The 1,025,011-nt window shown below is 47.3% G+C and overlaps 11 protein-coding genes, 5 long non-coding RNA genes and 3 pseudogenes across 33 annotated transcripts; 9 read left to right on the forward strand and 10 right to left on the reverse strand.

Moving 5' to 3' along the window:
- Positions 1 to 669: 669 nt before the first annotated feature.
- LOC102940715 lies at positions 670 to 32,987 on the forward strand (annotated as a pseudogene).
- Positions 32,988 to 34,944: 1,957 nt separating this feature from the next.
- Positions 34,945 to 53,047, reverse strand: LOC122466302. Its single transcript, XR_006291710.1, has 3 exons — positions 53,037 to 53,047; positions 41,158 to 41,169; positions 34,945 to 35,164 (listed from the first exon to the last, which is right to left on the reverse strand). It is a non-coding gene; the product is annotated as an uncharacterized LOC122466302 (long non-coding RNA).
- LOC102943820 (NACHT, LRR and PYD domains-containing protein 3) lies at positions 40,023 to 234,774 on the forward strand. The gene is made up of 13 exons (XM_043549318.1): positions 40,023 to 40,196; positions 59,004 to 59,140; positions 62,663 to 62,967; positions 67,588 to 67,626; positions 68,408 to 70,124; positions 94,808 to 94,897; positions 122,643 to 122,813; positions 149,011 to 149,178; positions 161,119 to 161,289; positions 178,667 to 178,837; positions 208,541 to 208,711; positions 224,539 to 224,724; positions 234,082 to 234,774. The coding sequence occupies exons 3-13, from the start codon at positions 62,685 to 62,687 to the stop codon at positions 234,170 to 234,172; spliced, it is 3,258 nt and encodes a 1,085-aa protein (XP_043405253.1). The 5' UTR covers positions 40,023 to 40,196; positions 59,004 to 59,140; positions 62,663 to 62,684; the 3' UTR covers positions 234,173 to 234,774.
- LOC122466305 lies at positions 50,463 to 52,887 on the reverse strand. The gene is made up of 2 exons (XR_006291718.1): positions 52,677 to 52,887; positions 50,463 to 52,358 (listed from the first exon to the last, which is right to left on the reverse strand). It is a non-coding gene; the product is annotated as an uncharacterized LOC122466305 (long non-coding RNA).
- Positions 234,775 to 253,419: 18,645 nt separating the features above from the next.
- On the reverse strand, positions 253,420 to 260,368 carry LOC122466171. The gene is made up of 6 exons (XM_043548485.1): positions 260,338 to 260,368; positions 257,099 to 257,253; positions 255,410 to 255,550; positions 254,443 to 254,522; positions 254,047 to 254,152; positions 253,420 to 253,527 (listed from the first exon to the last, which is right to left on the reverse strand). The coding sequence occupies exons 1-6, from the start codon at positions 260,366 to 260,368 to the stop codon at positions 253,420 to 253,422; spliced, it is 621 nt and encodes a 206-aa protein (XP_043404420.1).
- A 7,388-nt stretch (positions 260,369 to 267,756) lies between these two features.
- LOC122466172 lies at positions 267,757 to 271,359 on the forward strand (annotated as a pseudogene).
- A 2,339-nt stretch (positions 271,360 to 273,698) lies between these two features.
- Positions 273,699 to 325,051, forward strand: LOC102944481 (NACHT, LRR and PYD domains-containing protein 3). Of its 4 annotated transcripts, XM_007072241.3 has the most exons (13): positions 273,699 to 273,805; positions 274,654 to 274,957; positions 276,767 to 276,808; positions 279,897 to 281,622; positions 294,164 to 294,253; positions 298,105 to 298,275; positions 303,145 to 303,315; positions 309,356 to 309,529; positions 313,197 to 313,367; positions 314,712 to 314,882; positions 316,620 to 316,790; positions 317,182 to 317,352; positions 319,292 to 325,050. In XM_007072241.3, the coding sequence occupies exons 2-13, from the start codon at positions 274,675 to 274,677 to the stop codon at positions 319,389 to 319,391; spliced, it is 3,441 nt and encodes a 1,146-aa protein (XP_007072303.2). In that variant the 5' UTR covers positions 273,699 to 273,805; positions 274,654 to 274,674; the 3' UTR covers positions 319,392 to 325,050. The 4 variants fall into 4 exon arrangements, with proteins under 4 accessions (XP_007072303.2, XP_043405252.1, XP_043405250.1 ...); XM_043549317.1 differs by lacking the exon at positions 316,620 to 316,790 and having other exon boundaries at positions 273,704 to 273,805; positions 319,292 to 325,051; XM_043549315.1 differs by lacking the exon at positions 276,767 to 276,808 and having other exon boundaries at positions 273,704 to 273,805; positions 319,292 to 325,051.
- A 9,895-nt stretch (positions 325,052 to 334,946) lies between these two features.
- Positions 334,947 to 844,091, reverse strand: LOC102943481 (NACHT, LRR and PYD domains-containing protein 3). Its single transcript, XM_043549314.1, has 24 exons — positions 843,863 to 844,091; positions 839,810 to 840,114; positions 837,083 to 837,115; positions 834,852 to 836,616; positions 832,945 to 833,034; positions 821,301 to 821,471; positions 813,631 to 813,801; positions 812,255 to 812,428; positions 803,180 to 803,350; positions 801,309 to 801,479; positions 794,177 to 794,347; positions 596,994 to 597,164; positions 557,142 to 557,315; positions 544,820 to 545,035; positions 540,374 to 540,544; positions 534,591 to 534,761; positions 515,127 to 515,297; positions 509,859 to 510,026; positions 380,944 to 381,111; positions 371,851 to 372,021; positions 363,261 to 363,431; positions 353,198 to 353,371; positions 343,392 to 343,562; positions 334,947 to 335,327 (listed from the first exon to the last, which is right to left on the reverse strand). The coding sequence occupies exons 2-24, from the start codon at positions 840,090 to 840,092 to the stop codon at positions 335,240 to 335,242; spliced, it is 5,385 nt and encodes a 1,794-aa protein (XP_043405249.1). The 5' UTR covers positions 840,093 to 840,114; positions 843,863 to 844,091; the 3' UTR covers positions 334,947 to 335,239.
- LOC122466304 lies at positions 428,260 to 495,648 on the reverse strand. Its single transcript, XR_006291717.1, has 3 exons — positions 495,600 to 495,648; positions 472,839 to 472,934; positions 428,260 to 428,348 (listed from the first exon to the last, which is right to left on the reverse strand). It is a non-coding gene; the product is annotated as an uncharacterized LOC122466304 (long non-coding RNA).
- LOC119566358 (NACHT, LRR and PYD domains-containing protein 3-like) lies at positions 452,085 to 469,826 on the reverse strand. The gene is made up of 4 exons (XM_037899029.2): positions 469,425 to 469,826; positions 463,485 to 463,523; positions 460,968 to 462,688; positions 452,085 to 452,097 (listed from the first exon to the last, which is right to left on the reverse strand). Exons 1-3 carry the CDS (start codon positions 469,771 to 469,773, stop codon positions 460,968 to 460,970), a joined length of 2,109 nt encoding a protein of 702 aa, XP_037754957.2. The 5' UTR covers positions 469,774 to 469,826; the 3' UTR covers positions 452,085 to 452,097.
- Positions 626,579 to 632,658, forward strand: LOC119566387. The gene is made up of 3 exons (XR_005225408.2): positions 626,579 to 626,931; positions 627,849 to 627,990; positions 629,113 to 632,658. It is a non-coding gene; the product is annotated as an uncharacterized LOC119566387 (long non-coding RNA).
- On the reverse strand, positions 713,381 to 777,695 carry LOC102941014 (NACHT, LRR and PYD domains-containing protein 3). Of its 8 annotated transcripts, XM_037899488.2 has the most exons (13): positions 777,511 to 777,664; positions 776,216 to 776,283; positions 765,734 to 765,830; positions 764,847 to 765,150; positions 760,129 to 761,854; positions 754,559 to 754,648; positions 748,746 to 748,916; positions 744,956 to 745,126; positions 741,901 to 742,074; positions 732,501 to 732,671; positions 727,540 to 727,710; positions 724,049 to 724,153; positions 713,381 to 714,385 (listed from the first exon to the last, which is right to left on the reverse strand). In XM_037899488.2, the coding sequence occupies exons 4-13, from the start codon at positions 765,127 to 765,129 to the stop codon at positions 714,301 to 714,303; spliced, it is 3,147 nt and encodes a 1,048-aa protein (XP_037755416.1). In that variant the 5' UTR covers positions 765,130 to 765,150; positions 765,734 to 765,830; positions 776,216 to 776,283; positions 777,511 to 777,664; the 3' UTR covers positions 713,381 to 714,300. The 8 variants fall into 8 exon arrangements, with proteins under 8 accessions (XP_037755416.1, XP_037755415.1, XP_043405255.1 ...); XM_037899487.2 differs by lacking the exon at positions 776,216 to 776,283 and having other exon boundaries at positions 777,511 to 777,695; XM_043549320.1 differs by lacking the exon at positions 776,216 to 776,283 and having other exon boundaries at positions 741,901 to 742,010; positions 745,063 to 745,126.
- On the forward strand, positions 792,843 to 800,936 carry LOC122466303. Of its 6 annotated transcripts, none has more exons than XR_006291716.1 (3): positions 792,843 to 792,965; positions 800,106 to 800,157; positions 800,425 to 800,936. It is a non-coding gene; the product is annotated as an uncharacterized LOC122466303 (long non-coding RNA). The 6 variants fall into 6 exon arrangements; XR_006291714.1 differs by having other exon boundaries at positions 792,871 to 792,982; XR_006291715.1 differs by lacking the exon at positions 792,843 to 792,965 and adding an exon at positions 797,293 to 797,508 and having other exon boundaries at positions 800,106 to 800,339.
- A 4,000-nt stretch (positions 844,092 to 848,091) lies between the features above and the next one.
- Positions 848,092 to 873,075, forward strand: LOC122466173 (NACHT, LRR and PYD domains-containing protein 3-like). The gene is made up of 6 exons (XM_043548487.1): positions 848,092 to 848,164; positions 849,114 to 849,129; positions 866,712 to 866,855; positions 870,243 to 870,272; positions 870,955 to 871,095; positions 872,968 to 873,075. The coding sequence occupies exons 1-6, from the start codon at positions 848,092 to 848,094 to the stop codon at positions 873,053 to 873,055; spliced, it is 492 nt and encodes a 163-aa protein (XP_043404422.1). The 3' UTR covers positions 873,056 to 873,075.
- Positions 873,076 to 889,669: 16,594 nt separating this feature from the next.
- Positions 889,670 to 905,576, forward strand: LOC102947137 (annotated as a pseudogene).
- Positions 905,577 to 910,391: 4,815 nt separating this feature from the next.
- Positions 910,392 to 932,279, forward strand: PGGHG (protein-glucosylgalactosylhydroxylysine glucosidase). 3 transcript variants are annotated; one of them, XM_043548084.1, is made up of 14 exons: positions 910,392 to 910,488; positions 911,873 to 912,134; positions 914,616 to 914,826; positions 915,916 to 916,351; positions 917,293 to 917,412; positions 917,550 to 917,681; positions 919,737 to 919,848; positions 920,199 to 920,271; positions 920,553 to 920,689; positions 921,983 to 922,116; positions 922,236 to 922,331; positions 923,122 to 923,219; positions 927,080 to 927,294; positions 928,082 to 932,279. In XM_043548084.1, the coding sequence occupies exons 2-14, from the start codon at positions 911,882 to 911,884 to the stop codon at positions 928,144 to 928,146; spliced, it is 2,082 nt and encodes a 693-aa protein (XP_043404019.1). In that variant the 5' UTR covers positions 910,392 to 910,488; positions 911,873 to 911,881; the 3' UTR covers positions 928,147 to 932,279. The 3 variants fall into 3 exon arrangements, with proteins under 3 accessions (XP_043404019.1, XP_043404018.1, XP_043404020.1); XM_043548083.1 differs by having other exon boundaries at positions 910,401 to 910,583; positions 928,082 to 928,864; XM_043548085.1 differs by lacking the exons at positions 910,392 to 910,488; positions 911,873 to 912,134; positions 914,616 to 914,826 and adding an exon at positions 914,848 to 915,299 and having other exon boundaries at positions 928,082 to 928,864.
- Positions 932,280 to 939,292: 7,013 nt separating this feature from the next.
- IFITM5 (interferon induced transmembrane protein 5) lies at positions 939,293 to 941,779 on the reverse strand. The gene is made up of 2 exons (XM_007056726.3): positions 941,552 to 941,779; positions 939,293 to 939,686 (listed from the first exon to the last, which is right to left on the reverse strand). Exons 1-2 carry the CDS (start codon positions 941,735 to 941,737, stop codon positions 939,468 to 939,470), a joined length of 405 nt encoding a protein of 134 aa, XP_007056788.1. The 5' UTR covers positions 941,738 to 941,779; the 3' UTR covers positions 939,293 to 939,467.
- Positions 941,780 to 948,248: 6,469 nt separating this feature from the next.
- On the reverse strand, positions 948,249 to 963,052 carry LOC119566388 (dispanin subfamily A member 2b). Its single transcript, XM_037899491.2, has 3 exons — positions 962,928 to 963,052; positions 954,790 to 955,036; positions 948,249 to 951,132 (listed from the first exon to the last, which is right to left on the reverse strand). Exons 2-3 carry the CDS (start codon positions 954,985 to 954,987, stop codon positions 950,992 to 950,994), a joined length of 339 nt encoding a protein of 112 aa, XP_037755419.1. The 5' UTR covers positions 954,988 to 955,036; positions 962,928 to 963,052; the 3' UTR covers positions 948,249 to 950,991.
- A 3,190-nt stretch (positions 963,053 to 966,242) lies between these two features.
- LOC102947577 (dispanin subfamily A member 2b) lies at positions 966,243 to 972,201 on the reverse strand. Its single transcript, XM_037899492.2, has 2 exons — positions 971,466 to 972,201; positions 966,243 to 966,859 (listed from the first exon to the last, which is right to left on the reverse strand). The coding sequence occupies exons 1-2, from the start codon at positions 971,694 to 971,696 to the stop codon at positions 966,650 to 966,652; spliced, it is 441 nt and encodes a 146-aa protein (XP_037755420.1). The 5' UTR covers positions 971,697 to 972,201; the 3' UTR covers positions 966,243 to 966,649.
- Between the last annotated feature and the right edge of the window lie 52,810 nt (positions 972,202 to 1,025,011).

The raw sequence follows: 1,025,011 nt of genomic DNA on the forward strand, positions 1-1,025,011 counted from the left end.
TTGCATATTGAGCAGACGCAGGGAGCATTCTCCACTCTCTGCCTCACGCTTTACTTTATACATTGTTTGTTTGTCTTGGTTTAACTTTTACACGCCTTTGAATCTGGGTATTTTATTGTCTCCCAATACAGAGCGTGTGGGAGAGGAAGAGATGGATGTGTTTGTGGTGTCACTATTCACAGGAAACAGTTGTGCAAACTGCTGAAGCCAAAGGGGCATGTCCAAAAGGCATGTGTGTGTGTGTGTGTGTGTAAGTGTAAGTGTAATTAGTACTAGGAAGGTTCCGGGAGGGGGAAGAGGGCTGCTATAGAAATTCAGGGAGCTCTGAAGGTCAGCTTTAACTGGAAATGTGTTACTTTTCCTTTACTGCAGTAATAAACTTTGAGCAAATTGTTTCCTCTTTCTCTTTCTAGATTCTCTGTGTGCCTGTGTTTGAGCATTGCGAAGACTGAGAGAACAAATCAGCTGAGGGTTACCAGCTGTTGTTTCCAATAGCTGTCTGGCTAATGGTAAATACATCATTCTCTGGGGATAGGCTACTTCTAATTTGAACACGTTACAGTTTATACAGTTGTGCGACCTGTCAGAATGGGCCCGAGTCAGTATGTCAGAAGTTACCATTGCTACCCTTCACCTTGCTGCTCTGATATCCAACACCATCCTGAGGCCATGGAAAGGTAACAGTGGGTCTCAGTACACAGGTCCTGATATTCCAGGACCGTGATGTACAGACCCCAGACTGCCTTGGGTTGTTTTCTGAAATATTTTAAATTGGCGGGGGGTCCCAACTCTGTGCTCTGAAATCCATTTGGATGATAAATACTATTATTATAGCACCTTTCATCCTCGATCCTCAACAGCCTTTACAGATATTAACTGAGCTGCACCCCGCCCCTGTGTGCTAGAGCTGTGTGATTATCCCCCCTTTACAAAGGGGGAAACTGAGGCACAGAGAGACAATGTCCAGTGAGTCCTTTGTGAGGCAAAGCACCGAGGAGTTATGAGCCCCAAGGTTAAGCTGCTTTCTTCTGCATGGGAAATATTGTGATTATTCCATATTAATTATTTACAGCAATTTATTTGGATTTTAGTTTTTTTTCCTGATACTCAGGGATGGGAATCGAAGCAGCAGAATCAGTGACCTGCTCTTACAAGCCCTCGACGACCTTTCTCAGGAAGACTTGAAAATATTTAAAGACAAACTATCACACTCTGACTTTGAAGGGAAACGTAATATCCCCCGGGGTCTGCTGGAGAATGCCGACAGGATAGATATTAAGAACCTTCTGATGAAATTCTGTGGTGGAGACACTGCAGTACATGTAACCATAGACATTTTCACTCAGATCAATCTCACAGATTCTGCTGCTAAACTCAGAGAAGGAAGAGAAAAAGGTAGGAAACCTAAAGTTACTGTAAAACCCGAGAGTCTCCCCCAGGGCAGCAGGAGCAGGAGCAGAAGGAGAAAGAGGGTGGTGGCAGGAATGACAAATTCTGAATCCCGGCAGGAAGCCTGGAGGACTCAGAGCAGCAATGCCCCCAGTGGGCCAGATTCTCTCACCTGCTCCACTCCCTTTTCACCACTCAGCTGGCTCAAGGGGAGCAGAGACAACCTGTAACTCTCCATCTGAGGAAATCCCCAGTGTGGGGGTGTCCCCAGTGGGTGTAGAGCCAACAGAACAGTGCAGAGTGCCATGGACAGAGAGAGGTGGGGAGGAGTGGTGACTGGAGTGCATCCCCAGCTGCAGCACCATTCTTTGGGGACCAGCGGCAGCTGGGCACACGTTAGAACAGCCCCCAGGCTGCTCTAGCCTGTGCTAGGGCTGGGACAGAGAATCAAGGATCTGTAACTAAAAGCTGATCACAGCAGAGAGGCTGGCCCAGTATGTTATCCCCCAAATAGCCGACTGGCCCCATGAGACCTTTCTGGGGTTCCAGGCAGGAACTTTAATTAAAAATAGCCTTGGAGATAAAGAAACAAGTTCAGTGTAATACAAACAGCCAAGGAGCCAGCAAATCTGGAGATCTGCAGTTCCTAAGGCCCCAGGCTGCTTTTCAGTGTCTCAAAGTGTAATAGCCAGTGCCTATGGGCAGCCACGCAGGTGAGGCAGTGTTAGAATCCATGTGCTCTGTGATGGAACTAAACTCAAATCCTGTTACAGTCATTCCTGTTCCTCTCCCTTGTTCCCCACGGTGACAGAGCAGCTCAGCTGGGTTGGTTCTGCCCAGGGTCCCTGGGATGGAACGCTCCAGGGCTGGCAGCGGGGCTCTCCCTAGAGGCCTTTGGAATTCACTCCCCTGGACAGTCCCCCAGGGGGAGAGTTTAGCAGCCTCCAGAGCGCAAGGCAGGGGACGATTCATTTGTTTTAAGCTGTGAGCTCTTTCAAGCAGATAATCTTTCTTTTATACACATGTACAGGGACTAGTATGGGGCCCTGATCACTGACTGGGGCTCTATCTCCTATCAGCACACAAACAATGAATAATGTAGGTCTTTATTTTTGAGATGTGGGCAGAGGGTACTTTATTCCCCTGAGTTGTTAACAGATGCTTGGCAAAAGTAACGAAATCGTTATACAGACTATTCTTGTGGTCTATACAGCTATATTTTTTGTAAAGCAGCATCTAATTGAGCTGGGCAATGAGCATAATATAAACATTTAATATAGTCACAAGTTTGAGATTGGGGAAAGGCCCCTTAATCCACCCCAGTGCCTCCATCTTCATTATAATTGTCCCAAATAAAAATTTCCCTCTGCCAACCCTCAGTGTCTGTCTTAGATCCCTAGAGTTGGAAAGGATCTCCTGAGCCATCTCGCCCATCCCCTGCACTAGGGCAGAATTGTCCTCTAGATGGACCTTTTAATTGTTTAATCTAATCTGCTTTGGAAATGACTGTTTCTAAGGGGATTCCCTCTTGGTAGCATATAAGCCTGTTTCTTAGCCTGAGATAGAATTCTGGATTTGACTTTTGATACTCTTACATCCTTACTAATATGTGTGAAGGACAAAGAAACCATGAGCTGCATTTCCCACAACCAGCTGGATTTGTTAGGATAATGGGAAGAGATAAGGGACAGAGCTAAAGTGTTACAGGCTATGGTGGGAGTGTAATATATGAGCATACACTGGAAGGCTGCCTGGCTTCTCTCTCAAGCGAAGGTCAAGCAACTGGTTAGGAGGGTCCAGGGGAGATGGGCGGGTGGGGGCAGGCATAAGAAACACTAAAAGCCAAAGGAAAGCATGGCCTTGGCCAGAACAAAACCTCACTCCTTACCCCTCCCATGGGATACAGAAGGGGTGGGATGAAGCCCCCAGACTCACGACCCCCTAAAACACCATGAGGTGTAAGGGGTGGGACTAGGGGCATGTTCAGCAGTATATTTAGGCCTGCTAAGAAGGAGGAGGGGGAGGTGGGAATGGGAGCTGGGGAAGGGGAACATGGGGTAAAGGCTCTGCAGTGTCAGAGCTGGGGAAGGGGACATGGGGTAAAAGCTCTGGGGCGTCAGAGCCGGGGAGGGGGGATGCGGTGTAAATGCTCTGCGGCATCAGAGCCAGGAAGGGGGACGCAGGGTAAATGCTCTGCGGCATCAGAGCTGAGAAGGGGACACGGGGTAAGTGCTCTGCGGTGTCACAGCTGGGAAGGGGGACGCGGGCTAAAGGCTCTGCGGCGTCAGAGCTGGGAACAGAACACTGGGGAACAGACTCTCGGTGTATAGAGATAAGCCCGACTGGTGTGAAGGGCTTCAGAATATGCTTGCTTGGAAACTAACCCCAATAAACATGGCATTGTCTGCGCTTAGGACTTCTGGTCTTTTGCTTCTTTCCGTCTGTGTGACAAGAACCAGGGGAGAGGGCGAAGGGGAAGCCCTCTATTGCCTCTCCTGAATTGACTCTTTGTTCTGTGTTTCCCTGAGGATGTAGCCTGCTCCTTGTGTGAAGTGCTAAATGTGGATGAATCATGAGTAGAATCAGGCAGAGAGGTCACACAGACAGAACTCCCGTTACAGTATTTCACAAACAGCACTTCATTAAATGTCTGCCGGTAGCAGTGATGTCATCAGGGATTACCGTTTAGTGCAAGATGCAAATGCATCATTCCATCACTAGATGGCTCTATACAGAATATAAATGCACTTGTACGAAAATTATTTCAATGTTATGTATATGTATCTTCTCTTTCAGATTTGCATCCAAAAGAAAAACCATCAGAGTTGCCTGCAAAAGGTATGTGGTGCCTATGTGGGAAGTTACCCCAGAACCGTGGTTGGCTACCTATTCAATTGCATGCTTTCCTGGAGCTATCCCCAGGACATCCAAAGTTATACGCTAACAAAATCTCAATGCCTTTCCAGATGATACCATTAGTACAGGGCTTCCCATCTATTCCCCAGACTAGGCACTATCATGACTACAGCTCCCAAAGGCAACACTGTAAAGATTTTATGGTGACTAAGGTAATAGCACTGGAGGTGAAGAGCATTCCCTAGGGTTTAATCGGTAGCAGCTGGCATCAATCCTCAAAGTATCCTTGTGTTGCTGCTGCTCTTGTCGCTGCCTTGTTTTCTTTAACACAGAACAAGACAAACTCTCAGGAAGGGGAGAGTAAAGAGCTGCAAAGAGAGAAAATGCAGCCTCTGTCTCTGGTGCTGACTGGCAGCCTCCCTCTTGGAGAATCACAGGCCCAGCACATGGTCGGATCAGCCGTGCTGGGTACATCAACACTGCAAGAAATGACCCGTGGTGGGTCTGGGTCAGCTGACTTGGGCTCATGGGGCTCGAGCTGCAGGGCTATAAAACTGCAGCAGAGATGTTTGGGCTCAGGCTGGAGCCTGGCCTCTAAGACTCTCCCCCTCTCGTGGGGTCTCTGGGTTTGGGCTGAAACCTGGGCTCTGACATCTACACTGCAGCTTTATAGCCCTGAAACCCGAGCCCTGCAAGCCTGAGTCAGCTGTAGACATCCCATGGGACCTGCCAAACTTTTACCAGAGTCAGGCTTTTTAAGGCGCTTCCTTTAAGTCCCTCTGGGGTCTCAGGCTCACAGCAGCATTGTGAAAGGTGGAGGAAGGGATAGATAGAAACATGATGGAAGGAAAAGGACATCAGAAACCTCCCAGGTGCTCTCCAGCATTTAGCTAAAACCAGTGGAGATGGTGGCATCATTTGGTTCCCTCTCTCTGGCTTGGTCTGGTTGGGACATCTTTCAGGATCTGGATGCTGAAGGTCCAGCAGTGTCATGGTGGATCCCAGGAGATGGCAAGAACTGCAGCCATGATGGCAAAGCTCACCCCCCTTCCAATCCACATGTCCCATTTAGTGACCTCCAGACAAACCATGTCCAAAACAGGTGGCAACCTCATTCCAACCAAATTAGCTATAACTTTAGCCATTTCAATTACAAACATTTCCTCCGACTTCTAGAATCTCTCAGCTCATTTTCATGGCAACTCATGGGGTCAGGAGAAGCCTTGCAGACCTCTTAGCACAGCTCTTCTAGCTTAAACAATGTAGTTTGTACCCGTCATTCTAGTTAACTCTTATTGACTTTTACAAACAATTGTATGTCATGGGCTGGGCTGGACTCTTGTTATCATGGACAACTTACAATACAGACTTGTGCATAAAGACCCTCTGGGTCAGTGCTGATCCAATGCACCAGCCTGGTGCTGGGGGACACTCTGCTGCTAGGGGCACATCTCATAAGTGAGGAAGGTAACTGGAGATACCAAGTTGTGGTTATTAAGGATCCTATCACACACCCTTTTTCAAATGTGTGTGTCCTGGCCAAACTTATTTGGGTGGGAAGAATGTAACTTCACAAAACAGTTTCAGTTGCATATGAGAGCCTCCTCCTCTTTGTGCCTTAACTTGTACGTACCATTGCTGTGCACTGTGAAACAACTGCCAGGTTTCACCCAAGAGGTGGCTGCATTTCAGTGAGGGATGAAGTGATGCCTACAGTCTTTGCTCACAGGAATAATTTCAATAAGGCGACTTACAAGAGTAAGGGCTGCAGGAGCAGGCCTATAGTTAAGTGAGATCAGAATTTTCTATGAGGAAAGATGCAATTCAACTTGAGGTACCATTAAGATTAAAACAGATTTTTTTTGTAGCTGATTAACGATAAATCTGTTTTTCCCCTAAACTTCTAGTTCAGTGTTTCTAATGTCTCATGTTAGAATCAAGGAATATCAGGACTGGAAGGGACCTCAGGAGGTCATCTAGTCCAACCCCCTGCTCAAAGCAGGACCAATTCCCGCCCCAGATCCCTAAATGGCCTCCTCAAGGATTGAACTCATAACCCTGGGTTTAGCAGGCCAATGCTCAAACCACTGAGCTATCCCTCCCCCCTGCTGTTGCTGATTCAGATTACAGGAAGAAGTATAAAGAAGATATTCAAAAGAAATACAGAGTAATAAAAGACGAACAGTCGTTTTGGAGAGAATGTGATACTGAACACAAGATACACAAAGCTCACTATTGTAGACAAACCTCATCATGCAAAAGAGAGAGAACATGCAATAATGGCCATGGGGCGGAGACATGCAGAAATCATGACCAAACAAGCTCGTTTGTGATCACCACGGACACCCTATTTAAACCCGATGAGGATGGACCAACGCCACATGTTGTTGTGCTGCTGGGAGCTGCGGGGATTGGAAAATCAATGACAGCAAGAAAGATCATGTGTGACTGGGCAGCTGGAGAAATCTATAATGAAAAATTTGATTATGTTTTCTACGTAAATTGTAGGGAAATGAACTGTCTTACTAAGCAGGGAAGTGTAGCTGACCTGATTTGTAAAAATTGCCCTAATTCTAATACACCAGTTAGTGAGATTTTGGTGAAACCAGAAAAACTCCTGTTCATCACTGATGGGTTTGATGAACTGAGATTTTCCCTTGATCAGTCAGAAGATAACCTGTGCTCTGATCCCTGGGAGATGAAACCAGTGGAAATCATATTGAGCAGTTTATTTAGGAAAACAATTCTTCCCACATCCCACTTTCTGATCACTATGAGACCAACTGCTTTGGAGAAACTCGGGCAGTGTTTAGAGTGTTCACGTTATGCAGAGATCCTGGGGTTTTCTGAAGCTGAGAGGGAGGAATATTTCCACAAGTTCTTTGGAAATGAGAGGCAAGGAAGACAAGCTCTATGATTTGTGAAAGAAAATGACATTCTCTTCACCATGTGCTTTGTCCCCATAGTATGTTGGATCATCTACACTGTTGTCAAACAACAGCTTGAAAAAGGTGAGGATCTTGCACAAACTTCAAAAACAGTCACTGGAGAGTACATGCTCTACCTTTCCAGTTTAGTCAAGCCCCTCAGCAGCAATATGAAGCAACACCTACAAGCTAACCTGAGGGGACTTTACTCCTTGGCTGTTGATGGAATCTGGAAGCGAAAGATACTGTTTGAGGAAGAAGAAATCAAGATGTTGGGCTTAGATCAGGCAGACTCTCTCCCCCTCTTTTTGAATGAGAACATTTTTTAAAAAGACATTGACTGTGAATGTCTTTACAGCTTCATTCACTTGAGTTTCCAAGAGTTTTTTGCAGCTATGTTCTATGTGCTAGAGGAAGATGAGGGAACAACAAAAGATTCAGGGACTCCTAAAAAAGATGTAAAAAAGATATTAGAAAACTATGGAAACTCTAGAAATTATTTAATGTTAACAGTGCAATTCCTGTTTGGGCTCTTAAATGAAGAAAGAATGAAAGACCTAGAGAAAATATTCAGCAGTAAAATTTCACATAAAATTAAGCCAGATTTACTGAAGTGGGTTCCAACAAAAAAACAAACCAATTCACCTTTTCCTTCTGTGTATGATGAGCTGATGTCTGAACTTGAGGAGTTTCACTGCTTGTATGAGATCCAAGAAGAAAATTTTGTGACAAGTGCATTGGAACATCTCACAGAACTACACATAAGTCGAAATGAACTTACCCAAATGGATCAAATGGTTCTTTCATTCTGTGTAAAGCATTGTCATAGACTGGAGTCATTTCTTATATCTGAATGTTCATTTAGATTTGAAGACCATGCAGAAGCAGAGCTCCCAAGATCAACAAAGTGGCTATATCAGTAAGTATTACCTGACCTAAAAAAATCAGTTTTTTAACAGCTGAAATATGTTATTCTGCATAGATGAAAGACTTTTTCCCTGTGCATTGAGCTTGAGGTGTTCCACTGTTTGTACAAGACCCAAGAAGAACACTTGGTGAAAACTGTACTGCCTTGTTTCACTACAATAGAGTTATGTGGAAAGCTATTTATCCAAATGGATATTGTGGTTCTTTCATTCAGTTTTTTTTTTGTTTTTTGTTGTTGTTGTTTTTAAAGAAAAAAGTAACCAGGACAGCCATTTTAGACTTGATTCTGACTAACAGGGAGGAATCAGTTCTGAATCTGAAGGTTAAAGGCAGGTTGAGTGAAAGGGATCATGGAATGATTGATTTCATGATTCTAAGGAAAGGAAGGAGTGAGAGCAGCAGAATAAAGACATTGGACTTCAGAAAAGCCGACTTTAACACACGTAAAGAACTGGTTTGTAAGCTCCTCTGGGAAGAAAATCTAGGGGATAAAGGAGTTCAGGAGAGCTGGCAAAGAGAGAACATTAAAGGCACAATGGCAAACTATCCTGACACCAAGGAAAAATAGGAAGAATACTAAGAGGTCACTATGGCTCCATCAGGAGCTCTTTAATGACCTGAAAATCAAAAAGGAGTCCTACAAAAACAGAAAAGATGAACAAATGACTCAGAAGTAGTACAAAAGAATAGCACAGCCATTTAGGGACAAAATCAGAAAGGCTAAGGCACAAAAAGAGTTATACCTAGCAAAGAACATAAAAGGCAATAAAAGGAGGTTCTATAAATACAAAAGTAGCAAGAGAAAGACGAAAGAAGGTGTAGGTCCTCTACTTAGCAGGGAAGGGGAGCTAATAAGGGATGACATCGAGAAGACTGAGGTGTTTAATGCCTATTTTGCTTCAGCCTTTGCTAAAAGGGTTAATTGTGACCAGATACTCAACACAATTAATATTTACATCCAGAGGGAAGGAACAAACAAAACAGTGATAGAACAGGTTCCAGAATTTTCCAGCAAGTTAGATGTATTCAAGTTGGCAGGGCCCAGTGAAATTCATCCTAGGGTACTTAAGGAACTAGCTGAAGGAATTTTGGAACCATCAGTGATTATCTCTGAGAATTCATGGAGGACAGGTAAGGTCCGACAGGACCAGAGAAGGGCAGACATAGCACGTATCTTTAAAAACGGAAACAAAGAAGATCTGGGCAATTATAGACCAGGCAGCCTAACTTCGATACCTGGAAAGATCCTGGAACAAATGATTAAAGAATAAATTTGTAAGTAGTTAGTGGACAATAGGGTTACAAGGAACAGCCAGCATGGATTTATCAAGAACAAATCATGCCAAACCAATCTAATTTCCTTCTTTGACAGGGTGACTGGCTCAATGAATGGGGAGCTGTAGACATGATATATCTTGATTTTTTAGTAAGGCTTTCAACACTGTCCCACAAGAAATTATCATAAAATAGAGAACTATGGTCTAGATTAAACTACTGTAAGGTGGGTGTATAACTGGTTGAAAGACTTTACTCAAAGAGCTATTATCAGTGGTTCACTGTCAAATTGGAAGGGCATATCTAGTGGGGTCCTGCGTAGGTCTGTCCTGGGTCCAGTACTTGTCAATATTTTCATTAATGACTTGGATAATGAAGTGGAGAGTACGCATATACATTTTGCAGATGACACCAAACTGGGAGGGGTTGCAAGCACTTTGGAGAACAGGATTAGAATTAAAAATGGCCTTGATAAATTGGAGAATTGGTCTGAAATGAACATGATGAAATTCAGTAAAGACAAGTGCAAAGTACTACACTTAAAGTTAAAAAAAGTTAAGTAAGAAAAACTGGATTCACTTGGGCTTGAGAAAAGATGAGGGGGGAGACCTGATAACAGTCTTCAAATATATTAAGGGCTGTTATAAAGAGGATGGTGATCAATTGTTCTCCAAGTCCTCTGAAAGTAGGACAAGAAGTAATGGGCTTAATCTGCTGCAAGGGAAATTTAGGTTAGATATTAGAAAAAACCTTTCTAACTATAGTTAGTAGTAAAGCTCTGGAATAGGCTTTCAAGGGAGGTTGCGTAATCCCCATCCTTGGTGGTTTTTAAGAACAGCTTAGATGGTCAGGGATATTGTAGGTATAGTTGGTCCAGACCTCTTCGGGTCTCTTCCAGCCCTACATTTCTGTGATTCTATGTGTATGAGATATGGACAAGCGTGCAGCTGAGACCAAAGAGGTGGGGTAGAGGAGTGTGCTTGTGTCAACCGTACAAGAAAAGTAGAGCGCTGCTCACTGAAACTTTCAGTGACTTTGCAAAGTCCTTCATCATGGACCAAGGAAACTTATAGCTCTTGCTTCCTGCCATTTTAAAGACATTTCTTAAAAAGAAAGTTTTCACTCTCCTGTTAAAATGAAAACTCTGCAGGTACCTGAAGCAGGGTGTCTGGACCACCCCATAATAATGCAGCATTTTAAAATGACAAAGAGGAAGTGTTCTCACTAGAAAACTCTAAAAATAGTGCTATATATGAGCTAAAAAGTATTTCAGATACATCTGGGTAATTTGTTTTTGATCAATAGTAAATTCTCAAAAAAAGTTTACAGGCACCAATACTAGTTGCAAATTTGATAGATATTTGCTGAATAGTTTTGGACAAAATATTTTTTTGCAGGGAGGTTACTGAGGCCCTTTGGGAAGTGGTGCCCTCCTTCTAACTTTTAGCCTTGTGATTAGGGCATGGGCCTGAGATGTGGAAGACCTGGGTTCAATTCCCCCTTCTACATAATATGGAGCAGGGATTTGAAGTTGGCTCACCCACATTGGAAGAGTGTCCTACCCACTGGGCTATTCTGATGTGGGTCTTTCTGAGTCTCTCCTCTTCAAGCTGTCCTATCATGTAATCTAATTAAACAACAATTGGAGCAGGAACTTGAACTTTGATCTTCCACGTGAGTTTCCTAACCACTTGGCCATAGCGTCATTCTTACTTTCTTTCCCTGGCCCAATGAGTTTGGCGGCTCCCACATCTCAAACTCATCACCATGTGTTGCACTGATTGGCAAATGATCACATTCAGTATAATGAGCAGCAGTAATAAGCAGGGTCAGGCGTGCCATTGTCCAGGCAGGATTCGTAGCAGAGGTGAGTGTTAAGGAGGGATTAGAAGCAGGTTAATGCAGTGGATTTATGGTTTTTGAAGTGTTTCTCCCAGGTATAAGAGGCAGCAGGGGAGAAAACATGAACATATTACGGACTAATGAGTAAGGTAGGCTGGCACTGTTGGCAGAGTAGAGGCAGAGGTTGATGGCATGATAGTGTACTGGAGCTGATAGGCAGAGTGAGGCTAAGCCATGAAGGGCCAAATGGCAAAGACAGGTGGCTTGTGTTTGATTCAGTGGAGAAGGGGAGCCAGGTTACCAGGAACACCTCAGCCCAAAACGCTGCTCCCTGTTGAACAGAGTCCAGTTCAAGATTGTTGAACTGACTCTTTTCAAAGCACTGCATGGGGTTGACCCCAGCTAAGAGAGAGATCGCCTGTCCTTCCACATCAATGGCCTCACATGCAAAAGAAAGCTGTCAGCAAAGAGGGGAAGACGAATAGCTACAGGGGACCAAAGCGTCACGGAAGCGGGCTCAGCACTGTGGAACTCACTGCCAGATGGCATAAGAATGATCTGCCCCTCCCACAGACACCCACTGCCTTCAGAACTAAATACAAACCCCACTTCATTGACTGAGGCTATGTCTACACTACTGCGGTAAGTCGACCTACGCTACGCAACTCCAGCTACGTGAATAACATAGCTGGAGTCGACGTACCGCGGGGTCTACACTGTGGGGGCTCGACGGGAGAAACTCTCCTGTCGACTTACCTTACTCTTCTCATTGGGCGTAGAGTACAGGGGTCAACTGGAGAGCGATCTGCAGTCGATCTGGCGGTTCTTTACTAGACCCGCTAAATCGACCGCCGGTGGATCGATCTCAGAGTGTCGATCCCCATGGTACTGTAGACCTGTCCTGAGCTTTCTCACATTACCCTCAATGACACCAGCAGCTTCACACTGTGTGTATATTTGAAAAAACTCTCATAGTATCTGTGAAGAGACAAGAGAACAGCAGACAGGGAACACATATACTGTGACAAAAAACCATTACCCAGCTCCCATTCCCCTGACAGAACCGGGGTGCCATTCATAGGCCATGCCCTTCCAAACATAATTTCAAAGGGACTAAGCCCTAATCTACCCTTAGGGAGAACGCGGATACGGAGTAGGATGAGGGGCAAAGCATCAGGCCATCGCAGTGAGGCTTCTTGGCACACTTTTGAGAGATGCCGTTTAAGGGTCTGATTGGTACGCTCCACTACCCCACTGGCTTGCGGTCTCCAGGGCGTATGGAGTTTCCAGGGAATCTGTAAGGCATGTGAGATGCTTTGAATGATTTTTGATGTGAAATGTGTCCCGTTGTCAGATTCCATCCACAGGGGGAGTCCAAAGCGAGGAACGATCTCCTTAACAAACTTAAGGGCCACTGTTCTGGCAGTGCAGTTACAGCATGGGAAGGCTTCTGGCCATCCGCTGAACCGATCCACTATGACAAGGAGATATTTGAACCCTTGGGTCCGGGGAAACTCAGTAAAGTCTATTTGCCACACTTGTCCGGGGCCCGGAGTGGGTTCTAGGGCAGCTGGTGGCACAGGATGTCCCGGTCGGGGGTTATTCTTTTGGCAGACTAAGCAGTCCGTTTGTACCTCGGCAGCCAGGGGTCGGAGTCTGGAAGTGATAAAGTATTTTCCCATTAGCTGGATAAGTGCTTCCCTGCCAGAATAAGTGGTTTGATGTAGTTTCTGCAGCACCAGCTGGATCAGGCCCTTTGGTAGAAGGACCTTCCCTTCCGGGGAATGGAGCCATCCCTCCTTTTCCCCGAGACCGAGTTTGTCAGTTAGCTGTCTCTCCTCCCCAGCGTATGGAGGAGTTGGAAGCTCCCCTACTGATGGGATAAGGGCATGCATATGGGCGTTCTCAGTCTGAGGGGATGGCAGGGTTGCAGCATGCTTAGCCTCTCTATCTGCCCGGGCGTTACCTCTGGCCACATCTTGATCTTCCCTTTGATGGGCTTTACAGTGTACCACCGCCACTTCCGAGGGAAGTTGTACGGCTTCTAGGAGCCGGAGGATTTGGGGCCCGTACTTGACTGGGGAGCCTTGGGCTGTCAGCATTCCCCTTTGCTTCCATAGGCCAGCATGAGCATGCAGCACACCAAAAGCATACTTTGAATCGGTAAAAATGTTGACCCGCTTTCCTTTTGACAGTTCAAGTGCACGGGTCAGGGCTATTAGTTTGGCAAGCTGCGCAGAGGTCCCAGCAGGCAAACCTTCAACTTCCACAATGTCATGGAGGGTCACAACAGCATAACCCGCCCTCCTTTGCCCATCTATTACAGTACTGCTACCATCAGTGTACCACTCATAATCTGCATTTGGGAGGGGTACATCCTTTAAATCCGGATGGCTGGAATACTGGGCATCTATGATCTCTAAACAGTTATGTTTCTGTTCCTCTGTTTCTGGCAAGAGGGTGGCTGGGTTAAGGGAGGGGCAAGGCTGTAAGGTGACTTCAGAGTTCTCTAACAGCTTAGCCTGATACCGAGCAATCCGCGCCTGGGTGAGCCAAAGCCCTCCCTTTGTATCCAATAAGGCTCGGACCATATGGGGAGTATGGATTTGCATAACTCCTCCCAATGTTAGCTTCTCGGCTTCCTCAAGCACTAGGGCAGTAGCTGCGATCGCCCGTAAACAGGTAGCTGTTATATAGCTCATGGAGTTCCTCATCTTTCCATAACTGCCACACTGCCCAAAGGAAAGATTAGAAATGCCCGAGATACCTCTGTTGAGTCACGAGAAAAGACCCTGCAGCGACTGACTACGGTATTGGAGGGCAATATGAAGAATTCCCTCACAACCGAGAAGCTTGTAGGGTGCTCTGTACTGGGAATAGCGCCACTGTTTACCGGGCCAGCCATGGCATGCATAGGCTGCTATACTGTAAGGCTGCAAATGGTACTTGAGAAAGTTGCCTTAGAATTAGAGGACTTGGTTAGTGATTTAGGGTTAGCAGTAAAAAACATTAAATAAAGAGGTACAGCAGCTCGGGACGTTTCCCCTCCAAAACAGGCTGGCTTTGGACTATCTCTTGGCATCCCAAGGAGGGGTTTGTGCCCTCGTCGGGCCCCGATGTTGTGTATATGTAAATGATAGCAGTTATGAGATTTATGAAAAGGTGGTACAGGCTGAGGCCCATGCCCGAGCCGGAGCACAGGTTGCCTATACTGCCCCAGAGAGCGATTGGTTGCAAACCTTGTTTTCAGGCTGGGGTTTGTCATTTTGGCTTGGTGGTTTATTTAGCCTGTTATTGAAACTTCTTCTTCCTGTATTGCTTGTATTACTGGTATTATGCTGTGCAGTATCATGTGTCAGGACCCTTTTGCAAAAGTTAATAAGTCATTCACTTCAGGGCTATCACAAAGTGCTTATGCAAAGTCCTATTGTAAAGAAATAAGTAGCCCAAGTGAGAAAACTCAGAGCCAAGGCTGTTGAGTGTTCTCAAAGGAGGGAGCTGTTGGGGACACTGGGCATGGCCACTAGGTAACTCGAGGGGATGGAAGACCACGAGTGTCGATGAAGCCCCCTCGCACTAGGCCCAAGTGTCCTTGGCCCCCCCTCCCGCCTGGAGGCACTCACAGCAGTTATGCGTACTAGGCCCAAGTGTCCTTGGCCCCCCGGCCTGGAGGCACTCGCAGCAGTTATGCTGAGGATCTGCAACAATATGTTGCAAAGTCAGACTGCCTGAAACTAAACAAGGCCAAACAGGGCAGATATGGAAGAACAATGCTGAATAAAGCAGCTTTATGTATGGTTTAACAGATGGTACAGAGAACAAGGGAACTAGCTGGTAACTGGATTGGCTGGCTATATGGATACTTAGGGCAGCTTGCTATTGGATAAGTATGCTGAAGAAAGGATGTATAAAAGCCTGTGTAACTTCCTGCTCTGTGTGCAGGATTTGAGATTCTATTCTCCCTGTACCTTGTTTGCAGCTGCAAATAAACTTTTCTGCTTCTCCACCCTGTTGTGATTATTAGGTGGCGCACACCGGGCAACGAACCTTGCTGTTGTTCGCCTCTGGCACTAGGTGCTGGCAACAAAATTATTAATTTTGATTGACACACAGGACATATGATGTGTTTCTGTTCTATGAATGGATGAGCATGAACACTGGAACCAGATTCCCTGTATGAATACTCAGGATTACAAATTCAATTTTTGCTTTCTCATTAATATTCCGAAACATTCTCTTACCTCACTGTTTCAACAGCATTGATGTTTGTAAACATATTTGCTAGAATATTTGTGGAAAGTGAACAGTAGAGGTGTGTGAACACAGTGAAAGTAAATTCACTTTAAAATTCATCAGAATATTCTTGGGGGTCAGGGTAGTTTTTGTTTTTTGTTTTTTTCGGCATTCATCCAGCACTATTTCTTATACCAGTGGCTTTCAACCTGTGGACTGGGGACCCCTGGAGATCCACAGACTGTGGCTTTGTCTACACTTGCAATTGAATGACAAAAATTTTGTCATTCACAGGTGCTTAAAAACCCCTCCCCCGAATGAGAAAAGTTTTGCCATGGCAAGTGCAAGTGTAAATGCTGCTTTGTTGGCAGCAGCGCTCTCCTGCCGACAAAGCAAAAGCCGCTCGTTGCGGGCTAGAAGTATTTTGTCGGCAAAAATGCCGACAAACAGCATTTACACGCACCGACTTTTAGGGACAGGGCTGTGTTGACACAGCCTTGTCGCTAAAAGCTGAGTAGTGTAAACATAGCCTAAGTCTAAGATTTCCAAAGGGTCCATACTTCCATTTGAAATTTTGTAGGGGTCCACAAATGAAAAAAGCTTGAAAACCACTGTCTTGTACAGATGGTGCCTTAAAATGAACTTGGCCTGTCACATTCCTTGTACCATAGATTATTCTCTTCTGATTATTTATAGGGATGTAATTTCAGAAAGCATAAACACCAATTACACAATGCGAGTCATAGTCGTCAAACTTACATATTTGAAGCAAATACTAACTTTTTGGCTTTTATCTTTGTGGATAAATTAAAGTCAACACTCATGCTGATTTCTATTATCTTCAGAAATGATGAAACAATTGTTGACCAACAACAAAGCACAAAACCACTGGAGACCCTCCCAATTATGAGTGCTTAGAACTGCACGTGAATGCTCAAAGCCCCAGAGTACTGCAAGTTCAAAAAATGAATGGGTTGTACTTGTAGCACCTACTTTATTTGGCTCTGTGTATTTAAAGTACATCTTGCGGTACTGAATATATTTTTTGTTTTAGAGGAGTTACAAATAACTGAAACTGTAGAATACCTCATATGTAGCACACAATGACAGCATCTAAGAGGCTACTTTAATGTCCAGGAAATAGGACACAAATTTTTTATTCTCTCTTTTTCAGGGAAGACTGTCAGGATAAGCCAAAGCATTCATCTATTTACTTGCTCTGTCAAGCACTGAAGGATCCAAACTGTAAATTAAAGAAACTAGAGTGTAACTCTTCTTTCCTTTTTAAATCCCCTTATCACCGCTGTGATCCCAGAAACTCTGCAGCATCTAATAGCATCTTTGCCATAGCTGATGTAATGACCATCTAAAGTTGTCTAACTCTCTAGCAATGTGTTGAAATTTCCAGTCATTGGGCACATTCTCAGCTGGTGTAAATTGTCACCGTGCCATTGAATTTACTTTGATTGAGCTGTGACAATTTACACCATTGGCTAGAATGTGTGTGGGGTTGGCTCCATGTCTGCCTAGTGTTTCCATGACACTTAACCCAATTATCATCTAACAGATGAACAGGAGAGACAGAGGTGAGTATTGTGGCCAGGGGAAATTGTTTGATGTTAGGAATTACTAAGAAGGCTAGAGAGAACATCTTAGGTATTTCTGAAGTGCCCATCACCATGGTGTCTAAGCCCTGTACTGACTGTCTATTTAACATTCAAGTATCCTCACTTCATCTGATTTCTCCCCAATTCAAAGGTGTGTGTGGGGGGGAGGGGTAATGCAGCTGGATGGGGGAAGGGATTGTTTTGTCCCCTCTCTTTGTATCCCGTCCCTGCTGCCACCTGCATCTTCTTTTCTCTTTCTCTCTTTCCTCTCATCTCTCACCATCTTCATCTCAGGCTGACCCTGGTGTTACTGGGAAAGGCTTTAGCAAAGAAGTGATCTTGCATTTTTCTCTGAACATGGCCAGCCCAGAGCTCAGTTTGGTCCCCCCTGAGAAGTGTTTCTGTGCAGGAGATGGTGTTTGGGAACTTTGCCTCAGGATAACATATATGGAACTCAGCATAAATGAAAGCTACAGGTCCACATGGATTGAAATTCACATGTGGTCGTGTGGTCCTCAGTATCCACTTCTACAGCACTAAAAGAAAAGGAGTACTTGTGGCACCTTAGAGTCTAATAAATTTATTTGAGCATAAGCTTTCATGAGCAAATTTATTAGTCTCTAAGATGCCACAAGTACTCCTTTTTTTTTTGTGTGGATACAGACTAACATGGCTGCTACTCTGAAACCTGTCATTCTACAGCACTGTGATTTTATTCTCAGATTAAAGGAATCTTTCTAGAAACTCCCTGAGGGGACTGGACAGACCAGTGCTCATTTCCCTCTCGATTTATCTGTCTCCTACAGTCTTTCTGGTTGTGATCTCACAGCTGCTTGTTGTAGGGATCTCTCCTCTGTTCTCCGTACCAAACCAACGATGACTGAACTGGACCTGCGGCGGAACAAGCTGAGAAATTCAGGAATGAGGCTGCTGTGTGAGGAGCTGAACCATCCAAACTGCAAACTGCAGAAACTGTGGTAAGCATTTACACATTTCCTTTCTGTAAAGAACTCACCAGAGTCTGAAGGTGAGGTAATAAGTCAGTTCCCTGCAGGTGCGTGGACAGGCTGAAAGCTGAGTGTACCTCCAGCATCTGATGTGTGGCTCCCAACATCCCAATAGCTTGGCATGTTTGGAGAATGGAAGTTATATCGAAAGATGGACCCAAGTGGGAGCAGTCATTCCAAACCCCCTGAATTTGAGGAATAAATTTATATTTGTGAAGCTCGTAGCAGTGCCTATTATTAAGGTTGCCTAACACTTCCCAGTATAAGTCTCCTTTTTCAGTTGCTTTTTCACTTTGTCAAACTTTTTGGGCTGATATTCTGTCAGAGACCTGCCTGGCAATCACTTTTCTTCTGGAACCTTGGCTATGATTTGGCAAAAATTTCTCAAACCCAACTCACTTTCACGAATAATTTCCGGTTGGACAAACCAGCATTTTCTGATGAAATTCTGGCTTATCAGAAAACTTCTGACCAGTTGTGGTCTGCAGGATCCCTGCTTCATGTGTTGGAGAAGTTGGAAGGTAGATAGGGAATGAGGCAGGGGATTGAAGGAAGAGAAAGGATGATCTCGTTGTTAAGGTAATTGAACACTGCCATGGGGATTTGGATTCTCTCTCTGTTTCTGCTAAAGAATTCCTGTGACCATAGGGAAGTCACCGAAACCAAGCTTTTCACAGGTGGTCACTAATTATATCATCCTCATTTTCTGGGTGCCCAACTTGAGACCGTGGAGTCTGATTTGCAGAAGTGCTGAGCACTCACAGCTGCAGCTGAAGTCCGCAGGAGCTGTGCTTTGAACACATGAAGGGGAGAACACATTGTTCTGCCCACGTTAAACAAAGAAAACTGGTCATTTTTGTCTTTGACAAGCTGTAATTCCCACATGCTTTGGAGCAGGGAGTCTAAATATGGCAGGGGCTGGCCTTTATATCAGGCAGATTTGGGCAGATTTTCACAGGCAAATCAAATATGGCATCTCTAGGCCTTACTATAGTCTTGTCCATTTCTACAGACCAATGTTAAGATTTTTGTTTCCCCCCCTTCCCCAAACCCCCACCTACGGGCACAAGGGCTTTCCCATTAGATAGCAGCATCTCATTTGTCTTGAGTGTCCTTTGTTGTGTGGGTATCTAGACCCCTGCAATGGATATGAAATGCCAAAAAAACAGTGGGTGGGCTTGACCCTGCACTTCCCCTAAAGACGATCCTTGTACTGTTACTATAGAATTGGTCTGAGCTTGTTGGATGCATGAGGAAAGTCACTGCATCTGGTATTGAGTGTCTATTGTTTCAGACATTGTTTCACGGTGACTTTACTTGGTGCCTTCATAGATGGGGACCTAGCAGCAAGACCAGGACTATCTTTTTCCAGACTCCTCTTGCTCACTGACCTACCGCTGGGCGAGGATGAGCTGCAGCTTCACATCTGTTTTTTCCCAAAACTTACAAGCAAGGTTTAGAGGTGCCTCTGACATGCTCTCCCCAGGAATAGACAGGTCTGGTCTGGGCACTGGAGGCTGATCTGCTGCTGTGACCAAGAAGGGAGGGCTTTATTTTCTTGTATGGGGATGGGAGCCTACTGATGGGCAATCAGTTTGCATTGGTGCTCTGGGTGGCACTGCCATTTATCAAGATATCTTCATGTGAGTTTGGGACCAATTCGTCTCAGACTGGGGCAGTCACATCAGTATTGGCTGCTGGTTTTCAGCTCACTGCTACAAGTGGGATTGGAAGTTTGCAACACATCCCAGTGAGAGCACTAAGGGGACTGCAAACTGCTGTCAATAGTCAGTCACAGATTTAAAAAATACAGTGAGCCCTGCAAGGATATCACTGGGAAAAGACTGTACCTCAGCCCCCGAAAAACAACTGCAAGGACAGATCATTGACTCACTGTTCTCTCAGGGGCTCTTCTCTCCCCACACCTTGGGGATCCCCATCACCATGGGGCTCTTCGCCCCTCTGTCTCTCCCTCGCATCTGAAGCTGGTCTCAGAGGAAGGTGGGTGTGATGCTGCCAGTGCTGGGCCTGGTGGCTGCCTCCCCTCCCCAGGCCTGACAGTCAGAGCTTGGAGCTGATGGGCTGGGGGCAGAGACAGGGACAGCAGACAGCTGCATCCTGCAGGGGAGCAGCAGAGCTAGTGCCGGGGGCGCGGAGGGTCAGGATCTCCCAGCTCCTCCTGCTCTGAGCCTGGCCCAGCTGCCTGGGGAGGGAGCTCCCCCATCAGCCTCCCTGTAGCAATGGGCCTGCTCTGATTGGGTGGCACCATCCTGGGGCTGAATAGTACAAAGTCCAACGTGATTGGCTGAGTGCTGAGTAGGTGGAGCTTAGGTGCAGCATCTTTCTGCCCATCCTGAATTCTGACTGGTCAGTGAATGGGGCTGGGGGCGGTGCTTAGAAAGTCTTAGCCCAAACCTTGTTCCTCATTGGTCAGTGGCACTGGGTGAAGTGCAAATAGTGGGTTTAAACAGGGGATTTAACCCCCCAGCACTGGTTTCTCACTGGCTGAGGGGTGGGTCTTGACATGGACTAGGGCAGGACTTTTGTTCCATTCTCGATGCTGATTGGTCAGGGAGATGGGCTGGTGGGCAGGAACCCCCCAGCAGAACAGCTGTGATGAGCCTGTTCACACTGTGATTGATCTTCTCTGTGTTTCTCTCTCTTGCAGGTTGGAGTGTCGTGATGTCACCCATGGGAGCTGCGAGGATCTCGCCGCCGTTCTCAGAAGCAGCCTGAGCCTGACAGAGCTGGAGCTGGAGCTGGGGGCTAATTATTCTCTGCGAGATGCTGGAGTGCGGCTGCTGTGTGAGGGGCTGAAACATCCAACCTGCACATTACAGAGACTGGGGTAAGTAACATTTGACTATTTACAGGTGTCCTCTATATAACGTGTTTGATAGGGCATGTGGCTGGTGGCTCATGTCTGCTCCCTGTGGCCGTATAGAGAAGCTGAGAGTTCAGTGTCTCTCCAACAGCTGTGTCAATGGCTCACAGTAAGCTGGCCCTGTTTGGAAAATGGAATATATCTTTTCTTTAAAAAGAAAATAAAATTCATTTATTAAAAATAATTCACCCTTGGCCTTCAGCTATAGATCACTGCCGTGACTTTTGACACTGTTTAATTTATTGATTAGTTTATTAATTTATATGTATTTATTTAAAACTAATAAGAACAAAAGAGGCCCCAGGACCCCAAAGTTTCTAAACCTCCCCATCTGAGCTGAAATACTCAATTTGGGTTACAGCTTCAGCCCCACCCAAAGTGGCTCCTGTCTGAGATGTTTCCAGGTTTGGGGCTGAAGCTGATCTTAGCTGAGAGATACCACAAGTATGAGGAAATACTTTTTGGGGTCCAGCCCACTGAGAATGGGGTTGTGTGTTTACCGTTACAAATGGGCATCTTGTCTGATCTGCCCAAGCTCTTCAAGCAAGATAATCAACTGTGAGGTTCTGAATACTGGCTGCAGAATCACATTTGATAGCGGGCAATGATTCATTATTTTGCTGTGCATCCCAAGTCTACATCTTTATATAGTGCCTGTAGGAATCATTTGTTTTGTGTGATTGGGGCAACTACCAGTACCCTTCACAATGCTTTGCCCTTAGGTGGCACTTTGCAAAGATAATTCCGTGTAATCCGCACACCTCCCCTTTGAGGTAGGGGTTGTGGTGCAGAGTGATGGCTCCGGGTATGTCTACGCAGGTGCTGGGGAAGTGCTTGCCACGGCAGGTAGACAGACACAGGCTCGCACTCCCGGAGCGAGCCCGCTAACATAGCAGCGTGGCCGCAGTGGCACAGGCAGCAGCTTGGATGAGCTGCCTGAGCACAACGCTCAGGGGGTCGGGCAGGGTCATATTTTGGCATCTAGCCAATGCTGCTGCCTGTGCCACCATGGCCACATTGCTGTTTTTAGCACGCGAGCTCCAGGAGAGCGAGCGTCTCCGTCTACCCCTGGAACAGTGGTGACGCTGCCCTGTGCGCACTTTTCATTCCGCAGGCCCAAATGGGTTCAGGCACTTCCTTTGCTTCCCTGCAGCTGCCTCTGGCCAGCGATGGTAACCAACAACCTTCGTAAAGTGACGTATGTTTCTTTAACAATAGGAACAAAACATTAGAGTAAAAGAACTTTGAAACAACAAGCCACCATGTCTATCTTGCTTCATGTCCTACCAGGCTGTAATGGTGACCTAGGCAGGCCTAGTGTCTCCACCACCATCAGTGGGTTCCTGTGGTTTCCACCCTCTCTCCTCAAGCGGGAGTGCTTTTAAAAGCTGCCAGGAGTCTTTGTCAGCAGTGTGGATGAGCTTCTGCCCCTCTCGGTCAAGGCAGTTTGGTTGGCTGGCAGGAGACAAGCCAGAGTTCCAGAGCTGACCATCTTGAGCAATTAACTGTTTCCTGCCTGTCAGATCCCTACTGAGAAATACTTAGAGCAAAATACAGAAAACATTATCCAGGCCAACATGCAGTATTAATAAACTATTAAAGGGTTCTCCATGTTAGTCAGAGTAGGTCAGTGTTGTTACCCCATTTTACAGGTGAGGGAAGTTGAGACTCGGATTTTGAGTGGCCCCAAGATGTCACAGTAACACATTCTGTGGTCCACACCCAGGCTTCCTTCCTGTGTAGCAGCTTTATAAACAGAGGCATTTGCTGTTGCGGGGCCTGTACAACAGCAGGCAGTTTATCTAGGGAGAACGGGGTCCATCAGAAGGCTGAGATCACATGTCCCAGGTACAAAACACGTTGCTATACAAAGGAGCACTCGGCGGGACTCACTGTGAATCCCTTCATTTACAAGCATTGTAAACCGCACCTTACAGTTACTGTTTTATAAATAACAAATATAGTAATATTATTTATAAATAATAGTATTTTTGAGTGCAGTTATGTAACAAATCTACATTTGTAAGTTGCACTTTCAAGATAAAGAGATTGCAGTATAGTACTTGTATGAGGTGAATTGAAAATACTATTTCTTTTGTTTATCATTTTTACAGTGCATATATTTGTAATAAAAATAATAATATAAAGTGAGCAGTGTACACTTTGTATTCTGTGTTGTAATTGAAATCAATATATTTGAAAATGTAGAAAAACATCCCAAAATATTTAATAAATTTCAATTGGTGGTCTATTGTTTAACAGTGCGATTAAAACTGAGATTAATCACAATTAATTTTTTTAATCACAATGTTTTGGGTTAATTGCGTGATTTAACTGCAATTAATCAACAGCTCTGCTATGAATCCGCTTATCCCTGAAAAGCACCCACAGCTTCCCAAAGTGTGGGAAAGAGACCCTGTGAAAGGATGGCCTCCTCCCGGGTGCAAGTGGTCCCTATCCTCAGTTTCCCTCTGGGTCCCCATTAACTCCATACAAGCTTATCTTCGAGTCCATGAACATAGTTTAGTAACCAAAACATAGTGCAAATAGTCCATAACCAGAAGTCCCGCAACATAGTCCACATCACTCCCACACAAGTAGTCTTTAAAACCTGTGTTCTTTCTCACTATCATGGCGTCTTCTGCCACACTGCACTCTTCATCCATCCTGCTCTGTCCCTCTGGCTGGGATGATTTAGTTGTGGATTGGTCCTGCTTTGAGCAGGGGGTTAGACTAGATGACCTCCTGAGGTCCCTTCCAACCCTGATATTCTATGATTCTATTCTATGATTCTGCCAGGGACAGCCACCCCAGCCATTCCTTCTGAAGCACAACCCTGCTCTTCCCACTGGGAACTGCCACAGCCTCTCTGCGGGGGGGCAACCCTCACTCCGCCTGGACCTCTCACTGTTCCTCTGGGGTCCTGCTCTCCAGCAAGGAGACACCAGCAGCTCTCTGCTGCTCCCCCTTCCTTCAGCCTTCTCTGGCCCTTGGCTCTGGCTTAGAGCCAGAAGCCATCTCCGTCTGCTGCTCCTCCTACCCTTGGCCCTGGCTGTCTGGCTTAGGGCTGCCAGCCAGCAAACCCCTCTTCCTGCTTTCCTGCCTTCAGCCTTCTCCCAGGAAACACCTTCTCTCTCTGGCACCTCTCATCTCCTGCTGTCTGCTGTCTGCTCTCCCCTCTTCTTCTTGCATTGTGTGTGTAGCAGGCTCACATTCTGCATCTATAACCACCAGGTGCTGGATTCTATGATATAGTTCTAATCTCTCTTTTCCCAGTATTTTTTAAAAAATAGTAATATTGTTTTCTTAATGGTGCCCCATTTTCCTGAGGCTCTGACTAGCTATTTTAGTGTAAATTTTGTCACATATTGATCTGCCAAATGCAATACATTTAACTCTCCTTTTCCGTTTTAATTTCAGTGTGTAGTTCCACATTTATATTAGGAAGGGTCCATGTGTGATTTTCTACCTATAATGCATTTCTCCATGGCTATATATGTGCGTTTCTTTTAAGTCTTTTTCTCTTCGTTTTTGTCCATACTTTAATCCTATTAACATGAGGCATTTTGGGTTTTTCCCTCCCTGCTGTCCACTGAGTTCGCAGCTTTCTTCCTATATTTGTTTAGCGTTTCCATTTTCCCTGTTTCCTATGACTTTTGCCCAGAAGGTTAAATCTAATCATTCATTCTTAATGCTACAAGCCGTTTGCCAGCCGCTATCTGTATTCCATGCAAAGGGGTCATGACGAAGGCACCACATGCAGTGTGACATGCCTGGGCTTGGATCAAGTCTAATTTTCTTAGGTTCATTTATGATGCTAAACTAAATGCTTGAGAGTTGTGTGGAATAATTGCCCATGGCTGCTATTTTATGCAGTACGTCCTCTCTCTATAACATAGCATATGGTTTTTCAATGTCTAAGAAAGCTGCTCTCATTCTTTTTCTCATACTTTTTTGTGCTTCCGTCTCTACTCTTACTATATGATCAGCTCTACTCTCTCCCCTCCTGAACCCACTTTGCTCATTGTCTGTAAGTCCATTTCTCTCCAGATATATTGGTAATCTTTCAGTCACCAGTCTTTCCATGGCTTTACCCATGCATGATGTAAGGGCAGCTGGCCTGTATGCATCAGGTTTTGTTTGCAGCTTGACTGGTTTCCACACTAGAATTACAACCACATGTTTCCACTCTGTTGGTAGCTCGCCTTTTCCCCATATACTGTTGTACAATTTTAGCAGTATTTTCAGACTCCCTTCATCCAGGTGTTTAGCATTCCCTTACATACACCATCCTTGCCTGGTGCAGAGTTTTTCCTTTTATCTATAGCTATTTGACGTTTCCTCCTGCAGAAGTTTTCATTTAATCTTGTATCCTCATCTTCCTCCGATCTCTTCCATTTCTCTTGATTCTCTTCACTGAATTTTTTCCTCATGCAGATTTCTACACTCTGATTTTCACTATTACTAACAGGGTGGAATATTTCTGCTGGGGCTTCTTCTTTTTTTTTCATTAGAGCTTGTTAATCCCTTGGCTTTCTACAGTGAAGCCTGGTATAGAATTGTTCTTACTCCATATTCCATTCATCGTCCTCATCTGCCTGCATCTCTCTGATGTTTTAATATTTTTATTTATTTTCCCACAGTACTTTCTCCAGCTCTCTTTTTTTGCCTTTAATACCCCTTTGCTCAATTACCTTGTTTCTTTTATATTTCATTAAGTCCTCACTCCTCATTGTGTTTTTTGCTTTCTCATAGGCCTTGTTCCTTTCCTTAAGTGCCTTTTTACTCTCCTCATTCCACCATGGTACATTGCTTCTACCTTTAGGGTGACTTGGTATCTTAGGTATAGCTAACTTTGCTGTCATCATGATTTCCTTGTTATATTGCTACTAAAGTCCTTATACACTGTTCATTAATACTTTCATTACATTTGCTTCTAAATAGTTCCCCATTTTTTAATATTCCAAATAGGGAGCCTTCCTCCATCCTCAACATTGTCTGTACCTTGATATACTATGAGTCAGAGGTGGGCAAACTATGGCCCGCAGGCCACATCCGGCCCGTGGGACCCTTCTGCCCGGCCCCTGAGCTCCTGCCCCGGGAGGCTAGCCCCCTTCCCCTGCTGTTCCCCCTCCCTCACAGCCTCAGGTCACTGCACCGCCGGCGCAATGCTCTGGGCGGCGGGGCTGCGAGCTCCTGGGGCAGCACAGCTGCAGAGCCTGGCCTGACCCGGTGCTCTGGGCTGTGTGGTGGAATGGCTGGCTCCAGCCGAATGGCATGGCTGTAGCGCCGCCAGCCACCGGTGCTCCAGGCAGCGCGGTAAGGGAGCAGGGGGGGCAGTCAGGGGCAGGGGTTGCGGGGGGGCAGTCAGGAAGGAGGGGGGGATTGGATGGGGCGGCGGGGGGTAGTCGGGGCGGGGGTTCCAGGGGTGGTCAGGGGACAGGGAGTGGGGGGGATGGATGGGGCAGGGGTCCCGGGGGAGCCGTCAGGGGGTGAGAAGCAGGGCGGGGGGGGGGGGGCGGATAGGGGGCAGGGGCCAGGCCACGCCACGCCGGGCTGTTAGCCTCCCCTAACCAGCCCTCCATACAATTTCCGAAACCTGATGCGGCCCTCAGGCCAAAAAGTTTGCCCGCCCCTGCTATAAGTACAGGCAGGGGCGGCTCTACCAAGCTTGCTGCCCCAAGCAGTCGCTGCCAAATGGCCACCGCCGCAAGAGCGGCGGAGCTGCCGCCAAATTGCCGCCGCGGGACACGGCCTGCCGCCCCATTCTAAATGCCGCCCCAAGCACCTGCTTGGAAAGCTGGTGCCTGGAACCAGCCCTGAGTACCGGGAAGTGATCACTTCCCGTTAGGGTGACCAGATGTCCCGATTTTATAGGCACAGTCCCGATTTTTGGGTCTTTTTCTTATATAGGCTCCTATTACCCCCCACCCCATGTCCCGATTTTTCACATTTGCTGTCTGGTCACCCTACTTCCCATTCCCTCTGCATTGACTTCCCAACTACATTTGCTTGCTGTACTACTTGACAATTCCCAGGTCTAGACAGAAGAGATTTCCAATAGCTTCATTATACCTAATGGGTGTACCCTCATTCAGTTATTACTAAAGTCTTTTCACCAACAAATTTGCCATTCTTACCATTTTTCCCACTTTCCCACAATCTGTTATGGCTGTTTAGGTCTCCACATACAATATATCAGCCCATTGCATCTTCAGCTATCTTTGTCAAATTTGTAATCTCCAGTTTTCCACAGGAGTTGTATATATTATATATTCTTAAAGATGCAGATTTATTTTGCAGAGGAATCTTAATAGCATTAAATTCTATATTTAGATTCTTTAGCTCAATTCAAGATCATTTATGTTGTCCCTAATGAACGTACAAACTCTCCCTCCCCTTCCTACTTCTCTGTCTTGCCTATAGATGCCATATCCTGGGATTCTGAAATCTAGTTTTCCTATTAACCATGTTTCTTGTCTGCAAATGATATCAAGTTTAGTATCCTTATCAAGGATAGTTTTCTTAAATTCCTGTCCATGTACTATTAGGCTAGTGCATTCAAAGAGTAAATAATACCATTCTATTTATCCTTCAGGATTTCCTTCACTTAAAGTATGGAGTCGTTCTGTTAAGTTGCTGACATATACGTACTTTTCTGCTGCTTTACCTATAATTTTCATTTTCTCTGTGTTTTCCCCCCATCTCTTATGTGCAGTTTATTACTTCAATAATCTAAAACCTCTTTGTTTATACGTAATACGTCATCTCCTATTTTCCGTGATCACTCATTATATTCTTTGATTTATTCTGCTGTGTGTTTCTCTCTTTCTCCTTATTGAGTCTCCTTTCCTCTTCCCCTTTTGGCCTTAGATGCCTCCTAGTAGCTTCCGCATATGCTCTGCTACTTGTAACTTTTGTTTTTTTGTCTCTCTCTTGCTTGCTTTGCTGCTATACAACCTCCATATGCTGCACTGTGCTTTCCTCCACAGTCGCTACACTTTAATTCTGCCCTTCCATACAATTGTCATAGGAGTTCTCCCCTCCACACTTACTGCATGTAATTTTCCCTTTACATATATTTCCCACATGTCCAAACTTCTGGCATCTGTAGCACCTCACTAGGGGTGGGATACATGGTTTGGTCCAAAAAAATCTGGTATTTTATTGTTACCCGATCTGGAAGGGTTTGTCCTTTAAATGCAACTAGCACAGCTGTTGAGGGCTTTCCTTCCCCTGCCTGTCTTGCTAATTAACCTGTTCACATATAGGACTTTGTCACCCCCCTATGCCTTGCTTTACCTCATCTTCAGCCATTTTGATTGGCACCCAGGGCTTAATTCGTAATGAAAGAGGTGCCAGGGCTCAAGCAACCTTTTTTACTTTCATAACTGATGCGGCAAGCCCAGAGGTGACAGAGCTCTGAACTGCCAAGCTGAGAGGTGCCGGGGCTCAGGGCTAGCTCAAATTAAGCACTGTTGGCACCCCATATACAACTCCTCTTGTCTCCGTCACATACTTAGGCAGTTAGCAGCTACCTTTCAGTTTCCCTATCATTTTACTCTTTCGTTTCCCCACTTGTTTCTTGCTTTTACATCCAATTAATAGATCTCAATGTAGCTCTTCCCATGTCTTCAGCACTTTTTAAATCCACTCTGCCATTTTCAGAGGATTCACATCCCCTGTCTACGCATCCTTGACTAGTGATTTCATTACTATAACTGTTTTTTCTCTTTTTCTCTTTCCTGTCTTTCAGCCGGCTGTTTCTTCTTCTAACTCTGGCATGTCCACCTGTTCTTTTCCTAACCTGCAACCTGTCTTCCCCTCTATCTCCTGCATCATTTTCTAGACTGGTTTCAGGTTTGTTTGTTTGTTTTTCTTTTATACCTGCCAAAGCTTAACTTAGCTGTTACCAGCCCTACTCTGGATCTCACTAGGTGTCTTATAGCCCCCGGGTGCTGCCCTGCCCGCTTAATTGGTCGAACTGAGAGCACCTGGACTGGAACAGGAGAGCTGAGCCCAGAGTCATTTAATGAGTCAGTGTAGATTTATCTACTGCCGTGTAGATTTATGATAGTTTACTAGATAAAAGTTGGATCACACAGTGACTCTTCATGCACCATAAGTGAAGCATATTTTACTGTAGGCCCTTGAGTTATTTTATACACTAAGTGTGAATGAAAACACAATTATAGGAGACTTTCACAATTTGATTAGAATCATCCTCCATGAATGAAATCCTTTACCACCATCACAAGAACTAATGTTGGGACAAAGCCTAACAACTAGATAAAGAAACAGAAAAAGAGGAAAGAAGGAAAAAGGAAAAGAACTGAAGCTGGAATTATCATTAGCTGGGGACTACTTGTGGGGGAACCAAATCTTCACCCTTCTCTTTCTCGGCCTGTCCATCTCTCCAGGCAGCAGTCAGAGATGTTGGCAACACTGGCAAGTCTACTTAGCTCTGCAGGTCCAGTTCATTGTTCTGCAAATCCCAGAATATTAGGTTAAGTGCTATTTCAGGCCAGAAACATAGAGAGGCCATTGCAACAGTCCCACTAGGAAAGTCCCTGGCCCTGTGTGGCTCTGCTGCCCTCAGTCAGTCTTTCACACCCAGAATTCCTTAGGCTAATTTAGATTCCTTTAGGCCTATTTTCTACCTTTCCCCGATTGTGCAAGGGAGCCTGAGCTGATCTCTTAAAGTTAGGCTTGGAAGGAATAGATTTTTATTGGTAAATGTCAGTAAGCATCACTTTCATTGTACATACACAAACCGATGAACACATATTTCCATCGATGATGGACAGAGTAAGAAAAATTCTGCTTGAGAACTTATTAGAATTTGAGTTAAAGATATTTGCTTTGTATATCTTGACATGTGTTGTTGACAATTTGTTTTAACGGTTATAAAGTTTTAACATTTTGAATCTCCACGCTGACTGTCATGAAATAATTATTGTCTGACCTCCCTATTGTCTACCCCCGCCCAATTTACCACAAATTTTAATAGATAAAAATTGAAGAGAAGCCCTTACAGTGCCACCACTCACTACCAAAGCTTTATAGGTAGCAGGGGATTACCCCTTAAACCATTCAGAGAGTGAAGCTGGTTCAAACACAGGGGGTCGCTTACTGAGCAGAGCATTTCACTGGGAGCACATGACTCAAGTGCTCCGGGGTCTGCATCATCAGCCCATTGGTCTCCAGATGGAGTTTGAGGTGTTGGTTATGACCTATAGCACCCGAAATGGCCAGGCACTGGCCTGTCTGAGGGATAACCTCTCCCCATACTAGCCTGCCACAGCTGCTGTGTGAGGGACTGAAACATCCACACTGCGAACTGCAGAAACTGCAGTAAGTAACAGCTGGTTTCCATTAGTTGGTGCCTGTTAACATTGTGGTGTTGTGAGTTACACTTTTCTTTCCAGATTCACAATCCTACAGTATGTGGAACCCAGCTATGGACCAGCCCCACTGATGGCAAAGAACACAGACCAGTGATGTTTAAATCAGTTACGTTTTACTAGTTAAACAATTGAATAAAGTAGTGGGCTCAACCCCCGGCCCCTGTTCAGCAGTGCAGAGCGACTGGGCAACTGCCCTAAAGGGACCCTGACACAGGGTCGTCCTTGGGTGGTGCAAAGCAGGTAAAGTCAACTCAGTGGTATCCTTCCCCACCATCTCCCCTGTCTCAGCCTAGGGGATGTGGAGGAGCATGAAGATGTCTGTCAGGGGCAGGGCAGAGTGCCTGGCGCTCCACCAGATCAAAGCAACTGGGGTAACTTACAGGAACCTCAGGGCTGCTCTAAGTTAGACCAGAGGCCATTTTGACCCCCATCTGGCCCTGGATCAGGGGAGCACAAAGGTGGCTTAGAGCCAATTTCTTCACCTTCAAGTCTCCTCAGCAGTGCTGAGTGAATTTGGTACATCTGAGAACAGAGTCCAGTGCCTTCTACGGCCTAAACGCACCATGTGAAGATGTTACTAAAACACTGCACTCTTCTCCCAAACTGGCTGTAAACAATAAATATTAATGTGTGTTCCACAAAGGGGCTGGGACCCCCCCCACACACACTGCTCATTACAAGTAGTTTCAGGCCAAATCTGCAGTGTCCTTCCAGGTACTAACAACCAAGCTCAGACATCAAGTGTATAACTGAAGGTGCGTCTACACCGCGAGCTGGGGGTGTAATTCCCAGATGGCGGAGACGTCTGAGGGAACTAGCGGGCCAGAAATAGCAGCGTAGCCATGGCAGTGTGAGTGGGGGGAGGGGCTAGCCGCTTCCACCATCACTGCTGCACCCTTATTTTCTGTGTGCTAGCTCAATTAGACCTAGCCTGGGTGTATCTCCTACCACTGGGAACTGCCCCCTTCTCCCCCTGCTGAGAGAGCAGATGTAGCCTGAGAGCCTGGTGTGGCCAAGCATAACTGAGCAGAGGAGACACTGAGGCCCTGTTCGTAGGTGTCCGCCCCTGCTTCTGGCACCTTCTGGCCCCTGCTTGTGGCACCCCAGCTTTTTAAGGTCAGGCTTGACAGAGCCCTGGCTGGGATGATTTAGTTGGGGATTGGTCCTGCTTTGAGCAGGGGGTTGGACTAGATGACGACCTGAGGTCCCTTCCAACCCTGCTGTCTATGATTCTAACTCTTGGTGGAAGCAGAGATGCCAACTCCCCCTAATTTTTAATACTCCTCCCAATTTTTACATGTAGCTACTAATTCAGACTTAACTCTGCGTGTGGGTGGGCGGGTGTGAGAGAGAGAGAGAGAGAGACTCACCACCACTTGGGTCTCACCAGCGCACCAAACAGTGCTGCAGCCGTGGGGGACATTCTTCTCCACTGCCCTGTGGCAGTGCCCAGACTGCGCGGTGAGAGTCTGATGGGACGCAAGCTGTGGCAATGTTGAATGAAGTTCAGGGCACTGCTGGAGTCACTGCCCAAACCACTGGCTGTGTGTTGTGCTGTAACTACCCTATGGGGACCCTGCTGGACCATGTAAATATACTCTAGGTACCTCGATCATGTGGGCAGCAGGGTCCCCATGGGGATGTAAGAGCGCCACACGCAGCATGTGGCTTCGGTGTTGAATCCAGAACACCAGACCCACTGACGACAGCTGCAGCTTGCCTCCTGTCCCACCCTAACTGCACCATGTAGGGGGGAGAAACTAGAGGGCAGGAGGAGGCAGTGGTGGAGGAGGAGAAAGGGAACAGGACAGAGGAGAGAGAAGAGGAAGAGGAAGAGGATCATCCCAGGATGGGCCCAGGCTCAGAACTGGCCAAGGCAATTAAGGGCCCTAGGTGGCATAGGAGGGCAGCTTTCCTAGCACCAATCTTCCCTTTCTCCCATTTTGGGGGTGGAGGGTCGTGGTGCAATGAGGGGGGGGGTAGCCCCCCTTGGCCATAGACAGGGAGGGGAGTGGGGAGAGGTCCTAGTATCTGCAGGGGAAGGGTGGGGAGAGAGAAGTCCTAGTTTCTGGGGGAAGAAGTGCCCGTGGAAAGGAATACCCTCAGGGGCTGTCATGCCAATGGGAGCACTGTGATGTATCTGTGCATGTCCAGAGTAAAGAAACTCCTTGTAGATAACACTGACATCAGTGAAGGGAGCAAAGATAAGCACTGCTTCCTCTCTGTATCTCTGGTTTCAGAGTAGCGGCCGTGTTAGTCTGTATTCGCAAAAAGAAAAGGAGTACTTGTGGCACCTTAGAGACTAACCAATTTATTTGAGCATAAGCTTTCGTGAGCTAGTAATGCATCCGATGAAGTGAGCTGTAGCTCACGAAAGCTTATGCTCAAATAAATTGGTTAGTCTCTAAGGTGCCACAAGTACTCCTTTTCTCTGTATCTCTGACTCCCACAGATTGCAGGGTGGCAATTTCACAGCTGTGTGTTGTGGGGAGCTCTCCTCTGCTCTCAGCACCAGCCAGACCCTAACTGAGCTGGACCTGAGGGAGGAAAAGTTGGAAGATTCAGGAGTGCAGATGCTGTGTGAGGGACTGAAACACCCAAAATGTAAACTGCAGAAATTGTGGTAAGATACAGCTGGGTCCCTTTAATTTGTGTTTGTTAACATAGTGCCATGATTGAGTTCTTTTGACTAGAATCACAGTGTTACTGTCCATGCCCCCTGTGACCGAGTGCCTGGGGTGGACCACACTGTGTGAGAACGCCACACTCAGGGCAGGTTGCAAGGACAGACAATCCCCCAAAACTATTCTAGAATTAGATTCATCAAGACAATAATAAAAAAGCTTATGCAGGACCGCACTGGTTAACCAGAAGCCAAAGACAGTCCCCTTTAGGCATTCCAGCCCTTGGCTCCCATCCAGACAAACAGGTCTAATATAGTGAGGGGTTATTGAAAACCTAATTCACCATATGTGAGGTTCTTACTGATTCCAAAGGCTCTGACACATACCCCCAGGTCAATCTGGATCTCAGATCTTACCCAAATATACTGCTGTCAGCCAATCCTTAGTAAACGAACTAAAGATTTATTAATAAAAAAAGAGAGTCGAGTTAAAATGGTTAATAGATCACATACACACAAATGATCGCAAAGTCCTTGTATCAGGTTTGTAGCAGTGATGGAATAGATTGCTGGCTTGCAAAAGCCTCCCCGGTAGCTTCCAAAAGATTGGAAGGTCCTCAGTCCATAGTCCACAGAATTGCAGTAGAAAAGAAGCAACATGGAGATGTCTCAAGTGCCTTTTATAACCTCTGCCATGAGCATGGGAAGTTACTGGTAAAAGATGACATCTTAGGTCACATGTCCTCATCACCTATCCTTACCTGGTTTGCTGAATCATAGGGGCAGGCATTGGCACCTTGCTGTCTCAGGCATCTCCAAGAAGAGCTGTCTGGGCGGGATACATTTCTTTAATGGCCCATTGTGAGAGTGGAGTGTCCTTAATTCGCCGTCAACACATAGCTGTCCAGCTGTGATGTAAATTTATCTAGGGGGTGTTACTCAGGAACAAAACACATGTTTGAGAGACAAATCATAGCCAATATTCATAACTTTAGATACAAAGATGATACATGGATTTAACCAGGATAATCATACTGGATAGATTGTAATTTTTTCCTTACATAACATGAAAACACTTCCTACAATATTTGTTTCAATTTTATAACAGTGGTAATATCAATGATATAAATGGTCATCTTTAATCATACAGCATCATACCTCAACCCAAGAAATAGCTCTCATTCTTCTCCCACTGCTATATTGATGTTGTTTACTTATTTAAATTTGGATAATATGGTGTATTTTAGTGCACTCTAAAGCAGGGTATTGTCATGTTAGAACGTTAAGTTATTTTATTCAGTAAGGAGGACTGAGAACTTTAAGGAACCTTCCTTCACTCAGCTAATTTACCACTATTACTACAATAAATTCTGGGATAAAGACTAAAAGAGAGACAAACAGAAAGAGAAAAAGAAAGGAAGAGTGAAGGACACAAAGAAGAGTATTAGCTTAAGTATTTTCTTGTTGACCCTGTTTTATCTTTTACATTTGGCCTTCCAGTCCATGAGAGGAGCTCCCTTGCAGGTAGCATTTCCAAGATGTGATAAGGCCATTCACCAATCCTTTGTACTGTGATGTTCCTCAATGGCTCATTTAATCTTGATAGGCCTCCTGAATGGGGAAGAGAGGGGGTCGATTCCCATGCCTGGGTCCACAAGTTCAGAGCAAACATTTTCAAAGTTATAACAGGAATGCTGGAAGCTCCCTAGAAGTGTGTGTGTGTGTGTGGGGTCACCAGCGCCTGAACTGTGGCCCCGCCCCCATGCCACCCTTTCCCCTTTAGTCTCTGCCCTTGCACCTCCTCTTCCCCCCCAAGGCCCTACCCCCCGCTCGCTCCTCTCTGCCCCCTCCTCCCCATCGCTCGCCCTTAAGCCTGGTAAAAAGTTGGACGGCATAGCTCTCCCACTTTTAAAAGTGATGGGGCCATGGCTCCCTGGCACTCCCTTCCTGTTCTGGTGTCCCTGAGTTATAAAGCAAAGCTTACATATTTGTTTATAGCATGGAATACAGACATCGCAAGGGAATCAATGCCTGCAGCAACTGACAAGCATTTCACACAGTCTAAACACTAAACACATTCTTATAAGACTAATACCTATTTTGAACAAAACTAACATACAGGTGAGCTGGTTTGGTTTCCAGCTATGAGTTTGTCGGTTCTTAGCTAATGCCAGAGTTAAACCAAGTCTGCAGCCCCACAACAGCTGCTGAAACCTCACCCCCTTCTAGAGCTGTGTTCCCAGAGCCTTGTGGGGAGGGGGCGTGAGGAGCCTGTGCAGCAATGGAGCGATTCTGTGAGCTGGATTTTGCAGCCCCTGCTCCCTTTGCGCACTGAGTAGCCCCACAGCGATCAATGGGACTGTCCGTGTCAGTCAGTGCTCCCCGCCCTGAGCAAGGGCTGCGCAATCCAGCCCTTTACGTGCAGAAAGGACATTGCTATCCCTGCCCAGAGCTCCCAGGGTGAGTGTGTGGTGGTGCAGACCAGGCTACAGACTGCACCAGCGCTTCTCCTCCCCTCCCCCAAGTGGGAGGCACCTGCTGGCAGTGAGCTCAGCAGGCCAGGCAGTGACAGTGACACAGATCCTGTGGGCTCTGGCAGGCAGCTGGGACTATGAGCTCTTTGGGCAGGGACGGTCTTTGTGTTCTGTGTTTGTGCAGCACCCAGCACATTGAGGTCCTGGCCCATGAAGGGGACTCCTAGATAACACCACAATACAAGGAGTAATAATACTAAACCCAGTGGGGTGCAGTGCGCTGGGCCTCAGAGGCAGGGCCGCGCGGAGGATTCAGGGGATCTGGGGTCTTCGGCGGCGGGGGTCCTTCCCAGGCCTGTGGAGGTGGATTTTGGCAGGCCCTGTCTGCTGCCAGGTGCTTGGAGTGATTAGTAATGACTGGCTGAGGAGTAACTAGTAAGGAGAGTGCAGAGAAGGAGTCACCTGTCTTTTTCCAAATACTCCTCATCTCTCCTTGCTCTCAGGGGGATGAGAAATGCATCTTCCTTCTGGGTTAAAAATATTTCTGTTCTCTGACGGAACATACATTTGCTCCTTTCCACACCGAGGGCAACTTTACTCAGGAGCCATGAATTGGATTTTTCACTGTGTGTGTTTATAGCAATTGGAGCAGGCTGTGCAGTAGTTTGTCCTGCTAAACCTTGGTTGGTTTATATGATAATTCCTCTCTTCAAGAACTAGGACAGAGCTAATAGATTGCTGGGCCACAGTTAGATCTGTGCAGCTCCACTGAACCATAGAAAGGTTTCAGAGTAGCAGCCGTGTTAGTCTGTATTCACAAAAAGAACAGGAGGACTTGTGGCACCTTAGAGACTGACCAATTTATTTGAGCATAAGCTTTCGTGAGCTACAGCTCACTTCATCGGTTACACATGGACAAGACCCATGATTTTCCTGGCAGCGCAGGATTGTTCCTGCAGAAGCCAAAGGGGCTGCACAGGGGGTAACTCAAGGTGGAATTTGACCATAACACTCTGGGTGATTCTCCCATATTCAGATGGCTGCATCTGAGCAAAGCTGGTGTGAAGAGCGTATTAAATCTTACTTGGAAATTTTACCCACTCTGTAGGCCCAATACTGCTGCCATTGGAGTCAACTGCACAACTCCTATTGACTGCAGTGGGGCAGAAATGGGCTTTATGGGCCTGATCCAAAGTTTATGTGAAACCTGCAGAGAAACCTCCAAATGCTACCAGGATCATTCTTTTCTTGGGACATGACTGGGCTGGCTTAGTGCTTAGTTTGGAGATGACTTTTTCATCATACTCTGAACAGAAGCCAGGGTGAGTCGGGGTATGATGGTTTTATTTTCTGGCTGTGTTAGAACATCCCCCATCCCCAGGGTGTCCTGTGTCCTATGGAATCAGGATGGGTGAAGTGAGGGCTCCTCTTCCAAATTGAAGCCGAAGGGCACTGCCAGACGGTGGGAGACCCCAGCTGCATTTTTAAAGGATAGCGAGTGTGCCCTGCTCCATGGCTGTCCCTCTCCAGATGACCCCCAGTGAGTTCTGTTTCCCTTTTCATGCTCTCATCCCTGACGGCCTTTTTTGTACCTAGTCCATGGCCATGGGAATCTCTTTGCTTTTGTGCAATGTGGAGGGTCATCTCTGGGACCATGTTTGATTGGAGGCAGCATGTGACAATCACCAATGCACAGACATTAGGTGGGGAGAGAGCAAAGAGTCACAAAGCAGCTGAACAGGTTCTCAGGTGGTAAAGTGAAGCCCATCAAATCCCAGGCAGTGCTTGTAAAAAGCGGGCAAGGTCTTTGCAGGCTAAACTGTGAACGCTGCAGTGGTGCAGATCCAGGGGATTTTCCCGTGGCTGTGGACAGGGAGTGAAAACTTTTGTGGAGAGACACGTTTCCTCTGCAGATTTATTCAGCATTTGTGTTGGGAACTGCTTGGGACAATCTCACATGCAGCAAACAGATCCTCTCACCCCTTTGTGCTACTTTTCACATTCCCCAGGTAGTAGTAACAGGGCCATCAGTTGAGTGATTACTAGTCCCCACTGCTACTGAAGAGACTGGGAATGAACAGAGAGGTGTGGAGGGTGGCTGCAGGGCCCAGATCTTTGGCTCCTCCTGTTCCCCAAAGGAGCTGCTGTTTGCACTTACGCATTTCTACTCTGAAACCTGATGGAGAATCATGATGGTGCAATTTAAGGGGTCGTCCCCATTGGGAAGTTGCACAAATTTAACTTAAATTAGCTTTTAGAAAGGAAGGATGATGCAGGGTCAGTGTGCTGGCCCCGACATTGGGCACCTGGTTTCAATGATCTTCTCTGTAAGAGACTTCCTGTATGACCTTAGGCAAGTCACTTAGTTGCTGTGTACGTCAGTCTCCACATCTGTAAAATGGGGATAACACCACTGCCCTACCTCCAAGCAGGGGTTGAGAGGAGAAATATGTTAAAAATATTGAGTTGCTCAAATACTATGTTGACTTGCCAACATTTGCAAACAAAAATAGATATCTACATATATGTGCATAAATCTGCATAGATTGACATATTGCCTGTTTGCCCTACTCATACCCACTTGGTGCATTGCTTCCATCCATCTCACTGAGCAGTCATTGCACACCCACTTTCATTCCGTCCTGTTCTTCCACCCACACGCTCATTACACACAAACTCTCCAGGCACCACTTACTGCACCACCCACCCCCCTTCATTCCACACTGAGTGCACACACCCTGGACACAGACAGAGCCACTCACTGTGCATACCCACCCCACCCGTTCAATAGCCATCTGTGCCCCCTGCACACACCCATTCACGCTCCGTTCAGCGCACACATCGCCCCACTTGTTTCATGCACACATCACCCGATACACATCACCCCCATTCATCCTGTGCACACGTTCCACCACCTCCAGGTGCCTCCACGGCTCCACCAACCCAACCCCCAAGCTACACCAGAGCAGGAGAGCACAGCCAGAGGCCTGGCCCTTTATAGGCAGATCCCCAGAGAAGGAGGGGTTTCTAGGTGTTCAGTGCAAGTCTTATCCTTGTAAGCACCCAAGTCCCTGGCTCCCGCCTCTACCCCCAACTCCCAATTCCCTGGGCAAGAAACTGCCACAGTCCTAGTCCCCCATACAGCCCATGGGCTCCCACCCAGTATCTGGTCTCCCAAGTTTAATGCCTGGTTCCCATGTCTCTGGCCAGAAAACTCCCCAGTCCAGTGCCCCTCTATATCCCCCAACCAAGGGGTCACTCAGTCTGGTTCCCCCCCAAACCCCACATCCCCACTTTCCCTGAGCTCCTAGCTTCCTGCTTCACCCCCACTGATGTGGGCTGGACTTTGCCAGTGAGGCTCCCAGGATCCCCAAACCCCCCCACCTGAGGTGACTGCCAGGGGACTCCCAACCCCTGACCCCCTCTGTGTGAGGTGCGCCTCTGACCCTCGGTCCTCCCATCTGCCATCCTATGCGGCTCTGACCCACTGCTCTCATGTACCTGTGACACCTCATGTAACTCTGCTGCCCCCTCTACTCCCCGCCCCATGTATCTGCACAGCCCTGTGCTGGGGCAGGTGTGGAGCAGCGCTGCCCCAGGGCGAGGGCAGGGAGGAATCCTGGGTTTGTAGACAGACCACGGCACCTGCTGCCCCCTTCAAGGTGTGTTACACGCTCCCCCTCCCCCCTGCTATGTGCCAGTCCCACTCTGTGGGCTGGTTTCTCAGCCCCACGTCTCCTGCTCCCTGCCCCTGTGGGGTGAAGTGAAGGGAGCAGTCGCTGCACTGCCCTGAGCACAGGGGCTGCAATTGTGCCTGGCCTCACACAGCTCCGGCAAATCGCAGGCTGCTGCTGAGAGCGTTGGTGCCCGTCAGTCCTCCTGCCCCTATAACCCCACAACCCCCCTGGGCCTAGTGCCGGTCGCTGGCTGAACTGAAAGCAAGGCCAGGAGCCAGCAAGCGCCAGGCGCACACGCCGCTGAGTCGAGCCACCCGAAAGGCGAAAGGAAAAACGAGGCCCCAAAGGCAGCAGCCTTCCAAGCTTTCCTCAGCTCTGTGCTCTCGCGCAGACAAGAGAATTGTGACACTAAGAACCAATCACATTGGGGGGGGGTTAAAAAAAGCCCCCAAACAACAACAAAGCAGAAGCCACCCCTGCCCCGCAAAAAGAAAGCCCCCAAACACACAACAGGTTGTGCAAGTTGTGCCCTTCCCCCTCTGTGCTCCTGTGTTACAGCCAGGCTCAACTGAGCCCTGGGAGGACAGGGCAGCACTGAGGTGAGTGAAGGGTTAACTCTCTGAGTGGAAAGAAAAGGAGTACTTGTGGCACCTTAGAGACTAACCAATTTATTTGAGCATGAGCTTTCGTGAGCTACAGCTCACTTCATTGGATGCATACTGTGGAAACTGCATCCGATGAAGTGAGCTGTAGCTCACGAAAGCTCATGCTCAAATAAATTGGTTAGTCTCTAAGGTGCCACAAGTACTCCTTTTCTTTTTGTGAATACAGACTAACACGGCTGTTACTCTGAAACCTCTCTGAGTGGGTTGCTCTGAGTTTCACTTTCACATGTGAGTTTCCTCACTCAGTGCAGACTCTGCAGGGTGGGGCGAGAGGGAGCCAGTGCTGCTCGTTCTGGGTCCTGGGCTCTTCTTGTCTCTCTATTTGTGGGTCTAAATAGTGAGAAAACGGAGGCAAAGGAAGGAAGCTGGATACCAAGTTCTGTCTGGACTCCCCCCTCTCACAGTAAGTGCATCATGCTCTACGTTCCTGTGACTCAACTCAGTACAGCTTTGTATGGGTCAGAGCAGAGGGGAACTAGCTCGTCCTGCCTGGCCTTTGTCATCACAAATGTCTGGCTGCAGTAAAGAAGAATCTTGTCTAAGGAGTGGAGAATCCAGTGTGCCAGATATAGGGAGCCTGGGTGTAGGACCCTGCAAGGTGGGAGGTCCCAGAGCTTTGGCCACAGCCTGAGCCTGAACCTCTATTAACTGAAATTAAACAAGTCCTCATGAGCCTGGATCAGCTGGCATGGCCCAGCCACGGGTTTTGAATTGCAGGGTAGATGTACCCTTAGTGACCTGGGTGCTATTCCCAGGTCTCTCTGAAGTGGCTTTGTGCAAGCTCTCCCTTATCAAAGTCTATGTCTACACTGCACAGTTAACCCAGGTGATTGTCACCCGCGTCTGAGCACTTGGGTTAGCCTAGCCTGGGTGTGAGTGTCCCCACAGTAAAGCCGTACCCGTGTTACTGTGCTCTCACTGTTTCTGCACTTACCTGTGTGTGGCTGGGGGGTAGGGTTGCCAACTCTCCCAGACCGAACTGGACGCCACTGACACAAATGAGGATGCCATCACCGCAAAATGGAGTCCAGTCTGAGAGAATTGACAACCCTACTGGGGAGATATCCCAGGGCTCTCTGTGCAGAGACACACTAAGATTCTTTCCTAGTCAATTGTGGGAGAACTTATTTGTCCTCCAGGGGACTTGTGGGAAGAGCGTTGGAGGCCTATCAGCACTCCAGTGATTTTTGCCAGCGTCCTCACGATAAAATGGGTGGGTTCCAGCCTGACTTAAAGCAGAGCCTGGGTTCCATCCCCAAAGCCGGGTGAGCTCGCCTGGCCTTAGAGCACCTCCAAACCAAGGTCAAAGGTTTTACTGGGTGGATGGTTGGGTGGGGTGGGGTGGGGGATGTTAAGGCTCAAACCTGGGTAAGAGCCTGGATGAACTGTGCAGCGCAGACATTCCCTAACCGACAAATGATCATCACCTCCAAGGTATGAGAGCTTGGCTTAGAACAGGGGTGGGCAAACTTTTGGGCCCAAGGGCTACATTGGGGTGCGAAACTGAATGGAGGGCCAGGTAGGGAAGGCTGTGCCTCCCCAAAGAGCCTGGCCCCCGCCCCCTCTCCACACCCTCCCACTTCCTTCCCCCATGAATGCCCCCCTTCAGAACCCCTGACCCATCCAACCCCCCCGCTCCTTGTCCCCTGTCCATCCCCTCCCAGGACCCCGGGGCCCCAAACCATCCCCCTGGGACCCCACCCGCTATCCAACCCCCCTGCTCCCTGTCCGCTGACTCCCCCTCCTGACCCCTATCCACACCCCCACCCCCTGACAGGCCCCCCAGGACTCCCACGCCTATCCATCCCCCCCGTTCCCCATCCTCTGACTGCCCCCCCGAACCTCTGCTCCATCCAACCGCCCCCTGTCCCCTGACCGTCCCCCCCCGAACCTCCACCCCATCCAATTGCCCCCTGCTCCCTGGGACCCCCTGCCCCTTATCCAAGCCCCCTGCCCCCGCTCCCTTACCATGCTGCTCAGAGCGGCAGGAGCTCACAGCCATGTCGCTGCGCTGCCCAGCAGGAGCGGCAGGCCAGAGCACCGGCAGCGTGGCGCACTGAGGCTGCAGGGTAGGGGGGACAGCAGGGGAGGGGCTGGGGACTAGCCTCCCCGGCCGGGAGCTCAGGGGCTGAGCAGGACGGTCCTGCAGGCCACAGTTTGCCCACCTCTGGCTTAGAATAAGGGTTATAAAGGCAGGGACCACTCTAGCTATAGATAAATGAGGCAGCTGCCTACTATGGCAAATTCTGCCTGGGGTGGCCGCGCCAAACCTGAGTGACTCTGCAACCCTGTGCGGCAGGTGGCAGGGCTGCCCACTCAAACGTGGCCAGGCCACCCTCTATCATGGCCACACATGAGCAAGTGGTGCGGTGAGCTGGTGTTTGTCTCCCACCCTGCCTTCTACCATAACCACTGAGCCATCAGAAGGCTCACCATGCCCCCTTCCCCAGTTGAGAAACTCTGTTCTGGGGTGTAGGATGAGGGCAGCACACTGAAGTTTTGCTAGGGTGGCGGAGTATCCAAGCAACCTTTGTATTGAGGGTGCAGAAATATTAGCAGTAAATCAAAGAGCTGGGATTGGAAGTCATGGTTTTTGGTCTTGCAGTTCAGTGGACTTTCCATGAGGCTACAGAACATTGGATGGGAAAAATGTCTCTCATTTTGCTTCCCCAAACTGTGAGAAGGCTGCAGCTTTTCACATCACAATAATGGACTAAAGCTGGGGCCAAAATCACACTACTCACAATAAATTAATGAGTTAGCAACTCTAGTTGTTGTCTCCCTTCCAGCCCTTTACTGTAAAGTGCTAGTTTTTCAGTCTGAAAGAGGCCGTGGTGGGGAGAGGGTGCCTGTTTTTCTTACCACTTCCCCAACAAAAGTCTTGTGACACCCCTGACAAATGGCCTCCGAGGTTTTCACTTTTAAAAATAAGGCCAATGAGAACAGAAGGCTGTGTGCAAACTGGGGGTGGTAACTGGCTACCTGCAGGCCCACCAGTTATTCTGGACACCTGCTGACACTGCATAAGTAAACCTTAGCTTCAATTTAAATGTGTTTTTAACTATCTGGGATGGGGCAAGGCTAGTTCTAATAAAAATTGATTTCAAAATGTCAGGAAATGCAGGGGCGGTTTGCAAAAGTGAAACTATGCTCTGATCATAGCAGACTGCAGAGAACAGCTGTCCTCCATTTCTGGACGGAAAAAACATCTGAAACTCAGTCTAAACAAGCTCTCTCCAGTGCCTTAATTGAGTCCACAATGCATGATACTTTCAGTGAGCTAAGATCATATTACAGTCAATCAAATTATATGGAGTAAGCCAGAATCTTCAGTGCAGATAGACAAAGGAAGATATGGGTGTGGCAAGTTCTCTGCTCCCTCTTGGAAATAGAGGGCCTATGTTTGCAGGTTCATATATTTGTATAGTTTGTTTATATATTTGTATTGCAGCCAGAAGGGAGAATAATGGATTCCATTTGCTGTGGTTCCAAAATGTCTTGAAAGATCTCTGGAGCTGTGTTAGAAGAAGTAAAAGAAAGTAACTGAGGTGGAGCAGTGGGGGTAGGAGCTGTAACAGTATGAAGGGTGAAATGTTCCTCTCTGTGTCCCCAAGTGGAGGGACAATTGAACCAGACACCCCAGCCCTAGGAGTGAAAAAAGGAGGAGTGCTTGCTTATTTTATCTTCCTCTTCCTTTCCTTGAAAGCCCTTCTGTGCAGGTCTGGCTCCAATGAGCTGGAGTGGGAGCCGTCATGATTGATGAGCGAAATAGCCCATCTCTCTGATATTCTCCAAACCTACCAGGCAGCTTGTGACTCCTCCCTTTTGAAAGAATGTTTGTGAGACCTGGGGGCGGCAATGGAATGGACACATACATTTCGCCTTAGTAAGGACTGCAGGGCTGGGTCCCCAGTTTGTTCTTTTAGCTTTGTGTTTTGTAGATGGTAGTTTATGTTTAGGGTGGCCTGATTTGCAAGATTATCTCTACAGTTTTCTTTTAGCATCTGTGATAGGCCTGTCTCCACATTCCACTGCATTAAACATTGTGTATTTGAGAATTGGTAGAGTTAGTAAAATGGTTCCTATAATGCTTACAAGATGGCTGCTGTTATGTCACAAAATAAACCCTGTCAGATTTTGCTTCGGTATATTGAGAGAAAAGAAGCAAACATTCTTCCTACAATTTTAACTTCCTCATCAAGAAAAGTTACCAAAAAGAAAAGAATGTGTCTATTTTATTTTTACTAGAAGCAGAACATTCTGAACATTCCCATAACAGGTCTTTCCTGCATGTTCTTTGCGAGTGCAGCGGATACTATGCCAAACACTGATGAGTGTTCATAATGTCAGATTATTCTGGCCTTACCACTTTCCTTGTTTTCTACAGTTACACTGCCAGTTTTCCCAGGACATATTTTAAGGCATTTGTATAATATTTAAGAAAAATAAAAACCACGAACATGCATAAATTACTACAAATCTAAGACTTTGGAAGAAACTAAAATTTGTGGAAATTCATATTGCCCCGTAAGTGGGCCATCAGTTTACTGTGGATGAATGAGCTCCATTCCATTTCCAACATTTATCTGTGTTCATTAAATCATAAAACCACTTCTCTCTGAAGACTTTTCCACAATATAATATGGTAGTTCTCCCCTTCAGGAAGGTTTTCCTGGGTTCAGCCTATATTTTCCTACTCAATTTCAGCCCACTACTCCTAGTTGTATTCTTCTGGGCCAGCCTAAACAAACCCTCTCTTTGGAGCGTTCCTTTCTGATGCAGTGTTTCCAGAGAGTGATCATGTTCTCGTTTAGTTCAGGTTTAGTCATGCTCTACAGCTGAGCCATATTCCTGTGTCTGGCTGAGTTCCAGTTGTCATAGTACTCAAAGGGGTGCCAAAGACAGTTGTTTGCCATGTTTCTGTCCCACTTCTAACCAGGGATTATTGGAGCACAACAATGCTCCAGATGTGTCTTCTTTTCCTGGCCAGGTGTCCTACATTGGGGCTGGGGCGGTGGTGGTATAGAGCCCTGTCCTGAAAAACCCACCTGGCCAGGGCAATCCTGAGATGGCCACCTAGGCTGGTTTTACAGTGCCCATGGAAATGATGGATTCACCATCTCTTACCGTCTTCAAGACTGTGTGCCATTCTGGAAGATCTGCTTGAATCAAACGTAAGCTTTGGTCTCAGTACAGGGGAGACTGTGTGAAATTCAGTGGCCTCTGTTATACAGGAGGTCAGACAAGATGAAGTAATGGTCCTTTCTGGACTGAAAATCTCCAAATCTGTGTGAGGTTGAGTTTTCTCACCACTTTTCTTAGCTGTTACTGTCCCTATTGTGTCATTTCCTTCTTTCTCAGGTGGATCCTGGCTTCGTTGTCCGGGGAGTGGAGATGGGGTTGGCTGGTCGCTCTGTCCAGAATCCTATCTAAGGACAGAAACGCCTGAGCTGCCGCTGGCTGCTTGGGGCCGCGCTCCCGTTGTGAGGTCTCAGCCCCTGTCGGGCCAGGCAGTCTCAGGGCTGTGTTGCCAGAGGGAGTTTGTGACTCGGGGGAAGCTCGGTGGGTGCAGGGGGAAGCTAGGCAAAGCCAGAAACCAGCAAGGGGGGCTGGTTTGGCCCTGTGTGATGTTATCTGGTTAAAATACGACCATGTCATTGTTGCTACCACTGTTATAGAATTGCAACAAAGCTTGTACGACGTGTGTCAAGCAAGGTGTTGTCGGGAAGGTTATGATTTGCTCCATATGATTAGGCTGTTTGTATGCATGTGTCATGTTTGTATCTGAAGTTAAGAGTATTGGCTCTATACCTGTATTTCTAACGTGTTTGCTTCTGGGTAGCACCCATAAGTTATTTAGCCTGCAAATCTCAAAGGGACTATTCAAGTTAAATGGCTTATTAAGGAACACTTAACTCACAGTGGACTATCTACACTTATGCTTCTGCTGTGACTGAGCAAAATTATGCATGGACATGTGACTTGCCCATGTGACCCCAAACACCATCTTGTTCCCTGAAATTTTCTACAGTGAGAACAATTGGATTCCCTTCACTTGGCAGGGGCTATAAAAGGCGCTGGAAACATCTGTAGTTGTAGCACTTGTAATGTGACCATAACCTTAGTGAGCTATGGAACCTGTTATCTGCAGGTCACTGGTTTGAATCCTGCCCAGCTCAGTATAAATTAAAATGTATTGTCCTTGAATGGATGTTTGGTAGCCTCTATAGGGGATGAGTTTGGTGGGTGCAAACCCCCAGAGTAGACCCATGGCACTGGATAAGTCACATCATCGGAGGCCTCATTTTCAGGGGGAGGGATAGCTCAGTGGTTTGAGCATTGGCCTGCTAAACCCAGGGTTGTGAGTTCAATCCTTGAGGGGGCCATTTAGGGATCTGGGGCAAAAATTGGGGATTGGTCCTGCTTTGAGCAGGGGGTTGGACTAGATGACCTCCTGAGGTCCCTTCCAACCCTGGTATTCTATGAACTCCATTTTTCCTCTTTCCTGCTCAAACCTCTGGACTTTGAACTTATACTAATGGGATCATTCTAACCAAGGGACTAAGGGCCTTCCAATGATTTGGAAGCAACCAGAGACTTGATTTAAGCTAGAAGTTTATTCCATCACTGCTACAAGCCTGATCCAAGAACGTTGCAATTATTGTATGTATATTGACCTGGGTATGTGGCTGGTCCTTAGGGATCAGAAGAACCCTTTTGTTTGATTAAGCTGGTTTTAAATAACCACTCACCATTAAGTCTAGTGATTTTGGCAGTGATACAAGGACTGGAATCCCTAAGGAGGCTGCTTTTCTGACTTCTTGTTAGCCAATGTGGTGAAACAGAAGTTTACTTTTGTTGCTGGTTTGGTATATCTTATGGAAGAATAACCACCAGTTTTGGGGTGTATCTGTCTTATTTCTCAGCAGTTTGTCCTAAATTTGGTATTCTCAGTTTTGACCCACTGAGGCACGGTGACACCCTGTTCTAAGGGAGAAGCTGGGATTGTGATTGGTTGAAGCTGTCTGAGGAGGCCTTGCAGGAGAAGTCTGTGCGAGAAGTTTGAAGTACCCCAGGTCCCATAAAGCAGAACAGGTCAGAGTTTGAGGTTGGGCAGCTGCTCCATAACATGTGGTCCTACAGCTGGAGCCTGAAGCAGAGGGAGGGATTAGGCACCAACTAGAGTGGTAACCGAGGGCTGAAGAACTTTGCCCTTATGCCAGGGCTCATGGTACCCCTGCAATCAGTGTGTGTAGATCTTGAGGAACCCCGGACAGAAAGTGTTAAGGTTTGTGGAAGTTGTGTGGTGAAGAATTGCCCCTCTTGTAAGGGGGCTGTGAAAGCCTGAGTGTTTATGGGAACCGCATGGAGGGCTTGAGCCCGGAGGTCCTAGTGTCTGGAGCACTGACAGGACTGGCCTGGAGCGTGTGTGTTATGAGAGGAGATGGAGCACTTTTAAATCAGGAAGAGGAGGAAGCAATGTGCTGGGGAAGGGGCTGCTGTGGGCAGCCATAGGAGGAAGTACTACAGGGGTCTCGGAGCAGCGATGAGAAGGGGAAAGGGGAGGTTGGTGGCAGCTGTCCTGCAAATGAGTTAATGTGCAACATTCTGCTGCGTATGGCAGAGTGTGAGATGGAAGGAAAATGTGTGTTTCACTCAAGATGGATGATTCTAGGCCAGCAGGTGTAATTAGTAATTGCAGAGAGCCCAGCACTAATGATCCTTCAAAGACAAATAAAGCATTCAGTATATTCAGATCCATCCAAACACTAATTTTAGAGTGGGACTGTATGTGATCGTCACTGTTTTATTAACAGCAATGGAAGTGTCACCTGACACCAATCCTTGATGACTCCATAGCAAGAATGATCTGCTGCAAAATCATCCCCTGAGGTAGAAATCCATGTGTGAAGAACAGTTAGTGGAGAATAAAATCTTCTGCAACATCCACTCCTTCACCATTTCTCTTGGTTCTAATTTAGCCTAGAAGGTGGGGAAGTAGAACTAATCACACAACACCATCACTGATTTCTGGTTAAACAGATGGTACCATGTGGTGCGTATGCACAACTCTAATTTATAAATTTTGCAGAAGAACTTAGGGTTTGTGGCCAGTAGGAATGTGGATGGGGGGCTTTAAATGTACCAAATATCCCCTGCTCCCTGTAACTCTAAACATAATATTTTCTTTTCCTCCTTCAAAAAATTATTGTTCTGCTTCTAATGCTAAAAGGGGAATAAAATGCAGAAAATACCATAATTAATATTGCAGCAACGTATATAGAAGCACACAGCCTGCAATACCCTATATAGCATGAAGCACATAGTAAATTCATATAATAGCAGGCCATAAACCAGTCTCCACTTTCCAAAACGACACATAGAATGTGTAACTGGGAAACTTTAAAAGGTTTAGCATCTAAGAATCTGGACACTTAACCCAACCTACAGAGGCTCCCACCTGGCCCCATGACCATCTCCATGACATCCTGCTTATCCCTATTGCCGGGTGGGATTTTTGGTCTTCTGGTGCCCTTAGAAGATAGTGGGCCTATGGCCTCTATTAAGTGTTTCTCTTCTCTCATCTACCAATAGGCTCCCTTGGTTTCACCCACAGACAGACGTAATCCACTCTAGGTCCTCCCATTGCCTGACTCCACAGGGTCTTCTCTTCCCATCCACAGCCATGTACCTTCCAAACAAAATCTCCTCAGTGGTTCCTTTGCTCTTTCAGGCCTTGACATGACTTAATGATATAACACAACATACACTGTGCAGGACTACAATTCAATGTAATTCACCACTAGCAAGCCAGGCAAATTATAAACTCAACCCCCACCCAGTAATTTCCTATTCTTGCAGTTCCCCTATTCAGATGCCCCAGGGAAAAGCTAAGCTTTGCTATGTACCTTGAAGAACATCAAATTTGGGTTATTTTGAACAAAGGGACGGGGAGAAAATTACAAAGTTGTGAGGCCCTCACAGAGAATGCCCTGCTAGCAGCCCCTTGTTTATTGATCTCAGCTGAGGTGCTGTGTCATGAGGAGAGATGGGGGTGGAAGTGTCTCATATATAGGTAGCTCCTCAACCATCTAGGACTAATGTTAAAATTCCCATCCCACTGTTTTATGGTTCTTTCATAATTTCACCTTGCTGTGAGGCAGATCAGTATTATTGTCTCCATTTCACAGTGAGCCAGTGACAGAGCCAAGAATAGAACCCTGAAGTCTGGGCTCACAGGCCTGTGCATTAGTCACAAGATCATCCATCCCCTAATTTATCCCTGCTGGATTTCTTTTGCTCCTTTTCCCCCTCTTGATCCCAGTCTCTGTCTTTCAATCTCATCACACTCTCACTGTCTTTGACAAGGCTGAAGTTGGTTCCTTGTTCCTTATTTGTGGTTCCCTTATTCAAAGACCAAAATTTCCTAAATATTCAATGTAAAATTTAATTTTCAGAGACTTCACCATAATAGATGTGAATGAATCTTATAATAGTTGATAATGGTGATTAATAAATTAATAATTTAAATAAAAAACTGGGTTTTGACTGGTTATGACAAAGTATTTCTCAGGTCACCGCAAGTGACATGTCGCTACAACCATTAGATGGCTCTGAAGTAGCTGGGATACGTCATTTCCCAGCCTGAAGCTTTATTCCTGACCAATATGCTGACTTATGTCTAGGGCTTCTTTTTTTCAGGTTTTATTAGTTTCATGTGGGGGTGTGTGTGTTATTTTTTAGCTATTTTTGAGTCTTACGTAGATGTCAAAAAATCAGAGGGTTCCAGGGTTTTTTTAGTACATACGGTAATGAGTCATGTACATTATATAGTATTATACAGTCAGATATTACTGTAGTGAGTAATCTCCTTATAATGTTCCCTCGTGCAATTTAACATAGCACTGTTTCAAACCTATAGCGTCCACCAGCTGGGTCTACACAGACCCTGCTGATGCACAACATCTTGGTGTGCTTAAAAATTGCACGCCTGTAGTCCGTATTACTGCTCTGTGTACAAGAAGCCCCTAAATACAAGCAAACATTTCCGTTGTTTTGTCTAGTGTTTATTGGATAAAGACCAGTTTCATTTTTTGTATTGGGGTGTTTTTGTCCATGTTAATCAGTAAAAACCTCAAATCAGAAGCCCTACATTTGTCACCCCCCCCCACAACCTTCCATTTTGTGAGTGGTGCTTGAATAAGAAACTGGGTTTTGACTGCCCCTAAGTGACAAAACACTTCTCGGATCACCCCAAGTGACACATCCCTGCATCTGCTGTGCCATTATGAAGCCATGAAGCTATGCCACTCCCGGAGCTGACGTTTCATTTTAAGGCTGAGCTCTGCCAAATATTTCACCCCCATTTCTATTTTGGGTTTTCTTTGTTAGTAAACATAGAATTTGCGTTTAAAATCAAACAAAAGCAGTATTCTACCAATTCATTGCAAATCCAGCTGTAATGTTTTCACAGAAATTATATGGACAGTTGCAAATTATGAAGTCTGTAAGAACCCTGGTTTGGTCTTAGACAAATTAAAAACAGGAAAAATGGCTAAATTTATCAAAACTTGTTTGTTACAAATAAAAATGTGTTATGATTAGTATTGTGTCTTTTGCTCATTACACAAAAAACATACTATGAAGAAACTCCATGGGCTCAGCTGGCTCCCAAAGAACCATGTTTATTAACTATATACAGACATACAAGGCCTAGTTTAATACACACTGCTCCTCTGACTAGTTTTTGATGGCTTCTAGAACAGAACACTGATCACCACTAGACAGCTCACAAGCTACTTAAAGGGGTATTACTCTATTCCTATGTACTACAATTAGTTGAAACAGTCTTTAGTGTTGCCGTGAGTCTCCTACAGCAGCAATGTGGCTTGGTACACTTTCCTTTTCAAGGAATTGAGAGAGCTCTTCATCTGTGGCTGGAATATCTCCACTTTCTTTTTTAATTCCAAAATTCCATAAAGATACACCAGCTCTCTGTTTGGCTAAGATTGTGGTGTGATGCTGGTAGACCAAATGCCAGTTCATCCTAAGGCTGAAAGCATCACCCGAGCACTGACAAATTCATTGCTGGAAACCAGTCCAGCTATCATGCGTGTTAGTATTGTAAAAATAGATCTGAAGATTGTATGAATGTGTTCAGTGTTTATACTACCTGAAAAGCTAGTAGGATGTTGCATGGATTGTTCTCACTCAGCTATATCTACCCCATGTCATAAAGCCTTAGCAAACATTTGCAACGGAAACCTCTGTGACTATGTAACTCATCAGACAAGGAAAAGGCCTTGTATAATGCAACGAATGGGCCATTGTGTGGGATCAAAGACTTTAAAGTGCATTCCTCCTTCCCCTCCCCCACCAGAAAGAAGAGACCTGCCTGTGAACTGTTGCTATAAGCTTGATTTCTGAGGAGCGAAGGTATAAAATGCCTCAAACAGAAAAATCAAGGTGTCTCTTTGCTTTTTGGACTCTGACAGGGCCAGAGATATTAAGACTGAAGTAGACACCCCTAGAGTTATCTCTGGGTTTGCCCTGAAGGGCATTTTGAATTAACAAATCTCTACAACTTTGCTAATCTTAAAACATAGCCGGTAGCTCATCTGTGTGTATATGCCTGCTTGCCCCATTTCTTTTTTTAGTTATTAAATCTGTAGTTAGTTTACTGTAGAATGGGCTGCCAGTGTTGTCTTTGGTGTGAGGTCTAAGGTATGACTTGCCCTGAGATAAGTGACTGGTCCCTAGGGACTGGAGCAACTTGAGTATTTTGTGATTTTTTGGAGTAAAGCAACCATTGATGACAAGCTGAGTTGACCAGGTTGGCAAGACAGGGGACCAAGGAGACTGTGACTTCATGACAAGTCAACTATAGTACTTCAGAAGTTCATATTTGTTACAGGGTTGGCGAAATCTAATCACAGAACACACATATCCTAGGAGGTTTCAGCAGCTGGGATTCCCAAACTGCGCAGAAGCCATAGATGGTACCTATGTGAGCATAATCTGTCCAAAAGAAATGCAAACAGGTTCATTGGCAGAAAGAGATATTCCCTAGTGTTACAAGCTTTGGAGGACCATCAAGGGCGATTCATTAACACATGTATGGATAAAATGCATGAAACCACGGTGTTTAGAAACTTGAGACTCCTTGACAGTGGGCAGGAAGGTACCCTATTTTTACAGAATAAGGACATCAAAATAGTCACTGTTTCCACTATGAGTCTGGGGGTCTTGGCCTACTCACTGTTCCCCTAGGTTCTTCTTCGAGTGATGTTCCCAGGGGTGCTGCACTGTAGGTGCGGCAGCGGCTTTGCTTCTTGAGTTGGAGATCTCAACAGCAGTGCCCGTGGGACCTCGCATGCGCACCTCCCCTCCCCCGCCCTGTGCGCAGGTCGTATATATAGCGCTGTGCGGTCCGACCAGCCTCAGTTCCTTCTCTCCTGCCTGCGGTCTGGAATCGAACACTTAGCAGAGCCCAAGTTGCTCTTTAGATAGTAGCTTTCCTGTTTTCCTCTCATCGTTGTTAGTTTCCCTTTTCTCTTTCTTCCTCCTAAAACAAAAGAAAAGAAAAGAAAAAAAAATTTCATTCTCCCATTTTTCGCTACTTCCCCTCAGGGAAGCGACTCCCTCACCCTTATGTCTGGTTCACCCGGGTTTAAGCAGTATGTCTCCTACGGAGCTGCCTTCTCTATAACGGACGGCAGCTCAAAGTGTATCCACTGCCTCGGAGAGGGACTCATTCCTCAGAAGTGTTCCCATTGCCTGGGGTTAAAGCCGAGAGACAGAAGGGACAGGGATCTTAAACTCAAATTCATTCTCATGGATAAGTCCCTGCAACCTGCGTCGGACCCCGGTTCTTTTTCCTCACCAGAGAATTCCTCACGCTCGGTGAGGTTGTCTACTGACCCTCACTCCTCTCACCCCAGCAAGAGCAAAACATCCTCTGATAGGGCTGAGGGTAAGAAGAGACTGGCCCCTTCCTCAGTTTCTGAAGCACAAACAACAAGAGTGCCATCCCCGACTCGGTCCGTGGCTTCAACGGCGTCTGACAAGGGGCACAGATCTGCTCCAGACTGACACCCTCTGTTCCTCAGAGTCAGTCTAAGGAAGGAAATGGGGTGAAACAGTATCGGCGTCACCTTCTGTTGTTGGCGACTGAAGCGGGCCCCCTACTTCGTTACAGCTCCAGGACTGTTCCTGGCACCGAGGAAGCCATCGGCACTGACACTGGCACCGGCAAAACAGCCGGCTCCAGTGAAGCCCTCGGCCCTGATGCTGCGCACGGCACCGAAGCCCTATTCACACAAATCCTTGGCACAGAAAAAGCCACCCGCACCTTTGCAAACGCCGAATAAATCTGTAGCTCCAAAAAGCTCTCTGGTGCCATCTGCTGATCCTTTTCCATATCACACCTCAGCGCCACACTCCACATCAGAACTGAGGAGAGCTTCCCCGCATGGGTTCACACATTTGTCAGACCTCCCTATATCTGGCACACCGGATGCTCCACTCCTTAGACAGGAGGTTTCCTAAGTCTTACCCACTTAACAATCAAGACAATCTTCACACTGTCCCACAGGGATGGCACCTCCTTTCCCTAGTGATGTCGAGGATGAATATCAAGAATCTCTTGCCCCATCAATATCAGGGCAATTGACATCAACTTACAGCCTTACCTGCTGCAGTTCAGGGCACCCAGTCTTTTCAGGGTCTTTGCACCCCCATGGATGCAACCATATATTCCCTTTTCCCCCTAATTGACCATATTGGGACTCCTGGGCCACGTATAGGGCACAATTCGGTTATTCCCCACCGCTGCAAACACACCGGCTTCCATCCATCCCCTCCTCGACAATCTCTCGACCTCCAGAGCCACAGACAGTACAAATACCAGCACTGGAGGAGGAAGTGGAAGGAGAGCAGGATGAGGAGGTACCTCTGGTCCTCCATTTTTCTTCATCTTCACCTGATGAAGCCATCAAGCCACCACCTCTCACAGTGGCTGATGATTTTTGTCACTTTCAGGAGTTGTTTTGTAGAGTGTCTGACTCCCTAAACATCCCACTCCATGAGGTCAAGGAACAACAACACAAACTGATTGACATTCTTCATACCTCCTCAAGAACAAAAATTGCCCTGCCTATTAACAGTATTTTCCCAATCTCTGGTTTGGCTATGGTGTGTATATACCAAGAGATTTTAGAGTGGATTGGAGTCTTTCACTGAGTGTAAGTAGTTGTCTGTGCGCTCAGAAAAGAGTTTTTGTCCCTTGAACCTGCAAACCTTCTTTGACAGACTCCAGCCTCTATTCCCCCTGCATGCAAAAGGGCCGATAGGAAATATTATGTACCTGCAAAATATGCAGAGTTTTTATTTTCACATCCTGCCCTGAATTCTCTCGTGGTGAATGCAGTGCAGGTGAAGGGCCGTCAATATCAATCCCAAACTTGCCATTGTGACCGAGATTGGAAATGTTTAGATCTCCTGGGCAGAAATCCTATTAGTCTGCTACCCTCCAATTTCGAATTTCCAACTATGAGGTCCTTATGGCCAAATACAATTATAGAAATTATTCTAAGCTGGAGGGACTTTGCCACTATCTGCCAGAGGCAAAAATGGAACAATTCCTGCCCCTCGTTTTGGAAGGTCACTTAATAGCCCGCATGGCCCCGCAGGCCTCCCTGGACTCAGCTGACACAGCTGCCTGATCCATTGCTGCCACAGTAGTAACGTGACGTGCATGATGGTTGAGCCTTTCAGGATTCCCTAAGGAGGTGCAAAATACGGTCAAGGATCTCCCGTTCAAGGGACAAAAACTCTTTTCTGAGCGCACAGACAACTCCTTACACTCAATGAAAGACTCCCGAGCCACTCTAAAATCCCTTGATGTATATATACACCACAGCCAAAACGGAGATTGGGAAAATATCAGCTCCCTCCATGATCTTGCCCTCAGCCATACTACCCGCAGTGGCAGTTTAACAACCAACGCTGTCATCACTGACCTCCCAAGAGGCGCAGACAATCGCCTGCGCAAGGGGCACCATCCCAAACACCCTCTAATAAGCAGCAAATTTGAAGGTTTGGTCAAGGTCCAGAGAAGCTTCTGCCTGCTCCAGTTGTCCCTACCATCTGTAACACCATCTACACACCAACAGTTTGGCAAACGCCTTGCTCCATTTTTCTCATCTTGGATGCTCATTACCTCGGACAGATGGGTCCTGGAAATAGTAAAGGAAGATTACTCCATCCCCTTCCTAGCTATACCATCCTGCCAAACCCCTCCCTGTCCCTCTTCAGGGACCCCTCTCACTAGCCGATCCTAGAGTGGGAGGTGAGACATCTCTTACAACTGGGAGCCATAGAACTGGTCCCTCCACAGCACAGAGGACACAGTTTCTATTCCCACTACTTCTTGGTACAAAAGAAGTCTGGTGGTTGGCACCACATCCTAGACCTTTGCAAGCTCAACAAGTTTGTCAAACTACAATGGTTCAAGATGGTCACCTTATCCACCATCATCCCAGCACTGGAACAGGGGGATTGATTCTTGGCTCTTGGCCTACAGGATGTATACTTTCATATTGCAGTACACCCTGCTCACAGATGTTTCCTACCATTCATCGTTGGCCACGGTCACTACCCGTACAATGTACTACCCTTTGGAATATCCACAACTCCGGAAGTTTTTTCCAAGGTACTCGCAGTGGTCGCGGCCTTCCTCTGCAAACAAGTCATCACCATTTTCCTATATCTAGATGACTGCCCTCTCAAAGTGCTATCCGAGACTGAAGCACTGTGGGGGAAGTTTGAAGTAGCCTGGGCCCCGTAAAGCTTGGAGTTTGAGAATGGGCAGCAGCAACTCCATAAAATATGGTCTCACAGCTGGCGCCTGGAGCAGAGGGAGGGCTTAGGCACCAATTAGAGGTGCAACCAAGGGCTGAAGAACTTTGCTCCTCAAGTCAGGGCTCAAGGAACCCTGCAACCAAGGCATGAAGGACCTTGGAAAACCTCTGCCTTTAGGGGTAAAGGGACTGCAGAAGCCTCTGTGCCCGCTGGAATCTAGGGGAAGGACTTGGGGGACCCTGACACAAAGGGTTAAGATTTGTGGAACGTCTGTGTTGAAGGACTCTGCTCACACAGTAGTGAGGGGGCTGTGGAAGCCTGAGGACAAGTTGTGGGTGGGAGGGGGTTTCCTGGGCAATGACAGGGGTATAGTTTGTGTGTTAATACACCAGCCCCCGGGATAGGAGATTTTATTTTGGGATTCTAGTTGGGTGATATGACTGCGCCAGAGGCCCAGAAGGGAGGGAAACTGAATCCCACACTCCCCTAAACAACTGGGAGCTCAGTTTTGGGGGTGTAGGCCTGGGTTGACATAAGTAACTTGCCTCAATGCTTAGTGGGCGTAATTGGGAAGGTGAATGGAAGGTTAAGTTGTAAATAGGGGCTTGACAATCAGTATGCTGGAGTTAGGATGTCTGTGCTAGTTAAGAGAAGTAGCAACACCTTGATGCTAGGGACTATGGACAAGATAAACCTGGAATGTAAAGATCAGATTCCACATGGACTGAGCATGCTGTACACAGGGACTGGTTCCAGCAAAGTAGCCAATCCAATCCCAAAATGTGTGGTGTGGTGTATAGCTAATGCACTGTGTAAATGAAGAGGATGTCTGTGTAAGTTTGGATGTATGGTATGCCCTGTACTCACCCCCTATGCTTGAGTCTGATCAACTCATTGTAGCTTTGCTGCATGCCGAATGAAGCAAGCTGAGTGATAAAATGCAGAGTTGAACTGAGTGTTTTGTATCCCAGAGATCTGGATGAAGTGTTCTCCCAGGACCGGAGAAACTGTTCTGGATCAGCTGAGTGGAAATAGTCCCACTTACACTGAAGAAATTCAACTTGTGTATGGGTGGGCAGCACATGGCTGTTCATGTGTGGAACAATTTGGCTGTACACTGATTTTTTTTTACTACTGGTTCATCTATATCCCTGATACTCAGGTCTGTTGTGATTCAGTTAATGGTGTTGCCTAAACAGTCTGTTCTTACTCTCCTTCAGGAAATACTGGGGCATTCTATTTGTCAGGTTTAGCTGCTTTTTGTTTAAGCAAAGAGTGTTGTTAATACACAGATGTAGATCAGTGTGTAATTATGGTGCAGTGTCTCCAGATGTGTTTTCATCCATGGGGGCATAGCCTGTTCCCTGTGCTGTGTATAAATCCTCTCTCTACCTAGTCCTGCCAGGTTAGTGTCTATAAATGTAGTGGAAGTTTTTAGCAGTTTGGGGATGAATCGTTGTTCATCAAAACTGTATTTAATTCGTTAGGGATGGATTCCAGCCCCGCCCTTCCCCCGACTCCTTACTCAGCTCCTTGCACTGCCACAGGCCCCGTAACATCTGTTTCCTGCAGGTGCAACGTGCAGGGAAGGCTGCAGTCCTGGCAGGGCAGAGAAAAGTCCTGGCCGGGGTTCTCTGCTCTGCACCTCTAGGACCACAGCCTCCCTTCCGCACCTTGCACCTGGAGGGATCTGGTGTCAAAGATCCTGTGGCATTGCAGGGAGCTCTCTGCAGCTTTGCTGTCATGGTCCTACTCACTCATGACAATGGGTCTGCAGAGGGCTCCCTGCAGTGCCATGGGGCTGGTGACACCCGCTCCCCTGCAGGCAGAAGGTCTCTGCTCTATTACCCGAACCTCTGAGATGCATGCTGCAGAGGGGGTGTATTTCAGGCTGGGGGACAAGGAAGGAATTGGGATAGTGTGGTGGTTCAGATAACAGGAGTATACTGCATGTGTGTAAGAGCTGTTCCTGAAGGAGGTGTCCCGGGGAGTCTGTCTGGGCTGGAGTTGTGAGCACAGGCTAATGGACACAGTAGGAGACCAAGCAGAGAGAGGCGCCATCGCACCCACCTCACCATATTCGACAGATGAGTTTTCTGCAGTAGCAGTTATCTTAGTCACTCTGTCCAGAGTTTTGATACAAGGAAATCCAGGCCTCCTCTGAAGCCCCTCATTTAGGGACCCAAGTACAGGCGACCTCCTGGCGTTCTTCCCAGCCCCTCTGTCCTTTTCAGCAGAGACTCTGTCCTTGGCCAGGTCCTCAGCTGGTGTAAATGAGGGCAGCTCCACTGATGTCAGCAGAGCTGTGCTGACTTTCCCCAGAGGAGGATCTGATCCCAGCTGTCAAACCAGGCAGAAACCCCCCATTCTGTGGCTCTCCAAAGCAGAGTGAGACCCATGGATTCCTTGTCACCATTCTTCTCATTGCTCTGCTGAAATGAACGGCGAATCTGCTGTTTCCACTTCTCTGCAGGGACAGGAGTTTCTGGGGACTGCAAATGAAAACAACAAATGTGATAAATTCTTATTGTAAAAGAAACCAAAATGAGAACACAAAGCCCCAAATGGTGCCAGGTGTCGAGATATGAGCCAGCACTCGGGGCTTTGCACCCAAAGAGGAGCAAATCTTTGACAGAATAAAGGAGTTTGCCCTGGAAAGACAATGGCAATAAAGAATCTCACAGGGGTGTATCAGCAGTGCCTCCTCTCTCCCTCCATTTGTCAAGCAGCAACTCCTGCGTAATTGTAAAAGTGACTTGTAAAGCTGTTTCATGCTCATTTTTTAAGTTTATCAAATTCCCGGTCCAGAAGATCCACTTCTGCTCAATTTATTTTTGTTAAAAACCCTGTTTTCATGATTTGTAATTTAAAATCATGATTCTGCCCCCTCAGATAAACTAGAGTGAGAAGGACTTACACCCCACCTCTTACTGATGTCACTGCTACTTGCGTATCTAGCAGATGCAGAGAACATTCCCCATTCTCTGTCGCACTCTGTACTTTATACAATGTTTGTTTGTCTTGGTTAAAGCTTCTACACTACTTTGAATCTGGGTATTTTATTTTCTCCCAGTACATAGTGTGTGGGAGGGGGAAAGAGATGAACACATCTATGGTGTTTGTGATGTCACTAGTCGCAGAAAACACTTCTGCAAACTGCTCAGGCCAAAGGGGTGTGTCCAAAAGGCAAGCTTCCAGGAGGAATAAAAAACAGACAAAAAGGTGGGGGGTGTGTGTGTGCGCGCAATTAGTACTAGTAAGTCTGAAAAAAAATGAGGGCTGCTGGAGAAATTGAGAGAGCTCTCTCGTCAGCTTTAACTGGAGATGTTTTACTTTTCGTTTACTGCAGAAATCAACTTTGATCAAATCATTTCCTGTTCCTCTTTCTACATTCTCTAGTCATCTGTGTTTGAGCATTGAGAAGACCAAGAGAACAAATCAGCTGAGGGTTACCATCCATTGTTTCTAATAGCTGTCTGGCTAACGGTAAATACATCATTCTCTGAGGATAGGCTACTTCTAATCTGAACACATTACAGTTTTGGAACCTGTCAGAATGGGCCCTAGTCAGTATTTCAGAAGTTACCATTGCTACCCTTCACCTTGCTGCTCTGATATCCAAAGCCCTCCTGAGAACATGCAAAGCTAACAGTGGGTCTCAGTACACAGGTCCTCATACTCCAGGACTGTGATGTACAGATTCCAGACTGGATTTGGTTGTTTTCTGAAATATTTTAAATTAGGGGTGTCCCATCTCTGTGTTCTGAAATCCATTTCAATGGTAAATATTATTATAGCACCTTTCATCCTAGATTCTCAACAGCCTTTACAGACATTAACTAAGTTGCAAAACTCCCCTGTGTGCTAGAGCAATATGGTTATCCCCACTTGACAAAGGGGGAAACTGAGGCACAGAGCGAGATGAAGTTCAGTGAGTCCTTTCTGAGGCAAAGCACCGAGGAGTTACAAACCCCAATACTGCGCTGCTTTTTTCTATGTGGGAAATATTGTGATTACTCAATATTAATTACCGTATATACTCATTCATAAGCCAATTTTTTTGGTAAAATATGCGTCCCTCAGCCTGCACCGCTTCCTGCAGCTCCCATTGCCTGGGAATAATAGAATCATAGAATATCAGGGTTGGAAGGGACCCCAGAAGGTCATCTAGTCCAACCCCCTGCTCGAAGCAGGACCAAGTCCCAGTTAAATCATCCCAGCCAGGGCTTTGTCAAGCCTGACCTTAAAAACCTCTAAGGAAGGAGATTCTACCACCTCCCTAGGTAACGCATTCCAGTGTTTCACCACCCTCTTAGTGAAAAAGTTTTTCCTAATATCCAATCTAAACCTCCCCCATTGCAACTTGAGACCATTACTCCTCGTTCTGTCATCTGCTACCATTGAGAACAGTCTAGAGCCATCCTCTTTGGAACCCCCTTTCAGGTAGTTGAAAGCAGCTATCAAATCCCCCCTCATTCTTCTCTTCTGCAGACTAAACAATCCCAGTTCCCTCAGCCTCTCCTCATAAGTCATGTGCTCTAGACCCCTAATCATTTTTGTTGCCCTTCGCTGGACTCTCTCCAATTTATCCACATCCTTCTTGTAGTGTGGGGCCCAAAACTGGACACAGTACTCCAGATGAGGCCTCACCAGTGTCGAATAGAGGGGAACGATCACGTCCCTCGATCTGCTCACTATGCCCCTACTTATACATCCCAAAATGCCATTGGCCTTCTTGGCAACAAGGGCACACTGCTGACTCATATCCAGCTTCTCGTCCACTGTCAGCCCTAGGTCCTTTTCCGCAGAACTGCTGCCTAGCCATTCGGTCCCTAGTCTGTAGCGGTGCATTGGATTCTTCCATCCTAAGTGCAGGACCCTGCACTTATCCTTATTGAACCTCATCAGATTTCTTTTGGCCCAATCCTCCAATTTGTGTAGGTCCTTCTGTATCCTATCCCTCCCCTCCAGCGTATCTACCACTCCTCCCAGTTTAGTATCATCCGCAAATTTGCTGAGAGTGCAATCCACACCATCCTCCAGATCATTTATGAAGATATTGAACAAAACCGGCCCCAGGACCGACCCCTGGGGCACTCCACTTGACACCGGCTGCCAACTAGACATGGAGCCATTGATCACTACCCGTTGAGCCCGACAATCTAGCCAGCTTTCTACCCACCTTATAGTGCATTCATCCAGCCCATACTTCCTTAACTTGCTGACAAGAATACTGTGGGAGACCGTGTCAAAAGCTTTGCTAAAGTCAAGAAACAATACATCCACTGCTTTCCCTTCATCCACAGAACCAGTAATCTCATCATAAAAGGCGATTAGATTAGTCAGGCATGACCTTCCCTTGGTGAATCCATGCTGACTGTTCCTGATCACTTTCCTCTCATGTAAGTGCTTCAGGATTGATTCTTTGAGGACCTGCTCCATGATTTTTCCAGGGACTGAGGTGAGGCTGACTGGCCTGTAGTTCCCAGGATCCTCCTTCTTCCCTTTTTTAAAGATTGGCACTACATTAGCCTTTTTCCAGTCATCCGGGACTTCCCCCGTTCGCCACGAGTTTTCAAAGATAATGGCCAATGGCTCTGCAATCACAGCCGCCAATTCCTTCAGCACTCTCGGATGCAACTCATCCGGCCCCATGGACTTGTGCACGTCCAGCTTTTTTAAATAGTCCCTAACCACCTCTATCTCCACAGAGGGCTGGCCATCTCTTCCCCATTTTGTGATGCCCAGCGCAGCAGTCTGGGAGCTGACCTTGTTAGTGAAAACAGAGGCAAAAAAAGCATTGAGCACATTAGCTTTTTCCACATCCTCTGTCACTAGGTTGCCTCCCTCATTCAGTAAGGGGCCCACACTTTCCTTGGCTTTCTTCTTGTTGCCAACATACCTGAAGAAACCCTTCTTGTTACTCTTGACATCTCTTGCTAGCTGCAGCTCCAGGTGCGATTTGGCCCTCCTGATATCTTTCCTACATGCCCGAGCAATATTTTTATACTCTTCCCTGGTCATATGTCCAACCTTCCACTTCTTGTAAGCTTCTTTTTTATGTTTAAGATCTGCTAGGATTTCACCATTAAGCCAAGCTGGTCGCCTGCCATATTTACTATTCTTTCGACTCATCGGGATGGTTTGTCCCTGTAACCTCAACAGGGATTCCTTGAAATACAGCCAGCTCTCCTGGACTCCCTTCCCCTTCATGTTAGTCCCCCAGGGGATCCTGGCCATCTGTTCCCTGAGGGAGTTGAAGTCTGCTTTCCTGAAGTCCAGGGTCCGTATCCTGCTGCTTACCTTTCTTCCCTGCGTCAGGATCCTGAACTCAACCAACTCATGGTCACTGCCTCCCAGATTCCCATCCACTTTTGCTTCCCCCACTAATTCTACCCAGTTTGTGAGCAGCAGGTCAAGAAAAGCGCCCCCCCTAGTTGGCTCCCCTAGCACTCGCACCAGGAAATTGTCCCCTACGCTTTCCAAAAACTTCCTGGATTGTCTATGCACCGCTGTATTGCTCTCCCAGCAGATATCAGGAAAATTAAAGTCACCCATGAGAATCAGGGCATGCGATCTAGTAGCTTCCGTGAGTTGCCGGAAGAAAGCCTCATCCACCTCATCCCCCTGGTCCGGTGGTCTATAGCAGACTCCCACCACTACATCACTCTTGTTGCACACACTTCTAAACTTAATCCAGAGACACTTGGGTTTTTCCACAGTTTCATACCGGAGCTCTGAGCAATCATACAAACCGCGGCCACTGGGAATTGAGGGGCTCTGTGCCTGCGGACACTCCAGGTAAACAAAATGTCCCGACCTGCCAGCGGCTTACCCTGATGGGCTGGGAGCCAAAGTTTGCCAACCCCTGAAATATAGGGTCGGCTTAGGAAAGGGTCATACAGTTTTTGCTATTTTTACCTATCCATCTTGGGGGGTCAGCTTATAAACGAATGGGCTAATGAATGAGTATATATGGTATTAACAGAAATTTACTTTGTATTTTAGTTTTGTTTCCTGATATTCACGGATGGAAAACAGAAGTAGCAGAAACAGTGATCTGCTCATACGAGCCCTCGACGACCTTTCTCAGGAAGAGTTCAAAAGATTTAAAGACAAATTATCACACTTTGACTTTAAGGGGAAAGGTAACATCCCTCGAGGTCGGCTGGAGAATGCTGACACGACAGACACAAAGAACCTCCTGATGCAATTCTATGGTGGAGACGCTGCGGGAGATGTGACCATAGAGGTTTTCACTCAGATCAACCTCCGAGATTCTGCTGCAAAACTCAGAGAAGAAAGAGAGAAAGGTAAGAAATTTTAAGCAACTGTAAAACCTGGGAGTTTGCCCCAGGGCAGCAGCCACAGGAGCAGAAGGAGAAACAGGCTGATGGCAGAAATGACAAATTCTAAATCCCAGCCGGAAGCCAGGAGGACACAGAGCAGAGATGCCCAGAGTGGGCCAGATTCTCTGACCTGCTCCAATCCCTTTTCACCATTCAGCGGGCACAAGGGGAGCAAAGTCAGCCTGTAATTCTCCATCTGAAGATATCCCTAGGGTGGGGGAGTCCCCTGTGGTTGCAGAGCCAACGTGGCGGCGCAGAATGCCATGGACAGAGAGAGGTGGGGAGGAGAAGAAACTGGAGTTCATGCCCAGCCACAGCACCATTCTTTGGGGACAAGCGCTGGTTGCTGTAGCCTGTTCTAGGGCTGGGATGAAGAATCAAGGATCTGTAACTAGAAGCTGATCACAGGAGAGAGGCTGGCCCCGTGTGTTTCCCCAAACAGCTGGCTGGCCCCATGAGACCTTTCTGGGGTTCCAGGCAGGAACTTTAGCTCCAAGGCTGTTTTTAATTAAAGAAACAAATTCAGTGCAATACAAACAGCCAACACATTTTTTTATCTTTATTTTTTAGATGGGGGGGAGAGGTTATTTTATTCCCCTAACTGAGTTATTAAACAGCCAGCAATCCTGGAGAGCTGCGGTTCCTAAGGCCCCAGGCTGCATCCAGAAAGCATAGTATTGTGTTAGCCACACAATATTCCAGGATAATGTGTTGTTAGGAGCACACTAATGGGCCTGATTCTAAACTGCTTTATACTTTGTGTAGCCATTAATCTCTGTGTAAAATGAGCACTCAGTGGATGTTCAATGCTCCATTCAGTATAAGCCGAGTGGAGATTTCTGATTTGGGAGCTTTTTGCAGCCTCTTTGCACTCACTGGGCTCAGTCCTCAGCTGTGCTAGAGCAGCACCTGGTGCAGCTGATGGCGGGAAGATAAAGGTGGTTTTACAATAGCCCATTCTGGCAGCGGAGCCATAAGGATCCATTCAGGCAGCTGGCAAGGCACACGCTCTTTCCCCAGCCATGCCCCCAACACCGCTCCTACGCTGATCGCCACAAGGTGCAGTGGGGTACTGCTGGTTACATAGGCCTTCCCTGTCCCTCTCCCCAGGGATTCCACCACACAGTGGAAATCCCCAGGAGGCTGCTTACAATGGCTCTATGGCCCTCCTGCATCATCAAAGAGGCACAAATGAGCCATATCAAGGCTGATGATGTGGTGCGCTTTGCACAGGTGCAAATGGCTACACAAGGTGCAGGGCAGTGGAGAATCAGGCTCCATGTTTTCAGATGTTTATAAATTCTATAAAAATATTATTTGGGGATTAAATTCCTCATGCCATATGACAGCCAAAAAATAAGTTTTGGGAAGTATCATAATACGTTTACCCTCTGTAGCTGCTTACCTGTGGGGGAGGGGGAGGTCTGTTTAAAAAAGATTCTGTCCTGCTTTATTATATATAAAGAAGGCTTGAGTGTTTAAAGTCTTTTTTGTTCAACTCAAGCTTTTGATATACAGTTATGCAAAAATATACCTTCAAAACATCTGCTTCTTTAGTTATAGAGCTGAGAAAGCTTCCACACCATTTATCTGGGCTTGCAGTGAGACCCCTGCCACAACCGGGGATGACTAAATGCAGCAGTACTGAAATTTCTAAGGTGTTGGGTTTTTTTAGAAGAAAAACCCCACTTCATTAACATTTTTTGTTTTGTTCTTTGGTGGGTCGCTTCCAACCCTTTCAGATTGTTTGTTTTTTATAATAATACCCAGCTCTAATATAGCGCTTTTCATTAGTAGATCTCAGCGCTCACATATCATAAAGAAAGACACGATGGGTATGTCTGCAGAGAAATGTAAGCCTAGGGTTAGTGGGACTTGAGTCAGCTGACCCATGTCAGGGAACCCTGGGTTTGCGCATCTTCATTGCATTTTAACCCTAGGTTAAGGATTTTCTGACCTGTGCTTGAACCTAGGGCTCTAGCCTCTACACTGCAGTGCACAGACCTGAGTCAAAGTGACCCTATTCCAGAGTGCCTGGGATCCCATCCCATCCCAGTGCCAACACTCTAGGCCTACGAATACGTTGCATTGTGGGAAAAATCTAATGCCCACCCTGTTTCTTAACTGTGACTCTGCTATTGATGGGATTCAGATGCCCATAAGGAGCACACGAGTACAGAAACCGCATAACTAGCGCCTTTGGCGGCTGTCTCAGTAGAATGACTACAGTTTGTGAAGGCTTGATACTGAACTACCATCTAATCTGAGAGTTGGGCTCTCCACTTCTAGGTTGAGTCACACTGGCAGGAAAATTCCCATGTGCTTCTGTTCTATGGATAATTAGGAGGTCAGTCTCCAGGGCTGCCAAACTCTTAATTGAAACTTTGCAATTCTTAATTTTTAAAAATGGGATGTTCAATGAAGCTGTTTTTGTTTTGTTTTTTAATTTATTTTTGTCTGTTTTGAAGTTTGACATAAAATGATAGTATCAGAGGAAAAACACCCTCCCACTCCAGGCTGGCTGCTGCCCACTATGGAGCAGTGCAGTGTACTCCAGCACCCCCCAAGGATCCCTTATCCCTGCCCTCATCGCACCCCGGGAGGCAGAGATAAAGGATCCCTGGAGTTTGTGGGGAAGTTTTGGGGCTTGCTCCCACTCATTGCCCTCACAGGGCACGCTGCCCAGGCATCTCTACACACGCAGCCCCAGGGAGGGCAGTAGCGGCCTGGGAGCAAGGGTCAGAGAGTAGAGTGGGACCAAGTGGCTGCCCTGCAGGGAAGGGGAGCAGCAGAGTTCCCAGCTCAGCACAGCCAGAGGAGGGATAAAGCCTGGCAGCTGGGAGCCGTCTCCAACCTCTCAGCTTTGTTCCTGGCAAGCTCTGCACAGCAGCAAGGAAGAGCTGGAGCCAAAGCCGCCGCCGCCACCACCATAGGAGTGTGATGGGGTGCACTAGGCCCAGAGGCCCCCTACTGGAGGCCTCAGGGTCCTGCCACTCTTGTGCCAGGAAAGGAGTAGTAGAGGAGTCCTCCAAGCAGCCTAGAGTGGCTTCAGGGAACACAGCCAATCAAGGCACAGGAAGGCCATATAAAAAGGACCTGCAAAGCCAGAGACAGGCAGTTCCTTGCTGGAGCCAGAGAACTGGACAAAGGGAACTGCAGCACCATGGACAGATCAGTGCCAGCTGGGACTGGGGGAGCGAGAGAGCTCCTGGCTGGCAGCTTAGTTAAAGGGACACAGAGACATGTGGCAACTATTCTTAGAGTTGCTAGGCTGGGACTTGAAGTAATAGGCGGACTTGAGTGCCCCCCATAGGCCACTGGGAAAGTGGCCGATAATTGGACAGCCATAACTCTCAAGAAGGGGATCTGAACTACGTAGTGGCCTGGCTGAAGAGCTGGGGCCAGAAGGGCCCAGAGAGGACGTATCTATTGCTGCCAGGGAGAAGCCCTGAGGCTACGGCCTGATACCAGGACTGGAGCTATTTAAAGACTGAAGATGCACCCGACCAGAAGGGGCACTCATGAGAGGTCAGTGCCAGGCCGTTACAAGGAGGCTGCGGGGAAGGTTTGTGGCTGGTTCCCACTTACCATCCTGACAGTGCCACAGCTGGGGCACCCCTGCACATGGAGCCCCAGAGTGCTAGAGAGCAAGGGCCAGAGAGCACAGTGGGAACAAGCAACTGCCATGCAGCAAGGGGGAGCTGGAGCTGCCACCACTGAAGGAGGCAGTGGGGGAATTTTGGGGGCTGACTCCCACTCAGTCCCCTGACAGTGCATGCAGCCCAGGCAGCCCTGCACATGCAGCCCTAGAGGGGCTGGGGGCAAGGGCCAGAGAGTGGAGTAGGGACCAGGCAGCTGCCCTGCAGGGAGGGGGAGCAGCAGGGCTCCTGGCTCAGCATGGCCAGGAGAGGGAAGACTCCCAACATCCCAGTGGCTGGGAGCTGCCTCCTGTCTGGCAGCTTTGCCCCTTGGTTCGGGGAAGCTCTGTGCAGCAGCTAGGAGGAGCCAGAGCAGGAGCTGCTGCCACTGGGAGAGGAACAGGGATCGTGTTTTGCCAGGCAGTAATGGAGCTTCTGGCTGTTGGGCTGGCTGCCTGCAGTGCTGCTCCTCTGCCACCAGGATCTCTGGGATACACCCAGAGGGCTTCCAGGACCCAAGTCAAGCCAGGGCTATGTGCACCCAGGAAAGCAATAGGGCTTGGATCCTAGGTCCCAGCTTAACACGGGCTCAAACCCTCCAGCCCTGCAAGGTCCTGGGACCCTAGATCTGAGGCCTAGGTTAGCACAATTGGTGCATGGACACAAGGGGGGTTAGACTGAGCCCAGGCTTACATTGCTGTGTAGACATACCGTACGTGGCTACTCCAGTGGTTTTAAAAAAAAGTGTATTGCTTCTGGTGGACGTTTTGAACAAGTCATTGAACTAGTGTCACCAAAGAAATTCTTTGCCTGCCTCAACCGTGGGTTTACTAGGGAGCTTATTACTGCAGAGAGCCCCGAATGAATGACTTGTCCCAATGTCCTGAACTGCATGATACTCTGTGATTTTTGTTACACTAACATTCATGTGAAATTTCTCTTTCAGCTTTGGGTCCTCGGCAAACGTGTGAAAGATCAGCAAATGGTATGTGACATTCAATAAGGAATTGCATTGCGTAATTACCAGTGATTACCAGCATTAGGCTAGATCAGCCAGACATTCGGTTTACTAGTAGAAATAATGAGACTGCACTCTGAGGTGTTACTTAACAGATCACACAGGTTACACGGGGTTGGATGGGAGATGAGGAAATGAATGGGGAGATCTCCAGGAAAGAATCAGGGGCTGCAGAACATGGTGCTGGTGAGGAGGTGGAGCTCTTGTTTCAGAGGCAGAACTAACCCAGTGCAGCAGCATGATGCTGGAAGACACTATCCTGCTAGGGACGCCATCTTTTAAATGAGGCAAAATAACTAGAGGTCAACATTTGTGGTCACTGAAGGTGCTACGGGACGTTTTTAAACCTCTGGGCCTTGGACAAATTTTAGGTTATATTCTTTGCACCTAAATTCCCGTTACTGTTTCAGTTATACCTGTCATTCTCCATCACTTCATGCCCTACTTTGTTACAGAGTGCCACTGTGCACTGTTAATACCAGACAGGTTTCACCCTAGAGGTGGCTGCATTTCAGTAACTGATGAAGTGATTCTTACCCCCGGAAGGGCTGAGCCTACACTTTTCTCTCACATCACTGATTTCAATGGGACCACTGATGTGAGTAAGGACTGGGCCCAGAGTTAATTTACGTGGGGACACTTTATGATGCAAGGGGCACTATAAACTTACAGTACCAGTATTATTATTATTTAAATAGCTTTATTGTATCATTACAGTAATATCTAATGCTGCTTGTCACTAACTCAGCTTACAGAGCGAAGTATAGAGAACATATACAAAACGAATACAGCTCAATAAAAGACATGAACGCTCGTCTTGGTGAGAATGTGAAGCTAAACAGCAGATACACAAAGCTGATCATTGTAAATGAACATCGTCACAAAAAGCAGAGAGAACATGAAATAATAGCCTTGGGACGGAGACATGCAGAAATTATGACTAAGCACACTAGTCCTATCACCGTAGGCGATTTATTTGACTCCGATGAAGATGGACAGTCACCACATATTGTCGTGCTGCAGGGAGTTGCAGGGATTGGAAAAACACTGACAGCAAAAAAGATCATGTTGGACTGGGCAAATGGAGAACTGTATCAGAGCAGGTTTGATTATGTTTTCTACATAAATTGTAGGGAAATTAACTTTTTCAGAGAGCACAGAAGTGTTGAAGATTTAATTTTAAAAAATTGTCCTGATCAAAATGCACCAACTAAAGAGATTCTGATGAATCCAGAAAAACTCCTGTTCATAATTGATGGTTTTGATGAACTGAAATTTTCCTTTGATCAATTAACAAGTAATCAGTGCTCTGATCCCTGTGAAAAGCAGCCAGTGGAAATCATACTGAGCAGTTTATTTAGGAAAAAAGTGCTTCTCAAATCTTACTTAATAATTACTACAAGACCAGTTGCCCTGGAGGAACTTGGGCGGTGTTTGAAAGATGAATGTTATGCAGAGATCCTGGGATTTTCTGAAAATGAGAGAGAAGAATATTTCCACAAGTTCTTTCGGAATGAAGAACAAGCAACAAAAGCCTTTAGCTTTGTAAAAGAGAATGACATGCTCTTCACCATGTGCTTTGTTCCCCTTGTGTGTTGGATCATCTGCAAGGTTCTGAAACAACAGATGGAAGAAGGTGAAGATCTTGCACAAATTTCCAATACAATCACTGGAGTGTACATGAACTATCTCATCAGTTTAATAGAGGGTGACACCAGCACTTCAAAGCAACGGGTAAAAGGTAACTTAAAGGGACTTTGCTCCTTGGCTGCAGATGGAATCTGGAGGCAGAAAATACTATTTGAGGAAGAAGATGTCAAGAAATATGGCTTAGATAAACCTGATTCCCTCTTCCTGAATGAGAACATGTTTCAAAAAGGAATTGGGAAGGAGTGTGTTTACAGCTTCATTCACTTGAGTTTTCAAGAGTTTTTTGCAGCTTTGTTTTATGTATTGGAGAAAGAAGAAACAGTGGAAAATTCAGAAACTGCTATACAACCCGTGGAAAAATTGTTTGAAAAGTGTGAAGAACCTAGGAATCATTTAATGTTAACAGTGCGATTCCTGTTTGGTCTCTTAAATAAAAAGAGAATGGAGGAGATGGAGAAAGAACTTAGTTGCAAAATTTCACCCCAAATTAAAAATAATTTACTAACATGGGTTAAAGAAAAACTCTCTCTGGCATTGTTCAACTATGATAAGTTTTCTTATGACTCAACAATTTTCTATTTTGAGTATTTTCACTGTTTCTATGAAATTCAAGAAACAGAATTTGTGCAGAGTGCAATGAATCATTTCACTGAGCTAAACTTACGTGGTCATACCTTTACCAAAATGGATCAAATTGTTCTTCAATTCTGTATAAAGAATTGCTGTAACCTGGAGTCAGTTGATCTAGATGTGTGTCTGTCTCTAACTGAAGACCTGAATGAAGATTCCCCAGGACCAAGCAAGCAGCCACGTTGGTAAGTGTTATCTAAGCTCTAAAAATGCCTGCGTAATTTATTTTTTAATCTTTTTTTTTTAAAAACATTGATTCCCCCCCGCCCCCAGGTTTTCATAGCTCACAAATGGCCAAATGACCGAGCATAAAAGTGAGTCAATTTAGGGACAGCCATTTAAGACTGGGAAGGACCATGCCCCATCCTCCCCCAAACCTTAAAAGCATGGAAATAAGAAGTTAAGGGGAAAGACTTGTGCACTCCTTTCTACCTTCGTGTTGCGTAAACATTGTCAGTAAGGCTGCAGTGCTCCATATGGCTTTCACCTCCATCTCCAGTAGCTACCAAAAGCAATATGTACCCCAACTTCATCACACTTACAGTCCAGTGCAAAACCCTATGGAGTGCTAGAGTGTGGAGCTGGGAGGAATGAGATATGAAAAGATTGTGGGTGGCTGAGATCTTTTTAGAGATGAAATGGGTGTTCCGGAGGCAGCTATAGAAGGGGAGGGTGGGAAAGGAGAAGGGTGGGCATGAGGTTAGGAAGGGTGGCTGCAGAGGGGCCAAGGTTGGTGGCGGGGAGGGAGGGAGGGAGGGAGGCAGAGAGGGTGAGGATCGAGGGAGGGCCCTGGTTAGGGCAGATATCATCAGAGGTCAGGAGGCAGCTATGGATATGGGACCTATATCTATCTGGGCTGGTGGGAGGTGAGGGAGGATTGGATGGAGTCGGTGGAACAGGTGGGAACTATAGAGGGCCGAGGGAACACAAGGAGGGGGAAATGAGGCCACTGAAGGGAGAGGAGGACAACTGCTGTGATGAAGGTATGGGGGGTGATGAGAACCGTGGGTGATTGACACGATTACAAACAGTAGCAACAACAAAATCTCAGAAGTTTAGCTACAAAGCTCTAACAAGTCTCTACAGAGCTTGTGCAAATGGAGATTTTTCAGAGGCTTATAACTTGACTATATTTGGGTGGATTTTCATGGGAACAGCAAAAGGCACGGCCTTGACACAAAGACCACCCCCCACCCTTTCCAAATTTCAAGTCCCTGCTCCAAAACATGGGGAAGCTAGAACTTCTGAGGGAAAAGGTTACAAAAAAAATTTTAACATGGATAAAACAACCTAATTCTCAGAAATGGCTGAACCATTTTTTGCAGAAACTTTCAGACTATTTATTAGCCTGATGGAAACACCAGGCATGGAAAATTTCAGCCCAAATGGTGAAAATTTGGAAAAGTTATAAGCACCGGAAAACAGGGACATGTCCAGCAATCCTAATAACAGGAGTTGCTATCAGCTCTGCACATAATAATCTTTGTGTAAGCACTGTCTGTTATAATGTATAGATATGGTGCCTTGCACACTAGGACCCTAATCCTGGCTGGGGCCTCTAGGGGCTATTGTACTACAAATAATCAATGATAATAACTTTGGTTCTGTGCACTAGATCCCAGCTAGGGGAATCCACTGAACTGTTTTGACTTCTTTCTTCTTTTTGTTGTTTTTTACTGGAGAGTAGCAAAAAAATTACTTTTTGACCTAGGGTGAAGATCTCTATTTTTAGTGCCCTAATCCAGGAACCTCTTGTTCAATTCACTTCCAATCTGATAGAAAAATTCAGTCTCCACCACAAACCTAAGCGGACTACTCAGCTAGTGTTTGGCATCCACTTCCCCTTTGGGGAAGGAATATTTAAGTTGTTCAGGGTAAATGTTGGATCTCCCATGTGGCTTGAGCCCTGGGTATGTGCCAGAGACAGTAATTTGCACATATGCAATTGGTCTGGGGCTTTTTGCAAACCAGAGTGTTTGCAGGCAGCCTGATGCGTAGCTCAATTTTGTATTTCTTAGTTTTCAGATTGTGACAGGGCATGTAGGCCCCTTGCTGGCAAGGAGGAGATTAATGAGAGCCTGTGGTACTAGTTAGCTCCACCCTACGACAGCTGCAGCAGATGTCAGGTGTGGAGCGGGCAGATAAAAGGAGACAACCTAGCTCTGTTGGGTGCTGTCCAAGAAGGAGAGCAGAGCCCTGCTTCTCCCTCTGTGAGGGAAGCCTGGTTACATCCAGGAGGCTGAGGCAGCAGCAGCTTTCCAGTTGGAGGAGCTTCCCATGGATGGGATGACGGAGCACTGGGGGATTGACCAAAGGACTGGCTATAAATGGGCAGGGTCCTGCCGAAGACTTGTGGGGTGACCCTATTAAGAGTTTTTTGGTTTTTGCTTCTTTTGGGACTTTAATACCTCGGAAGACAGGGAATGAAAAGTGCCTTAGCCAGAGGGCTAAAGCACCACGGCACTGGACCTCACAAGAGGCAGTGACTGATCATTGGAGACCCTGAGGCAGGGTGCGGAGTGCTCTTGCGGGCCATGGGGCTGCTGTGGAGCAAACCCTGACACACAGAGGATTAAGTTAAGCCACTCTCCACATTCTGCAAGAGTACAAGGCAGAGCTGGGCAACCTTAACTCTACATTAACAAAGTTTTTTTGGCAGCTCATATCAGTTATACATAGGTACTGTTTGTCTGTGGAGCATTTTATACCATTTTAATCTTAACAGTAAATCTGTGCACCAAGACAAAAGTGCCAATGTATCTGTCACTTCCCAGATGCCAACACTCAGTCTGAGGGATTTTCTCACCAAGTGCCACTATAGTATGGGGCAAACTTCCTAAGCCTGGGAAACAGGATCCCAGGAGTTCAAACCTCACCTCTAAGTGCTGCTTATAGTATATTCTCATGCAATTCATTGCCCTTTTCATTGACCAAACCATGAGCCCCAACCTTAGAAAGCCGTTCCCAAAGACCTGCTGAACGCACCCCATTGTTTGAAGAAACTGGCAGAGAGATTATGCAGGGTTACTGCCGGGACAGACCCCAGCTCTCTAACATCATAAACCCCAATTTCATCCACTGAAGCATACTGCCTCTCATGTTCGCTACACCAGTTTTGCTTATCCTATCTCTAACCACCACAAACCACATTCCTCACCCAGGATTCCTGATCAACAATATTCTACTGCTGATTAGTAAATACTTGAGTAACCCTCTGTGAAATTGTTTGTCAAGACCTCCAGTGGCCGGTCTACAAGAGGGCTAGCTCCTCTAGCTCCCTTCTCCACTGATTCTGGTGATCTGCTGTGTGGTGGCCATGGTCTGAACACTGCTTGGGAACCACAGGCTAGGGTTTGGGAACCATGACCTCTCAGATCACCCACGCCCTTAGTGTGCCCCACCCCAGGCAGTAGTGGTCTGAGTTTTCCAGTGTGGTTTCTGTGGAAGTTGTTTACCAGGTCAGTGGTGTGAACACCCTGCACCAGTTGCCAGAAGTATATGGAAAACCAGGTGTATGTGGAGGGAACCAGTTAAGTCGACTTGAAAGATGACTGGGTTTATTTGCCAGGGAGCTTGGTGGGGCCAAGGAACTGGTAGTCCAATTAGGAGATGGTCTGTCCATGTGTGGGTATTTTGTTGAGAACTATACCCTCTGGCCTACCAAAAGGAGGGGCTCCTCCAGTCATTGACGATCAGCATAATGTTTGTAGCTCTCCTTGGCATTCTCCAGGTGAACTTTAGGTCATCTTGGGTTTGGCATAGCTGTTGTATCCAGTCAAGGGCTGCTGGGTTGTGGGAAGCTGTGAATAGCTCGGGTAGAACCCAGGATAGAACCCATAGTCCAAGAAAAAAGGGGCTTTGCCTTATAGAGGTATGTTCTGCATGATTGTACGTGAACTCTCCCTGAGGTAGCAGCAAGGGCCAGTTGTTCCGGTGGAATTTTATGTAGCATTAAAGATACTGTTCCAGGATCTGGTTGGTTCTTTGCATTTCATCTTTTGTCTGGTAGTGGTAAGTGAAGGAGAGACAGCAGCCGATGCCCAGAATCCAGAGAGCTCCTCATCAGAAGTGGGAGATAAATTACACACTGTGGTAATGGAGGATGTGCTCTAGGAGGACATGGAGGTGGATGATTTGATCCACCCAGAGCCAGGCAATTTCCTGGGAGGAGGTTGGGCCAGTGCAGGTGATGAAGAGTGCCCCCTTTGTGAGGTGGTCCACTACTGTCAGAATGGTCATGAACCCACTGGACTTGGGTACTTCTACTCCAAAATCCAGGACAACAACTGTCCAGAGGCCGGATGAAGTCTCGAGGGATTGCAGGAGTCTGAAGGGTTTATTGTGCAGTACCTTGGAGTGGGCCCATGCATTTCAAGAGACCCATAGGCCTGTGCTCTGGCCTGCATGCAAGGCTACCAGAAGAGACAAGAGACTGGGCACAAAATGTCCTGCCAGTGGGGAGACCTGACATATTTGTAGTTCTTGGGGGGGCAGGGGAGACATGTATATGCCCTTTCATGTAGGTGCCCTGTCTTGGACGTCATGGAGTTCCTTAGTTATGGCTTCTGCTTATCAGGAGGGATCCCATGGACTGTATGAGGGTGAGTAGGTCTTGGTGGAAAGCTGTGCCCAGAAAGATATGAGGTTTGAGGATGCAGAAGATTTTAGGGTTTGAGTCCTTCAGATCAGCATAATATTCTCCCTTCTGGGAGAGAGCATCGGCCATGCTATTTTTGGTTCCTGGATGATAAGAGAAATCAAAGCACAAAAAGAATGAGGTCTACTTAAGTTGTCATTGATTGAGAACTTTGGACCTATGCAGATATTCTAGGTTCTTATGATGGTGTATGCCTGGATGGGATATCAAGCCCCTTATAGATAGTGATGCCACTCTTCAAAGGTGATCTTAATTGCCATGAATTCTTTGTCTAAAATGTTGTAATTTTGCTCTGTGGATGTGAGTTTCCTGGAGTAAAAGGCACATGGATTTAGCAATTGTTGAGGACTGTGCTTTTTGTATACCACCACTCCAATTGCCAATTTGGAAGCATCCGCTTCGATGATGAAAGCTTGCATGGTGTCAGGGTGGACCAATATGGGACTGGTGGTAAACATGAGCTTTATTTGCTTAAAGGCCTGTTGGGCCTTGGGAAACCAGAGGAACCTGGTATTTTTCTAGTTTTTTTTCAACCTCAGGTTGAACAGCCAATAGAAGTTTGCAAACCCTGGGAAATGTAGTTCATGGCAGCACCATGGAACATTTCACTTGAGGCCACTCTTTACCTTGTGCAGGTCCATTTCGATACCAGAGGGATGTAGGATGAACCTTAAGAATTCTATGGAGGACTGATCCAAGGCACATTTTTCTAGCTTAGCGTAGAGGCCATGTTAACATAGCCTCTTCAGCATGGAACGGATGTGCATGGTGTATTCGGCGTTGTGTGAAAAAATAAGTATGTTATCCAGCTGTTCTACCACATATTGATCCAGAATGTCCCACAGTATGTCAATAATAAAATGTTGGAACATTGTGGGTGCCTTTGTCAAACCAAAGGGTATCATGAGATACTTGTAGTGACCATAATGAGTTTGAAAGAGCATCTTCCATTCATCCCCAGCTTTAACACATACTAGGTTGTACATCCACTGGAAATCTAGCTTTGTGTACACTCAAGAGGCGCTCACACAATGCATTAGCTTGGGGATTAGTGGTAATGGGTATCAGTTTCTAATGGTGACATGATTCAGGGCCCAATAGTCTACATATAGCTGTAGGCTTTTTTTTACACACAAAGAGAATGGATCCCTAGCCGGTCTGGTGGACTTACAAATAAAGTTTTTGGCTTGGTTCTCTTGAAGGTGGGTGTGCAGTGTGGCCAGTTCAGGCTAAGACATGGCATGTATGCACCTGAACAGAATGTTTGTCCCTGGTTGTAACCTGAGTGGGCAATCAGTCCCCGTGTGGAGGACAAGGCCTCTGCATTTTTTCCCCCAAAGACATCATTGTAGTCACTGTATTTGGATGGAAGTTGAGGACCGGTTCAGTGGGTGGCTTTGCCAGGCCAGATGTCCTGGTTCGTGACCACCAGGAAACTACTGTCCACTTCCTGCCACTAAGCTTGCTGCTGGCAGAATACTGAGTGAAGTTGACTTTTAGTGCACACCAACAGAGAAGGAGGTTGTAGTGGGCCAGCTAGAAGATTCCCAGGATCAGAGCGAAGTGTGGGGAATGGATAGCATTTAATTGTAGGGTGTCTGAATGTCCTTGGATAGTATAACCTCAAGAGGAACATTTGCTGCAGTCACTGGCCCAGAGGATAAGTGGGACCAATTGATTGCCTACTAGGTCCAGAACGGGCTTGGGCCACAGGGGACTCTGTAGTATGCATGCTGGTTCTGTGGTGATCCAGTTGTCTGCTGTGCCCAAGTCAATTAACAGGGACGCCATTTTAGACTTTGGTGGTGTCAAGGTTCCTTCCCCGCGCTGAACTCTAGGGTACAGATGTGGGGACCTGCATGAAAACCCCCCAAGCTTACTTTTACCAGCTTAGGTTAAAACTTCCCCAAGGTACAAACTATTTTACCCTTTGCCCTTGGACTTCCACTGCCAAACGTTTATCTGGGTTTATTGGGAAAACGTTGTTTGGAAACGTCTTTCCCCCCAAAATCCTCCCAACCCTTGCACCCCCCTTCCTGGGGAAGGTTTGGTAAAAATCCTCACCAATTTGCATAGGTGACCACAGACCCAAACCCTTGGATCTTAGAACAATGAAAAAAGCATTCAGTTTTTGAAAAGAAACATTTTAATAGGAGAAACAGTAAAAAAGAATCACCTCTGTAAAATCAGGATGGTAAATACCTTACAGGGTAATTAGATTCAAAACACAGAGAATCCCTCTAGGCAAAACCTTAAATTACAAAAAAGACACACAGACAGGAATATCCATTCTATTCAGCACAGCTTATTTTCTCAGCCATTTAAAGAAATCATAATCTAACGCATATCTAGCTAGATTACTTACTAAATTCTAAGACTCCATTCCTGTTCTGTCCCCGGCAAAAGCATCACACAGACGGACTCTTTGTCTCTCCCTCCCTCCAGCTTTTGAAAGTATCTTGTCTCCTCATTGGTCAATTTGGTCAGGTGCCAGCGAGGATATCCCAGCTTCTTAAGCCCTTACAGGTGAAAGGATTTTTCCTCTGGCCAGGAGGGATTTTAAAGGTGTTTACCTTTCCCTTTATATTTATGACAGGTGGGGTGGGGACAATTTTAACCATGATTCCAGGGGCTACTTAGGCACCTGAAAACTCTAGTTTTTTTTGCAGATGACAACTTAGAAATTAGCTGACAGGAGCATGGTATCTAATTCCTATATAAAGAAATAAACAAAAATATACAGACCAATTAAATCCATATTTTAAATTTATATTTAAATTTAGATAATACAGCAAGATATTCCCAATCCCAAACTTTGAACTATGAGTTATGAAGTTTTGACACAGATATCAGAAGTACAAGTTAGTGTACAAAATATCTATCTTTAGTAGAGATAAAAAAATTAATTCTGCATTCTGTTATTGCCATTATCTACTCTATTTTAGTCAATTGTTTTTCACTCCACTAAGAATGTACTTATTTAATTTTAACATACATGATTAAGTTTTTTTCTCTTTTATTAAGAATGGGAATTTATTTTTCTAATTATTTTGGCATTTGTTTACCAATCACAATCATGTACATGACTCACTAACATTTGACTCCATCATTACTATTAGTATCAGATTTGGAACCGCGTTTATTTTCATACAGATTTTAAGTTATTTTACAGATCTAACTAAAAATACAATTTGAAAATAATCGACCTTCATCTGCACAGTGTCTGAAGTTATGTGGGTAGCTATTTTTTTAAAGTGGCATGGCTAATGTGAGCCAATCTGCCAGTGCTTAATTTGTGCCAGGGCTGAGCTCTGGCAGCTCTTTCAATACAAACTACACACTTGGGGGGGCAGTGGGGCCCAGAGATGATGGGGGTGGTTGGGGAGCCTGTGGGGGCCAGGAGTGATCGGGGGGTCCCAAAGTACAAGTTCGTCCAGGGCACCCTTTTCCCTAAGGTCGACCCTGCTTCCCTCAGGTGCAACTTGGATCTGGGGTACCACTGAACCCTCTGTCTCACCAGCCTGGGCTCCTTTTCACACTGCTGCTATGACAAGCTGCAGCTCCTTCCAGGTCCTGCACTCACACAGCCTTACACAAATAGGGATACACCCAGCTGCAGTTACACAAATGCTTCTCCTAGCCATTCATGAAGTAACAATATAGAGGTTCTAGCCAGCTCTCCAGCCTAGGACCCCAAAGCTGAACTATCCAAACCTGGTCAGAAGCCTGACCAGTGTAAGTTATTACCCAGTCTGCCCCTCTCTCCTTGTGGAGAGGACAATGCACCAGCCCCTGTTCCTGACCAGATTCCCCTTTGCACTTCAAATAACACACTGTTTTAACACACTTTAGGTAAAAATATAAAACAGATTTATTACCTACAGAACAATAGTTTTTAAGTGATTATAAGTAATGTTATACAGATCAAAGTAAATTGCCATATGAAATAAAACAAAAATGCAATCTAAGCTCTATAAACAGGATAGGATTTGTATCAAGCAGTGTCTCACCCTGTTAGCTAGTACAACCAGGTTACAGCTTTTGCATACACACTGGATGAAATTCTCCAGTCCCACCTGGGACCCCCTTCTCCCTATTCAGTCTTTATTCCTTAGGTGTTTTGAAGTGTTGTGGTGTTGAAGTGGGAGTGAGGTCCAGTGCTGATGTCACTTCCACCTTTTATAGCTTCTTCCATGTGGAGGGAACTTCATTGTCCGAAACAAAGTTAATGGAAAAATACAGGCACAAAATGGAGTCCAATATCACATGGTTTAGTCACATGCCCTTGCATGCTTTGATGAGTCATGGCAGCCATTATTTATACACTGGCTGAAGTGTCCACAGGAAAGCTTATCAGGGGAGGCTAAGTTTTCCTGTGGCCCATTGTTTTACTAATGGGCCATTAGCTTGGGTAGCCCCTTCACAATGTGCTGGTTAGACTGGATGTAAACTAACTTATGGGAGTTACCCAGGAGCAAGCACATTTGGAATACGGATGCATAGGCAATATTTATAATTCCAGATACAAAAATGATACCTGCATATAAGTAGGATAATCATATTCAGCAAACCATAACTTTTTCATTGACACCTCATATGACATATTTTGTACAAGATGCATCATAATTATATCATAATCCTATCGTCATATCACTGTGGTGAATATGGGGTGCAGTGTGTCACAACTGGGTACACAGGCTGGGGGAGGAGGACACCCTGACATCAGTCGCCACCACGCTCTGTGCAGTAGATCAGGAGGCAAGCTCCCGGTCCAGAGCAGTTTGGTCAGTGGTGGCTCCATGGTGGGGCAGGGGGTGGGGACGGACAGAGGCAGCGCTGTGGCTGCAGATGGCAGTGGAGCAGAGCAGCATGGGAGGAGGGAGAAGGGGCAGTATCTTCCCTCCTGCTGCAAATTTCACCCAAATGTACAAAACTCAGGGTGGGGGAAGATGCATCCCCGCCCTCCTTAAATGGTGCCCCTGTCAATGAAGGCCCATTGTGGGGGCATGGCTGGGGATGCCCTGGGATCCGTAATTCAACTGGCGCTTGTAAGTATGGTGCCAGTCAAAGAGACCTGGCATGCGTTCCAGTCAGGACCTCAGTTCAGGGATCAGGAGGATGCTTTGTCAAGATGCCCAGGCTAGCCCCTTCTTTGGGCCTGGACTGGCTTGTTTCCCAGATTCCTTTGGGATGGGAGCCTCATGGGACAACTGGAGATAATGTAGCCCAGTTCGCAGCAGACCAGGTCTACCTGCATTGGCTTAACGGACAGAGCAGAATCTGTTAGTGGGGTCACTGTTGTGATGCCCCTCTTCTTTCCGCCCCCCCCCCCCCATCATTCACTTAGACTATTGTCAATCCAAATAACAAGATCTACAAAGGTGTCCAGACCCTTTGGGGTCTCAACTCAGGCCAGTTCATCCTTGACCTTGTCCTGCAAGCCCCATCGAAACTGAAACAACTGGGCTGCCTCATTCCATTCTGTGTCCTGGTGGTCCTGCATGAGCTCTGATGCTGGGGAAGACCTGTGTGCCTGGGATGTTGGAGGCCTGAGGGGTGACAGCTTCTGGAAAAATTGAGGTACACTCACAACGCTGCTCGGTGAGGTGATCATCAGTTGTGATGCACAATTCAGTCAGGCTGTGCAAACTGGATGGAGGCTCCACCAGGGCAAGCTCATCCTTAATCTCCTCGTTTAACCCCAGGAGCAAATGGTGATGCTGGACCACATCATTCCACCCAATGTCAGAAGCAAAAAGACAAAATTCAGCAGTGTACTTGGCTATGGGCTGATCCCCTGCTGTAAGGCCTGAAGGGCTGCCTCGGCGGTCTGCACTTAATTGGGGTCACCAAAGATGATGGACATAGCTTGAATGAATTCCTCTAATTGCTGCAAGAGGGGGCAGGACTGTTCCAGATGTGGGGAAGCCCTGGCCAAGGTTTCCCCAGTCAACAAACAAGATGAGCTTCACCCGGGTCTGGTCCTTGGGGAATGGTCGGGGGCATAGGAGGAACAGGAGCTGACATTGGTTTAGGAATCCCCAAAAGTTGTCCCAACTTCCATCAGATATGTCTTTGGCTCCAGGAGGGGCACACTATGGGGATCCATCTGAGCAATCTGTGCCTGCAGAGCTGCATTCTGCGATTGCAGGTGTGACAGGTCAGATTGCAGAAACCCCCTGGGGGCTGCCAGCTGATGTGCCAAGACTACTTCTGCCCCTGCTTTCCTGCCCTGGCAGCTTGGGATTTCAGTACCCTGCCTGGTTTGAACCAGACCTGCTAGCCTGCCGCAAACCCAGACCCAGGTTTGAACCACATCCCCTAACAGCTGTAGGCTTAATTGAAAGCAGCTTAAGAAGTGTCCCTGTCTTTAACACTCAGCTGCCCAACTCCCAATGGGGTCCAAACCCCAAATAAATCTGTTTTACCCTGTATAAAGCTTATACAGGGTAAACTCATAAATTGTTTGCCTCTATAACACTGATAGAGAGATGCACAGCTGTTTGCCCACCCAGGTATTAATACATACTCTGGGTTAATTAAGAAGTAAAAAGTGATTTTATTAAATACAGAAAGTAGGATTTAAGTGGTTCCAAGTAGTGACAGATAGAACAAAGTGAATTACCAAGGAAAAAAATAAAACATGCAAGTCTAAGCCTCGTACAGTAATAAAACTGAATACAGATAAAATCTCAGCCTCAGAGATGTTTCAATAAGTTTATTTCACAGAGTGGACACCTTCCTAGTCTGGGCACAATCCTTTCCCCTGGTACAGCCCTTGTTCCAGCTCAGGTGGTTGCTAGGGGATTTCTCATGTTTGCAGCCCCCTTTGTTCTGTTCCACCCACATATATATATATATATCTTTTGCATAAGGCGGGAATCCAGGGGTGGGAACCCAGAGGGACAAAGGATTCCAGTTCTACAGTTTCTCGTTTGTTAGTCTTTAAGGTGCCACAAGGACTCCTTCTTGTTTTTATTATAATTTAGGGTACTACTAGTTAAACACCAAATTGAGTAGGCATTAGTGGTCTTAAGTCCGATGAAACTGAAGAAAGTATTTATTTCATGTACCTAAAATACACCATATAAGAAATTTAACATACCAATTTTTAATAAAAACAAACTCACTTCAAAGAGTGGTCTTTAGTGGATAATAATTCTCACTTTCAAATTAAATCCATTAATTTTCTAAGTCTAATCTTGCCAAAGCATATATCTTCTCTACAGAAATGCGTACTCTAACCAGTTTGGTATTTAACTAGTAGTATCTTAAGTTACAATAAAAACAACAAGGAGTCCTTGTGGCACCTTAAAGACTAACATTTATTTGGGCATAAGCTTTCAGGGGCTAAAACCCACTTCATCAGATGCATGGAGTGGAAAATACAGTAGACAGGTACACAGCACATGAAAAGATGGGAGTTGCCTTACCAAGTATGTGTGGGAGTCAGTGCTAACGAGCCAATTCAATTAAGGTGGAAGTGGCCTATTCACAACAGTTGACAAGAAGGGGCGAAAACCAAGGAGGAAAAAATCACTTTGTAGTGCTAATGAGGCCAATGTAATCAAGATGGCCCATTTCAAAGGGTTGACAAGAAGGTGTGAGTATCAGCTGGGGGGTTGGGGGGGGAATTAGTTTTTGTAGTGACCCATTCACTCCCAGTATTTATTCAGGCCTAATTTGATGGTGTTCAGTTTACAAAGTAATTCGAGTTCTACAGTTTCTCAGTGGAGTCTGTTTTTGAAGTTTTTTTTGTTGAAGAATTACCACTTTTAAGTCGGTTATTGAGTGTCCAGGGAGAGTGAAGTGTTCTCCTACTGGTTTTTGAATGTTATAATTCTTGATACACATCTGATTTGTGTCCATTTATTCATTTGCATAGAGACTGTCAAGTTTGGCTAATGTCCATGGCAGAGGCGCACTGCTGCCACATGATGGCATATATCACATTGGTAGATGTGCAGGTGGATGAGCCTGTCAAGGTTCCTTCCCCACTCTGAACTGTAGGATACAGAAGTGGGGACCTGCATGAAAACCCCCCCAGAGCTTACTTTTACCAGCTTAGGTTAAAACTTCCCCAAGGTACAAACTATTTTACCCTTTGCCCTTGGACTTCCACTGCCGCCACCAAACGTTTATCTGGATTACTGGGAAAGTGTTGTTTGGAAATGTCTTTCCCCCCAAAATCCTCCCACCCCTTGCACCCCACTTCCTGGGAAAGGTTTGGTAAAAATCCTCACCAATTTGCATAGGTGACCACAGGCCCAAGCCCTTGGATCTTAGAACAATGAAAAAAGCATTCAGTTCTTGAAAAGAAACATTTTAATAGAAGAAACAGTAAAACTAGGATTACCTCTGTAAAATCAGGATGGTAAATACCTTACAGGGTAGATTCAAAACAGAGAATCCCTCTAGGCAAAACCTTAGGTTACAAAAAGACACAGACAGGAATATTCATTCTATTCAGCACAACTTATTTTCTCAGCCATTTAAAGAAATCATAATCTAACGCATATGTAGCTAGATTACTTACTAAGTTCTAAGACTTCATTCCTGTTCTGTCCCTGGCAAAAGCCTCACCCAGACAGACACACACCCTTTGATGTTCTCCCTCTTCCCAGCTTTTGAAAGTATCTTGTCTCCTCATTGGTCATTTTGATCAGGTGCCAGCGAGGTTATCCTAGCTTCTGAACCCTTTACAGGTGAAAGGATTTTTCCTCTGGCCAGGAGGGATTTTAAAGGTGTGTACCCTTCCCTTTATATTTATGGCACGCCCCCCAAATCACAGCTAGGGTGAAACGCTGGCTGGGATTTCTTCCTGGAGCTCTAGGAAAAACAGAATAAGACACATGCACCTCTAAATATACTACCAAGTACATAAAGACTAACTATTTTCCACATCTCAAGGACGATTTTAACCAGTGGATTCTGGGAAACTTTCACGGGAGAGTGCATCAGCCACTTTGTTAGAAGCTCCTGAGATGTGTTGGATGTCGAAATCAAAATCTTGGAGAGCTAAACTCCACCGAATAAGTTTTTTGTTATTTCCCGTGGCAGTATGAAGCCACTGTAGCGCAGCATGGTTGGTTTGCAGGTGGAAACGCCATCCCCAAACGTACGGGCCTAGCTTTTCCAGAGCGTAGACAATGGCGTAACATTCTCTCTCACTGACTGACCAGTTGCTTTCCCTCTCAGACAGGTTTTTGCTGAGAAGCACTACAGGGTGGAATTCTTGATCAGGTCCTTTCTGCATTAAAACTGCTCCCACACCATGCTCGGACGCATGTGTGGTTACTAGAAACTGTTTGTCAAAGTCTGGGGCCCTTAGTACAGGGTCAGACATGAGTGTCGCTTTAAGCTGGTTAAAGGCCTTCTGACACTCTTCGGTCCCCTGAACGGCATTTGGCTGTTTCTTTTTGGTTAGGTCTGTCAGTGGGGCAGCGATTTGGCTGTATTGCGATACAAATCGCCTGTAATAACCGGCCAAGCCTAAGAAGGATTGAACCTGTTTCTTTGACTTTGGGACAGGCCACTTTTGGATAGCATCCACTTTGGACTGTCAGGGGTTGATAGTTCCTTGACCCACCTGGTGTCAAAGGTAAGTCACTCTGTTTAGGCCGATTTGACACTTCTTCACCTTAACAGTTAGTCCTGCCTCCCTTATGCGCTTGAAGACTTTTTGTAGATGTTCCAGGTGTTCTGCCCAGGAATCTGAAAATATGGCCACATTGTCAAGGTAGGCGACTGCATATTCTCCTAATCCCGCTAGGAGACCATCTACAAGTCTTTGGAAGGTGGCGGGTGCATTTCACAGCCCGAAAGGGAGTACATTAAATTCATACAGCCCGAGATGTGTGGTGAAGGCTGACCTTTCCTTGGCAGATTCATCTAGCGGTACCTGCCAGTACCCCTTGGTTAAGTCCAAGGTAGAGATTAACTGGGCCCGTCCCAGTTTCTCTAATAGTTCATCTGTGCGTGGCATTGGATAGTTGTTTGGGTGAGTTACAACATTTAGCTTATGGTAGTCCATGCAAAAACGTATCTCTCCATCTGGTTTGTGAACTAGAACCACTGGAGATGCCCATGCACTGCCAGAGGGGCGGATTACCCCCATCTGTAACATATCCTGGATCTCCCATTCTACAGCAGTTTTAGCTTGAGGAGATACCCGTTAAGGTTGGACTTTAATTGGGTGAGCATTACCTGCGTCAATGGAGTGGTATGCCCGTTCAGTCAGTCCTGGAGTGGCTGAGAACGTCGGCGCGTAGCTAGTGCACGGCTCCTTGATTTGCTGTCGCTGCATACGCCCAAGGGTCATGGAGAGGTTCACCTCTTCCACACCACCAGCACTTTTCCCTTCGTAGTAGACACCTTCGGGCCACTCAGCGTTGTCTCCTCCCTGGGCTGTAAACTGACAAACCTTTAATTCTCTGGAATAAAAGAGCTTTAGAGAATTAATATGGTACACCTTAGGCTTTCGGTTGGAGATGGGAAATGCTATGAGATAATTAATGGCTCCCAGGCGCTCCTGGACCGAGAATGGCCCTTCCCACGATGCTTCCATTTTATGGGCCTGGAGCGCCTTTAAGAGCATGACCAGGTCCCCTACTTTGAAGGAACGCTCTCTGGCATGTTTATCATACCAGGATTTTTGCTCTTTTTGAGCATCCTGTAGGTTCTTTAGCAAGGGCTAAAGAGGTTCGGAGGATGTTTTGTAGGTTGGTTACAAAGTCCAGAACGTGAGTTCCTGGAGAAGGTGTAAATCCCTCCCGTTGCTGCTTCACCAACTGTAATGGCCCCTTAACCTCGTGGCCATATACAAGTTCAAATGGGGAAAACCCTAAACTGGGATGTGGTACAGCTGTGTAGGCAAAGAGCAACTGCTGCAACACTAGGTCCCAATCATTGGAGTGCTCATTTATGAATTTACGTATCATGGCCCCCAAAGTCCCATTAAACTTTTCCACCATGCCATTTGTTTGGTGGTAAGGAATGGCAACCAAGTGATTTACCCCATGAGCTTCCCAAAGGTTTTCCATAGATCCTGCCAGGAAATTAGTTCCTGCATCTGTGAGGATGTCGGTGGGCCAACCTACCCTGGCAAAAATGTCTGCTAGTGCCTGGCACACACTTTTAGCCCTGGTGTTGCTTAGAGCTACCTCTTCCGGCCATCGGGTGGCAAAATCCATGAAAGTCAGTATGTACTGCTTTCCTCTGGGTGTCTTTTTCGGAAAAGGACCCAGAATATCCACAGCTACTCGCTGAAATGGAACTTCAATGATGGGGAGTGGCTGGAGAGGGGCTTTGACCTGGTCTTGGGGTTTTCCCACTCTTTGGCATACTTCACAAGACCGGACATAGGCAGAAACATCCTTGCCCGTTCCCTCCCAGTGGAATGACCCCCCCAAACGGTCTTTGGTCCTGTTCACCCCAGCATGGCCACTAGGATGATTGTGGGCTAAGCTCAAGAGCTTGACCCAGTGCTTAGTTGGAACTACCAACTGAGGATGCCAGTCTTCCTGGTGTCCACCAGAAAGAGTTTCCTTGTATAAAAGTCCTCTTTCTACAACAAACCTGGATCGATTAGAAGAGCTGAGAGGCGGTGGGTTGCTCCATGCCACCATCCAAGCTCTCTGGAGGCTTTCATCTGCTTCCTGTTCGGTCTGGAACTGTTCCCTTGATGCTGGAGACATCAGTTCCTCATTGGATAGTGGACCTATGCTTGGTCCCTCTGGAAGTGATGTAGGGGATGGGGCTGTTTCCATTGACTGTGAACCGCTCTCCGCTGGGACACTATGTTGGAGTTCAGGCTCCGGCTGAGCCTTTTTTGTAGGGTTATGGGCTGCTGCCGGTTCAGGTTCGGTGGGGCTCTCTGGTGTTGGGGTTGCAAGTACTGGATTCAGTGCTGGCCATGGGTCTGGTGCTGGTTGTTCTGCCAGTTCTGGGACTGGTTCCACCACTGCTGTTGCAGACATTGGACCCGGACCCCAGGCCATCACCTCTGACAGGGTCCTGATAGAAGTTTCTGGAACAGAGCTAGGCATCACAGCTTGTTTAGCCTGGCTGCGGGTGACCGTTCCCACCCTCTTGGCGGACTTCACATGATTGGCCAAGTCTTCCCCCAACAGCATGGGGATGGGATAATCATCATAGACTGCAAAAGTCCACATTCCTGGCCAGCCCTTGTACTGGACAGGCAACTTGGCTGTAGGCAAATTGAAAGAGTTGTTCGTAAAGGGTTGAATCGTCACTTGGATCTCTGGGTTGATTAAGTTGGGGTTTATTAAGGAAGCATGGATAGTTGACACTTGTGCTCCAGTGTCCCTCCATGCGGTGACCTTCTTCCCGCCCCCACTCAGTTTCCCTCCGCTCCGAGGGTATCTGGGAGGTATCTGGGCCTGAGGACCTCTGGTGTGATTCTGGTGCAATGAACTGTAATCCGTTGGGGTTCTTGGGGCAGTTGGCCTTTACATGCCCCAGCTTGTTACATTTAAAACATCGTTCAGCTGATGGGTCACTGGGGCGAGGCGGGTTGCTGGAGAACGGGGTGGTGGGATAATAAGGTGTCTGGAGGGTTCTTTGGGAGGTAGGGGGGCCTTGGGCAGCCCCCGGTAATAGGGTGTGGTCTGCGGTTGTCCCTTCTGGTCTCCGCTCCAATTGTGGCCAGTTTTCTTCTTCTCTGCTACCTCCACCTATCTGGCTCCAATCTCTCCTGCCTCTATTACAGTTTTGGGCTTCCCATCTAGGATGTATCTTTCTATTTCCTCAGGAACGCCCTCTAAGAACTGTTCCATTTGCATGAGGAAGGGTAACTCTTCTGGAGATTTAACACTTGCTCCTGATATCCAGGCATCCCAATGTTTCATAATGTGGTAGGCATGTTGGGTAAATGACACGTCTGGTTTCCACCTTAGGGCTCTGAACCTCTGACGAGAATGCTCGGGTGTTATCCCCATTCTGACTCTCGCCTTGGTTTTAAACAGTTCATACTGGTTCATTTGTGCCTTAGGCATTTCAGCCGCCACCTCAGCTAAGGGTCCACTGAGCTGCGGCCTCAGCTCTACCATGTATTGGTCTGTAGAGATGCTGTACCCAAGGCAGGCCCTTTCGAAGTTTAAGAAGGCCTCAGTATCATTGCCTGCCTTGTAGGTGGGGAACTTTCTGGGATGGGAAGTGGTACCTGGAGAAGGATTGCTAGGGTTTATTGGTATATTCTGCTGAGCCTTTACCTTCTCCATCTCCAGTTCATGCTTCCTCTTTTTTTCCTTCTCCTCCTCCACATGCTTCCTTGCCTTCATTTCCCTCCTGTGGGCAGCCGCTTGGTGTTGTTCTGCCTCTTTCGCTGCCTCCATTTATTTGTCCTTTGCCTCCATAGCTCTTCTGTGAGCAGCTTCTAAAGCTTTTTCTGCTTCTTTCAGTGCCTCCACTTTGGCTAACTCCACTTTGTTTAGTGCCTTCGTGTCTGACATCTTTACCTCTGTTTTTAACTAACTTTACACCCGAGAGTTAGGCAGAAAACCAAAACAAAAGAAAAACTTGGCTTGTGAAGTTTTGCTGTGCTGTAATAGGATACCTATTCTCTGATAGCGATTGTCAGCCTACAGAGAAATCCTAAAAAAAACACCTTACACCTTTTGTCTCCAGGCAAATAGGCAGAAATCTCCTCTAGTTACTTTTAGGTAAAAAACAAAACAAAAAACTTCAGGTCTGTGAAGACTGGTGAATTTCCCTGCAGGAGGTTAACTACTCTGCCTTAGGTAGAGAAAACCTGTCTCTGCTCTGGCCCCAAAGCAAAGCAAAAAAGCTTCGAACTATTTCCAGTGGAGACCTGCTTTCTAGCAGCCCAAAGGAAAAAATTTCCTTTTCAAAATTTGTGCTCCCTGTTCAAAAAAAAGTCAAAATCCTAAAAACCCAAAACTAACACTTTTGTCTTTAGGCAAATACATAGAAATCCCCTCTAGTTGCTCTTAGGAAAAAAAAACTTCAGGTTTGTGAAGACTTGTGAATTTCCCTGCAGGAGGTTAACTACTCTGTCTTTAGAGTAGAGAAAACCTGCAATTCACAATATAGTTCCCTTTTGTCTCTGCTCTGGCCCCAAAGCAAAAAGCCTCCAGCTATTCCCAGTTGGAAATCTGCTTTCTAGCAGCCCCAAAGGATAAAAACTTTCCTTTTTAAAATCTGTTTCTGGTCCAAAAAAATCTCAAATTGATCTCAAAATGGTTTCAAGTTAATCCGACCGCTCTGTCACCATGTCAAGGTTCCTTCCCCACTCTGAACTCTAGGGTACAGATGTGGGGACCTGCATGAAAACCCCCCAAGCTTACTTTTACCAGCTTAAGTTAAAACTTCCAAGGTACAAACTATTTTACCCTTTGCCCTTGGACTTCCACTGCCACCAAACATTTATCTGGGTTACTGGGAAAGTGTTTGGAAACGTCTTTCCCCCCAAAATCCTCCCAACCCTTGCACCCCACTTCCTGGGAAAGGTTTGGTAAAAATCCTCACCAATTTGCATAGGTGACCACGGACCCAAGCCCTTGGATCTTAGATCGATGGAAAAAAGCATTCAGTTCTTGAAAAGAAACATTTTAATAGAAAAAACAGTAAAACAAGGATCACCTCTGTAAAATCAGGATGGTAGATACCTTACAGGGTAGTTAGATTCAAAACAGAGAATCTCTCTAGGCAAAACCTTAGGTTCCAAAAAGACACACAGACAGGAATATTCATTCTATTCAGCACAACTTATTTTCTCAGCCATTTAAAGAAATCATAATCTAACGCATATCTAGCTAGATTACTTACTAAATTCTAAGACTCCATTCCTGTTCTGTCTCCAGCAAAAGCCTCACCCAGACAGACACAGACCTTTGTTTTTCTCCCTCTTCCCAGCTTTTGAAAGTATCTTGTCTCCTCATTGGTCATTTGTCAGGTGCCAGCGAGGTTATTCTAGCTTCTGAACCCTTTACAGGTGAGAGGATTTTTCCTCTGGCCAGGAGGTATTTTAAAGGTGTGTACCCTTCCCTTTATATTTATGACAGAGCCCCTGATGGTGTGGCTGATGTTGTTAGGTCCTATGATGGTGTCCCTAGATATGCAGACAGAGTTGGGAACGGGGTTTGTTGCAGGGATTGGTTCCTGGGTCAGTGTTTTTGTTGTGTGGTGTGTAGTTGCTGATGAGTATTTGCTTCAGGTTGGGGGGCTGTCTGTAAGTGAGGACTGGCCTGTCTCCCAAGGTCTGTGAGAGTGAGGGATTGTCCTTCAGGATAGGTTGTAGATCCTTGATGATGCGCTGGAGAGGTTTTAGTTGGGGGCTGTAGGGTATGGCTAGTGGCATTCTGTTACTTTGTTGGGCCCGTCCTGTATTAGGTGACTTCTGGGTACCCTTCTGGCTCTGTCAATCTGTTTCTTCACTTCATCAGATGGGTATTGTAGTTTTAAGAACGCTTGATAGTGATCCTGTAGGTGTTTGTCTGAGGGATTGGAGCAAATGCAGTTGTGTCTTAGGGCTTGGCTGTAGACAGTGTATCCTGTGACTTGGTCTGGGTGAAAGCTGGAGGCATGTAGGTAAGTATAGCAGTCAGTAGGTTTCTGGGATAGGGTGGTGTTTATGTGACCATTGCTTATTTGCACTGTAGTGTCCAGGAAGTGGATCTCTTGTGTGGACTGGTCCAGGCAGAGGTTGTTGGTGGGGTGGAATTTGTTGAAATCCTGGTGAAATTCCTCAAGGGCCTCCTTCCCATGGGTCCAGATGATGAAGATGTCAATGTAGCGCAAGTAGAGTAGGGGTATTAGGGAACGAGAGCTGAGGAAGTGTTGTTTTAAGTCAGCCACAAAAATGCTGGCATACTGTGGGGCCATGCGGGTTCCCATATAGCAGTCCCGCTGACTTGAAGGTATAAATTGTCCCCAAATCTGAAATAGCTGGGGGTGAGCACAAAGTCACAAATTCAGCCACCCAGTTTGCCTTGACATTATTGGGGATACTGTTCCTGATGGCTTGTAGTCCATCTTTGTGTGGCATGTTGGTGTAGGAGACTTCTACATCCATAGTGGCCAGGATGGTGTTTTCAGGAAGATCACCGATGGATTGTAGTTTCCTCAGGAAGTCAGTGGTGTCTCGAAGATAGCTGGGAGTGCTGGTGGCGTAGGGCCTGAGGAGAGAGTCTACGTAGCCAGACAATCCTGCTGTCAGTATGCCAATGCCTGAGATGAGGGGCATGCAGGATTCCCAGCTTTATGGATCTTGGGTAGCAGATAGAATACCCCTGGTCAGTGCTCTGGGGGTGTGTCTGTGTAGATTTGTTCCTGAGCTTCTTCAGGGAGTTTCTTGAGCAGATGGTGCAGTTTCTTTTGGTAACCCCCAGTGGGATCACAGGGTAATGGCCTGTAGAATGTGGTGTTGGAGAGCTGCCTAGCAGCCTTTTTTTCGTATTCCGACCTATTCATGTTACAATGTCATTTTAATATTCCATTAAAATTTTAAGAATAGTTTTATTTAATCCTTTGGAAATGCTTTGCCAAAAAAAAACAACAATTTATGCTTGAGGCTCATGACATTCTTTTGTAGACTGGGGTTGGTTTGCTTGGTTTTGCTAATTTCTTTGTTGTTGCTGCTTGCCTGTGGATGCATTATCTCAAAGGTGTGAGATGCTGTGAATGCTGAAGTAAAGAGATGGGAGCTAAGACAGATAGTGAGTGAAATCCTGGCTTCTATGACAATTGCTCCCATTGACTTCAGTGGGTCCAGAATTTCAACCAGCCTCTCCTTTCTGCACAGGGAGGGGACCCAGCTGGCAAACCCTGGCAGAAATCTCGGGGGTGGGGGGGGTGGGATATGTAACCCACGTGCCCCTCCCCCAGGAGTCACCTCTGGAGTTAGATATTAAGGCCAGAAGGGATCATTAGCTCATCTAGTCTGACCTCATATATAACATAAGCTGTAGAATTTCACTTACCCCTGTATTGAGTCTAATAGGTTTTTTAGGGGGCTTATTCCTTCACTCACTTACTTCCCTGGTCCTTCTCGCATGAACAGAGAGCAACAATACCCGAAGTCCAAAGGTGCAAACAATTTTATGTTTATTGGGGTGAACTTCTAGCAAGCATGATTCCAGTTTCCTTCCTTCGTGTCCTCCTTCCCAGCTCTGACACCACAGAGCCTTACACCTGTGCCCCTGTTCCCATTCCTGCCCTTAGCAAAACATGATTCCAACTTCCTTACTCCCATTCCCTGTTCCCATCTCCCCTCTTTAGCAAAACATGATTCCAGTTTCTCCACCCCCATTCCCTGTTCCCATCTCCCCCACACCCACCCCCACTCACTTCCTGATTGACTACAGGCTATATAGTAAAACTTGAGTTCTGCTTAGCTATACCTTAACCAATCATTTTCCTGAAATTTAACTAACCAATCCTAACATATTGTAACATGATTATGTAACCAATTATATCCCACCATCTTAATTAGTTTACACCCAGCAAAATTAATTATACAGCAGACAGGAACAATCACAGAACCAGAGAGAGATTATACAGACAAACAATAGCAAAGTGGGAACTATAATGACAAAACAATACAGAAGTGAGGATTTCACATCCTAGCTATTGATAAGTGAGTTCTTGTCAGACAGGATGCTATCAAACTAAGTTTCCTTTTACATTTTCTAGGCACTTCTCTTTCTCTGGAGGTGATAGGAATACAATCCTGTCCTGATAATGCCTAACAGCCCAATAGCACCTGATTTCAATGTGACTAGTTTGGAATGTGAGGATGTGACTGTTCGCTTCCTAGCTTATGGCTGCCTCTGCTGCTTAGCCAAAGGCCTTAGCCTAAGCACAGGGCCTCAGACTGTCACAGTAAGAGAAGGCCCTTACACCGGCAGACAGTGATTTTGATTCTTTTATACCTCTATAACTAGCCAAGTGTTAAGAATACACCTAAATTCTTAGAGTATAGGCCTTTACAGACAGGCCTGAATATCTATATCCTAACAAGGTTGTTGTCATAAATAAAAAGGGAAGGGTAAACCCCTTTAAAATCCCTCCTGGCCAGAGGAAAAATCCTCTCACCTGTAAAGGGTTAAGAAGCTAAAGGTAACCTCGCTGGCACCTGACCAAAATGATCTATGAGGAGACAAGATACTTTCAAAAGCTGGGAGGAGGGAGAAAAACAAAGGGCCTGTGTCTGTCTGGGTGATGCTTTTGCAGGAGACAGAACAGGAATGGAGTCTTAGAACTTAGTAAGTAATCTAGCTAGGTATGTGTTAGATTATGATTTCTTTAAATGGCTGAGAAAATAGCTGTGCTGAATAGAATGAATATTCCTGTCTGTGTGTCTTTTTGTAACTTAAGGTTTTGCCTAGAGGGATTCTCTATGTTTGAATCTAATTACCCTGTCTGGTATCTACCATCCTGATTTTACGGAGGTGATTCCTTTTTAACTTCTATTAAAAGTCTTCTTGTAAGAAAACTGAATGCTTTTTCATTGTTCTAAGATCCAAGGGTTTGGGTATGTGGTCACCTATGCAAATTGGTAAAAATCCTCACCAAACCTTCCCCAGGAAGTGGGGTGCAAGGGTTGGGAGGATTTTTGGGGGAAAGATGTGTCCAAACTATGTTTTTTCAGGAACCCAGATAAAGTTTGGTGGTCGTAGTGGAAATCGAAGGGTAAAATTATTTTGTACCTTGGGGAAGTTTTAACCTAAGCTGGTAAAAGTAAGTTTAGGAGGTTTTCATGCAGGTCCCCACATCTGTACCCTAGAGTTCAGAGTGGGGAAGGAACCTTGACAGTTGTATTTGACTAAAGCATTTCTTCCAGAAAGGCATCCAGTCTGGATTTGAAACCATCAAGGAATGGTAGTTTGTTTCAATGGTTAACCACCCCCACTGTTCGTTTGTTTTTTTAAAAAGTGTGCCTTATGTCCAATTTGAATTTGTCTGGCATTAACTTCAAGCCATTGGGTCTTGTTATGCCTTTCTCCACTAGATTAAAGAGCCCATTAGTACCTGCTATTTCCTCCCCATTAAGGTACTTAGACACTGTAATGAAGTCACATCTTGATCTTACTTTTGCTAAACTAAAAAAAATTCACCTCCTTCAGTCAGTCACTGGCATTTTCTCCAGCCCTCAAATAATTTTGGGGGCTCCTTTCCAGTGTTTCAACAGCCTTTTAAAAATGTTGACATCAGAACTGGACACAGCATTCCAGTATCAGTCTCACCAATTTACATTTGTAAAATCACTGCTGAGGAAGGCTGAAGAGGGGTGGATTGACATTTTGTCTTTGTCGGTTGCTCCATATTAAGTGGCATGACAGACTCAGCAATGGTTTGGTTTCAGCAGCTTTCTTGGTGTTGACACATTATTAGGATGGAAGATTCGTGAATTACAAAACATGTTTACCAAGGAATGCTACTAGATGGTTGATGGTCACATGGGTGCCAAAAGCTTTGTTGGCGCAATAAGACTGCCAATAATGTACATAGATTGAGAATCCAGCCAGACCATCCTAAGGTCCCAGGTAGAGATTGATCTGGGTGCTGCTCGATCTGCAAGGAGGCTATGTCCGTTCAGGATTTGCCATGATAATAATCCAGCACTATTTGTTATACAGATGCGGCCTTAAAATTAACTTGCCCTGTTACGCTCTTTGGTGTCAGGATCTAATAGGCCACCATTTCTGGTTAGTTATGGGGATGTACTTTCAGAAAGTGAAACACCAATTACACATCGCTGAGTGATAGTCATCGTACTTTAAATTGTAAGCAAATACTCATCGTTTTGGTTCTTACTTTAGTGGGTAAATTAAAGTCAACTCTCTTGGTCAGAGAAACAATCATTCCTATTGTATCTCTAGAACTGATTTGAAAAATGACTGACCAATACAAAAGCATAAAACCACTGGAACCATTCCCATTGGTGTGAGTTCTTAGAACTACATGTGAATGCTCAGAAAACCACAAGTTCAAAAAATGAATAGGTTACACTTAGCAGAACCTATTCTATTTGACTCTGTGTAATAGAATACATCTTAATGTATGGATATATTTTTGGTTTGGAGGATTTAGGTATGAATGTAATGCATTGAAATGGCAGAATGTCTCTCAGTGTATGATCATGCATATAAAAGCCTATTCTACTATTCAGGAAATAGATTTAAAATTTGTGTCCAGAGAACATAGGAAATGTCTATTCTCTCTTTTCAGGGCAGAAGATGAGCATGAGCCGCTTCCTTCGCCTATTTACCCGCTCTGTGAAGCGCTGGCGGATCCAAACTGTAAAATAAAGAAACTAAGGTAAGAAATTGTTCCTTTCTTTTTTTAAAATCCCCTTTTTACTGCTGTTATCTCAGAAATTCTACGGCTGTGCAGCTCTTCACCATGGCTGCTCAGGAATTTGTTTAACTGTCCAGTCAATGGGGCAGATACTCAGCTGATGTAAACTGTCATAGCTCCATTTACGTCGTTTCACCAGCTGCGTATTTGCTGGAATATATGTGGGTTTGGCTTATATGGCAGCCTAGCTGTTCAAGGACATTTACCCCTGCTCACTTGTTGCTATGGGAACTGGAGAGACAGAGCTAAGCAGTGTGGCTGGGGGTGGTTTAAGGTCAGGAAAAACTCAAGAGGTTGCAGGAAGATTGTAGGTATTTTAATCTTAGGTATTTCTAAGATGCCTGTCACCGTGGTGTCTAAACCCTGTGCACATCTATTTGTTTACCATTCATGTGTCCTCATTTGATCTCATTTCTCCCTGATTCAAAGGTAGAAGAGGGTGGTTTTTCTCTCTGTCCCACTGTGATGGTTCTTGGGGCACCCAGGACTGAATGTCACTTCATTACCCCCTGAGTCACTGAAGTCCTCAAATCATGTTTTAAAGACTTTAAGTTACAGAGAATCCACCATTTATACTAGTTGAAACCTACAAGTGAAAAGATAAATTTATTAGACAAAGGAAATGCAGTAGATCTAATCTACCTGGATTTCAGTAAGGCATTTGATACAGTTCGACTTGGGAAATTATTGAATTGGAGAAGATGGGGATTAATATGAGAATTGAAAGGTGGATAAGGAATTGGTTAAAGGGGCAACCACAACAGGTCATACTGAAAGGTGAACTGTCAGGCTGGGGGGAGGTTACTAATGGAGTTCCTCAAGTGTGGCGGTTCAGTGATGAGACAGAACACAGATTTATCCAAGCAAGCAAGCTGGTCAGCTGAAATGGGCTGCTGCCTGTCAGCTTTCCACCTTCCCTTTTATTATATTTCTCCCCCCTGCGCATTACCTACTTCCACCGCAAAAAGACACAACAAAGGAATACATGACTTTGATTAATATTCTTATTTACCAGCCTCTATCTACTACAATCCTAATTCTCAGGCCTTGAGGCCAGGCCAAGGAAGCTTCCCACGATTACTGTCCTTTAATTAACTTCCCAGGGTTCATATCTGGTCCTTGTCCTTGGACGGAGCAATGTGTTGCTCCTACACAACGGTCAGGGTGTGCCCTGACTGTTTCCAGGTGGATGGACTAAACATGAACCCTTCATGCCCCCGTTTTTTGTTTAATTATACTCGGCCATCTCATGGTAGCCGTCAATTTGCTTTTGCAAGCAATTTAACTCCCAGACAGACAAGGACATAACTCGGCGAGCTTGCCAGGGCGAATCTCTGCAAAGCCTTAGCAAAGAGGGAATACATTGTACACAGCAGCAGCAAAAAATAAGCCCAATGATCACAAACACAGCATAACCGAAAAGTTGTCGCAGCCATCCTAGAGAGGGCAGCCAACCTGTAAGCCAATTCCAAAAGCCCTCAAACCCCACATCTTGATGTATGTGTGCCGTAAGATTGGCCAGTTCGGCCAGTCTAGTTTCTATGGAACGACTATTATCTGTTAAATTAAAACAACACATATGCCGAAACGTGGAACAGCCTAGGTGATGTTTTAAGAGCAGAAAATCAATGGCTGCTCTGTTATCTAAAATTGCATCCCTTAATTCGTGTTGCTCTGCATTAAGTAGGGCAATTGCCTTGGATGTTGTATTAATTGCCTTCGCTGCAAAGCATGCCAGGGCATTTAGGGTTCTGGCTGTATAAGTGGCAAGCCCGGGGACCCCAACAATGGAGGCCGCTAAAGCGGTATACTCAGAGCGGCTGAGAAGATTGACATCTGCGACACAATCTTCTGAAAGGGGTGTATTTCTTTTACTGCGTTTTTGGCCGGCAAAAGGCAAAATAAGTGTCATTCTACTAAGACAGCAAAGGGTACCATCGCTTAAATTTGCAGGAATATAACTAAAGGTGCGTGAGCCGCAGGTAAAAAACCACCCTGATAGTAGAATGATCTGGCCATAATTGTATGAAACATTCACAGCGTGGGAACAATTTAAAAGGGGTTGAGGAATTTGCTGACAGCCCAAGGGCACCTTTGTACTAGTGCAGTTAACCACACGCGCACAGGTGACATTGTTGGCCCCGGCCGGGTACGGTGTGTGGAGGGATATAGCCGTGTGAGGCAAGGTATAATTGGCCGGGCCCCAATTAGCCATGCTAAAGTACTGGGAAGAGAGATTCGCGTAAGCAGCGAGCATCGTCTCATTCCCTATCTCCTCAGGGTGATGACATACTGGTATAAGGCATGTACCTAACAATTCTCCGGCTGCTACAGAATCAGACAAACAAAAGTGGGTAACATTTGGTATTGAAGCCAATCTTTCCCATATGTTATATGTCATTCGGGCCCGTAACGGGGGAAGCGCTCCCGAGCCAACCCCTACAGGAAATAGCAGGCACAAAAGGCATACAATCAGTACAGAATTAGCAGTGATTTGGGCGAGAATCGCCACAAACAAAGTCTCAGGAGTCTCTGGCTGTTGATTTGCTGCCAGTCTTCGTTGAGTCGCGGCGACCAATGCTTTTACTGCTCCCCATGTCACGGGCTGGCTTGGGATGCTACGCCTCTTCCGTTTCCGTCCCGCCGTTGTCGACCCGGGAGGCACCGCATTCTCCTCCAAGGTCAGCTGAAACTCCGGTATGGGGTTCGACAGCCCCTGGCGCCATGCCATGCTGTTTCAGTGCCGGTCGCACACACCGGGCTGGAACCCACAACGGTCCTGCAGGGAGAGACACAGCAGCATATCCCCGACCCCAAGTGATTAGAGGTACTGGGCCCAACCACTGCGGATCAGGCAGCTGACGGTAAAAGACACGCGATCTTTCCAGTACCTCAGATTTGTGAAAATGGCGATCCGCGGGGGTCTGCTGATCTGCGTTCAGCGTTAAATTATTTAACGTAAACAAAAGGATATGCATTTGTTGTTGAATGTCTCCTAAGGTTCGGAGACGCAGCTCCCCTTGTTTTAATTGTTTATCAAGCAAGGTTTTGAGCGTGCGATTGGCACGTTCAACAATGGCTTGGCCCGTGGAATTATAAGGGATCCCGTGTTTAAGACGGACGTCCCATCGGGCACAAAAGGTGGAGAGGGCTGTGGAGCAGTAGGCTGGGGCGTTATCCGTTTTAATCTGGCTTGGGCGACCCATAACAGAAAAACAGGCTAGCAAATGGTGAATTACTTTGGCAGTGGCTTCCCCACGCTGTGGGGTTGCCCAAAGGAATCCTGAATAAGTATCAACGGAAACATGTAAAAACAAGTAGGGGCGGAATTGTGGCACGTGAGTGACATCCATTTGCCACAGCTGATTTGCAGCGGTAACTCTGGGGTTAACGGCATAAGAGAAAGTAGGAGCAGCAGCGGCACAGTGGGGGCAGGAACGAACAATGGAACGTGCATGATCAGTAGGAATGTGAAACTGCCGGGCCAAAACAGAGGCAGACTGATGAAAAAAGGCATGGCTTTCAATGGGGTCAGAAAAGAGGGAATTTACCTGACCACGTAATGCGCGATCGGCGCGCGCATTGCCCTCAGTGAGTGACCCAGGCAAAGGGGTATGACTGCGAATATGAGCAACAAAATAAGGAAAATTACGAGTGGAGATAAGATATTGCAAAGACAAAAATAGGCGAAGGAGGTCCGCATCGACCTGAGGGGTAATGAGGTCAAGGGGTAAATGATCAATCACTTGATAAACATAATGGGTGTCCACAATTAAATTAAAGGGACAATCAGCAAAAAGTTGGAAGGCCAAAATAACAGCAGCCAGTTCTGCACGCTGTGCGGAACGCTGAGGCAGTGTAAAACAAGAATGCCAACGAGGGGGGTCACCGGATTGATAGGTGACTACACCTCGATGTGGAGAGCCATCAGTAAAAAGAGTAACAGCAGAAACAATGGGTTGAGAGTGGCTAAGACGATGAACAATTAGAGGCACCTTTTGGGTAATTACCAATCGAGGATCTTTTGGGGGATTATAAGAAATTTCTCCCACATAATCACAAAGAGCAACCTGCCAAGCCAAAGAGGTGTGACACAAGGAATCAAATTCACTACGAGACAAGGGGAACACAATATCAACTAAATCAGTGCCAGTGAGTTGCACTGCACGGTGGCGGGCTTTACGAACAAGATCAGACAGGGCATCTAGATATGGGTAAATATTCTGAGGAGGAGTGGAGGAGAGGTACAGCCACTCTATGATAGAGACGGCTGTATTCGTACGGGGTACAAACAGAGCCGCAGTGGGCGTATGAGGGGTGGCAAGAAGAATCAACCGTAGGGGACGGACCTCAGGGGGTCTGTCCACAAACTGCTGACTCAATGCTGCATTAATTTGTCGAATGCAGGCAATGTGCTCTTCAGTGATGGCAATAACTGCACCTGGTGCCCGGGCTCCACGTAGGAGCTCGAACAACGGCTGCAGCATTGAGGTGGGGAGACGAAAATAGGGCCGAATCCAATTTAAATGACCCAAAATCTGTTGTAATTTAACAAGGGTTAGGGGTTGAGGTAGAGTTAGTGCCGGACGAACCGGAGCAGCACAGGTTTGTAAAACCTTATGGCCGAGGTAGTGGTAGGGATAAGAGCGTTGGATTTTTTCTGGTGCCACCAACAGGCCATTTTGGCCGAGAATTTGAGACAAAGATTCAATCTGTTGTTCCGTGACCTGGGGACCACTAAGCAAAATGTCATCCATATAATGGTAGACCTTTAGCGTAGGGTACCGGGCACGAAAGGGGTGAGGGCCCGATCCACAAAAAGCTGACACAAGGTAGGACTATTTTGCATTCCGTGGGGTAAGACCTTCCACTGATACCTTTGAGAGGGTTGCTGATTATTATATTGTGGCACCGTAAACGTGAATTTTTCACGATCTTGTGGGCAAAGGGGGATGGTGAAAAAACAATCTTTTAAATCTAACACAGAGCTGATCGGTTTGAGGAATTAAATTTGGATTTGGTAATCCATATTGCAAGGGGCCCATAGGTTGGATGCGTTTGTTTATTTCCCTTAAATCATGTAACAGCCGCCACGCACCAGATTTTTTCTTAATAACGAACACCGGGGTGTTCCAGGGACTAGTAGAGCTCTCCAAGTGCTGTGCCTGCAAATGCTGCTGCACAAGCGAATGAAGCGCTTTCAGTTTTTCTAGAGGGAGGGGCCACTGGTCAATCCAGACGGGCTCTAAGGATTGCCATACGAAGGGCAATGCGGAGGGCAATGTGGGTGAGGGAGGGTTTTGAGCCATCAGATATTAATATCGAGGGTGGTGTCCAGCTTTGTAAGTAAATCACGGCCCCAAATATTGAGGTGGACAGGGAGCACAAAAGGGCGAATAGTTGCAAGGGTACAGCCTCCCGGTTTAGAGACTGTGACCCAAGACACTCTGTCGCCCGGGTTTACTACCCCCGATCCCCCACAACTCTTTAGAAGGAACCGTAGGCCAACTAACCGGCCACTCCGGATCACGAATCACCGTAACGTCAGCTCCAGTGTCCACCAGCCCTGTGAAAGGAACATCATTTAAGAGAAGTGTTAACTGAGGTTTTGAGGGGTGGACTGACATTGTCAGAGCAACAAGTGGAGAGGACGTGCTGTGAGACGGCGAGTGAGACAACGTTGATCCAAAGCCGCCTCTGCCCCGGGTTCGATCCTCTGCAGCTGGCACCTGATAGGGGACTAAAATCAATTGTGCAATTGATCGTCCACGCGGGAGCGACTGTGGAAGATGAGTCCACACCTGAACCTTAATAATGCCGGTGTAATCGGCATCAATGACCCCGGGGATGACAAAAAAGCCCTGTTTCCCCGCATGTGAGCGAGGGAGAACGAGACCCACAAAGCCAGCAGGGAGAGGTCCCGTCACCTGGGTAGGTATGGCGCAGACCTCCCCTGGCAGCCGAAAATCAGTGTCCTCCTGCATGATCAAATCAAGCCCTGCACTTCCAGCAGTCGCTGCCCTCATAGAGTCTATGGATTTTAAGGCAGAGGAACGGTTGTCTGAGTGGGAAACACCCCCGTTTGGCCCTGGGTTCGGGGGGAACCCGTCGCGCGGTTTCCCGACCCGCTACAACACTGATTAGCCCAGTGATAGCCCTTCTGACACTTGGGGCACTTCTTTGAGGGTCGAGCGGGTGCCTTTGATGAACGGCACTCCCGCTGAAAGTGACCCTCCTTACCACAGCGGTAACAACGCTTCCCCTCCCTCCTGGTTTTTCTCAGGGCGGCAGCCAGAACTCCAGCCTTATGGGCTTGTGTGCCGATGTTCTGGCACGCCCGTAGCATGTCTGAGAGCTCTAAAATGCCAGAGGCTTGTGCCATCTGGAGAGCACGGCGGCAATCCTCGTTCGTATTCTCAACCGCCATTTTTAACAGAATCTCCTGAGCTGCCGCAGCGTTATCCACCTGTCGGAGGATAGCCTCCTGCAATCTGTTGGTAAAATCCAGAAAGGACTCTGATGCACCCTGACGGATACTGACAAAGCTTTTAGTAGGCTTGCCTGAATCCGGGACCTTCCGGAAAGCATGCTGGGCACAGGTGGAAATAAGGGGGAAGAGGGCCTGAGGGAGTTGAGTCTGCATCTCAACGGTAGCAAACTGTCCCTCCCCTGCCAAGTGCTCAAAAATAATTCCTTCCGCTCTATGAATCTGGGCCTGGCGTTCCGCCTCCTGCTGATACTCACTAATCCAAATAACATACTGACTGGGTGACAGCATCATGCGCAACAGCGCCTTCCAGTCTTCAGGGATCAGGGAGTACCCACTACCTAGCCCTTCAATGAGACCACGCACAAACGTGCTAGTCAGGCCGAACTCGCGAATTGCCTTCTTTACCTCTCTAATCACCGAGTAAGGCAAACTGACCCAGATTCCAACCGGGTTGCCCTGGTCATCATTCTGCCAGGTCACCGGACAAACTGAGACCAGCTCAGCCAGCTCCTCTGCTGTGAGATCTGAGAGAGCCTTCGCTGCGTGAACCATTTGTTGCACCAGCGAAAGCCTCTGAGCAGATGCAGACGACCCCCCGGGGGGCCCTGAAGCGTGGGGTCCCAGGGGGGGATGGTAATCACACACCGGCTCCGGCGGGGAAGGTAAGGGAGGCGGTGGTAATAAAGGCACTGGGGGCGAAGCAGGGAGAGGGATGGCTGCAGGAGCCGACGGCGGTGGCGGAATCGGCAGCCCCTCTGTTGGCGCGGGAGAGGGTTCTTCCGAGGCGACACACTGTGTTGCATCGGTAGGAGGGGGGGTGGCTGCAGGAGCCGACGGGCGTGGTGAGATCACCAGCCTCGTGAGGGAGGGCCTGTCCGAGGCGACACGCTGTATCACATCGCGGCAGAGGTGCCAGGCATGTAAAGCCTGCACGGGCGCCCGAGGCTCTTCATGTAATGTCTGGCCCAACCGTTCCCAGTCCGCTAGCTTAAGGGTTCCGGCTTCAGGGTACCACGGGCACTGGGCACTCACCTCCTGTAACAAGAGAGTGAGTTCTCGAGCGGGGCAGTCATGCTGAGCCTTACGCAGCAAATACTGTAGCTCATTGCGGTGTTGCACTTGCAAAGCAGAGAGGGAGCTTCCCATACTTACCACACCGAAAAATACTCACCGGGATCCACGAAGCGGATGAGTGACGCGTCTGAAACCCTTGCCGGGCGAGGTGAGTGCTGAAGGCCCCACGTTTGGGCACCAGTTGTGGCGGTTCAATGATGAGACAGAACACAGATTTATCCAAGCAAGCAAGCTGGTCAGCTGAAATGGGCTGCTGCCTGTCAGCTTTCCACCTTCCCTTTTATTATATTTCTCCCCGCTGCGCATTACCTACTTCCACCGCAAAAAGACACAAAGGAATACATGACTTTGATTAATATTCTTATTTACCAGCCTCTATCTACTACAATCCTAATTCTCAGGCCTTGAGGCCAGGCCAAGGAAGCTTCCCACGATTACTGTCCTTTAATTAACTTCCCAGGGTTCATATCTGGTCCTCGTCCTTGGACGGAGCAATGTGTTGCTCCTACACAACGGTCAGGGTGTGCCCTGACTGTTTCCAGGTGGATGGACTAAACATGAACCTTTCACTCAAGGATCAGTTTTGAAACCGATCTTATTTAACACTTTTATTACTGACCTTAGCACAAAAAGTGAGAATGTGCTAATAAAATTTACGGTGACACAAAGTTGTGAGGTTTTGCCAATATAGAGGACCACCATAATATCCTACAAGAAGGTATGGATGACCTTGTAAACTGGAATAGTAGAAATGGGATGAAATTTAATATTGCAAAATGCAAGGTTGGGCATTTAGGATTAACAAGAATTTTTGCTACAAGCTGGGATTTATCAGTCGGAAGTGACAGAGGAGGAGAAAGCCCTGGGTGTATTGGTTGATCACAGGATGACTATGAGCCATCAAGGAGATGTGACTGAAAAAGGCTAATGCAGTCCTAGGATGCATCTGCTGAGGCATTTCCAGTAGAGACAGGGAAGTGTTAGTACCATTATACAAGGCTCTGGTGAAGCCTCATTTGGAATACAGTGTGTAATTCTGGTCTCCCCTGTTTAATAAAGGTGAATTCAAACTAGAACAGATGCAGAGAAGGGCTACTAGGATGATCCAAGGAATGGAAAACCGACCTCATGAGAGGAGACGTGGGGAGCTTGGCTTGTCTGGATTAAGCCAAAGAAGGCTTAGGAAGATATGATTGCTCTCTATGGATACATCCGATGGATGAAAACCAGGGAGGAAGAGGAGTTATTTAGATTAAGCACAAGTGTGGACACAAGAACAAGTGGTTATAAACTGGCCATCGACAAGTTTAGGCTTGCAATTAGGCGAAGGTTTCTAACCATCAGAGGAGTGAAGTTCTGGAACAGCCTTCAAAGGGGAGCAGTGGGGGCAAAAAACCTACTAACTTCAAGACTGAGCTGGATAAGTTTATGGAGGGGGGTGGTATGATGGGACTGCCTCCAATGGCATGTGGCCCATCAGTGACTGCCAGTAGCAAAAATCCCCAACTGCTGGACACAAGACAATAGATTGGGAGGGCTCTGAGTCACTACAGCCTATATGTCAGAAAAAATATACTCATTAATGTGAAATAAAGGCCCAGAAAGAAGCTTCTTAAAGCAGCTGTGCTTGCAAGGGCATCTATAAATAGTGAAATCAGGGAGCTGCAAGAGGAGTTTGTTTTTGAAACGGGTAGTATTGGAGCCAAAGTTTGACAAGCTCAGACAAGAAACAAAAAATGGCCAACCTTACAACAACATGAAAAAATAATTCCAAATGGCTGGTCAGGGGAAAAATCTCAGGTGCCCCCACCGTAGAACCATATTGGTACAAAATATATTGTAACATCAGGGGTAGCGGAAGGAATGAGGCAAGACCACATTATACACAATCCAAAATGTCATGAGAGCCCTAACACAGCAGTGCCTGCTTCCCCTGCAGCCGGCAACAGGCTGCACCACCAGCCATACGAACACTTTGTTTCAATTTCCCATTCCCTCAGCCTCTTTCCACAACCCCCTGCAGTCCAGCCACTGCGGGGAGAGGCAGCCCATTACAATTTAATTAATAATAATAATAGAGATGAAATTGCTGCACATGGTGGGATTGTATACAAGGGATACTGTCCTAATACCACACAATATGAAATGCCAGAAATGCCAAGCATAACTCTCAGCTCTAAGTGTCAATGTGGGGCTATTTTATGAATTTGCCAAGGGCCCAATTAGATTTAAAAACTGAAATCTAACAAACTATATTAGCCAATTTGATAAGTGTTGTAGCCAATGAATTTAATTAGGAGAACCTCTTTTGTTGAGTCCAGGGAGTGTTAGCATACTAATTTTATTGCTAAGTTCTTTTCAGGTCAGCTTTTACACTGGAGAGTATTTCTCAGATGAGGATACTTGGGGCTCTTAACTGAAGGAGATTATTAATTCCCCCAGAACCACATACGTATATATGCAACAGTTCATCGGTCCAGTGCTCATACAACAAATGTTCTAGGCAAGTACGTACATATTCAGTCTTGCCAAGTGAGTAACAGACCAGTGTTGGTGCAGACACTATACCAAGGAATAACACAAATCTCCAAAAATTTCTTATTACATCTATTTATAATCATTAGTTATCAATTCTTTAGTATTGCTCACAAATTTGTCCCACATTAAGCAACTGTAATAATTCTCCAAGGAATAACCATACAATTTTCTTAAGGCACTTTTACAAATATTACTCCTGAGGGAATTCTGCATGACAGTGCGCCCACAGAAAACGGGCCCCCAGCAGAATGCCTGGGCTTCCCTGCCGAACATGGCAGGGAAGCCAAGGGAAGCCACGCAGGAGTGGGGGAATGACCATGAGCACAGTTTGGGGGGGATTGCACTGCCAAACAGCAGCAAGGAATGGGTGCAGGGGGAGACACAGGGTTACCTGCCACTTCCCCCTCCTCCCCTCATTTCTGCCAGTGCAGAGCTGCCCAGGAGGCTGTGTCTCAGCTCTGTTGACTCTGCAGCTGAACATCACCTCCTGGGTCCAAGTGCCAGTTAGCTCCCCTTCTGTGTGCTGGGAGCCTTCCTGTTGTCTGTGCAACAGTGAGTGCCCGTGGTAGGGCTGGGTAATGGGAGGTGGGGGAAATGAGGGAAGTGGGGTGAAGGGTTGGGGGAAGAGGCAGTGGGAAAAGAAGGGGTTGAACAGGACAGGGGAATGTGGGAGTGAGAGGAGGGGGAACGGGGCTGTGGGGGAGGGAGGTGAGATGGGGAAGAAAAAGGGATAGGGGAATCGCGGGGAGAAGTAGAAGCTTGGCAGCAGCTGGGGCTCCCCAATTAAGCAGGCCCATCAAACCCTCACCAGCCATACCCTGCTACACCTGGACCCCTCCGATGAGCCACACACCCAGACCCCCACTCCACTCATCCCCAACCAGCTGCACCTGGACCCCTACACCATCAAGCCCTACTCCCCAGCACCTGGACCCCCCCCACACACCTAGACCCCCCTCATGGAGCCCCATCTCCCCACACCCAGACCCCCCCCATGCTGAGCCCCAGCCACCTTCACCTGGATCCCTTGCAGAGTCCCATTGCCCTGAACCTGGAACCCCACAACGAGCCACTGTGCATACAGATCTCCCACTGAGCCGCCCGCACCCAGATTGCCCCACACAGAAACCTCTCACCCCACACCTGGATCCCATCCACACTTGGATGCTGCAGAGCTGAGCCTGCCCACCCACACCTGGTGCACTTGGTGCTGAGGGGCAGGGCCCTGGGGTGTTTCTGGGGCAGGCCTGGCCCCTGCCCTTTGTCAGGGTCAGGTGCAGCCTCACTGCCGAGTCCCTGACCCGAGGTAGGTGGCAGCTTCAGGGTGATCTCCCACCTCAGTGCAGCCAGTGCCTGTGCTCCTCACTGCCATGCTACAGCCACATTTATTTACTGACAGACAAAGTGTGCAGAATTTTAAAATATTGTGTGCAGAATTTAATTTTTTGGTGCAGAATTCTGTCAGGAGTAGAATACAGTGCCTGCTATTTGAAGTGTTTAGTATGAAAGAGACCAGTTTAAAATATCAAAAGCAATTGCTTAAAGTGTATTTTGAGGTTGTCTTTGGCCAATATACTGAGGCTTAAAAAGGAGAAACATGCAGATAGCCTTATTTAGTAAAAATCCATAACATGGTTACTTGAGATCTTATTAAGAAAAGTGTACATGGAACAAGATAAAGTTTAGTTTCATTTATATACACATAAAGAACACAAAGAAATACAATATCTGAAAATAATTCACTGCTTCTTCTCAGCCCTGGTAACCCTAGGATGGGAAGAGTTGGTTTGTGGGGTTGGGCAAGTGCGCGGTAGTGCTTCTTAGTCCTGTAGCTTCTTAAATGGGTTCAGCAACTCTGGAGTCCCACGCAGTGACCTCAGCCTTATATACCCTGATTGCAGGGCTCATTGGCCACGGCTACTCTCTGATATGCTATTGGACACTTGATCCGTCAGTGCTCAGAGATAATGGCAAGTGTGGATCTCCAATAGGTGGTGTTGTTGTACAACTAATCTCTCAGAAGCTTTTCTTAGTCAGAGGGATCTTACATTTCATTCATTTCACAGATTGTATTTCATTATTAGCCCAGACTCTCAATTGAAATTTCTCCCCTTTAAGGGATCTCTCGTTAGGTGCTTCTCTTTTAATGTTCCTTTCTCCTTCATTTCTATGACTTCTGTAGTACAATTCTAGTTTAGAAAGAAAACAACATTCTGTGGTTATATCTAGTTCCTTTCATTTCATGTCTTTCAGGACGTATAGTAGAACATGAGGCATGACAAGGGGGGAACAAGACAGATTATTCAGAGATGGATGTATCCGATTCCTAGGGTACATGAATGTCGAGCTTCTAATTCAGGGTGAAAGAGATATTGAAGGAGCAAAACAAATTATCTATGGTATGTTTGATTTATATGAGAGATAAATGTGCAGCTTTGGGATGAAAATGTGTGAACTGGACTCTTTGGGGAAACAGGTTTGACCCACATATACGTTCTTCTGTTTTCTGGGTTCGCAGCAGGTTATTTCTAGTTAATTTAACCCCAATAGATTCTTGACCATCTCTTGATCTTGATTCACTCAAAGTCTGATATAATGGACCACTTTCCATTATAGGAAAGCAGGGTGTTACTCTGTTTGGCAGCATTTGGGGGGTTCTTTTTAGCTATGTTGGGAGGGGGAGAGAAGTTTTATCCATATGTAAATCATGCAAGAGTTTTGCCTAGGTGCTTGTAGCAAGTAGCCGGCCCCTTACATGGAAAAGGGCTGAGCTCTCCTCTTCCAATCCAGGTGTGCCCTAGTTTTATGTAATGAGGAGGAGGAGACTACCCCTGGTAGTTATCAATGAGTTCAGAATACCCAGAGGGAGGAGTCCAGATCCCAGAGAGGGAGCCCAGAAACAGAACTGGGCTGAGAGCTCAGGGAGGGGGTGCCCTGGATGGGGGGGAACGCGGAGCGTTCCCTGGTTGAGTAGTGGAGCCAGGGCAGGCTGCTGAAAGCTGAAGGCAGGAAGGTAGTTGGGGGACCACCTGTAAACTTCCCCAGGCCAGAGAGCCATGGCTGGAGAGGGCTGAAGGTGGACAGCAGCAGAGGGAGAGTTCTGCTGGCTCTTGAGCTGGAGAGCGGCAACCAGAGAGGGCTGAAGGCTGGGGAATGATGGGGGGTGAGCCCACTGATGTTGCCAGTCGAGAGCAGGAAAGAAACAGGGCAAAGAACCACTTCAGCTAGAGGGCCTGGGATGAGGTGTGGTGAGAGAATCCAGACCTGTACTTGGTGATCAACTCTTGGGACAGTTGGACTGTGCTGGGGGATTCTGGTTTTTATGGTAGCAGGACCTCTGATAATAAATCAGCTTTGAGGAAAGACTATTTCCATACTCTGAGTTGTACTGAGTTTGTTTGAAGATCTAAGAGGGAAACTGAGGTGTGGGACTGGCCAGGCAGGAGGAGCTTCTTCTAACTAGAAGGATTAATTAATATCTTCTGAAATAAAAAAATATGGATCATTGTTTGAATTGTGTGGGTTTTTATTTTTGCTCACTACATAAGCTGCCCAACTAGTAAACAATTTTCAAGTAATGACAAAACTTAAACTTGTAACCCAGTTGCAGAAGAAGGTGGCAGCTGGGCTTTAATGTAACTTCACACTTTAAAAAAAATGGCTCTTATATGGATTCTAAGACTTTAAATGCAGGTGATGGCACTTGAAGGGACTCTGCTCTGAGAATCCAAGATCTTCAAAGCTGACAAAGTACTGACCTCTGGTGCAGGGCTGGGTTTCTTTAGAATACAGGAAAGCTTTGGTGTTGACTAAACATGGTCAGTCATGTTTCAAATCTGTAAAACACAGGAGTGGTTTGAACTTTGGATTCCTGGCCTTTAGGCAGAGAGGCGCAGTTTGTGCTCTATTTTTTACTGGCTGCCAATGGCCCAAAGGGGCTCTTCCAGAAGTGGCGAGTGCCAGAGTTTGGGGATGCTCCAGCTACACCTCATTCCCCATGCACCCATACCTGTGGTGAGATGCAGGACTGGGGGCATGGTGCAGGAACCACTACTGGACAGAGCTGCCATCATGTGCCTCTCTACAGAGAGAATCCTTCTGTGGCCATGGCAGCTCACTTTAGGATTGCTTTGCATTGCTGGTCCATCAAGTATTATTTTTTGTCTACTCAGTTTTGATCTTCTAAGAAAACTTTCCTGACAAGGGGAAGTGTAATGTCTTTTTGTATGGAAGTGATAATAAGATTTAAAGTCATAAATGCCTCTCAATGAACTTGAAACACTACTAGAACACTGGCAGTATGTAGTTATGCTGGAAGGTGTTAATGGCTGCCCTCAGTCACAGGACGGGTTAAAGCTGATGGATCTGCCAACCAGCCTTCATTCAGGCCTAAGAGGAAGACCAGTTAAATGGCCTTTTGTATAGTGATAGGAGAAACAATAGGAACCCCTGCCTGAAATAATGGGCCACATGGAAAGGCAGATGGGAAGCTTAGCCATGGAGACTGAGTGTTTTTTCTCAACTCTGGTTGAAATGCAGGAGGTAGGAGACTTGTTTGGTGGCAGCTGAGTCTGTGTATGTTAGAGCCAGTAAGCTACATAAGCCAAGAGAAAGTGAGCAGAAGATGAGAGAAGCAGTGTGGCACTGGACCCTGAGAAAGAGCCCTGAGAGACAGAGCTCCTTGAGCACTGCAGTGACTGGAAAGGCAGGCTTGGGGATTTCTGAACCCAGAAATCTTTTTAAAATGTGTTAAAATATTTATTTCCTTTATGGCTGGAAGATAAATCATCAGGCTGTCAACATTTCAATCTCCACTGAGCCCACTGTTATTCATAACCCAGCTGTTGTGCCCTTTAAGAAAATAAACTGTTCCTCCCTTTCCTTCAATTGGTCTTTAATCTGAAAGGGCATGTGTTCAGCGACTATTACAGCCCATCTGTTTGTTCTGCTTAAAAAAAGAAAGTCCTCTGCAGAAACTAATTACCTCTCATGCCCATGATTTCACACACACCCCCCGACTATCAGTCTCTTGAAGTAAAATGTTCTGCGAGTGGGGCCTTTTTTCTTTTGTTTTTTCTTTGATTTCTGCTAGTTCATTTGACATTCAAGATGTTGTTTTAAAGGGCAGAACTATTGATAAAAATGGTTTAGTTTTTTGAAGATTTTATAAAGTGTGTATGTGTGTGAGTGTTTGACATATTGTACAATCCAGACTAATGAGCAGCTGTGTCACCCGAGCTGCAACTAGAGTGACCACACAGCAAGTGTGAAAAATCGGGACAGAGGGTGGGGGCGTGATAGGATCAGATATAAGAAAAAGTCTGAAAAATTGGGACTGTCCCTATAAAATCAGGACATCTGGTCACCCTAGCTGCAACTTTCAGTGCCTTATGATGCCTTGCTGAAGTAGCTCCCACCTGGGCTGATCACAATCCGCTTTCCACCATTCAAGCCACATAAGTGTCTGTGTGTAACTGCAGCCTGCCAGCCACACCTAGGTTACACTCTGGCTCTAAGTAGTCTTGTTTATATTTCAGGGTGGCCCCAGAATGCCCCCATTCCCAGATCTTCCCCCCCCAAAATGCATCTTCTGTACTGCCCAGCCCTCTCCTGGACAGTACAAATTATATAAAGTGCATCATTTCCTTAATAGAAGTCATACACCAGTTTACTATTTCAACTAGTCCTTCAGACACTTCACTGTAAACACACTGTATTAGATAAAACAGTAAAACAAGTTTATGAACCTCAAAGAGAGATTTTAAGTGAGTACAAGTAATGAGGCATAAAAGTCAAAAATGGTTACTAGAAAAATAAAGATAAAACATTTAGTAATACCTAACTTAACAAGCTACATTAGACTGAAAGCAAAGTTTTCCCACCATATGCTTCAGCTGATGACTGACCAAACTCTTAGGTCAGAAACCCGCCCGCAGTCCAAGGCTGCTTCCTTTGTCTTTCAGGAGCCATGAATGCAGTGGGTAGGGGACATATCCCAGGGTGTCTAATCCCTTCTTTTTATAGTCCTGTCCCCCCTTTGAGAAGCAGTTCCAGCTGGGATTCAGGAGACAGAGTCTGTGGGGAACAATGTGCCCTGCTGCTATTCCCTCACCTGTTTTACCCTCCTTTATCTCCCCTTCCTGCCTCATGTCTGTTTCTTCCTTGAATGCAAATTGAGCAGAGCACACATTCCTGTGTTTGAGGCTGACCTGTCTGCCAACCTCAGTTTGGAACATGTATTAGTAACACTATACAGTGGAATCTCATAATTTCACACACAATGTTGTGACACATTTTCCGAGGATGTCACAGGTCATGCACGCCACGTCTCCTTTTGGGACCTTTTGGGCACAGGTTATTATACGCCTGCAGGCAAGTCTGCACAACTCCTCTGGGATGCGGAGTAATGTGGCCTCATAGCCAAAGTCAATCTGCCTGCCTTCCCTATCAGGGCTGGGCAGCCTCATGGTCAGAGTCCATAGAGCGGCCCTCGCAAGCAGGGCTGGGCGGCCTCACAGCCAGGGTCTGTAGGGTTGGTACAGCCGGCTGCTACCCTAGGGCAGGCAGTGGCCTGGAAAGTAGGTTCTGGGCCCTCCCTCTCCACCAGGTCCCAACCCAGGGCCCTGTTGGTGGTGGGGTTGCCCACTACCAGATCAGCCAGAATCCATCTGAAACACACTGAGACAATCTCCGGGTCTCCAACCAGCTCCCTGCAAAGCCTCCCTGGGTTACTTCCTACCTACCTCTCTGCAGCATATGGTCTTATGGTTCCCCGGTCTCTCCTCCCTCTGAGGCATCTGCAGCCTGGGGGTCATGGGTCACTGCCATCCAGCTAGCCTTTGCCTTGTGAAGTGTCAGCAGTCCCTCAGCAGGAGCCTGTAGCTCATCTCCTTCCTCTCCAGCAGTCAGCCACAACTGAACCGGGCTGCTCTCTTTTATACCTGGCCTCCAGCCAGAGCATGCCCAGCAGGGTCGAGGGGGTGTGGCCTCCTCGGCCCAAAGAGAGAAATTAACCCTTGCAGTCCCAATTTGGGGCATGCGTGCTCCATCATACAGGACAGTAATGATCAGTAAATCATGAGTTCTCAAATGATACCCCTCACAAGGCATACTTTGGACAAAGATTATTACAATAGCGTGTAAATTGTGGACACAGGTGAAGAGGGGGGTTGTTTTTGTTTATTTTTTCCCTTTCTTATCACTAAAGATTGCAATCCTCTCTTTTATGACTGAGGATTGTCTGCAGAGAGGCAGTCTGATGATTTGAACCATTGTGTGGCAAATGTCTCTCCCATTTCTAATTATATTGTATTAAAATGGTGTGCCTAGATATGGCTTCATTTCTGTTTGTAGACTTCCATGGCTATCTCCTTTATTATTTTCCCTACCTGCTCCTGCATTCCCCTTCATTTAAATCCAAAAGTAAAATACCATATAAATCTGTCTCCATATGACTGTACTTTCCTGAACGCTACACCCTGTACTCTCCCAATAACACTTAGACTGAAAGAGAAACAATCCAAGGGAAGTACATTCACCGTATATAGGACCTCAACCCTCACCCTCAGGGATAACTTACCATCTGATCATTTGAGTTATGGAGGGGAGGATTTACGCAGAACCCCAGAGGTCCCGTCTCATTCCCTCTCTTTTCTCCAATCTCCTCCATTTCTGAGACCCCCCTCTTTGTACTCCTCCTTCATTTCCTTTATTTTCTCTATTTTTTAATACAGAACACAGCTACCACAGACTTTTGCCCACTTCTATTAAACCAAACTTCAGAGTATTTGGTTGACAGTGTTGAGGTAGTTACTGTTCATCTGCTTGTTCTGGACAACTCCCAATAGGTCCCTTCTGGTTAATCTTTAGATTCCTCCTCAGGTGTCTGGGTTCTCATGTTCTTTTTCACTTCTGCCATTGCGAATATGTTCTCTGTGCCTTTCATCTCTAGTGTCTTTCATCTCTTCTTTTCTTATTCTTCTTTTCTTGGGTTTCATCATTTGTTAGATTTTTTTCAGTACCCTAGTATTAGTTTCTACCTCTGTAGTGTCTTCTGTTGTGTCTGAGATTAGAATACTATCTGAAGTGACTGGACTGTCATTTTTCCTAATTTAAACTTTCTCATTGTGTAATACTGATTTTAGTAGTAAATCATAGTTTAATTACGAATTGCCAGTTTGCTCAGAATCTTCACACATTCTGCCCAGATGAGGACCTAGCCATATTGTTCAATCTACTTCTCCTCTCCAGACAGGATCACTCTATTTCATTGCACCTAAAGTTGGATGTAAAAAACAATGCCTATGTTCCAGATAGCACAAGAGGGACTGTCCACCCCTTCCATGGTTTATGCCACTATGACCACATCAAGTCAATACTCCAGTCCCCCCACTGGCTCCCAGTCAGTTTCTGCTGCCAGTTTAATGCCGTTGTCTTAATTCTCCATGAAATTCCTGGAAAGAGCCAGGCCTGGGCTCAGAGAGAGTCCCTGCCAGTAGGAGCAGACACAGAAGCAGCCTCAGCAGGAGCAGTGACAGTGATGTCATCAGACTGCCTACTCTCTTGACATTCTCCCGCTGTGCTGTTGGCTGTTTGTTGCAACTCCTCCTTCCCCCTCCCTCACAGTCTCTTCACCTCAGTCTCTCTCCATCTGCCCTCCATTCTCCCCTCATTCCTTCCCACCCTCCCTTCCTTGATCCATTTCCTTTCCTCTTACTTTCCATTAAGATAATCCCCACCTAATAAACCCCACCCAAAGAATAAAAAAAGAAATGCCCCCAAGCAAAATAATAAACAAAATGAGACTTACAAACAATTGTGCTGTTCATTCTGCTTGTGTGTTCTGTCTCTGTCCCCTCCATTTGTCTGTTTTGTCTAATTACATTGTAAACTCATCGGGGGAGGGACTTTGTAGGAAAACTCTGCACAGTGCCTGCCACAATGGGGCCCTGGTCTTAGTTTCTCATCAGGCACTACTCTAATGTTGATATTAGCGACATGAGAGATTGAATTTCGATCAGTGAACTGCTGAGTTGTCTGTGCTCCTCTGGGACAAAGCAGATCACAAAGCCTAGGACAAAACATGTGAGAGCTGGAAGCGAAGCACACTCAGCCTCAGCAATGCCATTTCTATTCTGTGTCCAGGCCTGAAACCCAGCTGGTTATTACCAACTGATGGGGTGTGATGGATGGTGCAGTTATTTGGTAGCTTCTTGAATAGACTGGTCGGAACTGGGAGACCAGATGATACCGGGTGGTGAGTCAGTTGGAACTGATTGTTTTGTTGTGCAGAGGCTTCTGTTAAGCAATGCAGATCAGTTAGAATTCAGACAGTGAATGAAGCAGACCTCTGTCAGACTGTCTGGCTTTGCATGATCAGTGAACAGCACAGGAGGTAGCTTTTAAGTCAGGCTGCATGAAACAATGGATTCGTAAGTACTGGCCAGTGCTCAAGAGTTGGATGGGTTCGATTTCCTTCCTCAAAACCCCATGGTGACAATAGTTGTTAGTAGGTGTTCTAAGTGCTCTTATTCTCCTTCACCAGCCAACAAGATTAAGGATCAGAGTCAGAGTAACAGGGTGGATTTGATTTAAATTAAATTGATTTAAATCATTATTTAAATCACTAGTCAGGAAGACTCGATTTAATCATGGATTTCTACATAAAAGTGCATTCTTCTTAGTTGTTATAACCTTAATACATATTCTTCACAACTCAGAGATAGATGTGGGTTTCATTTTTAGAAGGTACACACTATACATTTTTTAAATTATTTATTTTGAAAACTTTTCAGATAAGTTTTACAGCTATATCAGAAAATGAATGATTGTTTGGTTATTTCATTTACCAAAGGTAATTTAAGCAGATATTTATGAAGTCATTGGGAGGTGAACGATCTCCAATTCAACAGGTTAATCATTATATTTGGAGGATTTTCTTGCCATGCTGTATTAGGAGGAGAACATCACCTGAGAGACATTTAAATTGTTTTATTTAACTAAAACAATGTTATGTATTCTGGACTTTTTTCCTCAACAGCAAACATATAATATTTTAACAAAACAAGCATATGAATTTTTGAATTTAGTTAAATATTCCAGTTTTTTAAAATCTGGTTTTAAAATGGTTTTTAATTTTAACTAAAATAGTTAAATGAAATATTTTTTTAAAAAATAAAAATTAAATCGACTATGTCAGCCAGGTCAACATGAGAAACTTAAAATATTGGCTTCTGCAGCTAACTCAGTCATCTTCACTTTCATTTTCCTGTTTGTTCATAACCTGGGAAAGAAAAACAAGCTTTCCTGCGTTTTCAGGTCCCAAACGATTTCTCAATTGGAATGAATTAGTCCAAAGGAAGAAAATATTCTTTCTACACTGGCAGAAGAAGCTACTGCTGTTAAAAGTGAGATTATCACTTCAACAGTCTCTGAATCCAAGTACTTAAGTGACTTCCACCAGTTCACTGGTGTGACTTTCTTTAAAACATCATCAGCAAACACATATTTCTTGAATGGTTCACCCTTAGCTCTGAAGTTTATTATAGTTGGCATTATGGAGGGATGATTGCTGGATGTCCATGTCATAGCCAGCTCCTCTTCAGCAGTTAAGGTTTGACCCTGGTACCGAGTATTGAGAATATTTGCAAGACAATGAGCTGGAGATAGTGCTTGTCCCATTTGTTTTTTTAATGCTTGTAATTTAACTCTGTCATTGCATATTTCTCTTTTTAAGATCTCACTCAGTTCCTTCCATATTTTAACAGCATCAGCAATACAACAGCTCTTTCCCTGCATTTTGTTCAAGGCTACAGCAATAGGCTTCAGGGTACTCAGCATGTGTTCAAAATTTCTCTTAAGCCCAATGTTGGGAACTTTGGCTGTGACAGTGCCATCTAGTTATTCACAATTTTGTTCACAAACTGTCATCAGATTAGGTCAGTTCCTGATAGTGCTCAAACCAGTCCACTACTGAGTTCCATCTCATGTCTTGTGGGAGAGTTAGCTTGGTTCCTCCCACTTTTTTCAGAGCAGCTGCTGCAAAGTGGTTGTTACAGAAGTATTTTGCAATTTCAACAATATTAGCCTTTATTTCTGGAACACTGAAGTCTTTGGCTAGGAGGTGCATCAAATGAGCACTACAACCGTATGTTATTAGTTTGGGACTGTCAAGGTTCCTTCCCCACTCTGAGCTCTAGGGTACAGATGTGAGGATCTGCATGAAAACCTCCTAAGCTTATTTTTACCAGCTTAGGTTAAAACTTCCCCAAGGTACAAACTATTTTTCTTTTTCCCTTGGACTTTATTGCTGCCACCACCAAGCATCTAACAGATATATAACCGGGAAGGAGCCCGCTTGGAAACGCCTTTCCCCCCAAAATCCTCCCCAAACCCTACACCCCCTTTCCTGGGGAAGGCTTGATAAAAATCCTCACCAATTTACATAGGTGAACACAGACCCAAACCCTTGGATCTTAAGAACAATGAAAAAAGTAATCAGGTTCTTAGAAGAAGAATTTTAATTGAAGAAAAAGTAAAAGAATCACCTCTGTAAAATCAGGATGGTAAATACCTTACAGGGTAATTAGATTCAAAACATAGAGAATCCCTCTAGGCAAAACCTTAAGTTACAAAAAGACACAAAAACAGGAATATCCATTCCATTCAGCCCAGCTTATTTTCTCATCCATTTAAACAAACAGAATCTAACGCATATCTAGCTAGATTACTTACTAAGTTCTAAGACTCCATTCCTTTCTGTTCCCGGCAAATGCATCACACACACAGACAGAGAGAGACTTTGTTTCTCCCTCCCTCCAGCTTTTGAAAGTATCTTGTCTCCTCATTGGTCATTTTGGTCAGGTGCCAGCGAGTTTATCCTAGCTTCTTAACCCTTTAGAGGTGAGAGGATTTTTCCTCTGGCCAGGAGGGATTTTAAAGGTGTTTACCCTTCCCTTTATTTTTATGACAGGGACTTTCTTCACTCTCTTCTAAATTTTAGCTTTCTAGCTACGTACTAGACATTTGAATTTTTTTTCAGTTTGTTATAGCTTTTACTGCTACTTCTTGTAAGTATTCTGCTGTGTGTGCATTTCCTGATGTATCAATTGTTTCTGTAAGAAAGGCATTCCCTTCTTCTGTTGTCACACAAGCACGTACAACAGGATCATTGTGGACATTGCTCCACCCATCAAGACTCAGGTTGACAATTTCACCCTCTAGACCATTTGCACACTGCTCAATTTTTCTTTCATACACTTTATCCAGCAATTTGCCTGCAACTGTGCTCCGTTGGGTGGACTGTATTCTGGTTTTAATGACTGAACCATGTTAACGAAGTGTGGGTTCTCAATCATACAGAAAGGAGAGTTTGTTGCATAAACAAATCAGGCAATTTTTTCATCAGTTACCTCTTTTTGTAATCTGCTGGTTCTTATCACAAATTTATCTATGGTTGTTTCTGGATGATGGAGATGCTTTTTTCTTTTTGCTACAGGTGATATACTGTGGCTATGTGACATGCACGATGTGACAGAAACACTATCATTGGCAGATAACTCTGAAACTATAGAAAATGATGGTGATCTTGAAGGTGGATAGTCTTCAGAATCCTGTATGCTGAGGATGGATTCTCCTAAACAAAATAAGTCAATGCAGTTATTTAATTTAATTATTATTATCATACTGCTTATTTAGTACTACTCATTGCATTCACTGACACTCAGTACTACTTTAAAGGTGAAATTGTAAAAGGAAGGTCTGCCTATTTCAGCTATTTATTTTTTATCACAACTGCATCTAAAATGATAGTACCATAGAGTAACAACTATATTTTTTGCTCAAACATGAGAATTCAAGAATAGTCCAGAAGGAAGACAGGCAGTCCTTAAGAAAGAAGTCTGAAATAAAAAAGTTTGCCAAACTGAAGATCCTGCATGTTCAGACATGTTCCTTTCATCATCTTCAATGCAGCTTCCTCCTGAGAAGGAACACTTCTCATGATGTTGTTTCATTCGGGCAACCAGGCCTTGCATTTCTTTGTTGCACTGTTTGCATTTTGCACGCATGCCTGTCTTACCTACAGGTAGAGCAACTTCATTAAAGTATTCCCAAACTGGGTCTCATTTACAGCCTGCTGCCATTATAGGTTTTCCCTTCTAGTGAGAAAATGGTATGGTAGATCTCAAATCAATGAAGGCTACACTCAGAAAGACCTCAAGACTTCTGGAATATGCTGCTCAAACAGTTTCACTTTTGTTTCTACTGCCTGTCCCTCCCTTCTCACATTTATCTCCAGACTTATTCTCCTTGTCCAGATCTATTCCACCCCCAACAATCTTCTATTCATTGAACTTTTTGAAATGTTACACTTTTAGAGAGAGGTAAGGGATTGACTCTGTGTACACAAATTAGCAGAGAGGCAATAGGGTTGAGGTCTGGTATTTCTCACCTCTATATATTATATAATTATTTATTTATTTAAAACATTTTTGCTGTTAAGAAGCATGTTATCTCTGGAGACACAAATCCACAGTTGGAGAACTGCAAAACTAAGCATCTCTGATGGTATCTTCTAGACTGAGTACTGAGTCCCATTGGGTAGATAGAAAGATTAACGTAAATAATCTATACAGAAGCCCCTGGAACCCCAGAAGATTGGGTCCCTAATGCATGAATTATTGGAACTCATTTACAAAACTTTTCTTAAACATTACATGAATATATTGACTCATACTATATAATTATAATTTATAATCCCTATTCCATGATAAGATATATTTGAGCTATAATGTATCTTAATTAAAACTATCCTTAGATAGGTTTTTTCCCTCAAAAAGCATTTTATCAAAAAAATCTGATTTAAATTAAAAAATCTAATTTTTTTGATTTTTTTTTAAATTGATTTTTATCTACCCTGCAGAGTAATAAGTGGAGGCTTAAATTTCCTCTAGTATTTCTAGGATTCCTCTTTTGTGAATGGGCAGAATTCTGAGAAAGGAGGGGGTCATGTTATCCCTGTTGGCCGCAGAGCTGAACAGGTAATATCAAAAAGCATCATATAAATAGAGGGTAGGCATCTTCTTGTCTGCATATTATCATAAAAAATAAGAGACCCAAAAACTGTTCTCAAATCAGTCCAGTCTACAAATAATGACTTTTTTTTAATGTCATGATACAAACAAGCTCACATTGTTGTATGATTACAGACTTTTGCTTTAACCAAAGGTAAAAAAGTGTGGGAAAATGCATACAATACATCACATGGGTCAAAGTATTTCCCAAACTTCCAAAAACAGTACTATTTTGAGTACATAGTTGTATTATCAGTCATATGTAGAAAATTTCTTCCACTTTTGCTGAAAATTAAACACAGTTTTTTATCAGCCATTTTTGTGATTTTCTGATTTTTTTAATTTGATGACCAATAATGTTTAATCATTAGAGAAAAACCGCACCACTTCCCACATCTATGTCCACCCTGGCAATGACCGCTAGCTATGTGCTTAACATGGTAGGAATGAAATGTTTCTAGCTGATGTTTTATCCCTTAGTGCCCTAAATGGGTGCAGGCTGGTAGACTAGTGAAAATAAAGAGTCTTCAGTCCTGCTTCAATTGTAAATCTGCATTTAAACTTAAGCAATGCTGCTGCTAATGCCCCTGCATACATTCCTATCTCCCCTGAGTTGATGCTTACTTTTAGACTCCTTGTTTATACATCTGCTGGGAAATAATCAAATCTCTTTGGGGGTCACGTGGTTTTCATGTATGTACATCTCTTAACGGTACCTCATAATATGAGATACTAGCAAGCCATCCTAGTACAGAATTCCAGATGAAAACCATGAATGCTCTTGTAATTTTGAATAGAATTTTTCTATTGAAATGCATGGCAAATTTCTAAAATACTGGAAATGGCATCAGATATTTCAAAAACATCTGAGTCAGTCCAGCGTCCCTCTCCATCCAAACTCTACCCTCAGGTCTAGGGAACCCTTTCTGAATTTTTGTTTTCCCTTCCAACAGCTCTTCAAATGTTTGCTTGGGTCTGGTCTCGTCAGTAGTTATATCTTTTTGAATTCTTCTAACACACTTTATCAAATCACAGTGAGTATCATGGTCAGAAGCCTCATCAGTAGGTCAGGCCCTGATGTTCAATACCTGATGGGTGAGTAGCTCTTCCTTAAGAGCCACAACCATGAGAAAAAAAGGGAAGGAAAAGAGTCATGTTGGTTAAAAAAATGGGGGCACTTCTGAAACTGAGAAACTTGAGGGACTAAGCACAGCTCTGTGAAAGGATGGTCGTGTAATTAAATTGCTGGATTAAAACTCAGACTCTCTGTGTGACCTTGGACAAGTCATTCAGTCTCTTATGGGTCTCAGTTCTCCATTTGAAAAATGACATTTCCCTACCCTTTGTCTGTCTGATCTATTTAGAGTGTAGGATCCTCAGGGCAGGGACTGTCTGTGTGTATTGTTGCTCATTCTTCTAGCACCAGTGTCCTGTTCTGACACCAGCGTTACTCTCAGCCAAGGGGGCAGGTGTCCTGCACGTTGCAGATCGAAGGAGAAATCGGTGACAGGGAGGTCTGGGTGCACTCAAAGTGAAACTTGTCATATTTATATTTATTCACCTGTTTTGGAATGAGATGGTCACACAGCACACAGGGTGAGCTCCTTGTCCAGAGATCTCAGCCCCGCACCAAATTCCCAAGGTGAAACTCTGGCTGAAGAATAGACTCTAGTCAGAGCCCCAGGCAGAGAACAAACTCTCATGTTGGCACAGCTACCTCCTTCCCAAAGCTTACCCCCAACACTACTCCTCGTTTGGGGGTGCCTTTCCTTTTTTATCCCAGTTGCAGTCCTTCTTTCCCTTTACATGTCCTCTGCCCACTTTGGGGTCTCTTTCTCAACTTCTCACTTGTCTTCCCTCCTTTCTTACCTCTAAACCTTGTGGAGCTCTTGTTGTTGCCTCATCAAGAACATGCTCTCCCCACCTCTCCCAGTTAGGGCTTCTCTCCCCAGTTTCCTGCATACACCCAGGGTTTTTTGTCTTCTCTTGTTCAATACAAACTTAGAGTCTCTCATCCCATTGTGGGTGCCTCCCTTACTGCCTCCAAAATATCTCAGGGGCTTTACCAACCCTCACTGAACCTGGGGGATCCTCAGGAAGTGAGGACTTCTCTCCCTCATACAAATTCAGGGCTCTTTTTTCTCTCCCAAACATTGGGATTCCCTTCCCCATTCGGCAGAGTGACCATATTTTCAAGGCAACTGTAGTGATGGAGGAGGCCGTGCAGGTGACAGTTCTGGTGGGAGGGGTGTTTCAACATATATGCAAGATTTAGCAGCTGTCGGGGATGCAGAGTGCTCCCTGTGAGCCCTGGCGGGAGGAGTGGCAGTATGTGACAGCCATGCTGGGGGCTGGTCACTCAGATGCACATGCTCATAGCCAGGCTGCTGCAATAATTCCAAACTGTGCTGGCCGGCAGCTCCCCCAGGAGCCCAGAGTCTGCAGGGAGGATGATGAAACGAGCGGAACATTTCTGTTGTAATAACCCCACCAGCATTTCTGGAACAGGCCCTGCCAACAGGGACACATGGTGACGCTCCTCTCAGGACTTCTCCCCCACAAACTTTGGGGATCCCCCTTGTTGTTGGGCTTTTCTCCTCTTTGTCTTCTAGTCCTCCCTCCCCCACTCTTTGGTCCCTGGTCTCAGTGGAAGGTGGGTGTGATGCTGCCTGTGCTGGTCCTCGCAGCTGCCTCCCCTCCCCAGGCCTGATGGTTAGAGTTGGGAGCTGGTAGGCTGGGGGCAGAGACATGAGAGGGCTGCTCCCTGCAGGGCAGCAGCAGAGCTAGTGCCAGGGGCATGGAGGAGCAGGATCTCCCCTCCTCTGAGCCTGGCCCAGCTGCCTGGGGAGGGTTTTCCCCCTACAGCCTCCCTGTAGCGATGGGCCTGCTCTGATTGGGTTGCACCATTCCAGGGCTGATCAGTGCCAAGTCCAATCTGATTGGCTGAGAGCTGGGTAGGTGGGACTTAGGGTGGCCAGACAGCTGCCCCTTAAATTCTGGTTGGTCAGTGGAAAGGCTGAGGGGCAGTGCTTAGTGATATAGTCTTACCCCAAACCTTAATCCTCATTGGTCAATGACAGAGGTTTAAGGATTGGGGTGTCTGGGCTATTCACAGTGATCACTGGTCAAGAGTGAAGTGCAAGGAGGTGGAAGTGGTGGAATCCCTTTCCTTAGAAGTTTTTAAGGTCAGGCTTGACAAAGCCCTGGCTGAGATGATTTAATTGGGATTGGTCCTGCTCTGGGCAGGGGGTTGGACTAGATGGCCTCCCGAGGTCCCTTCCAACTCTGCTATTCTATGATTCTATGATTCTAAGGGGTGGGGCTTAGGCAGGAAGTCCCACCCAACACCAGTTCCTCATTGGACAAAGGGTGGGGCTTGGGAAAGAGGGGTCCTGGCAGTGGGGGTCCTGGCTCACTCTGGGTGCTGATTGGTCAGGGAGAGGGGCTGGTGGGCAGGGACGCCTGTCACAACTGCTGTGACGAGCCCTATTCACAGCGTGATCCCTCTTGTCTGTGTTTCTCTCCTCTGTAGCTTGGGCCATTGTGATCTCACATTCGCTGCCTGTAGGAATTTCGCCACTGTTCTCAGAACCAACCAGAGCCTGACAGAGCTGGAACTGAGTGGTGAAGATGTGGACGATGCCATAGTGCAACTGCTGTGCAAGGGACTGACACACCCGAACTCCAAACTTCAGAGACTGAAGTAAGTAACATTTGGCCGCCTCTGTGTATTCACAGGTGTCTTCTATGTAAAACGCTTGACAGGTTGAGAGACGGTGGAGGGGACAAAAGGGTTTTTCTCTCTCTCTGCCCCACTCTGATGGTTCTCAGGGACTGAGAGTCACCTTGTTACCCCCTGCCTACAGCAAGAGGGGGTCTTACTTGTAGTAGCTGGGCACCAGTTGCTTAACACCACCAGCCCTTCACTCACTCAAGCACTCTCCTCTGGACTTATGCCACCCCCAGCTTTGCCTTACAGGCTGACAAGGGGGCACCCTAATCACTGAGTGCCTTTGAATCATTCTCCTGTGATACCCAGCCCCTGACTCTGGCTACTCACATAAGTACCATATCCTCTGCACCAAAAGGTGCCCTGTACCCCAGTTTACCAGATTTACCTTAAATCACTGCTCCGGTACACCACGCAGCACTTGTGAACTCTTGTAATAAAACAAAAGTAGGTTTATTTAAGAAAGAATAAAGATTTATCTAGAAATGAGAGAAAGTGATGGAAACGACTGGTTACAACAGAAAACAAAATCATAAATCCACGAACCTGGGTCTACACTGGTAAGTAGTTACCTTTCCTAGCTAATAAAGTAGGTTTCCCCCAGAAAGTTTAGGCTGTTGCAGAACTAGCTGGTTTCATAAGAACCAGGATCCAAACATTCAGGACAGCCCCCACAACTCCTCAAGCGGTTTCCTCAGTGAATAAATACAGAGCGCCTTTCCCTACACTCTGTTATACTGATAACCATCATCTGCTGTATTTATAGCCATGGCGAACCCCTGCCTCTTGGAAGGTTCTTTTTCATCTCCAAGCTTTGATCATTTACCATTGTCTTTGATGGTTTTCCGTTGGCTGTTCTGGGATGTGGCAAGGGTTGACAACACAGCTTTCCATAGATATGTTACATGTTATACGTGATGGATAAATATCCTATCAGATCTGAGGTGAGAGCTGTTTGCAAAGAACAAGGGACCCTTTGCCAAGCGCTCTCTGTGTCACACCCTCTCCATTTTCTTTTCTTTTTCTTTTCTTCTTTATCTTTCATCTTATTACACCAACTCCATCTCATGCTGACCCTGGTGTTGTTCCTGGAAAAGGCTTTAGTAAAGAGGTGATCTTTCATTTTGCTTTGAAGATGGCCAGGCCAGGACTCAATCTGATCCCCTCTAAGAACAAGATCTACACCTGTTGAGTTCTAGCTGTTGAGAACCCTCTGTACCAGTGCTCAAGAGACTGATCCTGGGCTTCTCCAGTGGGATTGTCTCTGTGGAGCACAGTTGTGCTGCAGGGTACTGGATGGATAAATCAATTCCTGAGACTGTCTGCTACAGGCCTTTGGCCTGGGCAGCAACAGCACAGCTCCCCACCAGACCTGTAACCCCACATAACCACACACAAACGTGCGTACAGCAGTGCACCAGGGATCCCCTCACCTTTGGTGTTTAACCTGCTCAGAGGAAATACAGTCACATATTTTCCACCATCATGTCCCTCTGTGCTGTTTCAGCGCAAGTACTGGCAAAGCAGCTACAGTCATGCAATGAGTCTTCTCCCAGTGAAGTTCCACACTGCCCCCTCCCACGAGCCCTTTGATAACTCAGAATCACTGGGCTCAACACAGGGGTACTTTCGTGGAAATGTAATGGCCTGTGATGTGCAGGAGGGCAGATTAGATGAGCTAATCGTCTCTTCTGGCCTTAAACTCTATGAAATTGATTCTGTCACCTGTCAAGCTGCTCACTGGAGTTAGTTGGAAAATGTCATAATTTTGATGAAAAAAATGGACGAAGTATTAAGCAAAATATTCGAAAGAGAATTGTTTAAATTTTTCAGCGAGCTCTGCCAGTCGTATCCCTGCTGCATGCCAGCCCCAGAGCAGTTGACGGGAGAATGGCTGGTCTCTGCTCGGCCCAGCCCACAACCCCCTCAGAATAAAAAAGACACAATGAACGAGAAATACAACATTATAACATCAGAACTTCAAACACGTGTCAACTTCAAAAAAATTGTTTGGTCCATTGGAAATTCTTGTGCAAAAACATAAAATCATTAAACCAGGGGTTAGTGAGCACGGCTGTGGTGCATGTGCATGGACACAGACCCCCCCCCAACGCACAATGGCTCTCTGTTGACAGGCTCAGCAGCAACTTCCACACTCCTGAGATTGGCTAAAGAGAACACAAAGCAGGGTAACACTTAAATTAACATCCACATGAACCCTGCCCTCTGCACTCCCACACCTCAACTAAATCCTCTTACTTTTCCATGGTTCTCCATCATCCTCTGATTGCGCCCATCCTTCCAATCCCAAGGGATTCCACTATGACAGGTGAGGAAGAATTTCAGTGAGCATGGGGTGCCTGAAGGACCATGAAGGATGTTCTTCCTGTGGGCCCAGAGCACTGTCATCTCCTAAAGGAAAACACAGGATAGAGAGAAACTGAGTTCAGCTACTAAACAAACCATGAAACAGCAAAACTACTGAAAAAAACAACAAAATTTAAACAAATATTATTGAAGAAATGAATTAAAAGAAAAAAATCCAACTCCTAACCTCCATGAGCACCGGCACCCAAAGCTGCTAGTGCTCTTTATGATCCACTCTGGGCTGCCAGGCTCAGAAACTGTATGCGGGTAGGAGAAGTGGCAGTAGGAGCTGCTGACCTCTGTCATAGCATCTAGAAGTGTCAGGTTGTTGCTGCTGACAGCCCAGGATACAACCATTTAGATCAGGCAGTGCAGCAAACCAAAAATAGTGACTAAGTGCACACATATGCTATAATTTGTAGACTCTAGGCACCTGCTCCAGGAAGCAGCGCTAGGAAATGTAGGGTAGATGCAACAATCCACAGGCCCTGCAACATTTGCAGAGTGTGCTCTTTGAGGATGTAGTGCATTGTGTGCACCTGAGAGGGAATGGCTAGTGTGGCTGCACTGCGTCATGGCAGCTTTCAGTTCAGTGACACTGATGCAAGTTGCAATGTGGAGTTCTCTAGTGTACACGTCAGATCATAACCTATTTAGGGTCTTGCAAATTAGTACAAGGACTTTGAATCAGTCTGGAAGGGAATGGGAAACCAACTGAGTTTGTGGAGCATCAGAGAAAGGGGCTCCCATCAGCCACCATTGCTTTAAAACGGAGCTGCTGCCTTCTGAAAGTGGTACTTATATCTCCCCCAGGTACAGTGAATTGTCAAACAGTATGCTTGGCAATATGTGGTTCAATATTAAAAATACTTGAGACCAAATAACCCAGCTTAGCCAAATTTATTAATAAAAGACAAGGCAGTACAATATGAAGAGGAGGCATACGTACCACTCCTTCTGGGAAGCAATTAATGTCACAGCATGTTCCCCTTACACAGAAGTTGTGCTTCAAAAATATGCACCCAAGATAGCACAGCATGGTTATTTCCAATTAGAAGGCACTGAATATGTCACCCAGGGCTAGAATTCACTAGTCAGCTTTTTAGCTTTTCTTCTTGTATCCTGGTGTACCTTTCTCTTTCTTTTGAATACTACATTACAAGAGCTACGAAGGGCTCTACCCAACCTGTACTAGGATTTACAATGGATGTATCGTGCCTTTGGTAGGTTTTATATTTGCTAATGTCAAAAGCTATGTTTTCGTTTTAAGTGAAGCTGGAAGTGCTACCTGCTGTTATTGTAGCCGGGCACTTCCATCAGTAGTTTTCTGTTGCTTATAACTTTGCTAACTTTAACCATTTTGTCTTAAATTTTCCATGCGGGGTGTCTGCTTCAAGCTGGATATTTTTGTGAGATTTCAACCTAAATGGTTCATCCATAGGCTAGGAAAACACACTGTTTCCCCCAAGTTGAAAGTAATTCTGGTGAACTTTTCTTTGAGAAGCTTTATCACCCCCATGCTTTGGAGCAGGAACTAGAAATTTGGCAGGGGGGAGCATTTGTGCCAGGGATGTGCCTATTTCTGTTCCTATGGAAGTCTGCTCCAGTTTTCCATTATAAACCTTTGAAAAAAATCGCAGTGCTGAGGCTCAGTAGAGACTTATTTCAACTTTGCAGATACAATCTCCAGAGGTCCCTTCTTCACTCAGCATGCTCCAACCTGGGGCTCCAGAGGGCTGAGCAGGCCCTGCCTGGGACCGGTGGGAAAATCAGGATTGGGTCGGGGGATCCTGAGTTCAGTCTTGAGGGGTGGGGTATGTGGTTGGACAGATTCCCAGCCCAGTCAGGAAGGAGTTAAAGAATTCCTCCAGGCACAGTCAGCCCCAACCTGGCACACCTGTGAAGTCTATTGCACCTGCAGAAGGGTGGTTGCTTAAAAGGGAGGATCCAAGCCCAGTGCAGGGTGGCATTAGAGGGAAGCGGAACTAGCGTTCCCTAGCCCCACAGAGCAGGGGCTGCTCATCAGGGAAGCTGCAGAAGAGATTCTGCTGCCTGGACCCTCTGGAGAGGCAGAGGAACCATCTTTACTCTGCTTTGCTTTCCATTAGCGCCCCGGGCGCTCATCCTGGATCTCTCAGACATTCAGGGTGTTAGGAACCCAGCCCCCTTCTCAGAGAGTATTTACCTGTTACCTTGTGAGGAACAGTGGGGTGAGCCCAGACTGTTTTGTGGGCTGCAGGATTATTTTGTTTACCTTTTTCTGTCTTGGATTGTGGCCACGCCTTAAAGGAGGGGAAGCCGCCTCCCAAAGACTGACAGCCAGGAGACCACACCCTGCACTCCAAACCAGCGCTACAGTGACACCTCCAGCCAGAAAGGGACATTGGGGATAAGAGAGGTGCCCACCCTCACCCCACAGGGGTGCCCTAGAGGTACGACCTGTGACAAAGTTTGAATAGGAATTGCCAGTTTGCTGAGCAACTTCACACATTCTGCCCAGACAAGGACTTAGCCAAATAGTTCAATCTACTTCTCCTCTCCAGGCAGGATCACTGTGATTCACTGTGCCTAACTCTGAATCTAACCGTGCATATGTTCCAGACGATAGAAAAGGCCTGTCCACCTCTTCCGTGGTTTATGCCACTATAACCACATCAGGTCAGTGCTCCAGTCCCTCCATTGACTCCCAGTCAGCTTCTGCTGCCAGTTTAATGCCATGGTCTTAATCCTCCGTGAAACTCCAAAACCAAGCCCAGGACCAGAGATGACTCCTAGACAATAGGAGCAGACACAAAATCAGCCTCAGCAGGGATTGTTGGACACTGATGTTATCAGACTGCCTGCTACCAGTTGTCACCCTTGACGTTCTCTTCCTTGTGCTGATTGGCTGTTTGTTGCAACCCTGTCCTTTCCCCTCCCCTCACAGTCTGTGTATCTGTCTTTTTCCATGCTCCCCTCATTCCTTCCTTCCCTCCCTCCCTTCTTTATCTCCTCTCCTTTTGTCTTTCTTTCCATTTTCCCACCTAACAGCTTCCACACACAGAATTAATCAAAACCCAAATGCAAAGACTCACCCACCTTCCCCCCTCCCTAAACAAAATGACACTACTGCGCTATTCATTCTGCTTGTGTGTTCTGTCCCTGTCCACTCCCTTTAGTCTGTCTTGGCTAAATAGTCCCTCCCACGAGGAGTTTACAGTCTATCTACTACTCTGTACAGCTCCTAGCACAATGGGGCCCTGTTCTTGGTAGAGCCCCAGACACTGATGGAGTTACTACATTGTATTCTTCAATGTTGGCACACGGTGTAAACCAGTCTCTTCCATTCCTCTGTCATTTGCTGCTGCTTGCATTTGCTCTAAGGCAGTGTTCTTCACTGCATGGCCCGCAAGCCAGTGGCGGCTCCCATGGACCCTAAGTGCCGCTCCCTGTCGATCGCGCTCTCCGGCCGCAGTGGGGCTGCAGCTAAGGCAGGCTCCCTGCCTGCCCTGGCCCCATGCCACTCCGGGAAGTGGCCAGCACACCCCTGGAGAGGGTAAGGAAGGGAGCAGAAGTCTCCGTGCACTGCTCCTGCCTGCAAGTACCACCCCCACTTGCTCCCATTGACCAGTAATGGGGAACTGTGGCCAATGGGAGTTGCGGGAGCGCTGCCTGCAGAGAGGGGCAGCACACAGAGCCATGTGTCCCACCCCCCAGGGGTTGTAGGGGCTTGTTGGCCTCTTCCAGGAGCAGTGTGGGGCCGGGGCCGCCCGAAGTAAGTGCCATCCCCTTCAATCGGCAGGTTCTGAATAGCTCTTCCACCACCCAATTTGCAGCCTTCCAGAGCCAGCCCCCCATGCCCCCTCCTGAACCCCAAACCCCTGCCCCAGCCCTGAGCCCCCTCCCAGAGCCAGCCCCCCATACCTTCTCCTGCCCCCCAAGCAATATTACCAATAACGGTAATGACAGGTTTCAGAGTAACAGCCGTGTTAGTCTGTATTCGTAAAAAGAAAAGGAGTACTTGTGGCACCTTAGAGACTAACCAGTTTATTTGAGCATGAGCTTTCGTGAGCTACAGCTCACTTCATCGGATGCATAGCATATCGTGGAAACTGCAGAAGACATTATATACACACAGAGACCATGAAACAAAACTTCCTCCCACCCCACTCTCCTGCTGGTAACAGCTTATCTAAAGTGATCATCAAGTAGGGCCATTTCCAGCACAAATCCAGGTTTTCTCACCCTCCGTCCCCCCCCCCCACCCCCCCCCACACACATACAAATTCACTCTCCTGCTGGTAATAGCCCATCCCTCTTTGAAACCTCTCTTTATAATGCGCATGATAATCAAGGTGGGTCATTTCCAGCACTAATCCAGGTTTTCTCACCCCCCCACACCCCCCTCCAAAAACCACACACACAAACTCACTCTCCTGCTGGCAATAGCTCATCCACACTGACCACTCTCCTTACAATGTGCACAGCAATCAAGGTGGGCCATTTCCAGCATAAATCCAAGTTTAACCAGAACGTCTTGGGGGGGGTTTGTAGGAAAAAAACAAGGGGAGATAGGCTACCTTGCATAATGACTTAGCCACTCCCAGTCTCTATTCAAGCCCAAATTAATAGTATCCAATTTGCAAATGAATTCCAATTCAGCAGTTTCTCGCTGGCGTCTGGATTTGAAGTTTTTTTGCTTTAAGATAGCGACCCTCATGTCTGTGATTGCGTGACCAGAGAGATTGAAGTGTTCTCCGACTGGTTTATGAATGTTATAATTCTTAACATCTGATTTGTGTCCATTTATTCTTTTACGTAGAGACTGTCCAGTTTGACCAATGTACATGGCAGAGGGGCATTGCTGGCACATGATGGCATAAATCACATTGGTGGATGTGCAGGTGAACGAGCATCTGATAGTGTGGCTGATGTTGTTAGGCCCTGTGATGGTGTCCCCTGAATAGATATGTGGGCACAGTTGGCAACGGGCTTTGTTGCAAGGATAGGTTCCTGGGTTAGTGGTTCTGTTGTGTGGTATGTGGTTGTTGGTGAGTATTCGCTTCAGGTTGGGGGGCTGTCTGTAGGCAAGGACTGGCCTTTCTCCCAGGATTTGTGAGAGTGTTGGGTCATCCTTCAGGATAGGTTGTAGATCCTTAATAATGCGTTGGAGGGGTTTTAGTTGGGGGCTGAAGGTGATGGCTAGTGGCGTTCTGTTATTTTCTTTGTTAGGCCTGTCCTGTAGTAGGTGACTTCTGGGAACTCTTCTGGCTCTATCAATCTGTTTCTTCACTTCCGCAGGTGGGTATTGTAGTTGTAAGAATGCTTGATAGAGATCTTGTAGGTGTTTGTCTCTGTCTGAGGGGTTGGAGCAAATGCGGTTGTATCGCAGAGCTTGGCTGTAGACGATGGATCGTGTGGTGTGGTCAGGGTGAAAGCTGGAGGCATGTAGGTAGGAATAGCGGTCAGTAGGTTTCCGGTATAGGGTGGTGTTGATGTGACCATCGTTTATTAGCACTGTAGTGTCCAGTGCTAATAAACCTTGATTATCATGCGCATTATAAAGAGAGGTTTCAAAGAGGGATGGGCTATTACCAGCAGGAGAGTGAATTTGTATGTGTGTGTGGGGGGGGGGTGTGGGGGGGGGAAAGGGTGAGAAAACCTGGATTTGTGCTGGAAATGGCCCTACTTGATGATCACTTTAGATAAGCTGTTACCAGCAGGAGAGTGGGGTGGGAGGAAGTTTTGTTTCATGGTCTCTGTGTGTATATAATGTCTTCTGCAGTTTCCACGATATGCTATGCATCCGATGAAGTGAGCTGTAGCTCACGAAAGCTCATGCTCAAATAAACTGGTTAGTCTCTAAGGTGCCACAATAACGGTAATGTTACCATATCAACCAACATCTCATGTCTCAGAGCTATTTTTTCAGGCTATCCTCATCTCCATGTTATATTCTTTCAGCTGAGAACATCTCATTGAGATGAATGGGCCATTTACCATCCGTCTGAGCCTGCAACTTTGAGGTGTAAAAATCACCCTGGGTAGAAATCTGAGAATGAGCTGTAAATGTCTGGGGAGAAAAATAAGTTAAGGTAAACGCCCACACAACCTTAACTGTGCTCTCTCTGAGTGATGTCTTAGAATACCCATAACACACACACTTGCACTCTGCCTTTTCATTGTGATGCACAGGTGCTACCTATACTTGCCCTCCACTCAAACACTGAGCCTATTCCTGTGAGAGAATACCACACTTATAAAATTTAACAACGGCTTCATACCCTTTTACAATCCCTTCAAACTTGCACACAGGTTACCACCTCAGCCGATACTCTCTCCTACCTATCATTAAATCCACAGACTGCTCTCATATCCCACCTCACTACTGACATTAGCCACAGCGAGAAGACCTCAGTGCCCTGCTACTGACACAACCTACACAATTCTATACTGAAATTATGCAGACTGGAACCTCAAGGTTCACATGCAGCTCTTTCTTTTGAGATTACACACAGGGGAGACTCAGACCCAGATCTCCTCATGTCACAGTCACAGCTCTATGACACTCCTCAAGCTAATCCCTAGATCTCCTCATATGACAACCACAGCTATTCCAAGCTGCTTCAGTTTATTCCTCCACCATGCAACAGAGACACAGCTAACAGAGAACACAGCTGGAGTGCATGCATTTAATTGCCAGCGGCTATTACCAGTGCCAGGGGGCAGAGTTAAGGTTGTGTGGGTATTTACCTTCACTTTACCGGTTTTCTGAAATGTGAGAAGGGCATGAGCTATCACCGGGCAACCTTAACTCTGAATTAAAGAAGATTTTTGTCATTTAATTATTAGTGTATTGCAATATTGTCTATATGGCCCATCTTAGATCCGGGTCTCCATTACTTATGCACTGAATATGTTGTAATAGCAGGTGTCACCAGGTGGTTCTGTTGTAGTCTTCCAAGTTTTTTTTAGCATGTAAGCAAGGTGTTAGTCTAGGGGATACATGGGTTGTGTTAGTTTTTTGGGTTCTGCGTCTACACTAAATCTTCCAGCTTTGGGAAAGAGAGTGCTGTGAAACTCAGCCAGAGAGTTTGCTCTTTGCCTTGGGCTCTGGTTGCAATCCATTCTGGAAACAGATTTGTCTTTGGGAATTTGGTGTTGGGCTGAGATCCCTGAAAGAGGAGGCAGCCCTTTATGCTGTGTGACCATCTCATTCCAGGACAAAGGAAATGGGAAGGAAATATTATTATTCCTATTTTTCAGATGAAAAATAGAGACCCATAAAGATGGAATGACTTGCCGAAGGTCGCACAGGTAGTGTATGGTAAAGCCAGTAACTGAACACAGATCTCCCAAGTTCTCATCCAAGGCTTTAACTACACAACCGGGCTTTCTCATGCAGAGAGCTGTGCTCATTCTCCTGAATTTCTTCATTTCAGAAATGTGCTTGTTTTAATGGATATCGTCTGTTTTATATGGTTAAGTTTTTTAAGGCAGAGCTATTTAATCAGAGTGCCTCTTGGGCATCCCTCTGGACTTGCAGCTGCCAGAAGGCCCCATTCAGGGTAGAAACCAAGACCACAGAGCTGGACCTGGCAGCTCCTTTAAAGGGCCAGTGCCCCCTGTGACAGCATGTTAACATGTCTCAGCAAATTCAGTCTTAACTTGTTACAACTGAGTGTTCTACTCAAATGTTGCTTGAGGGCACTGGGATGACAGACAAGAGAAAAGCTTTAGGGAATTAAAAATATGTTGTCAAAGGACAGTGGTACTGAACTACTTTGAGATTAAAAAGGAGCCCAAAATTGTTGTTGACTGGTTGGCGGGGTGTGGGGGGGGGGGGGGGAGGTGTTCGTCCTCATGGATGATGACTGTGCTGTGACATTTGGTTCCAAAGCACTGATTAAAACACAACACAACTCTGCCCATTGAGAGACAAATGCTGGCTGTTGTGTCTGGTGGTGTATTCTAGCTCTACTGATTTCTGACCATAACATGTTCATAGAATCATAGAATCATAGAATATCAGGGTTGGAAGGGACCTCAGGAGGTCATCTAGTCCAACCCCCTGCTCAAAGCAGGACCAATCCCCAATTAAATCATCCCAGCCAGGGCTTTGTCAAGCCTGACCTTAAAAACTTCTAAGGAAGGAGATTCTACCACCTCCCTAGGTAACACATTCCAGTGTTTCACCACCCTCTTGGTGAAAAAGTTTTTCCTAATATCCAACCTAAACCTCCCCCACTGCAACTTGAGACCATTACTCCTTGTCCTGTCCTCTTCTACCACTGAGAATAGTCTAGAACCATCCTCTCTGGAACCACCTCTCAGGTAGTTGAAAGTAGCTATCAAATCCCCCCTCATTCTTCTCTTCTGCAGACTAAACAATCCCAGTTCCCTCAGCCTCTCCTCATAAGTCATGTGTTCCAGACCCCTAATCATTTTTGTTGCCCTTCGCTGGACTCTCTCCAATTTATCCACATCCTTCTTGTAGTGTGGGGCCCAAAACTGGACACAGTACTCCAGATGAGGCCTCACCAATGTCGAATAGAGGGGAACGATCACGTCCCTCGATCTGCTCGCTATGCCCCTACTTATACAACAACTTATACAACTCATGAAACATAAGTGTTGGAAGCTATATTACAGAATCCACTGTGCAAAGCACCACCTGTACAGTGTTGCGAATTTTGGCCTTTTTATTGCGATGGTTACAAGACTTAGTGGCCCAGCAGTGCTTCTCAGTCCTACAGCTTCTTCAGTGTGTTCAGCAACTCTGGGGTCCCATAGAGTGACCTCAGTTTTATATACCCTGATTTCAGGGCTCATTGGCCAGAGCTACTCTCTGATTTTCTATTGCACACTTGACCTGTCAGGGCTCAGAGAGAATGGCAAGTGTGGATCTCCAGTAGGTGGTGGTGATGTACAACTAATCTCTCAAACTTTTCTTAGTCAGAGTGATTTTATATTTAATTCATTTCACAGATTATATTTCATTATTATTATTAATTATTATTATTCCAGACTTTCAACTGAAATTTCCCCCTCTTTAAAAGGAATTTATTTTAATATTCTAAGTGTGGCAGAGCTCCGACCCTGTCACCGTGGGAGCGGCCTTTGTATTTCCCTGTCCCGACCCACCAGGAGCTGCTGTCTTCCCTCCGCCGCCCCCAATTGAGCTGGGGTTTGAGGTGGGCCGCGTGGCGCCGGCCCATCGGGCACCACATCAGGAGTCCACCCCTTGCCTGCCTGTCTCGGTAGGCCACGGGGCTGTGTCAGAGGCCCCGCCGGAGGATAGCCGGGGGACAGTGACCCCAGCCCCCCATACACTGCGAGAAGAGCTGCTGGAGTTCCTTGAAGACGTCTGTGGCTCCCGTAATAAGGTGCAGCTCGCTCTCCAGCGATGGGGGGGACTTCCATCAAATCCTCCAGGCCGCGAGGGCCCTCATGGGGAGGGTAAAAGGACTAGGAAGCAGGCCGTTGTGGCCTACCAGCGGGTCTGCCTCTTCCGTGACTCCTTACTCACCTATGGGGTAGGTCACAGTTTGTTGCGCAGCCCGACAGGGGCCACGAGGGACCCTGCTGGCGAAGATCCCCCCAGCCCTCCTCATGGCACCTATCATCTTCGCAACATTGAACACCCGGGGCTGTAGACTGGGTCTCCGCAGGTGCCAGGTGCTCTCCTTCCTTCGGGAGGGGGGTACTCTGTGGTTTTCCTGCAGGAGACCCATACAGTTGCGGCCGCTGAAGGCACCTGGTGGCTGGACTGGGGGGACAGGGTCTACTTTAGCCATCTCACAGTTCATACGGCTGGAGTGGTGACCCTGTTCTCCCCCGACCTACGGCCCGAGGTGCTGGGGGTTGCCGACCACTGTGCTGGGTCGCCTGCTGCACCTCCAGGTGCATATGGAGGGGCTCGTGATCAATCTCGTCAACGTCTATGCCCCGACATCGGGCCCGAAGCAGCTGCCTTTTTATCAGCAGGTGTCTGCCTTCCTCGGCACCTTGGATCCTCACGAATGCCTGGTCCTGGGCGGGGACCACCCAGGAGACCTCCCTCGAGGAGATAGTCAAACATCACTCCCTGGTGGATGTCTGGCGCGACCACCACCCGGACAACATCTCGACGTTTACCTTTGTCCGGGTGAAGGCGCATCACTCCTGGTTGGACTGCATCTGTTTATCACGTTTTCATCTCTCACGGGCCCACTCCTCCAGCATCCGGCCGGCCCTGTTCTCTGATCATCATTTAGCCACCATGACGGCCTCTCTGTGCGGAGAGGCCAGGGCCGGCCTATTGGCATTTCAACAACAGCTTGCTGGAGGATGTGGGCTTTGTGGCGTCCTTCTGGGAGTTCTGGCTGGCCTGGCGAGGGCAGCAGCGTGCCTTTCCCTCGGCGCGGTGGTGGTGGGACCTGGGGAAGGTGCACATCCAGCTCTTCTGCCATGACTACACCCGGGGTGCCAGCCAACGGAGGGATGTGGCAATAGAGCAGTTGGAATGGGAGGTCTTAGAGCTGGAGAGGCGTCTGGCCACCAGCCCCGAGTATCCATCCCTCTGCAGAGCGTGCCAGGAGAAGCGGGAGGAGCTCCAGGCCCTCGAAGACCATCGGGCCCAGGGCACCTTTGTTCGATCCCGCATCCGTCTCCTTCAGGAGATGGATCGCGGGTCCCGCTTCTTCTACGCCCTGAAGAAAAGGAGAGGGGCCAAGAAGCATATCACATGCCTTCTGGCAGAGGATGGCACCCCCCTCACGGATCCGGCGGAGATGTGCAGGAGGGCCAGGGCATTCTACACAAGCCTTTTCTCCCCGGATCCGACTGATCCTAACACTTGCAGAGTGCTCTGGGACGAACTGCCTATGGTCAGCACGGGCAACCGAGACTGGCTAGAGCTGCCTCTCACTCTGGCTGAGTTCTCGGAAGCCCTCCGCCGCATGCCCGCCAATAAATCTCCGGGCATGGACGGGTTGACCGTGGAGCTCTATCATGTGTTCTGGGCCATCCTCGGCCCAGACCTAGTCACCGTCTGGGCCAAGTCTTTGCAGAGCGGGGTCCTCCCTCTTTCGTCCCATCTTGCTCCTCAGTACGGACTACAAAGTCGTAGTGAAAGCCATCTCGCTGCGGCTAGGGTCCGTGCCGGCGGATGTGATCCACCCAGACCAGACCTACACTGTCCTGGGCCGCACCACCTTCGACCACCTGTATCTGGTCTGGGACCTCTTGAAACTTGGGTATAGCAATGGTCTGTCTTTTGCCCTCCTGTCCCTGGATCAGGAGAAGGCGTTCGACAGCGTGGACCACGGGTATCTCCTGAGCACTCTGTGAATATTAGGCTTCAGACCCCAGTTTGTGGGTTTTCTCCAGGTGCTGTACGCCTCTGCAGAGTGTCTGGTCAGGCTCAACTGGACCCTGACCCAACCGGTCATCTTCGGGCAAGGAGTACGGCAGGGGTGCCCCCTCTTGGGCCAGCTGTATGCTCTAGCGATCGACCCCTTCCTCTGTCTCCTCCGTAGGAGGTTGACGGGGTTGGTGCTGCGAGAGCCGGAGCTGTAGCTGGTCCTGTCGGCATATGCCGACGATGTGCTCCTCGTGGGCCAGGACCCGGGCGACTTGGCACGGGTGGAAGCTTCTCAGGCCATCTATTCGGCAGCTTCCTCTGCCCGGGTCAATTGGGTCAAGAGCTCTGGCCTGGTCATCGGGGACGGCTGGCAGATGAGCTCCCTCCCACCCACGCTTCAGACCATCCGGTGGAGCGCGGTTCCGCTACTCTATCTCAGCATTTACCTTTCTGCCACGCATCCCTCTCTGCCGGAGAACTGGCACGGTTTAGAGGGCAGGGTGATAGAGCGGCTCTGGAAATGGACAGGACTACTCCGGTGGCTCTCCCTTCAAGGGAGAGCACTGGTGCTTAATCAACTAGTCCTGTCCGTGCTCTGGTACTGGCTCAACACCATGTTCCTGGCACCGGGTTTCCTGGCCCACCTCCGGACATCGATTCTGGAGTTCTTCTGGTCAGGACTGCACTGGGTCTCTGCAGGGGTTCTCCATCTACCCCTGGAGAGGCTCCTTTATGGTGCGTGTAGTCCAGCATGGAGCGTACTGGTGCACGCCTTCCTGCGCCGCTTCTGAGGGCTCTGATATGACCGGCAGCTCCTTTATCTCCATCTGAGGGGTCTTCCATGAGACCACTCCGGGCTGCCGGTCTTCTGCCAGGACCTCCTCTGGACCTGGAAACTATTCTCAGCGACCAGGTCCGTGGCGGCCACCGTGGGGACAGATCTCCTCACGGAGCCCCTGCTACACAACCCCCAGCTCCGTGTGGAGGTGGCAGAGTCCCCCTTGGTGCGCCAGAGGTTGGTCCTGGCAGAAGTCACCAGAGTCGTAGACCTCCTGGACTATGACCGGGGAGACTGGCTGGATCCCCTGATGCTCACTCAGTGCATGGGGCTCTCCAGGCCTCGTACTCCCCGGCGCATACTTCAGGAGGTGTGGGCCGCTTTGCCACCCACTGCTCAGGTTTACCTCGACCGGGTCATAAGAGAGGGCGCGCCCCACCCACCCTCCACCCCAGGCCCTCCAGACCTTTTCATCGGGCCCCTACCCCATGGACCCGACCGACCCCTTCACCGTGAGCCGGCTGCACGACTTTGCAGCCGGTTTGTTTCCAGACTGCGCCAAGGAAACATCTATACACTCTTGTGCTTCGCGTCCTGCCACCTTTAGAGGGTGAGGAGCCCCGGTGCGCCAGCCTATACTCCATCCTGGTTCCGAGGCCCGCCAGGGATATTAGTTGGTGGTTCCTTCACGGGGCCGTGAGCACGGGCGTGTACTTGACGCGGTTCACCCCTATCCCAGACACCTGCCCCTTTTGCGGCCTGAGGGAGACCCTGGCACACGTTTACCTGGAGTGCGCCAGGTTGCAGCCCCTATTCCGGCTCCTCACGGATATTTTGTTACGTTTTTGGTTGCACTTTTTTCCCCTCACCTCCTTATCTATGCACTCCCTATCCATGGCCCCACAAAGTCACGGGACCTCATGGTCAACCTCCTCCTGGCCCTGGCTAAAGTGGTCATCTATAAAACCAGGGTGAGGAGGTTGGCCGATGGAGTCTCCTGTGACTGTGGGGCCTATTTCCGATCCTCCGTCCATTCACGTATCCAGGCAGAGTTCCTCTGGGTGGCATCCACTGACTCCCTTGACGCCTTCGAGGAGCAGTGGGCGCTGTCTGGGGTTCTCTGCTCAGTGTCCCCATCTGGTTCCCTTCGTTTGACCCTTTGACCGCACTCCTGTCTCTGTTATTTCATTAGTTGCCCCCCATAATTATTTGGTTTCCAGGTCCTGTGGACCCCCCTCTTAGGCCGCGTGGGGATCCTTTAGCACTTCCTGGATCCCAATAGGGCTACTCTGCTATACGCAACTGGCATGGGTCTATCACATAAGGTTATACCCTGACTAGGTGCTTATCTCTTTCAATATTCCTTTCTCCTTCATTCATACCACTTCTATAATGCAACAACATTCTTTGGTTGTATCTAATACCTTTCACTTCACATCTTTAGGGTTTATAGTAGAACATGAGGCATGACATGGGAGGAAGAAGACAGATTATTTATGTATAGAGAGATGTATATATGTTATTTCTAGGGTAGACAAATGTAGAACTTCTAATTCAGGGTGAAAGACATATAGAAGGAACAAAACAAGTTATCTATGATAAATTTTGATTCATATGGGAGACAAATGTCCATCTTATAATTTGGGATGAAAATATGTGAATTGAGGAATCTTTGGGGAATCCAGAAATTTGACCCTTGTATACATCCTTCTGTTTTCTGGGTTATTTCTAGTTAGTTTAACTCCTATATTTTCCTCACCCATCTCTTGATCTTGATTCACTCACAGTCTATAATGGACCACTTTACATGATGGGAAAGCAGGGTGTTACTCTGCTTGGCAGCATTTGGGGGTTCTTTTTAGCTAGGCTGGGAGGGGGAGAGAAGTTTTATCCATATGTAAATGGTGCGAGATTCTTGCCTAGGTGCTTGTAGCAGGTAACTGGCCCCTTTCATGGAATAGGGCTGAGCTCTCCTATTCCAATCCAGGTGTGCCCTACTTTGGTGTAATAAGGAGGGCAGGACTGCTCCTGGATGTTATCACTAACATCCAGAACCCAGAGAGGGAGCCCAGAAGCAGAGCAGAAATGGGCTGTGAGCTTCAGGAAGGAGATACCCCAGATGGAGGGAATGGGGAGTTCTCTGGTTCAGCAGGAGAGCCAGAACAGGCTGTTGAGTGTGTAACATGGTCTATGAAATGCACAGGAGTAGTGGACACTAGCTCAAATATAAGAATTATTGGAGCAAACAGGTTAACAATGCTGGGGAACAGGGCAGTGGCTCTCAACCTGCAGCTCAGTCAGTACACAGCTGTGGCCCATGTGACATCCCCAGGGCCATACAGATAGTATTGGATGCAGTCTACAATGGCAAATAGATTGAGAACCACTCAAATGGGGGATCTAAAATTGAACTGCCTAATTAGTCTCAAATGGAGAGAGTGCCTGGGGATCAAACAGTCATCCAAATTGAGGAAACCTGGATTTGAAGATTGGACCTCTGGAATAGCTGGATAGTCTGTATAGCTGAGATAGTGGATGAGCTAATAATTTGCTTGGATTTTGTTATGGCTAATAACTGTGTAATGGGTTCTGTCACAGAGCCCCTTGGGACTGTCACATGATGTGCTGAAACTACCTCTGAGCCAGCTTGAGACTCCAGAACCTTGTCTTGTTGAGCCAAACACTCTAGCCTGTTGTAATCCAGGTCTGAACCACACCCCCAAAGCTGCAGTCTTAACTGAGAACAGCTCAGCAAGTACTCCTGTCTCCAGAACCCAGACACCCAGCTCCCAATGGAATCCATATCCCAAATAAATCCATTTTACTCTGTATAAAGCTTATACAGGGTAAACTCATAAGTTGTCCACCCTCTATAACACTGATAGAGAGATATGCACAGCTGTTAGCTCCCCTGGGTTAATTAATAAACAAAAGTGATTTTATTAAGTACAAAAAGTAGGATTTGAGTGGTTCCAAGTAATAACAGACAGCTACCACTTATAGCTTGGGGGCAGTATGGACATAAGGACCATCTGAGAAGATATCATGGGGACAGAATTTCATCTTGGCTGTCCCCAGAAACTGAGGATGTCTTTGTTGTAGCTGAAGCTGAAAGAGTCGTGACAGTCATGAATTCCCCATTAGAACAGAGAGGGCAAAGTCTGACCCAACCAGAAGACTCCACAGAAACGAGAGACATGCTTCAGGAGCCCATTGAAAGAAACCCTTCCCAATTGGTTGAAAGGAAATCGGGCAGGGAGAGGAAAGCTCCAAGGAGATTTGGACAGGAATAAAATTGGTTTGGTTGGTAATGTGAAAATGCCCTGACAGAAGAACACCATGTCAATAGTTAAACTTGTGTGTGTCAAGATTTTAAACTCCACTGGGAGCATCTACTGAGCCTACTGTTATTCATAACCCAGCAATTGTGCCCTTTAGGAAAATAAAGTGTTCTTCCTCTTCCTTCAATTGAGCTTTAATCTAAAGGGCATATGTTTAGCAAATATTATGTCACCTCCTCTTCTTGCTTCTTCAGCTAAAGAAAAAAAATCTGCCCATAATTTGCCCCTGCTGAAAATCATCTCTTGAAGTAGAATTTTCTGGAAGTGGGGTTTTTATTTTGATTTAGTTTTTTCTTTGAGTTCTGTCGGTTCCAACATTATTCCTTTGATATTCAAAGATGTTACATTAAAGGGCAGAACTATTGGTAATAATAATTTAGTTTTCTGAAGATTTTAAAGTGTGTGTGTGAGGGGGGGTGCGTGTGCGGGGGGTGGGGTGGGGTGGGGTTGTTTTTGTTTAGTTTTTGTCCCTTTTTTTCACTAAAAATACCAATCCAGCCGGTCTTTTCCTCTTCCTTATGCCCAAGGATTGTCTGCAGAGAGGCTGTCTGATGAGTTGAACCCTTCTGTGACAAATGTCTGTCTCACTTCTGATTATATTGTATTACAATTCTGTGCCTGGATACGGCTTGATTTCTGTTTGCAAACTTCCACAGCTATCTTCTCTGATAATTTCCAACCCTGCTCCTGCATTTCCCTTCATTTAAATCCAAAAATAAAATACCATAATAACATATAAAACTTTCTCCAAACAACATTGCTTTTCTGAACCCAAGACCCTATACTCTCCCCATGGACACTTGGAATGAAAAAGAAACAATCCAAGGGAAGTACATTATCCATAGATGGGACCTCAACCTCTGGGATAAATTACCATCTCATTTGAGTTACATGGCAGGATTTACACAGAACCCCTCTTATTTCCTCGAATCTCATCCATCTCTGACCCCGCTTTTATGCACCCCTCCATAATATCCTTTATTTTATCTATATTTTAATACAGAACACAACTACCACACAGTTATGCGAAGTACCCACTCCAATTAAACCAAACTTCAGACTGTTTGGTTTACAGTGATGAGATAGTTACTGTTCATCTGATTGTTCTGGATGACTCCCAATAAATCCCTTCTGGTTAATCTTTAGATTACTCCTCAGGTGTCTGAGTTCCCATGTTCTGCTTCACGTCTGCCATTATCAGTACATTCTTTAGTGTCCTGCATCTCTTCTTGTCTTATTCTCCATTTCTTAGGTTTCACCATTTGCTAGGATGTTTTTTTTCAGGAGTTTATTATTAGTTAATTATTTCTACCTCTGTAGTGCCTTCGTTTGTGACTGAGATTCGGCTCAAACTATCCCAAGCAACTGGAGTGTCATTTTTCCTTGTTTAAAGTCTCTCATTGTATAATTCTGATTTTAACACAAATTAATAGCTTAGTTAGGAATTGCCAGCATAACCCTTCTGCCAGGTGCAGCCGGCAGCAACCAGCGCCGGGTTCCATACCCAGAGGATCCGTTCCATCAGTACAACGCAAACCTGCTTGAGCCCCCACCCAGTAACTTGGGAAAATTACACACCACCTCTGGGCGCCTCTGAGAGGCAATACTTCCCCATTTGCAAGCACTGAGTGTAGAAAAGAAAATTTTAATAAAAGGATGGAAGTAACTCAGAGATAATTTGGGAAAACACCACAAACAGGGTTCATAAACCATGAGTAAAAAACCCACCCCAAGTAGGTTGGGCAGTGCCCTTTCCCCTGAGGTTCTTAAGTCCAACAACTCAAAAGTCCCTTTCACATGCCCAACCCTTCTCTGTACCCCACTCACAGTCACTGCCCTTCGTCAGCGCAGCCCCAGAGTGTAGGGGTGCATCTGTGTGGTTCACCACTCGCCCTTGGGGGGTGGTGTGAAGAGGCATCTTATTCGCTCCACTGGCCGATCACCGGTCATCCGCTCGCCGTCCCTGCTGCGCCTCTCCGCCACCACCCTGCTGGCTGCTCATCACGCCTCTCCACCACCTGTTGCCTACTCCCCACTGCAACCTTTTCCAGACATGCTCTCGGTGACTGTTAGCTCTGGATAGAAAAACAGTCCAACCACAAGTGATTTCAGCTCTTATTGTGCAATTAAAAAAATAACAAAAAGGCTCCTAATGGGGGCTATTAGTTCTATTCTTTGAACAGTGGGGAGGACCCCAGGGAAGGGGGGGGGGGAACATCTTCTGACCCAGGGCACTCCTGTCCCCACCCCTCTTACTCTCCCAGGCCTCTGACAGTTGAGCCCCTGCTTAACGTGATCCTTTCTGCTGAGAGTGAGTGATTCCCCTTCCTTTGGAACAGATTAAGCACAGTCCTGCTTCCCTGTATTCCTACAATAATTACACATCATTAACAGCATTTCACTACCTCTGCATTCATTCAGTACTAACATGATTTGTAACCCAACACCAGTCAAGTTGATTACAATGAGCAAAATACTGCTTCAAATGTTGACTAGCTAAGCAAAGCAGAAGCAAACTGTATTTACATAACCACACCCAAAGTTTCTCCCCCTCCCAGCTAGCTGTCAGGGAAGAATTCATTCAGACCCTGCTTACACCAGTTTACTCAGAAACTTCACACATTCTGCCCAGACAAGGACCTAGCCATATTGTTCAGTCCACTTCTCCTCTCCAGACTGGATCACTCTATTTCACTGTACCTAAAGCTGATTGTAAAAACAATGCCTACGTTCCAGATAGTACAAGAGGGACTGTCCACCTCTTCCATGGTTTATGCCTCTATGGCCACATCAAGTCAATGCTCCAGTCCCCCCACTGGCTCCCAGTCAGTTTCTGCTACCAGTTGAATGCCGTGGTCTTAATGCTCCATTAAATTCCCAGTAGGAGCCAGGCCTGGCCACAGAGATGAACAGGTAATATTGAAAGCATTTTATAATTAGGTGATAGGGGTCTTATTATCTGCACATCTTCATAAAAACAGCAGACAGTCGGGCCCCAGCTCCTGTTGAGCGGATCAGCCCATCCTGGGATGCGCCTGCTCCCCCGGACAGTGGCACGGGAGTCCGGCACCTGGCAGTACCGTCGACCCCAGAAGCCCTGCAGACTGTGCAGGACACCATGTCCCTCCCGGTGACAGCAGCACCTCCATCTAAGAGTAAACCTGCCTTGGGACCTTTTCAATGGTCCCTGTGATGGGTTTGATCACAGAGACCCCCTTGGGACTGTCACCTGACGTGCTGAGACTACCTCTGAGCCCGTTTTCCTGACAGCTTGGGACTTCAGAACCCTGCCTTATTGAGCCCGATATGCTAGCCTGCTGCAAACACAGACCTAGGTCTGAACCACGTCCCCCAAAGCTGCAGGCTTTAACTGAAAACCACTTAGCAGGAACTCCTGTCTCCAGCACCCAGATACCCAGATTTTAATATACAGTAATTATCTTCAGTACACAGCTGTTTATTGAGAAGGAATTACACAAGCAGAAAAGGGTTATATCAAGCACATAACTTCTATGTTAGACATTAAGAGCTATACATTCCCCTTAACGAGTCTCTGTTTCACAAACATACACAAACAGGCTCTGCGCTGGCCCCACGCAGTTCCTGCTTGGCAAACAGAGAAGGTGGTTACCAATTTTATAGATGGAGTCTTCTCTCCTCGTCTGTTCTTCTCAGCCCTCTGGTATGTGTTGGCGTCCCTCGAGGCAAGGCCTTGGTTGCCCTGAGAACCCTCCGGTTCACAGTCCTACTCGAGCCCATGGAGCAGAGTTTTGACTACTCTGTCTAGCAGCGTTGCAGGCTTCTTCAAGTGTCAGTTAAGGAATCCCAACAGTAATTTAACTTGCTTGATTTTTATACTCTTTTTCCTTGAAGGAGTCACATGTCTTAAAAGCATGCCCAGTGGGCACGTGGTTACTAATTTTTACCTAAGTAGTATTTTTCAGAAGGGGCTGGAGGGATGTTACCGAACGAAGATCATCCCACGTTTACTCACTCATCAATCATTCACGCTGGCTCTCCGCGTGACATTCCTGATATAAGGTCACTATGACCAGGTTGACCTGTGCTCCATGCTGGAACTTTATACATTTGATATTTACTTTTGCATGGGCACATATTTCCCGACCAATAGGTTCAATATCGATCGTACATGCAGACTTTACCAGTTCTTTATCAAATTTGCTTCTGCATAAGGGAATCTGCTCCCAGGAGCCTCTGCAGTCATTCAGCCATATTTAAGTCATGTCAAGTTATGTTCTCACCATTCATTCACTATGGCCACACCAATTTGACACCATCCCAACACATGGTCAGCCTCGGTACTGTCAAGGTCCACCAGACATGGCCCATCCTCCTCGGGGTTGGAGATGGAGCAGAAGTCCCTACCAGTGGGACAAGGTCCTCCTTCAGGGGCACCGGTTCTCCCCACGGTACCGCCATGGCCTCAGAGCCAGCGTCCCACTCCATGGCACCCATGGAACCCCTGGGGGTTCCCACACCCATCTCAGGGGCACAAGTCGGTCTCAGGAGTCTCTGACAAACCGTCAGCCACAGTCTCCTGCCGGCTCTTGGATGCGGAGGTGACTGTCCAAAGGACTGCCCAGATTGGGCCAGCCACTACAGAGGGTCCCATGGAACAGGTTTCAGGGGTGACGGAACCACCTGTACCTGCCTCTTCCTCCTCATTGCCAGATGAGGCCATCATTGGGCTCCTTCCCGCGGTGACACAAGACGATGCTAGAACTCATCAAGAGCTATTGAAGAGGGTTATCTCTAACCTGGAGCTAGAGGAGCCCTCAGACTCCCTCTTTGATGTCCTCAGCTTGGCAGCCCTGGCTAGGGTAGCTCTTCCAGTGCACAAAGGGGTAGCCAAAATCACAAAATTGTTGTGGCAAATCCCCTCCTCACTAACCGCCATTTCTCAGCAGCAAAACACAAATACTATGTGCCCGCTAAGGGGTATGTATACCTTCAGACACATCCCACCCCAAGCTCATTAGTGGTGTCGGCAGTTAATGAGTGGGAGATGCAGGGTCAACCAGATGCAACCCCTGAAAATGAGGAAGTAAAGAGGCTAGACTTATTTGGGAGGAAAATTTATATGTCCACAAGCCTCCAATTGCAGGCGGCCAACCATCAGGCCTTGCTGGGCTGATATGATTTTAATATTTGGCAATCCATGGCCAAATTCTCAGACTCACTGCCAGAGGATCCTAGGAAAGAGTTCCAGGCGATCCTGGATGAGGGCAAAGCTGTGGCGAGAGCAGCACTGCAAGCAGCCTTGGACACTGCTGATTCTGTGGCTCGGACCATGGCCACCGTCATATCAATGAGGAGGGCGGCGGGTTACAGTCCTTGGGTCTGTCCAGGGAGGTCCAATAATCGATCCAGAACCTCCAGTTTGACCGTCAAGCCCTGATTGCGGAGCAGACAGACAATACATTTCATGGTCCCAAGGACTCCCAGGCTACACTGTGGACCCTGGGCCTCTATACCCCAGGCCCGTCGAGGAAGCGGTGTAAGCCGCAACAGCCCCAGTGGTTTGGCAGCCAGCCCAGGTTGGAGCCCTTCCATAAGAAGGGCAAGGGCTACAAGTATCAGCAGAGCCAGCAGCTCTCTACCTTGGCGCAATTCAGCTCCACCCACACCCTTTAGGCCTATAAGGCACTATTAGGCCTATAAGCTGTACCCCTATTGTGAGCTCAAATGTAAACAGTATGTGAAAGTTCATAAGATGTTACAATAACCACGAAAAATAGGCCAAGCTCTTTACGATGTCAAATCTTGCCAGAGGTGCAAGAAACCCAGATAGAGAAAACAGATTAATTTAAACCAAAAAGGCCATGTTTCTATAATCCAAGGATTGTTGAAATTATGCTTGTGAAAAACAGATGATGTGGAGCCGGAAACTGGTGTGACGGATATTAGGCCTAATTGGTGGACAAAATGATAAGGGAGATGAACTATGATGCCTGCTTTTCCCATTTTTGGGTTCCTTAAAAAGAGACTTTGGGAAAAAAAATATTGAGATCACTTCAGACAAGCTCTCCCTCTCATCTCCCATCCCACCTTGCATCTCTCCGCTCATCCCCCAAACTGCCAGCACTGCAACTCACCTTGGCTCATCTAAAGGACTTTCTTCCTGAGAGGAAGGCTGGCTGGCCTTAAACTTGTTCGAGGAACTTTGTTTTCACCTGTGAGTACTGAAGGGCATCACATTACCATGACATCCAATCCACAGCCCAGCTGTGGGGTATCAAACTGCCAGCACTGCAGAAGCACATAAGATGCTGCATTGTTTTCCTTGTATTATTTTCTGCCCCCCTTTCCTTTCCTTCTGTTCTCTCTCTTACTCTTTTGCTTTTCATGAAATCCTGAAGTCAGCTGTGCTGTATTCATCCAAACCTGCCTTGTCCAAGAAGAAAAGATTCACTCAGTTAACTTCCCTGACCACATCGTAAACCAGGGTCCAAGCAGCAAGTGTCATGGTCGACTTGCCAGCCAAAAAGCATCCACACATAAATAACTGGCAATACAGTGTTCCAAAAACATCAACAAAACCATCATTCACCCATCTTTTCTATCCTGTCACTCTTCACCTTGTGTCTGTCTGTTTGTTAAAAAGCAGGATAGGTAAAGTATACATCAGGACCGATAATAAAATTACTCCTTTCCTTTTCACCAAAGAAAAGTTGTTCTGAAAATAAGAGACTGATATTTTGCCTCCAAAAAAGAAAGACTTTGAAGATTTTGACTCAGTTTGGTTTGCATAATCACTCAGTGACATTTTCAATATAAATGAGTGTTTTGATTTCTTGTTCTTTCTTGTGGTTAATTAATAAACTTTTAATTGGAATGAATGTTTTTGGCTGTTTGCCAAATAACTGAGTAAAACCAAGGCCTCTGTTTAAAATAACCCCAATCCTACCTATCGCTGTTTAATGTTGGGCAGAGAAAGAGTTTATAAACACCTTTAACTCTTTGGGCTTTTTGACATCAATATCCAGACATGTGGGCTGGTGGGAGAGACAGAGACAGTAGAAGATAAGAATGGCCATACTGGGTCAGAGCAAGGGTGTCAGGCGGTGCCTCTGAAAAGCAGGCCTACTGGTTGGAGTGTAGGCTGCAGCTAGGTGTAGGGTTGGGTTTGGGCCCAAGGTGGCACTGGAAATGAAATCCAGGGACAGGCCGGAATCAAAACTGAGATCAAAGCCCGTAGACAAACCAGACTCAGAACTGCATCCACAGTCCAGGGGTAGGCAAGAGGTTGAGGGCGGGTGGTCAGAGTCCAGGGACAAGCAAAGTCAATATTGAAGCCAGTGTCCACATAAAGGCTGAAGGTCGAAGCCAGGTAGTCAGAGTCTGAGGGTCTGGGGAGGATTGGGAGGCGGAGGCAAGGCTGGAGCAGGTTGGTGACAAGGCTGGAGCGATGCTAGAGTAGGGCAAGGACAACACTGGGACAGGGTTCGGGCAAGGCTGTGGGTCTCCAGAATCTGATGCACTGAGAGGCAGCAGGAGGGCTCCTGGCCAGGTAGTGCTGTTGCACAGACTGATCTGCAGTTCCAGTGGGCTTGTGGAAATACCTGAACCTGGGGGTCATCTGAGCCTGGGGGTCATCCCAGGCTCAGGGATAGGTCGTTGTTGCATGGCTGAGGACTGATCAGTGCAGGCACTGTGGGAAGGGCAGTTGAGCGAGCAGCCCTGGTTTGGCTGAGAGTTTGGCTCACAAATGGTCTATCTAGCCCAGCATCTTGACTTTCAACAGTAGCCAAATGCAGGTGCTTCAGAGGGTTGTGTTTTGCAGAACTAGTGCTGGGGGCGTGGAGAAACAGGATCTCCCCTGCTCTGAGCCTGACCCAGCTGCCTGGGGAGGGGACACCCCTACAGCCTCCCTGTAGCGATGGGCCTGCTCTGATCGGGCCGTACCATCCTGGGGCTGATCTGTGCTTGGTTGAGAGCTGAATGGGCAGGACTTAAGGGACCTAGTTCCCATCCTGAATTCTGGTTGGTCAGTAGAAAGGGCTGGGGAGGGCTGCATGGGGAGGAACCTTAAAGCAAATCTTATTCCTCATTGGTCAGTGGAGGAGTTTTGGGGATTGACATATCTGGGCCATTCTCAATACTGATTGGTTATCTCTCAAGGGGAATCCATGGGGCTTACGCAGGAAGATCCACCCAACACTGGTTACTCATTGGCTAAGGGGTAGAACTTGAGACAGGGCCTAGGGCAGAATTTCTGGCCCATTCTCAATGCTGATTGGTCAGGGAGAGGGGCTGATGGGCAGGGCTGCCTGTCAGAACAGCTGTGATGAGCCCTGTTCACACTGTGATCCTCCTTCCCTGCGTTTCTCTCTCCTGCAGGTTGTGGGCCTGTGATCTGACAGACGCTTGCTGTGGGGATCTCGCCGCTTTTCTCAGAACCAACCAGAGCCTGACAGAGCTGGAGCTGAGTGATAATCAACTGGGAGATGCCGGCGTGAAGCTGCTGTGTGAGGGACTGAAACAAAACTGCAAATTACAGAGTCTGGAGTAAGTAGCATTTGGCTTCCTCTGTGTATTTACAGATGTCCTCTATGTAAAGAGCTTGACAGGGTGCATGGCTGGTGTCTGCTCCCTGCAGCTACATGGAGAAGATGAGAGTTCAGTGTCTCCAGCACATGTGTCAGTGGCTCACAGGGCAGGCTGGGTGCATGTTTTGTGAGCCACTGACACACATGCTGGAGAGACGTGCTGGAAAATGAAAACAAAGTAAAACTGAGCCCACATCAAACAATTAGACCCTCAACCCCCTGGTGTTTGGGATATATACAACTTTTAATAAAATGCATGTATTAAAAGGGGTCACTGTTACCCTTCAGCTAACAGCCTATTTTATAGATAATTCTAATAATTTTTGACACCTTGAATTTTCATATTTTTAACTAATACAAACAAAAGAGACACCAGGAGTCTGAGGATTCTAACGGGTATCAGAGTAGCAGCCGTGTTAGTCTGTGTTCGCAAAAAGAAAAGGAGGACTTGTGGCACCTTAGAGACTAACCAATTTATTTGAGCATAAGCTTTCGTGAGCTACAGCTCACTTCATCGGATGCATAAAAGTGGAAAATGCAGTGAGGATGTTTTTATACACACAGACCACGGAAAAATGGCTGTTTATCACTTCAAAAGGTTTTCTCCCCCCCACCCCACTCTCCTGCTGGTAATAGCTTATCTAAAGTGATCACTCTCCTTACAATGTGTATGATAATCAAGGTGGACCATTTCCAGCACAAATCCAGGGTTTAACAAGAACATCTGAGGAACGGCGGGGGGGGGGGGGGGGGGGGGGGGGGGGGGGGGGGGGGGGGAAGAGAGGGGGGTGCGGAAGGGAGTAGGAAAAAACAAGGGGAAATAGGTTACCTTGCATAACGACTTAGCCACTCCCAGTCTCTATTCAAGCCTAAGTTAATTGTATCCAATTTGCAAATTAATTCCAATTCAGCAGTCTCCCGCTGGACTCTGGTTTTGAAGTTTTTCTGTTGTAATATCGCAACTTTCATGTCTGTAATCGCGTGACCAGAGAGATTGAAGTGTTCTCCGACTGGTTTTTTAATGTTATAATTCTTAACGCCTGATTTGTGTCCATTTATTCTTTTACGTAGAGACTGTCCAGTTTGACCAATGTACATGGCAGAGGGGCATTGCTTGCACATGATGGCATATATCACATTGGTAGATGTGCAGGTGAACGAGCCTCTGATAGTGTGGCTGATGTTATTAGGCCCTGTGATGGTGTCCCCTGAATAGATATGTGGGCACAGTTGGCAACGGGCTTTGTTGCAAGGATAGGTTCCTGGGTTAGTGGTTCTGTTGTGTGGTATGTATTTGCTGGTGAGTATTTGCTTCAGGTTGGGGGGCTGTCTGTAGGCAAGGACTGGCCTGTCTCCCAAGATTTGTGAGAGTGATGGGTCATCCTTCAGGATAGGTTGTAGATCCTTGATAATGCGTTGGAGAGGTTTTAGTTGGGGGCTGAAGGTGACGGCTACTGGCGTTCTGTTATTTTCTTTGTTGGGCCTGTCCTGGCCCACCTTGATTATCATACACATTGTAGGGAGAGTGATCACTTTAGATAAGCTATTACCAGCAGGAGAGTGGGGTGGGGGGAGAAAACCTTTTGAAGTGATAAACACCCATTTTTCCATGGTCTGTGTGTATAAAAACATCCTCACTGCATTTTCCACTTTTATGCATCCGATGAAGTGAGCTGTAGCTCACGAAAGCTTATGCTCAAATAAATTGGTTAGTCTCTAAGGTGCCACAAGTACTCTTTTTCTTTTTGAGGATTCTAAACCTCCCCATCTGAGCAGAAATACTCAATTTTGGTTTATGCTTCAGCCCCAACCATGGTGGCTTCTCCCATTGATGTTCCCAGGGCTGGGGCTGAACACACTCCCAACTGAGAGCCAGCACCAGTTTGAAGAAACACCCTTTGAAGTGCAGCCTGCTGGGGATGGGGTTGTGTGTTCTAAACAGGGCAGGTGAGAGCATGTGCCAATGTTGGACTCATTATAAAAATCTAAACCCTTTGGGGAAAGCTGTGGCTCTTCCTTTTTCGATACATTTCTGCTCTTTTTCTTCTGCTTTCAAGATAGATGCCCCATCCCAGGCCTCTGAGATTCTGGGAAACTCTGAGGACGTGAGGCCAGGCTTTCAAAATTGCCCAGCACCTCCCATTGTGATACTTCCCACCAGATTTTCAAAGGATCTGCACATTGGATGCTGAGCCCTCTGGAAAATCTGACCCCAAAGCATCAGCAGAGTGAGCCGCGAAATCAGCCTCCTGTTGCACCAGCTGCTGTCCCTCACTGGAGGTTTGGGATTAATGACACTAACACCTAATGCAGGTTCCCCTTTTCTCTCCCAAGAACATCAAATACAGTTCCTGGAGGGCTGAGCTTGCTTCTGTCACCATCTACCCCACGATGCCTCTATCAAGGTCTCAGAGCTCTACCATATGTTTGTAGGTGGATAGGACTCATCTCAGCATTGTTTGTTTTATCCTTTTATTCCAACCATCAGTTTTGTTTAGTTTCTTCTTTCTCTTCCTTCTTGATGATCAGGAGATCCCACTCTCCAGTACACAGCCTGCAGCAGACAGGAGCTATCAGCTGCTATTAATGATCTCACCACTACCCACCCACCGGTAGTGAAAAAAACCATCTCTCAGTGATTTCCCATCTCAGAGTATTTACCACTACATCCATTTTCCTTCCCTCCCCCTGGCTGTTGGAGTCACTACTCAGCTGTAGATCCCCCTGCTCAGTGCACCTGCAGCATCCTGTTCCCTCCTGAGCAGTGAGACCTGTAGATACATAGCAGTAACTGAGTTTGTTACTTGATCATGTACATTTTATGCTCCAATACTTAAACTAGAAGAAATTTGCTTTGGCACCTAATGGCATGTGCAGACTGTTGTCTAGAGCTGATCAAGAATTTACCACTGGAACGATTCCCTGAAGGAAAATGCAGCTTCATATTTTGGTTTTGCTTAAATATTTTGATTTTTCCCTCAGAAAAATCAAAATGAAATATTTTTTGTTTTGGATTGGTTCAACCCAAATTGGATTTTTTTTTTTGTTGAACTGACAAAACATTTCATTAAACTGTATGTCCCTATTAGCACATTGCCTTATGGGAGTTGTACCTCAGGTCCTCCTCCTCCTCCTATGAGTCAGACTCCCTGGAGGGCTACATCTCCCATAGTGCAATGTGGGCTCACCTCTGACCAACACGTGTGATGCATCGGGGGTGGATGGAGGCTGCAACATGGGAGATCTAGTCCATGCAGGAACCCTGGGAACAGTGGAGAAAGGATGTGTTAGGTTCCCGTACTACAGTCCCAGGAGGTAACACACAACAATAGGAAAATACAGTTTAATGCAAAATATATCATTTGGGTTGAGAGGGCTGAAACAAAAAGTTTCTTCATTTCTAAATTGAGGTTTTTTTTAAATTTCTGTTCCATAAAAATTGACACCTCATCTTTTTGTCACGCTTTGAGATGAAAACAAATGCTGAAATATAAGAATTTCTTTGCTGGATGGAAAATCTGACTTTTGCTCAGCTCTGCTGTTGAATGAGTTTGATCACTTAGTTCTTTACTTTCAAAACACTTTGGATCTGACTCTTAAATGAGGACTCAGTTCCTGTGAGTGCAGTATTCACTTTCAAAAAACATAGAAACCAGCATGAAAGGCCTTTTCTTCTTTTACTTCAGGCTGTGACTAAAGTGACTTTTATTTTAAATGGTCACTGAAAAGTCCACTTTGAGCCCTGACAAACTTAACAGAACAACTTTTAGCTACATTATTTTTCTTTTAACTTTCCTTCAGGTTTTCTTTTAAACATGTCCTTGGGTTTTAAAACTTGTTTTTATTATAATAATATGTAGCCCCTCCTCCCTTTTCTCTCACAGGAACTTGCTATCAGCGATATTTGGGGTATTTTCTTTCCAGTCCTTGCACGGGTCAGGTTCTGGGTTCTTTTTCTTTTTTGGCTCCTGGTGTCTCCACTCAAAGAGACTCTGCACTGTGCCCAATGCACAGGGCAGCTGTCCTTTGATAAATCCATGCTAATACCTCAAACTGGAAAGAAGTGTAAAGCCCAGTATACAGGGGAGAATAGAGTAAATAAAATAAACTTCAGCAAATGAGTGACACACCAAAAATAACTCTATAACAGAAATGTGAACCGTACTGGTCACAGGAAAATAGGATCAGGTGCAGGAAGGGATTAAGATTATCTAATAATTAAGAAACATTATTAACGCAATTTCCTGCATCCTAATGCTCACAAACTCCTCTAACCCCAGCTCCCACCCTGGCATCTTCCCAAGGTGGATGGTGCTGTTGAGGTTGCGTGTCCTGAGATGGAGTGTTGCAGCGCTATGGTGGTGGCTGACTAAAACAAAAGTCACCTTTTAATTCATGCCTTGATAGGGCAGGCTCCTCTCCTGACTCCATCCAGGTTCATTAGAATCCCTTGGGATCTTGGCTAGCTCTTGGTATCCTGTGCTGGGTAAGAACTTCTCTTTCTGGATTCTGGTCACTTCAGTGCTGAAGACGCCATATCCCTGAAGCCACAGTCTAAGAGTAATACAAACTCCTTTTGCAGGGAGCAGGAATTTAGCAGGGGCTCCCTGATCTGTGCTGTCTCTCTCCCAGCTTCCAACTTTAAGCCCTCCCTCTTTGTCAGGCTGCCCTTTTCCCTGCTAACTTGCTGATGGGGATGTACAGCCCTGGCTTGTCATTGGACTGGTAGATGGCTTGTCCAGATCATCCCATGCAAAAGCCTCTCAAACTAGGCCCAGCAATGGCTCCTTGTTTCTTCTGTTCTTAGTCCTGACTCCAAGGATGCCGAGCAGAACATCCAGTGGGCGGGGAGAGAGGCTCAGACCCCTGCAAAGGAGTAGGGCTGCCAGAGATCCCAGCACATGCATGGAAGGGGAGAATTCAGGGCTTACAGGCCCGCTGCCCATAAACCCTCAATATTGTTCCGCTACCACTCATGTTCTCCAACCCTTCCCACTTCTCCACTCCCACTTCCCCTAATCCCTACCCCTCCTTCTTACCTGAGCCCACCAAAGCCTCTTCCCTCCCCTACCACCCGTTCCCATGTGTCTCCCTCCCCATAATACCCCCATCCTTTGCTGCAAACCCAACCCTCCCTTCTCATATTACTACCTGCTCTTGCACCCTTAATCACCCTTCCCACGCCATGAGCAGTCACGTGTCATTTGTTTTCTTTTCAACCATAGTGTCAGCGCCTTCTGAATATTCTGCTCTGCTCAGGTGACATTTCTCCAAAATAACCAATAAAACCTCAACAGAGGCAGATTTTTCCCAAATGTTGAAAGTTCATTCTGAGATTTCTGCCTAGGGTGGGTTTCAAACTTCAGCCTTACAGGCTAAGAGAAGTGTTAAGCGCCACATTAATCTCAATGAAATGTTCTCCCCATGGAGATGGACACAGCCTGAAAGGATGGCTCTGAGATGTGTGAATTGCTCCATTCGTATCAGTGGATGTCCCTTCCTCCCTCCCCAGTGCTGGACAATTTCTGAAATGGGTCAAGCTCAGTACTGGCTTTACAATGGTGCCAGGCACACACTGGGAAGGGGCCCATTATGGACCCATCTAACCCATCCACATGGCCGGGTCTGGCCCCTCACCCTGGGGCAGTCCTTGCTGAGTGAGGGGCTCCCAGCCAGCAGGTCCCGCTCACATGCCCAGCAGCCAGGCTCCACAACGTGGGCTGGGCAGGGCTGCTGGCCACGGGGCCAGTGGGTGCAGCCGGGCAGGACAGGCTTTTGTGTGTCATGTCCCAGGGGTTGCCCTGCTCCCCACTGTGGCTCTGGCTCTGAACTCTGCTGACCAGCACTTGTGGGGCCCTGCCTGCCTCCCCAGGGACAAGCCACCTGGGACCAGTGCAGAGGCTGGACCGGTCTCAGCCAGTATTTGTGGGGGAGACACGGGGGGCTTGGTTGGACCCCACCAGGGAAGTGGGTCCTGACGGAGCCTGGCCTGGTCAGGCCCCGCTCCCGCTCTGGCCTGGCTGATCACACCACTCCCAAGGGGCCAGAGCGTTTCCTGGGATAGGCCCCGCCCGTGCTGCCATCTCAGCCTGGTGGACATGCTCATCTCCTGTGGGGCTGGTGAGTGTGGCCAGAGCGGGGCAGAGTATGGGGGAGTGGGTCTCTGAGGGATTGGGGGGGTTGGTGGGCAGTGGGGTTGGGGGAGGTTTGTTTGTTTTGGGGAGCTGGGCATAGGGGGGTCTTGGGGAGTGCTGCGCAGTGGGGGAGGTCTCTGCGTGTTGGGCAGTACTGGGCAGTGGTGGGGTCTGTGTGGGACTCTCTGCAATTGTGGTGGGGGGAAGTGGGGGGGGTCTGTGGCCAGGATGGTGGTTTGCAGGGAACTGTGCAGTTGTGGTGGGGGAGTGTCTGAGCGGGGGGGCGCTGGGCATAGGGATCTGTGGGGGAGTCTCAGCAGGGGGGCGCTGAGCATAAGCGTTTGTGTGTGTGGGGGGGGTGTCTCTGGGCAGTGCAGGGCCAGGCGGGCCAGCGTATGTGGCTGCCGGTTTGTAAACAGTGCCCTCATGCTGGGCTGGGTGGAGTGGGGCCACCACGCTGTGCCCCATTGCCCCCAGGGGGGCCCACAAATATGTTTCGTGCCAGGCCCAGAAAAGGTTAATTTGGCCCTCATCAAGTGTACCCGTGCCCAGCTTCTCACGCCAGTCTCAGATGTGCATTCTTGGTCTTTGCTCTGAGCATGCTTGTTCTATGCTGCCCACCCAGAGGGGCAGGGCTTCCCCTGATCCTGGCACACACACGGAGGGAGCGGGACTCAGACACCCTTAGAAATGGCACCCCTCCAAACCCTGGCTAACATGAGGGGGATAGGAATGGGGGTCAGACACCCCAGATCCTGGCACATGAAAAGAAGGGAAGAATGTGGGGCTGACAAACACCCTTCCCCCTATTCTCTCTGAGCATCCTGCCACTTACCCCATGTGTCCTCCCCCCTCACTTGAGTCCTCCAGCCCCCTCATCTCTCTTACCACACATCCCCATTTATCCCCCTCCCCTCACTGCAGCCCCAATTCCCTCTCACCTTATTCCCCCATTCTCCACCCCTAAAAATGTTCTTTCCTGCCAGCAAGCATTCATGTAACTTTTTTTTTTTTTTTTACAAAAAATACTTTGATTACATTTCCCCAAAATAATGCTCCCCAGACTCAGGTTTTAGCAATCTGCTCTCCTACCTTTTCCAAATTTCTCCCCTAGTAGGGGTTCAAACAGACTTGGGATCAAGATCAAAGGACTACTGACTAGGCCCTTGAACTATCCAGCTGCTATAGAATATGAAAGGCTAACAATCCTGTTACTCCTCTGTCCACACATGATCCATTTAATCCATTTGGAAGGGGAGACTTCTGATACTTTAATGTAGAGAAGCAAAATCTGTTTAAAAGAAAGTTTTAATTTGATTTTCTCCATAGGGCGGGTGGGTGCCAGACTCTCTGTTGGAGGAATCCTCAAGCACTGGACACCCTGGTGCAATGATCTGAGCTCTGGTTTAATCGCTCTCTGCGGGTATGTCCACACTGTAATTAAAAACTCGCGGCTGGCTGGTGTCAGCTGACTTGGGCTTGTGAGGGCTGTTTAATTGCAGTGTAGATTTCCAGGCTCTGGCTGGAGGCTGGGCTCTAGGACTTTCGAGGTCGGAGGATCCCAACCAAAGCCCAGACGTCTACACTGCAATTAAACAGCCTCCCCGGAGCCCAAATTAGCTGGCACAGGCCAACCTGCAGTGTAGACATACCCTGTGAGCACAAAAAGGCTGCTGAAATCTGCCACCTTTAAGAAAAGCTGTTATTTCCCTTGAGATTGTATCTCGGGACTAACTGGTCAAACATCTAAAAGTTTGGAACATGTATAGAATCCCAGGCACTCATGGGGCTCACCAACTTTCGAGGCAATCTGAGTAACCCTGTAGATTTTAGAACAGTTAGAAGAGTTGAATTTTAAACAGAAACCTGGTCTAAACCTTAACTATAGCATCACCCTGCTATAAGAGACCAGAAAGACAAAGGATGAGGGAAGGAAATATAATTATTCCCATTTTTCAGAAGGAAAATTGAGACCCATATAGATAGAGTGACTTGCCCAAAGTCACATGGGGGAGTCTGTGGAAGAGCCAGGGCGTTAACTGCAAGAGCCGCCTTTCTCCTGCAGAGACCTGTGCTCATTCGCTTGTGTTTTTTGGACTCAGAAATGTACTTTTTGGATTGGACATGGCCTCTCTTTTATATGGTTATGGTTTTTAAACAACAAAAACTTAACAATCAGCATTTAAAAATTAGGGCCAGTACTACTGATGGATTATTTGACCACGATACACATTGTGATTTGTTGAAGTGTGTCAGAAAAATTCAAAAAGCTCTGTCTGCTGACCAGACCCAAACAAACATCTGAAATCTATGCAGTGGCAAAACAAAATCCAGGTGGGGTTGCCTGGAGGTGGAGGGTGAAGGGTGGCCATCTCCCAAATTTTTTTGAAATGTCAGGTGCTATTTCCAGTATATTTGAAGGTCTTCAGACATTTCAAAGGCAAAATTCTACGCAATTAGAATAATAAGAGCATTCCTGTTGTTCAGCTGGAGTTCTGCACTAGAATAACTTTCTAATGTCTCAAATTACTTATTGTTACTATGGAAGTGCATTAAAACCACAAGACCCTAAATCGATATGATTATTTGCCAACAGATGCACACACAACTAGATTCTAAAACTCAGCCTCAACTTGAGTCGATGGGAGAATGTATGGAGGGGCATGAGCAGTGCTAGGATTGAGTTGGCATTCAGATTTATAGTTAAATCAGGACTGAAAACTTATTTTACACTTAACATTTTGTTAGAAAGAAAAATCCGGTTATTCTTGCCTCTGAGCTCAGGAATGATGAACTCTCTTTCTCCTCACCTTCTCAGGTGTGTTCTCTCTCTCTCTCTCTTTTTCTCTTTCTCTTTCTCTCAGCTGTAAATCTTGTGGGGTTCTTCTCTTCTGTTTCAACTTGGATGCCCTCTTCTCTTCACCCCTCCCAAAATTAGGGTTCAGACCCTCAGCTTCCCACATACACCTTTGGGTTTTTTCTCCCCCTCTTCGACCCAGTCTTAGAATCTCTCCCCCTCCCTCCATTGCAGGCTCCTCTTTTCCTGCCTTCAAAATACCTTGGGGGCTCTACAAAACCTTACAGACTCTAGGGGCTCCCCAAGGCATGGGGACTTCTCTCCCTTGTACAAATTCAGGGGCTTTTTTCTCTCCCAAATGTAAAGATTTCCCTCCTGTGACACTCTACACCCTGGGGAAGCACCCTGTAACCCCCATATACATCATGTGTATATAATTGTGATATTACATATAAAGCAGGCCATGTAAGGAATCTTTGGAAAGGTTATGATTTCCTGAAACCCATTGTTCCATTTAAATTTGTATATCATTAATGCATATGAAGTTATGAAAATTGTGTTGTATGGTTGTCACTAAAATATGGTTTGGGAAACACCCAAATACTAGCTCCCCAAAGACAATAACCATTAACAGACCTTATCCAAGAAGGGAGTTAGAATTCAATGACTCACTTGCACAAAGCCACACCAGGGGAATTGCTCAACTTTGCCTGGGGACTCAGCAGTGTCCACCAGACATGTCTGGACTTACGTTTTCCAAGCATATGGACTAAGGGTATAAAACAGAACACCGTGGCCCCATGCTTCGCCTTTTCTCCTCCCCCCACCTACGGTGCAAGCAGCAAAGACGCTCTATAGACTCCAACAGAGGAGACTGACCCAGGTTTCAAGGGTGAAACCCATGTATTATGAACTGTAACATCTGGTGGGGTGAGAAAACTGCTTGCTCTAAATACTGCCTAGTGTCTTAAGGTTTAAGATACAGATTGTGCTATTAACTCTGACTTTTTGCCTATCACTTATAGTCACTTAAAATCTATCGTTTGTAATCAATAAACTTAGTTTAATGTTTATCCTTACCAGTGAGCTTGACTGAAGTGCTTGGTAAATCTGCTCAGGTTACGAAGGCTGGTAGATGTCCACTTTCCATTGATGAAGTGGTGAACCAATTAATTAACTTGCATTTCTCAAGAAAGGGTTTTGAGCAGTGCAAGACGGTATATACTAGGGATGTAAAAGGTTAACAGGTAAGAACGCCCCGACCAGACCCTAGCCCTGACCCCGGCCAGACCCCAGCCCTGGACGCACTGGCCACACCCCGGCCCCGGCCACGTTGGCTCCTGACCAGACCTCAGCCCCAGCGCCAGTCGCATTAGACCCCTGCCACACTCCAGCCATGCCACGTCAGGTGGACCTCGGCCCCAGCCCCCGCTATGGCTGGCCGGCCAGAGCGACTCCTGCCCCTCTCCATTTAAATGGTTAACCATTTAAATGCTATAATTTTTATCATTTAAATGGTTAACATTTTAATCAGTATTTACATCCCTAGTATATTCCTATATACGAGTCTGGGAGCTGGGGGGATTTGGCTGGTGCCTTTCTCTGTGTGATTGATGAGTGGCTCTGGGAGCATTCATGCAATCTAGCTGGGTGGGGGGCTCCCCCTGCGGTTGTACTGAGTGGTAACAGCACCTGGAGGGGGTTGCTGATTGCCACCAGTAAGGCATTGTGAGAGACAACACAGAATAGTCATTAAAGGGGACACAGTGGTCCCACAATCACAGGTTGCACCCTCGGGGTCCGGTCACACCTCTCCATTGGGCAGAGTAACAATATTTTAAGGCAAATGAGGTGATGAACGAGGCCATGCAGGTGACAATTCTGGTGGAACGGCTGTCTCAACATATGTGCAAGATTTAGCAGCTGTTAGGGCTGAGGAGGGCTCATGTTTGGGTGTGCAGGGGGCTCACTGTGAGGCCTTGGAGGACAAACACAGCCATACTTGTGGGTGGTCCTTGAAGTACACATGGTCATAACCAGCCTGCTGCCATGGTTACCTATTCAGCTGGCTAGCAGCTCCATCAGCTCTGCAGGGAGGGTTACATAAACCAGCAGACTTCTGCTTTAATAATCCCATCAGAGACTCTGGAACAGGCCCTGCCAACAGAGTCACACAGTTGCCCCCTTTTCAGGGGCTCTTCCCTCCCCACACCCTGGGAAACCCCCTGCCAGGGGGATCTTCTCCTCTTTGTCTCCCCCGCTTCGGTCCCTGGTCTCAGAGGAAGGTGGGTCTGATGCTACCAGTGCTGGGCCTGCCGGCTGCCTCCCCTCCCCAGGCCTGACTGTAAGAGTTGGGAGCTGGTGGCCCTGGGGCAGAGACTGGGATAGGAGATGGCTGCATCCTGCAGAGAAATAGCTGAGCCAGCTCCCAGCTCCTGCTCTGAGCCTGGCCCAGCTGCCTGGGGAGGGGGCTCCCCCTACAGCCTCCCTGTAGCAATGGGCTTGCCCCGATGGGGTCGCACCATCCCAGGGCTCATCAGTGCCAAGTCCAGCCTGATTGGTCAGGACCTGAGTGGGCAGGACTTAAAGGGCAACTTTTTACCCTTTCTGAATTGTGGTTGGTCAGTGGAAAGGGCGAGGGGGCGGTGCTTAGTGATTTAGTCTTACCACAAACCTTATTCCTCATTGGTCAGTGGCAGAGGTTTGAGGTGTCTAGGCCATTCTCCTTTTTGATTGGTGAAGGGCAAAGGGCAAGAGGTGGAGTTTAGACAGGAAGTCCCACCCACTGCTTGTTTCTCACTGGACAAGGGATGGGACTTGAGTCACAATCTGTAGCAGGACTTCTGACTCATTCTGGATGCTGATTGGTCAGGCAGAGGGGCCGGTGGGTGGAGCCACCTGTCAGAACAGCTTTGACGAGCCCGATTCACACCATGATCCCCCTTCTCTGCCTTTCTCTCTCCTACAGCTTGCGGTTATGTGGTGCTACAGTCGCTATCTGTGGGAATCTTGCCGCTTTTCTCAAAACCAGCCAGAGCCTGACAAAGCTGGAGCTGACTGATAATAATTTGGGAGATTCCGGAGTGCGGCTGCTGTGTGAGGGGCTGACACACCCAAACTGCAAATTAGAGACTCTGGCGTAAGTAACATTTGGCCTCCTTTATGCATTTATGGGTGTCCTTGTTGTAAAGTGTTCTACAGGGTGCGTAGCTGGTGTCTGCTCTCTGCAGTTACATGGAGAATCTGAAAATCTAGTGTCTCTCCAGCACTTGCAGGAAGGACTCACAATATGTGCCCAGCCGGCCAGGTTTGAAAATGTAAATATAAATGTAAAAATTCCCTTTGAAGTGCAGCCTGCTGGGAATGGGGTTGTGTGTTTACAGTTACAAACTGGGCAGGTGAGAGCAGATGCCAGTGCTGGTCGCATTCTAAAAAGACCCCAGAACGCTCTGGGGAAATCTCTGGCTCTTCCTTTTCCTATTTCAGTGCATTTCTGCGTGTTTCTTCTTCTCTCAAGGCAGAAGGCCCACCCATGCCTGTGTGAACCTGGGAAACTCTAGGGACTTGAGGTCAGATTTTCAGAGCTCGACACTCAGCAGCCCCCACTATAACACTTCTGCCCAAATTTTCAAACACCTGTATCCTGGAAGCTGAGTTCTCTTGAAAATCTGCCCCCAAAGCACCAGCAGAATGAACAGCAAAATCAGCCTCCTTTTGCAGCAGTTGTTCATCACTGGGGTTAATGCCACTAACTTCTAATGTCCACACTCCCCATTCTCTCCCAAGAACATCAGATTCGCTGCCTGGAGGACTGAGGTGCTTCTGCTACCACCTATCCCCACCACAAACAAGGCTTCAAAGCTCCACCTGGCAGCATGTAGATGGTCATCTCGGGGCTAGTTGTTTTCTTCTTTTATTCCCACCAACAGTGATGTTTGGCCTCTTCCTTCTCTCTTGGTGATGAGCAGGTGCCACTCTCCATTACGCACCCTCCAGAGGAGAGAAGTCACCAGCTGCTATCAAAGACCCCTGGGCCAATAATTTCAATGACCAGGCAAGTTGATGGTTATGAGGAGCAGGGGATGTACTGCCCAAGGGTTAATTTTAGATTGGATTTGTCAGACAAAGTTGTGTATGGAATGGGGGGAGGGGGAACTTGATGTACTTTCAGAAAGGTCTGTATCCCATAGCAAGACTGTGGGTGGGGAGAAGAGAATGAGAGGAAGGAAAGAGGGATGGAGAAATGAGAGTATAGTGTGAGGGACGAGCAAGAGCTCACACCCAGATCAGAGACCAGAATGGGGCATTGACAGCTGGGCAGCTTTGCCCAGCCAGGAGCGAGAAGACAGAACTTCTTACAGATGTGACATAGATCTAGTGTATTGTTTGTAACCCAAAGATGTTTAGCTTGGTGAGCTGGGAATTTGCATAGTTCTAGGCCAAGCCAAGCGATAAAAGATAAGATGAATTTGGGGCAGCTGAGTTAACACCACATTCCTGAGCTGTCAGAGCATTTGGGATCAGTGCAGCTCCCTTCACTGGGCTTGTGAGATCTACTATCCCAACTCCTACCCGATCCTGCTTCCTTACACCATAGAGGAAAGTCAAGAGGGTCTTGTGCGCACCTGAGTTACAGAATAAATTACAGAAGGAAAAGGATCCCCTGAGGACCGGGTCTGCAACAGCCAATCTCTGTGGCATTTTTTTGGCATTTTTGAGGGGGTCCAGATTTTGGGGTCTTATCCTGGGACAATGGGACCAGCACAGTGAATCTCTCCATAGAACTGGTTTGGAGAATAACAGGACATGTAGGAACCAGCTGCTTATTCTTCTGCTGCTGGAAGTTTCCCATCTTGGGTTATTCTTACAGAAGCACTTGTGACTCCTGTGAACTGTGCATTTGGGGCCTGTCTCCTTGTGCACTATCCAGGGAATAGGTCTCAACCCTTTGCACATTATCCTGTCCAAGGGGGAAGAATAAAACAAAACTGGTCTTATTGCTTTGTCATTCTCTTCCCCCAAGGAAGGAGGCACCCATGGCTTGGACAATTATCCAAATGCTCGGTTTACACATTAGAATAGCCCGGTGTGCAGAGCTGCCCAAAACACTGATCCTGGCTTCTTCCCTCTCCCCAAATGGGTACCTTTCTGTGAAGCTGTAAAAACACATTTACATCTTCTTCTACTTACCAGCAGGGGCATCATTTGCTATGGGGCAGTTGCCTCTGCTCCCTGCCAGACTTTCCATAGGTCTATAGGCTCCATTATGTCTTCATAGAACCATAGAATATCAGGGTTGGAAGGGACCTCAGGAGGTCATCTAGTCCAACCCCCTGCTCAAAGCAGGACCAATCCCCAATCAAATCATCCCAGCCAGGGCTTTGTCAAGCCTGACCTTAAAAACTTCTAAGGAAGGAGATTCCACCACCTCCCTAGGTAACGCATTCCAGTGTTTCACCACCCTCCTAGTGAAAAAGTTTTTCCTAATATCCAACCTAAACCTCCCCCACTGCAACTTGAGACCATTACTCCTTGTTCTGTCATCAGCTACCACTGAGAACAGTCTAGGTCCATCCTCCTTGGAACCCCCTTTCAGGTAGTTGAAAGCAGCTATCAAATCCCCCCTCATTCTTCTCTTCCGTAGACTAAACAATCCCAGTTCCTTCAGCCTCTCCTCATAAGTCATGTGTTCCAGTCCCCTAATCATTTTTGTTGCCCTCCGCTGGACTCTCTCCAATTTTTCCACATCCTTCTTGTAGTGTGGGGCCCAAAACTGGACACAGTACTCCAGATGAGGCCTCACCAATGTCGAATAGAGGGGAACAATCACGTCCCTCGATCTGCTGGCAATGCCCTTACTTATACATCCCAAAATGCCATTGGCCTTCTTGGCAACAAGGGCACACTGTTGACTCATATCCAGCTTCTCTTCCACTGTAACCCCTAGGTCCTTTTCTGCAGAATTGCTGCCGAGCCATTCGGTCCCTAGTCTGTAGTGGTGCATTGGATTCTTCCGTCCTAAGTGCAGGACTCTGCACTTGTCCTTGTTGAACCTCATCAGATTTTTTTGGCCCAATCCTCCAATTTGTCTAGGTCCCTCTGTATCCTATCCCTACCCTCCAGCGTATCTACCTCTCCTCCCAGTTTAGTGTCATCTGCAAACTTGCTGAGGGTGCAATCCACACCATCCTCCAGATCATTTCATAGAATCATAGAATCATAGAATATCAGGGTTGGAAGGGACCCCAGAAGGTCATCTAGTCCAACCCCCTGCTCGAAGCAGGACCAATTCCCAGTTAAATCATCCCAGCCAGGGCTTTGTCAAGCCTGACCTTAAAAACCTCTAAGGAAGGAGATTCTACCACCTCCCTAGGTAACGCATTCCAGTGTTTCACCACCCTCTTAGTGAAAAAGTTTTTCCTAATATCCAATCTAAACCTCCCCCATTGCAACTTGAGACCATTACTCCTCGTTCTGTCATCTGCTACCATTGAGAACAGTCTAGAGCCATCCTCTTTGGAACCCCCTTTCAGGTAGTTGAAAGCAGCTATCAAATCCCCCCTCATTCTTCTCTTCTGCAGACTAAACAATCCCAGCTCCCTCAGCCTCTCCTCATAAGTCATGTGCTCTAGACCCCTAATCATTTTTGTTGCCCTTCGCTGGACTCTCTCCAATTTATCCACATCCTTCTTGTAGTGTGGGGCCCAAAACTGGACACAGTACTCCAGATGAGGCCTCACCAGTGTCGAATAGAGGGGAACGATCACGTCCCTCGATCTGCTCGCTATGCCCCTACTTATACATCCCAAAATGCCATTGGCCTTCTTGGCAACAAGGGCACACTGCTGACTCATATCCAGCTTCTCGTCCACTGTCAGCCCTAGGTCCTTTTCCGCAGAACTGCTGCCTAGCCATTCGGTCCCTAGTCTGTAGCGGTGCATTGGATTCTTCCATCCTAAGTGCAGGACCCTGCACTTATCCTTATTGAACCTCATCAGATTTCTTTTGGCCCAATCCTCCAATTTGTCTAGGTCCTTCTGTATCCTATCCCTCCCCTCCAGCGTATCTACCACTCCTGCCAGTTTAGTATCATCCGCAAATTTGCTGAGAGTGCAATCCACACCATCCTCCAGATCATTTATGAAGATATTGAACAAAACCGGCCCCAGGACCGACCCCTGGGGCACTCCACTTGACACCGGCTGCCAACTAGACATGGAGCCATTGATCACTACCCGTTGAGCCCGACAATCTAGCCAGCTTTCTACCCACCTTATAGTGCATTCATCCAGCCCATACTTCCTTAACTTGCTGACAAGAATACTGTGGGAGACCGTGTCAAAAGCTTTGCTAAAGTCAAGAAACAATACATCCACTGCTTTCCCTTCATCCACAGAACCAGTAATCTCATCATAAAAGGCGATTAGATTAGTCAGGCATGACCTTCCCTTGGTGAATCCATGCTGACTGTTCCTGATCACTTTCCTCTCCTCTAAGTGCTTCAGAATGGATTCCTTGAGGACCTGCTCCATGATTTTTCCAGGGACTGAGGTGAGGCTGACTGGCCTGTAGTTCCCAGGATCCTCCTTCTTCCCTTTTTTAAAGATGAGCACTACATTAAGCTTTTTCCAGTTGTCCGGGACTTCCCCCGATCGCCATGAGTTTTCAAAGATAATGGCCAATGGCTCTGCAATCACATCTGCCAATTCCTTTAGCACTCTCGGATGCAACGCATCCGGCCCCATCGACTTATGCACGTCCAGCTTTTCTAAAGAGTCCCGAACCACTTCTTTCTCCACAGAGGGCTGGTTACCTCCTCCCCATGCTGTGCTGCCCAGTGCAGTAGTCTGGGAGCTGACCTTGTTCTTCTACTCCCTGCCTCTGTAGGATATAATATAACCACATATAATGTTCTGTAAGCTGATACAACTTTGACCCCCACTCCCTGAATTTTTCTGAGATGAGGCCCCTGCTGATTAGCCCTGCTCTGTAAGTTCCCACAAGGGTTGCCTCAGACTTTCTACAACACACTAAGGGTTTGGTTATCCTGTTTAATAAAGGGTGGCCTGTGTTTTCAGGGTATGCCTTGATGACAGACTGTTGCATGAACTGGAAGAGCAAAGCTGTGAGAATGGCTTTTTTTGATTGTCCTCCAGGCTAATAATCTCTGGACAATTTAAGAATGTCATTTAAGGTCTAATCTGTGAACACTCCATAGATTCTGCTCTATGTGCAGTGGAGTAGGGTAGTTTGATTTTAGCTGCAAGAAGTGAATCCACATCCAAACTAGTAATATGCTCATCTAGACTACCCTGTGGAACACCATACTAGCAGTATAAGCTTAACTACACCAATATGTCCTGTTTTCTACTTCTCAACAACACTGGCATAAGTGCCACTGGAATGACAACCTAGCAGTGAGCAACTGTTATCAACCAAGTGTTCTCTGCACAAGAAAGGTTCACCTGAGGCTTGGGGAATAGCTAAGGCTGCCTAGAAGATGAGCTTCTAGATTCCACTCTGACTGTTATCTCAGTGCAGTACTTAGGTAAAGCTCATCAAGCACACAATGTTTCCTGATTGCTTTACCCCAGGACAACCTGAACAATGTATCTGCCCGCCTAGGAGACAGCCCTGACTTAAATGCATGTTTGCATTGGTGTGCTCCTGAAAGCAAATCCCCCCTCTGCTCTGGAGCTCTGATGTAGTCAAGAGGCACTCTCTGCATTTAGGCCCCAGTAGTTTTAGAAGGGGTCTCTGGGACTAAACCAAATCTCTGCCTGTAGTGGGATTGAAAACATTTGGTCACTCCAGACTGTAGACAGAGCCTTGGCTTCCTTCTCAAATGCTGCCCTGATTTGTGTCCATGAGTCACACTTTAAGGACATAGGATTTTAGGGTTTAATTTGAATACACCCAACTTCCCTCCCTCCCCTGTCTCTCCCACCCAACACATACTCTAATTTTAAGGAACAAATAATTACAACATACTGCAAATATGTCTTCTCCGTAATCTACTAGTTTGGAAACAGAGGGATGGGAATTATCAGGCAGACTATAAAAAAAAAAAAGTGGGGAGAGGGAAAGCAGAATGAAATGAGGAGACAGATCAAGGAAGAACAGCAGACTGAAAGGCCTGGAGACTAAAGGCAGCATCTGGTGAACATGTATCTACTTGTAGTGTCTGGTTATAAAATGCAGAGATTGTCAGGCGGTCACTCTATAGACGTCTTCTATCTGCTGAGCTTTATAGACAGATTTTACTGAACATGCTCTGAGGTTTGACAGCAGTGTCTCTCGAGCCTTCCTGTAGGCTTCTAGATTAGCAAATCTGACCCATCTGGAGATGATTTCCTTAGAAGTTTTTTGAGACCTTTGTTCTTTCAAACACAGGAAAGGAACAAGGCATCAGATTTTCTTCTCACCCCAGAAGAGAAGGTGACCCTGGTCCAGAGGTGAAAGTAAGCCGGTCCGATCCAGTACGGAGTACCGGTAAAAAAAGATGCAGTAGTGTACCGGCAAATAAGTGGAGCATTCAGTACTGGCTCACTTTCACCTCTTTTGGCTGCAGAACAAAAAGTTCAAACTCAAAGCTAATAAAAGCTTGGAAAGGGAAAACTCATGGTCACATTTGTTTGTTGTTTCTCCCCCTCTCCTCCTCCAGTCAGACTGCCGACATGGCTAGGCTCCGCATTCCCCTGACTGCCGCACTCAGCAGGGCCTGCAGGGGCTCCCCTCTAGCTTGTAGCCGGGAGCAGGGGGACTGGCTGAGGGAGAAGCCTCCCCAGGTAGCCTGCTGCCTGCATAAGAACAGTTTAAACTTAGCTGTTCACTCGGCCGTCTGAACCATGGGATTCGGGGCTATTTGTGGCCTCCTTGTTAATTCCACTCAGGGTTGTTGCTGAGAGCGGGGGTTGTGGAGACCAAGGCAGGGGCAGAATACAATAGCCATTTGGCCGCACAGCTTAAATCCAGATGTGACAGTGAGTTTTCCCCTTCCACTGGCTTTTATTAGCTCTGGAGGAGGAGGAGGAGGGAGGACAAGGAGAAAAATGTGACAGTGAGTTTTCAGGCTTATTCCAATAGTAAAGTTCTATTACAGACAGTGCTGGTAGTAGTAATAGTAGCTTTATTTTCGATAGCTAAGTCATGCAATGGGAGGGATCCATGAAGTATGTAGGAGAGGTGGGTTGCTTGCGTTTGGACTGTAAGGATAAGAAATGTAACTTACTTCCACCCCTGGCCCCGCCCCTTCTGCCTGAGGCCCCACCCCTTCGGGGGGGCGGGGGGGCCCGTACTGGTAAGAGCTGTATTTTACTTTCACCCCTGCCCTGGTCCAGCTGTGGGCTCCCAGCCACCAGCTAAGACAGACCCTTCACTGGCAAGCAAAATCCCCCCCTTTTCACTCAGGTTGGGCTTGCTTCCAGCCACAGAGTCCTTGGGGTCTGTTCCCACCTCAGTGGTCACCAGGACCCCAACCTCCACCTTCGGGACACATGCCTCTGTGCGCCCCAGGGCAGGCCCTGCCCTCTGCTGACCTGCAGCTTCCAGGCAATCAGCAGCTGGGGTAGCCCCCCCACTATGAGGTGGTACATTCCCCTCCCCCAGGGAGATGACTACAGGACAGGAGCTGGCTTCATCCAGCCCCTCCTTCTGGGACTTGCCTTGGGCTCTGGGGCTATGGGAACTGGCTACAGCCATCCCTGCCCCCACAGCTGCATTCTTTGCTGCTACAGAGGAATCTAAGAAACACTCTCCTATTCCCCCAGCAGTTCCTGTGACTTCTCCCTCCCCCCCAGGGTTTTTAGCACAAGATTCCTGCTCACTGCTAACCAACCCTGGGACAGATTCTGCCACATTAAAGAAATCATTCCCCAGTAGAAATGGTGCAAAATTGTGTGCCACTGTGGCAACCATGAGTTCAGCCTGCAAACCTTTAGTTTGCATGTAAACTTTAGCTAAAAGAGCAAGGACTTTGTAATCTCCTACCAGTTCCAGTTCTGCCACTTTACCTGGCAACAAATCCTTCTCCTGGATCAGGTCCCTCCTGACCACAGAAATCTCAGCACCTGTATTGCTCAATCCAGTGATTAATTTCCCATTCAGTTTAACAACATGCATATGCTCACTGCCTGGTTCTGTAGAATCCTGTGTGGAAGGAGGCAGCAGCCTGGCTCTGAGAAGCAGCAGCTTCGTGTGTCACCATCAGCCTGTTTCCACTCAGCAGGGGACACTTATTCCTCAGGTGCTTAGTGGACTTACAATGATAGCACCTCTTAGGCTCCTCTGCTTGTACAGGAAATTTGGGACACATAACAGGGGAATGGGGAGGTGAACGCCCAGCATCCTTTTTCCCAAGAGTAAAACAGTGATTCTGCTTTCCCCCAACCCTGTACCCCTCTGCCAGTGGTTTATGTCTAATTGCAGCTTGTGCTTGCTCATAAGAGTCTGCATACCCTGGTAATTCACCCAGTGCATTCACCTTTTTGTCCCACAAATACTGTTTTATATCATCACTGCACACATTCAGGAATTGTTCCTGAGTAAACAAATCACACATTCCTTCAAAGTTTGTAATGCCTTTAGCCTTCACCCACTTATGTACCAAATCTCTCATTTCATTTGCATAAGCCACATTACTCAATCCAGACCCACTTTTAGGACTCCTGAATTTAACCCTGTAGGTTTCAGGTATAACCTGAAACTGTTTCAAAACCAGTTTCTTAAAATTACTATAGTTTGAAGCATCCTCAATAGGCATCTTATTGAATATGTCCAGAGCTCTGCCATTCAATTTTACTATCAAGGTGGTCATCTTTTGATCTTCAGGGATTGCATGGAGGGTGCACAGTCTCTCAAAGGTGATGAAATATTCAGCAATATCGCTGGACTCATCATACTGTGGGCATAGTCGCTCCCATTTGTGGATTTTTGGGGAAGTGGAGCCAGCAGCAGTGGAGCCTCAACTCCATAACAGTCAGTTCATGCTTCTGGGCCTCCATAGCTCTCTTGAGAGCAGCCTCCTCTTTGGCGCTCTCTGCCTCCATAGTTCTCTTGTGGGCAGCTTCTTCTGCCTCCACAGCTCTCTTGTGGACAGCTTCCTGTGCATTAATTTCTAGTTGTTTTAATTCTATCCATCTCTTTTGTTCATTCTCTTTCTCTTTTGCTTCCAGTCTAGCCAGCTCTAGTTTATTAGCTGCTTCACTGGTAGTCATTTTCCTGCTTTCTTGTACTGGGCCACATCCACTCTGCAGTTCACTGAAACTGGGACTTCTCAGTTCAGGGGCTTCTTAGTTAACAGAGACCTTTGCCGCGCCCAGTGTTCAGCCTTTCTGGGAAGTTTGCAACCTGTGCAGCTCTAGCTTGTTCTGATGTTCACTTTTGCTTCCTTTTCTGTCCCTATTTCCCTTACCTGAAATAAGCAAATAGAAAATCATAAACCAGTAACCATTTTGTCTGTTTTCCAGCCACCACACTCAAAACGCACTTAAAATCACTACCAGTATCTCAAAGCAATCAGCTGTGCACAGACCCTGCTTGACTACGTCACTGTGGTGGGTTGGATTACAGAAACCCTCTTGGGAGCTGCCAGCTGATGTGCCAAGACTACTCCTGCCCCTGCTTGCCTGCCCTTTCCAGCTTAGGATGCCAGAACCCTTCCTGGTTTGAGCCAGACTTGCTAGCCTGATGCAAACCCAGACTAGGTCTGTACCACATCCCCTAACAGCTGTAGGCTTGCCTGGAACCAGTTTAGGAAGTGTTCCTGTCTTTAGCACTCAGATGCTCAACTCACAATGGGGTCCAAACCCTAAGCTTATACAGGGAAAACTGATAGATTGTTTTGGAGATGCAACACATCTGAAGAAGTGGGGTCTTTACCCACGAAAGCTTATGCTCAAATAAATCTGTTAGTCTTTAAGGTGCCACCGGACTCCTTGTTGTTTTTGCTAGGATGTAGGAGACCTAAGTTAAATTCCCTGTTCCACTAGCTATTTAATTATTTATAAAAATTGGAACATCAACAGGAGAGATTGAGAAAGCCCCACACCACAATATCCCATAGTCCCAAATTCAAATCCATTCTCCTTTGTGGGTGGGGGAAACTGCACCTGGGACTTGCAGATCACACTGGACTAACGCTTATCAAAGAGGGCACCACCAGCACTTCCTCTGCCATTTTGTGAATCTACTCCTCCCTTGCTATTGTTAAAAGTGCCTGAAATCAAAATGAAAAATTGAGTCAGGTGAAATGAGTCAGGTGAAATGTTCAATTTCAACTAACCAAAACTTTATTTTAATTTTTTGAAGTGATTTGAAGTTGCCAGCAAACTGAAAAATCCATTATTTTCCCTAGCCTGCATAACAGCCTGCATTTACCTGGGTGAATAACTTAGACCCTGAGATCATGTATCCCAGCTATGAAACATATTAAAAGGAGCACTCTCTGGGATTCACTGTAAATCCCTTCATTTTACAAGCCCTGTAAACCCACCTCTTGCCGTGGCAGGTGGGTCTGATACAGGGAAGGGAGGAAGATCATTTCACAAGCCCAGAAAGCCCCTCTGGGAGTGGGGAATCCAGTTGTGATAAATAGGCTGGGAGGGGCACAGTCTATCGTCAGCAATACACATAGCTGTGAATTTGACTCTCAGGGTGTCTCTCTTCTGTATTTTGGAGTCTATGCAGACAGCTCTTTGAAGTTGGGGCTCAGACTCTGAAGCTTAGGGATTTTTACATGCAACACTGGATCCCACTCCCAAAGAGACTGGGAAGAAAAAATAACATCATTCTCCAGAACCAGCTGTAAAAATAAATAATAAATTGGCAAATAGAGAAAATATTAGTGTGTTTCCTACAGGAAGGGCTAGATCTCCTCACCTGCTTACTGATGGACCTTCAGGCAAAACCTGAAGCACCAACACAGCTGAGAAACTCAGCCCTTGCAAGGAATCTGTTATTGAGAGCCTGGTGGGGAAGGCACTGTTGGAAACGCAGGGTAGAACCTTGGTCCTAGCACTGAGAAATACAGTCCTGCTGCTACCAGGGAGATATTCTTCACATAAAGAAAGGAAATTACTAATCAATGACCTGCGTTCAAACTGGTGTGTTTGTGGGGTCAGGGATGGAAATGGCCTGTACTACTATTTGGGCTTGTGTAGTGAAAGAGGCTGTTGTCAGTAGGACCCTGGCTCATTTGTTGAAGAAGTTGGAAGATGTGTACATATGACTGGGATGAGTGGGCCTGGTGGGGCACGCCCAAAACTAAAGTTCCACCCACTCAATCAAGAGGGAGAGACCACAGAGCCCAAAAGGAAGTGAATACAGGGGACACCAAATGAAAAACAGGGACAGGAGTAAAGGTCATATGGACAAAATGAGGGGTCCAGAAGGGAACACAGCAGAGAACCCCAGACAGTGCTCACCGCTCCTCAAAAGAGTCCAAGGAGCCAGTGGACACTGTTCAGAGGAACTGCCCAGAGATGTGAGGCAACATGGGACTGGAAACAGGCCTCACAGTCTCAGTTCACTTCCTTGTCAAGCTTCCTCCTCCTGGTCTGAGGAGGCCCATCTTAGCCAGTGCCAGCAGGAGGATGACAAAGAGATCTCCCTTTGTGGCACCATGGATGGGATGTGAAAGTACAGGGTGGGAGGGGTCAAAGTGCAGGAGGAGGCAGAAGAGGGGTTGCAGCCTGAGGCACTCAGTGTTGATGTGCACTAGGCTCTCTCTCTTGTGGCAAAAGAGTCAAGTGTCCCCTCTGTGAACCACACCAACCACCCACCATGCTCACAGCTCCATGGAGGAGCCACTAGCTGAGATTTCTGGGGGGCTGTGGCACTGGGGTGAAGTACAGGCTGGCCCATTGGGGCTCCCTGCCCTCCATAGGTGGCAGCTGGCCCTATCACTTGGTGTCAGGGAGGGACATGAGAGAAGGGTGTGGAGCATGAGCATTTAGAGATGTTCACGGGGCGCAGTTCAGAGATGGAGTCGTTGGGTCATGTTTACCCTGCTCAAAAAAACGTGTGGGGCAACCGGGGAGGCAGTTGGGGAGGGGGCCTGATGACACGCTCTGGAGAGGCTGGAGTGAGGAGTGGGTGAGCGGTGCCCTTCCACAGACCACTTGAGATACTTTAGAGAAGCAGGGGGCAAGGCAGCCCTCACCTCCTGGAGCACAGAATGGGGGATGCTCAGGGTGGACAACCCCATGCACTGGCCAAGCACCACGGGGTCCACCCAGTCTCTCTGACCAGAGTGAACGAGGTTTCCAGTTCTGGTGACATCATCCTGGACCATCCTCTGGTGCACTACTGAAGGTTTTCCCCCTCGGTGGCTGTTTGTACCAGGGAGTTGAAAATAACTCCCAGGTCCTGCTTGGACCAGCAGCTGGGAGAAGTCTCGAGGGAGACTTCTTGGATGGATATAAAAGAGCTTCCCGTCATATCGGAGCCATCTGAGGTTGCAGAGGAGTGCGTGCACCAGCACACTTCATGCCGGACTACGAGCACCATAAAGGAGTCTCTGCAGAGCCTGAAGGTGAAACATGTGGGCCTGCCTGCGGATGAAAACAACACCCTGCCTGCCCTCTCCCAGTGGAAAGCTCAGACACCCAGTGTTTTCCTGGCCAGAAGAACTCCAGGACAGTTGTAAGCTGGCCAGGGCTCTAGGAACAGGCTCAGGTGTTGAACCGGTGCCAGAACATGGATAGAACTAATTGGATGGTCAGTTGTGCCCCCTCCTGAAGCGAAAGGCTCTGGAGCAGCCCCATCCATCTCCACAGCTGGGAAGACACTCTGGCCTCCAGATCAGTCCAATTTTCCAGGGCAAAGCGATCAGTGTGTCAGGCGGGGGATTCCCAGAGTTGTGAAGGGGTCCCAGGTCCCAGCCATGTGCCTCTGCACAAACACCAGCCATCCCTCCTAGGGGGTCAGAGTTAGCCCCTGGATCAAGCACCACACTTAAGAATGAAACACCACTTTTATCTTAGTGAGGAAAAGCCAAGAATACACCCTGGTCTGGTTCTGTAGCAGGAGTTACACAGACTCCCTTGCCTTTGACACAGCATACAACACACAGTCGTCGTTCATGCCTGGCTAGACACACACAGACTCTCTGTCCTGTGCTAATGCCACACCCTCCACACTCCCCAGTTGGGTCAGTCCAACGTGTCCGTGCATTCTGATGCTGGCGTGTGCTCTGAGCTCAGAATGGTGGGTCTTGCTGTGTGGGCTCAGCTGTCCTGTTGGCTCCAAGCTGTGTGTCTGTAAGAGTCCCCTTTGGCAAACACCAGGGCAGCATCTCGCTCACCTCAAAGCAGCTTTTGGTTCAGATGCTGTATCTCCCCAGCTCAGAGCTGCTGCTTCTGCTGCTGCTCAGGTCTTTCTTTGTTCTCTCTCCAAATCTTTCCAGGATTGCTCCCCATCCTACCCGTGTGTGTTCATTGGCTCAAGTCCTCCCAGGTGGTCTGTAGTTAATTTTGTGTTCTTGTTTTGGAGTGGCATCCGGTCTCCAGCCAATCACGTTTGCACAGCATATCAGGGAGTGGCAAGGGGGGAGAAGGGGCTCTCTACCCAGTCCCACAAGTGGCAGAGAGGTAAACACAGAGATAGAGTAGCAGACCTACTCCCCATTGGATGGCATGGAGCCACCTGCCGTATATCCCTATCAGGTCACAGGAGTTAACCTGAGCAGAGGAGGCCTCTGAATACATGGCTTTGCAAGCTTCCAACTGCACCAGGTCTCCCAGGTCCTGGCCACAAGGAGTATGTCATCAGCATACCCCAACAGAACCATCCGTGGGCCCAGCTTGTGGAGGTGGAGAACGTCCTGGAGCAGCTAGAGGTTGCTGAGGATGGTCTGTCCCTGCACAATGTAGGTCTGATCGGAGTGACTAACATTCACCAGCTCAGACTTCAGCTGCAGCGAGGTGGCCTTTGCTATGACCTTATATTCTGTGCTGAGCAGGAAAACTGGTCACCAATTCCTCAGATCATGGAGGTCCCCATTCTTCTGCAGCAGAGCGAGCAGGGCCTCCTGCATGACATGGGGAGCACCTTGCTCCCCAGGGACTTGGCCCAGACAATGGCAAGGTCCAGGCCAAAGATGTCTCAGAATATTCAGTAGAACTCCAAGGTCAGCCTGTCGATGGCTGGAGATTGGTTGGTCGGCATCAGAAGGAGCGTTTATGAGCACTTGGCCAGAGTAAGAGGAAGCTCCAGCTGATCCCGGTTGCCCACGCTGACCAGAGGGAGTTCATCCAACAGGACCCTACACATGTGAGCGATGGTTGGATCCAGGAGAAGAGGTCGGTAAAGAAAGCCCTTGTCTTTTCCTGCATCTCCACCAGATCCATAAGAGGGGTGTTGTCCGCCTGCAGGAGGCAGGTGACGTGCTTTATGGCATCCCTCTTCTCCAGGCATAGATGAAGCAGGGGCTGCAGTCCATCTCCCAGATGAGCTAGAAACATGACCAAACAAAAGTGCTTTGGGCCTGATGGATGTCAACGGCCTGGAGCTTGACCTGCTTTTCCTGACACTCCCTCCAGAGGGATGGATCGCTGGGGCAAACAGCCATGCTCCGATCCAGCTCCAAAACCTCCCACTCTGACTGCTCTATTATCATATCTCTCCTTCAACTGGCCACCTGGGTGTAGACATGGTGGAAGAGCCCAATATGCACCTTCTCTATGTCCCAACACCGCAGCACTGAGGGAAAGACATGTCCATGAGCCGCCAGCCAGAACTCCCAGAAGGATACTACAAAGCCCACTCCTCCAGCAGGGTCTTATTAAAATGCCAGTAGGCAGGCCCTGGCCACTCAGGTGTTAAAATGACTATCACAGCCACCATGTGATGATCTGAGAAGGGGACTGTTCATATGCTGGTGGAGTGGGCCTGCAAGATGGTAAAACAGGAGACGTAGATGTGTTCCAAGCAGGAGTGCCATGACTGAGACTCCTCCACCCAGATATAGGTGATGGTGGTGGAATCATCCAGGTGGTGATTGTGCCAGACTTCTACCAGGGAGTGATAGTCGATGATCTGCCTGAGGATGTCGGTGAAGGCCTCGCTAATTTGTTTCCCGGCACAGCCTCACAATTCCATGGCAGTGTTAAAATCCCTACCCAGGATCAGGCACTTGCAAGGATCCAAGGTACTGAGGAAGGTGGATGCCTGCCGATAGAATCATACCCACTCTGCACCCAGTATCAGGACATAGATAATTATGAGATTGAGGATCAGCTGCTCCACCCGGATCCAGTGATCCAGCAGGTGACCTGGCAAGACTGCGGTGAACTCAGTTCGTCCAGGGTGAGCAGGGTCACCACCCCACCCAAAAACTCAGTGACATGGCTACAGTACACCCTGTCCCCCATTACAGCTACCAGCTGGCTTTGGTGGCGGGTTCAGATTAAGACTCTTGCAGAAGGATCACACACACACACACCCTGTGTGAAGGTAGGACAGTACCTGGCACCTGTGGAGACTCACCCTGTTGCCCCTGATGTTGAGAGGTGGGATGGTGTAGGTCTCATTGGGGGAGTTGAGGATCCTCGCAGCTGGTGGTGCTGCCTGTACCCACAGAACCACACAGCAACCTGTGCTCGATGCCAAAGGTGACTAGGGAGTCGTGGAAGTTGGAGACCCACTGGTAGGCTGCAGAGCACTACCCTTTGCTCCCTTTATCCTCCCCCAGTAAGGCCATCACACTCTGGAGGATAAGATCAAAATCTTCCCACTGCTGGAGAGCGAGCGGCACCTTCCTCCTGGAGCCTTGTGAGTCTTCCAGGAACAAATACAGCTTGTCCCGTGGCACGGTGGGAGCTGAGAAGTCTGCAGACTCACCAAGCCCACGGACACCCCTTTGCCCTTCAGCAGCCTTGGAGAATCATAGAATCATAGAATATCAGGGTTGGAAGGGACCTCAGGAGATCATCTAGTCCAACCCCCTGCTCAGAGCAGGACCAATCCCCAATTTTTGCCCCAGATCCCTAAATGGCCCCCTCAAAGATTGAACTCACAACCCTGGGTTTAGCAGGCCAATGCTCAAACCATTGAGCTATCCCTCCCCGAAGGAAGGGATGGTAGGGGAGAGGGAGCTGCAACTGATAGCAGGGCCACAGCAACTGCAGCCAACACTGCTGTGGCAGGAGCCTTCTGGGCAGGGCTCTTGCCCTTTTTTCTGCCTTGGCCCTTCTTCCTGGCTGAGGGCCTCCCTTGGTGGTTGTGGGTTTGGCAGTGGAGTCCCTGCCTCTGCCTTTTGCTGCTGTTCCAGAGGGGACGATGATGGTACCAGCAGAGGTGTCAGTGGTAGCCATGGGGGGCAGATGGAGGAGAAAGCCGAGGGGGTGTCAGCGATGGCCAGGGGTACTCCCCCAATTCAGTCTCCCCAGCTTCCCCCCCCCTCCCATGGACCAAGCTGCTAAAGCAGAAGCCTCACCCGAGGCTGGGTCAGGGTCTGCCATTGAGGATAGGAACAGCCACTGCAGGGAGATATATGAGAAAGGGCACAGAGGGAAGCTAACATCTTCTCCCCACTAGACTGCAGTGTGGTGAGGAGGGAGCAAACGTCAGCTGGGGGATTAATCAGATAAACAGTATGGGTGTGTGTGAAATCTGCTTCTCCAGCTGCACTGGGAGTGAAGGGGAGCATATAAGGGTGGGGGGGTGGGGGGGTGAAGGTGAGTAGGACTCAAACAAAATGTGGAGAAACACCTACACAGGCACACATGGATGCACAGGACACGTAGGGCTGGGTGGAGCAAAAGGCAACAAGTAGTGAGGGGTCAGGTTGGGAAGGGCAGGGGAAACAGGCAGCACATCATGGGGGAAAGTGGATCACCAGGGGGACCATGTGAGATGGGGGCAGCAAGGGGGGCATTATGTGGGGTGGGGGTGGAAGGGACTGCTGGGCAGCCAGAGGGAAGACAAGGAGTCCCACCAATCCACTAATGCAAATTGAGGGGAGAAAGGGGAGGGAAGTCTGAGGGGCAGCACATGTACCCCAATACACTTGCAAAGAAGAAAGGCAACAATTCTACAGCATCTCCGGGGGAGGTAGGCCAGAAGGTGGATGGACAACAGGAGCGGTAAGGGAAAAGGGAGAGCTCCACACCATTTCTCCACACCCCACCCCCAGCACCAGCAGCAACAAGAATTCCCTGCCCAGACTGTATCAAAATGTACATGCAGAAAGGAGCTAAATTAAGCAGCCTAGAGCTAGGGGGTTTCTAGGCAGCCTATGGCTTGGTGGTTTCTAACTTTTGGGTGCTTGATCTTGCAGCCCTAATATTCTCTTAACATAAGGGGTTTTTATATAATTAATTATATTGTAAGGGTCTACAAATTTCAGTAGGCATCTTTTATGATTATTTCAATCAAAATAAATAGATAACATTATTCCTAGACACTGTCTTGAATTAAGAATCCCTGTGGAGATACACACGGGTATCACTGAGAGGAAATGCAGAGAATGGGTCATACACAAGTCATTTTACTCTGTATATATCTGTCTCCTGCAGGCTATTCTGTTGTGGTCTCACAGCTGCATGTTGTGGGGATCTCTCCTCTGTTCTCATCACCAGCGAGACCCTGACATTCCTAGATCTAGCGTTGAACAGTCTGAAGGATTCAGGAGTGCAGCGGCTGTGTGAGGGGCTGAAACATCCAAATTGCAAACTACACAAACTAAAGTAAGTAACAGCTGGCCAGGCTCCCTTTCGTCAGTTCCTGAAAACACTGTGATGTTGTGAGTTAAACTCAGTGTACCAGGATCACAATGTCCTACAGTGCACGGAACCCAGCCATGGACCAGCCCTACTCTGCTCCCCAGGCAAAGAGCAGAGACCCACTGATGTGTTCACTGCTTGTATTTTACTAGTTAAACAATTGAACAACGTAGTGAGTTCAAGCCTCAGCCTCTGTTGAGCAGCTGGAAAGCAGCTGGGCATCTGCCCTAAAGGGGCAGCCAAGGATCCCCCTGACTCAGGGTTATCCTTGGGTGGTAGAAAGCAGGTATAACGACTCTGTACCACCCATTGCCTGCATCCCCCTGCCCCCATGTACAGAGTATGGAGGAGCATGGAGGTGTATATCCGGGGCAGAGTGCGTTGTGCTCCACCTCTCCTAGGCCGGCAAAGCATCTGGGTTAACTTAGGGCAGCCCTGAGGTTTCTCTGTGTTAGACCAGAGGCCATTCTGTCCCCCACCTGGCCCAGGATCAGGGGAGTGCGGAGGTGTCTTATAACCAGTTTTTTCAGTCTCCTCATCAGCGCTGAGTGTGAACTTGGTGCAGTTGACATAGGCGCTGACTCCGTGAGTGCTCTGGGGCTGGAGCACCCATGGGGAAAAATTGGTGGGTGCAGAGCACCCACCGGCAGCTCCCCACCCCTCCACCCCAGCTCACCTCCGCCTCCACTCTGCTTCCGCCTCCTCTCCTGAGCAGGCCGCCACGTCGTGCTTGTCCCCCCTCCCTCCCAGCGCTTGCGCCGCGAAACAGCTGTTTCGCGCCGCAAGCCTGGGAGGGAGGGGGGAGGAGGAGGAATACAGTGCACTTGGGGAAGTGGCGGGGCCAGGGTGGGGATTTGGGGAGGGATTCAATAGGGGCAGGGAGGGGCGGAGTCGGGGGGGGCTGGGGCCGGGGCCGGGGAGTGGGGGTGCAAGCTCCCACCGGTGCCATCAGAAGTTGGCGCCTGTGGCAATTGAGGACAGTGTCCAGTGGTTTTTAGCAAATCCCAGATCCAGCGTGTTTTGATGTTACAAACACTATTATTTTAAGACAATAAAAACTACAGCCCAGTATTGCCAACATCAAGAGAGCAAAAATCATGAGTTAGACCCCTGAAAATCACGAGATTACAAAAAAAATCGAATTGTGGTTGTTTTTAGTGTCTTTTGACTTTTTAACTCCCTTCTACTCCTTTGTCAAATGTAGTCAGATGTTTGGCTGTGTGTGTTTTCCCTCTGTGTGCTGTCTCAGCTCTGTGCAGATCGTTGGCACAGCAGACCTCAATCGAACCGCCCAATGAGACCACAAGACCCATTTCAGTTTTGAAGGCACCCGGCCAGGTTTATTGCCAACAAAGCATGATCCTAACTCCACAGATCAATGTCTACAGTTACACTAGCACATGTATACCTGTGATAATGGATGCAGCTCAGTGAATGACAGGACTTTCCATTCTCCTCTTCGCGGGCCAAAGACACTCCCTCTGAGACTTCATTTTATACACCAATACAAACAAGTTATGTATTGCCCCTCTGATGTGGCTAGGTGCCACCCATATTGTACATGTTAGTTTGATCCAAGCATCTCTGTTCATCATGCTGTCTCCCTGATCCTATTTTTTAAGATGGATCAATGTGTTCCTGTTATCTTTGGGGACTGTGTTGGTATCGAGGTATTCTGGTACCACCCTTCTGGAATGTGGTGTGTTCGGTGCCTAGCACTTCTTAGGAATGTGTATTTCTGAAATATCAGCCCTGTTCTTGCCAGATTCTGTGAGCAGGGCCTGCCTCCAGTTCACAGCCTGACTTTGCTTTATATTAGCAAAGCTTTCACCACTACTTTAGCCCAGGCCTCAGGCCTCTGATACAACAGCTTATGTCTCAAGCTCTCTTCCTACTACACCAAGGTGAGTGAAATAACATCAGGTTGAAAAATCAATATTCAGTGTACACAAAAATGCATGCCTCTCCCTGGTTGCCCAGATGGAGCCTGCATTTAATCTCTCCTCACCCATAATGTAGAGGAACTTCTATCCCTTTCCTGTCTTGACTTTCTCCTCTCCACATTTATTTCCTTAGATAAAAGAAGGGCTGGACTATGAATAGTTTGAGAACCACTGACCTAATTAATGCATCATGATTCACACTCGCACATAGAACTTATACTACTTTTTAGGGTTGATGAGTTGCAGATATGCATATTAAAGAACTTGAAGTGTATTCAAATAAGGGTATAAGCAACAAAGTCACAGTAAACATACTATGGGATTGGTTTGGCTTTTTCTAAGAAGCAGCACTTCCCTGATCACCCAACCACCACGTCTCTGCCAGAGACTAGACAACACCCCCCAAATACTCCTCCTCTTCCTTCAGATTCGCCCTGCAATCTGCTCCCTCCTGTTGCCCACATCGCCCTGCCGCCCATTTTCCTGCACCCCCTAAATCTGCCTCCTTCTCCCCTGCATTGCCCTGCTCCCCATCACTCGCTCCATCTACTTTTAGCACTGTCCTTGGAGCACCTCACAGTCCTTATGTCCTGTCTAGCCCCCCGAACCAGAGTGGCAGCCATTTTGCCTGTGGGCATGGCTTCCATCTCATTGAAAACAGCTGGAGGTGGCAGCCAACTTTATCAAGGGCAGCATCACTTCCATGTGCAGATGGACTGTAGGGAAATGGCAGCCATATTGCTGGCTTCAGCCTCATTAGCAGTAATAGGAGACGGTGGCCATTTTTAATAACGGAAGAAGCACCACAGGGTCCACCCAGTCTCTCTGACCAGAGTGAACGAGGTTTCCAGTTCTGGTGACATCATCCCGGACCATCCTCTGGTGCATCAAGGAAGACTCCACTACTGAAGGTTTTCCCCCTTGGTGGCTGTTATATACAAGTTGCTGAAAATAACTCCCAGGTCCTGCTTCGACCAGCAGCTGGGAGAAGTCTCAAGGACGACTTCTTGGATGGATATAAAAGAGCTTCCAGTCATATCGGCACCCTCAGAGGCGGTGGAGGAATACGTGCACCAACACACTTCATGCCGGACTACGAGCACCATAAAGGAGTCTCTGCAGAGCCTGAAGGTGAAACATGTGGGCCTGCCTGCGGATGAAAACAAGGCCCTGCCTGCCCTCTCCCTGTGGGATGCTCAGACACCCAGTGTTTTCCTGGCCAGAAGAACTCCAGGACCGTTGGAAGCTGGTCAGGGCTCTAGGGACAGGCTCAGGTGTCGAACTGGTGCCAGAACATGGATAGAACTAATTGGATGGTCAGCTGTGCCCTATCCTGAAGCGAAAGGCTCTGGAGCAGCCCCATCCATCTCCACAGCTGGGAAGACACTCTGGCCTCCAGATCAGTCCAATTTTCCAGGGCAAAGCGATCAGTGTGTCAGGCGGGGGATTCCCAGAGTTGTGAAGGGGTCCCAGGTCCCAGCCATGTGCCTCTGCACAAACACCAGCCATCCCTCCTAGGGGGTCAGAGTTAGCCCCTGGATCAAGCACCACACTTAAGAATGAAACACCACTTTTATCTTAGTGAGGAAAAGCCAAGAATACACCCTGGTCTGGTTCTGTAGCAGGAGTTACACAGACTCCCTTGCCTTTGACACAGCATACAGCACACAGTTGTCGTTCATGCCTGGCTAGACACACACAGACTCTCTGTCCTGTGCTAATGCCACACCCTCCACACTCCCCAGTTGGGTCAGTCCAACGTGTCCGTGCATTCTGATGCTGGCGTGTGCTCTGAGCTCAGAATGGTGGGTCTTGCTGTGTGGGCTCAGCTGTCCTGTTGGCTCCAAGCTGTGTGTCTGTAAGAGTCCCCTTTGGCAAACACCAGGGCAGCATTTGGCTCTCCTCAAAGCAGCTTTTGGTTCAGACTCTGTATCTCCCCACCTCAGGGCTGCTGCTTCTGTGCTGCTCTGGTCTTTCTTTGTTTTCTCTCCAAATCTTTCCAGGATTGCTCCCCATCCTACTCCCTGTGTGTTCATTGGCTCAAGTCCCCCCAGGTGGTCTGTAGTTAATTTTGTGTTCTTGTTTTGGAGTGGCATCTGGTCTCCAGTTAATGACATTTGCACAGCATATCAGGGAGTGGCAAGGGGGGAGAAGGGGCTCTCTACCCAGTCCCACAAGTGGCAGAGAGGTAAACACAGAGATAGAGCAGCAGACCTGCTCCCCACTGGATGGCATGGAGCCACCTGCCACATGTCCCTATCAGGTCACAGGAGTTAACCTGAGCAGAGGAGGCCTCTGAATACATGGCTTTGCAAGCTTCCAACTGCACCAGGTCTCCCAGGTCCTGGCCACAAGGAGTATGTCATCAGCATACCTCAAGAGAACCATCCGTGGGCCCAGCTTGTGGAGGTGGAGAACGTCCTGGAGCAGCTAGAGGTTGCTGAGGATGGTCTGGCCATGGACAATGTAGGTCTGATCGGAGTGACTAACATTCACCAGCTCAGACTTCAGCTGCAGCGAGGTGGCCTTTGCTATGACCTTATATTCTGTGCTGAGCAGGAAAACTGGTCACCAATTCCTCAGATCATGGAGGTCCCCATTCTTCTGCAGCAGAGCGAGCAGGGCCTCCTGCATGACATGGGGAGCACCTTGCTCCCCACGGACTTGGCCCAGATGATGGCAAGGTCCAGGCCAAGGACGTCTCAGAACATTTAGTAGAACTCCAAGGTCAGCCTGTCGATGGCTGGAGATTGGTTGGTCGGCAGAGGGAGGGTTTTTGAGCATTGGCCAGAATAAGAGGAAGCTCCAGCTGATCCTGGTTGCCCACACTAACCACTTCAGGGCTGGTTACTGGCATGTGAGAACAATGTTTCATAAATCAAAGATCTTGCAGATCATGAGAGTCATGGACAACTATAAACTTGAAATCCTGGGCATCAGTGAGAGCAGATTGAGAGATGTGGATAAGAATTGCTTTAAGCAAGAGAAGAAACATCTGATTTACTCAGGGCATAGTGACAACAAGCATTCAGAGGGATTAGTTCTCATTATGACAGATTCTGCAGAAAAATCACTCATCAACTGGGAACCTACTAACCAGCGCATCATATACGCCAGACTCCAAGCCATATTCCTAAAAATGTCAGTCATACAGTGCTGTGCTCCAACAGAGGAACACAGCGATGAGGATAAAGATGAGTTCTACTATGTAATACAAATAAGAATAAAAATATGGATCTAAGCCCAGTAATGTGAAGAACCAAATTTTGATCTGTGAACTGCTGAGATTGCTGGGCTCCTCTGGGACACTGTGGTTCACAAAGCCCAGCACCAAGTATGTGAGAGCTGGGAACGAAGGATTCTCGGTCTTATCATAGCCATCTCTGTTCTGTGTCCAGGTCTAAACCCCAACTGGATATTGCAATGGACAGGCGAAGCTGGATGCAGTTATTCAGTAGTTTCCTAATCCGGGAGGCCAGAGGATGATATTCTGTGCTGCTCTGGGTTTGTGCTGCTCCTGGGCTGTTTGTGGGGCTCCGGTGTTAACTGCACCAGGGTAGCTTGTAGCTTCCTCATTCGGCAGATCTCAGTGTTAATCATAAAATAAGACCATGGGCTCGGTTCTCTGGTGAAGGCTCGGTCAGGCTCATTGTCGACAAGGTGCGGTATCAGAGCCCCAGCTCAGAGGTTACAGGTACACTGACACATGTATGCCCGTGACAAGGTACCAGCAAAATCAACATAGTGTTCTCCCCTAGGCCAACACAAACTTCCCCTCTTATGACTTCTCCTTTTATACATTGATACAAACAAGTTACATATTACACTGCAGATGTTGTTAGTTACCATCCTTGTACCTGATCGCTCGAACAAGACATTCTCATCCATTCTCCTGTCATTCTCTCCTTATCTCACAAGGGGTCTCTGGGTTCCTGTACCATCCTCGCAGGTCAGGAATCAGCTTATTTGGTTATCTGATACCCAGTGTTACTATTTTGACATGGCTTAGTTTGGTCCACAGTCTTACTTTGGTTCATACTTTCAGCCATTCCTAGGCCTCCAGCATGGCTTACAGATGATACCGGGTGGTAAGTCAGTTGGAACTGGCTGTTAAGTTGTGCAGAGGCTCCTGTTAAGCCATGCTGATCAGTTAGCACTCTTTCACTGAATGAAGCAGAGCTCTGTCGGACTCCCTGGCTCTGTGTGATCATTGAGCAGCACAGGAGGTTGCTTGTAAGGTGAGTTGCATCAATCAGTGGATTCTTAAGTACCAGCATGCTGAAAACTGGGGGGGAGATTTCGCTCCTCAGAAGCAGGTGATGAGAGTACTAGTTAGTAGGGGTCCTAGATGCTCTTACTGTCTTTCACCACCCAAGAAGATCAAGAATCAGAATCATTGGTTGAGGATCAGATATTTTCTAGTGATTCCTGTTTTGTGAATAGTCAGAATCTGAGAAGGAGGCTGTCATTTTATCCCTGACAACCACAGCGGCCATCCCGGAAGTGGGTACCCAGTTCCTTTCAGTAAGAGGTGTTGGGCTCTGGAGATGAGAGGACACAACTAGATTGATACAGTTATTAACAGTGAGGTGTAACTTAGTGGTTGCTCTGGCAGAGAAGAAGGAGGATCTCTTGGCCTCTTCATGGCCAAGAAGCGGGCATACAAAAATTATTTGTACAGATGTTTATTTCTTCCTGGTTTTCCCTACACTAACACTTGGGTTTTCATTGCTCCTGCTTCATCTGGCACGTGTGGGAGAAACCACAGAGCTCTGTGAAGGCCAAAGAGGGGAGGAGGTACTTAGACCCCAGTGTTGAGGGCAGTGGTCAGTCAGTGATTGTCATGTCTCTCTGGCTCATCTAGTCCTTTTCTGCTGGGCTAGGGTACCAGTGTTTTATAACTGTAACTCGCTCCTTGAGCTCTCTGAGGCAGACCACGAAAGTAAGGCGTAGACCAGGTTGAAAGTCAGAATTTCCATTTTGCAGCAGATTCTGAAAAAAAAATCCATTTTCAGAATGAAAAATAGGAATTTTGAAGTTTTCCTCCTGGAATGGAAGAAAATGAAAGAACCATTTTTTAAATAATGAAAACATTTTGTTTCAACAACATGTAAACAAAATTAAGCCTGGGGGACCAAGCACTGAGTCTCCCAGCTCAGCCATGGCTCCCAGAGCTTCTAGGCTCCCAGCTCCCCATCAGTCCGCTCGAAGCCCTGGAGGCAATGACTAAACCAGAGCTTGGAAGCCAGATCTTCAAGGCTGCCAGCTCTGTGGCAGGGAGTCAGGAGCTGAAGCCCTGCTCAAATTGCAGTTCTTAGAGCTGGCAAGGCTCCCTACAGCGGAGCCTGAAGCCAAGCCCCAGCTAGAGCCAGTGTTCCCGGGTCTTTCAGATGCTTATCCAGTGACTTACACCAATTCAGTGGTTTCACTTTCTGTTAAAACGTCAGCAGGAAACACGTACTGCTTGGATCTTGTCTTTTAATTTAATGTAAATGATGTATGTAGATTATAGTAAATTTAGGCCTTAACATGGGATGTCTTAATTTCAAATTTAATTTTAAATGCATTTTTCTTTTTAAATATAAACCTATATAATATATATACCACTCTGATTTAAATGAAAGCTGACTTCAGGAATTTTCTTTTTATAAACTACTTTTTTTCCCCTACACCCCATTTACTTGCAATCTCAAGTTTGAAGCAAAAGCAGAACATGACAATAGGCTTATTTCACCCACAAGCCCTTTGGGGGAAATTAAATTAAAACGTTATTTCAGAAAGAGTTTACGTTACCGCTTTGAAGTCAAGACTAAAAACAAAGATTTAAGTTTGTGGAAAGGGGGACTTTTTTTTAGCTTACATTATAAGGTATTTGCTTGAGTGGATCTTGTTTCACCAACTCTGACTGGAAGCCAAACACTCTGGCTACCGAGCTACCAAATTTGGCCCTTTTAAAGAAACTCTTCTGCAATTTTAGGCCCACTTTACCAGTTATTGGCTCCCTGCAGCTCACTGTTCACCACCAGATACAGCATTAATTTGGTCAGCGGAACTTCCATATGTTTGTCCTTTAATCATGGTTTGCGGCCCAGCAGTTCGATGTGTGTGGGGGGGGAGCTGTCTTGTTTGGGTTCCAGTGTTTCAACCAAAAGTGTCTCCAATGAACTTCTCTTGTCACCAAGTGAACTATCGCCAATTTATTCTTTCCTGTGCAGACACTGGACCTGAGGTTGTAGTCGAATAAATTCCACATTTTGTTTAGGGCAGTTGTATTCTATATTACAGTAAAGCGACAGCTCTGCTATAATTAAGGTTCAGACCAGCCTCCTGTTTAAAGCGAGACACCTGAGAGGTCTAAAATCTACATGGACAGTCAAAGTGCCTTGAATTTGGCATGCCTCATGGGTGCAAGGATTCTGTTTGGGTCATTTGACCAAGGGGTTCCTGCGATACAGCTGCTCCCCTCCCCCAACAAAAAACCCAGCTTTTTTTTCAAGTTGACAAATTCCGGCAACCTGTTTATGCTTATATATAAAGATAAATCTAGGACTCATCTCATGACAACAGGGTCTCAAATGCTTGAGAGTTTCCCAACAAGCCCTTTAGGGGAAATCAAATTAAAATATTTTTTCAGAAAGAGTTTGCATCTCCAGTTAGGCACTTCAGAAGTCTTGTGCACCTATGTAGGTGCCTAATGGATTAAACTGAGCATGTACAGAAAGAGAGGCTACTATCTGGAAAACCACCTATCACAGGACCTGGGTGACTCTGTGGATGTGTTATGATTATTGCATCTAAGTACCACCCTAGCACTGTGAGTCCAAATCCAATCCAGGGCAGAAATCTGAAGTAAAAGAAGCAGGCATATTGCTCCAATCTGCCTCTATTACAGGGGGATTTTAATTTGGGGGAAATCTGAGTGTGGCAGAATATGCAGAAGGTGCTGAAAATATTGTTTGAAAAAAACCTACATAAGCCAATGCTCGCTGGGAGGGGAGGGTGATTGGGGTTGTCATAAATATAAAGGGAAGGGTAAACACCCTTAAAATTCCTCCTTGCCAGAGGAAAAACCCTTTCACCTGTAAAGGGTTAAGAAGCTCGGATAACCTCGCTGGCACCTGACCACAATGACCAATGAGGAGACAAGATACTTTCAAAGCTGGAGGGGGCGGGAGAAACAAAGGTTCTCTCTGTCTGTGTGGTTTTTTTCGCAGGAACAGAACAGGAATGGAGTCTTAGAACTGAGTAAGTAATCTAGCTAGATATGCATTAGATTCTGTTTCCTTTAAATGACTGAGAAAATAAGCTGTGCTGAATGGAATGGATATTCCTGTTTTTGTGTCTTTTTGTAACTTAAGGTTTTGCCTAGAGGGATTCTCTACGTTTTGAATCTAATTACTCTGTAAGGTATTTACCATCCTGATTTTACAGAGGTGATTCTTTTTTACTTTTTCTTCTCTTAAAATTCTTCTTTTAAGAAACTGAATGCTTTTTCATTGTTCTTAAGATCCAAGGGTTTGGGTCTGTGGTCACCTATGCAAATTGGTGAGGATTTTTATCAAACCTTCCCCATGAAGGGGGGTGCAAGGTTCTGGTGAGGATTTTTGGGGGAAAGGCATTTCCAAACGGGCTCTTTCCTAATAAAATAAACCTGGTTAGACGTTTGGTGGTGGCAGCGAAAGTCCAAGGGCAAAAGGTAAAATAGTTTGTACCTTGGGGAAGTTTTAACCTAAGCTGGTAAAAGTAAGCTTAGGAGGTTTTCATGCAGGTCCCCACATCTGTACCCTAGAGTTCAGAGTGGGGAAGGAACCTTGAAAATGGATATTCCTGTTTTTGTGTCTTTTTGTAACTTAAGGTTTTGCCTAGAGGGATTCTCTATGTTTTGAATCTGATTACCCTGTAAGGTATTTACCATCCTGATTCTACAGAAATGATTCTTTTACTTTTTCTTCAATTAAAATTCTTCTTTTAAGAACCAGAGTGCCTTTTCATCGTTCTTAAGATCCAAGGGTTTGGGTCTGTGGTCACCAATGCAAATTGGTGAGGATTTTTATCAAGCTTTCCCCAGGAAAGGGGGTGTAGGGCTTGGGGAGTATTTTGGGGGGAAAGACGTTTCCAAGTGGGCTCTTTCCCTGTTATATATTTGTTAGACGCTTGGTGGTGGCAGCAATAAAGTCCAAGGGCAAAAGGTAAAATAGTTTGTACCTTGGGGAAGTTTTAACCTAAGCTGGTAAAAGTAAGCTTAGGTGGTTTTCATGCAGGTTCCCACATCTGTACCCTAGAGTTCAGAGTGGGGAAGGAACCTTGACATGGTGGCAGAGTGGTGGGATTAACTTGAAATCATTTTGAGATCAATTTGAGATTTTTTGAACAAGAAGCACAGATTTTTAAACAGAATTTTTTTTTCCTTTGGGCTGCTGGAAAGCAGGTTTTCTGCTGAAAGCTGTTAGAGGTTTTTTTTGTCTCTGTGTGGGGGCCAGAGCAGAGACAAAAGGGAATTGTTTTTTGTGAGCTGGAGTTTTCTCTACCTAAAGGCAGGGTAGTTAACCTCCTGCAGGGAAATTCACAAGTCTTCACAGACCTGAAGAAGTTTTGTTTTTTTTTACCTAAGAACAACTAGAGGGGTTTTCTGTATATTTGCCTGGAGACAAAGGTGTTAGGGTTTTTTTAAAGGATTTTTCTGTAGGCTGACAATCGCTATCGGAGAACATAGGTATCTGGTTACAGCACAGCAAAATTTTACAAGCCAAGTTTTTTGTTTGTTTTATTTTTAACTCTCGGGTGTAAAGTTAGTTAAAAACAGAGAGGCAAACATGACAGAGCCCAAAGCAGAAACAGCCAAAGAGGCTGCCCACAGGAGAGCTATGGAGGCAAAGTAAAAAGAAATGGAGGAAAAGGAAAAAGCCCAAGAGGCTGCCCACAGGAGAGCTATGGAGACAAAGGAAAAAGAATGAAAGCATGCTGAGGAGGAAAGGGAGGCTGCCCACAGGAGAGCTGTGGAAGCAAGGGAAAAAGAAATAGAGGAAAAGGAAAAAGAGAGGAAGCATGCTGAGGCAGAGAAGGAAAAAGAGAGGAAACATGCTGAGGAGGAGAAGGAAAAAGAGAGGAAGCATGCACTGGAGATGGATAAGGCAAAGGCTGAGCGGAATCTACTGGATAACCGTAACAATCCTTCCCCAACAATCCACAAATGGGAGCGACTATGTCCACAGTATGATGAATCCAGTGATATTGCTCAATATTTTCTCACCTTTGAGAGACTGTGCACTGTCCATAAAATTCCTGAAGCTCACAAGATGACCACATTGGTTGCAAAATTGACTGGAAGAGCTCTGGACATATTCAATAAGATGCCTATTGATGAGGCTTCTGACTATAATAAGTTCAAAGATTTGGTTTTAAAGCATTTCAAATTACATCTGAAACGTACAGAGTAAAATTTCGAACCCTTTAGAGAGGGCCTGGACTAAATAATGTGGCTTATCTAAACCAGATGAAGGATCTGTTAGATAAATGGGTCCAAGGAAGGGGTGTCACTAGGTTTAACTGAATGTGTGATTTGATATCTCAGGAGCAATTCCTGAATATGTCCAAGGAGGAAATAAAACAGTGTTTATGGGATAAGGAAATGGACTCAGCAGAAAGTCTTGCTGCTTATGCTGATCGATACGAGCAGTCCCAGACCGCCAGAGAGGCGGGGCAAGCCGGAACAAAACGGGTGGAGGGAGGAGAGAAGAACAACCCTGGTTGCAGTTGGAGTGGGTACCAGAAGGGACACCCTCAGACCACACCCTACTACCGGGGGCAGCCCAAGGCCCCAACTACACACCAAGGAATATTCCAGACACCTTATCGCCCCGCAAACACTGTTCTCCAGCAACCCACCTCGCCCCAGTGATCCATCAGCTGGACGATGTTTTCAATGTAACAAGCCGGGGCATGTGGAGGCCAACTGCCCCAAGAACCCCAACAGATTACAGGTCATTGCACCGGAATCACACCAGAGGTCATCAGGCCCAGATGCCTCCCAGATACCCTCAGAGCGGAGGGAAACTGTGAGTGTGGGTGGGAAGAAGGTCACCGTGTGGAGGGACACTGGAGCACAAGTGTCGGCTATCCATGCTTCCTTAGTGGACCCAAATTTAATCGACCCAAAGATCCAAGTGACAATTCAACCCTTCAAGTCCAACTCTTTCAATTTGCCTACAGCCAAGTTGCCTGTCCAGTACAAAGGCTGGTCAGGAACTTGGACTTTTGCAGTCTATGATGATTGTCCCATCCCCATGCTGTTGAGGGAAGACTTGGCCAATCATATGAAGCCAGCCAAGAGGGTGGGAACGGTCACCCGCAGCCAGGCTAAACAAGCCGTGACACCTAGCTCTGTTCCGGAAACTTCTACCAGGATCCGGTCAGAGGTGATGGACCCAGACCCCAGGCCAATGTCTGCAACAGCAGTAGTGGATCCAGTCCCAGAGACCCAGACAGAGCCAGTCCCAGAACTGGAACCAGCGGAACAACCATCACCAGACCCGTTGCCAACACTGAATCCAGTACTTGCAACCCCAAGACCAGAGAGCCCCACCGAACCTGAACCGGCAGCAGCAGATAACCCTACACTAGAGGCTGAGCCGGAGCCTGAACCCCAACATAGTGCACCAGCGGAGAGCGGTTCACAGTCAACGGAAACATCCCCATCCCCTACATCACTCCAAGCCTAGGTCCACAATCCAATGAGGAACTGATGTCTCCAGCATCAAGGGAACAGTTCCAGACCGAACAGGAAGCAGATGAAAGCCTCCAGAGAGCTCGGATGGTGGCCCAGAGCAACCCACCGCCTCTCAGCTCTTCTAATCGATCCAGGTTTGTTGCAGAAAGAGGACTTTTATACAAGGAAACTCTTTCTGGTGGACACCAGGAAGACTGGCATCCTCAGAAACAGTTGGTAGTTCCAACTAAGTACTGGGTCAAGCTCACGATCATCCTAGTGGCCATGCTGGGGTGAACAGGACCAAAGACTGTTTGGGGGGGGGGGGTCATTCCACTGGGAGGGAATGGGCAAGGATGTTTCTGCCTATGTCCAGTCTTGTGAGGTATGCCAAAGAGTGGGAAAACCCCAAGACCAGGTCAAAGCCTCTCTCCAGCCACTCCCCATCATTGAAGTTCCATTTCAGCGAGAAGCTGTGGATATTCTAGGTTCTTTTCCGAAAAACACACCCAGAGGGAAACAGTACATACTGACTTTCATGGATTTTGCCACCCGATGGCCGGAAGCAGTAGCTGTAAGCAACACCAGGGCTAAAAGTGTGTGCCAAGCACTAGCAGACATTTTTGCCAGGGTAGGTTGGCCCTCCAACATCCTCACAGATGCAGGAACTAATTTCCTGTCAGGAACTATGGAAAGCCTTTGGGAAGCTCATGGGGTAAATCACTTGGTTGCCACTCCTTACCACCATCAAACAAATGCCATGGCGGAGAAGTTTAATGGAACTTTGGGGGCCATGATACGTAAATTTGTAAATGAGCACTCCAATGATTGGGACCTAGTGTTGCAGCAGTTGCTTTTTGCCTACAGAGCTGTACCACATCCCAGTTTAAGGCAGAGCTACTTAGTAATCAGAGGTTTCAGAGTAGCAGCCGTGTTAGTCTGTATTCACAAAAAGAAAAGGAGTACTTGTGGCACCTTAGAGACTAGCCAATTTTTTTGAGCATAAGCTTTCGTGAGCTACAGCTCACTTCATCGGATGCATTCAGTGGAAAATACAGTGGGGAGATTTATATACATAGAGAACATGAAACAATGGGTGTTACCATACACACTGTAACCAGAGTGATCACTTAAGGTGAGCTATTACCAGCAGGAGAGCGGGGGGGAAAAAACCTTTTGTAGTGATAATGAAGGTGGGCCATTTCCAGCAGTTGACAAGAACGTCTGAGGAACGGTGGGGGGTGGGGGATAAACATGGGGAAATAGTTTTACTTTGTGTAGTGACCCATCCACTCCCAGTCTCTATTCAAGCCTAAGTTAATTGTATCCAGTTTGCAAATTAATTCCAATTCAGCAGTCTCTCATTGGAGTCTGTTTTTGAAGTTTTTTTGTTGAAGTATTGCCACTTTTAGGTCTGTAATCGAGTGACTAGAGAGATTGAAGTGTTCTCCAACTGGTTTTTGAATGTTATAATTCTTGATGTCTGATTTGTGTCCATTTATTCTTTTATGTAGAGACTGTCCAGTTTGACCAATGTACATGGCAGAGGGGCATTGCTGGCACATGATGGCATATATCACATTGGTAGATGTGCAGGTGAACCAGCCTCTGATAGTGTGGATGATGTGATTAGGCCCTATGATGGTGTCCCCTGAATAGATATGTGGGCACAGTTGGCAACGGGCTTTGTTGCAAGGATAGGTTCCTGGGTTAGTGGTTCTGTTGTGTGGTGTGTGGTTGCTGGTGAGTATTTGCTTGAGGTTGGGGGGCTGTCTGTAAGCAAGGACTGGCCTGTCTCCCAAGATCTGTGAGAGTGATGGGTCGTCCTTCAGGATAGGTTGTAGATCCTTGATGATGTGCTGGAGAGGTTTTAGTTGGGGGCTGAAGGTGATGGCTAGTGGCGTTCTGTTATTTTCTTTGTAGGGCCTGTCCTGTAGTAGGTGACTTCTGGGTACTCTTCTGGCTCTGTCAGTCTGTTTCCTCACTTCAGCAGGTGGGTATTGTAGTTGTAAGAATGCTTGATAGAGATCTTGTAGGTGTTTGTCTCTGTCTGAGGGGTTGGAGCAAATGCGGTTGTATCGTAGAGCTTGGCTGTAGACAATGGATCGTGTGGTGTGGTCTGGGTGAAAGCTGGAGGCATGTAGGTAGGAATAGCGGTCAGTAGGTTTCCGGTATAGGGTGGTGTTTATGTGACCATCGCTTATTAGCACTGTAGTGTCCAGGAAGTGGATCTCTTGTGTGGACTGGACCAGGCTGAGGTTGATGGTGGGATGGAAATTGTTGAAATCATGGTGGAATTCCTCAAGGGCTTCTTTTCCATGGATCCAGATGATGAAGATGTCATCAATGTAGCACAAGTAGAGTAGGGGCGTTAGGGGACGAGAGCTGAGGAAGCGTTGTTCTAAGTCAGCCATAAAAGTGTTGGCATACTGTGGGGCCATGCGGGTACCCATAGCCGTGCCGCCGGTTTGAAGGTATACATTGTCCCCAGATGTGAAATAGTTATGGGTGAGGACAAACTTCAGCCTCTTGGGCTTTGCTTTAGACCACAGCTGCCAGAAGCCCTCAATCAGGGAAGAAACCAAGACCACAGAGCTGGTCCTGGGAGCTCCTCTGAAGGGACAGTGCCCCCTGTGACAGCATGTTAACATGTCTCAGCAAATTCAGCCTTAACTTGTCACAAATGAGGCCTGGGCTACACTAGGGGCGGGGCTCGAACTAAGATATGCATAGCTGAAGTCGAAGTATCTTAGTTCGAGTTACCTGGCCATCCTCACGGCGGCGAGTCGACCACGGCGGCTCCCCTGTCGACTCCGCTTACTCCTCCTGCCGAGGTGGAGTACCGGCGTAGAGACGCAATAAATCGATCCCCGATAGATAGATCGCTACCCGCCAATCCAGTGCGTAGTGAAGACGTACCCTGAGTGTTCTACTCAGAATGCTGCGTGAGGGCACTAGAGGATGTCACTGGGATGACAGACAAGAGAAAAGCTTGAGGGAATTTTAAAAAATGTTGTCAGGGGGCATTGGTGCTGAAGTGCTTTGAGATTAAGAAAGAGCCTAAAATTGCTGTTGTTTGGTTATGGGTGGGGGTTCTCCTCATGGACATTTGCTTTGAAAGGACTGAGTAAAACACGACACAACTCTGCCCATTGAGAGACAAATTTTGGCTATTGTGTCTGGTGGTGTATTCTGGCTCTATTCATTTCTGACCATAACATATTCATGAAATTTAAGAGCTGTAAGACATATTATAGAATCCACTGTGCAAAGAACCGTATAGTGTTGCTAATTCTTGCCATTTTAATGCTAGGTTTACAATACTTGATGCAATTTTTATTCAGCCTCAGCTCCAGGAGTCATGTGAATATTTGAGAATTCAGCTTAAATTTTTATTTATAATTATGTTTCTAGACCCTTGTGATTGTGGAGAAAAGATTAAAAATGTGACCCATGTGTAACCTACACACTCAGGAACTAGAAGCCTAAGAAAATGAAGCACAAAAGCATTAATTTTAGTCATGATTTTGGGGACATTTTGAACATCTGGAATTGGCAATACTGCCTATATGTCAGAAAATAACTATGACTTTGCAAAAGTTTTTATGTCAGAGAAAGGCCCAGAAAGGAGCTTCTTAAAGCAGCCATACTTTGAAGAGCATCTATAAATAGTGAAATCAGGGAACTACACGAGGAGGAGTTTGTCTCCAATACTATGCATTTCCAAAACAAACTTTAATATGGTCAGACAAGAAACAAAAAATGACCAACCTTACAGGAGCATGACAAAATAATTGTAGATGGTCAGACAAAGGAAAAATCCGTGGTGTCCCCACTGTAGAACCATATTGGTACAAGATATATTGTAACATCAGGGATATCAGAAACAATGAGGTGAGACCACGTTATCTAAAATCTAAAAAACTGTAATATCATGAGAGGCCTAATACCCGCTTCCCTTGGAGCGGGTTATGGGCAGCACCACCAACCATTGTTTCAATTTCCCATTCCCTCAGGATATCTCTCACCACAACTCCCTGCAGCCCAGGCACTGGGGGAGAGGAAGCCCATTAAAATTTAATTAATAATAATAGAGATGAAATTGCTGCACGTGGTGGGATTCTATACCAAGGACACTGGCCTAATATCACACACTATGAGGTCAGAAATGCCAAGCGTAACCCACAGCTGTAAGTGTAAATATGAGGCTATTTTATGAATTTGTCAGGAGTCCAATTAGATTTTAAAGCTGAAATCTAACAAATAGATTAGCCAATTTGATAAGTGTTGTAGCCAGTGTTGGAATGGAATTTAAACAGGAGAACCTCTTTTTTTATTTTTAGTCTAGGAAGTGTTAGCAGACTAATTTGAATGCTAGATGCTTTTCAGGTCAATTTTTACCTTGGACAGTATATCTCAGATCAGGACATGTGGGCTCTTATCTGACCAACACTTTATTCATTCCCCCAGAACGACATATGTAAATACACAACACTTCATCAGTCAGGTAGAGATACACAAATATTCTCGGCATGTACTGAACACAAAGAACACATGCAGTTTTGCAAGTGGTTAACATAGAGCAGCACTGGGGTCCAGCAACTACACCACGGAACAACACAAATCACCAACATTTCTTATTACATCTACTTATAATCATTAGCTATCAATTCTTTATTCCCACTAACACATTTATCCCACTTTAAGTAATTCCAGTAATTCTCAAAGGAATAAGCATTCAATTGTCTTAAGGCACTTTTACTAATATGGTGCCTACCTGTGCTATTTAAAGTGTATTTAAAGTATGATAGGGAAATGTTTAAAATTTCAAAGTCAGTTGCTTAAACCTATATTTTGATGTTCTCTTTGGCCAATATACCTGGGCTTAAAAAGAAGAAACATGCAGATAACATTATTTAGTAAAAATCCATAAATTGGTTACTTGAGATCTTACTAAAAAGAGTGTACATGCAGCACGATAACATTCAGTTTATATATTTTTTCTATTTCTCTTTGTGTTTTATATATATAACACAAAGAGAAATAGAAAATACAATATCTGAAATTAAATCTCACCGCTTCTTCTTCTCAGTCCTGGTAACCCTAGGACGGGGAGAGTTGGTCTGTGGGGTTGGTCAAGTGTCTGGTAGTGCTTCTTAGTCCTGCACCTTCTTCAATGGATTTATCAACCCTGGGATCCCACACATTGACCTCAGTCATATCCCTTGATTGCAGGACTCATTGGCCAGGGCTAGCCTCTGATTTTCTATTGGATACTTGACCTGTCCGTGGTCAGAGAGAATGACAAGTGTGGATCTCGAGTAGGTGGTGTTGATGTACAGCAGATCTCTCAGAAGCTTTTCTTAGTCAGGGGGATCTTATATTTCATTCATTTAAAAGTATTTTATTATTATCTCAGACTCTCAACTGAAATTACCCCCTCGTTAAGAAATTTCTGTTAATGTTCCAAAGTTATACCCATTAGGTTCTTATCTCTTTCAATATTCCTTTGTCCTTTGTTCATATCACTTCTATAGTGTAGCAGTCATTTAGAAAGGGAACAAAAATCTCTTATAGTTCCTAGTCTGTACATTCTTTGGTTACATCTAATACTTTTCATTTCACATCTTTCAGGGCTTATAGTAGAACACAAGGCATGACATGAGAGGAACAACATAGATTTCATATATATATATATATATATATATATATATATATATAATTTTTTCCTTAGGGTGTACAAATGTAGAGCTTCTAATTCAGGGTTCATAGTCAGTTATGTCTAGTTAAACTCTGAGAGTTTCCCCATGCATTTCTTGATCTTGATTCACTCACAGTCTATAATGGACCCCTTTACATGATGGGAAAGCAGGGTGTTACTCTGCTTGGCAGCATTTGGGGGTTCTTTTTAGCTAGGCTGAGAGGGGGAGAGAAGTTTTATCCATATGTAAATCATGCAAAATTCTTGGCTAGGTTCTTGTAGCAGGGTAGCTTGCCCCTTAAATGGAATAGGGCCCAGCTCTCCTGTTCCAGTCAGGATGTGCCCTAGTTTGGTGTCATGAGGAGGGCAGGACTGCCCCTGGAAGTTGTAAATGAGAGTTCAGAATCCTGAGAGGGAGGAGTCCGGAACCCAGAGCGGGATCCCAGAAGCAGAACTGGGCTGAGAGCTTCAGGGAGGGGGTGTCCCTGATGGAGGGAATGGGGAGCGTTCCCTGGTTGAGCAGTGGAGCCAGAACAGGCTGGTGAAAGCTGAAGGCAGGAAGGCAGTTGTGGGGGGTGGGGGTCACCTGGAAACTTCACCAGGCCAGAGAGCCATGGTTGGAGAGGGCTGAAGGTGGACAGCAGCAGAGGGAGAGGTCTGCTGGCTCTCTGAGCTGGAGAGCTACAACCAGAGAGGGCTGAAGGCTGAGGAAGGATGGTGGGGTGAGCCCAGGGATGTCTCCAGACAAGACCTGGAACCACTCCTGGGAAACAAACAAGGCAAAGAACCACCCCAGCTAGAGGGGCTGGGATGAGGTGTGGTGAGACTCTAGACCCGTACTTGGTGTTTGACGGTTGGGACAAATAGATTGTTTGGACTGTGCTGGGGGGGGGAATTCTGGTTTTTATGGTAGCAGGACCTCTGCTAATAAATCAACTTTGAGGAAAGGCTATTTACGTATTCCAAGAGTTGTATTGAGTTTGTTTGAGTATCCAAGAGGGAAATTGAGGTTTGGGACTGCTTGCAGGGCCAGGAGGATATCATCGTTAATAACCATGTAAACCAGGCTTCTTGTCATCTATACCAGTGGGCTCCAAACTTTTTTGATCGTGCACCCCATCAGTAAAAAAATTTTCAGCGCGCACCCCCAATATATGTATATTTATTTATTTATTTATAAATTATATACATGTACTACTGTACTAATATATTATGTACATTATAAAACATACACCAAAAATAGAAATTAAAAAAGGATGAGATAAAGATGAAATAAACAATATTTTTAAAATATTTTTTTATTTTATTTATTAACAGTACAAAAAACCTTTTTGCTCTCACTAAAAATATTATTATTAATAATATTTTTAGTGAGAGCAATGTGATTGAATATGCTTCATTATTTTTGAAAATCTTGGTCTAACACTTTGTGGTATAGCGATCCGAAGGTCTGGTTCAAAGTTTATTTCGATGCTTGGTTTTAATGGCTGTCATAGCTGAGAAAGATGCCTCACAAAGATACGTAGATCTAAATGGAAGAAGTGCATCGTTGGCTGCGCTTACTAAATCATGATACTCATTTTTCGATTCCATCCACCAATTATGCAAAGGTTTTTGTTGAAATTCGGCTAGTAAATTTCCATCTTCCCTGATGTCAATCAGTTGTTCTTGCAAACTAATTGGAAGGTGTTGCATTTTTATATTTTTAACAAATGGGTTCAAAACCCACTGAAACTGTTCGTTTGAAAGATTTTTAAACAGGTTAGAAAATTCTGTTTCCAAGTTTGTTAAGTGTGCAGATATGAGAGTTTTTATAGGTGACACACTTAAATCATTTTCGGCAACAAAATCACATAACGATGGAAACATTTCCAAACATCTGGTTGCAAATGCAGGGGTAGGAGATTTGTTTGGTGGCAGCTGTGTCTGTGTGCGCTATAGCCAGTAGGGGACGTAAGCCGTGAGAAAGTGATCAGAAGATGAGAGAAGCAGTGGGGAGCTTGACCCTGAGAAGGAGCCCTGAGAGACAGAGCTCCTTGAGCACTGCAGTTGCTGGAAAGGCAGGATTAGGGATTTCTGAGCCCAGACATTTATAAAAAAGGTGTTAAAATTTTTCTTTCCTTTATGTGTGGCAGATAAATCATCAGGCTGTCAACATTTAAATCTCCATTGAGCTCACTGTTATTCATAACCCAGCTGTTGTGCCCTTTGAAAAAATAAACTCTTCCTCCTTTTCCATCAATTAATCTTTAATTTGAAAGGGCATGTGTTCAGTGAATATTACGGCCCCCTCCTCTTTTTGTTTCTTTGGCTAAAGAAAAACAAATCTGCAGAAACAAATTACCTCTAATGCCCATAATACACCCCTCCCCCCTCTGAAAATCAGTCTCCTGAAGTAGAATGTTCTGGAAGTGGGGACTTTTTTTTTCTTTTCTTTGATTTCTGCCCATTCCTTTGACATCCAAGATGTTGTTTTAAAGGGAAGAACTATTGATAATAATAATTTAGTTTTCTGAAGATTTTAAAAAGTGTGTGTGTGTATGTGACACCACTGTATCATCCAGACTCATGAGCAGCTGTATCACCCCTCCCCTGCAACCTTTGGTGCCTTACAATGCCTTGCTGAAGTAGCTCTCACCTGGACCATTCACAATCCGCTTTCCAGCATGCAAGCCACACCCTGAGTGTCTGTGTGTAACTGCAGCCTGCCAGCCACACTTGGGTCACCCTATTCTTCTCACCAGTCTGGGTTATATTTCAGGGTGACCCCAACACACACCCAGTCCCAGATTTCCTCCCCCCCCACACCGCAAAACGTATGTTCTGTACTTCACAGCCCTCTCCTGTATAGTACATATTATTAATACAAAGTCCATCATTTTTAATAGAAATAATATGCCAGTTTACTATTTAAAAACCTACAATTTAAACACACTGAATTAGATAAATCAGTAAAACAAGTTTATTAACTACAAAGAGATAGATTTTAAGTGAGTACAAGTAATGAGGCATAAAGGTAAAAATGGTTACAAGAAAAATACAGATAAAATATTTACTAATGCCAATTTAACAAGCTACATTAGATTGAAAGCAAAGATTCCCACCACATGCTTCAGCAGATTACCCACCAAATTCGTGGGTCAGAACCCCTCCACCAGTCCAGTGCTGCTTCCTTTGTCTTCTAGGTGCCATGAATTCAGTGGGCAGAGAGAGAGGTGTATCCCTGGGGTGTTTGCCACTTCTTTTATAGTCCTTTGAGAAACATTTCTAGATGGGATTCAGGAGACAAAACGTCTGTGGGGAAGTAGTTTATTATTAGTTTCTGCCTCTGCAGTGTCTTCTTTTGTGTCTGAGATTAGGATCGTATTATCCCAAGCTATTGGAGTGTCATTTTTTCCTTGCTTAAAGTCTCTCATTGTATAATTCTGATTTTAAAAGTAAATGTGGACTTTCCAGTTTGCTCAGAAACTTCACACCTTCTGCCCAGACAACGACCTACCTATATTGTTCAATCCACTTTTCCTCTCCCGACTGGATGACTGTATTTCACTGCACCTAAGTGTGAATGTAAAAACAATGCCTACATTCCAGATAGTACAAGAAGAACTGTCCACCCCTTCCATGGTTTATGTCACTATGAAAATATCAAGTCAATGCTCCAGTCCCCCCAGCTGGCTCCCCATGAGCTCTACTGCCACTTTAATTCCATGGTCTTAATCCTCCATGAAATTCCCAGGAGGAGCAGGCCAGGGCCCAGAGAGACCTCCCAGCCACTAGGAGCAGACACAGAAGCAGCCTCAGCAGGGAGCAATGGACACTGATGTTATCAGACTGCCTGCTGCATAGGGTTGCCAACTCTCTACTTGCACAAACCTGAAAACACTTGCACTGCCCCTGCTCTGCCCCTCCTCTGAGGCCCCACCCCCGCTCACTCCATCCCCCCTCCCTCTGTTGCTCGATCTCCCCACTCTCACTGGCTCATTTTCACCCGACTGGCTCAGGGGGCTGGGATGTGGGAGGGGGTAAGGGCTCTGGCAGGGGTGTGGGCTCTGCGGTGGGGCAGGGGATGAGGGGTTTGGAGTGCAGGAGGTTTATCTGGGCTGGGACTGAGGGGTTAGAGGGTGGGAGGGGGATCAGGGCTGGGGTAGGGGTTATGGGCGCAGGAGGAGTTCAGGGGTGCAGGCTCCAGGTGGCACTTACCTCAAGCAGTTCCCAGAAGCAGCAGCATGTTCCCCCTCTGGCTCCTGTGCGGAGGCATGATCAGGCTGCCCCGTTTGCAGGCACTGACCTCGCAGTTCCCATTGGCCATGGTTCCTGGCCAATGGGAACTGCAAAGCCAGTGCTTGGGGCAGAAGCAGCATGCGGAGCCCTATGGATGCCCCTACACCTGGGAGCTGGAAGGGGGACATGCCGCTACTTCTGGGAGCCATGCAGAGTCACAACAGGCAGGGAGCCTGCCATAGCTCTGCTGCACTGCTGACTGGACTTTTAACGCTCCGTTCATTGGTGCTGACTGGAACTGCCAGTGTCCCCTTTTGAAAACCGGACACCTGGAAACCCTACTGCTGCACAGTGTTACTCTTGACATTCTCCCCCTGTGCCGATTGGCTGTTTGTTGCAATCCCCTCCCTCCCTCCGCCTCACAGTCTCTTCACCTCGGTTTCCCTCCACATGCTCTGCATTCTCCCCTCTTTCCTTCCCTCCCTCCCTTCCTTGTCATAGAATCATAGAATCTCAGGGTTGGAAGGGACCTCAGGAGGTCATCTAGTCCAACCCCCTGCTCAAAGCAGGACCAGTCCCCAATTTTTGCCCCAGATCCCTAAATGGCCCCCTCAAGGATTGAACTCACAACCCTGGGTTTATCAGGCCAATGGGTTTATCAGGTCAATGCTCAAACCACTGAGCTATCCCTCCCCCCCCAAAACCCTGGGTTTAGCAGGCCAATGCTTAACCCACTAAGCTATCCCTCCCATTGCCCTTCCTCTTTCTATTAAGCCAATCCCCACCTAAGAAACCCCACCCAGAATTTAAAAAAAAGAAATGTCCCCCCACAACAAAATAATAAACAAAGTGACACAAACAATTGTACTGTTCATTCTGCTCGTGTGTTCTATCTCTATCCCCTGCATTTGATTAGGGGTCTGGAACACATGACTTATGAGGAGAGGCTGAGGGAACTGGGATTGTTTAGTCTGCAGAAGAGAAGAATGAGGGGGGATTTGATAGCTGCTTTCAACTACCTGAAAGGGGGTTCCAAAGAGGATGGCTCTAGACTGTTCTCAGTGGTAGCAGATGACAGAACGAGGAGTAATGGTCTCAAGTTGCAGTGGGGGAGATTTAGGTTGGATATTAGGGAAAACTTTTTCACTAGGAGGGTGGTGAAACACTGGAATGCGTTACCTAGGGAGGTGGTGGAATCCCCTTCCTTGGAAGTTTTTAAGGTCAGGCTTGACAAAGGCCTGGCTGGGATGATTTAGTTGGGGATTGGTCCTGCTCTGGGAAGGGGATTGGACTAGATGACCTCCAGAGGTCCCTTCCAACTCTGAGATTCTATGATTTGTCTGTCTTGCCTAATTACATTGTAAACTCCTCAGGGGAGGGACTAGCTACTACTCTGTATAGCTCCTAGCACAATGTGGCCCTGTTCTTGGTTGCTCCGCAGGCACCACTGGAATCCAGAGAATAAAAACCTAGTGGCTCTAGCCCCAGTGATGTAAGATATCAAATTTCGATCAATGAACTGCTGAGGTGCTGCTCCACGACAAAGCCGATCAAAAAGCCTAGGATGAAACGTGAGAGCTGGAAGCGAAGCGCACTCAGCCTCAGCAGGGCCATTTCTATTCTGTGTCCACACCTAAAACCCATCTGGGTATGGCCAATGGACGGGTGACGCTGGATGCAGTTATTCAGTAGCTTCTTGATTAAGTTGCTCAGAAGTGGGAGGCCAGGTGGTGAGCCAGTTGGAACTGGTGTTTATGTTGTGCAGAGGCTCACGTTAAGCAATGCAGATCAGTTAGTGAATGTAGCAGAGCTCTGTCAGAGGGCCTGGCTCTGCATGATCGGTGAACAGCACAGGAGGTAGCTTGTAAGTCTGGCTGCATCAAGCAATTAAGTACTGGCCAGAGTGCTGCATGCTCAAGACCTTTGGCAGGTTACATTTCCCTTCTCAATAGCTAGGGTGGCCAACTGTATACTTGCAGAAAACCAAACACCCTTGTCCCACTCCCCTACCCCACCCGTCCTCTGAGGCCCTGCCCATGCCCCACCCTTTCTCTGAGGCCACGCCCCAGCTCACTCCATCCCACCCATCACTCGCTCTCCCCACCCCCACTCACTTGCTCATTTTCACCAGGGCTGGCTCAGAGGGCTGGGGTGCGGGAGGAGCTGAGGGCTCCGGCTGGGGTGCAGGCTCTGGGGTGGGGCTGGGGATGAGGGGTTCAGAGTGCAGGAGGGGGCTCTAGACTGAGGCAGTGGGTTTGGATGTGAGAGGCAGTGAGGTCTCAGGCTGGGGATGCGGCCACTGGGGTGCAAGAGGAGGCTCTGTACTGGGGCTGAGGGGTTCAGAGTGCGGGAGGGGACTCTGGGCTGGGGCAATGGGTTGGGTTGTGGGGAGGTGAGGGCTCTGGCTGGGGGTGCAGACTCTGGGATGGGTTTGTGGATGAGGGGTTTGGGTACAGGAGGGTGCTCCAGGCTGGGTCTGAGGGGTTCAGAAGGCGGGAGGGGGGATCAAGGCTGGGGCAGGGGGTTCGAGCGTGGGGTAGGTGAGGGCTCTGCTGGGGGTGCAGGCCCTGGAGTGGGCTGGGGATGAGGGGTATGGGGTTCAGGAGGGTGCACTGGGCTGGGATTGAGTGTTTGGAAGGTGGGAGGAAGATCAGGGCTGGCACAGGGGAGTGGGGCCCAGGAGGGAGGCTGGGGTGCAGGCTCCCAGTGGCGCTTACCTCAAGCAGCTCAGGAAGGAGTGGCACGTCCCCCTCCTACATGTAGGAGCCAGAGTGGGAACATGCCGACTGGTTCCTGGGAGCCACACGGTGCGGAGGCTAGCCCTGCTGCATGGCGGCACCAACCGGACAATCAACGGCCCGCTCAGTGGTGCTGACCGGAGCCGCCAGGCAAGTTGCTCAGAATGAAAGCTAGGCTGCTGTCAGTGGAATTGTTTTTCGTGTTTCAAACACATCTAGAGAGTCTCATGAGCTGTGAAAACAGATCTAAAAAAGAAGCCAACACTATGGGCCTCTGAACCAGACTCACTGCTTCTTCCTTAGCACTCTCCAGTAGCTTCATTTTTACTTTGATATATTGCAATACTTCCAGCCTCTAGAAAATCTTAAGAGTATGAGATCCAGCTCCCAATGCTCTTTACTGTTTCTAAATCACAGAAGGGGAAGTTAAAAAAGGTGAGAAGAGATGGAGCAGAGAAATTGGGTAGAGCAGCTTGCAGTCATGGGTATATCTTTCCATCTGCCCGTGGATACAAATGGCACATCCTACATTGCCTTTTACCCTAGTTCTGATTTTAAACACCACTAAGGAGCTTTAACAGTGGCCCTGAATTAATTTGCCAATAGCCTTGTATTAATTTGCCAATGGCCCTGTATTAATTTGTCAGTGTTGACGATGATCCCTGTATCTGGTCAAGAGTGTGGGGTTTTAATTTTTCCCCATATGCACATGTCAAGAAGCTGCCAACCTTTCCTTTCAGATGCAGAACTAACCACAATTCTGGAGGTCTTTATCCCCTTGAGATTGACTTACTGCAGTGTGCTCTGTTTGGGATCATACAAGACAATTCAGAAACTTCAGCTAGGCTAGACCGTACATGCTATTTGTACTGTACAGTGGAACACTGACACATTTGTGCTGTGTTGCCTGCACTGGCTTCCTACTGATTTTATGCAAAATGTTAGAGGTCCCATTTTCATCTATAAAACCTTAGCTGGAATAGGTGATGGCTACCTGAGAAACCACATCTCTTCTGATGCAATATGGCAACAGATGCCATCAGATAACTGAACTAACTCAGTCCTCTGCCCAGCCCCACCTGAGCCCCCTCCCACATCCCAAATACCTCATCCCCACCCCACCCCACATCACCGCAACCCAGAGCCCTCACCCCAGCCAGAGCCATCATCCCCCCATACCCCAATCCTCTGCCCTACCCTGAGACACTCCGAACCCGTCAGCCCCACCCCATTAAATTTTGTTATGTGCACCAATATGGAGATGATTTGTCACACATCTCTATATTGGTGCACATACCAAAATTCTTCCCATGAGTGGGAAAAATTAGAGGGAACACTGGTGGTGACAGTAGTTGTTTGTAGGTGTTCTAAGTGCTCTTACTCTCCTTCATCAGCCTGCAAGATTAAGGACGTAAGTGGAGGCTTAGATTTCCTCTAGTGTTTTTAGGATGCCTCTTTTGCGAAGGGGCAGAATTCTGAGGAGGAGGGGGTGTTATCCCTGATGGCCACAGAGCTGAAGAGGTAATAACGAAAACATTTTATAAATAGGGGGTAGGAGTCTTCTTGTCTACATGACTTCATAAAAATTGCAGACAGAAAAACTGTTCTCAAGTCAGTCCCATCTATAAATGATGACATTTATTTTTTGCATTTCATGGTACAAGCTTACATTGTTCTATGATTACAGACTTTTGTATTTCATGGTACAAGATCACATGGTTGTATGATAACAGATTTTTGCTTTAACCAAAGGGGGAAAAAGGTATGGGAAAATGCACATAATATATCACCTGGGTCTAAGTATTTCCCACTCTTTCAAAAACAGTACTATTTTGAGTACATAGTTGTATTATCAATCATATTTAGAAGATTTCTGCCACTTGTGGTGAAAATTAAACATTGTTTCTTATGAGTTGAGGCCATTTTTGTGAGTTTCTAGTTTTTTTTCAGATTGGATAGCCAATAATGTTTAATCATTAGAGAAAAAAAACACCACTTCCCACATCTACGTCCACCCTGGTGGTGACCGACAGATATGTGCCTGACATGGTAGCAATGAAATTTTTCTAGCTGATGGCTTACCCCTTCGTGCCCAAAATGGGTCTGAGACGGTAATCTAGTGAAAATAAATGGTTTTGACTTCAGTCCTGCTTCAAATGTAAATCTGCATGTAAATTTAATCATGGAGCTGTTAATGCCTTTGCATATATTCCTGTCTCCCACTGAGTTGATGTTGCTTTTGGACTGTGTATTCATTTGCTGGGAAATAATCAAATCTATTTTGGGGTCACGTGGTTTTGATGTATCCCCATCTCTTTATAGTAGATCATAATATGACATATTAGCAAGCCATCCTAGTACAGAATTCCAGATGAAAATAATGAATGCTCTCTAATTTTGATAGAACACAATTTTGCCCTTGAAATATATGGCAAATTTCTAAAATACTGGAAATGGCACCTGACATTTCAAAAACATCTGAGTCAGTCCAATCTTCCCCACCCCCCTCCCCTCACCCCACACACCACTAGATTTCCCTCACTTCTAGGGAACCCATTTTGAATTTTTGTTTTCCCTTCCAACAGCTCTTTAAATGTTTGCTTGAGTCTGGTCTCGGCAGTACTTAGATCAATTTGAATTCTTCCAACGCACCTTAGCAAATCACAATAGGTATCATGGTGAGAAGCATCATCAGTAGCTCAGGACCTAATGTTCAATACCTGATTGGTAGGTAGCACTTCCTTAAAAGCCTCAACCATGAGAAAAAAAGACAAAAAAAAGAGTTCACGTTGATTAAAAAAATATGGGGGCTCTTCTGAAACTGAGAAACACGAGGGACTAAGCACGGTTCTATGCAAGGGAAAGGATGGTCGTGTAATGAAATTGCTGGATCAAAACTCAGACTCTCTATGTTTCCTTGGGCAAGTCATTCAGTCTCTTATGGGTCTCAATTCTCCATCTGAGAAATGACAATAGTAATATTTCCTTTCCCTCCCTTTTGCCTTTCTGGTCTATTTAGATTGTAGGATCCTCAGGGCAGGGGTTGTCTGTGTGTAGTGTTGCTCCTTCTTCTAGCACCAGTGTCCTGTTCTGACACCAGACAGCACCAGTGTCCTGTTCTGACACTCAGCCAAGTGGTGGCAGGTGCCTTGCACCTTGCAGATCAGAGGAGAAATCGGTGACAGGGCGTCTGGGTAAACTCTAAGTGAAACTTGTCTTATTTACATTTATTCACCTGTTTTGCAATGAGATGGTCAAACAGCAGAGGCTCCTCTTCTAGAGATCTGAGCCCAGCACTCAATTCCCAAAGAGAAACTCTGCCTCCAGAATGGACTCTAATCAGCACCCAGGGCAAAGAACAAACTCTGCTACTGTTGGCACAGACACCTCCTTCTCAAAGCTGACCCCCGACACCACTCTTCATTTGGGGGGTGTCTCTCCTTTTCATCTCAGTTGGGTCCTTCTTTCCCTTCATGGGTCCTCTCCCCACTTTGGGGTCTTTTTCTCATCAGTTTCTCATTTGTCTTCACTCCTTTCTTACCTTTAAATCTTTTGAATCTTCTCTGTTGCTTCATCAAGAACACCCTCTCCCCACCTCCCTGGCTAGGGCTCATCTCCCTAGTTTCCCACATACACCCATGAGTTTCATCCCGGGTCTCAGAGGAAGGTGGGTGTGATGCTGCCAGTGCCGGGCCTTGCAGCTGCCTCCCCTCCCCAGGCCTGGGGCTCAGAGCTGGGGGCAGAGACAGGAGACGTCTGTGTCCTGCAGGGAGCAGCAGAGCTAGTGCCGGGGGCGCGGAGGGTCAGGATCTCCCAGCTCCGCCGGCTCTGAGCCTGGCCCAGCTGCCTGGGGAGGGGGCTCCCCCTACAGCCTCCCTGGAGCAATGGGGCTGCTCCGATTGGGTCACACCATCCCGGGTGGATCAGTGGCAAGTCCAGCCTGATTGGCTGAGAGCTGGGTAGGTGGGATTTAGGGTGGCCAGACGGCTGCCTCTTAAATTCTGGTTGGTCAGTGGAAAGGATGAGGGGCGGTGCTTAATGAGGAAGTCTTACCTAGAACCTTAATCCTTATTGGTCAGTGGCAGAGGTTTAAGGGTTGGGGTGTCTGGGTCATTCACAGTGCTGACTGGTGAAGAGTCAAGTGCAAGGGGTGGGGCTTAGGTGGGAAGTTCCACCCCACACTGGTTCCTCATTGGCGTAGGGTGGGGGTTGGGACAGGCGGTGGAGCAGGGCTTCTACTTCATTCTTCACGTGGATTGGTCAGGGAGGGGGCTGGCGGGCGGGGCCGCCTGTCAGAACAGCTGTGACGAGCCCCCTTCACACTGTGATCCCCCTTCTCTGTGTTTCTCTCTCCTGCAGCTTGGGGAAGTGTTGTCTCACAGCCGCTGGCTGCAGGGATCTCGCCGATGTTCTCAGAACCAGCCAGAGCCTGACAGAGCTACACCTGTCCGGTAATGAATTGGGAGATGCTGGAGTGCGGCTGCTGTGTGAGGGACTGATAGACCCAAACTGCAAACTGCAGACACTGCTGTAAGTAACATTTGGCCTCCTCCGTGTATTTACAGGTGTCCTCTGTGTAAAGTGCTTGACACAGTGAGAGACGTTGGAGGGGAAGAGAAGAATTTTTTCTCTCTGTTCCACTCTGATGTTTCTTGGGGACTGAGAGTCATCTCATTACCCCCTGCCTACAGCCAGAGGGGGTCTTACTAGTGGTAGCTGGGTGTCAGTTTCCTAACATCACCAGCCTTTCACTCGTTCAAGCACTTTCCTCTGGGTTTATTCCAGCCCCAGCTTTTCCTTGCAGGCTGGCAAGGGAGGCACCCCAATCTCTGAAACCCTGATTCATTCTCCTGTGATACCCAGCCCCTGACTCTGGCTACTCACAGAAGTACCAGAATCTCTGCACCCACACATGTAGTGTACCCCAGTTAATCAAAGTTACCTTAACTACTGCTCCTGTAAGCCACACAAAGGCTTTAGCAAAGAGGTGATCTTGCATTTTGCTCTAACCAAGACCAGGCCAGAGCTCAAGTCTGATCCCCTCTCAGAGGCATTCTACAGCTGAGTTCTAGCTGTTGAGAACACTCTGCTCCAATGCCCTAGCGTCTGAACCTGGGCATCTCCAGTGGGATTGTCCCTGTGGAGCACAGTTGAGACTGTCTGCTACAGGCCATTGGCCTTGGCAGCAACAGCACAACTCCGCACCATACCTGTAACACTGCACAGCCACACACAAACGTGTGCACAGGAGTGCACCAGGGATCCCATCACCTCTGGTGTTTAACCTGCTCAGAGGAAATACAATCACATATTTTTCACCACCACATCCCTCTGCACTGTTTTAGCACAAGCATTGGCAAAGCAGCTACAGTTGTCAAATTAGTCTTCTCCCAGTGAAGTTCCACACTGCCCCTACCCATCCTCCCACGAGCCGTTTGATAATTCAGAATCGCTGGGCTCAACACAGGGGACTTTAGGGGAAATGTAATGGCCTGTGATGTGCAGGAGGGCAGACTAGATGAGCTAATGGTCTCTTGTGGCCTTAAACTCTATGAAGCTGATTCTGTCACCTGACAAGCCGCTCACTGGAATTAGTTGGAAAAATTCATAATTTTGGTTCAAAATGGATGAAGTATTAAGCAAACTATTCCAAAGAGAACTGTTTCCATTATTCAGCAAGCTGTGCCACTCGTATCCCTGCTGCATGCTAGCCCCAGAGCAGGTGAGGGGAGTCTCATTGGTATCTGCTAGGCCCGGCCCCAAACACCCACCCCGCAGATTAGCAAAGACACAATGAATGAGAAATACAATGTTATAGCATTAGAACTTCAAACACGTGTCACCTTAAAAAAATTGTTTCATGCATTGGGAATTCTTGTGCAAAAATATAAAATGCTACACCATGGCCGTGCTGACTAACCCCTGATTTATGTGCATGAACACAGATACCTCACAATGCACAGCAGCTGCCTGTTGACAGCATCCACAACAATTTCCACACCCCTGAGATGTGCTAAAGAGAACACAGAGCAGGTTAATTAGTTAACAAAATTAACACCCAGACGAACCCTACCCTCTACACTCTCCCACCCCAAGTAAATCCTCTTTTGCATGGTTCTCCATCACCCACTGATTCCTCCCATCTTTCCGGCCCCAAGACCGTCCACTATAGCAGGTGGGGAAGAACTTCGGTGAGCATTCTCTGGGCTGTGTGGAGGACCCCCAAGGATATTCTTCCTTTGGGCCCAGAGCACTCTCCTCTCTAGCTCCAAAAGAAAAACACTGGATAGAGAGAAACTGAGTTTAGCTACTAAACAAACAAAACAACTGAAAAAACAACAACATTTAAACAAAGAAGCAAACTCTGTCTAAAAAACTAACAAACATGATTGAAGAAATGAATTAAAATTGTCAAGGTTCCTTCCCCACTCTGAACTCTAGGGTACAGATGTGGGGACCTACATGAAAACCTCCTAAGCTTACTTTTATCACCTTAGGATAAAACTTCCCCAAGGTACAAACTATTTTACCCTTGGACTTCCACTGCCACCACCAATTGTTTATCTGGATGACTGGGAAAGCATTGTTTGGACACGTCTTTCCCCCCAAAATCCTCCCAACCCTTGCACCCCACTTCCTGGGGAAGGTTTGGTAAAAATCCTCACCAATTTGCATAGGTGACCACAGACCCAAGCCCTTGGATCTTAGAACAATGAAAAAAGCATTCAGTTCTTGAAAAGAAACATTTTAATAAAAGAAACAGTAAAAAAAAAAGGATTACCTCTGTAAAATCAGGATGGTAAATACCTTACAGGGTAATTAGATTCAAGACATAGAGAATCCCTCTAGGCAAAACCTTAGGTTACAAAAAGAGACACAGACAGGAATATTCATTCTATTCAGCACAGAATATTTTCTCAGCCATTTAAAGAAATTATAATCTAACGCATATCTAGCTAGATTACTTACTAAATTCTAAGACGCCATTCCTGTTCTGTCCCCAGCAAAAGCATCACACAGACAGACACAGACCCCTTTGATGTTCTCCCTCCTCCCAGCTTTTGAAAGTATCTTGTCTCCTCATTGGTCATTTTGGTCAGGTGCCAGTAAGGTTATCCTAGCTTCTTAACCCTTTACAGGTGAAAGGGTTTTTCCTCTGGCCAGGAGGGATTTTAAAGGTGTTTACCCTTCCCTTTATATTTATGACAAAAAGAAAAACAAATCCAGCTCCTCACCGCTGTGAGCACTGACACCCAAAGCTGCTGGTGCTCTTTATGATTCACTCTGGGCCTCCAGGCCCAGAACCTGTATTGGGGTGGGGGGAGTGGCAGTAGGAACTCCTGATTCTCTCTCATGGCGTCTACAAGTGTCAGGTTGTTGCTGCTCACAACACATGTGCAGATCTTTGTGCAGCACACAACCATTTAAAGCAGGCCATGCAGCAAACCAAAAAGAGTCATTAAGTGCACAGAAACACTGTAATAAGCCGTAAACTTTATACGCCTGCTCCAGGAAGCAGCATGAGGAAATGTAGGGTAGGTGCAACAACCCACAGGCCCTGCAACATTTACAGAGTTCACTCATAGTGAATGTAGTACATTGTGTGCACCCAAGATAAAATGGCTGGTGTGGATGCACTGCATCACTGCAGCTTCCAGTTAGGCGCACTGATGCAAGTTGCAATGTGGAGTTCTCTAGTGTACACGTCAGCTCATACGCTATTTAGGACCTTGACAGTTAGTACAAGGACTTTGAATTCAGTCTGAAAGGGAAGGGGTTACCAGCTGAGTTTGTGGAGCATCAGAGAGAGGGGATCACATCAGCCATTGTTGCTTAAAAAAGGAGCTACTGCCGTCTGAATGTGATACTTATCTCCCCCACAGGCAGAGTGACTTGTATCAGTCTAACACCATTCACTGAGGTCTAGCCAATTGCTTGGCAACACTTGTGGTTCAATATTAAAAGTATTTAAGAGACCAAATAACCCATCTTAGCTTAGTTTATTAATAAGGGACAAAGCAGTACAATATGAAAAGGAGGTGTACATACCACTCCTTCTGGGAAGCAATTAATGTCACAACATGTTCACCTTATACAGAAGTTGTGCTTCAAACATATGCACCCAAGATAGCACAGCATGGTTATTTAACAAGTTAGAAAGCACTGAATATATTCTATACTGGAATGATGCTGACTGGAACGTCATGGTTCACATGCTCCTCTTTCTTTTGAGAATACACACAGAGGAGACTCAGACCCAGATCCCCTCATATCGCAGTCACAGCTCTATGATGATGCTCCTCAAGCTAATCCCTAGATCTCCTCGTATCACAACTACAGCTCTTCTGAGCTGCTTCAACATATTCCTCCACCATTTAGTACAGTTACACCTAACACATTGAATGCATCTGGAGGGCATGCACTTAATTCCAAGTGGCTATTGCCAGCTCCAGGGGTCAGAGTTAAGGTTGTTTGGGTGTTTACCTTCACTCTGTATTTCCTGGTTTTCTGAAGTGTGAGAAGGGCATAAGCTACCACTAGGCAACCTTAAACTGTGAATTAAACAAGATTATTGTCATTTAATTATTAGTGTATTATAGTATTGCTGAAGTGCCCCAGCTGCGATCAGGGTCTCAGTGTGTTAGGCACTGGACATGTTGTATTAGCAGGTGTCACCGGGCGGTTCTGTTAGTCTTGCAAGTTCTTTTTTAGCATGTAAGCAAGGTTTTAATCTTGGGGCGATGTGTTAGTTTTATTGGGTTTTGCCAGATTTGGTGGAGATGCAATTTTGGGAAGGAGGGAGCTGTGCAAGCAGCCAGAGAGTTTGCTGTCTGCCTTGCACTCTCATTACAATCTATTCAGCAGGCAGGTTTCTGTTTGGGAGTTTGGGGTTGGGCTGAGATCCCTGAAAGAGGAGAAAGCGCTTTATAATGTGTGACCACCTAATTCCAGGACAGACAAAGGGAAGGGGACGGAAATATTACAATTCCCATTTTTCAGATGAAAAAGGTAGCACAGGTTGTGTATGGTAGAGCCAGTAACTGAACTCAGATCTCCCAAGTTCTGATCCAGGGCTTTAACTGCACAACCAGGCTGTCTCATGCAGAGAGCTGTGCTCATTCTTGTGTTTCTTGGTTTCAGAAATGTGCTTTTTAAAATGGATATTGTTTCTCTTTCATATGGTTAAAGTTTTTAAAGTAGAGCTACTTAATAATCAGAGAGCCTCTTGGGCTTTGCTTTGGACCACAGCCGCCACAAGCTCTCTCATTCAGGGAAGAAACCAAGACCACAGAGCTGGACCTGGCAGCTCCTCTGAAGGGACAGTGCCCCCTGTGACAGCATGTTAACATGTCTCAGCAAATCCAGTCTTAACTTGTTACAGCTGAGCATCCTACTCAGATTGTTACTTGAGGGCACTAGAGGATATCACGGGGATGACAGACAAGAGAAAAGCTTTTGGGGAATTTTAAAAAATGTTGTCGGGGGCATTGGTACTGAAGTTCTTTGAGATTAACGAAGAGCCTAAAATTGCAGTTGTTTGGTTATGGGTGGGGGTTCTCCTCATGGACATTTGCTTCGAAAGGACTGAGTAAAACACAACACAACTCTTCCCACTGAGAGACAAATGCTGGCTGTTGTGTCTGGTGGTGTATTCTTGCTCTACTGATTTCTGACCATAACAAGTTCATGAAATTTAAGAGCTGTAAGCCATATTACTGAATCCACTGTGCAAAGAACCAGCTAGCATTGCTAATTCTTCCCATTTTATTGCCAGGTTTATAATACTTGGTGTTTTATTCAGCCTCAGCTCCTGGAGTATGTGAATATTTGAGAATTTTAGTTTAAATTTTTATTTATAATTATGTTTCTAGACCCTTGTGATTGTGGAGAAAAGATTAAAAAGGTGACCCATGTGTAACCTACGCACTCAGGAACTAGAAGGCTAAGAAAATGAAGCACAAAAGCATTCATTTTAATCATGATTTTGGGGGCTTTTTAAACATCTGGAATTGGCAATACTGCCTATATGTCAGAAAATAACTATGACTTTGCAAAAGTTTTTATTAATGTGAAAGAAAGGCCCAGAAAGGAGCTTCTTAAAGCAGCCATGCGTTGAAGAGCATCTATAATTAGTGAAATCAGGGAACTGCACGAGGAGGAGTTTGGTGCCAATACTACGTATTTCCAAAACAAACTTTAACAAGGTCAGACAAGAAACAAAATGACCAACCTTACAGCAGCGTGACAAAGTAATTGTAGACAGCCAGCCAAAGGAAAAATCCCTGGTGTCCCCACTATAGAACCATATTGATGCAACATATATTGTAACATCAGGGGTATTGGAAAGAATGAGGTGAAGCCACGTTATCTAAAAAACTGTAATATCATGAGAGGCCTAATACCTGCTTCCCTTGGAGCGGGTTATGGGCGGCACCACCAACCGTGAGCACACTTTGTTTCAATTTCCCATTCCCTCGGGCTCTGTGTCTCATCACAACCCCCTGTAGCCCAGACACTGGGGGAGAAGAAGCCCATTAAAATTTAATTAATAATAATAGAGATGAAATTGCTTCACGTAATGGGATGCTGTACAAAGGACACTGGCCTAATACCACACACTATGTCATCAGAAATGCCAAGCATAACCCACAGCTGTAAGTGTCAATGTGGGGCTATTTTATGAATTTGCCAGGAGTCCGATTAGATTTTAAAGCTGAAATCTAACAAACTAGATTAGCCAATTTGATAAGTGTTGTAGACAATGTTGGAATGGAATTTTAACAGGAGAGGCTTTTTTTTTTTAGTCTAGGGAGTGTTAGCACACTAATTTTAATGGTAGATTCTTTTCAGGTCAGCTTTTACCTTGGACAGTATTTCTCAGATCGGGACATGTGGGGCTCTTAACTGACCAACAGTTTATTAATACTCTCTGAACCACTTTTGTATCTACGCAACACTTCATCGGTCAGGTAGAGATACACAAATATTCTAGGCATGTACTGAACACAAAGAACACATGCAGTCTTGCAAGTGGTTAACATAGACCAGCACTGGGGTCCAGAAACTATACCAAGGAACAAAACAAATCACCAACATTTCTTATTACATCTACTTATAATCATTAGTTATCAGTTCTTTATTCCCAGTCACACATTTATCCCACTTTAAGTAATTCTAGTAATTTTCCAAGGAATAAGCGTTCAATTGTCTTAAGACATGTAATATATATAAAGAACACAGAGTAATAGAATCTGTGAAATTAAACCTCACAGGTTCTTCTCAGTTCTGGTAACCCTATAAGGGGGAGAGGTGGTCTATGGGGCTGGTCAAATGCCCAGTAGTTCTTTTCAGTCCTGCAACTTCTTAGTCCTACAGCTTCTTCAGTGAATTCAGCAACTCTGGGGTCCCACACAGTGACCTCAGTCTTAATACCCTGATTGCAGGGCTTGTTGGCCAGGGCTACTCTCTGATTTTCTATTGGACACTTGACCCATCTATGCAAAGAGAGAATGGCAAGTGTGGATCTCCAATTGGTGGTGTCAAAGTACAACAAATCTCTCAGAAGCTTTTTTTAGTCAGAGGGATTTTATATTTCATTCATTTCAAAGAAGCCTTGTGAAATGCTAATTTCAAAGCAAGTGGCCATTGTATATAATGACCGGTGGTCAGAGACTCTAAAGGCATTCCTCACTTCCTGTCATCAGAGGAAAAGCCCATGTGGGCAGAAGCTGTCAGCCTATTTTCTGACTGAAGAATCTATAAATGTGGATTCAGGGAACGATCCTTCATCTCTGACTGTTTGGACTCTTACAGGGACGTGTACCAGATGCAAAGCTGAGATCGCCAGAGACAACCTGGGGATTCTGAAAAGACTTTTAGGAAACTTGCAGTTTATTAAATCATGGCCACAATCTGGAGATGGGAAATCACTGAAAACTGTGACTCACCTGTTAATATATTCTGCTTTAACCTCTCAATTGCTCTCATTTCCTTTTTTTAGCCAATAAACTAACACCTAATGCAGGTTCCACTTTTCTCTCCCAGGAACATCAGATCCACGGCCTGGAGGGCTGAGGTGCTTCTGTCACCATCTACCCCACCAAGCCTCTATCAAGGTCTCAGAGCTCCCCCTGTCAGTTTGTAGGTGGATAGGACTCATCTCTAGCACTGCTTGTTTTATCCTCTTATTCCCACCATCCGTGTTGTTTAGCCTCTTCCGTCTCTTCCCTCTTGATGATCAGGAGTTGCCACTCTCCGTTACACAGCCTGCAGCAGACAGGAACCATCAGCTGCTATCAAAGACCCACCCCCACTGGTATTGAAAAATTAATCAATCTTTCAGTGATTTCCCATCTCAGAGTATTTACCACTACATCCATTTTCCTTCTCTCCCACTGGCTGTTGGAGTTACTACTCAGCTACAGATCGCCCCTGCTCAGTGCATCTGCAGCATCCTGTTCCCTCCTGAGGAGCGAGACCTACGGGTCTGTAGCAGTAACTGAATTTGTTACTTACTCATGTACATTTTATGCTCCAATACTTAAGCGAGAAGAATTTGCTCTGGCAGCAAATGGCAGAGACTATTGTCTAGAGATGGTCAAGAACTTACCACTGGAATGATTTCCTGAAGGAAAATGCAGCTTCCATAAAATAGAAACTTTTTGTGAGAATATTTTGATTTTGCATAAATATTTTGATTTTTCATCAGAAAAATCAAAATTATATATTTTTTGTTTTGGGTTAATTCAACCCAAATTGGAATTTTTTTTGTTGAACTGACTCAAAACATTTAATTAAACTTTATGTCCCTATTAGAACATTGCCCTATGGAAGTTGTATCTTAGGTCGTCATTTGCCTGTGAGCCAGACTCTCTGGAGGTCTACATCTCCCAAAGTGCAATGTGGGCTCTCCTCTGACCAACATGTGTGATGCATCATGGGTGGATGGAAGCTGCATCATGGGAAACCTAGTCCATGCAGGAACCCTGGGCACAGGGGAGAATGGATGCCTCAGGTTCCAAAACTACACTTACAGGAGGTAATGCACAATAGGAAAATGTTTCTTAATGCAAAATATTTCATTTGGGTTGAGAGGGCTGGGACAAAAAAGTTTCTTCATTTCTAAATTGATTTTTTTTTTAATTTCTGTTCCATAAAAATTGACACCTCATCTTTTTGTCATGCATTGGGATGAAAACAAATGTTGAAATATCGGAATTTCCTTGCTGGATGGAAAAATCTGACTTTTTCTCTGACTTCAGAAAATCTGACTTCAGCTCTGCTTTTGAATGAGTTTGATCATTGAGTTTGTTGCTTTCAAAATACTTTGGACCTAACTCTTAAATGAGGACTCAGTCCCTGTGAGTCACTTTCAAAAACATAGAAACCAGCATGAAAGGCCTTTTCTTCTTTTACTTCAGGCTGTGACTAAAGTGACTTTTACTTTAAATGGTCACCGAAGACTCCACTTTGATCCCTGACAAACTTAACAAAACAACTTTTAGCTACATTATTTTTCTTTTAACTTTCCTTCAGGTTTTCTTTTAAACATGTCTCTGGGTTTTAAAACTTGTTTTTATTATTATAATAGTACGTATCCCCTCCTCCCTTTCCTCTCCCAGGTGCTTGCTATCATCAATATTTGGGGTATTTTTTCTCCACTCCTTGCACGGGTCAGGTTCTGGGTTCTTTTTCTTTTTTGGCTCCTGGTGTCTCCACTCAAAGAGACTCTGCACTTTGCCCAATGCACAGGGTGGCTGTCCTTTGATAAAGCCATGATAATACTTCAAACTCGAAAGAAGCATAAAGCCCAGTACACAGGAGACAATAAAATAGAGTAAATAAAATAAACTTCAGCAAATGAATGACACACCAAAAATAATACTATAATAGAAAGATGAATTGTACTGGTCACAGGAAAATAGGATCGGGGCAGGAAGGGTTAAGATGATCTAATAATTAAGAAATATTATTAACCCAATTTCCTGCATCCTAATGCTCACAAACTCATCTAACCCCACCTCCCACCCTGGGGCCTTCCCAAGGTGGATGCTGGTGCTGAGGTCGTGTGTCCTGAGATGGAGTGTTGCAGGGCTATGGTGGTGGCTGACTAAAACAAAAGTCACCTTTTAATTCATGCCTCGGTAGGGCAGGCTCCTCTCCTGATTCCATCCAGGTTCACTAGAATCCCTTGGGATCTCGGCTGGCTCCTGGTAACCTGTTCTGGGTAAGATCTCTCTCTCTCTCTCTCTTTGGATTCTGGTCACTTTACTGCTGGAGCTCCCATATCCCTGAAGCCACAGTCTCAGAGTAATACAAACTCCTTCTGGGGGGAGTGGGAATTTAGCAGGGACTGCCTGATCTGCACAGTCTCTCTTCCAGCTTCCAACTTTAAGCCCTCTCTCTTTGTCAGGCTGCCCTTTTCCCTGTAAACTTACTGTTGGGGGCTGTGCACCAGGACTGGTGGACGGCCTGTCCAGATCACCCCATGAAGAAGCCTCTCAAACTAGGCCCAGCCAGGGCTCCTTGTTTCTTTTGTTCTTAGTCCTGACTCCAAGGGCACTGGTAGCCATTTTAGCTGTAGTGCTTTTTGGTAGGGCCCCCTTGAGGTTGAGATTGGAGTTTCAGGAGCTGGGAAACCCCACATGAGGGTTACAAGTATATTGGCCAATAGTTTCAAATAAATTTAAGGGAAGAGATTTGTGGTCATGACAGGGAGTAGCCAGGCCAAACCTGAGCAGTGCTGCAGGAATCACACATGCATGGAGATTTCTCTCTCTCTCTTTCTCTCTCACACACACAAACGGGGCGGGTGGGAGTGCATCAAGTTCCCTCACACACACACACATACACAGAGGGGAGTACAGGGGGATCTCTCTTGCTGAGGATTGTGGGATTGTTTGGGGTGGAGGTTGAGAGTGAGTGTGCTTTGCTGTTCTCTGTGTGGGGGGATTTTTTTGTGTGTGTTTATTAATTTTTTGGTAGTTGTATGTTTATTTTAGGATTTCTTTTGTCTTAGTAGGCTTTTGTGTATTCTCTGGACTGGGATGGCCAGCCCAAGGCCCAGGGGACAAAGACTGCAGTTTGTTGCAGAGTCTGAGGGTTTAATGTGTGGCTATGGGGTTTGGATTTTGCCTCCAGACTCTGCCTCTGTGGAAGAGCATGTTCTAGCTGTGGGGAAGGTCACTGGGTTTAAGAACGTGAGGTATTGCCTCCCGCACGAGCAAGGCTGTGGTGTTTGTTGCTACACGTAGCCTCCTTGAGCAGGTGGCTGTGGAGGGGATTAGGATGTTTTTGTCCCTGTTGAGCCCCTCTCAACACCTGCTGTTAAAGTTGCTGTTTCTAATGTCCCTTCATTTTTAGGAAATGAGCAGCTGGCCAGAGGCCTGTCAAGTTATGGTAAGATCACTAGCCCTATTAGGAGGATTCCTTTGGGCCATAAAGCCCAGGAGTTCAGCATGTCTTGTCCTTTCATAGGCAGCTCTATATGATATTAAACTGTGCTTCCAAAGTATTTAAAGTGTCCCTGAAGTATAGGATTGGGGAGTGTGACAACATCATGTTTGTTGGCCTGTTTTCATTGTGGGAGTCTGACACATTGAGTCAATCAGTGCCCTAAGAAGAGGCAGGCTGCCCCTGGTGACCCTGTGCCTGGGAATGTGGGGGGCTCTGAGGGTAAAGCGCAGGGTGGGGTGGCTGCGGCAGGGACTGAGAGCCAGCAGGCTCCAGATATCTCTGGGGATGTTGGTTCTGGAGGGGAGGGGGTTAGTTGCCCCTTTACACCCCGGGGGAGATGGTATTACTGGTTCTGTGGCTCCTGATTCAGTGGACTCTCAGCCTGAGCCTGTCTGAGAAATGGAGGCTGAGCCTGTCACTGTGGTTTCCACGGCTTTGGTTGTGGATTCTGACTTGTTGGCAAAACTCCAGAACAAAAAACAGCCATTGAAGGCCCCAGTGGATTAGTGTGGTCAGTGCAGTCGGGGAGCGCATGGCTGCGGGTGCTGCTGAGGGTCATTCTTTGGTTGGAGGCATGGGGAATTCTTAGGTATAAGTTTTGTCCCCTCGGTCCTGGCAGGCCCCTCCCTCTGGTCTCTCTGAGGTTCCCCCCTGCCCTTGAGGTCAGTAGTGACTCTGAGTCTGAGAGGATTCTTTGGGACCTGAACTCCCTGTGTGGGGGACACCCTGAACACTACTGGTAGGTTTCTGGATGAGACTAAGGGGAAACGTGGTGTAGAAATGGCAGGTTGGTTTCCTGATCTTAATCTGTTTTTGTTGTCTGCTCAATGTACTATGAGATGTGTCTCTGTGTCTGAGGTTGACAAACAGAAGCGGCATAAACTGAATAAAGTGATGACCAAATCATGTGTCTATTTGTCTAATGGAAATGTTGGGCATTAATGGATAGAAGAACACGTGGTGGCTTTGTTTGAGGTTTGGCTGTTGTAGTTTTTCCTGTTTCTGTCTTTTTCTTATTTCTTCTGATGAGTACTGGTCTGAAGGATAATTTTGTTTGTGGCTCTCAGAATGTGAATGGGCGCAGGAACGTGAAAAAACGTAGGGCTCTTTTTGAGTTCCTGTCCCAGAAAAAGGTAGATCTTTCGTTTTTGCAAGAGACGCACACAGATGCAGGCAACCAGACTGATCGGCTGGCTGATTGCAGAGGGGAGGTTTTCTGAGTTGGATTCCACTGTAAGCACAGGGGTTGCCATTCTCTTTGCGGACAGGATGAAGATTCAGTGATCTCTCTCTGACACACACGGGAAGGGGAAGTGCAGGGGGACCTCTCTCTCATTCACCACCTCCTATAGTACTGATTATAAGTTACTCTCTAAACAATTGTCCCTGAAGACTTGATTTTGCTCCCTCCTTAAAACAGTCAAAGTTTTACCACTGGTTTGGCCCAACTGCCTTTCTGTCATGACAGGGAGCTCACTCAGATTTGAGTGGTGGCACTGTGACCCCATGCACCAGGTTGCAATACCCAGATCAGAGAGCTAGCCAGCCCTGCAGGACTGAAGGTGCAGGAGCCGCTGCTGCGGGGTGAGTGCATGGTGGGCTCTACACCCCCCAGCGCTTCTGACCCCTGCCTCCCCACCCCTCCCCCGGGCCAGGACATGATCCCCCACCCCCTAGGTCAGGGCTTCCCATGCGACTCTTTGACACATTCTGACAGGTTGCAATGCTCGGAACATAGGATTTATATAACAAATACTTAAGTGCTGTATTTAGTACTTATTATATTAATGTGTATATTCTATATCATGGGTTAGAAATATTTCATAAGCCAGACATTTTTGCACTAAAGCTATTTACTGGGTCGCGACAGGCCATCAAGGTTTACAAATGGGTCCTGAGACCAAAAAGGTTGAAAACCACTCTTTTAGCTCAGCCATGGCTCCCATGGCTTCTAGACTCCTGGCCAGGATGAAGAGCCAGGAATCTAGAAGCCTTGAGAACCTAGAAGCCCTGGGAACAGTGACTGAGCCAGGAGCCTAAGAGGTAGAGAGCTGGGGCTTCCAGAGTTTCCAGCTCTGCAGCAGGGAGCCAGAAGCCGATCCCTATCTCTAGCCGGTGTTCTCAGGGCTTCCAGGTGCTCAGCCGGTGACTTCCATCAGTTTATCAGCAAACACATACTTCTTGCATATCATTTTTATTTAATTTAAATTATTTATATACAGATTATAGTAAATTTATGCTTTAACACAGGATGTTATAATTTCTAATTTAATTTTAAATGTTTATTTTTAAAAGAAAAATATATTTAATTTAAATAAAAATCCAATTTAAATTAATCTGACTTAAGTAAAAAAAAATCAGACAATGTCTGTGATTCTTTTGTTAAAAGAAACATCAATTTTTCTCCACCCTGCTTATTCTCAATATCAGGTTTGAGGCATGAGCCAAAGCAGAGCATGACCATAGGCGTATTTCTGTAGAAATTGCTTGTTTATGTGACCACTTTCAAGTAAAGACTAAAAACAAAGATTTAAGTTTGTGTGACAGGGATTTTCTTAATTACAACAGAAACAAATGTGCATGAGGAGGTCTTTCATCAAATCTTCGATTGGAAGCCAAACACTCTGGCCATTGAGCTACCAAATTTCGCCCTTTTACAGAACCTCTTCCACAATTTACCCATGAACAGGCTCTGGCATCTCCCTGTTGAGCACTAAATACAGTATTGATTTGGTAAACAGATGTTCCATGTGTTTGTTCCTTAGTCATGGTTCATGACTCACGAGTTTGATCGTCCAGGTGATGCTCATTAGCCATCATTATGTTGGTGGGGGGGCGGGTCTCCTGTTTGGGTTCCAATATCTCAATGAAAAGTTGCTCCAATGAGCTCCTCTGTTCAGCCAGTCAACCACCAACAACTCAGGTGGTGGCTGAATGAATTCCACATTTTGTTTGCAGTAGTTGCTGTATTATTTATTAGTGAATTGCAATAGTGGAAAAATGCCTTGGCTGAGATCAGGGTCTCACTGTGCTAGGCACTGGACATGTTGTTATGGCAGGTGCCCCCAGGTGGCAGGGTTACAGGTGTCCACGTTCATTTTGTTTAAGATGTAAACAAGCTTTCATGTAATTTATTCTTTTTACAAAAATACTTTGATTACATTTCCCCAAAATAACACTCTCCCCAGACACACGTTTTAGCAATCTGCTATCCTGCCTTTGCCAAGTGTCTCTCCAAGTGGGGTTCAAACTGACTTGGGGTCAGGATCAAAGGACGACTGACTATTCCTTTTAGCTATCCAGCTGCTAACAATTCTGTTAACTCTTCTGTCCACACATGATCAGTTTAATTCATTTAAAGTGTCATTTGGAAGGGGAGGCTTCTGATACTGTAACATAGAGAAGCAAAATATGTTTCAAATAAAGTTTTAATTTGATTTTCTCCAAAGGGCTGGTGGGTCCCAGACTCTCTGTTGGAGGAACCCTTGAGCGCTGGACACCCTGGTGCAATGATCTGAGCCCTGGTTTGATCATTCTCTGTGGGTGTGTCCACACTGCAATTAAAAACTTGTGGCTGGCCTGTGCCAGCTGACTTGGGCTGCGGGGCTGTTTAATTGCAGTGTAGATTTCTGGGATTGGGCTGGAACCTGAGCTCTAGGACTTTTGAGGGTAGAGGATCCCAGAGCTCGGATCAGGAGCCAGACCCTGGAAGTCTACACTGCAATTAAACAGCCTCAGAAACTGATCCCCGGAGCCCAAATCAGCTGGCACAGGCCAATCATGGGTGTCTAACTGCAGTGTAGACATACCTTGTGAGCACAAATAGGCTGCTGAAATCTGTCACCTTTAAGAAAAGCTATTTTCCCCCCGAGACTATACCTTGGGAACAACTTGGTCAAACATCTAAAAGTTCGGAACATGTATAGAATCCCAAGCACCTATGAGGCTCACCAACTTTCAAGGCAATCTGAGTAACCATGTGGATTTTAGAACAGATAGTAGAGTTGGATTTTAAACAGAAACCTGATCTAAACCTTAACTATAGCATCACCCTGCTATAAGACAACCGGAAAGACAAAGGATGGGGGAAGGAAATATAATTATTCCCATTTTTAGGATGGAAAATTGAGGCCCATAAAGATAGAATGACTTGCCCAAAGTCACATAGGGGGATGGATGGTAGGGCCAGGCACTGAGCCACAGGTCTCTGAGTTCTAATCCAGGGCTTTAACTACATGAGCATCCTTTCTCTTGCAGAAAGCTCTGCTCATTCGCTTGTGGTTTTTGGTCTCAGAAATGTGCTTTTTGGATTGGACACGACCTCTCTTTTATATGGTTGCAGTTTTTAAAGTGGAGCTATTTAACAATCAGTATTTAAAAATTAGGGCCAGTACTCCTGCCCTGAGCCTGGCTCAGCTGCCTGGGGCGGGGGTCCCCCTACAGCCTCCCTGTAGTGGTAGGGCTGCTCTGATTGGGTCACACCATTCTGGGGCTGATCAGTGTGGAGTGGGCAGGACTTAAAGGGCAACGTTTTACCCTTTCTGAATTGTGGTTGGTTAATGGAAAGGATGAGGGGTGGTGCTTAGGAAGGAAGTCTTGCCCCAAACCTTATTCCTTATTGGTCAGTGGCAGACATTTGAAGTGTTGAGGCCATTCTCACTTTTGACTGGTGAAGAGCAAAGGGAAAGGGGTGGAGCTTAGACAGGAAGTCCCACCAACTGCTGGTTTCTCATTGGACAAGAGGTGGGACTAGGGACAGAGTCTGTAGCAGGACTTCTGGCTCATTCTTGATGCTGATGGGTCAGGCAGAGGGGCTGGTGGGTGGGGCCACCTGTCAGACCAGCTGTGATGAACCCCATTCATGCATTGATCCCCCTCCTCTGCCTTTCTCTCTCCTGCAGCTTGGGGACGTCCGCTACGTGGGAGTGCGATGTCACAGCCACTGGCTGCAGGGATCTCGCCGCTGTTCTCAAAACCAGCCAGAGCCTGGCAGAGCTGGGCCTGTATGGTGATCATCTGGGCAATGCCGGAGTGCGGCTGCTGTGTGAGGGACTGATACACCCGAACTGCAAACTGCAGAGACTGATGTAAGTAACAGCCAGCTCCCTTTAGTCTGTGCCTGGTAACACTGATGCTGTGAGTTAAACTCAGAGTACCAGTAAGGACCACAACACCCTACAGTGCTCAGGCTTCAGCCCCTGTTGAGCAGGGAAAGCAGCTGGGCAACTACCCTAAAGGGGCAGCTAAGGATCCCCCTAACTCACGGTAATTCTCTTGTGGTAGAAAGCAGGTACAGCCCACTATGTACCACCCACCCCCTGCATCGCCATGCCTCTGTGTAGCATGGAGGTGTATTTCCGGGGCAGAGTGCATGGTGCTCCACCTCTCCTAGCCCGGCACAACATCTGGGGTAACTTAGGGCAGCCCTGAGGTTCATCTGTGTTAGACCAGAGGCCGTTTTGTCCCCCACTTGGCCCAGGATCAGGGCAGTGCAGAGGTGTCTTAAAACCAGTTTCTTCAGTCTCCTCATCAGCACTGAGTGTGAAGTTGGTGCAGCCGAGGACAGAGCCCAGTGGTTTTTAGCAAATCCCAGATGCAGCATGTTTTGCTGTTACAGACACAATTATTTTAAGACCAAAAAAACCCAACAACCCAGTACTGCCAACATTAAGACATCAAAAATAATGAGTTAGACCCCCCCAAAAATCCATGAGACCTAAAAAAAAAATCTAATTGTGGTGGCGTTTTTTTCGTCTACCTTTTGCCTTTTAAACTTCCTTCTACTCCTTTGCTGATGTGTGTGAGATGATATCAGGTTGAAAAATCAATCGTTAATGTACACAGAAATTCATGCCTCTCCCTGGTTGCTCAGATGGAGACTGCATTTAATTTCTCCTCATCCATCATGTAGAGGAACTGCTATCCCTTTCCAGTCACTGTCTTGACTTTCTCCCCTCCAAATTTATTTCCTTGGATAAAAGAAAGGCTGGATTGTAAATTGTTCAAGGACCACTGACCTCACACTTGCACATACAACTTACACTCTTGTTAGGGTTGATGAGTTACAGATATACATATTAAAAAACTTGAAACTTATTCATATAAAGATATCAGCCAGGGGTGCGGAACCTATGGCTCGTGGACCGGATCCGGCCCCTTGCTCATTTTCATTTGGCCCTCGGGCCACACATGTTCAACTCACCCACTGGGGGGGACACTGAGTTTTGGGGCTTCCCCCCCGCAGTGGGGCAAGCCAGTGTTCACAGCTCCAGCCCTGTGGGGGGCGCCGAAACTCAGGGCTTCGTGCCTGCAGGACTGGCGCTGCAATCACTGGCTCATCCCACCACAGGTGGGAAGCCCCGAGCCTCGGCACCCCCCACCCCCATGGGCCTGGAGCCGCGAGTGCTAGCTTGTCCCACGTGTGTCGGGGGAGAAGCCCTGAATCTCAGTGCCCCTCCCGGGGCTGGAGCTGCCGGCACTGTCTCATCCCACTGTGGGGGGAAGCGCGGAGCCTTCATGACCCCTCGGGCAGGTAAGTTGAATATGTGTGGCCCACCATAATTTTTTTCAGTGGGTCAATGGCCCCTGATAGAAAAATGGTTCCCCACCCCTGGAATAAGTGATAAAGTCACAGTCAACATACTATGGGATTGTTTTAGCCTTTTCCAAGAAGCAGCATTTCCCTGATTTCCCCCAACCACCACGTCTCTGCCAGAGACTAGACAATGCTCCACCCCACAAATACTCCCCCTCTTCCTCCAGACCCCCCTTCAATATGCTCCCTTCTGACCCCCCCATCGCCCTGCAGCCCATTTTCCTGCACCCCTAAATCTGTCTCCTTCTCCCCTGTTACCAGATTTGCCCATTACTTTGGGGTATGCTCATTTATTAGGGTTACCCTTCTGGGGGTGGGGTTCTGTAATTCTATCAATGTACTGCTTGTGTCACTTGTGTTTTCATATCGAGCTCTACTTCTCCCTTCTGCAAGTCCCCTCCCAATGGAGATATCCTGCAGGACCTAGGTTCCCCAGGGCTGGGTTCCTCCAGCCCCAGAATTAGATGAACACACACACACACATTAACAGAGCAAGTCTTAGTGGACCGGGTCAATCAGCACTCCCAAGCTGAGCCCTTATATGTCCCTGGACTCAGCAGTCTGGGTCGAGCAGCACTTCCAAACTGCCACCCTTGTATGTCACAGGTTCAGCACGTCCCTATCCCCACTTTCACGTTACAATTGCTCTGGTCAGAACCCATTTGATGAGCAAACCCCACAGTATTTTTGGGCGCTACAGGGATCTTTAGCTTAGGTAAGAGGAGCATTGCTGCAGAGTAAATAGGGAAGCCAAAAACACAAAAGAGTAAAGTTCAGAGACAGAGGGAGGGAAGCAACCAGCTTAACCATAAAAGTTATTTATTGAATAATAGTGATAACCACACAAGGAGAGCCTAAACAGATGTAACCCTTCTGCCCGTCAGAGTTGGCAGCAACAAGGGCTGGGTTCAATATCTAGGGGATCCATTCCAATAACACAATGCAAACCGGCTCGAGCCCCCACCCAGTGACCTGGGACAAATATATACCACCCCCGCTGGGCGCCTCCAAGAGGCCATACTTCCCCTCTCGCAAGCACATAGTCTGAGTGTAGCAAAAAGCCTTTTAATAACAGAGAGAAACAATGTGGCATTATGTTGGGGAAACACCACCAACAGGATTCATAACACAACCCATGAGCAAAAAACCCACCCCAAGCAAATTGGGGCATGCCCTTTCCCTTTGGTTCTTGAGTCCAGCAACCCCAAATCACCCAAAGTCCCAAAAGTCCAATGACCCAAAAGTCTCTGTCCCTGGTCAGGGCAGCCCCAGAGTTCGAAAGTTTATCTGCAGAGCTTTACCTCCAAACCTGGGTGGAGATGGGGGCGGGGGTAAGAGGCACCTTACATGATCTGAAGCTGAGCGCCCCACAGCTCCATAGGCCTTTGCTCCGCTCCGCTCCACGAACTGCTTCGCTCAGCTCTGCGGCCCACACGCAGCTCCCGCTGTCCCACGAACTGCTCCGTATCCCACCAGCAGCTCCCACCGTCCTACAAACTGCTCCACCAGCCTGTCCACAGGGCACTCCAGCCATCCCGCAAATTGCTCCACAATATATCTTCAGGCTCCCCCACTACTTAACACAACGCTCAGTGAGTTCAGCTCTTAGTCAGTTCAGCTCTTTGGTGAATTCAGCTTGTAGTAGGGGAGCCTCAGTGCTCGTGCACTATTAGCCCAAAGTGAGCTCAGCAGTCTGTAACTAGACTTCTAATAAAATCAAAATGAGCTCTGATATTCCACAGTGGAGAGAGGAGGAAGTGCAATTACCATGTAAGGCCCTCACAAAGAGGCCCATGCCACCAAGTATTAATACTTGTCCCCACCCTCTCTCAATTCACAGAGTTTTGGAACCCATGACCCTTGCCTAGCGAGTGCTGCTTAGTTGATGGTGAGTCCCTCCATCATAAGAAAAGGCCAAGTACAGTTCCAAGCACAGTTCCCATAATCAGGATAATAACAATTTATTCTTCCTGCCCCAGTAACAGAGACACTGGGGATCGCACAGCAGCCAAAGTGACCATTTGGGCAGCTATGGCCTCATTCTAGGCGGGGTGGGTGTGCCTATGCAAATGAGATCAGCCCCTGAAGTTCTTTTCCACAACTTGCCACACCTCACCAGCAGATGTCAGGGTGGATCTCATCCTGACACTGCTTACATCGACATAACAGTTACATTATTAAAGATTATAAAAATTGATCAAACAAGTCAGGGTTCAAAAGTTATACCTGAGGTAGAAAAGAAAACAGAGAGAGAGAGAGAGAGCTAGGGTCTCACCACTGCATGAAGCTTGAACTGGTCGGCGTTCCCAGGTGATGGTGGTAGCTCAGGGTCCTAAGTGCTGGAGACAGACAGAGCACCCAGCACGATCAGTCAGAAGAAGATGGAGTCCCAGTGGAACTGATTCAGAGTTTGGATCCAGGCATCAGAACACTTACTTGAGCGAGAGTAGGGTTTTTTGTAGGGAAACAACAGTGGTTCAAGGGAGAACACTATATTTGTTTATGGGTAAACTGAAGACTGTGGGGTTTTCTTTAGGCTAGACAATAGGAACTGATCATTCCTGGCTATGGGTGGTGTTCCTTCCAGGGAGCTCACAATGTAATTAGGCAGCTTCAGTAGTTTGGATATCAATCAAGGATTTATTACTAGAATTGGTCTGATAACTGCTGAGCTGGGTGTGTTCAGGCGTAGGTTCATTAACATCTGGAGCAGAGGTCCCCCAGGATGCAGTGCTTCCCTGGTCCCAGAGTTCAGCACAGTTCTTGCCTTGGAATCTCTGTTCTCCATGCTGTATGCTAATGGAGATGCCTCCCTGTCCCATCTTTGATGCAGATGAGGCAAGGTGAGTTGCCTTAATCCTAAACCCCTCCTGACAAGGGTGATAGGTGTGTCTCCCACCGCCTTTTCATCGCTTTCTGTAAGTCCTTTAAGCAGAGGCGGGGGGGGGTGGTCCTTCATGAGTCAGACAGGCTGGATACTGTGCCCTGGTTCCCCAAGAACACAGAGCTGACTGGTATCACCCCCCATTGCCCTGCTCCCCCTCACTCTCTCCATCTACTTTTAGCACTGTCCTTGGAGCACCTCACAGTCCCTGTGCCCTGTCTAGCCCCCAAACCAGAGTGGCAGCCATTTTGCCTGTGAGCATGGCTTCCATGTCATTGAAAACAGTGGGAGATGGCAGCCAACTTTATCAAGGGCAGCCTCACTTCCACGAGCAGATGGACTATAAGGAAATGGCAGCCGTATTGCTGGCTTCAGCCACATTGGCCGTAATAGGAGATGGCAGCCATTTTGAATAAGGGAAAATGTGCAAGTTTTTGCCTTTCATCATGTTTTCAGGTCAGGGTGGGGAATTGCCAGTATTGCAAACTAGTGATTTTAGCACAACTCTTCCATGTGGTCCAGCCACTAGAGGGGGACAGAGCCATGCTGGGTAAGGTGGATTACACTAGCACATCCCTTTCCATAGAACAGGACTGTCAAGCTGTCTGGGGTGGGACTTAGGAGCGTGGACACCTCCCGAGAGACAAGTCACTCACCAAGGGCGATTTGCATCCTAGATCTCACACCAAAGACACTGGCATCCAATCCTATAGTAAGCTATTGAGAGATTCATTACTAAGGGTGTGTCTACACAGGAACGTAAGCCCAGGTTCAAGCCTAACTGCCCTTGTGTCCACACATCCATTGTGTTAATCTAGGACTCAAACCTAGGGTCCAGGACGCTGCAGGACTGGAGCGTCCGAGCCTGTGTTAAGCTGAGACCTAGGGTTCAAGCCCTATTTCTTTCCTCTGTTCACGTGGCCCGAACTTGACTCGGGTCCCTCCAGATGTATCCCAGAGTTCCTTGAGGCAACGTCCTTAGTCCTTTCTATGCGGACAATGGGTAGTGCAGTCTGTTCTACTCTATTGGAAACAGAAGCCACATCGCCCTTTGCAAACTGCAGCAGCTCAGACCAGCATTAAGCCATTGTCTGCTGAGCAGCGGTTTGCCAGCACACTTTCAGCGAGCCTGCAGGTTTTCAATGGAGACTGATCAAAAGAAGTTTTTTGCAAAGAGAGCTGCTTCCTGGTCCCAAGAGCACAGCCAGATTTTGGTGCATGCTGCCCAGATGCCCCTACGCAAACAGCCCCAGGGACGGCAGAGCTCCCGGCTCAGCATGGCTGGGGGAGGATGACCCCTGACACCCTGGCTGTTCCCCCTCCCTACAGAGCACCCGCTTGGTCCCCTCTCCTCTCTCTGCCCCCCCCCCCCACCCCGCCCTCCCTGGGGCTGTGTGTGCAGGGCGCCTGGGCATCGTTCACTGTCAGGGCAGCGAGTGGGAGCCAGCCCCAAAACCTCCCCATAGCCTCCTGCACTGGTAGCTCTGTCTATGGCTCCTCCTTGCTGCTCTGCAGAGCTTGCCTGAAACACAGAGCAATGCTGACAGGTGGGAGGCAGCTCCAGCTGCCAGCATCGGCATTGGCTCCATGGATGCTCCAGGGCTCAAGCACCCACAGAAAAAAAATAGGGGGTGCGCAGCACCCACCAGCCATAGTGGTTCAAGGCCCTGGGGCTGGTCACCGATCACTTGCCAGGGTGGGCCCTGTTGTGGGCGGGCCGGGGGGAGCATCCACCAGGAGAAATAAAGTCAGTGCCTGTGGCTGCCAGGATGTTGGGGGTCATCCCTGCCCCAGCCATTCTGAACTGAGAGCCCTTCTGCTCCTTCCCCCTTTCAAAGGCAGCCTCATGGTCCGCTCTCTGTCCCTGTCTCATGGGCTCCCCCTGCCCTCCCTGGGCTGCGTGTGCAGACGTGTCCAGGCAGTGTGTACTGTGAGAGCAGTGAGTGGGAGCCAGCCTCTAAACTTCCCCACAGACTCCCGGGGATCCCTTATCCCTGCCTCCTGGGCTGTGGCAGGATGGTGGAGCACACTGCACCCCAAGCCCTGGGGATACACTTCACCACTCTGTAGCCAACAGCAGCCAGGCTGGGGTCAGGGGGTGTTTTTCCTCTGAAACCTACATTTTATGTCAACCTTCAAAACAGAAATATATAAAAAGCCAACCAGACAAAATCACCTTCATTGAACGGCCCACTTTAAAAATTAAGAATTGCAAAGTTTCATTTGAATAGTTCGACAGCCCTGGAGACTGACGTCCTAATTATCCTCAGAACAGGAGCACATGGGCATTTTCCTGCCAGTGTGACTCAGCCTAGAGGTGGAGAGCCCAGTTCTCAGATTAGATGGCAGTTCAGTATCTTGACAAACTGCAGTCGTTCTACTGAGATAGACACCAAAGGAGCTAGTTATGCAGTTTCTGTACTCGTGTGTCCTTACGGGCACCCAAATCCCATCAACAGCACCGTCACTGTTAGGAAATCGGGTGGGCAGTAAGTAGAGTGCAACACATTCGTAGTGCTGGAGTGTTTACACTGGAGGGGGAGCAGGCGCTAGGCACTCTGGGATAGGGTTACTTTGACTGGGGTCTGTGCACGGCAGTGTGGGTGCCAGAGTCCTAGATTCAAGCACAGGTCAGAAAATTCTTAACCAAGGGTTAAAATGCAGAGTGAATGCTCAAGCTCCGGGTTTCCAGACACAGGTCAGGTGACTCACGTCCCACTAACCCTGGGCTTCCACTCCTGTGTAGACACACCCCCAGAAAAAGAAATGAGAGTTATTGAGAGGTTAAAGCAGGTAAAAATGTATGTACAGGTGAGTTACAGTCTATAATTTCAAAAGGTAGCAGAGGAACAGGGAACCAGTTGGATCACGTTACAGTTCAGCACAAATGGAGCAGAACTTCAGAAGATGTACAGAGCAGGAAGGAGGCATGTGTGGGAGTGGACACTACTAGTGGTAACTAAAATGAGAATAAATATAAAAATTCAAACAGTCAAAAGATGAAGAATTTTCCTTGTGTCCACATTAAAAGCTTCTGCTCACAGAAACCAGGTAGTCATGATGGCCGTACTTGGGTTCTTTCTTCATGGCGGGAAAAGAGGAATGCACTTAGAGACTGGTCTTTGATCTCACACACAGTGACCATTTGCTTTCAATGTGCAGGAATTAAGACCTTTCTGTTCACCGGGCCAGATTTCCAGTTAGGCACAGTAGGCACGTGCCTTGTGGCGCTGTCATTCTAGTGGTGCCTAAAAATTCAACATTTGCCACTCCCGGACCCCGGCAGGGGTGGGGCGGCTGAAGGGGAGATGGCCCCACGCAGCCCTGCTGAAGCGCTCCTGCCAGCAGGGAAGGCAGAGCAGCCCCCTGTGGCAGGGGAACAGCTCAGCAGACCAACACAGGGGGCCGTGCCAGGCAAGTGGGTCCTGAGGGAGCCCGGTCTGGATAGGCCCCACTCCTGTTCCTGCTCCAGCCTGGCTGATCTCTGTTCCCGAGGGGCCAGAGCGATCCCTGACTGTCCCTGGCCATGCTGCCAGCTCAGCCCGGCAGGTACAGTCACCTCCCAGCGGAGCTGGTGAGTGTGGCTGGGGGGAAGGGCACAGGAGAGTGGGTCTCTGAGGGAGCTTGTGGGGTGGGGCCTGGGCATTGAGGGAGTTCGAGGTGCTGAGCAGTGGGAGGCTTGTGGGGGGTGCTGGGCACTGGCGGGGGTTGTGGGAGGTGGGGGAGGTCTGTGTGTGTTGAGTCGCTGGGCAGTTGGGAATCTGTAGGAGGCGCTGGACAACTCTGGTGGTGGGGCTGTGCGGGGGGGGCGGGCGCTGGGAGGTGGGGGGTGGTGGTGTGCAGGGTGCTGTGCAGTTGTGGTGGGGAGGCTGTGGAGGGGGTATCTGGGTTGGGGGTGCGCTGAAGATGCTGTGCCTAGGGGCATTTAAGGTGTAAATCTGGCCCTGTCTATTAGAGTTCTTAATTTGCATTAAACACAGCTTCTTTCTTGTTTGATGAGTTACTTCCTTACAGAGGCATATTCAATGCAAATGCTTGTTATTCCATTAGAACAGGGTACAGATACGTGGAAACAATGCATGCTACATCCCACCAGATTTTCATGAAGTTTAAATACTAAACACATTCTTATACATTTAACATTTCCTTTGAACGATACTAAAATACCAGTCAGCTGGTCTGGCTTCCAGCTATGAGTTTGTCAGTTCTTAGCTGATGCCTACGGCCTTGGCCAGAGCTTGCCCTTGGTTTATCAGCATCACAAGCACCATGCTCTGAAGTGAGCACTGGCTCCTGCTCTACCAAACTGGCTGCAGACAGACAAACCCCATTCTCCTGAACTGACTGTAAAAGTAAATACAAGAGTAAGTGAAATATTCCTGTCTTCCTGCAACCAGGCTGGAGTTTGAGCCCCCACCTGCATTTTAGCAGCCTCAGGCCAAGCCTACATGACAACAGCTGCTAAAAGCTCACCCCCTTCAAGAGCTGTGTTACTGAGGGGAGGGGGGCGGGGGGGGGCGGGTGAGGAGCCCGTGCAGCAATGAGAGCTGAGATCAGGCGGCTTCCATAGGGAGATTCTCTGAGCTGGATTTTGCAGCCCCTGCTCCCTGTGAGTGCTGAGTAGCCCCACAGTGATCAATGGGACTGTCCCTGTCAGTAAGTGCTCCCCGCACTGAACAAGGGCTGCACAATCCAGCCCTTTATGTGCAGCTGTCACTGCCCAGAGCTCACAGTGTCAGTGGGGTGTGTGTTGGGGGGGAGCAGACCAGGCTACAGGCTGCACCAGCGCTTCTCCTCCCCTCCCCCAAGTGAGAGGCACCTGCTGGCCGTGAACTCAGCAGGCAGGGGCGTGACATTGACACAGATCCTGTGGATGCAGCTCATGGTGCTTCAGAGGGGCTGTGGGCTCAGGTGTTACGGCTGCAGAGAGTTACACGTCCTTTTCCTTCCCTGTTTTCCCCACAGCTTGAAATATGTGAGGATAACTGAAGAAATGCGGGCAGAGCTGGATGCTGTGAAAGACACAAAACCTGACCTGGTCATACAGATACGGTAGAGCTGGTGAGCGGGAGCCACGGCACCACTGCAGCTCTGACCTGGCTGCTCTGCCACTGGCTAAAGGAGCAGCTGGGAAGTGGGAGAACACCTGCCCCTATTAAAATTAAACTCTGCCAGCCCCGGGGACTCTAGCAGCACATGTCAACATCTGTGGCACGGGCTGGGTAGAGATTGTCAGGGCCAAGCCTCCTGCATGAAGGCAAAAGGCTTAGGAATAGGGGTTGGGTTTGCTCTATTCTCACTGTGCAATGGGGTAGCTGGTTTTTTGGGGGGCGGGGGGGGGAAACAGAAGGGAGAAAAGGGATCAGTCCTAGGAGAGGGAGAGATGTGGGATTATGAGATGCAGGGGTCTGGTAACCTCCCCTTTTCAGTCTGTCAGTGCAGGGGGGAGACTCAAGAACCATCCTTGGATCTGAAGGGGAACTGTCCTGCTACAATGGTTCATACTATTACGTGTTTATTTACAAGGGGCTTGTAATTTTACACAACTCCACAGCTATTAAGTGGAAATTTTCTCTATCCATCTCCAACAGCGGTTTATCCTAGATGTATGTTTCTGTCAGTTTTGCTGGAGTCCAATAAAGCTCATGTATCAAGAAATAATGCTGCACTTTTAGAATTTCTGTTAATGCATAAAAGTTTTCCCATACTCTGCAGAGCGGGCCGGGGGGGGGGGGGGGCGTGGTTGGCGGGCGGGAGTGTCCTCAGGGATGTTTCACAGAGATTTTGTCATGGTCCTAGTTTCTTATCCATGCCAGTCAACACTTTCAGAAGCTTGTGCTGGCAAAATGACGGTTTGGCTAGGAAAAGGGGAAGGGGGTTGTTTCCCCCCCACTTTCTGGGTGCTCCTGGCTTTTTCCGAAAAGTGGTGAGAGTAACAACAAAGGACCCAGAATATCCAGCTGGGAGGGGAGAACAAAGGAGCAGGGCAGAGAGATGGTTAAGGACAACGTGGCCCATCACCTGGTATTTTCAAAAGCCCTAACAGGCACCCCGTGCACCCAGACAGATGCTGCTGCTCTGGTGCATGACCGAGGAGGGACAAGTGAACACACTCACCTCACAACTACTCCCTTGCTCATATGGATACAACACACATGCAGGCCCCATTACACAACAATTAAGATACACACTGTGTGTGTTTGGGGGTATTTGTTTGTGGGTTTGACCAGGCAGGAGGAGGACTGGACTTACCTTAGCTCTGTGCTAAGCAGTATTAGAAGACTATTACGTTTTGAAAGTAAGTTCATGTGGTGGACAGGGAATTATGTAACGTGGAAACCTCTTGACCAAATGAGTCCAAATTTGAACCACAGGCTCTACCCTGGACCTTCTACTGGCCTAGCAATTTCCAGGCTTAGCTAATTACTCAAGTGGATTTTAAAGCACTTTCAAAACTCAGCTGTTCATGACAACTGCAACAGAACCCCCCCTGTAATTGAAAAGTGGCCTCAGGGAGAGTCCTAAGCTAGTTCACACACTGTGAGTGTGGATGATGATCCATTACACGCTGAGTGGCACCTCTGCAGCTTTCTCATACAGCAGTCTTATCAAAAGGGTTGAAAACAGCGCAGAAGGGTGAGACGTTTTAGGGAGAGTCCCAGGACTACTGGTGAAGTTATTGGACATAAAATCGGAGCCTCCAGTGCAAGTGGAGGTGGATTTTCCTAGGCTCTGTCTGCCTTCGGGTGCTTGGAGGGACAGTAATGCCTGGCTGAGGTGTGACTAGCAATGAGAGTGCAGAGAAGGTGTCACCCACCTGTTTTCAAATGCTCCTCATCTCTCATTGTTCTCTGGGGAAAGTGTAGAGCATCTTATGTCAGCGTTTAACATGTTTCTGCTCTCTGAAGACGTGTGTATTTGTTTCCCTCCATACCAAAGGCAACTTAGCTCAGCAGCCATCAACTGGATTTTTCAGTATGTCAATTTGTAGAATTCGAGCAGGCCCTGGAGCAATTTATCCTGTTAAACCTGGACTGGTTTATATGGTAATTCCTCTGTTATAGGACTGGGATGGAGCCAATAGGTTGCTGGGTCACAAGGGCCAAATTCTGCCCTTAGTTACATCCGTGCAGATCCACTGACCATAGAAGTTACACATGGACAAGACCCACGATCTTCCTGCCAGCGCAGGATTGTTCCTGCAGAAGCCAAAGGGGCTCGACAGGGGGTAACTCAAAGTGGAATTTGACCCAAACACACTCTGGGTGATTCTCCCCTGCACAGCCCCATGTCCAGACAGCTGCGTTTCAGCAAGGCTGATGTGAAGATGGGTGTCCAGATCCCGCACCAGACATGAAGGGGTTAGGGATCTGCCATGGATTCGTGTAGCCCTGCGCTGCCGCACCTGCCAGGCACGTCAGGGCTGGAGGGAAGGTTCAAAAGGGAGAAGCCCGGCCCTGCAGGAGGTGGCTCTGGGAGGAGCACAAACCTCTAGTCCCCAGCTCCCAAGGTGAGGCCTGGCCGAGAACAGAGCCTGCTCCCATAACTGCGGATGGTCCAGGCACCCTGAGGGGAAGGTGAGTTGCGCTAGAAACAGTCGTCTCAGGACACTTTCTGGGGGTGCCCAGAGGACATTGAGGGGGCTGTGGCTGGCCAGAGGCTCCCTGAAGGAGTCACAGACGTGTTGTTGTAGTAATCGTTGATCCCTCGAGGTCGAGGATGACTCTTCCACGGGTTTTATAAAAGTTGCTCCTGTGAAAGAAGCCTGCATGTGAGTAGTTTAATGTGGGGGAGCCATTGCACACGGCAGCCACACAAATCTTGGCGGAAGAGGCACCTGTGTCCGGTGGCAAGGAAGTCCAAGACAACCAGGGGTTTCTCCTCCATTGCAGCCTTCAGCTGCCTCTGCAGCCGCTGAGAGGTGATCCTGCTTCATCCTCCTGCTCTGTCATTGGGTCTTTGTAAGGCTGAAGGGACCTCAAGAGGTCATCCAGTCCTCTCCCCCACTGGGGCAGGGTTAAGGAGGGGAAGGCCCACGGCACATCTGGGATGGGCTGTTTGCTTTTCTTGGGGTTTTACCCTTCTCTGGGCCTAGAAGGGGTTAGCTCCAGTGCACCCAGCCGGAGAGGTGAGTTTCTGTCTCTCTGCCTGTTCTGCTGACAGCCTGGTGCCGGCTGACGAAGGGCTGGGTGATACAAGACACACTTGTATCCCACAGGGGGCGCTGCGGAGGGAACATGCCCTGCACAGACAGGTTCATTTCCTGGTTTTTGGTGCTGTCACACTTTGCTCCTGCTTTGCTCTGAGCAGACAGTGAGCCCTCTTTGTCCAGCTGGGGCAACACTCTGGGAGTAGGGTATGGAAACGGTCACACTGCCTGGCGGATTATCGGTGTTTGACACCATCTCCCATAATTCCCCATGGCTCCCAAAATGCCTTGCCTGATTTCTCACAAGCCATTGCTGAGCCAAGAACTGTGGTATAAGTACCCAGACAGCATCGAAACTGCAAAGATAGACTCAGTTCTCTGTGTGGATACAGGGTAAAGCTGCCCTGTGGTCAGATAGCGAGTGTGGAAGCACCGCACCATGGCACCCGGCCCTGGCACCGTCACTGCAGCACTTCTGGGTGCTCCAAACCCTTTGGAGTTACGAAGCAGCAGCTCTTCCCTCCCTGCCTGCCCCTGTCAACCAGTGCTCTGGGTGCCCAACTGGGTGCCCCCTAACCTGCAAACAGCTGCTGTACGTCCTCCTGGGCTCCAGCAAGGACTCCCCATTGGGCTGGCCTGCCCCGTGCCTGATCAGACCTGCCCAATTCCCTCTGGTGTCTCCCTACCACCCCCTTGCTGGCCTGGCCTCTTCAGCTCCTCCTCATTCCTATCCTGCTGCATCAGCTCCTCTTCCTGCCTCTGCTCCCCTGCCCTCTGGAGCCCACACCCTGCCCCCTGCCCCCTGCCCCAGGTGCACTGGCTCCCTGGCATCACTTCCCTCTGGGTCTGTATCTATATCCACACACCTGCATGTGCAGCTTGAAACATTTCCCCGTCCCTTCTCAGTTCTCACTCCATCCCCCTCCCCCACTTCCACTCCCAGCTGCCACTGATTTCCCTTCTCTCTGTGACGTTGTTCAGGAAGGAATAAATTCGAGTCCCTTGTGGGGCAAGGCTGTGAGCAGTGGCTGATTCCTCCTGCCAGCCCCTAGCTCACAGCAGGTGGGGACTCCAGCACTGACCTTTAATCACATGCTGTTTGTGCGGTAACGGGCCCTGCGTGAGAACCCTGTGCGCAGGAAAGGCCTCTTCCTTAGCAGGCAGGGAAAGACCTCGCTCCTGGTGCTGAGCAGGGCTGATCTTTCCAGGAAACCCCACCCCTTCTCTTCACTCCTTGGGTTTATTATAAACAGCTCAGGATGTGGAATTTGATCCTTGTTCGCAAGAGGTGGCCCAGAGAGACCCCACCCTTTCTCCTGGTCTCCATGGGACCCAGCTCTTGTTCTCCAGCCTATTTACAGAGCAGGGAGCCCTCCCAGCCTCTATTCTCTAAACCCATCACACCCCTCCACTGCTAGAGACCTCAGACCCAGACTCTCTGGTCTGGCCAAGCTGCACTTGGTGCAGGGACAGAGTTTAGGGGAGAGGGTGGAAGGCTCACACGTGGCTGTCAGCTCCCTGTGTGTTCCCCTCACCCTGGGGCCTGGCGGGACTTAGAGAACCTGCAGCGCTGCTCTAGGTTGTGCCCGGCTGCCTGTGACCCCAGGGGGATGTTCCAGCAGCCAGGGATTGCCAGGGTCAGCTGAACTCCAGCCTCCCTGCCTTTCCCCTGCTCTCACCCCCTGCACTGGGGACAGCAGTGGGGTGAATAGGAGCCACGGTGCCAGCGCTCAGGCACCTGGGGATTCTCCAGTGCAGGGGAACCCTCAGGAAGTCGGCTGAGTGGCTCTATAGCCTCTTCGCACCAATGCAGCAGCATCAAGGGGCCACAGCTGGATCGAGAACCTGGGCCTTGCTCTTCTATTAAGAGCTGTGCTGTTTTCCCATCCATCATCCATGGAGAGCCAGAGACAACTCGCCCCTGCAGTCCCATCTACACTAGACAATTGCATCACTGCCATTTGCAGCAGCGGGATTCAGTTGCTGTAAGCTGCAGCCTGCAATGCGTCGGCACGAGCCAGCCAGGTTCTGGTGCAGCAGGGCGGCGTGTCCACACCGCACTCCCTGCTGCCGCTGGGCCGTATGATTGCTGGGTCTTTCGCTCCTTAGACAACAAACAGAATGGGAAGGAACCACAAGGGCCCAGTGGGCTCCAAATAATCATGTTTGCTAACTGGATACAGCATGCGAGGCCTGGCTGCACACGCACTGCAGGGTTCTGAAACGAAGGAGACATTTAGGGCCACTGGATGGCTCTTAAACTATTTAAAGGGATACTGCCCAGTTCCCACACACTACAGTTACGCTTTGGGTGACTATCCTAGAGTTCCCAGCAGAGCTACTGGCAGGCCTGCTGGAGAGGCATCTTAATGAGATGTGGAGAAGCTCTTCCTTCCCCCACGCCTCCTGAAATGTGCAGAAAGGAGACAGCTACTGTGCATCTCCTCAGGTTCCTAGGGTCTTGGGTCTGGCCAGTCTCAGAACAGTTCAACTGGCCCTCTTCCAGCCCCGATGGGGCTCAGCCTCCTCTCTCTGTTCCCAGCCCAGGAGCCCCCTCTTCCAGCTGCTCATCCTACATCATCTTCCACAATAGCCCCTCCTCCATCCTTTGTCTTCGGTCCCAGGTAAACAGGTCACCTGGGCCTCTTCTCCTCTCTTCCGTCCTTTGTTCCTCCACCGGCTGGTCAGGTCACCGGGGTCCTCTCTCCTCAGCTCACTCTACTCCCACTGGCCAGAACCAGCTAATTTCCAAGCTGAGGGGCCTCCCAGGCACCAGGTCACCAGTTGCGAGGGTACCCAATCTCCGGGCCATTGTCCAGGGTCCCGACTGCTAGGCAAGGTCACCCCTGGTCCTCTGCAACAACAAACCCCCTCTCCCACCACCTCGTTAAACACACAGCATGTGGGGAGACTGAGACACACACAGTGTTCATGCTAGACACTAGGAAAATTCGCTGCTTCATCACAGACGCTCAGCCAGCGCTGCCAGAACAAAAGGGTGTATTAGTCAGCTGGAACACAGCACAGGAAGTCCTTGGTTAGCACAGAGAAATGAAGGTTAAAGCATTGTCCATTCTGGGTAGCCAGCACCCAGCCCAGCGGTAGTGAACCCCACAGGGCAAGCTCTGTCTCCCAGTCTCTGACCAAGGAGGTCAGACTCCCGGGTGTGCCCCTGACTCATTCCAGCAGCCAAGTCATAACTCCTCCACCTCACTCCCCACCAGTTCTTTGTTGGCCAGCTGGGAAAACACTGCTTGGCTTCCTGCAGAGAGGTCGCCATTGGTTGCTAGGTACCAAGGTCTCCCTAATTGGGGTTGCCATTGTCCTCACAGATTCCCCATTGATAGGGGGTCTGCTTCAGCCAGTCCTCCTCCAATGACTCATTCCAGTTTCAGACAGGTCGGCAGCATTCACACCTAAGTCTCTTAGCCTGCCCTGAGAGCAGACTGTCTGTCCTTTTTCACCCACTGGTAAGAATGCAGCACACCGGGGAAACTAAGGCACACATAAGGGTCATAAAAGTAATACAGAGAATCCCACTTTGTCATAGTTGGTTAATAGGGTCCTGGTTGACGAGTGATTTTTCCTCAGACTCTGTCATAATGAGCACTGCTCTCTCTTTCTTGTCACTACGACCTGAATAAATGCAATGTTTCTTGTCTTGCTGGAAGTGCTTCTTTATCTGCACCTGGCAGTCTCCTCTCACTGATGCCCAGAGAATTTCAAGTCTATAGTTGTCCATCTCCCTCATGATCTGCGAGATCTCTGATGTTTGGGACATTGTTCTCATGCTCCAGTAACCAAATTTGAAGTGTTTCCTTACTGCCAGCACCAAACGTCCCAAGGTCCTGACTCTCAGAGACTCACTTTTACCCGGAGCCTTCATGCAGCTCGAGGGGTCAGCAGTGCTCTCTGCTGAGCAGCCATTTTCACTGGAGTGGCAGCCTGGTTCCATTTCTGTAACCAGTAGGGTTTTTACAGGGTGAGTGGCTGCCCTTGAGCTCAACCCTCCCCACTTTATCAAGGCTTTGGACCAGTAGCCACATCAAGGTGCAGCAGACGGGGTTAAGGGTGAACAATCGACAACAGACTGGTGCAACATGGATGCTGGTGTGAAGCAAGGCTGCATTGTATCTCCACTGTTGTTTGGCATTGCCATAGACTGGATAGTCAAGAAGTGTATTAGCAACACAAACACTGGTATAGCAAGGGTAGGTGGCAAATGCCTAGAAGATCTAGATGCTGCTGCTGCTGCTATTGCATTACTGAGTGACACCGCCGAAAAGTTAGAAACAAAGACAAGCAACCTGGCTGTCAGGGTTCCTTCCCCACTCTGAACTCTACGGTACAGATGTGGGGACCTGCATGAAAACCTCCTAAGCTTACTTTTACCAGCTTAGGTTAAAACTTCCCCAAGGTACAAACTATTTTACCCTTTGCCCTTGGACTTTCGCTGCCACCACCAAACGTTTAACCCGTTACTGGGAAAGAGTTGTTTGGAAATGTCTTCCCCCCAAAAATCCTCACCAAAACCTTGCACCCCCCTTCCTGGGGAAGGTTTGATAAAAATCCTCACCAATTTGCATAGGTGACCACAGACCCAAACCCTTGGATCTTAAGAACAATGAAAAAGCAATCAGGTTCTTAAAAGAAGAATTTTAAGGAAAGAAAAAGTAAAAGAATCACCTCTGTAAAATCAGGATGGTAAATACCTTACAGGGTAATCAGATTCAAAACATAGAGAATCCCTCTAGGCAAAACCTTAAGTTACAAAAAGACACAAAAACAGGAATATCCGTTCCATTCAGCACAGCTTATTTCCTCAGCCATTTAAAGAAATCAGAATCTAACGCATATCTAGCTAGATTACTTACTAAGTTCTAAGACTCCATTCCTGTTCTGTCCCCGGCAAAAGCATCACACAGACAGACCCAAACCCTTTGTTTCTCCCCTGCTCCAGCTTTGAAAGTATCTTGTCTGCTCATTGGTCATTTTGGTCAGGTGCCAGCGAGGTTATCCTAGCTTCTTTACCCTTTACAGGTGAAAGGGCTTTTCCTCTGGCCAGGAGGGATCTTAAAGGGGTTTACCCTTCCCTTTATATTTATGACACACACCCCAAATCACAGATAGGGTGAAACGCTGGCTGGGATTTCTTCCTGGAGCTCTAGGAAAAAACAGAGTGAATAAGACACATGCACCTCTAAATATACTACCAAGTATATAAAGACTAACAATATCTTCCACATCTCAAGGACGATTTTAACCAGTTGATTCTGGGAAACTTTCACGGGAGAGTGCATCAGCCACTTTGTTAGAAGCTCCTGAGATGTGTTGGATGTCGAAATCAAAATCTCGGAGAGCTAAACTCCACCGCATAAGTTTTTTGTTATTTCCCATGGTGGTATGAAGCCACTGTAGCGCAGCATGGTCGGTTTGCAGGTGGAAAAACCGTCCCCAAACACATGGGCGTAGCTTTTCCAGAGCGTAGACAATGGCATAACATTCTTTTTCACTGACCAACCAGTTACTTTCCCTCTCAGACAGTTTTTTGCTGAGAAACACTACAGGGTGGATTTCTTGATCCGGTCCTTTCTGTATTAAAACTGCTCCCACACCACGCTCGGACACATCGGGGTAGGAACGGTTTGTCAAAGACTGGGGCCCTTAGTACAGGGTCAGACATGAGTGTCGCTTTAAGCTGGTTAAAGGCCTTCTGACACTCTTCGGTCCACTGAACGTCATTTGGCTGTTTCTTTTTGGTTATGTCTGTCAGTGGGGCAGCGATTTGGCTGTATTGCGGTACAAATCATCTGTAACAACCAGCCAAGCCTAAGAAGGATTGAACCTGTTTCTTTGACTTTGGTACAGGCCACTTTTGGATAGCATCCACTTTGGCCTGTCGGGGGTTGATAGTTTCTTGACCCACCTGGTGTCCAAGGTAAGTCACTCTGTTTAGGCCTATTTGACACTTCTTCGCCTTAACAGTTAGTCCTGCCTCCCTTATGCGCTTGATGACTTTTTGTAGATGTTCCAGGTGTTCTGCCCAGGAATCCGAACATATGGCCACATCGTCAAGGTAGGCGAATGCATATTCTCCTAATCCCGCTAGGAGACCATCTACAAGTCTTTGAAAGGTGGCGGGTGCATTCCACAGCCCGAAAGGGAGTACATTAAATTCATACAGCCCGACATGGATGGTGAAGGCTGACCTTTCCTTGGCAGATTCATCTAGCGGTACCTGCCAGTACCCCTTGGTTAAGTCCAAGGTAGAGATGAACTGGGCCCGTCCCAGTTTCTCTAATAGTTCATCTGTGCGTGGCATTGGATAGTTGTCTGGACGAGTTACAGTATTTAGCTTACAGTAGTCCACGCAAAAACGTATCTCTCCATCTGGTTTGGGAACTAGAACCACTGGAGATGCCCATGCACTGCCAGAGGGCGGATTACCCCCATCTGTAACATATCCTGGATCTCCCGTTCTACAGCAGTTTTAGCTTTAGCGTTAAGGTTGGACTTTAATTGGGTGAGCATTACCTGTGTCAATGGAGTGGTATGCCCCGTTCAGTCAGTCCTGGGGTGGCTGAGAACGTCGGCGCATAGCTAGTGCACAGCTCCTTGATCTGCTGTCGCTGCATATGCCCAAGAGTCATGGAGAGGTTCACCTCTTCCACGCCACCAGCACTTTTCCCTTTGTAGTAGACACCTTCAGGCCACTCAGCGTCCTCTCCTCCCTGGGCTGTAAACTGACAAACCTTTAATTCTCTGGAATAAAAGGGCTTTAGAGAATTAATATGGTACACCTTAGGCTTTCGGTTGGAGGTGGGGAATGCTATGAGATAATTAACAGCTCTCAGGCGCTCCTGGACCATGAATGGCCCTTCCAACGATGCTTCCATTTTACGGGCCTGGAGCGCCTTTAAGACCATGACCTGGTCCCCTACTTTGAAGGAATGCTCTCTGGCATGTTTATCATATCAGGCTTTTTGTTCTTTTTGAGCATCCTGTAGGTTTTCTTTAGCAAGGGCTAGAGAGGTTCGGAGGGTGTTTTGTAGGTTGGTTACAAAGTCCAGAATGTTAGTTACTGGAGAAGGTGTAAATGCCTCCCATTGCTGCTTCACCAACTGTAATGGCCCCATTAACCTCACGGCCATATACAAGTTCAAATGGGGAAAACCCTAAACTGGGATGTGGTACAGCTCTGTAGGCAAAGAGCAACTGCTGCAACACTAGGTCCCAATCATTGGAGTGCTCATTTACAAATTTACGTATCATGGCCCCCAAAGTTCCATTAAACTTCTCCACCATGCCATTTGTTTGATGGTGGTAAGAAGTGGCAACCAAGTGATTTACCCCATGAGCTTCCCAAAGGCTTTCCATAGTTCCTGCCAGGAAATTAGTTCCTGCATCTGTGAGGATGTCGGAGGGCCAACCTACCCTGGCAAAAATGTCTGCTAGTGCCTGGCACACACTTTTAGCCCTGGTGTTGCTTAGAGCTACTGCTTCCGGCCATTGGGTGGCAAAATCCATGAAAGTCAGTATGTACTGCTTTCCTCTGGGTGTCTTTTTTGGAAAAGGACCCAGAATATCCACAGCTACTCGCTGAAATGGAACTTCAATGATGGGGAGTGGCTGGAGAGGGGCTTTGACCTGGTCTTGGGGTTTTCCCACTCTTTGGCATACCTCACAAGACTGGACAGAGGTAGAAACATCCTTGCCCATTCCCTCCCAGTGGAATGACCCCCCCCAAACAGTCTTTGGTCCTGTTCACCCCAGCATGGCCACTAGGATGATCGTGGGCTAAGCTCAAGAGCTCGAACCGGTACTTAGTTGGAACTGCCAACTGTCTCTGAGGATGCCAGTCTTCCTGGTGTCCACCATAAAGAGTTTCCTTGTATAAACGTCCTCTTTCTACAACAAACCTCGATCGATTAGAAGAGCTGAGAGGCGGTGGGTTGCTCCGTGCCGCTGTCCAAGCTCTCTGGAGGCTTTCATCTGCTTCCTGTTCGATCTGGAACTGTTCCCTTGGTGCTGGAGACATCAGTTCCTCATTGGATTGTGGACCTATGCTTGGTCCCTCTGGAAGCTATGTAGGGGATGGGGCTGTTTCCGTTGACTGTGAACCGCTTTCCACTGGTGCACTATGTTGGGGTTCAGGCTCTGGCGGAGCCTCTTGTGTAGGGTTATCGGCTGCTGCCGGTTCAGGTTCGGTGGGGCCCTCTGGTGTTGGGGTTGCAAGTACTGGATTCAGTGCTGGCAATGGGTCTGGTGCTGGTTGTTCCGCCGGTTCCAGTTCTGGGAGTGGCTCTGTCTGGGTCTCTGGGACTGGATCCACTACTGGTGTTGCAGACATTGGCCTGGGGTCTGGGTCCATCACCTCTGACCGGGTCCTGGTAGAAGTTTCCAGAACAGAGCTAGGCGTGATGGCTAGTTTAGCCTGGCTGCGGGTGACCATTCCCACCCTCTTGGCTCGCTTCACATGATTGGCCAAGTCTTCCCCCAACAGCATGGGGATGGGATAATCATCATAGACTGCAATAGTCCACGTTCCTGACCAGCCCTTGTACTGGACAGGCAACTTGGCTGTAGGCAAATTGAAAGAGTTGGACTTGAAGGGGTGAATCATCACTTGGATCTCTGGGTCGATTAAATTGGGGTCCACTCTATCATATCCCCCCCGAGTCATCTCTTTTCCAAGCTGAAACTTTCCCCAGTTTTATTAATCTCTCCTCATATGGCAGCCGTTCCATACCCCTAACCATTTCTGTTGCCCTTTTCTCAACCTTTTCCAATTCCAATATGTCTTTTTTGAGATGAGGAGACCACATCTGCATGCAAATGACAGAGAAGAATCATAGAATGGTAGGACTGGAAGGAACCTCAAGCATAGGGGTGGGAACTAGAGGTATGGGGGTGTTGCAGCACCCCCAGGTTTTATCTGGGGCTCCACTGCCGGGCCCATGTCTCAGCTGCTGCACCCCCCTGGGGTCTCAGCTGCCAGCCCTGCACCTGGTTCCCGACTGCTGCCCCCCACAATCCCGGCTGCTGGCCCAGTGTTCACCCCTAGCGTGGGGGGAGGGGACAGAGGTAAGGGGGCTGGCTTTCAGCACCCCCACTATTAAAAGTGTTCCCGTACCACTGACTTTGAGAGGTCATCTAGTCCCATCCCCTGCACTTAAGGCAGGATTAACTATTATCTAGACTAGAGGTGGGCAAACTACGGCCCGCGGGCCACATCCAGCCCACAGGACCCTCCTGCCCGGCCCCTGAGCTCCTGCCCCGGGAGGCTAGCTCCCAACCCCTGCTGTAGCCCCTCCCCCGCGGCCTCAGCTCACTGCACCGCCGGTGCAATGCTCTGGGCAGCGGGGCTGGGAGCTCCTGGGGCAGCGCAGCTGCAGAGCCTGGCCTGACCCGGTGCTCTGTGCTGCACGGCGCATGACTGGCTTCACCGGTGTTCCAGACAGTACGGTAAGGGGGCAGGGAGTTGGGGGGGTTGGATAGAGGGCAAGGGAGTTCAGGGGCGTGGTCGGGGGGGTGTGGATAGGGGTCGGGGCTGTCAGAGGGCAGGGAACAGTGGGGTTGAATGGGGGGCAGGGGTCCCAGGGGGGCAGTGAGGAAGGAGGGGGGTTGGATGGGGCGGCAGGGGGCAGTCAGGGGACAGGGAGAAGGGGGGTGGATGGGGCAGGAGTCCTGGGGGGGCCGTCAGGAAGGAGAGGGGGGTTTGGATGGCGTGGCGGGGGGGCAGTTTGGGGCTGGAGGTTCCAGGGGGCGGTCAGGGGACAGAGAACAGTGGGGTTTGGATGGGGCAGGAGTCCCGGGGGGGCCATCAGGGGACGAGAAGCGGGGGGGGGTCAGATAGGGGGTAGGGTCCATGCCACGCCTATCTGTTTGGGGTGGCACAGCCACCCCTAACCGGCCCTCCATACAATTTCCTAAACACAATGCGGCCCTCAGGCCAAAAAGTTTGCCCGCCCCTGATCTAGACCATCTCAGACAAGTGTTTGTCTAACCTGCTCTTAAAAATCTCCAATGGTGGAGATCCACAACCTCCCTAGGCAATTTATTCCAGTGGTTAACTAACCTGACAGGAAGTTTTTCCTAATGTTCAGCCTAAACCGCCCTTGCTGCCATTTAAGCACCTTGCTTCTTGTCCTATCCTCCGAAGTTAAGGAGAGCAATATTTCTCCCTCCTCCGTGTGAGAAGCTAGTTTCCACCCGGTTTGCCAACACTGGCACAGGAAGGATGTAATGTCTCAAGTACTAAGTTCAGCTGTCACAGGGTGACTGGCCCTTTTACAGGGAGATGGGCCCAGCCCCACCTGTGACTGTTTAGCTGCCTCCCAGGGAGGCTTTTAAAGCCTGGTGAAGAGCACTGGTCCTTTTAGAAAAGCCAACAAGGGCTGAGTGGAGACAGAGGAGCGACAAGGAGCAGATTGGCTCCTGTATTGAAAGTCATTGGCGCAGGGACTTGAGTCTCCTGTCTCCCAGGTGAGTGCTCGGACCGTTGGCTATAGAGTCACTCTCATGCTTTTTCTGGCCTGATGAATATTTAGTTATTTGTGCATAGTGGGATGGCTTCAATCGGGGGGGGGAGAGATCCACAAGAAGACATCCCATAGCACAGCGATTAGGGCACTCTCCAGAGATGTGGGTTCAAATCCCTGCTCCACAGCAGGTGTGGGGGAGAGATTTGAGCATGGATCTAGTCTATCATGGTTGAGTGCTCGACCCACTGGGTTAAAGGTTTTCAGGGGATCACCACCACTGCCTATGGCCCCTTGAGGCCTGGGGTTTAGGTCACATCCCTCACCTCTATTTCCTATTGGCTAGCTTAAGCACATCCCTTTCTGATGGCTTTTGTAGATCCTGTTCTAAGGCTCCTGTCTCTCCCCATGCATTGTATAGAGAGCCTGGCCGCCCAACCCAGGGCTCTGGATTCATTCAGGCAGAAGGCCACATAATCCTCCCAGCCTTGGGGATACAGATCTTCTCCTCTTCCGCCTTTTAGAGCGGATTCCTCATCCCTCATTGCCAGAGAAGCGTAACGATTCTTCATCACTGTACGCAGGAAGAGCCGCAAATTCTTCTTCTGCCAACATGTAAATACAGCAGAAGGCAACTCTCAACCAAGGTTGTAGGTCAATAGGGCAGTCATAGTACTGGTGCAGAGGCAACGAGCCCACATTTCTTTCAAAGGTATCCGTGTAATCCTGGTATGGATCAGGAATGCCGGGTGTCCAAGTCAAGAATGGTGGACTAGGTTCAGGGGCGGAGGCTGGTTAAAGAAACCCCTACATTTTCAGTCATTTCCATTGCACAATTCCAGTAGGGGCATCACCGGGCCATAGCCCTGACAGCCTGATGCTTCCGAAACTGGCCTCTGAGCATGGGGGCAGGGACAGTATCTGGCCTGGCCCCAGCTCCAAGGGGTCGGGGTGGGGCATGGTGGTGAGAGCGAGGTGCTCGGCCTGGGTTTCTCTCAGTGCTGTGGGCTCTATGGCCGCTCCCCCCAGCCCTTCTCCCCCAGGCCCAGTGAGAAAGAGCAGTACCTGCCGCAGGGAGTGGGAGCTTCTGGGCATGCGAAGGGTGGGCCCTTCAAGGGTGTCCCATGGAGCACAGCCCCTGCAATGCTTTGGGCACCTGGTGCAAGCACCTGAGGTAGAAGAGGTGGGCCATGACCTGAGCTGTAACATCCTCCCGCTGCAAGGAAACAAGAATCAATCAGAGAATCAGACACCCCTGATAACGAAGGGCATTAACGGCACCGGGAGCCAGCAAAATTTCCACCCAACCCCTCCCCACATCTGAGCAATGGATTCCCCCACCCAACCCCCGAGGCGAAATCTTGTCTCCTCTCCAGTGACTTCCAACCCCACTCCCACCATTGTGGAATGAACTCCTGTCCCCATTCCTCTCAGTCCCCCCATGAGAGCTGTTCTACCTCCCAGCCCGGCTGGGGATTCAGCTCAGCTCCCCAGAATCCCCTCAGCCACCCTCTCCCCCTCCGGCTGAGGGGTTGGGAGGCTCTGGGCAGTAGTGCAGTGGGGTGAGAGGACGTGGACACCTTTCCCCAAGGGACACCCTCCGCCCCCGTCCTTAAGGTGACACAATGGACAGTAGCTCTGGTGAATGGGGCACTTGAGCAGCCTCTGCTGACTGACTTCTCCAGTTCCCCCAGAGCAGGTGGTGGCTGGGATAACATGATACTAGGGCCCTAGAAACCAGCCTGAGGCCCTGAGGGGTATGAGAGGCTCACAGAGGTCGCTAGGGAAGTTGGCAGCCCCTAGTATAAGCAATGGCAGCTTGTGTTGATGTGATGCCTATTAGGAAATAGCCTTGCTGGAGAGCTGGGTCTGCTCTGCTTTGAGCTGCTCAGGGGACAAGCTGGCACCGACCAAAGGCACCTGCCTGGGTTCATCCTCTCCTTGCTCCCTGGTCAGCAAATGGGGATGGGATGGGAGTGATTTTCAATGGCCTGGAGTTGAAAGGTCCTGGGGGTCCCTCCCCAGTTGATCCTTCTTTGGTTACCTCATCTCCTATCAGCTGGCTGGCTTCCTCCAGGATGGAATACGTCAGCACCAGCCCAGCCTGGCTGACACGGAGCTGGGGGTCGTGTATGGCCAGCAGTGCCGCCTGGAGGAAGGTTCTTCTTTGGCCTTCCATGAAGATCTCTCCAAAGACCTGAAACCAACAGCACCTGAGTCCTTGGCAATTGCCCAGAACCAGGCTCCAAATCTCTCTAGTGGCTCACAAGGAGGATAAGAGTCCTGCTGCAGCCAACCTTTGGAGTCCCATGGACCAAGGAACCCCCTTCAGGAAGAGGTTGCAGGCACTGAGGCCTCAAAGAGCTCTTTCTGGAGCAGGATTCACCGCAGGTGCCGTGACGTGCTGGGAATGTGTCTGTGCATGAGCTTGGCGCGCTCTGGAACTCAGCTCACAAAGACAACAAAGGACCGCCTTCTGCTCCCAGCAGCGATATCTCCTGCAGCTCACCCGCTAGAGGTAGGGGCCTTTTAGATCTGCTTCTGTTCCCGCTCCTCACCCCACTGACATTCCCACAAGCCTCACATTCGGTGCAGTAATTCAGCCGAGGGCTATAGCTCAGTGTCCCTAACCCAACGCCCAGCGCAGGGGCAGGTTGTGCTTCCTGACTCGCAATGGTGCTGGACAAACCCCACACCCTGCCTGTGCTTCCACAGGGTGCAGGGAATCCAACGAGGATCTGGTCTGGCACTAGCTGGTGTGAGCTTCCCAACTCACTGACCCAGTAGCTCCCCTCTCAGACACTAGGGTGTCAGCCAGGGAGAGTGAGCAGAGCCTGATCCCCCGAGATACAATCCTCCATTAACTCAAATCCCCAGGGGATCCCTTTTATGCCATGTAGCCATGGATCTATGGAACACACTGTCAAGGTTCCTTCCCCACTCTGAACTCTAGGGACAGATGTGGGAACCTGCATGAAAAACCCCCTAAGCTTATTTTTAGCAGCTTAGGTTAAAACTTCTCCAAGGTACAAACTATTTTACCTTTTGTCCCTGGACTTTATTGCTGCCACCACCAAGCATCTAACAAATATAACAGGGAAAGAGCCCACTTGGAAACGTCTTTCCCCCCAAAATCCCCCCAAGCCCTACACCCCCTTTCCTGGGGAAGGCTTGATAAAAATCCTCACCAATTTGCACAGGTGAACACAGACCCAAACCCTTGGATCTTAAGAACAATGAAAAAGCAATCAGGTTCTTAAAAGAAGAATTTTAATGAAAGAAAAAGTAAAAGAATCACCTCTGTAAAATCAGGATGGTCAATACCTTACAGGGTAATCAGATTCAAAACATAGAGAATCCCTCTGGGCAAAACCTTAAGTTACAAAAAGACACAAAAACAGGAATATACATTCCTTCCAGCACAGCTTATTTTACCAGCCATTTTAACAAAACAGAATCTAACGCATTTCTAGCTAGATTGCTTACTGACTTTTTACAGGAGTTCTGGCCTGCATTCCTGCTCTGGTCCCGGCAAAAACAACACACAGACCGAGACAACCCTTTGTTTCCCCCGCAACCCTCCAGCTTTGAAAATATCTTGTCTCCTCATTGGTCATTTTGGTCAGGTGCCAGCAAGTTGGTCTTAGCTTTTTAACCCTTTACAGGTGAAAGGGTTTTTCCTCTGGCCAGGAGGGATTTAAAGGTGTTTACCCGTCCCTTTATATTTATGACACACACACAAACTGGGGCCGTTAGCAAGGCTCCAACCCAGGATCCTCAGCCTCTCGCAGCCGAACACTGTCAGCTGGAAATAAGTAGCAGGCTCTTGCCCCGTATCCATGACACACTCACTGCAGGGGGAGACAGCGCTACACCTGAGTTGCTGCAATGCACCGACAGGGAGTCCTTACCTCCCCCACCCTGGCCATATTCCTATAGCCCAGGCGCTCGGTGTCCTGGAGCCCATCCCGACACCACAGCTCGCTTGCCTCTCTGATGTTCAGCCCTGGGGGAGAAAGACACACCCATTGGTGAAGTTTGGCATTCCAGTTTCAGTGCCTGTTTCCTTCTGTTCCCTTTGCTGGGTGCACACTGGCCAGGGTCCTTGTGGCATCCATGGCTGAATGAAATCGCAGGGTCCCCACCAGGCGGTTTAGTACCTGAAGGGGGATTTGTCTCATTCATCACAGTGATCATGTGACCCTTATGGTCTTTGTGCTCCGGGAGTGGGCGCCTGTTAATGGTGGCGTCTAATACTGAGAACCCTCCATGCCCACTGAAGTCAGGATCTGGCCCTAGCTACCCAACTGGTGACATCCTACGAGCTTTGTGTCCATCCCCTGTGGTCTCTGCTCCTGCCCCTGCCCTCATGATGGGCTCTTTCCCTCCATGTGTCTCAACAGCGCCAGTCCTGTCCCCTCATGGGCTGGCACGACCGTGGGCTGATCTCCCTGGGCTGGGGAACAGAGCTGGGCTCTGAGATAAAGCAGATTCCTGGCATTTTCTTTCTCTTCCCCTCTCCCACTCCATCTGTAGGAGGCACTGCGGGGGCGACGCTAGAGCCCTCATTCTCTAGGGCTCATCCAATGGAGCTTGGAGCAAAGGGACCAGGGCAAGGGCCCTCTATGAGCACTCGATGCCCAGATGCTCCAGAATAACAAGGGCCCTGAGGCCAGGGACGAACCTGCCCACCAGTGGCCTGTGGAACGTGGCAGTCCCTTACAGACCCGAGGGAACCACTTAGCTAGGGGAAGAGGAACTTGACTCAAGCATAGTTGCGGCTCAGTTCTGACTCTGCCTCCCCATGGGGGCCCTCTCTATGTACAACCCCCGCAGCGGCTCGTCCCACAGCCTGTCCGAGCCACCCTTGCCTATGCAGGATGCTGGGGTCAACGGTCACTTACGTCAAAGCCGGGGAGGGAGGTGGCAAATCGGAGCAGGGCAGCGCTGCTCTGTATGGCCCTAGCTCTCTCCTGGGTTTCTCTGGAGTGGAGCCAGAAATGGACGCGCTTCAGGAGAAGGAGGCAGGGGAGGGTCAACATGCTCTACAAACGAGCCTCTCCCCCTCCCCAAGGGGATGAGACATTGTGCTCAGGGTAGAATAGCTGACCCCTGGTCGCAGAGCTTAAAAAAGGGGGTTCATGACACTGCCCACATCTTGCTGGGCACAAGCTGTCATTTTCTCTCCCGGCTCGGACAACGTTTGGCCTTGGGGCTGGTCTATTTGCTCTGAACCCTTGATCCAGGAACAGCTGCAAAGGCCTTGGTAGGATGGATGGAGTGGGCATGAGGACAATCCCTCTGGGAACTGCAGTGTGCGTAGGACAGAAGAGCTGATTCCCTGAGGCTCCTCCTGTGAGTCAGGGTCTCCCTAGAAAGGAGCCAGTGACTTTTCTCAGAGGCCCGTGTCCTGGATCCCACAGGGGTTTCAGTCTTTCAGTCTGCAGCCAGGCCTGGTGCTCAGTGTTAGTGCTTAATCGAACTATGCAGAGCTCTGTCTTATAGTCCCATTTCCTTCCCTCTGCCCCTCCCCCCACACCCATCCCGGGAGGCGGAAGGGCCCCAACACTGCACTGCTCTGCCCTGGGAAACTGTGGCCGGCTGGGTCCAAGCTGGGAGGACACAATGGAAACATGGCTCTTCTAGTCTCTCCTTTGCAGCCCTCCCACAGGGTTAAGGGCCTCCCAATCTGCTCACCTCCAAGAGGCGCTGCAGCTTGTCCTTGGTGGGGGTCTCTGTCAGCAGGCTCCTGAGCATGCTGTCCAGGCTCTGTGAACAGGTCTTGTGCAGAAGAGGGCGCACCCGTCAGTCATTGTATCTGGGGCTACACCAGTCAGGGGACAATTACGGGTGGTTCTCTGGGGACCCCTGGCAAGACCCAAGAGACACATCCTGGCTTCTCCCATTCACATCACTCCAGAGACACTTAGGAAGAGTTCATGGCCGGATGCCTGCTGGCTCTTCAATCCTTACCCTTAGCAGTTCTCTGCACAGGCCTGGTACCCAGCAGAGTATGGAACAGCCAAACCGCAATGGGTGGGAGGTAGGATCCCCGGGAGAGTCCAGGCAGCAGAGCACAGAATGAGGAGAGGAGGGAAGGCTGGGATCAGCCACAGAGGGGTAACGCAATCCCCTCTGGAGGGAAGGGGCCCTCCCTGCCAGTTTGTGTCCCGCACCCATCCGGGGCCTGTTCCCAGTTCTGCTCACCCCTCCCATATGCTCAGCAGTTCCATCAAACCGAGGGAGCAGGGACCAGAGGCCGCTCCTGCTCCTGGGACAGAGAAGTAGGATATGACCTACGCGGAAGTGGGTGGTGTCCTTCCCAGTGCCCATGGTGAAAATGGTGTAAAGAACAGCCTGCAGGAGGCGTGATTCCAGCTCCAATACAAGCGGTGGCTTCAGTTTGCTGGCAGGAGAGAGGAGTCTGTCTTACCGTCTGCAGCACCAGAGTGGCCCTGGCAGTACCATGGACATGACCCCCTCCCCTGCAGTGATCCCCTCCGTAAGGCCACTGTAACGTTACTGGAGTGAAATCAACCACCCAGCCAGGAAACAGGGGACGTTCCCACCTCCTCTGCTGGGGGATGCGAACAGCCACAACGGGGGGTAACTTAGGTGGGGGAGGATCTGTGACTCCAGGCTCTGGGCCTGACCAGCACCAGGGTTCGGGCAGCTGGATGGGAGGGGACCTGGTACCTGAGGTTGCGAACCGCAGCCATGGAGCTGGACAGGGTGGAGCTTGGCTCGGACTCCATGGGGAGATCTTCAGTCAGCTCCTGGGAGACCCCAAGGAGACAAAACCGTGTGTGAGACTCAGGCCCCACAGACGCTTCCCAGGGAGGAGACCAAACTGCTCTGCAGAAACAGCCAGTATCACCCCCACCCCAACCAGCTGGGCCCCCCTATTCCTCCCACTCATCAAACTTACGCCTTCCTTCCCCCTCTCCCACCAAATTCCTCCCTCCCCTCAGCCTCAGCTGCCCCTCTGGCCTTACAGTTTCCCCACTGCCAGCTCCTGATCTGTGTTAGAAGCTCCCCCTTCCCTGCTCCCCAGCTCTCAGCCCCAGGAACCCCTGTCCTCTGCTTCCCCCTCCAGCCCCACTAACTCTTCCTCCCATGTCTGGCTCCCTCACCCCAGGGGCCGGGCACGGGGCCCCACTCACCGCAATGCTCTCCACAAGGGCCACTTTTGAGAAGTGTTTCTCCAGGGTGTCCCGCCCCTGCCTCTGTGCCGAGAAGCACAGACACGGGACAACATGGAGGAAGTGGAGCTGTTTGGCCCTGTCCTGCACTGACTACGAGTGGGATTGGGGGAGAGAGAGAGGGAGCCTGTTAGGTAGGGTCCTCCCTGCTGCACCCAAACCAGCTCCAGCGTTCAGGACCTCCATGGGGTTGGACAGGGAAAGACACCCCCCATCCCGCTTTGCAAAACCACAGTGTCACCCTGCACAGACAGGGGTTGTAACTGGGACAGTGTCTGTGGGGAGAGGACACCTTGGCCTATGTGGGACAAACACCCCCACTTTGAGGTCTCAGCTAACAGAGGAGAAGTGCCCCCCCATTGGGGTGATGGTTTCTCTGGGACAAGACCCCCCTGCATAGGTGGGGATGGAACAAGGAGCAGGACAGACTCAGTGGCAGTGCAGATGGGGGATTTTTGTACCTCATCTCTGCCCTGGAGGTGCTGCTGGATGACCCTGATGGAGGCTTGTTCTGGGGACACATCCTCTGCCTCCACCTCCTGCAGCTGGGCACTGGGGGTCTCTGCCCCGGAGAGATGGAGAAAGGATAATTCCTGCTGCTGCTGGGGGGATGCAGTGGAGAGAGAAGGCTCAATGTTCCCCCCTCCTCTGCAGGGAACCCCATGGCAGAGAGGGCCCCACTCTGCCCCTCCCAGAAACACCCTCAGCCCCATCAGCCTCAGGGTCCCGTGGCAGTCAGTGCCCCCAACATTATTGGGGAGGCTGGAGTTCCCCCGATTCCGCCCAGCATCCCCTGCCGCAGGGCGTGGCTGTGTCACTCCACTGGTGTCAGTGGGGCTCACGTGGCTCTGTCTTGGTGCCTTGGCGAACCAATGGGCACAGGGTGTTACTAGTCCCACACCGCCCCAGTCCTCCTCCCTTTCCCTTGGGTCTCCCCTCCCCTGCACAGAGGGAGCCTTCAGCCTCAGGGCTGTCAGAGCCCACAGAGGGGCTGCTGGCCCCGCGGGAGTCGGCGGAGCTGCTGGTCCCCGTGCCAGAGTCGCCCATCTCCTGCTCTGGGCTGGCTGGGGGCTCCTCAGTGGCCAGGCTGGTGGGTGGCTCCTCCTGGGCCCTGGGGCGCAGCTTCTGGCTCCTCTGCTTCCTGTAAAGGAAGCCCCAGAGCTGCCTTGCCCAGCACTCGCCCTCTCCTGGATCCCTCCTGCAGAGCTGCACCCTGGGTCACCTCCATTTGGGCCCAGAAGGTGCCTCTGGGCCTGCTATGGGAGCTGGCGTCTTCCTCCTCCTCCAGAAGCAAGGCAGCTCCTCCTGTTTGCCTGGCCACAAGCCTCTTCCCTGCCCGCGGGGACAGAGAGTCCACTCTCCTCCTGGGTAAGCCGACCGCTTCTTCCTACTGGCTCTGCAGCCACCTGCCCAGCCTTCCTCCTCAGCATCCACTTCCGCGGCTCCATCCTGGGACTGAGTGGGGAGCAGTCATGAGTCTGGGCTCAAGGCAGCCTCTCATTAACAGGCCTGCCTGAGCCCCTGCCCACCTCCCCTCCACTGAGGCAAGTCTCCCACACCGCACACCCCACCACAGGGCACGGGGGGTGCCTTCCACACACACTGGCAGCAGCTCACAGCACAGGCTGCTCCCAACGTTCCCCTCACCACTGGGGCCCTGTGACACCGGGGGAGTCTCGTCCTTTCAGAGCAATGGGGCTCTCAGTTAGTTTGGGCAAGGAATTCTCTCCATCGCAATAGACCACGCTCCCTCCCAGGCCAGAGAAAGAGCAGAACTCGGACAGTCCCCAGCGAAAATTCACAAGGTGTCAATCCTAGGAGGCACGGGTTGCCCTCAGTTCCCATTGATTTCACTGACTGGGGGTGTGGGTGTTCAGCAGCTGGCAGGTTCTGCCCTCCCCAAAGACTCTCGACCTGGGAAACAATCTCTGAAAAGGGATGGGCAGGGAGCCCTATTGCTGGGCCATTCCCACCACACTGGAGAGGGCTCTGGAGAACACCCTGCAAGAAACAAGCTGCCCAGGCTGAGCGAAGGGCTGCAGGGGTCTGTGTTAGGAAATCTAGTCTCATTAAGAGGAGATTCCCCCCATTTCTGCCCCTCCCCAAGCAGAACAGGGAAGCCTCTGAGGAAACGCTCACGTGCCACTCACTTGCTCTAGATGGGATGGAGCTGGATGGCAGATGCTCACTGATGGTCGGTCCCCTGCCCTCCTCCTCGATCTCCCACACCCAGGTGGGCTGGAAAGGGTGCTGCACAATGCCCTGCCAGCAGGGCAGGGAGTAGAAACCAGGAGAACAAAAGCGGCTGTGAAAACAAGACAATGTTTTATTGCCAGGGGATGGATAAACTCAGGCTTGCAGCCTGGGGTCCAGAACACTGACTGGCAGCCAGCAGGACACCTCCCATCTCAAGATTTCCTAGTACCTCACGCACATTCCTGAAGTGTGAGGACCCAAGGGCTGTAGGGGAGGGACCCCAACCCCACTGATGGAAACAGAGGCCTGGGCAGGAGAAGCCCCTGCCTCAGGGTCGCACTGGGAGTCAGGGATAGAGCCAGGGATGGAGCCAAGGAGTCCTGTGTCCAGACCACCACACTAGCCACTAGAGGAACACTCCCTTCTCGACCTGGAAAGTGCAAGCAGGACCCTGTTCCTAGTGTCCCTGGCTTTGAGTGTGACTTCTTGTCGTGACTGACACAGGGTGCTGGGAGTCAGGACTCCTGGCTTTCATTCGTGGTTCTCCTATTCACTTAAGGGACCTTGGGCAAGCCATTCCCCCTCTCTGCTTCAGTCCCCAGGAATAAAATGAGGATCTAATACTTACCATTACTGCAAAGCACTGTGAGATTTACCCAGAAAGAGCCACTCTGTGAGTGCTATGCAGCATTGGACCATCAAAGGTCAGATCCAAATTCCTGCACTGGAATGGGTTACCTAGAGAGGTGGTGGAATCTTCATTCTTAGAGATTTTTAAGGCCCAGCTTGACAAAGCCCTGGCTGGGATCATTTAGTTGGGGTTGGTCCTGACAAGATTGCCTTCTGAGGCCTTTTCCAACCCTAACCTTCTATGATTCTATGATCCTAGAGTCAGGAGTGTTTGGATCCTGGCTTTCAGTTCAGCCCAGTACAGAGAGAGGCGCCCACCCTAGAGTTTGGATGGAGGAGGATCAGCCCTTTCTGGGTTGGGAGATGAACTAAGAGGCCCTTTCATACCTAGTGGGGTGGATAAAATAGATTATTTTTAAAAAATATTAACTGGATTTGTAATTAAATTAACAACAGGCTTCTTTATTAAAAATCATCTGCTTAAAATTAATGATGTGTTAGCTAAGCCCCTGGAACCAAAGTTAGCTGAGATGCTAACCTAGCTTTGGACAGCAGTAGCTTCCTTGAAAGGTGCAGAAAATATTTTCTTCATTTCAGTTTATTCAAATAGTTCCATTCAATTGACCAGTTCGTTGAAATTTAAGAACACCATTTGGAGTTCACAAAACAGGCAAACTTATTTTCCTCTTTCAATCTATGAATAATCTGTGGATCTACTAGTTCATAAATCTAGAAACACATGGTGACCAGAATGTATCATTTCAATTCAATAACTACACTTCACATTTCCTTTGTTTAAGAAATCAGTCAGTTTTAAATGCAAAACATTTTTGATACAACTCTTTTCTTATGCTTCTCTTTCTAGCTCTGGCATGACCTTGCTGTGTGACCATAGATGGGTCACTTCCTTTCTTTTTACTTCTCTATCATGGGGATGGAGAAACTTCTCTAAGTCCTAGCAGGAGAGAGATTTGAGCATGTCAGGAGTTTTAGAGCCCTTGTGCTCAAAAGGACAGTGGGTGATTGTTGTTTGGGGCAAGAATCCTGACGGATTTACTACTTGTCCCCCATTCAAAGACAATAACACATCTCTGTGTTTGCAATCATGAGTTAGAAATTCTCAGTGACCCTCTGTCTCCCACTGCCATCAGATGTTCCTTGGATTTTAGAGGCTTGGATGCTAACAGGACTGGAATTTGTTACCGGCTTCCTGGATGTTCCTAGCCAATGAGGGTCTCAGTCAGGACTCAGAGGCCCAGACCCCAAGACACTAAAGATCAGGGTGGATTGATTTAATTCCAAATGTTTTGCATTTGTATTTTTGGGTATTTTTCTAATGAAAGATTGATTCTCATGAAATTCTTAGTGGTGGCAAACGGCAGAACAAGGAGCAATGGTCTCAAGTTGCAGTGGGGGAGGCGTAGGTTGGATATTAGGAAAACCTTTTTCACTAGGAGGGTGGTGATGACCTTGAATGGGTTATCTAGGGAGATGTGGAATCTCCATCCTTAGAAGTTTTTAAGGCCCGGCTTGACAAAGCCCTGGCTGGGATGATTAAGTTGGGGATTGGTCCTGCTTTGAGCAGGGGTGGACTAGATGACTTCCTGAGGTCTCTTCCAGCCCTAATCTTCTAGGATTCTATGAATAGGAAACCATTAAAACATGTTGACTTGCTGGTTTTGCAGGATACATAAAAACAAAAAGGTTGATTGAAACATTTTTTTTTCATTTAAAACAAACTAAGGTAAAGAAGTATCTCTAGTTAGTGAATTGAACTGATTGTTCCTTGTCATAATGTCCTTCAAGATTTTAGAAGTAGTAGCTCACATCTCCTCCTCTCTAGCATTTATTCATATATTACAAGAGGAAAAGAAGCATTTATTCTTTTTCATCTCCTAATCAGTTTCTTAAATTTGAATGAAGAAGCTGCATGAACTGAAATGAAGAAAATATTCTGTCTGCACCCGCAGAAGAGGTTATTGCTGCCAAAATCAGGCTCAGTATTTCAACAAACTCTGGAGCCAGGTGCTTAGGCAATGACTTCCAACAGTTCAGTGGTTTGACTTCCTCTGAAACTTGGCAGCAAACATGGATTTCTTCATGTATTTATTTAATTTAAATTAGTTTAATACGTTATAGCAACTATAGGCCTTAACAGAGCTTGTCATAGTTTCAAATTTTATCCCTGATAGTTTGGGTTTTTAAAACAAATAAAACTGTTTTTAAATTTATATTTTAAAAATCCAATTTACATTTTTAAATCCTTTTTGGGATTTTTGGTTTTGAAACAGCCATTGGTTTGTATGCACGTTGATTTTAGAAGAACGACTTCATTCAAGGGAATCATAAACTGCTCATATTCTATGAAAGGAGAGGAGGCAGCAAAAGTCATCATATCAATAATTGGTTGTGAATTATTTGCTCAGTCTTAAAAGAGACTGACTAGAATTTTGGACACTGGTTGGTTTATGTAGGCCCAGCTAAGAGGTGGGGGGAGGGGCAGGAGTGCTGTCTCTGTCCCTGCACCAGTAGCAATTTCACAGGATCCTGCCACAAAACCTACATTTGATTGCCAAATCGTCTAAGCCGTTCATGTCCTGCGCTTGCTGGTTTATAAGTTTCAAATCAACGAAACCTTCCCCTTGACAGTCACTGCCCAGGTGGTGCTGCAGACAGAGAGGCCTGAGCAGTAACCCTGTGACATCAGCGGTAACTCAGCCACCCGTCGCTCACTCACTCCACTAACCCTGAGCATGAACCCGAGCCCTGCGGCCTGCCTTGGCCATCACTCCCACCGAAACCTGCAGGTTCATTTGCTGATTTATGCAAATCGCCCACGGAGATTTAGCACTGACTGGCTGAATTAACTCGGAAGTCACAAGGCTCTTCGGTTTACAGCACCAATGTAAGGGGCACAGTGTGGAAATCAGGCTTTTCTGGAGGTGTTGTTTTCCAGTTGTCACTAAAATCAACAAGGTTCTTCCCACTGATGCCTAGAAATTCCCTGAAATTTTGGAATGAATTGGAAGCAGGCTTCAAAAAATTTCGCCTTACAGGCAGACAAAGAAATGCCATTGAATTGAGCCTTAGGCCTCACTGTACTCAGCCAAGAGTGCCTGAGTCTCCTCCCTATTGACTCAGCAATAACCCCACACTTGGCCAATCAGTGCAGAGACTCTCAGGGCCTGGGGCCTGAGCATTCTCAACAGATGGGCAAAAGACAGCACTAGTCACCACAGGAGAGCACTCTAGTGGAGATCACCATCAGCAAACAATTCCAGCCCCACCTCTTTGTGAGGGCCCCCTACAATGACAGCTGGAGCAGAGCCCCACCCTCCTCAGGAAGAAGAGCAGCAGAGCTAAGAGAAGAGACAAGAGGGAAGGAGGAAGAGGGAATCAAAAAGGGACAAATTTCAAATGCCCCCAGCGAGTCACAGATTCATAAATTCCAAGCCCAGAAGGAACCACTCTGGTCTGACTTTCTGTTTAACGTCGGCCATAGAACTTCCCTCAAAATAATTCCCATAGGAATTAGAATGGATTTTTTGGAAAAACACCCAATCTGGATTTTAAAAAAAGCCAGTTGTGGAGGATCCAGCACAACCCTTGGTGAATTGCTCCACACCCTGACTGTTAAAAACGCTCGTCTTATTTCCAGTGTGAATTGGTCTAGCTTCAGCTTGCAGCCATTGTCTGATCATAGCCTTTATCTGCTAAAGTGAAGAGCCCATTAGTAAATATTTGTTCCCTTAGGCTCATCCCTTAATCTTCTCTTTGATTGAGCTCCTGTAGTCTGTCACCAAAGGGCATGTTTTCTAATCCTTTCACCATTCATGTCGCTCTTCTGTGAACCCTCTCCAATTTATCAGCATCTGTCTCAAATTGTGGACACCAGAAATGGACACAATATTCCAGGAGCGGTTGCACCAATGCCCAGTACAGAGATTTAGAACCTCTCTACTTCTACCTGAGATTCTGCTAGGTACGGCTCCCAGGGTCACATTTGCCCCTTTGGCCATAGCATCCCACTAGGAGCTCATGGTCAGCTGATTATCCCCCATGACCCCAAGTCTTTTTCAGGGTCACTGCTTCCCAGGAGAGAGTCCCCCATTTTGTACATATAGCCTACCTTCGACACAGATGATGACTTCTTTTGACAAAATCCGCACAGAAATGCAAACACTCCCAAAGAATCTCCTCCACACCAATCCTCTCTTGGTCCTCACAGAGAGACTGCGAGATGGAGGCTTGCTGCATCAAGGCTACAGGGGTCTCCGAGGTTCCCCCTGCCCCGCATCTCTGTCCTGCCGGGCTGATGTCAAGGGAGCTCTGTGAGGTCACAGCCGCCTCACCACCTTTGCCCAATGGGCTGAGTTCCTGCCAAAGGCCTTTGGGAAGTCACTGCCACACTCACCTTTCCTTTGCAGGCCTGATGTCTGCCCCTGGCCAGCCCGGTTGGATGTTTGAGCTGCACCCTGGATCGCCCCACTTGCTCATTATTGATTCTAGGGAGCAAGCAGGCTACCCAGTAAAACAGCAGAGTCTGTTCCTCAGCCCACATTGAGTTTTCCATAGAGGCATAGGTTGTGAAACAATCTGATCTCCTAATCCGGCCTCTATTTCACGGGCAATGAAATTTCACACACTTACCACCATATTAAGCCCAATAGCTTGTAATTCAGTAAAAGGCACCTTCCAGAATGACAATCAGTTGTGATGTGAGGATACCAGGAAACAGAATCCACCTCTTCCCTGGGTAATTTGTTCCAGTGGTTAGTCTCCCTCACTGTCAAAAATGTGTGCCTTACTTCTCATTTGAATTTCTCTGGCTTCAGCTGACAGCTGTTCGTTCTTGTTGTGCCTTTCTTGGCTACATTGTAGATGGTATTCGTTTTTTTCTCTTCATGAAGCGACTTCTACACCGTAACCAAGCCACCTCTCGATCTTCTTCTATAGCTAGGGCCCTACCAATGTCACAGCAGTGAACAACGTGTCACAAATCATACATTACACCCGCCCTGTGAAATCTGATGTCCCCATCCTGCTGGGAGTCCCCCAGGCAGGAGCCCCCCAGTAGGGGCCTCCTAGCTGTTAGTCCGCTGGGCTGGGGACAGGACGTCCCCTGCATGGCTGCTCTCTGTGGGGCTATCAGAAGCACCTCCAGAGGCAGTGCAGAAGCCGGTGCACTGCAGCATCCTGGCGTTGGGCTCAGGGCTTTGGCCCTGGCAGCTTCTGACAAGGGTCCTGCTCCAACCACGTCTCTGGGTGCCCGGGCTCAGGGCTTTCATGCCCGTTCCCATTCCTACTGGCGCTCTTGATGCCTGGGCTTGGGGCTTCTGGCACCCGTGGCTGCAGCCAGGGCTGGGGCACTGGGCTCAGGGCTTTCATGACCCTCCCCATTCCTTCTGACGCTCTTGATGCCTGGGCTTGGGGCTTCTACCTGGCATCTGCAGCTGGGGCTCGGGCTTCCCTTGCAGTTCCTTCTGGGGCTCAGGTGTCCATTTTTCTGGATGCCCCCAAATTGGCCAAGGCCCTTGCTTTGATCTGCCAGGAACTAGTAGGTAGGACGCCCCAGCTGAGGTGCTCCCAGCAGCAGGGACCCACCTCCACATCTGGGAACCTCCTCTAGCTTCAGAAAGGTTGCTGGATGCTGCCCTCAGAGTCCAGGTCTGAAGGCAGCATAGATGTGAGGGTGGCAATGCTGTGACCCCCCTACAACAACCTTTGAACTCCCCCACTATCCCATTTTGGTCGGGACCCCCATGGTTGCAATACCATGAAATTTCAGATGGAAACATTCTGAATTCATGCTGCCTGAGAAATTTCCCAGCATAAGCTACCAGGATTGGGGGGAAATGAAGGAAACCAACCAAAGCCTGAGCTTGGCTGGAGAGCATTGATCCAAGTGGTGTTTGAACCTCTCCACCCCCACCTGCCTGCCTGCGGTGAACTGGACAGAGGGGCACTGATTTCTATTTGTGAACTTGCTAGAGACCATGGGCTTCAGCACAAGCCATATAGCCCATACTCTGAACTCTTGGTTAAACAGCAAAGTTGGCTTTTCAGAAACCATTTCCACCAGTGCTCTGCATCTACTTTGGATTGTGCCCAGCAGAAGCTGGTAGAGGGGAGGGGAAGGTAGAGGAGGCTGTGGAAATGTCATGGCGTCCGCACTACACCACAGACACACACACAGCAATGCATGGCATATTATCCAGGACAGCAAATTATTTGGCCATAACTTACAAAGACCTCAGTGTTGAAAGTACAATTTATCCAGAAAACAATGGGAGGGAGGGGATGGAGAGTTGCAGTAACCAGCCTGGACTTCCAAGTCTCTGGCCAGGCACATCCTCATCTCCAGGGTTTTCACTGATATCTTCTCCAAACTGGTCCTGATATAATCTGAGCTCACATCCTGGCCTTCAGGGACATTGACAGGATCTCCATTCTTCCCAGCTGCTGCATCATCCTAGTTATCCTGCCTGATAAGGGTTCAGCTAAATGGCATGTGTCATGGCAGGCTCTTTGCTGAGGGCCCTTGACAGCGCCCAATCTAGATCTGAATCAGACGGGCACATGCAGGTGCATTTCCTGACTTTTTACTGGAGTTCTGGACTCTCTCATGCTTCTACTTCAAATGTTTCCTTCTCTCTCAGCACTGAACAGCAGAATGCTCATTGACTTTTGGCTGTGCAACATACAGATGTCTAGTCCTGCTGCTCTGAAGGAAACTGTATTCACAGCTATAATCCTAGCGGATATTGATTATAATCTCGCTGGGCTCCTCTAAGTGTATTTGTGATTGGACGTGCCTCTTGCTAGGGGGATTTTCAGATTTATGGACTGCATAAAACAGAGGGAAAGATAAAGAGAAACATCAACATGTCCAGGAACTTGAACTACATTTGAAGACCATATATTGGTGTCTAACTCTCTCCTGCTGCCGGGAGATGTAACTGGTATTTTAATGATCCCCCCACACACACTTGTGCCTGACCTGAGATTCAGAGCTCTGAGGAATTCTGTACCCTCGTGTATGCAGAACAAATAAACTGTGTCTCCAATTACCCCTTACCCAATCCATTTGAATTCAAGAAAGAGAGATCTCTCTCTTGCAACAAGTTTTAATATTATGAGGCAAAGACTAAGGTGATTCATCTATTTTTCTTTCAGTTCTGATACTTGGGGAAAGCTCCAAAATCCATTCTGTCTGCCAGGAGAGAAGATTGTTTTTCTGTTCTCAAAATGCTGATGCTTTTGACCCCAAAACGTTGTCTTCATTTTCTCTCACAAAATAACTCGCAGTGAAATGGGACCAACTGCCTAAACTATCCTGAACGCTGCATGTCAGTGTTTGGGAATATCAGGATAGATCATCATCTGGTGTCAGTTGTCATGGATCCATCAGCATCAGCATCAGCAGAGCTATGTTGATTTATACCAACCGAGTATCTGGCCCATTGTGCTTTAATGAGTTAAACGAAGAGGAAAATAGTCTGTTTAAAATTACTCCTTGGTTTCAAAGAATATTGTTTAATGGAGGTGTAAGCAGAGTCAGGATGAGCTCCACCCTGATATCTGGTGGTGAGGTGTGGCAAGTTGTGGAAAAGAACTTCAGGGGCTGGTCTCATTTGCATAGGCACACCCACCCTGCCTAGAATGAGGCCCGTAGCTGCCCAAATGGTCACTTTGGCTGCTGTGGGATCCCCAGTGTCTCTGTTATTGGGGCAGGAAGAATAAATTATTACCCTGATTATGGGAATCAAGGACAGTGGAACTGTACTTGGCTTTTTGTTATGATGGAGGGACTCGCCATCAACTAAGTAGCACTCGCTAGGCAAGGGACATGGGTTCCAAAACTCTGTGAATTGAGAGAGATTGGGGACAGGTATTAATACTTGGTTGCATGGGTCTTACATGCTAATTGCACTTCCTTCTCTCTCTCTCTCCACTGTGGAATATCAGAGCTAATTTTGATTCCATCAGGAGTCTAGTTACAGACTGCTGAGCTGAATTCACTTTGGGCTAATGGTGCACCAGCACTGAGGCTCCCATACTACAAGCTGAAATCACGAAAGAGCTAAACTTACTAAGAGCTGAAATCACTGAGTGTTGTGTTAAGTAGTGGGGGAGCCTGAAGATATATGGTGGAGCTGTTTGCAGGACGGCTGGCAGAGCAGAGCAGAGCATTGCAGTTTGTGGGATGGCAATCAGAGCAGCTTCTGGAGCAGAGCAGCTGGTGGAGCACAGCAGTTTGTTGGCTGCCTAGAGCAGCTCATGGGGCGGCTGACAGAGCGGAGCCCCATGGAGAGGTGGGGCCATCAGCTTTGGACCACGTAAGGTGCCCCTAAACCCCGCCCCCCCAATCTCCACCCAGGTTGGGAGGTAAAACTCTGCAGATAAACTTTTGAACTCTGGGGCTCCTCTGACCAGGGACAGAGACTTTTGGGTTCTTGGACTTTTGGGACTTTGGGTGATTTTGGGTTGCTGGACTCAAGAACCAAGGGGAAAGGACACGCCCCAGTTTGCTTGGGGTGGGTTTTTTGCTCATGGGTTGTGTTATGAATCCTGTCAGTGGCGTTTCCCCAACATAATGCCACGTTGTTTCTCTCTGTTATTAAAAGGCTTTTTGCTACACTCAGACTATGTGCTTGCGAGAGGGGAAGTATTGCCTCTTGGAGGCGCCCAGCGGGGGTGTATATATTTGTCCCATGTCACTGGGTCGGGGCTCGAGCCGGTTTTGCATTGTGTTATTGGAATGGAACCCCTAGATACTGAACCCGGCCCTTGTTGCTGCCAACACTGACAGGCAGAAGGGTTACAGAGATTTGTTTTTTTTTTCTAAAAATGTGTTTCATTTATTTGAATATCAAACATTTTCCTTTAAAATTTCCCAGAGTGGGTTTTGTGCTGATGAAATATTCCCAGTTGACAGCCCTGGAGAGAGAAGATTGTTAAAAAAGACAGTACAGAATGGAACGGGCAGCACTGGCTTCCCCAATGCACCATTCTCTGCCCCTATGGAAGGTCTCATGTGTTTCGGGTGGATACACACTGATAATGGAATGAAATATCTCTTGCATAGTTCAGTTTTCTTCTTAGTTTGAAGTGGGAGAAAGAACAGGGACATCTGGACCCACCTAGGTTCCAAGGGAACCATCTTTCTTGATGCTGTTTGACCTGCAATTCCAACTACCAGAGTGTCTCATTGTGGCCCGTTAGGTGGAGATCAGTGGCTATTCTCTTTGAAGCTGCTTTATGACTCTGCTAAAGAAATATCTTCTGAGAAGGACAGGCTGGTCCTCCCACTGTCTCCACTCACTCATGGTAAATTATAGAGATTTATAGCCCTATATTATACATGATGATAAGATACTGCATGGTGAGCACAGGGGAGAGAGAGAGAGATGTTTTCCTTAATATTCATTAGGGTCCTTTCCTCTTGAGGTGGAAGCTTTTCCAAACTCGCTTGCTGCCTCTGCTTCCCCACTTTTGAAATTCCAAAATGCTCACCTCCTTCTATTTAAAGTAATTCTTTTTCTCTGCCATTGTCTTTCAGTTCAGTTTCTCTAAATAGCTACAGTATTAGTGTGATTCACTTAGAAATTAGATTTTTCTTTTTTACTTTACTAGCAATTTTGGCTCTTTCTACCTGAAAATGATTCTTGAATTAATTTATTTTCTATCCCACATTACATCACAGTTAAGAGGGAACACAACATTTGGAAGTGTTCTGGATATTGCGTTGTTATAACAAGGCAAAAGTTGATGATGTTTTAGGATCAGTTCTGAAACCTGGAAATGATAAAGGATATAATAACACAGTAAAATTACATTTTGTGGAAAAAATACTTTATTTTTCAATGGTCTGCTTAATATATATTTTTTTCTCTTGACGTTTTCTTGTGGTTTCCTATTATGGTGAAATGTGATTAATCCACACAGGACAATTGAAATGTGTGTGTGCGTGTGCGCACGCATGTGCATTTTAATTTTTCACATTGATAAGGTAAAGAATTCTAGAAATCGTGTACCAAAATAGACACATTGCTAGGAAATCGGGCTTCCAGATGAGTGTGACTTTATGCTTCCATTTCCCTATGGAGATTTTGATTCCTATCTTTGGTGTTTCTTTGTCTCATAGAGAAATGCAAGAACTTTGTTTTTGGTGACCTTGTTCATAACCATAGGTGGGCAAATCTGAAAAAAACTAGGAGCTGTAATAAAAAGCAACCAAAGGAGACCAGTTTGTGCAAAAGATCCATATCTCAGGAAAATGACTGAATATTCATGCAAATATATTGTTCACCATGTTTTTATTTTTTATTTGTAAGACTTTAAACAAAAATGATCTCAAAGTATTAAAGTGCTCTATTTAAAAGTCCTCCAGCAATTCCAGTTTATACCAGCTCAGGATCTGGCTCCATAACTTTACCTTTACAGAGATTTCAGGTAGGAGCCCAAGTAGAGATATGTTTGGGTGGGTCTGGCTGTATTTGCATGGGCTGAGTTGACCAGTGCGCTGCTTATGCCATTTTATTACGGATGTTGTTTCTACTCATCAGTTAAAGGCAGGTAAAGCTATCACAAACATCTTGGGATTTTAGACCCTGCTTTCCATTTCCTGACTTCGGTGCATTCAAAATCTCATATTTAATAGTTCAGTAAAAGAGGTAATGTTTTTTCCCCTTTGAGTTCATATAAATTTATAATTCTTTGTGAACTTTACTAATCCATTTGCCTTGAAGATATCCTCTTGCAGGGAGTGCAGAAGGTTCAAATACATGGCATGTTACCTTTCCTTGCTTCTCACTCTGATAGCTGTTAATATCAGATTTCATCATCTTCCCAAACAGCCTGACCCGAAGTGCACTGAAATAAATGGAAAAGTTCCCTTGGCGTCAATCTGTTTTGGATCAGACCCTCCTACAGTGAGTGGGAACACTAAATTCCTAGGAAATAGATGAAAACTGCCCTCCTCCTGCAAAAACAAACATATCTCTTTTTCATTGAATTTTCCATGGAAATTTCAGCATTTTTGCAAAAAAATAAAATAAAATAATAATAATAAATACAAATACTTATTCAGGAATCCTGGCAATGTAGGGTGAAAGGGACCTCATGTAGTCAATTTAGGCTCCCTGTGCGGGGTCAAGACCAAGTAACACCACGTTAACATCCTGATGGGTGGTTTTTTCCGACCTGCTCTGAAACACCTCCAATACTGAGGATTCCACATGTAGAACTGTCTAACTTAAATTTCAAGGGGGTAGGTGGGAATTTTGACCAGCTCTTCATAAAAGGCCTCTATTAACAGTGAGGGTGATTAACCCTTGGGACAATTTATCAAGGGTCATGGTGGATACTTCATTCATGGACAATTTTTCATTCAAGATTGGATGATTTTTTAAAAGATATGTTCTAGTTTACAATGAAAAATATTGGAAAAAAATGATGAACTGTGTTATACAAGCAATTAGACTAGATTGATGGGTTTGAATTTGTCATCTGCAAATGCCTTGGGGTCCACAGACTATATCTAAGGGGTCCTCAAAAGGTTGTTGTTACTATAGAACACTGGTTTTCAACCTGTGGTCCGTGGATTCCTAGGGGACCACAGATTATGTCTAAGATTTCAACCTCCATTCAAAATTTTTGATTGGTCCACAAATGAAAAACAAACAAACACTGGTCTAGATAATCAAAATGGTTCCTTTGGGCTTTGGAATCTATGACTAAATTAAATTTCCGTTGTTTAGGCACCTCTTAAGAGATAACAGGAGTCTCCAGTGTACATCAGATTTATTGTTGTGGTACCCATTGCTTCTATCCCCTCTTCTGCCTCTTCTTTGACACAGAGCACAGTGACAGGAGAAATGGCTCCAGGGTGACTGGCTTCATTTTCTGGAGAATAACAGACAGTCCAAAGCTGCAAAACATCCTCTTTGTGTTCTTCTTTGCCATTTAGTTCTGCCCCCTGGTGGGGAATGTCGGGAGGATTGTGCTGATTAGGGTTGACTCCCAACTCCACAGCTCCATGTACATTTTCCTCAGCAATTTGTCACTCTTAGATGTTGTCTACTCCGCTGTGATTGCCCCCAAGGCGATGGTCATTTCCCTAGCGAAGAGTAAAGACATTTCTTTCCCTGGGTGTGTGGTTCAGTTTTTCCTCTTCTCCTTCTGTGCCAACAATGAGCTTTGCCTCCTGGCTGTGATGGCATAGATCGCTTCGTGGCCATCTGCAACCCATTGCTTTATAATGTCAACATGTCCAGGAGAGTCTGCATCCATCTGGTGGCTGGCTCTTAACTATGCGCCAGTCTCAAGGCCATTGTGCCTATGTGTACTGGATTCAGTCTGTCCTTCGGCCACTCCAATGTTCTCGATCTTTTCTTCTGCGATATGAGTCAACAGGTGCCCTTGTTGCCAAGAAGGCCAATGGCATTTTGGGATGTATATGTAGGGGAATTGCCAGCAGATCGAGGGATGTGATCGTTCCCCTCTATTCGACATTGGTGAGGCCTCATCTGGAGTACTGTGTCCAGTTTTGGGCCCTGCACTACAAGAAGGATGTGGATAAATTGGAGAGAGTCCAGCGGAGGGCAACAAAAATGATTAGGGGACTGGAACACATGACTTATGAGGGGAGGCTGAGGGAACTGGGATTGTTTAGTCTTCGGAAGAGAAGAATGAGGGGGGATTTGATAGCTGCTTTCAACTACCTGAAAGGGGGTTCCAAAGAGGATGGCTCTAGACTGTTCTCAGTGGTAGCTGATGACAGAACAAGGAGTAATGGTCTTAAGTTGCAGTGGGGGAGGTTTAGGTTGGATATTAGGAAAAACTTTTTCACTAGGAGGGTGGTGAAACACTGGAATGCGTTACCTAGGGAGGTGGTGGAATCTCCTTCCTTAGAAGTTTTTAAGGTCAGGCTTGACAAAGCCCTGGCTGGGATGATTTAGTTGGGGATTGGTCCTGCTTTGAGCAGGCAGTTGGACTAGATGACCTCCTGAGGTCCCTTCCAACCCTGATACTCTATGATTCTATGATATTCGCCCACTCCAAGAAATCTCGTGTTCTGACTTTCGCATCAATAAGTTAGTGCATTTCATCTTTGCAGCCATAGAAACAATAGGCACCATTCTCATCGTCCTCATCTCCTACATTTACATCATCTTTGATATCCTGAGGATCTGCTCCGCTGCAGGAAGGCACAAAGCCTTCTCCAGCTGCGCCTCCCACCTGACTGTCATTTCCATCTTCTATGGGACCCTGATCTTTACATATTTATGACCCTCACCTGACAGCTCAGGGTCTGGCAGAAAATGGTGGCTGTGTTCTATACCTTGGTGATCCCCATGCTGAACCCCCTGTCTACAGCCTGAGGAACAAGGGCGTGAAGGATGTCCTGAGGCAGGGGCAGATTTACAGTAAAACACTGGATGCCCTGGCATGGGGCCCCTAACGACAGGGGGCCCCAGGGCCAGGCAGCTGCGGGGACAGAAGCTTGGTCCTGCCAGCTCCTGCTGCAGGCTCTTCCCCCACCGGCAGCCAAGCTTCCGCCTCCCCTGCCTCCTCCCCAAAGTGTGCCACGTCCCTGCCCCTCCGCCGCGCTTCCCCTGCCACCGAGGAGCTGTTTGCCGGTGCTCTGGGGAAAGGCGGAGGGGTGGGGCCCCAGCGTGCTCGGGGGAGGAGGTGGAGAAGAGGTGGGGCGGGGCCTTGGGGAAGGGGGTGGAATCGGGGCAGGGCAGAGCAAAGGCGGGGCCCCCTCACTCACCCGACACATAGCCCCCCCCAGCCCCCTGCTGTGAGCCACTCAGGGCAGGGGGCTGGGAGCAGCCCCACGACTCCAGCCCACACCTCCAGCCCCCTGCCCTGACTCCTGCACCCCCCACACGTACCTAGCCCCACCCTGAGCACCAAACGGGAGCTCCTACCCCCCCCCCCCCATTCCCACCTGCATCCCTCGGACCAAATGGGAGCTGCACCAGGTAAGCGCTCCACACCCCAACCTCCTTCCCCAGCCCTGAGCCCCCTGCTGCATCTTAACTCCTGGGCAGACCCTGAACCCCAACCCCCAGCCTGCTCCTGCACCCTAACTTCCTCCCAGACCCTGCACCCCCAGCCTTGAGCCCCCTCCCACACCCTAACTCCTGGCCAGACCCCGCACCCCAATGTTTTTTTGCATTTTTTTTAATAAAGCGCTCTTATCCAACGTGCTTTACAATAGTTAGCTAACGGTACAAACAACATTTGGAAAGATCATTAAGTGGTCCACTGAGACCCTCCGCGATTTTCAAGTGGTCTATGGAAAAATAAGTTAGACTACAAAAACAATCAAGGTACCTCCCTTTATTTTCATTTACTTCCTATTACTTATAGGAGGAGGATGAAGAAAAAAAGAATGAAAAACGGGCGGGGAGGGGGATTAGAGAGAATGTTCTTTTTCTTGGCTGGGTCCCGAGGGGGGCCCCAAAAATGAAGCTGAGCACAGGGCCCCACTAACTCTAAATCTGCCACTGGTATTTAGGGACCCGTATATAGGCCATCCCATGGCAGTAGTTCTAAGGTGACTTACACCAGCTGAGTGAGATATGCCCCCATGCGGAAATCCCTCTCTCTCCTTCCATCCTAAGAGGAATGGGATCAATGGATTCCCATTCCCACTTTTCTTATTTCTCTGCTGAAATGAACAGCAAACCTCTCGTTTCCACTTCTCAGCTGGGACAAGGGCTTCTGGCAGCTGCAAACAAAAACAAAAAAGTGAGAAATTCTTAAAATGAGGCAACAGAGCCCCAAATGGTGGTGGGTGGTGGGGTGTGAGCCAGCTCAGAGTTGCTGCTTATTTGATCTTAAAGAGAATTGCCCCAGAAAGATGGCAGAGAGCCCTATCCCCCCAAAATATCCTCCCAAGTTCCTTCACCCCCTTTTCTGGGGAAACTTGAGAATAATGTAGCAACCAATAGGTTAACAAAGTAAGCACAGACCAAATCCCTGATTTTTAGGACACTGAAAAGAAGAATTTTATTAAAAAAAAAAGTAAAAGAATCACACCTGCAAAAGCAGGATGGAAGATAACTTCACAGGGTAAATAAAAAGATTTAAAACACAGAGAATTCCCGTCTAACTTTGCTTCCCAGTTACAAAACAGGAATAAAATGACTTCTTAGCATAGGGAAAATTTACAGGCTAAAACAAAAGATAATCTAACTTATTTTCTTGCTATTACTTACAATTTTTGTACTTTTAGATGTATTATTTTAGGATTTTTTTAGGAGCTGGGTTACCTGCTTGGTCTCTTTCTTTGTCCCGAGAAGGAACAAAACAAAGAGAGCACAAACAAAACCTTCCCTCTCCTGCAGATTTGAAAGTATTTCCCTTCCTCCTCCCCCGGCATTGGTTCTTTTGGTTAGGTGCCAACTAGGTTAATTGAACTGATTAACCCCTTACAGGTAAGTGATTCTGTACCTCTGGCCAGGAGGGATTTTATGTTACCGCATACATAAGGCTTGTTACCCTTCCCTTTATATTTATGACAGGATGTAAGTCCCAACTCCTGCTAATATCACTGCTATTTATGTATCAAGATGATGCAAAGTCCAAACTCCATTCTGTCTGTTGCACACTATTCATATGTGGCTTGTCTTGGTTAAAGCTGCTGCACTTGGGAAGGGAAAAGTGGTGAACATGTCTTTGGAGTTCATGACATCAATATTCAGAGAAACAGGTTGCTGAAGCCAAAGGAATAAAAGGAATAAAAACCAACACAATATACATACATGGACTAAGAAGGCTTTAAATCCTACTTGCTGTGGTATGAGGGTTGGTAGAGAAATTCAGAAAGTGCTGAAGTTCAGTTTTAGCTGGAGGTGTTTTAGTTTCTTTGTATTGCACAATAAACTCTGAGCAGTTTCCTGTTCCTCTGTCTAGGGTTTTTTTTTGGATGTCTGTGTTTGAACACAAACAAGACTGAGAGAAACAGATCAAACCAGGGCCATCAGATGATGTTTGTGTGAACTTTCTGACTAACAGTAAGTCCATCACTTTCTGCATTTTCTCTTGGGATGGGCTAACTTTAATCTGAACTAGTTGTAGTTTATACATGTGGGTGGTGAGACCTGGCAGAATGGGGCCCATGGGGATGTTTACACAGCAACTGAGAGGTGTAATTCCCAGTGCAGGTAGACATATGTGCATGAGCTGTGTTTGTGCTCCTGCCTCAAAGTAGCAGCGTGGGCGGTGGCTTGAGCTAGCTACCCGGGCATGTATCCAGGAGGTCGGGCGGGATTTTACTTGCGTGTCTAGCCTGTGTTGCCCCCACACTGATATTTTTAGGCCCTAGTTCAAGTAGAGCTGAATGTCACATCTGTCTGTCTGCCCAAGATGGGACCAACACCCCGCAGTTGCTGTGTAGATGCAGCGTGTGTCAGAAATTACCACTGCTCCACCTCACCTTGCTCTGATATCCAAAATACCCATGAGGTTCTCTCAAGCTAACACTGGATCTCAGGATGCAGGGCCTGATATTCCAGGACTGTATTTTCTGGGTTTATATTTTGAAATGTTAATTAAATTAGGGTGTCCCACCTCTATTTTCAAATCCAGTTGGATGACAAATTACCATAGCCCCATCTTCCTAAAAACTCACCTGGCTTTACGAACATTAGCTAAGCTGCACCACACCCCTGTGAGTTAAATCAGTAGGATTATCTCCATTTTACAGATGTGGACACTGGCACAAAGAATCATTTGTGAGAGAGAAACACTGAGGAGTTATGAGCCCCAGTGACCTTCTCCCACCACTTCTTTCCTCTACATGGGAATAATTGTTGTTATACACGATTAATGATTAACACCAAGACTTAACATTGCATTTTAGCTTCTCTCTTGGTGCCCAGTGATGGGAAACCAAAGCAGCAGAATCAGTGACCTGCTCTTACGAGCCCTCGACAACCTTTCTCAGGAAAACTTGAAAAAATTTAAAGACAAACTATCATATTCTGACTTTGAGAGGAAAGGTACCATCCCCCGAGGTCGGCTGGAGAATGCCGACAGGATAGATACGAAGAACCTCCTGATGGAATTCTATGGTGGAGAGGCTGCAGTAGATGTGACCATAGAGGTTTTCACTCAGATCGACCTCCGAGATTCTGCTGCAAAACTCAGAGAAGAAAGAGAGAAAGGTAAGAGACATAAAGTTACTGTAAAACCTAGGAGTCTGCCCCAACAATCTCCCCAGGGAAGCAGCAGCAGGAGCAGAAGGAGAAAGAGGGTGATGGCAGGAATGACACATTCTAAATCCCAGCAGGAATCCTGGGGGATTCAGAGCAGAGATGCCCACAGTGGGCCAGATTCTTTCACCTGCTCCACTCCCTTTTCACCACTCACCTGGCACAAGGGGAGCAGAGTCAGCCTTTAACTCTCCCTCTGAGGATATCCCCAGTGTGAGGGAGCTGCCAATGGGTGTAGAGCCAACACACTGGTGCAGAGGGAGTGTCATGGACAGGGAGAGGTGGGAAGGAGGAGTAACTGAAATGCACCCCCAGCTGGGAGATCATTCCTTGGTGACCATTAGCAGCTAGTGCAAGTAAGAACAGCCCCCAGGCTGCTCTAACCTGTGCCAGAGCTGGGACAGAGAACTGAGGATCTGTAAATGGTAACTGATCACAGCAGAGTATGTTATCCCCAAACAGCTGGTTGACAACATGAGACATTCCTGGGGTTCCAGGCAGGATCTTTATTATCTCCAAGGCTATCTTTTAATTAAAGCAACAAATTCAGTGCAATACAAACAGCCAAGGAGCCAGCAGTCCTGCAGTTCCAAAGGCTCCAGATCGCTTTGCAGTGTCTCACAAAAGTGTAAGTGCCGGTGGGGAGCCACTCTTTAGTGGAGCAGTGTTAGAATCCATGTGCTCAGTGATGGAGCTAAACTCAACCCTGTTACAGTCATTCCTGTTCCACTTCCCTGCACCCCACGGTGACAGTGGAGCTCAGCTGGGTTGGTTCTGCCCGGGGTCCCTGGGATGGAACGCTCCAGGGCTGGCAGCGGGGCTCTCCCTAGAGGCCTTTGGAATTCACTCCCTCGGAGAGTCTCCCAGGGGACAGTTTAGTAGCCTCCAGAGCGCAATTCAGGGGGCAGTTACTTGCTTTAGACTTGCTTTAGAGCTCTGTCAGGCAGGGACTGTCATGTTCTGTGTACGCACAGGACCTAGTACAATGGGCCCCTGATTGGGGCTCTAGATCCTACCATAACTCAGTAATAAAATAATAATTATTGAGGGGTGGGAAAAGGGTACTTTGTTCCCCTAAGTTAGTAACAGATGCTTGGCAAAAGGAGTGGCAATATTATGCAAACATTTCTGGTTGCCTATGCAACTTTTAATCCAGTCAACATTCTATCAATAACTGAATCTAGTGAAAAGCTCGGGGCTGTTGGGGGGAGGGCGGACAGGGGTTGCCCCACGTGGAAGTTATCCCAAATGAGCAAATTCCGTCTGACTGTCCTCTGTGTCTGTCTTAGATCCCTAGGTTTTAAAGGCTCTCCTGAGCCACCTAGCCCATCCCTGAATGAAGGCAAAATTGTCCTTCCCATGGACTCTTTAGTTGTTTCACCTAATCTGTGTGAGAACATGAGTGTTTGTAAGGCATTCCCTCTCCCCACAAATGTTCCTGAATTGACTCTTTGTCCCAATGCCAATTGTTCTGTGTTTCTCTGACCACGTGGCCGGCTCATCATGTAAAGTGCAGACTAGTCATCAGTAGAACCAGGCAGGGGGAGGTCCGAGAAACTGAGCTCCCTTCACAGTATTCCCCAAACTGAACTTCGTACACTGACAGCTGGTAGCCATGCTCTCCTCGGTGATTACTTCATTAACACAGGATGCAATTGCATCATTTGGCCCCTTGCTGCCTCCGTACGGAACAGAAACGCACTTGCATTGAAATACACTGTAGCTTCTTACACTGTTATTTAAATGCAATTTCCCTTTCAGAGTTTCATCAGAGTCAAAACCCATCAGAGTTGTCGGCAAAAGGTATGTGATGGCTACCCAGGATGTTACCTAAGGACAGTGGTTCCTGCTTACTCAGCTGGATACATTCCCAGGTCTATTGCTGTGAAACAAAAAGGAATAGTTTGCATGGGAACAAAATCTGTTAAGTGCCTTTCCAGGTGACACCATTAGCACAGGGTGTCCTGCCAATTCTCCAGAACAGGGAACACCGTGAAACTGAAGTAACGCTACCTATTCCCAAAGGCCATATTGTAAAGATTTTGATGGTGACTGTGGCAATAGCCCTGGAGGTGAGGAGCATTCCCTAGGATTTAATGGGCAGCAGCCAGCATCAATCCCCCGGAAATGCCGTTGTGCTGGTGGTGCTGCTGAGGTCCAATCCTGTTCCCTTCCCAAAGGGGAGAGACAAATAGCGAAGAGAAAATGACGCTGGTCTCTGATGCTGATGTTCCCGTGCAGCTTCCCTGCTGCCGAGTTACAGGGGCAGCAAGTGTGCTGATCAGCCCCCCTGAGACCCAGCAAACTTTTACCAGTGTCGGACTAAGGCGTGACTTGGTCTCAGGCTGACAGCAGTGCTGGGGCAGATGGAGTTGTCTTGGCCAGCTGTGCCAGACTTTCCTTAGATAAAGGAAACACGGAGGGGAAGGCAAATGACAGGATTGGGGGCGGGGGGGAATGCAGGGTGACATCAGGAGCCTCAGGCTCACATCCCGGGTAGTGTTCAGGATTTAGCCAAAGGGCAGTGATATCAGTACTCCTGCCGAAACCTCACCAGTGCTGAGCAGAGCAGGACAGTTGCCCCCTGTGTCTTACATAGGACACTCCTGTTAATACACCCCAGAATATTAACCTTTTTCACAACAGCATCACACGGTTGATTCATATTCAATTTGTGATACACTATAACCCCCAAATCTTTTCAGCGATACAACTGCCTAGCCAGTTATTCCCCATTTTGTATTTGTGCATTTGATTTTTCCTTCTTAAGTGTAGTACTTTGCACTTCTCTTTATTGAATGTCATGTTGTTGATTTTTTACAAATTCTCCAATTTATAAAGGTCCTTTTGAATTCTAAACCTGTCCTCCAAAGTGCTTGTAACCCCTCCCAACTTGGTGTCATCCACAAATTGTATAAGTATATTCTCCACTCACCATCAAAGTCGTTAATGAAAATACTGACTAGTACTAGACCAAGATTGACTGTTGAGAGACCCCACTAGAATGCCCTCCCATTTGGACAGCAATCTATTGATAACTACTCTTTGAATGCATTTTTTTAATCTGTTGTGCACCCACCTTATAGTAAATTCACCTTGACCACATTTCCCTATTTTGCTTATGAGAATGTCATGTGGGACTGTGTCTCAAGCCTTATTAAAATCAAGATAAGTGATATTTATGGCTCCCCCCAATCCTGTAGGCTAATAACCCTGTCAAAGAAGGAAATTAGTTTGGTCTGGCATGATTTGTTCTTGAAAAATCCACATTGGCTATTACTTATTACCCTATTATGCTCTAAGTGCTCACATATTGAGTGTTTAATAATTTGTTCCAATATCTTTCCATGCATTGAAGTTAGGCTGCCTGGTCTATAATTCCCCAGGTTGTCTTTGTTCCATCATTAAAAAGATATTTGCCCTTCTCCAGTCCACTGGGACCTCATCCGTCCTCCATGAGTTCTCAGAGATAGTGGTTCAGAGATTGCTTCATCTAGTTCCTTAAGTATCCTAAGGTGAATTTTTAGGCCCTGCTGACTTGAATGCATCTAATGTATCTAAGTAGTCTTTACCCTGCTCGTTCCCTATTCTGGCTTTGGGGTCTTCCCTCTTGTTGTTAATAATAATTGTGCTTCCATCTGGTCACAATTAACATTTTTAGTGAACACTGAAGCAAAATAGGCATTAAACATCTCATCCTTCTAGGTATCATCCATTATTAGATCTCCTTCCCTGCTAAGCGGTGGACCTATGCTTTTCTTTGTCCTTCTCTTGCTCCTATTGTATTTGTAGAACCTTTTATTGCCTTCTATGCCCTTTGCTAGGGGTAACTCATTTTGTGCCTTACTTAGCCTTTCTGATTTTGTCCCTACATCTTTGTGCAATCCTTTTGTACTCATCTGAAGCAATTTGTCTGTCTTTCCACGCTTTGTGTCATGGTGGATTCCAGGAGGTGATGGGAATCCCAGCCATGATGGGAAAGTTCGCTCCTTCTATTTCATGTGTTCTTCTGTTCCATTTAGCGACCCCCAGACAAACTGTGTACAAAATGGGGCGGCAGCCTCATGCCATTACAACAAACTGATCAAAATACTTTGGTGATTTCAATTATAAACATTTTTCCTATTTCTAGAAACTCTTGGCTCATTGTCATGCCAACCTATGACTTTACCAGGAGCCTTGCAGACCCCTCAGTATTGTTTTTCTAGCTTAAATGATCCAGTTTGTGTCAGTTGTTTTACAAACAATTTTATATAATGGGCTGAGTGGGACTTTTATTACCTTGGGCAACTTCCAGTACACACGTGTGCAAAATGTCTTTCTGGGTCAGTACTGAGTGAATGTACTAGCCTGGTGCTGGAGGACACTCTGCTGTAGGGGCACCATGTCTTAAGCGAGGAAGGTAACTGGAGGTTCTCAATTGTGGTAATTAAAGATCCCGTGACGTTCTCTCTTGTAAACCCATGTGTCCTAACAAATTCTAGTTTATGAAGTTACATTCTTTCTACCTAAATTCCCAGTATTGTTTCAACTGCATATGATATTCTCCTCCACTTGTGACCTACCTTGCTGTGTAGTGTTGCTGTGCTCTGTCAAACAGTAGCCGGGTTTCACCAGAGGGGTGGCTGCATTTCACTGGGGATAAAGTGATGCCTACAGTCTTTACTCAAATGAATCATTTCAGTGGGAGGCCGTATTTGAGTAAGGGCTGCAGGATCTCACCCACAATTAAGTGATTTCAGGATCCTTTTTGAAGAAGGTTTCATTATAAATGTGAAGAACCATTATTGTTGTTACAGTAGGACTATTTTAAGAGATTAGTCTGAGATTAGTCTGTCTGTTTTCTGAACTTTCAGTTCAATATTTCTAATGTCTCATGTTCCTGATACAGGTTACAAGAAGAAGTATAAAGAAGATATTAAAAAGAAATACAAGCTAATAAAAGATATGAACAGTCGTTTTGGTGACAATGTGATTCTAAACAGAAGATACACAAACCTCACTATTGTAGACAGACCTCGTCAGGCAAAGGAGAGAGAACATGAAATAATGGCTGTAGGATGGAGACATGCAGAAATCATGACTGAACGAGCTAGTTCTGCAATGACACTGGCCACCCTATATAAACCTGATAAAGATGGACAAACACCACAAGTCGTTGTGCTGCTGGGAGCTGCAGGGATTGGGAAAACAATGACTGCAAGAAAGATCATGTATGATTGGGCAGCTGGGGAACTTTATAAGAAAAAGTTTGATTATGTTTTCTACATAAACTGTAGGCAAATGAACCTTCTTAATGAGCAGGGAAGTGTGGCTGACATGATTTTTAAAAATTGGCGTAATACAAATGCACCAGTTAACCACATTCTGGTGAAGCCAGAAAAACTTATGTTTATAATAGATGGGTTTGATGAACTGAGATTTTCCTTTGATCAGCCTAAAGATAATCTGTGCACTGATCCCTGGGAGAAGAAGTCAATGGAAATCATCCTGAGCAGTTTATTTAGGAGAACAGTTGTTCCTGAATCCTACCTGATGATCACTACAAGGCCAGCTGCTCTGGAGAAACTCGGGCAGTGTTTGGAGTGTTCACGTTATGCAGAGATCCTGGGGTTTTCTGAAGCTGAGAGGGAGGAATATTTCCACAAGTTCTTTGAAAATGAGAGAGAAGCAAGACAAGCTTTACGATCTGTGAAAGCAAATGAAATTCTTTTCACCATGTGCTTTGTCCCCTTCGTATGTTGGATCATCTGCACGGTTCTGAAACAAGAGCTTGAAAAAGGTGAGAATCTGACACAAACTTCAAAAACGGTCACTGGCGTGTATATGCTTTACCTTTCCAGTTTAGTCAAGCCTCTCGGCAACAATACGAAGCAACACTTACATGGAAATCTGAGGGGACTTTGCTCCTTGGCTGCTGATGGAATCTGGAAGCAAAAGATACTGTTTGAGGAAGAAGAAATCAAGAAGTTTGGCTTAGATCAAGAAAACTCTCTCCCCCTCTTTTTGAATGAGAATATTTTTCAAAAAGAAACTGACTGTGAATGTCTCTACAGCTTCATTCACTTAAGTTTTCAGGAGTTTTTCGCAGCTATGTCCTATGTCCTAGAGGAAGATGAAACAACAACAGCTTCAGGGATTCCCAAGAAAGATGTGAAAACTTTGTTAGAAAACTATGGAAACTCTAAAAATTATTTAATGTTAACAGTGCGATTCCTGTTCGGGCTCTTAAATGAAGAAAGAATGAAGGACCTGCAGAAAAAAATTGGGTGTAAATTTTCACCTAAAATTAAGGCAGATTTACTGAAGTGGGTTCAAGTAAACCAACAAACAGATTTAACCTTGCCCCGTGTTCATGAGGGGATTTATCAAAGTTATCAGCTTGAGTTGTTTCACTGTGTGTATGAGATGTATGAAGAAGATTTTGCAGTTAATGCATTGGCTCACTTCACTGAACTGAAGTTAAATCACAATAAATTTACTCAGATGGATCAAAGGGCTCTTTCATTCTGTGTAAAGCATTGTCGTAGTCTGGAGTCACTTTGTATGTATGACTGTACATTTAGCTTAGAAGACCATGAGGAAGAACTCCCTAGACGACAAAAGTGGCTACATCAGTAAGTACTATCTGAGCTGAAAAATCTGTAATTTCTTTAACAGATTAAATGTTGTTTTCCCTATGTCTTGATAACTAATAATTGGCTGAATGACCTATCTGAGAACAATTCTACTGTTACTGTAAGATAATGATACAGTTATCAGACTACCGAAAAAAATGACCTTTTTTTTAAAAAATCATGATTGTTTGGTCTGCTTTGTCCTCTCAATGACTGAAATGTTTGCTGTACTGTTTTGTGTACAGATATGAACGGGGTGAGACAAAAGAGCGGGGGAGGGAAGCCTGCTTTGTGTCAACGGTTGTACAAGGAAGGTTGAGAGCTGCTCACTGAGACCTTCCATGATGAGGAAATCACTAGGAAACAAAACACGCTTCCACATGCCCGGTGTACAACTAAGGCACCTTTATAGTGGTGAAACTGCATCCACCTTAGGGATTGTACTGGTTAGAACATTTTGGTAAAAATTTGTCTCCTAACCAAAATAGTTATAACAGTACTAAAACCGTGTGTTGATCAGGCCTCAGCTGAAAATCAGCATGTAGTTTTACTGTGCTATTGTGTGTAGAAGGCAGTGTGTTTGAACAGTTCGCTGATATTAAAATAAAAATTCAGAACAAAACCAAAACTTGAAATTTCCCACAAAATTCTGAGCTTCAACCAGCTCTAGCTGCAACCAGAAGACGGGTGTCGTCGCCACCAGACTACGCTGCAGTGCTTTAAAATAACAAAGAACAATTGTTTTCGCTAGAACTCTTCACCACAATTTGCTGCATGTGGATAAAACTAAAATTACCATTTAAAAAAATCAGTTTTACATAGGATCTGAAAAATATTTCAGAAGTTTCTTCCTATCAGTATAATTGGATTTTAACAAACAAAAAAGGTGCATTCAATAATTGGTGGTGTGTCTCGGTGTTGGTATTAACAACTGCTTGGCAGGTCTCCAAAAACCATCCTAACCTGACCTACCATGTCTCGCACATCTTGCAAGACTGTCACGTGTCCACATAACCAGTGCAACGTCATGCATGGGAGTGTGGAGTTTTTTTGTTTTTTTCTGGATGAGCGAAGATGCCACAATACCCAGGAGCTTAGTAGATGGTGCATTGAGGCTAAAGGCCTGTAAATTCTAATCCCAGCTGTTTTCTTGGCTGCTCTTGATATTTCTCTGCCTTTTTCATCCCTTATTAACACAGGCCTCAAAACCCTGCCTTAGGGGAGGTATAACTATCACTCACCCATTTTATAGCTAAGATAATGGAGAGATTGGTAAGTTCACTTCAACAGAGCCGAGGATAGAACCCAGGCCTCTAATAGCATGGATCTCAGGCTCATCCATTTTGGCACCCTGCCTATAAGGTGAAAAGAGCCAAAATATCTCTGTGTGTAATCCACAGTCAGACAGATTTCAGAGTAGCAGCCGTGTTAGTCAGACAGAGTGGCTCTTTGTTCTTGTCTAGTGACTAGATCGTACAGCGAGCGGTTCAGGGATCTCTAATAGCCTCTGTTCTCATGGGAGTGTCCTTTAAATCAAGTGACAGATGCTCATGTTTTGAGGTTGAGAGCCCAGGACCACTCCCTGCAGATCACGGCCGGCCAAATCAGGCAGGGAACAAACCTGATCCTGGTCTCTCACATTTCAGGTCAGTGTCCTAACTACCCAGTTACAGAATCAGTCTCGCTCTCTCTGGCCCAATGAATATTTAAGGATTTGCACAAAGTGGAATAGCTCCAACAGAGAAAAAACCACTAACCGTGGGGTTATTAGCTATTCTGGGATGAGATCTCTCTCTCTCCCTCTCCCCACAGGTATTAAGGAAAGTTTGTTGAACATTCTCTAACCAGTTCTACTGAAGACAACCCAAGCAGGAGGGTTGTTGCAATGGCTGTGCTGTCTCTAACCAGCAGAGCTTAGATTCCTCCCAGAGCAAGGAAGAGAACCCAGCCTAACAATCCTGAAACCCAACACCCTAGTGCTAGGGATTAAACACTATTCCCCGCTAATAAGGATGTTGGTGGCCCCAGAATGAATTGAGATTGGTCAGTTCCAGGCCCCACCTCACAAACTCACCACCATGTGTTGCACTAACTAGTAAATGATCACGTTTAGTCTAATGAGCCGAAGTTAGGAAGCAGGAGTCATGTGCACCGGCTGCCCGGCCATTGTCAAGTGTGTTGCAGGATTCACAGCAGAGGTGAGTTTTCAGGGGGGTTTTGAAGGAGGCTATTGCAGAGGAGTAATGGAGTTATGACATGTTCCTCCCTGGCGCATAAGGGACAGCAGGGGAGAAAGCATGAAAATATTATGGACTAATGGGTAATGAAAGCTGGCGTGGTCGGCAGAGTAGTGGCAGAGGTTGACATCTTGATAGTGTACTACAGTTGACAGACAGGGCAAGGCTAAGCCATAAAGGGCTAAAGGGTAAAGATGAGTAACTCGTGTTCGATTCAGTGGAGAAGGGGTGGCTAGGTCACCAGGAACACGTCTCCTCAAAACAGTGCTGCCTGCACTGGCTCCCTATTGACCAGAGTCGAGTTAAACGTGGTTGTGCTGACTCTTTTCAAAGCATTGCATGGTGCTGGCCCCAGCTGAGAGAGAGAGAGAGAGAGAGCTCCTGTCCCTCCATGACAGTGACTTGGCCTGGTGGCTTTGTTCCACAAAAAAACCCAATCTGTTGATGTCAAGGTTCCTCCCCCACTCTGAACTCTAGGGTACAGATGTGGGGACCTGCATGAAAAACCTCCTAAGCTTATCTTTACCAGCTTAGGTCAAAACTTCCCCAAGGTACAAAATATTCCACCCTTTTGTCCTTGGATTGGCCGCTACCACCACCAAACAAATACTGGTTACTGGGGAAGAGCTGTTTGGACACGTCTTTCCCCCCAAAATACCTCCCAAAACCTTGCACCCCACTTCCTGGACAAAGTTTGGTAAAAAGCCTCACCAATTTGCATAGGTGACCACAGACCCAAACCCTTGGATCTGAGAACAATGAAAAAGCATTCAGTTTTCTTACAAAAAGACTTTTAATAGAAATAGAAGTAAATAGAAATAAAAAAAAAGATCCCCCCTGTAAAGTCAGGATAGTAGATACCTTACAGGGTAATTAGATTCAAAACATAGAGAATCCCTCTAGGCAAAAAACCTTAAGTTACAAAAAAGATACACAGACAGAAATAGTTATTCTATTCAGCACAATTCTTTTCTCAGCCATTTAAAGAAATCATAATCTAACGCATACCTAGCTAGATTACTTACTAAAAGTTCTAAGGCTTCATTCCTGGTCTATCCCCGGCAAAGACAAAATATAGACAGACACACATACCCTTTGTTTCTCTCCCTCCTCCCAGCTTTTGAAAGTATCTTGTCTCCTCATTGGTCATTTTGGTCAGGTGCCAGCGAGGTTACCTTTAGCTTCTTAACCCTTTACAGGTGAGAGGAGATTTCCTCTGGCCAGGAGGGATTTTAAAGGGGTTTACCCTTCCCTTTCTATTTATGACACGCCCCCCAAATCTCAGCTAGGGTGAAACACTGGCTGGGATTTCTTCCTGGAGCTCTAGGAAAAACAGAGTTAATAAGACACATGGATCTCTAAATATACTACCAAGTACATAAAGACTAACAATATTTTCTACATCTCAAGGACGATTTTAACCAGTTGATTCTGGGAAACTTTCACGGGAGAGTGCATCAGCCACTTTGTTAGAAGCTCCTGAGATGTGTTGGATGTCAAAATCAAAATCTTGGAGAGCTAAACTCCACCGAAGAAGTTTTTTGCTATTTTCTTTGACCGTGTGAAGCCACTTCAGTGCAGCATGGTCGGTTTGCAGGTGGAAACGCCGTCCCCAAACATATGGGCGTAGCTTTTCCAGAGCGTAGACAATGGCGTAACATTCTTTTTCAGTGACTGACCAGTGGCTTTCCCTCTCAGACAGTTTTTTGCTGAGAAACACTACAGGGTGGAATTCTTGATCAGGTCCTTTCTGCATTAAAACTGCTCCCACACCACGCTCGGACGCATCTGTGGTTACTAGGAACGGTTTGTCAAAGTCTGGGGCCCTTAGTACAGGGTCAGACATGAGTGTCGCTTTAAGCTTGTTAAAGGCCTTCTGACACTTTTCGGTCCACTGAACCGCATTTGGCTGTTTCTTTTTGGTTAGGTCTGTCAGTGGGGCGGCGATTTGGCTGTAGTGCGGTACAAATCGTCTGTAATAACCGGCCAAGCCTAAGAAGGATTGAACCTGTTTCTTTGACTTTGGGACAGGCCACTTTTGGATAGCATCCACTTTGGCCTGTAGGGGGCTGATAGTTCCTTGACCCACCTGGTGTCCAAGGTAAGTCACTCTGTTTAGGCCTATTTGGCACTTCTTAGCCTTAACAGTTAGTCCTGCCTCCCTTATGCGCTCAAGGACTTTTTGTAGATGTTCCAGGTGGTCTGCCCAGGAATCCGAAAATATGGCCACATCGTCAAGGTAGGCGACTGCATATTCTCCTAATCCCGCTAGGAGACCATCTACAAGTCTTTGGAAGGTGGCGGGGGCATTTCGCAGCCCGAAAGGGAGTACATTAAATTCATACAGCCCGAGATGTGTGGTGAAGGCTGACCTTTCCTTGGCAGATTCATCTAGCGGTACCTGCCAGTACCCCTTGGTTAAGTCCAAGGTAGAGATGAACTGGGCCCGTCCCAGTTTCTCTAATAGTTCATCTGTGCGTGGCATTGGATAGTTGTCTGGGCGAGTTACAGCATTTAGCTTATGGTAGTCCACGCAAAAACGTATTTCCCCATCTGGTTTGGGAACTAGAACCACTGGAGATGCCCATGCACTTTCAGAGGGGCGGATTACACCCATCTGTAACATATCCTGGATCTCCCGTTCTATAGCAGTTTTAGCTTGAGGAGACACCCGGTAAGGTTGGACTCTAATTGGGCGAGCATTACCTGTGTCAATGGAGTGGTATGCCTGTTCAGTCAGTCCTGGGGTGGCTGAGAACGTTGGCGCGTAGCTAGTGCACAGCTCCTGGATCTGCTGTCGCTGCATGCGCCCAAGGGTCATGGAGAGGTTCACCTCTTCCACACCACCAGCACATTTCCCTTCGTAGTAGACACCTTCAGGCCACTCAGCGTCGTCTCCTCCCTGGGCTGTAAACTGACAAACCTTTAATTCTCTGGAATAAAAGGGCTTTAGAGAATTAATATGGTACACCTTAGGCTTTCGGTTGGAGGTGGGGAATGCTATGAGATAATTAACAGCTCCCAGGCGCTCCTGGACCGTGAATGGCCCTTCCCACGATGCTTCCATTTTATGGGCCTGGAGCGCCTTTAAGACCATTACCTGGTCCCCTACTTTGAAGGAACGCTCTCTGGCATGTTTATCATACCAGGCTTTTTGTTCTTTTTGAGTATCCTGTAAGTTTTCTTTAGCAAGGGCTAAAGAGGTTCGGAGGGTGTTTTGTAGGTTGGTTACAAAGTCCAGAATGTTAGTTCCTGGAGAAGGTGTAAATCCCTCCCATTGCTGCTTCACCAACTGCAATGGCCCCTTAACCTCACGGCCATATACAAGTTCAAATGGGGAAAACCCTAAACTGGGGTGTGGTACAGCTCTGTAGGCAAAGAGCAACTGCTGCAACACTAGGTCCCAATCATTGGAGTGCTCATTTACGAATTTACGTATCATGGCCCCCAAAGTTCCATTAAACTTCTCCACCATGCCATTTGTTTGATGGTGGTAAGGAGTGGCAACCAAGTGATTTACCCCATGAGCTTCCCAAAGGTTTTTCATAGTTCCTGCCAGGAAATTAGTCCCTGCATCTGTGAGGATGTCGGAGGGCCAACCTACCCTGGCAAAAATGTCTGCTAGTGCCTGGCACACACTGTTAGCCCTGGTGTTGCTTAGAGCTACTGCTTCCGGCCATCGGGTGGCAAAATCCATGAAAGTCAGTATGTACTGCTTTCCTCTGGGTGTCTTTTTCGGAAAAGGACCCAGAATATCCACAGCTACTCGCTGAAATGGAACTTCAATGATGGGGAGTGGTTGGAGAGGGGCTTTGACCTGGTCTTGGGGCTTTCCCACTCTTTGGCACACCTCACAAGACTGGACATAGGTAGAAACATCCTTGCCCATTCCCTCCCAGTGGAATGACCCCCCCAAACGGTCTTTGGTCCTGTTCACCCCAGCATGGCCACTAGGGTGATCATGGGCTAAGCTCAAGAGCTTGGCCCGGTATTTAGTTGGAACTACCAACTGTCTCTGAGGATGCCAGTCTTCCTGGTGTCCACCAGAAAGAGTTTCCTTGTATAAAAGTCCTCTTTCTACAACAAACCTGGATCGATTAGAAGAGCTGAGAGGCGGTGGGTTGCTCCGTGCCGCCGTCCAAGCTCTCTGGAGGCTTTCATCTGCTTCCTGTTCAGTCTGGAACTGTTCCCTTGATGCTGGAGACATCAGTTCCTCATTGGATTGTGGACCTAGGCTTGGTCCCTCTGGAAGCGATATAGGGGATGGAGCTGTTTCTGTTGACTGTGAACCGCTCTCCGCTGGTGCACTATGTTGGGATTCAGGCTCCGGCTGAGCCTCTTGTGTCGGGTTATCGGCTGCTGCCGGTTCAGGGTCGGTGGGGCCCTCTAGTGTTGAGGTTGCAAGTACTGGATTCAGGGCTGACAATGGGTCTGGTGTTGGTTGTTCGGCTGGTTCCGGTTCTGGGACTGGTTCCATCTGGGTCTCTGGGACTGGATCCACTACTGCTGTTGCAGACATTGGCCTGGGGTCCGGGTCCATCACCTCTGACCGGGTCCTGATAGAAGTTTTCGGAACAGAGCTAGGCCTCACGGCTTGTTTAGCCTGGCTGCGGGTGACCGTTCCCACCCTCTTGGCTTGCTTCACATGATTGGCCAAGTCTTCCCCCAACAGCATGGGGATGGGATAATCATCATAGACTGCAAAAGTCCACGTTCCGGACCAGCCCTTGTACTGGACAGGCAACTTGGCTGTAGGCAAATCGAAAGAGTTGGACTTGAAGGGTTGAATCGTCACTTGGATCTCTGGGTTGATTAAATTGGGGTCCACTAAGGAAGCGTGGATAGCTGACACTTGTGCTCCGGTGTCCCTCCACGCGGTGACCTTCTTCCCGCCCACACTCACAGTTTCCCTCCGCTCCAAGGGTATCTGGGAGGTATCTGGGCCTGTGGACCTCTGGTGCGATTTCGGTGCAATGAACTGTAATCTGTTGGGGTTCTTGGGGCAGTTGGCCTTTACATGCCCCAGCTCGTTACATTTAAAACATCGTCCAGCTGACTGGTCACTGGGGCGAGGAGGGTTGCTGGAGAACGGGGTGGAGGGACGATAAGGGGTCTGGAGGGTTCTTTGGGAGGTAGGTGGGGCTTTGGGCGGCCCCCGGTAATAGGGTGTGGTCTGGGGTTGTCCCTTCTGGTCTCCGCTCCAACTGCGACCAGTTTTCTTCTTCTCTGCCACCTCCACCCATCTGGCTCCAATCTCTCCTGCCTCGATTACAGTTTTGGGCTTCCCATCTAGGATGTATCTTTCTATTTCCTCAGGAACACCCTCTAAGAATTGTTCCATTTGCATTAGGAAGGGCAAATTTACTGGAGATTCAACACTTGCTCCGGATATCCAGGCATCCCAATGCTTCACAATGTGGTAGGCATGTCGGGTAAATGACACATCTGGTTTCCACCTTAGGGCTCTGAACCTCCGACGAGACTGCTCGGGTGTTATCCCCATTCTGACTCTTGCCTTGGATTTAAACAGTTCATACTTGTTCATGTGTTCTTTAGGCATTTCAGCTGCCACCTCAGCTAAGGGTCCACTGAGCTGCGGCCTCAGCTCTACCATGTATTGGTCAGTAGAGATGTTGTACCCAAGGCAGGCCCTTTCGAAGTTTTCTAAGAAGGCCTCAGTATCATCACCTGCCTTGTAGGTGGGGAACTTTCTGGGATGGGGAGTGGTACCTGGAGAAGGATTGCTAGGGTTTGTTGGTATATTCTGCTGAGCCTTTACCTTCTCCATCTCCAGTGCATGCTTCCTCTCTTTTTCCTTCTCCTCCTCCACATGCTTCCTCTCTTTTTCCTTCTCCTCCTCCTCATGCTTCCTTGCTTTTTCCTTCTCCTCCTCCTCATGCTTCCTTGCTTTTTCCTTCTCCTCCTCCTCATGCTTCCTTGCCTCCATTTCCCTCCTGTGGGCAGCCTCCTGTACCTCCTTCTCCAGCCGCATGAGTTCTATCTGTCTTTCATGTTCCTTTTGTTTTTCCTCAGCCTGAAATCTGGCTAATTCCATCTTTTGTTGTGCCGTGGATTCTGTCATCCTAAACTCTCTGTTTTTAACTAACTTTACACCCGAGGTTTAGAAATAAACAAACAAAACTTGGCTGTAAAATTTTGCTGTGCTGGAATAGAATACCTATTCTCTGATAGTGATTGTCAGCCTACAAAAAAAAAAAGACAATTCCCTTGTCTCTGCTCTGGGCCCAAATCAAAGCAAAAACTTCCAGCTACTTTGAAACCTGTTTACCCAGCCCAAAGAAAAACCAAGTTTCCTTTTTAAACTTGTGCTCCTTGTAAAAAATCAAAATCCAAAAAAAAAACAACCCTGCCCCTTTTGTCTCCAGGCAAATGGGTAGAACACCCCCCCTTCTATTTACTTTTAGGGAAAAAAAAAAAACTCTGGGTTGGAAGACTGTGAATTTCCCTGCAGGAGTTAAGTACCCTGCCTCCAGGCAAAGAAAACCTGCAATTCACAAAGATAATCCCCTTTTGTCTCTGCTTGGCCACAAAGCAGAGAAAAAAACAAGCTGCTTTCAGTTTCAGCTGCTTCTGGACTTCCTTTTTAAAAATCTGTATTTCTAGTTCAACAAAATCTCAACTGGATCTCAAAATGATTTCAGGTTAATCCCACCACTATGCCACCATGTCAAGGTTCCTCCCCCACTCTGAACTCTAGGGTACAGATGTGGGGACCTGCATGAAAAACCTCCTAAGCTTATCTTTACCAGCTTAGGTCAAAACTTCCCCAAGGTACAAAATATTCCACCCTTTTGTCCTTGGATTGGCCGCTACCACCACCAAACAAATACTGGTTACTGGGGAAGAGCTGTTTGGACACGTCTTTCCCCCCAAAATACCTCCCAAAACCTTGCACCCCACTTCCTGGACAAAGTTTGGTAAAAAGCCTCACCAATTTGCATAGGTGACCACAGACCCAAACCCTTGGATCTGAGAACAATGAAAAAGCATTCAGTTTTCTTACAAAAAGACTTTTAATAGAAATAGAAGTAAATAGAAATAAAAAAAAAGATCCCCCCTGTAAAGTCAGGATAGTAGATACCTTACAGGGTAATTAGATTCAAAACATAGAGAATCCCTCTAGGCAAAAAACCTTAAGTTACAAAAAAGATACACAGACAGAAATAGTTATTCTATTCAGCACAATTCTTTTCTCAGCCATTTAAAGAAATCATAATCTAACGCATACCTAGCTAGATTACTTACTAAAAGTTCTAAGGCTTCATTCCTGGTCTATCCCCGGCAAAGACAAAATATAGACAGACACACATACCCTTTGTTTCTCTCCCTCCTCCCAGCTTTTGAAAGTATCTTGTCTCCTCATTGGTCATTTTGGTCAGGTGCCAGCGAGGTTACCTTTAGCTTCTTAACCCTTTACAGGTGAGAGGAGATTTCCTCTGGCCAGGAGGGATTTTAAAGGGGTTTACCCTTCCCTTTCTATTTATGACAGTTGACAAGGAACGAAAAGCTCATCTCTGCAGGAGACTCAGTTGTCTCAGCTGTGGTGCCACAACGGTGGAACTCACTGCCCAATGAAATAAGAATGGAACCCCTGCCCACACACACACACACACTGCCTCAAAACTAAATACAAACCCTACGTCTCTGACTGAGTTTTCCCACAAGAACCAGCTCTCACCAGCATTGTCACTTTATACATGTTCTTTAAAAATAACCTTAGTGATAACCACGCTCTTTCCTGCTGGAGGGGAGATGTCTTGTGGAAGGCACTGGGACACTACGGTGTTGGATGACCTTATAATAATCTGAGTCTTCAGCATAAATTTGACCATCAAAGCCACATTTTGAATGAAATTCCCCAGTGTAAAGGTGTAAGTGGAGAAAAGGAGGGGCCAAGGATGTGTCATAAATATAAAGGGAAGGGTAACCACCTTTCTGTATACAGAACTATAAAATCCCTCCTGGCCAGAGGCAAAACCCTTTCACCTGTAAAGGGTTAAGAAGCTAAAATAACCTCGCTGGCACCTGACCAAAATGACCAATGAGGAGACAAGATACTTTCAAAGCTGGAGGTGGGGGGCGGGGGGGGGGGGAAGGGTCTGTCTGTCTGTGTGATGCTTTTGCCGGGAACAGATCAGGAATGCTCTTCATAACTCCTTAAGTTTGTACATAATCTAGCTAGAAATGTGTTAGATTTCCTTTTGTTAAATGGCTGGTAAAATAAGCTGCGCTGGAAGGAATGGATATTCCTGTTTTTGTGTCTTTTTGTAACTTAAGGTTTTGCCTAGAGGGATTCTCTATGTTTTGAATCTGATTACCCTGTAAGGTATTTACCATCCTGATTTTACAGAGGTGATTCTTTTACTTTTTCTTTAATTAAAATTCTTCTTTAAAGAACCTGATTGCTTTTTCATTGTTCTTAAGATCCAAGGCTTTGGGTCTGTGTTCACCTGTGCAAATTGGTGAGGATTTTTATCAAGCCCTTCCCCAGGAAAGGGGGTATAGGGCTTGGGGGGATATTTTGGGGGGAAGATGTCTCCAAGTGGGCTCTTTCCCTGGTCTTTGTTTAACACACTTGGTGGTGGCAGCATAGAGGGTTCCAGGACAAGGCAAAGTTTGTACCTTGAGGAAGTTTTTAACCTAAGCTGGTAAGAATAAGCTTATGGGGTCTTTCATGCAGGTCCCCACATCTGTACCCTAGAGTTCAGAGTGGGGAAGGAACCTTGACAGGAGCCCTGTGGGGTGCCAATGAAAGGTGGAGGGGGATGGGAGGATGCAGCACATGAAATACTGACTAGAGAGGTAGGAGGAGAAGCAGGAGAGAACAGACTCCTGAAAGTTGAGGGAAGAAGAGATTTCAAGAGGAGGAGAGTAGGCAAAGATGTTAAAGGCAGTGGAGAGGTTGAGGAGATGGAGGACCGAATACAGAATCTGAACTCTGGTTAGGGTGAGGTTAATAAAAACTAAGATGGCAGCTTCAGTGGTGAGGAAGCCAGACTGGACAGGATGACAAAAGACAAGGGATTTGGCCTGCTCTCCTTTTACCCACCATCCCATCCTATCTTCTGATCTACCTTGTCCCTAATACCCTTCCACTCCTCATGTTTTTCCCTCTCAAACTCTGGTCCATTTCCTTGGTAACATATGTGTGATTTATTTGCCCCCATGATAAAAAATCCTTCCTGTGACCCCATTTGTCTCTCCTATTATCACCCTGTCTCCCCAAGTCTTCTACAACTGCTGTTTAAGAAAGACCTGATTATTAGAGCTGGGCAGATAATAATAAATATTTCACTCAGTGAATGTTGCCTTTTTCACAAATTATCCAACAATTTTATTTTTTTTAAATATTAATTTTTCTAAATTATTCATTTTGATTGGACACACAGGTCATAGATATTTTGGTTCTGTAAATCAATTAACATAAATACGAGAACCAGATTTCTAGTATGAATGCTCAGGATTACAAATACAAATTTGGTTTCACAGGAATATTCTGTAATAGTGACTTAAACGTGTTGCTTCAACAACATTCCTGTCTGCAAATTCCCGTTGCTAGAATATTTGGAAAGCACACAATAAAGATGTGTGAACACAGTGGAAATAAATTCACTTTAAAATTCATCAGAATATTCTTGAATTTTAGTTGTTTAATTATTCATCCAGCACTATTTCTTATACAGATGCTGCTTTAAAATTAACTTGCCATTTTACACATTCTGCTGTCAGGAACCAATGAGCTCCATTTCTGGTTCCTCCTAGGGATGTAATTTCACTAAGCGTAACCCCAATTATACAATATTGAGTAACAGTTGTCATACTTACAATTTTAAGCAAATACTTATATTTGGTTTTTAGCTTTGTGGGCAAATGAAAGACAGCATTCCTAGTTAAATAAACATGATAATTTCTATTGTATCTCCAGAAATCATACTGAAGTTACTGGCTGACACACAAGCATAAAAGCTCTGGAGACACTCCCATTTGTCTGAGTAGTTAGAACTGGGTTTTAATATTCAGAGAATCAGAGTACCACAAGTTCATAAAATGAATGGATTAATCGTAGTCACACGTATTCGATTTGACTCCATGTACTTAAAATACATATCAAAGTACTAGCTGTAGTGTTGAACTGGGGGGGCTTACAACTAACTGTAACTGCAGAATAACCTGTATGCACTGTATCACACTGTCCAAGAGGCTATTTCAATGTTCAGGGAATAGAATTAAAATCTGCCTTCAGAGAACAACATAGAAAATTTCTCTTCTCTCCTTTTTTTAAGGAAAAACCATCAGGATAAGCCAAAGCATTCGCCTATTTACCTGGTCTGTCAAGCACTGAAGGATCCAAACTGTAAATTAAAGAAACTAGAGTAAGTAACTATTCATTACTTTTTTTAAATCCTCTTCTTACTGCTGCTATCCCAGAAATTCTACAGCAGTACAGCTCTTCACCGTGGTTGGTATAGCGACCACATAGAATTGTGTAACTTTTGAGTATTATGTTTAAATTTGCAGTTAATACATGTGGGTTTGGCTTAGTCAGCCTAGTGCTACAATGACAGTTAACCCAATTACCTTACCAACAGATGAGCCTGAGAGACAGAGGTAAGCAGTGTGGCCAGGGGAAATTTTTGAGATCAGGAAAGACTCAGGAAGTGGAAAAGAGAAGCTGAGGCATTTTAATCTTAGATATTTCTAAGGTGCCTGTCACTACTGCTGGGTGAAATTTACATGGTGAATAGCTGATTTGGCAAATAATGCAGTTTCGGGTCAACTGAAACTGTTCACAAATTCAGGTTGAATCTGATGAATAGTTTTGACTGAATAAAAATGGGGGAAAAGTTTCCAAAAAAGTCAAAATAGTTAGTTTAGATGTTTTTGAAACAAAATTTCAAAATTTGTGTCAAAATGATGTTTTGTTAGGAAAAACTAGCTCAGTTTAATTTAAAAAAAATAGAGTTAAACAAAGCCAAAAAAACCTGAAAACTAATCATTTTGTTTAGGGTAGGACAAACCATTTCATTTGAGCCCAAACAAATTTTTTTACAGTATTTTCATTTTGGGAGAAAAATTGACTTTACTGTTTCAGGTGAACCCAGATAAAATGTTTCTTTCATATTACTGGGCTCAGGCACTGAACCAAATAATCAATTATTTGCCCAGCCCTACCTGTCACCAGGGTATCTAAGCCATGAACATATCTATTTATTTAACATTTATGTATCATCATTGGATTTCATTTCTCCCTGATTCACAGGTATGTTTTTTTGGGAGGGGATTGATTTCTTTCTTTCTCTCTCTGCTCCACCCCTCAACTCTCTCCCTGCTTCTTTCTCTCTCCTCTTACTACACCATCTCCATCTCATGCTAGTTGGTCTAGTTATTACTTAGTCCTGCTTTGAGAGCAGGGGACTGGATTAAATGGCCTGTTGAGGTCCCTTCCAGTCCTCCACTTCTGTGATTCTGTGCTGATCCTGGAGTTGTACCTGGCAAAAGCTTTAGCGAAGAGGTGATCTTGCATTTTGCCTTGAACATGGCCAGGCCAGGACTCAGTCTGATCCCTTCTGACAAGGAGATCTACAGCAAGGCTCTAACTGATTAGAATTCTCTGCCCCAATGCCCAAGAGTCTGAACCTGGGCTCCTCTAGTTGGATTGTCCCTGTGCAGCACAGCTGTTCTGTGGGTCCTGGTGGATGAGCGGCTTGAGACTATGTCTGTGCTAGAAAACTTGGACCTTACCAGCAGCAGCAAGTCGTCCTAACACACCCGTAACACTGCACAGCCCCATACTCCCACACTTACAGCGATGCACAAGAGATCACATCACCGCTGGATTTTAATCAAATGCAGTGACACACTGTCAGCTACCATGTCCCTTCGCACTGGTTCAGCATGAGCACTGGCAGAGCAGCTGCAGTGGGGTAATAAATACTCCCCGTGCAATCCGACAATGCCCCATGACATCTCTGACAGCTCGGCCTACTGGCGCCGTCGTGACAAGCCTCTCACTGAAGCTAGGCAGGAGATTTCATAATGTGGATGAATTAGCAAAAGGTGATGCAAAAATATCAACAGAAAATTGTTTCCAGGTTCCAGCTGGCTCTGCTACTTGTACCCCTGCTGCCTGCCAGCCCCAGAGCATGTGAAGGGAGACTGGCCGGTCTTTGCTCTGTCTGGCCCCAAACGTCTCCCCCCAACCCAGGTTAACAATGCCAGCAATACACTGTGACTACATCTGAATTTCAACTTTAAAACAGAAATCTTGGTTTTATTTGGTCCCTTGAGGATTCTTCTGAAAATCATAAAAGGGAAAAGCAGCAGCTCGTGAACATTGCCCTGGTACGTGTGCACGTACATTCACACACATCGCACTGTGTGTTCACTGCCGCAGCAGCAACTTCCATACTGCTGAGATCTGCAAACAAGAACACAGAGCAGGATAATTAACTAATGAATGAACAGCCAGACAAGCGCTACCCTCTGCACTCCCGCACCTCCAAGTAATTCCATTTACTGTCCCATGGTTCTCATTGCTCCCATCCTCCCCCCGGGAAGCTGCACATGCCTAGGGCCTGCACAACAGGAGGTGGGGAAGAACTCCGAAGTCTCTGGGCTGCATGGAGGAGGGGCCCTGAGTGATATTCTCCCTCTGAGCCCAGAGCACGGCCATCTCAAGCTCCCAAAGAGCTACCTGCAAAGGAATGGCCAGTTCACTCCAAAACAAAATGGCTAGTTCACAAAAAACAAGAACTGAAAACATAACAAAACTACTGAACAAATGAATAAAATCCAGCCCCCCATGAGCACAGACACCCACAGCTGCTGGTGCTTTTCAGGATACATTCTGGGCCTGCGGGCCCACAAGCAGCATGGCAGAGGGGCAGTGGGAACTGCTGAGCCCCCATCACATCATCTGTAAGTGAGAGGATGTTGCCATTCACAACATATGTGTGGATTTTAGGGCAGGACAGAACCATTTAAAGGAGGCAATGCAGCAAACTAAAAATATGAAGTGAGAACATACACTGTAAGCCATAGACATTATGCTCCTGGTTCAGGGAGCTGTGTTAAGAAGTGTGGGTCAGATGCAAGAAGCCACAGGCCTGCAGCACTTGCAGACCATGCTGTTTGTGGACATGGGGCACCAGAGTGATAATGCTCACTTTGGCCTTTGTAGCTTAAGGAGTGATCTGCTGACAGCTGAAAGGGAAGCCTACACCATCCTGAGAGAGAGCGAGTCGTGACAGTCCAAAATAAAGGTGACAAAGCCATGGACAACCATGGCTAAGGGCTAGGGAATAGAAGTGCAGAAAATAATTAAACGGAACATCATTTTACTGTTTCCAGGCCCCAATGGCCTAAAGTAATTCCATGTTGGGGGGAAAAAAAGGTGGTCTCCGAAAGGGAGAAGGCTTTTGCCAGCTGCCCCAGAGCTGAGAGCCAGACCTGGCCCATAGTGTGAGGCTATGAAGCTTATAGAGCCCTTGTCTCTTCTGAGATGTGGTGGTGTCTGTGTCTCAGGAGCTGGAATCAAGGTCCACAGGAGCATTCTTCTCCCGGAGGTAGAGAGAGCCCCCTTGCTAATGTTATCTATTCTATGGGCTATCAGCAGACGGCTGGTAGGTTCTTGTTCAGGGATGTGGCAAAGAGAGACCTCCCTCTGCCTGGTGCCCTCTGAGACGGGGCTCTCCAGGGAAATTCCAGTCTTTACTAGTGTATGATCAAGAGAGGGTGGGGGGGACTTGAGACTTGGCAAAGTGGAGCCATCCCTGAATCCTGATACCATAGATGGTGGCTTATTGGCTGAGTCCTCAACTGAAAAGATGCAGCAAGAGAGAATAAAAGGCTCCTCCCATCCATAAAACTATAATATACCTTCCAGTGCAGCACCATTGTCATTAATTCCCAGTGAGATTCTCCTCTCCCCACCACCCATCTTTCCTTTCCTCACTTATAATAAAGTTTCTTATTAGCAGACGCCCAAGTGTGTCTGCTCAGAGATGGAAAACACTCATATGTGGAATACGGGATCAGTGAGAGCTACAGCTGCACGTGGATTGAAATCCACACAAGGTCGTGTGGTCATCAGCATCCATTACTACAGCTCTGTGATTCCCCCCTCCCACCCTGCCACCCCCAAATAAAAGAATCTTTCTAGAAACCCACGGAGGGGACTGTGCAGACAGAAGTTCTCATTTTCCTCTCTGCTTGTCTCCTGCAGGTTTTGTGATTGCCATTTGACAGCTGCTTGCTGTGAGGATCTCTCCTCTCTTCTTGGTAGCAAACAGACCTTGGTCGAGTTGCACCTGGCAGGAAACAACCTGGAAGAATCAGGAGTGCAGCTGCTGTGTGAGGGACTGAAGCATGCGAACTGCAAACTGCAGACACTGAGGTGAGTATTTACTGGTTTTTTTCTGTAAAGGACTCCATGGAGTGTGAGGATGGTGTAAGATGTTGGCTGCGGGTGCATGAAGGGGGTGTCTACATTGCAAAAAAGACCCACAGCAGCGAAGTCTCAGATCCCGGATCAACTGATCCAGGCTCATACTACAGGACTAAAAATAACAGTGTAGATGTTCCTGCTCAGGCTGGAGTCTGGGCTCTAAGATCCACCCCCAGTTCTGGTTCCAGCCCGAGCAGGAACATCTACACTGCTATTTTTAGTTCTGTAGCATGAGCCCTGCAAACCCAAGTCAGTTAACCCAGGCTCTGGGACTCTCTGCGGTGCAGACATACCCAGAGAGGCTGAATGCTGAGTGTCCCTCCAGCCCCCGGTGTGTCAGTGGCTCCCAACAGTCTGCTAGCCTGTCGTGTTCGGTAAATGGAATTTATAAATAAAGATGGGCACATACTGGAGCAGTAGTTCCAATCCCCCGGAATCTGAAGAATAAGTCGTCATGTATAAATGATTCCTAATGTGTGCCTGGCATTTAAAACTAATGCAGAATCTTAATCACTTTGATAAGAGCCCCGTTTTATCATCGTTGTAATGATTTTAAAAATAATTTTAGACTTATTTTGATTTATAACTAATAAAAGCACAATGACCCTAAATGAGCCTGATGACCCTAAATCTCCCAGTCGTCCCTTATAGACACATTCCCATGCTGGGAGTGGTGTGCGTCTCAGGGGAACTGTGGGAGGGATTCCAGCTCAGAAAGGAAGAATTTTTCCTGTAACTCCTTCATGTGCCAAGGAGGGGGATTTGCCTGTAGCTAACCCCGCTTCAGGGGGTGCAGCATGTTCTTTTGTTTTACCCAGTCAGCTCTGCTGGCCATTACATACAGGTGTATTTTATCATGGCCCCTTTCTGCTCTTCCCTGCATCCTTTAGTGATTCTTCTGCCCCTAAGGTAGGGAAAGAAGAAGGAGACTGAGTTCATGGGGAGGCCCAGCACAGGACACAAGGACAGGGATGTGTCACTCCTTTTTGACTTGAGCATTTAGCCAAAATTTGGGGTCCTGTGTATTGTTTGTTAGACGAAGAAATTTGGTGATGGATCCAGGCATCTTTGATGCAGTCTTGTTTATGAAGACTGCACACGGTCCCCTTTCCTCAAACACAGGAAGACTCAAACACGAGGTAGTTTCTTTGCTGAAAGCTCCCGCCTCTTTCAGCCAGCGCTGAGCTGCCACAAGCTCTCTCTGGGCTTTTTCTGAGGGAAACATCCCCAGTGCTTGTTCGGCTGCCTTGTTCTGCCCTTCTGTCTCTCGTTCTGTGGTATTTCTGACAGCTTCCCTGTCGCACACAGACACAATCGACCCACTGCCCTGGGTTATTAGATCGTCACGGAACCCCCCCCGGTGCCACAGGGTGAACTCCTGCTCCAGCCTTGCATGTGGCCTGTGTTTTGGGCGGAGGCCGGTAGTGGCTTCAGCTGCCTGTTCCATAAAGTAGCTCAACTGCTCTTTTTACGTTGGTTCTGAATAAAAGGCAGCTATTATTACACCCGACCCTATAAACGAGGCTTCCCGTGGTCTCCCTGCCCCTTGTGCATCTTTTCAGCAGCCCAGCTCAGTGTGTGAACTGTAACATTCACTGTTTTCAGCTCCTGCCTGGCTGAGGTGCGTCTGGCCTGTGAGGTACTCACAGCAGGCGGTGAAACCCATTCTCAGAGGAGAGAAGGCACCAGTTTGTAGAAAGACCTTTGTCATACAGCCCCTCTGGGCACTAGAAAAGCATTTAGTCACTTTTGTCACAATAGCCCCTGCAGTAGCTGTCCTAATAATAGATGAGGCGCTCTGGGTTACATCAGGTACCTGTGACATTCCAGCAATGGATGGGCCTAATTTTTCAATAACCAATATGACACTTGATAACCATGTCATAGTCTTGGAGAAGGTGGCCACAGTCTTAAGATCCATTAGGGAGGCAGGACTGACTGTAAACCCTGCAGAGTGTTCGTGAGCATGGTACATAGATGCTCCAGCGTGTAAGGCCGGGGTGTCAAACTCACTTGAAGAGGGCTGAATTCTATGGTTAATTATGGTCCATAGGTCAGACTATAAATACTATATTCTCTCCGTGATGCACAATGGAATGCCCCCCTCATGTCAGAGATCAAGGGGAGAATATGGCCTTTATGTAGTAACTAAATGTTTTGTTACTATTTATTGTTTGTTTAGTGCTTTATTATTGCATTCATCATCAATGGAAAAATCTGCTCACCTTTAAGCCCGCTGCTTTTCTGCCTTTCGTTTCTCTTCCTTCTCCATCCTCCCCTCTCTGCTTTCTCTTCTGCTGTCTCCTGTGTGTTCTCTGCATTTCCTTCCCTGCAGCAATTTCCAGTTCCCAACCCAGCAGGCTTCACTCCCATCCCCTACTCCCCTCATTCCACCGACTACAGTGATCATTGATTCAGTAGTTGATGTTGGCACTGAAATGTCACTGGCGAGCAATAAAGTTGATAGTGCAGTCAGATTACTGGGGACAGGAGAGTCCCCACTCCTGAGTCATTGTTTCAGGCTCTCTGTAGGCTTAGGCTGGCTCCACTGCATCGGTTACAAATTTGGCTCACATTGGTGATCTCTGCTGCCATGAGGGCCGGAAACTTCCTTATGTCTGTGGGACACTAAAGCAGCTTGTAGGCCAGATCCAGCCTACGTTACTTATGTTTGAAACTTCTGGGGGATCTGAGCCCAGCTTCCTGCCTCCCATGTGTAAACCGGAATGCTAAATACCTGATGGCGCGGGGGATGAGAACTCCCACTGAGATGAATGGAGCAGTTCATACCTCTAGGAGCTATTGTTTCAGGCTGTTTTCATCTCCATGCTGTGTTCTCATTCAGCTGAGAACGTCTCACTGAGATGAATGGGCCACTTCACACCTCTCTGAGCCTACTATGCTGCTGATGGATGTGTAGAGCCCCTTCTTCATACACTAGGCCCACATTTGGGGTTCCTCACAGCCACACCACATAAGAACATAAGAACAGCAATACTGGGTCAGGCCAAAGGTCCATCAAGCCCAGTATCCTGTCTTCCGACAGTGGCCAATGCCAGGTTCTTTAGAGGGAATAAACAGGTCATCAAGTGATCCATCCCCTGTCGCCCATTCCCAGCTTCTGGCAAATAGAAGCTAAGCACTTCCCATGGCCCCTCCAAGCTCACCGAGAAAAAGTTTTGAACGGTTTCACAGCTGCATTTCGGGATTCACCAGCCCACTGAAAATGCAGCCACGCTCTATCCTCACCTTCAGCTTAGCTGAACACACGCTTGTGGAACACAAGCTAATGGACATAACAGGTGCCCAGAGAAGCACCTCAGTGTAAACTTCTCTTTTACCATCTCACTGCTGCCAACACCAAGTGTAAGATTCATTGCTGAGCTTCTAAGAGGCACAGCAAAGATCTCACATTCCAGCGAGAGGGCGGGGCTAAGTGGATTTAAACCACCTTTATGCCTCCCAGATTCAGGGCTGCTCCAGATATTGGAATGGTTCCCTAGTGTAAACTAGAGCAGCTCTCGGATCCCCAGGCTGCTAATGGACAACTCTGCAGCTTGCAACAGATGAGAATCCCAATAGCTGGCAAAGCAGAGTAATTGTTCTAAAGGAAAAGTGACTTTGATTCTGGAATAGTGTGTCCATACAGGGAGCTATTCTGGTCAATGTCCTTGTATAGACAAGCCCTCAGTATCTAGTGTGACAGGGTCGGGCCAGATGGCTATAGGAGAGTAATAGAAGGCAGATATATTAGCCCCAGGCTAAGTAGGTCCCTTTTCCCTGGGTAAGGTAACAGGGAAGGTTCCAGAACAATCAGGAACCTTCTGGAGACAATTAAGACAGGCTGATTAGAACACCTGCAGCCAATCAAGAAGCTGCTAGAATCAATTAAGGCAGGCTAATCAGGGCACCTGGGTTTTAAAAAGACGCTTACTTCAGTTTGTGGTGTGCGTGTGAGGAGCTGGGAGCAAGAGGCACTAGGAGCTGAGAGTGAGAACGCGGAGTGTTGGAGGACTGAGGTGTACAAGCATTACCAGACACCACGAAGAAGGTGCTATAGTGAGGATAAAGAAGGTGTTGGGAGGGAGAAGGCCATGGGGAAGTAGCCCAGGGAGTTGTAGCTGTCGCACAGCTGTTCCAGGAGGCACTCTAGTCAGCTGCATTCCACAGGGCCCTGGGCGGGAACCCAGAGTAGAGGGCGGGCCCGGGTTCCCCCCAAATCCTCCCAACTCCTGGCCAGACACAGGAGGAGTCGACCTGGACTGTGGATTCAGAAAAATGGCCAAGCTCAGGGCTGCCGTGAAGCTCCAAGGCGAGCAAATCCGCCAATAAGCGCAAGACCCACCAAGGTAGAGCAGGAACTTTGTCACACTAGCCATCATGTTTAAGGCCTGATCTACACTTAAAATTTAGGTCAACATAGCTACGTGGCTCAGAGGTGTGGAAAAGTCAATTAAATTAAAAATTCAACCCCTGGTGTAAATGCAGCTAGATTGATACAAGAGGACAATATATCTTCAGTTTGTCTATTTTGGTCATATTCTCCTTGATCTGGGTGATATTTCTTTCTAAAGCACTGAGACTTTTAGTCTACAAGAAAGAGAAACTCTAATTTACAACTGGCTTCCTATATAATTCCCTTATTCTTCATTTTTCACACCAGTCTCTATGCATTTGTTTATTGATATGTTGCAAATCCTTAGATTAAGGGTCATGGGGACTATGGTAAATTCTTCCCATGCTGGAATTTGTATTGAGAAGAGAGGACCGGATAGACAGACATGCTCATTCTCTAATCTGTGCATCTATCTCTTTCAGATTGAAGGCTTGTAAACTCTCAGCTGCTTGTTGTGGGGAGCTCTCTTCTGCTCTCAGCAACAACCAGTTGCTGACAGATCTGGACCTGAGTGATAATCAACTGGGAGCCATGGGAATGCAGCTGCTGTGTGAAGGACTGAAACAGCCAAACTGCAAACTGCAGAGATTAGTGTAAGTATTGACCAGTTTCCTTTATGTACAGACCTTGGCAGGAGGTGTGATGGGGTATGATCAACTTCCTGCAAGTACATGGTGAGGTTAAAAGCTGAGTCTCTCCTATTAATGCCTCAGTTGGGGATACTTTCTCCCCACCCCCAAGCATGTGAGAGCAAGAACGAGCCACTACCCATAAGGATGCTTTCAGTGAAGGAAGATCACCACCTGCAATCCAGGACAGCTCTGATCCCTCTGTTAACAATTTCTCCTCATGTCCAGTCACCCCCGCATCCACTTCTCATCCCTCTCCCCTGGTCTGTAGGGTAGGTGGTGGGAGGGACAGGAACAGTCTCTATCCCTGAAGCCGAATGACATGCCCGCCTAGAGCACCGTCTAGCTGAGGATCTCAAAGCACTTACAGAGCTGAGGGAATTCACCTCCCACCCCATCGAGCCAACTGGACACAAAAGAATGTAAGATTCATTTAAGTCAGTTCCTGCTGCCTTGATCCCCTCCTGCTCCTCCCTCTGCCCCTGACCGTACCCCACCATCCAGGCTTGTGATCTCCCTGTTGATTTTTACTTCCTCAAGTCCCCCCACTTACACCCAGGCTGTCATTGAATCTTCTCTGTTCTCCATCCCATGTCCTCCCGTCATCGTTCAGCCTGATGAAAGCAGTTTTTGCTGCATACAACATCCCGATACTAAGGTGCTCCCCCACCCATCTCCAAGTTTTACTGTTGACTCCAACAAGAACAGGGTTTGTCCCCATTCTGCAAATCCTGACAGTAAAAAGCTTCAAAAATCCTCTCGCCTGTGGACAGGAGGAGGTTCTCCAGCAGCGTTGGCAGTGCCATGTCTGTTCTGTGTCTAGGCCTAAAACCCAGCTGGATATTGCCAATGGACAGGTAAACTTGGATGCATCTGTTCAGTAGCTGCTTGACTAGATTGCTCAGAAACAGGAGACCTGATGATACCGGGCATTCGCTTGTGAAGCTGGTTGCATCAAGCCATGGATTCTTAAGTCCTGGCCAGGGTACTGCATGCTCCAGTTTGGGGGTGCAGATTTCTATCCTCAAAAGCAGACAATGACAGTATTTGTTAGTAGGGGTTCTAGATGCTCTTGCTCAGAGCCGTTCCTAGGGTACGGCGAATCAGGGCGACCGCTCTGGGCCCCGCGCATTGGGGGGCCCTGCGGGCCTGAGCAATTGGCCAGCGCGGTCGCTCCCAGAAGTGGCAGGTCGGTCCCAGAAGTGATGGATTCATCACATCCACCCCAGGCCCCGCACTCCCCTAGGGACGGCCCTGCTCTTGCTGTCCTGCACTAGCCACAGAGATCAAGGATCGGAGTCATAGGCAGAGGCTCAGATTTCCTCTAGCATGTCTAGAATTCCTGTTTTGTAAATGAACAGAATTCTGAGGAGCGTGTTGTGTTATCCCTGATGGCACAGAGGCCATCTTGGATGTGGAAGATCTTCTCTGTGAAATGGGTACAGTTCCTCACGCTGAGTGGTGCTGGGCTCTGGAGCTAGGAGACATCTAGGTTAGCAATGTTATTGACAATCCAGAATAGTTCTGTGGGGTGTGACTTAGGGCTTGTCTACACAGCCCTGCAGTTCAGACTACAGGGGTGTTAAGTGCAGCATGCACCAAAGTGCTGTGTTGTAACTCCCCCATATAGACATATAGGTGCAAACAAAAAGGTACCTAGTGCACGCTAATGTAGTCCTGTTTGAAGAGGACTATGTTAACACAAGCTAGGTACCTCTTAGTTCACACTAGGACCATCCACGTTGGGTAGCTGCATGCACCAGAATGCTGTGCTGTTGCAATTCACACCCCATAGTCCAACTGCATCGATGTAGCCTTGGTGGTTGCTATGGAAGAGGAGAAGGAGGATCTCTTGGTCTCCTCCATGGCGAAGGAGCAGGCAAAGAAGAATTCGTTGTTAAGACACCTGTTTCTTCTTGAGTGTTCTCAACACTGACAGTTGGTTTTCTTGCCTCCTTGCATCATCTGTCACAGGAAGAAGAAACCACAAAGCTCTCTGAGGGCCACACGGGAAGGAAGTGCTTTAGAACCAAAGTATTCATGGCTGTGGTCAGTCAGTGACTGTGATGTCTCACTGGTTCTTCTAGTCCTTGGCTGCTGGGCTAGGGCATCAGTGCTTTGTGGATCTAACTGGCTCAATGAGCTCTCTAGGATGGACCATGACGTTAAGACCTTCTTGCCTGGAAATTAATTAACTAAGAGGCAGCAGATTTAAAACAAACACAAGGAAGTATTTTTTCACATAACGCACAATCAACTTGTGGAACTCCTTGCCAGAGGATGTTGTGAAGACCAAGACTATAACAGAGTTAAAAAAAGAACTAGATAAATTCATGAAGGATAGGTCCATCAATGGCTATTAGCCAGGATGGGCAGGGATGGTGTCCCTCGCCTCTGTTGGCCAGAAGCTGGGAATGGGCGACAGGGGATGGAGCACTTGATGATTACCTGTTCTGTTCATTCCCACTGGGGCACCTGTCACAAGACAGGATACTGGGCTAGATGGACCTTTGCTCTGACCCAGTATGGCCGTTCTTATGTTCTTTCTCTTTTGGAGGTGGTAATCTGACTGGCATCGGGGAGTGATCCACGTTCATTATAAAGATCAGGATGTGACCAACTGTGTCTGTGTTTAGGAGACTGCCTGTGAGAATCCAAAGGTGAACAGGGCAAATAGAAAGTTTTGTGCATTGGATCAGATGCATTGTCAGTGTGAATCGTTAAGCCTCCAAGAATGATGAGCCTCAGGAATTGCATCACCATGTGTCATAAATATAAAGGGAAGGGTAAACACCTTTAAAATCCCTCCTGGCCAGAGGAAAAACCCTTTTACCTGTAAAGGGTTAAGAAGCTAGGATAACCTCGCTGGCACCTGACCAAAATGACCAATAAGGAGACAAGATACTTTCAAAAGCTGAGGGGAGGGAGAAACAAAGCCTCTCTCTATGTCTGTGTAATGCTTTTGCCGGGGACAGAACAGGAATGGAGTCTTAGAACTTAGTAAGTAATCTAGCTAGGTATGTGTTAGATTATGATTTCTTTAAATGGCTGAGAAAATAAGCTGTGGCTGAATGGAATGGATATTCCTGTTTTTGTATCTTTTTGTAACTTAAGGTTTTGCCTAGAGGGATTCTCTATGTTTTGAATCTAATTACCCTGTAAGGTATTTACCATCCTGATTTTACAAAGGTGATTCTTTTTACTTTTTCTTCTATTAAAATTCTTCTTGTAAGAAACTGAATGCTTTTTTCATTGTTCTTAAGATCCAAGGGTTTGGGTCTGTGTTCACCTATGCAAATTGGTGAGGATTTTTATCAAACCTTCCCCAAGAAGGGGGGTGCAAGGTTTTGCTGAGGATTTTGGGGGGAAAGATGTTTCCAAACGGCTCTTTCCCAATAATAAACACCGGTTAGACATTTGGTGGTGGCAGCGAAAGTCCAAGGGCAAAAGGTAAAATAGTTTGTACCTTGGGGAAGTTTTAACCTAAGCTGGTAAAAGTAAGCTTAGGAGGTTTTCATGCAGGTCCCCACATCTGTACTCTAGAGTTCAGAGTGGGGAAGGAACCTTGACACCATGTCAGCCAGTGTCTCTGTCAGCTCCTCCAGAAAACTTTCTGTAGTAATAGATCTGTGCTATTGGGATGTCTTATTGGTCTCGTCATTGGTCTCTCAGATTAAGTAGATGCACTCAGAGGATTTTGTTACAAAGGAGCTTCTTTTGCATTTGAAACTGGATGGCAATAAAATTGGCTCTCTGCCAGTGGAACTGCCTGGTCTGGGTCTGTAGGGCACTGTGTCATCTGGAAGGATGAAATGATCCAGCTCCCAGCCTGCAGTGTCATCTAGCCAGGCTCTGGTGATGCAGACCAGGTCAGGGATCTAATCGAAGCTGTTAAAGGGCTTTTCAGCCCCTAACCTTGCTTTGTTCAACACAAGCTTTGATCCTGAGGTATGCTTGTGCCTGTAGTAATTTTGTGTGCCGTGGCTGAAACTCACTTGCACTGGTTTGGTGGCTGGTGCCTAGAGTAATGCTTTCCAGAGGCTGGCTTGTATTTCTTGTGTGTCTTCCATGTAAATCTTGGATTGTAGTGGAAAAGTCTCATATCCATGAGACACTCCCACAGTCTTTTGCCCACACGAAGGCTACGTCTGCACTCGGAGCTGGGGGTGTGATTCCCAGAGTGACTAGACATACTCACACTAGCTCTCATCGACCCAGAGTGCTAAATTTAGTGATATAGCTACGGCAGCGCGAGCAGCGGCATAGGCTAGCTGTTCCAAGTATGTATCCATGAGGTCTGGGGGGCGGCAGGAGTTCGCCTCCCCACAGCTCTTCATGGATTTGCATTTTTGCTTGGGTAGCGCCAGGCCTTGGGTAGACAGCTTCCTGAAATTTCCCAGACACAGTTCCTCAGATCAGATACCGTGGTTGGACCCCTCATCACTGCCCCTACTGTCTATCCATTGATAAGTAGCTCTCTGCCCTAGAAGCCTTAGGCTTTGTCTGCAGTTGGAGCTGGGGGGGTGTGATTCCCAGCTCACGTACGGACATTCATGCTACTGCTGATCTGAGCTAGTGCATTAAAAATAGTAGTGTAGCCGTGGTAGCATGGACAGCGGTGAGCAGCGGCATGAACTAGCCACCGCACCCAGGCATTTTTGAAAAGTTAGGTGCAATTTCCTGTATTTTAGAAGCTTTTCATATGTTTCAAAGTCAGAATGCTGTGCAATAATTCAATAATCAATAATAATAATAATAATTAATAATAAATAAATCAATAATTCAAGCACAGCTGGTGTTCATCTGGACTTCCGTGCTAGGATAACTTGTGAATACATCAGGTAATGTACTGTGAAAACAGATGTGCATCAAAACCACAGGACTCCAAAATATATATGATTATTTTCAGGTAGATGCAAGCATGAAGTAGTCTAAACCCAGCACCAACACGGGGGAAAAACCTGTGGAGGGAGTGCTAGCAATTCTATAGTTAAGTTTGCATTCAGATTTGCAATTAAAGGAGGACTGAAAACCCATTATTTTACAGTAAAGATTTTGAGGTAAACAAAAATCAGGTTATTCCCTCCTCTAATCTCTGGACAAATGGATTTCCATGCCCACCTGCCATTCCTAACCAGGCTACAGAGACCCCATTGTCCTATGGAGTCATGTTGTCTGATATATAATATTGTTGCATCTCATGATTTTATCACAAATTTTTATATTTGATGGTTTTTCTTAAAGTCACAGCTCCTGGAGTCATGTGAATAAGTGAGCCCCTCACTTTTTAAAAATGAAAGCTAAGTTTCTAGCCCTTGTGGTTACAGAGAGAGCCTGAAAACACAAACCCTAAAGTCTCAAAAACCAGAAGACAAAGAAAAAGAACCCAAAATGTATTTGTAAAAAAAATCCCCTGAATTCTAAGCCGATATTGTGATTTTTTTGGAGCCTGACTCATGATTTTGGAAGTTTTGGGGTTGGCCACATGCCATGAGCGTATTTTATTGCAATGTTTTGGCATCAAACTTGATATAAAATAATGTAACAGAGTGCCATTTACTATTTTCAGTTTTTCTCTGCTTGAATGTTTTCTTCTCTCCTTTTCTCTCTGACTCTTTTTTCCTCATTGTTTTGTAGTGTCTGTTTTTACCCTCCAATTAACTTCTCTCTTCTGATATTTTCCACCCTCTAAACTTCTCCGTCCATCTTCCCCATTTTCCTCCTCCTAACCCTTTCCTAGAGCCTTCCTTGAAACTTCTCTCTCTCTCTCTCTTTATAGTGCAAGCGGTGGAACTAATGCAGGAAGTCACATCCAGACTTGGTTCTGGGTTCTCATTGGTCAAGGCATGGGTCTTGGGACAGAGTCTAGGGCTGGACTTCTGGCTCATTCCTGATGCTGACTGGTCAGGGAAAGGAGACGGTGGGCAGGGCCACCTGTCAGAACGGCTGTGATGAGCCTCATTCACTCTCTGATGGATCTGTCCTGCATTTGTCTCTCCTGCAGGTTGAGATGTTGCGATCTCACAGGTTCTTGCTGTGGGGATCTCTCCACTGTTCTCAGCACCAGCCAGAGCCTGACAGAGCTGGACCTCAGTTATAATTTTTCTCTGGGAGATGTTGGAGTTCAGCTGCTGTGTGAGGGACTGAAACATCCAAACTGCAAATTACAGATACTGGGGTAAGTAATATTTGGTCTCCTCTGTGTATTTTCAGGTGACCTCTATGTAAAGCGCTTCACAGGGGCTGTAGCTTGTGTCTGGTGTCTGCCCCCTGTAGGTATATGGAAAAGATGAGAGTTAAATGTCTCTCCAGCACCGTTGTCAATGGCTTACAACACGCACCCAGCCTGCCCTGTTTGGAAAATGGAAATATTAAGCAAAGGTGGGCCCACAGCAGACGGCTGGTAACACCGTCCTGATCTTGGGAAAATAAATATTTTAATGTTTTAAAACCAATTCTTTAATATTGGGCTTTTTTTAAAAAAAGAGCACTCTCTTACCCTTCCACTAACAGCCCATTTTAAAGATAACTTTTATGACTTTGACACCTTTACATATTAACTTTAAAACTTGTGACACTTTTCTGCCCAGATTTTGAAGCCTTCCACATTGAATACTGAGCTCTCTTGAAAATCTGCCCCAAAAGCACCAGCAAAGTGAATGTCAAAATTAGACTTCTTTTACTGCAGCTGCTGCCCATCATTGGAGGTTTGGGGTTAGAGCCACCAACCCCTAATTCAGGGACCCCCATTCTCTCCCCAGAACATCAGACCCATGTCAGGACCCATGTTGAGCTGCTTCTGTCCCCATCTCTCCCCACCAGCCCCCAAGCAGGACCTCACAGCTCTGCCTGTCAGTATGTAGGTGGAGAGGACTCGTCTCAGGGCTCTTGTTTTTTTCTCCTTTTATTCCCACCATCATGGATGATTGTCCTCTCCTCCCCCACAGCCCTGCAGAGAGTGATGGTGGCTCCTCTCACTGGTGGCAACTGCCTCGACTCTCCCTCACAGCTCGGAGGAGAGTGAGGAACGACTCAGTAACTCACTGATAGTGATGGGGGGGGGCAGGGAAGATACACAGCTGAAGGGTGAGTCTGCTTCATGGCTGTGCTGCTCTGTCAGATCTACTGGCCCATGGAATAGTCTCCACCTGGAAGGGGTGGAGGCTCCATGACTTGGGACATCATCACAGTAGACTAGACAACTCATGGGGAAATACACTGTAGGGAGCAGGGAACAAGGTGAAATAATGGCCTTGTGAACCTGGTGCAGTGCCCAGCCCCCACCAGCTTTGGATCTAATGTGCTACAGAGAAGGGATCTCTGGAGACTGTGTTAGTGACAGATCACTCCTACCTCACCACCCACCCCACTCTGATTGACAACTGTCTCAAACAAAGGCAGCTTGTGTCACTCACTGGCCTGGGGTATCTGCACTCAGCTGCTTTGATGCTGTCATGGCAGGACAGTGAGCGTCTGCCTTGGAAAAGGAGAAAGCCTAAACCCCTGGTCAGGAGGAAGAGGGACGTGGGTCGCTGCCCAGACAGAGGTGACAGCTACAGGACAGTAGCTGAGAACTTGTGGTGTTTGCCCTGGATGTAAAGGCAGCTTTTCTTCTTCTCCTGGGATGTAGGGAGCTTGCAAAAGTTGACAGCTTCCTTGCCAAGAGCCGAACTGACCTGCTTTCAGGTTTTAATGTTGCCTTGGTCAAGAGTGTTCTAGAATAGGTGACCCCCTCCCAGAACTGCCGCCAGATACATCTCCCAGCTGTTGTCGCACTAGGCACAGTGCGTGACCTGGCAGTCACACGACCCAAACAACAATGGCAAAAAGTATGGAGAAGTCAGCTCCAGCCTCTCTGCTTGGAGAGACTGCAGGACCCTAGGTTTCCCGGGTTCTCGGATCAACAGCCAGCTCTCCTGGTCTGCCCAGTTCCCTAGCTAGTCTCCTCTCCAGACGTCTGGGAAGCCAGGCAGCCCTGGAGCCAGGCGGGCAGCTAGGGAATCATTTTGGTTCTCCCAAAATAGGAATTTTTCTGGAAGTTCTTTCCCACAAAATATTTTGAATTTTTGTCCCAATTTGGTGCAGAACATTTTCAAAAATGGAAATTTTTTTGTGGGAAGGGATTTCCATTTTTAGGCAATTTCTCATCCAGGTCCAGACGGCCTGTGGGGAGGGAGGAAGGAGAAGCAGGAGAAGCAAGGGTGCTGCTGCCAAAATCAAAGGGTGTGCGGCCCAGCTCCCTCCACACAGGGCAGAGCTGCTCGGTGAAGGAGTTTGCTGTGGCAGTTTGGGGGCTTACACTGAGGGATGACTGGGAGCAGAAGAGCCTCTGTCAAAGCTTCAGAGTTCCAAGGAGCCACGTCTTGGCAGGCAGAGCAGAGGCAGCAATTGACAGGTAGGAACCAAGAACACAGGCCCCTTTGTGCTGGAGTTAGACAGGGTGGAAATGGACCTGCTGGGACTCCATACACACCATTAACCCCACTTCAAATATCCCTGCTCCCCCTTTCCTCGCCCCTCCCCCCCCCCAACCTTCCTACATTTGTGGTATTAAACCGGGATACTCCATAAACTAAATCTTTATTTAGAAAGGATTATGGCTGGGTGAGTGGGACACCCACTCAACACAAATCCTTAAAAGCAAGGAAATGACAACTTCTGGGACACCTGTTCATTGTACCCCAGTGTCCCACTCAGCACATATCCACTGACAGCAACACGGCGCATCACCACAGGGAGCTGCCTGCTATCTGAACGTCAAATAGCATCCAGCCTTCTACTGCTGTATGGTCAATAGCTGTGTGACCCACTGGAGACCCCCTCTCTGCAGGCTGGTCCATGCATAGGATAAATAGTTACTATTTCATCTCAGGTGGCAACAATCTGTTCTGTGTACTTGAAAGTCTCTGACCCAAACCTGGCTGCCGCCCTGTGCAAGGGTCCTTCGGGTGCCACTGGACTGAGTTCTTGGGGTTTTTTTCTAGTTTTCTTCATAAACAACTAGTTTATTTAATTCACACAGGGAAGAAACAGCCTTAAAAGCAGACGGTTAGTTAAAAATCGTGAATCTGCTCAGTCACGGTGCCATGTAAAGCAAGACCCCGGTGTTCCGCATTCCAGTCATTGTCACACATTTCTATTGCGTCTGTCACTCACTGGCAGGGTGGGGGCTGAGAGGTTTGAGGATTCCCATTGTGCTAGAGAGAGGCTGTAACGGGGGGAAGGTATTGTATCCTCAACAATGTGGGGGGTGAGAATGATCAGGCAGTTTGTCTTCTGGGATTAAGGGTGTCTCTTCTTACAAGGGGCAGGTAATGAATATTCGTGGCCCTGGGGAACGTTTCGGGGCTGGAGAGTTTATTCTGGCTCCATCTGCTTAAACTAGAAGGGATCCAGAGTGCTAGCAATGAAAACATTTGAACTATTTTCCAGCCATGACCTTACACCTCCCAACCCACTAAAATTACCCTCACAACCCGCCCCCTCCCCTCACTTCAACTGAACAGTCACTTGTGGAGTGCTGGGTAACCAACATAACGGGCCAGACTGTGCTCTCAGCTGCTCTGTATTTGCAAGCCTGTCTTTATTGACTGCAATGGATTTGCTCCAGAGTTACACCAACATAAATGAGAGCTAAACCCTGCCTGACAGATGTGCATGGAAGAAATCTATACTAATGACCTTTCGTGTTTTTATTCCCCCCCGGCCTCTTCCCACAGCGCTGTCGTCTCTCCCTGCACTCCAAGAATAATAGATCTTTCTAGACTCACATGGACATCTGTGAGGGGAACACAGTGCATGGGTCAGAAATGAGTAGTTTTCCATTCTCTCTTCATTTCATGCAGGATGGAGTGGTGCAGACTCTCAGCTGCATGTTGTGGGTTTCTCTCCTCTGCTCTCGGCACCAGCCAGGCCCTGGCAGAACTGAACCTTTGGGGGACGAAGCTGGGAGATTCAGGACTGCAGCTGCTGTGTGAAGGACTGAGACATCCCAACTGCAAACTGCAGAAAATACTGTAAGTATCGGCTGGTCTCCTCCAGTCTGTACCTGCTAGCATGGTAGCTCTGGCTGCTGTGTTTACAGAACTGTAATGCTTGCGCTCCCACCAGCCCCAGGCCCTGCACCTTCCACTCCATAGAAATGTGGGGTTGGAAGGGACCTCAAGAGGTCATCGAGTTCATCCCTCAGTGCAGAGGCAGAATTAAGTAAATTTAGCTCATCCCTGACAGGTGTTTGTCTCACCTGTTCTTAAAAACCTCCAAGGATGTGGATTCCACAGTCTCCCTAGGTAACTTGTTCCAGGGCTTTACTATCCTTATAGTTAGAAAGTGTTTCCTAATATCCAACCTAAATCTCCCTTGCTGCTGATTAAGCTGATTACTTCTTGTCCTAGCCTTGGTGGACATGGAGAACAATGGATCACCATTCTCTTTATAACAACCTTTCACATATTGAAGACTGTTATCATGTTGCCCCTCAGCCTTCTCTTCTGTAGACTAAACATGCCCAATTCTTTCAACCTTTTCTTGTGGAGCTTGTTTTCTAAACCTCTTTTCACTTTTGTGGCTCTCATCTGGACTCTCTAATTTGTCAACTTCTTTCTTGAACTGTGATGCCCCCAACTGGACACAGTACTCCTGCTGAGGCCTCACCGGTGATGAGTAAAGTGGGACAATCACCTTACTTACGACTCTCCTGCTAATACACCCTACACTGATATTAGCCTTTTTTTCAATATTGAACAGTACTGGACCCAGGACAGACCCCTTCGGGACCCCATGTGATATATCCTCCCAGAGGTAGTTTCAGGCCAAACTTGCAGGGCCAGTAAAGCTCTGAAGACTCAGCTACAACAGCAAATGTCTTACTGAGAGTCGGGAAGAGGCAGCATGAGCAGCAGGTGTCCAGGGTGGTACCATGGTCCTAGCACTGTGCGGCAGCAAGACTGGAAATCAGGAAGGATATTTCAGCAGAAACAAATCTCAGTCAGCAAAGAAAACCACTTAAACACATCAAACCATAAACCACCCCAGCCTGAGGCTCGCTCAGCCTGGATTTGCGGCCATCTCAACCCACAGCCGTTCTGCGCCCAGCAGCTGTTTTGATAGCCCTTTCCCTGAGCACCTGTGCAAGGACAGATGGAAGGACGCCAGAATTAACCCCTCAGTCACTGAGGGTCTGGGATGTCCCTAGCCCCCAAGTCTTTGGCTAGTGGCACATGTGGCAAGAGCCATCCTTCCCTCCCTCCAGAATGGAAATGAAACCTTCTCCAGACAGACACCGACCTCAGCGAGGGAACCTCACCCAACAGGGAGGACACAAGTGATCAGGTCCCTCTCTGTGTGTTTGTCTCTTGTAGGCTGGGGAGTTGCAGCCTCACAGCCGCTTGCTGTGGGGATCTCTCCACTATTCTCAGCACCAGCCAGAGCCTGACAGTGCTGGAACTGGCGGATAACAAACTGGGAGATTCAGGCGCGCAGCTGCTGTGTGAGGGACTGAAACATCCAGACTGCAAACTGCAGAAATTAATGTAAGTAACAGATGGTTTCCTGCAGTCTGTGCTAATTAACATTGTACTACAGTGACCTGAGCTTTTTCTTCTGGGATATCCGTACGCCTGACAGCTGTGGGAGACTGTTTTCCATCCTGTGAAAACTCAATATTTCCCCCTGTTCTGCATTGTGATGAAAAAAACACCTTCTTAGAGAGAGAGGAGCTAGACTAGCCAATCTCCCACTGGTTAGGGCTCTCACTGAGGTGTGGGGGGCACAGGGGCAAAGCCACTGCTCTGCCTGATTTGTGAAGAGACGAAGCTGGGCCTCCCACAAGCCAGGTGAATGCCCCAACCACGGAGCTACTGGTTATTCTAGCCTTGCTCTCGCTGTAGTTTTGCCCAGAAAGTCCAGCCTGACTCGGAAAGACCTTCCCGACAGAACTTTCATCAATACTGAGACATGCCCATAAAAAGTTTGTGACCAATCTGCATTTTCTGATGGAAAAACTATTTCACTGATAAAATCCCAACTGGTTCGTCTAATGACCTCCCAAAAACACCTACTCTCCTCCCACGTACAGCTGAGAGACCTCACTGCACTGTAGATTTGTCATATTTTACTAGATAGAAGTTGGGTCACACAGAGCCTCTTCATGCCCCATAGATATTTTCTGTAGATCCTCTGTTTATTTTACTCGCTAAGGTTTGGTCGTCACTAGAAAGTTAGATCGACTCAGCTATGTCATGCAGGGGTGTGAAAAATTCACAGACACCCCGAGAGACTCAGTTAAACCGACCTAAGCCCCAGTGTAGACAGCACTAGGTCACTTACTGAGCATGGCACCCTGCTGGGAGCACATGGCTCCAGGATCTGCCCAGGCTGCCCAGGTGGAGTTTAAGAGGCTGATTCTGATCTGTAAAGCCCTAAATGATCTGGGACTGGCCTACCTGAGGGATTGTGTCTGTCACTAGACCAGACTGCCCCAACTGCAGTCAGCATGGGAGCCTGAGCTGAGCCCCCGTTTGTTATAAAAGAGAAGGGATGGCTGGCCTCTGTGAGGGCTCTGGGACTTGCCCTTCCCCCCAGTCCAAAATACCCCACATTTAGGGACCTTCTGGGCATGCTGCGAAGAGCCTCTGTTTGATCGGGGTTTTAGAGAGGGTTGAGGAGTGGGAAGGTGCTTTCTGTAGCTGTATGGATGAGTTCCTATTAGAATAATTAATTTAATGCTACTGGGGTTTTGGTTGTAGCACTAATTGTGTGTTAGAGATCTAGAGCAGGGGTGGGCAAACTTTTTGGCCCAAGGGCCACATTTGAGAATAGAAATTGTCTGGCAAGCCGTGAATGCTCACAAAATTGGGGTTGGGGTGCAGGAGGTACCACCCCTACAGCTCCCATGGGAGCGCCAGAGGGGGCCATTGGAGTGCGCAGCAGCCAGAGCGGGGCCATGCCGTGGCTTCCGGGAGCAGCATGGAGCAGCCCCCGACTCTTCTCCCCAGAGCACCGGAGCAGGACAACCCCAGACCCCACTCCCCAGTGGGAGCTTGAGGGCCGGCTTAAAATGGCCCGTGGGCCGTAGTTTGCTCACCCCTGGTCTAGAGCCTCCTATAGGGGGTCTTTTTGTAATCTGAATCAAAATGAAGTGATTTCTGTATTGCTTCTAAATTAAGAATCACTTTAGAGTTACATATAAGTATCAAGGAGGGGAAATGCAGAGGATGGGGCATAAACAAGTCGTCATTTTGCTCTCTGTATATCTTCATATCCTACAGACTGGGGTATTGTGATCTCACAGTTGCTTGCTGCGGGGATCTGTCCTCTGTTCTCAGCACCAGCCAGACCCTGACAGAGCTCGGCGTAAAGTGGAACAACCTAGGAGATTCAGGAGTGCAGCTGCTGTGTGAAGGATTAAAACATACAAACTGCAAATTACAGAAACTGCAGTAAGTACCAGCTGGTTCCCTTTAGTCTGTGCCTGTTAACACGGTGGAGTTGTGAGTTACACGCTATTTATCAAAAACAACAAGGAGTCCGGTGGCACCTTAAAGACTAACAGATTTATTTGGGCATATGCTTTTGTGGGTAAAAAACCCATTTCTTCAGATGCATGGAGTGAGACTTATAGATGCAGGGATTATTATACTGACACATGAAGAGAAGGGAGTTACCTCACAAGTGGAGAACCTTCTGGCCTTAGAATTTATGAATAATCCCCAAGCCTCCTCTCAGAGCACTATGGTTTATCTGTACATGTCTAGAATCAAGACTGCTGATGGCAGTGAATGGGGCAAAAATAAGCAGTCACAAATCTTTGTATATCTCTGGCTCCTGCAGACTGAGTGGTTGCCATTTCACAGCTGCTTGTTGTGGGGATCTTGCCTCTGCTCTCAGCACCAACCAGACGCTGACAGAGCTGATCCTGGGAGAGAAAACAATGGACAACTCAGGTGTGAAACAGTTGTGTGAAGGACTGAAACACCCAAACTGCAAACTGCAGAAACTGGGGTAAGTTACAAGTGGGCTCCTTTTGCGGGTGTTCCTTTCACATGGGGCCAGGCTTTCTAAAGTGCTCAGCATGCAGTAGCTTGTGACTTTTATGGTCAGATTTTCAGAAGCGCTCAGCACCCTGGGTAAATGGGACTTCAGTCCCCTTGAACATCCAGCCCCAATTGTGGGTGCTGAGTTCCTTGGAAAATCTGGCACATAGTGGTGTGATTTAAGCTCTTTCTCCTGGGGTCACATTGTTATTTTCCATGCACCCAAGAACTGGCACCTAGTCTCCTCCCACAGAGAAAGGAAGAGAGATCCTCTGCTGTGATAATAGTAGAGCTGGGAGAATTTTTTTGCTCAAATAGTAAATTTGCAGAAAAATGCAATTTCAGGATGAAAATATGTGCAAATGGAGGTTGCATTTGGTGAATAGTTTTGGAAGAATAAAAAGCTGATTTTTTGTAAACAAAAGATTTGACTTTTCACTTTGAAACAATCTTTTGTTTAGAAATTTAGCTAATTTGATTAATTGGTTTTTTGAGGGTAAAAAACACTTAAAAAGAAACTAAACAAAAGAAAAGAAAAAGACCCACATTTTTTTTCAGATCAAATAAATTTTCATTTGGCACCAAAAAAAAAAGTTTGTTTGATTCCTTTCAAGAAAAAAAATGGAAAAGTGCGGTTTTGGTTCAAAATGGACCTCCTCCCCCTCCCTCAGTTCAGCCACCAACCTGAAAAATGTATTATTCATGCAGGTCGACTAGCTTAAATGTGGGATAATAAAGTGGCTGTTTGAGCACTCAAAAGCATAGTTTTATGTTAGAATCTCAGTTATTTTACTCAGGAAGCAGGACTAAGAATAGAAGTCTGGGGTGTTTCACAATTGAATTAAAATAGCCCTCCATTCAAAGGATAATTTACCACCATTTCAACAAATAATTCTGGGACAAAGCCAAACAGACAAACCGAAAAAGAAAAAGGAAAAAAGGGAAAGGATACAAAGTGAACACCTCATTGTTTCTGTTTAATTTCTTTTTCTGTCTTTGATGGCAACCCCATTCCTTCACTCCTCTCCTCCTCATCTTGGTTGTCTCTCCGGTCAGCAGATCATACAGATATTGGTAGGATTGGAAGGTCCAGCTGGCTCCTTAGGCAACTGACATCTGCCTTTTCCTCCAGAACAATGTCAGGCAGTTTTAAACCATTTTAAAGATTTTCTTAGTTCATAAAAACTACCAGGGTTTCAGTTAAATCCAGCACAGCCAGCCAGCTAGGAGTTTTAAATCAACAGCTACAAGAGAATGTTTTGAAATTTCTATACCACTGGCCTGAAGGGGGAAAGGCAAATCTATAAAAGAGAGAGAACTAAAAGGACCAGAAATAAAGGAAGATAAAAGACTGATGGGAATTAAAACATGGAAGTAAGTTCTGTGGCGCATTGAGATAGCAAATACATTTAAACAACGTCCAGTTTTCTACACAGTCCTCGATTTCCCCCACACAGCCTTTGGTTCTGGAATGTTACAACCAAAACACATGATGATTTAGATTTAAAACAATAACTTTATATATTAATAACAATTCACGAACAAATAAGTTCGCTGAAGTCTGTTTTCTTGCTTGCTATAAATTTCACATGCTGGCATCTCCCTTCCTCTAAGTGGGCCGAGAGGTCCACATGTCACTCAACAGCAACCTCTTCAGTAGGAAAGGACAGGCATGGTCAGACTCCAGAGGGAATCCAGTGCAGATGGGGTGGACCAAAAATGTCTGGGATGGGGACAGAAGAAGGGCCCAGATAGTTATGTCTGAACATTCATTGCAATAGTCTTTTGTGTCCATTCCAGAGATGATTTCACTGAAACCAATGGAGTGCGGCTAACTGTGCTTCAAAGGGACTGTGTTCTCAGGCTATTATATCTAACACTTTTTCTTGACTTGTTTTCCCCCACAGTTTGAGCAGTGTCAATGTAAATGAAGAAACAGAGAGAGAGCTAGATGCTGTGAAAAAGAGAAAACCTGATATGGTCATACGTATATGGAAGGATTGGTGAGCAGGAGCCATTGCACCGACACCGCTCTGGCCTGGCTCTCGTCCTGCTAGCTGGGACAGCAGCTAGGGATGGGACCTGCCTCTTTTAAGGCATCTCTGCCATCACCAAGGACTCCGGATGTATATTCTCCTGACTGGTGTAAAGAGTGAGAACCTCACAATATGGGGAAAAATATGCTCCCATTCTGTGAGCTTGTTGAATTTACACATTCAGCCTCCATAGGCACAGGGTTGGAAGAGACTGTCAGGGTTGTGAGACCCAAAGACTTATTATGTGGAGCTGGTTAAGCTTTTAGGTTCACCCAATTATATCTGCGCACATCCTCAAGGTTGTAGACCCATGTTGCTTATTGAAAGAAATGTTGTTTGGTATCAGTTTTATAAATTGTATTTAAACTATTACACCAACAAACTGTATCACCAAAGAGAAGCTACTAATCGTACTACGAAACTAAATGACGCTTAGCGCAATGCAACTACCCAACCAAAATCAAACCCCAATTAAATTAGTCTCAATGTTGGATCAAAATTATGTCACCAAATTAGTTACCTCATCAGATTAATAAGAACTGATTATTTGTTCTATTAATCCTAAGAAGGGATCTAAGAAGGTGACTGTTTTAGGTATGAATCCCAACTAAAGAATTTTACTCAATCAATTAAATGTATAACTTGGTGCTGGTTAACTATCTTAATACTGTAGGCAGTTTATTATTTAATGTCTGAACCACAAGCTCAGAGCCGATTACAAAAGCTTCCTCCTGACATTTCAGTGTGTGGTGGTGAAAACTTTCCTCACCACACCCAGAGCTGTTACAGTTCAGGCTTTAAAAAAAACACACTCTGATAAGCAGAAGTTTGACATCTCTTATTTAGCAATTTACAGCGGACAGCTTTGTTTCTCAGGCCTTAAACACACACAGCACAGAACATACTTCAGCATATGTCTTTGAGACTGTTTTAGGGCTACTTATATCTGGGAAACTTTCTTTAAGGCGTCTTCCTGATGTGGATTCAACAGGTGCTCATACGCACATGCTGCATGCATGTACAAAACCACGCTTCCACACCATCAGATTAGAGAATAAAAACACAACCAAGACAAAAATAGAAAAAAAGGGGAAAAATAAGACATTTAAGATGATGGGGGGGAGTGGTTGTGAACACTTCAGTGCTCGCAGTTGTCTGGATTCTCATCTCTTAGAAGCTGGAACTGCTGTTAAGGAGCCTGACAGTGATGTTGATGGCACAGCACTTCTCCTAGAGTGATATTACTGGGTGCAGGGAGACTGGTGAAAGCCTGGCATAGCCGGTTTGTTGATGTCTGGACTTCTTCTCCCCAAGGTGAGGGATCCCACATGTTCTGCAATGCCCATTTTCCCTCAGGTGGCTTGTTGACCTGAAAGGTGAGGCTTCTTAGCCTTATCCTGGGTTCTGAAGTTTGCAAATTTTATGTATTCTACCTCGCAGCACCTCCCGTGAAGGCCTTTGGACAAATCACATGCAAGAAGTTGAACAGATTCCCCCATTAATTCCCCTCTTCTTGCTCCTATTGTAGTTTCCCCCAACATTAGCCCTCTAATAAGGTCATCTGTTTTTTTAATGATCTGTGGGCTTTTGTCACCTGCCCCCTTTGCACCTAGTTTAAAGCCATCCTCCTGGGTTGGCGAGTCGGTGCATGAAGATGCTGTTCCCCTTCTTGGTCAGATGGGCCCATCTCTTCCAAGGAGACCTTACTATGAGAACAGCATTCCGTAGTCGAGGAAGCCAAAGTCCTCCCATCCACACAATCTGCATAGCCATGTAGACAAGCCCTATGATGCTAGTTCATAACCTCCTTATATCTGCTGTTTCCATTTCTCAATGTAATCGTTATGGTTCCCAGGTGCGGAGTCAGCATTTATAGGTAAACAAAACGTGATGTCAATGCGGTGAACTTTGGGGAAATGTGGTGAACTTCAATAGAATACTGTTATGCTGGAAGGCGTTAATGCCTGCCAGCAAGCATGTCTTTGATCTGTAGGCAAAGACTTCTGTGAAACTGGGAGGTGTGCTAGTCGCCCTTCCTTCAGGGCGAATGGAAGGAATTATGGCGTAAGACAGGCAAAACGGACGACACTGCTCAAGACCCTGAACCACAAGGGACAGACTGAGCGAGAACTAACTCAGAGAGAATAAGATGGGTTTCCTGTACACTTATTGCAAAAGCTGGGACTGAGGCATGGATTGTTGTGTCAGAGGCAAAAGCAACCACAAAGTCAAGAGAGAGACCAGAAACCCAGAGAAGCCCTGGTAGGAGATGCAGGGACGTAGTCCTTGGGGCACAGGACTCGCTTCAAAGGCAGGGCGTGGATTTCTGAGCAAAACTGCCTCCTGTTTGTTCCTACCGTGCTCAGGAATCAGAACTTTGTGTACATTCTTTGTAAATAAACAAGATTGCACCGAATCAATTCCTGATTCTATAATCAACTTCTTGTCCTAATAGAAACAACCCAGCAAGGCCCCAAATATTGGTTAAGCACTTAGGCCTGAGGGCAATAATAAAAAGGGATGAGAATCCCTTAACCTCATTTTATGTACAGTTATAGGTATCCATTGCTTTGTGCAGACCCATTTGTTCCCTTAATAATCAGCGCCAAGCATGTGCCTTTTAGTCACAAAAGTTAACCTGGCAGAAAGGAGCTATGATATCTGGGCTAAGGAGCGACTGGCAATGAAGGCTGCCTTTGCTGAGTGGTGCCACCTCTTAGAAGGAACTTAACTGATTCAATGAACGTGGAATATCTCCACATGGCCCCAAAACTTAAATCAGCATCAGATCTGCTGGTCACTATTTTTTGCCCGATTCGAGTTCATTGTGACTTACTGTCCGGGTGCTAGAAATGGAAAGATGGACGTCTTGCCCCACAAGGATGAATATGTTGAATCACACACAAAGCCTCTTTTGACAGTCCTTAAGCCAGCCAATTTTCTCAGTGGAACTGTGGACAAGAGCCTAATGTCCACATTCAGTCCCTGCTCCTCATGACACATTCGCTACCCAGATCCATTGCCTTGGACAATATGCAGCTATTCAGTCCATCTTGTTTCCAATTGCAGCCTGGTATCCTCTATCATGAAGAGTACATTTATGTCCCGATGCTCTGCCTCGACTCAAAATGCTGAAACTTTGCCATGATACACCGCTCGCTTATCACGTTGGCCAAACTAAAACATGGAGCTTGGTTTCAGAACTTCGGGTGGCTGGGTATGTACTCCTTGTTAAGAAATACATTAGCTCTTCCAACTTTTTGCTCCTGAACCAAGAACCCAAGCGTGAAGCCACTTGGCCTCCTCCAGTCCTTGCCCACCCCATGCCAACCTTGGTTCATTATGTCTCTGGACTTGACTGCGGATCTGCCTTGTTTCCACATGGTGGTGCTAGTGGTAGTTGATCTTTGACCAAGATGGCACACTTTGTATCTTCACGCATAGTCCCATCCACCCTGGAGACAGACCGCCTCTTTTTAAGATCATGTCTTCCAGCTCCGCAGACTTCCAACTGGCATTGTGTTAATACTCACAATTTATTGTCCGGTTCGGGAGCACATTTTTTGAGCTCCTAGGTGTAGAACTTCTTACCTCATCTGTATACTATCCACAAACTAATGGACAGCCAGAATGGGTAAATCAGATTCTGGAGCAATACCTCCACTGCTTCCTAAATTATCATCAGGACAAGTGGGTCTCCCTGCTGCCTTTTGTGGAAATGGCCTATAATAATTTGGTCTGTGCCTCTACCCAACAGAGCCTGTTCTACACCAACTTCAGCTTCTGCCCCTGTTTCCATCCAGCATTATCAACAGTTTCCCTGGTCCATGCAGTGGCAGATCGAGCTACTCATCTGCACCATGCAGGAGCTCATGGAACATCTGGAAGCCTCCAAAGAGGCCTATGACAAGCACTCTGCTGATCAGGGCCATCAGGCCATACCTAACTTTACCAGGGGGGAGAGGGTCTGGTTGTCAACCAGAAGCCTCAAATCAACAGGACTGTCTGCCAAGTTGGACGATCAATACATAGGGCCATTCAAGAATCTGGAGCAAGTCAACCTGGTGAGGTTCAAACTGCAGCTAGCAGAGTTAGTGAAAACCCATCCAGTATTGCATGGTGCCTCTTAATACCTTATGTAGAAAACCCATTCCCTGGTCGGTGCAACCTGCAACCACTGCCTGTAACACTCCAAGAGGAAGACCGGGTCTGGCATATTCTGGCCTCCAAGTGAGTGCGGGGTAGGCTTTATTGCCTAGGAGATTGGGGAGGTTATGGTCATGTTGACTGGTCATGGGAGTCAGCAGAGAATGTCCATGCACCAGCTTTACTGCAGGATTTCCACCAAGCTCAGCCCAATAGGCCCAGGCCCAGGCCCCTTAGAAGGACCCTAGAGAGATTTGGGTACGATTAGGAGTGAGCTCCTTAAGCTGAGGACTAGCCAGCCCAGCCTCCAGGCAGATCAATGAGCTGAGCCGGGGTGCAGTAAGGCTGCCTGACTGGCTGAAAGGAGCCAAGAGGCCTGCTTTTAAGGTCAGCAGCAGCAGATTGTTGGCTACTCAACGCACATGCCCGCAGCTGTGATCTCTCCTGTACCTTTCCTCCTCTTAGCCTTGCTTGATTCTTGCTCCAGTCCTGCTCCTGTCTTGCCCCTGTCCACTCCAGCCCTACTTCGTTCCTGATTCTGGCTCTGACCCTTGCTTCTGACTCCTGGTTCCTGACTCCAATCCAGACTCCTGAGGGCTGTTCCTGGCATCTAACCAGCACTGCTCTGATCACTAAGCCTGATTGCCCCTGCCCCAGTCTGTGCACAAGGGATAGTTAAATACTAGAATCAGGTGCCAAGGGAGGTTGTGGAATCCCTATCACTGGAGGTTTCTAAGAATAGGTTAGACAAACACCTGTCAGGGAGGGTTTAGGTTTACTTGGTCCTGCCTCACCATGGAGATGGACTAGATGACCCATCAAGATCTCTTCCAGCCCTACATTTCTATGACTCCGTTATTTTTACCCACTAAAGAGCTTTGCAAACATTTCTCGAAAATGGACCTGGTTTAGAGGGGAAGTGAAGGCAGCTATAAAAAACATGGAAGAAAGGGGAAGTTGATAGTAATGAATATAAATCAGAAGCTATGAACTGTAGATAATGTATAAGGGGTGTGAAGGGGCACAAGGAGAAATGTATAGTCAGCAGAATCCAGGACAATGAGGAGAAGATTTTAAAACATTTTGAAATAAACTGTTTCACAGGAAAAAGTTGGCTGTTTTTGACTAGCTCTGCAATTAATTTAGAACCCAGCGATGTGTACGAGTAATTCAGCTTATTCCCTCCCATGTGCATTACTTTGCACTTGTCACTACTGAATTTCATCTGCCATCATGTTGCCCATTCACCAGCCTTCCCCCCTACGCTTGACTAACACCAGTAAGTTTCTCTCTTCTGCAAACGGCATCTCGCTATTCTCACCCTCCTTCAGATTGTAATATATACGCTAAACCGTGTTCCGACCACAGAACCCTCTCGAACCCGCTGAAACTGTAAATCTTTCACAGTGGCAAAGATTGGCGATTTATTTCTACTCTGCTTTTTGTTTCTTACCCAGTTTTTCATCTGTGACAATATATTGTGTCTCACCTTAGGACTAATTAGTTTCCTTCATAGTCTTTTGGGAGGGACTTTCAATGAATGTTTGAAATTATTATTTTGAAATAATATTTCAGCTGGTTCTCCTCTACCTGCTCTTTTATTGGCATGCCAGAGAATTCCAATAGGCAAGTGCGGCACACTGTTCCTTTGCACAAACCGTGTTGTTACAAGGTACAGTTGTGAGGCTTTCGGTTCTGTAATTCCCACATTCACCCTTAGCACTGTTTTTAAAGATGGGTCCAACATTTGCTTTCCTCCACACCTCTGATATAGGATTCTGGTATGACATCTGTAACCCTTCTGCCAAGGGGAAGCCAGCAGCAGCCAGGGCCGGGTTGAATATCTAGGGGTTCCTTTACATCGATCCAACACAGAACCGGCTCGAGCCTCCACCCAGTAACCTGGGAAATTTACACATCCCCCCGAGGCACCTCTGAGAGGCAATACTTCCCCACTTGCAAGCACAGAGTCTGAGTGTAGAAAATAAACTTTTATTAAAAGGAGGGAAGTAACTTGGCATTAATTTGGGAAAACACCGCAAACAGGGTTCATAAACGTAAACCATAAGTAAAAGACCTACCCCAAGTAGGTTGGGCAGTGTCCTTTTCCTCTCAGGTTCTTATGTCCAGTGACCAAAAGTCCCCTTCACATGCCCTGCCCCTCTCTACACCCCACTCACAGTTGCTGCCCCTGGACAGTGCAGACCCAGAGTCCAGAGGTGCATCTGCAGAATTCACTCCCACCCTGGGTAGGGGGTAAAGCAGGGATAAGGATATCTTACTCGCTCATATGCCTCTCTGCTGGCCAGCCACCTGCTTGCTGCCCCGCCCCCCCCGCATCGCTGCTCTCGCCAGCCACCCCTGCTGGCCAGACTCTTAAGATTTTAGCTCCGTGCAGGAAACACCATCCTGCCACAAGTGATTTCAGCTCTGACTGAGCAATGAAAATAACAAAAGAGTTGCCTAATAAAGCCTGTTTAGCCCTATTCTTTGAACAGGAGAGAAGGAAACAGGTTAAACCACCCTCAGTAGAATCCTTGAGGGTATACAGCCTCCTAGCTATTATTCCTGCCCCCTCCCCCTTACTTTCACAGGACTGGGACATTCGAGCCCTTTGCAAAATGCAGGTTGGATCTCCTATCTGCTGGTGTCACCAGATGCTCTTTGGAAGAGGTGCCCTCACCTTGCCAGACTGCACAGAACACGGGACACCCTGGTGATGGGGATGTTCTAACACAGCCAGAGAATGAGACTGTCACCCCCCAACTCACCCTGACTTCTGCTTTAGGGTACAGCTACACTAATGACTCCACATATGTATATGCTCTGGCTTGTGCTATAACCCCCTACTGTCCACACTTAAACTCCAGCAGCACCTGTCTCAAGGCAAGCAGAGGGCGAGGGAGCTAGCAAGCCTGAGGGGCGTGGGTAAGCACATGCCTTAACAGTGGCATGGGGCCAGACCCATGGGCCAGTTTTCAGTCTGAACAGGGGGAAAATGTACCAGTTCTTGAGATTCATTAGTCCTCCACCCCCATTCCCACAATGACTCTTCTTCCTGACTGTTCCCAGTCTAGGTCCCTGCCCCCTGAGCACTGGTGGTAGCGTGTGGCACTGACTGGCCACAGAAGGGAGAATGACTTTCTACTGCACACCTTATAGGTGAAAATGGATCCCGCTCTGAAAGCAGCCGCTTGGCCGACCAAGCATACCCGGGTGCTGATCAATGCATGGGTGCAGTACACTGTGCTCCACAAATTTGCCCAGAGCAGCAAGAACATTTCCCTATATCGGGAAATTTCAGGAAGGATGGAGCAGGAGGCATTCAGCAGATTCCGTCCCCCATGCCATGAATGCATAAAGCACTTGAGGCTCCTCTACAGGCTGAGAAAGACTTAAGCAGTTCCCCCAGGAGGGCTCATCATACATACCCCTTCTACAAGAAGCTTAAACAGGTGCTGTCCAGAGCTCACGATCCCCTGTTCCACCACGCTGGCTTCATTCTCCAAGAGGACACTGCTGAGGGCCAGGGAGAGGAGGCAGCAGGGACTGTGGAGGACACCCCAGAAGACTCGGAGGACAAGGAGCATGTGATTCTATACCTGTACCTGCAAGAGCAGGTTGAAGAAGCTCCCCCTCCCCCCGCACGACAAACTGATGAAGACCCCGAGCTGTGTCAGGAATCAGAACCTGAGGCTTGTAAGTTACGATGCCCCCTCACTCTCCTCACTGATATCCCCTCTTGTTCTGGTGCTGAATTCTCAATTTTAAGATCAAGGGCACTTAAAGTATTGGGTGCTGACTTTTCCTCCCTGTAAGCATATTTCAGCCAATTTCTGTTGCAGCAAAAACTCCAGCTCGTCCTTCAGGTTCACCGGCAGTGCAAATCTGCTTGGTCCACCTTCATAGATGACCAAATCCCTCCATTCAGCACTATGCAGAAGGGTTAACCATTAGCGGAAGCATCTCTCTGGCATAGATTGCCAGATCTCTTCCACAGGACTGGAAAGCCACCTCTCTTCTCCATTTTGTACTTTGAAAACTGCTATGTTCTCCAAATGTTGGCCAGCCTTAAGGGAAGAAACTGTAAACTGGTGATTTAGCCCCAGGAAGAAATTACCCCCACCTCCTCCCACCCCTGTTGAAACACCATGAACATTTTAAATTGTTAAAAAGCCTAGTAGAGTTTTCTTACCATGACTAGCCTCTGCTCCTTCCTCATGGGCTGCAAAAGGTTTCTGAGAACCCAGGATTGTGAGAGAATGACATTCCTGGAGTGCTGAAAAGTATCAAAATTTTGGCCTCTACAGCAAAGTCATGTAATGTGGGGGGATTTCTCAGCATGTTTCAAAGACCAAAAGTATCATGCTTTCCTTCTCTTTCAATTGGCAGAACCTTCAGTGCCCAAAAGTGAAACCATGCCACCAGGAGGGCAGGAGTAGCACCCCAGAGATAGCAGAGATAGACAGAGATGGACCCTGGAGGAGCTGCTTGTAGGGATGGAGAGGAGAGGCCTGGAGCAACTCGAGTTCCTCAGGGCATGGCAGGAGTGGGCACTTCAGCAGGAGAAGACACTTATAAACCCTTTCATGGACACAGAGACATGCCATAGGGAATGGGAGTGTTCCCTAGAGGAGAGGCTCATTCAACATTGATAAAAAGTGTGTGCCGTCCATCTGCTGTCAAGACCCCAGAACTACTCCATGATCCACCTCCTCCTCCAGTTGCCGATCCAGGTGCTGCCAACCCAGAGGATCTTGTTACAGTGACACCCGCCACGACTGATCAGGAGGAGAACACCGAGCCTGCAGGAAACCTGGAACACCACCATGTTCTGTCCCCGGAAACCTCTCACACCGGCCACCCCCAGTTCTCAAGCTTTCACAATCTTTCCCTTAAACCTTCTACCACATATTTTTTTAATAAATGTTATGCTTTAACTATGTGTTGGTCCTCCATCCTAATGATGAACTGAATATGGTTTTTCATTTCTGAAGGGGTCTCAAGCTTCCTACTGCACATAATGGAATAGTGTGTAAAAATCTGGTGCATCATAGTGCAAATATTTTCAGTATTCCCCAGGTGGTTCAGAAACAGCTTAAGTCTCACAGATACACAGGCAGGATGGGGAAAGCACAGTGTATGGCATTGCGCTTTAAAAAGCATTATTATTTCTCTACAGAGCAGATGTCTAAAACACACAAAAGGGGTTGATCAGTGTCTTAAGGGCTTTTTTACACATGTTGAAAATCAACCCGCAAGAACAATAACAGAGACAGAAGGAACACACTGGCAATAATAGCATCGATCAGTACCCGCTCTGCCCCCCACCCAAAACCTTTAGCAATATCAGCTATATCAGGTTTAGTGTTCACAGCTGTTAATTGCACTTTGCACTGTTGACAATAAAGTAAAAAAACCCACAATGGCTGCAGTATTCCCCACCCAAAGTATCCCGTCATCCGCTCATTAAAAAAGCTGAAGTGCTCCCCCTGCAAGAGTGTTCTAAACAAGTGTGACTAGTGAAGACAAAAACACTGAACAATGACTGCCTAACAACTCAGCTGGCACCCTCAACAGCACAAACCCAACCCCAGGGCGATCATCCAAGGGAGGGGCCCTGTTAGAATTGTCTGTAATGTGTGCAGTATCTCCTGAATGAACAGCTAATGCCCTTCCGCTAGAAGGGAACAAAACCCTCCCAAAGCTACGTAGCCCCATAAGTATGTACCAGTGTTCCCTTCTGTGCATTTCCAGCAGCTTTACAGGCTGGGAAGGTGTCCCTCGGCACAGGCAGATGTCAGCCTCTGCCTCCCTGCTGCGCCAGGAATTGTGAAAATACAGCAGCCCTGATTCCCGTGCCCGCTGGGAGCCAGGATGACTGTGCACATGCAGGTGTTTGTAAACCAGACCTGCACTGAGCCCACTCTGGTTGGAAGCATCCCCTTCTCCCTCACAACAGTTATGTTGTGTGCTGCAGGTGACAATTATATGAATGATGTTTGCCACAATGGCAGATGACTGCACAGGCAACACCAATGTTTCAGCCCACCAAATGCGCTCTCCATGTCGATTTTGCAGCTACTTTGCATGTAATAATTGAATGTTCCAGGGTCATCAATGTTGGACCCAAGGTTCAATGAGCCAAGTCAGGGGCTCATGCCTGTGGGGTCACCTCAAATAATAGCTGTCCAAGACACCCCATACAGAACCATAGTTTTTTCTGGGGAATAAAGATCCTTTCCCCCCCCCTCCAGGTACAATCCTGATCTCCTCAGCACTGTGGTGCCATGAACCTTTCCAGTCCTTCCCACGTTTGTATTCAGGAATCTGCTTCTGTGATCCACTAAGCCTTGCAGAACGATTGACTGGTAACCTTTTCAATTCACTGATTCACTTGCCCAGTGCAAGGGGCAAAGTACTGGGATATGGGTGCCATTGATGGCCCTGCACAGTTCGGAAACCCCATTCTCTGAAAACCAAGTAGTAGTGCTGGAACTTTTCTTATGGCAACCACCTGTGGGTAAATCAGTGTTCATTGCCTCACAAACCTGCACAACCACAGCCCTGACAGTGGATGGGTCAACCCCAAAGTGGTTTACAATGGACCTATAGCTGTCTGGTGTAGCCAGCATCCACAGGGCAAGAGTCACCCACTTCTGAACTGGCACAGCTTCCCTGAATCAAGTGTTCTGGTGCTGGAGAGTTAGTGGAAACCTCATCACTGTGCTCCATGAAGGTCTATAGTCTCATTCGGCACAAAACTTCATTCCTACCACACTGTGTTGGTTCTCCTTCACCAGATGTGACAGTCACTAAAAGGGCATACCATGACAATACGGGCATTCACATATCTATACAGTGTGAGCAGAATTGACTTGTCGGTGCCTCACAAGGTCAGCCATCTTTGATGCGTCAGAAAATGTGCCCAAATTCCATCCAGCATCTTGCTGAGCACCCACTACACCACATAACCATTTATCCCTTAATAAAGAACAGGAGACGAACCAGCTCATCCTCCAATTGCTCCATGTCTTCTAACCAGTTCTGTAGGGAGTAACAATCAGAGAGTGACATGATCAAGAACTGCCATAGGCAAATGTGTGAAGGCGGAGGACAGTATCAGTACCTCACAGCTAAGCGGTTCTTGTAGTGTCTTCCTGTGACACATAGAGCCCTGAGAGACCACCCCTGAAATGGCAAGGCTACTGCTGTCTACTTACAGTGGCAGTGTGGCCACAGAGCTATGCATCTACACAGCGTGTAATGATGCTGGCTTTGGTGGGACCCAACTGAGAGTACCAATTCAGGAGAAATTCCTTAAAGCAGGGCAGTTACAGCCCAAGGCTGGGGTTCCTATGCACACCAAGGCAAACCAAAACAGCCAAACAGAGAAGACTTCAGTTTTACCCCACTGGCTAACCATAAGTCATACAAGCAATTCCCTTAGACACTCCAGTTTTCCAGTATCACCACCAGTGCCACTCGTTATGGGGATGAATGGTTAAGAAAACCAATACCCCAGAAATAGAAAAAAGGTTCTCCTGATCCCAAAGGACCAAGCCCCAGACCCAGGTCAATGTACAAATCAGATCTGACCCACAAACCACGCTGTTGCCAGTCCTTTAGAATCTAAAATCTAAAGGTTTATTCATAAAAGGAAGAAGATCTAGCTCTCATGTATAATTGGTTAAATGGAATCAATTACATACAGTGATGGCAAAGTTCTTGTTTCAGGCTTGTAGCAGTGATAGTATAAGCTGCAGGTTCAAATCAAGTCTCTGGAGGACATCCACAGCTGGGATGGGTCATTCAGTCCTTTGTTCAGAGCTTCAGTTTGTAGCAAAGTCCCTCCAGAGGTATGGAGCAGGATTGAAGACAAAATGGAGGAGATGCAGCAGCCTTTTATAGTCTCTTGCTTTCTTTTTTCCAAAGACAAGCTATCCAGCAACTGCCCTGGAAAAACCTCAGAGTTCTGTCCATAGGCATATCCCTGCATGCCTTGCTGAGTCCCAAGGTGTATCTACCTTCTCTTAATGGGTCAATTGTATAGCTGATGGTCCTTAATGCGCCATCGAGCAGGCTAGGCAGTGCTGACACCAAATTGTCTGGGGTGTCACCCAGAAGCATAGCACAAGTTTGAAATATAGACAGTATAGAGCCAATACTTATAACTTTAAACACAAAAATGATACATGCATACAGATAGCATAATCATAACCAGCAAACCATAACCTTGTTTTAGACACCTTGTTTGACTCCCTTTATACAAGATTTGGTGCCACTACAGGACCTTGATTGCAACAATGATCTATATGGTCCCAGTTCATATTAATAACATCACACAGTGTTATACCTGTTTTCATCAAAGCATATGTGGGTTCTTGGACATGAGTATGTGAAGCCCATGGGGGCATAGGCTTAGAGTGAGGGGAAAGAGCTCTCAGTAACATAAGCTCTAAATCAGACCAGTCACATTCAAAAAAAAAAAAAAAAAGATCCAATGCGGATATGACGTGGTGATTACTCCAGAGGTTGCTTTTCCACATAAAGCTGAATCCAAAGCTCGGGGAAGATTCCCTTTCACCTCAGTGGGCTTTGGAGCAGACCCATAAAGCCTATTGCTGACCAGTCAAAGTCAAAGGGAGTTTTGCAGTGGACTCCAGTGGCAGCAGTATTAGGCCTATAGAGCAGGTGAAATTCCCTTGTGTGACAGATTTCAGTCGGTCATCCGAGCCCCTAGGGGGCGATGGAGAGCTATGGGCCCACTGGCAGGCCTGAGTCACACCTTTCGGGCGCACCCCTCAGGCGGGCGGGGGGAGCGCCGGCCCAAGCCTGCAGCGCACCCATCAGGCGGGGCCTCCCCTGGGTCAGCAGCAGGGTCGCGAGGGAGCAGCCTGCGTCTGTCTCCCTCCCTGGTGCTCTCCTCACTGGTCAGAGGGCCCCGCCCTTTGTACTTCCTGTCCCACCCTTCCCCTTCCGGGGATTGGCGGAAGCTTGGCCTGGCTGAGAGGGTGGCTCTTTACCCTCTGGTTCGGAGGGGAGCCACCCTGGCTCCCTACACCTAGTAAGGTTTAATTCGCTCTTCACACCAGCTTTGCTCAGATGCAGCTGTCTGGACATGGGGCCGTGCAGGGGAGACTCACCCCTTAATGTGTTAGGGTCAAATTCCACCGTGAATTACCCCCGTGTAACAACTCTGGCTTCTCCAGGAACTGTCCTGCACTAGCCCTAAGATCCTAGGTCTTGTCCATGTAACGTCTGTGCTTCAGTGAAGCTGCACAGATGTAAATGAGAGCAGAATTTGGCCCTTGTGTCACAGCAACCAATTGTCTCCACCCTAGTCTGGTAAGAGAGGAATTACCATGTAAAACAACCCAGGGTTAGCAGGATAAACTGCTGCACGGCTGCTCCAATTGCTATAAACTCACACACTGAAACAGCCAATTCAGGGCTCCGGAGCTCAGCTGCCCTCAGTATGAAAGGGAACAAACATGTTTCTTCGGACAGAAATATTTTTAAATCAAAAGACAAACATAAGCGGTAACCCCCATGGAACAAGGGGAGATGAGGAGCATTTGGAGACCTGTGGGTGACCTCTGCACTCTCACTGCTAGTTACCTCTCAGCCAGGCATTACCAGTCACCAAGCACCTCGTGGCAGACATGGCCTATTGAATTCTGTCTCCACAAGCATGGGAAGCTCAGATTTCTGGCCAATAACTTTTCCAGTGGTCCTGGGGCTCTCCCTTAAATATCTCATGTCTCAGGATTATTTTAATATAAAATTTATATAAAATCCACCTACACTGTCAGATTGGCCTGAAAATTGCTAGGCCAGTAGAGATCCTAGGGTGGAGTTGGCAGTTGAAACTTCAACTCATTTGGTCAAGGGGCTTTCGGGCTACAGTCCTCCACTATCCCCAGCCTGCCCCTCTCCAACATGACCTGCTTTTAAAATGTGTATTTTCTTCTAATTCTTTTTAGCTCAGAGCTAGGCAAAGCCCAGTCCAGCTTCTGCCCAGGCCAACCCCACAAGCACATATGAGCTCTCTGTGTCTCACTCCACCCCATAGTCTGTGTGTTTGGGGGTATTTTAATCAGTGCGTGATAGGGTCTGCAGGTGTGTGTAGCTGTGCGAGCAAGTGAGTGGCTGTGAGGTGAATGTCTTCACTTATGCTGCTATATTAGTCACGCACCAGGTATAGCTGGAAAGCAGCATCTGAGTGGGCACATCAACCAGGTGGTTGGCCATGCCTTAATCATCTCCATGTCCAGTTTTTTTGTTTTGTTTTCCACTCCCAAATGGGTGTTCATGGTCCTTTATGGCCACCTACAGCACCTTTCTGATAAAGCCATGAACACCCAGCTAAACCCTCTTTTAGCTGCCCAAACAGACATTTTGCCTGGACAAGCTTCTTGACCATAAAGGATAAGAAACTGGGACCCTGAGAAAGTGGTCTTGGAAGCAACCCTGAGGACTCCCCCAGCCTTGAAGAATGGGAGAATTCTTGTGCACAGGAGCAGCACAAACTGTGGCAAGAAATACAAACTCTGAAGTGCAGCATTAGTTCTTGATTCGTGATCTTTATTGAACTGCAGCAAAACTGACACAGAAACATCCATTTGGCATAAACAAATGTTGGAGACAGACACAGAATGCTGCCTTAATGACTGGGGAATTGTATGAAATAGAGGGCTAGGTGTCAAGGTTCCTTCCCCACTCTGAACTCTAGGGTACAGATGTGGGGACCTGCATGAAAACCTCCTAAGCTTACTTTTACCAGCTTAGGTTAAAACTTCCCCAAGGTACAAATTAATTTTATCCTTTGTCTTGGAATATCCACTGCCACCACCAAACTCTAACTGGGTTTACTGGTAAACGTAGTTTGGACACGTCTTTCCCCCCCAAAATCCTTCCAACCCTTGCACCCCACTTCCTGGGAAAGGTTTGGTAAAAATCGTCACCAATTTGCATAGGTGACCACAGACCCAAACCCTTGGATCTGAGAACAAAGAAGACTTTTAATAGAAATAGAAGTAAAGGAATCACCCCTGTAAAATCAGGATGGTAGATACCTTACAGGGTAATTAGATTCAAAACATAGAGAATCCCTCTAGGCAAAACCTTAAGTTACAAAAAAGACACAGAGACAGAAATAGTCATTCTATTCAGCACAGTTCTTTTCTCAGCCATTTAAAGAAATCATAATCTAACACATACCTAGCTAGATTACTTACTAAAAGTTCTAAGACTCTATTCCTGTTCTATCCCCAGCAAAAAAAGCATACCGACAGACACAGACCCTTTGTTTCTCTCCCTCCTCCCAGCTTTTGAAAGTATCTTGTCTCCTCATTGGTCATTTTGGTCAGGTGCCAGCGAGGTTACCTTTAGCTTCTTAACCCTTTACAGGTGAGAGGATTTTTCCTCTGGCCAGGAGGGATTTTAAAGGGGTTTACCCTTCCCTTTATATTTATGACATGAGGGGTAGGAGAAGAAACATACAACAAATAATGACTGAGCTATTGGAACAGGATCTGGATCCAAAGATGGTTCCTGGGTCACCCCCCTGCAGTGAGAAACTAAAAAGGTGTGTGGGGGGGTGTTACCAGACCCCTCCATTTCATAATCCCAGAGCCATGTTGGTGCAATGGCTCCCACTCAGTTCTCCAGCTATATCTTTATGTTCAAACCAGGTTTTATCTTTTTCACAGCATCCAGCTCTGCCTCCATCTCTGGAGTTGGATGGCCAAAGTCCACCCTGTGGGGAAAATAAGGAAAGAAAAGGATGTTAGTTCTCTCTGCAGACATGATACCTGAGCTCACAGTCCCTTTCACTGCGCTGCCGACCACTGGGTTCTTTCCCATCTGCTGTCTGAGCTCACAGGATCTGTGTCACTGTCACGGCCCTGCCTGCTGAGCTCACTGCCAGCAGGTGCCTTTCCCTTGTGAGGGGGGGGAGGAGAAGCGCTGGTGCAGTCTGTAGCCTGGTCTGCACCACCACACCCCACTCACCCTGTGAGCTCTGGGCAGGGACAGCAATGTCCTTTCTGCACGTAAAGGGCTGGATTGTGCAGCCCTTGCTCAGGGCGGGGAGCACTGACTGACACGGACAGTCCCATTGATCACTCACAGGGAGCAGGGGCTGCAAAATCCAGCTCAGAGACTCTCTCCATGGAAGCAGCCTGATCTCAGCTCTCAGTGCTGCAGGGGCTCCTCACACCCCATCCCCATAGGGGGTGAGTTTTTATCTGCTGTTGTGGTGCTGCAGCCTTGGCCTGACACTGCTGAAACTCCACCCAGCTACAGGAAGACAGTAATATGTCACTCTTGTATTTACTGTTACAGCCAGTTCAGAAGAATGGGGTTTGTCTGTCTGCAGCCAGTTTGGGAAAGCAGGCGCCAGTGCTCCAGTTAAGAGCATGGTGCTTTTGATACTGGTAAACTAAGTGCCAGCTCTGGCCAAGGCCCTAGGCATCAGCTAAGAACTGACAAACTCATAGCTGGAAGCGAGACCAGCTGATTTGTGCTGTAGTATAGTTCAAAATAGATGTTAAATGTGTTTTGTGTTTAAATTTAAAGAAAAACCGGTGCATGGATTGTTTTAACTTGTCTGTACCCTGTTATACTGTAATAGCAAACATTTGCATTGTATATACCGAAGTAACTCATCAAACAAAAAAGAAGTCTTGTGTAATGCAAATGAAGAACTCTAGCAGAAAGGTGTTAAATCCTGCGCATTCAAAACAAATGGTCATTGTGTGTGAGTTCAAAGTCTCTAAGAGCATTCTTCTTTTCCCAGGGCAACTGATAGTGATTGCGGGGGAATAAGGGGCAGTGGCGGTGGCTGGAGACCCGGGCCCTTTAAATCACTGCTGGAGCTCAGGGCGGTGCAGGCCGGGTAGTGCTGAAGGGCTGGCTTCTGCCCGAGGCCCAACCCCTTCCAGCCCCCAAACCTTTCCCAGGGGCCTGGCAATTCTGTTGGCAGCCCTGTTCCCACCATGAAGAAAGAACCCACGTCCTGTCAGCTTGGTTTCTGTGAGAACTTATAAATACAGACCCACGGAAAAATTCTTCATTTCTTGATGGTTTGGATTCTAGCAGGACAGAATCTTTTATTTGTTCTTATTTTTATTCTCATTTTCGTTACCACTAGTAAGTGGTTTACACCCATATGTGCCTCGTTCCTGCTCTGTACATCTTCTAAAGTTCTTCTCCATTTGTGCTGAATTGAAATGTGATCAATTTGGTTCCCTGTTCTGTGATCTGATCACCTCCATCTCTGCTACTTTTTGAAATGATAGACTGTAACTCACTTGTACATACATTTTACCTGCTTTAACCTCTCAGTACCTTCCATTTCTTTTTCTTGGGCTAGATCTACACAGCAATGTAAGCCTAGGGTTAGTGGGACTTGAGTCAGTGGACCTCTGTCAGGGAACCCTCGGCTTGAGCATCTACTCTGCATTTTAACCCTCAATTAAGAATTTTCTGACCCGTGCTCAAACCTAGGGCTCTGTCGTCCACATTGCAGTGCACAGACCCCAGTCAAAGTAACCCTATCCCAGAGTACCGAGTGCATTTCAACCTCCACTGCCCCAGTTTTGACACTCTAGCCCTACGAATGTGTTTCACTGTTAGAAAACTCTGTTGTCCACCCTATTTCCTAACAGTGACGGTGCTATTGATGGGATTCAGGTGCCCGTAAAGAGCACACGAGTACAGAAACTGCATAATTAGCTCCTTTGGTGGCGATCTCAATGGAACGACTGCCAGCTAATCTGAGAGTTGGGCTCTGCACCTCTAGGTTGAGTCACACTGGCAGGAAAATGCCCATGTGCTCCTGTTCTGAGGATAATTAGGACATCAGTCTCCAGGGTTGTCAGACTAGTCAAATGAAACTTTGTAATTCTTAATTTTCAAAATGAGCTGTTCAATGAACCTGGTTTTGTCTGTTTGTTTTGACAGTTGACATAACATTTCAAAACAAAAACAAGGTTTTCAGAGGGAAAACCACCCACCCACCCCAGGCTGGCTGCTGCTGCGGAGTGGTGCACTGGATCCCCAGGGCTTGGGGTGCAGCGTGCTCCAGCTGCCCCCAGGGATACCTTATCCTTGCCCCCCCTCCCGCCCCCCCGCACCTTGTGAGGCAGGGATAAGGGATCCCCAGGAGGCTGTGAGGAAGTTTTGGGGCTGACCTCCACTCACCACCCTCACAGTGCACACTGACTGGGCACCTCTGCATATGCAGCCTCAGGGAACTCTGGGATACATCTGGAGGACTTTTGAGACCGAGTCAAGCCAGGGCAATATGCACACAGGAAACCAATAGGACTCAGACCCTAGGTCCCAGCTTAACAAAGGCTTGGATCCTCCAGCCTTGCAGTATCCTGTGACCCTAGGTTCAAGCCCTAGGTTAACACAATTGGTGTGTGGCCACAAGGAGGGCTAGGGGGCACAAGCCTGGGCTTACATTGCTGTATAGACATATCCTTAGTAATAAATCTCTAAATAGCTTACTATAGGATTGGCTGCCAGCTTCTTTGGTATGAGATCTAGGATACAAATCAACCTTGGTGAGTGATGTGTCTCTTGGGAGGTGTCCACGCTCCTAATTCCCCACAGACAGCTTGACAGTCCTGGTCTAAGGAAAGGGTAGTGCTTGTCAGGGCCGGATTAATTTTTTTGGGCCTGGCGCCAAACATATTTGTGGGCCCCCCCTGGGGAATGAAGGGGCCAGGGGCAAGAGCACAGTGGGCAGGGTGGATTTGATTTAAATCATGATTTAAGTCACTAGTCAGGAAGACTCGATTTAATCATGGTTTTCTACATAAAAGTGCATTCTTGTTGGTTGTTATAACCTTAATACATATTCTTCACAACTCAGAGATACATGTAGCTTTCATTTTTAGAAGGTACACACTATACATTTTTAAACAGTGATTTATTTTGAAAACTTTTCAGATGAGTTTTACAGCTATATCAGAAAACGAATGATTGTTTGGTTATTTCGTTTACCAAAGATAATTGAAGCAGATATTTATGAAGTCATTGGGAGGTGAACTATCTCCAATTCAACAGGTTAATCATTAATATTTGGAGGATTTTCTTGCCATGATGAATTAGGAGGAGAACATCACCAGACAGACATTTAAATTGTTTTATTTAACTAAAACAACAACGTTAAGTATTCTGGATTTTTTTCTTCAACAGCAAACATAATATTTTAACAAAAAAGCATATGTCCCTCGCTTCTCACAATGATCTCCAGACTTCTTCTCCTTAGCCAGATCTATTCCACCCCCAACAATCTTCTATTCATTGAACTTTTTGAAACTTTTCACTTTTAAAGAGAGGTAAGGGGTTGACTCTGTGTACACAAATTTGCAGAGGAACAATAAAGTTGAGGTCTGTTATTTCTTGCCTCTCTATATTATTTATTTATTTAAAAACATTTTTGCTGTTAACAAGCATGTTACCTCTGGAGACACAAATCCACAGTTTGAGAACTGAAAAACTAAGCATCTCTGATGGTATCTTCTAGACCAGGGATTGGCAACCTTTGGCACGCGGCCCTCCAGGGTAAGCCCCCTGGCAGGCCGGGCCAGTTTGTTTACCTGCCGCGTCCGCAGGTTCGGCTGATTGCAGCTCCCACTGGCCACGGTTCGCTGCTCCAGGCCAATGGGGGCTGCGGGAAGCCGCGCGGGCCAAGGGATGTGCTGGCTGCCGCTTCCTGCAGCCCCCATTGGCCTGGAGCAGCGAACCTCAGCGAGTGGGAGCTACGATCGGCCGAACCTGCGGACGCAGCAGGTAAACAAACCGGCCCGGCCTGCCAGGGGGCTTACCCTGGAGGGCCGCGTGCCAAAGGTTGCTGATCCCTGTTCTAGATTGAGCACTGAGTCCCATTAGGTAGATAGAAAGATTAATCTAAATAATCTATACAGAAGCTTGTGGAACCCCATAAGATTGGGTCCCTAATCCATGAACTATTAGAACTCATTTACAAAACTTTTCTTAAACATTACATGAATATATTGTCTCATACTATAGAATCAGAATTTATAATCCCTATTCCATGATGAGATATAATGTATCTTAATTAAAACTATCTTTAGATAGATTTTTTCCTCAAAAATCCGATTTAAATTAAAAAAAATCCGATTTTTTTATTTTTTTTTTACAAAGCCATTGATTTTTATCCACCCTGACAGCTGGGCATGGTGGCGGGGGAGGATTAGTCCCTGCTGACTGGAGCAAGGCAGGGGCCGGGGGCAAAAACACAGTGGGGCGGGAGCTAGGGTTGGTCCCTGGAGCAAGGGAGGGGCTGGGGGTAAACTGTAAGCGCAGCAGGGCTGGGGAGGGGGTAAACAGGATCCTCCCCCCCACCCCTGCCCACATAGAACGGATACCTACCTTCTCCCTGGTTCTAGCCCGTTCTCTTCATCTCTCTCTGCACTAAGCTGAGGGTGGGGGTGCACTGAGCACAGGGCTGGGGGTGCAGGGTCTGGGAGGGAGTTAGGGTGCAGGAGCAGGCTGGGGGTTGGGGTGCAGGGTCTGGCCAGGAGCTAGAATGAGGGAGGGGGCTCAGGGTTGGGGAAGGAGGTTGGGGTGTGGAGTAGGGGCAGCTCCCATTTGGTGTGAGGGGTGCAGGTGGGTACGTGGCGGGGAGGGTGTAGGATCTCCCATTTGGTGCTCAGGGTGGGGATGTGTGTGTGGAGATGCAGGAGTCAGGGCATAGGGTGTGGGGGGGGCTGGGTATGTGTGGGGGTGCAGGAGTCAGGGCTGGGGTCGTGGGGGGATGCAGGAGTCAGGGCAGAGGGCTGGGGGGTGTGAGGGGGCACAGGAGTCAGCGCAGAGGACTGGGGTGTGGGTGAGGGGGGTGCAGGAGTCAGGGCAGGGTGTGTGAGAGAGGGGTGCAGAAGTCAGGGCAGAGGGCCGGGTGTGTGGGCTGGGGTCATGGGGGTGCTCCCAGCCCCCTGCCTCGAGCGGCTCATGGCAGGGGGCTGGAGGGGATATGCCCTGATTCCACCCCTCTTCCCCAAGGCCCCACCCTCACCTCTTCTCCGCCTCCTCCCCCTCCCTCGTGCCGGCAAACAGATGATCAGCGGCAGGGAGAGGGAGTGAGAGGGGGAGGGGTGGGAACGCAGCATGCTTGGGGAAGAGGCGGGGGAGGGGGGAGCTTGGTTGCTGGTGGAGCCTGCCCTGCAGCAGCAGGACAGAGCCCCAGGAGCCAGCAGCACCAAGCTTCTGCCCCCGCAGGAGAGAGCGGGGGAGTGGGGGAGCGGAGAAGAGCGGCCAGGTCAGGGCCCCTTTGGAGAGTGGGCCCGGTGCCATGGTAAATCCAGTACTGGTGCTAGTGTGACCCACCTTACCCAGAGTAGCTCTGTCCCCCTCTAGTGGCTGGACCACATGAAAAAGTTGTTGCTGAAATCACTCGAGTTTGCAATACTGACAGTTCCCCACCCCGACCTGAAAACATGATGAAAGGTGAAAACTTGAAAATTTTCCCTTATTAAAAATGGCTGCCATCTCCTATTACTGCCAGTGACTCTGAAGCCAGGAATATGGCTGCTGTTTCCCTACAGTCCATCTGCATGTGGAAGTGAGGCTGCCCTTGGTAAAGCTGGCTGCCACCTTCCATTGTTTACAATGAGATGGAGGCCCAGGCAAAATGGCTGCCATTCTGGTTCGGGGGGCTAGACAGGGCACAGGGACTGTGAGGAGCTCCAGAGACAGGGCTAAAAGCGGATGGGGCAAGTGAGGCAGAGCAGAGCACTTGGGGAGAAGTAGGCAGATTTCGGGGGTGCAGGAAAATGGGCTGCAGGGCAATGTGGGGGGCAGGAAGGAGGGCATTGCAGGAGTTTGAAGGAGGAGATGGGGTATGCAAGTGGTGGAGTGCTGTCTAGTCTCTGGCTGAGACAGGGTGGTTGGGGACTCAGGGAAGTTCTGCTTCTTGGAAAACGGTAAACCAATCCCATTGTACATTTACTGTAACTTTGTCGCTTTTACCCTTATTTGAATAAGTTTCAAGTTCTTTGATACGTATATCTGTCACTCATCAACCCTAAAAAGTAGTATAAGTTCTATGTGCAAGTATGAGGTCAGTGTTTCTCAAACTATTTACAATTCAGCCCTTCTTTTATCAAAGGAAATAAACATGGATGGCAGACAATCAAGACAGTGACAGGAAAGGAATAGAAGTTCCTCTATATTATGGGTGAGGACAGACTAAATGCAGTCTGAGCAACCAGGGAGAGGCACGAATTTTTCTGTACACTGAAGATTGGTTTTTCAACCTGATGTTATTTCACTCACGTTGGTGTAGTAGGAAGAGAGCTTGAGACATAAGCCCTTGTATCAGAGGCCTGAGACCTGGGCTAAAGTAGTCGTCAAAGCTTTGCTAATATAAAGCAGAATCAGGCTGTGAACTGGAGGCAGGCCCTGTTGACAGAATTTGGCAAGAACAGGGCTGATATTGCAGAAATACACATTCCTAAGAATTGCTAGGCAGTGAACACACACACACAAGCACATTCCAGAAGGGTGGTACGAGAACACCTCGATACCAACATATTCCCCAAAGATAACAGGAACACATTGACCCATTTTAAAGATAAGGTCAGGATGACAGCATGATGAATAGAGATGTTTTGATCGAACCAACATGTACAAAGTGGCACCTAGCCACATCAGAGGGGCAATACGTAACTTGTTTGTATCGGTGTATAAAATGGAGTCTCAGAGGGCGTCTTTGGCCCACCAAGGGCAGAATGGAAGGTCCCGCCATTCACTGAGCTGTGTGCATTATCCCGGGCACACATGTGTTAGTGTAACTCTAGACACTGATCTGGGGAATTAGGACCATGCTTCGTTGGTAATAAACCTGGCTGGGTGCCTCCGCTATTGAAACGGGTCTTGGTCTCTCATTGGGCGGTTCCATCGAGGTCTGCTGTGCAATAATCTGCACAGAGCTGGGACAGCACACAGAACACACACGCAGCCAAACATGTGACTACATTTGGCAAACGAGTAGAAGGGAGTTAAAAAGTTAAGACACTAAAAAAACCACAATTTGATATTTTTTAAAAATTTTCAAGGGTCTAACTCATGATTTTTGATCTCTTGATGTTGGCAATGCTGGGTTGTTTTTATTGTCTTAAAGTAACTGAGTTTGTAACATCAAAATATACTGCATCTGGGATTTGCTAAAAAACACTGGACTCTGTCCTCAATTCCACCAAGTTCACACTCAGCACTGATGAGGAGACTGAAGAAACTGGTGATAAGCCACCTCTGCACTCCCCTGATCCTGGGCCGGGTGGGGGGACAAAATGGCCTCTAGTCTAACATAGAGGAACCTCAGGGCCCTAAGATATACCAGATGCTGCGCCAGCCTAGGATAAGTGGAGCACCATGCACTCTGCCCCAGATATACACCTCCATACTCCTCCACACCCTCTACCTGGAGGAAGAGCGATGCAGGGAGTGGGTGGTACAGAGTGGGTTGTACCTGCTTTCTACCACCTGAGGATTACCCTGAGTCAGGGGGATCCTTGGCTGCCCCCTTAAAGCAGCTGCCCTGCTGCTTTCCCTGCTCAGCAGGGACTCAGGCCTGAGCCCACTACATTGTTCAATTGTCTAACTAGTAAAATACAAGCAGTGAACACATCGGTGGGTCTCTATTCTTCGCCTGGGGAGCAAAGTGGGGCTGCTCCATGGCTGGGTTCCATGCACTGTAGGACATTGTGATCCTGGTACACTGAGTTTAACTTAAAACATCACAGTGATACCAGGTACACACTAAAGGGACCCAGCTGTTACTTACCCCAGTCTCTGCAGTTTGCAGTTTGGATGTTTCAGCCCCTCACACAGCTGCCGCATTCCTGAATACTCCAGTTTGTTCCGCCTTAGATCTAGGTATGTCAGGGTCTGGCTGGTGCAGAGAACAGAGGAGAGATCCCCACAACATGCAGCACTGAGACCACAATTGCACAGCCTGCAGGAGACAGATATATACAGAGTAAAATGACTTGTGTATTCCCCATTCTCTGCATCTCCCCTCACTGAGACCCATGTGTATCTCCAAAGGGATTCTTAATTCAGAGACAGCGGCTAGGAATAATGTTATCTACTTATTTTGATTGAAATAATCATAAAAAGACACCTACTGAAAGTTACAGGTCCTTAACGTATAATTAATTATATAAAACTCCCCTGTGTTAAGAGAATATTAAGGCTGCAAGATTAAGCACCCAAAAGTTAGGAGCCGCCAAGCTTTAGGCTGCCTAGGCAACCTTAATTTAGCTCCTTTCTGTGTGTGCATTTTGATACAATCTGGGCAGGGAATTCTGGTCGCTGCTGGTGGTCGGGGTGGGGAGAAGTGGTGCGGAGCTCTCCCTCCTCCCCCATACTGCTCCTGCTGTCCATCCGCCTTCCTGCCTACCTCCACCTCTCTGAAGATGCTGTGGAATCGTTGCCTTTTTTCTTTGCAAGGGCATGCGGGTGCATGTGCTCCCCATCAGACTTTCCTCTTCTCTCTCCCTTCAATTTGCATTAGTGGATTGCTGGGCCTCCTTCTCTTCCCTCTGCCTGCCCAGCAGTCCCTTCTGCCCCATCCCCAATAGTGCCCCCTTGCAGTTTGCTGCCCCCATCTCAGGGGATCCCCCTTGTGATCCACTTTCCCCCATGGTGTGTTGCCTGTTTCCTCTGCCCTTCCCAACCAGACCCCTCGCTACTTGCTGCCTTTTGCCCCACCCAGCCGCACGTGTCCTGTGCACCCATGTGTGCCTGTGTAGGTGTTTCTCCCCATTTTGTTTAAGTCCTACTCAACTGCACCCCAAACATACCCACTTATATGCACCCCTTCGCTACCAGTGTGGCTGGAGAAGCAGGCCCCATTCCATACTGTTTACAACAAGCTCCCTTGGCTCTTCATTTATCAGATTGATCCCGCCATTGACGTTTGCTCCCTCCTCACCACACAGCAGTGTAGTGCAAAGGCTGGGGAGCAGTGTAGTGGGGAGAAGTTGTTAGACTCTGCACAGGCTCCAAAATGCAGCACAGACATACCCTCAGACTCAAATTCCCAGCTATGTATCTTGCTGATGTTCAAATGTGCCCCTCCCAGCCCATCTGCTTAGCACAGCTGGGTTCCCGCTCCCAGAGGGGCTTTCTGGGTGTGTGAGAAATGATCTTCCTCCCTTCCCTGTATCAGCCCCACCTGCCATGGCAAGAGGTGGGTTTACAGGGCTTGTAGCATGAAGGAATTCACAGTGAATCCCAGAGAGTGCTCCTTTTAGTGTGTTTCAGAGCTGGGACACAGGGGTCTCCACCTCAGGTAAGTGCAGGCTGCTGTACAGGCTAGAGCTGGGCACAGAATGGATTGTTCAGTTTGCTGGCAACTTCAAACAATTACAATAATGTTTCATTTAGAGTTGAATGGAAAATGAAACTTTTCAAAATTTTTGATGAGTTGAAAAGTCAGAAAAAAAAATTCAAGTTGAAACGTTTCATGTTCACCCATCTCAATTTTTTCATTTTGATTTCAGGCACTTTTACCAATAGCAAGGGAGGACTAGATTAACCATATGGCTGGAGGAAATGCTGGTGGTGCCCTCTTGGTAAGTGTTAGTCCGGTGTGATCTGTGAGTCCTAGATACAGCTCCCCACAGCCCCCAATGAAGAATGGATTTGAATCTGGGACTACAGGATATTCTGGTGTGGGGCTTTCTCAGTCTCTCCTATTGAAGTTCCACTTTTTATAAATAATTAAATAGCTAGTGGATCAGGGACTTGAACTGAGGTCTCCAACCTGCTAGCTGAGTGCCCCAACTCATCCATGGGCAGTAGAGTCATTCTCACTCTCTTCCCCTAGCCCAATGACTATTTACTGACATTAATTAATAGTCATTCTTACCACTAAGAATAACACAATACACTCACACCGTATTCCTCATAGTCACACTGTAATGCAATCCCTAACTCTGTCCTCCTACTTCCCCACGGGGTAAATGGCGCAGCATGCAGCTCACCTGCACATGGATGTCTAGCACACACATATTCCTGAGATCACCGTAAAAAAATTGCATTATAGTATGATTGTGAAGCACATGGTGTGTGTTGTGTTACTGTACATGTTCTCAGGTGAGACCAAACTTTTCTGATTCCTTATCCCCCAAAGATGAGGGACTATTCCCCTTGTCCTCTGATTCCTCTCAAGGGTCTTTTCTCTTTCACTGGGTCTGGTGATTACGGCTTAGATGTTTACTCCTTCATCCTAATATTAAACAGGAAGTTTGGGCTTGCATGGGGCAAGCTGCAGTGGTGCTCAGTGCGAGATTTCCCTGGAAAAGGAATAAGCAATTTAAGGGTTGAAGCACTTTCCTGGTACGGATCCCCTGCTATCTCGTTTCCTGGCAGGCTGCTACTAAAAGGATCAGGTACCAGGCAAGCCATGGAGGATTCTGTTTTCTAGTCAGTTTGCAGTTAGAGAAGGTGAACCGCCAGCAGTTTGACTTCTTATAACAGTAGGTGGATTTTCATCCTTACACCAGGAAAGACTCCTTCTGCAGTCTACTACTGTATGTGGAAAGTCTTCTGATGCTGGGGAGTTAAACGCTATTAGAATCCCAAATCAAGCCTTTCCAAAAACTCTCACAGATTTTTGTATGGTGGCTTCCATCAAAGGTTTTAGCCTCAGCATCTTTTGAGTACAAGTAGCCCCTTGGGAGTTTGAAGGGTTTCTCCTAATAAAGATAGTTTGGAATCTCACCTTCACATTGCCAGATTTCGGAAGACCATGGCTAATCTTTCTCCTCTGGTTAGAAGCTCCTATCAGTAGCTGGACATTTAACTTGGTTCTGCCACATATTAATGGAATAGCTCTTTGTATCAGTGGCAACCTCATCCCTATACTTCCATTCAAGATATGTTGCTTTTTTAAGTAGTGGCAGTCATAGAATCATAGAATATCAGGGTTGGAAGGGACCTCAGGAGGTCATCTAGTCCAACCCCCTGCTCAAAGCAGGACCAATCCCCAATCAAATCATCCCAGCCAGGGCTTTGTCAAGCCTGACCTTAAAAACTTCTAAGGAAGGAGATTCTACCACCTCCCTAGGTAACGCATTCCAGTGTTTCACCACCCTGTAATACCACGGACAAACCATACTGAATTAAAATAAACCTTACTGAATTACATGTAATACCTTTGGGGTCCATTGTATTAAAGTGTAATTGTTTGTGTTACTGTGAAGATTGCATATAACTTTGCCTGGGGGACAGGGTATGCTAATGTAATTCCTCCAGTCAGAAGCATTTCGAAGCCACTGTCTGCAGAAGTTTGCATATACTAATTCAAACTGGAATCTCCAGGGACCCACAAACAAAGAAAAGATTTTGGCATAAATAACTTGTGTTTAAACTGATTCAGGGCCTTCTTCCTGATCCAGCAAATGGATAGGACCTCTGGTCCATGGAGGGTCCCAATCCCTAGGGAAGGGTAGAAGGACTTGGCCTAGTGAGACCCCATAAAACAGAGTTCTCATTCTGAGCAAAGGATACAAGAAAACACCTGGGTGGGGTTTTGAAGGACTGCTACTGCCAGAACCCATGTCGGAGGGGGTGATCTCTGTTACACTTATTAGCATGAATGTTGGTTCTTTTATTATTTGTAATATGTTTTCTCTGTAGTGCTTTGACCTTCGGAATAAAATATGTTTGCTTAGAAAGAACTGCATGGTAACTTATAACTGGGGCTATTATGCTGTGTATTTTCTCTGAGGAGAGGAGTGAATCTGACCTGCTTAGGCAGATTGTTGTTTGCTGGGAATAACACAGTGATGGCAGGGAACTGTGCAGCCTGAAAATACCCCACTCAGAAAGGAGAGAGACATGGGCCTCCTCCCAGGAGAGGCAGTGGCTAGGGGAGTTGGAAGCCTAAGAGGGGATGCCCTTGATGGATCACTGAGGGGAAATAATGGTGCAATTCCCTAAATTGTGACAATTCCAATCAACTTCTCCAGAAGTTAACTGTGTTATCTAATAAATCCCCTTTTCTTCAGCTTTTACCAGACAAAGTAGTACTCAGAACTATTCCACAATTCCTGCCTAACCGAGTTCTCCTTGTCATTTCCATCAAAACACCGCTCTCCTAAACCTACCCTTCTTAAGAGTTCAGATGTCTACAGGGCCATCAAATTCTCCCCGTGCAGGACAAAATCTGATGCCTTGTTTCTCTCCTGTGTTGGAAATAACAAAGGTCTCAAAAAACGTATAAGGCAATCAACTCCAGATGGGTCAGATTTGCTAATCTGGAAGCCTATAGGAAGGCTCAAAAGACACTGCTATCAAACCTCAGAGCATGTTCAATAAGATCAGTCTCTAAATCTCAGCAGATAGATGAGGTCTATAGAGTGACTGCCTGACAATCTCTGCATCTTATGACCAGACACTGCAAGTAGATCCATAGTCACTAGATGCTGCCTTTGGTCTCCAGGACTTTCAGTCTGCTGTTCTTCCTTGATTTGTCTTCTCATTTCATTCTGCTTTCCCTCCCCCACCCCCACCCCCTTTTTTTTTTTGGTAGACTGCCTGATACTTCCCATCCCTCAGTCTCCAAACTAGTGGATTCTGGAGAAGACATATTTGAAGTACATTGTAATTATTTGTTACTTAAAATTAGAGTAATTCAATTTTCTTACTCAGGTCTTCAGATTTTACAGAGTTTAACCTTAATTATAAAATATGCAAGTCTGTGTTGTGTGGGACATAAAGGGGAGGAAGAGAAGTTGGGTGTCTTCAAGTTAAACCCTAAAATCCTATGTCCTTAAAATGTGAATCATGGACAAAAATCAGGGCAGCATTTGAGAAGGAAGTCCAGGCTCTGTCTACAATCTGGGGTGACCAAATGTTTTTAATCCAACTACAGGCAGAGATTGGGTTTAATCACAGAAACCCCTTCTAAAACTACTGGGCCCTAAATCCAGAGAGTGCCTCTTGACTACATCAGGGCTCCAGAGGTGGGAAATGCTTTTAGGAGCACACCAATGCAAGCATGCATTTGAGTCAGGGCTCTCTCCTAGGTGGGCAGATACATTGTCCAGGTTGCCCTGGTTTAAAGCAAGCAGGAAACATCATCTGTTTGATGCACTTTGCCTAAGTACTGCACTGAGATATCAGTAAGAGTAGAATCTAGAAGCTCATCTCGTAGGCAGCCTTAGCTATTCCCCAAGCCTCAGGTGAACCTTTCTTGGGAGAGGTGCAGAGAATTCTCGGTAGATAACTGTTACTCACTGCTTCATTGTCATTCCAGTAGGACTTATGCCAGCATTGTTAGAGAAGTAGAAAAATGGACATCTTCGTATAATTAAGATTACACTGCTGGTACGGAGTTCCACAGGGTAGTCTAGATGAGCATATTACCAGTTCAGATGTGGATTCACTTCTTGACATCTATAATCAAAACTACCCTACTCCAGTGCACATAGAGCAAAATCAATTGACTGTGGACAGAGTAGATCTTAAATGACATTCTCAAATTTTCCTGCGGTTGTTAGCCTGGAGGACACAATACAAAAATTCATTCTCACAGCTTTGTTGTTCCCATGTTTTTTCCAGTTCATGCAACAGACTGTCATCAAGGCATACCCTGAAAACACAGGCCACCCTTTATCAAACAGGATGACCAAGCCCTTAGTGTGTTGTGGAAAGTCTGAGGCATGCCTTGTGGGAACTTACACAACAGGGCTCGTCAGCAGGGGCCTCCTCTCAGATAAATTCCAGGGGTGGGGGGTGAAGTTGTGACAGCATATAGAACATTATATGGAGTTACATTATATCTTAGAAAGGCAGGGAGTGGAAGACATAATGGAGCATACAAACCTATGGAAAGTCCAGTGGGGAGCGGGGACAACTGCCCCCTAGAAAATGATGTCCCTGCTGGTAAGTATGAGAAGATATCAATGTGTTTTTACAGCTTTACGGAGAGGTACCCATTTGGGGAGAAGAGAGAAGCCAGGATCAGAGTTTTGGGCAGCTGTGCACACTGGGGTATCCCGATGTGTAAACAGCATTTGGGCAATCGCCCATACCATGGGTGTCTCCTTCCATGGGGGAGGAGAACAATAAACTAGGAAGACCTGTTTTGTTTACTTCCCCACCTGGACGGAATACAGTGCAATGAGTTGACACCTATTCCCTGGCTAGTGCACAAGGAGACTGGGCCCATTTACACAGTACATACGAGTCACAAATGCTTTCATAAGAATAACGCAAGATGGGAACCTTTCAGCTGCGGCAGAAGAAGCAGATGGTTCCTACATGTCCTGTTATTCCGCAAGCCAGTTCTGTGGATGAACTCACTGTGCTGGCCCCATTATTCCAGGATAAGATCCCAAAACCTGGACCCCACAAAAATGCCAAAAAAATGCCATAGAGATTGGCTGTTACAGACACGGCCCTCAGGGGATCCTTTGCCTTTTGTAATTTATTCTGTAACTGAGATTACTCAGAGCTTGTTGACTTTCCTGTATGGTGTAAGAGGACAGAAAAGTGCTACATTGTCTAAACAAAGTAAAAGAAGCAGTGAGAGGCAGAAAGGCCTTCTTTAAAAAGTGGAATTTAAATCCTATTGAGGAAAACAGAAAGGCACATAAATTCTACCAAGTGAAGTGTAAAAATATAATTAGGAAGGACAAAAAAGAATTTGAAGAACAGTTAGCTAAAGATTCAAAAAGTAACAGCAATTTTTTTTAAAGTAAATCAGAAGCAGGAAGCCTGCTAAACAACCAGTGTGTCCATTGTGCGATCGAGGTGCTAAAGGAGCACTCCAGGAGTAGAACGCCATTGCAGAGAAACTAAATGAATTCCTTGCATCAGTCTTCATGGCTGAGGATGTGAGGGAGATTCCCAAACCTGAGCCATTCTTTTTAGGTGAAAGATCTGAGGAACTGTCCCAGACTGAGGTGTCATCAGAGGAGGTTTTGGAACAAATTGATAAATTAAACAGTAATAAATCACCAGGACCAGACGGTATTCACCCAAGAGTTCTGAAGGAACTCAAATGTGAAATTGCACAACTACTAACTGTGGTATGTAACCTATCACTTACATCAGCTTTTGTACAAGGTGACTGATGGATAGCTAATGTGATCCCAATTTTTAAAAAAGGCTCCAGAGGTGATCCTGGCAATTACAGGCCTGTAAACCTAACTTCAGTACCTGGCAAATAGGTAGAAACTATGGTAAATAACACAATTACTTTACTTAAGCAAAGGAAACTGTCATGGGATTAGAGGGAAGGTTCTTTCAGGGATCAGTAACTGGTTAAAAGATAGGAAACAAAAGGGTAGGAATAAATGGTCAGTTTTCAGAATGGAGAGAGGTAAATAGTGGTGTCCTCAGGGGTTTATACTGGGACCAAAACTGTTCAACATAGAGATAAATGATCTGGAAAAAGGGGTAAACAATGAGGTGACAAAATGTGCAGATGATACAAAACTACTCAAGATAGTTAAGTCCAAAGCAGACTGCAAAGAGTTACAAAGGGATCTCACAAATCTGGGTGACTGGGCAACTAAATGGCAGATGAAATTCAGTATTGATAAATACAAAGTAATGCACATTGGAAAACATAATCCCAAGTACACATATACAATGATGGAGTCTAAATTAGCTGTTTCCACTCAAGAAAGAGATTTTAGAGTCATTAGGGTAGCTCTGAAAATATCCACTCAATGTGCAGCAGCAGTCAAAAAAGCTAACAGAATGTTGGGAATCATTAAGAAAGGGATTGATCATAAGACAGGAAATATCATATTGCCTGTATAGAAATCCATGGTATATCCATCCTCTATATAAATACTGCATGCAAATGTGGTCGCCCCCATCTCTAAAGAGATATATTGGAATTGGAAAAGGTATAGAAAAGGGTAACAAAAATGATTAGTGGAACAACTTCCATATGAGGAGAGATTAACAAGACTGGGACTTTTCAGCTTGGAAATGAGATGACTAAGGGGAGATATGATAAAGGTCTATAAAATGACTGGTGTGGAGAAAGTAGATAATGAAGTGTTATTTACTCCTTCTCATAACACAAGAACTAGGGGTCACCAAATGAAATGAATAAGCAGCAGGTTTAAAATAAACAAAAGGAAGTATTTCTCCATACAATGCACAATAAACCTGTGGAACTCTTTGCCAGATGATGTTGTGAAGGCCAAGACTATAACAGAGTTCAAAAAAGAACTAGATAAATTCATGGAGAATAGGTCCATCAATGGCTATTAGCCAGATTAGCCAGGGTTGGTGTCCCTAGCCTCTGTTTGCCAGAAGCTGGGAATGGGCAACGGGATGGATCATTTGATAATTTCCCTGTTCTGTTCATTTCCTCTGGGGCACCTGGCATTGGCCACTATCTGAAGTCAGGACACTGGGCTAGCTGGACCTTTGGTCTGACCCAGTATGGCCAATCTTATTTTCTTAAGGGGAAGTAGCTCGGGTAGTAGATATCAGGAGCCCAGTGAAGGGAGTTGCACTGTTCCCAAATGTTCCGACAGCTCAGGAATGTGGCGTTATCTCAGCTTCTCCAAATTCAGCTTATCTTTTATTGCTTGGCTGGACCTAGGATGATGATAATTCCCAGCTCACCAAGCTAAACATCTTTGGGTTACAAACACCACACTATATCTCTGTCACATCGGTAAGAAGTTCTGTCTTCTAGTCCCTGGATGGGTAAAGCTGCCCATCTGTCAATACCCCATCCTGGTCCCTGATCTCTATGTGAGTTTTCTCTTTTCTCACACTACACGGCTATTTCTCCATCCCTCTTTCCTTCCTCTCATTCTCTTCCCCCCTCACCCAGTCATGCTACGGGACAGTGACCTTTCTGAAAGTACATCACATTTCCCACTCCCACCCCCCACACACATCTTGGGGGGTCTGCCAAGTCATATATAAAATTAACCTTTGGACAGTCCATCACCCTTCTCCTCACAAGCAGCAACTTGCCTGGCTGGTGATTTGCAGGCTTCATACGTGATTTGCAGGCCTTTTTGTGGCTGTTGTCAATCAAGGGTTGGTGGGTGATGGTGGAGAGTGAGCTGTCACTTCCAATTTCTCCAGAGACCCCCTTCTCTGCAGCACATTAAAGCCATAACATGGGGGGAGGGGTGGAAAGGGGCACTGCACCAGGCTCACATGCCACCCCTATTAGATGACCTAGTACCTCCCCCTGCTAGTGCAGGATAGCTCTCTACAACATGTTTTCCTGTGAATTGTCTAGTGGAGAATTAAGATGTCCCAAGTGATGGAGCTTCCATCAGTTCTATGTGGAGACTATTTTCATGGGATAGTAGATCTCACAGCAGACCTTTCAGAGCAACACAGCAGTGAAGCTGTGTATCTTTCCTCCCCATCTCCCATGCCACCAAGAGTGATTTACTCATCCCCCACCCTGCTACAAACATGGCAGGCTGGGAACATATGGTGAGTCCTTCATGCAAGTGCTGGAGGGACACTTGATTTTCAGATTCTCCTTGTAACTGCAGGGAGCAGACACCAGGTATGCACCCTGTTGAGCACTTTACATAAAGGACACCTGTGAATGCAAAAAGGAGGCCAAATGTTACTTACCGCAGTCTCTCTAATCTGCAGTTTGGCTGTTTCAATCCCTCACACAGCAGTTGCACGCCGGCCTCTCCCAGAGAATCATTACCACGCAGGTCCAGCTCTGCCAGGCTCTGGCTGGCTCTGAGAACAGCAGCGAGATCCCCACAGCCAGCGGCTGTGACACCGCAGTCCTCCAAGCTGCAGAGAGAGAAAGGCAGAGAAGGGGGAGCATGGTGTGAACGGGCTCATCACAGCTGGTCTGACAGGCCCGCTCCCTGACCAATCAGCATCCAGAATGAGCCAGAAGTCCTGCTGCAGACACTGATCCAAGTCCCACTCCTTATCCACTGAGAAACCAGCAGTGGGTGGAACTGTCTGTCTAAACTCCACCCCTTGCCTTTTACCCGTCACTAATGAACAGTGGGAATGGTCTAGACGCCTCAAACCTCTGCCACTGACGAATAAGGAATAAGGTTTGGGATAAGACTTCCTTGCTGAGTACTGCCCCCTCACCCTCTCCACTGACCAACCAGAATTCAGAAGAGTAAAAAAGTCCTGCCACTGAGCTCTTGACCAATCAGGCTGGACTTGGCACTGATCAGCCCGGGAATGGTGCGACCCAATCAGAGCAGGCCCCTCCCCAGGCAGCTGGGCCAGGCTCAGAGCAGGAGGAGCTGGGAGATCCTGACCCTCCGCGACCCCGGCACTAGCTTTGCTGCTCCCCTGCAGGAAACTGATGTCTCCTGTCTCTGCCCCAACCCCATCAGCTCTGAGCCTCAGGCCTGGGGAGGGGAGGCAGCTGGCAGGCCCAGCACTGGCTGCATCACACCCACCTTCCTCTGAGACCAGGGACCAAAGTGGGGGAAAAACAAAGAGTGGAAGATCACCATGGCAGGAGGTTCCCCAAGGATTAAGGAGGGAAGAGTCCCGCAAAGGAGGGCAACTGTGTGACCCTGTTATACAGTTGCCAGGTGTCCAATTTTCAATTGGAAAGTCCAGTCGAAAGGGGACCTGTACCGTGTCCGTCAGATGGACTCACCAGACACAAAAAGTCTGGTTACTGCAGGTGGTGGGGAGGAGGTGCGGGGAGGTGACGGGTTGTCAACTCACGCCAGACCCTGCTCATTCAGGGCCTCTTCATACATACATCTTGTGGGTAGTCAGGCTCCACATCATGAGCTGAAGCTCCCATCCCAGCCCTGGAAGCACAGGGAGCCAAGCTTGCGGGGGGAGATGGGGTGGTGGAGAGGATTGAGTGACGAGGAAGGGGAAGTTGTAAGAGCAGCTAGCAATGGGGGAAGGCAGGGAGAGGAGTGAGTGGAGGGCCTCAAGGGAAGAGACAGAGTAGGGGGAGGTTCCAGCACTCTTGCTTATAATGTCTGGTTTTCAGAAATTAGAAAATTGGCAACCCTACTCTGTTGGCAGGGCTTATTCCAGAGTCTCTGGTGGGGTGATAAAAGCAGAAGTACTGCTGGTTTCTGTAACCTCCTTGCAGAGCCTGGGTTCCTGATGGAGCTGCCAGCCAGCTGAGTGGGTAACAATGGCAGCAGGCCACCTATGACCATGTGCACCTCAAAGACCACCTGCAATCATGAGAATCTTTGCCCTCCTTCAAGGGCTCACAGCAAGCCTCCTGCACTCCCAAGCATGAGTCCTCTCCACCTCCAAAAGCTGCTAAATCTTGCACACATGTTGAGACACCCCTCCCATCAGAATTGTCACCTGCATGGCCTCCTTCATCACCTCAGTTGCCTTAAAAATATTGTTACTCTGCCAAATAGAGGGGAACCCCAACATTTGGAAGAGAAAAAAGCCCCTGAATTCATACAAGGGAGAGAAATCCACACTTCTTGGGGAGTGCCCAGGTTCTGTTAGGGTTTGTAGAGCCCCCAAGATATTTTGGAGGCAGGAAGAGAGGAGCCTGCAATGGGGGTTAGGGGAGAGATTCTAAGATTGGGTCGAATGGGGGAGAAAAACCACAAAGATGTATGTGGGAATCTGAGGGGATAAACCTTACTTTGGGGAGGAGTGAAGTGAAGAGGGCATTCATGCTGAAGCAGAAGAGAAGGACCCCATAAAATTTAAAGGTTAAAAGAGAGAGAGAGGGGACACCTGAGAAGGTTAGGCAAAAGAGATCCTAAAGTTGTGGGAGGACTTTTGAGGGGAATGGACCTCACTTGGAATTAGAAGGAGACCCCCTCTGACACTCAGCAGTAATAAAGGGAGTAAGGAAAGAACACCCCTCCAATAGAGACACCCTGAGATATTCAATTAAAAGAGATAAGGCTAAGGCAGGTTTGGGAAATACCCACCATGGTGCAGAGAAAGAGAGACCTCCAAAGAAGAGCACCTAAGTGGGGAAAGACTGTAAAGAAAACATGGGACACCCCTGGAGGACAGAGGAGAATTAATAAGGATACAGAGAGCAAGACAGAAAGAATTAATGAAGTGTGGAGGGAGTCGGGAGCAGCAGGAGGAAAACGGATAAGAAGGAGTGAGGGAGGAATGGTAGGAAAAAGAAAACAGCTAAATTTGAGGGCAAACATGGACACTCAAAAGACTGAAGGAAAAAAGAGACAGAAAGAGAAGAAAATATCTGAGCAAAGAGAGAAACAACAGAACAAATACAAAATAAATTTTAAAAAAGGGAGACAGTGGCACGTCGATTTTTTAAAAAATATTTTATATAAGTTTGATGCTAAAACGTTGCACAAAGATACACACTCACTGTATGTTGCCAAATGTTCAAAAATGACAAGTCAGGCTGCAAAGAGTCTTAAACTGAGCATAGTCATGTTACTGTCTTAAAATTCGTGAGATTTTTTTTTAAGGAATACACTGAATTCCTTTTATTTGGCTTCTGGTTTTTCAGACTTTAGGGTTCATGCTCAGGCTGTCTCTGCAACCATAAGAATAGAAACTTAGCTTTCTTTTTTTTAAAAAAAATGGAGAGTCTTCCTTAGTCATATGACTCTGGGAGCTAGGACTTTCAGAAAAACATGAAATATGAAGAGACTTGTGATAAAACCTCAAGATGGCAACATTGTCATATATCACAACATGATTCTCTGGTGTAACAGGGATCTCAGGGGCCTGGCTGAGAATGGTAGAGGGCATGGGAGTCCATTGTTCCTGAGATCAGAAGCAGGAATAACCTCATTTTTCTTTCTAACAAAATGATGTGTAAAATAAAGGGTTTTCAGTCCTGATTTAACTGTAAATCTGAATACAAACTTAATCCTGGCGCTGCTCATGGCCCTCCATACATTCCCCCATCCACTCAAATTGAGGCTGGGTTTTAGAATGTAGTTGTGTGTGCATCTGTTGGCAAATAATCATGTCTATTGGGTTTTGATGCACTTCTATATTAACAATATGTAATCTGAGACACTAGAAAGTTATTCTAGTGCAGAACTCCAGATGAACACCAGGAATGCTCTTATTATTCTAATTGCATAGAATTTTGCCTTTGAAATGTCTGAAAACTTTCAAATATACTGGAAATGGCACATAACATTTCAAAAATGTTTGGGAGATGCCACCCTTCACCCCTCACCTCCAGGCAACCCTACCTGGATTTTGTTTTGCCTCTTCATAGCTTTCACTCGTTTGTTTGGGTCTGGTCTGGTCAGTAGTCAGAGCTTTTTAATTTTCCTGACACACTTAATCAAATTACACAATGTGTAAAATTCATCAGTAGTACTGGCACTAATTTTTAAATGGTGATTATTAAGTAGTTCTACTTTAAAAACCACAACGATATAAAAGAGAGGCTGTGTCCAATCCAAAAAGCACTTTTCTGAGACCAAACCTCCTCCCCCCCCCAAAAAAAACCCCCCACAAGACAATGATCACAGTTCTCTCAAAGAGAAAGGAGGCTCTTGTAGTTAAAGTCCTGGCTCTACCACTCTATCTTTTTGGATCTCAATTTTCCATGTGAAAAACTGGAATAATTATACTTTCTTCCCCCATCCTTTGTCTTTTTGGTCTCTTATAACAGGGTGATGCTATAGTTAAGGTTTAGACCAGGTTATTTTATTTCGCTATTTTACTGGATAGTTCCAGGGAATAGTCAGTTGCCCTTTGACCCCAGGTCAGTTTGAACCCCTACTTGGGGAGACAATTGGAAAAGGCAGGATAGCAGATTGCCAAAATGTGTGTCTGGGGAGATTGTTATTTTGGGGAAATGTAATCAAAGGATTATTGTTAAAAAATTAGTTACATGAATGCTTGCTGGCAGGGAGGAGCATTTTAGGGGTGCACGAGTGCGGGGAATAAGCATGAGAGGGATTTGGGGCTGCATTGAGGGGAGGGGGATAAAAGTGGATGGGCGGTAGGGGAGGTGAGGGGGAAGGACACATAAGGTAAGTAGCAAGGTGCTTGGGGAGAATGGGGGGAATGGTGCCTGTCAGACCCACATTCTTCCCTTCTGTGTGTGCCAGGATCTGGGGTGTCTGACCTCTATCCCTACCTCTCTCATGTGAGCCAGCTTTTGGAGGGGTTGCATTTCTAAGGGTGACTGAGTCCCGCTCCCTTCGTGTATGCCAGGATCAGGGGAAGTCCTGCCCCTCTGGGTGGGCAGCGTAGAACAAGCATGCTCAGAGCAAGCACCAAGAACACACGGCTGAGACTGAGGTGAGAAGCCGGGCACAGGTACTCTTGACCAGGCCGGACTAACCTTTTGTGGGTCCAGCACCAAACATATTTGTGGGCCCCCATGGAGGCAATGGGGCATGGGCTGTGGGGGTCGGTCTCTGGAGCGAGGGGCTGGCTGGGGGCAATGGGGCATGGCGCAGTGGGGGCAGCCCTGCTCCACACAGCCCAGCATAAGGGCACTGTTTACAAACCAGCAGCCGCCAGATGCACACTGGCCTGCCTGGCCCTGCGCTGCCAGCATACCCCTCCCCTCAGGGGTGGGCCCATGCCTCACCACACGCCCTCCCACCCAGAGACCCCACACACAGAGCTGCTATGGCTAGCACCCCCATGCCAAGAGACCCCCCCCAGATCGCTCCCACCACAACTGTACTGCACCCTGCACACCACGGCCCTCCACCCTTAGCACCCTCACACTCCGACTGGCTGGAGCCAGCCCCTTGGGGGCAGCGCCATCAGCCAGGCCAGAGCAGGACTGGGGCCTGCGCAGGCTGGGCTACCTCAGGACCCACTTGCCTGGTGGGGCCCGGCTGAGCCCTCCATGCTGCCCTCCCCCCATACACAAATGGGCCGAGACCGGCCCAGCATTTGCACCGCTCCCAGGCGGCTCGGCCCCGGGGAGGCGGGCAGGGCCCCACAGGTGGCAGGCAGCAGAGCTTGGAGCCAGAACTGCACTGCGGAGCAGGTAGACCCCTAGGATGTGACCCCCAAGAGCTCACCCTGCCCAGCCGCATCCATCCGCCCTCCGGCCAGCAGCCCTGGCCAGCCCACATAGCTGAGCCTGCTGTTGGGCGGTGAGCCCCCTACAGGTGAGCGGGACCTGCTGGGTGGGAGCTGCTCACACAGCAGTGGCTGGGAGCTGGACTGCCCTGGGCGAGGGGCCAGAGCCGGCCATGTGGATGACTTAGACAGGTCCGTAATGGGCCCCTTCCTAGTGTGCGAATGGCAGACATTGTAAACCCGGTACTGTGCTTGGCCCATATCATAAATTGTCTCGCACTGGTGCGGGAGGAAGGGACACCCACTGACACGAATGGACCCGTTCACACATCTTAGAGCCTTTGTTTCAGGCTGTGTCCATCTCCATGGGGAGAACATCTCATTGAGATTAATGGGGCGCTTAACACTTCTCTGAGTCCGTAAGACTGAAGTTTGAAACTCACCCTGGGCAGAAATCTCAGAATTTACTTTCAACATTTTGGAAAAGTCTGCCTCTGTTGAGGGCTTTTTTTGTTTGTGGTTATTATTTTGGAGAAATGTCATCTAAGCACAGCAGAATATTCAGAAGGCGCTGATACTATTGTTGAAAAGAAAACAAATTACATGTGACCGCTCACTGCGGGGGGGGGGGGAGGCTGATTAACGGTGCAGGAGCAGGTAGTAATACAGGAAGGGGAGTTTGGGTCTGCAGCAAAGGATGGGAGTATTATGGGGAGGGGGACATATGGGAACAGGAGAGGGGAAGAGGCTTTGGTGGGCTCAGGTAAGAGGGGGTAGGGATTGCAGGAGGGGAGAGGAGAAGATGGGAGGGGTTGGAGAATGTGAGTGGCAGGGGAAGAAGTTGGGGGTTTAGGAGTGAGGGGGCCTGTCAGCCCTGAAATCTCACCTTTCGTGTGTGTGCAGGGAGCTCTACCCCTTTGCAGCGGCCTGAGCACCTCTCCTTGCCCATTGGATGTTCTGGGACCTGGCAGGGGGGGAGGCTGCTCCTCTGGGGGATCTGAGCTCCTCTCCCTGCGCCTTTGGTGTCTGACTTAGTAGAAAGAACAGGAGTATTTGTGGCACCTTAGAGACTAACAAATTTATTTGAGCCTAAGCTTTCGTGGGCTAAAACCCACTTCATTGGATGCATGCAGTGGAAAATACAGTATAAATCTGTATAAATATAGTAAATCTGAAACCTGTCTTAATAGAATGACTGCAGTTTGTGAAGGCTGTACTGAACTACCATCTAATCTGAGACTTGGGCTCTGCACCTCCAGGGTGAGTCACAGTGGCATGAAAATGCCTGTATGCTCCTGTTCTGAGGATAATTAGGACATCAGTCTCCAGGCCTGGCAAACTATTAAGTGAAATTTTGCAATTCTTAATGTTTAAAGTGGGCTGTTCAAATGAAGGTGTTTTTGTCTGGTTGGTTTTTTATTTATTTTTGTCTGTTTTGAAGTTTGACATAAAATGTAGGTTTCAGGGGGAAAACATACCCCCATCCGAGCCTGGCTGCTGCTGGCGATGGAGCAGTGAAGTGTATCCCCAGGGCTTGGGGTGCAGTGTGCTCCACTATCCCACCACAGCCCAGAAGGCAGGGATAAGGGATCCCCGGGAGTCTGTGGGGAAGTTTAGAGGCTGGCTCCCACTCACCACCCTCACAGTGCACGCTGCCTGGGCACCTCTGCACACACAGCCCAGGAAGGGCAGGAGGAGCCCATGAGAAAGGGACAGAGAGCAGACAATGAAGCTGTCTTGCAAGAGGGACGGGAAGGGAGGGCTCTCAGTTCAGCATGGCTGGGGGAAGGATGACCTCGAACATCCTGGTAGCCACAGGCACTGACTTTACTTTTCCCTCCAAAGGGGCCCACCCTGGCAAGTGATCAGTGGCCATCCCTGGGGCCCGGAACCACTATAGCTGGTGGCTGCTGAGCACCCTCTATTTTTTTTCTGTGGGTGCTTGAGTACCAAAGCACCCATGGAGTCGATGCCTGTGCTGGGAGCTGCCTCCCACTTGTCAGCTTTGCTCCCTGCTTCAGGGTAGCTCTGCAGAGCAGTGAGGAGGAGACAGAGACAGAGCTACCACCGCAGGAGGCTATGGGGAGTTTTGGGGCTGGATCCCACTTGCTGCCCTAGCAGTGAATTATGCCCAGGCACCCTGCACACACAGCCCAGGGAGTGCAGGGGGGCCAGAGACCGGAGCGGGGACCAAGTGGCTGCCCTGTAGGGAGGGGCAACAGCCAGGGTGCCAGGGGTCATCCTCCCCCAGCCACGCTGAGCCAGGAGCACTGCCCTCCCTGGGGCTGTTTGTGCAGGGGCATCTGGGCAGCGTGCACCAAAATCTGGCTGTGCTCTTGGGACTGGGAAGCAGCTCTCTTTGCAAAAAAGCTTCTTCTGATCAGTCTCCACTGAAAACCCTGCAGGCTCTCTGACAGTGTGCTTACAGACCGCTGTTCAGCAGACAATGGGTTAATGCTGATCTGAGCTGCTGCAGTTTGCAAAGGGAGATGTGGCTTCTGTTTGCAATAGAGTGCAACAGACTGCACCACCCATTGTCCGCATACACAGGACTAAGGAAATTGCCCAAGGAACTTTGGGATACGCCCGGAGGACTTCTGGGACCTGAGTCAAACCGGGGCCACATGCACACAGGAAAGCAATAGGGCTTGGACTATAGGTCCCACTTAACACGGGCTCAGACCTGCCAGCCCTGCAGGGTCCTGGACCATAGGTTCGAGCCCTAGGTTAACACAATTGGTGTGGGGATGCAAGGGAGATAAGGCTTGAGCCTGGGCTTAGATTGCTGTGTAGATATACCCTTAGTAATAAACCTGTCAATAGCTTACTATAGGTTTGGCTGCCAGCATCTTTGGCGTGAGATCTAGGATACAAATCAACTCCAGTGAGTGACGTGTCTCTTGGGAGCTGTCCACGCTCCTAATTCCCCCCCCGCCCCTAGACAGCTTGACAGTCCTGGTCTAAAGAAAGGGATGTGCTAGTGTAACCCACCCTTACCCAGCATGGCTCTGTCTCCCTCTAGTGGCTGGACCACATGAAAGAGTTGTGCTAAATCACTAGAGTCTGCAATACTGACAGTTCCCCACCTCAACCTGAAAACACGATGAAAGGCAAAAACTCACAAATTTTCCCTAATTACAACTGGTCACCATCTCCTATTACTGCCAACAAGGTTGAAGCCAGCAATATGGCTACCGTTTCCCTACAGTTCATCTGCTCGTGGAATTGAGGCTGCCCTTGATAAAGCTGGCTGCCACCTCTGACTGTTTTCAATGAGATGGAAGCCATGCCCACAGGCAAAATGGCTGCCACTCTTGTTTGGGGGCTAGATGGGACATAAGGACTGTGAGGATCTCTAAGGACAGTGCTAAAAGTAGATGGAGCAAGTGAGGGGGAGCAGGGCAATGGGGGGGAGAAGGAGGCAGATTTAGGGGTGCAGGAAAATGGGCTGCAGGGTGATGTGGGGGACAGCAGGGAGCAGATTGCAGGGGGGTCTGGAGGAAGTGGAGTAGTATTTGGGGGTGGAGTGCTGCCTAGTTTCTGGCAGAGACGTGGTGGTTGGGAGATCAGCGAAGTGCTGCTTCTTGGAAAAGGCTAAACAAATCCCATAGCATGTTTACGGGGACTTTGTCGCTTATACCCTTATAAGAATAAGTTTCAAGTTCTTTAATATGCATATCTGTAACTCATCAACCCTAAAAAGTAGTATAAGGTCTATGTGCGAGTGTGAATCGTGATTCATTAATTAGGTCAGTGGTTCTCCAACTATTTACAATCCAGCCCTTCTTTTATCCAAGGAAATAAACATGGAGGGGAGAAAGTCAAGACAGTGATTGGAAAGGGATAGAAGTTCCTCTGCATTATGGATGAGGAAAAATTAAATGCAGTCTCCATCTGAACAGCCAGGGAGAGGCATGAATTTCTGTGTACATTAAAGACGGACTGATTTTTCAAACTGATATTATCTCACAAACGTTGGCAAAGGAGTAGAGTGGAGTTAAAAAGAAAAAAGACTTAAAAGACACAGATTGTTTTTACAATCACATGATTTTCGTGGGGTCTAACTCATGATTTTTCATGTCTTCATGCTGGCAATACTGGGCTGTTGGGGGTTTCTTTTGTCTTAAAATAATTCTGTCTGTGACATCAAAATATGCTGCATCTGGGATTTGCTAAAATCCACCAGACTCTGTCCTCAACTGCCTCAACTGTCCTCAACTCAAGTTCACACTCAGCGCTAATGAGGAGACTGGAGAAACTGGTTATAAGCCACCTCTGCACTCCCCTGATCCTGGGCCAGGTGAGAGACAATACGGCCTCTGGTCTAACACAGAGGAACCTCAGGGCTGCGTCTGCCCTAAGTTATCCCCTATGCTGTGCCGGCCTAGGATAGGTGGAGCACCATGCACTCTGCCCTGGACATAAACCTCCATGCTCCTCCACACCCCCTACATGGAGGCAGGGCGATGCAGGGAATGGGTGATACAGAGTTAGCTGTACCTGCTTTCTACCACCTGAGATTGCCCTGAGTCAGGGGGATCCTTGGCTGTCCCTTTAGGGCAGCTGCCCAGCTGCTTTCCCTGCTCAACAGGGGCTGAAGCCTGAGCCCACTACGTGCACTGTAGGCTATTGTGGTCATGGTACACTGAGTTTAACTCACAATATCACAGTGATACCAGGCACACACTAAAGGGACCCAGCTGTTACTTACCCCAGTCTCTGCAGTTTGCAGTTTGGATGTTTCAGCCCCTCACACAGCTGCTGCATTCCTGAATACTCCAGTTTGTTCCGCCTTAGATCTAGGTATGTCAGGGTCTGGCTGGTGCAGAGAACAGAGGAGAGATCCCCACAACATGCAGCACTGAGACCACAATCGCACAGCCTGCAGGAGACAGATATATACAGAGTAAAATGACTTGTGTATTCCCCATTCTCTGCATCTCCCCTCACTGAGACCCATGTGTATCTCCAAAGGGATTCTTAATTCAGAAACAGTGGCTAGGAATAATGTTATCTACTTATTTTGACTGAAATAATCATAAAACGATGCCAAGTGAAAGTTGCATCCCCTTAACTTATAATTAATGATATGTAACCCCCGTATGTCAAGGGAATATTAAGGATGCAAGATTAAGCACCCAAAAGTTAGGAACTGCCAAGCTTTAGGCTGCCTAGGCAACCTTAATTTAGCTTCTTTCTATGTGTGCATTTTGATATAGTCTGGGCAGGGAATTCTTGTTGCGGCTGGGGCTGGGGGTGGGGAGAAGTGGTGTGGAGCTCTCCCTCCTCCCCCATACCTCTCCTGCTGTCCATCCGCCTTCCTGCTGACCTCCACCTGCTCCATAGATGCTGCAGAATCGTTGCCTTTCTTCTTTGCAAGTGCATTGTGCTGCATGTGTCCCCCCTCAGACTTCCCTCTCCTTTCTCCCCTCAATTTGCATTAGTGGACTGGTGGGCCTCCTTCTCTTTCCTCTGCCTGCCCAGCAGTCCCTTCCACCCCCCGCTCCACACACACACAAAACGTCCCCCTGGCGGTTCGCTGCCCCTGTCTCATGTGGTCCACCTTGTGATCCACTTTCTCCCATGTTGTGTTGCCTGTTTCCCCTGCTCTTCCCAGCCAGACCCCTCGCTACTTGTTGCCCTTTGCCCCACCCAGCCCCACTTGCCCACACTCATGTGTGCCTGTGTTTTCCCCCCATTTTGTTTGATTCCTACTCAGCTGTATTTCCCGCCCCCCCTGCCGCCCACATACCCCTTCACTCCCAGTGCGACTGGAGAAGCAGACCCCACCACACATACTGTTTAGAACAATCCCCCTCGTCTCTTCATTTATTGGATGAATCCCCCACTTAAACTTTGCTCCCTCCTTACCCTTCTGTGATCTAGTGGGGAGAAGATATTAGCTTTCCCCCAGCCCCTTCCTTATATATCCCTCTCAAGTGGCTTTTCCTGTCACCTGTCCTCAATGGGAGAGCCCGCTCCAGCCTCGGGCAAGGCTTCTGCTGTGGTGTCTTGGTCCATGGCGGGAAGCTTGGGACTGAGGGAGGGGAATCCCCAGCCACTGTTCACACACCCCCTAGGCTCTCTCCCCTTTCTGCCCCTATGGCTACCATCAACACCTCTGTCACCACCATCGTCACTCCCTCTGGGGCAGCAGCAGAAGGCACAGCCAGGCACTCTGCTGCCAAACCCACCACCACCCAGGGAGCCCCTCAGTCAGGAAGAAGGGCCAGGGCAGAAAAGAGGGCAAGAGCCCTGCCCAGAAGGCTCCTGCCGCTGTGGTGTTGGCTGCAATTGCTGCAGCCTGGCTATCGGCTGCAGCTCCCCGTCCCACTGACACCCCTTCCCCAGTGCTGCTGGAGGGCAATGGGGTGTCTGTAGACTTGGTGATTCTGCAGACTTCTCAGCTCCTAACCTGCCACGGGACAAGCTGTAAATGTTCCTGAAAGACTCACAAGGATCCAGGAGGAAGGAGCAGCTCACTCTCTAGCATTGGGGGGATTTTGATCTTGTCTTCCACAGTGTGACAGTCTTATTGGGGGAGGATGAAGGGAGCAAAGGGCAGTGCTCTGCAGCCTACCAGTGGGCCTGCAACTTCCATGACTCCCTAGTCACCTTTGGGATCGAGCACAGGTTGCTGTGTGGTTCTGAGGGTACAGGCAGCACCACCAGCTGTGAGGATCTTCAGCTCCGGTAATGAGACCTACACCATCGCACCTCTCAACATCAGGGGCTGTAGTGTGAGTCTCCACAGGTGCCAGGTACTGTCCTACCTTCGCACAGGGGGTGGATACTCTTTGATCTTCCTGCAGGAGTCTCAATCCGAATCAGCTGTCAAAGCCAGCTGGTAGCTGGAATGGGGGTGCAGGGTGTATACCAGGCACATCACTGAGTTTTTGGGTGGGATGGTGACCCTGTTTTCATCAAAATTTTGCCAGCTCACCTGCTGGATCACTGCATCCAGGTGTAGCATCTGATCCTCAATCCTGGGTAGGGACTTTAACACTATCCTTGACGCATGCATCCTCACTGGCAGATAGACTTGTCAGGCCCCCACAGACACCCTCAGGCAGATCATCGACCATCCTTCCCTGGTCGAAGTCTGGCACAATCACCACCTGGATGATTCCACCACTGTGACCTGTGTCCAGGTGGAGGAGTCTCATTCATGGCACTCCTGCTTGAACTGTATCTATGTCTCCTGTTTTACCATCTTGCAGGCCAACTCCTCAGGACAGCCCCGTTCTCGAATCACCACATGGTGGCTGTGATGGTTGTTTTAACACCTGAGTGGCCAGTGCTCGCCTACTGGCATTTTAACAAGATCCTGCTGGAGGGGTGGACTTTGTAGCTTCCTTCTGGGAGTTCTGGCTGCAACTACTCCTTCCTAGGAAGTCATTTCCCATTTTGTATGTGTGCAACTGATTGTTCCTTCCTAAATGGAGTACTTTGCATTTGTCCTTGTTGAATTTCATCCTGTTTACTTCAGACCATTTCTCCAGTTTGTCCAGATCATATTGAATTTTAATCCTATCCTCCAAAGCACTTGCAACCCCTCCCCAGCTTGGTATCGTCCGCAACTCTGTATGCCATTATCTAAATCATTGATGAAGATGTTGAACAGAACCGGACCCGGACTCTGCGGAATTCCACTCATTATGCCCTTCCAGCATGATTTTGAACCACTGATAACTACTCTCTGGGAATGGTTTTCCAACCAGTTTTGCACCCATCTTGTAGTAGCTCCAGCTAGGTTGCATTTCCCTAGTTTGTTTATGAGAAGGTCATGCAAGATTGTATCAGAAACTTTACTAAAGTCAAGATATACCACATTTACGGCTTCCCCCCATCCACAAGCCTGGCTACCCTGTCAAAGAAAGCTATCAGGTCAGTCTGACATAATTTGTTTTTGACAAATCCATGCTGACTGTTATTTATCACCTTATTATCTTTTTGATGTTTGCAAACTGATTACTTAATTATTTGCTTCATTATCTTTCTGGGTACAGAAGTTAAGCTGATTGGTCTGTAATTCCCTGGGTTGTCCTTATTTCCCTTTTTATAGATTATCACTATATTTGCCCTTTTCTAGTCTTCTGGAATCTCTCCCGTCTTTCATGACTTCTCAAAGATAATCACTAATGGCTCAGATATTTCCTCAGTCAGCTCCTTCAGTATTCTAGGATGCTTTTCATCAGGCCCTGGTGACTTGAAGACATCTAATTTGTCCAAGTAATTTTTAAATTGTTCTTTCCTTATTTTAGCCTCTTCTGATCCTACCTCATTTTAACTAGCATTCACTACGTTAGACATCCAATCACCACAAACCTTCTTGGTGAAAATCAAAACAAAGAAACAAACCTCTGCCATTTCCACATTTTCTATTGTTATCCGCCTCCTCCCCCCCTCACACACACATTGAGTAGTGGGTTGTACAGACAACAGCCTCTTTCACTACACAAGCCCAAGTAGTAATACAGAGCATTTCCTCCCTGTCCCCACAAACACATCAGTCTGAACCCAGGTCATTGATTAGTAATTTCCTTTCTTTATGTGAAGAATGTCTCCCTGGAAGCAGCATGACTGTATCTCTCAGTGCTAGGACCAAGGTTCTACCCCATGCTTCAGACACTGCCTCCCCACCAGGCTCTCAATAATAGATTCCTTGGAAGGTCTGAGTTCCTCAGCTGTGTTGGTGCTGCAGGTTTTGTCTGAAGCTCCATCAGAGAGCAGGTGAGGAGATCTAGCCCTTCCCATAGCTAACACACAAATATTTATTCTTTTTGCCCATTTATTATTTATTTTTACAGCTGGTTCTGGAGAATGATGGTATTTTTTCTTCCCAGTCTCTTTGGGAGTGGGAGCCAGTGTTACATTCATGTTAAAACCCTAGGCTTCAGAGCCTGAGCCCCAATTTCAAAGCTCTGTCTGCACAGGCTCTAAAATGCAGCACAGACATACCCTCAGACTCAAATTCCCAGCTATGTGTCTTGCTGACGTTCAAATGTACCCCTCCCAGCCCATCTGCTTAGCACAACTGGGTTCCCCGCTTCAGAGGGGCTTTCTGGGTGTGTGAGAAATGATCTTCCTCCCTTCCCTGTATCAGCCCCACCTGCCATGGCAAGAGATGGGTTTACAGGGCTTGTAGCATGAAGGGATTCACAGTGAATCCCAGAGAGTGCTCCTTTTAGTGTGTTTCAGAGCTGGAACACAGGGGTCTCCACCCCAGGTAAATGCAGGCTGCTGTCCAGGCTAGAGCTGGACACAGAATGGATTGTTCAGTTTGCTGGAAGCTTCAGACAATTACAATAATGTTTCATTTAGAGTTGAATGGAAAATGAAACTTTTCAAAATTTTTGATCAGTTGAAAAGTCAGAAAAAAAAATTCAAGTTGAAACGTTTCATGTTCACCCATCTCAATTTTTTCATTTTCATTTCAGGCACTTTTACCAATAGCAAGGGAGGACTAGATTAACCATATGGCTGGAGGAAGTGCTGGTGGTGCCCTCTTGGTAAGTGTTAGTCCAGTGTGATCTGTGAGTCCTAGATACAGCTCCCCACAGCCCCCAATGGAGAATGGATTTGAATTTGGGACTACAGGATATTCTGGTGTGGGGCTTTCTCAGTCTCTCCTACTGAAGTTCCACTTTTTATAAATAATTAAATAGCTAGTGGATCAGGGACTTGAACTGAGGTCTCCAACCTGCTAGCTGAATGCCCCAACTCATCCATGGGCAGTAGAGTCATTCTCACTGTCTTTCCCTGGCCCAATGACTATTCACTGTCATTAATTAATAGTCATTCATACCACTATGAATAACACAATGGTAGGTTTAGGAGAGAGGTGTTTTGATGGAAATGACAAGGAGAACTCTATTAGGCAGGAATTCTGGAATAGTTCTGAGTACCACTTTGTCTGGTAAAAGCTGAAGACAAGGGGATTTATTAGATAACACAGTTAACTCAGTGACCGTTCTGTTGAAGTTGATTTTAATTGTCACAGTTCAAGGACGTGCACTGTTATTTCCCCTTGGTGGTCCAGCAAGGTCTCCCCCACTCAGGCTTCCAGCTCACCTGGCCATTGCCTTTCCTGGGAGGAGACTAATGTAGTGCCCATCTTTAAAAAAGGGAAGAAGGAGGATCCTGGGAACTACAGGCCAGTCAGCCTCACCCCAGTCCCTGGAAAAATCATGGAGCAGGTCCTCAAGGAATCAATTCTGAAGCACTTAGAGGAGAGGAAAGTGATCAGGAACAGAAAGCATGGATTCACCAAGGGCAAGTCATGCCTGACTAATCTAATTGCCTTCTATGATGAGATAACTGGCTCTGTGGATGAGGGGAAAGCAGTGGACGTGTTGTTCCTTGACTTTAGCAAAGCTTTTGACATGGTCTCCCACAGTATTCTTGCCAGCAAGTTAAAGAAGTATGGGCTGGATGAATGGACTATAAGGTGGATAGAAAGTTGGCTAGATTGTTGGGCTCAATAGGTAGTGATCAATGGCTCCATGTCTAGTTGGCAGCCGGTATCAAGTGGAGTGACCCAAGGGTTGGTCCTCGGGCCGGTTTTGTTCAATATCTTCCTTAATGATCTGGAGGATGGTGTGGATTGCACCCTCAGCAAGTTTGCAGATGACACTAAGCTGGGAGGAGAGGTAGATACACTGGAGGGTAGGGATAGGATACAGAGGGCTCTAGACAAATTAGAGGATTGGGCCAAAAGAAATCTGATGAGGTTCAACAAGGACAAGTGCAGAGTCCTGCACTTTGGACGAAAGAATCCCATGCACCGCTACAGACTAGAGACCGAATGGCTAGGCAGCAGTTCTGCAGAAAAGGACCTAGGGGTTACAGTGGACGAGAAGCTGGATATGAGTCAACAGTGTGCCCTTGTTGCCAAGAAGGCCAATGGCATTTTGGGATGTATAAGTAGGGGCATTGCCAGCAGATCGAGGGACGTGATCGTTCCCCTCTATTCGACATTGGTGAGGCCTCATCTGGAGTACTGTGTCCAGTTTTGGGCCCCACACTACAAGAAGGATGTGGAAAAATTGGAAAGAGTCCAGTGGAGGGCAACAAAAATGATTAGAGGACTGGAACACATGACTTATGAGGAGAGGCTGAGGGAACTGGGATTGTTTAGTCTGCAGAAGAGAAGAATGAGGGGGGATTTGATAGCTGCTTTCAACTACCTGAAAGGGGGTTCCAAAGAGGATGGATCTAGACTGTTCTCAGTGGTAGCTGATGACAGAACAAGGAGTAATGGTCTCAAGTTGCAGTGGGGGAGGTTTAGGTTGAATATTAGGAAAAACTTTTCACTAGGAGGGTGGTGAAACACTGGAATGCGTTACCTAGGGAGGTGGTGGAATCGCCTTCCCTAGAAGTTTTTCAAGACAGGCTTGACAAAGCCCTGGCTGGGATGATTTAGTTGGGGATTGGCCCTGCTTGAACAGGGGGTTGGACTAGATGACCTCCTGAGGTCCCTTCCAGCCCTGATATTCTATGATTCTATGAGACCCATGTCTTTCTCCTTTCTCACTTGGGTATTTTCAGGCTGCACAGTTCCCTGCCATCACTCTGTTATTCTCAGCAAACAACAGTCTGCCTAAGCAGGCCTGCTCCTCTCCTCTTCTCAGAGACGATACAGCGTAATGGCCCCAGTTATAAGTTCTTTCTTTCATGGCATACCCTGAAAACACAGTCCACCCTTTATCAAACCAGATGACCAAGCCCTTAGTGTGTTGTGGAAAGTCTGAGACAGGGCTAGTCAGCAGGGGCCTCCTCTCAGAAAAATCCCAGGGGATGGGGGGCAAAGTTGTGTCAGCATATAGAACAATATATGTGGATATATTACATCCTAGAGAGGTGGGGAGTGGAAGACATAATGGAGCGTACAGACCTACAGAAAGTCCAGCGGCAAGCAGGGACAACTGCCCCCTAGAAAATGATGCCCCTGCTGGTAAGTATGAGAAGATATCAATGTGTTTTTACGGCTTTACGGAGAGGTACCCATTTGGGGAGGCGGAGAAACCAGGATCAGAGTTTTGGGCAGCTGTGCACACTGGGGTATCCCAATATGTAAACAGCATTTGGGCAATCGCCCATACCATGGGTGTCTCCTTCCATGGGGGAGGAGAACAATAAACTAGAGAGAGCTGTTTTGTTTTGTTCTTCCCCCTTGGACGGGATAATGTGCAAAGGGTTGAGACCTATTCCCTGGCTAGTGCACAAGGAGACTGGGCCCATTTGCACAGTACATATGAGTCACAAATGCTTTTATAAGAATAACCCAAGATGGGAACCTTCCAGCTGCAGCAGAAGAAGCAGCTGGTTCCTACATGTCCTGTTATTTCCCAAGCCAGTTCTGTGGATGAACTCACTGTGCTGGCCCCATTATTCCAGGATAAGACCCCAAAATCTGGACCCCTTAAAAACAACCAAAAATGCCATAGAGATTGGCCGTTACAGACACGGCCCTCAGAGGATCCTTTGTCTTCTGTGATTTATTCTGTAACTCAGGTAACTCAGACCTTGTTGACTTTGCTGTACGGTGTAAGAGGATCAAAAAAATACCACATATTGGCTAAACAAAGTAAAAGAAACAGAGGCAAAAAGGCATTCCTATTGAGGAAAATAGAAAGGACCCTAAATTCTGGCAAGTGAAGTGTAAAAATATAACTGGGAAGGCCAAAAAATAATTTGAAGAACAGCAAGCCAAAGACTCAAAAAGTAACAGCATAGAATCATAGACTATCAGGTTTGGAAGGGACCCCAGGAGGTCATCTAGTCCAACAACTATCCCCGAGATGAGTCATATCCAACGACATGCTGCCAGGTGGAGCTTTGAGGCCTTGCTTGTGGGCTGATGGGGTTAGATGGCAGCAGAAGCACCTCAGCCCTTCAGGTAGTGTGTCTGATGTTCTTGGGAGAGAATGGGAGTCCGGGAATTACAGGTTAGCGGCATTAATCCCAGTGGTATGGACAGATTCTGTGAAAGGAGGCTGATTTTGCTATTCACTCTACTGATATAAGTTTTAAAACCAATTCTTAATTAAAATGCATTGGTTTTAAAACTTATACCAAGAGGCTGTGGAGTTAGTTGTCTAGGATGGGCCCAGCTTTACTTATATTTTCAACTCTCACAGGCTGGACACATTGTGAGTCCTTCCTGCAAGTGCTGTACATACACTTGATTTTCAGATTCGCCTTGTAACTGCAGGGAGCAGACACCAGGTATGCACCCTGTTGAGCACTTTACATAAAGGACACCCATAAATGCATAAAGGACGCCAAATGTTACTTACCGCAGTCTCTCTAATTTGCAGTTCCGGTGTGTCAGTCCCTCACACAGCAGCCGCATGCCGGCATATCCCAGTTTATTACCACTTAGGTCCAGCTCTGTCAAGCTTTGGCTGGTTCTGAGAATAGCAGTGAGATCCCCACAGCCAGCGTCTGTGACACCGCACTCCTCCAAGCTGCAGGAGAGAGAAAGGCAGAGAAGGGGGATCATGATGTGAACGGGGCTCGTCACGGCTGCTCTGACAGGCGGCCCTGCCCACCTGCCCCTCTCTCTGACCAATCAGCATCCAGAATTAGTCAGAAGTCCTGCTACAGACTCTGACTCAAGCCCATGTCCTTATCCACTGTCTAAACTCCATCCCTTGCCATTTACCCTTCACCAGTGAACAATAACAATGGTCTGACACCTCAAAACTCTGCCATTGACAAATGAGGAATAAGGTTTGGGGTAAGACTCCTTCCTTCCTTCCTTCCTGAGCACCACCCCCTCACCCTCTCCACTGACCAACCAGAATTCAGAAAAGGTACAAAGTTGCCCTTTAAGTCCCGACAACTCAGCTCCTGACCAATCAGGTTGGACTTTGCACTGATCAGCCCTGGGATGGTGTGACCCAATCACAGCAGGCCCCACCCCAGGCAGCTGGGCCAGGCTCAGAGCAGGAGGAGCTGGGAGATCCTGCCCCTCCATGCCCCTGGCACGAGCTTGGCTGCTCCCCTGCAGGAAACTGATGTCTCCTGTCTCTGACCCCAGCTCTGACCCTCAGACATGGGGAGGGGAGGCAGCTGGCTGGCCCAGCACTGGCAGCATCACACCCACCTTCCTCTGAGACCAGGGACCAAAGGGGGGGAGAAACAAAGAGCAGAAGATCCCCATGGCAGGGGTTCCCCTAGGTTTGTGGAGGGAAGAATCCCTGAAAGGAGGGCGACAGTGTGACCCAGTTATACAGGTGTCCGGTTTTCAACTGGAAAGTCCAGTCGAAAGGGGACCTGTACCGTGTCCGTCACGAGACACAAAAAGTCCAGTTACTGCAGGTGGTGGGGAGGAGGTGCAGGGAGGTGACAGGTTGTCAACCCATGCCAGCCCCTGCTCATTCAGGACCTCTTCCTACATGCATCTTGTGGGTAGTCAGGCTCCACATCGAGGGATGAAGCTCCCATCCCAGCCCTGGGATCACAGGGAGCCAAGCTCGGGAGTCGGGGGGCAGGGGGGCCGGTGGAGGGGATTGAATGATGAGGAAGCGGGAGGAGTAAGAGCAGCTAGCAATGGGGGAAGGCAGGGAGAGGAGTGAGTGGAGGGCCTCAAGGGAAGTGGCGGAGCGGAGGGAGGTTCCAGCACTCCTGCTTTAGTGTCCAGTTTTCAGAAATTAGAAAATTGGCAACCCTACTCTGTTGGCAGGGCTTGTTCCAGAGGCTCTCGTGGGGTGATAAAAGCAGAAGTTCTGCTGGTTTCTGTAACTCACCAGCAGAGTCTGGGCTCCTGATGGAGCTGCCAGCCAGCTGAGTCGGTAACCATGGCAGCAGGCCCGCTATGACCATGTGCACTTCAAAGACCACCCGCAAACATGAGTGTCTTTGCGCTCCTTCAAGGGCTCACAGCAAGCCCCCTGCACTCTCAAGCACAAGCCCTCCCCACATCCAAAAGCTGCTAAATCTTGCACACATGTTGAGACACCCCTCCCACCAGAACTATCACCTGCACAGCCTCCTTCATCACCTCAGTTGCCTTAAAAATATTGTTACTCTGCCAAATAGAGGGGAACCCCAACATTTGGGAGAGAAAAAGCCGCTGAATTCATACAAGGGAGAGAAGCAGGCATTCCTTGGGGAGTCCCCAGGTTCTGTCAGGGTTTGTAGAGCCCCCAAGATATTTTGGAGGCAGGAAGAGAGGAACCTGCAATGGGGGTTAGGGGAGAGATTCTAAGATTGGGTCAAATAGGGGGAGAAAAACCCCAAAGGTGTATGGGAGAATCTGAGGGGATAAACCCTATTTTGGGGCGGGGTGAAGAGAAGAGGGCATTCAAGTTGAAGCAGAAGAGGAAACCCCCCCCCAAAAAAATTTAAAGGTTAAGAGAGAGAGAGAGAGAGGACACCTGAAAAGGTGAGGAGAAAGAGACCCCAAAGTGTGGGGAGGACTTTTGAGGGGAATGGACCTCACTTGGAATTAAAAGGAGACCCCTTCTGCCACTCAGTGGTAATAAAGGGAGTAAGGAAAGAACACCCCCCCCCATACACACCCTGATATCTTCAATGAAAGAGATAAGGCTAAGGCAGGTTTGGGAAATACCCACCATGGTGTAGAGGAAGGAGACCTCCAAAGAAGAGCACTGAAAGTGGGGAAGACTGTAAAGGAAACAGGGGACACTCCTGGAAAGTAATATGAAGGACAGAGGAGAATTAATAAGGATACAGAGAGAAAGAGAGAAAGAATTAATGAATCGTGGAGGGAGTCTCTAGGGAGCAGCAGGAGGAAAACGGAGAAGATGGAGTGAGAGGGAGGAATGGTAGGAAAAAGAAAATGGTTAAATTTGAGGGCAAACACAGACACTCAAAAGACTGAAGGAAAAAAGAGACAGAGAGAGAAGAAAATATCTGAGCAAAGAGAGAAACAACAGAACAAATACAAAACAAACTTAAAAAAGGGAAGACAGAGTGGCACTTAGAATTTTTTTATAAAATATTTTATAGTAAGTTTGATGTTAAAACGTTGCATTAAGATTCACGCTCACTGTATGTTGCCAAATATTCAAAAATGACAAGTCAGACCCCAAAGAGTCTTAAACTGAGCATCGTCATGTGACTGTCTTAAAACTCATGAGATTTAAAAAATATATATATCCTGAACTCCTTGTATTTGGCTTCTGGGTTTTCAGACTTTAGGGTTCATGCTCAGGCTGTCTCTGCAACCATGAGAGTAGAAACTAAGCTTTCATTTTTTTTAAAATGGAGAGTTTTCTTTAGTCACATGACTTTCAGAAAAACACCAAATATCAAGAGATTTGTGATAAAAATCACACGATGGCAACATTGTCATATGGGACATATGGGAACGGGGGTGGGGGAAGAGGCTTTGGTGGGCTCAGGTAAGAGGGAAGGGTACTGATTAGGGAGAGTGGGAGGGGAGAAAATGGGAGGGGCTGGAGAATGTGAGTGGTAGCAGAAGAAGTTGAGGGCTTTGGGGGTCTGTCAGCCCTGAATTATCACCTTTCGTATGTATGCCGGGCTCTATGGGATCCCTACCTCTTTGCAGAGGTCCCAGCCCCTCTCCCTGGCCACTGGATGTTCTGGGAGCTGAGGGGACCTGGTCCTCTTGGGGGATCTGAGCTCCTCTCCTTGCCACTCCCTGTGAGCTGGGAGGGGGGAGGTGAAGGTGACATAGATTTAACATCTGAAATCCAGACAAGGAATAGTTAAGATTCACATCACCCCTGTGTGTTGGAAGGGGAAGGCTGGCCGGAGTGTGTGAGAGAGTATCCCAGTTTGGAGGAGGGGTGGATTGTGTGGACCTGAGACATGGCTGGGGAAGCCTAGTTGAAGTAGGGGCAGGAGTTTCAACTGGAGCTGGGTAGTGGGAGTGAGAGGCCCAGCTCTGTGTGCGGTTTGGACTGTGTAACCAAGAAAGCATGCAGCCCTCTGTTAAGCTGCTGCCTGTGATATGTGCATGCAGCAACATAGGGCAGGCAACTACAAGGAGCAACTTCTTACATGGTAATGGCTTCTACAGTGCCAACCAATGGCTTAATGGGATGGGAAGAAGAGGTGGAGCTGGAAATGTTGCTGCAGGAGCTATATTTTGCAGGGAATGGTTGTGCAGGGGGTGGAGAAGGAAAGAGACACACCAGTCTTCTCTCACATGCTTAAAGTTATGTAACAACCATGTAATAAAGCTGTCAAGGTTTTAGGACATACATCATGGAAGAGATTTCTCTCACTGGCTTTGTTAGCAGCTTCACAATGTAAACATTTCAAAATACAACCACTATCCCATTTCCACTATAACAAAATGTACAGGAGGCAGAGGAGCACTGAGGGATCACAAAGCAACCATGCAACTTAGTGGAAAGACCACTGGACTGGGACTGTTCCTAGCTCTGTGCTGGTGCTGAGTGAGCTTGGGTTAGTCATTTCAGCTCCCTGTGCCTCAGTTTCCCATTTGCAAATTGGGAATAAATGGAATAAAGATATTTGAGAGCTACTGATCAGGAAGGAAAATGGATGTAGTGGTATGGTAAATACTTTGAGATGGAAAATCACTGGTTGGGGTGAGTGTGTGTCTTTGATAGCAGCTGATAGTTTCTGTCTGTCGCAGCTGTGTAGTGAAGAGTGGCACCTCCTGATCATCAAGAGGGAAGAGAAGGAAGAGGCTAAACAACACAGATAGTGGGAATAAAAGGATAAAACAAGCAGTGCTGAGATGAGTCCTATCCACCTACAAACTGATAGGAAGAGCTCTGAGACCTTGATATGGATGGATATAAGCTGTTTAGGAAGGACAGGAAGGGCAGAAGAGGTGGGGGAGTTGCACTGTATGTAAGGGAGCAGTATGACTGCTCAGAGCTCAAGAATGAAACTGCAGAAAAACCTGAGAGTCTCTGGATTAAGTTTAGAAGTGTGAACAACAAGGGTGATGTCGTGGTGGGAGTCTACTATAGACCACCAGACCAGGGGGATGAGGTGGATGAGGCTTTCTTCCGGCAACTTGCAGAAGTTACTAGATCGCAGGCCCTGGTTCTCATGGGAGACTTCAATCACCCTGATATCTGCTGGGAGAGCAATACAGCGGTGCACAGGCAATCCAGGAAGTTTTTGGAAAATGTAGGCGACAATTTCCTGGTGCAAGTGCTGGAGGAACCAACTGGGGGCAGAGCTCTTCTTGACCTGCTGCTCACAAACCGGGAAGAATTAGTAGGGGAAGCAAAAGTGGATGGGAACCTGGGAGGCAGTGACCATGAGATGGTCGAGTTCAGGATCCTAACACAAGGAAGAAAGGAGAGCAGCAGAATACAGACCCTGGACTTCAGAAAAGCAGACTTTGACTCCCTCAGGGAACTGATGGGCAAGATCCCCTGGGAGAATAACATGAGGGGGAAAGGAGTCCAGGAGAGCTGGCTGTATTTTAAAGAATCCTAATTGAGGTTACAGGCACAAACCATCCCGATGTGTAGAAAGAATAGTAAATATGGCAGGTGACCAGCTTGGCTTAACAGTGAAATCCTTGCTGCTCTTAAATACAAAAAAGAAGCTTACAAGAAGTGGAAGATTGGACAAATGACCAGGGATGAGTATAAAAATATTGCTCGGGCTTGCAGGAGTGAAATCAGGAAGGCCAAATCACACCTGGAGTTGCAGCTAGCAAAAGATGTTAAGAGTAACAAGAAGGGTTTCTTCAGGTATGTTAGCAACAAGAAGAAAGTCAAGGAAAGTGTGGGCCCCTTACTGAATGAGGGAGGCAACCTCGTGACAGAGGATGTGGAAAAAGCTAATGTACTCAATACTTTTTTTGCCTCTGTCTTCACGAACAAGGTCAGCTCTCAGACTACTGCACTGGGCAGCACAGCATGGGGAGCAGGTGACCAGCCCTCTGTGGAGAAAGAAGTGGTTCGGGACTATTTAGAAAATCTGGACGAGGGCAAGTCCATGGGGCCGGATGCGCTGCATCCGAGAGTGCTAAAGGAGTTGGCGGATGTGATTGCAGAGCCATTGGCCATTATCTTTGAAAACTCATGGCAACCGGGGGAAGTCCCGGATGACTGGAAAAAGGCTAGTGTACTGCCCATCTTTAAAAAAGGGAAGAAGGAAGATCCTGGGAACTACAGGCCAGTCAGCCTCACCTCAGTCCCTGGAAAAATCATGGAGCAGGTCCTCAAGGAATCAATTCTGAAGCACTTAGAGGAGAGGAAAGTGATCAGGAACAGTCAGCATGGATTCACCAAGGGCAAGTCATGCCTGACTAATCTAATTGCCTTCTATGACGAGATAACTGGCTCTATGGATGAAGGGAAAGCAGTGGACGTGTTGTTCCTTGACTTTAGCAAAGCTTTTGACATGGTCTCCCACAGTATTCTTGCCAGCAATTTAAAGAAGTATGGGCTGGATGAATGGACTATAAGGTGGATAGAAAGTTGGCTAGATTGTCGGGCTCAACGGGTAGTGATCAATGGCTCCATGACTAGTTGGCAGCCGGTATCAAGTGGAGTGCCCCAAGGGTCGGTCCTGGGGCCGGTTTTGTTCAATATCTTCATAAATGATCTGGAGGATGGTGTGGATTGCACCCTCAGCAAGTTTGCGGATGACACTAAACTGGGAGGAGTGGTAGATACGCTGGAGGGACGGGATAGGATACAGAGGGACCTAGACAAATTGGAGGATTGGGCCAAAAGAAATCTGATGAGGTTCAACAAGGACAAGTGCAGAGTCCTGCACTTAGGACGGAAGAATCCAATGCACCGCTACAGACTAGGGACTGAATGGCTCGGCAGCAGTTCTGCAGAAAAGGACCTAGGGGTTACAGTGGACAAGAAGCTGGATATGAGTCAACAGTGTGCCCTTGTTGCCAAGAAGGCCAATGGTATTTTGGGATGTATAAGTAGGGGCATTGCCAGCAGATCGAGGGACGTGATCGTTCCCTTCTATTCGACATTGGTGAGGCCTCATCTGGAGTACTGTGTCCAGTTTTGGGCCCCACACTACAAGAAGGATGTGGAAAAATTGGAAAGAGTCCAGCGGAGGGCAACAAAAATGATTAGGGGACTGGAACACATGACTTATGAGGAGAGGCTGAGGGAACTGGGGATGTTTAGTCTGCAGAAGAGAAGAATGAGGGGGGATTTGATAGCTGCTTTCAACTACCTGAAAGGGGGTTCCAAAGAGGATGGCTCTGAACTGTTCTCAGTGGTAGCAGATGACAGAACAAGGAGTAATGGTCTCAAGTTGCAGTGGGGGAGATTTAGGTTGGATATTAGGAAAAACTTTTTCACTAGGAGGGTGGTGAAACACTGGAATGCGTTACCTAGGGAGGTGGTGGAATCTCCTTCCCTAGAAGTTTTTAAGGTCAGGCTTGACAAAGCCCTGGCTGGGATAATTTAGTCGGGGATCGGTCCTGCTTTGAGCAGGGGGTTGGACTAGATGACCTCCTGAGGTCCCTTCCAACCCTGATATTCTATGATTCTATGATTCTGTGATAGCGGCCTAGTGGGGTAGATGGTGACAGAAACACCTCAGCACTCCAGGCCATGGATCTGATGTTCCTGCGACAACAAAGGGGAACCTGCATTGGGAATTAGGGGCATTAACCCCAAACCTCCAGTGAGGGACAGCAGCTGGTGCAACAGAAGGCTGATTTTGCAGATGACTCTGCTGGTGCTTTGGGGGCAGATTTTCCAGGGGGCTCAGCATCCAACCTGCAGATCCTTTGAAAATCTGGTCACAAGTAACACAATGGGAGCTGCTGGGTGCGGAGCTCTCTTGAAAATCTGGCGTCAAGTCCTGAGAGTTCACCAGAACCTCAGAGGCCTGGAATGGGGCTTCTATCTTGAAAACAGAAGAAACAGAGCAGAAATGTATTGAAAGACAAAAAGGAAGAGCCACAGCTTTCCACAAAAGGTTTAGTTTCTTATAATGAGTCCAACACTGGCACCTGCTCTCACCTGCTCTGTTTGTAACTGTAAACACACATCCCCATCCCCAACAGGCTGCACTTCAGAGGGTGTTTCTTCAAATTGGTGGTGGCTCTCAGCTGGGAGCACAGTCAGCCCCAGCCCTGGGGACATCAAAGGCAGAAGCCACCATGGCTGGGGCTGAAGCTTAAACCCAAGCTGAGCATTTCTGCTCAGATGGGGAGATTTAGAATCCTCAGATCCCTTGTATCTCTTTTGTTTTTATTCATTGTATACAGTAAAAGCTGTTTTATCTGGCATGTTGGGAGAATGGGGGAGGGGGGTGCTGGAAAGTGAAAAATGCTGGTTAACTAAGAGGGAGGGAGTTTGGGTGCAGGACGCACAGCCAATGGGAGCTGCAGGGGTGGCGCCTGTGGTCAGAGGCAGCATGCAGAGCTGCCTGGGCACACCTCCGCCTAGGAGCAGCCGGGACAGGTTTCCGCTTGAGGGGAGCTGTCCAAGGTGAGCAGCCCCCGGATCCGGCACCCTGCACCCCTCCCGCACCCCAAGCCCCCTCCCACACTCAAACTTCCTCCCAGAGCCCACGCTTCGCACCCCCTCTTGTGCCCCAAACCCCTGATGGTCCCATGCCAACCAGACTATGAACTGGCATTTCAATGAAGATCAGAAATGCTGGTTTATAGAGATTTCCTATTGGTGAAGTGCTGGATAAAACAGCTTTTACTGTATATGAAAATTCAAGGTGTCAAAATTATTAGAATAATCTATAAAATAGATTGTTAGCTGAAAGGTAACAGTGACCTCTTTTTAATAAATGCATTTTATTAAAAGTTGTTTATATACATATATATATTCCCTGAAAAACAGGGGGCTGAGGAGCTATTTGTTAGGTGTGGGCTCAGATTTATGTAGTTTCCATTTTCCAAACAGGGCAGGCCGGGACATGTTGTGACCCATGTACGGGAGACACTGAACTCTCAGGTTCTCCATGTAGCTGCAGGGACCAGCCACCAGCCATGCACCCTGTCAAGCTCTTTACACAGAGGACGTCATAAATACAAAGGGAAGGGTAACCACCTTTCTGTATACAGTGCTATAAAATCCCTCCTGGCCAGAGGCAAAGTCCTTTTACCTGTAAAGGGTTAAGAAGCTCAGGTAACCTGGCTGGCACCTGACCCAAAATGACCAATGAGGGGACAAGATACTTTCAAATCTGGGGGCGGGGAGGGGGGATATTTTGGGGAAATAGGAAATCCAAGTGGTCCTTTCCCTGTTCTTTGCCTAAATCACTTGGTGGTAGCAGGATACTGTTCAAGGACAAGGCAAAATTTGTGCCTTGGGAAAGTTTTTAACCTAAGCTGGTAAAAATAAGCTTAGGGGGTCTTTCATGCGGGTCCACACATCTGTATCCTAGAGTTCAGAGTGGGGAGGGAACCCTGACAGAGGACATCTGTAAACACACAGAGGAACCCAAATCTTACTTACTTCAGGCTCTGTAATTTGCAGTTTTGTTTCAGTCCCTCACACAGCAGCTTCACGCCGGCATCTCCCAATTTATTACCACCCAGCTTCAGCTCTGTCAGGCTCTGGTTGGTTCTGAGAACATCGGCGAGATCCCCACAGCAAGTGTCTGTGAGATCACACTCCTCAAAGCTGCAGGAGAGAGAAACACAGAGAAGGGGGATCACGGTGTGAACAGGACTCATCACAGCTGTTCTGACAGGCGGCCCCACCCACCAGCCCCTCTCCCTGACCAATCAGCATTGAGAATGGGCCAGAAATTCTACCCTAGGCCCTGTCTCAAGCCCCACCCCTTACCCAGTAAGTAACCAATGTTGGATGGATCTTCCTGCTTAAGCCCCACTGCTTCCCCTACAGAAATAACCAGTCAGCACTGAGAATGGCCCAGATATGTAAATCCCCAAAACTTTATCATTGACCAATGAGGAATAAGATTTTCAGTAAGAAATAAGATTTTCCTCCCTGGGCAGCCCCCCAGCCCTTTCTACTGACCAACCAGAATTCAGGATGGGCACAAAGTCCCTTAAGTCCTGCCCACTCAGCTCTCAACCAATCAGGTTGGACTTGGCACAGATCAGCCCCGGGATGGTGCAACCCAATCAGAGCAGGCCTATCGCTCCAGGGAGGCTGTAGGGGGAGCCCCCTCCGCAGGCAGCTGGGCCAGGCTCAGAGCAGGAGCTGAGAGATCCTGACCCTCCGCGCCCCTGGCACTAGCTCTGCAAAGCACAGCCCTCTGAAGCCCCTGGCCTTGACTACTGTCGAAAGACAGGATACTGGGCTAGATGGACCATTTGTGAGCCAAACTCTCAGGCAAACCAGGGCTATTCGCTCAACTGCCCTTCCCACAGTGCCTGCACTGACTCAGCCCTCAGGCATGCAAAAACAACCTATCCCTGACCAAAGCCTGGGTCACGTGTCTCCCAGGCTCAGGTATTTCCACAGCCCCACTAGAGCGGCAGATCAGTCTGCACAACAGCACTACCTGGCCAGGAACCCTCCTGCTGCCTCGCAGTGCATCAGATTCTGGAGACTCCCAACCTACTCCTGGCCCAGCCTTGCCTGAGCCCTGTCCCAGTATTGTCCATGGCCTACTCTAACCTTGCTCCAGCCCTGTCACCGACCTGCTCCAGCCTTGCCTCTGCCTGCTGATCCTCCCCAGACCCTCAGACTCTGACTACTCGGCTTCAACCTTTGACGTGTATATGGACACTGGCTTCAATACTGACTTGGCTTGTCCCTGGACTCTGACCACCTGCCCTCGACCTCTCTCCTGCCCCTGGACTTCACTTACAGTTCAGAGTCTGGTTCGTCTACAGACTTTGATCGTAGTTTTGATCCCGGCCTGTTCCTGGATCTCATTTCCAGCACCACCCTTGGCCTAAGCCCAACTGTACATCTAGCTGCAGCCTACACTCCAACCGCTAGGCCTGCTTTTCAGAGGCACTGCCTGACACCATTGGTCTGACCCAGTATGGCCATTCTTTATTTTGTTGACCACTACCCAAATATATGTAAATACACAAAAACACAAACGTTATCTTCCCGCATGTCTTTAAGGGTTGAATTTGAGTTATTTATCCTGCAGAACACTTAACCCTTTCTGGTCATGCATCACAGTAGGTTTGAGGTTATTTTAAGAAGAGGCCTTGGTTTTATTCAGTTATTTGGCAAACAGTCAAAAACATTCATTCTGATTAAAAGTTTATTGATTAAATAAAGAAAGAACAAGAAGTCAAAGCAGTCATTTATATTGAAAATGTGGCTGAGTGATTATGCAAAACAAACTAAGTCAAAGCCTTTGAAGTCTTTCTTTTTTTGGAGGCAAAATATCAGTCTCTTATTTTCAGAACAACCTTTCCTTGATGAAGAGGAAAGGAGTAATTTTACTCTCGGTCCTGATGTATAAAAGGCATTTACTTGTCCTGTTTTTTAACAAACTGACAGACACGAGGTGGAAGAGAGACAGGATAGAAAAGATGAGTGAAATATTGGTTTTGTGGATGTTTTTGGAACACAGTATTGCCAGTTATTACATATGGATGCTTTTTGGCTGGCAAATCGACCACGACACCTACCGCCAGGACTCCGTTTTACAATCTGGCCAGGGATGTTAGTTGAGTGGATCTTTTCTTCCTGGACAAGGCATGTTTGGATGAATACAACATATCTAACTTCAGGATTTGATGAAAAGCCAAAAGAGAACAGAAGGAAAGAAAGGGGGGCAGAAAATAACAAAACAAAGGAAGGGAGAACAATGCAGGATCTTATGTGCTTCTGTGGTGCTGCTAGTTACATACCCCACTGATGGGCTGGGGATCGGACGTCATGATAATGAGATGACGTTCAGCACTCACAGGTGAAAACAAAGTTCCTCAAACAAGTTTAAGGCCAGCCGGCCTTCCTCTCAGGAAGAAAGTCCTTTAGATGTTTACGTGTTTAGCTCTGCACTCAACCCTCCCCACTTTATCCGGGCTTGGGACTGACAGACACAGGCACAAGATGCAGCAACGCAGAAGTGTATTTGTAACACAAATACCAGTCTAGCATAGGTAGACAGCAAATGCCAAGAAGACCGAGACTTAGCTAATGATATTGCGCTATTGAGCAACAGCCCTGAAAAGTTACAAAGTCAGACAACTTGGGAAAAATAGCAGGCTAAGCAGGGCTCAGAGTTAATTATACTAAAACAAACATCCTTGAAACCCAGAGGTCAAGCAGTAACAGCACATTAGAATACAAAAACATCAAAAAAGTAGAACAATTCGTCTATCTGGGCACGACCATATTGATCAACAGATACCTCAAGAAGGAAGTGGCATCAAGTATAGGAAAGGCATTTACTAAACTCAGCAATTTATGGAAACCAAAGATATTCAGCACCAGAACAAAACTGAGAATCTTCAATGCAAACATAATCTCGGTGTTAACATAAGGCTGCTAGAACTGGAGAGCTACCAAAACTTTAGACAGAAAACTAGATGCCTTCGAAAATAAGTGCCTGCAAAAGATTCTTGGCATTGGTTGGAAAGATGTCGTCATCAACAAAATGATCTGAGAAATCACCAACCAGCAGCTCATTTCCAACACAATCTGAGGGCACACTGGACATATTTGGGGCATGTACTGCAGATGCCAACACAGACTCCTACATGAAGTTATCAAGTGGAAATCAACTGCTGTGAGAACACAAGGGTGTCCAAGAGAAAATTTGAAAAGAAACCTTAGCAGGGAGGGCAGAATAGTCCATCTAAACACTTTAGAGCAAATGGAAGCAGCAGCAAATGACAGAGAGGAATGGAAGAGACTGGTTTACACCCTGTGTGCCAACATTGGCAAGGGAAGGATGTAATAACATAATGTAGTAACTCCAGCAGTGCCTGGGGCTCAACCAAGAACAGGGCCTCATTGTGCTAGGAGCTGTTCAGAGTAGTAGCTAGTCCCTGAAGAGTTTATGATGGATGGGAGTTGCTAGATGGGGATTAGCTAAATGGAAGGAAATAGGAAGAGGGTGGGGAGGAAGGAATGAGTGGAGCATGGAAAGTGGCTGAGACGCACTGACTGTGAGGGGAGGGGAAAGGACAGGGTTGCAACACGTAGCCAATCAGCACAAGGAACAGAATGTCGAGAGTGACAACTTGTAGCAGGCTGTCTGACGACATCAGTGCCCATCAGCCCTGCTGAGTCTGCTTCTCTGTCTGCTCCTACTGACTGGGAGTCATCTCTGGTCCTGGGCTTGGTTCTGGAGTTTCATGGAGGATTAAGACCATGGCATTAAACTGGCAGCAGAAGCTGACCGGGAGCAAATGGAGGGACTGGAGCACTGACGTGATGTGGTTGTAGTGGCATAAACCACAGAAGAGGTGGAGAGTCCTTTTCTATCAGCTGCAACGTTCGGATTGTTAGATTCAGCACAATGAATTACAGTGATCTGGTCCGGCGATGAGTAGATTGAACTATTTGGCTAAGTCCTTGTCTGGGCAGAATGTGTGAAGTTTCTGAGCAAACTGCTGATTCCTATTCAAACTCTGTCATAGGTCGTTTCTCTAGAGCACCCCTCTGGGGTGACGGTGGGCGCCTTTCTCATCCCTAAGGTCCCTTTCTGGCTGGAGGTGTCGCTATAGCGCTGGTTGGGATTACAGGGTGCTGTCTCCTGGCTGTTGGTCTTTGGGGCGTGTCTCCTCCTCCTTTAAGGCATGGCCGCAGTCAAAGACAGAAAAAAGCAAAGAAAATAATTCTGCAACCCACAAAACAGCCTGGGCTCACCCCACTGTTCCTCGCAAGCTAACAGGTAAATAGTCGCTGAGAAGGGGGCTGGGTTCCTAACACCCTGAGTGTCTGAGAGATCCAGGCTGAGCGCCCTGGGTGCTAATGAAAAGCAAAGCAGAGTAAAGATGGTTCCTCTGCCTCTCCAGAGGGTTCAGGCAGCACAGTCTCTTCTGCAGCTTCCCTGGATAGCAGCCCCTGCTCTGTGGGGCTAGGGAGCACTAGTTCTGCTTTCCTCTGAATGCCACCCTGCACTGACTGGGCTTGGATCCTCCCTTTTAAGCAGCCACCCCTCTCCAGGTGCAACAGGTCTCAGGGGTCTGCCATGTTGGGGCTGACTGTGCCTGGAGGAGTTATTTAACCCCTTCCTGACTGGGGTGGGAATCTGTCCCACCACATACCTCACCTCAAGACGGAAGTCGGGATCCCCCAATCCATTCCTGATTTCCCCACTAGTCCCAATCAGGGCCGGCTCAACCCTCTGGAGCCACAGGGTGGAGCATGCTTGGTGAAGAAGGGACATTTGGAGATTGTAGCTGCAAAGCTGAAATAAGTCTCCACTGAGCATCGACACTGACATTTTTCAAAAACGTACAACTTTGAAAATTGGGGCAGATGTTCACAGGAACAGAAATAGGCACATCCCTGGCACAAATGCTCCCCACTGCCAAATTTCAAGTTCCTGCTCCAAAGCATGGGGGGATGGAACTTCTCACTGAAAAGTTCACCAGAATTACTTAGGGGAAACAGTGTGTTTCCCTAGCCTATGGATGAAAATTGGTGAACCATTTAGGCTGAAATTTCACAAAAATATCCAGCTTGAAGCAGACACCCGGCATGGAAAATGTAAGTCAAAATGGTTAAGGTTAGCAAAGTTATAAGCAACAGAAAACAGGGTCTACCAATGGAAGTTTCAGGCTATAGTAACTGAAGGTAGCACTTCCAGCTTCACTTATATGTACTGCACAAAGCAAAACATAGCTTTTGGCATTAGCAAATATAAAACCTATCAAAGGCACGATACATCCTTTTTACTTCCTAGTACAGGTTAGGTAGTGCCTTCGTAGCTCTTGTAATGTAATATTACAAAGAAAGAGAAAGTTACACCATGATACAAGATGAAAAGAAAAAAAGCTGACTGCTAAATTCTAGTCCTGGGTGACATATTTAAATAACCATGCTGTGCTTATCTTGGGTGCATATTTTTGAAGCACAACTTCTGTGTGAGGTGAACGTGCTGTGACATTAATTGTTTCCCAGAAGGAGTGTATGTATGCCTCCTTTTCATATTGTACTGCTTTGTCTCTTATTAATAAACTAAGCTAAGCTGGGTTATTTGGTCTCTTAAATACTTGTAATATTGAACCGCAAGTGTTGCCTAGACCTCTGGGAATATTGTTAGACTGATACAAGACACTCTCCCTGTGTGGGAGATAAATAGCACGTTCAGATGGCAGCTGCTCCTTTTTTAAGAAACAATGGCTGATGCGAGCCCCTCTCTGATGCGCCACAAACTCAGTTGGTTTCCCATTCCCTTCCAGACTGAATTCAAAGTCCTCGTACTAATTGGCAAGGCCCTGGATAGGGTATGATCTAACGTGTACACTAGAGAACTGCACATTGCAACTTGCATCAGTGTGACTGAACTGGAAGCTGCAGTGATGCAGTGCTTCCACACTAGCCATTCTATCTTGGGTGCACACAATGAACTGTTCCCTAGGAGTGCACTTTGTAAATGTTGCAGGGCCTGTGGGTTGTTGCACCTACCCTGCATTTCCTCGTGCTGCTTCCTGGAGCAGGTGCATAATGTCTACGGCTTATAGTGTTTGTGTGCACGTAGTCACTCTTTTTGGTTTGCTGCATTGCCTGCTTTAAATGGTTGTGTCCGGCACAAGGATCTGCGTATGTGGTGTGAGCAGGAACACCCTGCACTTGTAGACGCCATGATAGAGAGTCACCAGCTCCTACTGTCACTCCGCCATTCAGTTTCTGGGCCTGGAGGCCCAGAGTGGATCATGACGAACACCAGCAGCTTTGGATGTTGATGCTCATGGCAGTGAGGAGCTGGATTATTTTTCTTTTAATTCATGTCTTCAATCATGTTTGTTAGTTTTTTAGACAGAGTTTGCTTGTTTGTTTAAATTTGTTAATTTTTCCGTTTTTTTGTGTGTGTAGTAGCTGAATTCAGTTCCCTTCTACCCTGTGTTTTCCTTTAGGAGCTAGAGATGTGAGTGCTCTGGACCCAAAGGAAGAATATCCTTGGGGGTCCTCCACGCAGCCCAGCAAATCCTCCCCGAAGTTCTTCCTCAGCTGCTATAGTGGAGTCCCGTGGGGCTGGAAGGATGGGAACAATAAGTGGGTGATGGAGAACCATGGAAAAGAGGATTTAGTTGGGGCGGGGGAGTGCAGAGGGTAGGGTTCATCCGGATGTTGATTTGTTAACTAATTACCCTGCTCTGTGTTCTCTTTAGCACATCTCAGGAGTGTGGAAATTGCTGTGGATGCTGCCAACATGCAGCTGTTGTGCATTGTGGGGTGTCTGTGTTCATGCACATAAATCAGGGGCTAGACAGCACTGCCATGGTGTAGCATTTTGTGTTTTTGCACAAGAATTCCCAATGCACCAAACAATGTTTTTAAGTTGACATGTGTTCGAAGTTCTAATGCTATAACATTGTATTTTTCATTCATTGTGTCTTTGTTAATCTGGGGGGTGGGTGTTTGGGGCCAGGCCAAGCAGAGACCAAGAAGTCTCCCCTCAGCTGCTCTGGGGCTGGCATGCAGCAGGGATAAGAGTGGCAGAGCTCACAGAAAAATGGAAACAATTCTCTTTGGAATATTTTGCTTAATGCTTCATCCATTTTTGAACCAAAATTATGAATTTTTGCAACTAACTCCAGTGAGTGGCTTGGCAGGTGACAGAATCAGCTTCACGGAGTTTAAGGCCAGAAGAGACCATTAGCTCATCTAGTCTGGCCTCCTGCACATCACAGGCTGTTACATTTCCCGTAAAATCCCCTGTGTTGAGCCCAGTGATTCTGAGTTATCAAAGCACTTGTGAAAGGATGGGAAGGGGCAATATGGAATTGCACTGAGAGAAGACTCATTGCACCACTGCAGCTGCTTTGCCAGTGCTTGTGCTAAAACAGTGCAGAGGGATGTGGTGGTGGAAAATATGTGATTGTATTTCCTCTGAGCAGGTTAAACACTAGAGGTGATGGGATCCCTTGTGCACGGCTGTACGCACGTTTGTGTGAGGCTGGGCAGTGTTAGAGGTATGGTACGGAGTTGTGCTATTGCTGTCAAGACCAATGACCTGTAGCAGACATAGTCTCAACTGCGCTCCACAGGGACAATCCCATTGGAGATGCCCAGGTTCACACTCCAGGGCATTGGAGCAGAGTGTTCTCAACAGCTAGAACTCGGCTGTAGAAGGCCTTCTGAGAGGGGATCAGACTGAGCCCTGGCCTGGCCATGGTCCGAGCAAAATGCAAGATCACCTCTTTGCTAAAGCCTTTGCCAGCAATGACACCAGGGTCAGCATGAGATGGAGTTTGTCTAATAAGAGGAAAGATAAAGAATAAGAGAAACTAAAATGCAGTGGGTGTGACACAGAGCACCCTTGGCAAACAGCTCTCACCTCATACCTGACAAACTCAATACACCAAACACGTCTTATAGGCTATTTATTCATCAAGTATAACATGTAATGTACCTACAGAAAGCTGTGTTGTCTACCCTTGCCACATCCCAGAACAGTCAATGGAAAACCATTAAAGACCATGGTGAACTAGCAAAACCACTTGGAGGTGAAAAGGAACATCACAGCAGGCAGGAGGTTGCCCTGGCTATGAATATAGCAAATGTCAGTTTTCAGTATAACAGAGCGTAGGCAAAGGCACTCTGTATTTACTGAGGAAAGCCTTTGAGGAGCTGTCCTGAATATTTGGATCCTGGTTCTTATGAAACCAGCTAGTCTGCAACTGACTGAACTTTGTGGGGAAAACCTAGTTCATTAGATCAGGGTTGATGCTTTAGGACTTTGTTTTGCATTACAACCAAGTTGTTTCCATCACCTTCTCTCTTTCCTGGATAAATCTTTATTCTTTCTTAAATAAACCTACTTTTATTATAAGTGTTCAAAAGTGCTGCGTGCTGTACCAGAGCAGTGATTACACGGCATCTTTGGGTGCAGAGGATCTGGTACTTCTGTGACTAGCCAGAGTCAGGGGCTGGGTATAATGGGAATGATTCAAAGGGATTCAGTGACTGGGGTGCCCCTCTTGTCAGTCTACAAGGCAAAGCTGGGGCTGGCATAAGCCGAGAGGAGAGTGCTTGAGTGAGTGAAGGGCTGGTGGTGGTAGGCAGCTGCTGCCCAGGTACTACAAGTAAGACCTACCCTCTTGCTGTAGGTGGGGGGTAAAGAGGTGACTCTCAGTCCCTGAGAGCCATCAGAGTGGGGCAGACAGAGAGAGAAAATATCCTCTCCTCCTCACCGTGTCTCACTGTGTTGAGCACTTTACATACAGGACACCTGTAAATACATAGAGGAGGCCAAATGTGACGTACCCCAGTTTCTGCAGTTTGCAGTTTGCGTGTGTCAGTCCCGCACGCAGCAGCTTCACACCGGCATCTCCCAGGTTATTAGCACCCAGATCCAACTCTGTCAGGCTCTGGTTGCTGCTGAGAACAGAGGCGAGATCCATGCAGGAAGCACTTGGGAGATCACACATCCACAAACTGCAGGAGAGAGAAACACAGAGAAGGGGGATCACAGTGTGAAGGGGGCCTGTCACAGCTGTTCTGACAGGCGGCTCTGCCCACCGCCCCCGTCCCTGACCAATCCACATGACGAATGAAGTAGAAGCCCTGCTCCACCGCCTGTCCCAACCCCCACTCTATTCCAGTGCGGAACCAGCGTGGGGTGGAACTTCCTGTCTAAGCCCCACCCTTTGCACTTGACTCTTGACTAGTCAGCACTGTGAGTGGCCCAGACACCCCAATGCATCTCAATAATTAGCCCCCAGCAGGGCTGTCACATACTGCTACTCCCCCCACTCCCTCCAGGGCTCACAGGGAACCCTCTGCACCCCCAACAGCTTCCAAATATTGCCTATATGTTGAAACACCCCTCCCACCAGAACGGTCACCTGCACGGCCTCCTCCATCACTACAGTTGCCTTGAAAATATGGTCACTCTGCCAAATGGGGAGGGGAGTCCCAATGTTTGGCAAAGAAAAAGAGCCCTGTATTTGTATGAGGGACAGAAGTTCCCACTCCCTGGGGGCCCCCCCAGGTTCAGCCAGGGTTGGTAGAGCCCCTGAGATATTTTGGAGTCAGGAAGAGAGGCGCCCCCAGTGGGATGAGAGACTCTAAGTTTGTGTTGAACAGGGGAAGAAAAAATTTCATGGGTGTATGTGGGAAACTATGGAGATAAGCCCTAGTCGGGGGAGGTGGGGAGAGGGTGTTCTTGAAGCAACAAATGCTCCACAAGATTTAAAGGTAAGAAAGGAGAGAAGACAAGTGATAAGTTGACGAGGAAGACTCCCCAAATTGGGAAGATGACACGTAAAGGGAAAGAAGGACAACAACAAGGATAATAAAGGACAGACTCCCACAAACAAGGAGAAAGGTTGGTAATAAGTTTTGGGAAGGAGTTAGCTGTGCCAACAGTAGAGAGTTTGTTCTCTGCCTTGGCATCTGAGTAGAGTCCATTCTTCAGGCAGAGTTTCTCCTTGGGAATTTGGTGCTGGGCTGAGATCTCTGGAAGAAGAGCCAAGCCTGTTTGCTGTGTCACTATCTCATTTCAAAACAGGTGAATAAATATACATATGTAATTTAAATATTAAATATCAGTATTAGATATGACAGGTTTCACTTAGAGTTTACTCAGACTCCCTGTCACTGGTTTCTCCTCCAATCTGGCAGGTGCAGGACACCTGCCATTACTTGGCTGAGGGTAATGCTGGTGTCAGAGCAGGACACTGGTGCTAGAAGAAGGAGGAACATTACACAGAGACAGTCCCTGCCTTGAGGATCCTACAATCTAAATAGACCAGACAGGCAAAAGGTAGGGAAAGGAAATATTATTATTGTCATTTTTCAAATGGAGAATTGAGACCCATAAGAGATTGAATGACTTGGCCAAGGTCACACAGAGAGTCTGAGTTTTGATCTAGTGATTTAATGACACGACCATCCTTTCTCTTGCATAGAGCTGTGCTTAGTCCCTCGTGTTTCTCAGTTTCAGAAGTGCCCCCATATTTTTTAACCAACATGATCTCTTTTTTTTCTTCCCCCCCCCTCATACTTGAGGCTCTTAAGCAAGTGCTACCTACCAATCAGGTGTTGAACATTAGGGCCTGAGCTACTGAGGCGGCTTCTTACCATGATACCCATTGTGATTTGCTAAAGTGCGTTGGAAGAATTCAAATAGATCTAACTACTGACCAGACCTGACCCAAGCAAACATTTGAAGAGCTCTTGGGAGGGAAAACAAAAATTCAAAATGGGATCCCTAGAAGTGAGGAACTCTAGTGTGTGTGAGTGTGGGGGCAGGGACGGGGGGAAGGTTGGACTGACTCAGATGTTTTTGAAATGTCAGGTGCCATTTCCAACATTTTAGAAATGTGCCATACATTTCAAGGGCAAAATTGTGTTCTGTCAAAATTACAAGTGCATTCATTGTTTTCATCTGGAATTCTGTACTAGGATGGCTTGCTAGTGTGTCATATTATGATGTACTGTTAAGAGATGTGGGTGCATCAAAACCATGTGACCCCAAAATAGATTTGATTATTTCCCAGCAGATGCACACACAGTACAAAAGCAACATCAACTCAGTGGGAGACAGGAATGTATGCAGGGACATTAGCAGCTCCATGATTAAGTTTCCATGTGGATTTACGCTTGAAGCAGGATTGAAGTGAAAACCGTTTATTTTCACTAGATTACCAGTCCAGACGCATTTTGGGCACTAAGGGGTAAGCCATCAGCTAGAAAATTTTCATTGCTACCATGTTAGGCACATATCTGGTGGTCATCACCAGGGGGGACATAGATGTGGAAAGTGGTGTGTTTTTTCTCTCATAATTAAACATTATTGGTTATCCCATCGAAAAAAAAATTAGAAAATCACAAAAATGGCCACAACTCATAAAAAGTGTTTAATTGTCACCAAAAGTTGCAGAAATCTTCTAAATATGATTTATAATGCAACTATGTACTCAAAAGAGCACTGTTTTTGAAAGTGTGGGAAATACTTAGACCCAGGTGATAGATTGTATGCATTTTCCCATACTTTTTTCCCTTTGGATACAGCAAAAGTCTGAAATCATAGAACAATGTGAGCTTGTACCATGAAATGCAACAAAAAAAAAAGGTCATCATTTGTAGACTGGACTGATTTCAGAACGGTTTTTCCGCCTGCAATTTTTATGAAGACATGCGGACAAGAAGATTCCTACCCCCTATTTATAAAATGTTTTTGATATTACTTCTTCAGCTCTGTGGCTATCAGGACTAACATGACACCCCCCTTCTCAGAATTTTCCCCCTTCGCAAAAGAGGAATCCTAGAAACTCTAGAGGAAATCTAAGCCTCCACTTATGACTCGGATCCTTCATCTTGTTGGCTGACAAGTAAGAGGACAGTAAGAGCACGTAGAACATGTATTAACAACTATTCTCACCAACTGCCACTGAGGAGGGAAATCTAACCCGCCAAACTCTTGAGCATGCAGCACTCTGGCCAGCACTTTCAAATCCGTTGCTTGATGCAGCCAGACTTACAAGCTCCTGTGCTGTTCAGTGATCATGCAGAGCCAGGGAGTCTGACAGAGCTCTGCTACATTCAGTGTCTTAATTATTACTGGTCAGCATTGCTTAACAGGAGCCTCTGCCCAACATAACCACCTGTTCCAGCTGGCTCATCACCGGGTATCATCTGGTCTCCCACTTCTGAGCAACTTATTCAAGAAGCTGCTGAATAACTGCGTCCAATGTCACCCGTCCTTTGGCAATACCCAGCTGGGTTTTAGGGCTGGACACAGAATAGAAATAGCACTGCTGAGGCTGAGAGTGCTTCGCTTCCAGCTCTCACATGTTTCATCCTAGGTTTTGCGATCCGCTTTGTCCCAGAGCAGCACAAAAATTTCAGCAGTTCAGTGATCGAAATTTGATCTCTCATGTCGCTGGGGCTAGAGCCACTAGGTTTTTATTGTTTGGGTTACAGTAGTGCCTGTGGAGCAACCAGGAACAGGGCCACATTGTGGTAGGCACTGTACAGAGTTTTGCTATAAAGTCCCTCCCCGGAGGAGTTTAAAATGTAATTAAACAAGACAGACAAATAGAGGGGACAGAGACAGAACACACAAGCAGAACAAACGGCACAATTGTTTGTAAGTCTCACTTTGTTTATTATTTTGTTGCGGGCATTTCTTTTTTCTTTATTTTTTTTTAATTCTTTGGGTGAGGTTTGTTAGGTGGGGATTAGCTTAATGGAAAGTGTGACAAAGAGACTTTAAACAAGGAAAAATGACACTCCAGTAGCCTGGGATAGTCTGATTCTAATCTCAGACACAAAAAAGACACTACAGAGGTAGAAACTAATAATAAATTGCTGAAAGAAATCCTAACAAATGGTGAAACCATGAAAAGGAGAATACGACAAGAAGAGATTAAAGACACTAGAGATGAAAGGCACAGGGAATGTACCAGCAATGGCAGAAGTGAAACAGGACACGAGAACCCAGACACCCGAGGAATAATCTACAGATTAACCAGAAGGGAATCACTGGAAGTCATCCAGAACAAGCAGATGAGCAGTAACTATCTCAACACTGTAAAGCAAATAGTCTGGAGTTGGTTTAATTGGAGTGGGCAAAACTCTGTGGTAGCTGTGTTCTGTATAAAAAAATAGAGAAAATAAAGGTTATGAAGGGGGAGCATATAAGAGGGTCTCAGAAATGGAGGAGACTGGAGAAAATAGAGAGAGAGTCAGAGGGGCCCTCTGGGGTTCTGTGTAAATCCTCCCCCTGTAACTCAAATGATAAGATGGTAATTTATCCCTGGGGGTGAGAGCTGAGGTCCCATATATGGAGAATGTACTTCACTTGGATTATTTCCCTTTCAGTCCAAATGTTATTGGGAGAGTACAGGGCCTTGGGAAAACACAGTCATTTGGGGACAGATTTATATGACATTTTGGTATTTTATTTTTGGATTTAAATGAAGGGGAATGCAGGATCAGGGAGGAAAAATAATATGGGATAGGTGTGGAAGTCTACAAACTGAAATCATGCCATATCAAGGCACACCATTTTAATACAATTTAATAAGAAATGGGAGAGATATTTGCCACAATAGAATTCAACGCATCAGACAGCCTCTCTGCAGACAATTCTTAATTATAAATTAGAGGAAAAGACTAGCTGGATTGCAATCTTTAGTGAAAAGAAAGGGAGAAAACTAAACAAAAACAACTGCTCACCACCCAAAATTGTGCCAAGATTACCTGTGTCCACATCTTGCACTCTATTGTAATAATCTTTGTCCAAAGTATGTTTTGTGAGGTATCATTTGAGAACTCATGATTTGCTGGTCATTATTGTTCTGGTAAAATGTGTGTGGCAACATTGTGTGTGAAGTTATAAGATTCCACTGTATGGTGTTACTAACACATGTTCCAAAGTGAGGTTGGCAAACAGATCAGCTCAAACAAAGGAATGTCTTCTCTGCGCAATTTGCATTCAGGCAGGAAACAATGATCAAGGAGGAAGGGGAGATAAAGAAGGGTCAGACATGTGAGGGAAAAGCAGCAGGGCACATCCTTCCACATAGACTTTTTGTCTCCCAGATCCCAACTGAAAATGCTTCTCAAAGGGGGAACAGGACTATAAAAAGAAGGAGCAAACACCCCAGGGATAGCCCTCTCTCTCTGCCCACTGAATTCATGGCACCTGAAAGACAAAGGAAGCAGCATTGGACTGGGGGATGGGTTCTGACCTAAGAATTTGGTCAGTAATTTGCTGAAGCATGTGGTGGGAAAACACCGCTTTCAATCTAATGTATTGTTAAGTTGGCATTAGTAAATATTTTATCTTTATTTTTCTTGTAACCATTTTTGACCTTTATGCCTCATTACTTGTACTGACTTAGAAGCTCTACATCTGTAAGAATTTTATATATATTGTTCCTCTCATGTCATGCCCTGTGTTCTACTATAAGCCCTGAAAGAGGTTAAATGAAAGGTATTAGATGTAACCAAAGAATGTACAGACTAGGAAATATAAGGGAAATTTGTTTTCTTTCTAAATGATTGTTGCACTATAGAAGTGGTATGAACAAAGAACAAAGGAATATTGAAAGAGAAAAGCACCTAATTAGGGCATAACATTGGAACTTTAAAAGAAATTCCTTAAATAGGGGGAAATTTCAGGTGAGAGTCTGAGATAAAAATGAAATACAATCATTGAAATGAATGAAATATAAAATCCTTCTGACTAAGAAACGTTTCTGAGAGATTTGTTGTACATCAACACCACCTTCTGGAGATCCACACTTGCCACTCTCTCTGAGTATGGAAAGGTCATGTGTCCAATAGAAAATCAGAGAGTAGCCCTGGCCAATGAGACCTGCAATAGGGGTATATAAGATTGAGATCACTGTATGGGACCCCAGAGTTGCTGAATCCATTGAAGAAGCTTCAGGACTCAGAAGCACTACCGAGCACTTGACCAGCCCCACAGACCAACTCTCCTGCTCCTAGGATTACCAGGACTGAAAAGAAGCATCAGTGAGATTTAATTTCAGAGATTGCATTTGTCTTTGTATTCTTTATATATATAACTGAATGTTATCTTGCTGCCTGTACATTCTTTTTAGTAAGACTTCAAGTAACCATATTATGGATTTTTACTAAATAATGCTGTCTGTGTGTTTATCCTTTTTACGCTCAAGTAAATTGGCCAAAGAGAACCAGAAAATATAGCTTCAAGCGACTGATTTTGAGATTTTAAACCTGTCCGTTTCATATTTTAAATACACTTTAAATAGCACTAGCAGGCACCATATTAGTAAAAGTGCCTTAAGACAATTGAATGCTTATTCCTTGGAGAATTACTGGAATTACTTAAAGTGGGATAAATGTATTAGTGGGAATAAAGAATTGATAACTAATGATTAAAAGTAGCTGTAATAAGAAATGTTGGTGACTTGCGTTGTTCCTTGGTATAATTGCTGGACCTCAATGCTGATCTATGTTAATCACTTTCAAGATTGCACGTGTTGTTTATGTTCAGTATATGCCTAGAGTATTTGTAAAAAGAAAAGGAGTACTTGTGGCAACTTAGAGACTAACCAATTTATCTGAGCATAAGCTTTCGTGAGCTACAGCTCACTTCATCGGATGCATTCAGTGGAAAATACAGTGGGGAGATTGATATACACAGAGAACATGAAACAATGGGTGTTACCATACACATTGTAACGAGAGTGATCAGGTAAGGTGAGCTATTACCAGCAGGAGAGCGTGGGGGGGGGAAGGGGGAACCTTTTGTAGTGATAATCAAGGTGGGCCATTTCCAGCAGTTGACAAGAACGTCTAGGAACAGCATGGGGTGGCGGGGGAGAATAAACATGGGGAAATAGTTTTACTTTTGTGTAATGACCCATCCACTCCCAGTCTTTATTCAAGCCTAAGTTAATTGTATCCAGTTTGCAAATTAATTCCCACTCAGCAGTCTCTCGTTGGAGTCTGTTTTTGAAGATTTTTTGTTGAAGAATTGCCACTTTTAGGTTGTAATCAAGTGACCAAAGAGATTGAAGTGTTCTCCGACTGGTTTTTGAATGTTATAATTCTTGACGTCTGATTTGTGTCCATTTATTCTTTTACGTAGAGACTGTCCAGTTTGGCCAATGTACATGGCAGAGGGGCATTGCTGGCACATGATGGCATATATCACATTGGTAGATGTGCAGGTGAACAAGCCTCTGATAGTGTGGCTGATGTGATTAGGTCCTACGATGGTGTCCCCTGAATAGATATGTGGACACAGTTGGCAACGGGCTTCGTTGCAAGGATAGGTTCCTGGGTTAGTGGTTCTGTTATGTGGTGTGTGGTTGCTGGTGAGTATTTGCTTCAGGTTGGGGGGCTGTCTGTAAGCAAGGACTGGCCTGTCTCCCAAGATCTGTGAGAGTGATGGGTCGTCCTTCAGGATAGGTTGTAGATCCTTGATGATGCGTTGGAGAGGTTTTAGTTGGGGGCTGAAGGTGACGGCTACTGGCGTTCTGTTATTTTCTTTGTTGGGCCTGTCCTGTAGTAGGTAACTTCTGGGTACTCTTCTGGGTCTGTCCATCTGTTTCTTCACTTCAGCAGGTGGGTATTGCAGTTGTAAGAACACTTGATAGAGATCTTGTAGGTGTTTGCCTCTGTCTGAGGGGTTGGAGCAAATTCGATTGTATCGTAGAGCTTGGCTGTAGACAATGGATCGTGTGGTGTGATCTGGGTGAAAGCTGGAGGCATGTAGGTAGGAATAGCAGTCAGTAGGTTTCCGGTATAGGGTAGTGTTTATGTGACCATCACTTATTAGCACCGTAGTGTCCAGGAAGTGGATCTCTTGTGTGGACTGGTCCAGGCTGAGGTTAATGGTGGGATGGAAATTGTTGAAATCATGGTGGAATTCCTCAAGGGCTTCTTTTCCATGGATCCAGATGATGAAGATGTCATCAATGTAGTGCAAGTAGAGTAGGGGCATTAGGGGACGAGAGCTGAGGAAGTGTTGTTCTAAGTCAGCCATAAAAATGTTGGCATACTGTGGGGCCATGCCGGTACCCATAGCAGTGCTGCTGATTTGAAGGTATTCATTGTCCCTAAATGTGAAATAGTTATGGGTGAGGACAAAGTCACAAAGTTCAGCCACCAGGTTTCTTGTGACATTATCGGGGATACTGTTCCTGACGGCTTGTAGTCCATCTTTGTGTGGAATGTTGGTGTAGAGGGCTTCTACATCCATAGTGGCTAGGATGGTGTTTTCAGGAAGATCACCGATGGACTGTAGTTTGCTCAGGAAGTCAGTGGTGTCTCGAAGGTAGCTGGGAGTGCTGGTAGCGTAGGGCCTGAGGAGGGAGTCTACATAGCCAGACAATCCTGCTGTCAGGGTGCCAGTGCCTGAGATGATGGGGCGCCCAGGATTTCCAGGTTTATGGATCTTGGGTAGCAGATAGAATACCCCTGGTTGGGGTTCTAGGGGTGTGTCTGTGCAGCTTTGTTCTTGTGCTTTTTCCGGGAGTTTCTTGAGCAAATGGTGTAGTTTCTTTTGGTAACCCTCAGTGGGTTCAGAGGGTAATGGCTTGTAGAAAGTGGTGTTGGATAGCCGCCTAGCAGCCTCTTGTTCATATTCCGACCTATTCATGATGACGACAGCATCTCCTTTGTCAGCCTTTTTGATTATGATGTCAGAGTTGTTTCTGAGGCTGTGGATGGCATTGTGTTCTGCACGGCTGAGGTTATGGGGCAAGTGATGCTGCTTTTCCACTATTTCAGCCCATGCACGTCGGTGGAAGCACTCTATGTAGAAGTCCAGTCTGTTGTTTCGACCTTCAGGAGGAGTCCACTCAGAATTCTTCTTTTTGTAGTGTTGGTAGGAAGGTCTCTGTGGGTTAGTATGTTGTTCAGAGGTGTGTTGGAAATACTCCTTGAGTCAGAGACGTCAAAAATAGGATTCTAGGTCACCATCCTAGCCACTATGGATGTAGTGATTACAGACCTAAAAGTGGCAATTCTTCAACAAAAAATCTTCAAAAACAGACTCCACCGAGAGACTGCTGAATGGGAATTAATTTGCAAACTGGATACAATTAACTTAGGCTTGAATAAAGACTGGGAGTGGATGGGTCATTACACAAAAGTAAAACTATTTCCCCATGTTTATTCTCCCCCCACCCCCTGCTGTTCCTCAGACGTTCTTGTCAACTGCTGGAAATGGCCCACCTTGATTATCACTACAAAAGGTTCCCCCTTCCCCCGCCGCGCTCTCCTGCTAGTAATAGCTCACCTTACCTGATCACTTTGGTTACAGTGTTTATGGTAACACCCATTGTTTCATGTTCTCTGTGTATATCAATCTCCCCACTGTATTTTCCACTGAATGCATCCGATGAAGTGAGCTGTAGCTCACGAAAGCTTATGCTCAGATAAATTTCTTAGTCTCTAAGTTGCCACAAGTACTCCTTTTCTTTTTGCGGATACAGACTAACATGGCTGCTACTCTGAAACCTAGAGTATTTGTGTATCTATACCTGACTGATGAAGTGTTGCATATATACATAAGTGGTTCAGGGAGAATTAATAAACTGTTGGTCAGTTAAGAGCCCCGCGTGTCCTGATCTGAGAAATACTGTCCAAGGTAAAAGCTGACCTGAAAGGAACCTACCATTAAAATTAGTGTGCTAATGCTCCCTAGACTCAAAAAAAGAGGTTCTCCTATTCAAATTCCATTCCAACATTGGCTACAACACTTATCAAATTGGCTAATCTATTTCTTAGATTTCAGCTCTAAAATCTAATTGGTCCCTTGGGAAATTTGTAAAATAGCCCCACATTTACACTTACAGCTGTGGGTTATGCTTGGCATTTTTAATGTCATAGTGTGGGGTATTAGGCTAATGTCCTTTGTATAGAATCCCAGCACATGCAGCAATTTCATCTCTATTACTATTATTAATTAAATTGTAATGGACTTCTTCTCCCCCAGTGCCTGGGCTGCAGGGGGTTGTGGCGAGAGCCAGAGCCTGCGGGAATGGGAAATTGAAACAAAGTGTGCTCATGGTTGGTGGTATTGCCCATCACCTGCTCCAGGGAAAGCAGGCACTGCTGTGTTAAGGCTCTCATGATATTACAGTTTTTTAGAGTTTAGATAACATGGTCTCACCTCATTCTTTCCGATATCCCTGATGTTACAATATATATTGTACCAATGTGGGTCTATAGTGGGAGCACTAGGGATATTTCTTCTGGCCAGCCATCTGCAATTACTTTGTCATGCTGCTGTAAGGTTGGTCATTTGTTGTTTCGTGTCTGACTGTGTCAAACTTTGTTTTGGAAATGCGTCGTATTGGAGCCAAACTCCTCCTCATGCAGTTCCCTGATTTCACTATTCATAGATGCACTTGAAATCACAGCTGCTTTAAGAAGCTTTTTTCTGGGCCTTTATTTCACATTAAGTACTTTTGCAAAGTCACCATCATTTTCTAACAAACAAGCAGTATTGCCAATTCCAGATGTTCAAAACTCACGAGTCAGGCCCTCCAAATCACGATCAAAATAAATGCTTTTGAGAGTAGCAGCCGTGTTAGTCTGTATTCGCAAAAAGAAAAGGAGTACCTGTGGCACCCTAGAGACTAACCAATTTATTTGAGTATAAGCTTTCATGAGCTGTAGCTCACGAAAGCTTATGCTCAAATAAATTTGTTAGTCTCTAAGGTGCCACAGGTACTCCTTTTCTTTTTATAAATGCTTTTGTGTTTCTATTTCTTAGCCTTCTAGTTCCTGAGTGTGTAAGTTACACATGGTTCACATTTTTAATCTTTTCTCCACAATCACAAGGGCCTAGAAACATAATTATAAACACAAATGTTACCTGAAATTCTCAAATATTCACATGACTCCAGGAGCTGAGGCTGAATAAAAACCCCACCAAGTATTGTAAACCTCGCAATAAAATGGCAAGAATTAGCAACACTAGGTAGTTCTTTGCACAGTGGATTCTGTAATATGGCTTACAGCTCTTAAATTTCATGAACATGTTATGGTCAGAAATCAGTAGAGCTCGAATACACCACCAGACACAACAGCCAGCATTTGTCTCTTCATGGGCAGAGTTGTGCCGTGTTTTACTCAGTCCTTTCAAAGCAAATGTCCATGAGGAGAAACCCCCACCCATAACGAAGCAACTACAATTTTAGGCTCTTTGTTAATCTCAAAGCACTTCAGTACCAGGGCCCCATGACAACATTTTTTAAAATTCCCTAAAGCTTTTCTCGTCTGTCATCCCAGCAACATCCTCTAGTGCCCTCAAGCAGCATTCTGAGTAGAACACTCAATTGTGACAAGTTAAAGCTGGATTTGCTGAGACGTATTAACATGCTGTCACAGGGGGCACTGTCCCTTTAAGGGAGCTGCCAGGTCCAGCTCTGTGGTCTTGGTTTCTATCCTGAATGCGGGCTTCTGGCAGCTGTGGTAGAAAGCAAAGCCCAAGAGGCACTCTGATTATTAAATACCTCTGCCTTAAAAACCTTAACCATAGAAAAGAGAGATGATATCCATTTTTAAAAAGCACATTTCTGACACTGAGAAACACAAGAATGAGCACAACTCTCTGCATGAGACAGCCCAGTTGTGTAGTTAAAGCCCTGGATCAGAACTGGAGAGATTTGTGTTCGGTTCCTATTCCACCTGTGTGACCTCGGACAAGTCATTCCATTTTTCTGGGTCTCTATTTTTCATCTGAAAAATGGGAATTGTAATATTTCCTTCCCCCTCCCTTTGTCTTTCCTGCAATGAGATGGTCACACAGCATAAAGGGCTGTCTCCTCTTTCAGGGATCTCAGCCCAGCACCAAACTCCCAAGGAGAAACCTGTCTCCAGAATGGACTGTAATCAGAGCGCAAGACAGACAGCAAATTCTGTTGCTGTTTGCACTGCTCCCTCCTTCCCAAAACTGCACCTCCATGAAATCTTGCAAAACCTAATAAAACTAACATAACACATTGCCTCAAAACTAAAACCTTCCTTATGTGCTAAAAAAGAACTTGGAAAACTAAAACAGAACCACCTGGTGACACCTGCCATTGCAACATGTCCAGTGCCTAACACACTGAGGCCCTAAATGTGGCTGGGGCACTTAGGCAATACTGTAATACACTAATAATTAAATGACAAAAATCTTGTTTAATTCAGAGTTAAGGTTGCCTGGTGATAGCTCATGCCCTTCTCACACTTCAGAAAGCCAGGAAATACAGAAGTGAAGGTAAACACCCGCACAACCTTAACTCTGCCCCCTGGAGCTAGCAATAGCCACTGGGAATTAAGTGCATGTCCTCCAGATGCATTCACCATGTTAGGTGCAACTGTACTGAATGGTGGAGGAAGCAGCTTGGAAGAGCTGTGACTGTGATAGGAGGAGATCTAGGGATTAGCTTGAGGAGTGTCATCATGGAGCTGTGACTGTGATATGAGGGGATCTGGGTCTGAGTCTCCCCCCTGTGGTAACCTGTGTGTAAGTCTGAAGGGATTCTAAAAGGGTATGAAAGGGTTGTTAAATTTTACAGATGTGGTGTTCTCTAATGGGAGTAGGCTCAGTATTTGAGTGGGGGGCAATTGCAGATAGCATCTGTGCATCACAATGAAAAGGGAGAGTGCAAATGTGTGTGTTTTGGGCATTCTGAGACATCACTCAGAGAGGGCAGAGTTAAGGTTGTGTGGGCATTTAACTTAATTTAATATTTTCCCAGACATTTACAGTTAATTCTCTGATTTCTACCCAGGGCGGGTTTCACACCTCAAAGTTGAAGGCTCAGAGGGGTGGTAATGGCTCATTCATCTCAATGAGAAGTCCTCAGCTGAAAGAGAATACCCCATGGAGATGAATACAGCCTGAAAAAATAGTTCTGAGACATATATACTGCTTCATTCATTTCTGTGGTGTTCCCTTCCCCCCTCAGTGCTGGAGAGTTTCTGATGTGTGTCAAGCACACCTGTCTCAGGAGTGTGTTCTTGGTGCATGCTCTGAGCATGCCTGTTCTAAGCTAGAGGGCAGGGCTTCCCGAGATCCTGGCTCACATGTGGGCTCAGATATGACCAACAAGCAGGCCCCCTATCAACCAACTCACCTGAGGGGAGGGAAGGGATGAGGGTCAGACCCCCATAGATGGGTAGGGGCTCCCAGAACCAATCACACAGAGGAAGGCAGAGGACAGGGAGAGGGGCTTAGACACCCCAAAAGGGGCAGTGACTTCCAGATTACATGGAGGAGTTAGGGAGAGGGGCTCAGACACCAAGAAAGGCAAGCCCCCTCCAGAACCTGGCTTACATGAGGGGGCAGTGATGCGGGTCATACCCCATAGATGATGGGGGCCCCCCAGATCCTCACACTCACACAGGGGCATGGAGAAGAGTTCAGACACCACCAGGGGGACAAGCGACCTCCAGATCCCCAATCTCATAAGGAGTAGGGAGAGAGGCTCAGACCCCCGTGGAAAAGCAAGCCCCCCCAGAACCTGGCTCACATGAAGGGAGTAGGGAAGGGGGAGGTTACGCCCCTATAGATGTATTGGGGGAAACCCAGATTGTGGCACATGCAAACCATTCTCCCCGTGCCCCTATACCCCCATTATCTGAGCCTTAACCCTCTTCTCACCTACTCTTTTATCCCAATCACCCTCCCCTCCAGCAAGCATTTGTTTGTCTAGGTTTTTTTTTTTTCCAAACAATAGTTTCAGCACCTTCTGCATATTCTGCCACACTCAGATTCTATTTCCCCCAAATTAAAATCCCCCTGTAACAGAGGCAGATTGGAGCAATATGCCTGCTTCTTTTACTTCAGATTTCTGCCCTGGATTGGATTTGGACTCTCAGTGCCACGGTGGTACTAAGAAGCAATTACCATAACACATCCACAGAGCCACCCAGGTCCTGTGATAGGTGGTTTCCAAGATAGCCGTCTCTGTCTCTGCACATGCTCAGTTTAACCATTAGGCACATAAATAGGTGTGCAAGACTTCTGAAGTGCCTAACTGGAGATGCAAACTCTTTTTGAAATAAGGTTTTAATTTGATTTCCCCCAAAGGGCTTGTTTGTTGCCAGGCCCTCTGTTGGGGAACCCTTGAGCATTGAGACGCAGTTGTGATGAGCTGAGCCCTAGATTGATCTTTATCTATGAGCATAAATTGGTTGCCAGAATTTGTCAGCTTTAAGAAAAGCTGGGTTTTTGGTGGGGGCTGTATCGCAGGAAACCCCTTTGTCAAATGACCCCAATGTTGGGTCACTAACAGAACCCCTTGCAGCCATGAGGCATGCCAAATTCAAGGCAATCTAAGTAACCATGTGGATTTTAGACCTCTCAGGTGTCTAGATTTAAACAGGAGGCTGGTCTGAACCTTAACTATAGCAGAGCTATCGCTTTACTGTAATAAAAAATACAACTCCCCTAAACAAAATGTGGAATTTATTCGGCTAGCACCTGAGGTCCAGTGTCTGCAAAGAAAAGAATAAATTGGCAACAAGTTCACTTGGTGACAAGAGAAGCTAATTGGAGACACTTTTGGTTGAAACACTGGACCTCAAACAAGACAGCTCCCCCACACACACAACAGGGGCTGATGAGCATCATTTAGACCATCAAACTGGTGGGCCACAAACCATAATTAAAGGACAAGCACATGGAGGTTCTGCTGACCAAATCAATGCTGTATCTAGTGCTGAGCAATGAGATGCAGGGAACCCATTCACTGGTAAAGTGGACCTAAAATTGTGGAAGAGTTTCTGTAAAAGGGACAAATTTGGTAGCTCAATGGCCAGAGTGTTTGGCTTCCAGTCAGAGTTGGGGAAACAAGATCCCCTCATGCAAATATTTTATAATGTGAGCTAAAACATCCCCCTTCACACAAACTTAAATCTTTGTTTTTAGTCTTGACTTCAAAGCGGTAACGTAAACAAGCCAACCCTGCAGAAATAAGCCTATGGTCACGTTCTGCTTTTGCCTCAAACTTGACATTGCAAGTAAGTAGGGTGGGAAAAAATCAGTAGTTTATAAAAAAAAAAAAAATCCTAAATCAGCTTTCATTTAAATCAGTGGTATATAAATTAAATAGGTTCATATTTTAAAAGAAAAATGTATTTAAAATTAAATTTGAAATGAGACATCCTATGTTAAGGCCTAAATCTACTATAATCGACATACATCATTACTTTAAATGTCACTGGCTAAGCATCTGGAAGCCCTGGGAATGCTGGCTCCAGCTGTTGATCGACTTCAGGCTCCACCGTAGGGAGCCTGCCAGCCCTGAGAACTGCAATTTGAGCAGGGCTTCAGCTCTTGACTCCCTGCCACGGAGCTGGGAATCTTGGAGCTCCGGCTTCCAAGTTCCAAGACTCCTGGCTCAGTCGTTGCCTCCAGGACTTCTAGCAGACTGCTGGGGAGCTGGGAGCCTAGAAGCTCTGGGAGCCCTGGCTGAGCTGGGAGACTCGGCACGTGGTCTCCCAGGCTTAATTTCTTTTAGATATTTTTGAAACAAAATGTTTTGATTATTTAAAAATTGGTTCTTTCATTTTTTCCATTCCAGGGGAAAACTTCAAAATTGCTATTTTTCATTCTGAACTAGGAACTTTTTTTTCCCCCCAGAACGTGTTGCAGAATGGAAACTCTGACGTTCAACCAGGTCTAGTCTTACTTTTGTGGTCTGCCTCAGAGAGCTCAAGGAACGAGTTACTGTTAGAAAACACCGGTACCCTAGCCCAGCAGAAAACGACTATCACGTCTCACTGGCTTTTCTAATCACTGACTGACCACAGCCATCAACACTGGGTTCTAAGTACCTCCTCCTCACTTTGGCCCTCACAGAGGTCTGTAGTTTCTCCCACATGTGACAGATGAAGCAGGAGGGATGAAAACCCAAGTGTCAGTGTTGGGAAACCCAAGAAGAAATAAACATCTGTACAAAGAATTTTTGCAAGCTCGCTCCTTAGGCATGAAGAGGCCAAGAGGTCCTCCTTCTTCTCTGCCATAGCAGCCACTAAGTCACACCTCACTGTTAATCACTTTGTCAATCTAGTCTTATCTCATCTCCAGAGCCCAGTACCACTCACTGCAAGGAACTGGGCACCCACTTCACAGAGAAACTCTTCCACATCCAGGATGGCCATTGTGGCCATCAGGGATAAAATGACAGCCTCCTTCTCAGAATTCTGACTATTCACAGAACAGGAATCACTAGAGAAAATCTGATCCTCCACCTATGATTCTGATCCTTGATCTTCTTGGCTGGTGAAAGACAGTGTCAAGGTTCCTTCCCCACTCTGAACTCTAGGGTACAGATGTGGGGACCTGCATGAAAAACCCGCTAAGCTTATTTTTACCAGCTTAGGTTAAAACTTCCCCAAGGTACAAACTATTTTATCTTTTGTCCCTGGACTTTATTGCTGCCACCACCAAGCGTCTAACAAATATAACAGGGAAAGAGCCCACTTGGAAATGTCTTTCCCCGCAAAATCCTGCCAAACCCTACACCCCCTTTCCTGGGGAAGGCTTGATAAAAATCCTCACCAATTTGCATAGGTGAACACAGACCCTAACCCTTGGATCTTAAAAACAATGAAAAAACAATCAGGTTCTTAAAAGAAGAATTTTAATTAAAGAAAAAATAAAAGAATCACCTCTGTAAAATCAGGATGGAAAATACCTTACAGGGTAATCAGATTCAAAACATAGATAATCCCTCTAGGCTAAACCTTAAGTTACAAAAAGACACAAAAAGAGGAATATACATTCCATTCAGCACAGCTTATTTTATCAGCCATTTAAACAAAACAGAATCTAACGCATTTCTAGCTAGATTGCTTATTAATCCTTTACAGGAGTTCTGACCTGCATTCCTGCTCTGGTCCCGGCAAAAGCCAACACAGATAGAGAGAACCCTTTGTTTCCACCCCCCCCCCAGCTTTGAAAGTATCTTGTCTCCTCATTGGTCATTTTGGTCAGGTGCCAGCGAGGTTGTCTTAGCTTCTTAACCCTTTACAGATGAAAGGGTTTTCCCTCTGTCCAGGAGGGATTTAAAGGTGTTTACCCTTCCCTTTATATTTATGACAGACAGTCAGAGCATCTAGGACCCCTACTAACTAGTATGGTCAACACCTGCTTCTGAGGAGGGAATTCTACCCCCTTGAGCATGCAGTACTCTGACTTTACTTAAGAATTAATTGGTTGATGCAACCTGCCTTACAAGCTACCTCCTGTGCGATTCGGTGATCATGCAGAGCCAGGGAGTCTGACAGAAGTCTGTTTTATTCAGTATTAGAGTGCTCACTGATCTGTATTGCTTAACATGAGCCTCTGCACAACATAACAGCCAGTTCCAACTGGTTTACCACACCCAGTATCATCTGTAGGCCTTAATGGAGGCTTAGGCATGGTTAAAACTATGAACCAAAGTAAAGCTGTGAATAAAAGAAGGCCTTGTCAAAATAGTAAAACTAGGTATCAGATAACCAAGTAAGCCCATTCCTGACCTGTGAGGATGGTACAAGAACCCAGAGACCCCTTGTGAGATAAGGAGAGAATGACAGGAGAATGGATGAGAATGTTTTGTTCTAGCTATCAGGTACAAGGATGGTAACTAACAACATTTGGGGTGTAATATGTAACTTGTTGGTATCAATGTATAAAAGGAGAAGTCATAAGAGGGGTAGCTTTGTATTGGCCTAGGGGACAACACTATTTTGATGGACCTGGTACTTAGTCACAGGAATACATGTTAATATACCTGTAACCAGTGAGCTGGGGCCCTGATACTGTGCCTTGTTGACAATAAACCTGACTGAGCCTTCGCCACCGAACCAAGCTTCTCGTTTTTCTGTATGATTAACAGTGAGGTCTGCTGAATCAGGAAGCTACAAGCTACGCTGGTGCTGTCAACACCGGAGCTCCACAAACAGCCTAGGAGCACCACAGACCCACAGCAGCATAGAACATCATCTGGTCTCCCGTTTCTGCGCAACCTCATTAGGAAACTACTGAATAATTGCATCCAGCTTCACCCATCCATTGCAATATCCAGCTAGATACAGATCAGAGATGGCTCTGCTGAGGCTGAGAATTCTTCACTCCCTGCTCTCACATACTTGGTCCTGGGCTTTGTGAACTGCAGTGTCCCAGAGGAGCACAGCAATCACCCCAGTTCACAGATCAAAATTTGGTCCTTCATTTGGGGATAGAGCCATTTATTTATTATTTGTATTACAGTAGTATAACTCATTTTTATCCTCATAGCTGTGTCCTTCTGTTGGAGCACAGCACTGTATGATTGACATCTTTAGGAACCTGGCCTGGAGCCTGATGTATATGATGTGTTGGTTCCCTCACACAAGTAATGTTGTGGAATCTATTTACTTTGAAAGTGCATCTTACAAATGTAGATTTTTGTTGTTGTTGTTACATTTTATGTTGTTGTTACATAACTGCACTCAAACCAAACAATGTAAAATTTTAGAGCAGTGGTTCTCAAACTTTTCTATTGGTGACCCCTTTCACACAGCAAGCCTCTGAGTGTGACCCCCCTCCTTATAAATTAATTTATATATATATATATATATATATATATATATATATATTTACAACCCCTGAGGGGTCACAACCCCCAGTTTGAGAATCCATGCTTTAGAGCCTACAATTCCACTCAGTCCTACTTCTTGTTCAGGTTATCACTAAAACAAACAAATTTGTTTATTTTTATGGGAGATAATGCTGCCCGGATCTTATTTATAATGTGATCTGAACGTGAGAACAAGAGTTTGCATGGCACTTTTGTAGTCGGCATTGCAATGCATTTACGTGCCAGATATGCTAAACATCCTTATGCCCCTTCATGCTTTGGCCTCCATTACACAGGACATGCTTCCATGCTGATGAGTGTGTATGAGCCCTCATCAAAACATGCCTTCATGTATTGCTGCTACATTGTCTCTCCACAGTCACGGTCTTTACTTATGTCCTCTCTTACTCCCCTTATGTCAGGGTCACTTCATGCACTGGCTTTCTCACCATCCCCTTGTATTAGGGGAGACTGTATGCCCACATTCTTCACCACATTGTCAAGGGGCACAGTTACTGCTTGCAGCACCTCCTGCTGGCCATCCTGGGAATTAGCTCTGCCAGTTTGCACTTTCCCTCCAATGGTGTCTTCCCCGTCCTCTGCACCTACCTCACCCTTACCTCAGGGCCCTCAGGCACTGCACTGTTCACAATGCTAGTGCTCCTTCCACCTGCTGGGAGACCAGGCTTCACTCCATGATCTCCAGGCAGCTACTGACCCTACTCTGCCTTGTAGCTCATTTTGTATGAGCCTGTCAGACGCTGATTGGTTGCTCCCTGCAGTTACTCCATGTTTGGCGCCGCTTCACGCAGCCTCTCTGGGCCGCTTGGAAGACTCACCTCCCCTGCTCTGGTTAACCCTTTCCATATCTGTGTGGGGCCAACATCCCAACACCGCAACACTGGATTAGTTTTGATTAAAGAATAAAACAAGTTTGTTTAACTACAAAGAGAGAGATTTTAAGTGAGTACAGGTATAAGGCATTAAAGTCAGAAGTGGTTACAAGAGCAATAAAGACAAAATACTTTCCAGTAGCTAAACTAAACAAACTAGATTTGGTTCAAGGTACGATTCTTACCACATATTCTCAGCAACAGGGCTGACCAAATTTTCAGATCAGAATCTCTCCCAAACTCCAAAAGATGGTTCCTTTGTCTTCTCAGATGAAAGAGAAGAGAGAATACCTTGGGTGTTTTGCCCCTCCCTTTTATAATCCAGCGAGCCCTTGAAATGCATTTTCCTGAGGGTTACCCCCCAGTACATTTCCTTCTAGGTGTGAGGATGAAGATATGGGGTCATATGGTGAAAGAGGTTCCAAGTGTTTGTTTGTTAAAATGCAAATTGATTTGTTTCTGCCCCCCTTCACTGCCAAAGAATGGCCACTTGACCAGTGGTTGCCAATCACCTTTGACATGTGACTAGAAGTGTCAGCTTGTCCTTTGTCTTTGAGAAACTGGCTCACCCACTCCCCAGACTTGTCTGGTGAACACATTTCTGTCATAACTTCAGTTTATGTTAATAATTTTACATGTAATGTTTCTGCATGCATTTCAGCATGATATTATTGACCAGCAAGTTAATAGTTTTCAAATAATACCTCACAAGGCATATTTTGTACAAAGATATTTCAATAGTTTGTAGAGTGTGAATACAGGGGTGCATTCTGTCACATCCCACTGTTTCTTGCAGGGTAACACGTAAATAATGTCTGAGAAAGGGGCTCGGTTCCTAATGCCCTGAGTATCCAAGAGGCCCAGGCTAGGCGCCCTGGCCTCTTATGAAAAGCAAAGCAAAGCTGGCCCCTCTACCTCTCCAGAGGGTCCAGGCAGCAAAAACTCTTCAGCAGCTTCCCTGGTAAGCAGCCCCTGCTCTGTGGGGCTAGGGAGCGCTAGTTCTGCTTCCCTCTGAATGCCACCCTGCTCTGGGCTTCAAATTTCCCTTTTAAGGAGCCAGCCTTCTCCAAGTGCAATAGGTCTTACAGGTGTGCCAGAGGAAACATCATCAGGTCCTGCCGACTTCATACATCTAATTTATCTAAATATTTTAAATCTGTACTTTCCCTATTCTGTTTTAGAATCATAGAATCATAGAAGATTAGGGATGGAAGAGACCTCAGGAGGTCATCCAGTCCACTCCCCTGCTCAAAGCAGGACCAACACCAACTAAATCATCCCAGCCAGGGCTTTGTCAAGTCGGGCTTTAAAAACCTCTAAGGATGGAGATTCCACCACCTCCCTAGGTAACCCAGTCCAGTGCTTCACCACCCTCCTAGTGAAATAGTGTTTCCTAATATCCAACCTAGACCTCCCCCACTGCAACTTGAGACCATTGCTCCTTGTTCTGTCATCTGCCACCACTAAGAACAGCCTAGCTCCATCCTCTTTGGAACCTCCTTCAGGTAGTTGAAGGCTGCTATCAAATCCCCCCTCACTCTTTTCTTCTGCAGACTAAATAAACCCAGTTCCCTCAGCCTCTCCTCGTAAGTCATGTGCCCTAGCCACCTAATAATTTTCATTGCCCTCCGCTGGACTCTCCCCAATTTGTCCACATCCTTTCTGTAGTGCGGGGACTAAAACTGGACGCAATACTCCAGGTGTGGCCTCACCAGTGCCGAATAGAGGGGAATAATCACTTCCCTCAATCTGCTGGCAATGCTCCTACTAATACAGCACAATATGCCGCTGGCCTTCTTGGCAACAAGGGCACACTGCTGACTCATATCCAGCTTCTCATCCACTGTAATCCCCAGGTCTTTTTCTGCAGAACTGCTGCTTAACCAGTCAGTCCCCAGCCTGTAGCAGTGCATGGGATTCTTCTAATCTCACCCACCCACTCCTGCGATAAATCTATGTCTGAGCTATTGAAGTCCTCAAATCATGGTTTAAAGACTTCAAGGTGCAGAGAATCCTCCAGCAAGTAACCCGTGCCCCATGCTACAGAGGAAGGCAAAAAAGCCCCAGGGCCTCTTCCAATCTGCCCTGGAGGAAAATTCCTTCCCGACCCCAAATATGGTGATCAGCTGAACCCTGAGCATATGGGCAAGATTCACCAGCCAGATACCCAGGAAAGAATTCTCTGTAGTAACTCAGATCCCACCCCATCTAACATCCCATCACAGGCCATTGGGCCTATTTACCATGAATAGTTAAAGATCAATTAATAGCCAAAATCATGTTATCCCATCATACCATCTCCTCCATAAACTTATTGAGTTTAATCTTGAAGCCAGATTGGTCTTTTGCCCCCACTGCTTCCCTTGGAAGGCTATTCCAGAACTTCACTCCTCTGATGGTTAGAAACCTTCGTCTAATTTCAAGTCTAAACTTCCCGATGGCCAGTTTATATCCATTTGTTCTTGCGTCCACATTGGTACTGAGCTTAAATAATTCCTCTCCCTCTCCGGTATTTATCCCTCTGATATATTTATAGAGAGCTATCATATCTCCCCTCAACCTTCTTTTGGTTAGGCTAAAAGGAGGAAGTAAGGAAGATGCTGGAACTCTGGACGATTGAGGAATCCCACAGCCAGTGGACCAGCCCTATTGTCTTGGTCCCCAGGTCCGACAGCACCCTGAGGTTTTGTAATGACTTCCGGAAATTAAATGAGGTATCCCAATTCAACGCTTACCCAATACCACGTATCGATGAGCTGGTGGATCAGTTAGGCAAGGTCCAATACTTGATCACCTTGGACTTGACAAAAGGCTACTGGCAGATCCCGCTGGCTGAGGACGCCAAGGGAAAAAACACTTTCTCTACACCCAACGGCCTCTTCCAATATACCGTCCTCCCTTTCGGGATCCAGTGGGGCTCCCGCGACTTTCCAACAGTTGATGGACAGATTACTTCGACCCCATGCCAAGTATGCTGCTGCCTATTTAGAAGATGTAGTAATCGATAGCCCTGACTGGGAGACACACCTTGGGAAAGTGGAAGCAGTACTAGATGCTCTTAGATAGGCCGGCCTCACCGCTAACCCATCCAAATGTGCAATAGGGCTAGCCGAGGCCTGATACCTCAGGTATGTAGTCAGAAGGGTCTTAGTGAAACCCCAATGGAACAAAGTGGAGGCAATACAGGAATGGCCCCGACTGATCCGCAAGAAGCAAGTCAGAGCATTTACAGGGATAGTGGGGTACTATCGCTGGTTCATCCCTCACTTCGCCCCGAGGGCAGCGCCTCTGACAGACCTGATAAGAACTCGGGGCCCGGAGATCGTTAAGTGGACCGAGGTGGCAGAAGAAGCTTTCACACACGAGGATGGCCCTTTGCAATCATCCAGTGCTCACAGCCCCAGATTTCAAGAAGGAATTCATTCTACAAACAGACGCCCCTTGGGGCGCTCCTTTCACAGATGGTGGGGATGAGGAGCACCCGATCCTTTACCTCGGCCAGAAGCTCCTGCCCAGGGAGCAATGGTACGCTGTAGTAGAAAAGTAATGCCTAGCAGTTAAATGGGCAATAGAGATTCTATGGTACTACCTACTTGGGCGGCAGTTCACCCTTGTGACGGACCACGCTCCACTCCAATGGATGCACACAAAAAGGACAGGAATGCACGAGTGACTAGATCAGTGGTCTCCAAAGTTTTTGGATCATGCACCCCCACGGTGCCGCCGAAGAAAGGAGAGCGGAAGACCTGCCGAAGGCATGCTGCTGAAGAAAGAAGGCAGGAAGACCTGCCACAGGCGTGCTGCCAGAAGGGAAGACTGGCTGCAGGCATTCAGAGCTGCCGCTGAAGAAAAAAAATGGCGGAATGCCGTCCAGTGGTGCTCCTCCTTCCGCGCACCCCCTGGGATCCTCAGGCGCGCTCACCCCACTTTGGAGACCTTGAACCTCATCAGATTTCTTTTGGCTCAATCCTCCAATTTGTCTAGGTCACTCTGGACCCTATCTCTACCCTTCAGCGTATCTACCTCTCCCCCCAGCTTAGTGTCATCTGTGAACTTGTTGAGGGTGCAATCCATCCCATCATCCAGATCATTAATAAAGATGTTGAACAAAACCGGCCCCAGGACCAACTCCTGGGGCACTCCGCTTGATACTGGCTGCCAACTAGACATTGAGCCATTGATCAATACCCCTTGAGCCTGATGATCTAGCCAGCTTTCTATCCACCTTATAGTCCATTCATCCAGCCCGTACTTCTTTAACTTGCTGGCAAGAATACTGTGGGAGACCGTATCAAAAGCTTTGCTAAAGTCAAGATATATCACATCCACTGCTTTCCCCATATCCACAGAGCCAGTTATCTCATCATAGAAGGCAATTAGGTTGGTCAGGCATAACTTGCCCTTGGTGAATCCATGTTGACTGTTCCTGATCACTTTCCTCTCCTCCAAGTGCTTCAAAATGGTTTCCTTGAGGACCTACTCCATGATTTTGCGGGGACTGAGGTGAGGCTGACTGGCCTATAGTTCCCAGGATCCTCCTTCTTCCCTTTTTTAAAGATGGGCACTACATTAGCCTTTTTCCAGTCATCCAGGAGCTCCCCCGATCGCCATGAGTTTTCAAAGATAATGGCCAATGGCTCTGCAATCACATCCGCCAACTCCTTTAGCACTCTCGGATGCAACGCATCCAGCCCCATGGACTTGTGCTCATCCAGCTTTTCTAAAGCTCGTCCAGCTTTTCGCAAGGAGTAATGGTCTCAAGTAATTGGTCCTGCTCTGGGCAGGGGGTTGGACTAGATGGCCTCCAGAGGTCCCTTCCAACTCTGTTATTCTATGATGCTATGCATCTCTCACCACACCTCATCCCAGACCCTCTAGCTGGGGTGGTTCTCTTCCCTGTTTCTTTGCCAGGTGTGGTTCCTTGCCTAGCACCATCAGTGGGCTCACCCCAACATCATTCCCCAGCCTTCAGCCCTCACTGGTTGCAGCTGTCCAGCTCATATATATATATATATGATGTCCACCTTCAGCCCTCACCAGCCATGGCTCTCTGGCCTGGGGAAGTTTGCAGGTGAACCCCCAACTAACTGCCTTCTGACTTCAGCTTTCACCAGCCTTCTCTGTCTCCACTGCTCAACCAGGAAATGCTCACCATCCCCTCCATCAGGGTCATCCCCTCCCTGAAGCTTGCAGCCCAATTCTGCTCTGCTTCTGGGTTCTGGACTCTCATTGATAACTTCTAGGGGCAGTCCCCACACCTCATTACACCAAACTAGGGCACATCTGGATTGGAACAGGAGATATCGGCCCTATTCCATGTAAGGGGCCAGCTACCCTGCTATAAGCACCCAGGCAAGAATCTCACATGATTTACATGGGATAAAACTTCTCTCCCCCTCCCAACCTAGCTAAAAAATACCCCCAAATGCTGCCAAACAGAGTAATACTCTGCTTTCATATCATGTAAAGTGGCCCATTATAGACAGTGAGTAAATCAAGGTCAAGAGATGGTGAGGAAACTATAGGCATTAAACTAACTAGAAGTAACCTGCTGTGAACCCAGAAAACAGAAGGATGTATATACATGTGGGTCAAATCTCTTCATTCCCCAAAGAAGTCCAATTCTCATTTTTTCATCCCAAATTATAAGATGCACATTTCTTTCCGATATGAATCAATCATACCATAGATAATTTGTTTTGGTCCTTCAATATGTCATTCACCCTGAATTAAAAGCTTGACATTTATCTACCCTAGGAATCAGATATGTACATGTCTCTGTACATGAATAATCTGTCCTGTTCTTCCCATGTCATGCCTCATGTTCTACTATAAGTCCTGAAAGACGTGGAATGAAAGGTATTAGATATAACGAAAGAATGTTGCTTTCTTTCTAAACTATTGTTGCACTACAGAAGTGGTAGAAATGAAGGAAAAAGGAATATTGAAAGAGATAAGCACCTAACCAGAAATTCCTTAAAGGGGGAAATTTCAGTTGAGAATCTAGGCTAATAATGAAATACAATCTGTGAAATGAATGAAATATAAGATCCTTCTGACTAAGAAAAGCTTCTGAGAGATTTGTTGTACATTGACACCACCTACTGGAGATCCACACTTGCCCATTCTCTCTGAGCACGGACAGGTCAAGCATCCAATAGAAAATCAGAGAGTAGCCCTGGCCAATGAGCCATGAAATCAAGGTATATAAGACTGAGGTCACTGTGTGGGACCCCAGAGTTGCTGAACCATTGTAGAAGATACAGGACATTTGACTAGCCCTAAAGACTGAGAAGAAGAAGCGGTGAGATTTAATTTCAGAGATTGTATTTCTCTTTGTGTTCTTTAAATATATATTGTGATACAGCATGGCCAGAGGGCAGCAGGAGAGTGTTTTTTTTTTGAAGCAAAAAAGAGTTTTATTTGTATAACACTTACAAAGAATCACCAAAGAAAACAAAGCAAAACTATGCAACAAAACAAAGCAAACAGAAGGTATGACACAGCAGCCTTCAGGAGGGAGAAGTGTTCAGGCTAGCCTGGGCCCAGAGTGGGGGGGCTTCCTCGACACTCGTGGTCTTCCACCCTCCTGAGTTACCTAGTGCCATGCCCAGTGTCACCGATTATTCCTCTCCTGAGAGTGCCCGACAAGATGGGCACGGCTGCGGGGTGGGCGGTTTGGGGGTGGGGGGGGATTACACCCACGTGTTATAGGACCCCTCCTAGGTGACAGTAATGATGGTATCCACAGCGGCAACAGCTGGGGCTGGGGTCTCTCGCTCTTCCCCTCAATCAAAGGGTCAGACGGAGGGAACCGGACGGGGTCAACGAGCAGAGAACTTCGGACAGCGCCCACCGTTCCCCGAAGGCATCAAGGGAGTCGGTGGATGCCGCCCAGAGGAACTCCGCCCGGATACGTGAATGTACTAAGGACCGGAAAACGGCCCTACAGTAGCAGGAGAGTGTTTTTTTTTTTTTGAAGCAGAAAAGAATTTTATTTGTTTAAGACTTACAAAGAATCACCAAAGAAAATAAAGCAAAACTATGCAACAAAACAAAGCAAACAGAAGGTATGACACAGCAGCCTTCAGGAGGGAGAAGTGTTCAGGCTAGCCTGGGCCCAGAGCGGGGGGGCTTCCTCGACACTCGTGGTCTTCCACCCTCCTGAGTTACCTGGTGGCCTAGAGCGGGGGGGCTTCCTCGACACTCATGGTCTTCCAACCCCACGAGTTACCTAGTGCCACGCCCAGTGTCACCGATTATTCCTCTCCTGAGAGTGCCCGACAAGATGGGCACGGCTGCAGGGTGAGCGATTTGGGGTGGGGGGGATTACACCCACGTGTTATAGGACCCCTCCTAGGTGACAGTGATGATGGTATCCACAGCGGCGACGGCTGGGGCTGGGGTCTCTCGCTCTTCCCCTCAATCAAAGGGTCAGACGGAGGGAACCAGACGGGGTCACCGAGCAGAGAATCTCGGACAGCGCCCACCGCTCCTCGAAGGCGTCAAGGGAGTCAGTGGACGCCGCCCAGAGGAACTCCGCCCGGATACGTGAATGTACTAAGGATCGGAAAACGGCCCTACAGTAGCAGAAGAGTGTTAGAAGGGAGCCTTATTCCCTGTAGAGGGAAGAAAGTTTGCTATAGATTAATTAAAGCACCTGAAGCCAATTAGAGCACCTGAAGCCAGTCACCTGATAAAAAACCCCTGCTTCAATCAGACAAGGGGAGGAGTTGAAGCAGAGTGGATTGGTGTGGGAGCAGAGAGCAATTTGGAGGAGTTGAAGCAGAGTGGATTGGTGTGGGAGCAGAGAGCAGTTTGGAGGGAAGCAGAGGAGAGTTTAGAGAAGTGCTGCAGTGGGCTAAGAAGACCAAGACCCTAGGTAAAGGGACACCTGGTTTGTGCAGAGGGAGGGCAGGAAGCCCCACAAGCTGAAGGGCAGGAAAGGGAAGTAGCCCAGGGGAAGGAACCGCTAGTTCAAGTGGTTTACCGCTATCCCTAGGGCCCCTGGGCTGGGACCTGGAGTAGAGGGCGGGCCCGGGTCCCTCCCTCTCCACTCCCCTCCTCTAGGACACTAGTGGGGCAGTTAATACCCTAGTTCAGGGGCAAGAAACGGTGCCCTGAATCCCCCCCCCCCAAGAAGAGAGAGCGCGAGACCCATCATAGTAGTGCCGGCAATTTGCCACACGTGGTGTCAGCAGTGGGATCTACGCGCTGGGGACTTAAACCAGGGTTTAAACCCTGAAACCCTCCCATCCCTAAGATGGATGACATGGTCAAGGCCCTAATACAAGCCACTGCAGCCCAGCAGGAGGCTACCCGGGTCCAAGGAACCACCCAACAGGAGGCGTCTTGGATGCAGCAGGAGACTAATCATCTGTTGATGAGTCAGGCTGCCTGGGACCGAGCCCTGCTGCAAGAGCTGGTGAACCAGCTGAAGGCTCTTATGGAGCTGAACCGCAACTGTGATGGGACCCAGACCATATGGGCCAGCCACTGCCAGAAAATGACACGGGAGGATGATGTGGAGGCATACCTCCTGGCTTTTGAAAGAGCAGCCCTGCGGGAGGCCTGGCCCCAAGATCAGTGGTCTAGTATTCTTGCCCCGTTCCTGTGTGGGGAGGCCCAGAAGGTCTACTATGATATGGCCGCGGAGACTGCAGCAGATTACCCCCAGCTGAAGGCAGAGATCCTGGCCAGAGCCGGAGTAACCACAGCATTACGAGCCCAGAGGTTCCATGAGTGGCAGTATACGGAGGACAAGACACCCTGATTGCAGTTGTTTGACCTGATCCACCTGACCCAGAAATGGCTGCGCCCTGAGGCCCTCAGCTCTGAGAAGATGATGGAGCTCCTGGTACTGGACCGGTATATGAGGGGGCTACCACCAGGCCTCCGGGCTTGGGTTGGCCAGAATGACCCCTCCACCTATGATGAGTTGGTCTCCCTCGTGGAAAGACAGCTGGCAGCCCATGAACTGTTCCAGACCCCAGGGAGTGAGACACAGCAAACCAGGAAGCCAGTCCCAAACCCAAAGCCCCGGACTGTCGAGAACTACAGAAGAACCATAACTGGGAGGAAAGACACTGAGGAATGGCCCGAGGCCAAGAAGGGACCTGGGGGGTTGGGAAGAGAGGGCTGGGGGGGCCGGCCAAATAGCCCCAGGCAGAGGGCAGCAGCCGCAATAAGGGGGCAGTGTTACGAGTGTGGGGAATTGGGGCATATGCCCAATGCCCCAACAGGGAAGAGCCTATGCTATGTAATCTGGGGGATCACGGGGAGCAATGTGGTCTAATCGGCCTGGTAGGGGTCGCAATGACCTTGCATGGGTATACAAGATCAGTAAAAATGAATGGTATTGAGACCATAGCATTAGTAGATTCCGGGAGTGCTGTCACGCTGGTCTCGGGGAAGTTGGTGGGGCAAGACCAACTAACCCGGGCCAAAAACACAGGGGTAACATGCGTTCATGGCACCGTAAATTTCTACCCCACAATCCCGGTACAGATTGAGATCCAGGGGAATACTACCAGGGTGACTGCAGGGGTGGTCCCCAGGCTCCCCTACCCTGTCTTAATTGGTAGGGACTTCCCTGGGTTTGAGAGCTTACTCCCCGCAATAGAGCCAGGGGAGGGTAGCAACCCCTGGGCTGGGATGGCGGCACCTACAGATAACCTCACCCCAATGTTTGCCGAATTTGCCCCAGAGTTATTCTCATCCCCTGGAAAACCCCGAAAGTCTAGGCGGGAAAGGAGGGCAGATAAAAGATTAGGGACCAGGATTCTAGCAGAGAACCAGAAAAACTCCCTTGTTGGTAGGCGAACCCATTCAGGAGGCCAGGAGATAATTCAGGCCAGTGAGGACTCGGAGGCGGTTCTTAGCCCAAGTAGGGGCCACCCAGGGGGTGGAGTAGAAACAGGCCCCCTGGAATTAGGTCAGATCAGTACTGCACGTGAGAATTTCGGGCAGGACCAAGCCAATGACCTGCTATATGCGAATGTGAGGGAGGAGGCAGTGGAAGTAAATGGCATACCCGTGGAAGGAAAGACCAAAGGGCCAAGGCCATATTATGTGCTCAAATGCGATCTGTTGTACAGGATAGCGCAAATACGAGGGGAAGAACTAGAACAACTCTTAGTCCCACGGAGACACACAAGGGCAGTACTAGAGTTAGCTCACAGTCATCTATTTGGGGGACATCTAGGAGTAGACAAGACACTGGATAGAGTCCTAAGAAGGTTTTATTGGCCAGGAATATGTGCAGAGGTCCAGCACTATTGTGCCTCCTGCCCTGAATGCCAGTTGCATAGCCCGTGACCTCAATTGCGGTCCCCATTAGTACCTTTGTCTAATGTTGAAGTCCCTTTCGAGAGAATAGCCATGGACATAGTGGGCCTACTGGAAAGATCGGCATGGGGCCACCGAAACATACTAGTCATCCTTGACTACGCCATGCGGTATCCAGAAGCCATTCCTTGAAGAAACCGCATATCCAAGGCAATAGCAAAAGAACTATTCCAGGTTTTTTCCAGAGTGGGCATCCCTAAGGAGATCCTGACAGACCAAGGAGCCCCTTACATGTCAAAATTAATGAAAGACTTATGTACCCTACTCTGCATCCAGGCCATATGGACCTTAGTCTACCATCCACAAACAGATGGACTGGTCAAGCGGTTTAACTGTACCCTTAAAAGTATGATCCGGAAGGTGGTAGCACAGGACGGAAAAGACTGGGATACCCTTCTACTGTATCTAATGTTTGCTATACAGGAAGTCCCCCGGGCGTCCACTGGTTTCTCTCCCTTTGAACTACTATACGGACGCCACCCATGCGGAATATTAGATATTGCCAAGGAAGATTGGGAAGAACTACCCAACCCAGGAAAGAATGTCAGTGAGCACATGACACAGATGAGAGAGCGAATAACTCGAGTAACCCCTATAGTACGAGAACATTTGGAAAAAGCACAAGAGGCCCAGCAGACATATTACAACTATTGGGCGAAAGTACAGAGATTTCAGCCGGGAGAACGGGTGATGATGCTAGTGCCAACAGCAGAAAGCAAACTCCTAGCCAGTTGGCATGGACCATATGAGATAGTGGAAGCCATTGGGGAGGTGGACTATAAGGTCAGACAACCAGACCACCGAAGGCCAGAGCAAATCTACCACATCAACTTACTGAAGCCCTGGCTTGACCGAGAGACGTGCTTGGTCATTTGGGGAGCTCCACCCCAGACAGATGACCCACAGGGGCAAGTGAAGATATCTCCTGAGTTAACTCTAGAACAATGAACAGAGGTCATTGATATGATCCAACGGAACCAGGACGTGTTCTGTACACAGCCGGGCCATACGACACTGGTCCAACATCATATTGTCACCAGGCCCGGAGTAAGGGTGACGATAAGACCGTACTGAATACTGGAAGCTAAAAGGGAAGAAATTAGGACAGAAGTGAAGAAGATGCTGGAACTCGGGGTTATTGAAGAATCCCACAGCCAGTGGTCCAGCCCTATCGTCCTAGTCCCCAAGCCTGACGGCACCCTGAGGTTTTGCAATGACTTCCAGAAGTTGAATGAAGTATCCCAATTCGATTCCTATCCGATACCACGCATTGACGAGCTAGTTGATCAGTTAGGCAAGTCCCGATACCTAACCACTCTGGACCTGACCAAAGCATATTGGCAAATTCCCCTGGCCAAGAATGCCAAGGAAAAGACTGCCTTCTCTACACCAGATGGCCTGTTCCAATACACTGTCCTTCCTTTCGTACTCCATGGGGCCCCTGCAACATTCCAATGACTTATGGACAAATTGCTGTGACCCCATGCCAAGTATGCCACCACCTATCTAATGACAGGTTTCAGAGTAACAGCCGTGTTAGTCTGTATTCGTAAAAAGAAAAGGAGTACTTGTGGCACCTTAGAGACTAACCAGTTTATTTGAGCATGAGCTTTCGTGAGCTACAGCTCACTTCATCGGATGCATAGCATATCGTGGAAACTGCAGAAGACATTATATACACACAGAGACCATGAAACAAAACTTCCTCCCACCCCACTCTCCTGCTGGTAACAGCTTATCTAAAGTGATCATCAAGTAGGGCCATTTCCAGCACAAATCCAGGTTTTCTCACAACAGGATAGTGAGTTTGTATGTGTGTGTGGGGGGGGGAAGGGTGAGAAAACCTGGATTTGTGCTGGAAATGGCCCTACTTGATGATCACTTTAGATAAGCTGTTACCAGCAGGAGAGTGGGGTGGGAGGAAGTTTTGTTTCATGGTCTCTGTGTGTGTATAATGTCTTCTGCAGTTTCCACGATATGCTATGCATCCGATGAAGTGAGCTGTAGCTCACGAAAGCTCATGCTCAAATAAACTGGTTAGTCTCTAAGGTGCCACAAGTACTCCTTTTCTTTTTACCACCTATCTAGATGACAGTCATCCATAGCCCTGACTGGGAAACGCACCTAGGAAAAGTAGAAGCGGTGCTAGATGCCCTGCGGAAGGCCGGTCTCACTGCCAACCCTCTCAAGTGCATAACAGGACTAGCTGAGGTCAGATACCTCGGGTATGTAGTAGGGAGAGGTTTGGTGAAACCCCAGTGGAACAAAGTGGAGGCAATACAAGGTTGGCCTTGACCAGTCTGCAAAAAGCAGTTCAGAGCATTTCTAGGGATTGTAGGATACTATCGGAGATTCATCCCTCATTTCGCCACAAGAGCAGGGCCATTGACGGATTTGATAAAGGCTCGGGGCCCCAAGATAGTAAAGTGGACTGATGAGGCAGAAGGAGCATTTGCAGATTTAAGGACAGCCCTTTGCTGCCATCCAGTACTCATAGCCCCAGACTTCGAGAAGGAATTCATCCTACAAACAGGAGGTAGGGCTAGGAGCCGTCCTTTCGCAGATGGTAGGGGAGGAGGAACACCCAATCTTGTACCTCAGCTGGAAACTCCTCCCCAGGGAACAAAAGAATGCCGTCCTTGAAAAGGAATGTCTGGCGGTAAAATGGGAGATGGAGACTCTCCGCTACTACCTACTGGGGCGGCGGTTTACCTCGTGACAGACCACGCCCCACTCCAATGGATGCACAGAAACAAGGAGAAGAACACAAGAGTGACTAGGTGGTTCCTATCCCTGCAGCCCTTCCATTTCCGGGTGCAGCATAGGGCACTGCTGTGTCAGGGCTCTCATGACATTTTGGATTGTATATAACATGATCTTGCCTCATTCTTTCCAGTACCCCTGATGTTACAGTATATGTTGCACCAATATGGTTCTACGGTGGAGGCACCTGGGATTTCCCCCTGGCCAGTCCTCTAGAATTACTTTGTTGTGCTTGTGACATTGCACTCTATATGCTTTATGAAAATATGCTTGTAAATATGAATATGACATAACTTGAATATGCTTTATGCTAAATATGCCATGTAACATATCTTTGCAAAGGTTATGATCTACTGAATATATTCATCCTATTTGTATGCATGTATCATTTTTATATCGGAAGTTATGAGCGTTGGCTCTATGCTTGTATCTCAATGTGTTTGATTCCGAGTAGCATCAGTGAAACATTTTGTCAACTTCTTGAGAAAGGACTATTCTGAATAAGTGCCCAGTCAAGAAACACTTAACTGACAATGGGCCTTGGGAGACTCCAATCCACATCTGAGGAGCCTTCCTGGGAACGTTTGAGGTAACATGTGAGCAGTGGCTGTTCTACTTGCACACTGAGTCATGCATGGACATGTGACTTGCCCATTTGACTCCAAACTCCATCTTGCTGCTGTGATTTTGCGCAGAAGAATAAAGGGGTTTCTGCCAACAAGAGAGAGAATATAAAAGGCCCTGGAAGCCCCTCCATTTTGTCTTCAGCTGGCTCAAGAGGCTGCTAGTCAGGAGAACACCCCTGTTTATCACCTGTGATGTAAGCTGGAACTAATAAGGACTGTACAAGGGGAAAGGATTGGGACCAGGCTAGGAAAGAATCCAGTCTGTGAAGCATGCTTATTGGAACATCTTTGAGTGTGAGATATTACCTGTAACTAGATCCTCAGTGTATTAAGTTAGCCTTGCGTATTTTGATTTATTTTACTTAGTAACTTACCTTGTTCTCTCTGTTATTACTTGAAACCACTTAAATCCTACTTTTTATACTTAATAAAATCACTTTGGTTTCTTAATAAACCCAGAGTAAGTGATTAATACCTTGGGGCGCAAACAGCTGTGCATATCTCTCTATCAGTGTTATAGAGGGCGGACAATTTACTAATTTATCCTGTATAAAGCTTAATACTGAGTAAAACGGATTTATTTGGGGTTTAGGCTCCCAGAAGGACTGAATACTGGGTGCTGGGAAAGTCACTGTTAACTAAGAAGCCCTTAAACTGAGTGAATCTCAGTTTCTATGAACTTCAGGGGGGCGTGGCTCAACCTCTTGGTCTGTCCTGGAGCCAACTGGTGTGTCCAGCCCAGCAAGATGGGAGCAGTGGGAACCCTTTTCTGGCAGGGGGGTTTGTTCTCAGTGGTAACCCAGCACATCTAGTGACAGTCTTGAGGGAATTTCTGTGACCCAACCCATCACAGTGCTGTTGTCAGGCTAGCCATTTTCTGTTTCTTGTCTGAGTTGTCACTTTGTTTTGGAAATGTGTCGTATTGGAGGCAAACTCCTCCTGTTGCAGCTCCCTGATTTCCCTATTTATAGATGCCCTTGCAAGTACAGATGCTATAAGAAGTTCCTTTCTGGGCCTTTGTGTCACATTAATGAGTACTTTTGCAAAGTTATAATCATTTTCTGATGTATTGGCTGTAGTAAGTCAGAGCCCTCCCCATCTAGTGTCTCGTGTCTAGCAGTTGGGGATTTTTGCTACAGGCAGTTGCCAATGAGCCGCATGCTACTGTAGGCAGTCCCATCATACCACCCCCTCCATATACTTAGCCAGCTCCTCACGGCTCCCTTTCGAAGGCTGTTCCAGAACTTCACTCCTCTGATGGTTAGAAACCTTCACCCAATGTCAAGCCTAAACTTGTTGATGGCCAGTTTATAGTCATTTGTTCCTGTGTCCACTTAACCTAAATAATTCCTCTCCCTCCTGCTATTTATCTCTCTGATGTATTTATACAGAGCAATCATATCTCCCCTCAGCCTTCTTTTGCTTAGGCCACACAAGCCAAGCCCCCTGAGTCTCCTCTCATATGGTAGGTTTTCCGTTCCAAGGATCATCCGAGTAGCCCTTCTCTGCACCTGTTCCAGTCTGAATTCATGTTTCTTAAACATGGGAGACCAGAATTACACACCGTACTCCAGATGAGGTTTCACCAGTGCCTTGTATAATGGTAATACTGGAAATACCTCTACTGGAAATACCTCACCTGATGCATCCTAGGATTCTATTAGCCTTTTTCTTGGTCACACCACACTGATGGCTCACAGTCACTCTGTGATCAACCAATACACCCAGGTCTCTCTCCTCCTATGTCACTTCCAGCTTATGGCAAAAATTCTTGTTCTTAGTCCCTAAATGCCTGACCTTGCATTTTGCACTATTAAATTTCATCCCATTTCTATTATTACAGGTTACAAGATAATTGAGACCTTCCTGTAGGATATTACGGTCCTCCTCCATATTGGCTATACCTGCCAACTTTGTGTCATCTGCAAATTTTATTAGTACACTCTCACTTTTTGTGCCAAGGTCAGTAATAAAAATGTTAAATAAGATTGGTCCCAAGACCAGTCCCTGAGGAACAAAGAAAAGCTCCCAGACTGCTGTACTGGGGCACCACAGTATGCGGCGGAGGTTAAAGACTATTTAGAAAAGCTGGACATGCACAAGTCCATGGGCACAGTTCTAATGCATCCAAAGGTGCTGAGAGAGTTGGCTGATGTGATTGCAGAGCCATTGGCCATTATCTCTGAAAACTCATGGCAATCAGGGGAGATCCTGGATGATTGTAATAAGACAAATATCGTGCCCATTTTTTAAAAAAGGGAAGAAGGAGAATCCAGGGAACTACAGACCGGTCAGCTTCACCTCAGTCCCAGGAAAAATCATGGAGCAGGTCCTCAAGGAATCCATTATGAAACATGTGGAGGAAAGGAAGGTGATCAGGAACAGCTAACATGGATAAACCAAGGGCAAGTTATGCCTGACCAACCTAATTGCCTTCATTGATGAGATAACTGACTCTGTGGATATGGGGAAAGTGGTAGACATGATATACCTTGACTTTAGCAAAATTTTTGATAGGGTTCCCCATAGTATTCTTGCCAGCAAGTTTAAGAAGTATGGATTGGATGAATGGACTATAAGGTGGCTAGTAAGCTGCCTAGCTCATTGGGCTCAATGGGTAGTGATCAACAGTTTGATGTCTAGTTGGCAGCTGGTATCAAGCAGAGTGCCCCAGAGATTGGTCCTGGGGCCGGTTTTGTTAAACATTTTCATTAATGATCTGGATAATGGGATGGATTGCACCCTCAGCAAGTTCACGGATGACACTAAGCTTGGGGGAGAGGTAAATATGCTGGAGGGTAGAGAGAGGGTCCAGAGTGACCTAGACAAATTGGAGGATTGGGCCAAAAGAAATCTGATGAGGTTCAACAAGGACAAGTGCAGAGTCCTGCACACAGGATGGAAGAATCCCAGGCACTGGTACAGGCTGGGGACCGACTGGCTAAGCGGCAGTTCTGCAGAAAAGGACCTGGGGATTACAGTGGATGAGAAGCTGGATACGAGTCAACTGTGTGCCCTTGTTGCCAAGAAGGTCAATGGCATATTGGGCTGTATTAGTAGGAGCACTGCCAGCAGATTGAGGGAAGTGATTATTCCACTCTATTCGGCACTGGTGAGGCCACATCGGGAGTATAGCGTCCAGTTTTGGTCCCCCCTCACTACAGAAAGAATGTAAACAAATTGGAGAGTGTCCAGTGGAGGGCAACGAAAATGACTAGGGGGCTGGAGCACATGACTTATAAGGAAAGGTTGAGGGAACTGGTCTTATTCAGAAAAGAGTGAGGGGGGATTTGATAGAAGCCTTCAACTACCTGAAGGGGGGTTCCAAAGAGGATGGAGCTAGGCTGTTCTCAGTGGTGGCAGATGACAGAACAAGGAGCAATGGTCTCAAGTTGCAGTGCTTGGCGGGGTCTAGGTTGGATATTAGGAAACACTATTCCACTAGGAGGGTGGTGAAGCACTGGAATGGGTTACATAGGGAGGTGGCGGAATCTCCATCCTTAGAGATTTTTAAGGCCCAGCTTGACAAAGCCCTGGCTGGGATGATTTAGTTGGGGTTGGCCCTGCTTTGAGCAAGGGGTTGGTCTAGATGAACTCCTTAGGGTTGGAAGAGACCTCATCTTCTATGATTCTATGAACTCCACTAGCAACCTCCCCCCAGCCTGACAGTTCACCTTTCAGTATGACCCACTGTGGTCATCCCTTTAACCAGTTCCTTATCCACCTTTAAATTCTCATATTAAACCCCATCTACTCCAATTTAACTAATAATTTCCCATATGGAACTGTATCAAATGCCTTACTGAAATCCAGGTAGATTAGATCTATTGCATTTATTTTGTCCAAAAAATAAGCTATCTTCTCAATGAAGGAGATCAGGTTAGTCTGGAGGGGATGGCATGATGGGACTGCCTACAATGGCATATGGTCCGTTGGAGACTGCTGGTAGCAAAAATCCCCAACTGCTGGACACGAGACACTAGATGGAGAAGGCTCTGAGTTACTACAGAGAATTCTTTCCCAGGTATCTGCCAGACAGGTCTTGCCCACAAACTCAGGGTCTAACTGATTGCCATATTTGGAGTTTGAAAGGAATTTTTCCCCAGGTCAGATTGGCCAAGATGCTGGCGGGGGGTTGCCTTCCTCTGCAGCATGGGGCACAGGTCACTTGCAGGTTTCAGTGGTGTAAATGGTGGACTCTCTGTAACTTGAAATCTTTAAACCATGATTTGAGGACTTCAGTGACTCAGGGGATACCGAGGTGACTCTCAGTCCTGGGTGCCCCGAGAACCATCACAATGGTACAAAGAGAGAGAGAAAAAACATCCCTTGCTCCCCTCCAAAACTCCACCTTTGAATCAGGGAGAAATTAGATCAAACCAGGATACATGAATGGTAAACAAATAGACTTGTACAGACGCTCCCCGACTTACGCAATCGTTCCATTCCAGAAAGCCTTGCGTAACTCAAATTTTGCATAAGTCTGAAACTTATACCCGTACATTACACAAAAATTTCCACGACTCGAAAATTCTATTTCTGGCTTACGGAGCTTTTTTTGTAAGTGTGAATTTGCGTAAGTCGGGTCTTGCGTAACCTGGGAAGTGTTTGACAGGGTTTAGACACCACGGTGACAGGCAACTTAGAAATACCTAAGATTAAAATACCTAAAGTCTTCTCTCCAATCTCCTGAGTCTATCCTGACCTTAAACCACACCCAGCCACACTGCTTAGCTCTGTCTCTCCTGCTGACTTGTTGCTATGGGAATTGGGGTAAATGTCATTGAACTGCTGGGCTGCCATATAAGCCAAACCCACACGTATTCCAGCAAATACTCAGCTGGAGAAACTTGACTTCAATGGAGCTATGACAGTTTACACTAGCTGCGAATCTGCCCCATTGACTGGACAGTTAAACAAATTCCTGAACAGCCATGGTGAAGAGCTGTCCGGGCTGCAGCATTTCTGGGATAACAGCAGTAAAAAGGGGAGTTTTTTAAAAAAAGGAAGGAACAATTTCTTACTTTAGCGTCTTTAAATTAGAGTTTGAAGCCTTCAGTGCTTGGCAGAGCAGGTAAATAGGAGAATGATGCGGCTCATCCTGATGATGTGCCCTGAAAAGAGAGAATAGACACTTTCTATGTTGTTCTCTGGTGACAAATTTTAATTCTATTTCCTGAATACTAAAATAGGCTCTTATATGGTATGATCATGCACTGCACAGGAGTTATTCTGCCATTTCAATTCATTACATTCACACTTATATCCTCCAAACCAAAAATATATCAAGTACGCTAAGATACACAGATATACATTTAAATACACAGAGTCAAACAGAATAGGTTCTGCTAAGTGTAACTGTTAGAGAGCTTATTCCTTCACTCTCCCACTTCCCTGGTCCTTCTCGCATGAACAGAGAGCAACAATACCCGAAGTCCAAAGGTGCAAACAATTCGATGTTTATTGGGGTGAACTTCCAGCAAGCTTAAATACAAGTTCCTTTTCCTTATTTTCGAATCCCAACTTACTTCCTGTTTGCCCCTAATTTATGTAGTAATATTCTTAGCTATACCTTAACCAATCATTCTACTGAAATTTAACTAACCAATCCTAACATATTGTAACATGATTAGCTAACCAATTATATCCCACCACCTTAATTAGATTACACCCAGCAAAATTAATTATACAGCAGACAGAAACAATCACAGGACCAGACAGAGATTATACAGACAAACAATAGCAAAGTGGGAAAACAATACAGAAGTGAGGATTTCACATCCCAGCTATTGATAAGTGAGTTCTTGCCAGACAGGATGCTATCAAACTAAGTTTCCTTTTACATTTTCTAGGCACTTCCCTTTCTTTGGAGGTGATAGGAATTATCAGGACAGGATTGTATTCAGGACAGGATTGTATTCCTAACAGCCCAATAGCACCTTCTTTCAATGTGGCTAGTTTGGAATGTGAGGATGTGACTGTTCGCTTCCTGGCTTATGGCTGCCTCTGCTGCTTAGCCAAAGGCCTTAGCCTAAGAACAGGGCCTCAAACTGTCACAGTAAGAGAAGGCCCTTACACCAGCAGACAGTGATTTTGATTCTTTCTTTTATACCTCTAGAACTAGCCAAGTAATAAGAATACCCCTAAATTCTTAAAGTACAGGCCTTTACAGACAGGCCTGAATATCTATATCCTAACACTCCACCCCTTTTTTTTTCTTTTTTCTTTTGGGATCCTCCTGCCCAGGTATCCCTGGAAAAGCATAGGACATATGGCGACACATTTCCTGATAGGGCCAGGCATCAAGGTGGAAGGTGTCGATGCTCCATCTGTCCCACTGCCCCTTGTGTAGTACCATGCCCTGCACCTTCTCTCGTACGGGCATACTACACCTATTCCAATTAGTGTTCCAGACTTCCCAGTATAGTGGGCCCGAGAAGGTTGGGTCCGGGTTGTCTAGTACACTTGGGGGGGCTTACTACATTACTTATAGGTTATAATTAGTGGCTGTTCTCTAGGGGGTTGTGCCCCCCTTGATCGTTTCCATATGCAATGTAACACACATATAATTAACAATACACCAGCTGCTATGATAATCCACAGCAACACCGAGAGTCCTGACCCCTGCAGTATGGTCCAACATCCTGGCCACCACCAAAAACACTGCTTCTCCTCCTTTGATAAGGTTAAAATTTTGTCAGCGCCATCCTGTAGTGTGTATTGTAAGTGTGTCCAACTGTTGGCGCTTGCAGCAAGTTGCTCTTGTAATCTTTGTGTACTTTTGTCCATATTGTGTGTCCACTGAATATCCACAGTGAAATTTGGTATTGTCCAAACCAATTCAACTACTTGGTACGGTATGGGGTAGTAGGTGCTGGTTCGATTGTTTACAACGATTAAGTCCACTGATCCATTGGTGCACCATAGTCCAGGTGGCAGTGTATAGAAGCTCATAATTTTGTCATACACTGGAAGGATTTTGCCTCCTAGTGTTATATTGCAGGATTGGATACATTCCCAACAGAATACACCGTACCCCATATACATTACCCCTAAATGCCCCCCCTTTGCAATAGGCCATTGATCCTGCTCCTCCATAGTCATAGGAGAGGGGCACATCCATATTCCTCCTCTGGATATACAACTGCTTAATGTGATGACAGTCCAGTTTACCCCATTCCATCCCCCCCACCTATTCCCTAGTGGCTCCCAACGTGCTCCCCCTTCCCTACTTACTCCCATAGGGTTCAAGGGAACCACCTTATTTGCATTTCCTTCCCATGGTATCATAGTAACAATTACACAAGAACTCTCCCCACAGGTCGGGGATGTTATTTTCCAGGTAGATGGGTATGTTTTTGCAATTGTGGATAGATATGGGCTAGCCTCCCGATTTAATACTGAAGGCCATTGTTCTGACCATCTCTCATAATATCCATTAACATTATTAACTGAGCATTTTGAATACCTACGCACACTTCTCCCCATGTTAGTCTTCTGAAGCCATCCTCTACCCATGTCACCAGGTCCCCTGCCCAATGCGTTAACTGCAAGTTTACCTCTACTGCTGTCCTCCACCCTGTGGCAACTGCTGATAGATGCTGTGCCATTAATTCATTAATTTGTTGTTGAAATTTCACATTTTGGCTTACTAATTGTTTGGTTACCCACTCGTCCCCCAGATTCCATGTACCCAGCATAGTGTTCCCAGCTGCCCACAATCCCCTTTTCCGACGACGATTCCAGGTGTGTCCCCTCACCCATGCATTGAATTGTTGTTTCAATCCTTTTATGTACATACTACAATTAGGATGGATTTGGTCCACCCACCATTCCTTGGGGCGTACCACCCATGTAATAGAGTGAAAGGACACGTTAAAAAGTGCTGGCTGCACCTGCTCCCACAATGGCTTCCAGACATTTGCTCGTCGGGGAATATTCTTGGCTCCAGGCTGTGGCCACTTTAAATTTGGATTCTTCCAACTTGGCATCCATATCACCTGTAGGGTTACATTCTGTAAAATGGTTAACTCATCGTACACCCAGCGTCCCAAAGGGGATTTTACACCTAATGTAATATGTACATAACAATCACACCCTCGGGGATTATCTTCCATGGAAGTACCATTGTGGTTACATATGGTAACATCACACCCTAAATGTGGGGCCCTATTTTCCCAAGAGGGTTCATTTGCTCCAGGGGACCAGAGGGTTATATTCTTTGGACCCTCTGTAACAAACCACATAGCTGGGTAACTGTGTTTTCCACTATCGTTAATCATGGCAGCACCCAGGGAGTACCATGCGATATTTCCTGATAAATTTGATATTCTCCACCTGGTTGGGATTCCCCCATCTAATCCATAAACCATATACCGACACTGCCAAATTCCTGTTGGAGTATTAGTGGTACATCTTTCTATGGGGAGATTCTCATAGTCTTCATTAGCTTTATTACCACAGGTTGCATGTGTAGCCGTCCATGTGTTTCCTCCTTTTGACACTTCACATCGTGGGATCTGAATAGAATTTGTAAATGTGACAATTGTGATTAGCACTAGTAATTGTTCCATCCAGGGCCAGGGAATTTTCATCCTTTTCTCCTTTTTGAATTAACCTGTAATACACACATAACAAAATTTACACGTCCCCTTTCCCAATCCCCTGTTTGTACCTTTTTATTTGCGTGCAGTGAACCCACTCCCGTCCTCCATTCTCTGTACCCAGTAATAGCAGACTGGGCCCTAATTGGTCAAGGACAAGATAGGGGCCCTTCCATTTAGGAGCTGGGAATGGATGGTGTTGACCTGGAATCTTGTACATCACTAGATCTCCCACCATGGGTAGATTACGCTCCCCAGGCAGGTCATACCATGCTTTGACTCTTGCTGCTCCTTGCTCGTCTCGCCAGGCCACCGCCTGCTGTACTTGTTTTACATGTTCAATTAAAGTTAAAATCCATTCTTGTGTTAAGCCATGTGTAGTGACTTCCCCAGGTACTAGGGTAAGTAGATTTTCCCACCGTTCCATAGGCCTTCCCATGAGAGCTTCATATGGAGAAAATCCGGTGCCCTTTGATTCTCGGGCCCTTATTCTCATTAAGACAAAGGGCAGTAACTGTGACCAGTTTTTTCCTCTGATTTCCACTCCCTTTCTTAGCTCACTTTTAATGGTGCGGTTCATGCGTTCCACCTGCCCCGCAGCCTGGGGGTGATAAGCAATATGGGACAACTGTGTGATTCCAGTGAGGGCTGATAGCTCCCCTAACAGATCTGACCGAAAAGCAGCTCCTTGGTCTGAGTCAATCACCTTTGGGACCCCCCAGCGAGTGAATACCTCATTTACCAGTATTGCAGCAGTTACCCGGGCAGTTTGATACTTTGTGGGGAAAGCTTCCACCCACCGGCTGAAAGCATCCACTACCACCAACATGAATCGGTTTTTCCTGTGATCTGGTGGTAAGGGTCCTGTGTAATCAATCTGTATTCTTTCCCATGGTCCCCTTGGGGTTTGTCTCATTAATTCTCCCCTTAGCACCTTGTGAGGTGGGCTGTGCCTGGCACAGTCCAAACAACGTTCCAGATGTGATTTTAAATCAGCTGCCATTCCTGGCCACCAGCACAACCTTTTTAAAGTTCCCAGTGCCTCCTCAAACCCAGGGTGTCCCCCTGCCAAGCTTCCATGCACCCAGCTTAAGAAAGCCGTCCGACTTCCCTGAGGGCACAACATTACCGGTCCCTCAATTGTTAAGACACACCAAATCCCTTCCATTAGTTCCACCTTTGGCACATGCCTGTCCCCAAGTTTCATGATGCCTTCCAGTCCTGGGTCGGATTCCTGCAACTCTCGAATTCGCCCTCCCCGATCTGTATCCACCCCGCTTCTTGTTATCACTGCTACAGGCACTCTCTCTTCTGGCTCCCAGGGCCATGGGGGTGCCTCTGTTGCAGCCCGCCTGGCCTCTACGTCAGCCAGATTATTTCCTTTGCTTAGGGGTCCTGTTTTCTTGTGTGCCTTTACCTTTACCACATTGATCCGTGTAAAACAGTGACTCAGCTCCTCCACTCGCTTCCACCAGGTAGCATGCTTGATTGTGGAGCCGTCTGTTGCCCTGAAATGATTATCTGCCCACCATCTCAGCATTAATGTGGCACCACGAAATACATAATCTGAATCTACCACCACCCAACATTCTGGCTCCAATTTGGGATCCACTTCATTTAAAGCTGTTAGCAAGGCTGCCAGTTCTGCCTCCTGAGCTGACTTTGCTTCTAGTGAGAAACCAATCGTGCTGACTGTCTCATTGCCTCTGATTCCCACAACAGCTAAGCCTGCAGTTTTCCGTCCCCCTTGATACCTACAACTTCCATCCAAGAACCATACCAGTGTCCCCTCTTTTACCTGATTGGGGTTAGCCGCCCGAAACACCTGATGTTGGGTTTTACCTGGGCTGGCTTCACATTGGTGTGGGGTGCCAGCCAGATGTAATCCAGCTACCCAGACTGTGGGTTCCTTTAACACCTCTGCTGTAATGTTTTCTGCCTGTAGAGCCAGCAACCATTTAGCAATACGCTGCCCACTCACTTGTCCCTGTAAGATAGTGTGCATGTTTAACAGCCGCAGGGGGTCATGATGAGATCGGACTATTACTTTCTGCATTCCCGTAAGGTATTTAAATTTCCCTACCCCCCAGTAGGTGCACAACAGCACCTTTTCACACCATCCGTACTTCAATTCCACAGCACTCAAAAGTCGAGAGGCAAAGGCCACAGGTCGGTCCTTTGCTCCATACTCCTGTGTTAATGCACAACCAATGGTAGTGTCTGATACCAAAGGGTACAGATAAAAGAATTTCTCCCCATCCGGGGAGGCCAGCACTGGAGCACTGGCCAGGTTTTCCTTTAGCACTCTCACTGCCTCAGTACACTCTTCTGACCATTCCCAAGTTGAGGCTCGGGTTAGATCAAATAGAGGCTGGGCTATTTCTGCATAATTGGCCACAAAATCCCTGCAAAATCCAGTTAGACCCAGAAAACTTTGCAAGCTTTTAACATCCGTAGGCAGTGGCAGGGACTGAATCAGTTGCACCCGTCCCTTATCGATTTCCCTTCCCATCTGAGACACTTCCACTCCTAAGTAGGTCACTCTTGTCTGTCCCATCTGAGCCTTTTTCCCATTGACCTTCAATCCTGCTCTTGCCAAAGCTTGCAGGACCTGCTCAGTTAGTTCCCTGTCTTCTTCCTCTGTCCCTGACATTAGCAACAGGTCGTCTACATATTGTATGCACCTTGCTGAATCCACCCCCTCCAGAGCCTGTCTCATGTATCTGTGAAAAATTGCAGGGGAGTCCCTATATCCCTGGGGTAGGACTGTCCAGCAGAATTGTCTGCCCTCCCATGTGAATGCAGTTTTATACTGACATGAGGTAGCTAGTGGCAGAGACCAAAACCCATTAGCTATGTCCAAAACAGTGAAAATTCGGAATTGGGGTCCAATACGGGCCAACATTTCAGGGTACGCTGCCACCACTGAGGCTGGCGAATTGGCCAGAGCATTTAGTGCCCTGTAATCCACAGTGAGGCGCCAGGTACCATTTGGCTTCCTCACGGGCCACACAGCAGCATTACAAGGGGATGCAACTGCCCGAATCAGTCCCCTCTGTTCCAATTCCCCAATAGTTGCCCCCACCTCTGCCAATGCCTCCCGAGGAATAGGATACTGTTTCTGTGGGGGAGGGTCCCCTCCCTCCATCAGTATCTCCATGCTGCCCCTACCACAATCCAGGTTATCCTTCGCCCACACAGGGATGTGTTCCCACCCAGCCGGGGGTGGTGGGAGGGCATGTGCTGCTTTAATGGTCATAGTGGCTATCCCCATGGGAATGGTATAGCCCTGACCGTCCTGCGTTTGCCCCAGTAAACACACCCAATTGGCTAAATCCAGTACAAGTCCCAGTTTGTGTAAATCTCCTGCCCCCAACAGATTAAGCATATCATTACAACCCCACATAATCTCCCCTTCCCCCCAGATTCCTTTGATTTGTCCCCGCCTCAGGGTTAACTGTGTCTCCCCTCCTGTTGCCCCTACAATTGTCACAGTCCCTTCTGAGGGTCTCCCCTGCCCCCATGTGGTTAAACTGATGGCTGCTCCAGTGTCTATCAAAAAATCCCTCATGGGACTCCCTTCGATTGCCCCCTGGAGCGTGGGGCGACCAGATGCATCCCGTCCTAAACTGAGAACATGGACAGGACGCCTCCCAGGGCACCCCTAAGTTGCAGCACCCACCTCTGTCCCTCCCACTGGTTCATGGGGGGACCGGGGGTCCTGGCACCGAACACATTCCTGTCTCCATGCAAAATTGTGTGTCTGGCATTTCAGGCAGTCCCAGTCCCTTGGCCTCCGGGACCACTTTCCCCCTGATCTGGTAAAATCATGGGTAGTCAGTTTAGCCTGCAGTCTCTGGATCTGTTGCTCTATAGCTGCCCGCTCGTCCCTGACTACCCTCCCAAAGCCACGAACTCTCCCTCTACCTCCTCCTCTCCAGGCTGACCCACTCCTTTCCACCTTGTATTGATCCCCCGCAGTAATAGCATGGACTGGCTCTTCCCCCTGATGCATCTGCCTCCACACATCTGCCTGTTCCAGAAACTGGGGTAGCTGATTGGGAGCAAGTTCAGGGTGCTGCAACCTTAAATGCCCCACGAACTGCGGATTGCTCAGCTCCAACCATTTCTCCAGCAATTCCACACCCCTACCCTGCTCCACACCCCCACCAGGTCCCGGTGCCCCTGCCTGTGGCAACACCCATGGACCATCCAGGGGATTCACCCAGCACCGTGCCCATGCCTGTATGCGATTAAGTGTATCCCGCCCTGTTTCCCCAGGGATTCGCTTCATCTTATTCATCCCCGCAGTACGAGAGTACACCCCAAACAAGTGTTTTGCCACCTGTCCGGGGATTAGAAATGTGTGTGCCACTCCTGCCACATCGATTCCCAAGGTACCTCGTCCCAAAAGACTACGCCATAAGATCACCTGGTCCTCACGAGTTAGACCCTCCATCTCCCTGTCCACCTCCACTAGCCACAGCACAAACTGATCCCAGTCATTCCGGGGTACCTTTCCCAAACGACCCAGTACTGCCTCCCGGTCCTTCAGGGACAAGGGGCGGATTTCTGCCTGTTCTACTACTTGTGGGGCCTGGTCCCCCCACCCCGCAACCGGGGCCACTATTCCTGCCTCCTGCAGTTCCTCCCGGGTAGCCTCTCTCGCAGGGGCTGTAACTGTGGATCGCCGGCTTACAACGTCCACTGGCAGTGGTGGGTACAGTGTTTTTTCAGGGTAGGGTGGTGGAGGTGTCTCCTTCAGTTCCATTAGTGGGGCGGATGGTTTGGGGTCCCCAAGTCCATTGCCCCCATGTTTACAATGATACAATTCCTCCTCTAAGTCTCCTACTCTCCCCAGCAGTTCGTCCCTCTCTCTTCGGATTGCCTCACAAGACTCCTCTGTCCGTGCAGCATCCCGTGCCTTCAAATCTGCTACCTCTACTGCTAACACAGATTTTTCTGTTAAAATCCGTTGCTGATCCACAATCCCCTCCAAATCCTTAATGTGTTGGAGGAGATCAGCTTCCCTTTTTACCCAGTATGCCATCCCAGCACACAAACCTTGTAATACCATTCCCTTTTTCCTACACTCCTTTCCCTTGGGGTCTCCCAAAACCTCTCCCATCTCCTTCTCAATCTCATCCCAGGTGAACCCCTGCACCTGGTATGGGCCCTGATTCTTCCTTATCCATTTGTTCAAAAAATCCGTTACCCCAGCTTGCCAGAACCCGCAACTACCATCACGAGAGTTCGCCATACCCCCTCCAAGCAGCTGCGCGGACTGTTGGGGAGGGGGACTTACAGGCTGCCACTCACCTATCCAATGCGATGTATCCGAGTCACGGCACCAAGATGTTAGAGAGCTTATTCCTTCACTCTCCCACTTCCCTGGTCCTTCTCGCATGAACAGAGAGCAACAATACCCGAAGTCCAAAGGTGCAAACAATTCGATGTTTATTGGGGTGAACTTCCAGCAAGCTTAAATACAAGTTCCTTTTCCTTATTTTCGAATCCCAACTTACTTCCTGTTTGCCCCTAATTTATGTAGTAATATTCTTAGCTATACCTTAACCAATCATTCTACTGAAATTTAACTAACCAATCCTAACATATTGTAACATGATTAGCTAACCAATTATATCCCACCACCTTAATTAGATTACACCCAGCAAAATTAATTATACAGCAGACAGAAACAATCACAGGACCAGACAGAGATTATACAGACAAACAATAGCAAAGTGGGAAAACAATACAGAAGTGAGGATTTCACATCCCAGCTATTGATAAGTGAGTTCTTGCCAGACAGGATGCTATCAAACTAAGTTTCCTTTTACATTTTCTAGGCACTTCCCTTTCTTTGGAGGTGATAGGAATTATCAGGACAGGATTGTATTCAGGACAGGATTGTATTCCTAACAGCCCAATAGCACCTTCTTTCAATGTGGCTAGTTTGGAATGTGAGGATGTGACTGTTCGCTTCCTGGCTTATGGCTGCCTCTGCTGCTTAGCCAAAGGCCTTAGCCTAAGAACAGGGCCTCAAACTGTCACAGTAAGAGAAGGCCCTTACACCAGCAGACAGTGATTTTGATTCTTTCTTTTATACCTCTAGAACTAGCCAAGTAATAAGAATACCCCTAAATTCTTAAAGTACAGGCCTTTACAGACAGGCCTGAATATCTATATCCTAACAGTAACCTATTCATTTTTTGAACTTGTGGTACTCTGAGCATTCACATGCAGTTCTAAAAACTCACACCAATGGGAATGTCTCCAGTGGTTTTATGCTCTTGTGTTGGTCAGTTGTTTTCAGATCAGTTCTGGAGATACACTAGGAATGATTGTGTTTCCCTAACTAAGAGAGTTGATTTTAATTTACCCAAAAAGAGGAGTATTTGCTTACAATTTAAAGTATGATGACTCTCACTCAGCAATGTGTAATTGGTGTTGCATTTTGTGAAATCACATCACCATAACTAAGCGGAAATGGTGGCTTATTAGCTCCTGACACCAAAGAGAGTAACAGGGCAAGTTAATTTTAAGGCAGCATCTGTATAAGAAATAGTGCTGGATTATCATCATAATGGCAAATCCCAAACAGGCATAGCCTCCTTGCAGATCAAGCACCACCCGGATCAATCTCTACGTAGGACCTTACGATGGTCTGGCTGGATTCTCAATCTATGTACATTATTGGCATCCTTATTGCACCACCGAAGTTTCTAGCACCCATGTGACCACTGACCATGTAGTAGCATTCCTTGGTAAACGTGTTTTGTAATCCGTTAAACCAAACCAGTGCTGATGGAAGCGGTTGCTGAATTCAGCTATGAATATCCTCATTGCTGAGCTTGTTCTACCACTTAATATGGAGCAACCAACAAAGACAACAAGAATCAAAAATGTCAGTCCACCCCTCTTCAGCCTTCATCAGTGGTGTTTTTACGAATGTAAATTGGTGAGACTGATACTGGAATGCTGTGTGCAATTCTGATGTCAACATTTTTAAAAGGTTGTTGAAACACTTGAAAGGAGCCACAAAAATGATTTGAGGGCTGGAGAAAATGCCAGTGAGAGACTGAACAAGCTTTCCCCCCCCCCCTTTAGCTCAGTGAAAGTAAGATCAAGATTTCAGAGTGGTAGCCATGTTAGTCTGTATCAGCAAAAAAAACGAGGAGTCCTTGTGGCACTTTAGAGACTAAAAAATTTATCTGGGCATAAGCTTTCGTGAGCTAAAACCCACTTCATCAGATGCATGGAGTAGAACATACAGTAGGGGGTATAAATACACAGCATATGAAAAGATGGGAGTTGCCTTACCAAGTGGGGGGTCAGTGGTAACAAGCCAGTTCAATTTAAGTTGGAAGTAGGCAATTCTCAACAGTTGACAAGAAGGAGTGGAAATCACTTTTGTAGTGTTAATGAGGCCAGTGTAAACAAGGTGGCCAATTTCAAACAGTTGACAAGAAGGTGTGAGTAATTAGCAAAGGAAAATTAGTTTTTTGGAAAAACAATGAGGAGTACTTGTGGCACCTTACAGATTAACAAACTGATTTAGTTTTGTAGTGACCCATCCACTCCCAGTCTTTATTCAGGCCTAATTTGATGGTGTCCAGTTTGCAAATTAATTCCAGTTCTGCAGTTTCTCGCTGGAGTCTGTTTTTGAAGTTTTTTTGTTGAAGAATTGCCACTTTTAAGTCTGTTATTGAGTGACCAGGGAGATTGAAGTGTTCTCCTACTGGTTTTTGAATGTTATAATTCTTGATGTCAGATTTATGTCTCAGCGCTAGCATGGACTCTACTAAGGCCCCAGTAGAACTGGCAAACGCTATCCAGAACCTGCAGGTGGTGGTAACAACACTGCAATCACAGAATGTGGCCCTGCAGGCACAGATTGCTCAGCTGGATCCTCCTACTGTGCCCTCCTGGAGCCGAAGACATATCTGATGGAGGTTGGGACAACTTTTGGGGATTTATGAACCAATGTCAGCTCCTGTTCTTCCTATGCCCCCGATCATTCCCCACGGACCAGGCCCGGGTGAGGCTCATCTTAAGTTTGTTGATTGGGGAAGCCTTGGCCTGAGTTTCCCCACTCCTGGAAAAGTCCAGCCCCCCTCTTGCAACAATTAGAGGAATTCATTCAAGCTGTGTCCATCATCTTTGGTGACACCAATCCGGTGCAGACCACCAAGGCAGCCCTTCAGGCCTTACAGCAGGGGATCAGCCTGTAGCCAAGTACACTGCTGAATTTTGTCAGTTGGCTTCTGACAAAGGGTGGAATGAGGTAGTACAGTGTCACCATTTACTCCTGGGGTTAAACGAGGAGATTAAGAATGCGCTTGCCCGGGAGGACTCTCTATCCAGTTTGGACAGCCTGATTGAATTGTGCATCACAATTGATGATTGCCTCACAGAGTGGTGTTATGAGTGTACCTCAATTTTTCCAGAAGAGGCCACCCCTCAGGCCTCCGACATCCCAGGCACACAGGTCTTCCCCACCATCAGAGCTCATGGAGGACCACCAGGTTTGCCTGCACCTCTCCGACTTGGAGAAGCACTGATGCCGGGTTTCAGGCTTGTGCCTATATTGTGGGAGACCCAGCCAGCTTGCCTTGATGTGTTCAGCAAAGATTTGGGAGGAACTAGGGCTGGGAAATGCCAGGTCCCCAGCCCTTGGGGCGGGGCCCAGACTGAGCTGTTCTTGTCCCCTCTCCAGAAGCTCCCAGCACCCACCATAGTCAGCACAGCGCAGAGACCCCAAGTCAGCTTCAAACGCAGCTCTGGACTCTTCTATTAATTCGACTACTGGTAAGCTCTGAGATCTCCCTAGAGGCCCTAGTTGGGGCCTCTAGGTAACTTCATGGATATAAACTTTGTTAAGACCCATGCAGTTCACACCCTATGGAAGGACCCTCCAGATCCGATTGAGACTATTGATGGGTCTCTCCTCTCCTCAAGACCTGCCAGATCATATCAGTAACAGTTATCACTCTCTGGGGGCATCAGGAAACCCTATGATTTGGATTAATCTGGGCCCCTCATGCTCCCATTATCCTAGGTATGCCCTGGCTTACCACCCATGACCCTCACATTCACTCATGGAAGAGGACCGTACATTTTAATTCCAGGCATTGCTGGCTATCCTGCCACCCAGGATCCTAGAAACACACCACTGCAGTCTGTGATACATGTCATCCACTGGAAGATCCTGACCCATAGACAGCAGGACCACAAGGACCCTCAGGGCCCTGCGCGGCCTCACCTGCTGTGGCCAAGATCCCCCACAAATGCCATGACTTGGCTGATGTTTTTGAGAAGGGGAAGGCAGACATCCTGCCACCACATCTGACTTACAATTGCCCAACTGATCTCCAGCCAGAAACCGAGATCCTATTCGGTAAGATATCTGCCCTCTCTGAACCCAAACTTTGGGCTCTCCACCTGTATTTGAGGGAAAACTTTCAGAAGGGTTTCATCTACCCATCCACATCCCCAGCAGATGCTCCAATCTTTTTTGTAAAGGTTTCTTCTGTCCATGTATTGACTATTGGGCCCTAGACAAGGTGGCTATATAAAACCACTACATGCTCCCTCTTCTCCATCTATAACAGTTCAGGGCCAAGAAGAAAATGTGGTTTGACAGATTCTAGATTCTTGTCAGGTCCAAGGAAAACTACATTGTCTAGTTGACTGACATGGGCATGGCCCAGATGAGTGTTCATGGGATCTTACAGAGCCGTGATCCTCCTGCACGTCTTCCACAACACTTACCCTGAGAATCCAGGTCCTGAGGCCCCTAGACAGTGCCCTCAAAGGAACTGTAGTGTCAGGAATCTGGGCCTGCAGCAGAGCTAGTCTCTGGGCAGCCTCATCACCACAGCTGGCCTGCAGTAGACTGCCTGATTAACCACGCAACCTGATTGGCTGCAGAGGCCAGCAGGCTAGCTCTTAAGCCAGCAGCGATAGCAGGAGACTGCTGGCTTCTCAGTGCTTGTGCCCACCACTGTGTCTGCTCCTGCCTTGCCCCTGAACTTGCCTCTGTCCTGTCCCCTGCCTTGAACCCATCCTTGCCTGATACCCTTCCTGTTCCAGTTCCTGACCTCTGGTTTTGACCTTTTGCTCTGGCTCCTGACTATGGACTCCAGCTCGACCTTTGGTTCTGGTAACCAGTTTCTGCCTCCATGGGCTTTGGCTTCTGTCCACTGACTACGGCTCTGACCCTGGCCACTAGGCTAGACTGCGCTCCTCCCGGTTCCTGACTGAAAAAGATGGTCCTTCAACCTGGGGTGGGGCAGGGTTGATGTCTCTGGGAACTGAACATACGTGAGAAAGGTGCTTAGGCAAAGATTGTACCTTGCTAGATTAAGTTTTAGACTTTTAGAACCATATTCTGTTTTGTTTTACTTCTAATTTTCTAACTTTATTCCTTATATTTGAACGCACTTGAAATCCTATCTGTTTATTAACAAACTTGTTTTACTATTAATCTAAACCAACGGTGTTGTGCGTGTACTAAAGTGAATATCATCTCCAGTTCATGTGGCAAGTTGGTGTGTTTTGTCTCCCTAGAGGAACAAATGTACCTTATTATTTCTCTGAACTGTCCAGGAGAGGGCTTGACATTACAGGGCACACGGTTTTGGGGCAATTCAGGACTGGGAGTGTGTTGGGGTCATCTTGCTGGCTGTCACCAAGGCTTGTAGAATCCAGAGTGTGACTGGCATGCTGCTGGCAGGCTTCTGGAGTCACAGTCTGCTGGACCAAGACTGCAGATCTACACAGACGTTCAGGGTCTGACCTGCATGCTCATGTAGGCTGGCTGTGTCAGCCCAGGTTGGGAGCTACAGCAGCAAGGCGTCGTGAGGTGACACAACCGCTCAATGGTCTGGATTGCACTCCCTAAACTGTGAGCCCTGTAACACTGTTATTACAAGAGCTTTAAGTCATAATCACATGGTTATTGCATGGTGAAACTACAGGGCAGAGTTGAGGTTGCCGGGGTCCCCTAACTATGCATTTCTATGTCTTAAAATAAATCCAAACATGTTCAATTTAACCTTAACTCTAAAGTTCCTGGGTTTGATAAAGTTTTGTTTGGGGATGATTTCAACATCCCTGTTATGCTGTTTACCCTGAATTACAGATATGTATTCTCAACTTTTTTTCTGGAAATATATAAGACACTAGGACAAAATTCACTATTAATTTGGGGAAATAATCTACTTTGTTTTAACGTATCTAAAAAAGTGTGCCTCCACCCACACACGTAATTTATGTTCAAAGACAGAACAATTGCAACTGAAATTACCTATTGTTCTTTGCTTGCTTATGTTGTTTTTTCTTTGTTATTAAGTTATTCATAATTAATAAGTTAAGAATTTTTGCTAGTCTTCAATCATGGGGTCACCTAAAGCACATGTGATTAAACCTACTTGTGTCTAAAATAATGAGAGTCACATCCCTGAATTGGAAGATAAAGACACAATAATTAATATTTTCACTACTATTGCCTGTTTCCATAGACTATGGTTTTCAAAAAAAATTATCCAGCACTCAACACTTCAAAGCATCCCATTTTCACCCACAACCCCTTGGCAATGGGACTTTGGTACCTGCACTACTTCCAGGGGACCACGAGTTTGGGGGGGGGGCATGCAGTGAATATGCGTTGTTGCGTAGTGCACACTTCAGTTCCCCAGAAAGCATGTATCTGCCAAGGGTATGCTCCTCCTATTCAGGCTCTTGGTCTTGGGCAGCATCTCATAGTATGCACATGCACTTGGCACACCGCCAAAGCCCTTGTTCTTCCTGGTACTTGTATAGTTCTGCTGCAGCTCATTGGCTTTGTCATGGGACAAAATTCAACCCTGCAGTATCCTTCTCCCACATTTGCTGCACTAGCTGCTGGTAACTTTTGGCATCCTCGTGACTACTTCAGAGATGAGACTGGACATGCTCCTCTCTCCAGACAGAAAGGAAGTCCAAGACCTCAGCACAGAACCATGCATAGGGCATGAATGTGGCAATGGCCTCAGGATCCATGCACTTGCAAATACGTGCTTTGGGGATGCTGTTAATCCTTCCACATTTAACTGTCCAGTGCCCTGCTTTCAAAACATGTGCACAAGGCATCCCTGACTCTGGGTCCCCTCGTGAGGGAGACACTGGTTAGAAGAAGCTCTCTGGGTGTTCATAACAAGCCAAATGTCTCTCCACTCTCCCTCCAACCCATCTGAGAGTCTCCTGGCCTTGCTCTCACATATATTGTGCAAAATTCAACAAGCACTAATAACGTGAGTCGGACGTCTCCCAGAAGTGTCAAGCCTTGTCATGAGACACCTACATCTTCCTTTCAGGCTTCTACATGCATAGTCAGGTCACATATACACTTGGAGTTATGGGTCTGATTCCCAGCTCACGTAGACGTACTCACACTAGCTCTCATTGAGCTACCGTATGTCTATATGAGCAGGGAATCACACCCATAACTCCAAGTGTAGAGGCAGCCTTTGTGCCAAGGACATTAATGAAAATATTAATGAGATCAGTCCCAAGACTGATCCTCGAGGAACTCCAATAGTAACCTCCCTCCAGCCCGCTCGTTCACCTTTCAGCACAACCCACTGTCATCTCTTTAGCCAGTTCCTTACCCACCTTACAATTCTTGTACTATTCAGTTATGCTCTAATAAATTTGTTAGTCTTTAAGGTGCCACAAGACTCCTAGTTGTTTTTGCTGAAACAGACGAACACAGCTACCCCTCTGAATCTTTTCTATTGTAATTAATCATTTATCATGTAGTACCATGTCAAAAGCTAAACTGGAGTTCAAATATATTATTTCTTTTATCTAAAAAAAATAATTATCTTCTCAAAAAAAATCAGTGTAGTCTGGCATGATCTTCCTTTGGTAAATCCGTGTTGTATAACATCCCCCTTTCTGTTTACCTCCAAGACTGTAAGTGTTCTTTCCTTTGACATTTGTTCTAAAACCTTGAACACTATTGAGGTCCGACTAATGGACCTGTAGTTGCCCCAATCACTATTCTCCCGCCTCCCTTAAATATAGGTGCAACATTGGTTATTCTCCAGTGATACAGCACCACTCCAAAACGACAGATCTGACAGAATGGCTTAAAAGTGATGCATTTAGTATCTCCAGTTACCCCTTTGCTAACTTTGGAGGCTATCTCCCTCAGGTATATTCCCAAAAGGTAGAGATAGCCCCCTGGAATAGAGTCTAAGAGCCAGCCAGGCACATACCCTGGGCTGGTATTTATCCATATGGACCGTCTTAGAGATGTTGCTTGAATGGAGAAGAATGACCATTTATAAGGGCTGCCCTGGAAAGTAGAGCTGGTCAGAAATTTTCTGATGAAACTTAATTTAATTCAAGAATGCAGATTTGCTGGACTGAAACATTTCCCTGAATTTATTGTAGCTTCTACTAAACTTCTGCTAGTGTTCCAGGATCCACAGCTCCTCAGTAGGATGCCTGCCAGCCCTGGTGTGCTGACTAGCATCAGGTCTCAAGGGACTTTTAGGCTCGCTGCTCCATGGCTCTGAGTGACACCTGCCATGCAGACTGACCCAGGATCCATGGCCCTGGTGCTGCAGACTTCAGGCTGTCTCAGGAGTCAAAGCCCTGATGTCCCTGACCCTGGGACAGTCTACATAGCAGGACTGCTTCAGACTCCCAGACCCTGGGAGCTAGGGGCAGCTGTTAAGTGAAATTGAATGTCAAAAATGTCAGTTTCACTCAGGAGCTGCCAGTCTGGGAAGCAAATATCTTTCTGGAAACATCATGTGACTCCTTCCAACTTCTCCCTCCTCTCCCTTCTCACTCCCGCTCCTCTTTTGAAGAGCCTTGTATCTGACTGTCCTTTCCTCTCTGCATTGTTGTCATCTATCATCTATGCAGCTCCTCCCTGTCAGTCTTCCTCTGATTTTGACTCCTGGCTCTTTCTTCCTCTCCTCACAATCTCCCACACTCATCATCAGTGACTTCAACTTCTATGTTGTTGATCCATCTGACCCTTTAGCCACCAGCTCCTCACTCTCATCTCTTCATTCAACCTGCAAACTCGGTTCAACTCTTCCACTCCCCAAAAGGCCCATTTCACCAAACACTACTCTCCCCATTACTGAGTTCCCCCTCTCTGACCATCCCCTGGTCTCTTTCACCATCCGCATCTGTCACTCTGTAAAGTCTTGCCACCGGGTCATTCTGTGACTTTGAGTCCATCAATGTGTATTACTTCTCTTCTTTCAGCCCTCTGCCCCCCTTTTTTCAATCAACATGGTCATTGATTCTCTCCATTCGCCACCCTTGGCTCTTTTCCCCTTCTCCCCCAACACAAGGTCCACACCCCCCATCCCTGGCTCACTCCCAACATCCATTTCCTCTGCTCCTGCTCCGCACAGCTGAGTGTGTGACATTGCACTCATATGTGTTATGAAAATATGCTTGTGAATATGAACATGACATAACTGGAATAGGCTTTATGCGAAAGGCCCCTTGTAAGATATCATTGAAAAAGTTGTAATCTGCTGAATGTGATTTTCCTATTGTATGCATGTATCATTATTATATCTGAATATGAAAATATGAAGTATAAATCTGAGGTCCTATTGTAATTATGCTAAGTGAGGGCCATTAATGGTGCTTTAGGAACTTGATGGCTCCCATTTACCAGAACAATTGGCCGTGAAAGGTTTTGTTTACCTGCAAGCCTTCCTGTGTATGTATGGGCCAGCCTATGAACAATGGAAACTGGGATCTTATAAAGACATGTGACCATGTCACCTGATACTGGAATCCATCTTAAATTTGGTACTTTTCGACAGGGGGGTGGGGAATCAAACAAAGGTTTCCCGCATTAGGGAAATTCTGTTTAAGGCGGGGGAAGTAAACAATGAGAGTCTTCAGCTGGCTTTAGAGACTGCCTCCCCACCCCAAAGAGATACCTGAAAACACCTGGAAAAAAAAGGATTGTAACCACAGGGGTGGGAGAGAACTGCTAGACCCAGGTCAGAAAAGACAACACTGACCTGAGAAGGACTTTACCTGAAATAACATCTAGGGTGAGAAGCTATCATTTGTAACCAGTTTCTTAGTCTATTAAGTTTAGCCTTGCATGTTTGTTTTATTTTTCTTGGTAAGTTACTTTGTTCTGTCTGTTACTTTTTGACCACTTAAGTTCTACCTTTTATACTTAATAAAATCACTTTTGTTTATTAATAAACCCAGTGTAAGTAGTTGTTACCTGTGGGGGCAAACTGTTTGTGCATATCTCTCTTTCTTTGATAAAGAGGATGAACAATATGAATTTATATTGTATAAAATTTTATACAGTGTAAGGCAGATTTTTCTGGGGTTTAGATCCCTTTGGGGCTGGGTATCTGAGTGCTGGAGACAGGTATCTTGCTGTCCTATTTTCAGTTAAGGGGCATGGCCCAGACCCTGGGTCTCTGTTACAGCAGGCTAGCATGTCTGGCTCAACAAGACAGGGTACTGGGGGCCTAGGCTGGCAGGGAAAACAGGCTCAGTGGTAATTTCAGCACATCAGGTAACAGTTCCAAGGGGGTCTCTGTGACTGAACCCGTCACAGAGTGTCTCTGGCAGAAATCATATGAACAACCTGACTTCCTCCACTACAGATTTGTTCTCTCCTCTTTCAGTTCTGCCATCTTCCTATCTAAACAACTCTTCTTCTCCAACTTAATTGAATCCCATGCCTGTAATCCCAGCCAACTATTCATTGCCTTTGACTTCCTCTTCCCTCCCCCATACTGCACTTTCCTTGGCACAGGATGTCACTAAATTCTGATCCTTCGCCTTGCCCCACCTCGCACTGCCCTCCTACCACTCACCCCTCCTTCTCCTCAGCCACTGACACAGAAATTTCTTGTCTGCTTTTCTCCTCCAATCCCTCCAACCGTGGCAGTGACCCTGTGACAGGGTTTACCAACACCGCATTGGTTAGGCAAGGGTTAAAGAAGTGCTCTGGGCCCCTCACCTCTGCTGGGTATGCTCTCAGTGGAGGGCACATTGAAAAGGGAGTTTCTCAGCTCAGTCTGGGCTGACTAAGGAGGAGAGAAGTCAGGTGCAGCAGCCTCCTGCAGGGAAGCTGCCAGGGCTCCATGCTGACAGGACCGAGACACTGGAAGCCTATTGACTGGAAGCCCATTGAGCTGGGTGATGAGTCGCTGAGGCCAGCGGAAGAGACTCCGCAGATGGATCAGAGGGGAACACAGGAGAGACCCCAAGTCCAACTCACGATGACATAGGAAGGACTGGAACAAGGGTAGGAAGTGACTCGGGGAGCTCGTTTAGGGGCATCAGGCCTTGAGCCCTGTGCAAGGGCCCCTTTTTGGAAGGGCCCTAAGTCAGAACCTGGTGGAGTAGGGTGGGCCCATGTTCCCCTACCACCCACCCTTTGCCAATAGGCAACACTACCTTGAACTATAGCTGCTAGGCAAAACAGCCTTTGGACTCTACCAGAGGGTAACACTACCCTGAGCTATAGCTGCTAAGTGAGGTGGCCTATGGACTCTTGCCAGTGGGTGACTCTACCTGAAACTGTAACTGCCAAGGAAATTGACTCTTGGACTCTCACAGTTAGGCTTTACACTGTGGAGTATCACATTTAGGCAGTACTTCTGGCCCAGAACACACAGCCAACCGCCTCCGCCCCCACACACACACACTTGGTGGAGAATGCGGACATTGTCTGGGTCCTGTTAGAAAGGCGAGAGAGAGAGAGTTAAGGGGGCTAAGTGGCAAGGAAACCATGGACACAGGAAAGCTGCTGAAGTGGTTGTTGGAGAGCCAGCAGCAGCAGGTGGCCCAACGGCATCAGGGGCAGCTGCTACAACATGTTACAGCCCAACAGCAACAATAGAGGGCCCAGCAACAAGAACAGCTGCAACAGCTGATGCATGAGTTGGTGGCCTAGCGCCAGCTGCAGCAAGAATTTTTGATTCAACTGATGTCAGCACAACTACATCCGCAAGGGGAATCCAATGTCACCACGCCTGGGCTGGTGGGAGACAACCCCCCTGCCAGGCTGCCCATATCAGCGCACAAAACCAGGACCTGTGGATGACCCTTAGGCCTTCCTATCACCTTCAAATGGGTGGCCACCACCACATGCTGGCCACCAGAACACTGGGCTACCAAAGTGGTCTCCTATTTAACCAACCCCACACAAGCCACATATCAGATCCTAGACCCTACAGAGGTGCTGGACTATGCCAAGATAAAGGCTGCCACTTGGGCATCAGTCCAGAAATGTTCCAACAGAGGTTTCGTCAGGAGAAATCACCCCTGAGGTCCAACCCCATGTGCTGGCCCAATGTCTGGGTGAAGCACTACAGGCCATTGACCCTGTCCGAAGTGGTGATGCTCATCGAGGATTGCATGACTTACAAGGACCTGGCCCCTTTGGCCCCAAGTCAGGAAGCCGTGGGAGTAAGGAACCGAATACCAGCAGAGGTCAGGTGAGGTGAGAAGAACAGGGACCACTGACCTGACCACTCTGAAAGAGATACACTCAGCCACAGGGAAGAACATGAGTATCGATACGCTACACAGGGAAGATGAAAAACCCTGGAGAGAAGGAGACACACCATCCTAGAAAGGAGCACGCTGGCAGGGGTCCCAAAGGGCCAATGCTTTGAGGGAGGGGCTTTTCACGTTGGAGTGCCCCTTTATGGATTGTAGCTATATAAAGGCATGGGCCACAGGCCCACAAAGCTCAGAAGAAGGACACGCCCAATCTACTGCTCCAGTGTGGGTCAACGGCACCCAGATAATGGGCCTGGTGGATTCCGGGTGCAGCCAAACTCTTGTCCGGACCAGCCTGGTGGAATCCCCTGACACAGCACAGGCCCATATCTACCATCTGTGCATCCATGGGGATGGACAGTCCTACTCAGAAACCAAGGTACAGCTTAAAGTAAAAGGCCATGAGGAAACCTGCCAGGTCAGCCTAGTGACTACCCTTGCCTATCCTGTAATCCTGGGATGGGACTAGAGGTGGTTTCCTGAAACAATGGAGATCCTGAAGCAATGGAGCAGCAACCACCCCACAGAAACAAACCCAGGCCCAAAAGTGAGGGGTTTCATGGTCCCAAAGGAGATGGAGGACTCAGATGAGAGTCCCTCAGACCAGGCAGAGCCAGCAGTGTCATGCCCCACAGATGTGGAGGCATTGGAAAAGACAGGCCAAGAATGCTTGATGAACAGTGAGGACTTTTTGTGGGAGCAGAGAGAAGACCAGACCCTAAGTCCTGCCTGGGACCAGATAGTTACTCCTGACAGGGAGGGGACTGGGGACCTCAGACATCACAGGGACCTACCTTTGAAATCCACAACAAGAGACTGTACCAGTAACAAAAGACCCGCAAACCCAGAAGATGCTGCAGCAGCTGTTAGTTCCCAAGATGTTCCAGCAGGGGCTATTACTCCTGGCCCACTTGGTGCCATGTGCCAGACACTTGGGTAGAGACAAGACACTGCAAAAGGTAGCCCACAGTTTTGTTTTTTTTTGGCCAGGCATCCAAATGTTTCTGTGCGATTTCTGTGCCTCAAGCCCTGGGTGCCAGCTGAAAGGGCCCAATGGGATGCCCAAGGCACCCCGATCCCAATTCCCACAAAGGGAATACCGTCTGAGTGGGTAGGAATGCACCTGGTAGGACCCCTGAAGAAGAGTGGGTCTAGGTTCTGGTATATACTGGTGATTGCAGACTATGCCACCCAGTATCCTGAGGCCATTCCATTGTGCACAACGAAGGCACCCGCCACAGTGGGCAAGCTAATGAAGGTCTTCACCAGGATTGGAATCCCGAAGAAAATCCTGATGGAAGGAAAGTCCAACTTCTCGTCTCAGTTGAAGAAAGTGTTGTAGATTACTGAAAATCCAGGTCCTCAAGACATCAGTCTACCATCCACAGACTGACAGGCTGGTGGAATGGTTCAATGGCAGCCTGAAATCCACAGTAAGGAAATTCATTGACACCAACCCACAACACGGGGATAGGCTACTACCAGTGTTGTTAATTCACCATAGGCTAGGTACCCCAAGCCTCTACGGGATTTCCCCATTTTGAGCCCTTGTACGGGTGGCAGCCCAGGGGATTCTAGATCTCCTATGGGAAACTTGGGAGAAGCAAGAGTCCTGGGTCATAGGCTCAGTACCGTATATACTGCAACTGCTGGAACAACTCAAGACACTGGGCGGGGTGGTGGTGAGGGGGTTCACCAGGGAGAATCTACTGAGAGCCCAACAAACCCAAGAACACCTGTACAATTGGGAACCCAACTGCAGATGTTTGAGCCAGATGACCAAGTATTACTGTTACTGGTGGCAAGAGCCGTTTGAGGTGGTCCAGAGGGTAGGGCTCATGAACTACAAAATCCACCTGCCAAGGCAATGGAAGGAGATGCAAATTTAAAGTTTGTTGATATCCCTAGCACCAGAACTGGTACCTCAAGCATTGGCTCTACCAGACCCAACCTCTGTCCCAGTGGGCCTGGATCTCAGCCTGGAACAACAAGCCCAACTGAGTCAACGGTCCTGGGCCTTCCCTGCGATAGTCTCAACATGACCAGAGAGGATGAGCCTGACTCACTATCACATCACCAATACACTCTGGGACAGAAGGTACAGGACCGCCATCGCCCCTTGCCAAAGAAACTTAAGGCAATTCTAGTCCTGGGGGCTGTCAAAGAATCCCATAGTGAGTGGGAAGTGAGCCCCATCATCCTAATACCAAAAACAGATGGCTCAATGAGGTTTTGCATCGACTTCAGGAAAGTTAATGCTCTATTTCACTTTGACACCTACCATTAGGTGATGTTGCCAGCCCAGAGAACACAGCCAGCCCCTCAACAGACCCCATCCCATCCCGTCTCTTGAGCTCCCTCCCTCTCATCCACTCCCTCTTATTTTTAACTTCTCACTCTCCTCTGGCTCTTTGCCCTCACAATACAAGAATGCTTTAGTCTCTCTCTTCTTCAGAATCCCACCCTTGCCCCACTTGCCCCTCCATCTACTGCCCCATCTCCATTCTCTCTCTAAACTCATTGAATTTGTTGTCTACAATTGCTGTCTGGAAATACTCTCCCCAATTCCATCCTAGACCCTCTTCAATCCAGCTTCCATCCCTTGCACTCCCCAGAAATCACTTTTGATAAAGTCTCTAATGACCTCTTCCTGGCCAAAGCTCAGAACCAGTACTCCATGCTCATCTGCCTGGGCCTGTTGGCCACCTTTGAAATCATCAATCATGCTCTTCTTGAAATATTGCCCTCCATTGGCTTTCATGATTCAGTCCTCTCCTGTTTCTACCCTGCCTCTCTAATGGTTCCTTCAGTGCTTTGTTTGGAAGAGCCTCCTCATCCCCCTCTAACTTTCTGTGAGTGTTCCACAGGGACCCATCCTTGATTCCTCCTCTTCTCCCTCCACAACTTGTCTCTAGGCAATCTTATTTGTAAACACAAACTCAACTACCATCTCTATACTGATGACTCACAGATCTACCTTTCTGCTATGGGCCTTTCTTTTACTGTTCAAACTAAAATCTCAACCTGTCTCTGACCTTCCCTTGTGGATGTCTCGCTGTCAGTTTAAACTCAACATAGCCAAAACAGATTCCTGAATCTTCCCATCAAGCCTTCCTCCTCCTTTTTTCTCAGTCACTGTGAACAGCACCATTGTCTTCTTTGTCACTCAGGCCCATAACCTCGGTGGTCATCTTTGACTCAGCCTTCTCTATAAATCTTCACATCCAGGATGCATCTGACTTCTGCCAATTCTTCCTGAATAACAGCTCTAAGATTACATGGCAAAAAAGTTGTTAACCAGAGTTAAGGTTGCTCAGCGATGACTTGTGCTCTTCTAGAACATTGAAGTCAGTAAAACTCAAGCTTGTGTAAACCAGGAAATGCATAGTGAAGGTACACATCCACACAACCATAAATCTTACCTTCTCTGAGGCTGGCAATAGCCACTAGGAATTATCTCCATGCACTCCAGCTGCATTCACTTGTTAGATTGGGTGTAGCTGTATTGAATTATGATGGAGATAGTTAGTGCAGGTTGAAAGAGCTGTGACTGTGATATGAGGTGATCTGTGAGGCTCTGGCCTTCTAGGTGGGTGGGGGTGAGCCTCTCTTCCTGACCCCTGTGTGAGTAACCAAAGGAAACAGGTGAATATGAACCTTGGGAGATCCAGTATGCCTCATTTCAGTTTTGTGTTGTGTAGGCTATTTCACTAGCAGGGCACAGGGGTCTTCTTACCATGGGGATAATCACTAGTTAGGTAGCAGATGAGTATGTTCTGTAGGTTTAATGAAAGGTAAGTGAAAGTACAGTGTTTGATGGTATTGGGTGCATAAGGGTGATGTTGTAAAACAGACTTGAAGATGTAAAAGTTAGTAACTGTGGTGTTTCTGTGAAGTAAGCTCATGTATAAGAGGGAAGGTGTAGGGAGCTCCTGTTCAGTACAGAGCAAAGGCAGAGTGTGAGCATGTGTTACGGATTTATGGGGCAGGGCTCAAAGAGGATACACATAAGTTTGCATGAGCATGTACCTTAACTGCATTTCCTGGGTATTCACAAGTTTGAGATTTGCTGAACCTAATGTTCTGGAAAGGCAAAGATACCACCGGGCAGCCTTAACTCTGGGTTAACAATGTTTTTTCCCATTTAATTTTCTAGTTTTTTTTTAACAGAATAGAAATGTTGTTAATGGTCATTTAAGTAGCTTAATTATCTTAGGTGTGCAGTGCAGATGTTCCTGTGCACAGGTAACAAATAACGTCTAGCTCTTACATAGCACTTTTTATCAGTAGATCTCAAGGAGGCAAATGCCATTATTCTACTTGTAGAGAATGAGAAACTGAGGCACGGAGAGGTGAAGTGACTTGGGTTAAAGTCACCCAGCAGGAAGGTGGTAAATGTGGGAATAGAGCCCAGGCCTGGATGAGAGCAATATGTCTGAAGCGTAATCTGGCTAAGACTGAGGTAATGCTCAGACTGGGAGAAGCAACTCGATGATATGATGAGGCAGATATCTCACCCTTTGATTGCAAACATGAAACGTTAAATCTGGGAATGTACTGGATCTTCAGCTGCCACCGAAAGATCAGATGGCAATAATGTACAAGAATGCTTTTTACCAGCTGCAACTGCAAGGAGATTGTATCCATTTCAGTCGGATGTGGACCTCACAACCGTAATCCATGCCTTTCTCACCCCAGAACTGGATTACTGCAGTGTGCTTTATTTGAGGCTACACCTTACGTCAATCCAGAAACTTAGGTTAGTGCACAATGCAGTAGTCTGCCTCTTAAGTAGTGCTTCCCAGGGGCAGCACATGTCACTGGGTTCTCCACCATTTCCATTGGTTACCTACTGGTTTCCAATTTGAATTTGAGGAGCTAGTTTTGGTTATAAACACCAAAGGCTATGTTTACACTGCAACTGGGAGTTGTGTTTCCCAGCCCTGGCAGACAGACTTGTACTAGCTCTGCTCAAGCTAGTGTGCTAAAAATAGCAGTGTGGACATTGCAGCATGAGCGGTGGCTTAAGCTAGCCACCTGTGTTTGCACCCAGGGGGTCAGGCCGGCTTGAACTTGGGTGGCTAGCCTGACCAGTTGCCCATGCTGAAACATCCACACTCCGAAGTTCCTGATCCTCTGCTCTATCCCTGACTCTGGCTTCGACCCTTGGCTTGATGCCTGATTCTGATTCCAGTTTGACCCCTGGCTCATCCCCTGACTCTGATTCCAGCTTTAACCCTTGGCTTAACTTTTGATTCTGACTCCACCTTTGACCCTTGGCTTGACTCCTCACTCCATCTCCATGTCCAACCCTGGCTCCTGACTTCAACCATTAGGCATGACCACCCATGTCCTTGTCCTTATAGCTTGCTCACACCACTGGAACTCCTCTGGGTGGGCCCAGCATACGATGGACCCAGCAGAGTCCCCTGTACCTCAGAGGGCATCAGCCCTGCACAAGCAGGTGATCCACCTCTAGGCGGACAACTGAGTATTGCAGGCACAAAAGGTGCAGCCGGCTGCTGAGAATCAGGCGTTGCTAGAGTAAGACCATAAACTCCACACAGAGAATGCTGTGCTCTGGGCCCGTCCATCTGCACTGTCACCTGAGCTTGGTCCTACTATCCCACTGCCCAAACACTTTGATGGGAGCAGCCCCAAGTTCTGAGCCTTCATGAATCAATGCTGTCTCTTGTTCTTGCTTCTGCCACAGACATACGCTTCTGACCAGGCCAAGGTAGGCCTGGTAATCATCCTGCTGACTGGGCAGGCATTAGATGGGCTTCTCCCCCACTGAAACCCTGAAATCTGGTGCTATCCAATTCGGATGCCTTCCAGTAAGCTTTATTTGTAAGTCCACCTGACCTGTTGGAGATCCACCCTCTTTGTTTTAAAAAAAAAAAAAGAAAAGAAAAGAAAAAAATGGAAGCCTACAACTATGTGTGGACTATTGGGCCCTGAATCAGGTCACCATTAGAAACGGATACCCATTACCACTAATCCCCAAGCTAATGGACCACGTGAGCACCGCTTGAGTATACACAAAGCTAGATTTCCAGGGGATGTACAACCTAGTATGTGTTAGAGCTGGGGATGAATGGAAGACTGTCTTTCCAACTCATTATGGTCGCTTCAAATATCTCGTGATGCTCTTTGATTTGACAAAGGCATCCACAATGTTCCAACATTTTATTACTGACATACTTTGGGACATATTGGATCAATATATGGTAGAACACTTGGATAACACTTATTTTTTCGGACAACACCAAACAACACACCATGCACGTCTGTTCCATCCTGAAGAGACTGCGCTAACATGGCCTCTATGCTAAGCTAGAAAAGCGTGCCTTGGATCAGTCCTCCATAGAAATCTTTAGGTTCATCCTACATCTCACTGGTATTAAAATGGACCTGTGCAAGGTAAAGGGAGGCCTCAAGTGGAACGTTCCATGATGCTGCTGTGAACTACAACATTTCCTGTGGTTTGCAAGCTTCTATTGGCTGTTCATCCTGATCACCCGTCTTATTGTCCTGCACTAAAAAAAAACACCAGGTTCCTCTGGTTTCCCGAGGCCCAACAGGCCTTTGAGGAAGTAAAACTCATGTTTACCACCACTCCCATATTGGTCCGCCCGGACACCACCAAACCTTCATAATTGAAGTGGATGCTTCCAAATTGGCAATTGCAGTGGTGGTAACCCAAAAGCACAGTCCTCAACAATTGCTACATCCATGTGCCTTTTCCTCCAGGAAATTCTCACCCACAGAGCAAAATTACAACATTTCAGACAAAGAATTCATGGCAAATAAGATTGCCTTTGAAGAGTGGCATCCCTATCTGTAAGGGGCCTGATACCCCATTCAGGCATACACCATCATAAGAACCTAGAATATCTGCATAGGTCCAAAGTCCTCAATCAATGACAATATAGGTAGGCCTCATTCTTTCTGTGCTTTGATTTCCTAATCTCCTATCATCCAGGAACTAAAAATAGCATGGCTGATGCTCTGTCCCAAAAGGGAGAATATTATGCTGACCTGAAGGACTCAAACCCTAAAATCTCCTGCATCCTTAAACCTCATAACTTTCTGGGCATGGCTTCCCACCAAGACCTGCTCACCCTCATACAGCCCATGGGATCCCTCCTGATGAGCAGGAGCCATAAGTAAGGAACTCCACAAAGTCCAAGACAGGGTAGCTAAATGAAGGGGCATATACATGCTCCCCGCCGCCTCCAAGGACTACAACTCTACAAGTATGTCATAACTCCCCACTGGCAGGATATTTTGGTCACTTTAAAACTGTGTGCCCAGTCTCTTGTCTCTTCTGGTATCCCTGTATGCAGGCCAGAGCACAGGCCTATGGGTCTCTTGAAATGCATGGGCCCACTCCAAGGTACTGCACAATAAACGCTTCAGACTCATTCAACCCCTCAAGACTCCATCCAGCCTCTGGACAGTTCTCCTGTATTTTTGTAGTAGAATCACTGAGTCCAGTGGGTTCATGACCATTCTGACAGTAATGGACCACCTCACAAAGATGGCACTCTTCATCATCTGCCCTGGGCCAACCTCCTCCTCCACTTGCCTGGCTCTGGGTGGATAAAACTGTCTACCTTCATGTCTTCCTGGAGCACATCAACCCTGACCGCAGTGTGTAATTTATCTCCCACACCGGTGAGGAGCTCTCTGGATTCCGAGCATCTGCTTCTCTCTCTCCTTCACCTACCATTCCCAGACAAAAGATCAAATGGAAAGAACTAACCAGATCCTGGAACAGTATCTTCAATGCTACACAAAATTCCACCGGAACAACTGGCCCTTGCTGCTACCTCAGGCAGAGTTCACGTACAATTATGCAGAACATACCTCTATAAGGCAAAACCCCTTTTTTCTTGGGCTATGGGTTTTATCCTGGGTTCTACCCGAGCTATTCACAGCTTCCTACAACCCAGCAGCCCTTGACTGGATACAACAGCAATGCCAAACCCAAGATGACCTAAAGTTCACCTGGAGAATGCCAAGGAGAGCTACAAACATTATGCTGACTGTCAATGACTGGAGGAGCCCCTCTTTTGGTAGGCCAGAGGGTATAGTTCTCAACAAAATACCCACACATGGACAGGCCATCTCCTAATTGGACTACCAGTTCCTTGGCCCCACCAAGTTCCCTGGCAAATAAACGCAGTCATCTTTCAAGTTGACTTAACCGGTTCCCTCCGAATACACCTGGTTTTACATATACTTCTGGCAACTGGTGCAGGGTGTTCACACCACTGACCTGGTAAACACCTTCCACAGAAACCACACTGGAAAACTCAGACCACTACTGCCTGGGGCGGGGCACACTAGGGGCATGAGTGATCTGATGGTCATGGTTCCCAAACCCTACCCTGTGGTTCCCAAGCAGTGTTCAGACCATGGCCCCCACACAGCAGATCACCAGAATCAGTGGAGAAGGGAGCTAGAGGAGCTAGCCCTCTTGTAGGCCAGCCACTGGAGGAGGTCTTGACAAACAATTTCACAGAGGGTTACTCAAGTATTTACTAATCAGCAGTAGAATATTGTTGATCAGGAATCCTGGATTCTATCCCTCACTCAGGGTGAGGAATGTGGTTTATCGTGGTTAGAGATAGGATAAGCAAAACTGGTGTAGCGAACATGAGAGGCAGTATGCTTCAGTGGATAAATTGGGGTTTATGATGTTAGAGAGCTGGGGTCTGTCCCGGCATAAACCCTGCATAATCTCTCTGCCAGTTTCTTCAAACAATGGGGTGCGTTCAGCAGGTCTTTGGGAACTGCCTTCTAAGGTTGGGGCTCATGGTTTGGTCAATGAAAAGGGTAATGAATTGCATGAGAATATACTATAAGCAGCACTTAGAGGTGAGGTTTGAACTCCTGGGATCCTGTTTCCCAGGCTTAGGAAGTTTGCCCCATACTATAGTGGCACTTGGTGAGAAAATCCTTCAAACTGAGTGTTGGCATCTGGGCAGTGACAGATACATTGACACTTTTGTCTTGGTGCACAGATTTACTGTTAAGATTAAAATGTTATAAAATGCTCCACAGACAAACAGTACCTATGTATAACTGATATGAGCTGCCCAAAAACATTGTTAATGCAGAGTTAAGGTTGCCCAGCTCTGCCTTGTACCATTGCAGAATGTGGAGAGTGGCTTAACTTAATCCTCTGTGTGTCAGGGTTTGCTCCACAGCAGCCCCATGGCCCGCCAGAGCACTCTGCACCCTGCCTCAGGGTCTCCAGTGATCAGCCACTGCCTCTTGTGAGGTCCTTTGCCATGGTGCTTTAGCCCTCTGGCTAAGGCACTTTTCAGTCCCTGTCTTCCGAGGTATTAAAGTCCCAAAAGAAGCAAATACCAAAAAACTCTTAATAGGGTCGCCCCACAAGTCTTCGGCAGGACCCTGCCCATTTATAGCCAGTCCTTTGGTCAATCCCCCAGTGCTCGGTCATCCCATCCATGGGAAGCTCGTCCAACTGGAAAGCTGCTGCTGCCTCAGCCTCCTGGATGTAACCAGGCTTCCCTCACAGAGGGAGAAGCAGGGCTCTGCTCTCCTTCTTGGACAGCACTCAGAGCTATGTTGTCTCCTTTTATCTGCCCGCTCCACACCTGACATCTGCTGCAGCTGTCGTAGGGTGGAGCTAACTAGTACCACAGGCTCTCATTAATCTCCTCCTTGCCAGCAAGGGGCCTACATGTCCTGTCACAATCCGAAAACTAGGAAATACAAAATTGAGCTACACATCAGGCTGCCTGCAAACACTCTGGTTTGCAAAAAGCCCCAGACCAATTGCATATGTGCAAATTACTGTCTCTGGCACATACCCAGGGTTCAAGCCACATGGGAGATCCAACATTTACCCTGAACAACTTAAATATTCCTTCCCCAAAGGGGAAGTGGATGCCAAACACTAGCTGAGTAGTCCGGTTAGGTTTGTGGTGGAGACTGAATTTTTCTATCAGATTGGAAGTGAATTGAACAAGAGGTTCCTGGATTAGGGCACTAAAAATAGAGATCTTCACCCTAGGTCAAAAAGTAATTTTTTTGCTACTCTCCAGTAAAAAACAACAAAAAGACGAAAGAAGTCAAAACAGTTGAGTGGATTCCCCTAGCTGGGATCTGGTGCACAGAACCAAAGTTATTATCATTGATTATTTGTAGTACAGTAGCCCCTAGAGGCCCCAGCCAGGATTAGAGTTCTAGTGTGCAAGGCACTGTATCTATACATTATAACAGACAGTGCTTACACAAAGATTATTATGTGCAGAGCTGATAGCAACTCCTGTTATTAGGATTGCTGGACATGTCCCTGTTTTCCAGTGCTTATAACTTTGCCAAATTTTAACCATTTGGGCTGAAATTTTCCATGCCTGGTGTTTCCATCAGGCTAAATAGTCTGAAAGTTTCTGCAAAAATGGTTCAGCCATTTCTGAGAATTAGGTTGTTTTATCCATGTTAAAATTTTTTTGTAACCTTTTCCCTCAGAAGTTCTAGCTTCCCCATGTTTTGGAGCAGGGACTTGAAATTTGGCAAGGGTGGGGGGTGGTCTTTGTGTCAGGGCCGTGCCTTTTGCTGTTCCCATGAAAATCCACCCAAATATAGTCAAATTATAAGCCTCTGAAAAATCTCCATTTGCACAAGCTCTGTAGAGACTTGTTAGAGCTTTGTAGCTAAATTTCTTCTGAGATTTTGTTGTTGCTGTTGTTTGTAATTGTGTCAATCACCCACAGTTCTCATCACCCCCCATACCTTCATCACAGCAGCTGTCCTCCTCTCCCTTCAGTGGCCTCATTTCCCCCTCCTTGTGTTCCCTCACCCCTCTACAGTTCCCACCTGTTCCACCGACTCCATCCAATCCTCCCTCACCTCCCACCAGCCCAGATAGATATAGGTCCCATATCCATAGCTGCCTCCTGACCTCTGATGATATCTGCCCTAACCAGGGCCCTCCCTCGATCCTCACCCTCTCTGTCTCCCTCCCCGCTACCAACCTTGGCCTCTCTGCAGCCATCCTTCCTAACCTCAGGCCCACCCCTCTCCTTTCCCACCCTCCCCTTCTATAGCTGCCTCCGGAACACCCATTCCATCTCTAAAAAGATCTCAGCCACCCACAATCTTTTCATATCTCATTCCTCCCAGCTCCACACTCTAGCACTCCATAGGGTTTTGCACTGGACTGTAAGTGTGATGAAGTTGGGGTACATATTGCTTTTGGTAGCTACTGGAGATGGAGATGAAAGCCAAATGGAGCACTGCAGCCTTACTGACAATGTTTACGCAACATGAAGGTAGAAATGAGTGCACAAGTCTTTCCCCTTAACTTCTTATTTCCATGCTTTTAAGGTTTGGGGGAGGATGGGGCATGGTCCTTCCCAGTCTTAAATGGCTGTCCCTAAATTGACTCAATTTTATGCTGGGTCATTTGGCCATTTGTGAGCTATGAAAACCCGGGGGGGGGAGGGGGGGATCAATGTTTAAAAAAGAAAAAAGATTAAAAAATAAATTACGCAGGCATTTTTAGAGCTTAGATAACACTCACCAACATGGCCGCTTGCTTGGTCCTGGGGAATCTTCATTCAGGTCTTCAGTTAGAAACGTACAGGTGTCTAGATCAACTGACTCCAGGTTACAGCAATTCTTTATACAGAATTGAAGAACAATTTGATCCATTTTGGTAAAGGTATAATCACTTAAGTTTAGCTCAGTGAAATGATTCATCGCACTCTGCACAAATTCTGTTTCTTGAATTTCATAGAAACAGTAAAAATACTCAAAATAGAAAATTGTTGTGCCATAAGAAAACTTATTATAGTTGAACAATGCCAGAGAGAGTTTTTCTTTAACCCATGTTACTAAATTATTTTTAATTTGGGGTGAAATTTTGCAACTAAGTTTTTTCTCCATCTCCTCCATTCTCTTTTTATTTAAGAGACCAAACAGGAATCGCACTGTTAACATTAAATGATTCCTAGGTTCTTCACACTTTTCAAACAATTTTTCCACAGGTTGTATAGCAGTTTCTGAATTTTCCACTGTTTCTTCTTTCTCCAATACATAAAACAAAGCTGCAAAAAACTCTTGAAAACTCAAGTGAATGAAGCTGTAAACACACTCCTTCCCAATGCCTTTCTGAAACATGTTCTCATTCAGGAAGAGGGAATCAGGTTTATCTAAGCCATGTTTCTTGACATCTTCTTCCTCAAATAGTATTTTCTGACTCCAGATTCCATCTGCAGCTAAGGAGCAAAGTCCCTTTAAGTTACCTTGTACCTGTTGATTTGAAGTGCTGATGTGACCCTCTATTAAACAGAAGAGATAGTTCATGTACACTCCAGTGATTGTATTGGAAATTTGTGCAAGATCTTCACCTTCTTCCATCTGTTGTTTCAGAACCTTGCAGATGATCCAACACACAAGGGGAACAAAGCACATGGTGAAGAGCATGTCATTCTCTTTTACAAAGCTAAAGGCTTTTGTTGCTTGTTCTTCATTCCGAAAGAACTTGCAGAAATATTCTTCTCTCTCATTTTCAGAAAATCCCAGGATCTCTGCATAACGTTCATCTTTCAAACACCGCCCAAGTTCCTCCAGGGCAACTGGTCTTGTAGTAATTATTAAGTAAGATTTCAGAAGCACTTTTTTCCTAAATAAACTGCTCAGTATGATTTTCACTGGCTGCTTTTTACAGGGATCAGAGCACTGACTACTTGTTAATTGATCAAAGGAAAATCTCAGTTCATCAAAACCATCAATTATGAACAGGAGTTTTTCTGGATTCATCAGAATCTCTTTAGCTGGTGCATTTTGATCAGGACAATTTTTTAAAATTAAATCTTCAACACTTCTCTGCTCTTTGAAAAAGTTAATGTCCCGACAATTTATGTAGAAAACATAATCAAACCTGCTCTGATACAGTTCTCCATTTGCCCAGTCCAACATGATCTTTTGTGCTGTCAGTGTTTTTCCAATCCCTGCAACTCCCTGCAGCACGACAATATGTGGTGACTGTCCATCTTCATCGGAGTCAAATAAATCGCCTACAGTGATAGGACTAGCGTGCTTAGTCATAATTTCTGCATGTCTCCATCCCAAGGCTATTATTTCATGTTCTCTCTGCTTTTTGTGATGATGTCCCTTTCCAAGGATCAGCTTTGTGTATCTCTCATTTAGCTTCACATTCTCACCAAGACGAGCGTTCATGTCTTTTATTGAGCTGTATTCGTTTTTTATATGTTCTCTGTACTTCCCTCTGTAAGCTGAGTTAGTGACAAGCAGCATTAGATATTACTGTAATGATACAATACAGCTATTTAAATAATAATACTGGTACTGTAAGTTTATAGTGCCCCTTGCATCATAAAGTGTCCCCATGTAAATTAACTCTGGGCCCAGTCCTTACTCACTTCAGTGGTCCCATTGAAATCAGTGATGTGAGAGATAAGTGTAGGCTCAGCCCTTCCGTGCATATATATAAGAATCACTTCATCAGTTACTGAAATGTAGCCACCTCTAGGGTGAAACCTGTCTGGTATTAACACTGCACAGTGGCACTTTGTAACAAAGTGGGGCATGAAGTGATGGAGAATGACATTGTATAACTGAAACAGTAATGGGAATTTAGGTGCAAAGAATATAACTAAATATAACCTAAAATTTGTCCAAGGCCCAGAGGTTTAAAAAAGTCCCATAGCACCTTCAGTGACAATAAATGTTGACCTCTAGTTATTTTGACTCATTTAAAAGATGGCGTCCCTAGCAGGATAGTGTCTTCCAGCATCATGGTGCTGCACTGGGTCAGTTCTGCCTCTAAGACAAGAGCTCCACCTCCTCACCAGCACCATGTTCTGCAGCCCCTGATTCTTTCCTGGAGATCTCCCCATGCATTTCCTCATCTTCCATCCAGCCCTGCGTAACCGATGTGATCTTTTAAGTAACATCTCAGAGTGCAGTCTCATTATTTCTACTAGTAAACCGAATGTCTGGCTGATCTAGCCTAATGCTGGTAATCACTGGTAATCATGCAATGCAATTCCTTATTGGAATGTCACATACCATTTGCTGATCTTTCACATGTTTGCTGAGGACCCAAAGCTGAAAGAGAAATTTCACATGAATGTTAGTGTAACAAAAATCACAGAGTATCACACAGTTCAGGACATTAGGACAAGTCATTCATTCAGGGTTCTCTGCAGTAATAAGCTCCCCAGTAAACCCACGATTGAGGCAGGCAAAGAGAATTTCTTTGGCGACACTAGTTCAGTGACTTGTTCAAAACATCCACCAGAAGCAATACTCTTTTTTTAAAAACCACTGGAGTAGCCACGTACAGTATGTCTACACAGCAATGTAAGCCTGGGCTCAGTCTAACCTCCCCTGTGTCCATGCACCAATTGTGCTAACCTAGGGTTCAGATCTAGGGTCCCAGGACCTTGCAGGCCTGGAGGGTTTGAGCCTGTGTTAAGCTGGGACCTAGGATCCAAGCCCTATTGCTTTCCTGTGTGCACGTAGCCCTGGCTTGACTTGGGTCCTGGAAGCCCTCTGGGTGTATCCCAGAGATCCAGGTGGCAGAGGAGCAGCACTGCAGGCAGCCAGCCCAGCAGCCGGAAGCTCCATTACTGCCTGGCCAAACACGATCCCTGCTCCTCTCCCAGTGGCAGCAGCTCCTGCTCTGGCTCCTCCTAGCTGCTGCACAGAGCTTCCCCGAACCAAGGGGCAAAGCTGCCAGGCAGGAGGCAGCTTCCAGCCACTGGGATGTTGGGAGTCTTCCCTCTCCTGACCATGCTGAGCCAGGAGCCCTGCTGCTCCCCCTCCCTGCAGGGCAGCTGCCTGGTCCCTACTCTACTCTCTGGCCCTTGCCCCTAGCCCCTCTGGGGCTGCATGTGCAGGGGTGCCTGGGCTGCATGCACTGTCAGGGGACTGAGTGGGAGTCAGCCCCCAAAATTCCCCCACTGCCTCCCTCAGTGGTGGCAGCTCCAGCTCCCCCTTGCTTGCAGGGCAGTCGCTTGTTCCCACTGTGCTCTCTGGCCCTTGCTCTCTAGCCCTCAGGGGCTGCGTTTGCAGGGGTGCCCCAGCTGTGGCACTGTCAGGATGGTAAGTGGGAACCAGCCACAAACCTTCCCGCAGCCTCCTTGTAATGGCCTGGCACTGACCTCTCACGAGTGCCCCTTCTGGTCGGGTGCTTCTTCAGTCTTTAAATAGCTCCAGTCCTGGTATCAGGCTGTAGCCCCAGGGCTTCTCCCTGGCAGCAATAGATACGTCCTCTCTGGGCCCTTCTGGCCCCAGCTCTTCAGCCAGGCCACTACATAGTTCAGATCCCCTTCTTGGGAGTTGTGGCTGTCCAATTATAGGCCACTTTCCCAGTGGCCTATGGGGGGCACCCAAGTCTGCCCATTACTCCAAGTCCCAGCTTAGCGACCCTAAGAATAGCAGCCACATGCCACTGTGTCCCTTTAACTAAGCTGCTTTCAGTTCCCTAGGTCACTTCCCCACAGCCCCAGCCTTCACCAGTGCTTCACCCTTAGCTCAGGGCTCTTCTATGTTCAGGGCCAGCAGCCAGCCAGGAGCTCTCTCGCTCCCCCAGTCCCAGCTGGCACTGATCTGTCCATGGTGCTGCAGTTCCCTTTGGCCAGTCCTCTGGCTCCAGCAAGGAACTGCCGGTCTCTGGCTTTGCAGGTCCTTTTTAGATGGCCTTCCTGTGCCTTGATTGGCTGTGTCCCCTGAAGCCACTCTAGGCTGCTTGGAGGACTCCTCTACTACTCCTTTCCTGGGACAAGAGTGGCAGGATCCTGAGGCCTCCAGCAGGGGCCCTTTGGGCCCAGTGCACCCCATCACACTCCTATGGTGGTGGCGGCGGCTTTGGCTCCAGCTCTTCCTTGCTGCTGTGCAGAGTTTGCCAGGAACAAAGCTGAGAGGTGGGAGATGGCTCCCAGCTGCCAGGATGTTCGGCTTTCTGCCTCCTCTGGCTGTGCTGAGCTGGGAACTCTGCTGCTCCCCTTCCCTGCAGGGCAGCCACTTGGTCCCACTCTACTCTCTGACCCTTGCTCTCAGGCCCCTCCTGCCCTCCCTGGGGCTGCATGTGTAGAGATGCCTGGGCAGCGTGCACTGTGAGGGCAATGAGTGGGAGCAGTCCCAAAACTTCTCCACAAACTCCAGGGATCCTTTATCTCTGCCTCCCGGGGTGCGATGAGGGCAGGGATAAGGGATCCTTGTGCGGGGGTGGAGCACACTGCACCCCAAGCCCTTGGGAAACACTGCAGCACTCCATAGCTGGCAGCAGCCAGCCTGGGGTGGGGATGTATTTTTCCTCTGAAACCGTCATTTTATGTCAAACTTCAAAACAGACAAAAATACATAAACAGCTTCATTGAACAGCCCATTTTAAAAATTAAGAATTGCGAAGTTTCATTTAATATTTTGACAGCCCTGGAGACTGACGTCCTAATTACCAGAACAGGAGCACAGGGGCATTTTCCTACCAATGTGACTCAGCCTAGAGATAGAGAGCCCAACTCTCAGATAAGATGGTAGCTCAATATAAAACCTTCACATACTGCAGTCATTCTACTGAGACAGCCACCAGAGGTGCTAATTTTGCAGTTTACGTACTCCTGTCTCATTATGGGCAGCTGAATCCTTGACTTTAGCAAAGCTTTTGATACAGTCTCCCACACTATTCTTGCCAGCAAGTTAAAGTAGTTTTGGCTGGATGAATGGACTATAAGGAGGATAGAAAGCTGGATAGATCGTCGGGCTCAACGGGTAGTGATAAATGGCTCCATGTTTATTTGGCAGCTGGTATCAAGTGGAGTGCCCCAAGGGTCAGTCCTGGGGCCGGTTTTGTTCAATATCTTCATTAATGATCTGGAAGATGGCGTGGATTGCACCCTCAGCAAGTTTGCAGATGACACTAAACTGGGAGGAGAGGTAGATACGCTGGAGGGTAGGGATAGGATACAGAGGGACCTAGACAAATTGGAGAATTAGGCCAAAAGAAATCTGATGAGGCTCAACAAGGACAAGTGCAGAGTCCTGCACACAGGATGGAAGAAGCCCATGCACCGCTACAGACTAGGGACCGAGCGGTTAGGCAGCAGTTCTGCAGAAAAGGACCTAGGGGTTAGAGTGGACGAGAAGCTGGATATGAGTCAACAGTGTGCCCTTGTTGCCAAGAAGGAAAACGGCATTATGGGCTGTATAAGTAGGAGCATTTCCAGCAGATCGATGGACATGATCGTTCCGCTTTATTCGGCATTGGTGAGGCCTCATCCGGAGTCCTGTGTCCAGCTTTGGGCCCCACACTACAAGAAGGATGTGGAAAAATTGGAAAGAGTCCGGTGGAGGGGAACAAAAATGTTTAGGGGGCTTGAGCACATGATTTATGAGGAGAGGCTGAGGGAACTGGGATTATTTAGTCTGCAGAAGAGAACAATGAGGGGGGATTTGATAGCTGCGTTCAACTACCTGAAAGGGAGTTCCAAAGAGGATGGATCTAGACCGTTCTCAGTGGTAGCAAATGACAGGACAAGAAGCAATGGTCTCAAGTTGCAGTGGGGGAATTTTAGGTTGGATATTGGGAAAAACATTTTCACTAGGAGGTGGTGAAGCACTGGAATGGGTTCCCTAGGGAGGTGGTGGAATCTTCTTCCTTTGAGGTTTTTAAGGTCAGGCTTGACAAAGCCCTGGCTGGGATGATTTATTTGGGGTTGGTTCTGCTTTGAGCAGGGGGTTGGACTAGATGACCTCCTGAGGTCCCTTCCAACCCTGATATTCTATGATTCTTTGAATCCCATCAACAGCACTGTCACAGTTAAGAAACAGGGTGGGCATGAGATTTTTCCCACAGTGGAAAGTATTGATAGAGCTAGAGTGTTGACACTGGGATGGGGGATATTAGGCGCTCTGGGATAGGGTTGCTTTGACTCAGGTCTGTGCACTGCAGTGTGGAACCTAGAGCCCTAGGTTCAAGCACAGGTCAGAAAATCCTTAACATAGGGTTAAAATGAAGTGTAGATGCTCACACCCAGGGTTCCTTGACATGGGTCAGCTGACTCAAGTCCCACTAACCCTAGACTTGCATTTCTGTGTAGACATAGCCATAGTGTCTTTCTTAATGAGCACCGAGATCTGCTAATGAAAAGCCCTATATGAGAGCTGGGTATTATTATAAAAAAAAAAAACAAGCTGAAAGGGTTGGAAGCAAACCATCAAAGAACAAAACAAAAAAATTTTAACAAAGTGTTCTTTAAAAAAAAAACTTTGAAATTTCAGTACAGCTGCATTTAGTCATCCCCGGTTGTGGCAGGGAATCTCACTGTGAGCCCAGATAAGTGGTGTGGAAGCTTTCTTAGCCATATAATTAAAGGGGCAGATGTTTTGAAGATATCTTTTCTCGCAACTGTAAACCAGAATTTTGAGTTGAACAAAAAACACTTTAAAACACTCAAGCCTTCTTTATATATAATAAAGCAGGACAGAATTTTTTTTTAAACAAACCTCCCCCCCGCACAGATAAGCAGCTCAAGAGGGTAAACGTATTATGATACTTCCCAAAACTTATTTTCCGGCTGTCACACAGCATGAGGAATTTAATCCCCAAATAATATTTTTATAGAACTTTTAAATACCTGAAAACAGGGAGCCTGATTCTTCACTGCTCTGCACCTTGTGTAGCCATCTATACCTGTGCAAAGCGCATCACATCATCAACCTTGATATGGCTCATTTGTACCTCTTTGATGGAAGCAGAAGGGCCATAGAGCCATTGTAAGCAGCCTCCTGGGGATATGCACTGTGAGGGGGAATCCTTTGGGAGAGGGACAGGGAAGGCCTATGTAACCAGCAGCACCCCACTGCACCTTGTAGACAGCATCATAGGAGCTGTGTTGGAGGCATGGCTGGGGAAAGAGTGTGTGCTTTGTCAGCTGCCTGAATGGACCCTGATGGCTCCACTGCCAGAATGGGCTATTGTAAAACCACCTTCGTCTTATCACCGTCAGCTGCACTGGGTGCTGCTCTAGCACAGCTGAGGATTGAGCCCAGTGAGTGCAAAGGGTCTTGCAAAAAGCTCCCAATTTAGAAATCTCCACTCAGTTTGTATTGAATGTAGCATTGGATTTCCACGGACTACCCATTTTACACAGAGATTAATGACAAAGCAAAGTATAAAGCAGTTTAGAATCAGGCCCATTAGTGTGCTCCCAACAACACATCATCCTGGAATGTTGTGTGGCTAACACAATACTATTATTGCTGGATGCAGCCTGAGGCCTTAGGAACTGCAGCTCTCTAGGTTTGCTGACTACTTAACTCAGTTAGAGAAATAAAATACCCTCTCCCCCCATCTCAAACATAAAAAGACAAAAAAAAAAAATTGTTGGTTGTTTGTATTGCACTGAATGTGTGTCTTTAATTTAAAATAGCCTTTAAGATAAAGTTCCTGCCTGGAACCCCAGAAAAGTTTCATGGGGTCAGTCAGCTGTTTGGGGAAACACACTGAGCCAGCCTCTCTGCTGTGATCAGTTTTAGTTATAGAACCTTGATTCTCTGTCCCAGCCCTAGCACAGGCTAGAGCAGCCTGGGGGTTGTTCTAACTTATGCCAGCTGCCTCTGGTCCCCAAAGAATGGTGCTGCAGCTGGGGATGCACTCCAGTGACCACTCCTCCCCACCTCTCTCTGTCCATGGCACTCTGCACAGCTCTGTTGGCTCTACAACCCATAAAGGACTCCCCCACACTGGGGTTTTCCTCAGATGGAGAGTTACAGGCTGCCTCTCTTCCCCTTCTTCCAGCTGAGTAGTAAAAAGGGAGTGGAGCAGGCGAGAGAATCTAGGCCCTTCTGGGCATCGCTGCTCTGAGTCCCCCTGGTTCCCTGCTAAGATTCAGAACTTGTCATTCCTGCCATCACCCTGTTTCTCCTTCTGCTCCTGCTGCTGCTGCCCTGGAGCAGATTCTTGGAGCAGATTCCCACGTTTTACAGTAACTTTAGGTTTCTTACCTTTCTCTCTTTCGTCTCCAAGTTTAGCAGCAGAATCTCTGAGATTGATCTGAGTGAAAACGTCTATGGTTACATCTACTGCAGCATCTTCACCATAGAATTCCATCAGGAGATTCTTAGTTTGTATTCTGTCGGCATTCTCCAGCCGACCTCGGGGGATGTTATCTTTCCCCTCAAAGTCAGAGTGTGCTAGTTTGTCTTTAAACCTTTCAAAGTTTTCCTGAGGAAGGTTGTCAAGGGTACTTAAAAGCAGGTCACTGATTTTCGGTTTTTGGTTTTTCGTCTTTGAAAACTCGTGGCGATCCGGGGAGGTCCCGGACGATCGGAAAAAGGCTAATATAATGCCCATATTTAAAATGGGGAACAAGGAGAACCCAGGGAACTACAGACTGGTCAGCGTCACTTCAGTACCCAGCAAAATCATGCAGCAGGTCCTCAAGGAATCCATTTTTGAAGCACTTGGAGGAGAGGAAGGTGATCAGGAACAGTCAACGTGGATTCACCAAGCGCAAGTCATGCCTGACCAACCTGATTGCCTTCTATGATGAGATAACTGGCTCTGTGGATTTGGAGAAAGCAGTGGATATGATAGATCTTGACTTCAGCAAAGCTTTTGATACAGTCTCCCATGGTATTCTTGCCAGCAAGTTAAAGAAGTATGGATTGCATGAATAGACTTTAAGGTGGATAGAAAGCTGTCTAGATCTTTGGGATCAATGGGTCGTGATCATAGAATCATAGAATATCAGGGTTGGAAAGGACCTCAGGAGGTCATCCAATCCAACCCCCTGCTCAAAGCAGGACCAATCCCCAACTAAATTATCCCAGCCAGGGCTTTGTCAAGCCTGACCTTAAAAGCTTCTAAGGAAGGAGATTCCACCACCTCCCTAGGTAACGCATTCCAGTCTTTCACCACCCTCCTAGTGAAAAAGTTTTTCCTAATATCCAACCTAAACCTCCCCCATGGCAACTTGAGACCATTGCTCCTTGTTCTGTCATCCGCTACCACTGAGAACAGCCTAGCTCCATCCTCTATGGAACCCCCTTTCAGGTAGTTGAAATCAGCTATCAAATCCCCCCTCATTCTTCTCTTCCGTAGACTAAACAATCTCAGTTCCCCCAGCCTCTCCTCATAAGTCATGTGTTCCAGTCCCCTAATCATTTTTGTTGCCCTCCGCGGGACTCTTTCCAATTTTTCCACATCCTTCTTGTAGTGTGGGGCCCAAAACTGGACACAGTACTCCAGATGAGGCCTCACCAATGTCGAATAGAGGGGAACGATCACGTCCCTCGATCTGCTGGCAATGCCCCTACTTATACATCCCAAAATGCCATTGGCCTTCTTGGCAACAATGACACACTGTTGACTCATATCCAGCTTCTCGTCCACTGTAACCCCTAGGTCCTTTTCTGCAGAACTGCTGCCTAGCCATTCGGTCCCTAGTCTGTAGCGGTGCATTGGATTCTTCCATCCTAAGTGCAGGACTCTGCACTTGTCCTTGTTGAACCTCATCAGATTTCTTTTGCCCCAATCCTCCAATTTGTCTAGGTCCCTCTGTATCCTATCCCTACCCTCCAGCGTATCTACCTCTCCTCCCAGTTTAGTGTCATCTGCAAACTTGCTGAGGGTGCAATCCACACCATCCTCCAGATCATCCGGCCCCATGGACTTGTGCACGTCCAGCTTTTCTAAATAGTCCCGAACCACTTCTTTCTCCACAGAAGGCTGGTAACCTCCTCCCCATGCTGTGCTGCCCAGTGCAGTAGTCTGGGAGCTGACCTTGTTCGTGAAGATCAATGGCTCAATGTTTAGTTGGCAGTTGATATCAAGCAGAGTGCCCCAGGGATTGGTCCTGGGGTTGGTTTTGTTCAACATCTTTATTAATGATCTGGAGGATGGTGTGGATTGCACCCTCAGCAAGTTTGCAGATGACACTAAGCTGGGAGGAGAGGTATATACGCTGGAGGGTAGGGATAGGGTTCAGAGTGACCTAGACAAATTGGAGGATGGGGCCAAAAGACATCTGATGAGGTTCAACAAGGACAACTGCAGAGTCCTGCACACAGGATGGAAGAATCCCATCCACTTTTACAGTCTGGGGACCAACTGGCTAAACAGCAGTTCTGCAGAAGAGGACCTGGGGATTACAGTGGGCAAGAAGCTGGATATGAATCAGCAGTGTGCCCTTGTTGCCAAGAAGGCATATTGGGCTGCATTAGTCGGAGCATTGCCAGCAGATCGAGGAAAGTGATTATTCCCCTCTATTCGGCACTGGTGAGGCCACATCTGGAATACTGCGTACAGTTTGGGGTCCCCCACTACAGAAGTGATGTGGACAAATTGGAGAGAGTCCTGCAGAGAGAGGGCACCAAAAACAATTACTGGGCTGGGGCACATGGCTTACGAGGAGAGACTGAGGGAACTGGGGTTATTTAGCCTTCAGAAGAGAAGAGTGAGGGGGGATTTGATAGCAGCCTTCAACTACCTGAAGCGGGGTTCCAAAGAGGATGGAGCTCGGCTGTTCTCAATGGTGGCAGATGACAGAACAAGGAGCAATGGTCTCAAGTTGCAGTGCAGGAGGTCTAGGTTGGATATTAGGAAACACTATTTCACTAGGAGGGTGGTGAAGCACTGGACCGGGTTACCTAGCGAGGTGGTGGAATCTCCATCCTTCGAGGTTTTTAAAGTCCGACTTGACAGAGCCTTGGCTGGGGTGATTTAGTTGGTGTTGGTCCTGCTTTGAGCAGGGGGTTGGACTAGATGACCTCCTGAGGTCTCTTCCAACCCTAATATTCTATGATTCTATCACCAAGTATCAGGAAACAAAACCAAAATACAAAGTAAATTGCTGTTAGTAATCATTAATATGGAATAATTGCAATATTTCCCTGAGAGAGGAAAGAAATATAACCTTGGGGTTCATAACTCGTTGGGACTTTGCCTCACAAAGGACTCACTGGACTTTGTCTCTCTGTGCCTCTGTTTCCCCATTTGTAAAGTAGGGATAATCATAGTGCTCTAGCACACGGGGGCGTTATACGGCTTAGTTAATGTCTGTGAAGCCTGTTGAGGATCTAGGATGAAAAGTGATATAATAATACTTATCATCCAAATGGATTTGACAACACAGAGATGGGACCCCCTTAATTTAAAATATTTCAGAAAACAACCAAATAAAATCTGGAATCTGTACATCACAGTCCTGGAGTATGAGGATCTGTGTTTTGCGACCTGCTGCTAGCTTTGCATGGCCTCAGGAAGGTCTTGATATCAGAGCTGCAAGGTGAAGGGTAGCAATGGTAACTTCTGATATACTGACTAGGGCCCATTCTGACAGGTCCCACAACCTGAATGTATAAACTGCAACATGTTCAGATTAGAAGTAGCCTATCCCCAGAGAATGATGTATTTACCGTTAGCTGGACAGCTATTAGAAACAACAGCTGGTAACCCTTAGTTGATTTGTTCTCTCAGTCTTCTCAATGCTCAAACACAGGAGCCCAGAGAATCTAGAAAGAGGAACAGGAAACAATTGGCTCAAAGTTTATTTCTGCAGTAAAGAAAACGTAAAACATCTCCAGTGAAAGCTGAATTTAGAGCTTCAGAGCTCTCTGAATTTCTATAGCAGCCCTCATCTTTTTTTCAGCCTTCCTAGTACTAATTATACCCACACACACAAATCTTTTCATCTGTTTTTTATTCTTCCTAGAATCTTGCCTTTTGGACACACCCCTTGGGCTCAGCAGTTTGCACAGGTGTTTTCTGCAACTAGTGATGTAACGAACTCCAGCAGAGCAATGAGAAGAATGGTCATAAGGAATCCACTGGATGGTCCCAGAATGGGGGAGCTTCTGCCTGGTGTGACAGCAGGATTCTAGGGGGGAGGGATAGCTCAGTGGTTTGAGCATTGACCTGCTAAACCCAGGGTTGTGAGTTCAATCCTTGAGGGGGCCATTTAGGGATCTGGGGCAAAAATTGGGGATTGGTCCTGCTTTAAGCAGGGGGTTGGACTAGATGACCTCCTGAGGTCCCTTCCAAACCTGATATTCTATGATTCTATGATCCTCCCCTGGGGTAAGTCAGCACAGCTCAACTGACATCAATGGAGCCACCCTCATTTACACCAGCTGAGGATCTGGCCAAGGGACTGTTTGTGTGCTGAAAAGGACGGAGGGGTTGGGAAGAACGCCAGGAGGTTACCTGTACATGGGTCCCTACATGAGGGGCTTCCAAGGGGCCCTGGATTTGCTTGTATCAAATCTCCTCCTAGAGTGACTAAGTTGACTACTGCTGCAGAGACCTCATCTGTTGAGATTGGTGGTGTGGGTGCGATGGCTTACTCTCTCTGCTTGGTCTCCTATTGCGTCCATTAGCCTGTGCTCACAACTCCAGCCCAGACAGACTCCCCAGGACACCTCCTTCAGGAACGGCTCCTATACACGAATACTCCCGTTTATCCAAAATCCTGTTATCTGAACCACTGGATATCAGAACATCCCTTCTTTGTCCCCCAGCCTTAGATACGTGCCCTCTGCAGCATGTGTCTTGTGCATTTCAAGCCGGGGGACAAGGAAGCGATTCGGATAATGGGAGGTTCGGGTAACAGAGCAGACACCTTGTGACTGCAGGAATCAGGGGTCACTGGCTCTGTGGCAGTGCAGGGAGCAGTCTGCAGTCCCACTGTTCCAAGAGTGAGTGAGAGGGTCCATGCCCCTGCCTCTCAGTTACCAGAACTCCTGATTATCCAAATAATATCTGTGTCCCCCATGCTATTCGGATAATTGGGAGTACACTGTCATACATCAAACAAATAGACCCTATGTAAAAAGACAATTATGTTACAAAGTCAAGCGGTCAAAAGTTAGGAAATACCAAAATTAAAGCTGCCCCAGACACTTGAGTTCTGCCCCCTTAAGTGTTTGCACCATGATACAGTCTTTCATCACAAGCCATTTTCCCACAGAACCCTGCCTCATTCGCTGAATGGACAGGGAGTCAATATTTCTTTTCATCCTCCTGATTCAATGTGTGGCCCCAAGTGTTATTCCACACACAACACGCAACCTCTGCACTGAAAGCAAAATTATTAATTTCTCCTTGGGCCTTTCTAGGGTGCTGTCACCTTACTGAGTAATTAACAATCACGGATTAATTTATCTACACAACAGCTCTGTGAGGGGTTATTGTTACCCCCATTTTACAGCGGAAAAACTGAGGCTCAGAAATTAAGGCTGAAATTTTCTCTCATTTTGGGAGCTCAACTTGGGTTACCTGGGCCCTGATCTTCTAGAGTATTTACCATGGTAAAGCACATTATATGTTGAAACCATGTCTCCAATTGACTTCAGTTGCTGTCATGAACGCTCAGCACTTCTGCAAATCCTGCCCCAGGTGTCTCTCATGTCAGCAGCCCAGAAAATGAGAAAAACACATTTAGTGGCCAGTTGTGAACACTTTGGTTTAAGTGACTTGTCCAGCATCACCTGGACATTCTGTGGCAGAGGCAGGGATAGAATCCAGTTCTCTGGGGCACCATTCACCTACTTTTACTATGAAACCATCGGGGGGATGGATAGTTCAGTGGTTTGAGCATTGACCTGCTAAACCCGGGGTTGTGAGCTCAATCCTTGAGGGGGCCATTTAGGGATCTGGGGCAAAAATTGGGGATTGGTCCTGCTTTGAGCAGGGGGTTGGAATAGATGACCTCCTGAGGTCCCTTCCAGCCCTGATATTCTATGATTCTTTTCTCTTCCTGCAGTACCCTGCCTCGTCCACTACACACCTTTTGACTTCTGTAACAAATGAGGCAGGGGTCCTACAGGCAACAGCTTCTTTCATGACACAGACCTGATTTGTTCCCAGAGCAAGTCTCTGCTATGCACCAAATGAGGTATGGTCTTGTGAAAAAAACAAACAGTGTGTAATCATATAACTAAAGGCAGTATAATAATGCATATGCACAAGGGGCTGAATTAAGATTGCACAGACAACCTTCATTTTGGCATTTTTTAACTTTTGAGTGCTTGATTTTACAACCTTAATGTTCTTTTAAAATAGGGTTGAGCTTTTAAAAAAATATTTATAAGTTTCGTTCAAATGGCAGGCAATTAAACCACCAGAAAAGAGTGTATCTACATTTCCAGAATGAAACAGTAATAAGCAACTATTTAGGCAGCATATCTTAGATTTAGACATCATGATGCATGAACAGTAAGATCTCTGTCAGATGTGTGTGACTCCAACCAAATTGTTTTAAACATTCAGGGCCATGTTCTGCCATTTCTATTCATGTTGGTTTCAGTGGGACTACTTGTGGATAAGGTGACTCTAGGTGAGTAAGGAGTCGGGGGAGAGGAGGGGCGCGAATCCAGCCCTAACAAATTAAACAAAGTTTTGGAGAACAATAATTCATGAACAAACCTCTAAAAACTTCCACTACATTTAGAGACAATCAAAAGTAAATAAAGTTGGACAGATCCCTGAAAAGCCTCTCACAGAAAATGTGACAAATGCTAAGCTAAATAAAAATTATCCCCATGCACCTAATTACACCCATCTACCAGCTACAGACTTGGGGCACAGGGTCAGAAACAGAATCCATTTTTTTTTACCTGTAACCAGCTACAGGTGCAATTTTGTGGGGGCAAATCATTGTAGGCACAACAGGTGTCAGGCCCTGAGCCTGCAAAGGGACAGCTGGGCCCCCACTTACACCCAAAGTCCTTCACCTCTTGGTTGCAGGGTTCCTTGAGCCCTGACATAAGGAGAAAAGTTCTTAGCCCCTGGTTGCACCCTAGTTGGTGCCTAAGCCCTCCCTCTGCTCCAGGTTCCAGCTCTGAGATTATGTGTTATGGAGCAGCGGCTCATCCTCAAACTCCAGCTTGTTCTGCTTTATGGGGCCCAGGCTATTTCAAACTTCTCTCACAGTGCTACAGTCTCAGATCACACTTTGAGAAGACAGTTGTCTAGATATGGGAAAATGGTGATACCCTGTTTGTGGAGGAAGGCTGTGACTACTGCAAGTACCTTGGAAAAAACTCCCGGAGCTGTGGATAGCCCGAAGGGTAGTACTTTGTACTGGTAGTGACTGTGGCCAATGATGAATGGTAGGAAACGTCTGTGAGCAGAGTGTACTGCAATATGAAAGTATACATCCTGTAGGTCAAGAGCCAAGAACCAATCCCCCTGTTCCAGTGCTGGGATGGTAGTGGATAGAGTGACCATCTTGAACCATTGTAGTTTGACAAACTTGTTGAGATTGTAAAGGTCTAGGATGTGGCGTCAAGCACCAGACTACTTTTGAACCAGGAACTATTGGGAGTAGAAACCACGTCCTCTGTCCTGTGGAGAGACCAGTTCTATGGCTCCCAGTTGTAGAAGATGTCTCACCTCCCACTCCAGGATAGGCTAGTGAGAGGGGTCCCTGAAGAGGGACAGGGAGGGGTTTGGCAGGATGTTATAGCTAGGAAGGGGATGGAGTAACCTTCCTTTCCTATTTCCAGGACCCATTTGGCTGAGGTAATGAGCATCCAAGATGATAAAAATGGAGCAAGGCGTTTGCCAAACTGTTGGTGTGTAGATGGTGTTACAGATGGTCGGGGCAACTGGAGCAGGCAGAAGGATCTCCGGACCTCAACCAAACCTTCAAATTTGCTGCTTATTAGAGGGTGTTTGAGACAGTGCCCCTCATGCAGGCGACTGTCTGCGCCTTTTAGGAGGTCAGTGACGACAGCATTGGTTGTCAAACTGCCACTGTGGATAGTATGGCTCAGGGTGAGCTCGTGGAAGGAGCTGGTATTTTCCCGATCTCGGTTTTGGCTGGGGTGTGTAAATACCAAGGGACTTTAGAGTGACTGGGGAGTCTTTCATTGAGTGTAAGGAGTTGTCTGTGCACTCAGAAAAGAGATTTTGTCCCTTGAACAGGAGATCCTCGATCGTATTTTGCACCTCCTTAGGGAATCCTGAAAGGTTCAACTGCGGTAGCAATGGATCGGGCAGCTGTGGCAGCTGAGTCCAGGGAGGCCTGCCGGGCTCTGTGAGCTGTTAAGTGACCTTCCAAAATGAGGGACAGGAATTGTTCCATTTTTGCCTCCAGCAGATACCGGAAAAGTCCCTCTAACTTAGAATAATTTCTATAATTGTATTTGGCAGTAAGGGCCTCATAGTTGGAAGTTCGAAATTGGAGGGTAGCAGACTAATTGGATTTTCTGCCCAGGAGATCTAAACATTTCCAATCTCGGTCAGGATGGCCGGTTTGGGATTGATATTGATGGCCCTTCACCTGCACTGCATTCACCATGATAGAATTCAGGGCAGGATGTGAAAATAAAAACTCCCCATTTTTTTGCAGGTACATAATATTTCCTATCCACCTGTTTGCATGTAGCAAGGGATACAGGCTGGAGTCTGCCCAAGAAGCTTTGCAGGTTCAGGTAGCACACTGTTAATAGGTAGGGCAATTTTTGTTCTTGAGGAGGTATGAAGAGTGTCAATCAGTTTGTGTTGTTGTTCCTTGACCTCAAGTTGTATGTATAGGGAGTCAGCCACTCTATGAAACAACTCCTGAAAGTGACGAAAATCATCAGCCGCTGTGGGAGGTGGTGGCACGATGGCTTCATCAGGTGAAGATGAAGAAAAATGGAGGACCAGAGCTACCTCCTCATCCTGCTCTCCTTCCACTTCCTCCTCCAGTGCTGGTATTTGCACTGTCTGTGGCTCTGGAGGTCGAGAGATTATCAAAGAGGGGATGGATGGAGGTCGGTGTGTTTGCAGCGGTGGGAAATATCCGAATTGTGCCCTATACATGGCCCAGGGTCCCAATATGCCAATTAGGGGGACAGGGAATATATGGTTTCATCCGTGGGGGCCCCTGAAAAGGCTGGGTACCCTGAACTGCAGCAGGGAAAGGCTGTAAGTCGATGTCAATTGCCCTGATGTCGACATCACTAGGGAAAGGAGGTGCCAGCCCTGTGGAAGAGTGTGAAGAGTGTCTTGATCGTGAAGTGGGTCAGACTTGGGATAGCTCCTGGCTGAAGAGTGGAGAATCCAGAGTGTCAGGTATAGTGATGTCAGACAGATGTGTGAATTCCTGTGGGTAAGAGCTCATCAATGCAGGTGTGAAAGATAGTGCTGAGGTGTGATGTGGAAAAGAGTCAGCAGATGGCGCCAGAGAGCTTTTTGGAGCCAGATTTAGTTGACGTTTGCAAGGGTGCAATGGCTTTTTCCAGTGCCGTGGTTTTGTGTGAATAGGGCTTTGGTGCATTGGTCAGCGTTGAGGCTGAGGGCTTCACTGGACCCGGCTGTTTTGCCGGTGCCGGTGTCAGTGCCAATGACTTTCTCGGTGCCAGAAACGGTCCTGGAGCTGCAATGAAGTAGAGGACCTGCTTTGGTTGCCAACAACAGAAGGTGACGCCGATGGCTGTTTCACCCTATTTCCTTCCTTAGACTGACTCTGAGGAACAGAGGGAGTCAGTCTGGGAGCAGATCTGTGCCACTTGTCAGACGCTGTTGAAGCCACAGCCGAGTCGGGGATAGCACTCTTGTTGTTTGTGCCTTAGAAACTGAGGAAGGGACTGGTCTCTTCTTACCCTCAGCCCTATCAGAGGATGTTTTTCTCTTGCTGGGGCAAGGGGAGTGAGGGTCAGTAGACAACCTCGCCAAGCGTGAGGATCTGTCTGGTGAGGAAAAGGAACCGGGGTCCGATGCAGATCGCAGGGACTTTTCCATGAGAGTTAATTTGAGTTTAAGGTCCCCCCTTCTGTCTCCTGGCTTTAACCCCAGACAATGGGACACTTCTGAGGAATGAGTCCCTCTCCTAGGCAGCGGATAGACTTTGCACGACTGTCTGTCATAGAGAAGGCAGCTCCGCAGAAGACACACTGCTTAAGCCCAGATGAACTGAGCATAAGTTTGAGGGGAAGTAGGGGAAAATGGGAGTGACATAAATATAAAGGGAAGGATACACACCTTTAAAATCCCTCCTGGCCAGAGGAAAAATCCTTTCACCTGTCAAGGGTTAAGAAGCTAGGATAACCTCACTGGCACCTCACCAAAATGACCAATGAGGAGACAAGATACTTTCAAAAGCTGGGAGGAGGGAGAAAAACAAAGGGTCTGTGTCTGTCTGGGTGAGGCTTTTGCCGGGGACAGAACAGGAATGGAGTCTTAGAACTTAGTAAGTAATCTAGCTAGATATGCGTTAGATTATGATTTCTTTAAATGGCTGAGAAAATAAGTTGTGCTGAATAGAATGAATATTCCTATCTGTGTGTCTTTTTGTAACCTAAGGTTTTGCCTAGAGGGATCCTCTATGTTTTGAATCTAATTACCCTGTAAGGTATTTACCATCCTGATCTTACAGAGGTGATTATTTTCTTTTTACTGTTTCTTCTATTAAAATGTTTCTTTTCAAGAACTGAATGTTTTTTTCATTGTTCTAAGATCCAAGAGCTTGGGTCTGTGGTCACCTATGCAAATTGGTGAGGATTTTTACCAAACCTTTCCCAGGAAGTGGGGTGCAAGGGTTGGGAGGATTTTTGGGGGAAAAGATGTTTCCAAACAACGCTTTCTCAGGAACCCAGAGAAATGTTTGGTGGTGGCCGTGGAAAACCAAGGGCAAAGGGTAAAATAGTTTGTACCTTGGGGAAGTTTTAACCTAAGCTGGTAAAAGTAAGCTTAGGAGGTTTTCATGCAGGTCCCCACATTTGTACCCTAGAGTTCAAAGTGGGGAAGGAACCCTGACAGGGAGAATGAACTAATTTTGTTTTGTTTTAGGAGGAAGAAAGAGAAAAGGGAAACTAACAACGATGAGAAGAAAGCAGGAAAGCTACTATCTAAAGAACAACTTGGGCTCTGCTAAGTGTTCCATTCCAGACCATGGGTGGGAGAGAAGGAACCGAGGCTGGTCAGACCACACAGCGCTATATATACGACCTGCGCACAGGGTGGGGAGGGGAGGTGCGCATGTACGGTCCAACAGGCACTGCTATTGAGATTTCCAGCTCAAGAAGCAAAGGCGCTGCCGCACCTACAGTGGAGCACCCCTGGGAACATCACTCGAAGAAGAACCTAGGGGAACAGTGAGTAGGCCAAGACCCCCAGACTCATAGTAGAAACAGTGACTATTTTGATGTCCTTATTCTGTAGGAATAGGGTACCTTCCTGCCCACTGTGAAGGAATCTCAAGTTTCTAAACACTCTAGTTTCATTCACTTTATCAATACATGTATTAATGAATCCCCCTTGATGGTCCTCCAAAGCTTGCAACACTAGGGAATATCCCTTTCTGCCAATGTACCTATCTGCACCTCTTTGGGGCAGGTTATGCTCACATGGGTACCATCTATGGCTTCTGCACAGTGTGGGAATCCTAGCTACTGAAGCCTCCTAGGGTACTTGTATTCTGTGATTAGATTTCACCAACCTTGTAACAAATGTGAACTTCTGAAGCACTATAATTGACTTACCATGAAGTCACAGCCTCTTTGGTCCTTCCAGTCTATCTTGCCAACCTGGTCAGCTCAGCTCATGTCATCAATGGTTGCTTTACTCCAAAAACCACACAATACACAAGTTGTTCCAGTCCCTAAGGACTTATCTCAGGGAAGTCACACCTTAGACCCAGTACTGGGTTTACCATGGTGCCTCTGGCACCATGGCACCGGGCCCAGGCTACAAAGGGGCTCCTGCTGCAGGGCAGGCCCCACCCGCACCCACAGGCGGCCAAGCTTTCCTCCCTCCCCAACCTCTTCCCCCGAGTGAGCCGTGTTCCTGCCTCTCCCGCTCTCCTGCCGCCGAACCGCTGTTTGCCTGCACGAGGGAGGAGCAGGGCTGCAGCGTGCTCGGGGGAGGAGGCGAAGAAGAGGCGGGGGCAGGGCCTTGGGGGAGGGGGTGGAATTGGGGCAGGGCAGAGCAAAGGCAGGGCCCCTGCACTCCCCCTACACATACCCCTCCCCAAACCCCTGCCATGAGCTGCTCAGGGCAGGGGGCTGGGAGCACCCCCATGACCCCAGCCCACAACCCCAGCCCCCTACCCTGACTCCTGCACCCCCCTCACACACTCCCATGATCCCAGCCCTGACTCCTGCACCCCCCCACATCCCCACCCCCACCCTGAGCACCAAACGGGAGCTCCTGCACACATTCCCACCTGCACCCATCTCACCAAATGGGAGCTGCCCCAGTTAAGTGCTCCACACCCCAACCTCCTGCCCCAGCCCTGAACCCCCTTCCGCACCCTTACACCTGGCCAGACCCTGCACCCCAATGTTTTTTACATTTTTTTTAATAAAGCGCTCTTATCCAAAGCACTTTATGATAGTTAGCTAATGGTACAAACAATATTTGGAAAGATCATTAAGTGGTCCGCCAAGACCCCCAGCAATTTTCAAGTGGTCTGTGGAAAAATAAGACTACACGAACAATCAAGGTACGTCACTTTATTTTCATTTACTTCCTCTTCCTTACAGGAGGAGGATGAAGAAAAAAAAAGAATGAAAAATGGGGACCGGGGGGAGATAAGAGAGAATGTTCTTTTTCTTGGCTGGGTCCCGAGGGGGGCCCCCAAAATGAAGCTGAGCATAGGGCCCCACTAACGCTAAATCTGCCACTGGGGCTGACCCCTCCCCCATAGCTCCCCACTCCGCAGCCAGGGGCTGACCACCCGAGCTCCGCATGCCGCTGCCAGGACAGGGGCTGACCCCTCCCTCGCCCCAGCTCTCCACACGACTGCCAGGAGCTGGGGCTGACACCCTCCCCACACTGCTGCCAGGTGCGGGGGCTGGCCCCTAACCCCCCCCCCCCACGCTCCATTCTGACTGGGGCTGGGGCTGACCCCCCAACCCCTGCTGCCTGACACCTTGCATCACCACTGCCCCCACACACGTTCCTCCACACCCCACTAGGGGGGTGCACCGGACTTTTTTGGTAAACTGGGCATTTGTTCGTTTGTTCTTGCTGACTGGTCAGTCGGCAAGAGCAAACAGGATAAATGCCCGTTTTTGTCAAAAAAGTCAGGATGGCCGGGACAGAGGTTAAAAAGGGAACTGTCCCGGCCAAACGGGGGCGTATCGTCACCCTATCTCCAAGCAAGTGGGTCCTGAGGGAGTCCGGCCAGGGAGGGGGCAAACCCTGGCCTGGCTAATCGCAGATCCGGGGGACGCTGGGCATAGGGAGTCGGGGGCTGTGTGGCACGGCCTGGGCCCACCCCCAAGGGGAAGGGGTATGCTGGCAGCATAGGGCCGGATGGGCCACTGTGCGTCTGGCAACTGCCGCTTTGTATACAGTGTCCTTGCATTGGGCTGGGTGGAGCGGGGCTGGTCCCACCATGCCATGCCCCGTTGCCCCTGGCTGGCCCCTTGCTTCAGGGACCAACCTCCCCATGCCATGCTCCTTTGCCCCCATAGGGGCCCACAAATATGTTTGGCGCCGGGCCCACAAACAGTTAATCTGGCCCTGCGTAGACCTCACACCAAAGACAACACTGGCAGCCAATTCTATAGTAAACTAACTACAGATTTATTAACTCAGAAAACAAATGACAGAGTTATTTACAGGTTATTTATAAGCAAGCAGGCATATATACACAGATGAGCTACCAGCCAACCACCAGATTAACAAAATAGTAGAGATTTGTTAATTCAAAATGTACTTCAGGACAAACCCAGAGATCTACGGGTCTCTGTTTCAGTCTTAATTCTCTGGCCCTGTCAGAGTCCAAAAAGCAAAGAGAGACCTTGTTTTTTCTTTGTGAGCCATTTTTATACCTTCATGTCTCAGAAATCAAGCTGATGGGGGGAGGGATAGCTCAGCGGGGGGAGGGATAGCTCAGTGGTTTGAGCATTGGCCTGCTAACCCCAGGGTTGTGAGTTCAATCCTTGAGGGGGCCACTTAGGGATCTGGGGCAAAAATTGGGGATTGGTCCTGCTTTGAGCAGGGGGTTGGACTAGATGACCTCCTGAGGTCCCTTCTAACCCTGATATTCTATGATTCTATGATATAGTTCACAGGTAGGTCTCCTCTTCCTGGTGGGGGAGGGGAAGAAGGAATGCACTTTAAAGTCTTTGATCTCACACAATGGCCTGTTATTTGCATTACACAAGGCCTTTCCCTTGTTTGATGAGTTACATAGTTCTAGCCAGTGATGAGCTGCCAAAATCTTAACAACCGGTTCCCTATAAAAAGTTCTGATTTAAGGGATGTGCCCCAGTATGTATTTTTTTGTACCAACAGGGTTACCATATGTCCGTATTTTCCCAGGAGAAATTTTTAAAATTTAAAAATTCCTCCCGGACGGCGATTTAAGAACTAAAAAACCTGAAGGAAAAAAACCTGAACCAAAAAAACCTGTCCGGGAAAATACGGATGTATGTTAACCCTGCCTAAAGTTCCTTTTTAAAAAGATGGGCCTGAACTAGAAATGAGCTCCGTTTCACATGTGTGGGTCCCCGCCACTCCCTGGGGGTGTACTAGGGTGACCAGATGTCCCAATTTTATAGGGACAGTCCTGATTTTGGGGTCTTTTTCTTATATAGGCTTCTATTACCCCCCAAACCCTGTCCTGATTTTTCACACTTGCTGTCTGGTCACCCTAGGGTGTGCACATGCATGGGTCCCAGCTGCTCCCTGCCCCCCTCATTGAAGCAGGTGGGCAGGGTTACTGCCCTGGGAACTGCAGGGCACCAGTGGACGTGGGGCCAGCTGCAGGCAGGGGCGTGGGCCAGGCTAGCTGGAGGCAGGGGGTGCAGGGCTGGCTGCGGGCAGGGCAGGGGGTGTGTGCACCAGGGGTTGGCTGGATACAGGGCAGGGGGTGCGGCAGGGGCTGGCTGGAGACAGGGCAGGAGGTGCGTGCGGCAGGGACTGGCTGCGGGCAGGGCAGGGGGTGGCTGGAGGCAGGGGGTGCAGCAGGGGCTGGCTGCAAGCAGGTGGTGCGGAGGTGGCTGGAGGCAGGGGCTGGCTGCGGGCAGGGTGGTGGGTGCTCACGGGGAGAGCGGCCTAGAGCAGCCCAAGCAGCAGGACGCAGCCCAGGCCCAGCAGAGCAGCCGGGGACCCACCAGGCAACAGCGGCAGCCCCAGGGCCAGGGGAGCAGCAACAGCAACAGGGATCCCGCAGCGCCCCCGGCGGCCGGAGGAGGAATTACATCACTTCCCAGCCGGAGCCCATCAAAGCCTCAGTGCCTCCTGAAGGGAAGCAGGTTAACAACCGGTTCTAAAACTGCTTCAAAATGTAACAACCGGTTCACGCGAACCGGTGAGAACCGGCTCCAGCTCACCACTGGTTCTAGCCCACAAAAGCTTATGTCCAAATAAATTTGTAAGTCTATAAGGTGCCACAAGGACTCCTTATAGTCACAGAGGTTTCCTATGCAAAAGTTTGCTAAGGCTTTAGGACATGGGGTATAGTTGAGTGAGAACTATCCATGCAACATCCTCCTAGCTTTTCCGGTAGTGTAAACGCTGAACACATTCATATAATCTTCAGATCTACTTTTACAATACTAACACGCATGAGAGCTGGACTGGTTTCCAGCTATGAATTTGTCAGTGCTCAGGTGATGCTTTCAGCCTTAGGGCGAGCTGGCATTTGGTCTACCAACATCACACCACAATCTTAGCCAAACAGAGAGCTGGTGTTTCTTTATGGAATTTTGGAATTAAAAAGGAAAGAAAGTGGAGATATTCCAGCCACAGATTAAGAGTCCTCTAAATTCCTTGAAAAGGAAAGTGTACCAAGCCACATTGCTGCTGTATGACACTCACGGCAACACTAATGACTGTTTCAACTAATTGTAGTACATAGGAATAGAGTACTACCCCTTCAAGTAGTTTGAGCTGTCTAGGGGTGATCACTGTTCTGTTTTAGAAGCCATCAGAAACTAGTCAGAGGAGCAGTGTGTATTAAACTAGGCCTTGCATGCCTTTATATAGTTAATAAACATGGTTCTCAGGGGGCCAACTAAGCCATAGAGTTTCTTCATATTCTGTTTGTTGTGTAATGAACAAAAGACAATACTAATCGACAAATATTTTTATATTCATAATAAACAAGTTTTGATAAATTTAGCCATTTTCCTGTTTTTAATTTGTCTAAAAATTACAGGGTTCTTACAAACTTCATAATTTGCAACTGTCCATATAGTTTCTGTGAAAACATTGCAGCTGGATTTGCAACGAATTGGTAGAATACTGTGTTTTTTTTATTTTACATCCAAATTGTATGTTTAACTAACAAAGAAAACCCAAAATAGAAATGGGGGTAAAATATTTGGCAGAGCTCAGCCTTAAAATGCAACTTCAGCTCTGGGAGTGGCAGAGCTTCACGCCTTCATAATGGCACAGCAGATGCAGGGATGTGTCACTTGGGGTGATCCGAGAAGTGTTGTGTCACTTAGGGGCAGTCAAAACCCAGTTCCTTAGTCAAGCACCATTTACAAAATGGAAGGTTGTGGGGGGCGGGGTGTGTGACATATGTAGGGCTTCTGATTTCAGGTTTTAAAGGATAAAAATGGACAAAAACACCCCTGATACAAAAATGAAACTGGTGTTTATCTAATAAACACCAGACAAAACAATGGTATTTAGGGGCTTGTGTACATGGAGCAGTAACGCGGACTACCGGCGTGCAATTTCTGAAGCGCACCAAGCAGTTGTGCATCAGCAGGGTCTGTGTAGGTCCTGCTGGGGGACGCTAAAGGTTTGAAACAGTGCTGTGTTGAACTGCACGAGGGAACATGACAAGGAGATTACTCACTACAGTAAATCCGACTGTATAATGCTATATAATATACATTTCTCATTACCGGAAATACTAAAAAAAACCCTGAAACTCCCTGGTTTTTTGACATCTATGTAAGACTCAAAAATTGATAAAAAATACTGCCCCCCCCCAATGAAACTAATAAACCCTGACAAAGAGAAGCCCTAGATATAGGTCAGCATATTGGTCAGGAATAAAGCTTCGGGCTGGGAAATGACGTATCCCAGCTACTTCAGAGCAGTCTAATGGATGTAGAGACATGTTACTTGGGGTGACCTGAGAAATATTTTGTCATAATCAGTCAAAACCAGTTGTTTATTTAAATTATTAATTTATTAATCACCAATATCAATTATTATAAGATTAATTCACATCTATTATGATGAAATCTCTGAAAATTTAATATTTAGGAAATTTTGGTCTTTGAATAAGGGAGACACAAATAAGGAACAGGGAATAAAGAAACAACTTCAGCCTTGTCAAAGTCAATGACAGTGTGATGAGATTGAAAGGCAGAGACTGGGATCAAGAGAGGGAAAAGGAGCAAAAGAAATCCAGCAGGGATAAATTAGGGGATGGATGATCTTGTGACTAATGCACAGGCCTGTGAGCCCAGACTTCAGGGTTCTATTCTTGGCTCTGTCACTGGCTCACTGTGAAATGGAGACAATAATACTGATCTGCCTCACAGCAAGGTGAAATTATGAAAGAACCATAAAACAGTGGGATGGGAATTTTAACATTAGTCCTAGATGGTTGAGGAGCTACCTATCTATGAGACACTTCCACCCCCATCTCTCCTCATGACACAGCACCTCAGCTGAGATCAGCAGAGATGCTAAAGCCCTGCTGGTATAAACAAGGGGCTGCTAGCAGGGCATTCTCTGTGAGGGCCTCACAACTTTGTAATTTTCTCCCCGTCCCTTGGTTCAAAATAACCCAAATTTGATGTTCTTCAAGGTACATAGCAAAGCTTAGCTTTTCCCTGAGGCATCTGAATTGGGGAACTGCAAGAATAGGAAATTACTGGGTGGGGGTTGAGTTTATAATTTGCCTGGCTTGCTAGTGGTGAATTACATTGAATTGTAGTCCTGCACAGTATACGTTGTGTTATATTGTTAAGTTATGTCAAGGCCTGAAAGAGCAAGAGAACCACTGAGGAGGTTTTGTTTGGAAGGTACATGGCTGTGGATGGGAAGAGAAGACCCTGTGGAGTCAGACAATGGGAGGACCTAGAGTGGATTACGTCTGGTCTGTGGGTGAGACGAAGGGAGCCTATTGGTAGATGAGAGAAGAGAAACCCTTAATAGAGGCCATAGGCTCGCTATCTTCTAAGGGCACCAGAAGACAGTGGGTAGCAGGCAACTTCTCCTGCCCCAAAAATCCCACCCGGCAATAGGGATAAACAGGATGTCATGGAGATGGTCATGGGGCCAGGTGGGAGCCTCTGTAGGTTGGGTTAAGCGTCCAGATTCTTAGATGCTAAACCTTTTAAGGTTTCCCAGTTACACATTTTATATGTAGTTTTGGAAAGTGGAAACTTGTTTATGGCCTGCTATTATATGAATTTACTATGTGTTTCATGCTATATAGGGTATTGCAGGCTGTGTGCTTCTATACAAGTTGCTGCAATATTGATTATGGTATTTTATGCATTTTATTCCCCTTTTTGTATTAGAATCATAGAATATCGGGGTTGGAAGGGACCTCAGGAGGTCATCTAGTCCAACCCCCTGCTCAAAGCAGGACCAATCCCCAATTAAATCATCCCAGCCAGGGCTTTGTCAAGCCTGACCTTAAAAACTTCTAAGGAAGGAGATTCTACCACCTCCCTAGGTAACGCATTCCAGTGCTTCACCACCCTCCTAGTGAAAAAGCTTTTCCTAATATCCAACCTAAACCTCCCCCACTGCAACTTGAGACCCTTACTCCTTGTCCTGTCCTCTTCTACCACTGAGAATAGTCTAGAACCATCCTCTCTGGAACCACCTCTCAGGTAGTTGAAAGCAGCTATCAAATCCCCCCTCATTCTTCTCTTCCGTAGACTAAACAATCCCAGTTCCCTCAGCCTCTCCTCATAAGTCATGTGTTCCAGACCCCTAATCATTTTTGTTGCCCTTTGTTGGACTCTCTCCAATTTATCCACATCCTTCTTGTAGTGTGGGGCCCAAAACTGGACACAGTACTCCAGATGAGGCCTCACCAATGTCGAATAGAGGGGAACGATCACGTCCCTCGATCTGCTCGCTATGCCCCTGCTTATACATCCCAAAATGCCATTGGCCTTCTTGGCAACAAGGGCACACTGCTGACTCATATCCAGCTTCTCGTCCACTGTCACCCCTAGGTCCTTTTCCGCAGAACTGCTGCCTAGCCATTCGGTCCCTAGTCTGTAGCTGTGCATTGGGTTCTTCCGTCCTAAGTGCAGGACCCTGCACTTATCCTTATTGAACCTCATCAGATTTCTTTTGGCCCAATCCTCCAATTTGTCTAGGTCCCTCTGTATCCTATCCCTGCCCTCCAGCGTATCTACCACTCCTCCCAATTTAGTATCATCCGCAAATGAAGCAGGGCAATAATTTTTTGAAGGAGGAAAAGAAAATATTATGTTTAGAATTACAGGGAGCAGGGGATATTTGGTACATTGAAAGCCCCCCATCCATATTCCTACTGGCCACAAACCCTAAGTTCTTTTGCAAAATTTATAAACTAGGAGTTGTGCATAAGCACCACATGGTACCATCTGTTTAACTAGAAATCAATGATGGTGTTGTGTAATTAGTTCTACTTCCCCACCTTCTAGGCTAAATTAGAACCAAGAGAAATGGTGACGGAGTGGATGTTACAGAAGATTTTATTCTCCACTAACTGTTCTTCACACATGGATTTCTACCTCAGGGGATGATTTTGCAGCAGATCATTCTTGCTATGGAGTCATCAAGGATCTGTGTCAGGTGACACTTCCATTGCTGTTAGTAAAACAGTGATGATCACGTACGGTCCCACTCAAATTAATTTTTCGGATGGATCTGAATATACCGAATGCTTTATTTTTCTTTGAAGGATCATTAGTGCTGGGCTCTCTGCAATTACTAATTACACCTGCTGGCCTAGAATCATCCATCTTGAGTGAAACACATATTTTCCTTCCATCTCATGCTCTGCCATATGTAGCAGAATGTCGCACAGTAACTCATTTGCAGGACAGCTGCCACCAACCTCCCTCTGCCCCGCAACGCTGCTCCGAGACCGCTGCAGTACTTCCTCCTATGGCTGCCTGCAGCATCCCCTTCCCCAGCACGTTGCTTCCTCCTTTTCCTGATTTAAAAGTGCTCCATCTCCTCTCATAACACACCCGCTCCAGGCCAGTCCTGTCAGTGCTCCAGGGACTAGGCCCTCAAGGCTCAAGCCCTCCATGGGTTCCCATAAACACTCAGGCTTCCACACACCCCTTCCAAGAGGGGCAATTCTTCACCACACAACCTCCACAAACCTTAACACTTTCTGTCCAGGGTTCCTCAAGTTCTACACACATTGATTGCAGCGGTACCATGAGCCCTGGCATGAGGGCAAAGTTCTTCAGCCCTCGGTTACCACTCTAGTTGGTGCCTAAGCCCTCCCTCTGCTTCAGGCTCCAGCTGTGGGTCTACATGTTATGGAGCAGCTGCCCAACCTCAAACTCCGACCTGTTCTGCTTTACAGGACTTGGGGCTACTTCAAACTTCTTGCACAGATTTCTCCTGCTAGGCCTCCTCAGACAGCTTCAGCCAATCACAATCCCAGTCTCTCCCTTAGAACAGGGTGTCACCGTGCCTCAGTGGGTCACAACTGAGACTACCAAATTTAGGACAAACTGCTGAGAAATAAGACAGATGAAGAAATACCCCAAAACTGGTGGTTATTCTTCCATAAGATATACCAAACCAGCAACAAAAGTAAACTTCTGTTTCACCACACTGACTAACAAGAAGTCAGAAAAGCAGCCTCCTTAGGGATTCTAGTCCTTATATCACCACCAAAATCACTAGACTTAATGGTGAGTGGTTATTTAAAACCAACTAATCAAATAAAAGAGTTCTTCTGATCCCAAAGGACCAGCCACATACCCAGGTCAATATACATACAATAATTGCAACGTTCTTGGATCAGGCTTGTAGCAGTGATAGAATAAACTTCTGGCTTAAATCAAGTCTCTGGTTGCTTCCAAATCATTGGAAGGTCCTTAGTCCCTTGGTCAGAATGTTCCCATTAGTATAAATTCATAGTCCAGAGGTTTGAGCAGGAAAGAGGCAAAATGGAGATGTATTCAGCACCTTTTATAGTCCCTGCCAAGTGAAGGGAATCCCATCATTCTCACTGTGGAAAATTACAGGGAACAAGATGCTGTTTGGGGTCACATGGGCAAGTCACATGTCCATGCATGGTTTCGCTTAGTCACAGCAGAAGCCTTTACCCATACTCTAGTTGTTCTCATGAAATTCCATTAAGTGTAGATAGGCCTCTCCCATGGTCCATTGTGAGTTAAGTGTTTCTTAATAAACCATTTAAGTTGAATAGTCTCTTCAAGATGTTCAGGCTAAATTGCTTCTGGGTAGCACCCAGAAGCAAACACTTTAGAAATACAGGTACAGAGCCAATACTCAAAACTTCAGATGCAAAAATGATACATGCATACCAACAGCATAATCATATTCAGCAAATCATAACCTTCCCAACGACACCTTACCTGACACATGTTGTATCAGCTTGTTTTGCAATTATATAACAGTGGTAGCAACAATGATCTACATGGTCATATTTTAATCAGATAACATCACATAGGGCCAAACTGGCCCCCCTTGCTGGTCTTCTGGCTTTGCCTGGCTTCCCCCTGCACCCACAGAGCGGTTTTACATCATGCTTCCCCCGAGTTACAAACTCCCACTGGCGACACGGCCCTGAGACTGCCCGGCCCGACAGGGGCTGAGAGAACACAACAATAGCACTGGCCAGACCTGGCAGAGCCAGCATAGATATTTTTGCCCTTAAATAGAATTCTGCACAGAAGTACAAAACAATCCACATTTCAACCACCAGTACAAAGAAGCCAGGATCAAAATGAGAAAGAAGGAAATGGTACAACAGGGACAGTAACCGTTAAGAAAAGTGGTGAGAAGACCAAACCACACATGGATTCAGAGATTTTCAGTCCAGAAAGGATCATTACTTTATCTTGTCTGACCTCCTGTATAGCCCCAGCCATTGAATTCCACCCATTTCCCCCTGTATTGAGACCAAAGTTTGCATTAGATTAAAGTAGATCTTCCAGAATGGCACACAGTCTTGAAGACTCTAAGAGATGGAGAATCCATCACTTCTCTGGGCACTGTAAAGCCAGCGTAGGTGGCCATCTCAGGATTGCCCTGGCCAGGTGGGTTTTTCAGGACAGGGCTCTATACCACCACCGCCCTAGTCCCGATATAGGTCACATGGCCAGGAAAAGAAGGCACATCTGGAGTGTTGTTGTGCTCCGATAATCCCTGGTTAGAAGTGGGAGCTGAACATGGCAAACAGCTGTCTTTGACACCCCTTTAAGTACTGTGATAACTGGAACTCAGCTGAACACAAGAATATGGCTCAGCTGTAGAGCACGACTAAACCTGAACTAAACGAGAACATGATCACTCTCTGGAAACACTGCATCAGAAAGGAACATTCCAAAAGAGAGAGTTTGTTTAGGCTGGTCCAGAAGAATACAACTAGGAGTAGTGGGCTGAAATTGAGTATAGGCTGAACCCCAGGAAAAGCTTCCTGAATGGGAGAACTACCATATTATATTGTGGAAAAGTCTTCAGAGAGAAGTGGTTTTATGATTTAATGAACACAGATAAATGTTGGAAATGGAATGGAGCTCATTCATCCACAGTAAACTGATGGCCCACTTACGGGGCAATATGAATTTCCACAAATTTTAGTTTCTTCCACAGTCTTAGATTTGTAGTAATTTGTGCATGTTCGTGGTTTTCATTTTTCTTAAATATTATACAAATGCCTTAAAATAGGTCCTGGGAAAACTGGCAGTGTAACTGTACAAAACAAGGAAAATGGTAAAGACAGAATAATCTGACATTATGAACACTCATCAGTTTTTGGCATAGTACCTGCTGCACTCGCAAAGAAAATGCAGGAACGACCTGTTATGGGAACTTTCAGAATGTTCTGCTTCTAGTAAAAATAAAATAGACACATTCTACTTCTTTTCCTTTTGTAATATTTCTTGATGAAGCAGCTTAAATTGCAGGAAGAATGTTTGCTTCTTTTCTCTCAATATACTGAAGCAAAATCTGACAGGGTTTATTTTGTGACATTACAGCAGCTATCTTGTAAGCAATTTCGGGACCATTTTACTAACCCTACCAGTTCTCAAATGCACAGTTTAACGCAGTGGAATGTGGAGATGATTGGTCTATCACAGATGTTAAGAGAAAACTGTAGAGATAATCTTGCAAATCAGGCCATTCTAAACAGAAACTACTTCATCTACAAAACACAAAGCTAGAAGAACAAACTAGGGACCCAGTCCTGGAGTCCTTACTAAGGCCAAATTTATATGTACATTCCATTGCTGCCCTCAGTCACCCCAAACATTCCTTCAACAGGGAGGAGTTACAAGCTGCCTGGTAGGTTTGGAGAATATCAGAGAGATGGGTTATTTCTCTTGTCAATCATGACTGCTCCCATTCCAGCTCATTGGAGCCAGAACTGCACAGAAGGGCTTTCAAGGGGCATGGAGGGAAGGAAGAGGAAGATGGAATATGCAAACACTCCTCCTTTCTTCACTCCTAGGGCTGGGGTGTCTGGTTCAGTTGCCCCTTCATTTGGGGAAGCAGAGAGGAACATTTCACCCTTCATGCTGTTACAGCTCCTACTCCCACTGCCCAGTTACTTTCTTTGACTTCTTCTAACACAGCTCCAGAGATCGCTTAAGAAATTTTGGAACCAGAGCTAATGGAATCTGTTATTCTCCCTTCTGGCTTTAATACAAATATATCAACAAACTATAGAAATATATGAACTTGCAAACATATGCCCTCCATTTCTAGGAGGGAGCAGAGAACCTGCCACACCCATATCTTCCTTTGTCTAGCTGCACTGAAGATTCTGGCTTTCTCCATAGAATTTGATTGACTGTAATATGATCTTAGCTCACTGAAAGTATCATGCATTGTGGACTCACATTGAGGCACTAGAGAGAGTTTGTTTAGACTGAGTTTCAGGTGTTTTTTCCATCCAGAAATGGAGGACAGTTGTTCTCTGCAATCTTCTATGATCAGAGCATAGTTTCACTTTTGCAAACTGTCCCTGCATTTCCTGACATTTTGAAATCAATTATTAGAACTAGCCTTGCCCCATCCCAGATGGGGAAAAACTCTCCTAAATTGAAGCTAAGGTTAATTATGCAGTGACAGTGGGTGTCCAGAATACCTGGTGGGCCTGCAGGTAGCCAGGTACTATCCCTGTGCGCACACAGCCTTCTGTTCTCATTGGTCTTATTTTTAAAAGTGAAAACCTAGGACACACCCTTTGTCCGGGATGTCACAGGGAAGACTCTTGTTGGTGAAGTGGTAAGAAAAACAGGCAGCCTCTCCCCACCATGGCCTCTTTCAGAATAAAAAACTAGCACTTTACAGTAAAGGGCTGGAAGGGAGAAAACAACTAGAGCTGCTAACTTATTAGTTTATTGTGAGTTGTGTGATTTTGGCCCCAGCTTTAGTCCATTTTGTGATGTGAATCGCTGCAGCGTTCTCACAATTTTGGGAAGCAAAACGAGAGACCCTTTTCCCATCCAAAGTTCTGTAGCCTCATGGAAAGTCCACTGAACTGCAAGACCAAAAAACATGATTTCCACTCTCAGCTCTTTCACTTACTGCTAATATTTCTGCATCCTTTATACAGAGGTCGCTTGGACACTCCTCCACCCTAGCAAAACTTTAGTGTGGTGTCCCCATCCTGAACCCTAGAACGGGGGTTCTCAACCAGGCAAAGGGATATGGGGAGCCTTTTGATGGCTCCGTGGTTCTGGCAGAAGGCAAAGTGGGGGACAGACATCAGGTCGCAGCGCCACTCGCTCAGGTGTGGCCATGACAGAGGAGTGGCCTGGCCACATTTGAATGAGCAGCCCTGGGACCTGCCGCACAGGGTACCAGAGTCACTCAGGTTTGGCCCAGCCACCCCAGGCAGAATCTGCCACCGTAGGCCACTGCCTCATTTATCTACAACTAGAGTGGCCCCTACCTTTCTAACCCTTATTCTAAGCCAAGCTCTCATACCTTGGAGGTCACTATCATTTGTCGGTTAGGGAATGTCTGCGCTGCACAGTTCACCCAGGCTCTTATCCAGGTTTGAGCCTTAACCCCCACCCCACCCAGTAAAACCTTTGACCTTGGTTTGGAGGTGATCTAAGGCCAGGCGAGCTCACCCGGCTTGGGGGATGGAACCCAGGTTCTGCTTTAAGTCAGGCTGAAATCCACCCACTTTCTTGTGAGGATGCTGGCAAAAATAACCTGAGTGCTGATAGTCCTCCAACGCCCTTCCCTCAAATCCCCTGGAGGACAAACAAGTTCTCCCACAATTGACTAGGAAAGAATCCTAGAATGTCTCTGCACAGAGAGCCCTGGGATATCCCCCCCCCCACCCCGAAGCACACGGGTGAGTGCAGAAACAGTGAGAACACGGTAACACAGGGATGCTCACACCCAGGGTGGGCTAACCCAAGTGCTCAGACGTGGGTGCCAATCACTGGGTTAACCGTGCAGTATAGACATAGACTTTGATAAGGTCACTAAGGGTATGTCTACACTGCAATTTAAAACCCATGGCTGGGCCATGCCAGTTGACCCGGGCTCACAGGGTGCTGTTTAATTGCAGTATAGGGTGGGTTTTTTTGTTGCTGGGTAGACATACTTTAACTCACTTCCAGCTGCCACATCACAGAGCAGCAGCGCTCAGAGCAGGGCTACTCCAGGCAGAGGGGGCACAGCAGCACCCATAGCTCCCTAGTCTCTGTCAGATGCAGAGGTTTCAGGGAAGCAGGAAGATGCCGGATGTTAGAGAATTCAGATCAAAGATTCTTCTTTAATACAAAAGCCAGGCAGGACGAGCTAATCCCCCCGATCCATACAAAGCTATACTGAGTTGAGTCACAGAGACACTTACTGTGAGAGAGGGAGGGTCCAAACAGAACTTGCTATCCAGTTTCCTTTCTTTGGCTCCGTTTTCTCACTCTTTAGACCCACAAATAGAGAGACAAGAGCCCAGGACCCAAAAGGAGCAGTGCTAGTTCACTCTTGCCCCACCTGCAGAGTCTGCACTGAGTGAGGAAAACTCACCTGTGAAAGTGAAACTCAGAGAAATGCATTTACCCTGTTAACCCTTCACTCACCTCAGAGCTGCCCTGTCCTCCCGGGGCTCAGTTGAGCCTGGCTGTAACACAGGTGCACAGAGGGGAAGGGGCACTTCCCCTGTAACTTGCACAACCTGTTGCAGGTTTGGGGGCTTTTTTTGAGGGGGGGTGGCTTCCACTTTGTTGTTGTGGGGCACAGGCACTGGGGGAACCGCTGGCTTGGGGAGGCTAGCCCCCCAGCCCCGCCCTTCCACCTGAGGTCACACCCCTTGTATGCCCACTGGAGCCCAACCCCCGCCATTGTGGCCACTGGCCTCTGCCCTGCACCCCCAAGTCCCCCCGCACTGTGGCTGCTGGCCCCTGCTCCAGGCTAGCACCTCATCCCCACCCTGTGGCGCAGGGAGGCCGGGCAGCCAGCCACAGAGACCTGGAAGCAGGAGGGGGACTGGAGGTGGAGTGTGGGCAGGCCTCACCTGGCTGTTTGGGGAGGTTTAGCCTCCACTTGCCTCTGATACCTGCCGCCCATATTATGCAGGCCTTTTTTTAATTCCCCCCTGGAGAGTGTGATTGGCTCTTATTTGCACAATCCTCTTGTCTGCGTGAGAGCACAGAGCTAAGGAAAGCTTGGAAGGCTGCTGCCTTTGGGGCCTCATTTTTCCTTTCGCCTTTCGGGTGGCTCGACTTAGCGGCGTGTGCGCCTGGCGCTTGCTGGCTCCTGGCCTTGCTTTCAGTTCAGCCAGCGACCGGCACTAGGCCCAGGGGGTTGTGGTTTGGGTTATAGGGGCAGGAGGACTGACGGGCACCCCCGCTCTCAGCAGCAGCCTGCGATTTGCCGGAGCTGTGTGAGGCCGGGCACAATTGCAGCCCCTGTGCTCAGGGCAGTGCAGCGATTGCTCCCTTCAAGTCACCCCACCAGGGCAGGGAGCAGGAGACGTGGGGCTGAGGCACCAGCCCACAGACAGGGACTGGCACATGGCGGGGGGAGGGGGAGCGTGTAACACACATTGAAGGGGCAGCAGGTGCCGTGGTCTGTCTACAAACCCAGGTTTCCTCCCTGCCCTCGCCCTGGGGCAGCGCTGCTCCACACCTCCCCCAGCACGGGGCTGTGCAGACACATGAGTAGGGGAGGGGAGCGGAGGGGGCAGCAGAGACATGTGAGGTATCACGTGGGTCAGAGACACATAGGATGGCAGATGAGAGGGCCGAGGGTCAGAGGCGCACCCCACACAGAGGGGGTCGGGAGTCCCCTGTCAGTCACCTCAGCTGGGGGTTGGAGGATTCTGGGGGCAACAATTCAGTCAGGAGTATATAGTACAAGTCATGGACAGTCATGGACAGGTCACGGGGCTGTGAAATTTTGTTTATTGCCCATGACCTGTCCATGACTTTTACTAAAAATAACCATGACTAAATCTTAGCCTTTCCTCTGAGGAATGATTGAAAACATTGGTTTTGTTTAGGCTGGAGAACAGAAGACTGAGAGGGGACATGATAACAGTTTTCAAGTACATAAAAGATTGTTACAAGGAGGAGGGAGAAAAATTGTTCTCCTTAACCTCTGAGAATAGGACAAGAAGCAACGGGCTTAAATGGCAGCAAAGGCGGTTTAGGTTGGACATTAGGAAAAACTTTGTAACTGTCAGGGTGGGTAAGCACTGGAACAAACTACCTAGGGAGGTTGTGAAAATTCCATCAGTGGACGTTTTTAAGGCCAGGTTAGACAGACCCCTGTCAGGAATGGTCTAGTTATTTCTTAGTCCTGTCTGAAAAGCAGGGCACTGGACTAGACGACCTTTCAGTCATACACTCGAGGTCTCTTCCAGTCACACACTTCTATGATTCTATGACTGAAGAGGACAAAACACTTTGTTCTTTTATTCTCCTTACTCCCCATGAAGATGAGTTTTGCAAATGATTCCTTCCATCAGCTGAGGTGGGAAGGAGGGAATAAAAATCCTTCATAAGAAGGAACTTTATCGCTATGCTGCTTGGACTCTGGGGGTGAGGTTTCTAGGAATAAGTAAAAAAATCCCATGTTATTAGCCTGGGTTAGCCCTAAAGGACATATAGAGTTTGCATATTAAAGAAGCTTCTATTACTTTTCAGAACATAAGACTGTACTCATTTGTGTATGTACGATTACCTCTTTAACCTTGTAAATCACTTTCTTTTTTCCTTTTCCTATTTAATAAATTTTAGCTAGTTTATTATAAAACTGGCTACAAGATTTGTCTTTTGTGGGGGGGAGGGGGACTAGAGGTCTGTCCTCTCCCAGAGCCACCTTTGGTGTGAAATCTAAGATGCAACTGACCTGGGGGTACGTGACTGGTCTCCAGCGGGTAGCTGTGTTGGGAACTCTGGGATAGTCACCCAAAGTGTAACTGTAGTGTGTGGGAACTGGGCAATATCCCTTTAAATAGATTATGAGCCATCCAGTGGCCCTAACTGTCTTTGTTTCAGAACCCTGCAGTGCGTGTGCAGCCAGGCCTCGCATGCTGTATCCAGTTAGTAAACATGATTATTTGGAGCCCACTGGGCCCTTGTGGTTCCTTCTTATTGTGTTTGTTGTCTAAGGAGCGAAAGACCCAGCAATCACACGGCCCAGCGGCAGCAGGGAATCCAGGGCGGACATGCCACCCTGCTGCACCAGAACCTGGCTGGCTCGTGCCGACGCATTGCATGGCTGCAGCTTACAGCAACTGAATCCCTCTGCTGCAAATGGCAGTGATGCAATTGTCTAGTGTAGATGGGACTGCAGGGGTGAGTTGTCTCTGGCTCTCCATGGATGATGGATGGGAAAACAGCACAGCTCTTAATAGAAGAGCAAGGCCCAGGTTCTCGATCCAGCTGTGGCCCCTTGATGCTGCTGCATTGGTGTGAAGAGGCTATAGAGCCACTCAGCCGACTTCCTGAGGGTTCCCCTGCACTGGAGAATCCCCAGGTGCCTGAGCGCTGGCACCGTGGCTCCTATTCACCCCACTGCTGTCCCCAGTGCAGGGGGTGACAGCAGGGGAAAGGCGGGGAGGCTGGAGTTCAGCTGACCCTGGCAATCCCTGGCTGCTGGAACATCCCACTGGGGTCACAAGCAGCCGGGCACAACCTAGAGCAGCGCTGCAGGTTCTCTAAGTCCCGCCAGGCCCCAGGGTGAGGGGAGCACACAGGGAGCTGACAGCCACGTGTGAGCCTTCCACCCTTTCCCCTAAACTCTGTCCCTGCACCAAGTGCAGCTTGGCCAGACCAGAGAGTCTGGGCCTGAGGTCTCTAGCAGTGGAGGGGTGTGATGGGTTTAGAGAATAGAGGCTGGGAGGGCTCCCTGCTCTGTAAATAGGCTGGGGAACAAGAGCTGGGTCCCATGGAGACCAGGAGAAAGGGCGGGTCTCTCTGTTCCACCTCTTGCAAACAAGGATCAAATTCCACAATCTGAGCTGTTTATAATAAACCCAAGGAGTGAAGAGAAGGGGTGGGGTTTCCTGGAAAGATCAGCCCTGCTCAGCACCAGGAGCGAGGTCTTTCCCTGCCTGCTAAGGAAGAGGCCTTTCCTGCGCACAGGGTTCTCACGCAGGGCCCGTTACCGCACAAACAGCATGTGATTAAAGGTCAGTGCTGGAGTCCCCACCTGCTGTGAGCTAGGGGCTGGCAGGAGGAATCAGCCACTGCTCACAGCCTTGCCCCACAAGAGACTTGAATTTACTCCTTCCTGAACAATGTCACAGAGAGAAGGGAAATCAGTGCAGCTGGGAGTGGAAGTGGGGGAGGGGGGTGGAGTGAGCACTGAGAAGGGACGGGGAAATGTTTCAAGCAGCACATGCAGGTGTGTGGATATAGAGACTGACCCAGAGGGAGGTGATGTTAGGGAGCCAGTGCACCTGGGGCAGGGAGCAGGGTGTGGGCTCCAGAAGGCAGGGGAGCTGATGCAGCAGAATAGGAATGAGGAGAATGAGGAGGAGCTGAAGAGGCCAGGCCAGCAAGGGGGTGCTGGGGAGACACCAGAGGGAATTGGGCAGGTGTGATAAGGCATGGGGCAGGCCAGCCCAATGGGGAATCCTTGCTGGAGCCCAGGAGGACGTACAGCAGCTGTTTGCAGGTTAGGGGGCACCCAGTTGGGCACCCAGAGCACTGGTTGACAGGGGCAGGCAGGGAGGGAAGAGCTGCTGCTTCGTAACTCCAAAGGGTTTGCAGCACCCAGAAGTGCCGCAGTGACAGTGCCAGGGCAGGGTGCCATGGTGCGGTGCTTCCACACTAGCTATCTGACCACAGGGCAGTTAGACCCAGTGCTGTGTGTGGATACAGGGTAAATCTTTGCAGTTTCAATGCCCTCTGGGTACTATACCACAGTTCTTGGCACAGCAATGGATCATGAGAAATCAGGCAAGGCATTCTGGGAGCCATAGGCAGTTATGGGAGATGGGGGGTCAAACACCCATAACCCGCCAAGCAGTGTGACCGTTTCCATACCCTACCCCCAGAGTGTCACCCCAGCTGGACAAAGAGGGCTCACTGTCTGCTCAGAGCAAAGCAGGAGCAAAGTGTAACAGCACCAAAAACCAGGAAATGAACCTGTCTGTGCAGGGCATGGCCCCTCCACAGCGCCCCCTGTGGGATACAAGTGTGTCTTGTATCACCCAGCCCTTCGTCAGCCGGCACCAGGCTGTCAGCAGAACAGGCTGAGAGACAGAAACTCACCTCTCCGGCTGGTTTCACTGGAGCTGACCCCTTCTAGGCCTGGAGAAGGGTAAAACCCCAAGAAAAGCAAACAGCCCGTCCCAGATGTGCCGTGGGCCTTCCCCTCCTTAACCCTGCCCCAGTGGGGGAGAGGACGACATGATCTCTTGAGGTCCCTTCAGCCTTACAAAGACCCAATGACAGAGCAGGAGGATGAAGCAGGATCACCTCTCAGCGGCTGCAGAGGCAGCTGAAGGCTGCAATGGAGGAGAAACCCTGGTTGTCTTGGACTTCCTTGCCACCGGACACAGGTGCCTCTTCCACCAAGATTTGTGTGGCTGCCGGTGCAGAACGGCTCCCCCACATCAAACTACTCACGCGCAGGCTTCTTTCACAGGAACAAGGTTTTTTTTATAAAACCCGTGGAAGAGTCACATCCTCGACCTCGAGGGATCAACAATTACTACAACAACGACATGTCTGTGACTCCTTCAGGGAGCCTCTGGCCAGCCACAGCCCCGCTCGATGTCCTCTGGGCGCCCCCAGAAAGTGTCCTGAGACGACTGTTTCTAGCCCAACTCACCTTCCCCTCAGGGTGCCTGGACCATCCGCAGTCATGGGAGCAGGCTCTGTTCTCAGCCAGGAGTCTCCCCTGGAGCTGGGGACTAGAGGTTTGTGCTCCTCCCAGAGCCACCTCCTGCAGGGCCGGGCTTCTCCCCTTTGAACCTTCCCTCCAGTCCTGACGTGCCTGGCAGGTGCGGCAGCGTAGGGCTACGCGAATCCATGGCAGATGCCTAACCCCTTCATGTCTGGTGCGGGATCTGGACACCCATCTTCACACCAGCCTTGCTCAGACACAGCTGTCTGGATATGGGGCCGTGCAGGGGAGAATCACCCACAGTGTGTTAGGGCTAAATTCCACTTTGAGTTACCCCCTGCGCAGCCCCTTTGGCTTCTGCAGGAACAATCCTGCGCTGGCAGGAAGATCGTGGGTCTTGTCCATGTGTAACTTCTATGGTCAGTGGATCTGCACGGATGTAACTAAGGGCAGAATTTGGCCCTTGTGACCCAGCAACCTATTGGCTCCATCCAAGTCCTATAACAGAGGAATTACCATATAAACCAGTCCAGGTTTAACAGGATAAATTGCTGCAGGGCCTGCTTGAATTGCTACAAATTCACATACTGAAAAATCCAGTTGATGGCTGCTGAGCTAAGTTGCCTTTGGTATGGAGGGAAACAAATACACACGTCTTCAGAGAGCAGAAACATGTTAAACGCTGACATAAGATGCTCTACGCATTCCCCAGAGAGCAAGGAGAGATGAGGAGCATTTGGAAACAGGTGGGTGACACCTCCTCTGCACTCTCATTGCTAGTCACACCTCAGCCAGGCATTGCTGTCCCTCCAAGCACCTGAAGACAGACAGAGCCTGTGAAAATCCACCTCCACTTGCACTGGAGGCTCTGATTTTATGTCCAATAACTTCTCCAATAGTCCTGGGACTCTCCCTAAAACTTCTGCGCTGTTTTCAACTCTTTTGATAAGACTGTGCTGTATGAGAAAGCTGCAGAGGTGCCACTCAGCATGTAATGGATCTTCATCCACGCTCACAGTGTGTGAACTAGCTTAGGACTCTCCCTGAGGCCGCTTTTCAATGACAGGGGGGGTTCTGTTGCAGTTGTCAAGAACAGCTCAGTTTTCAAAGTGCTTTAAAATCCACTTGTGTAATTACCTGGAAATTGCTAGGCCAGTAGAAGGTCCAGGGTAGAGTTTCTGGTTCAAATTTGGACTCATCTGGTGAAGAGGTTTCCACGTTACATCATTCCCCGTCCACTGCATGAACTACCATCTTTCAAAACGCAGTAGTCTTCTAACACTTCTTAGCACAGAGCTAAGGAAAGTTCAGTCCTCCTCCCGCCTGGTCAAACCCACAAACAAATACACACTCTGTGTGTTTGGGGGTATCTCAATTGTTGCGTAATGGGTCCTGCATGTGTGTTGTATCCATATGAGCCAGGTTGTGAGGTGAGTGTGTTCATTTGTGCCTCCTCAGTCATGCACCAGGCTTAACTAGAACAGCAGCATCTGTCTGGGTCCACGGGGTGCCTGTTAGGGCTTTTGAAAATACCAGGTGATCGGCCACATTGTCCTGAACCATCTCTCTCTCCTGCGCCTTTGTTCTCCCCTCCCAACTGGATAGTCTGGGTCCTTTGTTGTCACCCTCACCACTTTTCGGAAAAAGCCAGGAGCACCCAGAGAAATGGGGGAAAAACAACCCCCCCCCCTTTTAGCCAACCAAACTGTCATTTTGCCAGCACACACTTCTGAAAGTCTTGACTGGAATGGATAAGAAACTGGGACCATGACAAAATCTCTGTGAAACATCCCTGAGGACTCCGCCCCCCCCACCCCCCCGCCCCCGGCTCTGGAGAATGGGAAAATTCTTATGCATTTAGCAGAAATTCTAAAAGTGCAGAATTATTTCTTGATACATGATCTTTATTGAACTCTAGCAAAACTGACACACATATACATCCAGGATAAACCTCTGTTGGAGATGGATACAGAAAAATGCCGACTTAATAGCTGTGGAGTTGTGTAAAATTACAACCCCCTTGTAAATATACACGTAATAGTATGAACCATTGTAAGAGAAGGACAGTTCCCCTTCGGACACAAGGATGGTTCTTGAGTCTCCCCCATGCACAGACTGAAAAAGGGAGGTTACCAGACCCCCTCCATCTCATAATCCCACATCTCTCCCACTCCGTGGCCCTGATCCCCTTTCTCCCTCCTGCCCCTCCCACTCCTCCCCCAAAACAATTACCCCATTGCAGTGAGAATAGAGCAAACCCAGCTCCTACTCCTAAGCCTCCTGCCTTCATGCAGGAGGCTTGGCCCGGACAATCTCTACCCAGCCCGTGCCACAGATGTTGATATGTGCTGCTGGAGTCCCTGGGGCTGGCAGGATTTAATTTTAACAGGGGCAGGTGTTCTCCCGCTCCCCCAGCTGCTCCCTCAGCTAGCAGCAGGGCAGCCAGGTCAGAGCTGCATTGGTGCAGTGGCTCCCGCCCACCAGTCCAGTAACTCTATGACCAGGTCAGGTTTTGTGTCTTTCACAGCATCCAGCTCTGCCCGCATTTCTTCACTTAAATACCCTTTCGTCAAGCTGTGAGGAAAACAGGGAAGGAAAAGGACGTGTTAATTCTCTCTGCAGACACAACATCTGAGTCCACAGCCCCTGAAGCCCAGCGCTGCACCCACAGGATCTGTGTCACTGTCACCGCCCTGCCTGCTGAGCTGACTGCCAGCAGGTGCCTTTCCCCTGTGGGGTGGGTGGGGGGGAAGAGAAATGCTGGTGCAGTCTGTAGCCTGGCCTCTGCTCCGCACCCCTCAGCACACACTGACACTGTGAGCTCTGAGCAGGGACAGCAATGTCCTTTCTGCACAGAAAGGGCTGGATTGTGCAGCCCTTGCTCAGGGGGGTGAGCACTTACTGACACAGACAGTCCCATTGATCGCTGTGGGGCTACTCAGCGCTCACAGGGAGCAGGGGCTGCAAAATCCAGCTCACAGAATCCACGGAAGAAGCATTATCTCAGCTCTCATGTGCTCCTCACACCCCCTCCTCACAGGCTTCAGTAACACCGTTCTTGAAGGAGTAGAGTTTTTAGCAGCTGTTGTGGGGCTGCAGAGTTGGCCTGACACTGCTGAAATCAGGTGGGAGCTCAAACTCCACCCTGGCTGCAGAAAGATAGGAACATTTCACTTTACTTTTACAGCCAGTTCAGGAGAATGGGGTTTGTCTGTCTGCAGCCAGGTTGGTAGAGCAAGAGCCAGGGCTCCAGTTCACAGCATGGTGCTTGTGATGCTGATAAACCAAGGGCCAGCTCTGGTCAAGGCCGTAGGCATCAGCTAAGAACTGACAAACTCATAGCTGGAAGCCAGACCAGCTGACTGGTATTTTAGTATCGTTCAAAGTAGATGTAAATGTATAAGAATGTGTTTAGTATTTAAACTTCATGAAAATCTGGTGGGAGGTAGCATGCATTGTTTTCACTTATCTGTACCCTGTTCTAATGGAATAGCAAACATTTGCATTGAATATGCCTCTGTAAGGAAGTAACTCATCAAACAAGAAAGAAGCTGTGTGTAATGCAAATTAAGAACTCTAACAGACAGGGCTGGATTTACGCCTTACATGCCCCTAGGCACAGCATCTTCAGCGCCCCCCCCCACCCAGAGATGCCTCCGCAGACCCCCCCACCACAACTGCCCAACACTCCGCACACCCCCACTGCCCAGTGCCCGCCCCCCCCCGCACAGCCCCACCACAATTGCCCATTGCCTCCTACAATTCCCAACTGCTCAGCGACTCAACACAACACACACAGACCTCCCACAACCCCCCAGTGTCCAGCACCCCCCACAAGCCTCCCACTGCTCAGCATCCCCCCAGCTCCCTCAATGCCCAGCACCCCTCCGGCCCACAAGCCCCTCAGAGACCCACTCTCCTGTGCCCTTCCCCCCAGCCACACTCACCCTGCTGGGAGGTGACTGTACCTGCCGGGCTGAGCTGGCAGCATGGCCAGGGACAGTCAGGGATCGCTCTGGCCCCTCGGGAACAGAGATCAGCCAGGCTGGAGCAGGAACAGGAGTGGGGCCTACCCAGGCCGGGCTCCCTAAGGACCCACTTGGCTGGCACAGCCCCCTGTGTTGTTCCGCTGAGCTCTTCCCCGGCACAGGGGGCTGCTTTGCCTTCCCTGCTGGCAGGAGCACTTCAGCAGGGCTGCGTGAGGCCATCTCCCCATCAGCTGCCCCTCCCCCTGCTGGGGTCCGGGAGTGGCAAATGTTGAATTTTTAGGTGCCCCTAGAATGACAGCGCCACAAGGCACGTGTCTACTGTGCCTAATTGGAAATCCGGCCCGGCGAACAGAAAGGTCTTAATTCCTGCACATTGAAAGCAAATGGCCATTGTGTGTGAGATCAAAGACCAGTCTCTAAGTGCATTCCTCTTTTCCCGCCATGAAGAAAGAACCCATGTACGGCCATCCTGACCACTTGGTTTCTGTGAGCAGCTGCTATAAATGCGGACACAAGGAAAAATTCTTCATCTTTTGACTGTTTGAATTCTTATTTTTATTCTCATTTTAGTTACCACTAGTAAGTGGTCCACTCCCACGCATGCCTCCTTCCTGCTCTGTACATCTTCTAAAGTTCTGCTCCTTTTGTGCTGAATTGTAACGTGATCCAACTGGTTCCCTGTTCTGTGATTTGATCACCTCCATCTCTGCTACCTTTTGAAATTATAGACTGTAACTCCCCTGTATATATATCTTTACCTGCTTTAACCTCTCAGTAACTTCCATTTCTTTTTCTGGGGGTGTTTCTACACAGGAATGGAAGCCTAGGGTTAGTGGGACTGGAGTCACCTGACCTGTGTCTAGAAACCCTGAGCTTGTGCATCTACCCTGCAGTTTAACCCTAGGTTAAGAATTTTCTGACCTGTGCTTGAACCTGGGACTCTGGCACCCACATTGCAGTTCACAGACCGCAGTAAAAGTAACCCTATCCCAGAGTGCCTAGCGCCCGCTCCCCCTCCAGTGTCAACACTCCAGCACTATGAATGTGTTGCACTCTACTTACTGCCCACCCTATTTCCTAACTGTGACGGTGCTGTCGATGGGATTCAGGTGCCCGTAAGGAGCCCATGAGTACAGAAACTGCATAATTAGCTCCTTTGGTGGCTGTCTCAATGGAACGACTGCAGTTTGTCAAGATACTGAACGGCCAGCTAATCTGAGAACTGGGCTCTCCACCTCTAGGCTGAGTCACACTGGCAGGAAAATGCCCATGTGCCCCTGTTCTGAGGATAATTAGGACGTCAGTCTCCAGGGCAGCCAAACTCTTCAACTGAAACTTTGCAATTATTAATTTTTAAAGTGGGCTGTTCAATGAAGGTGGTTTTGTGTGGTTGGTTTTTTATTTATTTTTGTTTTGAAGTTTGACATAAACTGTAGGTTTCGGAGGAAAAACACACCCCCACCTCAGGCTGGCTCCTGCCGGCTGCAGAGCAATGAAGTGTATCCCGAAGAGCTTGGGGTGCAGTGTGCTCCACCGTCCCGCCACAGCCCGGGAGGCAGGGATAAGGGATCCCTGGGAGTCTGTGGGGAAATTTAAAGGCTGGCTCCCACTGACTGCTCTCACAGTACACACTGCCTGGACACCTCTGCACACACAGCCCCAGGGAGGGCAGGGGGAGCCCATGGAGAAAGGGACAGAGAGCGGACTGTGAATCTGCCTTTGAAAGGTAGGGTGACCAGATGTCCCGATTTTATAGGAACAGTCCCGATTTTTGGGTCTTTTTCTTATATAAGCTTCTATTACCCCCCACCCCCTGTCCTGATTTTTCACACTTGCTGTCTGGTCACCCTATTGAAAGGGGGAAGGAGTGGCAGGGCTCTCAGCTCAGCATGGCTGGGGGAGGGATGACCCCCAACATCCTGGCAGCCACAGGCACTAACTTTATTTCTCCCAGTGGATGCTCCACCCCACCAGCAACGGGGCCCACCCTGGCAAGTGATGGGTGACCAGCCGCAGGGCACGGAACCGCTATGGCTGGTGGGTGCTGAGCACCCCCTATTTTTTTTCTGTGGGTGCTTGAGCCCCGGAGCACCCATGGAGCCAATGCCGATACTGGCAGCTGGGAGCTGCCTCCCACCAGTCAGCATTGCTCCCTGCTTCAGGCAAGCTCTGCAGAGCAGTGAGGAGGAGCCATAGACAGAGCTACCACTGCAGGAGGCTACGGGGAGGTTTTGGGGCTGGCTCCCACTCGCTGCCCTGACAGTGAACGATGCCCAGGCACCCTGCACACACAGCCCAGGGAGTGCAGGGGGGCCAGAGAGTGGAGTGGGGACCAAGTGGCTGCCCTGTAGGGAGGGGGAACAGCCAGGGTGTTAGGGGTCATCCTCCCCAGGCCGTGCTGAGCTGGGAGCTCTGGCCTCCCTCGGGCTGTGTGTGCAGGGGCACCTGGGCAGCATGCACCAAAATCTGGCTGTGCTCTTGGGACCAGGAAGCAGCTCTCTTTGCAAAAAGCTTCTTCTGATCAGTCTCCATTGAGAACCCTGCAGGCTCGCTGACAGTGTGCTGGCAGACCGCTGTTCAGCAGACAGTGGGTTAACGCTGATCTGAGCTGCTGCCGTTTCCAAAGGGCGATGTGGCTTCTGTTTGTAATAGAGTGCAACAGACTGCACCACTGATTGTCTGCATAGAGAGGACTAAGGAAGTTGCCCCAAGGAACTCTGGGATACATCTGGAGGGACCCGAGTCAAGTCAGGGCCAAATGCACACAGGAAAGAAATAGGGCTTGGACCCTAGGTCCCAGCTTAACACGGGCTCGGATGCTCCAGTCCTGCAGGGTCCTGGACCCTAAGTTTGAGTCCTAGATTAACATAATTGATGTGTGGACACAAGGGCAGTTAGGCTTGAGCCTGGGCTTATATTCCTGTGTAGATATACCCTTAGTAATGAATCTCTCAATAGCTTACTATAGGATTGGATGCCAGTGTCTTTGGTGTGAGATCGAGGATGCAAATCGCCCTTGGTGAGTGACTTGTCTCTTGGCAGCTGTCCATGCTCCTAAGTCCCCCCCAGACAGCTTGACAGTCCTGGTCTAAGGAAAGGGATGTGCTAGCATAACCCACCTTACCTAGTATGACTCTGTCCCTCTCTAATGGCTGGACCACATGGAAGAGTTGTGCTAAAATCACTCGAGTTTGCAATACTGACAGTTCCCCACCTCGACCTGAAAACATGATGAAAGGCAAAAACTTCCAAATTTTCCCTTATTCAAAATGGCTGCCATCTCCTATTACTGCCAATGAGTCTGAAGCCAGGAATATGGCTGCCATTTCCCTATAGTCCATCTGCTCATGGAAGTGAGGCTGTCCTTTGATAAAGTTGGCTGCCATCTCCCGCTGTTTAAATGAGATGGAAGCCATGCCCACAGGCAAAATGGCTGCCACTCTGGTTTGGGGGATAGACAGGACATAGGGACTGTGAGGAGTTTAGTGTGACTTTATTGCTTATACCAGGGGTGGGGAACCTTTTTTGCAATAGAAGCCATTGACCCACTGAAAAAATAAATGGTGGGCCACACACATTCAACTCACCTGCCCATGGGTACACGAAGGCTTGGGGCTTCCCCCCGCAGTGGGATGAGCCAATGCATGCAGCTCCAGCCCTGGGAGTGGGGGCGCTGAGATTCAGGGCTTCCCCACCTACAGGGATGCGAGCTGGCGCTCGTGGTTCCAGGCCTACAGGAGGATGCCAAGACTCGGGTCTTCCTACCTGTGGTGGGATAAGCCAGTGCTCGCAGCAACAGCCCTGTGGGCAGGAAGCCCTGAGCCTTGGTGCCCCCCATGGGGCTCGAGCCACGAGTGCTGGCTTTCCCTGCTGGGGCGGGAAGCCCCGAACATTGGTGTCTTTTCCCACCAGTGGGCGAGTTGAACATGTGGCCCATGGGCCAGATGATAATGAGCAAAGGGCCAGATCCAGACCACAGTCTGTAGGTTCCCCACTCCTGGTTTATACCCTTACCTGAATACCTTTCAAGTTCTTTAATATGTATATCTGTCACTCATCAACCCTAACAAGTAGTATAGGTCTATATGTGACTGCGACTCATGAGGCATTAACTAGGTCAGTGGTTCTCAGACTATTCACAGTCCAGCCCTTGATTTCTCCAAGGAAATAAATGTGTGGGGTGGGGGGACACAGTCAAGACAGTGATCAGAAAGGGATAGACGTTCCTCTACATGATGGATGAGGACAGATTAAATGCAGTCTCCATCTGAGCAACCAGGGAGAGGCATGAATTTCTGTGTACACTGCAGATTGATTTTTAAACCTGATATCTCACACATGTTGGCAAAGGAGTAGAAGGGAGTTAGAAAGTCTAAAGACACTAAAAAAACACAATTAGATTTTTTTTTAAATCTCATGATTTCAGGGGTCTAACTCAGGATTTTTGATGTCTTCATGTTGGCAATACTGGATTGTTGTTGTTGTTGTTTTTTGTCTCAAAATAATTCTGTCTGTAACATCAAAACATGCTGCACCTGGGATTTGCTAAAAGCCACCAGAAGCTGCGCCAACTTCACACTCAGCGCTGATGAGGAGACTGAAGAAACTGGTTATAAGTCACCTCTGCACTGCCCTGATCCTGGGCCAAGTGGGGGCCAAAACGGCCTCTGGTCTAACACAGAGGAACCTCAGGGCTGCCCTAAGGTACTCCAGATGCTGTGCCAGCCTAGGAGAGGTGGAGCACCATGCACTCTGCCCTGGACATACACCTCCATGCTCCTCCACACCCACTACATGGGGGCAGGGCGATCCGGTGATGGGTGGTACAGAGCTGGCTGTACCTGCATTCTGCCACCAGAGGATTACCCTGAGTCATTGGGATCCTTGGTTTTCCCTTTAGGGCAGCTGCCCAGCTGCTGTCCCTGCTCAACAGGGGCCTGAGCCCACTGCGTGCACTGTAGGATGTTGTGATCCTTCCTGGTACCCTGAGTTTAACTCACAGCATCAGTGTTACCAGGCACAGACTAAAGGGAGCCGGCTGCTACTTACTGTAGTTTCTGTAGTTTGCAGTTTGGATGTTTTAGCCTCTTACACAGCAGCCGCACTCCGGCCTCTCCCAGTTTACCCCACAGGTTCAGCTCTGTCAGGTTGTGGCTAGTTCTGAGAACAGGGGCGAGATCCCCGCAGCCAGCGGCTGTGATACCGCAGTACCCCAAGCTGCAGGAGAGAGAAAGGCAGAGAAGGGGGATCAATGAGTGAATGGGGCTCGTCACAGCTGGTCTGACAGGTGGCCCCACCCACCAGCCCCTCTGTCTGACCAATCAGAATTGAGAATGAGCCAGAAATCCTGCTATAGACACTGTCCGAAGACCCACCTCTTGTCCAGTGAGAAATAAACAGTGGGTGGGACTTCCTGTCTCAACTCCACCGCTTGCCCTTTGCCCTTCACCAAGCAACAGCAAGAATAGGGAGAAGGGCCGAGACACCTCCAACCTCTGCCACTGACCAATGAGGAATAACGTTTGGGGAAAGACTCCTTCCTAAGCCCCGCCCCCTCACCCTTTCCATTGGCCAACCAGAATTCAGAAAGAGTAAAAAGTTGCCCTTTAAGTCCTGCCCACTCAGCTCCTGACCAATCAGGTTGGTCTTGCCACTGATCAGCCCCGGGATGGTGCGACCCAATCAGAGCAGCCCCATCGCTCCAGGGAGGCTGTAGGGGGAGCCCCCTCCCCAGGCAGCTGGGCCAGGCTCAGAGCCAGCGGAGCTGGGAGATCCTGACCCTCCGCGCCCCCGGCACTAGCTCTGCTGCTCCCCTGCAGGACACAGACGTCTCCTGTCTCTGCCCCCAGCTCTGAGCCCCAGGCCTGGGGAGGGGAGGCAGCTGCGGGCCCAGCACTGGCAGCATCACACCCACCTTCCTCTGAGACCAGGGACCGAAGCCAGGGAGACAAAGAGAAGAAGATCCCCCTGGCAGGGGGTTTCCTGGGGAGGGAAGAGCCCCTGAAAAGGGGGCAACTGTGTGACCCTGTTGGCAGGGTCTGTTCCAGAGTCTCTGGTGCGGTTATAGAAGCAGAAGTTTTGCTGGTTTCTGTAACCCCCCTGCAGAGCCTGGGCTCCTGATGGAGCTGCCAGCCAGCTGAGTGGGTAACCAGGGCAGCAGGTTATAACCATGTGCACTTCAAGGACCACCCGCAAGTATGGCTCTCTTTGTCCTCCTTCAAGGCTTCATAATGAGCCCTCTGCACACCCAAGCATGATCCCACTCCCGTCTGCTAAATCTTGCACACACGTCGAGAAACCCCTTCCACCAGAGCTGTCACCTGCACGGCCTCCGTCATCACCTCATTTGCCTTAAAATAGTGTTACTCTGCCCAATGGGAAGGTGTGACGGGACCCCCGGGGTGCAACCTGTGACTGTGGGACCGGTGTGCCCCCTTTACTCTCTATTCTGGGGTGTCTGTCACAATGCCTTACTGGTGGCAAGCAGCAAACCCCTGCAGGTGCTGTTACCACTCGGTACAACTGCATGTGGAGCCCCACACCCAGCTAGATTGTGTGAATGCTCCCAGAGCCACTCATGAATGACAGAGAAAGGCCTCAACCAAATCCCCCCAGCTCCACAAGCTGAACCTGAGGAATATACCGTCTTGCACAGCTCAAGACCCTTTCTTGAGAAATGGAAGTTTATTGATTGGAAATTAAATGGAAAGTGGACACACACCAGCCTTTGTAACCTGAGCAAATTTACGGAGCACTTCAATCAAACTCCCTGGTAAGGATAAACATTTAACTAAGTTTATTGATTACAAAAGGTCGATTTTAAGTGAGTAGAAGTGATAGGCAAAAAGTCAGGGTTAGTTACCAAAGAAAACAAAACAAGTGCACAGTCTGAATCTTAAACCTGTAAGACACTAGGTGTATTTAGAGCAAGCAGTTTTCTCACCCTACTGGATGTTACGGTTCATAAAACACCGGGAGCTAGTGTCTGGGCACTTCCCAAACCACGGCATATTTTAGTGACACCCATATAACACAATTCTCATAACTTTATATTAATTAGTTATATACAAATGTAGATGGAACAATGGGTTTCAGCAGATCATAACCTTTCCCATAATACCTTACATGGCATGCTTTATATGCAATATCACAATTATGTACAAATGATGAATAAGGGGGTTACAGGGTGCTCCCTCAGAGTGTAGAGTGTCACAGGACAGAAACCTCAACATTTGGGAGAGAAAAAGCCCCTGAATTTGTACAAGGGAGAGACGCCCCCATGCCTTGGGGAACACCCAGAGTCTGTAAGGGTTTGAGGAGACCCCAATGTATTTTGGAGGCAAAAAAAGAGGAGCCTGCAATGGAGGGAGGGGAGAGATTCTAAGATTGGGTTGAAGAGGGGGAGAAAAACCCGAAGGCATATGTGGGAATCTGAGGGGATGAAGCCTAATTTGGGGAGGGGTAAAGAGAAGAGGGCATCCAAGTTGAAGCAAAAGAGAAGAACCCCACAAGATTTATAGGCTAAAAGAGAGAGAGAGAGAGAGAGAGGAAACCTGCGAAAGTGAGGAAAGAGTCCATCGTTACTGAGCTCAGAGGCAAGAATAACCTGATTTTTCTTTCTAACACAATGTTAAGTGTAAAATAAAGGGTTTTCAGTCCTGATTTAACTAAATCTGAATGGAAACTTAATCCTGGCACTGCTCATGTCCCTCCATACATTCTCCCATTGACTCAAGTTGATGCTGGGTGATACACAATGTGTAAAAAGAAAAGGAGTACTTGTGGCACCTTAGAGACTAAGAAATTTATTTGAGCATAAGCTTTCGTGAGCTACAGCTCACTTCATTTTCAAATCTGTGCTTCTGGTTCAAAAAAATCTCAAAATGATTTCAAGTTGATCCCACCACTCTGCCACCATGTCAAGGTTCCTTCCCCACTCTGAACTCTAGGGTACAGATGTGGGGACCTGCATGAAAACCTCCTAAGCTTACTTTTACTAGCTTAGGTTAAAACATCCCCAAGGTACAAACTATTTTACCTTTTGCCCTTGGACGTTCGCTGCCACCACCAAACATCTAACTGGTTTTATTTTATTAGGAAAGAGCCCGTTTGGAAATGTCTTTCCCCCCAAAATCCTCACCAAAACCTTTCACCCCCCCTTCCTGGGGAAAGTATGATAAAAATCCTCACCAATTTGCATAGGTGACCACAGACCCAAACCCTTGGATCTTAAGAACAATGAAAAAGCATTCAGTTTCTAAAAAGAAGAATTTTAATAGAAGAAAAAGTAAAAAGAATCACCTTTGTAAAATCAGGAGCATCTGTTGACAAACAATCATATCTATTTAGGGTCTTCTGGTTTCGATGCACTTCTATATTAACAATATGTAATTTGAGACACTAGAAAGTTATTCCAGTGCAGAACTCCAGATGAACACCATGAATGCTCTTATTAGTCTTATTGCATGGAATTTTGCCTTTGAAATGTCTGAAGACCTTCAAATATACTGGAAATGGCACCTGACATTTCAAAAATATTTGGGAGACGGCCACCCTCCACCTCCAGGCAACTCTACCTGGATTTTGTTTTGCCTCTTTAGAGCTTTCAGATGTTTGTTTGTGTCTGGTCTGGTGAGCAGTCAGAGCTTTTTGAATTTTTCTGACACACTTCAACAGATCACGTGTATCATGGTCAGAAAATTCATCAGTAGCACTGGCCCTAATTTTTAAATGCTGATTGTTAAGGAGCCCTACTTAAAAAAGCACAACCATATAAAAGAGAGGCTGTGTCCAATCCAAAAAGCACATTTCTGAGACAAAAAACACAAGAGAATGACAACAGTTCTCTGCAGGAGAAAGGATGCTCTTGTAGTTAAAACCCTGGCTCTACCACAGACTCCCCCATATGACTTTGTGCAAGTCAGTCTATTTTTATGGGTCTCAATTTTCCATCTGGAAAATGGGAATAATTATATTTCCTTCTCCCATCCTTTGTCTCTCTGGTCTGTTATAGCAGGGTGATGCTATAGTTAAGGTTTAGACCAGGCTTCTGTTTAAAATTCCACTCTTCTAACTGTTTTAAAATCCACACGGTTAGTCAGATTGCCTTGAAAGTTGGTGAGCCTAACGGGTGCTTGGGATTCTGTAAGTGTTCCAGACTGTTGTATGATTGACCAAGTTGTTCCCAAGATACAGTCTCAGGGGATAAAAAGCTTTTCTTAAAGGTGACAGATTTCAGCAGCATTTTGTGCTCACACGGTGTGTCTACACTGCAGTTAGACACCAACTATTGGCCTGTGCCAGCTGATTTGGGCTCCACGGATCAGGATATGAGGCTGTTTAATTACAGTGTAGATTTCCAGGTTCTGGCTGCCAACTTAGGGTCTGGGATCCTCTGACCTCAAAAGTCCTAGAGCTCAGGCTCCAGCCCACGCCTGGAAAGCTACACTGAAATTAAACAGCCCTCGCAAGCCCAAGTCAGCTGACACAGGCCAGCCATCAGTTTTTAATTGCAGTGTGGACACACCCACAGATAGCAATCAAACCAGGGCTCAGATCATTGCGCCAGGATGCCTACCGCTCGAGGGTTCCTCCAACAGAGAGTCTGGCACCCTCTAGAGAAAATCAAATTAAAACTTTATGTGAATTTTTGCTTCTCTACATTACAACATCAGAAGCCTGTTAACACTCTTTGGCTAAACGCATTTCAGATTGGCTAATCTAGTTTATTACATTTCAGCTTTAAAATCTAATCGGCCCCCTGGCAAATTCATAAAACAGCTCCACATTTACAATTACAGCTGTGCATTGTGCTTGGCATTGTATGGTATTGGGCCAACGTCCTTTGCATAGAATTCTACCATGTTCAGCAATTTCACCTCTATTATTATTAATTAAATTGTAATGGGTTTCTTCTCCCCCAGTGGCTGGGCTACAGGGGGTTGTGGTGAGAGAGAGAGAGAGGCTGAGGGAATGCGAAATTGAAACAAAGTGTTCTTATGGTTGGTGGTGCTGCCCGTCTCCGCTCCGGGGGAAACAGGCACTGCTGTGTTAAGAGATGTTTCGATTTTAGGTATTGTGGTTTAGCCTCATTCCTTCCAATGATGTTACAAATCCCCCTGTAACAGAGGCAGACTGGAGCAATACGCCTGCTTCTTTTACTTCAGATTTCTGCCCGGGGTTGGATTTGGACTCACAGAGCCAGGGGTGGTACACAGATGCAGTTATTGTAACACATCCCCGGAGATATCCAGGTCCTGTGATGGGTGGTTTTCCAGATAGTAGCCTCTCTCTCTCTCTCTGCCGGCTGTTACTTACTCCAGTCTCTGCAGTTTGCAGTTCAGGTGTGTCAGCCCCTTACACAGCAGCCGCACTCCGGCATCTCCCAGATTATTACCACGCAGGTTCAGCTCTGTCAGGCTCTGGCTGGTTCTGAGAACAGGGGCGAGATCCCCGCAGCCAGCGGCTGTGACACCGCAGCTCCGCAAGCTACAGGAGAGAGAAAGACGGAGAAGGGGGATCATGATATGAATGGGGATCGTCACAGCTGCTCAAACAGGTGGCCCCACCCACCATCCGCTCTGCCTGACCAATCAGCATCGAGAATGAGCCAGAAATCCTGCTACAGACTCTGTCCGAAGACCCACGTTTTGTCCAGTGAGAAACAACCAGTGGGTGGGACTTCCTGTCTAAACTCCACCCCTTGCCCTTTACCCTTCACCAAGCTACAGCAAGAATAGGGAGAATGGCCTAGACACTTCCAACCCCTGCCACGGACGAATGAGGAATAACCTTTTGGGAAAGACTCCTTCCTAAGCCCCGCCCCCTCACCCTTTCCATTGGCCAACCACAATTCTGAAAGAGTAAAAAGTTGCCCTTTAAGTCCTGCCCACTCAGCTCCTGACCAATCAGGTTGGTCTTACCATTGATCAGCCCCAGGATGGTGCGACCCAATCAGAGCAGGCCCATTGTTACAGGGAGGCTGTAGGGGGAGCCCCCTCCTCAGACAGCTGGGCCCGGCTCAGAGCAGCAGGAGCTGGGAGATCCTGACCCTCCGCGATCCCGGCACAGACGTCTCCTGTCTCTGCCCCCAGCTCTGACCCTCAGGCCTGGGGCGGAGAGGCAGCTGCGATGCCCAGCACTGGCAGCATCACACCCACCTTCCTCTGAGACCAGGGATCATCAAAGCATGAAAGACAAAGAGAAGAAGATCCCCCTGGCAGGGAGTTCCCCAGGGTGTGGGGAGGGAAGAGCCCCTGAAAGGAGGGTGACTGTGTGACCCTGTTGGCAGGGCCTGTTCCAGAGTCTCTGGTGAGGTTATAAAAGCAGAAGTTTTGCTGGTTTCTGTAACCCCCCTGCAGAGCCTGGGCTCCTGATGGAGCTGCCAGCCAAGTGAAGGGGTAACCATGGCAGCAGGCTGGCTATGTCCATGTGCACTTCAAGGACCACCCCAAGTATAACTGTCTTTGTCCTCCTTCGAGGCCTCACAATGAGCGGCCCTGCACACCCAAACATGATCCCACCCCTACCTGCTAAATCTTGCACACATGTTGAGAAACCCCTTCCACCAGAGCTGTCATCTGCACGGCCTCCTTGATCACCTCATTTGCCTTAAAATATTGTTACTCTGCCAAATGGGGAGGTCTGACGGGACCCCCGGGGTGCAACCTGTAACTGTGGGACCGCGGTATCCCCTTTACTCTCTATTTTGGGTGGTCTCTCACAATGCCAGACTGGTGGCAAGCAGCAAACCCCTCCAGGTGCTCTTACAACTCAGTACAACTGCGTGTGGAGCCTCATATCCAGCTAGATTCCATGAATGCTCACAGAGCCACGCATGAATCACAGAGAAAGGCCTCAACGAAATTCCCCCAGCTCCATGAGTTGAACTTTAGGAATATACCTTCTTGCACTGCTCAAGACCCTTTCTTGAGAAATGGAAGTTTATTGATTGGAAATTAAATGGAAAGTGGACATTCACCAGCCTTTGTAACCTGAGCAGATTTACGGAGCACTTCAATCAAACTCTCTGGTAAGGATAAACATTAAACTAAGCCCTGGTCTACACTAGGAGTTGTGGTCGAATTTAGCAGCATTAAATCGATTTAACCCTGCACCTGTCCACACGACGAAGCCTTTTTTTCGACTTAAAGGGCTCTAAAATCGATTTCCTTACTCCATCCCCGACAAGGGGATTAGTGCTGAAATCGGCCTTGCTGGCTCGAATTTGGGGTACTGTGGATGCAATTAGATGGTATTGGCCTCCAGGAACTATCCTAGAGTGCTGCATTGTGACCGCTCTGGACAGGACTCTCAACTCAGATGCACTGGCCAGGTAGACAGGAAAAGGCTCGCGAACTTTTGAATTTCAATTTCCTGTTTAGCCAGCATGGCAAACTGCAGGTGACCATCAGCAGAGGTGACCATGATGGAGTCCCAGAATCGCAAAAGAGCTCCAGCATGGACCGAACAGGAGGTACGGGATCTGATCGCTGTATGAGGAGAGGAATCCGTGCTATCAGAACTCCGTTCCAGTTTTCGAAATGCCAAAACATTTGTCAAAATCTCCCAGGAGAATGACAGGACATGAGGACAGAGGCCATAACAGGGACCTGAAGCAATGCCGCGTGAAACTTAAGGAGCTGAGGCAAGCCTACCAAAAAACCAGAGAGGTGAATGGCCGCTCCGGGTCCGAGCCCCAAACATGCCACTTCTATGATGAGCTGCATGCCATTTTAGGGGGTTCAGCCACCACTACCCTAGCTGTGTTGTTTGACTCCTTCAATGGAGATGGAGGCAACATGAAAACAGGTTTTGGGGACGAGGAAGATGATGATGATGAGGTTGTAGATAGCTCACAGCAAGCAGAGAAACCGTTTTTCCCGACAGCCAGGAATGGTTTCGCACACGGACCTGGAGCCAGTACCCCCCGAACCCACCCAAGGCTGCCTCCCGGACCCGCCAGGCAGAGAAGGGACCTCTGGTAAGTGCACCTTTTAAAATACTATACACGGTTTAAAAGCAAGCATGTGTAATGATTCATTTGCCCTGGCATTCGTGGCTCTCCTGGATATACTCCCAAAGCCTTTGCAAAAGGTTTCTGGGGAGGGCAGCCTTATTCCATCCACCATGGTAGGACACTTTACCACTCCAGGCCAGTAGCACATACTCAGGAATCATTGTAGAACAAAGCATTGCAGTGTATGTTTGCTGGCGTTCAAACAACATCCATTCTTTATCTCTCTGTGTTATCCTCAGGAGAGTGATATCATTCATGGTCACCTGGTTGAAATATCATGCTTTTCTTAAGGGGACACTCAGAGGTGCCCGTTCCTGCTGGGCTGTTTGCCTGTGGCTGAACAGAAATGTTCCCTGCTGTTAGCCATGGGGAAGGGGGAGGGGCTAGCCACGCGCTGTGGGGAGGCAAAATGCGACCTTGTAACGAAAGCACATGTGCTATGTATGTAATGTTAACAGCAAGGTTTATCGTGAAAGAGTGTACCCATTGTTCTATAAAATGTGTCTTTTTAAATACCACTGTCCCTTTTTTTTCTCCACCAGCTGCATGTTTTAAGGATCACAGGATCTTCTCCTTCCCAGAGGCTAGAGAAGATTAGAAGGCGAAAAAAACGCACTCATGATGAAATGTTCTCTGAGCTCATGCTGTCCTCCCACACTGACAGAGCACAGACGAATGCATGGAGACAGACAATGTCAGAGTGCAGGAAAGCACAAAATGACTGGGAGGAGAGGTGGCAGGCTGAAGAGAGGAAGTGGCGGGCTGAAGAGAGGGCTGAAGCTGACAGGTGGCGGCAGCGTGATGAGAGGAGGCAGGATTCAATGCTGACACTGCTGGAGGATCAAACCAATATGCTCCAGCGTATGGTTGGGCTGCAGGAAAGGCAGCAGGAGCACAGACCGCCGCTACAACCCCTGTGTAACCAACCACCCTCTTCCCCAAGTTTCATAGTCTCCTCACCCAGATGCCCAAGAACGCGGTGGGGGGGCCTCTGGCCACCCAGCCACTCCACCCCAGAGGACTGCCCAAGCAACAGAAGGCTGGCATTCAATAAGTTTTAAAGTTTTAAACTTTTAAAGTGCTGTGTGGCCTTGTCCTTCCCTCCTCCACTACCCCTCCTGGGTTACCTTGGTAGTTATCCCCCTATTTGTGTGATGAATGAATAAAGAATGTATGAATGTGAAGCAACAATGACTTTATTGCCTCTGCAAGCGGTGATCGAAGGGAGGTGGGGAGGGTGGTTAGCTTACAGGGAAGTAGAGTGAACCAAGGGGCGGGGGGTTTCATCAAGGAGAAACAATCAGAACTTTCACACCGTAGCCTATCCAGTCATGAAACTGGTTTTCAAAGCTTCTCTGATGCGCACCGCACCCTCCTGTGCTCTTCTAACCTCCCTGGTGTCTGGCTGTGCGTAACCAGCAGCCAGGTGATTTGCCTCAACCTCCCACCCCGCCATAAATGTCTCCCCCTTACTCTCACAGATATTGTGGCGCACACAGCAAGCAGTAATAACAGTGGGAATATTGGTTTCGCCGAGGTCTAACCGAGTCAGTAAACTGTGCCAGCGCGCTTTTAAATGTCCAAATGCACATTCTACCACCATTCTGCACTTGCTCAGCCTGTAGTTGAACAGCTCCTGACTACTGTCCAGGCTGCCTGTGTATGGCTTCATGAGCCATGGCATTAAGGGGATAGGCTGGGTCCCGAAGGATAACTATAGGCATTTCAACATCCCCAATGTTTATTTTCTGGTCTGGGAATAAAGTCCCTTCCTGCAGCTTTTGAAACAGACCAGAGTTCCTGAAGATGCGAGCGTCATGTACCTTTCCCGGCCATCCCACGTTGATGTTGGTGAAACGTCCCTTGTGATCCACCAGTGCTTGCAGCAATATTGAAAAGTAACCCTTGCGGTTTATGTACTCGCCGGCTTGGTGCTCCGGTGCCAAGATAGGGATATGGGTTCCGTCTATGGCCCCACCACAGTTAGGGAATCCCATTGCAGCAAAGCCATCCACTATGACCTGCACATTTCCCAGGGTCACTACCCTTGATAGCAGCAGATCTTTGATTGCGTTGGCTACTTGCATCACAGTAGCCCCCCACAGTAGATTTGCCCACTCCAAATTGATTCCTGACTGACCGGTAGCTGTCTGGCGTTGCAAGCTTCCACAGGGCTATTGCCACTCGCTTCTCAACTGTGAGGGCTGCTCTCATCTTGGTATTCATGCGCTTCAGGGCAGAGGAAAGCAAGTCACAAAGTTCCATGAAAGTGCCCTTACGCATGCGAAAGTTTTGCAGCCACTGGGAATCGTCCCAGACCCGCAACACTATGAGGTCCCACCAATCTGTGCTTGTTTCCCGGGCCCAGAATCGGCGTTCCACGGCATGAATCTGCCCCATTAGCACCATGATGCCTGCATTGCCAGGGCCCATGCTTTGAGAGAAGTCTGTGTCCATGTCCTGATCACTCTCGTCACCGTGCCGACGTCGCCTACTCGCCCGGTTTCGCTTTGCCAGGTTCTGGTGCTGCATATACTGCTGGATAATGCGTGTGGTGTTTAATGTGCTCCTAAATTGCCAAAGTGATCTGAGCGGGCTCCATGCTTTCCGTGGTATGGCGTCTGCACAGAAAAAAGGCGCGGAACGATTGTCTGCCATTGCTCTGATGGAGGGAGGGGCAACTGACGACATGGCTTACAGGGTTGGCTTACAAGGAATTAAAATCAACAAAGGGGGTGGCTTTACATCAAGGAGAAACAAAAACAACTGTCACACAGAATGGCCCCCTCAAGAATTGAACTCAAAACCCTGGGTTTAGCAGGCCAATACTCAACCTACTAAGCTATCCCTCCCTCTTGTATTTCCTGCCTGCTCGGCAGAAGATGGTGTCTGGGGAATGTGTTATTTTGGGGAAATGTAATCAAAGTACTTTTGTAAAAAAAATAATTACATGAATGCTTGCTGGCAGAAGTGTGGGAATAAGGTTGAGAGGGATTTGGGGCTGCACTGCGGGGAGGGGGATAAATGGGGGTGGGTGGCAGAGGAGGTGAGGGAGCTGGAAGACTCAGGTGAGGGGGAAGGACACATGGCGTGAGTGGCAGGGTGTTTGGCGGAGCATAAAGAAACAGGTGCCTGTTAGCCCCACATTCTTCCCTTCTGTGTGTGCCAGGATCTGGGTGTCTGAGCCCCCTCCCTACCCCCCGCATGTGAGTCAGGTTTTGGAGGGGTTGCACTTCTAAGGGTATCTGAGTCCCGCTACCTCCGTTTGTGTGCCAGGATCAGGGGAAGCCCCGCCCGTCTGGGTGGGTAGTTTAGAACTAGCATGCTCCGAGCAAACACCAAGCACACTGCTGAGACTGGGATGAGAAGCTGGGCATGGGTATGCTTCACCAGGCCAGATTAACCATTTTCTGGGCCTGGCATCAAACATATTTGTGAACCCCCATGGGGGCAGTGGGGCAGGGCATGGAGCAGGTGGCCCCATTCCCCACAGCACAGCCTCAGGGCACGGTTCACAAATCGGCAGCCACCAGACGTAAACTGACCGACCTGGCCCTGCACTGTCTGCGCACCTGTCCCCTGGAGGCAGACCTGAGCTGAGTCATATACACACCGCTGAGCACCCTCCTCACTCAGAGACCCCCCCACAGACCCCTATGCTCAGCGCCGCTCTGCTGAGACTCCCACACACACCCAATCCTAGCACCGCCCTTCCCAGAGACTCCCTAACAGACACCCCACAACTGCACAAAGCCCTGCACACCATCCCTGCCCACAGACTCCCCCAGTGCCCAGCACCCCTTCTCTGCCTCCCCACCACACTGCACAGTGCCCCACCAGACCCCCTATACCCAGTGCCCCAAAATACACAACCCTCCCCCAACCCCCGCTGCCCAGAAACCCCATACACAGACCCCTCAGAAACCCACTCCCTTGAGTCCTGCCCCTCGGCTGCACTCACCGACCCCATTGGGAAATGACTGTGTCTACTGGACTGACCTGGCAGCATGGGTGGGGCTGGTAACGGGGCGGGGATCGCTCCAATCCCTCAGGGATGGTGTGATCATCCATGACGGATCGGGGCCTGCCCAGGCCAGGTTCCCTCAGGACCCACGTGGCTGGTGGGGTCCAGCCAAGCCCCCCCCCGTGCTGCTCCCCTGCCCACTGGCCGAGACTGACTCAGCCTTTGCACTGGTCCCAGGTGGCTCGTGCCAAGGATGGTGGGTGGGTCCCCACATGTCCCAGGCAGCAGTATTTGGAGCCAGAACCGCACTCGGGCGTGGGGCAGACCCCTGGAACATGACCCCCACAAGCTCACCCTGCCCAGGTACACCCACTGGCCCCATGGACACCATCCTTGCCCAGCCCACATGGCAGAGTCCGGCTTCTGACCGGCGACTGGGACCTGCTGGCTGGGAGCTGCTCATAGAGCAAGGCCTGGGTGCTGGACTTCTCCAGCGATAGGGACCAGACCCAGTCGTGTGGATGGGTTAGACAGGTCCATAATGGGCCCCTTCCCAGTGTGGGTCTGGCGCCATTGTAAACCCAGTACTGTGCTTGACCCATATGAGGAATTGTCTAGCACTGGGGAGGGAGGGAGACTCACTGACATGAATGGTGCAATTCATACATCTCAGAGCCATAGAATCATAGAATCATAGAATATCAGGGTTGGAAGGGACCTCAGGAGCTCATCTAGTCCAACCCCCTGCTCAAAGCAGGACCAACACCAACTAAATCATCCCAGCCAGGGCTTTGTCAAGCCTGACCTTAAAAACTTCTAAGGAAGGAGATTCCACCACCTCCCTAGGTAACGCATTCCAGTGTTTCACCACCCTCCTAGTGAAAAAGTTTTTCCTAATATCCAACCTAAACCTCCCCCACTGCAACGTGAGACCATTACTCCTTGTTCATTGTTTCAGGCTGCGTTCATCTCCGTGGGGAGAGCATCTCATTGAGATTAATGGGGTGCTTAACACATCTCTGAGTCTGAAGTTCCACCCTAGGCAGAAATCTCAGAATGAAATTTAAATATTTGGGAAAAATCTCCCTCTGTTGAGGTTTTATTGTTTATTTTGGAGAAATGTCACCTAAGCAGAGTAGAATATTCAGAAGGGTCTGACACTGTTGTTGAAAAGAAAACAAATGATACACGTGACTGCTCACGGGGGAGAGGACTGATTAAGGGTGCAAGAGCAGGTAGCAATACGGGAAGGGGAGTCTGAGTCTGCAGCAAAGGATGGGGGTGTTATGGGGCGGGGGACACATGGGAACGAGTGGTGGGGGGGAGATGCTTTGGTGAGCTCAGATAAGAGAGAGGGGCAGGGATTAGGGGGAGTGGAGAAGTAGGAAGGGTTTGAGAATGTTGTAGCTCAGTTGGACAGTTTACCTCTATTATATTCACTGCTTTGCTTTATATTCTGCTTTATTATATACAGCAGTAGAGCAAGGAACCTACAGGCTCGTATCCTGTAAGACACTGGCTTCAGCAGTTAGCATGGGGCTTGAGGCCTACAACCTCTGGCACAGATAAACTCAGGTAACTCATAAATTTTGGGAAACTAGAAGTAGAGTGTAGGGGGGAATTTTGTCCATAATGAGATTAGCCAACCACAGAACATGAACTAAGACCAGCTTCTGGAGGTTTTGGATGGGAGATCTGACTGCAAGAGTGCCAAGGCAATGAATTGACGTATATGATAATGGGGTGAAATCATGAATATACTAACCTGTAGAAGAAGGACATCTGAACATTGATAAGGGGAGGTGGAAATACAAATAAGGAAAAGGGGAGAAACCCCTACTGAATAGGCATTAGACACGGTAAATGTCAGTGTAACATATTATAAAAGTGGCATCCCAGCCTGTGGTCGGGTGGAAGAGAGAGAGAGATGTAGCCCTTAGAAGGGGCCAGAATGATGGCCTCTGGTGAAGATGAGGAAGATGACTGTGATGAAGAAGATAATGGCTAACATTTCACGTTGTCCTGCAAGGATGGTGTGAGTAGGGATGTTCTGATGTACCTTCTGTAGTATCTCTATCTACCTTACTGAGTTAGAGTGTGTGCGACTTTGCTAAATGTATTAAGAAATTCTATATTTGTAAATATAAAAGAGTTCCTATAATGTGAGTGTTGCACCTGTGCATATCGGGGTTCCCAACTGTCTAATAATTTTAATAATACTGGGCCTGATCTTGGGACAACAACCTGTCTACCATCAAAGTAATAACTGGAAATTTATATTCATAATCTATAGATCAAGCTACAATGTGAGTGGTAGCAGAAGAAGATGGGGGTTTAAGTGAGGGGTCCTGTCAGCACTGCATTTTCCCATTCTGTGGGTGTGCTGAGATCTATGGGACACCTACCCCTTTACAGGGCTCGGAGCCCCTCTCCCTGCCCACTGTAAGTTTTGGGAGCTGAGGGACCCTGGTCTTCTTGGGGGATCTGAGCTCCCCTCCCTGAATGTCCCTGGGATCTGGGATGGGGGTGGGAATGAAGGTAACAAATTTAACATCTGAAATCCAGACAAGGAATAGTTAAAATTCACATCACCCCTGTGTGGGGGGAAGGGGGGAGGCTGGCCAGAATGTGTGAGGGGAGTGTCCCAGTTTGGAGAGGGGTGGACTGGGTGGACCTGGGACATGGCTGGGGAAGTCTAGCTGAAGCAGGGGCAGGAGTTCCAACTGGAGCTGGGTAGTGGGAGTGAGGGGCCCAGCTCTGTGTGCGGTTTGGATTGTGTAACCAAGGGAGTGTACAGCCCTCCATTAAGCTGCTGCCTGTGATATGCGCATGCAGCAGCATAGGGCAGGAGACAGCAAGGAGATGCTTCTTACATGTTAATGGCTTCTACAGTACCAACCAATGGCTTCATGCAGTGGTTCCCAAACTGGGGCTCGTGAACCCCTGGAGGTTCGTGAAATGTTACATGGGGCTCTTGGGGATTTGTTTTGCTGTTTTTAAAATTAAATAGCCTGCTAGTGTTGTTTTTAAAGTTATTATGAAGAACAAATTTAAGCTTTGTTGTATCGTGCGTTGTTTGCCTGGACTGCTCAAGACCTGAATGCTTGTGTAGGAGGAACTCTTTGAGTTGGCTTCTTAAATACCTTCATGCTGTTTCACATTTGATACTCCTTGATGAAACATAGGAGCCTTGTCTTATAACTGGCTTAATCAAAGTGATACAAGCTAGAAAAGTGAGATCTTGGAAGAGTGTTGCCGTTTTCATAATGTAATAAAAATACTGTAATGATAAATAATAATTAATAATAAATAGCGTAATAAGCATGTCATAAAACAAATTTTATATCTCCTAGATCACTGCTTTTATAATTTATGCTCAGGTAAGGGAGAAAATCCCTGCACACATTCATTTTTAGGAGGGGGTTCGCGAGACTTGATATTTTAGTGAAAGGGTTCGTGAGTTGTTAAAGTTTGGGAACCACTGGCTTAATGGGATGGGAAGGAGACCGGGAGCTGAAAATATTGGTTCAGGGGCTACATGTTGCAGGGAATGTTTGTGTAGAGGGTGGAGAAGGAGAAAGACACACCAGTCTTCTCTCACATGCTAAAAGTTATGTAACAACCCTGTAATAAAACTGTCAAGGTTTTGGGACATAAAGCATGGAAGAGATTTCTCTCACTTGTCCTGTTAGCGGCTGCTCATTGTAAACATTTTGAAGTATGACCACTATCCCCTTTCCCCTATAACAAAATGTATGGGAGACAGAGGAGCACTGAGGGATCACAAAGCAACCATGCATCCTAGTGGAAAGACCATTGGACTGGAACTATTCCTAGCTCTGCCGCTGGGGCTGAATGAGCTTGGGCACCTGTAACAGCACCACCTGGGGGGCACCTTCCATAACAACATATCCCATGCCGAGCACAGTGAGGCCCTGATCTCAGCCAAGGCATTTTACCACGACTGCAATTCACTAATAAATAATTTTATTAAAGTTCACGTTACACAGGTTTAAAGGAAAGGTACTGTACATCTGGGGTGAAGCTTGGGTTATGAAAAATTAAAAATCTTGATTATAAAGCTGATGAGATACCTGGGGTACATACCAAGCATTGTTCCAGATTAATGTGTGTGAGTTTTTAAAAGTGGTAGGGAATAAGTGTTCTCAGGTACGTTGTTTTGGGCCTCGTGATTGAACACGTCCTTGAAGTAGCTCTCAGACGGGATAGCGCAGTGGGATGAGGGCCCGTCAAGGATCTCTCTCATGGCTTCCGGACGGTTCATCCTGTAGAGTTTCTGGATATGGGATGCAGCCACTGGGTCGTAGCAGCAGCTGGCATTCCTTCTCCTACCTTCTCTGGTGTTGTTGTTACGGTTTGGTGCAGGAAACCTGCGAGCGGTCTACATGCCCTCCTGGGGTTCGCTGCTCCCGGATACGATTTCCGCAGACAGTTCCACGGTCAGTCTGTCCATAAGGGCGTCAAAGTCTTCGAAGGAGTCCATCTTCTCCAGCTCCTCCATCCAGGCTTTTTGCCGTGGTGTGGCAGCCCTTGCCCATGGCTGCTGCTCCTCTGGCTGCCCCGTCTGGGAAGGCTCGGGCTGGGAAGCTGCTGCAGGGACAACCTGCTGCCTTGTTACCTCCCGAAGTTAAGAGCGGTTCTCGGTCGGATCTTGAGGCAGGGTCACTGGTGTGGTGGGGGGGACTTCTCCCAGTGTTGCTGGGGCAGTGCTGGCTCTTTCAGGAGGGAGGGGGGTTCTGGAAGTGCCGGTGTTGGATCTCAGAGGAAAGCAGTCTTGCTTGGAAGCGCTGGGACCGGTGCTGGTTCTCCTGTGGGCGATTTTCAGCTGGGGGGTCCTTGGTGGAACACGGGACCTTCTGCGGACGGGGTCTCGCTGGGCGACCCTGGAGGTAGTGCTGTGTCTCCTAGGGGCGAGGTCTTGCTGTGTGGTCTGGGGCCTGCGGGCAGCTCCTCCATCGGCTGCGTCTCACCGGGAAGCCTGTGAGGCGGTGCTGGCTGCTCCGATGGCAGCGTGGTGCGAGGTTACATGCCGGGGAGCACTGACCCGTCTCATGTCGGTTTTAAGCTGGATGATCTGTATGAGGTCACTTAGCCATCTAGTGAGGTCGCTGCCTTGCAAAAGGGCATTGATCCTCCTCACAGTGTGGTCCAGCATGGGGATTCTGGAGATAGGGCTGACCCTTCTGGCTGTTTGTCGGTCCCTGGGATGGGGACTGTCCTTCCCTCGGTAGGTGGCTGGGATGCCCTTCGTGGTTCTGGGGATGCTGGCTGGGGTGCTGAAGCTGGAGCTACAACTACAGGTTGTTCCTCCCTGGTCTGGCACCCTGAACCAGGGAATTTTCCAGATCAGGGGAGGTCTATGCTAGCCCCTCTGCTGCTGCCAGCTGCAGGGCTCTGCTCTGGCGGCAGGGGCCAGCCCGGCATTGACCTAGCGGGGACTGGTGGGGTGGGGGGCGCTTGGGGGAAGAGGCGGGGCGGCTGCGGAGACAGGAGCGCAGCCCCGTGGCCAGCAGTGGGGTGCCAGGAGCATGGCCGTGGGGCTGCACTCCTGGCCCCACTGCCAGCTGCGATGCTGTGCTCCCGGCACCCAGCCAGGAGGCTCCACAGCCACCTTGCCTCATCTTCCCCCGAGAGCCAATCAAAGATATGGTGAAAGACCTCCTCATGGAAATTTGTTTCTATTGTAAACTAAAAAAATCCCTGCCACACAAACTTAAACCTTTGTGTTTAGTCTCTACTCAAAAGTGGTCACATAAACAAGCAATTTCTGCAGAAATACGCCTACAGTCATGTTCTGCTTTGGCTCATGCCTCACACCTGATATTGAGTGTAAGCAGGGTGGAAGAAAATGGACGTTTGTTTTAATAAAAGAATCACAGTCATTGTCTAATTTTTTTCCTTAAATCAGATTAATTGAAATTGGACTTTTTATTTAAATTAAATCTATTTTGCTTTTAAAATATTTACAATTAAATAAGAAATTATAACATCCTGTGTTAAAGCATAAACTACTATAATCTGTATATAAATTATTTAAATTAAATAAAAATGATATTCAAGAAGTATGTGTTTTCTGATGAACTGGTAGAAGTTATCCGCTGAGCACCTGGAAGTTCTGAGAATACCACCTCAACATAGGGATCGGCTTCTGGCTCCCAGCTGCAGAGCTGGGAAGTCTGGAAGCACCAGCTCCCTACCTTTAAGGCTCCTGGCTCAGCCACTGTTCCCAGGGCTTCTAGGTTCCCATGGCTTCTAGAATCCTGATTCACAATCAATCCACTAGGGCTGACAGGGAGCCAGAAGTCTAGAAGCCATGGGAGCCGTGGCTGAGCTAAAAGAGTGGTTTTCAACTTTTTTGGTCTCCGGACCCATTTGTAAACTTTGATGGCCTGTCGTGAGCCAGTAAATAGATTCAGTGCAAAAATATCTGGCTTATGAAATATTTCTAACCTAATTTCTAATACTTATACACCACATTAGTCTACATCTTAGTCTCATCCAGAAACCTGCCAGTAGCGTCCGGGGTATATTCCCCTTCGGGGAGTTCAGGTCCCAAAGAATCCATGAGTTTTTCATCCCACACTCTCAGACTCAGAGTCACGACTGACCTCGAGGGCAGGGGGGAACCTCAGAGAGACTGGAGGGAGGGGGCTGCCGGGACTGAGGGTACTAATACCTAAGAATTCCCCATGCCTCCAACCAAAGAATGACCCTGAGCAGCACCTGCAGCCATGTGCTCCCCGACTGCACTGACCAAACTAATCCACTGGGGCCTTCAGTGGCTGTTTTTTATTCTGGAGTTTTGCCAACAAGTCAGAATCCACAGCCAAAGCCGTGGAAACCACAGCGACAGGCCCAGTCTCCATTTCTCAGACAGGCTCAGGCTGAGAGTCCACTGAATCAGGAGCCACAGAGCCACTAATACCATCACCCCTGGGTGTAAAGGGGCCACTAACCCCCTTCCCTCCAGAACCAACATCCCCAGAGATAGCTGGAGCCTGCTGGCACTCAGTCCCTCCTGCAGCCACCCCACCCTGCGCTTTACCCTCAGAGCCCCCCACATTCCCCGGCACAGGGTCACCAGGGGCAGCCTGCCTCTTCTTAGGGCACTGATTGACTCAGTGTGTCAGACTCCCACAACGAAAACAGGCCACTTCCTCAGTGGCAACAAACATGATGTTGTCACACTCCCCAATCCTATACTTCAGGGACACTTTAAATACTTTGGAAGCACAGTTTAATATCATATAGGCTGCCAATGAAAGGACAAGACATGCTGAACTTCTGGGCTTTACAGCTGAAAGGAATCCTCCTAATAGGGCTAGTGATCTTACCATAACTCGCCAGGCCTCTGGCCACCTGCTCATTTCCTAAAAATGGAGGAACATTAGAAACAGCAACTTGAACAGCAGGTGTTGAGAGGGGCACAACAGGGACAAAAACACCCTAATCCCCTCCACAACCATCTGCTTACGGAGGCTTTGTGTGGTAACAAACAATACAGCCTTGCTCATGCGGGAGGCAATACCTCACGTTCTTAAACCCAATGACCTTCCACACAGCTAGAACATGCTCCTCCACCGAGGAAAAGCCTGGAGGCAAAATCCGAAACCCACTGCCACACGTTAAACTCTCAGACTCTGCAACAAATTGTAATCTTTGTCCCCCTGGGCCCTCAACCGGCCATCCCAGTCCACAGGGTGCCCAAAAGCCTGCTAAGACAAAAGAAATCCTGAAATAAACCCACAACTACCAAAAAATAATGAAACACACACACAAACAAAAAAAAATTCCCCAAAACACAGACAACAGCAAAGCACACTCACTCTCAACCTCCATCCTAAACAATCCCACAGTCCTCAGTGAGAGAGATCCCCCTGTACTGCCTGCTCTGTGTGTGGGTATGTCTGAGAGAGAGAGAGAGATCCTGATACACTTCCCCCTGCCACTTGTGTGTGTGTGAGAGGGAGAGAGGCAGCCTGACAAAGGGAGAGGGTTTACAATTGGAAGCTGGGAGAGAGGAGAGAGACAGCACAGATCAGGGAGCCCCTGCTAAATTCCCACTCCCCCAAAAGGTGAGATTGTGGCTTCAGGGATATGGCAGCTCCAGCACTGCAGTGACCAGAATCCAGAGAGAGAGAGATCTTACCCAGCACAGGTTACCAAGAGCCCGCTGGTATCCCAAGGGATTTTAATGAAACTGGATGGAGTCAGGAGAGGAGCCTGCCCTAACGAGGCATGAATTAAAAGGTGACTTTTGTTTTAGTCAGCAACAACCATAGAGGTGCAACACTCCATCTCAGGACATGTGACCTCAGCAGCACCATCCACCTTGGGAGGGTGCCGGTTGGGAGATGGGGTTAGAGGAGTTTGTGAGCATTAGGATGCAGGAAATTGGGTTAATAATGTTCCTTAATTATTAGATAATCTTAACCAATTCCTTCCCTAGATCTTATTTTCCTGTGACCAATAAAATTCACCTTTCTGTTATAGTGTTATTTTTGGTGTGTCATTCATTTGCTGAGGAGAGGCTGAGGGAACTGGGGATGTTTAGTCTTCGGAAGAGAAGAATGAGGGGGGATTTGATAGCTGCTTTCAACTACCTGAAAGGGGGTTCCAAAGAGGATGGCTCTAGACTGTTCTCAGTGGTAGCAGATGACAGGACAAGGAGTAATGGTCTCAAGTTGCAGTGTGGGAGATTTAGGTTGGATATTAGGAAAAACTTTTTCACTAGGAGGGTGGTGAAACACTGGAATGCGTTACCTAGGGAGGTGGTGGAATCTCCTTCCTTAGAAGTTTTTAAGGTCAGGCTTGACAAAGCCCTGGCTGGGATGATTTAATCGGGGATCGGTCCTGCTTTGAGCAGGGGGTTGGACTAGATGAGCTCCTGAGGTCCCTTCCAACCCTGATATTCTATGATTCTATGATTTTATTTTCTCTATTGTCCCCTGTAAACTGGGCTTTACGATTCTTTCCAGCCTGAAGTATTATCATGGCTTTATCAAAGGATAGCCATCCTGTGCACTGGGCACAGTGCAAAGTCTCTGTGAGTGGAGATACCAGGAGCCATAAAAGAAAAAGAATCCAGAATCTGATTCATGCAAGGAGTGGAGAGAAAATACCACACATACTGGTGATAGCAAGCGTCTGGGAAAGAAAAGGGAGGAGGGGCTACATACTACTATAATAAAAACAAGTTTTAAAACCTAAAGACAGATGGCTTTTTCTGACTACTGGTGTGTGGGTGGGGGAGGGTCTTTAATAGCAGCTGATGGTTCCTGTCTGCTGCAGGCCGTGTAGCGGAGAGTGCCACCTCCTGATCATCAAGAGGGAAGAGGAGGAAGAGGCTAAACAATACGGATGATGGGAATAAAAGGATAAAACAAGCAGTGCTGAGATGAGTCCTATCCACCTACAAACTGATAGGGAAAGCTCTGAGACCTGGATAGAGGCCTGGTGGGATGGATGGCGACAGAAGCACCTCAGCCCTCCAGGCCATGGATCTGATGTTCTTGGGAGAGAAAAGGGGAACCTGCATTAGGCGTTAGTTTATTGGCTAAGAAAATGAAATGAGAGCAACTGAGAAGTTAAAGCAGGTAAATTATATTAACAGGTGAGTCACAGTTTGTAATTCCAGATTGTGGCTGTGATGTAATAAACTGCCAGTGTCCTAAAAGTCTTTTCAGGGTACCCAGATTGTCTCTGGGGATCTCAGCTTTGCATCTGATTTCCTTGAAAGAGTCCAAACAGTCAGAGATAAAGGATCATTCCCTGAAACCATATTTATAAGTTCTTCTGTCAGAAAATAGGCTGACAGCTTCTACCCATATGGGCTTTTCCTCTGAAGACAGGAAGTGAAGAATGCTTTTAGACTCTGAGACCTCCGGTCATTATATACAATGGCCAGTTGCTTTGAAATTAGCATTTTACAAGGCTTCTTTGAAATAAATAACATATAAAATCCCACTGACTAAGAAAAGCTTCTGAGAGATTTGTTGTACATCGACACCACCAATTGGAGATCACCACCAACTGTATTTCTCTGTGTTCTTTTTATTTTATATATATATGCCTTATGACAATTAAATGCTAGAATTAGTTAAAGTGGGATAAATGTGTTAGTGGGAATAAAGAACTGATAACTAAGGATTATAAGTAGATGCAATAAGAAATGTTGGTGATTTGTGTTGTTCCATGGTATAGTTTCTGGACCCCAGTGCTGGTCTATGTTAACCACTTCCAAGACTGCATGTGTTCTTTGTGTTCAGTACATGCCTAGTATATTTGCTTATCTACATCTGACAGAAAAACTGTCGTGTATTTACATATGTGGTTTTGGGGGAATTTATAAAGTGTTGGTCAGTTAAGAGCCCCACGTGTCCTGATCTGAAACATACTGTCCAAGGTAAAAGCTGACCTGAAAAGAATCTAGTATTAACATTAGTCTGCTAACACTGTTTAGCTAAACGCATTTCAGATTGGCTAATCTAGTTGGTTACATTTCAGCTTTAAAATCTAATCGGCCCCCTGGCAAATTCATAAAATGGCTCCACATTTACAGTTACAGCTGTGCGTTGTGCTTGGCATTGTATGGAATTGGGCCAATGTCCTTTGCATAGAATTCTACCATGTGCAGCAATTTCATCTCTATTATTATTAATTAAATTGTAATGGGCTTCTTCTCCCCCAGTGGCTGGGCTGCAAGGGGTTGTGGCGAGAGAGAGAGAGAGAGAGGCTGAGGGAATGGGAAATTGAAACAAAGTGTTCTTATGGTTGGTGGGGCTGCCCGTCTCCGCTCCGGGGGAAACAGGCATTGCTGTGTTAAGAGATTTTTGCATTTTAGATAATGTGGTCTAGCCTCATTCCTTCCAATACCCCGATGTTACAATATATATTGTACCAGTGTGGTTCTATGGTGGGGGTACAAGGGATTATTCCCCTGGCCAGCCGTCTACAATTACTTTGTCATGCTGTTGTGCGGTTGGTCATTTTTTGTTTCTTGTCTGAGCCTGTGAAAGGTTGCTTTGGAAATGGGTAGTACTGGAGCCAAACTGCTCTTCTTGTATCTCCCTGATTTCACCATTTATAGATGGCCTTAAAACCACAGCGGCTTTAAGGAGCTCCTTTCTGGGCCTTTCTTTCACATTAATAAGTACTTTTGTAGGGTCATAATTATTTTCTGACATCTAGCTGTATTAGGAAGACAGCCTGAAATATAGGTCCATGTATCAGAGGGCTGGTATGAGTCCTAAGGCCTGGGTTAAGGTAATGATCAAAACTTGGGAATATAAAGCAAAGTCAGGTTGTGAGCAACAGGCAGGCCCTGCTCACAGAATTTGGCAAGCATAGGGCTGATATTGCTAGGCACAGAACACTCGTGCAAGCACATTCCAGAAAGGTGGTACCAGAACACCTTGATACAGGCAAACTCCCCATAGATAACAAGAACATAGTGACCCATCCTAAGGATAAGGTCAGGATGACAGCATGACAGATTGGGATATTATGATCCAACCAATATGTACAAGGTAATAGTAGTGAGGTGGGATAGGAGAGCAGTCTGTGGATTTAATGATGGGTAGGAGAAAGTACAGGTTGAGGTGGTAACCTGTGCGCAAATCTGAAGGGATTGTAAAGGGTATGAAGGAGTTGTTAAATTTTACAAATGTGGCATTCTCTCAGCGGAGTAGGCTCAGTGTTTGAGTATAGGGCAAGGGCCGGTAGCATCTGTCCATCAAATGAAATGCCGGATTGCAAGTGTTTATGTTATGGTCATTCTGAGACATCATTCAGAGAGGGCAGAGTTAACGTTGTGTGGGCGTTTACCTTAATTTAATTTTTCCCAGACATTTACAGTTCATTCTCAGATTTCCACCCTGGCCGTGTTTCAACCTCAAAGTTGAAGGCTCAGACTGGTGTTAAATGGCCCATTCATTTAATGCAATGTTCTCAGCTGAAAGAGACTACCGCATGGGGATGAGTATAGCCTGAAAAAATAGCTCAGATATGTGAACTGCTCCATTCCTTTCAGTGGTTGTTCCTTTCCCCCTCCTCAGTGCCAGAGTTTCTGATATGTGCCAAGTGGCTCAGTTCTTAGCTCCTCGCCCCAGTCTCAGCACTGTGTTCTTGGTGCATCTCTGAACATGCCAGTTCTAAGCTAGTGGGCAGGGATTCCCTAGATCTTGGCTCACATGTGGGGGAGGGAAATGGGCTTGGACACCCACAACGAGCAATCCCCCTGTCACATGGCTCACATGAGGCCAGCAGGGATGGGGGAGGACACACCGCTGTAGAGGGGCTGGGGAAACACAGGTTGTGGCTCACACTAACTATTTTCCCCCTGTGCCCATTGCAGACCCTCATGTCCCCCTCTCCAGCTCCCATCCGTCTCCTTCCCACTCCTGCTAGACCCCCATTTCCTGAGCCTCAACCCCTCTTCCCACCTATTCTTTCACCCCCAATTGTCCTTCCCTCCTAATGAGCAGTTGCTTGTGTAGTTATTTTATTTTCAAACAATAGTTTCAGCACCTTCTGCATATTCTGCCACACTCAGATCCTATTTCCCTCCAATTAAAATCCCCCTGTAACAGAGGCAGACTGGGGCAATACGCCTGCTTCTTTTACTTCAGATTTCTGCCCTGGGTTGGATTTGGACTCACAGAGCCAGGGGTGGTACACAGACGCAGTTATTGTAACACATCCCCGGAGATATCCAGGTCCTGTGATGGGTGGTTTTCCAGATAGTAGCCTCTCCCTCTCTCTGCCGGCTGTTACTTACTCCAGTCTCTGCAGTTTGCAGTTCGGGTGTGTCAGCCCCTTACACAGCAGCCGCACTCCGGCATCTCCCAGATTATTACCACGCAGGTGCAGCTCTGTCAGGCTCTGGCTGGTTCTGAGAACAGGGGCGAGATCCCCGCAGCCAGCGGCTGTGACACCGCAGCTCCGCAAGCTACAGGAGAGAGAAAGACAGAGAAGGGGGATCATGATATGAATGGGGCTCGTCACAGCTGCTCAAACAGGTGGCCCCACCCACCATCCGCTCTGCCTGACCGATCAGCATCGAGAATGAGCCAGAAATCCTGCTACAGACTCTGTCCGAAGACCCACCTCTTGTCCAGTGAGAAACAAACAGTAGGTGGGACTTCCTGTCTAAACTCCACCCCTAGCCCTTTGCCCTTCACCAAGCAACAGTGAGAATGGCCTAGACCCTCAAACCTCTGCCACTGACCAATGAGGAATAAGGTTTGGGGTAAGACTCCTTCCTGAGCCCCGCCCCCTCGCCCTTTTTTAGTGGCCAACCAGAATTCAGAAAGAGTAAAAAGTTGCCCTTTAAGTCCTGCCCACTCAGCTCCTGACCAATCAGGTTGGTCTTGCCACTGATCAGCCCCAGAATCAGTGGTGAGCTGGAGCCCGTTCGCACCGGTTCGCTAGAACTGGTTGTTAAATTTAGAAGCCCTTTTAGAACCGGTTGTTCCGCGAGGGAGAACCGGTTCTAAAAGGGCTTCTAAATTTAACCAGCCAAAAGTGGCGCCTTGGGCGCCGGCTCCATGGGTGCTCCAGTCCTGGAGCACCCACGGGGAAAATTTGGTGGGTGCAGAGCACCCATCGGCAGCTCCCCGCCCCCCCCCCCCCCACCCCAACTCACCTCTGCTCCGCCTCCTCCCCTGAACATGCCACCCCACTCTGCTTCTCCATCTCCACCCCCCAGGCTTCCCGCAAATCAGCTGTTCATGCGGGAAGACGGGGCAGGCTAAGAAGCAAGCGGCGGCTTCGCGCTCAGGCCCAGGGAGGCGGAGATTAGCTGGGGGGTGCGCACCGCAGCAGGTAACTGGGGGGTGGGGGGCACGCCCCGCCCCAGCTCACCTCCGCCACCCTCGGCCTGAGCGCGAAGCCGCCACCTGCTTCTCAGCCCTCCCAGGCTTCCCACCGAACAGCTGATTCGCTCTGCACCCACCAAATTTTCCCCGTGGATGCTCCAGCCCAGAGCACCCAGGGAGTCGGCGCCTAAGGCGTCACTTTTGATGTTATCGGGGGGGAGCGGCCGCTCCACCTGCTTCCCCCCAGCTACGTCCCCCACCCCTAGGAGCCAGAGGGACCTGCCGGATAATTCCTGGGAGCTGCCCCAGGTAAGCACCTCCGGGACACCCCACTTCGCCCCTCAGCAGGTGCCTCTGGCTCTTAGGGGTGGGGTGGGAACCCACTATGGTGGCCCACGAGACCCTTCTGCCCGGTTCTGGGGGCAGTTAGGGGACAGGGGAGGGGGGTGGATGGGGCAGGAGTCCCGGGGGGCGGGGGTGGGCAACGACCCCCTCGTGGGGTGAGGAGGGAACCCGTTGTTAAGATTTTGGCAGCTCATCACTGCCCAGTATGGTGTGACCCAATCAGGGCAGGCCCATCGCTACAGGGAGGCTGTAGGGGGAGCCCCCTCCCCAGGCAGCTGGGCCAGGCTCAGAGCCGGCGGAGCTGGGAGATCTTGTCCCTCCACGACCCTGGCACTAGCTCTACTGCTGCCCTGCAGGACACAGACGTCTCCTGTCTCTGCCCCCAACCCATAAGCTCCCAGCTCTGATCCTCAGGCATGGGGTGGGGAAGCAGCTGCGGGCCTAGCACTGGCAGAACCACACCCACCTTCCTCTGAGACCAGGGATCAAAGTGGTGGAGAGACAAAGAGAAGAAGATCCCCCTGGCAGGGGGTTCCCTAGGATGTGGGGAGGGAAAAGCCCCTGAAAAGAAGGCGACTGTGTGACCCTGTTGGCAGGGCCTGTTCCAGGGTCTCTGGAAGGGTTATAAAAGTAGGAGTTCTGCTAGTTTCTTTAACCCTCCTGCAGAGTCTGGGCTCCTGATGGAGCTGCCAGCCAGCTGAGTGGGTAACCATGGCAGCAGGCTGGCTATGTCCATGTGCACTTCAAGGACCACCCGCAAGTATGGCTGTCTTTGTCCTCCTTTGAGGCCTCACAACGAGCACCCTGCACACCCAAACATGATCCCACCCCCACCTGCTAAATGTTGCACACACGTTGAGAAGCCCCTTCCATCAGAGCTGTCATCTGCACGGCCTCCTTCATCACCTCATTTGCCTTAAAATATTATTACTCTGCCCAATGGGGAGGTGTGATGGGACCCCCGAGATGCGACCTGTGACTGTGGGAGTGCTGTGCCCCCTTTACTCTCTATTCTGGGTTGTCTCTCACAATGTCATACTCGTGGCGAGCAGCAAACTCCTGGAGGTGCTGTTACCACTCAGCACAACTGCATGTGGAGCCCCACACCCAGCTAGATTGCGTGAATGCTCCCAGAGCCACTCATGAATGCCTTTAGCGTCTCTGACCTCCAGTCATTACATGCAATGGCGAGTTGCTTTGAAATTAGCATTTCAAAAGGTTTTTTGAAATAAAGGAAATATAAAATCCCTCTAAGAAAAGCTTCTGAGAGATTTGTTGTACATCAACACCACCACTGGCGTCTATGATGTGCTGGTTAGTAAGTTCCCAGTTGATGAGTGATTTTTCTACAGAATCTGTCATAATGAGAACTACTCCCTCTGAGTGCTTGTTGTCACTACACCCTGAATAAATCAGATGTTTCTTCTCTTGCCCGAAGTATTTCTTATCCACATCTCTCAATTTGCTCTCACCGACGCCCAGGATTTCAAGTCTATAGTTACCCCTAACTTTCATGATCTGCAAGATCTTTGATGTGTGAAACATTGTTCTCACATTCCAGTAACCAACCCTGAAGTGTTTTCTTGCTGTCAGCATCCAACTTTTCAGGGCCTTGGCTTCCAGAGACTGGCTTTCATCAGGAGCCTTCCTGAAGCACAAAGGGGCAGCAGTGTTCATTTTTACCGGAATGGTAGGCTGGTTCTGTTTCTATAACTGGTGAGATGTTTTTATGAGACTATGTCTTTAGCCTTGTACACAACCCTCCTGCCTTTATCCGGGCTTGGGACTGACAGACACAGGCATCAGATGCAGCATTGTCCCTAGTTTTTTAGACAGAGTTTGCTTGTTTGTTTAAATTTTGTTATTTTTTCAGATGTTCTGTTTGTTTAGTAGCTAAACTCAGTTTCTCTCTATCCTGTTTTCCTATAGGAGCTAGACAGGAGAGTGCTCTGGGCTCAAAGGAAGAATATCCTTGGAGGTCCTCCACGCAGCCCAGAGAATGCTCACCGAAGTTCTTCCCCACCTGCTATAGTGGAGTAACTTGGGACTGGAAGGATGGGAGCATTCAGTTGGTGATGGAGAACCATGGAAAAGAGGTTTTAGTTGGGGTGGAGGAATGTAGAGGATAGGGTTCATCCGGGTGTTAATTTTTTAACTAATTACCCAGCTCTGAGTTCCCTTTAGTACATCTCAGGAGTGTGGAAATTGATGTGGATGCTGCCAACAGGCAGTCATTATGCATTGTGGGGTGTCTGTGTTCATGCACGGCCATGGTGTAGCATTTTATGTTTTTGCACAAGAATTACCAATGCACCAAGCAATTTTTTTAAAGCTGACACATGTTTGAAGTTCTAATGCTATAACATTGTATTTCTCATTCACTGTGTCTTTGTAAATCTGAGGGGTGGGTATTTGAGGGCACACTGAGCAGAGATCACTGAGTCTCCCCTCACCTGCTCTGGGGCTGGCATACAGCAGGGATATGAGTGGCACAGCTTGCTGAAAAATGGAAACAATTCTCTTTGGAATATTTTGCTTAGTACTTCATCCATTTTTGAACCAAAATTATGAATTTTTGCAACTAACTCCAGTGAGCGGCTTGTCAGGTGACAGAATGAGCTTCATAGAGTTTAAGGCCACAAGAGACTATTAGTTCATCTAGTCTGCCCTCCTGCACATCACAGGCTATTACATTTCCCCTAAAATCTCCTGTGTTGAGCCCCGTGATTTTGAGTTATCAAAGTGCTTGTGGAAGAATGGGGTAAGGGCAGCGTGGAACTGCACTGCGCGGAGACTCACTGCACAACTGCAGCTGCTTTGCCAGTGTTTGTGCTAAAAGAGTGCAGAGGGATGTGTTGGTAAAAAATATGTGATTGTATTTCCTCTGAGCAGGTTAAACACTAGAGGTGATGGGATCCCTTGTGCACTGCTGTGCGCATGTTTGTGTGAGGCTGTACAGCGTTAGAGGTATGGTGCAGAGTTGTGCTGTTACTGCCAAGGCCAATGGCCTGTAGCAGACAGTCTCAACTGCGCTCCACAGGGACAATCTCACTGGAGATGCCCAGGTTCAGACTCTTGGGCATTGGAGCAGAGTGTTCTCAACAGGTAGAACTCAGGTGTAGAAGGCCTTCTGAGAGGGGATCAGACTGAGCCCTGGCCTGGCCATGGTTCGAGCAAAATGCAAGATCACTTCTTCGCTAAAGCCCTTACCAGGAACAACACCAGGGTCAGCATGAGATGGAGATGGTGAAATAAGAGGAAAGATAAAGAATAAGAGAAGAGAAAAGAAAATTGGGTTGGTGTGACACAGAGCAGCCTTGGCAAAGGGTACCCTGTTCTTTGCAAACAGCTCTCACCTCAGGCCTGACAAACTCATTACACCAAATACTTCTTAAAGGATATTTATTCATCAAGTATGACATGTAATGTATCTACAGAACGCTGTGTTGTCTACCCTTGCCACATCCCAGAACATTCAATGGAAAAGCATCAAATACCATGGCAAATGATCAAAACCACTTGGAAGTGAAAAAGAACATCACAGCATGCAGGGGATCACCAGCTAGTTCTGCAACTGACTGAGCTTTGTGGGGAAAACGTTTTTCATTAGATAGGAAAGGTAACTATTGATGAATGTAGATCCAGGGTCATGCATTAGGAGTTTGTTTTGTGTTACAACCAGTTGTTTCCATCACCTTCTCTCTTTCCTGGATAAATCTTTATTCTTTCTTAAATAAACCTACTTTATAGAATCCTAGAATCTCAGGGTTGGAAGGGACCTCAGGAGGTCATCTAGTCCAACCCCCTGCTCAAAGCAGGACCAATCCCCAATTTTTGCCCCAGATCCCAAAATGGCCCCCTCAAGGATTGAGCTCACAACCCTGGGTTTAGCAGGCCAAAGCTCAAACCACTGAGCTATCCCTCCCCCCCAACTTTAGTTTTATGATAAGTGTTCACAAGTGCTATGTGGCTTACAGGAGCACTAGTTAAGGTAACTCTGATAAACTGGGGTACGCTACATCTTTGGGTGCAGAGATTCTGGTACTTCTGTGAGTAGCCAGAGTCAGGGGCAGTATATCATAGGAGAATGAATCAGGGATTCAGTGATTAGGGTGCCCATCTTGTTAGTCTGCAAAGCAAAGCTGGGGCTGGCATAAGCCCAGAGGAGAGTGCTTGAGTGAGTGAAGGGCTGGTGGTGCCAGGGAGCTGACACCCAAATACTCCTAGTAAGACTCTGTAGGCGGAGGGGGTGGGGTAATGCGGTAACTCTCCATCCCCAATAACATCAGAATGGAGCAGAGAGAAAAAAAATCTCCTCCCCTCCACCATCTCTCACTGCGTTAAGCACTTTACACAGAGGACACCTGTAAATACACAGAGGAGGCCAAATGTTACTTACTCCAATTTCTGCAGTTTGCAGTTCGGGTGTTTCAGTCCCTCACACAGCAGCCGCACTCCAGCATCTCCGAGTTTATTACCACCCAGGTCCATCTCTGTCAGGCTCTGGCTGGTTCTGAGAACAGCAGCAAGATCCCCGAAGCCAGTGTCTGTGAGACCACAGTCCCGCAACCTGCAGGAGAGAAACACAGAAAAGGGGGATCACAGTGTGAAGGGGGCTCGTCACAGCTGTTCTGACAGGCGGCCCCGCCCACCAGCCCCTCTCCCTGACCAATCCACGTGAAGAATGCTCCACCGCCTGTCCCAACCCCCACCCTATGCCAATGAGGAACCAGTGTGGGGTGGAACTTCCTGCCTAAGCCCCACCCCTAGCACTTCATTCTTGACCAATCAGCACTGTGAATGGACCAGACGCCCCCAATCCTTAAACTTCTCCCATTGACCAATAAGGATTAAGGTTTGGGGTGAGACTTCCTCACTAAGCACCGCCCCTAACCCTTTCCACTGACCAACCAGAATTTAAAGGGCAGCCACCAGGACACCCTAAACCCCACCTACCCAGCTCTCAGCCAATCAGATTGGACTTGCCATTGATCAGCCCCGGGATGGTGCGACCCAATCAGAGCAGCCCCATCGCTCCAGGGAGGCTGTAGGGGGAGCCCCCTCCCCAGGTAGCTGGGCCACGCTCAGAGCAGGAGGAGCTGGGAGATCCTGACCCACCACACCCCCAGAACTAGCTCAGCTGCTCCCCTGCAGGACACAGACGTCTCCTGTCTCTGCCCTCAACCCATCAGCTCCCAGCTTTGATCTTCAGGCCTGGGGAGGGGAGGCAGCGGCAAGGCCCAGCACTGGCAGCATCACACCCACCTGCCTCTGAGACCCGGGAGCAAAGGCTGGGGGGATTGGAAGACAAAGAGGAGACCAGCCCCACAACCGGGGGATCCCCAAAGTTTGGGGAAGAAGAGACCCTGAGAGGAGGGTGACCATGTGACCCCATTGGCTGGGCCTGTTCCAGAAACACTGGTGGGGTTATTGCAACAGAAATTTTCTACCGGATTCTGCGTCCCTTCCTGCAGAGTCTGGGCTCCTGGCGGAGCTACCACCCAGTGGAGTGTGGAACTATGGCAGTAGCCTGGCTATGACCATGTGCATCTCAATGACCAGCCCCAGCATGGCTGTCATATTCTACCACTCCGCCATCCACCCTCCCTCCAGGGCTCAGAGGGAACCCTCTGCACCCCCAACAGCTGCCAAATCTTGCACGCATGTAGAGACACCCCACCCATTGCATCTGTCACCTGCACGGCCTCCTCCATCACTACAGTTGCCCTCAAAATATGGTCACTTCACCAAATGGGGAGGAAAGTCCTAACGTTTGAGAGAGAAAAAGAGCCCTGAATTTGTATTAGGGAGAGAAGCCCCCAATCCCTGGGGTCCCCCAAGTTCTGTCATGGTTGGTAGAGCCCCAGAGATATTTTGGAGAAGGAAGTGGACAAACTGGACAGTCTCTACGTAAAAGAATAAATGGATACAAATCAGATGTCCATCTGATTTGTGTCCATTTATTCTTTTACGTAGAGACTTGTGTCTTTTACGTAGAGATTGTGTCCATCAGATATTTTGGAGAGAGGAAGTGGACAAACTGGACAGTCTCTACGTAAAAGAATAAATGGACACAAATCAGATGTCAAGAATTATAACATTCATAAACCAGTCGGAGAACACTTCAATCTCTCTGGTCAAGCGATTACAGGCATGAAAGTTGCGATATTACAACAGAAAAACTTCAGAAACAGACTCCAACGAGAGACTGCTGAATTGGAATTAATTTGCAAATTGGATATAATTAACTTAGGCTTGAATAGAGACTGGGAGTGGTTGAGTCATTATAAAAAGTAACCTATTTCCCCTTGTTTATTCCTTCCCTCCCCACACTGTTCCTCAGACATTCTTGTTAAACCCTGGATTTGTGCTGGAAATGGCCCACCTTGATTATCATACACATTGTAAGGAGAGTGATCACTTTAGATAAGCTAGTACCAGCAGGAGAGTGGGGTGGGGGGAGAGAAAACCTTTTGTAGTGATAAACACCCATTTTTTCACGGTCTGTGTGTATAAAAACATCCTCACTATTTTCCACTTTATGCATCCGATGAAGTGAGCTGTAGCTCACGAAAGCTTATGCCCAAATAAATTGGTTAGTCTCTAAGGTGCCACAAGTACTCCTTTTCTTTTTGCGAATACAGACTAACACAGCTGTTACTCTGAAACCTGTCTTTATGGGGAAATAGTTTTACTTTGTATAATGACCCACACACTCCCAGTCTCTACTCAAGCCTAAGTTAATTGTATCCAGTTTGCAAATTAATTCCAATTCAGCAGTCTCTTGTTGGAGTCTGTTTTGGAAGTTTTTTTCTTGAAGAATTGCCACTTTTAGGTCTGTAATCAAGTGACCAAAGAGATTGAAGTATTCTCCAACTGGTTTTTGAATGTTATAATTCTTGACATCTGATTTGTGTCCATTTATTCTTTTACGTAGAGACTGTCCAGTTTGACCAATTTACATGGCAGAGGGGCATTACTGGCACATGATGGCATATATCACATTGGTAGATGTGCAGGTGAACGAGCCTCTGATAGTGTGGCTGATGTGATTAGGCCCTATGATGGTGTCCCCTGAATAGATATGTGGATACAGTTGGCAACGGGCTTTGTTGCAAGGATAGGTTCCTGGGTTAGTGGTTCTGGTGTGTGGTGTGTGGTTGCTGGTGAGTATTTGCTTCAGGTTGGGGGGCTGTCTGTAGGCAAGGACTGGCCTGTCTCCCAAGATCTGTGAGAGTGATGGGTCGTCCTTCAGGATAGGCTGTAGATCCTTGATGATGTGTTGGAGAGGTTTTAGTTGGGGGCTGAAGGTGACGGCTAGTGGCATTCTGTTATTTTCTTTGTTGGGCCTGTCCTGTAGTAGGTGACTTCTGGGTACTCTTCTGGCTCTGTCAATCTGTTTCTTCACTTCCGCAGGTGGGTATTGTAGTTGTAAGAACGCTTACACCGGAGACTCACTACACAACTGCAGCAGCTTTGCCAGTGTTTGTGCTAAAAGAGTGCAGAGGGATGTGTTGGTGAAAAATATGTGATTGTATTTCCTCTGAGCAGGTTAAGCACCAGAGGTGATGGGATCCCTTGGGCACTGCTGTACGCACGTTTGTGTGTGGCTGGGCAGTGTTAGAGGTTTGGTGCGGAGTTGTGCTGTTACTGCCAAGGCCAATGGCCTGTAGCAGACAGTCTCAACTGCGCTCCACAGGGACAATCTCACTGGAGATGCCCAGGTTCAGACTCCTGGGCATTGGAGCAGAGTGTTCTCAACAGCTAGACCTCAGGTGTAGAAGGCCTTCTGAGAGGGGATCAGACTGAGCCCCAGCCTGGCCATGAGCAAAATGAAAGATCTCTTCTTCGCTAAAGCCCTTACCAGGAACAACACCAGGGTCAGCATGAGATGGAGATGGTGTAATAAGAGGAAAGATAAAGAATAAGAGAAAAGAAAATTGGGTTGGCGAGACACAGAGTGCCCTTGGCACAGGGTCCCCTGTTCTTTGCAAACAGCTCTCACCTCAGACCTGGTAAGCTCAATACACCAACGACATAGGATATTTATTCATCAAGTATAACGTGTAATGTATCTACAGAACGCTGAGTTGTCTACCCTTGCCACATCCCAGAACATTCAATGGAAAAGCATCAAAGACTAAGGCAAATGATCAAAACCACTTGGAGGTGAAAAGGAACATCACAGCATGCAGGGGATCACCAGCTAGTTCTGCAACTGACTGAACTTTGTGGGGAAAGCCTAGTTTATTAGAAACAAAAGGAACTATTGGCAAGTGTAGATCCAGGTTCACATTTTAGGATTTTGTTTTGTGTTTCAATCAGTTGTTTCCATCACCTTCTCCATCACCTTCTCTCTTTCCTGGATAAATCTTTATTCTTTCTTAAATAAACCTTTCTTTGTTTTTATGATAAGTGTTCAGAAGTGCTGTGTAGCTTACAGGAGCAGTGGTTAAGGTAACTCTGATAACTGGGGTACACTACATCTTTGGGTGCAGAGATTCTGGTACTTCTGTGAGTAGTCACACTCAGGGGCTGGATATCACAGGAGAATGAATCAGGGGTTCAGTGATTGGGCTGGAATAAGCCCAGAGGGGAGTGCTTGAGTGAGTGAAAGGCTGCTGATGCCAGGGAGCTGACACCCAACTACTACTAGTAAGACTCCCTCTAGCTGTAGGCGCGAGGGCGGAAGGGGGTAACAAGGCGACTCTCCATCCGCAAGAAACATCAGAGTGGAGCAGAGAGAAAAAAAAATCTTCTCCTCCCCTCCACCATCTCTCACTGTGTCAAGCACTTTACACAGAGGACACCTGTAAATACACCAAGGAGGCCAAATATTACTTACTCCAATTTCTGTAGTTTGCAGTTTGGGTGTTTCAGTCCCTCACACAGCTGCTGCACTCTGGCATCGCCCAGTTTATTATCAAAAAGAACTTGTGGCACCTTGGAGACTGAAACCAGTTTATTATGACTCAGGTCCAGCTCTGTCAGGCTCTGGCTGGTGCTGAGAACAGCGGCGAGATCTCCGTAGCTAGCATCTGTGAGACGACAACTCCACAATCTGCAGGAGAGAGAAACGCAGAGAAGGGGAATCACGGTGTGAAGGGGGCTCGTCACGGCTGCTCTGACAGGTGGCCCCACCTAACAGCCCCTCTCCCTGACCAAGCCACATGTGGATTTAGAGGTAAGAAATGAGGGAAGACAAATGAGAAGTTGAGGAGAAAAAGGACCCAAAGTGGGGAGAAGACACATGAAGGGAAAAAAGGTCGCAACTGGTATAAAAAAGGAGAGACACCCAGCAAATGGGGAGTGGTGTTGTGGGTAAGCTTTTGGAAGGCGGTAGCTGTGTCAACAGTATGGGAGTTTATTCGTTGCCTTGGGTGCTGATTAGAGTCCATTCTGGTGGCAGAGATTCTCTTTGGGAATTTGGTGCTGGGCTCAGATCTCTGGAAGAGGAGCCTCTGCTGTGTGACCATCTCAGTCCAAAACAGGTGAATAAACGTAAATGTGACAAGTTTCACTTCGAGTTTATCCAGACTCCCTGTCACCGATTTCTCCTCTGATCTGCAGTGTGCTGGACACCTGCCACCACTTGGCTGAGGGTAATGCTGGTGTCAGAACAGGACACTGGTGCTAAAGAAGGTGCAACAGTACGCACAGACAGTCCCTGCCCTGTCTCAAATGGAGAACTGAGACCCATAAGAGATTGAATGACTTGCCCAAGGTCACACAGAGAGTCTGAGGTTTGATCCAGCAATTTAATTACACGACCATCCTTTTTCTTGCATAGAGCTGTGCTTAGTCTCCTTGTGTTTCTCAGTTCAGAAGGGCCCCCCTATTTTTTAACCAATCAGGTATTGAACATTAGGGCCTGAGCAAATGATGAGGCTTCTCAATGTGAAACCTATTGTGATTTGCTAAAGTGTGTTGGAAAAATTCGAAAAGATCTAACTACTGACTAGACCAGACCCAAGCAAACATTTCAACAGCTGCTGGAAGGGAATAGAAAAATTCAAAATGGGTTCCCTAGAAGGGAGAGAACTCCAGTGTGTGTGAGTGTGGGGACAATGGTTGCGGGGGGGGGAAGGTCAGACTGACTCAGATGTTTTTGAAATGTCATGTGCCATTTCCAGTTAGGATATAGATATTCAGGCCTGTCTGCAAAGGCCTGTACTTTAAGAATTTAGGTGTATTCTTATCACTTGGCTATTTCTAGAGGTATAAAAGAAAGAATCAAAATCACTGTCTGCTGGTGTAAGGGCCTTCTCTTACTGTCACAGTCTGAAGCCCTGTTCTTAGGCTAAGGCCTTTGGCTAAGCAGCAGAGGCAGCCATAAGCTAGGAAGCGACCGGTCACATCCTCACATTCCAAACTAGTCACATTGAAAGAAGGTGCTATTGGGCTGTTAGGAATACAATCCTGTCCTGATAGTGCCTATCACCTCCAGAGAAAGGGAAGTGCCTAGAAAATGTAAAAGGAAACTTAGTTTGATAGCATCCTGTCTGGCAAGAACTCACTTATCAACACTGGGATGTGAAATCCTCACTTCTGTATTGTTTTGTCATTATAGTTCCCACTTTGCTATTGTTTGTCTGTATAATCTCTCTCTGGCTCTGTGATTGTTCCTGTCTGCTGTATAATTAATTTTGCTGGGTGTAAACTAATTAAGGTGGTGGGATATAATTGGTTAGCTAATCATGTTACAATATGTTAGGATTGGTTAGTTAAATTTCAGGAAAATGATTGGTTAAGGTATAACTAAGCAGAACTCAAGTTTTACTATATAGTCTGCAGTCAATCAGGAAGTGGGTGGGTGTGGGTGGGGGTGTGGGTGGGAGAGATGGGAACAGGGAATGGGGGTGCGGAAATTGGAATCATGTTTTGCTAAAGAGGGGAAATGGGAACAGGGAATAGGGGTAAGGAAATTGCAATCATGTTTTGCTAAAGGGGGAAATGGGAACAGGGAATGGGGGTAAGGAAATTGGAATCATGTTTTGCTAAAGGGGGAAATGGGAACAGGGAATGGGGGTAAGGAAATTGGAATAATGTTTGGATAAGGGCAGGAATGGGAACAGGGACACAGGTGTAAGGCTCTGTGGTGTCAGAGCTGGGAAGGAGGATACTAAGAAAGGAAACTGGAATCATGCTTGCTGGAAGTTCACCCCAATAAACATCGAATTGTTTGCACCTTTGGACTTCGGGTATTGTTGCTCTCTGTTCATGCGAGAAGGACCAGGGAAGTAAGTGGGTGAAGGAATAAGCCCCCTAACACCAGTATTTTACAAATTTGCCATACATTTCAAGGTCCAAATTGTGTTCTATCAAAATTACAAGAACTTTCATTGTTTTCATTATGCACTAGGATGGCTTACAAAAATGGCTACAACTAAAAAAAAACAATGTTTAATTTTCACCAAAAGTGGCAGAAATCTTCTAAATATGAGTGATAATGCAATTATGTACTGAAAATTGTACTGGTTTTGAAAGTTTGGGAAATACTTAGGCCCAGGTGATATATTGTATGCATTTTCCCCTACTTTTTTTCGTTGGTTAAAGCAAAAGTCTGTAATCATACAACAATATGAACTTGTACCATGAAATGCAAAAAAAAAAAAAAAAAAAAGTCATCATTTGTAGACTGGACTGATTTGAGAACAGTTTTTCTGTCTGCAATTTTTATGAAGACACGAAGACAAGAAGACTCCTAACCCCTATTTATAAAATGTTTTTGTTATTACCTCTTCAGCTCTGTGGCCATGAGGGATAACATGACCCCCTCCTTCTCAGAATTTGGCCACCCTAGCTATTGAGGAGGGAAATGTAACCAGCCAAACTCTTGAGCATGCAGCACTCTGGGCAGTACTTACGAATCCATTGCTTGATGCAGCCGGCCTTACAAGCTACCTCCAGGGCAGTTCAGTGATCATGCAGAGCCAGGCAGTCTCACAGAGCTCTGCGATATTCACTAACTGATCTGCATTGCTTAACATGATCCTTGCACAACTTAACAACCAGTTCCAACTGGCTCACCACGTGGCATCATCTAGTCTCTCACTTCTGAGCAACTTAATCTGCAACTGAAAAACTACATCCAATGTCACCTATCTATTGGCAATAGGCTCACTACTAGTCTCAACGCCACGCAGCTCCCGGGAAGCAGCTGGCATGTTCCCACTCTGGCTCCTACACCTAGTGGCTGCAATGGATCTCCACTTGCTACCCCTTGCCCCAAGTGCCGCCCTGCCACTCCAATTGGCTGGGAATTGCAGCCAATAGGAGCTGCAGGGGTGGCACCTGTGGATGGGCAGCGTGGAGAGCCACCTGGCTACGTCTCCATGTAGGAGACGGAAAGGGCACGTGCTGCTGCTTCTGGGAGCTGCTTGATGTAAGTGCCACCCGGAGCCTGAACCCCTGACCCCCTCCTAGGCCCCAACCTCCTGCTCCAGCCCTGATCCCCTTCCCACCCTCCAAAACCCTCGATCCTTGTCTGACGCACCCTCCTGTACCCCAAACTCTTTATCCACAGCCCCGCCCCAAGGCCCGCACCCTCAGCAGAGCCCTCGCCACCCCTGCACCCCAATCCCCTGAAACAGCCCTGATCCCCCTCCCACATTCCAAACCCATCAGTCCCAGCCTGGAGCACCCTCCTGCACCCCAAAACCCTCATCCCCAGACTCATCCCAGAGTCTCCACCCACAGCCAGAGCTCTCACCCCTCTGCACCCCTCCCGCACTCTGAACCCCTCAGCCCCAGCCTGGAGCCTCCTCCTGTACCCGAGAGCCCACATCCACAGCCTGAGCCTTCACTGCCTCTCGCATCCCAACCCACTGACTCAGTGTGGAACCCCCTCCTGCACTCTAAACCCCTCATCCCTAGCCCCACCCCAGAGTCTGCACCCCAGCCAGACCCCTCAGCCCCTCCTGCACCCCAGCCCTCTGAGCCAGCCCGGTGAAAATGAGCAAGTGAGTGAGGGTGGGGAGAACAAGCAACGTAGGGGGATGGAGTGAGCGGGGGCATGGCCTCAGAGGAGGGGTGGAGAATGGGAATGGCCTCAGAGGAGCGGGGGCAGGGGGCGGGGGAAGAGCATTCAGTTTTGTGTGAGTAGAAATTTGGCCACCCTAGCTATAGAGGAGGGAAATGTAACCAGCCAAACTCTTGAGTATGCAGCACTCTGGCCAGTACTTACGAATGCAGCCGGCCTTACAAGCTACCTCCAGGGCAGTTCAGTGATCATGCAGAGGCAGGCAGTCTCACAGAGCTCTGCTACATTCACTGTCTAACTGATCTGCATTGCTTAACATAAGCCTTGCTCAACACAACAACCAGTTCCAACGGGCTCCCCAACTGGTATCATCCAGTCTCCCACTGCTGAGCAACTTAATCAAGAAGCTACTGAATAACTGCATCCAACGTCACCCGTCCATTGGCAATAGCCAGCTGGGTTTTAGGCGTGGACATAGAATAGAAATGGCACTGCTGAGGCTGAGAGTGCTTCGCTTCCAGCTCTCACCTGTTTCATCCTAGGTTTTGTGATGTACTTTGTTGCAGAGCAGCACAAAAATTTCAGCATTTCATCAATTGATCTCTCATGTCGCTGGGGCTAGAGCCACTAGGTTTTTATTCTCTGTATTACAGTGGTGTCTGCAGAGCAACCAAGCACAGGACGCCATTGTGCTTGGAGTTGTACAGAGTAGTAGCTAGTCCCTCCCCTGAAGAGTTTACAATGTAATTAGACAAGACAGACAATGCAGGGGACAGAGATAGAACACACAAGTAGAACAAATGGCACAATTGTTTGTAAGTGTCACTTTGTTTATTATTTTGAGGTGGGGGGACATTTTTTTTTTTAAATTCTGGGTGGGGTTTCTTAGGAGGGGATTGGCTTAATAGAAAGACTGGAAAAAGGCTAATGTCGTGCTCATCTTTAAAAAAGGGAAGAAGGAGGATCCTGGGAACTACAGGCCAGTCAGCCTCACCTCAGTCCCTGGAAAAATCATGGAGCAGGTCCTCAAGGAATCAATTCTGAAGCACTTAGAGGAGAGGAAAGTGATCAGGAATAGTCAGCATGGATTCACAAAGGGCAAGTCATGCCTGACTAATGTAATTACCTTCTATGACGAGATAACTGGTTCTGTGGATGAAGGGAAAGCAGTGGACGTGTTGTTCCTTGACTTTAGCAAAGCTTTTGACACTGTCTGCCACAGTATTCTTGCCAGCAAGTTAAAGAAGTATGGGCTGGATGAATGGACTATAAGGCGGATAGAAAGCTGGCTAGATTGTCGGGCTCAACGGGTAGTGATCAATGGCTCCATGTCTAGTTGGCAGCCGATATCAAGTGGAGTGCCCCAAGGGTTGGTCCTGGGGCCGGTTTTGTTCAATATCTTCATAAATGATCTGGAGGATGGTGTGGATTGCACCCTCAGCAAGTTTGCAGATGAAACTAAACTGGGAGGAGAGGTAGATATGCTGGAGGGGAGGGATAGGATACAGAGGGATCTAGACAAATTGGAGGATTGGGCCAAAAGAAATCTGATGAGGTTCAACAAGGACAAGTGCAGAGTCCTGCACTTAGGACGGAAGAATCCCATGCACTGCTACAGACTAGGGACCGAATGGCTCGGCAGCAGTTCTGCAGAAAAGGACCTAGGGGTTACAGTGGACGAGAAGCTGGATATGAGTCAACAGAGTGCCCTTGTTGCCAAGAAGGCCAATGGCATTTTGGGATGTATAAGTAGGGGCATTGCCAGCAGATCGAGGGACGTGATCGTTCCCCTCTATTCGACACTGGTGAGGCCTCATCTGGAGTATTGTGTCCAGTTTTGCGCCCCACACTGGAACACATGAGTTATGAGGAGAGGCTGAGGGAACTGGGGATGTTTAGTCTACAGAAGAGAAGAATGAGGGGGGATTTGATAGCTGCTTTCAAGTACCTGAAAGGGGGTTCCAAAGAGGATGGCTCTAGACTGTTCTCAGTGGTAGCAGATGACAGAACAAGGAGTAATGGTCTCAAGTTGCAGTGGGGGAGATTTAGGTTGGATATTAGGAAAAACTTTTTCACTAGGAGGGTGGTGAAACACTGGAATGCGTTACCTAGGGAGGTGGTGGAATCTCCTTCCTTAGAAGTTTTTAAGGTCAGGCTTGACAAAGCCCTGGCTGGGATGATTTAATTGGGGATTGGTCCTGCTTTGAGCAGGGGGTTGGACTAGATGACTCCCTGAGGTCCCTTCCAACCCTGATATTCTATGATTCTATGATTCTGTGAAAGTAAGAGGAAGAGAAAGGGGACAAAGAAGGGAGGGAGGGAAAGAACGAGGGGTGTATTATGGGCATTAGAGTTAATTTGTTTCTGCAGATTTGTTTTTCTTTAGCCAAAGAAACAAAAAGAGGAGGGCCATAATACTGGCTAAACACATGCCCTATCAGATTAAAGACCAATTGAAGGAAAGGGAGGAACAGTTTATTTTCTCAAAGGGCATAACAGCTGGGTTATGAATAACAGTGGGCTCAGTGGACATTTAAATGTTGACAGACTGATGATTTGTCTGCCAGACTTAAAGGAAAGAAACATTTTAACACATTTTTGAAAATTGTCTGGGCTCAGAAATCCCTAAGCCTGCCTTTGCAGCCACTGCAGTGCTCAAGGATCTCTGTCTCTCAGGGCTCCTTCTCAGGGTCAAGCTCCCCACTGCTACTCTCATCTTCTGATCACTTTCTCATGGCTTACGTCCCCTGCTGGCTATAACACACACAGACACAGCTGCCATCAAACAAATCTCCTACCCCCTGCATTTGCAACCAGACTTTAGAAAAAGTGCTCAGGCTGCATGGCATAGCTCCTCATCTGCCTTTCCATGTGGCCTGTTGTTTCAAGAGGTGGTTGCTATTGTTTCTGCTATCGCTATACAAAAGGATATTTAATTGGTCCTCCTATTTAGCCTGAATGAAGGCTGGTTGGCAGACCCATCAGCTTTAACCTGTCCTGTGACTGAGGGCAGGCATTAACACCTTCCAGCGTAACAACATACATAACATAACATTCCACCAGTGTTCTAATAGTGTTTCAAGTTCACTGAGAGACAATTATGATTTAAATCTTATGATGCCTTTTTGTAGGGAAATTATTACACTTCCCCTCGTATGGAAGGTTTTCTTAGAAGGTCAAAAGTGAGTAGATGAAAGAAAATGATATTTCATGGACCAGCAGTGCACAGCAATCCTAAACTGCTCTTCCATGGCCACAGAAGGATTCTCTCTGTACAGAAGCCTCTGATGGCACCTCTACCCAATATTGCTTCCTTCACCATGCCCCTATCCCCACATGCCAGCAAAGGGACAGTGGCCAGGGGGATGGGGTGTAGCTGGAGCATCCCTAAACTCTGGCACTCTCCAGCTTCTGTGGGCCAAAAACTATGATTAAAGGACAAGCATATGGAGGTTCTCTTGACCAACCCATGTTGTATCTGGTGGTGAACAGTGAGAACCAGGGAGCCAATAACTGGTAAAATGGGCCTAAAATTGTGGAAGACTCTCGGGAAAAGGGCCTAATTTGGTAGCTCAATGACCAGAGTGTTCGGCTTCCAGTCAGAGTTGGTGAAACAAGATCCACTCAGGCAAATATTTTATAATGTAAGCTAAAAAATCCCACTTCGCACAGATTTAAATCTTTGTTTTTAGTCTTGACTCCAAAGTGGTAATGTAAACTAGCCAACCACCCTGCAGAAATAAGCCTCTGGTCACGTTCTGCTTTTGCCTCAAACTTGACATTGCAAGTAAGTAGGGCGGAGAAAAATCAGTAGTTTATAAAAAAAAGTTTTCCTTAAGTCAGCTTTCATTTAAATCCGAGTAGTATAAAAAATTAAATAGGTTTATATTTAAAAAGAAAAATGTATTTAAAATTAAATTTGAAATGAAGACATCCTATGTTAAGGCCTAAATTTACTATAATCTACGCACATTATTTACATTAAATTAAAAAACAAGATCAAAGCAGTATGTTTGATGCTGATGTTTTAACAGAAAGTGAAACCACTGAACTGGTGTAAGTCACTGGCTAAGCATCTGGAAACCCTGGGAACGCTGGCTCTAGCTGAGGCTTGGCTTCAGGCTCTGCCATAGGGAGCCTCCCAGCCCTAAGAACTGCAATTTGAGCAGGGCTTCAGCTTCTGACTGCAACAGAGCTGGGAGCCTTGAAGTTTTGGCTTCTGAGTTCCAAGTCTCCTGGCTGAGTCGTTGCCCCCAGGGCTTCTAGCAGACTGATGGGTAGCTGGGAGCCTAAAAGACCTGGGAGCCCTGGCTGAGCTGGGAGACACGGCGCTTGGTTGCCCAGACTTAATTTCTTTTACAGATTTTGAAACAAAATGTTTTGATTATTTAAAAAACGGTTCTTTCATTTTTTTTCCATTCCAGGGGAAAAATTCAAAATTTTTACTTTTCATTCTGAAAATGGAAATTTTTTTCCAAAATGTGCTGCAAAATGGAAACTCTGACTTTCAACCTGGTCTACGTTTTACTTTTGTGGTCTGCCTCAGAGAGTTCAAGGAGCAAGTTACTGTTACAAAACACTGGTACCCTAACACAGGACTAGGCGAGCCAGTGAGACATAGAATATCAGGGTTGGAAGGGACCCCAGGAGGTCATCTAGTCCAACCCCCTGCTCAAAGCAGGACCAATCCCCAGACAGATTTTTATCCCAGTTCCCTAAATGGCCCCCTCAAGGACTGAACTCACAACCCTGGTTTAGCAGGCCAATGCTCAAACCACTGAAGAGAATGTCGAGAGTGACAACGTGTAGCTGGCAGTCTGATGACATCAGTGTCCATCGGTCTCTGCTGAGGCTGCTTCTCTGTCTGCTCCTACTGGCTGGGAGTCATCTCTGGTCCTGGGCTTGGTTCTGGAGTTTCATGGAGGTTTAAGACCATGGCATTAAATTGGCAACAGAAGCTGACTGGCAGCCAATGGAGGGACTGGAGCACTGAGCTCATGTGGTCATAGTGGTATAAAGCACAAAAGAGGTGGAGAGTTCTCTTCTATCAGCTGGAACATATGCAGCGTTAGACTGAGCGTTAGGTGCAGTGAATTACAGTGATCCGGTCTGGAGTGCAGAAGTAGATTGAACTATTTGGCTAAGTCCTTGTCTTGGCAGAAAGTGTGAAGTTTCTGAGCAAACTGGTGATTCCTATTCAAACTCTGTCACAGGTCGTACTTCTAGATCACCCGTTGGTGAATTCTAGTCCTGGGTGACATATTCAGTGCTTTCTAACTTGTCAATAACCATGCTGTGCTATCTTGGGTGCATATTTTTGAAGCACAACTTGTATATGAGGTGAACATGCTGTAACATTAATTGCTTCCCAGAAGGAGTGTATGTATGCCTCCTTTTCACATTGTCTGCTTTGTCCCTTATTAATAAATTAAGTTAAGCTGGATTATTTGGTCTCTTAAATACATTTAATATTGAACCACAAGTGTTGCGAAGCAATTGGCTAGACCTCAGTGAATATTGTTAGACTGAACAAGTCACTATGCCTGTGGGGGAGATAAGTACCACATTCAGGTGGCAGCCGTTCCTTCTTTAAGCAACAATGACTCATGCAAGCACCTCTCTCTGATGCTCCACAAACTCAGTTGGTTTCCCATTCCCTGCCAGACTGAATTCAAAGTCCTCGTACTAATTGTCAAGGCCCTAAATAGGGTATGATCTAACGTGTACACTAGAGAAGTCCACATTGCAACTTGCATCAGTGTGACTGAACTGGAAGCTGCAATGATGCAGTGCATCCACACTAGCCATTTTATCTTGGCTGCATACAATGAACTATGTTCACTGCGAGTGAACTCTCTAAATGCTACAGGGCCCGGGGGTTGTTGCACCTACCCTGCATTTCCTCGCGCTGCTTCCTGGAGCAGGTGCATAATGTCTACGACTTATAGTGTCTGTCTGCACATAGTCACTCTTTTCAGTTTGCTGCATTGCCTCCTTTAAATAGTTTGGTCCTACACAAGGCTCTGCATATGTGTTCTGAGAAGCAACACCCTGCACTTGCAGATGCCATGACAGAGGGTCAGCAGCTCCTACTGCCTCTCCCCCCACCGCAACACAGGTGCTGAGCCTGAAGGCCCAGAGTGGATCATGAACAGCACCAGCAGCTTTGGGTGCTCAGGGCAGTGAGGAGCTGGATTTTTTTTCTTTTAATTTATTTCTTCATTCATGTTTGTTAGGTTTTTAGACAGAGTTTACTTGTTTGTTTAAATTTTGTTATTTTTTCAAATGTTTTGTTTGTTTAGTAGCTAAACTCAGTTCCTCTCTATCCTGTTTTCCTATAGGAGCTAGAGATATGAGTGCTCTGGGCCCAAAGGAAGAATATCCTTGGGGGTTCTCCACACAGCCCAGAGTATGCTCACCAGAGTTCTTCCCCACCTGCTATAGTGGAGTCCCTTGGGGCTGGAAGGATGGGAGCAATCAATGGGTGATGGACAACCATGGAAAAGAGGATTTAGTTGGGGTGGAGGAGTCCAGAGGGTAGGTGTCATCCAGATGTTAATTTGTTAACTAATTACCCTGCTCTGTTTTCTCTTTAGCACATCTCAGGAGAGTGGAAATTGATGTGAATGCTGTCAACATGCAGTGATTATGCATTGTGGGGTGTCTGTGTTTATGCACATAAATCAGGGGTTACTCAGCACGGCCATGGTGTAGCATTTTATGTTTTTGCACAAGAATTCCCAATGCACTAAACAATTTTATTTAAGTTGAGACATGTTTGAAGTTTGAATGTTATAACATTGTATTTTTCAATCATTGTGTCTTTGTAAATCATAGAGGTGGGTGTTTGAGGCCAGGCCTAGCAGAGACCACTGAGTCTCCCCTCAGCTGCTGTTGGGCTGGTATATGAGTGGCACAGCTTGCTGAAAAATAGAAACAATTCTCTTTGGAATATTTTGCTTAATACATCATCCATTTTTTAATTAAAATTATGAATTTTTGTAATTAACTCCAATGAGCGGCTTGGCAGGTGACAGAATGAGCTTCATAGAGTTTAAGGCCACAAGAGACCATTAGCTCATCTAGTCTGGCCGCCTGCACATCACAGGCCATTACATTTCCACTAAAGTCCCCTGAGTTGAATCCTGTTATTCTGAGTTATCAAAGGGCTCGTGGAAGGATGGGCAGGGACAATGTGGAACTCCACTGGGAGAAGACTCATTCCACAACTGCAGCTGCTTTGCCAGTGCTTGTGCTAGAACAGAGCAGAGGGACGTGTTGGTAAAAAATATATGATTGAATTTTTCTGAGCAGGTTAAACGCCAGAGGTGATGGGATCCCTTGTGCACTGATGTACGCACATTTTTTGTGTGGTTGTGCAGTGTTACAGGCACGGTATGGAGTAGTGCTGTTGCTGCCAACGCCGACAGCCTGTAGCAGAGTCTCACAGGGACAATCCCACTGGAGAAGCCCAGGTTCACACTCCAGGGCATTGGAGCAGAGTGTTCTCAACAGGTAGAACTCAGCTGTAGAAGGCCTTCTGAGAGGGCATCAGATTGAGCCCTGTCCTGGCCATGGTCAGAGCAAAATGCAAGATCACCTCATTGCTAAAGCCCTTGCCAGGAACAACACCAGGGTCAGCATGAGATGGAGATGGTGAAATAAGAGGAAAGATAAAGAATAAGAGAAAAGAAAATTGCACTGGTGTGACACAGAGCAGCCCTGGCAAAGGGTCCCCTGTTCTTTGCAAACAGCTCTCACCTCAGACTTGACAAACTCAATACACCAAAGACGTCTTATAGGCTATTTACTCGTCAAGTATAACATGTAACGTATCTACAGAACCCTGTGTTGTCTACCCTTGCCACATCCCAGAACATTCAATGGAAAAGCATCAAAGACCATGGAAAATGATCAAAACCACTTGGAGATGAAAAGGAACATCACAGCAGGCAGGGGATCACCTGAAATGCTGCTGATGCCAAGGAGCTGACACCCAGCTACTACTAGTCAGACTCCCTCTAGCTGTAGGCTGGGGAGTAACGAGGTGACTCTCAGTCCCCAAGAAACATCAGAGTGGAGCAGAGAGAAAAAAAATATTTTCATCCCCACCATCTCTCACTGTGTCAAGCACGTTACACAGAGGACACCTGTAAATACGCAGAGGAGGCCAAACGTTACTTACCGCAGAATCTGCAGTTTGCAGTTCGGGTGTTTCAGTCCCTCACACAGCAGCTGCACTCCGACATCTCCCAGAGAATAATGAGCACCCAGGTTCAGCTCTGTCAGGCTCTGGCTGGTTCTGAAAACAACGGCGAGATCCGCGCAGCCAGCGTCTGTGACACCGCAACTCCACATTCTGCAGGAGAGAGAAACACAGAGAAGGGGGATCACAGTGTGAAGGGGGCTCGTCACAGCTGTTCTGACAGGCGGCCCCGCCCACCAGCCCCCTGCCTGACCAATCCATGCGCAGAATGAACTAAAATCTCTGCTCCAGCACCTGTCCGAACACCCACCCTATTGCAATGAGGAACCAGTGTGAGGTTGGACTTCCTGCCTGAGCCCCACCCCTTACACTTGACTCTTGACCAATCAGGACTGTGAATGGACCAGAAACCTCAATCCTTAAACCTCTGCCATTGACCAATAAAGATTAGGGTTCTGTGTGAGACTTCCTCACTAAGCACCATCCCTCACCTTTTCCACTGACCAACCAGAATTTAAGGGGCAGCCGTCTGGCCACCCTAAGTCCCACCTACCCAGCTCTCAACCAATCAGATTGGACTTGGCACTGATCAGCCCCACGATGGTGCAACCCAATCAGAGCAGGCCGATTGCTACAGGGAGGCTGTAGGGGGAGCCCCCTCCCCAGGCACCTGGGCCAAGCTCAGAGCAGGCGGAGCTGGGAGATCCTGACCCTCCATGAACCTGGCACTAGCTCGGCTGGTACCCTACAGGACACAGACGTCCCCTGTCTCTGTCTCTGCCCCCAGCCTGTCAGCTCCCAGCTCTGATCATTAGGCCCAGCACTGGCAGCATCACACCCACCTTCCACTGAGACCAGGGATCAAAGGCTGGGGGCGATTGGAAGACAAAGAGGAGAACTAGGGGGATCCCCAAAGTTTGGGGAAGAAAAGCCCTTGAGAAGAGGGTCACCATGTGACCATGTTGGCAGGGCCTGTTCCAGTAACACTGATGGGGTTATTGCAACTGAAATTTTCTTCTGGTTTCTGCGTCCCTTCCTGCAGAGTTTGGGCTCCTGGGGGAGCTGCCAGCCCAGCAGAGTGTGGAACTATGATAGCAGCCTGGCTATGACCATGTGCATCTCAGTGACCAGCCCCAGTATGACTGTCACATACTGACGCTCCGCCATCCTCCCTCCCTCCAGGGCTCACAGGGAACCCTCTGCATTCCCGACAGCTGCCAAATCTTGCACACGTGTAGAGACACCCCACCCACTGCAACTGTCACCTGCACAACTTCCTCCATGACTACAGTTGCCTTGAAAATATGATCGCTCCGCCAAATGGGGAGGGAAGTCCCAATCTTTGAGAGAGAAAAAGAGCCCTGCATTTGTATGAGGGAGAGAAGCCCCCACTCCCTGGGGGTCCCCCATCTTCAGTCAGGGTTGGTAGAGCCCCAGAGATATTTTGGAGGCAGAAAGAGAGGCACCCCCAATGCGATGAGAGACTCTAAGTTTGTGTTCAACAATGAAAGAAAAAAACTCATTGGTGTATGTGGGAAACTACGGAGATAAGTGCTAGTGGGGAGAGGTGAGGACAGGGTTTTCTTGATGAAGCATCAGAGAAGAGCTCCACAAGATTTAAAGATTTAAAGGTAAGAAAGGAGGGAAGACAAATGAGAAATTGAGGAGCAAAAGACCCCAAAGTGGTTAGACAACACATGAAGGGAAAGAAGGACCCAACTGGGATAAAAAAGGAGAGATGCCCCGTAAATGAGGAGTGGTGTTGGGGGTAAGCTTTGAGAAGGAGGTAGCTGTGCCAACAGTAGAAGAGTTTATTCTTTGCCCTGGGTGCTGATTAGAGTCCATTCTGGAGGCAGAGTTTCTCTTTGGGAATTTGATGCTGGGCTCAGATCTCTGGAAGAGGAACCTCTGCTGTGTGACCCTCTCATTCCAAAAGAGGTGAATAAATGTAAATATCTCAAGTTTCACTTAGAGTTTACGTAGACTCCCTATCACTGATTTCTCCTCTGATCTGCAAGGTGCTGGACACCTGCCACCACTTGGTAGAAGGTAATGCTGGTGTCAGAGCAGGACACTGGTGCTAGAAGAAGGCACAACAGTACACACAGACAGACCCTGCCCAGTCTCAAATGGAGAATTAAGACCCATAAGAGATTGAATGACCTGCCCAAGGTCACACAGACAGTCTGAGATTTGATCCAGCAATTTAATTACACAACCATCCTTTCTTAGTCTCTCGTGTTTCTCAGTTTCAGAAGGGCCCCCATATTTTTTAACCAACATGACCTCTTTTCCCCCCTTTTTTTCTCATGGTTGAGGCTCTTAAGGAAGAGCTACTTACCAATCAGGTATTGAGCATTAGAACCTGAGCAAATGATGAGGCTTCTCACTGTGAAACCTATTGTGATTTGCTAAAGTGTGTTGGAAGAATTCAAAAAGATCTAACTACTGACCAGACCAGACCCAAGCAAACATTTGAAGAGTTGTTGGAAGGGGAAACAAAAATTCAAAGTGGGTTCCCTAGAAGTGAAGGAACTCTCATGTGTGCAGGGAGGAAGGTTGGACTGGCTCAGATCTTTTTGAAATGTCATGTGCCATTTCCAGTATTTTACAAATTTGCTATACATTTCATAGAATCAGAATATCAGGGTTGGAAGGGAACTCAGGAGGTCATCTAGTCTAACCCCCTGCTCAAAGCAGGACCAATCCCTAATTTTTGCCCCAGATCCCCAATGGCTTCCTCAAGGGATTGAACTCACAACCCTGGGGTTAGCAGGCCAATGCTCAAACCACTGAGCTATCCCTCCCCACCAATTTCAAGGGCAAAATTGTGTTCTATCAAAGTTACGAGAACATTCATTGTTTTCATCTGAAATTATGTACTAGGATGGCTTGCAAAAAGGGCCACAACTCATAAAAAACAATGTTTAATCTTCACCAAAAGTGGCAGAAATCTTCTAAATGTGAGTGATAATGCAACTATGTACTGAAAATTGTACTGTCTTTGAAAGTTCAGGAAATACTTAGACTCAGGTGTATGCATTTTCCCATACTTTTTTTCCTTACGTTAAACCAAAAGTCTGTAATCATACAACAATATGAGCTTGTACCCATGAAATGGAAAAAAGTCGTCATTTGTAGACTGGACTGATTTGAGAACGGTTTTTCTGTTTGCAATTTTTATGAAGATATGAAGACAAGAAGACTCCTAACCCCCATTTATAAAATGTTTTTGTTATTACCTCTTCAGCTCTGTGGCCATCAGGGATAACATGACCCCCTACTTCTCAGAATTCTGCCCCTTGGGAAAAGAGGAATCCTAGAAACAGTAGAGGAAATCTAACCCTCCACTTACAACTCTGATCCTTAAATTTGTAGGCTAACGAAGGAGAGTAAGAGCACTTAGAACACCCACAAACAACTGTTGTCACCACTAGTGTTCCCTCTAATTTTCCCCACTCATGTGCAGAATGAATCTTACACCTCCATGTTGGTGCACAGAACAAAATTAATGGGATGGGGCAGAGGGGTTTGGAGTGTGGGAGGGGGCTCAGGGCTGGGCAGAGGGTTGGGTTAGGTCAGCTCTTCAGCTGATTACATCTGCTGTCATATTGCATAAGAAGAGATGTGGTTTCTCAGGTAGCCATCACACATTCCATTTAAGGTTTTATAGATGAAAATGGGACCTCTACATTTTGCAGAAAACCAATAGGAAGCCAGTGCAGACAATACAGCACAAATGTATCAATGTACCACTTTATAAATAGGCATCTGCAGTCTACCCTAGCTGAAGTTTCTGAATTGTCTTGTATGATCCCAAACAGTGCACACTGCAGTAATTCAATACCAACGTGACGAAGACGTCCAGAATTGTGGTAAGGTCTGCAAATGAAAGGAAAGGTTGGAAGCTTCTTGACATTTGCAGAATGGGAAAAAATAAAGGCCCACACTCTTGACCAGATACAGGGATCGTCCCTGACACTGACAAATTAATACAGGGCCATGGGCAAATTAATACAAGGCTATTGGCAAATTAATTCAAGCTCCTTAGTGGTATTTAAAATCAGAACTTGGATAAAAGGCAATGTAGTATGTGCCATTCTTACCCACTGGGCAGATGGAAAGATATCCCAATGGCTGCAAGCTTCACTACCCAGTTTCTCTGCTCCATCTCTTCTCACCTGTTTTAACTTCCCCTTCTGTGATTTAGAAACAATGGAGAGCACTGGGAGCTGGATCTCATACCCTTAAGATTTCCTAGAGGCTGGAAATATTGTAATATATCAAAAAAGTTAAAATGAAGGTAATGAAGAGTGCTAAGGGGAAGCAGTCAGTCTGGTTCAGAGGCCCATAGTGTTGGCTTCTTTTCTAGATCTGTTTTCACAGCTCATGAGACTCTCTAGATGTGTTTAAAACATGAAAAACAAATCCTCTGCCAGCAGCCTTGCTTTCATTATGAGCAACTTGTCACAACAAACAAGTGTCCGTCAAGCATGCTGCCCTGGGGCCGGGGCTAGAGGACTCCCCCAGCCCTCTCCCTGCTGGCAACACAGAGCTCCAGGGTAAGGGGCCCCTCTCTCCTGGCCGGCGGCACAGAGGTCCGGGGGAGGTGACGCAAACAGCTCCTTGGCAGAATTTCCTATTTAGGTTGCACTGAGCATGCTCACAGGAACTGAGGCAGCTCAGTAACATTGCTGCTCTTTTTGCCATTACATCGACAGCATGGAGCTCCAGTGCCAGGCTTGCAATAGACCTGCACACCCCAACTTGCTCTCCTCCCCATTTCATGCGCACCCCCTACCACTCTCTTCTCCAGGCCATTGCTGCACGGCTTAGCGGGAACTTCGATTACCACATGCTATTGATAGGTTGAGAAGGTGACCTGGTCAAGCTATCAATAGCAGGTGGTGACTGAAGACTGGGCCATTAACTGTCCTGTTGGTGGCACCATGCAGAGGGGCTGGCAGGCTCCCTACTAGTCTCCATGCCGCGCAGCTCCCGGGAAGCAGCTGGCATGTTCCCACTCCGGCTCCTACATGTAGGTGATGCCATGGAGCTCCGCACGCTACACCTGCCCCAAGCGCTGCCCTGCCACTCCCATTGGCTGGGAACTGCAGCCAATAGGAGCTGCGGGGCACGGTGCCTGTGGATGGGCAGCGTGGAGAGCCACCTGGCCATGTCTCCGTGTAGGAGGCGGAAAGGGGATGTGCCACTGCTTCCAAAAGCTGCTTGATGTAAGCTCCACCCAGAGCCTGAACCCCTGACCCCCTCCCAGGACCCAACCTCCTGCCCCAGCCCTGATCCCCCTCCCACCCTCCAAAACCCTCAATCCCAGTCCGGTGCACACCCCTGTACCCCAAACCCTTCATCCCCTGACCCAGCCCAGAGCCTGCACCCCCAGCCAGAGTGCTCACCCCCTCCCACACCCCAACCCCCTGAGCCAGCCTGGTGAAAATAAGCCAGTGAGAGTGGGGAGATCAAGCAATAGAGGGGGGGGGAATGGAGTGAGCATGGGGTGGAGCCTCGGAGAGGGGGTGGGGCAGGGGCGGGACCACAGGTGCGGGGTGGGGCTTCAGAGGAGGGGCTTTGGAGGAAAGTCAGAGCAGAGGCAGTGCAAGGATGTTTGGGTTTGAGCGAGCAGAAAGTTGGCAACCCTATGCAGCAGGCAGTCTGATAACATCAGTGTCCATTGGTCCATGCTGAGGCTACTTCTATGTCTGTACCTATGGGTTGGGAGGTCTCTCTGGGCCCAGGGCTTGCTCCTCCTGGGAATTTCATAGAGGATTAAGACCGTGGCATTAAAGTGACAGAAGAGCTCCTGGGGAGCCAGTTTTGGGGAGCGGAGCATTGACTTGATGTGGTCATAGTGACATAAACCATGGAAGAAGTGGACAGTTCTTGTATTATCGGGAACATAGGCATTCTTTTTACATTCAACTTGAGATGCAGTTAAATAGAGCAATCCAGTCTGGAGAGGAAAAGAGGATTTAACAAAATGGCTATGTCCTCGTCTAGGTAGAATGTATGAAGTTTCTGAGCAAACTGGAAATTCCTAATTAAACTATGATTTACTTTTAAAATCAGAATTATACAATGAGAGACTTGAAGTTAGGAAAAAAAATGACACTCTGATAGCTTGGAATAGCATGATCCTAATCTCAGACACAAAAGAAGACATTACGGAGGTAGAAACTAATAATAAACTACTGAAAAAAAATCCTAACAAATGGTGAAACCATGAAAAGGAGAATAAGACAAGAAGAGATGAAAGACACTAGAGATCCTGTTGGTATCCAGGAGGTGAGCGGGCTTCTGCCCGCCCACTACTAAAGGACCTCCCCCCAGCCTAAGGGGAGGATCCAAAAGTCCGGGATTCCAAATAAGTTCGGGGGACAACTAATGAGATAACAGGAATGGGAGTGAGGTCACAGGGCTAAATGAAGGGAACCTGATGGGGACACCGAGCAGAGAACCCCGGACAGTGCCCACTGCTCCTCGAAGGCGTCCAGGGAGCCAGCGGACACCGCCCAGAGGAAATCTGCCCGGTTGCGTGAATGGACCGAGGAACAGAAATAGGCCCCATAGTCGAAGGAAACCCCATCAGCCAACTTCCTCTCCCTGGTTTTGTAGATGGCCAATTTGGCCAGGGCTAGGAGGAGGCTGACAAGGAAGTCCCGCGACTTTGTTGGGCCATGGATAGGGAGTGCATATATGAACAGGTGAGGGGAAAATTGCAACCAAAATCATAATAAAATATCTAGGAGGAGACAGAATAGGGGCTGGAACCTGGCGCACTCCACGTACACGTGCGCCAGGGTCTCCCTTATGCCGCAAAAGGGGCAGGTGTCCCGGAGGGGAGTGAACCTCGCCAAGTACACGCCCGTGCTCATGGCTCCATGAAGGAGCCGCCAGCTGATGTCCCCAGCGGGCCTCGGGACCAGGGTGGAATATAGGCTGGCCCACCAGGGCTCCTCACAGAGGCGGCAATAGGTCCCACCACTTCGTGTCAGCGCTGGACGTGAGGCTGAGAAAGTGAAGGGTGTGGAGCATGAGCATGTATAGATGTTTCCTTGGCGTGGTCTGGAAATGAACGGGCTGCAAGTCGTGCAGCCGGCTCACAGAGAAGGGGTGGGAGGGCCAGTTGGGTCCACGGGGCAGGGGCCTGATGAAAAGGTCTGGAGGGCCTGGGGTGGAGGGTGGGTGGGGCATGCCCTCTCGTAGGACCCGGTCGAGGTAGGCCCGAGTAGCGGGCGGTAAAGCAGCCCTCACCTCCTGAAGTACGTGCCAGGGAGTACGAGGTCTGGAGATCCCCATGTGCCGAGCGAGCGTCAGGTGATCCAGCCAGTCTCCCGGGTCATAGTCCAGGAGGTCTCCGACTCTGGTGACTTCTGCCAGAACCAACCTCTGGTGCACCGAGGGGGCTCTGCCACCTGCACACGTAGCTGGGGATTGTGTAGCAGGGGCTCCACGAGGCCGCCACGGACCTGGTCACCAAGAACAGTTTCCAGGTCTGGGTGAAAGGCACAGAGAATGTACTGGCAGTGGCAGAAGTGAAACAGGACATGAGAACCCAGACACCTGAGCAGTAATCTAAAGATTAACCAGAAGGGAATCACTGGAAGTCATCTAGAACAAGCAGATGAGCAGTAACTATCTCAACACTGTAAAGCAAATAGTATGAAGTTGGTTTAATTGGAGTGGGCAAAACTCTGTGGTAGCTGTGTTCTGTATCAAAAAATAGAGAAAATAAAGGATATGAAGGGGGAGCATATAAGGGGATCTCAGAGATGGAGGAGACTAGAGAAAAGAGAGAGGAAATCAGAGGGGACCTCTGGGGTTCTGTGTAAATTCTCCCCCGGTAATTCAAATGATCAGATGGTAATTTATCCCTGAGGGTGAGGGTTGAGGTCCCATATATGAAGGATGTACTTTCCTTGGATTGTTTCCCTTTCAGTGCAAGTGTTATAGGGAGAGTACAGGGCCTTAGGAAAACACTTTTATTTGAGGACAGATTTATATCATATTTTGGTATTTTATTTTTGGATTTAAATGAAGGGGAATGCAGGAAAACATAAATGGGATAGGTGTGGAAGTCTACAAACTGAAATCATGCCATATCAAGGCACACCATTTTAATACCATTTAATTAGAAATGGGAGAGACATTTACCACAACAAAATTCAACACTTCAGACAGCCTCTCTGCAGACAATCCTCAATTATAAATGAGAGGTAAGAACTAGATGGATTGCAATCTTTAGTGAACAGAAAAGGAAAAAACTAAACAAAAACAACCTCCCACCGCCCAAAACTGTGCCAAGGTTACCTGTGTCCACATCTTGCAAACTATTGTAATAATCTTTGTCCAAAATATGCCTTGTGAGGTATCATTTGAGAACTCATGATTTGCTGGTTATTATTGTCCTGGTAAAATTTGTGTGGCAACATCACGTGTGAAGTTATAAGATTCCACTGTATGGTGTTACCAACACATGTTCCAAACTGAGGTTGGCAAACAGATCAGCCTCAAACAAAGAAGTGTGTACTCTGTGCAATTTATATTCAGGAAAGAGTTATCAAGCAGGAAGGGGAATTAAAGGAGGGTTAAACAGGAGAGGGAAAAGCAGCAGGGCACAGCCTTCCCCATAGACTTTTTGTCTCCTGAATCCCAGCTGGAAATGCTTCTCTAAGGGGAGACAGGACTATAAAAGAAGTGGCAGACACTCCAGGGATACACCTCTCTCTCTCTGCCCACTGAATTCATGGCACCTGAAAGACAAAGGGAGCAGCACTGGACTGGTGGAGGGGTTCTGACCAAAGAATTTGGTCAGTAATCTTCTGAAGCATGTGGTGGGAATCTTTGCTTTCAATCTAATGTCACTTGTTAAATTGGCATTAGTAAATATTTTATCTTTATTTTTCTTGTAACCATTTTTGACATTTAAGCCTCATTACTTGTACTCAGTTAAAATCTATCTCTTTGTAGTTAATAAACTGGTTTTATTGTTTTATCTAATCCAGTGTGTTTAAATTGTAGTGTTTGAAATAGTAAACTGGCATTTTATTTCTGTGAAAGAAATGACGGACTTTATATAATTTGTACTCTACAAAAGAGGGCTGGGCAGTATAGAACATATGTTTTGGGGGGGGAAATCTGAGACTGGGAGTGTGTTGGGGTCACTCTGCAATAGAACCAAGGCTGGTGAGAAGAAGAGGTGCGGCTGGCAGGCTGCAGTTACACAGAGACACTCAGGGTGTGGCTTGCATGCTGGAAGGTGGATTGCTAATGATCCAGGTGAGAGCTACTTCAGCAAGGCATTGTAAGGCACCAAAGGTTGCAGGGTAGGGGTGATACAGCTGCTCATAAGTCTGGATGACATAATGGTATGTCACATACACACACACACTTTTTTAAATCTTCAGAAAACTAAATTATTATTATTATCAATAGTTCTGCCCTTTAAAACAACATCATGAATGTCAAAGGAATGGGCAGAAATCAAAGAAAAAAACAAAACGAAAAAGTCCCTACTTCCAGAACATTCTATTTCAGGAGACTGATTTTCAAGGTGTGGAGGGGTATATTATGGGCATTAGAGGTAATTTGTTTCTTCGGATTTGTTTTTCTTTAGCCAAAGAAACAAAAAGAGGAGGAGCAATAATACTGGCTAAACACATGTCCTAACAGATTAAAGATTAATTGAAGGGAAAGGAGGAAGAGTTTATTTTCTCAAAGGGCACAACAGCTGGATTATGAATAACAGTGGGCTCAGAGGAGATTGAAATGTTGACAACCTGATGATTTATCTGCCAGACATAAAGAAAAGAAACATTTAAACACATTTTAGAAAAATGTCTGGCTCAAAAATCCCCAAGCCTGCCTTTGCAGCCACTGCAGTGCTCAAGGATCTCTGTCTCTCAGGGCTCCTTCTCGGGGTCAAGCTCCCCACGGCTTCTCTCATCTTCTGATCACCTTCTCATGGCTTACATCCCCTGCTGGATGTAACACACATAGACACAGCTGCCACCAAACAGATCTCCTACCCCTGAATTTGCAATCAGACTTCAGAAAAACTGCTCAGGCTGCATGGCTAAGCTTCTCATCTGCCTTTCCATGTGGCCTATTGTTTCAAGAGGTGGTTCCTATTGTTTCTCCTGTCACTATACAAAAGGATATTTAATTGGTCCTCCTATTTAGCCTGAAAGAAGGCTGGTTGGCAGACCAATCAGAATTTTAAGTTCACTGAGAGGCATTTATAACTTTAAATCTTATTACGCCTTTTTGTTGGGAAGTTGTTACACTTCCCCTCGTATGGAAGGTTTTCTTAGAAGGTCAAAAGTGAGTAGAAGAAAGAAAATAATATTTGATGGACCATCAGTGCACAGCAATCTTAAACTGCTCTTCCATGGCCACAGAAGAATTCTCTCTGTACAGAAGCCTCTGATGGCACCTCTACCCAATACTGCTTCCTTCACCATGCCCCTATCCCCACATGCCAGCATAGGGACAGTGGCCAGGGGGATGGGGTGTAGCTGGAGCACCCCTAAACTCTGGCACTCTCCAGCTTCTGGAGGAGAGCCTTTGGGCCAGAGGCAGCCAGTAAATAATAGAGCAAAAACTGCACCTCTCCGCCTAAAGGCCAGGAATCCAAAGTTCAACCCACACCCGTATTTTACAGACATGAAACATGACTGACCATGTTTGGTCAACACCAAAGGTACCCTGTATTCTAAATAAACCCAGCTCTGCACCAGAGCTCAGCAGCTTTATGTTAACTTCCAAGATCTTGGTTTCTCACAGGAGAGTTGCTTCAAGTGCCATCACCCGTAGTTAAAGTCTTAGAATCCATATAAGAGCCATTTTTTTAAAAGTGTGAAGTTACATTACAACCCCGCTGCCACCTACTTCTGCAACCGGGTTAGGAGTTTATCTTAGTTTTGTCTCTACTTGAAAATTTTTTACTAGTTGTACAGCTTATGTAGTGAACAAAAACAAAGAAAAAAAATCCTCTCATACAAGTCAAACAATGATCCATATTTTTATTTCAGAAGCTATTCATATTTCTTATTTTTCGTCACTCCTCCTGCCTGGAATGGTCTCAGTGATTTTTTTTAAAACAAAGTTCTTCATTTATTTATTTATTTTTCATTCTGTGTTTGTAATATTTATTGCAGATTCCTTGCTTGGATACTTTATCTTCAGTGGTAGCCTGTACGCCTGGTCCCAGAGATGGACACTACAGGCTCTGTGCTTACATTTCTCAGTATACAGACTCACACTGTGTGGAGGTATAGACGACAATAAACCTGGTTTACAGTTTAATAAGGATCACCTTCTACTGGCCCTGCAAGCAGTCCCACACCTTAGTTTCCCTCTTGGATACTGAAATAAACTCAATACAACTCTTGGAGTATGTAAATAGCCTTTCCTCAAAGTTGATTTATTACCACAGGTCCTACTACCATAAAAACCAGAATCTCCCCAGCTCAGTCCAAACAATCCATTTGTCCCAACCGTCAAACACCAAGTACCGGTCTAGAGTCCCTCACCACACCTCATCCCAGCCCCTCTAGCTGGGTTGATTCTTTGCCCTGTTTCTTTCCCAGGTATGGTTCCAGGTCTCATCTGGAGATATCAGTGGTTTCACCCCACCATCATTCCCCAGCCTTCAGCCCTCTCTGGTTGCAGCTCTCCAGCTCAGAGAGCCAGCAGACCTCTCCCTCTGCTGCTGTCCACCTTCAGCCCTCGCCAGCCATGGCTCTTTGGCCTCGGGAAGTTTGCAGATGACCCCGGGCCCAACTGCCTTCCTGCCTTCAGCTTTCACCAGCCTGCTCTGGCTCCACTGCTCAACCAGGGAACGCTTTCCATTCCCCGCTACAGGGCAACTCCTCCCTGAAGCTCACAGCCCAGTTCTGCTCTGCTTCCAGGCTCCCTCTGGGTTCTGGACTCCTCCCCCTCAGGATTCTGAATTCTCATTAATAACTTCCAGGGGCAGTCCTGCCCTCCTCATTACACCAAACTAGGGCACATCCTTACTGGAACAGGAGAGCTGGGCCCTATTCCACTTAAGGGGCCAGCTTCCCTGCTACAAGCACCTAGCCAAGAATTTTTCATGATTTACATATGGATAAAACTTCTCTCCCCCTCCCAGCCTAGCTAAAAAGAACCCCCAAATGCTGCCAAGCAAATAACACCCTGCTTTCCCATAATGTAAAGAGGTCCATTATACACTGCGAGTGAATCAAGATCAAGAGATGGGTGGGAAACTATTGGAGTTTAACTAGAAATAACTAGCTATGAACCCATAAAAGAGAAGGATATATAAATGGGTCAAATCTCTTGATTTCCCAAAGAAGTCCAATTCACATATTTTCATCCCAAATTTTAAGCTTCACATATCTCTCCCATATAAATCAAACATACCATAGATAATTTGTTCCTCCAATGTGTCTTTCACCCTGAATTAGAAGCTATATATATATATATATAATCTATGTTGTTCCTCTCATGTCATGCCTTGTGTTCTACTATAAGCCCTGAAAGATGTGAAATGAAAGGTATTAGATGTAACCAAAGAATGTACAGACTAGGAACTATAAGGGATTTTTGTTTTCTTTCTAAATGATTGCTGCACTATAGAAGTGCTATGAAGAAAGGACAAAGAATACTGGAAGAGATAAGCACCTAATCAGGGCATAACTTTGGAACACTAAAAGAAATTCCTTAAAGAGGGGGTAATTTCAGTTGAGAGTCTGAGATAATAATGAAATTCAACTTTAAAATTAATTGAATATATCATCCCTCTGACTAAGAAAAGCTTCTGAGAGATTTGTTGTACATCAACACCACCTACTGGAGATCCATACTTGTCATTCTCTCTGAGCATGGACAGGTCAAGTGTCCAATAGAAAATCAGAGGCTAACCCTGGCCAATGAGTCCTGCATTCAGGGTATATAAGACTGAGGTCACTGTGTGGGACCCCAGGGTTGATAAATCCATTGAAGAAGGTGCAGGACTAAGAAGCACTACTGGGCACTTGACCAGCCCCATAGACCAACTCTCCCCATCCTAGGGTTACCAGGACTGAGAAGAAGAAGCGGTGAGATTTAATTTCAGAAATTGTATTTCGCTTTGTGTTCATTAAATATATATGTATAGATAAACTGAATGTTATCGTGCTGCATGTACACTCTATTTAGTAAGACCTCAAGTAACCATATTATGGATTTTTAGTAACTAAAGTTATCTGCTTGTTTCTCCTTTTTAAGCCCAAGTATACTGGCCAAAGAGAACCTCAAAATATAGCTTTAACCAACTGATTTTGAGATTTTAATCCTGTCCCTTTTATACTTTAAATACACTTTAAATAGCACTAGCAGGCACCATATTAGTAAACGTGCCTTAAGACAACTGAATGCTTATTCCTTGGAGAATTACTGGAATTACTTAAAGTGGGATAAATGTGTTAGTGGTCCTAAAGAATTGATAGCTAATGATTATAAGTAGATGCAGTAAGAAATGTTGGTGATTTGTGTTGTTCCGTGGTATAGTTGCTGGACCCCAGTGCTGGTCTATGTTAACCACTTCCAAGACTGCACGTGTTCTTTGTGTTCAGTACATGCCGAGAATATTTGTGTATCTATACCGGACTCATGAAGTGTTGTGTAGATACATAAGTGGTTCAGGGAGAATTAATAAACTGTTGGTCAGTTAAGAGCCCCACGTGTCCTGATCTGAGAAATACTGTCCAAGGTAAAAGCTGACCTGAAAAGCATCTAGCATTCAAATTAGTCTGCTAACGCTCCCTGGACTCCAAAAAAAAAAAAGAGGTTCTCCTATTTAAATTCATTTCCAACATTGGCTACAACATTTATCAAATTGGCTAATCTATTTGTTGGATTTCAGCTCTAAAATCTAACTGGCCCCTTGGGAAATTTGTCAAATAGCCCCACATTGACACTTACAGCTGTGGGTTATGCTTGGCATTTTTAATGTCATAGTGTGGGGTATTAGGCAAGGGCCCTTTGTATAGAATCCCACCACCTGCAGCAATTTCGTCGCTATTATTATTATTATTATTACATACATTTTAATGGGCTTCTTCCCCAGTGCAGGGGGTTGTGGCAAGAGACAGAGCCTGAGGGAATGGGAAATTGAAACAAGGTGTGCTTATGGTTGGGGGTACTGTCCATCACCCGCTCCAGGGGAAGCAGGCACTGCTGTCTGTTTGGGATCTCATGATATTATAGTTTTTTTTTTCATTTTAGATATATGGTCTCACCTCATTCTCTCCAGTACCCCTGCTGTTACAATATATGTTGTACCAATATGGTACTATAGTGGGGACACCAGGGATTTTTCCTTTGGCCGGCCATCTACATTACTTTGTCATGCTGTTGGAAGGCTGGTCATTTTTTGTTTCTTGTCTGACCTTGTCAAAGTTTGCTTTGGATATGCATTGTATTGGAGCCAAACTCCTCCTTGTGCATTTCACTATTTATAGATGCCCTTGAAAGCATGGGCTGCTTTAAGAAGCTCCTTTCTGGGCCTTTATTTCACATTAAAAAGTACTTTTGCAAAGTCATAATTATTTTCTGACATATAGGCAGTATTGCCAATTACAGACGTCCAAAAGTTATGAGTCATGATTAAAATTAATGCTTTTGTGTTTCTTTTCACTACTCTTCTAGTTCCTGAGTGTGTAGGTTATGCCTGGGTCACATTTTTAATCTTCTCTCCACAATCACTAGGGTCTAGAAAAATAATTATAAATAAAAATTTAAACTGAAATTCTCAAATATTCATATGACTCCAGGAGCTGAGGCTAAATAAAAACCCCACCAAGTATTATAAACCTTGCAATAAAATGGCAAGAATTAGCAGTGCTAGGTGGTTCTTTGCACAGTGGATTCTGTAATATGGCTTACAGCTCTTAAATTTCATGAACATGTTATGGTCAGAAATCAGTAGAGCCAGCATCTGTCTCTCAATGGGCAGAGTTGTGTCATGTTTTACTCAGTCCATTCGAAGCAAATGTCCATGAGGAGAACCCTCACTCAAAGCACTTCAGTACTAATGCTCCATGACAACATTTTTTAAAATTCCCTAAAGCTTTTCTCTTGTCTGTCATTCCAGAGCCATCAAGCAGCATTCTGAGCAGAACACTCAGTTGCGACAACTTAAGCCTGAATTTGCTGAGACATATTAACATGCTGTGACAGGGGGCACTGTCCCTCCAGAGGAGCTGCCAGGTCCAGCTCTGTTGTCTTGGTTTCTTCCCTGAATGAGGGCTTCTTGCGGCTGTAATCCAAAGCAAAGCCCAAGAGGCACTGTCATAAACATACAGCTAAGGGTAGCATAAAATCCCTCCTTTACCTGTAAAGGATTAATCAGTTTCATTAACCTAGTTGGCACCTGACCAAAAGGACCAATGGGGAAAGAAGATACTTTAAAATCTGGGGGAGGAAGGCTTTGTTTTGTGCTCTGTGGGGGCTCTCTCCGAGACAAAGAGAGAGAGACCAAGCAAGTAATCCAGCTCCTACTGAAATGATACATCTAACATTACAGAAATAGTAAGTAATAGCAAGGGAATCCTCTGTGTTTAAATAGACTCATAGACTCATAGATATTAAGGTCAGAAGGGACCATTATGATCATCTAGTCTGACCTCCTGCACAATGCAGGCCACAGAATCTCACCCACCCACTCCTGCAATAAAACTCTCACCTATGTCTGAGCTCTTGAAGTCCTCAAATCATGGTTTAAAGACTTCAAGGTGCAGAGAATCCTCCAGCAAGTGACCCGTGCCCCATGCCGCAGAGGAAGGCGAAAAATCCCCACTGCCTCTTCCAATCTGCCCTGGAGGAAAACTCCTTCCCGACCCCAAATATGGCGATCAGCTGAACCCTGAGCACGTGGGCAAGATTCACCAGCCAGATACCCAGGAAAGAATTCTCTGTAGTAACTCAGATCCCACCCCATCTAACATCCCATCACAGGCCATTGGGCCTATTTACCATGAATAGTTAAAGATCAATTAATTGCCAAAATCATGTCATCCCATCATACCATCTCCTCCATAAACTTATCGAGGTTAATCTTGAAGCCAGATAGATCTTGTGCCCTCACTGCTTCCCTTGGAAGGCTGTTCCAGAACTTCACTCCTCTGATGATTAGAAACCTTCGTCTAATTTCAAGTCTAAAATTCCTGATGGCCAGTTTATATCCATTTGTTCTTGTGTCCACATTGGTACTGAGCTTAAATAATTCCTCTCCCTCTCTGGTATTTATCCCTCTGATATATTTATAGAGAGCAATCATATCTCCTCTCAGCCTTCTTTTAGTTAGGCTAAACAAGCAAAGCTCCTTGAGTCTCCTTTTATAAGACAGGTTTTCCATTCCTCGGATCATCCTAGTAGCCCTTCTCTGTACCTCTTCCAGTTTGAATTCATCCTTCTTAAACATGGGAGACCAGAACTGCGCACAGTATTCCAGATGAGGTCTCACCAGTGCCTTGTATAACAGTACTAACACCTCCTTATCTCTACTTGTAATACCTCGCCTGATGCATCCCAAGACCGCATTAGCTTTTTTCATGGCCATATCACATTGGCAGCTCATAGTCATCCTGTGGTCAACCAATACTCCAAGGTCCTTTTCCTCCTCCATTACTTCTAATTGATGCGTCCCCAGCTTATAACTAAAATTCTTGTTATTAATCCCTAAATGCATGACCTTGCACTTCTCACTATTAAATTTCATCCTATTACTATTACTCCAGTTTACAAGGTCATCCAGATCCTCCTGTATGATATCCCGGTCCTTCTCTAAATTGGCAATACCTCCCAGCTTTGTATCATCCGCAAACTTTATTAGCACACTCCCACTTTTTGTGCCCAGGTCAGTAATAAAAAGATTAAATAAGATTGGTCCCAAAACCGATCCCTGAGGAACTTCACTCGTAACCTCCCTCCAGTCTGACAGTTCATCTTTCAGTATCACCCACTATAGTCTCCCCTTTCACCAATTCCTTATCCACCTTTCAATTTTCATATTGATCCCCATCTTTTCCAATTTAATGAATAATTCCCCTTGTGGCACAGTATCAAACGCCTCACTGAAATCTAGGTAAATTAGATCCACTGTGTTTCCTTTGTCTAAAAAATCTGTTACTTTCTCAAAGAAGGAGATCAGGTTGGTTTGGCATGATCTACCTTTTGTAAAACCATGTTGTATTTTGTCCTATTTACCATTGACTTCAATGTCCTTAACTACTTTCTCCTTCAAAAATTTTTCCAAGACCTTGCATACTACAGATGTCAAACTAACAGGCCTGTAGTTACCCGGATCACTTTTTTTTCCTTTCTTAAATATAGGAACTATGTTAGCAATTTCTCCACTCATAAGGTACAACCCCTGAGTTTACAGATTCATTAAAAATTCTTGCTGATGGGCTTGCAATTTCATGTGCCAATTCCTTTAATATTCTTGGATGAAGATTATCTGGGCTCCCCGATTTAGTCCCATTAAGCTGTTCGAGTTTTGCTTCTACCTCAGATATGGTAATATCTACCTCCATATCCTCATTCCCATTTGTCATGCTACCATTATCCCTAAGATCCTCATTAGCCTCATTAAAGACTGAGGCAAAGTATTTGTTCAGATATTGGGCCTTGCCTAGATTATCCTTAACCTCCACTCCATCTTTAGTGTTTAGCGGTCCCACTTCTTCTTTCTTTGTTTTCTTCTTATTTATATGGCTATAGAACCTTTTACTATTGGTTTTAATTCCCTTTGCAAGGTCCAACTCTACTTGACTTTTAGCCTTTCTCACTTTATCCCTACATGTTCTGACCTCAATAAGGTAGCTTTCCTTGCTGATCCCTCCCATCTTCCACTCCCTGTATGCTTTCTGCTTTTTCTTCATCACCTCTCTGAGATGAGATGCTTGCTCATCCAGTGTGGTCTACAACTCCCGCCTATGAATTTTTTCCCCTTTCTTGGGATGCGGGCTTCTGATAGCTTCTGCAGCTTTGACTTGAAGTAATCCCAGGCCTCCTCTGCCTTTAGATCCATAAATTCTTCAGTCCAATCCACTTCCCTAACTAATTTCCTTAATTTTTGAAAGTCAGCCCTTTTGAAATCATATACCCTAGTAGCAGATTTATTTTTGTTTATCCTTCCGTTCAGTTAGAACTGAATTAGCTCATGATCACTTGAACCAAGATTGTCCCCTACAACCATTTCTTCTATGAGGTCCTCACTACTCACCAAAACCAAATCTAAAATGGCATCCCCTCTTGTCGGTTCAGCAACTACTTGAGGAAGGAATCCATCAGCTATTGCATCTAGGAAAATCTGAGCCCTATTATTCTTACTAGCACTTGTCCTCCAGTCTGTATCTGGGAAGTTAAAGTCTCCCATGATCACGCAGTTTCCATTAGTATTTACTTCATTAAAAACATTAAAAAGGGCTCTATCCATATCCAAATTAGATCCCGGTGGTCTATAGCACACCCCAAGCACTATCCCAGGTGAGGCTCTACTAGTTTTCTTCCCCAATGTGATTTTTGCCCAGACGGACTCTGTCTTATCCATTCCATCGCTTCTTATTTCTTTACATTCTATGTCATCATTGATATACAATGCTACTCCACCACCTTTACCTTTATTTCGGTCTTTCCTAAACAGCACATGCCCTTCAATAGCTGTAGTCCAGTCATGACTACTATTCCACCATGTTTCTGTTATCCCTATAATATCTGGTTTCACTTCCTGCACCAGTAGCTCTAGTTCCTCCATTTTGTTACCCAGGCTCCTCGCATTGGTGTACAAACATCTTAATTTTTGCTGTTTGGCCTCGCTCACATTCTGTACCCTATTAGGCACGGTCATTCTACAGCCAGTATGACCTATTAGACTGGTATCCACACTGCCCTTCCTCCTTATATACATTCTCCTATCCACAGCTGTATCCTTTCTTACTTTGTTTTCTTCCCTCTCAATGTTAAAATCCGGCCTGGAGATTACCTGGACAACTTCCAACCATCTCCCCCAAATTCCTAGTTTAAAGCTCTCTTAATCAGTTGTGCCAGCCTCCATCCTAGAAGTCTATTTCCTTCCTTACTCAGATGAAGTCTATCCCGAGAGAACAGTCCTCTGTCCATGAATGCTTCCCAGTGGCCATAAATCCCAAAGCCCTCCTTATAACACCACTGCCTGAGCTATCTGCTGATAGTCATAATCTTTTCACACCTTTGTTGCCCTTCTCTAGGTACAGGCAGAATCCCACTGAAGATCACCTGAGCCTCGATTTCCTTAAGCGTCTTCCCCAGCCTGGCATAGTCTCCCTTGATATGTTCCAGCGAGAATCTACCAGTATCATTTGTTCCCACATGAAGGACGATCAGTGGATTCTTTCCCGCTCCCTTTAGGATCCTCTTCAACCTCAGGTCCACATCCTCTATCTTAGCACCGGGTCGGCAGCACAGCACACCCTCTATTCTCTGGATCAGCTCTGGTTACAGACCTGTCCGTTCTTCTCAGTAAGGAGTCCCTGATCACGTAGACCTGGCTTTTCCTGGTGACGGTGCGATTCTCCGGTCTATCCCCTGTTCTCTCTGGCTGCAAGTTCTTTCCATTTCTGTTCTCCCTTGTAATCCTCTTCAACCCATCCTGTATCCTCCTGGGGCTCATATTTGGTGTAGTCTCCACTGATTCTTCCCCTTTTCCTATTGGACTAGCCGCTCTTCTCTTCTTCCTTGCCCTTCCACCTTCAGTGACCACCTGCTGAGCCCCTTCTTCATTTTCCAACTCTGCAAACCTGTTCTTGAGCTCTATTTCTCCTTCACTAACCTGTCTTTTCCTCTGCCTGGTTCTCTTAGTCACATGCTTCCACTGTCCATTTTCTTCACCCAGCAGTCTCCCCTCAGAGTTCTTCGATCCTGCTTCCATCTGCAAGTCTGAGCTTTTCCCTTCAGCCGCCTTGTGTCTTTGCTCCGTAATCTGCTTGAACCCCCTTCTAAACTCAACCAGACTTTCCACCTGCATCTCCAATCCTCGGATCTTTTCTTCCATCAGCTCTATCAGACAGCACTTCATGCAGACAAAACTCTTTCCAGGTACCCCCTCCAGAATCATGTACATACCGCAGCTTCCACATCCAGTCGTCTTCATTGTGTCCTCCACTGCTTGGGTCATTACCACTGCTGCCTCTGTATCTGTCATAGCCTTCCCACCTAAATCCTGTTAATCTGGGAAACACAAACCACACCAAAACACCACCACTCACAGCTAAAACAAACCCCAAACAAGCACCACAATACAAACTCCCCTTTCAAACTCCCACTCAAACTCCCCTGTTTACAGCTCTGTTTGCTGACTCCTGTGCCGCTGCAGCTGTCTGTGGGTAAATCTTATTACCCTGTAAAATTACTTTCCATCCTGATTTTACAGAGGTGCTTCTTTTACTTTTTTTCTTTATAATAAAGTTCTGGTTTTTTAAGAATCTGATTGGTTTTTAGTGTCCTAAAAACCCAAAGGTCTGGTCTGTGCTCACCTTGTTTACCTATCTGGTTGGTAGATTATTCTCAAGCCTCCCCAGGAAAGGGAGATGAAGGGGCTTGGGGGAATATTTTGGGGAAACAGTAACTCCAAGTGGTCCTTTTCCTGAATCTTTGTCTAACTCACTTGGTGGTGGAAGCAGTACCCATCCAAGGACAAGGAAGGATTTGTGCCTTGGGGAAGTTTTTAACCTAAGCTGGTAGAAATAAGCTTAGGGGGTCTTTCATGCGGGTCCCCACATCTGTATCCCAGAGTTCAGAGTGGGGAGGGAACCCTGACATGGTGGCAGAGTGGTGGGATAATTCTGAACCAGAAGCACAAACCTCAGGATATTAAAAGGACTTTTTTTTCTTTTGGCTGATCGAAAACCAGGGAGGTTTTTTTTTAAAAACGACACTTTATTTTCTTTTAGCTGAGAGCAGCTGGAGGTTTTTTTTTTCTCTGCCTCAGGGCAGAGTAGTTAAGTCCTGCAAGGGAATTCACAAGCTGTATTTTTTTTTCTTTCTAGCTCTTGGGTTAGACTAGGCTAATGGCAGGGAGGCTAGGATGACAGAAAGTGATGTCCAAAAGAAACTAGATTTAGCTAGACTGGAAGCAAAAGAGAAAGAAAACGAACATACGAGATGGATGGAATTAAGTTAATTAGAAATTAACGCAGAGGGAAGCTGCCCACAAGAGAGCTGTGAAGGCAGAAACAGCCAGGGAGGAGGCTGCCCACAAGAGAGCTATGGAGGCCCAGAAGCATGCTCAGGAGGAGAGGGAAAGAGAGAGGAAGCATGACCTGGAGGTGATGAAGTTGAAATGACAAAACCCTTCAGCAGCTGGCTCCACTTCCCCAAAAATCCACAAATGGGAGCGACTATGTCCACAGTATGATGAATCCAATGATATTGCTGAATATTTCATCACCTTTGAGAGACTGTGCACCCTCCATGCAATTCCTGAAGATCACAAGATGACCATATTGGTAGCAAAATTGACTGGAAGAGCTCTGGACATATTCAACAAGATGCCTATTGAGGATGCTTCTGACTATGGCAAATTTAAGGATTTGGTTTTGAAACAATTTCAAATTACACCTGAAATGTACAGAGTAAAAATTAGAGCCCTTAAGAGAGGGGCTGGACTAAGTAACATGGCTTATGTAAGCCAGATGAAAGATCTGTTAGATAAATGGGTCAAAGACAGAGGTATAACTAGCTTTGAAGTAATGTGTGATTTGGTTATCCAGGAGCAGTTCCTGACTATGACCAATGATGATGTCAAATAGTGTTTATGGGATAAGAAAATGGACTCAGCAGAAAGTCTTGCTTCTTATGCTGATCAATACAAACAGTCCCAGACCATCAGAGAGGCGGGGCAAATCGGAACAAAATAGGTGGAGGTAGCAGAGAGGAACAACCCTGGTCGCAGTTTGGGCGGATACCAGATGGGACACCCAGAGACCACACCATACCACCCCAACTACAGCCCAAGGAAAACCCCAGATGACACCTTATCGTCCCACCACACCATTCTCCAGCAACCCACCTCGCCCCAGTGACCAGTCAGCTGGACGATATTTTAAATGTAACGAGCCGGGGCATGTAAAGGCCAACTGCCCCAAGAACCCCAATAGATTAGAGTTCATTGCACCAGGGTCACACCAAAGGTCCTCAGGCCCAGATGCCTCCCAGATACCCTCAGAGCGAAGGGAAACTGTGAGTGTGGGCAGGAAGAAAGTTATTGCATGGAGGGACACTGGAGCACAGGTGTCAGCTATCCACCAATCCTTAGTGGACCCCAAATTCATCAACCCAGAGGCCCAAGTGACAATTCAACCCTTCAAGTCAACCTCTTTTGACTTGCCTACAGCCAAGTTGCCTGTCCAATACAAGGGCTAGTCAGGAATGTGGACTTTTGCAGTCTATGATGATTATCCTATTCCCATGCTGCTGGGGGAAGACTTAGCGCACCATGTGAAGCTAGCCAAGGGGGTGGGAATGGTCACCTGCAGCCAGGCTAAGCAAGCCTTCACACCTAGCTCTGTTCCTGAGCCTTCTACAAGAGCCCAGTCTATGTTACCAGAGACCCAGATTGAGGTGGTGGAACCGGACCCCATGCCAGTGTCTGCGACAGCAGTCGAGGATCCAGTCATAGAGACCCAGCCAGAGCCAGTCCCAGAACCGGAACTGGTGGAGCAACGAGCACCAGAACGATTGCCAGCATTGACTGAGTCCAGCACTTGCAACCCCGTCTACAACTCCAATGCCTGAGAGCACCACTGAGCCCGCACTGGCAACAGCAGTTAAACCTGCGCAAGAGGCTCAGCCAGAACCTGAAACAGAACATAGTGCACCAGCGGAGAGCGGTTCACAGTCAACAGAAACAGCCCCATCACCTACATCGCTTCCAGAGGGACCAAGCCTGAGTCCACAATCCAATGCAAAAATTGGGGATTGGTCCTGCTTTGAGCAGGGGGTTGGACTAGATGACCTCCTGAGGTCTCCTCCAACCCTGATATACTATGATTCTAATGAGGAACTGATGTCTCCAGCATGAAGGGAACAGTTCCAGGCTGAGCAGGAAGCAGATGAAAGCCTCCAGGGAGCTTGGACGGCAGCACAGAGCAACCCACCGCCTCTCAGCTCTTCTAACCAATCCCGGTTCGTTCTGGAAAGAGGACTTTTATAAAAGAAAACTCTTTCTGGTGGGCACCAGGAGGACTGACATTCTCAAAGACAGTTGGTAGTTCCAACTAAGTACCGAGTAAAACTCTTGAGCTTAGCCCACAATCATCCTAGTGGCCATGCTGGGGTGAACAGAACCAAAGACCGTTTGGGGAAGTCCTTCCACTGGGAGGGAATGGGCAAGGACGTTTCTACTTATGTCCAGTCTTGTGAGGTGTGCCAAAGAGTGGGAAAACCCCAAGACCAAGTCAAAGGCCCTCTCCAGCCACTCCCCATAATTAAGATTCCATTTCAGCTAGTAGCTGTGGATATTCTGGGTCCTTTCCTGAAAAAGACACCCAGAGGAAAGCAGTACATACTGACTTTCATGGTTTTTGCCACCGGATGGCTGGAAGCAGTAGCTCTAAGCAACACCAGGGCTAAAAGTGTCTGCCAGACACTAACAGACATTTTTGCCAGGGTAGGTTGGCCCTCTGACATCCTTATGGATTCGGGAATTAATTTCCTGGCAGGGACCATGAAAAGCCTTTGGGAAGCTCATGGGGTGAATCACTTGGTTGCCACCCCTTACCACCATCAAACAAATGGCCTGGTGGAGAAGTTTAATGGAACTTTGGGGGCCATGATACGTAAATTTGTAAATGAGCACTCCAATGATTGGGACCTAATGTTGCAGCAGTCGCTCTTTGCCTACAGGGCTGTACCACATCCTAGTTTAGGGTTTTCACCATTTGAATTTGTGTACGGCCGCGAGGTTAAGGGGCCATTACAGTTGGTGAAACAGCAATGGGAGGGGTTTACACCTCCAGAAACTAACATTCTGGACTTTGTAACCAACCTACAAAACACCTCCGAGACTCTTTAGCCCTTGCTAGAGAAAACCTAAAAGATGCTCAGGAAGAGCAAAAGGCCTGGTATGATAACCATGCCAGACAGCAATCCTTCAAAGTAGGGGACCAGGTCATGGTCTTGCAGGCACTCTAGGCCCATAAGATGGAAGCATCATGGGAAGGGCCATTCACGGTCCAAGAGCGCCTGGGAGCTGTTAACTATCTCATAGCATCCCCCACCTCAAACCTAAAGCCTAAAGTGTACCATGTTAATTCTCCAAAGCCCTTTTATTCCAGGGAATTAAAGGTTTGTCAGTTTACAGCCCAGGGAGGAGATGATGCTGAGTGGCCTGAAGGTGTCTACTACGAAGGGAAAAGTGATGGTGGCGTGGAAGAGGTGAACCTCTCCATGACCCTTGGACGTATGCAGTGACAGCAGATCAAGGAGCTGTGCACTAGCTTCGCGCCGACGTTCTCGGCCACCCCAGGACGGACCGAATGGGCATACCACTCCATCGACACAGGTAATGCTCACCCAATTACAGCCCAACCTTACCGGGTGTCTCCTCAAGCTAAAACTGCTGTAGAACGGGAGATCCAGGATATGTTACAGATGGGGGTAATCCGCCCTCTGGCAGTGCATGGGCATCTCCAGTGGTTCTAGTTCCCAAACCAGATGGAGAGATACGTTTTTGCGTGGACTACCGTAAGCTAAATGCTGTAACTCGTCCAGACAACTATCCAATGCCATGCACAGATGAACTATTAGAGAAACTGGGACGGGCATAGTTCATCTCTACTTTGGACTTAACCAAGGGGTACTGGCAGGTACCGCTAGATGAATCTGCCAAGGAAAGGTCAGCCTACACCACACATCTCGGGCTGTATGAATTTAATGTACTCCCTTTCAGGCTGTGGAATGCACCCGCCACCTTCCAAAAACTTGTAGATGGTCTCCTAGCGGGATTAAGATTCGCCTACCTTGATGATGTGGCCATATGTTCGGATTCCTGGGCAGAACACCTGGAACATCTACAAAAAGTCTTCGAGCGCATAAGGGAGGCAGAACTAACTGTTAAGGCGAAGAAATGTCAAATAGGCCTAAACAGAGTGACTTACCTTGGACACCAGGTGGGTCAAGGAACTATCAACCCCCTACAGGCCAAAGTGAATGCTATCCAAAAATGGCCTGTCCCAAAGTCAAAGAAACAGGTTCAATCCTTCTTAGGCTTGGTCGAATATTACAGGTGACATTACACTACAGCCAAATCGCTGCCCCACTGACAGATCTAACCAAAAAGAAAAGCCAAATGCAGTTCAGTGGACTGATGAGTGTCAGAAGACCTTTAACCAGCTTAAAGCAATACTCATGTCTGACCCTGTGCTAAGGGCCCCAGACTTTGACAAACCGTTCCTAGTAACCACAGATGCATCCGAGCATGGTGTGGGAGCAGTTTTAATGCAGGAAGGACTGGATCAAGAATTCCATCCTGTCATGTTTCTCAGCAAAAAACTGTCTGAGAGGGAAAGCCACTGGTCAATCAACGAAAAGGAATGTTACGCCATTGTGTACGCGCTAGAAAAGCTACACCCATATGTTTGGGGTGGCGTTTCCAGCTAAAAACCGACTATGCTGCGCTGAAGTGGCTTCATACCGTCAAGAACAATAACAAAAAACTTCTTCAGTGGAGTTAGCTCTCCAAGATTTTGATTTCGACATACAACACATTTCAGGAGCTTCCAACAAAGTGGCTGATGCACTCTCCCGTGAAAGTTTCCCAGAATCAACTGGTTAAAATCATCCTTGAAATGTGGAAATTATTGTTAGTTTTTATATAATCAGTAGTATATTTAGAGATGCATGTGTCTTACTAATTCTGTTTTCTCCTAGAGCTCCAGGAAGAAATCACAGCCAGTGTGGAGCAGGCTGTCCAACACCATCTGTGATTTGGGGGGCATGTCATAAACATACAGCTAAGGGTAGCACAAAATCCCTCCTTTACCTGTAAAGGGTTAATCAGTTCCATTAACCTAGTTGTCACCTGACCAGAAGGACCAATTGGGAAAGAAGATACTTTCAAATCTGGGGCAGGGGAGGGGAGGCTTTGTTTTGTGCTCTGTGGGGGCTCTCTCCGAGACAAAGAGAGAGAGACCGAGCAAGTAATCCAGCTCCTACTGAAATGATACATCTAACATTGCAGAAATAGTAAGTAATAGCAAGGAAATGTGTTAGATCATCTTTTGTTTTAGCTTGTGAATTTTCCCTATGCTAAGAGGGAGGTTTGTTCCTGTTTTTGTAACTTTGAAGCTGAGCCTAGAGGGGAATCCTCTGTTTTAAATCTTTTTATTACCCTGTAAAATTACCTTCCATCCTGATTTTAAAGTGGTGCTTCTTTTACTTTTTTTCTTTATAATAAAGTTCTGGTTTTTTAAGAATCTGATTAGTTTTTAGTGTCCTAAAAACCCAAGGGTCTGGTCTGTGCTCACCTTGTTTACCTATCTGGGCGGTAGATTATTCTCAAGCCTCCCCAGAGAGCGGGGATGAAGGGGTTTGGGGGAATATTTTGCGGAAACAGTAACTCCAAGTGATCCTTTTCCTGAATCTTTGTCTACCTCACTTGGTGGTGGCAGCAGTACCCATCCAAGAACAAAGAAGGATTTGTGTCTTGTGGAAGTTTTTAACCTAAGCTGGTAGAAATAAGCTTAGGGGGTCTTTCATGCGGGTCCCCACATCTGTACCCCAGAGTTCAGAGTGGGGAGGGAACCCTGACAGGCACTCTGATTATTAAGTAGCTCTGCCTTAAAAACCTTAACCATAGAAAAGAGAGACGATATCCATTTTAAAAAAGGCACACTTCTGGAACCGAGAAACACAAGAATGAGCACAGCTCCCTACACAAGACAGTCTGGTTGTGCAGTTAAAGCCCTGGATGAGAACTTGGGAGATCTGTGTTCAGTTACTGGCTCTACCATATACTATCTGAGTGACCTCAGGAAAGTCATTCCATCTTTCTGAGTCCCTATTTTTCATCTGAAAAATGGGAATTGTAATATTCCTTCCCCTTCCCTTTGTCTGTCCTGGAATGAGACGGTCACACAGCATAAAGGGTTGTCTCCTCTTCAAGGAACTCAGTCCAACACCAAACTCCCAAGCAGAAACCTGCTTCCAGAATAGACTGTAATCAGAGCACAAGGCAGACAGCAAACTCTCTGGCTGCTTGCACAGTTCCCTCCTTCCCAAAACTGCTTCTCCACCAAATCTTGCAAAACCCAATAAAACTAACACAACACATGTTACCCCAAGACTAAAACCTTGCTTACATGATAAAAAAGAACTTGGAAGACTATAACAGAACTGCCTGGTGACACCTTCCAATACAACATGTCCAGTGCCCAACACACTGAGGCCCTTATAGTGGTTGGGGTACTTAAGCAATACTGTAATACACTAATAATTAAATGACAAAAATCTTGTTTAATTCAGAGTTAAGGTTGCCCAGTGATAGCTCACGCCCTTCTCACACTTCAGAAAACCAGGAAATACAGAGTGAAGGTAAACATCCACACAACCTTAACTCTGCCCGCTGGAGCTGTCAATAGTCACTGGGAATTAAGTGCATCCCCTACAGATGCATTCACCATGTTAGGTGTAACTGTACTGAATGGTTCAGGAATAAGTTGAAGCAGCTTGGAAGAGCTGTGACTGTGATATGAGGAGATCTATGGATTAGCTTGAGGAGTGTCTTCATAGAGCTGTGACCCTGATATGAGGGGATCTGCGTCTGAGTCTCCTCTGTGTGTATTCTCAAAAGAAAGAGGATGTGAACCACGAGGTTCCAGTCTGCATCATTTCAGCAGAGAATTGTGGAGGTTGTGTCAGTAGCAGGGCACTGGGGTGCTATGGCAATTGTCAGTGGTGAGGTGGGATATGAGAGCAGTCTGTGGATTTAATGATGGGTAGGAGAAAGTATAGGTTGAGGTAGTAACCTGTGTGCAAGTCTGAAGGGATTGTAAAGGGTATGAAGGGGTTGTTAAATTTTACAAGTGTGGCATTCTCTCCGGGGAGTAGGCTCAGTGTTTGAGTGTAGGTCAAGGGCAGGTAGCACCTGTCCATCACAATGGAAAGGCAGAGTGCAAGTGTGTGTATTATGGGCATTCTGCGACATCACTCAGAGAGGGAAGAGTTAAGGTTCTGTGGGCATTTGCCTTAATTTATTTTTTCCCAGATATTTACAATTCATTCTCAGATTTCTACCCAGGGCGGGTTTCACACCTCAAAGTTGAAAGCTCAGAGGGGTGGTAAGTGGCCCATTCATCTCAATGAGATGTTGTCAGCTGAAAGAGAATAACCTATGGGGATGAAGACAGCCTGAAAAAATAGCTCTGAGACATGTGAACTGCTCCATTCATTTCTGTGGGTGTTCCACCTGTCTCAGGCATGTGTTCTTGGTGCATGCTCTGAGCATGACCTGTTCTAAGCTAGCGGGCAGGGCTTCCCCAGATCCTGGCTCACATGTGGGATAGGGAAACAGGCTCAGACACCCACAACAGGCAAGCCCCCTGGCACCCACCTCATTTGAGGGGGGGAACGGATGAAGGTCAGACTCCCATAGATGGGCACCGACTCCCAGAGCCAAGCACACATGGAGAGGCGGGGGACAGGGAGCGGGGCTCAGATACCACCAAAGGGACAGTGACTTCCAGATTACATGGAGGGGTTAGAGAGAGGGGCTCAGAAACCCCAGAAAGGCAATCCTCCTTCAGAACCTGGCTCAAATGAGGGGGCAGTGATGGGGGTCACACCCCATAGATGGTCAGGAGCCCCCTAGAGCCTCACACTTACACACGAGCATGAAGAAGAGTTCAGACACCACCAGGGGGACAAGGGACCCCAAGTCACATAAGGAATAGGAAGAGGGGCTCAGACCCCCCTGGAAAAGCAAGCCCCCCCCTGAACCTGGTTCACATGAGGGAAGCAAGGAAGGGGGAGGTCATGACCCTGTAGATGGATTGGGGGAAACCCAGATTGTGGCACACACAAACCACTGCGGCACACACATTCCCCTGTGCCTCTAGACCCCATTATCTGAGCCTTAACCCTCTTCCCACCTACTTTTTCACCCCAATCACCCTCCTCTCTAAGCGAGCATTTGCTTGTGTGGCTTTTTTTCACACAATAGTTTCAGCACCTTCTGCATTTTCTGCCATACTCAGATTCTGTTCCCCCAAAATTAAAATCCCCCTGTAATAGATGTAGATTGGAGTAATATGCCTGCTTCTTTTACCTCAGATTTCTGCCCCTGATTGGATTTGGACTCTCAGTGCCATGGGTTGTACTCAGATGCAATTACCATAACACATCCACAGAGCCACCCAGGTCCTGTGATAGGTGGTTTTCCAGACAGTAGACTGTTTCTGCACATGACAGTAGCTGAGGCACATCATTTAGACCATCCAACTGCTGGGCCACAAATCATGATTAAAGGAGAAGCATATGGAGGTTCTCTTGACCAAATCAATGCTGTATCTGGTCATGAACACTGAGATGCAGGGAGCCCATTAACTGGTAAAGTGGGCCTAAAATTGTGGAAGAGTTTCTGTACAAGCACCAAATTTGGTCGCTCAATGGCCAGAGTGTTTGGCTTCCCGTCAGAGTTGGTGAAACAAGATCCATCATGCAAATATTTTATAATGTAAGCTAAAAAAAAACCCTTCGCACAAAGTTAAATCTTTGTTTTTAATCTTGACTTCTGTCAGGGTAAATCCCCCCACTCTGAACTCTAGGATACAGATGTGGGGACCCACATGAAAGACCCCCTAAGCTTATATTCTACCAGCTTAGGTTAAAACTTCTCCAAGGCAAAATTCCCCCCCTTGTCCTTGCACTGGTATTGCTGCCAACACCAAGTGATTTACACAAAAATTCAGGGAAGGGTCACTTGGAATCCCTATCCTCCCATATATCCCCCAAGGCTCCTTTACCCCCATTCCTGGGGAGGCTTGAGAATAAAATACCAACCAGTTGCTTCAGCAATGTGAGCACAACCAGACCCTTTGTCTTCAGGACACTGAAATCAATCAGGTTCTTAAAAGAAGAACTTTTATTATAAAGAAAAAAAGTAAAAGAATCACACCTGAAAAATCAGGATGAAAGGTAACTTTTACACGGTAATAAAAAGATTTAAAACACAGAGGATTCCCCTCTGGGGTCAGCTTCACAGTTACAAAAACAGGAATGAAATACATACCACAGGGAAATTCTCTAGCACAGGGAAATTCACAAACCAAAACAAGAGATAACCAAACACATTTCCTTGCCCTACTCACAGTTCCTGTGGTTTTAGATGGATTATTCCAGGTATGGTTTTAGGAGATAATGTGCCTGCTGGCATTTCCCTCTGTCCGGAGAGAGAACAACCCACAGAACAACAAAACAAATCCTTCCCCCCCTTCCTCACTGGTCCTTCTGGTCAGGTGCCAACTTGGTCATTTGAACTGCTTAACCGCTTACAGGTAAGGCAATCCAGTTCAGGTGCCAAGGAGGGATTTTATGCTACAGAATGGGCTGGCATACATAAAAGTTGCTATCCTTCCCCCTATATTCATGACATGCCCCTCAAATCACAGACGGTGCTGGACAGCCTGTTTCACACTGGCTCTGATTTCTTCCTGGAGCTCTAGGAGAAAACAGAGTTAATAAGATACATGCACCTTTAATTTTACTACCAATTACATGAAGACTAGACAGTATTTTCCACATTTCAAGGGCTAAAATGACTTAGAATACAGGGACATTTTTACCCAGCTGATTCTGGGCAACTTTCATGGGAGAGTGCATCAGCCACTTTGTTAGAAGCTCCTGAAATGTGTTGAATTTCAAAATCAAAATCTTGAAGAGCTAAACTCCACCGAAGAAGTTTCTTGTTATTTTCCTTGATGGTATGAAGCCACTTCAGTGCAACATGGTCGGTCTGCAGGTGGAAACACCATCCCCAAACGTAAGGGCGTATCTTCTCCGGAGCGTACACAATGCCATAACATTCCTTCTAGCAACCTGATTAGGAAACTACTGAATAACTGCATCCAGGTTCACCTGTCCACTGCAATATCCAGTTGGGTTTAGGCCTAGACATAGAACAGAGATGGCTCTGATGAGGCCGAGAATGCTTTGTTCCCAGCTCTCACATCCTTAGTCCTGGGCTTTGTGAATGGCAGTGTCCCAGAGGAGCCCAGCAATCACAGCAGTTCACAGATCAAAATTTGGTCCTTCATGTTACCGTAGTTAGAGCCGTATTATTATTATTATTTGTATTACAGTAGTAGAACTCACCTTTATCCTCATTGCTCTGTTCCTCCGTTGGAGCACAGTGCTGTATAACTTTAGGAATCTGGTCTGGAGTCTGGCGTCTATGATGCGCTGGTTAGTAGGTTCCCAGTTGATGAGTGATTTTTCTGCACAATCTGTTATAATGAGAATTACTCCCTCTAAGTGCATGTTGTCACTACGCCCTGAATAAATCAGATATTTCTTCTCTTGCCTGAAGCACTTCTTATCCACATCTCTCAATCTGCTCTCACCGATGCCCAGGATTTCAAGTCTATACTTGTCCATAACTCTCATGATCTGCAGGATCGTTGTTGTGTGAAACATTGTTCTCACATACCAGTAACCAGCCCTGAAGCGTTTTCTTGCTTTCAGCATCCAACTTTTCAGGAACTTGGCTTCCAGAGACTGGCTTTCATCAGGAGCCTTCCTGAAGAGCAAAGGGGCAGCAGTGTTCATTTTTACTGGAATGGTAGCCTGGTTCTGTTTCTATAACTGGTGAGGTGTTTTTACAAGATGACGTGTTTAGCCTTGCACTCAACCCTCCCTGCTTTATCTGGGCTTGGGACTGAAAGACACAGGCACAAGATGTAGCAATGCAGAAGTGTATTAGTAACGCAAACACCAGTCTAGGATAGGTAGACAGCAAATGCCAGGAAGACCGAGACTTAGCTAATGATATTACGCTATTGAGCAACAGCCCCAAAAATTTACAAAGTCAGACAACTTGGGAAAAATAGCAGGCTAAGCAGGGCTCAGAGTTAATTATGCTAAAGCAAACATCCGTGAACCCCAGAGGTCAAGCAGTAACAGCACATTAGAATTCAAAAATATCAGACAAATTGTTCTACTTTCTTATCTCAGAAGCACCATATTGACCATCAGATACCTCCAGAAGGAAGTGACATCAAGTATAGGAAAGTATCAGAGGGGTTGCTGTCTTAGTCTCTATCCACAAAAACAATGAGGAGTCCCGGAGGCACTTTAAAGACTAACAGATTTTTTGGCATAAGTTTTTGTGGGTAAAAAATCCACTTCTTCAGATGCATGGAGTGAAAATTACATATATGAGCATAAATATACTGGCACATGAAGAGAAGGGAGTTACCTTACAAGTGGAGAACCAGTGTTGACAAGGCCAGTTCAGTCAGGGTGGATGAGGTCCTCTCCCAATAATTGGTGAGGAGGTGTCAATACCAAGAGAGGGAAAATTGCTTTTGTAGTGAGTAAGCCACTCCCAGTCCGTATTCAAGCCCAAATTAATGGTGTTAAGTTTGCAAATGAATTGTAGTGCTGCAGTTTCTCTTTGAAGTCTGTTTTTGAAGTTTTTTTGTTGAAGGATGGCTCCTTTTAAATCGGTTATTGAATGTCTAGGGAGATTGAAGTGTTCTCGTACTGGCTTTTGTATGTTACCATTCCTGATGTCTGATTTGTGTCCATTTATTCTTTTACGTAGGTACTGTCCAGTTTGGCCAATGTACATGGCAGAGGGGCATTGTTGGCACATGATGGCTTATATCACATTAGTAGATGTGTAGGTGAATGAGCCCTGATGGTGTGGCTGATGTGTTTGGGTCCTATGCTGGTGTCACTAGAGTAGATATGGGGACAGAGTAGGCAACGAGGTTTGTTACAGGGATTGGTTCCTGGGTTAGTGTTTCTGTGGTGTGGTGTGCAGTTGTTGGTGAGTATTTGCTTCAGGTTGGGGGGCTGTCTGTAAGCGAGGACTGGCCTGCTTCCCAAGAGAATGAGGGATCATTTTCCAGGATAGGTTCTAGATCGTAGATGATGCTCTGGAGAAGTTTTAGAAGTACAGCTGGGGCTGTAGGTGATGGCCAGTGGCGTTCTGTTATTTTCCTTGTTGGGCCTGTCCTGCAGTAGGTGACTTCTGGGTACCCATCTCGCTCTGTCAATCTGTTTCCTCACTTCCTCAGGTGGGTATTGTAGTTTTAGGAATGCTTGATAAAGATCTTGTAGGTATTTGTCACTGGCTGAGGGTTTGGAGCAAATGCGGTTGTATAGGAATAGTATAGGAAAGGCATTTACTAAACTCAGCAATGTATGGAAACCAAAGATATTCAGCACCAGAATAAAACTGAGAATCTTCAAACATAATCTCAGTGTCAACATAAGGCTGCTAGAGCTTGAGAGCTACGAAGCTTTACTCAGAAAACTAGATGCCTTCGAAAATAAGTGCCTGCAAAAGATTCTTGGCATTGGTTGGAAAGACGTCGTCATCAACAAAAAGATCTGAGAAATCACCAGCGAGCAGCTCATTTCCAACACAATCTGAGGGCACACTGAACATATTTGGGGCATGTACACCAGATACCAACACAGACTCCCACATGAAGTCATCAAGTGGAAATCAAATTCTGTGAGAAAACAAGGGTGCCCAAGAGAAACCTTGAGCAGAAGCCTTAGCAGAGAGGGCAGAATAGTCCATCTCAACATCTTAGAGCAAATGGAAGCAGCAGCAGATGACAGAGAGGAACGGAAGAGACTGGTTTACACCCTGTGTGCCAACATTGGCATGGGAATGATGTAATCAAATAATGTAGTAGTGCCTGGGGCTCGCCCTAGAACACGGCCTCATTGTGCTAGGAGCTGTACAGAGTAGTAACTAGTCCCTCTCCTGAAGAGTTTATGATGTAATTAGACAAGACAGACAAAAGGGAGGGGACAGGGACAGAACACACAAGCAGAATGAACAGTGCAATAGTGACCTTTTGTTTGTTATTTTGTTGTGGGAGGAAGGTGGGTGAATCTTTGCATTTGGGTTTTCCATAATTCTTTGGGTGGGAGTTGCTAGGTGGGGATTAGCTACATGAAAAGAGATAGGAATGGAAGGGGACAAAGAAGGGAGGGAGGAAAGAGGTGCACAGACCATGAGGGGAGGGGAAAGGACAGAGTTGCAAGAAACAGCCAATCAGCACAAGGAAGAGAATGTCGAGAGTGACAACTTGTAGCAGGTAGACAAATTACATCAGTGTCCATCAGGCTGTTTCTCTGTCTGCTCCTACTGGCTGGGAGTCATCTCTGGTCCTTGGCTTGGTTCTGGAGTTTCATGGAGGTTTAAGACCATGGCATTAAATTGGCAACAGAAACTGACTGGCAGCTAATGGAGGGATTGGAGCACTGACCTGATGTGGTCAGAGTGACATAAACCACAGAAGAGGTGGAGAGTTCCTTTCTATCAGCTGGAACATACGCAGTGTTAGATTGAGTGTTAGGTGCAGTGAATTACAGTGATCCAGTCTGGAGATGAGAAATAGATGGAACTATTTGGCTAAGTCCTTGTCTGGGCTGAAAGTGTGAAATTTCTGAGCAAACTGGTGATTCCTATTCAAACTCTGTCACAGGTTTTACCTCTACATAACGCCTGTGAGGTGAGGGTGGGCACCTCTCTCATCCCTAAGGTCCCTTTCTGGCTGGAGATGTCACTATAGCACTGGTTTGGAGTGCAGGGTGCTGTCTCCTGACGGTCAGTCTTTGGGAGGTGTCTTCTCCTCCTTTAAGGCATGGCCACAGTCCAAGACAGAAAAAAGCAAAGAAAATAATCCTGCAACCCATAAAACAGTCTGGGCTCACCCCACTGTCCCTCGCAAGGTAAAAGATAAATAGTCTCTGAGAAGACGGCTGGGTTCCTAACACCCTGCGTGTCAGAGGCCAAGGATGAGCACCTGGGCTCTAATGAAAAGCAAAGCAGAGTAAAGATGGTTCCTCTGTCTCTCCAGAGGGTTCAGGCAGCAGAATCTCTTCTGCAGGTTCCCTGCCAACCTGCACTGGGCTGTGATCCTCTCTTTCAAGGAGCCACCCCTCTCCAGGTGCAATAGGTCTCACAGGTGTGCCAGGTTGGGGGTGAATGTGCCCTGATGAGTTCTTTAACCCCTTTCTCACTGGAGAGTGCCACCCCTCAAGACGGAAGTCAGGATCCCCCGATCCAATCCTGATTTCCCCAGTCCCAGTCAGGGCTGACTCAGCCCTCTGGAGCCCCACGGTGGAACATGCTCGGTGAAGAAGGGAGCTTTGGAGATTCTAGCTGTAAATCTGAAATAAGTCTCCACTGAGCATCGAGACTGAAAATTGGGGCAGATTTTCACAGGAACAGAAATAGGCACATCCCTGTCAGAAATGCTTCCCCTGCCAAATTTTAAATTCCTGCACCAAAGCATGGGGATGATAGAGCTTCTCACTGCAAAGTTCACTAGAATTACTTGGGGGAAAGGAGCGTGTTTTCCTAGCCTATGGATGAAAATGGATGAACCATTTAGGCTGAAATTTCACAAAAATATCCAGCTTGAAGCAGACACCCAGCATGGAAAATTTAAGTCAAATGGTTAAGGTTAGCAAAGTTATAAGCAACAGAAAACAGGGTCTACTCATGGAAGTGTCAGGCTACCATAACAGGAGGTAGTACTTCCAGCTTCACTTCAAATATGTGTACTCTACAAGGCAAAAGATAGCTTTTGACATTAGCAAATATAAAACCAACTGAAGGCACGATACATCCATTGTACATCCCAGTACAGGTTGGGTAGTGCCTTCGTAGCTCTTACAGTGTAATATTCAAAAGAAAGAGAAAGATACACGATGATACAAGAAGAAAAGTTAAGAAAGCTGACTGGTGAATTCTAGCCCTGGGTGACATATTCAGTGCCTTCTAATTTGGAAATAACCATGCTGTGCTACCTTGGGTGCATATTTTTGAAGCACAACTTGTGTGTAAGGTGAATGTGCTGAGACATTAGTTGGTTCCCAGAAGGAGTGTATGTATGCCTCCTTTTCGTATCGTACTGCTTTGTCCCTTATTAATCAACTAACCTAAGCTTGGTTATTTGATCTCTTAAATACTTTTAATATTGAACCACAAGTGTTGCCAAGCAATGGCTAGACCTCAGTGAATAGTGTTAGACTGACACGAATCATGCTCCCGGGTGGGGAGGTAAGTACCACATTCAGGTGGCAGCACCTCCTTTTTTAAGCAACAATGGCTGATGTGAGCCCCTCTCTCTGATGCTCCACCAAGTCAATTGGTTTCCCATTCCCTTCCAGACTAAATTCAAAGTCCTCGTACTAATTGTCAAGACCCTAAATAGGGTATGAGAACTCCACATTGCAACTTGCATCAGTGTAACTGAACTGGAAGCTGCAATAATGCAGTGCATCCACACTAGCAGTTCTATCTTGGGTGCACACAATGTACTTCTCAAGCTTCCTTCCCCACTCTGAACTCTAGGGTACAGATGTGGGGACCTGCATGAAAGACCCCCTAAGCTTATTCTTACCAGCTTAGGTTAAAAACTTCCCCAAGGTACAAACTTTGCCTTGTCCTGGAACCATATGCTGCCACCACCAAGCGTTTTAAACAAAGAACAGGGAAAGAGCCCACTTAGAGACGTCTTCCCCCAAAATATCCCCCCAAGCCCTACACCCCCTTTCCTGGGGAAAGCTTGATAAGAATCCTCACCAATTTGTACAGGTGAACACAGACCCAAACCCTTGGATCTTAAGAACAGTGAAAAAGCAATCAGGTTCTTAAAAGAAGAATTTTAATTAAAGAAAAGGTAAAAGAATCACCTCTGTAAAATCAGGATTGTAACTACCTTACAGGGTAATCAGATTCAAAACATAGAGAATCCCTCTAGGCAAAACCTTAAGTTACAAAAAGACACAAAAACAGGAATATACATTCCATTCAGCCATTAAACAAAAGGAAATCTAACGCATTTCTGGCTAGATTACTTACTAACTTAACAGGAGTTGTGAGTCTGCATTCCTGATCTGTTCCCGGCAAAAAGCATCACACGGACACACCAAACCCTTTGTTCCCCCCACCTCCAGATTTGAAAGAATCTTGTCCCCCCATTGGCCATTTTGGGTCAGGTGCCAATGGGGTTACCTTAGCTTCTTAACCCTTTACAGGTGAAAGGGTTTCGTCTCTGGCCAGGAAGGGTTTTATAGCACGGTATACAAAAAGATGGTTACCCTTCCCTTTATATTTATGACAGTACTACATTCACTAGGAGTGCACTCTACATGTTGCAGGGCCTTGGGGTTGTTGCACCTATCCTGCATTTCCTCGCGCTGCTTCCTGGAGCATATGCATAATGTCTACAGCTTATAGTTTTTGTGTACATGTAGTCATTCTTTTTGGTTTGCTGCGCCTGCTTTAAATGGTTGTGACCTGCACAAGGAGCTGCAAATGTGTTGTGAGCAGCAACACCCTCACACTTATAGACGCCATGACAGAGGGTCAGCAGCTTCTACTGCCACTCCCACCACCCCAAAACATGTGCTGAGCCTGAAGGCCCAGAGTGGATCATGAAGAGCACCAGCAGCTTTGGGGGTTGGTGGTCAGGGCGGTGAGGAGTTGGATTTAATTTGCTTTTAATTCATTTCTTCAGTCATGTTTGTTAGTTTTTTAGACAGTTTGCTTGTGTGTCTAAATTTTGTTATTTTTTCAGATGTTTTGTTTGTTTAGTAGCTAAACTCAGTTTCTCTCTATCCGGTGTTTTCCTTTAGGAGCTAGAGATGAGAGTGCTCTGGGCCCAAAGGAAGGATACTCCTGGGGGTCCTCCATGCAGCCCAGAGAATGCTCACCAAAGTTCTTCCCCACCTTCTATAGTGGACTTCCTTGGGGCTGGAAGGATGGGAGCAATCAGTGGGTGATGGAGAACCATAGAAAAGAGGATTTAGTTGGGATGGAGGAATGCAGAGGGTAGGGTTCATCCGGGTGTTAATTTGTTAATTCATTACCATGCCCTGTGTTCTCTTTAGCACATCGCAGGAGAGTGGAAATTGCTGCAGATGCTGTCAACAGGCAGCCATTATGCATTGTGGGGTGTCTGTACTCATGCACGTAAATCAGGGGTTAGTCAGCACTGCCATGTTGTAGCATTTTATATTTTTGCACAAGAATTCCCAATGCAGCAAATAATTTTTTTAAGTTGACATGTGTTTGAAGTACTAATGCTATAACATTGTATTTCTCATTCATTGTGTCTTTGTAAATCTGAGGGGTGGATGTTTGGGGCCAGGCCAAGCAGAGACCAACTAGTCTCCCCTCACCTACTCTGGGGCTGGCATACAGCAGGGATATGAGTGGCACAGCTTGCTGAAAAATGGAAACAATTCTCTTTGGAATATTTTGTTTAGTACTTCATCCATTTTTGAACCAAAATTATGAATTTTTGCACCTAACTCCAGTGAGAGGCTTGGCAGGTGACAGAATGAGCTTCATAGAGTTTAAGGCCACAAGAGACTATTAGCTCATCTAGTCTGCCCTCCTGCACATCACAGGCCATTACATTTCCCCTAAAGTTCCCTGTGTTGAGCCCAGTGATTCTGAATTATCAAAATGCTCATGGAAGGATGGGCAGGGGCAGTGTGGAACTGCACTGGGAGAAGACTCGTTGCACGACTGCAGCTGTTTTGCAAGTGCTTGTGCTAGAACAGAGCAGAGGGACGTGGTGGTGGAAAATATGTGATTGTATTTCCTCTGAGCAGGTTAAGCACCAGAGGTGATGGGATTCCTTGGGCACAGCTGTACGCACGTTTGTGTGTGGCTGTGCAGTGTTACAGGTATGGTACGGAGTTGTGCTATTGCTATTTGCCAAGGCCAATGGCCTGTAGCAGACAGTCTCAACTGTGCTCCACAGGGACAATCTCACTGGAGATGCCCAGGTTCACACTCCAGAGCATTGGAGCAGACTGTTCTCAACAGCTAGAACTCAGCTGTAGAACTGCTTCTGAGAGAGGAAAAGACTGAGCCCTGGCCTGGCCATGGTCAGAGCAAAATCCAAGATCACCTCTTCGCTAAAACCCTTGCCAGGAACAACACCAGGGTCAGCATGAGTTGGAGGTGGTGTAATAAGAGAAAAGAAAATTGGGTTGGTGTGACAGAGCGGCCTTGGCAAAGGGTCCGCTGTTCTTTGCAAACAGCTCTCACCTAAGTCCGGACAAACTCAGTAGAACAAACACATCTTACAGGATATTTATTCGTCAAGTATAACATGTAACATATCTACAGAACACTGTGTTGTCTACCCTTGCCACATCCCATAACAGTCAATGGAAAACCACTAAAGACCATGGCAAATGATCAAAACCACTTGGAGGTGAAAAGGAACATCACAGCAGGCCGGGGATCACCCTGGCTATGAATATAACAAATGATGGTTTTCAGTATAACAGAGTGTAGGCAAAGGCACTCTGTATTTACTAAGGAAAGTCTCTGAGGAGCTCAGGGAGCTGTCCTGAATATTTGGATCCTGGTTCTTACCCAGCTACTACTAGGGTAACGAGGTGACTCTCAGTCCCCGAGAAACATCAGAGTGGAACAGAGAGAAAAAAAATCTTCTCCCCTCCACCATCTCTCACTGCATCAAGCACTTTACACAGAGGACACCTGTAAATACACAGAGGAGGCCAAATGTTACTTACTCCAATTTCTGCAGTTTGCAGTTCGGGTGTTTCAGTCCCTCACACAGCAGCCGCACTCCAGCATCTCCCAGTTTATTACCAGCCAGGTTGAGCACTGTCAGACTCTGGCTGGTTCTGAGAACAGCAGCGAGATCCCCACAGCAAGCGCCTGTGAGACGACATTTCCACAAGCTGCAGGAGAGAAACACAGAGAAGGGGGATCACAGTGTGAAGGGGGCTCGTCACAGCTGTTCTGACAGGCGGCCCCGCCCACCAGCCCTTCTCCCTGACCAATCCACATGCTACACCAACTCTCCCAACCCCCACCCTATTGCAATGAGAAACCAGTGTTGGATGGGACTTCCTGCCTAAGCCGCACCCCTTGCACTTGACTCTTGACCAATCAGGACTGTGAATGACCCAGACACCCCAATCCTTAAACCTCTGCCATTGACCAATAAGGATTAAGGTTTGGGGTAAAACTTCCTCACTAAGCACCGCCCCTCACCCTTTCCACTGACCAACCAGAATTTAAGGGGCAGCCGTCTGGCTACCCTAAGTCCCACCTACCCAGCTCTCAGCCAATCAGACTGGACTTGGCACTGATCAGCCCTGGGATGGTGCGACCCAATCAGAGCAGGCCCATCACTACAGGGAGGCTGTAGGGGGAGCCCCCTCCCCAGGCAGCTGGGCCAGGCTCAGAGCCGGTGGAGCTGGGAGATCCTGACCCTCCGCGCCCCCGGCACTAGCTCTGCTGCTCCCCTGCAGGACACAGACGTCTCCTGTCTCTGCCCCCAGCTCTCACCCTCAGGCCTGGGGAGGGGAGGCAGCTGTGACCAAGGCCCAGCACTGGCAGCTTCACACCCACCTTCCACTGAGACCTGGGAGCAAAGGCTGGGGGGATTGGAAGACAAAGAGGAGAACAGCCCCACAACCAGGGGGATCCCCAAGTTTCGGGAAGAAGAGACCCTGAGAGGAGGGTGACCATGTGACCCTGTTGCCAGGGTCTGTTCGAGAAACACTGGTGGAGTTATTGCAACAGAAATTTTCTGCTGGATTCTGCATCCCTCCCCGCAGAGTCTGGGCTCCTGGTGGAGCTGCCAGCCAGCAGGATGTGGAACTATGGCAGCAGCCTGGCTTTGACCATGTGCATCTCAATGACCAGCCCCCAGTATGGCTGTCATATTCTACCACTCCGCCATCCACCCTCCCTCCAGGGCTCAGAGGGAACCCTCTGCACCCCCAACAGCTGCCAAATCTTGCACACATGTAGAGACACCCCACCCATCGCATTTGTCACCTGCACGGCCTCCTCCATCACTACAGTTGCCTTCAAAATATGCAAAAAGAAAAGGAGTACTTGTGGCACCTTAGAGACTAACCAATTTATTTGAGCATGAGCTTTCGTGAGCTACAGCTCACTTCATCGGATGCAGTGAGCTGTAGCTCACGAAAGCTCATGCTCAAATAAATTGGTTAGTCTCTAAGGTGCCACAAGTACTCCTTTTCTTTTTGCGAATACAGACTAACACGGCTGTTACTCTGAAACCCTTCAAAATATGATCGCTTCGCCAAATGGGGAGGAAAGGCCTAATGTTTGAGAGAAAAAGAGCCCTGAATTTGTATTAGGGAGAGAAGCCCCCAATCCCTGGGGTCCCCCAAGTTCTGTCATGGTTGGTAGAGCCCCTGAGATATTTTGGAGAGAGGAAGAGAGGTGCCCCAATGCGATGACAGAATCTATGTTTGTGTTGAAGAGAGGAAAAAATAAATTCATGGGTGTATGTGGGAAAATACAGAGATAAACCCTAGACAGGGGAGGTAGGGAGAGGGTGTTCTTGATGAATCAACAGAGAAGAGCTCCACAAAATGTAAAGGTAAGAAAGGAGGGAAGACAAACAAGAAGTTGAGGAGAAAAAGGACCCAAAGTGGGGAGAAGACCATGATGGTAAAGAAGGACCCAACTGGGATAAAAAAGAAAAGACACCCCCCATATGAGGAGTGGTGTCGGGGGTAAGCTTTGGGAAGGACGTAGCTGTGCCAACAGTAGCAGAGTTTATTCTTTGCCCTGGGTGCTGATTAGAGTCCATTCTGGAGGCATAGTTTCTCTTTGGGAATTTGGCGCTGGGCTCAGATCTCTGGAAGAGGAGCCTCTGCTGTTTGACCCTCTCATTCCAAAACAGGTGAATAAATGTAAATATGACAAGTTTCACTTAGCGTGTACCGAGACTCCCTGTCACCGATTTCTCCTCTGATCTGCAATGTGCTGGACACCTGCCACCACTTGGCTGAGGGTAACGCTGGTGTCAGAACAGGACAGTGGTGCTAGAAGAAGGAGCAACACTACACACAGACAGACCCTGCCCTGAGGATCCTACAATATAAATAGACCAGACAGGTGAATGGTAGGGTAAGGAAATATTATTATTGTCATTTTTCAAATGGAGAATTGAGATCCATAAGAGATTGAATGACTTGCCCAAGGTCACACAGAGTGTCTTGAGTTCAATCCAGCAATTTAATGACACGACCATCCTTTCTCTTGCATAGAGCTGTGCTTTGCCCTTCATGTTTCTCAGTATCAGAAGGGCCCCCATATTTTTTAACCAACATGACCTCTTTTTTTTTCTTTTTCCCCCTCATGATTGAGGCTCTTAAGGAAGAGCTACCTACCAATCAGGTATTGAGCATTAGGGCCTGAGCTACTGATGAGGCTTCTCACCATGATACCTATTGTGATTTGCTAAAGTGTGTTGGCAGAATTCAAAAAGATCTAACTACTGACCAGACCAGACCCAAGCAAACACCTGAAGAGCTGTTGGTGGGGAAAACAAAAATTCAAAATGGGTTCCCTGGAAGTGAGGGAACTCTAGTGTGTGTGAGTGTGGGGGCAGGGAGAGGGAAGGTTGGACTGACTCAGATGTTTTTGAAATGTCAGGTGCCATTTGCGGTGTTTTAGAAATCTGCCATACATTTAAGGGCAAAATTGTGTTCTATCAGAATTACAAGAGCACTCATTGTTTTCATCTGGAATTCTGTACTAGTATGGTTTGCTAATATGTCATATTGTGATGTACTGTAAAGAGATGGGGAATACATCAAAACCATGTGACCCCAAAATAGATTTGATTATTTCCCAACAGATGCATACACAATCCAAATGCAACATCACTCAGTGGGAGACAGGAATGTTCACAAAGACATTAGCAGCTCCATGATTAAGTTTACATGCAGATTTACACTTGAAGCAGGACTGAAAACCCCTTATTTTTACTGGATTACCAGCCCAGACCCATTCTGGACACTAAGGGGTAACCCATGAGCTAGAAAAATTTCATTGCTGTCATGTTAGGCACATATTTGGCAGTAATCACCAGGGTGGACGTAGATGTGGGAAGTGGCGTGTTTTTTCTCTAATGATTAAACATTATTGATTATCCAATCTGAGAAAAATTTGAAAATCGCAAAAATGGCAACAACTCAAATAAAAAGTTTAATTTTCACCAAAAGTGGCAGAAACCTTCTAAATATGATTGATAATGCAGCTATTTACTCAAAATAGTACTGTTTTTGAAAGTTTGGGAAATACTTAGACCCAGGTGATATACTGTATGCATTTTCCAATACTTTTTTCTGTTCGTTAAAGCAAAAGTCTGTAATCATACTACATTGTGAGCTTGTACCATGAAATACAAAAGTCTGTAATCATACAAGAATATGAGCTTGTACCATGAAATGCAAAAAAAAAACCAAATTCTCATCATTTGTAGACTGGACTGATTTGAGAACAGTATTTTCCCAATCATGGGCGGAATGAATCTTGTTATGTGCACCAATATGGAGGTGATGTGTGACTAATCACCTCCATATTGTTGCACAGAACAAAGTTAATGGGGTGGGGCCAAAGGGTTCGGAGTGTAGGAGGGGTCTCAGGGTAGGGCAGAGGGTCGGGGTGTGGGGGGATGAGGGCTCTGGCTGGGGGTGAGGGCTCTGGGGTGTGGCTGGGGATGAGGGTTTGGAGTGTGGGAGGGGGCTCAGTGCTTGGCAGAGGGTTTGGGTTAGGTCTGCTGCTCAGCTGATTATATCTGCTGCCATACTGTGTAAGAAGAGATGTGGTTTCTCAGGTAGCCATCACCTATTCCATTTAAGGTTTTATAGATGAAAATGGGACCTTTACATTTTGCATAAAATCAGTAGGAAGCCAGTGCAGACAATATAGCACAAGTGTGTCGATGTTCCACTTTATAAATAGGCAAGTACAATCTATCCTAGCTGAACTTTCTGAATTGTCTTATATGATCCCAAACAGAACACACTGCAGTAATGCAATCTCAAGGTGATAAAGACCTCCAGAATTGTGATTAGGTCTGCATCTGAAACAAAAGGTTGGAAGCTTCTTGACATGTGCAGATGGAGAAAAAAAACCCCACATTCTTGACCAAATACAGGGATCATCTTTGACACTGACAAATTAATACAGGGCCATGGGGAAGAGATGGCCAGCCCTCTGTGGAGATAGAGGTGGTTAGGGACTATTTAGAAAAGCTGGACGTGCACAAGTCCATGGGGCCGGACGAGTTGCATCCGAGAGTGCTGAAGGAATTGGCGGCTGTGATTGCAGAGCCCTTGGCCATTATCTTTGAAAACTCGTGGTGAACGGGGGAAGTCCCGGATGACTGGAAAAAGGCTAATGTAGTGCCAATCTTTCAAAAAGGGAAGAAGGAGGATGCTGGGAACTACAGGCCAGTCAGCCTCACCTCAGTCCCTGGAAAAATCATGGAGCAGGTCCTCAAAGAATCAATCCTGAAGCACTTACATGAGAGGAAAGTGATCAGGAACAGTCAGCATGGATTCACCAAGGGAAGGTCATGCCTGATTAATCTAATCACCTTTTATGATGAGATTACTGGTTCTGTGGATGAAGGGAAAGCAGTGGATGTATTGTTTCTTGACTTTAGCAAAGCTTTTGACACGGTCTCCCACAGTATTCTTGTCAGCAAGTTAAGGAAGTATGGGCTGGATGAATGCACTATAAGGTGGGTAGAAAGCTGGCTAGATTGTCGGGCTCAACGGGTAGTGATCAATGGCTCCATGTCTAGTTGGCAGCCGGTGTCAAGTGGAGTGCCCCAGGGGTCGGTCCTGGGGCCGGTTTTGTTCAATATCTTCATAAATGATCTGGAGGATGGTGTGGATTGCACTCTCAGCAAATTTGCGGATGATACTAAACTGGGAGGAGTGGTAGATACGCTGGAGGGGAGGGATAGGATACAGAAGGACCTAGACAAATTGGAGGATTGGGCCAAAAGAAATCTGATGAGGTTCAATAAGGATAAGTGCAGGGTCCTGCACTTAGGATGGAAGAATCCAATGCACCGCTACAGACTAAGGACCGAATGGCTAGGCAGCAGTTCTGCGGAAAAGGACCTAGGGGTGACAGTGGACGAGAAGCTGGATATGAGTCAGCAGTGTGCCCTTGTTGCCAAGAAGGCCAATGGCATTTTGGGATGTATAAGTAGGGGCATAGCGAGCAGATCGAGGGACGTGATCGTTCCCCTCTATTTGACACTGGTGAGGCCTCATCTGGAGTACTGTGTCCAGTTTTGGGCCCCACACTACAAGAAGGATGTGGATAAATTGGAGAGAGTCCAGCGAAGGGCAACAAAAATGATTAGGGGTCTAGAGCACATGACTTATGAGGAGAGGCTGAGGGAGCTGGGATTGTTTAGTCTGCAGAAGAGAAGAATGAGGGGGGATTTGATAGCTGCTTTCAACTACCTGAAAGGGGGTTCCAAAGAGGATGGCTCTAGACTGTTCTCAATGGTAGCAGATGACAGAACGAGGAGTAATGGTCTCAAGTTGCAATGGGGGAGGTTTAGATTGGATATTAGGAAAAACTTTTTCACTAAGAGGGTGGTGAAACACTGGAATGCGTAACCTAGGGAGGTGGTAGAATCTCCTTCCTTAGAGGTTTTTAAGGTCAGGCTTGACAAAGCCCTGGCTGGGATGATTTAACTGGGAATTGGTCCTGCTTCGAGCAGGGGGTTGGACTAGATGACCTTCTGGGGTCCCTTCCAACCCTGATATTCTATGATTCTATGATTCTATGGGCAAGTTAATTCAGGCCACAGTTAAAACTCCTTATTGGTATTTAAAATCAGAACTTGGATAAAAGGCAATGTAGGATGTGCAATTCTTATCCACTGGCAGATGGAAAGATATCCCCATGACTGCAAGCTGCACTACCCAATTTCTCTGCTCCATCTCTTCTCACCTTTTTTAACTTCCCCTTCTGTGAGTTAGAAACAATAGAGAGCACTGGGAGCTGGATCTCATACCCTTAAGATTTCCTAGAGGCTGGAAATATTGCAATATATCAAAGAAGTTAAAATGAAGGTAATGAAGAGTGCTAAGGGGAAGCAGTCAGTCTGGTTCAGAGGCCCATAGTGTTGGCTTCTTTTTTAGATCTGTCTTCACAGCTCATGAGACTCTCTAGATGTGTTTAAAACACGAAAAACAAATCCACTGCCAGCAGCCTTGTTTTCATTATGAGCAACTTGCCACAACAAACCAGTATCTGTCAGGCAGGCTGCCCTGGGGCTGTGTCTACAGGTCTCCCCCCAGCCCTCTCCCTACCGGCAGCACGGAGCTCCGGAGAAGGGGTCCCTCTCTCCCAGCTGGCAGCACAGAGCTCCGGGGGAGGCAACGCAAGCAGGTCCCTGGCAGAATTTCCTATCTAAGGCAGAAGCAGGGCCTGAGAGGAGGGGGCTCAGAGAAGGAGTAAGGGAGGGGCAGTGCAAGGGTGTTTGGGTTTGTGTGAGTAGAAAGTTGGCAACCCTATGCAGCAGGCAGTCTGAAACATCAGTGTCCATTGGTCCATGCTGAAGCTGCTTCTGTGTCTGCTCGTACTGGCTGGGAGGTCTCTCTGGGCCCAGGCCTTGCTCCTCCCGGGAATTTCATGGAGGATTAAATTCATGGCATTAAAGGGGCAGTAGAGCTCACAGGGAGCCATTTGGGGGGGACTGGAGCATTGACTAGATGTGGTCATAGTGCCATAAACCATGGAAGAAGTGGTCAGTTCTTGTATTATCTGGAACGTAGGCATTGTTTTTACATTCAAGTTTAGATGCAGTGAAATAGAGTCATCCTGTCTGGAGAGGAAAAGTGGATTGAACAATATGGCTAGGTCCTCATCTGGGCAGAATGTGTGAAATTTCTGAGTAAACTGGAAATTCCTAATTAAACTATGATTTACTTTTAAAATCAGAATTATACAATGAGAGACTTTAAACAAGGAAAAAATGACACTCCGATAGCTTGGGATAGTATGATCCTAATCTCAGACACAAAAGAAGACACTGCAGAGGTAGAAACTAATAATAAACTACTGAAAAAAAATCCTAAAAAATGGTGAAACCATGAAAAGGAGAATAAGGCCTGGTCTACAGTACATGATTATTTCAGGATTAGCCGAGTTACTTTGAAATAAAACTGATTCTGTCCACACGACCAAACCAGTTTTTTTTTATTTAAAGGGCTCTTTAATCCGACTTCTGTACTCCACCTCGGCAAGTGGAGTAGCGCTAAAATCGAGATCACAGTTCCAGGTTACAGGTACTGTGGTCGCAATTCAATGATATTGGACTCCGAGAGCTATCCCAGAATGCTCCCTTGTGACTGCTCTGGACAACACTCTGAACTCCAATGCACTAGTCAGGTAGGCAGTAAAAGCCCTGGGAACTTTTGAGTTTCCTGTTTGGTCACCATCAGCACAGGTGACCATCAGCACAGTCCACCATCACAAGAGACCACACAGTCCCGGATTCGCAGACGAGCTCCAGCATGGTCTGAAGGGAGGTACTGGATCTCATTGCATGTTGGGGAGACGAATCTGTTATGGCAGAACTACGTTCCAAAAAAAGAAATGCAAATATGTACTCTAAAGTCTCCAGAGCCATGACAGAAAGAGGCTATTCTAGGGACAAAGAGCAGTGTTGTACAAAAATCAATGAGCTCAGGCAAGCGTATCAAAAAGCAGGGAGACAAACGGGCGCTCTGGGTCACAGCCCCATACATGCCACTTCTACCGTGAGCTGCATGCAGTTATGGGGGTTGATGCCACCACTACTCCACCACTATCCATGGACACCTGCAAGGGGGGAGTAGCACGGAGCGAGGAGGATGAGTTTTTGGAAGATGAAGAGGAGGAGGAAGAGGACAGTGCACAGGCGGCAAGTGGGGAATCTGTTTTCCCCCCTAGCCAGGAACTGTTCTTAATGCTGGAGCCAATAGCCTCCCCCAACTCCCAAGGCATGCTCCTGGACCATGACCCTGGAGAAGGCACTTCTGGTGAATGAGAGCTTGATCGGAGCCAGGTGGTGGGGGGTGGGGAGAAACCCAGCTGTGCTGGGATGTTCGCGTTTAGTTTAAAGGGCTCATCCCTGCTCAGAGCCTCATCGGAGCCACACGGTGTGTGTGTGGGGGGGGGAAGGTGTTGCGTGAAGCGATCATCCCAGAGAGCCCGCAGGCCCTCCTTTTATATGGCAAACCCACCAGGCATTGCTTGCTATGGGAAAGGGGGCCCAGCAGTGTGAAAGCATTGAAATGAATGCGGAAGAAGCAGAACCCCGCGTGCCCCTAGGGCTTACCATGGCTGCCTGCAAGCTGAATTCTGTTGCCTGGCCGCATGTGGTGGCTTACACCAAAGTGGCAGGCACTTCAGTATAAGAGGCAAAATGAGACCTTGTACAGAAAGAACATGTGCTGTGTACTATGAATTTCCTGTTTCACTGAGAAAGAGTGTCCCCTTTGTTCTCTAAAACGTATCTTTTAAAATACTACCCTCCCTTTTTCTCCTCCTGCAGCAGGTGCAAATGTTTCAATGCGGCCCCTATCTACTCCGTCCCAGAGGCTGGTCCAGATTAGAAGGCAGAAAAAACGAACTCAGGATGACATGCAGTCCTCCCGCACTGATAGGGCCCAGTTGAATGCGTGGAGGCAAACAATTGTGGAGTTACGTAAAGTGTTACATGAATACGAAGAGAGGAGGGACGTGCGCGATGAGAGCAGGCAGGATGCTGTGGTCAAGCTCATGGGGGAACAAACTGACATGCTACGCTGTATGGTGGATCTAATGTGGGAAAGGCAGCAAGACCACAGACTGCCGCTGCAGCCCCTGTATAACCACCCTCCCTCCTCCCCAAGTTCCATAGCCTCCTCACCCAGACGCCCAAGAACATGGCGGGGGGGGAGGCTACGGGGACCCACACAGTCAACCCCAGAGGATTGCACAAGCAGCTGAAAGCTGGCATATCCTAAATTTTGATTTGGTTTCTGGACTTGTCCTTCCCTCCTCCTCCACCCTCCTGCCCCGTCTAGCTTCTGATTTCTCTCAGTGTTTTGTGCAACAAATAATAAAGAACTTTTTTTAAACAATTGTGACTTTATTTCCTTTCATATATATAGGGGGCGGGTAACTTTAAGAGAAACAAACACAACTGTCACACCGTACCCTGGCCAGTCATGAAGCTGGCTTTCAAAGCTTCTCTGATGTGCAGCGCACCCTGCTGCGCTCTTCTAATCGCACTGTTGTCTGGCTGTGGGAAACTGGCCGCCAGACGAGTTGCCTCAACCTCCCACCCTGCCATAAATATCTCCCCCTTACTCTCACAGATATAGTGGAGCACACAACAAGCAGCAACTACAACTGGAATATTGATTGTGCAAGTCAGTGCATCATACGTAGCAAACACGGATGCCTACTAGCATTCGAACCACTGCACTTCACTCTCGTGCAGGGAACCAAACACTGCTGGTGGCTTTCAGCATCCAATTGCTCCCTCAAGGCATTCCTAATCCTTACAGCCCCGCACTGGGCCCCTCTAATAGCCCTGGTCTCTGGCTGTTCAAATTCAGCCTCCAGGTGTTGACCCTCAGTGGTCCATGCCTGAGTAAAGCTTTCACCCTTCCCTTCACAAATGTTATGGAGGGTACAGCACGCGGCTATAACCGTGGGGATGTTGTCATTGGCCAGGTCCAGCTTCCCAAACAGACAGCACCAGAGGCCCTTTAAATGGCCAAAAGCACACTCAACAGTCATTCTGCACTGACTCAGCCTGTTGTTGAACCACTCCTTGCTGCTGTCAAGGCTCCCTGTGTAGGGTTTCATGAGCCACGGCATTAAAGGGTAAGTGGGGTCTCCAAGGATCACAATGGGCATTTCGATTTCCCCTATGGTGATCTTCTGGTTTGGGAAGAAAGTCCTGGCTTGCAGCTTCCTGAACAGGCCAGTGTTCTGAAAGATGCGTGCATCATGCACCTTTCTGGACCAGCCTCCATTAATGTCAATGAAATGCCCACATAATCCACAAGTGGCTGGAGAACCATAGAGAAATACCCCTTCCAATTTATGAATTCAGAGGCTCGGTGGTCTGGTGCCAGAATTGGAATATGTGTCCCACCTATCACACCTCCACAGTTAGAGAAACCCATTTGTACAAAGCTGGCCACAATGTCATGCACGTTGTGCAGAGTCACGGTTCTTCTGAGCAGGATGCGATTAGTGGCCCTGCAAATTTGCATCAACACGAGTCCAACGGTCGACTTTCCCACTCCAAACTGGTTAGTGACCGATTGGTAGCTGTCTGGAGTTGCCAGCTTCCAAACTGCAATAGACACCCACTTCTTCACCAGCAGGACAGCTCTCAGTCTCGTGTCCTTGTGCTGCAGGGTGGGGGCAAACTTAGCACACAGTCCCATGGAAGTGTCATTTCTCATCTGAAAGTTCTGCAGCCACTGCTCGTCATCCCAGACTTGCATGATTCGTGATGTGCTGGGGAGACCCATCAGCATATTCCTCACAAGTTTGGGATCCATTCCCGCAGACCGAAAGGGAAAACAGAGCACGCAGTACCAAAACCATTGAAAGATGGCGCCAAATGTGGATGGAAGCTGGGACGCAAAGCGCAGTGGTGTGGCCACAGTTGCGGCACTTGCAGCGGCATTGGGAGTGGTGCATTATGGGCAGCTATCCCACCCCCGCCACCTTCCCACAAGCTGCAGTGCCAGAATGGGAAGAGGTGCTCTGTGGGATAGCTGCCCATAATGCACCACTCCCAATGCCGCTGCAAGTGCCGCAAATGTGGCCACGCCAGCGTGCTTGCAGCTGTCAGTATGGACAGACTGCAGCGCTTTCCCTGCTGCGGTCTCCAAGGTCTGGTTTAACTCACAGCGCTCTACATCTGCCAGTGTAGCCATGCCCTAAATATTAACCAGAAGCGAACTATTGGAAGTCGTTCAGAACAAGCAGATGAACAGTAATTATCTCAACACTGTAAAGCAAATTCTCTGAAGTTGGTTTAACTGGAGTAGGAAAAACTCTGTGGTAGCTGTGTTCTGTATTAAAAAATAGAGAAAATAAAGGCTATGAAGGGGGTGCGTATAAGGGGGAGCTCAGAGATGGAGGAGATTAGAGAAAAGAGAGAGGGAATCAGAGGGGCCCTCTGGGATTCTGTGTAAATCCTTCACCTGTAACTCAAATGATCAGATGGTAATTTATCCCTGGGGTTGAGGGCTGAGGTCCCATATATGGAGAATGTACTTCCATTGGATTGTTTCCCTTTTAGTCCAAGTGTTATTCGGAGAGTACAGGGTCTTAGGAAACCACTGTCATTTGGGGACAGATTTATATGATATTTTGGTATTTTTTGTTTGGATTTAAATGAAAGGGAATGTAGGAGCAGGGAGGGAAAATAATAAATGGGATAGGTGTGGAAGTTTACAAACTGAAATCATGCCATATCAAGGCCCACCGTTTTATACAATTTAATTAGAAATGGGAGAGCCATTTCCCACAACAGAATTCAACACATCAGACAGCCTCTCTGCAGACAATCCTCAATTATAAATTAGAGGAAAAGACTAGCTGGATTGCAATCTTTAGTGAAAAGAAAGGGAAAAAACTAAACAAAAACAACCCCCCACCACCCAAAATTGTGCCGAGATTACCTGTGTCCACATCTTGCAAACTATTGTAATAATCTTTGTCCAAAATATGCCTTGTGAGGTATCATTTGAGAACTCATAATTTGCTGGTCATTATTGTCCTGGTAAACTGTGTGTGGCAATATTGTGTGTGAAGTTATAAGATTCCACTGTACGGTGTTACTAACACATGTTCCAAACTGAGGTTGGCAAACAGATCAGCCTCAAGCAAAGGAATGTGTGCTCTGCAGAATTTGTATTCAGGAAACAGTCATCAAGCAGGAAGGGGAGATAAAGGAGGGTCAAACAGGAGAGGGAAAAGCAGCAGGGCACATCCTTCCCTATAGACTTTTTGTCTCCCAAATCCCAACTGGAAATGCTTCTCAAAGTGGGGACAGGACTATTAAAAGGAGTGACAGACACCCCAAGGATACACCTCTCTCTCTGCCCACTGAATTCATGGCACCAGAAAGACAAAGGGAGCAGCACTGGAATGGTGGAGGGGTTCTGACCTATCAGGTTGGTCAGTAATCTGCTGAAGCATGTTGTGGGAATTTTTGCTTTCAATCTAATGTAGTTTGTTAAGTTGGCATTAGTAAATATTTTATCTTTATTTTTGTAACCATTTTTGCCATTTATGCCTCATTACTTGTACTCACTTTAAATCTCTTTGTAGTTAATAAACTTGTTTTACTGTTTTATCTAATCCAGTGTGTTTAAATTGTAGTGTTTGAAATAGTAAACTGGCATATTATTTCTATGAAAGAAATGACAGACTTTATATAATTTGTACTCTACAGAAGAGGGCTGGGCAGTATAGACCATACATTTTGGGGGGAAATCTTGGACTGGGTGTGTGTTGGGGTCACCCTGAAATATAACCAAGACTGGTGAGAAGAAGAGGGTAACCCAAGTGTGGCTGACAGGCTGCAGTTACACACAGACTCTCAGGGTGTGACTTGCATGCTGGCAGGTGGATTGCTAATGGTCCAGGTGGGAGCTACTTCAGCAAGGCATTGTAAGGCTGCTCAAAAGTCTGTCTTATACAATATGTCACACGCACACACAGTTTTTAAAATCTTCAGAAAAATAAATTATTATTATCAGTAGTTCTACCCTTTAAAACAACATTTTGAATGTCAAAGAAATGGGCAAAAATAAAAAAAATAAAAAAGCCCCTACTTCCAGAACATTCTGCTGCAGGAGACTGATTCTCAGGGAGAGTGGGGTTTATGGGCATTAGAGGTAATTTATTTCTGCAGATTCTTTGTCTTTAGCCAAAGAAACAAAAAGAGGAGGGGCCATAATATTCGCTAAACACATGTCTTTTCAGACTGAAAATCAATTGATGGAATAGGAGGAACAGTTTATTTTCTCAAAGGGCACCATAGCTGGGTTATGAATAACAGTGGGCTCAGTGGAGATTGAAATGTTGACAGCCTGATGACTTATCTACCAGACATAAAGGAAAGAAACATTTTAACACATTTTTGAAAAAGGTCTGGGCTCAGAAATCCCCAAGCCTGCCTTTCCAGCCACTGCAATGCTCATGGATCTCTGTCTCTCAAGGCTCCTTCTCAGGGTCAAGCCCCCCACGGCTTCTCTCATCTTCTGATCACTTTCTTATGGCTTACGTCCCCTACTGGCTATCACACACACAGACACAGCTGCCATCAAACACATCTCCTACCTCTGCATTTGCAACCAGACTTCAGAAAAACTGCTCAAGCTGGATGGTGAAACTTCTCATCTGCCTTTCCATGTGGCCTATTGTTTCAACATCTGGTGCCTATTGTTTCTGCTATTACTATATAAAAGGATATTTAATTGGTCCTCCTATTTAGCCTCAATGAAGGCTGGTTGGCAGACCCATCAGCTTTAACCTATCCTGTGACCGCTGGCAGCCATTAACACCTTCCAGCACAACAACATACTGCCAGTGTTTTAACAGTGTTTCAAGTTCATAGAGAGGCATTTATAACTTTAAATCTAATGATGCCTTTTTGTAGGGAAGTTATTACACTTCCCCTTGTATGGAAGGTTTTCTTAGAAGGTCAAAAGTGAGTAGATGAAAGAAAATGATATTTGAGGCACCAGCAGCGCACAGCAATCCTAAACTGCTCTTCCATGGCCACAGAAGGATTCTCTCTGTACAGAAGCCACTGATGGCAGCCCTACCCATAGTGGTTCCTTCACCATGCCCGCATCCCCACATGCCAGCACAGGGACAGTGGCCAGGAGGATGGGGTGTAGCTGGAGCATCCCTAAACTCTGGCACTCTCCAGCTTCTAGAGGAGACCCTTTGGGACAGAGGCAGCCAGTGAATAATAGAGCGCAAACTGCACCTCTCTGCCTAAAGGCTAGGAATCCAAAGTTCAATCCACACCTGTATTTTACAGACATGAAACATGACTGACTATGTCTGGTCAACAACAAATCTACCCTGTATTCTAAACAAACCCAGCTCTGCACCAGAGTTAAGCAGCTTTATGTTAACTTTCCAGATCTTGGTTTCTCACAGTAGAGTTCCTTCAAATGCCATCACCTGCAGTTAAAGTCTTAAAATGCATATAAGAGCCATTTTTTTTAAGTGTGAAGTTACGTTACAGCCCTGATGCCACCTACCTCTGCAAGTGGGTTAGGAATTTATCTAAGTTGTGTCTCTATTTGAAATTTTTTTACTTGTTGGACAGCTTATGTAGTGAACAAAAACAAAAACCCCTCACACACAGGTCATCAAGGAATCCCTTTTGAAGCACTTGGAGGAAAGGAGGGTGATCAGGAACAGTCGACATGGATTCACCAAGGGAAAGCCATGCATGACCAACCTGATTGCCTTCTCTGATGAGATATCTGGCTCTGTGGATATGGAGAAAGTAGTGGATGTGATATATTTTGACTTTATCAAAGCTTTTGATACGGTCTCCCACAGTATTCTTGCCAGCAAGTTAAAGAAGTATGGATGGGATGAATGGACTATAAGGTGGATAGAAAGCTGGCTAGATTGTCGGGCTCAATGGGTCGTGATCAACGTCTCAATGTCTAGTTGGCAGCTGGAATCAAGTGGAGAGATGGTCACACAGCAAAATGGGCTGCCTCCTCTTTCAGGGATCTCAGCCCAACACCAAACTCCCAAGGAGAAACCTGCCACCAGAATAGACTGTAATCCAAGTGCAAGGCAGACAGCAAACTCTCTGGCTGCTTGCACAGCTCCCTCCTTCCCAGGACTGCATATCCACCAAATCTTGCAAAATCCAATAAAACAAACAAAACACGTGTTGCCCCAAGACTAAAATCTTGCTTACGTGCTAAAAAAGAACTTGGAAGACTATAACAGAACTGCCTGGCGACACCTGCCCTTACAACATGTCCAGTGCCTAACACACTGAGACATGGGTAGGGGAAAGTAAAGGTTTAGGTGTCAACCTGTGTGCAGGTCTGAAAGGATCGTAAAAGGGTATGAAGTGGCTGTTACATTTTATAGATGTGGCATTCTCTCAGGGGAGTAGGCTCAGTGTTTGAGTGTAGGTCAAGGGCAGGTAGCACCTGTCCATCACAATGAAAAGGCAGAGTGCAAATGTGTGTGTTATGGGCATTCTAAGACATCACTCAGAGAGGACAGAGTTAAGGTTGTGTGGGCGTTTACCTTAAGTTTTTCCCAGACATTTAGAGTTCATTCTCAAATTTCTACTCAAGGTGGGTTTCACACCTCAAAGTTGAAGGCTCAGAGGGGTGGTAATGGCCCATTCATCTCAATGAGATGTTCTCAGCTGAAAGAGAATAACCCATGGAGATGAAGACAGACTGAAAAAATAGCTCTGAGACATGTGAACTGCTCCATTCATTTCTGTGGGTGTTCCCTTCCCCCCTCAGTGCTGGAAAGTTTCTGATGTGTGTCAAGCACACCTGCCTCAGGAGTGTGTTCTTGGTACATCCTCTGAGCATGCCTGTTCTAAGCTAGAGGACAGGGCTTCCAGGATCCTGGCTCACATGCAGGGTAGGGAAACGGGCTCAGACACCCCCAACAGGCAATCCCCCTGGCACCCGCCTCATTTGAGGGGGGAAAGGGATGAGGGTCAGACTTCCATGGATGGGCAGCTGCTCCCAGAGCCAAGCACACACAGGAAAGCAGGGGACAGGGAGCTGGTCTGAACATTAACTATGGCAGAGCTGTTGCTTTAATGTAATAAAAAATACAACTACCCTAAACAAAATGTGGAATTTATTTGGCTAGCACCTGAGGTCCAGTGTCTGCACAGGAAAGAATAAATTGGTGATCGTTCACTTGGTGACAAGAGAAGCTCATTGGAGACACTTTTGGTTGAAACACTGGAACCCAAACAAGACAGCTCCCCCACACACACATGACAGTGACTGATGAGCATCATTTGGACCATCGAACTGCTGGGCCACACACCATGAGTAAAGGACAAGCACATGGAGGTTCTGTTGAGCAAATCCATGGTATATCTGGTGGTGAACAGTGAGCTGCAGGGAGCCCCATAGCCAGTAAAGTGGGTCTAAAATTGTGGAAGAGTTTCTGTAAAAGGGCCAAATTTGGTAGCTCAATGGCCAGAGTGTTTGGCTTGCAGTCAGAGTTGGTGAAACAAGATCCCCTCATGCAAATATGTTACATTGCAAGCTAAAATATCCCGCTTTGCACAAACTTAAATCTTTGTTTTTAGTCTTGACTTCAAAGCAGTAACGTCAACAAGCCAACCCTGCAGAAATAAACCTACTGTCATGTTCTGCTTTTGCCTTAAACTTGACATTGCAAGTAAGTAGGGTGTAGAAAAAAAAGCAGTTTATAAAAAAAATTCTTTAAATCAGCTTTCATTGAAATCAGAGTAGTATATACATTATATAGGTTTATATTTAAAAAGAAAAATGTATTTAAAATTAAATTTGCAATTAAGACATCCCATGCTAAGGCCTAAATTTGCTATAATCTACATACATCATTTACATTAAATTAAGAAACAAGGTTGAAGCAGTCCGTGTTTGCTGCTGATGTTCTAACAGAAAGTGAAACTACTGAATTTGTGAAAGTTAGTGGCTAAGCATCTGGAAGCCCAGGAAACTCTGCTCTGGCTGGGGCTTGGCTTCAGGCTCCACTCTAGGGAGCCTTGTGAGCCCTTAGAACTGCAATTTGGGCAGGGCTTCAGTTCCTGACTCCCTGCCACAGAGCTGGGAGCCTTGAAGCTCTGGTTCAGTCATTGCCTCCAGGGCTTCTAGCCGACTGACGGGGAGCTGGGAGCTTAGAAGACCTGGGAGCCCTGGTTCAGCTGGGAGACACAGTGCTTGGTCCCCCAGGCTTAATTTCTTTAACATATTGTTGAAACAAAATGTTTTGATTATTTAAAAAATGGTTCTTTCTTTTTTTTCCATTCCAGGGGAAAACTTCAAAATTCCTACTTTTCATTCTGATTTTTTTTTCAGAATGTGCTGCAAAATAGAAACACTGACTTTCAGCCTGGTCTGTGACTTACTTTCATGGTCTGCCTCAGAGAGTTCAAGGAGCAAGTTATTGTTACAAAACACTGGTACCCTAGCCCAGCACAAAAGGACGAGACGAGCCAGAGAGACATGATAATCACTGACTGACCACAGCTCTCAACACTGTGTTCTAAGTACCTCCTCCCCTCCTTGGCACTCACAAAGCTCTGTGGTTTCTCCCACCCGTGACAGATGAAGCAGGAGAAATGAAAACACAAGTGTCAGTGTTGAGAAACACAAGAAGAAATAAACGTCTGTACAAAGAATTTTTGTATGCCCGCTCCTTAGCCATGAAGAGGCCAAGAGATTCTCCTTCTTCTCTGCCATAGCAATCACTAAGTCACACATCACTGTTAGTAACTTTGTCAGTCTAGTTGTCTCCTCTCATCTCCAGAGCCCAGCACCTCTCACTGAAAGGAACTGGGCACTCACTTCACAGAGAAGCTCTTCCGCATCCGGGATGGCCGCTGTGGCCATCAGGGATAAAATGACAGCCGCCTTCTCACAATTCTGACTATTCACAAAACAGGAATCACTAGAAAATATCTGATCCTTGACCAGTGAGTCTGATTCTAGATATTTTTGGCTGGTGAAAGATAGTAAGAGCATCCAGGATTGCTACTAGCTAGTATTCACAACATCTGGTTTTGAGGTGGGAAATCTATCCCCCAATTTTGAGCATGCAGCACTCTGGCTATACTTAAGAATCCACTGATAGATGCAACTCAACTTAAAATGAACCTCCTGTGCTACTCAATGATCAGATAGAGCCAGAGAGTCTGACAGAGGTCTGCTTCATTCAGTGTAACTGATCAGCATTGCTTAAAGTGAGCCTCTGCAAAACATAACAGCCAGTTCCAACTGGCTCACTACCTGCTATCATCTGGAGGCCTTGCTTGAGACCTAGGCATGGCTAAAAGTATGAACCATAGTAAGAGTGTGGACCAAAGTAGGCCATGTCAAAATAGTAACACTAGGTATCAGATAATCAAGTAAACCCATTCCTGGTCTGCGAGGATGGTACAAGAACCCAGAGACCCCTTTGAGATAAGGAGAGAACGACAGGATAATGGATGAGAACGTTTTGTTTGAGCTCTCAGGTACAAGGATGGTAACTAAGAACATCTGGAGTGTAATATGCAACTTGTTTGTATCAAGGTATAAAAGAAGAAGTCATAAGAGGGGCAGCTTTGTCTAGGGGACAACATTCTGTTGATTGTCACGGGCATACTTGTGTCAGTATAACTGTAACCACTGAGTCGGGGCTCTGAAACTGCACCTTGTCAATAATGAACCTGACCGAGCTTTCGCCAGAGAACCAAGCACATGGTCTTTCTTTATGATTAACACTGAGATCTGCTGAACCAGCAAGGTACAAGCTATGCTGGTGCCGTTAACACTGGAGCTCCACAAATGACACAGGAGCAGCACAGACTCACAGCAGCACAGAACATCATCATCTGGTCTCCCTTTCTAGCAACCTGATTAGCTGGTGCACAGCACGGTATAACTGACATCTTTAGGAATCTGGTTTGGAGTCTGTCATCTATGATGAGCTGGTTAGTAGGTTCCCAGCTGATGAATGATTTTTCTGAAGAATCTGTCAGAATGAGAACAACTCCCTCTGAGTGCTTGTTGTCACTATGACTTGAGCAAATCAGATGTTTCTTCTCTTGCCTGAAGTACTTCTTATCCACCGATGCCCAGGATTTCAAGTCTATACTTGTCCATAACTCTCATGAGCTGCAAGATCTTTGGTGTGTGAAACATTGTTCTCACATTCCAGTAACCAGCCCTGAAGAGTTTTCTTGCTGTCAACATCCAACTTTACAGGGCCTTGGCTTCCAGACTGGCTTTCATCAGGAGCCTTCCTGAAGCACAAAGGGGAAGCAGTGTTCATTTTTATCAGAATGGTAGCCTCGTTCTTTTTCTATAACTGGTGAGGTGTTTTTATGAGACTATGTGTTTAGCCCTGCACTCAACCCTCCACACTTTAATAGGGATTGGGACTGCCAGACACAGGCACAAGATGCAGCAATGCAGAAGTTATTAGTAACACAAATATGAGTACAGCATAGGTAGACAGCAAATACCAAGAAGACCGAGACTTAGCTAATGATATTGCACTACTGAGCAACAGCCCTGAAAAGTTAGAAAGTCAGACAACTTGGCGAAAATAACAGGCAAGCAGGGCTCACAGTTAATTATGCTAAAACAAGCATCCTTGAAACCCAGAGGTGAAGCAGTAACAGCACATTGGAATGCAAAAATATCAGACAAATTCTTCTACTTTCTTATCTCAGCAGTGCCATATTGACCAACCGATACCTAAAGAAGGAAGAGACATTAAGCATAGGAAAGGCATTCACTAAACTCAGCAATGTATGGAAACCAAAGATATTCAGCAACAGAACAAAACTGAGAATCTTCAATTCGAACATAATCTTGGTGTTAAGATAAGGCTGCTAGAGCTGGAAAGATACGAAGCTTTGTTCTGAAAACTAGAAGTCTTCGAAAATAAGTGCCTACAAAAGATGCTTGGCATGGGTTGGAAAGACATCGTCATCAACAAAAAGATCTAAGAAATCACCAACAAGCAGCTCATTTCCAACACAATCTGAGGGCACACTGAACATATTTGGGGCATGTACCTCAGATGCCAACACAGACTCCCACATGAAGACATCAAGTGGAAATCAAATTCTGTGAGAAAACAAGGGTGCCCAAGAGAAACCTTGAGCAGAAGCCTTAGCAGAGAAGACAGAATAGTCCATCTCAACACCTTAGAGCAAATGGAAGCAGCAGCAGATGACAGAGGGGAATGGAAGAGACTGGTTTACACCCTGTGTGCCAACAATGGCACGGGAAGGATGTAATAACATAATGTAGTAACTCCAGCAGTGCCTAGGGCTCACCCAGCAACAGGGACCCATTGTGCTAGGAGCTGTACAGAGTACTAGCTAGTCCCTCCCCTGAAGAGTTTATGATGTAATTAGGCAAGACAGACAAAAGGGAGGGGACAGGGACAGAACACACAAGCAGAACGAACAGTGCAATAGTGACCTTTTGTTTGTTATTTTGCTGTGGTGGGAAGGTGGGTGAGTCTTTGCATTTGGGTTTTCCATAATTCTTTGGGTGGGAGTTGCTAGGTGGGGATTAGCTAAATGGAAGGAGATAGGAATGGAGGGGGACAAAGAACGGAGGGGAGAAGGAAGGAAAGAGGGGAGCATGGAAAGAGGCTGAGATGCACCGACTGTGAGGGGAGGGGAAAGGACAGGGTGGCAACAAACAGCCAATCAGCACAAGGAAGAGAATGTCAAGAGTGACAACTTGTAGAGGGCGGTCTGATGACATCAGTGTCCATTGGTCTCTGCTGAGGCTGCTTCTCTGTCTGCTCCTACTGGCTGGGAGTCATCTCTGGTCCTGGGCTTGGTTCTGGAGTTTCATGGACGATTAAGACGATAGCATTAAACTGGCATCAGAAGCTGACTGGCAGCCAATGGAGGGATTGGAGCACTGACCTGATGTGGTCATAGTGGCATAAATAACAGAAGAGGTGGAGAGTTCCTTTCTATCCGCTGGATCATATGCAGCGTTAGATTGAGTGTTAGGTGCAGTGAATTACAGTGATCCGGTCTGGAGATGAGAACTAGATTGAAGTATTTGGCTAAGTCCTTGTCTGGGCGGAAAGTGTGAAGTTTCTGAGTAAATTGGTGATTCCTATTCAAACTCTGTCACAGGTTGTACCTCTACATAACGCCTGTGAGGTGAGTGTGGGCGCCTCTCTCATCCCTAAGGTCCCTTTCTGGCTGGAGGTGTCGCTATAGCGCTGGTTTGGAGTGCAGGGTGCTGTCTCCTGGCGGTTAGTCTTTGGGAGGCGTCTTCTCCTCCTTTAAGGCATGGCCACAGTCCAAGACAGAAAAAAGCAAAGAAAATAATCTTGCACCCAAAAACCAGTCTGGGCTCACCCCGCTTTTCCTCACAAGTTAATAGGTAAATAGTCTCTGAGAAGAGGGCTGGGTTCCTAACACCCTGAGAGTCTGAGAGATCCAGGCTGAGCGCCTGGACGCTAATGAAAAGCAAAGCAGAGTAAAGATGGTTCCTCTGCCTCTCCAGAGGGTTCAGGCAGCACAGTCTCTTCTGCAGGTTTCCTGTGGAGCAGGGGAGTGCTAGTTTTGCTTCCCTCTGAAGGTCAGCATGCACTGGGCTTGGATCCTCCCTTTAAAGGAGCCACCCTTCTCAAGGTGCAATAGGTGTCACAGGTGTGCCACGTTGGGGCTGAATGATCCCGAAGGAGCTCTTTAATCCCTTCCTGACTAGGGTGGGAATCTGTCCCAGCACATATCCCACCCCTCAAGATGGAAGTCAGGATCCCCCAATCCAATCCAATTTCCCCACCAGTCCCAGTCAGGGCTGACTCAGCCCTCTGGAGCCCCAGGGTAAAGCAAGCTTGTTGAAGAGGTAGAGGTAGAGCACTCTCAGTGAAGAAGGGACCTTTGGAGATTGTAGCTGCAAAGCTGAAATAAGTTTCCACTGAGCATCAGCACTGAGATTTTTCAAATGCTTATAACTTTGAAAATTGGGGCAGATGTTCACAGGAACAGAAATAGGCACATCCCTGGCACAAATGCTTCCCCCTGCCAAATGTCAAGTTCCTGCTCTAAAGCATGGGGAGGATAGAGTTTCTCACTGAAAAGTTCACCAGAATTACTTGGGGTAAACAGTGTGTTTCCCTAGCTATGGATGAAAATGGATGAACCATTCAGGCTGAAATTTCACAAAAATATCCAGCTTGAAGCAGACACCCCGCATGGAAAATTTAAGTCAATATGGTTAAGGTTAGCAAAGTTATAAGCAACAGAAAACAGGGTCTATTCATGGAAGTGTCCGGCTATCATAACAGCAGGTAGCACCTCCAGCAGCTTCACTTCAAATATATGTACTCTACAAGGCAAAACACAGCTTTTGACATTAGCAAATATAAAACCGATCGAAGGCATGAACATTCCATCGTATATTCTAGTACAGGTTGGATAGTGCATTCGTAGCTCTTGTAATGTAGTATTTAAAAGAAGAGAAAGATACACGATGATAGAAGAAGATAAAAAGCTGTCTGGTGAATTCTAGTCCTGGGTGACATATTCAGTGCTTTCTAACTTGTCAGTAACCATGCTGTGCGATCTTGGGTGCATATTTTTGAAGCACAACTTCTGTGTGAGGTGAACATGCTGCGACATTAATTGTTTCCCAGAAGGAGTGTATGTATGCCTCCTTTTCATATTGTACTGCTTTGTCCCTTATTAATAAACTAAGCTAAGCTGGGTTATTTGGTCTCTTAAATACTTTTAATATTGAACCACAAGTGTTGCCAAGCAATTGGCTAGACCTCAGTGAATAGTGTTAGGCTGACACAAGTCACTCTCCCTGTGGGGGAGATAAGTACCACATTCAGGTGGTAGCAGTTCCTTTTTTAAGCAACAGTGGCTGATGTGAGCCCCTTTCTCTGATGCTCCACCAAGTCACTTGGTTTCTCATTCCCTTCCAGACTAAATTCAAAGTCCTCATGCTAATTGTCAAGGCCCTAAATAGGTTATGATCTAACGTGTACACTAGAGAACTCCACATTGCAACTTGCATCAGTGTGACTGAACTGGCAGCTGCAATGATGCAGTGCATCCACACCAGCCATTCTACCTTGGGGGCACACAATGCACTATGTTCCCTAAGAGTGCACTCTGTACATGTTGCAGGGCCTGTGGGTTGTTGCATCTACCCTGCATTTCCTCGCACTGCTTCCTGGAGCAGCTGCATAATGTCTATGGCTTATAGTGTCTGTGTGCACATAGTCACTCTTTGCTCTGCTGCATTGCCAGCTTTAAATGGTTGTGTCCTGCACAAAGATCTGCATATGTGTTGTGAGCAGCAACACCCTGCATTTGCAGATGCCATGACAGAAGATCAGCAGCTCCTACTGCCACTCCTCCCACCCCTATACAGGTTCTGGGCCTGGAGGCCCAGAGTGGATCATGAAAGAGCACCAGCAGCTTTGGGTGTCAGTGCTCATGGTGGTGAGGAGGTGGATTTTTTTCTTTTAATTCATTTCTTCATTCATGTTTGTTAGTTTTTTAGACAGAGTTTGCTTGTTAGTTTAAATTTTATTATTTTTTCAGTTGTTTTGTTTAGTAGCTAAACTCAGTTTCTCTCTATCCCATTTTCCTATAGGAGCTAGAGATGTGAGTGCTCTGGGCCCAAAGGAAGGATATTCCTGGGGGTCCTCCACGCAGCCCAGAGAATGCGCACCGAAGTTCTTCCCCACCTGCTATAGTGGAGTCCCTTGGGGCTGGAAGGACGGGAGCAATCAGTGGGTGATGGAGAACCACAGAAAAGAGGATTTAGTTGGGGTGGGGGAGTGCAGAGGGTAGGGTTCATCCGGGTGTTAATTTGTTAATTCATTACCATGCCCTGTGTTCTCTTTAGCACATCTCAGGAGAGTGGAAATTGCTGCAGATGCTGTCAACATGCAGTGATTATGCATTGTGGGGTGTCTGTGTTTATGCACATAAATCAGGGGTTACTCAGCACGGCTATGGTGTAGCATTTTATGTTTTTGCACAAGAATTCCCAATGCACCAGTCACTTTTTTTTACATTGACTGGTGTGTTCTCTCATTGGAACTCCCTTGGGACTGTCACTTGATGTGCTGAGGTACCGCTGAGCCTAAGCCTTCTGCCCACATGGGCACCCCTTAACTCTGTCTTCCTTAGCTAGACCCTCCAGGCTTCCTCCAGCACAGATGAAGAGATGGGGGCCACGCCCCTCTACAGAATGCAGACCCTGAGTTCAGCTCAGCTCTGGGCAGACTCAGTTAATGGGATTTGCCTCAGCACCCCAGTGCACAGCCTTTTGGGGAGCCTGAACCCCAGATAAATTCATCTTACACTTATAAAGTTTATACAATATAAGTTAGAGTCATAGAATCATAGACTTTAAGGTCAGAAGGGACCATAATGATCATCTAGTCTGACCTCCTGCACAGTGCAGGCCGCAGAATCGCACCCTCCCGCTCCTGGAATAAACCCCTAACCTATGTCTGAGCTACTGAAGTCCTCAAATCATGGTTTAAAGGCTTCAAGGTGCAGAGAATCCTCTAGCAAGTGACCTGTGCCCCATGCTGCAGAGGAAGGCAAAAAAAACCCAGGGCCTCTTCCAATCTGCCCTGGAGGAAAATTCCTTCCTGACCCCAAATATGGCCGTCATAAGTTCATATTATTTGCCCTCTTTCTCAAAGAGAGATATACACAGACTGTTTCCCCACCACCACCCCACAGGTAACAATTAATTACACTGGGTTTATTAATAAACAAAAGTGATTTTATTAAGTATAAAATTTAGGATTTAAGTGATCATAAGAAGTAACAGACAGAACAAGGTAAGTTACTAAGCAAAATAAAACAAACACGCTAAGCTAAGCTTAATACACTAAGAAACTGGTTACATGTAATATCTCATCCTCAAAGGTGTTCCAATAAGCTTCTTTCACAGACTAGATTCATTTCTAGTCCGGGTCCAATCCTTCCCCCTGTTCAGTCTCTGTTAGTTCCAGCAGACCTCTTGGGTGGTAAGGAGGGGTTTCCTCATGACTGGCCTCATATAGCTTTTGCAGAAGGTGGGAATCCTTAGTCCTCTTGTTTAAACTTTTTTTATGCCTCATGGAAAAATATAGAATCCAAGATGGATTCCAGCATCAGGTGACACAGACACATGTCTTCACAGGGACCCCCATCACCCCTCCTCCTCATAGGCATTCCACAGACTTACAGGAAAACAAATCCATTCAAAGCAAATTGTTTCTTGCTTAAGAGTCATCAAGTTCTTGAAGTACCATTAATAGCCCTCCATAAGCATAATTACATTAGTAACATATTTCTAACTTCAGACATAGAAATGATACTTGCATACAAATAGGATGAACACTTTCAGTAGATTATAACCTCTCCAATGATATCTTACATGACTTATTTTGCATAAAGCATATTCCAGTTATGTCATATTCATATTCATAAGCATATTTCCATAAAGAATATGGAGTGCAACGTAACAACGTGTTTGAAGTTCTAATCCTCTAACATGGTTTTTTTTGTTAATTGTGTCTTTGTAAATCTGAGGGGGCCAGACCAAGCAGAGACCAACAAGCCTTCCCTCAGCTGCTCTGGGGCTGGCATACAGCAAGGATATGAGTGGCACAGCTTTCTGAAAAACGGAAACAATTCTTGTTGGAATATTTCGCTTAATAAGTCATCCATTTTTTAACCAAAATTATGAATTTTTGCAACTAACTCCAGTGAGTGGCTTCGCAGGTGACAGAATCAGATTCATAGAGTTTAAGGCCACAAGAGACCATTAGCCCATCTAGTCTGCCCTCCTGCACATCACAGGCCATTACATTTCCCCTAAAGTCCCCTGTGTTGAGCCCAGTGATTCTGAGTTATCAAAGCGCTAATGGAAGGATGGGCAGGGGCAGTGTGGAACTGCACTGGGAGAAGACTCATTGCACCACTGCAGCTGCTTTGCCAGTGCTTGTGCTGAAACAGTGCAGAGGGACGTGGTCGTGGAAAGCATGTCATTGTACTTCCTCTGAGTGGGTTAAACACCAAAGGTGATGTACGCACGTTTCTGTGCGGCTGTGAAGAGTTGTGCTGTTGCTTCCAAGGCCAACAGCCTGTAGCAGACAGTCTCAACAGTGCTCCACAGGGTCAATCTCACTGGAGATGCCCAGGTTCAGATTCTTGGGCATTGGAGAAGAGTGTTATCAAAAGCCAGAACTCAGCTGCAGAAGGCCTTCTGAGAGGGGATCAGAAGGAGCCCTGGCCTGGCCATGGTCAGAGCAAAATGCAAGATCACCTATGTAAAGCCTTTGCCAGGAAGAACACCAGGGTCAGCATGAGGTGGAGCTGGTGTAATAAGAGGAAAGACAAAGAATAAGAGAAAAGAACATTGGGTTTTTGTGACACAGAGAACCCTTGCCAAAGGGTCCCCTGCTCTTTGCAAACAGCTCTCACCTCAGAATGGAAAAACTCAATACACCAAACAGGTCTTATAGGATATTTATTCATCAAGTATAACGTGTAATGTATCTACAAAAAGCTGTGCTGTCTACCCTTGCCACATCCCAGAACATTCAATGGAAAAGCATCAAAGACCATGGGAAATGATCAAAACCACTTGGAGGTGAAAAGGAATCATAGAATCATAGAATATCAGGGTTGGAAGGGACCCCAGAAGGTCATCTAGTCCAACCCCCTGCTCGAAGCAGGACCAAGTCCCAGTTAAATCATCCCAGCCAGGGCTTTGTCAAGCCTGACCTTAAAAACCTCTAAGGAAGGAGATTCTACCACCTCCCTAGGTAACGCATTCCAGTGTTTCACCACCCTCTTAGTGAAAAAGTTTTTCCTAATATCCAATCTAAACCTCCCCCATTGCAACTTGAGACCATTACTCCTCGTTCTGTCATCTGCTACCATTGAGAACAGTCTAGAGCCATCCTCTTTGGAACCCCCTTTCAGGTAGTTGAAAGCAGCTATCAAATCCCCCCTCATTCTTCTCTTCTGCAGACTAAACAATCCCAGCTCCCTCAGCCTCTCCTCATAAGTCATGTGCTCTAAACCCCTAATCATTTTTGTTGCCCTTCGCTGGACTCTCTCCAATTTATCCACATCCTTCTTGTAGTGTGGGGCCCAAAACTGGACACAGTACTCCAGATGAGGCCTCACCAGTGTCGAATAGAGGGGAACGATCACGTCCCTCGATCTGCTCGCTATGCCCCTACTTATACATCCCAAAATGCCATTGGCCTTCTTGGCAACAAGGGCACACTGCTGACTCATATCCAGCTTCTCGTCCACTGTCACCCCTAGGTCCTTTTCCGCAGAATTGCTGCCTAGCCATTCGGTCCCTAGTCTGTAGCGGTGCATTGGATTCTTCCATCCTAAGTGCAGGACCCTGCACTTATCCTTATTGAACCTCATCAGATTTCTTTTGGCCCAATCCTCCAATTTGTCTAGGTCCTTCTGTATCCTATCCCTCCCCTCCAGCGTATCTACCACTCCTCCCAGTTTAGTATCATCCGCAAATTTGCTGAGAGTGCAATCCACACCATCCTCCAGATCATTTATGAAGATATTGAACAAAACCGGCCCCAGGACCGACCCCTGGGGCACTCCACTTGATACCGGCTGCCAACTAGACATGGAGCCATTGATCACTACCCGTTGAGCCCGACAATCTAGCCAGCTTTCTACCCACCTTATAGTGCATTCATCCAGCCCATACTTCCTTAACTTGCTGACAAGAATACTGTGGGAGACCGTGTCAAAAGCTTTGCTAAAGTCAAGAAACAATACATCCACTGCTTTCCCTTCATCCACAGAACCAGTAATCTCATCATGAAAGGCGATTAGATTAGTCAGGCATGACCTTCCCTTGGTGAATCCATGCTGACTGTTCCTGATCACTTTCCTCTCATGTAAGTGCTTCAGGATTGATTCTTTGAGGACCTGCTCCATGATTTTTCCAGGGACTGAGGTGAGGCTGACTGGCCTGTAGTTCCCAGGATCCTCCTTCTTCCCTTTTTTAAAGATTGGCACTACATTAGCCTACATTAGAACATCACAGCAGGCGGGGATTTCCCTGCTATGAATATAGCAAATGATGGTTTTCAGGAAAACAGAGTGTAGGAAAAGACACACTGTATTTAGTAAAGAAAGCCTTGAGGAGTTCAGGGACCTGTCCTTGAGGAGTTCAGGGAGTCCAGGGACCTGAATATTTGGATCCTGGTTCTTATAAAACCAGCGAGTTCTACAACTGACTGAACTTTGTGGGAAAAACCTAGTTCATTAGATAGGAAAGGTAACTACTGGCAAAGGTAAACCCAGGTTTACACTTTAGGATCTTGTTTCGTATTACAACCAGTTGTTCCCATCACCTTCTCTCTTTCTTGGATAAATCTTTATTCTTTCTCAAATAAACCTACTTTTGTTTTTATTTTAAGTGTTCGCAAGTGCTGTGTGGACTACAGGAGCAGTGATTGAAGGAAACTCTGATAAACTGGGGTACACTTCATCTTTGCATGTAAAGATTCTGGTACTTCTATGAGTACTCAGAGTCAGGGGCTGGATATCACAGGAGAATGAATCAGCGATTCAGTGATTAGGGTGCCTCTCTTGTCAGCCTGGAAGGCAAAGCCGGGTCTGGCATAAGCCTAGAGGAGAGTGCTTGAGTGAGTGAAAGGCTGTTGGTGCCGGGGAGTTGACACCCAGCTACTACTAGTAAGACCCCCTCTTGCTGTAGGCAGTGGGGTAATGAGGTGACAGTCCCCAAGAAACATCAGAGTGTAAAAGAGAGGGAAAAAATTTCCTCCCCTCCACCATCTTCACTGTGTCAAGCACGTTACGTAGAGGACACCTGTAAATACACAGAGGAGGCCAAATGTTACTTACTCCAGTGTCTGCAGTTTGCAGTTCGGGTGTTTCAGTCCCTCACACAGCAGCCGCACTCCAGCATCTCCCAGTTTATTATCAGGCAGTTTCAGCTCTGTCAGGCTCTGGCTGGTTTTGAGAATAGCGGTGAGAGCCCCGCAGTCAGCGTCTGTGAGATGACAACCCCCCACGCTGCAGGAGAGAGAAACACAGAGAAGGGGGATCACAGTGTGAAGGGGGCTCGTCACAGCTGTTCTAACAGGCCGCCCCGCCCACCAGCCCCCTCTCCCTGACCAATCCACATGAAGAATGAAGTAGAAACCCTGCTCCACCGCCTGTCCCAACCCCCACCCTATGCCAATGAAGAGCCAGTGCTGGGTGTAATATCCTGCCTAAGCCCCACCCCTTGCACACGATTCTTGACCAATCAGAACTGTCAATGACCCAGACACCCCAATCCTTAAACCTCTGCCATTGACCAATAAGATTTAAGGTTCTGGGTAAGACGTCCTCACTAAGCACCGCCCCTCACTCTTTCCACTAACCAACCAGAAGTTAAGGGGCAGCTGTCTGGCCACCCTAACTCCCACCTACCCAGCTCTCAGCCAATCAGATTGGACTCAGCACTGATCAGCCCCACGATGGTGAAACCCAATCAGAGCAGGCTCCTCCCTGTTCACCGGGGCCAGGCTCAGAGCAGGAGGAGCTGGGAGATCCTGCCCCTCCATGACCCCAGCACTGGCTCTGCTGCTCCCCTGCAGGACACAGACGTCTCCTGTCTCTGCCCCCAGCTCTGAGCCTCAGGCCTGGGGAGGGGAGGCAGCTGCGAGGCCCAGCACTGGCAGCATCACACCCACCTTCCACTGAGACCCAGGAGCAAAGGCTGGGGGATTGGAAGACAAAGAGGAGACCAGCCCCACAACCAGGGGGATCCCCAAAGTTTGGGGAAGAAGAGCCCCTGAGAGGAGGGCGACCATGTGACCCTGTTGGCAGGGCCTGTTCCAGAAACACTGGTGAGGTTATTACAATAGAAATATTCCACTGGATTCTGTGTCCCTCCCTGCAGAATCTGGGTTCCTGGCAGAGCTGCCAGCCACCGGAGTGTGGAACTATGGCAGCAGCCTGGCTATGACCATGTGCATCTCAGTGACCAGCCCCCAGCATGGCTGTCCCATACTGCCACTCCTCCCTCCCTCCCTCCAGGGCTCTCAGAGAACCCTCTGCACCCCCGATAGCTGCCAAATCTTGCACACATGTAGAGACACCCCACCCATCGCAACTGTCACCTGCATGGCCTCCATCACTACAGTTGCCTTCAAAATATGGTCGCTTCACCAAATGGGGAGGGAAGTCCTAATGTTTGATAGAGAAAAAGAGCCCTGAATTTGTATTAGGGAGAGAAGCCCCCACTCCCTGTGGGACCCCCAGGTTCAATAATCATGGTAGAGCCATGAGGGAAAGTATGGAGATAAGCCCTAGCCTGGGGAGGTGGGGAGAGGATGTTCCTGATGAAGCAACAGAGAAGAGCTCCACAAAATTTAAAGGTAAGAAAGGAGGGAAGGCAAATGAGAAGTTGAGGAGAAAAAGGTGCTAAACTAGGGAGAGGACGCATGACTGTTAAAGAAGGACCCAACTGAGATAAAAAAAGAGAGACACCCCTCAAATGAGGAGTGGTGTCGGGGGTAAGCTTTGGGAAGGACGTAGCTGTGCCAACAGTAGGAGTTTATTCTTTGCCCTGGGTGCTGATTAGAGCCCATTCTGGAGGCAGAGATTCTCTTTGGGAATTTGGTGCTGGGCTCAGATCTCTGGAAGAGGAGTCTCTGCTGTGTGACCCTCTCATTCCAAAACAGGTGAATAAATGTAAATATGACAAGTTTCACTTAGAGTTTACCCAGACTCCCTGTCACTGATTTCTCCTCTGCTCTGCAAGGTGCTGGACACCTGCCACCACTTGGCTGAGGGTAACGCTGGTGTCAGAACAGGACACTGGTGCTAGAAGAAGGAGCAACACTACATACAGACATTCCCTGCCCTGAGGATCCTACAATATAAATAGACCAGACAGGTAAAAGGTAGGGAAAGGAAATATTATTATTCTCATTTTTCAAATGGAGAATTGAGATCCATAAGAGATTGAATGACTTGCCCAAGGTCACACAGAGAGTCTTGAGTTCAATCCAGCAATTTAATGACACAACCATCCTTTCTCTTTAATAGAGCTGTGCTTAGCCCCTCATGTTTCTCAGTATCAGAAGGGCCCCCATATTTTTAACCAACATGACCTCTTTTCCCCCCCTGTTTTTCTCGTGGTTGAGGCTCATACGGAAGAGCTACTTACCAATCAGGTACTGAACATAAGGGCCTGACCTACTGATGAGGCTTCTCACTGTGATACCTATTGTGATTTGCTAAAATGTGTTGGAAGAATTCAAAAAGATCTAACTACTGATCTGATCAGACCAGACCCAAGCAAACATTTGAAGAGCTGTTGGAAGGGAAAACAAAAATTCAAAATGGGTTTCTTAGAATTGAGGGACCTCTAGTGTGTGTGAGTATGGGGGTCGAGGGAGGGGGAAGGTTGGACTGACTCAGATGTTTTTGAAATGTCAGGTGCCATTTCCAGTATTTTAAAAATTTGCCATACATTTCATATCAAAATTACAAGAGCATTCATTGTTTTCATCTGGAATTTGGTAATAGGACGGCTTGCTAATATGTCATATTGTGATGTATGGTAAAGAGATGGGGATACATCAAAACCACGTGACTGCATTAGGAGCTCCATGATTAAGTTTACTTGCAGATTTACACTTGGAGCAGGACTGAAAACTCTTTATTTTCACTAGATTACCACCCATAAAAAACAATGTTTAATTTTCACCAAAAGTGGAAGAAATCTTCTAAATATGATTGATAATGCAGCTATTTACTCAAAATAGTACTGTTTTTGGAAGTTTGGGAAATACTTAGACCCAGGTGATATACTGTATGCATTTTCCCATACTTTTTTTTCCTTTTGTAAAAGCAAAAGTCTGTAATCATACAACAATGTGAGCTTGTACCATATAATGCAAAAAAAATGTCATCATTTGTAGATGGTACTGATGTGAGAACAGTTTTCTTTTTTATGAAGCTATGCAAACAAGAAGACACCTACCCCCATTTATAAAATGTTTTTGTTATTATATCTTCAGCTCTGTGGCCATCAGGGATAACATGACCCCCTCCTTCTCAGAATTCTGTCCCTTCGCAAAAGAGGTTTCCTAGAAACACAAGAGGAAATCGAAGCCTCCACTTACAACTCTGATCCTTAATCTTCTATGCTGATGAAGGAGAGTAAGAGCACTTAGAACACCTACAAACAACTACTGTCACCACTGTTCCCTCTAATTTTCCCCACTCATATGTGGAATGAATCTTGTTATGTACACCAATATAGAGGAGATGTGTGATAAATCACCTCCATATTGGTGCACATAAAATTAATGGTGTGGGGCTGAGGGGTGCGGAGTATGTGTGGGAGGGCTCAGGGTAGGGCAGAGGGTTGGGTTGTGGGGGGATGAGGAATCTGGCTGGGGGTGAGGGCTCTGGGCTGGGGCTGGGGCTGGGAATGAGGGGTTTGGGGTGTGGGAGGGGGCTCAGGGCTGGGCAGAGGGTTGGGTTAGGTCAGCTCTTCAGCTGATTACATCTGCTGCCATATTGCATAAGAAGAGATGTGGTTTCTCAGGCATCCATCACCCATTCCATTTACGGTTTTATAGATGAAAAAGGGACCTCTACATTTTGCATAAAATCAGTAGGAAACCAGTGCAGACAATACAGCACAAATGTGTCAATGTACCACTTTATAAATAGGCATCTACAGTCTACCCTAGCTGAAGTTTCTGAATTGTCTTGTATGATCCCAAACAGAGCACACTGCAGTAATTCAATTTCAAGGTGATAAAGAGCTCCAGAATTGTGATTAGGTCTGCATCTGAAAGGAAAGGTTGGAATCTTCTTGACATGTGCAGATGGGGAAAAAATAAAACCCCACACTCTTGACCAGATACAGGGATCATCTTTGACACTGACAAATTAATACAAGGCTATTGGCAAATTAATGCAGGGCTACTGTTAAAGCTCTTTAGTGGTATTTAAAATCAGAACTAAGGTAAAAAGCAATCTAGGATGTGCTTATTTACTGGCAGATGGAAATATATCCCCATGACTGCAAGCTGCACTGCCCAATTTCTCTGCTCCATCTCTTGTCACCTTTTTAAGCTTCCCCTTCTGTGATTTAGAAACCATAAAGCACACTGGGAAGTGGATCTCATACTCTTAAGATTTCCTAGAGGCTGGAAATATTGCAATATTATATATATACACCCCTTGGATTTTTTCCCTTTCAGTCCAAATGTTATAGGGAGAGTACAGCATCTTAGGAAAACACCGTCATTTGGGGACAGATTTATATGATATTTTGGTATTTTATTTTTGGATTTAAATGAAGGGGAATGAACTTTGTATTCAGTATATGCGTAAAACATTTGTTGTTTGAACACTTGACTGATGAACTGCTGCGTACATAGGTACGTGGTTCTGGGGGAATTAATAAACTATTGGTCAGTCAAGAGCCCCAAGTATCCTCATCTGAGAAATACTGTTCAGATTAAAAGCTGACCTGAAAAGAACCTAGCATTAAAATTAGTCTGCTAACGCTCCCTGGACTCAATAAGAGGTTCTCCTAATTAAATTCATTGGCTACAACACATTTCAACTTGGCTAACCTAGTTTGTTACATTTCAGTTTTAAAATCTCATTGGCCCCCTGGCAAATTCATAAAATAGCCCCATATTGACACTTACAGCTGTGCGTTATGCATGGCATTTTTGGCATTTCATATTGTATGGTATTAGGACAGCGTCCCTTATATACAATCACAACATGTGCAGCAATTTCATCTCTATTATTAAATTGTAATGAGCTTCCTCTCCCCCAGTGGCTGGCCTGCAGGGGGTCATGGCAACAGAGAGACTGAGGGAATGGGAAATTGAAACAAAGCATTCGTGTGGTACTGGTGCAGCCTGTCACCAGCTCCAGGGGAAACAGGCACTGCTGTGTTAGGGCTCATGATATTTTGTATTGTATAGAACGTGGTCTAACCTCATTCCTTCCAATACCTGTGATGTTACAATATATTTTGCACCAATATGGGTTTATGTTGGGAGCACCTGGGATTTTTCCCCTGACCAGCCCTCTAGAATTACTTTGTCATGCTGTTGTAAAGTTGGCCATTTTTTGTTTCTTATCTGAGCTTGTCAAACTTTGTTTTTGAAATGGGTAGTATTGGAGCCAAACTCTTTCTCTTTCTGCTCCCTGATTTCACTATTTATAAAGGCCCTTGCAAGTACAGCTGCTTTAAGAAGCTCCATTCTGGGCCTTTATGTCACATTAATGACATTCTGGGCCTTTATGTCACATTAATCACTTCTGCAAAGCCATAATCATTTTCTGACATATAGGCTGTAGTAACTCAGAACCCTCCCAGTCTTGTGTCTCATGTTTACCAGCTGAGGATTTTTGCTACAGGCAGTCCCCAATGGGCTGCATGCTACTGTAGGCAATCCCATCATACCACCCCCTTCGTACACTAATCCAGCTCAGTTTTGAAGTCAGTTAGGGTTTTTGCCCTCACTGCTCCCCTTTGAAGGCTCTTCCAGAATTTCACTTCTCAGATAGTTGGAAACCTTCTTCTAATTTCAAGCCTAAACTTGTTGATTGCCAGTTTGTATCTATTTCTTCTTGGGTCAACATTGGCACTTAATTTAAATAACTCCTCTTCCTCCCTGGTATTTATCCCTCTGATGTATTTATAGAGAGCAATCATATCTCCCCTCAGCCTTCTTTTGGTTAGGCTACACAAGCCATGCTTCCTGAGTCTCCTCTCATAAGGTATGTTTTCTATTCCAAGGATCATCCTAGTAGCTCTTCTCTGCCCCTGTCCCAGATTGAATTCATCTTTCTTAAACTTGGGAAACCAGAATTGTACACAGTATTCCAGATGAGGTTTCACCAGTGCAGAATAGAGGGGAATAATCACTTCCCTCGATGTGCTGGCAGTGCTCCTACTAATGCTACCCAATATGCCATTAGCCTTCTTGGCAATAAGGGCACACTGTTGACCCATATCCAGCTTCTTGCCCACCGTCATCCCCAAGTTCTTTTCTGCAGAACTGCTGCTTAGCCAGTCAGTCCCCAGCCTATAGCAGTGGATGGGATTCTTCCATCCTAAATGCAGGACTCTGCACTTGTCCTTGTTGAACCTTATCAGATTTCTTTTGGCCCAATCCTCCAATTTGTCTAGGTCACTCTGGACCCTATCCCTACCCTCCAGAGTATCTACCTCTCCCCCAGCTTAGTGTCATCTGCAAACTTGCTGAGGGTGCAATCCATCCCATCATCCAGATCATGAATGAAGATGTTGATCAAAACCAGCCCCAGGAACGACCCTTGGGGCACTCCACTTGACACTGGTTTCCAGCTACACATGAGCTGTTGATCACTACCCATTGCACCCGATGATCTAGCCAGCTTTCTATCCACCTTATAGTCCATTCATCCAATCCATACTTTTTTAACTTGCTGGAAAGAATACTTTTGTGTTGGTCAGTCATTTTTAAAATCAGTTCTGGAGCTACAATAGGAATGATCATGTTTCTCTAACCCAGAGAGTTTACTTTAATTTACCCACTAAAGTACCAACCAAAAACATGAGCATTTGCTTACAATTGTAAGTATGATGACTATCACTCAGCGATATGTAACTGCTGTTACACTTTGTGAAATAACATCCCCATAACTAAGAGGAAATGGTGGCTTCTTAGAGCCTGATACCAAGCGTCTAACAGGACAAGTTAATTTTAAGACAGCATCTGTATAACAAATAGTGCTGTATTATCACCATCATGGCAAATCCCAAATGGACATCGCCTCCTTGCAGATTAAGCAGCACCTAGATCAATTGCTACCTGGGACTTAAGATGGTCTGGCTGGATTCTCAATCTATGTCCATTATTGGCATCCTTATTGTACCACCAGAGTTTTTGGCACCATGTGACCACCAATTTCTGCCAGGGTTTGCCAGCTGGGTCCCCTCCCTGTGCAGAAGCTCCTAGAGCTGACGAGCTGCAAACTGTGGCTGCGGGGAGAGGCGGCAGCAAACAGCTGGGAGCTACAGGGAGGGACCATTGAGGGTAAGAGGGCAGGTCATGCCTGGGAGGAGCATGACTCAGGCTGTTGGGGGGATGAACCTTTAAATTTTTCCCACCTACTATCAGCAGGTACCAGTCTTCTCTATATAACTCTATGCACTGAAAGGAGATGCACTGATTGAAATTCTGGCCCCACTGTAGTCAAGGGGAGTTTTCTTAGTGACTTAATTGAAACCAGGATTCCACCCACTATCTGCCTCAGCTCCCATCTCTCTGCTTCAGCTCTCACACCCGCATCATTGCCTTTCACACCTCTGAGCTAACACATCTGCAGGCAACCAGCCACAACAAAGACATGAGCAAAAACAAGCAAACCAACACCAGTCTACAAAAGAATGTCATGAGCCTCAAGCATAAATTGATTTTTTTGTCAAAGCATTGCCACAGGATTAATAATTTTTATGGGATATTAAAATGATATTGCAATATGTACTACTGGTTAAACACCAAACTGGTTAGACTGCACATGCTTGTAGAGAAGACATTGTACGCTTTGGACTTAGAAAGTTAAGGGATTTAATTTGAAAGTGCAAAGTATTATATTCATTAATTTGCCTGTCTAAAGACTACTCTTTGAAGTGAGTTTATGTTTTTATTAAAAAATTGCTATGTTAAATAATTTCTTATATGGTGTATTTTAAATACCTGAAATAAGTACTTTCTTCAGTTTCATAGGACTTAACTAAGACTACAAATGCCCACTCATACACTGTTCGGGTTATCTATTGTAACAAAGTAAGGCAGGAAGGCTGCAAGAGAGTGCTAGAAGGCAGATACATTAGCCCCAGAATGTTAAAGGCCCTCTTCCCTGCTAGCTGAGAAGGGGTTACCTCAGGTCAAGGAGGGACACCTGATTCCAATGAAGGCCTGCCTGAGGCCTTTAAAAACCCCCCCTCTGGGGAGAGAAAAGGGGGAAGAGAGAGACAAACTGCTGCCAGGCTAGTGGCAATAGAGAAATAAGCTTCTCCACAGTGGGAGGCTGGGCTCCTTGCCAAACCTGAGACCTGATAGGGGAAGGACTGACTCCCCAGGGAAACCAAACAGGGTGACACCCTGCACCAGGGAGGAGGCAGCGAAAGGTAGCCCCCTGGGTTTTCTTTGTTTATGAGACTGTTTTCTTTTTGTTTGGTGGAGGATCAACCCTTAGGCCAACCTTCAGGCCTACCCTGAAAGTACAACCAAGGGAGCACAGAAGGGGGAAGGCAAACCCTGCCATGAGTGGGGCTGATTATCCTAGGCTCACCATCATCTGAGGGGGAAGCACTAAATCTGCCAAGATGAAGGAGATGCCTTGCCACATGTGATGTCAGGAGTGGGACAGACTTCATGGCAAACCGTCCCAGGGCAAGGTAAATCACCCTCACCTCCAAAATGGATGATGTAGTGAGGGCGCTGGTGAAGGCCACGGCAGCACAAGAGGCTACCAGGGTTCAGATGGCTGCCCAACAGGAGTTGGTACAGCTACAGCAGGAAACAAATCAATTGCTGATGAGCCAGGCAGCCCAGGATCGAGCCACCCTGCAGGAGGTCATGAGCCAGCTGAAGGCTCTGACCTCTATGACGCATGGCCATGATGGGACACGATCCCTACGGACAAGCAGTTACCTAGAGAAGATGACAGTGGATGATGATGTGGAGGTGTATTTTCTCTCCTTTGAGAGAAAGGCTCTATGTGAGGCTTGGACCTGAGACCAGTGGGACAGCATCCTCACTCCTTTCCTGTGTGGAAAGGCCCAGAAGGCCTAGTATGACATGGCAGGGGAAGCCGCTACCGATTACCCCCAATTGAAGGCTGAGATCCTAGTGAGGTCTGAGGTGACAACAGCTATAAGGGCCCAGAGATTCCATGAGTGGAGGTACCAGGATGGCAAAATGACCCCTCCTCCTATGATGAATTAATTGCCCTTGTGGAGAGACACTTAACAGCCAAAGACCTCTCTCAGACTACCAGGGAAGAGACATGCCAGGTCAAGAGGCCAGTCCCTGCCCCGAGGGCCTGGGCCTCTGAAACACCGGGCAGAACTATATTGGGGAGGAAAGAGGCTGAAGAGGAACCTGAGGCCGCAAATGGACTTGGGGACATGGGGAGAGAGGGTCGTGGGGTAAGGCCCAATAGCCCAGAGAATAGGGGGATACCTCAAGAAGGGTATAGCTGTTATGCTTGTGGGGAAGTAGGACATATAGCCACCCAGTGCCCTAAAATGGAGGAGCCCATGCAGTGGAATCTGGGGGATCATGAAGATCTTTGTGGCTTGATAAATCTTATGGGAGTTGCAATGGCCCTCCATAGATACACGTGATCAGTTAGGATGAATGACATACAGACCATTGTATTAGTGGAATCCGGAAGTGCCGTCACACTAGTCTCAGGGAAACTAGTGGGGCAGGACCAGCTGTCTCGGGCCAAGCACACCAGGATAACCTGTGTTCATGGTGCTGTCAATTGTTATCCGACCATCCTTCTACAAACTGAGATCCAGGGGAATACCACAAGGGTGTTGGTGGGTGTGGTCCCGAAACTCCCATATCCGGTCCTTATAGGACGAGACTTCTCAGGGTTTGGAAGCCTACTCCCCATAGATGAGTCAGAGGAGGATGGCGATCCCAGGATTGATACGATGGCTCCAGTAACTAGCCCCCTCCTGATCTTCTGTAAATTAGCCCAGGACTCGTTTTCTACAACTGGGAAGCCCCGGAAGACTAGGTGAGAAAGGACAACAGACAAGAGATTGGGAACCAAGATCTTGGCCCAGAACCAAAAGTATGTGCTTGCAGGGAAGAAATGAGGTCCAGTAGGCAGGGGAGCACACAAAGGGTCAACGAGCCAGAAGCTGGACCCAGTTCCACAGAGACCAACCCTGACAGGGAAACAGAAGTAGGTTCCCTTGAATTTGGGCATACTGGACCCTCACCTGAGAATTTTTGGCAGGATCAGGCCAATGATCCACTATACAATAACATTAGAAAAGAGATAGTTGAGATGAAGGGGGTCCTGGTGGATGGGAAAACCAAAGGCCCAGGGCTGTATTTCATGATAAAAATGGACCTATTATATAGAGTAGTCTGACTGCAAGAGCAAGAGGTGGAGCAGCTCTTGGTACCTCGACAGCATCAGAGGGCAGTGTTGGACCTAGCTCAGTCATTTGTTTGGAGGACATATAGGGGTAGATTAAACCCTTGATCAAATCCTATGGAAGTTCTTTTGGCCCAGAGTTTATATGGAGGTCCAACGATACTGTGCCTCCTGCCCAGAATGCCAATTACGTGGCCCCCAACTGCACTTGAGGGCCCCTTTAGTACCTCTCCCAATTATTGAAGTCCCATTCACGAGGATAGCCATGGACCTGATAGGCCCACTGGAGAAGTCATCCCGGGCCATCAGAGTGTGCTCGTTGTTCTGGACTATGCCACCCGACACCCAGAAGCCGTATCCCTACAAAACACAATGTCCAAGATGATACCTAAGGAATTAATCCAAATTTTCTCTAGGATGGGGATACCCAAAGAGTCTTGACGGATCAAGGAACCCCCTTCGTGTCAAAGTTGATGAAGGACTTGTGTGCAATGCTCCACATACAGGCCTTAAGAATGTCAGTATACCACCCCCAGACCGATGGCTTCATCAAACGTTTTAATAGCACACTGAAGAACATGATATGGAAAGTGGTGAGCCAGGATGGGAAAAATTGGGATACCTTGCTACCTTACCTGAAGTTTGCTACAAGGGACATTCCCCAGACTTCAGCCAGGTTCTCTCCTATTGAGCTGTTATATAGTCACCACCTGCATGGCATATTGGACATCACCAAGGAGGGCTGGGAAGAACAGCCTAACCAGGGAAGAAGCATCATTGAGCGTGTGATGAATGATGAATGACAGAATAGCCCAAGTCACCCCTATAGTATGGGAACACATGGAGAAGGCACAAGAGGCCCAACAGACCTATTACAATTGCTGGGCAATGGCCGAAAAATTCCAGGTGGGAGACTGGGTAATGGTGCTGGTGCCCACAGCAGAAAGCAAGCTCCTGGCCAGATGGCAGGGGCCATATGAAGTAACAGAAGCCATTGGGGGGTCGACTATAAGGTTCGACAGCCTGATTTCCAGAAGCTGGAACAGATCTACCATGTCAACCTATTGAAATCCTGGCAGGACAGGGAAGTCCATCTGGTCACCCTAGAGATACCACCCCAAGAAAGCAAACCTCAGAGAAAGGTGGGAATATCCCCTCAATTGACCCCTGAACAATGAGCAGAAGCCATCAATATGATTGGAGAGAACCATGACGTGTTCTTGGAGAAGCCAGGCAGGACCACAGAGGTTCATCACCATATCATCACAAATCCTGGAGTAAAGGTGCCTGTTAAGCCATACCGGATCCCAGAGGCAAAAACGGAGGAGATCAGGACTGAAGCTGGGAGAATGCTGGAGCTGGGAGTCATTGAGGAGTCCCATAGTCAGTGGTCCAGTTCAATTGTCTTGGTACCTAAGCCCGATGGCAGCATGTGATTCTGCAATGACTTCTGAAAATTAAACAAGGTGTCCCAGTTTGATGCTTACCCCATAGCTCGTATAGACAAGCTAATTGACCAGTTGGGAAAAGCACGATTTTTGTCCACCCTTGACCTGACCAAAGGTTATTGGCAAATCCCACTGACCAAAGAAGCCAAAGAGAAGACTGCTTCTTGGACACCAGAGGGATTGTACCAGTACACAGTCCTGCCTTTTGGTTTCCATGGGGTTCCCACAACCTTCCAGCAGCTCATGGATAAAACTGTTGCATCCACATGGCAAGTATGCGGCTGCTTACCTTGACGATGTTATCATACATAGCCCAGACTGGGAGACACATCTAGAAAAGCTGGAAGCAGTACTGGATACCCTGAAGAAGGAGGGTCTCACTGCGAATCCCTCCAAATGTGCAACAGGACTAGCAGAAGCCAAATACCTCAGCTACATTGTGGGGAGGGGCATAGTGAAACCCCAGCTGAGTATGTTAGAGGCGATTCAAAGTTGTCCCTGACTGATCCGGAAGAAACAGGTCAGCGCATTCCTGAGGATAGTTGGGTACTACAGGCAATTCATTCCCCACTTTGCTACCAAAGCAAACGCGTTGACGGATATGATAAGAGCCCGAGGCCCAGAGGTAGTAAAATGGACCAGTGCCACTGAAGAAGCTTTTGCAGATCTGAGGACCACCCTCTGCAGTAACCCAGTGCTAGTAGCCCCAGACTTTGAAAAGGAGTGTTTACTACAAACTGATGCCTCCAAGGTCGTGTTGGGGGCCATACTTTCTCAAATGGTAGGAGAGGAAGAACACCCAATCCTATTCCTTAGTAGAAAACTCCTGCCCAGAGAACAAAAGTATGCTGTGGTAGAGAGGGAATGCCATGCTGTTAAGTGGGCCATGGAAACCCTCCAATATTACCTACTCGGATGAAGGTTTACCCTCATCACTAACCATGTCCCCGTCAAATAGATGCACCAGAACAAAGAAAGAAATGCAAGGGTGACGAGATGGTTCATGTTGTTACAACCCTTCCACTTCAGGGTGCAGCACATATCAGGGATCAGACATGGCAACACTGACCACCTGTCACAGGTACAATGTTTTTCAGCCCAAGCAGCCAAACCCTGTGGTGTTGAGAGTGTGTGTGTCTGTGTGTGTGTGTGTCTGTGGCGGGGGGAGGGAGATATATGACAAAGTCAGGATGGAGGGCTGAAAGAGGGTGCTTCTTTTGAGCGCCAGGATGTGGGTGGGCGCTAGCTCGCCCACTGCTAAAAGTCCCTCCCCCAGCCTAGGGAGGAGCTACTGGACCCAGAACCCAACCAAGTTCAGGGGACAACAAAGGAAATCACTGGAACAGGTGTGGGGGTCAAAGGGCTAAAACAAGGGAACCAGAAGGGGACACCGAGCACAGAACCCTGGCAGCACCCATTGATCCTCAAAGGCATCGAGACAGCCGGCTGACACTGCCCAGAGGAACTCTGCCCAGATACGTGAGCGGATAAAAGAACGAAAGACCGCCCCACAGTCACAGGGCCCCCCTCCACAGCCAACCTCCTCTCCCTTGTGTTATGAATGGCCACCTTGGTCATGGCCAGGAGGAGGTTGACGAGGTGGTCCCACAACTTTGTGGGGCCTTGGATTGGGTGTGCGTAAATAAACAAGTGCGGGGGAACCTCAATAAGAGGTTCTGGAGGAGCTGAAAGAGGGGCTGCAACCTGGTGCACTGAAGGTACACATGTGCCAGGGTCTCCCTCGCGCCACAGAAGGGACAGGCTTCAGGGACAGAGGTGAACTGCACCAAGTATACACCCGTACAAGAGAGTGCTAGAAGGTAGATACATTAGTTCCAGAATGTTAAAGGCCCTCTTCCCTACTAGCTGAGAAGGGGTTACCTCAGGTCAAGGAGGGACACCTGATTTCAATTAAGGCCTGTCTGAGGCCCTTAAACCCCCACCTTCTCTGGGGAGAGAAAAGGGCAGAGAGAGAAACAAGCAGCTGCTAGGCTAGAGTCATTAGGGAAATAAACTTCTCCACGGTGGGAGGCTGGGCTCCTTCCCATAGGGGAAACTGCCAAACCTGAGGCTTGCTGGGGGAAGAACTGACACCCCAGCGCAACGACCGGGGTGACACCCTGCACCAGGGAGAAGGCAGCAAAAGGTAACCCCCTGGGTTTTCTTTGTTTATGAGACTGCTTCCTTTTCGTTTGGTGGAGGATCAAGCCTTAGGCCAACCTTCAGGCCTACCCTGAAAGTATGACCAAGGGAGCACAGAAGGGGGAAGGCAAACCTGGCCGTGAGTGAGGCTGATTACCCCAGGCCTGCTGTGGCCACAGGGGGAAGCACTATTTCTGGCAAGATGAAGGAGGTGCCTTGCCACACTATAATAAACCAAACAGAACTCTCTGTCTGTTTAACAAAAGTCCTCTGGCCATTTATAGATGGTTTATGTTTTTATGGTTCCATAGTTAGGGTGGAATTGAGATTTGCACTTGAAGCACGGATTTGACCATTTTGTTATATACGAAAAATATGGTGCATCCTCCCCAAATTACAGCTCTTACTCTTTGAATATAGAATGAGTTTTTCAAGAAACTACAAGTAAATTCGTTAATTAGTTTATTTAATTAAAATTATTTTTAAAATAGGCTCTTTAAGAAATTTGGCACCAGCCATCAGTATGGATGCACCATTGGGGCACCAAAACCATCTTAATTCTGCTCTGTAGTCACCAAAATCTAATGCATCTTTAAAAAGCAGTGTAATAAAGAGCTGTGAAATGACACTGTGCACCCTGTATTCAATCCCTGCACATGGTTGTAAGGTTGTAATAACCTTTGTACAAAATATGTCTTGTGAGGTATCTTTTGAAAACTAATAACACATTGGTCAATAATAATCTTGTGTGATGTATTTACATGGTTGCTATTAAGAGTTATGGACATATGCTGAATGATGACTAAACTGTGTTCAAGCCAGGCACGTCCGGGGGAGTTGGTAAACAGGTCTGCCTTAGACAAAGGAACGTGAATTTGATCCTTTGACCAGCCCAATCTTCAGGCAAAGAAAATGATGGAACATTTTTACATACCAAGTGAAAAAGGTACCAAAAATCTATACCCAGCAGGAGACAGAAGCTTGTGGCTCAAGGAGACCCCCACGCACATTCTCCCCCCCCCCCCGCCCCATTTCTCCTCCTACCACACTGGGCTGGGGCTTCTGCCGTGCAGCAGGGTGGTGGGATTAGGGACTTCTGCCCTGCAGGGAGGCAGGTCTAAGGGCTTTAGTCCCCTGTGGGGACATCAGGGCAGAAACCCTCACAGACCAGTGTTGCAAGCGTTGCAACTTTTCTAGAAGCCACCACCTATCAGGCCTCCAACACCCCAGGCACACAGGTCTTCTCCAGCATCAGAGCTCATGCCGGACCACCACGTTTCCCTACACTTCTCTGACTTGCAGAAGCACCGATGTGACACCATCATAGGACCCAAACACATTAGGCACATCACCAGGGGCTCATTCACCTGCACATCTACTAATGTGATATATGCCATCATGTGCCAGCAATGCCCCTCTGCCATGTACATTGGCCAAACTGGACAGTCTCTACATAAAAGAATAAATGGACACAAATCAGACATCAGGAATGGTAACATACAAAAGCCAGTAGGAGAACACTTCAATCTCCCTGGACATTCAATAACAGATTTAAAAGTAGCCATCCTTCAACAAAAAAACTTCAAAAACAGACTTCAAAGAGAGACTGCAGCACTACAATTCATTTGCAAACTTAACGCCATTAATTTGGGCCTGAATAGGGACTGGGAGTGGCTGGCTCACTACAAAAGCAATTTTCCCTCTCATGGTATTGACCCCTCCTCATCAATTATTGGGAGTGGACCACATCCACCCTGATTGAATTGGCCCCGTCAGCACTGGTTCTCCACTTGTAAGGCAACTCCCTTCTCTTCATAGGCCAGTATATTTAAACCTGTATCTGTAATTTTCACTCCATGCATCTGAAGAAGCGGGGTTTTTTACCTACGAAAGCTTATGCCCAAATACATGTTCGTCTTTAAGGTGCCACCAGACTACACATTCTTTTAGCACAGTGAGTGTCTCTGGCAGAAATCCTGTGACCAACCTGACTTCCTCCACTACAGATTTGTTCTCTCCTCTTTCAGTTCCGCCATCTTCCTATCTAAACAACTCTACTTCGCCAGCTTAAATGAATCCCATGCCTGCAATTGAAGGCACCTATTTTTCGCCTTTGACTTCCCCTTCCCTACCCCTTACTTGACCTCACTTTCCTTTGCACAGGATGACACTGACTTCTTCAAATAAATCATTAACAAAATCCCTCACCTCACACTGCCCTCCTACCGCTCTTCCCTCCCTTTTCTCAGCCACTGACACAGAAACTTCTTGTCTGCTGTTCTCCTCCAACCGCCGCAGTGACTCGGTTGTGATGTTCCCCTCTGGTGTTATCCGGACCGGTGATCTACTAGCCCTCTCCAATCCTAGACTCTGGAAGCCAGCCTTACCCTGCTCTGCTGTGAGAACCCCCGCTCCTGGGCCGTTCACGCACAGCCTCTGGCTCCCAGCTACTTGCAAGCGAATGACACTAGCCAATATCTCCGGTCCCAGACACAACCCTAGGAACCTCTGTCTTGCAGTGTCCAGTTATGCCTGCTGGATGCTACAAGCTTATATGAGTTCATCAATTTAACAAAGAAATTGATATGTACCAGGCTTGTTATCCCAAGGGGAGCCTCTTACACACTTCAAACCAAACGCACTGCTTCAGGTACAATAAACAAATTTATTAACTACAAAGATAGATCTTAAGTTGTTATAAGTCAAAGCATAACACATCAGATTTGGTCAAATGAAATAAAAGCAAAACACATTCTAAGCTGATCTTAACACTTTCAATGTCCTTAAAAACTTAGATGCTTCTCACCATAGGCTGGCTGGTTACTTTTCAGTCAGGCTCTCCCCTTTGATCAGCGTTTCAGTCGCTTGGTGACGGTGGTGTCTGTAGATGTAGGTGGAAGAGAGAGAGCGTGGCAAAATGTCTCTCCCTTTTATCATGTCCTTTCTTTCCTCTTGGCTTTGCCCCCTCCCACTTCAGAGTCAGGTGAGCATTACCGCATCGCAGTTCCAAACTGACCAAAGGAAGGGGGTGACTCCCTCGAGGATCTAACAGATTCTTTTGTTGCTGCCTAAGATAGTGTCCATTGTTCCTGTGAGGCTGGGCTGGGTTTGTCCCATCCATGCCCTGACGTGGTGTGAACTGCCTCTCTGTTCTTGGAGAGTTTTTGCATGGACTTGCTTTAAGCCATGAGGATACATTTTTAGCTTCATAACTACATACATGAAATCATAATCTATAATCTTATTATAACATCACTATAACAACCATGCTCAGTGCATTATGAGTCTTCTGAAGACACCCAACATGACAAACTTTGCATTGGATACCACATAATCATTTTATAAAGATGAACATGGGGGGGTAGGGTGTTCCCTCGAGGTACGGACCATCACATCTGTGATGGGGTGTACCAACACTGCACTGGGGAGGCAAGGGTTAAAGAGCTGCTCAGGGACCCTCACCTCTGATGGGTATGCTCTCAGTGGAGGGCACATTGAAAAGGGAGTGACTTAGCTCAGTCTGGGCTGACTGAGGAGGAGAGGAGTCAGGTGCAGCAGCCTCCTGCAGGGAAGCCGTCAGGACTGAGCCTCATAGCTGATGCACTGGAAGACCGTACGCTGCAAGAGCTGGGTGATGACTCGCTGAGGCCAGTGGAAGTGACTCCAGAGATGGATCAGAGGGGAACACATGAGGGACCCCAAGTCCAACCCATGACAAAGTCTGAAGGACTGGAACCAGGGTAGGAAGTGACCCAGGGAGTGCATGTAGGGGTATCAGGCCCTGAACCCTGCACAAGGGCTACTGTTTCAAAGGGCCCTCGGTCAGAACCTGGTGGAGTAGGGTGGGCCTGTGTTCCCCTACCACCTGCTCCTTGCTAGTAGGTGAGGCTACTCTGAACCACAGCCACTAGGCAAAGCAGACTTTGGACTCTCACCAGTGGGTGACACCACCCTGAGCTCTAGCTGCTAGGCAAGGTGGCCTATGGACTCTTGCCAGTGGGTGACACTACCCCAAATTGTAACTACCAATGAAACTGACCCTTGGACTCTCACAGTTAGGCATTACACTGCGGAGTATCGCCATTAGGCAGTACTGCTGGCCTGATCACACAGCCAACCCCCCAACACATGGTGGATAGCCTATACCTTGGGAGAGCACCCTGTAACCCCCGTAGTCCTCATTTACATATAATTGTGATATTGCATATAAAGCATTCTTTGTAAGGTATCATGGAAAAGGTTATGATCTAAGTTCCCTCTAAGCTGCAAGGCCACGTGGCCATACAGCAGCATATTAAGCATCGTGTAGGTGCTCAGGGCTGCAGCGGGGAAAGATGCCTCTCCCTGCTGGCTCCGCCCAAACCCCAGACCTACCGCGGCTGGGGGAGAGGCGCCTCTCCCTGCTGGCTCCGCCCAAACCCCAGACCTACCGCGGCTGGGGGAGAGGCGCCTCTCCCTGCTGGCTCCGCCCAAACCCCAGACCTACCGCGGCTGGGGGAGAGGCGCCTCTCCCTGCTGGCTCCACCCAAACCCCAGACCTACCGCGGCTGGAGGAGAGGCATCCCTCCCCCGGCCTCAACCCAGCCCTGGCCCAGACCTGCTATAGCATATGAAGTTATTAGATTATGTTGAACAGTTGTCAGTAAAACATGCTGTAAATTGAGGAATCAGCCAGATATTAGCTCCACAGAGGCAATATCAAGGAAAGTAACCAATGCCCGGGCGGGTGTCAAACAACCATCAACAGTCATTGTCCAGCAAGGGAGCTACAATTCAAGGACTCACTTGCATAAGGCCACACCAAAGGAATTGCTCAACTTTGCTGATGACTCAGCAACGCCCACCAGACATACCTGTGTTGTATTCTCTAAGCACATGGACTAAGGGTATAAAACAGAACACGGGCCCACTGCTTGGCCTTTTCTCCTTCCCCCACCTACGCTGCAAGCAACAAGGACACTCAGAAGACTGAAGACTCTAACAGAGGAGGCTGGGTCAGGTTTCAAGGGTGAAACCTGTGTACTGTGAACTGCAATATCCACTGGGGTGAGAAAAACCACTTAATCTAGATGTTGCCCAGCCTAATAGGGTTGAGAGTTTAGACTGCGTGCTTATCTTTTATTTTATTTTGGTAACTAACTCAGGCAAAAAGTCAATCACTTATAATCACTTAAAATCTATCATTTGTACTCAAACTTCTTTTACCGTTATCTTTACCAGTGAGTTTGCCTGAAGTGTTGGTAAATCTGCTCAGGTTTGCAAAGGCTGGCGTATATCCATTTTCCATTGAGGAAGTGATGAACCAATTAATAAATTTGCACTGCTCATCTTCAGCAGTGCAAGATGGTATATTCCTGAGGTACAGTGCCGGGAGCTGGGGGGATTCGGCTGGCAGCTTTCTCTGTGTGATTCATGAGTGGCTCTGGGAACATTCATGCAATCTAGCTGGGTGTGGGGCTCCACGTGTGGTTGTGCTGAGTGATCACAGCGCCTGGAGGGGGTTGCTGCTTGTCACTAGCAAAGCACTGTGAGAGACACCCTAGGCTGGAGAGTTAAGGGGGCACAGCGGTCCCACAATCCCAGGCTGCACCCCAGGGATCCCATCACAGTGGAGAATGTGGGCATAAACCGGGTCCTGTTAGAAAGGCCAAGTGAGCAGGTTAAGGGGACTAAGTGGCAAGGAAACCATGGACACAGAAAAGCTGTTGAAATGGTTGTTGGAGAGCCAGCAGCAGCAGGTGGCCCAGCAGCATCGGGGCAGCTGCTACAACACATTGCGGCCCAACAGCAACAACCAATGGCCCATCCACAAGAACAGCAGCAACAGCTGATGCATGAGTTGGCGGCCTTGCAGCAGCTGCAGCAGCAAGAGTGTCTGATCCAACAGATGTCAGTACTACTCCATCTGCAAGGGGAAACCAAAGCCGCCATGCCTGGGCTGGTGGGAGACAACCCCTCTGCCAGGCTGCCCATACCAGTGCATGAAGATGGGCCCTGAGGCCTTCCTGGTCACCTTCAAATGGGAGGCCACCACCGCATGCTGGCCACTAGAACACTGGGCTACCTTTGTGGCTCCCTAGTTAACCAGCCCTGCACAAGCCACATATCAGAACCTAGACCCTACGGAGGTGCTGGGCTATGCCAAGATGACGATGGCCATACTCAACCACCTGGGAATCAGTCCAGAAATGTTCCAACAGAGGTTTCGTCAGGAGAAATCTCCCCTGAGTTGGACCCCACGTGGTGTCCCAATTTCTGCGGGACCGCTGCTAGTGCTGGCTAAACCCAGAGAGACAGACTGGGGTGCAGATAGTGGAGGAGATTGTGATAGAGCAATTCACCCAAATTCTCCCAGCTGGAGGAAGGGACTGGGTGAAGCACCATAGACTGTCGACCCTCCCCGAGGTGATGATGCTCATTGAGGATTACATGGCTGCCAAGGACCTGGCCCCTTTGGCTCTGAGACCAGGAAGCCGCGGGAGTAAGGACCCAAATTCCAGCAGAGACCGGATGAGGTGAGAAGAAAAGGGACCACTGACCTGACCAACCCTGCAAGAGGTATCCTCAGCCAGAGGGAAGATCGTCAATATTGAGGCCCTACACAGAGGAGACCAAAAACCCTGAAAAGAAGGAGACACTGCATCCTAGAAAGAAGCATGCTGTCAGGGGTCCCGAAGGGCCAATGCTTTGAGTGCAGACAAGAGGGGCATATCAGGTGAGAGTGACCCTTTATGGACTGTAGCTCTGTTGAGGCATGGGCCACAGGCCCCATGCTCAGAAGAGGGGCCTGCCCAATCTACTGCTCCAGTGTGGGTCAACAACACTCAGGTAATGGGCCTAGAGGACTCAGGTGCAGCCAGATTATTGTCTAGATCAGTCTGGTAGGATCCCCTGACACGGCTCGGGCCCCCATCTACCTCCAGTGCATCCACGGGGACGTACAGCCCTACTCGGTGACCAAGGTACAGCTCAAAGTAAAAGGCCATGAGGAAACCTGCTGTGTCAGCCTTGTGACTACCCTTGCCTATCCTGTAATCCTGGGATGTGACTGGAGGTGGTTTCCTGAAACAATGCAGATCCTGTAGCAATGGAGCAGCAACCACCCCACAGAAACAAACCCAGGCCCAAAAGTAAGGGGGTTCATGGACTGAAAGGAGATGGAGGACTCAGGTGAGAGTCCCTCAGGGCAGGCAGAGCCACCAGTGTTGCGCCCCATAGAAGCGGAGGCATTAGACGAGACAGGCCAAGAATGCTTGATGAACAATAGGGACTTTGTGCAGGAGCAGAGAGAAGACCAGACCCTAAGTCATGCCTGGGACCAGATAGTTACCCCTGATGGGGAGTGGAGTGGGGATCTCGGACATCACAGGGACCCCACTTTGAAATCCACAAGAGCCTGTAGCAGTAACAAAAGACCCCCAACCACAGAAGATGCTCCAACAGCTGTCAGTTCCCAAGATACTCTGACAGGGGCTATGACACCTCGTCCACTCGGTGCCATCTGCCAGACACTTAGGGAGAGAGAAGATGCTTCAAAGGGTAGCTGTCAGGTATTTTTGGCCAGGCATCAACAAGGTTTGTGTGCAATTTCTGTGCCTCAAGCCCTGGGTACCAGCTAACAGGGCCCAACAGGATGCCCAAGTAGTATTTGAGTGGGTAGGAATGGACCTGGTGGGACCCCTAAAGAAGAAGAGTGGGTCTGGGTTCCAGTATATACTGGTGATTGTAGACCATGCCATCCCGTTGTGCACCACGAAGGCACCTGTTAGAATATAGACTTGGCTGTCAGCCTGAGATAGAATTTTGTGTTTGACTTTTTGATACTCTTATATCTTATACTAATATGAAGAACAATGAAGAAGGACACTGTGTGTTGCATTTTCCACAACCAGGTGGGGCCTTTAATACAAATGGAAGAGATAAGGGATAGAGGAGTTAAAGTGTTACAGGGCATGCTGGAAGTGCAATATATAAGCACATAGTGAAAGACTCCCCCTGTGTTTAATTTGTATTGAAAGGTGCCAGAGCTCAACCCTGGCACAAATTAAGCACTGGCAGAGCAGCTCACCTTAGCAGTGCCGCTTAAAAAAAATAGCTGAACACAGAACTTTAGACTCTGTGCAGATGAAGGTCACTTATTTTAAAATTGTATTTTTAGTTATATTTGTAAAAGAAGAACTTAAAATTTGTGTGAAAGTAAACACGGTTCCAAGACTGATACTAATCATAATGATGGAGTCAAATGTTAGTGAGTCATGCACATGATTGTGATCAGTAAACAGAATGCCAAAATAATTTGAAAAATAAATTCCCATTCTTAATAAAAGAGGGAAAAAACGTAATCACATATGTTAAAATTAAATAAATACATTCTTAGTGGAGTGAAAAACAATTGACTAAAATAGAGTAGATAATGGCAGTAACACAGAATGTGTCTGTTAGACAATGTAAGCAGATTTTATTTGTCTCTCCTAAAGAGAGGGTACAAAGTATCTAACTTGTACTTCTGATATCTGTGTTAAGGCTTCAAAACTGATACCTCAAGGTTTTGGGATTGAGAATATTTTACTGTATTATCTAAATTTACATATAAACTTAAAATATGGATTTAATTGGTGTTTGCATTTTTTCCTTTCTTTATATAGGAATTAAATACCATGTTCCTGTCAGCTAATTCCTAGGTTGTTATCTGCAAAAAAAGAGTTTTCATATGCCTAAGTAGCCCCTGGAATCATGGTTAAATTTGTACCCTCCTCCACCAAAGTCAGAAATGGCCCCCTGTTCGTTGACTTGGGGCAGCTTTATCACCACAAAATCAGCATGGACACTACAGAGTCCCCCATGGCCCAAGCCCGTTCTGGACCTAGTAAGAATCAATGGGTCCCACTTGCACTCTGGACCAGTGGCTGCAGAAACTGTTCCTCTTGAGGTTACTATCCAAGGGCATTGAAAGACCCAACAGTTCAATGCCATCCATTCCCCACACTCCCCTCTGATCCTGGGAATCCCATAGCTGGCCCTCCACAACCTCCTTCTCTGTTGGTGTGTACTAAACTCAACTTTCACTCAGAATTCAGCCAGCAGCACAGCTTAATGGCAGGAAGTTGGCAGTGGACAGTAGTTCCCTGGTGGTCACAAACCAGGGCATCTGGCCTGGCAGAGCCATCCACTGAACTGGTCCTCAACTTCCATTCAAATACAGTGACTACAATGATATCTCTGGGGTAAAAATGCAGATGTCTTGCCCCACACAGGGACCGATTGCCCACTCAAGTTACAACCAGGGACAAACATTCCATTTGGGCATATAAACGCCAGGCCTGAGCGGGCCACACTGTGTACCTACCTTCAATAGACCCAAGTCAAGAACTTTATTTGTAAGTCCACCTGACCTGCTGGGGATTCATCCTCCTTGTTTAAAAAAAAATGGAAGGCTACACCTGTGTGCGACTATTGGGCCCTGAATCAGGTCACCATGAGAAACGGATACCCATTACCACTAATCCCCGAGCTAATGGGCCATGCGAGCACTGCTTGAGTATACACAAAACTAGATCTCCAGGGGATATACAACCTATTATGTGTTCGAGCTGGGGATGGATGGAAGACTGTCTTTCCAACTCATTAGGGTCACAACAAGTATCTCATGGTGCCCTTTGGTTTGACAAATGCACCCAAAATGTTCCAACATTTTATTATTGACATACTCTGGGAGATTCTGGATCAATATGTGGTAGAACTCCTGGATAACATACTTTTTTTTAAACAATACTGAACACCACACCATGCACGTCTGTTCCATCTGGAAGAGGCTATGCGACCCTGGCCTCTATGCTAAGCTAGAAAAGCGTGCCTTGGATCAGTCCTTCGTAGAATTCTTAAGGTTCATCCTACATCCCCCTGGTATCAAAATGGACCCGCACAAGGTAAAGGGAGGCCTCAAGTGGGCAGCACCATGGAATGTTTGTGAACCACAACAATATTTACTGGAGCTTATAAGCTTCTATTGGCTGTTCATCCTGAGGTTCTCGGAGCAGATCACCCCTTTTACTGCCCTGCGCTAGAAAAATACCAGGTTCCTCTGGTTTCCTGAGGCCCAACAGGCCTTTGAGCAAATAAAGCTCATGTTTATCACCACTCCCATATTGGTCCACCCTGACACCACACAAGCCTTCATCAGCAAGTGGATGCTTCCAAACTGGCAACTGGAGTGGTGGTATCCCAAAAGCACAGTCCTCAACAACTGCTACATCCATGTGCCTTTTACTCCAAGAAACTCACACCCACAGAGCAAAATTACAACATTTTAGACAAAGATTTCATGGCCATTAACATCGCCTTTGAAGAGTGGCATCACTATCTATAAGTGGCCTCATACACCATTTAGGCATACACCATCATAAGAATCTAGAATATCTGCATAGGTCCAAAGTCCTCAATGTTATCTTAGGTAGGCCTCATTCTTTTTGTGCTTTGATTTCCTAATCGCCTATCATCCAGGAACCAAAAACAGCATGCTTGATGCTGTCCCAGAAGGGAGAATTTTATGCTGATCTGAAGGACTCTAATCCTAAAATCTCCTGCATCCTTAAACCTCATAACTTTCTGGGCATGGCCTCCTGCCAAGACCTGCTCACTCTCATACAGCCCATGGGATCCCTCCTGATGAGCAGAACCCATAAGTAAGGAACTCCATGATGTCAAGACAGGGTACCTACATGAAAGGGCATATACATGTCTCCACCCTCCCCCAGCCTCCAAGGACAACAACTCTACAAGTATGTCATGACCCCCCACTGGCAGGACATTTTGGCCACTTTAAAACTCTGTGTCCAGTCTCTTGTTTCTTCTGGTAGCCTTGCGTGTGGGCCAGAGCACAGGCCTGTGGGTCTCTTGAAATGCATGGGCCCATTCCAAGGTACTGCACAATAAACCCTTCAGACTCCTGCAATCCCTCGAGACTTCATCCAGCCTCTGGACAGTTGTTGTCCTGGATTTTGGAGTAGAATATCCTGAGTCCAATGGGTTCATGACCATTCTGACAGTAGTGGACCACCTCACAAAAGGTGGCACTCTTCATCACCTGCACTGGCCCAACCTCCTCCCAGGAAATTGCCTGGCTCTGGGTGGATCAAATCATCCACCTCCATGTCCTCCTGGAGCACATCATCCATGACCACAGCGTGTAATTTATCTTCCACTTCCGATGAGGAGCTCACTGGATTTTGGGCATCTGCTTCTGTCTCTCCTTCACCTACCACTCCCAGACAACAGATCAAATGGAAAGAACCAACCAGATCCTGGAACAGTATCTTTAATGCTTCATAAAATTTCACCAGAATGACTGTTCCTTGTTGCTACGTCAGGCAGAGTTCATGTACAAAAATGCAGAACATGCCTCTATATGGCAAAGTCCCCTTCCCCACCCCCGACCCTGCTTTTTTTTGGACTGTGGGTTCTACCCTGGGTTGACTGGATACAACAGCTATGCCAAACCCAGGATGACCTTAAGTTCACCTGGAGAATGCCAAGAAGAGCTAAAAACATTATGCTGACTGTCAATGACTGGAGGGGCCCCCCTTTCGGTAGGCCAGAGGGTATGGCTCTCAACAAGATACCCATACACAGACAGGCCAACTCGTAACTGGACTACCAGTTCCTTGGCCCCACCAAGTTCCCTGGCAAATAAACGCAGTCATATTTCTACTCGACTTAACTCGTTCCCTCCGAATACACTTGGTTTTCCATATACTTCTGGGAATTGGTGCAGGATGTTCATACCACTGACATGGTAAACACCTTCCACAAAAACCACACTGGAAAACTCAGACCACTATTGCCTGGGGTGGGGCACACTAGGGGCATGAGTGATCTGAGGGTCATGGTTCCCAAACCCTAGCCCGTGGTTCCCAAGCAGTGTTTAGACCATGGCCCCCACCCAGCAGATCACCAGAATCAGTGGAGAAGGGAGCTAGAGGAGCTAGCCCTCTTGTAGACCGGCCACTGGAGGAGGTCTTGACAAACAATTTCACAGAGGGTTACTCAAGTATTTACTAATCAGCAGTAGAATATTGTTGATCAAGAAACCTGGACTCTGTCCCTCACTCAGGGTGAGGAATGTGGTTTATAGTGGTTAGAGATAGGATAAGCAAAACTGGTGTAGTAAACATGAGAGGCAGTATGCTTCAGTGGATGAAATTGAGGTTTATTATGTGAGAGAGCTGGGGTCTGTCCCGGAAGTGACCCTGCATAATCTCTCTGCCAGTGTCTTCAAACAATGGGGTGTGTTCAGCCGTTCTTTGGGAACTGCCTTCTAAGGTTGGGGCTCATGGCCTTGGTCAATGAAAAGGGTAATGAATTGCATGAGAATATAATATAAGCAGCACTTAGAAGAGGTGAGGTTTGAACTCCTGGGATCCTGTTTCCCAGACTTAGGAAGTTTACCTGATACTGTAGTGGCATTTGGTGAGAAAATCCCTCAGACTGAGTGTTGACATTTGGGCAGTGGCAGATGCATTGGCACATTTGTCTTGGTGCACAGAATTACTGTTATGATTAAAATGTTATAAAATGCACCACAGACAAACAGTACCTATGTATAACTGATACTAGCTGCCCAAAAATGTTGTTAATGCAGAGTTAAGGTTGCCTTGTACCCTTGCAGAATGTGGAGAGTGGCGTCACTTAATCCTCTGTGTGTCAGGGTTTGCTCCACAGCAGCCTCATGGCCCACCAGAGCGCTCTGCACCCTGCCTCAGGGTCTCCAATGATCAGCCACTGCCTCTTGTGAAGTCCTCTGCCATGGTGCTTTAGCCTCTGGCTAAGGCACTCTTCCGTCCCTGCCTTCCGAGGTATTAAAGTCCCAAAAGAAACAAACCAAAAACTCTTAATAGGGTCATCCCACAAGTCTTCAGCAGGACCCTGCCCATTTATGCTGGGCATGTCTCCAATAGCCAGTCCTTTGGTCAGTCCCCCAGGGCTCCGTCATCCAATCCACGGGAGGCTCGTCCAACTGGAAAGCTCTTAGCCTCCTGGATGTAACCAGGCTTCCCTCACAGAGGGAGAAGCAGGGCTCTGCTCTCCTTCTTGGACAGCACCCAACAGAGCTAGGTTGTCTCCTTTTAACTGCCCGCTCCACACCTGACATCTGTTGCAGCTGTCGTAGGGTGGAGCTAACTGGGTCCACAGGCTCTCATTAATCTCCTCCTTGTCAGCATGAGGCCTGTATGCCCCAGCACAATCTGAAAACTAGGAAACACAAAATTGAGCTACACATCAGGCTGCCTGCAAACACTCTGGTTTGCAAAGAGCCCCAGACCAATTGCATATGTGCAAATTACTGTCTCTGGCACATTCATAGAATCATAGAATATCAGCGTTGGAAGGGACCACAGGAGGTCATCTAGTTGCCAGGACTCAAGCCACATGGGAGATCCAACATTTACCCTGAACAACTTAAATATTCCTCCCCCAAAGGGGAAGTGGATGCCAAACACTAGCTGAGTAGTCCGGTTAGGTTTGTGGTGAGGGTTGAATTTTTCTATCAAATTTGAAGTGAATTTGACAAAAGGTTCCTGGATTAGGACACTAAAAATAGAGATCTTCAACATAGGTCAAAAAGTGATTTTTTTTTGCCACTTTCCAGTCAAACAACAAAAAGAAGAAAGAAGTCAAAACAGTTCAGTGGATTCCCCTAGCTGGGATCTAGTGCACAGAACCAAAGTTATTATCACTGATTATTTGTAGTACAATAGCCCCTGGAGGCCCCAGCCAGGATTAGGGTCCCAGTGAGCAAGGCACCGTATCTATACATTGTAACAGACAGAGCTTATACAACAATTATTATACACAGAGCTAGTAGCGACTCCTATTGTTAAGATTGTCGGACACTTCTCTGTTTCCAGTGGCTTATAACTTTGCCAAATTTTAAGCATTTGGGCTGAAATTTTCCATGCCTGGTGTTTCCATCAGGCTAAATATTGTGACAGTTTCTGCTAAAATGGTTCAGCCATTTCTGAGAATTAGGTTGTTTTCCCCATGATAAAAAAATCTTGCAACTTTTTTCCCTCAGAAGCTCTAACTCCCCCTTGTTTTGGAGCAGGAAATTGAAATTTTGCAGGGGGAGAGGGGTGGGGCTGGTCTGTGTGTCAGGGACAGGTCTTTTGCTATTCCCTTGAAAATATGGCCAAGTTAAGAGACTCTGAAAAATCTCCTTGCATGCTGACAGGTTTCAGAGTGGTAGCCGTGTTAGTCTGTATCAGCAAAAAGAACGGGGAGTACTTGTCGCACCTTAGAGACCTACAAATTTATTTGGGCATAAGCTTTTGAAATCAGAAGTCAGAAGACAGCTTATGCCCAAATAAATTTGTAGGTCTCTAAGGTGCCACAAGTCCTTCTCATTCTTTTTTTAAAATCTCCATTTGCGCAAGCTCTGTAGAGGCTTGTTAGAGCTTTGTAGCTCAATTTCTTCTGAGTTTTTGTTGTTGCTGCTGTTTGTAATCTTGTCAATCACCCATGGTTTTTATTACACCGCCATTTTTGCACCACAGTAGCTGTTCTCCTCTCCCTCCACTGGCCTCATTTCCCCTTCCTTGTTTTCCCTCACCCCTCTACAGTTCCCACCTGCTCTATTGACTCCATCCCAATCTCCCCTTGCCTCCCACCAGCCCAAATAGATATAGGTCCCATATCCATAACTGCCTCCTGACTTCTGATGATATCTGCCCTAACCTGGGCTCTCCCTCAATCCTCTCCTTCTCTGCCTCCCACACACACACTCACCACACCACCACGTTGGCCCCTCTGCTGCCATCCTGCCTAACCTTATGCCCACCCCTCTGCTTTCCCACCCTCGCCTCCTCTTCTCCTGCTGCCTCCAGAACACCCACTCCATCTCTAAAAAGATCTCAGCCATCCACAACCTCTTCATCTCTCATTCCCTCCAGCTCCACACTCTAGCACTCCATAGAGTTTTGCACTGTAGCGTGAGTGTGATGAAGTTGGGGTACATATTGCTTTTGGTAGCTATTGGAGTTGGAGGTGAAAGCCAAATGGAGCACTGCAGCATTACTGACAATGTTTAGGCAACATGAAGGTAGAAATGAGTGCACAAGTCTTTCCCCTTAACTTCTTATTTCCATGCTTTTAAGATTTGGGGGTGGATTGGGCACGGTCCTTCCCAGTCTTAATGTTTGTCACTAAATTGGGTCACTTTTATGGTGGGTCTTTTGGCCATTTGAGAGCTATGAAAACCCAGGGGAAAAAAATCAATGTTTAAAAAAAATAAGTTACATACATATTTTTAGATCTCAGATAACACTCACCGAAGTGGCCACTTGCATGGTCCTGGGGAATCTTCATTCGGGTCTTCAGTTAGAAACCTGCACTTCTCTATGTAAACAGACTCCAGGTTACAGCAATTCTTTATACAGAATTGAAGAACAATTTGATCCATTTTGGTAAAGGTATGATGAGTAAACTTTAGCTCAGTGAAATGATTCATTGCACTCTGCATAAATTCTGTTTCTTGAATTTCATACAAACAGTAAAAATAATCCAGATAGAAAATCATCTCCTCTTTATCAGAAGGCAATTTATCATAGTTGAACAACGATGAAAAAGGTTTTTCTTTAACCCATGTTAGTAAATTATTTTTAATTTTGGGTGAAAATTTGCAGCTAAGTTTTTTCTCCATGTTCTCCATTCTCTTTTTATTTAAGAGACCAAACAGGAACCGCACTGTTAACATTAAATAATTCCTAGATTTTCCACACTTTTCAAACAATTTTTCCACAGGTTGTATAGCAGTTTCTGATTTTTTCGCCGTTTCTTCTTTCTCCAACACATAAAACAAAGCTGCAAAAAACTCTTGAAAACTCAAGTGAATGAAGCTGTAAACACGTTCACAGAAAATGCCTTTTTGAAACATGTTCTCATTCAGAAAGAGGGAATTAGGTTTATCTAAGCCGTGTTTCTTGACATCTTCTTCCTCAAACAGTATTTTCTGCCTCCAGAGTCCATCTGCAGCCAAAGAGCAAAGTCCCTTCAAGTTATCTTGTACCTGTTGTTTTTCTGAATTGCTGCAGTGACCCTCTAATAAACTGAAGAGATAGAGCATGTAGACTCCAGTGATTGTATCGGAAGTTCGTGCAAGATCTTCACCTGCTTCCATCTGCTGTTTCAGAACCGTGCAGATGATCCAACACGCAATGGGGACAAAGCACATGGTGAACAGCATTTCATTGTCTTTTACAAAGTTAAAGGCTTTTCTTGCTTGTTCTTCATTCCCAAAGAACTTGTAGAAATATTCTTTTCTCTCATTTTCAGAAAATCCCAAGATCTCTGCATATGCACAACGTTCATCTTTCAAACACTGCCCAAGTTTCTCCAGGGCAATTGGTCTTGTAGTAATTATTAAGTAGGATTTGTGAAGCACTTCTTTCCTGAATAAACTGCTCAGTATGATTTCAACTGGCTGCTTCTTACAGGGATCAGAGCACAGATTACCTGTTGGTTGATTAAAGGAAAATCTCAGTTCATCAAAACCATCAATTATGAATAGGAGTTTTTCTGGATTCATCAGAATCTCTTTAGTTGGTGCATTTTGACCAGGACAATTCTTTAAAATCAAATCTTCAACACTTCCCTGCTCACTGACCAAGTTAATTTCCCTGCAATTTATGTAGAAAACATAATCAAACCTGCTCTGATACAGTTCTTCATTTGCCCAGTCCAACATGATCTTTCTTGCTGTCAGTGTTTTTCCAATCCCTGCAGCTCCCTGCAGCACGACAATTTGTGGTGACTGTCCATCTTTATCAGAGTCAAATAAATTGGCTATGGTGATAGGACTAGCATGCTCAGCCATGATTTCTGCATGTTTCCGTCCCAAGGCCATTATTTCATGTTCTCTCTGCTTTTTGTGACGATGTTCATTTACAATGATCAGCTTTGTGTATCTGCTGTTTAGCTTCACATTCTCACCAAGACGAGCGTTCATGTCTTTTATTGCGCTGTATTTGTTTTGTATATGTTTTCTATACGTCTCTCTGTAAGCTAAGTTAGTGACAAGAAGCATTAGATATTACTGTAATGTTACAATAAAGCTATTTAAACAATAATACTGGTACTGTATATTTATAGTGCACCTTTCATCATAAAGTAACCCCACACAAATTACCTACGGGTGCAGTCCTTACTCACATCAGTGGTCCCATTGAAGTCAGTGATGTGAGAGAAAAGTGTAGGCTCAGACCTTCTGTTGCCGTGGAGTTGAGGGGTGTGTACCCCCCAGGATATGATCAAGCGAACTGCAGCCATATTATATGCTTTCAGCCACCATGAATTAATGAAATAGAACACCACATAGTTAAGAGTTAATTTGGAGACAAGCTTTTACAAGCAAAGTTAAAACTAGCTACAGTTTCTGCTAATCAGAATGGGAGGAGGGTAGAGACAAGTAAATAACTAAGACTGAAAACTTTGGTGGTTGGAAAGACTTGAATCTAGACATCTCTCATATTAGAAGTTTATTGAAAGTGAGGAAAAATGTTGATTCAGTAGGGGTCATTATGACCTATGTTTTTGCTGTTATAAAAGGTTACCTAATAGAGCATACCTGGAAGCAATTCTCTGACACCATCTGGAAAGACGTTTTCCTGACACCGTTTCTCCCCGGTGGGTGAGCAATTGGGCACTGTGAACCTGATGTTAATTACTCAATACCATTCTAGATGTCAGGTAAATATCTGGGATGTTCTAAACCTATTGCTTATATTTGTGTGCTTAAATCTAATAAACTGCGGTTTTAGATAAGATTCATGCAAGTAAGCGTGTTCTATCAGACAGAAGTGCTGTGTTCCTGTTGATCTATTCCTTACACTGCCTAGAGTGAAATAGTTACGTTCCCCTGTTGGGGGTTCTGAAAACTCCAGATAACACTTCTAAACACATATATAAGAATCACTTCATCAGTTACTGAAATGCAGCCACCTCTAGGGTGAAACCTGTCAAGTGTTTAACAGTGCACAGTGGCACTCTGTAACAAAGTAGGGCATGAAGTGATGGAGAATGACAGGTATAACTGAAACAGTAGTGGGAATTTAGGTGCAAACAATATAACTTAATATATCCTAAAATTTGTCCAGGGCCCAGAGGTTTTAAAAAGTCCCACAGCACTTTCAGTGACCACAAATGTTGACCTCTAGTTATTTTGACTCGTTTAAAAGATGGCGTCCCTAGCAGGAGAGTGTCTTCCAGTATCATGCTGCTGCACTGGTTCAGTCCTGCCTCTGAGACAAGAGCTCCACCTCCTCACCAGCACCATGTTCTGCAGCCCCTGATTCTTTCCTGGAGACTTCCCCATTCATTTCCTCATCCCCCATCCAACCCTGCGTAACCGGTGTGATCTGCTGAGACTGCGCTCTGAGGGGTTACTTATTATTTCTACTAATAAACCCAATGTCTGGCTGACCCAGCCTATTTCTGGTAATCACTGGTAATCATGCAATGCAATTCCTTATTGAATGTCACATACCATTTGCTGATGTTTCAGGTGTTTGCTGAGGACCCAAAGCTGAAAGAGAAATTTCACATGAATGTTAGTGTAACAAAAATCACAGAGTATCACGCAGTTCAGGACGTTGGGACAAGTCATTCATTCAGGGCTCTCTGCAGTAATAAGCTCCCTAGTAAACCCACGATTGAGGCAGGCAAAGAGAATTTCTTTGGCGACACTAGTTCAATGACTTGTTCAAAACGTCCACCAGAAGCAATACTCTTTTTTTAAAAACCACTGGAGAAGCCACGTACAGTATGTCTACACAGCAATGTAAGCCTGGGCTCAGTCTAACCCCCCTTGTGTCCATGCACCAATTGTGCTAACCTAGGCCTCAGATCTAAGGTCCCAGGACCTGGCAGGGCTGGAGGGTTTGAGCCCGTGTTAAGCTGGGACCTAGGATCCAAGCCCTATTGCTTTCCTGGGTGCACATAGCCCTGGCTTGACTTGGGTCCTGGAAGCCCTCTGGGTGTATCCCAGAGATCCAGGTGGCAGAGGAGCAGCGCTGCAGGCAGCCAGCCCAGCAGCCAGAAGCTCCATTACTGCCTGGCCAAACACGATCCCAGTTCCCCTCCCAGTGGCAGTGGCTCCTGCTCTGGCTCCTCCTAGCTGCTCCACAGAGCTTCCCTGAACCAAGGGGCAAAGCTGCCAGGCAGGAGGCAGCTCCCAGCCACTGGGATGTTGGGAGTCTTCCCTCTCCTGGCCATGCTGAGCCAGGAGCCCTGCTGCTCCCCCTCCCTGCAGGGCAGCTGCCTGGTCCCTACTCCACTCTCTGGCCCTTGCCCCCAGCCCCTCTGGGGCTGCATGTGCAGGGCTGCCTGGGCTGCATGCACTGTCAGGGGACTGAGTGGGAGTCAGCCCCCAAAATTCCCCCACTGCCTCCTTCAGTGGTGGCAGCTCCAGCTCCTCCTTGCTGCATGGCAGTTGCTTGTTCCCACTGTGCTCTCTGGCCCTTGCTCTCTAGCCCTCTGGGGCTGCGTGTGCAGGGGTGCCCCAGCTGTGGCACTGTCAGGATGGTAAGTGGGAACCAGCCACAAACCTTCCCCGCAGCCTCCTTGTAACGGCCTGGCACTGACCTCTCACGAGTGCCCCTTCTGGTCGGGTACTTTTTCAGTCTTTAAATAGCTCCAGTCCTGGTATCAGGCCATAGCCCCAGGGCTTCTCCCTGGCAGCAATAGATACGTCCTCTCTGGGCCCTTCTGGCCCCAGCTCTTCAGCCAGGCCACTACGTAGTTCAGATCCCCTTCTTGAGAGTTATGGCTGTCCAATTATAGGCCACTTTCCCAGTGGCCTATGGGGGGCACCCAAGTCCGCCCATTACTCCAAGTCCCAGCCTAGCGACCCTAAGAATAGCAGCCACACGCCGCTGTGTCCCTTTAACTAAGCTGCCAGCCAGGACTTCTCTCGCTCCCCCAGTCCCAGCTGGCACTGATCTGTCCATGGTGCTGCAGTTCCCTTTGGCCAGTCCTCTGGCTCCAGCAAGGAACTGCCGGTCTCTGGCTTTGCAGGTCCTTTTTAGATGGCCTTCCTGTGCTTTGATTGGCTGTGTCCCCTGAAGCCACTCTAGGCTGTTTGGAGGACTCCCCTACTACTCCTTTCCTGGGACAAGAGTGGCAGGATCCTGAGGCCTCCAGCAGGGGGCCTCTGGGCCTAGTGCACCCCGTCACACTCCTATGGTGGTGGTGGCAGCGGCTTTGGCTCCAGCTCTTCCTTGCTGCTGTGCAGAGCTTGCCAGGAACAAAGCTGAGAGGGGGGAGACGGCTCCCAGCTGCCAGGATGTTCGGCTTTCTCCCTCCTCTGGCTGTGCTGAGCTGGGAACTCTGCTGCTCCCCTTCCCTGCAGGGCAGCCACTTGGTCCCACTCTACTCTCTGACCCTTGGTCTCAGGCCCCTACTGCCCTCCCTGGGGCTGCATGTTTAGAGATGCCTGGGCAGCGTGCCCTGTGAGGGCAATGAGTGGGAGCAGTCCCAAAACTTCCCCACAAATTCCAGGGATCCTTTATCTCTGCCTCCCGGGGTGCGGTGGGGGCAGGGATAAGGGATCCTTGGGGGGGGGGGAGCACACTTCACCCCAAGCCCTGGGGAAACACTGCAGCAGTCCGTAGCTAGCAGCAGCCAGCCTGGGGTGGGGGTGTGTTTTTCCTCTGATACCGTCATTTTATGTCAAACTTCAAAACAGACAAAAATAAATTAAAAAACCCAAACAAAAACAACTTCATTGAATAGCCCATTTTTAAAAATTAAGAATTGCAAAGTTTCATTTAATAGTTTGGCAGCCCTGGAGACTGACATAATAATTATGCACAGAACAGGAGCACGTGGGAATTTTTACCTGCCAGTGTGACGCAGCCTAGAGGTGGAGAGCCCAGTTCTCAGATTAGATGGCAGTTCAGTATCAAGCCTTCACAAACTGCAGTCATTCTACTGAGACACCCGCCAAAGGTGCTAATTATGCAGCTGATGTACTCACGTGTCCTTATGGGCACCTGAATCCCATCAACAACACCATTACAGTTAAAGTTAACAAATAGGGTGGGCATTAGTTTTCCCCCACAATGGAACATATTTGTAGGGCTAGAGTGCTGACTCTGGGATGGGGGGGGCACCAGGCATTCTGGGATAGGGTTACTTTGACTCAGGTCTGTGCACTGCAGTGTGGGTGCCAGAGTCCTAGGTTCAAGCACAGGTCAGAAAATCCTTAACCTAGGGTTCAAATGCAGTGTAGGTGCTCAAACCCAGGGTTCCCTGACACGGGTCAGCTGACTCAAATCCCACAAATCAAATCCCATTACATTTCTATGTAGACAAAGCCATAGTGTCTTTCTTAATGATATATGAGCACTGAGATCTGCTAATGAAAAGCCCTATATTAGAGCTGGGTATTATTATAAAAAACAAACAAACAGTCTGAAAGGGTTGGAAGCAACCCACCAAAGAACAAAACAAATAACGTTAACAAAGTGGGGGTTTTCTTCTAAAAAAATACATATATATTTAGAAATTTCAATACTGCAGCATTTAGTCATCCCCAGTTTTGGCAGGGGTCTCACTGCAAGTCCAGATAAGTGGTTTGGAAACTCTCTCAGTCCTATAATTAAAGGGGCATTAGTTCTGAAGATATCTTTTCTTGCAACTGTATATCAGAAGCTTGAGTTGAACAAAAAACACTTTCAACACTCAAGCCTTCTTTATATATAATAAAGCAGGACAGAATTTTTTTAAACAGACCTTTTTTCCCCCACAGGAAAGCAGCTCAAGAGAGTAAACGTATTGATACTTCAGCCTTGTCAAAAGCTAACAACTATTTCTGAGTATAGCTCAAATGATGAGGTCCCAGCTGAGCTCGGGATTTATAGAGACAGAGTTCAAATCCTGCTACTAGCCCAAGTTTGAGGGTGGCATATCATGGAATTTCTTTTTAAAAAAAACTAGCTCCCCCTTCCCTCCCACTGTTGTCACCCTCTCTGCTCTCATGTGCACTAGTGTCTTCATCCCTTCCATATTCTCCTTCCAATCTGAAGACAGGAAGTATCAACCTTACATTCTTTTTTAATTTAATTTTTAAGGCCAGGTTCAAAGGCATACTCTGGCTGCCCTACTCCACACTCAGAGCACATGGTCCAGTCAAACTGGGTTAGCAAATGCTTTGCATCACCAGATTCACACAGAACTGTGCCAAAAGTTCCCTGCCTCTTTCACCTCCCTACATCCCCTGCATGCATACTCCAAATCCTCTTCCTTTCTGTCCTCCATAGTCCCTTGCACAAACTTGCTCCAGTTTCACCCTTCCTCCTGCACCCTGCATTTCCTCTCTCTTTCTCACACACACACTCTCTCTCACTCTCATTTCCCCCTCTTGTATCCTTCCACACACAGCTCTGTTTTCCCCTTACTGTCTTCTCTGTTGAGTAAATCTAGTGCAATAAGTAATATTTGAAAATAAATATTCTGGACTATTTTTTTCCTTTTTTCATAACTGAAAGTTTTTGCCAGCAGAGGCTGGTGCAGAACATTCTTCTCTACGGCTTTGTCTACACTTGAGGCATTAAAGTGCTGTCGTGGCAGTGCTGCCAAAAAACCCACTTTCCAATGAGAGTGAGACCAATACCCATATTTGTTAAAAGCAGCCTGAGACTTCAGTCCCTCTGAGAACAATGGTAAATAGATGCCCTTCTCAAAATAGCCACCTGACTGTGGGCTTGGACTTCAGTCCTGATGGAGATGGCAGCCATTTTGAAAGAGAGCAGTTCTTAGTGGACTTCTCAGTAGTAGAATATTAATAGTCGAGATTGCGAAGGCCTTACACTGAATTCAAAGGCATTTCTCTGTTTGTCCTTCTGTGTGTATGTAATGTGATAATTTTTGAATATGGCAGCGTGACAAAGTTCCTGCTCTACCTTGGTGGGTCTTGCACTTATTGGCGGATTTGCTCGCCTTGGAGCTTCACGGCAGCCCTCAGCTTGGCCGTTTCTCTGAACCCACAGTCCAGGTCGACTCCTCCTGTGTCTGACCAAGAGTTGGGAGGTTTGGGGGGAATCTGGGCCCACCCTCTACTCTGGGTTCCAGTCCAGGGCCCTGTGGAATGCAGCTGTCTAGAGTGCCTCCTGGAACAGCTGTGCGACAGCTACAACTCCCTGGGCTACTTCCCCATGGCCTCCTCCCAACACCTTCTTTATCCTCACCATAGGACCTTCCTCCTGGTGTCTGATAATGCTTGTACTCCTCAGCCCTCCAACAGTATGCGTTCTCACTCTCAGCTCCTAGCACCTCTTGCTCCCAGCTCCTCACACATGCACTTCAAACTGAAGTGAGCTCCTTTTTAAACACAAGTGCCCTGATTAGCCTGCCTTAATTGATTCTAGCAGCTTCTTGATTGGCTGCAGGTGTTCTAATCAGCCTGTCAGTCTTAATTGTCTCCAGAAGGATCCTGATTGTTCTGGAACCTTCCTTGTTACCTTACCCAGGGAAAAGGGACCTACCTAACCTGGGGCTAATATATCTGCCTTCTATTACTCTCCTATAGCCATCCCTCCCGACACTGTCACAGCAGCCAATCCCAAAATTTCAGAGAATGCTCATTACATCAATGGCAGGAACCCTATTGATTTCTGGGGAAATTGGAAACCCAAGAAAGGGAAACACATGAAGTCCCTGCCATCTATTTAGCATAGCAACAGCTTGAAGAATCTCTGAAGTTGTCTCTAGAGCAATCGGTCAGTTGATGGCACCCATTAATGCCTTCCAGCATAACAACACCCTATTTCTTCTCTGCTCACACTCCTCTCTCAAAGACTCCAAGAGCTTGCAGCAGAGGCATCTAGCTCCCACAAGCGAGAACAGGCACAGGCCACTTGCAGGAAAATTTATATTCTAGAGTTTATTCTCACCACAATGATGAATGTTTCTGAATAGTCCAGTAAAATTCCTTTCAGTCTGTTTTGAGATGTATGGAATGATTTATAGAGGCAGTTTCCTGGGCCAGTAATGAGCCAGGACTACTCAGTCCCTCAGTGGGAGGGGACAGCCTGACTCAGAGACAAAGGGACTAGTTTTAGCTTCAAGTTTGGGCTGTCTGAATTAGGGGCTGGGGGAGACACTGAACAGCTCAGGGAGTCTCTCATTAACTCCCACTCCACACAAAGGGGGTCTTTGAACTGCTGTGAGATGCAGCGCACGGTCAGACAGAATCAATCCTGAAGCACTTACATGAGAGGAAAGTGATCAGGAACAGTCAGCATGGATTCACCAAGGGAAGGTCATGCCTGACTAATCTAATCGCCTTTCATGATGAGATTACTGGTTCTGTGGATGAAGGGAAAGCAGTGGATGTATTGTTTCTTGACTTTAGCAAAGCTTTTGACACGGTCTCCCACAGTATTCTTGTCAGCAAGTTAAGGAAGTATGGGCTGGATGAATGCACTATAAGGTGGGTAGAAAGCTGGCTAGATTGTCGGGCTCAACGGGTAGTGATCAATGGCTCCATGTCTAGTTGGCAGCCGGTGTCAAGTGGAGTGCCCCAGGGGTCGGTCCTGGGGCCGGTTTTGTTCAATATCTTCATAAATGATCTGGAGGATGGTGTGGATTGCACTCTCAGCAAATTTGCGGATGATACTAAACTGGGAGGAGTGGTAGATACGCTGGAGGGCAGGGATAGGATACAGAAGGACCTAGACAAATTGGAGGTTTGGGCCAAAAGAAATCTGATGAGGTTCAATAAGGATAAGTGCAGGGTCCTGCACTTAGGATGGAAGAACCCAATGCACCGCTACAGACTAGGGACCGAATGGCTAGGCAGCGGCTCTGCGGAAAAGGACCTAGGGGTGACAGTGGACGAGAAGCTGGATATGAGTCAGCAGTGTGCCCTTGTTGCCAAGAAGGCCAATGGCATTTTGGGATGTATAAGTAGGGGCATAGCGAGCAGATCGAGGGACGTGATCGTTCCCCTCTATTTGACACTGGTGAGGCCTCATCTGGAGTACTGTGTCCAGTTTTGGGCCCCACACTACAAGAAGGATGTGGATAAATTGGAGAGAGTCCAGCGAAGGGCAACAAAAATGATTAGGGGTCTAGAGCACATGACTTATGAGGAGAGGCTGAGGGAGCTGGGATTGTTTAGTCTGCAGAAGAGAAGAATGAGGGGGGATTTGATAGCTGCTTTCAACTACCTGAAAGGGGGTTCCAAAGAGGATGGCTCTAGACTGTTCTCAATGGTAGCAGATGACAGAACGAGGAGTAATGGTCTCAAGTTGCAATGGGGGAGGTTTAGATTGGATATTAGGAAAAACTTTTTCACTAAGAGGGTGGTGAAACACTGGAATGCGTTACCTAGGGAGGTGGTAGAATCTCCTTCCTTAGAGGTTTTTAAGGTCAGGCTTGACAAAGCCCTGGCTGGGATGATTTAACTGGGAATTGGTCCTGCTTGAGCAGGGGGTTGGACTAGATGACCTTCTGGGGTCCCTTCCAACCCTGATATTCTATGATTCTATGATTCTATGAGTTCCAGCCCTGTGGAGACCCGTGTGCAGGGAGGCACAGAACCAAACCAGTGCCGGCCAACTGAAGCCTCCACAGGACTCCAATCCAAGGTGCCAAGAGAGGGCCCTGCCCCACCTAGGAGTGAAAATATCATAAGAGGTCCTCTTTTGTTTTCTTTAAGCTGGTCAATGTTTGTGGCACTGCTACACTAATCTCTGGGCAAAGAGCTGGGGAGGGAGCTGGGGGTTGTGGTGCAGTAGTGAATGGCAGGAGGTGGGGAATGTATTGTATTATTCATGTTGTAGCATTTATTAGTTATTAACCCTTTCCTTCCCTAGAGCCCTTTTTTTCTGTCACCACCAGGACAGGACACCATTTGTTACGTTGTTATTTTGGATGTTGTGTTTCAGTTGTTGGGGTCTGTATTGTTGTATTTTGTTCCCTGTGTAGTGGGTTACACTTCTTGTCTTGGGGGAGGGCTACATGCAGTTGTGTGAGATTGGGTAAATACAGCAAGAAATAAAACAACAAAAGGGAATATACTGAAGTTGTCCTGTCAGTGGAGTAAGATTTAACCAGTACTGGATGTGTTGTTCTGTGGTTTTTAATACCCATATTTGAGTTTTTATTTATTTACTTTGGAGCTAATCTGTGGATATATCAGTAAGAATTACTGCAAGAAAAGAGGCCATCCAATCACACAGGCACTATGAAACACCATACATTGATCTAAACGGATGCATTCCAGCACTCAGATTTTTGAATCTGTTCTCAGATCTATTAATCTGTCCTTAATAGACCTGGCTGAAAATTTTCCAGTGGAACATTTTTCTGTAGGAAAATGTCAGTTTGTCAAAATTTAAACATTCTGTGGGAACATGTCCATTCTGGTGAATTTTTTGTTGAAAGAGCATTTTGATGAAACATGCTGTTTCAACATTTTTTTGTAACAGAACGTTTTGATTTTTTATTGGGAAATGACTTGTCTTTTCGAAATGTATTGCATTTCAGAGCATGCCTACTCTTACAATGCTGTGCCACTGTAGCACTTTAATGAAGTGCTCTCCCGTCAGCTTAGTTAATCCGCCTTCCGGAGAGGCAGTAGCTGTGTCGGCTACCACTGCCATAGTGCTGTGTACATGGGGGTTAGGTCGGTATGACCACGTTGCCCGGAGCGACGTAGTGACGTACTGATTTATGGCTATAGTGTAGACCAGACCTTATATTTATATTTGATAAAAAAATAGAAATGTCAAAATGAAAACATTTCCCATTTTTTAAAATGAAGCATTTTTTGGAACATTTCAATTCTTGAAAAACTTCAAAAGTTTAAGTTTCTGTCTCAATTTGGGATGAAACAAAATTTCAAAATCTAAACATTTTTTATGAGATAGATCCATTTTCCAACCAGTTTTAATAATTAGATTGTAGCTGTTCCTCCTGCACCCATTTCAGGGACTATTCAAAAGGGGGAGAGATTCAGAAGTTGCAGGAACATTAGGTTTTCTTACCTTTCTTTCTTGCCTCCTTGAGTTTATCAGCAGAATCTCTGAGACTGATCTTTTCAAGGACCGATATAGCTACATTCACTGCACCATGTTCCTTGTAGTATTCACACAAGAGGTCTACAAGTTTCATCCGAGTGTCAGCTTCCTGCAGCGGACCTTTGGGGATTGGTGCTTTTTTTTCATAGTCAGCATTTGCTAAGATGAATTTAAATCTTTCAAGATCTCCTTCCTTTTCCCCTGAGAGATTGTCCAGTATATCTAGAAGGATTTCTTTCATATTTTTGTCTGTAGTCATCGCAGGATATTACCAATAATCTGAAAAATAAGTGGAGAATTAAAAGTCAATTATTTATGAATCTCATAGTGTTGTTGAGGTGGTGATTCAGTACACATACATGTAACCCTTCTGCCCGTCTGAGTTGGCAGCAACAAGGGCCGGATTCAGTATCTAGGGGTTCCGTTTCAATAACACAATGCAAAACCGGCTCGAGCCCCCTACCACCTCCTGGGTGCCTCTAAGAGGCAGTACTTCCCCTCTCACAAGCACAGAGTCTGAGATTAGCAAAATCGTTTTAATAAAGGAGGGAAACAATGCGGCATTTTGTTGGGAAAACACCACAAACAGGATTCATAACACAAACCACGAGCAAAAGACCCGCCCCCAAGTAAGTTTGGCAGTGTCCTTTTCCCCTTAGGGTCTTAAGTCCACCAATGCAAAAAATCACCCAAAGTCCCAAAAGTCCAACACCCCTGTTAAGGTTTCTTCCCCACTCTGAACTCTAGGGTACAGATGTGGGGACTCGCATGAAAGACCCCCGAAGCTTATTTCTACCAGCTTAGGTTAAAGCTTCTCCAAGGAGACTAGTCTGTAAAAGGAAGCTTACTGGGTGAGATTTTTATCTGTATTCAGTTTTCTTAGACATAGACTTGCATATTCTATTTTATTTTGCCTGGTAATTCACTTTGTTCTGTCTGTTACTACTTGGAACCATTTAAATACTACTTTCTGTATTTAATAAAATCACTTTTTACTTACTAATTAACCCAGAGTATGTATTAATACCTGGAGGGGGGGGCAAACAGTTGTGCATATCTCTCTATCAGTGTTATAGAGGGCAAACAATTTATGAGTTTACCCTGTATAAGCTTTATACAGGGTAAAACGGATTTATTTGGGGTTTGAAACCCATTGGGAGTTGGACATCTGAGTGTTAAAGACAGGAACACTTCTGTAAGCTGCTTTCAGGTAAGTCTGCAGCTTTGGGGCATGTGGTTCAGACCCTGGGTCTGTGTTTGGAGCAGACTGGCATGTGTGGCTCATCAAGACAGGGTGCTGGAGTCCCAAGCTGGCAGGGAAAGCAAGAGCACTAGTAGTCTTGGCCCATCATTTGGCGGTTCCCAAGGGGGTTTCTGCAGTCCAACCCATCACAACCCCTTTAAGTAGTTTGTGAGCTGTCTAGCGGTGATCACTCTTCTGTTTTAGAAGCCATCAGAAACTAGTCAGAGGAGCAGTGTGTGTTAAACTAGGCCTTCTATGTCTGTATATAGTTAATAAACATGCTTATTTGGGAGCTATTGAAACGGATCTTTACAGGCCCATGGTTTGGCAGGCCTTTTCACCTGTACCAGTGAAAAGTCAAAATCCCTTATCTGCAATACAGAGCAGTTTATTTGAGAGAATTATACAAGCGGTATAGAGTTATACAAAACACATTCCCCCTAGTGAGCCTCTCTCCCACAAACATTCACCCTCAGTAACTATGCTGGCCTAACGCAGTATCCTGATCGGCAAACATGGCAGATAGCCACCAGCTTTACAGATGGCATCTCTTCTCTTAGTCACCTGGTTTCTCTCAGATTCCCTCATAGCAAGTCTTTAGCTGCCTTGAGACCTTCTGGTTTCAGGTCCTACTCGAGCCCACGAAGCAGAGTCTCGGCTACTCTGTCTAACAGCGTTATGGGCCTCTTCGGATATTAATTAATAATTCCCCTTCTTCCTTTGTGTAACAAGGTCGCACTCACTGCCATGGTGCCTCCTGCTGGTCAGGCTGTAAATTAGCTCATTTCCAGCACTGGAGCACCCTCCTCTGGCAGTGTCTCACCTGCCATTACCTAACCTTTCCATCTCCACCAAACCAGGACCTGCATCCCTCCCAGACCATGGCGCCCTTCCCCTGGGTATTGCCCCACAGCACTGCCAATGTTCTGGGCTCCTCCCCTCAGGGGAACCTACTACTTCTGATACCACCACTCACATCAGTGACCCACTGCAGTCCTTAGTCTGGCCCCTCGCCCCAGGGGCAAACTGCAGTCAGAATTGGCCACTCTCATCATTTGGAATGGGGGGGTGGACCTACTGCCTATTTCTTTCCCCTGGTTGCCCTCTGCAGACCTAGTACCCCCTTGGGTCCCTTAGTCAGGGTCTGAACCTGGCAGTTAATCAGGCTGGAGCCCTGCTGGCTCTCTGGCCTCTCCCAGCACTGCTCTGTCTGTGGTACCAGACTCTACCAAGCAGCATTGTCCATCTCCCTCCAGAGCTGGAGAGAGACTGAGCTCCCTCTGCCCAGCAGCCCTTCTTACAGGACCTACCCTGGCCCTAATTGGCTGCCTTCAGCCTTCTTCTGATTGGCTCTTGGAGCAGCCCTCTCCCAGGGCTGTTTTAACCCCTTTTATTCCAGTGCAGGGCAACTGCTCCATCACACTTTGCTTTGCTTAACATTTATACATTTTGCTCTCAAAGGAGTCACATGTTCCAGAAACATGACCTGTGGGCATTTATTATTATTTTTTACCTAATTAGTGTTTCAGGAGGAGACTACGGGGTGGTGTCAAGGGTCATTCCAAGTTTACCCACTCATTAATCATTCACTTTGGTTCCTCATGTGATGTTTCTCCAACAGGGGGCTACAATGCCCCAGGTCAGGTCATGCCAAACTTGATGTTCTACATGTTATTTGCTCTTCAAGTTGGCATATTTACTAACCCAAAGATCAATATCGATCATCAACACAGAGTAGCAAGTACTTTTCCAAAATTAACTGCTGCTAAGAGAAATCCTGCCCCATCTGCTTTGGCAGTTCAGTCATCTCAAGCCAAGACAAGCCATGTTCACAACACTTATTCAGTACAGCCACACCAATTTTGCCCCATTGCAACAGAAGCCAGCTGTGCCCGTGGAGTTTCTTCATATTTTCTTTGTTGTGTAATGAGCAAAAGACAACACTAATCATAATAAATATTTTTATATTTGTAACAAGCAAGTTTTGATAAATTTAGCCATTTTTCCTGTGTTTAATTTGTCTAAGAACAAACCAGGGTTCCTATAGACATAATTTGCAACTGTCCATATAATTTCCATGAAAACATTACAGCTGGATTTGCAACAAATTCACAAAATAATGATTTTGTTTGATTTTACATTAATATTGTATCTATACTAACAAAGAAAACCCAAAAGAGAAATGGGAGTACAATATGTAACAGAGCTGAGCCCTAAAATGAAACTTCAGTTCTGGGAGTGGCATAGCTTCATGCCTTCATAATGGCATAGCAGATGTAGGGATGTGTCAGTTGCAGTGATCCGAGAAGTGTTTTGTCACTTAGGGGCAGTCAAAACCCAGCTCCTTATTCAAGCACCATTTACAGAATGGAAGGTTGGGGGTGTGTGTGACATATGGAGGGCTTATGGTTTTAGGTTTTAACTGATAAACACAGACAAAGACACCCCCAGTACAAAAAAATGAAATTGGTGTTTATCCAATGAACATCAGACAAAACACCGGATATGGTTGCTTGTATTTAGGGGTTTGTGTACACAGAGCAGTAATGCGGACTACAGGTGTGCAATTTCTAAAGCGCACCAAGATGTTGTGCATTAATTGGTCTGTGTAGACCCAGCTGGTGGACACTAAAAGTTTGAAACAGTACTATGTTAGAATGCATGAGGGAACATTACAAAAAGATTATTCATTACAGTAAATCTGACTGTATAATGTATATTACTTATTACTGTATATACTAAAAAAATACCTGGAACCCACTTATTTTTGAACATCCATGTAAGACTCAAAAATTGCTAAAAAATACCCCCCCACTGAAATTAATAAACCCTGAAAAAAGCAGCCCTAGACATAGGTGAGCATATTGGTCAGGAATAAAGCTTTGGACGGGGAAATGACATACCCCGGCTACTTCAGAACCGTCTAATGGTTGTAGAGACATGTCACTTGGGATGACCTGAGACATATTTTGTCATAACCAGTCAAAGCCCAGTTTTTTATTTAAATTATTAATTTATTAATCACCAATATCAATTATCATATGATTCATTCACATCTATTATGGTGAAATCTCTGAAAAATTAATTTTTCATTGAATATTTAGGAAATTTTGGTCTTTGAATAAGGGAACCACAAATAAGGAGCAGGGAATAAGGAACCAATTTCAGCGTTGTCAAAGACAGCGATAGTGTGATGAGATTGAAAGACAGAGACTGGGATCAAGAGTGGGGAAAAAGGGAAAAGAAATCCAGCAGGGATAAATTAGGGGATGGATGATTTTGTGACTAATGCACAGGCCTGTGAACCTGGGCTCTGGGGTACTATTCTTGGCTCTGTCATTGGTTCACTGTAAAGTGGAGACAGTAATACTGATCTGCCTCACAGCAAGGGGAAATCATGAAAAAGCCCATAAAACAGTAACATTAGTTAGTCGTAGATGGTTTAGGAGCTTCCTATCTATGAGATACCCCCACCCCTCTCTCTCCCCATGCCATAGCACCTCAGCTGAGATCAGCAGAGATGCTAAAGCCCCGCTGGTATAAACAAGAAGGGGCCGCTAGCAGGGCATTCTCTGTGAGGGCCTCACAACTTTGTAATTTGCACCTCCCTTGGTTCAAAATAACCCAAATTTGATGTCCTTCAGGGTACATAGCAAAGCTTTGCTTTTCCCTGGGGCAGCTGAAAAGGGAAACTGCGAGAATAGAGAATTACTGGGTTGGGTTTGCGTTTATAATTTGCCTGGCTTGCTAGTGGTGGCTTACATTGAATTGTACTCCTGCACAATATACGTTGTGTTATATCATTATGTCAAGGCCTGAAAGAGCAAGGGAACCACTGAGGAGGTTTTGTTTGGAAGGTACATGGCTGTGGATGGGAAGAGAAGACCCTGTGGAGTCAGGCAATGGGAGGACCTAGAGTGGATTACGTCTGGTCTGTGAGTGAAACCAAGGGAGCCTATTGGTAGATGAGAGAAGAGATATCCTTAATAGAGGCCATAGGCCTGCTATTTTCTAAGGGCACCACAAGACAGTGGGTAGCAAGCAACTTCTCCTGCCCCCGAAATCCTACCACACAATGGGGATAAGCAGGACTTCATGGAGATGGTCATGGGGCCAGGTGGGAGCCTCTGTAGGTTGGGTTAAGTGTCCAGATTCTTAGACTCTAAACCTTGTAAGGCTTCCCAGTTACACATTTTAGATGTAGTTTTGGAAAGTGGAGACTGATTTATGGCCTGCTATTATATGAATTTACTATAAGCTATAGGGTATTGCAGGCTGGGTGCTTCTATATAAGTTGCTGCAATATTGATTATGGTATTTTGTGCATTTTATTCCCCTTTTAGCATTAGAAGCAGGGCAACAATTTTTTTAAAGGAGGAAAAGAAAGTATTATATTTAGAATTACAGGGAGCAAGGGATATCTAAAAAGTATAAAGCCCTCCATCCATATTCCTACTGGCCATAAATCCTAAATTCTTTTGCAAATTTTATAAATTAGAGTTGTGCGTAAGTACCACATGGTACAGTCTCTTTAAGCAGAAAACAATGATGGAGCTGTTTAATTGGTTCTACTTTCCCAACTTCTAGGCTAAATTAGAGCCAAGAGAAATGGTGAAGGAGTAGATGTTACAGAATATTTTATTCTTCACTAACTGTTCTGGCCCCTACCCTGCTGAAAGTGGCTGGCAGCTGAGCTCACTAACTCATGGCTTCTAGATCACTCAGGTGCTCTTCATTAGCCTGAGCAGTACCTGCCATCCAGGCTCCCATTGGTGCAGCTGGGACGGGGTTGGGAAAGCAAATCCAATTCCTGCAGGCAGAATGTAGCTGTGAGAGGGTGGCTGGGCTCCCTCAGACGTCATTCTGTGAGCTAGAAATGGAGCTGCCTCTGCCTACTGAGTACCTCTTGCACAATCCTAGAATATCAGGGTTGGAAGGGACCCCAGAAGGTCATCTAGTCCAACCCCCTGCTCAAAGCAGCACCAATCCCCAACTAAATCATCCCAGCCAGGGCTTTGCCAAGCCTGACCTTAAAAACCTCTAAGGAAGGAGATTCCACCACCTCCCGAGGTAACGCATTCCAGTGCTTCACCACCCTCCTAGTGAAAAAGTTTTTCCTAATATCCAATCTAAACCTCCCTCCACTGCAACTTGAGACCACTACTCCTTGTTCTGTCATCTGCTACCTCTGAGAACAGTCTAGATCCATCCTCTTTGAAACCCCCTTTTAGGTAGTTGAAAGCAGCTATCAAATCCCCCCTCCTTCTTCTCTTCCGCAGACTAAACAATCCCAGTTCCCTCAGCATCTCCTCACAAGTCATGAGTTCCAGTCCCCCTCTTCCCTGTGCCTGCGGTGTGGGCAGGACCATCCTTAGGCAAATGCAGCATGCGCAGCTGCATAGGGCAACACCAAATTTGGCGCACCAGTTAGTGGCGGTACCCTATGCTGCATATGCTTAAGGCCACCACCGGCTGCGGGCAGCTCTGGCAGCCCCATTCCCTGGCCCCCCACCCCCTTCTCCACCTCCTGGCCCCGGCATCCCCAATTCCCCAGCCCCCAACCCCCTGCTCCGCCTCCTGCAGTTCTGATGGGCTGCGCCGCTCCCCCTTCCACCTGCTCCTCCTCCTGGCCCACAGCTCCAGTCAGCTGCGCCATTCTCCCTTCTGCCTGCTCCCCCACCCCCCAGCCTCCCTGCCCTCCACAGCTCCTGCCCCTGCACCCCTGAGGGCAGCCCAGGGCTGTGGGTGCGGGTGGTTGGACTGTGTAGGGCACCGAAAATCATGAGGACAGTCCTGGGTGCGGGGCTTACTTTGGGTCTAAGTGTTTGTACTTTCATTTTTATTTGGAGATGCTGGGCAGGAGGGAAAATAATTAAATGTCCCAGTGTCTGTCTCCCTCTGAGCTGTAATGAGGGACAGTTCTGGGCACCAAGGTACTGACAGAGGAGAGGGCGCTTGTAGAAGAGTGACAGAAGCCATCCAGGGGCTGTATTACGAGGGAAAAGCTAAATCCATATCACTTAGCTGAATGATGCCTAGGGAAAGCGTATGACAGTCCAAGTCACACCACTGAGTGGGATGGCTGTATATAGCAAAGCACTGGGGGAGAGTAACTGGATGAACCTAAAAAGGGATGGGAGCATTTAGGCAGAGCAGGAAAAGGTATATGAGCATGCAAAAGAGCAAGTGAAAGATTATTCCACATTGACTGATCTCCTGGTGGGTGGTGGCCTGGGAAAGAGGAGAGTTCGACTCTGTCTCTCTCAGCCCTAGCTGGGCTGTGGGGGTTGGGAGAGACTCTGCTGGAGAAAAAACACAGTTAGTGCTTACTGGAGTTAGTTTTTTAAAAAGAATCCAAATCTCTTCTCCTCCCCAAATCTGTCATTAAAAATCACATTTAATAACTTTTTATAACCACAAAAATGGCAGTGTATTATTTATGCCTAGCTTTTGAATTGGGTGGCATTCCAGAATTGCTTAATTGGTACATAGATTAATTAGTTTAGTTCCTAAAATGAAGGCTACCTCCAACAGCTGCTTAAAATGTTTGGATATAGCTTTGTCTGGGAACATGTATTATAGCTTTAAAGTTTGATTTTGAAGGGCCAAAATCCATTAACGTGTATGTAAAAACGTAGCCATAGTCTCTGTCTAAGAACTTTTCACACAGGCCCAAATTCCACAGCTTGGTCTGAGGCCTGGGGCCTAGCTAACAATGAACAATATATGGCTAAGAAAAACAGGAGACAACCTCGCTTTGTTTCAACTAGAGAAGCAAAGTCAGCAAAACTCCAGATGGGGAGTAGTAATTGGGTGTTATTATCATGAGTTACAGACACACAAAGCACTAAGAAGAGCCTCAAAGTCTACTCCCGGTGCAGGAAGGAGATAGTGAACACCATCCCCAAATGCCTACCACGGTTCAGGGAGAGGCCCAACATGTCCGTATGAGATATGACATCCTCCCCCTTCACAGCTGTATCCTCCTTCGCAGATGTAAACTCTAGTTCTCAGAAACACAATGGTGAACCCTAAAACAATTACTATTTGTTGTGTACTTTTCACTGTCTTTTTGCTTTAAACCCCCAGGAATGTACCTGTTGGACAACCGGAAGAGCTACCTCATTCCTATGGACACCAAAATCCAGGATTTAACCTACACATTGCAACAGGAATAGTTTGAGGGAAAACACCTGTGTATTAGCAATATGTTAACCTGAGCCATGGGCGGGGCCATTATGTAATCTTTTAGACTATTGGTTTATTATGCTAATCTTGTCTTCCTGCTAGAACCTATCCAGGGGCTCGAGACCTCCCACCCCATCGCTTCTGTCCGCCCATGAGCATCCTATATAATCTATTGTTACCAATCGTTTAGCAGTGTCTCTGAGCCTAATAAGCGAAGTGACACTCCGCCAGTGCTGTGCGCAATAAACCCTTGTGCTTGACTCTACACGGTGTCCATTTCTGTTCCTTCAGATTTGCAGTATCACTCTTCTATTTTCTAAACTGCTGTGTGTCCCAGTTACAGCTCCAGGGTTGCAGTAGCCAGGAGAGATGCTTTTCTTAATGGAAATCACTCGGATTCCAGACATGTGATTTCCATTAAGGTTTCAAATTTTTTTGGGGAGAGGTATTTAAAACCATTAAGGCCAGATCTTTGTTATCTGCTATAGTTCTGGCTCTTCAGAATACTCCCATTGACTCATAAATAGTAAACACTAGGAGTTTGATGTGAGGTGCTTTGTAGGATGATTTTTTGCAAGCTCTTTGGGGTCTGCCTGCAAAGCAGGAGTCTGTCTGCGAACTCCGACGCCATGTGTTAATGCGCTCTGTTTACTTAAGGGGCTTGTAAAAACTTAATGAGCCTGTCATAAATATAAAGGGAAGGGTAAACACCTTTAAAATGCCTCCTGGCCAGAGGAAAATCCCTTTCACCTGTAAAGGGTTAAGAAGCTAGGATAACCTCGCTGGCACCTGACCACAATGGCCAATGAGGAGACAAGATACTTTCAAAGCGGGGGGGGGGAGAAACATAGGTTCTCTCTGTCTGTGTGATGCTTTTGCCGGGAACAGAACAGGAATGGAATCTTAGAATTTAGTAAGTAATCTAGCTAGATATGCGTTAGATTCTGTTTTGTTTAAATGGCTGAGAAAATAAGCTGTGCTGAATAGAATGGATATTCCTGTCTGTGTGTCTTTTTGTAACTTAAGGTTTTGCCTAGAGGGATTCTCTATGTTTTGAATCTGATTACCCTGTAAGGTATTTACCATCCTAAATTTTACAGAGGTGATTCTTTTACTTCTTCTTCAATTAAAATTCTTTTAAGAACCTGATTGCTTTTTCATTGCCCTTAAGATCCAAGGGTTTGGGTCTGTGTTCACCTGTGCAAATTGGCGAGGATTTTTATCAAGCCTTCCCCAGGAAAGGGGGTGTAGGGTTTGGGGAGGATTTTTGGGAGAAAGACGTTTTCAAGCGGGCTCTTTCCCGGTTATAAATCTGTTAGACGCTTGGTGGTGGCAGCAATAAAGTCCAAGGGAAAAAGGAAAATAGTTTGTACCTTGGGGAAGTTTTAACCTAAGCTGGTAAAAATAAGCTTTGGGGTTTTCATGCAGGTCCCCACATCTGTACCCTAGAGTTCAGAGTGGGGAAGGAACCTTGACAGAGCCTACTCTGAGTTTTTGAGTTGGTGGCACACAAAGTGTGAAGCCACAAGAACTTTGCCTGTTTCTATGTCACTTGTTTGTTTGTGGTTTTGTTTGCTCTCTGTGTTGCTTTATTATTTATTTTTACTGTTCTCTGTGTGTGAAGTATTAAATTAAGAGTTGACATCCCAGAGAAATTGTATAAGCCTGAGTGAATGCCTTTTTCTCCTTTCCAGTATCAGAAAATATTGTATTAATATTTGAGATGAGACCATGATTCTTTCTAGTTGACTCAGAGATTTGTTTAGCATCTTATAGCTGAGCTCTGTGTGCAGATAATATGCATGCAAGAGGGATAGTTTTGTGAACTGCAAAAGTCAGTAGCATGCTAGTGTTTTGGCAGATGCTTCATTTTTAGAGAGCAGCTTTCCCTGAAGATTTAGTGGTCTATGGTAAGAGTAGGTTATTAAACTGGAGCTCTGGTGCTTTTTTTTATGCTTTCACTTAATGGCCATGACTTTTTCATTTATATAGCTGTCTTCAGTATGCCACATTTTGGTGTGTTTACTAGCTTGAGTTCTTAGAAAAGAGGATAAAATACATGTACTCCAAGGACAATGTTAATTTTCTTCTTCTTTGATTTCATATTAAACATCTTAAGCAGTGCACCTTGTTAATTATCCCTTGTTTTAATATTCATTCTTCTATATCTATGAACTTTTTAAAAATAGACATCTAGGTTTTTTGTTTAGAGTGGTGGCGAATCTCCGCACATTACCTTGATATTAGTGCACATAGCAAAATTCAATCTGCACATGGATGGGAAAATTAGAGGGAACACTGGGCTGAACCCCAGGAACACCTTCCTGAATGTCAGAACGACCATATTATATTGTGGACAACTCTTCAGAGAGAAGTGATTTTAGGATTTAATGAAAACAGACAAATGTTGGAAATGGAATAGGGCTCATTCATCCACAGTAAACTGATGCCCCACTTATGGGGCAATATGAATTTCCACAAATTTTAGTTTCTTCCAAAGTCTTAGTAGTAGTAAGTTGTGCATGTGCATGATTTGTTTTAATTTTTATTTTACAAATGCCTTAAAAATATTCCCCAGGAGAATGTGCAGTTTAACTGTACAAAATAAGGAAAGGGGTAAGGACAGAATGATCTGACATTATAAACACTCATCAGTATTTGGTATAGTGCCTGCTGCACTAGCAACGAAAATGCAGGAACGACCTGTTATGGGAACTTTCAGAATTTTCTGCTTCTAGTAAAAATAAAATAGACACATTCTACGTCTTTTCCTTTTGGTAACATTTCTTGATGAGGAAGCTTCAACTGGAGGAAGAATATTTCCTTTTTTTCCCTCTCACTGTACTGAAGCAAACCGCGGCCACTGGGAGCTGCAGGCAGGTGGCCGTGCCTATGGACGGTCCATGTAAACAAACTCTGGTGGCCAGCCAGCAGATTACCCTGGCAGGCTGCAAACCAAAGGTTGCTGACCCCTGTACTGACCCTACCAATTCTCAAATGCACAATGTTTAACACAGTGCAATGTAGAGCCGACTGCTCTGTCACAGATGCTATGAGAAAGCTGAAGAGAGAATCTTGCAAATCAGGCCACACTAAATATAAACTACTTCATCTACAAAACACAAAGGTAGAAGAACAAACTAGGGACCCAATCCTGCAGTCCTTACCAAGGCAAAATGTATGTGTACATTCCATTGCCGCCCCCAGTTCCCATGAACATTCTTTCAAAAGGGAGGAGTCACAAGCTGCTTGGTATGTTTGGAGAATATCAGAGAGACGGGCTATTTCTCTCAGCACTCATGACTGCTCCCACTCCAGCTCACTGGAGCCAGACCTGCATGGAAGAGCTTTCAGAGGGGCGGAGAGAAGGAAGAGAAAGATGGAATATGCAACCGCTCCTCCCTTCTTCACTCCTAGGGCTGGGGTGTCTGATTCAGTTGTCCCTTCACTTGGGGAAGCAGAGAGGAACATTGCACCCTTCATACTGTTACAGCTCCTACCCCCACTGCTCCACCCCAGTTACTTTCTTTTACTTCTAACACAGCTCCAGAGATCTTTCAAGAGATTTTGGAACCAGAGCATATGGAATCCATTATTCTCTCTTCCAGCTTTAATACAAATATATAAACAAACTATACAAACATATAAACCTGCAAACGTATGCCTTCCATTTCCAGGAGGGAGCAGAGAGCTTGCCACACCCATATATTCCTTGTCTATCTGCACTGAAGATTCTGGCTTTCTCCATAGAATTTGATTGACTGTAATATGATATTAGCTCACTAAAAATATCATGCATTGTGGACTTGCCTTGAGGCACTGGAAGAGCTGGTTTAGACTGAGTTTCAGACTTTTTTTTTTTTTTTTTTGCCGCCCAGAAATGTAGGACAACTGTTCTGTGCAATCTGCTATGATCAGAGAGCAGCTTCACTTTTGCATGCGGCCCTTGCATTTCCTGTCTCTTCAAAAGCAGTGTTAGAACTAGCCCTGTCCCTGTCCCAGAAGGGAGGAAAAAACTCTTAGCTTCAATTTAAGGTTTAATTATGCACAGCTGATGTCCAAAATAACTGGTGGGCCTATAGGTAGCCAGGTACAAACCCTGGTGTGCACACAGTTTTCTAGTCTCATTGGCCCTATTTTTAAAAGTGAAAACCTGAGAGGCCCTTTGTCAGGTGTCACTGGGAAGACTTTTGTTGGAGAAGTGGTAAGAAAAATGGGCCCCCTATCCTCACCCTTGCCTCTTTCAGAATAAAAACTATCACTTTACAGGAAAGGGCTGGAAGCGAGAAAACTACTAGAGTTGCTAACTCCGGTAGTGTGATTTTTGTCCCCAGCTTTGGTCCCTATTGTGATGATGTAAAAAGCTGCAGCCTTCTCACGATTTTGGGAAGCAAAATGAGAGGCACTTTTCCCATCCAATGTTCTGTAGCCTCATGGAAAGTACACTCAACCGCCAGACCAAAAACCATGAGTTCCAGTCCCAGCTCTTTCACTTACTGCTAATATTTCTGCACCCCCTTATACAGAGGTCACTTAGAACACTCTGCCGCCCTAGCCAAAACTTTACTATGGGGACACTCAAACGCAGGTTCCAATCACCTGGGTTAAGCGTGCAGTGCAGACATAGACTTTGATAAGGGAGAGCTTGCACAAGGCCGCTTCAGGGAGACTTGAGAATAGCATCCAGGTCACTGAGGGTACGTCTACACTGCAATTAAAAACCCGTGGCTGGCCTACACCAGATGACCCGGGCTCACAGGGCCCTGTTTAATTGCAGTTAATTAAATTTAATTGCAGTTTAATTGCAGAGGTTCAGGCTCAGGCTGCGGCCAAAGTTCAGGGCCCCTCTCACCTTGCAGGGCCCTGGACCCAGGCTCCAGCCCGAACATCTAATACAGCAGTTTCTCAGCCCTGGAGTCTAAGTTCTGCGAGCCAGAGTCAGGGGCCAGTCGTGAGGTTTTTTTTGTTTTTGTTTTGCTGAATAGAAGTACTTTAACTCACTTCCAGGTAGTGCTGCCAAGTTTCCCGGACCAGACGCCATTGACGGAAATGGGGATGCCATCGCTGCAATATGGCATCCCGTCTGGGAGAGTTGGCAACCCTGCTTCCAGCTGCCACATCGCAGAGCAGCAGTGCTCTGAGCAGGGCTAATCCAGGCAGAAGGGGAACAGCAGTACCCATGGAGCAGAGCCTACTGCTCCCCCGGCCTAGGTGCCGGATCTGCTGCTGGCAGGGCCGCTTCTGACGGGGTGTGCGTGACAGGCAGGGAGCCTGCCTGCATGTCACTGACCAGGAGGCACCCCACGTAAGCCCCCACCCCAACCTCCTGCACCCCAAACCCCTCATCCCCAGCCCTACCCCAGAGCTCGCACCCCCAGCTGGAACCTTCACCCCCTCCCGCACATCAACTCCCTGCCCCAGCCCAGAATGCCCTCCCACACCCTGAACCCCTCATTTCTGGCCCCACCCTGGAGCCCACACCCCGATTTAGAGCCCCCATCCCCTCCCAACCCCTGGTCTGGTTCTGTGTCTGGTTTTGTGCCAATGGAAAGTTCGCAACCCTCTGACCCATACAAAGCTGTACCAAGTTGAGTCACAGGAACACAGAGTGTGGTGCACTTACTGGGAGACAGGGAGAGAGTCCAGACAGAACTTGGGAGCCAGCTTCCTTTCTCTGTCTCCGTTTTTCTCACTATTTAGACCCAAAAATGGAGACAAGAGCCCAGGACCAGAATGAGCAGTGCTGGCTCCCTCTCACCCCAGCCTGCAGAGTCTGCACTGAATGAGGAAAACTTACCTGTGAAAGTGAAACGCAGAGCAACCCACACATAGCGTTAACCCTTCACTCACCTCAGTGCTGCTCTGTCCTCCTGGGGCTCAGTTGAGCCTGGCAGTTACACAGAAGCACAGAGGGGGAGGGACACGAGGCACTTCCCCTGCAACTTGCACAACCTGGTGTGTATTTTGGGGGGTGGCTTCTGCTTTTTTGTGTTTTGGCTTTTTGGCTTTTTTCACAAACACCCCCCCAGCAAGTTGCACAATCCTCTTCTCTGCACAAGAGCACACAGCTAAAAAACAAGCTTGAAAGGCTGCTTCCTTTCCATATTGATTTTCCCTTTCACCTTTCGGGTGGCTCGATTCAGCTGCATGTGTGCTTGGTGCTTGCTGGCTCCCTGCCTTGCTTTCAATTCAGCCAGCCCCCCACCTAGCACTAGGTGCGGGGGGGTTGTGTTATGGAGGAGGCGGACTGGAGGGCACTACCGCTCTTAGCAGCAGCCTGCAATTTGCCTGCCTTCAGCTGTGTAAGGCCAGGCACAATTGCAGTTCCTGCAGAGATTGCTCCCTCCAGGTCACCCCATGGAGGGGAGAAGGCAGGAGAGGTGGGGCCGTGACACCAGCCCGCAGAGAGAGACTGGCACACTTGGGGTGGTGTGAAACACCCCTAGAGGGGGCAGCAGGTGCTTTGCTCCTCCCGTAAACCCAGGATTCCTCCCTGACCTTGACCTCCCCCAGCACGGGGCTGTACAGACACATGGGGAGGGAAGGCAGCAGCAGAGGTACATGAAGCATCATAGGCGCATTAGAGCGGTGGGTCAGAGCCACATGGGGATAGCAGAGGGGAGGACTGAAGGGTCAGAGGCGCAAACTGCACAGAGGGGGTCAGGGGTTGGGAGTCCCTGGCAGGATTCTGGGGGCCTCACTGACAAAGTCCAGCCCACACCAGTGGGGGTGGAGCTGGGAGCTAAATGCTCAGGGAAAGTGGGGATGTGGGTGGTAGGGCTTGGGGAAAACAGGCTGAGCGACCCCTTGGTTGAGGGATATAGTGGGGCACTGGAGTGGGGAATTTTCTGGTCAGAGACAGGGGAACTAGGCATTAAACTTGGGAGACCAGATACTGGGGGGGAGCCCGTGGGCTTCATGGGGGACTGGGCTGTGGCAGTTTCTTGCCCAGGGAATTGGGAGACAGGGGTAGAGGCGGGAGCCATGGGCTGGGGGGCTCAGAGGGAAGAATAAGATTTGTACTGAACACATGGAAGCCCCTCCTTCTCCAGGGATCTGCCTATAAAGGGCCAGGTCTCTGGCTGTGCTCTCCTGCTCCTGTATAGCTTGGGGGTTGGTTTGGTGGAGCCGTGGAGGCAACTGTTGAGCTGCACCTGGAGGTGATGGGACATGTGCACAGGATGAATGGGGGTGATGTGTATCGGGTGATGTCATAAATATAAAGGGAAGGGTAAACACCTTTAAAATCCCTCCTGGCCAGAGGAAAAACCCTTTCACCTGTAATGGATTAAGAAGCTAGGATAACCTCGCTGGTACCTGACCAAAATGAACAATGAGGAGACAAGATACTTTCAAAAGCTGGGGGGAGGGAGAAACAAAGCCTCTCTCTTTGTCTGTGTGATGCTTTTGCCGGGGACAGAATAGGCATGGAGTCTTAGAACTTAGTAAGTAATCTAGCTAGATATGCGTTAGATTCTGATTTCTTTAAATGGCTGAGAAAATAAGCTGTGCTGAATGGAATGGATATTCCTGTTTTTGTGTCTTTTTGTAACTTAAGGGTTGACTAGAAGGATTCTTTATGTTTTGAATCTAATTACCCTGTAAGGTTTTTACCATCCTGATTTTACAGAGGTGATTCTTCTTACTTGTATTAAAATTCTTCTTTTAAGAAACTGAATGCTTTTTCATTGTTCTTAACATCTAAGGGTTTGGTTCTGTGGTTACCTATGCAAATTGGTGAGGATTTTTATCAAACCTTCCCCAGGAAAGGGGGTGTAACGTTTGGGAGGATTTTGGGGGGAAAGACGTTTTCAAGCGGGCTCTTTCCCAGTTATAAATCTGTTAGACGCTTGGTGGTGGCAGCAATAAAGTCCAAGGGAAAAAGGAAAATAGTTTGTACCTTGGGGAAGTTTTAACCTAAGCTGGTAAAAGTAAGCTTAGGAGGTTTTCATGCAGGTCCCCGCATCTGTACCCTAGAGTTCAGAGTGGGGAAGGAACCTTGACAGGTGACGTGTGCATGAAACGAGTGGGGCGATGTGTTAGCTGAATGGAGCGTGAATGGGTGTGTGCAGGGGGCACAGATGGCTATAGAACGGGTGGGGTGGATATGCCCAGTGAGTGGCTCTGTCTGTGTCTAGGGTGTGCACTCAGTGTGCAATGAACGGGGGTGGGTGGTGCAGTAAGTGGTGTCTGGAGAGTTTGTGTGTAATGAGCATGTGGGTGGAAGAACAGGACGGAATGAAAGTGGGTGTGCAACGAATGCTCAGTGAGATGGATGGAAGCAATGCACCAAGTGGGTATGAGTAGGGCAAACAGGCAATTTGTCAACCTATGCAGATTTATGAAAATGTTTTTGTTTGCTAATGTTGGCAGGTCAACATACTATCTGAGCAACTCAGTATTTTTAACGTATTTCTCCTCTCAACCCCCCTTGGAGGTAGGGCAGTGCTGTTATCCCGTTTTACAGATGGGGAAACTGAGGTACAGAGCAACTAAGTGACTTGCCCAAGGTCATACAGGGAGTCTCTCGCAGAGAAGAGAATTGAAACCAGGCGCCCAATATCCAGGCCAGTGCCCTGACCTGCACCATCTTTCCTTTGTTAAAGCTCATTTAAGTTAAACTTGTGCAACTTCCCCATAGAGATGACCACTGAAATTGCATCATCCTGATTCTCCAGCAGGTTTCAGACAAGAAATGCAGAAGTGCAAACAGAAGCTCCTTTGGGGAGCTGGAGGAGTCAAAGATCTGGGCCCTGCAGCCACCCCCCACCCCCCCTCTGTTCATTCCCAGTCTCTGCAGTAGCAGGGGGGACTTGTAATCCCTGAACCGATGGACCTGTTACAGCTACCTGGGGAATGGGAAGAGGAGCAAAGGGGGTAAGAGGGATCTGTTGGCTGCATGTGAAATTGTCCCAAACATTTCCCAACATAAATCTGAATAAATCAACATGTCTCTAAGCAAAAGCTTTCATTCCCTGGCCACAGCCACGGGGAAATCCTCTGGATCTGCACTACTGCAGCCCTCACAGTTTAGCCTGCAAAGATCTGGCCCGCTTTTTGCAAGCACTGCCTGGGATTTGATGGGCCTCACTTTACCATCTGAGAACCTGTTCACCTGCTTTGTGACTCTCCTGTCTCCCCACCTACTGTCTGCACAAGGCCTCAGTAACTGTCACATGCTGCCTCCAATCAGACATGGTGACCCTCCACATTGCACGAAGGCAAAGAGATCCCCATGGCCATGGATTAGTTCCAAAAAAGGTAGTCAGGGACAAGAGCATGAAAAAGGAAACCGAGCTCACTGGGGGGCATCTGGAGAGGGATAGCCATGGAGCTGGGCACACACTCTATCCTTTTACAAAATGCAGCTTGGGTCTCCCATATTCTGGCAGTGCCCGTTGCTCTGTGGCTGCAGTTTGGAAGAGAAGCCCCCACCTCACCCCTCCTGATTCCATAGGACACGGGGCACCCTGGGGATGGGGATGTTCTAACACAGCCAGAGAATGAACCATCACACCCCAACTCACCCTGGCTTCTGTTCAGAGTATGAAGAAAAAGCCATCTCCAAACTAAGCACCAAGCCAGCCCAGTGTCATCCCCAGAAAAAAAATGATGCTGGTAGGATGTGGAGGTTTCTCTGCAGGTTTCCCATGAGTTTTGGATCAGGCCCATAAAACCCATTTCTGCCCCACCAAAGTCAATGGGAGTTTTGCAGTTGACTCCAATGGCAGCAGTATTGGGCCTACAGAGTGGAGGAAATTCCCCAGTAAGGTTTAATACGCTCTTCACTCCAGCTTTGCTCAGACGCGGCTGTCTGAACATGGGGCCACGCAGAGGAGACTCACCCAGAGTGTGTTAGGGGCAAATTCCACCTTGAGTTACCCCCTGTGCAGCCCCTTTGGCTTCTGCAGGAACAATCCTTCTCTCGCAGGAAGATCCTGTCCATGTGTCACTTCCATGGTTCAGTGGAGCAGCACAGCTGTAACTGAGGGCAGAATTTGGCCCTTGTGGCCCAGCAACCTCTTGGCTCCATCCTAGTTTTGGAAGAGAGCAATTACCATATAAACCAATCCAGGTTTAGCAGGACAAACTACTGCATGGCCTGCTCCAATCACTATATACACAAACAGTGAAAAATCCAATGCATAACTCCTGAGTAAAGTTGCCCTCAGTATGGAAAGGAGCAAATGTATGTTCCCTCAGAGAGCAGAAACATGTTTAACTCAGAAGGAAGATGCACTTCTCATCCCCCTGAGAGCAAGGAGAGATGAGGAACATTTGGAAAAAGGCAGGTGACTCCTTCTCCGCACTCTCCTTACTAGTCACTCCTCAGCCAGCCATTACTAATCACTCCAAGCACCTGGCAGCAGACAGGGCCTGCCAGAATCCACCTCCATAGGCCTGGGAAGCTCAGATTTTTTACCCAATAACTTCTCCAGTATTCCTGGGACTCTCCCTGAAATATCTCACCCTTCTATGACCTGAAGAAGAAGGGCTCTGTGTAAGCTCAAAAGCTTGTCTCTCACCACCAGAAATCGGTCCAATAAAAGATGTTACCTCACCCACCCTGTATCACCCCTCCATAGCTGTGACACACTGTACCTCAAAATAACACTCTGTAACCCCCATATTCACCACTTGCGTATGGCTATGATATTTTGTACTAAGCTTGCCTTGAGAGGCATCCAAGTCTGTATTCGCAAAAAGAAAAGGAGTACTTGTGGCACCTTAGAGACTAACCAATTTATTTGAGCATAAGCTTTCGTGAGCTACAGCTCACTTCATCGGATGCGTGTGCATCCGATGAAGTGAACTGTAGCTCACGAAAGCTTATGCTCAAATAAATTGGTTAGTCTCTAAGGTGCCACAAGTACTCCTTTTCTTTTTGCATCATGTGTATGAAGTTCTGAGATTTTGCTACATGTGTGTTAATGGTGCTTGTTGTGAGCCATGGTCTAGCCCCTTAGAAATAACAGAGACTATGAACAAAAGACCTGCATGTCATCTCCAGAGATACAGCAGGCTACAAGCATACAAAGAAGGTGCGAGCAAGAATTTGCAATTCATATGAAGGACACTTGGCAGCTCACGGAGGCAGTGGGGGCTGCCTAGCCCCATGACACAGCATGGGTTTTCCCAGCACGTGGAGAAGAGCATAAATAAGAGACAGTGACAGCATCACTTCACCTGCCTCTCCTCCCCCATCTCTACACAAGAAAGCAAGATGGTCTGGAAGAAAAAGAAATCTTCATTGAGACTATGGGAAGGGCTGGTCCTACCTAGAAGGCATTTCAGTGAGCATGAACTGCTGTGGAGTTTTGGGTGAGAGACATCTTTTTGTTTTTAGAATTGTTAGCTTGGTAAAGTTTAGGATTTAGGTTGTGATTTTATCTTTTATTTCCTTTTTGTAACCAATTCTGATCTTCTATGCCCCTACCACTTAATCACTTAAAATCTATCTTTCTATAGTAACAAATCTGTTTTACATTTCATCTAAACAAGTATGGTTTTGGTTGAAGTGTTTGGGTAATCTACTTGGATTACACAGGCTGGTACATATCCTTTTCCCTTTGATGGAATGGTGGATTTTATGAGCTGGTGCTGCTCAGTAAGTAACTGAACAGTGCAAGATGGTATATTTCTGGGGTGCAAGGCTGGGACTAGGGATATGCAGGTGTCGCCCTATATGTAATTCAAGAGTGGCTGGGCAAAGCACCCTGGTATATGTCTGGAGGTGACTTGCATGCTGGAGGCTGGGGTGAGTGGCAGAGTGGCAGCTCACACAGCAAAGCGAGGCACAGTGCACACCAGACTGGAGAATTAAGGGGGCACGGCTGTCCAACAATCCAGATTGTGTCCTGGGGGATATCACAACAGTCACCCTTGTAAACTAGTTTAGGACTCCTCCAAGGACCCCTTTTCAATTATGGGGTGACAAGAGCTGCACCATAGGCAAGGCTCTATTGCTGTTTAGAGCTGATTTTTCCAAGTGCTTTAAAATCCACGTGCACAGACAGATTGGCCTGAAAATTGCTAGCCCTGTCGAGGACCCAGGATGGAGTTTGTGGTTGAAACGTGGACTCATTTGGTCAAGGGGGTTTTCAGGCTACAATCCCCCACTCTGCCCACCTACACCCAACAGGTGACCTGCTTTTAAAATCTATCTTTTCTTCTACTGCTTTTTAGCACAGAGCTAGGGAAAGCCCAGTAATGTCTCCTGCCTCCCTGCTCAGGCTACACCCACAAATACAAGCCCTCTGTGTCTCACTCAAACCCACAGCCTGTGTGTTTGGGGGCATTTCAAGCTGTGTGTAATGGAGCCTAGAGATGTGTTGTATCTGTGTACAGTGGCTGTGAGGGGGTGGGTGTGTTCACTTGTAACTGCCAAATTAGCTGTGGATCAGGCCTAACCGCAGCAGCAGCATCTGTCCTGTCAGCTCTTTACCATCCTCCTGACCTTTGCCTTTGTTCTCCATTCCCACCTGAGCCTTCAGGGGCCTTGATTGCCCCCCACACCACCTTTCTGAAAAAGGTAGGAGCGCACAGAGAACAGAAAACAAACAAACCTTCTCCCAGCTGCCCAAACTGTCCTTCCTCCCCGCACAAGCGTCCAAAAGCATTTGTAGTAGCTCTTGCCAACTTGCTCTTGTAACATAAGAAAAGATGCTGGACTTCTTAAGTAACAAACACTTCCCTTGTTGTAGGGTTGCCAGCCTGTCTCCAACTGCCCTAGCACTTGGTGGAATCTCCATCTTTAGAGGTTTTTAAGGCCTGGCTTGACAAAGCTCTGGCTGGGATGATTTAGTTGGGGTTGGTCCTGCTTTGAGCAGGGGATTGGACTAGATGACCTCCTGAGGTCTCTTCCAACCCTAATCTTCTATGATTCTATGTGTGCTTCTGATGGTAAGCCTCACTACATAAAGATTCCCTTGCCTCCACCCCTGTACAACGCTGTGATTAATTTCGGTTCCTACCATCATTACAGTGTTCACCATAATGAATAGGAAATGGAAACCATGAAAAGAATGCCCGGGAACCATCCTTGAGGATTCCCCTAGCCCCGAGAAATGGAGAATTCTTGTGCATTAGTACAAACTATGGCAAGAAATAGGAACTCTAAAGGGCAACATTAGCTCTTGGTTCATGATCTTTGCCTCCAGCAAAACTGACACCCAAATGATATGTCTGGGATAAATAAAATGTTGAAGATGAATGCAGAAAATGCCACTTTAATAGCTATGGAACTGTATAAAATTTAAAAAAACTCTTGTAAATATACAAATAATAGTGAATGAATCATTCTAACAGAATGGAAATTCCCCAGCAGCTCCAAGGGATCAAAACATTCTAATGAAGAAAAAGCAGAAGCCCTAGCAGAAATATTCCACAATCTAAGTAAGGGTGAAAATCAGAGTGTAGAAATCTGCATGAGGAAAAAAATTCATTGAAGAGAATCATGAGAAATGGAAGAGATCAGAGGAGGAGGAGGATACAATATTAAATGAAAACTTCTGCAGGAGGGAACGTCAAAAAGTTATAGATAAAAGCAAAAACTCTGCACTAGGCAAGGATGGCGTATGTAAGGGAATGCTAAAACACCTGGATGAAGGGAGTCGGAAAATATTGCTAAAATTGTACAACGGTAAATGGGGAAAATGGTGAGCTACCAATGGAGTGGAAACATGTGGTTGTAATTCTAGTGTGGAAACCAGGCAAGCTGCAAACAAAACCTGATGCATCCAGGCCAGTTGCCCTTACATCACGCATGGGTAAAGCCATGGAAAGACTGGGGACTGAAAGATTACCAATATATCTGGAGAGAAATGGACTTACAGACAATGAGCAAAGTGGGTTCAGGAGGGGAGGGAGTAGAGCTGATCATCTAGTAAGAGTAGAGATGGAAGCACAAAACAAATGAGAAAAAGAATACATGACAGCTTTCTTAGATATTGAAAGGGCATATGATATCTTATGGAGAGCGTGCTTATTGCATAAAATAGCATCCATGGGCACAAAAGGAAGAATATATAGATGGATAAATAATTTCTTAAGTACAAGAATGATATAAGTCAGAGTAGGGAAAGCTTAGTCTTGAGTATATATATAAAATTATAAATAGGACTCTACAGAGGAGTGTTATCAGCCCTACCTTACTCAACATAATGATAAACTCTTCAGAAAAGGATGAATGCAGGAATGGGCATTTCTTTGTTTGCAGATGACTTTGCCAGATGGGCTAAAAACAGAAACAAGAAAATAGCTGAGAAGTGAATTAATGAAGTATTTAGGAAAAGTGCAGAATAGAGAGATATTTGGTGCTTTTAAATGTTCAATTCTCAAAACTAAAAGAATAGTCATTAAAATGAAAATTTTAAAAGATTGTAAACTGTAGCCATATGGACAGCAAGTCGATATATTTAAAAGCTGCAAATAGCTGGTTGTGACACTTGCTAGCAAACTAACACGGAAGGATCACATTGTAGATGAATGCAAAGATCAAATCATGCTACCTAAAAGTATTTTTGAAACCACTTGGGGGCATGGGTTAGAAAGCAATGGTAATACTGTATAGAGCATTAATAAGACCAATAATTAATGGCTCTCAAGCATTTAGTTTAGCATCATAAATGAACCTAAGAAAATTAGACTTGATCCAAGCCCAGGCATGTCACACTGCATGTGGTGCCTTCGTCATGACCCCTTTGCATGGAATACAGATAGCGGCTGGCAAACGGCCTGTAGCATTAAGAATGAATGATTAGACTTAACCTTCTGGGCAAAGGTCATAGGAAACAGGGAAAATGGAAACACTAAACAAATATAAGAAGAAAGCTGGGAACTCAGTGGGCAACATGGAGGGAAAACTCGAAAATGCCTCATATTAATAGGATTGAAATATGGACAAAGAAACTAAGAGAAAAAAACCTAAAAGAAATGAGCATATATAGCCATGGGAAAATGCATTTGCCACTCTGAACTCTAGGGTACAGATGTGGGGACCTGCATGAAAACCTCCTAAGCTTACTTTTACCAGCTTAGGTTAAAACTTCCCCAAGGTACAAACTATTTTACCCTTTGCCCCTGGACTTCCACTGCCACCACCAAACTTTATCTGGGTTCCTGAAAAAACATAGTTTGGACATGTCTTTCCCCCCAAAATCCTCCCAACCCTTGCACCCCACTTCCTAGGGAAGGTTTGGTAAAAATCCTCACCAATTTGCATAGGTGACCACAGACCCAAACCCTTGGCTCTTAGAACTATGAAAAAGCATTCAGTTTTCTTACAAGAAGACTTTTAATAGAAGTAAAAAGAAATCATCTCTGTAAAATCAAGATGGTAGATACCTTACAGGGTAATTAGATTCAAAACATAGAGAATTCCTCTAGGCAAAACCTTAAGTTACAAAAAAGACACACAGACAGGAAAATTCATTCTATTCAGCACAGCTATTTTCTCAGCCATTTAAAGAAATCATAATCTAACACATACCTAGCTAGATTACTTACTAAGTTCTAAGACTCCATTCCTGTTCTTTCCCAGGCAAAAGCATCACCCAGACAGACACAGACCCTTTGTTTTTCTCCCTCCTCCCAGCTTTTGAAAGTATTTTGTCTCCGAATTGGTCATTTTGGTCAGGTGCCAGTGAGGTTACCTTTAGCTTCTTAACCCTTTACAGGTGAGAGGATTTTTCCTCTGGCCAGGAGGGATTTTAAAGGGGTTTACCCTTCCCTTTGTATTTATGACAGCATTATAAGTAGAAAGTCACCCCCCATTTCCTGATATAAATGTGGAACTACACCATGAAATTAAAATTGGAAAAGGAGAGCTAAATGTATTACATCTGGCAAATCAATATGTATGTGATAAACGGTGTAAATATTTAGGGATGGCTCTAAAGATGAGAGTGGGATGCAGAAGCTGTCCCCAGCATGTGAATAGAGAGAGATGTTAGACTCCCAAATGTTGTAGCTGTTATGATGACTGAACTAGCAGAGATAACGTTGGATATGGGATGTGCGACCTACCGCTGTCATCTTGTCAGATTTACTATCAGGACTACTGACAATCAAAAACGGAAATTCAGATAGCAGAAATGATATAATTAATGAAATATTGTTAACAACAGAATTGGCATCAGATGGGAGTAAACATAGAAATGGCATGGATCCCGACACATGTTGGGATACCAGGAAATGAGAGACAAAGTAGCAAAAAATGCTGTAAAAAAATTGACAGAAATTCCTGTAAGTAAAGAGGAGTTTAAAAATCTAATTTAAAATTAACTAAGAGAGAAGTGGCAGGAAATATGGAGAAGAGAAACAAGGGGGGAAAGATTTTATGAAGTAAAATCTAAGTGAACTAGAACTGAAAATGCTGACATACTGCAAGAAAGTGAGAGAAAGACTGAGGTAGCAAAGCCCCTTGCCAACTCTGTCCACATATCTATTCAGGGGACACCATCCTAGGAGCTAATCACATCAGCCACACTATCAGAGGCTCGTTCACCTGCACATCTACCAATGTGATATATGCCATCATGTGCCAGCAATGCCCCTCTGCCATGTACATTGGCCAAACCGGACAGTCTCTACATAAAAGAATAAATGGACACAAATCAGACATCAAGAATTATAACATTCAAAAACCAGTTGGAGAACACTTCAATCTCCCTGTTCACTCGATTACAGACCTAAAAGTCGCAATATTACAACAAAAAAAACTTCAAAAACAGACTCCAATGAGAGATTGCTGAATTGGAATTAATTTGCAAACTGGACACCGTTAAATTAGGCTTGAATAAAGACTGGGAGTGGATGTGTCATTACACAAAGTAAAAACTATTTCCCCATGCTAATTTTCCCCCCTACTGCTCCTCATACCTCCTTGTCAGCTGCTGGAAATGGCCCATCTTGATTATCACTACAAAAGCGTTTTTTTCTCTCCTGCTGGTAATAGCTCACCTTAACTGATCACTCTCATTATAGTGTGTATAACCCCATTGTTTCATGTTCTCTGTGTGTGTATATCTTCCTACTGTATTTTCCACTGCATGCACCTGATGAAGTGGGTTTTAGCCCATGAAAGCTTATGCTCAAATAAATTTGTTAGTCTCTATGGTGCCACAAGTACTCCTGTTCTTTTTACCAGACACTGTGGCTTCAGCAGTAACTTGACTCTAATTAATCAACACAAAGATGGGCTGTGAGAGACATGTGAAGTCAAAGAAATGGTTGACCACATTCTTTTGGAGTGTAAAGAGGGTAACATTGATGGGAGGATTTTGTATGACAAACTCAGGCACTTACGTGACAATATTACCATTTAAAAAATACTGGAAAAAAAGATTGGAATCCAGCACCTGGCAGTTATAGACTCAGAATGTGAGTCTGCTACACACAAAATGCAAGAAGATGAAGAGTGGGAGACTAGACTGAGACCATGTCTACACTGGCAAGTTACAGCGTAGTAACTTGCTCACTCAGGGGTGTGAAAAATCACACACCCCGAGCACAGCAAGTTTGAGCACTGTACAGCTACGCTTCCAGCGCTCGGAGCTATTCCCCTCATCAAGGTGGGTTACATAGAGTGCTGGGAGAACTCTCTCCCAAGCGCTCAGGAGTGACCACACTCAGATCAAAGCGCGGCCACAGCGCTTTGAGGTTTTTAGTGTAGACTTAGCCTGAGTCAGTCAGGAGACAGCAGGAGATGAGAGGTGCCAGAGAGAGAAGGTGGTTACTGGAGAAGGCTGAAGGAAGGAAGGCGGCAAGAGGGGTTTGCTGGCTGCTTCCCCCAAGCCAGACGGCAAGTGCCAAGGGTAGGAGAAGCAGCAGAGGGAGATGCCTTCTGGCTCTAAGCCAGAGCCAAGGGCCAGAAAAGGCTGAAGGAAGGGGGAGCAGCAGAGGAGTTTACCTGCTAGCATCTCCTTGCCGGAGAGCTGGGGCCCAGAGGAACAGTGAGCGGTCCAGGGGGAGTGAGTGCTGCCCCCCGCAGAGAGGCTGTGGCAGTTCTCACTGAGAAGAGTGGGGTTGTGCTCCCGAAGCAGTCCCAGGCTTACAATGGCGCCAATGGCTCTATGGAGCCGGGCCCATGCTCAGAAGGGACCCTGGCCTGCTCCACTTGCACTGTGCCCTGAGACCCTGCCAGCCCGCTGGCTCCCCCCCACCCCACCTGGTCCACAACTTGCTCCTCTTGGCCTGCCCACCGGCTGGCTCCTCTCCATCCCCTTGCCCCACCTGCCAGCTGCTCAGCCTCCTGGCCGGACCCAGTGCACCTCTGGCTCTAGGCAGTCTCTGCTTCCCACCACCTGTGGGGCCCCACCTGTCTCCCCGGAGCTGAGCCACCTGGGACTGGTGCAGAAGCCTGGACAGTCTAGGCCAGTTGGGGGTACAGTGTGGGGGGCTTGACTGGGTCCTCCAGGCAAGTGGGTCCTGAGGGAGCCTGGCCGGGGCAGGCCCTGGCCTGGCTGATCACGCCACTCCTGGGGGGCCGGAGTGATTCCCCGCCCTGGCTGCACTGGCGGCTCAGCCTGGCAGACACAGTCACCTCCCAGCAGGGCTGGTGAATGCGGCCGGGAGGCAGGGCTTGGGGGAGTGGGTCTGGAGGGCCTAAGGGGGGAGGGAGTGCTGGGCTGTGAGGGGGCGGGGAAGATCTGTGTGTGCTGGGGTACTAGGGAGTGGGGGTTTTGTGTGTAGTTGTGGCGGGGCTGTGGGCAGGGTGCACTGGGCAGGGGTGGTGGTGTGCAGGGCGCTGTGCATTTGTGGGAGGTCCTGGGCGGGCGGTGCTGGGCATAACGAGTCTGGGGGGCATTCTGGCCATAGGGAGTCAGGGCGGGTGTTGGGCGGGGGGGCTATGTGGCATGGCATGGGCCCACCCCTGAGGGGAAGGGGCATACTGCAGCACAGGGCTGGGCAGGCCATTGTGAGTCTGGCAACTGCCAGTTTGTAAACAGTGCCCTCACACTGGGCTGGGTGGAGTGGGGCTGCCCCTGCCATGCCATGCTCCTGGCTGGCCCCTCGCTCAGGGGACCGACACCCCCACCACCCCTCGCGCCATGCTCCATTGCCCCCATGGGGGCCCACAAATATGTTTGGCACCAGGCCCACAAAAGGTTAATCTGGCCCTGTCCAGAAGGAATGGCGGGGGTGGCTGTCCCTGGCAGAGGGACAGAGCAGGATGGATGAAGAGTCCAAGGTGGCAGAAGATACTGGAATGGTGAGAAAGAAGCTGGCTTTGAAAGACTGTTTGCAGGGGAGTGATGTGGACTATGTTGCGGGACTTCTGGGTATGGACTCTTGGCACTATGTTTTGTTTACTAAACTATACTGATTGACTTGAAGATAAGCTCGTATGGAGTTACTGGGGATCCAGAGGGAAACTGAGGTGAGGGGCCACTTGCAGGACTGCCCAAAAGCCATCAGGGGGCGCCCAGGAGGCAGCCACTCGTTCCCAGGGGCTGCTTCCCAGTCCTTGAGAAGTTGTGGGTGTTTTTCAGTGATTAGTGGATTCATAGTAGTGCTGTGATCCTAGTAGAAAGAGCTGAAGTCATCATAGTACAATATTAGCAGGCACAGACTGAAGGAAACAAGCTGTTTCTTACCCTAATTTCTACAGTTTGCAGGTGGGATATTTCAATCCTTCACATAGCAGCTGCACTCCAGAATCTCCCAGTTCGTTATACCCCAGGTCCAGCTCTGTCAGGGTCTGGTTGATAAAGAGAACAGAAGAGAGATCCCAACAACCAGCAGCTGAGAGACCACAATCCCGCATCCTACAGGAGACAGAAACACAGAGAGGGAAATGATCACTCGTTTCCTCCCTGTTTGCTCTGGCTCTCTCGCTGATGTCAGTGTCTGCCTGGAAGGGGATGGTTCATTCAGAAGAGACCAGTCAGAGGGCTCAAGCAGGAGGCTGTGGGACTGTCGGCACCAGAGGCCCCTCTGTGGATTCCTGTCCATGTTCCCCTGCTTTGTCAGTCAGCCCGTGTTCCACAAGGGAAGGGAATGTTTAGATGAGCTGAAGGAAGGGCAGCAGATGGGGGGCATTTGTAATGGGCCGGAGAATCCTAACAGGCACTGAGGAATAGTTCAAACCCTATATTCTGGTTCCTTTCTGCTTATGCAAATGAAATCTAAAGCTTCTGTAGAATCTCCCCTGCCTTCCCCAAACCATTCCCCAGTGCCTAGAACTATCAGCCGTGCCTGTGGGAGCCAAAACCCTTAAACTGAAAGACGAGTTACATTATATTTCTCACAGTCTGCAAATGACAGAATAAACACACCCACAGCCCATCTGTTTAGCACAACTGGGTTCCTTATCCCCACAGAGACTTTCTAGATGTGTGAGAAATGATCTCCCCACCCCATAGTAGACCCATTAACAAAGGCTAAAGTGGGGATTACAATGCTTGTAAATGAAGGGATTCACAGTGAATCTCTTCTAGTTCTCCTTTGTATAGCAACATGTTTTGTACTTGGGACATGTGATCTCAGGGTCATTTACAAAGTGCCACCTAAGGGCAAAGCATTGTGAAGGGTACTGGTAGTTGCCCCAATCACACAAAACAAATGGTTCCTACAGGCACTATATAAAGATGTAGACTTGGGATGCACAGCAAAATAATTAATCATTGCCCGCTATTAAATGTGATTCTGCCGCAGGTATTCAGAATTTCACAGTCTATTATCTTGCTTTAAGAGCGTGTGCGAGCTCTTATGACATGGAACCCTACCACTTACCACTCCAGGGGAAGTTCAATTCTGTTCTGTCAGCAGGGGTCACGGAAGACCTTGCCCCAGTTCACTACGGACTGGACACCCCATTCTATCCTAGTTACCTTTACAGTGTTGGCCTGGGACTCCACAATCCTGACACAGGCAAGGGATCAGTGTTTCCTATCCTGAACATACAGGCCACAACCCCCTTTGCAAGATGGACCAAAAAGACACCCTCATATCAGATGTGGAGAACACATCCCTGTTCATCACAGACGACCACAATATTGTAAATTGTGTAAGCTAGAAAACAGACAAATCTATTTGTTTAGCAATGGGTGAGGTTCACCCCATGATAAGAGAGCAAGGGAGAAAAGCTAAGGTTGATGCTGGAACTTTTAAAGCAAGTATTTACAAAGATTCTGATGACTTGAACTAGAGAGAAACATTCTAGTGTTCTGACCTTCAAACACTTCCCTGACCCTAATTATGGTTTTTTTTATTTTCAAGCTTTCAAGCTTTTTATTGTTTTGGACAAGTAGCAGTATTGCCAACTTAAGCGATCAAAAATGAATCAGACTAATAATAATACTTTCAGGTCCTTTCCATTTGCCTTCTGATTTCTGAGCACGGGGGGGCACTTGCTTCACATGATCAGGCTTTTCCCTGCAATCATGAGGACGAGAAACATTGTTTAAAAGCTGAGGTACAGCTATAAGAAAACCCCAATCTTTATGAGAAGTTTGATAAAATCATGAGCGTTGGCAGCCCTGCGGTAGTCACACCGTAGTTAAGATTGCAACAGAGTTTTCATTTTAACGTTTAAGCGAATTGAAATGTCTTCAAAAGGTGGCAATAAACAAAACAGACTAAAACTTGTACAGTATTTTAATGTTCATGTTGGCTGAACGAAGACTGGGTTCATGCACACAGAATTAGAAATTTAGTTGGGGATTGGTCCTGCTTTGAGCAGGGGGTTGGACTAGATGACCTCCTGAGGTCCCTTCCAACCCTGAGATTCTATGATTCTATGAACCCCTGAACATTACTGCTTTTTAAAATTTTGACTCACTTATGTGTGTCAGTTGCTACCAGAAGTTACAAATAAATACACCTGGTTTTATTTTTTGATAAAATGTTAAGGTCAAGTCAAAGATAAGAGTATCCCGACATTTTTAGTATTGACAACGTAACGTTTTCAGTGCCCTGTTGCAAGTTGACGCTCCCTGCTCCTTGACCTCTTCCCTTCCCTGGCTCCTGTAAAGTTCTGTTCCCGGACACCCCCATGCCTCCTGGTAATTTCTATAGTGACACCCATGTATGCATTCATAAGATTAAAAAATCATCTAGGATGTAAAGAAATAATTTTTAAACACATTTGTCTTCCAAGCTTTTTAATAACAGATTTTATCGAGATTTAATTATTCTTATTGTATTAATTTAGCAGTTTTTCAATTTTTAATAGGAATTATTTGTATCACTTATTTTGTCATGACTGTATATTTCATTTATGTAAATATTGTATTAATGTTATGGCTAGAGTGCAGTCAATATAAAAATGACCAGGACTAAGTTAGACTGTCAGAGTGAAGGCTGCATGTTGTGACTTGTGTACTGTTCAGTAACTTACATTAAAACATGAATACACATCTTTAAGAGCATTGCTTGCTTTGATGGGACGAGGTGACCTGTCCCCACTGCTCCCGGACGTGGCTCAGCTACGGGATGCCCCTGTCTGGGAGGCTGTGCCAGATCCCAGGGCCTGGAAGACAGCTGGGAAGGAGGCTCCTATTCATTTCACACCCACAGACCCCAGAGACAGGCCAAGGGGAGAATGAAGGGCAGGAGGTGAAGCTAGCCCGGAGCCTCTGTCCCCACCCCAGCTCCTCAAAAGTGGAGCTTTCCGAGCTTCAGTGGGGCTGGGGCTGGGGCCCTGACACAATGGCCTTTCTGCACCCTATGGGGCAGGGAGAGCTCTGCCTGGGCACAGGGGGAATGGGATGGGGGTAGACCAAGGAAAGGGGGCAGGGGAAAGAGCTCCTGCCCCAGATGAAGGAATTTGGGGGGCAGAGGGAAGGACCCTGCTCCTCAGAGAGGGGAGTGAGTTTCTGTGTGTGCCAGGGGGCTCCATTTCCCCTTCCACTCGCTCCCCATTCACAGGGAGCCAGAGGAGTACCTGCAGCAGGGAGCGGGAGTTGCTGGTGGCCTCAGAGGCAGAGCTCCTGCAGCGCCTCAGGCACCTGGCACAAGTGCTGGATGACGCGGAGCTGGCACATCACATTGGCCGTGATGTCCTCCTGCTGCAAGGGAACGAGGACCTGTCGGAGACTCAGACGCCCCAGCGGAATCAGGGGGAATTAAGGGCACCTGGAACCAGCAGCATTTCCACCCAGCACCCGCCCACCTCTGAGGGATCGATTCCCCCTCCTGACCCCCAGAATGGAGTCTTGTTGTCCTTTCTAGTGACCTCCAGTGCCAACCCCCCTCCTTGCAGGGTGAGCTCCTGCCACCTCCCCCTCAGTGCCCCTGACAGCTGTTCCACCGCCAATCCACAGTTCAAGTTCTCAGAACCCTCTCCTCCACCCTCACCCAGGCTGGGCAGGGAGGGGGCTCTAGCAGGGGGGCAGGAGGGATTCTGGCAGCCGTGAAGTGGGATGTGAGGAAGTTGAGACCTTTCCCCAAGTCATCCCAGCCACTAATGCTGAAGCCTCAGGATGGCAGCCCTGGTGAATGGGGCAGATCAGCAGCCCCTGCTGACTGAATCCCCCCATTCTCTCTAGAGCGGGTCCAACCCTGCCAGCAGCACGACAAGCTTTCCCCGCCCATGTGCCTCAGAACTGCATGGTCAGTCACCATCACCCATCAGTCCTTGGCCTCCCAGGCTGCCAGTGATGGGAGCAACTCCGGGTGGTGGCTTGGATGACAGGAGAGGCTCGCAGAGGGCACTTAGAGGACTCTGCTGCCCTTCCCAAGAACATAAGTCCGTGATGAGGCAATGCTTGTCATTAACTAGCCTTGCTAAAGAGCTCGGTTGGAGCTGCTCTGGGGACAAGTTGTCTCCCTCCTGCTCATGGAGGTGAATTCATCTCCCTTCCCAGTAGCACATGCTCTCACTCTCATTCCCCACCAGTCTCTTTGCTGCCAGGCCAGCAAATGGCCATAGGATGGGAATGAGGCCTGGGCCCTGCCCCAATCTCCTGAGCCTAATGCAGCTGCTTACCTTGTCCCCCATCAGCTGCTGGGCTTCCCCCAGGAGTGAGTAGGTGAGGAGCAGCCCAGCCTGGCTGACACGCAGCAGGGGGTCATGGATGGCCAGCACTGCTGTCCAGAGGAAGAATCTTCTCTGCCCCTCCGAGAAGAACTTTCCGAAGACCTAAAACCAACCGGATGTGAGGCTTCAGCAGATTGCCCAGAACCAGGCTCCAAATCCTGGACTAGAATGGCATCTCCGTCTAGTGGCTCCAGGAGGCAGCCACCCGCACTGCCAGAGCTGTGTCATGCCCTGGCAGAGTGTCCTTACCTCCCCCACCCTGGCTGTGTTCTTGTAGCCCAGGAGCCTGCTGTCCTGGTGCCAGTCCAAGACCCACAAGTCTTCGGCCTCATGGACAGTCAGGCCTGGGAAAGACACACACACACACACACACACATTTGTCGTTCTGGTTGCAGTGTTTGTGTCCTTCCAATCCCATTGGTGGCTGCACAGTGGGCACAGTCCTCGCTGTGTGCCTGGCCCAACAGAGTTGCAGGGGGTGGTGTAGAAGACAGAAAGAGAGAGAGAGAGAGACTCATCCTCCAGCCGGGGTCAGTCTGAGAGAAATTGGCTGGGGTCCCAGTCTCACTCTTCTCTCAGGTGCCATTTCCCAGCTGGGTTCCTTACCCCTCTGGTGCAGCAGCAGCTGGTGGATCCGGTAAACCCCCTCCCTAGCCTGCCGGCTGATGTCCTTGGCTGGGTCACTGACAAGGAGAGCCAGCTGTGCCACTGATGACCCATCCTGGGGAATTCAGCTGAGTTCTAATGGAAGAGAGAGGGAGACGGGACACCATCAGCATTTTCCTGTCAGCTCCCAGTCCCCGCCTGGTCCAGGACTCTCCTTCTCCTTAGCCCCTCTGCAGGAGATGCTAGAGGATAGGAGCTAGAGCTAGATCCTTAATTTTCTCTTCCTGCAAGGGAGCCTGGAGCACAGGGATGTGGGCAGGGCCTTCCATGAGGATTTGCTTCCCCAGCTGCTCCAGGATGACAGGAAGGCATGAATCTGGAGCATGGTCCCCTTAAAAGCGAAAGTCACCACTTAACCAGGACAAGAAGAACTTGACTCAAGCCAGGCTCATTCTCTGCTTTGACTCTGTCTCCCCAAGAGGAACACTCCTAACCCACAGCCCCTGCATCAGCAGATCCTACAGCCCATTGGAGCCAGCCCACCTACGCCTGGAGTCGGGAAGCTGGGGTCAGAGACCACTTACGTCGAACTCAGGGAGGATGATGGTGGATCTGAGCAGGGCCGTGCTGCTCCTAATGGCCCTGGCTCTCTCTCGCGACACCCTGGACATGATCCAGTAGCTAATGTGCTGTGGGGAAAGGAGACAGCTCAGGATCAATGGGCAGGTGCATGTGTTGTGCTAATGAGCCCCTCCCCATCCCCAGGGGGCCGAGACATTGTGTGCGGGGTGGAATATCTGATTCATTGATCACAGAGCTTGAGAAGTGGATTGTTGCCCCCAGGATGATGCTTGTAGGTCACAACTTGTCACTGTCTCTCTAGATTGGGACAATGCTCGGTGTCGGGGCTCGTCCCATCCTCCCTGAATTCCTGATTCCTGAACAGCTCACCAAGAAGGAGACAGACCACTCACCCCTCCCTGTCTCTCAACTCCTTGGTTGGGTGAAGGGACTGAGTGTGAGCACAATCCCCGCAGGAATCTCGGGGCCTCTCAGAGACAAGGGCTGATTCTCTGGGGTCCTCCTGTTTTTCTAGGAACAAGCCAGTGACTCTTCTCTGAGGACCATCTTCTGGATCTCACAGGAGGGGTTCAGACTCTCACTCCCCAAGCCAGCCAGGGGCCCCATGGTTAGTGCTCAACAGAACCAGGCAGAGCTCTGGCTTGAAGTCCCAGCTCCTTCCTCTGTCCTTCAAGGAGGAAGGGCCTGACGCTGCATTGCACTGACTGCCCTGACCAAGGACGGCCCACTGGGGGCCCAGCTAGGAGGACAGACTGGAAAATGGATCTAAGAGTTAAGGTAAAATTGCCCCCACCCCTCTCATCGGGCTCACCTCCAAGATGTAGTGGAGCCTGTTGGTGTCTGGGGACTCTGCCAGCAGGTTCCCCAGCATGGCATCCAGGAGGTCTGGCAAGACCCTATGCAGATCCTGCAAAGCAAGGGAGAGTCATGGGCCAGAGTTAGGGAAACTGGGGCTACAGGATGGGAAGAGGGGGTCTTCCCACAGGATGGGAAGAGGGGGTCTCTGGGAAGCACTGGTGCGACCCCCAAACACATATCCTGGCCTCTCTCATTCACATCCCACTGCAGGCAATTAGCAAGAATTCATGGCAGAACGACAGCTGGCTCTTCCATCCATGATTTAGCATGATCTACCTGGACTTGGGTGGTGTCCTTCTCCATGCCCAGGATGAAGACTACATGCAGGGCAGCTTGAAGGAGGTGGGTCTCCAGCTCTGGCTCAAGAGCAGGTGTCATGGTGCTGGAAAGAGAGAGAGGAGCTGGTATTAGACTGTGCAGTGCGGGGGTTTGACTGGCACCAACATGGACGTGAACCTGCAGGGAAATAGGCAGAGGCTGGCAAGAATGGAAACTGAGGCACTGAGCCAGGGAATGATAAGGCCAAGGTTTCCCAGACAGACAGTGGCAGGGCAGGAATGGCGCCTGTTCCCTGGACCCTGCTGCCTCTCCTATATCTGATCCTGGGAGTCAGCCTCTCCCCAAAACCATTGCAATGTTACTGGAGTGAAAAGAACAGAGCAGCCAGGAGAGAGTGAACCTTCCTACCATCTCTGCCAGAGGAGCCACCCTTGGGAGGTGACCTAGGAGTGGGAGGGGCAGTGACTCCCAGCCATGGGCCTGAGCAGCACCGGGGTTAGGGGAACTGGGCAAGAGGGTCTCGGTACCTGAGGTTGCCCACAGCTATCAGGGAGTTAGCGAGGACGGTGCCAGGTGGAGAGTCATCAGGAAGCTCCTCAATGAGCTCCTGTGAGACCCAAAGGAGTGTGTGAGATTTGGGCCTCACCGATACTTCCCAATGAGGAGATTACACAGCCAGCACCCCACACAGCCAGCAGGATCCCCCCACCTGCCTCCCGCTCCTCCGATTCCTGCTCACTATTGCTCCCGTCTCTTCTGCCCAATCTTCAGCCCCAGCAATCCCTGCCTTCAGCTGCCCCTCCAGCACCAGCCATCCCCCAACCATCGGCCCGGGGAGACCCCTGCCCCTTCCATGTCTCTGTCCACCCTCCAGCTGCCGGGTGCTGTGTTTCGCTCACCAAAATCCTCTCCACCACAGCCTCCTTGCAGCAGTGCGGCACCAGTGTGTCCTACCCTCTCTGCTATGCAGCAAGACATGTGGGGTGGATGGCGTGCAGGAACATGAGCTGCTGGGCCTCATCCTGCGCCCACCAAGAGTGGAGTTAGGGGAGAGAAAGCCAGTTAGCCAGGGACCTCCCTGCCCCACCCATACCAGCTGCAGGACTTAGGCCTGAATGGGGGATAGTGGGGACCCGCCCATTGTCCAAATCCCCCACGACTCCTATACCAGAAGGGTCAGGAACTGGGACAGTGCCTGTGGGGGAAGGAGACCCCGGCTGGTGTGTGACAAACACCCCCACCTTGGGGGTCCTAGATAATGGAGGAGAAAGGTCCCCATTAGGGGTGGTGGCTCATGAGGGCCAAGGCCCTCTGCAGGAGGCTCGGATGCTGGGAAGGAGCAGGGCAATCTTGGTTCCAGCACAGCTGGGGAATGTTTGTACCTTTTCTCGGCCCTGGAGCTGCTCTCAGATGCTTTTGAGAGCAGCCTCCTCTGTGAGCATGTCCACCCATTCCTCCTCCTCCTTGTCCTCTGAGTCCCTGGCGGTCCTTGCACCAGGGAGAGAAGGGACAGGGTGACTCCTGCTGCCACTCAGGGGAAGGACAGGGGCATGGTGGGGCAATGTGCCCCCTTCCCACCTCTGGGACCTAAGGCAGATCGGGCCCCACACTCCCCCCTCTCAGTGATGCCTTCAGCCCCCAACTTTTTCAGGAGCCCATAGCAAAGAGACCCCCCCACACACTGTCCTGGACTCCCTGGGCGGTGCCTCCCCCCGCCCCTCGCCCAATGGAGCACCAAGGACCGAAGTGGCAGCATCTAGTATCAGTGGGGTTCATGTGGCTCAGGCCAGACACCTGGGCTGGGGACCTGCCCCCCCATAGCACTGGTCAAGGGCTTGGTCCCAGAGAGTTCACAGCCCCCTCCTCACCCCTCCCTGAGCCCAGCCTGGCTCCTCACCGGGAACAAAGCAGAAGCGTCCATCGGCCTCGCTGCTGCTGCAGTCCCAGGCACTGCTGCTGTCCCACGGGGAGCAGGCCGAGCTGCTGGTGCTGGGACAGGGATCCTCCACCTCCTGCACTGGGGAGGCCGGAAGGTCCTCAGAGACAGGGCAGGGCGATGCCTCCTGCTGGGAATCAGAGCTTCTGGGGCCGGTGCTTCCCACACAACAAGCCCCAGAGCCACCCTGCCCGGTTCCGCTCCTGGGCTGGGTCCTGCCTGCCCAGTTGCATCCTGGCCCAGCTCCATTTTGGCCTGGCCGGTGCCTCTCCCACCTCGGCGCCTGTGCCGGGAGTGAGCTTCCTCTGCCAGAAGGCTGGGCACTTCCATCTCCTGGCCCGGCCGGGAGCTCCTTCCCCGCCAGCAGGGACGGAGGGGCCGCTCTGCTCCTGGGGAAGATGGCAGCTGCTTCCCTCAGGCTCTGGGGCCACCTGCAGAGCCTTCCTCTGGAACATCCGCAGGAGCCTGGCCATCCTGGAACCGAGCGGGGAGCAGGAGTGAGTCTGGGGTCAAGGCAGCCTCTCACTAACCAGCCTTTTTGGTCCCTCCCCATCCCTGCCCCAGCCAGAGCAGCTCCTCCTCCCCCTGCAGGGGTGCAGGGAGTGCAAGCTACACACAGTGGCAGGAGTTCATTGCATGATCTGCTCCCAACATTCCCTCTCATCATCCTGGTGTGGCAATAACCGGGGAGTCTCCTCCTTTTCGAGCACTGGGGTCAGTCTCAAAGACCATGGTCACTTTGGACAAGCAGCTCCCTCCTGCCATCCCAGGCCACACTGCCCCCATCTCTTCCCCCCAGGCTAGATAAGGAATAAAACCCAGGAGTCCGGACTTCTCCTGGGAAACCATTCCCCACTTCAAAGTCCCTAGGCATAGCAAGGCCAGGGCCCCCTCGTTTCCCATTGATTTGGGACCCATTGCTGGGACCTTTCCAAACACACTGGAGATGGCTCTGGAGAAGCCCCTCGCTGGTCTGAGAGCAAGGGGATCCTGGGGGCTGTTTGCAAATCCAATCTCTTTTGGGAGAGATTCTCTCCCCCTCTTTCTGCCTCTCCCCAGACAAACAGGGAATGCCACAGAGGAACCCTAATGCCACTCCCTTGCTCTAGGTGATGGAGCGATGGATGGAGGATGTTCAGTCTCGTCCCTCGCCCTTCTCCTCACTCTCCAAGCCTAAGGCAGGCTGGAGAGGGTGGTGGTGACCTGAGGAGTTACCCTGCCCAGCCAGGGTGATGACACTGGGCGATCGACTGGCTGTGAAAACAAGAGTCTGTCTTATTGCCAATGGACGGAGAAACTCAGCCAGCAGCATGGGGTGCAGAACACTGCCGTAGTGCGGAGGTGACAGCGCCTCCAGGATCCTGACATCCCAGCACTTTACACACCTTCCTGGAGCCTCCCAACCCCCCTGGGCTGTTGGGACTGCGACCCCAACTCTACTGATGAGAAACAGGCCTGGGGAGGGAAGCTACAGGCTCAGGGTCACACCAAGTGTCAGAGCTATGGATGGGACCCAGCAGTCCTTATTTCCAGGCCACTTCTCTAACTACTGCTTCACACTCTCTCCCACAGCTGGCAATTATGACCAGGCCCTCATGTCCACTCCCCCTGCCTTTGAGAGGGAGTGTGCTCCGCTGGAGTGACTGGACCAGGGGATTGGGAGTCAGGACTCCTGAGTTCCATTGCTGGGTTTCCTATTAGTTCCGTTGCTGGTTGTTTTCCTTTTCCTGTGAGACTTTGGGCAAGTTGCTCCCCCCTCTATGGCTGTGTCCCCAGCAGTCAAATGGAGATTTAATACTTTCCCATGATTGGAAAGTACTGGGAGAATCCCCCAGCAAAAGCTGCTCTGACAGTGCTAAGCAGTATCTGACCATTAAAGGTCGGCGTGCACTGCCCAGGAGGAGGGGTGTTTGGCTCTGGGATTTCACTTCAGCCCAGTCTATAGAGAGGGGCCCAGCCATGGAGTTTGGCTCAGGAAGACCAAGTCTCCAATTTGTTAAGGGCGTTTTGAATTCTAATCCTGTGCTCCAAAGTGCTTGGTGTCATTTGCAAATTTTAGAAGCATACTCTCCACTCCATTTTCCAAATCATTAATGAAAATATTGAATAGTACTGGACCCCGGACTGATCCCCTGCCGGACCCACTAGGTACACCCTCTCCATTGGACAGCCAAACATGGAGAAGGGCTCTTGGAGTATGGGCTTTCAACCAGCTCTGCACCCACATTACACTAATTGCATCTAGACCACATTTCCCTAGTTTGCTTGTGCTATGTCAAAAGCCTTAGTAACACCAAGATAGATCACATCTACTGTTTACCCACATCCACTAGGCCCGTAACCCTGCCAAAGAAGGAAATAGGTTTGGTTTGGAATGATTTGTTCTTGACAAATCCATGCTCACTAATCCTAAGAACCAAATTATCCTGTAGGTGCTGACAAACTGATTGTTTAATAATGTATTCCAGTATCTTTCCAGCTATGGAAGTGAGGCTAGCTAGTCTGCAAGTCGCAGGGTTCTCTTTATTCCCCTTTTTAAGATAGGTCCTGTCTTGTTAATGGATGGGAAGATGTTCTCTTTCAGGGATCTCAGACGAGAACTGGGGCACAGCACCTAGACTGTAAAGGCCACAAAAAATGGAGGCAGGAACCTCTTCTCTCCTGCTGGCAAAGAACCCCAGGTACCTAAAAGACAGGGACTCACATCCCTGAATGGGCTTTAAAAAAGGCAATGGTTAAAAAATTTGGCCCCGACCATTTCTTGTTTCCGCAGACTAGACATTTTAGCAAACTTTAGAATTCCTTGGTGCTAAACACCATGAAACTATCCTTTCTCCTTCACAGAGGCCTTTAATGCCCCTTATCTCACTCAGGCTCACAACTGCCCAGAGTTCAAGAATTGTCCCTATTGGACAGATGGGGAGGAGCCTGAGGTACGAGAAGGGAAGTGACCTACCCAAGGGCCTACACAGCAAGGCGGTGGCAGAGCCAGAAAGAGAAGCCACCAGTCCTGACTCCTGTTCTAATGGACCACAAACCCCCCAGAGGCAGGGATAGAGCCCAGGAATCGAGATGGTGGGGAAATTTCATTGAAACTGTTTCTGTCAGAAAATCCCATTCAGACTAAACCAGTTTGTTTCTTGAAATCATAACAAGTGGGATGAAAGTTCTTTGCAAAAATATTTTGTTTCGAAACAAAAGCATCTCCTGTTTGTCACAGTGTGTTCAATTGTCTTGTTGCACACAAAGAGGAGACACTTAGATCTCGAAAATTAGATAAGATGCTTCAGTCTGAGCTAAGTAGTTGCTGCTCTTAACAATTTCAAAATAAAAAAATAGAAATAAACGAGAATATTTGAGGTATTCTGTTATGTCATAATCTGATTTGAGTAAACGTGATAGGACTCCTCATATTATGCACTACTCCTACTGACACTCTCCAATGGATCCCCATCCTCCACCCACTGGGAGGTAGGCAGGAGCAGATCATTATTATCCCTACTTGAAAGAGGGAGAAGCTAAGGCTGAGAAAGGAGAACTGAGTTGTCTTAGGTCACACAACCAGTCAATGGCAGAGTTGGGAATAGGACCCAAGAGCCCTGATTTTCAAACTAACCATCGGATCTTGAATTTCATACATTGAATGACCTGAATAAAGTGCTCTCAGATGAACTCCAGACCAACAACAGTGCACAGTAATTATTCAGCAAGTATTTTAGGAGAACTGGAATGTTAGAGAGAATCATGAACTGCTCAGAGACAATTAATGCAGAGAAGCAGCAAAATTCATCAAACATATGACTGGTTATGACTTATTTACTTGGTCTTAAAGTAAGTGGGAGCTGCAGAGCACTCCCCCACGACACACACACACACACACACACACACCTCCTGGTGTTGAGAGGGGAACAGGAAAAAGGACAAAAGAAGCAAGAGAAGAAGAGAAAGGAGGGAGGGATGGAGGAAAAGGTGAAACAAAAAGAACAAACCCAAATGTCCCCAGTGATTCTAAGGGACAAAATTCTAGAGCGGAATAAAATTTTGCCTCTTTAAGCTCGTGTTTTCCAAGCCTAGAATTCAACTGTCACCAGATGGAGCAGACTGAACAGGTTTCAGACCTCAAGGAGGCTCTTACCTTCTAAACAGGGATGTGTGTTTTCTAGTCAAATCAGTAAAAGGAAAGGAGAAAACTCGAAAGAGGTTCCTCCTTGCGCTCACGTACGTGAACCCTCATACTCTCTCAGTCCTCAGAGAGAGTCCTCGAGAGGGAGACTTGCTGAAGCAAAGACACAGGGATCTCTGAGGTTTCCCTGGCCCCTCGCCTCTGTCCTGCCTGGCTGATGTCAGCATCTCTCTGTGAGGCCACCACCTCCCCACCACCTTTGACCAATAGTCTGTGGTCCTGCAAAAGGCCTTTGTGATGTCACTGCCACACCCCTCCCTTGCTGTGCTAATGTCCTGCCGCTGGCCAGGCACTTTGGAGGTTTGAGCTACTCCCTGTGGATCACCCCACTCAAGGAATGTTCATTCTCGGAAGCAAGCCGGCAAGACAGTAAAACATCAGACGCTGCTCCCAATGCTCCACTCAGTTTTTCAGAAATTAGTAGACTTCATGGCCAGAAGAGACCATTAGAGCATCTAATCTGACCCCCTGCATACCACAGGCCTCCTGTATGACACAATAGCTACTTTTGGAGCAAACACATTCCAGAAAGGCATCTAGTCTTCATTAAATGACATCAAGAGATGGAGAATCCACCACTTTCCTTGGTAGCTTGTTCCTGTGGTGAATCATCCTCGCTGTTGAATATTTGTGCCTTATTTGTAGTATGAATTTGTCTCTTTTCACCTTCCAGCCATTGGGTCTTGTTATGCCTTTCTCTGCTAGATTAAAGAGCCTGTTAATACCCAATATTGTCTCTCCATTAAGGCACTTCAACACTTCAATGAAGTCACCTTTCAATCTTCTTTTGATAAGATAAACAGGTTGAGCTCTTTCAATCGCTCACTAGAAGGCATTTTTCTCCAGCCCTCAGAACATTTGGTGGCTCTTTGCTGCCCCAGCTCCAATTTCACAACATCTTTGTCAAATGAGGACACCAAGCTGGAGGCCGTATTCCAGTCTCAGCCTCACTGACGCCGTGTCCCCTCCTGTGACGTTACTGACATAGTCTGTAACTGGATAGATCACTGTTATATATCTGCAGCCAATATTGTATCAAGGTTGTTGTGTAAGGGGTCTACGGAGAGGTTATGATTGGCTGTTTATAATTATGCTCTCTGTACATGTGTATCATTTTTGTAGCTGAAGTTATGACTATTGGCTCTATACTGTCTGTATCTCAAACTTGTGCTATGCTTCCGGGGAACACCCCAGACTAGTTGGTGTCAACTCTGCCTAGCCTGCTTGATGGTCCATTAAGGACCATCAGCGATACAATCCACCCATTGAAAGAAGGCAGATACACCTTGTGACTCAGCAAGGTATGGAGGGACCTGACTATGGACAGAACTCTAAGGTTTTTCTATGCCACGTGCTGGACAGAGTGTCCTTGGGACAAAGAAAGCAAAGACCACATGGCAAGAGACTATAAAAGGCTGATGCTTCACCTCCATCTTGTCTTCAATCCTGCTTCATACCTCTGGAGGGACTTTGCTACAAACTGAAGCTCTGAACAAAGGACTGAATGATTCATCCCAGCTGTGGATGTACTCCAGAGACTTGATTTGAACCTGCAGTTTATTCTATCACTGCTGCAAGCCTGAACCAAGAACTTTGCCATCACTGTGTGTAATTGATTTCACTTAATCAATTCTAGCTCTCATCTATATCTTTTCCCCTTTATGAATAAACCTTTAGATTTTAGATTCTAAAGGATTGGCAACAGCATGCTTTGTGGGAAAGATCTGATTTGTATTTTGATGTGGGTCTGGGGCTTGGTCCTTTGTGGTCCTTTGAGAGAATCTTTTTTCTTTTACTGGGGTATTGGTTTTCATAACCATTCATCCCCATAACGAGTGTCACTGGTGGTGATACTGGGAAATTGCAGTGTCCAAGGGAATTGCTTGTGTGACTTGTGGTTGGCCAGAGAGATTGAAGTGTTCTCTGACTGGTTTATGAATGTTATAATTCTTGACATGCCATCATGTGCCAGCAATGCCCCTCTGCCATGTACATTGGTCAAACTGGACAGTCTCTACGTAAAAGAATAAATGGACACAAATCAGATGTCAAGAATTATAACATTCATAAACCAGTCGGAGAACACTTCAGTCTCTCTGGTCACTTGATTACAGACCTAAAGGTCGCAATATTACAACAAAAAGACTTCAAAAACAGACTCCAACGAGAGACTGCTGAATTGGAATTAATTTGCAAACTGGATACAATTAACTTAGGCTTGAATAGAGACTGGGAGCGGATGTGTCATTACACAAAGTAAAACTATTTCCCCATGTTTATTTCCCTCCCCCTCACCCCCCACTGTTCCTCAGACGTTCCTGTTAACTGCTGGAAATGATCCACCTTGATTATCACTACAAAAAGGTTTTCTCCCTCCCCCCCCCCCCCCCCCCCCGCTCTCCTGCTGGTAACAGCTCATCTTAAGTGATCACTCTCCTTACAGTGTGTATGATAACACCCATTTTTTCATGTTCTGTGTGTATATAAATCTCCCCACTGTATTTTCCACAGAATGCATCCGATGAAGTGAGCTGTAGCTCACGAAAGCTTATGCTCAAATAAATTGGTTAGTCTCTAAGGTGCCACAAGTCCTCCTTTTCTTTTTGCGAATACAGACTAACACGGCTGCTACTCTGAAAATTGTCACTACCTGTCACTCTTCATCCCATCGCCGAATGAACAGACAACACACAAACAAATGCAAGAGGAAACACAGAAATTGCTATAGCAGTCCAGTGACCTCTCGCTGAGAGCGGCCAGTGCCAGGTGCTCCAGAAGAAGATGCAAGAAACTACACAGGGGACAGTTTTTGAGTACCTTGCCCACAGGAGAAGTTTCTTTCTAAACCTCAAACCTGTAACCCAAGATGGACGAACAGGGCTCTAAGCTCTGCTCAGAGCGAAACTGGAAAGCTGGTAGCAGTGGGACAGCACGAGAACCCAGGAAATGAAACCTGTCTGTCAAGGGCCCAGCCCCTCCACTGCGTCCCCTTTGGGGTGTAAAGGGGTCATGTACTCACCCAGCTCCTCGTTGGCTGGCCCAGGGCAGTCAGCAGTACAGGCCCATGGATGGAAACTCACCCCTCCAGCTGGATCCACTGGAGCTAACCCCTTCCAGGGCTCAGAGGAGGAAAAAATCCAACAGAAAGACAAACAGCTATTCGCAAATGTGCCGCAGGCCTTTCCATCCCTAATCCTGGCCCCGTGTGCGGGAGGTACTAGACAACCGCTTGAGGTCCCTTCCTGCCCTCCATGTCCACGATTCCTCCAGGGGGCTTCACAAGGGCTCTGTGTGGGATGGGGTTGGGGTGAGTTGAAATTAAGACTGAGCTGTTCCAAATGTCACTGAGGGCTTTTCCCTGAGCTGTTGAAATCTTCTCACCAAAGCCTCTCAATGGAAAAAACGGATCATTGAACAACACAAAACGTTTCTCATTTTTGTATCATTCAGAATAGTCCAGTTTTTCTCTTAAATCAAAAATCTATTTCAATTCAAATCAGGGTGAATATCTGGGGGCTTCCCCCCATCTCTTACCTCCCCTCCCCCCCCCCCCCCCCCACCTTCTTCAGGTAAACAAAAACTGAACATTTTCATTAACATTTTCAAATAAATAATTTTTTCCTCCTTCAGATATTTTCTCTGGAAGTAATTGCCCGTTTTGAGAGCCCAGTAACACGTATGAGTGGTTCCAATTATTCCCTCCTATGTGCATTACTTTGGGCTTGTCAATACTGAATTCCATCTGCACGGCACAGTAGGGTCTCTCTGACATTCCCCACAGACGGCCCTACTGTAGACTAACTCAGATGCTTTCACACTGGTGCACAGACGGGGAAGGGCACAAGGAGCTTCCCCTCCAACTTGCACAGCCTGTGTAAGGGCCAGGCACAACTGCAGTCCCTGTGCTCAGGGCAGTGCAGAGGTTGCTCCCTCCATGTCACCCCACAGGGGCAGGAAGCAGGAGAGGTGGGGCTGAGGCACCAGCCCACAGAGAGGAACTGGCGCACACAGGGGGGTGTAACACACCTTGAAGGGGGGTAGCAGGTGCTGTGCTCCCTGCCCTCGCCCTGGGGCAGCGCTGCTCCACACCTCCCCCAGCACGGGCTGTGCAGACACGTGGGGCGGGGAGCAGAGGTGGCAGCAGACGCACATGAGAGCCGTGAGTCAGAGCCACATGGGGATGGCAGAGGAGTGTACTGAAGGGTCAGAGGCACACAGAGGTTTTGGGGGTTGGGAGTCCCCTGGCAGTCACCTCGGGTAAGGGGTTGAGGATTCTGGGGGTCTCACTGGCAAAGTCCAGCTCCCACCCCAGTGGGGGTGCAGCAGGGAGCTAGGAGCTCTGGGATAGTGGGGATGTGGGTGCTGGGGTTTTGGGGGGAACCAGGCAGAGCAACCCCTTGGTTGGGGGATATAGTGGATATGGTGTGAAGGTTTCTCTAGAGGTAGCTGTTTCATGGAGGCTTTGGATCAGGCCCATAAAGCCCATTTCGGCTCCACAGAACTCAATGGGAGTTGTGCAGTTGACTCCAATGGCAGCAGTATTGGGCCTACAGAGTGGGGGAAATTCCCCAGTAAGGTTTAATTCGCTCTTCACACCAGCTTTGCTCAGATGCGGCTGTCTGTACACGGGGCCGTGCAGGGGAGAATCACCCAGAGCGTTAGGGTCAAATTCCACCTTGAGTTACTCCCTGTGCAGCCCCTTTGGCTTCTCCAGGAACAATCCTGCACTGGCAGGAAGATCCTGGGTCTTGTCCACGTGTAACTTCGATGAGTCAGTGGAGTTGCACGGATGTAACTAAGGGCAGAATTTGGCCCCTGTGTCACAGCAACCTATTGGCTCCATCCTAGTCCTGTAAGAGAGGAATCATTATCATGCAAACCAACCCAGGGTTAGCAGGATAAACTGCTGCAGGGCCTACTCCAATTGCTATAAACTCACATACTGAAAAAATCCAATGTATGGCTCCTGAGCTAAGTTGCCCTCGGTATGGAAGGGAACAAAAGCGTGTTTCCTCAGAGAGCTGAAACTTTTTAAAAATCATATCTAATGCACTTCACGTGCGCAAGAGTAATGAGAAGCATTCGGAAATGGTGTGTGTGTCTGTGTGTGTGACACCTTCTCTGTATTCTTATTACTAGTCACTCCAAGTACCTGGCGGCAGACATGGCCTATCAAAATCCACCTCCACATGCCTGGAGTGGGGGGGGGGAAGAACTCATGCTTTATGACCAAAAACTTCTCCAATAGTCCTGGGTCTGTCCCTAAAGCATCTCACCCCTCTGCATCATTTTCAAGAATTTCCAAAAAACTGTGTAAGACTGTATTGTAGGAGAACACTGTGCAAGTGCCCACTCAGAGGGTAATGGATCTTCATCTACATAGTCACAGTGTGTGAACTAGTTTAGAACTTTCTGAAAAAGCCAGGAGCACCCAAAGAAGTTTAAAAAAACACTGTCATTTTTGCCCACACAGCTGTCACGGATAAGAAACAGAAACCATGAAAAAATGGCTGGCTAACACCTCTGAGAACTTCCCTAGTTCTAGAGAACGGGAGAATTCTTGTGCATTAGCACACACAATGGCAAGAAACACAAACTTTAAAGTGGAACAATATTTCTTGATTCATGATCTTTATTGGACTCCTGCAAAGCTGACACAGAAATGTACATCCAGGATAAACAAGTGTTGCAGATAGATACAGATAATACTGACTTAATAGCTGTGGAATCGTGTAAAACTACAAACCATCTGTAGAGACCCAAACAGTGTCTGAGCTATCGGAACAGAATGACAATTCCCCTCTGGATCCAAAGATAGTTCCTGAGTTTCCCTGCTGAACTCACAAAGACTGAAAAGGGAGGTTCCCAGACTCCTCCATCTCATGATCCCACATCTCCCCCTCCCCTAGGTCCTGGCCCCCTTCCTGCTACCTTTCCCCCAAAGGTCAGACCAAGCGTGGAACAAATCCAGCTCCTACTCCTGAGTCTCACCCTCAGGCAGGAGGGCTGGCTTAGACAATCTCTACCTAGTCCCCTACCCCAGATGCTGAAATAAGCTGCTGGAGTCACTGGGGGTGGGCATGGGGTCCCCCTCCCTGGCTGCTGTCCTAGCGAGTGGCAGGGCAGTCAAGCCAGAGCCACCTTGGTGCAATGGCTCCCACTCATCAACCTACCACAGTGATACTCAGACTGCAGCTCGCAAGCTGCAAGTGGCTCTTTGATGTGTCTCCTGCGGCTCTTTGCAGCACGTGATATTAAAACACTGGGTGATTTAATTATTAACCAATTTAAGTGATTAACCAATCAGGATGCTTTTACTATATCATTAATCAATGAAGTTATCAACTTGCACTAAGTTAGTAACTTATTTGGTGTGAGTATATATATATGTAAACTAAATATTTCCCATCATACTGTTTAAATATGAATAGTATTACAGTAAATGAAACAATGAATTCAAACTCCTGTGGTTCTTTTGGGTAACGTTCATCCCTAATTTGGCTCCTGATCCACTGAGGTCTGAGTATCACTGACCTACCATATGTACAGCTCAGGTTTTATCTTTTTGACAGCATACAGCTCTGGATGTTTCTCTTCGCTTAGATCGAAACAGTTCACTCTGTGGGGAAAAGCAAGAAAGAAAAGAAGTGTTAATTCTCAATGCAGACACGATCAATTTTTCTCCATGTTCACTGAAGGTAGGATAAGAAGTAATGGGCTTAATCTGCAGCCGGGGACATTTAGGTTAGCGATTAGGAAAAACTTTCCAACTTTAAAAAGCCTGCTCCTAAGCGACCAGAGGAGTTTTGCAAGGGAGTTCTGCAGGTGAAGGAGGAGCGATTATGTGACCCTTGGCGTAAGTTTGTCGTCTGTAGTGTGTGTGTTTGTGGTGTGCTTGCTGCTTGGCTGAAATATAACGTGTGGTCTGTTTATTTGGGGGACCGTGGGCTGACCGTTTTTGTGCTGAGCCTAGCGGCCTGCTAGGCAAGGCTGAGAGCTTTTTAACAAGGCTTTGATCCTTAAGCCCTTTAGCACCCATCAACCCTTAACCAGGGGGCAGGGCGACTCAGGAAGACCAGGGCTTTAAAAAGCCCACTCACTTGTAAGTGACCAGAGGTGCTAGTGAACAGGAGTGGCTAACAGGGGAGTTTTGCAAGAGAGTTCTCCAGGGCGAGTGGGAGGAAAGCTAGATAAACTTAACATTCTTTAAACTTTAAGCTAAAAACACCCCCCGATAAAAACAAAACACCAACAAAGGAATGAGCTTCAGGAGTAAAAAGAGAATGCAGGCAGAAGTCCAGCAACAGAGTGGGGGCTGTCCAGTTTATTGCACCCAATGCAGCATGTATGATTACCTGCCCTATGGACAGGTAGTGTATGTGTGCATTCGGTGCAAGAAGCTCCTGGCCCTCAGAGACTGTGTACGGACTTTGGAGACCAGGGTGGCTGAGCTGGAGGAGCTACGGCAGACAGAGAGGTACATAGATGAGACTTTCCAGGTCACAGTAAAACGGTCCCACCCCCAGTCTGACAGCCTCTGTGCTGTTGAGGAGGATGAAAGTCTCAGGGAAGGAGAACACCCAACTGGAGCAAAGGGAAATGATCCCACAGTTGGGACCCTCCTTCCAGATGATGATGTGGTATCCTCTCACATGGACGATACCTCTCCAGGGAAGGGAACTCCAGTTATTAGGAAGAGACAGGCATTAGTAATGAGCGATTTGATCATTAGAAACATAGATAGCTGGGTTTGCGATGACCAGGAGAACTGCATGGTGACTTGTCTGCCTGGTGCGAAGGTTGCGGATCTCTCGAGGCATCTAGATAGGCTCATGTGTCGTGCTGGGGAGGAGCCGGTGGTCGTGGTACATGTAGGTACCAATGATATAGGGAGGAATAGGAGAGACGTCCTGGAGGCCAAATTTAGGCTGCTAGGTAAGCAATTGAAGTCCAGGACCTCCATGGTAACATTCTCTGAAATGCTCCCAGTTCCACGCTTAGGGCCAGTTAGACAGACAGAGCTGCAGGGTCTCAACGCATGGATGAGATGATGGTGTAGGGAAGAGGGGTTTAGATTGGTTAGGAACTGGGGAAACTTTTGGGAAAGGGGGAGACTATACAGGAAGGATGGGTTCCACCTAAACCAAAATGGAACCAGATTGCTGGCACTTAACATTAAAACGGTCATAGAGCAGTTTTTAAACTAAGGGCTGGGGGAAAGCCGACAGGTGCGGAGGAGCACGTGGTGTGGACAGAGACATCCCTTAGGGGAGGATCTATTAATGGAGATTGTCTGTGTCCTAGTAAGGAGAGGATGGAAGATGATAAAAATACAAGTAGGATCTGATGAGAAACAGCCAAATGAAAAAAAAGTCCCATTCAATTACATCACGTAATGGCAGACAGCTAAAAAGTGACAAGTTTTTAAAGTGCTTATATACCAATCTAGAAGTCCAAATAATAAGATGGGTGAACGAGAGTGCTTTGTATTAAATGAGGATATTGATGTAATAGGCCTCACAGAAACTTGGTGGAATGAGGATAATCAATGGGACACAGTAATACCAGGGACAAAATATATCGGAAGGACAGAACAGGTTGTGCTGGTGAGGGAGTGGCACTATATGTGAAAGAAGGCATAGAATCAAATGAAGTAAAAATCTTAAATGAACCAAACTGTAGCATAGAAATTTCTATAGATAGTAATTCCATGCTCTAATAATAATATAGCAGTAGGGATATCCTACCGACACCTGACCAGGATGGTGATAGTGACTGTGAAATGCTCAGGGAGATTAGAGGGGCTATTAAAATAAAAAACTCAATAATAATGGGGGATTTCAACTATCCCCATATTGATGGGTACATGTCACCTCAGGAAGGGATGCAGAGTTAAAGTTTCTTGACACCTAAAATGACTGCTTCTTGGAGCAGCTAGTCCTGGAACCCACAAGAGGAGAGGCAATTCTTGATTTAGTCCTAAGTGGGGCACATGATCTCATCCAAGAGGTGAATATAGCTGGACCGCTTGGTAATAGTGACCATAATATAATTAAATTTAACGTCCCTGTGGTGGGGAAAACACCACAGTAGCCCAACACTGTAGCATTTAATTTCAGAAAGGGAGACTAGACAAAAACGAGGAAGTTAGTGAAACAGAAATTAAAAGGTACAGCACCAAAAGTAAAATCCCTGCAAGCTGCATGGAAACTTTTTAAAGACACCATAATAAAGGCTCAACTTAAATGTGTAGCCCAAATTAAAAAGCATAATAAGAGAACCAGAAAAGAGCCACTGTGGCTAAACAACAAAGTAAAAGAAGCAGTGAGAGGCAGAAAGGCATCCTTTAAAAAGTGGAAGTTAAATCCTAGTGAGGAAAATAGAAAGGAGCATAAACTCTGGCAAATGAAGTGTAAAAATATAATTAGGAAGGCCAAAAAAGAATTTGAAGAACAGTTAGCCAAAAGTTCAAAAAGTAATAGCAAAAATGTTAAGTACATCAGAAGCAGGAAGCCCGCTAAACAATCAGTGGGGCCACTGGACAATCGAGATGCTAAAGGAGCACTCAAGGACGATAAGGCCATTGCAGAGACACTAAATGAATTCTTTGCATCGGTCTTCACTGCTGAGGATGTGAGGGAGATTCCCAAACCTGAGCCATTCTTTTTAGGTGACAAATCTGAGGCACTGTCCCAGATTGAGATGTCATTAGAGGAGGTTTTGGAACAAATTGACAAATTAAATAGTAATAAGTCACCAGGACCAGATGGTATTCACGCAAGAGTTCTGAAGGAACTCAAATGCGAAATTGCAGAACTACTAACTGTAGTCTGTAACCTATCATTTAAATCAGCTTCTGTACCAGATGACTGGAGGATAGCTGATGTGACTCCAATTTTTTAAAAGGGCTCCAGAGATGATATTGGCAATTACAGGCCAGTAAGCCTGACTTCAGTACTGGGCAAACTGGTTGAAACTATAGTAAAGAACAAAATTGTCAGACACACAGATGAACATAATTTGTTAGGGAACAGTCAACATGGTTTTTGTAAAGGGAAATCACGCCTCACCAATCTACTAGAATTCTTTGAGGGGGTCAACAAGCATGTGGACGGGGGATCCATTGGATATAGTGTACTTAGATTTTCAGAAAGCCGTTGACAAGGTCCCTCACCAAAGGCTCTTAAGCAAAGTAAACTGTCATGGGTTAAGAGGGAAGGTCCTCTCATGGATTGGTAACTGGTTAAAAGATAGGAAACAAAGGGTAGAAATAAATTATCAGTTTTCAGAATGGAGAGAGGTATATAGTGGTGTCCCCCAGGGGTCTGTACTGAGACCAGTCCTATTCAACATATTCATAAATGATCTGGAAAAAGAGGTAAACAGTGAGGTGGCAAAATCTGCAGATGATACAAAACTACTCAAGATAGTTAAGTCCCAAGCAGACTGCGAAGAGCTACAAAAGGATCTCTCAAAACTGGGTGACTGGGCAACAAAATGGCAGATGAAATTCAATGTTGATAAATGCAAAGTAATGCACATTGGAAAACATAATCCCAACTATACATATAAAATGATGAGGTATAAATTAGCTGTTACCACTCAAGAAAGATATCTTGCAGTCACTGTCGATAGTTCACTGAAAACATCCATTCAATGTGCAGCGGCAGTCAAAAAAGCAAACGGAATTTTGGGGATCATTAAGAAAGGGATAGAATCTGGGGGGAGCAAGGGCTGTTATAGCAGAAATAAGGGAGAGAAGACAGAACTGGGCGTGGAAATCAAATCAGTATCTTAGATGTCTGTATCTAATGCGAGAAGTATGGGGAATAAGTAGGAAAAACTCGAAATGCTAGTAAATAAATACAACTATGACATAGCTGGCATCATGGAGACTTGGTGGGATAATATGCATGACTGGAATATTGGTATAGAAGGATACAGCTTGCTCAGGAAGGACAGGCAGGGAAAAAAGGCAGGAGGTGTTGCCTTATAAATTAAAAATGTATACACTTGGACTGAGGTTGAGATAGAAATAAGAGACAGACTTGTTGAAAGTCTCTGGGTAAATATAAAAGGGGTAAAAACCAAGGGTGATGTCCTGGTAGGGGTCTACTACAGACCACCAGACCAGGAAGAAGAGGTGCATGAGGCTTTTTTTAAACAACTAACCAAATCATCCAAAGCTCAGGACTTGGTGGCGATGGGGGACTTCAACTACCCAGACATCTGTTGGGAAAATAACATCGCAGGGCACAGATTATCCAAAGTTCTTGGAATGTATTGGAGACCATTTTTCATTTCAGAAGGTGGAGAAAGCTAGTAGGGGGAGGCTGTTCTAGATTTGATTTTGACAAATAGGGAGGAACTGGTTGAGAATTTGAAAGTGGAAGGCAACTTGGGTGCAAGTGATCATGAAATGGTAGAATTCATGATTCTAAGGAATGGTAGGAGGGAGAACAGCACAATAAAGACAGTGGATTTTGAGAAGGCAGACTTTAGCAAACTCAGGGAGTTGGTAGGTAAAATCCCATGGGAAGCAAGTCTAAGAGGAAAAACAATTGAAGACAGTTGACAGTTTTTCAAAGAGACATTATTAAGGGCACAAGAGCAAACTATCCCATTGTGTGGGAAAGATAGGAAGTATGGCAAGAGAACACATTCAATGATCTAAAACTCAAAAAAGAGTCCTACAAAAAGTGGAAACAAATTACGAAGGATGAATATAAACAAATAACACAAGTATGTAGGGACAAAATTAGAAAAGCCAAGGCACAAAACGAGCTCAAACTAGCTAGGGACATAAAAGGAAACAAGAAAACATTCTACAAATACATTAGAAGCAAAAGAAAGACCAAGGACAGAGTAGACCCGTTACTCAATGAGGGGGAAAAGACAATAACAGAAAAGGTGGAAATGGCAGAGGTGCTTAATGACTTCTTTGTTTCAGTTTTCACCAAGAAGGTTGGTGGCGATTGGATGTCTAACATAGTGAATGCCAGTGAAAATGAGGTAGGATCAGAAGCTAAAATAGGGAAAGAACAAGTCAAAAATTATTTAGACAAGTTAGATGTCTTCACATCACCAGGGCCTGATGAAATGCATCCTAGAATACTCAAGGAGCTGACAGAGTCAATATCTGAGCCATTAGCAATTATCTTTGAAAAGTCATGGAAGACGGGAGACATTCCAGAAGAATGGAAAAGAGCAAATATAGTGCCCATCTATAAAAAGGGAAATAAGGACAACCTGGGGAATTACAGACCAGTCAACTTAACTACTGTACCCGGAAAGCTAATGGAGCAAATAATTAAGCAATCAATTTGCAAACACCTAGACGACAATAAGGTGATTAATAACAGTCAGCATGGATTTATCAAAAGCAAATTGTGTCAAACCAACATGACAGCTTTCTTTGACAGCGTAACAAGCCTTGTAGCTGGGGGGAAGCGGTAGATGTGGTATATCTTGACTTTAGTAAGGGTTTTGATACTGTCTCGCATGACCTTCTCATAAACAAACTAGGGAAATACAACCTAGATGGAACTACTATAAACTGGGTGCATAACTGATTGGAAAATCATTCCCAAAGGGTAGTTATCAGTGGTTCACAGTCATGCTGGAAGGGCATATCAAGAGGGGTGCCGTAGGAATCGGTTCTGGGTCCGGTTCTGTTCAATATCTTCATCAATGATTTAGATAATGGCATAGAGAGTAAGTACACTATAAAGTTTGAAGATGATACCAAGCTGGGAGGGGTTGCAAGTGCTTTGGAGGATAGGATTAAAATTCAAAATGATCTGGAGAAATGGTCTGAAGTAAACAGGATGAAATTCAGTAAGGACAGATGCAAAGTACTCCACTTAGGAAGGAACAATCAGTTGTACACATACAAAACGGGAAATGACTGCCTAGGAAGGAGTACTGTGGAAAGAGATCTGGGGGTCACAGTGGATCACAAGCTAAATATGAATCAACAGTGTAATGCTGTTGCAAAAAAAGAAAGCATAATTTTGGGATGTATTAGCAGGAGTATTGTAAACAAGACACTAGAAGTAGTTCTTCCGCTCTACTCTGAGCTGATTAGACCCCAATTGGAGTATTGTGTCCAGTTCTGGGTGCCACATTTCAGGAAACATGTGGACAAATTGGAGAAAGTCCAGAGAAGAGCAAAAAAAATTATTAAAGGTCTAGAACACATGACCTATGAGGGAAGATTGAAAAAATTGGGTTTCTTTAGTCTGGAGAAGAGAAGACTGGGAGGGGACATGATAACAGTTTTCAAGGATGTAAAAGGTTGTTACAAGGAGGAGGGAGAAAAATTGTTCTTCTTAACCTCCGAGGATAGGACAAGAAGCAATGGGCTTAAATTGCAGCAAGGGCAGTTAAGGTTGGACATTAGGAAAAACTTCCTAACTATCACAGTGGTTAAGCACTGGAATAAATTGCTTAGAGAAGCTCTGGAATCTCTATCACTGGGGATTTTTAGGATCAGGTTGGACACACACCTGTCAGGGATGGTCTAGATCAGGGGTCTCAAACACACGGCCCACAGAGTTATTTCCTACAGCCCGCCATAGCTCCTCTTGCCCCCCATCTCCACCCCCCCCCCCCGAGCGCACCGTGTCTCCTCTCCTCTGCCTACCTCCCAGTGCGTCCCACCGCCAAACAGTTGTTTGGCGGCGCTTAGGATTTTCCAGGAGGGAGGGAGGGAGGAGTGGGGCGCTCAGGGGAGGAGGCTGAGAAGAGGTGGGGCCGGGGTGGGGATTTGGGGAAGGGGTTAGAATGGGGGCAGGGAAGGGGTGGGAAGAGGCAGGGCCTCATGGAAGGGATGGAGTGGGGGCGGGGCCAGGGACAGAGGGGGGAGCTTTTGTATCTTTGTATGAAAAGGTGTCAGTGATGTGGCCCTCAGGCCAATGTACTAGTCCTCATGTGGCCCTCATGGTGATTTGAGTTTGAGATCCCTGGTCTAGATAATAATTGGTCCTGCCTTGAGTGCAGGGGACTGGAGTAGATGGCCTCTCGAGGTCCCTTCCAGTTCTATGATTCTAAGACAGAAAATATCATGTTGCCTCTATATAAATCCATGTAACACCCACATCTTGAATACTGCATGCAGATGTGTCACCCCATCTCAAAAAAGATATATTGGAATTGGAAAAGGTTCATAAAAAGGCAACAAAAATTATTAGGGGGTATGGAACGGCTTCCATATGAGGACAGATGAATAAGACTGGGACTTTTCAGCTTGGAAAAGAGATGACTAAGCGGGGATATGATTGAGGTCTATAAAACCACGACTGGTGTGGAGAAAGTGAATATGGAATTGTTATTTACTCCTTCCCATAACACAAGAACTAGGGGTCACCAAATTAAATTAATAGGCAGCTAAAACAAACAAAAGGAAGTATTTCTTCACACAACGCACAGTGAAACTGTGGAACTCCTTGCCAGAGCATGTTGTGAAGGCCAAGACTATAACAGAGTTAAAAAAGAACTAGATAAATTCATGGAGGACAGGTGCATCAATGGCTATTAGCCAGGATGGGTAGGGATGCTGTCCTTAGCCTCTCTTTGCCAGAAGCTGGGAATGGGTGACAGGGGATGGATCACTTGATGATTACCTGTTCATTCCCTCTGGGGCATCTGGCATTGACCACTGTCAGAAGGCAGGATACTGGGCTGGATGGATCTTTGGTCTGATCCAATATGGCCATTCTCATTCTTAACTAGAAGGATACGTAACTCTAGAATAAGCTTCCAAGAGAGGCTGTGGAATCCCCATCATTAGAGGTTTTTAAGAACAGGTTGGAAAAACACCTGTCAGGGATGGTCTAGTTTACTTGGTCCTGGGGCTGAACTTACTATCCTCTCACGGTCCCTGCCAGCCCTACATTTCTATGATGGCTGACAGTCCGTCTGAGGCGGAGGGCCCTGCACACCTTTGGGTTCTTTATGATTACGACTTATTGCGGTAGCGCCTAGCATACTGAGCAAAATTTTCAAATTTATTTTAGGGGCAGCCTGGCCAAACGAGTGCAGCACGGCGACCCCACGCACAAAGTCGCAAAACCACTCACTCAAATTTGGCATGGTCAAGCCTGAGAGGCGCTGTGACCCATTGGTCGTCCAGGAACCAATGACAGGTTAATCTGGTGCTGAGCAGAGGTCAGCTACATTACCCGGAATCTTGTGCATCAGCCATACACAAGCATCAGTGTCTCTCACTCTGTCTCTGAGAGAGAGAGAGAGAGAGAGGCTAATGCACATGTGTGGCTGATGCATATGTAGCTGCAGGAGATAACATTATTAAACTGGGAGTCGGGAGTCTGTTCTTTGTAAGTGGGAGTCTCCCTGACATGCTGGGAAACTTGGTCAGTATGGTGCCTAGGAGCCATTGTCATAGGCTAGGAGCTTATTGTGCTGGGCGCTACACAAACACAGAACACAAAGACAGTCCTTCCCCAAAGAGCTCACAGTCCCAGCTGCCTGCCAGAGCCACTGCCCTGCCTGCTGCCTTACCCTTGGGGAAGGGGAGGAGAAGCGCTGGTGCAGTCTGTGCCTGGTCTGCTTCCCCCACACCCCACTCACGCTGTACCACTGTAATGTGAATACTCGCTACGGTGGTGGAAGGGGTTTTTCCATCACTGTAGTAAATCCACCTCCTGGTAGCTAGGTCAATGGAAGAATTCTATCCTGGGACTTAGGTTTGCTTAACTATGTCTCTCAGGGATGTGATTTTTTTTCTCACCCCTGAGCAATTTAGGTAGATCAGCCTAAGTTTCAGGTGGAAGCCAGGCCTCACTGCTATCTGTACCTTTAAAACATTTGGGCTAGGTGTTTGTGCGGATTACAAATGGTACTTTCGTACTTTTCTTTGGGTCTTTCACTCTTCTTTTCTCTCTCTCTTTTGTCTGTCTGTTAGTCTTTGTCCCGGGATCAATCGTGGTAATGGTTGTAAATTATCTGAGTACAGGCGGGTTCCATTAATTAAATTGTGAAAGAATCCCAGACTTCTGTTTTCAGTCTTTCCCACTGAATAAAATAACATGCCATTCTAATATGACAAACCGCTGCCTTTTGTATGCCCTGAACACCACTGTGTTATTCAGCTTTTCAAACAGTAAACTGCAGCCTTTCTCCAAAGCAGTGGGAAAAGAATAACAGCCAGTTCTTGGGTTAGGGGGCATGGAAAGAAACACTGTGATTCAAGTAAAAAAAAGTCCTTACTCATGACCCGGAGTTAACACGAACAAATTAAAGGGACCCAGCAGTAACTTACAAGAAGTTCCGAAGATCACAGCTTACAAACCTCAGGCCACCACACAGCACCATCGCTCTTGGATCTCCCGCATTCAGATCGGCTATGATGTCATAACTCCACAATCTGCAGGAACCAAATATAGACCATGAGGAAACAATGCTTATTTTTACACCATTCACTGCTGTCAGTGGTGTCTAAAAGGAGATTCTTTACCCAGACATGCACAGATAAATCATAATGCTCCCATTGGCACGACAGGCCCCTGAGGGAATTCCTTTCCATGTGCACCTGTTGTGTCAGTTACTGTATATTCTGCATGCAAACGTCCAGCTGAATTTAAGGGAAAGGTGAACCTTGGGAGTCCACTTCTAATGGGTTTGAGAATTCTAGCAATTTGCTGTAATGAGCTGCTGGTTCATTACTGGATACTCCCATCTTCTAGAACAAGCTGGAGCGAAAGGCGTGGTTCATGGATGATGTACATGGGCACTAAATATGCCTTGAATATATTAGGATTATTAACCACTATGATCACATCTCATTTCCAAACCAAGAGTCGATGAATGCTTTCCCCATCCTAACACAGAAAAACTTGCTGACAGCTACCTCAGTTTACCCCAAAAGAGTGCCTATTCCAATTCTAACTTCTAGAAACCAGGACAATAGAAGGCCAATATTCCATTTTCAAGGTGTCAGACAGGTTATCTATAGAAAGCCAGATACGTTGAAACTAAACTCTGAACTCTCCCAGGGATAAAACAGGAATGTTTACAAAAATTTCCTTCACTTTGCCTAAGTTTATAGATACCTTTGTCAATTTCTTTAAGCTAATGTAAGTCAACTGAGGAACACAGAAAACATTTTATAAATTTACAGATGAATGAAATTGCTTTTTCGGTGTAGCTAAAGAGGTCCACCCAAAGATTAAACACGTTTATAGGAAAGAGCATGTAAAGCATGACATATTAACTATGGGACACAATCAAATCATAGTGAGGTAGAGCAGAGATAAGACTGGACACTGTAAGTTTAAACTGGTTAGATCCACTGCTTGATCTACTTGAAATGAAGGTTCCATAAGTCAAACTTCCTGAAACACTAAGACTCCAAAAAGAATTTTCACCCCAAATTACAAACTGCACTTTTGTCTGCCTTCTGAATCATGTGGATAATCTGTTTTATTCCTTTTTTTTGGTCTTTTATTCCACTGTAAGTCCCAAAAGCTATGAAATAAAATGTGCCAGACACAATAGAAAAAAACAACGAGGAGTCCTTGTGGCACCTTAGAGACTAACAAATTTATTTGGGCATAAGCTTTCGTGGGCTAGAACCCACCTCATCAGATGTATGAAGTAAAAAATACAGGAGCAGGTATAAATACATGAAAGGATGGGGGGTTGCTTTACCAAGTGTGAGGTCAGTCTAACAAGATAAATCAATTAACAGCAGGATAGCAAGGGAGGAAAAATAACTTTTGAAGTGGTAAGAGAGTGGCCCATTATAGACAGTTGACAAGAAGGTGTGAGTAACAATAGGGGGAAATTAGTATTGGGGAAATTACGTTTAGGTTTGTAATGACCCAACCACTCCCAGTCACTATTCAGGCCTAATCTGATGGTATCCAGTTTGCAAATTAATTCCAGTTCTGCAGCTTCACAGAAGCTTTGTTAGTCTCTAAGGTGCCACAAGGACTCCTCGTTGTTTTTGGTGATACAGACTACCTGTAGTAGTGGATGGCTACCACTGAGACCAGACATAATAGAGAATATACAAAACACGTCTACTCAGTTCAGAGGAATTGTAAAAGATGTTGTTTGTTTTTCTTTTGACTGGTTGTTGCACTCTGAAATACTGTGATGAAACCACTCTGAAATACTGATATGAATATTACAGCCTGAGAAAAAGTTATTGACAGGGCTAAGCACCTGACGTGTGTGTAGCTTGGGAATATTAACAGAACTGCTTAACAAAGGGAATTTTCATTAACAATGTGGGTCAATATAGAAAACGATCTTTGAAATTAATGAAACTTAAATATCCTCTGATGAGAAAGGAATCAGGAACTTTATTAGACACCGTCACCAGCTACTGGACAGAAATACCAAAAAAACTGGAGCAGCAGAAACCTGATGCCTATTGGCAAGTGTCAAATAGGAAGAGAAGAGAGCAGACCCCTCCAACAATCCCTGGAAAGGGTATAAAACCTAAGGACCAGCTCAGAGGTTGCTTGATCCATTAAATGTGATCAGACCTTCATGACACTTCAAGTGAGCTGTAGCTCACGAAAGCTTATGCTCAAATAAATTTGTTAGTCTCTAAGGTGCCACAAGTCCTCCTTTTCTTTTCACCATGAACAGCACTCCTCTCCTGCAAGAGTTACCAGGGTTAAGAAGAAATTGCAGTTCTCTTTGTTTTATTCAAATTAAGGACACCTCTATACTTTCAACTTGATGCTGGCTTTGCGTATCCACTTCAGCTGATGGGCAATACCTGTTGCGCTATCAGATCGTACTAATAACATGCCTTTGTTATCCTGCAATCAAGTTAATGTTGCCTTGTTGATTTCCAGCCACACAAGGACAGCACTGTTTTGAAACACGTGCTCTGCATTCTGGTCAGACATCCAATGAGTCACTGCTCCCGCCCCACTGTTCTTTATGCATTCTGGAAATTTTCAATGCTCTGCACCGTGGAATTCCTACTGGAAGACAATGGCATCTTGGGGCTTGGAGACAAACTGAATAATTCCCATGATTCCTCCTGTTTCATCCCATCATCCTCCTTGTTTCTGTGAGCCTGAGCCATTTTCAAAGCAAGCTCTGTCAGGCAGCAAGGAGGAAACACTGGCATGCTCTGTGGTCCTCGGGATGAGAAGTATAAACAGGCTGCTGAAAACATATCTACAGTCGTGCAATGACTTCAGAACCTGGCCCTGTCCTCAGCTGCACTTGGTGCTGCTGAGGAGACTTGGAGGAGAAGTTTGCTGTAACCCACCTTTCTGCTCCCTGATCCTGGGGCAAAGTTGGGGCCTAAACAGCTTACAGTCTAACTTCCAGGAACCTCAGGACTGCCCTAAGCTACCTCAGCTGCTGTGCTGGCCTAGGGTCTGCTGAGGCACCTTGAACTCTGCCCCCGCCCTCCTTCCCTAATATATGACTCCATATCTCCATACCGCACATGCCCTACGCTAAGGGCGGGAGACAGAGTTGGCTATACCAGCTTTGCACCACCGGAGAATTACCCCGAGTCAGGGGGATCCTTGGCTGCCCCTTTAGGGCAGCTGCCCAGTTGCTTTCCCTGCTCAACAAAGGTCGAGGCCAGAGCCCACTAGGTTGTTCAATTGTTTAACTAGTAAAATACAAGCAGTGAACGCATCGGTGGGTCTCTGTTCTTTGCCTGGGGAGCAGAGTGGGGCTGGTCCATGGCTGGGTTCCATGCCCTGTAGGACGTTGTGCTCCTGGTATAAAGAGTATTGCATTGCAATGTTAACAGGCACTGACTTTACTTACCCTAGTTTCTGCAGTTTACAGTTTGGATGTTTCAGCCCCTCACACAGCTGCTGCACTCCTGAAGCCCCCAGTGAGTGGCCCCCTATATTTAGCTCTGCCAGGATCTGGTTGGTGCTGACAGCAGAGGCGAGATCCCCACAACAAGCTGCGGTGAGCTCACAGAGAGACAAACTGCAGGAGACAGACATTTACAGAAAGCAGAACGACTTGTTTATGCCCCATTCTTTGCATTTCATAGAATCATAAAATATCAGGGTTGGAAGGGACCTAGAGAAGTCATCTTGTCCAACCCCCTGCTCAAAGCAGGACCAATCCCCAGTTTTTGCCCCAGATCCCTAAATGGCCCCCTCAAGCTTGGGTTTAGCAGGCCAATGCTCAAACCACTGAGCTATCCCTCCCCTCCTTGATACCGGTGTTTATCTCTAAAGTGATTTTAGTTCAGAGAGAAATATTAATTTTAGTTTAAATAATAAAGACAGCTATAGAAAGCTTTAAAATAAATAATTACATCAAGAACAACAACAGAAACTATGTTCTAAGAACTTTAAGGCTGCAAAGTCAACCATTCAAAACCATAGGGAATGCTAGACTTAGGGTTCCCCTGCAACCTAAATTCAGCCCCCTTGTTTGTTTGCATTATGACACAATCTATAGTTACACGACCCCCCTGCTGTTTTTTCTATAGCTCCTTGCCTGATCCAGCAGACAGGGCAGATGGTGCACTCTAAAGGAGCAGCCATGCAAAATTTCTTTTTACCTGCAACATTCACTTTGTGGTCCCAGACCTTAATTCTGTACCAAATATAGAAATATGAATTTCCTCCTGGGCCTCTCTCTGTTGCTCTCACCATAGTATCCGAGCGCTTCACAAACACTAATGGATTATTTAGCTTCACAACACTCCAGGACAATAGGTGGTATCAGCATCCTCACTTTCTAGGTGGGGAGCTGAGGTACAGAGAGATTAAGCTAAAAAAATGTTCATTAGTTCTGGGTCCTCGAGACCCCCTAGACCCTGGTCTTCCAGAGTCCTTAACATTTTAATAGCACATTACATGTTCGAAGCACAGCTCCAGTCAGCCTCCGTTGCAGTCATGAGTGCTCAACATTTCTGCAAATAAGGCCCCAGGCATCTCAGTTTGGCACCCAGAAAGCGGCTAACTGTGAACATTTTGGTTTAGGTGATTTGCCCAGCACCGCACAGACACTCCATGGCAGAGGCAGGGAGCAGACTCCAGGGCAGCATTCAGCTGCCTTAATCCTTCTTTCTCTTCCTGTAATACCCAGCCTCATTCACTGCCCACCTTCTGACTTCTGCAACAGGGGAGGCAATGGTCCTACAGACAACGGCCTCATTCACTGCACAACCCTGATTCATCCGCAGAGTTCAGCCCACTGCTGTTCACTGACTTCCTTCCACAGGACCTCTGCCTCATAGCATGAAAGCATAGCATTAAAGACTGCATCATAATGTACATGCACGGGGTGGGGGAGGGTGTCAAATTAGTTTTTCATGGGCAACCTAAAGTCTGAGGATTTCCTCATTTAAATGTTTGACTTAGCAACGGTAACATTCTTTTAACAGGTTTAATGTAATTTTCTAATTAAAAAAAAAAAACAACAATCCTGAACACTGTAAATCCATTACATGGAATCATAATTGACCCCCAAGCTGGGCCTTCAGCAGTGTTCTCACCTTTAGAACACAGCTCAGAGCGCTATCACTTGAGCCTACAAACTAACCAGTAACAGTAGTAGGCTGCTATCCTCTATGTGGATCGGGCATTAGAGGGATTAAACCCACTGGCAAAGCATGTGTCTCACAGCTATTGCAGGGTATGTCTACATAGCAAAAAACAAAAACAAAACAAAAAAGTGTGTTTTAACTCAGGTTAGCTGCCCCAGGTTAAAACAGAAGTGAAAACACGGCAACTCTGCTTTTAAGTTAGGTTAGCACCTTAATTAAAATGTATAGGGGAGCCTGGGCTTTAACGTGAGCTACTAACATGAGTTAGAAGCCATGTCTTCACTGCTATTTTAACCTGAGTTAGCTAATGCAGGGTAGCTAACCCAAGAAAAGGACACAGGTTTTTGTGTGCACACGCAGTGTAGACATACCCTGAGACTCAAGCCGGTGGGAGCAGCTGCAGAAGCACTGGGTGGGAAGGGGGTTAACTGGCGCCCGGCGAGGGCCACCCCTCTCCCACAGCACCCTGGACTCAGAACTACGCATGGAGGATGCACCCCTTGGGAGGCACTAGTACCCATGCAGCGTCCTCCCTCGCCTCACCATGTGGTCTTGGGGGGAAACTGCAGGGAGGTGTCAGCTGCAGACATAACTGGGCCACGCTTTTGGATACTGATGAGGTCAGAGCGTTTTCTAAAGTTCTGAATAGGAATTTGCTCATCTGTGCTGTAAATTCCCCCTTCCTCCATTCCCCTCAGCATGCCTGTCCCCCCAGCTCAGACTCCCTTTACGCTCCCTCACACGCAGTGGTGAGCTGGAGCCCGTTCGCACCGGTTCGCTGGAACTGGTTGTTAAATTTAGAAGCCCTTTTAGAACCGGTTGTTCCGCGAGGGAGAACCGGTTCTAAAAGAGCTTCTAAGTTTAACCGGCCAAAAGTGGCGCCTTAGGCGCCAACTCCACGGGTGTTCCCGCCCTGGAGCACCCAAGGGGAAAATTTGGTGGGTGCAGAGCACCCACTGGCAGCTCCCCTCCCCACCGCATCCCCGGCCCCAGCTCACCTCCGCTCCGCCTCCTCCCCTGAACGTGCCGCCCCTTCCCCGCTTCTCCACCCTGCCCCCCGGCTTCCCACGAATCAGCTGTTCGTGCGGGAAGCCTGGGAGGGCTGAGAAGCAGGCGGCGGCTTCGTGCTCAGGCCCAGGGAGGCGGAGGTGAGCTTGGGCGGGGGGGGGGGGGTGCGAGGAGGGCCGCCTGCGCTGCAGCAGGTAACCCGGGGGTGAGGGGGGCGCGCAGGGGAACCGCTCCCTGCCCCAGCTCACCTCTGCCACCCTCGGCCTGAGCGGGAAGCCGCCGCCTGCTTCTCAGTCCTCCTCGGCTTCCCGCTGAACAGCTGATTCGTGGGAAGCCGGGGGGACTGGAGAAGCAGGGCGGGGCGGTGCGTTCAGGGGAGGAGGTGGAGCGTAGGTGAGGTGATCTGGGGCTGGGCACGGGGCGGGGAGCTGCCAGTGGGTGCTCTGCACCCACCAAATTTTCCCCATGGGTGCTCCAGCCCCGGAGCACCCAGGGAGCGGGTGCCTAAGGCGCCACTTTTGATGTGATCGGTGGGGGAGCAGCCGCTCCCCCTGCTCCCCCCCAGCTACATTCCCCCACCCCTAGAAGCCAGAGGGACCTGCCGGATGCTTCCTGGGAACTGCCCCAGGTAAGCACCTCCGGGACTCCCCACCTCGCTCGCTGGCAGGTGCCTCTGGCTCTTAGGGGTGGGCACCCACTATGGTGGCCCATGAGACCCTCCTGCTCGGTTCTGGGGGCAGTCAGGGGACCGGGGAGGAGGGTGGATAGGGCAGGGGTGCTGGGGGGGGGGCGCATCAAGGAACGCGGAGGGGTTGGATGGGGCAGGAGTCCCGGGGGGCAGGGGTGGGCAACGACCCTCTCGTGGGGTGAGGATGGAACCTGCTGTTAAGATTTTGGCAGCTCATTACTGCTCACACGCACTTACCAACATGTAACCCTCCCCCTCTCCAATTCAATTCTGAATGTGGCTCAGTGAATCCAACTGAGCATAAGCGAGTCAAACTGAATCAGGCCTGCTGTAACCAAGGGACCAGATCAGGGGACTTGAGAGGGAAAGCAAGTCAGGGGGTGGAGGGGTGTAAAAAGGTATAGGTCAAACTATCCCTCCCCCTTACCTGGCCTTACACCGTCTTCTGGCTACTTGGTTTTAAGAGCTCAGCTCAGACTCCCTTACACAATTGGGGAGCAGGTGAAAATAGGTCTAGAGGCATCTAAACTAGTCAAAGAAATTCACAGTGTGCAGGACTGACTGAGGGCAGCAGAGCCACACAGAGCCTGCGGCTTTCCTAATTGGACTATTGTCATATCCTCTGTTTCTGCGAAGATCCACGTTATGTTATTTGCACTCCTCTGTGGATCACACTAGGAGAAAATGCTTTTCATCTGTGTGCAATGAATGGTGGGGGATGGGAATAGTGGTAAAGGCCCTTTCCTTTCTGCCCCTCCCCCCCCCCCCCGCCCATTCCCGGCCCAAATGAACCAGTTTGAACCTAGGTCATTGATTAGTAATTTCCTTCATGTGAGGAATGTCTCCATGGTAGCAGCAGGACTGTATCTCTCAGGGCTAGGACCAAAGTTCTGCCCCACACGCTTCCCCTACTGCCTCCCCACCAGGCTCTCAGGAACAGATTCTTTGAAGGGCCTGAGATCTCAGCCACGCTGGTGCTGCAGGTTTGCCCTGAAGCTTCCTCCGAGAGCACATGAGGAGGCCAAGTCCTTCCTGGGGGAAGCGCAGTGATATTTATTTTATTTGTTCATTTATTTTTACAGTTCGTTCTGGAGAACTGAGGGGGCAGGTTCTGTCCAGCCTACCCAGGAGAAGAGGATTCCAGTGCTCCAGTTCTGGGGATGCTGCAGTTCTAAGGGGAGGGACATGGCAGCCATGTTATCTTTATGTCAAGACCGAAAGAAGAGACTTGGGGAAATAACTCGCTCCTGAAATCTACACAACCAAAATTTAAATCAATTGCAAAAGCTTCTCTTGTTCTTTCCTTCTTCCTTCCCCCCACCCCGCCCACCTCCTTTTTTCTCCCACGGTTCTTTGTCTAGTTGCTAGGCTTTGTCCCAAGGTTAGTTCTTGTGATGGTGGTAAAGGATTTGAATGGAGGAGCATTCATAGCGGGGCAGTGACCCTAGTAGAAAACACTGAAATCACAGTAATGCAATGTTCAGAGAGACAGAGTACAGGGAGCCAGCTGTTACTTACTTTAATATCTGCAGCCTGCAGTTGGGATGTTTCAGTCCCTCACACAGCAGCTGCACTCCTGGATCTCCCACTTTGTTACGCCCCAAGACTAGCTCTGTCAGGGTCTGACTGGTGCTGAGAACCGAAGAGAGAGCCCCACAAGAAGCGTCGGTGAGATTGCACCAGTTCAAACTGTAGGAGATGGAAAACAGCAAGGAAGATAATCACTCGTTTCCTCCCTGTTTGTGGCAATTCTCTTGCTGATGTCAGCATCTGTGTGTAAGGAGATGGTTCATTCAGAAGAGACCAGTCACAGGGCTCTAGCAGGAGGCTGCAGGATGTCAGCACCAAAGGCCCCTGTGTGGATTCCGGTCCATTTGCCCCAGCTCTGTCAGTCACCCCAAGTACCACAAGGGAATGTTCAGAGGAGCTGAAGGGAAGGAGGCAGAGTGTGTGTGTGCGGGGGTGTGGGGTGGGATGTTTGTAATGAACTGGGGAATCCTAACACCAGGCACTGAAGAACAGTGCAAATCCTTTCCCAGTGCTGGTACTCTGGTTCCTTTCTGCTTATGCAAATGAAATCTAAAGCGTCTGTAAAAGGTCCTTTGCCTTCCCCAAACCATTCCCCAGTGTCTAGTACAGGGGTGGGCAAACTTTTTGGCCTGAGGGCTACATTGGGGAATAGAAATTTTGTGGAGGGCCACGAATGCTCACAAAATTGGGGTTGTGGCACGGGAGGGGGTGCGGTCTCTGGGGTGGGACTGGGAATGAGGGGTTTGGGGTGTAGGAGGGTGCTCTGGGCTGGGACCGAGGGGTTCAGAGGGCGGGAGGGGGATCAGGGCTGGGGCAGGGGTTCAGGAAGGGGTGCAGGTTCTGGCTGGGGGTGCGGGCTCTGGGGTGGGGCTGGGGATGAGAGGTTTGGGGTGCAGGAGGGTGCTCCAGGCTGGGATTGAGGGGTTTGGAGAGCGGGAGGGGGATCCGGGCTGAGGCAGAGGGTTGGGGCATGGGGAGAGGCTCAGGGAGTGCAGGCTCCAAGCGGCACTTCCTCAAGTGGCTCCCGGAAGCAGTGGCATGTCCCTTCTCCAGCTCTTACAAGGAGGCGCGGCCAGGTGGCTCTGCACACTGCCCCATCCGCAAGTACCGCCCCTGCAGCTCCCATTGGAGCACGTAGGAGCCAGAGAGGGGCCATGCTGCAGCTTCCGGGAGCCACGTGGTATGGCTCCCGACCCATTGTCCCAGCCAGAGCGGGGCCAAGCCACGTGCTCCAGCCCCCGACCCAGCGCCCTGGCCAGAGTGGGGCTGAGCCACATGGTGCAGCCCCGACCCAGAGCCCCGGCCGGAGTGGGGCCAAGTCGCTGGTGCGGCCCCCAACCCAGCACCCCGGCCAGAGCAGGGCTGAGCCGCATGGTGCAGCCCTGACCCAGCACCCCAGCTGGAGCGCCGGAGCAGGGCCAAGTTGCGTGGTGCGGCCCCCAACCCAGCGCCCCGGCCAGAGCGCCGCAGAGCCACTGATGAGGCCCCCAACCCAGCACCCCGGCTGGAGTGGGGCCAAGCCGCTTGGTGCGGCTCGCGGGCCAGCTTAAAACGGTGGTTTGCCCACCCCTGGTCTAGAACTATGAGCCATGCCTGTGGGACCAAAACCCTTCCAAACTGGAAGACGAATTACATTAGTTCTCTCCCAGTCAGACTCCCAGCTACGTATATGGCTGATGATAGAACCCTTGACTCCCACCATACTCCCAGCCCATCTGTTTATCACAGCTGGGTTCCCTGCTCCCAGAGGGACCTTCTGGGTGCGTGAGAAAAGACCTTCCTCCCCTCCCTGTATCAGACCCACTTACACAGGCTGGGGGGGGGTGGGTTTACAGAGGTTGTAAAATGAAGGGACTCGCAGTTAATATGTTACATAGTTGGGACACATGATCTTAGGGACCAAGTAAGAGATCGCCCAGATAAACTGCATGCTGGTGCGCTGACTCCACAATCAAAGCACATCTGAATGGAGCATCTTTCTTGGCCTATTGAATTACTATGGGGGTTTGTAGTTAATAAAGGGCTCAGCCGTGGAGATTAAGTTGCTACATATGAAAGAAGCCTGGGCCTGGATCCCAGAATGCATCATTGGGATATCTTGGGACACTCAATTAAGATCTCTGAGCCTCAACTTCTCTCATCAGTGAAAGGCAGGTAATAACTGGAGCTGGCTGAAGTTTGGGGGGCGAATAGTCTATTCACCAAAAGATGCAATTTTGGGGCAAACCCAAATTATTCATGAATTTGGCACAGATTTGCAGAACAGTTTTGGCCAACGTTTTTCCTCAGGGCTAGATTCACCACGCTGAAGGAGGAACTAGTGGCTTCCTTACAGCCTTTAGCCCAGCGGGTAAGAGCACTCACCTGGGTCTGCGGGGAGACCCTGGTTTGAATCCCCACTGTGGAGCAGAGACTAGAATCCAGGTTTCCCTGCCCTAGCCTATGGGTTATGTTGGCAATCTCTCCCAAAGGTAGGGAATTGAGGGAAAAGACTACTGCCTCCAATTCGGGGGGTGTTTTAATGATCTGCACAGTTTTGAGTCATTGTTGCTGTGTGTTCCCCCCTCCTTTAGTAAAAGTTTGCTTTGGTTTATACATAGATTCAGGACTTGCAAGTGGGGAAGTATTCCCATATAACCTCTCCGATGGACTGCAACCTTGTTGTGGTGGAGAGGCCTGAGTGGGCTAAAGACCGCAGAGCTATATCATCCGGAGCTTTTATACTCCTGGTAGGGTCCCCCTTGGCGAGCAGTTCTGAGGCAAGGCTCCTGACCGTGGTCCAAACTTCAAAAGACCCCAACGGCGTCAGGGTTTTCCTCCTGTCAAGTTTTGTGTGGTTACCACTGGCACATCGGTTTCCCCACGTTAAAATATTTCACATGCAGGCCTCTGCCAAAAGGTTCACACCTGCACAAAGTCCTGCGACAATGGACGAGTGGCGGGGAAGACAGGAGCAGTGATCTCTGAGAGTCTTTAGTCACAAACCTGCATGCAGGCGGCAGCCCTATGATGGTCATTTTGTGCTTGGTTGAGACAGAAGTGCATTTCGGCAGCAGCGGCTGTGACTGAGCAGGGCCTTTTCAGGATCCCCCCCGCTCACCCCAAATGGGAAGGGGGCTAGAAAAGGTGCCCCAAACATAAGTTGTCTCACACTCTTCCGACTGGATGACTGTATCCAGTGGGATCACTCAACTCTGCAGCTGAAATGAGATATGACAATGAATTTTGCCACCTGGAATGTCCGCACCCTTATGGACTCTCAGCACAGTGAATGCCCAGAAAGAAGAACTGCCATAGTTGCCAGAGAACTGGCAAGACTCAACATTGACATTGCAGCTCTTAGCGAGACCCGCCAGGCCAATGAGAGCCAATTAAAAGAGGATGGAGGTGGCTACACCTTCTTTTGGAAAGGAAAGCCACCTGAAGAGAGCGCATTCACGGGATTGGCTTTGCTATCAAAAATAAGATCGCCAGTCACCTTTTGGAGCTTCCTGTGGGGATCAACAAGTGTCTCTTGACTCTTCGGCTCAAGCTTAGCACAAGCAATATGCCACGGTCATCAGCATATACACCCCAACACTCGGTGATGAGGAAGACAATAAGGAGCAGTTTTATAGCGCTCTCGATGCAGTCCTCACAGCCACACCTAAGGCAGACAAACTCATCCTCCTGGGAGATTTCAATGCCAGAGTTGGACGGGATTCCCAACTCTGGAGCGGCACAATAGGCAAAGAAGGGGTGGGAAACGTAAACCCTCCTCAGCAAATGCGTGGCACAAGACCTGCTCATCACAAATACCATCTTTAGGCAGAGTAACAAATTTAAGTCCACCTGGAAACATCCTAGGTCCAAACACTGGCACCTCCTTGACTATGTTATAGTCAGAACCCGAGACTATACCAACATCCATATAACACAAGCTATGAGGGGTACCGATCACTGTTGGACAGACCATCGATTCGTAAGATCAGTCATGTACCTGCAGCTCACTCCACCACACACGAAAGCAGTACGAAGTCAAAGCACTTCAAGACCAAGCCAGCTGCAAGACGTTCCAGAAACATCTGTTTGAGAAACTCTCTAACATGCCAGACAACATCATTGACATTGAGCATTGAGATCAACTTAAAAACACCATTCACAATGCATGTGCTGAAACCATAGGATATTCCACTCATCGGCACCAAGACTGGTTTGACGAAAACAACGAGGAAATCCTAGCATTAATTCAACAGAAAAGAACTGTATTTTGTAACTGGCAAAATGATTCTTCTAAAAAACAAAAACATGAGGCCTATCACCTGCTTAAAGCCAAAGTCCAAAGGAGGCTACGTGACATCAAAAACAAGTGGTGGCAAGAGAAGACCTCTGAGATCCAGGGTTTTGTAGACCAGGATGACAAGAGAAGCTTCTGTCAAGGTTCCTTCCCCACTCTGAACTCTAGGATACAGATGTGGGGACCTGCATGAAAACCTCCTAAGCTTACTTTTACCAGCTTAGGTTAAAACTTCCCCAAGGTACAAACTATTTTACCCTTTGCCCTTGGACTTCCACTGCCACCACCAAACATTTATCTGGGTTACTGGGAAAGCGTTGTTTGGAAACTTGTTTCCCCCCAAAATCCTCCCAACCCTTGCACCCCACTTCCTGGGAAAGGTTTGGTAAAAATCCTCACCAATTTGCATAGGTGACCACAGACCCAAGCCCTTGGATCTTAGAACAATGAAAAAAGCATTCAGTTCTTGAAAAGAAACATTTTAATAGAAGAAACAGTAAAAAGAACAGGATGACCTCTGTAAGATCAGGATGGTAAATACCTTACAGGGTAATTAGATTCAAAACATAAAGAATCCCTCTAGGCAAAACCTTAGGTTACGAAAAGACACACAGACAGGAATATTCATTCTATTCAGCACAACTTATTTTCTCAGCCATTTAAAGAAATCATAATCTAATGCATATCTAGCTAGATTACTTACTAAGTTCTAAGACTCCATTCCTGTTCTGTCCCCGGCAAAAGCCTCACCCAGACAGACACAGACCCTTTGAAGTTCTCCCTCTTCCCAGCTTTTGAAAGTATCTTGTCTCCTCTTTGGTCATTTTGATCAGGTGCCAGTGAGGTTATCCTAGCTTCTTAACCCTTTAAAGGCGAAAGGATTTTTCCTCTGGCCAGGAGGGATTTTAAAGGTGTGTACCCTTCCCTTTATATTTATGACAGCTTCTTTCATGCAACAAAAGCTATATATGGGCCAAGCTCCAAAGGCCTGACCCCCTTACGTTCTCAGGATGGCTCCGCTCTCCTCAAGTAGAATGCAGCCATTAAACAAAGCTGGAAGGAGCACTTTGAGAGCCTACTAAACCTCGAATCCACGGTCTCTGAAGACACCATCGACTTTATTCCACAATGCTCAGCAATGGAACACCTTGCTGATCCCCCATCTTTTGAGGAAGTCCAGCATGCCATCACCCAGACAAAAAAAAATCACAAGGCACCAGACCCAGACGGCATCCCAGCTGAGATTTTTAAAGCTGGTGGAACAATGCTCCAGCACAAACTTTACCAACTCCTTGACAAAAATCTGGACCCGCGAAGAAATTCCACCTGACTTTAAGAACGCTAACATTGTTACAATATTTAAGAAAGGGGACAAATCACTGTGCGGGAACTACAGAGGTATTGCTCTCCTCTCCATCGCAGGGAAGATTCTTGCCTGGATCCTACTAAACTGCCTCCTCCCCCTTTCCGAGGAACTCCTCCACAAATCACAGTGTGGCTTCAGGCCATCCCGAGGCACAATCAACATGATCTTCATGGCAGGACAGATTCAGGAGAAGTGCAGAGAGCAACACCAGGAACTGTTCATGGCATTCATCGACCTAACCAAGGCCTTTGACTCTATCAATTGTGATGCCCTATGGAAGGTGCTGTGTAGGTTTGGCTGTCCACAGAAATTCATTTCCATTATCAGACTACTCCGTGATGGGATGACTGCCACCATTTTGTGCAATGGCTCAGAGACCGAACCATTCACCATTTGCACTGGTGTCAAGCAGGGCTGTGTCATTGCTCCAATACTCTTCTCCATTTACCTTGCCATGATCCTGATTCTCATTCGTGACCACCTTCCTGATGGAATCAGGACTGAGTACCGTATGGATGGCCAACTCCTCAGTCTTCGACGTCTCCAAACAAAATCTAAGATCATGAGAATTGGCATCACTAACCTTCAGTATGCAGATGACTGTGTCATTCTTGCACACACAGAGGCTGACCTGCAAAGCACCCTAAATCTTTTTGCAGATGCCTATTACAGCCTGGGTCTCTCTCTCTCTCAACATCAGGAAAAGCAAGGTACTCTACCAGCCCTCACCTGCACAAACTACTCTTCGTATTCCACAAATCACCATCAGCGAAGAACCCCTGGAAAATGTGGACCATTTTCCATACCTTGGCAGCCACCTCTCCCAAACAGCCAGCATTGACACAGAAATTGAATATAGGATCCACTGTGCCAGCACGTCTTTTGGAAGACTACTCAAAAGAGTCTTCAATGAGAGGGATCTACAAACAGGTACCAAGATCTTGGTCTACAAGGCAGTTGTCATTCCCACTCTTCTCTGTCGGTGTGAGACCTGAGTAACCTACAGATGACATCTCAAGCGGTTGGAGTGGTTTTGGCAGTGCTTCCTCAGGAGGATTCTCCAGATCAGCTGGGAAGACTGACACACCAACATCAGCGTTCTCTCTGCAGCCAACATCAGCAGTATAGAAGCGCAGATCATGAAATACCAACTCCGCTGGACTGGCCACTGTGTACATATGCCTGTCACTCGCCTCCCAAAGCAAGTTCTCTTCTCTCAGTTAAGTCAGGGAAGAAGGGCCCATGGAGGGAAATGGAAACATTTCAAAGACGTACTGAAAGTACATTTTACAAAGGGAGGCATCAACCCAACAAACTGGGAGGACTTGGCGCGGAACAGAACACAGTGGCACCACACCATACACCAAGCCACAGCTCACTTGGAGGAGAACAGACACTCTCATGAGACAGAGAAGCAACAAAGGAGGAAAGAAAGGGCACAACACTCCAGCCAACAAACTATATCTCCTCCAAGATTACACCTGTCACTTCAGTGGGAAAATCTGCAGGGCAAGAATTAGGCTCCTCAGCCACTTAAAAACTCAGCAATGAACCCCTTTGGCAGACATCATCCTTGCACTGAGGGATAGCCGAAGAAGATTCCCCTGTAAAGGGTGCCCAGGGGAGGTACACAGTTGTCCCAGGTTTCTGGGTGTGAGCTTGAGCCCTTCTGTTTTGTAATTTTAAGAGGAACCCCTAGATAATGAGCCTGGCCCTCGTTGCTGCCGGACAACACCTGGCAGAAGGGTGATGTCTCTGCTCCAGCAACACAAAGGGGCCATAAAGCTCTTCTACCCAGCCACCTGAGGATTCCCGCTGTAGAGGAATCCCTGCATGTCACAGAGCTGGCATTAGACCACTTCCCACAACCTCCCTGGTGTGTGTGGGGCGGGGGGCATGGCAGAGTTTCAGCAATCCCCAGCTCGGGGATTTGGCACATTAGAGCCAGACCCAGGTGGGGGGGAATGACACTGTACCAGGCTCATTAGCCCCTCCCATTAGTTGACCTAATACCTCCCCCCCACCAGTGCAGGATTGGTCCCTAAAGTACACTTCCTGTGAGTTGCCTAGTCTAGTATGACAATGTCCCAAGTGATGGAGCTTCCACCACTTCCAGGTGGAGACTATTCCATGAGCTAGTCGATCTCCCAGCAGATCTGACAGAGCAGCACAGCAGTGAAGCAGACACCCTTCAGCTGTGTATCTTCCCTTCCCATCCCCACCCCCTACATCACCATCAGTGAGTTACTCATTCCCCACCCTATTCCGGGCTGTGAGGGAGAGAAGAGGCTGCTGGCACCAGGGAGAGAAGCCACCATCACTATAGGACTCTCTGCAAGTCCAATTACTGCTGACGGGGAAGGAAACTACTAATTTCATCTCCTACAGGGAGGCACCAGTGATCTGCAGGTCTTGCTCACCAGGAGTGGACAAGAAGCTGTAGCTGCTCTGACCAAGGGGAGCTGCAACCCCATGGTGGCTCCTAGAGGAAGCAGGAGGGAAGCAAAGGGCGTGGGGTGGTACTTGCTGAGAGGGGAATTCATTGACAGATGGCTCCTTTCCTCACATACAGGGATCACTGATAGTTGCTGATTGGCTCTCTCTGCTGCAGGGTGCATAATGGAGAGTGGCAGCTTGTCAGCCTTGAGAAGGAAGATGCCAAACATCACCGATTATGGGAATAAAAGGAGAAAACAAACAGCCCTGAGATGAGTCCTATCCATCTACACACTGATAGGCAGAGTTATGAAGCTTTGCTTGAGGACTGGTGGAAATAGATGGGGAGAGAAGCTACTCAGCCCTCCAGGCAAAGGATTGGACATTCTTGGAAGACAAGGGGGGTCCTGCATTAGAGGTTGGGAGTATTAACCCCAAACCTCCAATGATGGAGCGAAGCTGCTGAAAAAGGAGGCTGATTTTGCCATTCACTCAGCTAGTGCTTCTGAGGGTTCAGCATCCAACATGCAGGTTGTTTGGAAATCTGAGCAGAAGCTTCACAATGGGTGTTGGAAAATCTGTTGAAAGTCTCCAGATTTTCCCAGGACATCACAGGCCAGCGGTGTGGGGGTGGGGTGGTGGAGTGTCCGACATGAAGAAATAGAAACTTATTGATACAGAAGAGGGAAGAACAATAGCTTTGCCCAGCGGGTTTCTCTTTTATTTCGTTTTAATTGCAAGTCCAACATAGGCACTCATTCTGGCCTGCCCTACTTCTAACCATAAACACACACATCCCCATTCCCACTGGGCTGCACTTCAAAGGGTCTGTCTTCACACTGGTGGGGTCTCTCTGCTAAGAGTAGCTCGAACGTCAAAGGCAAGAGTCACTGGAGCTGAAACGGGGGGGGGTTGGGAGGGGGGAGGTTCAGAAGAGCCAGAGGGCCAAGTCCTCTTTTCTCTTAGTTGTTTTAAATTATCAGGGTGTCAAAAGTCATTTAAATAGCTGTAGAATGGGGGTTGGCTAAAAGGTAAGAGTGCGCTCTTTTTAATAAATGCATTTTATTAAGGGTTGTTTAAAAGAAAAAAAAACTATTTATCCTCCCAAAATTGGGGCTGTGGGGCCAGCTGTCTGGTGTGGGCCCAGCTTTACTTACAATCCCCAAACAAGACAGGCTGGTGCATGTTGTGAGTCACTGACACAAGTGCTGGAGAGACAGTAAAGGGATCGGAGACCAGCCACCCCCAGGGGTGAGCGCTTTAAACAAAGGACACCTGTAAATACACAGAGGTGGCCAAACGTTACTTACATCAATCTCTGTAATTTGCAGTTTGGATGTTTCAGTCCCTCACACAGCTGTTGCACCCCAGTATCTCTCAGATTATAATTATAACACATATCCAGCTCTGTCAGGCTCTGATTCGTTCTGAGAACAGCAGCGAGATCCCTACCACAAGTGTCTTTGAGATGACAGCTTTCTAACCTGCAAAAGAGAGGAAATCCAGACAAGAGTGATCAGCACGTGAATTTCGCTCGTCACAGCTGTTCTGACAAGTGGCCTTGCCCACCAGCCCCTCTCCTGACCAATCAGCATTGAAATTGGGCCAAGAGTCCAGTGCTAGCTGTGAGGATATTTTTAAGACAGCCATGCCTGGCAGCACATGCAGGTTCAGAAACAGAGAAAGACAGAGAGAGAGAGAGTGCAATCACACTTTGGAGATGACCCATGCTTTGCTTCTAATAAGTAACCATCTCTCTCAGCTTTGTCTAAGTCTCCTTCATAAGAATCCATGCATATTACACTAGGCCCTGCCCCAAGCCCCACCCCTTGTCCAATGAGAAGCCAGTGTTGGGTGGGACTTCCTGATTCAGCCCCAATGCTTTCTCGTCACCCTTATCAGCATTAAGAATAAATCAGACATTTCAAGCTCCAAACCTCAGCCATCAACCAATGAGGAATAAGGTTTGGGGTAAGAATTCCTCTCCGACACCACCCCCACCTCTTCCCCTGACCTTTGAGTGTATCTACGTCAAAGAGACCAATGACAAGATCAACACTAGCATTCAGACAGCACAGGTTTTCCAGAGAAGCTGACAGAGACACTGCCTGGTATGGTGATGGAGTTCTCAAGAATTACCATCCTTGGAGACTTCAGCATTTACATCAACAATATATCTGATCTAGTCTACCCTTTTCACCCAGTGATTGTCACATGGAGTCTCTGGGCCTACACACACACACAAAGCTGGTCACACCCTGTATCTGATCTTCATAATGAACGTCGATGTAAGCAACAATCGTTGCCCTATCCCAATCAGACCATCCTTTCCATAAAATGGAGAGAAGAACTCTCATCGTCTCCAGGCAAAAGTTCTGGCCATGGTGGCTTGTCCCCAGAAGCTCAAAGACCCAGCTATGTTCACAAAATAATGGTGCCCTACCAATCAAGCAAGGACTTGAAGAACCAGTGAGACATCACAGTCACTGACTGACCACTGCCATCAAGACATGGGTTATAGAGTACCACCTCCCCTGTTTGAGCCTCACAGAGCTCTACGGTTTCTCAGTTCCTAGAGACTTCAGCTTCTTTGGTTGAAGGATCCAGCTTTCCTTAGATTTCAAGAGTTCTGACCTCATGTCCTTCAGGTGATGGATGCAAAAATGGCTGTCTGTTTCTGCTTATGCATCCTATTTCCCAAAGTCCATTGTCTCTTTTTCAAGAGCCAGGAAGGCTTCCTGGGGGGTACAGCCTCCGTCCTCTGTTGGGATTGTTAAGTGGCCACGGCCGCCACCCCAGACTTGCTAGTTTGATAGTTTTGTTTACCTTCTATATAAATGTACTGACCTCGTCTTGCTCAATTTACATTGGAGACAGAGTCAAGCAGATGAAACAACATTCTTTTGTCTAGGACAGACTGGGCTTCCGCACTGCCTGCCAAACATATTTTAAGACCATACTTCCAGCTCACCTCTGTAATTCTTTATACACCAACTGCACATACATCACGCAATAATACTAATGACCAACGTGTCCTCAGTTTACATATGATCCCTTACATGGCACCTTCTAGATACAGATTCTGACAACAGCGAGCAGGGACAGTGAGCGTGTCAGGCCTGATGTGAGTTACGGTATGATGTGCCCGCTGCCAGCTGGCACTGAAGGACACCCTGGGTCACAGGATCCCCCATGGTTGGGGCTGAAGCTGAAACCCAAATTGAGTATTTCAGCTCAGACAGGGAGGTTTAGAATCCTCGGGGGTCCTGGGGCCTCTTTTGATCTTTCCATGTAAAACTAGTAAAACCAAAGTATCAAAAGTTAGTAAAGTGATCTATAAAATAGGCTGGTAGCTGAAGGTTAAGAGTGAGCGCTTTTAAATAATTATTAATAATTGGGGGTTTTAGGGAGTCTAGGGGGTACTTGGCATGGTGGAGGAAATCTCTTGCGCGCCAAAGCCATCCTCTACATCCACTTCCATCCAGCATTGGGAACCCGCACCTGATCCCCCTCCCCAACCCCTAACAAAGGAACAGGTATCATGTCACGCGTCTCTATGGGCAACCCAGACTTGCAAATTAGATGCAAACCTGTAAGTTGGAAGAACTGGCCGAGCAGGGGCATTGTACAGGCTTCCCAATTAGTCAGTGATGAGGGCTTTGCTCCTTTTCTACTGCTAAAGCAGTGCTATGACCTGCCGCCCTCCGCAGAGTGGCACAACTTACAGCTAAGACATTTGCTAATGTATCTCTTCTGGATATGTTTGGACAAAGGCTAAGACAGCATGAAGAGTGCCAGACCTTCATTGTACCTAACTACCCCTGCCTTTTCCCTCTCCCTCATTCCCGCCTCTATTTATCTAAGTCTATTTTATTAATATAACCTCCACCCTAATGTGTTATATCCAGGTAGCATTATCATGTATTTGTGCAGCTTCAGTGAGTTGTAAAACTGCTTTCGTATTTGGGAACAAATACAAGCTGTATGTGGATCTTCTCTTTTGTATTTTTTACGGACTCTTTCTTTACAAAAAAAAAATCAACAGGAAAAAAATCACAAAAAGTTGTTTAATATATTTACACCACTGCCCTCCCTCCCGTACCCTGAACATATATATTCAGCAATGACCAGGGGCTGGAGAGCCAGCTGTCTGGTGTGGGCCCAGATTTACTTACAATATCCATTTTCCGAACAGGGCAGCTGGGCGCACGTTATGAGTCATTGATGCGGGTGCTGTAAAAACACTTAACTTTCATCTTCTCCATGTAGCTGCAGGGAGCAGACATCAAACACCAGCAAAACACCCTGTCAAGCACTTTACATGGAGGACACCTGTAAATCCAGAGGAAGCCAAATGTTACTTACCCTAGTCTTCGCAATTTGCAGCTGGGATGTTTCAGCCCCTCACACAGTCGCTGCACTCCAGAATCTCCCAGAGGATTGCCATTCAGGTCCAGCTCTCTCAGGTTCTGGCTGGTTCTGAGAACACCAGCGAGATCCCCACAGCCAGCACCTGTAATGCAGCAATATTCCAATCTGTGGGAGAGAGCAATGCAGAGTATAGTGATCACGGCATGAATGGGACTGTTCTGATAGGTGGCCCTGCCCAGCAGCCCCTCTGCCTGACCATTCAGCATCCAGATGGCCCAGATATTTCAAGCACCAAACCTCTGCCATTGACCAATGGGAAATACAGTTTGGGGTAAACTTCCCTCCCGAAGCCCTGTCCCTAGCCACCAAAATTGACTCCTGCACAGCCCCCTCCATCACTACAAGAGATTTGTGATAAAATTGAGAGAGATGGCAACACGGTCATATCAGACAATACAGGGCGGAGGCACCTAGTTGGGAATGATAGGTGGGCACGAGAGTCCATCATTCCTCAGAATGGAGGAGAGAAATAACCTAATCTGTGTTGACATCAAAATGCTCAGGGTAAAAAGAATGGTTACTTACCTTACAGTGACTGATTCGTCAAGATGTTCTATGCCTGTGGATCCCACTCATTGTATGCGTGCACCCTCTGTGCAGGAGTTAGAAAGTTCTCTCTAGCAGCTTCCATTGGGGTCATGCATGCACCCTGCATAACCTCAAGTTCCCCCTCTTGCAGGCATAAAGGGTGGAGCTACCCCACCCCTCGGTTCCTTTGAGGCTCAGATTCCACAGGGGACAACTCTGAGCTACTGGGAGGGAGGGCAGGTTGTGGGATCCCCAGGCACTGAACATCTTGAAAAATCACAGTTCCTGTAAGGTATGTCACTGTTCTTTCTTCTTCAAATCTTTGTGCATGTGGAGCCCACTCATGGTGATTCCCCAGCAGGTTGGTTGGCCTGGAGGTCTGAGTCAGGAGTTCATGTGAATAAGGACCGGAGGAGTGCCTTGCCAATCTGCAAATCTGCTGTTCATGCTGCCACCAATGAGTAATGTTTGGTTGGACTGAAGAGCACGTCGCTGCTCTATAGATTTTACTAACAGTACTTCGTTGAAACATGCTGCTGAAGAAGACAGAGCTCTCATTAAATGTGCAGGATGATCTAGTTTATTAAATTTGATAAGCTGTACTGACATAGCCAAAAATCAATTTAGACAGTCTCTGTGCAGAAATCAATCTATCTTTGACTTTACTACCATAGGCCACAAAAATCATCTGGGTGATTTTCTAAAATACCTTCTTCTATTCAGTAGAATAGACCTAGCTCCTTTCTTCCTGGGAACAAAATAGTGGGCACTTGTCTTTGATGGCAAAAAGATCTATCTGAAGAAATCCCCATTCATGGGAGACTAACTGAAGGACTGTACCTTTTAATGTCCACTCGTGAGAGGACGTGCTCTTCCTGCTTGGCTGATCCATCAGGATATTACACCTACCAGGAGAAGCCATACTACGATACTGAGTTGATGCAGAATGCATCATTCCCATAGCAGTATGGATTCTTGACAAAGAGTCCAATCTTGCTGCCTCTGTCTCTTGATATACATGGCTGTGTAATAGTCCACTAAGATCTGTATTGACAGGCCCTTTGCAACTGGGAGAAAGGACCTGCATGCTAAATGGATAGCCCTCAGCACCAAGACATTTAAGTGGCCCGCTGAATCCATTGCTGCCCCAAGACCATGAGTCTGCAACTGAACTAAGCGAGCTCCCCTGTCTAGATGCATTGGTGATCGGAGTCTTGGCAAGGACCGGAGTTTGAAATGGAATTCCTTGACATATATTGTTAGGGATTAAAAGAGACAAATGAAGAGACAAATGACCCCTTGGGGGATTTCAACCCTTCTTCATGTTGTGAATGCTTGGGTAAAATACTGATTCGATCTGTGACTGTAACAGCCTTAGCTCGAGTCTTGCAAAGGGTGTCATGTAAGTACTTGAGGCCATGTGGCCTAACAGTCAAAGATAGACCCTTATGAGTTTTGAGGGCAAGTCTCAATCTGAGATATTAGCTGACACATGTTCTGAAATCTCTCTTGAAGGAGAAAGACATTTGCAATTCTGGAGACCAAGATCATCCCGATGAATTCTATTGACTCTGTCAGAATTAGGTTTGATTTCTTTAGCTTGACTGTGAGACCCAAATCAATTAAAAAGGCATGACATCAATGCACATAAATTAAAGCATATCAAACCTCCATTTGACTGCTCACATTCATGAAGAAAGTGGCCTTAATACTCTGTAACTTAATCTGAATTAAGTTACAGCAAATTAAACACTGATCCCCTACCAAGTAGGCCAGGCCTGGAAGTAGCAGCGAGACATCACAATCATTGACTGACCACTGCCATCAACACTTGGTTTCTGATACACTCCTCCCCTTTATGGTTCTCACAAAGCTCTGTTTGTCTCACCTGGGACAGATGAAGCAGGAAGGAACAAACCCCAAGTGTCAGTGTTGGGAAAAATCTAAGAAGAAACAAATATCTGCACAAAGAATTCTTCACATCTGCTCATTGGCCATGGAAGAGGACAACAGATCCTCCTCCTCCTCAGCAACCACTAAGTCAAACCCCACTGAATTATTCAGGACTGTCAATCACTCTGTCAACCTAAAATGTCTCTTCATTTCCATAGCCCAGCACCACGCTCTGGGAGGGACTGCTACCCACTGACATCCCTTATCCCCTTGGCACACGGACCCCTGGGACAATGGAGGATGTTCCTGACTCCTCTTGGCTTATACTTTACTCTTCTTTTGCCAGCTCTGGAGATGCTTGAGACAGATGTGTAAAAGCCTCCTCTGGAGGAGAAGATGGCAGGAGGTGATGCCCACTCAGCTGCAGAAGGAGCAACAGAGGGGGTACAAAGAAGGCCATCCTGTCTGCCCTGAGAGCCCCCTCAGAGGAGGAGAAGATGGTGACTCCTGCCGAGGGTATAGAGGAGCAGCACAGCTCTGGCCTGGCCTTTGGAGATCTCAAAGCTGCAGCCGGACAGCATGACAGATGGAGAAGTGGATGGGAACACCAGCCAGGAGCATTAACTGAAGAGGAGTGAGGCCAAGCACTGCACCATGTTTGAGACAGGCATCGGACTGCGAGTCGGCCTACACACTGACTATGCAGAGCTCCCTGCAGCACCACCATGCAGCGAGAGCAGCCTCCTGTAGGAGACCAAGAGCCACTGCTTCACCTCCAACCCCACCTTCAACTGCACGGACACCCAGTGCTACACTGAGGATAAAACAGAATAGTGAACAGCTGCTGATTCAGTGAGCGCTCTCCATCCTGTGCACTGCATGAGGCAGGGCTTCTCTGGAACAAATAATATGTGGTCATGTAATTAAAGAATGTATTGTAATACATATGCACAGGGCAGCTGAATTAAGGTTACCCAGGCAACTTTAATTCTGGCATTCCCTAACTTCTGTGCTTGACTTTGCAACCTTAATGCTCTTTTAACATAGGGTGGGTTTTTTTGTTTTATATCTAACACTTATTCCTCAAGTGGGGGCGGGGACTGTTATTAGTGCTCCAGTTTGGACCTCTATTTCCATTTTCCAAATAAGACAAGCTCTCAGGCTGTTATGAGTCACAGATGTGTCAGGGGCTGGAGGGACACTCACCTTTCACTCACCTATGTACCTGAAAGGGAGCGGACATCTTACCCCATCCTCACACCCTGCTGAGTTCTTTGCTTCAAAGAAACCTGTAAACACTCACCTCAGTTTCTGCACTTTGCAGTTTGGATGTTTCAGTCCCTCACACAACAGTTTAATTCCTGAGTTTCCCAGGACTTTATCTGACAGGTCCAATTCTGTCAGGGTTGGTTTGGTATTGAGAACAGAGGAGAGATCCCTGCAGCAAGCGGCTGTGAGAGAGCAATTCATAAGCCTGCAGGAGACAGATAAACAGAAAGGGAAATTAGTACTCCTGTCTGTCCAGTTCCCTCAGTGGGTACCAGTGACTATCTACAAAGATTCCTTTAGTCTGGGAATAAAATCACAATAAAATCGCTGTAGTAGTGGATGCTAAGGACACAATACTATGGGTGGATTTCAATCCACATGCATCTGTAGCTCTCATTGATCACATACATATGTTATTCTAAGCCAAAGTTCCCAAACTCCATCCCTTGAGCAGAAACACTTGGGCTTCTCCTACTAAAAAGAACATGATTATAAAGGAGGGGTCAAAGGAGTGGAAAGAAATGGAGGGAAGGAATCTCAATGGTAAATAATGAAATGCTGCTGCACTGGAAGATATATTACAGTTTTGTGGATGGGGGGAACCCGTTCTTCTTTCTTGCTCCATCATTTCTACTTAGCACTCAGAAAACAAACGACCACCCATGGAATATGTAGTATTGAACATTCAGGCTTCATAGAGGGGCTCAGTTTTGCCCAAGTCTCAAGCCCCACCTTCCTCTCCTAGTACCCCTGGGACACTAGAAAAGGCTGGAATTTCTCTAGCAAGGCCAATCAGATAGATTGTAACAACAGTTTCACTGGAGGCCTAGCCTTCCACCAGTGCAGCTCCCCTGGTGGCAGACTGTCTGCTAGCATTAGTAACCATTGCGTCCTCTGACCCTGCTCTTAGAAAAAATGTCAAAAGCCATTACTGCAACCCAGAGAGCTGCACCAGCAGTAGTGCAAAGTGGGAAATTTGCAGTGTTCAGAGCAGACAAGGCTACAGTGTAAATAACAGTGACCAAAGAACAGCAAACAGGGAAATCTGTCTGGGAGCTTGATAGGGGGATCTTCCTCCTTTTTTCTTTTAGGCTAAGGACTAGGAAGAGAAGGCAATGATGGCTACTGAGGCAGCAAGAGAGGTGACCTAAACAGGAGAGGAGACAAAGATGTCTGGGTGCAGAAGCTACGGAATGTACAGCATTCTTGAGTCGGTGTCTGACAGGAGAGAATTATGTATGAACTGTTGCCTGGTAGTGCTTGTGACAGAGAAGATCGGAGGAGCAAAGATGCAGATGGAGACGATGGAGTTCAGATGGGGATTTGAAGACGTGATGGAAGAGAGGAAGCTGCATATACAACTCAAGATTTACAGACACCTGCTGAACAAGAGGACCTGAAAAGTGTCTGCTAGACAAGGGAGTGACTCTTGGAAAAATGTGACCACAAGAACAAGGCAGAGGAAGAGACCAGCTGATGAAGGCGAGGAGGAGAAGCAATGAGAAGGTGAGGTGATAAGGAAGAAGAGATGATGGAGGTACCCTTGGATCAGAACTCTAGGAAGGATGGGGGACTATAAGAGAACATAGGTCAGAATGATATGCTGATAGAAAGAACAACAAATGGGAGGGATCCTGGGATTCACAACAATACCAGGAAGAGGCAGATCTATGTGATTAAGGGCTTCTTACTAAAAAGGACTGACAGACCTGTCACCAGAGCAGATCCAGAGAACAGAAGGGTGTGCTATCTGCCAGGAGCAAGGATATGAGATATGGACCTGAGGCTGAAATGGAGCCTGATAGGTGTGGCAAAAAAAATCCATGGATTGTCCTACATGTCAGGAAAAATAACAGTGCCAGTCTCCTGCTAGAAGACACCAAGGACAGCTAAGTTTGGCTGGGGAAGATGCTTAAAGAAGTAGAGGCTTGGGTGATCATCAGTGGAACATGTCCAGTCCCTAGAGGAGAAGGGCGAAGCCGTGACACAATAACGCAGTTCCACACTTGGCTCAAGGATCGGTCCTGTGAGGAAGGTTGGGGGATGTTTGACCATGGGGATGCATTCATAGAGAGGGGATCCTTTGATGCACGGGCTAAACCCGAGCACCTGGGGTACTAACCTTTGGGGATCAAGGCTGGCACAACTGATAACAGCAGTATGTGGTGCCAGTGCTAGTTTTCCTTCTTCTCCCCTGTGGCTTCTGCCCAGAAACCTCCCTCGTTACATCTCTGCATTCTACAGCATCAAGGCAACACACAGGGGAAATGAAATGGGGGGAGCAAGGGAGCCTTAGTTCCAGCCTAGTTACGTTCTGGAATGGAGGACAAGGCCCATGCTGAAGTTCCCCAGAACCCAGGAACAGGAAGTGTCCATCATCCCTCTAGTGCTGCCTCTGACCAGGGTGCTTTCTGATACCCTTACATGCCCCATCCACATCCCTTCCCTGGGGATCTATTCCTTCATGTGGAGCTCTAGGATCATTACAGCCTTAAGGTTCCAAGTCTCTGTGGATCTATTAGCCCATATGGGCTTCCCCATCCATGAGGCTGTGGAGCTGACCTCACTGTTGCTATGGAGGAAGCCTCCTCTTCAAAGATCATCAACTCCAGGGAAGATTCACTCCCAGAGACCATCCATCTCCCAGGTCATGACCCCCACCGCCTCATCTCCATTGCCTCACAGAATTCTGAGCAGCGTGTGAGGAAGATTTAAGAGGATGTTAATAAAGATCTCTTTCCATCATTATTCTACATTTAGAAGATGGTAGTGCCCCAAAGCTCCAAGCAGAATTGCAGCTCCATTGTTTTGGGTGCTCTACAAACAAAGATAATGACACAGTCCCTACCCCGGAGGGTTACAGTCTCAGAGAAACAACCAGATAAAGGGTTAAGGGTGGGGAGAGAGCATACAAGCAAATTAATCTAGTGACAGGGAACTAAGAGTTGTGCCACTTTTCTTACTGCTGGGTGTTTTGTTTTTTTAATGTGAAATTGGGATAGAGATGAGGAATAGCAGGAACATGTGAATTAGTAAAAGTAAGGAAGTAGGAAAGGCAGGAAGAGAGACGCCATCTTTAGCCCCTGGAGGATCTGCGAGATCTACTTTCACAGTCGCTCCACCAGATTTTAAAAAATTACAAGAACTTTTGGGAAGACTTGCAGGCAATCTTGATCTAAAGCTGTCAATGGTGCAAGAAAAGGCCCAGCACCTCCTTTCTGATACCCATTAGCCTAAACAGGGATGGACTGTTTTTAATAATGAAGGCACCCTGGAGCCAGCTAAAGTGTCTGGCTTATACCAGCAATCATCTCCCAAATCCATGTGGGCCGGTTGCCTCTCTCAGGGCCATCCACCTGCATGTGAATATTTCTATTCCCATCTTCTCCCTTGCTCACTGTAATAGCTGTTAATAGAAGTGATGACAAGCCAGTGCTGCTAGATCTATCCCTGAGGATGAGGAGGCCAAAAGCTGGATCTTCTAGCGAGGCAAATGTCCGCACTCTAGATGAAGATGGCTAACTATCAGACAGCGTTGGCTGAATATGATTTCCTCACTTGGGAGAAGCTTCTCTCTTCTCAAGCAGTTCACAGATGATGGCAAGAAGCAGGTGAATGGGGTTGTTTCTGAAGGTCAGCAAGAAGCCACACATGCCTTTCATGCCAACAAAAGTGTCTTGGATGCTGTGCCCACATCAGCTACAGCAAAGACAGTCTCATGGCTGAAGAGTTCAGGTCCAGCTGACCAGACCATAACTGAAGACCTTTCCTGTAAAGATTTGGGATTGTTCCATGTCAAACAGAGGAGACCTTTCAAAACCTTAAGGGCTCCATGGTCACCCGAGGCCATCTGGCCTGTATGTCCCCTCAGTGTGCAAAAAGCCAATGCTCTTCCATTTCACAGAATCATAGAATATCAGGGTTGAAAGGGACCTCAGGAGGTCATCTAGTCCAACCCCCTGCTCAAAGCAGGACCAATCCTAGAGGCCAGGCTCATCCCACCCTCTAATGGGCCAGAAAAGCTGAGAGATATTCATTCCTCTGCCAGGCACAAAACCAGGAATCCACAGCAATGACCTGCAAGTACTCTGGGAGTTCCTCTACTGCACCATGTGCTAAATAGGGGATATGATGTTCCAGCTGAGATTCCCAAACTAATTTCTGCCATGAATTCACATTCTCCCCACTTTGGGGACCAACTTTTCTTTATCCAGGGTTCTTTCATTACGTAATTATCCAGCTCGGTGTTCTCTTTTGCAGAACGCATGAGCATGGAAGCTGCTATTGAGGCAGTGAATGCACAGCCAGGGCAACCGTCAGTAAAAATCAGTGTCTTGCAGTGTGCACATATGCACCACGGCAGTGCTCACGAACCACAGATTTTGCCTTTTATGTTTTTCAGAAGAAGCCCCAAGGGACCAAGCAAACAGAGGGGGTTTTGTGGGTTTTTTTTAAGTTGACACGGTTTTGAAATTCAAACGTTCGAATGAGAAATGCAATGCTATATCTTTGTTAATCCGAAGGATGGGGGATGGCATTAGGGCCAGGCCGAGCAGAGACCTGGCAGTCTCCCCTCAGCTGCTGTGGGGATGGCATGCAGCAGAGGTACGAGTGGCAGAGTTGGCTGGAAAAGGAAACAGTTTGTCCATTTTTATCAAAATTATGAGGTTTTCTGATGAGCCGCTTGACAGCTGACGGGGCCAGTTTCATAGAGTGTAAGGCCAGAAGGGACCGTTAGATCATCTGGTCTGACCTGCCGCATGCACAGGCTATTGAATTTCACCCAGACACCCCTACGTTGAGCCCAATAACTCCAAGCTGTCAAAGCTGTCACAAACGGATGGGCAGTGGCAGTGTGGAACTGCACCGGGAGAAGACTCATTGCACCACTGCAGCTGCTCTGCCAGTGTGTTGAAACAGTGCAGAGGGGCATGGTAGTGGCCATGATGCAATTGCACTGGCTCTGAGCAAGGTTAAACATAGACGGTGATGTCATCCATTGTGCACTGTTGTAAGCACGCATGTGTGTGGACGTGCAATGTTACAGGTGTGTTAGGAAGATGCACTGATGCTATTCTCTAGCATAGACAGTCGCAGAGACTGCTTATCCACTCATCACTCTGTAAAACTGCTGGAGGAACCCAGGTTCAGACTCTTGGGTGTAGGAGCAGAATGTTTTCCACAGCTAGAACCCCTTGTCAGAGGGGATCAGACCGAGCCCTGGCCTGGCCATGTCCCGAGCAAAATGCAAGATCGTCTCTTTGCTAGTAACAACACCAGAGTCAGTGTGAGATGGTGAGAGATGAGAGAGTAAAATGAAGAAAAAGAAAGAAATAGAAAAAAAAAAAAAAAAAGATGGGCTTGGGATGGCACAGAAATAGAAAAGGAGATGAAAACCCCACCCCCCAAAACACCCCACGTTTGAATCAGGGAGAAGTTAGGCCAGATGGGAATACATGAATGTTAAATAAACAGACATGGACAGTGATTAGATACCCTGATAACAGGCACCTTAGAAATACCTATGATTAAAATAGCTCAAATAATCTTTCTTGCCTTTTGAGTCTTCTCTGACCTTAAGTCATTTCCCCTGCATACACGGCTTACCTCAGTCTCTCCTGCTCATCTGTTGGTTGGTAGCTGGGTTAAATATAATTAAACTGCTAGGCTGAAACTAAAGCAATCCCATGCAAACTGACGGGAAATTTAAACAGATTTCTTAGCAGCTAGACAGTTATATACGGTCATTACACCTGCCCCGGCAAAGAGGGCTGCACTGGTGTAGAATTTCCATGATAACATCAATAATAATGGGATGTTTAAAAGGAGAAAAATACAGCTACTTACTTTAGTTTCTTTAATTTACAGTTTGGATCCTTCAAAACTCGACAGAGCAGATAAATAGGCGAATGCTTCGGCTCATCCCAATGCTGTATCCTAAAAAGAGAGAATAGAAATGTTCTATGCTGTCATCTCGGGACAGATTTTAATTCTATTTCCTGAACATTAAAACACCCCTTTGAATGGCGTGATCATACACTGGGTATGAGTTGATCTACAGTTTCAGTTCATTGTAAATACCTCCAAACAGTGTATGTATAATACATTACGATGTACTTTAGCTACACAAATAGAATAGGTTCTACTAAGTGTAATCCATTCATTTTTTGGACTTCTACAATGCTGGTCCTTTGCGCAGTTAAATAAAATTCTATAGACTCCCACAAATGGGAATGTCTCCAGTGTTTACATGTTTTCATGTTGGGCAGTAATCGTTGCATCATTTCTGGAGATAAACACGTTCATTCCTATTTAATTTAACCAGGAGTGTTAATTTACCCATAAAGATAAAAACCAATAATCTGAGTATTTGTTTATAATTTTACATATGGTGGCTATCACTCAGTATTGTGTAAACTTTGTGAATTTACATCCCTATACGTAACTAGAAATGGTGGTTTATTAGTTCCTGACCCCAAAGAGTACAAGAGGGCAAGTTAATTTTAAGGCAGCATCTCCCTAAAAAATAGTTCAGGGGGAACAGTACAAAAATTAAAGAATATTCTGATGAACTTTAAAGTAAATTTACTTCCATTGTGTTCACACAGTTTTACTGTTCATGCTCTACAAATATTCTAGCAAACAAGTTTACAGACAGGAATGTTGCTGAAACCATGAATATTACAAAATGTTTGCATGGAAGAAAAAATCAGAATTTGTAATCCTGAGCTTTCATATTGGAATTCTGGTTCTAATATTTATGCTCATCCATTCACAGAACAGAAGCCTGTGAGATGAACCAGGTGTCCAATCAAAATTAATAATTTTGAACTAATACATTTTAACACATATATTGTTCAAACAATCTGTGGTGGGGAAAAGAGACAATTATTAATTGTTAGCCCAGCTCTAATAAGCAGATAATGATACAGATTTGATATTTTGGGTGGCACAGTCATTGGCTCTGCTCTCCTCCTTCTATCCCTCTATTTGTTCCGGCATCCCAGCTCCTGAGCTATCTTTGTGCCATTGTCACTCCTTCCCTCATCTGTCTCCTCCAGCTCTCCCTTCTCCTCAGGTCCATTTCCCTTTCAATAAAACAGTACCTAGCGCTCATACAGCACTTTGCATCCATAGATCTCAAAGCTTGTTTTCTGGAAGAAATGTTTATTAAATCTAGTGACCACCTTTCTGGAGCTGGCACGGCAGAGACTCCCACTTTCTGCATACACCAGCAACATCCTCTGCATGCTGCTATCCGTGTCCTTCAGATAAACCCTACAAAATGCCCCACCCTGTTCTCTAAGGGACAACACCTGTTAACCAAAATACACTTAAGATACAGCAAATAATTATAAGCAACATCCCAAATTCACCTCCAAATATCATATTTTGCAACAAAAAAAAATCATTTAAACAATTAATCCAGAATCCTAACACTAACTTATGGTTTTCTCCCATATGGGGTATCACCCAATCACAACCTTAAGATGCAAAGCCCAGACCTCTACCACCTCAGTGCTAGGAAAAAAAACTCTTGGGGAAGAAATACCATTAATTCCTGTGGGTACGCCTATAGAGGGATTCGATTTTTAACAGTAAATGTCGGCAAACATCAATTTCACCCTGGTTATATCGGTCATTACAACAATGTGTAACACACCGTACCCCTATTAATCCTCCTCCGTCCTACGATGTCAGGGCTGTTAATTGCCCATTTCATTTGAAGTGGTCTCTTATAACATATGTGAACCCCTTATGCTTAACCAACTGTCCCAGCTTGTATTTCAGCTACAATACTCTGGCTACCTTCCCCAGACGTGACGTGCTTTGTTCAGGTCAAAGCTTGTCCCTTCCATCAACAGAAGTTGGTCTAATAAAACATGTGACCTCACCCACCATGTCTCGCTCATATCCTGGAACCAACACAGCTGCAACAACACTGATTTCACCATACACACGCAAACCGATGAAAAATATTTCCATCCATAATAATAGAAATTTACAGATAGGCCAAGTAAGAAAAATGCTGCAGAGTTTGATTTAAAGATATTTACTCTGTATATTTTGATATGTGATTTTAACAATTTGTGCTTCAACGGTTATACAGGTTTAACTTTTTTAATCTCACCATCTATTGTCATTAAATAATTATTGTCTAACTCCCTTCTCATAATATCCACAACTCTGAACATTTAAATTGATCAAAATCTAAAAAAAAAATAATAATAATAATGCTTAAAACACATATTTTGCGCAACTCTGAAAACTTAAACTGATGAACATTTAAAAAGCTTACAAATAAACATTGATATTATCCATCAAAACTATACAAGATAAAAATCAAATTCTGCCAAGCCTATGTATGAGGAACGGGTCAGAGAGAGCTCGGCAGCCAGGTGTGAATTAGCATTAGAACACTGGGGGGCAGAATTGTTAGACTGGGTTCTGTTCCTGGGTCTGGGTCTACTATAGTCTACTTAGATATAGCAAATCTAAGTACAACAATACCCGTTTTTTGGGTGTCTGCTGGGAACAAACCTGGAATTTCTCTCTGAAAACATGAGCTTGTACCACTTGACCTAAAGCAGTGGTAGTCAACAGGCAGACTGCCGGCCAAATCCGGATGGCCAGATGCTTTTGAACAAAAGAACATAAGAATGGCCCTACTGGGTCAGACCAAACGTCCATCTAGCCCAATATCCTGTCTTCCGACAGTAGCTAATGCCAGGTGCCCCAGAGGGAATGAACAGAACAGGTAATCAAATGATCCATTCCCTGTTGCTCATTCCCAGCTTCTAGCAAACAAAGGCTAGGGACACCAACCCTGCCCATCCTGGCTAATAGCCATTGATGGGCCTATCCTCCATGAATTTATCTAGTTCTTTTTTGAACCCTGTTATAGTCTTGGCCTTCACAACATCCTCGAGCAAAGAGTTCCACAGGTTGACTGTGCGTTGTGTGAAAAAATACTTCCTTTTGTTTGTTTTAAACCTACTGCCTATTAATTTCATTTGGTGACCCCTAGTTCTTGTGTTATGAGAAGGAGTAAATAGCACTTCCTTATTTACTTTCTCAACACCAGTCATGATTTTATAGGCCTCAATCATATCCCCCCTTAGTCGTCTCTTTTCCAAGCTGAAAAGTCCCAGTCTTATTAATCTCTCCTCATTCGGAAGCCGTTCCATATCCCTAATAATTTTTGTTGCCCTTTTCTGAACCTTTTCCAATTCCAATATATCTTTTTTGAGACAGGGCAACCACGTCTGCATACACTATTCAAGATGTGGGCATACCAGGGATTTATATAGAGGCAATATGATATCTTCTGTCTTATTATCTATCCCTTTCTTAATGATTCCCAACATTCTGTTCGCTTTTTTGACGGCCGCTGCACATTGAGTGGATGTTTTCAGAGAACTATCTACAATGACTCCAAGATCTCTTTCTTGAGTGGTAACAGCTAATTTATACCCCATCGTTTTATATGTATAGTTGGGATTATGTTTTCCAGTGCGCATTACTTTGCATTTATCAATATTGAATTTCATCCGCCATTTTGTTGTCCAGTCACCTAGTTTTGAGAGATCCTTTTGTAGCTCTTCGCAGTCTGCCTGGGACTTATCTTGAGTAGTTTTGTATCATTTGCAAATTTTGCCACCTCATTCTTTACCCTTTTTTCCACATCATTTGTGAATATGTTGACCAAGACTGGCCACAGTACAGATCCCTGGGGGACACCACTATTTACCTCTCTCCATTCTGAAAACTGACCATTTATTCCTACCCTTTGTTTCCTATCTTTTAACCAGTTATCAATCCATGAGAGGACCTTCCCTCTTATCCCATGACAGCTTACTTTGCTTAAGAGCCTTTGGTGAGGGACCTTGTCAAAGGCTTTCTGAAAATCTTTTTATTTACATATTATCATTATACTTTTTATTATTTTCTCTGGAGTCTGGACCTAGACCAGGAAATTTGGACCTTGACAAAAAATAATGAACTACCCTTGACCTAAAGTATGACTACTGTTAGCACAGATGCAGTGACAGACTCAAACTTCTATGTGCCGTAGTCTCTGGAGAGGAGCAAACATCTACACTGTGTGGATGTGCATCACGCAAGGAGAGATTTTGGCCCATTTCACCTGCAAGGCAGACGAGTGTCTGTCATCTTACATGTGGGTTCCACTCCCAGCTCTGCCCGCTTTGGCCTTGTCCAACCTCAGTTATCTTAGCTGTGAAATGGATGCGTGATAGTTCACCTCCCCTAAGGGCCGTTGTTAAAAACGGTTGTGATGCACACAGCAATATTAGAGCAGCCAGTAGAAGGTGGGGATTAGGACTCCTGTGCTCTTAGCTGCTATCTCTGTGCACCTTCCCCTACGCTACAGGGTATTTGGTGGCACTTTCAGTTTAAAAAAAAGAGAAAAAAAGCATGATGTTGCACTTATTGTGCAGAAACGTGTGACAGATCTTGGAAGTTTCCAAGGAGAGGTTGGACAAACACCTGCCAGGGATGGTCTAGGTTTATTTGGTCCTGCCTCAGCACAGGGGACTAGATGACCCCTAAAGGTCCCTTCCAGCTCTCTGTATCTATGATTCTACTCTGCCAGTGTTGTAGTGATGAACTATACCAATTTTGCTCCAGTGGCATAGCATAGACAAGCTCTTAGTAGCACAGGACGTTTTCTTCACAGTCTTGGGCGTCCATTCTCAGATTGTTGCATGCTGAGGTGCTGCACAGACTGACTATGGGCCGTTCTGCACTTTGGCCATTTCAGAGCAATATTTAAAGCTTATAGTTTTGCTTGAAGTGGTTCAACTAGATTTAAAGCCGAGATGAAAGCCTGCAGCACACAATGCCAATGAGGGTACTGCTCAAATCAACTGTAGTAGTCTGAGAACAACGCCCTAAAATGACAAACAAGTACAGAGCAACCCACTGTCATTTGGTCCCAACAGTTCCTGGCCACTGAGCACTCTGAGGACAGCACCCAAACTATGAAAGAGCAATTTGCACCATCAACCTGGAAGTCAGCAATGAGGTTTACCCAGCTACTGTGTGTGACGGCAGGGGTTGGTGGGTGTTCTGTTTTGCAAGGGGAATGTTCTTTTTCAGACATTCACTGAGTATAGGCAGAAACGCCTGTCCTTGAAATTCAGTGTTTAGTGAAATTTAGAACAGGAAGGACAGCTGAGTTTGGATAAAGAGAATCTGAAGAAGATAATGACTTATTTTTTCTGCCTTTATTGAGGAGAAGAACATAGTTTTACACTGAGGGCATAGATATTCCCTGTTTCTTTGTAGTGTCATTGCGCCACAATGATGGACTTTGCAAAGTTGTCAAAACGCAAGAAAAATAATGTTTTATCTGTTAATTAAACTACAGATTTCTGACCTCAGGTGATACTTACTGATATAGCCACTTCTGTCGTCTTGGAAGCATGTCTTCCCCATGGTCTTCAAAAGCAAATGTACAGCAAGATATGCAAAGTGACTCCAGTCGATGACAATTTTTTATACAGAATGAAAAAGCCATTTGATCCATTTGGGTGAGTTTATTTGAATTTAATGTTAGTGCAGTCAATTGATCCAATGCACTTCTCACAAAGTTTTCTTCATACATCTCAAACATGCAGTGAAACTCCTCAAGGTTATAAATATGACGTGTCTCCTGATGCACATTGGACAAAGGTAAATATTTTTGTTGGTTTGTTTGAACCCACTTCAGCAAATCTGGCTTAATTTTAGGTGAAATTTTACAGGAAAATTTTTCCTCCATGATTTGCATTCTTTCTTCATTTAAGAGACCAAACAGGAATCGCACTGTTAACATTAAGTAATTTCTAGAGTTTCCATAGTTTTCTAATAATGTTTTCACATCTTTCTTGGGAGTCCCTGAATCTTCCATTGTTTCTTCATCTTCCTCCAGCAAATAAAACAAAGCTGCAAAAAACTCCTGAAAGCTTAAGTGAATGAAGCTGTAGGCATTCACACAGTCAATGTCTTTTTGAAAAATGTCCTTGTTCAAAGACAGGGGAAAAGAGTCAGTTTGATTTAAGCCAAACTTCTTGAGTTCTGCTTCCTCAAACAGTATCTTCCGTTTCCAGACGCCATAAGCAGCTAAAGAACAAAGTCCCCGCAGGTTAGCTTGCATGTGTTGCTTCAAATTGCTGCTGACAGGCTTCACTAAACTGGAAAGATAGAGCATGTACACTCCAGTGACTGACTTTGAAGTTTGTGCAAGATCCTCACCTTTTTCAAACTGTTGTTTCACAACAGTGCAGATGATCCAACACATGATGGGAATAAAGCACATAGTGAAGAGAATGTCATTTGCTTTCACAAATTGTAAAGCTTGTCTTGCTTGTTCCTTGTTTCCAAAGAACTTGTGGAAATATTCTTTCCTGTCGGCTTCAGAAAACCCCTGGATCTCTGCATAACGTGAACATTCCAAACACTGCAAGAGTTTCTCCAGAGCAGTCGGTCTTGAGGTGATTAGCAAATAGGATTGGGGAAGAATCTTTTTCCTGAATAAACTGCTCAGTATGATTTCCACTGGCTTCTTCTCCCAGGGATCAGAGCACAGATTTTCTGTCTGATCAAAAGAGAATCTCAGTTCATCAAAACCATCAATTATGAACAAGAGTTTTTCTGGCTTCATCAAAATCTCATTAACTGGTGCATTTGTATTCGGCCAATTTTTAAAAATCATGTCAACCACACTTCCCTGCTCAATAAGGTTTGTTTCTCTGCAGTTTATGTAGAAAACATAATCAAATTTTTTCTTATAGAGTTCCCCAGCTGCCCAATCGTACATAATCTTTCTTGATGTCATCGTTTTCCCAATCCCTGCAGCTCCCAGCAGCACAACAATTTGTGGTGTTTGTCCTTGTTTATCACGTGTAAATAGGGTGTCTATCGTAACTACAGAACAAGCTTGTTTAGTCTTGATTTCTTTGTCTCTCCGACTCATGGCCATTATTTCATGTTCTCTCTCCTTTGCATGATGAGGGTCGTCTAGAATAATCAGCTTCGGATATCTTCTGTTTAGAATCACATTGTCAGTAGTAAGACTTGTCATGTTTTGTATGACTTCATACTTGTTTTTAACATCTTCTTTATACTTCTTCCTGTAACCTAAATCAGTACATGAGGCATTAGAAGTATTGAACCAGAAGCTCTGAGAAAAGACTTGATCTGTTACAATAACACAAATAATAATGGTACCTGAAACTGATATTGCACCTGTCCTCAGAGAATCCAGAAATCATTTTACTATGGGCCTGATTCTGCAGCCCTAACTCATATAAAATTGTCCCAATGAAATGATTTATGTGAGTAAGGACTGTGGTTATCACTTTACTCCCCACTGTAAAGCAGCCACTTCTTGGGACAAACCTGGCAACTGTTTATCAGTGCATAGCAACACTATACAACAAGTTAATGTACAAAGTGCAATTGAAACAGTGCTAGGAATTCAGGTGGAGAAAATGTAACTTCATAAACTAGAATTTGCCCAAGGCACTTGGGTTTGAATAAAGGTGTCATAGTGTCTTTATTGACCACAATTGGATGCCTCCAGTTATCGTCCTTGCTTAGGAGATGGTGCCCCTAGCTGCAGAACATCCTCTGGCACCAGGCTGGTGCATTGGCTCAGCACTGACCCAGAGGGATGTTGTGCCCATGTCTGTATTAGAAGTTGCCCCGGTAACAAGAGTCCCACTCAGCCCATTATATAGAATTGTTTGTAAAAGTCGGCCAGAGTTTAAAATAGAATGGCTGGTACAACTGGAGTGTTTACAGTCGAGAAGACCGGTGCTCAGGGGCCTGCAACGCTCCTGGTAAAGGACAGGTTGGCATGACAACAGAGGTGAGAGACTCTAGACATGGGAGGAAGTGTTTATAATTGAAATGGCCAACTGGCGTTGTGGTCAGTTGATTTTGCTGGCATGAGGTTGCTCCCCGTTTTGAGCACTCTTTATCCTGGGGCAGAGGGGTGTCACTAAACAGGGCAGTGGGACGTATGGATCTTTACCATCATGGCTGCCATCCTTGTAATTTCCCATGATCCACCCTGACACTGTTGGACCTTCGTCATCCTGAGCCTGAAAGCCATCCTGACCAGCCCGAGCCAGAGGGAGGGACTCAAATGACATCATTGTCTCCACTGGCTAAATCCTGACCACCACCTTGGCATGTCAGCTTGGGGTTCCTCCTGTCACCCCCTCCCTGGTGTGTCATTTTCCTTCCCAGTCTTTCCCTTTATACCTACTGTCCAGTAAGTTCATGGCTTAGCCAGCCAAGACAACTCCATCTTTTAGAACACTTCTGTGAGTCCAAACCACAAAGGGAGACAAAGGCAATGCCTTAAACAGCCTGACTCTGGTAAAAATTTGCCGGGTCTTGGAGTGTCTGATCAGACCATGTGCTGGGCCTGTGAGTCCCCAGCAGTGATGCTGGAAGTGAAAGTCAGCACCAGAGAGGGGGCCTGCATTTTCCCTTTGCTATGCTTTTCTCCCCCCTTTGTGTGCATTTGTCTTGTTTTGTCTTAAAGTATTTCAGCAGCAACACAAAGGCATTTCCTGGGGACTGATGCTGGCTGCTGCCCATTAAACCATAGGGAATGCTCTTCACCTCCAGTGCTATTACCACAGTCACCACTGAAATCTGTTGCCTTTGGCAGTAGGTAGCCTTACTGCTGAATTCATGATATTCCCTAGACTAGAAAATAATAAGGAAACCCTGTGCTAAAAGTATGATCTGGAAAGGGGTTTGTTCCAGCAAAGGATCCAAATGAAAAAGCAGGAACCCAATGTTCTTAGGTAATTTCCCATGTAGTTATCAGTCACTTTATGAAGTTCTGTTTGTGGAATACAGCAAGAGGCGTTGTGTTTGTGTGACCTCTCTCTGTCTGTTTCTGTTCTGGATTGGTCGGCACTTTACGTAATGAGCAGGCTACATCATCAGGAAAACAGAACAACTTAAATTGGGGCAGAGTTATTCAGGCGCATTTGTAAAGAGAGGGAGTCTTCTTCCAAGCAGCCATGTTCCTAAGCAGATTAGGCTGAACAATTAAAGGGCCCACGTCAATTCTGCCCTAGTGCAGGAGGTGGACTAGATGGTTCATGAGAGCCTTTCCAAACCTAGGGAACTAAGACAGACACAGAGGGAAGCAGAGAGATTTTTATTTGGGACAATTATAATCAAGATGGAACTACTGGTTTGGAGGATAGTATAGTATTTACTATATTCAATTATTCATATAATGCTCATTGCCCAATCAGATGTTATTTTACAAAAATAAGTTTGAAAACAATTTACTTTATCTTTTGTGGGGAGGAAAGAGGCTATTTTATTCCCCTAACTTAGTTATTAACAGATGCTCGTCAAAAGTAAACTAAAACCTATAGTATATTACTATGTGCTGGTAGGATCTAGAGCCCCAGTTGGTGATCAGGGCCCCATTGTACTAGGTTCTGTGCACATACATAAGAAAAAGACAAATTCTGCCTGAAAGAGCTCACAGACTAAACCAACAAAATGCTCCCTGCATTGTGCTCTGGAGGCAGCTAAACTCTCCCCCTGGGGGACTGTCCAGGTCAGAGAGTTCCAAAGGCCTCTAGGGAGAGCCCCGCTGCCAGCCCTGGAGCGTTCCATCCCAGGGACCCCGGGCAGAACCAACCCAGCTGAGCTCCACTGTCACCGTGGGGAACAGGGGAGAGGAACAGGAATGACTGTAACAGGGTTGAGTTTAGCTCCATCACAGAGCACATGGATTCTAACATTGCTGCGCTAAAGAGTGGCTCCCCACTGGCTCTTACAGTCCTGTGGGACACTGAAAAGCGGCCTGGAGTCTTTGGAACCGCAGCTCTCTAGGTTTGCTGGCTACCTGGCTGTTTGTATTGCACTGAATTTGTTTCCTTAATGAAAAACAGCCTTGGAGATAAAGTTTGAGCATCTGGCCCACCACTGGCATCCCTGCTTATTGTCCCCTGGCTTCCTGCTGAGATTTAGAATTTGCCATTTGTGCCATCAGCCTGTTGTTTCTCCTTCTGCTTCTATTGCTGCTGGCCTGGGGCATATTGCAGGAGGAGACTCCCAGGTTTTAAAGTGGCTATAGGTTTCTTACCTTTCTCTTTTCCTTCTTTGAGTTTAGCAGCAGAATCTCGGAGATTGATCTGAGTGAAAACGTCTATGGTTACATCTACTGCAGCCTCTCCACCATAGAATTTCATCAGGAGGTTCTTCGTATCTGTCCTGTCGGCATTGTCCAGACAACCTTGAGGGATGTTACCTTTCCCCTTAAGGGCAGAGTGTGATAGTTTGTCTTTAAATCTTTTGAAGTCTCCCTGAGAAAGGTTGTCAAGGGCATGTACGAGCAGATCACTGATTCTGCTGCTTTGGTTTCCCATCACTGGATATCAGGAAATGAGCTAAAATATAATGAAAAGTCCCATTATTAATAAGTGATATGGTAGAGAAAGCAAGTGCGATCTAGTGGCGAGAGTAGATCACCGGGGCACATAACTCCTGGGTGCTTTTCCTCATAAATGACTCACTGGACTTGGTCTCTCTGTGCCTCAGTCTCTCCATCTGTAGAATAGAGATAATCATACTCCTCAAACTCACAGGGCTGTTGTGCAGCTTAGCCAGCATTGGTAAAGCCTGTTGAGGTTTTAGGATGAAAGGTGCTATAATAAAATAAAATAATAATAATAGTAATTATCACCCAAATGAATTTCAAAATGCAAGGTTGGGATCCCCTAAATTAATTACATTTCAGAAAACAACCACTCAGTCTGGAATCTGCACATCACAGCCCTGGGGAATCAGGCCCCGTGTACTGAGACCCCGTGCTAGCTTGTGATGACCTCAGGAGGTTTTTTGCATAGCAGAGCACACCAGGTGAAAGGTACCTGTGCTAATTTCTGACAGTGATCAGGCCCCACAACCTGAACCTATAAACTAACTAGTTCCGATCAAAATTAGCCCATCCCAAGAGAGTGACGTACTTACCATTCGCCAGAAAGCTACTGCAAACAATAACGGATGTCCCTAATTAGAGTTGTTTCTCTTAGTCTTCTTGATGCTCCATCACAGATGCACAGGGCATCTAGAAAGAAGAACAGGGAATTTGCTCAAAGTTTATTTCCACAACAAAGAGAAACAGAAGCATCTCCAGTTAAAGCTAATCTTCAAAGCTTTTTGAATTTCTAGAACAGTTCCTCATAGGACAGCAAGCAAGGTTCTAAACCTTCCTGGTGATTTTTTATAGATATAAAACCTTTTGTTGGTTTTTATTCCTTCTGGAAGTTTGTCGTTTGGCTCCACCCCTTTGGCATCAACAACTGGCACAACTTTTCCAGTGATCTATTTACACCACAGACTCCATGGACTTGTTCATCTTTTTTCACCTCCCCTCATATTCTGCGTTGGGAGAAAATAATGTAGTAGCTTTAACCAAGCAAGTAGCAAGTCTAATCAAAACAAACAACCTATAAAAAGGGCCATGACTGAGTATTTGCTCAATGATCTCAGCAGACGGTGGGGCTGAAGTCCTTCTCACTCGTGTTTTCCTGAGGTGGAACATTACCACTATTTTTAGTTTTAAAACAGCATGAGAAACAGGGGTTTGGAAAAAAATAAAGGAACCAGAAGTGGACCTTCATGGGCCAGGAATAGCATAAGCTGAAAAAGTGAACCTGGAACAGCTTTACAAGTCACTTTCCCAGTGACTCAGGAAGAAGTTGCTGCTTGATAAATGGAGGGAGGGAGGAGGCATTGCTGATACACCCCTGTGAGATTCTTTATCACCGCTGTCTTTCTGGGGCAATCCCCTTTATTCCCTCGAAGATCAAATAGCAATTGCACTTGGGGTGCAAAACCCCCACCCCACTAACTCACACCCCAGTGGCACCATTTGAGGCTTTGTGTTCTTATTTTGAGAATTTCTCAAGTTTGTTATATTCATTTGCAGCTCCCCAAAGCCCATGTCCCAATGGAAAAGTGGAAACAGGACATCAGCCATTCATTTCAGCAGAGAAATGAGAAAAATGGTGACAAGGGATCTGCTAGCCCCAACCCTTTTAAGATGGAAGCACAGAGGGTGGTTTCTGCCTGGTTTTACGACAAGGTACCAGATCCTCTGTAGGCATAGGTCAGCACAGCTCTGTGGATGTCAATGAGCCATCCTCGATGACACCAGCTGCGGATCTGGCCAAAGGACGGTTCACGTCTTGGAAACGACACAGGGTCTGGGAAGAATGCAACGAGGTGGCCCATATCATAGAATCATACAAATCCTAGAATATCAGGGTTGGAAGGGACCTCAGGAGGTCATCTAGTCCAACCCCCTGCTCAAAGCAGGACCAATCCCCAACTAAATCATCCCAGCCAGGGCTTTGTCAAGCCTGACCTTAAAAACCTCAAATGTAGGGCTGCAAAGGGATCTTGAGAGGTCATCTAGTCCAGCCCCCTGCACTGAGGCAGGACCAATAAACCTAGACCATCCCTGCAAGCATTTGTCTGATCTGTTCTTCAAAGCCTCCAATGACAAGGATTCCACAACCTCCCCTGGAGGCCTATTCCAGAGTTTAACAACCCTTATAATTAGAGAGTTTTTCCCAATATCTAACCTAAATCTCCCTTGCTGCAGATTAGGCCCATTATTACCTGTCCTACCTTCAGTGGACAGGGAGTACAATTGATCTCTGTTCCCTTTATAACAGCCCTTAATAATTTGAAGATTGTTATCAGGTCCCCCTCCCCCCCCCCCCAGACTTCTTTTCTCAAGACCAAGACTATGTCTACACTTAAAATGCTACAGTGGCACAGCTGCAGCGCTTCGGTTTAAACACTATCTACAATGACTAGAGGAGGCTCCCGTCGCTGTAGTAAATCCACTCCTTGAGAGAGGATAGCTAGGTCGATGGAAGAATTCTTTCCTTGACCTCGTGCTGGTCTACATCTGGGGTTAGGTCGGCTTAACTACATCGTTCAGGGGTGTGGATTTGTCACACCCCATGCAATGTAGCTGGGTCAACCTCATTTCTCAGCGTTGACCAGCCTGAAACATCCAGAGTTTTTTTAGCCTTTCCTCATAGCTCAGGTTTTGTAAACCTTTTATCATTTTTGTTGCTCTCCTCTGGAACCTCTCCAGTTTAGCCACATCTTTCCTAAAATGTGGCATCCACAGCTGTTCACAGCGCTCCATCTGAAGCCTCCTAAGTGCCAAGTACAGCAGAACAGCTACCTCCCCCCTGGTTTGCATGTGACACGCCTGTTAATACACCCCAGAAACATATTAGCCTTTTTCTAAACTGCATCACATTGCTGACTGATATTCAATTTGTGATCCACTGTAACCCCATTACCACGTAGCCAGTCATTTCCCATTTTGTAGCTGTGCATTTGATTTTTCCTTCCTCAGCGTACTACTTTGTGCTTGTCTTTACTGAATTTCATCTTGTTGATTTCAGATGAATTCTCCAAATTGGCAAGGTGATTTTGAATTCTAATCCTGTCCTCCAAAGTGCTTGCCACCCCTCTAGCCATGGTGTCATCCACAGATTTCATAAGGCACTTCATCCACTTCGTTATCCAAGTCATTAATGAAAATATTAACTGGTACTGGACCCAGGACTGACTCCTATGATACGCCCACCCTGTTTGATAGCAAGCCATCGATAACTATTCTGTGCATATGGTCTTTCACCCACCATATATATATATATATATATGGGTCCCTAAAGAGTGGGGTCACAGGGGGCCTAGATTTGCTTGCATCAGCCCTGCACACAGAGTGACTATCATAAGTGTTGCCCTAGAGACATCCATCTGTTGAGGAAAGCGACATGGATGCTATGGTCCCTATCTCGGCTTAGTCTCCTACTGCAGCCTTTAGCCCAGACAAACTCCCCAGGACATCTCCTTTAGAAATGGCTCTTACACCTCAAAAAAACCTACGTTAAAGAACATTACGGTTGCAAAGTCAAGCAACCAAAAGTTAGGAAATGCCAGAACTAAGGCTGGCTGTGCCACCTGAATCCTGCTCCCTTGGGCAAGTGCACCACGATACAGTCTTTAGTCTTTCCACGGGACCTGTGCCTCATTAAGTGAGCAGGCAGTTAGTTAGTATTTATTTTTATCCTCCTGAATCAATGTGTGGCCTCAGGCCTTATGCAACACACCCCATTCAGAATTAATTTCTTTCTGGGTGTTTCTATGGTGCTCTCACCTTTGTATCTGAGGAATTAAAAACATGAATTAATTTATCTTCGCAACTCTCCTGTGAGGTGAGGGGTTATTATTATCCTCATTTTACAACTGGGGAACTGAAGCACAGAGAGATTAGACTGTCAGGAGTATCCATTAATTTTAGTTGTTCAGCTCGGGACACCTAGGGCCTGATTTTTCCAAAGTACAGAGCATTGTACAGCACTTCATACATTCAAAGTACAGCTCCAGTCGACTTCAGATGTAATTGTGAGGGCTGAGCACTTCTGTAAAACTGGTCCAGGTGCCTCATGCCGGACACCCAGAAAATGAGGGACACACAATTTATGCATCCGATGAAGTGAGCTGTAGCTCACGAAAGCTTATGCTCAAATAAATTGGTTAGTCTGTAAGGTGCCACAAGTACTCCTTTTCTTTTTGCGAATACAGACTAACACGGCTGTTACTCTGAAACCTGACACAATTTATGGCCAGCTGTGAGCACTTTGATTTAAAATGACTTGCTGGCCTCACATGGCAATTCTGTCAGAGGCAGGGATATAATCTAGCTTTCCAAGACAGCATTCAGCTGCCTTAACCATGACATCATCTTTTCTCTTCCTATAATAAAATGCTTCGTTCACAATACAAATTCCAGCTTCTGCAACAAATGAGGCCAGGCACTGCTCTGTTGCCATGCTTAGCCGGAGAAAGTCAATATTGTAATATCCTGGTTTTTTAGGCTCTGAGGACAAGATTTTCAAAGTAACCAGTGATTTTTGAAAGCATAATTGGGACACATTGAAGGGTCCTGATTTTCAGAGGGTAGTACTTTCTGAAAATTAGGATCTTGTCATATATCTCAAGTTGGGCACCCAAAATCACTATTGACTATTTAAGTATGTATCAACAGTGGAACAGTCATTGGGCCAGAGAGAGCAACTGTGAATGGCTCTGTGGTTAGGGCACCCACCTAGGAGATTGGAGACCCCCAGTCCTAATCACTCATTATTTATCCACTGTGGAACAGCTTCAAGAGGAGAGATAGAGAGAAAGACCCCTCAGAATATTCCATAGCTCAGTAGTTAGAGTGTTCTCCTGACAGATGGGAGACACTGTTCAAATCTTTACTCCCCCTCTCACAAAGAGGGTGGAAAGGAACCTGGGTTTCACACATCCCAGATAAGTGCTCTAACCACTACCCTAAAAGTTATAAGATAGACAGCACCACTTCCTCCTCTGGTTGTTCTATGTAAAGCAAGGCAGGCACCTAACTAACTCCCTCAAGAAACTTCTTAGGTGCCTGAACTGCCTGACTCCCATTCGTGGATCTCTAAGCAGAGATAGGCACCTCCCTGAAGCCCAACTTAGGAGCTTGTCTCTGAGGGAAGGAAGGGGCTCACCCCAAACCCATGTCGTTGGCATCTCTAACTGGATAGATAAGCATTTTGCCACCTAGTATGCTGGCCTAACCCTAGCTGGAGGAGCTGTACCCTTTATAAGCCTAACCATATCATGGGATGCTCTACCAGCCTGAGGCCTAACGCTAGCTCGTAGAACCCTCTCCCCATAACCCTAACACTAGCCCAGGAAACCGTACAGCCCCTAGACGTAACCCCAGCTGGGAGGCCCTATCCTCTCCAAACTTAAACCTAACTCAGGGAGCCATACTGGCTCCAGGCCTAACCCTAGACTGGGAAGCCCTACACTTTGTATCCCTAACCCTAGCTCAGGGAGCCCGACCAGTCTGAGAACTAATCCTAGCCCAGAGAACCCTATACTTGGTAACCCTAAACCAGGGAGCCCTACCAGCTCCAGGCCCAAGTCTGACCCTGGGAGCCCTTCTAACCCAAACCCCAGCCCCCTGCTATCCACTGAGGCCTATCCCTAGCCTGAGGAGCTCTACCCGCCACAGGAATAACCCTGGCCCAGTGAACCCTACCCTTTATAACCGTCTGAGACCTACCCCTTGTAACCCAACTCTAGCCTGGGGAACCCTATCAGCCCTGGCCCAGAGAGACCTACTCTTTCTAAGCCTAACACTAGCCCAGGAACCCAACCCTTAGTAATGCTAAACCTAGTCCGCAGATACCTAATAGCCATACGCCAAACCCTAGCACAGACAGCCCTACCCTTAGTAGCCCTAATCGGGGGAGCACTACCGATCCCAGGCCTAACACTACCCTTAGAGGCCTATGTGACCTTATGTTCTCTTGCCATGTGGTCTTTCTTTCTTTGTTCCAAAGACAAGCTATCCATCACATGGCATAGAAAAACCTCAGCGTTCTGTCCATAGGCATGTCCTTGCATACCTTGCTGAGTCCCAAGGCGCATCTGCCTTCTCTCAATGGGTGGATTGTATCGCTGATGGTCCTTAATGAGCCATCAAGCAGGCTAGGCAGAGCTGACACCAACTTGTCTGGGGTGTCAGCCAGAAGCATAGCATAAGTTTGAAATACAGACAGTATAGAGCCAATATTCAAAACTTCAACTATAAAAATCATACACATATACAGATAGTATAATCATAACCAGCAAACCATAAGCTTGTCTTAGACACCTCATTTGACCCCCTTTATATAAGATTTGGTGCCACTACAGGACCTTGGTTGCAACAATGTTTTATACGGTCCCAGTTCAAGTCAATAACGTCACAGCCTACTGTTTGTAACCATAACCCTAGACTGACGATCCCTACTGACCAAAGGCCTAAACCTAGCCCAGGGATCTTTAGCTTTACTAACCTAATCCTACTCCGGGGAACCACTTAGTAACCCCAACTCTAATCTAGGGAGACAGGGGCTTTTTAACCTTACTTTATCCAGAGGATCCCTATGGGACCCAATCCCTAATCCATATAACCCTAACACAGACAACCCTACTGACCACAGACCTAAACCCACCGTGGAGATGCCTACTGTTAGTAGCCCTAACCCTAGCCCAAGAAGCCCTACAGGCCCCAGGCCTAATCCTAGCCCAGGGATCCCTACCCTTAGTAGCCTGGGAAGCCCTACTGGGCCCTAAACTTAGCCCGGAGAGGCCTATCATTATTAGGGTTACCATATGTCTGGATTTTCCCGGGCATGTCCGGCTTTTTGGTTTTTAAATAGCCATCCAGGAGGAATTTGTAAAAAATCTAAAAAGGTCTGGGATTTCCCTCCCAATGCAGAGCGTGACGCGGCTGACAGGGCGGCCGGGCAGGATTGAGCCGCTCGCAGCGGGGCCTCCAGCAGCCAGAGCCCCACCCCTGCAGCCTCAGCGCGCCACGCCAGCAGCGTTCGGGGTGGAGGAGCGCAGCAGCGTACCTGGCAGCGGCTCTGCACGGAGCCAGACGCGCTGCTCTAAGCGGCGCGGTAAAAGGGCCGGGGAGTTGGAGAAGGGGCATGGGATCCCGGGGGGCAGTCAGGGGACAGGGAGCAGGGGGGGTTGGATGGGTTGGAGTTTCGGGGGGGGGGGTGGCTGTCAGGGGGCGGGGGTGTGGAGAGGGGTAGGGGCAGTCAGGGGCAGGGGGGGTTGGATGGGTTGGGGGTTCTGGGAGAGGGGGGGCCTGTCAGGGAGCGGGGTGTGGAGAGGGGTAGGGGCAGTCAGGGGCAGGGGGGGTTGGATGGGTCGGGGGTTCTGGGGGGGCAGTCAGGGGACAGGGAGCAGTTGGATAGGTGTGGGAGTCCCGGGGATTTGTCAGGTGGATAGGAGTCGGGGTAGTCAGGGGACAGGTAGGGGGTGGGATTCTAGGGGGGCAGTTAGGGTTGGGGGGTCTCAGGAGCGGGCAGTCGGGGACAAGGAGAAGGGAGGCTTAGATAGGGGGTGAGGTCCCGGGGGTTGGTTAGGGGCAGGGGTCCTGGGAGGGGGTGATCAGGGGACAAGGATCGGGGGGGTTGGATGGGTTGGGGGTTCTGTGGGGGGCAGTCAGGGGGTGGGAAGTGGGAGGGAGTGGCTAGGGGGCAGGGCGGGGCTAGCCCCCCCATGAAGTGTTCTCTTTTTTGAAAGTTCAAATATGGTAACCCTACCATAATTTACCCTAATGCTGTCCCAGGGAGCCCTACCCTTAGTAACTCTAACCCAGGCCAAGGAGCCCTAACAGTCTAAAGTGTTGGCAGACTCCAGGCACCCCAAGACTTGTTCAATCCTAACCCTGAGCCCAGGATTCCTACCAACACCAGGCCTAAACTGACCCCAGGGAGCCTTACTTTTGGTCACCCTAAGCCTAGCCTGGGAAGCCCTACTCACCGCAGGCCTAAACCTAGCCTGGAAAGGCCTACACATCGAAGCCTTAACCCTACTCCAGGCAGCCCTAGCTGTAGTAAATTTAGCCCTAGTCTGGGGATCCCTATTGGCTGCTCTCCTAACTGTAGCCCAGGGACCTCCTCCCCTGGCAACCATAACCCTAGCTTGGGGAGTCCTACTAACCTCAGGCCTAACCTGATCCATGGGATCCCTACTCTTGGTAACCCTAACCCTAGCCTGGGGTGTTCTACTGGAGCCAGGCCCCAACCTAGCCCATAGAGGCCTACTGTTAAGGAACAGTATCACCTTGTTCTAATGGTTACTGCCCTCCCTGTTAGAAATTTGTGCCTTATTTCTCATTTAAATTTGTCTGGCTTTAACTTCCAGCCACTGGTTTTTGTTATGCCTTCCAGAGTTAGTTTAGAGTCCTTTAATGCCTGATATTTTCTCTCCATGAAGGTACTTTAAACACCATAATCAAGTCACCTCGTGGCCTGTTCAATTAAGCGAAGTACACTGAGGCCTCAGATCATTTTTTGTGGCTCTTCTCTGCATCCTCTCCAAATTTTCAACATCCTCTTAAAAGTATGGACAGCAGAACTGTACACAATTTTCTAGTATCAGTCCCACCAGTACCATAAACAGAGGTAAAATCACCTCCCTGTTCAGACATCCAAGACTCACATTAGCCCTTTTTGCTACAGCACTGCCTGGGAGCTCAAGTGGAGTTGTCTGTTCTCTATGATCCCTAAACCCTTCTCAGAGTCACTGCTTTTGGGATACAGATCCCCACCCCCATTTTGTAGGCATGGCTGCACTCTTTGATCCACGATGTGTGAACTGGCATTTGGCTGTATTAAAATGCACTTTGCTTGAATGGACGCAGCTTACCAAGTAACCCAGATTGCTCTGTGCGAGTACCTTATCTTCATCATTAGTCACCACTCCAATCTTTGGCTCATCTGCAAATTTTTAATCAGCTGTGATTTTATATTCACTTCCAGGTCATTTATGAAAATATTGAACGTAAGGCCTAGAACGGATCCCCACAGAACCCCATTAGAAACACACCCATTTAATGGTGATTCCCCACTGACAAGAATTCAGCCCAAATACAGAGCAGCTTGAAACGGTACCGTTCCAAGACAGCATTTTTTGTCTCTTTATTTCTAATACTTCAATCATCAACGTATCTTGGGACCAAGAGCTTTCCTAGGAGGAGAGTCATCTTCTGCACCAGCTAAGCATGCACGGGGGTTTGACGCTAGCCAAATTCCCACAGCCACATATATGCACACCATGAAGAAGGCTCTGTGGTGGGAGGCAGTGGCAGGGACAGTAAGTCCATGCTGATGGGTTACACTCCCAGACCAGGTGCTATTTCAAACTGGAGCATTTTATCCAACTTTTTGCAGGCTCCAGCAAACAAATGAAGAACTTTCACAGGCCCCTCTGCTGGAGCATCTCCCAGGAGCACCAAACGCCACCACACCCTGCTCATCCCAGCCGTGTCCTCCTGACCTCTCAGCATCGTTCCAAACCTTAAAGACAGGGCGCTAGAAAATACAGCCCTGGCCTTCTAGCACTTTCCACCTAAAAGCAGGCTACGTGTACACTAGCATGTAGTTATTACAGCTGCTCAGCGCTGGGGTACTCCAACCCACGGAGGACCAGTTGCATGCCAGGTGTACCACAACTTGGAGGCAAGCACTGTAGGCACTTCAGCAGCTGGGCCTTGTAGGCGCTCGCCCCAGTGGGTCCCGATATCCACTCAGACACATGGCTAAGTGAAGGGGTATTTTATGGAACTGGCAAGAAAGGGAAAGGCTACAAATACCCTAGCTACAGAGGCTTGAAGAGTTCAAAGTGAGCAATGGTAGTTCTTGTTTGGGTCCCTGGGACAGTCCACTTTAGATTTAGGGTTCTTCAGGCCTAGTGCCTGGGGAGCCCTCCCCACAGCAGCCCAGTCTCCAGGTTTTCAGGCCAGGATCTCTCACTAGGACTCCTCTGCCCTAGTTCCCTGCTCAGCCTCTCTGCTCTTCCCCGTAAGACCCACACAGACCTCATCCTGGCTACATATGTGACAGTCACACCCTGCTTCACTGCAGTGGCCTGCGTTCTGCTGCAACACTTTGTATGCAGTTCCCTCTGGGTGTCTCCCTGCAGGCCAGGAGGAAGCGGATGTGCAGGGGAAGATGGGAATTAGTCTCTTGTTTAGCAGATCCATCCCAGGCAGGCACATAGATTCCAACTTCCAAGAGATGCCGATGTACAGAAGCTAAAGTATATTGAACCAGGAAGAGAATCAGCTCACCAGCCATGGAGGGGGAGCTCGCCCTCTGTTTTTAGCTCCCTCCCACTCCCCCTGACTTTCAACCCTGTACATGCTGATCGAGTAGCCCTTGTGCAACGGTTATAAGTGGACTGTGGACTAGCCCAGTCCATAAATTCAGGGGGCTGCACAGCAGCCTTGCACCTTGATTTTGGGGCTAGATTTCTCCTCCCAAACCTTGTCACTGAACGGATTAAATCAGTAACGGTCCATAATGATTTCTCTTCATGTGCAGATCTGAAATATAATCCAGCCTTATGTTGCTATTGTTGTCCCAACTTCTGACACCAGTGTCATCTCTCTGCTAAACAGTAGCAGATGTCCAGGGTCTTGCAGGTCAGTTTCCGATAGAGAAGAAGTCAGTGATGCAAAGTCTGGGTACACTTTAAGTGTAACTTGTTTTATTTTCACATGCACACCAGTCCTGGCATGAGACGGTCACACAGCAGGTGGGGCAAATCCTTCTTCCAGGAATCTCAGCCCAGCACCAATGCCCAGTTCCCAGAGAACAGACTTCAATCAGAGTCCATGGCAGAGAGCAAACTCTCAGGCTGACCACAGAGCTCCCTCTCTCCCAAAGTTGTCTCCACAAAGAAAATACTTGCATAACAGAGCAGACAAAATCATGGCAAGAACCAGTGATTGGAAACTGAAGCCAGATACATTCAAGTTAGAAATAAAGCACAAGTTTCTAACAGCGAGGGTGATTAACCATTGGAACAAGCTACCAAAGGAAATGGTGGATTCTCCATCTCCTGCAGTCTTCAGATCAAGGCTGGAGGCCTCTCTGGAAAATCTGCTTTAATCAAACAAATGGTGTCAGACCAGATGATCTAATGGTCCCTTCTGGCCTTAAAAGTCTATGAATTTATGAAAACAAAAAACACCCCCATTTGATCCATCCCCCCCAAGAGCAGCAGCCCATTGGCTCACCAAGAAACACAGCCCAAGTAAGAGTGACACATGGTCACCAGTCATAACATTATGTAGCTCCTTCAGTGGAGCCTCAGAGATGTAGACATAAACCAAAGTGTCTGCCCCAAAATGACTGAAATATACATGGATTGTTTTTTAAATCCTGTCTTACATAGTTCATGCACTGACTGTAATGTATGTAAACAAACCAGTACAAATGGGAGTTAAGGCTGGGTCTGTACGTTTTCAGCAGTTGTTAATATTTAAGTGTCCATAAATGTCATGGCATGTGATCTATGCTGTGTAATTCACAGAGTGATTTTCCTGGGGGGGTTTTGGATCTATGTCTCAAAGCTGCCTGAATTTCCAGCAAAGGAAGTTTTTAGTCCAGAATTGGGATTGGGGAAAGGAGGGCACCTCGGTTAGCTCCTTCTTTGGTTTCTATTTCCTCTCTAAACAACCTCCTTAGCAACAATCCCCAAATCTGCCTTCTCTTCCCAGAGATAACCCCCGACCCCTAAAGCCTGTGGGCAGCCAGGGGGGGAAACAGCCACAGGATGCCCACAGCAGTTCCAGTCTCCGAAGTTTCAAAACAGCTGAAGTAGGGCTGGGGATGTGTCTCCACCTGGCAAAGGGACAGATCCCCCAGGCTCCCTCATGGCCCCTCTGTGCCCTACAGCAGGCCAGTGGCTCCTGTGGTTTTCTCAGCTGTTCTTGATGATGGGCAGGAGGGTGGTACCTCCCCCGGGACAGTTCTGATCTATAGCCCATACCTTACACTCAGACTCATTCTTCATTCTGTCACACACACTTCTGTCTCATGCCCCACCCAAGCGCCTCCTCAGTCTCGATTCCTCCCTCACACACGCAGCTGCTAAAAACAGAGGGAATGGCAGACCAGTCCTCTCCTTTCTGGTTTAGACACCTACGAAAGACTACAATCCTGAGACCTCCTCTGCTCCCTGCAGGAGGGACTCTAGAGACCTCCGCAGAGATGCACCTCCCCCACCCCAGTTTCTCAAGAGGAGATGTCGCTGATCTTTACAGAACAAAAACCCTGCTCTAACATGATTTCAGCCAAGTGAAATATTTTGCATGCTGAGCTCACCCTGCAGCACTGAAGAGCACTGGTTCCATTGGAATGATAATCAGCTTTTCTTCCTCTCAAAATGAGTGGGCAAATCCCCACAAACTGATGAAATTCAAGAAGTTTCACTCTCTAAATGTAGTCCCTGGCAGGACTTCCTTGCCTATTTCCTGTCTCTCTCTCTCTCAGCTCAGTTCCTTTCTCCTCCCCTTCCCTGTTTAAAGAAACAGAACTGTTTTGTCCCTACAGTGCTCGAACAAACAGTGCAGCAAAAAGCCTTACACTTAAAGCAGATGCCTAGTAAACGTCCAGCAAAAGAGAACATTAACAATAGAGATGTGGATGGGCAAACTTTTTGGCCTGAGGGCCGCATCAGGTTTCGGAAATCGTATGGAGGGCTTGTTAGGGGAGGCTGTGCCTTCCCAAACAGCCAGGCATGGCCTGGCCCCTGCTCCCTATCTGACCCACCGACACACTTCTAGCCCCCTGACGCCCCCCCCAGGACTCCTGCCCCCTCCAATCCCCCTGCTCTCTGTCCCCTGACCGTCCCCCGAACCCCCGCCCCTGACTGCCCCCTGCTGCCCCATCCAACCCCCCCTCCTTCCTGACTGCCCCCAGGGACCCCTGCCCCATCCAACCACCCCTTCTCCCTGTTCCTGGAACCCCTCTCCCTGACTGCCCTCCACCGCCCCATCTAGCTCCCCCACTCCTTCCTGACTGGCCCCCCGGGACCCCACCCCCATTCAACCCCCCTGTTCCCCGCCCTCTGACCATCCTGACCCCTGTCCACCACCCCACCCCCCCGAACTGCCCTGCTGTCGTTACACCTGGTTCTGCAGCCCCACCGCCCGGAGCGTTGTGCTGGGGTAGTGAAGGATACTGCTCCACGTAGGAATGTGCTACTGGTAGCACTTATCGCTACGTACAGATTGTAAGAAACAGCTTTTGTAAAAAGATGCTGCTTTATTTGTACATGCTTGAAACCTGTTATCATATTTCAATCTTCCCTCCTAGGTCATGTTTTCTAGACCTTAAATTTTCACAAACTTTATAAGCGTACTCTCTATGCCATTATCTCAATCATTAAGATTTTGAATAGAAACCTATCCAGAACTGATCCCTGGAGAGCCCCACTCCTTATGCCTATCTTATTTATCGTCATGTCCATCTAGGTTTCATTTCCGTAGTTTGTTTATGAGAGGGTCATGGGAGACAGTATCAAAAGCCTTACTAAAGGCAAGATATACCACATCTACTGGGTGTAGGCTTTTTACACTGCTAAAGACAGCAATCAGGTTGGTGAGACTGCGTGAAACACCCTTTTTTTAACAAAGTGGGACCTGTCGCTGCGGCAAACTATAGAGATGTGCTGCCTGTGACGCTGCAATGTGATGAAGCTAATTCCGACAGGCAGCGCTTTCTCACACCCTCAGTATGTGAGGCTACGATCTATAGGAGTCAGCTACATCAGCTGGCCTTAGAGAATTCTTACCATTAGCCGTTCCTGAGAGCTGCGAAGGGCCGTACCTGTTAGCCTTGCGGTGTTCTGAACAACGTTAGCTATTATGCTAACAGAAAGTGAGATGGATTGGGTACGAGCTAAAGATATGACGGCCTTAACTACTCCGCTGACAAAACATGAAAATAACCTTTTCCTTACATATGTTTCTGGATGGTACACAGCTGTGGCCAGCTCAATTAGGGCCCAGCTGGCCCTGATAAGAGGGCTGTGGGCCAGAACCTGGAGAAGTTTTACTCTAGCCCTGGAGTGAGTGGGAAGGGGAGTAAGGTACCTGAAGTGGAGCAGTGCTGGGGAAGGACAAGGGGAGCTGGGGAGCTCCAGCCTGTTAAACCCCCAGGCTGCAGGCCTTGATGAAGGCCTTTGAAAAGGTACTGGGGCTGCAGAGGGGCAGCCTGGGGATAGGCAAAGGCAGCAGGTCCTAACCCCTTGCCAATGATGAGTGGCCATTACACTGCAGTCTGCCCCAGTGAGCGGGGGCTAGATGATGACTGGCAGTAGCCACTGAGGCAAAGTGGGTTTAGAGGGTTGGGGGTTGCCCTGGGAGGGGAAACCCAGAATAAGGGGTTACTGCGGGAGCAGCACCCAGGTAAAGGGCACCGGGGTCCAGCAGGGACATGGGTGCCAGTGTCAGGCAAGACACTGGCCAGTAGGAGGCGCTCTGTACACTGGAGAGCTAATTCCCTAGATGACCAGCAGGAGGTGCTGCGCTGGTGAGTCTCGACCTCACTACAGTGCCATTGGATTAGAGGAGCTTTTTTGGCAAGAACCACCAGTAGAGCAATGTATGTGTAATATAACTATATTAAAAACTCCCACCTTAACCTATTACTTCCCAACTCATGAGGATAAAAGAACTAACACACTGGATACCAGTAATATTATAAACTTTAACTTTTCTTTGTGGGTCAGTTGAACAAGTCTGTACAAACTAATGAAGAAAAATAATCAAATCACACAGGCCCAGGTTCAGACATGCAGTTTGGCTATTTTAATCAGGGATCTGAAATATAAAGAGTATCTGCACAAGCAGAACAAATTATAACATACCATTGGTATGATATTCTTAAAGGATGGGCCCCTCTTGGTCTTCAGCTTTAAAAATTGTTACACCCAATTATTCTTTTCTTTATTCTGATACGTTTAATTGTAATCTGTGGTATGTTCTGTTGGATGCTGAAACCACCAGCTCAGACTGTTTCAAAAAAATTATACAGCCTTGAGAAAATTACATAAAGTGTGACCCATTCAGTACCTCTGGACTGAAGGGTTATTTGTGGGTCAATGTAGAGCTGAAGTTATGAAATTGTTTCTTTTCTTTAATTACAAAATAAAGTCATATTAATAATAGTATCAAATGAACAAACCAAACTTCACTGTTCTAACACTGTAACTCCTGTTTGCCTCCCAACGTTCTAAATTGTTCATTACACTTGTTTTAATAAGATTCCATATTGTAACTAAAACCCCATTTTAAAATGCTCACTCCATTTTGCAAAACCCTGCTGTAACTTCATTAACTTAGTTCAGGTGTGTGAATGAGGTATGCATGGATAATGGAATCAACCTCCAACCGCAGCCTGTTAAGTGCAAACACCAATGGCTGAAGATGCAGACAGTCCTGACAAAGTAAGAAGAGTCCACCCCAAAAGAAAAGAACAAAGGTACAATTGAAGCAAGATCAAAGACAGGTCCAACTGACAAATGATCAATCACACCGCACCCAGAGACAGTGTGACACAGCAAGACCTATAGACTCTTGATTCAAACTAAAAGCCTATAATAAAGGATGGGTGATATGGAAGACTGTGGGTAACATTCTGCTGCCAACATCGAGTGGCATCTGTGCGTGCCCGACAGAGACCCAGCCCTTCCTCATGCCCAGCTTTCCTGGCCAGTTAGCCGCCACGAGCTACGAACCCAAGCTGCGAAATCAGGCCACGTACTCAAGCCACGTTCAGGACTGGTAACTATCCAGCAGCTGCAGAACATTTGAATTGTGTGTGTGTGTGTGTGTGTGTAAGTGTTAGGTATTAGCTATTGGTTATAGATCAAATTGTGTTATCCTAATAAATGTGGCATCCTGCCTTGTCCCCTGAAATGATCCTGTGTAGTTTTATCTGTATAACATTTTATCTGTCCCTCCCCTGTTAACTCAAGAGTAAATAGTCCAGCTACAATTCTGATTTCAGCAGCAGATATTTTCACCCCTCTGGATCTATCACCTGGTGTTAGATAGAAGTTGCTGTGCCTCCCACCTCTCTTGTGTGGTGTAGTGGACTAAAGAGATAGAGAAATGATTTTTGCAAACAAACACCAGATTTATTTAAGGGAAGTAACATCGGGAAAAGGAAAAAAGCATGAACTATAAAAAATGTAGGCCCTAAATAACTGGAACCTTGACTGTCTCTATAACGAACAGCCCCCGAGCAATGGGTGCTCCCACCGTTTTTTTTTCAAGACGCATGTGCCAATGTTCTGAGGTAAGTAGCTCTCTAGGAGACCATTGTAACTGGTTCCAAATGTCTGTTGGCCTCTTTATGGAACTTTGGACGGAAAGAAACTTCACTCATTTTTGGAGACAATCTACCATTGTGCTTTATACAGACTTCCACTTCTGTCACTGTTACACACACTTCAGGAGCAAAGGGGTATCACCACCAAAATGACACTCAGAACTGTGGTACTCACATGTCACCTCATTGCTCTCTCATTTAATTTTTGAGACATTTTTCTTCAGCCTTTTGTCTTCACTGTTAAAACTTCACTTGTCTTGTTTTCATTAGTTTTATTAGCAGTGAGACAAAGGCCTATGTCTGCATAATGGGGACACCAGATATATTAGACACACCTGGACTTTTCTATTCTTCAGTGGGTGATAATGTCAGATCCTTCTCGTTCTCAGTATGCTGAGCTGAGCTGAAGTGTCTGTCTTCCCATCATCTGGATTGCTGGGACAATCACTTCTCACTGTTCAGTCTTTGTACCTCAGGTGTTTCCGGTTGTTCTTGTAGGCTGTCATTGTCCCCCTTTTCTTTCTTCCCCCCACTTTCTGGAAGGCTCTTTTGCTATGACCTGGGTCAAACAGCACCCACTGTGTAGAGGTATCTGATCTTGGTCAAGCAGTCCCCATTGTATAGCACTATCATTCAGAGGTTTCTATTGCACACAGTTCCTGGGGTAATCTTTATGTGTTTGTGCGTTCCTTCAATAAGTCACTAACATTGTCTGGCCTCATCCAACAGAGCACATTTGAAATACAGAGACATGGTCAATATTTCTAGCCTCAGATACAAACATTAAATGCATACAGGTTGGATAAACACAGTCAATAGGTCTTAAGTTTTGCAATGATACCCCACATCAGCCATCTTGCATAAAGTATATATTAGCTATATCATATCCATATCATAAGCATATTTTCATAAAGAATGTAGAGTATAATGTCACACCCCACATGTATGTTTGCTGATCTGCAAATACTAAAGGAGTATGCACCTTTGGGTGAAAACGCTCATGACACTAGTGCAGAGCCATGCAAGCTTCATGATTCTGTGTGAGATGGCAGGCAGTGAGGAGGGCCAGGCAGGTTTGTGGGTTTAAGAAAAAAAAAGGTGTAAACATTATGTATATGTTTATATATGGGACACATATAAAATTAGTGGATGGTTAACAACGCATTCTAAGAAGTTTGATCCCATGACCACAACCACCCCTGTCTGACCTGTTTGGTACCCAGCAAACACTGCAAAACCAAAGCTTCCCAAAATACGGTGGGTGGACAGTGGGATATCTATTCATGGTGCACCTCACTCTGAATCTATACAAGTGCTTCTGGTGAGTACCCTGACTGCTGAGGCAAGGTGTCCAGGAGGCAGTATCCTACATTACACTGGCGGTGCAGTGAGCTGAGGCTGCAGGGGAGGGGCCAGGGACTAGCCTCCCGGGCCAGGAGCTCATGGGCCAGGCAGGAGGGTCCTGCGGGCCGTAGTTTGCCCACCTCTGATATAGATGATTGAGTTCTGCAGAGATCAGCAAGTTCTGTCATGAGCTGTAAGCTGTTCTCATCTAACTTACTCACATTTACCACTTTCAGATATTTAGGCCAAAATGTTCAGTGGTGGCAAGAATTAGGTTCCAAACTAAAAGTGCCCAGGTTGCAGAGTTGCTGAGCCCTTACAAGTCACTCTGAAGTGAGTGGGAACCAGTATTGCCAACTCCAGAGATTTTAATTGGGGAGTCTCATGGTATTTGGTGTTTTTCTTATACCCTCAGCTCCTGGAGTCCTGAAGTTATCATTTATAACAAATGTTTTTAACCCTCATGGCTGTGGAGAACGGTCTGAAAACATGACCACAGCGAAGGCTACAGACTCAGAAAACAGAAGGCAAATAAAAAGAAAGAATCACAAATGTATTTCTTCTTTAAAATCTCATGCTTTTGGGGGCCTGGCTCCTGACTTTTTGAACATGTGTCGTTGACAGTACTGGGGACCTGCTTTTGAAAAGTCAGGCCACTTTTAATTAGGTGCCTAAATATGGCTTTAGGTGCCTAACTTCTGTTAGCCAAGTTTGAACATTTAGGGCTAACCTCTACAGACACCATGGGGCATCTGAGGAGTGGGAGACACTGGAATAGTGCTTTGCCCAAACACTTTAAAGAAAAGGAAACAGCCTCTTTTTAATACATACAGGCTCCCAAATGACTCTGCTATTGAGTTCCCTCACTATTGCAGGTAAAACCTACGTCTTTATCCTGGATTTTGTACAACAATTAAGATGTTTGGTGATTAATATTAAAATAACACAGTACCAAAAATCCACTATCAAGTCTCCCTCAGAAGAGGTAATGACCTCCCTGCAGTCTGGTCAATGGGTCATATTTTGACCACAGTTAATCCCATTTTCACTATTTTAACCCCACTGATTTCAGTCACTCCAGATTTACATGGGTGGAATGGACAGCAGAGTTTAGCCCCACAAAACTGTGTTCTTACCTCCTGAACAAAAGTCGCAGGAAACAACATGCAATCATGGTACAACACAGAGCAAATGAACTTGCTTCCCATGCTGCAGCTGCCTTGATCAAACCCTTTGTAACCGTCACAGTGCACGGTGGGATCCACATCTGGGCAGGGACTACACAGAGGGCTGTTCATGATGGTGATTGGCTTAAATTAGCTGTGAAGGAGACTGGCCACTGTGCAAACACCCACCAATTGGTGCGCAGTAGCCAATTCTGCACTATGACATTCTGGGGTGCAATCCAGAGCAGTGAGGGGTTGTGTCACCACCTGCCCTCTAACTTTGGGCGCCTTAAATGCTCTGCTGCTGTGGCTCACAGCCCAAATACCATCAGCCAGACAAGCATGCAGTCCCCTGATCCCAGCAGCCTGCCCATTCTCGTCTCTATCACCTTATGCAGGGGTGACCCCAAGCACACTGCCAGCCGCGATTTCCCCCCAAACCATCTGCTCTGCAACGTCCAGCCCTTTCCAGGACCGTTCGGAGGAACAATAAGGTTCATTTGCTCCTCTAAAGAGACAAAATGCACAGCTTAGCATTTTAATTGGAGTTAGCAACCACTTCAGTTCAAACACAGCACTGCATTGGTTTACATTCAAAGTAAAGCAAGTTTATTAAACAAAAGTCACAGGTTAAGCAACACCCAATAGAAGGAATAAAGCTAGAAAGGGTTACAAAATACACTTTCTAGTGGCTAAGGCTTAACTCAGCAAGCTAAAGCCTTGGTTCAAGGTCGATTTCTTACCAGTCTTTTTCTTTCCAGCCAACTCTCTCTCTGGTCAGAGACTTCCTCAAGAAATACAAGGTGCAGGTTTCCCTTGTCTTCCTAGGTGAAAGATCATTGCCTAAGCAAGTTTCTCACCGATGTTCTGTTCCCAGAGAGACTTCAACCCCCTTGGCTGAAGGGCCCAACTTTCTCAGCTTGCAAGAGCTCTACTCCTTTGTGTCTGTCCAGTAATGGATAACTTAGGGGGTTCTCTACCCCAGCCTTTAGAGTCCAGTAAAGCTTTGACAAGCCTCTCTCCCAAAGTTTATTGGCCTTGCTTCAAGAGGCAGCCAGTCTTTCTGGGGGTGCCATCTCCATCCCCAAGATACAGTGGCTGGCACAGCTTCAGGAAGTGGCATGAATGGCCCATCTGGTAGTAAGCTGTAGCTCACGAAAGCTCATGCTCAAATAAATTGGTTAGTCTCTAAGGTGCCACAAGTACTCCTTTTCTTTTTGCGAATACAGACTAACACGGCTGTTACTCTGAAACCTGGTAGTAAGTATTTACTGATACTGGTGCAAGCCATTTAAAAGGGCTGTTTGTTTTTCTCTCTCATGCTGCTTCATTACTTATGGGTGTAAACAAAGAAAAGGGAGGGTGTTCTCACACATGCACTTAGAGCAAATGCACTCTCTAAAGCTTATAAATGTCATAGTTTGCCTTCAGATCCTAAAACAGTTGTTAAATGCATGCACTGCAGAGTGTGTCTGTGAAAGACATTCAAGCTCCTTGCCATCCATCCCAGTGCGCATTATATCACCTAACTCTGGCTCTAATTAGTGCCTGCAGTTACTGTAAAAGCATGTTCCTACAGACAGAGAATAACTTGCGACTACGTTGATTTTAAATCTTCCCAACAGCCTCTTGTTTTAGGTGTTACTTTGTGGAAAGCAAGAGTAAATCCTTCAGCCATTTATCAGCTGAAGGGAGGAGTTCAAGCTTTTTTTTTTTTGGGGGGGGGGGGGGGGGGGGGGGAGAAGAGAGGGATGATTACATTGTTGGTGAAAGAGCAGCCAGAATTGGGAGAGAGCTAGCTGAATGAGGACTATGGCTGTAGAAGGTTGTTGCATCAGGTATCACTAGAGCAGTAGCTTCTGTTTGGGCACATGGGACTTACCATAGGGCTTTTGAAAATGCCAAGGATATGCCATAAACTTAAACATCTCCCTGTCCTGCACCTTTGATCTCTGCTCCCAGGTGGCCATTCAGGGTTCTTAGGGGTCACCTACACCAGCTTTCTGACAAAAGCCCAGAGAAATTAAAAGTCATTCTGATTTTGCCTGCACGAGCTTCTGAAGATGTTGATCATAATGGATAAGAAACAGGAAGCATGAAAAAAATATATATATTTCTGAGGAACCATCCCCGAGGGCTCTCCTAGGCCTGGAGAATTCTTGTGCATTTGCAGAAACTATGGCAAGAGATACAAACTCTGAAGGACAGCATTATTTCTTGGTTCATGATCTTTACTGGACTCAACAAAACTGACACAGAAACGTACAGCCGGGACAAACAAATGCTGGAGATGTAATATGGAAAATGCCGGCTTAGTTGCTGTGGAATTGTGTAAAACTACAAGACTTTTATAAATGCACAAACAACAGTGACTGAGCTGTTGTAACAGAGTGACAATTGCCCTCTGGATCTGAGGATGGTTCTTGAGTCTCCCTCCTGCACGTAGGGGGACTGAAAAGGGAGGTTACCAGATCTCTCATGACCCCGCATTCCACACTTGGGCCCTGACCTGCATCCGCCCTCCCACTCCCTCCCCCCACAAACCAGCTACCCCCTCTGAGGTCAGACCAAGCATGGAGCAAATCCAGCTCCTACTCCTGAGCCTCTCACACTCAGGCAGGAGGGCTGGGCCTGACAATCTCTACTCAACCCCGAACCACAGATGCTGAAATATGTTGCTGGGGTCCCCCTTAAAAGGGGCAGGTTTCCCCTCCCCACAGCCTGTTTCCTCAGCTAGTGGGAGGGCAGCCAGTTCAGAGCCTTGTGGTTCCATGGCTCCCACTCACCAGCCCTACCATATCTCTATGACCAGATCAGGTTTTGTGTCTTTCACAGCATCCAGCTCCGCCTGGGTTTCCTCAGTTACACTCTGATAGCCCAAGCTGTGGGGAAAACAGGGAAGGAAAAGGACGTGTTAATTCTCTCTGCAGACACAACACCCGAGCCCACAGCCCCTATAAAGCACCATGAGCTGCACCCACAGGATCTGTGTCACTGCCACGGCCTTGCCTGCTGATCTCACTGCCAGCAGGTGCCTTTCATAGAACATCAGGGTGGGAAGGGACCTCAGGAGGTCATCTAGTCCAGCCCCCTGCTCAAAGCAGGACCGATCCCCAATTTTTGCCCCAGATCCCTAAATGAGGCCCCCTCAAGGACTGAACTCACAACCCTGGGTTTAGCAGGCCAATGCTCAAACCACTGAGCTACCCCTGCCCCCTTTTCTGTTGGGAGAGGGGAGAAGTACTGGTGCAGTCTGTAGCCTGGCCAGCCTGCTCCCCACCCCCACTCCCACTCATGCTGTGAGCTCTGGGCAGGGATAGCAATGTCCTTTCTGCCTGTAAAGGGCTGGATTGTGCAGCCCTTGCTCAGGGCGGGGAGCATTTATGGACACGGACAGTCCCATTGATCATCGTGGGGCTACTCAATGCACACAGGGAGCAGGGGCTGCAAAATCCAGCTCACAGAATCTCCCCATGGAAGCAGCGTGATCTCAGCTGTCATTGCTGCATGAGCTCCCCACAGGGCTTCAGTAACGCCGTTCTTGAAGGGGTTGAGTTTGCAGCAGCTGTTGTGGGGCTGCAGATGGCTTTAAGTGCTCTGTCACCTACATGATTACTTGGATTGTCTTGAACATTATTGTGTGTCATGGGGGGGGGCAGGGAGGGGCTAGGGGTTCAAATCTGGGGTCATCTGAGAAAAAAGTTCTTGAGATACAGGGCCCGCAAAAAAAAAAAAAAAAAAAAGTCATGGGATAGAAGAAATCAGACATTTTTTATAACTTTTTTGCTCACATCAGCGGCTCAAACTATGGCTCTGACCCTCCCCAAATCTATAGCAATTTCTCTCAGATAGCACACCCCACCCACTGCCCCTTTGGGAAGCAATATTTAAGAAGTTATTCAAGATAAAGTTTGGAACCTCAACATGGGTCAGCCCAAAGTGACTCTCCAAAGAGAGCGTAATACACCTGTGGCAAGCGTAGGGCTCCACTGCTAAGCAGAGGCTTTACTGGCAGTCTGCTGTTGCAGTAACTGGTGGCTCAAGAAGAAATGCTGTGGATTTTGAACCACAGTAGTGGCTGTGGTCTGCCCTGCCGTTGGCAGCTTTCAGCCAACATGTGATGCGCATGTTACTCGTGTTCGACAGAGGTTTGTTTTGCCCAGAGACCAACATTTCTGGTGTAATAGCAATATTTTAAGTTGCTCTAAATTCCACACGCAGAATCCACACCGTATTGTAGGAGTATTGTTCAAGGAAAATAGCATTAACTAACTAGAGGGAAGATGAAAGACTCTGGTATGCAGTTAGGGTGATGGAATCATGACTCAAACGCTTCCCCTCTTTCCTAAACCATGGGACTCAGTGTTATCAGAGAAAAAGCAAGTTGTTGGGTCATTTTGTCAAGAGGTTCCTGATACACAGCCCTGTAAACTGAGCTCATAACTCTTGTGGTGCAGAGCAAGGGAAAAATCTAAGACTCTCACCTTCATGAAACTGATAGCATGGCCTGTCCCTGAGATTAGCTATTGAACAGGACCAATGACTAGTTTAGAAATATTTCAAGGGTTACTGCACTACATAAGCATTAGTACCTCTGATTATAGACAGCAAGACATCAAATGAGACCAGGATAGAGAGCGGAGAGCAGGCATGCTCACTGCATGGCATAGGTCCACAAGAGCCGAAACCACAAGGAGGGAGAATGAGAGCACCCACCCAGATGGATGGAGCAGTTCACACCTCTCATCCCTATTGTTTCATCTCCCCAGGCTGTTCTCATTCAGCTAAGAACACTCCATTGAGAGGACTGGGCCACTCACACCTCTCTGAGTCTCCTATGCTGCAAAAGAATGTTTAAAGCCCCTTTCCCCATACACTAGGCCCAGATTAGGGGTATGGCCTCCACAGCTTCACTCTCCTGCCCATTCCCACCTCCAGCTGGTACATTCACCTCCCTACAGCCCCTGAATCCTTACGAGGGGTTTGGAGCGGCAAGGAGTAGGGTGGAGCTTGGGTGGTGTGTAGGGTAACCCTGGGGCATAGGGTAACTCAGGCTGTGGCTGGCAGGGGCTGGGAGCAGCAGCACCAGTACACCGGAGGGGGGTGGGGACCAGCCTGCAAGCAGGAAAGGAGAGGCAATTTGTTTAGAGAAATATACAGTAATAGTCTCATCAGATTTCCTCTATATAATAGGGTGCTGCTATGTTACAGATTGAGCATTCATTTTATTTTCTTTCCAGCCCTTTTGGGAGAGCAGGAGTGACCGCTGCAGTTCAGGGCAGCGCGTGCATGTGTGGGGTTGTTATTATTGCCTTCGTGAGTAAAGTCATTGTGCTTGTCACATCAAGATATGCTGCATTTCGGGTTTGCTAGAAGCCACTAGACTCTGTCCTCAGCTGCACCAAGTTTATACTCAGCACCGCTGAGGTGACTTGGAAGTGAAGAAATAGACTAAGTGACCTTTCCCCTACTCTGATCCTGAGCCAGAATGAAATCTGGTTTAACTGAGAGAAATCTCAGGGCTGCTCTAAAATTACTCCAGCTGCTGTGTCTGCCTAAGATTTGGTGGAGCATATTCTGCCCATCTTGCCCTTTATATAGGCCCTCCATACCCCTGCACACCCCCTCAGTTGAGGCAGAGTTGGGGGGCACACAGTTGGCTATATCTGCTTTGCCCCACCAAAGGATTACCCTGTGTCAGCGGAATCCGTGGCTGCTGTGTTAAGGCAGCTGCCCAGCCTAAAAGGGGTTAAGGGTTGAACTCGACTACATTATTCAATTGTTTAACTAGCAAAATGTGACCAGTGAATACAACAGTGGGTCTCTGTTCTTTGTCTCAGGAGCAAAGAGGGCTGGTCCATGGCTGGGTTCCATGCAGGGTATTGTGACCCTGATAAATGGAGTATAACTCACAACACCACCGTGTTCACCAGCTGGTACTTACCTTATTTTGTGCAGTTTGCAGTTGGGATGTTTCAGTCCCTGACACAGCAGCTGCACGCCTGTATCTCCCAGTTTGTTCCTCCCTATATCTAGCTCGGTCAGGTGCTGGTTCGTGCTTAGCGCAGAGGAGAGACCTCCACAACAAGCAGCAGTTAGACTGCAATGCTCCAACCTGCAGCAGACAGATACAGAAAGGAAGAGACTACTTGTTTACCACCCCTGTGTTCTCCTCCTTGACATCAGTGTCTCTCTCTCAAGAGACTGAATTCAGAGACAGAGAAAAATCCGCTATCTCTATTTAAATCATCATCAAAATACTCCTATAAAAAGTTCAAAGCTCCTAAGGCAGAATCAGCACTACAGCAAAACCCCAGCAACATTAAAATAAATATTCAAACGGGAACTCAGCCAGCCAGCCACACACACACACAAAAATCTCTTTTCTATTCCTTCATTGTTCTGGGAGGCATCCCTCAGTGACCCTCAGCAAACCCTGATCCAACAAGTGTCTTTTACAACATGCCCAAGTGGTCCCCAGATTCAGGCTATTTTGTGCCAAGGAGGGAAGTAAGTTCCAGAGCACCCTGACAGCTGGCCCCTCTCCTTTATAACCAGGAGGATCCAACTGAGATGCCCCTGTTGACTGCAGCTGTGGCAGTAGCGTGGGAAGAAGTAATCCAACAGGCCATTTAGATCTTTATAGCTCATAGGCTCATAACCAACACCTTAAACTCCACCCAGAGACCAGCTGTCAGCCATTGCAGATCCCAGACCACCGGATCATGTGCTCACTGCGAGATGCCTTACTCAGTAAGCAAGTCATTGTGTCTGCACCAGCTTCGCTCTCTGAATGGTTTGAAGTGTAGCCCGCTGCTACTCAGAATGCTTTGGTAATGAGTGGATTCCTTTCCACGTGCCCGGTTATACCAGTTACCCTGTATTCCACAAAGGGATGGTCAGCCAAGAATGGAGCAGGGTGGATAGGATGTAGATGCATTTCTAGTGGGGTGGGGGAATACCTCACTACACAGAAGGAAATGCCTGGGAAATAGGTCACAAGCTCATTCGTTGCCAGCACTCTGTTTCCCTGCAGGTTAAGCAAATGAAAACCACTACTGCTGTGTAAACTGGCCTGGCTTTCTCAGAAAGTAACCCAGTGCCTCAGACTGTGAAGCCCAGCTTGGGAGAGCAGGGGCCCTCACACCACACAAAACTACCCCCTTGGGCTACTGTGAGGGACCTAGGTAACAATTTAGAACCAAAGCCAAATGGCTCTTTAATATCTCATGGACAATATTGCTGTGGCTGTGTTGGTCCCAGGATATGAGACACACAAGGTGGGTGAGGTAATGTTTTTTAATCGGACCAACTTCTGTTGGTGAGTGAGACAAGCTTTCAAGTTTACTCAGAGCTGAAGAAAAGCTCTGTGTAGCTCAAAGTCTTGCCTCTTCCTCCGCAACAGAAATTGGTCTGAAAAAAGATATTACTTCACCCACCTTGTGTTTTAAATATCTTGAGTAGATTGCCTTCGCCTTCAGGGTCACGTGACCCATGTTGCAATTTGAAAGAATAAACCAGGTCTGGGTAATTTTTATGGATTTTATATAAAAGATTAAAAAAAAACCAATGAACATACATATCACTGACTAACTTTCTACAATTCCACTAAACTAATTAAGAATGGAACACCACAATGATCAAAATCAAGGTCACAACGGAGGTTGATTCACTAGATGAATTAGTTAAAATTATCAAATCAAGGTAGCAAGTAAGCAGACCAAACTAGGCAGCTGACACAAGAAAGAATTTCTTTTGTTGATCCGGCATTAGGAGAATTAAGGAGGAGCCGTCTTCCCTGTAATCTAAAGCCCCAGCCAGCATTCCAGACAGCAAGACATGAGTGTCCATTCTGGTCTGAGGCCCTTGCCAAGTGAGATCACCCAAAGAGTGATTTCTTTGCAAGTCACCACTTTCATACTTCCCTCTTAAATCCCTGTGTTGTTACAAGCTATTTTCTATATTCCCACTTCCCTCTACCTTTCACATAGTAAATAGTACAGAATCTTTCGAAAAAGCCTAAACTCAGCAGTGATTCATAGAATCCCAGGGTTGGAAGGGACCTCAGGAGGTCATCTAGTCCAACCCCCTGCTCAAAGTAGGGCCAATCCCCAATTTTTGCCCCAGATCCCAGATGGCCCCCTCAAGGATTGAACTCGCAACCCTGGGTTTAGCAGGCCAATGCTCAAACCACTGAACTATCCCGCCCCTGCATTGTTAAATCACACACAATAGCAGCTTTTGGAACACCACCCAGGAGAACATCAGTAATTATAGAGGACAGACATGGACATTTGGTGTTCCCTCCTAGGGAGCTATTAATGCTGCCTCTCTGCCTCCAACACTTCCACACATGGTGGTGAAGCCAGGAGCCATCCCTCATAGAGGACAAAGATAAAAAGAAAAGGGTCAACCTCCTTCTGCTTTGTTTTTTAGGATCTTTACCTCAGGTGATGGTTGTTTACTGGAACCAAGTGACAGAATCACATGGTGAGAGCTCCTACCGCCAGTGGGGTCTTTCAGGCAGTAGCAGACTGCTCAGGCTGGCACAGCTAATGACCAGAATCTTTCACCTCTTCTTCCTCTGGACAGCCCAACCAGGGAAGAGCAGGGAACTTTGCTTCAGAAGTTGCTGGTGAACCAAGAGAGCTCCCTTCTCTTCCACATGGACTTGTTACAGAGCAATGACTGCAACACCCTAGTCACTGAAGATGGTGCAGTACAGCAAAGGCTGCCAGCTTAATAGGAGCCAATCAGCTTATTTCCATTGGGGATTCCTGACACTTGGTGATAATTGCTGGGCTAATGAGACAATTGGCTCAGTAACTGGGAGGAACAGGAAGCTGGGTGGAGGAGAGAAGCTGTGGGGCAGGCTTCCCCTGGTGCATAACTGTGCTCTGCCCTGCCCAGTCTGAAAATAGAGGATTAAAGGTACATGTGATGGAAAGGTAACAAGCAATGTGTTTGTAATGGAGAGGCTGTGAAAACTGGCTAGGCAGTTCTGCACACTGGATAGTTGGAGAAGTGCCTTGTGACAGGCCTTTACCGTGATAGGTGTCATTTCATACTTCCTCCATCTCAGGAACCATCTTTGTAGCTTTGGGCCAATTAGATGGTCCATGCATTCTGGATGCAGTTGATGTGGCCCAATTCTTTTGCAGCACATAATCTTTAGGCCTTTCATTCTCTATCCTCTACCCAGTGACAGGAGAAGAGCATCCGTCTGTTCCATTAAAGCAGCATCAATTCCATATCCTAGCCTGAATCCAGACTGTGCTGGGTCTGGAATGTTGGCTTCAGTCAGGTGGAGCTTGTAGTTGGCCTTTTCTTAGCTTCTCTTTGAACTTGCTCAGGAATGGGAGGTTTGACGCTGGTCAGTTGTTGGCTAGAGCAGAAGTTCCAGGGTGAGCTAACGGGACCTACAGTGCTGTCAACCTTGGTGAGAGCTGCTGCCTAGGGAGAGGGGCAGGCTGAGGAAGAGACGGGTGAAGGACAAAGCACCCTGGCTGCTCCCATAGACAGTCCCCAGCTAATGATTATTTCTACTGAATTTCTTCATCCTTTCCTGCTTCCCTTTTTCCTCTTTCTGAGGTAGTTAGGTTTGTCCCAGGATTCATTTATTACAATGAAGGCAAAGGATTTGAATGACAGAGGGTTATTCTAGTCAAATTGTGAAATCTCCTACACTGGGTTTTCATTCACACACAATGAGTAAATTAGTCGAAGGGTCTTCAGTAAAATACACTGCATTTATGGTGCATGTAGAGTGGCTGTGTGATCTAATTTCTCATCTAATACAAGATGATAAATCTACATAGCAGTGGGTCTCTTTCTGACTCCTTGGGAAGACAGTAGGTGTTTAAGGGTTGTTGATGCATTCATTAGTGCTGGGATTCATAGAATATCAGGGTTGGAAGGGACTTTAGGAGGTCATCTTCTAGTCCAACCAGCTGCTCAAAGTAGGGCCAATCCCCAATTTTTGCCCCAATCCCTAAATGGCCCCCTCAAGGATTGAACTCACAACCCTTGATTTAGCAGGCCAAGGCTCAAACCACTGAGCTATCTCTCCCCCCTCTAGTAGAAAGAGCTGAAATCACAATAGTACAATATCAATAGGCACAGAGGAACCAGCTGCTACTTACCCTAGTTTCTGCAGTTTGCAGTTTGGATGTTTCACTCCCTCACACAGCAGCTGCACTCCGGAATCTCCAGGTTCGTTATACCCCAGTTCCAGCTCTGTCAAGTACTGGCTAGTGCTGAGAGCGGAGGAGAGATCCCCACAACAATCAGCTGTGAGATCACAACCCCATAACCTGCAGGAGACAGAAACACACAGAGAAGGAAACTAGTAATTCTTTCACTGATGTCAGTGTCTGTCTGGAAAGGGATAGTTCATTCAGAAGAGACCAGTCACGGGGCTCTAACAGGAGGCTGTGTGACTGTTGACACCAACGACCCCTGTGTGGATTCCTGTCCACAAGGGAATGTTCAGATGAGCTGAAGGGAGGGCAGCAGCCTGCAGGGGTGTTTGTAATGGGCTGGAGAATCCTAACAGGCACTGAGTAATAGTTCAAACCCTTTCCCAGTGCTTGTACTCAAGCTCCTTTCTGCTTATGCAAATTCGATCTAAAGCTGCTGTGTGAGCTCCTCTGCCTCCCCCAAAACATTCCCCAGTGCCTAAAACTACACCTATATCATCACTGCAGTTACCCCAGCTCTGGATGTCTAGTTCTGGGAACCCAGGTTAGCCAACCATGGGCATTGAGTGTCCACACTGCTAAGCCACACTCGAGTCATACCTCTGCAGCTTTGTCCACACTGGCGCTGCACTAACCCAGGTGCAAGGACTTCTGGGGCATATCCCATGGTTCTTAGCACTGTACTAAACTGCGCCACTCTATGGTGTGAGCCTCTGGCCAGCTAGTAGTATGCTGGGGTGAGGCTCTCCCAGACAGCAGTACAATTCAAGTGCTGTGTAAGACATAGCAGGCTGCATGGAATGTGGGGTTTAAACACCAAACTGGTGCATCTATGCTGGTTAGTCTAAGGTGCCACTGGTACTCCTTTTCTTTTTGCAAATACAGATTAACACGGCTGCTACTCTGAAACCTATGCTGAGAGGTATCTTCTGGTGTAGAAGACGGGCATAGGTAGACAGGCAGGAAAATATGGCCCTGAGGGAACTGTGGCAAGGCAATGGAGGACTGCCAGCACCTGAGTTAAGTAACCTAGGTTCCAACCTGCATCCACATGCCAAGTGGGTTGGTTTCAGCCTGAGTTAATGTGAAACCTGAGCTCTAATCTATACTCTAGACCAGTGGTCTCCAAACTGTGGGGCATGGAAGAATGTCCTGGGGGCACGGTGAGGCCCATGCCAGCCCACATGGAGTGATGGGGAAAGAGTGCCACCCAGCCCCACCGTACCCCAGCTCCACTCTGGCCTGGCCCCGAGCCCAAGCTGAGACCCCGGCTCCACTCCCGGCAGCAGCTTGGCCCCCAGCTTCTGGCCCCCACTCTCGGCCATGATTCCATTCTCTGGGAGAGCGCAGAGACATTCCATTACTGGTAAAGGGGGTGGAGGGTGCAAGAGGAAATGTTTGGGCACCACTGCCCTAGTCAAATAAGCTAGCCATGGCTTACAGCACTTCCAAACCTGGGTCAAAGGCTTTTGTCTGTGGACAGCAGAGGACTTAGGGCTAAAGCCTTGGTAACAGCCCAGGTTAACTCTGCAGTAACCACGTACCCTATCAGCCAGGGCATGTGGGAACCAAACCCCTTCCAAACTGGAAGACAGGTGACATTTTTTCCTCACAGCCAAACTCCAAGCTATGTATATTACTGATAATAGAACGCACCCTGCTCCCAGCCCACCTGTTTAACACAACTGCGTTCCCTGTTCCCCAAGAGACTTTCTGGGTCTGTAATAAATGACTTCCTTCCCTTGCCTGTATCAGAACCACTTACAAAGGGTGGAGGTGGGGTTCACAATGCTTATAAAATGAAGGAATTCACAGTGAATCTGACTTGTGCTCCTTGTAAGGTTCCAGACCTGGGACACATGATCTCACTGCATGATGGTATGCAGACTCCACAATCAAAAAAAATCCCTCTAACGGGAGCATGTTTCTTGGCCGATTGAATTGCTATGGGAAGTCTGTAGTTAACCTCCATGGCTGAACCCTTTAACTTGCTACATATAAAAGAAGCCTGGTATTGACCCCAGAATATATTACTGGGTCATTCTGGGACACTCAGGATGACATGAAGGAAATTCCTTAGTTTTCTATGTACCACTGCTAGGAGTCTGGGTAATAAATAGGAGGAATTGGAAATGCTCACGTGAGAAATTCTGTCGTAGTTGGTATTACTAGAACCTATGGGAGGAGTCACATGATTAGAATGTTTAAATTAATGACTACAACCTATTTAGTAAGGATAGGAGAGGATAAAAGACAGGTTAATGGCAATTAATATAAATTAGAAATTAAGAAGTGCAGGCAATTGATAAGTGAAGCTAAAAGTCTCAACAGCAAAAGCATCTATGGACAATATGGTTAAGAATAATGAAAAGGATATTTTTTTAAATATATCTGTAACAAAAGTAATCCTAACAATAGTGTAGGTTCATTACTAGATGGAGATTCTAAAATTGTCAACAATGATGCAGATAAGGCAAAAGTATTAAATATCTACTTTTGTTTTGTAGCTGACAGGAATTAGAGTCATAGGACTGGAAGGGACCTCAATAGGTCATCTAGTCCAGTCTCCTGCACTCTTGGGAGGACCAAATATTATCTGGACCATCCCTGACTCGTGTTTGTCTAACCCAGGGGTGGCCAACCTGTGGCTCCGGAGCCACACGCGGCTCTTCAGAAGTTAATATGTGGCTCCTTGTATAGGCACCGACTCCGGGGCTGGAGCTACAGATGCCAACTTTCCAATGTGCTGGGGGGTGCTCACTGCTCAACCCCTGGCTCTGCCACAGGCTTGGGCCCCACTCCACCCCTTCCTGCCCCCTCCCCTGAACCTGCAGTGCCCTCGCTCCTCCCCCCAGAGCCTCCTGCATGCCATGAAACAGCTGATTGGGAGGTGCAGGGAAGGAGGGGGAGGCACTGATCAGCAGGGCTGCCAGTGAGTGGGAGGCACTGGGAGCGGGGGGAGGAGGGGGGCAGGAGAGATCTGATTGGGGGCTGCTGATGTATTACTGTGGCTCTTTGGCAATGTACATTGGTAAATTCTGGCTCCTTCTCAGGCTCAGGTTGGCCACCCCAGTCTAACCTGCTCTTAAAAGTCTCCAGTGACTGGGCTGTTGATAAGTAAATCTTGGGAAACTGAGGAAGTTCCAGAGGACTGAAAGAAAGCCAGTGCTGTGCTGATATTTTAAAATGACAAATGGAACGAATGGAGTCATTTGGCCTCCCATCAACCCAGGAAAAAATAATGGAACAGCAGAGATGGATCTAGTAATAAAGAGGTAAAGGACTGAATATCAATAATGGCAGTCAATGTAGTTCATGGAAAACAGGTTTGTCGGAGAGTCTGGTTGCTAAAGGTAACTACTGAGATGATGTACTTAGACTTCTGCAAGAAACCTGATTTATTAGCACACTGCATTTGGATTAAAAAATAGCACTGTACAAAAATCAATACTACACCTATGAAATGGATTGAAAACTGGCAGACTGATAGTTCTCACCCCATCCATGTATTGTAGGTGTTCCCTTTTTTCCTGCTGGTTAGAGATGGCCAAAATTTGACAGCCAGCCAGAGACTAGAACTGCCCCTCTGTGGAGCTCCCAGAATTCTCTGCCTCCACTCCTGGGTAATCGGCACACCAGGGATCTCCTCTTTGTGGCAGAGTCTCAAGATCTTTTTAAATTGGATTCCACTGGAGGCTCATACAAATGACTCTAAACTGAAGTACGCTATATTAAATTATAAAAATAGCAATGAGCAGGCTCCCTTTTGGTTAAGGGGTTTTCCGAGCCAGTCTTGCATCTGCTCTGGCCACAACTCTCTTCCACAAGAGGGATCGTTTTGGGGGCAGTCCGTCTTTTCTCCTTTAACTCTCTGGTCATGGATGAGAGAGGAAAGAAGAGGGGCCATGAGTGCTCTGATGGTGGAGGTCTCTCAGAGCCAGGACCTCAAGGGCCCATTTGCCCCAGTTGTAGGTAAGAGCCTGCAGCCAAACCAGAGAGTGGTATAAGAGAAGCCAGGTCCCCCTGTTGTCCTCTACACATAGGACACAGCCCCCTCAGAAGGCAGGGCTACAATGAAACAGTGGCTCAGCTTGTAGAGTGCCTGCCAGGCCATCTGGTGCCGGAGCTGCCAGTGGGCAAAGCAGATTTGGAGGCTCCCAGTACTGCAGCGAGCAGAGCTGGCTGAAAATTCTGCATTTAATTTTTTTTTTTAAATGGAAAATGGCTTTGTTCAACTACATAGAAATGTCCATTTTTTGTGAATTTATGTGTGTGTGTGTGTGTATGTGTACGGGGGGGGGGGAGGGGAATTCACAACTAGCTGTTACAGTCAGCTCCTTCCTGCCTCTGAGGAGCACAGGCCAGCACCTCCAGCCCTCCCAACCTTACAAAGGACAGGCCAGAGGGTAAGTACCCAGCCAACCCTCAGCCCTCACACCATTCAAAGGGATCCTCATCCCTCTACAGTCCTGGGAGTTCCCCTGAGAGATAAACCAAGGTACTAGCTTTGTCTCAGCTATTGCAAATGATGCCGTCCTCGGAAATATGAAGGCACGGGTGTCCAGCAGACGCACACGCACCCAAGGTCAGAGTGAAGGTTCGCATTACAGTGCGGTCGTGAGGAACGCAATGCGTGCGTTGTGTTACTGCACATGGCAGAGCATAGGACTTATGGAGGAGCAGAGTCTGGCAGTGGAAGTGGTGAATGTGTTTTGTGAGGGGTGACGATATTTAAATGGGATGTTTTCTTGTTTTCAAGGGTTTGTTTGCACATTCCTCTTGTGCAACACTTGTGTTGGGTTTGAATTGGACCTTTTCTCAAAAAAGACGCCCTAGTTCAAACGGGAATTAGTTCAGGGAAGTTCTCTGGCCTATATTGTACAGGTCAGACTACCTGTCACAAGGTCCCTTCTGGCCTTCTAATCTATATGCATGAGGACAGATGCACGGATTTAGCTCCAATACTTTTGGGTAAGACAATGCCAGTGTGGAGGGCAAAGCCTGAGTCCATTCAGCCATGGCGAGTTGGACACATTGAATTGCCTGGGGTTCGCTCGTTCAAAAAACTAGTTGAAACTCCAACAATACAAGTCTAGTGCATGAGGCCTATGAATCACCCACCAGACCAAGTTGTGATTTTGAGGATCAGGGAGCTGTACGGTCCAAAGGTTAATTTTACACTGAACATGAAAGACAAGGGGATGGGGTGATGCACTTTCAGAAAGGTCAGTGTCCTATAGCAAGCCCATTGGGGGGCAGGGAGGAAAGAAACTGAGAGAAAAGAAAGAGACAGGAAAATGGGGGCATAGTGTGAAAGGGAAGAGAGAACTCGCATGAAGATCAGAGACCAGGTTGGGGCATTGACAGATGAGCAGCTTTGTCCAGCCAGGGGCTCAGAGGCAGGGCTTCTGACAGTTGTAATGGAGGTATATTTGATTGGTTGAAACCCAAAGATGTTTCCCCCAATGAGCTGGAAATTTCATAGTTCCAGGCTCAGCCAAGCAATGAAAATGGAGCTGAATTTGGGGCAGATGAGGTACCATCACATTCCTGAGCTGTCTGACCATCTGGCATCACTGCCTCTCATGCCACCATCTGTGAATGACTCACTCCCAACCCTCCTCCAACCTATGAGGGATAAAAGGGGCAGGACTCTGCAGGGCCACACAGATGGGAGGCACCAGTGAGCTGTAGGTTTTGATCCTCAGGAGGAGACAGGAGGCAGCAGGTGTCCTGAGCAGAAGGCTCCCAGAGCAAGGGGGAGGGAAGGAAAGTCAGTGGGGTGATGGGAAGAGAAACCACTGACAGATGGCTACTTTCCCTACAGAGAGGAGGGGTTTTGATAGTAGCTGGTGGATTCTCTTTTCTGCAGGCTGCGTAATGGAGAGTGGCACCTTATCCTCAAGAGGGAAGAGGCACTGATGGTGAGAATAAAAGAAGAAATCAACTAGTCCGGAGTTGAATCCCATCCATCTACACACAGATGGACAGAGTTTTGAGGCGTCCCTTGATGGCTGAAGGGGAGAGATGGGGACAGAAGCAGCTCAGCCCTCCAGGCTGTGGATCTGATGTTCTTGGAGGGAGAATTGGGATCCCTGCATTAGGGGTTAGTGGCACTAACCCCAAACCTCCAATGATGGACCTTAGCTGGGAGGCTGATTTTGCCATTCACTCTGCTTGTGCTTTTGTAGCTTTTCAAGAGATCTCAGCATCCAACGTGCAGGTCTCTGGAAAACTTGGGCAGAAGAGTGACAATGGGAGCTGCTGGATTCTGAGCAATTCTGAAAATCTGTCCCAAAGTCCCAGGAGCACCCCACACCAGGTCTGAAGTTCAGCCACGAAAGAAGAACCACCGAGTAGAAATGTACTGGAATAGAAAAGGGAGGAACCACAACTTGCCCCAAAGGGTTTTGTGTTTTATGAGTCCAACATTGGCCTCTGTTCTAACCTGCCCGGTTTGTTACTGTGACCACACCTCTCAACTCCCAAAGGGCTGCACTTTAAAGGGTATTTCTCCAAACTGGTGGTGCCTCTCAGCTGAGAGAAGCTTCCGCCCCATCTCTGTGAATTTCAAGGCAGGAGCTACCATGGCTAGGGCTGAAGCTGAAACCACACTGGATAGTTCAGCTCAGATCGGGAGGTTAAGAATCCTCCAGCTCCTGGAAACTCTTTTGCCTTAATAAATTTTAAATCAATATGTCAAGGTGTCAAAAGTCATCAAAGTTCTCTACAAAACAGGCCGCTAGCTGAAGGGGAAAGACTGCACTATTTTAAAGCAAATGCATTTTAGTAAAGAGTTGTTTAAAAAAAAAAATCTATTTATTCGCTAAATATCAGGGGGCTGTGGAGCCAGCTTCTGGTGTGGGCCCTGCTTTACTTAAAAATTTCCATTTTCCAAGCAGGACAGTCCAGTGCGTGTTGTGAGCCAATGATGCAGGTGCTGGAGAGACACTAATCTCTCAGCATCTCCATGTAGCTGCAGGGAGCAGACATCAGACACCAGCCACACACCCTGCCAAGCGCTTTACACAAAAGGACACCTGTAAATGCACAGAGGAGGCCAAATGTTACTTACCGCAGTTTCTGCAGTTTGCAGTTTGGGTGTTTCAGTCCCTCACACAGCAACTGCACTCCAGAATCTCTTAGATAGTCAATACCCAGCTCCAGCTCTGTCAGGCTGTCACTGATGCTGAGAACAGCCGCGAGATCCTCACAGCAAGCATCTGTGAGAAGGAAATTTTTCAACCTGCAGGAGAGAGAAATGCAGGGACAAGCGATCACTGTGTGAATGGGGCTTGTCCCAGCTGTTATGACAGATGGCCCCGCCCACCCGCTTCTTTCCCGGACCAATCAGCATTGAGAATGAGTCAAAAGCCCTGCCTCACACCCTGTCCCAAGCCTCACCCCTAGTCTAATGAGAAACCAGTGTTTGGTGGGACTTCCTGCATAAGCCCTACTCCGTGCATTTCACCCTGACTGGACCACCCTGGGAATGAGCCAGACACTTCAAGCCTCAACCCTCTGCCATTGACCAATGAGGAATAAGGGGTGGGGAAAGACTTCCACCCTAAGCACCACCCCTAGTCCTTTCCACTGACCAACCAGAATTCAGGATGGCCCTGCACTCCCATCTGTCAGAGTTTTAGAGTAACTGCACCTTTGATCCCCTCTGTGGTCTGCTCAAGGAAAACTCCCTCAGCTTCTAGCTGTCACCTCTCTCTGGGCAGGGACCTGTGTCCCGTTCCTTTCTGACTGGGAGTTTAGGCTGGGGCAGCCACACTCTGATTATCCCCAGAAGGCCTGACTAAGTGCAGTCCCTGGACTTTGCTCTCTTTCCAAAGCCTATAACTATGGTTTACTAGTGTCCTACCCAGCACTCTCAAAGCAGAGTGCAATTATTTAAGGACAAAAACATACAGAGAAAACATAAAACAATAACAGGATTTAAATGCACCCCCCACCCCACATCACCCCTATGGAGACCCAGGCAGGTTCCAGTCCCAACAACCCTTCAGCAGGGTGGGGTCTTCCCTTGGACAAAAGGTCACAGCCATTTGTCAAATCAAAAAAGAGGACCCCTCTGTCAAGATCAACTTAGCCTTTTATACCAAACCTCTTGCTTTGCCCCCGCTCCCAGAGTCTGATTAGCCATAGAGCAAATGGCCCTGCATAATTATTAGGTCCCGCTGGAAGGCAGGCATGGGATGCCTACAGAAGGCTGTGACGCATAAGAGCCTGCTGTCTAATTGGACAGCCCTTGAGCCTCTGTGGAGGATGCAATTAACTTGAGCTGGTCTGTAGGCTTGGGACAGAACACAGGATGGCCCAGAGATGCCTGTTTGGGAAGATTTTCACAGGAAAAGCAAAAGGCACATCTAACAAAAAGGCTGTGCTCTGCTAAATGTTGAGTCCTTGCTCCAACGTAAGGGTGGTGGGGGCAAGATCTCCTCAGCAAAATAGCTGGTAAAAATGTATGTTCACCCTAATCTTGTTCTTGGAAGCATTTGCACTGTTGAGCTTAAATTTACTAAAAAAGTTCAGCCTGAAGCAGACACCCGGTGTGGAAAATTTCCACCCAAGCAGTTAGAGTTCAGCCAATTTATAAGCAACTGAAGACAGACTTACAATAGAAAGTATCAGGCAAACTTAATAATAGGTGATACTACCAGCACATGTATTCAATTACAGGCAAAACACTTATTCCTCAAATTCAGAGAGGAAGAGGAGGAGTTTGGAGGTAAAGCTCCAGTCTGGGCCCATCTTTCTTTATATCTTCAAGTTTACAAACATGACAGGCCATCGGGATGTTGTGAACAACTGACACATGAGGTGCTGCAGGGTTAGTCAGCTGTCAGCCTCACCATGTACTCGCAGGGAGCTGACAGTCTCACACCATCGGCACAACCTGCTGAGTTCTTTACAGACAAGGAATCTGTAAACACTCACCCCAGTTTCTGCAGCTTGCAGTTTGCATGCTTCAGTCCCTCACACAGCAGCTGCACTCCTGAATCTCTAAGGAGGTTCCCCCTCAGCTCCAACTCGGTCAGCGTCTGGTTGATACTGAGAACAGAGGAGAGATCCTCACAACAAGCAGCTGTGAGCTGGCAACCCATCAACCTGCAGGAGACACGTAAACAGAGGGAAATGAGCACCTCTGTCTGTCCTGTTCCCTCCTTGGGTTTTTATAGCAAGATTCCTTTATTCCGGGAATAAAATCACAGAGCAGCAGCAGTGGTTGCTGAGGACCATGTGAGGATTTCAATCCATGTGCAGCTGCAGCTCTCATTGATCCTGTATTCCACATATGAATGTTATTCTAAGGCAAAGTTCCCAAACTGCATCCCCTGAGCATAAGCACTGTAGCTTCTGCTAATGAAGAAACATTAAAGGAGGAGCCAGGAGAGAGGGAATAAAGGGAGGGACAAGATTCTCATTGGAAAATAATGAAACTGCTCCTGCAGTCAAAGCTATACTTTAGTTTTGCAGACATGGGAAGCCTGTTGTTCTCTCTTGCTGTCTCATTTCTACTTAGGATTCAGCCACGAAGCCAGCCTCTGGAGTACTTAGTTCTGAACATTCAGAATTCAGGGATGGGCTCAGTTTTGCTGAGGGTCAAGTCCCCCCATCCCTGTCCCATTTTCCCTAGGTTTGACCATACACTAGAAATAGCTGGAATTTCCATAGGGAGCCCAGTCTCGCAGGCTGGGCCTCCAATTAAATTGTTACAATCTTTCACCGTTGCAGACCCACTGTTGTGACAGCAGCATCATGGGAATGACTGTAGAGGCATGAGAAATTTGTGAAGAGCTAAAAAGTGGGATAAAATGAACCCAGAGCTAGTGTCATAGAATCATAGAATCATAGAATATCAGGGTTGGAAGGGACCCCAGAAGGTCATCTAGTCCAACCCCCTGCTCGAAGCAGGACCAATTCCCAGTTAAATCATCCCAGCCAGGGCTTTGTCAAGCCTGACCTTAAAAACCTCTAAGGAAGGAGATTCTACCACCTCCCTAGGTAACGCATTCCAGTGTTTCACCACCCTCTTAGTGAAAAAGTTTTTCCTAATATCCAATCTAAACCTCCCCCATTGCAACTTGAGACCATTACTCCTCGTTCTGTCATCTGCTACCATTGAGAACAGTCTAGAGCCATCCTCTTTGGAACCCCCTTTCAGGTAGTTGAAAGCAGCTATCAAATCCCCCCTCATTCTTCTCTTCTGCAGACTAAACAATCCCAGCTCCCTCAGCCTCTCCTCATAAGTCATGTGCTCTAGACCCCTAATCATTTTTGTTGCCCTTCGCTGGACTCTCTCCAATTTATCCACATCCTTCTTGTAGCGTGGGGCCCAAAACTGGACACAGTACTCCAGATGAGGCCTCACCAGTGTCGAATAGAGGGGAACGATCACGTCCCTCGATCTGCTCGCTATGCCCTTACTTATACATCCCAAATTGCCATTGGCCTTCTTGGCAACAAGGGCACACTGCTGACTCATATCCAGCTTCTCGTCCACTGTCACCCCTAGGTCCTTTTCCGCAGAACTGCTACCTATCCATTCGGTCCCTAGTCTGTAGCGGTGCATTGGATTCTTCCATCCTAAGTGTAGGACCCTGCACTTATCCTTATTGAACCTCATCAGATTTCTTCTGGCCCAAACCTCCAATTTGTCTAGGTCCTTCTGTATCCTATCCCTCCCCTCCAGCATATCTACCACTCCTCCCAGTTTAGTATCATCCGCAAATTTGCTGAGAGTGCAATCCACACCATCCTCCAGATCATTTATGAAGATATTGAACAAAACCGGCCCCAGGACCGACCCCTGGGGCACTCCACTTGACACCGGCTGCCAACTAGACATGGAGCCATTGATCACTACCCGTTGAGCCCGACAATCTAGCCAGCTTTCTACCCACCTTATAGTGCATTCATCCAGCCCATACTTCCTTAACTTGCTGACAAGAATACTGTGGGAGACCGTGTCTGTGTTACATATGGGCTCATAATGCTAGGGACAGACTGATAGGTGCCTCACAACTTCCCTAAACAAAGCTCAAACGAACTTCCAGTGATGGTCAAGGCCAGATCCATGGCTGGTGTAAATCAGTGAAGCTACTTTGAAGTCAGTGGAGCGATACTGATTTGTACCAGCAGAAGATCTGGTCCCTAGTGTGGAAATTCACTGGCCATAAACTCCCTGACATGTAGTGTGAGTCACAATTTATCAATGGATGAAAATATACATGGACTGGTGTAGGAAGTGAAGACTGGGGAGGGAATTACAAAGGAAGCCAGTGGCTGCTGATGCTAATCTTTGTGTTTTACAGTTGGGATGTTTCAGCCTCTACAAAGTGGTGTCACTCCTGAATCCCCCTGGCTGAGACTGGAATTCCTTCTCTGGGACTGAAGGTAAATGTCACACGCAAAGTACAGCTCAGACAGTGTGCAGCAGCCAAATTATCTGAGCATATCACACCATGACTCTCAAACTGTACCAAACCCCCATGAGTTTCAGGATATCATTCCAAACCCTAGCAGTAGCCTTGATTTACAAGACTCGTAATAGCTCAAGGTGAGGCTGTCTCAGAGACTGTTCACCCACCCGTGATCCACCAACCTGACTACATTTTCCAGGGGCACTACAGCTAACAAAGTCCAGGTCAGACTCCCAGGGGCACAGGCAGAGCATTCTCAGCAGCAGGCCCCAGCTGGGAAGCGCTTTCCCAGGGAAGATCAGACTGAGCCTGGCCCTGTCCATGTTCAGATCTAAATGCCAGACCAGCCTCTCTGATCCCTTACAGAGACCTGCGTTCAGGTAGCTCCAATTGCTGCCCAGCACACAGCCTTCCAGAACGTGGAGTGGCACAGGCTCATACTCCAAGTTCAGAAAACCAGTTAAGTTTCCTCTGCCCCATCAGGAACAGGAGGGGCAAACCCTAAAGGTCAGAAAACCAGGACATTTCCCCAAGGAAAAGCAAAGCATCTTATACAAGGATAAATACGACGTTTACATTTCATAACCTGGCACAGCGGCCCTGTGTGCATCATCAACTTGACAACATGTTACCTGTTACGGAACATTTCGCAAGTACTTCCCCCCGGCCCCTTCCAAAATATGAAGCAGCAGTGACCTCTAGTGACTGGCCAGAGGAACTACACTCCCTGCCTTCACTGGATTCCATCTGCAGTAGGGACAGGAGTCACAGGGTTGCCAAACCAGGGTCAGATGAGATACCTGACACTTGGCTGCCCTGTGGTCTGTACATACTGGTCAGTGATGTCGCCTTGCTGCTGGGGAAGTGCCTTTCCCAAGAGATACTGCTGCCTGGATCGCTGTATTATTATAAAAAGCTGAGTCTGACTATTCACAGCAGCTTGCAGTCCCCCGAGTGCTCCCACTGGGATGTGTTGCAAACTTCCAACCCCACATGTAGCAGTGACCTGAAATCCAGCAGCCAATGCTCATGCAGCTGCCCCAGTCTGAGATGGATTGGTCCCCAACTCACCCGAAGATCTCCTGAGAAAGGGTAAAGCCTTCCAGAGCACCAATACAAACTGCCCATCAGTAGGCTCCCCCCGCCATCAAGCCCCCCCTTTCTTGGTCACAGCAGCAGATCAACCCCCAGTGCCCAGGCTGGGCCTGGCAATTCCTTGAGGCAACATGTTAGAGGCCCCCCTAAACCTGTTTGTCAGTGTTGGAAAATGAATGTGATGTTGCAACTCACCCTACCCCAGTTGGAGGTCGCTGAGCAACAGGATTCTCGGGGGGATCATTCATCTGCTCCCACTGCCATTCCCACTTGTAGCAGAAAGGAGAAGGTCGCTCTCACCGGTTTCTCTGCAACTCCATTTACTCCCAGGAAAATCTGGAAGCGCAGCTATCTCCTCCTACAGTTCTCTGCCAAACTCCCTTTCCGAGTGAGAGACTGAAGAGGCTTCATTCAGTGAAAGGTTTCAGTTCACTTCTGCCCCCAGATGATAAGGGTCTGACACAGAGAAGTGCTGGAGAGAAACTGTTTGCTATTTCCTGGCCCTGCCTAGTCCCATGACTTGGATCAATGTGATAATGGCCTGTCACATGACAGAGGACACCCACACACTGCTACCTTAGTAACTAGAAACATTTTTCTATTCCCAGAGGGGCCTCTTGTCAAGGGTATTTCTACAAACTGGTTGTTTCTCTTGGCTGAGCCTTGCTTCACTTCCCAGTGCGGGGATTTGACAGGCTAGAGCCACCTCAGCCAGGAGGAAGCTGACACTGGTGAATGGTGCAGTTCACACTGTGCTGGCTGCTCAGAAGATGAACAAAGGGAGATGTAGCTCGTAGAGCGAGCTTGCTTGTATTATATTCACTGCTTCACATTATATTCAGCAGTAATGCAAGGAACCTACAGGCCTGTGTCCTGTAAGGTATTAGCTTCAGCAAGTTAGCATAAGGCTTGAGGCCTATGAACTCTGAACAGATAAACGGCCCAACAGAAACAGGGAGCTGAAAATAGAGTATTTAAGGGGGATTTCTGACCACAGGAACACGGCCCAACCACAAGAGTGTTATGGCAGTAAACTGACATACATAACAGGTACATGAGCTACATCCACAGACGCCTAACCAAAAGAGGGCCATGGTAACAAATTGACCTATGTGATAAGCTGAGATCACTGATATACTGACTTACAGGAGAAGGATACTCCAACATTAGCAAGGTGAGGAAATACAAATGAGGAAAAGGGGGAAAAGCCTTGCATCAAACATAGAGGCATCAGCGTAACGCCATATAAAAGTTGCATCCCAGCCTAGGGGCAGTAGGAGAAGGAGATGTAGCTCTTGGGAGGTGCCAGAATGATGGCCACTGATGATGAAGGGGAAGGTGATGGTGATGAGGAAGATGAAAATGAGATAGGATCAGAGTCTAAAATAGGGAAAGAACAAGTCAAAAATTACTTAGACAAGTTAGAAGTCTTCAAATCACCAGGCCCTGATGACATGCATCCTAGAATACTCAAGGAGCTTACTGAGGAGATATCTGAGCCATTAGCAATTATCTTTGAAAAGTCATGGAAGACAGGAGACATTCCAGAAGAATGGAAAAGGGTAAATTTAGTGCCCATCTATAAAAAGGGAAATAAGGACAACCTGGGGAATTACAGACAAGTCAGCTTAACTTCTGTACCCAGAAAGATAATGGAGAAAATAATTAAGCAATTAATTTGCAAACACCTAGAAGATAATAAGGTGATAAATTACAGTCAGCATGGATTGGTCAAGAACAAATCATATCAAACCAACCTGCTAGCTTTCTTTGACAGGCTAACAAACCTTGTGGATAGGGGGCAAGCGGTAGATGTGGTATATCTTGACTTTAGTAAGGATTTTGATACTGTCTTGCATGACCTTCTCATAAACTAGGGAAATATAACCTAGATGGAGCTACTATAAGGTGGGTGCATAACTAGTTGGAAAATCGTTCCCAGAGAGTAGTTATCAGTGGTCCACTGTCATGCTAAAAGGGGATAATGAGTGGGGTCCCGCAGGGATCGGTTCTGGGTCCAGTTCTGTTCAATATCTTCATCAATGATTTAGATAATGGCATAGAGAGTACACTTATAAAGTTTGTGGACGATACCAAGCTGGGAGGCATTGCAAGTGCTTTGGAGGATAGGATTAAAATTCAAAATGATCTGGGCAAACTGCAGAAATGGTCTGAAGTAAATAGGATGAAATTCAGTAAGGACAAATGCAAAGTACTCCACTTAGGAAGGAACAATCAGTTTCACACATACAAAATGGGAAATGACTACCTAGGGAAGAGTACTGCGGAAAGGGATCTGGGGGTCATAGTGGATCACAAGCTAAATATGAGTCAACAGTGTAACGCTGTTGCAAAAAAAGCAAACATCATTCTGGAATGAATTAGCAGGAGTATTGTAAGCAAGACACAAGAAGTAATTCTTCCACTCTATTCCGCACTGATTAAGCCTCAGCTGGAGAATTTTGTCCAGTTCTGGGCACCACATTTCAGGAAAGATGTGGACAAATTGGAGAAAGTCCAGAGAAGAGCAACAAAAATTATTAAAAGTCTAGAAACACATGACCTATGAGGGAAGATTGAAAAAATTGGGTTTCTTTAGTCTGGAGAAGAGAAGACTGGGAGGGGACATGATAACAGTTTTCAAGGATGTAAAAGGTTGTTACAAGGAGGAGGGAGAAAAATTGTTCTTCTTAACCTCCGAGGACAGGACAAGAAGCAATGGGCTTAAATTACAGCAAGGGCGGTTTAGGTTGGACATTAGGAAAAACTTCCTAACTGTCAGAGTGGTTAAGCACTGGAATAAATTGCCTAGGGAGGTGGTAGAATCTCCATCATTGGGGATTTTTAAGAGCAGGTTAGACAAACACCTGTCAGGGATGGTCTAGATAATACTTAGTCCTGCCGTGAGTGCAGGGGACTGGACTAGATGACCTCTTGAGGTCCCTTCCAGTCCTATGATTCTATGATGGCTCACATTTCAGGTTGTTCTACAAGAGATGGTGTGAGTAAATGGATGTACAGATGTACGTTCTGTAGAATCCTGAGCTGGTGTGTTTGTGACTGTGCTAAATGTATTAATAAACTATTTGTAAATATAGAGGAGTTCCTGTAGTGTGAGTGTTGCAGCTGAGCCCAGCGGAGTTTCCCAGTATATAATGATTTGAATAAATACTGGGCCTGATCTTGGGACAAGATACTGTCAACCCTCAAAGTGATAACTGGGGATTATATTTATATTTCCTCTATAATCTATAGATCGGGCTACAGAGGGGACAACACAGGAAGCCTCTCTCTCCTTGCCCAGCTGCAGCCCTCGCGCTCCCCTGAGCACAAGGTCCAATCCCTTCTTTGCCCTTAGGGGCAAAATAAACAACTAAGCAGCCAATGAAGAGTAGAAGGGGGCCATGATAAAATCCCACAGTGCACTGGCCAGGACAGGCAGCTGGGCAAACAGAAGAACAAATGGTGGCTCTTGAAGATGGTTTAGCTACAGACAAATCTCCCTGACCCCTTGGCATGTAAAGGATGTGTGTAACACACACACCTCTTGGGTGTGGTGTTCTGTCCCATCTAGTGGCACCGAGATCCCTGAAAGAGAGAGATAAAATGAGTCTGCCCTACAGTCTTAGCTAAGAAGCAGGTGGCTTTTAGCTCATGTAGTAAAGGCTCATGCTCTAAGATCCAGAGGTCCCCGGTTCGATACTGCCCGTTGGTGACCAGTGTCTGTCGGTGTTACAAGTGGGGGCTCATCCGGGATTCCAACTGGGAAGTCTCTGAAGCTCGGGACATGCTTCCTCAGCTAGGGGAAGTATGTAACCCACACACCTCCTGGGTGTGGTGTTCTGTCCCCTCTAGTGGCACCGAGACCACTTAAAGAGAGAGCAATTAATAAGTCTGCTCTACAGCCTTAGCTAACAGGCAGTTGGCTTTTAGCTCATGTGGTAGAGGCTCACGCACGAATCTCCAGAGGTCCCCAGTTCAATCCTGCCCACTGACCACCGGTGTCTGTCAGCATTACATGTGCAGGAAAAATTCTTCCTCTCTGAAACAGTGTCCCTCCCGGGTTTCAGAGTAGCAGCCGTGTTAGTCTGTATCCGCAAAAAGGAAAGAAGTACTTGTGGCACCTTGGAGACTAACAAATTTATTTGAGCATAAGCTTTCGTGAGCTACAGCTCACTTCATCGGATGCATGCAGTGGAAAATACAGTGGGGAGATTTTATATACACAGAGAATATGAAACAATGGGTGTTACCATACACACTGTATCGAGAGTGATCAGGTAAGGTGAACTATTACCAGCGGGGGGGGGGGGGGGGGGGGGACACCAAAACCTTTTATAGTCACAAAGTTCAGCCACCAGGTTTGCCGTGACATTATCGGGGATACTGTTCCTGACGGCTTGTAGTCAATCTTTGTGTGTACCACTGTGTATGTACATTGGCCAAACACTTTGTGTGTATCTCTGCCATGTACATTGGCCAAACCGGACAGTCTCTACGTAAAAGAATAAATGGACACAAATCAGATGTCAAGAATTATGACATTCAAAAACCAGTCGGAGAACACTTCAATCTCTCTGGTCACTCGATTACAGACCTAAAAGTAGCAATTCTTCAACAAAAAAAACTTCAAAAACAGACTCCAATGAGAGACTGCTGAATTGGAATTAATTTGCAAACTGGACACCATTAAATTAGGCTTCAATAAAGACTGGGAGTGGATGTGTCATTACACAAAGTAAAACTATTTCCCCATGTTTATTCCCCCCCCCTACTATTCTTCACATGTTCTTGTCAACTGCTGGAAATGGCCCACCTTGATTATCACTACAAAAGGTTTTGGGGATTTTTTGTTTTGTTTTTCTCCCCTCTCCTGCTGGTAATAGCTCACCTTACCTGATCACGCTCGTTACAGTCTGTATGGTAACACCCATTGTTTCAGGTTCTCTGTGTATATAAATCTCCCCACTGCATTTTCCACTGCATGCATCCGATGAAGTGAACTGTAGCTCATGAAAGCTTATGCTCAAATAAATTTGTTAGTCTCTAAGGTGCCACAAGTACTCCTTTTATCCCTCCCACAGTTCCCCCTGAGGCAGACAGATGAGAGATTTAGGCTCCTGATCTCCTTGGACCTCTTGTGTTTCTATTAGTTTTAAATCAAAATAAATGTAGTATTGTTTAAAGGTGATTAAACAGGTGTTTAAAAGAGCCTGCTTCAATTTTTATTGAAAAAAATACCTGCTAGTGGAAATCACTCATTCCTCACGTTCAGGGGAGTTTGAACTACTGCTCCAGTTTGGTCCCATCTTTATTAATAAATTCTGTTCTCCAATCGCAATAGACCATAGGGATATTGGGAGCCACTGAGACAACAGGTGCTGGAGGGACACTCAGCTTTCAGCCTCTCCGTGTTCCTTCAAGGACCTGACATCTTCCACCATCCATACCCCCTGCTGAGTTCTTTCCAGCAGGAAGATGTGTGAATACTCACCTCAGTTTCTGCAGTTTGCAGTCGGGATGTTTCAGTCCTTCACACAGCAGCTTCATTCCTCCTGCCTCTCCCAGGTTGTTCAGCACAAGATCCAAGTCAGTCAGGGTCGGTTTGGCCCTGAGAACAGAGGAGAGATTCCCACAGGAACTGGCTGTCAGACCACAATTCATCAACCTGCAGGAGACATAATCAGAGAGGGAAATGAGCACTTCTGTCTGGCCAGTTCCCTCAGTAGGTTTCTAGAAAGAGTCCTTTATTCTGGGAATAAAATCACCCTGCTGTAGTAGTGGATGCTGGGGATCACATAAGGATTTCAGTCCACATGCAGCTTTAGCTCTCAGTGGGCCTAAGAGTGGGAGAATTGTATGATTCCATCAGAGAGAGATGGAGGCCTGGGACCTGAGGTGGGTGCACCCAGAGAGATCTGAAAGGGGACAGGGGTGTAGCTAGCCCTGTAACTGTGACACAGGATTGAGCATGTCCACTGCAGCCTAGATGTTGCTCACCAAAGTCTAAATTTGGCCTTTCACAAGGTAGCATTCTAGATACAGGGTTTCCTCTTTCCCTATGGCAGGCTGTAAGCCACTGGGCAGACTCAGAGCTGGAGTGGAAAAATGAAGTTATTTCAAGGTGCTCGAGGGGAGGGAAAAGCACAGAAAGCCTCCCTCTCCTTGCAACCCGCACTACGGCTGTGCCCTTGCATTCCCCTGAGCAAAAGGTCTGATCCCTTTTCTCTCCACTGTGATGCAAAAGTAGCACCAAAGCAGGCAAGAGCAGAACAGAAGGGGGCATGATAAAGTCCTGCGACTCACTGGCCCGCACAGCTAGCTGGACAAACAGAAGAACATGGTGCAGCTCGCAGAAGGATTTAGCTGCAGGCAAATTCCCCTGCCGGTGAAGGATGTGCAGGAAGAATTCTACCTCCCTCACACAGAATCTCTCTCACTCCCTCCCTTAGGCAGGGCTGTAAGAGATTTAGGATTCTGAGGCTTTGTAAGGCCTCTTGTCCTTTCATTTGTCTTAAATCGCAGAAAATGTAACATTGTTTTAAAGATCGTTGTACGAATTGGTTGTTATCAAAGGGAGTGAGATCATGCTTTATTGGACTTACATTTTTAGTGAATATTACTACAACTTCGTCCTCAATTTCAGGGGAGGCGGGGTTGAACAAGGGCTCCTGTTTGGGCTCATCTTTCTTTATACGTTCCATTTTCCAAACATGAGGGGCCATCGGGATGTTGGAAGCCACTGACATGTCAGGGGCTGGAGGGACACTCAGCTCTCAGCCTCGCCATGTGCCTGCAGGGAGCTGACATTACATACCGTCCCCAGACCCTGCTGAGCTCTTTCCAGAAGAGAAACTTAGAAATACTCACCGCAGCTTCTGCAGTTTGCTGTGTGGATGTTTCAGTCCCTCGCACAGCAGCTGCACTCCTGAATCCCCCAGGTTGTTCTCCCCTATGTCCAGCTCTGTCAGGGTGGGTTTGGTGCTGAGAAGAGAGGAGAGATCCCCACCACACATGGCCGTGAGATGGCAGTTAGAAAGCCTAGAGGGGACAGATAACCAGAGAGGGAAATGAGCACTTCGGTCTCAGTGGGTTTCTAGGAAGATTCCTTTAATTTGGGATTTAAAATTACAGAGCTGTAGTAGTGGATGCTGAGGACCACATGACCAGGTGTCGGTTTCAATCCTGGGCATCTGTAGCTTTCATTGATCCTGTGTTCCATACATGAACATTATTCTAAGGCAAAGTTCCCAACCTCCATCTCCTGAGCAAAAACATTTGGGTTTCCCCTACTAAAGAAACTTTATTACACCTGATAGGACAGGAAGGGGAAGAAAGGGAGGGAAAGGAACCTCACTGGAAAGTCTATTGCAGTTTTGTGGATGGGGGCAGGCCATTCTTATAGAATCATAGAATCATAGAATATCAGGGTTGGAAGGGACCTCAGAAGGTCATCTAGTCCAACCCCCTGCTCGAAGCAGGACCAAGTCCCAGTTAAATCATCCCAGCCAGGGCTTTGTCAAGCCTGACCTTAAAAACCTCTAAGGAAGGAGATTCTACCACCTCCCTAGGTAACGCATTCCAGTGTTTCACCACCCTCTTAGTGAAAAAGTTTTTCCTAATATCCAATCTAAACCTCCCCCACTGCAACTTGAGACCATTACTCCTCGTTCTGTTATCTGCTACCATTGAGAACAGTCTAGAGCCATCCTCTTTGGAACCCCCTTTCAGGTAGTTGAAAGCAGCTATCAAATCCCCCCTCATTCTTCTCTTCTGTAGACTAAACAATCCCAGCTCCCTCAGCCTCTCCTCATAAGTCATGTGTTCTAGACCCCTAATCATTTTTGTTGCCCTTCGCTGGACTCTCTCCAATTTATCCACATCCTTCTTGTAGTGTGGGGCCCAAAACTGGACACAGTACTCCAGATGAGGCCTCACCAATGTTGAATAGAGGGGAACGATCACGTCCCTCGATCTGCTCGCTATGCCCCTACTTATACATCCCAAAATGCCATTGGCCTTTTTGGCAACAAGGGCACACTGCTGACTCATATCCAGCTTGTCGTCCACTGTCACCCCTAGGTCCTTTTCCGCAGAACTGCTGCCTAGCCATTCGGTCCCTAGTCTGTAGCGGTGCATTGGATTCTTCCGTCCTAAGTGCAGGACCCTGCACTTATCCTTATTGAACCTCATCAGATTTCTTTTGGCCCAATCCTCCAATTTGTCTAGGTATCCTATCCCTCCCCTCCAGCGTATCTACCACTCCTCCCAGTTTAGTATCATCCGCAAATTTGCTGAGAGTGCAATCCACACCATCCTCCAGATCATTTATGAAGATATTGAACAAAACCGGCCCCAGGACCAACCCCTGGGGCACTCCATTTGACACCGGCTGCCAACTAGACATGGAGCCATTGATCACTACCCGTTGAGCCCGACAATCTAGCCAACTTTCTACCCACCTTATAGTGCATTCATCCAGCCCATACTTCCTTAACTTGCTGACAAGAATACTGTGGGAGACCGTGTCAAAAGCTTTGCTAAAGTCAAGAAACAATACATCCACTGCTTTCCCTTCATCCACAGAACCAGTAATCTCATCATAAAAGGCGATTAGATTAGTCAGGCATGACCTTCCCTTGGTGAATCCATGCTGGCTGTTCCTGATCACTTTCCTCTCATGCAAGTGCTTCAGGATTGATTCCTTGAGGACCTGCTCCATGATTTTTCCAGGGACTGAGGTGAGGCTGACTGGCCTGTAGTTCCCAGGATCCTCCTTCTTCCCTTTTTTAAAGATTGGCACTACATTAGCCTTTTTCCAGTCATCTGGGACTTCCCCCGTTCGCCACGAGTTTTCAAAGATAATGGCCAATGGCTCTGCAATCACAGCCGCCAATTCCTTCAGCACTCTCGGATGCAACTCGTCCGGCCCCATGGACTTGTGCACGTCCAGCTTTTCTAAATAGTCCCTAACCACCTCTATCTCCACAGAGGGCTGGCCATCTCTTCCCCATTTTGTGATGCCCAGCGCAGCAGTCTGGGAGCTGACCTTGTTAGTGAAGACAGAGGCAAAAAAAGCATTGAGTACATTAGCTTTTTCCACATCCTCTGTCACTAGGTTGCCTCCCTCATTCATTAAGGGGCCCACACTTTCCTTGGCTTTCTTCTTGTTGCCAACATACCTGAAGAAACCCTTCTTGTTACTCTTGACATCTCTTGCTAGCTGCAGCTCCAGGTGCGATTTGGCCCTCCTGATATCATTCCTACATGCCCGAGCAATATTTTTATACTCTTCCCTGGTCATATGTCCAACCTTCCACTTCTTGTAAGCTTCTTTTTTATGTTTAAGATCCGCTAGGATTTCATCGTTAAGCCAAGCTGGTCGCCTGCCATATTTACTATTCTTTCGACTCATCGGGATGGTTTGTCCCTGTAACCTCAACAGGGATTCCTTGAAATACAGCCAGCTCTCCTGGTCTCCTTTCCCCTTCATGTTAGTCCCCCAGGGGATCCTACCCATCCGTTCCCTGAGGGAGTCGAAGTCTGCTTTCCTGAAGTCCAGGGTCCGTATCCTGCTGCTTACCTTTCTTCCCTGCGTCAGGATCCTGAACTCAACCAACTCATGGTCACTGCCTCCCAGATTCCCATCCACTTTTGCTTCCCCCACTAATTCTACCCGGTTTGTGAGCAGAAGGTCAAGAAAAGCGCCCCCCCTAGTTGGCTCCTCTAGCACTTGCACTAGGAAATTGTCCCCTACGTTTTCCAAAAACTTCCTGGATTGTCTATGCACCGCTGTATTGCTCTCCCAGCAGATATCAGGAAAATTAAAGTCACCCATGAGAACCAGGGCGTGCGATCTAGTAGCTTCTGCGAGTTGCCGGAAGAAAGCCTCATCCACCTCATCCCCCTGGTCCGGTGGTCTATAGCAGACTCCCACCACTACATCACTCTTGTTGCTCACACTTCTAAACTTAATCCATAGACACTCAGGTTTTTCTGCAGTTTCGCACCGGAGCTCTGAGCAGTCATACTGCTCCCTTACATACAGTGCTACTCCCCCACCTTTTCTGCCCTGCCTGTCCTTCCTGAACAGTTTATAACCATCCATGACAGTACTCCAGTCATGTGAGTTATCCCACCAAGTCTCTGTTATTCCGATCACGTCATAGTTCCTTGACATCACCAGGACCTCCAGTTCTCCCTGCTTGTTTCCAAGGCTTTGTGCATTCGTATATAAGCACTTGAGATAACCTGTTGATCGCCCCTCCTTCTCAGTATGAGGCAGGAGCCCTCCCCTCAGAGACATTCCTGCCTGTGCTTCCTCCCGGTATCCCGCTTTCCCACTTACCTCAGGGCTTTGGTCTCCTTCCCCCGGTGAACCTAGTTTAAAACCCTCCTCACTAGGTTAGCCAGCCTGCTGGCAAAGATGCTCTTCCCTCTCTTCGTAAGATGGAGCCCGTCTCTGCCCAGCACTCCTCCTTCATGGAACACCATCCCATGGTCAAAGAATCCAAAGCCTTCTCTCCGACACCACCTGCATAGCCATTCGTTGACTTCCACGATTCGACGGTCCCTACCCAGGCCTTTTCCTTCCACGGGGAGGATGGACGAGAACACCACTTGCGCCTCAAACTCCTTTCCTCAAACTTCTTCTCTCTCTTGCGGCATCATTTCTACTTAGGACTCCGCAAACAAGCTGCCCTCTATGGGATACTCAGTATTGAACATTCAGGGATGGGTGAATTTTGCCTTATCTCAAGTCCCCCATCACTCTCCATGTTGCCTGGGCTTGACCACACACTAAAGGAGGCCTCAGTTTCCCAAGGGAGGGCAGTCTCACGGGCTGGGCCTACAATGAAAATTGTTACCATCTTTCACCATTGCATTTCTACCAGTGGCAGACTGCCTGCCACATTCTTAACCACTGGAGCGCCTAGCCCTGCTCCTAGGGAAAATGCCACTGTCCATTGTTAATACCTTTGCAGCTGCACTGGGAGTAGTGCCATTTTGTTAGTGAAATTTTAACACAGCTCTGAGCAGACAATGTAATAAACAGTAACCTAAAGGTGCTTGTGGAAAATTCGTGTGTGTTGGACTATGACAAAATGATGTGGAAGGGATGCGGCTGGATAGGGATCAGAAGCTTAGGAGTTAAACTGCAGTGCATTCGGGAAGAACTGAAAGGGTAGATAGAATGACTGAGCCCTGGTGTGTTGTACATGTTATGTACAAGTGCACAATGTTAAGAAGAAACCGATAGATGCCAAATGACTTCCCTTAAGAAACCTCGACAGAATTTCCAGTGATGCGCAAGGCAGGACGCTGAGATGGTGTAAATCAGACAAACTACTTTGAAGTTAGTGGAGCTTTGCTGATTGACAGCAGCTGAGGATCTGGCCCTTAGTGTGGAAACTCAGAAGCACTGGCCATGTGCTCCCTGATCAATCTGCCTCTTACACTCTGTGTGGAGGATCATCCACTCCCTTTCCAGCCAGTTGTCACTTATTTAGGAGTCAAACTGGACTGCAGGCTAACATTCATTTAAAGAAAAAGTTCACCTCCTGGGGAGAAGAGGCAAATGTTCTGCAAACTTCAGTCCCAGCTCTAGTGTTTGATCCGGCAGAATATTGTGCAGCAGTGTGGGGCAGGAATCAGCCCACACATCTTGTTGATTCGGAGCTGAATACAGCCACCCATACCTTTAGTGGCCGCCTTAGCCATACATTCACATCTAATTTATATGGGTTGGCTCATATAGATCCCGCAAACTTTGACGAGATGCCATCACTCTTAAAACTGCCTGGAGGGCCATAACAGATTAAAATGACCTACAGCATGCAAAGCTGACTATGCTTCAAAAGGGTGCAAATAAGCAATGCACACTTCCCGCAAGTAGATCTGCCCACCTCCAGAAGAAAATACCTACACCTCTAGCTCCTGCTGACTTGCCATGACCAACTTCATACTGCCAGCTTAATAGCAGGGCTGTCAGGAAGGGGGAGATTGCTTGAGATAAACACCTAACACCACACCCTCAAGGGACAATGCCAGAACTATTAGCCTGGGTGATACTGGCTTCCCCTCCTGCTGGGACACAAGATTCCACTTTTACACTAGGGGACCATAGAAGGGTTTAAGGAGACACACCTAGGGAGCTAAGGCAAAGGGAAACAGAGGGTCACACCCTAGAATCTACTAGAGTGTCTGAGGAAGCTAGACCAGCCTAGATCTCCAGTGGAGACGGGGGTGGGAGTGATAGGATTCCGGGTAAGATAACTATGCATGTAGACTCTGATGTTTTGAAACCTTTTTTTCCCCTAAAAGGCTTTCTTCTTATTAAATAAACAATACTTGTGTTCTCAGAAGGCTGTTCTGGCCACTGAGTTTGACTAGTCAGAGACTCCCGAAGGGAAGAATCACAGGTGTTGAACCCACTTAGACCCGCAGGATAATCGCAGTGGATACACAGGTACTGGCTGAACCGGTCAGACTTGCAGGGCCATCACAGTGAACACAAAGGGGACTGCTACCCTGGGCCTGGTCTAAGAGTGGGGAAGTTGCATGATTCCACCCAGAGAGAAGCAAGGACTAGGGGCCCAGGGCCTGAGGTGGGTGCACTCAGAAAGACCTGAAAGGGGACAGGGTGTAGCTAGCCTTGTAACCATGACATAGGCTTAGGTTTGTCCACCGAGGCCTAGATGTTGCTCACCAAAGGCTGAGTTTGGCCTTTCCCAAGGGAGTATTCCAAATACAGGGTTTCCTCTTTCCCTATGGCACAATGTAAGCCAATGGGCAGACTCAGCAGCTGGTGAGGAAAAATTAAGTCCCAGCTACAACTCACTTCAAGTCCCTTTCATCGAGTCTTGCTTTATTGTGAAAAACAAGATCTAAAAGCAAGAGGAAATCAACTCATCATACTGGGTAATAACTTCCCAAGACATAGTCAGCTTGAAGGGTAAAGGACAGTGCCTCCCCATTAGATAGCTTCCTCCACACCAGCTTCCCCTTTACTTCCTTAACCCTGCCCAGATCAGCCATGGAACCTGGGAACCCCTTACACTGCGGGCACCAAGCATGCAGCCTGCAGGAGGATCTGATGTGCATGATATATTTATGCAGCCCATATGACATTCTCAGATTCTCCAAAATCTAAGCTGCCATTTAAACAAAGTAAGTTTCTAGCCCTCATGGCAGCAGAGATCACCTTCTCAATGTGAATCCAGTGTAACAGATACAATAATGTTTACCTGAGTCGGCAGACAGCCTGAAACAACAACTCGGGGGTCTGAACTCTCCTGTTGCCTCGTATTCTGACTGGAGTATCAACTTAGTTAATATTGACACTGAACCATCATCAATGGGCTTTAAATCACTGATCATTTTGGTGGCTGGAAGAGGTAGGAAGGGGTGGGCATGAAACCCAGTAGCTTGCGGATTGGAAGTTGCTACAGAGAAGAAAATGCAGAGACATGGAACAGAGCAAACTCCCAAACACCAGCAAGAGGAAGAGAAACAGAAAGAAGGATGGAGAAGGAAGAGAAACCAAGGGCAGAAATGCAGTGACCTTAAAGGGGAGCAGATTTTCTCACTGATGAGGAATGTGGCAAGAAAGCACGGAACAAATAATAAACAAAACAATTAGTTACTACATAAGCCCAAATTGTCCCCTTGATTGTTGCTACCAGGGGAGGAGTCTATTGTGCATTACAGGGAGTACATTGTATTTATACCCTGGACTACAATTAACCATACAAATCAGGCCTCTTCCCTGAGTGAGTTTCACACCTCTGCCTTCGATGCTTAGATGCACAATATATGTAAAATAGTTTTAAAGATCATGAAGTGGTGTTTAAAATGGGCTTTTCCCTCAGAAGATGAGATTATGCTTCAATTTTTATTCAAAAATCCATTTCAGTGAAGATCACTTTTAGGGGAGTTTGGAATTAGTGCTCCAGTTTGGGACCGTTCTTATTTCATAGAATCATAGAATCATAGAATCTCAGGGTTGGAAGGGACCTCAGGAGCTCATCTAGTCCAACCCCCTGCTCGAAGCAGGACCAATTCCCAGTTAAATCATCCCAGCCAGGGCTTTGTCAAGCCTGACCTTAAAAACCTCTAAGGAAGGAGATTCCACCATCTCCCTAGGTAACGCATTCCAGTGTTTCACCACCCTCTTAGTGAAAAAGTTTTTCCTAATATCCAATCTAAACCTCCCCCACTGCAACTTGAGACCATTACTCCTCATTCTGTCATCTGCTACCATTGAGAACAGTCTAGAGCCATCCTCTTTGGAACCCCCTTTCAGGTAGTTGAAAGCAGCTATCAAATCCCCCCTCATTCTTCTCTTCTGCAGACTAAACTATTTATCACTTCCATTCTCCAAAAATGACCAGCCATCAGACTGTTGGGAGCCACTGACACACCTGATGCTGGAGGGACACACAGATTTCAGCCTCTCCATGCTCCTACAAGAGCTGACATCACACACCATCCTCGTGGCCTGCTGAGTTCTTTACAGAAAGAAACCTGCAAATACTCACCCCAGTCTCTGCAGTTTGCAGGCTGGATGGTTCAGTCCCTCACACAGTAGTCTCACACCCGAGTCTCCCAGGTTGTTCATTGACAGGTCCAGCTCAGTCAGGGTCTGTTTGGTACTGAGAGCAGAAGAGAGATCCCTATAACAAGCGTCGGTAAGATGGCCGTTAGTAAGCCTGCAGGAGACAGATAAACAGAGAGGAAAATGAGCACCTCTGTCTGTCCGGTTCCTCAGTGGGTACCAGTGTGTTCCTAGAAAGAGTGCTTTATTCTGGGAATAAAATCCACAGCATTGTGCTAGTGGATGCTGAGGATCATATGACCATTTGTAGGTTTCAATCCACCTGCACCTGTAGCTCTCACTGGCCACACACGAATGTTATTCAAAGGCAAAGTTCCCAAACTCCATCCCCTGAGCAGAAACACTTGGGTTTCCCCTAATAAAGAAATTATTATCAATGAGGGGTCAGAGGACGGGAAAGAAAGGGAGCGAAAGGAATCTCACTGGGAAATAATGAACACGCTGCTGGAAGGTATGTTACAGTTCTGTGAATGGGGGGGGGGCCCATTCTTCTCTCTGTTGCATCATTTCTACTTAGGGCTCAGCAAACAAGCCTCCATCTATGGGATACTTAGTGTTGAACATTCAGGACTCAGGGATGGGTTCCATTTTGCCAGCTTTTCCGTCCTCTCTCCCTCTCCCATTTTCTCTGGGCTGGACCATAGACTAGAAAAGGCTGGAATTTCCCTAGGAAGCCGAGTCTCATAGGCTGGACCTACAGGGCATGTCCACAGTGCAATAAACAACCCATGGCGCGGCTGCAGCTGGCCTTGGCCACCTGACTCAGGCTGGCAGGGCTTGGGCTGCAGGGCTATAAAACTGCACTGTAGACATTCAGGCTCAGGCTGGAGCTGGGCTCTGAGACCCTCCTGCCTTGTGGGGTCTCAGAGCCCGGACTCCTACACTGCAATTTTATAACCCTGCAGCCTGAGCCCCACCAGCTCGAGTCAGCTGACCTGGGCTCTGAGTCTCGGTCCCACCGGGTTTTTTGTTGTTGTTGTTGCATTGTGGATATACCCACAATGAAATTGTTCTTATAGTCTCTCACCATTTCAGCTCCCTTGGTGCAGACTGCCTGCCAGTGTTATTAACCACGGTGTCACCTAACCATGCTCTAAGTAAAAATGCGGGTGTCTGTTGCTACCTGCAGGGGCACTGCACCTGCAGTAGTGCAATGATAGGAAATTATAACAAAGAGACCACATCTTCCTCCATTGGTGGACACCAGAGGTCTTTGCCACCCATCTGAACAAGAAGCTACTAGCCTTCTGCTCATACAGATTTTTTATTTCTGAAACTTTTTAGTAAGGCAAAGTTACAATAAAATACCACATTGTACCTTATTTATTACTTATTCAGGATCCAGTTAATATTCATAGAATCTGGCTAAAGATTCTGGCTTGCTGGTTGGGGAGCTCTCCTCCTCTGAGTATGCTAAAAAGGGTAACCAAATTTCTAAATGCCTATCCTCTTTTTGGCCTCTCGCTTGTGTACGTATTTGGTCTGAAAGCATTTCCAGCGCAAGGACAGCACATATTTTACTATACCACAATTCCATAGGAGAAGTCCTACAATTTTCCAATAATGTGCAATACAAAGTCTTACTGCTAACAATAAAAAAGAAATTAATTTGTTTTTCAGTTTAAAACATAGATCCTGTACTGGAGCATTAATTAAGCAGGTCAGGGCATCTCCCAGGAAGCTGGCATTTTGTCATAAGATGAAAATCTTTAACAATTTCCTCCCAAAACTATCAAATTCCTGGACACAACAACCACATATGCAAGTATGTTCCCCTTTTCCTGCTACCCCTCCAAGAGAGCACCTCCTTAGTAGCAAAAATATAATGGATCTTAACTGAAGCAATATGCCATGAATACAGTAGTTTATAAAAAAAATTATTTATGAGCTACACAAATTGAAGATGTATATCCCCTTTGTCATATAGGGACCCGCTCATCCAGATCAATTTCTTTGTCCAAATCCTTCTCCCATATTTTCATCTGGGTTGTTTTCTCATCAACATCTTTTTCAATCAAAATTGTATATGTCTTAGCAATTAAACCTTTTGTTCCAGCTTGCTCCTGGGGCAACTCCTGAAATGCGGTTAAAGGTCTAGATAGAGCAGTCTTGTAACTAGATTTCACAATAAAGTGTTCGACTTGTAAATATTGAAAATACAGGATTTTTACCTTATTACATATCTCTTGGTGTGATTTTAAATCAGGACCCCGGAACAGCTGTCCAAATTGAGTCATCTCAGCTCCTACCCACAATGAATAGTCACTTTGATATTTTCTAGGGATAATTTCCTGATTATTAATGAATATACCTAAGGAAGAGGGCCTTTCGCAACACAAATTTTAAAAAAAATTGTCCAAAGTGACTAAGGTAGACTGGATGAATGGGTGACTTTTATTTTTGGTGACCTAAATTTTTTCTTAAAACCAATAATTACTATAAATAGCTGCGTCTGAGCTCCAGTCTTGTTCAAGTTTTACCCAATGTTCAGATGGTCTATTGTGAACCTAATTTATCATATATTTTCCATTGTGATGCATAATAAGAAGAAGACGACAAATTAGGGGGAAACTAGTCCAATTCACTTTATAGGCTTAAACAAAACTTTAGAACTTTTGTCTTTTATGTTTCCATATTAATTTTAATAGCACATCCTGTCATGTTTTTAATGTCATGTCAGGGATACCAACAGAGATCCACAGAAACAAAAATAATAACTTTGGGAGGAAATTCATCTTTACCGAGGCTGCCCTACCTACCCAAGAAATTTCATATTAGTTCCATTCTTCCAAGTACTTTATTATTTTATTTCACAGTGGAGGATAATTTGCCTTTAAAAAGAATTTTTATGTTTCTCCACAATATTTATTCCTAAACATTTTAAAGATTCCTTAGCCTTTTAAATGTATGTACCTGCCAACAGTTTGTTTTGACCCCTTCAGGAATATCAATTCCTAAAAATTTCAGATTTGTCATCCTTTATTTTGAAGACTGATACCTGCCCAAATTTCAAAACCAATTATTCTATCATTTTTAATGAGGCTTCTGGATCCTGCAAATACAACAAGACATCAGCATACACGCTATTTTGTGTTCTAATCTAGGAGATGTTTTGATGCCTTTTCTAGGGGCTGTTTTTCACATTTATTGCAAATGGCTCCATTGCCAAAGCAAACAATAGGGAGGATAAGGAACAACCCTGCCTCATACCCCTAAACAAATTAAAGGAAGGGGAGTGATGACCATTAACCAAAGCAGACACTTGAGGATGAGAATGCAGGGCCAAAATGCCTGTAGAAAACTGATTTCCAAAACCAAACCATACCAAAATCTGCCTGAGGTACTCCCACTCCAGCCGGTCAAAGGCTTTCTCAGCATCAAAAGAAAGCAGCACACCAGAAGAATTGCTAGAATTAACATTATAGATCACACTGAGAGTTCTTCTGATATTATCAGAGAGATGCCAGAAACCCTACTGGGACCTGGAGCTTTGTTGGATATTAAAGTCATAATTACAACTTCAAATTCCTCTGCAGCAATTCGCCTATCACGAGCTGCCCCATAATCCATTGAGAGTTGAGGTAGCATCACACTTCTCCAATATCTATTTATAAGTTCAGGGTTTGGCTGTTATGAAGCATACTAAGTATGGACAAGTTAGCAAACAATTCAGAGATCTCTTTGATGCCAGTTACTAAATCTCCCTTTTTATTTCTAATCAGGGGGAAGGCTGATTTCTTTTTTAACTTTCCGGGGAAAAGCCGATCAGCCTTATTGTCCTTTTCATAATATTTTTGTTGAATATATAAAAGTGTTTACTCGGCTGTACCTGTTTGTAACAAGCTAATCTTCCCTCTTATCTCACTTATTTTCTTATACGCTCTTGTATGTTCTGTCGATTTATGTCTACCTTCCAAAATAGAAAGTTTATTAACCAAACTCTCTTCTTCATGCTCTCTCGTCTTTTTGAGGTATGGTGCTTTATTTATAAGGCGCTCCCTCATTACCACCTTTTTGGCATCCCAGAACTCACTTTTATTGATCTCTTTCTTATTACTATATATACGCACTTCTGAAAATTGTATTCCAGCTCTTTAATTCTAAGGGGGTCATATAACAAAGCTCTTTTTTTAATAAATTAGCCAAGGTCCTAGAATAAAAATCATATAAATACTGAAATAAGATCCATAAGTAGCAGAATATGTATCATTCCCAACATCCAGACTCATCTCCTGCCAGACATTTTCTAAGTGATGCAACAAATTTGCACTTTCTTTTCTCAAATGCCCTCTGGGTATATTTGATCGATCCAAAGTGGGATTAAGCACCCTGTTAAAATCCCCCCTAGAATAATATCCCCGTCCCTAAAACTTCATAAACCCCTAAAAAACTATTAACAAAGGAAGCTTGCCCTTGACTGGGAGCAGGTACATTGGCTAATGTGAGAAGTTTATCTTTCAAGGGCCCCTGAATTAAAATATATCTGCCTTCTGTATCTATGAGTTGTGCTGAAAAAATAAAATGGAAGCATTTAGCAAAGAATATTGCCATCCTTCTTCTATTAGATTGCCCTGGGGAGACAAGGTAGTTTATTATTTATCGTCATTTTTCTTCAAGTGTGTTTCCTGTAACTAAATTACACTAGGAAAATCTTTTTTTCAGTGAGCAGAATACGCTTCTCCTTTTTGTTGGATTGTTCATCCCCCTTAACATTAACAATCATTGCACAATAAACTCACCTATAACTCCCAAGCCTGTTCTCACCCAGTATATTACCCCAGCCAGATGCCATGTCCCCATTACATTTGTGCCTGTTCTTTAAGTAAGATATTTTAGACAGAGTTCACATCCTACACGTAGTAATTTTAAGATTCACTTTTCCTTTTCCTTTCCCTTTTTTTAACACCTGTATTATTGTACCTTGACTCTGCATCTTATTTACTATATTTTCAATTCTGAGCCCCAAGTTTTTAGTATAATTTTTCTGTTGAAACATATAACAGTATTTAACATGTTTCTGTTCTCTTATCCTCTGTTTCCCTCTCATTCCCCTCCCTATGCACTCTCCCATTGTCATCTGGTCCCCTTTATCAGTGAAAACAGCAAAGAGTCCTGTGCTACCTTATAGACTAACAGACATATTGGACCACAAGCTTTTGTGGGTGAATACCCACTTTGTCGGATGCATGTATCCGACGAAGTGGGTATTCACCCACAAAAGCTTAGGCTCCAATATGTCTGTTAGTCTATAAGGTGCCACAGGACTCTTTGCTGCTTTTATAGATCCAGACTAACACGGCTACCCATGATACTTTATCAGTGAGAATCCAGACTTTCCTTACGTCCTCGGGGGCATGTTAGCTCCCTGCTGAAGGGAGGTTTTCTTTTCTTTCTTTTTTTAATGTTTCAAGAACCAAGCCTTATATAATCTTATCAAACACCTTTGTAATATTGAGCATTCTGAGATTATAATGCTATCTTTGAGTTAATTTATTCTTAAAATATTCCACCATAGATGATCCATTTCCAATTAATATAAATTTTGGAATGTTTGTGATTACTTTAAAGTCAAACTTACTTCAAAAAGGCAGATCTAGGTCTCCTGCTATTTTGTTATTAATTTTTGTTTATACAATAAAAATATAAATCACAACGTTAAAAAAACTATAATCTTATAACCATTAAGGATACTGTATCCACACAGAGTAAACTATCCTGCATGCAGCTTCCATTTAACTCTAACCCTTTGTCACTATAACCACATGGATAAAATATCCATTATTTATTGTAATGTCTTGAAATACTGATTGTGTTCTTTGGGATCTGGACTTTTTCCTTTGCTCTCATGTCTGTCCAGTTGTCTTAATGATGCATCTTTTTGAGCTATTTTGGTCTCTTTGATCTCACTGATTCTTGGCGACCTGGAGGACCGATGCCCTTCATCCCCTTCATCCCCTTCAGATTGTTCTTGAGCTGATTTGCCTGTACCCATATCCATAAGTACTGGTTTCCTCTCTTTTGGACCTGAGACAGATATCTGCTCTTCCATCTAAAGGCCAATCTAAATGGGAAACCCCTCTTGTATCTTATATTGTTCTCTCTAAGAATTGTGGTCACCTAGTAAATTCTCTTCACTTTCTAAGGGTTGTCATTGCCAGATCTGGGAACATTTGTATGGGCTGATTAAGAATCATCAGTGATTCAGCTCTCTCCCTCATCACCCTCAGTATTTTATCCTTGTCTTAATAGCAGTGTAGATGGACAACCCCATATCTGGTCTGGAGCCTGCTTGGGGCCTGGGGAAAAGAGATCTGTGAGCCCTCTCAGTATGAATGCATCTTTATTATCCAGTATTAATGGTATGAAAAATATTGACCAATGTATCCAGCAGATTTCTCCCTTGAGTCTCCTCCGGAAAACCTTTAATCTTTATGTTATTCCTGCATTCTCTAATTTTCATGTCCTGCAGCTTCAATTCTATTTCTTGTTCTTTTTCAGTTATTTGGATTCTTCAATCTAGATTAGTAATTCTGTTGGATTGTTCATTTAATCCTATTTCCACATCTGTTAGTTTATCATTCATTTTATTTTTATCTCTGTAATGTAAGCCTGCATTACTCTTCCCTCATTTCCTTATTCATTCCTTTGATTTCTAACAGCAGGTCCTTCAGATCAGCCTTAGTGACTGGTGCTTCTCCACCTGCCTCCATAGTTTGTTTGCTGAAGGGCCATTACTACTTTTTGTGGCCATGTCTTTGTTTTGGGGGAGTCAGATGTTTGTACACAGGAGATCTTTCCTTTCCCAGACGTCTACATCTTCTTGTCTTTCCTTCCTGCTTGTTACACCTCTCTCAAGATGGCTGCCACCACACTTCCCCTTTGTTTGTCTGACCTTTCCAAAATGGCCACTGATGACACACTTCCTCCCCCAGACACAATAGTGCAATTTTAATTATTATTTTTTTAAATCTCATTGCACTCACCCTCTGTCTCTTTACAGGATAATGAGGGTCCAGTTCAACATCTCCACATTTGCATAGTCATTATTAATATATTCTGCAGGCTGAGGGCTCTGGATTCTGTTGTTGGATATTCTCCCTCAGAGTCAGCTCTCTGGCATTGGGAGCTATCCAGCTTCCTTCAGCCTTCTTTTTAAAACTGGCTCCAAGAGGGGTTATTCATATTTAGGGCACAGATCTGTGGATTCAGTTTGTCTTAGTTCTTTTTATCTTCTTAAATTGTTTTAATTTCTCCCCAGTTTATTGCGGACAGATACATTAAACCACTATCTTGTTTGTTGTTTGAGCCATGCCCCCATGCTCACCGAGATTTTAAAGAGCTGACTGAGGAGCTCACTGGGCCATTAAAGTTGGTTTTCAGTAAGCCTTGGAACAGCGGGGAAGTTCCAGAAGGCTGGAAGAAAGCTAGTATTGTGCCAATATTTAAAAGGGTAAATGGGATGAACCAGATAATTATAGGCTTGTCAGCCTGACATTGATCCCAGGCAAGTTAATGGAGTGGCTGATCTGGGACTTGATTAATAAAGAATTATAGAAGGGAAATACAGTTAGTGCCAATCAGTATGGTTCTATGAAAAATATGTCCTGTCAAACTAATTTGATATCTCTTTATGATGAGATTACAGATTTGATGGATAAAGGAACAGTACTGATGTAATATACGTAGACTTCTGCAAGGCATTTCACTTGCTACTGCAAGACATTTTGATTAGAATGATACAAAATTAACACGGCACACATTAAAATGGATTAAAAACTAGCTAACTGATAGGTCTTAAAACGTAACTGTAAATGGGGAGTCATCATTGAGGTGTACTTCTAGTGGGGTCTCATAGGAAGCAGTTCTTGACCTTATGCTATTTAACATTTTTATCAATGACCTGTAATAAAACAAAAAATCATTTCTGATAAAGTTTGCAGATGGCACAAAAATTGGAGGAGTGGTAAATAATGAAGAGGACCGGTCATTGATACACAGTGGATCGCCTGGTAAGCTGGATGCAAGCAAACAAATATACGTTTTAATAAGGCCAAATGTAAATGTAAACATCTAGGAACAAAGAATGTAGGTCATACTTATAGAATGGGAGACTTTGTTCTTGGAAGCAATGACTCTGAAAAAGATTCGGGGATTGTGGTTGATAATCAGCTGAATATGATCTCCCAGTGCAACGCTGTGGTCAAAAGAGCTAATGTGATCCTTGGATGCATAACGAAAGGAATCTCAAGCAGGAGTATGGAGGTTATTTTACCTCTGTATGAGGGTCTTGTGTGATATTGTGTCCAGTTCAGGTGTCCACAACTGAAGAAAGATGTTGATAAATTGGAGTGGGTTCAGAGAAGATCCATGAGAATGATTAAAGGATTAGAAAACCTGTCTTATAGTGATAGATTCAAGGAGCTCAATCATTTTAGTTTAACAAAGAGAAGTTTAAAGGGTGACTTGATCACAGTCTATAAGTACCTACATGGGGTACAAATATTTTATAATGGGCTCTTCACTCTAGCAGAGAAAGGTACAATAGGATCCAATTGCTGGACACTGAAGCTAGACAAATTCAGACTGGATATGAGGCATACATGTTAAGTGAGAGTAATTAACCATTGGAACAATTTAGGAAGGGTCATGGTGGATTCTCCATTCACTGGCAATTTTAAAATCAAGATTGGATGTTTTTCTAAAAGATATGCTCTAGGGGAAGTTCTATGGCCTGTGTTCTAGACGAGGTCAGTCTGGATGACAGTGGTCTGTTATGGAATCATAGAATCTATAGTCCCGAGAAGAGTGCTAGCAAGGGATGTCTTCTCTATCCCTGGAGAAGGATGCTCCTGCATACCTTGATTCCAGCACCTTATAACAAAGGCACTGGCACATCTCAGAAGAGACAAGGGTTCTATAATCCTCAGAGCCTCATACTGGCCAGGACAGGTACGGCTCTCAGCTGTGGTGCAGATGATCAAAGATGATCCCATCAGGCTGAGAGTCTAGTCTTGGATCATCATGTAAAATGAAGACACCTTGCTCCATCCTACGCTGGAGCCCTCTCCCTGACAGCTTGGCTCCTGACAGAGTACAGGGCGATAGACAAGAGCTCATGTCAAATTGGAGAGAGTCCAGCGAAGGGCAACAAAAATGATTAGGGGTCTGGAACACATGACTTATGAGGAGAGGCTGAGGGAACTGGGATTGTTTAGTCTGCGGAAGAGAAGAATGAGGGGGGATTTGATAGCTGCTTTCAACTACCTGAGAGGTGGTTCCAGAGAGGATGGTTCTAGACTATTCTCAGTGGTAGAAGAGGACAGGACAAGGAGTAATGGTCTCAAGTTGCCGTGGGGGAAGTTTAGGTTGGATATTAGGAAAAACTTTTTCACTAAGAGGGTGGTGAAACACTGGAATGCGTTACCTAGGGAGGTGGTAGAATCTCCTTCCTTGGAAGTTTTTAAGGTCAGGCTTGACAAAGCCTTGGCTGGGATGATTTGATTGGGGATTGGTCCTGCTTTGAGCAGGGGGTTGGACTAGATGACCTCCTGAGGTCCCTTCCAACCCTGATATTCTATGATTCTATGATTCCTGGAATCATATCAGCCAACTCTGAGAAGTACCAATAATGTCCAGTGAAAAGGGTTTCTGGTGGGATGCAGACATGTCCATGGGACCCCTGTATTTGCGCCACAGAAAAACAGCTTGACTGACTCCTTCATCTGAGTCTACACTAAAGACTAACTCCATCCAGGGGCATTTGTCAGCCATTCCAGCCTATCAGGAACCAAACAAAGTGTCTCTGCAGCCATTATCCTCTGGTTCATATGGGGATTGACACTTCTGAACACCCATTAAACAGCTCCTGTGTCATAAGCTCCTTTGAAGCATTCGTTTTAACTTGAGCTTAATTTTCTTATGTGGAAGATCATTTTCCTACTGAGCATGACTGTAACTCAGATAGCAAATGAGTCTCAGACTCTAGTGACTGATCCACCTTACCAGACTTTACAAAGCTAAGGTCATAGTATAGACTCCTCTGAGATTCATTCCCAGGAACATCTTGAACTTTCACCTAAATGTGCCCATCATCCTGGCTACGTGTTTCTCACAGCTTTTGTCTCACATACCTCATGCTGGAGGACACATACCCTCTGCAGCACGCATCTCATGTTAGGGGACAAGATAAGGATTCGGATAATGTGGACTAGAGCAGAGACCTTGGGCCTGCAGGGATCGGCTGTCACCAGCCCTGCAGCACCGCAGAGAGCCCTCTGCAGCCCTGCTGTCATGGGAGTGAGCGAGCGGGGCCATGCCAACGGAGCTGCAGAGGGCTCCCTGCACTGCCACTGGGCTGGTGACACCTGCGGGTGCAAGGTGTGGAGGGGAGGCTGCAGTCCCAGCAGGGCAGAGCAGATGTCATGAACAAAACCGCCTCTAGGCTTGGTTGCCTAGCAACCCAATGAGCTCAGCTGGGACCAATAAACCCTCACTAAGTGACAGTGACTGATCAAAAGAGCCAACAGATCATCATTGAAACCTGTAGCAAGAACAGCACGGTGGCTGCTTGATGCGTTCCACACCTACATTGGCACCAGACCTCCCTCCTGTCCAGCCTTTGCCTGCTCCACTCCAGCCAAGCTCCTGCCTGTCTCTGAACTCCTGAGTCCCTAACTCTGACACCGGCTGGTCTCCTGACCACAGCCCGAGCTCTGCCCTTTGGTTCTGTCCTGACCCCTGACTCTGACCACCAGCTTGTCTCCTGACCACAACTCTGGTTCTGCCCTCTGGTTCTGCTCCAACCACTAGGCCAGACTCCTGCTCCGCCCACTAGGTTGCACCACCTACACCTTGGTGTGTGACAGCAGAGAACCCAGACCAGGACTCTGCTCTGCCCCACCAGAACCATAGCCTTCCCTGCAGGTGATTTCTGCAGGTGCAAGTGTAACCCACACACCTCCTGGGTGTGGTGTTCTGTCCCATCTAGAGGCACCGAGTCCACTGAGAGCGAGAGAGAGATAAAATGAGTCTGCTCTACAGCCGCAGCTAACAGGCAGGTGGCTTTTAGCTCATGCTGTAGAGGCTCATGCACTAAGCTCCAGAGGTCCCCGGTTCGATCCTGCCCACTGGCAACCAGGGTCTGTCGGCGTTACACGAGTGCAAGAAGGCTGTGGTGCTGGCAGGGCAGAGCAGAGCAGTCTTGGCTGGGGCTGTCTGTTCTACCCCCTGAAGACCACTCCAGCCGCCGCACCTTGCTCCTGCAGGGATCAGCGTAGGAGGCAGCGCAGGGAGCTCTCTACGGCCCCGCTGTCATGGAAGTGATTGAGAGGGGACATGCCCCTGCCTCCTGACTATCCAAACTCCCGATTATCCATAGAAAATCTGTGTCCCCCAAGCTATTTGGGCAATAGGGAGTATACGGTAAATGGAAATTTAAATTCCTGAGCACCTAAACAATTCTATACAGTCACTACAGCAGACAGGGTCAGGAGAGCTACGGTGCTGTAGAACTTCTGGGATAACAGCAATAATAGGAGGGTTTTGAAAAGGAAAAAAAAGCGTCTTACTTTAGTTTCTTTAATTTACAGTTTGGATCCTTCAGTGCTTGACAGAGCAGGTAAATAGGTGAACATGTCGGCTCATCCCAATGCTGTTCCCTAAAAAGAGAGAATAGAAATTTTCTATGTTGATCTCTGGAAACAGATTTTAATTCTCTTTCCTGAACATGATAATATCCTCTCAGATGGCGTAAGCATACACTGCATATGAGTTACTCCATGAGTCTGTGAGTGGGATTCACCAGGGAGCCATCCCATGGTCACACACACACACACACACACACACACACACACACACAAGCAAAACGTGACACTGCACATCACAGGTGAAAGTGGGACGGTACGGGCCAGTACGGCGCACCGGTAAGAAGTGGCCGCCGGTACCGGCCCGTACACAGCCGACGTTAAAACACTGCCATGGCAGCACTTTAACGTCACTGCCCCTTTTGCCACCCCTCCCTCCCCAGGGCCACGGACATGGGGGAGCAAACGGGGCAGCTGCTGCTGCTTTAAATCACTGCCGGAGTCCCAGGTGGTGCAGGTCGGGTAGCGTGGAAGGGCTGGTTGGGAGAGGCTGACTCCCCCAGCCCCACCCCTTCTGCCCGAGGCCCCACCCCTTCCAGGGTCCCAGAGTCAGGTCCCCTTACCGGTAAGTCTTTTACGTTACTTTCACCCCCGCTGCACACACTTCTCCCTCTGAGGAGAGGATGAGAGAACAAACACCACCTGACAGTGTCTCATGTCTTAACGCTGGCAATCCCTCAGATGATAGTGATGAGCATGCTACTGGCAATCCCTCAGATGATAGTGATGAGCATGCTATAAGAACCGGTATAAAACAGAAGGGCTTGAAATGGACTCGAGCATTGCACTGTTTTTTTCGGGGCTGGTAAAAGTCCACCAGCTTGAAGACATGAATCCAGAAAAACAGATGAAGTGAGCTAAAGCTTATGCTCTAATAAATTTGTTAGCCTCTAAGGTGCCACAAGTCCTCCTTTTCTTTTTAGAGATACAGACTAACATGGCTGCTACTCTAGAACCTCTCTGCATTCCCTGTTCCCAGCCACCCATAATCACCTCACTCTTGCCCTCACATATTTTGCGCAAAGTGCAGCATGCACTGAAAATATGGGGCAGATTTTTTTTCTGTCATCAGTTAACACATGTTCAGTGAATTGGTCCTCTTCTGATTCCGGCACCCTTTTCCAGTGTCCCATCTCTGTGGCAGGGGACAAGATTATGCAGATGTGAATCCCCTTACTGAGACAGAGGTTGACAAGGGAGGGAGTGGGACCTTCCTGGAGTGTTTGGCTTGGGTCAGGAGGAGCACCCCTGCGGGGGTGAGAGGCCTACAGGGGTGGAGGAGGAGGAGATTATTGACCCTCCACATGAGGTGAAGAAAAGGATAGGTGTGTGGGGATGTTTTTGTTTTTCCCCCTCCCTCTTCCACTTAACAGTAACTTGTGTAACTCAGATTTTAAAGATCCTTTTTGTGCCTTGCCCTGAATGTCACTATTTGGGCACCCAGCTTAAGCAGTTGTGTTTCTTCAGTGAACACCTTAATGTGGTTGAGAGGGTGACTCTCTGCAGCCCCAGAGCAGCGCCATCTTCCTGGCCTCCTTGGAAACAGGAGGCAGCAGGGCTCACAAGTGTTATTCCAGCTGAGGGAACAGAAAGTCACACACACACACCTCCACAAGGTCCTTTCAGTTTTACGGCTGAAATCACCAGCTGCTTTGGTACTTAATGCCTCATTGACATGTCAGATTCTCCCACTGATCTGAAGTTCAGCCGTAAGACCTTTGTCACTCGTACTGCTGCCATCTTTCCTTTTTAAATGACCTTCTCCCTCCACAATATATGTTTCTCTACTTAAGAAATTATGTAGGCGTGTTTCCATCTCAGACACTACTTACAAACGTGGCTGCTTGGGTGGCCGTAGGGAATCTTCATTCGGGTCTTCAAATCCAAACGTACACAGATTTAGATAGAGCGTCTCCAGCTTACAACAGTTTTTTAGACAGAATGAAAGAGCCACTTGATCCATTTTGGTAAAATTATATTCAGCTAAATATAGCTCAGTGAAGCGATTGAGTGCACTTTGCACAAAACTCTCTTCTTGAATTTCATACAAACAGTGAAACTCCTCAAGCTGGTAAATCATCTCAGCATTACGTTTAAAGGATGACAACTCCTCATCAGGCTCCAAGAACAGCTCCTCAGACTCCAGGGACAAAGACGATATTTTTGGTTTTGTTTTAACCCACTGTAGTAAATCTGGTTTAATTTTGGGAGAAATTTTGCAGCTAAGTTTTTTCTCCATGTCCTCCATTCTCTCTTCATTTAAGAGACCAAACAAGAATCGCACTGTTAACATTAAGTAATTTCTAGACTTTCCATAGTTTTCTAACAATTTTTTCACATTGTTCATAGCAGTTTCTGAATCTTCCACGGTTGTTGTTTCTTCTTTCTCCAACACGTAAAACAAAGCTGCAAAAAACTCTTGAAAACTCAAGTGAATGAAGCTGTAGACACACTCACAGTCAATATCTTTCTGAAACATGTTCTCATTCAGAAAGAGAGAGTCAGATATATCTAAGCCGTGCTTCTTGATTTCTTCTTCCCCAAAGAGTATTTTCTGCCTCCAGATTCCATCTGCAGCCAAGGAGCAAAGTCCCTTCAAGTTAGCTGGTGTGTGCTTCTTTGAATTGCTGCTGTGACCCTTTAATAAACTGAAAAGATAGAGCATATATACACCAGTGATTGTTTTGGATGTTTGTGCAAGATCTTCACCTGCTTCCATCTGTTGTTTCAGAACCGTGCAAATTATCCAACACACAATGGGGACAAAGCACATGGTGAAGAGCATTTCATTTTCTTTGACAAAGTTAAAGGCCTTTCTTGCTTTTTCTTCATTCCCAAAAAACTTGTGGAAATATTCCTCCCGCTCAGCTGCAGAAAACCCCAAGATCTCTGCATAACGTGCACATTCCAAACACTGTCTGAGTTTCTCCAGAGCAGTTGGTCTCGTAGTGATTATTACATAGGATTCAAAAAGAACAGTTTTCCGAACTAAACTGCTCAATGTAATTTCCATTGGCTGCTTCTCACAGGGATCAGAGCATAGATTGTCTTCTGGCTGATCCAAGGAAAATCTCAATTCATCAAAACCATCAATTATAAACAGGAGTTTCTCTGGATTTATCAAAATCTCTTCAACTGGTGCATTTTTATTAGGACAATTCTTTAAAATCAAATCAGCAATTCTTCCTTGCTCACTGCCAAAGTTCACTTCCCTACAATTTATGTAGAAAGCATAATCAAACTTTTCTTTATAAAGCTCTCCAGCTGCCCAGTCAAACATAATCTTTCTTGCTGTCATTGTTTTTCCAATCCCCGCAGCTCCCAGCAGCACAACAATTTGTGGTGTTTGTCCATCTTCGTCACATTTAAATAAATTACCCAGGGTGATAGAACTAGCTCGCTTAGTCATTATTTCTTCATGTCTCCATCCCAAGGTCATTATTTCATGTTCTCTTTCCTTTTTGTGACAATGTTTCTTTACAATAATCAGCTTTGTGTATCTGCTCTTTAGAGTCACGTTCTCACCAAGACGAGAGTTCAAGTCTTTTATTACTCTGTACTTGTTTTGTATGTGTTCTCTATATTTCACCCTGTAATCTAAGGTAGTGACATGAAGCATTAGAAATATGGAATCAGAAATTCAGAAGAAAGACTTACCACTAATGTTACAGTACAGCTATTTAAACAATAATAATGCTACTTTAAGATTATACTGCAACTTCCAGCACTAAGTATCCCCAAATCAATTAACTATGGGCCTGATTATAAATTATCCCATTGAAATTAGTCATGTGAGTAAAAGCTGTAGGACCTTCCATGCACATACAATAGAATTCTCTTTATCCAAATGGCCTGCAGGACATCTGAAATGTTCAGATAACTGGGCGGTTGGATAACTGGGTGTTCAGATAACTGGAAGTGTGGGGTACCTGACTGCCTCCCCCGAGTACACAGTCTGATGTAACAAGACTACACAGTCTGAGGTGTTATTTCTTATTTCTAGTGGTAAACTAAACATCTAATGCCTGTAATCAACACAATTTTCTATTAGAATGTCACATACCTGGTCTTCCAGGAGTTTGTTTAGGACATAAAGCTGAAAGAGAAATTTGCAGATGAATGTTAGTGTAACAGAATCACAGTGTGGCATGCAGTTAAGGAAGATGGGGCAATTCATCCAGTCAGTGATCTCTGCAGGAATAAGAATTTGCCAAATTTAAGGTATCGGTATATAGGAGTACGAGTGTATCTGCTTTTATTGTGCTTTCAATAATGGAGAGTAATGTTATGAAAACGGTTAAAGATGGATTTAATACATGAAAATAGCCTTGAAATATTAGGGGAAGCTACAGTTTAGTAATTATGGGGCAGGAAATGCAAACCAAAGGTTCTCCTTAAGTTTCAACATATCTTAAATAGTTTAGTAGAAAATATTTACCATTATTACTTTACTTGGCTTATTTTGCAAACTACAAAGAAAATACAAAAATTACGTTAAATGCACACTGAAAATACATAATGGCTGATAGAGAAAAAAACATTTCAAAAGAAGCCTGCAAATACCAGGAGGCCACCCTGCTCACAAGCTGTCCCTTCAGAAGGAGACAGTTGATTTTCTTTCTAACAGCATCAGTCTTGTCAGGAGGTGCTAAGAATGATGTTCACTCTTAGCTCTTGGCAGGGGGTTAGACTAGATGACCCTGACAGTCCCTTTTAGCCCTATGATTCTAGGACGTATCTAGCCTTTGGAATACTTTTTGTCTACAGGCAATGAGTCAGAGATAAAGACTGGACCCACAGGCTATGGGCAAGGGGGACAGCTTTTGCAGCATTGTCAACCATTGTATAAAAGAGGATGCGCCAATTGACGTGGACCATGGGATAAAGATGGGGGCACCTTGAATCGGATCTTGCCACCACCCATAGCCAAGCAGCTCATAAAGAGATGTTATATGAGCGTAACGGTGAGAACTGAAGAAACACATCTGCCTTTGGCACAACCAGTGTTTGATACACCACAACCAAGCCATGAGAGCTGCACAGCCATGGTAACAGATGATGAATGTCATCACAAGGACAGTGCAGAGACAAAGCATGAGGCCAGCCCTTGGGCACAGCTGAGGTTTGACGCTCTGGAGCTGACCGGGAGACCCCAAACAATTCAAACAGAGCAATGTCTCAGGTAAATTGTATGTAAGACAGTTTAAGGGGTTGAAATAAGGATGGGATACTGGCCATAGCTGCTCAGCTGGCTAGAGTGTTTGGCTCCCATCCAAAAGTCTGGTCAATCAAGACCAGCCTGAGACAAAGGTTTTTAAACTATGAGCTGAAGAGGCCTCTACATACAAAAATGAAAGGTTTTAAAGCATGGTGTAAAAACTAAAATGGCACCTTACATGTTTTTCTTATTTCAAATCTCTCAGCAGCTTAGAATTGGTTCTTTCAAGGCCTGGAAAAATCTGGACATCAAAAGCCCTGAACACTCAAATGGACTGGATCTGGTCCACTTTTCCCCACACCCGGAAACTGAGTAAAGGAGGTGCTAATTCTACAGGACCTAACTTTGAGGATGGGATTTGGTACTCAGCTAACCACACCTGTGCCAGTCTATACTCTTAAAACTGTACGTGTGAGACTGTATGAGCAGCCATGCACTTCATTAACCACTGTCTGAAGGGTTGTCTACATCTGGAGTTATTCTGGAATAACAACTCCACATGTGGATACTCTTACTCCCAGTTAGCTTAATATATGTTGAAAGTGGATTAAGCTAAACTGGAAAAAAGCACTCTTATTCTGGAATAAGAGTGTCCACACATGGAGTTATTCGGGAACAGCTACTCCAATTTAAATTCAGACCTTCCTTAAACTGATATACTTTAAGTGTAGACAAGTCTCGAGGACTGTGAAGGTGGTATCATAGATGCCCCAGGCCAGCACCACCCTGATTGCATGAACTGGACTTCGCTCTCTTGTGGGACACTTAAAAGCAGCTGGAGGCCTTTGAACTGCAGCTCCCTAGGTTTGCTGCCCACTCAACAGTTTGTTTTCCACTAAATTTGTTTCTTTCATAGAATCATAGAATCATAGAATATCAGGGTTGGAAGGGACCCCAGAAGGTCATCTAGTCCAACCCCCTGCTCGAAGCAGGACCAATTCCCAGTTAAATCATCCCAGCCAGGGCTTTGTCAAGCCTGACCTTAAAAACCTCTTTAACTATAAAAACCATAAACCTCTTTAATTAAATAGAGCCTGGAAGATAAAGTCCCTGCCTGGAATCCTAGAAAGGTCCCATTCAGCTGTTTACTGAGAATATGCTGGGTCAGATTCTCTTTTGTGATCAGTTTCCAATTACAGATCGTTGATTCTCTGTCCCAGCCCCAGCACAGGTTAGAGCTGCCTGGGGGCTGTTCTAACTTACATCAGCTGCCACTGGACCCCAAGAAATGGTCTCCCAGATGGGGATGCACTCCAGTCATTCCTCCTCCCCACCTCTCTCTGTCCAGGACACTCCCTCTGCACCGCTCTGTTGGCTCTACACTCATGGGGATTTCCTCAGAGGGAGAGTTACAGGCTGACTCTGCTCCCCTTGTGCCTGCTGAGTGGAAAAAAGGCAGTGGAGCAGGTCAGAGAATCTGGCCCAGTGTGAGCATCTCTGCTCTGACTTCCCCTGGCTTCCTGCTGGGATTTAGAATTTGTCATTCCTCCCATCAGCCTGTTTCTCCTTCTGTTCTTGTTGCAGATTCCTTGGGGAGACTCCCAGGTTTTATAGGAACTTTAGGTTTCTTACCGTTCTTTCTTTCTTCTCTGAGGTTAGCAGAAGCTTCTCTGAGATTGAGGTGATTGAAAACTTCTATGGTCACATCTACTGCAGCGTCTCCACCATAGAATGCCATCAGGAGGTTCTTCGTATCTATTGCATCAGCATTCTCCATCCGACCTCGGGGGATGTTACCTTTCCCCTCAAAGTCACAGTGTGATAATTTGTCTTTAAATCCTTTGAACTCTTCCTGAGAGAGGTTGTTGAGGGCATGTATGAGCAGGTCACTGATCCTGCTGCTTCTGTTTTCCATCACTGGGTATCAGGAAAGGAAACTAACACACAAAATAAAATCCTGTTATTCATAATTAATGGGGTATAACAGCAATTTTCCCTATGTAGAAGACAGAAGTGTAGTATAGTAATGAGAGTAAATCATGGGGGCTCATAACTCCTCTGTTGTTTTCCTCACAAATGAAGCACTGGACAGCTCACTTTGTCTCTCTGTGCCTCTATTTTCCCATCTGTAAATGGGGATAATCATACTCATCTAACTCACAGGCCATAACTGTGTCATAAGCGGTTTGGACACCATGCTGCACCCGCACTCAGTCAGACTTGTGTGACTACAGCCCAGTTGTTCTGAGTGTTCTGGGCCATATTCTGCCATCTTTACTCATGTTGATTTCAGTGGGACTACATGTGGGTAAGGTATACTCGGGGTGAATAATGGGGGCAGAATATAGCTCTAAAAATTTAACCAAGTTTTGGGGGTGAATTGTTGTTCACCAAATCTCTAGAAACATCTTACTGAATTTATGAACAAAGGAAAGTCTGACAGATCCCTGAAAAGCCATTGATTGAAAATATGACAAATGCTTAACTAAATAAGAATTATCCCCATGCACCTAATTACATCAGATCTACTAGCTAGAGGCTTAGGGCCACAGGTTTAAAAACAGCATCCATTTTTCTACCTGCAATCAGTAGCAGGTGCAGTTTTGTGGGTGCAAATCATTGTAGGCACAACAGGTGCCAGGCCCCGAGCCTGAGATGGGGTCACCATTACACACATACAGTTTCCTTTGCACTATTGTGCCCTCTGCTGACTGACTTGCTGATGGTGCCCCCAAATCAGAGAGACTTCTAAATGCCAACACTGAACCCCATGAATATTTGCACTCCCAAAAACTGAGCCCCTAATTGATTAGGGGGCAAAATTGGAGGCCAGTTTTTTAAATAGAATTTACAATAGAGTCTTCAGCAGAGCTGCAAAAGAATCATTAATTTGGCCATCAGCAAACAGGAGCCATAAAAAATGAACAGAAGAAAAAAAAGGAAAATGGTTTAACAACTGAAAATTAAGACAAACGGTGAAGAAATCTAAGCAAAACCACAGAGTCTAAGCAAACGTAAGAAATCTAAGCAAAACCTCAGTGCTCTTCCTGAGTTACTCCCACCCCCTTCCACAGACACTGTTGGGCTGAAACGCTTAGTCACAGAAAGTCAGATTATACTGGGGGAGACATTTGTTCTAGGGAGGATCAAGCTTTGAAAGAAAAGAAAGCTTAAAAAAAACCATTCGCGCAAATGTGACCATTCTCTCAGCAGAACAGTCATGTATTTAAGAATGGAAATATTTCAGATCCTGATTGTGCCCTGTCTACAGTTGAATCTATGCACATAATAGTCAGGATGTAAAGGGTTTCTAGAGAACTTTTACCAACGTGGAAATTGTAATATCCTGTGTTTTTGGCTCTGAGAACAAGATTTTCATTAGTGACCAGTGACTTGGGGTGCCTAAATTGAGATACCTTAAAGGGGCCTGATTTTCAGGGGGTGAGTGTTCGGCACTTGAAAAATCCCCAGTTTTCAGCGCTTCATGCTGTGCACCCAGAATTATGAGTCACTCTTGAAAGCCTTACCCTAAACTGTGTAATTTCCAGTTTCTCCATAGTAAGCACAAACCTTGGTATGGAAAGAAAAAGTGGCAATACGTTAAAATGGGAAAAGAACTTCAGCAAAATTCTGGATGAGTGATCCCAGATTTGTACAAGCGCCACCACTTCCTCTGTATGCATTCCTCTGAAAGTTAACTCACTATAAGCTGCTGTTCCAGTGATGCCTCACTAGCTCTTAAAATAATTAAAGCAGCTCAGTGGAGGGGGTGGGGTGGGGGAAGGGGGAGTTCCATTCAGAAAAGTGTCTGAAGGTGGCAAATGTTTACATATCTACCCTTGACTTAATGTTTGAAATCATTGGCTCCAGATTGCAGCTGGACTTCTTTGTGGTATTACTGTGCCACCCTGTGACGGGGAGTATGAACCACAGATGAACTCTGATCCATTGAAGTCAAAGGCAAGATTCCCATTGACTTGAATGGGGCCAGAATTTCACCCTAGACCACTCTAAGCTTGTGCCTAATCTCCCGAGAGCAACAAAATTCTCCTTAGCTGCATGTTAGTAAGAGAACAAGTCTCCAGACACAATTATTTGATTAAACAATGCTGCAGGCTCATTTAGTTTTATGAAGAACCTTACTAATAAAAAGGAAATTTGGGTCCTAGTTATTTCTCAACAATTTGGCTCCACTTTTCAGCATTTGAACAAAACTATCCCCCACGTCCCATAAGCCACCAGATGAATTTAACCACTTTGCTTTACTATATGATATGAATATGAAAGTCGTTTCCTGATGTAGTTTGGGCTTCCTTATTGTTTCTGGTACCTAATTCTTATTCTGTTTCATGATTTTTACTGTATGTTTTTCCTTTCTGATTATGGTGTCCTATCTCTCCCATATTTCTTTTATTCTTTTGTGTTATTTCTGAAAACATTTTGCAAGAAAAAAGTCACAAAGATAGTTTTATTATCATACATTTTCTTGACCCACTAAAAATATTAACAGCAAATATTCAAACCCCATGTTGTTATTCAATGAGTATTTGCAAAAGGGCGGCTGAGAGAGGGTGTGACATGGAGCAGCATTTTGTGGGCCAAGTTCAGAAGCTAAGGGTCTTAGAGGAACTTTAATGTGCACATGCTGTCAGCAGCCTGTGAAGTAGCTGTGATCTTGAAACGCCACGTGCAAGTTTGGCTTTCGCAGATTTAATGTAATATTAATGTAGGTAAAGAACAGGGAGTTCAATGGGACAGGAGGGTTCAAAAAAGGAGGCTTTTTAATCAAGATACAAGAATGTCACAAAGAGGGTCTATTTCTGCTGCCCACCCCAGGACTGTTTTCCCTCACCATATAAGAGAGCTTGAACTCTGTGGAAGGGCATCGGTGGGACTGGGGGCAAAAACACAAAGATGCTGCAGAGCAAGCTTTGCTTTCTCCTTCCCCTGTGGAGCTGGGATTCTCAGATCCCCTCTCCCCTCCACTACAGCTGTGCAAATAACTGATTTTTCAGTGTAGTGGCGGTTCTGTAAAATCAAAACAAAATTGGTTTGGATGCAACAAAACCCTTCTTTTTTTTAATTTCATTTTTAACCTTTTAAATAAAAATCAAAGGAAATTCCAAAACCAAGACATTTCAAAATGCAAAGTTGAAATATTGTGTTTCCAAAATGCCTAAACAAACCACTTCAAGTTTTCCAAAATAAATAAAATAAAATAAATAAATAATGTTTGCTCCCCCCCTACCCCCGACCAAAAAAATGTGTCAAAATCAATTTGCAAAATGATTTGGCCAACACTGATCTGCATTTTTAGGTGAAAAAAGGTTTCAGCTGAAATACTTCACCCAGCTCTACCCTCTACTTGCAGACACAGAAGGGGCCGTTACTTCTTCCCCCACAGTGTCTCTTTCTGCCACTTTCCCACACACAAATACAAGAGACCTGACAAGAGATTCAGAAACTAGAGCAAATGACACACATTCTCCCTTCAGGTTTTCACACAAGAGAAATCACAGTCAAATATTATCTTGAACATACACCCCTCTGTCTCTACACGGGATCACAGAGCTCTCTACATGTGTGTCCATTTTCTATCTGCACAGAAAACTCTGGCTTTCTTCAGAGAACCTGGCTGACAGCCATATGACAGATCAATACAAATATTATGCAGTGTGGACTCACCTTGAGGCGCTGAAGAGAGCTTGTTTAGCTTGAATTTTTTTTTTTTAGAACTTTTTCATGCTAAAGTGGAGGAATACTGTTCTCTGCAATCTGGTGAAATCTGGGAGTGCTCTCATAGTCTATATATGGTCTCTGCATTTCCAGTGTCTTTAAAATCAGTCACTATTAGACTCAGCCCTGCCCCTTTCCTAGTCAAAAAAAAAAAAAAAAAAAGTTTAGCAACTGGAATTAAGGTTGCAAATTTCTATCAGTACTTTAAAGGTAAAATTTATTAGTAGAATACTGAATGTCTTTCTGATTTTTTTTCCCTTTTAAGCCTACAAAGGAAAGTTTCTTTTAAAAAACATATTGTGGAGTATGAAACTGCAGAGTGAAGCCACCCTAAAGGGTCACTGAACTTCGTCATTCCAGAGCAAGTCTCTTAAGATTGACAGAACCCCCCCTGCACCATTCCATACTGAGTACGTGAATATCTACACACCATCCATCATTATGTGCCACCTACTCACTCCCCGCTAATTCGCCTTCCCTTGACAACATGGCAATATCGACACCCTACATCTTACACCGAAGATAACCACGCTGATTGAATATTATTTAATTAATTTCATTTTTGCCTGGACTTGGGTTCAGACAGAAATGTTAAACTATCTGATTCTTCTTTTAATTTTTTATAATAATCTTTGAACTTTATGGGCCAAAACCTACCAGCCTCCATAGACAGGCTGAGGAGTATCCCCACATATGGGCTGCGGAGGTGGGGTTCAGCAGTTACATTCCAGAGTGAGTGAGAGGAATTCTGTGTCTCACTGCGTATCCATGTGTGTGTGAGGTGAAGTGAGTCCCTTAGGGAGGGACAGGGTCTGACTCTGCGAGACATTGATGGGATGTATGGATTTTATGGTACAATGAAGCCTCCCTTCACTGATCAGTTCTCTGTTTTGTAGGGGTTTGTATGTGCAGATTTTGTCATGAGCCCCGAACCCAAGTCCGCAAGGTTCAGACGAGCAGCCATGTTCCAACCCTCCACCTAGCAGCCTCTGGGCAACAGCTTACCTGAGACCTGTGAAGCCCAGTCTCAGTGTCCTGGCCCTGCCATCTCGTCTCCTGTCTCGTGATTGCGGACTTTGGCTCTGACTACTAGGGCTGGCCACCCATGATTCACCCATGACAGGTTTAGCTGGCTGCTAATTTTTTTAAAGGGTAATTTTATATATATTATGTATATACACATAACAAATCATTTATTAGTTAAGGTAGCTCTATTCAACTGTAATACTTTCCTCAAGCATTGAGAAGCTAAGAACAACAGGCCAACAATCACACATCTATATGCTCACTACCTGCACCAATATTAAACATATCAGCTCTTACCTACTTCTGCCCTCCTTCCGCAACACATTGCTAACACCCAAGACTTCATAAACAGCTGTACAACCTTAATTCTTACAGTCATACCAAATGGCTGCTTAGGTTAGAAAACAGTAAGACAATGTGAGAAAGCGGAGGGAAACTTACTTCATCACACTTTCTTACTGTGTTAAACAGCAAAAAGGTTTGAAAAAGTAGCCCCGGGTCTTCCCCCCATCCCCCGCCACTTTATTTTGTTTTCCTACTGGAAAAATTTGTGAAACAGAAAGTGGGGAAAATCCAAAACATTTCAGAAAAAAGTAACTTGAAACGTTTAGTTTAGATTTGTATTTAGAAAAAAATTCAGGAAAAACATTAAAAAGGCAACCTTAACAGAGGCTAGATGTTGGGAGCAGAGGGGATGAACATGGAAAAGTACAATAGGGTCATAGACGTGGTGGGATAAGTCTCATGATGGGAATACTGCTATAGAGGGGTCTGTTCACGAAGGACAAACAGGAAAAAAGGGAGGAGGTGTTGCATTATGCAGCAAGAACATATACAGTTGTTCTGAGGTCCAGAAGGAGGTGAGGGGCAGACCAGTTGAAAGTTTCTGGGTGAAGGTAAAAGGGGAAAAAATAGAGGTGATAACATGATAGGGGTTTACTATAAACCACCAAATCAGGAAGAGAAGGTGGATGAGGCATTTCTAGAACAAACAATAGAAACATCCAAAACACAAGATCTGGCAATAATGGGGAACCTTAACTACCCAAACATCTGTTAGAAAAATAATATGGCAAAACATGAGTATGGGGAACAACTTTTTATTTCAGAAAGTTGAGGAAGTAACCACGGAGACAGCCATTTTTTAGACATGATTCTGACCACAAGGGAGCAACTGGTTGTGAATCTGAAGGTTGAAGGCAATTTGGGTGAAAGTGATCATGAAATGACAGATTTCATGATTTTGAGGAAAGGAAGGAGTGAGAGCAGCAGAATAAGGACGACAAGTTTGTTTGTTTTTTTTTTAAAAAGCACACTGACAAACGCAGAGAACTGGTAGGAATGGTCCCATGGAAAGAAAAATCTAAGGGATAAAGACATTCAGGAGAGCTGTCAGTTTCTCAAGGAGACAATATTAAAACACACAACTGCAAACTATCCTGATGCAAAGGAAATATAGGAAGAACAGTAAGAGGCCAATATGGCTCCATCAGGAACTCTATAATGACCTGAAAATCAAAAAGGAATCCTGCAAAAAATGGAAACCTGGATGAATTCCTAAGGAGGAGTTCAAAAGAATAACACAAGCATGTAGGGACAAAAGCAGAAAGTGTAAGGCATAAAATAAGTCCTCTTAGCAAGGGACAAAAAAGGCAACAAAAAGAGGTTTTTTATTTACATTAGCCGCTCATCTCCCCATTCACCTCCTCACCCCACTCGCTCGCCTCCGCCTCACCTCCCTGCCTGCCTCCTCACGATTAGCGCGGAGGCCCCCAAAGCACGGGGCCCTGGGCAATGGCCCCGATTCACCATATCCTAGGGACCGCTCTGAGTGTAGGTCCTCTGCTTAGTGGGGAAGGAGACTTAATAACTGAGGACATCAAGAAGGTTGAGGTGTTTAATAACTATTTTGCTTGAGTCTTCGTTAAAGAGGTTAATAGTAATCAGATACTCAACACAATTAATATTGACAAGGGGCAAGAAACAAGCCAAAATAAGGAAAGAACAGGTTAAAGAATATTTAGACAAGTTAGATGTATTCAAATCAGCAGGGCCTGATGTAATCCATCATAGTGTACTTAAGGACCTAGCTGAAGAACTGTCTAGAAAATATCTTTGAAAATTTCTGTAGGATGGGTGAGGCCCCAGAGGACTGAAGAAAGAAACATAGTACCTATCTTTGAAAGGGGAAACAAAGAGGTCCCAGGGAATTGGAACAAATTATTAAGCAATCAATCTGTAAGCACCTAGAGGATAATAGGTTTATAAAACACAGCCAGGATAGATTTGTCATCATGCCAAACCATGCTAAATCATGCCAAACCAATTTCCTTCAGGTTACTCCCCTAGTGGATAGGTGAAAGCAGTAGATGTGATATATCTTGTTTTCAGTAAGGTTTTTGACACACGACATTCTCATAAGCAAATTAGGGAAATGCATTCTAGATAAAATTACTATAGGGTGTGTGCTCAACGGGTTGAAAGACCACACTTAAAGATATCAATGATTATTTGTCAAACTGGGAGGGTGTATTTAGTGAGGTCCTCCAGGAGTCTGTCCTGGGTCCGGTATTATTCAGTATTTTCACTAATGACTTGGATAATGGAGTGGAGAGTATACTTATACAATTTGTGGATGACACCAGCTGGGAGGGGTTGCAAGCACTTTGGAGAACAGGATTAAATTCAAAAGGATTTTGACAAATTGGAAAATTGGTCTGAATCCCACAAGGTGAAATGCAAATAAAGATACACGCAAAATACTTCACTCAGGAAGGAAAAGTCAAATGTACAGCCGCAAAATGGGAAGTAACTGGTGCAGTGGTAGTACAGCTGAAAAGACTTGGGGTTATAGCAGATCACAAACTGAATATGACTCAACAATGAGCAAAAAAGGCTCATGTCATTCTGGGGTGCATTAATAGGGGTGTTATAGGTAAGACATGGGATGTAATTGTCCCACTCTGCACAACACTGGTGGGGCCTCAGCTGGAGTACTGTGTCCAGTTCTGGGCACCACACTTTAAGAAAGATGAGGAAAAAATTGAGAGAGGCCAGAGGGGAGCTACAAAAATGATAAAAGATTTACAAAACCTGACCTAAAAAAACTGGGCATATTTAGTCTTGAGAAACGAAGGTTGAGAGGCAACCTCATGACAGCTTTCAAATATGTTAAGGGCTGTTATAAAGATTACGGTGATCAGTTGGTCTCCCTGTCCATTAAAGGTAAAACAAGAAATTATAGGCTTAATCTGCAGCAAGGGAGATTTAGGTTAGATATGAGGGGAAACGTTTTAATGACAAGCATAGTTAAGCTCTGGCATAGGGTTTGAAAGGAGGTGGTGGAATCCCCATCATTGGAGATTTTAAGAACAGGTTGTCCAAACACCTGTCAGGGATGGTCTAGGTTTATTTTAGCACAGAGGGCTGGATTTGATAATTTTGAGGTCCCTTCTAGCCCCACATTTCTATGATTCTATAGAACCTTATTTTCTAATGATTTACCAACTCTAAGAAAATGACAGAAAAGAACAGGAACTTCTATGATTCTTGCTTCTCCGGAGTGCTGCAGGCAGGACACACGGACAACTTGGTCATAAACCGGTCACTCAACCTTTGGGTTTCACTTCACTCCTCCAGTTTCAGCTGACATTTGCACTAGTTTCTTCCCACCAGTTCTCTCTCACACCAGTGCAGGGATTCTCAGGCTGCTTTAGCCTTCCAAACTGATTACAGCAATCATATAATGGAACTGAGCCAATTCCAAAATTGACCAAGTCTGAAACTGCTGATAGAGAAGACAAAAAGGATGGAAAAGAACAGAGAGAAAATGGAAGGGGGAGAAATGATACACTAGGGAAGGGTTAGCGGAAATCTTAAATCTCATGTCCTAAAAGTTAAAAAGGACCTGGCAGTTGAGGTATGAAGACTCTGGTCCCTGGTCTAGTCTCTGAGGTCAGCAGCTGAGGTCAATGGGAGCTCAGCATTTTTGAAACTCAGATCTCTTATTGGAGGGACCTCACTTCAGGCTCCTGTTTTTGAACATCTTGGCCCTAGTTAACAGGATTTGATGACTCCATGTTTGCTTACCAATACCTCCATGCTTTGGACCACAGCTATCTTGTGTTACCTTGTTGCAGGTCCCAGTCAAGAGCCCGTCTCGGCCACTGCTGAGGGAACCCAGCTGCTGGGTCCCCACATGTTTTTAGCCCCCAGAGCCTGACGTGGGACTCACATGGTCCCGGTGTTTGGGGTCCCTAGGCACAGTCTTGGGGCACAGACCCTCTGCCTAGTACACTATCCTTAAGTGTTGCAACCCCCTGTCTAGCTGATCCCAGGCTCAGTGCTGACCGTTCACACTTCCCCATAGCTTCAACACACCCTCTGTGAGCCTTCTGGAGTACAGTTTAACTCAGGAAGCACGAGGGAAGTGTAAAGCTTATAACACACACAGACACAGAACAGATTCTAACACCACTGCTCTTTTACGTAACAGATAAAGCACAAGAGAGTAAGACCATATAGAACACACCAAACATCCTAAATGCAGCTCACCCTTCCCTAGGGAGTTCTTGGGGGACCATCTGTGTTCAGGAAGATAGGCAGTATCCCCTGCCTCACCCGGCTCCGACATGCTGGGTTACTTCTCCCTTCTCTTGAGCTGGAGAAAAATGACCCAAGAAAAGAAATAAAAAAGAACAGCTTCTGACATTTTTATAATGTCCCAGTCCTCTCTGTCAGGTGACTCTCTGTTCAGCCTCAAAAGGTGACTGCTGTCCCTTGCTGAATGACTCTGTTGCCAAGGAAACCTCTCCCCGATAAACCAGTTCTCCTGGTTGGGAGCCAGTCCTTTATTTAGAGCTATTTCATTTCAACCGGAAATCACTTAACATCAACGACCCTCTTTTGTTATTCTTTTGCCACCAGCCAAGAAATTCAGAGTATAAGTGTAAGGCAAAAGACACAGGGAGCAAAAGGAAACCAACTGGTCAGTGTGGAAGGGGTGGTCACATCACACCATCTGCCTGACCACTGAGATTTTGTGGGCATGATGGATGAGGAGAGTTCAAGGAGGGATTTGAACAACAGCAAGGTGGCTTTAGGCAGGCCTTTGAGGAGGAGCAAAGGGGGTTTGGGGCCCTGAGGGGGCCGGTTTCTGGAGGAGACTCGAGCAGCAGAAGTTGCCTGTTGTTGCCCCAGAGATGGCTTTCATAGAATCATAGAATATCAGGGTTGGAAGGGACCTCAGGAGGTTATCTAGTCCAACCCCCTGCTCAAAGCAGGACCAATCCCCAACTAAATTATCCCAGCCAGGGCTTTGTCAAGTCTGATCTTAAAAACTTCAAAGGAAGGAGATTCCACCATCTCCCTAGGTAACGCATTCCAGTGCTTCACCACCCTCCTAGTGAAAAAGTTTTTCCTAATATCCAACCTAAATCTCCCCCACTGCAACTTGAGACCATTACTCCTCGTTCTGTCATCAGCTACCACTGAGAACAGTCTAGATCCATCCTCTTTGGAACCCCCTTTCAGGTAGTTGAAAGCAGCTATCAAATCCCCCCTTTGAAGGCCCGAGAGCTCCTCCAGTGCTATCATGCAAAGGCTTTTTTTTTAAATGGATGCTTGAGGCAACACTCATGCTCCAGGGGCAGGCAGCAGGAAGCAGAATCTATCTGTCCCTCCTGCCCTAGACAGGGCAGCCCCACTAGCCCCTTGTGCTAAGGAAGAGGATTAGAAGAAACAGTAAAAAGGAGGGGAGTGAACAAGAGGTTCATAGCCCTGGCCAACAGGTTTGGTTCAGATTGCCCAAGTCGTGTATATGTAATTGTAGTGTACAGGAGTAGGGTAGTATCTCTTTAAATAGTTTGTGAGCCCTCTAATGGTCCTCACTGTAGTCTATATTTTAGAAGCTGCCAGAACTCAACCACAGCAGTAGGGTGCACATAGCTCGGCCTTGCATGGTATGTATATTCAATCAATGTCGGTATTTACCCCCCCCCCCCCCCCCCCGTGCTCATGTGGTTCCTTCGTATTATGTATGTTGTGTGAAGAGCAAAAGACAACTGGTGATCAGGATGGGGTCCTCATCCAGGACTGCAGTCACAGAGTGTGACTGCAGAGGCCTCAAGGAAGGGAAACTAAAAAGAAAGCTGCAGCCACTGAGAGTAAACTACTTATTTAGGGGGAAACAAAGGCTAAAAGTGACTGGTCGTTGGTGGGAAAGGGACTTGTTTGATGGCTCCATAGAGGACTAGAGAGACTAGAGCACTGTATAATAGCCAATGATATAAACTGAGGAGAAAAAGGTGGCATTTTACTGAGTGTAACAGGGGCTCAAACATGTAACCCGCTGCACAGCAGGACAACTGCTATTAAACCCACAGGCACAATATTTGCTGATTGCGAAAATTCTATAAAATCCCCCATCCCCAAAGCCACTGGGGATTGCAGAACGTTTCTGCACTTACAGTCAGAATTGAAGGGGAAATGAAACCATTTCTCAATAGTGGCTGAATTAAGGAAATTAACAGAGCAGTGCCAGTGTGGAGAGAATTTAAACTCCTTGTTCTAGTACCACCGAGCCTCACATTTGTTTCTACGACAGATGACCCTAAGATGACAGAACGGGAAGGTGTTGCTGACACAGCTGCACCAGATAGAGCAGAAACTGTCCCAGATACCATTGTGATGCCTGTGTTATCCAGAGAGAAGTCGTAAACTACCTCTCAGACTGAATTTTTAGCACGGTGTCCATTTACTGATAGTAGTTTTGACAGAAATATATTTGTAACTTTAACATCCTTTACATCAAAGAGGTAGGAGTATGTAGTACATAACAGTGTAATATCCGTTTAAAAATATGTGAACCCTCTAGCGACACTCACTATGTACTATGCATTAGAAGCTGCCAGAACCCAACCAGACAGCCTTGTGTGGTCTGTATATTCAATGAACATAGTTATCTGGACCACGCTGTGCCCATGCCGTCCTTCATATTATGTCTGTTGTGTGAATAGCAACAAAAAAAAACAACCCACACACATTTTTCCCTAAGCCCAGGGGCCCTAGTGTTAATGTTTTACTAGTTAGTTCTGTATCTCTAATATTTTTTTTAGGACACAGAACCATACATTCATACATGCTGACCTGTTACTGGTAGCAGTTCTCTTTCTTTTTCCCATCTGAACTGCTCTATAAGAGACTGCTCCTGTAAGACTGTTCTTTTACTAACATGCAGCTAAGGGGAATTTTGTTGCAATCAGGGTGTTAGGCTGAAGCTTAGAGTTTTCAAGGGTGAAATCCTGGCCCCACTCAAGTCAATGGGAATTTTGCCTTGACTTCAATGAGGGCAGGAGTTTATCCCTAGTGCACACTGCGCTTTCACAAGGTGACATAGCAATATCACCATGAGGCCCGATGGCACTCAGGATCCATTGGTTTCAACGATCAAACTGAGGATGGATGTCTCATCAGGAGTTGTGAATGGAATCTTCCCTCTACACTGTCTCAGAACCTCAGAACTGCTTTAAATTTTTTTAAGATGTAGTGATATGTCAGTGGAACAGCACATTGCAGTGAGTTACTTTAACAGAAACACACAGAGGAGGTGGTGGCAGCTCTCTTCGAAATCTAGGACCACCGCTCATAAGAGATTTCTCCATAGTTTTCCCCTATTTTAACTAATGGCCACATTTTTCCTCCATATCAATGTCTGTGATTTCTATATAGAAACTGGAAATCGAACATTTAGGCTAAGATTTTCAGAACTGACTGGTAATTTTGGATGCCCAACAGGAGATAATTGAAAAGAGTCTAATTTTTAAGTTGTTTAAATTTAGGCACCCAGAATCTAAGGTACCTGGAATAACTGGTTACATTATAAAATTTAGGCTCAGAGCCTAAAAACCAGGATATTATAATTCCCACTTTTGTAAAAGGTCTCTGGAAACCCATCACATCCTGAGTATTAAATGCATAGATTTGGCTGTAGACAGGAAAGAATGGAGTATCTGAAACACTTTCATTCTTAAATAATTGTTCCTTTGAAAGAATGGTCATACTTGCCCTAAAATGTTTTAAATCTCTTTTCCTTCAAAGTTTAATCCTCAAGATAAACTTCTCCTCATTATAGAATCTGACTGTGTTAAGCATTGCAGCTCAGCAGTGTCTGATGGGTAATTCAGGAAGAGCACTGGGTTATTTTGCCTAGATTTCTTCACCATTTGTGTTTATTTTTGGTTGTGAAGCCATTTTCTTTTTTCTTTTCTTTTTGATTATGGCTCCTATCTGCTGGTGGCCAAATTAATTATTATTCTTTACAACTCTGGTATAACCCCACTGAAATCAGCATGAGTAAAGATGGCAGAATATCACCCTGAGTGTCTAGAGCCTTTTGATGGAAGTCACACAGTTTTGCCTGAGATTTTACAACTGGTGCATCCTGATGTCCAAATCTCTTATGACATGCTCAGTGTCACTGCCTAAATAGTTGCTTATCAGTCAGGAAATAGAAAGCCCCTCGGTTCTTGAGGTTTAATTACTTCTTGTTTGTGATAACATCACGTGCTGAAACAGATAAGTGAAACCAAAGTGCACTGTCTGCCTGTGTTTGTTTCCATCCAGTGTGCACAGTTTACTTTCTGTCCCATGTACTTACATTGCTGCATGTTAAGATTTTCCTCTGAGTCTGAACAGCTGTTGTCTGAGAATGAATGACTGAGAAATAACCCTTATCATGATAATGGAGCTTTAGATGGGGCAGGTACAAGCCACCATCCTGACTGGGGAGCATTTTACTCCCACTGTGCACTTATTTTGCTTTGGTGTAATGAGTACAGTAGTTGCACGGCCCTGTGGATATAAAACAGATCTAAAGTAATCCCCTCAGCATGATCAGATGGCTCTCCTAAAAGTAATTAGCACAGCATGAGCTAGAAATGCCTCGTGAATGGTGCGCGGGGTGACATTAAACAGCTGTCAAGTGCAGCTAATTCTCATCCCAGATAGTTTTTAGGGGTTTCTAAAATGCACTGGTTATTGTTTTCTCTCCCTCAGAATCCTGTACATTTGGAGTCTCGTACAGTCCTAAACAGCCTGACCTTACAGTGGAGGGATAAATATAATTGCATCCAAAAAAATATGTTAAAAGACCATTAACGTTGAAAATCAAGTACTTGAAAGTTAGGAAATGCCAGAATTTAGGCTGTACAACCTTAATTCAGCCCTCTTGTGTGTATGCATTATGATATTGTCTTTAATTATATAAGCACGCACTTTTTTTCCCCCCCCGAAACAACCCCTACCTCATTCAGTGCACAGGATGGACCTTCTCTGGGAACAAATCAGGGTTGTATAGAAGAAGGCTGTTGTCTGTGGGATCCCTGACTCACTAATTACAGACATTGGAAGGTATGTAGTGAAGAAGGCAGGGGATTGCAGGAAGTGGACGGAGGATCTCTTGTGGCTAAGGCAAATTGAATGCTGCCTTAGGGGATTCGATTCTCCCTGTCTCAGTGATAGAATTCTTATATGATGTAAAGCTCTAAACTTTCCATAGGCAGCCACTGTGTGTTCCTTGTTCTCTGTATACTTAGCTTCAGACAGCTGGGGTCTGATTGCAGAAGTGCCGAGCACTCACAACTGCACCAGATGTGAGAGCTCTGCTCTGAACATATAAAGTGCTTCAAAATGTTAACTAGTCCAAGAAACCAGGCCCTAGGCTTCCCAAATTGGGTACCCAAAATTAGTTGGCACTTTTGAAAATTTTGGCTTTAATACATGTTCCTCATACGTTTAATGGGGTAATAATCCTATTTTACCTCACCTCACAGGAGTGCTGTAAAGATTAATTCATTAATGCTAATGAAGAATAAGGATACTATGCTCAGGGCATGATATAAAAACCCAAGAGGGGATTAATAATTCTGTCTTCAGAGCAGGGTTGAGATGGTGTGAGGTAAATAAGCGATGGGGGCACCCAGTGAATGATGAAGATAAAAAGAATTAAATGGCTACCTATTCACCGTGCTCCATTCATCCTTTGCACTGAATGAGGCAGGGGTCCTGTGACAAAAATAGTATGTGATCATGTAATCAATTCTAATGCCTAAGCACAAGGGGGCTTGATTGAGGTTGCATGGGCAACCTTAACTCTGGCATTTTCTAACTTCTGACTGCTTGACTTTGTAACCTGAATGTGCCTTTTAATGTAGTTTCCTACGTTATTGTTGTTGTTTTTTAAGTGAGCAATCAGAAGTTTTACCATGTGGAACCATATTGACCCCACACATGGGTCATCAGCAGGGCTGGGATATTTAGATTCACAGCACAGCACCTCTGGAACTAATGAAGTAACGGGCAGCCACAGAAGGTTGTTATTGTCTATGTGGCCTTCTCCCTAGGGAGGGATGGAGACGCACACTTTGCCAGTGGCTTTCACAGCTATTTGCCAGACAGCAAAGGAACATTGAGACTCAGGGCTTGTCGGTTCCATTCCAGCTCCGGAGAGCTGGTGCTTTAGTGGTTACAGACCGTGTGCCCCCAGCCTCTCCTTGTTCCCCTCAGCTCCTATCTCTCCACTCTCTCATCTCCTGCCTGTCCCACCACCCCCATCTTGTTTCCTCCTCCTCTTTAGCTCCTGCCTTTCCCTCTTTACTCAGCCTCTATTCTCCTCCACCCTGGACTCCCGCTCCTTCCCCAAGATTAGGAAGACCCAGCACACCATGGCTGGAATGAATGCAAGACTGGCTTTCTTTCCTGTTTACACAGATGCCCCCTAATGGTCACTCTGAATGTTGACATCTTTCTGGAGAGGGGTAATCAAACTTTTTTCCAAACTTATCGTTAAGCACCATGCCAGTGTGTGCAACCGGGATGAAATACCAACACCAAACAGCCCCGAGAAGGACAGGGCAGGCTTCAGGCACCTTCAGCCTTGTGTCAGGGTGGCCCTATTGAACTGTCAAGCCCTAATGTCATCGTTCAGGAATGCAGGAAGAACATCTGTCTGTTGCTGGACAGCTCCACACCTGCAGGCAGTTGGCAAGAGAGCTCCATCCCCTTCCCTTCTCCACCCCCTACACCCAAACTCTGCACACCCCTAGCTGGCTGGCACCGCCCCCCTCTTGAGCCCCAGCCAAGACCGGAGATGTCTCTGAGCCGTGGGAGGGTTTGAGAGAATGAGCAGGTGGGGGTGGGCTGAGGCCAGCGAGAAGCTGAGAACAGAAACAGAAACGAAGCAGGAGCCCTGCGCTGGGAGGGAGCCCCGGCTGCTGGAGCCAGGGCACTCCTGCACACGCCCCGCCTGGAGCTGGCAGGGACCGAGCCCGGTAACTGACCTGCAGTCTGAGCTCCCCCCGCACCCAAGCGGAGCGCACCCCGACAGGTTGGGCTGACTCAAGGTGGGCAGAGGGTTTGCAAGCATGGGCAAGAGGAGGAGCCTGGGTGTGTCTAGCCACGCATGGGGAGGGGAGGGGCTGTTTTGCACTGTGCTGGGGGGAGATCCTGACCTGGGTCTGCTCCTGGCTTTGCCTGGGTCAGCTACAAGTGTGGGGCTATTGTTAGGTGTGGGGGGTCTGTTCTGGGGGTAACGCTGAGCCTCTAGCAGGCAGGGTTGGTGTTTGTGCAGAGGTGTGTGGCTAGGACCTGGGATCCCTTCCCCACCCTGACACCGGGGAAAGGATCTGGAGAACAGGCTGGAGGCTCTGCGGGGGACAGGTGGGGTGTTGTTCACAGGTGCAATCGCGGGGTAGCTAGCCGGGTGTACTGGAGATCCGCTTGGTAACGCAACCAGAGGCCCGCGGTTCCAAGGGATGATTCCTGCTGGCACCCTCACAAAGCAGAGCCGAGGTATGCTAGCACATTGCTGCGCTGTCCCCTTTTCCTGAGAATCTGTCACCGCAACTGGGAGCTCCTGGCTTCCTACACTGCACACCAGCGTAGGCCGCATGTACCGTAGAAGCTCAGAGTTACCAACATCTCAGGAATGGAGGTTGTTGTAATGCTGAAATGTTCATAACTCTGAACAAAACATGACGGTTGTTCTCCCAAACCTTTACACTGAACATTGACTTAATATATCTTTGAAACTTTACTATGCAGAAGAAAAATGCTATTTCCCCTTTATTCTTTTAGTAGTTTATGTTTAAACAATAGTGTATTTGCTTCTCTTTTTGGGGCGGGGGGTAGTTTTTGCTGCCGCCTGATTGCCTACTGGCCAGTTCGTAACTCTGAGGTTCTACTATACGTGTAGCTACATACCACAGTGAAAAGCACACCATGTCCACCGTGCAGTGTGTAGCTACACACGAGTGAAAGGCTCTGAGAGAGGGGCTTCAGCTGCTCCTCACTGCCAGAGCCTTGCACTGTGGTGGGGAAGGTTTCCAGCAGCGGGGAGCTGGCAGCCTTTCCCTGCTGCCAGTGCCTTTCCCACCAGTGGGGAAGGGCTCCAGCAATGGGAGGCAGAGGGACACTACACTGCTAAAAAGCTTGGGCCAGTAGAGAACAGGCGGGTACATACCCACCCTCTTCAGCTGTGTCTTTATTCGCCTAGTTTAGTCTGTGCCTCACCCTCTACGCTGCTATTGATACCTATGTTGGGTAGCTAGTCATGTATGTACCTAAATGTTGCCAAAGAATTTTGCACTGTAGATGCACTCTCAAGGATCTGACTCTGTCAAAATCCCCCTTCTTATCATTTTGTATTGATCTTCCTTCTTCACTAGTCTTGAAGATCCCTGAAAATGGCCAAGTATCGTTCATAGAAGTTTCTGACTTTGTCAGTTTTATGCAGCTCTTTGCAGTGACTTGGCTCAGTAATTCATCTGCCTCTTCAGTTCTTGCAGGTGTCTGTCTCTGACTGGTAAACAGGGCCAGCTCCAAGCACCAGCGAACCAAGTAAACGTAAAGGGGCGGCAATCCACCCTCGGCGGTGGCGGGAATTCGGCGGCCGGACCATCACTCCGCCTCCGTGTTCAGAGGGCAGGATTCTGCCTCCCCATTCGGCAGCAAGGTTTTGGGGGGTTTTTTGGCCACTTGGGGCAACAAAAACGCTGGAGCCAGCCCTGCTGGTAAAGTAGTAGGCACAGTACCTACAATACCTGTGAGTGGCAGCTCCTGTTTACAAACTCGCTGTGGTGGGTCTGGGATTAAACAATGAAGAATTTAGTTTTAATCTCCTACATTTTTCAGATTATGTATGATATCCAATGATGGCGAGAGAGAGGAATCTAAGAGAGAGCCTTCTAAACACACTGGAAAGCCTCTTGGCAGATGAGTTTGACAGGTTTAAACACAGATTATCATGTATTGATTATAATGGAAGAGACTATCCCCAGATGTCAGCTGGAGGAGGCCAACACTCGGTTTAAACTTGTGGATCTGCTGTGTACCTTCTATTGTGAAGATGGTGCAGTGAATGTAGCTATTTGTGTTCTCGCCCAGATCAATATGAGAGATGCTGCTGCTAAACTCACAGAGAAAGGGAAGAAAACCTACAGTGACTGCAACATCTTGGCCTCTCTCCTTCAGGTGTAGAAGAAACAGCAGCAAACTAAGAAAGAACAGGTTCCAAATCCTAAGGAAACCTGAAAATGTCCAAGTAGCCCATGATACAGTTATTTTCTAGTGTGGGAGATTGGGTAGATTCTCTATTAATAGAATAGCTCTTACTGCTGTATCTATGGATTTCCCCATTTTAAGGCTTGCTGTCAGGAGTCCCTTTATCTTTTGCTGTATTTACTAACTTATTGTCCATGGGGTTCATAATGTATGGACATGGGACATGTTCATAATACTTTCATTATACAAATGCAGCAGATCTTGGCCATGCCTCGGCTGCTCTGGTCAGGCACTGCAAAGCTGCCTCAAGCAGGTAGCTGGGAATCTCTCTGATCTAGTCAGTTCTGACACCCTCATCCTTGCCCTGGCACAGGGCTATGTGATGTGGGTTAAAGGGCATTGTGACGGGGCACACTCACCTCTCACAAGCACCCCCTTGGCCAAGTGCACATGCCTGCACTCTCTCAATTTGTCCCTGTTCCAGGATAGGGCAGTGCCCCAGGGCTCCCTCCCTGGAGACAAGGTCTTTGGCCTTTCTGGTCACAGCTCTCCAGCAGGGCCATTATGGTTCAGTTCCCCCTTTGTGGTGCCTCAATGTCCAGGCCACTCCCCCCAAGTGGCGAATGGAGGGACCAAAGCCTGCTCACCACTCCTGGTCCCAGCCCAGGGAACCTGTAGATAGCAGCCATCCACTGGGTCCCTTTATGTTGCACCGCTGCTCTAATTCCCTGGGCCACTTCCCCATGGCCCCACATCACCCCCTTATCTCAGGGCCTTCCTACTGGAGTCCCAGCAACCAGCTCCGGGTTCCTCCTCAGGGGCAGCGAGTTATATGGGCCCATGGTGCAAATTAATTCCAATTCAGCAGTCTCTCGTTGGAGTCTGTTTTTGAAGTCTCTTTGTTGTAATATTGCGACTTTTAGAGGCTCGTTCACCTGCACATCTACCAATGTGATATATGCCATCATGTGCAAGCAATGCCCCTCTGCCATGTACATTGATCAAACTGGACAGTCTCTACGTAAAAGAATAAATGGACACAAATCAGATGTCAAGAATTATAACATTCATAAACCAATCAGAGAACACGTCAATCTCTCTGGTCACTCGATCTCTGACCTAAAAGTCGCAATATTACAACAAAAAGACTTCAAAAACAGACTCCAACAAGAGACTGCTGAATTGGAATTAATTTGCAAACTGGATACAATTAACTTAAGCTTGAATAGAGACTGGGAGTGGATGAGTCATTATACAAAGTAAAACTATTTCCCCATGTTTATTCCCCCCACCCCCCCCCCCGTTCCTCAGACGTTCTTGTTAACTGCTGGAAATGGCCCACCTTGATTATCACTACAAAAGGTTTTCTTTCTCTCCCCCCCGCCCCCTCCTGCTGGTAATAGCTCATCTGAAATGATCACTCTCCTTACAGTGTGTATGATAACACCCATTTTTTCATGTTCTGTGTGTATATAAATCTCCTCACTGTATTTTCCACTGAATGCATCCGATGAAGTGAGCTGTAGCTCAAGAAAGCTTATGCTCAAATAAATTGGTTAGTCTCTAAGGTGCCACAAGTCCTCCTTTTCTTTTTGTGAATACAGACTAACACGGCTGCTACTCTGAAACATTTGTGTACTAGATACATTTTTTAATTGGGGGATTTGCAGTGAACTGAAACTGCAGAATAGCTCATGTGTAGTATATGATCATAGCATCCAAGGTGCTATTTTAATGTTCAGGAAATAAAAATCTTTCTCCAGAGAACAACAAAGAAAATTTCTGTTCTCTCATTTTAGGGGACAACCAAAGTGATCGAGTATTTACCTGCTCTGTCAAGCACTGGAGGATCCAAACTGTAAATTAAAGAAACTACAGTAAGAAACTAATGCCTTCTTTTTAAAATCCCCATGTTACTGCTGTTATCCTGGAAATTCTACAGCCGTGCAGCTCTCTGTACCATGGCTGCTGTTTGCAACTGCCTCTAACTACTTAGGAATGTGTTTAAATTTCCATTTAATATGTGTGGAATTGGCATAAGGGCTTATGGTCACCTTAACAGTTCAATGACATTTAACCCAATTATCATACAAAGAGATGAGGGAGAGAGACAGAGGTAAGCAAAGCAGCCAGGAGAAATTGTTGGAGCTCAGGAAAGACTCCAGAGGCTAGAGAAAAGCTCTGTCCACTGTATGGAATTTTAAGATGTCTGTCCCCATGGTATCTAAGCCCTGTAAGTATCCTCGAGTAACAATCCATGTAATAACCACCTATCCTCATTTGATCTTGAGGCTTCTCCCTGATTCATAGGTGGGTTTGGTGTTGTGGGATTGTTTTGGGCGAAGAAGTGGTGAGAAGCGGAATAGCAGTTTGTCTCTCTTTACCTCCAGCCCCCTCTCGCTCCTCTTCTTACACTCTCATCCCTCACTGTCCGCATCTCCTGCTGACCCTGGTGGTCTTACTGGAAAAGGCTTTGGCAAAGAGATGATCTTGCATTTTGCTCTGAACGTGGCCAATCCAAGGCTCACTCTGATCCCCTCTGACAAGGAATTCTATGGCCAGGGTCTAGCGGCTGAGTTGTTCCGCGGGGCGTTGGATGGATAAGCAGCCTCTGAGGCTAGGTCTATGCTAGAGACTGTTGGCCTTGCCAGCAGCAGCATAGCTACCTGCCACCCCGTCACACTGCACAACCACACACACAAGTGCTCCCATCAGCCTTGCTCAGAGCCATTCTCTTGCAATCACTTCCTGTCCACCACCACATCCCGCAAACACCCCCAACCCTGGACTAACAAAGACAGATGGAATAAGAAATATAATGTGATAGCATCTGAATTTCAAAAACATATCAACTTTGAAAAATATTGCTTTGATCCCTTGGCAATTCTTTTGAAAAATGTAAAGGCAAAATCAGGGGCTAGCTAGCACTGCCACGGCATGCCCATGCTCATCTACCTCCCGTAATCCACTGTTCTCACTGAAGGGTTGCCATGGCTGTCTGTTCATTGTCTCATCAGCAACTTCCACTCCTGAGATCTGCAAAGTGGAACACAGAGCAGGGTAATTAATTAATGATTTAACAGCTGGATGACCTCTCTACTCCCACACCCCAACTAAATCCACTTTTCCATCGTCCATTCATTGCTGCCATCCTCCCCCAAGAGGCTGCACATCACCCAGAGACCTAGTCCAGTAGGTGCGGGAGAACTTGGGCAAGAATTCTGAGCTACAGGGAGGACCCCTGAGGGATATTTTTCCTCTGGGCCCAGAGCACTCTCCTCTCTCTCTCCAAAAGGGAAACACAGGATAGAAAGGACCTGTTAGTTCAGCTACAAAACCAAACCATGAAACAACAAAACAAGGACTGGAAAAAACAAATATAAAACTAACAAAACTACTAAAGAAATGAATAAAATCCAACCCCTCACCTGGCCTCTAAAAATAGTCGAGCGTTGATTTCTTGCAGACTGGGAGGGCGGTGTGGGTGGGCACAGGCTGAATGGCCTAAGAGCAGCTGTAGAGTCTTTACGGTTTTGAAAGACATCATCTGTTTGACACGGAACAATCCCAAACCTTTAAGAGAGGTGTCCTCAGTCATGATCTGGACGGGTGGACGAAGACTTGAACTCTTCAGCCATGAGACTCTACTCATAAGTACTGTGGGCACTGGCACAGTAGCCAAGGCATCATCATTGGAATAAAAGGCATGTGTAGCTGCTTGCTGACCTTCAAAAACAACCCACTTCCATGTACTTCTCCAACAGCTCCCAGATGATGGCAAGGAAAGGATGGGAAGGGTGATTTCCATGTGAGGAAATCATAATTGGCCAGCACTTCCTGGTGGTTGGCCATCTGCACCTAGAGTGCGGCAAGAGAAGACATATTTCTGGCTAGAAGATCCAGGCATCTGTTAGCAGCTGTTACAACCAGTGACGAGGTGGGAATAGAAAGATTCAAACCTGTTTGGAGGGCCCTGATGGAGGCACCTTGCCCACATAGAGATGGGAGGTGATTGCTGGTGTGAGTCTGAAGATATTTAGCTGGCTCCAGGATACCTTCATTATAGAAACAATAAACGATCCCAGTTGTTTAGACTAATCGGTATCCGAAAGGTGGTGCTTTTCTGTTTCTTGTACCATAGACGGCTATATCAAGATCATCTGCATGGCTTCCAAAAAAACTCTTCTAAACTTTTAAACGTATCTGCTGGAGCTCCTGGGAAAGACGATCTCACAGATCCTTCAGGGAATGAAGATGTTGTCCCTTTTCCTTCTTACTTACTACTATTAACTCATGCTCCACCCCAATTAAACAACAAAACACGGGACTAACAAAACTGCACCAGTCACCACACGTGCAAAGAAGTGAATGTTCCGTCCCATTCCTCAACCCTGTGTTTCATGCCTTTTAGATGTAAAGTTTCTAGGGAGGGATTGTCTCACTCACTCAGTGCACAGCACCCAGCATACTGGAGCCGCAATCTTGATTGGTGCTTTGGGGCACTGCCACAATATAAATGTGTAAGGATGATGGAAGGAGATCTTTATTAACATCCTCTTCAAACCTTCCTCACATGCTGCTGAGAATTCTGTGAGGCTGTGGCCACGAGAGAGGAGGCCATGACATGGGAGATGGATGGTCTCTGGGTGTGAATCTTCGCTGGAGTCGAACCTTGAAGAGAAGGCTTCCTTGGAGACTGACAGTATGATCTGCCCCATGGATGGGGGAAGCCCACACAGGCTAATAGGTCCATGAAGGCATGGAAACATGAGGCTGAGGTGGCCCTGGAGTGCCCCATGAAGGAATAGATCCCCAAGATGGGGCCTCTAAGGGTCTCAAAGCACCCTGATCAGAGGCAGCACTAAGGGACAAGGGATAAGGGACACTTCCTGACTCTGGGTACCTTCAGTATGGGCCTCAACCTCCATGGGTACTAGGCTGGCACAAAGGCCCATTTCCCCTGAGAGTTGCTTCAGTGCTGTAGAATTCAGAGATGTAATGGGCAAATTCACTGACAGTAACCATGGAGGAAGGAAAGGAAAACTAGCATGAGCACCAGAGACACCGTTGATGTCACAGGCTAGGCTCTGCCTGGCACAGAAAGAGGCAGCAGGTGACATTGTGTTGCTAAATCTGCAGCCCTCCTCATACCAGGGCTTCACCACAGCGGGGCCACCCAATGCTAAGAAACCACTAGCTATCCACTGACCTCTGGTACCATGTTTACTAGCCTTCCTCACAGACCGGTGGGAGTGAGATGACCTGCCGGGTCTGCACCACTTCTCCTTTTACTGCCTCTTCTCCCTGCCTAGAAAGGGGGAATCCTGACACCAGGTAGCTGATGTTCAGTCAGATCTCAGGGCCTTCATCACAGGACAGAGTCACAGAGACTCAGCACTGACCTTCAGTTCAGAGCCTTTCCATGGACTGTTGGCCAGCTTCATCAGATATGCCTGGCACTCAGCTTGGCTAATTGGGATTGGGGTTCCCCCCGCTCCTCACCTCATGTCAATGGTACAGGGGTCTCAACTGGACCCTGAGAGCTCCTCCATGAGAAGAGGTTTGAGGCTGCCTCTCTGAGTCCTAGCTGTGAATGAAAGACAGACTGACCTCCTCTCAGGACTGTATGTTTTGCCTGGGCACTTCAGATCCTGAACGTGGTGATACATAATGTAGTGGCATGACTCAAATCTCATCTCCTTACTACGTTCAGCCAGCCTCCTTGGCCATTGTCCCCCCCCTCAAAAAAAAATCTTCGGGGAAAACAAAAAGTCCAGTGAGTTAAGCCAGTCTCCAAGGAGGCGGAGGAAGGGAAGAGTCAGGGTAATTCAACAGAGCTATATCCACCCACGTGTCCTGCAGTGTCACTGAAAAGGAGGCAGGCGGTTAGTTTTGACTCAGTAGACATTTTTTAACTAAAGAAAATATTGAGTCTTAAATTCCCATCAGGAAAGGGAATGTCCTAAGGAGGACAAAATAAGTATAGACTCATTTCTCAAGTGATTGTCCACACAGGTTCCACTCTTGGTGCGCATGCTCCCCATGTGCATCAGGTTCTTTGAACAGCAGTGTCTGTTGGGGCCACACCTGGTCCCTGGGTGTGCTTTGACACCTCCCCAGCTGAAGGCATAAAGGACAGAGCAGGCCCCACTGCCCCTCAATTTCTTTTTACCACCCATGGCTCTGAAGTGCAACACTTGCAGTGTTTGTGTCCCTTGCTCACTGCGTGACTTAGTGGTAGGTGTGTTATAGATAAACTAGAGTACACAAGCTCTCTTCAGTTTCCTTTGCCTGTTGGCTTAACAAAAAATCTAAATAGCTTTTATCCCTCCCCTTTTGCCACCCTGTACAAGGGTCCTACCCCCCGGTACAACTTTCTACATCGTAGCAGACTCATGTCCATGCCTTATCTATCTCAGGGAGGGACGTGTACCAGAATATCACTCGGTGCATCATTCCTTCCCAACGTGCACTCAGAAGGCTCAGGAGAAAGGGTCAAGCTCTTTTTGCTTGAGAAATCTTTATGCAAGGTACCTTAACTGCGTATTTCCTGGTTTTCTGATAGTGCTCCTCCTCTCTCTCCGCCACCTGTCAGAGCAGCTGTGATGAGCCCCATACATGCCATGATCGTTCTTCTCTGCATTGCTCTCTCCTTCAGGTTGAACGGATGCTTCCTCAGCATCACTAGCTGTTGGCGTCTTGCTGCTGTTCTCAGAACCAACCAGAGCCTGACAGAGCTGGACCTGGGTTATAATCAGTATATAGGAGGTTCCGGAGTGCAACTGCTGTGTGAGGGACTGAAACACCCAAACTGCAAATCACAGAGACTGGGGTAAGTAGCATTTCGCCTCCTCAGTGTATTTACAGGTGTCCTCTATGTAAAGTGCTTGACGGGGTGGGTGTGTCTCTAGTGTCTGAGCCTGACACTAGTGTCTCACCACTATAGGATTGGAGACTTCTTTCCCCCCATACTGTCCTCAGGGGCCCTTCTTTCTCTCCCAGACTTTGTGGGCTCCCCTCCCCTTTTGGTAGAGTGACATAGTTTCAAAGCAACTACAGTTATGGAGGAAGCTGTGCAAGGGCCAGTTCTGGTGGATGGTGGGTCTGGGACACGTGTGCAGGATTTGGCAGTTGTTGTGAGTGGAGAGGGATCAGTCGGGGGAGCCAAGGAGGCTCCCTGTGAGACTTTGAGGAAGGGCAAAGTAGCATTATGTGACAGACATGCTTGCGGGTGGTCCTTGAGCTGCATATGGAGATAAGCAGCCAACTGCTACCATAGTTCCCAGCTTAGCTGGCTGGCAGCTCCATCAGGAGCCCAGCCTGCAGGGGATTTACAGAACACAGCCAAACTTCTGTTTATAACCCCACAAGGGACCCTGGAACAGGCCCTGTGAACAAGCTCATATGGTTGCTCTCCTCAAATCTCAGAGATCCCCTTTCTCATGGGACTCATCTCCTCCCTTTGATCCCTGATCTCAATGGAAGGTAGGTGTGATGCTGCCAGTGCTGGGCCTCGCACTGCCTCTCCTCCCCAGGCCTGAGGCTCAGAGCTGGGAGCTGGTGGAAGAGACAGATAGACAGACAGCTGCATTCGGCAGGCGAGCAACCGAACTAGTGCCAGGGACAACGAGGAGCAGAATCTCCCAGCTCCTGCTCTGAGCCTGGCCCAGCTGCCCAGGGAGGTGGTTCCCCCTACAGCCTCCCTGTAGTGATGGACCTGCTGTGACTGGGTTGCCCCATTATGGGGCTGATCTGTCCCAAGTCCAGTTGGATTGGTTGAGAGCTGAGTGGGTGGATCTTAAGGGCCAGCCTTCTCCCCAGGCTGAGTTCTGGTTGGTGGGTGGAAAGGGCTGGGCAGTGCTTAGGGAGGAAGAATTACCCGAACCGTTATTTCTTATTGGCCAATGGCAGAGGTTTTCGGGGGTTGAAATTGCTGGTCCATTCTCAGTGCTGATTGGTCAGGGTGGAGTGCAAGCAATGAGACTTAAGCAGGATGTCACACCCAACATTGGTTTTTCATTGGCCAAGGGATGGGTCTTAGGACAGGGTCTAGGGCAGGACTTCTGGCCCATTTTTTATGCTGATTGGGCAGAGGGGCTGGTGGGTGTGGCCACCTGCTATAACAGCTGTGATGAGTCCCGTTCATGCTGTGATTGCTTTTCTTGGTGTTTTCTCTCTCCTGCAGGTTGTGGAATTGTGGTCTCAAGGGTGCCAGCTGTGGGTATCTCGCCGCTGTTCTCAGAACCAGCCAGAGCCTGACGGAGCTGGAGCTGCGTGATAATGTTTCTCTGGGATATTCTGGAGTGCAGCTGCTGTGTGAGGGACTGAAACATCCCAACTGCAAACTGCAGAGACTGGGGTAAGTAACGTTTGGCTTCCTCTATATATTTACAGGTGTCCTCTACGTAACGTGCTCGCCAGCATGTGTGGCTGGTGTCTGCTTCCGGTAATGACATCGAGTAACATTCAATTACTGCCCACGCTGAATGATTACAAGTCTGAAATCTCAGTCACAAGGCTCTCATGGATGTACCAAATACTCTAATGTGCTGAATACCTTATCCCTAAGCCCAGGATCTGCAATTACTCCTCAAACTCCTCCATCATCACTTGGTTCAGCTGGGCACCCAGGAAATTCTCTCTCAGGAACATAGTGTCCTCTAGTAGCAATAAACCCATTCCTGAGGTCCAGCTGGAAGATCACACAGCATTGTTTTAACACTCAGTTAGCCCACTGGAGCAAGACTCTTCAGTCTACAGCTCCAGAACCCAGGAGCTACTGCTGCATGGACGCACGAACTTTGAGGTGGACTTTCCTGCTTAGAGAGTCACAGCCAATCAAAAATGGCTACTGTGAGAAGACCATTTTTCACTACCAGAGATGCAGTCCCTGGTCAGAAGTGCTCCTTGAAGCTCCACCATCAGGCAGAGGCTAATGTAAGGGCCCCCTGGTGTCAGCACTGCTCTGCTGCTCTCTTTCAGGTGCTCCGATATCACAGGGTGTGACTCAGGATTGCCTTCTTGGCCCTTCTCCCCAGGGCCTGGCAGGAAATGAGGCATATCTAGCCATTGGATCTGTCGATCACAGTGGCGTCAGACCTGTGGTCTGCAGGCCACTTTTGGTCCTGGAGGCTCTAAACAGTCCTGCTTCGTTATTGTAAGGTGATTCATTTGAAAACTGGCAACGTGTTGTGACAGAAACAATGGACTTTAGAACTGCATAAAAACTACCCAAATTTACATAAAGTGGTGCCTAATGGTACAAGGGCTTCCAGTTCCTCCCCTGCAAAAAATCAACTGGCAATCAACTAAGTCACGGTAAAACCTAATGTAGACCTAGTCAAAGGGGGCCCCTGGACTCCCTCAGCTACAGGCTCCAGCCCTGGGATCCTACCTCACAAGCAGAAGTGTGTTTTCTCTAATGCCTCCTTTGTGTGGCATCAGGTTTGCTGCAAAGGGGAAAATTTTCAGCTTATATATTGGTCTTTGAAAAGGTCACCATTGTTTCTGTGGAGAAAACATAGCCTTGCCCAGTAAGGGCTCCCTATCTGGGAAAGGCTATGAAGGGTACAAGAGTGATCAAAGACAACAAAGTCTAAGAAGCTGGGAATAATGGGGGACTTCAACAACCCTTGTCTAAAATGGTCAAGTATTCAGTGCCAGGTTTAGAGATGCAATTTCTTGACACCTTCAACGATTGCTTCTTGGAACGGTTAGTAGCAGGGGACACATGCAGAGAGGGTACTCATGACTTCATCCAAAGTAAGACTCTGGTGTCTGTGTGAGAAGTAACGATACTTGAGCCACTAAGTAACCGTGACCACAGTATAATTAAATTCAACATCCATGGGGGGAAGGAAAGGTAGCATGGTGATATTAAGCTTTAGAAAGGCAGATTTAATAAAACGAGGAAGTCAAAAGTCAAGACATTAAAATTAGATTTTGCATAGAGGCTGCAACAACAGAGACTGTAAAGGCCCACACCCCTCAAATAAGAGAGGGATGCAAAATGACAAGAGCAAATACCCAACGCTATAAAAACAAACAGCAAGAAGTTCTTTAAATACGTCAGAAGCAGGAAGCTTGCATGGAAATCAGTGGGTCCACTGGACCCCCAGGGGATACAGGGAGCAATTATGTAGGATAAGGACACTGAAGAGAGGCTAAATTATTTCTTTGCCTCAATCTTCAGTGACTGCTGGGGAGACACCAAAGCCAGCCATGGTCAGTAATAGAGATGAAGAACTATGAGAGGAGGTGGTATTGGAACAAACTGATAAATTAGAGCAACAAGTCCACAGATGCTGCACTGCTAAGGGTTCTGAAGGAGTTGAAGAATGACGTGGCTGAATTGCTTACAGGAATGTGCAATCTGTCATTAAAATCAGTGATTGCCCCAGAGGATCGGAAGGTAATAAATGTTGAACCTATATTTGCAGACAGCACGGAGCAGAGGAACAAACTACAGGGCTAGCAGCCATAAATCCCTGCCATCTATTCCCGCTTCTGCCAGTGACGGACTTGAACAACATTTTGCGCTTAGGTCGAACTTTACAACATAATTGATTCAGTCCCCAGGCCACTCTTTTGAGACAGGTCAATGTTGTTATCCCCATTTTACTGGTAAGGGAGATTTTACCTGAGTGTCCCAAGATGTGCCAGTGATACATTCTGTGATCCAGGCCCAGGCTTCCCTCATATGTAGCCACTTAACCTCGATGGCTGAACCCTTTATGACTACAAACTTCCCATAGCAATTCCGTAGGCCAAGAAACACCCTCTCCCCACCACCAGCCCCTTCAGAGGCATTGATTGATTGTGGAGCCAGCACAAGAGCATGTGGTTTACTGGGATCACTTGGTCCCTGAGATCACGTGTCCCAGCTGTGGAACACGTTACAAGGAGCACTAGGTGGGATTCACTGCAAATCCTTCATTTTACAAGCACTGTAAACCCCATCTCTGGCCTTCGCAAGTGGGTCTGATACAGGGAGGGGAGGAAGATCATTTCTCAAGCACCCAGAAAATCCCTCTGGAAGCGCGGAACCCAATGGTGCTAAAGAGACAGGCTGTGGAAGTGGGTTGCGCATCATATCTGTGGTGTTAAGTGATCACTAGTGCTTAGGTTCTTATTCGGTGTCCAGCTCCAAACAGGTTGTGCAGAACAACAAGAGCCTCCCACAGCCTCATTCAGACTCTCTGTCTAGGAAGCTGAGCCCTTCCCAGTCCCCAGTGCCCCGATATCATGAGCAATATAAATAGTTGAGAGTTTGACTGAGCAAAATAGGGTAACTTGTCTTCTTGTTTGAGGAGGTTTCAGCTCCCACATCAGGGCTGATAGCTTTACGCACTGGGGAATGTTTTGGGGAAAGGCAGGGGAGCTTATATAGAACCTTAGATTTCATTTGCTTGAGCAGAAAGGAACCAGAATACCAGCACTGGGAGAGGGTTTGAACTGTTCCTTGGTGTCTTTTAAGATTCTCCAGCCCACTGCAAATGCTCCCACATGCTGGTCCCCTTCCTGCAGCTCATCTGAACATTCCCTTGTGGAGCCCGGAGTGACTGACGGAGCCAGGGGCACGTGGAGAGCAATTCACACAGGAGCCTTTGGTGCCAACATCCCGCAGTCCTGCTAGAGCCCTGTGACTGGTCTCTTCTAAATGAACCATCCCCTTCCACACAGACGCTGACATCAGAGAGGGAACCGCAGCAAACAGGGAGTGATTGTACGTTTCTGTCTTGGGCAGGTTGGGGCATTGCAGTCTCACAGCCGCTTGTTGTGGGGATCTCTCCTCTGCTTCCTGCACCAGCCAGCGCCTGACAGAGCTGGAACTGGAGAATAAAAAACTGGGAGATTCCCATGTGCAGCTGCTGTGGGAGGGACCTCCAGACTGCAAAAAGCTGAAGATACAGTAACAGCTGGTTTTCTAAATAGCCTGGGCTCAGCCCACCTGAGAAATCACCTCTCTTCCTGTGCCAGGCTGCCACAGCTGGGATGTTTGAACTGGGTCCCATTTGTTATAAAAGAGAAGGGCCAGCTTTCAGGGCACTTACCGGGAGGACTCCGGGGCTCTGGAATTTGCATCCCCTGTGGTACAAAATAGCTTGCAAATATTCCAGACATGCAGCAAAAGACACCTGTTTAATTTGGAGAGGGCTGCTTCCCAGAAGGATGTAGGGGTAGAAAGTAATTTTTTTGTAGAGCTCTTGTTTGACTGTTTATTTTAATGCTGCTGAGGGGGTTGACTATCGTATTAATTATGTGTTAGGGGCCTAGAGCTTTGCACAGGTGTATCTATTTAAATTGAAATAAAATGATTTCTCTCTATTGTCTCTAAATTAGTAATCTCTTTGGAGATACATGTTAATAAGTGACAGGAAATACAGAGAATGGGGCCCAAACAAGTAGTTATTTTGCTCTCTGTCTATATCTGTCTCCTACAGGTTGCAGAGTCTCAGTTGTGGGGATCTCTCCTCTGTTTTCAGCACAAGCCAGACCCTGACAGAGTTAGACCTGAAGAACAACACCATCAGAGATTCAGGCATGCAGCTGCTGTGTGAGGGACTGAAACATCCCAGCTGCAAACTACAGAAACTAGGGTAAGGAACAGCTGATTTCCTCTAGTCTGCGCTAGTAAACATTGCACTATGATGATTTCAGCTCTTTCTCCTGGGACCACAGCATACTATGAATGCACCAACAACTCTTGAAAAACACCTACTCTTCCCAAGGAGTGGGAAAGAGGCCCACTGCTGTGTAGATCTGTTATCTGTTACTAAATGAGTTGGATCACACAATGATACTTCATACACTATAAATGCAGTGCATTTTAAAGTAGGTACTTGGGTTATTTTACTCACTAAGTGTGAAGGCGAACACAGTTATAGGAGACTTTCACAGTTTGATTAGAATAACCCTTTACCATCATCACAAGAACTAATCCTGGGACAAAGCCTGATAATTAGACAAAGGGGGATAATTAGGGAAAAGGAAGTGGGAAGGACTAAAAAGACTAAGAAATGAACCAGGAACCATCATTAGCTGGGGACTGTCTATAGGGGCAGCCCCCATACTTTGTATACTAGAAACACAGTTTCTTTGTAAACTAGAAACACAAGTACTTTACTCACTAAGACAGTAGCCACACACGTACACCTTGCCCTGAACCGGAGCCGTCACTCCTGCTCTCCCAAAAGTCTGGAAAGAAAAGAAAACAAAGCACTACTCTGTTCTCCCAAACTGGCTGTAAACAATAAATCTGAATAAATAACGTCAGGATGAATATGTTTCCCACAAAGGGGCTGGGACTCCCCCTGCTCATCACCAGTCATTTCAGGCCAAAATCTGCAGCATCACCCCAGCTACTGATAACACAGCCCGGCCAGCAAGTATGTCACTGAGCGCTGGCTGTGGGCTGGCCCCCGGTGCCCTTTCTAGCCTGTCCTTCTCATGGCAGATAGTTAGGGGCTGGTCTGCGGCTCCACCAGCCAGAGCTCAATCCTGTCATCTCTGATCTTGTCAGGGTGCTTCTGCATTGCCCTCCTGTGTCACCCAGCCTTACAGCATCCCACAGTAATGATTTCCACAGATTAGTTGTGCATTGTGTGAAAATGATTTGCATTAAACCTGATGCCTATTAATTTCATTGGATGACACCTGGTTTTTTGCATTGTTTGAAGGAGTAAATAACATTTTTTCTCCACGTCATTCATGATTTTATGGACCTCTATAATATCCCCTTTAGTCATCCCCTTTCCAAGCTGAATAACTCTAATAATTTTAGTCCTCATATGGAAGCTGTTCCATACCCACGATCACCTTGTCGCCTTTCTCTGAACCTTTTCCAATTCCATTATATCCTTTTTGCGGTGGGTGTGACCAGAACTGGATACAGTATCCAAAATGTGGCTATACCATGGATTTATAAGTGTCATTAATGATATTTTCTGTCTTATTATCTATTCCCTATCCTAATGGTTTCTAAAATACTGGTTAGCCTTTGTGACGGCTGGTGCGCATTGAGCAGAAGTTTTCAGAGAATTAGCCACAGTAACTCCAAGATGTTTCTTGAGTAGTAACAGCTAATTTAGAATCCATCACTGTGGATATAGCTTGTAGTTTTTTTCCCAATGGGCATTACTTTGCTATTATCCACACTGAATTTCATGTTGCCCAGTCACTCAGTTTAGTGAGATCTTTCTGTAACTCCTCACAGTCTGCTGCTTTGGACTTAATGATCTTGAATAAATTTGTATTGTCTGGAAAGTTTGCCACTTAATTGTTCATCCCCTTTTCCCGATCATTAATGAATATGGTGAACAGCACAGGCCCCAGTACCGATCCTTCGGGGACCCTGCTGTTCACCTCTCCATTGTGAAAACTGACCATTTATTCCTACCCTTTGTTTCCTCTCTTTCAACCAGTTACTAAGAGAATTAACACTGCCTTTTCTTTCCTTGTTTTCCCCACAGCTTATCCAAGTGGCATGTAACCAAAGAAACACAGGCAGAGCTGGATGCTGTGAAAAAGATAAAACCTGATCTGGTCATAGAGAGATAGCAGAGCTTGTGAGCGGGAGACACTGCACCATTGTGGGTCTGGCTTGGCTGGCCTGCCCCCAGCTGGGGCGACAGCTTGGTGCGGGAAACAGACAGACACCTGCCTCTTTTGAGAGATTCCCTGCCATCCCCAGGTACTCCAACAGCATATTTCAGCATCTGTGGTAGGTGGCTAGGTAGAGGTTGTCAGGGCCAACCCTCCTGCATGAGGGTGAGAGAGACAGGAGTAGGAGCTGGATTGGCTCTGCTTTTGGTCAGACCTTGGTGGGGGAAGTTGGATTGTGGGTGGAGTGAGCAAGAGGGAGGAAGGGGGTCAGGGCCCAGGAGAGGGAAAGATGTGGGAACTTGATGGAGAGATCTGGTAACTGCCCCTGTTCAGTCTGTCAGTGCAGGGGGGAGACTCAAGAACCAGTCAGGAATTTCCATTCTGTTCCAATAGCTATCACTATTTGTATATTTACAAGGGGTTTTGTAGTTTTTCAGAATCCCACAGCTATTAAGTCAGGATTTCCTGTGTCCGTCTCCAACATTTTATTTATCCCGGGTGTAGGTTTCTGTGTCAGTTTTGCTGGAATCCAATAAAGATCATGAATCAAGAAATAATGGCTGGTTGCTAGGCCTGAGCCTGGGGAGGGCTGCAGGAAGACAGTGTCTCCAGGGAGGAAACCCTGGGGATACCACCCCATACCAGGGCGGGACTACTTAAAGACCAAAGCCCAGGGAGGGCTAGAGAGAGACACCACCAGAGGGGTACTGAGATAGGCTCCGGTGGACCGTATAACCCGGAAGGAGTTTTTGCTGGTTAACAGGCAGACAGTGTGACTCAGCCAGAGTGCTGTGTCACTGACAAACCCACCCGACAACCACCGAAAGGGGTCACCAGAACTAAAGAATGCAGACATGCCCAACCAGAAGAGGGCCCTCCTGAGAGGTGGGTGCCAACCCTGTTACACCATGTCTGCCCCCAGTTGCTTGGAATAACCAGTATAGGCCCTGTGGCCTGAAGCCCTAGAGATCTGGGAGCTCGCTGTCGACACTAGTTGGTGAACAGGGAGAAGAGCAGGGCTGGAAGAACACAAACTGAATGGTAACACCCATTGTTTCATGTTCTCTGTGTATATAAAACCTCCCCACTCTATTTTCCACTACATGCATCCGATGAAGTGAGCTGGAGCTCACGAAAGCTTATGCTCAAATAAATTTGTTAGTCTCTAAGGTGCCACAAGTACTCCTTTTCTTTTTGCAGATACAGACTAACACGGCTGCTACTCTGAAACCTGACAAAACGAACAGAAGCTCCATAAGGGAGGGAGCTTTCTGCTGCCATCTATTGGTGAGCAAGGGGAAATGACTGAACCGTCTCATTTGCATCTCAGCTCTGTGACAGTTTAAGGCATTTTGGTGAGAATGCATTTGAGTTTTGAGTTTGGGGGAATTAAACCACCCTTCTGCCTGTCAGGACATAAGAGAACAGCACCAAATATGCCTGAGGTGAGGCGGGTCAATGACCAAAGTCTGTCTTCCACCACTGGGCTATGGGGCACAAGTCACAGAGAACAGAAAGTTGTTTGTTTTCTGGTTGGAGTGTGTTCGTCTTAACACGCTCCCCTCCCATCCCCATTACAAGTTAGTTTTTCTGTTTACTGTTTTACATTAGAAAGGCAGGTCACGTCTACACTGGCATACTGTACAGCTGGGATTACCCTAAGCCTTTTCCTTAAAATTCCCCATTGGCGCACTAACCATGGCAGGAATGCTAGGTTAGTAACGGTGCTGGCAGCCTGAGGATGTGCAGCACCTTTATGTTAGTTAGGCCCAATGATTGCACTGTAAAAATGATGCATGAAATAGGCCCTCTACACTGATTCCTTGGGGAACTTTTGTGTTTGGAGATGTACCAAGCAGGGCCCATTTCTCAGCTCAGGCCCTAGCTGGCCCCAAAACCTTTGTTTTCCGAAGAACACTTGGACAGATTGAGGAACTGCTCTAGACAGTCACCCAGGAAAGTCTTTTATGGGTAACACCAAGAAATATTGAAAAACAAACACATCCTCTTGTGTGTGTGTGTCTCTCTCTCATCCCATGAAGAGAAAAGCCCACTAGAAAAGATTAGTCATCATGTGATTTTAAACTCAAGTTTCTGGCTTGCTTTTTTTTTTTTTGGGGGGAGATCCCAGCTCAGCATAAACAATTAACAGCATAGGGCAATTCAAACAACTGAAAAAAATCATAGATAGTATCTGTTCTGTTTTAAAGATTTACGCACTTGCAAGTGTGATTGTCAACCCCCCCAAGTGACTAAGGAACACAAGTCCCATTGACTGTCAGGGATGGGGGGGCGTGTTTGTGCTCCCAAGTCACACATACAATTTTGGAAATCCCACCCATATGTTATCGTAGAGATGACAGCATGGTAGTTCTAAGCTAGTCACTTCTCAAGAATGGGGGACAGGTTAGTAATTGCCTCTGCATCTCTTCAGGCCACCCTTACTTTGGATGACATCACGCTGATACAAGTGACCAGGAAGAAGAGAAGGGGCTTATTCAAGAAAGCTAAGGACAGACCAGCAAGATATGTGTGATGTTATTCACAAGGATTGCTGCAGGACTGGAAGGCTGTTGCAACCTACGCCGGCACGAATGATAGGGCTGCTCTACCAAAATTAAGAACTTTCTTTTGCCTTAAATGCTGCTTTCTGTCCTCTTCAGACATGCACAAAGTGCATGGAAAAGTCAAGGGGAGTTCCACAGTGACTGTCGAGAATTTTAATGGTTAATAATTGCTAGGTTTTTGCCTCTGCAGTTCCTATACCTGAGAAATGTTATGATGTTACATTTACCTCCACGATTGCAATGATGAAGTGGCTATTAAATACACCTCTTCCTGGTGCCATACGATTAGTATGGCTGTGCAATCTCTATAAGCAATAATTGTTATGAGATGACATATGCCACCTAGAATGCCGCAATAAAATGATGTTAAAGATACCTTATAAAACGCTATGATATCCTTACCCTCATGCAGGGCACACAAACTATTAATTTTTATGGCTTGTTTTTCTGTATCACATTTCAAAAAACTTTTTCATCAGCTCAAAGTTTGATCATTTGAATCAGCTGTACGAGAGTGGGGGTGGGGGAAGAGATAGCATATGGTTGCCATTTTGAGCACATGGATGGCGGAGTGGGTGGTGCGTTGGTTGGCCGGTAGAGATACGGGCAGGGAGAGGGAAGAGAAAGAGGGGGTTTATGGTGAATTACAGCCTGGCAGGGGCCAGTGACCATTCCATTTTATGGCCAACAATCTGCTTTAGAAGTGATGTCCCCTGTGCAGTCGCCATTTTGATTGGGGCTTAAAGCTTGGAAAAGCTCCTGCTACCTTACATCCGCCAAAAATGTCTGCAGCAGCCGGGCACCCAAAAGCTGGATTTTATAGATTGTAAGACAATGGATCAGAATAAAGAGTCTGTGGCATCCCCATCATTGGAGGTTTTTAAGAACCGATTAGATCAGTGGTTCTCAACCCGCAGGCAGCTTGCAGCCCAATCAGCACACAGCTGTGTCCCATGTGACATCCTCAGGGCCATCCAGGTAGTATATTTATTGTGTGGATGCAGCCCACATAACACAGAGAGCTACATATGCAGCCCACAATGGTGAAGAGGTTGAGAACCACTGGGTTAGACAAACGCCTGGCTGGGATGGTCTAGGTTCATTTGGTCCTGTCTCAGTGCAGGGGGCTGGCCTAGATGTCCTCCCACCATCCCTTCCCACCCCTATATTCCTATGATTCTGTGTACATAGGGACTGAGTGCCAGGACTGTAATTTTACCTGGCCTTTGCACAGGCCATGCAAGGTAGGAGAATGCTTATTTGCACTTCCCCCCACCTGTTCCCACGCATGCATTAAAAGCCAGGCAAACATTGGTCCTAAGAGGCTCCAACTGTGTTAAGGTGGGTGAAGGGTTAACTTTGTAAACTGGTTGCTCTGAATTTCACTTTCACAGGTGGTATTTTCCTCACTCTCTAAAGCAGACTTCAGGCTGAGGAGAGAGCACAAGAGTGTTGCTTGTTCCCCGTCCTGGGTTCTTTTTGTCTCTATTTGTGGATCTAAACAGTCAGCAAACCAGGGCAAAGAAAGGAAGCTGGTTCCCAAGTTCTCTGTGGACTTTCACAGTAAGTGCATCACACTCTGTTTTACCTTCACTTAAATTAATCTATCTTAATCAACAGCTTTATGAAGTTAGAGAAGGGGATTTATCTCATGCTGCCTGATGTCTGTCAATTGTAAATTAAAGCTGTGTTAAGGAGGAATCTTTCCTGTTGCTTCCTTGGCAGCTTTGCATCTGACAGAAGTTAGGATACCATAGCCGCTACTAAGCCTGCCCCTGAACGGCCTGCATTCGCCCTGTTTTGAACACAGTTGGTCTTTAGAAAGTTATAGAGTTTTCTTGCATACTCATGAACTAGACACCTGTGACTCTAGTGGTCAAATATTTAATCATCAATAATTGCCTGTATAAGGCTTTCAGTATGAAAACATAGCAGAGACCTTTAAAATAGAAGTCAAGCTTGTAGCCTTTTTGGTGGTAAAGTTAGTCTTCAAAGAGTAACCTGGTCACCAGAAAGAAAAGGAGGACTTGTGGCACCTTAGAGACTAACATATTTATTTGAGCATAAGCTTTTGTGAGCTCCAGCTCACTTCAGCGGATGCATGTAGTGGAAAATAGAGTGGGGAGATTTTATATACACAGAGACATGAAACAATGGGTGTTACCATACAGACTGTAACACGAGTGATCAGATAAGGTGAGCTATTACCAGCAGGAGAGCGGGGGGGTGAGGGGGGGGACCTTTTGTAGTGATAATCAAGGCTATCATCTTGTCATGGACGTTTTTTTCCCTAAAATCATAGGGTGAGATTTTTGAAGCAGCCTAGGGGATTTCGACATATCCGGCATTAACTTCTAAAGAAGAGGTATTTAAATCCCCTAGACTGCTTTGAAAAATTTAGCCATGCGTGGTTGTTCATGATCTCTCGCTGTCTCAAAAGCCATCACACACCTGTGTATTATGAAGGAGGGAAGAGAAGACCTGGAGGAGGGAAAGGGGAGACATGGAAATAGGAGAAAGGCGTGGGGAACAGATGGAATGTGGCAGGAGGGGAAAGGAGAGGGAAGACATGGGAAGGAAAAGGGCATGTGGAATGGGAAGAGAAGAGACATGGAATTGGAACAGGGGAGGGGGGGAGAGAGAGGAAGAATTATAGGGCCTGTCTTCACTACCGTGCTAAATCAGCACCGCTGCAGCACGTCTGGTGAAGACGCATTACGTCAACATAGACTCATAGATATTAAGGTCAGAAGGGACCATTAGGATCATCTAGTCTGACCTCCTGCACAACGCAGGCCACAGAATTTCACCCACCCACTCCTGCGAAAAACCTCTCACCTATGTCTGAGCTATTGAAGTCCTCAAATCGTGGTTTAAAGACTTCAAGGAGCGGAGAATCCTCCAGCAAGTGACCCGTGCCCCATGCTACAGAGGAAGGCGAAAAACCTCCAGTGCCTCTTCCAATCTGCCCTGGAGGAAAATTCCTTTCCGACCCCAAATATGGCGATCAGCTAAACCCTGAGCATATGGGCAAGATTCACCAGCCAGATACTACAGAAAATTCTTTCCTGGGTAACTCAGATCCCACCCCATCTAACATCCCATCACAGGCCATTGGGCCTATTTACCATGAATATTTAAAGATCAATTAATTGCCAAAATCATGTTATCCCATCATACCATTTCCTTCATAAACTTATCGAGTCTAATCATGACTACTCCACCTCAGCCAGAGGATATAGCATGGTGTTGACACCACTTTAAGTCGATGTAAGTTACGTCGCTCGGGGGTGTGTGTTTTTTTCAGACCCTTGAGCGACGTAACTTACATTGACATAAGCATTAGTATAGACAAGCCCATAGGAAACTAAGGAGAGAAAGAAGACCCTCAGGGCAAAGGAATAGAGAAAGCTGGGGGGTGAGACCCACAGAAGGAGGGAGGGAGAGTTTTGGGGAGTTGAAGGAGAAATCCGCAGAGAGTCTCTCTCAGATAATATTGTGAGGTTACAAGTGAGCTCCTGGAACAAACTGGTCAATCAAAGAGCAGCAGGCACGCAAGCCTGCATGGGTCACACCCATGAGTTCAGAGGGGACTGAAGAATAAAACGGCTCAGCTGCGGACAACAATATGCAAACTCATTAAAAACAGCTGCTATATCAGAGGACCTACTTTTAAGAAACGTGCTGGGTGCTCCTGGGAATTACATACCAGTGAGCCTTACTTGTGCACCTGGTCAACTGAATGAAACAAAAATGAAAGAAACAATTATAAAAGCCTTAAACCAAATACAATGCGATAGGAACAGTCCCTTCTGTAAAGGAAACCCAGGCCTCTCTCATCTTCCAAAATTATTTGAGCATGAGGATAAAATAGTGGGCAAATTGGAAGTGGATGGTTGACAGAGTTTATCTAGATGTTCAGAAAGCTTTTGACAAAGTCTTTCTCAAGGGTATTAAAGAAATTTACCCTGAGGTGAGAAGTAAATTACCGTCATGGATGAAAAACTGGTTTTGGGACAGAAGACGAAGAAAAAGAAGAAATGGTCAGCTTTCAACATGGCAAAAGGCTAAAAGTGAAGTACTGTACCATCACGTTGTGCATTGCAGCGCTACTTATTGGATTCACTAATGAATGGAGAAGGGCCAGAATAGTGAAGTGGCCAAATTTGCAGATGACAAAACTATTTGGGTATCTCAGGACTAGAGAAGACAGCGAGGACCTTCAGATGGACTTGATGCAAAGCTAGGCAAGTGGGCCACACTGACCGATGAAATTAAATGTTGACTAGTGCAAGGTGATACATATTGGAGGGAATAATTTGAACTATTCATACACATTACTAGGTTCCACATCTAGTGTAACCACTGAGGGAAAAGTTATCATTGTGGGCAGCTCAGTGTAAACCTCTGCTGAATGTGTAATATAGGTCAACATGCCCACCCCTCCCCAAAAAAAGTACTTACGATGTGTAAAGAATGAAATAGAAAATACTGCAAATATTATCAAAGGTGACAAGATAGAATGGCATATAAAGCAATGAATGGTTTAGAGAAGGCAGGTCTTATTTATCTTCTCATAAAATGAGAGCAAGAGGATATTCAATAAAATTGAAAGACAACAAGTTTAAAACTAATACTCTTTTACACAGTGTATATCTTGTGGCAATGAGTTCCAAGAGTTAATTATACATTCACAAGCTCATCTTTGAGAAGATGGATTCATATATTTTAAGGCCAGTAAGGGAGCATTACATCATCTAGTCTGATCTCCTGGATAACACAGACCATTAAAATTCACCCAATTACTCCTGTATTGAGCCCAATCACTTGCATTTGACTAACGAATGTCTTCCAGAAAGGCCTCCGGTCTTGATCTGAAGACATCAAGAGAGGGAGGAGCCACCACTTCCCTTGGTAGTGTGTTCCAAAGGTTAGGGGCTCTCACTGGTAAACATTTGTGCCTTTCTTCTACTTTGAATTTGTCTGACTTTCACTTCCACCCATTGGTTCTTGTTATGCTTTTCCCAGCTAAATCAAAGAGTCCTTTAGTACCCAGTATCTTCTCCCCATGAAGATATTTATACACTATAATCACATCACCTCTCAGTCATCTTTTTGATAAGCTAAACAGATGGAGCTCTAAGACTCTCTCTGAAGGGTATTTTCTCCAGCCCTTGAATCATTTCTGAGACTCTTTTTTGCACCCTCTGTAATTTTTCAACCTCCTTTTACAGATGTGGTCATCGGAAGTGTACACAGTACTCTATTATTGGTCTCACCAATGCCATACACAGAGGTAAAAATCACTTCACTACTCACTGTTCCCTCATTTACACAGCCAAGGTTTGCATTAGCCCTTTTCGGCATGGCAACGTACTAGAATCTCATGTTGAGTTACTTATCTGCTATGACCCTCTAAATCTTTTTCAGAGTCAATGCTTTCCAGAATACAGTCCCCCCTTCTGTAGGCAGGGCTTGCATTCTTTGTTCCTAGAAGTATGACCTTTCATTTGGCTGGATTTTGTTTGAAGGGCCCAGTTTACCAAGCAATCCATATGGCTCTGTGGTGGATATATCTGCACTGTAACCAGAGGTGTGATTGCAGCATGTGTAGACATAGCTGAGCTAGCTTTGAGAGAGCTAGCTAGCTAAAAACAGCAGTGAAGTCACCAAGGCATGGACAGAGGATGGGCTAGCCGCCCAATGACAATTCTGTCTAAGACCCTGGGTATGTACTTGGGCAGCTAGCCATGGCTACACTGCTATTTTTAGCGAGCTAGTTTGTTCAAAGATAGCTCAGGTATGCCAACCCATGCTGCAATCGCAACTCAGATTGCAGTGTAGACATATCCCACGTGACTGCCCTGTCCATCCTCCGTATTCTTTACCACTCCACCAACCTTTGTCATATTCACAAATTTTACCAGCAGTAATTTTTGTTTGCTTCCAGATCATTGATAAAAATATTGACGAGCATTGGGCCTAGACCCAAACCCTTCTGAACTCCACTAGAATCACCCCCAGTTAATGCTGATTCCTACTGACTTCTGTCAAACAGTCCTTAATCCATTGAACTTGTGCTTTGATATTGTATTGTACTAATCTCGTAATCGGAATGTTGTGCAGTGCTAAACAAAATACCTTACAAAAGTCTATTATATCTCAACAGTTGCTATTGTCAACCACATTTGTAATCACACCAAAAAATGAAATCAGATTTGTTTGACAAGACCTATTTTCCAGAAAGCCATGTTGATTGGCATTAACTGTATTCCCACCCTTGAATTCTTTATTGATTGAATCCCATATCAGCTTTTCCATTATTTTGCCCAGGATTGATGTCCAGCTAACTGGCCTATAGTTACATGTGCTTTCCACGTGTCCATTTTGAATATTAACATGACATTAGTACTCCTCCAGTCTTTGGGAATTTCCCCAGGATTCTCAGATTTATTAAAACTTAACATCAGCAGGTCAGAGATATCATTAGTCAGCTCTTCTAGGATGCTTGGGTGCAAGTTATCTGGGGCTTGTTATCCCTAGTAGATGTTTAACATCCTCTGTTATTATTAATGGACTGGAAACTACTTCGTCATCTTCATGTTATATGAATACATCATCCTGCTTCTTTCCAAATACAGATGGGAAACAATTATTGAACGCTTCTGCCTTTCCTACATCTGTATTAACCATTTCACCACCTCCCTCTAATAGCAGGTCTACGGCATTTTTAGGTTTTATTTTGTTCCTGATCAACTTTTAAAACTCCTTACCATCTTACCAGTGTGGATTTTTCTTAATATCTTTAGCTTCCCTTGAGAATTTTTTTCTGCACCTCATAACTTCTAATTCATATTGGTTGTTATCTATTTCTCTTCGTTCTATTTGTTCTATATTGGGCTTTTATTTCTAATTGCTGACTTCGCTTCTCCACTGAACCGGGATGAGCTCCTAGCCAATGTTGTTCTCTTTCTTGATTATGGAAGTGTGGCTTTTTGGCCATCTAATAACCACTTCTTAAAGAACTGACTCTCTCTTTTTTCCCAGAATAAAGGTAATCAGGCTATGATCTCTGGTCCCTAGGCAACTGTCAACTTCCAGTCCAGCGATCAAGTCATCTTTACCCATCCTAACGAAGTCCAAAATAGAGTTGCCTCCGGTTGGGTGCAAAACCTTTTGTGTTAGAAAATTATCTATAAGTTCCAGAAACTCTAATGATGCTTTGCTGCTGGCTGCATGAGATCTCCAGCATGTGTCTGAGTGGGTGAACGGCCTCTTCTGAAGCCAAAACTAATACTGGTCTATGGATCATCTAGCCAGAGGTGCTCTCACGGAGCATATGGTGTTACTCCTGTGCCTAGAACTCATGAACTACATGCTAGAGTTCCACCCAGGCCTGAGAGTTTCACTGCTCTCCTGTTTCCGAGCACACAACACTGCCGTGACTCTGTGCGTGAGGCAACACTGCCTCTAATTCACCAGGCACATTTTAAAATTTGGGGTCAAATCCATCCCTTGTATAATGGCCACTGAATGCAGTGGATTTACAGCAGTAATTCATAATACTGCCCTTGACTGTTAACTCCTGGATGTCAGTTTTATAATAGAAATTTTAAGTATCACTTTCTGAATGTGACAGCAAAATATACCGGGAAACCCTGCGAGTACCAGGCTCTCAGATCACAGACGTCCTTTGTTGTTCTTTATGATCAGTCATTAAGCTGTTAGGACTGACCTTGTGAGCTGAGCTATCATTCAAGTTAAGCATAGAACTGCTCTTATCTAAAGCCTTAGCTGCTGCTGAGCACCTAGATTCCTTATAGCAGGTAACTGGGTCTACAGGAACTATTCACCTGGCTTATCTCACGTCTCCTCTTCAAACAGTGCAAACTCAGTAGATAAATTCAGAACTAAAGTAGCGATAGGACATTTACGAGGTGTCATATTTATGCCCTATTCTGGCATTGCCAAAAGCTAGCCTGGCCTTCAGTGCAGGCCACGCCAGCCGGGAAGGCTACCCTAGTTTGTGCCCCATTGGAAGGCACTTAGAGACCATTGCAGAGGTTCAGAATCACTCCTCCTCCCATACCCGACATGCCCCCTCCCTTCTCTGGCCTGTCCCCATCCCACACCTGCTCCTGACCCAGGTATGTCCCTTGTACCTGTGGCTACTGCAGAGGCAGTTGTGAGTTGACTGCACGGGCTCTGCGCTGGGAGAGAGGCCTGTGTCTGATGTAGAGCCCTCATGGCTGCCCGATGGCACCGTGTGCCATTTCTCCACATCCCCCTACACCTTCTCAGTCCCCTCCTGCCCCACATATTCCCTTGTACCCTGCCAGTGCCCTCCTGTTCCCATAACATTCCTCTGCAGCCCCTCGGACTCCTCCTGCATCCCACACTCCCCTTCCACATCCCAGTGTCCTGGCCTGTTCTGTAGCCACAGAAAGCCATATTGGTGGTGGGAGGCCTGGCTTCAGTTCCAGTGGAAACACCATCAAGCTTTACCAAGGGCAGCCTCACTTTTACATCCCAACCTATAAGGGAATTATATATCTCTTGACTGAGGGCAGAGGCTGCCTGTGATTTCAGTCCCCTTGGAAATAACGGGTGGCCATTGTGCACCTCCTTAGGCCTTCCTGTCAGGCCTCAGCCTGGGAGGTCACCAGGCCTGAGCTCCCCAGTTTAGCCTGCTCCTTCCCCAGCACTGCTCTGTTGAAGGTACCCTGTGCTCCCAGGCAGCCAGGTCCTTCCCACCCCAAGGCTGGCATGAGACTGCCTGCCTCCTCGCTCACAGCCCTTTTTATACCAGCCTTCCCGGGCCCGGATTGGCTGCTACCTGCCCTCCACTGATTGGCTCCTCAGGGCAGCCCTTTCCCAGAGCTGGTTTTAACCCCTTTCTGACTGGAGCAGGGTGAGAGGCTGCTTGAGAGGCTGCTGAGTGTAGTCTCAGAGCAAAACAAGCTTAAATGGGAGTTTTTCAGAGACTCAAATTGCACTTGGTGGCTACACCATTGATAAGACGATTTGCATAAATCAAAAGAAAGTTGAGGCAAGTCCAGAGGCGCTCTTAGTGCACAATAAGAGCGTCTATATGGAGAGTTAGTGCCAAACAGCCAGTCCGCAATAGCTGTTCCGGGCTGTTTCCCTGTGCAGATACGCCCTTACTCTAGTTCTAGACCATCCAGCTCTAGTTTCCATTTTTAACCCACCGAAAGGAGTCCTGACAATGGCTGCAGCAGGATTACAGAGCCGGGCGATATTCTTGGGGGCTCTCGGAGTTCAAAAGTACCAGCCAATGATGGGAGTACGGATTGCTTGTCAAACTTGCCATGGAAAGAGACAGGGGAGAATACTGAAGTGGAACCAAAGACAGTTACTACGTCCTGACCCCTTGCCGGTGACAAATGCCATGGTACAACACAATAATAAACCTGATCCCCTGCTGGCCCGGGGACATGACATTGTGATGAGTGGATGGACTAACGCATGCAAACAACTGCCTCCAGCAATTCTTGTTTGAAAAAAACAGCAGAGTGTAGGTCAGCATTGCCTAATGCGTGGTACCAGAGTGCTTATTCCAGCAAAGCTCAGGCCACAGGTACTCTAAGGACGACCTGAAAGCCATCTGAGAACTGTAGAAATGAAACCCCTTACCAGGAGTTGTGTGTGGAGATTCTCTGTCTAGCACCTCCTTGGAGAGCTGAGACCCATAGTCCAATTGCCTAGCTCCTAGGACGAGTGCTGACCCCTCAGACTCTTCTGTAGCTTAAGCACACCCTCCCTGAGAACTCCAGCGTGTGGGCACTCTGGGTTTACAGTTTATCTCTTCAGGGGCATGTGACAGTGAAGCAAACATGCACATCTCTTCAGGGGCATGTGACAGTGAAGCAAACATGCACACAAACAGACTTTGCACAGGATTCTAAAACACCCTGGCTCTCTAACGCGATAGCATGGGAGATTTTTCCTGCTTCCATTTCCTCGCCACTCTGCAGAGTTCTTTGAGCTTGGGCAAAGCCCTCTGAGAAGTCCAGGTTCCCCTGTTCCTGCACATGCCTTCTCCTCTGAACCATGGAGTCTCTCTGACACTGCCCTCTGCAGTCAGTACCCTCCTGCTCTCCTGTCCAAATGTCCTCTGCTTCTGGTCTCTTCTCAAAATGGATGGTGACCCAGATGCTCTCTTTTATAACCTCCCATCTCCTTAGTCAAGTGACCTGCAGTTCAACCTCATCAGGTGATCAGAGTCCCTCATCACATGACCTGTTGGTTAATTACCAGCCCATCTGGACAGATTGGTTTCCTGGATAGTAGCCAACCTTTTGTCTCAGGCTGTTTCTATTTGAATAGAAGACCATCAAGGTTTAATGACTCTCTATGATTAGCCCTGGGCCACCATCCCTAGGCATTTCAATCCAACATGGCATTAAAGGAAACAGAGAAGGCAGCAAGCCTCACTTTCAAAATGGAGTCTGCAGGCTGACACAAATATTCACAGACAGAATTTGTAAGCTGTCCACAGATAGCTTCCCCAGATCATCCCCGGGGGTTTGTTTTATTGCAGCAGTTGCCCATTCTGAATGGCCTGGTGTATTCTGTATGAATTCAGATAGTTCAGCACTGGTGATGACACCGTACATGTCATGAAGAGACCACTTAAACCAGCTTTTAAGCGTAAGTTTGGCAGCATCTTTTGCACCAGTGACACCACTGAAAATACTAAGTCTGCAATACAGCCATAGACAGTGATTTATGATAATACCAATGAGCTTCATGTCCCTGTTGCTACAAGTGACCCGAACATGGTTGGCAAAGCAGGAAGGTGTCACTGATACAACTACACCAGAATGTACAGATACTGTTCCACATAGTGTTGTGAAGCCTGGAAGATGTTATCAAGAAACATCTAGAAAGAAGTCACAATCGGCCTCTCAGATTTAGTAGCATGGTGTACGTTTAACGCCAGTGACACATTTGAAACTTTTTTTAAATGTCCTTTACATTAAAGGGGAAGGAGTGTGTAGTGTATAGAATTGGGTAATATCACTTTAAAGGGTTTGTAAGGCCTCTAATGACGCTCACTGTGTTCTGTGTGTTATGTACCAGCCAGAGCAGCAGTGTGCATATGTATTTAGTCATCATGGGGATTTGGAGCTCACTCTGCCCATGTGATTTTTTTATATTGCAATTCTTGTGTAAAGAGCAAAAGACACAACAAAGTGGGGAAGAGCATGCAGAATAGAACATGCCAAGGAGGCAGAAGAGGAGTGAGTATAGCAGGAGAAGCAATTAACAGGAGGCTCCCTGCTTTTATCTTATATATCCAGGGCTGGCGTTAGGGGATAGCAAGCAGGGCGATTGCGCAGGGCCCCATGTGACAGGGGCCCCACAAAGCTAAGTTACATCATCTCGAAAGAGTCACTGTGGGTAAATTTAATGCAAGTGTTACAGGAATTTAATCTCTAAAAGTGGAAATGAATCACACTAAAGCAGAGATTTTTAAACTGTGTGGTGTGCCCCCAGGGAGGGCGAAGGGCCATTTGGGGGAGTGAACGGCGACGCTAGGTAGATCGGGCTTCAGCCCCAGCCCTGGCCACCTGGGCTCAGGCTTTGGTTTCAGCCCCGTGTGGCAGGGCTCAAGGTGGGGGCCCACTCCTTAGTTTCTGCCCTGGGTCCCAGTGAGTCTAACGCTGGCCCTGCTTGTATCCTCCTGGTAGTAGCTTTGCCTGCTGAACCCCTTCTCTGTTGTCCCCTTGGCACGTAAGGGCTTGTCTCCACTACTGATGGGATCAATGCTGCGGTGATCGATCCACCGGGGGTCAATTTAGCGGGACTAGTGAAGACCCGCTAAATCGACCGCTGATCGCTCTCCCATCGACTCCGGTACTCCACTGGAGCAAGAAGAGTAAGGGGAGTCGACAGGAGAGTTTCTCCCGTCGACCCAGCGCGGTGTGGACCCCGCAGTAAGTAGATCTAAGCTACGTCGACTTGAGTTACGCTACTAACGTAACTCAAATTGCATAGCTTAGATCGACTTTTCCCCATAGTGTAGACCTGCCCTCATACACACTCTGTATGCATGCTTTCTGTGACTTTGCTATGGGACCCTGAAGACTATGTCCATACTACCGTGGTAAGTCGACCTACGCTACGCAACTCCAGCTACGTAAATAACGTAGCTGGAGTCAATGTACCTTAGGTCGAGTTACCGCGGGGTCTTCGCCACAGGGGGAGAGGGGTCGACGGGAGAAAATCTCCCATCTACTTACCTTACTCTTCTTGTCAGGGGTAGAGTACAGGGGTTGACTGGAGAGCGATCTTTACTAGACTCGCTAAATCGACCGCCGGTGGATCAATCTCAGAGCTTCAATCCCGGCTGTAGTGTAGACCTGCCCTCAGTTCGGTACAACTTATATCGCTCAGGAGGGTGAATAATCCACACCCCTGAGCAACATAAGTTACACTGACCTAAGCACTGGAGCGGACAGCCCTATGTCGGTGGGAGCGCTTCTTCTGCCAACAGAGCTACTGCCTCTCACGAAGGCAGGAATTATTAAGCTGACATAAGACCGCTTAGAGCATCTTCACCAGAAGCGCTACAATGGAACAGCTGCATCGGTGCAGCTACGCCTCTGTAAGTGCTGTAGTGTAGAAATAGCTGAAGTAGCCTTTGTCCTAAGTCTAAAAATTTTAATGTCCCCATTTTTACTTTAGTGTCTTTTTGACTCGCTTCTTTATTTTTATAAAATCCTCCTTTCTAAAGTGTGACAGATCTGATTTTTGCTATAGACCATCCTATAGGGATGTTAGAGACAACAATATATTTAAATGTATTTGTCAGTGACACAAACGTAGCTACTTCTTGTACCAAGTCTGCGTGTTACTTAGAATGATGTTGAAACAAGGACTACCCTTGTTTACTCTAGAAATAGCTGCATTTAGGAACAATTGTTTGTCAAGGAATTTTTGTCTGTTGCCCAAAATTTCATGATATTTTAATCTAATTTTAATCATATTTTATAACAACTTTACCACAATGGTTATAGAAATTTTTCAGTTACCAAAAAACCTGTTTTCAATGAAGCTTTCAAAAAAATTCATAAAAACATTATACAAAGAGGTTTGAAAAAAATCCCAACAGGTCCATTTTGAGCCCTCCTAACTCAGAACAGCTTCAACAAGTTTTGCAAACTCTCTGCACAAGCCCTTCAAAAGATGAGCGTGGGAACTTAAATTCATCACTCTGCTGGTCACTGAAAACAATAGGGTCACACGCCCTATTGTCTGCTAACCTTGATTGCCCAGTTCATTTTAAGTGTCTCCTGCAAAATGTGTGAAACCCTTATGCTTAACAATCGGTCCCATCCTGTATTTAGCTCAGACCTTCTGGTCACTTTCTCCAGACAAAGAGCTCTGTGGAGTCTGAAAGCTTGTCCCTGCCGCCAACAGAAGGTGGTCCAATAAAAGACATTGTCTCCTCTACCTCATCTCTCTCTGTTTTGGGGGAAAACACTTTCACATTCTCCAACCAGCTTCAGTTAATCTGACACTCAGTAGAGCAGTTCTGATTCCATCCAGTAGGGGGTTAAACTTTCCTGCTTTATGACAGTCGTCAGGCTCTAATTGATGGAGGATAGGAAGAAAGTCCTATGGAGAGGTCATTCAATAATTGTCCATTACAAGAGGTTTAGATGTTTTTCTGAAGCCTCAGGGGCTGCCCGTGCTGGAGGCAGGATCCCAGACTATATGGATCACTGATCTGATCTGCCATGACAATACCTATACTGTAAAGAGTAAGGTAGGAAAATAAGTGTTACAAGAAATCTCTAGTAATCCACAGTGCAGATGATAATGTCTGCTAAGCCTCTTCCTTTGGTTCCATGGGAAGGTGTTTGTTTTGTGCAGTGACTGCAACTTTCTGATGTCTCTTGGTTTTAAAAGTCTGATGGAGTTCAGCTTTAATCTTCTAATGTTCTTGATTCAGTTTCAGACCATTCCTAATACGATGAGTGGAGACAAGACCCTGACTGACATCCTCGTGCAGGAACTGGAGGATCTTGAAAAGAAAGATTTTAAAAAATTTAGGCACAAATTATCTGATTTTCGCTATGAGGGAGCGAAACGTAAAATCCCCCGGGGCAAGCTGGAGAATGCTGACGAAATGGACGTGGCCAGCCTCCTGATAGAGTTCTATGGCGAAGACAGTGCAGCGAACGTAGCGATCGAAATCTTCACCAAGATCGGTCTGAAAAACTCTGCCGTGAAACTCCAAGAGGAAAAAGAGACAGGTACAAAAAAAATCTAACGCGGCTGCTACCCCTGTGAGTCCTTCTTCATTAATATTCCCCACTGCAGCTCCAGGAGCTGCAGCAGCAAGCTAAAGCCACCTAATGGATTCCAAAACCCTGAGGAAACCGGTGGGAGTCACCAGTCAAGGCAAAGACACATATGGGGTTAACTTGCAAAACTCCAGCCTCCTTTTTTGCACCTGCAAAAAGGGCGGCCCCATAACTGCAGGTCTAAATCAGAGCATTTGCACCTCTAACAACTTGCTTTGAACCCACTGGGAGTCCCCAGATTTGCACCTATACATCAATTTGCACCAGTAAAAGGGATGCTGCTCTTTGAAAATTTGGTCCATAATATGTTTCTAGAATGACTGTGAAACAATTGTGCCTCTTTTTTATTAGTAGCTCTTATTGCATGTTCTCTAGATGAGCACTGCATTTCTTAGGCCATGAATCAGCTGTAGTTAGTGTATCATACATTTCTACATAAGTAGTTATGTAAAATATAGACAGACACCATACGGGTAACTGAGAAAGAGAGAGACCTGCGAGAAGCAGAATGCTATTGTAAGAGCCTGATTCTGCTCCTACTGCGCTTCCAGGTTGCATGGTCACATCCCACATTTTATTTTTATGTGGGAGAAAGCACAGCCCATCACACAGGCGCTAAACAGATCTGCACATGACACAGAGTTTGATCCTGCTCCCACTGAAGTCCACAGGGTAGATTCTGTGCTCTCAGGAAACACAGCATGGAACACACAGCTCAGGAGTGGACAACAAGGGTAGCTTTAAGCCACACGTGCACCACCTGGATTTGGGGCCTCTCTAGGACCCAGGCCCTTGGCGTGAATTTTAACAGCCCCAGGGACGGCTCCGATTTCCAGCAGCCTGACACCACTGCCTGCGGGTGGCTCAGTGGCTCAGAGTTGCTGGACCTCACTATATAGACCAAAGCTGATGAGTGCTACAGTTACCGATGTTTTCCCCTTCCATTCTTATCCCCCCTTTTCTAGGCCCTCTGCCTCGCCCACCCACATGCTTCGTAACCTTCTCAGCCAAGGGGGGAGGGATTGCTCAGTGGTTTGAGCTTTAGCCTGCTAAACTCAGGGTTGTGAGTTCAATCCTTGAGGGGGCCATTTAGGGATATAGGGCAAAAATTGAGGATTGGTCCTGCTTTGAGCAGGGGGTTGGACTAGATGACTTTCTGAGGTCCCTTCCAACCCTGATATTCTATGATTCTAAGGTGTCCAAGATGATCTCAGCTCATTGAGAAAATAAGGACAATTTGCATAAAATTGGTTTTGCCATTTTTATGAGTTACACTAGTTTGAAAACGATGCACTTTCCCCTTCCACGCCACCTGAAGTATTATTCTGTTACTTTGGACTCATATTTTAAGGATTTGTCACAGGGTCTCTCACCACGCTGGCGCCTCCCGCTGGCCGTTTCAGGAATTAGCACTGGTCAGCAGGCATGGGTCCGGTGGTGGTGGCTCTCCCGTCCTCGTCTCCGCCTGCAGACCTACTGCAGGTCCAGTCTCACTGCCTCACAGCCCTCCGGCCATGTCACAGTCCGGGTTCCCCCCTTCCGTGGGGACTCCTTCTGCAACAGCCTAACTGCTCCTCGCAGCGGCTTGGCAGTCCATAGCCGGGCTGCTTCTTCAGCAGCGAGTGGGAAGGGGAGACCCAGCCTCACCCACTACTCTGGGTCCCAGCCCAGGGACCCTCTAAACAACAGCTTCCCGCTGCCCCTCCTTTCTTTCTATACTAGTCTGTCTCAATTCCCTGGGCCACTTCCCTGCAGCCCCAGCACCTTCAGCTCCTGCCTCTGGCTCCTTCACCCTCTTTTCAGGGCCTCGGGCCTGCAAGCCCTAGCAGCCCTGTTCACAGTGCTAGTCTCTGCAACCCTCTAGGAAACTAGTCCCCTCCTTTGGGCTTCCTACAGCAGACTCCTTGTTCTGGCCTGCAGTTTCCTTTTTGGCTGGTCCAGCCACCGCCCTAATTGGCTGCAGCCACTGCCCTAATTGGCTGTTTCTTTGCAGCCCTGTAGGCTGGGTTTTAACCCTATCAGGGCCAGTGTGGGGAAGATGCCCCATCACAGGATTCATCACTTCCTGGCCCACACTGCAACTGGCCAAAGTGTAATGAAGTTTCTTTAGAATGTACTTCCCCTATTCCTGTGAGCACCCTTGATATTTAACGAGAACAAGAGGATTGAGTCTTGGCTCTGTAAGTATCATTCCCACAAAAGGAGTGGAGATCCATTGATAGGTGGCTCATGCCCATCTCATTTCTCTGAGACTCATACTAACCCCATGTTATTTCTCTTTCAGTTTTGGTTCAGCCTCAATCTGCTCGATCTCTATCTGTTGCAACTCTGAGTTTGAAAATGACACAAGGTAACGTATGGGACATACATGCTGAAAATTGTACCCAGTTATTAGCAGCGTTGCAGACGTTACAGTGCATCTATCAAGTGTTCAGTGTATCACTAGACAAAATAATAGTCATTTGGGGACAGAATCTCATCTCAGGTACACCAGTGTAAATCTAGACTAATTGTAATTAAGTCATTTCTCTGATTTAGTCTGGTGTTACAGAGACCAGAATTTGGCCCAGTGTGTTTTCCAAATTCTCAAATTCATGAGTAACTGAGTTGGGGGATGATCCAAAACCCATTGAAATAGAAGGAGTCATTCTACTTTTAAACATCATCTATTAAATTGCATGTAGATATTTTCCCTTCTACGCCCCACATCTCTCCATATTGAAGAACCTCTATCTCTGGAAACATTTCACTAGTATAGTCAATGTTCAGCTGAATTTAATTTTTAAATTTTAATTTCAAAATATCTATTTTCCATCATCTGAAATTCCACCCCACCCCCCAGCAATATGATCTGTTATTCCCCTTATTAACTAGAATCTGGGATTCATATGCATCTGAATAGCACTACCATGAAACTCATTAATAATCTGTCTTTTTTTTTCCTGAATTTCTGCATTCACGGATTCTGATGGTCCATATCATTGAATTAGATTACAGACCAAAGTATAAGGAACATATACGAGAAAAATACCAATTAATAGAAGAGAGGAACAATCAAGTTGGAGAGTGTGTGGAACTAAACACAAGATACACAAAGCTGCTGATTGTAAAGGAACATCGTGACCAGAAGGCGAGAAAGCATGAAATAAGAGCCAAAGGGAAAGAGCATGCAGAAATCATGGCAAAGCGAGCTAGTTCTACTAAACTGGAGACTTTATTTGATGCTAGTGGAAACAGGCAAACACCACTGAGAACCATTGTGCTGCAGGGAGCTGCTGGGATTGGAAAAACAATGTTAGCCAAGAAGCTCATGGTAGACTGGGCATTTGGAAAACTCTATCCTGGCAAGTTTGATTACATCTTCTACATCAATAGCAGGGAAATGAACTGTATTTCTGAGCGTCAAAGTGTCGCAGATCTGATTTTAAACAATTGTCCTGACAGAAATGCACCCATCAAAGATATTTTGATGAATCCAGAGAAGCTTTTGTTCATAATTGATGGTTTTGATGTACTTAAATTTTCCTTTGATCAGCAAGAAAGTAGTCTGTGCACTGATCCCTTTCAGGCAAAGCCAGTAGAAATCATACTGAGCAGTTTATTAAGGAAAACGATTCTTCCAAAATCCTACTTAATAATCACTACGAGACCAACTGCTCTGGATAAACTCCGGCAGTGTCTGAAGTTTCCCCATATTGCAACAATCCTGGGATTCTCTGAAGATGACAGGAAGGAGTATTTCCGCAAGTTCTTTGCAAATGCCATACAAGCAAAACAAGCTCTAGATTTTGTAAAAGAGAATGAAATGCTCTTCACCATGTGCTTTGCTCCCATCGTGTGCTGGATCCTGTGCACAGTGATGAAACAACAGATGGAGAGCGGAGAAGATCTGGCCAAAAGCTCAAAAACAACCACCTCGGTATACATGCTCTTTCTGTCCAGTTTATTAGAGAACCATTCCAATTCAAAGGAATCCGTACACACTGACTTGAAGAAGCTATGCTCCCTAGCAGCAGATGGGATCTTAAACAATAAAATACTCTTTGAAGAAGACGATGCGAGGAAGCATGGTTTGGATGGATCTGACATTCAGTCCCTCTTTCTCACTAAGAATATTTTCCAAAAAGATATCGGCTTTGAAAGTGTCTACAGCTTCATTCACTTAAGTTTCCAAGAGTTCTTTGCAGCTTTGTTCTATGTCCTGGTGGAAGATAAAGAAAAAGGGTGTGATTCAGTGACTCTGAAAAAAGATGTGAATGAAATTTTGAAAAATTATGGAAAATCTAGAGACAATTCTTTTACCTTAATGGTACGTTTCCTGTTTGGTCTCTTAAACAAAGAGAGAATGAATCACACAGAGAAAATCTTTGGCTGTAAAATTTCACCTGAAATTAAACAGAATTTATTGAAGTGGTTTGGATCTGTAGCAAAAAGAAGCTGCGGTCTGACCTTCAGATCCCTCGAGGAAAAGCAGTTCCAGCTTGAGTTGCTTCACTGTTTATGCGAGATTCAGGAAGAAGAGTTTGTCAAAAGTGCAATGGATTGTTTCCAAGAAATTGGTCTGAGCAATATTCACTTTACAAAAATCGACCACATGGTTCTTTCATTTTGCATAAAGAATTGTCGTAACGAGCAGTCGCTCTCTCTGAACGGTTGTACGTTTGGACTGGAAGAGCAGGAGGAAAGAAAAGAGTCAGTGCTACAAAAGTTAGTTCCTTGGTGAGTGTGTCAGTTTATTGAGATGAATATCCAGTGTGTGTAGTTACAATAGCACCTGCTCTTGTCAGAGTGCAGGTGGACCTGTCAACCATTCCAGTATAATGCCATATTTTCATTGGCCTAAATCCAGAGGTCCTTACTCAATACATTGTACTGATGAGACATTGCCACTGCTTACATTGCCACAATCTTGACCCAGTGCTATTCAAGTCAACATGAGAGTCTTTCCATAAACGTTAATGGGCTTTTGTTCAGGATCTTTGTCCTCGCCAAAAACAGACACCTTCAATTCCCTAGCCTGTCAAATAAGCCCACCTCACTTACACTTTTCAAAATACACATTTCTGATGCCAGCAATCCCCCATTTACTAATCTGGCATCAGAATAAAGGGGTAGTTGCATCCGATAATGTTTAAAAGGGTTATTTTTTACAAAAATTATTGAATTGTCTGCTCCAGAATAAAAACTACTGAGCCAACCTCTTGAAATGAGAGGGAATTTTTTTTCCAGCACCCAAAATGGAACGTTTCTGTTCTCTCTTTCCAGGGAGTTGGAGGAGAAGGAGCCAAAATATTCCCCACCTCACCTTTTGTGTCAAGCACTGAAGGATCCAGGCTGTAAGCTAAAGAAAATATCGTAAGTGCTTGCTCTTCAATGGGCCTATCATTGCTGCTGTTCTCTCAGGGGTTTAGCAGCAATGTGCAGCTATGTATCACTGCGGTTTAGTGTCTGAGCAGCAGAGTGACTGCTAATTCACATGGAACCAGCTCGCTTCATGATGTGTTAGTGATAAAGACCCAGGAATTCGGAGGTTACTTGAGCTAGACATATTTATGTATCATTATTATTTATTATTGCCATTTTGTGCACTGTATCTGGATAAGAGCATTAATTTGAAATGTATTTCTGTTATTAAGTATATCCTATATGTTTTACCAGTGTAACAGACCTGATTTCTTCTTTCACTTCCCCTCACCCATATTCAATAAGAGCAGTTTATTTATGTTCTACGGAAAAAGAGCTGGTTGACGGGAATAATGGTTTTTATAGATGTCCAGGTCTATGACACACTGGATGTGCTCCTGAAAATGCCCACTTAGCATGGGGCTCCACAGCTGAATGGGAAGCTTTGCTTCCAGAGGAAAAAATTCATGGGTCAACGTGGAAGCAACTCCCACTGAAGTCAGCGCAAGCCTATGCAAGAATCTCAGAGGAGAATTTTGACCAAGAATGCTACTAACAAACCAAGAAGACCCAACAGTGATTGGTTTTTAAACCCCTCAAACATTTGACATGAGGAAGAATTTTCAAATGTACAATACCTAAGGGAATTCAGTGAGTGTCAATGGCCCCAAGACAATCACTACGCTCTCAAATGAACTCCCACAGGAAAATGATCAAAGACAAAAACACTCTTTCACCTGTGGGTGAACACTTTTCACAAAGTGATCACTCCACATCTGACCCCTATCAGTCCTCACCTGCAAAGGAAACCTGCCCAAGGCCTTCAAAAGATGAGCCTGGGAGTTTGAATTCATAACTTTGCTAGACACTAAAAATCATGGTCTTAATAAAGACACTGGAGTTATGGCTTATTACAATCTGCAACCCACTAACCCCCCTGTTTGTCCTTTGACTGCAGGGGCCACTTCCCCTTGAATGATCCCTCAGATTAGAATATATGCTAACTACTTATGCTAAACTATCTGTTTGATCTTGTATTTAGCTGTGACACTCTTAGTACATCTCCCAGCCCTGAAGAAGAGCTCTGAAAGTTTGGCTCCTTCACCCACAGAAGTTGGTCCAATAAAAGAAATTACCTCATCTAACTTGTCTCTCTAATGTCACATAGATTCTTTTGAAAAATCTACCCTAAAGAGTCTTCCCTTTCACCTGTTTACTTACCCAGGTCCTGCTTAGCTTTTCACAGCTGAGTCTTTATTAAACACAAGCCAGTTACAGTTCAGCTCTGGGGATTGCTAATTAAACACAGAATATTATGAAGCATCTTCCCTATAATGAAAGACCCCGTTATAGTGAATGCATGCCAAGGGGGAGAGCAGAAAGCATGCACCAGGGGACAAGTTAACCATAACTCTGAATGTTCTGACTTCTGCTACAATCTCAGTCTCACTATTACATTGGCATAGTGTTTGTTTGTTTTTAAAATGGCTTTAATTATTTTAAATCAATTATAGAAAAATGTGCTTGCAAAACACCCCAAATTATCACGGGAAAGCAAGGAAACATGTTACAAACATAAAATTCTGGCCTGCTAAATCATTCCACCTTCCCATGAGCCTTCCATTCGCACACTGTCTCTTCCTTTTTTAGAAGAGAGAAATTCCTTCCACGTCACATGAAGTTCTTCAGTTTTCCTATTATTGTTTTAAATGTGAATTTAATGGGAGTACTCATGTACTTAAAATTAAGCATGTACCTAGGTGTTTCCAGGAGTGGGCCTTGAGATTGTTCTCTTGTTCAGTACTGGTAAACTTGAACATGCCCTCACCCCTGTCAGTAAATTGCCTAGGAACACTTCTGCCATGTCAATGTCACATCAGCAGGGTGTTTGACACATGCCATAGGATGGCTAGCGATCACTTTTGTTTAAGAACAATACAGCTGGCTAAGGTCCTGACCCAAAGCCAGGGAAGATGATAGGAGTCTTTAGGCGTTGGATCAAGCTCTACATCTCTTTACAGGAATACACAGATATGAATAAAGTGGAGGCGGCCACCTGGGTGAAAACAAGCAGTAACCACGTCTGTCTCTTGCAGGTTAGGATGCTGCCGCCTCACCTCTGCTTGCTGTGAGGATCTCGCCTCTGCTCTCAAGACAAACCAGTCTCTGAAAGAGCTGGACCTGAGCGGTAACAAACTGGGTGAAACAGGGATTAAATTGCTCTGTAAGGGACTGAAACATCAAAACTGCAATGTTCAGAAACTGGGGTAAGTAACCATGGATTTTCTTTATAACTGTGTTATATTCATGGCATTCTAACTGAAACCTAAATCCACAAGGAACTCTTCACTTCAGTTCAGAATCAGCGTTAGCCCTCTGCTCAGCCCTGAAACCCGGTTCAGAAGATTTCAGCCCCAGGATTATGGAGCTGCGGCTAGTTACACTATAGTGAAGGTTGCACGCAGCCTTCCAGCAGAAGGCCAGGTTTCCATTCCCAAGTAAGGTTCATGAAAACCTCCTTGTGGTCTGAAAATGGCCATGCGGCACTCTCAGGCCAGAGGAGACGTTCTCAGGAAAGTTTAAACACAAGTCTGTGATCTCTGAGCTGGAAGGAGGCGGCAAATGGACTCTTGCCAGTCCCAAACACCTTGGTCGCCTTTTGAAAGTGGAAGTTTAACATTACCAAGCCCTGATGCAGGGAGATAAAGCCCCGGTGGGACTTTGACTCGGTCACGATCAATTGCAATGATTAATAATTGCTAGCATGTTATGGGCCAGACTGTGGCTGCTGGCTAGGGGTACAAAGTGGAAGTGGGGAAAAGGGCACCAACCAAGGATTCTTCCATTGATACGCTCTTGCCCAAGGGGCACGCAGCCCCAGTCCCAATATGCCCAGAACACAATGGGAGAGAAGGAAAAGAGCCATGGTGTCACTTTTGCTACCGGAGTCCTCTAATGGGCATGGTGGGATGGGGCTGGGGCCATAGCCCTATTCGTCCTCTGCACCAGTTATAGGACCAAGGCTAATTCAAGAGGCTACTCACATGGCACCTGTCAGAGAATGTAGCAGTGTCCATCCCAGCACTCCTAGAGCTATTCTGGTTTCCTTAACGTTGGAACAGCCTGGATGCCCCTCGGACCTGTTGGATTTCAACTCACACCTTTGCTGCAGGTGTCGCGCTGCCTAGCTTGGCTTCCTAGGAGCCCAGATGTGAGAGGGACACAAGTGGCTTGTTCAAATGAAGAGCCATCGTGTGTTCTGAATCCCTTTGTCTCCTGCAGGCTGAGGGGTCGCAGTCTCACCGCTACTTCCTTGGGCGATCTCGCCTCTGTGCTCACTAAAAACCAGAGCCTGACAGAGCTGGACCTGGGCTATAGTAAATGGGGAGATTTAGGCGTGAAGCTCCTGTACAAAGCACTGAAGCATCCAAACTGTAAACTACAGAAAATAAAGTGAGTAACCACTGGTCTAGATGAGTATTTTCTTCATACTGTATTTCCTTGTCTCTTTTCACCAATGATCTGTGGCAATGATCTAGGCGTGGGCAAACAGCCTCATGTTCAGATGTGGGGCTCCTGCTAGTCAGGCAGTATTTGGAAATCTATAGCCAAATATTATACTCTTAATCCTTTCAACCCTCTCTAAGATCACCCGTCCTCTCAGCCATACGCACTGACTTTTATTTTTCCCCGGGGATGCTCCATCCCTTCTCCACCCCTTCCGCAAGGCCCCACCCTCAATCTGCCTTTTCCTGCCCCCTCCCTGAGGCCCTGCCCTCACTCCGCCTCTTCCCGCCCCCCCCCCAACCTCTCCCCCAAGGCACCTGCTGCTCACTGCTCTCCGCCCTCCCCCAAATGCCTTTCCCAGGCTCCAAACAGCTGATCGGCACCACAACCTATCAGTTGTGGCTGGTGGGCGCCGAGTCGGAGCCTATGCTGTCAGCTTTAGGGGTACACCACCCATTGAAATGAAGGGGAGTGACACTTGTGTAAAGGGGAGCAGAACCGAGCCCCGAAGGCCTGCTCCAATGCCCACTGAAACCAAAGGAAAGAGTCACTTTAATGGACACTGGATCTGACCTAGGGAATCTAATTTTCACCACCTTGCACATCGCCTCTGAAACCGGTCCCCTCAGTGCAGCGAGCGGAGCAGAAACAGGTTGTTACTTTTCTCTCTCTCTCCCGCAGGCTGGAGTGTTGCCTTCTCACAGCGGCTTGTTGCGATGACCTTGCCTCTGTCCTCAGGACCAACCGGACCCTGATGGAGCTGGACCTGAGAAATAACGAGCTGAGGGATTCTGGAGTGAAACATCTGTGCGCCGGACTGAAACGAGAGAACTGTAAAATACAGAAGCTCGTGTGAGTGTTCCCGGGCTTCCTCAAAAGCCTCTGATTAGTCTTTGCTCATTTCAGAGGCATGTGTGTAAGTTTCCCCCGCTGGGCGGTGGAGGTGCAGTGCCAATGAGACCGGGGGCAATAGCAATATGAAGTACCAGGAGAGAGAATATTTGGTGCGGAAGGATTTATCTACAGCATCTCAAATAAAGAGAGTAAGGGCTGGATCCTTCAGCACAGATTCCCACGTGAAAGCGTTGCAGGGTTGAGCCCACTGAGACCAGAGGGCTTTCCTTTATGCAGACCTCTGTGTCTGTAGGCTGGACGGGGCTGCCACGGTAGGAAATGCCTCTCGGGTTGGACTCCTCCAGGATTCTACCCACAGAGATGCTGCTCAGAGCAGAGAACTGAAGCAGCTGCTTAGGAGGCCAGCAGAGGGTGCCAGGAAATGGGAATCCCCAGGGCAAGCTGGGAGACTCACGAGGCCTGATCGCTGTCCTCTCTGCCCGTCTGTCCCCTGCAGGCTGTCCAACTGCTATTTCACAGGAGCTTGTTGTGGGGCTCTCTCTGCCGTTCTCAGTAAAAGCCAGTCCCTGAGAGAGCTGGACATGTGCTATAATAAACTGGGAGATGCAGGAATGAAGCTTCTGTGTGATGGGCTGAGACAGCCAGACTGCAAACTACAGAAACTAAGGTAAGACACCAGAGGCTTCCTTTGTGATTGGCTGGTCTTGGCTCTGCTCTTTCTGGCTAATCTGGGCACGTTTTTCTCCGGCAACACAGTGTGGCTGCTTAAATTAAACATCTCCAGCAATTCCTTGATCTCTGGCAGAAGTGGGATCTTTCTGCATTTAGCAATGTGAGTCACCAGACAGTCCCATCCATTCCCCATCCATACCAGAATCAGCTTGTCACAGCTTGCCCCACTGAAGGCTGGTAGACAGTCTCTGTTTTCTTTTTAAGGGGGAGGAGTGCATTTAGTCGTCATCAAATGTGCCAAACTGGCCACTCTGGAGAGTGAAATGCTCTGTTTGACCACAGAACAGGTACAGCTCCGTGCCAGCCCTTGGTCAGAATTTTAGGCAGGGTCCAGTCAGTTAAATTAACATCTGGGTATGGTGCAGAGAATAGGGATGAGTCCACATCTGGTTTTATTGTCTCTCCTTCTGAGCAGGGAAGTGCCACAGGTCCCCGATAGCAGAACTGCCTCTGCCCTGGGATGAGAATGATGTTCAGCCGAGGATGACCAGATAGCAAATGTAAAAAATTGGGATGGGGTGGAGGGTAATAGGTGCCAATATAAGATAAGACCCCAAATATTGGGACTGTCCCTATAAAATTGGGACATCTGGTCAACGTAGTTCAGCCTCTAAACCCATCCAGGTCCGTTCAAAAACTTGGTTCCCATGAGGAGCCTGCCAGCTAAATCATTAAATATTACCCACTGGGATGGCAGGTTGTATGGACAACTTTCCAGCAAAAACAGGAGTGACAGCCCAAAAGCCACCAGGTGGCACTATAATGAAACCTCAGCTGATGTGCAAAACCAGATGCCAGTTTGCACCTATTAGAGTCACACTGGCATTGTGAGATTGTAACAATCACTCATGTTGTTCCTTGCATCTCCCTCTTTCCAGAGGCTGCTGGGTTTTTTCTGCTGACCCTGTCTCTGTCTTGTGCTTTTGGTTCCATCTCTTTCTTATGCAGTGATTAAGAGGTGACCCTTTCAGTGTGAGCCTATTGGGCCAGCAGCTTGCCAAGATATAGATTTGTACAGAACCGTCAAGAGCTTCAAATGGACTACATTGCACTAGCAACGTTCCCAAAAAAATTGCCAACCTTAAATTGGGGAGCATCCTGCTGAACCCCAGCAGGGTAGAAAGACAAGTGTCAGGTTTTCATACCTACTCTCAGCTGGCAGCAGCTTTACCTAATATGGTCAGAATCCTGGGGGCAAATGAATCCCTGATTTAACTCCAGTTTACTTCAGTGGAATAAGGCCAGGAATGAATTTGGCCAACACTTTTCCCCTTCAGATAACACCGAAATAAATTAGTAGAACAGTCAGCAAGTGCTCGCAGAGCGAAATCCACACGGTGGGAAGTACGTGCACCACACACTGTCAAATCACTGCCTTGCATGGTGACAGGTTTCAGAGGGGTGGCCGTGTTCGTCTGTATCAGCAAAAACAACAAGGAGGTCCCCTCATTGTTTTTGTGAAATCGCTGATGTTTCTCACTGAATTATGACATAAAATAATCTCCTGAGGAACACAACTTTTTAACTATGCGGGTAATTAACCACTGGAACAGACTGCTCAGGGATGTGCTGGATTCTCCAACTCTTGGAGCCTTTAAATCAAGATAACATGTCATCCTAAATGATATGTTCTGGCTCATCCTCATGTTATCGGCCTAAATGCAGGGATCACAACCGAGATGCGAGTGAAATTCTGTGGCCGGCCTTATGCAGGAGGTCAGACTAGAAGGGAAATTTTCAAAGGCACAAATGGTAATTACGTGCCTAAGCCTCATTGAAAACCAGTGGGAGTTTGGCACCTACCGACCATTTGTACCTTTGCAAGTCTGCCTCTGGATGATCATAATGGCTCTTTCTGGCCTGAAAATCTATGAAGCTATGAATGCATTGGACACATTGATCCCTGGTAGAACTCTGAGCTACTTCAGGGATGAATTTGGCTTCAAATGTGGGGGTACACCAGGCATGGTATGCCTGTGTTGGCATGTCCCTGTCTCTTGCAGGCTGACGGGGTGTGGTCTGACCCCTGCTTGTTGCGAAGATCTCTCTGTTGTCATAACAACAAACCAGTCTCTGACAGAGCTGAATATCAATCAAGATGTGCTGGGAGATTCGGGAATGAAACGGCTGCATGATGCAGTGAGAAGCGCAAGCTGTAAGCTGCATCCACTGCTGTAAGTGACCCCTGGCTGCCCTGACATAGTCAGAAAGAAAGAAGTCATAAGAAATGACTAACAGGTGTTTCTGGTTTTTGGTTTCACCCTCCTTCCCAACTCTCCCTGCCCCCAATACACCCCCTATGCTGGGTTCTACAGGGGCATGGTATAGGATCCAGCTACACTGGATCTATTATGGACTCCCATATGCTTGGGAAATCTCCAACAGGGAAGATGGGCCCAGCTTCAGTTTCTGTCCCCTTTGCACCATTAGAGTAGCAGAGAGGGAATGAATCAGGCTAGGGAATCTGGCCCTTTTTCTCCAGATCAATCCCGCCGCTAACTCCCACTAGAGTAGGCCCTTCCACTTATTTGTGCTTTGAATTATCCCACGTCCCCAATGCGGGTGTCTGAGAATGGGGCCAGGCCAGTAGTCTTGTGATCATGCTCTCTGTTTCCATTCAAGGGGTTCCGTTTTCTTAATCCCAGTCTGCCATTCTCCCAGCAGGCAGGGTCTGAGGATGCCGAGGAGACAGTGCACTCATGGTGAGCGTGTGGCTGGTATCAGTCAATAAGAACTCCTGCAGCTGACTAAGGAATTCCACAGATAGACTCTAAAGAATATCCCAGCTAGTCTTTTCTGCTTGACAGACACTGGCCGGAAGGGTGGGGGGGGTTAAAAGAGAAGATAAATGGGGAGATATACATGGTTCCATCACACGCATGGCAGACCTTGCTCCTGGGGGAGCACAGAGATTAAAATCACTTTCGGCCCAAAAGTGCATTTCCAGTAGCACCACAGACCACATGTATGTGACCACAGTGGTGTGCGTGGCCGTGGGAGCAGGGGCTGTGATCTCGGGTACTGATGACATATTCACAACATCCTCGTGCTTCTTCCTCACTAGCTTGAATGGAGAATCTATTAAGAGAGATGGAGATGACAAGGGTGATGAAGAGGGCTATAATGGCGATGAAGACTACAGTGGCGATGAAGACTATAGTGGTGATGAAGACTACAATCCTGAAGATCATCTCTGACAACGTCAGCAGAATATCGCTTTAGGAGATTTTCACCCTTTCCCACTTGCTTAAAATCACGCATCATCTCCTTTTAGAAATGGCAAATGATGAAACAAACCATGTATACCCTTTCTTTTAGGGGAAAACAGATTTTACATGAATAAACTGATTAAAATCCCACAAAGTAGGTTCCAGGCCTAGCATAACATCACTGGAGATCAGCTTTGCCAAAGAAAGACGTTTTTCTGCTTAGAAAAATGCCTGTTTTTCAACAACAACAAATTAGTTCAGGAAATTTCAGTCAGCTTTATTCACAGGACGCTGCCTGCAGTTCAGACTTTCACAAATCCTGCTCAGTCCCACAAATCCTTTGAGAACCAGGATCAGAGTGGAATGTGATTTGCAGCAGTGGCATGAAACCACCAGGGTGACGGGCACTTTAGAAATAGACAGGTGGTCAATTGAAAAATGCTATTTGACCCGTGAAACATTTAAGACTAAGAACATAAAATAACAAAATTAATTTATATTGACTGACACAAACAGCAGTGTTCTAATTCCATAAAGCACAATAGGATACGCTGAAAAGCTATAAAGGAAATAGAGTTCGGTACAACTGCCATACTGACCTTACAAGGGTAAAAGAGAGCCATCTGGTGGAGAAAGCGAAAAACGGCAGTGTCAAAGCATATGGAGGAATTAGAGTTTCTTGTGTGATGACAAGTAACCTTGGCATCATTTTAGATAGTTCAATGAAGCCCTCTGCTCAATGTGCCGCTGCAGTCAGACACAGCACACAAAATGTTAGGATGCATAAGAAATGGTGTGGAGAGTAATGCCGATAATATTTTAATGTCATTGTATAAATCAATAGTGTGGCCTGCTCTGGAATTCTGTGTGGAGAGTCCTCAGAAAGGATATTGCAGAACGAGGGGGGGGTTCAGAGAAAGGTGATGAGAAAGACCAAGGGCCTGGAAAAACTCTCCTATGAAGAGAGATTGAAAAGACTGAAATTGTTTATGTTAGAAAGGAAACAAATCAGAGGGAACATAATAAAAGTATGTTAAATCATGAATGATACAGAGACGGTGGATCAAGCACTTCTGTTCTCCTTGTCTCATACCACAGGACTAAGGGGCCCTTCGATGAAATTAAAGGGTGATATCATGGTTCAGCTGAAGTCAATTGCAAAACTCCCACTGACTTCCAGGATTTCACCCAAAAGGTGGCAAATTCAGCAATGATAAAAGGAAATACTTTTTCACACGCTGTGTGATTAGACTGTGGAACTTGGCCCCACATGGTACTGCTGAGGCCAAGAATGTAGCAAGATTCAAAAAAGGATTGGACAATTGTGTAGCCATGAAGAATATCCGGAGCTGTAACAGTTAATGCTAACTCTTTTGGGCAGCGATATTAAACCTCATGTTTAAGCGATCTCTAACGATGAGAGAGTAGGAGGGGATTTAAATGAGGGTCAGCCAGTAGATTGTCCCACATCAGCCTAATGCAGGGTTCTTACACCTTCTTCTGCAGCATCTGGTGCTGGCCACGGTCAGAGACAGGATACTGGATTCGATGTACATTGGATCTGATCCAGTCTGGCAATTCCTATGTTGCTATGACAAATAATTTTAACTTAATACCCTTGAATGTTAGAGAGGATAATGGGATCAAAGAAACAAAACATCCCTAACCAGTAACAATGTTCTCTTATCTTGTTAACAGAGAGTGATTTCTCTCCTTGGACCTTGAGAAATAGAAACAAATTTGGTTGGCACAACTATTTTACTCTCCCTATATAGTATTAGGAAACACTGTTTCACTAGGAGGGTGGTGAAGCACTGGAATGGGTTACCTAGGGAGGTGGTGGAATCTCCTTCCTTAGAGGTTTTTAAGGCCCAGCTTGACAAAGCCCTGGCTAGGATGGTTTAGTTGGGGTTGTTCCTGCTCTGAGCAGGGGGTTGGACTAGATGACCTCCTGAGATCTCTTCCAACCCTGATCTTCTATGAGTCTATGAGCCCTGGGAGGGAAAAAAAGAGAATTAAGGGCCTAATTCTGTCATCCTTACTCACGCTGAGTAGAACCTTATTCCTGGAGTAGTTCTATTGACTTATGGGAGGTTACTCATTGGATAAATTAATATCCATCATGAGAAAGGTGGCAGAATAGGCTTTCAAAAACAGCCCTTTTCAATGCACTCTACTAGAGCGGGTTGGAAATTTTTCAACAAAACAGGTTTTTCATCAGAAAATGCCTATTCGTCAAAAAAAGACACTTTTCGCAATAATGTAGCATTTTCAACTAAACTTTCGTCAGGAAGCCTTCTGACGTCCAGCGTGGAATTTCTGGTCAAAACCAGAGAGAGAGAGAACCCAACCCCACCCCCAATAGCCAATGGCCCAGTGGTCGGGACACATATCTGAGAGACTGAATCTGCCTGAATTTTTGAGAGTAGGGACTTGAATCTTGGTGGCCCGTAGCCCAGCAGAGTGTCCCAACCACTGAGCTAGTGGCTACTTGGGGGTGGGTTGTCTGTCTCTTCTTGTTTGTGAACATTTTCAGAGGTCTCCGTTTCATTTTTGAAATTTCAAAAATGTTCACAGGATGGGAAAACCATTTCCTGCCCTGATCAAGCCAGCATACAGATCCCAGAAAAATACATTTAGAACCCACAAATCATGCTATTTTAATGAGAGCGCTAAATGGCTCATCCAGCACTGGTTCAGGCTGGCATCTTTAACATGGTCTCAGCAAAGGGCTTTAAAATTGCCTTTGCGTGGTGACTCTCAGACATAGCAACTTGTTGACAAATAGCACCAATTCCTAAGCTAAAACTGGTTAGAATTTCTCTTGAAGGGAGCTCTGAAGGGAGTGTGGAGGAGCTGAGTCCTAAAGGGGAGCTGTAGCTCATGAGTTACTCACTGGGCTGTGCTGGGCATGAGTTACAGCTTCCCTTTAGGACTCAGCTCCTCCGTGATCCTTTCAGAGTGTCTTCTTGCTCTTGCATCCCACAAGTACAAGGAAAGAGTATCTGTGTTCCTGTGAGCACAAGGACTGCAGCTGTGTCCAGCTTTTGTGCCGGAGTGCAAAGGGGAAGACTTCACAAACACACAATTTGCACATTCACTTATCTATTATAGAGTGAAAGATTCCCGGTGAAGGTAGGTTTACACACATCCTAGCACTCCAAATCGCTTGAAATGATCCACTTTCTGCTGATGTTCCTGAAGATCTTTGTGCTGTAATGCCTGAAAGTCTAACTGATTCTTAAGTTGTTAGAATCTCAATCAGCTGCCTGATTGTAAATTGTAAATCAGGTCACATTTACTTATACCTGGTGCAATTGCCTATATAGCTTTATAACTGTCTGAAATGTTGATTCAGTGCCCTGCTTAGAATGACAGCTATGTCCACCCTGCAAGCTCTAGTAATGTAATTTTTCTGTAATTAACTGTATTTTAAAATTTCTATTTGACATTTGGTTGCTTTCTTTAATTCTTTAATAAAATGCCAGTTGGTTTACTAGACTTCAGGGCTTCCATGACACCTCTTTCTTCAGGGAGAGTAGAATGGGATCCGAACGAACCCTTTGTTTCTATCCTCATTACTCATCCTGGTCATTGCTCTTCCCATCATTTATTTTACCTGCTTTCAGTTCCGTTTCTTCTGTCACACTGCCCCTGTGCCTGGATCGGCCACTCCTGCATTCAAATGTTCTTTAAATCACATCTCCTCAGGAATGCCCTTGTTTCCTCCCCTCACCGGTCATCCTGGGTTTTCTTTTGTGTTTGTCTAATCTGATTTAGGCCCAGAGCCTGCTAACACTTATGCATGTGTGTAAAGTTACTCACATGAGTACAGTAACTCTCATGCATAAGTGTTTGCAGAATCCAGCATTCGACCTTAAGCTCCTATGGCAAGGGACCATGGTTCTTTCTATGTTTGAAGTGCAAGGTAAGTTTATGGTGCTATACAAATGTCTTCCCCACATCTCAAGTATTTCCAGCCTTTACAGATACAGATGCTTATGGGGGAAAGAGGAAACACTCAGGTTAACCACCCTGTCCCAAGCTATCCGGTATCACCTTTCCAGCTGCTTTGCTAGCCTGCCTTAGACATGGACTTCAAGGAAATTACACCAAAGCTGAATTTTGCTCAAGTTCTTTTCCAAGAATTTGAGTACAATAAAAACAAGCAGTAAATAGCACGCTGGTGCTAATACAAAACAGATCATGAGAGTTGCTTACAGTATTTCCTGTAATAAAAGCTTAATACCCGAGAATTACAAGAAGCTGTTGACACACCTGAGCTCACTTGGTGCAATACACGAAGTGGTAACACCCGTTCAAAGCAAAGACCTGGTGTGGGAGGATGGGGCTGGCTTGGCTTAAAGAAATATAAACGCTTTTCTGCCCCCTGCCCCCGACGGTGATCCCCATCTCCCCTGTATTGACCTGGACCAGTTTCCCTCACCCCCTCAACCCATCCTTAGCCCCATGAACCCTCACCCCAGATCCCCTCAATTGTCCTGGACCAGCTCCCCTTCAGCCCCCTGAGCCCCTGTGCCCCAGGTCCCCCAAATTGCCCTACACCAGCTCCCCTCAGCTCCAGCCCCCTGAACACTTGTGCCCCAGCTCCCCTGAATTGCCCTGGGCCAGCTTCCCTCATCCCCCCACCCATCCTTCCTCAGCTCCATGTACCCTCACCCCAGCTCCCCTGCATTGCCATAGCCAACTTCCCTCACACCCCCCAGCCTCCCCTCAGCTCAATGAACCCAACCCCAGATCCCCTGCATTGCCCTGGCCCAACTTCCCTCATGCCCCCCAGCCCCTCCTCAGCCCCATGAACCCTCACCCCAGATCCCCTCAATTGTCCTGGACCAGCTCCCCTTCAGCCCCCTGAACTCCTGCCCCAACTCCCCTGAACTGCCCCAGCCCAGCTCCCCTCATCTTCAGCCCCTTTGAACTTCCACCCCAGCTCTCCTCAACCCCATGTCCCAGTTCCTCTGAACTCCCCCACACCAGCTCCCCTCAACTTCAGCCCCTCTGAACACCCGCCCCAGCTCCCCTCAACCCCACGTCCCAGTTCCGCTCAACCACATGTCCCAGCTCCTCAGCACCCTGCTGCCTTGAGGCTCTGTCCTTGGTGGGCTCCTGCTTTGGAGCAGCCAGCCTGGCTCTCTGCCTCTTGGATTCTGTGCTCACACCGGGGAGGAGGCAGCCATCACCGGCAGGGCAGGGGGAGGCAGCCTGCCAGGCGCTGCTGGCGGGAGGTCAGGAGAGCTGGGATTTGCTCTCCAAACCCTTCTCAGGGCTGGGACTCACCTGGGGAGGGTGTGAGAGGGTAGGCAGCACCCCTAGCACCTCCCCATGGCAACAGGGCACTGCCCAGAAGAGGACTCTGTGTGTGGCAGCAGGAGAAGAGTACAGTGGGCCTACTCCCCCCACCCAAGCACACCCCTGCGTCCCCAGGAAAGGGGGAGGACCCTGCTGCTCCTGGAGAGAGAAGGGGGGCCCATGCCACTGTCTGTTCCTCTGTAGGAGAGGAAATGGGCCTCCCTGCCACTGCGACTCCAAAGGAGGAGCGGGGCCACAGCTCAGGAGTGGACCCAGGAGGCCTGTGTTGTGGTGGGCCTGTGGCTCCGGATTGCCTTAATCTGGCTCTTTACCAAGTAAAATCATCCAAATATGCTGCCAGCCTGTATTCTCAGCCCTCTGGGCCTGAGATGGCTCACAGGGCCTTGGATATTTTGCAGCAGATCAGCCCATCCCCACTTCCTACGCTTTGGAGCTTGAACCGCAGCTTCAAAGCTGTGTCTATACAGCTCCCGTATTTCTAGAGCACGAGTGGGAGCCCTGCTAGCCTGTCTGTTGATCTGGACTGGGAGACTTGCTCCCAAATGCTGTGTAAACATACCCTTAGGCTGGGCTACACCTCAAACTTTGGCTGACCTAGCTACGGCACTAAAGACTGTGAAAAAAACTGTACCCTGAGCACTGTAGTTAGGTTGACCCAACTCCCCGTTACCCCTTTCCCGGTGTAGATGCAGCTAGCGCAACTGAGCGATTCTTCCATTGACCTGCCAACTACCCCTTGAGAGGTGGGCTCCCTACATCAACGGGAAGACCCATTCGGTCGGCGTCAGAAGCATTTACGCTATGGCAGCACGGTTGCAGTACTGTAGTGTGTCGCTGTAGTGGCCGAAGTGTAGCCATGCTCTCCCCTCCTTTATATGGCAAACTGGGACAGCATTTTGAACCCACTCCCTGTCATTCAGCATTAAAAGTGATATATTTCCACCTTCCCTCCTTTCCACCCCTCACCTCCCACCCACACTGCCTGGGATTGTAGGGGGAGAGCGGGGAAGGACAAATAGCCAGTCCCTAGACAAAGATCATGCTCGGTAATAATCCCAATCCTCACAGATCTCTTGTGCAATCTGCAGCTGAAAGCTACTCGGCTCGGGGCTTCCCTCCCTCTGCTTGTCCTGCTCGGAGCTTGAGTCTGGGACAGCCCCTGCAGCAGTTTGATCTCTAGACAGCCAGTCCTTATGGATAAGGCCTCAGCACTTCACGCCCCTCGTATACATTAAGCAGTGAGCTCAGTTACCCGGAGAGGAGTGTCTCAGGAGATCCCCCTAGAGCAGTACCTGTCTCAATGTTTTTCTTTCAAAAAAAGTTATTTCCTTCCTCTCTTCTCCGCTCAGTGACTTCCTTCTACCCTCCCTCGCCCCTCCTACAGGAGATCCTGCAGCTGCAGCAGCAGCCTCAAGCTGTCAGAGTCCAGCCGAGCCCTGAAAGAGAAGGCAAGATACAACTTTTCAACTTCTGAAACCTTGTGGGTCGTGTTTTCTGCCTGGCTGATTCCTGGGGGCCGCCACACAGAGAGAGGCATTTGGAGGTGGGAAACTGCCAGGAGAGTTTGACAGGAGAGCTGCCAGCCATGAGCAGACGGAGGGATTTCCAGTACTGCCAGCCTGGCACTAGGAGAGAGAGATTAAGAGCAGGGGAGCTGCCGCCCGGCTGCGTTCTCATTACTCAAGGTCCCAAACAGCCAGCAACTTATGAATCCTGGCCTGGCCTCCTGAGTTCTTGCATGCTTAGCCCTTACAGAGAGAAAAGCTACCCGGGCTTGCCTTGATCTTACTCCTCTGTGCACTTCAAAGGGAGTTGGACCAGATCCCTAAGTTCAAAGTCTCCCATGGGATTGTGTCTCTCTCCCAAAACAAACAGTGCAGTGACTATCTCGAAGAGAAGGGAGACATCCCTTGCACTAAGATACAGGCGGGGAGGGAGAAGGAACCAGCCACTTGAATTTTCCCACGACATTCTGACAGAAGCATTTTCATTTGACATAGAATGTTGTGCCTGGTTCTCGACTGGCGCCTTGTAATCATTTACTTAGTTCAAAGTGGGTCTAAAACTCTTCTGTTCGTTGATTCATAGATTCCAAGGCCAGAAGGGACCATTGTGATTATCTAGTCTGACCTCCTGTATGACACAGGAATTCCCCCAAATTATTTCCTGTTTGAGCTAGAGCGTGACTTGGTAGCATTTTGCACCCACTTTCCACAGCTAAGAATGACTGCTGGGGTGCATTACAGAACCGGGCACTGGCTTGATTTCCATCGCCAGGTGAGAGGATTATCACGTGAGCTGCGGCAAATATTTTTCCATGACAGGTGGGGTTTTTGCATTGTTTTTAAGATGCAATGAGTGCAGACTCCCTCCTGGTTCCTCCGCATCCTTGCGCCAGTCTTTCCTTTCCAGGGAGAGAATGCAGATTGCCCCTGCAGCCCTGTGCTTCCAGTTCTGGGCTCCCATACAGGCCCACCAGTTCACCTGAGTCCTAACCTGCAACAGCGACTGCGATTCCACCACAATTCTACCAATGCACCTTAACCCTGACTTGCAATATGGCTATTCCAGTCCTCAGGTCTAGAAGCCATGGAGGCCTGAGAAATTGTTCCACGCACCACTCTCATTGTCAGAAATGCCCTGCCACCTGCAAATCATGGCAACTTCCTAATACCTCTTCATTGATCCACTGCACTCTGAGATCTCAGCCAGGCACCACGATAATGTTGCAGTAAGATTGTGGGGGCACAGGATTGTCTTGGACAAAAAATCACTGTGTGGTGTTGTTTTATTTAATCCTCGTCTCCGATTCTGTTTGTTCCCTGTTTACAGAAGGCAGCAATGGCAGACGGTGGGACAGATCCTGCTGTGTTCACCTCCAGCACTCTGCCCTCAGATCCCCGCCTCCTTGCGACAGTGACCAATGCCTATCTGGGGACCCGAGTTTATAGGGACATCCTCCATGTAAACGGGGTGTATAATGGGGCAGTGGGGGACACTCACCGTGCCGATGTCCCCAGCCCTGTGAATGTCAGAATCAACGTGCCTGGTGAGGATGGACTGACAGAGACCTTCACTTTGAACACCAGGACAGGTAAACAGACAGAGCCTCAGCTCCCAAGTAGCAACTGCTTTCTTGTGCTTTAATGTTTTGTTTGCCTGATTTTCTTTTCTCCTCATTGTCAGTGACTCCCACTTAGAAGCCTAGAAGTTAAATCGCTAAAGCCTCCTACCAGTGTTTTCATTATCTATGTGATCGGATCGACACATTCTCTCTCCCCCATTCCTGGCCCCATGTTTCTAACATAGCAAGAAATGAGCAGGGCTTTGTGTTTCCTTCTTGCTGTGTGCATGGCATCATGGACAGTGGTCAGTCAAAAGCATGCACAAGTCTGTGCTATGTTCATGGCATACACACAGTGAAGACAGATAAAAAGGATAAAATACTCTTGTTGGAAGGGTTGTAGTGTAACTACTTTATTTCTTAGAATTCAAAACAATCATACGCAAAAACCCAAAACAGAGAGAGACAAAGCAGGCTGCTCCCTAAAAAAGAGAGGCACAACTCATCCCACCTTACTCTAGGCTGGCTGTCTGCAGAACTGAGTCTGATGATGGCATGTTCCCCTACAGAGCCCACTGGCCTGCAAGCAGGACCAGGAAACCCCTCAGAAATTTAAAGTGATAGCTTAGACTTTAAACACAGTTTTCAATACCCCACAGTCTGGGAACAGTGAATGGCTTCTGCAGAGCCAGCAAGGAGTGCTCACATGCACATGTTAGGGATGAATTTCACAGAATAGTGGCTAAATGTCTTTAAAAATAAACACAACACATAGAAAGCTGTAAGGCCTGATTATACCGGACTCTGAATACAGAGGACTTTTTCCACCTTAGCATTACACTTTTGAGATTGGTCAACTTCCCTTTAGCTGAGAATAAGACACTAGTGTTTATGCCATGTCTGTGCACCTGCTGGAACCATGTTAGTAAATGATGTTTAACCATGATGTTCAGTAAAACAGTTTATAACTGGGCTTGGAAGGATTCGATTTTTATTGGTAAATGTTAGTAAATGTTGATTTCACAGACAAACCGATGAAAAATATTTCCATCGATAATAACTGAAATTTACAGATAGACAAAGTAGGAAAAATGCTTCTTGAGAATTTATCAGAGTTTGATTTAAGGCTATTTACTTTGTATATTTTGACATCTGATGCTATAAAGCTTTAATTTTTTAAATCTCAATGTCTCCTGTCATTAAATAATTGTCTAACCCTCCCATTTAAATAGATTTTAAAAATGCTTAAAAATAAACATTGATATTTCCAGTTGAAATTATTTCTAAAAAAAAAATTGAATTCTGACAAGCCTATTTATAACACAATTCCTTCCATGGCTTCTCTGTCCTGGTAAACTATATTAGCAGTTACTTACAGGCAAGAACCATGTTTAAACATTTTTGGATAAAATGGTTCCGGTACTAGTGTAGACAGTGGATCAGCCAGAAATAAGATTCTGGATCACAACATCAGAAATGGATCCAGTTTAGGCTCCCTCTTCACAGTTTGCACCTAATCTCACTTACTCTATCTCAGTCTAAAAAACTGGCACTTGAGAAAGTTTTTGAATTTGGTCCAGATCTTGAACTCCGAAGTTTGGGAGAGTTCGGATCCAGTCTTTTGAGTACTTAAGTAGGTCTGTTTTAGAGACACTAGGCTGATTCTCCTCTCAGTTACAGCAACACAAAGCTGATGGGAGCAAGTGGAATCATAGAATATCAGGGTTGGAAGGGACCTTAGGAGGTCATCTAGTCCAACCCCCTGCTCAAAGCAGGACCAATCCCCAATTTTTGCCCCAGATCCCTAAATGGCCCCCTCAAGGATTGAACTCACAAACCTGGGTTTAGCAGGCCAATGCTCAAACCACTGAGCTAAAAGGAAGCACTGTTTTACTGCCTCTTTGTTGTCTTTCACTGCAACGCTGTCCTCAAACCAGGTCTAAGATTTAGCCACTCAACCAGTTCATCAGTAATTTCAGCACTAACAACCACTGAACAGAAATAAGGACCCTTAATGGAGTCCAGTCACCGGTGTTCTTTATCACCAGAGAGAAGAGGGTCAAATGGTGTTTCAGACTCTTTAAGCAAAGTCCACACACAAGAATCAGGCTTGTGAGATTTGACTCCAGAGTTCAGTTTTGAGGGTTGGTCCTGGCTTATTTCTTGCTTTGATAATAAATCCCTGCTGGGTTTCAACTTACTGCGGAGATTCATATTTCCTGCAGGCTCTATTGCCCAGATTCTCAATGGTATTTAGCTGTCTAACTCCCATTGAAACCAATGGAAGTTAGGTGCCTAAATACCTTTGATACTCTGGGCCCATGTGCATTTTATGTACCTGTCACAATGGTACCTCTGACTGTCCTTTCTCCCTGTTCCAAACAGGGCTCCATACAGGCACAGGTGTGCGCCCACCCAGATCCGATAGCAGGATCAGGCCCTAGATTTAGAGAACAGGCAGGAACATCTGAGAGCGGAAGCTCCAAATGATAACTCTGTTTGTGTCTGCAGGGACTTTCAGCCACTTGCTTCAGTCGCCAGGTTACACCGCCACTCACAGGATCTACGCCCACCACTCCCTCGTACACCTGCTGGCCTTCAGCATCACCATCAAGCGATCGGCTGCCAGAGGCCCACCAGTGACCGTGCAGCTCCAGATGCAATTCACACCACAGAGCCGAGACCTGGACTTGCACCAGGGGCAGGACTTCCAGGGAGCTCAGTGAGTGTGGTCATGGTAGGGTGTACCCAGCAGGGCTGTGGCCCGAGGAACAAAAGGACTCGCCCTCTTTCCACCTTTCAAATGGGTGACAACAACAAAGCTAGGACAATGGCTGGGGTTCTGAGAGGCATCTAGGCTGGAATAACTCTGAGCATCTTTACCCGTGCTCCAGAGGGGCTGGCCCTGAGAGTCAGGCTTGGGAGCTGCCTCAGGCCCTCGGTACTTTTGGTGGTGCCACGGCAACGGATGCCACGTGTCACAGCTACAGACGTATCAACCACAAGAGCCACTGACTAGAATGGAAGGAGAAGGGAGAGTCTGGAAAGCTGAGAGTTCTAGAGTCCAGCTCGACCTAAGTTGGGATTTCTTCAATTTCCTGTTTGACGTTTTACTTGATGTTCGGGGGGGAGGATGTTAATTCAATTGACGGAGACAGCTCCACCCCCACCCCAACGTGTGGTGCCAGCCAGGAGGTAAACTTCAGGCTGTTCAGTGTCCCATTGCAGGCGGGTGCTGCCCAGAGGAGGGGCATCTTGCCATGGGCATTTTGCTATCTTTTCCCACCAGGGGTGTGGAGAGGAAGACAATCTGAAGGGGGAAGAAAGCCCAAGGTATTTAGGCTTGAAATGAATGAAAGTTGGGAGCCTAAATACTTTAGCGGATCTGGGCCAACGAGACAATCCAGGGGAGGAAAGAGGGGGTGTAAATGGGAACCCTGAACTCTTCCCTACTCTGGGTCATCTGTCTATTTCCCCTCCATGTCTATTGGTCTCTCTTCTCACCACCCCTATGCTGTGCTCCACAGCTCTTGCTAATAACAGTGGAATGAGAGTCATGATACCTTTCAGACTCGGAAGCTCTCTTTGGTGGTGAGAGTCCCTCTCTGTTAAATGGGCCGGGGAGGAGGGAAGGCCCGTTCCACACAACGGTATGGGCCTGACCCTTAGCTACTATGAATTGACGTAACTATTTTGGAGTAAACGGAGCTACCCTGATTTACGCCAGCAGAGGATCTGTCCCCTTGAGTCATTCACTTTGTGACCCCTCTCTGGCTCCTGAGGCGAAGCTGCTATTTGCTGTATCTTGCAGATATATCTATGGGAAAACTTTGATCCCCGAGGTGGAGGGGGCTCCCCAGCCCACGGTGCACATGATCTGGACTCCGGTGCCGCAGGCTGTGACCCTGCCAGGGGAGGAGCAGGAGAGAACCTGGGACTTCCTGACCGCCGTGGCAGAGAGTGAAGAGGAAGTGAAGAGGTGCTTTAGCGAAGGAACGTCCCTGATTGCGGCTGGCTCCTTATACTCCTCTCACACCCAGGCCTGGGCAGCACTCTGGAAAGGATGCCGGGTCGATGTAGATGGGCCTCTCCCTTTGAGGCAGGCCCTGTATGGATGTCTGTATTACCTGCTGAGTGCAATTCCTCCCCTGGATTCTCCTGACTTCCTGTTCCATGGAATCAGTCCCGGCGGGTTATCCAATGGCACGCAGGGAGAAGACTATTGGGGGCACGTCTTCTGGGACCAGGTGAGCTACAGAGGATTGCAGCCCATAATTCCGTTCTGGGGATCAGACATGCTACAGCACTCCAGCCTGGGAGCGGGAAACGCGGCACTGGCTGGGAGGCGTGGCAACAGTCTACGTCTTGGGAGGCTGGTAGGGCAAATCTTGGTCGCCGTGCCCCGGGGTGTGTATCCTACAGCACTCAGAGGCTGGGAAGACAACTAATGGCAGTAGTGTGATGGGATGTAGAACCTGCTGAACCCAGACCCTGTCCCTATAGCCAGATTTGTAACCCATTCTTGGCAGGGTGGCCTCTGGCTCTACGTATGTTTAGTGTGGTTAAAATTGGCACGTGACCATGGTCAGCTCCGAGTGTTCCCCCCTGCCAGAGGCTTATGTCAGCACATGGTTTTCTCCCTATAACTGGCTCACTGCACGGACTATTTTGTAGTGTGCGCAGCAGTTACACCAGGTCTCTGGAATGGGTCTGGATGGCCCTTCTGCCTAGCAATCTGTGGGGTGGACAACTCCAAGTGCCTTACCCCATGTCCTGCTGCTGCGTAGGAACATCCTCCAGGCTCTCGGCCCCCCAGCTGGGGCTCTATGGGAGAACTGCTTGGATTCCCCAAGAATACTCTGTTACAAACAGGGCTCGGGAGCGTGGCGGGTCTGGAGACACCAGTATGGGTGTGGGGGCAGAAATGCACCTGTGTGGGCACAACTCAACCATGTTCCTTTTAATGAGATAAAGTCACGGTGCCGCTAGCCAGTTACATGCACAGTTAACAGTGGTTGTGTTGGCAGGGCCTCGGCGGCTCCGGGTCTACGGATCCCTCAGTATTCAGAGGCTGGGAGGGCAAGCCCTGGCCCTGGTGTTCTCTCTGGGTCCTGGCACACTCATTGTCCTAACCTCCCCTAATTTCACTGAGGGTCTGACCTGATACAGACTCATTTTCTGTTTCCAGGACACATGGGTATACCCAAACATCCTGTTATTTTACCCTGAAGCAGCCCGAGCCATCCTGCAGTACCGTATTCGAGCACTAGGTGGAGCCCTGAAGAATGCTCAGGAGCAGGGATACCAGGTAGGAACAGACTTGTCAGAAAACAAACAGAGGCGACAGCCACCAAAGGGAATAAACCTCTTGATACTTAGCTTGCCCTGGTCTGTTCGGTTCAGAGGGTCATGCTCAGCCTCTCCTGGGGGTATTTTTTCCGGCAGGGTGCCAAGTTCCCTTGGGAGAGCGCAGCCACGGGCCAGGAAGTCTGCCCTGAAGAGATTTATGGAGCGCAAGAAGTTCACATCAATGGGGATGTTTTGCTGGCATTTGAGCAGTATTATCACGCCACACAGGTAACCGAGACACGCGCGCTGTGGTGCAGGTATGAGGATGGTGCCAGAAACAGGACAGGCCCAGTGGCCACAGCTACCAGTCTTCTGGGCAATTTCTTGGATAGGATCCTTGGTGACTTTACTCCTTCCCTCCCAGAGCAGATCATCTCTGCTATCCTTTCCCCCATTCACAATGGCCAGTAATACTCCCTGACTAGGCTCTCCATGATCTACAGTGGCCCTTCTTCAACGCCTGCTCCTCAGATGTTGTTCCTTATTCCACTCTTCAGCATCTTGCTATCCAGCCCCGGACTAGTCTCTCTTTACCCCTTCCCCTAACTACTGCTGGTACAACCAGTTACCAGAGTCTCCTGGACCCCCTAACAGCCCTGCTGCTCTCCTTGTGCCCTGAGTATTACATTTATCTTTCTCGTGTCTCCCTTGCCCTGAGGCTAAACCCTCTCTAAGTAGGAGCTAAAGAACCCCAACTAAAGAGAAGCATGAAATAGCCCACATTGATTTTTGTAGCTGTCATTCTTCTCTGTCATCCAGTTAGAAACCTGTCTTCTCAAAAGCGGGTGGGACTGACATGAAGCCTTCTAAGGGTATGTCAACACTCCATTGTAAGCCCAGGGTTAGAATTTAGGCTCAAGCCTAACCCCCCCTTCCATCTACACACAAATCGCACTAATCCACGGCTCAGAGCCAGCGTCCCAGGACCCACCGGTGTGGAGGGTCCAAGCCTGAGCCAAGTTAGGACCCAGGGTTCAAGCCCTATTACTTTGCAGTGTAGATACAGACCTGTTAGACTTATGCTCTGCAAAACCACCAAAAGTATACCACAATCCCATGGGATGACTTTCTTTTTCTTCCGGATAATCAGGTGGATAGTCAAGTTTTCCCACATGGCACCACAAATAAAGGGCTAGAGCAACCACACTATGGAGGGCACTAGGACATTTGGGATATGGGTGACTGGACTTGGGGCCACATAAAGCAGTGTAGACACTGGAGCCCCAGGTTGGGACCCAGGGTTCAACAATTTCTACCCTGGTGTTACAAATCATAGAATCATAGAATATCAGGGTTGGAAGGGACCCCAGAAGGTCATCTAGTCCAACCCCCTGCTCGAAGCAGGACCAATTCCCAGTTAAATCATCCCAGCCAGGGCTTTGTCAAGCCTGACCTTAAAAACCTCTAAGGAAGGAGATTCTGCTTTGAGTGTAGATGCTCAAACCCCTAGGTTAACAAACCCAGGGTCTGCTAACTTGAGTTGTACTAACCCTGGGCTTACACTGCAGTGTAGACATACTTGAAATGTCTCTTAGGCCTGAAAATTACTGGCAGGGACAAAGTCTAATCCACAGAGCTGTTTGCTTGCCTGCTCAGGGAACTGAATTTCCCCCCAATCCCTCCGGGAACAGCCTGTTACACTATGTGTGCAGAACAGGACAGAGGTTCATTTTCTCCTAGAGGAGGAAGTCTCCTCTACCCATCAAGCACAGGGAGAGGGTGGTGCTCCCCTCCCGTTGTGTGGAACTGCTTAGAGGCGGTGGTATGAGATTTCCTCACTAAGGAGATTACACACTCTTCAAATGAGTCAATGGGCCAGAGTCAGCCTGGTGCAACTCCTGCTGAAATCCACAGAATTACATCCACTTACGCTAGTGCTGAATTTGGCCTTATTTCTTCACTGTGGAGGTAGTGTCTGGGCTGGAGGGTATATTGCACTCTACAGCTGAAAGTTCAGGGATATCCAAGCCTGTAAACACACTCCACTGGGAATAGCTCCCCCAAAGAGCAGTGCAGTAGCAGTCATGCGATGAATTGGACAAAGGGATTGTGTTTGTGCTGATGCTGGAAAAAGGCAAGGCAAGGGAAGCAGCTGCTGTGATTTCAGCCAAGGGGCTCTTGGTTCAATGTCCACCTTCTTCCCAGCTCCCCATCTCTCTGGGTCTGGGTACTGCTGTCTCTGTTCCTCGTGGCTCCCTCTGGCTTTGGGTACCATCGTCTCTCTTCCTCATGGCTCCCCATCTCTCTCTCTCTCTCTCTCTCTCTGGGTTTGGCTCCCTCCAGGACCAGAAGCTGTTCAGGGAGGAAGGAGCCTGGGACGTGGTCGGTACGGTGGCTCAGTACTGGTGCAGCAGGGTGGTGTGGAGTCAGGAGGAGCAGTGCTACCACATCAAAGGTAATTCCCCTGCCTGGGAGCCGGTTTCTGGGAGAGGACTTGGCAGGTGAAAGCCCATAGCTTCTCCAGCTTGGCCTGCCTCACTCTGGTGTATAGTAACAGCTGTTCTCTGCATGGGATGCACTGGCTCCAGGGTCCTCTGCATTCCTGAGCAGCCTACCAAGGGCTTAACCCGCAGCTCCCACTCAGACCTAGCATAGCTTTACTGTGTGCTCAGAGAGTGGCTGGAGCAGCTCCCTTGTGCCTTCCATGCTCACCCAGCCTCCCACTCCCTTGGGCCCTGCCAGGGGTTTAAAACAAAAGAAGGACAGGAACTGCCCTGGTGTGACGTCTCCTCCCTCTTCCTCCAGGTGTCATGCCCCCAGATGAGTATCACTACAGTGTCGATAACTCTGTTTACACCAACGCCGTGGCCCAGAGGAGGTAACGCGCATGATTTCTAGAAACACTGAAACATTCTGATCAGTCTTCCCTGCTGCTTAGCAAGCTGGCAGGTTTCAGAAGAAAGCCCAGGCTCCAGGAGGCATCAGCAGCTCTCTGAAGCTCATGCTTTGGGCCATGGTCTTTCAGTCTTGCTATTTCCCTTGTGGGCGACTGGCTGGCTTAGCGCCTTTGCTTCCAATTCTTCTTATATTTTGCTCTTTAAAGCGTTGCAGACACCATATAAACAGTCTCTGCTCACTCCCCCCACCCCCCCCCCCCAGCTTGAACTTTGCAGCCGAGGTGGCCCGTGATTTCCAGATCCCTGTCCCTGAGGAGTGGCAGGAGGTTGCCAAGAAAGTCAAAGTGCCGTTTGATGCAGCCAGGAACTACCATCCAGAGTATGATGGGTACAGCCCAGGTGAGTCGGAGGAACAGGAAGGGGAGGGACTGCATCTCAGCCTCGATTTGTCCTTTGCGGATACTCTACAGCACAATAGTAACTGACTACATAATAGATCCTGACTATGTAGGGCTTAGGGCAAGCGGTGCATTGCTGGCCTCTTGAAGAAGGGTCGATGCTGATGCAGTGTGCATACTGGTGGGTCACCTAACCCAGGTTCTTATTGTAGAAGGTGTGGCTACTGAGCTGTTCTCTGCCCTGGATGGGGTGTTTCTCATCTCTGGGTTACTATTAGGCTTGGAAGAATTCGATTTTTATTGGTAAATGTCAATTTCACTGTCCATACACAAAGTGATGAAAAAATATTTCCAGTGATAATAATTGAATTTGACTAACTGGCAAAATAAGAAACGTGCTGTTTGGGAACATCTTAGAATTTGATTTACAGAGATTTACTTTGTATATTTTGACACGTGATGTTGACAGTTTTGGTTTTAATAGTTATAACGCTTTAACTCTTTGAATCTCAACATCTACTGTCATTAAATAATTATTGTCTGACGCCCCCCATAATTAAATTTAAATGAAATGAATAAAAATCTAACAACATGTTTAAAAATAAACATCAATCAAAACTATAAAAAATAAAAATCAACTTTTGCCACACCTACTTATTATTAAAGAAGTTGGCCTATATCAAGATTTTCTTTGCCAGGGATAGGTCCATAGCGCCTCGGGAATTTGCCCTTTCTCTGGTTGCAAGTGGCACGGTTACTGTTTGAATGCTTGTTTGGACCTTGAAGCTACGTTTGCAAGGCTGAGCTCCACGGTAATGCCTGCAGCTCTCTGGTTCTGTGCATGCAAAGAGCCTTGCCTGGTTAACACCATGTTAAAACGGGGCGTTTTGGGTGATATCCTGGCCCTGCCCCAGCTTCCAAAGAAGGACCTGCTAGGACCACGTCCATGCAAAACTTTCTAAAAAACTGGAAGTCGCTGTGTCTTGATCTAAATTCCAGCCAGCCAGACCTGAGCCATCCCCAGCTAATCTCCTGTGTCCATGACCCACCTTCTCTAGGTGCTTGCTTTGCACTTCAGTTATAGTGTTGCTCTGTTGAAATGGCATCACATGGTTCTCAGTGTATTGCATTAAATGACTCCCTATCAAATTAGCTTAATGTACTAGGAAAACAATGATCTTTCTAGCTGCCAGCCCTGCACGCTCCCCCTGGGATCTGAGATTCAAGCTGGGCCCATCACCTCTCACTCCTAGTTCCCATATATGCCCTGCCCCTCTGTCTGTCCCTTCCCCAGGTAAGCACGTGAAACAAGCTGATGTCGTTTTGCTCGGATACCCAGTGATGTATCCCATGAGCTCTGAAGTCCGAAGGAACGACCTGGAGATGTATGAACCTGTCACTGAGCTGGATGGGCCAGCCATGACCTGGGTAAGCAGCCAAGCAGAGTGGAAGCCAAATGGTTTCAGTGTGAAAGGGGGGAGCCTCCTGCAGGGCTCAGCTCCTCGCAGTGCACCCAGGAGACACCTGTTTGGTTCTCTTTCCTGCAGAGCATGTTTGCGGTTGGCTGGATGGAGCTGAAGGAGATCCAGAGGGCACAGAGTCAACTGAGCAAGTGTTTCAACAACATCACCGAGCCATTCAAGGTTAGGCAGGTGCAGTGGGGTTTGCCCCCTGCCACTGTAGATAGGTGGAAGGGGAATCTATCTGGGCAGGTCTGTAATGGCTGATCACAAGCAGCCCGAGCTGCTGACAGATGTCACTCAGGCCAGCACCTACATTAACTGTATTATCAGTCACTGCGGCCTCTTCTGCGTTATTGATCTCTGTCTTGCCTACTGCAGGGCAGTTCACCACTTCCTGCGCACTGATGGGCCATGGGGGAATGGCACCACCACCCTTCTCCCTCTCCTCTCACCAGGGGAAGCAGGGCTAATGTGCGGGCATCATGCCCACCCCAGATTCCTTCTCCTCGTTATGGGTGGCGGCAGTGGGACAAGCAGCACCCTGCTCTGCTCTCCCTCCCAGCTCCTCGTATTAAGGGTGGGCTGCAGGGCTGGGGGCACTGCAACACCCCCCCCCCCAGTGCTAGGAGAGGGCCCACTATCAGCTGCCAATTCCCCTCTTTCCAACGGTGACTAGATCTCACCCACCATGGCTCCCTTTCTCCTCCTGCTGGGTGAAGGGCTGCGGAGCAGGGAAGACCTAAATAGGGTTCCTCTTTTCCCTACAGTGGGGCAGCAGGACCATGTGGGAAGAATGCATCATACTCACCCTCTCCCTCTGTGGCAGGAGTGGGGGCAGTTCTCTGGGCTCCCAGGGGATCAGACAAGTGATGATCATAATTAACACTTTCCAACGGCATGTAATGTTATGAAGCGTAACTACTAAATCCTGACAGGGCCTAAGTCATTTCTCTCTCACTCATTGGTGTAGATCTGGGTGGAGAACTCCGACGGGTCAGGAGCTGTGAATTTCCTGACGGGTATGGGAGGATTCCTGCAGGCCATCCTTTTTGGATACACGGGGTTCAGGTGAGAGCGCTATTGCTACCCATTTAACTTCTTGACCACCATGACAAAAGATCTCTAAGAACCTTCACGTTTAAATGTAGCAAGATGAGTGGTCCTATGGTGAAAGCATTCAGGATGCTGGGGCTTAAGGTCTCTTCACTAACTAAGTTGGGAGGACCAAGGCCACCAAGGGTATGTCGACACTAGAAGCACTACAGCGGCACAGTTGTAGGGCTATAGTGTAGACACTTCCGACAACAATGGAAGGGATTCTTCTGTAGTAAATCCACCTCTCCGAGCGGCGGTAGCTAGGTCAGTGGACTAATTCTTCCATTGACCTACATTGGAGCTTAGACCAGCTTAGCTACATCTCTCGGGGGTGTGAATTTTTCACACCTCTGAGCAACACAGCTAGGTCAACCTAATTTTGTAGTGTAGACCAGCCCAAAGACCTGAATCCATTAATTCTGAAATGATTTGGTTAGATTTATCTTGATTCAAAAATTAGTGCAAATACCCATGACAAAATTTTTAAAAAATTTAATAATCCACTTTTTATTACTAGGCCAGTTTCCAAAAATGGAAGCCCACCATCAAGATTAAAACACACCTTTAAAAGCATACAAAGTAAATATCTTTGAATGTGCCCTGTATATTAGGTACAGCATTACAGAACTGCACATTTTGAGTAAGCTTTTACATCTGCCTATTGATGCTTTATACTTTAGATAGCAAGAGTTTGCCCCTCTTAAGTAATGTCGTAAATAGACTGACTCTTGTTGAGTATTTGAAATATATGCTGGATAGATTTTCTCAAATTAACAGAAATCACTGGAGACACATCACAGAAATCAGTTCTTGAGGTGACAAAAGGCTAAGTCAAACTCTGACATTTTAAATATTAAAGTTGGCCTGAATCTCAGGGCGACTGGTCTCCCCTCTTGATAATAAAACTAGCATCCTTCCCATTTTAAAAATGAGGAAACTGAGGCTCAGAAGAGCAAGTGACTTCCTCAAAGTCAGATGATAAGTCAGTTGCAGAGCTGAGAAGCTACATCTCCGGAGCCTCAATCCTGTGTTTCAGCTACAAGACCATCTTTTCTCGTCTCGGGTACTGCTTGAGAGTAGAGCTGGATGAATGTTTTCCAACAGAAGAGTTGTCCATCAGAAAATGCTGATTCAACTAAATTGATACATTCCGATATGTTTGATGGAAAATTATCAAAATGTTTCATTGCGGTCAAATTATTTCATTTCAACCTTATTGGACTGCTTTGGTTTGATGTTCCTGAAACAAAATTTAGGGATTTCGGTTCTGCAGTGATATTTCTAAGTTTTGACTTTTTGTTCCAATTCAAAAATTATTTTTGTTAATTAAATTTCCCATGGAATAGGAATTCTAGTTTCCAACTAGCTCTACTGAGCCCTCCCCTCCCACTGTGGGCAGGGGGTGTCAAAATAACCCGTTAGCAAACTGGCATTTTACAAAGCCATTTTCTACCTCCCCTTTCTCTTCTCTGCTGGGTAGGAAGATGGTGAGGAGCTGACAGAAGCTATCTCCGCTCTAGCCAGATGTGTCTCCTAAGGTTTGGTTTCACCCAGTGATGTACGAATCACTGGCCTGGGATATCACCATCAAGTGATTTATTGTGACATCAGGGGCAGGAGATGGGAGGTTGAAAAGGAGACTGTTTCCTACTGGCACCCAAATATCCTGGTGAACAGCATTCAGTGAGAGAGACTACAGGAAAGGAACATGGCTCTGCAGTGGGACACTGCTCAATCTGTTTAAGATTTGCCAGAGGCTGGTAATAATGTCTGAGCCCTTTTACTAACGCAGTTATTTCTGGTTCATTCATAATTAACGTTGGGAAAACTGGTCGCAGCCACAAAATGTATATCCAGATACAAGAGACTCAGAGCAGAGCAAAGCCAGCTGAATCAATATTGAATTAGAGCAAAGTAGAGATCTGGATATCACCCTAATGACCAGGCACACCAGCCTCCAGGCTGAAAAACAACATCTTCCTCACAGGGACAGAGAAACTGTAAATAACTAAAGGGCCCAAAATAGACCACGTGGAGGGAACTCACCACCAACATCAGCTCCTGAGGAGCTGAAATCTCCAGCTGAGACTGAGAACATGGGCTGGCGCAGTGAGAATGGACCCAGCTCAGAGCAAGAGTAGAGAGCTCCCCAAACACACATGTGGAACCATTTCCAAGTGTTCCTGCCCTATGGGTCAAAACCAGCAGCACCTGCAGTAAATAAGTAAGGGGAGCCAGTCAGCTGCGTGGGAAGTTGTGGTTCTGAAAAAAAATTGAACCTCTGAGTTAGAAAAAACTGAACTAAAGTATCCTCAGTGGCCCTAAAAGCAGCACCCAGAGAGCACTTTAGGGTGGTCAGATCTGGTGGATTTTCAAAGCTAAGGGCACAGCATTTATGCCCAAAACAGATGTGATTCTGGTCCTGGAACATATTCTTAAAGAGCTTAGTTGAGGACAGATCGAGTTTAGAGGTGGTAAGATTGATATGTAGCAAAATACTTAGTACTAACGAGTCGCATTCATTGTTGGTGTGTGTGGTCAGTATTAGGTGTGAGAAACTCCCAAGTCTCTGGTAGACATAGGTGTGAGTTGCAGGTTTCCCATCCAAACTCCTACCTTAATCGCCACCTTTCCACCCGTCAAAGGTATTTGGACTCCATGTTCCACTTAGACATGGACTCAAGCCATAGAGTTTGAATCTGGATCCAAATCTCCCCTAGCAGGCAGACTGAGATGACTTCCACCCCTCCTCCAACTCCTTTCACATGGGCCTCCAAACAGAAATCATAGAATCTCAGGGTTGGAAGGGACCTCAAGAGGTCATCTAGTCCAACCCCCTGCTCAAAGCAGGACCAATCCCCAACTAAATCATCCCAGCCAGGGCTTTGTCACATCGGCTGCTAACAACCATTTGTCACTAGGACACTGGCCCAGTGACCTAGGTTAAGGCTCCACATGCCATTAGCATGCTCCGGAGCCACCCAGTCTTTTGTGATGTAGTGCTGAGCTAAGCTGTTACCAATAGCTCAGGTGACAGTGCTGGAAGAGTCAGTCAAGAGCTGTGGCACATCGCATGCCTCTTCACCTTTCCTGGGGAGGCTTGAGGATAATACCCTAACCAATTGGTTACAAAGTGACCACAGACCCCAATCCCTGGATCTTTGGACACTGGAAAAAAATCAATCCGTTCTTAAAAGAAGAATTTTATTTAAAAAAAAAAGAAAAGGTAAAAATCCCCTCTGTAAAATCAGGTTGGAAGATAACTTTACAGGGTAACAAAAGATGCACAAAACACAGTGGAACCCCCTCTAGCCTTAGTTTCAAAGTTACAACGAAACAGGGATATACCTCCCTCCAGCAAAGGGAAAATTCACAAGTTGAGAAAACAAAGATAAACTAACACGCCTTGCCTGGTTGCACTTACAGTTTCTGTAATATGTGAGACTGGTTCAGAATGGTTTGGAGGACATGGATTGATGTCCGGTCCCTCTTAGTCCCAAGAGCAAACGAACACAGAAACAAAGAACCCAAAACAAAGCCTTCTCCTCCCTCCCCGACCCCCCCCCCCCCCCCCCCCCGCATTGGAAAGTATCTTTTGTCCCCATTGGTTCCTTTGGTCAGGTGTCAACCAGGTTATTTGAGCTTCTTAACCCCTTATAGGTAAGGAGGAATTTTAGGCTACCCTTATGGTTATGACACTCCCAGCTCAAGAGGGGGTGCTGGAAGACTCACTGATATTCTAAGAAAATGACAGCCCAGGAAGGAGAATAGCCAGTGTCTCTTCCTCCGTGGATGGAATTCACTAACCCCTGACTCCTCTCTGCCTTTCCTAGGATCACCAAGAGCAGCCTGAACTTTGACCCTACATGCCCGGACAACATCAGCAAACTCAAGGTCACTGGAGTCTCTTACCTTGGAAGCAAGTTGAACTTCACGCTCACCAAAGAGAACGTTAGGATAAAGGTGACAAAGTCCTCACGTGACCCGCAGCTGTGCCCCCTGGAGGCTGTGCTGGTATCATCGGGCCAACGCATTCCCTTACCCGAAGGTACAGTGTCTCCCCACTATGACATTGTGCTGTGCGTTTCTGATCTTCACTGCTGGGAAAAGTTAGGGGGCAGCAAAGCTTCTGGGTCTCCCAGTCCTACACCCTTCCCTGGACTCACTTCTGCTGGCAGAGCCGGCCTCACAGGAGGGCAACGTGGATGACCGCTCAGGGTGCCGTGGTCACGGGGCCACTGTGGTCAAGAGGCAAGAAGTGGGGCGGGCCTGGAGTGCGAGGCCACAGAAGGGAGCTCCAGGCAATGAGGGGGACAGCAAGGCCCAGAGGTGATGGGGGGCTGGCAAGCCCAGGGAGGCAATAGGAGTCTGGGGGGATGGGTGTGGAATCTGGGGAGCAAGTGGGGACCAAGGGTGATGGGGGCATGGATGGGCAGACAACAGGGGCCAGGAATGCCAAAATACAAGTTTGCCCAAGGAGCTATTTTCCCTAAGGCCGGTCCTGCCTCCTGGGAAAAGCTGGGGCTGTATAGTGCAAGCCGGCCCATGACCCGCACTCCTAGACCATTGCGTACAGCACCACCTGCTGGCAGAGGCAGGGACTGGACTAGCTGTCGGCTCCCCACAGCCAAGGCTATCTCCTGCCCTCCGCAGCCGCTGGGGTAGGCTGGGGGCGTAACTACCTGACTGCATTTCCTGCTTTGAAGCTGACTTAGTAGAACACCCTGGCCCTGGATGGTACCTTAACATAGGAGACTAAAGGGAATAACCAGAGAGAGGGTGGTTAGAGCCAGGGTCCTTCTCACAGCTTGTGTGTTTGTTTGTTTCCATCGCAGGGCAGAGCGTCTCCTTCGCCGCAGCTGCTGGCCGGATCCAGAGAGCATCCGCCGAGCCATTTTAAGTTGTATTTGTCAGGGCAGGTATTAAAACCACCAAACCTACGCAACCATGGCAGGGAGCAGGCGTCCTAGAGCAGGAGTCCTGGGAGCCCCTGCTGCGTTGTGGCACAGACTGAGGTTTGGCTGCACAGGCCCTGCGCATAAGTGACGTGCTCCAGGGGGAGGCTGTTTGATTTCCCTGCTTCCTTTGTGGCCAGTGAGGAGATGTTTGGAAAATGCTAGATGGGAGTGGGGAGGAGGGGAATGCACCATCCTCCTGCTCATATTGCCCTTGGGAAATGGTTTTATTGACAGCTGAATTTGATTCACCTCCCAATTACCTGCCCTTATTACTTCCCTGCATATTTGCTGACCAATATTTACCCCTTCTCTGCTGAGCTCAGCTTCTGCAACATCCCTTTGAGCACCCATTAATGGCACTTCCTTAAGCTTGCACCTAGTACGTTTGGCTGCATGGGAGCTGGCTTTTGCCCTCTGTGCCTGGTACAATGTGTCACACACATGTGATGGAGTGACAGCAGCTTCTCCATAGTTAACATGGCATGTCATTTTCCATCACATGGTGAGAGTTTCAAAGGCACAAGGGCTAGGCCACCCCCAACTCCCATTTGTGCCTTTGAAAATCTCTCCCTAAAGTCAGGTTTCAGAGTAACAGCCGTGTTAGTCTGTATTCGCAAAAAGAAAAGGAGTACTTGTGGCACCTTAGAGACTAACCAATTTATCTGAGCATAAGCTTTCATGAGCTACAGCTCACTTCATCGGATGCATACTGTGGAAAGTGTAGAAGATCTTTTCATACACACAAAGCATGAAAAAATACCTCCCCCCACCCACTCTCCTGCTGGTAATAGCTTATCTAAAGTGATCACTCTCCTTACAATGTGTATGATAATCAAGTTGGGCCATTTCCAGCACAAATCCAGGTTTTCTCACCACCTCCCCACACACACACACACACACAAACCCCCTCTCCTGCTGGTAATAGCTTATCTAAAGTGACCACTCTCCTTACAATGTGCATGATAATCAAGGTGGGCCATTTCCAGCACAAATCCAGGGTTTAACAAAAACGTCTGGGGGGTGGGGGGTGGGAAAAAACAAGGGGAAATAGGTTACCTTACATAATGACTTAGCCACTCCCAGTCTCTATTCAAGCCTAAGTTAATTGTATCCAATTTGCAAATGAATTCCAATTCAACAGTTTCTCGCTGGAGTCTGGATTTGAAGTTTTTTTCTTGTAATATTGCAACTTTCATGTCTTTAATCGCGTGACCAGAGAGATTGAAGTGTTCTCCGACTGGTTTATGAATGTTATAATTCTTGATATCTGATTTGTGTCCGTTTATTCTTTTACGTAGAGACTGTCCAGTTTGACCAACGTACATGGCAGAGGGGCATTGCTGGCACATGATGGCATATATCACATTGGTGGATGTACAGGTGAACGAGCCTCTGATAGTGTGGCTGATGTTATTAGGCCCTGTGATGGTGTCCCCTGAATAGATGGGCACAGTTGGCAACGGGCTTTGTTGCAAGGATAGGTTCCTGGGTTAGTGGTTCTGTTGTGTGGTATGTGGTTGCTGGTGACTATTTGCTTCAGGTTGGGGGGCTGTCTGTAGGCAAGGACTGGCCTGTCTCCCAAGATTTGTGAGAGTGTTGGGTCATCCTTCAGGATAGGTTGTAGATCCTTAATAATAGGCTTGAATAGAGACTGGGAGTGGCTAAGTCATTATGTAAGGTAACCTATTTCCCCTTGTTTTTTCCCACCCCCCCCCCAGACGTTCTTGTTAAACCCTGGATTTGTGCTGGAAATGGCCCACCTTGATTATCATGCACATTGTAAGGAGAGTGGTCACTTTAGATAAGCTATTACCAGCAGGAGAGTGGGTTTGTGTATGTGGGGGGGGGGGGTGAGAAAACCTGGATTTGTGCTGGAAATGGCCCAACTTGATTATCATACACATTGTAAGGAGAGTGATCACTTTAGATAAGCTATTACCAGCAGGAGAGTGGGGTGGGGGGAGGTATTTTTTCATGCTTTGTGTGTATAAAAAGATCTTCTACACTTTCCACAGTATGCATCCGATGAAGTGAGCTGTAGCTCACGAAAGCTTATGCTCAAATAAATTGGTTAGTCTCTAAGGTGCCACAAGTACTCCTTTTCTTTCTCCCTAAAGTCTGATTTTGGCCACCCACCTAAAACCCACCAGAAGAGGGAATATTGACTCAGATGGGTAGTTTAGCTCCGGAGCTAAGGAGGAATGTTTCTACCCAACCCGAACAAAATTGCGCAAGTGAGTCCTGCATTGCAATCCCCTAAAAATAGGTGTCTGCTGAAATCCAAGAATTCGTCTGGCTTTATGTATTGCTTTGTAGTAGAAAACCAAACAGAAAGAGAGAGAGAACACATCGTCTGCTGGCTTCCCCTGGCTGAAATCTCACGCCCAACCCCACCCTTTTGCTGCTTAGTGTCCAACTCTAAATGTTACTGTCATTCTGACTAGGCTCCCTAGAATGGCACATTGGCTCTGGCGACCTCATTTGGGCTCAACAGGGGCTCCAGACCCACTGGGCCTGACTCTGTTCTCCATTCCACCAGCATAAAGTGGGATTATCTCCACTGAAATCCAACGGGTCGCATGGGCGAAATGGACTGGGGAATCAAACCCATTACTTGGTAATCACCGGCCAGGTGCTTGGAAGGTACAGTACACAAAATGGAGACAGTCCCTGCCCCAGGGTGGTTATGTTTTAAAGGAGACACACGCTGGGGAACCCAGAGGAGGTATTTTATTGGCTAATGTTGTTGTTGCTCCCTTGGGGACACTGCGGAAGTCACTGTGTGTAGGAGGGTGGGTCTTTTGGAGAGGTGCGGCAAGCGGCCCGCAGGACGGCTGGCGGAGAGTTGTGGCCAGAGCAGAGCCTCGCAGAGAGGCGCGGCAATCAGCCGTTGCGGCGATGAGCAAGTGCCCAAGCAGTGGAGCATGTAAAGTGCCTCCTTACCCCCCCATCTCCCCTCCACACAGGGTGGAAGGTGAACTTTGCAGACGAGATCAGCTCCTGAAGTCTTTTTCCACAGCTCACCACTAGATGTCAGGGGAGAGCTCATTCAGACTCTGCTTACATATACACTTAAAATGCTACCGTGTAGACACTCACTACAGTGATGAGAGGGTCTCCCGTTGCTGTAGTTAATCCACCTCCCCGAGAGGTGGTATCTAGGTCAATGGAAGAATTCCTCCATCAGCCTAGCGCTGTCTACACCAGCGGTTAGGTCAGCATGGCTACGTCCCTCGGGGAGGGTGTGGATTTTTCACCCCCCTGAGAGATGTAGCTATGCCGATGTAAGTTTTCAGTGTAGGCCAGCCCTGAGAGTAATCATACAGGACCAGAGGGGCTCTTTCCTATTTACTCTCCATAGGGCTAGTGGGAGGGCTGCTGTGACTCACCGCACCCTGATCCAGCTCTTTCCTGGGCTGCAGAAACCTTCCCTTTTCTGCACAGGTGGGGTGAAATCCATATGTAGATGTTCCCCTCCATGCATGGAAGAAGGGGGAACAATCTGGCCCAGAAGGTAGTAATAAAACTGCCCCTATTTGAATTTGCCCTGAGTGACAATAGCACCTATCAGCAGGCGTTCCAGGTGTTCCTTTTCTCCATGTGATATAAATGCAAGGAGAGCTTCTGTCTGTTTCTTCAGAATCTCCAGACAATGCCAGATATGTTCCTGAGGGAAAGGAAGGGAAATGGTTCAATCTGGTTTTTCTTTTCTGGGTTGGTCTCTCCTGCCCCCTCAAAACAAAACATTACACTGGTGCCTGGATTCCATTTAAATTGTGCTTTAGCTCTATCCCGTTTATTAACCCAAGAGGAAAACTACAGCTGAACCCAAGAAACTTCCAGCTGCTGGAAGAGATCAGGTTCAATCAACGTTGCCAATTCATGGTTGTATTCTGAGTCTCGCAGTAGCTGATGGTTTTCTTAAAGCCCCAGCTCCTGGAGTCAGGTGACTATGTGAGACCTACAGCTTTCATTAAAAACCTAAATATATGTTCCTCGCCCACATGTCCACGGACCAAAGCTTGGAAACACGAACCCTAAAGCCTCAAAAGCCAGACGGCAAATAAAGAGACCCAATATTTATTGCTTTTAAATGTCATGATTTCTGAGCCAATCTTATGATTTTGGGAGGCCTGACTCATGAGTTTTGAATGCTTAGGATTGGTAATACTAATGGCTTCTAATACCAGTCAAATAATACATCCAAATGCCAAGGTGCATTAGGCGAGGGACTCTAAATGCAACTAGAAACAATATAAAATTAATATTAAAAAGTCAGAATGTAAAGATAACATACCTAGATCAGGACAATACAGAGCAGTTTCCTACCTTGTATTCCTGGGCAGCCTCCTCTCACGTTGTGAGACCTGTGATCCTGGGATCTATCACAAACCACACAGATCGGGATTTGATCCTCTATGCAGAACAGTTTCAAAGCCTCCTTGTGATTCTCACAGTTTCCTCCCCATCCTGGCTCTCTCTCGGTTCCTAACCCGAAACGCTTACTTAGTTCTGTGATGTTTGCCAGCTGCCTGTCTGGCCTGAAGTTCCTCTGGGGAAAAACACCTCAGCACTGAGGACAGGAGAAGCTTGGCCCTGATCCCGTCCCGTCCCCCTCCCCCCCCCCCGAACTGGGTGATGCAGGCTCGGCAGAAATTGCGCCCACAGTCTATGGACACCAGAACTGTAAAATACACCAGGCAGATGGGACAGGTAGCTTCCTCGTGCAACCTCTCAGCGGGGCTCAAAGCAGCCATGGCCCCTTCCTGGTGCCCAAAGAAGGTTAGTTTCACTTTCCTGCGCTTAGCCTGTAGCAATAACACAGGGCTTTTCCCTCCCTGAAACAATCCTTTGTGCACAAAGTTACAGGCTGTGGCGGTGTCTGAGCCCCTCTCTCGATGATAAATCCTGCAAGTCGCTGAGCGCTGTAGCTCTGCTCCAGCAAAGCACTTAAGCACCTGGTTAACGTGAAGCATGTGAGCCATCCTAGTCCAAAGGGCCTACTCCTGCTTTGTTGGACGAGAGTGCTCAGCACTGTGCAGAATTGAACCCTAGCTAAGGAGAAAGGTGCCAAATGCTGTTCTTCAGCAATTTCTGCAGCTTATCTTCTGACCAGCCGTGAGTCCTCCCCTAGACACTAGGGCCCAGATCCCCAAAGATATTTAGGCTCAGAACTTTCCTTTAAGGATCTGGGCCTAGGGCCCTCCTGAACCTGGAGCTGAGGTTCACTGAGCAAAGCCTAGGATGTCCCCCTAGAGGGTGAGGGGGTCTTGCTCCCTCCAACATGGCAGGCTCTGCTCCAGAGACAGCAAGAGTTTTGAAGGGCCCCAGAGAGGCCTTCTCTCTTCCCCTTTTAGCCATAGAAAGCTAACAAAACGGCCACCAGAACCACAGATGGGGAACAGAATCCACTTGAGAGCTATCAAGGGATAAAAAAAGGATCTGAGAAAGGAATTGAAATTACAGCATGTGCGTGTGTGGGTGAGTGCGAGAGAGGGGTCCACAGCCATGTTGGTTCCTGTGAAATCAAAAAGCAATTCCTGGCTGTCCCCGTGGTTGGAGGAAGCAACACCCAGGGAATTCCTTGGTCCCAGGCAGACAGAGGGCTGCGGAGGCCACAGCTCACGCCCACCAGGAGGAGAGGACTTCATGTCACGCTGGGTGATGCACACAGGATTACAGACTCCAGGGAGTGCTTTGAGAACAGGCAGAGCAAAGAGGGGGAACTGAGGGGCCCCCAGAGAGCACACTCTGCCCCTGAAACGTTGTTGAGTTACATCCCCCTGAAAAGAAAGGGTTAACAATGCCCTAGGCACATTGTCACAGCTGGAAACTCAGCAACACTGCTGAGCCCTGCTGCTATCGTGTAGTATCTAGGTGTGATGCCCACAGGATTTTGGCCTGTACTGACCCTCCTGCTTCCTTCTATCCTGGCCGGCACCGACTAATGCCTAATTAAATGGACCTGATCAGCTGAGTCCCAGGCTTCAAAGGGCCCCCCAGAATTTTCCCCCAGCATGCTCTCTGATTTTGTTTTCTAGCACCAAAGCAACACCCCCTCTCCTTGCCCTGCAGAGCAATTTGGGGGACCTGAGCTAGAATCACCAGTGCCCTGTGCCTTGGATAAGATCCACCCTCACCCAGAGCCTTTTGTGGCCACTTATCAGGGCAAACCAGACTGGTTTACACCCACTGTGTATGGGTGTAAATGACTACATAAGGTGCAGGGCAATGAGGAATCAGACCCCCTGTACTGTGGATTAATCTGAGCCATGTTAAACGTTCACCCTTCCCTCATCCTCCCCTGAAACTTCATGTTGCCAGCCCTGCTCCAGAGATTAAGACAAATTTTGCTCTGAATCCAGAGCAACCCCATTAAAAACCCTGTGTGCTGCAGATACTGTGTGCGGCTAAGCTGAGAATGCCCCATTGTCTTCAGCAGTGCAACAGGCTAGGAGGGGAAGCAGACAGAACCTGCAGCTTGAGAAAGATCCTATATCTCCTGGATCCCTGCACAGTGCACATTCACCCTAAAGCACCAGGTCCCCTTCCAGCTGTGTCACTGCATGCAATTGCCATCCGCATTTGTTGTTACTTCTTCCTCTTTTGAGTGCAGGCTCAAGGCCATTGGTCCCCCACCGTTCTTGTGGGAATATTCCCCGCACACCCCACCGCCGAAACGCTGCCGCCGAAATGCCGCCGAGAACCGGCAACGCTTCTCGGCGGCATTTTGGCGGGCGGTTCTCTGGCGGCCGCGCTCGGCGGGGGCATTTCAGCACTGTGTTGGGGACCCCTGCTCTAGGGCCATCTCTCTCTCTCTCTCTCTCTCTCTCTCTCTCTCTCTCTCCCCTTCCTCCCCATCTCCCACTCTTAATGTTTCAAACCAGAGCATTTTAAAGCCACTCCCGGGTCTGGCAAGATGCCGTCCCGTGTAAACAAAACCCAGAAGCCTCAGACTAACCACGATGGAGTTTATAAAAAGCCCCAGGGCCTCTCTGTGCCACCGGCAGCATGTGGCAATGCTTAAGGAGGGAGAAAAGAAGAGCGCCTGCCTTGTAATTAGGCTGACTATAAAACAGGTCCTGTCAGAGCAGCACAGCCACTAATCAGCACTGGGCCGCTAGGCCAGGGCGGGGTGGGAGGAGGCAGCCCCCCTGATAACAGCCCTGAGGGCCTTGGGGTTTCAGTCCATGCTTAGATCCTGGAGGAAAGTATTTGAGAAGGAATTAAAATAACCTGCTCTAGATGGATTCCCAGCTCCCTGCCCCGTTGGGGGAGGGCAGCAGAGACAGGATGGAGCTCCATCTTCTCAGAGAGCCTGAGTGTAGATCCCCTCTGCCAGCTGACCCCACCAGGGTCCTGGGAACACTCCCCTGCCAGAGCCCAGGGCCACTTCCCGTCCGGACAGCCTCGGCACGGCTCCGGCTGGGATGGCGAGTGGCAGGCTCCCCTGGGAGAGCGCTGCTGGCAAGGGTCCCTTTGGAATCTCAGCGGCTTTCGGGCCAGCTCCTGCCGCCCTTCGTCGTGCTGAGCAGGACTCAATAGGGCCCCTCGCAGAGTAAGGCAGTGTTTGGTGTGCATCACAGCTGCATAATGGCTGCTGGTGTGCAGAGACCACGGCCTACCCTACTGACCAGTAGTGTCTCATTGTTTTGTTGGACTCCCACATCTATCTGTATCCATCTGTGGTCTCTTGTATAGTTAGATTGTAAACTCCTTGGGGCCGGGACCATCCTTTGGTCTGGGGCTGTACAGCGCCCAGCACAGAGGGGGCCTGGGCCATGACTGGGATACTCCAATATTATAAATAATAGCACTCCCCAAATGAGCCCAGTCCTTACCCCAGATCAGACCAGGATTCACCCCGGCTGCTGCTCCACTGGTGGCAGCAGCAACAGAAGCTGGAGTGTAAACAGGGCTCAGACAGCTTGTCCTGATCTGGGGAGATCGTGCAGCTCCACCCCTTTCCAGCAGCAGGAGCGACATTGGCCATGGGGCCCAAAGCCTAAACCCCTCTTGGCTGGGCCCCACCCATCCTCTGAATGAGTCACCCAACAGAGTAGGGCTGCACCGCATACGTGGTGCCCCACAGAGTCACCTGGTATGGCTCTGGGGTGCAGCTAATGGGCGAGACTAGTAGGTGTAGAAGGGAGATCCAGTGGAGAGCAACCCGCGCTGCTGGACCCTACAACCAATACTGCAAGGGAATTTGCCTTTCCTTTCTGCTCAGGGGGGTTGTGACGCTTGAGGCTTATTCTTACCTTGCCTTGTTTGTCCCTTGGACACCTCCAAGCTGTACCCCACCACTCAGAATCTGGTGATTCCCAAGAATGCCAAAAATCAGACGAGTGCCAGGTCAGAGAGAAGAGAGGTGGATTCGGGGGAGTCACTATTAGGATGTCCCTTCAGCAACAGTGGGCATCAAAACTCCCATCATGGCTTGAGCTGACCATGGACATCAGAGTTCTCTGCCAATCCTTGGGATAGCCTGAGCTCACTGGGGCATCTGAACACATACAGTGCAAGCCCTGGCTGGGATGATTTAGCTGGGGTTGGTCCTGCTTTGAGCAGGAGGTTGGACTAGATGACCTCCTGAGGTCTCTTCCAACCCTAATCGTCTATGATTCTATGTCCTTTCAGTGATATCCCTGCCAGCTTTGGAATGCTGCAGGGACCGCCCGAGGAGTAAAATAGAACACCCCAAGTTATCTACAGAAATATCACAGTGTCTCCACCCTAGGAGACCACAGGAGGCAGGGGTAGCAGGAGCCCAGCTAGGCTAGAGCCAGATTAATTGGCTGCCTGACCAGAACAACTAAACTCTGGACAAAGATCAATGGTGAACAAACCAATGAGAAGCCAGTTAATGAGGCAATCAAGGCTGCAGTGCAAGGCAAGGGACTGGCTGACTGGACATTTTCAGCATTGGCCATAACCAGAGTTCCTTGCATGTTTTGGGTGTTGGATCTGTGTACTAACCAATCAGAACTCTGCTTCTCTGAGTCTGGCAGCCAATGAGATTGCTTGTTTGTCAGGAAAGGCGCACCCATTGGCTTCCAAAGTCAAAAGCCACAATATTTGGCTGATAATAATATGCTACAATTCTCCTGAGTCTCTGCAGCTTTGAGAGAGTCATGCTGCCCTGGGCTGAAAAGCCAAATACACCAAGAGGAGCATTAAAAGCAGCCTGCAAACTAGTTACCCACATCTGTGGGGCAAATCCATTGTTGTTCTGTTAAGCTAAAATAGGCCCATTCTGTGAGAAGTCTGGGGTACCCCGTGTGCAAGGCAGAGGGGCGGAGCTGAGCAAGTGTGACTAAAGATCAAAGTTCCTTCAGGATCCCAAGGGAATATTTAATGACATTTGACAGGCCAGGAGATGGAGAAATAGTAAATTGCTCCCTGAGATCCCCACCCTGGCTCTCTCGAGGATGGGCAAAGTTCAAAAGGGGCAGAGGTGCTGTGCAGATGAGCATCATGCCCTCTGGACACTTAATCTTGCCTCGGCTTGGGGAGAGGGACTAGATTCCCTCTTCGGCCTTCCATTTCTATGATTCTCTGAACCTCGCCCCAATTCTCCAAAAGTGCACTGTCAGATTTCCATTACTTTATGCTTCCACTCATGCCAGAAACCCAGCCAAACAGCCTTCCTTGTGATCATTTGGATTTCCCATCTTTGCTCCTGAATGGAATCAAGGCACGGCAAAAATGAAAAAAAAAAAATCATGAAGGAAGAGCTTGAGATATTTTCAAACCTGAAAAATGTTTTGGGTGACGGTTCAGGTTGGTTCTTTGTTGATCAGAACCAGAGCATCCATCCCTATATGGAAATCTTCAGTATAATGAATTTTAAGTCAGAACTAAGGCTTAAGATTTTGCCATGCATATTTTTAGTAAACGTCACGGACAGGTCATGGGCAATAAAGAAAAATTCATGGAAGCCATGACCTGTCCGTGATGTTTACTAAAAATGTGCATGACAAAATGGGGAGCTGCAAGTTCCCCACACCACCCAAGGGTGCCTGGGTCGGAGCTGCAGGGTCCCCACATCATCAGTGTTGCCAAGCTCAGGGCACCCCCGCTACCTGCGGTGCCTCTGGCACGGAGCTCTGGGGCACCCCTGCCGGCCGCCGCCACTGCCCTCCATGCTCCGGGGCACCCCCGCTGGCTGCGGGGCCGCGAGCTGCACGGCACCCCAGCCGCCTGTGGGGCCAGGAGCTGCAGAGCACCCCCGCTGCCAGGGGCAACTGGGAACTCGGGCCCCACAGTTCCCAGCCACCAGGAGTGGCAGGGACTCTACAGCTCCCAGGCACTGGGGCTCAAGTCACAGAAGTCTCTGGAAGTCATGGATTCTGTGACTTCCGTGACAAAGTCGTAGCCCTAGTCATAACTCAATTCGTATTAGGTAATATCTCACAAACCCATCTAGTGGGCTTGGTCCCTTAACAGGAGCTTGGGATTCGGATTCAAACACCCAGCCCTTTCCCTCCTTGGGCATGCCCCTGTATTCACTAGCCTCCCAGATCTAGTCCCGACATGTACATTGCAACTTGGGCCTCCCAGGGTGCAAAGGAGAGGGCAGGCCTGGATTAAGGCCTAGGTTCTACAGGCCCATGTTTAGCCCCTCGAGCCCTTGGAATCACATGATCACAACAGAATCTGAGATTTCATTAAGAAGAATAGTCAGTTTCTAGCCCTTCTGATTGGGAAGTTTGAAATCAGGACCTAAGAGTAACCGAGTAACTATACCACATTTCCATTAGCCATTAGAAACTGCCACACATAGAGAGACTTATGATTTGTGAAGTTATTTAATCACTTAAATAGTAACAACCAAGGTTAGCATTAGACACAGTAACAAAAGAACAGGGTTCCAAGGGAAGTTGATAGCTCATGTCTCTAACACCCCATGACCAAGATCCCAGGACAAGCAAAGACCAAAGGAGAAGGAAAGGAGGAGAGGAACCACAGTGCACAGACTCAGCTAGCTTGAGCACGAGTCCATGAAATCTACCAGGATGCAAAAGGAACTATTTTCACAGCTCAGGCCACATCAAAGGGCAAGCTGTGGAATGAGTTCCGGGGCACATGACTACCTCAGTGGTGCTCTGGTTGGTGGGAGGCATTGGTTGCTCTGGTTGACAACAACAGAGGTTGCAATGTGCAGTGGTTTGGTTGGCTGGATTATACTGGATTAGCAGTGTCTTTAGGAGGCTGCTGGAGTGGCCCACGTGTGTTTCCAGGAGCCCGCGAGGCCCCTGGGTCACTTTCCATCATCTTCATTAGCGAAGAACTTGTAGTTGAAGAAGTCCATGGACTCCTGAGCAAGCTTGGAGAGGTGGATCACGCCTGTGATCGCCAGGGCGATGAGCAGCAGCGGCAGCAGCAGGCTCCACACCATCGCCAGGATGTTGTAGCATCTGGCTTTGGAGCTGAAGTGGCGAGCGGCCTCGATGTCACCAGCCACCTTCTGATCCCGCGCCTGCAACAGCCAAGCCAGGAAGGGTACAGTGAGTTAGTGACATGGCAGAGGAGGCAAAGGACGAGGCGATGCCCTCAGAGCAACACAATCGAACTACAGGCATGAGAACAGGCTGCAACCACCCACTGCAGCTCTCAGTGGCTGTCTGTCACTCACCTTACTTCCATCTGCCCCTTGCTCTGGAGCTGAGTGTTCTCTCCCTGCTCCATTCTCTCTCAACTGCTCTGTCAGCCTCATCCAGTGAGTCTAAGCAAATAACTGACACCCACTTACCAACTGGTAGCTTACCCCTCCGTTACCATACACGGCACCTCTGAATTTGGCCCACTGAGTCTCAGCTGGTGTAACTCAACATGGCGAGGGGCCAGGAGAGAGGTCTGTAGCTAGAAACATCACAGGGGACTGCAAGAATGTGTGAATTAAAGTCATTCCCATCCCACTTTAATTTATACCATCCTCCAGCTCCTTACTACTTTCAGCTCCCTTATGCATCAGTAAGCGATTTACAGCACCTCTGACCTTAGCCCACTGTCTGCCTCTTTGTGTCTCAGCTTTATCTCCATCACACACTCACTCACGCTTTCCTTTGCTATTGGCATCTGTTAGCAAATCAACTCCAAGGAGGAGCAGTGGCTCTGACTCTCTGTCAATGATCCTCAGCAGAGAGATCTGGGAACAGAACGGTTACTCTAAACCTCTCTTTCCCCCAGGTCTCTCGGAAGTGCCTCTTGCTGAACTTCATTAAATCCATTCCCAGCAGTTTAGGATATACCCCTCCCCCATTCCTGAACAGAGCAGATTCCCAGCGGCAAGGTGTGGGATATGGAGGAGTCCCTCCACATGGATCATGGTCCCCGGGCAGCCTCTGGAGTAGAGAAGTCAGTCCCCAGAACCTCATCCAATACTGGTGGCACTAATTATGGGATAACAGGAAAGTGTGATTGCCAGCACAGCTCGCAGCCTCATTGATGTGTAGGAATCTAGCTGGGGATAGTAGCTTAGATGATACACATCAGCCTCAGACAGCATGAAGACGTGGTGCTTAAGGATGCTGCACCAGCTCAGTGTGCTCACATCATTCCTGATGCTCTTTACACAGACACTGCAGTCAGCTATCCTGCCCCATCACTGCCCTTTCAGACCCAGCCACTGAATCAGGAGGCTCAGGCAGTCTGTCTTGGAAATGCCAGAGCAGCTGTCATGGAAAGTTGTATTTTTCACAGTATCTTTCCTTTTTAAAAGTAGAATTCCAGCTAGTGGGCAGCACTGGGCTAATGTCCTCTGCTAGGACAGTGCTAACAAGGTGAGATTTAGGGCGGACGCAAACTGAAGCCAGCTGCTTCAACTTTCTACTGGGTCACAGTAGTGCCAGTAGGGCGGTACCCTCCAGTACACAGTACCGGCAAGAGATTTTTAGCAGGTACTGGGTACCAGAAAGACTTGGGGCCAACCCCTCCCCTTCCACAGGGAGGGTGGTCATAACATTCTTCCAGCATCTCCTAGATTTTTCACATCACTTCCTGATTTTAGGGTGTATTACAACTCAGAGCACAGAGAGAGATCCCAGAATCTCTAGGTAACCTGGGTGAAGTCTATAATTCCTACCAGAGTCCCTGGGAAATCCCAGCATCTCTAGGTCAACCCAAGAGAACTGGAGTGAATCATTCTTACTAGAGACGCCTGGGAAGGAGGCTCCATGTAAAACTAGATGCACTGAGATGTAACTTCCTAGCCAAGTCCCCTAGGAAATCCTGGAATCGCCAAGTGACTGGGAGACATGGACACGAAAGGGTCCATTTCTGCACTAAGGAGCCAGCCTCTATGGGCTTGTGTAGAAGAGGCAGAGTAGGGCCTGGCTGTCTTACCTTGACGGAGTAGGCAAGAGCCACTAAGCCACAGCAACAGAGGTTCATGTAGATGGTGTTGAAGATGGACCAGATCAGGTGGTCCCGGGGCACTACGGAGGGTCCAATGGTGATGACAGTGGGAGAAGGATCCTGCTTGCGGGACGTCATGGGCAGGTAGTCCTCACGAGGGTAAGACGTGTCCATGGTCCTGGAAGGTGAACTCCTCAGCTCTCCTGTGGTAGCAGCCTGTAAGGGGAGCTGGTGCAGGGCAGGTCCTTTTTATAGTCTCTGCCTCAGGCACAGCTCCATCTCCCTCTATATATAAAACAGGGAAATTATAACCCTCGCCTGGCTGTGGTTATCAGAAATGTTTGGCCAAAGCTGAGAGCAACATACTTGGGTTTGTAAGCCTGCCCTCCCCTGATTGTCTATGGAGCGCTTTTTATAGCCTCATGGGCTGAGGCCTCCCTGTCAGCCTTTTCCAGAGAACTGGGCAGCTCGAGGCACCGAGTCAGGAACCCGGCTTTGAAAGGACGTGCTGCAGATCACGAACACTGCAAAGGGCCATGGACCATACAGGACTATGCATGGCAGTTCTGTGCTATAACCCATCAGGGACAGAGAAGGAAGCTGAATGCACCGCGATGTACGTGTACAGGGCAATACAAGTGCATTGAAAGAGCTCTTTCTTCTCAAGCACTAAAAGATCAATAACTTCCCAGAGGGGATTGCATTTCCCTGCCGCCTCTGTATGTTTTTCTGGGCTTTGCAATACCCTTTGCTAAATATTCTAAAATGTATGATTCACACCCATCTACAGCTCTGAGAACCAAGGTGATGCCTCCACACCAGGAACTTCACAAATGAATCATCCACAAAAGGTAAAGCACTTTGAAATGGAGAGCTGCTGCCAAGGCTAGGGAGGGGCTGAAACAGGGCCCTAATGGAGCTAGCTTTGAAAACCGTGTCCTAGATCCTCAAAAGTATTTAGGCACCAAAGTCAATGGGAGTTAAGTGCCTAAATACCTTTGAGGATTTGGGCCCTGTGCCTACCCTGGAATGAATGCCCTGTAGAAGTGTTCTCCAAGACAGCTCCAAGGACTGTTTGAGCAAGGGGCTATTGTTCATGGCATGGGACTGAAGTACTTATATTCAAGGAGGCGATGTGAAGCCAGCATCTTCCCTCAGTTACATTGATGTAAAAGAGTAAAATCTGCCCCACAGGGTCCATTCCAGGCTGGCAGCTATCCAGGTCAACTTTTCTTCTTCCAGAGTCCAGGGCAGGTTTTTTTCCCCCTCCTGAAACCCCAGGGCTCAACCCAAGCGGTGGATAGAGCAGCTCTGATCATAAGACCAACCAGACTTCAGGAAGAGTAAAGACAAACCAGCAGCAAGTCTAATATGTCTAACATCTCTGCGCTCAGAAGTTCTGGCTATTTCAGTGTGACCTCCCAGCAAGTCACAGGAATATGTTGGTGTTGTCTTTTCAGATTTGACACAGGCCATCAGACAGCTGTCACAAGGGATTCTGGTCATTACCAAACCAGGTTGGCTACAGGTACCTACAACTCTCACAGCCGAGAGATTGCTGCCTTTCAAAGTCGTTTGCCCAGAATAAAGACTAACTGGATATTGCAGTTCAGTAGATGGGTTGCTTAGGACTCAGATGCACTCCACATATCAGTGGAAGAGTGAATGCAGGTGAGAGACAGGACGTTGGAGCGTAGATACCCGAGACAAGCACCGTAGCAATTCTACAGATTAGATGGATGGCAGTGATTCTAGTACCAGCCCTGACACAGCACAATAGGGAGAGCTTGTAGGGTTAGAGGGCACCATCCATATGACCAAGGCTCCTACAGTCACACACCTGGAAAAGGACAGAGCAGTTCACGTTAAATCCAGCCATGCTGGTAATATTGCAGGATACTTCTGATAGCTTTCTACCAGGGTCCTGGCTATAGTGCCCCTCAAGATCTGTAACAGTAACCACTGCAGTTCAGAGGGTAGCAGTTCATAGGGTCCAGGAGGTGCCTAGCACACATTGGGGTGCAGTAAAATAAATAATAATAATTGTAATGGCTATAATGGCCGAGCTTCCCCTCCTGTGTAAAGTGAATTGACTATGGCCTTTCAGAATCCAAACAGTCCTAAGAAAGCTCATATGCAGGTCTGAGCATTGTTTTATTCCCACACCAGCTTCAGATTACTTCCTTTCCTCCACTCCCTATATATACACACACACACAGAAAATCAACCTCTTAACTCCTACAATGAGTTGCACCATGCAAGAGACACAAAAGGCAATATGAAAAGTTTCTATAAATACGTTAGGAGCAAGGGAAAGATGAAGGAAAGTGTAGGTCCTCTACTTAGCCGGGAAGGAGAACTAATAAAAGATGACATCAAGGAGTCTGAAGAGTTTAATAATTATTTTGCTTCAGTCTGCACTGAAAAGATTAATTGTGACCTGATACTTAACACAATTCATGTTAACAACAAGGAGAAAGGAACACAAGCCAAAATAGGAAAGAACAATTAAAGAATATTTAGACAAGTTAGACGTATTAAAGTCGGCAGGGCCTGATGAAATTCATCACTGGGTACTTAAGGAACTAGCAGAAGCAATCTCAGAACCATTACTAATGATCTTTGATGAGAAATCATGGAGAATGGGTGAGGTACCAGATGATTGGAGAAGGACAAACATAGTATCACTCTTTAAAAATGGGAACAAACAGGACCTGGGGAATTATAGACCAGATACTGAAACAAATTATTAAAAACCGCTTTGTAAGCACCTAGGGGATAATAGGGTATAAGGAATAGGCAACATGTATTTGTCAAAAACAAATAATGCCAAACCAACCTAATTTCCTTCTTTGATAGGGTTACTGGCCTAGTGAATAGGGGGAAGCAGTACACACAATCTATCTTGATTTTAGTAAGGGTTTTTTACACAGTTTCACATGACATTCTCATAAGTGAACTAGGGAAATGTGGTCTAGATTAAATTACTATAAGGTTGGTGCAATACTGGTTGAAAGAATATACTCAAAGAGGAGCTATCAATGGTTTGCTGTCAAACTTGGGGGAGCTATCAAGTGGGGTCCCACAGGGGACTGTCCTGGATTTGGTGCTATTCAGTTCTTGAATTAATGACTTGACTCATGGAGTGAAGAGCGTGCTTATAAAATTTGTGGATGACACCAAGCTGGGAAGGGTTGCAAGCACTTTGGAGGACAGGATTAGAATTCAAAAGGACCTTGGCAAATTGGAGAATTGGATTGAAATCACTATGATGAAATTCAATAAAGACAAGTGCAAAGTACTGTACCTAGGTAGGAAAAATGAAATGCACAAATACAAAGTGGGGAATAACTAGCTAGGCAGTAGTACTGCAGAAGAGAATCTGGAGGTTTTAGTGGATCACAAATTGAATATGAGCCAACAAAGTGATGCAGTTGTGAAAAAGGCTAATATTAACTGGGGTGTATTAACTGGACTGTCATATGTAAGACATGGGAGGCAATTTCCTGCTCTGCTCAGCACTGGTGCGCCTCTGCTGGAGTACTGTGTCTCGTTCTGGATGCTACACTCTAAGAAAGATGTGGACTAATTGGAGACAGGCCAGGAGAGCAACAAAAATGATGAAAGGTTTAGAAAACCTGGTCCTGGCCTATGAGGAAAGGGAATAAAAAAAACCTGCGTCTGTTTAATGTTGTGAAAAGAAGACTGAGGGGGGGACCTGAAAAGTCTTAAAATATGTTAAGGGCTGTTATAAAGAGGGTGGGGATCAATTGTTCTCGATGTCCACTGAAGGTAGGAGAAGAAGTAATGGGCTCAATCTGCAGCAAAGGAGATTTAGATTAGATATTAGGAAAAGCTTTCTAACTATCAGGGTAGTTAGGCTCTGCAATAGGCTTCCAGAGGAGGTTACAGAATCCCCATCGTTGGAGGTTTTTAAGAACAGGCTGGACAAACACTTGTCAGGGATGGTCTAGGTTTAATTGGTCCTGCCTCTATGCAGGGGACTGGACTTGATGATCCCTTGAGCTCCCTTCCAGTCCTACATTTCTATCTCATAAGCCAAACAATGGGAACAAGTTGCAGCTAGCCAGGCCGGCAACACACTGTACCATAAACCAGAGACTGTCCCGGGAAAATGGGACACAGGGAAAGATTGGATGAGAGATGCACAATGCAAAGGCCAGGTTTCTCAAAGTAGCCTATTTCCTTTCCTTAGGTCATGTCTCCCCCATTTGGCCATTTAACCCTACAGAAAGATCCATTCCTCATTTAGGGCAATTCCCTTCCTACAGATAACAGGAAGATTTTGGTTTTGAAGTGGACTTGCTGGAGGGGGGCACCGTCTCTATTGCCAATGATGAGAAGAGAAGAGAATTTCCCCTCTGACATTGCCAGGTCTTTAGGGAAAGACGCCCATCCCCAGGTATACTTGGGGCAGTGGGATCTGCTCTTGGAAAGGCTGAAGATGGGATGAATCATTTGTAAGGCTTCGTGGTACCAAACAGGATGTAGGTGAAAAGCCAACGAGCTACATACAGAGCCTGCAGGTTTTACTTAGCAAAGTTACTGCAGGCAGAGGTGTTCTCACCACAGAGTCTAACAAACAGCTGCCGAACAACTCTGCACCGGGCTCTGACTCTTATCCTCCAACGCAAACGGAAGCAAGTGAGCCCACCACCATTCTCCGACCTGCTGTTGTGACTCAGAATGGAGGACGATCGACGTGTAGCTCTAACTCTGTTCCTGCAGCCCCTGGTGTGGTTCAAACATCGGGACTCAGGTTCCAAAAAGCCATAATATTGGCTTAAAAATCATGGGTTTTTAAAAAAAATAATACATTGGGGGTTCTTTGTTTTTGTTTTTGAGCCTTTAGGATGTTCTCAAGTCCTAGTTTTGTGATCTACTCTGCAATTGAGACGGTTAGACACTCACCTTTTTTTTAAATGAAAGTTGAGATTTCCGTGCAGTCATGTGGGCTTTAAGAAAAATACTAAATGTAAACTCCCTCCTCCCCCTCCCCCCCCCCTCCCCCACATCCTCCTTACCATAAGTGAGGCTGTGATGAAACTTACCTGGGCCTGGAGTCCCACCAGCCGTTGCTGCCCGGTTGCCAGGCAACCCTTCCTTAAGCAGAAAGGAGGCCGGAGAGATGGAACTAAAGCGGCTGCCCAGATGACCCAAAGAAGGGGAGCTCTGGTTGGTTTTTGATCCCAGGTGCCAGAGCGAGAGGAGGCAGTCACTCCTTCTGGGGTGTCAGCTGAAAGGGAAGAGAAGCAGGGAGCATATAGCTCCCTTCACTGAGTGACTGGTTTGAGAAGTTTCCCACTCCTCAGTTGGGAAACTCCGCTGAGTTGGGTCCCCAGTGGGCCTACCACACCGCTGCAAAGGCAGCGACTGCCTGACAGACAGTTCAGCTGCCTCGCTTACAGTTACTTAAGCCAGGAGGAAAAGCAGAAAGCTTATAGCTAAGCTTGTTGCCCCAGCGTGAGGCCTGGTCTACACTACAGAGTTAGGCCAACCTAAACCACCTTGCATCGATCTAACTATGGAAGCGTCTACACTTAACTTTCACTCCCACCGACGTAACTGGCCAGCTACGCTGACTTAACTCCACCTCCACAAGCGGCATAGAGTCAAGGTCGATGTAGTTAGATGGACGCAGTGTCAGCGTAGACACCGTGTTGCTTATGGCGCCTGTTACTGGCTTTCAGGAGCCTTCCCACAGTGCCCCAGACGGACAGTATAATCGATACAAGTGCTCCTGGTGATGCTGCGCAGCGCTGACACCAGGGGCTAAGTGTAGGCACACACAAGCGATGTAATCACTGCAGCTAGGGTTACCATATTTCAAGTTCCCAAATGGAGGACACTGCCAGGGGGAGGGGGAGCTGGAGGGACGCGGGTACCATGGCACCCTTACTTCTCTGCTGCTGCTGGTGGCAGTGCCGTGTGATACTATTGTTCAAGTAGGTATTAGACCTAAAAGGATGTGTTTCATGGTCAGACTTTATTAAATGCTTGTGAGCTGCTGCATGCACTAATCTCTGTATGCCATATTGTAAGGTAGTATTTGAGCAGTTGTATTGTAAGTCTCTGTGACAATGTAAATCACCCGACAGGAGAGAAACGTTAACTAGTGTAAAGTAATCTGCAACAGAAGATGTTACGTCCTGCCCAACGGCAAAGGTCCATCAACACCACACGGACTATTGTGGGACATTAAAGAGGACAAATAGATGTTTTGACAAAGCCTACATTACTTTGTCTCTCAATTTAATATCAATTTTCAATAAATTCCATTTTGGGGAAAAAATGGGGAAAAAATCTGCAATTTGACATTTTTGGAACAAAAAGTTTTGATTTTTTCATTTTGAAATGACTTTGTTTTGAAGTTTACTTTATTTTAAAAAATAAGAATACATTTTTAAAAGGGCTGAAATTGAAACAAAATGTATCGATTGACCCAAAACTTTTTTTTTTTTAATTTTGTTTTGCAAGAAATTTTGGAATTTCGTTCCTTTTTGGGACAAAGAAAAAAAATCAAAATCTTTAATTTTGGGGGGGACAGAAAATCCATTTTCCATCCAGCTCTCGTCTTGACCCACATGCTTCAGAACACCAGTTGGGGTCAAATAATAATTTCACCCATGACATAATCTTGCAGTGTCAGGCACAATCTGGAGAGTTTATGCTTCTTGCGTGTTCAAATTTAATTATGATCATATTAATAACACAAGATGCCAGATAGCTGGTTCATTTGCAATTCCATCAAAGATCATTAGTCAAAGATTAATACAGCCTGATACAGAATACAGAAAGGAATACATATGTTACCAATCCACTTCTGACTTAACTCCCCAAAACTCTTTCCTTATACATAGCTTGGGACAAAGAAATTCCATTCCCATGACTGATTTAACTGCGAGTTCTATCTTAGATGCCTCAATTTACCTCATTAATAAGCTAAAGACATCTGTGACCCATCCATTATTACCAAAACCACTTGTGACAATAAGTGGTTCTTATTGACCTAAACATCAACCAGTGGTTCATTATTTTATCAATTAGAGAACACATGTGTGATAACAGACATCCCTTGTCAATCACCAGTGGTCCCTCTCTGGACATGGGAATGCAATTCTTTACAGGTCAACAGGGTCAGAGTAAAGGATTATACACATTCAATTATTGATTACATACATTCATTCCTTTGGTCCCCCACTAAGGTTCAACCTAAGTACAAAGAACTTTTCAGTTTGATAAGTACAGAGCACTAGATTTGTAGATACAAAACACTTTGGTTTATACCCCAAAAAGGATTTTGGTTAACATATATAAAAGAATATGTATAAAAATATATAAAAGAATTGTAGCAGTTTTAGAATCTATTAACATGCTTCACTCTGAAGTCTCTGGCATTGAGACCCCAGGCTAGATGAGATTACAATATCCTTTCTCATCTGTGGCTCTTCTGCCATTTCTTGTGGGTCACTTTCTCCCCAGAGAGACCTCCCCAGTTCCCTGTCAGGCACACAGGTGGTGGACACCAAATTGATGGTCTCCTGAGTTTTGTAGATTGGTGGGCAGGACCTCACGCTCACATTCCTCCTGCCCCTCCGCTCCATTGGAGCACTGGCTCGTACCTCCGGCCCAGATCCTGTACTCCTAAGAGAAGGGGCAGGTCAGGGAGCAAACTCAAAGTCCACTTGAGAATTTTTTCCCCCAAATTCTTTTGTTGGAAGCACAATTCAGCCCTAGAGATGCACTGATTGTAGGAATGGGCCCAGGGGTGAAGAGCAGGAATGGAGCCAGGGGGTGATGGAAGCACATACCTAGCTATGGGATACTGAATAAAGGCACCCGAGTGCCCAATGCTTCTGCTTGGAAGGGGTGTGTCAGAATCTGATGTATTCAGTTATTTAGGACTCAGCCCAATTCTTCCCAGCCCTGACCCAAGGGGAGAGGGAGAAGGGAAACTCCCCACACTTTCAACACAACTGCTGCTTCTGTTTTGGAGCCCTGGAACTGGTCGCATGGGGCCTGGGTGTGCAGGGAACTAGGTGTGTGGGGACAGAATGTGCTGCTGCCAACCACTATAAGACCTTTTATTTTTAATCAGATTAACACCCGAGTGCCTTTCCCAGGCACCCCCTAGGCTCTAGGCAGGCCCCTCCACTCACGCAGGCCCCTGCTCTGCGATGCCCAGGTAGTTTTCCCACTCTAGTTCCAGTCCTAAAAGGCTCAGCCGTCCAGCTGGGCCCTGGCTAGAACACCTGGCTGTGGGTGTCAGTGACCAGAACAAAAGGGGAATTAACACAAATGAAGCATCCCCAAGCTGGGTTAAGGCTCTTGCTCTTCAGCAGGCGCTCACCGGGCTGGGGCCCTAAACTGATGAGTTCACAAGTAGAGCGGAATAGGTGAACCACATCGAGCAGGGCCAGCCCACCCTTCCTTCCTTCCAGGAGCACAAAGAGCTCCTGCCTTCAGCCAGTCCTCCCTGCAGGAGCTGCGGACTGCTCCCCTCCCCACTCTGCAACCAACTCAGCTGGGTTCTCCCATTTAAGCACCCCCCCCAATTCCAACATCTCTCAGAGGTGGGGTGGGACCAACTGGTCCCACATGTGCTCGTTAGCTCTGTGTTGCCCAGTGCATTACCCCATCACACAGATCAAGTTAAACATTTTGTCCCCTTTACACTTCTCTCTTCCCCACAGCACAGGTCGCTGCAGTGAAAAGAGCAGGTCAGAGTCTCTGCAGATGGCTTTACTGCTGTAAATACTGCCCCGGGCAAACATTATTGCTGAGTTGATATAGACAGATAAAACTGGGCCAAGGCACAAAGTTTGAATCCAGATCTAAATGCATGGGGAGTGGGGGGATGGGAGGGGAATTTGGAACCCATGTTTTGATTTGGCCCATTGTAGAATGGGGGCCAATGGCAAAGCCTGGATCCAAACTACCCCAAAGAGTGGGTGGTTCTGGTCCATCTCTAGGAACAAAGTGAGGTAGATTGGAACCTCCTCTGACCTCATCATCTAATACTCTCCGTGTCGGGTGCTGCAGAGAGGGAGGGTCACAGCAGCAGTGAATGTGGATGATTTTCAGTGCAAGAAATCCAAAAAAGGTGAACAGCTGGATCAGGCTGGAAGAGGAACAAGTAGGTAGTGGCCAATTCCATGGCCACAGTGCATGGAGCAGAGGAGCGGGGGCCCGCGCAGATTTGAAATGAGGGTGATCACATAACTAGCATCAAAGCTACAATGGTGCTATTAATGAGTCAATTTTTGAACTCATGACCAGTTGTGAATTTCCATCACAGCATGAATAGCCAGCAGCGTGTCGTTTCCTCGCCATTTGGGTTATCTTCCAATCCCTTCTCTGAATGCCTGGCTGGCGTCAGTCCCAGGAACTTCATTAAACAGATGCTGCTAAGGTCTCAAAAAGAAAAATAAAAGAACCACAGCAATAGCAACTACCACCAGCAGTGACCCGATGATGTTTAACACCTTGGCGGTGGTGCCATAGCTCCGAGCACCTTCCAGGTCCCCCAGTACTTTCCGATCTCGGGCCTGGAAAAGAAAACAGGAGCATGGGAAAAATGAGAGCGAGTCAAGAGGGTGGGAGAATTTTTATTAACTGCTTAACCCCTTCTGTACCAAGCTAAAGCACCCACAGCCCATGCACCATCTTATTGAGCTATAGGGAACTCCCTGACTTCTGCAGCAGAAAGAGAAGAAGCCAGAGTTCAAAGGGAGCTAGTTCAGGTGTTTATTCATTGAGGTTTCACTAGGAATGTAGAAAATACAAGAGGCAGCTTTGCGAAAGAGCCAGGATTTCAGAGAGCACGGCTTGTGCAGAGCATTCCATATCACGCAGTTCATGGCCTTTTGTAAATATGCAGCTCCTCTGCATAATGATCATTAGTATAATGGTGCTTGTTTGCATGCTGGTCCCACCCATCTGCGCTAGAGCCTCGATTCACTATGGTTCTGTTTTACAGTGCCATCTTTATCTAATAAGGAAACAAAGGGAGGGGTGGAAGTTTAAATAAGCAACAAAAGCATGACCACAAGATGGTGCTATAGCCTAACAGCATGAATGGTTAATATGAAACAGGCAATTTTCATTTGAGCAACCACATCTGTTGACTATATACTTATGCAGTCATGGGGGGATTAATAAACTGTTGATTAGTTAAAAGCCCCAGGTGCCCTGATTTGAGAGAGGATGTCCAAGGTAAAAGCTGCCCTCAAAAGTACCTGCTCCTAAAATTGAGTTCTGTGTAACTAGAAAGCTTGTCTCTTTCACCAACAGAAGTTGGTCCAATAAAAGATATTATCTCACCCACCTTGTCTCTTTAGTCCTAAAATTAGTAAGCTAATGCTTCCTGGACTCAATAAAAAGGGGTTATCCTAACTGAATTGCATTCCCACATTCACTATAACACATCAAATAGGCAAATCTGGTTTGTTGGATTTCAGCGTTAAAATCTAACTGGCACTTGGGCAAATGCATAAAATTGACCCCCATTTCCACTGATATAAATATATAACCCCCTGCAAAGACGTGAAGCCCCAGCAGTGAGAGCAACCACTCTGTGCCCACGGTGCGGTGGGGTTAGGGTAAGCAGATGTCCTGATTTTATAGGGACAGTCCCGATTTTGGGGTCTTTTACTTATATAGGCTCCTATTACCTCCCACCCCCTGTCCCGATTTTTCACACTTGCTGTCTGGTCACCCTAGGTGGGGTACAACTAGAAATAACAGGGTGCCACTGAGCAAAGGAAGATGCAGTAGATCAGAAAAATGACTCCCTAATGGGAGGTGTGCCCGTATCACCTGGAATATGTAAAACTACCCTGTGAGATATGTATGAGGTGGAAAACATGGCATTGTCAGAGGAGAGGGACAAAATGACCTAAAAGGGGTGTTTTCCCACCTCTGATGTCTGTGAATGGTTTGCTATCCTGACAAAGGCTGACTGAAGACCTAGCATGGGGAATCCTTAAGCCTGCTAAAAAGTCCCACTTGTGACAGGAAATCCTGTTACTAATTGTCATTATAAACTAGCCTCTAGAGCCAGCGCCATGGACCAATTGTGCTAGGCCCTGTACAAATACGCTGGATGCCCTAAACACAGTGTAAATGTTATATTGTGTGTAAGTCACGACAGTATAGAAAGAAAACTGGAGAGACAGACAGGGGAGCATGATAATGCTGTTTCCTCAATGATAAATATTGAATTTCTTTTTTTCCTTGGTGCACCTCAGGTGTTCGTTGTTCTTGCAGAGGACCAGACCTCAGAGAGCCTGACCAGACACTACTAAGGAAAAACAAGTGCACAGTTTCTAAAACTTTGGGAGTATGTAGTTTGCAATTTCCTAAAGCTGGCCCAGCTGTACACACAGCAGTCCACATTCTACGGCATGCTTGGTTTGCATGCGCTCTCCCTGGCACAGCACACCCATGTGTTCCTCTGTGGGTCATTCTATACTCCAGCTGCAAGGAGCCCTTTACTCCCCACTCGAGCGGGGGTTGAGTCTCTTATTGTGGAAAATGGAGCCAGTTAATTCCTAGGGCAGACTGTCTACATCCCAAGCTGAGCCCTCACTTACTAGAGTGTTGAGCATCCAAACCAGCCTGCAGAGAAGCTGAAGTGCGTCTCTTGCACAGTGGTTTGGTGTTCCTATTGCCCTGTCCCACGGATCATTCCCATCCAGGTCTCAGTCTGAACACTAGAATAGCACATCTCTTTGGAGCACTAATGTGGGGCACCATTCCCCCTGCTACCCCCCACACCAGAGGCAATGCAGGGAGCACTGAGCAAGTGCCCCAGACATGCCAGGTGCCCCCAGGGATCGGGCTGCTGGGGGCACCAGGTGATCCGAGGGGGATCCGGGTGCTGGGGGCACCGGGGGATCTGGGCGGGCTGGAGAGATCGGGGGACTGGGGGCACCGGGGGGATCTGGGGGGGATCCGGGCGCTGGGGACATCGGGGGGACCTGAGGGGATCTGGGGGCACCGAGGGGTCCGGGCGGGCTGGAGAGATGGGGGCACTGGGAGCGATCCGGGCGCTGGGGGACCTGGGGGGGGGATCTGGGCACTGAGGGACCTGGGAGGGGGGATCCGGGCGCTGGGGGCACTGGGGGACCTGGGGGGGGGGATCCGGGCACTGGGGGACCTGGGGGGGGGAGATCCGGGCGCTGAGGGCACTGGGGGACCTGGGAGGGGGGATCCGGGCGCTGAGGGATCTGGGAAGGGGGATCTGGGCGCTGGGGGCACGGGGGGACCTGGGCTGGGGGGATCCGGGCGCTGAGGGACCTGGGAGGGGGGATCCGGGCGCTGGGGGCACTGGGGAACCTGGGACGGGGGATCCGGGCGCTGAGGGATCTGGGGGGGGGGAGATCTGGGCGCTGGGGGCACTGGGGGACCTGGGAGGGGGGATCCGGGCGCTGAGGGACCTGGGACGGGGGATCCGGGCGCTGGGGGCACTGGGGGACCTGGGAGGGGGGATCTGGGCGCTGAGGGACCTGGGACGGGGGATCCGGGCACTGGGGGCACTGGGACGGGGGATCCGAGCGCTGGGGGCACTGGGGAACCTGGGACGGGGGATCCGGGCGCTGGGGGACCTGGGACGGGGGATCCGGGTACTGAGGGACCTGGGGGGGGGGATCCGGGCGCTGGGGGAACTGGGGGCGGATCCGGGCGCTGGGGGCACTGGGGGACCTGGGGGGGGGGGGATCCGGGCGCTGAGGGACCTGGGAGGGGGGATCCGGGCACTGGGGGACCTGGGAGGGGGGATCCGGGCGCTGAGGGACCTGGGAGGGGGGATCCGGGCACTGGGGGACCTGGGACGGGGGATCCGGGCGCTGGGGGACCTGGGAGGGGGGATCCGGGTACTGAGGGACCTGGGAGGGGGGGATCCGGGCGCTGGGGGAACTGGGGGCGGATCCGGGCGCTGGGGGCACTGGGGGACCTGGGGGGGGGATCCGGGCGCTGAGGGACCTGGGAGGGGGGATCCGGACACTGGGGGACCTGGGATGGGGGTCCGGGCGCTGGGGGACCTGGGGGACCGGGGTGGGGGGATCCGGGCGCTGTGGGCACTGGGGGTCCTAGGGGGGGGGATCCGGGCGCTGGGAGCACTGGGGGTCCTGGGGGGGGGATCCGGGCGCTGGGGGCACGGGGCGGGGCGGATCCGGGCGCCGAGGGTCCGGCCCGGCTCTCACCTTGATGGAGAAGACGAGCGCGGGGAAGCCCAGGCAGCCCAGGCAGGCCAGCTTCTGGCACAGCAGGACGTTGAAGAGGGACCAGAGCACGAAGTCGCGGGGCTGCTCGGCGGGGAAGCCCTGCGGGGCGCCGGGGTAGGGGGGAGGCAGGCCCCGGGGCTGCAGGTCGATGCTCAGGGTCTGCTCCTTGCACGCCATGGCCGGGCGCTGCGAGTGCGGCTCTGAGCGCGGCTGGAACCGGGCGACTCTGGAGCGGGGCGGGCGGAGACAGGAAACGTGACTCCGAAAATGAAACCGCCCCCCGCCCCAGCACAAACTCCCTGAACACCCCCCGCCCCGCACAGAGCCACCCGCTCCTGCCCCCCAACACCTCCCCCCGCACAGAGCCACTCCCAGCCCCCCCGAACAGAGCCGCCCCCCTGCCCCTCAGAACCTCCCCGCACAGAGCCGGCCCCCAGAACCCCCAAAGACAGAGCCACCCCCCCCCGCCTCCCAGCCCCCCCCCCCCTAACAGAGCCACCCCCCTGCCCCCAGAACCCCTACACACAGAGCCACCCCCTGCCTCCCAGCCCCCCCGCACAGAGCCGCCCCCCTGCCCCTCAGAACCTCCCCGCACAGAGCCGGCCCCCAGAACCCCCAAAGACAGAGCCACCCCCCCCGCCTCCCAGCCCCCCCACCCTAACAGAGCCACCCCCCTGCCCCCAGAACCCCTACACACAGAGCCACCCCCTGCCTCCCAGCCCCCCCGCACAGAGCCGCCCCCCTGCCCCTCAGAACCTCCCCGCACAGAGCCGGCCCCCAGAACCCCCAAAGACAGAGCCACCCCCCCCGCCTCCCAGCCCCCCCCACCCTAACAGAGCCACCCCCCTGCCCCCAGAACCCCTACACACAGAGCCACCCCCTGCCTCCCAGCCCCCCCAAACAGAGCCGCCCCCCTGCCCCTCAGAACCTCCCCGCACAGAGCCGGCCCCCAGAACCCCCAAACACAGAGTCACCCCCCCCCGCCTCCCAGCCCCCCCGAACAGAGACACCCCCAGAACCCCCAAACAAGAGCCACCCCCCTCCCAGCCCCCCCACCCTAACAGAGCCACCCCCCTGCCCCCAGAACCCCTACACACAGAGCCACCCCCTGCCTCCCAGCCCCCCCGAACAGAGCCACCCCCCTGCCCCTCAGAACCTCCCCGCACAGAGCCGCCCCCTAGAACCCCGAAACACAGAGCCACCCCCCCGCCTCCCAGCCCCCCCGAACAGAGACACCCCCAGAACCCCCAGACAAGAGCCACCCCCCCTCCCAGCCCCCCACCCTAAGAGAGCCACCCCCCTGCCCCCAGAACCCCTACACACAGAGCCACCCCCTGCCTCCCAGCCCCCCCGAACAGAGCCGCCCCCCTGCCCCTCAGAACCTCCCCGCACAGAGCCGCCCCCCAGAACCCCCAAACACAGAGCCACCCCCCTGCCTCCCAGCCCCCCCGAACAGAGACACCCCCAGAACTCCCAGACAAGAGCCACCCCCCCCAGCCCCCCCACCCTAACAGAGCCACCCCCCTGCCCCCAGAACCCCTACACACAGAGCCACCCCCTGCCTCCCAGCCCCCCCGCACAGAGCCACCCCCCAGATCCCCCAAACACAGAGCCACCCCCCCTGCCTCCCAGCCCCCCCGAACAGAGACACCCCCAGAACCCCCAGACAAGAGCCACCCCCCCTCCCAGCCCCCCCACCCTAACAGAGCCACCCCCCTGCCCCCAGAACCCCTACACACAGAGCCAACCCCCTGCCTCCCAGCCCCCCTGCACAGAGCTGCCCCCCAGAACCCCCAAACACAGAGCCCCCCACGCCTCCCAGCCCCCCCACCCTAACAGAGCCACCACCCTGCCCCCGGAACCCCTATGTTGAGGACCCCAGGGCATGGCCATTAGTGAAGTCGAGGGGATGGAAGGCCATAAGGGTTGAGGAAGTCTCCCTGCTCTAGGCCTGAGGGCTTCTTGTCAACCCCCCTTAACGGAGCTCAGGCCTGGCTGGTTTGAGTAAGCTCTTTTGCTCTTAAAACAATGTTGCAGTCGCAGATAAACGCCTTATAGTGTAAGGTTTGCTGACGCCAAGTTAAAGATAACAGGAGGAGATTGTTACAAGGCCAGACAGAATGTGCTGGTTGTTTAAGTTGCTAGAAATGCTTATTAAAGGTTGCAGGAAATAAACATTGTTGTAACCCATATAAGGAAGGCAGAGCATTTGTGCAAAGCTTTGATTGGCTGATGTGTAGTGCAGTAGCATTAAGGAATATAAAAGTGTGTCTAATGACCTGCTCTGATGTGCAGGATTTGAGATTTTGAGTAAAAATGCGGGTGGGAAATGAAGAAATAGATTTTTTAGTGGACTCTGGAGCGGCACGAACTGCTGTAAATCAACCCCTTCGGTTGCCAGTAGCAGACTCCCTCACTGTGACAGGAGCCACAGGCAAAGATACCAAGCAAATCTCTTAGAGAACCCCGGGGTCACGCTGCAGCCTTGTCCATCCCTTAACCCTGCCACCCTCTTACCAGAAACTAAAAAACAGAAATATGACTGTTTAAAAATCATAAATGCCCAATATTCTAGCCGCCCGGACTTAAAGAATGTGCCCCTCCCAAATTCAAATTATAAGTGGTACACTAATGGTAGCAGCATGGTAAATAAATGGGCAAAAAAGGGCGGGTTATGCTATTGTAACCCTCAATAACACCGTAAAAGCTAAAAGTTTTCCCGCTGGGACCTCTGCCCAGCTGGCTAAGCTAGTGGCCCCGACCCGTGCACTCGAACTGTCCAAAAAAAAACGGGTCAATATTTTCACTGATTCCAAATATGCTTTTGGTGTGCTGCATGCCCATGCCGGTCTATAGAAACAAAGGGGAATGCTGACAGGCCAAGGCTCCCCAGTAAAACATGGGCCCCAAATTCACCGGCCTCTAGAGGCAGTGCAACTCCCCTTAAAAGTGGCAGTGGTACACTGTAAGGCCCATCAAAAAAAGAATCAAAATGTAACCAGGGGTAATGCCAGGGCAGATAGAGAGGCGAAGCATGCTGCCACCCTGATGTCCCCTCAGTCTGAGAACACCTATATGCATGCCCTTATCCCATCAGTGGGGGAGCTCCTGACCCCTCAGTATTCTGGGGAGAAGAAACAGCTAGCTGACAAACTTGGTCTCCAGGAAAAGGAGGGATGGCTTCATTCCCCGGAAGGGAAAGTCTGATGTGCAGGATTTAAGATTTCTCTCCCTGTACCTTTCTTTAAAATTCCAAATAAACTTTACTACTTCTCCACCCCATTGTAATTATTGGGTAACGCACACCAGGCAATGAACCCCTGCTGTTGCTTGCCTCAGGCACGCTGTGCCGGCAACACCTACACACAGAGCCACCCCCCTGCCTCCCAGCCCCCCTGAACAGAGCCACCACCCTGCCCCTCAGAACCTCCCCACACAGAGCCGCTCCCCAGAACCCCCAAACACAGAGCCACCCCCTGCTTCCCAGCCCCCCCACCCGCACAGAGCACCCCCTCCTGCCCTCCAGAATACCCACACACAGAGCCACTCCCCTGCCTCCCAGGCCGACCACCCTACCCCCCAACACCTCCCCCGCACAAAGCCACCACCCTGTCCCCCAGGATCCCCCTGCACCCCTTCCTATCCCTGCCCCCCCTGTGGGTGGGGGGGTGTCTCATCATGCTGGAGAAGATCAGTGCAGGGCAGCTCACACAGCCCAGGAGAGTGATCTCCTGGCACAGCAGGATGTTGCAGAAATGGACCAAAGCACAAAGTCCGGGGGCTGGAAGCCCCACCTGGGGCCAGGGTAGGGGGCAGCCACGCCTGCTCACGGCCTGCAGCTTAGAATCCATTGCTGGGTGGTGCGGGGCCTGAGTGTGGCGGGACTTGGGAGGTTCTGGAGGGAGGGGCTGGGGGAGCCCAAGTGGCGGAGTCAGGAAACTAAATTCAGGGAGCCACCCCCAGGACAGAGCCAGGCCCTATACACCCCTTCTGCCCCCAGGAGGGATCTTCCTCTTTACTTCACCATCTAGATCTGCCCCTGCTCCCCCCACCAGATAGGCTGGTAGGAGGGGGCAGCTCTTTGGCAACCCATCCTCACCACCACTTGCCACCCCAACCTCCTTTAGAGACCCCACACTCCCTGTCTCTCCTTTCTTCCCAGCCTCTCCCCTCCATGCATCCCTTCTGCTCTACTCCCTCCTCTATCAGCCTCCCCCACCCCTAGGAATGTCAGCCCTATGGAGAGGATACACAGAAGAGACAACGCTGGCTAAGGAGCTAGCCTTGAAAATGCTGAGCGGATTAGCTGCATTACTGTAGCGCCATGGGGCCCTAGTCCTAGACCAGTCCTAGACCTTGCACAGAACTACAAGAAGGTCCCTGCCCCAAGAGACTCACAGTTTAAGGGGTCTACAGTCTAGGGGCCTAACTGCGCGAGTGCTGTGTAAAGTGGAACAAAGCGCAGGGGTTAATATGTCAGCACAACCACCAAGTCACTGACAACTAGCAGAGAAACAGGAAGAGGTCGACGGCTAGAACACAGTGAGATTTCATCACAATAAGCCTGTAGGATGTTTCCACATTCATGTATGGGGAAAATATCAGCCTCTGGGTTAGGGAGAGAGATCACAAATAGCCACTGGATAAAGGTCTGGAAAGCAACTCCCACACTGAGAAAATCACTTCCCATTGCTATTTGATTGGCCCCACCTCCTAGCCTGCTGAAATAACATTTAGGAACATAAGGCTGGCTCTAATGCAGCAGTTACTTCCAGTCTTCAGTTTATTGAAAACCCAGCCCCTCCGGGGTTTCGAAACCCGTGGGCACTTCCCGGTCTTTTTAATTTTTCATGGGGGAGAGCTAGCTCAGTGGTTTGAGCATTAGCCTGTTAAACCCAGGGTTGTGAGTTCAATCCTTAAGGGGGCCATATTGGGATCTGGGGCAAAAATTGGGGATTGGTCCTGCTGTGAGCAGGGGGTTGGACTAGAAGACCTCCTGAGGTCCCTTCCAACCCTGATATTCTATTCTATGAAGAATTGCCATATTGAATTTGGCTAATTGTCCATCTCGTTCAGTGTCCCATTTCTGACATTGGCAGCTGCACTAGAGGAAGTTACAAGGAGGCTTGTACTGAGCCGTTGTATGTAATAAGCTACCCACCCCTAGGTAAAATGTCTTCCTAGCCACAGGCAAGTAGGGATATGCCCTGAAGTATTGTTGCATTTCTCACTTGTCTCATTTAATATGAAAGTAGGAGTGTTCTAATGTGGAATCCCTCTTCTGATCCTGCTAATCTCTTTACCTCAATAACATTTTAGCATCAGAGAGTTTAAGGCCAGAAGAGACGACCGGACCATCTAGTCTGACCTCCCCTATCACAGGCCAAGTCCACCCAGCACCCGCACACTAAACCCAGCAACTGCAATTAGATCAGAGAATTATAGCCCACAGGAGACTAGACTATTGTGTGCCAAAAGCAGAGAACCGGAGGCCCGAGGTGCACCAATGGCTGAGGCACCTGCAGTGGTATGGAATTAAGTGAGATACACCCAGATAATCTGGCGTATGACCTGCACCCACCCACTGTAGAGGAAGCTCAAAAAACCCCAAGGTCTCTGCCAATCTGACCTGGGGGAAGATTCCTTCCCAACCCTACATATGGCAATCATTTTGACCCTGAGCAGGTGAGCAAGACCCACCCAGCCAAACACCTGAGAGAGAGCATGCTCGTTGCCACCTGAAAGCCCTGGCCCACCGGCTCAGTTTCCCATCTCCAGCTGTGGTCATCCCTTCAGAGGAAGAAGATACAAAACAAAACAAAACAAAACTCTCTCAGAATACACTGTGGGGGATCCCTTCCTCATCACTGCCAGTGGCCAGCTGAAACCCTGAAGTATGACCTATAGGAACATAGGACGTAAATCAGAAGTGAGCCCCAGGGCTCTTGTGGCCGCATGTTCCACAGGTTAACGGTGTGCAGCAAAAACATTTCCAGATCAATGGAAAATATAGAGAAAGCAGATACCTTTAAAAAAGTTATCAGAATGTGCCTCGAACATGTGCTACCAGTTCTGCGGAAAACAAACCCCGAAATTCTCCCTGAGCAACTGGATGAAATTACATGGGGGCGGGAGGAATCCAGAACTGTTAGGCCAGTGCATTGAGCCCCCAGATAAGGCATGGCTGTGAAGTGGAAATGGAACGCACCTCTGACCATTACAATAGTGTGTGGGCAGGGCTTGGGATGGAAAAACCTACCCAAGCCAAGATCTCCACAGCTGAATGTCATAGTTTAGTTAATGTTCATCTGGTTGGAGAGAACAAGGCCAGCCACAAACAACTTTTAGAAGAAAATCTGTGGCTACGTAATGGTCCCTCCCTCTTGGGTCCCGAGGGAGGGTAGTACTGGAGTGCCAATGAGAAGCGCACTCAGGAAAGTAACTCAAATACTTTCCTGATGGACTGTTTTTTTCTCTAAATGGACAACCTATCCTAAATTCTCAATTACTGAGGGACAATCTTCACTCATTGATATATTTTGCTTTCTGCCACCAACTCTCTGTATAACTTTTTTCATCAGTAATGTACCCAAATGCATGGATACTAGATATCTAAACTGTATTCTTAAATTCATTCACCTAAATTTTGGTTATTGCTGATTATGCACTATATGTATCTTATGACTTTAAAAACAAACTTTGTATTTGTGGATAATCTAAGCACTATACCCAGATGTACAGACACTCTTTTCTCAACCTATGTATTATATAATTTTTTTAACATTAGCTTTAATAAAAATTTTCATCTAGCTGGAGCCAGGCATGAGCTTGTAACAAGAATCAGCTCTTATTTCGGAACCCCAAGAACTGAAGGATGATGGATGTAGGGATTTGGTTTGACCCATTATAGAGGAGGGCCAGACAAAAAATTCCAGTCAGCATGCAAGCTCCCCTCCTCACTCTTTGGCTGGGGGGTGGGAATTCCAATTTAGCTTTCTGGGAACAGCTGCTGCACAAACCATCTATTCAAACATTGGGCGATCTTTTTCAGTTTAACCTTAACTCGGAATGTCCTGGCTCTCCACGTTGAGAACTGAACTGTTCTTCCAGGATGTTGACATGCTCCCAAGTGTAACATGCTCTGACCCTTAACTCCATCTTAAGGAAATTTTGGTCTAGGAATTTGTTTACTTTTTCATAAACTGACAGGAAGTGTGTCGTCACAGCTGGGTCACTGCTTCCCGCCCTCTGCAGAGCTTTGTCGCTCCAAATGTTCTTCCTCCCCTCCCCCTTATATTTCCTAATGAAATCCATGAGGAAGGGAGGGCCATAGTTCTGAGCCATGCTCATGGCTTCTACACTCACTCATCCCAAGTTCACCCTCCAGTATACCAACCCACTGATCTGACAGCTCTGCCGGCTGCCGTCAGCCACAGCTGCTCCTGCGGTGCTCCCACACTCCAGAGAGTTTCCTTTTTGTCACCACCAGGGTCATAACTGGGCCTACAAACTGACCCCACTTGTGAGCGCCACTGTGAAAAGTGAGTTAAAGGTCATTAAAAGTTACAGTAAGCCTAGAATAATAAACGTTGGTGGGAAAAGGTGCCAGAGGGAGACAGCCAGACCGAACTAGTTCAAAGGAAAAGGCAAAGGGATGTAATTCAAGGAGAGTGCGAAGATCACGCCTGGTAAACAAGAGGAGTGTGGAACTGGAAATCAATGCCCCAATATTGGCAGGTCAGACATCCGACCGAACTGGTGGGCAGAATAACGAGGGGATGGGCGATCCCACCAATCACACCCCGTTGGGGTCCTCCCAATGTGGCTAGGGACGGGGGCATTGAGTAGAGGTGAAGCAAGCACACTCACCGATTGAACAAAGGGGAAGGTGCAGGGTTCATCCAGATGGCTGCCACCCCCACCATTTCCTGGGACCCAGCCTGACACCCTTGTTCCATTCTCATCCTCATTCTGAGATGTTCTGACCAGAGCTGGCCACAGAGAAGGGACCCAGCTGACAACATCACCTGCACGGGCTTTGGCTAAATCCCATCCCCCACCTGGGTGTGTGACTTTGTCTTTCCTCCTTCCTCCCATGTGTCCTTTTCCTTCTCTACCTTATGTCTTCTCTTGCCAATCCCTCTCCGTTTTCCTTCTGTCTAATGGAAGCCTGACTTCGTTTGCCAGGCCTGCCTGTTCACAACACTGCTGGGACCAGACAGAGGCTACTAAATGCAGTGCCCTGAACAGCCGGATAAGGTACAAGTTTGCCAAGTCTCAGAGTGGCTGCTGAGACCACGTGATGTGTTTTTCCATCAGTGAGGTTGCAAGTGAAAAAAACAACAGCAGCTGCATTTTCTCTCTCTGCTGTTCTTCTCTTTCCCCTTGCGTGGCTCTTGTTTTGTCTTGAGGCAAACAGGATCCGACTCCAGCCCATCTCAGCTAACTCTCGCTTTTCCCCCACACAGGACAGTTATTCCCACTGTTCTAAGCAAATGTCAGACGAGGGCTGAGCAGAGGGTCGGGGTCCTAAAGACTCTCTCCTGCTAAAGGGAACAAGGGATGTTAAGATGAAAGCCTTACATTTTAACTGTTTGTCCTCCTTCTGCTGCATCGTCAATAAAGCGTTAAAAGAATGTTTAATTGTGCTGCCATGGTGCCAAGCCAACTGTGGTCTCTATATGCCAAACCACAAACCTTGTGTTGAGTTAAGACACAAGTGGGGCCGTGTTCACACCTTTGGGACCCTATGTTCCATCTAAATTATTAGAGTGAAGGGGCTGAGTCCTGTGGATCTACAGGAAGGAGAGAGAAGTCAGAGGGTAAAGGAGAGGGATTGGGACTGTGATGCCCCCCCAGGAATACCCAGGGTTGTGAGTGGGGTGACCATATGTCCCATTTTGGCCAGGACAAGTCCCTTTTCTAAGCCCTATTCCAGCAATCCTGAGGTTTTTAGCAAAAGTGGGTATTTGTCCTGTTTGCTCTTGCCAACTGATCAAATGCCCATTTTTGTCAAGAAAGTCAAGTGCAGATGAACGTGCTCGGGAGGGGGGGCACAAGTGCCGATGCAGGGCTTGGACAAGCAGCGACCCCCAGCTCCACATTGGGAGGGGGGGCAGGGCTCAGCTGAGCCCTGCATGGGGAGGGCGCCGAAGGCTAGGTCCATGTGGTGTCCCGTTTTTCCATTGAGAAATATGGTCACCCTAGTTGTGAGGCACCTCACCACCACCTGTCCTTAGCATGAGGAAGTCTTGTCTGTGCATCAGCTCCCAGACACTATCAGCCTCTGTCAACACAAGCATGAACGGCCAGGCTGCCGCAGACCTCGCTCTCTGTGTGCGGGCTACTGACAGGCGCACACCAACCCCTGCATCTGCACAGTGCTCCCTGCAGTGCCCAGGCCCTTCACTGCACACACACAGAATTATGAGGGTTGCCATCCCCCAGGGGTCAGTACGCACCAGCCTGAATTATTTCAACTCAGGCTCTCCTCTACTTAATACCACAGCACTGAAATATGTGGGGAGTGAAAATAAGACCAGATTTATTAAAGATCAGCGGTTCAAGTGGGTAGTGAGTAAGGGCAATGGAGACAGAATGGTTACATATAAAACAGAAGTATAATATGCCTCCTAGAGTCTAAACTTAACAGGCTGAATCCTTGTCTCAAGTTTCATGGTGTCTGTGTATATAATGTCTTCTGCGATTTCCACAGTATGCATCCGATGAAGTGAGCTGTAGCTCACGAAAGCTCATGCTCAAATAAATTGGTTAGTCTCTAAGGTGCCACAAGTCCTCCTTTTCTTTTTGCGAATACAGACTAACACGGCTGTTACTCTGAAACAAGGCAAAAGTGCTGTCCTTTGGCTCCCCTGGGAAAGGACAAAGAGCCTCTCACAATCCCCAATGTAAAATTTCTGTTGGGGACCTCAGGATTTTCTACAGGCGCACGCAGACTTCTAAGGTCTGTATCAGTGGGGTTCTACCTCTGGTATTTGGCTCTCTGTCTCGTGGGATTTCGCCACAGACCAGGGGCCCATGAGAAGACTAGAAAGTTTGTTTGCTCCTCTGGAGTTTAAGGTCTCCAGGAGGACAGCTGTGGGGCTGGCACCAAGCAGGGCTTATGCACTAAGTTCCCTGCAGGACTCTGTTGGTCTCCTCTTCCGTGTTCCCCACTGTTAGGATATAGATATTCAGGTCTGTCTGTAAAGGCCTATACTCTAAGAATTTAGGTGTATTCTTATCACTTGGCTAGTTATAGAGGTATAAAAGAAACAATCAAAATCACTGTCTGCCAGTGTAAGGGCCTTCTCTTACTGTGACAGTCTGTGGCCCTGTTCTTAGGCTAAGGCCTTTGGCTAAGCAACAGAGGCAGCCATAAGCTGGGAAGTGAACGGTCACATCCTCACATTCCAAACTAGTCACATTGAAATAAGGTGCTACTGGGCTGTCAGGAATACAATCCTGTCCTGATAGTGCCTATCACCTCCAGAGAAAGAGAAGTGCCTAGAAAATGTAAAAGGAAACTTAGTTTGATAGCATCCTGTCTGGCAAGAACTCACTTATCAATAGCTGGGATGTGAAATCCTCACTTCTGTATTGTTTTGTCTAAAATTATAGTTCCCACTTTGCTATTGTTTGTCTGTATAATCTCTGTCTCGTTCTGTGATAGTTTCTGTCTGCTGTATAATTAATTTTGCTGGGTGTAAACTAATTAAGGTGGTGAGATATAATTGGTTACATAATCATGTTACAATATGACAGGTTTCAGAATAACAGCCGTGTTAGTCTGTATTTGCAAAAAGAAAAGGAGTACTTGTGGCACCTTAGAGACTAACCAATTTATTTGAGCATAAGCTTTCGTGAGCTACAGCTCACTTCATCGGATACAATATGTAAGGATTGGTTAGTTAAATTTCAGGAAAATGATTGGTTAAGGTATAGCTAAGCAGAACTCAAGTTTTACTATATAGTCTGCAGTCAATCAGGAAGTGGGAACAGGGAATGGGAGTGGGGAAATTGGAATCATGTTTTGCTAAGGACAGGAATGGGAACAGGAACACAGGTGTAAGGCTCTGTGATGTCAGAGCTGGGAAGGAGGATACTAAGGAAGGAAACTGGAATCATGCTTGCTGGAAGTTCACCCCAATAAACATCGAATTGTTTGCACCTTTGGACTTCGGGTATTGTTGCTCTCTGTTCATGCGAGAAGGACCAGGGAAGTGAGTGGGTGAAGGAATAAGCCCCCTAACACCCACATCCATGCTGCTCCCAAGATCAGCATTAATAGGAGCATTGGTGTTCCCAAGAGCCAGGTGCTACCAGATTAAAAATGGATTGTTGACCCTGGGATGGAGAGTTTGGGGACCAGAACCTTTCAGTTCTGGGAGGCACTCAACTGCTTCTTTTGAAAAGAATAAAAAATAAACCAATTACAAGAGGGAAAAAAACATTTATTTGAAAATAGTCCCCGCACATTTCTGCCAAGAAGAGCTCTACAAAAATAATTCTCTAAAGAGAAAATTCTGAATAATCACAAGACGAACAACACTGACCCTCCCCCAAAACTGCAGGATCTCGGAGGGCTTTGAAAGCCACGCAGTCTGCTTTTGGGATGGGGAAAACAGAGCGATGTGAGAAACCTCCCCTCCACCCCACCCCGTCACTATAGTGACCCCTCCAGAACAACTGGAGCATCAGGAGGGCGCTGCCCCTTCATCCACTCAGTAACTGAGCACTCCAGCCCTTGACAATTTAAACAGCAGGACAAAGGCAAGCAGAGCAGAGTAAGGGAATTTGCGGAGAAGTCATCCAGCTGGGGAGAATCCTGAGGGGTGGTTTAGTTGCCGTAGTTAAAGCCGTAGTTGTTCTTGTTTTGGCTCCCCTGTTGAATTGTTTGCGAGACGGCCACAGCTCCTGTTGCCACGAGAACAATGATCAGAATCACTGTCAAGATGCTCAGTACCAGGACCGCGATGTTCAGGCACTTGGCAGTCTTGCCATAGCTTCCTGCTCCATTGGCGTCACCCAGAACTTTACGATCTCTGGCCTGGGGGGAGGAAGGGGAAGTAATAAGGGTAAAGAGTGAAATGCTTGAGGCACCAAGGCCTGCTTCTCAGGGCGGCTGTGAACTTGCGGCTCTCAAGACTTTGGTGGAAGTTTTGGGTGCTCATCAACTCTCAATATCCGGCTCCAACTAGCCAGTGCTGCTGGCAAGCAGAGGTGTGGGGGGAAATGATCAGAGTGACTCCTGACACTCTGCACACCTGAGACCTCCCCACTCTGTGACTTTAGCTTCCCCTTGGGCCCTGAACTCTCCTCTCTTCATATTTCCTATGGAACTGCCTCTCGCTCTCTCTGCGACCTCGCCCATGTGCTCCACCGCCATTACAGCCCCTCAGCTGAAATCCTCCTCCCCAGAGGTTCTCATCTCCCCTAACCTTGATTTCCAGCAACTCCTCTGGCCTCCCTTAGCCCCATCCCTCAAGATGCCAACACGTGTTTAACCACCCTACCTGCCTGCTCACATGCCCCAAGAAGCACACACGGATCTTCTGCATCCTCAGAACTGCCCCTCTCTTTCCAGATTAAGTTCCAAGTTGCCCTCCTTGTTTTTAAGTCTCTCCACAGATTGGCTGTAGCCAATTTCACCAGCTCTCTCTCTCCCTCTCATCCTGCCCACTCTTTTCAGTCTTCTAGCAGCTTGTCTTTCACCTTGCAGAGAGACAAGGCGGGTAAGGTAATACCTTTTATTGGGCCAAATTCTGTTGCCAAAAGAGACAAAGTTGTACATTCCACCAACTTCTGTTGGGCCATTAAAAAAATATGACCTCACCCACCTTGTGTCTTATATCCTGGGACCAACCGAGCTACACCACATTTACACACAGTCTGGATATTTTCAGTAGGGAGAAACCTTATGGCTGAATTACCCATTTATTCACTACTGTATATTATGTCTTTATCTCATTGTTTAATTTATTCCATGGAGCGCCTGGACATGCACAGTTGTCAAGGAGTGCAGAATTCAGACAGAGAAGTCCAGTGACATGTTAATTGCGCTGCCCAAGAGAACCAGCAGAGCACCAGCACTGCCAGGCAAAAACAGGCAACCAGTAAATTCAATCACAGAAGGGGCCATTATGAGAATATAGTCCAGCTTCCTGCAGCACAGAGAATTTCACCCAACAATCCCTGTATTTAACCGACAACTTGTGGTTGAAATAGACCCTACTTCCCAGTTCTCTCAGAACTGCATTCTTTCCATTATTAGGGATTTATCTATTTGGGATAGGATTCCAGAATAAGGTAGTGTGTGACTTTAAAGCAATATAGCTCTAGTGGAATAGCTCCGTGTGCATGCTCTTATTTCAGAATATTTGCAATCGTGGATTCATAGTGTAAGAAACGTGTAAGAGACAGTGTCGTGTTTGTAAAAGTAAATATTCCTAGGAGTGCATACTTAGTAGAAGGTAAGGTATATTATGTGTGGGTAGTGAGCAGGTAGAGGCGGAGATTAAAGAGGAATCTTTATAGTTTAAAGCACCAAAAACGTAACTCAATTGGTCAGTCCTAATGGGACATCAATGTCATCACTTTATATACATTGCTTATAGAGAGCATCACTGTGTAACTAGGCCAACACCTTCTGCATGCACAGGCCCTACCAGTTAAGATGAGTACTCCACTGCTTCCCTCCTCCTCTCTGGACTTAAAATAAAATAAATGTAATTTACATCTGGACTATACAAGACTTTAAAAACATTCAAGACCGGTGAAAGACATGATGACTAATTGTCTTGGGGTGGCGGGAGGGAGAATTCCTGCAATCTTCTGTGGTTGACCTGGCTACTGTTGTCAAAATTAAGGCCCACTGTGCTTCTGAATGAGAGCATCCATACATGGGTCTATGGCAGTGTAACTTGTGTGCATTAACATCACACCTTTAGCATCACACCGTGTAGAAAAGCCCTTATTAGTAAAGGGAAGCAACTAAGGGAAATTAGGGGGGGAGGCCTCTTAATGCCTTTAGTTTAAAATGCTTTAACTGGTTTTCCCATGACACCCACGCAAATAGGGGGTTGCAGACATTTAGATATAAGTACCGCCCCAAAGTGCAGCAGAACAAAATATGCAACGTGCCTAAAAGGTGGATTGAAATTAAAATATGCAATTAGAAGTATTAACAATTCAGTTGAAAAGTCAACATTTAAGTATGCAACAAACAAAGCACCAGATGTGTAAAGGGTGCGCTTTAGGGTTTGCAGGATGGGGGATTACTTACAGAAATAAGGATTTTTTAATACATTTGCAATTACAAAGGGTGGGAGGTCAGGGAAATCCCATGTTACTGGAAGTCCAAAATGGTACTGAATGCTATAGCAAAGTACAACCATTTTAAGTATATGGATTCCTTGGGAAAGGTAACAGCAAATATATGAAGCCAGGGCAACCTAAAGGCTCTGATACAGAAAGCAGGGCTGTCCTTAGGCATAGGCGGCTGCAGAGGGCACGAAAATTTGGGGCACCCCTGGTCTTAGAGTCCACCCTCCCACCCTTCCTATCCCTGTTCTGACCCTTCCTGCAGGCTCCCACAGCTAGCTGCTGCAGCCTGGTGAGTCTTCCTCTGGAGCGGATCCAGTAACTTAAAAGTGAAAAAGCCTTCCAGCCTGCCAGACCTATTAGCACAACACTGAAACTGTTAAAGGGCCATTCAAGTGGTAATGAAGCCAATTTACAGGCATTTGCCAACCCCAAGGTACATACTGTCAGTTTCCGACTTTACTGACAAAACCAGTTATGCATTACGGTAATATTTACTCAGACTGCATTAGGGCTAGTCTATGCTGGCAATGTTAAAGCGCTGTGACTCCGCCACCGTGAGGCGGGCCGGGCGGCTCAGTATCCTTTGCTGCCTCATCCCTACCCCTCCCCACCGGGCTGCGAGCCTGGGCTGCTGGTCCGGCATAGTGGCACCAGTTTAATAATACAATGTAGGGCCCCATAAATCCTAAGGACGGCCCTAACAGAAAAGCACATTAAAAGACCCCAAAAATGTTCTTTTTTAATTTAATCAAGTTTAGGTGCATAACTCATGATTTTTGCATTCTTGGCTGTCAATTTATCGTAGGGTTCTAGGTTTAAACAAGTTACAGTAGAAGTTTGCCTTTGAGACGGATTTCCTGCAAGGTAGCACAGTGCCCTTAGAGCCTGAATTTTAAAAATATTGCAGCGACTCGTGGGATTTTCAGACGCATGTGGGTGCTTTCAATCTTAAGGAAAATCTGGCCAGTAGTGGGGACCCTTTTCCAAGAACTAGGGTGCTTGATAGAGGTAAAACAACAAAGGCAATCCCCATTGGAGGATCAAAGGGCACTGAAGAAGTTTTTACACCAACCCCAGGAACCAGTCAGCCTTGAAGGCATATGATCCCAGAATAAACTTGTGTTATAAAAACAAAATGGCATTAAAAACTGTAAATTAACTGTAAAATTGCAATACACACAGGAAATGTTACACTAGACCAGAGGTGGGCAAACTATGGCCCGCGGGCCGGACCGTCCTGCCCTGCCCTTGAGCTCCCAGCCGGGGAGGCTAGCCCCCGGCCCCTCCCCTGCTGTCCCCCCTCCCCTGCAGTCACGTGCAGCTGGCTCCATCTGGGCAGCAGGATGTGAGCTCCTGCCAATCTGAGCGGCATGTGGGGGGCGGGGGGGGGGGAGCGGCGGTGTGTGCGGGACGGCAAGAGGGGTTGGGGTTTGGATAGGGGTCAGGGCAGTCCGGGGACAGGGGGAATGGATAGGGGGTGGGGTCCCGGGGGGCCTGTCAGGGGTGTGGATAGGGGTCAGGGCAGTCAGGGGACAGGAGCAGGGGGGCTTGGATGGGGATGGGGTCCCAGGGGGCAGTTAGGGGCAGAGGGTGCCGGGAGGGGGCAATCAGGGACAGGAAATGGTAGGGGGCGGATAGGGGGTGGGGCCCAGGCTCTTTGGGGAGGCACAGCCTTCCCTACCCAGCCCTCCATACAGTTTCACGCCCCGATGTGGCCCTCCGGCCAAAAAGTTTGCCCACCCCGGGCTAGACGCTCTGTACAATGTGATTGCTGAAGCTCCGAGCGACTGTTCCTATTTTTCAAAGCTTATTTGCTATTAAAAATACAAATTAAAGAGCGCAATGACATCCCTCCGCACAATGTTAGCAGAAGGAAATGACAGACGGTGCTGACCGTAATAAAAAGGGCATTTTAAAAAACAAATAAATGTACAGGAGTGAAGCTGTACTCCCAGTGGATTACAAGAAAAGGAGTCCAGGTCAGGGACTCACAACCTTGGGTCAGACAATTTTGCAAACTGCTAGGAGGCTTTCTGCAGCCACGCAGCTGAGAAGGGATCGCTTTAAACACTGCTAACAGGCCCGGCAAAAACTGTAAGGTTTCGGGTGGGGGTGCAGGGGGGATGCCTGTAAAATACGTCTCTGATCCAGGTCTCCTTTGGCAGCTCCATCCATGATTTCCGAGAGGGAGGAGCAGCCTTGAAGATCACAGCCCTGGGAAGCGGGTGCCCAGCCCTGCCTGGCTGCCCCGCACCTGCTTAACGGGGGGGACTCGCCTCCCCCGCCCCGGGCCGGGCACCTGTCGCTCGCGGGCAGCGCCCCGGGCTCACCTTGAAGGAGAAGACCAGAGCCATGAAGCCGAGGCAGCAGACGTTGCAGAAGACGGTGTTGAAGAGGGACCAGAGCACGAAGTCGCGGGGCGGCTCCTGCCCGGGCCCGCCCTGCCCGGGGCCGCTCTGCGCGAGGCCGGTGTAGGGGTAGGAGTACGGGGGAGCCGAGGCGCCCGGCCCCATCTTGCCGCCGTCGCGGGGCTGCAGGTCGAGGCTCACGCTGGGATCCATGGCGAGGGCTCTGCCCGCTGCGGGGCGGGGGCTGCAGATATGCCGCGCGGGGTGGGGCCGGCGGGGGCGGAGCTGGGCCGGCGCGGGGCCGGGGGCAGAAAAGAGGGGAAACGAAACTCACGCCGGAGCCCGGGGCAGGTTGCGGAAACGCGCCCCAAGGCGAGCGCGGTAGGGGCACGAGCTGGGGGAGGGGTGCTGTAAGGCAGGGTGGAGAACAAGCCGCGATTTGTTTAAAACCATCCAAACAGCTGGGGGGTTGTTTTTTTTTTTATTTAAATCGGATTTTGGTTTTTTGATAAAATCCTTTTTGAGGGAAAAACCCTATCTCGAGACAGTTTTAATTAAGATACGTTCCAGTTCAAAGAGAGCTCATCACGGAATCGGGATTCTAAATTCTGAGTCTCTCGGAGGAGACAATATATTCGTGTAATGTTTAAGAAAAGTTTTTATAAATGAGTTCCAATAGTTCTTGGATTAGGGACCCAACCTTATGGGGTGCCAGGGGCTTCTGTATAGATTATTTAGGTTAATCTTTCTATCTACCCAATGGGGCTCAGTGTAGAAGATACCATCAGAGATGCGTAGTTTTGCAGTTCTCAAACTGTGGTTTTGTGTCTCCAGAGGTAGCATGCCTCTTACCAGCAAAAATGTTTTAAAATAATTAAACAATATAGAGAGGTGAGAAATAACAGACCTCAACCCTATTGTCGCTCTGCAAATCTGTGTACACAGAGTCAATCCCTGACCGCTCTCTAAAAGTGCAAAGTTTCGAAAAGTTCAATGAATAGAAGATTGTTGGGGGCAGAATAGATTTGGAGAAGGAGAAGTCTGGAGATAAATGTGAGAAGGGAGGGACAGGCAGTAGAAACAAAAGTGAAACTGTTTGAGCAGCATATTCCAGAAGTCTTGAGGTCTTTCTGAGGGTAGCCTTCGTTGATTTGAGATCTACCAGACCATTCTCTCGCTAGAAGGGAAAACCGATAATGGTACGGGCAGCAGTTTGGGAATAAGAACCATTCAAGAAATATGTGCTTGCTGATGATGTTTTAAAGAAAGTCACACCAGTGAACTCATAGAATCATAGAAGATGAGGCTTGGAAGAGACCTCAGGAGGTCATCTAGTCCAACCCCCTGCTCAAAGCAGGACCAATCCCCAACTAAATCATCCCAGCCAGGGCTTTGTCAAGCCGGGCCTTAAAAACCTCTAGGGATGGCGATTCCACCACCTCCCGAGGTAACCCATTCTAGTGCTTCACCACCCTCCTAGTGAAATAGTGTTTCCTAATATCCAACCTAGACCTCCCCCACTGCAACTTGAGACCATTGCTCCTTGTTCTGTCATCTGCTACCACTGAGAGCAGCGTAGCTCCATCCTCTTTGGAACCACCCTTCAGATAGTTGAAGGCTGCTATCAAATCCCCCTTCACTCTTCTCTTCTGCAGACTAAATAACCCAGTTCCCTTAGTCTCTCCTCGTAAGTCATGTGCTCCAGCCCCCTAATCATTTTTTTGCCCTCTGCTGGACTCTTTCTAATTTTGTCCACATCCCTTCTGTAGTGGGGGGACCAAAACTGGACACAGTACTCCAGATGTGACCTCACCAGTGCCGAATAGAGGGGAATAATCACTTCCCTCGATCTGCTGGCAGTGCTCCTACTAATACAGCCCAATATGCTGTTGACCTTCTTGGCAACAAGAGCACAGTGTTGACTCATATCCAGCTTCTCGTCCACTGTAATCCCCAGGTCCTTTTCTGCAAAACTGCTGCCGAGCCATTCGGTCCCTCGTCTGTAGCGGTGCATGGGATTCTTCCTTCCTAAGTGCAGGACTCTGCACTTGTCCTTGTTGAACCTCATCAGATTTCTTTTGGCCCAATCCTCCAATTTGTCTAGGTCACTCTGGACCTTATCCCTACCCTCCAGTGTATCTACCTCTCCCCCCAGCTTAGTGTCATCTGTGAACTTGTTGAGGGTGCAGTTCATCCCATCATCCAGATCATTAATAAAGATGTTGAACAAAATCAGCCGCAGGACTGACCCCGAGGCACTCCGCTTGATACTGGCTGCCAACTAGACACCGAGCTGTTGATGACTACCCATTGAGCCCGACAATCTAGCCAGCTTTCTATACACCTTATAGTCCATTCATCCAGCCCATACTTTTTTAACTTACTGGCCAGAAAACTGTGGGAGACCGTATCAAAAGCTTTGCTAAAGTCAAGATATATCACATCCACCAATTTTCCCATATCCACAGAGGCAGTTATCTCATCATAGAAGGCAATCAGGTTGGTCAGGCATGACTTGCCCTTGGTGAATCCATGTTGACTGTTCCTGATCACCTTCCTCTCCTCCAAGTGCTTCAAAATGGATTCTTTGAGGACCTGTTCCATGATTTTGCTGGGGACTGAAGTGAGGCTGACCGGTCTGTAGTTCCCTGGATTCTCTTTCTTCCCTTTTTAAAATATGGGCACTATATTTGCCTTTTTCCAGTTGTCCGGGACCTTCCCCAATCACCACGAATTTTCAAAGATAATGGCCAATGGCTCTGCAATCACATCAGCCAAATCCCTCAGCACCCTTAGATGCATTAGGTCTGGACCCATGGACTTGTGCATGTCCAGCTTTTCTAAATAGTCCTTAAAGTGTTCTTTCACTACTGAGGGCTGCTCACCTCCTCCCCATACTGTGTTGCCCAGTGCAGCAGTCTGGGAGCTGACCTTGTCTCTGAAGACTGAAGCAAAAAAAGCATTGGGTACTTCAGCTTTTTCCACATCGTCTGTCACTAGGTTGCCTCTCTCATTCAGTAAGGGTCCCACACTTTCCCTGACCTTCTTCTTGTTGCTAACGTACCTGTAGAAACCTTTCTTGTTACCCTTCACATCCCTTGCTAGCTGCAACTCCAGCTTTGCCTTGGCCTTCCTGATTATACCTCTGCATGCTTGAGCAATATTTTTATACTCCTCCCTAGTCATCTGTCCAAATTGCCACTTCTTGTAAGCTTCCTTTTTGAGTTTAAGTTCACCAAAGATTTCACTGTAAAGCCAAGCTGGTCGCCTGCCATATTTGCTATTCTTGCTATTGGGATGGTTTGTTCCTGCACCCTCAATAAGGCTTCTTTAAAATACAGCCAGCTCTCGTGGACTCCTTTCCCCCTCATATTAGCCTCCCAGGGGATCCTGCCCATCAGTTCCCTAAGGGAGTCTAAGTCTGCTTTTCTGAAGTCCAGGGTCCATATTTTGCTACTCTCCTTTCTTCCTATTGTCAGGATCCTGAACTCAACCATCTCATGGTCACTGCTGCCTAGGTTGCTACCCACTTCTGCTTCCCCTACCAATTCTTCCCTGTTTGTGAGCAGCAGGTCAAGAGGAACGTGGCCCCTAGTTGGTTCCTCCAGCACTTGTACCGGGAAGTTGTCCCCAACACTCTCCAAAAGCTTCCTTGATTGTCTGTGCATTGCTGTATTGCTCTCCTCATCTACCTCATCCTTCTGATCCAGTGGTCTATAGCACATGCCCACCACAACATCACCTTTGTTGCTCTTACCTCTAAACTTAACCCAGAGACTCTCAATAGGCTTTTCTCCAGTTTCACACTGGAGCTCTGAACAATCATACCATGCTTTTACATACAATGCAACTCCTCCACCTTTCTTCCCGTACCTGTCCTTCCTCAACAGTTTATACCCATCCATGACAGTGCTCCAATCATGTGAACTGCCCCACCAAGTTTCTGTTATTCCAGTCACATCATAGTTCCTTGATTGTGCCAGGACTTCCAATTATTCCTGCTTATTTCCAGGCTTCTTGCGTTCATGTACATACACCTAAGATAACTAGCCAATTGCCCTACTTTCTCAGTATGATTCATGAGGCTTCCCATCTTGTACCCTCCTCCTTGTGTTTCCTCCTGGTATCCCACTTCCCCACTTACCTCTGGGCTTAGGTCACCATCCCCCGGCAAACCTAGTTTAAAGCCCTCCTCACTAGGTTAGCAAGCCTGCCTGCGAAGATGCTCTTCCCTCTCTTCATTAGGTGGATCCCATCTGGTGGAACTGGTGGAAGTCACTTAAGCACATGGGTTCAGAAACTGTTGAAGTGATAATCTCACTTTTAACAGCAGTAGCTTCTTCTGCCGGTGTAGAAAGAATATTTTCTTCCTTTGGACTAATTCATTCCAAACTGAGAAATCGTTTGGGACCTGAAAAAGCAGGAAAGCTTGTTTTTCTTTTGCAGATTATGAACAAACAGGAAAATGAAGGTGAAGACGACTGAGTTAGCTGCAGAAGCCAATATTGTAAGTTTCTCATGTTGACCTGGCTGACATAGTCAATTTTTTTTTAATATTTCATTTAACTATTTCAGTTAAAAACAATTTTAACAAACAAACCTGATTTTAAAAAACTTGAATGTTTAAATTCAAAAAATCATATGCTTGTTTTGTTAAAATATGATATGTTTACTGTTGAAGAAAAAAATCCAGAATACATAATATTGTTGTTTTAGTTAAATAAAACAATTTAAATGTCTGTCTGGTGATGTTCTCCTCTTAATACAGCCTGGCAAGAAAATCATAGAATCATAGAATATCAGGGTCGGAAGGGACCACAGGAGGTCATCTAGTCCAACCCCCTACTCAAAGCAGGACCAATCCCCAATTTTTGCCCCAGATCCCTAAATAGCCCCCTCAAGGATTGAGCTCACAAGCCTGGGTTTAGCAGGCTAATGCTCAAACCACTGAGCTATCCCTCCCCCCAAATCCTCCAAATATTAATGATTAACCTGTTGAACTGGAGATAGTTCACTTCCCACTGACTTCATAAATATCTGCTTCAATTACCTTTGGTAAAAGAAATATCAAACAATCATTCATTTTCTGATATAGCTGTAAAACTAATCTGAAAAGTTTTCAAAATAAATTACATTAACAATGTATAGTGTGTACCTTCTAAAAATGAAACCTACATCTATCTCTGAGTTGTGAAGAATATGCATTAAGGTTATAACAACCAACAAGAATGCACTTTTATTTAGAAATCCATGATTAAATCGAGTCTTCCTGACTAGTGATTTAAATCAAATCCACCCTGTTGTAAGGACATGCTAGGGGAGGCAGAGCTGTAGGGGGCAGGCTGGGGGAAGTAGGGGGAGCTCGCTGTAGGGGTAGAGGCTAGAGGAAGAGGGTATGATAGGGACAGATCAGTGGAGGAGGAGCTGGCGGGGGCGGGTTGGGGAAGTTGAATCTGTTGTTATGGGGTAGAGGCTGCGGGGGTTCAGGGACCTGGATGTGTTGCTATGGGGTACAGGCTGAGGGATCTGTAGGGAGCAGGGTGGGTTGGGGAAGCTGGATCTGTCGCTGTGGGGTACAGGCTGGGGGGAGCTGCAGGGGGCAGGTTGGGGAAGCTGGATCTGTCACTATGGGGTACAGGCTGGGGGAGCTGTCGCGGGCGGGGTGGGTTGGGGGAGCTGGAACTGTCATTATGGGGTACAGGTTGGGGGAGCTGCAGGGAAAGGGGACAGGCTGAGGGGGACAGACTCGGCAGGTAGACCGAGAGGGGATTAGCCAAGGGGGAGCAGCCTGTAGGTGCAGTGGAGAACAGTAGCAGTGGGACTATCATGGGGGCAGGCTCTGGGTGAGAGCAACAGGCTATGGGTAGGGTGTGACTGGAGGTGTCCGCTCTCCAAGAGGCCAAAAGCCCAAAGCACGGAGGTAAGGGGAGGGAGAGACCAGCCCTGCTTTTCTACCCCCTCAGCATGTAACTGGTTGCACTCACTCACCCTGGCCTGCTGAGGTGCAGCTCAGGGTAACGGCGGATGATCATTCTACCAGTATCTCAGCCCCTTTGCAATGGAGGCCTTCTGCATCTGGGGGCTCCGAGTTGGTTTCCATTCTCTGTTGTGACTCTCTCGCCCTCATTGGACTCCAAGCCAGAGGAACATTCAGACACACTGATTTTTGTGGGCTGAGCCTTATCATTTAGACCAGTCACTTGTTGGGGTGCTGCACAGCCTTTGAAGTACCCACTTGTTGGGGTGCTAAAGGCCAAATGCAGAAGTAAAAGATACTACAGGAAGTTGCAACTCATATGCAGAGCAGGCAGCAAGCATTCCAGGGGAAGCACCAGTGGTCAGCGTTAGGAGTAGGGGCTGTGCCAGGAGGAGCAGAGCAGATGTTAGAGCGAACTAGACCGGGGCGAGTGAGAACCCAGGGGAAGCTGCTAGTGGCTCTCGTGTGACCAGACACAAAAGCTAGGAGCTCGTGGCTCTCCGTTTGTGTGTGAAACTCAGTTTGAGTTCTAGGAAAGCCTGACTCCTTAGCATCCAGACTCTCTCCTTCTTGTGAATTCACAAGAGAACCCAGTCAGGGCTAAGGAGGAGCTCTGCCCTGGGTTATGTGACTGCCTCTCCACCTCTGGATCTTCCTTCTGCAGCTGCCCCCTTTGCAGGCATCTCTCTGCCTGGAGAGCTCCTCTAGGGCAGTGATTTTCAAACTTTTTTCTGGCGACCCAGTTGAAGAAAATTGTTGATGCCTGTGACCCAACGGAGCTGGGGATAAGGGGCTTGGGGTGTGGGAGGGGCTCAGGGCTGGGGCAGGGGATTGGGGTGCGAAAGGGGGTCAGGACTCTGGGCTGGGGAGTGAAGGCTCTGGGGTAGGGCTGGGGACGAGGGGTTTGGGGTGCAGGAAGGGGCTCTGGGTTTGGGGGTGCTTAGGGCTGGGGTAGGGGATTAAGGTGTGGGCTTGGGGCATGGGCTTACCTTGGGCGGCTCCGGGTCAGCGGTGCAGAGGGGTGCTAAGGCAGGCTTCCTGCCTGTCCTGACACCGCGGACCGCGCTGTGTCCCGGAAGCGGTCAGCAGCAGGTCCAGCTCCTAGGCGGAGGCACACAAGCAGCTCCGCGTGGCTCTCAGCCACAGGCACCGCCTCCCCCGAGTTCCCATTGGCCGGTTCCCAGCTAATGGGAGTGCGGAGCTGGTGCTGGCGGCAGGGGGAGCACGCGGAGCCCTGTGCCCCACCCCGCCTAGGAGCCGGACCTGCTGCTGGCCACTTCCGGGGCGCAGCGCGGTGTCAGAACAGGTAGGGACTAGCCTGCCTTAGCCGGGCAGCACCGCCGACGGGACTTTTAACGGCGCAGTCGGCAGTGCTGACCAGAGCTGCCGCGACCCAGTGCCTTACATTCTGCGACCCAGTACTGGGTCGTGACCCGCAGTTTGAAAACCACTGCTCTGGGGTAAGGGTGACCATATGTTCTGTTTTGGCCGGGACAGTCCCTTTTTTACGCCCTGTCCCAGGCTTCCCAATGTTTTTGACAAAACTGGGCGTTTGTTTCCAATTGCTCTGCGAACTGATCATCAGTTGGCAAGAGCAAACGGGACAAATGCCCGGTGTTGCCAAGAAAGTGGGGTGGGAACCCTAGCGGGCCGTAGAGGAATGTGCGGGGTGTGGGACGGGGCAAGTGGCAACACCAGCCCTGTGGTGGAGGGAAGGCTGGGGGGAGTGGCTCGGGCTGAGCTGCCCCACATGCAGGGGGCAGAGGGGGCCTTGAGCAGCCCAGTGTGCAGGTGGGTGCTGGGGGCCTTGGGCAGTGTGGGGGGCTTGGACCACCCGCTCCGCATGCACAGGCAGTGGGGGAGCTTGGAGGACCAGCCCCATATGCAGGGGGTAAGGGGTTTGCAGGGAGGAGGGGGATTGCGGGTAGGCGGCGGGGTGGGGGAGGGGGACTCAGGCTGGCCCCAGACGCCGGTGAGGAAGGGGATCTCAGGCCAGCCCTGTGCTGGTGGGAGGCAGGGAGGGCTCAGGCCGCCCCAGTGAGGGGGCATGAGGGGAGAGGCTCAGGCTGGCCCTCTGGGAAAAATATGGCCACCCTATCTATGTGACCACCCCCTCTTCAGCAGAGTCCCAGGGCTCCTTTGTGGCCACCCCCTCCAGGCCAGTCCTGGCACATGTAAGAACAAAGCAAGGGAGGGTTGCTTTACGGTGTGTGCTAATTCCTGCTAGGCCTTCGCCTTCCTGCTACTTCTGCATAAGTTACGGTTTCCATTGCAGTACGCTCACTCGCTATGTCTAACAGCCCCCAACACCTCTAACTGAGCCCTGAAATCTTTTGAATAAATTGAAACCCACGTGGTTTCTACTTGAGTGTTATTCCCTGTGCATGCTGGGAACTGACAATGCGGCAGCTGACCTAAACAGTAACCAATGCCAAGGCCAATGTCTCATGCACACTGATAGGCCCTGTTTGTTTTACAACATCTGAAAACAATTTGATCTGTTCCAGCCGGAGACCTGTGCCTCAGGCCAGCCGACAGAAGTGAGAGCCGTGTGCAGCTCAGGGGGAGTCATTTGTCAGAAGAGAGACTCAGAAAAGGGGTAAAAAGTTAAAATAGAAAAAATCTGCCCCCCAGAAGTGAAGGGAATTGGAGAAGCACGTCAGGAATGATTAGCGTGCTGGATGGACCGATTGAGCAGGAGAGGTTGAAACACCGTCATCGGCCATGTCTTCAGCACAGTTCCATAGAAATTGTTGGAGCTTCACCAATTGGCACCAGCTGAAGATCTATCTCGGCTAACTGATAATGATTAAAGAAGGGCTAGAGCTGCCCAGATAGTTAAAAACACAGCCCTGCAGGGCTCCAAGGAGAATCCAGCTCATTCTCATTCCCCTGAAAGGATGTATGAGAACTGGAGGAGGGTAAGGGACCCTGGGGGCTCTAAATGCATATGAAGGAGCCCTCATTCCACCCCAAGAATAACTGAGTGGGCAGATCAGTGGGTTCCATCAGAGCCTCTTGAAATATCAGTGGATAAGCTGCGTCTGAGAGCCAAGCCTCTGAGGCCAGATCCTCAGCTGGTGTAAATTGCTAAGGCTCCATTGCTTTTAATGGAGTGTTACTGATTTACTAGCGCTGAGGATCTGACCCCTTCTGTCTCAGCCCTCCAAATGGCTCAGAGTTTGTAGCTAGAGAAGTCCAAGCCCTGGAAACAGAGAAGGCAGGGGGTTTGGCGCAGCCCCGCAGGGATATGTGTGGGCTGCATTTTCAGTAAGTTTTTGTTTAGTCTGAGCTGCTAAATCTATTGTTCTTCGTTACAGATGGCAGAGTTTGGGCCCTTTCTCCAGGGAAATGTGAACAATGTACCCTTTTTCCAGGTGTTGTGCTCAGTTTTCAGTTTTGCGTAAGCGTGTGCTCACTGAATTAAGTGAACTCCCTTTGCTTCCCCTCTCCCCCCACAAATCCCACCTCAGGGTTTACCCTCAGAGCCAATGGGCTCAGCTGGACTCTTACTCCCTTCCCCCCCCCCCCCCCGGCCACATCCTTAGCTCCAACCCCACATACAGCATGGCCCCCCCACATGGCTGCCTGCAGAGGGCAGCACAGGGCAGCCCTAGGTATGGGGCAGCCCAGCTGGCCCCCCCTGGGGAGATGCAGTCCTGCCTTGGTGCGGACAGAGACAGAGGCCAGCGGTGGCTCTGGTAGAGTAACACGACATCTCAATATTATCAGGACCATCCCCATATTAGCGGGTTTGTCTTATATATGCAACTATACCCCACCCCCAAAAAAGTGTCTAGAAATAGCAAGTGTGAAAAAATCAGGTCACCCTAGGCTCCGGGGGATGGCAGCAGATCAGGAAAATGCAAGGCAGAGCCACGGTAGGTGGAGCAGAGGAAACAAAACTCTGCTGAAGGCTCAGGGTGTGTGTGGGGTGGGGAATGGGGGTGGAGGGGGGAGGAAGAGATGCCCAGAGGTGGGGAGACGCAGGTGGGGTGTGGCAATGGGCCCTGGGGATCCAGAATGGGCTGGATTGGCAGGATCGGGGCATTTGGGGTGAGGGGGGGTCTCACCTTGATGGAGCAGCTCAGTGCAGGGCAGCCCAGGCAGGTGGTCTCCTGGCACAGCAGGACATTGCAGAGGGACCAGAGCACAAAGTCCATGGTCTGCTAAGTTGGAAGCCCTGCGCGGGGTTGGGGTAGGGTGCAATCGGGCCCTGGGGCTGCTCACGGCCTGTACCTTGGACTCCATGCAGGGGTGGTGTGGGGGCAGAGTGCAGGCAGCTCTGGAGGAGGGGCTGTGGAGCCCAGGTGGGGTCAGGAAACTAAACTAAACAGAGCCAGGCCCTATATAGCCCTACTGCCCCCAGGAGGGATCTTCCTCCTCCCTTCCCCAGCTAGACCTGCCCCTGCTCCACCCATCCACCCCTGATAGGCTGGCCACAAGCAGAGAACAGAAGACCCGAGGTGCACCAATGCCAGAGGCCCTCACAATGGCAGGGAATTGATGAGGTGAAATATACCCAGATAATCTGGCATGTGACCCGCACCCACACACTGCAGAGGAAGGTCAAAACCCCGCAAGGTCTCTGCCAATCTGACCTGGGGGAAAATTCCTTCCCAATTCCAGATATGGCAGTCTGTTAGACCCTGAACATAAATGACCTAGCCAAGGACCTGAGAGAGAGAATGCTTGATTTCACCTCCAACCTACCTAGTGTCCTATCTCCAACTGGGGCCATCCCTTCAGAGGAAGGATATCCAAAATTAATGATAATAATAATAATAATAATAATAATAACACTTCCCAGAATACACTGTGGGGGAGAATTGCTTCCTCAGTGGCTGGCTGAAATCCTGAGGTATGAGCTATAGGAACATAGGCCATAAACCAGAAGTGAGTGTAATGTTCCCCTCTGGTGTTATCCGGACCAGTGATCTGCTAGGTCACTCCAGTCCTTGACTCTGGGAGCCAGCCTTACCCTGCTCTGCTGTGAGAACCCCCACTCTTGGGGTTGTTCACGCACAGCCTCTGGCATGTAAGTTGCTCCTTGGATTGTGCAACCAAATGACACTAGCCAATATCTCCGGCCCCAGACACAACCCTAGGAGCCTCTGTCTTGCAGTGTCCAGTTATACCCGCTGTACACTACAAGCTTATATGAGTTCATCAATTTAACAAATAAATTGGTATGTATGAGGCTTGTTATCCCAAGGGGAGTCTCTGACATGCTTCAAACCAAACACACTGCTTCAGGTTGAATAAACAAACAGATTTATTAACTACAAAAGATAGATTATAAGTGATTATAAATCAAAACATAACAAGTCGGATTTGGTCAAATGAAATAAAAGAAAAACGCATTCTAAGCTGATCTTAACACTTTCAATGTCCTTACAAACTTAGATGCTTCTCACCACAGGCTGGCTGGTTGCTCTTCAGCCAGGCTCTCCCCTTTGATCAGCACTTCAGTCACTTGGTGGTGATGTCTGTAAATGTAGGTGAAAGAGAGAGGAAGAGCATGGCAAACGTCTCTCCCTTTTATCATATCCTTTCTTCCCTCTTGCCTTTGCCCCCCGTTTCAGGGTCAGGTGAGCATTACCTCATTGTAGTCCCTTCTGACCAAGGTAAGGGCGGTGACTAACTTGAGAGCCCAAAAGATCCTTAGTTGCTGCCTAGGCCAGTGTCCTTTGTTCCTGTGAGGCTGGGCTGGGTTTGTCCCATACATGCCCTGATGAGGTGTGAACTGCCCCTCTGCTCTTGGAGAATTTTGCCTGCATCTTTTTAAGCCATGAGGACACATTTTCAGCCTCATAACTATATACATGAAATTGCAACCTATAACATTACTATAACAACAATGCTCAGTGCATCATGAGCCTTTCGAAGACACCTGACATGACAAACTTTGCATTAGACATCACACAAACATATTATAAGGATGAACATGGGGGTGTAGGGTGTTCCCACGAGGTACAGAATGTCACACCACCCTACTCCACTGGGTCCCAGCCCAGGGCCCTAGCAAATCCTCGCTGCCCTCAGCCTCCTCAGTTGGCAATGCACTACGCAGCTCAATGGCTGGTCTGGGATCCAACAGAGAGCACAGCAAGTCTGCCTCCTCCCCTGTCTCAGCCACAGATGAGTTACAGGGCCCACCTTTTATACTTTCTGTCCCACCCTCTGTGCTTCCAGTGTGGAGGGAGGGGGTTGGCTCTGCCCATCGGGGGGTAGGTCAAAGGCAGCGTGTGAACCGCCTGTTTGAGGGGGCTCAGCCTCCCCTGGCCTGTAATACCCAGGGCCCATGGGGCGGGTAATGGTCCCTCCCTCTCAGGACCGGAGGGAGACCACTTGGACTCATTACGGGGTAGTATTTAATCAAGCTGGAGCCAGGCATGAGCATGTAACAAGAATAAGCTCTTATTTCAGAACCCCAAGAGCTGAAGGATGATGGATTTAGGGATTTGGTTTGACCCATTATAGAGGAGGGCCAAACAAAAAATTCCAGTCAGCATGCAAGCTCCCCTCCCCACTCTTTGGCTGGGGGGTGGGAATTCCAATTTAGCTTTCTGGGAACAGCTGCTGCACAAACCATCTATTCAAACATTGGGTGATCTTTTTCAGTTTAACCTTAACTCGGAATGTCCTGGCTCTCCACATTGAGAACTGAACTGTTCTTCCAGGATGTAGACATGCTCCCAAGTGTAACATGCTCTGACCCTTAACTCCACCTTAAGGAAATTTTGGTCTAGGAATTTGTTTAGTTTTTCATGAACTGACAGGAAGTGTGTCGTCACAGCTGGGTCACTGCTTCCCGCCCTCTGCAGAGCTTTGTCGCTCCAAATGTTCTTCCTCCCCTCCCCCTTATATTTCCTAATGAAATCCATGAGGAAGGGAGGGCCATAGTTCTGAGCCATGCTCATGGCTTCTACACTCACTCATCCCAAGTTCACCCTCCAGTATACCAACCCACTGATCTGACAGCTCTGCCAGCTGCCGTCAGCCACAGCTGCTCCTGCGGTGCTCCCACACTCCAGAGAGTTTTCTTTTTGTCACCTCCAGGGTCATAATAGGGCCTACAAACTGACCCCACTTGTGAGCGCCACTGTGAAAAGTGAGTTAAAGGTCATTAAAAGTCACAGTAAGCCTAGAATAATAAACGTTGGTGGGAAAAGGTGCCAGAGGGAGACAGCCAGACCGAACTAGTTCAAAGGAAAAGGCAAAGGGATGTAATTCAAGGAGAGTGCGAAGATCACGCCTGGTAAACAAGAGGAGTGTGGAACTGGAAATCAATGCCCCAATATTGGCAGGTCAGACATCCGACCGAACTGGTGGGCAGAATAACGAGGGGATGGGCGATCCCACCAATCACACCCCAAGCACACTCGCTGATTGAACAAAGGGAAGGTGCAGGGTTCATCCAGATGGCTGCCACCCCCACCATTTCCTGGGACCCAGCCTGACACCCTTGTTCCATTCTCATCCTCATTCTGAGATGTTCTGACCAGAGCTGGCCACAGAGAAGGGACCCAGCTGACAACATCACCTGCACGGGCTTTGGCTAAATCCCATCCCTCACCTGGGTGTGAGACTTTGTCTTTCCCCCTTCCTCCCATGTGTCGTTTTCCTTCCCTACCTTATGTCTTCTCTTGCCAATCCCTCTCCTTTTTCCTTCTGTCTAATGGAAGCCTGACTTCGTTTGCCAGGCCTGCCTGTTCACAACACTGCTGGGACCAGACAGAGGCTACTAAATGCAGTGCCCTGAACAGCCGGATAAGGTACAAGTTTGCCAAGTCTCAGAGTGGCTGCTGAGACCACGTGCTGTGTTTTTCCAGCAGTGAGGTTGAAAGTGAAAAATCAACAGCAGCAACCAAAGCTGCGTTTTCTCTCTCTGCTGTTCTTCTCTTTCCCCTTGCTTGGGACTTGTTTTGTCGTGAAGCAAACAGGATCTGACATTAACAAGAGCTCCAGCTCATGTCAGCTAACTTTCTCTCTTTTCCACAGAGCTCAGTTATTATTTTCCAGACTAGGGGTTCTCAAAATAAAAATGTTGGTGGCCTCAGAGTGCAGCCATCCATTCTTGCTGGTGGCTGCTCTGACAATTTTTCCTAAAATACTCAATGAACTTTAGGAGAAACAAATAAATATGCACATATACACGTCCAAATCATTGTAATTAATGTAGGGTTTGGGGCTGGTTTGTTTGTTTTTGAAGACTCAAAGATAATGTACAGTTGTCTCTATTCTTTACTGGACGTATCGAGAATAGAAATACAAAGAAGGTGCTTTGCACCTTCTTGTCTTTTTTGTTGTTGGTTCTTTTGCATTTTTTTATTTTACTGGCTAGCTAGTAAGTCTGCTGCTGTGAAAAGTGATCCTTGTCTGTTAATATCTCTTTTCACAGCCTCCCAGCTAGCTACTAAGTCTGCTGTGAAAAGTGACATTAACAAATATACAAATATCAATTTTCACAGCAGACTTCTCAGCCCCAACTCCTGGGGACAAATTAAGCCCAAGATGGGGAGGTGGGGAGGGAGGCAGCAGGGGTCAGGGCAATGGGGGAGGGGGTGAGCCCGGGGTTGGCACCCCCACCACATGGCTGGGGGATGGAGCTTACCGCCGCTTGGATGGAGCCTGAAGCCCGCCACCCCACGATGGAATCCTGACCACACCACACCTGGAAGGTGAGGAACTCACTGGCTGCCTGCTCCTCCAGTGTTTGTGTCTCCAAAGGGGGGCAGGGTCCAACACCTGCTGGTAGCCCCCGGGGAGGGGCCGCTTCTTCCCCCCCCCCCCCCCCCGGCCCCCGCAATCACTATCCAGGAGGCTGTGGCCTCAAGAAAAGCCGCAGCGGCTGCATTTGAGAAATGCTGATCTGAGTAACTGTCAGACAAGGGCTAGGGAAAGGGAGGTGGTCCTTCTAAAGACTCTCCTGCTAAAGGGAACAAGGGATGTTGTTAGGACGAAAGCCTTACTTAATGCTTTACATTTTAATTGTTTGTCCTTCTTTTGCTGCATCTCCAATAAAGTGTTAAAAGAATGTGTTGCCATCAGGGCCGTACCTAGCCATTTTGGTGCCCTACGCAGCCCCCCCATGGGGGTGGGCTGTGTGGGGCCACAGGCCTCCGCGGGGGGGGCGGGGGGTAAAGGGGCGCTGGCCACTGCCTGCGGGAAGTGGAGTGACCTGGCCCCAGCCTGCTCTGCTCCCCTGGCTCCCAGGCTTAAGGTGGGGGTCAGGGGGAAACGGCCCCCCAGCACTCGCCAGCAGCGTGGCTGGTAGCCAGGGGAGCAGAGCAGACTGGGGCCGGGTCTCTCTGCTTACCACCGCCGGTAAGTGCAGGGAGCCCGACCCCTGCTGCAATCCTCAGGGGAAGGGCTGGCTGGAGTGGGGGCAGGGCGGGGGCGGAGCAGGGGCGGGAAGAGGCGGGGCTGAGGCGGAACAGGGGCGGGGGCCATGGGGAAGAGTGGAGCAGGGGCTGGAGCAGCACACAGGGGTGTAGGGCACCAGGAAATTCCTATGCAGCTGTGTACTTTGCATATGGGTAGGGACGGCCTTGGTTGCCATGGTGCCAAGCTGGCCGTGGTCTCTGTATGCCAAACCATAAACCTTGTGTTGAGTTAGACACAAGTGGGGCCATGTTAATACCTTTGGGACCCTATATGCCATCTAAATGAATACACCACCACCAAGTTGCAGTGAAGGGGCTGAGTCTGTTACCCCCAAAATTAGACTTTTGGCACCCCGCAATAGCCTGCCTAACTCAATTTATTAATTTGTCTGTTTTGGTAGGTAAAAGGGGGTGGCCCGCTCTCGAGGATTTGCCAGGTTTTTACCGCGGGTTTCTGTCCGCCCTTTGGAGGACTCCCTGGAACAGACTACCTCTGTTGACCCTTGGAAGGACATGGATACAGCATTCCACTCAAAGGATTGACATCCAGCCAGTATTCTTCGAAAACAAAATTATTCTTTATTTAGCACAATATTCCCTAATACAACAAATTTATTAAACGAACAAAGAATCCATACATTTTCTTAACAAGGCATAACTTCTGTTAGCACAGGTACATACCAAAGCATTCCAAATTGTAATATCAGACCATTGAAACAAGAGCTTCAAGTGGTTACATTCCCTATGGAATGGCCAGTCACACATAGAATGCTGACAGCAAATCCTTAAACACTGACATTATAACAAACATCCAGCTTTCTTATCCCATGCATACGTTATACTTTATATTAGAATCGCCATGCTTACCTGACCGCTGTCTTCCTTTCCCTTTGAATAGTCCTGCTCTGTCAATGGTCTAATTGCTGCGGCTGCTTCGCTGCCACTGTTTGCCTTTCCTTCAGCGATTTTAGCCCTTTTTGTTTTCTACCTCTTTGGTCTTTTCTTTTGATGATGCTTCTATTACTCCCACTCACACTGACGGGCAAACACAGACTAAATGAAGCCTGTCAGCTACCTTCCTTCTACACAGATTTTGACCTATTGGGATTGCTTACTTTTACAGTCCCACCACCAATCAGGTTTAAGCCCTCTATCTGTCAATCAAAGCTGGACCTGATTAAAGACCTGTGTTATGCTTTAACTGACCCCTCTCTTCAGGGTTTGGGAGTGACTGGGATGATTTAGTTGGGGTTGGTCCTGATTTGAGCACGGGGTTGGACTAGATGACCTCCTGAGGTCCCTTCCCACCCTGAGATTCTAGGATTCTATGATTCTGTGACCTTTGTTCACTTCAGCCTGCCTGCTTGCTATTGGCCGAATCGCTCCCAGACCTCCATTTTGGATTTCTCTGTGACTGCTGGCGACCGCCATTTGGTTATCGCCAGCCACAACCACCTAAACTATAAATTATTAAACCTCTATGATTATAAACAACTACCCATATCTAAGTGTAGCCAAACACTAGGCTTCACTGGCACCACTCTCCTTGGTATTAAATTACCCAAGTTGAATGTCGTTTTCTCCCGGCTTCAGCTCGTGGTGGCACCCAGCGCTCTTAGTGCTGGATTCCTTACGCAGCACAGAGCAGCTGAAAAAGCTCCTGTATCAAGTCCTGTGGAGCTCCACAGAGCTGAAGGAGAGAGAGAGACATCAGGGGGTAAAGGACAGGGATTGGGACTCTGTGATGCCCGTTTGTGAGGCACCTCACCACCACCTGTCCTTAGCATGAGGAAGTCTTTTTGTGCATCAGCTCCCAGATACCACCAGCCTCTGTCAGCACAAGCATGAACGGCCAGGCCGCCGCAGACCTCGCTCTCTGTGTGCGGGATACTGATAGGCGCACACCAACCCCTGCATCTGCACAGTGCTCCCTGCAGTGCCCAGGCCCTTCACTGCACACACACAGAATTACGAGGGTTGCCATCCCCCAGGGGACAGTACACACCAGCCTGAATTATTTCAGCTCAGGATCTCCTCCGCTTAATACCACAGCGCTGAAATATGTGGGGAGTGAAAATAAGACCAAAATTATTAAAGATCAGAGGTTCAAGTGGGTAGTGAGTAAGGACGATGGAGACAGAATGGTTACATATAAAACAGAAGTATAACATGCCTCCTAAAGTCTAAACTTAACAGGCTGAACCCTTGTCTCAAGTAGTTATTCTCACCTAAAGCAAACTCCCAGCATCTCCAACTAGCATGGTGAGGATCCCTCTTTCACAAGGCAAAAGTGCTGTCCTTCGGCTCCCCTGGGAAAGGATAAAGAGCCTCCCACAATCCTCTATGTAAAACTTCTCTTGGGGACCTCAGGATTTTCTGCAGGCGCATGCAGACTTCTAAGGTCTGTATGTTCCTGTGTATCAGTGGGGTTCTACCTCTGGTATTTGGCTCTCTGTCTCGTGGGATTTCACCACAGACCAGGGGGCCATGAGAAAACTAGAAAGTTTGCTTGCTCCTCTGGAGTTTAAGGTCTCCAGGAGGAAAGCTGTGGGGCGGCACCAAGCAGGGCTTATGCACCAAGTCCCCTGCAGGACTCTGTTGGTCTCCTCTTCCACGTTCCCCACATCCATGCTGCTCCCAAGATCAGCATTAATAGGAGCACTGGTGTTCCCAAGAGCCAGGTGCTACCAGATTAAAAATGGATTGTTGACCCTGGGATGGAGAGCTTGGGGACCAGGATCTGTCAGGTCCTGAAGGAACTCAACTGCCTCTTTTGAAAAGAACAAAGAATAAACCATTTACAAGAGGAAAAAAACTTTTATTTGAAAATAGTCCCTCTACAATTCACATTTATGCCAAGAAGAGCTCCACAAAAATAATTCTCTAAAGAGAAAAATCTGAATAATCACAAGCAGAACAACGTTGACCCTCCCCAACAGTTGCTGGATCTCGGAGGGCTTTGAAAGCCACAGTCTGCTTTTGGGGTGAGGGAAACAGAGTGATCTGAGATCACCCCTATCTCTATAGTGACCCCTCCATCCTGTTACGGTAGGACTTGGCTGGTGGCGCTTTAGAAGGAGGATCAGCCAGTCAGTCTCAGTAGAAGGGTGGTGGCTGTAAGGGGGTGGTGGTGGAGTGTAGATCTCCACATCGCAAAGAGAATTTCTGGATTCCAATTATAGAACAACTGGAACATCAGGAGAGCACTGCCCCTTCATCCACTCAGCAACTGAGCACTCCAGCCCTTGACAATTTAAACAGCAGCACAAAGGCAAGCGGAGCGGAGTAATGGAAGCTTGGTGAAGTCCTCCAACTGGAGAGAATCCTGAGGGGTGGTTTAGCTGCAGTAGTCCCTGATCTTCCCCACAGACACTGCTTCTGTGAAGATCTGACATTTTAATCATAACAGGATGATGAACACAAGCACTACTGAGAGGCCCAGTACAAGGATGTCCGGTTTTGTGCGAGTAGAAAGTTGGCAACCCTACCTCTGGATCTTCCTCCTGCAGCTTCCCCTTTGGCAGCCTGGAGAACTCCCTTAGGGTCCCCATTGTGCCACCCCCTCTTCAGCAGAGTCCCAGGTCTCCTTTTTGCACCCCCCACCCCCTTCCAGGCCAGCCCTGGCACATGTAAGAACAAAGCAAGAGGAGAGTTGCTTTATAAGGTGTGTGCTAATTCCTGCTAGGCCTTTGCCTTCCTGCTATTTCTGCATAAGTTACAGTTTCCATTGCAATACACTCACTCACCATATCTAATGGCCCCCAACACCTCTAACTGAGCCCTGAAATCTTTTGAATAAATTGAAACCGATGTGGTTTCTACTTGAGTAGTTTCCCCATACACGCTGGGAACTGACAGTGCTGCAGCTGACATAAACAGTAATCAATGCCAAAGCCAATGTCTTACGCACACTGATAGGCCCTGTTTGTTTTACAACATCTGAAAACAATTTGATCTGTTCCAGCCGGAGACCTGTGCCTCAGCCCCTGCCTACAGAAGAGAGATCTGTGTGCAGCTCATGAGTAGAACCATGCTGATATTAGGGGTTTTGTCTTATATATGCAACTATAACCCTCCTCCCACCTGTGACCCCCCAAAAAGTTTCCTGATTTTTCACACTTGCTATCCGGTCACCCTACTAATGAGTCATTTGTGAGAAGAGAGATTCAGATCTGGTCTACACTACAAACTTAGGTTGATGGAAGCCCCCTTATATCGACCTAATAACATATGTGTCTACACTACCAGGTCTCTTCCACTGACCTACCTCACCTGTTACATAGACTGAATTACTCCACCTCCGCGAGAGGCGTAGCTCTTAATTTGATGTTGATGGGTCGACAGAGAGGCAATGTAGACACAGCATTGTTTAAGTCAACTGAAATGGCCCCCAGGAGGTGTCCCACAATGCTCCGCTGTGACCGCTCTGGTGATCGTTTTCAACTCCACTGCACAGCAGCCAGGTACGCAGGAAATAGCCCCTCCCCTATTAAAGCCCCCGGAACTTTTGAATTCCCATTTCCTGTTTGATCAGCGTGGAGAGCTCGGCAGCCCAGCTGATCATGGCGACTCAACACCCCAAACACGCTCCAGCCTGGACTACACAGGAGGTGGTGGATCTTATTGGTCTGTGAGGAGAAGAGTGTGTTTGCAGCCACAGCTCCGATCCAGCCATAGAAACGTTGACATCTATGGAAAGGTCGCGCGGGGCATGGGGGAGAAGGGCTACACCTGGGACACGCAGCAGAGCCGTATGAAAATCAAGGAAATGCGGCAGGAGTACCAGAAGACAACGGAGGCGAACAGTTCTGGTTCTGCACTGCAGATGTGCCACTTCTACAATGAGCTGCATGCGATTCTCAGTGGTAACCCCACCACTACCCCCAGCCGCAGCGTGGACACCTCGCAGAAGTCAAAGTCCCGGGCCACTGCAGGCAACAATGAGGAGGAGATTTTGGAAGAGGAGGAGAATGGGAGACAGGCTAGCGGGGGGATCCATTCTCCTCAAGAGCCAGGAGCTATTTTTAACCCCGGAGCAGTCTAACCAGTCGCAGGACAGCATCATGGCCGAGCGTGATGCCGGGGAAGGTACCTCTGGTGAGTATGCAATTCCAATCAAACTGTAGTGGTCACATGCTCTTATATTTTATGTTTAATATGAAGAAAAAGTGAGGTGCAGTGGGTATCTGATTCCCAGTGGCCACTCCAGCTACGCAGAGGGTGCCCCCCGGAAAAGACTGTTTAGGTGCACAGGGATGGCCTGGGAATCCTCCACGGAGATCTCCAGGAAATTTTCATGGAGGTACTCTGCAATCTTTGGCAGAAGGTTTCTGAGGAGGGCTGCCTTATTTCTTCCACCATGGTAGGACACTTTCCCGCGCCGCTCCAGTATTAACTCTGCTGGCATCATTGTGGTACACAGCATAGCAGCATAAGGACCAGGTCTGTACCCAGATGCTTGCAGCCTCTGCTCTCTTGCCACCTCTGTCACCAGTGCACTCCTACCAGATGGTTGGACATGGGACCATGCTTGGGACATTGATATAGACTCCTCCTCTGGAATAAGGACATCTCTCAGGAGGGCAGAGCCGGAAAGGAGTGCAGACTGTGGAGAAGGGAGGAACAGATCATCCGGCGTTGTGTACATCTCCATATGCCCTGTTGTCCAAGGGGTTCTGGCAGTCTAGTCTGAAGGACCTGGTGTATCTGTGGCAGCTGGACAGTCTTTAGATGAACGAGGTGGTACCGATGGTGGGGCCAGGCCAGCGCTCATAGACAGAACCAGCGAATGATTGTCCTTATGCTTTGGTACTGAGGTAACAAACAGAACCAGCAGGTCTTTCTTTTTACATGCCTTGCACTCCAATCTGGGGGTCTTCAGCAGAGCTGGTTCCTTAGGCTCCATATGTGTCTTCTAATCCGACCTGGACAGGCTCGGGGAGGAAGCATGTTTCTTACGGACAGCCCTTGACTGGGATCTGTCCTTGTGCCCATGAGATTGCCCTCTACTCTCATGGGGAGCCCTACAAGAAGAGTCCTTGGGCTCAGATGTTGAAACTCCACTCCAAGGCACATGCTTGGAGGGGGACCTGCTGCTCAGTTGAGGCTGATGACTGGGGGGTCTCTGTGACCTGGATTGGAGAGGGCCCTCATACCCTTCTCCATAGGTGAAGCTCCTGGGCATAGGCACCGACTTCCCCTCTTTCGCGTGGGTGCTCGACCCCCTTTCTGCCCCTGGCCCTGCCCCCACTCCACCCCTTCCATGAGGCCCTGCCCCTGCCCCACCTCTTCCCAACCCCTTCCCCAAAGTCCCTGCCCCAACTCCACCCCCTCCCTGCCCATATTCCAACTCCTTCCCCAAATCCCCGCCCCGGCCCCGCCTCTTCCCTGGCTCCTCCCCTGAGCACACCACATTCCCACTCATCCCCTGCCTCCTGGAGCATGCTAATGCTGCCAAATAGCTGTTTGGTGGCAGCCAGGTGGGAAATGCTGGGAGGTAGACAGAGGAGCAGGAATGCTGCACGCTCAGGAGAGGAAGTGGTGGGGCGGGGGGGTGTGGTAGCTTGGCTGCCAGTGGGTGCAGAGCACCCACTAATTTTTCCCCGGGGGTGCTCCAGCCCTGGAGCACCCACAGAGTCAGCACTTATGCTCCTGGGCTTCCCAAGTTCTGGGTGGGAAGGAGTGACAGATACTGCACAGTGCAGAGATCTGCACCTCACCCAGATAGTATAGGCACTGGGGATGTTCATCACTGATGGAGAAAGGGCTATGGGTAGGAGATGCAATTCTTGAATGCTGGGACTCTGGACAGAGTCCCTGAGCCAGGGAGGGGATTCCCCAGCTGGGGAAAAGAAATACTCTGCTAGCTATAACTTTAACTACTAAGCTAAAAATATATCACTGTTTACAAATATTTTCTTTCTTTGCGGGTTATACAACTGAGTGAAGGAGGACATAATTCCGACTCAGATCATGTGGTGGTAAGAAGGAACTGCCTGTTATACCCTTGGTCAGCAGCATAAGGAGAACTATTGTGGATGTGCAGGCCAATGGATGCTGCTTTGAAGAATTTCCAGACTCAGGCACGTGGTGCGCATGCGTACCCACATATGGAGTGCACCTAGGGACCAGCACTTAAAGAATAGCCCGCCCCCTCATTATTTTGTCCATCAATTAGGCCTAATATCCAACACACCAATTTGGGGTCATTAATTTCCAGTTCCCCGTGTCTTTTGGCTACCAAGCATGATTTCAACATAGTCCTTAAATTATATCAGTAGGCCTTTTTATTTAGGCTAATTCAGTTTTTCTTTTTCGTTTTTGTACCTTTTCCCATCACCTTTTGTTATTATAGGCCTGTAGTGGGACGGCTGCCCCACTCCGATAGGCAGGGGTTAAAAGCAGCCAAGCTAGGCTGATCGGGGAAGCAGCCACAGCTGTGGCCAGCTCAGTCAGGACCCAGCTGGCCCTTATAAGAGGGCTGGGGGCCAGGAGCTGAAGGAGTCTCTCTCCAGCCCTGGAGAGAGAAGGGCTAGTTGTCTGAGAAGAAGGTACCTGAACTGGCGCAGTGCCGGGGAATAGGGCAAGGGAGCTGGGGAGCTCCAGCCTGGCAACTCCTCAGGCTGCAGGCCTTGCTGAAGGCCTACAGAGGTACTGGGGCTGCAGAGATACAGCCTGGGAATAGGCAAAGGCAGCAGGTCCTAACCCCTTGCCAATGATGAGTGGCCATTGCAGACTGCAGTCTGCCCCTGTGAAAGGGGGCTAGCTGATCACTGGCAGTAACCACTGAGGCAAGGTGGGTTTGAGGGTTGGGGGTTCCCCTGGGAGGGGAGTCCAGAGAGTGGGGGTATTGTTGGGGCAGAACCCCGACATAAAGGGCACCGGGGTCTGGGAGGAACACGGGGTCAGCAGCAGGTGAGACACCGGCCTGCAGAGGATGCTCCATGCACTGGAAAAGAGCTAATTCCCAGATGACCAGCGGGAGGCGCTGCACCGGTGACGCTTTGCTATAAGGCCGTTGTGCTATCTGAGGAACTTTCATGTGCCCTTTACAATGGAGCTCACAGTAATATTTGGGTAAATTTGATGGCCCAATAATTACATCAAGTGGCAGGGAGGGGGGGAGTTTAGGAGGGCTGTAGAGAGGGGCAATTGCTTTGGCTACTGTTGAGTAGGAACTCCACTGGTGATACAATCCTGCAAGAACAACTGCCATGCATGCAGAAAGTTGAAAGTGTTATTCCTGTACCGAGCTAGTCTCGAGCCCCAGCTCCGATGAAGGCAAGAGGGGAGATAAGAACAGCTGCATCCTCTGGACACGGTGTATAGTAATGATAACAAGCCGACGAGTTTCTCTTTATATCGAAACAGTTGCATCTATAATTAGCCAGTAACTGGGGCAGCATTTCAAGGATTTCCAAATAAGGCTAAACACACAAGGGCAGCATGAACACGTATGTGAGTAGCCCAGTGGAGGGCAGTGATGAAGTATCCCTCCCACACAGGAGGGAAATGGCTGGTGGGCTTGAGGGCCCAGATCCTCAAAGGTATTTAGGCTCCTAACGTCCATGGAAATTAGGAGCCTAAATACCTTTGTGGATCTGAGCCTGAGGGCTTAGAAAGCACTTTCACAAGACAGGGGTTTGTTTTGCTCACTCTTTCCTGGGAATTTGGTTTCTTCTCTCATGGGAGACTCTAGAAGGAAGCCTAGACCCCATCAGGCCAGCCTGAGCAGCCCCAAAGAAAGCAAGCCCCCTGAGCAAAGGTCAAATTCTGATTCCATTGAAGTCATCAGGCAAAACTCCCATTGGCTTTGGTGGGACTAGGTGTGGCTGCATCCGAGGAAACCAAGCCTTGCCAGACTCCTGAAAGAAGTGGAGCCACAAGCCCTCTTTGGAGCACATCTTCAGTGGCACAAATTGTCATTGCTCCATTGACTTCAACAGAGCTATGGCAATTTATGGGTTAGGGTTAGAATCTACCTCTTTATCATCTACCTGTCATGGTGCCCTGATCACTCACAATAATGGGGACTCACTAACTGGTGCTTAACAGAGACCTATTGCAATCATATATATCTCTGATGGCTAAATCTCTGTTCACTTATTAAGAAGCATCTTAATGTCCCTCTTTAGAAGAAAACACTTCTACAACACTGGAAAGACCAAGACCCTCCTTCTTTAATCAAATGAAGGCAGGAAATAGCTCAATACTTACCAGGGAGAAAATTACTCTCTCAAGAAGCAATCACCTGGATGAATTCTTCTTCTGGGAGCTTCTACAATATAGGATATCCTAGTCCATCAGTGTCACCTACTAAGGTGACCTACCACCTACAATCCCCTCACTCCCCAAACATCCATACTTCTCCTTATCCATTTTCCTCATTTCTATCCTCTTCCTGTCTCTCAGTTCTCTCCTTTCCCGCTTCTCTCTTTCTACACCTCTCTTAACCATCAGATACACACACATGTTGCTCACCAGCAGAATTTAGGTCCAGCTTCCCACAAAATATATAGGACATTCCCTGGGCTTATGAATGGCCACTTAATAGCTGGCCATTGTGCATGTAGAGGAGCCAGGCATGAGCTGGCTTTTGATTAGTATGGGCAAGGCTGAGCATGGCACTGAAAGCTGGACCTCAATTCCACAGGAAAATTCTTGGAAGACAAGAAGATCTGAAAATATCATAGTGCACATACTGAGTACATTATTATATCAGTTACTTAAGCCTGCACCAAGAGTGGCCACCTTGATGCACATAGCCACATACACACAGAGAGACTCTCCTACACTCCAGCTAGGTGTCCCTTCCCTGAATCCTCTTGAGGTCAGGATTTTGAGAACATGTCATCATTAGGTCACACATCCAATTCAACTTCCACACTTTCTAGGGCTCGGCATCCTAGAGGGCCAGAACTTGTAACACAGCTGGAGTGAGGTTCCAGGAGAAAGGCCACTGGACCCATTGGGCCCCTTCCAGTGTGTTTTGGGGGGCAGGGAGTGTGTGAGCATACTGTCTTGTAAGTTCAGACAGCAGCAGACACACACACACCACAGCCTCTCTCTCTCACACACACTCACAGCAGCAGCATTCCACAGTAATAGGTTGCTTTGTCCTGGAGCAGATAAGCAGCCGGCTGTCAAAAACAGAGCTTTGAAAGGGGATATCCGCAGGCCTGCAGCCAAGTTCAAAACAATGACCAGAGTGGCCACTTGACCTTCAGGGGATTATGGGAAGTTTCCAGCAGCCGATCACAGTGCAGTAATGCAACACCTTGTCCACACGGACACCCGGGCATTTAACCCGGGGCGCAGCAAGCTTTATGCTTCTTGTGGAGGTGGATTACCAGGAGCTCTCCAGCTGCAGAGTCCAGGCGCTCTAAGCGCCTTGCCAGTGTGGACACCTCAGGAGTTAGGGGGCCCGGGGCTGATTTAATGTGCTCTAACTTGCAATGCAGCCAAGCCCTAAGAGAGTTCCCTCTTGTGCTCAGACCACACCTCACTCCTACATGCCACAGTTATTATTAGGCTAGAAAGACCACTGCCACTTCCTTGCAGCACTAGCTCCAATTCATGCAGGGTGTGACTGCCCACCTTGTGAGCAGGGATCATCGGCAGGAGCAGATCACATGCTTACAGTGTCTGGTCTTCAACGGTGCTGGTTTATGATCTACACATCCCTAAGTAGCCTAGGACCTAGTAACCTGACAGACCACCTTTCTCTGACTCTCCAAACCATCTGCATTAAGCTAGCTACATCCAGGGTGAAGCTTGAGGGGAGCAGGGGCATCTCAATAGCAAAGACCAATTCACTCCCCCGGAAACGTGTATGAGCCTCAGTCCATCCACTTTCAGAATTTGCTGCAAGGGGCCTCCGTTTGTCCAGCCTTTCCAGTAACTCTGAACTCTTGGTTTGATACCCTGGCATTCAGACGCCTCTTTGTGGGGTAGTGTAGATACTTCTCACGGTAAATGTGTAATTGCTCCTTATTCAATCCATTCAAAGAGCAACCAAATACAATAGGGATAACAATACTTAATAATAATAGATTTGTATTACAGTGAAGTTCTAGATTGAAAAGTGACTATAAGACTGCATTGAAGGGTCCATTGTTCTTGCCACTCACATATTTCCAGATCGTGTTTGTTCCAGATCATGTATAAGTTAAAAAGAAATCACCAGCCTCACAAACTCACCTTGGGATCTGAGAGTCAAGCTAGACGCTTTCCCTCTCACGCACCATCCCCAGGAACAAAGATTCTGCAGGACCCGTTCTGCCTTTACTTACCCCTGTGCTACCCCATTGCCTTCAAAAGGTTTGCAGAAGTGTGGGTGGAACTTAGCAAACTGTTCTGCAGAAGAAGGGAGAGGATGCGTCCCAGTCTCCCTTCACTGTGCTGATGCTGCAGCAGATGTAATGGGAGTAAAAAGCAGTAAAAATGTACCTTTGACACTAACATCAGGACTCTGAATATGCAGATATGCTGAGTGAGAAGATGCCATTCATACACAGCATGATATTTGGTGCAGTGCTTAATTTGTGCCAGGGCTTGCTACAGCTCAATTAATCACTCAGTGGTGTGACTAAGCCATCACCGAGCATCATAAGTCACACCGACCTAAGTACCGGCATGGACAGCCCTATGTCGGCCGGAGAGCTTCTTCCGCTGACATAGCGACCGCCGCCCACGGGGGCTGAAGTAGTTAAGCCGACGGGAGTGAAAGGAAGCCAAGGATACTCTAAGACCTTGTCGACACTTACCGGGGGATCGACGCGTGGCAATCAAGGCATTGGCGGTCGATTTAGCGGGTCTAGTAAAGACCCGCTAAATCGACTGCGGATCACTCTCCCGTCAACTCCTGTACTCCACCTGATCAAGAAGAGTAAGCGGAGTCAACGGGAGAGTGTCTCCCATCGACATGGCATAGTGTGGACCCCACAGTAAGTAGATGTAAGCTATGTCGATTTGAGTTACGCTATTCACGTAACTCAAATTGCGTAGCTTAGATCCACTTTCCCCTGTAGTGTAGACATGGCCTCAGAGATTGTGGAACTTGCCACAGAACTTGAATCTTTCCTTGTAGCAGCTCACCAGAGGAGAAAGCAGCTGGGAGTGAGGAAGATGGAAGCATCCTAGTAGGTCTGATGTCTAATCTGGTCCATGACACTTTTGAAGGATTAGAAAGGACGATACATTGGGTTCGTAAAACAAGAGGAATTGGCAATAACACAAATTAAGGGAAGCAGTTCAGTTAAATGCTGGTACTGTGGGAAAAAAATCAGTCACAAGAAGGTTTGTTATGAATTTAAGGCACTCCTGGACAGAGTATCCAAAGTGCCTAGTGAATGTCCCTCTCACAGTGGAGGAAATGGGATGACACCAAGCTGAAGGGGCAAGGTTTGGGGGTAAAGGATCAGCCCCAAAATTTGCATTTAGATGAGAGCAGTTGAATAACACCAATGGGAGTTTGGCTATTGAATGTGGCCCTGAGAAAAAGTAAGAGAGAATTTTGGGGATAAGTGCTGGCTAGAAAGGGGCTCCGCATTGAGAGCAAAGACACTGTTTCTTGTTATGTGATTTGTGCTGTATTCATGAAAACAGGACTTTGTAAATTCTTCTAAATACACAGAAATTGCATCAAAGAAACACCTGACTCCTACGTCAGTTTCTCCCAGCAGAAACAACCCTCAACTCCCTGGCTTTGGCTAAATGACTCGGTCAAAAAGGGGTAACAATACTATAAAGTGACTCCACTTTATGGGCTAAATACAGTAAAGTCAATGGAGATATACCAGGATAAATTTGGCCTTATAAATTTTCGTTACAAAATAAGATGGGATGTGTGATTGAAGAATCTCCTAGTCAAGAAACAGACCACATCTTCTCATGTTTTCACTGCTCTGACCTTTCCTCTCAGGTGCAGATGGCAGCTTTTCAGAACCACAGTGCGACCTCTCAGAACGCCCTCACAGACACCTCTGCGATGAGCTGATAAACACAAAGTGCATGGTTTGAACACCCTGACAAAACCTCAAAGTGAGAAGATGGGCAAATAATTCCACCAGCCAGGGTATTTTTCTTTAATGCTAAGCTGCTCTTTTTAAAAAGAGACAGTGAGCCGGGGAAAAATAGAATTGCAAATAATACCTCTGACCCCCCACTGTGGAAATTCCCCCCCTCTCAGCACTGAGAGAGTGATGCACCATCCTCCCCACCGCTGAGGGCCTTCCCTCTAGTCACTAGCTGCCTGTCTCTGAGCTCCGCCATTCTGTTCTTCAGTAGGCAGCATCTAACAAACCTAACTACAAACCACCCAGCAACAACAGCCTCTGGGCAAAACCTCTCTCTTAACCCATAGATTCTCTCTGACAGGTGCCACAGTCCAGGGCCGCCTTGTGACTGAGGCTCCAGACCGGGACTCAGCAGAGCCAGGGGAGTTTCTGGGTAACCCTGTGCAAGTCACTGGGGCCAGGATTGGTGCTTCAGGTTCCACAACTGCAGAGCCGGATTAAGATTTATCGGGGCTCTGGGCACAAAGAAGATTTGTGCCCCCCCATCCTGGAGGCACTGGAACTGAGGGACCAGGGAGGCCATGCCCTCCCCCGTCCCCAACCCGCCGCACTTTTTACCATGGGCGTAGTAGTCTCATTCAGGCACAGGGGAGCAGTGGCAGGGGCTGTACTTCGCAGCGGGGAAGCTGATAAGCTAGCAGTGCCAGCCTCTTCCCAGTGGCCCTGGGGGGTGGGGACATGGGTCGGGCACCCCGGCCCCCATCCAAAGCAGGTGGAGAGTCTGGGGCTCCCCACAGCAGCTTGGGCTCCCTGGTTGGTTCTTGCCACTGCCCAGCTCTGGCTTCCTGCCTGGCCAGGGGGCAGGGCCCAGGGGGAAAAGGAGGAGCAGGGGTGGGGCCCCAGGGGAGTGGGGGGAGCAGGGAGCAGGATCCCAGGGGGAGGAGGAGGAGGAGCAGGGCTCGGGGCCCTGGGGGAGGAGGAGGAACGGCAGGAGGAGGAGTCACAGTTCCACATCAGTGGTCTCCCCACTTCTATACAGGTTCTGCCGCTCCTGCAGGGGCCCCCAAATTGGCTGGGGCCCCTGAGCACAAGCCCCATGGGCCTGTGCGTTAATCCACCACTGCCCAGCTGAGCTGCCCTGGTGTCAGATTTTCAGAAGTGTTGAACACACACAAATCCAACCAAAGCCAATGAGGTGGGGGTGCTCAGTCTCTCTGAAAAATCAGCCCCAACGTCAGGGGCCAGTTTGGCAAATAATGACCTTAATGTCTCCACGCCTCCCTTGCCCGTCTGTAAATTGGGGGTTCTAATAATGGCAGTACCACTTCTCCACCTCGCGGGGGTGCTGGGAGGATAGATTCATTCATGTCTGTGGGGTGGCAGAAATGACACGTATAAAGGCCACATACAGCCTTGGATAGACTCTCTGGTGATGGGGCCAAACCCCTAAATAGAAATCTCAGTCGTTCTCTTCAAGGCACTCAGAGCCCTGGGCCCAGGGTATCTAGACGTCTGGCCACAGCTCACAGGAAAGGGCTGTGGTCGGCAACTCCTCACCTCAAGCTCAGTGGAACTTTCTACCACAAGGGTAAAGCTCGTCTGTGCAGGAAACATTACCACTTCAAAAGTTATTTTTCCTCCCTTGGTATCCTGCTGTCAATTGAATTGTGTCGTTAGACTGACCGCACACTTGGTAAGGCAATTCACATCTTTGCATGTATTTATACCTGCTCCTGTATTTTCCGCTCCATGCATCTGATGAAGTGGGTTCTAGCCCACGAAAGCTTATGCCCAAATAAATTTGTTAGTCTCTAAGGTGCCACAAGGACTCCTCGTTGTTTCAGCTTTCTCTGGAGCTGGCCCTAGACTGGGGGACAAACTCCCTCAGGAGCTAAGTACCTCACCACCTTCCTCTCCAAGGGCAAAGCACATACCTGCCTCTCTGAGGGTATGTCTACACTACGGAATAAGGTCGAATTTATAGAAGTCGGTTTTTTAGAAATCGGTTTTATATATTCGAGTGTGTGTGTCCCCACAGAAAATGCTCTAAGTGCATTAAGTGCATTAACTCGGCGGAGCGCTTCCACAGTACCGAGGCTAGAGTCGACTTCCGGAGCGTTGCACTGTGGGTAGCTATCCCACAGTTCCCGCAGTCTCCGCTGCCCATTGGAATTCTGGGTTGAGATCCCAATGCCTGATGGGGCTAAAACATTGTCGCGGGTGGTTCTGGGTACATATCATCAGTCCCCCCTTCCCTCCCTCCCTCCGTGAAAGCAAGGGCAGACAATCGTTTCGCGCCTTTTTTCCTGAGTTACCTGTGCAGACGCCATACCACCGCAAGCATGGAGCCCGCTCAGGTAACCGTCACCGTATGTCTCCTGGGTGCTGGCAGACGCGGTACTGCATTGCTACACAGTAGCAGCAACCCATTGCCTTCTGGCAGCAGACGGTGCAATACGACTGGTAGCCGTCCTCGTCATGTCCGAGGTGCTCCTGGCCGCGTCGGCTGGGAGCGCCTCGGCAGACATGGGCGCAGGGACTAAATTTGGAGTGACTTGACCAGGTCATTTTCTTTAGTCCTGCAGTCAGTCCTATTGAACCATCTTATGGTGAGCAGGCAGGCGATACGGATTGCTAGCAGTCATACTGTACCATCTTCTGCCGGGCAGGCAAGAGATGACGATGGCTAGCAGTCGTATTGTACCATCTTCTGCCGGGCAGGCAAGAGATGACGATGGCTAGCAGTCGTACTGTACCATCTTCTGCCGAGCAGCCATGAGATGTGGATGGCATGCAGTCCTTCTGCACCGTCTGCTGCCAGCCAAAGATGTAAAAGATAGATGGAGTGGATTAAAACAAGAAATAGACCAGATTTGTTTTGTACTCATTTGCCTCCTCCCCCTCCCCCGTCTAGGGGACTCATTCCTCTAGGTCACACTGCAGTCACTCACAGAGAAGGTGCAGCGAGGTAAATCTAGCCATGAATCAATCAGAGGCCAGGCTAACCTCCTTGTTCCAATAAGAACAATAACTTAGGTGCACCATTTCTTATTGGAACCCTCCGTGAAGTCCTGCCTGAAATACTCCTTGATGTAAAGCCACCCCCTTAGTTGATTTTAGCTCCCTGAAGCCAACCCTGTAAGCCGTGTCGTCAGTCGCCCCTCCCTCCGTCAGAGCAATGGCAGACAATCGTTCCGCGCCTTTTTTCTGTGCGGATGCCATACCAAGGCAAGGATGCAGGCTGCTCAGCTCACTTTGGCAATTAGGAGCACATTAAACACCACACGCATTATCCAGCAGTATATGCAGCACCAGAACCTGGCAAAGCGATACCGGGCGAGGAGGCGACGTCAGCACGGTCACGTGAGTGATCAGAACATGGACACAGATTTCTCTGAAAGCATGGGCCCTGCCAATGCATGCATCATGGTGCTAATGGGGCAGGTTCATGCTGTGGAACGCCGATTCTGGGCTTGGGAAACAAGCACAGACTGGTGGGACCGCATAGTGTTGCAGGTCTGGGATGATTCCCAGTGGCTGTGAAACTTTCACATGCGTAAGGGCACTTTCATGGAACTTTGTGACTTGCTTTCCGCTGCCCTGAAGCGCATGAATACCAACATGAGAGCAGCCCTCACAGTTGAGAAGCGAGTGGCGATAGCCCTGTGGAAGCTTGCAACGCCAGACAGCTACCGGTCAGTTGGGAATCAATTTGGAGTGGGCAAATCTACTGTTGGGGCTGCTGTGATGCAAGTAGCCCACGCAATCAAAGATCTGCTGATATCAAGGGTAGTGACCCTGGGAAATGTGCAGGTCATAGTGGATGGCTTTCCTGCAATGGGATTCCCTAACTGTGGTGGGGCCATAGACGGAACCCATATCCCTATCTTGGCACCGGAGCACCAAGCCGCCGAGTACATAAACCGCAAGGGGTACTTTTCAATAGTGCTGCAAGCTCTGGTGGATCACAAGGGACGTTTCACCAACATCAACGTGGGATGGCCGGGAAAGGTACATGACGCTCGCATCTTCAGGAACTCTGGTCTGTTTCAAAAGCTGCAAGAAGGGACTTTATTCCCAGATCAGAAAATAACTGTTGGGGATGTTGAAATGCCTATAGTTATCCTTGGGGACCTAGCCTACCCCTTAATGCCATGGCTCATGAAGCCTACACAGGCAGCCTGGACAGTAGTCAGGAGCTGTTCAACTACAGGCTGAGCAAGTGCAGAATGGTGGTAGAATGTGCATTTGGACGTTTAAAGGCGCACTGGCGCAGTTTACTGACTAGCTTAGACCTCAGCGAAACCAATATTCCCACTGTTATTACTGCTTGCTGTGTGCGCCACAATATCTGTGAGAGTAAGGGGGAGACGCTTATGGCGGGGTGGGAGGTTGAGGCAAATCACCTGGCTGCTGGTTACGCGCGGCCAGACACCAGGGCGGTTAGAAGAGCACAGGAGGGCGCGGTACGCATCAGAGAAGCTTTGAAAACCAGTTTCATGACTGGCCAGGCTACGGTGTGAAAGTTCTGTTTGTTTCTCCTTGATGAAACCCTCCGCCCCTTGGTTCACTCTACTTCCCTGTAAGCTAACCACCCTCTCCTCCTCCCTTCGATCACCGCTTGCAGAGGCAATAAAGTCATTGTTGCTTCACATTCATGCATTCTTTATTCATTCATCACACAAATAGGGGGATGACTACCAAGGTAGCCCAGGAGGGGTGGTGGAGGAGGGAAGGAAAATGCCACACAGCACTTTAAAAGTTTACAACTTTAAAATTTATTGAATGACAGCCTTCTTTTTTTTGGGCAATCCTCTGTGGCGGAGTGGCTGGTTGGCCAGTGGCCCCCCCACCGCGTTCTTGGGCGTCTGGGTGTGGAGGCTATGGAACTTGGGGAGGAGGGTGGCTGGTTACACAGGGGCTGTAGCGGTGGTCTGTGCTCCAGCTGCCTTTGCTGCAGCTCAACCATACACTGGAGCATACTGGTTTGGTCCTCCAGCAGCCTCAGCATTGAATCCTGCCTCCTCTCATCACGCTGCCGCCACATTTGAGCTTCAGCCCTGTCTTCAGCCCGCCACTTACTCTCTTCAGCCCGCCACTTACTCTCTTCAGCCCGCCACCTCTCCTCCCGGTCATTTTGTGCTTTTCTGCACTCTGACATTATTTGCCTCCACGCATTCGTCTGTGCTCTGTCAGTGTGGGAGGACAGCATGAGCTCGGAGAACATTTCATCTCGAGTGCGTTTTTTTTTCTTTCTAATCTTCACTAGCCTCTGGGAAGGAGAAGATCCTGTGATCATTGAAACACATGCAGCTGGTGGAGAAAAAAAAAGGGACAGCGGTATTTAAAAAGACACATTTTATAAAACACTGGCTACACTCTTTCAGGGTAAACCTTGCTGTTAACATTACATACATAGCACATGTGCTTTTGTTACAAGGTCGCATTTTGCCTCCCCCCACCGCGTGGCTACCCCCTCAACCCTCCCCCCTCCCTGTGGCTAACAGCGAGGAACATTTCTGTTCAGCCGCAGGCAAACAGCCCAGCAGGAATGGGCTCCTCTGAGTGTCCCCTGAAGAAAAGCACCCTATTTCAACCAGGTGACCATGGATTATATCTCACTCTCCTGAGGATAACACAGAGAGATAAAGAACAGATGTTGTTTGAACGCCAGCAAACATACACTGCAATGCTTTGTTGTACAATGATTCCCGAGTACGTGTTACTGGCCTGGGGTGGTAAAGTGTCCTACCATGAAGGACGCAATAAGTCTGCCCTCCCCAGAAACCTTTTGCAAAGGCTTTGGGAGTATATCCAGGAGAGCCGTGAATGCCAGGGCAAAGTAATCCTTTCATATGCTTGCTTTTAAACCATGTATAGTATTTTAAAAGGTACACTCACCGGAGGTCCCTTCTCCGCCTGCTGGGTCCAGGAGGCAGCCTTGGGTGGGTTCGGGGGGTACTGGCTCCAGGTCCAGGGTGAGAAACAGTTCCTGGCTGTCGGGAAAACCGGTTTCTCCGCTTGCTTGCTGTGAGCTATCTACAACCTCATCATCATCATCATCTTCTTCATCCCCAAAACCTGCTTCCGTATTGCCTCCACCTCCATTGAAGGAGTCAAACAACACGGCTGGGGTAGTGGTGGCTGAACCCCCTAAAATGGCATGCAGCTCATCATAGAAGTGGCATGTTTGGGGCTCTGACCCGGAGTGGCCGTTCGCCTCTCTGGTTTTCTGGTAGGCTTGCCTCAGCTCCTTCAGTTTCACGCGGCACTGCTTCGGGTCCCTGTTATGGCCTCTGTCCTTCATGCCCTGGGAGATTTTGACAAAGGTTTTGGCATTTCGAAAACTGGAACGGAGTTCTGATAGCACGGATTCCTCTCGCCATACAGTGATCAGATCCCGTACCTCCCGTTCGGTCCATGCTGGAGCTCTTTTGCAATTCTGGGACTCCATCATGGTCACCTCTGCTGATGAGCTCTGCATGGTCACCTGCAGCTTGCCACGCTGGCCAAACAGGAAATGAGATTCAAAAGTTTGCGGTTCTTTTCCTGTCTACCTGGCCAGTGCATCTGAGTTGAGAGTGCTGTCCAGAGCGGTCAAAATGGAGCACTCTGGGATAACTCCCGGAGGCCAATACCGTCGAATTGTGTCCACAGTACCCCAAATTCGAGCCGGCAAGGCCGATTTAAGCGCTAATCCACTTGTCAGGGGTGGAGTAAGGAAATCGATTTTAAGAGCCCTTTAAGTCGAAATAAAGGGCTTCATCGTGTGGACGGGTGCAGGTTTACATCGATTTAATGCTGCTAAATTCGACCTAAAGTCCTAGTGTAGACCAGGGCCGATATAAACCCAGAGCAGCGTGTATACGGAAAACAAAATCAAACCCAGCACTGCACATGCCCCTGTGGAGAGGATGAGCGAATCAACCACATGTCAGATGCTAGGCACGTCGCTTAATGCTTGACTGGAAGGTGCTCAGACGATGGGGATGGAGATGGCATAGGAGCCTGTATTGAATAGAAACCCCTGCTGCATACAGGACTAAATTCTAACACGGGGTCTGCTGGTTTCTGTGGTGTTCTGGTGATTAAGGTGGTGGCGGACTGGAAATTCAGCAATCCCTTTGAGTAAATTTGAAAGCAGAGAGTTTATTGTATTTAACTGGCAAATAACTAAGACAGTCGTGACAGGGGCCTGTTTTTTTTATATATCAAATTAAGCTACTTTTATGCTACCCGTCGCCAGAGTTGCTCTTGGACGTGTGGCAGCACCAATGAGAGCCTTTGGCACTCAGGAGGCAAGTTCAGTCCCTGCTGCAGACGTCTGGACTGACAGGTCACTGTATTGCAGGAGTCAGCTGAAAGGAAGCTTTTCACAGCTCGATGGGCTTTGGGGGCCTAGGAAAGCACAGGGGGCAGCTGAGGCTTTTGGCACTGGAGAGGGAATGCATTTCCTTTCCCTCCCCCCCAAGTCCCATGAGACTTCAGGCTCCCAAGTGCCTGTGGCAGGGTGGTCTTCTCCTTTAAGGGCCATGGGCCCAGGGGCCAGCCAGTGGGGTTCAGTTATCAGAGCCAGCTGGGAAAGGGTCTGGTGATTGCTCTGAAGAGCTGAGAGAGCGCAGCTGAAGAAGGAGCTGTAGGAAGGATGAGGTAAGTCTTGGAGCAGGTGGGGAAGGGCTGCAGAGGGCCCCTGTAGCCTGCTTTGCTCAGGAGAATAGCTTTGCTTGTGTTTAAAGCAGTGATACTCAGACCAAGGCTCGGGAGCCACAAATGGCTCTTTAATGTGTCCTCTGTGGCTCTTTGCAGCACATGATATTAAAACACGGTGTGGTTTTGATTATTAACCAATCAGGACACTTTTACTATGTTATCAACCAATTACCCAGTCTGCAACACACAAAAGAGTGCTTTCGAATGACTGTCTCCACAATAGAGCCCAATTTCCCAGCACTTGCTTCAGAGGAGTGTTACATCTCTCCCTGATGGCCATGCAGGTAAGGATCATCTTTTGAGGTTTGAATAGCACATAATTCTGAATAATCATGGTTTAAATAACATTAAGATTTCTGTCACTACACTGGCTGAAGTTGATATAATAATACTGGGTCAATCATTTTGCTCTGTGTGTGTGTGTGTATATATAGTGACAGGGTCAGGCCAGATGGCTACAGGAGAATGATAGAAGGCAGATATATTAGCCCCAGGTTAAGTAGGTCCCTTTTCCCTGGGTAAGGTAACAGGGAAGTTCCAGAACAATCAGGAACTTTCTGGAAACAGTTACGGCAGACAGGCTGATTAGAACACCTGCAGCCAATCAAGAAGCTGCTAGAATCAATTAGGACAGGCAGGCTAATCAGGGCACCTGGGTTTAAAAAGGAGCTCACTTCAGTTTGTGGTGTGCGTGCGAGGAGCTGGGAGCAAGAGGCGCAAGAAGCTGAGAGTGAGAAAGCGTACTGCTGGAAGACTGAGAAGTACAAGCATTATCAGACATCAGGAGGAAGGTCCTGTGGTGAGAATAAAGAAGGTGTTGGGAGGAGGCCATGGGGAAGTAGCCCAGGAAGTTATAGCTCTCACTCAGTTGTTACAGGAGCCACTGTAGACAGCTGCAGTCCACAGGGCCCCTGGGCTGGAACCCGGCGTAGAGGGCAGGCCCGGGTTCCCTCCATCCCCCCAACTCCCTACTTGATACCGGAGGAGTTGACCTGGACTGTGGGTCCCACCAGAGGGGAAGGTCTCTGGCCTGTTCCCCGATCCACAAGATCGATCAGCAGAGACTGCGGGGATTGTTCTTCTTCCTTTTCCCCATGCTGGCCAGTGATGAGGCTAAGGGAGTGAACGGCAGATTTGAGCCACGAAAGTGGCCAAACTGAGGGCTGCCATGAACCTCTGAGGCGAGCAAATCCACCAATAAGTGCAGGACCCACCAAGGCAGAGGAGGAACTTTGTCACAATATATATACACTAAATGCTTCTGTAAGAGACTGCAGAAGACTCTGTGATGGCCTAGCTAGGGAAGAACGCTTTCTCATGCAGATGGTTACTATCGGTCAGTGTCGGACATGAGGAACCGGTCGAAACCGGTCCTCAACCGGCCTTGAGTGCGTCGTGTGGCCCCTTGCCAGTAAAGGAGCACGACCCCTTAGTAATTATACATGAGCTGATAATGTTAAGTGTATATTAATGCCTGCTATCTGCCCCTTCGTTGGACTCCGTCCCAGGCATTGCTCCGGTGCGCTGGGCTCTCAGCCTCCGTGACAGCAACGCTTGGAGTCCCCATTGTGGGTGTGTCACTTACCTTCAATAAAGCCAATAATTCGCTGCGTTGCCGCGTTTGAGCCTCGCTTTTTCGGAGCACCCCTGCCAGGCCCCCCTAGCTTCCCTGTCATACTGTTTAAATATGAATATATAGAAGTGGAACAATGAATTCTCATGGCTGTGGCCCTTTTGGGTGATGTTGTTTTGACTCCTGAACCACTGAGGTCAGAGTATCACTGGTTTAAATAATAAAACTGTGCCAAGAAGGAAGGGCCTGAACTGACTCGGGGTGTGATATTAATCCTTCCTGGGCTTGGGAGAGAATGCCAGCACCCTATATAATTATTAGGGCTGTCAATTAATCGCAGTTAACTCATGCAATTAACTCAAAAAAATTAATCCCGATTAATCACACTGTTAAACAATAGAATACCAATTGAAATTAATTAAATATTTTGGATGGTTTTTCTCCATTTTCATATATATTGTATTCTGTGTTATGTTGTAATGGAAATCAAAGTGTATATTTTTGATTATAAATATTTGCACTGTAAAAATGACAAACAAAAGAAATAGTATTTTTTGATTCACCTCATACAAGTACGGTAATGAAATCCCTTTGTTGTGATACTGCAACTTACAAATGTAGATTTTTTTTTAAATTTTTGTTACATAACTGCACTCAAAAACAAAACGATGCGAAACTTCAGCGCCTACAAAGCCCACTCAGTCCTACTTCTTGTTCAGTCAGTCGCTAAGACATATAAGTTTGTTTATGTTTACAGGAGATAATGCTGCCCTCCTCTGCTTTACAGTGTCACCAGAAAGTGAGAGCAGGCGTTTGCATGGCACTTTTGTAGTCGGCATTGCAAGGTATTTACACACCAGATATGCTGAACATTCTTATGCCCCTTCATGCTTCAGCCCCCATTCCAGAGGACATGCTTCCATGCTGATGACACTCATTAAAAAAATGTGTTAATTAAATTTGTGACTGAACTCCTTAGGGGAGAACTGTATGTCCTGTGCTCTGTTTTACTCACATCCTGCCATATATTTCATGCTATAAACGCAATTTCGGATGATGACTCAGCACATGCTGTTCATCTTAAGAACATTTTCACTGCAGATTTGACAAAACACAAAGAAGGTACCAATGTGAGATTTCTAAAGACAGCTACAGCACTCCACCCAAGGTTTAAGAATCTGAAGTGCCCTTCCAAAATCTGAGAGGGAAGAGGTATGGAGAATGCTTTCAGAAGTCTTAAAAGAGCAACACTCCAATGTGGAAACTACAGAATCTGAACCACAAAAAAGAAAATCAACCTTCTGCTGGTGGCAATGAAAATGAACATGCATCGGTCCGCACTGCTTTGTATTGTTATCAAGCAAAACCTGTCATCAGCCTGGATGCGTGTTGTCTGGAATGGTGGCTGAAGCACGAAGGGACATATGAATCTTCAGTGTATCTGGTACGTAAATATCTTGCGACACCAGCTACAACTGTGCCATGCAAACGTCTGTTCTCACTTTCAGGTGGCATTTTAAACAAGTGGGCAGCGTGATCTCCTGCAAATGTAAACAGACTTGTTTGTCTGAGCAATTGGCTGAAATACAACTGGGTGGACTTGCAGGCTCTAAAATTTTACATTGTTTTATTTTTGAATGCAGTTTTTTTTGTACATTTGTAAGTTCAACTTTCATGATAAAGAGATTGCACTACAGTACTTAGGTTAATTGAAAAATACTATTTTTTTTACAGTGCAAATACTTGTAATCCAAAATAAATATAAAGTGAGCACTGTACACTTTGTATTCTGTGTTGTAATTGAAATCAATATATTTGAAAATGTAGAAAACATCCAAAAATATTTAAATAAATGGTATTCTATTATTGTTTGAGTGCAATTAACTGTGCGATTAATCACAATTAATTTTGATCACTTGACAGCCCTAATAATTATGCCAACATAACTATGAAATGTAGACCAAGCCTCAGCCTTACAGGCCTTGTCTACACTCGGATTTGGAAGCTGTTAGCTTCTGTGTTAGCAGCCTGCTATAGACAAGGCAGTGAGCCTAGGCTTTAACTTGACCACTTTAACAGGTGTGAAAGGCACACTGATTTGAGGCACAGTGCTGTGCAAGGTGTGAACTGCACCATCCCTGGGGTTTGTCTCTATTAGGATTTTTATTTGTTTATTTTTAAAGGAGCCCAGACTAGGGGAGAAATTCTGGCCCCACTCCTGGTAAAACTCCCATGGACTTCAGTGGGGCCAGGATTTCACCCTAGGTCAGAACTAGATCACCCCATTTTAACCACAACCTTTTGTCTAGCATAGATGCAGGTTGACACCCTTTCAGTTGATCTAGCTGCTTGGAGCTGACCTGGGGAGTTGGGAGAGGACCCTGACCTTGACCAGCTACATTGAGACAAAGGCAACGTTGCCAGTTCTTGTAAGTCTCATGAAATTTGGTGGGTTTAAAAAAAAAAAAAAAAACCTTCCAACTCCGTGAATCTTGTAGTTAGCTGGGACTCTCAGTAACTGGGTGTCATAATTGGGGAGACAAGATTGAAAATGTGGCCTGAGTGGAATAGACAAGCTTGCAATTCAGTGGGCAAAGAAAAAGAGCCTCAAAGGTATTGTATTTTTTTAAAGATCTCATAATTTTTGAGCACTTGGGGTTGGTTACACTGAAAATGCATGTCACGATCCCTGAGGGTATAAGGGTGGTTCCCCTCCCCTTTGAGAGAAGCCTGGGAAATGGGAAGTGAAACCAAGTGTGCAGATGGTTGGGTATGGTGTGATGAAAGCTGGAGGGGAGCCAGATGCTGCTGTGTGTGAGGGCTCTGCCTTCGAAAAGGTTTTTTTTTTATTTTTGGTTTTTGGTTTTTTTAAGACAAACGTGATTTCCCCTCCTCCATTCAGACACCCTGATATGACAATACCTAATACAGCCTCAATATAAAACTCTCTGCACAGAAAGAGTTCAGCACACTGGGCATGCCCCTAAATGACCCTGAACAGTAACCCCAACCCAGACAGCACCCTAAAAAGGTTCTGTGCTGTAAGCTCTCTCCTTTGTCTGGAGGGGCACTGGCAGAGGAGCTGGCTCTAGCCCAACCTGTCTCAGGCCTGGTCTATGTGGAAAAAGTTAGGTTGACCAGTTATATCCCAGACACACCCCGATCAACATAAGTGTCACCGACAGACACTCCAGCGTGGACCGTGCTATGCTGGCAGGAGATGGTCTCCTCCTGACAGAGCTCATTGGGGGTGGTTTAATTATGCAAACAGGAGAGCTCTCTTCCACCGGCGTAGAGCAGCTACACGGGAGACCTTGCAGCGGTGCTGCTGTAAGGTCTGTAGTGTAGACATGGCCTTAGTTCAGACATCCTAACCCTGGTGTAGACAGTGCGAGGTCAGCAGAAGAATTCTTCCATCAACCTAGCTACTGCCTCTTGGGGAGATGAAGTCTCCCCTTGGCATCGGTTGTGTTTTCCCGGAACTGTTACAGCACAGCAGCTGCACCATGGTAGCGTTTCAAGCCCAGAGGCTCCTTTGTGCTAGCAGAGCGGCTGCACAAAAGAAGTCAACGCCCAGGCTCTCTTGCTAGTTCAGGCAGGCTGGCATGAATGGCTCTGAGTCTTCAGGTTTCCCAGCTAAATCGCCTCAGGCAGGAGGGAAGAATAGAATGTGGCTAAGAGAAACCATGGCAAAGGTGAGGCTTAAGTGGGTTCCTTACTACCAGTTCTTTAGTCAAAAGCGGATGGGTTGTTTGTTTTTTTTAAATTTCAGCAATGCGAGGTTAAAATATAGGCAGTCAAAACCCAGTTCTGTATTTGAATAATTATTAGTGAATGTTAAATAGGTTAAAAAATCAATCTGGCCTATCTTGGTGACGTTTCTAAGAATTGAACTGATGACTTTTTAGGAAATTTTGGCCTTTGAATAAAGAACTGGGCAGGTCGAACAAGGGACCAATTTTTAGCCTCATGTTGTCTAATGAATGGGAACTGAAATAACAAAAGGAGGGACTCTCAACCTGTCTGTGGGGATAGGGAAGTGGCCCTTTATGGGGAATTGGGCTCACCCCCCAGCTATTGCTGGTCATCTGCCTCCCAGGTGATGGGTTGCGTTTGGGCCAGTGACCAGGCATCACCTATTGGTAAGGTAGCCCAGGGATGGGGTTTCTTATAAGAGGGAAGTGGGGTGTTGAGTCAAACTCTTACTAAACCAGGCTGCAGAAGAGGAAAGTGGTGTTTCCCTTGACTGAGGCAGAAACAGGTTCTGACACCGGATGAGGTAAGACTCTGTTAAACAACTGTGTTGATTACTTTGGTGCAAGTCCCTGTGGACACTCTCTTATATTGGATTCAGAGTTTCCTGTTCTGATAACATTTAAACAGAATGTTCCACACACTCTGTGTGTTTGTTTGGCTTTTTTAAGTGTAATTTTCAAGAGCACTCAGAGCTAGACTAGAATCCTAGGATCTCAAGGTTGGAAGGGAGCTCATCTAGTCCAACTTGCTGCTCAAAGCAGGGCCAATCCCCAATTTTTGCCCCGATCCCTAAATGGCCCCCTCAAGGATTGAACTCACAACCCTGGGTTTAGCAGGCCAATGCTCAAATCACTGAGCTATCCCTCCCCCCACTGACTAACTCTGTTGCCATTTAAATAAATGGCTTAACAGACGAAACAAAAAATATACAGCAGGCAATGCTGAGCACTTCTGAAAACTGCATCCTTTCCTTTTAGCCCTCTGATGGCAAAAAGAACCTGAAGTCAACAGTGTGATCTGCCTGAGTCTGCAGACAGCCTGAATCAAAAGGTTCTACGGGCTGTGAACTCTCACCCATGGGGCATTAACACCCAAACATCATGGCCAAGATTTTACACAAATAGGAGTTTCATGTTAAGCTCCTAAATCCATATTTAGACTAAACAAGACGTCTGACTTGCCCAAGTGCCAAGTAGCCTTCAGCTCCCGCCTCCCACTGAAGTCAGTCATTTCACTTAGCTGAGACCCTGAAATGGGGAGGAGGTGTTGCTTTGCAAAGTCCAAACATTGTTACTAGTCACAGCTGATCATGTTCAAAGAAACCTCCAGTTTCTGTGCTTATCTGCTGTGGCGGGATGTCGTAGAGGGTAAAGACAGAACACTCACTGGGTCATTCTCTACAAGGAGACCCCTTCTTTTTAAAACATGTTTCCTGGTTTGTCCAATCTAAAATTTCCTTTTCTAAATTCTATCCCCTTATTCCTTATTATAACCAGGATGAGAGGGGGACAGCAGCCACCAAAGAAGGGGCAAGAGAGGAGGCAGGGAGGGTGTGATGAAGTGGGAATTTCTGTAGTATTTGTTATGAATGCGATGTATGCCTCAGTTTCCCTTATATGCTGCAGGGTTATTTAGGGGGTGGTTAAAGGTTGGCTGCTGAGGCCTTCTTGGGGCACACCTGAACTGGGACAAAGAGAGGTCAGTAGGACAGGACTTGGGGCTCTGTGCTGACCAGGGTGGACTATACTGTAACTTTCTTTTCTCTATGCTAACCAAGGACTTCCTGTGCTGTGTTCCAACCTCTTCTGATTTACAGTGCAGGCTGAGTGTTACTGCAGATGCTGTGGGGCGGGGGGTGCATTGCTCCCTAAGATTGTGCAAGTCTCCCTTAGGGATTGGCCTCAGTTGCACTCACTGAAAGGAGCTCACAGTGTGAAACAGGGGTGCTGAAGGGCCAGAGGTCCAACCTAAGGAGGTGGTGAAGTCACATGGCTTGCCCTGAAGGAAGAGTGAGACCCCCAGGGGGTCTGGGTCCCTGAAGAGGTCCTCCCAGAGACTGTTCCAAAGCTGGGGTCACTGCACCGTCTTGTGGATCGGTGACAGAGGGTAATAAGGGAGGCTAAGTCAGGGTTACAGAAGTTGATAGCCCTGTTGCGTGGCAGGGCTCCATTCCCACTGATCCCAGGAGCTGCTGCTACATCTTGCCTTTATTTTGAAAATCAAATGCTGATAAATATGATCTTGACCCAACCCAGCCACCTCAGACTAATCCAGTCAATTAACAAAACACACACATCACTAGCAGGTACAATCAGGTGAGCTCAGCCCCCTGACACAGGCAAGGATTCTTCTGCCTTTTATTGGACACTTGTCTGTAACCTCTCCCACTGACCCTCCTTGGCTGTGGTTGCTGCTCTTGGCGTCTCTTCCATACGGTGACTGGATGGGATGGCAGGAAATACTATCCACGGTATGCTGGATGTCCTTGAGAAACTGAAAGCTGGCATCCATGTGGGTTTTCTTTAGCTGTCGTCTGACTGTCAAAGGTGGTTATGATACACGACCTTAGTGCAGATGGTGTGACACTGGCAAGCCAAGTGCCAGCTCTGGCCAAGGCTGCAGGCATCAGCCAAGAGCTGACAAACCGTCCGCACCCTGTTATAAAGCAATAGCAAACATCTGCATTGTATATACCTCTGTAACGAAATAACCCATCAAGTGAGAGAGACGCTGTATGTAATGCAAATGAAGAACCTTTACCAGGAAAGTGCAAACTCCTGCTCATGGAAAGCAAATGATCAGCGTGTGAGAGATCAGAGTCTCTAGGTGCATCTCTCTTCCCCATCGTGAAAGAGAAGACCCACATGGGGGGGCCGTGCTGCCAGCTTGGTTTCTGCGAGCAGAAGCTATAAATATGGACACAAGGAAAAATTCTTCATCTCTGGACTGTTTGGATTCTAACAGGGCAGAATAACCGAGAAAGAAGACAGAGATCCTCAGAGTTTTCTGGGTAGCCCTGAAAGACTTCTGGGAAACTGGCTCATTACTACATCTCTGCTACTTTTGAAATCATAGACTGTAGCTCACCTGTACGTATTTTATATGTCCCTGCTTTAACTCTCATTCCTTTCTCTTAGCTATGAAACCTTTAGTTAGTTTACTATAGAATTGGCTACCAGCGTCTTTGGTGTGAGATCTAGGATGCAAATCAACCTGGGTGAATGACTAGTCTCTTGGGACTGAGTGTAACCTGAAAATTTTGTGACTTTTAGTGTAAGTAACCACTTACTACTTAGTACAGCTTGTCTGGACAGCAAGATAGTCTGGAGTGTCTGGGGGAAGTGTCTGTGACTCCATTATAAGAATAATGTGGTACTTGTTACTGGGTAGGTGAAATCTAATTCTAGAACATACTACCAAGAAGGGTGTCTGCCCTGCTTTTTGACAGTCTGATCTGAGGTTGACACACTTGGTCGTGAGTCACTCCAGAAAGCGCGATAGACGGTATCACTGTTAACTTGGCAGGTTGCCAGCCACTTCTCCGTTTGACACTCTTCCCTCCCCCCCCCCACCCCCATTTTCAATGGAGACAACTTTTTGGCATTTTTACCATGGTGTTCCTCCTTTTCTCATTTCCTGGCCTATTGCTCTTTTGTGACTAGTTTGGGGCTAAGTGTCTTTGGCTCAAGAAGTTTGTTAGATGTTGGCACTATGGTTTTTGTGCTCCTGTCCATAAGTATTTGAACTGGAGATCCTCCTAGATCACTGTGAGATGTGTCATAATATTCCAACAATACTAAATCGGGGTTAGTTGAATCTACCAGGACTTTCTTAATCAAAGGTTGTTGTTTTTTAATTTGTGCTGACTCCTCTAACTCCTTTGGTTGTGCCTAACGAGTGCTTGACAATACATGATTAAGTTGATATATCAAAGAGAAATGTTGCAATGACTTACTCATTAACTCTGGGCCTCTCATTAAGAAAGAGCGGACCAGAGTTAAACTCATCTGGAATCCCCTGATGAGGAAACTGATTGATTTTTACAGTGTCTGTTACATTTGCTACTTGATGTGTTGTGCAACTGTTTACTGCAAAACCATCTGTACAGTAACCTGCCCTGTTTAATTCCTAGTTCGGCTAGCCATGTACCAACACCTATAGGAGTCTTGTATGGTTTCAGTAGCCCTTTTGCACTCTGCTACCAGAACTGACCACAGATTTCACACCTGGACACATTCATGCCTAGAAAGAACAAAACTCTGTGGTCTCTGTTCTTACACATTTCAGTGCATAGGACATTGATGTACGCTTAGTATTTCTGAGCATGCTCTGTGGTGGTATGACACAACATCCTGTGTACAAAAATCTCATATGTAGCAACTTCTCTTGATAGTCCCGACAGATTTATGCCTGGAGGCGCCTGGGCTCCTTTTATTTCCTGTCCAGCTAGAACTATTCCCTCAGGCAGCTGTGAGATGGGCTTGGTTTGTGTTTCTTGTTAGCTTGTCCAGTCTCATTCCAGAAATGGGTCTGTGTCCTTCTGGGTCCTCTCCCAGCTTTCTCTAGTGCTTGTGAGAGCATGGCTGTTCCCAGAAGCTCCTCACAGGGCCAGTCTCTACTTCCAGGTACAGTCACACTGAAGGATAATCCCAGCGTAGTGCTGTCACACACAGGGGAGCCTGCCTGGCCCAGTCCCCCTAGAAGGGTCTGTTGGGAGCCGAACACACCAATGGCAGATTCCTAGCTTTGCTTTCGGACCTGGTTGGGCTCCCAAGTTCTTTCTCTGGCTGTGTGGCCATCCGCTCCTCCAGCGTGAATCACAGCAGCCTTCCTTGGGTTTCAAACAGCCCCAAGGAGCTAATGCAGCAGGGATCACTGGGACGCAGAGCTTTCCTGGCCACATTCCCCTCTTCCCCAGCTGCACCCCCACACCGTCCATGGGGGATAAGGGAGCATAGGAGCTAGTGTGATAGCCCTGTCTAGCAGAGGGGAGCCTGGACGCTGCAGGGAGCCTTCTGTGGTGGGCTGCAGCAGCGCTGGGGCGCCCTGCACTGGTGCCATGGCATAAAGCAGATGCAGCCTGGAGTCTGCATTTACCAAGGGAAAGAGGAAAGGGAGCAGGCTGGCCAGAAGGGGAGGCCTGACTCATCCATTTCCCAGTGTGTGGGTTGACTGAGGACAGATCAGAGTTCTGGCAGCCTGCAGAAGTGGCTTCCCAGAACTGCTCTTGCAAACCCAGATCTGTCTGTTCTCTGATATGGAACAGCCAGCGCTGAACAAAGAAACACATGTTTCAAAGGCCACACAGAAACTGAGCTTTGGCATGGAGGCTGGTGGGAGAGGGAAGAAACCTCTTCCCCCTTGCACACGGGCCAGTCGCAGGTGCTGTGCAGGGACTGCTCCCTCCATGCACCCCAGTGAATGCACGGAGCCCCTAAAGGGCCCCCCACATGCTTTCCCCAAGCAGGGCTGCTCCTGCTGCTGCCCCATGTGCCTCCAAGTGGCTTTCAGTGGCCCTAGCCTTGCGCCCACACAGCCTGGTGCTGCTGTCAATGATGTTGGTGGCAAATGGCTTATTGATCTCAAAGGAGAGGGGAGAATGCTTAGCTGGGAGGGGCCTACGTCAGAGACACCAGAGGACTACCCAAGCCTGCCCCAGCAGGAGTGTTAGAGCTATGGTGGTACCTAAAAGCAGAGTCCACACCTCAACAGATCCTGTGGGGGTCCAGCCCAGCTGGCAGCGTGGACAGGTCTGGGATTGATTCCAGGCCACGCAGGGCTGCTCCGCTGGCCAGTATTCAGGGGCTGTTTCTTTTAGGTGGAGAATTTGCTGTTAGGAGTCAGGAATATTCTTCAGTTCAATCCTGTTTATTTATAAAATGCATGATCTTTTGTCCCTGAATGCAGCAGGACCAAACAGCAGGCAATTTCCTTGCTCAGAAATCCCCAAGTCCATCCTTCCAGCCAGTCCTGTGCCCCAAGGAGCTCTGTCTCTGCTCTGCCTCAGGGCCATGATTATGACTGCTTCCCTTGCTGTCCGTAGGCTTTTTTTTGTCTTCCTCCTGGCTTCTTATCCCTAACACATACAGCTTGTCTAACAATTCCCTACCCCCTGTATTTGTAACTTGTCTCGGGGAAACCCCACAGCCCACACAGATTCACTTCTCAGGCCTTTCCATGTGACCCAGGACACTGGGCTTTGGGTTCTATTGTTTCCAGCTATCAGTACAGTAAATGGGCTTAATTGTTCCTTCCATTTAGCCTGAAAGGTGCTTAGCACAACCCCCAGCTTTAACCAGGCCTGGGGTTGTCTACAGACCAAAGACCCACTAGATAACAGCTGCTACCAACGCCTTCCAGCGTAACAGCGGGCTCAACAGTTTTCAGGCATATTTGACCTTTCTGAATCGAGACCGTAACCAATTGGAAACCAATATAAAAAACGCTTGATGGAAAAAGGCGGTTTCCTTAGTGTCTCAGATGTCACAGGAGCACAGACAAAACGTGAGGGGGGTGAGCTGATTATGTCACCACTCACAGCAAAGGGGAAGCGCAGGCTGGCTTGGAAAAGCAATGGACAGACGGTCTGACCTGGCCTCCCCTTGCAACCTCCGTGTTAGCCACTCCAAAAGGGGCAAGGAGCAGGCAGGGCCATTGCACCCTCACTCCCACACACTCCAATCTCCCCACCAGCCACCGCCGCTGGCCAGCTATAGAAGGAATGGTCTCTGCAGTGCCCAATGATGCTCAGAGCATAATGCAATGGGGGCAGCCATCTTCATAGCACAGAATCCGAGAAGATTGGAAGAGACCTGAGGAGGTCGTCTAGTCCAACCCCCTGCTCACCCCCTCTGCTCTTGCTAAATTTGGCAGTGTCACTCCTGGCACTGGCCGTGTGCAAGGTGCCCAGGGACCATCTGACAAGGGTGAAGAATTGCAGGAAGAGAAATGTTTTTTTCTGACACTGAACAAGGAGCTTTGTCAGCATAAGAAAAGCAATCCTGTCCCTGCAGCTAATCTCTGCTTCTCCCTCACCCCCAGGGGCTTCCTGCTACAGTGCTAAAGGAACAGCAGCCCCAGCCTTCGGAGGGGTGTCACCCATTGGTGTGGACAGGCTAAACCCTGAGGGGCAGGAAGTAGTGTTGCTGCTCTTCTCTTTCCTCCCACCCCTTTTCCTTTTCAGTATGAAGAAAGAGGATCTATAACTGGAAAGGGCAGCAGGGCATGAGTGAGGAGGAGCAGTCCTACCTCTGCAGTTCTCCCTAGCCCTGTTACTCAATGTAAGCAGTATCAGGATGAGCTCCACCCTGACATCTGGCGGTGAGGTGTGGCAAGTTGTGGAAAGAACTTCAGGGGCCGATCTCATTTGCATAGGCACACCCACCCCGCCTAGAATGAGGCCATAGCTGCCCTAATGGTCACTTTGGCTGCTGTGGGATCCCCAGTGTCTCTGTTATTGGGGCAGGAAGAATAAATTGTTATTACCCTGATTATGGGAACTGTGCTTGGAACTGTACTTGGCCTTTTATTATGATGGAGGGACTCACCATCAACTAAGTAGCACTCGCTAGGCAAGGGTCATGGGTTCCAAAACTCTGTGAAAGGAGAGAGGCTGGGGACAAGTATTAATACTTGGTAGTATGGGTCCCTGGGTGAGGGTCTTACGTGCTAATTGTACTTCTTCTTCTGTCTACTGTGGAATATCAGAGCTAATTTTGATTCCATTAGGAGTCTAGTTACAGGCTGCTGAGCTCACTTTGTGCTAATGGTGTACTAGCACTGAGGCTTCCCTACTACAAGCTGAATTTACGAAAGAGCTGAACTGACTAAGAGCTGAAATCACTGAGCATTGTGTTAAGTAGTGGGGGAGCCTGAAGATATATTGTGGAGCAGTTTGTGGGACGGCTGGAGTGCCTTGTGGACAGGCTGGTGGAGCAGATCATAGGACGGCGGGAGCTGCTTGTGGGACGCGGAGCAGTTTGTGGATCGGCTGGTGGAGCAGTTTGTGGGACGGCGGGAGCTGCTTTTGCGTAGTGGAGCAGAGCGGAGCGAAGCAGTTTGTGGGGCAGCTGGCAGAGCGGAGCGAAGGCCTATGGAGCTGTGGGGCGGTCAGCTTCGGATCATGTAAGGTGCCCCTTACCTCTCTTCCACCCCCATCTCCACCCAGGTTGGGAGGTAAAGCTCTGCAGATAAACTTCTGAACTCTGGGGCTGCCCTGACCAGGGACAGAGACTTTTGGGTCATTGGACTTTTGGGACTTTAGGTGATTTCGGGTTGCTGGACTCAAGAACCAAAGGGAAATGAAAGGGCATGCCCCAATTTGCTTGGGGTGGGTTTTTTGCTCATGGGTTGTGTTACGAATCCTGTTGGTGGTGTTTCCCCAACATAATGCCACATTGTTTCTCTCTGTTATTAAAAGGCTTTTTGCTACACTCAGACTATGTGCTTGCGAGAGGGGAAGTATTGCCTCTTGGAGGAGCCCAGCGGGGATGGTATATATTTGTCCCAGGTCACTGGGTGGGGGCTCGAGCCGGTTTGCATTGTGTTATTGGAATGAATCCCCTAGATATTGAACCCGGCCCTTGTTGCTGCCAACTCTGACGGGCAGAAGGGTTACATCTATGCGCACCCCTTTCCTGCAATCCCTGGCACTATTACCATAATCTCCTCCATTCAAAGGCCCTGTACGTACGCCCACTTATGTATAACTCATGTCACTCAGGGGTGTGAATAAGCCATTCCCTGAGTGACTTAAGTTACACTGACCTAAGCAATGGTGTGGACAGCGCTATGTTGGGAGGAGAGCTTCTCCCGCCAATTTAGCCACCGCCTCTCACAGAGGTGGAGTTGTTATGCCGACGGGAGAGCTGCCTGCAGGGTTCAGGAAAGCAACAACCACCTAGCTAGGCTGGAGCAGTGTTTCTGGGTGTACTTGCTTTCTTCTCCTGTGGTGGGGGGAATAACAACTGGAACCTATGGTTCAATGGGCTGATCCAATCTCAGAATGTCAGTGTTCTGTAACAAACTGGGGAAGTTACTAACTCTTCTTCAATGCACATGTATCCAGGGGGCTCTAGGCGCCTTACCAACAAATGAATCGAAACCAGGATTTATCCTAGATCAGACAAGATGCCAAAACAGGTCTAGAAGTGGCAGAGCACAGTGCTACTCCTCTTACAGCTGCCACCCTGCCTGTTCTACAACGGGAATATTTTCCTGGTTGGGATCAAGACTCTCTAAACTTTAATCCCACGAGGGAAACAATTTTTCTTTAAAGCTGATTGTTTTCTCAACACCCCCCCCCACCACCACCCCCCTCCAGTCTCAAGAAGCCAGCAGCTATTGTCCTGCTTGCACTCAAAGGGCCAGATCCTGGCCTCCCCTTTATGCCAGCACAAGGGAGCAGGGGAGGTGTAATGCACCCCTTGATGCTCACTGCTGTTTTGTGAGCACTGGGGAAATCTAGGCTCTGCAGCTCCACTCGGTTCCCCGCTCGTCTCATGCAGGTGGATGGAAGAGGGGGCAGGAAGTGGGCAAAGTCTGGCTCCGCCCCCACACTGTGCCCCCTGGAGTAGCTAGGCTGGCATGTGCTGTGACAGGTAAAGACTCAGCCCCGCTTGCTCCCTCCTTGGGGCAGCAGGGAGTCTGGGAGGGGGATTGTGAATTCCCAAGGGCCGTGGTGCTCCAGGGGCAGAGCGGTGATGTGCCCCTTAGTGCGGGTTAGACCACAGATGGAATCTAGCTCAAAGGGGGTGTGGGGGGGTTAACCAGCTGTTCACAGTTTCTGTGCTCACTGAGCAGGTGTTGGTGTGCCTGAAAATAAGGCCGCCAGGATTGTATGCCCCTCGTTAGGTGCCTGGCAACACCAAGTGGAGTCAGTGGGAGCTCTAGACGCTCAGTATTTCTGAGCTTCCCAAACCAGCCGCTCTGGGAAATGCAGGCGGACTAGCGTGAGACAGCGAGCTGCTCTGAGCCTTTGTCTCTCGCTAGCACAGCGCTAGCTTCCTCCCCTCAGGAATGCGGGGGCCCAGCCAGCCACCTCCTCTCACAGTTCCCTCAGCTTTGAAGCCAAGCAGTCAACTGTTACCATCTGGACAAGGGATCAGTTACCTCCTCCCCCTGCTAGCAGCCTGGCTTTGGCTTTCAGCTGGGCCAGAACCTGAGCCATGGTTCAAAACACTCCCTGAACTTTGGACCCAGATCCAAACTTCCTCAAACTTCATGGCTGGTTCCGATATCTCCAAGGGTCTGGACTGAAGCCTGGGATCCCAAAGTTTGGTTGGGCTCCCCCATTGCAGCCCTGACCCCTATTTCTCTCTACTGGGCTGAATCAAAATCCTGGCTCCTAATCCTGTCTGGTAGCATTTTATCCCCACTTGGCCTGGGTGGACATGACTGCCTAAGGGACAGGGCAATGGAGCATTAGACCTGGGGACGATCATATTAAAAATAGATGAGATCCCTGCCTCGTTCACTGAGCCTCAGCTGCTGAACTGCTTAGGGAGAGTCAACCCACCCAGCAGCTGTAAACAGGACAAAGATAATTGAATCCAATACGAGCCCTTCTGGGAAACCCCAGTGGCCAGATCTGCCAGTAAGTGCAGGCTCGGAATTAGCATGAATTAAAGCAATCAGATGCAGCAGGATGTGTGATGCCCTGATAGGACATGCAGTGGTGAGAGGTTTGCCAAGTTTGTTTGGACATATGCCTGGAGGTTTCATCACATGACATAATCTTTAATTAAAAATTAATTTCTGGGGACTAGGACAATGCTGGAAAGTTGGCAGGCACGCGTACTTGGGGAGGGTTAGGCAAGAGGCGGCGTTCCAGTAACTCCAAGGCACATCAGTATGAGGCCAAAATGTACACCTGGCGGGGCCTTGTTCCCATGGGTAATATGAACTCTTAAGGAAAACGCTGCTGTCCAGGGAAGTATTTTGTAGATGAAGGGACTTATTGAACGCGGGATTAGAGCCTGTGTGAGGGAAATGACTCCACAATAGTTATGTTTGAAGGACAAAACGGGTGAAAATTAGTGCAAAAAACTATTAATAATTTTTCTGGGTAAATATTTGGGTTTATTTTGGTGGATGGAAGGAGGAGGGAAGTATTCAGTAGATTAATGCTTTGATGAATGGAATTAATTGTCATTTGCTGCAGAACTCAAAACCCAATACCCCCTCTGAGTTTAAGAAAACAATAGATCTCTAATCCTCAAATAAAGCTTTTCATTTGAATAAGCAGTTTACTGTTGTAGACTTAAGTATTAGCCTATAAATATTTAATAATTGGGCCACACCATTTGCAGTGCATACACTCAGCTGCATCCTTTTCTCGAGTTTTGGTTTTTACCTTTTGAATACTTCCCTGTGGCCTGAAACGTATTCTGATACTGACATTCAGTTTCTTCCCATTTTAGTGTGTCAGATCTTTAAATGGTTATCTGCTAACAGCGTGAAATGGTGGGCCTGAGATTCATCAGTACATTCAGATGCACATGTATAACCCATGTGCTTAATAGGGAGATATCTCTTTAAGGGGCCAGCTGCCAATGATGCACTCCCGGGGCGTGGTTGCTCCAGTTGCAGTAGAGGAATAAACATGGCTCTAGAGAAGCACTTTGGAATGGAAGGGCCTCAAGCAAGAGACTTCAGCTCTGGATTTAAACTTTCCCAGAATGACCATGGGTTACTCTCACCTGCAGGGATGTGGGCAATGCATCACTCCCATCTCTTATGGGACTTGTCATAGGGAAGAAGACAGAAGGAGAGCCTTAATCTTACACACACACACACGGCTGCAAAAAGCTTGAATGTAAGGTACTGACTCCGTAAGACTGGCTGTAGTTAAGCAGGGCTAGCTGGTAACAGGGCAGAGGCTGGATGGGCTAAGCTGTTTCCATCGGAAAGCGAAGAGACAGCTAGCAAAACTTTTTTTAAAAAAAACCCCACAAACACCCCCCACCAGCCTTAGTCAGTTGCCCAGTGGGGCAAGAGCAGGGTTTCAGCCGGGGTCTGGACTAGTGAGCCAAGCAATGAGCAGGAGGAGGTGCTCTAGAGCCTGCTCCTGCTCCCATTTCAGTCCATGGGAGCTGCATCAGACCCCT

Source organism: Chelonia mydas, chromosome 6 (genome assembly GCF_015237465.2).
Source record: "Chelonia mydas isolate rCheMyd1 chromosome 6, rCheMyd1.pri.v2, whole genome shotgun sequence".
Taxonomy (NCBI): Eukaryota; Metazoa; Chordata; order Testudines; family Cheloniidae; genus Chelonia; species Chelonia mydas.

Bases quoted from the DNA above. Each gene is read 5' to 3' on its own strand.
- LOC119566358 (XM_037899029.2), bottom strand. From the start codon at position 469,773: ATGGGCATTATATTAGCCTTTTTCCGATCGTCCGGGACCTCCCCGGAT. The intron at 463,524-469,424 runs GTAAGAAACCTA...TTTCTCTTTCAG, and splicing joins TGGAGACGAAAGAGAGAAAG to CTTTGGGTCCTCAGCAAACA. The intron at 462,689-463,484 runs GTATGTGACATT...TCACTAACTCAG, and splicing joins ATGTGAAAGATCAGCAAATG to CTTACAGAGGGAAGTACAGA.
- LOC102943481 (XM_043549314.1), bottom strand. From the start codon at position 840,092: ATGGAAAACAGAAGCAGCAGGATCAGTGACCTGCTCATACATGCCCTC. The intron at 837,116-839,809 runs GTAAGAAACCTA...TTTCTCTTTCAG, and splicing joins CAGAGAAGAAAGAAAGAACG to CTTTATGTCCTAAACAAACT. The intron at 353,372-363,260 runs GTAAGTAACAGC...CTCTCTCTGCAG, and splicing joins TGCAAACTGCAGAGACTGGG to CTTGGAGGACTGCGGTGTCA.
- PGGHG (XM_043548084.1), top strand. From the start codon at position 911,882: ATGGCAGACGGTGGGACAGATCCTGCTGTGTTCACCTCCAGCACTCTG. The intron at 914,827-915,915 runs GTGAGTGTGGTC...TGTATCTTGCAG, and splicing joins CAGGACTTCCAGGGAGCTCA to ATATATCTATGGGAAAACTT. The intron at 920,690-921,982 runs GTGAGTCGGAGG...TCCCTTCCCCAG, and splicing joins GTATGATGGGTACAGCCCAG to GTAAGCACGTGAAACAAGCT.
- LOC122466173 (XM_043548487.1), top strand. From the start codon at position 848,092: ATGACAGCTTTCAAATATGTTAAGGGCTGTTATAAAGATTACGGTGAT. The intron at 866,856-870,242 runs GTAAGTAACGTT...TGTCTTGGGCAG, and splicing joins TGCAAACTGCAGAGACTGGG to GTTGGGGCATTGCAGTCTCA. The intron at 871,096-872,967 runs GTAAGGAACAGC...TTTTCCCCACAG, and splicing joins TGCAAACTACAGAAACTAGG to CTTATCCAAGTGGCATGTAA.
- LOC119566388 (XM_037899491.2), bottom strand. From the start codon at position 954,987: ATGGCGTGCAAGGAGCAGACCCTGAGCATCGACCTGCAGCCCCGGGGC. The intron at 951,133-954,789 runs GTGAGAGCCGGG...TTTCTTTTCCAG, and splicing joins CGCTCGTCTTCTCCATCAAG to GCCCGAGATCGGAAAGTACT.
- LOC102947577 (XM_037899492.2), bottom strand. From the start codon at position 971,696: ATGGATCCCAGCGTGAGCCTCGACCTGCAGCCCCGCGACGGCGGCAAG. The intron at 966,860-971,465 runs GTGAGCCCGGGG...TCCTCCCCCCAG, and splicing joins CTCTGGTCTTCTCCTTCAAG to GCCAGAGATCGTAAAGTTCT.
- LOC122466171 (XM_043548485.1), bottom strand. From the start codon at position 260,368: ATGAACGGCTTAGACGATTTGGCAATCAAAT. The intron at 257,254-260,337 runs GTAGGTTTTGTG...TTGTTTTCACAG, and splicing joins AGACGATTTGGCAATCAAAT to CCGCTTTTGTTCTCCTGGTT. The intron at 253,528-254,046 runs GTAGGTCATATC...CTTCTGCACAAG, and splicing joins AGGACACCACCCACTTCCGC to ACCTGTTCACAGAGCCTGGA.
- LOC102941014 (XM_037899487.2), bottom strand. From the start codon at position 765,129: ATGGGAAACCAAAGCAGCAGAATCAGTGATCTGCTCGTACATGCCCTT. The intron at 761,855-764,846 runs GTAAGAAACCTA...GTACTGATTTAG, and splicing joins CAAAGAAGGAAAAGAGAAAG to GTTACAGGAAGAAGTATAAA. The intron at 724,154-727,539 runs GTAAGTAAAGTC...TGGTTCCTGCAG, and splicing joins TGTAAACTGCAGAAACTAGG to ATTGTGGAGTTATGACATCA.
- LOC102944481 (XM_007072241.3), top strand. From the start codon at position 274,675: ATGGGAAACCAAAGCAGCAGAATCAGTGACCTGCTCTTACGAGCCCTC. The intron at 298,276-303,144 runs GTGAGTATTTAC...TATCTCTTTCAG, and splicing joins TGCAAACTGCAGACACTGAG to ATTGAAGGCTTGTAAACTCT. The intron at 314,883-316,619 runs GTAAGTAACAGA...CATATCCTACAG, and splicing joins TGCAAACTGCAGAAATTAAT to ACTGGGGTATTGTGATCTCA.
- IFITM5 (XM_007056726.3), bottom strand. From the start codon at position 941,737: ATGGACACGTCTTACCCTCGTGAGGACTACCTGCCCATGACGTCCCGC. The intron at 939,687-941,551 runs GTAAGACAGCCA...TGGCTGTTGCAG, and splicing joins CTCTTGCCTACTCCGTCAAG to GCGCGGGATCAGAAGGTGGC.
- LOC102943820 (XM_043549318.1), top strand. From the start codon at position 62,685: ATGGAAAACAGAAGTAGCAGAAACAGTGATCTGCTCATACGAGCCCTC. The intron at 94,898-122,642 runs GTAAGAAATTGT...TCTCCTCTGTAG, and splicing joins TGTAAAATAAAGAAACTAAG to CTTGGGCCATTGTGATCTCA. The intron at 149,179-161,118 runs GTAAGTAGCATT...TCTCTCCTACAG, and splicing joins TGCAAATTACAGAGTCTGGA to CTTGCGGTTATGTGGTGCTA.